Source organism: Epinephelus lanceolatus, chromosome 23, assembly GCF_041903045.1.
Source record: "Epinephelus lanceolatus isolate andai-2023 chromosome 23, ASM4190304v1, whole genome shotgun sequence".
In the NCBI taxonomy this organism is placed as follows: Eukaryota; Metazoa; Chordata; class Actinopteri; order Perciformes; family Serranidae; genus Epinephelus; species Epinephelus lanceolatus.
The window spans coordinates 28055184-29208616 of NC_135756.1; the positions used below are offsets into that span (position 1 = coordinate 28055184).

General features: G+C 41.2%; 18 protein-coding genes and 1 long non-coding RNA gene across 77 annotated transcripts; 8 read left to right on the forward strand and 11 right to left on the reverse strand.

The window, feature by feature from the left end:
- Positions 1-23561: 23561 nt before the first annotated feature.
- LOC117249264 (anoctamin-4-like) lies at positions 23562-102381 on the reverse strand. 2 transcript variants are annotated; one of them, XM_033614796.2, is made up of 29 exons: positions 102013-102381; positions 97619-97693; positions 82057-82281; positions 68086-68286; positions 65368-65516; positions 64903-65052; positions 63218-63318; positions 56861-56905; positions 56643-56774; positions 56320-56426; positions 55694-55749; positions 55410-55531; positions 55077-55211; positions 53444-53540; positions 53171-53231; positions 45175-45257; positions 44341-44481; positions 40293-40457; positions 40046-40082; positions 37104-37215; positions 36412-36469; positions 33859-33956; positions 33483-33625; positions 31889-32041; positions 31635-31782; positions 30799-30918; positions 28804-28909; positions 25517-25720; positions 23562-23694 (listed from the first exon to the last, which is right to left on the reverse strand). In XM_033614796.2, the coding sequence occupies exons 1-28, from the start codon at positions 102236-102238 to the stop codon at positions 25529-25531; spliced, it is 3438 nt and encodes a 1145-aa protein (XP_033470687.2). In that variant the 5' UTR covers positions 102239-102381; the 3' UTR covers positions 23562-23694; positions 25517-25528. The 2 variants fall into 2 exon arrangements, with proteins under 2 accessions (XP_033470687.2, XP_033470688.2); XM_033614797.2 differs by lacking the exons at positions 82057-82281; positions 97619-97693; positions 102013-102381 and adding an exon at positions 77249-77770.
- Positions 47908-54427, forward strand: LOC144461738 (uncharacterized). The gene is made up of 4 exons (XM_078165051.1): positions 47908-48126; positions 49725-49835; positions 51192-51335; positions 51863-54427. Exons 2-4 carry the CDS (start codon positions 49757-49759, stop codon positions 52012-52014), a joined length of 375 nt encoding a protein of 124 aa, XP_078021177.1. The 5' UTR covers positions 47908-48126; positions 49725-49756; the 3' UTR covers positions 52015-54427.
- Positions 102382-104733: 2352 nt separating the features above from the next.
- LOC117249124 (NXPE family member 3-like) lies at positions 104734-145925 on the forward strand. 12 transcript variants are annotated; one of them, XM_078165171.1, is made up of 9 exons: positions 104734-104893; positions 123319-123422; positions 135839-135989; positions 138518-138955; positions 139251-139543; positions 140542-140612; positions 140724-140795; positions 140946-141170; positions 141255-145925. In XM_078165171.1, exons 3-9 carry the CDS (start codon positions 135900-135902, stop codon positions 141794-141796), a joined length of 1731 nt encoding a protein of 576 aa, XP_078021297.1. In that variant the 5' UTR covers positions 104734-104893; positions 123319-123422; positions 135839-135899; the 3' UTR covers positions 141797-145925. The 12 variants fall into 12 exon arrangements, with proteins under 12 accessions (XP_078021297.1, XP_078021299.1, XP_078021293.1 ...); XM_078165173.1 differs by having other exon boundaries at positions 135848-135989; XM_078165167.1 differs by having other exon boundaries at positions 123334-123422.
- Positions 145926-148156: 2231 nt separating this feature from the next.
- On the reverse strand, positions 148157-155652 carry LOC117249010 (angiopoietin-related protein 5-like). Its single transcript, XM_033614308.2, has 7 exons — positions 154882-155652; positions 154584-154658; positions 154445-154472; positions 154251-154342; positions 151551-151668; positions 150728-150913; positions 148157-148837 (listed from the first exon to the last, which is right to left on the reverse strand). Exons 2-7 carry the CDS (start codon positions 154650-154652, stop codon positions 148557-148559), a joined length of 774 nt encoding a protein of 257 aa, XP_033470199.1. The 5' UTR covers positions 154653-154658; positions 154882-155652; the 3' UTR covers positions 148157-148556.
- A 2274-nt stretch (positions 155653-157926) lies between these two features.
- On the reverse strand, positions 157927-169618 carry LOC117248978 (NACHT, LRR and PYD domains-containing protein 3-like). Its single transcript, XM_033614249.2, has 11 exons — positions 169225-169618; positions 169099-169122; positions 167223-168972; positions 166892-167065; positions 166528-166701; positions 164445-164618; positions 163427-163597; positions 162439-162609; positions 162187-162360; positions 161710-161756; positions 157927-158625 (listed from the first exon to the last, which is right to left on the reverse strand). The coding sequence occupies exons 1-11, from the start codon at positions 169493-169495 to the stop codon at positions 158078-158080; spliced, it is 3678 nt and encodes a 1225-aa protein (XP_033470140.2). The 5' UTR covers positions 169496-169618; the 3' UTR covers positions 157927-158077.
- Positions 169619-174621: 5003 nt separating this feature from the next.
- On the reverse strand, positions 174622-185151 carry selenoo2 (selenoprotein O2). Of its 3 annotated transcripts, XM_033614517.2 has the most exons (10): positions 182934-185147; positions 180789-180992; positions 180519-180696; positions 180251-180381; positions 178745-179022; positions 178511-178644; positions 178265-178296; positions 177978-178163; positions 175898-176054; positions 174622-175366 (listed from the first exon to the last, which is right to left on the reverse strand). In XM_033614517.2, the coding sequence occupies exons 1-10, from the start codon at positions 183365-183367 to the stop codon at positions 175205-175207; spliced, it is 1896 nt and encodes a 631-aa protein (XP_033470408.2). In that variant the 5' UTR covers positions 183368-185147; the 3' UTR covers positions 174622-175204. The 3 variants fall into 3 exon arrangements, with proteins under 3 accessions (XP_033470408.2, XP_078021349.1, XP_033470410.2); XM_078165223.1 differs by lacking the exon at positions 175898-176054 and having other exon boundaries at positions 182934-185151; XM_033614519.2 differs by lacking the exon at positions 178265-178296 and having other exon boundaries at positions 178482-178644; positions 182934-185145.
- A 6822-nt stretch (positions 185152-191973) lies between these two features.
- Positions 191974-240805, forward strand: LOC117249357 (uncharacterized). 3 transcript variants are annotated; one of them, XM_078165221.1, is made up of 9 exons: positions 230856-231173; positions 231825-232027; positions 232183-232281; positions 232359-232454; positions 232681-232791; positions 235832-235955; positions 236060-237179; positions 237369-237424; positions 238758-240805. In XM_078165221.1, exons 1-9 carry the CDS (start codon positions 231140-231142, stop codon positions 240023-240025), a joined length of 3111 nt encoding a protein of 1036 aa, XP_078021347.1. In that variant the 5' UTR covers positions 230856-231139; the 3' UTR covers positions 240026-240805. The 3 variants fall into 3 exon arrangements, with proteins under 3 accessions (XP_078021348.1, XP_078021347.1, XP_033470857.2); XM_033614966.2 differs by having other exon boundaries at positions 237372-237424; XM_078165222.1 differs by lacking the exons at positions 230856-231173; positions 231825-232027 and adding an exon at positions 191974-192111.
- On the forward strand, positions 198606-224947 carry LOC117249278 (NXPE family member 3-like). Of its 8 annotated transcripts, none has more exons than XM_078165225.1 (9): positions 198606-198705; positions 217772-217879; positions 218249-218381; positions 218862-218984; positions 219127-219573; positions 221491-221786; positions 222631-222701; positions 222977-223180; positions 223262-224947. In XM_078165225.1, exons 3-9 carry the CDS (start codon positions 218295-218297, stop codon positions 223813-223815), a joined length of 1782 nt encoding a protein of 593 aa, XP_078021351.1. In that variant the 5' UTR covers positions 198606-198705; positions 217772-217879; positions 218249-218294; the 3' UTR covers positions 223816-224947. The 8 variants fall into 8 exon arrangements, with proteins under 8 accessions (XP_078021351.1, XP_033470725.1, XP_078021353.1 ...); XM_033614834.2 differs by having other exon boundaries at positions 198607-198705; positions 217772-217875; XM_078165227.1 differs by lacking the exon at positions 198606-198705 and adding an exon at positions 207992-208118.
- Positions 240806-240864: 59 nt separating the features above from the next.
- On the reverse strand, positions 240865-245698 carry apex1 (APEX nuclease (multifunctional DNA repair enzyme) 1). The gene is made up of 5 exons (XM_033614967.2): positions 245591-245698; positions 243617-243748; positions 243319-243482; positions 243039-243231; positions 240865-242007 (listed from the first exon to the last, which is right to left on the reverse strand). The coding sequence occupies exons 2-5, from the start codon at positions 243675-243677 to the stop codon at positions 241493-241495; spliced, it is 933 nt and encodes a 310-aa protein (XP_033470858.1). The 5' UTR covers positions 243678-243748; positions 245591-245698; the 3' UTR covers positions 240865-241492.
- Positions 245699-245873: 175 nt separating this feature from the next.
- Positions 245874-256684, forward strand: osgep (O-sialoglycoprotein endopeptidase). The gene is made up of 12 exons (XM_033615003.2): positions 245874-246022; positions 247710-247829; positions 247929-248048; positions 248798-248973; positions 249119-249214; positions 249304-249353; positions 249455-249533; positions 251183-251248; positions 251383-251473; positions 254300-254375; positions 255229-255327; positions 255583-256684. Exons 2-12 carry the CDS (start codon positions 247715-247717, stop codon positions 255620-255622), a joined length of 1008 nt encoding a protein of 335 aa, XP_033470894.1. The 5' UTR covers positions 245874-246022; positions 247710-247714; the 3' UTR covers positions 255623-256684.
- LOC117249382 (uncharacterized) lies at positions 256680-263007 on the reverse strand. The gene is made up of 4 exons (XM_033615004.2): positions 262855-263007; positions 259043-259837; positions 258891-258923; positions 256680-257540 (listed from the first exon to the last, which is right to left on the reverse strand). Exons 1-4 carry the CDS (start codon positions 262868-262870, stop codon positions 257491-257493), a joined length of 894 nt encoding a protein of 297 aa, XP_033470895.1. The 5' UTR covers positions 262871-263007; the 3' UTR covers positions 256680-257490.
- A 1215-nt stretch (positions 263008-264222) lies between these two features.
- Positions 264223-272465, reverse strand: LOC117249073 (uncharacterized). The gene is made up of 7 exons (XM_033614448.2): positions 272338-272465; positions 269535-269737; positions 269343-269435; positions 269072-269167; positions 268843-268953; positions 267692-267815; positions 264223-266170 (listed from the first exon to the last, which is right to left on the reverse strand). The coding sequence occupies exons 1-7, from the start codon at positions 272375-272377 to the stop codon at positions 264690-264692; spliced, it is 2148 nt and encodes a 715-aa protein (XP_033470339.2). The 5' UTR covers positions 272378-272465; the 3' UTR covers positions 264223-264689.
- A 928-nt stretch (positions 272466-273393) lies between these two features.
- On the reverse strand, positions 273394-275124 carry LOC117249143 (uncharacterized). Its single transcript, XR_004500959.2, has 2 exons — positions 274773-275124; positions 273394-273881 (listed from the first exon to the last, which is right to left on the reverse strand). It is a non-coding gene; the product is annotated as an uncharacterized LOC117249143 (long non-coding RNA).
- Positions 275125-280855: 5731 nt separating this feature from the next.
- On the reverse strand, positions 280856-825569 carry nav3 (neuron navigator 3). 24 transcript variants are annotated; one of them, XM_033615269.2, is made up of 43 exons: positions 825322-825569; positions 748318-748455; positions 699956-700045; positions 677576-678035; positions 450463-450580; positions 447169-447221; positions 418501-418573; positions 408411-408585; positions 396850-396918; positions 382024-382166; positions 373428-374577; positions 369587-369702; positions 358974-359082; positions 347267-347677; positions 345326-345445; positions 324240-324363; positions 321608-321917; positions 319282-320008; positions 317533-317958; positions 316698-316739; positions 313263-313420; positions 311916-312110; positions 311364-311416; positions 310121-310144; positions 308755-308778; positions 308479-308556; positions 301012-301095; positions 299828-299939; positions 298733-298857; positions 295157-295180; positions 294499-294665; positions 293266-293419; positions 291913-292099; positions 289822-289919; positions 289640-289735; positions 287478-287646; positions 287065-287300; positions 285960-286114; positions 285681-285752; positions 284936-285132; positions 284592-284710; positions 283582-283785; positions 280856-282060 (listed from the first exon to the last, which is right to left on the reverse strand). In XM_033615269.2, the coding sequence occupies exons 4-43, from the start codon at positions 677642-677644 to the stop codon at positions 281941-281943; spliced, it is 7086 nt and encodes a 2361-aa protein (XP_033471160.1). In that variant the 5' UTR covers positions 677645-678035; positions 699956-700045; positions 748318-748455; positions 825322-825569; the 3' UTR covers positions 280856-281940. The 24 variants fall into 24 exon arrangements, with proteins under 24 accessions (XP_033471160.1, XP_078021326.1, XP_078021319.1 ...); XM_078165200.1 differs by lacking the exons at positions 677576-678035; positions 699956-700045; positions 748318-748455; positions 825322-825569 and adding an exon at positions 515817-516251 and having other exon boundaries at positions 347444-347677; XM_078165193.1 differs by lacking the exons at positions 677576-678035; positions 699956-700045; positions 748318-748455; positions 825322-825569 and adding an exon at positions 515817-516251.
- A 10652-nt stretch (positions 825570-836221) lies between these two features.
- LOC117249637 (fish-egg lectin-like) lies at positions 836222-839330 on the reverse strand. Its single transcript, XM_078165486.1, is given in 5 exon segments — positions 836222-836366; positions 836719-836846; positions 836965-837184; positions 837427-837664; positions 839276-839330. Coding segments are annotated over 5 exon segments (786 nt in total).
- Positions 839331-895340: 56010 nt separating this feature from the next.
- On the forward strand, positions 895341-905765 carry e2f7 (E2F transcription factor 7). The gene is made up of 13 exons (XM_033614428.2): positions 895341-895547; positions 896076-896191; positions 896644-896952; positions 897565-897724; positions 898079-898318; positions 898966-899130; positions 899219-899362; positions 899581-899757; positions 899870-899951; positions 900806-901121; positions 901758-901911; positions 902820-903214; positions 904041-905765. The coding sequence occupies exons 2-13, from the start codon at positions 896093-896095 to the stop codon at positions 904194-904196; spliced, it is 2397 nt and encodes a 798-aa protein (XP_033470319.2). The 5' UTR covers positions 895341-895547; positions 896076-896092; the 3' UTR covers positions 904197-905765.
- Positions 905766-913968: 8203 nt separating this feature from the next.
- Positions 913969-930826, forward strand: csrp2 (cysteine and glycine-rich protein 2). The gene is made up of 6 exons (XM_033614783.1): positions 913969-914087; positions 917933-918055; positions 920583-920751; positions 923664-923793; positions 925327-925420; positions 930597-930826. Exons 2-6 carry the CDS (start codon positions 917944-917946, stop codon positions 930671-930673), a joined length of 582 nt encoding a protein of 193 aa, XP_033470674.1. The 5' UTR covers positions 913969-914087; positions 917933-917943; the 3' UTR covers positions 930674-930826.
- A 1-nt stretch (position 930827) lies between these two features.
- On the reverse strand, positions 930828-968659 carry zdhhc17 (zDHHC palmitoyltransferase 17). The gene is made up of 17 exons (XM_078165433.1): positions 968585-968659; positions 959185-959288; positions 956949-957071; positions 955299-955376; positions 953235-953379; positions 952807-952871; positions 951764-951926; positions 951483-951608; positions 949039-949181; positions 947958-948060; positions 939543-939665; positions 938619-938681; positions 938429-938522; positions 936693-936776; positions 936439-936596; positions 936175-936269; positions 930828-933834 (listed from the first exon to the last, which is right to left on the reverse strand). Exons 1-17 carry the CDS (start codon positions 968645-968647, stop codon positions 933696-933698), a joined length of 1869 nt encoding a protein of 622 aa, XP_078021559.1. The 5' UTR covers positions 968648-968659; the 3' UTR covers positions 930828-933695.
- Positions 968660-973853: 5194 nt separating this feature from the next.
- On the forward strand, positions 973854-1097617 carry osbpl8 (oxysterol binding protein-like 8). Of its 13 annotated transcripts, XM_078165450.1 has the most exons (25): positions 974092-974222; positions 991646-991694; positions 1006361-1006458; positions 1036688-1036724; positions 1042553-1042723; positions 1073715-1073788; positions 1075057-1075137; positions 1077293-1077394; positions 1077514-1077717; positions 1079564-1079648; positions 1081566-1081731; positions 1081854-1082079; positions 1082590-1082774; positions 1084014-1084095; positions 1084208-1084306; positions 1084501-1084597; positions 1084764-1084862; positions 1085119-1085216; positions 1086669-1086758; positions 1087042-1087178; positions 1087384-1087569; positions 1091553-1091706; positions 1093619-1093721; positions 1096096-1096201; positions 1096290-1097617. In XM_078165450.1, the coding sequence occupies exons 3-25, from the start codon at positions 1006414-1006416 to the stop codon at positions 1096417-1096419; spliced, it is 2757 nt and encodes a 918-aa protein (XP_078021576.1). In that variant the 5' UTR covers positions 974092-974222; positions 991646-991694; positions 1006361-1006413; the 3' UTR covers positions 1096420-1097617. The 13 variants fall into 13 exon arrangements, with proteins under 13 accessions (XP_033470167.1, XP_033470170.1, XP_078021578.1 ...); XM_033614276.2 differs by lacking the exon at positions 991646-991694 and having other exon boundaries at positions 973854-974222; XM_033614279.2 differs by lacking the exon at positions 991646-991694 and having other exon boundaries at positions 973908-974222; positions 1091553-1091640.
- Positions 1097618-1153433: the final 55816 nt, after the last annotated feature.

Sequence of the window (1153433 nt, forward strand, 5' to 3'; positions counted from 1 at the left end):
AATGCTGAGATCTGTATGAATGTGAAGAGAAGTGGCCTTTTGGTGAGCTCAGTACTGGGTGCTGGTAATGATGAGACTGGAGGTGAAAGGGGTGAAGGACGGACACGCCACTTTGCACTGAAATGAGAGGAGGGCGGAGAGAGAGAAATGTGAATGAATGTGTAGCATAAAGATAGTCTTCCTGAATGAACTAATCAGTTTCATAAAGTTACAGAAATTATTTGAAGTATCCACAGGTACCACAGGTACAATGCTGGAAAGGTGGGGGAAAGAGGGGTTCCAAAGCTATTTGACCATCCAACAACCAATTATGAGGGATAATAGGGGCCAAGCCCCAAGGTAGTGCTGGGGCTCTGAAGCCAATTTTCATAGTGGCCAACCAGTGGAATTACTTGGTCATATTCCCAGCATCTTCTCTTCGTTGCAGCAAAATCTGCTCATTTGGGTTGGATGTCTTCAAGCCGTCTGGCAGCATCCATCACCCTTTGACAGTCACTGAAGTTGTGGAGCTGTGCTATCATGGCACAGGGGAACCTAGACATCTAAGGACCTGGATCGCTTAATGCAGCTGCCTTTAGTTTCTAGTTGTAGAAGCTGAGGGATCCAGGACTCCTTAAACTTGTTGCATTCGTCCCTTCCAGGCCTACAATCCGTAGGGTTATTCTCATAATACTGGAGACCTTCTGTTAGTTTGTTTGCAGTTTTTTCTACAGAGAGCAGATGCTGTTCAGTATTAGCTGATGCGCTTTCCACTGCTTGGATATTGCTCCTCCTTGCTAACTCCACGAGAGACATCTTTTAAACTCTGAGATACTCTCGGTCCATGTCATGTAACATCTTCCCTAATTTTTCGTTCATCATAGCAGCTATATTCGGCATCATTACCTCAAGAGCCTTTGACAAACAGCCCACAGGTTTTCTCCAAAACTGATCCAAGGACACTTCCTGAAGTAAATACTCCACTCTGCTTTATATTTATCGCCAGCAAGGATAATAAAAGCAATATTGCAGGATAGCGTGCCAGAGCTCCTACAAAACATAGCTACGCAGCTATGCTATGCTTGCAATACCCTAACAGTGGAATTATATCTGTCACGTGATGCCCTGTGGCACAATTTTTTTAATCCTCATTCATGTTCGCAGAGCACTGAACTGGAAGTAGCTTGCTCAGCTGCCGAAAGTTTGTCTGCTCTATGGGCCACGCAGTGCAGATGCAATGCTAATCATTCAGGTTATTTTATCCCCAGATGTTGAGCTGACTTGTGTTCATGCACCATTGAGCAAAAACAGAGCCCCGCCTCCAACGTGGTATTCTGTTCTCTTGATACATCTATGATAGGGGGCCGCTTAATGCAAGCTAATGTGTTTGACACATGCCCTTAATATCTGCTGTTTTGATTTTTAACCATTTTTCAATCAGCCTTGCTGAGTTCCCAACTTTATGAAAATAAACCCCATATGAGTTGGATTGAATTTTGGGTTGCAGAACAAAGCACAAATGAAAAGACACAATTGATTTGCATAACTTAAATTGTAGGATATAATGTTTTTAGAGCTGGAACTAAAAGTCAGGGTATCTGATTGACTTTGATTAAATTAAATTAAATTGATGGAGTGCCCCTTTAATTTAATTTAATTTAATTATGTTTATATGCACCTACTTGCATATTTATGTATATGTATTTATTGTTTATGTGTGTATGCATGCATGTATCTGTTTGTGTATGGATATGTACTCTAAGTATATATATGTATATATAGTTGTAGGCTGTACCCAGTGTAAATGTTAATATGTATCCTATTCTGTTACACTCTATATTTCATGTAAAGAGGAGCTCCTCTCCATTATGTTTTTGCACTGTAATATTCAGTCTATGATATTATTGTTGTAGTTTTAGTAATTTAGTAGCAGCATTCTGTAGTAGTACTGGTGGTTGTAGTACTAGTAGGTGTAATAATGGAACTCTAAGAACTCTTTAGTTTATATAATAATATAATTTATAAAATTCTCCTGCAACATTCAGAAATTTGATAGACAAAAGTACGACACCACAGAGGCGTTTAATCTCCTCTGTGCCCAATATAAATGTAGTAATTTCCTGACTATCCATAATTCAAATGCTGGAGGAGTGTAATGGATGTGTGGGTTGCAGCTGAAATAGGAACATTAATATGAACACATTCCAGACAATGGGACCATTTAGCAAATTGTTTAATTAACATGATTTTACTAATGTTGGCCTCTTAACTGTACGGGCCATCCACCATGTTCTGAAAGTGAGATCTAAAGCTGTGTGATGGGAAAATACAATGGGGAAGTTTTACTTTGATCACTCTAAAATACTGGTGATTGTGACCCCCTGCAGACCTGTTTAATAAGCCAAGAGTTGCTTATGATTATTATTACCTTCAGTTATTCTCCTTTGAGTTGATTGCATTTGCTCTTCCTTTTGGAGCAAAGGCTCAAATAGCAGCACACACTGTAAAAACTTATATAAATTCTTGTCAAATATTCTTACAACATACATACAAGATGAATGCAATTTGATGGAGACCTCCTTCATTTACATCACTGTAAGTATAGACATGTGGAGCATGTGCAACCCCAGTAGGATTTGATCTTGTAGCAAAAGTAACACTTGTGCTACACCTTATACACACTCTACAAAGTAATGCTGCTTACATGCATAAAAAAATATCCATAAAAATACACTACTTCTATTTGCATATTTTTCATTTTCTATACTGAATGGAGTGAAGAAATATTATTGACCCTATAAAACATTTAACAGATAAATAATTGAAACCAGCAGGCTTCTGGGAGGTAAAATGTATGGCTTACTTACAGTTTCTTATGAACGTCATGCTCTGCAGAGTTTGTGTCATATTTTCCAGAGTAAAAAAAAGGGATAACATGGACTGAAATCCCATTACCTGCAGGATGAAAACATAATTTATCTAGCACACCACCCATGAGTTCTGTAATGAAGGATTACAGTGGGAGAGTTTATTACATCCTGCAGGGTTTTGTCATGTATTCAAGATAGACTTTCTTTTTGATATCTTACTTTTTCCTCATTATAATAAAAGAATCATATTACCCAATTTATTTGTTTTTATTTACCTCTTTTAGTTTTCCAGAAAATAAAGAGTTTGTATCAACATGGGGGTAAAAAAAAGACCCATGAGCATTTTCTATTGAATTCCATGAGAACCTTTTATCTTTATCAGTTATTTAGTTATTTATATCAGGTACATACAATATTTACTGTGAACCACACTTCAGTTGTCATTAGCATCACCAGTGGCTCCGTTAATTTACACAGAAAGACAGATTTACATTTCAAACATATGAGAAATTGACTTAACCCAGTTCCCTGAAGCCTTGGGGAAGTGTAAGGTGATAAAATGAATAACAAATGAATTTATTGATAAACTAATTATTGTGACTCAACTAATTAGTTTGCACATATTATGAAAGTAGCATATATTTATTATTAACAAAAGATAATAATTTCAATACCAACTGAGTTGCCAGAATAAATGTTGGCACTGTATGTTTCTGAAAACCACAGACATGCTACATTTGGAACATACATTTGTACATTTTATATGTAGTGGATAAGTTGAAACTTTACATCTCAATTTTTAGTTTTATGTTGAGACAAGGCTGTGGTTATAGTGTTGTTATGTTTAGGCACAAAAACCACTTGGTTAGGGTTAGGAAAACATCATGTTTTGGCTAAAAATAGATTGTTTGGTTGCCACACACAAAAATGACCTGTTTTTGTCTCAAAAAAAACCATGGATGGATATGTCCTGAACTCTCATTAAAAAATCCCCGCTCTTGTCTCTACAAACATGGCTGTATCTATCCTGATGTGTTTTTAAAAAATGTCCGGTTTTGTTGTTTGTTGGTCTCAAACAGTTGTCTGCTACTGACTGCTGGCAGCTGTCTTGCCTACATGTCATGCCAGCCACCATCTCCTCCTCCTGATGAGAAACTCAGCTTATATTCATGTAATCTGAACTATGTCACTTCATAAATGTTGATATGATAAGTATGAAACATACAAATGTAACATATAGTCAATGTATTCTAATAAAATGGTTCGTATGATACCTCACGAAAATGAACATACAATGGTTCATATCTAATGTATAAGCACCCTATGAAGGACATTACCTGCTTAACACAAAGTTGTGTACTTAACATAAAATTGTGTGGGTTAAGTTTAGGTAAATAAAGTAACATAGGTTAAGCTTAGACTATTAAAGTTACATAGGTAAGGTTTAGGCAAGTAATGTTACGTAGGTTAGGTTTATGAAAGTAAAGTTACTTAGGTCAGGTTAAGGCAAGTTAAGTTATGCAGGTTAGGCAATTAAAGTTAAGTAGGTTAGGTTTAAGCAAGTAAAGTCACGTAGGTTAGGTTTAGACAAGTAAAGTTACGTAGGTTAGGGTCAGGAAAGTAAAGTCACGTAGGTTAGGTTTAGGAAAGTAAAGTTATGCAGGTTAGTTTAAGAAAGTAAAGTTAAGTAAGTTAGGTTAGGCATGCAAAGTTACGTAGGTTAGGTCTAGGCAAGTAAAGTCATGTAAGTTAGGTTTAGGCAAGTTAAGTAAAATAGGTTAGGTCTAGGCAAGTAAATATACATGGGTTAGGTTTAGGCAAGTAGAGTCAAGTAGGCTAGACTTAGGCAAGGTAAGTTATCTAGGTTAGGTCCAAGCATTTAAAGTCATGTAGGTTAGGTTTAAGCAAGTAGAGTCAAGTAGGCTAAGTCTAAGCAAGGTAAGTTACATAGGTTAGGTCTAGACAAGTAAAGTTACGTAGGTTAGGTTGAGGTAAAGAAACATGGTGACAACCTACCTTGAAATAAGTCAAAGTTTACTTGGTTTCACATGGTTCTGAACTCCAGTCTCCTGGGGTCAAGTCCTGTGTTTTGTGACTCATTCACCACTCCAACCTGCCTCCTAACGTGGACATGTCCTTCTTTATTACCATCAGTGTATTGGTCATGTGATCACAACTTTCCTGATTACATGAGTTATACACAAATTACTAGCTCATGATCAGGTTGGTTACATATGAATTGTTTCCAGTACTGGAAACTGGGCTGCTAATAAGAGTCAATTTTGACTCACTTATGGAAGAGTGTAGGCTGCAATGACCTATACATCTAATAGTCAAACACTCTTAAATCACAGCCTGGCTCGTAACATTGTATTTTTTTACTGTATTAAGAAAGTACTTTAGCAGAATATGCATCTGACAAAGTTCCAATTATAGCACCAAATCTGCGAGTGACAGTCTCAAGGAGTGCAACGGTAATAATCAAAGAGCGTGAACATAATTTTGCAAGCCTAGACTGATGAAGTGCTTGAGATCAGAACAACGAGAGCTTAGGAGAGAGAATGAGAGTTTCATCAACCGACATGCTTTAGTTTAAGGGGCATATCAGCGAGAGTGGAGGAGGCAGACAGAGGAGGGAATGTGATTCAGTGCTGAGAGAGTGATGGGAGCTATTTGGTGATGGGATGAGTGTTCAGCCCACAATAAGATAGGGAGGAATGGTAATGTTATGACTGTAGATTAGAGTTAGTGGATATGTAGGGTGAGGTTTCTAAAAGCCACAAAGAAAGGAGTTGGGTATTGGTGGTGTTGGTGGTGATGATTATTAGCTCCTACCGCACCTCGTTAAAATGTGCAATGTTGAAGCAGTGTGCTGCAGGCAGTGCACAGAGTATTGACTGGGATTCACAGGATACACAGCACATTACCTGTGAAATTGCCAGAGAAATCTCTCTTGAAAATGACTTTTGGGAAGAAACATCTGTGCAGCTTAAGTGGGCAGAAAAACAGCACCAACCCTGGCACGTTTGGAAGCTAAAAATGAAGCCATTTAAAAGAGGCTTTTTCAGTCTTTTTTCATAAAAAAAATAGACTGCAAACCTATTTTTAAGCTGACATTTTATTAATAATTTGAGGGTTTTGCACAGCTCTCAAGCCTGGTTCTATGAGGTGTGTGTGTTTTCCAGTAATCAAGGTAATGTGACAATACCAGGAGATTTCCTCTAAGAGGAAAAAAAGAGAAGGTCATGTACTGGGGCTAATGACGGCCATGAATAAAGCAAGATAATTTGCAATCAAAAGCTAATGATTGCAGGGTAATGAGGTGTAAAGGAAAGGCACAGAATGCTCACAAGGACACAATTCATTTAGGCACATTTCACCTCAGGCTTCCCGGTTATAGCCATAGCACCTACCGCCCTTCCCCCTACTCTTTACCCACTCTAGGAGGGTATACAGGATTATTTAGACTGCATGGCAATAATTGACAAGTGACAGATTTTGTTAAATTTTTACTCAAACACCATCAAGGCCAAACAGAGACATCAGAAGTGTTTGGATGATCTGTCACTTAACCTCTTGATGCAGCTTTCATCTCTGTTCAAAGTGAGCAGATGTTTTATACCTAACATGTCTTGTCCTTGAGAAAGGCACTGAATATAAAGTATCATGTTCTGTTTCTTTTTTCTATGTTTCACAGCTCTTGTGACAGCCCACCCTTTTGCTTCCTGTGTTGCTCTGTTGTTTTCTTCTTGCAGGATTCTCAAGAGGGTCGTCAGGGCAACGGGATGTACCTGGGGTGGGAGTGGCCTAAGGTTTAATAGGACTGCTCTCCCAGGCTGAGTTCTCCCTCACTTGGCATCCTTAACATCTCATAATCTCTACAGCTTTACAGTTAAATTGTACTGGAGACACTTTCACCTAAATATTTAGAACATATGCATCCCTCCCCAACAAAAACATATGGGGTGCTGTTTGTAAAGTGGCTCACACTGAAATTAACAGCAACATTTTGCCACATTTAGCTTCAAACAACGTTTAAAAAAGTGGTGTGAATTTTTTAAAGTCACTTTTTTTTTTTACCACATTTACAGCAATTAAACAGTTAAATCTAAATATAAAATGTTAAACCTAAATGTTAAATCTAAATCTAAATGTTAAATCTATATCTAAATGCAAATCATATGTTCCTTATGTTAGCATGTAAGCTAACATTAGCTAGTTTCATATAGCTTACATGCTAACATAAGGAACATATGCTACGCGAGTTAGAATACAAACTTACCGTTGGTGCTGTAGTGGCTATATGGTTGATACTGTCGCTGTCGCCAATGATGCACTAGGTAGTTCTTATCACGCTGATGTATGTTCAAGTGTTCATTTTCTCCAGTTAGTTTGGTTTTGATTTGTTATTTGATGCCATTAACACCAAGCACATTGAGATTTAACATTTAACATAAAGATTTAGATTTAACATTTAGATTTAGATTTAACATCTAGATTTATATTCAACATTTAGATTTAACATTTAGGTTTAACATTCAATATTTAGATTTAACTGTGACATTATATTTAACATATTTCAAATATTGCTGTAAATGTGGTAGAAAGTGACAAAAAAATTCACACCATTTTTTAAACGTTTGAAGCTAAATGTGGCAAAATGTTGCTGTTAATGTGAGTGTGAGCCACTTTTCAAATGGCACCCCATAAAAACAGGGAGGTAGCAGAGGACTTTTATTTTAATAAATTTAAAGATATTTACACCATAAATTGATGCAGAAAAGGCATAAATTGGTGTATAAAAGTTCCACAGAATGCAGGAAATTGTGTTTCATACTCAAATTTTCTGGGGGAGGGCTTCCAAATTCTCCTGTTTCATATGTCCCCCACCCAAAAGTTGAAACTGAACCTATACAGCCTTGCTCACACACATACCCTTACTCATCCATACATACACCACTGCCTACTTCCATAGCTCCACACCCCATCATATTTTCTAAATAATTGAATAAATGAATTTGGCTTTTGACACTTTTACACGTGTGGACTCCCTTTTGTCACAAGCCTGAGTCAAGTGTGTAACAAGTGGGGGCACGTCCTGTGTAAGATCCCTTTGGTAAGGTTTAATTTAGCCTTAGTGTGACAAATGTAGCTTATTGAAATTTCCACTGCATGGCACTAGGGCTCTACTCGACTCGCTCTTTTATGTTTTTTCATTAGGAAAAGTTTTGGATAGTACCTGGCAGTGGCGTAACATAGTTATGACAGGCCCCAGTGCATGATATTATGATGGCAGACATGCTATTGGATGACATTAACATACATATTACCCACCAATCAACACTGCATATCTGAATATCACAAAAATACTAAGAAAATTGAAGAAAAAATATAGAAAAGGATAGAAAAAGGTTGAGGTGTGTTTGCCTTTTTCAAGGGCAAAAATGACAAATGTGCACTTGTTTTCATGTAATGAGAGTTCTTCTTTGAACACAGGCATATTTCCACTGCGGCAATCAGGGCCCATTCTCTACCCAACCCAATATTGGACAGCCCACTCTCTTTATGGTCCCCCCCATCTCACGGGCCCCAGTGCAAGCACACTGCCCCCAGTATCTGGTCATTTTTTTGGTACCACCTCAGTCAACATTCCAAGTGAGCTGAGCCAATACTAGAAGGTAGAGTTAAAACACACAGACCTCTGATTGGTCGGAGAAAATCTTCACTTGCGGGACACGGAACATCTTGAACAAACCCGCCAATCTACTGCGAATAGCATCCTCATTTTTTTGGTTCACTCAACCCAAATTTTAAAAGATGTTAGCCTGCAAAACGACGCCATACAATACGCCGTACAATTGACAAAGTGTAGGCGTTCCTTTGTTTGGTTGTCGATGAAGGAAGATTCACTTGGTGTCATTATGGTGATCAGCCGAGATTTCCACCCACAGTGAAAGGGTACTCTCTGCAGTGGAAAAGGAAATAGAGAAAAGGACCTGTTGCCAAAAGTGAGTTAAAAGTCTTTGCCCACCGAGTCCAGATTTTTTTCCGAAATTGTTGTATGTCAAAAAAAAAAAAAAAAAAGGTCTCACGTTTCAATCATGTTCGATTTTCTGTGTTTTTGTTTCACCTGCCAAAAGCCTTTCCAGATGTATTTGAGCAAGAAGCAGTGATAAAAATGTAGTGAGACCTGTGGGACACATACATTTCCAACAAGAGAGAGAAACGGGGTGCACAGTATTACCTCATTACTTTGCCTGCTTTCAACAGGTTAGATAGTGGTAGGGTGGGTGGTGATGATGATGATTATGATGAAGAGGAGTATTAAATAAAGAATGAAGACCGCACACAGACACAGAGAGAGAGAATGGTAGTGTGGAGACAAAAAGGAAAGACAGCTCAGCCCCTCAGGGTACTGTGGTGCCAAATGCAAGTCGTGGCCAGAGAGTGGCGACAGCCAGGGAGGTACCTCTGGTGGTGAGAAGCAAAGGAATAGATCTATCTTTACATTTTGTCTCATATCGCAGGTAGAACAATAAAAGGCATAGGACTCAGTGTGCAAGGCTTCTGTGTGTAGCTGTATTTATCAGATTAGGGATTTAAAAAAGCATACAAAAATATGGGCTTGGTGAGCAAAGGCCTTAAAGAGGAAACAGACAGCATCTTTTCCTAAATATATCATTATGAAAATAATGTGGGTTGCACAGGGTAGTGGCCACAGTAAAATCAGACTATCAGCGTTTACATAGGTTACTTAGTGGCTTTGTAATAAGCTTCTGCCTCCGGTGCCAAAATTTTGCAGAAAAAAATCTGCTTTACGGCAGGAAACGCGTCATGTATTGCAAAATTGGTCGGTCAGCCAATTGGGGACTGGAGCGGTTTGGAGTTTTGGAGACATGTGAAAAACGGCCTAGCAAAAGAAAACGAGCTCCTCTGTCTGAGGAGGCAAAGAAGAGCAAAAAGGAGAGTGATAAAAGAAGAGGAAAAACAAGAGTAAATCTCAGTCTGGTGTTCAAGAGATGGAGGGAGCTCCGTGACCAAAGAGGCTTCAAAACCGATGTCCAGCTAGCTTTCTTTCTAATGGATCAGTAAGTAACACGGCTAAATGTTAGCTAGACAAGAGAGGACTGTACTGTACTGACTGCTAGTTAACTCCTAGCTGGCCAGCATCGCAAATTGCCGCAACCAGGGACCGGGTAGTGAGTGTTGGTCGGCTGACATCCTTGTTGCCATTCTATGGCAGCCTTCGGACAGTGATACCCCCCTCCCTTCCTTCTGTTCTCCTCTCACAGAGGCAGCTATCGACAGACATCGCCCAGCAAAGTTACGCCCAGCTAAGTGAACACTGAACTTTGTTTCCCATTCAATTTGAGCTCCAACCGGCCGCATCGTTTCCATACGGTGCCGTTTATTCTAGAATCAGGACTGTTAACATGTGCATATTGGTATAATTCCACTGTGTCTAATGTTGTTTGCACTGATACTGTACATGTTGGTGTAATTTACTGTGAGTTGTTTGTACTGGTACTGTGCATTCTGGTATAATTATTTGCATTACTATTTGTTTTTTCTTCAGATAAATCTGATAATTGTTCCTTGGTCTCTTTACTCATTTATTTAGTATAGTGTCCACACATCTTCTCATTCTACATATACATAGAGATATACTGGTGGCTTCACAGCCTACATCCATCCATCCATCTTCTAACTGCTTCATCCTCTTGGGGGTCGTGGGGGGGCTGGAGCCTATCCCAGCTGACATTGGGCAAGAGGCAGGGTACACCCTGGACAGTTTGCCAGACAACCATTCACGCTCACATTCACACCTATGGACAATTTAGAGTTATCAATTAACCTAATCCCCAAACTGCATGTCTTTGGACAGTGGGGGGAGGCTGGGGTGCCTGGAGGGAGCCCACGCTGGCACAGGGAGGGCATGCAGGCTCCGCACGGGGGGGCTCCCACAACCCTCTTGCTGAGAGGCGACAGTGCTAACCACCACACCACCGTGCCGCCCCGCTTTACAGCCTACATTTTATTTAATTTAGAGGGTCTAACAGAGTCATATTATTGATTATCTCTGATCCCCATGGTCAATTTGGTCGTTGCGACAGTGCGACGCAACAGCACTTACGCTAGGTGGCACCAAGCTAAAAAAAAAACCCAAATCCTATCTGTTGCCTCTTTAAGTCGACTCGAACATGTAGTGGAAATGAGCCAGAACACTTGATCATTGTTATGTTTGATCATCTGGTTTGTGACCCACGTGGTTCGTTAATGCTCAGTTGAGTTTAAGCACTTATCAGGAGTACAGACTAAAGTGCTTTGGGTATTAAGCATTATGACTGAGCTTTTTGTACTGTTTTGTTTGACTGGTTGCTTTTGTGATGTCAGTTTTGGTGAGTGTTTGAAGGGAGCAACTGTTGTCCCCAATTTGTCTGTTTGAGAACTTGTTTGTTTAAAATTTAGATAATTAAGTGCTGGGGCAAGTAATTGTCAGGGATACACCAATATTTTTTTCAACTGATACTGATTACCGATAATTTCCCATTTTTGTATTTTAAAAGTGTATAATCTGTAGTTTACGTACACCTGAAGGTAAGAAAGACTAAAATTTTGACTCTTCATATCTGCCAACAAAAGAGGGAGATTTTCTGTGGTACTGTCAAATGGTGTACCCTCAATGCCCCTGCCCCCATTTAACCCTACACTATAGATGAACATAATTAATACAAGTATGTGAAAATAAAATGACACACTGCACCACACTGGGTTGCCAGGTAACGATACAAATCGCTAACTGCAGCATCACATGGCTAGCGGTTATTAATAAGTTTACCAACAGAGTCGAGGCTTTTAAAAGCTTGGTGTTGGATGTAAGCTGCTGCTAATTAGCTCGTGCTAACACTCTGGAGATAGGCCTTCAGCGCTGTGTCAAACCTGTTTAACACCTGCAGGAAGTTTGTTGATCTGGTGGGGTGTCAGACCCTCCAAAGGTCTTCCTCTGGAACTGTGAAAGACGTCCACACCGCGACTTGTTTTGCCCTCTACACAGCGTGCTGCAGTTGTTGTTCTTCTCTGTGTTTCTCGGTGACTCACAAGTCACATTTAAAGGTACTTGGACCACCATCTGCTGTGTCAGGGTGCTTAGATGCTGCCCTTGTTAAGTCAATGAAAGCAGTCTTGCTCTGTAGTGTCGGCACTATTTATCAGCTATAATTTAATTATCAGAAAAATGCGTAATTATAAAAATCCACCCCTATAATAGGCAATCTGTTGTGGTTGTCTGTGATTTCACCATTGCACAGGTTCTGGTATGTACTCTGTGCTAGACCATCAGTTATCCTGGGACCTCTCTCTGTCTCTGTCCTGGCTGTCGATGCCTCATTCCACATATTGGATCTGGTGTTTGTTTGATTCCACCATCTGTGTGAATGATGTGCCTCAGTTTTGCATCTTGTGTGTTTGTGTAGTCTGTTCTCCTTCCAGGATAAAAGGTTGTGTGGCTCAGGCTCTAGCTCAGTGATACTTTACTTTTGGCCCACAGACCAAATCTGGCCCAGGATAGGGTGCCAGATGGCCCACCGACCATTTTTCAAGTCACAATGAAAATAAATTGATTCACATTGGATTATTTTTTCTTTGACTGTAAATGAGGTGCTAAAGTGCACAAAAAAAACATCAAAATAGAACTGGTTTATCAATAAAAGGGAGGATGCCCTGGAACCCCTGACAGAGGTCCAGGGGATCCTCCCTTTTATTAATCAATTGTATATTAATTGTAATGTTTGTTTGTTGCCTTGCCCCTGGCCTCCTGTTATTCTGCAGATGTGGCCCCAGGCAAAGCAAGTTGAGTATCCCTGCTCTAGCTGATTGGTAAAGCTTCTTGACATCCTCTGGGATCCATATTCTTCATCTATATTTACATGTATCGGTCTATTCAGTGTATCATTTTGGTCATTAGGATTGTCTTTATTGTAATTTTATTATGTTGGTTATTCTGTACACATTTGCACATATGTCCACCTGGGGAGAGGGATTCCTCCTCAGTTGCTCTTCCTGAGGTTTGTTCCAGTTTTTTTCTTGTCAAAGGTTTATTTTGTGGTTTGAATGGACACTTTAATGTAGACCAGCATTTACCTTCTAACCATTATTGTTTTTAAACATATTTATTTGACACTGCACATATTCTTGTGTATGCAAGAGCCATATTGTCCTTCAGCAGACAATTACAGCCATTCTACGACAGCCAAGTGTGAAGTGCAGCGTCCAACCCTCTCTTCCTTCACTGCGATGAGACAGTGGGAGATGTAAAGCCTTAATACTGAAGGGACAAATGAAAGAAATGTGCTGGCCACAGATACGGCAGCTGAAGCTGACCCAGATTCCTTGGGAAAGAAGGTGAAAGGCGCATCTTATCTCCAAAGTAATTTCCTCTGTCTCTGAGGCAGGCGGTGACAGCTTTGCCCTTAAAATTGCCTGATCAAATATTTCAGCGCGGTTGTCGGGTCACAGTCTGGGCAGGATGTGAGCTGCTACCCATATCTTCAACATGTTATTAGGCCTTATTATCTGTCCACTGTTTCACAACGGGAATGTGTGTGTATGTCTGTGTTACCGAAGTTATGACAGCCAAATGACCTCAGAAGGGCAGAGTAAATGAGAGGAAGTTCTAAGTTTGAAGGACTTTTTGACTGTTTCTAACAAGGCCCCATGACAGACCAGATGTCTGTGAATCAGTGGGTACATTTTTTTTAGCATCACAGTCCCTGCAAAATTGTTTCACCACCAGGATTTGATCCACTTGGTCTTATAACATTTCCAAATTCTAGAAGAGCCACACAGGTGAATCAGCTTTAACCCTATTAAAGTTTGCGGAGTGCTAAACTTGAAGTTAGCTGCTCAGCCACCATAAGTCTTTAGTGCGCCTACTCTATGAGTATAAATTTTATACCTAGGAAGTCAGCTAATTTTAGCTTCATGTGCTACGGAGCAACTCTCACAGGAATGAACTGGGCCTTGCCTTCAACGCTTTATCAAGTTCTCTTTATACATCCATGGTTTCTAACCAAAGTTAGCACTCTAGAATGGATTAAGACAAAGTTTAAAGTTAAGATTTTGATCAAAGGTTAAGACAAAGATTAAATTTTATGTTTAGGTATCTTGAGATAATGTTAAAGCAGTTATAATCAGTATCCTTATATTAACAATAGATCAGATTTATGTTGAAGTGGTTGCTTGTAGTGAACCTACGGAGAATTATTACCTATCACTCTGCACAACTCCCCTGCTTTACAGTGTTTTAACATCTTTCAGCAGTTTTGGTTTTGGTTATCTCAAATTTACTGTTTTGGTTCAGCTTCATTGCTCTATGATTGTTGTTTCTGGCTGCAGCATGCAGCTGTTTTCAGTGAAATTGACCATAAGCTACACACATACTGATCAGCAGACAACATTAATGACCTAATGCTGTGTTCACACCAAACGCAATGCAAATTTTCTACTCGTGTGAGTTTGAACGCTGGAATATTTTGTGTTGACTCGCTTTATACGCGCGAATAACTCATGTCATAAGAGTATTAAATCACTGAATTGATGATGAACTTCCGCTGGTATGTCCTCAGCATCATATGTCCCTGGAAAATCTTAATGCGTATTGGCTATCGTGGAGTGAATTGGAAGTTCCAATTTTACAACTCTCGCGAATAAGCGTATGATGCAAAATCGCGCTAATTGCTCCATTTCCGTTGCTTGGAATGACTTGCTTCACTTGTGTCCATCGCGACACCTGGTGGGAATTTGAGTCAAATCGTGTCTTTACATTGACTTTACATGAAAGTCACTCGCACGCATTGTTTTATTCAGGTCCTGTGTGAACACAACATTTTAGTGTTAAAAAAATCAATTAATGCAGCTTTAAATTTGAACTAGAGTCAAATGGAAGTGGTTGACATTTGAGAGCTGGTGGATATGGACATGTGCTGTCAATTTCCACACCGCAGTAGGCAACTGGCTGGCCCACATCATATTGTAAAATCCTACAAATGTTGATACAAGACATTTTCACAAGTCCACATAGCACTGATTATGTAATGTTAGTGATTTAAGTAGGTAAGTAAGTAAAGCCCAGTTCAGACCAATGACGAAACTGTTTTAGAACGCTGCAGAGAAATGTCGCAGCGGTGTGAACTGGTTGTCTGAGCTCGACTCAAGGTGTCAGGTGTCATCTCTGCTGGTCAAATTGCCAGCTGCTGGTTTCAGAATGTAATGCACGTCACCTGTTTCAACAGCCAGTTGGCTCATATTGAAGTCAACTGGTCAAGTCAAAATGACAGCAGACAGTGTGTTCGCTTGCTGCGGCAGGTGTCCTGTCTGTTTCCATCCTCATGGTGTGCCAGTGTCAGACAGTGGGTCGCTGTTGCTGCTTATTCACATTTATTTATATTATTGTGATGTATTTATTATGACTACAGTCCTTCTGATGCTCGTTTTGTTTATGTTTTTTGCCATTTCATCACTACTACAAATGCATTTGTAGCCAGTGTCTCATAATAACTATCCTCATTCATATTTTGTTGAGTTGTTGCATAGAGATGATACACCGTCCCATCGAGTTGCATTGGTGTGAACCGTCAGGATTTTCAAACATTGCAGAACGACATATTGCAAGAAGTTGCCTGTTTCAACTTGTCTCGTTGTGAATCTTTGGTCTGAACTAAGAAGAACTTTGGACCAACACAGTTTGAGGTCATGTAAATGTAAAATAAATACACCTTAAAATTCATCTTTCTGGTATTTTCTATTTTTACCAAGTAAGCGCAGTCAACAAACATCAAAGATATATTGATTTGGCAAAAATGAATTTTAATTTCAGTTCAACTTTGCAAAGTTAATATTAAAGGAATGACTATGACAAGTGACAGTTTAGTAATCAGCATGTGTTGAATGTGTGTGTGTGATCCTAACTGTGTGTGTTGAAGAATAGCAGAGAAGGAGGAACAGCCTGAAAGAAAAGAAAGGGAAGTAGAAAACCCAGTCAGAGCGAGTGAGACAAACTGAGGGAAGAAGAGAAAAAGAGGGAAATAGAGATGGAATTGTCAGCTGCGTCGCCCTGGCAACAGCAGCCAGGAAACAGCAGGAGTGTTTTATTTTCATGTTTTTTCTTTGTTTTCCTGGCGTTTGCAGCGATGATCCAGGATGTGACATCAGGGCCTCGCTGTCTAATGTCTATGAGTGCAAACAATCTGCCAGGCAGCTTACAAGCAGCGCTCGTTATCTGAAAATTGGAGCCAGGCAGCTGGAGCCTTGATATTTAAAGGAGGAAGGCTTCTGGCACGCAGGTGATTCAACTGGACGGCTTGTAGGTTACGAGGGGAGGAAAACACGTGTCGGCCACCATAGCTATCTGTTCTGTTTAAGCCTTTAATGGATGCCAATATTCCATATGGAGAGGGATATACAAAGGAGACAGTACCTGAAATATCTGAGCAATGAGAGAGGGAATTACAGTATGTGTTTGACTGAAAGCCCAACTAGACCACTATGCACACTGGAGGGTCTAAATGATTCTGCTTTAATTTTTAATGTGATAGAACTTATTTCCAAAACAAAGATGAATGCATCACATGAGATAAGACAGAAATACAAAAACAAAAAAACATTAAAACTTTATATTGGAGAAAAGTGCAAATGAAAATTCAGAAACATTTTAAAGCACATCAAAGTAAAATAAATAAAGTACTTTACACAAAGCTATGGCTGCCCTTCTTTCTTTCCTTTGTGCAAGTCCAGTAGCTGCCTAAAGTAAGATACAATAGTACATGAAAGAGATTCCACTAGTGCCGATTAAGCCAGTTGCTCAGAGCCTGGGGATGTGCCACATTGATGGACGAATTAAATTAAGTTTGTCCAGACAGTTCAATTGTCTGTGGCAGAGAAATAATCACAAAATCCAAAATGTTAGTGTGTGACGGTTGGTTTGTGGGATCAGACGTTGGTGGAATTGAGAGGTCACCATGTCAAGACGGCACAGACTTGGGTTTTTGTTATCCGTTGCAGAAAGTAATTACTCCTGCCATTCCAAAACAAAGTGGTGACTGTACTCAAGGGCTCTTTATTGGAAAGCTGGCTCTTTAAGCTGATCAGGTCACCCACGCAGCCAGGCAGGTACAATGATGGAACAAAAAGAACGGCTAAAGTAATTTAGCCAAACAGCTAGCACAGCTGAATGATACTGGACATTGGAGAGGAATTATGCTGCAATCCATTGTACTCAGAAATTGGAAAAAACGACCTCTGACATGGAAAAGGGAAATAGCTTCTTGCATATGACGTCATATATCACTGTGCTGTCCAGATGGAGGACAGGCAACTGGAGGCAAAGATGACAAACAATGCACAAATGCCTATGATTTGCACTATTTACAGCTGATCAAATTTGGGCAAAAACGAAGGTCACTTTGAGTCCAGGCAATAGTAGGACAAAAAGGGGAGAAGTGAAAAACAGCCGCAGATGTGTATCAAAATCTTCCATCTTCAGTCTGCAGGAGTGGAGTCGACTAATGTCAGACTGCTGGGACAACTTCTCCTTGTTTTTAGACATGACCCTAATTTGCAACAGCATTTCACCACACCTCTGGGAATGGTTGACCTAGTAGGTTGAAAATAATTGTTGATGAAGATTCTCAGTCATCCAGGTCATGGTAATCCTAAGTGCTATATCGTAGGCAACTGGACTTGCTTGCATTTCTTGAAAACTCTGTACCAGTCATTTAGAACTGAAGAAGCTTCTTGGATGAGAAGCGAAACGTCTTCAAGAAACGCAAGCAAGTCCAGTTGCCTATGATATAGCACTTACGATTAGGTAGAAAATAGTTGCTAAAATTAGCTAATGTTAGTTAGTAACGTTAGCCTGACAATGGTGGTAGTTTGTAACAACGATCATGTCCACACCAGGCAAACTGGTCAAGTTGTGGGGGAATCACTTTCCGTCATTTTGTGTGGCACACATCCAACGTGAATTTCAATTTTCTGATAATACCTGCTGCCTGCAGGTTCGTCCACACTTTAATATAGTCACTTTGCTCTATATCCAATTCACACAGTTTATTGTATTTATTTTGCTCTCATTGTAGTCACATGGTTGCAAACATACTATAAATTGGTCATTTGGAATTCCAACTTGGAAACTTGACAAGATCCATCCAGCATGAGTTTGCCGACATAAACACACCTGATGTCACAACAACACGGCAGCGCACCCAGTGAAATGAACAGTAAGAGCTTTTCATCAATTATTTCACTTTATGTAGTGTTTGTGTTGTGAAAAGTGCTGATAGTACATTTTAGCTGCCATTTGTGGACCCCATTAAGAGTAGCTGATGTATCTGCATCAACTAATGGGAAATATAAACACAGATATAGATCAGTTTTGTGCTTGATAGATGTCTTTGCAAGTATTCATCTCCGTCCACACAAAACACCTTTATGCTATTGGTGGTGGTGATGCACACTATTATTAGTTGACTTATTTTAAATGCTGTTTCCCTTCTGTCTTTTTTTTTTTTTAACCTGCTGGCATTGGTTTTATATTATGCTCTGTAAGGTGACCTTGAGCGTTATGAGAGGTGCCTTTTAAAGAAAATGTATTATTTATTTATTTACTTATTTATATTATTAATGATGCTGTGGCATTTTATGTAGGTCCTCTATAGATGCTTTTGAAGCTCAGAGACTTGCCATACAAATGTTTGCTGCGGGCACCCGTGTTTTCCCAAGCAAATGCACTAAGATGCATTTAGAAAGGAAATCGGGAATACCAACTCAGAAATATTACCTACAACTTGCAATGGACTGCCACATAAAACCCAGGTGGTCAAACTAAAGATGTATTATTTTATCATTTATTCTAAGTTGTGTTTTTAAGCTAAATAGTTTTTTTTTGCCATTTGAGGGCAGCACAAATAGCTGTGAACATTACGTTCACAAATTATCACCTTATAAAGTTGATATGGCGATCGTCCAAGTTAAGGTGGCTGTTTACACACTGCGCAGACACCATATCTTGAGGTGAGAGTCAAAAGAACTGTTTGAAAATCCCCATGCTGGTTTTTCGACTTCCAAATGCTAGCCTACCATTATTTAGCCCACTTTCTGGAAAGCTAGTATGACATGGTTGGTATCAATGGATGCCTTAGATTGTCTGGTTTCACAAGATACCAATATCCTCGCTAGTTTAAAAAAATGAGTGCGCCACAATCTCTTAAAGAGCCCAAGAGTAGGTTGAGCACAGTGGGTTTATCACCTTAAAACAGCTGGAAATGAGACCAATAAGACCGATGAGAGCAGGGAGAGTGAGTTTGGGTTGTAAAACCAAAGCAATGAGGTGAAAGACTATATAGTTAAGTGATGACTCTCTGTGGGTTTGTCACTATGAGAAACACCTTTCACATTACACAAAGTCATTTGAATCCAATGTTAAAACAAAAATATTGATTAGTGCAGCTTTAATATCGCAATATGGCAGCTAGATAGAGAGGCTGAAATGGCAACACAAGGTATCTGAAAATCTTTACTTTTAATACCTAGAACATATTTGAGAAAAAGATGTCAATGAGTCTCTCTCTCTGAACCTTCATGCTTCACAATTTTACTTTATCACAGCTGAAGAGCTTCACATAATGGTAATATCACTCAGCTGGACCAGCTGTCAATTTTCTCTGTCTATGACACAGATTTAAATTAAATGAGGTTATTTGTTGTTGGCTTATTTATCAAAGAACATACGTACTGCAAGTCAAAGCTGCCACGCTTGTACATCTGTCCCACCCCTACTGATTCAGATTGCCAAATGTATTTGCCCATTGGTGGAAAGAAAGGAGTGGAGAACAAGTCCTACAGAGCTCCAACGATAGCCGATCAAACATCTATCAACATCAAACATGAAGGAATAGGGTATTTGTTCGAATGATGACATATATCTGATCCCATTTTCATATACAGCAGTAAGGTGAGAGTTTTGTTCAGTCATATAAAAAGATGCCATCACTTTCCAGTGGTGACAAAGTGAGTCCACACATCCCATCTTTCTATCTTGTACACTGCACACTCACCATTCTACCACACCTCAGCCCAGCTCCACCGAGCTGCCAAAATGCAGGATATGAGGAAATGTCAGATGTTATCCTCTGACAGCCTTACGTAACTCCTGAGCGTGTGTCAGGGATAATCCTCTTAGGGAGGAGAGGAGTCGCCTTAATAGGAAACAAAACACAGTTTGCCTCCTCTGTCCCCTGCTTTTAATAATCAAAATGGAGTCGAAGGCCACCACACTACAGTAATCCATGCTGGAGGACGAGCCCCTGCTCTCTAATCTATGATTATTTGTATGTTCAAAATGAGCAGATAGTGATAGTCGTTGTATAAACAGATGCGTTTGAGTATTAAAATGCATCTGGGGAGATGTTCAACACAAAGCAAATCCCAGGGGCATTGTGTTGTCAGGCATAATTAAAAGAGAGACGTGTAGGAAGTGATGCAAATGAACTCCATCAAATACAGACTCTGGTATTTCAAAGCATCATTGATTTTTCATGCTTTTCAGCCACAAGGCTGATTGTAAAAAAAACCTACTTATTCACACTGACAGGGATTGCATGCTGTGGTCCCATCTTAGTTTATATTCAGATAAATATTAAAAATTATATTATCATGACAAGTATGAACATAAATGCATGTGAAAGTTAACTGCTGCCGAAGTGTGTCAAAGCACTCTGACCCCCTCTGGTGGTGTGAACAAGAACTGCTGGTGTGGCTTATCAGCCCTAATCTTTTACCCAGAGGCCCTAGCTACCTACCAGTGAGGACACTAAGGTCATGTCCTCAGGATTCATTTAGTGAATCTGGGGATTTTAGCAACCAGGGAGTAGTTTGCCCTCAACAACTGCAAACATCTACTTGGTGGGGATAGGCTGATTCCAGTATTTTCAAACCTCATATGTTAGAAAATGAATACGTTTATGTCAATAGGGGCTTACATTAAAAAAAAAAAAAAAAACCCTCTGTTTTAAAAATCCCGCTTTTACCTAAATGTCATAAAAACTTAATCTTCCATGTATCAGTGCAAAATGCCTTTAAAGGGGAAAAACATATTGATTTAAAACTCTCATGATGGGGAAAACACATTCATACTGAGGAATATTTAAGGTGCTTTTTAGTTTTACTTCTGATCTTTGCTCGTTTATTTCTTCATGAAACATTAAAAAAACCACATAAACTCTAAAACAAATCTGCCCTATTAAACACAAAACAGTACAGATGTTAATTTATTTCATTAAGTATATCGGAGTGGACTGGATTTTAGTGGATTTGATATTATTAGTTCCAAAGAAAAAAGTCAATTTCAATGCATACACTTATCACCTCTGCATTGATTTATTATAATCGTCAGCTTCCGACGTTTCTTTTTCAAATAAATCAATGCAGAGGTGACAAATGGGTCCAGGAAATCCTTTAGGGGAACTGATTGATTCCCTACACCACAAAGGAGACAAAGCAAGTGGTGTTCGTGTTGTCTTCTACTCATTTGATGTTGCTAGTCACTGTGGTTACATGGTCGATTGTAAAGTCATCAAAGAATTTTATTAGTAACTACAAAAAGACATTACCACTTCATTGGATCTAATTAATTTGAAGGGTACCAATTGAACACTCTTCCTATTTCCCTATAATTACTACCAAATTGTATCATTTTTTTCCAAAAAAAAACCTATTTGAAATTACAAACCTGTGAAATAGAATTACCATTTAATATAGTTATATTTTCTTCTTTTTTTCTCTGGACTTTGTTGGCATGATTTATCTGACAATAATGACCACAATGACCAGAGTACTGTATATCTGCAGGAACAAGGGTTGGCAGGGTTGTTCCTATAGTAGCTACCAGCTGCACTTGACTTAATAAACTTGCTGACAATGCTGAAGAAAGACACATAGCCAAGTCAAAGTTTCTTTACAATAAATAATGTTTATTACTGCAGTTATGAATCTAAATTCAAATGGAAAGCATTTCCCATTTAAGCCAACTGTAGACGCGGCCACAGCCTTTATAGAATAAATCTCTATTTAACTTTTATTGGTGGGATTGCAGAGCAAGAAATCCCATCTATGTTCTTAGACTCTCATTATCAGTGGGATTGTTGGGCAAAAGCTGCAATCCAATCTATGTTCTTCTTCTTCTTCTTCTTCTTCTTCTTCTTCTTCTTCAGTGCTGTTGAGCTTCACTCAGACTTCAAAATCTTCAGCACACATAGGACATTCTTTTTAAATTACTTTTAGTGTTTGTATCTTTCATACTTTACAAAATATTCAGCCCTTTTCTGGCCTTTTCCTGATTCAAATGAATAGATGGAATGTTCAAGGTTAGAGGCTGATAAACTTTTCTCTTCAACTCTGCACCCCCGCAATTTTCACTCTTCATCTTTTCACCAATGTGTTGAAAAATTTGCAGTCTTCAAAAAAGGTGACTATCTACGCACGGACTTACACATTTGCACTATGAGTCTCAAAATGTTAACTAGACAGGAAATTCCAGGTGCAAAATGGAAAAATGAACTAAGAAAACAAACAAACAAAAAAAAACAAAAACAAACACCCTCTAACATATTTTACAGTAACATGTTCAGCCGAGTCCCCTCTCTCTCACGATACATATTTAGGTGATAGGAATTACAGTCTGTGAGTAATGAGCCATAGTTTGAGTGGTGCCTCTCAGCTTAATCTCTAACAAAACTGTCACTCAGCAGGTTATGTCACCATGGCAACCTTTAACTGCAGGTGTGGACACACAGGTGAATGAAATTTGCGAATTAGACTGCTTCCCTGAGTATAGGGAAAGCTTTTACGGCGGACTCTGGTGTATGTAGAATTTTCTAAATAACAGCTTGTGGATATAAGAATTTATTCAGGTGGGCCAATAGGTTTTCAAAATAAAAGCTCCATAAGGTATCAAGAGCTCACAGCAGGCTTCCTGAGTGCTAAAGTTTTTTAAAATAAATTAAATAAAATAAATAAAAAATAAATTTCAATGACTTTTTTTCTTTATTGCTCACACTATATTTTGCCCTTTCCTATTATTCTAACTCTTCATACTCCTTAAGCTTTTCCTTCATACAAAGAGAAACCAGTGATGGAGTTTAGCTTCCAGCCATTTATCAAGCGATACTGTTCAGCTCCCTGCTATACATGACGCAGTGTAGTTCAGCTTCCAGCTTTTCAAGCATTGCAGTTCCTGACTTTCCAGTTTTCAGCAGCCAGCAATCCCACCGCAATTTCCTCAGAAATTGCATTCTCTAGTACTTATTGCACTACACTATAGCAGAGCAGATGGCCTGACATTCATTTAAATATCTTTATTTACAATAAAGCAATGTGTGAGCTCCTTGGACAAGGAGAAATGTAAACAGGGTTTGTCATTCAGTAAGCTCGGTAGAGTTATTCTCTTTTGTCTAAAACAAGAAATCTGTAAAAGTTTAGTCTTGCTTGAAATCTACATTCAGGATCTGAAGACATACGCTGTTGAGAGTCCAAAGTGGTAGAAACTATCTGGAGAAAAAAAAGGTAGCAAAACCCACTGCCGATGTTCAAGGGGACATCTGTTAGGTGTATGCAGGCACGTAGGCCCCATGGTTGTCGTGTGGCCCTGCTGGGCACAGTTCATCAGCTGTCCAGTTGAAGTTGCTGGTCTGACATGGCAGGAGGGAAGTATGAGGGTCCAGAATCATGCAGGAAACCCAGCGCTCCTCTCCTTCCTCCAGTTTGCAGTGAAAACCAAACACTAGCTAATAACCTGGGAATAAGAGAAACTATATGGTAAGGCCTGTAAACACTGGGAAACATACAGCATTACACTTCAAATGCTTTCATTTCTATTTTGACACAGCTGAGGTGTGATAGGCACTTTGTTGCGACTTGATTTTGGCCTTTTAAAAATCTTTGTTGTTTTAAACCGTGTTAGTGTGAATTCAGTAGCTTTGTTATGTTTGCAATGTAAAATTCATTGATTAAATGTTTTGTGGATTATTTGTGGATTAATGCTGCCAAGAGTTTAAATTTAACCTAATAACCTGGAGCTTAAAATGCATAACGTTACTCACTCAGTCTTGACCATTAGCTTAATTATTGTTCCCACACCCATCACGTTTTCTGCTCTTGCACCACAGATACGCAGCTTATAATGGTAACAGTGCCAGATTTAACACTCAGGATTTTTAGTCATTTTTTAAGAAGGGGTTTTTGATTTCAGACAGAGGTAGACAAAAGCTGACTTCTCATTTTTAACCACCAAACATTGATTTCTATGGCTGGAATAGCAGCTGTTGCTAATAGATTTTATTGCTATAGCTAGCTAGCTAATTAAGCTAACGTTATCTCCACAAATTGGTTGAAAACGCTGTCTCTAACTGACTTTTAAATCTTTCTAGCTGACTTATACTGTATCAACACTCATGTAAAATGGGTCTTAAATACTACATGACTGCACTTTACATGACACTGAGCTTCAAACTGATGCTAAAGGTGCAACAGCAAAAAAAAAAGGACTACATTGTTCATGAATTGTACTGTAAAGCTACTTAGTTCTAATAGTTTGATGTACAAAAAAATAATGAGCTGCATAGTTTATATATTCATATTTGTGTTTTCATTTTTAATGTTATAAGACAAATCATTCTTACACCCAACTCGTCAAATACCGACGCTTGGTCAGTGGCCCTGTACGTCAAATTATGATGCACTAAGTACCCCTCCTGTGTCAGTTTTGGACGCAGGGACGTCATGTCAATTTATGCTTGTTACATGCATTTTGTCTTTTTAAAATTAACTTCTGTTTGTTACAGGAAAAGTACAGTTTCTACTCATTAAATGTATACAGTCTGTTTCAAAATTTTGGTTAGAAAACTTCATTTTTAGGTTTACTTCCTTAGGTTTAGGCCAAGTACCTGGTTAGGGTAGGGCAACAAAAGCAGGCGGTTAGGTTAAAAAACATCATGGTTTAAGAACCACATTTTTTACTAACATAATGTAATGTCACTAGCATAGGATGCTACACATACTAGCACACTACCTTGTTATTAAAATAACTCAATTGACTTTTGGTCTCACACTGCACACAAACAGTGGTATCCTGTGTGAAAGTGTGTGCATGTCTGATCTATCTGCCTTCCCTTTCAATCGCCCTGTAGGGACGTTCTGACTCTTTATACTACGCTAGTTGCTTGGAGTGTTTATGCTGCCGACTCGTGTGTCTCATACCACCACTTAAGGTGCCTCGTTTGTGTTGGTATCTGACGCCGAGGACCACTGACCAAACAATGGCATTTGACGAGTTTGACGAGTAAGACTGGGTTGTACAAGAGAAAAGGCTTTGGGTGAGCCCCAACTGAGGTGTTAAAATATTACAAGTATATTTTTCATAACAATGTCTTGGGTTTCTGGAGTGTAACTTCCCTAAATCCAATAAGCAGCAGGACAAAGTTGCTAATGTTAGCCTTAACTCTGATAGCATCATGGATTGACTTCTTAGTGTGAAAATACTACAAAGCAAACTCCAGACAAGTCACAAACAGATCTGAATAATTTCTTGTACAAAGTGTTTCTGAATCCTGCTGTACCAGTTGGTGCATTCAGGGCCATTCCTTGTGATGTGCCCTTTCTTTCTTCTTCTTCTCATTTTTCTCCTTCTGCAGTCTCTCTAACTCGGCCTCATACATCATCTCCTGGATCAGGTATTTCTCTCTGCGCATTCTATCCCGCAGGTCTTTGGGGAGGTCGGGGATCAGGTATGCGATCAGGGTCTTGATTGCAAAGACCATATGCTGCAAAAACAGAAGAAGTTATCAGCAATGCCAGAGCCTCCACAAGAAAAACAGACCAAATACTAAAGTGACAAGGTGGGAATAAGCAAACACTGGGGATTTAGTCCCTCACTGGAGACTAACAGACATGTAGGCTAATTATAAACAAGCTTTAAAAAAGTGTCTGATTTGTTTAAAAAGTACACATGAGCATAGTTTGAGCTTCTTTCCATATGTTGTACAATTAAAATATGCAAGATTAGAACTGTTTGGAATTGGAAATGCCTCTTTGCTGTTACATTGTGTCCCCAAGTGTACTGTTTTCCTCTTCATCATTGGATGCCTAACAGAACAGGTTTTTGTAGTTATTTGGCCCATATAGACAGTATAGGAGAGCTGCAGCAATGTGTGATTAGTTCCATTATGAAGCAATGACTTCTAAAATGCTATGCTCTAAAATGACCTCAACAGCAGCATATAATCATGTCCGAAAGAAAGAAGAAGCACAGGATGACACTGGTTATGTAATACAGTACAGTGCAGGACAGTAATGATGCTGTGCTGGTTACCTGAACAGTTTATGAATAAAACCTGGAGGTGTGTGTGTGGGTGTGTCTGTTCCATGTTTTTCTCCTCACTGACTTGGTCAATCCATGTGTAATTTGGCACAGTGATAGAGGGTCATGGGAGGATGCGAATGAAGCAATATGACATCAATTGGCCAAAGGGGGGGCGCTATAGCAACCGATTGAAATTGCAAACTTTGAATGGGCATATCTCATGCCCTGTATGTCGTAGAGACATGAAGCTTTGCCCAGAGATGCCTCTCCTCATGAGGAACAAATTTGCCCTAAGAACCCATAACTTCCGGTTATATAGATTTTCCACCATTTTGAATTTTTTGAAAAACACTTCAAATTGATCTCTTCCTAGGATGTTTGACCAATCTGCATGAAACTCGGTGAACATAATCTAGGGACCAATATCTAAAGTTCCCTCATGGCAAAAGTTGGAAAACTTCCTAAAACTGAGCTTCTATAAGGCAATGAATATTGCAGAGGGCGTGGCTCATCACATAAAGGTGTATAACATCTCAAGGGTTTCACCGATCACCACACAACTTTGTAGGCATATGACCACACATAATCTGAGGGGACCCCTCCATTATTGACCCAATCAAACAAAATGGGGGTGCTAGAGAGCTAATTTCTTATCTAGGCCTAACCGCCATATCGATTTTTACTAAACTTGGCAGATATGTAGAACAGGATGCCTCAAGGTGACTGGAGAAATTTAACTCTAATTGGCAACTGGGTGGCGCTATAACAACAAAAGAATGCTTAAAAATGGCTAAAATGCGACCGGTCGCTGTGGCTCCCCCTGTGGCCGAATGTTGTTGTTTTTTCTAATTGTTGGTAACTGTACTCAGGGGTATGGACTAGTAATACTTAAAGGCATTACATTTCTAGAGTTATATGTTTTTATGGACACACAAAGAATTCCTGATATGTCATGTTTCTTAAAGGGAGTTAGGTGTAATATTTTTCCACCAGGAGCAGGATGGGAAATAGTTTCAAAAGGAATCTAGTTGTAGTCTTGCAAATAGTGATCCAGCCAGATACCCAGTCTTTATAAAATCTTATAGTGTGCGGCTAAAAAGTCCCATTGTCTTAATATGTGAGAGGCTTTAGTCTGTAAATGTCTTTTTAAATTCCTCTAGTGTTAGGCATTAGTTACTTTGTGACATTGTGGACAAAGCTAAATGAGATTAATTTGAGCCACCTGTGTAGGGCTTGTTAGTGTGCACATGGCACTGAACTGAGGCTGCTGATAAAAGCAGGCAGCAGGTGATAGAGAAGTAAAAACAGACAGAACAGATGAGGCATAAATGCCCACAAACAATATATCAAAAACTTTCAAGTAGCAAGTCCGCACATGGTAAAATGAGGTCATGAGAAACTCACCAGTCTCAGGTACTGTTTTCATCAAAACTTGATTTATTTTGATGCCTTAAAATTAAATTTTGATGAGTTACTCCTGTCAAAATATTTGTCTTGCTAGTGGTACCAATTGGTAACTGTCAAAATCTAAATGCTCTGTGGCTCCTCTGAGAGACAACATGAATTTAAAGTTAAATCTGTCAACACATAGACTAGATTCAAGCCTGCAGTCACCCAGCCCAGGCTATTATTTGCTTAAATCACTAAAATCAACAGGCTTACATTTGGACAGGCTTTTAATTCCTTTCACACAAAACTGTTGCTGAGCAAAGATGGGAAATACAATGAAATTGTTTATTTAAACCAGTATGAATATGAACCAATATAAATATAAGGCTTCGATTAACAAACCAATTATGAATCATTCATTTGATCTAACTCTGAGAGACAATGCATCAGAGAGCGAACGAGAGTTACAACACTCATTTTAAAGCACCCGAGGATTACGGCACCTGGCATACCGACACAACACCAATTTATCCTGTTAATACTCACAATTTGGTTTCATTTTTACGAAAAACCCTTTTGATGGAACATGAAGACATCATTTGTTTTACATCTCTTATGTTTACCAGGCCAGTAAATCTCAGTAGATTACTGTTTCCTTCGGTTCCCATACTGTAGATTCAGTCAAATGAACTGAACGATTGAGGTGTGGAGAATCTAACCAAGCTAACATTATGTAGCATCTCCACGTTGACAAAAAAAAAAAAAAATATTATTTGTATGTGCCATCAAAGCAGCTAACTAACATTAGCTCAAGTGGGTAGCCAACAACCTGTTATACATCCAAAGAACTGAATGAATGAAGAATGAATTATGAAATACCAGAATATCTTACAGCAAACCATTAAATGAAATGATTAAATAAAATTCATCTGTAGTATAGAAGTATTGACAGAGAAAAAAATAAAGTCACCTTCACATCCCCAGACCTCTTTATTTGCTGTGAGCAAATTAGGCCAAAATGTTGAAAAAGACGTAAATGGGCACTTATGAGTAGAGACAGAGAGGTCAAAAGCATTGACAAAATAATATTGAAGAATCCATTTCCAAACCCAGCCCGCTGTCTGCTATCATTTGTCACAGATTAAAAACACTGACCTCAAACACAATGATGAATGCTAGGCGGGCTGCCAGGACGTGCCAGAACTGTAGAGTGTATGAGTAGGGCTCTGCAGAGTCTGGAGGCTCCCTGTAGTCACGATACCTTATGGGACAAACAGGGTTTAAAGGTTATCACAAAGCAGCGCTAATGACATCTATTGACGTCAGTGATTCAACTACCAACAGAAATCCAGGATGCTGACAACATCTGTATACATACAAACAAAATAAACTGTTAAATGGCAAATCAAGCTTCACAATAACTTGTGTACAAAAGATGTTTTATAGCTTGATGTTCTATTTTGTATAACAGGAAAACTTTTGCTTTAAATGACTTTGTGTCTTTATGTATTCTTGTTGAAGCTGGCTTCTGGGTTTTATCTGAATTCCTGTTTGAACTCTTTATTTTGTAATTTAGATTTTAAATGGAGCTCAATAAGATCCTGTGTGTTGGTTAATGGGGATCATCAATAAAGTGATGGATGAACACACACACTCCCACACGCACATGCAGGGGCAGAAATCCCGGGGGGGGACAGGGGGGACATGACTCCCCCTTCAATAAAGCTGTGCCCCCCTAGAATAATTTGAGACACAATTAATAATTTTTGAACAATGCAGTAGTATTTATTAAAAGCACAATGTAAGCAGTGCTCATTATAAAAGCGCAATAATGTGCTATTTAAATCTTAAAAGATTTAGTTCCCCCCTCCCATTCCTAGTAGTGGTATATCCCACACTCTTTCCAACAGGTGGGGCTAGCAGCCTTTAGTACTTGGCAGCAGTTGCAGTGTGTGGCTGGACCCCGCTGCCCACATCACGCGGGGTAAGATATACACTCGCAGATACAGTTTAACTTACACAAGTTACAACACATCCCATTTACTGTTACAACAAGCCCCAGGCCCAGGCTGATAATATAAACTGTCTGCAACATTTCTCCTGCATTGTTCAAAAGCCAGAGTTTAGTGATAGTCAGAGAGGACAGGAGAGAAAGAAGAGGGAGAGGACAGGACAAGTGCAGTCAGTGACGGAGCGGCTCGTAGTTAATATCTGTAGACTGTCCACCTGTCAGTGAGACAAACATGACAGACGTGCAGTTTAACTGACGAGGAGCGGCCATTACGTGCGATTATTACGCACGGTTTTGAGGTGCGCAGCGGCAGATCTCACAGCACACTGTTTATAAACCATTCACCAGTTTAATTGTAGGAAATGTTTATCTCACTGCCGGTAAAAAAACAAAAAAAAACAAATAAAACGGTTTGCTCCTGCAGCCAGCAAGAGACGAAGGATCCATTCCACACACCTGAGCCAGATGAAAAAGAGGGAGCGAAGGAGAGAGATTGAGTTTCGGTCTTTGATGAATGAAGCCTTATTGTTTTGCTGCTATTAAACAATGAGAGACATGTTTTCTCCGTTTACTTAATAGCATAAGTATTCACACTACTGCGCACTGGGAGACAGAGACCTGCTCTGCTCCAGACACACTCAGCACCTTGGACAGCACAGCGCACCTGACTGTTGTCGTTGTGTACATGTTAATTTGATTTCAGTCATTTTGTTTTAAATCTGGACATGTGCAGATGGACTCAGCCAGTGCTAAGAAAGGTCCTATGCCTGTCTGTTGGAGAGATTGAGAAAAGATTAAAGCGTCAAATTGCGGTAAAAGATGCTGTATAAAAGACAGGCTACAACTTTTTTTCCTTGTCCACCCCTGGAATTATTCTCTAAAATTTTACTGTTTATTGTCCCCCCCAACTATGAACTGGGATTTTCGCCCCTGCGCACATGCAATCCTTCCTGGGTTTGCACAAATGCTTGCAGCCAAATCCTTAAAATGAATGAGCTTCAGACGAATATTTCTTTTTTAGTGGAGCAGATACTTGTAAAACCTTAAGAAATAACATGATGACAATTTACAGTGTATTTTGAACACGTTACATTCGATGAGCACTGAAAGCTGTTGGTAAAGACACACACACTCCTTACCTGCAATACTTTACAGCTTCTCCAAACAGCTCAGAGCCATTAGTCATTGACTGTGACCTCTTCTCAAAGTCAGACACCCGAAATATTGAGAGACTGGCGTTAACGTAACCCATCATACACCTGAGAACATATGAGAAATCATTTTATCCAACAGTTACGGTAAAACAGGCATAAAATAACCCACTGCTACACAAAGTTATTGAAGTAAAGAAACAACAGGGTCAGAAGTCCAGCTTATTGCTAACTGCTATTAAACGTCCAGTGTGTAAGATTCAGGGCAATTTAGTGGCATCTAGTGGTGAGGATTGCAGACTGCAACCAGCTGAAACTTCTCCTGGTTAGAATTCTTTTCATGTTCAGGAGGTTTTTATTGGGAGACGAATTATCTGCAAAGGTCTCTTCCTCTCCAAAACAAATGGACCCAGTAATTTAAACCAGTAAACACTGAATAAAGCAGTTTCACGTTAAAAAAAAATCAGTGTTTTCCTGATATTCGTCATAGAGGGGCTGCTAACCATGGTGGCCGATGCGAAAACACAAAAACACAAAAACACAAAATAGCCCTATTTCGAGCCAGGGTTTGGTTTGTCTGTTTCTGGGCTACGGTAGAAACATGGTAATCTCCATAGACAGGGACCTGCTCCTTATGTAGATATATATAAACGGCAACAATAACAGGTGACAATAGCACAATGATTCTTATTTTCAGGTGATTATACTCCAAAGAAAACATACTTATTTTAATATATTCCATTTCTGCCAATATATCTTCCTTAATCCTACACACTGAACCTTTAACTAAACTAAAACATATTTACTGTTAAATCATCACTCACCCTTCCCCTGCTCGACCTTGACCAGCACAAGGTCCATACTTGTAGGCATAAACAAGGCGAGGGATGAAGTCTGAGGTAACAGCGATGACAAAGGCATTGGTGATGACAGCCAAGACGCCTATGCCCTCCAGAATGCCATACCAGATCCCTGCCACAAGCATATACAATTAGACATGAGATTACACCTAAAAGAAACATATAAACAGGAACTTTAAAAACATCAGCATTTCTTTTATGTGTCGTATTTAATTCACCTATGTCTTTGGCTTGTGAGGGCAGAGGTCGCCGCCACTGAGTGACAAACTTGTAGGCGTCTAAACGAATCTCGATGACATTGTTGAGCAGTGCTAAGAGGGGGGCCAGAGGGAAAGCTGCCACGAAGATGGTGGTGAAGCCAAACTGTAGAACTGAAACACAAAACATGAGCCTTTAGGATAGGGGTTTTCCCGGGTCTGCCCGGACCCAAGGACTTAATGCCCAACCTGGGATCTGTATGGGTTCAGGTCCACCATTTATTATGGTTCAGTTGGGTTTGGGTCGGGTCTATTACTACAGGTCTGTTTAACATTATGGGAAATACCCGACTTGTGATCAGTGCTGATCACAAGAGAAATGTAATATGAGCTGTGTGCCAGTGAGTTAAGGGAAGCGGAGGAAAAATGGATAGTGGGCCTGACAGTATTCACAACTTGGATAAATTTTATGAAAAACCTTTTTTTTAATCAGTGGACCCTGACTGATTAAAGGGAATTAAATAATTGAACAATGGACACATATTCAGATTTTCTCACTACTTCAAAGGTACTGCAGGGAGTCTCGCTTCTCATTTACCATGCTTGTAAATCTTAATGAATTACACTTTGGTGCACATGGTTGTACTGTGGAAAAATTATTGACAAATGTTTTAACATTTATATTTGTATGCACTATCTAAGCCGCTTAGCACTATCATACCTTGTGAATGGCAGGTGTTGAAGCAGCTCACATCACATCACAACAACAAAAAATGACAAAAGAATATAAAATAAAAATAGACACTATAGACGTTACACTAAGATGGATAAAAACAATATGTTGTATACAACATGAAAAACATTTTTAGCAATAGAACTGCACTTATAGTAGCAATTTTTATTATCAGACATGCTAATATTTTGGGCCAAAAAGGGGTGGGTAGATATATATTTAAAAACTATTGGGTCCAATCAGATGTCTGAATACATTTTGTGGGTCCATTAGGGTTAGGTCTGTCATTTTAGACCTTTGAAGACATCTATTTCAGATCCCAATGTTCCTGTAGAGAGAACAGTTGGTGTATTTACTCATCCAACAGATATGGAGCAACATTAGCATTCATTTAGAGTCACCTTTAGCTCTGGCTCTGTTAGCAGCTAAATGCTCCATTAAGCTAACTAGCTAGTTGCTAACTTTGTTTAGCAGCTGTTTGGTGCTGGGCAGGTAGTGTACAGGGAGTTAATGAGAGCCTTTCGTCTAAAAACAACTCATAGCAGTGACAGTGAACCAAAACAGCGAAGCTGCAAGCTGGAAAAACCAAAGCAATGAGCTGAAAGCAACATTAAAAATGTGAGCTTGTGGAAAATCTACCCGGCCCAAAGTTAATCCACAGCAAATCAGTGTCATGGTTATGTAACTGCATCTGTTGGGTCACAATGAAAAAAAGTTTAATTGTTCAAAAAAACTGTATTAAAGAGGATTAAGCTGTGGAGTGCATGTGAGATAACCTCACACCTGAAAACTAAGGCTGGGGCACATACATGGATAAGGTTTTTACTACCTGTGCTAAACTTGTCAAGAAAATGTATGCGTGGCACTTCAGTTGCAACATACTCATTTCTAAGTATTCATCAAAGAGTCCATAGGCATTCATTGGCTGTAGGTTATAATCCCTCTCCCACTGTGGGAAGCTGGCCTTGGCGTGCTGTCCGTGCTCTCTCCTCAGCCTCCGCCGTGTCCACCAGTTCTGGATCAGCCTAACAAAAGACAATAAACAACATAAGAAGATTGATTCAGTACGCAAACAAGAGGATTTGATATCATCTGTTATTACTCTGCAGTCAGGAAAACAGTTGACGCATACTGAATCTGAATGAGGATATTCACTTTAACTATGAATATGTTTTTTTTATTATTAATTACTTGTTGTTTCGTCAGAAACATCTTATATCTGACATTTGAAGATTATAAAAAAACACTTAAAACTCACGGGTAGCCGAGCTCCATGAAGTTGTTCCAGGTCTGTTTTAGCACCATGATGATCCCCATCTGCATACAGAGGTCAATGAGACAGCCACTGGGGTGGCACTGCAGAAACACAGACAGAGACGTGGGTCAAATCAAGCTGTAGCCTTTGCTAACAATGCAAGTTGTTGCATGTTGTGTGTTAAACTAGAAAAGTGCCAAAATTAGGTATGCTCACAAAGTCAGTATGTGTACTAAAATACTTGAGTTTTAAGTGTGCTGTTAATGTCCATTATTCTTCAACAGTGCAATGCACAGAGGAAATGGAGGAGCTCCTCAGACTGCAAAAAAATCATAAAAATCGCAACTGATGGTGAAATAGCTCTGGAATGAAATAGCTCCAGAATCTTAGAAAACAATACATATCACACCTCTTCCAAACATGCAGTGAGTGAAAACTCTGGCAGATGGTGCACAAAACATGTCCAAATACTACGAGTGACAACAACATTCAGGGAGCCTATTGAGCCTTGAGTGAGCCTAAGCAATGGCTTGCTGTGGCTCTATTGATAGGTTGGAGGTAGGTGATATGGCCTATATCATGATATCACAATTTTTTGTAGGCTATATTGTGGTACAATATATAAATCTTGATATTCTAAAGCACTGTGTCCCCGTAGTGTCGTTAAACATGAGGATTTATTCACTGTGAGCTGGAAATAAACTAACACCTGCTCCATGGTTGCAAAATGCGATTTTTCTTCTCTTCTTCTTTTTGTGTGAGAAGGAGAGAGCAAGAGACCTGAAACGCTGAAGCAAGTCCAATGTTGGTGGCTTAAAAAATTACACTGATATTGGTTATTTATACTCGATGTTTGCAATAACAACAGTAATTTTACACATCCTACGTGGAACACACCACAATACATTGAGTATAATCTATACATCGCCAACCCCTAGTTGGAGGAGCATGAATCTTCGCCAAAGTAGAGCCAGGGCGAGTGGTTTTGAAAGCAAGTGACACGTTGCTTAGCCTGTTCACTGGTGCACGGAGCAGTTTAGGACATCTCCATTGGGAAACATTGTAACAATCTTATTCTATTTTAAAACAGTATGTTGATTTCTAGTATACACACTGTATACTGTATCCTCGTACATATAGTTCATACTGTATAAAATCTCATATGGAATTGTATGGGAAACACAGTATTATTTTAATGTCTTTCAACAGTGAGCAGCTTCTCCATTTCCATTGTGGGAGAATTCACCAAAAATCTTTTTTTTTTTTTTTAGTATGCATTTTTGACATTGCATACTAAAAAAAAATAAAATAATGTCATTTTGTTGGTGTGAGCACACAACATACTCTAAACATGCATTGCATAAGTTTGTAATCTATTGGTTGTCTTTTCCATCTTATCGCATTGGTAGATTTTAAAGTGTATCTTGTGTTTGATTCAGTGTTTCAAATGGACTTGTCTTACAATCTGGTAAGGGATACTTGCAAAAACTGTTATTTTTGTCTTTAATACTCAACCCTCTGAAACCTGAGCAAATCGGCTTGATTTCCCTCAAAAACACGAGAAGAAGGCAAAGAGCAATGAAAGAAGAAATGACCCAAAAATATGCCAGAAATTAGTGAAAAGAGAAAATTAAAAACAAGAAAAATCATTTTAAAAAAAGAAAGCTAAAAAACAAACAAACAAATGAAATGACCCTGAAAAAGTGCATAAAAATTACAATAAATCTCTACTATAATTTTTAGATATTGATCTAGATATGTTTATCTGATGTAAATACAGAAACCTGTAACACTGTAAAGTATTGTTCTCAGGAACCTTAAACTCTCTATTTTGAAAGAATTTTAGTTCTAGTGTTTTGGATCTCTTTTTTTTTTTTTTTTTTTACTCATGTGAGGCAGTTGTTTTTTGTTAGTGTGGAATTTCCAAATAAAATAAGAATATTATCAAATGTGATGAAGTACGATACATTTTAAAACATTGCTTAATGGAATTTGGAGAACCATTACTGAATTGTTTACTATTACAGTGATATAAAATTACATATTGTGATAAAAGTCATATGGCCCACCTCTACAAGCAAGCAAATTGGAGAGCACAGGTCTACGACAGCAACATGAATTTATAATCAAAATGTTTTGCAAGAACATCTTTCAGATGTATACTTTTTGCATTTTAAGCTGCAAAAAAAATGTCCAAGCACCATCATGGTTCTGCATGACCACAGAAGGCTGACTGAGGCTACGCTTGGACTGCACATGACACTTAACAGAGAATTTTTCCATTTCCATTTCAGCAGCCATGGGAACAATTGGGGGCACATTAGCTCAGTACCTGAAAGCGCCAGCTCAGGCCTTTTGTCCCCTTGGACCACTTCAGTGTGTGTTATTTCCCTGCTTGTTCCCATAAGTACTGCTGGCAGCAACGCTTACTGCTGAGGGGGGGTTAAATGCTCGGTGGTTGGGCGTACAATAATAGCTTAATGTCCAATTTAGAACTACTTGAATCCATAATGCTTTGCTGTTATTCCCCAATGGGAAAGCAAAGTAATTACTCACTTCTTCCAGTTTCCAGCGATTGATGAGGCGTATATATGCACCAGGCCGGCCTGTAAATCTGTCAACCAAGGAAAAAAACAATAACTTAAAAATAAAGTTGATCTTATGTCAGGTGACAGCTTTACTATCACTCAACATCAACAGACTGTGCAATGGCCAATGAAGATGTCTTTAGTTTAGGTCCTATTACACTGACAAACCAAACGCTCTGTTGGAAAATATAAATGCCAAAGATATCTCAGATCAGCTCTGCTCAAACTTGTAAATGTATTAGAATAATAATGCTAAGAGCTGTAAATGTCACGGATGCCATAAAACGATAAACTCTAGATTTTCTAATCTCTATATTTAGAGGTTAGAGTCTTGGTTTGAGTTTTCTGGCACACGTTTCAGATTTACTGTAAAAGCTGAGAATACTTTGGTTCTCTTTGGGAGTTCTGAGAAGAGAGTCAATATTTTTCGTGGTCTGCCCCAGAGTTCTATTTGTCTATTTAAAAATATGGTGTCTTGTTACTCAGATAACACACACATCTACATTTCTGTTTCATCCAATGACATCAGTAAGTTTATGTTATTCTATTTGTTAGGGACTTTCTGGAGCTAGGCACAACTGATTTTCACTACACGCTGTACTATGTCTTACTGTGTGTGTAAACTTGATTTGATTTGTAAGTTCTGCAGGACCTTCTCACCTTCCCAAGAAGAAGGCGATGTAGAAAGTTGAACTATTGAGGTTGACGAACTGAAAAAGGAACATCTTGAGGGTAAAGCTGTTCTCCCACTCGGATTCTGTCCTTGGCTGTTCTGTGGTGGCATGAAGAGACAGAAAGCAGGAAAGGTGAGATAAACTGATAAAATAGGATAAATATGGAGGTGAAGATACTGGAGTAAAGTTGGGCGATTGGATGAATATATCGGCTATCGGCAATTGAATATATCTTTGGTTGTTAGGTTTTAGGCATTTTTTGTCCTTGTATTTAGCTGATTTAATGGTCTGCCTCTAAAGTACAAGTGAGCGCACCGCTCAGCATGCAGGGAGAGACAGCGAGGAGAATCAGAGGTAGCGCCAACATATCTTCACATTTAACTCAATGGATTTAGGGTTAATTTTTTTTTAAAGATATTTTTGGGGGCATTTTTTAGCCTTTATTTGATAGGACAGACAAGTGTGAAAGGGGGAGAGAGAGAGAGAGAGAGGGAGTGACATGCAGCAAAGGGCCACAGGCTGGAGTCAAACCTGGGCCGCTGCGGCAACAGCCTTGTACATGGGGCACCTGCTCTACCACTAAGCCACCGATGCTCCGGATTTAGGGTTAATTTTGACAGCACCAAAAGTTTGTGATTGTTGCAACATTGTAAAGGCTAACCAAGACAGCTATGCTGAGTTTTATCAGGGTGATCTCATATGCTGCTTGTTCATATACCTAGGAAAAGTACTGCACCACCCTTTTCCCAGAAGACTTGTGTTGGAGACCGTGTGAAACCAAGTGAACTTTGAGTCATTTTAAGGTACACTGTCGCCATGTTTTTTTCCTCAACCTTCCCTACACAACTTTACTTTCCTAAACTATGTAACTTTGCATTAAGTATGTAACTTATGCTAAGTACGTAACATGACAATGCCAAACCATGTTTCTTTTCCTGAACCTAACCTACGTAACTTTACCTGCCTAATCCTAACCTACCTAACTTTATGTCAAATACATAATGGGACAATGCTTTATTAGATACCATACGAACCCTGATATAAGGATATGTTGGTTTTATTTTGTTTCTGTTGACTTTGACTGAAGTCAGTTTTACGATAAGTTGAGGCAGGTAAGCAAGTACATGAAGAAACAACATGAAGAAACATGAATTCAGAATGTGTATGGTTGTATTTTTGTCTTCAGTAAAGAAAATAGGTGTAAGACTATTTCCTTTCTTGACATCATATGAGTTTATTTTGTTTTATATGTTATATTACTAAGTTGGAACTTCTCCACATGTTGCTTTTGCTTTGTGTGAATGAAGACCTACTCTGCTTTACAGGAACAGTGTTGCCCTCGGTGTTTGGTTGCTCTTTAATTTTATTGTTTTCTCTCGATCTCCTGGTGGTGTGGTGGTTCACTTTTACACTGTAATTATAAGGCTTTAGTTTCTATCTTTAACTTTTTAACTTGCTCTTACTGCTGAGTCAGTTTGGCATCCTTCATTATCCTTTATTGCAGTGCAGTTTTGACAGGGGGCTCCTTGCTAGCTCTGACAGCTCGACCAACACAAAGATGAGGGGTTTAGCAAAGGGTCAGTTACTTACTTTATGGTTAAAAGAGTTGGATCAATACTACAGTACATTCAGTAATGATTCAACACAGAATTACAGTCATAATTAAGTCTGCATTAAAAATAACCTTTCAGCTTCAAGAGCACTAAATCTGCTTAAAGGCCCAGTGTGTAAAATGGGTTGAAAACAGTGACATCAGTGGTCAAATTCTAGATTGCAGGGCTCACTCGCTCACCCCTCCCGTCGAGTAAATGACGGTGGCCTCGTAGGGACAAAAAGCCTTGCGCACAACTTTTTCAGGAGTAGGTCTATCTAGCGACGAGGTGAATGTTTATTTAGAAATCTAAACCATGTTACGATATTGTAATGAATCCCTCACGAGCAGAAGACCAGAGGAGCGTTCGGGAAAAAGGCCCGTTTATTTGAGCACTCCAGAAACTCCGGTAACACTCCACTCCATCCCAAACTCTGACTCTTCTAGCGTAACAGACACACTTCATAACTTTACACACATACTCGTTTGCCATACCGAGTGGGGACCCCCCTCCCCTCTCTGCTCTGCCAATCTCCAGCCCGCACACTGACTGACAGCGTAGCCAGTAACAGAGCTCAGCTGTTTATTTAGCCTAGCAATATCTCCGGACTATAGTAGCTGCAATGGACGACTTTGAACGCGATTTTGAAGAGTTTCTTGTAGCGGACACAGACCCAGAGCCATACCTGTTTGAGCCGAAGCATACAGATGAGGAACTCCATGTGTTTGATGCTGAGCGGGTGAGAAGAGAGGCTGAATGCACAGAATGGGATTCGGTGCTACTGCTACCATCGTTGGGAGATATATCATCAGGAGGAAAAGCGCAGCAGAGAGTGCATCACAAGGAGTGAAGTTGCGTCTTCTTTTCCTCGCAGATGAGGGTTCGGGTTCATTCTCTCCTGTTGCGTGGTAAGTGTGGTCCATTCGCAAACTTTATAACTAAAAAAACTTTTCACTACTCTCTATCGACGAACTACTAACACTCTCTGCTGTTTCTTCCTCCTTCTTCCTTCCTTCCGCTGTCTTCGTTGGTTCATTCATAGATGCGAAACGCGTTCTCTGGCTGGCTGGATTGTCCACTCGGTCTGCCGTACATACATGGCGGTGCAAGATGGCGACCTCTCTAAAGCAAGGCCCTTGACATATATATATATATATATATATATATATATATATGAAAGCATAATTATAAGGCTACGAAAACCAAACGAATTTTATTTTATAGCGATCATACACTTGTATAAACATATTAATGGGTAGAATATTCAGATTCAGATTCAGATTGACAATAAACCATGCCAAATATTACACACTGGCCCTTTAAGCAGTCTACTTACCTAAATTAGTGAGAAGAAGAGCAACTTTTTCATAGAGCTGGGAAAAGACAATGTTGGAGGCCGTTAGTGAACAAGGAAGTTAAACAGCCTATAACAAGCATATGAATGTCATTGCACATACAAAAAAAAGCATCCTGCATTTTAGAATCTTTGGATCTTGGTTGAGGTATGTTCATGATTATCACCACATTTTTATGCACCACTTCACCTCTGCACCACTAGCTGCTGACCAACAGCTGACACTCACCACGTTGAGGAGCATGATCATGCAGAAGTTGATACAGACTGCCGTTCCCGTGGTCGCCACCTGAGAGTTGTTCCTGATGAGAGCCCAGCCGAAGGCGGCAAAGGTGCTGACAGTGATCACGCGGTAAATGACAATGCCAAACACAGCAGCAATCACCACCAGTATCTGTGACACCAGAATGACATACAAAAATTTCACTAAAAACAAATATAAGTATCAACTCACCATTGGATTTATGCTAGAAAAATGCTTTACAATAAGCATAAAAATAGGAAATAATACATCAATGAGTTAGATGAGACAGATGGGACAATGTAAAATACTGTAGGTAGTCCATAAAAACAGTTAACACAGTAATTGTTTTGTTTATACAGGGTTTGTTAATCTCTTCTACTCCATGGGGACTGTTTTAAAGCCAGAGTGTAGATACTGGTAACATCTGAGACTAGAGGACCTATGGAATCCTTTGGTACCAATCATGTCATGCTAGCTAGCCAAGAAGGGGGTTAAATTACATCCCAAAATCAGGTTATATTTTGGAGAGGGTAAAAATTGCCATTGGCATTTTCACAGGGATCCCTAGAACTCCCACCTCAAGATGTCTGAATGAAAATGGTTTCTACTGTATGGGTACCCACGAGTCTCCCCTTTACAGACATGCCCACTTTATGTTAGTCCCATGTAGTTTGATACCCTGGAAATCCAGAGGTGTCGCAAGAGCACAATTTGAATTTGCTCAGCAAAACACTCTGACAATCAGTAATGATGCTCATTACCTATGCCCATGAAACCGAGCTGCACCAATCACATCGATGTATCCGATATAGGCGGGCCAGAGGCGAGCTAAATAGATGACGACAGCGCTGCGACGACGAAGTCCGGAATCAGTCAGTAAATATTGCAAGATGGTTACGGATGAACACCAATTTGTTTGAAACAGCTGTGGCCACTACAATGAACGAGTTAGACTTGGCTTTTTCTCTAAAAGAGGAACAGAAGATGCCGCTCGAGTCTTTCCTTTGCAAGAAGGACGTTTTTGCTGTTTTGCCGACCAGATACGGCAAGAGTCTAATCTACCAGTTAGCTCCGCTGGTAGCTAAGCGTATACAGTACAGGCCAAAAGTTTGGACACACCTTCTCATTCAATGCGTTTTCTTTATTTTCATGACTATTTACATTGTAGATTCTCACTGAAGGCATCAAAACTATGAATGAACACATGTGGAGTTATGTACTTAACAAAAAAAGGTGAAATAACTGAAAACATGTTTGATATTCTAGTTTCTTCAAAATAGCCACCCTTTGCTCTGATTACTGCTTTGCACACTCTTGGCATTCTCTCGATGAGCTTCAAGAGGTAGTCACCTGAAATGGTTTCCACTTCACAGGTGTGCCTTATCAGGGTTAATTAGTGGAATTTCTTGCTTTATCAATGGGGTTGGGACCATCAGTTGTGTTGTGCAGAAGTCAGGTTAATACACAGCCGACAGCCCTATTGGACAACTGTTAAAATTCATATTATGGCAAGAACCAATCAGCTAACTAAAGAAAAACGAGTGGCCATCATTACTTTAAGAAATGAAGGTCAGTCAGTCCGGAAAACTGCAAAAACTTTAAATGTGTCCCCAAGTGGAGTCGCAAAAACCATCAAGCGCTACAACGAAACTGGCACACATGAGGACCGACCCAGGAAAGGAAGACCAAGAGTCACCTCTGCTTCTGAGGATAAGTTCATCCGAGTCACCAGCCTCAGAAGTCACAAGTTAACAGCAGCTCAGATCAGAGACCAGATGAATGCCACACAGAGTTCTAGCAGCAGACCCATCTCTAGAACAACTGTTAAGAGGAGACTGCGCCAATCAGGCCTTCATGGTCAAATAGCTGCTAGGAAACCACTGCTAAGGAGAGGCAACAAGCAGAAGAGATTTGTTTGGGCCAAGAAACACAAGGAATGGACATTAGACCAGTGGAAATCTGTGCTTTGGTCTGATGAGTCCAAATTTGAGATCTTTGGTTCCAACCGCCGTGTCTTTGTGAGACGCAGAAAAGGTGAACGGATGGATTCCACATGCCTGGTTCCCACTGTGAAGCATGGAGGAGGAGGTGTGATGGTGTGGGGGTGTTTTGCTGGTGACACTGTTGGGGATTTATTCAAAATTGAAGGCACACTGAACCAGCATGGCTACCACAGCATCCTGCAGCGACATGCCATCCCATCCGGTTTGCCTTTAGTTGGACGATCATTTATTTTTCAACAGGACAATGACCCCAAACACACCTCCAGGCTGTGTAAGGGCTATTTGACCAAGAAGGAGAGTGATGGAGTGCTGCGGCAGATGACCTGGCCTCCACAGTCACCGGACCTGAACCCAATCGAGATGGTTTGGGGTGAGCTGGACCGCAGAGTGAAGGCAAAGGGGCCAACAAGTGCTAAACACCTCTGGGAACTCCTTCAAGACTGTTGGAAAACCATTTCAGGTGACTACCTCTTGAAGCTCATGGAGAGAATGCCAAGAGTGTGCAAAGCAGTAATCAGAGCAAAGGGTGGCTATTTTGAAGAAACTAGAATATAAAACATGTTTTCAGTTATTTCACCTTTTTTTGTTAAGTACATAACTCCACATGTGTTCATTCATAGTTTTGATGCCTTCAGTGAGAATCTACAATGTAAATAGTCATGAAAATAAAGAAAACGCATTGAATGAGAAGGTGTGTCCAAACTTTTGGCCTGTACTGTACGTCACCCCGTGTATTGTTCTGATTGGTCGTAGTGTTATCCAATTGCATGCAGTGATATTTACAAATGCATGCTTGGTGCCGCTCCTCGAGTTGAGCCATTTTCATTACTCATGGCCAGACCCGAAATCTTTCTAGATTTGGGTCTGGATTTCCAGGCTAGTAGTTTGAGGAAAAAACTTAGTTTTTTTAACTTGCTGTACTAATATGTTATTTTTGCCTATTGTATTTAAATATTTCAAGTACTGGGGTCCCTAAACAGTCTTGGAACTGCATAAATTGGGTAGGACTGGAAAGCTAAGACTCTTGTGTGATGATGTAAGTCCCAATAGTAGCCATTACATTGTAGTGAGACAATTATTAACATAGACATCACTGACTAAAATGATCTGTTGTGACCTAGGATAATCACAGCCTTGTGAAACTTTCCAACGACAAAGTAGAGACCTCAGCCATTCAGAGGAAGTTTGGCTTTCATAGGTATAATGACAATAAAGGGGTTGTCAGCAGGTTCCAGAACAGAAGTGTTCGCCATCCAACAGCTGAAAAACGCAATTTTTGCATAAATCTCTAATTGTCAAAAGTTTTTGATGTCAAATCACAGCATTGATTTTCTGTGGTGATTCTCAAGGTCTTGGTGTCTTAATATAGTAATGTGGAGAGATTATGGACAATGTTTATCAATTCTCAAGTGGTAAAAAATGCTTAAATTTAGCACCAAAGGTAACGAAAGGTATCAACCCAAAAAATGCTGCAACAACTTATGAGGCATAATTGAACTTAGGAATGGCCATACTTTCATCATTATGTTCTAAGCCCATTAACATAATTAAGCCTCTCAGACAAATACTAGGGCTAAGTATCGTTTCAAAAACTATGATACCAGTACCCTTAAAATGATGCCATATCAATAGAGTACTTCATTTGATACCTGTTATGTGAATGGAGTTGCATGTAGTATAGCCATACTTTTACATTTTTTGGTGGCATCTCAAGACACTAAACTGCCAACTGTGTCAAATATACCATGCTTGAATTCACCACACCGTAGCCGTTGGATGCAGCTCCAGAGAGGGCAGCAACAGAATGCTTGCTAATCTGGCAGGAAGTCCGAATGGTCTGGAATCAGACTCCTGCCGCAAAAAATGATTGTATGCAGGTATCACTTGACTGGAGATGTTTCAATACTACTTTCAACTGGGTTATTTTGGTCAATACCTTATAGGTATCAAGTACCAATTGCCAGTCTTGTAAATACAAAGGTGAGAGTGGCACACTTGACACTGGACATTTATTTACCCCAGAAACTGACCATAAAGAAGATTCCGGATGCTGAGACGATGAGGCGACTGTATTTGTCAGTGAAGGCCTGGTATGGCTCAGGTTTTCCAGATATGGGGTTCATCCTCTCCTTCTTGGAGTACTTGGCCTCAAATTGAGGGCGTATTTCTTCCTGAGAGACAAATTACGAGACACAAGCAAAGCAAAATTTACCAGTGAATGTACAGGGCTTTTAAAAACTCTGATTAGGCTATCAGGTACTCCTTAAAAAACAGACCCTGAGAGTTTGATATCTCTGTCTTGTCTTCTGTACAAAGCAGAGTGAGACTGAGTCACTTTCACACCTACAAACAGCAGCCCTTCAAAGAACACATTTACCATTTTGAGTATGACTGACAGTGGAGGGCTGGAGGTTGATCCATAAGACAGGCATGAATGTTATAAACCCACTAAAAGTTCTGTTAGAGCCAAATTGTTGTGTGACAACTGTATAGAGGTCTGAGCTTTCATTATAGAAGTGTTAAAAACTGTCCATTTTCAGTGAGTCATGAATTGATTTCAGACAGACTCCCTTGGTGCAGGCTCTCAGCACAGCAGTCCCACCTTTTTAAATATATGCATGCAGACGAGCACAGACTGAAAAAAGGTATGAGTAGGCAAACATTTCTCGAGGGCTGAGCTGCTCTGATGGCAAAAATACTGTCTGTGTTTGAGCTGAAACCTCAAAGTCAAAGAGCAACAAGTTAGCTAAATCAAACTTTGGAGAAAGAACTCTGAAGAAAAATATAAGTGGCAGCAACTTTGTTTTTCACTCTTTCAATTTCTCATACAGAAAAACAAAGACCACATGGAGGAAGTACTTCACCTCCTCTTCCTCCCAGTCAATGAGGTCCCAGTCGTATGCGAGGACAGCTCTGCGCCTTTTCCAGAACTCCAGAAAGACCGTTGCTGAAACACATGAAGAAAACAGTCAGGTGTTTGCATATGACCATTTGTGTCAACCCTAGACAGCACTGATATTATACCCTCTAAATATTTGGTAAAACTCTTCAGGGGAAAGAACATGAGTTGGCCTGAAGTTTTATGGAGACCTCCAGTTTCTATTTTTCCCTGCTAAACTGTATTTTAGAGGTTAGTTAGTGGTATAGACAATACGAAGGGCCTTGATTTCAGTTCTTTAATTAAAGGTGTTGTGTGTAGGATTTTGTGGCATCTAGCAGTGAGGTTGCAGAACTGAAATTTCTTCAAGTGTGCAGGAGAACTACAGTGGCTAACGCAAAAACACGAATGTCCCTATCTAGAGCTAGTGATTGGTTTGCCCTTTCTGGGCTACAGTAGAAACATGGCAGACTCAGTGACAGATGGACTGCTTCATATGTAGAAATAAACAGCTCATTCTAAGGTACAGAAAAATGACTCTTAGTTTCAGGTGATTATACACTACTGAAAACATAGTTATGAATATTAGATTCAATTTCTGCCAATAGATCCCCCTAAATCCTACATACACTGAACCTTTAACTGGAAGCCAGTGCAAGGATCTAAGAATTGAAGAAATGAATTCTCTGTTCTTGGTGTTTGTCAATATTCTAGCAGCAGCATTTTGAATGAGTTGTAACTGTCTAATGGTCTTACTGGGGAGGGCAGTGCATTATCGCAGTCCACCCCACAAGAATAAAAGCTTTAAGCAATGTTTTTAAAATGTCATAATGATAATAACTTTCACATGAGTTTTTACACCAGGATTCTTGACGTGGGTTTTACATTTTAGTCCTGTAGAATCAAGATAAGTATTAAGCATTCACCTTCCTTCTTATTGCTGAAGATAATTATTTCAGTCTTATTTTAGTTTAACTTAATGGCATGTTGCATCTAATTGTTTACTTCCTCAAGGCACAGACAAAGCAAGTCTGTAGGACCATAGTCATTTAATGAGAGCGCTAGATAGACCTGGGTGTCATCTGCAGAGCTATGACAAGTGACCTCATGGTCTTGGAGAATTGAACCAAGATTAAGCATGTAGAGACCAAACAGGAGATAAACCTCTTCCTGATTGTGGTAAGATATATTTAGGGAATAAGCAAGGCTTCCATCCTACTAATTTGTTCTTCTGGGGAGAGGAAAAAAACTTTGTTATCCATATCTAACCCAATACTACAATCAAAACAATTTTTTTTTATTTAGTTATATGAAAGACCAATATTCACTCTTTCACTTGCTCTGTTTTGGTCTCCACCATCTGCTGAAAGAAAATCTCTGGCCCTTTAGCAGCTAAGTGCTCTATTGCTCTAGCTGCTAACTTTACCATTTGGTAAAGCCAGCAGGCAGCCTACAGTAGGTAGGCTTTTTCACTGAACACAGCTGCCTGTGTCTGGAGATGAGGCTGACAGAAGCGGTGGGACTGAAGCAACAAAGTAAAGTCGCGGGCACAAAACCAAAACAATGAGGGGGACAAGAAGGGAACTGCAGAGTCAGGTGATAATTCTCTGTTGGTTCACCACTTTGAGCGACCCCTTTTACATTACAAATCGTCATTTGACCCATTTTTTATACAAAAATATTGATTAGTACAGCTTTAACCTGGTACGATAGCTTCACTCTGGACAAAAGTCACTTTGTTCCATGCTACTGGAGCAAGCTGCCAACACTGATAAAAACAAAATGGTAATATTATACTTGGTTGTCACACATAGAGCTTTGATGTTGCATTGACCAACAAACAAACCATGGAAGCGAAAACAGTCACTCGCATCAGTGTCAATGACACCAACTAGGCTTGTGCCGGTTTGAAAATTTTCCAACCAGTTTGATTTAAAGCCAAATACCAAACCGATATATCGAATTATATACCTAATTTTACCACTGGGGGTCGCATTTGAGCTATTTTTCCCAATAAAAGCCCATTATAGGTGTAATGCGCTTCCAATCCACTAGGTGGCGATAATGCTGTATTAACCGCCAATACACACAAGGCTACACAAGAAGAAGAAGAAGCAGAAGAACACTTCTCTCTCAGCAGCAGCAGACAGCTGAGCGGAGTCCGCAGTCTGCGGAGCTTCTGAGACAAACTGAACAAAACACTTGTGGGCTCCACTTCATTTAAAAACATACATAAACCTTATTAAGTTGTCATAATGCATGTTACAATGCAAGATAAGTTGAATATAGTCCCTTGACACGCCCCCACCTGGTTTATCCAGTTGACGTGAATTAAACCGGTTGGAGCTCTTAAACTGGACCGAACCGGTTAAACCGGAAATCGGCACAAGCCTAACACCAACCTCATTTTTTCCATAAAACATTTAACGGACAGGGACCAAAATTCCTCATGTGAAGACAAAGGTGAAATGGTCAGATCCCTCTTGATCTGTTCTCATTGCATGTGGCTCTGTGCTGCCTGGTGGTTCAATGCCAAGATAATCAGACAGAGCAGAAACTGTCATGGGTTATATAGAGAGGTCACTGTGGAATAGGTGTATGGGGGGCGGGCACTGCTGAACAAAGTCCTTTGGATAGCTTACTTATTTCCCCATGTCAGCCTGCCTCTCCACTGAACACTGATCACAAGCTTTTACCCTCTGCATTTCAAACTGCATTTTCTCTATTGTGTCCACATCCCTGTTGAACACAGCAACATGTTTTGAAGGCTCAGCTGTCTGAGAAGGGCACCGCTTCCCATGAGGAGCCAGCAGGGAGCACACTTCTGAAGAGCCTTAATGAAGGGATTTGAACTGATTCTCTGCTGCAGTTGAACCCCAAAATATATTCGATTGGACAGCAGCAGCAACAGGAACTTTCAAGACACAGTTACTGCAAGGTCAGTACATTAGTGCTCTTTCTTAAAGACTTTCCTTTAAACTTGATAAACATGTTACACTTGACTGGACTCTGACGTATCTGGTCAGCTGTAAAAACAGCTTCATCTTCCACATCGCTTTTCATAGAGTATAACATTCTTTACTGGTTTCTCAATTCCTGACACAAAAGGTAAATATCAGTTTGGCATATTATTTGTTCGTGTGACAACCTCTCTGTGTGTTATGTTCGGATAAGTATGCATATATCTTGTTTTACATTTTACTCTATTTTAACAAAGTCAGATTTATTGGTCTCAGGTTTTTTTATGCACCCAGTCAGCTTCGATGTTTAATCCTTTTTCTTGTCCTTGATGAAACTGTTCCTTGGGCTGTTTTCTTTCCTCTTTTACAGTGAATAGCAAATGACAGATTATACTTAAAATTATGCTATACAACACTAAGTCAAATGTGGATCCTTTCAACCTTACATTTCAATAGGCTGCATGACTTCAAAGTTCAACACGTTTGCACTGCACTTAAAGGTCTGTAACTTATTAAAGGTTGTCAAAGTTAGTTTGTAGGAAAGATAAGAGGGATACTCAGATAATTGCAGTTGGCATTTGGCCTTTTCACTCCAGAGAAAAACACTTCACATTATGCTAATGTGATTAAATTGTCTTTTGATAACATCATAATCTAATCCTTACTACCTTGAATATTCTTCCAGCTGTTTTGACACACGCATTGAACGCATAATTTTTGTCACATACATTTTAAGTTACAATCAACACTGTAATCAAGTCTCTGTACACGCACACAAGCAGTCCAGAAACATTTGCAAAAAAAATCAGTTTAAAACAAGTTACTATAAGAACAGCTCTGTCATGAATAGAAATCTTAGTACAATATAAACAGAAGTTCAACAAAGCAATTTTGCTCTTAGCACTTGAATCAGAACAAGCAGATCCAGAAGAACAACATGAATCTGCAGATGCTCCTGTTCAAATTGAGACCAAACATTTCTATGGATGTCAGTTTTTGAGCTACGTTGAAGGCCAAAGTGTGGTCTGCAACAGACTAGGTAAGATTGTTGGTTTTTAGCCGAGCCGATTTCGGAAAACTTACGGCCCCTACTGGCCAGTTAACGGTACAAAACAGTTTATAAAACAGGTTTTTCAATGATTGCGAGTCACTGCAACCACCTAAGGTCCTTGAGCATACAGTCATAAATGTGCACACAACAAATTAGGCTGATTGGTCTTGTAGTTTGTGAGATTAGTTGCAGACAAACAGATATACATAATCACACGTACTTGCACACACACAACAAAAGGTGTGACAACCTCCATGTTAATGCCTGGCGGCAATAATAAACTGCAGGAAAAAGGATCAAATCAGTATAAACAGAATATGAAATATTAATTTTTATTTGCATGTGAAAATGGTGTTTTCCCTCCTTTAACACAGCCTTGGTTTTCAGTGCTCATACAACTTCTCCTCAAAGCCGAATTGGAACAAAATTTAAATCAGATTTGATCCTTTTAGTGTGCATAAGAAAACTTTAATTATTCCCAGGATGTAAGTAAATGCAAGCAAATGCCTCTGCCTGGCTGCTCAGGGATGCTCCTGGAGCCGTGAGGGATCTGACTGATGGGATTTCTCCAGAACCAAAACCTGACTCAGCCAGAGGTCACCCACTGGGAGTCAACACCACACCTATCTGCAGCAGGTACTGTAACATTTCCAGTGAACATATGAAATAAAAGACAATCTGTAGTGTGATGTTTGCCAAACAAAGATTTTAGTGACCTTTGCAAGTATTGCCTTCACATCTAAAACTTTTTTTCACACAACTGCAATTCACCATAAAACATTTATATGTGTGAAACTGATAGGGTTTCCACCTCAATGAGGACATTGTCTGAATATGTCCGAGTGTCTGAATTATTAACACGCATTAATGCAACAAGGCCTGCACAGCTTTCATGAGTAGATATACTGTAGTGTATGAGCCACAACACTTCTGTGAATTATACCATACTAACGTGTTTTCCTTTCTGATGTATGTATTTCAAGGGTAAGTTAATTTTCAAACTAGACCCTATTGCCCATGTTCTTGTTGTCTAATTGCCAAATGGTAACAACAGTTTTTAAAAATTTGTTTAGTATTGAGCGAGAGGGCTGTAACAGGCTGCAACATGACCTATTGGGGCATGTTTGCACCGTCAATTTACATCCACTAAAAATGGTTGTTTTTGCCACTGACAGGCTCAAATTGTTATTCTAAGTATCTGACAGTTTATAGAGAGGATCCCTACAGAGACAGACCTTTTTGTTAAAGAAAAATAGCCTTTTTGTTTTGTTTGTTTGTTAACCAGAAACAGCCCCGAAATTGCTATTATCAAACCTAACAGAGTCTATTTAAATAAACAGTAATTTTTCATCCTAAAATGCACTTTATTCAAAGTTGACAGGTACAAAATAAAACTCACAAAAAACATCTTGGTTCTTCCTTCCACTTTTCCAACAATCAACAACTCTGGATTGCATAGACCCTTAATTCATGCTAAAATGACTGGCCGGTATGGCGGTGGTAACTTCAAGGGTGTTTCTGGTTAAACAATGTGGATCCTTCTCTTTAACAAAAAGGTCTATCTCTGCAGGGATCCTTTTCATAATGTTGTCAGATACTTAGAACAATAATCTGAGTCTGTCAGTGGCAAAAACAAGCATTTTTAGTGTATATAAATTTATGGTGTACAATTGCCCCTACTGATTACATTGCAGCCTGTTCCGCAGCTGCTGACTACAGGCCTCTCACTGAGTACAGGTCATTTTTCAAAAATTGTTGTCTACAATCATGACTTCAACATAAAAACATGGGAAAATAGGGTCCAGGTTGAAAAATACCAAACTTACCCTTTAAGCGTTTGGCTGCATTACATTCAAAGCATTAATACATAACAAAATTGCATACACCTTTAGTTTTAATGGAAATGTTCTGGCAGTGTTCGTGTCATGATTCTGTGTTGAGCTACAAAACACCATTAAATTATACACCTTCTGTCCTCTTTACCCTCAACAGTCAACAACACCATAATCGTGCTGGGCGTGTTGACCTTTGCCCTGCAGCTGTGTTTAGTTCTGCTCTTCATGCTGAGATGTTGGACATTCGACAACAGAGTACGAGAGGCTCTTAAAGACCCAGAGACCGTTAAGAAACTCATTGGTGAGGATTAACTGTAGTTTGCTGCTACTTCTTGCTCTTGTTTTTAGGTGGTATTCAAATTTTACTAATCAACAAAGTGTCAGTGTCGATCATTTAGTATATAAATTGCAAATAATAAAACTTTACAAGTGGTGTGAGTTGTTTTTGAGAAACAACTCACAGGTTAAGAAGCAGATGCAGCTAAAGTTTACAGTGATATCAACCTTTTTACACTAAAAAAGGTTACTGCAAAGGTTTACTAACAAATATCTATCGCATATGTCATGCCACCAGGTCTGATTTTGTAACATATTTTGTACCCATATTAGTCAGATTAAAAAATGTTTAAATAGCATAGAAAAAAGTCAGAGAAGCAGCATGAATTGTGAATGTTATCTCCCCCTGGATGAAAAAATTCTCACCTGCCACAGTTTGAAAAATGTCTTGTCAGCTGCCTTGCTAAGTTGAGCTGAATTTTCTAAAAACTTTCTTCTGTGTATATTTTTCTTTAGCAGAGCAATTTTTAAAAAAACTTTCCTATTTCTCAGCCCCCTCATCCTTCCACCAGGACACTAATAAACAGACCAGCTATCAGCCATGGGATAAAATTGCTGCTTCATCAACAGCCTCATCTGCAGCAGGACCCTTCACAAACTCTCTGTTTGCACCTTCCATACCCTGGGACCTTGTTCAGAGCTGACAGGCTCCTGATCCTCCTGCCGTTAACCAAAGTAAATTAAATTGTGGACATTCAAGGATAACTTTATTATGAGTATCTTGAATGCATCCTTTTTAAATCGTGTACAATCTATATGTAATGCAATAATATGTGTTTTTAACTGTAACAATAAGTTTTGTTTTTAGAGACCTCTGACAATATTTCAGTTTCAATAATAAAAAAAATGTTAAGTTAAAGCTGCACTAATCAATATTTTTGTATAAACGATGGTTCAAAAGACTATGTGCAATGTGAGAGGTGTTGATCATAGTGACGAACACACAGAGATTTTTCTCCAAATTAAGCAAATGCCCTCAGTCTCAGTTCTACAGCCAGTTTTAGCATCTTTCAGGTCATTGTTTTGGTTTCACAGCCTGCAAATTTAGTGTTATGGTTGAGTCTCACCGCTCTCATCAGTCCAACTTCCAGCAGCAGAAGGCGGCCGTTTTCAGTGATGAAGTTCTAATAAACTCTAAGCTACCTGCCGAGCACCACACAGCAGAAAAGGTTAGCCACTGGCTGGTGAACATAGCGCAGTGTTTCCCACAGAGGGAGGGTAAATTCATTTGTGAGAAACCCTGTAGCGAGTGAGACTTCCCTCAGTAGCTGGTGAAGACCAAAACTGAGCTAAAAGGAGAGTGACTGTTGAACTAACAGTCACCAGTTAGACAGAAACTCCAAATGGTTGGTATAGTTGCTATACAGCTCAGTGGCCTAGTGGTAGAGTGTGAGTCCTGAGACTGGGAGGTCGGGGAAAAATGGGACCCATTGCCTCGCTGCTTGGCACTCAGCATCAGGGGTTGGAATTGGGGGGTTAGATCACCACATGATTCCCGAGCGCAGCACCGCTGCTGCTCACTGCTCCCTCAGGTCAAATGCGGAGAACAAATTTCACACACTCAGGTGTGTGACAATCAGTGGAACTTTACTTTACTTTACAGTGTGTGTTTGCTGGTTTTGTGATTAGGCAACTTGTTAGCCACATGAAGTTTCTGAGGTGATAAGATATCAGTGTTTTGTGCTTGTTGTGCTGCCCCCAGGTGGCAAAAAGTCTATTAATGCAGTATTAATGCATGCAGGAGTATTGAGGGAGTTACAGCTGTACAGTATGTGTAGGAATCTTAACTCTTCGACTTACCCCAAACAGCCATGAATACAGCAAAGAAAACAGTTGCGCCATTGTCAAAGAGATGGGTGACCTGAGAAGAGGATAGGAAGTTGATACTGAAACTGACATTAAAAAAAATGAGTTAGAAAGTTCACAGTTAATCTTTAGCTTCAGTCCCTGACCACTACATTTTCACCAGAGTTGGTTTTAAGTTACTAATGTGCTCAATGATTTAAAGCAGAAGTTACTGATACACATAGCTGACGCATGTCACATTTTGTCCCATTGCTGTGGTGACAGTACCTTGGCGTAGATGCAGCTGTCTGACAGTCTCAGGTAGGGGCAGTACTGGTCACAGATGGGGCACATGATGACGTCAGTGGCCTGGCAGATTTCTTTACTGGAGAACAACAAGAAGCCCATCAAACACAGTAAAACTCCAAACTGATGCAACTTTGAGTTTTCTGAAAGAAATCCAAGCATGTACAGCCCTGTGTGTGTGTGTGTGTGTGTGTGTGTGTATCTGTGTATCTGTTCAGTTTTTATTTGAGTTGTTGAAGTTTTTCCTCTGGGGGGAAAAAGTCCATGGTTTCACATTCTTCAGCACTGCAGAGTTTCACACCGTGTCTTATAAAGGGACAACAGCTCATTTGCATTTACATCTAAACATTTACTTTAATCAGAGAACCTTGAATACATTTAATTTCCTTTATTGCATTAAACAGGCATCCAATACAACAAGTTACAGGGGACAATTTCACACTCCGTTGCCTTATCTGTAATACTAAATTAGTTTTGTATTCAAAGTCACCTGACCTTTTCACTAAATAAACTTTTTATGTGATCTGTACTTACATTTCTATAGACAAATATAAGGTAAAATGTTCTGGTAGCAAAAGCTTTCTAGTTTCCATCTGTAGTGCGAGTAGTATTGATGAATCACATCTGAGCAGGCTTTGGTTGCCTGTAGATAGAGAGTCAATGAGCGGAGCCAAAGAAGAGGAACCAAAGACTGTATAATACAGATGGACAACTTAACAGCTGCCCAAACGTGAAGCCAGAACATCAGTGCACTGCAATATGAGTCATAAACCCCGCCCCCTCAATGTTAATGGTTGAGACATTTGCCAAACTAAAAGATCAAAGTACGTGTCAAGTAAAAAAATTTTTTTACCAAAGATAGTTTCTGTCATGTTCTGTTATTATCACACTGGTGTTTGTTTTTCTTTGTTTTCCTGATAATTTTGCCTTTAATTAGTTATTTGATGCTATTAAAAGAGGGTTTGATGTCATGATTGACAGTGGTGTGTGCCAATCAATGTGCTCAAGATCAATGGTGCTGCTTGCAATTGGTCGGACAGTCGTATGGGTTGACACTTAATATAGCAAAGACGGCGCAGACTTTGGCTTCGATTAAGTCACCAGCTTGACATGGCAGCGGCAATATTTAGGATAATTTGGCTTCATTTTTGTACCATGGGAGCATTTTTGTATCAGTCTATGAGCAGAACCCATTGGCAATCTAGGAGCCCATCGGCTGTTGTCCAATGACGTTTTAGCTTTTTATTATCTTTTTAAAAGTGTATGTGCATTCGTATGCGGATATCTTTTTATAGGGATTAGCTGACATTTTGTCCTAATCCGTCAAGTGGCTAATCCAGCAATAAAGAATGAGCTGTGTACAGAAGAGGAAGTCTTAGCCTGGATATCCGTTTGCTACACCAGAGCCCCTGAAATATTGGCCGTTGTCCCCAGAGATTTATTGCTGTCAGACCGATACTAGATGGATTCCGAGACTGGTATTTATTGTGCAGTAGAAACTAAGGCTTGTTCTTCCCTTGAAACTCTTAAAAAATATTTTCAAACAGCTTAAAATATAATACAACCACGAGCTCTGGGGACACGTATTTTTATCAGAGAACAGAGGTTTGTTTACCTGACCTGGCAGTGCTCCAGAGTGAAGAGGCCATACAGGAATACCAAGAGGCCGACAAGAGCTGCAGGAAACAGCATCCCTGTGTACCAGCCGAGCCAGGCGAAGTACAGACCTATCTTCTCCCCGAAATACCTCCTGAAGCAACAGAACATGAGAGTCAGGAGTTAGAGGTATTCCTCAGTTTGAGTGTCCTTGATAATACAAAGCATTCATATAAAATATAGCCTACTGTTGTATAGCGACAGTTTGGAGAGAAGCTGTGCTACAAATACCTGCCGTGATATTGTGGTTTTGTGGACATTCAAAGCCCTTTAAGTGTCTGGATGTAGTTACCTGATGAGGTCCAGTGGTTGGTACTTGTACCAAACCCCCCACCAGGCCCAACATTCGTACAGCAGGTGCCGATGGTTCTCTGCTCCGTGTGTTCTGATGGAGTTCTTGCTGTGGTAGCTGCCCTGTTAAAGTCCGGGCCACACACACAAACACAAACACAGAGAAACATAATCTATGTCTGTACTGCCGTAATATCAGTACACAACACAGAAAGCAATTATGATTTAAGATCAGATGACAGAAAAATAATCAATGTATGGCTTTTTGGAGATCAGCCAAATTACCTCATGAAGAGGGAAAGCTGCCTCATACGAACTGTTGTTCAAAAGACGATTAAGCCCTGAAATCAAAGACAGAGAATCATGAAAGAGGAGAAACAGAAGCCTGATGCTGTTAGTTGAGCAGAGCAGTTGATGTCACTTTTTATTTAAATTCAAACCACTGCTTGAACATGATTTGTTTGAATAAAAAAATAAATCAAAATAAATTTTTACAGATGAGGTCACAGTGACCTTGACCTTTGACCACTAAAATCTAATCAGTTCATCATTGAGTTCAAGTGGACGTTTCTGCTAAATTTAAAGAATTTCCATTTAAAGAATGGAACGAACAGACGGACGGACAGACAGATGGATGAATGGACAAACGGACAACCTGAGAATATAATGCCTCCAGCCATGGCTATTGCTGGCATACAGCCGTAAAAACTAGAGGTGCAGTTGGACAATATAGAAAATCTGATTGAAGAGCTTCTCAAAATTTTTTAACCTTTTTTAAATTAAAAAAATATGGTCATTTTCATGCCGACAGCTCACCGTCTCTCTCACTAAACACTCTGTCTCTCTAGCCTCCATTTTCCTCCATTTCAAATATTTCCACAATTTGTCACAATGCCCAGGGACAAACTCACCCATCTTGTTTTTACCCTCCTCATATTTGACCCGCTGGAGGATGTGGTGGACGATGCGACTTCTGGTGGCGTTGTTGAAAAAAGTGTCTTTGTTGTGGATGATGAAACTGCGGTGAAACGAACCAGTTATTACAAATCTGTCTGCTGTGAATGATATTTCTAGTGTGTGTGTGTGTGTGTGAATTCATTTGAGAAAGGCTAGAGAATTTCAAGTGGCATGAGTACAAAAGATGAAATGGAAATGTGCCAGGCACCAGTCTGAGAAAAAGTTGAAGTCATTCCTCAGGGATGAGCTTTTAAAGGACTGTTCCGTGAAAACTTACTGATGTATCCTTGATCGACAGAAGGGGGCGGTAAAGCTCTCGTTCTCCTCCAGGTCGGGCAGAGTGTCGTTATCGAATTTCATGGGCTTGCGGGGAAGCCAGCCACGAAACTTGTTGATGCGCTTTTCCATCCTGCAAGTGAAGCTTCTGTTAAAGCTGCCAGAGCAGATTTTTCTGTATCAGCTGATCTGATGTTGTCTCCCTGACTGAACACCCACCTGCTCATGAACTTGTGCCGTCGGTGCTTGTAAAAGATTTTCCTCCTGAAATATGCAGGATGTTGGGAATGATTAACTTAGGACATACTACAGTTGAGTGATGAGGATAATAACATAAATGAATGGTACCACTTCTACTACTGGAACTACAGGCTATTACTGTTTATATGCTACTGCAACACTACTATTGCTGGTAATTATAAATATAACAATACTAATACTACAAACATTAAAGGTAGCCACTGGAGTCCTTTGACCACTAATAGCGCTAGTGAGCAGTAGAGTGGTGCCAGGATGACATTTAGGCCAATGTGAAGATAAAGCAGTACGGTAGAGTTCAGTTCAGTACGTTTTTTTTCCATCTCCACTGTGAAAAGTTGTGGATGGTACCAATGGATCCGTTCCATATCGTCCCCATTTTTGGTCACCCCTCTGTTGGGGTACCTAGCACACAGATCTGGTACTAAACGGTGGAGCTGTGAACACTGCAGTCCGTTGATTGGTCAGTAGCAGACTGTGCTCAGGGCTGAGTTGTGGCTGGTTTTGAAGCTCATGTAACCACTGTTTATATGGAGAGTTTTGTTTGCAAACTGTAACTATAAAAATAAAGGATGCTACCTCTCATAGCAGGTGGAGTTGGAGAAGAATTAATTCACTAGGCCGACTGCCGGCGATTTTTAAGGAGGAACTTTAACTTATGTTACTCAATGCGTAAGTTGACGATGTGAATCCATCAGCACACCTTAAATTTCAGTGTGCCAGCTTTGACCATTCCATCAGTTTTTATCATCTCTCTTGGATGACAGACTTTTAGTAATGAATGGATAATTTGGTAATGAGTGTAAATGTTTATGTATTCTAATTTCAACCGGGTTGTGTGAACTGCATATATTCTCATTCTCACTTGGAGAAAAAAGCGCTGCAGAGCATCGTTCCTGTGGGCTCCGGCAACACTAAACCCCCAAGCTTGCCTTAGAAGGAATAAATGCACCAATCCACTATTTTTAAATATCCCAGTGAGGGACTCTCACTGCAGCCTGTTCTATTTTGTTTTGTTTGAAGATGCTGGCGTGCAACCTCGTTCTGTGGATGATAAATGAGGTGCAGACTTCCCTGTGTCACCAGCGCAGAGGGAATAAAGCGGGTGCTTGACGAAGGAGTGAGTGGCAATAACTCAGCTGACATTTGAGGGTACTGTTTGCAGTGGAAACGCTAAACAGACCTAAAGCGTAATTTACAGTTCTGCGTTGAATCAACACATAGGTTACGACGTAGGCTCCACATCAGTTTGGAGCGTTTGCCGTAACCTACGACGTAGCCTGACATGCACCTCCCCAGAATTGTAACTACGTGTGTTTTGGAGGTGTAACTGCAGAGTGACACAGACACACCACTGCAGAAGTAAAAATGCTAACAACGGCATAGGCGACATGCATAGGCTACGTGCGTAGGGTCAACGCACGACCATAAATCCCCTTTAAGGTCTAGGAACCATTCATGAAGGATTACTTCTGGTTCCAAAGGTACCATACTGAAAGTGTTTAGTGGAAACGGGGCTTTAGTCTCACCCTGGTTCCCATGACAAAAAGCCTATGGGAATTTTCCATTGAATTTTGGAATACTGTTGAAAATAAGTTCTGTGGCTCCTATGCGATCCCCAAAAGTAATAAGCTAATGCCATAAATGAACTACACCACGTCAGAGTCCTGCACTGGGTTGGGTACCCAACGGGTACCCGCAAAAACAGCTGATTTGCGGGTGGTTTTTAAAAAAAACATTTTTTCCCGGGTTCGGATCTGGGTGGAAAAAATAACATGCGGGTCGGATCGCGGGTTTTAGATAAACACATCAGTCATTAGTTCGGTAAACTACAGATAACTATCTTGGTCATTATTTACTCTCTGAGGATCGCCTCCGCTATTAACCAATGGTCATGGTTTAGCTGTTTACACGCGTTTCACCATCTAATAACACAATTTGTGATTGGACAACAGACAGTGTTGGGCAGTAGCGTCACTACAGTAGTGGACGTTTGTAGTTTAACTACATTTCTCAGTAGCTTGGTGGTAGCGTCGCTGTTTTCTGAATCAAGTAACTTCTCAGTAGTTAAGCTCTTTTATTGATCACTTAGTGCGGTAGCGTCCACACAAGCTACATTTCCAAAATCATTTCTGAAGCTCAAACGAGGTGGGGATTTCTGTTATGGACTGAAATAAAACTGTCACCACTACTACACAGAGTCACTTCCACATGAAGCTGACGGGGGACAGCCCTCCATTCCGAAACACCGCCGTTCCGAACGACCCCCACTCTGAAATAGATTTTTAAGTCCATATCGAGTTTCCTGCATCAAACACTGCCGCCCGCTCTCCGGCCGCACTCACACAATTCTGAAACTGGTTGTACTACATAAGCTTGAAATGAACGTTCAACTCATTGTTTTTTATTGAAAATATGTCACTGTCTTCATTTATTAGGGCTATGTATAATTTCACTAGCAGCAAACACATTTAAAGGAGACGCTTGTCAAGTCTTTTTACGTGCGCTGTCCGTGGTGCTGACATCCCCGCTGCAGCCGCCGCTCTCTGCTGACAGCAGACCAGGGGAGAAAAAAAGACATTTCTTTGCTTTGTGCTTTCAGAAAATAACCAGGGTTAGGGTAAGAAAGACCAACGGTCTGTACAGCAGTCCTGCTGTGTTTGCCAGGGCATATCAGGCTGTGTGATTATGCGCAAAGTTTGGTTTAACGCATTGGAGCAATTTCATACAATTTCGGACATTTAACGTGATAAACTAATTTCAATTCAACATGGTCATTTGCTTAGAGGATTCAGCTGAAGCATAATGAGTGTTATATGTCATTAAGACGCAGTATGCTTGTTTTGTGGTTAATAATGCACATAATCCATTTGACCCCATCATGAATGGGATTTATATTCGTTCCTGCAGACAGAGGCAAAAGGATCAATTCGCAGCCTCTGTTTCCTTTGCGTCCGTCTCGTTCATTCAAACTTTGTAAACACGGTTGGGATTTGTAGGGGACATACATGTGTATGCTGCTCACTATAAAATGTGTTTACTAAAATGTGTTTACTAGCCTCATTTCTAGTCAAAACAAATCTCTTTACACTTAAAAAATACTTGTTTCAAGCAAATTTTCACTTGAAATAAGTATGAAAATCTGCCCATGGAGCAAGTTTTTTTTTTGCTTGCAATAAGAAAAAAAAAAACAAGTTTTCAAGTGAAAATTGTCTAAAAAGTTAGTACAAGTTACTTTTTAGGTGATGAGTCTTATTTCAAGTGTAATGAGATTTGTTTTGACTAGAAATAAATATTCTTGGTAAGATTTTGAGTTTTTACAGTGTACATACACATACATACAGTACAGGCCAAAAGTTTGGACACACCTTCTCATTCAATGCGTTTTCTTTATTTTCATGACTATTTACATTGTAGATTCTCACTGAAGGCATCAAAACTATGAATGAACACATGTGGAGTTATGTACTTAACAAAAAAAGGTGAAATAACTGAAAACATGTTTTATATTCTAGTTTCTTCAAAATAGCCATCCTTTGCTCTGATTACTGCTTTGCACACTCTTGGCATTCTCTCCATGAGCTTCAAGAGGTAGTCACCTGAAATGGTTTTCCAACAGTCTTGAAGGAGTTCCCAGAGGTGTTTAGCACTTGTTGGCCCCTTTGCCTTCACTCTGCGGTCCAGCTCACCCCAAACCATCTCGATTGCGTTCAGGTCCGGTGACTGTGGAGGCCAGGTCATCTGCCGCAGCACTCCATCACTCTCCTTCTTGGTCAAATAGCCCTTACACAGCCTGGAGGTGTGTTTGGGGTCATTGTCCTGTTGAAAAATAAATGATCATCCAACTAAACGCAAACCGGATGGGATGGCATGTCGCTGCAGGATGCTGTGGTAGCCATGCTGGTTCAGTGTGCCTTCAATTTTGAATAAATCCCCAACAGTGTCACCAGCAAAACACCCCCACACCATCACACCTCCTCCTCCATGCTTCACAGTGGGAACCAGGCATGTGGAATCCATCCGTTCACCTTTTCTGCGTCTCAAAAAGACACGGCGGTTGGAACCAAAGATCTCAAATTTGGACTCATCAGACCAAAGCACAGATTTCCACTGGTCTAATGTCCATTCCTTGTGTTTCTTGGCCCAAACAAATCTCTTCTGCTTGTTGCCTCTCCTTAGCAGTGGTTTCCTAGCAGCTATTTGACCATGAAGGCCTGATTGGCGCAGTCTCCTCTTAACAGTTGTTCTAGAGATGGGTCTGCTGCTAGAACTCTGTGTGGCATTCATCTGGTCTCTGATCTGAGCTGCTGTTAACTTGCCATTTCTGAGGCTGGTGACTCGGATGAACTTATCCTCAGAAGCAGAGGTGACTCTTGGTCTTCCTTTCCTGGGTCGGTCCTCATGTGTGCCAGTTTCGTTGTAGCGCTTGATGGTTTTTGCGACTCCACTTGGGGACACATTTCAAGTTTTTGCAATTTTCCGGACTGACTGACCTTCATTTCTTAAAGTAATGATGGCCACTCGTTTTTCTTTAGTTAGCTGATTGGTTCTTGCCATAATATGAATTTTAACAGTTGTCCAATAGGGCTGTCGGCTGTGTATTAACCTGACTTCTGCACAACACAACTGATGGTCCCAACCCCATTGATAAAGCAAGAAATTCCACTAATTAACCCTGATAAGGCACACCTGTGAAGTGGAAACCATTTCAGGTGACTACCTCTTGAAGCTCATGGAGAGAATGCCAAGAGTGTGCAAAGCAGTAATCAGAGCAAAGGGTGGCTATTTTGAAGAAACTAGAGTATAAAACATGTTTTCAGTTATTTCACCTTTTTTGTTAAGTACATAACTCCACATGTGTTCATTCATAGTTTTGATGCCTTCAGTGAGAATCTACAATGTAAATAGTCATGAAAATAAAGAAAACGCATTGAATGAGAAGGTGTGTCCAAACTTTTGGCCTGTACTGTACACGCATGTACGTTTTTGACCATGCTGTGACTGTTTGAAGCAGGTCTTCATTCTTGCTGTTGTGGTTTGAGTCGTGTTGGGAATTAGTGCAGCTCACTGTTCAATAAACAATTGAACTTAACTTTTTTACCTGCCTATCTGTTTGACTGACAGTTTTATTGATCAGTAAGATAACACTGACTTGGCACGAAGTTGGTTCAATTTAGTAAAAAGCTTGGATGTAGTTGCACTAGTTACTTTCATTTTGCTGTAGCTTAGCTTGCTACATTTCTGAGGGTGATAGCTTTGATGTAGTGAAGCTTCATTTAATATTAGAGTAACTAGTAGCTTAGCTCACTACACTTTCCAAGTAGCTTGCCCAACACTGACGACAGAATCAACATGGCTGCCACCGTCTAACAAGCGCCGCTTCCAAAACAGTAAATAATTATTTAGGTATTTGAGAAATAAGTGGATAAAACGTACAACTATCACTTTATAATGTTTCTGAAGTGTTTACTTCTCTCCTCGATGGATTCTAAAAACACGTGACGGCCCGTAACTGCTGAACGTCGCTCTGGACAGACAGTAAGTCTATTATTACAAATGTAAAGTTCCTTTACATAGATTAAAAGTTTAAAAGCATTTAACGCTTACACTCGTATGGGAGAAGAACACAGAGGGTTGATGATGGAGCTGAAGTCAGGTTTTTATTGTGAGAGCTGCTTCATTCAGGTCGTTGTTTACTTACTGGCACCTTAACTGTGGCGATAGGCTGTTCAATATTCAGCCAATATGACCCAAAATGATTACTCTAAATCCGGGTTACGGGTCGGGCTGTGGGTCGTGTTTCAACGGGTCGGACCGGGTTGCGGTACTACTTGGCCTGATGCGCGGGTTTGCAGTTCGGGTGAAGGTTTGTACGTCGCCGGGTCGGGTCGGGGCGGATCTTGAAAACTGGACCCGTGCAGGACTCTGCACCATGTTCACGTGACTTAACATCACCACCACAATAAGGCTGTAAAGCCGTGTTAGGCGTGATGACATTCTGTAGTCTCATATAGCTACTTGTTAGCAACAGTTTTTTTTAGGACATTTAAAAGCTTCAAAATTTAGAGGTGGGGTTATTTGCTGGTGTATTTTATGTTGCACAACAAAACGTGAACGTCTCCTCAGCTTGTGTGAACCACAGACCTTATTTCAGGCATCTATCCAAAAACCCATTAAAAAACAATGACTTTAAGATGAGGGAACCAGGATTGCTGAAATGCTAACTCATTTCCTGGTTTTAGGACTCATCCCTGCACCACTCTATATTTTTATAAATGGGCCCATTATGAGAGACTTTACGAGTGTTTGTTGTCTCACCTAAATGGCATGCGAATGTTCATGAGCTCTGCGTAGCGACAGAGAACATCCCACGGTGCATGGAGCTTCAGAAAAATCACGTCACTGTTTGTTATAGAGGCCTGTGAAGAAACCACACACACACACACACACACACACACACACAATTTAATTTCAATAAAGATGGTAAGATAGTTAAGATAAGCAGAACTACAAAATATCTCAGTGCAGGCAGCAGCTACAACATCTATTCAACATCAATATATGTTTGCTATGTTCTGCTCTTTTCCTCACCTGTTTGCACTGCCTGACAGGGTAGGAGTCAGTCTAAAGGTACATGAATCAGGAGCTTACTGGAAAGAGACCTAAAAATAACAAAATGCCTCCATGCAAGAAACGCACACAAGCGGGCTGCTAAAGGAGAGAAAAGCTTTTGTCTTCACCTGCATATTCTAGATAATGATGACCTTGATGCTACTGCATTGGCAGATAGTGCAGAAGTTAACATACAGACACACACACACACACACACACACACTCAAACAGATCACAACATCCACATTTTCCACTCTTTCAAGTGACACTTTTGCCAAATAAGAAGCAGCAGGGGAGAAAATTGCCATCAGCACATTTGTTTCAGCTCTATGAGTGGTGGCTCGCCAATGAACACCACAGCAGCACTCTGCTGTTGACCCTTATGAGGCTGGCACACAAAGGCTCAGAGCAGTTTGAAATTCAGCAATCTGGCCATTGAGATTACATGCATTATAGGACTGAGCATTAAATTGCTTCTTCACACAAATTGGTATTGATGTTGCTCATGCTGCACACTATGAATGCAGCTGCAGGTTTGACAAAGTAATCACAGCAGAGCTAATTCTCTGTCAGGGCAGGAACCTATCCAGCTCTGAGTTTATTTGCGGTCGTCAGTTTTCAAAGAAGTGGCTATTTTGGCTCTGCAACTTGGCCAGAAAGTGACCCCCCCCCAAACTGTGCAGTGACAGTAAAATATGATATGCAACTTCACTATATTGGTCCGGTATCATCAACATTGTCTCCAGCCATAGTAGACAGCTGTTTTTAGCAAAATTACTCTGAAAATTAAATAAATATTGGACGTAGATTCTTCAATGACAAGAAATACGACACCAAATGAATGCCAGTGTTGCCCTGTGTCTGCTGGATATGTAAAAAGGCAATTATGTGCTGACACATTTGTGCTGCCAGAAAACAAATTGATGCAGGTTTATGATTTCCCTTTGGGCTTTTTAATGGTTCTGCATGGGACTATCAGAATATCAATATTGCAGCAAACCACTATTTGCTTTGTCATTGTAGAGTGACGGTGTCCTGAGCAAAGAATGTCACGCTCCCTCTGTGTGTGTTGTAATCTGAGCTCCTCTGTGGTTTGTTGTGGTAAGCTGGTACAGCTATGCATCCATGTTACACCAGGTTCAGACAACATAAAATTTTTGTCTGTTCCCACAGTCACTGTGTCAGATTAGGCAATTGTGGAGTCATAATATCTTACCGTGACTTGGCCGACAGACATGACAGACTACACACTGCTGTGTATAAAGGCCTTTACTTGACACCGAACTGCTCATCATCTGGATTTTATGGTAAGGCCAGTGCTGGTATTATGATTTAGCTGAACCTTTGTCAAAATAATGGAGTAAGCAGCGAGTGTATAAAATGTTCTTTACCTCCTTTTCCATCTGTAAGCCTTCTGCGCGGATGTTCCGCTCAAATATCTCCCTCTTCTCTGACTGTGAGCTGGACTTCCTATAAACCAGGATGTAGTCAATGCGACTATTTCCATCACTGAAGCAAAGGCCACTGGACTTACTCCTCCCCTTATAGACAGAGGGACAACAGAGAGAGTGAAGAATGAATATTAATTGGCTTCAGAGGGGAAGAGTCTGCTAGCTATTTAATAACTTATCTTTCATCTTTTATCATGGATGGATGAATATGTTGGTCTAGCTGTTACTTTTACACAACACTTTATAAACTGCTGCACAACCTATTGGCCCAGCAAGCATTTGAGTTGTTTTTGCATTAGAGTGAGGATGGAGATATTTTGTAAAATGAAGGTCATTTGGACAAAGGTTTTTAACAGAGAAAAAAAAAATCACAGACCCTCACAGGGCCTTAGTTTCACCACTGACCTCTGGGAGGCCAGTATCAGACTTTGTGTTGTCGTCAAGGATGCTGCTGTTGGTTCCCGGGTTCAGCAGCGTGGAGTCGTCGTCTCTGGACGGGCTGCTGGTGCCCTCTGACCTTTCTCTCTCAAGTAGCACATTAACATCCTTCACAGCTGGAGGGAAGAGTAGTAGAAATAATTTAAGTAAAATTACAGTAATATGATAGTGAAAGCTGTACAGTTAACAGTCTGCTGAATAAATACTTATAGACCCAACAGGTACAGAGCAACATTTATTTGAAGTCGTTTTTCCTGCCACCTGATAACTGCAAGTCCAATTTTCACTAACACTTTTGCTCTCTTTTGGGATGAACCAACTTCTCAGGAAAATATCTGGCTCTTGCTAGTCAGCTGGCTAGAGACTAAAACAAAAATGCTAAGCTGCAGGTTGCAAAACCAAATAATGAGCTGAAAGTCACTAATATGCTCTCTTTATCTATGAGCTGAGGGGAGCAGCAGAGTCAGCTGATCATTCTCTGTCACTAGAAGCGACACCTAATTAAAGCTCCTATATTGTGAAAAAAGAGATTTCTATGTCTTTTTAGAATAAAGCAGGTGTGCTATATAAATACTGTGAAAGTATCAAAATGCTCAGCCCAAAGAGAAATCCACACAGTTCAAGTTTATGATGTCACAAGTGTACTATATGGTCCGTTTGAACCATAAATATTCGAAATGGGTCCTTTTGTGTTTCTTCTTGGGATGTTTTGCAGTGTATGTGAATGACATCAGCTGACAGGAAGTAAACATGGACCCAAGCTGTTGCCAAACAATGCAATTTCAATTTTCAACGGCCTATAAAGACAGAGAAATGGAGCATTTCAGATAGAGGATGATTACAGGTGTATGCAGACAGACAATATGAGATAAATAGTGTGTTTTTTGAATACTAAAGAACATGTGAACATGTTCTAGTAGAAACCTAAAATACATGTATGAACCTGAATATGAGCATAATATGGGACATTTAAATCTTAAGAAGGCTCTTTCAAACCAGAGGGCTTGTATTGTCTGCAGAGCAGGCTCATTTTAGCCTTTCATGACAGGCACTAGTATCTTTATCCAGGCTGTACTAATGCACTGTTCGTACATTTACCTACAAAAAGTAATGCACTACAATCTGTAACACAATTACTCCTGATAAGCCAGTAATTAGTGAATATTCCACACAACCAGGAAGGCTGCGATCATAGGATCAATGTGCTGACAGATGTAAAGAGGGAAAGAGTTTAAAAACCGAAACATCATGTAAGGATGTAGTTTGGTTTGATGGATGGGTCAAACAGCACAGGACTTTCCCACAGGAGACGTTTCTGTCACAAAGTGAACTTTAATTTATTTTAAGGTACATCGTGACCATGTTTCTTTCCCTAAACCTAACCTATGTATCTCTACTTGGTCAAACTATGTTATATTCAATCACTAATTCATAATATTATATATTATCATATATTATTATATATAACTGTATGAGGATACGTTGCTTTATCATATTAAAGTACAATTTGGTTTGAGCACGCTACTTCAAGGCAGTGGACACAGTCTCTTAATTAGACTCGGGCTCCATTTGGACAGAAAAACAGACGGCACTTTATAAGAGGAGGGAGAGACCAATTAAAAAGTTGACAGGAATACAGATTGTTTCTCCAAGACCCCACATTTGTTGCCTGTCACTGTAACATCCAGGCTAGGTTTCTATGCTGAGCACATCATGGAATTGGTTTGTAATTCACAGACAATGTTGTATTCAGCTATTAGCTGTCAAGCAGATTTTCTTTGCATTCATCATTAGTAAGCAAAACATCTTCCTGCTTCTTTGATGTAGAAGGTGACCAGCTAGTGCACCTGGAAGCTGAAACGTCAGTGATGATGTTGTGATTTAGACTGGTGACATGAAATTTGACAGTGTGGGTTATGATCTCAATAGGATTATTTGTAGTTTCATAATGCATTTACTTTGCTATAAATCGTGATTAATTCAATGTGACTACAGAATACAGCATTTTCCTTTCCTTTGATAAACCTCTGAGGAAAGAGCCTGTGTGTGTGTCTACTTGTGTTTGCTACGCAGTGAGGACCAAAACAAGCTTTTAAATAGCAGTTTGAAGACATTTTCGGAGAGTGAGGACATTTCGGCTGGTCCTCACTTCTTCAAAGACCTGTTTGAGGGTTAGGACTCGGTTTTAAGGTTAGAATAAGGATTAGGTCAGGGTAAGGGTAAGGATTGGGGTTAGGCATTTAGTTGTGATGGTTAAGGTTAGGGCAAAGTGCTAGTAAATGCATTATGTCAACCAGGGTCCTCACACAGAGAGAAATATAAGGATGTTTGTGAGTGTGTGTGTGTGTGTGGGTTAGTGTATGTGTGTAAGAGATGGAAGGGCTGGCGGTTGCTGAAATAATATCTGTGATATGGGAAAGTGACTTATAATGTTTACACAAATACTTAACAAGCATTGTAATCGTAGCTGCTAGCGTAGCTTGCAACCACATGCAGTACAACACTGCTGTTTAAAACTGTTCACGTTACATTATTGTGCACATGGCTGTGTTATACACACATATAACTGGAAGCTTCAGAGTGCAACAACAGGACTGACTTGTCTCAGTTATATGCCACTGTTAAATTTAAACAATGAAGGTATAAGTAACAGTGAGTTGGAGCCCTAGTGGTGCTGGGTCTCACCGAGGGGAGGCACATCGTCTTGAGTGCTGGTGTCCGTGGCTTTAGACGAGGATTCCTCCATGATGTCTGCCTTCCCGGAGGAGGGAAAGGCGAGAGGTCTGTCCGCTGCCTGGTAGCCTGAGGCCGAGGGCTGCAGCTGGACTCTGCGTCGGTGGGGGCGCCGCCGCTGGGGCTCAGACCCATGTAGAGATAAACTCACACCTACAGGACACAGAGCACTTTTTTTTAACACTTTGTTTCTTCATATTTTGAAGTCACTCTATCTAAAGTAACCCTCCGGTACTACTTGTCTTTTGTGTTTTATTTCTTGCTCTCATTGTAAACACACATAAATGTACAGAATAGAAAGAGTGAAAAGTGAACGAGAACTCAAAGTGAGTCCTGAAAGCCACTTACTCAGCAACTAGCCAAGCACTGACTGAGTCACTGTCATTGATCAGTCAACCTATCAACCACCATTAACATATTATGGTCATTTCATTGTGGTTAAGCAGTAAAATGTACTTTCAAACCCTTTAACACATCCACTTACTGTCAGCTACTAAGCAGATCATTAGTCATGCGTCTAGGTTGTAACCATTCACACAAGACCTGTGCATACAACTAGCTTCATATTTCAGACAATCTCAATTTATATGACTTATTCTTGTAAGCAAACTGTCATTCTACACATAAGTTAAACCTTTTGGTTTGACAACAGCAGAAATTATGACTAATAGGACTAAAATTCACCCCTAAATGCAAAGAGTCACCTTTTCATACCAAAGTAAGGCTGTGTTAGAACAGCATTAAACTTTGAGAAAGACACTTTGTGATTATGTTTTAGCTGAATGCCGCAGTTCTTTGAATGGTCATTCGAGGCTGGCTCTTAGTGCAAGTCAATACCCATTGACTCCCATGTTAAAATGTCCTACCTCACAGCAGAAATAAACATGTTTACAACCTGGTGCAAAAAATGGTTTTGGTCTCTATACTGCAGCTAATTTTAACAATCATGGCAACCGTACTGGGGATGAATTTAATGTAATTCACCATTTACATTCTCTCAAAGCTAACATTTACACACAATTAACGGCAGGCTTCTGACAGGCTGTCTTTGAGGCACTGCTACAATGTATGACTCAGATCCACCCATCGCCCTAGTACGGTCACTTCTATCACCAAAAATCAAGATGGTGATGGCAGAAATGTCAAACTAAAGACTTCAAAACAGGAGTCCACAAACCAATGGGTGGCATCACAGTAGCTACATCCATTATTTTTTTTTACAGTCTATGGGTAAAACCTGCATTCACTGATTGTTTTTTTTTTTGGTCACTGGGGCACTGTGACAAGCTGTAAATGCAACATTGACAGATTTTCACCTTTGAAAGTTTGCAAACAGTTACTTTTTCACACATCCAGCAGACACAGAGCAAAATTAACATTTATTTGATGCTATGTTTCTGGCCACTTGATGAATAACTCCAATATTCACTCTCCTTTTAGCTCCATTTAGCCCCAACCAACTTCTGAGGCAAACAAGAGGGTCCGTATTCACGAAGCTTCCTAGTGTTAAAATAGTTGCTCCCAGTGATGAAATTCTGAGAAAATTCTTAGAAGTGTGACTTTTTCTTAGAATTTCTCCTTAAAGTTATTCACAATGCATTTTGAATTTAAAAGAGCTCCTAAGGTGAAAAACTGTTAGGAGCAGGGAGGAGGACTTCTAAGAGGCTTAAGAGTTTCTTAAGCTGAGGAGAAAAAGGTGTAAACACAAAGAGATCAGAGAAATATTCTCCAAACGCTCAATGACAGTGAGTAAATGAAATGCTACAGATTAGATCATGCAGGGATAATATGTGTGATCAGTCTCATTAGGGATATGCACACATTTCACACCCAATGCAATAACACTGTAACGCCAGAAATAAAATGATCACAACACTAAGATATTTGAAAAACTGGAAAAAGCAACACTGAAGCAGTGATGACTTGGGTCTGTCTCAACCTTCCATCAGCAGAGTGATCACACAAATAATGTCAACACTTTCACAGTCAGCAGTTCATTTAATTTCCACTGGGCGTCCACACCTTGCAAGCTCACAAAAGTGCATAGCTCTGACAACCAATCACATCTGTTAAACGAATGCATCATATCTAGCAACGGGGTCAACCACACCTCCTCACAAAGATAAAAGCTTCTGTCCCTTCCTTAGTAGGAGTCGCTCTGAGAACTTTCCTAAATCTCAGGTAAGATTCCTTACTAAAACTTATTAGGCTAGGTTAGGAGTTTTCTAAGAATGTTTGTGAATATAGCCCCTGGCTCTTTAGCTGCTAAACTAACAAAACTTTCTTTAGCTAAAAACAGCTGGCTGCTGTGTCCGGAAATGGCTACGAGGAGTGCAGTGAGAGTCAATCAAAACAGTAAAACAATAAAATCCTTAAAACCAAAACACTGCGCTGAAAGATGCTAAAATGCTCTCTGGGTCTATCACTGTATAATCCATAGACCGCGGAACCGGGGGGACCAGGGGGGCCATGGCCCGGGTAACTTTTGTACTCTGACATAGAGGGCTGCATTGGGATTGGGTCCCGCCGGGTCCCGCGGGTCCCCATTAAACAGTAGAAGAAGAAGATGTAGCCTAGCGACAGGATGTCAACACAGGAACTTGGTGCACATGCATGAGCGTTTCCACTCCATATTTATTCATAAATGGACGAATATGCCCTGAACCAGCTTTCATACCAATCTGCCGCTCCACCTGTCTGTCTGTCTGTCTGTCTGTCAGCTCCATCTGTCATGAGACAAACATGAAAGAAGACGTGCAGTTTATTGTGTTTCACCAGCGACTAGCTGTCATTACGCGACTATGACGCACGTCTGCGCGCTCTTTATAACTCACTGTGTGAACCTATGTTGCATAATAAAGATTTGCCCCCTCGTAATTTTTTACCGCCCCCTCAGTAACTTCATCCTGGCGCCGGGCTTGCCTTAACCTCAATCACTGCGTGATTATATAAAGGTAGAAAAATAGATAAATACAGAGGAGGAGAATAGAATATGAAACAGCCTTTATTTCATTAAAAACTAAATGAAAACAACGAAATAGGAGCGCTATTCCTGACCAGTGCGTCAAAAGACATGCAGACCAGGGAAACAAAACAAACAACCCCATGAATCTCTTTATTAATAGCCTATAAAATGACGTGTTTTCTCCTGCGGGACAGGCGAAGACACAAAATCAATGCATCTCTATTATTGTGCGGGCATAAATTCTCAGAGTTTTGCGGGAGCGGGCGGGAGTGGACATACACATTGCGGTTGCGGGCGGTCATGGTCAGAAATTCAGCGTTCTGGTTACTTTTCAGTAACTGCGCACCTGCGCTTGTTTTGTTGTTGTGTGTGTGTGTGTGTGTGTGTGTGTGTGTGTGTGTGTGTGTGTGCGGCTCTGCACATCAGTCTGATATGAGTGCTGACTTGTGATGATAATCAATATGTTGTTGATTTAGATTCAAGGCAGCAAGGTGAGTTTTGGTTGTGGTTGTGGACTGGATGTACTTTGTTGTTTGCTACAGTTTCATCTGTGTGTTTATGTGTAAATAGGCTTGGCCTGTTTGAATGTTAGAGTGGGATCAGATGGGTTGATCTGAGCAAGCATGTGTTCGTGTTCATGCGTGTACTGTAGATGTGACTGTGTGGCGTCGGAATAAAAAAAGTGCTCCGCAATGTTATTCAATACATCAGTAATATTGTCTGTTTCAATGCATATGCCCCCCCACCCCCTCCACGTGACTTGAAATTATGCCCCCCCTCCCCCCTTGTTCAGATGCGTTCCGCGGTCCATGGTATAATCTGTTTGTCTAAAAAGACAAAGGAAAGCAAAAAAGAAATAAAGCTAAATTTAACAAAATATTCACAGTAAGTGAATCTTCATTGATTATTGCTACTTGCAAAATGCCCATATACAGTCTTAAAAAGGCTTCAGAACACAGGAGGTTAGCATCTTGGAGCTAGCTTGTGCAGCTGGGAAATGCCTCAGCAAACCCAGAGCACATGATGTTCCTGAATTAATTCAATTGGAGACAGGACAGAACTGGAAAGCTTTGTGCAACAAATGAACCTTGACAGTAGAAGTCTGTCTGTTTGTTAGCTAGGGTCAAAATCCAATTTAGCAATAAAAGCCAAAACAGGTTCAGATACTTTTTACCTGGATTGCAGAGTTACAATTAGAAAAGGCAGGATGAAAGAGACGAAGCAGGAACAGAAAGACCAAGACAGATAGTGTGAGAAAGATGTGTGAAAGTCAGAGGGAAGACCCAGAAAAAAGAAAAGACAGCTCAGTAACTTTTATCTCCTTAATAAGGATTAACCTTGAAAGACCTTGAAAAGAATCTCTCCACAGGAACACACAAGTTAATTGGGTCTATTTGTCAAACAGACTGTGTCCTTTGAGGGGGAGAAATTATTCAAAGCTTAGCAAAACCGCTTAAATCATCCATCTAAATATGTCTGTATCTCTTACTTTCAGTTCTCAGGAGAGCAGGAAGACCTCAGCAGAGGTGGGTGGCTGTCTTCGAGGTCTGCGTGCTGAATTTTCGTTTGTGACATGATAGATGACTCAGCTAAAATTTCCGCTGAGCTGTAGTACCGGGGACAGAGATAGAGGTTGGGGAAGCGTCTCGGCTCTTCATCAGCCGTTGATGCTTCGGAACATTGGAGCCTATGGGTGCAGCTAAACAGAAACGCGATAAATTTAATACCAGTGAAAAATCAATGCGCAGTGTCCTGTTCCTTTACTCAGAGTGGTAGTAAACATTTGACTGTGCTAAAGTTTAACTATCCAAACAGAGGCTACAGCGGTCAGACAGAATTCATACAGAGATGGAGCTGATAATGAATCCAGTGCAATTAAAAAAATCCATTTGCTGTAAAGAGCTTCATGGTGCAATGCACTGTACTGTATGTTAATGAAACAGAGCCTGGTAATAAAAAGACTTGAGACAACAACCTTATTCAGAATGCACTTCCTACACATACTGCACATGTATGTAATGACCATGGGGGTCGACAGCACCAGCTTAATAACTTCACCTCCCTTATTCAAGACGCTCACCGACACCGTTTCCTCAGCATTTAACGTCAGTCTCATTAAAGGAAGAGAGAATTGCTTACTATAAATATTGGCTCTCAAAGGACTGACACACCACATATTAGCCCACATCATGCTGCTGTACTGAGACAGTGCCAGTCAAACAATGTATCCATCAAACTTTAAAGGCCCTATGGTGCGTCTGTAACCCAAGCCACGCTGAGGACACATGGTCCCAGTGTTTGCGGCAGCACACAGGGCTGTTATCTTCGAATATGACATTGACAGTCTTCCTCATTGCCTCCCTGTCTAACACTCAGTAAAATTAAAGGGATGGCCAGTTGTTGCCAATACAGGAAATATACACAATTTACAAGATGTAGATCAGGGTATACTCAACTTCCTTGGCCTGGGGGCCACTTCAACAGAATTACAGAAGGCCAGGGGCCAGCTAGTAAACAAACATTAATAGTATTTATCAGTATATTGCTGTCCTCCCTCATCTTTGCCAAGAGGTAGATCTAGTCACATCAGCCACTGATCCACCACTGCAGACTGTATAAACATGGACAATGCATCTCCACCAAAGGCTCTAAAGATCATGGGTGTAGCTATACTGTGATGTCACACATTGGTTTGTGGACTCCTGTTTGGAAGTCTTGAGTTTGACATTTTGTCCGTCACCAGCTTAGTGTTTTGGAGCAAGATGTGACCATATTTGGGCAAGAGGCTGGCACTGTGGAGGAGTGAAGGGTTGTTCTGACTGACAAGCAGAGTAAACTTTTGGTAGACAGCCTGTCACTCAAAGTGGCCCAACCTTAATTATGCAGAACTGTAAGACTTAATAAAATGTAAACAGTTAAGTCCATCCATTATACAGTCCGTGGTTGTTACCCACTAGATGATTTCCTTTAGCATTTAAGGAAAAGTAACATTTGCCAAGATAAAGACTGACTCCTCCTGACATCCTTTATGTATACAGTATGCTCTCTCATTGGCATTAGCATTCATTTGTCCACCTAATAAGCACATGGTCAGATACAGACACCACATAGATCTGTTTTGCTGTACACAAACTTTTGCTAGATGTAGAACAGAATCAATTTGCTGATTGAAATCATTTTGTTTAGTTCAGATTCATAGTCCCTGGCTTTGTTATTTCGTATATTAACTTTTTTTCATAATTCAAAAAGATCAACGCAGTGGTGAGTCTTCTCTCGTAAAATAGTCTCGCTGATCCCATTATGTCATTGTCACAAGTCTGATTCTCCTTTCGTGTTCAGTATATCATTATCAATAATTTAAAGTCATTAACCCAACAGTTCTGAATCAGGACCTCCAGTATTTGGAGCAAGCAGCTCATGAAAATTCATGTGTGCAGCAGCAAGTAGGTTACGCCTTTCATTTCAGTGTGTCAGATACATATTTAATCAGCATTTCATATCTTGCGCTGCTCATCTCATTTTCAGGTTGAAGTTAGTATTTCTCTCTTCTCAGTCAACAAAAAGGTGATTACAGATCTCTGCTACGACGTTGAAAGAGGAAGGGAAACCTAAATAAGTTGGGGGATTGAAATGATTTGGATTTTTAAGTGGATCCACACTGCAGTTAAATGTGATTAAATTATATTAGACATGCTATCAATTTGTAAAAAAAGCCCCTAATCATTATGGGAAATGTAGTCTGAGATCTTTTTCACTTTTACCTGTCTGCACCGTTCTCCAATAAAGCTCAAACTCCCTTAGCTAAATTGCTGCTTTTATATTTAGCACATTATCTATCACATATCTCAGCCCATTTGGATTTAATGAGGGATTTCACTAATTTTACAAATCAGGATTGGTTTAGTTGTGTTTGGAGAAGCTACTCAGCTTGTGGAAAGAATTGTTTAATGTCTTTGTGACTCTGGAAGGAGAGTTCTAAAGTATGAAGTGTGTTCAGACAGAACGCAGGGCAAAATTTAGAGGCGGAGCAATTACAAAGTCAAGGTGGAAAGACATGCTTACTGTAGGAGTTATCTGGTAGGCAAATGGTCACAGAGCACCTACCAGCAATGTCTACAATTTGATTCTGGCCAGATAAGAGGGGATAAACATAGACTGCACAAATGGTCAAATTTACATGAATGCCGTGAGATGAAAGCATTCGCTGCTTTCTGTCAGGGATGATCTGACAAAAGATGTCATAGAGGTGTAGAATTGGGGCGTCGGTAGCACAGTGGATAGTGCCGGCGCCCCATGTACAATGGCGATGCCTCGCTGCAGCAGTCGCAGGTTCGACTCCAGCTTGCAACCATTTGCTGCATGTCACCCCTCGCTCGCTTGCTCGCTCGCTCACTCTCTCTCCCCCATTTCACTCTATCCTGTACATTAAAGGCAAAAAGCCTGAAAAAAAATAGAGGTGTAGAATCCACTGTTTTTGGAGCTTGAACCATATAGTACTTTAAAAATTGTTTTGTTATTTTAAAATCTGCTTCCCACAAGGACCTTCAAGTGTGATACTAAGGCTGGTTTTAATCTTCGAACACTCCAAAAGAACTCAGACCCCTCTGAAACAACCCATGCTCAGACCTCCTCAGTAGGTGGTCTAAGTAAGGATTGCTTCAAGCCTGTGCTGTGGTTTGCTTAACCTGTGTTTTGTGAACACAAAGTGCTCCAGGTTTGCTTAGCTCTTTGCCATTGTAATTCAGTCCTCTAAAGCACATCCTATTGCTCTGGGACACTCAAAAAAACAGGCTGTTCTCATGCACTGTTCATTGTATACCTACGAAAAGTAATGCACCAAAATCCATACATGTACCACATCATCATGAGCCAGTGATTTGTGTATAATCCATGTATTTGGGAAGGCTGCACTCACATTAACCAATGTGCTGATGGGATTAAACAAGGAAGTACTCCACATGAGGAGGCAGGATAGGGTAGTGGATGGGTTCACAAAACACAGGACTTTCCTCCAGGAGACTGGTGTTCGGAACCATGTCACCATGTTTCTTTTCCTTAACCCTAACCTAATTAACTTTACCTTCTTAAAACCCAAAGTTTGGTCCAAGGAAGAAAGTACGCACTTCTCAAGATATGCAACAAAGAACACATCAAACAGGAACTGTCTACACGTACGACTCATGATTTACCACACACCTCTCTCACCTGTATATATAGTGGTAGGCTAAAGGTCTGAGCCTTTTCAGTCGGTTTACTGAGTTTGCTTCACTGAAGTGTTTCTTTGTACTTGGTTTGGCTATTAATTTCTCACACAATTAACCTGCAGTACCAAAAAAACCACTTGCTGTAAGCAGGAAGACATCATGTCTAAAATCTATTGCAGATATATGATTGTCAAATCAAAGTGGGTTTTATAAACTGCTACTTGATTTGCTTATTCATTAAATTTAGTCCCATTAAATATCTTTGCAGTTTTAGTTTGTAAGTCATAAAAAGCACAGTGTGGTTCCCTGCGTAATAAAACCCAGCCTGGAGATGACAGCTCACGCTGAGGAAAGAATAAAAGATTGCAGGTGGAAAGGGAAGAAGGATGGGAGGTGGTGGGGGTGTGTGATGCACTGCTGATGGGGTCGGGTGTCAGTCACTTGTGAGGAGAAATCGTTCGTTCCATCTGGATGCTCCCATCATGCCCTCGGGCAGAAGGGGAGGTGCATGTTCTCCCTGACGGCAAGCAGTACAGATTTCGCGCCTGCCAACCTGCTACTGGTGCCTGGATGGCACGGCCGCAGCACACACACACACACGCACACACACACACACACACATTTACACACTCCTCACAGAGGCATGACCCATTTCTGTGTCTTACAACTGATGCAGCATGGAGGACAGAGAGGTAGAGTGGATGAAAAAAAATTACATTAACAATCAAGGGAAGTGGGGACAGCTCGGAGAACAAATGAGTGTGTGTGTGTGTGTGTGTGTGTGAAGGTCAAATGCTTGCATGGTCACAGGGAAAGAGATGAAGCAACGCAAAGAGGAGTGTGAGTAGGACACAGCAACACATGAGAGAGAGAGCACTGCAGCAAAAAAAACATCCACTGTGGTGAACAAGCCGCCTTTGCTCCAAGACAACTTGACAACACTCACCGTGTGAAGGTGGAGAAGGAGAAAGACAGCTTCACCCCTCAGAGGGGAAGAGAGGGAAGGAGGAGGGGGGCTTTCCAGCAGAGCCGCAGCAGACGCCAAAACAGCCAGAGGATTTTTCCCCACACACACATGCACACACACACACACATACACGCACAGAGCGGTCACCCCTCCTCCCCCCCCAGCTGCAGCGTGCAAATGACCTCGCTGAGGAAAACAAACAAGCACGACGTCCCACGAGGGAAACCAGCATCCCCACTTTTTACTCCTTACTCCTCATCACCGCATCCCTCGATCCAGCATCACCACAGACACACACACAGAGTCCCACACAGGCGGATCTGTCATCATGTAGAAGCTACGACCCAAAAGCTCACATAAGCTGTCAAAGATCTTCTCTGGAGGAAAATAATCACAAGCATGAACAGGATGTTTACACTGAGAGACAGAGAGACAGAGAGAGGGAGAGAGGGAGAGAGGAGCTGCGTGCCGTTCATCGGCATTCTTAATCAGTCTTCCCTGGCAGCCAATCAGAGGTTAAGCTGCTCTGACAGCGGCCAATCAGAAAACAGGACCGGCTGTGTCAATGTTGCTGTAGCCCAAAACAATGACAGTTGGCACTCATGACAGTGTCAGTGTGTACCTTTTGATGGAGGCTCAAGGGCACACACACCGCAGCTCACACACACTTGTTAATCAGTAGGTATTAAAGGATAGGTTCACTTTTTTCAAGTCTTATTTAAAAACAATACCAAATGGCAATATGTAAGTAGAAATATTGATTAGTCGGTTTAATCATTCCTCCTGTCTGTGCTGACCCTGGAGAGATCTCTTGCTAAATTAACTCTAATGTAACTGATGAGGAAAAAATCCACCTGTGTGAAAATGCATTTATTAACTCAGCCAAAGCTTATATGAGGGTTCAGTAGCGATCAATCCCTCCACTGCAGCTCAAGAAAGGCACAACAGAAAATGGGAACTTTGCACTAAAGACACTGTAATTTTAAAAAATATATCAACTTGACTTGTCTAACACAGACTGCTCACACCTCATATTAAGTAAGTATGGCAAAACATGACAATTAACATGACATCTTTCTTTTTTTTAAAAAAAAAAACAACTGAAATTACGTGCTACTTACTTAAACGTCAAAATATGATGCGCTAGGTACCCCCCTACATCAATTTTGGACCCACAGGAATGGTGTGTCAATTTTCGGTCCTTAAATGTTTTTTAAATTATCTTCCATTTTCACAGGAAATGTACAGTTTCTGATCATTAAATGCATACAGTCTCATTTCAAAATAAATTAAGAACATAGGTAAAAAAGTTAGTTTTTAGCTTTACTTCTTTAGGTTAAGGCAGTTGTCAGTGACCTTTACTATCAAAAGAGTCATTTTGGGTCAAAAAAGCTCTCAAATAATCTGCCTGGAGCCAAATAATATATTTGCGCCTTGTAATGAAGGTAACAGTAAGTCTGAATTAGCCCATCCAAGATAGATCTACATGAGCATTTATTATTATGTTTTACCACAAGGTGGCTACTCTGCAGGGGGCTATTTATGATTATTTGGTGCTTTAACTTTGCAGGGATGGCAGTAAAAGCAAGCAAATATGTCCACACACTGTTAAATTATCTGTTGTTCTCCAAGACTTTTTTTGATCTGGGATCCATAGCTAGCCTAGCTGGGGAGATCCAAGAAAAGCCATTGCTATCGAGATTCAACAACATTTATATAGGCAACAGGCCATTTGATGCACATTTAGTTGATGAAAAGTAAAAAAACATTTTTTATTCTGGGTATAGGCTACACTTTTTTGCAATTGAGAATGAAAGAGTGACAAAAAGGCCGCAGGGAGCCACATGTGGCTCCAGAGCCCAACGATTTTTCACCGACGCAGCCATACCCATGCTCTACAGAGAAGTGAAACATAAAGTTAAGGAATCTGACTGCAGCTGGAAGGGTGACATTAACTTGTGACGCCTGGACTTCAGGGTCAGTGGATTCATATGTGACTATAACGGCACATTACCTCACAGAGGACTGGCGACTGCTGTCTCACGTTCTCTAAACTAGAGCAGTACAGGAAAGTCACACCGAAGCAAACACTGCAGACCTCCTGCAAAATGCAGCACAAGAACGGGGGATGAACAGACGAACGCGCTATACATAAAATTATTGTAGTACAAGTATGAATATTTCTTGTATAGAAATTAGGCTACTGAATAACGTGTCAATTACGAATCATTCATTCGATCTATCTCTGAGGGATGCATCAGCGAGAGAGAGAGAGAGAGAGAGAGAAAGAGCCATGTTAAATACTGGTAGCAACCCAACTTTGCTGGGCTAAGGTAACCCAGTGCTGGGTTCGTCCATATTTGACCTAGCGCTGGGCTGCAGAAACAAACCATCGGGTTAAATTCAACCCAGCATTTTTTAAAGAAAAAAGTTTATGGCAGCAAAAGGAAAGGAATAAGAAGGACACATACTCAGACTCCATGACTGAATCAAAGATAAGGACTTGACACTTTTTTTTCCCTCTTGCTTGTTTATTATGCCTAGTATGAATAGACTATACTTTGATGCTCATGGCTTCCATAAAGTGATCTAAATGATTGAAGTGTGGAGAATCTAACTGAGCTAATGATGTGTAGCATGTCCATATTGACAGAAGTTAAATCATTTATATTTGTATGTGTGATCTTAGCCGCTCACCAACATTAGCTCAAGCGGATAGCCTGCTGGGCTTCAAGGGATTTTATATCCAAATAACTTCTATAAAAATGAACCACTTCACAGCATCAGTGGCAACAAGTGTCTAATTTAGACCTGAGTTCATGTGTAAAAATATGTAGCTAGTAAACGTTAGTAAAAAGGGACTCTGCTTTTAATTGAAATTTTACAGTCTTGTCTGCCATAATATCTTTCCATTGCTTAGTGCAACCCCAAGGCTGTTTAAAAATATACTATGCAGGATTTTTCCTTCAAACAATGTATAGTCCCTCTCAGTCATCACTCATGACCCTCTAGAAGTGCATGGCGGTGTATTTATCTGCAGAGAGGGGATTTACAAAAAAGTAGCAACCAGGTGCAAGGTCACAAGCTGCAGGCATCCAAGAAGCAAATACAGCGAGGTGAATTGCCAAATGAGAGTGAATCTGGGGCTGCCTTTTACTTTTCACTTTCGCTGGCAAGTGTGTGGGGCAGCACGGTGGTGTGGTGGTTAGCACTTTCACCTCACAGCAAGAGGGTTCCTAGTGCGGGAGCCCCTCTCCCCATGTCAGTGTGGGTTTTCTCCAGGCGCTCCTGCTTCCTCCCACAGTCCAAAAACATGCAGGTTGGGGATAGGTTAATTGGTGGCTCTAAATTGACCGTAGGTGTGAATGTGAGCGTGCGTCAGCCCTGCGATAGTCTGGCGACCTGTCCAGGGTGTACCCTGCCTCTCGCCCAATGTCAGCTGGGATAGGCTCAAGCCCCCCCACAACCCTCAAGAGGATAAGCGATTAGAAGATGGATGGGTGGAAAGTGTGTTTTCAAACAGTATCCAACAACCCTACATAGTATACCTTTAAAGGGCCAGTGTGTAAAATGGGTTGAAAACAGTGACATGTAGCGTTTAGATTCTAGATTGCAGTGCTCACTCGCTCGCCTGTGCTCACCCCTCCCGTTGGCAAAGTTACGGTGGCCTCCGAGGATAACAAAAGTGGATTCACCGCACACAGGGCTGAATTGCTTCTTATTTTATTAATCAGTCTACAAAACAATGCGTTTTGCCCATGGCTTCATCAGGTTTGTTACACAGTCCACAGCACAGGTGATTTGAAATAGGCTGCAACTGTACTGAATCCAATCAGCAGGGTACACAGGAGTAACGTTACTGCTATCCTATTGTCTGTTATGCCTTTGACATAAGACTAAAATTTTCGCAAGTGTTTTACAGTAATTGCTCTACCTGGAGATGATGTAATGTTACGAACTCTCCTCCTCACTCCCTACTTGTTGAGTCCGACACGTAATGCTATTATACTACGTGCTGACAAATAGTAGCATTTATTTTAGTAGTTTACCTGTCCAGCAGAAAACATGTCACTTTGTCCTTCATGAACCCCCTCCATCGCTGAAAAACATCACCGATGTTTATTCTCTGCCGCCGCTTGTCCCTTTTTCTTTGCCCCTCTTTGCGTCTTCTTTTCCTCGCAGGTTCGGGTTCATTCTCTCCTGTTGCGTGGTGAGTGTGGTCCATTCGCAAACTTTATAACTAAAAAAACTTTTCACTACTCTATATCAACGAACTACTAACACTCTCTGCTGTTTCCTCCTCCTTCTTCCTTCCTTCCGCTGTCTTCTTCGTTGGTTTATTTATACACGCGAAACGCGTTCTCTGGCTGGCTGGATTGTCCGCTCGGGCTGCCTTACATACATGACGGCGCAAGATGGCGACCTCTCTAAAGCAAGGCCCTTGCTATATATATATATATATATATATATATATATATATATATATATATAAAAGCATAATTATAGGGCTACGAAAACCAAACAAATTTTATTTTATAGCGATTATACACTTATATAAACATATTACTGGGTAGAATATTCAGATTCAGATTCAGATTTGACAATAAACCATGCCAAATATTACACACTGGCCCTTTAAACACCCATGTACATATATAGACAACATTACCACTTCAACCAGTCAGAGCTGATCTATAAAGTATTTTACAAATTTAAATGTCAATCTGCTGCTGCAGTAAACTAAGTTCTGATAGTTTCAAGAATGTACTGTACCGCACTGTACATACAGGTGCTGCTGTCGCAGAGTGTCTCCTGACTGGCGCTACAGGTGGGCAACGGGGTGATTGACAGCGACGCCGGACAAGACACTGGCTCCAGGTACTCGCTGATGGGTGGGACGGCGGAGGCCTCAGAGTGAACGCAGTCCGGGCTGGGGAGATTCTGGCCACTTGCTGGGAAAGGACTCTTCCAGTGGGAAAAGCCGATGGCCACTTGACCACCGAGGTCAAACCCTGCCGAAGGACAACGATCAGAAGAGACAGAGATGAAGAGAAATTTACTTCAAACTTACTTGGATTTGTTTGTTCTGTCTTTGTTATGCACAACTTACACTTTAACTGTAAGACTTTTTTAAGTGTCACAATGAAAGATTAAAGTGAATGTACTTCTTCTCTATCACACATGATCATGGAGATATCTGCATCTCTGTGGCCTCTGACCACGTAACTGGCTCTTTGTAATGCTGGTGGAGCCATAACAGTCCAAAGTATCACAGTAATGTCCTCAGCAATGTTGCCCTCTAGTGGTGCACAATGACACCACCATTACAACACCCAACTGTCTCCTGAGTCAGCTGAGTGTTGCAGCTGAGAGCAAATGTGAATAGCTGGGTGCTCAACAACTCAGCAACTGTCCTGTCTCTCATGTTACAACTCTACAAACTAACACTAATCGCATTTTGCATGACAACATATACATACTGGAACAGAAAAAGCATCTTCTTAAACAAAACTCTAGTTTTGCTGTCACGTTTTTCTTTCAGACTTTCACTGCCTCAGATCACAGTACAAAAACTGTTTCTGTTACCAGTCTATGACAAGCTGGTTACACATTAACACATGGCACTGGTTTAAAGGACAGCAGCCGTGCTCAGATATGACTGGGAGCTGTTATTAGGTGAAGTTCCTCAGCATCACTCTGACAGAAGAAGAGCAAAGAGCAGCTTTTCCTCTCCGCTTCATGAGGACTCTCAGACTGCTGAACCAGCTCGGCTCGCCTCCGGCCTTCGATTTTGTCCTCAGAAGGCTTCTCTCTCAGTTTCACGAGACCTCTGAGACTGGTGACCCAGCTCGGCTCAGCTCCGGGCTGAGCTCAGTGTCTCTGGCAGGTTGACTGCTGGGCCAAACAAGGCCATAAATTTTCTTTTTTCTTTTTCTTCCAAACTCATCAGGGTAAAGTGGAACTGTAAATTCTCCTCAAACTCGTTTCTTTCACTCTTCCTCAAAATGGTGTTTGCTTTAATTGATTTGATACTGTAGCTGTGTCTTTGATGCAAAGGTAGAGTTTGAAACCCTGTTTTTTTTAACACAGTTCAGTTTTATTTGTTTATCACAGGTCTGTGTGATTTGATTATGAGTTAGTAGTGGTTCTCTGAAGGTTCTGTTATGTCACACACATTTTAAATACTTGAAAATGCCTCATGAGTGAATTCTTTTACCATCCATCTTGAGGCATCCAATCCAAAGAGGACCTATTATGCTCACTTTCCAGTTCATACTCGTATTTAAGATTTCTATTACAACAAGTTTACATTCTTTATTGTTCGAAAAACATTTTATTTTCCTTATAGTGTCAATCCTGAAACACCTGTATTCACCCTCTGTCAGAGATGCTTGATTTTAGCACCTGTCCCTTTTAGCCCCTCACAGCCTGCTCTGATTGGTTAGCAGGTTTTTTGTATTTCTGTGTCTCTGCTCTATCACTGCAGCCTTGGAATGACTGAGCATGGCTCGGACACTTAATTCCTTATCAAGGAAGTCAGCTGCACATAGTCCACACTTGTAGACACACTGCACAAAATGAGCATAGTGTTAGTTTAGGCAGCTCACATCCCAGCTACATCAGCTGATCTCAAGCAGCCCGATCAACTGATGGAGCAGCTGACTGATGAAAGGGAGTCAGCTGATAGATCATATGATTCCTTAAACGCAACCAATTGGCAAAACTTATTCAGGGCACCCTATTTAGCCTTAGGCTTTCTGTGTATGGACATGGAAGGACTGGGAGGTTTGCTCTCTCTGCCCCAGGCTTCCCTCCTTTGCGCATGGAAGGGCGGAGAGGTGTGCTCTCTCCACCTTAGGATTTCTGTGTAGGACTAGGAAAGGCAGACAGGCCCCAAAACAGAACCATACCATCAAATATAATACTGCAAATGGAAATTAAGTTTTCTTTGACTAAAATGTTCCTGACTGAAGAATGAACTTTTCACCCACATCCATACTGTAAGACATAATGTTGTTTTTGCTTTTGTTTACTTTGTTGCTAATGTAGCTACAGTACATTTCATTTTCACCTAAAGTGATTTTAATTTTTTTGCCACAGTGAAAACAAGTTGATACACTTTAGAATATCTTTAAATATGAACAAGTATAGAAGGCCATTTAAGTCAATATTAAATAAATAAATAAATATGACTGTGGTTCGGTGCTGTTGTAGTGCTGTTGCTCTGGTCTGAATCTGTGAGCTAAACCATGTCCCATTTGAATGTAACAGATGGAAATCAAAAAAGCTGGGAAATTAAAGCAGCACAGGTAATAAAAATCCCCTGTAATAAATAAATGTGGAATTGTGAAATAAAAGTCCCCTAAAAAACATTTATTTTTATATTTATTGTATTATTTTAGGATTTTTTTTTCATAGGCATATTTATTAATTAGACATATTTATATATTGATGTAATTATTCAATATTGAGTTAAATGGCATTTTATACTCAGGACTTTCCTAATATGATTTAAGTTTAGAACTTATTTTTAGACTTATTTGGTAAGTGAACTTACGGATCTTGTGTATGAAGTTTAAATCAATTTTTGTGGTTTATTTCGCTGATACTATCCTTATTAGGATCCTTATTAGATATTCATTATCCAACAAGCAGAACAGTGTGCTGTGATTTTCTTCTTCTGCTGATTCCCCGCACACTGCCGTTATGTAACACACCAGGGGCAGGTGGGACTAGGAACACACTCACCCCCCCACCCCCTGGCTTCCTGTGAAACACAAAGCCCAGCAGATTTCAAAGGAGCATCAGCAATGAACAAACACAGCCCGATCAATAGCAGAGTAGTGGAAGGCCTGGCAGTCCCAGCTGGCTCCTCACACAGCACATTCAGCTGGAGGATAAATTCAGAGGTAAATCTAAGCTCTTCGTCTCATCTCAGCTATTCTACAGCCTCAGATTCTCTTCCAGAATAAAGGGGTTTTCACACGATGGAGCTCGACCGCGTTAGGCTGGGCGTCCCCGAAAAATAATGTTTGTGCTTAAGTCAGCACTTGCAACAATTGGAACACAGAGAAGGTCTTTACTGTCCCTCAGGGGAATTTGTCTAGTACAACACCTTCTGGCAAGAAAAATCTGACTGCTGCTTGAGCATTATAGAAAAGAGGATGTTTTGGGGTGTGTAAAAGTTTGAGGAAAAATGAGTACAGTAAAAGATGCAGGCCCTACTCCTACATCTGTGCATGAAAATGATGGCCACAAGCAGAGATTTTCTTTTTTTTTTTCAGTGATGGACAAATACCTGAATGTCTCTTTTTTGACAAGATAAGCTTACGTGTTACATGAAATTATGCCTCTGTGGAGATATACATAAATGTCTTTGTGAGAGACTCAGAGGAGCCTAAGCACACACCTCTCAAATTACAATAACAAGAAGTGAGTGTGTACCCGAGTGTCAAACAAGCTGATTGGTTGATTCAACAGTGGTACATTTTGGTTACTTAAAGGGGACCTATTATGTTTTTTCACATTTTTCATATATGCTGTTAATTTCTCCCCAGTTTCAAATTCAATTCCTGTTGTAACATGTCCGCTTGTGATTAGAAGCTTTTATTGGTCATTTTTCACAGTAGAAAGTGCCACTGTTTTCCATTGCAGTCATTCCTTGACTGCGATGATGGTGTAGAAAGTCGAGGTACAGAGGACCTGGAAATGCTCTGATTGGTGGGCTTAAAGAGACAGGCGCTAAAAAGGGAATCTCTGACAGGAGTAACCATTTAAGCATGTACACATATTCTAGTAGAAACCTTAAATGTAAGTATGAGCCTGAAAATGAGCATAATAGATACTCTTTGGAGCAGGAAAGAGGAACTTTTGTCTACTACATAAACATTGTTGATGTGTGGTTCAAACAAATGTCTGCAGGTGAGCTTGCCACATCTCCTCCACACCCAGGAGCACTCTCTACAAGTCTTTTTTTACTTCAATTCTTCTTCTGAATGCCGAGTGTCTTTTTTAGACATGCACTCCAGAGACTGATGCTTTGGATGCTTTTTAGGATTTGCTGCAGTAGCTTTCATCCTACTCCCAACTGCCGCTCCGTCGCTATGGTCTCTCCCCACTTTCTTTATTTTTGAAATCTTTCTTTCAAAGTGTCAACATACACAAGAAAATATCAGAATGACACACATACAGATGAAGTATTGAGAAAAGTAGAATTCAAGTTGCACTTTAAGTTAACACCCATGTCTATGAAAACATGGATGCTTCAACTGCCCCCCACCCCCATCCCCCAGCAGTACAATCAGCACTGTTTTAAGGTGGACACCCAAGATCAGTGCCTCCACCTCAGTATTCAACCAAGTGTCTCCCCCTCCATTCGTGAGATATGACATTGACTAATGGCCAGAAGAGTGAACTGTGAGTGAAGCTGACCTTTGACCTTTTGGATTTAAAATGTCAACACTGTCATCATTTTATCCTATTTGACATTTGTCAGAAATCTTGTCAAAATAAGCATATGAACACTTAAGATAGTTAGCTTGACGTTTGACCATCAACTGCCACATTCAAATCAGTTCATTACTGAGTCCAAGTGGATGTTTGTGCCAAATTTGAAGAAAAAAAAAATCCCTTTAAACGTTCTTGAGATATCACATCCACGAGAATGAGATGCATGTAAGGTCATCATCAGTTCATTGTTATATCCAACTGGACACTTGTGTTAAATTTGAGGAATTCCCTCAAAGCATTTTTGAGATATTGCTTTCACGAGATGGGAGGACAGACGACCTGAAAACATAATACCTCTGGCCACGGCTATCACCGACATGGAGGCATAACAAGCTAAAGGAGTGCCAAACAGAAAAAGACAACAAAAACAAAACAAATCAAACATTAAAAAAATCCATTTATCTCTCCCGCTTTTGCTCCTTTTGCTTTAGTTGATGCAAAATGCACGAATACCCAATACAAAACTCTGGTATATTGCCAAATACAGAGCTTTCCCTGATGGCGATAGGCTTAATCAGCATTGTGTGAACTCGTTTGGCAAGGGCTTGAATGTTACGGCTATTCATTTATACATATGTTAAAGTCCCACCCTCCTACTTTAAACTTACTTCCAAGTGGACATGGACATTATGTCCCCAGTCTGTTCAAAGTTCCTTGTGTTTTTGTGAGTCCCTGCCCTCTTGCCTCCCTGTGTGTCTCTATGTTTGTGTGTGTGTGTGTGTGTGTGGCTACCCCTGCTCCTGAACTTGGCAGCTGGCACCCCTTACCTTTATCATGTAAGTAATCAACCCGGACTCTCCACCCAGACTTCACCTGATCGGTTCGTCTACAACAGTGGTAGCAACATTCTCAGGCCAAAGTTGTTTTTTTGCCTAGATTCCTGTGTTTGCTCCTGAGTTTACCTTTTGTCTCCTTGTGCTCAGATTCATCTCCGCCTGCCAGCTTGTCACTCTGGATTTGCTGCCTGCCTGCTCATGCTTAAACTCAGCTCCCCATTCCCACTCCTCAGCCACTGGATCAGCCCAACTAACACTCACCGTCCACCCTGCCTACCTGCCTGCCTGCCTAAAAATCCCAGTTTGAAATAAATCTGCTTTCTTAGTCTGTGTGCTGCATTCTGGGTTCATTCATTACTGAATTTAACTAAAACCTAAAATAAGACATAAGACTGTAAAGCCAACCTAAAAAAAAGTATTACAATGAAAAACACTGTGATGGAGCTAATGTGCTTCTTCTTGACTGCGTGGTTGTGGTTTGATTAGATTTAGTTAACAGTGGCCTGGCGACATAACCAAACTTTTTTCTTTTCAAATTTTGCTAAATCTTGATTGGTGCACGGCCACTTGTGACATCACAGTTTCCAAACTGAGCCTTGCCTATTTCAACCACAGACTATATAATGGACGTTGCTGGGACATCACCTGTTGGTTTGTGGACTCAAGTTTGGCATTTCAGCTGTCGCCATCTTGATTTTTTAGACCATAGCAACACCTCGCAGACAGCCTGTCACTCAAGCGGCCCCATCCTTAAATCTGCATAATTTTAAGCCTTAAAAAATGTAATTAGGTGATTTATATAATAGTTCGCCCCCAAGTTGGGCATTTTAACATGGGTGTCTATGGGGATTTACTCACTTACTACTTGAGCTAGCTTCAAGTGACATTTAAGGAACTGCGTTTTTTGGCACTTCATTTTTTCAGCGCCAGAGATTGCCACTTGATTTCAACCCCAACTGAAATGCAGAAATCTCTCATGTAAAATAATCCAAACTGTCTCAACTGTGGCAGAAAATGTGTTACTGTCGGAGCTCATTACTCACAGCAGGAATCTGACTGAGAAAAGGTCCTTTAAACACAAGAAACCCTGGTGATGGATTCCCTCAATCAGAAAAAGTGATGCTCTTGCAGTTCATAAAGTATTAAAATTATAATAGAAATTGCTTCTTGGTGAACATTGAGGCTGGTGGATTTTAGATTTGTAGAACTGTCCAACACACCACCGAGTCGTCGACTGAGTGATTTTGGCTCCATAAAACTGAAGGGTTGTGCTGAAACTTGCTCCAGGTACCTATAGTGTAACACAATTCAAAAAAGCCATAAAGAACTGCACTGAGCCAACAGTCCTCAACATCCCATGAAAGTCACCTGAAATGGCGGGAGGGGCTGAGGTGGTAATCTACACCTGGCATGTATCCAAACGACCTCCAAAACTCATGGTGCGCGCAGCCTTTTCGGACATAGTGTGTTCTAAGCAATATCTATGTCGCAGTCATCAGAAAAAAGTGCCCGCGTGGCTCTCTGAGGAGAGAGAGAGACCCAGATATGTAGCACTTCCACTTCCTGACACCCTGAGATGTAAGACAACAAATGCAGGTGCAGGTATCCGGGTCACGCGCTGCACTGTGCATTAACAAGTTTCAGCTCTGCAATGATCTCTGAGAGGCTTGCGGTGGAAGTCCTTCAGGTGGAAACAGGGCTGGTGTCGGAGTGTTTAATGTGTCCACTGTGTCTGAGTGTGTTTTAACAGTGAATGTGCTGAAGGTGCAGCTGAATAAAATAGCCAGAAGATAAAAAGAATATCTCTTCTGCACTTTCTTCTTGTACATGGCGAAGCAACAGCGTTGGACGGCTGACAAATTGACACCAATTAACAATATATGTTGTTACCTTACCCCGATTGTTACAGATCTTCTTTAATGAGAAAACATACTGCGTAAACAAGAAGAAGGGGGAAAGCTCATTACATTTATGTGGACACCACTAAGCGATTCCTGATCATTTATATTGGAAATGTCAAAAATAAAAAGGACATCTACACATGTACAGTATTTCAAACTCATAGTTTTCATACTTCTGGTGACTATAAATAATTCAAAGATGGCTAATTTACGGAATAACCCCTCTCAATATGGTTTTCATTTTTGCTTCTTTTATAACCATGATTATCAGATGCAAAATGTGGTCTAGATTTGGATAAATATTATCATGGGGTTCATGAGAAATTTCATCTGCTTTAAAGTAATTTGTGGTCACAGGGAGGGATGTCACGATTAACCAATTTAGCCAGTACTGCGAACACGTAATGTCACAGTGATGCAATATCAAGAAGAGCTGTAACATTGTCAGAGGCAACTAACATTCCAGTCTTATATCTGCCAAAAAAGGCTCCTTAAATTGGTAGCATGGGAACATTTTGGATTAGTGATGGTCACAAATGAAAGAACAAATCTTTTTTAACGACTCTTTTAAGTGTCCGATATGTACCGATTGTATTGAGGTTGTGGTTGATATGTAACGTCTGAGTGCTCATGAATCCCTCCTCCCAGTCGCGGTTACTCTAGGGTACCGCTCACACTGCCTGTGAGTGAATGAGATGCGATTGAGTTGGACTCCACTTGGGACAGTTTTCGTATTCTGCTTGCCCAGGATGACAAATCGATGCGGTCAGAACGTATTTCTGTAACATCTGTTGGGCTAAATGGCCTACATACATACATACATACAAGCATGGGCTCCTTATTTAGACAATACATTATATACCATATAGATAACTTCACAGAAGTTAGATGTTTTACTGTACACCATAAAACATTATTTTGTATCAATAGTCGCCCCCTACTTTGAATACCCGACAGAAAAAAGTTATATTTCACAAATAGCATTACAGCAGTCAGCTTCCCACTTTAACAGCCTGCTAAATGTCATGTTGTCTCAGGGAAAAGAACAACTGGAGTCAGAGGAAGACACAAACAAAAGTGTAAGAGTGTAATTCACCGCATTTTTTCATTTTTTAATGTGAGCTGCAGATAGTGATACAATCATCGGCTGTAGTTAGAGGAGCCAGGAGGCTAGAAGAAGGAGGATGGTGTTCCTGAGCTGCATTGATGGTTGACAGAGTTAAACTGGTTGTTGTACTTGTTTGTGAGGTGACAGAAGTGTCGTCTTCTCTTTCTTCAAAAATCTGCACAGTGGCGTGATTGTAAATTAACAAGGGCCGTTTAAATCGATGCCCCAAGGCCAATGGTGCATTCATGTGCTCCTCTGATGATCATTCTTCTGAGTTTAGTGAGTTAATGAGGTTTAAGTTGTAATATAGAAACAGCATGGACGCTATTAGGACAATATGTTGTATTTTATTGCTCAGAGCATTTAAACATGTTGATAACGAAGAGCAAAGGGAACAAATAAATGATGAAATATGATCGGGGACTAATTTTTCAGATTTTTCTGACATCATATGAATGCAGCACAAGGCTGTGGAGGTTACTGCGACATCTGCAGTGCAACTTGCCCTCAAAGAAGCTTACATGGCCTGCGCAGGATGCTGAAATGCATTTAAATGAAGCTTTATTGATGTAAACTTATACATGACTAGACAGCACTGAAGAGAAGTTTCTTGTGGCAGGCAGCACTAGCTGTCAAACGTGCATGTACTAACGGAGTGTAACAGAAACTGACACCCTTGGTGGCAAAATGTGGCAAAACTCTAAAGGTTCAATACATTTACATGTATCAAGTCTAAGGAACAGAAGCTGTGAAAGGAATCTTCCCATCACTAATTTGGATATCTACAAAATGACCAGGAAGTAGAAGTTGGATATTCAATTTGTAAAGCATGACATCAAAAAGTGACTGCAAAGTGATCAAACACTTCGATTATGTTCCACCATCTCCAAGATAATCACCGGACCTTGTATGTCCAAATCAAGGTAAATAAAATGTAACTAGCTTATATACTAAGTTGGACAAAAACATTATAACGTTTCACAATGTGGGAGAGGCTGTCCTTCTTCCTACTGTTCCCTACCTTTTTTATGTTTTCAATATGAATTATGCTTACATGTTTTAGTTGTTTTATATATAATCTTACATTTTATTATTAAAAGGTGCATACTGTATTATTTTGGTTTCAAAAGGCAGCTACAGTGTTCCCCATCTTTTTAGAGCCTGATCTCACTCCATAGTCGTTGAAATCCAGCGCTTGAGCGGTGACTTGCGATGTCAGAAACCAACAAAATAAGGCTTCTTTTAATGTCAGCATGATATGCGGCCGGTTGCCATTATTATTTAACGGCACCCGGCGGCGTCAGGAGGAAACATAGCAGGACAAGGATGTAAGTTAAAGCAGCGAAAGAGGGCAGGAGGGGTGGTGGATAGGTCCAACAAACACTGACTCACCCGAGAGAGCAGTGTTCTTGTCACGTAAGATTCTAAAGCCAAACCCTGTTCTTTTTTCCTTAAACCTAACCACTTCCTTTTCTTGCCTAAACCTATCCATGTGCTTTTGTTGCCTAAATCCAATGATGTGTATTTTTTTGCTGAAGAAAAAAAAAGTCAATTCGCACTTCCGATTGATTTAAACTTGCTTTTTCTATGAATGGGTATCCGTGCTGTGTCGTGAGACAAGCCTCCTATACCCAAAATACAGTCAAAACTTTAATCTAGAAATGCCAACACAGCCTCCATAATTCTTGACCAGGAAAAAGGCATAGCCGAGGACACTATCTGCAGACAGCTTGCCACTCAAATCAGCCTGCCCTTAATTATGCAAAACTTTAAGCCTTAATAAAATTTCAACAGGTGACACTAGAAAGACCAAAACATGTTTATTTCTGCTGTAAAGTTGGGCATTTCAACATGGGGGTCTATGGGGATTAACTCGCTTTTGGAGCCAGCCTCAAATGGCCATTAGAGGAACTGCAGTTTTTTGGCATTTAAGCATTGGCTTCATTATTCAGCCATCAAGGGTTGTGGCTTGGGAAAGATGTGATGAATCATGAAAGTGAAAGAACTATTTGTGTGAAGAATAACAACAACAACAAAAATGATTGCCTCATTACGTGGACACGATTGTTAGATTGTCTGTTAAAAAATGTTTCAAGAATTATCAGACACAGTCCCCTTAATTTCAACGTTGCAGAATTGCAGGGTGAGACAGTTTCAGACGCTGTGTGACAGTCCGACAACCACTGACCTCTTTAGCCTCAATCTGAAAAAGCATGAGCAATGTCAATCCCCTGCAACATGGACTCACTTTTTAACACCAATACAAATAAGTTTTTAAAAGAAAGAAAGCCAGACACTTTATATGATAATAAACTAGATAAATGTCAATAAAATTCTATTTCTGCAACCTGAAATTCCCTGATATCCTTCTGAAACTCACAGAATAAACCTGATAACCAAAACGCAGAGTCAGCAGAACGCCAAAAAACACACTCCTCCAGTACAGCTACTGCCCCAAACATGAATTCAATCATTTCCAGGGATGCAAGAGAAAATCTGAGCATGTTCATAGCTCCTGGAAATGTCTCCTAAATTGAGTTCACTCTCAGTTCTATGGATGTGTGTAGCTGTTATCAGTCAGTGCTGTATAAGTTTCAGCATGGTGCGCTTGTTTTTCTTGTCATCCTTGACTGAATCCCTGCCTCAGGGTGAAGATTAGCTCTGTCTATCAGCTGCACAACCGCAGTAAATTCCAACAACAACAAAGCAGGGTGGAACTGATGGAAGATTATAATCGATTAGAACTTTTAAGAACCTACAGTGATGCTGACTAGTATTTTCCTCCCAAACAAAGGCCAGGGCTTTTAAATCACGGGCGGCACACTAACTTTTTGATGTCAGAGTGCAGGACAAGACTATAGATCTTTCCCTTTGTAAAACCAAGAGGGTGAGTCTCAATGGTCCAAAGCTCTCCCTCAGCACTTCATTAGTTTTTTTTTTATTTAGCACAGAGAGAAGAGAGAAACACCTGCATGCAGCAGCAGCAGCAGCAGCACAGCCTCAGCTGAACCCACAGTCTCAGCTGTCACAGTCTCCAGCATACAGCCTCTCTCACTAACCAGGCTGTAATATTCATCGAAAAAATGTCAAAAGGCAAGGTCTGAATGTTCAAAAAAGCCAGAGGTTGCAGTTTTGTGACAGACAGGGAAATTATTTCAGACAGCTACATCAACAACGCGCTATTTCCTGTCGCCAGCTCCTGACATTCAGACAAAGTAACATGTCAGGGGAAATCTTTAATTTTCTTACCGCTTAGCAAAATTCAACATTTAAATCCCCTCGGCGTGTTGTCAGTGAGCTTAGAACTGACAGCACCATACTGTACTGCAGTACGCTCTCTAAAATCTTACTGTAAGTCATCACTGACCCACTCACACCAGGCATTGCTGTTTTTATTGCACAGCTTTAATTTGCATAGTCATTTGGTACTTCAAGTTTTAATGTCACAGCAGACACTTTGACTTGACATAGCAGGAAAAGCGCAGGTGTTACTAATAACAGTAATGATGCTCTGTTCTGTTTAAGCATCACATTAAGTCATCACAGTGTGACAGTGAGCCAGCATTAACAGCACCAGGATCCTGAAACTGAAACAGCGACATGGAATTCATTTCTTTATTTATACCTGTGCTTTTCCTGCTGACATGTCAAGATGTCTTTCATGAATATATATATATATATATATATATATATATATATATATATACATATATTTACAGTACAGGCCAAAAGTTTGGACACACCTTCTCATTCAATGCGTTTTCTTTATTTTCATGACTATTTACATTGTAGATTCTCACTGAAGGCATCAAAACTATGAATGAACACATGTGGAGTTATGTACTTAACAAAAAAAGGTGAAATAACTGAAAACATGTTTTATACTCTAGTTTCTTCAAAATAGCCACCCTTTGCTCTGATTACTGCTTTGCACATTCTTGGCATTCTCTCCATGAGCTTCAAGAGGTAGTCACCTGAAATGGTTTCCACTTCACAGGTGTGCCTTATCAGGGTTAATTAGTGGAATTTCTTGCTTTATCAATGGGGTTGGGACCATCAGTTGTGTTGTGCAGAAGTCAGGTTAATACACAGCCGACAGCCCTATTGGACAACTGTTAAAATTCATATTATGGCAAGAACCAATCAGCTAACTAAAGAAAAACCAGTGGCCATCATTACTTTAAGAAATGAAGGTCAGTCAGTCCGGAAAATTGCAAAAACTTGAAATGTGTCCCCAAGTGGAGTCGCAAAAACCATCAAGCGCTACAACGAAACTGGCACACATGAGGACCGACCCAGGAAAGGAAGACCAAGAGTCACCTCTGCTTCTGAGGATAAGTTCATCCGAGTCACCAGCCTCAGAAATCGCAAGTTAACAGCAGCTCAGATCAGAGACCAGATGAATGCCACACAGAGTTCTAGCAGCAGACCCATCTCTAGAACAACTGTTAAGAGGAGACTGCGCCAATCAGGCCTTCATGGTCAAATAGCTGCTAGGAAACCACTGCTAAGGAGAGGCAACAAGCAGAAGAGATTTGTTTGGGCCAAGAAACACAAGGAATGGACATTAGACCAGTGGAAATCTGTGCTTTGGTCTGATGAGTCCAAATTTGAGATCTTTGGTTCCAACCGCCGTGTCTTTGTGAGACGCAGAAAAGGTGAACGGATGGATTCCACATGCCTGGTTCCCACTGTGAAGCATGGAGGAGGAGGTGTGATGGTGTGGGGGTGTTTTGCTGGTGACACTGTTGGGAATTTATTCAAAATTGAAGGCACACTGAACCAGCATGGCTACCACAGCATCCTGCAGCGACATGCCATCCCATCCGGTTTGTGTTTAGTTGGACGATCATTTATTTTTCAACAGGACAATGACCCCAAACACACCTCCAGGCTGTGTAAGGGCTATTTGACCAAGAAGGAGAGTGATGGAGTGCTGCGGCAGATGACCTGACCTCCACAGTCACCGGACCTGAACCCAATCGAGATAGTTTGGGGTGAGCTGGACCGCAGAGTGAAGGCAAAGGGGCCAACAAGTGCTAAACACCTCTGGGAACTCCTTCAAGACTGTTGGAAAACCATTTCAGGTGACTACCTCTTGAAGCTCATCGAGAGAATGCCAAGAGTGTGCAAAGCAGTAATCAGAGCAAAGGGTGGCTATTTTGAAGAAACTAGAATGTAAAACATGTTTTCAGTTATTTCACCTTTTTTTGTTAAGTACATAACTCCACATGTGTTCATTCATAGTTTTGATGCCTTCAGTGAGAATCTACAATGTAAATAGTCATAAAAATAAAGAAAACGCATTGAATGAGAAGGTGTGTCCAAACTTTTGGTCTGTACTGTATATTTTCTTTACTTTACTCTAACTCAAAAACAAACAATATTTCATGAATATATACATACATGTCATAGGAAGGATCTCTCCCTTCGATGAAGTTGGCTTCATCTCCACTCTTGTTAGAAACTGGACCAAATGAGCGGACTGAATCTTGATCCAACACTGTAATTAGCTCGAAAGCTTTGTGCCAGGAGAAAAGCCGTTTCGTGCATCCGGGTTGTTGCGGTTCCATAAATATATGTGTGCGAGTGTGTGGTGAGACGCTTAGTCCAGCATAGGAAGTGCTGTGAATACCCGCGATCAGGATTATAATGTTTTTGTTCTGTGTGCTTTTTACTGTATTTCTACAGACCTATCAGTGCAAGGAAACAGCACTCTGGGACATGATGAATGCATGGTATGTTAGTGTAACTCCTCCGGTTTTAAAATGCAAAAAGAATTATTGCTCTATCTTATTTGGTTACAATTCTACCGGCATTTAAAAATCAATATGCAAATGGGGTCGCGGGCGCTCCCACCGGTAGGAAGGAGTTAACAGTTAGCTCACAGTGATATGCATTATCTTGTTGTAATTTCTACTGTATGAACAACATTTTCTGTTTCATCTCATTTTTAATCAAATGTCACAAAAATATTTGACAATATACCTGAAATCAGCAGAATGTGAGTTTTTTTTCCAGAATATTATCACCAACACTTTAACTGTTATTGATATCTGGTTGTGTTTTGAAGATACTGACCAATGAACTTCAGAGGGGCGTGGCTCAGCAAATGACTCCACAATGTTTGGGTCAATCATCACAAACCTCGCAAGCAATGTCTCAAGCAGTATCCGGAACGTATCCTGTTAAATTAATTGAAATTGACCACTAAGGGGGCATCACAAATACAAAAAATGGGCGTTGGATGACCAAAATCTGACTATAAACCAGAAACTCATTGTCAAATTATTACAAAACTCGCAGGGTATGTTAAATAATAACCATGAACAATGTGTATTTAATTATTTTGAAAGTGGTCAATAGGGAGCACCATCACTTACAAATAAGTGCAATGGCCTTTTGCAAAATTTGGCCATAAATTAGTGAGGGTTCATTCAAACATCACCAAACTCAGTGGACTTTTTTAACTAAGCCATTAAAGCATGCCCCCAAAACGTTTCTGCAGCCGACCAATAGGAAGCGACACAGTTTCCAAAGAAGAGCGTGGCCCAGTAGAGATTTGGACTAAGTGAATGAGCATATGTCTGACTGTCATAAATTTTTTTTATTGTTTTTAATGCAGTTTAAGTGTCAGAGTTCTTGATGACCCAGCTTTCAAGATATAAGGGTCCATGGCTGGCTTGAACCACAAAACTGCCGCTTGCAGCTATATCTGTATTTGTGCTCGGTCTTAGATTTTGTTTTAGCGACTTCTTTGGTTTTCCTTGTCTTACGTCTTATCAATATGTATACAAACAGATGGAGTAGGGGAAAACCCAACGTGTAACCAATATTGAACTACAGCGGTAAAAATAGTAAATAACTTGCTACAATTATGCAACAAAGGTAAATACATCATGTAAAGACATTTACAAATTCATAATCATCATTTTAAGTTCTGGATTTCAGATACAAAATTATACTGTCCAGATATGAGACATTAGGAAACCTGCAAAGCATTTTTCCTGTTTAACAAGAACAGCTCAGTGAGTCTCGAACAAAGTGCACTTACCGATGGTGATCTGACTGACACAGCTGTAGAAGGTTCCTGAAGAAGCATTGTAGCTGCTACTGCTGGGCTCACGGTCTGTGACAGGTGGAGAGATCACACATGTAGATTCTGTTATCCAACTTACACTACAACAAAGGCATGGATTTTTAGTACAGGTCACCATTACAGTTTGTTACCTTTACAGCCATTGCCTTTGTAATAGCAAAAAAAGTTTTTCTGTATCATATATCCTACAGTTCCAAATGTGTCCACTAAGCCACTAAGCCTGGTGCTGGTCCTGGGGGTTTGAGGAAAGCCATGACCCTGCAGTGTTACAGGAATGAACCCCCTAATCCTGCAATGTTAGTGCCCTGCTCCACACATTGAGCCACACAAGGGGAAAAACCCTTGACCTTGGCAGAAGTAAGAAGAAAATAAAACCCATGAGTCTGGCAGCTTTAATGCCTTAGTCTACCAATTTATGATGGGAATGAAATCATCCACGGTGAATAAAACACTAGCAGTGATTGAGCCCATAACCCTGAAAGTCTTAGAGAAAGAAAACTATTCACTAGTCCTGACAGTGTTAAGGGAGGGATGCCTCAAACCCTGCAGGAGCTGTTTTGTCGCTTACTGATCTGGATGCACCCCAGTCTGCAAATCTGCCTTTACAACCCCTAACGCTTTGATTAAGAGGCTATAACATACCAATTCAATCTCACAGTAGCTACAGTCTCTGATGAGTGTTAGGCCAGCATAGCACAATAAAAGAATACATATGGAATGTGATTGAAATGGTGAGATGCGCGCAGCAGGTAATTCTTGCAAGTTTACTGGCACACAACCACAACTATATGCATGGATTATGAGACAATGGGCCCCTGGGCACAGATATGTAAAAGGCCCCACAACCTCTCCAACACAAAAGCAAGACACACAGACTTTGTGGTAGTTTTGCATTATTTGTTGTTGTTTTGTGTCTTTCTTTAGTTCTTATGCACATTTTTTATCATTTTGTGTTTATTTGAGGTTGTCTTTTAGCCCCTTTCCTCCAAATTAGCTCTGGTTCTTTAACAGATCCTGAAAATATTTGGAACATTTGTGCTATCTAATCTGTTATTACAGATATTTGTTTTCACCCAAAAAACAAGCTTGAACGCGTTACTACTGAGACAACTGTACACTTTATTTGTCTGACAATTTCTCACTTGACTTCTCCATTCTCTCTTTCCAATCTGTAATATGACACATTCACTGATGTTGTCACTGTTTGCACTGCTGCTGGGGTTTTTTTTTTTCTTCTTTTTTGGGGGGTTCTGAACCAATTTCTTTTTGGTCAAAATGCTCAAAACGTTTCAAAATTAGGTGCAGGAACTGGAACAGAACTGTTTCCATGCTGGTGGAAAAGTGGTATGTGTGGTCTTTTTGTGTCTCTTTCTGGTTGGTAATTTGAGTGACATTTTGCAGATGAAGGCCGGAGTGGGGGGGGGGGCTCCTGAGATTTTGGGCGCCTGAGCCTGTGCCCAGTAGGCCTATTCAGTAATCCATCCATGACTACACGTATACAACACTATACAGTACAGTAGATTATAGTCAGGTTTATTTTATGGATTTGTAACTAGTTTTGTAGCAAAAGGTAGTATCTAGGGCTGCCACTGATTATTGTTTTCATCACTGATTAATCGGCAGACCATTTAAAAAAAAAAAAATGTCACAAAATGGTGAAAAATGGCCAACATATTTTCTTTGTTGACATCATGATTTCTGACCAACAGTCCAAAACCCAAGGATAGCTCTACTAAAAACCACTGCTAAGTCATTAAAGGTAAATGCAGGAATTGCCGGTTATTGTGTGCAAACATCACCGGGGAACGTGAAAAGTTATAGTAAACCCTAGATTCACTCTTGTTTTAGAACAAGCTTTGTCAAACTGAGGTGTCGCCTTGCTACATTTCCATTTTTTTCAATGGCACAATTTTCGTAGCTACCTCTCAGATGTGTGCTGCTTATGGCCTGGCAACTGGTCGCTGCCTTTTTAAAAATTCCCGACCTCATCTATGTGCTGTGCCCAGGAACGTCCCCACCACAGTAAAGTAAGAAGAAAGTAAGAAAATACAGGCAGAGGGTAATACAGAAGGTCTCTGCAGATAAATATACCATCATATACTTCTAGTGGGTCATGAGTGACAATTGAGGGGAATTACTTTTGTATGAGTCTATACATTTTTTATTTTTAGGAAAATCATGCATAGTATAGCTTTCCAACAGACATGGCACAGGATATAAGATTCATGTTTCTGACAATACTTTCCGTCTAGGTTTTTTGGATCTGTCTCCTTAAGGGGCATATTTGGCTCTTTGGCAATTGAATGCTAACACATTCTCACTCCGACCTCGCCACATATTGACGTTTTTGTCATGGACTTTTCACGTCCACATACCACGTGCAAGGTACCCTGGGTGAGTTGGTTGTTGACATTCTGGGACACCGTGTCAAGTTCTGCCTGTTACATGCGTTGTCTTCTTTCAAGATACACTTCTGTTTTCACAGGAAATAAACGCACTACATCGATACAACACCGTGATTTGATGTTTTTTTTCCTTCTACAACAAACACACGTGGTTAGGTTTAGGAAAAAAGAACAGGGTTTGGCTTTAAAATCTTTCGGGACACGAACACTGCTCTCTCGGGTGAAAGTTGATGTTTGTTGAACCCATCCACCACCGCTCCCGCCCACCCACTTGGACTTTCGCCGCCTTAACTTTCATCCTTGTTCTGCCACATTTCCCCCTGATGCCGCTGGGCGCCATTAAACTATAACAACTGGCTGCGTATGATGCCGATGTCTGTCAAACCAAAACAATGAGGTGAAAGACAATGATTCATACAGCTGAGGGGAAATGCAAATTTAAGCAGTAATTCTCTGTTGGTTTGTCATACGAGCAACACCTCACACATTACACATTGTCCTACTATCCAATGTAAATATAAAAATATCAAACAGTGCAGCTTTAAGGTCAGATCTACATAATATACGATATTAACACAGAAAAAAAATTTAAAAAATAATTTCTTCTTTGCAGCCTTCACAACTTTTCGATGTATTTGTCAGTGTACAAGGTGCTACTATAATGAATTACAGCTTCAATCAACCTTGTGTGTCATTCTCGCTGCCATCATGGAAAGTTGTCCCGTAAATATACAGTATCGAATCACTTGAATGACTTGACGAGAAACACTGCTCTCCATCACTGAGGTTCCACATATAGTTCCACATATAGCAAGAAAGTAAAGGGCTAATTTGGAAGTTATCAAGGGAGACAGAGGTTAAATGATTAATCTGCCTCAGCAGAGGAAAAGACTTCCCGTGGCACTGCAGTCACTACTCTAAGGTGCAGCCTAACATTATTTTGCCTTGGACTAAGAGCTGAATACAAATGCTTTTGCTCATTTTGCAACTTTTATAGAAAACTCTCATTTCCTTATACTCTAATCTAACATCTACAGCCCCGTCAAAGAAGAGCAACTGCAGCACAGTGCAGACATTCATCACTGACCGAGAGTCTTTTCAGTGTTAGCTGGCACATTTGCCTCCATGTTTGGAGATAAACCTGCAAGTATCATTTATTATCAAAGTTATGAGAAGTCAGCGTGCACGTTTCACAATCCACATGAGCAGCTTCCAGTGACACCCATAATGTATAATCAGATGAAGCTTTGGAAATGTTTTCACATCATTCAAGCTTTGTGTGCAAAGTCATTTCACTCACAATGAGGTTCATCCGCTATCTTTACTGACTGTAGCAGCTTCACAGGTTGATAGATAGACTACTGTTTTAAAAGCAGCAGATAAGAAGCAACATACTCTGATGCAGCAGCAGTGCCTCTAAATGATCTTTTCACCCACAGGCAGCTGTAATCAGAAAATAGAGTGTAGTGTGTGTGTGTGTGTGTGTGTGTGTGTGTGTGTGTGTGTGTGTGTGTGTGCGCGTGTGTAAACAAAGACTGAATATGTTTCAAGTTAGAGATTGTCATGAAAGGGGCTCTAACTCCTGGCAGAAGAAAATGAAATATTTCTAAATCATACTGTTTTGCTCAGGACCCTGGTGGTCCCTGTACACAAATTTAAAACCACGTGCCTTCACAGACTTGTTTATTTATCTGGTGTTATTCATAACTCATTAAGGGAGGTGCTCCATTCATTTTTCATATGAGAATATATAGGCTAAGTCTTGAGTTGTCCCAAGCAGTCATCCGGAGCATTTTGGGGCGCCACACCCTCATTCCAGCCCACACTCAACAGTGAAATTAGGATAAACTGAGGAAGCCATATGAACTACACATGTGATGACACATCATATAATAAGTCATGTTACTGTTTACTGGTCCCATATGGTGCATAGGAAGCCTTTACCTGCGGATCCGGAGGAGAGGCGCGTCGCGATGGCGCGGCGAGGACTCCGCGGGCTTCCCGGACAAACCCGCACCACCTCCTCTTGACATTGCAAACAGATGACCTGGTTCTCCTGATTTTCTCCGATTTTGCCGCAGCCCTTGTGCTCCCCCCCGGCCTGGATCTTCATACCTGCGCTGATCTGACGGACCAGTCGCATGTCTGCTCCTGCCTCATGCTCCAGCATCCTCCTCACCGGCGGCGGTCACACTTATTACGCATGGCTTCGGCGTGTGAAGGCAACAACTTCTACTGTACCTAAAGCATCCTAAAACTCCACCCACTGCACTCGCTTTCAGACGATGTTCATTGAGAAGCTGCTCCCCGCACCGGCTCACCTCCGCTCCATCATGTCAGCCTCTCTCTCTGCCCGTGCCGCGGTTGATGTTGCAGTCTTTACGCACGACCGCAGGCGTGGCTGCTTCACGTGGCTGGCGAGGTCGCAGTGTCAAGCTCCTGTGGGAATAGAAGTGGTACCAAGATGAAGAAGTCATAAAATAGGTCTCTATTAAGAACCACGGGGACGCTTCAAAACCCAAAAGCATAATTACTGTAATAATAATTTGATGAAAATGCCACAAAGTAGTCGCTAGAAGTTCATCAGAAGACCACGGAGATGCATGACATAACTGTCCAATGACGCCTTCAGGGAGGGCCGGGGCCGAGGGGGGGGGGGGGGCTGGGCCTCCCAACGAATATAACTGGATTCCGACATTACTGTCATTAAGATGTTGCAACCTGACAACCTAAGGCACCCATTGGTACCAATATTGGCTAAGAAAGGTAGGATGGACTCCAATGCGCACCATCGTCACTTCACATGATCAGACACTTGACAGTGCTATATACAGTAGTGTATATATCAGATGACATTGTTTTCATTTAATAAGGGTTCTTCTTTGAACAACAGTTGAAGTTAGGTTAAATTTAGGCAAGGGAACAAATGGCATGGCAACACATTCTCACTCTGACCTCATCACATATTGACGTTTTGGTCATGGACTTTCCACGTCCACATACCACATGCAAGGTATCCTGGGTGAGTTGGTTGTTGACGTTCTGGGACACCGTGTCGAGTTTTGCCTGTTACCTGCATTGTCTTCTTTCAACTTCCGATTCACAGGAAATTAAAGTTTACATACAATCTCTTTCAAAATAAACGTCGCACTATTGCCATTTTTTTTCCCCTCAACAACAAATATACATGGTTGGGTTTAGCCACCAAAAACACGTGGTTAGGTTTAGGAAAAAGAACAGGGTTTGGCCTTGGAATCTTACAGGACGTGAACACCACTCTCTCAGATGAAAGTCGGTGTTTGTTGATACCGCACCACTTGGACTTTTGCCACCTTAACTTTCATCCTCGTCCCACTACGAGTCCCCCTGACACCACTGGGTGCCCTTAAACTATAACGGCAACCGGCAGCTTATCGTGCTGATGTTAAAGGCTGCCTTTTTTTTGTTGGTTTCTGACGCTGCAAATCACTGCCTAAGCACCAGATTTCAATGACAGCGGAGTGAGACCGTGCTCCGCAAGGCATTTTTAAAGGGATCCTTTAAACTCTTACCTAAAGATATCTGAATAAAATGGGTTCTGTGGGTACCAATGACTCCTTTAAACTATAACTATATAACTATATCAATAAGGCTTATTATTCCATACAACTATTGCACTGCTAATTTAGGGAAAAGGACAACCAGCCTGTTAAAAGAACAATTAATTGTCTATCACAGATGCATTAAAACACATCAAAACAGGACTGTTGTGGAACTTAAAACGTTAAATGTTCTGTAATATTAACTATAAAATGAGAAACCAAAGTATATCAGTATGTAACGCCTTAACTCTCCATACTGACTTACAGTAGTTTTCAAATAGCTTTACACTTAAACAGCATAATAGAATTCCTGAATTTCCACTGTAGTTATCTAGGAGTGAAATAAACAAATTACATTTGTTCTCCTTACTGTAACAAAGTTGTATTTTTGTGTTTTAGAAAATAATCTTAAAAATTTCAAAAAACATTTCAATTTTTAGAAATCTAATTTAAAAAAAATCAGGATAAAATACCCCACCCACAAAGCAAAACAACTGGTCGAACAGTCGGATCTGTCTATCTATCTGCCTATAAAGGGCATTTCAGTCACACTATGCAGCATTCATCAAACACATAAAGTAAGGTACAATCTTCTCAGCTAACGCTCTATATAACAGTTGTTCTAAGTGGCATCCTCAGAGACTAAAAACAAAAGTCACCAGAAAAAAGCATTAAGCATTTAAAGACCCTGAAAACTTACAGTGAATGAAACTCTCACTATTGCCAGAGGCAGAGCAGTTTTGTTTGAGATTTCTGTTCCTCTATTTTTCCCTCCTCTGTGCCCTTCTATTTGCTTTTAAGTTAATGCAGAACTTGTATTAACTGCTGCAGGCAAAGGTGGCGATCCAGTAGCAGGACCATATACTCACCTATTCTGATTATTTTATCCTTCCAGTTTTTAATCAACCAGCAGGGACCCTTATTTATAGATCATAAAATATACACAGTACATCAAAAACTGATCTGGCATTGTACAGATGCTTCTCAAGTCTGGCAAAGCAGTGCAAAAGAAGGAGGAGCAACCAAAACTATGATGACACGGTGCAACAAAGCTGCAAAGGTCACTTCCCTGTGACACACAGGCTTTGTTTGACAGCTTTCCATCAAACCAGGGGCTGCCAGCTCAGTGGTATCGCTAATGTGAAGAACTGTAATGTTTAAGCTGCTTAGCTAGAAATTTGTAATGCAAATTGGGCTTGAGCTGGAGTATCATTGCTGCTGTTTCTCCTACAACAACTTCAACAGTAAGTAAACACTGATTTCATAAAATTAAATATGTCGTTTTCTGCACTTTATTGTCAGGAGTTTGTCCGCATTGGCATTAGTTTGTATTTAGGACCAGAAACCTTCAGGGAAGCAACACCTAATGCTTTTTATCAGTAGCTGTGGCTTGCTTATCTGCTGTCAAGCGATGAACTTGGAAAGGCGTCCAGCTGAACACATTTCTTGTTCTGCTGCAGTGAGAGCCGTCAGTAGCTTTCTAACACAGCTGGCAGGAATGCTGTTCTGACATAGAAGATCCAGCAGTCACAATATTCAGACAGGTATATTGACGCTATCACTACATTGTTGTCTCATCTGATGATAAGTAACACTGATGTCCCAGGCCTGTTTGCTTGGAGTGCTGGTTGTGATTCATTTTGGTAGAACACAAGGAAAAACATTTTACTCAAAGTAGATTGCTTTCTGATTGAAGTTCATTTCACTACCAGTACACCAGCTTTTATATTATGTATGTTCCAACGACTGATATTCACCACAAATGGGAACTGCCCATTGGTCCGACAGCCCATTGTTCCGACCATATTAAACTCATTGTTCCGAAGTCCCGTTGTTCCAAAATCATCATGAAGCCCTGTGGTTAAGGTCTGGTTAGGTTTAGGCACAAAAACCACTTGGTTAGGGTCAGGAAAAGATCATGGTGTGGGTTAAAATGAAAAAGAAAGTGACAAACACATAAGCTGTGAGCCTGCTTCGCCTCAAGCCTTTCCCAGCTGACCCAAAGCCGGTCGCGGCGCACCATCAAGGTAGCAATACGCCCGCCGGGAGCCGTTCAGCACTGTGGACCGTCAGACTAATGGGATGTCGGACCAATGACATGGACCCCACCAAACAGGTTAAGCCTCGTATCACCATTTAGATCAGCAGCCCCAGAAGTTGATGAAACAGCCATCTCCAGAAAAAGGTGAGGAAAAAAATAAGGATTGTTGCACTGGGTTAAGGCACTGTGTAGGTAGTTATAAAAAAATCAGGTGCCTTTCATGGATAGGGTACATAAGCCTACTTTACACTACATGGTTCAAGTGACCCAATTCCGATTTTTTCCTCTCAAGTGGCACAGATCGAATAAGCGAATAAGCGAAAAAACACACCGGGCTACACAGCCTCTCTACCTGAGCAGCTGAAGCTGCGGCTCGCACCCTCAACACACACACACACAGACGCAACTGTGAGAAATAAATATATGAGGTGTACGCTGCTTTTCTATCTTTTCTTCCTTTTCTTTTTTTTTTTCTGTCAGCGACATACACTCCTAATGCAGGACGGGTTGTTTTTATTGACTGAGTTAATTATTAAGCCATAGTGATGCGCGGATTGGCTCTGATAGCACCCGAATCAGCATGTACCTATCAATCATCCAGCCGCACCCGTCTGCAGCTGCACGGACATTCCCACCGCTCTGTGTAGGCTAAGTTACCTTTTAAATTATGTGGAGCAGCGCCAGCTTTCTAGGTGATTTATTCTTTAACGATTAACTTCAAATATTTAAAGTTAGTCCTTAAAATTGCTTTCAGTAATGTAAACATTTTCATGCGTGCAGTAATGTCGCTGTAGCAAATACCGTGGGACATTTACACAGTGGTCAAGAGTGCTGGACCGGAAGTGTCGCACAAAAAAACAGAAGCTGGCTGCGTTCTGTTTTGCCTCCATGTCTCCGTGAAAAATAAGGTGAGTAACATGTAAACAGCAGTCAGGAAAAATCGGATATAAGCAACAAATTGGAATTGGGCATCAAGACATGGTAGTGTAAAGGCAGCCATAGTCACATAAAGATGAAATACGTTGACTGGCCAGCTCACTTAACGTAAAGTCCATGGTACAGGCAAGCAGTCCAAAAATGCACCTGAGGCACTGTAGTTACTAATCCTTTATCAATTCATGGATAAACCAATGTGTTTTGACTAAAGAGACTTCATTAGGGTGTAAGATGCATTGGCAATAGGTGTCTCATGTAAGGGTCATGTGACCTGTTAGACAAAAACCACATTGAAAGAAATTGCAAATGACAATGAAGTAAATGTATACTATCAGTAATTCACATATCTATTAACAAGTCGCTACATAATACCCCAGTTTGGTGTCTAAAAATCAAGTGGAAAAACAGTGAAGACCTGCTAAATCAAATCCTGTTGTGTGTTTGTTGGTGTCGAACAGTAGTCTGCACTTATCTACACCTTGGCAGGTGACTCAGCCAGGTAACACACAATTCACCATCCCTCCACCTCCTGATGACAAAGTCAGTTCATAAACTACATTAATTTAGAAACGCTGACATGATTGCCTGACATCAGCTAGAAGTGTCAAACTCCATTTCCAGTCAGCTCAGTGAAGTGGGCCAGATCCATGCAAATAGTCATGGTTTGCAGAAATGTATAATGGCAACATTTTCTTCCGGAAATTAGGCTGCAAGAAGACAACTTCAGTTTATATTTTTACCTTAATTAACCTCTTTTTGTGGCCTAGTCTGGCCAGGCGTGCAGTATCATGATAAACAGCTATTCATGAACACTTAGCAAAAAAATAATATCACACATACAGCAGTTTCTTAACAACTACAAACTTCAGTAATGAAGCTGCAGCACCAATTGATTATCCTACTGATTTCTTACTGAATGTTTCCCAAAAGAGGCTGGAAAACATTGTAAAGTGCAGAAACTGAGCCAAATAAAAGCAAGTAAAAGCTAAAATTCTGACTCCAAACATGGTGTATAATCTCTGGCTTCCAGCTTTGGCAGTACACTACTGAGCACTCCGAGAGCCTTTGAGAAAGAAAACACTTCATCTGAGGAAGGCCCCTTTTGGCTCAAGGGAAATAGCCCAGATCTGTCGAGTAATAACTCAGCTACTGCAGAGATCCTTTATACTGTTCCACATTTACAACCAAATTAAGCTGAGCAAAGTCAAACCTGCAGTCTGGTAATCAAACTGCGTTTCAAGTTAAGTGTGTTTAGCTTGGAATCATCCGAGACTTTACACGTAACACTGTCATCATCTCTGACAGCTGTGACTTGGGTGTTTTTGTAAGGGTAGAATGTGTGTGTGTGTGTGTGTGTGTGTGTGTGTGTGTGTGTGAGGGGGGAGGGAAAGTATAGCGAAATCAGCTGCATGAGCCAGTGCAACAAAAGGTATCTATAATGTTCTGTCCATCTCCAGTTACAGTACCTGTACATTCTGTACAATCCAATACTACAGGAGCTCTGACTACAGCCTCACAATAAAGTCAACACCTCCCTGACCTCCCTGTCCAGCAGATGGCAGACTGAGAGGAGTGATCATTGACAAGTGAATGCAGCGTCACATTCTTGATAACATCATCACATACGCAACCTCTGTGATGTCTGGAAATGTCTGATTGCAAAACACTACAGATACAGAAAATCTATAGAATATGAATTTAAGATTTAAGGTTCAAAATGTGGCAACAAGTTTAAAGATGAAATAAAGTCCACTGCTGCTGAAATGAAATCATAACAAAAGTCTCTCTAAATAAGGAAAAGATGGCAGAATAATGAAGAGTAAGGAGCTCATAAGTCAATTTTGATGGGAACTTGTCCTCAGGGTTATCCTAACTGTCTTCTATGGAAGATTTTAAATGGCTAAATCAAAACAAATCCAATCAAGAGAAAGTAAAATAAATGCACATTGTTCATTGTTATATGCATGTTGTTTTTATGTTTGCAATTATTGTCGTAATTCAATAAAAATGTGTTAAAGGACGATTATTATGTAATTCTCTTTGTAATAAATGACTAAATTGTTCTTCTTTGAGACATGAATTGTCCATGTCACATTAAAATTAAATCTAAGGCAGAGTGAAAAGATGCACTGCATTTTAGTATTGCTATGGAGGACTTTCCATCCATCAATCCATTTTATCCAGGTTGCAGGGGCAGCAGGCTAAGCAAAGCACCCCAGACGTCGATCTCCCCAGCAACACCTTCCAACTCCTCCTTGGGGACCCCAATGCATTCCCAGGAATATATGAGATATGTAATCCCTCCAGCGTGTTCAAGGTCTGCCCCAGGGCCTCCTACCAATGGGACATGCCCAGTCTCTCAGAACACCAGTTATTAACACCTCCTGTTAATTACTGTCCCACAAATGATGTTATGCCCTTTACCTAAAGTTAAAAAGTTTAGGTACAGTTACAGAAGTTAGGTTTGGTCAAGTGAGGTTATAATGGTTAAGATTAGGGAACAAAAACATGGTGAGGACATACTTTAAAATAACCCAAAGTTGAAATGGTTCCAAACACAGTTTCTGAACAAGTTAGTTTTGGTGTCACTCCCTCTTGGCTTTAGCTCTTGGTTTACTTTACGCACTTCTATTTGTCTTCTCGTGCACTGAGCTGAACTGCCAATAAGAGGTATTTCATTCACCAACAGGCTCCATTTGCAGATTCAACATGTTGAATTGGCCCAAAAAAAAGCCAACGGACGCCAACAAGGGGACGAGGGTGGCGGATGTTCACCAACAGCCCAACTTTAACCGACCAACGGCTTGGTGTGTCAGGGCCTTTCAACTACAAGAAAGAGAGGCTGTGGTCTTTGGTTGTGGTCTTGCTTAATGGTTGATCAATCAAAGGAATTTCTGGAGTGGCTGGATTTTGTTTACTTCTTATGATTGAATGAATTAAGGATTTTGTAAGGAGTTCAAGTTTTAGCAAGCAATGTTCCTTACAATAGCAAGGCGTCGCTTGCCCCTCCTCCTTTTTTGTTGTATTTCATCAGGCACCAGAAGAAGTGGTCACAGTTCTATCTGGCAGCCTGAGATAAAGACTGATCGTCAACCATGAAGGCCAGAGCTTGTAAAAGAGAGTTCAGCATCATCTTCCTCTTGCTGGTTGTGTCTGTCTTAATTATTCTGCTACGAAACATGAAGGTGAGAACCTGACTTTGGTGGGACTGCTTGAAGGGGGACCCTAATATCAGTAATGTCTTCACTGCAAGTAAATCTTATTTGAGTTTAAAGTATTTTCTCTCTTAATCCTGCATCTTGACTAACTGACAGCAGCAGCTTCTATAGTTAAAGGTTAAGGCTGGCATTGTTCTAAACCTTTGTGACAAGACCAACCTACTGGTTCCCATTCATTCCTACTGAAGACATAAATTTTAACAAATAGATCACAAATGTAGTATTTTGAAAAGCCAAGTCATGGCCACAAAATGTTGGGCACTGAAGAGATGACTAAATGCGATTTCAGTTGGACGATAAATTACTCTTTAAATATGACTTTTGACTCTAAAAAATATCCATGTGTGTTACTGTCATCATTTTTGTTGTGTTCAAAGCTTAATATTCCTACTGAATCATTAACTTTAACCTCCACTGTGATTTGTCATGATTAATCAGGGGAAATTAGTTAGAGTTGTTGTCTAACTTCTCTCATCAGTTTGTGAAAATACTGAGGGTCTTTGGTAAGGGTATGAGGAACACACACACATTTGAAACAGGGGAGGTTGTGTGTCATCCATCCATCCATCCATCCATTTTCATCTGCGTCTCGGGGGGAGCAGGTTGAGGAGAGTCCTCCAGATGCCCCTCTCAGCAGCAAAGCTTTCCAGCACCTCCTGGGAGGATCCCAAGGCGTTCCCAGGCCAGATGAGATATATAGGAAAGCAGTAACTTAGTCCATAGGGACTTCAGTTGGGAATCAGAGGGTCGCCGCTCAAGTCCCCATGCGGACCAAATATGGAGTGTAGATTGGTAGCTGGAGTGGTGCCAGTTTGCTTCCTAGGCACTGCTGAGGTACCCTTGATCAAGGCACCAAACCCCCAACTGCTCAGGGTGCCTGTCCATGGGCAGCCCACCCACTCTAACCTCTCTCCATGTAATGCATGTATAGGTCCTGTTTGTGCATGTGTGTGTATTCAGGCCTGTGTGTACATGACAACAGCGTGAAAAGACTGAATTTCCCTTTAGGGGTTAATAGATATTGTATATATTCTTCTAATCGTGTCCAGAAAACCTCTAACAGGAGGTGCCCAGGAAGAATCCTGATCAGATGCCCCAGCTACCTCAACTGACCCCTTTGAACATGAAGGAGCAGCTGCACTACACCGAGCTCCCTTTGGATGTCCGACCTCCTTACCCTATCTCTAAGGCTGAGCCCAGCCACCCCACGAATCAAACTAATTTTGGTCGCTTGTATCCACGATCTCATTCTTTCTGTCACTAGTCAGAGTTCATGACCAGAGGGTGAGGGTTGGGACATAGATGGACCAGTAAATCAAATGCTTTGCCTTCCAGCTCAGCTCCCTTTTCACCACGACAGTCCAGTGCACTGCCTGCAACACTGCAGAGGCTGCACCAAACCGCTGATCCATCTCGCTCATTTATGAACAAGATACTTGAACTCCTTCGCTTGAGGCAGTAATCAACTGGTTTGCGACAGAGAACCATGGCCTCAGATTTGGAGGTGCTGACTCTCTGACTGCTTTACACTTGGCTGCAACCGCACCAGTGCATGCTGGAGGTTCCCAAACTGCACCCCTTTCTCCCCCTGGCTGTGCCTCAAGATCTGGCTGTGACTGTCACAAACATAATCGGTAACAAGGGACAACCCTGACGGAGGCCAACACCCACCGAGAACGTGTTTAACTTTGCGCTGAATGTGTGGACGGAGTTCTCACTTGTGTCATACAGGGACTGGATGGCTTGTAACAGTGAGCGTACCCCGTAGTCCCGCAGTACCCCCCACAAGACTCCCCAAGGGATGCAATCGAAAGCCTTCTCTAAGTCCACAAAACACATTTAGACTGGATGGGCGACTCCCACGACACCTCCAGCAGCCTCTCAAGGGTAAAGAGCTGGTCCACTGTTCCACGGCCAGGACAAAATCCACATTGCTCCTCAAAAATCCAAGGTTCGACAATCTGTTGGAGCCTCCTTTCCAGCACCCTGGAGTAAACTTTTTGCGGGAGGCTGAGCAGTGTGATACCCCGATAGTTGAAGCACACCCTCCGGTCTCCTTTTTTGAAAATGGGAACCACCATCCCAATCTGCCACTCCTCAGGCACCATACCCAACACTGAAAAGGTGTGTCAGCTGACAGCCCAATAGTGTCCAGAGCCTTCAGCATCTCAGGGCGAATCTCATCGACACCCGGCGTCTTGCCGCTGGGGAGCTTTTTGACTAACTCAGCAACCTCAAAGTGCTCCTTTCACCGCTTGACGATATCCCCAGTTGGAGTATTATTTTAGCCCGAATTAGCCCAAATTAAAATTGAAAGGAAAAATAGAAAACAAAGACAGAAAACATCAATCTTTTATTGTATTTCAGTGCTCAGAATAATAAGGCCACCGGTAGATGTTAAAAAGAAAAACAAAAACCCTGAAAAACAGAAATTGGACATTGAAATGACAAACTAATATTGTAAATTGAGTATTTGAAAATTAAGAGTAAAATTTGGAAAGTAGAAATGCTTAAATGTAAATGCCCAAATTGAAAAATGAAAACATATTGTATATAATCTGAAAGAATTTGAAAGACTCAATAAATTATTAAAATACAAGTCATGTTTTTTCAGGGTGGGGCTGGAGGAGGGAATCTGCCTGCAGCAGTGTGAAATACAGCACACTTAAGGCTGCAGACTGCTCCTGCTGCTGGTTGGAAACCAAGCTTTGGTGTTTTAAAGATTCCTAAACTCACACAATAACACAAACAACCGATTGCGGCAGTGGTAGACCAGCAGGTTCACATGTTCACTGAAGTAAAATTATTGTTTTTGTCAATGGAGTCTGTTCTTTGAAAAAAGGATAGATAAACTTCACTTTTAGTTCAGTTTCCCATTGGAAAGGGCTGTCTGTTTGGGAGGAACTGGATACATGAGACTTGAATTATACTGCACCAGTTGTGTGAGATTTTGAAAACCGATGTTTTGATATAGTTCTTCTCTTTGTAAACCTGAACTATGACTTCAGTTCATCAAGATGTTTTTCTGTTTTTGGATTCTTCGTTCAGTCGAGGCATACAAGGAAAACAAAGTTGTTCTTTTTTTCACAAATTCAGTGTAACACAGGGTGAGCAATCAAAATACAAATGGTCATTTGGGGGGTGAAGTATTCCCTCAAAGGAATACTTTGCAGATTTTCAACCGGCTTTGTATCATAACAATGCTAAACTTTTTCCGGATATTTTCAGACGAAAAGCAATGCACCCAAATTCGTACATATCCCAGGTATTTTGAAAGGCTGCGATCACGTGACTAATGCGCTGATGGCAGTAATAAGGATGCAGTCTCAAGCATTTGTAAGGAGGCAGGTTGGGATGGTGGATGGGTCACAAAAAGCCAGACTTTCACCTGGGACTTTTCCCTGGAGTCATGTGTTCGGACCTCTCTGAACTTGGATTCATTTTACAGAATGTCCTCACCATTTTTCCCCCCTAAAACCTAACCTCCATAACTTTACATTAACTACATAACTGTACGTTAAAGGGATAGTGCACCCAAAAATGAAAATTCAGCCATTATCTACTCACCCATATGCCGATGGAGGCCCTGGTGAAGTTTTAGAGTCCTCACATCCCTTGCAGAGATCGGCGGGGGGAGCAGCTAGCACACCTAATGGCAGATGGCGCCCCAGACTTACGTCTAAGAACACAAAATTGAATCCACAAAGTATCTCCATGCTGCTCATCCATAGTGATCCAAGTGTGCTGCAGCCCCGACAGAAAAAGTTGTTTCGAAAAACGTCATATGAACTCTGTTTTTAGCCTCACTGTAGCCTGTAGCTCTGACTGCTTCTCTGTGCACCGCGCTCACGTGTGTGCGCTCAGTCTCGTCAGTACCGATGTCCAGATTCTCAAATGCAGGTATCGCCAATTCCCAGTCTGAGCAGCAAAGACCTTCCTCATCCGTTGGCATTGCTTTGCATTTGAAACAACTACACCACCAGGTTTCCAGTGCTTGACTCCGGTATTCTGCGGCTGGCTGAGGGTTAGGCTCATGAGCTGCAGCGGCTGCTTAGTCCAGTACCCTGAGTTCCGTCCAATTTCAAAGTCTTCAGACATGTTGGGCTGTCCTTTGCTAAAAGACCGTAGTGCAGATTACCTTTTAGCTACTGTGGTTACTGTTGTCTCCCCCTGCGGTGCACGTGTCACGTGATGTAAACACGGGTGAGCAAAGCTCATGCTTTCGCTGGTCTCGTGCGAGCGTGCACACGTGAACGCAGAGCACAGAGAAGCAGTCAGAGCTACAGGCGTTTTTCGAAACAACTTTTTATGTCAGGGCTGCAGCACACTTGGATCACTACGGATGAGGAGTATGGAGATACTTTGTGGATTCAATTTTGTGTTCTTGGACGTTAGTCTGGGGCGCCATCTGCCATTAAGGCCCGAACATACTCAGGCGTACTATAGGCGGAGCAGACTCCGCAAGAAATGTCCGCAGTCATGCGCAGTTCGGCATTGTAGTTTTCTGTAAAAATGTCTGTGAAAAATCTCCGGGATGTGAAAAATACATGCCGTGCAGTCACTGGTGCACGGAGCGGAGTCCGCGCGGTCAAAAAATCTGAGCTTTCGCACACAGGGCTTGCGGACGTCCACTTTGAGTCCGCACGGACCTCCGCGGAGTCCGTTCTGCGTACGTTCTGTAATCCCTATAGTCATATGGGCAGGTACATTATCTTTAATTGTCAGTGCCTGCAGTTCTGAGATCGGTGGAGCAGAGCTGCCCGCTGAAATGGAGGTGAATGGTACAGCCCCTTCTCTCCCTCAAAACTAATCAAATACACCATCAAATGACTCCAAAACGCTCTAGTGGAAAACACATGGCTTGCGCATTCCCCACGCTATGAAATAATAATGTATAATTAGGTAACATTACGACACATGAAGCAAATACTCGGAACTACTTTCTTGAGTAAACCACTGGGCGGAGTGACACAGTGCGCAGCTGAGACAGTAGGCCCGTTTCCACTGAAGAAGTTCCTGGTACTATTTGGGGGTCAGGAACTACTACAGGAACGTCCTCTCGCTCGGCCCTCTCAACCACCGTGTCTCCACTGAGAGAGCAGAGTAGGAGGAAGGTTCCTATAAAGTAACCGGGCTCTGGATGTGACGTAATCGTTGTGTGACCATTTTGACTGGGGCGACATAGGGGCGTAGGGACGCCATTAGTTGTTAGTCCTTAGCGGTGTCTGTAATACTCAGTAACTCAATAAACGGTCCGTAAAAAATTTTTTTCCAGCAGATGTCTTAGTTCAAACATGATTGAGCTAACTGGAGTAGTTTCATGTCGTATCCAACAACGGGAGGCTTTAAACAGATGACGTCCTGATGTTAGCTTTGCTGCTGTTGTGAGCTGTCCCTGTCAGCGGCAGCCACTGATGCTTTCTTTCTAAACTGAATAAATACCACACATAGCGACACAAAACTGCTTTGCTAGCTCAATCATGTTGTAACTAAGATATCTGCTGGAAAAAATATTTTTTTCTCGGACCATTTATTGAGTTACTGAAGCTATGAACGAGCTAACCTTCGTCTGCTGAGTTTTAAAAATGCCGGCTATTTTGCCGCTTTCTGTTGACGTCACATCCCGTCTTGAGTATATCCAATCAGCACCAGGTAAACCCCAAGCCCCAGCCAGGAGTTTTTCGGGGCCGTTCTGAGTACCTACTCCAAGGCAGGGACTTGTTTAGCCCCTGTAAAAGTTCCGGAACTCCATTCCCAACTGCAGTGGAGACACGCACCAACGGCCCCGGCCCCGTAAAATTACCCCGAAGATCCTGTGGTGGAAATGGGCCTAGTGCCGTTGTTATTGCTTGTAGCCATTTGCGGTATCGTCAGCTGGATGCACCAGAAGGTTTGAGGAAAGTTTTATGTTTTTGTAAATCATGGTTTACACATGTATTGTAAAAGGTTGTGGTAACAAGCCGAAGACATGGAGCAAAGTGAAGTTTCACGTAGTTCCAACCAAAAGTACGGACAGGATGAAACAATGGCTATTTGTGCTGGACATCGACCCCAACGTGCCTGTGGAAATGGTCCGGAAAATGTTTGTGTGCTCCTGCCATTTTTTACCGGAGGACTACGCTGAAAGGATGGAGCACAGAAGCTCAGGAATGGTTCAAACTCCTTTCTTGAGAGACACTGCCATACCATCTGTCGGCATCACTAAACAAGCAGACGTGGTAAGTGATCGTTGTGATTTTGCTCAGCGATCTCTCTGCTGTAACGTTACCTCCATGTTGAGTAACATTAGCCTACAACCCAAGCATGGTAAGTAAGGCTAAAATGCAAATGTTGTTGTGGTTATGTTATGGATAAGTGCTTGCCCAGAGCATATAGTAAAGTGACTGGCATTACTTCTCATTGCTGGGAATAAACAGACTGCTAGGGAACATTTTATGTTGTTGTTCCTTCAGGAGTTGTGTTGATTTATGAGTGTGGAGTTAGCATGTTCTCCCCATGTTCCGGTGATTATTTTGAGGCGTACTCTATATTTACATTGCACAGGTGTACCTAATAAAGTGGCCAGTAAGCCCCACATTTACACCACCGGCTCTGGGTCTCCCCTCAGCCCCTGGTTGCTCTGCAGCCTCAACCTCTCTTCTTGCTCTCTCTTCTTCCAAAACCTGTAAATCTTCCTCTGTATATTCTGGCTTCTTCTCAACAAACTTGTTGTTTTAATGACGGGAGTAACTGCACTAAACATAATATCGTAATATTACATTATTATTTCATAGCGTGGTGAATGTGTAAGCTGCAAGTTGTCCACAAGAGCATTTTGGAGTAATTTGATGGTGTATTTAATTAGTTTTATTTATTTATTTTTTTTTTTTTACTTTATTTTTAGATTTTTGTTATAAAGGAACATAAATCTAACAGACAGGTCACCATGGGTAATACAATACAATTCTTGTGTTATCAGTAGTCAAATATGTTAAGGGTTACTTTTCTCAGTAGTCCTGTAAAGATGGAGATTTATACAAAGGAATCATGGACCCGGCATCAATTTGGTGGGGACTGAGTCCAAAACATCCCAATCTCAGTTATTGTTGGCATTCACAGAAATTTAAAATGTCCAATGTCTTGTCACCTTTTTCTTACAGATCTGCTTGCAACTCTAGTGTAAGCCCTTTGAGCAACTCAGTCCAGGGTACAACAAAATAAAATACAATAAATAAATAAATATAAAATAAAATACAATTATATATTCACTGGGTATACAGCATATATAAAAACAATTTAAATATGGTGGTACAATTAGACCACATGTGTAAAGACAAGGGTGAAAATAGAGGCAATACCCTGTTACATGTATAATGACCATTTTGACCAATACCTACGGAATTTCTCTTTGTTAAGTCTTAAAGAAAAGGCCAGTTTCTCCATGTCTCTCCACTCTCCTATTGTTGGTGGGTCCTTATCTAGCCATTTCTTAGTCAATGCTTTTTTACTAGCTACAAGCAATATCTTAAGAAGATACTTGTCCTGAGCACTTAATTCGGGTGGTATATTACCTAAATATATAGTGCCAAAACTATGATCGATCTCAAGACCCAGTATTAATTTTATTTGTAATACTATCTCTAGCCAATAGGTTTGTATCGCTGGGCAATTCCAAAATATGTGGAAATGATCAGCCATTAAGTTGTTACATTGTCTCCAGCAAATCCCACATTCTGGTCTACCATTCTGTAAATATTTTATTCTTAGAGTAATAAAGAATCTAATAATGTTCTTCCAAGCAAACTCTCGCCATTGGCCAGAGCTGGAGGTGGAGGATTGTATTTTGCATATATTTAACCATTCTTCCTCTGTTAGAGTTATGTTTGATTCCTTCTCCCATTTGGTTTTAACATATAAGGTTGAATGGTTCTTTGCGGATTGTAAACATGAATATATTCTTGATACCAGTCTTTTGTGAGTGTTACCCTTATAAGCATCTCTAAAGATGTTAATAATACTCGATTCTATTTCCTCAGTTGTTTTAATATTTTTATCAAAATGATGTCTAAGCTGCAAATATCTGTAATAATCCCGTTTGTCCAAGCCGTAAGTGTCTTTAAAATATTGAAAACTTTCCAAGCCTCTGTTGTTTGAGATCACACAGTATGATGTTATGCCTTTCCAAACCCATTGCTTAAATTTTGAATCTAGCTTTGCTGGCATAAAATCTTTATCGTATGCCACCCATCTTAACAAACGAGTATTTCCCTCCAGTTTTAGATTTTTACATTCTTTAAACCAAATATTGAGGGGGACCATGGTCCAATAGCTTAACTTATCTGAATGTATGGATTTAGACATTTTATCTCCCAGTATGGATTGAAGGGGGGTATCCAACTGACTTAATTCTATGTCTTTCCATTTTGCATCATATTTATTATTGCACCAGCAGACTAGGTATCTTAATTGTGCTGCTTTGAAGTAATCTTCTAAGCAGGGAAGAGACATTCCCCCCTCTTCTTTTGCTAACTGTAGCGTTTTAAAGCGCACCCTAGGCTTCTGACCTTTCCATATAAACCTGGAAATTAATCGATTCCATTCATTGAACTGTTTCATTGGTATCTCTACTGGTAGGGACTGAAAAAGGAACAGCAATCGTGGGAGAACGTTCATCTTTATAATCTCTATTCGATTATACATATTTAGTGTTAGGGGTGCCCACCTGTCCATATCAGTTTTTATTTCCTTTGTAGCAGTGTCATAATTTTCTTTATAGATATTAATCAGTTTCTTTGGTATATTGATACCGAGGTATTTGATCATGTTGGCTTTCCATTTAAAATTGTACTTTTTACACGTGTTCTCATCTGGTGAATAGTTATAGGAAAGGATTTGGGTTTTATGTATGTTCAACTTATATCCTGAATAAAAACCAAACTGTTCAAGGCATGACATAAGTTTAGGGAGGCTGGATTCTGGGTTGGAGAGGGTCACAAAAACGTCATCTGCGTACAGACATATTTTATGCTCAGTCTCGTTGATTGAGATTCCTGTTATTTCAACATCTTCCCTAATTATCTGAGCAAGTGGCTCTATGAATATTGCGAAAAAGGTGGGACTTAAGGGACAGCCTTGACGGCAACCCCTTTCTAGAGTAATTACTCCTGATAGACTGCCATTCAATTTAATCTGAGCTGTTGGTGAGTCATATAAGGATTTGATACATCCTATGAATTCCTCCCTGAAGCCAAAACGTTGTAGAACCAAATATAAGAAGTCCCATCGTACTGAATCGAAAGCCTTTTCTGCGTCTAGGCTGATTGCCAGAGACTTTGACTTATTTTTATTCATGTTTTCAACCAAGTAGAGAGCACGTCTTACATTATCCTGCGTCTGTCTGTTTTTAATAAATCCCGCTTGGTCTGCGTCTATCAATTGAGGAATGATGTTCTCTAACCTTTTTGCCATTATTGAGGCAAATAACCTGTAATCTATATTTAAAACTGAGATAGGTCTGTAAGAGCTGCAATCCGTCCTGTCCTTACCTGTTTTTGGGATCACAGATATTATAGCCTGTTTCCAAGAAATTGGGGTCTCTCCCCCTGCAAGAACATCGTTGAAACATTTTTGAAGAATGGGTATCAGAGAGTCTCTAAATGACTTGTACCATTCTGCTGGAAAACCATCTCCTCCCACTACCTTGTTTGTTTTCTGTCTGGATATGGCACTCTCTATTTCTGCTTTTGTGATTTCCTGCATTACCTGTTTGTTTTGTTCTACACCTATCGATGGTAAATCAAGTGATTCCAAGAAGTTTTTTGAAAGGTTGAAAGTTCTGCTGCTTTGGGTTGAGAGTATAATTCTTTGTAGTATTTTTCAAAAGACTGTTGTATTTCATCTAGTGTATAGCACATTGCATTGGTGTTGGGATTTTTTATTTTAAAAATTGACCTCTCAGTTTGTTGTCTGCGCAGTTTCCATGCCAGCATTTTTTTTAGCTCTATGCCCTGTTTCATAGTACCTTTTGTTTAATATATTTAAGTTTGGTCTCCACTTGTTTGTGAAGTATTTTATGTAATTTCTGTTTTGTTACTTTAATTTGTTCTAATACTTCGGACTCATTTAGCTCCGCATGCTTTTGTTCCAGTGTTCTAAGTTTGTTTGACAGATCATTCAATTGTTTCTGCATTTCTTTTTTTTTTTTTATTGAGGACCATATTATAATTTTTCCTCTCAGTACCGCTTTAGCAGCGTCCCATAGAACACTTGGTGATATGTCCTCATTATTGTTAAATTCCAGGTATTCTGCAATTTCCTTTTTGATATATTCTTCACATCGATGGTCATTCAGAAGGCTTGTATTAAGTCTCCAAACAGTGTTCTTGGGTTGAACATCCAAATGAAGCCTCAAACACACTCCAGCAAGGTCAGATACATCTTTAACCCCTATACTGCAATCTATAATTCTATGCCTCTCTGAGTTGAACATAAAAAAATAATCAATCCTCGAGTGAACAGCATGGGGATGGGAGAAGAAAGTAAACTGTTTCACTGAGGGGTTGAATTCCCTTCATATATCAGTCAAACCCATCTCTTTAAGCATTTTTCTTACATATATTGACTCTGGGTTCATTCTTTTTGTGGGGTTTGTGGAGTCTAAGGTGGTATGCAGCTGTACATTCCAGTCCCCTCCACATATAAGAGTGCCAGAAACCTCTGTAGCCATTATATCGAATATTTTTTTAATTAGCATTTTGTCTAGTCCTGGCGGTCTGTAAATATTAAATAATGTAACTTCCTTAGAGTCGAGAGTCCCTTTCACCAGGACATAACGTCCCTCTTTATCAACAATTTGTGAAGAGAACTGAAACGCCACTTTGTTCGAAATCAATATTGCAACTCCCCTTGCGTGGCTTTTAGTATAAGAAGAGTAAAAAGTATTTCTAAAGTTTTTCAATTTTTCGTGTTCAGCTCTTACCAGGTGAGTTTCTTGCCAGAAAATTATGTGTTGATTTTCTCTTTTCATCTTGGCTATTAGCTTGCTTCTTTTTATTGGATTTTGTAACCCATTAACATTAAGTGAGATTACTCTATATTCCTGTTGAGACATTTGTCATCATCTACTGTCGACATCATCTCAATGCAAACCCATGGGGACCTCAACATTTTAACATAACTATGTACAGTAACATCAAACAAAAAAAACAAGAACATACACTCAGAAAGACCGACTTCCATAGTTGAGGTTTCTTTCTTAAATGAGACCTCAGTTGGGAAGGGAAGCCTTCGTTCTTTGAAGGGCCTTCCCAGTGCAGGCTGATATATATCTATACTGATACAATTCAGTGCACCTGTTCGTTAGGGCAATATTTTTTTAAAAGCCCCAGACATTAAGGTCTATTACTTGAACTGTGTGGGCTTTAACTTAACATCCCAATCAGGTAACAATATCTATTTGTTTCAATACCAGATACTAAAACAGCAATAAATGTTCAGTTTGTTTCTCCACCCGTATGTAATTATTTTCGGTCTGTTCATTTGTGAAAGTTAGTCTTATCACGGGGGGGAGTTCAGTCATATGCTAATTTACCCTAAGGAGAGGTCAGACTGTGTCTCCGGTGTCCTGGCGGTATTCCTGAAGCTTTCGTTGGGTTCTCTCTTGATATGTATCTCAGTTCCGTGACGTTTTCCTGTTCACCGTCTCCCAGGAGATTTTTTTCAGCTTTTCCAGAGGTGTTGTAGTGGTGTGATCTTCATCACCGCTGCTCTCCGCCATCAAGCCCCTCTTCCTCAGATCCTCCCTTGCCTCAGCTGCACTGTTATAAATGATGGGGCCACTGTCGAAAAATACGCGGAGTTTTGCCGGTGGTGGAGTCTGGAAGCGGAGGCCCTTTTCTTTCAGCAGCTTTCTTATAGGCGCATATGCCTTCCTCTTCCTCTGCGTCTCCACGGGGTAGTCCTGGTCGAAATACACTCTATTCCCGTTCAGATGAACTTCTCTTTTCTTCCAGGCAGAGCGGAGCACCAACTCTTTAGTCTTGTATTCCAGGAAATAAATCACAATTGAACGGGGGTTAGCGTTTTGTGGTGGTTTGGGGCCAAGTGCCCAGTGGCAGCATTGTATGCCAAGTTCAGTGTCGGGGAGAGACAACTCTGACTTGATGAAATTGTCGATAAACTCCTGCATGTTGTCTCCCTCTGAATCCTCGGGGATCCCGTATAACCGTATGTTGTTTCTTCTCGAGCGTGCTTCAAGGTCGAGTAGTTTTGCTTGGAGGTTTTCTTGGGTATGAAAGACTTGGCTTAACACCTCTTTAGCTTCGGTGCTCCACTCCTCCTCTTCTTTCTGATTTCTGGGATGATTTGCCTCTCGTCTTTCTTGTTGTATCCCCGTCCATGTTTATTCATAAACTTCAAACCGTATTGAACTGGATATATTTGGGGAATTGATAGACCTGTCTGGGAGCTCTGCTTCTACCCTGCCACTAGCCCTGACGCCATACCGGAAGTTCCGTATTTAATTAGTTTTGAGGGAGAGAAGGGGCTGTACCGTTCACCTCCATTCTGTGCGCTAAGCAGCGGGCAGCTCTGCTCCACCGATCTCAGAACAGCAGGCACTGACAATTAAAGGTAATGTACCTACCCATATGACTATAGGGATTACGGCAATAGGCAAATTTGCCAAAATGTCAAACTATCCCTTTAAGGATATAACGTCATTCATGGGGAACAAAGTTGTAGCATATTATACAAACTTTTTGATAGGATGTCATACAAACTGCTCTATGAGAATACGTTGTCCATCTTGCCAGTGCCCAGAGTTCCTGGCTCATCTCCCAACTATAATATGCTGGATGACACAGTTTTCACAGGCTCTAGGGTTGTTGCACGAACTTCATATTGTACTTTTGAATGTGGATCAACAGAGACCTGCATCTACCTCTCTCTCAAACTCAGACCGAAATCCAAACAGTAAAACTAGGCAATGCTGATCAAATATAAAATGTTTTCAGAAACATATTTTAACTTCATGTTTAACTGTTATACAACAAATTGTTTGGTTCTAGCCTGCCACCATATTGCTTTCTGTTTTCAACTGGCATTAAGTCACCCACCAGCGGGATCATTTGTTGGTCCGGTGTGGTGCAGTGCATTCTGGTAGTTGTGGGTTTTCTACCTCTTGCCACAGTAGTCCTTTTCCTCTGTTTTCTCTGGTATGTAGCACCAATTTCAAAGTTATTGTGTCTTTCTACTGCATAAACAGCCCAGTTTTATGAAAAAAAACCCCACTATCTCCAGCTGTGAAATATGTCTTTAATGTATACATTAAAAATACACATATAACAAAGTGTACTGTATTTCCTTTTAATTTAGACATTTTAAATTGTCCATACTTCACAAGCATATAATCTATCAGAAAATCCTATGAGACTGGAAGTACAGTGAGAAAGTAATGAAAATTTTAAGGCTTCCACAGTGATGTTAACTGTGACAGATATTCATGCTGCAGGGCTGTCTGTGGTCCCCACCCTCAGATTCATCACCAGGAAGTCAGACAATAAAGAGCAGGATCACACTACGTTTTGACTCTCTGCTAAGGTAAGACATGTGATATGCTTAAACTAAATATATTTGAAGTTTTAAATTAAAAGTTGCCACTAACTAATTCTGCTCCACTACATTTCAGAGAGTAATATTGTACTTTGGAGTTCATTAAATGAACTTGCCTGAGGTTAGCTGAAACTTGAAAAACCTGAAAAAGATTTACGTACAGTTAAAATCATATTTTCAGTTTATGAAATCATGCATTGAAAACTTAATGTACTAAGTAAAAGTACAAAGGTATTTGGCATCAAATTCATCATGATATGCTTAGATGGGTATATTTGAAGTAGGACAGGCATTTGTATACTGGGTTGTGTCTGTACTGTATATTGTTTTGACTCACCAATAGTCAAAAACCCTCAAAGATATTCACTTAAACAAAGAAGACTCCAACTGACTCATTTTCTGACAAATTTATTCATCAACTCCATCTGTCATTGATCAGCTTTCAGTAATGGTCCTGTTGGAAGACCTACATACGATGAATGTATGCTCAGGTGCTTCCACAATGGCCATCACTTTATGATGGGATCAGGTGAAGGAGATAGGCATCAAAGTGTGTTAAGTTGTGGCCTTATCTGCCCTGACTGTGTCAGTTTTCGATTACAGAGCACACTTTTGTGTTTCTGACCCTGAGCATGTAAAAGGATATGAGATATGGACTGTGGGTGTGAAAGTATATGTCCCTTTTGTGTTTGTTTTTTCCCATTCCATTCCTTCCTCATTCCTTAAACTCCCACATGATACCAATAGTCTTCTGTTGTCTTTTTTTTTTTACAGTTAAACACATTAGGATAGCAGATATTGATTTCAAATGTCCCCTGAAATACACCTACTTCTCTGTATTTTCAGTACTTCAGTATTTCAGAATAAGTTCATGTCTTGCTCTGTCCCCCCGGTCCAGGGCTGAATATTAAATCCCAGTGTGCGTACTGACACACTTTGTGTAACAGGGTCTGGCTAGTGTGTGATTCCGTATATCAGTCATCAGTGATGGAAGTGGTGAAGTACCTGAAAGCCATACTTAAAAGTAAATGAACAGATATTTTAACAGAAAATGACTTTGGTAGAAGCTCAATTTACTCAGTTAGAATTATACTTGAATAAAAGTCTTAAAGGATCTGATATTTATTGTACTTGAATATCAAAAGTAATTTCATGATATTAAATGTGCTTAAGTATTGAATGTACACATTAAAATGGAGCTTGCATTAGAAAAATGAGGTCTGGGTCTGATGTTCAAATGTATTAAATTTTGGAACCAAACAGTGCAGAAAAACATTGAAGATGACAATTCCAACTAATTTTGGGAGGCCCATTCATTTGATGATATTATGAGATTGCCAGAGATCGAAAAATCTGACAGGACAATGGCGCTTAGACAAGATTTGTGGTAAAAGTATGGTCCAGTTTCCTGTTTTAATAATGGTGCAGGGACAGGAATGAGCTGTTTAATTAGAGCGCTACGATATGAGGCATCAAGGTTATTGCTGACACTGTGTCATTAACCTGAGGACATTTGTGTTTTGTTAACTGCTCCGACTTGAATTGCTGTGCAAATGATATGCTTCAACTGTTCAAAATAGATCAAGCAATGGCAAAGACATGAAATTACTTTAAATAGCTTTGGGTGGGGACAAGATCAATAGTTTGCATGCCAAAGTAATCTGCAAATTTGAATAGTTGATGAAATATCCATGATTGATCTTAAACTGATGTCATATATTTTTTGCAGATCACGTAAGATCTAACAAAGTGGTGTTTAATGTTTTCCCTCCATTCGGTAATGGAAGTATGGTCGCTGTGGGAGATTTTTCTCCAGTTGCCTCCAGTAAAAGGGAAGCCATTGTATGTTGACGAAGTAGATGTTAACGTGTGGTGTAACGTATTTAAAATAGTCAGCTAAACACTGTTAGGCAGAATGATGCTGTGTTTGCACTGCGTGAGAAAGGACACATTGAAAAGGAACACCACTGTAAACAAGTGACGTAGATTTGTTAAAATGCATGAAACTTGTGAAGACAGTTTATCTTTGTACACACTTCCAACAAATGCTCAAGTTAGTAATCATAATCTGGAGCCATTACTGAAAACATCTCAAGAATTAATAGGAATAAGAAAGCAGGGAAACATCATACTAAAGTGTGTGTTACATGTTAAGTTGAAAAGCTGCTTCCTTGAGAAAATGCAAGTGTAATATTAAATAAAAACGTGGATGTGATCGCTGGACCTATTAATGGGGTATGTGGCAGAGGGACACATACATATGGTGATATTTTCTTTAAAAACAATGTATGTTCAATTTGATGACAAGTTGGCGCAGAGGACAAAACAATGTGCATATCCCCACAGCCATTTAGTGATCGCTACACCTACTGTTTCACAAGAGGAAAGGGTCACTGGTAAAGGTGACTTGGACTTGGACAGTACATTAAATACAAGGAATTGCTATTGATGGAGTTGCAGGACAGGCATATGTAGCATTAAGCCTGTTTCAAGTTTATCAGGATCACATATTTAAGACTTTGAAGACGAGGCCATCAGTTGTGAAGAAGAAACATGATAAAAGTGCATGCTGTGGTTTTCCTGTGGAAACTACACAGACAATTTGACTCACTATGTGTTAGATTCAAGCATGTGTTCACAGCATTTGCCCTATTTTCCAATCTACTTTTGTCTAAATGAGTGATAGGATGTTCAGTATTTGACATTTCTCCAGTACAAAGCTCAGGCTGACCTGCCTGCAGCCCATGAGCGCATGCTATATTAAATAATAGGGCACTCAGACAGCATCAAACAACGTCAAAATAGATCCACTAAAAGTGCTTTTTTTTTCACGCGGATAGGCTCGGATTGTTAGTATAATTATCCGACAACATAACGGAAAGGAGAAATGAATGTCTGTGCTTAGCTGGATTCGGACATGCTCCTCTGCCTGTTGCAATTTTTACCTCCGCCAAGAGGTTATGTTTTTGCCGGAGTTGGTCTGATTGTCTGCAAAATAACTCAAAAAGTTATGAACGGATTTTGATGAAATTTTCAGGAAAGGTGGATAATGGGACAAGGGACAGATGATAACATTTTGGTGGTGATCGGTTGAAGTAAAGTGGATAAAATAATAAAATAACTCTAAATAGCACTCTGTATTCACCGAGTTTTACAATAGACTCATTCCATGACCAGACGTGCGCCACCGGTTGGCAGTGGCGAGTAGGCCTACTTGGGCTCATCTGGAATACATAAAGTGTATCGTCTGACTGAATGGGGGTTTTCCTGACTCAGTGACACAGTATGTACAAGACGCTGCTGTTGATTAAAACTGCCCCCCAACTTGATGTTTTGGTCATGCACGTAACGTTAGTGATTGACATTACATTAGCGGTTAGTGAAAGTTAGCCAACGTTAGCGATTAGCTAACATTAGCGATTACATTTAAGACATCTTCAGCTGGTACTATAGCCAGCACATTTTTAAACAGCCATAAACGGCAACGTTGCCTATTTCTTTCCTACAGGTGTGTTTATTCCTGTGTTAGAAAAGGTAGCATAACGTTAGCGATTGACAAATGTTAGCGATTACCTAACGTTAGCTAAACGTTAGCGATTACCTAACGTTAGCCAACATTAGCGATTAGCTAACGTTGGGGGGGGCGTGAGGGGGAGGGAATATCACCTACTTGGCGGAGGTCTGCACTCTCTGAGTGCTTTTCTAGTATTATACGTGCTACGGAAGTAACACTGCTCCCTCTCTCTCCTCATCCCTCTCAGTTTCAATGAGCTCTGCATCCGTGTACGTCCGTGTACTCTGTGTTCAAATAAATACAGTTCATCCAGATCCAGTTGGTCAAAATCGGGTAAAAATTCAGACATGTTTATTGTGGCAAGTCAAAACACTCAGAGAGTTAAAGTCTGGCTCTGAAATCTCACATCTCACGAGATTTGAGTTGTTGCAGGAAGTTACAAACGCGAGGAGTTCTTCTGTTTGGAGTAGTCATGGCTAAATTTTTACCCGATTTTGACCAACTGAATCTGGATGAGCCATTTGAATTTGATGACCGCCTGTATTTATTTGAACACGGAGTACACGGACGTACACGGACACAGAGCTCATTGAAACTTAAGAGCGGACGGGGAGACAGAGGGAGCAGTGTTACTTCAGTAGCACCAGTGTTGGGCAAGTTACTTTAAATTAGTAACCTAGTTACAGTTACTAGTTACTTCTTTCAAAAGTAACTCAGTTACTTTAAGTTACTCGTTACTTTCAAGGTAACTAGTTACTAGGGAAAGTAACTTAATTTTTTTTTTTTACTCTAAATTCTCTTATTAATGTGTTGCCTCCCTAACTGGATAGCCAGGGAGGCTGCCAGTCCTCTGGCTTGCTTACATGTAAGTCCTATCCTACCACAATGCGCCACCTAGCGACCTGAACGTGCAATGGCAGTGTAGTAGTGTGAGTGCAAGTGAATGATGAAATGAATGAAAATAAATTAAAAATTATAATGTCTGTTTTCCTCTCTTTTATTTTATCCTACTGTTTTAATTTATTTCTATTGTTTCCAACCCTCTACAAATGCACACACATTATTTTGGGGTTGATGTGGCATAGTGCTCGATAAAACAACTGTAAAATTTGATCATTGTACCCAGTATCACTACGATGAAGCAGTGGATCAACAAAACACAACATACAGTATGTTGAAACTTTTGCTAGGCATATTTATTGTAGCCATTGAAACAGGTAGAAAGTATACTTTTGGCAGTGCAAAAATTAAACTGTGCCTCAGACCATTTAGCAGCTGTAGGAATCAATAATAGTGCAAAACTGATTCAATAGATTTTTTCAACATAAACACAGTGAGGTTTATCCGTTCTTTGTAACCTTAACTCAAAACAGCTAAACTCCACCAACTGGAGACCTCATCTTCAGTAATGATGGGCAAACTTAAAAGTATTTTCAGCCTCACAAAGAGAAACTAAATAAATAATTAAAAAAAAGTATTTTCAGCCTCACAAACATAGTTAATGTTTAACAAAAATAGTATTTCCTCCAGTCTGGCCGTTTAGATTAATAAAACAACTCATGAAATCAATAATGGTGGATAAAGTGCTTTAGTAGTCTAAGTTACACACTTGGAAATTTCACTTGGAAATATTAACCTGCTTGACCTTGTGGAGCACCCTTGGGAGAAACACATGCCATCATCATATCAACGCTCATCAACATTGCTAGCCCTCAAACCAATGATTGTACCTCAAGAGGAAAAGCTTCTCAAACTTGTGATCTGACAGCCTGTTCCTCTTTGGAGAGAGAATCAGGATTCCCAGGCTAAAGAGCCTTTCTACTGGGGCACTGGAGGGAGTGGCTGCATTAAGTTTAAGAGAGAGTTTCTTTATCATTGGAAATTGATTCAGAGTGTCTATCCCTGTTGCTCCAGATTTGAGGTACTCGGCTACTTCAGCTTCAGCAGTGGCATAGGTGTCCTCCTCATTCTCTGCAAAGGAAAAGAACTCATCCTCTTTGCTAGAACCCGGGCGCTGTGTTGTGTCGGTGGCGCTGGTACCTGGTTGTTGCTGCTCTTGCTCGGGGAGAAGTTTTCAGCACTCTGCCAGCAGACTTGCCTTTGCCAGGTCCTTCCGCTCCTGGTCATGCAACCAACAAAGCTTGAATTTTGGTAGTGTCACAGCAGCCAGGACAGCATCTTCACTTCCAAGGACACGTGCAAACCTTGTTTTGACTGCCTGTAATGACACATAACAAGAGTGCAAAAAAACATTATTGCATGAGACAGTAGGCATTGTTTCAAAAACAAATGCATTAAACATTAACAGCATGCCGTAGTTTTACATAGAATGTATTTTAATTTGTGAATAACATGTAGGCCTAGCCTATATGTTGTATTTATTTTATTTATTGGGATAAAAGTATCTCAAACAGTAACAGCATACACTTGTATGCTACAGATCAATCGCACATAGCCTATATAAACCCATAAGACTAACAGCACAATATGAATAAAAATGCAATTGAGTTATTAATTTAATTAAAAATAAACACAAAAGAAAATAACATCTCTTACCTGGATAACTGCATCTGGTAGCCCAACAAGGATTTGCAGACCATTTTTCATTTCCAGAGTCTTGGTCATCAATGATTCCAGTGTGGGTAGGAGGGTGCCATAAAAACAATTGTCTTCTCCCTGAAGAATGTCCAGAGCCACAGTAAGTGGTTGCATGACAGCACAGTACTCTCTGATACACTGATGTTCCCTTTCATTGAAACATTTCAACTGTAGTTTGGAGGAGAGGGTGTTCAGCTCCACCAAAGGTGTGTTAGAAATTCGCTCCAGAGCATCATAGAACGAGTTCCACCTGGTTGTGCAAGGTACTAGTAGCTTCTTTGCAATAACGTCGTCCACAATCTCAGCGGCCACTGTGGAACGACTGGCCTTGTTCCACAGCCCTGCACATTTTGTGGTGGCACTTCTGTAAATGGCTTTCGTTTCAGGTTTTGACAACAGCCACTTATCCACATCAGTGCAAGAGATGAGGTTCAAGGTGTGTGACGCACATCTCTGATGTGGAGGTAAAGAAATCACGTCATCAACATCATCAGCACCGTTCTGCAGCACATCCCCAATGGAAACAAAAGTCGCCTCATCCTCCCCATCTTCAGAGTCGTCCGACTCAGGTGGTGGCTGGTACACTTGAAAGGCCTTGACAAAATTGGAACCATTGTCTGTTACAGTTGCTGTGATTTTGAAGGATAGGCCATGGGATGAGTTTATGTTGTCCAGCTCACTTGCAACACTGTCATACGTATGTCAACCCTTAAATCCCCTGCATGCCAGCGCTGCTTTCTCGCGTTTTATGTTGTGTGGATTTATCCAATGTGCGGTTACGCCAAGAAAACTTTTATTATGCGCAGTCCAAATGTCTGCTGTTGTGGAGACATGTTCTAACTCATCAAATGTCTTTTTGAGCTCTGACTCCATGTTAGCATATTCTTGATCCAGGTAATGGGAAAACGTCTTTCTGCATGGTGCTGGCGCAGCACCGTCTCTCCCTCGCACAGATATTTTGCTAACCAGTTCTCTGAAAGCAGGGGACTCAACCATTGAGATAGGTTGCATGTCTTCCACAACATACCTGGCAATCAGTCTGTTTAGCTGTGTCTGGGTTATAGACTGTGCAACAGGCTTTGTAAAATCAAGTTTTCGCTGTTTGGCTGGAGTGGCTCCTCCTTTAGCGTCAGCGGAGCTAACGTTAACAGCAGCATCACCTGTGTTACCTTCAGGGTCTTTTTCAACTAGCTTGGTAGATGCGTGTTGTTTCTGAAGATGTTTCATCAGGTTAGAATTGCTAGTCTTTGATGTGGATAGAGTTTTCGAACCTCCACATAGATTACAGGTCACCACAATATTCCTCTTGTCTGTTACCGTCAGAAAGGAAAAATAATGTGCATATTTCCACGAGAGAAATCCCACGCCTGGACTGTTGTCGACTGCCGCCATCGTTGTTTTCATTCATTCACTTGCACGTCGCTGCGTCACGTGCGCTTCACGTCCACCACGGAAACTGTAGTCCTGAGTTATGCACGTGAAGTAACGAGTAACGAGCCTGTTTAAATCGCAGTAATGATAAACGCGTTACTGATTTTGACAAAGTAATTAGTTACAGTACTCTTTACCGCAAAAGTAATGTAGTTACTGTAACACGTTACTTAATAACGCGTTAGTCCCAACACTGGGTAGCACATATACTAAAATTGCAACAGGCAGAGGAACATGTCCGAATCCAGCTAAAGATAAACACAGACGTTTCTCCTTTCCGTTATGTTGTCGGATAATTATACTAACGAGCCTATCTGTGTGAAGAAAAAGCACTTTTAGTGGATGTATTTTAACATTTGACGCTGTCTGAATTCCCTATTATTTAATATAGTGTGCGCTCACAGGCTGCAGGCAGGTCAGCCCGAGCTTCGTACTGGAGAAATGTCAAATATTGAACATCCTATCACTCATTTAGACAAAAGTAGATCGGAAAATAGGGTCCAGGTTGAAAAAAAAATTGGTTCTGTTATCTCTGTTGTTGTTACAGGAACCAGACTTGCTTCCTGCTAATGGTTAGAGAGAAGTCTGTCAAGTTTACGACACAAGAGCAAGAATCCACATTGGTTTCTTTGCAACTACATAGTAGTGTTTGCATGTGAAGTGCAGACAGTCTGATATGCTGCACTCTCATGGTAGGCTACCAGGTGTCTAGAGATGCACCAATCCAGCTTTTTCAGTTTCGATACCAATCTCAATGCTGTGGCTGATCCGATGCCATGGTTGACCTAGAAAGCTATATACCTTTACATGTAGAAGAGAAAAGACTAGAGGCATCAGGTATTGATGACTACACAGGTCTTTCCTAAGATAAAATGAAACAAGATGAAACAGATTAATGCAATGATGAACTATTAATTTTTAACAAAAATAAACAAATGTGCAACAGCAGTTGAAATAGTGTGCACACAGCAGATTATCTCCTTTGCTCCATGACGTATGACGTAGCTCGCGTTGCAATAGATTTAAAGGGAAAGGATCATAGGTTGCATTTTCTGATACCCATCCATCTATTTTGATGATATCGGGGCCAATATTCGATCCAGATATCGGATCGGTGCATCCCTACAGGTGTCATTTTAATTGTTTAGTCTACAAGTGCGTGACTTACAACATAGTAATAGCAGTGATTTGCAGACCACCACCGTCTTATCTGATGTCTTTGAAGAACATTGAGGCAAGTTACTTGATTAGCTGGATTCAGTAAGTAGTAGAAGATTTCAGTGATGACATTTGCAAATCACCAACAATATGCAAACAGAGAAAGTGTGCTCAGGCATTCAAACAACCAGCACGGAAAAAGGCACACTATTCGATCAGGCGTATGTGAAAACAACACAGTGTGATGTGGATTCAATAGTGTTGCAGACATATTTCAGTGATTATGAGGGGATTTTATTATCATTATTATTATTATTTTAAATGTGGATTTTTAACAGTGCAGAAAGAGAATAACCTCAGGCTTTTAACGATGTAGGTTTAACCCCCAGGGTCGTGCACAGATCTGTATGGGGGCAGGTGCGTGTAGTTAAAAAGAGCACATGGAACAATATTTTAAAACACTATACACCAACATAATTTACAGCATAACCTGTTGAACTATAGTAACCCATACTAAACCATAATGTAACATGCAATCTTCAAACAAACCCCATCATATGATAGTCATAGTCTCCCACCAGATGAATTCAGAGGGGGATTATGATAAATAGGAGGAAATTATGAATATTATAATATCATTGAGGCGACTTTCCTTTTAAATTTCTCAAATGCTGTGGGATAAAACCAAATGAAGTTTGACATGAATGCAGTCAGGGTCACCCTGAACTGGAATCCTTCAAAAATTACATGTAACCTATTATAGATTTTTAAGTGAAATTTATAATATGAGGAAATTGTGAATGCGTTATAATATAATTTGAGGTGATTTCAGCTTTGAATTTCTCCAAAACTGTACAGGAGCTCCTCTTCTCTAAATTATAAGAAAGAAAACTACAAAAAACAGAATAATGTCAAACATTATTGCAATAAGATTTCATATAATGTGCAATATAATGTTGTTTTACTTGGTATATCAAATGTGAGAAACTACTGCTTACATGCAGACCTTCCTTTGCACTTTTTGGCTGCTCCAAGTACCTGTACAGACAAGCATCAAAATCCAATTGGTCGCTGGTTTTAGCAGGTGCTCTCAAACGACTGCTCACTTGACCGCAGTGAGAACCAGCAGCCAGGACCATTATTAATCTAATGTTGCATAACTGATGCACAATTTAAAGGTGACGCTATGTACTGCCAATTCTATAAATGTAACGTTATCATCAATCACACAAATAAAACTCATCTAAACGTCGCAGCTGAGTGTCTTTCTGCGCAGTCCTGTGGACTCTCTAAAATAATGGGGTTTCACAGTGACATTCTGTGGTACACGTGGTCAAGTTAAAAAAAAAAAAGGACTTGTACAATAAACAGGTTTTGCACGCTTGGCAACATTTTTTCTGTATGCTCGTAAAGCCTGGCCTGCCAGGAGGTTGCTATGTGTCTGCATACATACAGTACACACATCCGATTGTAGTTAGGCCTCAGGAAAATCGCCCTCCTGAGGCTTAAGCACATACGGTACATTTGTACATACAGAACAGCATGCATGCAGGATGCAGGATTTGCTGCCAAACATTCAGCATAGGGATGGGAATTGATAGGATTTTATTGATATCAATGCCATTATTGATTCTGCTTATCGATCCGATTCTTTATCCATTTCCTTATCGATTCCCCCTGTGAGTTTTCTGTGTAGAAAAAGTAGACCTTACAGGTTTTCGGTGTCAACAACACAAATTTTATTGAGTTTCTATTCTAAACAAGAGATAAGTGCTTGTGTAACAAACAAACAAATATGAAATTGGTCCACCACTATCATCTAAAATGGAACAAATGAAAGAATATTTGTACAGCATTTGTTATCTACATCAAATAACGTTACAGAATCTGTCACTGAAGGCACTGTGCTATCATTAACATGGGACAGGACATACGTCACTGGCACTGCTCTCCTGAGATTTTGCTGCAGCTGCACTTAATGCCATGCAACGACAAATGCTTCAGCATGTTGGTGGTAGGGCTGCAGGATATTGGGAAAAATTGCCCCCAGTGATCAATATTGTGATTTATAGGTTTTTTTAAGGATGCATTATTTTCCACCAGATGACTTCAGTAGGGTGGCACGGTGATGTGGTGGTTAGCACTGTTGCCTCACAGCAAGAGGGTTGCCGGTTTGATCCTGGGTGTGGGAGCCCTTCTGTGTGGAGTTTGCATGTTCTCCCCGGGGCACTCCGGCTTCCTCCCCACAGTCCAAAGACATGCAGATTGGGGACTAGGTTAATTGATAACTCTAAATTCTTTTCTCTAGCTCTTTAGAGACTATCGTTATATTATTTGGCGCTACAGACGCTTCATATACAGGTCAATTCAAACACTTGTGAGTACAGCTAAACTAAAGCTATATTATTTTGTGCGACAGACGCTTCATATAATAAGATAACATCATACTATTTAGCATGTTATACAGTGAAACGTTTCACCTTATAACGTGATGACTTATATTGTTTACACAACGACATGTTATTTCTGTCTCTACATGGTCGCGCCTTACAATCCTCCTCTGCTCTCTGTATCGCGCATGGCAAAGTTAGGCCCTGATGCGCACACACACACACACACACACACACACACACACACACACACAGACAATCACGATGGCGATGCTTAGAAGCTATATCATTCAGGCCTAGCTGGTGATGTTTCCGCCCTTGCATGTAATTACGGTGCTGCATAAATTGCACATCGCACTGTTAGTCTTTTTTGATGAAGTGAAGCCTTGCTTTCGACTGCTTGTGTCTCCCCGCCATTACGTCTTCTTTGTTGTTGAACGTGCTGCTGACCGACGAGCATGTTGTGCGCCATCGACGTAAAGATTCGGCGTAATGAAAAGAATCGATAAGGGAATTGTTAAGCATAAAGTCCAATGATGTCAATGAATTGAACCAGTTGGAACCAGTTCTTAACAGGAACCGGTTCTCGTTTCCCATCCCTAATTCAGCATCTGCTAATTGCAAAGCAAACAGCCATGTTCTCCCACCATTTGCACATGAATGTAATGATTCATATGATAGCCTGTTAATTACTGCTCCATGAATGACGTTACATCCTTAACATAAAGTTACGAAATTAAGGTACAGTTACAGAGGTTAGGTCTGGTCAAGTAAAGTTACCGTGGTTAAGTGAAAAGAAACATGGTGAGGACGTACTTTAAAATGGCTCAAAGTTCACATGGTTCCAAACAGTTTCTGAACAAGTTTGTTTTGGTCTCACTCCCTCTTGGCTTTATCTCTGGGTTTACTTTACTCACTTCCATTTCTCTTCTCATGGTGTGCACTGAGCTGAATTGCCAATCAGAGGGATTTCATTCACCAACGGGCTCCACTGGCAGATTCAAGATGTTGAATCGGCCCCAAAAAAACAAACAATGGGGGCTGACGAGGGTCCAATTTTAACCAACCGACAGCTTGGTGTGTCAGAGCCTTTCAACTATGAGAGAGAGGCTGTTGTCTTGGTTGTGGTCATGGTTAATCGTTGATCGATCAAAGGAATTTCCTGAGTGGCTGGATTTGGTTTAGTTTTAGTGATTGAAAGCCACACATACTGCACTACTTGAGGATTTTGTAACTGAGTTTAAATTATAGCAAGTTCTTTACCATAGCAAGGTGTCACTTAACCCTCCCCCTGTTTTGCTGTATTCCATCAGGTGCTAGAGGAAGTGGTCACAGTTCTATCTGGCAGCCTGAGATAAAGACTGATCGTCAACCATGAAGGCCAGAGCTTGTAAAAGGGAGTTCAGCATCATCTTCCTCTTGCTGGTTGTGTCTGTCTTAATTATTCTGCTACAAAACATGAAGGTGAGAACCTGACTTTGGTGGGACTGCTTGAAGGGGGACCCTAATATCAGTAATGTCTTCACTGCAAGTAAATCTTATTTGAGTTTAACGTATTTTCTCTCTTAATCCTGCATCTTGACTAACTGACAGCAGCAGCTTCTATAGTTAAAGGTTAAGGCTGGCATTGTTCTAAACCTTTGTGACAAGACCAACCTACTGGTTCCCATTCATTCCTACTGAAGACATAAATCTTAACAAATAGATCACAAATGTATAGTGTTTTGAAAAGCCAAGTCATGGCCACAAAATGTTGGACACTGAAAAGATGACTAAATGCGATTTCAGTTGGACTATAAATTACTCTTTAAATATGACTTTTGACTCCGTGTGTGTTACTGTCATCATTTTTGTCGGGTTCAAAGCTTAATATTCCTACTGAATCACCACCTTTCACCTTCACTGTGATCTGTCAAGATTAATCAGGGGAAATTAGTTAAAGTTGTTGTCTAACTTCTCTCATCAGTTTGTGAAAATACTGAGGGTCTTTGGTAAGGGTATAGATTTCATTTCAACACCAGGGGGTGAGAAACACACATTTTTAAAACAGGGGAGGTTGGCATCCATCCATCCATCCATCCATCCATCCATCCATTTTCAGCTGCTTATATGGAGCGGTGTCTCAGGGGGAGCGGGTTGAGGAGAATCCTCCAGATGCCCCTCTCCCCAGCAGTTCTTTCCAGCTCCTCCTGGGAGGATGCCAAGGGGTTCCCAGGCCATGCCTGTCCATGGGCAGCCCCCTCACTCTGACATCTTTCCATTTCATGCATGTGTAGGTCCTGTTTGTGCATGTGTGTGTATTTTGGGCCTGTGCGTATGCCAACAGACTGAAAAGACAGAATTTCTCCTCAGGGATTAATAGATCATGTATATCTTCTTATAATCCTTCCAGTGTGTTCTGGGTCTGCCCCAGGGCCTCCTACCAGTTGGATGTGTCCACAAAACTTCTAACAGGAGGCGCCCAGGAGGCATCCTGATCACATACCTGAACCATCTCAACTGGCTCCTTTCAACATGAAGGAGCAGTCTCTCTTCTGAGCTCCCTCCAGATGTCTGAGCTCCTTCAGAGGAAACTCATTTCAGCTCCTTGTATCCACAATCTTATTCTTTCGGTCATTACCCACAGCTCATGACCATAGGTGAAGGTTGGAACATAGATGGACAAGTAAATCAGGAGCTTTACCTTCCAGCTCAGCTCCCCCTTTACAATGACGGTCTGGCGCAGTGCCCGCATCACTGCTGGGGCTGTGCCAAACTGCTGATCCATCTCACACGCCATTCTACCCTCACAACAAGATAGTGATACTTGAACTACTTTGCTTGGGGCGGTTACTTTCTCTCAACCCAGAGGAGAAAATCCACCATTTTCCAGCAGAGAACCATGGCCCCAGACTTTGAGGTACTGCCTCTCATCCGGACTGCTTCGCACTCAACTGCAAACCACCCCAGTGCATACTGGAGGTCATGGTGTGATGGAGCCAACAGGACCACATTATCTGCAATGACTCTCTTGTTCCTCAGGGAGAACTACACAACACAGCAGTGTTCTGCCGGGGGTTCATGAGCATCCCAAACTCGCTCTGCCCCTGTTACCCATGGCAACTGAAAAAGGCAAGAGTCCAGCTCCTCTGCTAGAGTTTGGCTCCAGAACCAGTGCTATGCATACAGGTGAGCCCAACTATATCTAGTTGGTACCCTCTACCTCCCCACCAGCTCCATTTCCTTCCCCACCAGAGAAGTGAAGTTCCACATCCCTTATGTCAGTCTGTGATGCCAGGGTTCAGCATGTGTGGGTCCCTGCTCTTGCCTGCCACCCAGCACACAATACACCAAACCCTGATGCCTATCCCTGCAGGTGGTGGTCCCATAAGTCTGAGGCTTCATGGTGTCTCTTGCCCCATGGTGCAAAGCCTGGCCACTAGACACTCGCCAGCACCTATCTGTGCCTTTCCCTCATCAGTTTAAAGTGGAAATGTCTTAAAGATCATCATAAATAAAAATAAATTAAATTAAATAAAAAATAATAATAAAAGTCCTCTGCTACTTTCATGTTGGGGGGACAGATAGACATGTTCAAAATATCAAGGATGACGTGTCCTCTGCATGTACCCCCAATATACTCACCCCTCTAAATCTATGCCTATGTTCCCTGATGTTTTATACTTTTAGTGTGGTTCAGTCAAATCTGTATGCATTCAAATTCAATGAATCTTTTAGCTATGACAAGCTCCCACGGTCATAACCACCAGGAGTTCAACACCCTCTATGGTGCGTCTAAGCTAATGACATATAGCTTGAATTTTTAGTGAACAAGAACTTGAAACACACACAAAAAACTCTGGCAATCTTGGGCAATCTTAACAGTGGTTACCCCCCCAAAATACTCATATGGTCTTCCCTCTTAGCCCATTTACTTTATTTAGTTCATTTCCTTTTAGCACATTTGTTTGATTCATTTTATAGTCACTATCTCTCTCTTGACCCCCTGCCAGTTTCACCACGCAGTGACCACCATTGCTGCCCTGAGAGTTTCCATTAACCTCACCAAGAATCACAGCTCCTGCACCTTCCAGCCACTCTCCACTGAGGATGCTGTGGAGGAACGCCTCCTACTGGACTCCATTGCTTGGCCTGAAACTCCACCTTTGCCAGCTCCTGTTTCCCTGGAGAATACCAGTGATCCAGCTCACAGCACCTTCACCATTCTCCCAAGGAGGGGAGGACAGTGGCATGTAGGGGATCAGCTGGAGGTTATGATAGAAATGTGTGACTTCCAGGGTCGTCCCAAGAAGTATGGGGGGGACCTCTTACTCGCCCGGCTGCACAACCCGAAGCTTGGTGCAGGTGTTGCTGGGCAAGTGGTGGATCATCTCAATGGGAGTTACTCTGCTGTATTCTCTTTACTCTGGGAAGGAGACGCACAGGTTGAGGTGATGCAAAAAATTATGTGGTTGTACTGCAGGTGTTTAATCTGTCCTTTAAATGATTGATCAGTAAGCCCCCTTCTCTTTAGAGTAGTTACTGTAGCTACATCTGTTAGCTTTCACTTCTCACATAGCACATACTGTATACAGTTTGTAATATAACAGTGGCAGATTAACCACTCCAAGTTCTTAGTTATTTTAGAAACAACGTGCCTTTTCCATTTCAGATGAAGCCAGGGTCTCATTTCTTGTCACCAATTGTAGATTATTTGTCAAAAGCTCTGGTTCTCTATCCTACCAGGTGATGCTGGTTCACCCTAGTGAGGCCATTGCAGTGCTATGCAGGCTGACCAAAGAACAGCCTGACAGGATTTACTTCAGGAGCCTCTTCCGCTCAGGCTCACGCTCTGAAAGTAGCATCTGTAACGTCCGCCTACATCCAACCCAGCCGCTGTGCAACTATACTGACCTCCGTACAGGCGAGCCTTGGTTCTGCTACAAGCCAAAGAACCTGAGCTGTGATGCCAGGATCGACCATATGATGGGAGGATACAAACAAAACATCAAGGCCAACGAGGACAAGCTCTTTAATAAGTGAGGAAACAGAGAGATAGGACTGGCATTTTGTTCTAATGAATGCATATATCCGCTGTTACCTATGTTACCTCCTTGGTGGGGAGTTTCAGAAGTTTGCAGCTACAGTTAAGATTGAATCTGAAGATGTTTACAGTCTAAGATAATACTGTTAGAAATACGACAGCCCACCTGTGGACCCTCCTATGGTGATTTTGGATGATTATGATATGTAAAACAGCTGCTGTATTTGTTGTTATTTAAGGGGTTTACTCATAGGACATATCATTCGAAAGCTATTCTCCTCACGGTGCCATTAATGGTGACCATTTCAAGATACAACCACCACTGCAGGCTTAATAAACACTTCTGTTGAACAAAAAAGAAGAAGAAGAACAACAACAACATCAAATAAACAGTTACAACTCACCTATAAAGCATTATCATAATCCACAGATCATATTTTCCAGACCAAATCACAGCTTACACAGCTTCCATTTCATTTCTCACACACTAGTAGTTCAGATGATCTATATCCAGTGTAAAACACATGATTACATCCACAGATATCCACAAACTGCTGTTACATTGTTTTAAATTTCACATTTCTCCACATATTATCCATAGTTTCTCCCATACTGCATGTATACAAACCAACTGGCATATCTCAAAATGAGGGCAAACTCCGAGCCTTTCCATTGACACTTCACTTCAGCAGCCAACCAGTAAGAAAACTGGATAGTGTTCGCTGTGATTCATTAATATTGGATTGTAAATGTATACATTTTGTTTTGATTGGACAGCAGTAGGCTGCCAATCATCAGGCCTTACTGTCTAGCAACTAATTTTCATCATTTGGATGTGGATTTGCTTTAATCAAATGGGGGTTGGAAAAACCATAGATGCACACAGGTTAGCTAGCCAACCTGCTGTGACCCCTAGCGCTGGGGTCTGTGCTGAGTTCAACTTGCTACTGCCTCTGACAGTAAGATATTTTCTTATGTGTGCTTTTCCTTCAGTGGTGCCAACATGAAAGTCTTCATTCGATCTTCAGCACCTGCCAATGTCACTGTGTTGCCAGAAAATGAAGGTAAAGCCTGATTTACTGCCACCACTGCCTGTAAAGATAATTTAAAACTGAATATGACAGAAAATGAAAGTAAAACATGCGTGACAAAGGGCACTACTTTCCTCTGGGTAGTGTTTTCCTCTAGAGAGATGTATAGAGGTCAATTTGAGAAGAGCCCCAGGAGCATGGAGCACTGGATGAAAGGTTCATAAAGACGGCACCAGATGCTGGTGGATTATAGTTTCTCATAAGTAAAGACAGTCTATAATAGGTTTATATAATCATTTTATATTTTATATTTTTTTCATGGGATTTGTTTGCAATAAGAACAATATAAACTAACCCCACCCTTAGCCTTTAACTTCCTCTCAGGTCAGCCAGAGGTGAAGAGCAGCTATTTGACACCTGGACCCTCCGGCTATTATTATCAAGGTGTATGGCGAGCACTAGGAGGCCCCACAGTTCACCAGTTCAACACCCCCCCTGCCATCAGTCAGTGTCTGAAAGGCAAGGTGGTCCACATGTATGGAGACTCCACCATCAGACAGTTTTTTGAATACCTCACCCAAGCTCTACCAGGTAGCTGAACTACAGGATTTATGGCAACAGTTTGATTTTGTTCACACTGTTCACACTAATCTGTTCCCTCTGTCATACTTTTAGATCTTAAGGAGTTCGACCTGCACAGCCAGAGGCAAGTTGGACCTTTCATGGCCTTGAATTATGCAAACAACATCATGGTCACATACCGCTGCCACGGTCCTCCTATCCGTTTTGGCAAGGTCCCAACCAGTGAGCTTCGTTACATTGCTAATGAACTAGATGGCTTAACTGGAGGCACCAACACTGTCGTAGTTCTTGGCATCTGGTCTCACTTCAGCACTTTCCCCATGGAGGTGTACATCCAGCGGCTGCAGAAAATCCGCAGGGCGGTGGTGCGGCTACTGGACAGGGCTCCAGGCACACTGGTCATCATCCGGTCAGGAAACCCCAAAGCTTTGACACTTTATGAGACAATAACCAACAGTGACTGGTACACTCTGCAGCGTGATAAGGTGCTCAGAGCCACATTCAAAGGACTGAATGTTCATCTGATTGATGCCTGGGAGATGGTTCTGGCCCACCACCTGCCGCACAGCCTCCACCCACAGCCTCCCATTATAGAAAACATGATTAACGTTATCTTGTCCCATATATGTCCTTAAAGGGCAGTTAGTTGTATGTTTGTTGGGAGAGAGGTTATGTTAATGTTATCGCTGTGTTTCTACCATGTGCTGCGTTTTTCCTTCAGCAGCCCATGCACAGGCTAGACTGACAATCAATTTTTAATCATGGAATGCTGAGTGAGCACAAAAAAACCTCACCTGAAGGGATTGAAAGCAGCTACAAGCCATGTTGGGGTTGGGCATTACAAACAACCACTACTTAACATATTACCTTATTACCTCCTCGATATCTTGGAATTGCCAAGCAGCAACATTTTATGATGATAATAATCAATAATAAGACACTTTTCATGTGTTTGTTTCAGAACAAAAGTGAAAGTGTAAAAATGAAAATTTGTGGCAATGCGTTGGACTATATGTTGGCTGAGTACAGTTTGGACTCTCCCCACGTTGCCTGGCGACCTCAAATGGTCGCTTGATTGCGGCTTATTGCATGCAGCCATGGTTCTGCTCTTTCTGACAGCTAGTTTAACAAAAACATGTTAATCAGTCTCAAAATGACTCCTGGGATGGTTTATACACTAGACACTGTTGTTATCAAGCACAGGGGGAGTTTCTTCCATTCTGTTGTCAGTCAATGCAGTGTGAAACTGCAAGGAGATTCACTTTTTTTTGTAGAAATGACCTCAACAGCTACGGCTAGAAAAAATATCCCTCGAAAGAGAGAACAAGATTCTGCTGTTATATGATTATGTATACTGTTTGACATGTTAACTGAATTACATCTTTGGTTGTGGGGTGGTGTGATGTACAGATATATAATTTCCTTCTGAATTGCAATTTTTGTATTTTTAATTTTATATAATGTCAGGGGAAATAACAAATTACATTTACTCTTGTTACTGTAATTAAGTTGTGCTTTTTTTCCCTTTTGTTTTGAGTTCTTGTACTTCTTTTTTTCTTGTACTATTTTTTTAACTGTTTTTGTTGAGTTTTTTTTTTTTAAATCATACCCTTTTATCACAAGGATTGTACTTAGGTACATTTCTAGATGTATCTGCAGGGAACTATTACATGAAAGTCAGGTTAATGCTAGGACTTAGTTAACAAAACCAAAAGTGCACAGCAATGCAGTACGATTTTGAATAATTTCCTTACGGGATATTGTCACCATTATCATACCCTGGCAAAGTTTTAAAAAGGGTTGCATCTACCTTAATTAAACACTGATTTAAAGTACCACCCGGTGAGAAAGCTAAGTTACCCAAATCAACACACCTGTTGCTGACCCAGTTGCGTGCTGGGTGTAACCAACACACTAAAATACCACCAGCAGCAACTTCTGCTTTTATTAAGCAGGTGTATATAAATTGAGTCTCTCCTTTGCTTTGACTTGCATGTTTATACATCTTAGTCTTGTTACCTTGGTGATGTTGATTCTGTAAAAAGCGGCAGGCTATTTATTTAATGTAACCCTAAATGGGTTGTTGCATGTGTCATGGTGTCCATAGAATTTTTTTTTATTGTTTTATCAAATGTCTTTAATTTTCTGAGTTTTGTCCTTTTTCTGGGTAATTGTAAGTGGGCTGCAAGAAGGAAGGTGGTTGTACCGTGAAATTTCAATTAATAGCCTGGGCTATTATTTGCTTAAATCACTGAAATCAACAGGCCTCAATATGGGAAAGGTGTCTGTATGGGACAGGCTTTTAATTCTTTGCTGTTGCTCAGCAAAGATCAAGAGATACAATCAAAAATTAGGCTTCAGATAACATATCAATTATGAATCTGATTAATTTGATCTCGCTCTGACAGACAGAGCGTCAGAGAGACAAAAAAATGAGTTATGGCCCTTGAGGATTACGGCACCTAGCATACCAACACAACAACACTTCTATAAAAAAAATTAAGGAGTTGGCAAGACCAGGCTTCTAATTGAGACAGGTGTTTATTTGTCAAAGTGCAGCCACACCAGGCCAGTAATTGGGACTGGGCGTTTATTTGGGACCAGGCTTTTAATTGAAGTGTTACGGTAATTGATAGTTGTATGAACAGACTGAAAAGTGCAATCTATAGAAATTGAAATAATTGTTTGTTTGGACAGAAGGGCTGATGCTGATGCTGTTCCACTTGTGTACATTGATATTTAAAGGGACACTTTGTCAATTTTCAACCAGCTTTGTATAATAATAATAATAATAATAATAATAATAATAATAATGTGGGTAGTATGTGTAAATGAGCTGTGGTAAACTTACCTTCATCTTACCAGCTCTCAGTTCTCCCAGCTTAAATCCGCTCAAGATAGCTGGCTCTAAGGTTTTTGCCCAAACTACGGATTGTAACTTTGTTATTTTCAAAATGCCCGCCACCAAAAGATTCAGACAAAACTCCAATCAAACTGTAAAACTAAGCAGTGTTGATCAAATACAAAGCAATATTTTATTACTGCATTGCTCTTGTAGGAGCCATTTTTATTACGTAGTGTTAGTATTTGGCAGTTGAGCCTAATATGTATTTGATTTATGTTGAAAAAAACGACTCGATGACTCGAGGTTGGTTCACAGCCTTTCGCTAGTATTTAATTGAAGACAGCTTACAACTTCACACACGGCAAAAATGAGCCAGCCCTCCAGAACAGTTTACCAAACATTCTGTGTGTGCGTACGTGTGAATTGTTTTGGAACATTCTGCTCTTTCTAAACTGACCTATTTCCTAGGCCTTTTTGCCATACCATATTTGAAGTTTTTTGTTGTAACCTGTAAATATTGTCAGAACATTATCACTGGCATCGTCAGTCTGGACCGTAGAAATCAAACTACTATAATCAACATTTATTAAACACGTTAAATAATGCAACAAATCGCTCTCATCTGTTAACTGTTTAACTTTAGGAGCGTGTTGGAATCTCTGCTGGGCATCTATGTGGAAATTAGAAGCCTTCTGTTGCCTAAAATCTCTTTAGAAACATTTTTTAGTGCACTGTTTGACTGTAATTAGCCTCACGTCACCAGGCTCTTCAGATAAGGCGAAGAGCCTGGTTTCTATTCACTCTGAATTTTGTCTGGATTCTGGTTCCGGTATAGAGAGCGGATGCGGAATTCACCAAATTCACCAAAGTAAAACTTTAAATTCTGGCGCACCATCGATTTGGGGTGAGGAGGGGTGTAAGAAAATTGATTAACTTAATGGCGTGGAGCTTTTCTTGTAAATTCTATTCTTTAAATTTAAAAGTTTCACGCATTTTTATTAGCTTGGTGCTTTTATTTTGACGGAAAGGCGCATCCATCGAATTCCGGATCCCGTCTCACTTGCCCTGGCTCCGGTTCCTTACCAAAACGGCCACTAACGGCCCCAGACTAGACTGTAATGCAAGAAGTGGACACCATGCTGTTTCCTGACTTGTGAAAACAGAGGCTGAAAAAAATGAGAGCAAGATTTTAAAACTAAGCAGTGCTGATCAAATATTAAACAAGATTCTGTTTCTGTGCTGCCTATTTCTCACCTCAGATGTTTTCAGAAGAATACTTTAGCTCACTGTTTAACGGCAATTTGAGATGGTTTGTCACCAGCTGACTGGTCAGGGTACCTTCAGGCATACCATGGTTATCCCGTTTTTTCCTTTTTTTTAAAACGAAAAAACGAGCCGTTTTTCCGTTTTTGTTATAAGAATCAAAAAACGAAAAACGACAAAACCAAATTCAAATAACAGCCCGATTTTGTTTTTTTGCAGATTCATTTTTTCATTTATTGTTCTGGACAAAAAGTAGAACTGCGGTGACATCAGAGGCGGAAGTAACTTCAAAATAAAGATAAGCTTGCCTATAAAACTTACAAATATCCTATAAAACTTTCCCATGTATCTTTTATTTCCACTTACACCTGATGTTTTGCGCATTTTGAAAAGCTGCCTGCCATTGCTGTGAGGAACTTTTTATTCATAAAAATAGAAATAAAATGTTAGATCGCAAATTTTATGGCTACAGTAAAACTTGTTGTTCAACCATAACGTTGCTGTTCAGAGACTAATAAGGGAAATCGTCATGGATATTGTTCCCATGAAGGACATATAGGGATTCTCTCAAAGGTCGTGTTTTAATATTCATTCACCGAATTGTTTGTCTTGTTTGTCTTTATTGTTTGCAATAAAGTAATCGAGGATATAATAAATGATTGTGTGTGCCGTGTTGTTATCTGTTACTGTAGCGATGAGGAAACTGCACCTCATTGGGAGGTTGACATAAAAAGTTTAAATTAAAATAGGAAAGGTTATTAGAACGTAACATAGCAGCTCCTTCACTTGCCTTCATATGAACATTAAAGGTTCCTCATCACATTCAAATGTTCAGTAGTAGCTAAGGTGTTTGTATTCGTGTATTTATTAGTTTATTTGTGAGGGACATTGCAAGAAACACTAACTGGTTAAAGTAATATGAATCAGATGTGTTGCATACAGTTAGGGCTGCCACTAACTTATATATTTTTTAAAAATAATCGATTAATCATTGTTTATTTTATTCGATTAATCAGATTTTGAAAAAAGGCACAGGATGTATTTTTGTATGACATTTCTATTGTCATAGTAGGTGATAAAACATTTTAAATACATGTAATTAAAATGCTGCCCATCTCTGCCAACAATGCATAGGCCTATGTGATACAACAATATAAAAGAATACAAGTAAATATCTGCTGCATATAATTTGAACTGTCCGTATCAATAACCTGAAGAATTGCAGGTCTGTATAATCCAATAGAAACTAAGAGAAAACCAGGCATTCAACGACAGCAAATAAATCCATAGGCCTACTGCCATCTGCTGATAAAAAGGACAAACATCAGCTTGACACTTCACTGACACAACGATGCGTTATGGAGAAAACCAGTGTTAACAGTAACAGTAATATTTTTTAAAAATATATAAGTTAGTGGCAGCCCTAACTGTATGCAACACATCTGATTCATATTACTTTAACCAGTTAGTGTTTCTTGCAATGTCCCTCACAAATAAACTAATAAATACATGAATACAAACACCTTAGCTACTATTGAACATTTGAATGTGATGAGGAACCTTTAATGTTCATATGAAGGCAAGTGAAGGAGCTGCTATGTTACGTTCTAATAACCTTTCCTATTTTAATTTAAACTTTTTTATGTCAACCTCCCAATGAGGTGCAGTTTCCTCATCGCTACAGTAACAGTAACAACGCGGCACACACAATCATTTATTATATCCTCGATTACTTTATTGCAAACAATAAAGACAAACAAGACAAACAATTCGGCGAATGAATATTAAAACATAACCTTTGAGAGAATCCCTATATGTCCTTCATGGGAACAATATGACGATTTCCCTTATTAGTCTCTGAACAGCAACGTTATGGTTGAACAACAAGTTTTACTGTAGCCATAAAATTTGCGATCATAACATTTTATTTCTATTTTTATGAATAAAAAGTTCCTCACAGCAATGGCAGGCAGCTTTTCAAAATGCGCAAAACATCAGGTGTAAGTGGAAATAAAAGATACATGGGAAAGTTTTATAGGATATTTGTAAGTTTTATAGGCAAGCTTATCTTCCTGTCTTTTATTTACTTCCGCCTCTGATGTCACCGCAGTTCTACTTTTTGTCCAAAACAATAAATGAAAAAATGAATCTGCAAAACAAAAACAAAATCGTGCTGTTATTTGAATTTGGTTTTGTCGTTTTTCGTTTTTTGGTTCTGATAATAAAAACGGAAAAACGGCTCCGTTTTCTCGTTTTTTCGTTTTAAACCAAAAAGGAAAAAATGGGGAAACCATGGTATTTCCGTTTTTTCGTTTTTGGTTTAAAACGAAAAAAACGAACTGCCTGAAGGTACCCTGACCGAAGATCTTGTAAAACAAACATTGTGGTTCGGTCTATCAGTCCAATGTGCCGCAGTGCATGCTGGTTGTTGTAGGGTTTGTTTGTTTTTTAACCTCTTAAGCAAAAGCAAATGCCACAGCCCTTCTTTTCTGTTTTCTCTGGTCATGTTGTGCTAGTTATAAATCTATTTACTACAGACAGCCCAGTTTTATGAAAAGATCATCTTTAAAGCAGTGACATACTTCTTTACTGTAATTTATTTTGTAGTCATTGTATGCCCCCTACTTTTATTTAAGTACTTTTATTTTACGTAAGTGAAAGTTCTTCAAAGTAAAAATACTTGGGTACAATATATTGTATACTGCATAAACAAAACCTATGTATAAAAGAAAACTGGAATAATCATATGAAATGGAGATTAATTTTTATAAAAGTTCTCATACAATATTAATGTGGATATGAACTTACCGTGATGTGTACCCGCTGTCAATCACATGGTGAGGGTTTTTTTTTTAACAGGAATAAAAACCATTGGACAAAACGAGGGTTGCAAACAAAACTGTTTAATGAATATGCACTTCAAAAATATATGTTTGTTCAGCCTTTAGATGTCTGCTTGTTTTATGTAACAACCAATTGTAAGAATATAAGACTTTCAGAGATGCCTCTAAAGCCAGTTATGGGCATCCAACATTCTTTTGTTTTTTTTACATTCTTTAAAGGAATACCTCAATGAAGGCCTGGCCTCTCAACTACTCTTTCTGAGGTGTTACATAAAGAAGTTATTAAAGTATAAAGAAAAATCAACCCTTGTAAGTGTGAAATAAACAACACAACCAGTATCTAAAAAAAAAAAAGATTTGCATATAAATATGTGCTAAAATGTAACACCACTCTTACATGCTACAAGAAAAGCCAGTATGAAGTTATATGTGAGATGGGTCCTCTCACACAGACTTGATCATCATTCTGGTGGCCCTCAGGGAGTATGGTGCATGAGTTTTCCAGGTTTCCCAGTGGAGGCCTGACGCCCAGCCAATATGGTCACCAGCAGGATGCCAGTCGCCATTTAGACTGGCAGATCCGCAGCGGCTGTACCACCAGCCACCACCGTCTGACTGAGTACATTCCATTAGAGCAATGTCACCAAAGATGCATGGGGAGCAGCCGTCATTGTCACGGTCGGAGGTGCTGAAGCCGTAGCGGTTCTGGCTATGCATGGCGTTACCTTTGGGCAAAGATGGAACAAATTAAGGAATAACTGAGTTTAGAATTTAGAGTTTTGCTGAACATTGGGCACAGTGACCAGAAGTTGCAGATGATGGCACCTTGAATTTCCCTGCATTTTTAAACATTCTCTTTGTGTTACATTTGTCCTAAAAACATTAAAATGTGTATCTTTGGTATGCTAATATGTAGTGTCACTGCAGCACAAGTATATAGGACTCATAAAGCCAGTGAGCCTATTCAGTAATGTCACTTATACAGCTATATCTGGCTTAAGTTTGCCAACATTAGCTAACATTAGCCACCATAAGCTACTGGTCATGCCAGACCAAGTAACACTGTAGAAGTAAAACCCCTGAGTGCAATACATTAAGGTGTATTTCATTACTTATGAATTAAACTTTTCATTAATAAGAGGAAAAAGTGTTATTTCATCTTTAAAAGTACTGTCTCACATCAAAGCTCCCACGTGTAGCATTTTATGTGTAGATCAACACATCATTAATCTATACCAGAGCTGCAACGATTAATCGTTAACTATTAGAGTAATCGCCAACTAATTTGCTCATCGATTAATCAGTTTGAGTATTTTTTTTAGAGAAAAATAAGTCAAACTTCTCAGATTTTAGCTTCGTAGATGTGAATACTTTCCAATTTCTTTACACCTCTTTAACAGTGAACTGAATATCTTTGGGTTGTAGATAAAACAAGACATTTAACGGCGTCATCTTTTCACCATTTTCTGACATTTTATGGAACAAACAACTAATCAATTAATCAAGAAAATAATCAACAGAATAATCAACAGTGAAAATAATCATTAGTTTCAGCTCTGATCTTGACACATTATAATTGAGATCATTCCTGAGAAGACTGCCAGCCCATAGCTGCTCTACACTTCTGCACCAAGGCTGGTTTTGAAGCTGCTGGACTGCTTTACACCACAAAACCGGAAGAGGGCGCTGCTGTATCACAGAAAACAGCTTAGACAGAGTTTGTGCTGACAGCAGATGGTGATGACAGGAGTGAAATTCAAAGGGGAAATCACTTTCAGTGCAAGTGGTGGAGCAACGATCTTCAACAAGTTGAAAATGTCATAACTGTAAGGACTAACGATATTAGGCCACTAGTGTCTGATACAAGCAACAAGCCACCTTTTAATGTGGACCCCAGGACAAGTAGTTTCAAAGGTAACAACAATAAATAATAAAACCTTTTCTTTTCTTGTGCTGACACAATAACTTGACTTATTGTGACTTCACAATAACTTTATTGTTCTGTTAGAAATTTCTACACTGAGCAGCTTTCATTTCCAAGCATTAAAATGATAACGTACAAATAACAGTGGCAAAAAGATTATTCCAACCAGCCAAGCTGGCACCAGATGTTAATATGACGTCATAAAAATGTTTTTGTTTTTTTTTCCTCATTTAGATGTAACACACGTTCAACAAGGTAAAATCAGAAAAGAAAAACACTGCTTAACAAAACGTGGGGGTGCACAGGTGACACTCAGATGTAATGCAACATACATTGAATCTCAAACGTCCATTGTATACAAGCCTTTCCAACTGCAGGCTATTGTGCGCAGATGGCAGAAATATGTTATTCTTGGTCAAGATGATGTTTGGAAGGTGTTGGAAGAACTTCAATTCAACAAAATATCACCATCATCTGTCGTCAGTATTCTACGTCAAATCGACGTTGGCATTGACATTGAACTTTGGTCACTCAACATCATAGCCTAAATTTAACTAAATAGTAACATCTTACAACGTTGGTACCCAGCTGGGAGTGCAGATGAAAGTGAAATACATGGAATAGCATCTGTGCATAAGCAGCAAAGAGAAAAGAGGGACAGTGAGAGAAACTAAAAAGCAGCTCACAATACCTGCGGTCCCATTGTATTTCCCCACATGCAGTCTGAAAGCTGCTTTTGCATCGCCCAATTTGAAGTGTGCGTACTCAGCAAAAGCAGTGTCATTTTCGTGGTCCCACAGGTCGACTCTCATGGTCCACTTCTTGTGTTTGTTCTTGGTCAGAGAGAAAACCTTTTGCAGACCAAGCCAGTGGTCACCTGAGAGAATCAGCATAACATAAGAAAAGGATAAATGTTTCTTTATGATACATCTTTGCTTTGAGTTGTTGTTGCAGGATGCAGGGTTATAGGTCGCCTATAGGTTAGTCAGGAAAGAATTCAGGCACAGCTGAACGTTCAGTCTTGCAGTTAGTTTAGTTTTAGAGCTGGACTGTGTCAGCCTACGATTCAAAGATTATGCAGAAGAGCATATAACAGGAGAGTCTTTTCTCCTGCCAGTATCAAGGAAAAATTATGTCTTTATTTAATTCTATTGAACCCCTAATCCTCTGCGTGTCACAAGTCCTGTCTCATTCATCCAGTATGCATTCATTAGTCTGCCATGTTTTCCACTTCACCAACTGTCACAAATGCCACACCTACCTGTCCTTTGATTACCCCTTTCCTGACAGCCCTGTCACCTGGCCTGCTCTTACTTACCCTGATAGTGATAGATGCTGCCTGTTCTGTGTCTGTAATCGTTACACTATATGCTCTGTATGTTTTTTTGTTCTATGTAACAAAGACCTGTCCAGGATATTTTTTTCAGTGTTACATAGGCGTGACACACTAATCATAAGTTAGATTACGCCTCACACCCTCAACAAACAAAACCAGTTTTAAACGTTTAACTTACGTGTCAGGTTTCCAAAACCGTTTTTATATGCTGCCCATTTCCTGTTGAAGGACACCACTCCTTTGCTGCGCCTCTGAAACACCGTCCAGCCTCCATCAGGGCGCATCTCACAGTACACCTAAGCAGGTGGTTAAGTAAACACATTATGTCAGGAAAACCAGGTGCCAGGCTTTTCAGACAATATCTAAAGACTGAGACATGTTCTCCAAGGGCTTGGAAAAGTTGACATTATGTGTTGGATAAACAAATGAGATGCATGCTGTATTTCTTTTCTTCACAAAATCTGTCAGAGCACTGATGTAAAGGTCCAGTATGTAAGATTTAGCGGGATTTAATGCATCTAGCGGTGAGGATTGCAGGTTGGTTTTCCCTGGGAGCTGAATTATCCACAGAGGTCTCCAACCAGGTGATTAAAACTGGTAAAAACACTGAATAAAGCAGTTTCATGCTACAAATCAGTGTCAACTCTGGAAAAGGTGAGAGTCCAGCCCCTCTCCCGGAATTTGGTTCCAGAACCAGAGCTGCGCATAGAGGTGAGCCCAACTATGTGTAGTTGATACCGACTCACTCACTCCTTCCCAGAAAGATGACGTTCCACTTCCCCAGAGCCAAACTGTTATGCCAGGGATCAGCATGCCCGGGGCCCTACTCCTGCCTGACGCCCAGCACACAATGCACCCAACCCTGATATCTGCCTCTGTAGGTGGTGAGCAGCTTCTACTTGCTCAAGCTGGACACTCGCTGGCTAGCTCCACCCTAGGTCTGGCTCCAAGGGGGGGCCCAGTGTCCCCATACCGGGCGAGGTACTCGGTATCCGAATTAGCCGGGTCATCAAGGTCTTCTTGAATTGCTCTTAGTCTGGCCCCTCTCCTGGGACCACTTTGCCTTGGGAGGCCCTACCACGGGCTATTAGCCCCATACAACACAGCTCCCAGGATCACAGGTACACACAAACCCCTCCACTATGTTAAGCTGGAGATTCTTGAACTGTATTTAAGTACTGTACTTAAATGCAGTACTTGGATTACTTTACTTTGTTACTGTCCACCGCTGGTTAAAACACCAAACAAAGCAATTTCATGTTACAAAACAGTCTTTGTAACCTAGCACCTGCTAATGCGTGCTCACTTTTTTCTTTGATATCTTAAGATCCAGATGTTCTCTCTCCCTCTCCAAAACAAACGTATCCAGTGATTTAAACTGGTAAAAACACTGAATAAAGCAGTTTCGCATAAAAAAATCATCATGGAGGGGCTTCTTACTACGGTGGTAGACGTGAAAATGCGAGTGACCCTATCTAGAGTCAGTGTTTGGTTTGTCTGCTCTGGGCTACTGTAAAACTGTCAGGCCATGCAACATGGCTATCTCCATAGACAAAGACCCGCTCCCTCTGTAGACATAAACAGCTCATTCAAAGGTAACAGAAGCACAACTGTTTGTATTCTCAGATTATTACACTTAACACTTAAGAAAACATGCTCATCTTTCAATATAATGACGAAAACTCTGTCTGTGGGTGTGTCTGTGTGTCTGTTCCACGTTTTTCTCCTCACTGACTTGGTCAATCCATGTGAAATTTGGAGGGTCATATGAGGATGCGAATGAAGCAATATTACACCAATTGGCCAAAGGGGGCGCTATAGCAACCGATTGAAATTGCAAACTTTGAATGGGCATATCTCATGCCCCGTATGTCGTAGAGACATGAAACTTTGCACAGAGATGCCTCTCCTCATGAGGAACAAATTTTCCTCAAGAACCCATAACTTCCGGTTATATAGATTTTAAGCCATTTTGAATTATTTGAAAAACATTTAAAATCGATCTCTTCCTAGGAAGTTTGACCGATCTGCATGAAACTCGGTGAACATAATCTAGGGACCAATATCTAAAGTTCCCTCTGAACTGAGCCTCTATAAGGCAATGAATATTGCGGAGGGCGTGGCTCATCACATAAAGGTGTATAACATCTCAAGGGTTTCAGCGATCACCACGCAACTTTGTAGGCATATGACTAACACATAATCTGAGGGGACCCCTCCATTATTGACCTGATCAAACAAAATGGGGGTGCTAGAGAGCTAATTTCTTATCTAGGCCTAACCGCCATATTGACTTTTCCTAAACTTGGTAGATATGTAGAACAGGACGCCTCAAAGTGACTGGAGAAATTTAACTCTAATTGGCAACTGGGTGGCACTATAACAACAGAAAAATGCTTAAAAATGGCTAAAATGTGACCGATCGCTGTGGCTCCCCCTGTGGCCGAATGTTGGGGGTTTTTTTCTAATTTTTGGTATGACTAAATCATGGTATGGTATGCTGTACATAATCACGGAAACTGTCAGTGTGTCATTCTGTCAGTCAGTCATTCTGTTGGTCCCACGTTTTTCTACTCACTGACATGGTCAGTCTATGTGAAACTGCACATAGGCATTGAGGATTGGCATAGGTAGAAGGTGGCAAAGCTACCAATGGCTATGGACTAGTTTTATTATATTCTATTTCTGCCAATATATCCACCTAAATCCTACACACTGGACCTGTTCAGTAAACAAATGACACAACAGAATAAGTGCTACATTTTATGATACGGTATTAGTATAGACAGGCGTAGCAACAGTGACTAAGAGGGTGGGGTTAGTGAACAGTCAAGAGTTGCTGTACATCACATGTCAAGATTAGGGTGTTTTATCATACCTTAAACGGGGTCTTGACTTTATGAGGCTGGATTACATAAACCCCACTGGATGCTTGTGGTGAGAGAGCCTTAATCTGTGTGCAGTCTGTTCCTGAGGTTAGCATGACAAGAGACACACATTACCAACATGACCAACACTAAGTCTGAATATATGGTGTAAGTATCCTGTAAGCAATAATAAAATTCACAGTACCTTGAGAGGAAAGTGGATTGTGGTGTTTCTAGCAGTAACACAGAAACAGTTTAACAGTGAGATTACATTGTCTGAAGCATGTAAGTCAATAGAAGGTGGAGACATTGGAGAAAGGAGCAGAGTTTGTTGTTTTTATTACCTTAGCCTGTACTGTGCAGCTCAAAAGACATGCCAAAATGAGCACACCAAAGCCAACCAGACTCTTCATTTTGACCTGATTTTCAGAGGTGACATGTTAGCCTTGATATATTAAAAAAACAGTTTATAAAGAAATGTAATCTTTTATTTAAACTAAACAGACAGTGTTACTTTAACAAGTGTTAAATGCCACCAGCAGTTTGTAAAATAAGACATTTCAGCATTCATTCACTTTCACAAGACTACAGTGTATAATACTTCCTAAAATAGCCAATAATAATATTCTGTCTAACACTTACCTGTGTGTTGGATGAACCTTGTATGCCAGCTCAAATTCCACGACAGGAGTGCCAGCTTCTCCCAACAAATACACTACCACACCTCCCTCGCGTTTACGACAAATGCTGTCACTTCCTGTTATGCAGACTGAGCAGGAGCAAAGTCTGAACAACAGACACAGTCATCTAACTTCCCCAATTCCAAAGTGAGTTGTTATTTCTACAAAGTATGTCACACAGCTTTCACAACTATGACATTTAAACTCTGCTGTGGAAAAAACTGCCCGGCAGTGTTTATGGGCTTATATCTCTAACTTTTCCCATCAGGCTGGACCTCTCAGAGCAAACAACATTCCACGGTTGACTCAAACAAGAAATACCTGCTGAAGCCTTAGATTGGTTTGCCCGGTACTCGCTGTTAACTCATGTCTGTGAAGCATTGTGAAACAGCATGGGATAGAAGACAGCTCTTTTGAAATCCACAGACTAATGAAATAACCAACTTTTTGCCCTGAATTACATTGAATTTTTGATCACCAAAAAATTCAAACTTGTGATCACCAGCTGATGAACCCTACCACTGATGCTTACTCCAACCTTATCAGGAGGTTGACTTTTACAGTGGAATGTCTCAACAATTGTTAGATAGTCTGCCATGGAATTTTACACAAATATTCATGGTGCCCAGTGAATGAATGTCAATGACCCCCTTGTGATCCCCTAAAATTTCAGCACCAGCAGGTCAAACCTTTCACATCCAGTGATATCTCTTTACCTGCTTGATATATTGGCACCAAATTTTGCACAGACATTCATGTTTTCCAGGTGTACTTTTACACTAATGGTACCATGTGGCTGACATTTATGGTTTTGAGGTAAATGTCTTGACGACTATTGAATGGATTGAATGGATTGCCATGAAATTTGGTCCACCCCCAGAAACTTTTTGTAGAGGATGCCAGATTGGGCCACTTGGGGTGGCAAACCAAAACTAAAAGGCATTACTGAATATCAGGATTAGATTATCCTGTTGTAGTATATAGGCCACTTGAAATCTATGTCAATAGAGTTAAATAATCGCATACTGTTATACTTTGATGTCTTATTTTACTTTTAAAATTACTATTTTTCATAGACTTACATAGACTATACTGACACTTGAACAGTTAATATTTTAAGCTACACAGCAATGTTGTTTTTATGTGTTATGGTCTATACCATTTGTATCATGGTAGCCATGGCAAGTGGTGCAATGGAGGGTATGCACAGGTCTACAGGATATACACACCTCTTTTTCTGGCTGTTTATAGTATACCTACCTATCACCCAAACAGCCAGTGGAATATGTAGGATAGTATACCCACTTCCTCCTCAGTAACCCATCTACCAAGTAGTACACTCTCAATCCATCTTGGGGCGCAACTGGTCCAGACATCTGTGTCCAACATCACCATCAGCTATACTTTGTGTTTAGCTCCACTGAGCAGATGTTAACATGCTAACATTCTCAGCAAAATGGTGAACATAGTAACATTATACCAGCTAGCATGTTATTTTGAGCATGTTAGCATGCTTAGGTAGCAATGAGGTCAGAAACACAGCCTAACAGAGCTGCTAACATGGTTGTAGACTGTTGGATGATTGAGGGGTGAGTATGTGTCAGTGTGTTCTAATGTGTGTGCATATATATAGTTTACAACTAGCTGTTTAAAGGAAAGCTTTTTAATGACAGATACTGCCAGTTTTACATTTACACCAAGTCATCACAGCTTTTTTTCTTTTTACAATGTCCATGTTTACATATATAAATATAGATTTTGTCTTCCATATTTGATTTTGACAGCTAGCCTACACAATAAGGGAGAGTAGAGCATTTTGTCACACTATTTGCTTTCACTTCCATTTCTCGGTCTCAGTACATCAGTCACTTATTTTCCATAAAAAAATACATTTATGAGCACAAATGTATAATCTTTAGATTTTCATTGCTCACTTTAATATAGAGTTATAAATAGCTAGTAAACAGAATGTGCATTTGTGACAAGTTGTCCATCATGGGGTAAGTTGTCACACAATGTGGAGTCAATTGTTTTGTTGTTGTTTTTTGTTTTGTTTTTTTCCAATGAATAAGAACACATATAAAAGAATTTGATCACTTTCTGCTCATGTCATCTTTTGACAGTATCATGTGAGAGTTCTGTATTTGAAGTTCAAGTCTTTGGCAGTACTCATTATAGATTTACTTTACAGCTTTGCCTGCCTCACTGCCCTGAGTATGATGTCAGGTCGTTGTTGGTCTTTTATTTATCTTTAATTTGTCATTTCAAACAATTTTAACAGGCTTCTCTTTGTCTTTTCTTCCTCCTTATTTTCTTCCTTCTGTTTGTATATTACAAAAAACAATTTGTCATTATATTTATTTTTTCCAATTAAGGGCCTATTGTGCACTCTCCTTTGTATCTTGACCATTTTGTGGACATATCATTGACAACAGTATAATAATTACTATTAATTATTACACTGTCTGAAGCTGTAGGCTATATTGTTTACACATTTCATAACAACTACCAACTTTAGCAGCTAGCAAAGTCGGCTTCTGCATGGCTGCTGCTAGATAATGTTGCTCTATGTATACACGTGACCATTTGCCCCAAAAGTACTGAGACAACCTGACCCAGAGTGACGTGCTACTGCTAGCTATACCACAAAAAGACATAAACCCAAAAAAGGATGCATAATGACCACATACACAACACCACCACAAAATCTGTGTGTCTTGTTCCTATGTAGGAGAGGTGGTGGGGCCTTTTGCATATCTGTGCCCAGAGACCCATTGTTTCATAATCTGCCCATGCCTTGAACCAAGAATCGTGTTTTTATTAGCTTAGAAAGAGCCCTTCGTCTCTATAAGTGAGGGAGTGGGTCTTCTTCCACAGAGCATCCCATGTTTCTACAGTAGCCTAGAATGGACAAACTAAATGTATAGAGGGCCTCTAGTATATTTACATTACCTGAAGGACACTGTAGGTTCTTAACAACTTAGAAAAGGAGGGGTGAGCATAGGGATATTCATTTGGTTGTAATCTGCAACCTCACTGCTAGATGCCAATAAATCCTTCATACTGCACCTTTAAATTAAAATTGAACTTGTTCCCACATTAACCTGCGATTGAAATACGTCAAATCTTTCTGCACTAGCTGACCGAAAAAGGAGTTCTTACAAACTCTCCACTGTACAAATAGTTACAGAGCAGTCATTGTCCTCCATCCCGAACCCAGGGTAGAGGGGCTCAGTAAAAGTGCTGTAGAACGTGTAAAGGTGGCTGAGGGTCCCAGAGGAGGAGACGCTGTAGAAGGACAGGGTGCCACCCGGCCAGTCCAGATACACTCCCACCCTGTGGGAGCGAGACGGAGGTGCTGAAATTTCCACAGGCTGGTGGTCATACTGAGCACTGTAGTGATCCTCAGAGCAGTACAGACTCCAGGACTGCTCTGTGTAGCCAAACCCACAGAGGTGAGAGCTCGCCCTCCGGTGGATCCCCTTCATCGCCACAGCGACGTCCACCCAGCGTCCTCGCCACTCCACTTCCCAGTAGTGGCGTTGGGTGAGGCCTTGGTGACACAGCACCTGGGAGACACTCTCGAACCTCTCTGGGTGATCTGGGTACTGCTGTCTCTCCCTGACCCAGGTCACCTGCTTTCTATCGTTGTACAGGAAGAGAGACCTGGCAGCTGTGTTTGCGTCCAAAGTCAGTGTACAGGCATCTGTATAAATCACAGATATGGCTATGTCAGTGTTCTTTTTAATCACAGTTTTTATTTCATAACAATGATGAGGTCCAAGCAGGAGACCACAGGGCAGGACCTCCTTTACGTCCACTCTGTGTGTACTGTGTTTATAATAATCACACTGTTACAGCAATGTTACCTTGTGTTTCCCCTTCCCTGTGTTCCTGTTTGCCTTTCTCTCCCTGTGTTTTGTTTTGTCTGTGTATGCTGGCATGCGTGTGGTCTCTCTCTCTTTCCCTGGTTCCTGGCTCTGTTACCACTTATCAACAGATTGTTGTTCAACCTTTGTGGTTCACCACTGACCTGCCTAAATTGTTGGTACTTGTTGTGGTCACATTTAAAGACATTGAACTCTTTGCAAAAATATTGTCAATCAGCAGCTTAAGTATAAAAATCTGTGTCAAACTTTGTCTGTCTAACAATATTGGTGGAGCCCTAATGCTGAGGCACTGCCAAAACTTTGTAAAAGGTTTATAAGGCAGGAGATAACTCAACCTGATGTCATTTCTGGTTTGTTATGCAATGGTTTTACTGGTCCGGCCCACTCAAATGAGTGTGACCTGCTTCCTCAGTAACTTTAACTCCAGTTTGGTTACAGCATTACTACACAAGAGTGGAAATGTATGAGGAAAGGCATGAAAAATGACAGTAAGCAGTCGACTGACAGAATGTGGAAAAACTGAGACATCCTGTTGAAACTACACTTATTCTTCCTAAGAAATCTCAGGCTGCTCAAAATGTGTTTTGTAAATGGATGAATGTTTTCAGAATACTTTTACTGTTTTTTATTGGAAAGGGGGGGGGGGGGCGATTGGATTCTTTGGAGAAAGAAAGCAAGAAAGAAAGACACTTAGGAAAGTGTTGGCCATTTAAGGGACGGAGAGACAGAAACAAACAAACCAGATCTGAGTCCACACTGTCACTTGGAAATAGATCTGTATTCTGCCATCTGCTGGACAAATGACACTACAACATGTCAAGCCAAAAACAACTGAAAAGCCAGACAGACTGCAGCATGTATATGTCACATTTTTATGTGAGTGCAATCAAAACATTACTGAAACTACAATTAAATTCAAATGAAAACAAAAATATTAAAACAAAACTTAAACATTGGAAGTAAAAGACTTTGCTTGGTCAATTCAAAGATTATTTTAGAGGCTTGATTCAGTGCTGTAACAGGAAGAATTTATGTGTTGTTTCTATTTATCAGAATCACTAACTTGTTTTTTAAAAAATGAGGATGGACCTGTTTTTATTTTCCAAAGTGTCCAGATGTACAGTACAGGCCAAAAGTTTGGACACACCTTCTCATTCAATGCGTTTTCTTTATTTTCATGACTATTTACATTGTAGATTCTCACTGAAGGCATCAAAACTATGAATGAACACATGTGGAGTTATGTACTTAACAAAAAAAGGTGAAATAACTGAAAACATGTTTTATATTCTAGTTTCTTCAAAATAGCCACCCTTTGCTCTGATTACTGCTTTGCACACTCTTGGCATTCTCTCCATGAGCTTCAAGAGGTAGTCACCTGAAATGGTTTCCACTTCACAGGTGTGCCTTATCAGGGTTAATTAGTGGAATTTCTTGCTTTATCAATGGGGTTGGGACCATCAGTTGTGTTGTGCAGAAGTCAGGTTAATACACAGCCGACAGCCCTATTGGACAACTGTTAAAATTCATATTATGGCAAGAACCAATCAGCTAACTAAAGAAAAACCAGTGGCCATCATTACTTTAAGAAATGAAGGTCAGTCAGTCCGGAAAATTGCAAAAACTTTAAATGTGTCCCCAAGTGGAGTCGCAAAAACCATCAAGCGCTACAACGAAACTGGCACACATGAGGACCGACCCAGAAAAGGAAGACCAAGAGTCACCTCTGCTTCTGAGGATAAGTTCATCCGAGTCACCAGCCTCAGAAATCGCAAGTTAACAGCAGCTCAGATCAGAGACCAGATGAATGCCACACAGAGTTCTAGCAGCAGACCCATCTCTAGAACAACTGTTAAGAGGAGACTGCCGAATCAGGCCTTCATGGTCAAATAGCTGCTAGGAAACCACTGCTAAGGAGAGGCAACAAGCAGAAGAGATGTGTTTGGGCCAAGAAACACAAGGAATGGACATTAGACCAGTGGAAATCTGTGCTTTGGTCTGATGAGTCCAAATTTGAGATCTTTGGTTCCAACCGCCGTGTCTTTGTGAGACGCAGAAAAGGTGAACGGATGGATTCCACATGCCTGGTTCCCACTGTGAAGCATGGAGGAGGAGGTGTGATGGTGTGGGGGTGTTTTGCTGGTGACACTGTTGGGGATTTATTCAAAATTGAAGGCACACTGAACCAGCATGGCTACCACAGCAGCCTGCAGCGACATGCCATCCCATCCAGTTTGCGTTTAGTTGGACGATCATTTATTTTTCAACAGGACAATGACCCCAAACACACCTCCAGGCTGTGTAAGGGCTATTTGACCAAGAAGGAGAGTGATGGAGTGCTGCGGCAGATGACCTGGCCTCCACAGTCACCGGACCTGAACCCAATCGAGATGGTTTGGGGTGAGCTGGACCGCAGAGTGAAGGCAAAGGGGCCAACAAGTGCTAAACACCTCTGGGAACTCCTTCAAGACTGTTGGAAAACCATTTCAGGTGACTACCTCTTGAAGCTCATGGAGAGAATGCCAAGAGTGTGCAAAGCAGTAATCAGAGCAAAGGGTGGCTATTTTGAAGAAACTAGAATATAAAACATGTTTTCAGTTATTTCACCTTTTTTTGTTAAGTACATAACTCCACATGTGTTCATTCATAGTTTTGATGCCTTCAGTGAGAATCTACAATGTAAATAGTCATGAAAATAAAGAAAACGCATTGAATGAGAAGGTGTGTCCAAACTTTTGGCCTGTACTGTATATCTGTGACAGTGAAACCTGATCCTGAGCCTGCCGCTGCAACAACTGCAAAGCTTTTGAATGTCGTCTTCTGCCCACGTCACAGTTTGTTGCTGTTTGGTGAAATTAAAAAAGAATGAAAATTACATAAATAGAAAATGCAGCACTTACAGTTTTTCAGTGTTGATTTCAAGTAGCACTCTGCATTATGATCCACACTGTGGGCAGGAGGATATACATATACACATATTAATAGACACATAATGAGGTTTTATGATAAATTATATCTGGCTTTTCTAACCAGATATTATACATGTGATATGTATATTATGTGTGCAGCTCATGAAATAAAAAACAGATATTGCCAGATAAGTGAGTGGCAATAATAACCCCTATAAAGGGAACTTAATCGTTGTGTGAAACTTAGAACCACGGGACATGTTGCTTATTCGAAGAAATACCCATCTTAGCAAAGCATGTGGTCTGATAATGTTTTTCACTTTATTTCTTTGAAGGAATTTTCTTAAATCTATCTTTTGGGCTTTTTGGTCAATTGTATTGTTGATACTACAGAACAAATGGTCTACCAGCAAAGATATAAGCCACCACCTAACACAATAAATCATTAGCAGGGACAGATTGATTTACCTGAGATTTTCCAGCTTACAGAGCGGGTCGTTCAAATGGACAGAGATCAGCTTCACGCCAGAGTCCTGCAGGTAGTTGTAGCTGAGGTCCAGCTGCCTCAGGTGAGAAGGGTTAGAGCTCAGCGCTGAAGCCAGGTAAGTGCAGCCTTTCTCTGTGACTCCACAGAACGACAATCTGTGTGGAAGCGGGGTATTGAATTCTTGTCCCAAAACACATAATTTGCCTGTGGCTTTAAATGTAAAGCCAGCTCACCGTAACGCCTCCAGTTTACAGTCCGAAGTTGCCAGTCCAGCAGAGAGCAGATTCACTTCTGAGTCCTGCAGGTCGTTCCCGCTCAGGTCCAGCTCCTTCAGGAGGGAGGTGTCGGCGCTGAGGACGGACGCCAAATCAGCACTGCATTTCTGGAGACAGCACTCATTTAACCTGCAGGAAAGGACATGTTTTGGTTCAGGTGGCAGAGGTGTGGACTCGAGTCACATGACTCAGACTTGAGTCAGACTTGAGTTCTCCATTTAACTAACTTTAACACTATTTCTTTTCAACAAGTCGACAGAGTTTTCCAGATGATCCACTTCGTTTGAACCAGTCCGACAGCATCCAATCAAGTTGCAGGAGAACCATGAAGACCTAACGTTACGTTACTCAGCGGAGGTTAGAAAAAATGCTACCAAAGACAAAGGCTACACAGTGGTCAAGAAAGAAAGAAATTCCAGTATGCAAAACATGCATGTGGAAAATTAAAGACGCAACAACTTTCAACTTTGTTCAACATTCGAAGTTGTACAAGAACAGTACGTCCAGGCTAATATTAGCACAGTTAGTGAGCTAATGCTTAGCTAAGATTAGCTTATAAGCTACGTAACAAAATTACGTACATACTTTTTTTTTTACTACGTAAAAAGGATTTATGATTTTTGTATATTTAAAGAAATATTACTCTTGTTGAAATGGCATTACATTTGGTGAGGAGCGCATTATGATTTGTTAGCACTCGAAACTCAGTATTGACTTGGGACTTACTTGTGACCTCCAAAACTATGATTTAATCCCCCCTCTGGTAGGTGGTACCCAACAAAATTTAAAATGATCTGAATCTTGCTGGATTTTTACTGATCTTATGTATATTTTAATAAAAATGTGATGGACTGTTGAAACCAAATTGAAAGTGCATTTAGAACTGAGTCATGACATTGATATAAGCCACTGTATTGTCGTTTCCACTGAACCTGCGTGACCTGACCTTAATGTCTCCAGTTTACAGTGTGGACTTCTCAGTCCAGCACACAGCTGCTGTATGTCTGGACCCAGGTTGTTTCCACTCAGGTCCAGCTCTTTGACGGAGGCAGAGTCAGAGCTGAGAGCTGAGCCAATGTGATCGCAGCATTTCTGTGTAAGGCCACACCAGCTGAGCCTGACAGGAGGAAGAAAACTTCAAATAAAGATACAGCACACCACATGTGACTTAGTGATCACAAACACAGGCGTTTATGCAACAAGACTCCACAAACATCATATATGATGGCACATTAGTGGTAAAAATTATACAAAAATTTACATAAGTTATGTAGATTTGACTGATTTTTATTAAAAAAAAATGTACCACTTGGGGGCATGCTAGCAAACAGTTGTAGTAGTTGCAGCTCAGCCTTACATCCAATTTTTCCCAGTGACCACTCGCATTATTGCAGTGAAAAAATCCCCAACAGCCCAGAAACATTTTCCATATAGGCCACCATTATAAAAGAGACGTCTGTGAAACTGTTGACAGGACACCTCAAACTGCATTATGAAGCTTTCTGTTTTGAATTTTTAAGCCACAGTGGTTTGATATATGTGAAACTTTCCTCAAGATGAGAAAATTGTTGAAAAAATCTTTGACATCATCACAACATAAAGTCTATCAGCCGATCAGGAACTTGCGGGTGGGGCCAGTGGGAGAAACACTACTGTGCATTTTCTGTGGGCCACGGAAGGAAATCCAGAAGCTATGAGCTACGAAGCTACGAATACGCCATGCTAGCAGCTCCATTGGAATGAATAGGGTCCATCTTGGGGTCTAGTATCTAGTTACGATTATACATTTATGATTCAACCATATAGCATAGACCATTAGCATTGATTTAGAGCTGTGTTTCTGTCTACAAAGTGAATGTAAGTCCAATATTAATTCTAATTAAGTCTCCATGTTATTTGGCACATGAGATTGCCACAGTAACAATAATGTAGCAAGAACAATTACAATCTTCATTTGCACAGACCTTAGTGTTTCCAGTCTACAGTGTGGACTCCTCAGACCAGCAGTAAACAGCGATACACCAGAATCCTTCAGGAGGTTGTTGCTGAGGTCAAGAGTTTTCAGGTGTGATGCATCTGACCTCAAAACTGTAGCCAAGTCTGCACAGCAATTCTCTTTCAGCTTGCACTGATTCAACCTGTAAAAAAAGTATTCACCAAAACAACAGGGGTTTTTATCTCTGCACAGTGGTCACTACAATGGACAACTATTTGAATGCCATTTTCTTGTATAAACATGGGTTTTGATGCTATAGTTGCTCTAGAGTTGACCCTAATGCGTCATGACATACACTGCCACCCATTGGCCAAGTGTTGTAAGTGCACCACAAATCTCTTAAATCCAAGGTGGTGGACAGAATGCAAGAAATGTTGTGCTTCTCAGGATTATCTTGCCAATCCTTATATAATAGGGGACCCTTTGCAGGTAAATACAATTTGGTAATATCAAGTAACGTCTAATGAACAATACAGTTGTCAAAATTACAATGTATGGATTTTATGTTGGGAGGAAATTATGAAGAATCATCTGTTAACTAAACTGGACACCATGCAATGTTGGCTATATCTCAGCTACAATTAATACTACTGCAACTTTGTTGTTCTTGAAAATACTACATCTGCAGTGACTTTTTTGGCTTTAAATTAATTGATGTGTGTTGTTAGAATGTGACTGGCATTTTTTATCACAAAAACAATATTGTGACAATATTATTGTTAATTTAGTAAAAAAAAAAAAAAAGAAGTTCAATGGGGGGAAGTGTGGAGTCAAGAGGAAGAAGCTGAATGAGGAAGGGAGGGGGTACAGGAGTGATGCAACACATTCACGCTGACCTTGACACATATTGACGTTTGGTCATGGACTTTCCAAGTCTACGTGAAGGATACCCTGGGTGTGTTGGTTAATAACAATCTGGGACGGTCAAGTTCTGCCTGTTACATGCATTGTCTTCTTTTAAAATACACTTCTGTTTCACAGGAAATTTATTTTTATTTTTTTCTTTCAAAATAAACGCACTATGTTGGTACAAAAACGCAAATGCATTTTTTTTTCCTTCAATAACTAATGCACATGGTTGGGCTTAGGCAACAAAAGCACATCATTGGGTTTTGGAAAAAAGAACAGGGTTTGGCTTACTATAAACAACACAGTAAGATTGTTAGAGACTGTTAGAGACTGAACAACGGTCTCCCAGGTGAAAATAGCATCCAGTCAGTGTTTGGCTCTTTTTTTTTTCCCCTTCAATAACTAATGCATGCTGTTGGGTTAAGACAACAAAAACACTTGGTCACATGTAGGCACAAAAACACATGGTTGGGTTGAGGAAAAAAGAAGAGGATTTGACTTTATAATCTTGCGGGACACAAACAACAGTCTCCCAGGTGAAAGTCACGTCCAGTCAGTGTTTGACGTTTTTTTTCCTTCAACCACTAATGCACGTTGTTGGGTTTAGGCAACAAAAGCACGTGGTGGGGTTTTGGAAAAAAGAAGAGGGTTTGGCTTTATAATCTTACGGGATGCAGACACACGCTCCACCAGATGACAGTCAGTGTTTGTTGGACGTACCCACCACCCTTCCCTCACAACTCGGAGTTTCGCTGCCTTAACTTTCATTCTTGTACCGCCACGTTTCTCCCTGACATCGCCTAGCATTGTTAAACTATAACGGCGACCAGCCACACATATCATGCCAACCTTAAAGGACAGTTTTTTTTCCTCAGTGGCTGATGCCACAAGGCCAAGAGAGGGATTTCGACAACTTCGGAGTGACAGTGGGTTGAGGGAGGAGTAGAAGAAGAGTGGAAAATGTGTTAAAATATTTGAACCAACTAGTTTAACAGCATTAAAAATATATTTTTTATAGTTTTACATAATATATGTTTAAAAGAAATGAACTTAATTTTTCTTTTTCATGACTAAAAAGGAATAAAGAAAAATCTTGACCAATGTAGTCACAATTCATGCATGAAGGGGTTAAAAATATTAATCATGAATAAATTCAAGTCCAAGCAAGTGATTTAAATTTGTCAGCAAGAAGAAGGTCTAACCTGATTGTTTCTAGTTTGCAGTGGTGGCTGCGCAGTCCCACACACAGCGCCTTCACTCCTGCTTCCTGGAAGTCATTAGTACTCAGATCCAGTTCTCTGAGTTGGGTAGACTCTGTGCTGAGAGCAACAGCCAGTGCCGCACAGCAGTCTCCTTCCAATTTACACTTGTGTAATCTAATAAAAGGGGCAATAAAAAGGTCTTTTAATATTCTGAACTGAACAATAGCAAGTGGACTGCATGTAATTCAATAGCAATTATGACAGCAAACCGCAGTAAACCTAAACCACAGGTCTTTTAAGCACATGAAGTGGTTGTTTGCAGGATTATGTTGTCAAGTTTATGACTGTAACTATTGTTACAGACCTTAAAGTCCTTAGTTTACAATGTGGGCTCCCTAATCCAACAGCAAGCAGCTTCACCCCTGAATCCTTCAGGTTGTTGTCACTCAGGTCCACCTCTGTCAGGTGAGAGGAAGTTGAGCTCAGCGCGGAGGCCAACATTTCACAGCAGTTCTCGGAGAGGTTGCAGCGATTTAGCCTGGAAAAACAAACAAACACATTTTCTTTCTTAATGGGAAGAGAATGTGCTCAGGTCAAAGTCTGAGAAAAGCTGCACAGAAATGTAATTTGTTTGTTTACAGAGCAACTAAAACCAACATGCAAAAGGAACACTGTTATCCTGTGGGTAAACTCACAGAGCATGTGTGGAGGAAGTAATGACAGTCAGTAGCTTCGCTACCCCTTCTTCTGATCTTATGTACTTCTTCAAGTCAAACTTCTCTGTTGCCTCTGATGTCATCAGTTCAAAAGTGAGAGCGGACCACTGGACCGGAGACAGCTTTTTGGGCTCAAGCCTCCCAGAACTCACAAAGCTCTGGATCTCCTGCACCAAGGACTCCTCTCTGAGCTCACTCAGGCAGTGGAAGAGGTTAAGCTTGGCCTCTGGTTCCTCTTTGATCTTCTCCTTGATAAACTGGATGGTTCTTGCCACATCTTCCTCTCCCTCAGCTTCCAAAGGCAGTATTCTACCCAGGAGCTCCTGGTTCGGCTTCAGTGACAGTCCAAGGAGAAAGCGGAGGAAGAGGTCCCAGCGGCCGTCAGGGCTCTCCAAGGCTTTTTCAATGGCAATCTTGTGAAAACTGAACACAGACTTGGGGAACCATCTTGTAGACAATCTTTTCAGGTATCCAAGGAGGACGTTTTCCTTTCTTTGCATGTAGGAATGACGGACGTACACAGCTGCCAGAAACTCCTGGATGGTTAAATGTACAAAGCTGAAAACTTCTCCCCTCCTTCTGCCCTCCATCACAAAGACCTCTGTGCAAACTCCAGAATAGACTGTTGCCTCTTTGACATCGATGCCACACTGTTTCAAGTCAGCCTCATAGAAGATCAGTTTGCCTTTCTCCAGTTGACGGAACGCTAGCTCTGCCAGCTTCAAAACTACATTGTCACTTGTCATTGGGTAGTGCCCTTCTTTCATCCGGTCTGTCTGGCAGAGAAGGAGGTACGCGTACATCTCGGTCAGGGTGTTGGGCATGCCTCCTGTCACGTTGTCATGCAACATTTTCTTCATTACGGTGACTGTGATCCAGCAAAACACTGGTATCTGACACATGATGTTGAGGCTTTTTGATGACTTCACATGGTTGATGATTCTGATGGCAAGGTTATCATCGCGCAAACGCTTCTTGAAGTACTCCTCCCTCTGTTCATTAGCGAAGCCCTTCACCTCTGTCCACTGGTGGATGTGCTTTCGAGGGATCCGGCTACCTGCCACAGGTCTGGACGTGATCCAGATGAGAGCGTTGCTGAGCAAATCTCCTGCGATGAGGTTGGTGATCAGCACATCTAGCGAGGCCGGCTCGGTCTCATCTCTCAAGACCTTGTTGTGCTTGAAGTTCAGGGGAAGTAGAGTCTCGTCCAGGCCGTCGAAGATGAAGAGGACTTTGAATTCTGTTCCCAAAGTCTCAATTGGTTTCATCTCAGGGAAGAACTGATGGAGCAGCTGCATCAGACTGTAGTCTTTCTCGCCAATGTTGGGATTCAGCTCACGGAAAGGAAGCGGGAAGAGAAAGGTGATGTCTTGATTTTCCTCCTCTTCCGCCCAGCTCAAGGTATACTTTTGTGTGCAGACAGTTTTACCCACTCCAGGTATACCCTGGGTAAGCACGGTTCTGATCTGCTTCTCTTGGTTGGGCTTAGGTTTGAAAATGTCACTAGCTTTAATGGACGTTTCTTCTGTTGTCACATGGTTGGACCTCTGCTGTCTGACCTCATACTCCTCGCTAAAGCCTCCCAAGGCTCCTTCGATCACATGCAGCTCGGTGTAGATTTTGTTCAGGTAGATGTTGTCTCCTTCATCTGCATTCCCTTCATAAATGTTTTGGTATTTTTTCCTCAGGGTGAGTTTCAGTTTTTCTTGGATTGCACTAGGGCCAGTTTCTGTTCAAAGAATAAATTATAATTCCTCATTCCATTTTAGTTTTGTACAGTTCAATCTTATGTCTGTATGTCTGGAACATAAAATATAACTTGATTGTGTGTGTAGGCATGTTTTTATCTTCTTACCTTTGCCTTCTTGATTGCTCTGAGCTGATAAGGACAGAAAGAGAAGAGATCGTTGTAACATGGCCAAGCTGTTTTTCCTTATAAACTAACTACAGAGTCACAATTTGTATTTTATACATGTTTTACCTTCCTCATACTTCTTCTTCAGTGTTTCAGCCCACAGATTGAGTTTCATTCTCATCAATATATCCACAGTGACTGTAACAGCACCATTATAGCCATAAGTCTGCACCAAAAGATCCACAGTGCCCGGCCTGTCCGCCCCATCGACCCGAGCCCTTGGAATATGAGGGAATCCTTCGAGAACATTGCTGTAAAGGAACCACTGGAGAGTCCTCAGGTCTTTATCAACCAGCTCCTCCAAAGTGTCCAAGAGCAGCACGGGCACACATGCCATAGTTGTTTTCTGAGCTGGTCATGCGATCAACCAGTCCTGTTGTTTCATGTCCATCCTCTGGCAGACGCAATGGCCAAATGCAGCAACAGTTTCAGTTTTGAGATGATGTACTTTGCACTCATCACTTCTCACCGAGGTTTACAGTAAATGCTTTGTTCCCAACCCTGTTATCAGCTTACCATAAGACTGTTTATGTCCCATGCATGCTGAAACAAGTTGAGCCAGTTGGTCAAGTGGGTGGTATGCACGTATAGGGGAGACTGATGAAAAGCATAATAGTGAAGTAAAAGAATGTAAGCTTGTGAAAAGAGACTCCCGGTAGTACTTTATGCAACATTATTAGTTTCACACTGCGTCACATGTACAGTTAAGTTCATGTTTTGGTGACCAGATAAAAATAAAAAAGGGAACATGACTGTCCTTCCCTCATGAGACGCAGGAGTTCAGCTCTAGTGTGTTTGCATGTCTTTTTGATAGGCTGTTAGTGCACTATTGTGATATGTTTGCAGTATGCAAGGCACAACTCAGTGCTTCCTGTCAGGAGTGCAAAGTCAGTAGGTAAATATGTATTTCCTTTTCACAGGCAGGAGCAGGACCTATGAGAAAACAAGAAAGGCAGTGAACTAGCACTGTGGTTACAGCAATACAGTTAATAATATGTCAAAGAAATATGTGATCAGTGCCACACACTAGGTATTTTAATTCAAATAATTAATTACATCTATCGGGCGGCACGGTGGTGTGGTGGTTAGCACTATCGCCTCACAGCAAGAGGGTTCCCGGTTCGATCCCGGGTGTGGGAGCCCTTCTGTGCAGAGTTTGCATGTTCTCCCCGTGTCAGCGTGGGTTCTCTCCGGGCACTCCGGCTTCCTCCCACAGTCCAAAAACATGCAGATTGGGACTAGGTTAATTGATAACTCTAAATTGTCCGTAGGTGTGAATGTGAGCGTGTGTGGTTGTCTGTCTCTATGTGTCAGCCCTGCGATAGTCTGGCGACCTGTCCAGGGTGTACCCTGCTTCTCGCCCAATGTCAGCTGGGATAGGCTCCAGCCACCCCGCGACCCTCAAGAGGATGAAGCGGTTAGAAGATGAATGAATGAATGAATTACATCTATCCTGTGTTTATATGTCAACACTGCTACCATAACCCTAATAAGTGTAGGGTATAATACTCCACTTATATTACAAGTTTGCAGTGACTAAAAATACACTAGTAACTTTTTGATAAAACAATATACATTAGGTCTCTGATGAATGATTTAAAAAAGCTGTTATAAATACAACTGTCTGTTAAATCGCAATACATCATTTGTTGGTTTCACATCAAAGGCATTTTCTATAACATGAAAAGTTGTGGCACCATGCGCTGTTTTTACAGTCTGGTGCAGAATGAGGTTTGCATGTTTCATGCGGTGGCAGTATTAAATCATACATATTTAATTAGATTTACATGACCCTGGCCTTTCCATTGTTATCTACAGTAGATATGTGAAAAATCATGCAAAAGCTTTGATGCTATGGAAGTTGAAATTTTTATCATGGGCCAAATATTTTGGATTGAGGGCTGAGTTCTGCCCATGGGCCACTATTTTCCTACATCACTGCTCTATAAGAATAAATCTTCACGATTAAACAGGCTGCATATGAAAAAAAAAGTTTAAGTTAATATTTATAAAGAGCTTAACACTCCAAACCTCGGCTAAACTGCCTTTTCAACACTGTCAGGGAGTGGTTTCATCAGATTTTTTTGACAGTAGCCTGGTTTAACAACCCTACCGCTACCATTTGATTTATAGGTTGCACTAAAATTTGTGACATTACCATTATCACTAGGCCTGAGTCACTTCAAGACAGTGAAAAAGGCACAAACAAACACGCATGTCCAGATATAATCATGTAAAGAATAAATAGATAAATAAAAATAGCTTTCTGAGTCTGGCAAAAGAAAAAAATAACTTCTTTTCATGTATGATCATAGTTAATGTAAGACTCTGAAATTTCCAGGGCCTTTAGAGCTCTTGTGTGTAAGATTTAGGGGGATTTAGTGGCAGCTAGTGGTGAGGATTGAAGATTGCAACCAGCTGAAACTTCTCCCAGTTAGAATTCCTTCGGTGTTCATTGTTAAGGAGACTTTTACTGTGAGCTGAATTATCCACAGATATTAGAGGTCTCTTTCTCTCTAAAATATGTAAAAATACAGAGTAAAACAGTTTCACGATACAATCAGTCTTTCTTCCATGCTGTTTAGCACGTCACCTTTTTTTGATCCAGACCATAAGGAGATTTTTACCGGGAGCCAAATTATCTGCAAAGGTCTATTCTCCAAAACAAATGGACCCAGTGACTTAATCTGGTTAAAAGCAGTGGTGGACAAAGTGCTCAACTCTATTACTTGAGTCAGGGTATAGATACTCCTAGTCAAATATTAGTCCAATACAAGTAAAAGCTGCCTTGTCAAATTGCACTGCTAAAAAAATGAAGGGAACACTTGATCTTCACAGTATTACACCAAGTCATTTAAACTTAAGGGAAATCAGTCTGTCCATTCAGGAGATTTCATTTACTTTGGTGCAAATGAAAGTGACAACAGGTGCAATGGAAAGGCAAAAGCGAGACAACCCCCAAAAAGGGAGTGTTTTATATGTGGTGGCCATAGATAGTTGGTCTCTCCTTATCCTTCCTGACTGACTCTACTCTAGTTTTGTGTTCTGGTAGTGTCCTTGTCACTACTGGTAGCATGAGGTGGTACCTGCAGCCCAATCAGATTGCATAAGTAGTCCAGCTTGTCCATATGTGCAGTCACAAGAAGGTTTGCTGTGTCTCCCAGCACAGTCTCAAGAGCATGGAGGAGATACCAGAAGACTGGCTGTTACACTAGCAGAGCTGGACAGGGCCTTAGAAGGGCATCAACCCAACAGCAGGACCAGTATCTGCTCCTTTGTGTGAGGAGGAACAGGAGGAGCACTGCCAGAGCCGTACAAAATGACCTCCAGCAGGCTGCTGGTGTGCATGTTTCTGACCTGTCAGAAACAGACTCCATGAGGGTGGCACGAGGGCCCAACATCCTTTAGTGGGACATGTGCTCACCGCCCAGCACTGTATTCACTAGAGAACACCAAGATTGGCAGGTCCGCCATTGCCGCCCTGTTCTCTTCACAGATGAGAGCAGGTTCACACTGGGCACATGTGACAGGCGTGAAAGAGTCTGGAAACGTGGTGAACATTATGCTGCCTGTAACATCATCCAGCATGACTGGTTTGGCGGTGGGTCAGCGATGATCTGGGGAGGCATATCCTTCGAGAGTCACACAGACCTCCATGGTGCCCTGACTGCTGTCAGGTACCAGGATGAAATCCTCAGAGCGATTGTCTGACCTTATGCTGGTGCAGTGGGACCTGGGTTAGGCAAGGCTCCTTCCTAGAATTCGGTGAACAAACATTGGAACAGGCTAGCGAGTGCCCAGGTGTGCGTCATTTAAGAGGCCCCGCCATCAATTCTGGCAAATCATGAACAAAGAATTGGGGGTATGTGGTCACATTTAAAGCATTAAACTTTGTGCAAAATATTGTCATTCACTATAGCTTCAGTATAAAAAATTCTGTATCAGACCTGGTCTATCTTAAAACAATATTGGTGGAGCCCTAATGCTGCTAACACTGCTAAAACTTAAGATTTGTAAAAGGTTTATAAGGCAGGAGATATCTTAACTTGCTTGAATTTGGGGGTGCTGTCATTTATAGTTTGTTATTCAATGGTTTTACTGGTCCCGCCCACTAAAATTAGGCTGTATGTGGTCCATGACTTAAAATGAGTCTGACACCTCTGGCCTAATCTAAACAAACAGACATAGACAGCAACAAAGCAAGCATGCAAGAAAGCACTAATGCATGAAAGGAAGCAAGAAAGCCAAAAGAGAAAAAAAAAAGCAAGCAAGAAAGAAAGATGGCAGGAAAGCAAGAGAGCAAGCAAGAAAGTAACTTTTTGAAAGAAAGAAAGACTCCTAAGAAAGTGCTGGCCATTTAAGGTGCAGAGGGACAGAAACAAACGAACCAGACCTGATTCACAGAGCCCACTCTGTCACTTGGAAATACATCTGGTTTGTGCCATCTGTTGGACAAATGACACTACAACATATCAAGCCAAAAACAACTGAAAAGTCAGACAGATGGCCACATGTATATGTCACATTTTTATGTGTTTGCAATAAAAACATAACTAAATTTATAAATTAAACTCAGATGGAAGAAATTATTAAGCAAAGGATATTGCTTGGTAAAGTCAAAGATGATTTTAGAGGCTTGATTAATTGTTGAAACAAGAAAAATGTATGCATTATTTCTAATAGTCAGAATCATTTACTTATTAAAAAATATGAAGTCCCAGTGGCCATCTGGACTCTCCAAAGCTTTTTCCTCAGCCTTCTTTGAAATTTAGTGGACTCAAAAGTACAATATTTGTCTTTCAAATGTAGTGGAGTCAAAGTTTCCAAAGAAATAACTCAAGTAAAGTACAGATACTCAAGTACTGAAATGACTGTACATTGTTACTGCCCATCACTGGTTAAAACACCAAATAAAGCAATGTCATGTCTTTCTAGCCCAGCAACTGCTAATGTGTGAGCACTTTTTTTCATTGATAACCTAAGACCCAGATGTTCAGGTGGTTTTCACTGTGAGCAGTGGTCTCTTCCTCTCCAAAACAAACACATTAGGTGATTTAAATGAGTAAAAACACTCATTTGCTCATTGTGGAGGGGCTTTTACATATTGAAGCAGATACGAAAACGTGAATGACCCTATCTAAAGCCAGTGTTTGGTTTGTCCATTCTGGGCTTCTGCAGAAACATGGCAGTGCAATACGGTTATCTCCACAGACGAGGACCCACTTCCTGTGTAGACATAAACATCTCATTCTAAGGTAAGGAAAACACAAGAATTCTTATCTCTCCCAGAATTAAAGACTAAAGAAAACATACTTGTTACGACACAGGGATCATCACAATACTTATCATATTATATTCCATTTTTGCCAATATATCCCCATAAATCTTACATACTGGACCTTTAAAATACTGAGCTCATGCCTAATGTGTGTAGGATTAAAACAAACCTCGCAATTTACACACTTTGTGATAAACAGCATGTGATCTTTTATTTCAAACTTCATGAGAATGTTAGACGTAAAATCCCAACAATCATTTTACATTTCCTAGTTACAGTAGCTTCAAAAAAATAATGGTAATCAGTGTTCTCATATCTATGACTTGACACGTTGACTTTATGAGTCCACTTTCTGTAATTAATTGATGTCAGTGTGTTCCTGGTGTTTCAGGCCCAGACAGGTCATCGTGTGACTGGTCATCTGAGCCATCATACTTCATCAGCAAATTCATTGACTACTTGTAAGGATTCTGTCAAATTTAGTCAAATTCAACGTAAGGAACACAGTCTATGTATTACTCTTCAACAGCTTTAAACACTGCAATAAAATCATCATGATCACACAAACAGATCTATGAACAGGCTGATAAACCCTGGAACACACTTGGTTATATAACATCCTCCTTTCAGGGATCAGGAAAGAAAGTCTGAGGTGGGAGTGGAGAGCAGCAACAGTAGTAGCAGTCAGCCACATCTTGTTTGCTCTGAAATGGTCCACCAGCGGAAACAGACCTCTCTCCTTAACTTGTCTGGGAGGCTCTAAGATGATCAGGTGATACAAATCCTTTGTGCCCAGGCAGGAGGTTTCCTGCTGTAGGCAGGCTCTCTCATGTTCTGCTCCTTTTCACCACACGCATTAAGTCCATCCAAAGGCTCCGGCCCAACTGCATCAGAATATGGTGTCTCCAGAGCTTTGAGGACCCTGTTGACCTGGTACAGATAGGGTTACTTCTATTAGTCCTTGAAAATAGGATTCAAATTGCTCTCATAGAAATACAAAATCAACATTGCTCTAGACAAACTCCACTGAGACATCCCAGTCCATGAAAGCATCTCTTGGTCATACAGCAACATTTAGTTTACTACTACTTGGGGAGTTTTTCCTTATCCGCTGTGAGGGTCCTACGGACAGAGGGATGCTGTAAAGCCCTGTGAGGCAAATTGTGATTTGTGATATTGGGCTTTATAAATAAAATTGATTGATTGATTGATTGATTGATTGATTACTGTCTGTCCCACTGATGGCTTTTTGTCTCCACCTAGTGGCCAACTCAGATATAGTGTCTCACATTCACAACCCTGTCCTCCTCCCTTTGAGGGCAAATGTTGGCTAACTACTCTCTGGGGGGAACCCTGTGAAACACTACTGAACTCCATGTTGCCTTTTATAACAGCTGTAATGGATCTAGATGTCCCAATGGAGATTTTGACAAAGTCAGAGACATTCATAGGACTCCTGACCTCCGAGAAGTCTCCCTTTTCTGCAGCCTGAATTGCATTCTGGGCGATGTAGTTGCGTAGGACAACTTGGGGGTTGGTGTTGTTCATCACACTGAGCCTCTCCTTTTTGATGAGAGACAAGTCGCTTGTGCCATCACACTCCCTGGCTAAACGCCTCCTGGTTTTTCAGTGCAAGAGAGATTGGTAAAGAAAAATAAATTAGTTGATTTATCTCATAGGGAAATATAATAGATATCATATATGCTGGAATCACATATGTCATACATATAGTGGAGTGCCATATATGTGCATTTTCAAAATTGAAAGAATTTTGTATATGTATGAATATCATATATTCTAACATCACTGGGTTCAAGTACACATATACACTACTATGTTAGTGTCATATATGTAACTGTACAAAACTAATGAATTTGGGTCATGTTTTTGGCCACCAAGAAATTTTTCACTCTCCTTTTAGCTCTATTTTGGTCTCCACATAGTCCTTAAAGCTGGGGAAGGGAGTTTATTTTGGCATCACTAAGCAAAAAAAATCCATAATAAACTTAGAGCAACTTAACAATTTAAGTGGACTTAGAGAAAACCCTGCTGCTGCAGACCACCTCACCAGGAGAAGGCAGCAGCTCCAGAGCAGTGTTGCCAAGTCCGCTTATTATAAGCGACTTTGGGCTTGTTTTTCTGTAAAGTCGCTTACAAATATCGGTAGTCGCGGGTCGCGTTTTTTTTTTGGGCTTGTTTCTAAAGCGTAATTGCTTATTTGGGCTTGTTCCCAGCTCCATAATAAGTTGTCAAGCAGATATTTTCGATATGTTATTTAAACGTAGGATAGTTTGTCTTGCCTGTTCCCTCTGTCCCTCCCTTTCCCCATACTCACAGGAGACAGCAGAGGTTTTTCCCACCCGCATCCTGCTTCTAATTGGCTCTGACCCTGATGGCAACGAGTACTAGTCAATCAGAGGCAGAGCAGGGCAATGTGTTTTTTTTTCTGGTTAGGAAAATGTCAGTCCTGTAACTAAAAGAAAAAAGTTAGATGAATGCATAAAAAGCAATAATAAATAAAAAAATTGTGAATTCAGGATGATATTTATTTGTGTGTGCAAATTTTAATTATCAGAGGTTTACTGTTTATATAATGTACTTGGTACATCAGTCTATATTTGATATCCCATCTGTTTTCTAATGTTAATTAATGTTAAAAGGTGGTTTAACTCCCTCTTGTGGTCATTGTCCTGAAGCTCAGGGGGGAGAAAAAGAAATAAACTGTGTACTGTGGGTACAGTTTTGCAAAACTGTGCACAGTTTACTTATCTGTCCACATGGATGTAAATTGACAATCTGTACCCACAGTTTAAAATCTGTCCCCACGGATTGTACAACTGTGCACACAGTTTATTTAATTTTCTCTCACTGGAACCTAGGGGAGCTCTGTAGAAAAAGTCGCTTGTTTTGGGCTTGTTTTCACAGGCCTGGTTGCTTATTTGTCTCACGAGATCTGGCAACACTGCTCCGGAGAAGGACACCAAGCCAGCGGCCGCAGCAACCCGAATCCAGCTAGTACAAGCCCCCCTCCAGGGGACGGTACAGCCCCGACTACCTGCCAGATTAGTAAACTTTTGGTTGCGGCCATGAGCACACTGTGACACCTGGTGCTGGGGAGTTTTTCCTCCCAGTGAAGCAGTTCACAGTGGCCGGGAATGAGGTGGAGGTTACATGGGTTCGCTAGGTAGCTAATTCTTGTCTCATTTGCGGTCTGCGCATGCATATGACTGTGGTCATCTAATGGGAGGGGCTTGGGAGAGAGAGGTGAGAGCTGCAGGATGTGAATGTATTTTTTTGTCTTTCCACATTTCTGCCTGCCCCTGTTTTGAGGGAAATATCCAGCTCTTCTGCTGAATGTTGCAATACATTCAAAAGCTAACTGCTAATTTTATCTGCTGTTTGGTGCTAAGCAGGTAGCGTGTAGTGGGTTCATCAAATGTCTTTTATTGAAAACAGCTGCCTTGTTGTGGGCAGTGGAACCAAAACCTAAAAAGATAAGACACTCCTGAGGGGAACTTAGAAATCTATCTCTTTTACTTACCTGTATCGGCTAACCCAGCAAATCCAGTCATCGCGCTGCTTTTTCTTAAGCTCATCCTGATCTGTCTCGAGCAGCTCCTTTAGCCGTCCCATCCGTTCCAGTTGCTGAGACACAGCTGGACTGTCTGCCACCATCCCAAACATGACTGGGTTGGTTTGTGCCATGGACAGAATCATCGCCAGCTCACTAGAAAAGGAGAGAATGCTAGAGGTAAGTGATGTTAACCACAACTCTGGTGCTCTCAACATAAATCCTACCAAATGTTACAAGACACACATTTCACTTACATATTGTCTTGGTTAGATTTTTCCCCAAAATGCTAGCATTTAAAAGGAAATACAAATTAGATGAGGAGAGAGATTCAGTCATTTGAACTGTGCACTACTCAGATTGGATTAAATGCATATTTTTTAGGAGTATATGGTGGGGCAGCTAGAGACAGTTTGTTCTTATAATACAGTAGCTGCTCACACACATGTATCCAACCACCATACACTCCCTCACCGGTCCTCCATAGTTGGCTTGTTAGCCACCTTAAGCTCCTCAATAGGGGCACACTGCTCTAGGATGAGGTCCACTAATGGCCCCACTGTGGCCCTCTCATTCTCGCCCTCCTCAGGCCAGGGGACATGGCTCAGCAGGCGGAAGGTGTTGGTGAAATCTGCACCTAGAAACACATTATATTATAGCACCATGCCAAGACTGCAGAAGCATTACCAGGAAAAGTTTTTCTGACATTTCCAACTTTGTCTCATAACTATTTGTACCAGTGTTGTGCATGAGGCGCAGCAGGTCTGATATGAGCTCCCTGTCCTCTGCCTCTTCTTTTCTCACAAGGCCCAGTTTTTTTCTCATGATACACAAGTAGAAGGCTTCATATGCTGGCATGAATTCATCCAGGACAGCCCCTGCCTCAGCTGCATCCAGCTCAGAGCCCAGTGCCTCTGCCAGACGAGCCAGGTTCCAGCGACACACAGATGGTTGGGCTTGATAGGAGTACCGCCCTCTCTTGTCAGAGGAGTTGCAAACGAAATCTGGATCAAATCTGAAACACGGGTGGAAAAGTTTTCATATATAATATCATATGAGTAATTATATAATGTGTACAATGTGTATATTTTTCCTTAATGTATGTCCAAACAGACTGTAATCTGATTAACCATTTCACTAAGGCAGAGCTGAAATTGTTTTTAAGTTTAACTCAAGTGGTGAGCTGAAAAATGAAGGAAACGCAGAGGTGCCAAAAACTGCAGTTCCCCTAATGGCCACTAGAGGCTGGCTCCAAAAGCAAGTCAAACCCAAAAGACACCCATGTTAAAACGTCAAACTTTACAGTAGAAATAAACATGTTTTCAGTCTGGTACAAAAACTGGTTTTGGTCTCTATAGCTAATTTCAACATTCTTGACAACTGTACAGAGATAGAATTTTTATATAGCTCACCTATTTAAATTTTACTGAGGCTTAAATTTTTGTATAATTAATTAAGGGCGGGGCCACATTGAGTGACAGGCTGTCAGTGAGGTGTCACCACAGTCTTTGAGTCAGATCCACCCCTCACTTTTCCACAGCTCCACTCTTCGTCTAAGTATGGTCACTTCTGGCTCCAAAAATCCAAGATGGCAACAACGGAAATGCCAGACTCGAAGCAAGAAATGGGAATCCACAAAGCAATACGTGACGTCATGGTGGCTATGTCCATTCTCTTATGCATTCTATGGTCAATGCATCTATCCATGTTAGAATACCCAACTTTACAATGGAAATCAACATATTTACAGGCTTCTACAATTAACGGTTTTGGTCTCGGTTTCCACAAGCAAAAAATTAGCATTAGCATTATCTTTGTTAACCATGGCTGTAAATGCACTGTGTTGACTAAGCTAGCATCTACCATACTAACTTTGCGTATTTTAAGGCTCAACGTTATGCATAATTAATTGAGGGCGGGGCCACTTTGAGAGTCAGGCTGTTTGTGAGGTGTCACCATAATCTCTGAGTCAGATCCAACTCTCATTCCTTCACAGCTCCACTCTTTGCCGAAAAAAAAACACAAGGTGGCGACAGCCAAAATGCTGAACTCGAGGCTTTAAAATGGGAGTCCACAAACCAGTGGGTAACATCAGCTGCATCCATTATTTTTATGGTCTATGGTGAACTTTATTGAGACAAGCTTGGGAACCAGTTCTTCAGATCGAGAGTAATCTAAGAGGTAAAAGCTAAGAGGACACTCTGGTCAAATAAATAAATGCACTTCCACTCTCAGCAGCCTACCTGTCCATGAAACCAAAGGGGCCATAATCCAGAGTGAGACCCAAGATGCTCATGTTGTCTGTGTTAAGGACACCATGGCAAAAACCAACACACTGCCACTGGGCCACTAGCTTAGCGGTTCTCATCATCACCTGGGAATAAATAGGTCAAATCTGAGGATCAAAATGCAAAAAGCACCAACATAAAATGAACCAACCTAAAGAGAGACAAAGCCTTAAACAGCATCTGTCATTATTAGCACTCATCTTATTAACACCTCGATCCTCACCTCTCTAAAGAAAGCCATATTCCTGTCTTTCCGGTCACTATGAGCCTGATGGATGCAAGGATAAAAAGTCTCAATGACGTAATCCAGCAGCTGAGCGCGAATGTCATGCCGCCCTGCACTGGGACCCTGCAGACCTGAGAAATCATCGCGGCCTAGAAAGATCTCAAAAGAACCAAATCTGAAACAAAAAATAAAATGTCAATATTTGTCACAAATAGCACTACAGTCAATTTTTTGTGTGTGCCTGTAAAGACTTTAAATGTTTCCTACCTGATGAAGGAAGGGGCGACACGCAGGACGACTGAGCAGCGCTCAGAAATGCGCCTGCCACTGTTGAGTGGATCTCTGCTGATGTAAAGGTCAGAGGTCACAAGGGAGGCTGCACGGGTGCTGGGTATCCCCAGGGCAGCCATGGCCTCGCTGCATAGGAACTCCCTGATGCTGGAGCGAAGCACTTTCCTGCCATCGCCATCTCTGAGAAAATGTGTCACACAGATTTTTTTGATATTCAGCTCTGATTAACCAGTGGGTTATGTATTTTGTGTCAGCCAGATAAATTAATTTAGTTATCCAATGAAAAATGATTGGTACTGGATTACATTTACAGTAGTTTAACTTGCAAACTGTCTCATACGTTCTGGTAAAGTTCCAGAGCTTTTAAAAAACAGCATTATTTATCTGTCCTTTTCTTCATATTTCGGCCATTGATCAAAACCATGTGATTTCACAAAAAAAAAAAAAAAAAATCACTTAAGGTCCTCTTACTATCTTTTTCCTTATCTTTCAACTAGATCTCACAGTGTCTCTTAGTGCATGGAGTTTGCCCAATGGGCAATTAAATTAAAAAAAAAGGTTAATTTAATTGATTTTTCTTGAGAGTTCACTTTGTCAACTGAACAAACTGCATTTACCAATAAAACTATGAGAAGTAGTTGAAAGCTTAGGAAAGGGCTAGTAAGTCGATCTTGAGTTTGTTAAGAGCTTTGATGTCATGTTTCACAGTTCAGGAATATGCTTTCACATTCCATGTCAGGTTACAATGTCCCCCTACTTTTTAAGACATGCATAGCCTATACACTGTGGCGGCTTTTCTTATAGGCAACATAGGTAGCCAATAAGGGTGCAACCCTGAGGAGGGGGCAGCAAAATGTGAAAAAATAAATACATAAATACTTTTTTTTTTAAAGTCTAGTCTAAACACCAATGGTCAGTCTGTAGTAAGGGTACCATAGTCCTCTAGTCATTGGGTGATCATCACAGGCTAGAGCATTGATGGGTATGGTGAAGTGGAGTGCATGCGGAGAGCATTAGAGTAAGAGAAAATGAGAAGGCAAAGGCCATCTTGAGTGTAGCATCAAAACAAATAAATAAATAAAAAAGAAATAAAAAAATGAAGGTGAATTTTGCAAATTTTCACATAGTGTATTATACCATATTCTTATTCTTATTATTACTATTGTTACCTAAACAATTGTGTTTAAGTCTAATTAGCTCTTGATATTTTTCATAATTAGCTTTTAAAATTTGTTCTTTTTTTGACGGGGGTCTAGCACTGTCTATACTACACAAGAATATTAATTTAGTGTCAATGTCAAAGTCAACGAAGCCCCCAGAAGTAAAAGAATGGGTCAACTTTATGTTAAAAAATCTTATGAATCTATGTTGACTAGGATGACTAACCGTGCTCAAGGGCCATTCTGAGGGGGGGTTTGGCATTAATTTGTATAATCTGGGGGCCTGGAAGTGTGATTTTTTTTTGTTTTGTCTTGCCCTGCCAATTTTTTGTTTTTGTTTTTTTTATTCCTGTTTGTATATATTATTTTCACTGTCACTTTCAGTGTGTTTATTTATTCAAATTTAATTATATTATTTTGACGGATTGAGACTCGTGCTATACCCCCTCTTGTATGGATCTCTATTATCCTGTTTTTATTATTTTTGTCAGTCAAGAGTGAATGTCTCAAAGTTTAATTTGCTCTTGATATTTTTCATAATTAGCTCTTATTTTATTTTTTTTTATTTTTTGGACGGAGGTGTAGCACTTCCTATACTACACAAAAATATTCATATATTCTCTATGCTCTCAAATATTCCTTATACTATCTGTGTGTGTAAACAGACTAAATCATCTGGAGGAACTATAGGTGTTCTGGTTCTCCTCAGCGCACAGCTGTTAAGCAATGATATGTGCCAAGCAGTTAAGCTTTTAAGCAGCTCTGCTTGGGTTAGTGCATTCACATGCCTCTGGTGAGCAAAGCTTATAAAAGACTGGCTGTGTCACCTGCTAAAATGAACATATTCTCATTTGGTCAGAGGAAACTGCATCCAGCATTTTGTCCCAGAGCTATAACCTGTCCTTAAGGTGGATCATTATACATAAACTGATCCAAATATGTTGCACACAGCAAAAATTACCTGGAGTAAGGTGTCACTCCTGCGCCTTTCACCTGAATCTCCCATCGCCCATGGGTGCCGGACTCCACCTCCCCCAGATACATCACCGCTCCATCCCCCAGCTGTCCCGCAAACAGTCCGAACTGGTGTCCGCTGTAACAGTGCGCAGCCGGCTGGGAGCCCGGCAGCAGCCTGGAGCCGCTCAGATACTCCGGCCCCACAGGATTACCCAACACTTCCTGCACAGTCAGGCCGAGCAGAGCCAGCGCAGACTGGGACTGGGCCACGAAGGTCGGGCGCACCAGGGGCTGCAGAGCCCGGATTCTGGAGAAACATGCCGCTTGGACCGTTCGGGACCCGGGCTCATCCGAGTCATCCACCGGCAGCTTTTTCAACGCAGTGTTATTGAAAGATAAGCGCTCCAGTGCCGTGGATGCGCACTGAGAGGGCTCCATGGGAACTGAAGTTAGGACTCAGTCATCAGGGCTGTGAGGAGGCGTTAGTGGGTACTGTATGGCACGGAGTTATACGTCAGACAGTGTTCAGGGGTTGTACCAACTTTGACCTCTTTAGTCAGTATTGGTTCAAGGAACCATTTAGCATGTGTATTTATATTCTAATGCATAGTTACCTCCGCCAAGGAGGTTATGTTTTCGCCGGCGTTGGTGGTTTATTTGTCTGTTTGTTTGTTTGTTTGTTTTTCTGCAAAATAACTCAAAAAGTTATGAACGGATTTTGATGAAATTTTCAGGAAAGGTTGATAACGGGACAAGGAACAGATGATACAATTTTGGTGGTGATCGGTTGAAGCAAAGTGGATAAAATAATAAATAAAGTCTATGGTCTGACAGCCTCAGCAGCAATTAAGACGGTGAAAATAGCGCCATCTGGTGGCCGGAAAGCACGTCTTGTTCTACTTGCTAAATATTGTTGTAATTCTAAAGTTAAAATTAATGTTCTGTGTTGGAAAAAAAGAAAGTGAAAAATACAAAAAACACATTATATTCTATGTTGGTACGAAATAAAAACGAAAAAAAATACACCACAGTGTCTCCATGGTGAAGGCATATATAACCTAATAATGATAGGGATGCAAATAACCTAATTGTGATGCAGGCTGCAAAAACTGATGCAGTGGGGGAGGAAATATCACTCACTTGACGGAGGTCTGCACTCTCTGAGTGCTTTTCTAGTTGTGTATGAATTGTATGTATAGACTATAACACTTTTGACCACTAGATGGCATGTGTGTATAGTCTATGAGGTAACATTGGTCACAGATGATTTGAATCAGGTGTTTTAAGGTCACAGTGGAAGTTGAAGTCATTTTGAGCTTATGTGTGGAAACTTATGGTTCTTACTGTGAGCACAGCAAAGTATAAAATGCAGAATTAATCTGGATCACTTCATGTTTCATGTTTGCATCAAGTCATCAAGGTTATCTACTTCTGTTTTTATTGTCATTCTGCAAAGAAAAGGGAACATCACCCAAAAAGACTTCATTGTTTTGGACATTCACTCATTCAACCGGACACATGTCAAGAACATAGTTTTCACCAGTGCAAGCGACTGGATTGAAAACTTTGTATTTTATTTATTAACAAATGTTCAGAGAAGTTTTTACATGTAGTTACCTGTGTAACTGAGTAGTCCTGCTTGGTGCAGTACCCCCACCTGGACTCAAGCTTCTTTGAGGCAGCTGTCTGACTGATGGACTTTGTATATAAAAACAAGGCTGAAATTCCTTGCACTTTCCCATTATTAGTGAGGTTTTATTTCATTTGTTTGTTTATGTAGCCTATGACATGTAAACAAGTGAACACCCTTTGCAATAAACTCATTTGTGTTGTTTTTTCCCTCTTGCGTGTCATTTCTTTGTATTGTATGTACATTGTCAGTTTGATCTTTTTCACCATCTTACTATCTTACTATATCTTCTTACTATATAATGACGAAAACTCTGTCTGTGGGTGTGTCTGTTCCATGTTTTTCTCCTCACTGACTTGGTCAATCCATGTGAAATTTGGCACAGTGGTAGAGGGTCATGGGAGAATGCGAATGAAGCAATATTACATCAATTGGCGGTAACACTTTACAATAAGGTACACAAAATTAAAGTAGTTACTGAGGAACTAATGAGTAACGAATGATGAACTAATGAGTAGTCACTGAGGAACTAAGGTACATAAAATTAGAGTAGTTACTGAGGGACTAATGAGGAACTAATGATGAACTAACTATTAGTTAATGGTCAGTTCTTCAGTAACCCCTGATCAAATTTCAGAGGAGTAGCTACTGAGGAACGAATGAGGAACTAACTATTGGTTAATGGTCAGTTCTTCATTAACTCATGATCAAATTTCACAGAGGGGTTAATCACGACTTAATAATTAGTGAACTAGTTACTTCATCAGTACAGAATCATTACTCAATAACCCGTCCATTAGTTAACCTTTTTATGTCCTAAAGTAAAGTGACACATAATGAGTAGTCTTTCATTACATTATCATCATCTTTACAATTAGTTCATTAACAAATAAAATCACAGACAGCAGGATTCTTGAGAAGAGTTTAATTAATTATTTTCAGACCACATACACATTAATATGACCATCCATGTTATTCTGTACAAGGTGCTGACACACCAAACCGACATCAAAGAACTAGCGGCAACAAAAGCCAATTGTTGCGTCGTCTACGTCGCCTCACGTCACCCTGTGTCAGTTGCATTTGAACACACCACAAAGACTACACCCAACGCTTGAAACTGTTACTCATTTATTTTGGCACTGCCCCATTGTCTTTATTGCGGACAATATTAAAAAATAATTTAAGCTGTTTTGGAGGGATGTGCTGTTTGGACTTTTTGACTTTAACAGAAATATGGCAAAACCCATTGAAAGATTTATTATTAATCTCATCTTACTTTTGGCAAGATTTCACATTCACAAATGTAAGTTTACACATAGAAAACATTTTATATTTTTAATATTTTCTTGTAAACTCTTATCCCCCCTGGCCCCTGTTATATGACATATATGTGTAATGTTGAAGATCTGCATTCTGTAAACTTCCTGTCTTAAATAAAGTTGTGGGGGAAAAAAAAGAAGACTACATCTGACGGCCAAGTAGCACATACGTTCTGCGCCTGCGTAAAAGGAAATAACGCAAAAAGGGAAACCGGAAGTCCGTTGAATGCATGAGATCAACAAAGTAGCGTGGAGTGACAGAGTGATACATCCTGTCAGCCGAGGGGTTTCCTATCTGTGCAGCCGAGCACCGCAGCACTTCCGCGGACTATTACATCCAGACACTCCCCGTGTTTCCTCCACAGGCTCCACTTCACTCAATTTCACTCAGCTGCCCGACAAACCCGCTGCTTCTTCCCACTTTAACCTGAATAACAAACCAGGGCTCGGTGCTCCGGTTGGATCCAAACGGAGAGCCGGGGCTAACGTTAGCTGGGAAGCTAGCGGAGGCTAACTGGCTGCTTCCCTCCGGTCATGCTGCGGCTAACGCTCCGCTAGCCGCTCCCAGCTAGCTCCGGTTTGTTATTGAGGTTAAAGTGGGAAGAAGCAGCGGATCTGTCGGGCAGCTGAGTGAAGTGGAGCCTGAGGAGGAAGCACCGGTTAGCCCGGTTTCACTACAGGCAGATTCGCTTGCTACAGGGAAGAGGATATAACACCTGAACAGCCAGTCAGAGGGATCTTTCTCATGGACAAGCTCCGCCGCCGACTGAACATGCTCAATCAGCCGAAAATTTGGAATGAATGATGAACTAAATATTAGTTAATGGTCAGTTCTTCAGTAAGTCCTGATCAAATTTCAGAGGAGTAGTTACTGAGGAACTAATGAGGAACTAACTGTTACTTAATCATTACCTACCTTTTTTGTGTACCCAAAAGTAAAGTGAGACATCAAAATGAGTAGGTAATGAGTACTGAATCACTACCTACTCATTTTGATGTTTCACTTTACTTTAGGGTACACAAAAAGAGGAACTAATGAGTAGCTAATGATTCAGTAATCATTACCTAATCATTGTGATGTCTCACTTTACTTTAGGGTACACAAATAGAGTAACTAATGAGTAGGTAATGATTCAGTACTCATTACCTACTCATTTTGATGTCTCACTTTACTTTAGGGTACACAAAAAGAGTAACTAATGATTAGGTAATGATTCAGTAATCATTACCTACTCATTTTGATGTCTCACTTTACTTTAGGGTACACAAAAAGAGTAACTAATGATTAGGTAATGATTCAGTAATCATTACCTAATCATTGTGATGTCTCACTTTACTTTAGGGTACACAAATAGAGTAACTAATGATTAGGTAATGATTCAGTAATCATTACCTAATCATTGTGATGTCTCACTTTACTTTAGGGTACACAAAAAGAGTAACTAATGAGTAGCTAATAATTCAGTAATCATTACCATTATCATTACCGTCTCACTTTACTTTAGGGTACACAAAAAGAGTAACTAATGATTAGGTAATGATTCAGTACTCATTACCTACTCATTTTGATGTCTCACTTTACTTTAGGGTACACAAAAAGAGTAACTAATGAGTAGGTAATGATTCAGTACTCATTACCTACTCATTTTAAAGTGAGACATCGAAATGAGTAGGTAATGAGTACTAAATCATTACCTACTCATTTTGATGTCTCACTATACTTTAGGGTACACAAATAGAGTAACTAATGAGTAGGTAATGATTCAGTAATCATTACCATTATCATTACCGTCTCACTTTACTTTAGGGTACACAAAAAGGATAGGTAATGATTAAGTAATAGTTAGTTCCTCATTAGTTCCTCAGTAACTACTGAAATTTGATCAGGAGTTACTGAAGAACTGACCATTAACTAATAGTTAGTTCCTCATTAGTTCCAAATTTGTTTCATAGTAACTACTTTAAATTTTGTGCACCTCAAACAACAGTACTGTGAACAACGGTGTGATCAGTATACAGTACTTTACACGCAGCCCCCATGATAAATTCTTTAAGCTTAGCCTACCTAAAATGTGACACACTATCATATTTATTTCTAAGGCATCATCGTACAGAATAACATAGATGATCCATATTAATGTGTATGTGGTCTGAAAATAATTAATTAAACTCTTCTCAAGAATCCTGTTGTCTGATTATTTTTGTTAAGGAACTAATTGTAAAGATGATGATAATGTAATGAAAGACTAATTATGTGTCACTTTACTTTAGGACATAAAAAGGTTAACTAATGGACAGGTTATTGAGTAATGATTCTGTACTGATGAAGTAACTAGTCCACTAATTATTAAGTCGTGATTAGCCCCTCTATGAAATTTGATCATGAGTTAATGAAGAACTGACCATTAACCAATAGTTCATCATTAGTTCCTCATTCGTTCCTCATTAGTTCCTCATTCGTTCCTCAGTAACTACTCTAATTTTGTGTACCTTAGTTCCTCAGTAACTACTCAATAGTTCCTCATAAGTTCCTCAGTAACTACTCTGAAATTTGATCATGAGTTACTGAGGAACTGACCATTAACTAATAGTTAGTTCCTCATTCGTTCCTCATTAGTTCCTCATTCGTTCCTCATTAGTTCCTCAGTAACTACTCATTAGTTCCTCAGTAACTACTCTAATTTTGTGTACCTTATTGTAAAGTGTTACCCAATTGGCCAAAGGGGGCGCTATAGCAACCAATTGTAATTGCAAACTTTGAATGGGCATATATCATGCCCCGTATGTCGTAGAGACATGAAACTTTGCACAGAGATGCCTCTCCTCATGAGGAACAAATCTGAACCCATAACTTCCAGTTATATAGATTTTCCGCCATTTTGAATTTTTTGAAAAACCCTATTTATGGTATTTACAGAGATAACACTGGCGATCTGAACCGGTCTGTTGCGAAAAAAAAAGCACTTTTAATGCGCAAACTTATACGGGACGCATTTGCCCCCATATCTACCTCGCGGCTGCCAGCTGCATCCGCCTCCCTCAATACTGAACCAATTTTAAAACGAGTCGTACCTATGAATCATACGCACACATACACATGGGGAAATAGGGCCCAGGTTGAAAAATACCGAAGTTATCCTTTAATGCAAGTCCTCCTGAGTCTGACCTGTCTGTCAGCGAGTCCTCCACCTTTTTTTAGACTCCACCATAGACAACGGCAGCATTTCCTACAACGTAGCGAGCCACAAGCTTCATGACTTCTTTTGGACTGATAGGTTTAACGTTATCTCCGTTATTAGAACCAAAAGACAGTCGTTGCTGTTTTGGAGCTGAAGGACCAATGTTCTAAAAGTAACAAGTATCTGATGGCTTGTTTGAAAATGTACTCAAGTATTTGATTACTCAAACAGCAAACAAACGCGTTATACCCAACTCTGAGTATGTATTATTCTATTTCATTGTAGTTATATTTAAAGAACATTTTTCTTGTTTTATTTAAATTGTTGCTTAATAAATACAAATGTATTCTAGGCTTGTCACGATACCAGAATTTCAGTAGTCGATACCAATACCAGTGAATTTCCACGATTCTCGATACTCATTCGATACCACCATAAAAGTCAAAAAAACAGAACTCATGTATTCTAAATTCACTGCTTTATTAAAACTGTTTCAAACTTTAACTCATTTAACTTTAACTCACTCGTCATGGCTGTGATTGTCGTCGCCTCGTGCCTATACTGAATCACAGCCTTGACGATATACAGTACAACATCACTCCCTCTCATGTGTGCTTAAGTGTTGCATGGTATACTGGTACCAACGGTAGACCGCAGTACTAAAACACCACAGTACATATGATACCGTAATGTTGGAATACCGTAGTACTACGGTACCTCACAGTATCACTACTGTGGGATAAGTTCAAAGTCCAATCACAAGAGGGTGAGTGTCCATGCGCCGTCCAATAACGCCGCGCGCTGGCCACCTGGCACTCAATATGCTGCTGCAGTGGTTTGTTTTCCAGTGACATGTCAGGTATTAGCTGAGCTATTGAGTATCTTTGAGCAATGAAAGTTATTATTTATTTATTTTTACTTGTAGGCTAGATTTGTTTATATATGCTACAGTGATTTGTTTTCCACAGAGCTCTACGGTGCGAGTATTTTACTCGCATTTGCGACTAAAAATAGTTTTGTGCGAGCAAAAGAAATCACTCAGGAGCACGCTGTGCGAGTACAGATTTCAACCAGCAGCAGAAACAAAAGGCGAATCCTGCCGGTTGTGGGTTGAACGGGGGTCACAATATGGCGGCCATAGTGCTCCGCGGTGCAAGATAACAGCTTACCGGCGACTGAGAAGCCCGGCTCCAGGTCCAATAATTTCCTCTTTGTTGGTGTCATGACTGCCCAGAAATACCTGAACAGCCAAGCCGTGGCGGCACACAGGTATGTGACGTGTCAGAGGAGAAACGAGCCATTTACATTTCTCTCTTTGTGGCAGGTAACGGCCCACAAACCTCAGCGCACTGAAGAGCCTGTTCTTAACTTATCAGAGGAGGAGGGTGGCTGGTAGATTTTTATTTTATTTATTCATTTTATTTTGATCCCCGCTATGTTATTCACTTATTGATGCTGTTTTTGAAGTATGAATAAGTCAATAAGTAATTTATTCCATTGAAATATCATTGATGTATTATAGAAAAGTGATTTATCTTTTTATAAATGACAAAAGGCACATCTGCCTCATTTTTGCCGTGGTATCGTGATACTACTCAGAACCGTGATACTTTCACTGGTATCGTACCATGGGTCCCAATTTTGGTACCGTGACAGCACTAATATACAGGATCACAGAAAGACCCTGAGAAGTAATTCATCATTCAGTCCCCTTCCTACGCACCTGTTTGGAAATAGATGTGGGAAATATTCCTTTGCTCTGAGCATCTTAAGTCTACCAGAGAGGAAAAGTTAATATTGACAATATGGCGGCACGGTGGTGCAGTGGCTAGCATTGTCGCCTCACAGCAAGAGGGCTCCTGGTTTGAGCCCAGGGTGGGGGGTTTGAACCAGGTGTGGGGGATTCAAACCTAGGGTGGGAGAGCCCTCCTGTGTGGAGTTAGTTAGCTTCAACCTCTACAGTTTGGTTATAAAAACTAAAGTCTGGGTTCTTTACCCTGTTGGTAGTGTATCCCATCATGCAGCAGCTTTTAGACACTTTTCTGCTGTTTGCTTGCAGACGGAAAACAAGGAGGCATCTTTACTCGTTACAAAGTCAGTGGAAATCGATGCATTGTTTTCCCCTCAGGTGGGGGTGGGACTTTAATGTGCTGTGTCTCGATCACTTCCAGCAAAACTGTTGTTATTGAACATGCACTCAGTGTTTCTAGTAAGGATGCATTCAAGACACTTCGTTGTCCTGAAACAGTTAGCTAATAAACAGCAGCAATCTTGTTTTTATGGGTTTTTTTTAAATAATGGAATGTTGTGTCCAAATGTTGAAATTATGATATTTTTTTATATGTTTAATAAAAAATACCAATTAAAATATAATTTAACATAGTTCCAATACAGAGCATGGGGCTGATGTGTTGCACAGTGACTTAATAGCTGTTGCTAATTTACAACTCTTGTCCCTAGGTGGGCTTTTACACGTAGACCTACAGTGTTGTTAAAAATATACAGGTTAAAACATCATAAAACCACAATACACTATAGACTCGGAAGGCACAATAAAATACACACTACAGTGCACATACCACAGTATATACACCACAATACAAACACCACAGCATATCCCAGAATACATCTTCTACAACAGACATCCCACTTAACACATACCACAGTACATAATGTACGCATACCACAATAAACCAAAGCACTTAAACTGATAACCCTTTATGGTTTGAGTGCATTCAGCTAAGAGTGGCTGCAGCTCTGGTTTGCTTTTAACTAGCATTTGACCTTTGTTGTGAATTCAAAGTGGTAAGCAGTTTGATTTGACTTGGTAATGTGTTCCAGGGGTCTAAGCAAATCAAATCTCTGGCGTTGCTGCGTCTCCTGGTCCCAATTTTCCAGCTTATGGCAGCCTCCATGTGTCAGGTTCTGAAGAAACAAGATGTGATGAACTACTGGAAAGTGGCAGAGTTTGTCTCTTTGGTGACGGACATGGTCCCAGAGCTGTTAATGTACAAGCACAGGATGCAGCTTAACCTGGGGTTAAGAGCCAGGGTGGGTACCAGTGGAGGACACAAGGCATTCATAGCTAATGTGGTATTTTTTAAGATGGGGGCAATTACAGAGAGTGAAGGACAACTAATGATGTGTGAACTGTATTGTGAAAACATGAATATTGTGCTGCATTATTTGTTTTCTCTCCTCATCAGTATATTCTTGGGCTGTGCCGAAGTAAAAACCACAAAACCCCACCGTGGTAAGTGTCAACAGTCTAGATTAGTCAATTTTGTTTCCGACACCACTTTTAAATTCCAACAAGTTGTGTAACAATTCTTCGTCCTAGATAAATATGTGTTTATTGTAAACATATGTTGTTATTGTTGTAGCAACAAGATTATCATCACCACATAGGCAGGTTATCCAGTGAACTGGTAATTATTTTACTTTTTATGCCCATATTGTAGATGAAAGACTCAGAAGAGGAGGAAGCAGTGGTTAAAGAGAAGTGAAACTTTTCTTGGTGAGATGTTATCACGTTCATTTCTGTCAAGACAAATCCAGCTGTTAATGACTTGATGTTATATGTTATACTGTGTATGAAGCTGAGTTCTGTCAGCTGCACATTCAATCAGATGAGTCAAATCCAATGTGCGAAATTAAAAAAAAAGAAGAAAATCATAGAATATAAAAAAGGGAAGGACAACATGCAAGCATGCAATATGGTTAATGGTTTTATCACAATCTCTTGTCTTTCAAAGGTCTTCCCTGCTTAACATGGGCATCAGTATGACAGATATTTGCAGATGCAGTTTAAGGTTCCTCTTGTGGTTGGCTCAGCTGTCGCCACTTTCTTGTCTCTATTTTTAACCAAACAGTAACAGTACCTCACCATTTAAGCTACAGTTGATAACTTTATTTAATTAACTTTTTTTTATTTTTTTTTTTAGATTTTCTGATAATGTCACTAAGTGGACCACCCATGCCAGGAATCTTGGTGTCATTTTTGACTGTGTTCTCAACAAACAAAGTAACACTGTGGTGAAAGGCTGGTATTTCCAATTAAGAAACATTGCAAAACTCCAGTCCATCCCCTCTCACAATGACATGAAAACTGTAACCACTGCATTTATCTCCTCAAGGCTTGACTGTTGCAACTCTCTGTACATGGGTGTTGGCCAGTCATCTTTGTCTCGCCCACAGCTTACTGGTGCCAGAAAAAGAGACAGCACAACACCAGTGCTAGTATCCCTGCACTGGCTGCCTGTCAAATACAGGACAGATTTTAAGTATTTTTTATTTGTTTTTAAAGCCACACATGGGCTGGCAACCCAGTACATTGCTTAACTTATCTGCCTCTACTCCGGCGCGGGTCCATGTCATTGGTTCGACAACCCATTGGTTCGACATCCCATTAGTCCGACTGTCTGCGGTGCTGAATGGCTTGCGGCGGGCGTATGGTGCACCGCGACCGGCTTGAGGCGGAGCAGGCTCACGGCTTATGTGTTTGTCACTTTCTTTTTCATTTTAACCCACACAATGATCTTTTCCTGACCCTAACCAAGTGGTTTTTGTGCCTAAACCTAACCAGACCTTAACCACAGGGCATCATGATGATTTCGGAACAGACTTCGGAACAATGAGTTTAATAGGGTCGGAACAATGGGATGTCGAACCAATGGGCTGTCGAACCAATGGGCAGTTCCCCTCCGGCGCCCAACCTTATAGATCCTCCGCACTGTGTTTTTTAAGACAAATCTTAAAATGTACGTTTTTCCAATGGCCTTTGGTTGTTTGTAATGGTTTTGATATTTTAGTATTTTAGAATCTTTTTGTATACAATTGTTGTTACCGGTGTTATTCTGTTTTATATTTGTGTACATGTTAGATGGCTGTATATTGGTGTGTCATTATTTTAATATGTATTGCACTTTGGTCAGCTGCAGATGTTTTAAAATGTGCTATATAAATTAACTTGATTTGATTTAAAGAGGCAACAGACAGCATCTTTTCCTATCATTATGAAAATAATGTGGGTTGCACAGGGTAGTGGCCACAGTAAAATCAGACTATCAGCGTTTACATAAGTTACTTAGTGGCTTTGCAACCTTTGCAATAAGCTTCTGCCACCAGTGCCGAAATTTCGCAGAAAAAAATCGTCTTTTATGGCAGGAAACGCGTCATGTATTGCGAAATTGGTCGGTCAGCCAATCAGGGACTGGAGCGGGTCCTTATGAGGAGCCGGGCATGAGATAGTTGAGTCATGAGCACAATGGCAGACGGACAAAGTTTGGAGACAAGTGAAAAACAGCCTAGCAAAAGAAAACGAGCTCCTCTGTTTGAGGAGGCAAAGAAGAGCAAAAAGGAGAGTGATAAAAGAAGAGGAAAAACAAGAGTAAACCTCAGTCAGGCATTCAAGAGATGGAGGGAGCTCCGTGACCAAAGAGGCTTCAAAACCGATGTCCAGCTAGCTTTCTTTCTAATGGATCAGTAAGTAACACGGCTAAATGTTAGCTAGACGAGAGAGGACTCTACTGTACTGACTGCTAGTTAACTCAAACGCAAATCGCTGCTACCAGGGACCGGGTAGCGAGTGTTGGTCGGCTGACATCCTTGTTGCCATTCTATGGCAGCCCTCGGACAGTGATACCCCCCTCCCTTCCTTCTGTTCTCTTCTCACAGAGGCAGCTATCGACAGACATCGCCCAGCAAAGTTACGCCCAGCTAAGTGAACACTGGACATTGTTTCCCATTCAATTTGAGCTCCAACCGGCCGCATCGTTTCCATACGGTGCCGTTTATTCTAGAATCAGGACTGTTTACATGTGCATATTGGTATAATTCCACTGTGTCTACTGTTGTTTGTACTGATACCGTACATATTGGTATAATTTACTGTGAGTTGTTTGTACTGGTACTGTGCATTCTGGTATAATTATTTGCATTACTATTTGTTTTTTCTTCAGATAAATCTGATAATTGTTGCTCGGTCTCTTTACTCATTTATTTGATAGTGTCCACACACCTTCTCATTCTACATATACATAGAGGTATACTGGTGGCTTTACAGCCTACATTTTATTTAATTTAGAGAGTCTAATAGAGTCATATTATTGATTATCTCTGATCCCCACGGTCAATTTGGTCGTTGCAACAGTGCGATGCAGCACCACTGACGCTAGGTGGCGCCAAGCTTAAAAACCTTAAAAATGTTTCTGAGATGGCTATAATGTTAAAAGGTTTTTTGAACTGCGTTAGATATTCTTTTATACTTTGGAAGTTTGTATAAAGACTTCTGCTGTTAAAATGAATGATAGATATCCCATGTTCAACAGTAATATTTTTTGTTAAACTGCTTCTCTGTATAATAACAGCAACTGGTGTTAATGTTCTTAAAAAGATTATGTTCCGGATCTATAACCTGTTCATATTCTGTTAAGTTTTGGTCCAAGTTAAGACATCCAATGTACCGAAAATCATTTATGTTATCGGACATGTTTGTGATAAGGGTGAGAACAAAACATAAAGAAAGAAATGAAAATACAAAAATAACATACAAGAAATAAAACTACTTGTTCACTATGTGTTCAGAGTCATGAACATGGCTCCTGGACTTGATCTAATGGTTGCACAAATTATCAAGCTGCTCAGTGCTCCTAATACACATTACTTTGGCCTGTTCTGGATTCCCGTTCAATTTGACAAACATTTTGCAATTTGCAGTCCATGTGGACTGGATTTTTCCCTTCTTTCTCAGGAACCTTGCTTGTTTTGCTATATATCATTTGCTTTGGTGAGATGCTCATTAATATAGACATTTGTGCCCTTTAACTTACTGCCCTGCTTGAGAAGATCAATTTTGTTCTTTCTGTTGGCAAAGCGGACTATGACAACATGTTTGACTTTCTGGTTCTTTGTTGGTATAGTGTGACATGCTTCAATGTTGTCTCTGTTTACAGAGATATCATTGTCATGAAGGAAAGATGTTACCTGTGCCTCCGTTGAGTCATCATGTTCATCACTGTCCTGTTGTTGTACTCCTTTCAGGGCCTTGGCATAAGATTGTGGCTTGATTGTCATACCGGTTATAATGACATCATTCATTCTCGAGTACTGTTCTAAGTCCGATACACAGTTCTCCAAGAACTTAATCTTGTTCGTTTGCTCCTCATTCTGTTTCTTGAGTTCTTTAATTTCATTCATCAGATTTATTATTGTACGTTACTGGTTGGCTATTTTTGCCATTTCATCAGACATCATGTTCACTGCATTTTTTAAGTCTTCAGTGTCTTTCTTAATTTCTTTAGTGCCCATCTTGCCACCAAAAACAGCAATTTCACAAGCCACACTGCTACTGCCAGCTAGGTTGCTGACTGTTTTACCTGCTGCAGGGTAGCTGCTCCTTGGCCTGGTGGTGGCTGCTACAGGGCACAGTGGTAGCTGCTGCTGGGCCTGATGGTAGCTGCTGCTGGGCCTGATGGTAGCTGCTCCTTGGCTTGGTGGTGGCTGCTACAGGGTCCTATGGTAGCTGCTGCTGGGCCTGGATGTAGCTGCTCCTCGGCCTGGTGGTGGCTGCTACAGGGCCCAGTGGTAGCTGCTGCTGGGCCTGGATGTAGCTGCTCCTTGGCCTGGTGGTGGCTGCTACAGGGTCCTATGGTAGCTGCTGCTGGGCCTGGATGTAGCTGCTCTTCGGCCTGGTGGTGGCTGCTACAGGGCCCAGTGGTAGCTGCTGCTGGGCCTGGATGTAGCTGCTCCTCGGCCTGGTGGTGGCTGCTACAGGGTCCTATGGTAGCTGCTGTTGGGCCTGGATGTAGCTGCTCCTCGGCCTGGTGGTGGCTGCTACAGGGTCCTATGGTAGCTGCTGTTGGGTCTGGATGTAGCTGCTCCTCGGCCTGGTGGTGGCTGCTACAGGGCCCAGTGGTAGCTGCTGCTGGGCCTGGATGTAGCTAATCCTGGGTAACCAGTAGTAGCTGGTAGCTGGCTACTGGAGCCTTTGCCTGGCCTGGGTGCTCCCAGATCCTGGAGTCCAGTTTCTTTCCCAATAAATTTGTTTGTAGTTGCAAATTCCACTCTTGTGTAGTGTAAGGCCACACTAACCACAAGTGATGTGACTTTGATGGAAGAAATACATAGGATTCTTTAGATTTCAGTCAGATTGTAGAGATATCAGTCAGCTGCTGCACAGTGCTGCTGCTCCAAGTGTCAAAAACTGCAGTTCTTTGAACAACCACTAGAGGCTGGCACCTCTTTAGTTCATTTCCCCCTACATGACAACTGTACGGGGAATGATTTTTCATATAATAATGAATTTTGATGTGACTCTCCTGTTTATATCATATTACAGCTATGTAAGTTATGCATACCTAAGGGCTTGGCTGCTTATATTGACAGGCTGTCTACTGATAGTGTCCTCAACCTCTCAGTCAGCTCCACCCTCATGCCCAAATATGGTCACTTCTGACTCCAAAAAACCAAGATAGTGATGACCAAGCCTCAAAACAGGAGTTCACAAACCATGGGTGATGGCATGGTGGCTATGTCCATTATTTTACAGTCTATGCCTTTTACAGCTAAACAGTACATTAAAATATGTTTCTGAAAACATTTGAGGTGGGCAATAGGCGATGCAGTAACAGAATGCGATAAAAAGCATTTTTCACCAAAGTTCCCAACTGCAGCTTTAAAGAATAACTCCTGGTGCTTCTATACCATATCGGCACTTGCTGAACCCGACAGCCAACTGCAAGTCAGTGATAAGGTTTGATCATGATCTAGAGAATGCAGAGGTTCAGAGCAGTGAGTGTCCCTCCTCTGAGCCTGAAGACGCAGTACCGGAACTGGACAGTTAAGTTATTTCCCTGGTGAAGGTCCGCACAAATGGACACAAACACAAACCGACCATGAAGATCCAGCTGATACATTGACAGAAGTGCATGGCCACTAAAAGAAGGAAGGAGATAACCAAGGCCAACCCTCCAGAGCTGAAGCCTTTTCCCTTCAACTGGTAAAACCATCTGTCCTCATTTTTGTCTCACAAGTGGTTTCCTTCATTTCTGTATTTATTACTCTGGTTTTATTACTGGTTTAGTACACAGAATATAATGCACTATACTATGTTCAGTTGAATAAATGGTGGCTGTGGAGGGACATCTGGCAAATCAAGCCCCTCATGTTTATTTTTACTTTCTCTTTAACAGTGCTAAGCACTGTGGGTCACCCATGGTCTCTTTAAAGGACAGTGATGAGAGTGAGTATTTAAACATAATTTACATGATCTTTTTCACCAAAATTGCATAACCAGAGAGAAAAGAGAGCTTAGACACTAGAATGTCCATGCTATTCCAAAAACTAATTTTCATACCATTTTATTTTATTTATTATTAACAACTGTGCCTGTAAAAGAAGCTCACCATACAGGGAAAGTTCTTTTGCAGCATGGGAGTGTCTGAGAAGATAAGGCAACAACTTGACCACACCATGCTCCATTTTAGCTGTGACAGTTATTCATGCTGCAGTGCTATCTGGGGTCACCACCCGCAAATTCATTTTCAGGAAGTCAAGCAAACAGAATAAACTTCCTGCACATGCATAACATGCCGGATCACAAGAAGATTTCATCACTGTGATCTCTCCAAATGATTCTCTGCTGAGGTAAGACACATGATATGCTTAAATAAAGTGTATTTGAAGTTAACCATTGAGGAACTTGTATTTTACTTTTACTTTTACTTTACTTACTGTTTCCATCTCATGCTACTTAATACTTCTGCTCCACTACATTTCAGAGATAAATACTGTACCTTATACTGTTGCATTTATTTGACTGTAGGTAGTGGAAACTTTGTCGATTAAGATTTACATATAGTTAAAAACAGGATCAGTTTATAAAATAACATGGACGTGTTATTTCAACTCAGCTGAGGCTCTTTGAAATCACGCGACAGCGCTCTGTCATTGTTGAGCCTGGGCAATGCAGTAGGTCTGATACAAATGTAACAATCCCTTCTAAGTGTAAGCACCGTTTAAGCTAAACTTACTATGGGGTTCCCTTTCCTCCCTTACCTAAACATTAGGTGGGCACATAATCAAAAGGTTGAGACTTCCCTCTTGTACCCATCTTTTCTGTCTTCTGAATACACCACAGAGCAGCATCTCTGTCAGGGACACCCCGATGATCAGTCACCCAAATGTGGAATGCTCTGACAGTTTCTGATGGATCCCAAGGGGATACCCAATTGTCCCTAGCATCTAGAGTTCCACAGCTAGACCTCAATGGAGTTCACCTCTAGCTATCGTAGGAAGGGGGGTCTTACCTTTAGGCAGTGAGGAGGATCAAGCCAGGTGTTGAAAAATTTAAAAAGAATCTTTCCCTTTCAGTTAAGTCCCACTGTCTTATTTCAACCAAGATTCAACAACACCTCTCTGTGTGTGATATAGAGTCAAATAGAAATCAAAGAGTAAAAATTAAAGATTAAAACTGCAGAGATGACTTGTAAAAATAAGTCAAAAACAACACAGCAGGAACCAGCCAAACTAGACAGACCACAAAAATGCCCCTAAGCTCAGATTCTGTGTGACTGTTTAGACACAATGCAAAGCACATCCTATGAATATGACACACAGTACAGCTTTTGTAAGGTTTTCTGTTACACCAACCTCCTCATTTCCTCTGGAAAGTACCCACCTTATCTGTAACATATACACACTATTATCAAGTCTCACAAATTTACTCTTTTGCTAACTGCTAGGAGACAGTCAGTGTGCAAATAGTGCATGTTGGTGTTATCCACTGTCAAGTGGGGATTATGTGAGGAGATGATAAGATTATATGGAAACTAGTTTAGGCACATAAATAGCAGCTAGTCCGTCATAATAATTGGGTGGCAGTAGCTCAGTCCATAGGGACTTGGGTTGGGAACCAGAGGGTCACCTGTTAAAGTCCCCGTCCGGACCAAAAAAATATGGAGTGTGGACTGGTAGCTAGAGAGGTGCCAGTTCACCTCCTGGGCACTGCCGAGGTGCCCTTGAGCAAGGCACCGAATCCCCCAACCGCTCGGAGCGCCTGTCATGGGCAGCCCACTCTGACATCTCTCCACTTAGTGCATGTACAGTACAGGCCAAAAGTTTGGACACACCTTCTCATTAATGCGTTTTCTTTATTTTCATGACTATTTACATTGTAGATTCTCACTGAAGGTATCAAAACTATGAATGAACACATGTGGAGTTATGTACTTAACAAAAAAAGGTGAAATAACTGAAAACATGTTTTATATTCTAGTTTCTTCAAAATAGCCACCCTCTGCTCTGATTACTGCTTTGCACACTCTTGGCATTCTCTCCATGAGCTTCAAGAGGTAGTCACCTGAAATGGTTTCCACTTCACAGGTGTGCCTTATCAGGGTTAATTAGTGGAATTTCTTGCTTTATCAATGGGGTTGGGACCATCAGTTGTGTTGAGCAGAAGTCAGGTTAATACACAGCCGACAGCCCTATTGGACAACTGTTAAAATTCATATTATGGCAAGAACCAATCAGCTAACTAAAGAAAAACAAGTGGCCATCATTACTTTAAGAAATGAAGGTCAGTCAGTCCGGAAAATTGCAAAAACTTTAAATGTGTCCCCAAGTGGAGTCGCAAAAACCATCAAGCGCTACAAGGAAACTGGCACACATGAGGACCGACCCAGGAAAGGAAGACCAAGAGTCACCTCTGCTTCTGAGGATAAGTTCATCCGAGTCACCAGCCTCAGAAATCGCAAGTTAACAGCAGCTCAGATCAGAGACCAGATGAATGCCACACAGAGTTCTAGCAGCAGACCCATCTCTAGAACAACTGTTAAGAGGAGACTGCGCCAATCAGGCCTTCATGGTCAAATAGCTGCTAGGAAACCGCTGCTAAGGAGAGGCAACAAGCAGAAGAGATTTGTTTGGGCCAAGAAACACAAGGAATGGACATTAGACCAGTGGAAATCTGTGCTTTGGTCTGATGAGTCCAAATTTGAGATCTTTGGTTCCAACCGCCGTGTCTTTGTGAGACGCAGAAAAGGTGAACGGATGGATTCCACATGCCTGGTTCCCACTGTGAAGCATGGAGGAGGAGGTGTGATGGTGTGGGGGTGTTTTGCTGGTGACACTGTTGGGGATTTATTCAAAATTGAAGGCACACTGAACCAGCATGGCTACCACAGCATCCTGCAGCGACATGCCATCCCATCCGGTTTGCGTTTAGTTGGATGATCATTTATTTTTCAACAGGACAATGACCCCAAACACACCTCCAGGCTGTGTAAGGGCTATTTGACCAAGAAGGAGAGTGATGGAGTGCTGCGGCAGATGACCTGGCCTCCACAGTCACCGGACCTGAACCCAATCGAGATGGTTTGGGGTGAGCTGGACCGCAGAGTGAAGGCAAAGGGGCCAACAAGTGCTAAACACCTCTGGGAACTCCTTCAAGACTGTTGGAAAACCATTTCAGGTGACTACCTCTTGAAGCTCATGGAGAGAATGCCAAGAGTGTGCAAAGCAGTAATCAGAGCAAAGGGTGGCTATTTTGAAGAAACTAGAATATAAAACATGTTTTCAGTTATTTCACCTTTTTTTGTTAAGTACATAACTCCACATGTGTTCATTCATAGTTTTGATGCCTTCAGTGAGAATCTACAATGTAAATAGTCATGAAAATAAAGAAAACGCATTGATGAGAAGGTGTGTCCAAACTTTTGGCCTGTACTGTATAGGTCCTGTTTGTGCATGTGTGTGTTCGGACCTGTGTGTAATTGACAACAGAGTGAAAAAATTAAATTTCCCCTTGGGGATTAATAAAGTATATAAAATTAAATAAATAAATGCACTGGGGCTTGTAACTACCTTATGCCACTGTATACACCAATACAAATGATTACTCAAAATGCAACTGCTGATAAATCAGCAAATAGCATACTTCCATTTTTTTTATCTTACAGTTCTTGTTTTCTGTGTTATACTTCTCATTGTCTTGCAAAGCAAATATTTTATGTTTCATGCAACAGATGCAGTTAACTGCTCAGTCTTTCGGACTATGATTTCCATCATCCTTCACCACCACTCTTCAGCAACATTTTCTAGAGCTATCTGCAATTTTATAGCAGGCTTCTTTTAGAGCCAGCATGGGCAAATGATCAGAGAACACAAACATATTCAGTAAGGCAAGGCAGGTCCATTCATATAGCATATTTTGGCAACAAGGCAATCAAAAGTGCTTTACATAAAAAAATCGAAAGCATTTAGACAAAGTGCAAACAAAACACATTATCAAAGGACGTTTGAATACAATTGAAATGTCATCAAAGAGCTAGAAAATATAATAAAATACAAGCATAGAAGTAACAGTGCCGTGTAAGACATTAATAAATAAAATGTAGAGGTAAACAGAGGAGTCCTCAGCCTCGATTTAAAAGAACTGAGAGTTGCAGCAGAACTGTTTGTTCCAGATTTGTGGTGCATAAAAACTAAACACTGCTTCCCCATGTTTAGTCTGGACTTCAGGGACACAAAGCAGACCTGTCCCAGAAGACCTAAGAGGTCTCGATGGTTTATGGTGTAGCAGAAGGTCAGGCATGTATTTAGGCCACTTAGTGCTTTGCAAGCCAACAGTAGCATTTTGAAATCGATCCTCTGGCAGACAGGAAACCAGTGTAAAAACCTCAAAACACGAGTGATGTAATCTACTTTGTTAGTCATAGTGAGGACTCAGGCCGTAGCGTAATGAATAAGCTGAAGCCATCTAATCATTTCCTTTTCTCGGTAAACCTGTGAAGACACTAGTGCAGTAGTCTACTGAAAATAATGTATGAACAGGTTTTTCTCAAATCCTGCTGAGTCATAAGTGCTTTTATCCTTGATGTTTTTTGAGGTGATAGTAGGCTGACTTCGAAATTGTCTTAATGCAGCTGTTGAAATTCAGGTCTGAGTCAATGACTCCACCTAGATTTCCGGCTTGGTCTCTGGTTTGTAATATTGCTAGTTGAAGCTGAGCGCTCACTTTTGAAAGTTCCTCCTTGGCTCCTACCTCAGTTTTGTCTTTGTTTCATTGAAGAAAATAGTGGCACATCCAACCATTGATTTGTGCGATTCACTAAGTCAGAGCTTGTACTGGACCATACCTCTCTGGTGATATGGTTATGTAAATTAATGTGTCCTCTGCATTACTATATATACTATATATAATTAACTGTATACACAAAGTAGTCCCTGTCCTTTAAGTAGTAATCAAACCAGTTTTGTACTTTGCCACAAAGTCCCACCCAGTTTTCCACTCAGTCTAGTGATATGTGTGGTCAATCGTGTTAAATGCAGCACTGCGATATAGTAAAACTGAAACTGAAATTCTGCAACTGTCCACGTTTAAGTGGATGTCATTTAAAACCTTAACAGGAGCAGTCTCAGTGCTGTGGTGTGGCCAAAAACCTGACTGGAAGATATAAAACCAGAATTAGAAGACATTAAAATGAATTATTAAAGTTGATTGGATAAAATTGTGTAATGGAATTTGAATTGATTTTAGGTGGACACAGGCACAATACATATCCTGTACCTGATATGGAGGCACTGACTGTCTAATCTTCTGAATTTTGTCAGAGAAGAAGGAGCCAAATTTATTGGCTACTGACCGAAGGGTTTGTTATCCTGCCAACATTATTGATGTTTTGGCAATGATGTCAGAGAAGAAAAGTACCACTTTGCATTTCTCAGATCTAAATTATAAATGCAAAGTCTCTCTTTAAAAATATAATGATGAACCTGGAGATTTGTTTTTCGCCACCTGTGCTCAGATTTACGACATTCTCTTATTTCTATTCGGACCAGCATGGCATTTCTCCATGGCGATCTTCTCATATCAGAGATTGATTGCCTTAACCCTAGTGGATGCAATGGTATCATCAACAACATTTGTAATTTAGAACTGAAACAATGAAAGGATGGGTGTGGAAAAAAAAACAGAATAAATATTTTATGGGTGTTTTAAGTAATATGCCATTTTTGATTACATCTATTTGAACATCTGTGTGTTCAAACAAATGTAATCAAAGAAGCAGCTGTGTTGAAGAATTTGTTGCGTCTTTGCAGAAAGAATTGTCATACTGCCATGGCTACATGAGTCTGAACAGACATGGATGTAAACTGTAACTGCAACTTCACTGGTTGGCGGTGGCGTACAACTACAAGGCAGTTATTCTAGTGTTATACAGTCTATATTCCTGCGTCAGGGGTTCTGGCTGATGTCCTGTCTCTTCATGTGTCAAGCTTCCCGGCTGACATTTAGTTTGGTCCTGAGTCAGGGGTCCCAGCAGAGGTCTTGTCTGCTCCTTGTCTCCATTCGGCGGTCAGGCTGACACCTGTTTGTGGTCCCTAGTTGGTGGTCTGGCCAATACCTGCTTCTACTCCCCATTCAGTGGGTTACCATGTTGCAGCTGTCTTTCGTTCCTGTGCTGCTGGAATCCACTAAGGCTAAAGGCTCAGACACACTAAGCCGCCATTCGGCCGTTGGCCAAAGTCGGGCCATTGGTGAGCATCTGCTGCCCTTGTCAGTGCAGTCCTGCACCATTGGCCTTTGTTGGCACCAGTTGGCCTTTTTTTTATTTATTTACTTATTTTTTTTTACCCCAGTTCATCATGTTGAATCGGTGTCAGCACAGCGGAGCTTGTCAGTGAATGAAATCACTCTGATTAACAGTTCAACTCAGCGCATGAGAAGAGAAATGGAAGTGAGGAATGTAAACAAAGAGCTAAAGTCGAGAGGGAGTAAGACCAAAACTAAATTATATGAGATAAGATTGTATTTCTTTAGCCAATGAGCTGTTCAGCAGAAACATTTTGAGATGGTTTGTGTTATTGTTCACTGGCACACAGTAAATGTGCTCTGTTCTTACAACATTGGATTGTGTTGTTAATGTGCTACCTTGCTAACCAGCGGCAAGATGGTCCTCTGGTTTTCCTTTTTTAAATGTTGATTACAGACAACCGCCATCTGCTGGTATGAAGGGGTATGTCCTCTCAGACAGGCACATGAGATACGTGCTTGTTGGACTTCGGTTTGGTGTGTTCATGTGCACTTTTTGGTCAAGACATGGAGACGAGAGTTGACACAGGAGGGGGGCTCTCGTTGCCGCTAGTTCTCCTACATTGGTTCGGTGTGTCTGGGCCTTAAGAGCCCAGAGGTGCTCCTCCTGTCTTGTCATCCTCCCGGTCGTCCACCTGGTCTTTCTTCAGATGTGCTCCAATCATCTGGTCATACTCCTGCCTGTACTCTAAAGCCTCCCTGGCATCCTGGTTGCCTTCCACACCTGCTCTGCCCATTGGCACTGTCTGGTTGCCCTCTTGAAAGGCTTAACTGACCTGTTGTGTCTGCCTGTTGTGCCCTGTAGCTGTCCATCTGAGGTCTCCTGAAGCTTTCCTCTGGACCCTCTCACTGTGCTTGGTGTTCCAGAACTGCCTTGTGGGATGTCTAGGATCCATCCCTTGAAGTGGGGGCTGTCATGTCCCAGTCTACTATTGAAGGTTATTTTTGTCTTGTTTTTGTTCTGTGATGTTATTTCCTGTTTTGTTTTGTTACTCACCTCATTTTCATTTTTAGAAAACTTATATATACATATACTCACTTCCTGCCCTTTTGTGTTTCCCACTTGCAAAATTACTTACCTTGCCCTGACTGTTTCACCTGTCCCTCAGCCTCCTTATCAGGTTTCACCCACCCCTTGTCCTGTTGTATTTATTCTAGGTGTTCCCTTTTCTCTTCGCCAGTTCATCTGTCCTGTTCTCAGTGAGCATTCTAGCCGTAAGTCCATGTTTCTTTCCTGACTAATCTCCAAGTGCTCTTGACTTTGATTTGACTATAAATCTGCTTAATGTTTTTGAAACCTCTCCCTGATATTTTTGGACAGTTATCTGTATATTATTTTTGCCAGGTAAAGACTTTCTATTCAAACCACTCTTTGTATTTCTGTGATTTTAAAACATCTTAAAACTACATAAATAGGATAATTAGAAATATCCAAAATGCCTTTCCACCTAATAAAGAGCCTCTATGTTTTCTGATACGTTTAAGGGAACGGGATCTCGCCTTTAAATACTTTATCTTATGGGCACTGTATCAAGTAGACTTTTAGTTTTGCAGGTAATAAAATCCTTAATTCTGCTGGCCTTTCCATTTGGGGGTTAAATGACGCAAGATTTTTGCTATATTATACTACAACTGAAATTGCCTTGAAGGGGCTTAGTTGTGAGTTGACAGTTGGCTCTAAATATTGACATACTCAAACAACTCTGTCTCTTCTGTTTCTTCATTTTCTTACCTGCCATAGGTATTGTGCAAATGAGGCTGGCTTAGATATGATTATATATCTTTCCTCTCTGAATCCACTTTGTCTACAGCACATCCAAGCCAACCTTACAGCACATCCAAGCCAACCTTCCTGACAATTTCTTTCTCTAAACTTCTCTTAACAATTACTCATATTCTCCTGGATCATCACATATTCTTTTCAGTCTGGTGAGTTGACTTAAAGGTAGACTTTCGAGGAGGAAGGAGTGAAAGCTTTGGGCATGAAGAAGTATATTTCACTATGTAGGCTTTGTGTGAAGGGAGGAATACAGGGCAGGATCTTTTGTTGTAACGTGTGTTGAGAAAAAGTATTTCTTAATGTGGATTTCAGGGCTGTAAAGTTACCATTTAGAAACTGAAAAAAATAATAGAGTGGGGATCATCCTTTCCAAGCAAAGGAATTATTGCCTTTTTGTATTTGATAGCATTTGGTGTATACCCAAGTAAAACTCTGTGCCATTTTAGTCTACATTGCAGTGAAAAAGGTGTTGAGGTATGGTATATCTTCAAATTGATGTTGTGTCAATATTTGTATAAAAAGACTCAAAATCTAAAGTGCACATGATCAGATCTGGATCAATTGTAGGGAGAAATGTTGATGCTTTTGTCGTAATATCTCCATCTAGAACACCTTTTCAAGTAATATTTACAACTCCCTGGGATATTTCTTGATTGGTTGACATTTCAGCTTTTTACAAGAAGATGCATTTTCAAGTTGTCTTTATTGTCATAGCTGCACTTGTCCATGATGACAGTGGCATGCCAGAAGATGCTTCACAATAAGTAGCATGAATAAGGACTTAAGAACTGTGTTTATGATTAAGAACAGGCACAAAAAGGTTTTGCCAGGATAATCTTTCTAACTTTTTGTTTTAACCCTTGAAAACAGTTCGAAAAGTAAAAACCTTTTTTATATATTTATTTATTTGGTAGGATCATTTTTCTAAATTTGTTTTTCTATTACTCATTTCATCCACAAGAGCCTAAAGTGCACCACTATTTCATGTTCTAAATAGGACTAAACATATTCATATTATCTTTCACTTGAGTTTTTATCTCTCCATGCACTCTAAACACAAGATAAATATGTTGCATGTTAGCAAGTTATGTGCTTATTGTCATGCCCTCCTTTTAGCTAGAAATGTATTTTTAAATTATTTTAAAATTAAAAATTATTGGCTTAGATACATGTGACTGTTAGGGCAGCGCTGTCAATAGTACTGAAACTGGAGCCGGAGGAGATCCAAAGAGAAAGAGAGCTGCAAGCTGCATGTGCCCCTCCCTGCTGATATATATATATATATATATATATATATATAGAGAGAGAGAGAGAGAGAGAGAGAGAGAGCACTCTGCTAGTACGACATTCTTAAGTGAGTCTGATTAATAAATTAATTTTCTGATTTTGAAACAGTAGACTTATGTTGTTGTCATGTAGACTTTCTGGGGCTTTCGCATGGTTAAATAAATGAATTTTATTTTATAATGAAAAAAAGCTGCCCCCTCGCAATTTAGACAGCCCCCTTCGTCACTTTATCCTGGTGCCTGGCCTGCTGCTTCCACACAATGATCAGCTCCGTATTTCCTTCCTGCCTTACAGACTGGAAGGGTGTGTTAGTGTAAACACGCAAATATGTAGGACTGCAAGATCTCTGAGTGTGTTTTTTGACTTGCAAGAAGCTCTTATACCTTATAAAATCAGGTAGGCTCTATTTTTTATTTCCCTTACTCTTTGTCTTTTTTAAGATGGTACAACAGCTTTGTTTACTTGTTTATCTCTCATGCATGTTGCTTAAAACAATAGTGCATTGCCTGTGCAGCTTTCTTGAAACAGCTCATACACAAAGAATACACAAACAATCTGAAATAATATTTAAAAAGGCCCCAAGAGACTTAAAGATTATGCAACTCATTGGTATTCTACCTACTGTGTATATCAACTTGTTTTTCAGAGGAAAATATCCAACATTTACCTGACAGAGACACTGGTTTCGTTGCAGATTCTAATTTTGGCCACAAAATATAATAATTAATGCATTATTATTCATCAAATTATCCAGCATTACTTTAAAATTTAAAGCTCTACCTCAAACAGATGTTTAGTAAATTTAAGTAAGTTGTGCTGGCAATTCCTCTTTTAACTCTTCTCTTTAAGTATAATTTGGAATGCAGGACCTTTACTGAGAAATCCTATAATATTCCTCGTAATACCTCCACAATTTCTGATTAGATGGACATGATAACACTTAAAACACATAACACTACTCATCCCTACATCAGTAAATAAATTTTTTCTAACCTGATATGAAGTAATGCTACCTGTCTGTGTCCTAACTTTGAAGGTGTGTGCGTCCTGGATGGAGGGCAGGCTGCAGTCTTCTTTCTGCAGTCCTTACTTTCTGTTGTAGTATGTTCTGTTCTTTTTGGTGACTGATCCAAACCACACAGTGAGGGATGTGCAGAGAAAAAACTGTATTATTGTGGAGTAGAACCTGATCAGCAGCTCCTGAGGCAGGTTGAACTTCCTGAGCTAGTGTGTTGATGGTGCAGATGTTGGACATCCATTTATGTCCCAAGGAGATGATGAATCGCAGAAACCTAATGGTTTTCACAGCAGACACAGTATTGATCAGTATGGTGATGGATGGCAGTGGTGGAGGCCTCATCCTGAAGTCCACTGTGTTAGCTGGGCACCATTTATGAGCCTAGGCCATGGTACAATAAAGTCCCCTTCCTGTTGGTTTGCTGTGCTTCCCATGGGGCCGAGCTGCTAAGACTACTGCACTACCTCCTTGCCCACAGGATCACTCAGGACTCATCCACCTCCTTTTGACTGTGATCCTAACACCTCTACTGCTGGTCTCTCTCCAGAAAGAAGTGGATTATCACATTTTTAACACATCAGAGAATATTTACATAATGGCAAGGGGCTTTACCAGCACTCAGGTGGAGAAAACCTTCAAAGGTGGTGGAAGTCCAAAAAGGAAAAAAAAACAACTGCCTTTTCAGTAGATCACAATAATGTGCTTGATTTTATGGATGACTGCAAATGATTTTAACTAATATTAATGATTAAATGAGTTTAACATGATCGCTTTCTAATAAGCTAAAATAAAACAAAATCACAAGAAAGAAAAATAACAGAATTCCTCAGTAAAAGGACTGTCTCTTATCAAAAGAAACTAACTTTTTTTTTTAAAAAAAAAAAGCTCTCTCGTCTTATATACCAGGGAACTGAACGATGAAAACATCTTCATGTATGGTAAAAATACTCATACACACACACGGTTAATGTGCGGCATGCGGCTCTTGCAGTTCAGACATGTCAGGAGCATTTTCATGCCGCTACTTGTTAGTCTAACAGTCATCCGACACTTGGTACACACAGTTCTCAGGAAGAGGGAAGTGGCAAGACTGTTGGGAAACCTTGATATACCTCAGCAGATATGACTGTTTTGTCATCTGCAAACCTCAGGAGTTTAACTGACGTCTTTTCTGAGGTGAAGTCGATGTAGAGGGCGAAGGGCGGTGAAGAGAACACACTTTCCTGGGGGGGGGTGACTGTGTCTATGGTTTCGGTGTTGGATGTGATTTTCCTCAGCCTCATCTAATGCCTGCAGTCTGTCAGGAAGTTTGTGACCCGCTGACAAGTGGAGGCTAGGGCAGTTAGCCAGGTGAGTTTTGTGAGAAGAATGTCTGGGATGATGATGTTAAACTCCGAGTTGAAGTCTATAGACAGGATCCTTGGGGACCCTGGGGAGTCGAGGTATTGCAGGATGTAGTGTAGTCCCACGGTAATGGTATCATCCACTGACCTGTTTGTCTGGTAGGCAAACTGCAGGGAGTCCGGCAGTTGTCCTGTGATGTCCTTCAGGTGGGTCAGCACCAGTCTCTCAAATGATTTCACGACCACAGATGTCAGGGCAACAGACCTGTAGGCATTTAATCCTGTGATGGAGGGTTTCTTTCAGACTGGAATGATTGTAGAGCGTTTAAAGGAGCTCCAGTGATCGGTTAAAGATGTGTGTGACAATGGGGGCCAGTTGGTCAACACATACTTTCAGGCAGGATTGAGACATGCCATCTGGGCCAGGTGCCTTCCTTGTCATCTGTCTGTGAAATAGCCAGCACACATCCTCTTCACAGATCCTCAGTGCAGGTGGGGGGTCAGTGTGGAGAGGTTAGGGGGTGATAGGGGGTGCAGGTAGTTGTCTGACGTCAAAGCGGGTGAAGGGTGTGAAGGTGGGCTTATCAAATCTGCAGTAAAAACATTCAGGTCATTGGTCACTTGATAGTTCTCCACAGTGTGAGGAGAATGTTTCATGTGATGGGTAATGTCCTGGAGTGTCCTTCACATTGAGTGTGTTTACGAGGTCTTTAGTATGCCGGTTTTGATTGGGTTTTTTAAGTATCCCGTTTTTGTGTTTGTGCATGTAAACACCATATCCCGAATTCAGAAACTGGGTTATGCCCTTTTCCCGGTTTCAAGAAACCCGGTTTTGCCACCTGGAGTACTCCGATAGAAGCCAGGATACTGGAGCATGTATACGCCTTATCCCGTTCTCTGATGGCTGCCCGTCGTGTGCGCAGGCGCCAGAGTGACGCACCAGATATACAGTACAGGCCAAAAGTTTGGACACACCTTCTCATTCAATGCGTTTTCTTTATTTTCATGACTATTTACATTGTAGATTCTCACTGAAGGCATCAAAACTATGAATGAACACATGTGGAGTTATGTACTTAACAAAAAAAGGTGAAATAACTGAAAACATGTTTTATATTCTAGTTTCTTCAAAATAGCCACCCTTTGCTCTGATTACTGCTTTGCACACTCTTGGCATTCTCTCCATGAGCTTCAAGAGGTAGTCACCTGAAATGGTTTTCCAACAGTCTTGAAGGAGTTCCCAGAGGTGTTTAGCACTTGTTGGCCCCTTTGCCTTCACTCTGCGGTCCAGCTCACCCCAAACCATCTCGATTGGGTTCAGGTCCGGTGACTGTGGAGGCCAGGTCATCTGCTGCAGCACTCCATCACTCTCCTTCTTGGTCAAATAGCCCTTACACAGCCTGGAGGTGTGTTTGGGGTCATTGTCCTGTTGAAAAATAAATGATCATCCAACTAAACGCAAACCGGATGGGATGGCATGTCGCTGCAGGATGCTGTGGTAGCCATGCTGGTTCAGTGTGCCTTCAATTTTGAATAAATCCCCAACAGTGTCACCAGCAAAACACCCCCACACCATCACACCTCCTCCTCCATGCTTCACAGTGGGAACCAGGCATGTGGAATCCATCCGTTCACCTTTTCTGCGTCTCACAAAGACACGGCGGTTGGAACCAAAGATCTCAAATTTGGACTCATCAGACCAAAGCACAGATTTCCACTGGTCTAATGTCCATTCCTTGTGTTTCTTGGCCCAAACAAATCTCTTCTGCTTGTTGCCTCTCCTTAGCAGTGGTTTCCTAGCAGCTATTTGACCATGAAGGCCTGATTGGCGCAGTCTCCTCTTAACAGTTGTTCTAGAGATGGGTCTGCTGCTAGAACTCTGTGTGGCATTCATCTGGTCTCTGATCTGAGCTGCTGTTAACTTGTGATTTCTGAGGCTGGTGACTCGGATGAACTTATCCTCAGAAGCAGAGGTGACTCTTGGTCTTCCTTTCCTGGGTCGGTCCTCATGTGTGCCAGTTTCCTTGTAGCGCTTGATGGTTTTTGCGACTCCACTTGGGGACACATTTAAAGTTTTTGCAATTTTCCGGACTGACTGACCTTCATTTCTTAAAGTAATGATGGCCACTCGTTTTTCTTTAGTTAGCTGATTGGTTCTTGCCATAATATGAATTTTAACAGTTGTCCAATAGGGCTGTCGGCTGTGTATTAACCTGACTTCTGCACAACACAACTGATGGTCCCAACCCCATTGATAAAGCAAGAAATTCCACTAATTAACCCTGATAAGGCACACCTGTGAAGTGGAAACCATTTCAGGTGACTACCTCTTGAAGCTCATGGAGAGAATGCCAAGAGTGTGCAAAGCAGTAATCAGAGCAAAGGGTGGCTATTTTGAAGAAACTAGAATATAAAACATGTTTTCAGTTATTTCACCTGTTTTTTTGTTAAGTACATAACTCCACATGTGTTCATTCATAGTTTTGATGCCTTCAGTGAGAATCTACAATGTAAATAGTCATGAAAATAAAGAAAACGCATTGAATGAGAAGGTGTGTCCAAACTTTTGGCCTGTACTGTACAAGCAACATGGCGGCCTTGTACTGCATGGTGGCAGTGACAGCCGAATACCTATCAAAGTTGGTGTCGTATTCAATATTTGTTGTCGCTCTCTCCTCCCATTGCTGAAAATGAAGTGGATGAGCCATAGCTGTAATGCGACGTGAGTATTTACTAACGCTAAGCCTGCTAGAAGCCACAGAGGTCTCATTTTTGTCTTACTTCTAAATATAATAAATATATCACATTTTCCGCTCAATCTGTTGTAAACAAAAGACGTAAAATACATAACACACGCCTGCGCAGATAGGATGCAGTGATCAGAAAACGAGATACTGGTATTTATCATGTATACAGGCATATGAATAACCGGGTTTCTCTGTGTTCCATGGAAACATCATATCCCGGATATGCTCAAAACCGGGATAAGCCTCAAAAATACTAAATACTAAATACTAAATACAAAAATACTAAAGATACTAAAGACCTTGTAAACACAGTCATTGATGGCAGGTCATTTTCTGAAAACCTGTTTTTCAGCTATTCAGAGAAGCACCTCTTTACTTCTCTGATTGTCTGATCTCCTTTGTCAGTGAGTTTCTGGCCTGTTTGTACAGAAGTCTGTCCCCACCTCTGTGGGCGTCCTCCTTGGCCAAAGCTGCCTATGTTTTACTGTAAACCAGGGCTTATTGTTGTTGTATGTGCAGGAGGTTTTAGTCAGCACCCATTAGGGTTGAAATTCCATTTCTGATGATATTGCTGTAAGAACAACAACAACATACAAAAGTAACATCCAAAAAAACCAAACCTAGAATTACCACCCTGTGTTTGTGTGCCTCTGCGAACCAATCAAGTTGTTACAGGTTATATCCATGTCTGTGAAAACATGAATGAGTCACACACATCTTTCTCCCAGTTTCAAGGTGGACACCCAAGATTAGTGTCACCAATTCAGTATTTGACCCAATGACCCCCTTCTGTTCTTGAATTATGATGTTGAATGATGGCTATGTGTTTTTGCATAACATTATGATGTCATTGTGAGACTGGCCTTTGACCTTTTGAATATATGCCATCACTTCATCATTTTATAGACATTTGTGTGAAATTCTGTCCTAATTTGCATATGAACTCTTGAGTTATGGCTAAAAGTATGTTTTGTGAGGTCACAGTGACCTTTGACCATTAAATTGTAAACAGTGTAATCTTGAGTCCAGTGCCAAATTTGAGGAAATTCCCTTAAGGCCTTACTGAGATATTGTATTTATGAGAATGAGTCTGGTGTAAGGTCACAATGACCTTGATCTCTAACCGCCAAATTCTTATCAGTTTATTATTAACTCAAAGTGGATGTTTTTGCCAAATTTAAAGACATTCCCTCAAGGAATTCTTAAGATACTGCATACACGAGAATAGGATTGACCACCTAAAAACACAATGGCTCTCATTTATCAAATAAATGCACAAAACAGCGCTGATCCAAGCACAAAAATTGTCTTACCATAGGGTTTGCTGTTGAAACAATCTTATTTCCCAATCACAGTGCAGGAATGATAGGGAGTTGATAAATGGAAACAATCTTCATTTACATATTCAGCTCCAGTATATTCTTGGTTTAAAGGCCTCGCCCCTAGAGTTTACCACATGGAGAGGCATAATACAGCCAAGAAGAAAAACTTCTCTGAGCTAGAAATGGAAATGCTGATGTCTCATGTCCAGTTTAACCAATTGTTTCTAGCAGCCTGAAGAGAGACATAAAAGTAAAAAAACTGAAGTATAGAAAGAAAACTGCTGTGGTCAACAGTGACTGTGTTTACAAAGTCTTTAGTATCCCAGTTTTGAGGCTTATCCCGGCTTTGAGCATATCCGGGATATGATGTTTACATGGAACACAGAGAAACCCGGTTATTCATATCCCTGTATACATGGTAAATACCAGTAACCCGCTTTCTGATCACTGCATCCTATCTGCGCAGGCGTGTGTTTCGTCTTTTACGTCTTTTGTTTACAACAGATTGAGCGGAAAATGTGATATATTTATTATATTTAGAAGTAAGACAAAAATGAGACCTCTGTGGCTTCTAGCGGGCTTAGCGTTAGTAAATACTCACGTCGCATTACAGCTATGGCTCATCCACTTCATCTTCAGCAATGGGAGGAGAGAGCGACAACAAATATTGAATACGTCACCAACTTTGATAGGTATTTGGCTGTCACTGCCACCACGCAGTACAAGGCAACAGCGGATGAAAATACGTAGCCGTGACTGGTGGGATAGGATCGTTCTCATGGAGTTTACAGATTCAGAGTGGAGAGAAAACTTCAGAATGAGTAGGGCATCCTTCAGCCGGCTGTGTGACGTAGTTGAACCATTCATGAAACCGGGATAAGGCGTATACATGCTCCAGTATCCCGGCTTCTATCGGAGTACTCCAGGTGGCAAAACCAGGTTTCTTGAAACCGGGAAAAGGGCATAACCCGGTTTCTGAATTCGGGATATGGTGTTTACATGCACAAACACAAAAACGGGATACTTAAAAAACACAATCAAAACCGGGATACTAAAGACCTTGTAAACACAGTCAGTGTTGCAGCAGACAGTTGAAATTTGAAGGTAGAATATTTAATTTATCCATCCATGACATGTACAAACCTACAGCATGCATGTTGATAATATGCATGATATAGCCAATAATATATGTCGCCTATATGTTACATAGTTCTGATATTGTTATAGTAGCCTATTCATATAAAAGCTTATTGCTGCGGAGTGTGTGGCCGCACGTGTTGGGTCTGCTTCCTTTTCTGACATAACAAGTGGCAAAGGAGACACAGACGCACCACCTGTGTCTGAGCCGGACAAAGGTGTTAAAATTTAATAACCCTCTAGGCTACTAGTACTTAAATATTTACACTGCTGCAGAGTTAAGTTATTTATTTTTAATGATGTTTAATGATAATTGATCTAAACACGCTTTAGTTTGTCAGTGTTAAAATAAAATCAAATTAAAATTAAGTAAAGTGAAATAAAATAAAATAAAATAAAACAAAAGAGTAGTTTTAGATAAATTAAAGTCAGGCATCAGTGTTCATCCTTCTGTCAACCTGGAGCCAGCCCCACAGAGCCAGGCAACTGCCAGCTGTGATAGAGAGTGATTAAAATGTAACTTCAGATACTTAGATGCCAGAATATAGTCTAATAACAGTTTTCTAATTTAGCCCCTGCTCCACAAGTCCACACTGACTCAAGGATGAATTCATTAGAATATGGAGGTCAGAGGTCAAGATCATTGTGACCTTGCATCTGTCTCATTCTTGTGAACATGATGGGCTGTAGTTTCCGGCGCGGCGCAGGGTGGTGCAGGGTGGTGAACCCCGCGCAGAGCTAATTTCGAGCAGCGCAACCCGAGGAGCGCTCCGTTTGGTAGTTTGGCAGACCGAGGTGCGCTGAGATGGGTGTGGCGGCGCAGCAGGGGGAGGTGTCGACAGATCCAGCTTGGCGCAGTGACAGTTTCGTGCCAAAAGGCTTTGCCGAAGGTGCGCTAAAAGCTCACCAACTGAAACCAGGTCTACTGTCAGCGCAGGCGTAGCGCAGCCGGTGTAAGCCGAAGTTTGGCTGACCGGCGGACAGTGCGCACGTTACCAAAACCTCACAGGCAGGTTTCCAGAATATCAGGCATATTAACGATGCAATAAATACCCAAAAAAACACTATTCAATGCAACTATCTGCAATCAGCACTTAAATGTATCTCTATATCGACTGTCCCATCACATCTAATATCAGATCAAAGGGGACTGGCACCGTTTGGCACATTTGGCACGCGTAATGGAAACCCAACCTGATTTGATTAACACAGCTGCAAACTAATGAGTTCACATCCCTCTCAGCCAACCACAAACAGCCACAGCATCAGATAGGGAGTATATATTCAGCATCTGTCATCTTAGAAAAGTCAAAAGAAAAGAAATAGAGTGAGGCTGCGAGAGAGAAAGAAAGAGCGCGTGCATGCACGCACGAGAGAAACGCAACATTGATTTACAATTGTGGTGACCTCCTCCCAGGCAACCTTTGCATCATCAGCCCGTGGAGGTCTGCTCGCAGTTCCGTATATTCGGACACTGCGAGCAGACCTCCTGGACCAAAACATAAGTTTCTTCCTGGGAGAAGTTTGGCCGTCTGATGCTGCTGCTCTCTTCTGCCATGGCGAATTGAATAAACTCTCATTACGCCTTCGCGCAGCGCATTTAAGGGCGAGGAGAGGGGCTCATTTGATTGGTGTGATGTGTGTAAAACCCACTCCATGCCTTCTCTCCTCCCTCTTTCCAACTTGCGCAGGTAGGAGGGATGGAGGTGGGACAGACGAGTAGCTGCACCACCCGATATCTCAATAAGGCCTTGAAACAATTTCCAAAAATGTTGAAACCAACATCCACTCGGACTGGAGAATAAACTGATTAGATCTTGGTAGTCAAAGGTCAAAATCATTGTGACCTTGTCCGTCTCATTCTTGTGAATGCAGTATCTCAATAACACCGTGAGGGAATTTCCTCAATTTTTTGCCACAAGCATCTTCTTGGACTCAAGAATGAACTGACTAGAATTTGGTGGTCAAAGGTCAAGGTCACTGTGACCTTGTGTCCGTCTCATTTTTGTGAAAGTGATATCCTGCTAACAAGTTACGACATTGAGTAATGGCCAGAAAAGTGCTTTTGCAGAACATTATATCACAGTGAAACCTACCATTGACCTTTCGGATATGAAATGTCATCACTTTATCATTATATCCTAGTAGACATTTGTGTAAAATTTTGGCATAATGAGCATATGAATTTGTAAGTTATGGCAAGAATCATGTTTTGTGAGGTGACAGTGACCTTTGACCATCAAATTCCATTCAGTTCATTCTTAAGTCCAAATGGACGTATGTGCCAAATTTGAGGAAACTCCCTCAAAACCTTCTTAAGATATTGCATTCACAATAATGAGACAGATGCAAGACAACATGATGTCAGACATAGCTGGCCTCAAGCCACACGACCATAATATGCAACCCATCTATAAGTGCCCCATTGGCTGATATGTGGGTAGCTGTACAGTATATGATTGTTTGTCTTTTATATTTCCAGATTGCTTGTCAGGCCACAAGCTGACACATGGTGTTCTGCATACTCCCAAGTGTTGCTGGAGTTTTACCTCTTCAGAATTTTCCCTTCATCCATGCATGTTGGAAGTAGGTGAATATGTGCCGGATACTCTAACTCTACCTCTGTAACGAGTATGAAAACAGATATTATGCAACTTGTTGTGAGTTTAACCTTGCAAAGCTTGCTATCAGATTGGAAAAGAGCCTGTTCAAATTTTTCCACGATGATACAAATGCACGTGATCAGGTCACCTGGGAATGAAACATATTGAACTACTTGCTTGGTTTTGGCCTTGGTTGTTGATTAAGCAACATGACCATTTCCTAACAAGTGCACTGGGCTTGCGTATACCTTTTGCAAAGACAGGATTTCACAGGTTTTAGCAAGTAGTATTCTTTAGCATAACATTGTGTCAATTAACCTTTTGCTTTATGTTTTTATTTTTTGACTCACTGCCAGAGGAAGTGGTCACAGTGCTATGCAGCAGCCGTAAAGGACGACTACCATGAAAGCCAGAGCTTATGGTGCCATCTTCCTGTTTCTGGCTATGACTGTCCTTATCTATGTGCTATACAACATGGAAATTCTGGAGGTGAGCACTTGGTTTTAGTGGGGCCATTTGAAGGGTGGACCCTGTTTGGAATATTAGGTTTCAGTATATAGTTTTGAAATGTGTTTTCCAATGTGGCTCAGTGACAGTAATGTTCTTTATTGCAAATAAGTGCAGTTAAATGGTATTCTTCCTTTCAATCCTGCACCTTAATGTGCTGACAGCAGCTCCACTAGTAAAATGATAAGGCTGGCATTATTCTTGACTTTAGACCAAAACCATCTGTGTTCCAACCTACTGGTTCCCATCCATTTTTACTGAGGACATACATCTTTACAAATGGATCACAAATACATAGTCATAGATAGTCATAGATATCCCACGACCAACCCTGTCTCCTACAAATTACGTTTGTATTTTAATAAACTGCTTTCTTTATAACGTTGTTGATCGCTGCCTGGATTATGTTTAGAGACAACGTGTCTTTTAGGTTACAAAACACTGAATTCATGTACCACGCAGATTCCACAAGGAGGTGGTTGGGGACAACTCAGACATACAATGTGCGGGACCTTGACACCAGATCCTTCGGCTCGCATCCAGACTCCTGTCTTCCATTCAGGCAACAAAAGCTCTTTGGTTAAGGTTAGGGCTCCCTTCCCAATATCATTTTGGGCATTGGGCCAAGATAAATCCTGCTTCTTGGCACTTTTGTGTTATGTAGTTAATTTGCTCCAGTGCATTTGTTTGATGCAACTATGTCACCATCTTTCTTTCAACCACTTAGCAGTTTCACCAAAAAGTGAACACCACTGTCATCATCCCGAGAGTTTCCACTGACCTCAACAAGAGTCACGGCTTCTGCACCTTCCAGCCACTCTCCACTGAGGATGCTGTGGAGGAACGCCTCCTACTAGACTCCATTGCTTGGCCTGAAACTCCACCTTTGCCAGCTCCTGTTTCCCTGGAGAATACCAGTGATCCAGCTCACAGCACCTTCACCATTCTCCCAAGGAAGGGAGGAGGACAGTGGCAAGTAGGGGATCAGCTGGAGGTTATGATAAAAATTTCTGACCTCCAGGGTTTTCCCAAGAAGTCTGGGGGGGACTTCTTACTCGCCCGGCTGCACAGCCTGAAGCTTGGTGCAGGTGTAGCTGGGCAAGTGGTGGATCATCTCAATGGGAGCTACTCTGCTGTATTCTCTTTACTCTGGGAAGGAGACGCGCAGGTTGAGGTGATGCAAAAAACTATCATGTTAAATGAGGTTGTACTGTAGGTGTTTAATCTGTCTTCTAAATCCTTGGTTCCCAGCCTTGGGGTCATGAACCCCACTACGGTCGCCAAAGCGTCATGGGTTGCAGGGCCTTCTTGATTTTAAGAGGTGTATGAAAACTTTTGAAAAATATGTGCAGTAGGCCAAATATTCCCCAGACCCTGTATGTGACCAAAACCAAATTAAATTGTCATTTTTAAATTTCAGAATGTTGTTCAAGATATAAAATTAAGATACATCTCACAGAAGGGTGTGGTGAGGATATGAAGACAAGCTTTACTCTCAGAGACTTCAGTGTCTGCTGAACAGCCTCATCCTGCATCAGGAAAGTACGCTGTTAAAACAACCCAAGAGCAAATAGAACAATAGCCACGTGAAATGGAGAGGAAAACACTCAATTTGTCAAAAAAATTAAGTCTTAAAAGTATGATTAATTGTATAAAAAATGAACAAATACAAACATACATAAGAAAGTCTCTAAAATATCAGGAAAACTCATCTCTGATGTAGTATTTACAGGAAATAATCTCATCAGAATTAACCCACATCATTGTTTAACTTCTTGCAGTTATTGGGTTCTTTAATTGGCTCAACTGTCCAGTTTATCAGTTGTTCTCTACAATAGGTGTTGGTGCATTGAATATAATATGAAGTATACATAAAATATGCCATTTGTTCAGGGGTCATCAGTTTGCTCAGGGATAGATGATTGTTCACCCAGCCCCTTCCCCTTTGTTGTGGTTGATACACCTGTTAACTTTCACTTCTCACATGGTACATGTGCAGTTTGTGATGAGAGTAGTGGCAGGTTTACCACTCAAAATTCTTAGTTATTTTAGAAACAGTAGGACTATTTGATTTTAGACAGAAGCAGGATCTCATTTCTAGCCACTGGTTAATTGTAGATTTTGTCAGCTGTCACTTTTAGTTTTGGTTTAAGCTAGCTAATAAAGCTAACAGTAGCTCTAGTAATTGAAAGTAAAATTGGGTGTAGGTCTCTTTTTAACATTTGAGGGAGACATATATTGAAGAGGGGTTGTGGGGCTCATTTTTATGTGTCGGTTTATTCACACACACACACATATATATATGTATGGCGACATGGTGGTGTAGTGGTTAGCACTGTCTGAACCCACGGTGGGGGGCTCAAACCTAGGGTGGGGGAGCCCCTCTGTGCGGAGTATGTTCTCCCCATGTCAGCATGGGTTTTCTCTGGGTACTCTGGCTTCCTCCCACAGTCCAAAGACATGCAGGTTAATTGGTGACTCTAAATTGGCCCTAGGTGTGAATGTGAGTGTGAATGGTTGTCTGTCTCTATGTGTCAGCCCTGTGATAGTCTGGCGATCTGTTCAGGATGTACCCCGTCTCTTGCTCAAAGAGATAAATTCTAAATTCCAATAAAGATACAAATGGGCTGAACTACCTGTTTTATTGGCTAGTCAGACAAAAAAACTTACCCCTGGGGGTAAGTGCTAAACTGACTGATAAACACATTGCATTATCTGTGACTACTTAATAATAAAAGTCAACTTTTGCCAGTTAACTGCTTTAAATGAGAAGCCTCAGCAGAACAAAATGTTTGGTTTGCATTAGCAGTAACTCAATACAGCATTTTTTTTCCCACCAGTGTCACCACAGACACCAATCTGTGTGTGTTAACTATGTCGCTCTGGTCATAATACTGCAAATATAGAAACATTTAAGTACTCTTATCAGTGGGCCATAGGCTCATTCACCATTGTGTTACCTCACGGAGCAATTGACTTAACAGACCTCTATTTAAATTGAAATCTTTGATATTATTACTTTAGATAGGGTTCACTTTATTTGTCTTTATTGATATGACTGAGTGGAAACTCTGGTTCTCTATCCATTCAGGTAACGCTGGTTCACTCTAGTGAGGCTATCACAGTGCTGCGCAGGCTGACCAGAGAACATCCTGACAGGATTAACTTCAAGAGCCTCTTCCGCTCAGGCTCACTCTCTGAAAGTAGCATCTGTAATGTCTGCCTACGTCCAACCCAGCAGCCACTGTGCAACTACACTGACCTCCGTACAGGCGAGCCTTGGTTCTGCTACAAGCCAAAGCAGTTGAGCTGCAATGCCAGGATCGACCATGCCATGGGAGAACACAAACAACACTTGAAGGAAAAAGAGGAGAAGCTCTTTCAAAGGTGAGCCGTTGCTCAGCCTTGCAGTCAATTTTTTTCACTGGCCACTTGTGGTATTGCAGCAAAAAAAAATCCCCTGGGCCCCAAATACCATTTTGATAGGACAAGGTTAATTATTACACTTTCTATCTTGAATTTTTGATCTATGAAGGCTTTATATTTGTAAAAAATTCCTGGAGCCAAAAAAAAAAAATCTATTTTAAAATCTGTGACATCATCATAGTGTAAAGTCTATGACCCACGCAGGACCTGGCGAGCAGAGCCAGAAGGAGAAACACCACTGCACATATTCAGTGGGCTGCATACCGCGGAAGTAAACCTGGAAGCCAAAAGCTTCTTTAGCATATGCGGCAGGCAAGCAACTTCAATTGGAATGCATAGGCGCCATCTTGGCATCTGATATCCAGGTATTATTATAAATCTATGCATGGAAACAGCTTCCTGCTGTGCCTAATACAATATATTGCTGAGTAAAGTTGAGGCCATCAAAACAAAACAAAGAGCTGAGAGATGCAGTGATGTTCTGTTGAGCTGAGGCGAACTGCAAACTCGGGTTATAAGTATCAGCGAGTTCTTCACTGCCAGCTGCACCTTGCACTTTAGAACGTAGTCATTGTTTATATGAAAATATTCATTGGTGCAACTAAAAAAAAGGATTTTTAGAGGCTAAGTTTTGCAAAAACTTGAATGAACTTTTAAGCCGTTGTCTTCCATTTTAGTGCTTGATTGTTCTAGTATTAACTCCATAAAATATTTCTGAATTTTGTCCTCCTTTCTTTTATTTATTTTGTTTATGTTATAGTGTGTGTCTGAGATATTTTGTCGTGTTTGCTTTTTTTTTTTCCAGTGGTGTCAACACGAAAGTCTTCATTCGGGCCTCAGGGCCTGCCAGTGTCACTGTGTTGCCAAAAAAGGAAGGTAATACACAATTTTTTACAACGGCCACCTCTGCCTGTTATAGTTAAGGTAAAACAGGGAAGAAAAAATGTACTACTTTCTTCTGGGTAGTGTTTTCCTGTAGAGAGATGTATTTAGGCCAATTTGAGAAGAGCCCCGGGAGCATGGAGCACTGGGTTAAAAGTCCATAAGAGGTCCAAATCATTTTATACCTTGGTTTTGGACTTTTCATAAGATTTGTTGACAATAAAAAATACACTAAATAACCCCACCCTTATCCTTTAATGTCCTCTCAGGTCAGCCAGAGGTGAAGAGCAGCAATGTGACATCTGGACCCTCCGGCTATTACTATCAAGATGAATGGCGAGCACTAGGAAGCACCACAGTTCACCAATTCAACACCTCTGCCATCAGTCAGTGTCTGAAAGGCAAAGTGGTCCACATGTTTGGAGACTCCACTGTCAGGCAGTTTTTTGAATACCTCACCAAAACTCTACCAGGTAGCTGAACTACAAGGATTTCTGGCAACAGTTTGATTTTGGTCACACTGCAGCTTAATCTGTTCCCTCTCATACTTTTAGATCTTAAGGACTTTGACCTGCACAGCCCACAGAAAGCGGGACCTTACATGGCCTTGGACTATGCAAACAACATCATCGTAAAATACCGCTTCCACGGTCCTCCTATCCGTATTGTCACTGTCCCCAACAGGGAGCTTCGTTACATTGCCAATGAACTAGATGACATAACTGGAGGCACCAATACTGTTGTAGTTTTTGGCATCTGGGCTCACTTTGGCACTTTCCCCATGGAGGTGTACATCCGGCGGCTGCAGAATATCCGCAGGGCGGTGGTGCGACTGCTGGACAGGGCTCCAGGCACAGTGGTCATCATCCGGACAGCAAATCCCAAAGATTTGCCACTTCTTGTGTCACTATCAAACAGCGACTGGCACTCGCTGCAGTGTAACAAGGTGCTCAGACTCATGTTCAAAGGACTGAATGTTCATCTGATTGACGCCTGGGAGATGGTCTTGGCCCACCACCTGCCACATGACCTCCACCCGCCACCTCATGTTATTAAGAATATGATTAATGTTATCTTGTCCTATATATGCCCTCAGAAGGGCGGTTAGTTGTGTATTTGTTGTGGTAGAAGAGTGGGGATTAAAGCTTATACTGAGTTGCCATGTTACCTCATGTGTTTCTACCTAGTGCTACATTTTTAAATTCTGCATAGGGACAGACTAGACTAAGTACAATCTTTCAAACCGATTTTTAATCAGGGAAAGCTGAATGAGTACAAAAGAAACAGAAATGGATGGAAAGCAACTCAAAGTCATGGTAGGGTGGGTATTATAAATGACCACTGCTGAATGATCACATGTGACACATACCACGCCATGTCCCTTGTCTTGGGATTGTGAGCAGCGTTCCAGGAGATGCAGAAAATCATAACCGTAGTCTAATCAGATTAACAAAAGGTAATATTGCCATGAAACTTTAATACAGAAGCCCTGTCCATAAGAGGATTGTATATGAAAAATACTACGGGGTTCTATTTACAACAACCTTGGATTTGAAGCAGCCACTAACTGTGCTCTGCTGGTTTGACTCAAAGATTTGATGTAGTTACTGTTGTTCACCATAGTTTTCTTTTGCTTACACAGGAAATTAAATTCCAGATCGAACGTATCTCATTTCATCTTTACACAATCAATTTCTGGCCTAACTTCAAAAAGAAACTGTTAACACTTTAAACTCGAGTTAATTAAATGGAACTTAAACCCTTTACTTTCGGAGCATTGTACTTTAAAGGAAAAGTTAGACATTTTGTGCGCCTCCTTAGTAGGAGTCAGATGAAAAGATTAAAACTACTCTCATTTTGTCTGTTGAATATAAAGCTTAAGTCAGTTCACTATTTATGAGGGTGGAGGGGGTGGTGCAAAACTGGGGAGGCATATCCAATAATTGTTTGAGCCCTTGGGAGGGACTTGTGTTTTTTATGGCTCCACACTGGCGATAGCCGTGGCCAGAGACATTACGTTTTCGGGTTGTCAATCCATCCATCCATCCATCCATCTATCCATCTATCCTGTCATTTTGGACATGATATTTTGAGCACCCGGTGAGGGAATTTCTTCAAATTTGACACAAACGTCCAATTGTACTCACAATGAACTGATAAGTTTTTGGTGGTCATGGGTCAAAGGTCAAGGTCACGGTGACCTCATCTGTCTCATTCTAGTGAATGCAATATCTCAAAAACACCTTGAAGGATTTCTTTATCGTTTTGTTTTTTTCTCAGATTTGACACAAATGTCCACTTGGACTCAACGGTGGCATGATTACATTTTCTTATTATGATACAGCAGTGGGGATTGCTCTAAGACTGCAAGGGAAGCTCAGCTTCCCCTAAAATGTCAAAAAATAAGTGGTCAAATATGTACTGTTGTGTTTACATGTCAGTGACTAAATGTGCGCTAGAACGCGTTCAACTTTTGCTCAGAATCAGCTACTGATCACAGGTCACTGACGCGACTTTCTTCTCATTCATTCCCGTAGCGTCACAGTGCACTAAACAGTGGAGGCTCAGCGTCCAAAGACTTCAATAGGGAAGCATAGAGTGGGTTGTTCCACTGCAGCGAAACTAGACAGTCATTGGATAAATGCTCGGTTTTGTCCCGGCAGTGGGCTGCATATATGTCTATGATGGGCTGGCCTCGGCTGGCCTTTGGACACTGGGCTTCTGCATGATGATTGGATGATCTGTCTGACCGGAGCATTTTTCAAGTTTCATTCCGTTGTTCCGAGTTGATCTGGAGACTTTTCCAATCCTCTTAGTGACTTTTTCTTTGTTAAAAACGACTAGCGACAAATCTAGCATCTTGTCTGGTGTTAATGGAGACTGCACTCGTGTTTGGAGACTCTGACTTGTGTCGCTCTGCAGTTACTGTCCCCAGCGAGCAGCGGGTGCTGTGAGCCCCTCCACCATCCCAAAGCACACACAGGCGGTCACACTAGCCTCGCGCAGCAGGGTAGAATTTACGTATAAATAAACGGACACATTTTATGATGTAGGCCGAAAATGAGCTTCCCCTCCTTGAAAGACCAGCAGCCGCCACTGTGATACAGATATTATTATCTGGAATAAAGAGATCTTTTGATCTTTAATTCTTAATGTGCTCCTCACACAGAGTGAAGAGATGCAGCAAGCATCTTGCTTCCACAACCAATACCATCCTTATCGCCAGTTACATTGTAGAATAAAGAGACTTAAAATACATAGAAGTGGGCATTTGAGGGTTTACTCATGAGAAAGCTAGAGTTTCTACAGCATGACAATTTATAGTGTCTGACGATCAAGCAGTATCAGTTCACAAGTATGTGACACTCCCACAAGCATTCCTGTACACTCACATTAAGAGGGGCTTTCCGATACATAAACTGCTGCTTCCTGTTACTCATATAACCAGATCTGTGAACATTTACTTCTCCTCTGTTAGCATGTGCACAGATTTGGTCAGGGTCCAGTCTGCTCTACAGTGTCTTACCCTGTCCTCATGAACACAAGATTGCTCTGATTAGCTCAGAGATCAAGGTCACTGACTTCACAAAATATATTTTTGGCCATAAATTCATTCACTACTTTATTTCACACAAGTGATTACATTTTATATCCAAATAGCCAAAGGTCACCTTCACTGTGACATCATAATGTCCTACAAAAACACTTTTCTGACCACTACTCAACATTATATTTTAGGAAAAAAAGGGAAGATATTTGGTCAGAGACACTTATCTTGGGTGCCCACCTTGAAACTCAATTTTCAATTCAATCAATCAATTTTATTTATAAAGCCCAATATCACAAATCACAATTTGCCTCACAGGGCTTTACAGCATACGACATCCCTCTGTCCTTATGACCCTCGCAGCGGATAAGGAAAAACTCACCAAAAAAACCCCTTTAACGGGGAAAAAAACGGTAGAAACCTCAGGAAGAGCAACTGAGGAGGGATCCCTCTTCCAGGACGGACAGACGTGCAATAGATGTCGTACAGAACAGATCAGCATAATAAATTAACAGTAATCCGCATGACACAATGAGACAGAGAGAGTGAGAGAGAGAGATGCAGGTAATGACAGTAGCTTACAACAACATTATTGAAAGTAATAATATTATAGTTATAGTTCTGGCTACTGTGGTACAATATGTTGAAAGTATGTATTAATATCTGGCAGTATACATGTGTGACAATAGTCATATGTGTATAATAACAGTAGAAGTATGACTAATGACTAATGATGGCAGCAGCAGCAGGAGGCATCTGGCAGGACCACGGCAGCAGCACAACCACACACATCACGCTGTCCAGGCACCGCTGTGATATGAGTTAATCTGAGAGACAGTGGAGCACAAAGGCTCCGGAGAAGAAGCCGAGTTAGTGACATCCAGAATGGCCGAGTTAGCAAGATGCAGTAATAGAATACGAGAGAGAGAGAGAGAAGGAGAGAAGGTGCCCGGTGTATTATAGGGGGGTCCTCCGGCAGACTAGGCCTAAGTCAGCCTAACTAGGGGCTGGTACAGGGCAAGCCTGAGCCAGCCCTAACTATAAGCTTTATCAAAGAGGAAAGTCTTAAGTCTAGTCTTAAATGTGGAGACGGTGTCTGCCTCCCGGACCGTAACAGGAAGATGATTCCACAGGAGAGGAGCCTGATAGCTGAAGGCTCTGGCTCCTGATCTACTTTTGGAGACTTTAGGGACCACGAGTAACCCTGTGTTCTCAGAGCGCAGTGTTCTGGTGGGATAATAAGGCACTATGAGCTCTCTAAGATATGATGGAGCTTGACCATTTAGAGCTTTATAAGTTAACAGTAGGATTTTAAATTCAATTCTGGATTTTACAGGGAGCCAGTGCAGAGAAGCTAAAACAGGAGAAATATGATCTCGTTTCTTAGTTCCTGTTAGTACACATGCTGCTGCATTCTGAATTAGCTGGAGAGTTTTTAAGGACTTACTAGAGCTACCTGATAATAGAGAGTTACAGTAATCCAGCCTAGAGGTAACAAAAGCGTGGACCAATTTTTCTGCATCTTTTCGGGTCAGGATAGGCCTAATTTTCGCAATATTACGCAGATGAAAAAATGCAGTCCGTGAGGTTTGTTTTAAATGAGAATTAAAAGACAAATCTTGATCAAATGTTACTCCGAGGTTTCTTACGGTAGTGCTAGAGGCCAGAGCAATGCCATATAGAGAAACTATGTCATGAGATAAAGAGTCTCTGAGTTGTTTGGGGCCAAGAACAATAACTTCAGTTTTGTCTGAATTTAACATCAGGAAATTGGTGCTCATCCAAGTTTTTATGTCTTTAAGGCAGTTATGGAGTTTAGTTAATTGATTACTTTCTTCTGGCTTCATCGATAAATACAACTGAGTATCATCCGCATAACAATGGAAATTTATAGAGTGATTTCTAATGATGTTACCTAAAGGAAGCATATATAGAGTAAATAGGATTGGTCCGAGCACAGAACCTTGCGGAACGCCAAAACAAACTTTGGTGCGTAAGGATGATTCATTATGAACGTCAACAAACTGAAAACGATCAGATAAATAAGATTTAAACCAGCTTAGTGCTGAACCTTTTAGGCCAATTAAGTGATCCAGTCTCTGCAGTAGAATTTGATGGTCAATTGTGTCAAACGCTGCACTAAGATCTAATAAAACAAGTACAGAGACAAGTCCTTTGTCTGAAGCAATCAGAAGGTCATTTGTAATTTTAACTAGTGCTGTCTCAGTGCTATGATGCACTCTAAATCCTGACTGAAATTCCTCAAATAAATTATTATCATGGAGAAAATCACACAGCTGGTCTGCAACTACTTTCTCAAGGATCTTTGACATAAAGGGAAAATTAGATATTGGTCTATAGTTGGCTAACACCTCTGGATCCAGGGTGGGCTTTTTAGTAGCGGTTTAATTACAGCTACCTTAAAAGACTGTGGTACATAGCCTGTTAATAAGGATATATTAATCATATCTAATATATGAGTGTTAACTAAAGGAAAGACCTCCTTAAGTAGCCTAGTTGGGATGGGGTCTAAGAGACACGTTGATGATTTAGATGAAGAAATCACTGCTGTCAATTCTTGAAGAGAAATCGGGGAGAAGCAATCTAAATATATATTAGGTCTTACAGCTGTGTTTGAGGTTAGATAGGTACTATCTGAGGACAGGAGGTCATGAATTTTGCCTCTAATAGTTAGAATTTTGTCATTAAAAAAGCTCATAAAATCATTACTGCTAAGGGCTAAAGGAATACAAGGCTCAATAGAGCTTTGACTCTCAGTCAGCCTGGCTACAGTGCTGAAAAGAAACCTGGGGTTGTTCTTGTTTTCTTCTATTAATGCTGAGTAATAGTTTGCTCTGGCATTGCGGAGGCCCCTCTTATAAGTTTTGAGACTGTCTGTCCAGATCAAACGAGATTCTTCCAGTTTGGTCAATCGCCAATTCCTTTCAAATTTTCGCGATATTTGTTTTAACTTACGGGTTTGAGAGTTATACCAAGGAGCGAACTTTCTTTGCTTTGTTAACTTCTTTTTAAGAGGAGCTACAGAGTTAAGTGTTGTTCGCAGCGAGCCTACGGCGCTATCGACAAAATGATCAAAGTTGATACAGGAAACCTCTGTTACTGAGGGACTTGGTATTGAATTTAACGACGGAGTAATCTTTTCCTTAAATTTTGCAACAGCACTATCTGATAAACATCTAGTATAGTAACTGTTGCTGAGTGGCGTGTAATCGGGTAAAAAGAAATCAAAAGTAATCAGATAATGATCCGATAGCGAGGGATTCTGTGGAAAGACTTTTAGGTTATCAATTTCAATTCCATACGTCAGAACTAGATCGAGGGTATGGTTAAAACAATGAGTGGGTTCATGTACACCCTGACTGAAGCCAATGGAGTCTAATAATGAGATAAACGCGGTAGCCAGGGAGTCATTATCAACGTCGACATGAATGTTAAAATCGCCTACAATAATAACTTTATCTGATTTAAGAACTAAACTGGATAAAAACTCTGAGAATTCAGATACAAATTCAGAATACGGGCCAGGAGCACGGTACACTATAACATATAAAAGTGGCTGCGAGGTTTTCCAGGTCGGATGTAAAAGAGTAAGAACGAGGCTTTCAAATGACTTATAATCTAGTTTAGGTTTAGGGCTGATTAACAGACTAGAGTTAAAAATGGCTGCAACTCCCCCTTCTCGGCTGCTGCCTCGAGTCAAACTGTGGTGATTGTATACGCCTCCTTTGCTTGTTATTTTTTTATGATATTTTTTTTATATTTATTGATTTGGGATGATTGTGTACAAGAATGTGTTGTGTATTTATTACTGTCTATTTTTCTAATTTTTTTTATATTCAGGCATGACACAGCAAATTTCGTTGTACTTATTGTGCAATGACAATAAAGTCTATTCTATTCTATTCTATTCTATTCTATTCTGCTGGGGGAAGATGAGTGTGAAGCACTCATGTTTTCACAGACATGGATGTAAACTCTAAGTTCAACTGTGGTGGTTAGCACTGTCACCTCACAGCAAGAGGGTTGCTGGTTCGATCCCGGGTGTGGGAGCCCTTCTGCGCGGGGTTTGCATGTTCTCCCCGTGTCATCATGGGTTCTCTCCAGGCACTCCGGCTTCCTCCCACAGTCCAAAGACATGCAGATTGGGGATAGGTTAACTGATAACTCTAAATTGTCCATAGGTGTGAATGTGAGCATGAATGGTTGTTTGTCTCTAAGTGTCAGCCCTGCGATAGTCTGACCACCTGTCCAGGGTGTACCCTGCCTCTCGCCCAATGTCAGCTGGGATAGGCTCCAGCCCCCGCGCAGGATTTGGAACTCACTCCTGTGCTGTTGGCGTCATACATTTTCCCCAATACCACCTCTGATAAGTAGAGAACAGTCCCTTAGCTTATGTTGGCATGAAGACTGGAAACCAAGATAGCAAAAATTAAGTAAAAATACATTATTTTGTGAGTAATATACCATAGTATTTGTGCTGGAAACGGGGAAACAGCTCGCCTGATTATGTTAAATGGTATTCTATGATGCTTTGGGAGTACGGGGCAAACCATCTCCAGCAGGTGGCGGTAACAACAAATAAGTCACCTGCCGTACAGTGAAAATACAGAAGAAGACGCCTCTAAAAACAAATCAATTCCACCATGTAACTTTAACTGCTTGTTTTCAATCTTTATGCGGTAAATTAGAGTGCTCTCTTATTTAGGGGAGAAGTTTTGTAGTTTCGGTGAGATAGCGACGCCAGTCCCATCTTTGTCATTTAGTTGTTTTCAATACTAGCCAACTGTAGCCGGCCGGGTAGCTAGCTAGCTGGCTAACAGCAGCTAACCTCTGCTACCCAAATTTTCATCACCGGTGTGAGAAGATGGACTCAAGTGTCTTTACGGCCATCTCCAAAGGTTTGTTTGCTAGGACAAGGAGGACATATTAAAAACAAATTTGTGGGAGAAGTTGGCGTAAGTGACAGTTTAGAAAACGATGACTTTTTCAGTGCTTTTACTCTAGCTAACATAATTAGCTTAGTAAACTAGCATAATAACTTTTCTTCGGATTGTAACGTTACCCTGACGCGTTTTACCGTGCATCCTAAATCATTTTGCACACATACTATCATATGGATACGAGTACTGCATGTACAGACTACAATATTGTGGCAAAAGTGTAGCTGAGTTTAGCAACATTGAAGTTATTGAACATGCACTCCCCGTGTCTGTTAAGGTTGCATTCAAAACAACAATGTTAGCTAATAAACAAAAGCACGGTCCTCATACTGAGTGAGAATTGGGGGTTAGCAACATGGCTATTCTCTTAACTTTTACTGTCCTCACGTTCGTGGGTTTATTGTCAGGCATTATACTTCATTTATAGTTGTGTAATTATACAAATTATTATTAAATCATCAAATTAATCCCAGAATGTCCTCAGGAGAATAACTTAATCATTAACAGCTTCAGTCTGACTCCCTATATTTGTACAGACTAGTTTAATTAGCATAAAAGGGACAGGTTGATCAGCTGCATTCACTTTCAGTCTACTTTTCTATTTTTCAGGTGACCCTTTACCTCTGGCATCACTGCGTCTCCTGGTCCCACCTTTCCAGCTTACGGCAGCCTCCATGTGTCAGGTTCTGAAGAGACAAGATGTGATGAACTACTGGAAAGTGGCAGAGTTTGTCTCTTTGGTGACGGACATGGTCCCAGAGCTGTTAATGTACAAGCACAGGATGCAACTTAACCTGGGGTTAAGAGCCAGGGTGGGTACCAGTGGAGGACACAAGGCATTCATAGCTAATGTGGTATTTTTGTAAGATGGAGGCGATTACAGACAGTGAAGGACAGCTAATGATGTGTGAGCTGCATTGTGAACACATGAGTATTGTGTTGCAATATTTGTTTTTCTCCTCATCAGTATATTCTTGAGCTGTGCCGAAGTGAACAGCCTGTGGAACTTGACTTCGTCTTGTCTCATCTGGACCAGATTAAACCACAGCACCCCACCCTGGTAGATGTAAGTTATCATCACCACGTAGGCTGTTATCCTGTAGTGAACTTGTAATATTTGTAACTTTTATGCCCATATTGCAGTTAAAAGAATCAGAAGAGGAGGAAGTCGTGGTTAACTTTCGTGAGTTAATCCAGACTCTGCTGAAAGATCCTGAAGAGAGACAAGACTTTTTCTTGGTGAGTCGGTATCACTTACACATCTGCGGAGCCAAATCCAGCTGTAAATCTTACTCGCTGTTAGACTTTAAATTAAGATGAATATTATCAGCTGCACACATTCAGTTATTTGTGGAAACATGTCTGAAAAAAGTCATGTAGAATCTAAAAAAGGCAAAGACATTATTATGTGTAGTATGCGATGTGGTAAAATTGTTTTAACACAATCTCTTTTTGTCTTCCAAAGGAGGTCTTTCCTGTTGAGTATGGACCTCAGTATGACAGTGATTTACAAATACTGTTCTCTGAGTTCCTCTGTCGGCTGGCTCAGCTGTTGCCAGTTCCTGACCTTGAGCAGGTAAGGGGTGTCATTTTTTATAAAGAGGTAACAGTGTCTCACCATCAAAGAATGACTCACTGAGTACTGCTGAATACAGCAATGGGAAGAAATTATCCTTGCATTACAGGTAGACAGCAGTAGCAATTGGAAAAGTGGTTAATGGTATGCCACTCTTGTTCTAGTGGTTATGATTTACATGTGCCATATGCTGGTCGAGCAGAAGTGGAATAGAGTATGATACTAAAACAAGAGTCGCACGCTTCCTGTATATCGATGGACAGTGGTATTTGCCAGTAAAATAGAAGTGATAAATCATTTTAAAGTTGCATACAGCATCAGCATATCATAATCAATAGTGGCATCTGTCACTAAGAATTGGGATATCATTTCTTAGCGTTTCTCCAGCTACAGGCTTACTATAGCTTGACTAACTATGTTAAATGTACGGTGCCTTGTAAAAGTATTTACCCCTTTGGGCACTGTCCTATTTTGTTGTGGTACAACCTGTAATTTAAATTGATTTTTATATGGATTTTTTGTAGTGGGCCCACACAAAACAGTCAAAATTGGTGAAGTGAAATGAAAAAAAAATTGTTTTAAAAAGAATCTGAAAAATAAAAAAACTGAAAAGTGGTGTGCACATATGTATTAACCCCCTTTGCTATGAAGCCCCTAAATAAGCCCTGGTGCTATCAGTTACCTTTAGAAGTCACATAATTAGTTAAATGAAGTCCACCTCTGTACAATCAGTCACATGATCTTAGTTTATATACACCTGTTCCAAAAGGCCCCAGAGTCTGCAGCACCACTAAGCAAGGTTTACTTCCAAGCAAGTGGCACTATAAAGACCAAGGAGCCCTCCAGACAGGTCAGGGATAAAGTTTGGGGAAAGTACAGATCAGTGTTAGGCTATAAAAACTTTGAACACCCCACTGAGCAACATTAAATCCATTATTACAAAATGGAAATATAGCACCATAACATAACAAACCTACCAAGAGAGAGCCGCCTACCAAAACTCAAGGATCAGGGAAGGAGGGCATTAATCAGAGAAACAACATAGAGAGCAAAGATAACCCTGAAGGAGCTGGGAAGCTCACAGGAGAGACTGGAGTATCTGTCCCTAGGTCCACATTAAGCCATACAATCCACAGAGCTGCACTTTATCGAAGAGTGGCTCGAAAGTTCAACTTTAATCTTACATGACCAGATTACCGTCTTCTCTAAATTTGGTGAGTCTCCCACGTGTCTTTTGGTAAACTCTAAACATGTTTTTCTTTTGTCCTTAAAGCAGTGGCTTTTTTTCTGGTCACATAAATCCCAGCTCTGTGGAGTGTATGGCTCAAAGTGTTCCTATCTTTGCTCTCTTAGTTGTCTGCCCTTCTTGCCTGGTATATAAAGTTTATATATACCATATAGCAATAATGGCCACATGATATATGCCGTATGCTACATAGTAACCTATACACCAGGGGTGTCCAATTCAAATTCAGAGAGCTCCAGTTACTAAAATTTCCTCCCAGCAAAGGTTCAAACCTCATAATGTCAAAATTGCAGCCCACTGGGTCCCAATCTGGAGGTTCTACCCCCCCACTAGCGGTCAACAAAGCTTCATGGAGGGTTGAGAGACCTTCTTGATTTTAAGGAGTGGAGGAAAACTTTTTAAAAAAATATACAGTAGGCCCTTATCTCAGGATTTTATTCATTTCTGTGAAAAAAAAAAGAAATTGTTAATCTTTAAGTGTAGAATGTTATTTAAGCTACAAACATCTCACAGGATAAGGGCACGGTGAGCACAAACTAAACTCACAGAGTCACTCTTTGCCAAATGCCTGGTCCTGCATTAGTAAAGTACACTGTTAAAGCAACCAAAAAACTAATAGAACAAAACTGTGCAGTTTGTCATGTGTTCTGTATATGTTCTGTTATTGTTATGCATTGAATATAATATAAAAAATACCCACCTTAATCAGGGATTGCCAGTTTATTTAATGATAGAAAAGGGGTCCCTCAAGGGAAAAGGTAGGGAACCACTATGATAGCCTACCCCTATGTCGAATACAATTTTAACAAATATCAACAAAATAGGATATTTTTTTTTAGATACAGACATTTGGCACTTGTATTGAATACAAATAGTGGTAACCATCTTTTTCATGAATAATATTTGTCCAAGCACTATGGAGTTAATGCCTACATTTTCAGTAAAAGAAAACAAGACAGAATCTTCTGAATAAAATAAATTCAAAAGTGTGTCTTTCAGAAAAAAGTGCAAGCAGTGTTTAGTAGCCCCTTTTCTATTTCTTTCTTTTTATGAAACTTTTTTTTACTTCTTTTTGTAGCGAGAGAGATGAGCCTGTCACTGCCCTGCCAGTAATTTGAAACTTGACTTAAATGGAGATGGTGCCATTGTCATGCACATGTGTTGGTCCTCATGAGAGTGAGCCTGTAATGCTATGCAGTTTTAATAACATATATAGCTGAAACAGCTCACAGCTGTAAATCAGTCCAAACATGATAAGATGTGTTGTACTACTTTGGTTAGAGCAGAGAAAACAGTCTCAGATACAGTCTGTAGCTTTACAGTAGCAAGCCAGTTGCTTCATGCTGCCATTTCTCTCACCTATCTCTCAAACCGTTGTTCCCTCTTTTGCGAACTGTCACATGTTAAACATGTAAAATGATTCGACTGGCTTGATTAAGTGAAGCTGTTGCTGTTTTAACGCGATGAACTGCGCCTGGGTCTATAGCCACGACCTACAGAAAAAAGCAACAGTCTCAAAGATTATTATTCATTCTTATCAATTCATCAGCACTGTTCACGGTTTCGGATAGAGCCGTCACCGGGTCAGACATCTGTTGATGCTCGGTATAATCATTAGGATCTGTCTCAAACTGCGAGTGTAGTCAACAAGAGGTGCAGTGGTCCACTCTAAAATTCTGCACTATGATAATAATAATAAAAAAAGAAACAGGTCTTGCTATTTTGTTTATGACGTTGAAATCTTTTGATTTTACAGGATTTGGTGTGATTTGTTTAATCTTGCATTTCCCACAGACTGTTTCCTGGCTTGGAGCCGAATGCTGTGTGGTGGAGGATTGTATGCATTCAGTCTCTGAGCCTACAGACTTGAAAAATTTGCTCCAGCACCACAAACACCTCGGGCATTTAGAGCAACATGGTAAGTCATTACCCATAACTGCATTTATTGTACGTCACTTTCCTTGTTGAAGACAGAACTCTATGACAATGACATCTGTGTCATTCTTGTCCTCTTATTTGCAGTTCCACCTTCTAGCATGGGCGACAGCATACTGTCCTCCCTCTCTGCAGCTCCCCCCAGCCGAGTGGCAAAACCCACAGAACAACCCAGCCAATTAGATCCAATGCAAGGCCTCAGCGATGACAAACACACTGTATTCGTGGATGGCGTAGCAGTTGAAATAATCACAGTGACAGATTATACAGAGGTTGAATTAGACGCAAGCACCGACATCGAGGTGGTGGTGGAAGAAAACTGTTTTGACGGAACAGTGGTTGAAGATTCACTGGTAGTGCTTCCCGATGAGACAACCAAGGAAGAAGAAGTGGGTGAAGCAGAGGAAGAAGCAACACAAGCTGTAAGTGGTTTGGCAAACATCATCCATCAGGAGGTGAAGAAGGATGATATAGTGTCCTCCCACCAAAAAGTCTCAGTGGGACCTCATGACTGCCCAGACTGTGAAAAGAAATTTAAGTTTGCATCTTCGCTAATCGCCCACAGGGTCATCCACACTGGTGAGCGCCCCCACCGGTGCAATGACTGTGGTCGCTGCTTCTCTTTCAGGCAGTCCCTCGACAGGCACAGACACACGCACAAAACTGGACGCAAGTACAGCTGCGCTATCTGCAGGGAGACGTTTGACTCCTTATCAGCCCGCACGGAGCACAAACAAACACACATGGAAGATAGCGTTTACACATGTCATCAGTGCAAAAAGAAATTTAACTGGGAGCTGGCGCTTGCGAGGCATCTAAAAACTCACACTGATTATCACGATACAAACAAGCCTACAGGAGACCATAAGGATGAGCAAGAGGTCGTTATAGGTGATGAAACTGTCAGTGAGGCTCCTGTTGTGCTTGCTGAGCCTGACAGTCAGCCGCAGGCGGATGATAATGGCGATCATGATTCAGAGAACACAGAGATTGAGAACAGTGAGCGACCCACCTCTGAGCCAGAAAGCACAGTACCTGAACTAGACAATGAAGTAATTTCCTTAGTGAAGGTCCGCACAAGTGGACGCAAACGCAAACCTACCATGAAGATCCAGGTGATAAATTTACAGAAGTGCATGGCCACTAAAAGAAAGAAGGAGATCACCAAGGCCAACCCTCCAGAGCTGAAGCCTTTTCCCTTCAACTGGTAAAACCATCTGTCCTCATTCTTGTCTCACAAATGGTTTCCTTCATTTCTGTTTTTATTATTCTGTTTTTATTACTGTTTAGTACACAGAAAATAATGTACTATTCTATGTTCATTTGAATATATGGCAGCCGTGGATAGACATCTGGCAAATCAAGCCCCTCATGTTTGTTTCTCCTTTCTCTTCAACAGTTCAGAGCACTCTTATGGTTCACCCATGGTCTCATCAAAGGACAGTGATGAGAGTGAGTTCACTTCTAGAAATTTTGATCTTTTTCACCACAAATACACAACCAGAAAGATAAGAGAACTTAAACACATTACGAAAAATCAAAGCAGCTTAAATCATGTACCCTGTATATTACAGGTTAGTAATTAAATAATAATTCCCCACTGATTTATAAACTAAACTAAAATTGAATTGCAAACAAAAGAAAAAGATGGAGATTGTCTATGAAATATAGGTAAACTAATGTAAACAAATGAAGTCTGATGCTAAAGATGAAGTAATTACCAAGTCAAAAACCTGTAATAACAATAATGTTCTCAATATTAACATCAAGGTAGTAAAAACTCAAAAGTAAACCCTAACCTTAAAATAAGTAATTGCTAAGCTGGGCCTGTACATCTTTAAATGATTTGATATGCAGCATTATGTTTTTGGGTTGTCCGTCCATTCATCCGTGCGTCCCATACTCGTGACATCTCAAGAACGCATTGAGGGATTTTGGCACAAACGTCCACAAAAACAACAAGGCAATTTTTTCACATTTGGTACACAACATCGACTTGGGCTCCATGATGAACTGATTAGATTTTGGTGGTCAAAGGTCAAGCCCACTGGGACCTTGCCTCTGCTTCATGCTTGTGAATGTGATATCTCAAGAACACCTTGAGGAAATGTCTTCAAATTTGGCACAAACTGTCCACTTGGACTAAAAGATAAACAGATTAGAATTTGGTGGTCAGAGGTCAAGGTCACTGTGACCTCATCAGTTTCATTCTCATGGGTGTGATATCTCAAGAACGCCTTGAGGGAATTTCCTCAAATTGGGCACAAACTGTCCAAGTGATTAAAATTTGGTGGTTGAAGTTCAAAGGCCAAGGTCACTGTGACCTTACAAAATGTTTTGGGCCAAAACTCAAAAAATCATGCATGCTAATGCCTGCCTGCCCTAAAACTTTGCTGATTGTGTAGATCTTCTGTGCTGCCAGGTGGAAGACGTGCGTGAAGCATCCATATTTTCACAGACATGGATGTAAACTAATCGCAACTTAACTGCTGCGCAGAGACATAGAACAGCGAGGCGGCAATTTTAGTATATTGAAATAACTACACGTCAGCATACAATTTTTTAAACTTAATTTCCAATGAAAATGTCCAACTTCTTTCAGAGTAATTTAATTTTAATTGTTACGAGGTAATCATTAATTCGCAACTTTGCAAGGTTACTGAAAATCCTTTAATAGTACTTAAAAAAAGAAAGTCCAAAATACAAGCATGCAATTTGTACCATTTTTTAGCACAATTTTAATTTCTTGCTCCAGTCTCTAATAATGTTTTTTTTTCCCCATTAGGTTCTGTAGCAGATGGCTCGTCAGCTGCTTTCTCCTGTCCTAAGTGCTTCTTCCACCACTCAGAAGAGGCATACGTCCAGCAGCACATTGACAAGGTCCACTCAGTTGAGATGGAGGATGACGAGCTGTCCTCTCAGCCCCTTGCTGAGGAAGAGGGACGCTTTAGTTGTCCAGACTGTGAGAAGAGCTTTAAGTTCCAATCTTTACTAAAAGCCCACCAGCGCATCCACACTGGCGAGCAGCCCTTCTTGTGTTCTCAGTGCGGGCGGCGGTTCTCCTTCAAACAGTCCTTGGAGAGGCACAAGCATACGCACAAGTCTGGGCGCAAGTACGAGTGCCTGATCTGTGGCGAGTTCTTCAAATCCGTGGTGGCTCAGAGGGAGCATAAGAGCACCCACATGGAGAACGGCGAGTACCTGTGTTCAGAGTGTGGCCGTTCGTTTGCCTGGAAGTCTGCACTGGTGAGACACCTCAAGACCCACAGCGAGGATGCTGACAAGGTGGAGCGTTCTTACAAATGCCCTCACTGTGACCTTGGCTTCAACTGTGCCAGCTACCTCAACAGGCACCTCCAGACTCACCAGGAAGAACGAGTGCACACCTGCAACTGCGGAAAGAGCTTCGCCTACCGGGCAGCTCTCACTGCACATCAGCGCATCCATCAAAAGGAGCGGCCGCACATATGTACACAGTGCGGCAAGGGATTTCTCTACAAGGGGGGTTTACTGAGCCACATGAAGATCCACTCAGAGGAGAAGCCCTTCATGTGTTCCTTCTGCGGTAAGAGCTTCAAGAGGGAACGTAACATGAAGAAGCACGAGCGCTGCCACACAAGGGAAAACGTTTTCAGCTGCTCACAGTGCGACAAGAACTTTGTCTATAAGGCGACTTTGATCAGACACGAGCTGACTCATTCAGGCGAGAGGCCGTACCTCTGCTCTGACTGTGGGAAGGGCTTCTTTTCCCATGCCGAGCTTCTAAAGCACGAGCGTTTCCACACGGGCCACAAGCCCTTCCAGTGCCCCCACTGTGGTAAGAGATTCACTCAGTCCTGCTACCTGACCATCCACTTGCGATACCACACAGGAGTCCGGCCATACTCTTGCACCGAGTGCGACAAGAGCTTCCTCAGTGCCAACCGTCTGAAGAGACACCAGCGAACACATTCAGGGGAGAAACCTTACCTTTGTGTAGAATGTGGGAAGGGATTCAGGCAGTCATATAATCTGAAGATGCATCAACGAACACATATCATGAAGTTAAAATAGACTTTAAAGGTACACTATGCAGAATTTTCCCCCCAAAAAAACAACGTCATCACGGCTGTCCAGAATACCAGTATTGAGTCTCGTCTTTGTAAATTTTGAAACTATTCCAGGTGCTTGACTTAATTGACATCTAGCTAGAGAATCTGTAAGCCTGTCACAGGCTATGTGTTAGTCACAAAACTAGGCCAGTCACTAAGTTTGAATGTCCTTCTCTGAGAATAACTAAGAATAAATATAGATGAGTGATGAATTTTGTTGGATTGCTGTTCGGTAATTCATGGACTATTTTGGGTTTTTGAGCAAATGTTGTAGAAAAAGAGCATTCAAATACTGATTTGGATGTTGATTTCCATGGCAACGATTGAAGCCTCAAAAATTTCAGGTCAGTCGTACAATAATTAGAGTTAAACAAAAGTAAATTTCTCAGTCATGACTTTTGACCCTCTAGAAGTGTGTTGCTGTGAATTTAAATGCAAAGCTCGTTCCATGAGTGACTCTGGAGTTACAATTACTAACATATAATTCCTGCATAGTATACCTTTAATTTATTGCTCTGGAGATAAATACTTTGTAACTTCAAGGGGTATGAGACTAGTTAAAAATGGGAGAAACAACTGTAGATGGACTGTTGTGAATTTATCTCCTATGCAACTGCAAAGAAGTTCATCTAGTTTAGAATCTTGTTCTAGCAGGAATAAGTTCATGTCGAATGTTTTCCATTAAACTGTATGCATTCGATTTTCAGGTTCTGTTGCGATTAAAACACACTGTGCAGAGGAATGTGTTTTTCAGATCCACTGTGATCATCTCAACTCCACCTTCAAATAATGAACACAAGGTTTTACATAAATTCAGTCTTTATTGTGGGTTTGTTTTACAACAGAAAATTCAACACTGCTTTGGAAAAGAGGCTTAAAACTTTTTTTCGTGCTAGAACAAGTTGCATTTTCTTAACAGCAGCTGTTAAGTTTTGGACAGTAACAAAAACATACTGCAGGCTCTGTGGCATGGAGGCTCGTCTCGGGTCAGCAGTAGTACAGACAGGAGCCACACTGTGGCGCAGTTCCACAGCCAGTCACGGGTCATTGTTGAAAATCAGCTTAGACATCTTTGAGTATTTAGTGTTGCATCTTTACAGAACAGTTGAGGACAGGTGAACATCACCGGGATTACTGACAAACTTCAATTGTGTGGAGAGGATTTATGGGCATTATGACTTTTGCTGTGGAGTCGTATTATCAACATTTCATGTGAAAAAGTTAAAAGTACTAGACAACTAAGTTACAGCAGAGACTACTGAGAGATAGAGTTTGGGCAGCACTTGTTTCAGCCCAAATAGGGAATGCCTCACTCTAACACACATATACACACACACACACACACACACACACACACACACTGGCATACATATTTGCCAAGTTGGAACGGAAGTACTACAGAAACAGTTTAGGCTGCTCAGACATTGACCTACACAGCTATGTGCAGAGTGATGGGGCAATGGTCGCTTCCCAAGGCCTTGTTGCGAATCTTGCTGTCGCACAGACCTGGCACCAGGCTGGACGACAGCAGAAAGTAATCGAGCCTCCAGCCCACGTTCTTTGCGCGGGAGTTCATCATGTAGGTCCAGAAGGTGTAGGCGTTGGTCTGCTCCGGGTACAGCTCGCGGAAGCTGTCGGTGAAACCGGACTCCAGCAGCTGGCTGAAGCCCTCGCGCTCCTCGGGGGTGAAGCCTGCGCTTTTCTTGTTCCCTTTGGGGTTCTTCAGGTCGATCTCCTGGTGTGCCACGTTCAGGTCACCGCACAGCACCAGGGGCTTCTGCATGTCCAGCTCGCTCAGGTACGCCCGGAAGTCCACGTCCCAGGTTTTGCGGTAATCTAGGCGCACAAGGCCCCTGCCGGCGTTTGGCACATAGGTGGTCACCAGGAAGAAGTTGGGGAACTCTGCAGTGATGACTCGGCCCTCCTTGTCATGCTCTTCTTTACCTAGAGCATTGGTTGAAGAGGTTTAGTAAACTAAATGCACTTACTTCACCAGGATTCAAAGACATGTCCAGTTAAATAGTTTTTATAGGTTTGCAAGCACATTAAAAATGAAGAGTCATAAAACTCGGCAAGGCGTGATCGCAGTGTACAACAATATGTAAAAAATATCATTTACTTTCGTGCAGAGAATCATCTATACAGTAAATGTGACACTACTGTTAGCAGCTGGTTAGCTTATCTTAGCATAAAGACCAGTAACAGCTGGCTTGGTTTAAAGATAAAATCTGCCTACCTGCCTCTCTAGAGCTCACTAATTAACAAGTAATAACTGATTTGTTTGATCGAGAAATTTCATTTTTGGTTAATTTTGCTTTCAATAGCTCGAAACCCTTTAACCAGTGACTGAGCAGTTAATATTAGGAAAATAAAAACTCAAAATGATGTTAAATACAAGTCCAGCATTCCACTGATTTGGTGAGCTTTGGCACCACATTTAGAGGTGTTGCCATTTAGAGAGGGTGAAATTTCAATGTTTTATTTTGTAAAAACAACATGCTGAAACATAGCGGCCGATGTCCACCCTCTAGTCTCCACTTCGTTGTAAATCTGCAAGTCCTACAATGACAAAGCAATGATCTGCCCTTCCCTCCCTCTGATTAGCTGGTGCTTGTTGCCTTCGTTGATTGGATTGGTTAGGTTTAGCAAGAGGAGTGGACTGGGTTAGGGTTAGAATGTTAGGATAAGCCAATCAGAAACAGAGTAAGGCAAGCCATTCCTTCACTATCCTAGAATTCGCAAATTGGCCTTCTGATTAGCTAGCCTTGGCTGCTCTGCACTGCGTACCGCCTGAGACAGGTGGGAACTAGCTAGCGCCGCTGCTCATTCAGCAAATACCACTCTGTCCTCTGGTCCGGAAAACAAACTAGAATTTTTGTCTTTTATAGCGACCACTGTAGTTCAAACTTTGGTTAGGTCTGCTTTGGGCCCAGAGTTAAATTTTTAAAATTACATCATTAGAAGACACCACTCACCAATGCCATAGGTGACTTTGAGGGGCTCAGTCTTGCAGAGCATGGCCACACCACTGTAACCCTCCTTTTCATCTGACCCGGCCCAGTACTTGTGAGGGTACTCGGGCATCGAGGTGATTTCAGCAGGAAGGGATTTCTCTGCACACTTTGTTTCCTGCAGGCACAAAATATCTGGAGCCTCCTCACGCACCCACTGTGAGGAAGAGCACATGTGTTTACCCTTAAAACCAGTCTCAGAACTTATATTGGCATACTTTGCTTTTGTTTACTGCAAACTTACATCCAGGCCCTTCTTTTTCACCCAGGCCCTCAGGCCATCGACGTTCCAGGAGGTGATCTTCATATTGGCGTCACGTCCGTCTTTGCTGGTCATTTTGTCGGGGGGATCATCGTACAATACTGGGGCCTCTGGTTCCTTAGGCTTCTTTGCTTTCTTTGCAGAGGCTGTGAGGCGAAATAAATGTATAGGGTCATGAAAAGTGGTAGGCTGCACATGTTTTTGTTAGGAAAATGTATTTAAAAGTTGTTTAATGTGTAGAGATCAGTATGTGTTTGTGCATTAGTGAAAGCTGTAGTACCAGAGCCTGAGTCATTCTCCCCATCTGCAGCTGCATCCTCTGCATTCTTGCCTCTCTTCATACTTGAACTCGCTCGGAGTACAAACACACCTCGCAGACACACGACACGCACACACAACAGCACACGCGCCGCTGGAAAAACAGAAGAGCAATTTAAGTGACGTGTTCATCTGACACTGAGTGTCAAATGCTACAACAACGTACAAGACTAAAACTGCTTTTGTTTTATATCATTGTACAGGTGGTCAGACAAAACAAGCAATTTTAAGATGCCACCTTGTAGTGGTGGGAAAAAAAAAAATTGATACAGCGCAGTATTGCGTTATTTTTGTGTGGCAATATCACATCGATACAAAGACACCAAGTATCGATTTTTTTATTTTATATATTATTAATAATACAAATTAAACTTTTGGTAGCCTACTAGAATAATCTAATGAATTGCTTTTTCAGTTAACCACATACACTTTGCTGTAATGAAATGACTGAAGTGAGATGAACAGACTACTCAATTTCATAGAACTGTTGATGTTGACAAAGTTTTTCTTTGGAGACATAATTTGCCACTGGAAAAAAAGGAAAAAAAAAGGTAATAAACACAATTAATTGTAATATATCTTATCCCAATACTCAGCATATCCCAACAAGTTTAAAGTTGCAATAATATTGTATCATGACTTATCATGATAATATTGTATCATGGGGCGTCTGGTGATTCCCACCCCAACCACCTCTAGTTCTGGGAATGTGCTATGGGCAATTTTTTTTTTTTTTTAAACAATTTAATAGCCTTTAACAGGCTAACCATCTGTTTGAGGGAAAAAGTCAAGAAATTAACTGATAATGAAAAATAGCTGCATTTATTCCGATTCAACATATTTGAGGTTTTCAGTCGTCATCTCGAAGGGTTGGAACCAATGTTTACTAAAGCCATGAGCTGCAATGATTGCTCTACTCAATTAGTCGACTGACAGAAAAATAATCGCCAATATTTTTGATGATCGATTAATTGTATTAATAATTGCTCATGCAAAAAATGCAGTTTTCAGACTCGCATATGGAATTATCCTGATTTCTTAAATCGTAACAAACTGAATATCTTTGGGTTTGGGACTGACAAAACGACATTTTAAGACATCACCTTGGATTTGAAAAACTGGGATGGACGTTTTTCACCATTTACTAACATTTTAAATGCCAAACGATTTAATCGTTTAATCTAGGAATTAATCAACAGATTATTTGATGATGAAAACAATCATTAGTTGCAGCCCTTCTAAGTCTGACCAATGTCTTGCAGTTAAATGATAAACTTGCCAGTTCTCTCAGAAGGTTAGACTTTGTTATGGAGACACACACAAAATCAAATGTGCACAAACACTCATACTGACGCATGTTTGCACCACGTATCACACTACCGGATGTTGGCTGAACCACGATGCCTCTCTTCTTGTAAGAAATATAAATTCAGCTCAGAGTATATTCATACTACAAAACACCTCCCTTTCACATCTATGCATTTGTTTTTACAAATGGTGCTGGTCAGCCTGACAATAAAAGCGTTTTAAAGGCTTCAGTAAATTTTGTGAGCGAGAGGAAGCACGCCGAACGTTTATTTTGATGCAAGTCGCTGCTGTTAAAGAGCCAAGCACACTTACTACAACATACTGTGATGCTGCGAGCCTCTGGCTGCAAAATTAAATCTCTATTACACCAGAAGCAATTTGGCGCTTTTACGTGTTACACAACATGTCTGATAGCAAGCTATGCTAACGCTAGCTTCCCCTCTGTGACAAAGAGGACAGAGGCAGCAGCAGACGGCCTGCACTGAGAATAAATGGATAATGACCAGCCAGCTAATTAGCTTCCTACACAGCCTATTTGATGCATCTATAAATGCAAATCCTTTTAAATAAAGCCTATACATTTCAAACAGCTACGAGTTTCACTTAAAAAATATGCAAATAATCTTACTTGCACTTTCACAAACAGGATGCAAAGACCACGCAAGTGCTCCTTCAGTCACTCCCCCCCAAACACTCACAAAGCACGGCAAAGATTTCTGACCACGTGTTTGCTCTCCTCAGGGACTGTCTAAACATATGCCTGATTAAAAAAATAAAATAAAAAACACATTTTTATCGCATTTTGAATGACAAAAAATATACAAACATAACTGACATGACACATATTATATTATTCCAACATGCTGCTGAAGTAAAACATGATTTAGACAAAGCTTTTTGGTCAGGCCATCTCTGCAGCTGCCTGTGTTTGGGTCCTTCAGCTTCAAATGGAGTAGTTGATTTGTAGAAGTTAGCTGAGTGACAGACAATTAGTAGTTTAAAAGTTTAATTAGAACTAATTTGGATTAATGTAAACCTGCGAAGGAAAGCAAAAAGCTAGGTATATTAATTTGTGTTATTTACTGCAGCGTTAATATATCGTTTAGTCATACGAAGACAGTATAGTGTCACTGCTAGCAGCTACACAACCATACAGGGTATTTTATTGTGTTAGACGTTAGCTAACGTAAATATGAACAGTATGTACGCATGTTACGTTTAATCTGGCATTTCATAGGTTAAATATGTGTCGGGAGGGTTACTGTATACGCCAATGCAGTATCTGTTACATGTCGCATTGTTTTAAATTTAAAAGAACCATTTACAATGTGACAGTTTAATGTTCACATGCTCGCGAGCACACTATTAAAGGGATAGTTCAGATTTTTTGAAGTGAGGTTTGTATGTAGTGAGGTATTTATCCATAGACAGTAACTTAGATGTCAGTCAGCACGCCCCCAGTTTGAAGAAGCAGGCCCACATTGAGGCTAAGCATTCTACTGCTGTGGAGGGGTCAGCAACACAACTTATTTTAGCTACCTAAGAAAAGTCCCACCTAAAAGCAATTGTATCAGTAAAGGTGTACGCCATATTTAGATTATATTACCTGCTCATATCACACATTGATTTGAAGGGAGAATGACGCTGTTACATCTCTATTCAAAGCCAGAAATTTAGTGATTTAATATTGCTGAAAACAGGACCATGTTTCCTCTGATAACTTCAGACCCAGACATTCAGGTGGTTTTCTATGTCATTTTTAAAGTTTAGATTGTTATTCAGCATAAAATCTTTATCTCACAGGACAAGAGCATGGTAAAGACCTAAACACAAGCTGTACTCACAGAACATTCACCATGTTGAAGTGCCTTGTCCTGCATTAGAAAAAATAGCATTTATAATAACCAGAGAGCTAACAGATCAATGGCAAAGCATTAGGGAAAAGTAAACACTGATTTTGTAAAACAAAAAGTAGCAAATTAACTATCTATCACTGTTAAAAATAAGAAATAACACAGCTTAACAACTTAAAACAACTCTATTGTGAAAAAAATAACTTCATGTTCACTCTGTTTTACCTCCAAAATCTTTTGCCCGGTATGCTCAGCATCTTAGCTTTCCCCAGAGCTCACGCAGCAGAGAGGTTGCAACATAACGTTACAAAAAACAGCAGAGCACTTTGCCTCCCCCTCATTGTGTTATTTGCATACAGGCAGGAGATTTGAGCAGTGCTTTCAAATGAATCCCTGTTTATGTGAGTGTGTGTTGGAGGAAATGGAAATTCAATTAATTTAATGAAAATAAAATGATGGCTTAATGTAGGATTAATGTATGTAGGATTTTTTTTTTTCTGAAATCTGGGAAGCAATTTTTCTCCCTCAATCATGATTTTTTTATCTTCCTGGGGCAATTTCGCCCTTTGCCCCCGTCAGTTTCTGAAGCTGGTTGACCTAGACTAGTGGACATTGCAGTTACTAATATTAGACCAAATATAATGTGTAAAATGGGTGCAGTACCCCTTTAATATCTCATATTATGGGAACTATTCTGACCACGAGTAAATGAGCGTCCAAGAAAGATAAAGTAATTCTAGGGAAATACACTTTAAAACAGATACTTTACTGGTGTAACAAGGTGGCTACTGGTGTATGCTTTCTGGCTTCTATGCAAAGACAGAATGCATTAGTCTTTACTGCACATTGCTTTTCTCTTTCCTAAATTTTTGTTTTGTTTTGTTATTTTTTTAGGTGCCATGACTGTAATAATTGGATTTGAGGGCAGTGCCAATAAGATCGGCATAGGAATCATCAGGGATGGTGAAGTGCTTTCCAACCCTAGACGGACATACATTACGCCTCCTGGTCAAGGCAAGTGGGATTACGTCACCTCAATTTGAGTTGAAGATGCAGACGGGCATCATAACAATCTTGCATGTGAAGCTAACAACATGTAATTTTATCCATCAGGGTTCATGCCGAGCGACACCGCCAGGCACCACCGTGCTGTCATACTGACTGTCCTGAAGGAGGCGCTGGAGCAAGCAGGGCTGAAGCCTGCTGACATCGACTGTGTGGCATATACCAAAGGTAACGTAACATCTTGAGTTAGAATACTTACACCAAAAGTTTTTATACATCGGGCCCCAGACTTGGCTGTGACAAGCCCTGTCATGGGCTAGATTTTCTAAAGTCTGAAGACAGAGCCAAGAGGAGGTGCAGGAGTCTAGTTTTCCCCCAGGTCAATTGAATTACAGTATGCTGAAATCTTAACCCTATGGGCCTGAACGATGCATAGTGCGTCCAAATTCACACCTGTTCTTCTCTATGGTTTTTCTCCGTGACCATGCATCATAGCAAGAAGCCACGCATATCAAGTGAAACAGCGGAACCGTAGCTTTCCAACAAGATCAAGCACTTGTCAGTAGTCCAATGTTTTCAAAGCGAAAAAAAAATGATAAAGTTACACTAAAATTATGTGTAACAGAGCTTTCATACAGCTTTGCACACACATTACTGTTGGATGGATTACTCGCGAATGCAGAGCTTAAAAGTAAAGGCAGGAAAAATACCCCAAAAAAGGCCTAGGGCCCATTGGGTTAATATGGATTTTTTGCCCATTTATGCCAAGAAAATCTGCCTACCTGAGCTTTAAATGACAGTGGCGCAGTGTAGTAGTTATGATTATCCATAAAACATCCTTTGTTCATCAGTGTCCACAAGGCTTCATCAGACTGACAGACTTATGTGATGTTTTCTCTCAAACAAGGATATAATGTCTTTTATCACTCCAACATGACCAAAACCTCCCTACTTTGTTCTTCTTTCTTCTCTGTCAGGCCCTGGTATGGGTGCCCCCTTGGTGACGGTGGCTCTGGTGGCTCGTACGGTCGCACAGCTTTGGGGGAAGCCGCTTCTTGGTGTCAATCACTGTATCGGACACATTGAGATGGGTCGACTCATCACGCAAGCCAACAACCCTACTGTGCTGTATGTCAGTGGAGGGAACACACAGGTTGGTTTCAGGATGTGGGCCTCGCTCCCACTGCTAGTCTGTTGGACTTCCTGATGATCAGCTGTCAGTAAAACATTTTAGTGGAGCTTTGACCTACACTGAGTTTTATGTTCATTAGGTACCAATCTAACTTCTATTCGTGCAGGTTATTGCATACTCGGAGCGGCGATACAGAATATTTGGAGAGACCATCGACATCGCAGTTGGCAACTGTCTGGACAGGTTTGCTAGAGTTATAAAGGTCTGTGTCATTCTAGTCTTGTTAGAGCAGCCTTTTTTTCTTTTACTGTATGTGATAGGTGTGTGTCTTAATACTTTTTCTCCACTCAGATTTCCAATGACCCCAGTCCAGGTTACAACATAGAGCAGATGGCCAAAAAGTGAGTGAGAGCCACTGAGCAGCTTCACTGTTGTGTGCTTCATGTTTGTTTTTACACTACTAATATTCACTACTAACTTTGCTTCTCGTCTGTGCTGTTAGAGGGAGTCAGTATGTGGAGCTGCCATATACAGTAAAAGGAATGGATGTCTCATTTTCTGGGATTTTATCCTATATTGAGGTGAGTGGTATGCTTGTTTGTTGAACTATTTATCAACAATAAATGCTATCAAGAGAATATTGATTGAATCTTCTCTGTTGTCTTTTGACATGGTGTAGATCAGTGTTAACTCGGCTAATGGCTTGTGGGGCTAACAGAGTGCCAGGTGGCCCGCTGACCATTCTTTATTTTACAATAAAAATAAATTAATTCGCACTGGGCTTTTTTTTTTGTACTTTGAAATTAAACGCTTTTCGAACCAGTCAAGTCGCAGTTACAGTTTACCTTCATGTCTGTCCAGACTCATATGTAGCCGTGACAGAAGATAATGCTTCAAATATGGAAAGAAGCTACATATTCTAAAACGTGGATGCATCACACACATCTTCCCCCTGGCAGCAGAGAGGAGCTATACAATCAGCACAGTTTCATGGTGGACACCCAAGATTAGTGTCATCAATTCAGTATCTGACCAAATGTCTTCCATTCAGTTCCTGAGTTTTGACTTTGAATAATGGCTAGAAAAGTGTTTTTGCAGAACATTATTATGTCACAGTAAAGTTAGTCTCAGTGGGCGGAAGTTCGCTGCATAGATCAGCCTCTCATTGGGCGGAACAAGCCACCCGCTGAAGTCCCGCCCTACCACCTCCGGTTGCAGTTTTCAACATGTCCTTTACTAACTTTTACGGTGTTTGATCTTGGGGGGATGTAGCCATTTTTCTGCCATGGTTCGCGTCCTGTAGGCGATATTTTTTTGGGTGTGTTACACCAAAACCTGTTTCCCCCAGCAATATTTTTGCAAGCACACCGTGGCTGTGGCACCGCCCAGAACGATTGTGATTGGTTGAAAGAAATACAAGCAGCCGGGGCGTTTTTTTCTCCAATCTTAAAGTGAGAGTCGGCCCAGCCAGACCTTTCTTTTCTTGAGAAAGGTCTGGTGAGCGAGACTACAGTAAAGTTGACCTTTTGGATATTAAGTGTCATCACCATCATTTTAACATATTAGACATTTGTGTGAAATGTTCACAATTAACGTATGAATTCTTGAGTTAAAGCCAAATGTTTTGTGAGGTCACAGTGACCTTGACCTTAGACCTTTTGACCACCAAAACCAATAAGTTTATCCTTGAGTCCAAGTGGAGGTTTAGGCCACATGTGAGGAAGTTCTCTCATGGCCTTCTTGAGATATCATGTTCACAAGAATGAGACTGATACAAGATCATGGTGACTTCTGACCACCAAAATCGAATCAGTCATCCTTGAGTCCAAGTGGACGTTTGTGCCAAATTTGAGGGAATCCTCTTAAGGCCTTTTTGAGATATTGCATTTACAAGAATGGGACAGATGGACAACCTGAAAACGTAATGCCTGTGGCCACAGTTGTCGCGGGTGCAGAGGTGTAAAAAGTGCCAGGAGAAGAGACGTCCCGACCCCTTGACAGAGGCTTAATATGGATATATTAATTATTAATCTTTGTTTATTAACTTGCCCTGTGCCTCTTGTCATTTTGCAAAAGTTGCTCCTGGGCAAAACAAGTTGAGAATCCCTGGTGTAGATGTTAATTAGGCAAATCCTTGAGCTGATACTCTGTTACAGTTTGATGCCTACTACTTCATCATTCTTTTATTTCATGCTTCTAACTGTTTCTTCTTTTTGTCTTTCTTCCATAGGAAGTTGCACATAAGATGCTGGGCTCTGGTCAGTGTTCAGCAGAGGACCTGTGTTTCTCCCTGCAGGTACTAAGAGCCATCATTATTGCTCTGTTATCACAGTGCTGCCCCATGTGGTGGATCTGTGTATGTCAGTTAGTTGATAAGCTCTGCAGAACCATTTATAGATTGTTGTCCAACATTAAACCTCCCTCCCACAGGAGACTGTGTTTTCCATGCTGGTGGAGATCACAGAGAGGGCCATGGCTCACTGCGGCTCCCAAGAGGTCCTTATCGTGGGGGGCGTTGGCTGTAAGTACATCAGACATAGATGCCTCAAGGAAAAAAAATGGAATCTGAAATATTTGAACCCTGTTTAAAAATCTCTGTGATGTCCTTTGTGCCTCTGGGTCGTATTGTTTGGTGTAGTTTTCATCATCCAGTGCCCAAATGTCAAGACATTTCCAGCAGCTCTGATACTACAATGTCACTGTAACTTCAAAATCAGTATGAAGTGTGAAAGAGTCAGGTTTTCTTTGTAGAGTTGCCAAGTTCATCATTCAAAAAGGGACAAGCATACAATAGGAGTCAGACAGTATGTACACTATTGTATTGTACAGTATTACAACAGTTGTGAAATGCATTGAAATCACATTGTGAGTCTAAAGTTGCTTAATTTTGACAGGTTACCCATTTTTGTTCTGTGGAAAAGTTACTTAACACAAGAACACAAATATTTTCTCTCCTGAATTTGTCACGTTAGCAGAGTAGCAACAACACAAAAGATTCTTCCTGTCTTTGTAAGTGGAAAACCATAGAAAATGTCCATGCAGTAGGTGTGTAACATTGCCAAAAGTCACAGTTCAGACCTGCTTAAGACTCACGGTTTGGTACAAGTTTGGTACAGTGGGAAAAAAAAGCAAATGCATAACGATACATTTAAATGTCAAAGACAGATACAATCTTTTTGCCAGGGACTAAGGTAACATTTTGCCCACTGGCACCTTTGGTTAGGTATTTTTATTATAAATATAAAGATCATGCATAAATACTGAACAAACTCTTTCCCTACTATAATTCACTACTATATTTTATGGCATACTATACTATGACTTTTTATTACCTTTTTTTATGACATACTATTCCATGACTTTTTATTGTTTTTTTTTATGACTTTATGACATACTTTACTATGACTTTTTATAACAAACTATACTATGACTTTTTATGACATTTTGTTGACATACCATACTATGACTTTTTATAACATACTTTACTATGACTTTTTATGACATTTTGTTGACATACTATGACTTTTTATAGCATACTTTACTATGACTTTTTATGACATTTTGTTGACATACTGTACTATGATTTTTTTATAACATACTATACTATGACTTTTTATGACATTTTGTTGACATACTATGACTTTTTATAGCATACTTTACTATGACTTTTTATGACATTTTGTTGACATACTGTACTATGATTTTTTATAACATACTTTACTATGACTTTTTATGACATTTTGTTGACATACTGTACTATGACTTTTTATAACATACTTTACTATGACTTTTTATGACATTTTGTTGACATACTATGACTTTTTATAGCATACTTTACTATGACTTTTTATGACATTTTGTTGACATAGTGTACTATGACTTTTTATAGCATACTTTACTATGACTTTTTATGACATTTTGTTGACATAGTGTACTATGACTTTTTATAACATACTTTACTATGACCTTTTATGACATTTTGTTGACATACTATGACTTTTTATAACATACTTTACTATGACTTTTTATGACATTTTGTTGGCATAGTGTACTATGACTTTTTATAGCATACTTTACTATGACCTTTTATGACATTTTGTTGACATACTATGACTTTTTATAGCATACTTTACTATGATCTTTTATGACATTTTGTTGACATACTATGACTTTTTATAACATACTTTACTATGACTTTTTATGACATTTTGTTGACATACTATGATTTTTTATAACATACTTTACTATGACATTTTGTTGACATACTGTACTATGACTTTTTATAATATACTTTACTATGACTTTTTATGACATTTTGTTGACATACTGTACTATGACTTTTATGACATACTATACTATGACTTTTTATAACATACTATACTATGACTTTGACATTTCTATGACATACTATACTATGACTTTATATAACATACCATACTATGACTTTTTTACGACATTTTTTTGACATACTATACTATGACTTATAACACGCTATACTGACTTTGTATAACATACTATACTATGACTTTTTATAACATACTATACTATGACTTTATGACATTTTTATGACATAATATACTGACTTTTTTTTAACATACTATACTGACTTTTTATGACATTTTATTTGACATAATATACTATGACCTTTTTTTAACATCTATACTATGACTTTTTAATGACATTTTCATGACATAATATACTATGACTTTTTTTAACATACTATACTATGACTTTTTATGACATTTTATTTGACATAATATACTATGACCTTTTTTTAACATCTATACTATGACTTTTTAATGACATTTTCATGACATAATATACTAAAACTTTTTGTAACATACTATACTATGACTTTTTATGACATACTATACTATGACTTTATGACATTTCTATGACATACTATACTATGACTTTATATAACATACCATACTATGACTTTTTACGACATTGTTTTGACATACTATACTATGACTTATAACACGCTATACTGACTTTGTATAACATACTATACTATGACTTTTTATAACATACTATACTATGACTTTATGACATTTTTATGACATAATATACTGACTTTTTTTAACATACTATACTGACTTTTTATGGCATTTTATTTGACATAATATACTATGACTTTTTTTTTAACATACTATACTATGACTTTTTAATGACATTTTCATGACATAATATACTATGACTTTTTCTAACATACTATACTATGACTTTTTATGACATTTTATTTGACATAATATACTAAAACTTTTTGTAACATACTATACTATGACTTTTCATTCCTTTATTCACCAGATGATTCGACCTGTATGACCTCTTGTTTCCTCTGCAGGTAACTTGCGTCTACAGGAGATGATGGGAGTGATGTGTAAGGAGAGAGGAGCCAAGCTGTTTGCTACAGATGAAAGGTAATCCAGCCACTCTACACTTACTTTTATTTATATTTAAATGACAATAGTTGGCTTCAGATTCACACCTGTAGACAATTAGTTGGATGCCCCTGGACTGACACTTCTTATCTTTGTATGCATACACTGTAACTGGTGTTGCACAGAACCCTGTTTCAAAACACAAACTCAGGATGCCTCCAGCCATCTCATCATCCAATGTTGTGGGTGTCCCATGATGGAGTATCTGCTGTTTTAGAGGTCTTTTCAGTCTAACAAGAAACATTCTAGGTGCAAACATGTCATCATCATGAGAGATAATCATGCCAAATGTTAAACAGGACCGCACTGTTGCTTTTGCATTTAATTCTATTAATTACAAACCACACATACTGCTAATCATTTTTCAGTCTGTGCCATTTTAGACTGTGCTTGTGCTGCTTTTTCCCCCTCAGGTGCTGTTTTCATTCATTTCAATTAAATATTTCATCCAAGTACTTTAAATTGAGAAAGTCATTATAATAAACACACTGTCAATGATAGAGTGTTGTTGGATGGTAATGTAGTTTCAAATACAGCCAAAAATATAATGGCATACTTTGTAAAACAGTTAGCAGGAATGTGAGGTGGATGTGAGTGCTAGTAAATGGACTGAACATGCAAAAACACTAGTATGACCCTTTAAGAAATATTAACATTTGGGTCACCCGTATCAAAACTGTTGTATGAATATATGTATGTGGAAAGAGCTGTTGTCATTTCTTTCCATCACATGCCCTTACTACTAAGTTCCTAAAATAGTCTGAGATTTCAGTGTTTGAGAACATAGTGTTCCAGGTTCAGTCCAGATAACAGTGTTCACTTTGTACAACAGATTCTGCATAGACAACGGAGCAATGATTGCTCAAGCCGGCTGGGAGATGTTTAGGTCCGGTCAGGTGACGGAGCTGGAAGACTCATGGATTACACAAAGGTAGACTCGCTGTTACTGGTTGTTTTTGAATCTGTACACTCTGCTGTTCTCATTTGTTTTGTGGGAAATGATGTTTATCCAATCTGGTTGCTTGTGATTTAATGATCTAACAAATTGGTAAACAGGAAAGTTGTAAAACCTGGATCTGGGCACTCCCAAAATGTAGGAAATTAATAGATTTAGTATTGCCACCTTTCTGTGCTGTCATTCTTTGTTATCTGTTCATGTAGACCATTAACATTTCTCTTGTCCCAGGTACAGAACAGATGAAGTGGAGGTGACGTGGAGAGACTAAAAGAACAACATCTTGGTGCTACATAATGTTGATGCAGCGGGTCTGTTACGACAACTCCACTGAAGCAACTCTTTGGAAATTAGGCATTTTGCTTAATAGAGAGCCAGATTTTGTTCTGAGAATATTTCTTGTCCAGTTACATTTACAAATTTGGGAGAACTGTGCTACCCACAAATCTTTCAGGACCGCCGCTCACTCTAACACAATTTATTCTGCTCAGTAGAAGTGGTGTAGTGGTGAGAAAAGTGTTGCCTGGCTCCCTGCTGACAAGGAACACATTTGGTCACTTCCAGCACCATCGTTCCCTGTTTCGCCTGAAACAAGGCTGAGCGAAGATGTCAGATTTACAGTCTGGCTTTGACACTTCTAGTTGACTGTTTTTTTCTGTACGTCATTGAAACCCCATATGGTGCAGGATTTGCAGCTCTTGTACAATTATTTGGTGTTAAAAATGTTCAGTTTGTTCAACCACACGTCGGTTCTAATGCACTTGTAACAGAGTCCTGCTTCGGGTTGACTACCAGCCAAAAAGGTGATTTGAGGGTGGTATTTGTCTTACTTTTGTTAATGGGTGAAAAAAAGAACATGCCGGTCAAAGCACAGGTGCTGGGTAATAAATATATTAAAATTAAATGTGTTTTCAAGTTTTTATCCTCTCACTGCTGACCTTGTGTGTCGACTGTCTTCTGCACCAGCTGGAATATGACATGTTTCTTTTAGGTGTGATACCACCAGGCTTGTTGCCTGGAGTTGGGCAGCTTAAAATTCTGACAATAAGCAAAAAAAATCATTAAAATTGTACTTCCTGGATTATTTTATCTTCTTTTACATGAGTGAAACGTCCCAAAAGATCCCTTAAACATGCCTATCAGTCATTTATGGTTATTATAGGATATGCGGTTTAGGTTCACGATGCGGCTCTTGGGTCAGTGGGTAGGGTCGTGGAACTAGTTGGTCATATGTGCAGCTGGTGAGGGGTGGGGCTTAAAAATCAAACCCATGCAGGTCTCCGACTTGTAATTGTCAGGGATACCACTTTAAATAAAAAAGACTAAAATGGAACTTGTCAAGTTTATTCATTTTTATTAAGCAATACTGTTCACTTACATTCCTCCTCTTTCTCCAGTGTAATTTTTTTTTATTCAATAAATTTTCTTTTCAAAAATCAACATACTGAACATGGTGAGATCCCTTATGGATTCATGAGTAACATTCGCCCGATTAGGGAACCAAATAAAAACAAAAAAGAAAAACGGACACAGCATTAAGATCCGACAGGGATAAAGGGTGAACTCTACTGTGCCTTTGACTACACCCCTCTGTAAACTGAAGACACGGATACACAAGTCCTCTGCATACATTAACCATAACTCAAGCAGGTACAAGACATTCTTCTGGTTTTAATTGAAAAGGGGGGAAATAAATCACTCTGGTGAGGGTTTCTCGCACACGGAGATTGGTCACAACAGATTTAACAAAGTGCTTGATTGACCACTCGCTTTACAGAGGACTAAGTGATAAAACTGCAGCTTTCAAAAGGAGGGGAAATTAAATTACAGCTCCTCAGAGATTGTTTCCTTTAAAAAAGACCAGCTCTACACATACAAGCTAAAAATGGTAATGAGAGGCGATGAAAACAGGTCTGATTAATTAAGGCAGGCTTTCTGTAAGGCGTTAAAAAAGTCCATTGCTGTAAGATCTCAAAGGAGTTAGTCCAAAGTGTCTCAGTGTGGCTTTGCGTGAAGACATCATCCTGAGTGCAGTGTGTGTGAATGGGACTCATAAATTTGTCCATCTTTACGTGTTTCAATGTGCATGTAGGTGTGTGTTGTATATATGTTTATATATCCTTTGGGTTTCTCACACTGCTAGGCTGGGTGCTCCTGGGCGTCCTTGTACCAGACGACCTTTTTTGGAACTGCAAAACAGAAAAAAAACCAAGTGTCAAAGGGAGAAATTGGAAGAAAAGAACCGTGTAATGACAGGTCCACAAAACTGAAGCCAAAACATCTGAACCACCCCCTGGTGGCTGGCTGCAGTATAGGTCATACACCCCACCCCTCTAAGTTAGCAGATGGGACATGGGTCAAGCTAAAAACTACATGTACATGTCAAATAATTTTTTCCCAAAGATGGTTTCTGTCTTTTTAGGTAGTTCTTATAATGCTGACGTTTGTTTTGGTGTCTGATAAGTTTGGTTGTGACTGGTAATTTGATGTTAAGAAGACAGAGCTTGATGTCATTATTGACGGCTGTGTACCCGCCAAGCGCCCAATGCAGGTAGATTTCTGTTTGGCGGGAAGATCTAAGAAGGCTCTCCGCCACACTGGCAGGTCAATGTTTGTACGAAAATCGTAATGTAATTGATTGATTGCATTTTTTCCCCCGTTAAAGGGTTTTTTTTTGGGGGAGTTTTTCCTTATCCGCTGTGAGGGTCGAAAGGACAGAGGGATGTCGTATACTGTAAAGCCCTGTGAGGCAAATTGTGATTTGTGATATTGGGCTTTATAAATAAAATTGATTGAATTGATTGATATCTATACTGAGACCATCTACTGCATTTTGGTGTCATTTAGAGGCGTTCTGCTCCGCTACTTGTCTTCTGTCAGTGTCGGAGTTCGACGCACTAACACACTCAAGTGCCGCTAGCACTGTTCACCGCAGGGACAGAAGGTTGATCCACTTAACTATCACTTGCCACCATTTTGCTGCTAGCTCCTGCCATGCTAGTGAATAGCTGATGGTTATGAGTGTTGCCAATATTTATGAAGGTGGAACACAACAATATGGAGGCTCTGTAGTCTGAAACAAGGCGGAAAACTCTTGAGTCCCACACTGTCATCAGCAGCACATTCCTTCTATTTTTACCTTTCACAATAAAAGCCACAAACATAAACAACTCGTCACTGCTTACCACCAAAGACAAGATTATTTACATGCTGTGGCTGTGGTGATGAGTTGCTCAATGTAGTGAAATAATCTGCTTCAGATTTTGCTCTGGCCTCTTCTTTACATTTGTATTCAACATAAGACCTTAATATCTCAATGGAATATACTGGGACAAATGTATATGTGACAAATATTATCATTTTGGATGGTTAAAAAAAACTTGACCAATAGATTTTTCATCTACCAGTCCTTGTGGCTAGTGAGTCAAAAAGTGATTCGACACTCCCAACAACCTTGGGTATTTACACATCTATGGAGCTGAAGTCAGTTCAACATTTCATAACTATTTCAGTCTTGCTCAAAAAAACAGTAAACATACCTTTTTTCTGTTTGTTACAGGTAGCATTCCATTCTGAGGAAACAAAAACAGAGTCACTGTTAGAATTATTGCACCGAAATTATCATTTTCAATTAAAAAAGAACAAAAAAATCTGGCAGGACACAGTCCTCAAAGCTCCTCATAACTCTTACCTCTACTGTGATAGTTCAAAGCCTCCACTAGATGGCGACAACTAAGCAGCAGCTTCCCGTTGCTCTCGTCCACCTCTTGGGGTGTGGTGGGGGTGACGGAGGTAGCGACTGGAATAGGCGTTTCTTCGGGAGGCTGGACTGTCAGAACTGTCTCGAACTGTAGGTCTGCTGACTGTTCAGCGTCTGTGGGCTGAGGAGGGGGGGCAATGGCTGCAGGGCAAGGGCTGGAGCCCTCTGTAGCCGGCCTCGCCTCACTGATGAAACTGAGACCCCACTGGTTCTGTAGCAGCACACCGATGGCGGGGCGGTCCTCCTCCAGCCCGCCGCTTGTTGCTCCCGCCTTCACCTTGGAGGCGTAGCTGACAGCAGGCTGCAGCTTGGCTGGGCTGTCCTGCACTGGGAAGGCAGGTGGGGGCTTGAGCAGTGACAGACTGTCCTCCACCCACCTCTCCTTTTGGTTAACCTTTTGTGGCCGCTCGCTTATCCGGCCGACCCCCTTCTGACTTTCCCTGCGGAGGCTGCGGCCTTTGTGCTGCTGGCCTTTGCGTTCTTTTTCCCTGCGGAAGCTGAAGGTGTGCGTGTGGCCGGGTGCGATTAGGTCGCCCTCGGGTGAAAGCTGACGGGGCTGCTGGTCACTTCCGGAGATGCAGCCACCACCACCACCTCCACAGTTGCCTGAGCCGGGAGAAAGGCGACGGTTGCGAATGTGTGGCTCTGAGTTGGTGGTTGCGACAAGAACTGCTGGGTCACACAAGGTATCGGACTCACACACGGTGTTGCTGGCTTCCCATGTACCTAAAAGAGATGTTGACATGTCAGTAATATCCACTGTTGTCACATCCTACTTGAACATACCACGAAATATCACACATGCCACAAACAAGTTCTGGAGAACATCACAATTTTGAGTTCAGTCTTGAGCACACTATGTGTCCAAACAGGTGTTTCACACCACAGGATCCTTCACTTGCCACTGCTTCATAAACGGTCTTTGCACTTTGGCTGTTTCATATAAACAAACATCAGGGGTGGGTGACACACTCTAATGTGACTTCACTGAGCCAGTAGAGTTTACTCAGAACAACAGTTGCCTGTATTGCTGCCTGTTTATGAAGTAGTGTAGAAATGAACAAGATGACCCCATACTGAATTAACAGGATCAAGCAGCTGGAGCCAAACATCTTGTATGGAGTGTGTGTGCTGCTGGAAAAAAAAAACACAAATCCCAATTGTCCAGTGAGTGTGTGGACTGTTGTAGTGCTAAAACAATTAGCTGATGAATTCATTACTCACCTGAGAGACAACGGCCAACAATTCTGATGAGCCATTTCCCTGCTATCCATCTATATGATTAGTCCTCTATTATCGAGCATAAATGCCCAAAAATGTTTGGTCCCAGCCTTTAAATGTTAAACTGGCACAATTTCCCTCAGCCTTGTCATTGTAAATTTAAAAAGTTAGGGGTCTGAAGTGTTGAGTCAGACAAAACAAGCAACATGAAAACTCCTGAGGCTCTCAGATCAGTTCAGATCAAACACAATCTGATTTATCAAAGATGTAAATACCAGTTAGCCCCAGACTGTTTAAGTGACATCAGTGTTTAAATAAAACTACTTGCTGGAAAGTCTCAGGGAGCTCACTGACTGCAGCCTATCACAGCTTCTTATACCTATCACGTACACCTCAGCATTACTGATCGCACCGTTGTTTCGGAACAGTGTGTTATTCAGTAAATAGCTCATCGCAACAGGGAATGATAGGGTAACTTACTGTTTACAGGAGGGTTATCTGTACCTATTCACTCACCTACTGCACGATACACACCCTCACATAAGCATACATTTACACTACAGTTCATACTGTACATACTGTCCTATAAAGTATTTATACCACTGTCTATACTGTATATACCAGTTCTATAATGTATACACCTATTCATATCATGCCTCCAGCTCTTGTTCTGGATATAATATTTACTATTAGCACAACTTTTACATGTCCTGCATTTGTTTTTATACTTACCTGCACTGCTTACTATGTTCTACTGTACATGTATCTTAGAATATTCATATCACTATTGCAGTTTATCCTCAATTACTAAGACATGCTTAATGAGGATGAAGGGATCTACTCTATCTTAATCTTTGCTCTCGTAGCACAGCAGAGGTCCTCAGTTTCAAATATCTCAATGCATTTTCATTGGTTTCACACAGATTAACTGTGTTAAACAAAAGGAAAACATCTATTCACAGCTGATAGAAATGACTTGCATAACTGTAAATCTCTAATGCACCCTTGTGAAACTCCTTTGCATAATTCTTCTATCAGCAATCAGTCCATATCCATATATAAAAGATGCAACCTTTGTGTCGCTATTTGAAAGCATGGATCGAAGAGACCAACGGCATGTACAAATTAATGATTAATTTAATAAAAATGAATGACGAAATATGTCTTAGAATTTCACCAGGGCATCTAAAAAAATAGAAAGTGCAAGTGTAGAGATACCAAACCCTGCCACACTCTGGTAAAACCATCTTTGGAGAACAGAATACAACTCATACTGTGATATACTGTCTTGTCTTTTATGGCAAAGACTATAACTATGCAATGTGTCAACAAATGGCACAGGCACATAGCACCGATTGAGGTTGAATCGATCCATACCGACAGCTGTATTTTATATTTTGCTGTCCAATGTGTAATGATTGATTGAAACAAGATGTATTGATTGATATAAATATTTGTTTTGTAAGTGTTTCAGTTTCGGTCTGTGTGTGGACTGATCTGAAAATGTAACATCTGCAAAACAAAGGTGTTCAAGCAAGCGATTTTTTTAAAAAAAAAAAAAATACTGTTCATACTACTTATATTGTACATCTACTGTGTGTATACACATTCTATTTATTCTATTTTTATTCGGTAAATTCTGTACATTTGATTTTTTCATTTCTGGTTAGCTGCTAAATTGTTGTTATTTTAGTAGCTTTACTAGATAAAATGACAAAGGTAAATCTAATCCTATCCTTGCTGAACCCCTTTCTGTCCACATGGCACAGACAGACAGACAAACAAACCCATCCATGATTACACCTCGTCGTTTTTCAAAAGCACGGCAACTGAAAATAAAATACGTCCTCAACTGTGAAACTCCCAACAGGTGCTCTGTAGGGTTACAGAACTTGTGGGGCCACAAATTTAGATGCAACACTCAAAGCGATTATGAAATGGATACACCCGGCCTGAGTAGCGTGCCCAATCCAAACCGCCACATTTCAAATAACCTGGTATGGTAACGTTAGTTACCAATCCAGGGAGCCCGTCTAAAACACCGTGACCGAAGCTAGCTCAAACAGACTCTCCATTTTCTGGCTTAAAGAGTAAATTGACTACTTCATTAACGTCCCTTCGGATCAAACAACACGCTGAGATTCTTCTGTGCGGTGCTGGCAGCTAACGAGCCAGCCGAAGCTACGAGCCAGCACCGGTGTTAGCAAACTTTAATTAGCAGCGTCATGGTGCGGCGAATAAAACTCGACGGTTTACAGTATCTGCCGTCGCGGCATGGTCAATGTAGTTCACCAACGTCTCAACAACTGCTGTCGTCCACGAAATGGCTCTATTTTTTTTACCAAATGGTTGAATTAACAGCTAGCTAGCATGTTAGCCGAAGTCAAAGTTTCGTAACCGTCCATTCAAAGGCTGCTATCGATACCTCTAGCATAGATGCTAACACCGTCGGCAGGACAACAAAATACGCTCTCAAAGTGAACTATTTCCGTCAGATATGTCACAAAGTTGTACAAACTTACCTGTTTTGATATGCATGTCTTTTCGTTGAACGTGTCGCGGAAGCTAAACCGTTTAGTAACTTTTGTTTACAGCGTTATGATAACGACGGCTCGCTGGATGAATCGTGTGTGGCCACCCGGAAGCGACACGAGAATGTGGGTGGGACCGGAAGTCCTTGCAGATAAGCGGTCCGGCGGGAAACTTGGAGGGAATTTTGGTATTCAAACCCAACCAAATAGTTAACCACGTGGTAACAGGGCTGTATATTCATGATCGGGAATTTTCTTCAAAAGGTATTTGTATAATAAAGAGCCAAGATTATTTACGTAAAACATTTTGCCGACCATCAACACATCAAAAGCTATGGAAAGGAAAGAATGGAGACAAATTAGACCTTCTGCAGTTGTGTGCTGCACAGCAAAATAGGCTATCATTCCTGTTTCGTCACACAGATGAGACAGCCATATTAAGAGTCTTAAATACGAGCATAAATATGATGTAACTCTTTTCATGACTTATTTAGCTCTAAGCTCTGTCATTTTACATCAGTCTTGAGTGAATCACAGACATCTTCCCCTTGTAACTCCTCCCTTTGATTGTTTTCCTAAGTGTTAACACCCCAAAGACAACCTTTAATCATTCTACATACATAGAAACCTGTAAACAGTCACACAGTGAGGAGGAAGTATGTAAAGCCTGGCCAATTAATGACACTGCTGTTCTAATTTTCCACATGACAAGTTATTCACATCACTACAGAGATGATTGTTTAAAGCAAAGAATAAGCTATTAATTATCACACGAGACAAGGATGGAAAACTCACCTTGGATAGCTGGGAAGCCATCAAACGCTTCATCTCTGTCTCGCCTGCAGACTTCATTCTCTGCTTCACCTTCACTTCCATGAATCTTCATTTGTTCTGGCTTCTTTTCTAGTCCTGTTTCTCCCTCCTAATGTCCATTTTTCTCTGCTCTTTGCTTAGCTTTATCACCGTTCCCGCATTCTCCACCTCATCACTTTGATCATTTACCTTTTGCAAGGTCTCTATGTCATGTTATCTACAACCACTCCTCCCCAACTTTTAACATTTAAAGCACAGAGAGATATAGAGTGAATTAACTTGTATTAACTAGAACCTCATTCCTGAATTGTTTTATAGGAAACTTAAAGAGTCTAAAATATTAATTCAGGTCAACTGATTGCCATAAGGCTGCTCCTGTTTTCAGACTCCTCTAATGTGCAGGACCTTTCACATTTTATGTTTGCTAATTTTGAATCATTTCAAAGTGAGTCGAATTCTGTCACTCTCCCCGGGGCCAGACAAACATGTCAGGGCTAAGATGTAATATAAGGTGTCCCGACACAACTCCACACAAAGGAAAGCACACAAAGACACAGGCTTTATTTGTGATTTGTCTCTGTGTTTCTTCTTCATTTCATCACTCAATTACAGTATAACTTTAACTCTTGAGGAGGCCATAAAGTGCCAAAATAATCCCTTTGATTTGGGCACCTTAGTAACTCACAGACCTATGTTACTTTATTTAGGAGGAATGCTCCTTTAATTCTTGATGACACCTTCTTTTCCTAAGAAGGTTGAATACACGTATTGTGAGTCACTGTGAGCATAAGCATCTGCTAATTAATGTAATCTGATGGATTCATCTGTTTGAGTCCATCAACAGCCAACAACCATCAAAAAACTTGTGTTCACAAAACATCCATACTTTTTCAAAAATTGTTTCTTTTGCAGTAAATCGTCATCACAATAAAAAATAAAAATTAAACTATTCAAAGACAGTTTTTATTTTCAATGACAACGCAGTATCTTCTGCATCATTAGCTCCTGACAGCTCAAAGACTAAATGATTCCACAATACCCTTCTCCATGTGTGTGCGCACGTGTCTCTTTAGCCTCGTAGACGTGGAGAAACTCTTCTTACAGAACAGACAGCTGTGTGGCTTCTCGCCGGTGTGTGTTCGGATGTGCATGTTGAGGTCAGATGAGCATCTGAACCTCCTCTCGCAGTAGGAGCAGGGATAAGGCCTCTCTCCTGTGTGAATCCGTTTGTGGAGAAGGAGCTCGCCAGAGGTGAGGAAGGTCTTCCCGCACTGGGAACACTGGTGGGGCCGTTCGCCCGTGTGAGTCAGGTTATGTCGGACCAGCGAGGTCGACTTGGCGAACCTCTTCCCACAACGGGAGCATGCAAACGGACGCTCTCCCGTGTGTGTGTTGAGGTGTTCACTCTGAGCCCGCTTGGTTTTAAAGCTCTTCGGACACTGTGGACAACTGAACGGCCTGAAGTTACTGTGGCTGCGCTGATGCCGCACCAGCTCTCCATGTGTGAGGAACGTCTTCTCGCAGGTGGTGCAAACGTACGGCCTCTCACCTGTGTGGGTTCTTTCATGGCGTGTAAGGCTGGCCAGCTGGGTGAAGCTCTTCTCACAGTAGGAGCACTGGAAAGGCCGCTGGCCGTTGTGAGTCAGCAGGTGCCTGTTAAGGATCTGGAGCTGTGTGAAGCTCTTCCCACACTCTGTGCAGGGGTATGGACGCTCCCTGGTGTGGATCTGCTGGTGCTTATTCAGAAGCCACACATGCGTGAAGCTTTTCCCACACTCGCAGGCAAATGGCCGCTCACCGGTGTGTTTCATTTGGTGCCTCTTGAGATCAGACGCTCGGCTGTATATCTTCTCACATAGGGGGCATTTGTACTGTCGCCTCACCACATGCCTCTGCCTGTGCTTCAGCCGCTCCAGGATGCTGCTGAAGCTCTCACCGCATTTTTGGCATTTGTACTGTCCGCCTCCTTTCTCTGATGTCTCCTCTGCTACCACGACCTCTGTCGTTAGGTCAAGGGGAGGGTTGCAAGTCTGTCCGCAGGCGGTCCGTTCGAAATGCAGCTTGAGCAACCCCATCTGTGTGAACCGTTTCCCACACTCAGAACAGAGGAAGGGTCGTTCTCCAGTGTGAATGCGCTGATGTCTGGTCAGATCCCAAGAGTTCCTGAAACCCTTCTTACATTCCTCGCAGGTGTACGGGCGCTCACCTGTGTGTGTCCGTCTGTGACGAGTCAAGTCTGAGGCACGTGTGAAAGTTTTGCCGCACTCCTGGCACATGTGAGGGTCGGGCCTGTCGTGGATGGGGAAAGGCTTCGGAAACGTGGGACGCTGGGCCTTCTTCTTGGGGACTTCACTTGTCTCTGCAGACTTCTGGAGTTTGCTGTACTGCTCAGGGTGGCTGTGCTCAATGTGCTGCAGCAGGTAGGACTCCTGCATGTGGAAGAACGGACACTCGGAGCAGGCGAAGACCTGGGTGGACATTTCCACAGTGGTACCTGTGCAAAACAGAATACATCAGTAGTCGTTTAATGTTTTCCTCAAATATGGGGAACTTTTTGTTGTTGTACAAAAGTCCCTTTTATCTGTCCCTTTTATAACACAGCTGAGGCTGTGATATCTGGCCTTTACATCTACATCTCTTATATGACCACAATAAGCTGGCTAGAACGTGTCCACACCAGTCATTGCTTATGAAGATCCGTCTATCTGTCGTGTTTTGGCCGTCAGTGTCTCAGCAAGCCTCAGGTCAACAGTGGGTCAGACAGTCTGATGATCTACTGAATCTCATCTGATTAAATCTGTTCAGTATCCTGCTCAATTATCTCCTACCCTGGTTGTTTTCATTTATTTTTTTTCTATTTCTGGTGTCACAACTGAATGAGTGTAACATAATGATTTATTTGCGAAGTACTAGCAGTGTTTTCTACGCTGCTACGCTGAGATGCACTATTACTGAATCACTGTTTCATGATTGCAAAATGTTCTGACAAAATAAACATTAATACAGAATTTCTGAAGAAAGCTGAGGCACTCAAGAGGTTAATTTATTTAGAAAGCCTTTAATATCTCATGGCTATTTAGTCACAGTAGCAGTTGAAAACATGCCTACACGTTTCAGCCATTACAGTGTTTACATCCTTAATGCCTCAAATGCCTCAGATTTCTACAACAATTCTAAACTGAAGAGCACCAGTGGGACGTCTTTTTCACACCTTCACAATAACAACGGCTCATGTGGGCAGCTTATACCAACATTTTCCTTGAGCTCAGGTTTTAACCGTCCACACAAAAACATGAGGTACATTTTAAGATTAATCCACTCTGGGGAACGTTTTTTCGGAAAGGCTACAAATTTAGGTGAAAAAATGCCAGCGTACTGTGGACAGACAGCCAAAACAGAAAAAGCTATGTTTTTTAATTGTGTGTGTGTGGACCCTGCTCTTGGAGACACCTTAACTAGACCCTAAATATTATTTCCTGGACATTATTTACATGTAACAGTTCTTATTTGATTGCAGTTACATATTAAATATAAGCAGCAAAAGATAAAACGCAGTACATAGTAGAGAGGTGACAGACACCGCTGAGATGTTATAGTCTGCAGGGACATATTTGGCAAATATCAATCCCATATGATCTGGACAGTAACAAAATATTAATATTGTTCTTTGACATTAAATTGTCACCACCATGACTTGTTGACAGCCTTGCACCTTATTAGCTAAACATGTAAAACTAGAACTACCACCTCGCCTTGGTAAACCAGTTAAGTTGGAGTTACAGTTTCCGGCTCACATGGAGCCAATAAAGTAGACAATACTTTAAATATTGATGTATGGCAGATGTACAATGTATGTATGAGGGATACATGGATATAAAACAGGACAACCTGAAAACACAATACCTCCGGCCAAGGCTGCACAAAGCCCCCGTGTGCACAGTGGGTTCTATAATACATTACTGGATTAAAGTGGGTGACAGAAAGGGGGGAGACATGGCCGATGCATCTGGTTTACCTTGTGCTCCAAGGTGCTCAAGGCATTTATGGTGCTGCAGGAGAGACCTCAGGTCGTCAGGGGTGGAAAGTGCTTGTAAGCAGTCCTTGAGCACAGAGGGGGCAGAGCTCAGCCATGACACCGTCTGTTTATGGATGGAAGAAAACATGTCAGCAAGAATGAGGCCATCATATAGTCTGCTCAGAGTGACATGGGACAAAACTTTAACACTCAGACACAGAACACTTCATCCACCATGACTCTAACAAAACTGCAGCTACTACAACTGCTGGAAAAGATCATGATCTAAAAGTACTGGACTACAATACTGGATTTTTAGGTAGATACAGATATTCATAACGATACATTCGCTGGTATTATTTTTTATATACACTTGACAACATAAAGTACACTATGTTATCAATAGTATTTTGTTTTGTACTAATACAAAACTTTTTGTACTAACTTCAAATATATTTAAAAAAAAGACTTGGGAAACACAATGCTCATAAACCATAAAATATTCTTAATTTTGTAAAAAAAAAAAAAAAAAAAAAAAAATTGACATGGTAAAGGTCCAGTGAGGAGGATTTAGGGCAATATATAAAAAGTGTGTTTTCTTTGGTGTATAATCACCTTAAAATAATAATCATTTTGTTTTCATTACCTCAGAGGAATGAGCTGTTTTTATCTACATAGGGAGCAGGTCCTCATCTACAGAGATCCCCATGTTGCACCGCCATGTTTCTACAGTAGCCCACAACACGCAACCCAAACACTGGCTCCATATAGGGCCATTCACGTTTTATTGTTGGCCATCTTATTCAGAAGCCCCTCCGTCACAAGAGCTTCAGAAAAACATCCATTTTTAAAGTGAAACTGCTTCATTCAGTGTTTTTACTGGTTTAAATCACTGGGTCTGTTTGTTTTGGAGAGGAAGAGACCTCTGTGGATAATTTGGCTCCTGGTAAAAACCTCCTCAACAATGAACACTGAAGGAATTCTAACCAGGAGAAGATTCAGCTGGTTGCAATCTGCAATCCTCACCACTAGGTGCCACTAAATCCCCCTAAATCTCACATACTGTTCCTTTAATATTATAACTGTTATTCCACACACAAAAGCAGACATAGAAAGGTTGGGGCATTCTTAAACACAGTGCATGTAAGTACCTGACTGAGGTCTGGTACCGGCAGGAGTTTCTCCAGTTTAGACAGAAACTCCCACACAAGGAGCTGCATGTCTGTGTCGTAGCTGGGACCATACTCTGTTGGAAAAACCTCCTGGGAAGAACAAAGATAACGGTTGCTCAAAAATACAACTGTAACAGGACATAAAAAACAATTGCACAAAAAGATTCTCTTTATGATGCCAGTTGAATTACAGGTGAAGATGCCTTGCCTGGTAAAAATGCTCCCTCTCTGCTGGATCTTTCAGTAGTGTTTGGATGAGCTCCACAAAAATGGCCTCCTCTGCATCCACCTCTGCATCTCCACTCTGAAAGACATTACCAGCGTTATCTCCACACACTATAGAGGCTCTTAATCAATGCTCCATCTGACCCGTAATTACATGACTAAGGCCCCTGTGCCCCATGTGACAATGACAGAAAGGACTGACATGTTGTCGCCTGTTTTGGGGAACTGGAATGAGGCACACTGATGTCACTTACTCCTGTGTGTCCTGGGGGGCGGATTCGTTCAAGGTGAGGCTGTAGGCACAGAATGTTGGCTGTTTCCTCATTTCTGCACAACTCAAGAAGAATCTGAAGAGAAACATGTAGACAGATGAGAAAAGTGTCCCTTAGATCAGACATATTACTGTACTATTGTTACTTGATCTCATACAAATGCCACTGACTCACTTTCGCTCTCAGTCGAAGAAGCAGTTTGCCTCGCTGCTTTGGGCTGAGCAGGTCTGGAACTATTGCCGTCACCAGCGTCACAAACTCATCAAGCTTTTCATAATCAAGGACCTCTCTCCGCTGAGCCACCTGCCACATGGCTGCAGAGAGCAGCCGCAGAGGAGGTATCAGCAGCCTTAATGATGACAACGGCAGGAAGATGTCTGTGGAAACATGGACATGGAGTGGAAAGGGTCATGATAGGAGGTGGAGGACGTTTTCAGATCCTTTACTTTAGTAAAAGTACAACTACAACACCATGAAAATTCTTCACACCAAGTCAAAGTGCTGCATTAAAAACCATACTTAACTAAAAGTATGTATTATCGTTAAGAAGTACTTCAAGTATGAAAAGTAAAAGTATTCAAAGTGCAGTAAAATGTTCCCTGTCAGTGAGTTTCACTGTATTTTATTGTGTTTCATGTATATGTTGTATCCATATTACTGCTGTATTAATGTGTATGTTGTATTTTACTGGTTGCGCTCATTTTCACTCCTTTATATACTGTCGGGTAGTTTCATCTACAGCAATGCATCATGGTCTCTAAGATCATATGTTTGTAGCGTGGCCGTCCTGTGAGAACCACATATGTCTAAAGTTTTTTCATAGTGTCAGACAAACAGCCTTGTTTTCAGCTTTATGGCGATGCATTGTCCAACTGAGCCAGGAGGGTTTTTTAAGAGTTTGTTTCACTTAAGAAGCAGGAGATTTTTCTCAACACATAAAGGAACACTTCATCCTTCAGTTTATCACAAATATTCAACATCTGGACAGAAATGGATAAAACTGTATTTTAAAAGGTAACGAAAGTTGTCAGATGAATTTATTGGAGTAAAAAAATACAGTATTCACCTCTGAGATGTAGTAAAGTAGCAGTATAGAGCTGCATAAAATCAAAACACTCAAGTAAAGTACAGGTAACTTGAATGTGTACTTCAGTAGAGCACTTGAGTAAACATACTTAGTTAAATTCCACCACTGGTCATGATGTACTGTGGTGAAATGTCTTCTTGTAACACACTTTAGTGGTGGAACCTGACTAATGTGTGCATGTTGGCTTATAAAAGAAATATTGCTTGTACACAAGGTCCTGTGTGACAATATAGGTGGAACACTTAAGTTTAAATCTGACTTCAATATTGAAAAAGGCGAAAGGCTTATAGGGGAACACCACCTAATTTAAGAATTCAAATATGTTATTTCTATAGCATAGGAAAGTTCAATCAATATTTGCTAACATGAGCTACTCTCTTTCAAAGCCGGAAACCAGAGCGGTAAGTATCAAACTTGTGATGTCAAAGGGCAGGGGTAGGCAACCTGCAGTTCCGGGGCCACATATGGCTCTTTAGCTTATCTCCAATAGCTCCCTGTGGCTTTGACCAAAAATTAAAGTCATTTTTGAACATTTTAATTTTAATTCATCATTGTAGGCCTAGACTAAAACCTCAACTAAAATATGAATCATAGCTCTATGTCTACAGCCTGGTGCCTTTTCTCTAAATTTTTCTGAACATCAAAAGCAGTGTTTTGAGTCTCCTTAGTGAAGCTAGCCGTGGATTCCAATTCCAGAAAGGAAAAGTTTTGGAGGAAAATATTGAATTTAATAGTGCATAGACAGATTTATTTACTTTCGCTACAAGGTACCAAATATTCACATCATCACTACTTTACTGCAGAGTAGCCACCTACTGGTAAAACATATTAATGATTAGACCTATAAGTAATGTTGATAAGCTAATTTACACTTAAAAAGGCTGTGTTACCTCTATCATACAGCTCAAATATATTTTGTGGCTCCAGGCAGATTGAATTAATTTTTTTGGACCAAAAAAGGCCCTCCTGGTAGTAAAGGTTGCTGACCCTTGTCATGGGGTATAAAGCTCAAGTCTGGAGCTGCTCCATAGAGGATTAATGGGAGCCTGATTTTGTGAACCCACAGAATGTTTATTTTCTTTTTTATACTCAAATCAGCTTTATTCTATTGTAGTGTTCTCCAGTGTGAAACAGAAAGTGTACCAATATACTCAGAACATTCCCCTCTCATCTTTCACCATTTATTGTCTATGGAGCAGCTCCGGACTTTATACTTGAGTTTTGCACTCTAGCTTTGGGATTTTGGAGATCTTTGTTCACTTTTACTATTATTTTTGGGCTGTCTTAGACCTTAGGAATAACATGTATGGACTTTTAAAATGGGCGAAGTCTCCCTTTAAAGTAAGTAAACATTTAGTTACTGGGGAACTACTGTATGAGATGTTTTGTTGGAGCATGTATTGGAGTCAGAGTGCACATTAGAGTGTTGTGTTACAGTAAAAACATGCCAACTACACAGCCTTACGTGTTCTATATAGTTTTGCCTATTTTACTAATACTTTCTCTTGCTGTCTCAGCACTGTACCTGTCATGCATAATGTCCTGCACTTAGAAATCCCACACACACAGTACTTATACACCAGAACAACTCCTTACACAGCTGATTTAGCTTAGTTAGCCTCAAAGCTAAAACTGTGGGAGCTGTGGTTTACAGAAGACTGGTTTGTCGGAACCACAAAGGAAACTTTACACTTTCGTTTACTTACGAACAATACTTAGGTTCTTACATATAGTAAATATTAACTTAATTCCATGTTTTACTTTGTTCACATGACATTTGTTAGCTACAATCACTGCTGTTAGCTGAGGCTAACTCATAACGACACCATGCAGCACAGCTAGTTCACTGTTAGCTGCGATAAAAGGATTTAACGATGCAGTAAAACGGACCTGTGTTTTCCACTTGATAGGAACTGCCTGTGGTTTCCATGATTAAAACAATGTATAGTCACTTTTCAGAATTAGTCGACAGAGATTGCAAGCCATTTGTTGTTAGTTCCTCACAGACCGGAAACACGTGCGGAAAACTTTCAAAATAAGACATCTCACTTACGTACAACCGGTACAAACACAATAAAGTGCAGCTATCCAAAATACCTCTCATGAATAGCACCAGCTGATAATATGCAAAAAGCAGGCATTATATATATATATATATATATATATATATATATATATATATATATATATATACACACACATACATATACATATATATGTATAAGGAAATTCATCAGATTAATCAATGTAGACGGTTATTAGATAATCTGTGTGGGCAGAAACACAGCAGGAGGCTTATCCCTCATTATCTATCAGGTCAACTAAACAGTGTATTAAAGGTCCAGTGTGTAGGATTCAGGGGCATCTACTGGCAGAAATGGTACTTAATATTCATAATTTTTTTTATCAGTTTCTAATCACCCCCCAAAACGAACCGTTGTATTGTCATTACCTTAAAATGTAGTGATTTTGGGGCAACCTCTAGCTCACCTGGTAGAGTGTATGTCCCTATCAATGAAGGAATAAATGTCAAAAAAATATCTTGAAAAGAAAAGATCTACATACCAAGAGGGTCATCTCCCAGAGTCTGGTGTTATTCTACAGCAGGAGCCCAGAACAGACAAACCAAACACTCACTTTAGATAGGGCCATTTGCGTTTCAGGTCAGCCATGTAGTTCTCCTAAATGCTTGTTACAGGTGAATCTCACTGCTAGAAGCGGCAAAAATCCTACACACTGGACCTTTAATGGTGGTTTGTTGTGTATTATTGCCTAAAGCTAACTACTAGTTTATAAACCTGACAGCAGAAATAACACTCCAAGGCAATGTTGCAATGCATGCACAGTAAATCTTAGACTACTGAACTTAGCTAGCTTTTATATAATAATAGGGATTTAAAAATGTGTGTAAATGTGAAGAGCTAAACAAGAAACAAATGGTCACCATTTAGTAGGTAGGTAAAACATTTTATTCGCGTATTTTCGATGTGCAAAGTTTAACATTTTTCATGTGCTGGGATGATATTCCACAACTTCATCAGTTTATTTTGCCTTTTTTTTTAACCTAATTTCCCCTCTGGGGATCAGTGAAGATCATTAGATGGCCATTGTCACTTTTCAATAAAAATACTTTAAGTTTCTTTCTCTTCCCCAAGGGAACAACGTGAATCCATCCATGCAGAAAGACAGTCCACAACAACTGGCAACACGTCACCGAGGGAAGGAGCTCAGTGGGTCAAAGCTCTAGTGTCAAAGCAGAATGCCGCATGTGTACAAGACTGGCAGATCCGTGGTCCAAGCTGAGGAAACTTGCGATGTGATATCCATTAGCGTGGTGTTAAATTCAGTCAAAGCTGGGTTAGCGTTCCTGACAGGAGGGCAGGACCATCACTCCATGTCTTCAGGCTCCTGAGTCCAGGAGACAAACCTTAAACCTAAACAAGAGTAATAACATTCAAGACAAAATTTTAACCCCAGCAAACAAAATAAGGTACAGATGATTTACAGTGAGGTCACCAAATACAACATTTTGCTTTAAACTGAATAAAGGCAGAGTGTACTAAAATGTTAGTGGTGGCTCTAACACCTTACTACATTTAGGGGAAACAGTTTGTGCAAACATCAGCACCAGTATTGCTACACAGTGCTCTCAAACTACTCAGTGCCTACAAAGACTATACACCTCACCCTACCTGTTCTTTATCATTTAAATCTAGCCAGAGCTTACTTTAATCCCTGACAAAATCTATATCATAATAACAAGCTATCACTCCAAACTACTCTGAAACAAAGTCATTTTAAAGCCCAAATCAGGAGACATTTACATGGAAATTCCCATGACACACTGTGTAAGAGCTGACATGCCTGGTTGATTAATTTTTTAGAAGGTCCACTGATAAGGACTATCAAGGTGACAAGGTACTGCTTTCAGTAATATTTTAAGCAAAGATACCAAACATTTTCTTGGTTCAACTTCTTCTCTCTTTCTTTACCTTTAGTGAGAGTAAACTGAGTATGTTTACATTGTAATTACTACTGTGGTCTCCTGTGCAGGAACTCATATCTGATGTTTGAACAAGCAGCCAAACATAAAGGGCAACAGCAGTTAGTGGCTGGGTTGAATACCTGAAGGATAAAAGCTTCTGGGCTTGAGAAACTTAAACTGAAATATAGTTTAGTGAATAACACCCTGTTAAGTGACAAATTAAAGGCGTCATTTAATTTTCTATCACTTCACATTGAGTTAACCAGACTAATTTAGCTCAGTGGATTAGCAACTTCCGTAGCCGCCTTCTCAGTTACAAAATGAAAACTTCTCCACTTACCTTTCTACGGGACTATGTAATACATGACGAGGAAAAACGCCACGTCAAAGAGCACGAACATCCAAAAGTCATACCAATAGGAGTGCTGCGGTAAAGATACCGAAGTTCCTTTAGGTTTAGACATTTTATCGTCTCTTTCTGACTCCGTCACGGGAGACGTGCCTGGTCCCATGTTTGCCTTAGGTACAGCTGCGCGAGCTCTCCGGAAGAGATCAAACAAGATGTCGAATAGCCCTTCAAAATAAAACGACATGGTGCTAGGTTTTGATAACCAATACTAGTATTTCATTTGTAATTTTTTCCCCAGTAAAAACATAACTTTTGACACGTTCACTGCATTTTTCACTTCCTGCATTTTCTTGTTTATTTGTATTCGTATTGTAAACACTAATTTTAGATAGATGTATGACAGACTTATGTCTAATAAAGCTTGTTACCCACCCTCTGGGCTCTAGCAGTCACTGTTTTCCTATCTGACTACACATGACTGTCAGGGGCGTAGGTATAGACAGTGTAGGCAGTGACGTTGCACTGATGCCCTGGGGGAGGGGTGGGGGGCTCGAATTATGACCCCCACTCTGAACACGCCAGAGGGTCGCTATACGTTCTTTATGCCGCCTTTGCATTTTTGCACAAAATCAAACAATGGCGGCATTATGCTCCTTCAGCAGGCCGGCATCGCAGAAACAAAAGAGGTGCCACAGGCATGACATGTAACACTACAGCACCAGCCTCTAGTGTGACATATAAAGTGAGATTTATACTTCTGCGTCGAATCGACACTGTACCTACAGAGTAGGCTCTGCGTCAACGTAGAGCCTACAATAAATTGTGAAAACAATAAAGCTCCCACAAAGTAACATTTTGTCTTGTGTGTGATTTATCCTGGCTTCATATGAGTGTAGGAAATCTCTGCTAGTTGCTAGGCTAATATATACAATGTAAAATGTCATAGGCTTGAGCCAAAAACATTTACATGTTGTATTTGTGGGGAAAATGTGTCCAGCGAAAGACAGGTGTTTGTCTGTGAATGCTGCGAGCTGTAGTGAAGATGATTTGTGTCCTTGTGTTTGAAATTGTCTCTATTAAGCCATATATAATGTGTGTTTTGAATCAACTAAATTTTACAACACTTCACAGAAACCCCACTGCTGACTAGTGGTTTGGAGGTGTGACTGCAGAGTGACACAGACACACCTCCGCAGAAGTAGAAATGCTCACAACGTAGACCAGGAGCGTAGGCTATGGCATAGAGCTGATGCATAAGTATAAATCCAGCTTAACATACGCATTGGCAGCGCTTTTATTAGATAAACTATGAAAACACTATTCAGTTAAATAAATTATTTCTTATTTTCTTTGGTATTTTTGTCACATATAGACATGCAATAATGATTGTCAGGTAATATGTTAATACCTCGTGTGAGAAGCAATATGATATATAGCTAGTTTAGGCACAAAACTAAAGCTGAGCAAAACTGCAAACCGATTGCACAGTCATGCCTTTCAAACATAAAACTCTGTGTGTGTGTGTGTGCTTCATAAGTAACAACTAGTGTGCACTCAAGCCCACAATAATAATATGCACTGGGGCTTGTTGTAGCTACCTCACACCATTGGACATCCTGTCTTATTTTGGTTCAATGCCCTTTAGTTTTTTAGTAATCACGTTTTCTATAGAAAAAGATTTAGATATTTAGCTCATATTGCTACTAACATTATTGTGACAATGACACTGACATATTTTTGATAAAAGCTGCTTAGTTGTCCACTTATTGTAATAATGTCAAAATGCTGATAGGTGCAGTGTTAATACGGTTTATATCCTCCTGAGCCCTGAACTTTTGTTTGGTATGCATTTTTAATTTCTCCTAGCTATCTGAGATCAAAAGATCCCAATAAGTATAAAAAGCTAAGCATTGTCAATGATAATAAAGTCCTCCAATGTCCTCCAATGAGATTACAATAAAATGCCATTGTCTTCAAACAAGTACTTCCTAATAAAGTCTTAATGTCTTAGCTTGTTACCGTTGCTTAAATTGGTCAAATTTGTTGCCATATCAAACCAGTTTCAACCAATATGTGATCAGGTTTTGGACCTTGTCCACTTTTGTGTCAGCATTGGCTGCAGACTGACTTGGCAGAAATGGCTGCCATCTTTTTACATGGATTAGTGTATTGTGCTCTTTCTACCACTAGATGGCACAAATGAGTGTCCACAAATGAGGGCAACAGCTCTAAGTTAAATACAATGAAGTATAAGGTCAACCCAAAATGTTCACAGGAGGATATTCAAACCGATTAAGTCTATTTCTTCTGCTGACAGCTCTAGATTGATTGCTCTCAAGGTGAGGAGCAAGTTTTCTACAGACACTTAGGGATTAAAGGTACTTGGTTTCGCTAAAGTAATACAGACCATTTCTATTGGACCTAGTAACTTCAGTGTCCTGTTTACTTCAACCCTGGTAAATGATAAACGGTTCTGACTTAATTTGTGACTTGTACTAAATGTTTTTTTTTGTATAATCTCAAAGTACAAGGCCACTGTAACATGCTGACATTCTTTATATTCATTTTGAATCACTCATCTCCGATGCCTTTACCCTCCACTCCATTAACCGCCCAAAACACACCACACATTTCAGTTGGACACAGAAAAAGGCTCAGCATGTTGTTTGCTCGTGTGACACCAAATACCATTTATTAGGGCTTTACAAAGACTACAAAATCCTCCAGATGAGTTAAATCACTGTCTCTGTCTATTTACATGATATGTTACATACAAATGTACAAAATATAAAACATTTAAGGACAAATGTTTCACCCAAAAAGAAGAAAACTTTCTCTCAAACCAGAGTAAATGCTATGGTTTTCAACTGAGATGTAACTGCAAAGTGTAAAGTGGGGAAAAATGACCAGCTGATCATCAACACTATGGTGTACACTGTTAACGGTGCCAAAGTTCTGCTAGCTCGGGATTCTCATGGCCCACAACAGGAGTGTAGAGTAGCTGAGAGGGTGAATTGTGGGAGATATAAGTTCAGGTTTGATACACGGGTGTAACTGTAGGTAAGGAGCAACCTGTTACCATGGTAACTACCCCTTTATCATGCAACTAAACACCCTTGCAGACGCAAGGCCGACCAAGTTGGCCAGATACATGTGTGAACCATCAGAGGCTTGGCTGCAGAGACACATGTGAAGCTGAACACAGGTAGGATTGTAGAGGATAGGATTGTCCTGAGGTTGTGACAACATGACTTCTTGGTCTCTGATGGGTTTTGACTGACCAGTAGCACCTGTTGGATGTATACAGTACGGTGTCAGGTCAGCTTCGGTGCCTCGGACAGCTTGCAAGCCTAACGTGGCGGTAAGCTTGGGTGAAAATGTCCAGAGAGGAAGTGCATCTAAGGAACAACAGGGCATTCCTAAAGACGGAGAGGATCCAGAGAATATTATGGCAGGAAGGGGGGATACTGGAAAAGTGCCTATTTTTTCTCAGTCTGTGATTTTTGTGAGCTAAAAACTGTTTCTTACTGTACACCGTATGCCTCCTGCATAGGCAAAACATCCAATCACCACAAGACACACACCTGTTTCTGACAGCGTGTTGAGTTTTTGCATTTCTTTTTTTTCTCTCTGTTTTCAAAGTACAATAATTTACTCAGCGGGTTAAGCATATTGTAACATCAACAGGGCAGAATGCATCTTTGATTCACTGTGCAAGACTTAAGTATTTACAACCCACCCCGACCTCAAAGTGTGCAAAACCAACCCACTCGTTAAACAAAGAGAGGACAATCAAAATTCAAAATGGCTTCCGTCCAATACACGCATACGTAACGGTAAAGGTCTCTCCTTGATGCATCCCCTTTAAAAAGCTTCAAAACATGCTCATCAGGCTAAAAAACCCAAAACAGTTTGGTTGTGCTCCTGTTCAAGTGAGCCCAGCTCAACTGGGCGAAAAAACAACAACTAAAAAATACCCCACCCCTTTTTTTAAATGTTTTTACAATATTGGTCAGTTTTAAATTCAAATACAGCATTTTATACTTTAACTGTCAGAAACAAGAAAGGGCGGTTTAGAGGAAGAGGGAGCAAGAAAACAAAAAACAAAAAGAGGCTGTTTTTCCGACTACAAGCAGCTTCTTTGACGTAGCAGGAAGCAGATCATCATCATCGTCTGACATTAACGTCTCTTCTTCTCACTCGGGAGCAGAGGATGCCTCCCAGACTTTTGCACATTTAAGGCAGTGAGAAAGCACCAGTATCATTGTTCCCTTTCTCAGCTCTTGGGCCAATCTGGTTCACTTGCATTTCAAAATACTTTGGATTCTTTTTTGGTACCTCATGGATACCAGATGGGTGCAGATGCTGAACAAGACTATCAAATGAGTTCCAGACAAGACACCTTGTCACCTTGCATCATTCAATTCAGTATTAATTTGTTGATTGATCAGCTCTGATTCATATCTGTTGAAGTAAAGGCCTTGACATTTTCAAAGTCAGTTTACTGCTCTCCTGAATTTTACCAGTTTATGTTCTGAATGTTGCAGCAAACCCCATCTACTTGGTTCTCCATGCAGGTTAACACAAATGTCATAAGAATTCAGCTATTTGCAAGTGACCGTTCGCTAAGCCCCGCCTCACATGTTGCTTCATCTGTCAGGCTTTCCATTCTCACACCTCTGCATGAGTTCATAATAATACTGATAGTATATTAGCCACTCAACATTTTATTAGCTGCAGCTAGGTAGCTAATTAAGCTAACGTTAGTTCCATGGGCTTAATGTTTGCGTATGTCTTGTTTTAAAACGATAATCTTGAAATAGGTCTTTAATGTGCGCTTCATACATGGTAACGGGCTGAAAGACTGAGGCTAATGGAGCTTAACAAAAACAGCATTTTTCTTGTATTGCAGTACAAACTTAGCTTGTTAATCTAGTAACATTAGACTATAACATAAATCTGTTTAGTTGCTTAGCTAGCATACTTGTTCATATCTATCTCAATCAAGGACGTTATGTCTTCATTTGGGTGGTCTGTTCGTTCATCAGCAGACTTATGAAAGAAACTCTGACCCTATTTTTATTAAACTTGTTGGAAGGATGTAACATGGGCCAAGGAAGAACCCATTAAAGTTTGGAACAGATTCAAATCATGGGATGGATACCAAACCCGCAGGAACAGTGTCAGGCATTGAAGCCAATTTTCATACTGGCCAATTGTGGAATTACAATTTCTGGGTCTGTCATGTGACAACACTGAGCCCCAAAATACTTTCATTGACACTATAAGATAGGGCATTTGGCCTTGTCATGGGGCACTGTCATGAAAAGGCGTTTGGGGTGAGAACTAACCTATGTGTTTAGCAAACACTATCAGTCTCAGGGTTATACTGGCTGGGGTTGCTGGAGTTTAAACCTCCATAAATTAAATAAAGAGCAGGTTAAACTCAGTTACTACTGTAGGTGGTAAACTAATTAGCCAATCATGCTAACCTTTGCAACTAACCCTCAGAACTCTGTAAATGCTGAGTATCTATGAACTGCATCTCTCTGCATGCCACTGTAACACGTGGAGAAAGCCTGACAGAGATGCTGAGTTACAGTTGCTAATGACTGGACAGTCACTGTTTAAGGGAGGTGTTTAGCAAACGGTCAATACAGACAGTTCTGTGGGGACTCACAGAAGGCGCTGCCTGCTGCTCTCATGGTGCATTGTAAGCTATGGAGTGACAACAGGCTGTGGAGCGTGGAAGGCCAAGAACAACTTAATCTAAGTTTACAACCATGTTCGGCTGTGTGCTGTGATGTTAAGTCTCTGTGTGTGTATGGTTGTGTTTGTGTGTGCGCGTGTCTACATTTGGCAGTAAATCAAAGGGAAACATTGGCACTTGTCCATTTTTTTCTTCACAGTAGCAATGTGGCTGGATGACACACAGACAATGGGCTTTCGTTGTGCTTGTTGTTGGCATGCAGGGCAGCGAGGAGCGGCTTGGCAGTGCCTGACACTGAGGAGGCTCAGGGCAGGAGACCAGCACCATGAAGCTCAACTGACGACTGAACAGGAGGGTTGTGCGCCGTTATGAAAATGTAATTCTTGTGATCCTAATTGGGCTGCAGAGGCTTTGCAAATGTTTTTAAATCAACCACGTCTGGTGCCATCATGGAGGCGCAGAATTGTCCTTATGTTCAGAAAAGGCAAAGACACCCAAATAAGGTGATATAGTGGTAAACAAGGAGACGGAGAAGTTTGTGATTTGTGTGTAAAGAAAATCTGTTTAGAACCAGTTTTCTAACAGCTGAAAACCTCCATTGTGACCACCAGAGGGCATTACATCACCTGAAAACACTCAACAGTCCCTCAATAGGTGGGGTCAGAGATGAGGGTCCCAGGGTGGTATAAATAGTGCCTTGCTCAAGGACACTTTGGCAGGCTGGACTGTTGGTCACATGGGGGCTTGAACCAATCGAAGCCTCTGATTAGAGGACAGTGTCCTCCTGCTGCCTGTGTAAGTGCATGAGTGTGTGTGTGTCTGTGTGAGAAGCACCTCTGTAAACAAGGAAAGACATAAACAACAGAACCCATCTCCCCCCATTGTAAACATCTGAAGATATATCTGGGATTTAAAAAAAAAAAAAGAAAAAGAAAAATCCAGTTTAAACTCTTGGCTTTCTCTTTTTTTCTGACACTTCAGAGATTGACACCCCATGTTAAAATTACGGGGTGATCTGTGGCTCATCGTGAGTGAGCACAATGTGATTTACTCCTTGGAAGTCAACTTCAAAAGGAACTACTGTCCCTTGTCAGACATATCCCGCCTACACACATATGAAAAGTTGTATTCTAAAATGTTATACATCCATTAAATGACTAGCTGAGCTTAATTATATGCTTAAAATATAACGGATCCAACTTGTATGATTGTTTATCACGTTGATCACTGAGGACCAAGTTGGCTGCTCTTTAAAACATACAATAATCTGATTTAATATTGCACCATTGTAATGTAAAAATATTCTATCAAATGGCAGGTATACCATTTTGATAATAAAACTTTTCATATATTATGTATCTGTGCACTATAGGGGGTGTCTGCTAGTGACCGAGGTTCAGAGGTTCCCAGGTTCAAGGGGTCCGGTGTCTCCCAGCGCAGCTCTTCGTCTCATAGCGCCGACTCCAGCGAGGAGTCCAGCTGGTCGTCATGGTGACTGGTGCTGTCGCTGTCGCAGCTTTGTGTGCTGGAGTAGTTAGCTGCTTCCTGCAGCCGTAGCAGCATGTTCATCTGGAAAGGCAATACACAAACAAAGAAACGCCTTAATGAGAGAGATTGTGTGTGGGAAAACAGAGGGCGTGCAGACATCAAACAACATTTTTCGGAAACTTAACGTGCCCCTGAAAACAACTCTGTTTGTGAAAACAATCCTTTTCTCTCAAACTTGCAGGAAACAGCAATACAAAATTGTAGCGCAACCCAAATCCGCCACCCAACTAAACGCTCGCTTGCCCTTCAGCTCATAAAATGTCTTCACCCTCTGCTATTTTTTTGCAAGCGTCGATTGGTGCTGTGTATGTGCAAAGCTCAACAGAGAGATGAGAAGGAGGTATTTAATTGTGTTTAACTCACCTGCCCAAGTACGACATCCTCAACAATGTCAAAGCAAAAACAGAGGTGACACTACCTTGTGCTACAATGAACGGGCATCACAAACCCTCTCAAACTGCACATCAATGTTCAATTGGTCTGGTGAAAATTTGGTTCAAATAAATTTGTTGGTGGTGACCAATCATAATTATATAGTGATTCTCTGGCTAAATGCACACAGCTGCAGGGCTCTAAAGTGATCACAAGAATCCTGAATTGGAAAAACAGGACACTTCCGATCAAGCGACAGTACCTGGTCAAGAGTGGAAAAGCAGTAATGAGACTAACCACCATACCTAAAACCCCCATTATAAACCTCGGTCTAATGACTCACAAACTTTGTCTCTATACTTTACACGTGGTAAAAAGCACTTTTAAAGCCTTGTGGTAAATCAGCCTAATAAAACTGCAGAACTCCTCATCCCTGCAACTGAGCTAATGGTCTAAATAATGCAGAAATGCTGCTGCATATGGTGCATTGCTTCGAGTGTTCCTAAAATGAGCCTTGGCACACCTGCACTCAAACTGGTCTCGCCTGGACAGACACACACACACACAGACACACACACTCACACACGCGCACACTTGCTAAATCAAGCCAGTTGTTTTTGGATGGCTACCCTTTAATTCCTCTCGGGCTGCAATAACCCAGCAAATGGAAATTAATTCTCTCTTTCTCTCACCTCCCTGAATAGTCCAGCCTCCTGCGTGTGTGTGTGTGTGAGCCTATACCACCTGGCTACTTTACTAGCGTCTTAATTTATTTTATTATTATTGAAAAGAGCCAAGGTAACATTCATCCTGGGTTTCTATGGAAACTAGCATCACTGAATTGATAACTTTATGAATCTGCATCATGAATATATATGTTTGATTTGTTTAACTGAATCAAATCATCTGGTTTGGGTCACAGTTCACATATGGAGGCAGTATCTATCTCCATAGCACGTTCCTCTCTGCTTCTATCTTTAGTAACACACACACAGCTAACGTCACTTACCTCATATTCTTCCCATGGTGTTAGATTTCTTACATTGAGCCTATTTTAATTCACTTTAAAGTCCCTCTGTATTCTCTGATGTTGTTCTTATATGTTACAGGTAAACTAGAAACTCCCTAACAGAGTAATCACTACAGTTGTTTTGTGTTTGTCTTCCTCACCAGTGGGTCTCCCTCAGTGTCGCTCTGAGACACCTGCTTGGACGAGGCTCCCTCCTTGGATGAGCTGTAGCCGTCGTATCCCACGTCCTCCGGCCTGAGTTGCAGCAGCGACTGGCCATCCTGCTGCAGCGAGGCGGCGTTCCATGGATATGTGTCGTTCACCCACTTGGATGGATCCTCCCATGCTGCTCTTTTGCCGTACAGCTGCAGGTGTGCCAAAGAGGGAGAGAGGGTATAGATGACATAGTAGAACAGATATGAGCAAATAAAAAAAGTCAAACTCTATATCAATGCCTGAGAAATTGGGGTTATTTTCTAAATCAGATTTTGATACTCCTGTACAGGTGCAATCACAATAACTAGCACCAAGTGGTGGGCTACTGTCAAAGCTCACCTGCAATTGTTATTCATATCTGTGCCTCCTGTAATATGCCAGAGTTATGTGCAGTGACATAAAACTCACAGAGTGTGGTGACTATCATTATCTTCTAAGTTTCATTACTCGTCTCATATCATTTGAACAGCTGTGCCAATGGCCCACAGACTTAAAGAAGTATTTCACTGCTGGAAAGGCAGTCTTTTCATAAAACAGGGCTGTCTCTGCAGGAGACATGTGCAAATACTTTTGACATTTGTTCTACATGACCAGAGAATACAGAGGAAAAGAGTTGTGGAATGTACTTTTGCTCAAAAGGTAGAAAACCTACTGGTAAAAAAGGATTTTGAATTACAGTTAAAGAGTGCACTAGGTTTCTGAGGACATTTTAGGTGAGAAATAGGCAATACAGTAACATAATTTTGGCTTATATTTCATCAGCACTGCCTACTTCTACAGTTTGATCAGTGTTTACACTCAGTTTACGAGAGAGGGAAGGGCCTCGCTTTCAATCTGCTTCTTAACTCTTTGTGTCCGTGCTGATAGGCATACAAAACTGCGAATAAATGCACACATATGCCACAATAATGCTGTCATATAGCGATCAGAAAAATCAAGTGTTGCTGGGACATACCTGAAGCCCTTCCCTGACAGCCTCCAGCAGGTAGGGCACCAGGGAGTAGTTCCACAGGTCAGTGAACCAAACCCGAGAGCCTTCTACATCCAAGGGACACGACAGGAACAGACGGGGGCCTGTAGGGACAAAAGAGCCCAGGTGATGAGTGCTGACATGGTCCAAAGACCAAAGACATGGAGCAGACTCTCAACTCAAGAGTGGAGGCACAAGAACATCACAGGGTTACAACACTTACTTTTAAACACCACACTGGCTTCAATATCGGACTAACAGTATAGACACAAGCAGGAGAAAGTTTGTGTGTGTGTGTGTGTGTGTGTGTGTGTGTCTGTGAGACTGACCTATGGTGACGTCAGAGGAGCTGTGTGCCTCCAGGAAGGTGTTGAGGTGCTGCCAGGTCTTGGGGACCCAGTCGATGATCTTAATCAGGTCATTGCTGCGCATGTTCTTATCGATCTCCGTCTCTATCAGCTTCCGCCGCAGGAAACGGCCCAGGAAACCTTTGACCGGCTCGGTGTGGTTGGTGCACAGCACCCACCTACGACGGGACAAACAATCGATGGTGAAACAGAAACAGAGGAGGTAATAAATCAGCTAAACATTTAACCACATTCCTCATCAAAGCAGCTCAGAGTGAAGAGTTTTGGGCTCGTTTCCCTTTATAGATTCATATTAAATGAATGTCTGGCTCATGATAAGCTTTTCCTAATGACTTTATATTTGCCAAATCATCAGCTAGTCAAACATGCCAAGCAGAAATGATCCCCACTCAGAACATGCATATTGTCTAATCATTTTCATTTAACAAGGCTAATTATCCAAGAGATGTGATTACAGCACTCTCAGAGGAAGAAAGCCTTTAGTTTACGATCTGTGAGAGATAATATGTTGACAGAAGCACATTGTCTGACAGGTGAGATGATGCAAAGCAAACAAAACTGAAAGTCATTTCTCTGAGGAACCAATAGCGTACACACAATATGACAGGTATCTTTGAAAACACTACTAATATCATAATATTTTGAGAGACAGCACCAGAGTTCATTTCTGTATAAGTCAAGGTTGTGTTGTGTGTGTTGCACAAACCTGAAGTTGTGGTGTAGCTCGAGGTTAGGAGAAGACGACACTCCCTGGTTCATGGTCCCGATAACATAAGGGCTGAACAGAAACAAAGACAACAGAGTGCGTCACTAAATAACTGAGAACATGTAGATTATGCATTATGTTGTTGTTAGATCAGTGATGATAAGCACCAGGTTGGCCTCTCAATTTGAGACACATACTGTTAAAATGTGTTATTTTTGGCATTACAGTTATTTTAGCTGTGATTTTACTGATATTCAATACAAGACATTTGTGGCTCACCATTTGTGGTACTTGCAGTTGAGGAAGCCGTTGAATATGTCACTGAGGGAGCCGATATGGTGGAGGTTGTCCAGGATCACCACAGTGGGGAGCTCCATGTCTGTGTCCTCAGAGTTGCACTGTTCTGCCAGGTTGGACAGGTACTGACGCAGGTCCTGGGGAAGGAAGGAGTGACAGGTTTTCAATTGGATGCAATTAAGATCTGAGTCCCCACTACCTTTTTATTTATGTTGATCTCTGGTTCTTTAAATAAAAGCCATCCTGACCATAGACTGTATGAAAGAAGTGGACGGAGCCTATGGGTCTGAAAAGTGAAGCCAGTGTGGACGTGCTGTAAAACTGCATTGTTTCTAATGGCCAGCAGGGGGCGACTCCACTGGTGGCAAATAGAAGTCAGACTGTAGAGAAGTCTATGAGAAAATGGCCCTACTTCTCACTGGATTTATTACCTCAGTAAAAATTTCCTAATGAGTTCATGGTCTCAGTCACTAGTTTAAAGTCTTCCCCAATACAGCATGATGTTTATTCTGTAAATGATGGTCCCATTTAGGGTAAAACAGTGTACGCAACGGCTGAGGCATGGTGGCTACATCTATTTCTTTTATACAGTCTATGCTCTGACAGCCAAATTACAGCCAATGGTGATGTGTGTCACATTCTGGAGCCCATTATTTAGATGTGAGTGTATTTTTATTACACTCAAAAATCAAAAACATCAGAAGAAAATGTCAAGTTGTACAATCACTCTGTCACAATTAAAGTTTTATACTTCACTTCACACTTCTTCTAGAGCTGCAGTTTTGTACCAGCATTCAGAATGTAAGTATGATTATACACGAGGAAATGTACATGTGATAAGGAAAACCATGTCTGATAGGTTGGTCGCCACTTTTTACAATCTAATAAAAAATATATATACATTGATATCTCCATTTACATGCACACATCATCCGAATCTCCTCTGGCATTGTTCAAAGGCATTCTGGGAGATGTAAAAGTCACTAAACCAAAGCAGTACTGTAGATATGACAGACTGGGTGAGAAAAATTGCTGCCACAGTGCACCAAAATATCCCAAACTGCCACCTTCAGATTCCTCTTCCTACCTTGCTGGAATTCTGGTCCACGTTGAAGCTGGCCACGTTGTGCTCTGTCACCTGCTGCCCCATCTGGGAAATGATGTACTCAGCCAGCTTGGCAGCCAGGAAGGACTTGCCGGTGCCGCTGGGTCCTGAGAGGATGATACGACGATGCTCCATCAACAGGTTGAGGTACCGCTGGATGATGGGCTTTGGAATCAGCGTGTCAAACACAAGGCTGTCTATACTGTTTTCCTTCACACCTGGGAAGAGGAGGGAAGAAGGAGGGAGGGAATAGAAAAGAAAAAATAATGTTCAAGGTTCAAGTTCATATTTATTTCTCTACTCTACTTTCTAACATTTCCCTTAAAAACCCAAAGCAAGTTTCTACATCAGCTCTACTCCTGAAATAGAAACACATTGTTTCCTTGCTGCCATACCTTTGAGGTTGACCTTGATGACGTTGTTGTCGCCCACCAGGTAGCCGCAGGGCAACAGCTCAGGCACTTCGGAGGCGTGGGAACGAACCACCTCACCCATCTTGTAGCAGATGATGCTGTCTGAGCTGAGACCCAGGCTGGTCAGAGGGTCCACCCGAAACACGTACTCCTGAAGTCAGGGAGAGGTGAGAGGACAGTGAAACATAAAGAGCTGCACTACTGATCATTCTGAAATATAGGCGGTGATTCTTGTTGTCCAACATATCTTCAGAGTGACAGCGGAGCTGGTTGTGTGTATCTGCCAATCTTTCAGACACAGATGGTTGATTTCCACCTCAAGCAAATCACTTCACACAGAAAACCACCATGTGATGGTGCGAGTAATAAAGACAGTTATTTGAGCTTGTTTAAGAATTGGTTTCATAATGTTTTAGTTTCAATCATTTTATTTAACTGATGACAGTCAAGCAGACCAAAATATTGTAAATAAATGAATATATCAGCGGTAACAGAGACAATGTTTTTAACATCTTTACTCAAGCTGTTTCCAATGTGCAGAGTTTTTACATTTTTTTGTAGATATATAATTCTTAAGTTTAACTTTGGCTTACTTTAAAGACAAAAAAAGTATGTGTTCATCATACAAAATCCAATTCCATGCAATCAAGAGGAATAAATTGCTTTAATAGATATGAGCCTCTGTACGGCTGAATGGATACAGCATTTGTAATATGCATTGCTGTATTTTTTCCAATTAGTTTCATCTCAAAAAGCAGTTGTATTTAAATAAAATGAATATCCAGTAATTTCTGTTACACACTTTCTTTTTTAAGGAACAGGCACATAATAAATCATTTACACCACATATAAAAACATCATTTGATAAGACCAGAGGGAAATAAGTGCAGAATGTTTTATTCTAACTGTGTGCAAAAGTACCCAGCTGATTAATAAGTCCCCGGTTATTTTACTCTATTACAGCTATAATATGCTGCATTTTCACTGCATGGTACAGCATGGTTCTACTTAACTCGACTCGCACTTTTTTGGTTTTCCATTAGCAAAAGTTGCGGATAATACCTGGCTGTTCTTTTTGGTACCACCTCAGTCGAGGGTACAAGCAAACTGAGTCGATACTAGAAGGTGGAGCTAAAAATACTGCCGACCAATGACTGGTCAGAGAGTAACATCGCTGGTGTTACACGTGACATCCTGCATAAACCTGCCATTTTAGAATAGCCAAGCTAATGTCAACAGCAGCCACAGTGTTTTTAATTCACACACCCCAGATAAAAAATGGTTGCTTGCAAAACTACACCGTACACTATGCCACACGCTACTTGGTATAATTAACAAAGTACAGATGTTCCTAAGTTTGGTTGCTCATGACAGGATTCAGCGAATGTTGTGTTGAACAGAGCCGGCATGATGCATTAGTGAACTAAGCAGCTGCTTAGGGCCCCCAGTAGAGGACCCCCAAGGGTGCTTGAAATGTTCCACAAGCAGAGCCGGGCTTATGCTCACTGTGCAGTTTTCACAGACTACGAAAATAAGGCAAAGTATGTGTCAATGTTTACAACTTCAAAAGAGGATGGAACAAACTATCCCTCTGATCATAAAAACAGAAAAAAAAAACAAAACACCGTAAAGGTGAAGTGCTGGAACAGCAATCAGGTAAACATCGAAGTTTGTCAATAAATTAAAGTAATGTAAAATGATATGCGCCTAAGCTAATATTTACAATACACAAGCTGGTTCAGTGCCATTTGCCAACATGTGACAATGAGGGGGACCCCCAAATGAAATCTACTCAGGGCCCCTAAAAGTCTACGTCAGACCCTGGCATTGACGATATTACAGCAGTTTCACACGGCATCGCTATGGCGATCAGCTGAGCAACCCACCTACATTGAGGGGATGCTATCCACAGTGGAAAAAGAAATGGATTAAAGGACCTGAAACCAGACATTAGTTGAGTCGAGTCGAGCTGAGCCGGAGCATGCAGTGGCAGACATTTTGACTTGACATTGGCCTATCAATAAAGCTAAATGGAACTGAATCATCATTCATGTTATAAGTTACATGTTTTTTCTGCTATGAAAAGTCAAACCTGTTTTAAACTTAGATAACTGACCTGAACATATGAGCAATGCTGTGTTTACCTTAAAGAGGCGTCGGATGACCCCATCCAGGACGTCCCACTTGGTTTTCCCACTCACACCTATAGACCCAATCAGGTACGCCTGGCTTTGTGTACCCTGAGAGATAACAGGAGTCAGACACATGTAAGACTACAGTGGTTTTAGCTTGAGGAGAAGAGAATGTAAAATCTTCATGCACTAACCTTGGTGCTATATGGCCCACTGCTGATGGTAACCACTATTCGCACACTGCGGCCCTCTTTGCGTAGATTGCCCTCGTAGCCATCATCGAGCAGAATATCTGCAAACAGAACTTTTTGTTAGGAAGCCAACTTTCATCTGTCAGAGCCTTGATTCATTATAAACAAACTCTGCCTGCTGGCAAATTACAGCTGGAAATGGACAAACAGCCTCCAAAGTAAAAGATAGCTCATGGGTTCCTTTCATGCGATAATTACTTTTACGTTTAATCAATGTTTTCATACAGAGAGGTTCCGAATGAGTGCACAGAATGATAATGTAAAAACGACTGTGGGTTAGGAAATCACAATCTGAGGGAGGGGAACAAAGAGGAAAAAGAAGAATATGTCGAGATGGGAAATCACTGTGAAGAAAAAGGTTTATTTAAGGTATTTGTTAAGAGTTAAATGGTTAGTCAGTAGGATGTTATCATGACAGCAGTGGGACAAAATCGCAAGAGTAACTACGAGAAGACAGCTGTTCAAAGAAAAAATGACTTATGATATTTATCAATCTGACAATGTGTGCAAAGAGGCAGAGGACATTAACATCACATTACAGCAACAATCAGACATCCCACACATCTTATATTTGTGCAATTCTTCACCAACAGAACTAAAGGCAAACTGATAAGCATTTCCCTGATGACCATCAGGTTACAAAAATCTTGAGTCTTTCACATCTACATATTACACGCAAGGTATCCTTCTGCATCTGCTGTTGATGTTCAGGGCTTAGGTTTGGGCAACAAAAGTACATGGGTTGGCTCTACATTTATGCAGGAAGAGAACACCAGGCTCCAAGGTGAAAGTCCAGGGCTTGTTGAACCTGTCCACCACCCCTTCTGCCTGTCTTACAGGGACTTTCCTGCTCCTTATATCACGTTGTTACCGGCAGCGTTACAACCTGACGCTGTCCAGCAGTGTATCATACCGCTGCAACAGGTGCCATCCAGCCGACTGGCGTTGTATAGCACTGCAAAAAGTTACGTCCAGCTGTGTTACAAACTACAGCTGCCCAGAGGCGTATCATACTGCCATGAAAGGAGGTTTTTGGCTGCAGCAAATAGAGCACACTCTAATTTTCTGCAGCCCTGTTTTTTTTGCTTTGTGCAAGCAAATGTGTTTTTGATTAGTTAGTTTCTTGCCACCTTTAACCTCTGACGACAACCCCACCACTAACAACTCCCACCATAAATCTCTCTTCATTCTCTTTATCCCAGACTCCATTTTGGAGAGGGAAGGAGGTACTTTGTATTCGGCTGGCTTCCCTTAGCCGAGGGCTCTGTGTTGGGGTGATAACGGCCCGTTGGCCCACTCGTCTTCCCACGCGTCAGTGCTCTCGGCTCATCCCTCCATCAATTAACAAGGGCCCGAGTCCTCGGAGAGAGCTGCGCCTTCTATGTTAATTACAGGACAAGTGAGGGGGACAAAACTCTTTCACTTCTCCAATGGAGCAGGCCTGGAGAGATTCTCAGCATGTTCATGTATGTGTGTGTGTGTGTGTGTGTGTGTGTGTGTGTATGTATGTGTGTTTGTGTATAACAGGCTCCTGCTGCGTTGCCAGCCCTCGCAGTAGAAAGAGAGCAGTTATTTCATCATTTCATGCGGCTCCTCCGGATCATTTCTCTCCGCAAACACAATTCTCTCACATTTATTGAGGCAAGTGTGGAGAGAGCTAATCCAACTTAATACCACGGAAAAAAAACAAACTGCCCTGAGAGCTGCTGCAGACCATAAAGTGTGTCCTACGGCTTAACTAGACATATGAACATGACACTGACAATGCCATACTTTGAGGTTTAACTCCTACTAGCTGAATACACCTGCCAACTGCAACTACAACTACAAAATATTTCTTGGTGGTATTCTGTTGAATGCTCACTCCTGATTGGCAGGTGTAAGCATTCTGACATGTATTATTTTTAGGTCTGATGTTTATTACACTCACTTCTACCACTCTCACACTTACTGCTCTCACTTCAGAAACAACCGCAGGCTGCTAACGCTGATTTACACCAACACATCAGACACCGGAGCTGACACTGAACTGACCTGACATGATGGTGTCAGTGATGTTGAGGTTGTTTAGTGACAGCCCCAAGGACTGACGGGAGGAGGACGAGGATGTGCTGGAGGTCTCAGAGGGCGGCCGGGCCGTCTTGACGGGCGTGGCTGTCGGCGTGGCGTTACCGCTGGACTTGAGACGATCGTTCTCCGCTTTCAGTGCCTCGATTTCGTTCTGTTTGTTGACAAAAGAATGACAATTTAGGCAGAATCCAACAAACCGCATTCAAAGTCTCTGAATAATAATCTGCTCAGACAGCAGACGGCCATTTCCCTGCATTCAGGCTGTTGTTATTCTGAATCAGTGTTATTGGAATTATGGGCTTTTTGATCTTCAAGGCTCTCTTTGTACTGAAGGTTAAGTCTCAGATAAGGAGCCTTACATGATCCCCAGATCTAAGAGGAGACTATAGGCTTCTACAGATGAGGCAATCCACATCCACACAGATCCACTTAACTGAGACATTTATGGCGATATTCTTTGAACACGGGTTCCTTTTAAGAACACAAAATGACGCAGCACCTCTGAACATTATACTTTGAACTGATGGGCGTCTCATTGCAATACATCAACGGGAAGGATAGAGGTAAATTATATACGTGTATTTGCAGGGAGGAAACTTTATTAAACAATTTCATTCCACCTCTCTGAAGCGTGTTCACCTTGACAGCTTATTTAATTAATAAGTCATTTATTATTTGCCAGTTTTAGAGGTGATACAGCATACTGGCTCAGTGTGATATGTGATAGCTGGAAAGCCACAGTATCATGTGTTCTCCTAGTTTTATATTACCTTGTATTACTCTTCCTAAATATTTTAGACTTAAATGAATAGTGGGGAGAATGAAGAAATATCCTGAACTACAATTACTAGCTAGCCTGCAGTGTTTGGTGTATAGATTGCCCTCAGCTCTCCTGATGCCCCACTGGTGCCCTGTCAGCCACCAGCCATCCACTAACCCACTGAATGCAGTGTTAACTTCCTAACTGGTAGTAGCTGTAATGTGCCAGTGCCTTTAGGGAGAAACACACCACTTTAGCCCAAATAAATTAGACAGACAGAGGGAAGTTTTGCCTGCATCAGCCTTTGCAGAAAAAAAAAAACACTATAGCAGAACCAAAGGTATTTCTTTCTCCATGTGATTTTGCCTAAGATTTTGTCAAAAGAAGGGTATAAACATGACTGAAGCCAATTTGATATTTGAGTTCTTCACCTTTATATTACCCCGACAAATGGGGAATTCTGCATGCAGCTGCAGTTTGACCTTTCCAAACATAAATAGATACCCACATGTCAGTCGGCACAAGCTTGACCCGCGTTTAATCGAGTGTAATCTCACCTGCATGCGATTCATGGCCTCTCGGATCTGGTCCAGGTGGTGGGCGGAGCTAAGCGCCTCCAGGCGAATATCTGTCAACTTGAGCTCCTTCTCCCTCAGCTCATTCTTCAGCTGGAGGATGATTTCCGCCTCGGCTTCAGTGCATTCGCACAGCCTGCAACCGGGGTTACACACAGGGAGGAGGAGGGGGTCACCTCAAGGGTTATACCAAACACACACAATATAGAGAGAAAAATACACACTTAAAGGAAACAGGAGAGCTGAAGTTCAGAGGGAAGCTGGAGTCAGTGGTGAAAACCGCACAGGTAACTAGAACATGGAGGTGAATGGGGAGCTGGGACATTTGGGACAGCGAATCCACCCCCATTTACAATACTCCCCATTTACTTACTATGAGCACAATGACAACTATAGTGTAAATGTTGCAGTGATAGTGAAGATCCTGTAGTGTGTAGTATTCCCATCATCATGACTCAGCTATTTTGATAGTAAACAGGCACAGATCTAATACAATATCTAGAGTTAGATGCAATGCAACAAGAATCTGTCACACTGAAATTCAATAACTGACACGTCCACATGCTCAGCCCCTGAGAAAACTATACACACTTCTTAAAAAGGAAATTATCTCACCAGCTGCTACACAGCACAGCAGATGTGCACAGTGCTTGCATGCTTGTTGCTGGTTGGCAAATTTGCCACATGTTGTCCCTTCTGCTGTGACACAGTGCCAATTCGTTCTGGTGTGAGCTTATCCTTTTCACCCTTTACTCAGCCTACCGCTACGTCTCATGAACTGGACACCTCAGAGGTTCTGGTTCAGTTTGTGAACCCGAGAGATCATCACCTCCGACATGCCTGGGTGCACTAAGATGCAGGAGGAAAGTCACACCAACACACCCCACTGCACACACACACTCCCTGGGAGCAGGCCACACAGTGCCTATTACCGAGATCTGTGCTTGTAGACCACATGGCCGTTAAGCTTTTTCTTTGGCGTCCAAATGGGGGAGGACTTGCTATCGCAAATGCAATTGCTACAGCAGGAGAGAGGTTAAAGAAAAGGATGAACAGATAGGTCGGAAAAAGTGAGGTGAGGATTAACAGACATATGTGAAAACAAAACAAAAAAATCACAGTGAAAATAATTTAGAGTCGATTCGTATGCACAAGGGGGGAGAATTACCTGTGTGTATATGGTTGTAAGAGTGGATGCATGTGTAACAAACTCACTCTGTGGTGGAGGGTGAAGAATGCAGCGTGGCAATGCTGCCTTGCCTGTTATCGTGCTGCAATTTGGGCGAGGATGGCAGCGAGTCGGTCATCTCCTCCATCTCGTCATGGGCCGACTGGGATTTGGTTTTCTTCTTGCTGAACGCCTGCTTGAAGGAGCTGCGCAACTGCAAGACAGATAACACAAACGCACAGGCAAAGACGTCAATATCGCCACCCACCAACTCTACAATCACATCATGTCAGCTCCTAAGAGATATGTTCTGGTGACATCGCATCCTGCCAGATCAGGAAGTCACTGTGTGTTGTTTCCAAGCAATGGTCACTGTCTGGTTTAGGTAAAGAGGGAGGCAAAAAGCAAGGCCGTAAGTAGAGATGGAAATGAGAGAAGGAGAAGGGAGACCAGGCTTTTTAATGACCCTGAAAATTAGGGCTGAACAAGCAATCAAAATGAACAAGGGAGAGGAAAAGGGAGGAGGTAGTAACAAGGAGGAGGGTTGCTGTATCCATGCCGACGTTTCCAGAGAGAGGAAAGAAGAGGTTGCTCTGAGAGGGGGAACAGGAGGAACGAATAAGGGAGCAAAGAGAGGAAAGGATGGGAGGATGAGGAATAACCACAGCACACACACACACAGAGGACACTCTGGGAGCCACTGACCTGAGCTGGGATGGAATCAGCCACCTGAAGATGCAGAACACACCCAACGTTAAGCCACACAGACACACACTCCTGCTTACTTCATCCACCAACAACAAACCCTCTGGTTGATTAAAGATACATGCTGTTCATGAGTCTGATTTACTGAGCACATTGTTCTCAGCAAATACAGCTACTGCTGTTGTGAGGATGACGATAATGAAGAGTAGTAAGTTTAGTGCATTTTTGAACATAAGCATATATGAATATAAGCATGTAGTACAAGACGCTGCATGAAATCAACAGGACCATAATCACGTTAAACAGAACACACAAACACAGCACATTCATTTATTTAATAAAAGTAAATGTAAATTTAAACACTTAACAACACCACCCGGTGCATTCTGGGAAAGGCTCCAGCCCCCCTGCTAACCTTGCTGGATAAGCAGCTATAGAAAATGAATGGAGGGATGGATTTTACAACATAAATCATTCTGACAGATTTTCACATACACGACTAGTTGTGTATGTGGGTTGAGCCTGCAATAAACAGTCCTGATGTTTACACATGTTTACAGTTATTAGAGTATGCTGCATAACATCCTCCACAACGAGGTCTGTGTCATGCTCACGGCGAATTCAGCAGGTCAGATGCTTGCTGCAAAGGGGAAACCTCCAGGGCAGAAAACTTAAATAGGAATTGTGCAAATTTGCAGGAAAGCCCAATCAGTCTTCGTTCAGCATTGGCAGTATAAAAACAAAATTGGGGAGTGTGGCAAATTGCCGCCTACCTACTTTTGTTCATACAGAATGTGCCTTTTTGGGGGCAATGCGGTGTGTGTGCAAGTAACAAAACGTGTAGCTCAGCGTGTGACATAAACAGTGCCGTACTCCGAGGGAAGCCACGGCTGGTCAGTCCTTCGGCGATTCTCTCATAAGTTGGCCTGTCCTTCACTCTTCCCCTCATCTGACGGTTAATGGCCTCTTCATTTGCGAGGGCAAGGAGGGCGCGCAATTTCTTGTCTCCCCAGTTGCTCATCTTTACAGTGTGTCAGGTTTGTGTTTCCCTCTTGCTACTAGCTGCTCGCTATTTCCTGTTATAAGCTGTTTCCTGTTTATCCACCACCAGTGGGTCGCACATGTGGCATCATCAACAGCTCCTCCCACAAGTCATCAACAGCCCCTCCCGTTGCAGAAGGGTGCCTTGTTCTTTTTAAACCAAAAAGGTTCTGCCAAAAAGTTTACCCCTACGCGGTGGAAAATTGGGCACCTCGCATCAACTCGCCAATCCAGCTTTGTGTGTCTAAACGCTCGCTGCTTGCTTACAAAACGGCCCAACATTGGCGGAAAATCTGGCAGTGTAAAAGGGGCTCGTGAGTCAGATCTAGCCCTAACTCCTCCACAGCCCCACCCTCTTATCCAAATTTGGTCACTTCTGGCTCCAAAAAACTAAGATGGCGATGGCTGAAATGAAGAAGTCGAGGCTTCAAAACATCCACAAACAAAGGGATGGCATCATGGTGGCTACGTCCTTGCCTTACTGAAGGACACCCCGCCTATTTTTAATGCCATCCTGTTGGTGCTACTCTGTCAGATCTGCTGCCTTCCTGCTCACTCTTCAGTCACTTCTCAGTAACCTTAGCTGAACTCTATCTGTGTCTCTACCCGTGTGTGCACCGAGGCAGGGTTTATGCAAATGAATAATTAATTACTGCTTAAATAAGGGATTGATTTGCATTCATAAGCCTGATGTGATTTATTATTGGGGGTGTCACTTAATATAGCAGGCTAGGGTGTCACTGCCACTGGTGAACTTTTGGGCTGCTAGCATGCATTTTCAAGGGCAGGCGTTTTGCATTGCAGCAGAGGGTGAAAACTGGCTCTGGCTCTGCGCTCTTTGGCTGAGGCGGAACTTCTAATATGTCATCCGTCCGACTCAGGGGGCTGCAGCAAATAACAGCTCTCCAGCCAGGAACACTGAGCTGCTATTGTGGAGTGAGGCAAAGAACAGAAAAATCGGAGAGAGGGACAGAGGGAGAGGAGAGAGCTTTATGGTTGTGGATGTGCATTTTTTTTTCTTGATAATTTGGCCTTTTTATGTCTTGTTTTGTGGGTATTTGTGGACACAGTCCTCAGTAGAAAAGAAATATGAAATGGGTACTGCATAAAGCAAATGTTTTGAGGCTAAATCGCAAACCCAAAGCAGGTGCAAGTACCTCTTGGACACTTTAGCAACCTGAGCTACCAAAGAAACCCAGTTGCCAAAAAGAGAGACAAGTTAAAGTCAACTTTGTGGAAGACTCTGAGTCTTTCTAGACTCTCAAACTTGACCATGTCCAGTTGAGTAACAGAGGGATTAAGAGCCCTTCTCAAAAGTACTGTGGGAAGTGAAAGTTTCTCTTCTGCCCAGACTTTCCCACTTGACTCAGAGATTCAACCAGCACTTCTCTTCTCTTCCCCTTTGGGCAGCTGTTGCCCTGGTTTCAAGCTCAACTTCAGTATCCATGATGTTAGTGGCCACTTTGCTTCTTTCCAACCTAATTTGCATGCCGTTGTCACTGTATATGGATTCAAAGCGCGTCTCAAACAATAATTGCAGGGTGGTTGACTCCTCTGCTCGACCTCCCTGTTAGCCCTCACCGCTGGGTGGTACCTCAGCCACTCAGCTGACACCATTTCAGCTCTGTAACCTAGCAACGAATATACGATGGCAGACTGTGTTGTCGTTAAGCAAGAGGTGAGTGCGTTTTTAGGATTTTGCAGATGACCTGTCTTCAACCTGAGAAGTGTCAAAACACTTGGACTGTGGAGGCAAGTGTTGACTTAATGGCAAGCAGTGACTGCCATTGTACCAATTGAAATTGTACCAACCAATTATTTCAAGATGATTCACTTACAGAGCTGCACAAACTCACTTTAACCACCAGTTTCACAATAAAAGAAGGAAGGTATTGCAATAAAAATGTATTGCCATTTGGGATTGAAATGATCATACTACTTTTGATTCGGAGTTTTGATTAAATACAGAGAAGTCGCAACCAAACTCAGACAGAGTTCTTGATTAGGTTGAGCTATATGCAGGTATAGTCAGAATAATCAACGCTCATTTCGAAGCTCTTGCTGTTGGTGCGACAATACAATAAGCTTTATTCCCTGGTTCCACAAAAATGCCTTCATCTATGTAAAGATGACATTTAATCTTTTAATGCAGGCATACAGAGTGTATTTGAACTAGATTAACTACCACTGAATAATTCATATGTGTTTGAATATGGAGTCTTTTACCACCTAATCCACCTCCTAAACAATGACTAGAAAAGTGAATGTAAAAATAAACGTCGCCTGATGTCTACTGCAACTTACTGGAACAGTTTGAGATGGAGATGCCTGGGTTACATAACCTGTAGGTACACTGAAGTCCAATTCAAAAGTTATATACAGGTATTTTTGTCTTTTAGATTTTTTATTTTGTGGCATTTCATGCAGAAGAGCAGTTGAGCATGTCTTGTCTGAGATTTCCTTTTTTGGTTAAATTTTGGACTCAACCTTTCTTTGCAATTTTTGTCTCATAGTTTCCTTAGTTTCTCCACCTACCCAGCTCTTCTTCTTCTTCTTTTTGTCTTCGGCGTCCTTGCCCAGACTGCCCATGCTGGAGTGACTGGCTGCACTGTTGATGCTGGACATGCTTTCTGATGAGTGCTGTCGTCTAATACGTAGGTCTGGAAATTACAAACAAAATCTATATTAGTGCACTGAAAAGATGAGATACAATGCATAGCTGATCCATACTTTAAAATGTTCTTCAAAAACTGGTCTAATTTTCTCTTTAAACTGTCTAAACATGTCAGACCTTGGTGATTTGGTAAAACCCATGCTTAATGGTGGTATCAGATGTTAAAGTTTAACACTACAGTAAATACTTGTAAAGTAGCTACTTTGTAAAAAAAATGCAGTGCAGCCAAACAAACTCATGTTATTTTGATTAAGTCACCTAAAAATAATTGCAAACTCTGTGACAAATGTGTTCTATTTCCTGTGATGGCTTCACAATAAAAGCCAGCCTGTGTTTCGCAAATTTGACACTTTTAATGTGAACCAGCAGCAGTAGGAATTGTTGGGTTAGCATTAGCACCTAAAACAGCTCAGACAACAGCTTTCAGGGAGTGAAAAGTAAAAAGAGGCAGATTTGATGAGATAAAATTAGCCAGGTTATCGTTTCCTGTGAATCCCTCATGGATGTAAAGGCAATTTGTTGCAAGCGCGGCAATGGCGGACTCCACCACTACCAATGAAAACAACTATATAGAGAGATAACAACAAAATGTAAAAACACTGAATGGCTTTGCTGAGAAATATAAACCGTAAAGTCTTGAAAACACAATTTTATAACTTATTATAGCTTTACAGTTCAGCTATGTTGGAGGCAGCTGTGAGGAGGTTGGATACTTGAAAATGTCATTTCACAAAATTGATTACACACCTGATTTAGGTTGTTTATATGACTCATCAAGGCTTTCCAAAACTGACCAATACAGCATAAATACTTCAAGTATTAGGGCTTCAACTCTCCCTGGGGCCAATTAGGCTAAAATAAGCATCCACATATGGAACACTAATGCGTTTAAGACTTAAACTTTAGATGAACTAAGAGAAGTTTGCTCCAACATCCCCTGCTGGTTCCTTCATTACCTTTGTGCAGGTGGTCAGGGCCATTGAGCGCCACCTGGATGGCTGTCTGGGCATCAGTGTTCTGTGTCTTCAGCGTCTCTATTGTCTCTCTCAACTCAACCAACTCAGACTCCTGAGGAGAGAGACAGTTTTTAAAAAAAGGATGACGCACCAAAAACTACTCTTTGTCTGGCTTGTGTTGAGCACTGTCACTGAAAACAAATTCCTAAATTTGGCTCTGGCATGGCTTTCATGGAAGGAAACAAGAGACAAAAATGAAGAGAGGGTAGAGAAGATAGGAGTTTCCCAGCGGATTTGCCCCAACCCCGGCACCACCTGCTTAGAATAAAAAAGCTCCACTCTGTTGAACCAACACGATCAGATAGAAGGAGTTTCCTATTTTGCCATGCCCGAAAACCCACTGAGGGCTGCAGATAGGGTTTCCGCTTTAATTAAAAGTTGGGACGGCCTTGTTTAACAAAGACATCCCACCAGATCCCAGTCTGCTTTAATTTATAGAGGATTAAAAAGCTGCCAGGGCTCGTCAGCACTCTGTGTGTGTATGTGTGTGTGTGTGTGGGTGGGTGTATGAACAGAGGGGAGGATTCATAATTTGTGGTAGGGATATGTATCTTTCAGCATATTGCTGCTGCTTCTGCTGCTGTGTGATCAGTGTTTCAGCACAATTCAAGCTCCTCTGAAACCTCCTGTCGGTCAAAAAGTCAACTTGTATGAAAATGAAGAAAAATAGACCCCGGAGCAGATATATACTGGAGGACTTTTGGAAAACACACTGGTTTGAAATGGGTTTTTGGGCCTTAGGTATATGGAATATACTGAACCCTTGCATGCCCATGCAAAACTAGGAAATTCTACCCCCCTGTGAAGCAAAAGATTTGTACTTTAAGCAAGTCAAACACCTTTGGTTAAGGTCAGGAGTAAAGTTAGGGAAAAATTCAGGCAACAACTAAAACTTTAATAGAAAAACGAAAACTTCAGTAGAAACCTTTCACATGGGTCAGGAACTGAAACTAAAGATAAAAATATCCATTAATCCACAACTGCCGACCTCTACGTTCTTACATTTCACTGCACTATTTCAATGTCAAACCACTGCCTGTTTCTAATCATTTCTTCTCCCTGTAATCCCCTTGCCATGGAGTTCATATACAGTTTATTTCAAATTCAGGACTAAGCTCTTGTACCTTTTGTTCAGCAGTCATGGTGAGGCTCTGCAGGCGGCAGGTCATGTTACTCAGGCTCTTCTCGAAGGCTGCAACCAGGTGAGCCTGCAGACAGACACAGAGAGAGACACAAATCCAGCTTCAGCTGCTGCAGGAATGTAGAGTGCGGAGGTGTAATGCATAAAAAATATCTGATTAGCTTTTAAGAATTAACGAGATTTATATCTTAAAATTCTGCTCTTGTCTTTAAGAATTTAGAAGATTGTTGTTAATTCAGAAAAACGAGCAGATTTTTTTTGGCATGAAAAGTTTTCTCAGATTTCTGATAAAGAAATCTTTAAAACTCAGAAACACAAATTGTTTTTTCCCGAAGTAAATGCATTATGCTTCCTTAGTAGAATGACTTCATTTACTCACTGGAACATTTATTTTTCCCTCAGGCAAACTATAAAAACTATATTTAAAATGGTAGAGCATTCAAATGTTAGTTTTCAAGAATAAAAAAACTAAAAAATCTCACAACTGACCCAAGCTAATTTGGACTCCTATCCACAGCAAAACACGTTCAGTCAAAATCCACAGTACAATAAACACCAATTATCACTTGCCAAAAAAAAGTCCTCCCTTGAAGAAAAACCCATCCAGAGAATTAATAAGTTGGTCTGCTGGTTGGTGACGATAACTTTCAACTGAATTTTCACTTGAGCCAAAGACAGCCCAGGATTACATGAGATGTGGTCTGAAAAGTTTGTTTGCCCAAATCTGAAGGCTCTTACTGAGCCCTTCTGAAGAGGTTCCTTGCACCCTAATATAATGGAGTGCTGCTGGGATACCTAGCTTCAAAAAAGAAAACAACAAAAACACATAGCCCTTCACTTTGAGTCACAGTTTGAGATTTCAAGGGCAAGTTCACACAGAGCATGTTCAGAATGGTTTATTTGAACGGGGAGTTTGTTAGAAGCGATTACATAACTTCACAGTTGCATCTTATTGCTGTGAATTAACCATCCTGGATCTGAGCATGCTCCAAAACGTCTTTCTGGACGAATACCACCAAGAAAACACTCAGCACAGAGAGAAAGCTGTGGATATTACAGAGGCACTCAGATCAGTGCCCTCCCTGACTTCATCTGTCACCTGAAGATGCAGAGGCGACACGCTGAAGGATGGCAAATGTTTCGCGGCGTCACGCCATCTGCTCTGCTGAACCTGTGGTTTGTGTTTGTGTGTCTGGATGTGTAACCAGACTTGCTTGTGCATGTGTTTTTTGAATGCATGTTTATGTCTGAATGTCTGGTGAAGCCGTATGTTCACGGTTGTGTGTCCTTGTACAAATCTGAGACTGTAAAATCTGTTTATATATATATATGTATGTGTGTGTGTGTGTGTGTGTGTGTACTGCCAGCTCATCCTGCCATCTCTAGCTAGAGACCCTGAGACACCTGTCAGGTCTGGTGTGTCACAGAGAGGTGGGCAGGATGCCCAGACAGATCAGACAATCTCTGCTTAACTCAAACACACACATGTACACACACATTTGTAAAACATTTACGGACATTTACTGAATTTAACAGCATTTGTTCCCAAATGTGCAATCTAGCTCTGTCAAAATGGGAATATTCCTCATTTATCTATCCTTTTGAGGATGACAGGACCTCTTAAATCTAGAAATAAACACACACACTCATACTAACACACAGTAGCACTCTGTGCTGCCTCTCCCACTCTGTGTCCCTGGCTGAATCAGCAAAGGTCTTGACCTTTAGAAATGCCAACTGTTCCAACTCATCTCTCCAGCTCCACATCTCTTTCCAACTCCACCTGTGAGCTCCGACTCAACACCCCCCTGCCCACCTGTCCGCTCTGAAGGAGGCATTGATCAGACTTTAACACGTCCCACGGCTGAGCCATCTGTTTTGCTCCCGGGGCCCGGCCCCAGCGGACACGCATGCACCGTGAACCCCCGCTTTTCTGACCACCATCCTGATCCTGTGGTCTGGGGTAGAGGTTGACGGTGGGCCAAACCAGTGAACTGGACGAGGAGAAGTCATCTGTGTTAGTGCTGCCTGACGCCATTGCTAAAGATGCGGACGACATCTCAAAAGGGTTCTATGTCGGCAATGCACAGTCACGACTAGAGTGGTCTAAGCCAGCACCTGCTGCTGGGCTCCCTTTTTTAAAAACTACAGTATGAAGGGGGAGGGGACGATAGGAGGGAGGGAAGGGTCAGTAAGGAAGAATACAGCCAAAATGAGGGAGGAGAAGAATAAGCAGAACAGGGGGTGATAGGGAGGGGGGAACCCTTTCCAGGCTGAGCAGAAAGGGGGGTTGACAAGGTGAAACAGTGAAGGGTGAGTAGAAAGAGGAAGGAGATTGAGGGAGGAGGAGGGGTGCCTGTGTGAACTCTTAAACCCGATTTAATGTCAGTCCAGGCAGGAAAACATATCGCCTTCCTTAGCTGAAAGATGGTACAATAACTCACCAATTTGGCAGCATTTGTTCTCTGTAATCCATTTTTGACAGGATGTTGGTTTTACTAATTCTGCTCCGATTTGATCGAATAATACCTCAAACAAACACGCAGGTAATTAAAACGATATCTGTGGAGTGTTTTTAATCCAACATGACAGTGCAGCAGCAAATATATTCTTAATGTGACTCATTTTTTATGACAGCACGCATGACCGAGAGTATTGACACCCCCAGAATATTTTGTTTAAGATCCAAATTTAATTTCCTGCACAAAACAAACCCAGTACAAGATAATAATAATAATCATGTATGCAGTGGCACAGCAAATTAGAGAGATCAGATGACCTCAATCACCGAAACATTCCCTGTGGCTTTCAGACGAGAAGACGGGAGATGAAATGATTATTCAGTCACTGAAAGAAAATACCCTCTCTTACTAAAGTGGCATCATCAATTTTGGTGATTTTCATGGTTAAACTTTAAGGATTGTGTTCCTCTGTAGGTTGAGACAATTAGACAATTGAACGATTGACGCCCTTTCTAGAATCACAAGGTCAAGGATGCATTAATTTCAGGTTATAACCAAATTGAAATGACCTTTTAGGATACACACCATGGCATATATGTATTGAAGAATAAATGGTGAAGAAATTAGTGTTATGTATCATCACATTAGAGAAGCAAGATGTCCTCAAAATGCCCCTTCAAAGTGGCAACAGTATTTGGTAACACTTTACTTGAAGGTGTCTACATAAGGGTGACATGACACTGTCATAACTATGACATGACACTGTCATGAACTTGTCATAAACATTATGTACATGTCATAAACATTTATGACTGCTGTCATTAAGTGTCATTTGGTTCTTTACTTTCTTGACATTAACCAGGATGACATTACCAGAAGATGTCTTTGTCATAACAATAATCATTATGTCACCTTGTCATAAACACAAAAAGAGGTGCATTTCTTGTTAATGTCAAGTTGTCATAATAAGGACATCCCAAACAAATCTAATGTCAACTTGTCATGACAAAGACAACTTCTGGTAATGTCACTTTGATTAATGTCAAGTTGTCATAATCAAGACAACCCAAACAATGTCAGCTTGTCATTACAAAAACCAAATAACACTTAATGACAGCAGTCATAAACGTTTATGACATGTACATAATGTTCATGACAGGTTCATGACTGTGGCATGTCATAGTTATGACAGTGTCATGTCACTCTTATGTAGATACCCTCAAGTAAAGTGTTACCCAGTTTTTTTCTGTGGTCACAATATCTAACGTTTATTTGCACATCATGTCCTAAAAGTGTGTGTGAAAGACAGAGCAGTATGTATGTGTGCTTAAAAAGTATTTACGTGCATGCATGTTTGAGTCAACTGGAACTGTTGAGCCAAGTATCTTCCAATGTGTAGCTTCCTGTATAAATGCATGTATTTCTACATGTGCTCAGGAACATAAATGATTAAGTGTTGTCTCTGGCAGTTCTAACATGGCACAGCGAGTGTCTAGTTCTGGACCGTGGGTGGGCTGCTGAGGCTGACATATCCATAGGGTCACACTCCCCACTGGGAGGATAAGACGAGCTTATAACACCAGCAACCCATCACGCTGTCATGTGGTTACAGTGTGAAGCAGCTCCAGTACAACACAGTCAGACATTTTTTTTTCTTTTTAAATTTCCCAGCCTCTAACATGAGAGTGGGAGCTGTAAAGCACATATGGGTTTCTGTTGTGCAAGTGTTTGCATATGTCTTGGCACAGTGAGGTATGAGACTGGTAGCCTTTTCCACTGCTGATTTAATTCTCAGTGACCCTGTAAAGGGCCGGTGAATATCAACAACAGATTTCAGGAAACACTTAAGTCTTTTATTCATATTGTCTCGGTCTTCCTTTTTAAATAATTTTGCTACACAAAGCTATGGCAACATACTTAATAAAATATATACCACAAATGATTCGGCCCCTGTAAAGTGTAAATTGTTCTCATCCAGTCATACTTGACTAGATCTTGAATGTGTTTTTGCTCTGTGTTATTGCAATGTTACAGCATCCCTTTCTCGCTTGTTGCAGGATGGTGAAAATCCTGCAAGAAGCTTTTGAAACCTGTTAGAATCCAATACTGTACATAATGATACTGCATCAAAAAGTTTTTACTTTACTGTAACCATACTGAACTGTAAAGAAACTGTGAGAATTCTCGGTTTGCAATGGTGTCAACCCCTACACACAAAATGTGGGTGCGAGCTACCTACTGCTGCCCTGAGAGGCAAGTGTGAAAAAAAAAATCTTATGATCCATTTTCTGATCAGTTGTCTGATCTAAATTGTTTCCTTCCCTGTGTTTATGTCTGGAGAAAAGGTGAAGGATAATCTCTCTAAGTACCTTGAATCTTTTTTTCATCTGCATTTCTCCATGCACTTTAAACACAAGGTAGTTACATATATTATGTTAGTAAGTTATGTAACATTACTGTCATGTCTCTTTTTTGGCTGAAAATGTATTCTAATCAGTGTTAATCTTCCATTAGCATTGGCTGTATTTCTAGCCAAAATAAACACATGCCAGTAATGTTAAGTCAACTTGCTACACACCATGTATGTACCAGGTATTTAGAGTGAATGGAGAAAATAAAACTCACCAGGAAGAAAACATTAATTCTTCTAGTCCTATTTAGAACACAATGTAGTCATGCACTCTTGCGGCAAGCCTCTTGTGGTGAGAAAGAGTATTACAACAACAAACGCACAAACACAGGTGCATAAAAATGATTCGGATAACAAAAATTCACCAGCCAAAACTTTCATTTCCACCCATTTTTACAAATGAATAAAAAACTTTATAAACACATAAACACAGGAGAGAAAATGATTTAGATCAGATTTAGAAAATGGATCAACAGAGTATTTTTTCTCACTTGCCTCTCACAGCTTCTGTGCATGTAAGCTGTGAAGCAGCTTAAGGATTTAATGGTTGTCATTTAAAGACTTGACACCACTGACAGTGACTCATCTCTTCTTCAATTCAAGGCTCCAAAGTAGCTTCATCCTGAGTCAGTGACATGTTATAGCCGGTAAATGTACCACACTGTAAAGTACAGATAAAGCTGCGTGGACACGCTGTCATGTGTGAATCATGCTCGCTACACTGCTCGCTACACTACACAATTGTGTAGTTCACTGTTGGGTAAGTTGCTTGAAAATGTGGTCTATTACTCATTACATATTGCTCAATGAAAAAGTTATACATTTCTTTACTAAATTCCTCAACGGCAAAAATAATTTGTTACATTACTTGTTAATGTTACTTTAGTTTTGTTACTTAGTTCAGCTCTCTCAAAGGTGCATTTAAACAACGCATTAGTCACACCCACATGTCAAATATTATTTAACATTTTATCTGTATTTAAAATGTATATCAATTAAAAAAAGACATCATGGTTTAATAAGCAGCCAGCCTATGTTTTGACAGTGTTTAGTGACCATCAACAGCTAGCTTAACTTTGACTGCACAGGACAGGTGAGTTTTGGCTTTCCACTGGCTAACATGAGCAAGGTAAAAAGACGCAACATGTACAATAAGACAACTTTAGAGTTCACATTTCTCTTCTTTGGGTAGAGATGAGCAGCCTCCTCACACCTTGTGACCCTGCGTTAAGGTAACACATACGGAACCAGTCTTTCAACTGGCCTGACTTTGGGAAATCGACTTGTGCAAGTTGCACTAACTTCAGCTGTGCAACAAAATTCTGACATGTCAGAAATTCATCTGGATGTCTGATAGTCGACTGAGAGCAGCTGATTAGGATATGATCATTCCCTGCTCCCATTGCAAATGACGCCCGACAAATCTGAAGTTCTGTGCAACTCTAAATGAGTGGTGCAGATCAAAGATCCGGTCAGAAACAGGCACATATTGTACAGTGTGTGCCCAGCTAAACCGACGCCGACTCACATGGCGTTACTCAAGACATTTTGACATTTATCAGATTTCACATAGCTCCCTCTGGAGCCACAAAAGACTGTCTACAACTTTTATTTTTAATGTATGCAGTAGTGCTCCCCAAAACCTCAACACATTTCAATGTCTAAAGTCGGTGGAGTTCCCCTTTAAAAGTGTTGAATGGTGATTGATTCCACTGAGACTGTACTGCCAATGTGAAGCTCTATGCATAGTCAAGCTTTATGTGAGATTCACCATCAAGTGGTGTTACATGACCAAAACAAACCAGAAGTTGTCTGATTGTCCCTACATACTGTATCGCCTCTGTTATAAAGTCAGGTCTCCCGCTTCCAGTCATCAAGTTTCCCTGCAGTTCAGCCTTCAGTTTCAGCTCTGCACAACTTTGTGATCAAAGCGTCAGGCCAAACCGAAGACCCCGTCTGCCTCCACGCTTGATCAGGCACTTGGCATCGAGGGTGGGGGGTGGGGGTGGGGGGGTGGTGGGGGGCTGAGCCGAGCCAGACGCTGGAGTTTGTCGATCTATCTGCATCTGAGCACAAAGACAGCTCCGTCTGGGGGTTGGAGGTCTCTGTATCTCACTCTGTTTCACCCACGCATGATGCACTCGAGTCTAGATTCTCTTATCCTCATCTCCCTGTTCTCTTTCCATGCCTGTCTATCTCTATTTGATTCTTCCTGCTTGGGCGAATTTGGGAGAGGCTCCTGTTCCTTGCTAAAACCCCACTGGCTGAGACAAAAGCAAAGAGACAATCCTCTCTGTACCGTAGATACACAAACACACACCAGACAACATCCCATCTAAGGACAGCACAGAAACACACACCAGGGGAAAAAAAAAAAAAAAATCAAACAAGCAAAAGCCTAAGTACACACACACAGTGGCTTCAAACACAGAAAAAAGGAATTAGTGGGTGTCTTTAAGATTTATATTCCTTCCAGAACTTCGATAACCAACGTTTCCCATAAAAGCTCTCTGACAGCAGGTTATCATGCAAATGAGCCGGCTGTTTTGACGGTGTCTTTTGAAGTAAACAAACTCACATTGGCAGACAGCTGAGACGTCAGGGTTGCCACCTTCTCCTGAGAGGCGTCCAGCTCCCGACGCAGCTTTCTGATTTGCTGTTCGGGGGAAGAAATTAAAGAGGTATAGTTAACGCTCCTGAAAAACAAAGAACATAAAACTGATTGTACTGGCAAAGAGACGTTGAACTTGCAACTCCCGTGTTGATAACTTGATGTGATAAATGTGCAGTTACATGGTAATACTGTGTAAAAAGACACTGGGGTGAGGTGTGAACACAAAGTGTGGGGGATTACCGTGGAATTTTGGACTGTTTGGCCCTTGATTGAAAAGAGAAGAGTGAAAATTAACACTATGTTGCATGCCTCCATCAAACAGCATGTACTGATATGACTGGAGACAAAGAGGTTAGCCAAGCACTGGTTTTCTGATGGTTACACTCTGAGCAGCAAAGCAAGAGATAAAGCTAAGTATTACTGACCTGGGTCAAATAGCATTTGCAAATACCTGATACTGTTTCCTATAAAATAAGGTAAGTGCCAGATGTGTCAGTTTAACAAAGTGGACAACACATTAGTTACCAGTCAAGTCCTTTTTATGATTTCTTTAAATTGTTCCTTCTCATCTTCAATGCTGCTATTAGCCACGTCACTGTTTTGCCAACCTAACAACTAATGTCTCAAGTAAATTATATTAAATTCAAGTCATGTGTAGGTCACCTGTGAGGGGATTTGAAATAGGAGTCAGTTTTGAAGGAAACAAAGCCAGAATTGGATCACTTTTGGTAATACACTATGCATGACTGTCAGTTTGTGCTATGTGGTCTGTCCTCAAATTAAACTCCACCCATCTGGCAGGGTTAAAACCAACACTACAGTGCATTTGCAACTACTGTTTGATCCAAACTTGAAGTTAAAGCTGAGGGATTCTAACAGAACACAGAAAATAAAACCATAAACCTGGAAATCAAGGAAGAATGGATGATAACTTAACAGGATTGTTAAACAAAGCCAAACAAAAAAGAGCCAAAGGGCGCTGCATGCATTGCATATGTATAGTATGAGTTTTATTAATGAGTTATCAGCTTATGTAGCACAGTGCGGTTGATGAAGATGAAATGAATGTAAAAGATTTACTAGTAATAAACAGCAATGCAACATGGGGTTAAATTGCTTTATAAAGAACTTGATACCATTTTATGTTTTGGTTCAAACTTATCATTAACTGTGGGCCAAATTAAGCTGAGCACTATTTGTGCTAAGACTGACTGTGACAGACTCTCTGGATATTGACGCAATGTAAAAGAAAGACACACAAACATTAATATACGAATGCAGAAAAACACAGCAGCCACCTAAGGGCAGCAAAACACGTGTGTGACATGGAGGTTGTTGATGTGAATCACAGCAAAAAACAGTCAGGTAACTGAAACTAAAAAACATTAAGTCCTTTCTTCTTCCTTCCAGTTACCTTTAATGTGTTTATGAGCAAGGCACTTAACCCCCGCCCGCATCTGCAGAGCTACTCGGTGGCCAACAGTGCAGCACTGCAGCTACACTGAGCAGCTTCATGGTGTAAATGTCTTTGACTGTTTGTATGTGAAGCAGGAAGGTGCTGAAGAGAAACAGACATGCAGACAGAAGGAATATTACCCATCCTTACCTCTGAGTGTGCTTTCTCCTCCGTCTGCAAGGAAGAAGCAAACATAATTAAAACAAAAGAGATTACTGGCTCTGTGTATTGTGCTCAATCAAGCATATAAAACATGAGACGCATTTTAATGTCAGGGAAGAGAAATTGTGGAACGGCCAACACATAGCTGAAGTGAATTAAATCCAAGATTAGAATAACAGAAAATGTCACTTCCTCCATCATTCATCCAGGCAACTCGCCATCTCCACCCAAAAACAAATCTGTTGCCTCACTGAACATAAAGACTGGAATGCTGCCTGTGCTGTTGGAAATCCAACACTAGTCCAGAGTCTTATCTGCCAAAGTTACATTAGAAGCATGTAAAGATGCAAAATTATGTTTTGGTTTTACAAAAATGGGAGATTGAAATATTGGAGGACAGTATGTGCATCAATTTGACTGAATTCTAGTGTTGTCCTCTTTAAGAAATCCTACTTTATTTTTTTTGTATGCAGCTGTCTTAGATTAGCTTTGTTTAACAATTTGCACCAGCAATCAATTTTTAACTGTAAAATCTCGCAAAACAGTGAGTTGAGACGTTTAAGGACTTAGGGTGCTGTTTGTATAAAAAAAGAAGGCAATGTAGCTCTAAAGCTGCAATAACTTTTTTGGCCACTTGGGGGCAGCATAAAAAGCTGTAAACACTGACATATTATCACTTTATAAAGGTGTAATGGCAATCTTGTTCAAATCAGTGTCATAGATACACATTTAGCAGCCACAAAGGAACATTAGCATTCATTTTTTTGAATTATTTTCCCGTTACCTTGCAAAGAAAAGTCCTTTAGCTCTGTTTTGGTCTCCATTTAACTACTGAAGGAAATATCTGGCTTTTTAGCTGCTAAATGCTCAACTATGTACTCACCAGCTTGTCACTAACTTTGCCGACTGGTGCTAGGCAGGTGGTGAACAGTTTATTAGTGTTTTTAACTGAAAACAGCTGCTTACTGTGTCTGGAAACAACACTGATGAGAGTGGTGAGTCCCAGGTTGGAAAACCAATGAGCAGAGGGAGGCTAAAACACTCCACATGTTGAGTGGAACTGCCAAGTCTGGTTGTAATTCTCTGTGCTACAAACTCATTATGTTGCTAATATAAAAATAGTGACTGGAGACATTACACCATGATTTACTAGTGTTAGGTATGCAGCACCTGACTGTAATGCTAACTCTGAAAGCTGTAAATTCACAAAGAGAATCTGGCAACTACTTACCGCAGAGTACAGTGAAGACGTGCTGGAGACCAGAGATAATGAAGAGCCATGAACTGTAGGCACATATGGAGAGTAATGAGTGATAAAAGTGTATAGAGAACCTAAATAAAAAATGTGTTTGTTACAATATTCCACCTTTTCTAACGAATCTGAAGTCACTTTAATTGCTTTCTTATTTATTCATGATTACCCAGCTGACTCAATAGCACTTGATAGCTATGTTAAGTCAATCAGATGATGTGAGCTGTGAACTGTTATAAGAAGGCAGTGAAAAAAACATAATTTGCCCGTTAAAAAGCTGACCTCTATAAGGATGCAATCACAGGCTCTTGCATCACCCACAAAAAGATCAGAACAGAGCAAGCCATCAGCCAAGTCACTCACAGTATGAACACGCAGCGAGAGCTCATTAAATCTGGTATTAAAGTACTTGATGACTGATGGGACTTTGGTGAATGTGGCCCTTATATTATTTTAAATGGCATTTTAGTAGGGAGGTCACTTTTGGAACACAGCTCATTTAAAGAGTATGTTTTTAAGAGTGTGTCCCACCTTCGTCGGTGCTGTCCCTGAAGGAGCCGGAGCGGCTGATGGCCCGTGGTCTGTCCTCCAGGGATGTTGCGCTGCCACCCAGTGGGTGACCCTCTCCGTAAAGGTCAAAGGAGTCCTGGGCGGGGATGCTGTTGGAGCGGCTCATGCTGCTGCTGCCTGGTGGCAGGTTATACTGGCTGATGTTCGTGGGGCTCACTGCACCGAGAAGAAAAACACCAAGATTGGCGCTGATAAGTTATAGCCATTGAAAAGACAAAAACAAACTATATATATATATATATATAAATTATATATATTCCTTCTGAGTTATCATGACATCAGAAAGAATGAGACCACAAGAGCTAGTGTAAAAAGTATGCAAATATACTTAATATTATGAAAGAGTAAGACTAATATTCCCTGCAATATCACTAATGCAGCGGGACCACATGCAATGTTGCCTAGTTTTAACTACACAACTTCAGCCTTGTATCTGCGATGCATTGACGAAATTCCCAGCATTCGTCTTTAAAAATTCACAAGTAGCACTTGAGCCCCGTTTTGCAAGCGCTCAGCCAATTGCAATTTGCCTCTGATCTAGGACTTTTAAGTTAAGTTGCATTTGCAGTTTATATCCATGTCTGTGAAAACATGGATGCATTACACACATCTCCCACCCCTGGCAGCACAGAAGATCTTTACAATTAATCAAGTGAACACCCAAGATAGTGTCACCAAATCAGTATCTGACCAAATGTCTCCCTTCTGTTATGTTGTTGAATAGTGGGCAGAAACTGTTTTAGCAGAACACTGTGATGTCACAGTGAAGCTAACCTTTCACCTTTTGGATATAAAATGTCATCATCTCATCATTATATCCTATTAAACATTTGTGTGAAGTTTTGTCATAATTAGAATTCTTGAGTTATGGCCAAAAACATGTTTTCTTAGGTCACAGTGACCTTGACCTTTGACCACCAAATTCTAATTGCTTCATTCTTGAGTCCAAGCGGATGATTGTGCCAAATTTGACGAAACTCCCTCAGGGACATCTTGAACTATTGCATTTACAAAATGAGACAGACGCAAAGTCACAGTAGCCTTGACCGCTGACTATCAAAATCTAACCAGTTCATTGTTAAGTCTAAGTGGGCATTTGTGCCAAATTTGAAGAACTTCTCTCAAGGCGTTTTTGAGATATTGCGTTCACAAGGGCGGGATGTACGAACTATCCCAAAACATTATGCCGCCAGCAATTGCTATTGCCAGTGTGGATGAATATATGTGTATTTACGGCCTATTGGTAGGTTATAACTCAACTATCTATTCAAGATGTGTTACAAGTACAGTTTATTCCTGTGGACTTACGCAGGTTGGAGTAGTGGTATTTTCCAGTGGTGGTGCAGGAAGCTCCAGGGGGTGACAGTGGGGACTGGCTGCCTGTGTCCTGAAGCCCCCCTGTTGAATGGGACCTCAACCACTCCTTCCCTTCCTCATGGGACGTCTGCCGGGAGGATGGCGGGTACCTGACACCCACAAAGACAGAGTAAACTCAAGGCAAAAAGGGAGATATGTGAAAGTCCAAGTAGTGAGGTTCTGTGGTGATGATATAATTGCAGAGCTACATAATCGAAGCATGTGAGCAGATGGCAAAAAAAACATGCAGCTGCGCACACACACACACACACGCTCACATGAATGTATATACACACACACACACACACACACACACACACACACACACAGACACTGCTTTGGCTCAAAGCTGCCAAACACACTGACACTGCCGTTCATCTCTTCTCTCCCAGCTCCAAAGTGGCTCAGCAACAGAAGGCCCCCTTATCGCAGGCATGACAATCGGCCATATTTAATCCTCTGAGGATGATAATTGAGTTTGCACTCATCCCTTTTCAGAGCCGTCTTACTTCCGACGCCCCCATTAATACGCTTGTCACATCTGACCCTGCTCCAGTCCCCCACGCCTAGGCTTCGTATTCTCCCCACCAGGGATTGGGTGTCTCAGAGTGTGTTGAATGGTGTGACACAGCAGCATTTGTGCCTTACTGGTGTTGACATGGAACAGACTGAAATATCCAAGGGTCAGTGTTTGACTCAGTGTACTCTGTGCTTTCAAAATGGCCATAAGCAGGACCAACATGCTTATTTATATGACTAAAGAGGGCAATTACTAGTCTAAGCTCCTAGGAAATCTAAAGATCAGGCAAAAAATGCTGCCTGGTTTAAGATGTGAACAGACGGCCGTAAAAATTTGTGGTCAGAGAAAACAGTTGAGAAGAAAACACTTCAGTCTGTACTGAACATCACATCCAACAAGCATAAAGTGCAGCATGAGATCAGATGCTTTAAGGCCCAAAAAGACCGTCAGCACCAAATGCCATCGAAATAAAAAAAAAATTGGTTTGAAACCAGCATGCGCCATCCAACGCCTCTGCAGCCGTGCTGTGTAATTGGCTAGAGAGGTTGCTCCCTGCAGAGGTTGTGCCACTGTGATGAATGGGTTATGGTATTTCTGTCTCAGTCTCTTTAGTCTCAGCTAAAATCAAAGTATCCATTCTACTTCTTCCCCTCGGCTAGCAGAGCAAATGTTATCAGGAGGTTTAGGCCATTTTAGGGAGCTGAGGAAGAAATGCTCTGTCATTGCGCCTGTGTTTGCTGCATTCCTAAATGGTGAGAGGAGCATGAGGATGCATATGGAGAGCCAGACATACAGAAGAAGAGACGTACACATTCCTGCCTGATCATCTGAAGTAGCATTTATACTGCACCACAATTTCTTGCCTTACTTAAAAGAGAATTAAAATCTTATCTGGACCAGTTGTCTTTTTTGTGCCACAGCATTTTGTAGAGGTAAAACAATGGGTTAAAAACTGAGGTCCTGCAGTGCAAATGCTGCCTGAGATAATCACTAGATTTGCTGATCTATAGTTCTGTGGTTCCCAAACCTTTTAAGTCATTTGTACACCAACAGCCCTGTCAGATGAACTCAAGTACCCCTTCATCAACACCTGTTATTGCCTGACTTCAGGTGGATTATTGAAGTGTTTATTCATTTCTTTTACATAACATTACATTATATTCATTTGCCAGATGCTTTTGTCAACAGCAACTTACAATACATGCATTCAAACTACATAAGAGCAAGAGCGAGTTATGCTTTAGATAACTATTCTAACTTCTGATATATTACTTGAAGATTACTATTTCAACTGGTTATCCAGGGGTATTATATTTTGTTTTGCGCTGGATCGATGTCTGTTTTCCTCAGAGCCTATAGCAACTACCACAGTTTCTACAGTCCCTTTGGTTTTTCCGCAGTCTGCCATTTTTGTCACTGGGAATAGGAATTGCAAACAACTTATATTGATACTGTTTTGTAACTGAGGGATAGCTACTGTGAAAAAAAAAAGCACTACCGTCTTCGTGTTTTGGTTGTACAATGGTTGACCAGGTCCCCAGGAAGTGTGCTGGGCTTTGAGGCCAATTTGACATAGTGGCCAAACTGTGTAACTACAACTTCTGGTCTGTCATTTGATGCCATTGGGCCCAAAAAGAGTTTTACCCATAGACTTACTTAGGTAAACAGAGGTTTGTAAATCAGTGATTCCATATTTTGAGCATCACAATCCAAACAAAATTACTTGTTTTACTATCTGAATTCGATCAGTTGGGTCCAATAATGTTTCTAAAGTCTAGAAGAGACGCATGATTAAAACATTTCATCCCCATTCAAGTAAGCAGACGGCTCACCTGGAAGTTGGCCACTCAGCTGACAAAATCTCTAGTGTGATTGTGGGACAGATGTCCCTGCCTACAACTCTAAAGCTGTATTCAGTTCTCTTTATACATCCATGTGGTTGATGCACTTCCTTTGTGCCGTAAACTGAGCCTTAATTATGCCAGGAGACTGCACCCAGTGGTGGACGGATGGACGGACGGAGATAGTTGGAGCTAACTATTTTAACTGTTTATTCATTGCTTTAAACTATTTTAACTGTTCATTCATTACTTTAACTATTTTAAATGTTCATCCATTACTTTAAGCTAAATATTTCAGTGTTTATCTGTTATTGTAAGATAATTGTTTTAAACTGTCAATCCATTACTATAAATTAACTATTTTAAATGTTTATCCATTACTTTAAGCTAACTATTTAAGTGTTTATCCATTATTTTAAGATAACTATTTTAAATGTTTATCCATTACTTAAAGCCTTTAACTATTTACCATTACCTTAAGGTGACTATTTTGAATGTTTATCCACTACTTCAAGCTTTTTTTAACTGTTCAGCTGTTATTTTGAGATAACGATTTTAAATGTTCATCCATTACTGGAAGGCATCTATTTTAACTGTTTATCTATTACTTGAAGCTAAATATTTTAACTGTGCCTAATGTTAGCTTTCGACTTCAACCATTTATCCATCACTTTTGGCAGTTTAAACATCTTTGCTTGCTTGCTAAATATTTATATCTAGGTATTGTAGCTTATTCAACATGAGGATATGTGTTTTTTTTTAATTGCAATTTCATTTTCTTTTTCAAATTAGTTGAGCTACTTCACAGTATTTCCACATATCCTCAAGCACTTGCAGAAATATCCCTTGGGATAAGGGTAACTCTGGTTGGGAATCACTGCTATAGATGATGCCACACATACAACAACATGAAAAGTACACTTGATATTAAAATGATTATTTGCATGCACGTGTATGCTAATGATCTACGTGAGTGAATAAAAGAAGAGAAGTTGAGAATGGGATCTGACTGCAGATGTGTTGTACCTCAGTCCCTTTTTGGGAAGCGTGTTTCTGTCAAGAGGCATGCTGTTAAAACACAAAGGATGAGTGAATTAGATGAACACCAGAACACATTTGTTTTTATGCTACATGAGAAAAAGACTTTGGCCACATGTTACAAACTTGACTTTTAACACACACATACACAAAGACACACAATGGAGAAAACAAAAACATTACTAATGCATCACAGTACAGACAACAAATATAAAACACACGCCGATTTAAATATTAATCAATTGTTTCATTTCTGAGACATACAGCTAAACTACTAAGGGAAAATAAATTTGAATCCTGTTTATTCTTTGATATGTGATGTACTGCATGCACAGTATGTGGACAAAACAATGGAAACACCCTGATAGAGACTTCTCATGGGAATGAACATCTGAAATGCTTTGACTTTATTGTGGCACTTTTTCTAGCATGGCTTTGGACCCACAACTAATACTTGACTGTGTTAAATGGCTTTAATGATGATCCCAGAAACAGTAAGACTTTTATCGGGTCAATGCAGCAGACTGCATGTGGACAAGTTGGCAGGTCAGTTGTGGTAGTGAATGGTAAAAGGGTAGGACTCTAGAAATAATGATAATACCAACACCATGCCAGAAAAAGAAATGTAAATCCAAACAAAGTGCGTGCTGGATGGGTGAATTTCTTTTTAAAATTATTATTATTATTATTATTATTATTACCATATTACTTAGGCTTCCTTTGCGTTGTATGTCTATATAGGGTAGGGAGATATACTTTTTGTCTCTGTTCTCAAATGAAACAATGAATACGATTCAGCCCAATCGTATTCCCTGTTACTCACCCCTCAGACAGGGTGGACTTGACACTGCCGGTTCGTGTAACCTTGGGCCCGTGGTGGCCCAGTGGCAGATCAATGGACTCAGAGCTGGTGTGCAGACTGGTCATGCTTTGGCAGCTCAGTGTGTCCTTGCTGCCAGCTGACGAGCTACAGGCAGGCCAGGGCCGAGCGTTGGAAGGCAGGGAGAGGCCAGAGGCCGGGCTGGAGGCCGGGGAGTCGGTGCACAGGTCTGGGGTTTTACCGTACAGTGGGCTGCTGCCACCGCTCAGGCCGCCAGCGCTGCCCAGGCTCCCTGTGCCAGAGGAGGGCGAGTCCAGACTGGCCTGCCTCGCCAGCGTGCCGTGGGGGCTGCCCAGTATTGACGGGCACTTGCCAGAGTCGGGAGTGCCCGGAGAGCTGGCCTTGCTGCTGGCTTTGGTGCCAAACAATCTGAGGGTAGAGAGGTGGGTGCAGTCATTTAGAAATGCTCAAAGAACAAGTGATGAGCATCTGCAAGATCCATACTGGAAAATGAAGAACTCTGGTATACTTTGGGTTTGAGAAAGTGGATATCATTGAGGTTATCTAATGTATAATACATTTCAAATTGTATTACTGCATTGGTCACACGCATCAAGAAACTCAAGGATCAGTGCAGTGGAGTGACAGTAACAGCTGCTTAAACATTCCCACATCTTTATTGTAACACCAATTTTAAACTACAGATAAAATACTGAGCACACTTTTCAACTCATTTATCCCTCGTAGAAAACTTCAACTCATTTCAGCTGCGAACTCTCAGTAATTTACGGTGACACATCTGCTTTCACAGCTTTGCCCGTTTCAACCCTGTGACTTTAAAGAACCTAATCTGTTAGGCCACTTTACTCTGTTCGCCTCCCACATATGCTCAGACAGCCTGCTACTCATATTGCGCCTGTCCCAGCCTGTCATCGCAATCACATGAAATATATAGGTGACACTCACTTGAGAGAAAAAAAAAGAAGCTTGAAGACATGCAGATGAAACGGGTGGGCTTGACAGATCGGATGGGACGGATGTTTGGACACGCCTGCAGAACGCATGCCTCTAATGATTCAGGGACTGGCGTGCCGAGAAACTCCTGTCGCCTGTCTGTTCTGATCAAACTGCTGAGCTGGATTTGCCTGGCCCAAATCAAAAGCCATCACCCCTTCATCTTCAGGGCAAAGATATGTTTCATCTGCAGCAGCTTATCACCTACACCAGGGAACAATCTATGTAATGGCACCCTGTGGCTGTGCAGCCCAGTAAACTCGCTCAATCAATCTTTCTACGAAGGCGCTGAAATATGATTTATTAAGTGTCATATTTATTTGGTGCATCCAAACATATCTAAATTTGCTAGAGATGACAGAGTGTTTTATTTAGCCATGGTGAGACTTTACTGCTATGCATGACGTCTTCGATAAATGCCCCTCTCTGTTACAGGAGTCTGGGTGACAGTCTGCATAAGAGAAATATTGCTGAGCACCACATGAGTCCATCATAATGAATGAAAACAACCTTAAATTCTGAAATAGATTAAATCAGAATCATTGGAATCTAATCTTAGTAAGACCTAAACTTCCAGCTGAAGACGTACTTGCTGTACTAAAGAGAACACCCCCTATTGCTAATAATCGAGGGACTGAAAAAGTACAGCATGTGATGAGATGCTTGATTCACGTAGAAACACACATGGCGAGGGACAAAGAGAGAACAGAGGCTGTAGGTGTGTTTTGTGTGTCTGACCTGCGGAACGTGGGAGAAGCAATATCAGGGTACTTGGAGCCCGGCTGCCTGAGGCCGGACTGGCCTGCTGAACTGGAGGTGGGGCTGGACTTGGGGGAGGTGGACAGTCCTGCGGTGGTGTCCTGGTCTGACACTGCCACTTTCTCCTTGTCTGTCTGGTTGATGGTGATGGGACTGGAACGGTCTGAGCCAACTTTTCCATCCCTGCGTTTGGCACCCGCTTGCGTTGCTGCCCCTCCAGCTGACTTGCCACTGACATTTGAGTCGATGCTGCTGGAGCTGGAGCGATGCCCACTGCGCCCTGCTGCCACCCCACTGGAGGATTTAGCGGGTCTGGGTAGGGAGCGGTACTGCAGGGTTACTTTGGAGCCACTGCAGCTGAGTAGGATGCCGTCATCCTGGGGCTGTGAGCCATCCAGGCTGGTCTTACGCACACCGCTGATGCCTGTGCCTTTGCTGAGGGCAGCTGAGGATTTGGGTGCCTTGCCCAGGGTGGCTGAGCCGCTGGCGAGCGTTGCACCACTGGAGGTGATTAGGGTACCACTGGGACCCGGGATCTTCTTGTATCCAAAAGAAGCAGTGGTGGGTGGGCGTCCAATGCCGGAGGGAGGTTTCTTACCTTCATCTCCACTACTCTTCCCAGCATCTGAGGGGGAGCGCTGGATGGCAGCTGAACTCTTGGAAGGCGCCTTGCCCTTCTCGGAGGCCTTGGCATCATCAGTTTTGCCTGTCAATTTGCATAAACACTTATTAGCACAAATACAAAAACATTATCCTCAGCAGATTCTTGGCCCAGCACTTGCTTTTATCACCTGTGGTGCCACAATGCAGGAAAAGACAAATATGTGTACATTTTGGCCAACAGCCAGAAGTCTGTTTATCACAGCTCAGCTGCATCGGAAAGCAATACTTATCTGCAACAAAGCTGCTAAACTTGCTGAGTGGGCTGAAAATATAAGAGCGGCTGCACAGTCTCCAGGCACAGGTATCAGTGGAGAAAAAATAAAAAATCATCAAATCGTTTTTAGGCAGAGGCAAGAAAATTTGCTGCAACCACTAACTCTCCATTCCAAAAAATAAAACTTTTAAAATTTAGTATAAAAGTGAAGCACATTACAGTCATTTTTTCACTAAAACATTCTGACATATCACAGGAGGGAAAAGCACAGGTTTAAGTAATGAAATAAATGAGGATTGAATTCTGTTTAGCTGCTTCAGTTTCAGGGTCCTGGTGTTGTTCATGCTGACTCACTGTCAATAATTACTCAGACACTGGGCTTTTCCTAGTATTAAGAATTAAATGTCTGCTGTAAAAGAGGACCATTACAAAGTCTTGATAAATTAGAACTGTGAAAGGTCTTACTGCATAGATAAAAAAATAGCCCAAAATATAATTTGCTTAGGAAATGCATCTGTTAGTGTCTAGATGGTTTATATTTCTCTCCATAAGTTTAAGTTGGGTTCACAAAGTTTAGGCATTGTTAACAAAGTTAGTCAAATACACACTGGTGTACTGTTTTGAAATAGTTTCAGTTCATTTCAAATACATAAAACATACATATTAATGACTGCACACTTGTTAATGGAATATAATAAATAAACTAACTTTAAAGAGTCTTTTTATCTAAAAGAAAAACAAGCTCAAAGGCATTGCAACTTATCCTTTTTCAGATGAAACATGTATATGTTTGTACATCAAAGCTTCATCATTTATCACCATTGTTGACTGAAAAGAAAACTGGACCTTTTGAGATGTTGTTTTATCACTAATTCACTTTGAAACGCTCGAATCTGAATAAAAAACAACACAGCTGGAACAGATTATCTTAGTTTCCTGCCTAGCGTAATATTTTATATATCAAGGGTCCTGTACAATGACAGACACATTTTTTGTTTTGGTACCTTGTTGCCTTTCGGTTTTTTGTCTCGGTACCTGCACCATCATATGCAAATATGTTTTTTTTTTTTTTTGCATATTTCTTTCACCATTTCCTCTACTGTTCTTTCCTTAACTGATTTTTTTTTGTAATTTTCTGGTCTGACACATTTGACATCACAGAGAGGCTGGAAACAGGTTAGTAAACAGTAGAGAGCAGCATTAAGCCCAGTGAAAATGTTACTTGGTCTCTTCTTTCTTATATCTCTTACTAATTCAGTCTCTCAAACTGAGTTATTATTATTGAAACTTGGTGCAGACTAAATTTTGAACGATGTTTGGGCATTGGTTTGACAGAGACGTTAGTGGGTGTTTGTGTTTTTTGTCTTGTGGGAAAGGGCGTACTTCATTTCTACCTCTAAATTCTAGGTTAAAAAAAACATCTCCTACCTGGTGTTTTGTGGGCAGCAGAGGTACCCTTGGTCCTGGGTGGCGTGATGCCCACCTGGGCCGTCATGCCCCTCCTCCACGAACCCGTCTGGGACATCTGGGCCAGCGCAGTGGCCTTCTGACCGGCATCCTCGTACGAGCCCTGGGCTTGAGAGGAAGAGGAGGATGAGGAAGGCTTCCACCGGGAGGAGCCGCTGCTGGGGTCCATGCTTGCGTCCAGCTCCTCCTCCACCTTCTTCAGGTCCTCGGCTCCGGCCCAGCTGCTGCTCACCTCCTGCTCTGCATGCTTGGACCTGCCTCCTTTCTGGGACTGAAGAATGGTGGGTGTGAAAGAAAGCACATGAAAATGTAAATACATGGTTCAGTTAAGTAAAGAAACTGCGGTAACTAAAATCTTAAATGTTGTAGTGTCCTTAAACGCACCAGTGGGGGGATACCTGCTCACCACTAAAGTACCATGTCATGAAAGTGCAATTTAAGTGTCTTTAAGTCATTTTCTTTGCATACTTGGTAGCAATCAAGTCTTGGCTAATTTGTAATTTAAAATCTAAAACATAAATCCAAGGTATGATCCTTTAAGAAGCGTTATATAAAAACATACAGCCACCACAAAGAGATATAAGTCCCTGCACAAACAGAGCAGCGGGGTGTGTGTCTGTGTGTGAAGTTGTAGCTATCTTTGGAATCACCCATGTTCAGATCTCCTCTTTTGGGACACATGCAAGCACACACACACACACACACACACACACACACACACACACACACAGCAGTGATAGCTAGCCTACCTTGACAGATGGCCAGTCTCCCTAGCAACACCAGAGTCTCTTAAGAGCCCAGTCTGTTGAGTATTTCATGAGGGGCCAAAGATACTTGGCAGAATATAGCAAAAGCCTGTGAGGAGAGCTGAGCAGTGGCCTTCAGTTTGCAACTAATTCCCTCAGCTGTGATTTCAGAGCTCACACATAGACTGGTCTTGGTTTCATACTCAACCAACATGCTTGTATCTCCACATTTGATGAAGAAGTTTGGTTTGATCTGGAGATTTAGTTTTTAGCACAAAATGAGGCTTGTCTTCCATCTTTTAGAGCTTATTTGCTATCAGTTTCTGTAAATGCTTTGTAAACTTTCCCTCTCATGTTCTGTGTTAAAGCTGTACTCCAGTGATTTAGTATCACACTTTCATAAAGTTGAGGGACTCACAAGAGACAGATTAAAAAAAGAATGATCAAAATCTGCCAAGATGTCCTGATGTTACTCCCCCGGTATGGGTCAAGCTACAAACACACTACCTACAGTTCCCATGATCCAACTCAATACCATCTTTAAAATAAAATCTTCCTGCCAATAAGCCCACTTCTTTTAAACTCTACACCCTCAGTTTATAACACAAGCTTTCGTTTAAAGGTCCTGTATTCGACATTCAGAGTATTAATATACGTAGCAGCAAATCACTATTTGCTATGAAAAGATAAAGCAGAGTTATGGCGCCCTGAGCAGAGAAAAAGTTAAGCTCCTCTGATGTGTGTTTCCGTTGATGGTTCAGCTGCACATGCATGTTAGTGCTTGTAAGTACCTGCGCTAGCTAGATAATCACAACCGCTCTACACTGCTCTCATAAGGTGGTACTGCTGATATCGGGACAGTCGCAGTGCACAAATGTAGCACCCATCCTCTGGTTCCCATACAAGATTAACACCATTAGCTCTGTCAGCACTGTTGCTGTTGTTAGCGCAGTTAGCACCATAGCTACTGTGCACTTACTTAACCATCTCCTTGAGAACTGTGTGCAGTAAGCCTTAATTAGACTCTGTATCATAGATACACTCTGAATGTCATATGAGGCTCAAGCCTAAACTGAAATTACCCTGATGACATCATCAGAATCATTTTTTTAAACTTTGGAGCGCTTCCTTTTGAGCCAAAGAAGACATTATACAATGGTTTTCACAGGCTGGGTAGAGCTTTTCATAACAAGCAAACCGAATTTCATGTGTAAATTCAGTGGAATGTCCCTTTCAGTGAAATGAAACTTAAACTGAAAACTGGCTTAAACGGAAATCACTACACTACTAGTGGCGATCAACTCCACCTATAAGCTACTGTATAGAGTGCTCCAGGGATGACATTTTTTCTGTGGGCCGACAGGGAAGTTAGCGTCGTCCTGGTTCCCTTTGTTTGGATTTTTCGGTTTGATTTCGAATTACTGCAGAAAATAAGCTCTGCAGCATGCAAAAGTTTATGAAACTTGCACATTTTCTTCAGCAAGATAATATTCGCAAATGAACTCATTTAGCCATTCGTTAGCAACCACCTTTTTCAAGACACCTTTAAAAGGTGGCTGTATTTAGACACAGTGGTGGTTTGAGCTTAATGCTAACACGGTAACATGCTCATAGTGACAATACTAACATGCGTATGTTCAGTATGAATAATGTTTACAATGCGTGCGCATTGTAAACATTACGCATACTGAACATATCTTAGTTTTACATGTTTAGCATGCTAACGTTTGCTAATTAGCACCAAAGTATGTGAGAAATTACATTTTTGACCTGATGATGGCGCTAGAGGCAAAGTCATGGGAACACTAAACTTAATACAATACTAAATAGTTAATACATGTCCTTACCTGGGCTCCCTTGCTTTTGCGTGATGAGCTGACAGCAGAGTAGGCGGGTGTGTTCAGATCATCAGTGCTGATGTTGTCCAATGTGTCGCTCAGGCCGCTGCTCACCGAGCTGCTGTCGTCCCAACTACAGAGGAGAGGGGAGAGAAGAGGCTGATGAGCTCATTGTTCAACTTTACGTAGTAAATGTAGCAGTTGTAGTAACAGTGGTGGCCATTTAAACAGGAGCAGTTTCTTCTGACCTTACACTGCAGTGCTCTGTGCTTTACTAACAAGCATTCTGCCTGCACTCCATCTGCCATCTTTATCTTCTCACTCTTATTAAAACTTCTTAATGTCACTGAAGAATTGCAGGAAAAAAAAAAAACTGGAATCAAGTATGTGTATAATTCTCTCACCAGCGAGGCTAGCAGACTTGTAGATCATTTGTAATTGCCCAATTTGTCTCTTCAAACAGCTGTGTTCCATTTTAGGGCCCCACTGACTTGTGGGTATGTGAGTTCTTTTTTGGGAGAAAAAAAAATAGGCATTGGCTCATTAATCGTTAAGCTTCTCATTAACTCTGAGTGTGTGGAGGAATAAAAGGACCTTCATTGGCACTGCCATTATTTTGCTGTTGTTGAGGGCTGACAGACACCCAGAGCCCCCTAAATGAGGAGCGTACGGATCGAACAGCGATCACTTCCACACACACTCGGTTAATTACAACAAAATTACAACTCTGAAAACTCATGCAGTATGTTTCTCTAATCTGCAGAGCCATTCGCAGCTATCAGACACAATAAATCAACTTCAATAATAATATATTAGCTCTTCTTCCCTTTCATTGTTCTCTCCCTTTCTCACACACACACACACACACACACATAAAATGACAGCCGTGCAGCATCGCAGCTATGACAGCTCACATACACATGTACAGTATGGACACAGAGTCCTCTCAGTGTCTCAGTGAGACTCCACACTTAGTTTGCATGACGAATCTGATCAAACATCCTTAAGAGTTCAATTTAAATCTAGAAGGCAGAATGAATGAGTGTTGTGCAGCAGACACAGCGCGAGAGACGACAATCAATACTAACAAAATGACTGTTAACACAACGGCATCACAGTGACAGATAACAAAGAGACAACAGTCTCCTTTCATCCTTTCATCCTAATGTGTTTTTCCAGTCTGATGGATCCCAAACACACCCTGCATTCCAAATGATTTTTTAAAATAAAAATCCAAAACTACTTCCAGAAGCTAATTACGCTTTTTTTTTCGGCCAGTCAATTCAGGCTTGCCATCTATAATTCATGGCAGACGAGGATGAGACCCGAAGGCAGGCAGAAAATGAGAGAATAATGACTCATTCTTTAAAAGGCTCACAGAGGAAGAAGGGAGAGGAAATGTGGGCGCGCTGGAGATGTGTGGGCATGTACAGTAGCCGATAATGGTGCTATTGATTTTCTAAAGTTTGTTCAGAAGATCAATAACCATAAGTGTCGTTACGCTTAAAACATGCATGTCATTCATTAGCTTTATTGAATCCTTTTATTGAATGGAGTGTTAATAGTCATGAAAATGAAAAACAAACCTCTTAACATGACACAATCTTGAATCTTAAATGTTAAGCAGCCTGTTTGTGTGGAGATGTAAGGAGCTGCTACTGGAATCTATATGTAAAATGAATAGATAGTCTGTATTAACCTGGCACCTGTAAAAGGTTTGTAATGAATGTAGTGCAGAGCAGACACCTTGCAACCCAGTTGTCCACTGGTGCAGTGGGAAACTGATTTGCTCTTATGACAGAATCAAAATGAGCAGCATTTATCTTCACAGCCAGAGTCTGACCAGGTCTGAGACTTATAACTGCATGAACTACAAAGAGCAGGCTTTTTATTTTGGGATGGAATTTTATAGCTGTATATAATATGTAAGGGATAATGCCCGATGAGGTGTCCATTATCAGGTATTAATGGACGATGAGGAGGCTGTTATTTCCTGATAATGAACACCTCATTGGGCATTATCCCGCTTAGTACATGGTTACTTGCCAAAGAAAGAAATTAATTTATATTGACATGCATTTTCCAATCAAAGTATAAAGTTTTTTACGAGCCATAACTCCCCGACAACACCTGAGGGTCTGACTAATGAGCCATCTTTTTTTTAAAAAAATACCTCACCCATTTAAATTCTATTAAGATCTTAAGTTCCGCATATTTCAGGATTGGGCCGCTCGAGTGACAGGCTGTCTCCTGGTTTCAAAAACCAAGATGGTGATGGCCAAAATGCCCACCTTGAGGCTTTAAAATGGAGTCCACAAACCAGTGGGTGACATCACAGTAGCTTTGTCCCTTATTTTGTACAGCTCATAGAGCTATCTGCTGTGTCACTGCACCCAAATCAGTATCAAGAGTTTTACAAAATGATATTGAACTGCTTAGTAGGTGTCCATTATCAGGAATTAATGGACACCCTGCAGCCAATCAGAATCGATTATTCACCAAGACAATGGTTTAAATTCAAATGATTCAGAATTTTAAGATGAGAAAATAAAAAAATCCCACTTCTGTATGTCTTCTGTGTGGTCATGTGGCTTAAAAACATTCTGTTCAGAAAGGAAGAAGCCATGAAAAAGAAAGAGGCTCTAGGCTTTTGTGTTATTGCACATCATAACCAATTGCTTAGCTTGCCATCCTTAATCTGTCATTTTGGGATTTCATTTTCCTTCAATTCAAAGCCATTATTGGAAAGATGCCTCAGAGATTGATGTTTGAAGCACAGAGCGGCTTGTCACACGAAAAATAAATGACATCCTTGCTGTCAATCGGAGCTTTGTATCTACAGCTTCACTGCTGCTCTTTAATAAAAAGAAGGTTGCTGCTAAGTGATGTGAAAAGAGCTCTGATATCAAACGCAAGTTGAACAGAGTGTTTAGTAAGTGTTTCTGTGTGCACCAGTCTATAGCAAACAAAGTCTGTGAAAATCGATGCCTTTGAAACATGCCTGGCTTGTTCCCCTTTAATCATTTCCTCTCATCTACACTTAAGCCTGTCTTTGCTGATACAGTTGCTTTGTTTCGAGTTGAGGGCAGCATCATCTGACAGCAGCCTCTGACTTGTTCAAAGCAGCCAACAGCAATTTGAGAAATACGTCTGAGTGTTGAGGTTAAATGTGAAGTTGTTGCTGGGCGGGGTCTTTAAGTTCTGGCGCTGGCAGTGGCTGCTGGGTCACCTTGACAATCTGATTAAAAGTTACCCCTCTGCTCAGCCGACAGTGACAGGGGAGTTGCAATGCACTCTACAGCTTCCTCTGAGACCAGACTTCAGTGCGTGACAGACAACAGGGGCAGACAGAGCCAAATTTAATGCTCCCAATGAAATGAAGCAGTCCAAAGTGACTTGGCTGCACTCCAAAACCCAAGTTTTGCCTGCAGACATACAAAAAAACTGTCTGTATGTATATATAATTCTATTTATTATGAGTAAAAAATATTGGTTTTGAGAGCACACAAGCATTAGAGAAGAAACATGTGAGAAACATACTTAAAAGATGAAATTTAGAGAGATCAAAGACACAGATGGTCTTTTACAAGTGCTGATTGCTCCTTATGTCTAATTGCACATCTCAAATATCATTCAAGCTTCTTTTAAAGTGAGAAAAGGGTTACTTTCGCCACATCGTTATTAATTTCCTCCAAACTGAGACAAATTGGACTTGATATCATGAAGTGCTGCATATTTACTTGGGTAATACAAAAAGGGGGGATGGTGAAACAGCAGTGAGAGGATGGTTAGTCTATCATCATAATAAGCAAGGCAGAGGCAGATGGCTGTGAAGAAGCTCAGTGACTTCCACTTCTTATCTAAACACGAGTCTTTTCCTCTGGCTGCAACATATCGCTCGTTCCTCCTAGGGTGGTCTCTCTAATACAATACTGAAAATCTTCTTTCTGGGGAATTAGTCTGAACTGTGGGTAATATGATTCTAACTATTTCTTTGGGTAATTCTTGCTTAATTAACATAATGAGTCACAGTGAATAGCTCTTGGAGTCATAATCACAAAGTCAAGAAGCCCTTTAGCTTTTGCATGCACTTCTGGAAACGTAATTCTTTAAGCAAATTTGGTGTTAATTAACAAACTGAGTTAGTATAATGGAAAACAATAAAAAGCAGAACAAATTTGCTGAATGGAAATGCAAACAATGGACATATTATCTTGAAGAAACACCGGTGAAGAAGTTGTAAATGTATTAGCCTCAAAGCTAGTGCTGTAGCAAGATAGTTACAGAGCTAGAGGACAAAATACACACACAAAGTGCTATTGAGAAAGCATTTAAAGGGGCTTATGTAATTCATCTTTGGCTTCTAATATATTTATCCAAAAGAAAATATTAGACTTTATTCAAAATAGAACCATGAAGTCCTTAATGACATTGTTGTCCCTGGTGTTTACAAAGTCCACCATCCTTTATCATGACAGACACAGGCCTTCAGTGTTTGACATTAAAGTTAAAATCAAAGTTTACCTAGTGAGAAAATTTAAATCAAACTTTTCTGAAAAAGCTCAAACTTTAATAGTATTTATGGTCAGCACTTTTGCAATATAGCTATAACGATTGCCATTCAATGTATTTACATTTTATTATGACCTTTTTCTATGCTTTCATTGGTAGTGGCAGGGACCGCCATAACTGCCCTGGCTTTAAATTGCCTTCACAAGTGTACAGGTTCCACAGGACACAATGCAGCGTGTAATCCAGCAGTACTGATGGTAATTTTTTATCACAGTGCATATCAGACGTATCAGAGCCATCAATTACAACTAAAGCTAATTGACCACTTCCTACTGCTGCTAATTTATATTAAGTGCTCAAGTGGCAAAAAAAAACTGGGTGACCTTTATTGTGAAGCATTCATTGAAAATGCATTGTATTTGTCACTGAGGTCAGCACTGACCACTCCTGTTCATTAAAAATGTTTTTACAAACAAGACAAGACATCTTCTGACAGCAGATCAGTTTTATATATTGCAGAAAGTAATGGAATGGGAAGGAGCAAAACCAGTGAGCTGTTTGGCTGCATTCACACCAAATTAGGCATTGTGGCAATTAGCCGCAGGGTGGTGTGGCAGTGTGGGAGTATCACTTAAATGACCCATTTGTGGGCAAGTGGAGGGTGGAGACCAACTATAGAAAGCCAATTTACCCATCACATAGACTGGGTATTTTGTCTTTGATAAGTTTGTTTATGTTGGCTTAAAAAATTTGTAAAATTCCTTTTGATTATCATCACTGTGGTATCTGCCACAAGAGACACACATGTGCGCTCACATGAACAAAGTGAATGCTCTTCTTTGAAGGATAGTACAAACGAGCTGTTAATACTTTTTTTTCTCCATACTTTTGATAGAAAGAGACTGTTCCCGTGGACAGCTAAAACTGACCCGGACTGAAATTATTATGATTTTAATATGTATTAGCAATTAAAAACTAAAGAACTAGAAAACTGAGTCATTTAAACAAAAAATATATTCTAAAAAAATGCAAACAAGGTAAAAAGTATCACACACCCCAAAAGGATGTTACATCATGAAAGAGGGCTGTGGAACACGTTTATAATGCAAATGAGAAGGCAGGAATATAGAAGGTAGGTCTATCAGGGAATGCAATCTAGCAGACATTGCTTAGCGGTTGCTTTAAAGGCAGGAGGACATGACTCTTCAAAATAAGGAAGTAGCTTATTTCACTCCAGAGCACCAGCGTCCTTTCAGAGATTACCTTGAAACTCCAATCTCAAATTAGAGAAGGGTCAGGAAATGATTTCTGGAAGCCATATACCTCTGCACACAGTGAGGTAATGGCTGAGTCATTGATATTGATCAACATCCCTACAAACCCTGCAGATAGGTCAGGGAAAGCCATCCTCAGCGCCCCAGCTGCTCCAGTGGAGCTGCTCAGCCAACAGTAATAGATGACTGTGTTTGTCTGTGTGAATAGGAAGCTAGGGAGTGCTGAAGAGGAGCATCAGTGCTCTGTGGATCTTCAAGGGATAAAGGGTTGATATAAAAACAAGAACAACAAAACTAAATTGCGTTCCTCCTCCTGAGAGCTTGCTCGACTGTAAGGGGCTGAATATTTCATCGGGCCGACTCCCTGGATCAGCTCCGATCGCTCCGACAGAACGAACCGTGGCTAAGCGAGCTCCTCCCCCTTAGCCCTGCACACTTTCACATGCAAGTCACCGCATCTCCTGCAGAAGGGGGGGTCGCATCCTTAAATATGGCACAGCCGAACTCAATAACCTTACAGCGAGGGCGGGTGAGCCGGACTTCTGTGTCATAACTTCCTAAATTAACAATGAGCAACAATGTACAAAGCAGAATGCTTGAGAGGAGACGGCTGTGGAGAATATTGCCTTCTCTCCCATTCTCATAAGCGAGGCAGAGAAATGGACAGATGGTGCCAAACAAGTCAGACTCTCCCCCTCAAAATCCATCTGAAAACACACTGTATTTCCCCAGTGATGGTTCTATTCATTGGACAAACACAACTGTGATGCCTTAGACTGTAATGCCCCACATAGTGCAGCGGCTTTATCAGTCAGTGTATAACAGGGGTGGTATGGTCTTGTATGATAACTAGTGCTATAAAAAGATATGACCTGTTTTTCAAAACCCTGAACCTGTTGGGGAAATCTCAGCATGCACAGTCTATAAAAATGACTCTCTTTCCTTTTCAGATGTTGCTGAGGTGCCTGTAGCAATGCACTTAACCCCAAATATCATGAGCAGAGCTGCTCACCAGCCAAAGGCAGATACCAGGTAGGAAGATGCCACTTCATCAGAGAAAAGAGTGAATCAAATGTTTTTATTTCTTTGCAGATTCTGTTGCAAATCCTTGATTTTTGTGCCTGCTGCGCTGCAGCATTTAGCTGCTCCCATGCTATGAACGCACCGCTGTGGCTCCACTCAACCATGCAAACATTACCTCATGCAATATTCAATACACTTGGTCTTGTTCTTTCAACGGCCCAGAGGAGAAGATACTATTAGCAGCATGAACAAAAGATAACATCGGTGATTACACTTTATCATGGAGATTAATGAGATTTGGTTGATGGGGATTGATGAATATTAGGGGGGGATAGTGTTGAAGTAAGTGAAGATGGGATGTCTATAGATAGGAATGCTTACTCAGAGGACCTCTTACGTAACAAACGGAGGGGGAAAAACGCTCACATGTAATGGGATTTGAAGACACTGGGACCAGTTTGGATTCATGAATGGCTTGTGTCTTACACTTAATTGAGAATTTCATTATCATGAAAATCCTAACTCCAGTTTTGGTCATTTGATGTTTTAGCTTCAGATAAAATTCATTAAAATCCTGTGGATGAATTGGAAAATATATTGATAACAAGATCAAAAATCAGTTCTCATCTGACAGCAATTCAAAGTAAAAAACACCTTGTAAATTAATTCCTATTTCCTCATCCTTCGATCGTCAACAATTCAATTGGTATCTGTGTACAGAATAGGAGGCTGAAAGAATGGGCAGAGAATTTTTAAATGAACAAATAAGCTTTTTCTACTATGAACTAAAGCCTGCACCAAGGTCTAATGATCACCAACTCAAAAACCCTCATTGTGTTTGTAAAAATAATTTTGAGACTAGAAACCTTTTCATTAGCAAGTCATGTCATTTTATCTCAAATAAAGTAATTGTGTCCCTGTTTCCTGGAGAGCTTGGCACTTCAATTGGCTGCTTTTGACGTTAGCTGAAGTCTGCTTAAGTTCATTCACTTTCTATCTGCAGTCTACAATGGCTTCACAGCACCTACATTTCAACAAATAACACAACAGATGGTCAAAGAATAGACAAAATAAGTGTCCAAAACAAAACTAAAAGCTTGTTCAAACGCATGTAAGTTGGTCTAAAATACATAAATGCACCTACAAAATCAGATAAAGGCCTAAAATCCGAACTTTAAGGATGTGTCATTGTGTTTTCTGGATGCTTGCCTCAGGTACCTTAATAAATCACGATGTACACAGTGCTCAGAGCAGAAAACAGAAAAACCACAACAAAGACGTCCTTTTCCAACCCCCCTGACAACCATCTGTCACAATCAAAACTTTCAAATGCACTGTATTTCCTCTCCCTCCCACACAAACACACATATAGAGCAGGGCTCTGTAATGTAAATGGAAAGCACTCATCCTCATTTGCCTGTACCATAATCTGAGTTAAGGCTGCTGAGCTCCTGCAATTAAACGTGAGAAAACACCAAGACATCCTCTGAAATGACTTTACTCTTCTTCTCCTGCCAAAGCTGGCTCTTTCTCCCTGACTCTGATGGAGTACACAAAGAGCCAGCCTATCAGAACAAAACTAGACAGTCTGGCTCAACTCTTGCAAACACACAGCACACACAAGCATCAATCAGCTGTTTACAGGTTGTGTGTGAAGAATAGTTTCCAGCTTTGCTGTCAACTTACCTCTTGTGGGATGGACGCTGCCTTTCGTCTTGCCACAGAACTCTGTTTCCCTACTGCGCCTACTACCACAGGAGGCAAAACCCCACCTGGCAGAGAAGCCAGAAGCTGTGAGACGACTGGGAGTCCAGAGAGGAAATGGGAATGAGAGACAAAGGAAGAAAGGACTACCTCACTCTTCCACTTTCACCCCGTGCTGCTGCCGCTGGCTCCCCCTCCTCTCTCTTCGTCTCCCCCTCCCTACCAGGATGGGCCCTTCAGCCGTTGGAGAGGCAATCAGACATGTCGTCAGCAGCGGGCTACCAAGGGTTAATTAAAGGAGGATGACAATGCAGAATCGAGCCAAATCGAGGAGGAAGGGCTGTGCTGGATGAGAGCCGGCTGTGCCTTGTCTTTGCCGGATGCCTCTGACTGGAAGTGATCTCATGCATAATACGTGAGATGCTCAGAAAAGTCTGTCCATACAGCCTCGTGTTGCGACATTATTCATGACTCTCGAGCATGGACTCGTCTTTATTTATCCAGGAAGACTAACATCAGTGCCTACCTAATTCACATTCACACAGACTTACTCAGAATCACGACTTTATTCGTTGACGTCTGGTGTCAGAGGTTCAGTAAATGCCACCAGAAATCTCTTCCAAGATATCACAAACAGTATGAGCCTGCTTCATCCGTTCCTCCTTCTGTTCAGTGCGCTGATAATCACCCAATTCTTCTTTCACTGCAATCAAACTTTTGTCTCTGATGCTGGAAGTGTAATTTTCCTCAGTAAAGAGCTTAAGAGCTGGATACAGGTTGAATCAATGTTGTGAAATAAGACGACGTGTTTGAATAAAAATGTTTTGGATTCTTAAAGTGTTGAGTCAAAGGAAAAGAAAAATCTCTTGCATGTTGATAAAAAAAGTGATCATACTCGTCATCGAGTGTGGAATCCAATTCAGCTCAGCACAGCTCAATTAAAGAAAGGAACAGAGTGACCTTGGAGGGACGGGCTGAAAATGTGTCTGTTGCCAAGCAGTGACAGACAGCAGGACGTCAGCGCTGCCTGGCTGGGCTGCTCAAAAAATGTCCTGGCTTCCTGCTGCAATGCAGTCAAAGACGACAACAAAATCTTTAGCTGTTGAGCAGTGTGGGGTTTCCAGCGAGCCAATGCAACCCGGCAGGGGTTTGTTCAAGTCTGTGGCAAACTGCTGGCAAGTGTGCAAACAAACAGGCCAGATAAGTGCTCGCGAGCCACCGCCAGCCCAGCCACTGACCTCCTCATCCTCTGGTCTGAAAGGAGACAGACGCACTAAACAAAGGATTCTCAACTTGCTTTACCTGGGGGGCACTTTTGCAAAAAGACGAGAGGCCAGTCAATAAACAAACAATCATATTTATCAGTATATACAATAAATTAATTGCCTGTTTTTAGCATTTGCTGTCCTCACTTATCTTTGCCAAGACACAAATCTGGTCACAGCAGCCCCGCCCAGGTCAGGTGCGGACATTTGGAGCTTAGAATGGACCTCTGTCGGAGGCATTGGGGTATCCTCCCTTAAAGCTCTATTTGGATGGTTTTTAAGCACTCTGGCACCTTATTTATATTCAGAGTACGAATGACAAACTCCTGTGTGAATCAATTAATTTTCATTGTGGCTTAGAAGATGGTCGGCACTCTATCATGGGCCAGTAGTACTCCAGATTTAATCATGTTTTTAAATACACTGTACTGTACATAGCATATGTGTATTTTCTTAAAACATTTAAGGAACACCCAACACAACTACAATGAAGTTTTGTCTACAACTTCCGATGATCAAAATGTATGAACTTGAGAAGACTTGCTGTCATCTTCTGTTCTGGCACAGGAAACCCTTTATCTATCCAGGATCATGGCTTTACAGCTTGACAGACAGCAGCAGCACAGTAGCAGCTCTCCCAAGCCCCTCAGCTGAGGTTTGAATCTCACCACCAGAGAACTTGGAACGTGTCCAGAATCAACGATGAGGAACCGACAGTCGATTCTCTCAATGGGAAACAAAGTTGTCACAATTAACTGTAACTGGAAACTTCAAACTTGACACCTAAATAAAAGATCTATAAAGTATTTTACCTCTTTTATCATCTTTATCTTTCGGCTTTTTTTTAAAAAAAAATTTGTTTAGCCAATGAAAGATAAATGATGATGTTAGAAACAGAATTCATGAATTGAATATTTTATTCATATTTTGTTTGACATCTTTTTACAGGTCCACTGATCAAAAACGAGAAACACAAACAGTAACAGGTTCAGCGCAGCTTCATAAATGTTTGACTGCCTTAATTACGCCATAACACTCGTCATTTAACAAGATTACATTTTCATAATCCACAACAGAGTCGGGCTCCATGGCACTAAAATGAATTAGCAATGATAGGAGCTTTGTCGATTCTTATCTCCACAAACTCATTAGGCCTGTCAGATGATGAATGGAGTCATATCCTCGGAGATTTTCAACCAAAAGAATTGATGCAGCCGCAGCAGAAGTCCCACACATTCTACTTATCCTAAAATCTATCTTGCATTAGCCCTATATATAGACAGCAGTACTGCAGACAAATGAACCCCATTATCTACAGCCACATTAGGGTTCTGTAACAAAAAATACTCTTGTGTCTCCTCTACTTTAAGACCATTCTAAGTCTCTTCTGTTGGGTGTATATACAAATAAATATGGCAAATTATTTCAAAAGTTCCATTTGTTTCCAAACTTATGAATAGAATGAGAGCGAGCTGGTAAAGTTAAAGGGAAAACTGCCTCCAGCGCGCCATCATTCAGGCACAAGATACCCTTAAGATGAAAACAAGAGCTAAATGTAATGCCTTCATTTTACGGTTGTTTTTTCTTGTTATCACAACTTGTTTCCAGCTGCGTAAGAGAGATGATGCTTTGACTTCAAAAGCATGCAGACAATTCAATCTTGTAAATGAATTCCCAATCCAAGTAAACTCTCAGGGGCACGAGCTCTGCATCAACAGTCAAATAAGCTGCGGCTCTCTCCTCTGTAAACACCCAGCCTTTTAACTAGACAAACTTATTCGATTAAAAGTTTTAAATCGCCAGAGCGTTAACACTCGAGATATATTGGAACCATTGCGGGAAATGGAGGGAATCGCTCTCTTTCTAATACAGCACTACATCACTGCGCAGTTAAGATCCGCGGGTCACCTTCTTGTTCTCTTCTACCATTACATCACATTATTTCTAATGTAGCTTTGTGGTACAACAGTTTTAACAGACAACAGTCATCAACATGCAATAGCTGCATGACTGCATTAATTCACATGAGCTGTCTTACATTCTTCACGTGTGACCTCTTCAACACGTGCATTATGCACCACGGAGGGATATAAATGTCTTATTACCCTCTTATGCCCCCTTTGTGTCACTTTAAGATGAGTCATCATTATGGCATCACTGTTTCCCATAAATCACACACACTACCATCAGACCTCTGAATGGCTGGGCTAATTTGCATGAGTGGAAGGTAAAATGCATATAAGTGAAGAGAAACATGGAGATACAGAAGAGAACAACATGCAGCAAAGGTTCCTGACTCATCCCCAAACTGTGGACGTAACAGTAGGATGTCAAAAGCTTCTGAAAGCTTTCTCAATAATTTAATTTTTCCTCTCCTCTGTAAAAAGTAAAGCATGAATGAACAGTTGACTAATGGAGTAAAGTTGGGGATTGTATGAAAATTATTAATGGGGGTAAGAAAGGTCAGAAAACTTTGGAAACGTAATACATTCACTTGAGGAAAATGTGCTCTTGTATTGAAAATTTGAGATAATCTCATAAATTAAGAAAAAAAAGAAACTTCCAGATTAGTATCTCGTTAATTCAGAAAAAACAAGGGCAGCAATTTACATCCGTCAAAACTTTTCTCATAATTCTGAGATAACAACCTCATTAAGTCAGAAAACCAGGGCATTTTTTCTCAAGTAAATGCATTACAACTCTGTAAGAAACAGAAGGGATTTTATTTTCTGTCTGCTGAGGGGAGGGCCATCTAAGGTTTTTGGGGGAGAGCAGGGGAGAGACCTGCCTTTTTCTCCTACTATATTTTTTATTTTACGTTAGACTCTCCTACATATTAGGCCTGGGCATCGTCTGATGCAAGTCTTCTTTTATTTTATTTTTTATTGAGAAAATACAAATAATATTTAACAATTTTAGGCTTTGCCTCTTTTAGTTCTTAACGGCGAAACAACTCAAACCAACTCAGTTGAGCAGAAGGTTAAGAAACCCTCCCCAGTCTGGTCATTTTCATACAATCCCTTAGCTCTCATACAAAAGAAGTATGGCAGGTATTGAGGCTGCAGTGACCTGTGTGAGCTGATCTAGAACTTCAACATATGGGACCTGTCATCAATCAGAGAGAAAAATGGGCAAGTCTGACCTCACCCTGTGTTACCCCTTCAACCTGATCACCCAAGGGTCCAACCTGATGAGTCCAGGTGGATAGATCACCTCTGGGACCTCGCCTGAGACATCTCCGGTGTGTGTCTGCTGCTGTCTTTGTGTGCCGCTCTGTTTCTGTGGTCATGAATCTTTCTGCACCTTGAATGTCTTTAATCAAATATAATCTCTTCTATATCTTAATATCTTGTGAATTATGATTCAACAGTAGCTGCTGGTTCTTCATAAAGAACTCAGTAGTTCATCAGTCTCTTCTAAGACACATTCAACACACCAGTATTCTACCATACAGAAGGTAATTTGTATTGCATGTTGGTATGTGGTGAAAACAAAGAAATTCAACTTAAACCATTAAACCATTGGAAAATGCTTATGTCCTGCAGAGAGTTAGATGATAAGATTGATACCACTTTCTTGTCAGCTGTAGCCAGCAGCCGGTTAGCTTAATTTATCATCAATGCTGGGAATGGGGACACAGCTAACATGGCTCTGTCAACCATATGAAATTCACTTACCTCTAGCTCACCAATTAACATATAATGTCTCATTCATTTATTAGGAAACGTAACTGGCTGCTGGCTGTAGCTTCATATTTAGCGTACCACTATGCCTGCCTAATATTCTCGTCAAACCCAAAAAAGTTGATTTTTTAACCAATGACTTCGTGCTAAATTGTGTCTAAAATGTAAAATGAAGCCGGAGCCAGCAGCTGGTTAGCTTAGCTTAGCATAAAGACTGGAAACAGGGGGAAGCAGCTAGCATGGCTCTGTCAAGAGGTTACAAAATTCACTTACTAAAAGACAATACCTCATTTGTTCATAAGGGAGCTGCAAAGGCGTTAGTGGGCTATCTTTTAGCCTTTGCATAGAACCAAGCTAGCTGTTTACTGTCTTTATTCTAAGCTAAGGTAAGTAGCTGCTGGGTGTAGCTTCATATTTAGCATACCACTATGCATGGTATCAATATTCTTATTTAACCAAATGTCAAACTACATTTTTTTAACCAATGGCTAAGCGCTAAATTGTGTCTAAAATGTGGAATTGAAAATCCAAACTAGTGCATTGGAACTGGAAGTAGTTCTATAGCTTTTTTTATTGGGCTTACATATAGCAGTCTATCTCTGATGGCCTACATTGTAAAATATAATACAGAGGTGGCTGTGGTGCAATTTATCTGTGTGTTTTTTGTGATAATACCTCAAAATTAATGGAGTTATTATTTTCTGCTAAGACACTACGGGCCCTGGTGTCTTTCACCTCTCAGTCTAAGCAGATGAATTACCTGCCCCTGACAGACAGAACTGTGCTTCACAGTCAGAGGGACATATGGCCCAAAGATCATCGTGCTGAGAGGAAGGCTCAGAGAAGGACAAGCTGCCATGGCAGAATGTACAGCAAACATAGAGTTAACATCTGATATACAGTATGTCAAGGTGTGCGAAAAAGATATGACATTTAAGGGAATAAAAATTGAGCTTTTTAAACGTGCAGAGCCCAAACACAAAACAGGATGCTTTCACAAAGTAAAACAGCGGTTGTGTAAAAATATGGACAAGAATTAATTAAAGCTTAATTCAGAGAAAAAACAGATGCATGACTGCTAAACTGGAAGGCTCATATTTAGCCAGTGAAACACCACCTGTGGACATTTGAAGCTTGGAGGGAAAAATTTAACTTCATTCATTTGAGGGCGACAGGGTTTGTTGGACTCTAAACACACATTAAGAAAAGGGAAGTAGGGCAGCATGTCTTTTTATTTCATCACTGCCCGTACTAGAACTACTTGACTTCACTTATTAATTCAGCGAGTACAGTAATTAATGAGGATATCAAGCCTCCCCTGGAGGAAATTAAGAGAAATATTCAGATTAAGGATAAATAGAGAGAGCAGCATCCAGAGTGGAAGACACAGCTGAATCAATGCCAGAGAATAAGAAATGAGAGGAAAACTTAGCTTCCAAAAAAATGGAAACTTTCCCTTGAGCTACTCTGAATGAATAGATGTTAATTAGTGTGTGTTTGTGTGGGCCACAATTTGCCTGTTTTAGAGAGGAAATATATCTGTATGCAAGCACCTGCGTGAGGACACACACAAGAGCCAGACACAGCTGGGTACTCAAATCGGCGATAAAACTTCTTCCAATTACCATCACAGTGTGCTAAGTTTAGTCTGTGTGCCTGTGTGCACTTCATTAAGGTGGAAAGACTGGAAAAAAGACAAATGTCTGGAAGACAGAAAAAGAGACTGACAAGTGCCAGAAAACGTCAGAAAACTAGAAAGCAGAGACGTTGAGGCGCTGCATTCTCAGGTGCAACATGAGAGGATATTTTCTTCCTAAGTGGCGCCCCTGGCAGAGATGAACTACACAGAAACTTATATAACGACCGGCTTTGTCATTGATGGCAAAAACCTTCTCCTCCAAATCTCCTCACTGCTTACGGCAGCACTGAAGAGCCGCACAGCTTCACCACGACTGTCACCGCTCTGCAGAGTGACAGCCAGGATCCTGCTGCTCAGCCGCACACACACACACACACACACACATATGCAGAGATCTCCAAACACACACACATTTAAATGTAGTCTGGGACAAGCACACAAACAAGCTCTCTTTTTGTCAAGCATGGACAACACAACACACAATCACACACACAAACTGGTCTCCAATCCCCCCAAAGCTTCAGATAACAAAAAAAACAAACAAACAAACAAAAAAAAAAAAAAAAACGCAGAGCCAGCTGCCACAGTCCAGGCTTCAAACAAGAGGGTGAGCGAGGCCCGGTTACTTATTCATGTCTCTGCTGAGAACGGGAAGCCTGTCGGTGTCAAAACACTCTCCTTGGGCGTCTTTTCTTGACAGTAAAGCCATGAGCATGTGCTCATCTATGTTGCATGACAGGAGGGTATTTTTAGAGAAGGGCTTTTAGCCAAGCCTGAATTCACCATTGTTTTAAAATGGACTGATCAGAAGAGGGATCTGAGCTTTTGTTGTTCAGCTGCTTTGGGCCAGATGGTCAGTTTCAGGAGAGTCGACAGTATTCTTAGCATAAATGGGAAAAAAAGCTGCCAACAACTAAAAAGGATTTTTGACACTCTGTACCATGCCTCACTTAGTTTGCTGAACACTGGTGATAAAAGCATGGGCTCTGTCCCCATACTGATGATTAAAACACTCAAATCTTCTCATCTTTTTCTTCAGCCTTCCAAGCAAACCACCTCCAGAAACATAGTGCATCACTTCCTGTGCAGCGGAATGTTTTCCCAAGTAACATCCACGAACACCCACATAGCTGATCGGACCAAGAAGTAGAGGTCAGCAGCATCTTACACCACCTATAGTCGCATCGGGCACATATCTGATGTAAGGTTGACTGCAGCAAACATAAACCCACACTGTTCCAGCCCCAGATGGTCTCAGTCACCTGCTGGCCGCCAGTCTCAATCTGATGAGTCATTTAGATGAATTTCCTCAGGGGCTGTGTTGGTTTGGGATAAAGCTGCAATGGGTGGCAGCCAGAGGAGTCGTTATGGACGGAGAGGAGCATGAAGCATAATGAGCCTCATGGGAGCTCAGTTTATGTACACAGACCTGCTCCTGCTTTCTGCCTCCCAGGAACACTCTCTACTACTGCCAGTGTGCCAGGAGAACTGGGGAGTGGAGGGACATGTGCACAATCCCAATTACTGCTTATTCCAAGAGGTGGAAGAGAAGGGAATGACTGAGCATTTTAATGCTTGGTCATTCTTTCCATTACTGATAGAAAATAACCACACAGTTCTGCAGTATAATAAAAATAACAAATAATTTGTCCCAAATTGCACTTCATATCCAGCTATCAGACAACAACAGCTCAAATACCCTGCTCTGCTCTAATAGTTTGTAACTCAATATACAGCTGTGTCCAGGTGCCGAAGGCAAAACAACTTTTAGAAAAACAAGTGTTGTGACCCCAACAATTATAAAGAGGCTGTTACACAGTAGTGACAGTAACAGCCATTGAATGCTCCTGTTTATGCACTGATGCTGCAAGCAATATATTTCTGTTATACAGATTCAATTATGTGTAATGCAACCTTCAACTGCATATCCACAGAGATAACCTTGTGTAACACCAGTGCATTTCCAAAGCTGCTACACTTATGCATGACTGCAGAAAATACTTCAATTAACACTGACAAGTCAGATTTTGGTTTTGAAGAGATTCTCGCAGACTTTTCTTAGAAGTTCAACAATCATCCAGAGACATACGCACTGTAGAAGAGGATTTGTCCGCAGCAAACCATGGGCCAGTTTCACACATATATTTTAGACTGGTCTGTAGTGTTAGGCCAGCCCTACTTTTGCTCTTAGACAAGTTACTGCAAGTTTCCCAAAAATGTGGAATGACTTATTTTAAGTCTAAAAAGTTAGCCACTCTACCCCCCTGCTAACTACAAGCTATGTTGTCATAGTAAGGCCGGAGATACACTTACTTTTAAACCACAAGTTTACATAGATGACCAGCTGTGTTGTGAATCTTATTGTTCACATACTTGCCTATGTGCTACGCTTTTTACTGGGGGATTCCACTAGAGCGCTAACAGAGAACTCAGACCATAAAGAACTTCTGAATTTGTACGATGCAACGTTAACATGGCGACACTTGAGGAGGTTACTCTATTGCTAATCCTGAGATCACGGCAGAAAAAGTGACAGCGGTGCCATTGCCGATGGTATGTAAGGCCCCTAAATCAAGCAGATTGTGACAATGGGGATAATAATTTTTGCTGCCTGCTACACTGCCCCCACTGTTTATTGCATCTTGCATATATGTAGCATTGATTTCTGAGGACATGCACAACAAACACTCCAAACGGATGCAGGATACATGAGGCAGCCATCATGCAAATGTTAGTGTGTAGTTAAAAGCAAGTATATTTCTGGCCTTCAATCAGTGATGCTTACTGACACGGAAAGCGCAGTAACCTGTATGAAACATACAGCAGTAGGGACATAAAATAAACCCTTCTGAACCAAATTAGTCCTACATAACATAGATTAGACGAGGTAGCGTTGTGCAACAGTTGAATTTACACATCTATCAGTCTGACAATTACAGTAGTTAGCTCGTAGTTAGGTCTTTGTGAAAGTAGCCCCATAATGCAGTGTTGGGCCACAAGACAGTCAGGTTGGGCTGTGATTGAAGTTTGAGTCATGCTTTTTCTCTTACATTAATAATATCTTAAAAATCTCTGCTAATCCACAACTGAGTGCAACATGCTCATATTCCTTCTCTGGGGCTTGATATATAACATCTGAGGAAATTTACATTTAAATGAAGGATTTAATAATGAGCACAACAGAAATATTAACTACAACTTTGATCAGAAAATCTCTCCTGAATGTCACCAACTGAAGCCTATTCAAAAGGGCCTTTTCCCTTTAATCACCTACTTACTGCACACTAGCATTTTCTCCTAGATAAGGGAGCCAAAATACGGCAGCAATGGAGCAGACATGCAAGAAATAAATATGACTATGATTCTACCTGCTAGTGCCAGAAGCAGTAGAAACATGTGTTGAAAGTTTTCACCTCCTATTCTGGTTAGTTCATCCTAGGGACAGCTACATATGACAGACGGCAGGAGAAACTGCACAATGTTTATTTGACTCACTTCCAATCTAAGAATAAATGCATTGTTAGTATTTCTCATTCCTAGAATGGCAGCATGCGCATTTGAGGAGAAGAAAAGTTCTTCAAAGTCAGCAAACAGATTGTTTGAACTTGGGCCTTATCCTCTACTCATTTCACTTAAAGCCGGGGGGTTGTGTGGAAAAGAAGCTGAATGCTTTGGGATAAAGAAGGAACCAATCATGGAAGGCACATCCTGTCCTACGGAGGGAGCTAAAGCCGGGCTGAGGTGTGAAGCCCGGTGAGCGATCTCTTCGGAAATGAATTTCCCCCCTGAGCTTTGTCGTATGTCAGCGGGTGGTGACAGCTCAGCGTCTAACAATCACACATGTCAGAGGGAGGCAGGGGGAAGCATTAAAGGCATGTGTACTTTTGCGCATGTGTACATTCATATAGATTTGTATGGGAAAATGGAGGAAGGAAGGAAGAAAAAACAGGGTTCCAGAGTTCAAATTCTGATCCAATCTGGAGTCTCTTGCCTGCAGGCATCTTAAGGGGAAGCAGGCATCAATATTTCCTCATGGCCCCTGAAGCCCAGAGCGCTAACACAGACTAAAGCTGAGAAAAGCTGCAATTTTTTTTTTGGATTCATGTCAATGCAAGGTGAGACACTTTGGGCATAATATTCAAATACAGAGATAAAACACGTGTAGGGTGAAGCTAAGACCTGGCAAATGGAGGAGACAGTTCACAAGGTTCAGACTTATTCTTATCCATCCCCTTGCCTGAGTGTCAGGGGCTGACGGGCAGATCTGACAGGGGGCAGGTTAATCAGCTTATTCTGAATCTCTGGTCAGATCTGGCGTGTTTTGACGCTCTGCTGATCACAGATATGATCGGACTTGCCCCTGGCTGTCTGGCTTGACTGACTGTTGTGACGAGCATGCTTCTGAGACCGGGCACGTACTTCAGAAATAGAAGGATCATCTGGGATGTGAAATAACTGGATTATATAGACCAGTAACACAAACAAAGACATAGATTCAGCAGGAAGAAAAACATCACCACCTTTTCTGCAAGGCATATTTCACCCTGGTTAAGTTTGCCTTCTTTAACCATACTCATTTAGCTACTAGAATAGAATCCTTAATCTGAAGTAGACTGTCTATAACAGCACTTAACTAATTAAAAGCATTATAACAAAAGCCAACTAATTCTTGAGAGCCATATCTGATTGCTTTTCAAGCCTCCCACTCCTCTAAACACTGCCACTCATTTAAATCTTGGCAGAAGTTGCGATGCTGGGAAATGTCGCTGCATCATTCGATTCCCAGCAGCCTCTCTGAAGGCTTGTCAACACAATCTTAGCTTGACAGCTTCAAATCAGTAGCACCTCTCTCCTTTTCACCTCATTTAATCTTGGACGTCCCTGCAGTGGGGCAGTGCCCTGGCTATCACCTTTGAAAGACATGAACTTATTTCCTATTTTCACATGTGGCTTTATGTTTGTTTATATTTGTTTATGAGCAAATTAGACATGTTTGGCGTACTATATAATTGCTCCATAGCTCTTAAAGACTGGCCCACACTAAAAAAAAATCAAATCTTAATAGATGTTTCAAATGTGACTGTTTTGTCACCAAAACAGCACATCACACACTAACAGATTCCGTTCACTAACAATCAGAGTTCCGACTCCCAAAACCGGAAATCTTACAAATCTCTCTAAACAATCATGTGACTTCAGAGTACACGAACATGGCATAAAACAGGCAGGGACAACCAGCTATTAGTTCTTGCACTACTCTTTACAGAAAATTCATGAAATTCATTCAAGAACATGGAACAAAAATCTGGATGAGGTCATGGAGACAGCATGAACATGTAATATACATGTTGCAGCACGAGCTGAAGGTGAGTAAAAATTGTCACATATATAAGTTTCATTTACATATGGTGATTCTATGTCAGACAGGCTGTTTGTTAATCCTTAAAAAGCCATAATGATAACTCTTGACATAAACTTGGGATGAAAGTAGAGATGGTTTAAATCCAAACTGGTTGTAGCAGGAAAAGCCCTGTATAAATCAACACAGTCTTACTCCCAACTCAGGAGTCACCCCACACATCAAGTTGTTATAGCTTCAAACTGTCTACCAATCTCACCACAGCATACCATTTCCTCACGCACATGCCTCACTAGCTGCACAGCACAGTCTGGTGGATTTGCCCTTGCAAACATCCACCTGGCTTCAGCTGAAAGTGAATGGCAACAAGCGATGCCACTGAAGCTTTCACTGTCAAACACATTGCAAGGTGCTCTGGAGAGGAACATCAACTAAACGCCAGAAATCTTATCTGGAATGTGAAATGCGGACACTGTATGCAAATTTGGATATTTAACAGTTTGCTTTCATGTATGCAGCGTGCTCTCACATGAATCTTGAAAGTGTGAATTCTCAATTAGACCTGGGTGCGGCCCACAGCAATGTCAAACACACATCAGCAAAGCGAGCGGTGTGACTGACAGACTCCATCCTTACCTGTCTATGTCGCCCTGCATCTCTTTGCTTCCTCTCTGGGATACTTCTCGAGAAGAAGCCGCGTCTGAGGCTCGGCCTGTGTTCCGCGCATACAGATGGAGGCCACCATCTGTAAGGTATCTGTGAGAGGAGAATTCATTAGAGGGCGTAGATGTCTGATCACAGCTTGGCATTGAAAGAGTTAGTCAGTGTTTTGTTGTTTTAAATTTAAAGAAGCTGATTAAATTAAAGCAGTAGAGATAATACAGGGACCTGATGGATATACTGATTAATGAACACTGTTTAGGCTGTATGTACATTTTTTTGAACTCACAAAAAAGAGCATGTTTCAATGTGTGTATGTGGCAGTGAGCAAGTGGTAAGATTGAGGCTAGTGCCAGAAAGCTATCAGACACGGCTGATAGGACATGGGGATCATTAGCGTTGAGCTAATTAAGCTAATAATTCAGCTAATCACCTTTCCCTCCCGACATGTTGCTACATTTTCTGTTCTGACACGTCTTTAATCCTACACATGCTTCACTCCTTCACTCCGGCAATCTTAAGTGCATGGGAACGTGTGTTCATGCAAGTTTGTGTGTGGAATTAGCTCAAGGCATTTGTTGCTATTGAGTGAATGAAGGTCAGAGGCCCACACACAAGTTGTTGTGATGTTTTATGGAAGACACTGACTTATCTTTTTTCATTCAGGTTCCGGTAATCTGTCAGTGTATCGAGCGCCCTCAAGGTTCACGCTTCCTTTTAAAGACATGACAAACCTATGATAGCCTTGGTGGGTGTCAGCTGGTCATTTGTTTTAATGTACACAGGAAGATGGGTGAGGCCTTGGTGACTGTATGAATACACAGCTAAGTGTGAATTTCAGGACGTTTTTCAGCTAAACCCAGTAGTTACTGCGACATCCCTTTGTGTCACTTGTATTCATGATCCTTCAAAATATAAATGGCCTTTTAAAGTAGTATGAATGATGTACAGGACCATCCTATATGTAAATCTTCTGGTAGTAAAGCTTACAAATCTCACAGACTGTCATGAACATGAGCATGCTTTAAAATTAAAATTAAGTAATGTGTTCAATGCATAAAGGAGGCAAGGAAACACCTTATAACTACCAAGGACTGCATGTAGGAAGGGGTAACTGGAACTTGTAAGTTTCACACGCAGTACAAAATAATAGTAAGTCCAGGTGGTAGATTTTTATCAATAGCAAATACTAACATCAACCAAACCAAATCCTTTGCCCCAAAAAAGTTTCAGCTGACTAAATAAATGCTAGCGCCAGTCTTAACCAAGTTTTCAGTTGGTCGCCAACACCGACTAGCTAAAAAGTGCACATGGCACATGAGACTTGTAGGGATTATTAGTCTAATGGTCTGAATACAGTCTAAATATTTTGAATTTTACATTCATGTCTGTTAAAGATTCAAATATACACATAAATATTCAGTCACTGATTTAAATAGAAAGGCCCCATCACCAAAATTCAACCTGCTATTAGTCTCACTTTGATTAACAATTCTATCAATTTTAGACAATAAGATAAAAAGCTGATTATGAAGATGTTAAATATTTGTTTACATGACTTAAATGGTACCTTGTAGAGTTTTTGGCCCCTAACAACACATGGAGTAATGTGGGTGCTCTATTTGTTTATACCATGCACACATATGCATGCGTGTGAGCACTCAGGTGACACAATTCATATCCTTCAGTTGGTTCATGCCATTCCTCTGGTTGACAGTTGGTGGTAGCAATGCGCAAACAGTGAGGAAGATTTGTAAAAGCGTGTAAGGGTAAAGGATACAGAACATGTTAACATAACATGTGTTGAGTTACATATGTGAATAAGCCTGTAATTCATTGATTGGGCCATTAAAGCAGGAGCTCAGAATTAGTCAGTGCATCAGAGGAAGCCAACATGCTTAGCACTAGTCATCCTACCCGCTGGTGATATCATCCATCCGGCCGTTCCTCCCTAGGATGTCCCCATCACTCATGTACCCTGCCATCTCCATCTGCTTCCCTCCTTCCAGCCCTCCTCCTCCCTTCTCCCCCTGCTCCGCCCCCCTCGCCCCTGCTGCCACGGCTGCTCGCCTCAGGGGGGCACTGAACACAAACCTGGAGGGGTCCGAGTGGCCGCTGTAGCGCCCCGTGGTGGTGCCAGCGCTCGTCGTGCTCGCCCTAGGCGCAGCGTAGCTGCTGGGCATTGAGGGGGCTTCACCTGCCTGGAGACGCGGGGTTTGTGTTTGGCCCAGACGCCAGGCCATGGGGGAGGAGCGTGAAGTGAGGGCTGGTAGACTTCGCCCATTGACCTCAGTGGTTACCGTGGTGTCGAAGGTTGTTTCTAGTGTGCTGTGGAAACAGAGGTGTACAAAGAGCAAAATGTGGGTTAATTTTGATGCAGCAAAAACTGAAAATGATCAGCATGGTATTTTCTAACAGTTTCCAGCCATTCTTAACGGCTCAGCATGGAGAGTTTTGGAAGAAGTGCCTTAAATACACAAACTCAAAACTCTATGTCATTATATCAAGTGCACTCCTGTGTGAAGGGCAAAGCACTGAGGTGAAAGGACCAATCATATTTTAAACAGAGAGCTGTCTACATCAGTCGAGTGCCACTCCCTTCAAATCTGCTGTTTCCTCTAACATTGCTTTGTGTATGTGTGTGTATGCGTGTGTGACCTTCCTAAAGTGCTGTTTCTTCCAGTGTGTTAACTTGAAGGGGGAGGAGAGGAGAAAGTGAAGGCTCCCAGGAGAACATATGTCAGACCGTCACGGTACATCACATAGAGATGGAGAGAGTGAGAGAGAGAGAGACAGCTACTTTTCCATCCAACTATCAAGTGTGTTTTTGCAAACACTTGAAATACCACAGAAAACAAAATCTGAATCAGGTGCATTTTCATCAGCAGGGTTGAAGGAAGTAAATAAACTCTCTGAAATGTCAGAAATATAGATTTAATGGCAGTGTGCAGATCTTTACTGACTTTCCAATCAGGTTTTCTAAATTGTTCTATCACCATTAGCTAATGAATAGCAGGATGAACATGCATCTAGAAGGAGAGATCTTGTGTAGGAGAGAGTGAAAAGTGTGAGTGTGAGAATAAGTGAAATCTTAGCAAATAAAAGCAGCCAAGATAAGGAATCAAACCTGGTGGAGGGAGACAAAGAGGACTGACTCACTATCCTGACAATCCTCCATTAGCCCTGCAACAGTCACTTTATTCTCTAATGTCGTAGAAGGATCTGAACATGTCATCTGCTGTACAAAACACGATTCTCATCTATCAAAGAATGCCTTGCCAGACAACAACAAAATAAATCCGAATTGATTTTTTCAAATTTGCAACAGCGCTACAGAAGTGCAGCGAGTGAGTCAGCAGGATTGCAAATGCAAAACTAATACACTCATGGCCACTCACACACCAAGCCCTGCAGCTTGATGTATCACACTGACACAGAGAGCAAAGCATGGCAGCAGTGGTACCTCGCTTGAGCTCTCTCTGCTGGGAAAACGGGTGCACTACAGTCACATGATGACAGCTACATTCAACACCACAGAGTTGCTCTGATTTGTGTCCTTGAGGATAAGTTGCTTATGTGAACTCCAGGCACAAACATTTTTCTGTAAACAAAATGATGGCGTGCAGAATTATATAAAATACATTTTGCTATGGAAACACGATGAACACATAGGAAAAGTGTAAATAGGATTAAGGCTTTACATGTAATTGTTGCATGGATGCTAACACTATGATAAACTGACTGTCATATTTGATTTAGGCAATATGAGGATATGATGTTTGAACGTTAAAGGGACAGTTCATCCCAAAATCAAAATTACATATTTTTCCTCTCACCCATAGTACTTTTTATGAGTCTAGATTGTTTTGGTGTAACTTACCAAGTGTTGAAGATATCAGCTGTGGAGATATCTGCCTTCTCTCAAATATAATGGAACTAGATGGCACTCGGCTTGTGGTGCTCGAAAACAACAACAACAAAAAAACACATTTGATAAACTCAACAGCAATGTCTCCTTCCAAAAATCATGACCTGGTTACTGAAGATGATCCATAGTCTTTGTTGTGAGCAGTTTCATAAAGGAACTATTTTCTTTCTACTAAAATACATCCATCAACTTTATTACTGTGCAGAAACGTGCATGTGCTGCTAGCTCACCTAGCACTAAAACTAATGTTACAGTTCAACCAAGGAGGATGCCATTACTATTTACATCTCATGTTGTCACAAGCACCCAGGCAGCAATTTTTTTCCCAGTGGCCACATGCAGTACTGCAGCAAAAAAAAAAGAAAAAAAAAAAAAAAGAAATCCTCTGTGTCCTGGAAAGAATCTTCCCCACACACCGCCTTTGTAAAAGAGACATCTGTAAAACAAGGTCAATTATGAATCTGTCCATTCTGAATTTTTTAGCCATGGTGGTTTTACGTTTGTAAAACTTTCCTCAGTCTTTAGAAAATGATTTAAAAATCCGTGACAACATAACAACTGCGCATATTCAGTGGGCCACATACCCAGGAGAAAACCCTGAAGCTAGAAAACTTTTTTGGTGTATGCGCTAGGCAAGCAACTCCATTGGAAGGAATAAGTGCCATCTTGGCATCCAGTATCTAGTTATTACTAAAATCTATGGCAGATATAAGCTTCCTTCTGTGTAGTGATATGGTTGGCGGGTGTAGTTTTGAGTTTTTCAAATGCATTTTTTTGGCGCTTTGAGCACCACAAGCTGAGAGCCATGTAGTTTTGTTACATTGGAGAGAAGGCAGCCATCTCTATGGCCGATATCTCCAACACCTGGTGACTCACACCAAAACAATCTACACTAATAAACAGCACTTACAGGTAAGAAGAAAATAGACATTATTTGATTTCTGTCCCATTATTACATTAAATTGTAGCATCATCAGCAAGTTCATTCTAATGTAAATACACTCATCATCTTCCTGTTCTAACTTAAAAATGATGTACAGCTGCAGCCAATGCTAAAAAGACAATTTATAACATGTTTGCTACCCGGCTGCTGCGATATTGCCTTTGAAAACAATAATTTTAAGGGACAAATGTAGCTGATAATACAGTTGCGATGGAGGACAGTAACTGGATATGTGGGATGAGACACCTTTTTGGATGCCTGCCTCTGTACGCTGGCCTTCATTAGGTGACAAAAGCAACATCTTAAAGCAGTGTCTGGCACATAGCAGTGAGAGAGGTGTGAGAACAGCCTTGTGTGTGTGTGTGTTCGGTGAGAAAGGGCAGAAAGTGCACCCCTGTAATGCCAAGTGTCAACGTGAGAGGGGTAGCGATGCCAGCCATATTCACAACGCATCTTTATCAACACCTTCTAAGACACACACACACACACACACAAAAAAACCCAGTGACACACGCAGTGCTGTGTCAGAGTGCCGAGAAACCAAATTAAACAAACATAAAAAAACAATTGCTTATCTGACAAGTGATCACAGCTGAATATGGAAACACAGAATTAATTTGCCACGGTATGGAAATCAAAATCATTTAACCATTCGTACACAATGTAGCCTGCTAAATCAGCTTATCTTTATCTACAGGAAGCAGAACAGGAAGAAAAAAAGACAGATAAACTGAGGGAGACTGTGTGTGTGTGTTTGTGTGTGTGTGGAGGTGTTGAGATAAATGAGCATGCAAAATGAAGGATAAGGCTGAGCAGGAAGTACAGGAAAGGTGCTGTATATTTTACAAATCTAACCTACCACATATGAACACACATGCTCAACTGAAAACATGAATGATAGTCTATGTATACCATCAACATATCGTTGTAAAATTAACTGCGATCCAGTAAAGGCAGAATATATATCATTGGTGGTTGGTAGACTACATTTCCCATAAACCCTGCTGCTTTTCAAGGATCTTTGCTTTATTCCACTATCTGGTATAGAGCAGAACAAAAAACCCAAATAAATCCTAACAGAGGGAGACGGTTTTGTTTAGCCAAGAGATCAGCAGGAGAAGCATCCATGTTGACAGCAGGGGATTGGTTATTGCTGAGCAATGCTAAATATAAATACACTGGAACTTTCCCTCGCTGCTGCTAATGAGGTCTGAGAGTTTCAACATGGAGTTCTCATGGAGGTTCATTCACTGATCATGGTACAAATGGAATTCTTCAGCACCACTTCAAAGCCTCTCAAATGTCATGTACAATATTAGCCACAAGGTCTTCATAATAGCAGTTTTTTTTTTTATCCTGTATAAAATCCAAAATCCATGATTCTAATACGCACATGTACAATAGCAGCAGCTCAGATTCTCTGTTAAAATACACTATTTGGTAGGGCTTCATAGCAGATTATGATGGAAATCCAATCTGTCCTATGACGGAGAATCCTCTGAGAGCTTAGAAAAGATTTCAACCCACTAGTCTCCTTTTCAGTTGATAATTATTAAGTAATTGACAGAAGGTTTCTTCTCAAGCAGTCATTTTTGGTCTTACTAATAACAATCTGAACTTCATGTAGATCACCCACAACATTTGAACAGTATTAGATTCCAGATTTATTGAGATTAATATATTTTGGAAAAAGTTTTGGTAGTTTTGGCATCTTGTGCAGGCTGTTTTGTTAGTTAGAGACTCTTCTGACAAATTACCATCATCTTGAGTGCACGCCGCACCATAAACTGAGTTATGCTGCCTTCACATGGGGTCATGTTTACCATGAGGAGTGCATATGAACGTCCCCCTTATGTAATATTCTCAACTTCCGAAGTGGAAATTTTCTAAAAGTTAAGTTGTGAGTGGGTTTGCCGATGTTTTCAGAAATAGCAGTTAAGTTAATATATTGAAATTTTAGTTTTATACAGACTTTTTGGCAATTTTCTGTAATGTCTGGGGAAAACGTTGATTTTCGGCATCATCACTTCTAGCCACTGACTGTAATAACAGTAGCATCCATGGTGCCATTGTCTAGCCATTGTCTCGCGAACTTAACCACTCGGATGCCAAGCCTATCGTGTACATGACTTCTCATGTCATAACCACGAGTTCCATTTGAAGGCAGCATTAAATCACAACAAAGACTTACACTGTATTCAAAGTCACTCCCCTGTTCACTCATTTGAAACTCCCTAAAATTTCTTTCTCACCCCTCTGTGTCTCATAGCTGTGAAGCACAGCTTAAACGCAAGTAAACACAAGGTCATGTTGTGAAACGGTGGAAGGTTTAGAAAAATAGATCATGTTTTGGCTTAAAATAAGCACTTTTGTCAGTAACGTGACATAAATTTGGCGTGACAACCATACTGTAACGTTATGTTTAAACATTGTTGACTTTTGGTGTTACACGGGACATGAGCTGTGATCTTCTTGAAAACCTGATTTGTTTGACCCATCCACGTTCCCTCCCTCTCGCCCTATGCAGACTTTCTGGCTCTTTACGCCAATTACCCTCAGCGTCAAATATTGCCATGGATGGGTTTACAACAGAGTTACATTGGAGCCCAATGCATCTCATTAAGACATTAAAGGGTGCCTTTGGGGTCGATATCACATGCTGAGTGGAGTGTCAAAGCATCCTGGTAATGAGAATGGGCAGGTATTACAAACACTTGATACTTTTCTCTACAGTGGACAGTTGAATGAGATGTTAGGCGTTTGAGAAACACCCTTTTGCATCATGATTGACAGATGTAGTGTTGCACTGTTCATGAATTGCATTGTAGGATTGCTGGCAAACGTATACTATTTACTGTCTACCATTAGGTAGTGATTTTTGAAACAGGATTATATTCTGAGCAACATGAACATAAATCTTGTACTGTCACAGCAGCTTTGAAACTAATAAGTATGGTAATTTTAACTGGCATAGTGGACTTAGTCATTTATGATTTTGTTATTGGGACCTATTCAGGCAGATGTGAGTTATTAGTTGTAAGCAGTCTGGTTTCATGACCTGAATTTATGTACAAAAAAGAAGTTACAATGTTAAGATTCAGTTGCGCAATAAAAAAAAAGCAATTAAAACGGCACTGAGATTGAGTTGGATTCGTGTACAGACTAACATGAAAGCAAAACCAAGAGAATTAAAAAAGAAAGAATTACACTACAAATAACAAGTGTTCTATTGTTATGTAAATGATTTTGAGGAAGTGTCATGACTGGGTATTTCACAGCATTAATGTATTCCAGCCTCATTGTAGAACCTAGATATCCAATTTATACACTTTGTAACTCAGCAGCTCACGCTTGATGAGTAACACAGTTATTGCTCTCCAGCTTTTGGAGGCAGAAAATACTGGAATGTGCCACTGCCTTATTTTGTCTGCATGTGTCTATATGCATGTGATGCTGGGTATATATATGCTGTACGTGAGGCAGGCATCAGGACTGGCAGATGTTAAAGCCTACTAAATTGAGAACAATTCACAGCAATTGCTCACTGCTATCACAGCGCACATCTTCAATCTGGACTCCGAGAAAGAGTCCCCGCCCCACCGCCAACTCAGCCATCACTCACACGCATTCACATACACACTCCAGTCAGAACAGCCAAGTCGCTTTCCATCTTCCATCATAGAATGAAAACTCATCTTGTCAAGAAGTGCCTCGTATTACCTTCCTCCAGCTGAATCATGTCACTTCTCCACTCAGTCTGACTGCTCTCACAGGAACATTGTCAGGGATTAAAAAGTGTCTCTGGCTTTGACCTATCATTACTGTTAAGAACGTGTAATTTGGTAGTTTAGCTACACTTTTACTGTACGGTTGCAATCATTGCAAATTGCCTGGCATTGAAGCGTAAGCTAAATGTATATTAAAAAGAAAAACGTGCTCACTTCAGAATGCACACAAATAGGACGGTTATTGTCTTAGTTCTAAAGCAATGAATAATTTAGCCTGCCCAGTTCTCTCCGTTCTCCAAATGTAAACACAAAATAAACAAACTCGACCGGGTGGAGCTATTATGTTCAAAATGTCATCTGGCGGTGGCTGAATCCCCGTGGGACTAGACAGGGATCCCTCAGGCCCCAGCAGACAGAGAGACAAGAGCAGGGGAGATTTCCCTTTTCTGTTTGTTGTGCCAGGTTTGTCCTTGAAGATGACAACATTTCTTCACACATGGAGCTGTCCCTTTTCCCTTCAAATATCAATCAATACCATTTTCCATTGTCTGGATAGGTAAAAAAAAAGCAGTGGGGGGAAGGTGAATGTGTTTTTTGATCAATACAGATTGCCTGTGGAGGCACCGGCATCTCTAAAACATGTTGCGGATGTGAACTAAGCAGCTGTGTCGGCTGCAGTATCAAAGTAGCAAGGTCAGTTCAAAGAGAAAAGGACACGGTTTCAGGGCATCGGAAACCGCAGCTTAGCCACTTAGAGGTTTTTCAACTGGGTCAGAAATTTAAAGTAACATTAGCTGCCACCAGCTCCCAGGCATGCAATTTCGATGTAGATTTGCATAATGCACGTGGAACGTCTGGGAGTCTTTAGGGAAATGTAGCAGAAAGGCCAAACACATAATGATGCAAAACCAATGGTGGAAAGAGCAGATATTAGTGAGCTCCATTATCACCATGGGTAGTACATTGTATCTAAGGTGGCAGTGAACTTAATAATACAGATAGCTTTAGTCAAATGAAGTTACAATATTAAGAGGTAGTGTTTAGGTTGTGTTTCCAATCACTCACGAGACAGATGGGTAAAACATCTGTTTTGAATGTATTCCTTGTCAGAAGATGCCAAAATGCATGCAATAGCAATGCTGTACACATGTTGTTCACATCGGTCATGTGACAAGTAATGGCATAAAAAATGTAACAGATGTCCCACATTTCACTGAAAACTCAGTGAGAATCCTTTTAACACATTCTAATTTTGTACTGGCACTGCAGATGTGCCTAATTTAGTCAATATTCCTGTATTCTGCTCCATTAGTATTAAACGAGCAAGCACACCCTGCGATTACAGCAGCGACCTTTCCCCGCAGCATATGTAAAAGTTGCAGTGGAGGAGTGTGAAGGAGGTGGGTGAGTCAGGGCCCCATGGCTATGTACTGTGAGACAGGGGATAGTCCTTGAGGGTAACAAAGGACAACAAAGATGGCAAAGATTAAAAAAGCCACTTGAAATTGAAAAATGATGGGCTGCCCTTGTGGCCTGGGGTTGAGGGCTGAGGCAACCTGTGTTGCATGTTGTTCCCTAACTCTCTGCCACATCATTTCTTGTCATCTCTAAACTGTCAACTACTGATAAAAAGGCAAAAAAATGTGCCAATAATACTTCAAAATTGAATAATAATGAATGGAAAACATCTTGAGTAAATCTTTATGCTATTTCTCACTGATCAAAACTCCAAAAATCTTAAAATAAGGGAATGATCATGATTACACCTTCACAAATTTGCTTTTATACAAAGCATAGTCTTTCCAGTACCATATAGAGCTAGATTTGTTGAGGTGAATCCTTCCACGAGCACATATGGGCTCAACTGATATTTTGGACATAATGACAACAATTGCTCACTCTCAATCTCAATCTGTCGCAACAAAAAAACATCCAATATTTCGACTTTTTTTCAGTGTAGTCACCCTTAGAGAAAGAGAAAACTCTTAGCAAACCATTTGCTGGAGGGTGACATTATGTCCCTGGCCAAAAATGGCTCAGGCAGACATGAAAAACTGCAGTTGTGAGGCAGACAGCAAGATGCTAACGTTATTTCAATGTCCAATAATGGTCCACTCATACCCTCTGTTGGGGTAGAGTGACGAAGTCCATACAGATAGAAAGTTGTGGTGGATGAATAGATAAAGCATAGGGTCTTCACCCAGGAGACTAGGGTTCAAGTTCCATGTTTACTGTTTGGTCCTGTTAACACTGTATTTCAACATTAGTAGGATGCTCAGGAAGTATGTTCAGCTGACGGCCAGGCAACATCGCTGATGTCGGCACAACTTTCCTTTTGGAACTTTTTTTTTTAACCAAAACAGGACGTCTTGATTGAACGTTCAAACAACGGTCGTTCAACATCTCAATTTTTGCTGGGCTATGGCGGCTGTTGCTGTGCTGGTGGACTATATTTCTGCTTTTATGGCTCCTGCTGGAACACCCAGTCTGCATGAATGGGGTGTAAACAGAAATAGAGGGAGGATCCCAAAGAGAGAGAGCACGGAGAAAGAGAGTGATGAATATGACAGTCATGTCTGCTCGAGCATAACAGTGATTAATTACTTAAGGTCCTTCAAAGCTTCATGGTGATTACAGCCATTTCTTATCCAGGGGAGAGATTAGCACTGTCTGGCCGGGCTTTTGTCATGGATAGAATTGGCATGCACACTCTGAGGCTATCCTTACATTGAGAATATAAACATGTCCGCAGTGGCACACACTCTGAAGTCGACTTCCTTTTTTTTTTTTTTTTTTTTTTCAATGAAATGTAATGGTTGCCTATTGCTTTGCTTTAAAGGATCTCACAGGCACATACATGTGCAGACGCACCATATATGATGCTAATGTTGAGGTATGATGATGCATTTTGCACATATTTAACGCTGTCTGTCCTTGTGCGTAAGATGCATGTGAATGAGACTTAATGTTTCAGACCAATCAAAAGCCTCACACCCAAAACCCATGGTTCCCACTGGATTAAATGGGGTGGTAAGACAATGTTGCTGTATTGATCGCGCCTGGCTGTTAATTCTCTGAGGAAAAAAGAACTCGAAAACAAACACACATACAGACTGCCATCTGTCATGGCTGTCTGCAGCCTGGCCACCATCTTCCTCTGCAAATGGGGCAAAACACACAAAATAATAGACTGAGCGAGAGGCAGAGAGTCGAGCAGGGAACCATTGCCTTAGGAGCTGACATAAACCAATGGATATCATTTTGTCCTCGCATGAGACCGCAGTTTCTGCACTGTTAGATTGTCCATGCAGCCCATGGCTCACAGATGGGACACTTTTTTAAGGTGCTGATTGTCCATCAGCTCCTGAATGTCATTACATGTTTGCCAGCTGGTGAGGAAGGGGACGTCTGTTTTTTAATTAAATCCAGGAAACGTGGAGGGGAAGATGGCATGGTAATAGAGGGAACATCATTAATAGATGGAGACATATCTCCCCGTCGGATCAGTGTGATAAACTGCGCAGGGCGAGTCGGAGGTATCAGAATCAGAACTGCTTTTATTTTCCAAGGGCAACGGATGCACAAGGTAACTGCTGAGATATAAAACTATGATCACAAAGAAAATGTCTTGTTTCTTTTGGGTTATTTTCACTGGTTTGGTCGTGACATGTGTGGGTCTCCTTCAAAGTGTGTTTTTTGTTTTGGCTATGACACATTTAAAGGAAGTTAAACATGTCTCAGCTTCAGACTTGCCACACAATACGTCGGTGTGACAACAGCCTTTAAACGCAGCCCTACAGGCTGCAGATCTCGGATGAGATGATTAAATTCTGTTTTTTTCTGTTGTTCTTGAAGAAAGATGCTATGTTCTTCCTTCGTCTATTTCAAAACAGGTTCCCACATTCTTAACATTTCCCATATTTGTTTGTTCCTGTTGAGAGTCACAGAGACAATAGAATATATACAAGCACTCAACATTTCCGTATTTCTTTCTTTACATGGAACCCAGTTGCCAGAATGAATATTGCCATTGTACATTTCTTCAGACCACAGGTACAGTTAGCGACTAGCTGGTGAACACAGTGCAGCATTCAGGAGCTGAAGAGCCAGATATCTCCCTCAGGAGTTGGTGGAGAGCAGAATGAACCAAACAAGCCAAGTACTGCAAACTTTTCTTATACTCTCCAGAAAGAAAGTAAACTATAGTCGTGATTGTATCACAAGTCTCTCACAAAGGTGGAAGTCTTTTTAAATAAGCACTGGTAGCCAAATTAGTTTTCTCTACATTTGATTTCTTTCTAAAACAGTGTGTCATTGAAGTAGATTGCTGCCTGCAGTGAGCCAGGTGGGGGGTCGATTCTTTGAAGCCGACTAGGCAAAAGCTGCAGTCATGGTCAGACAGAACACAAAGTCACACTAATCTAATGCCAGTGAAAGTATAAATAATGAATTAAACCACATAAGAAGCAGATGGGAGCATTTTTACACTTGAGTTGTGAGATATACATGATCCTATTTGAGGTGTTACATTACACTATTGCCTCAGTTAAATAAGACAGCGGCTTAAAGCCGGGCCGCTCAGTATAATTCCTCAACCCTGAAACAAGTCATGTGGGTTAAATTTTAAAATTCTTTTAAAGATTTATTCTGATTGGTGGGGCTCATTTAAAACTCCTGACTTCATGAATAAAATGCCACTGAGGAAGCAAATTACAACTGTTAGAACAAGGAAGTGGTGACTTTAGACTGTATTTTAGGAGTGAATTACTGCTCAATTTTGCATGTGCTGTGGCTACAGCCTTGACAGTTTACTTAGTTTAAGACTGGAGGGTTGATGGATTGAATCAAGGACTGCTTGAGAAAATGTGGCCAAGAGATATGAATGGGAAACTATACTCTTGTATCTCCAAGACTAGAATCAATCTCTTGTTGTCACTTTCGCCACCAAATGGGCCTTGAAAAAAATCAGACCAGAGTCCTTTACTATTGCCAGTGAGTAAGGGGCAGTACCATCTGTGTGCCTACCTGTGGCTGATCTGTGTCCCCCGTAGACTGGACATGGTTTCTTCCAGGTTCTGCCGCAGGTCAGCGATGTTCTTCACCGTCCTCATGCGTCTTGTCTCAGGATCCTCTCCTGCAGACACACATTTTATATGATTTACTAGGATGTTTGGACCTGCACACACACACATATGCACACACACACAGCAGTCACCCACACCCACACCCACAAAGGCTACACGCACAATATATTAGAAGTGAGGAGGACATCTGACATACAGTATTTTATTGGATGTCACTGAACGCCTCAGTAAGGAAATGGAATGATGACCGATCACGATGACAGCCAGCATGGGTGCAACATCTCTAAACCCCGCGTTGACAATTGGGAAGTCATTCAATGAATCAGCCTGTCAGGCTGCACCACATGCACTTCTTTTAGTCTTATAAAGTGGATACATTATTTTACTCAGTACTGACATTTCCCCTTTGGGCCAATGGAGAAATGTCGTGCCATGACACCGTGCGCTCTGTCAGTTAGTTCGGGACACAGTCGTGCCTGCGAAAGCAAACTCTGTCAGAGCTCCTGTGCTTCTCTGTCAGGCACATCGGAAAACGCTGCCACTTCACTCCACTGTCTTCCTACCCCTCCCTACAGCAGCATGCAGCTAAAAGTCATATGTTTTATGCTCTTCTCAGTGCCGTGTTGAAAATGAAGCACTAGTTTCACTCAGGCATTCGGCCCATTCTGAAGGAGTGCTGCTAATAAGCACAGGGCTGGCAACATTTCAGAAGTGCGAGCCGTGGGCGCACACCAAAGTATCTGCTTGTCCGCTCCAATTAAGCTTTTCGGTTAGCTCGTCAAGCTAGCCCATATCCACAGGCGGGTAACACAGAATGGGTAATTAACAAGTGGCATGAGACACAGAATGGATGGCGGTCACACTGCTTTCCAGTTTTAAGGTGCTTTCAGTAGTCTCAACGGTGGAGATGAATAAGCCGGCAGATCCTTTACAACAAAGCAATGCAGCATTATGGTGAGATGAGTGTGAGAAGCTGAGCTGTGTGCTGGTTTCAGTGCTCCGAGCATACGTACTAACAGCGAGCTACTGTGACTACAGTGACTGGGGCAAATGGGGGCAGATGGGAGCAGTGGTAGGCTGGAGGTTTGAAAAGGCCCCCAGCGACTCCTGTGGCACAGCTCAGTGCCAGGGGGGAGAGGAATAGTTGAGGTATTTATGTGCTGCAATATAAAGCAGGTAGGTATTAAAAATAAGCAGAAAAGCTCAGCCAGTTTTCCCTCGATAACTATGAAGTTCTTAAAAAACAAATTAATTTCAGAGCTGACTTCAGGCATGTGGATAAACTTTCCAGTAATAATGCACAGACTGTATACATTTCTTTTATGTAAAAAGCACACAGTGTGCAATACATTTTTTGGCCTCACTAAAGTTCCTGTCTTTTCCCCTCACTGAAAAATGATTTGTTTAGAACAGACACTGCCACTGTGTACCTGATTTTGCATCAATTTTTTACTGTTTTGGTGTACACTGTATGACAACACACATTGTTGGAGTCATTTTGTAACCAGGTTCAGCCTTGGTGACTGACACTTAATCACTTATTTAACATGCTGTGATTGCTGCAGTTGGTGCAGCTATCTTGGCTGCCTGTCGTGTAGAAAAGCCTTCTTGAAGGGGAACACCAATATGTTATTTTCATGGCCTAGGAAAGGTCAATCAATATCTGTTAACATTAGCTACTCTCTCTCAAAACCAGACACCAGAGAAGTAAGTCAAACACTTGTGATATCATAGGTTATTAAGTTTGAAGCTGCTCCATAGACAGTGAATGAGGCTGATTTTGTGGACCCACAGAATGTTTGTGAAACACAAACTGCACCCATATACATTCCCCTGGGTGCTCTCAGTGTCATCTATAACATCTTTCACCATTCATTGTCTTTGGAGCAGCTCCAGACTTTATATCTTATGACATCATCACAAATTTTGGACTGTCTTAGACAATTGGAATACCATATATGAATTTTGAAAATGGGTCAGTTCCCCCTTTAAGTAAAGGTGAAGTCAACTGACCCTCATTTTCATTTACTCATTTTTTTTTCTAAATAAAATGACCATTTTTTTTTAATCAATCATTTACCTCCTGTTACTTTGAATATGAGGAGAAACTGTTGCTTTCCCGTATGCCTCCACAGTGAATGGAGAATCCAAAAAAGAATTGGGATCATTGGGGACCACTTTAAACAACAGCAAAACTAAAATGTAATGTTTTAGGCAAAATGCATGTGTATGGGAAGTACTGAGCATACAACTGAATAAATGAGGATTGGATAATACTGCACCAGTTTTGTATGAGTTTGTAAATGGATGTTTTGATATAGTTGTGTTGTTGGCCCCAATGACTTACAGTCATGAGGAATCTTCGCTTTTTTGGATTCACCATGGAGGCATGTGAGAAAAAAAAAAGCTTTCTTCATGAATTCAAGGTAACATATGGTGAATTATTGTTGTACAAATGGTCATTTTGCAGGTGAAGTATTCCTTCAAATGCTTTAAAACACCAGTGAATAAAGCTGAAACTGCAGGGACATGAAGCTAGCAACAGTAGCAGATACAGTGAGATTTGTTAGGTGTTCACCTGCCACCAACAACAGGATTCAGTACCGATTAATACTGTTTATAGACAGTTCCACAAAGATCCATTCACTACAATATCTGCATTCAAAAAATCTTTTTCAAAATTAAGTCAAGACATGACCTCAATTATACTGTATCGTACTGAGTGATGACCTCACAGGGTGCAGAGCAGTCTGGTATAATTGAGGTCATGTTTTGTCTTTGCAGAGCAAACAGACCGAGGGTTGTGTGAGGATGAGGTGGTGCGGCATGTTCTTAACCTCTGACCCCACATCAGATTTCAACTCTATGGGCAGTGATTAGAAATCGATGAGGCACGTATGATTTTGTTCTAAAACTTACTAGAAGAAGGAATACACGCAATCACAGCAGCGAAACTGTTCACAGCCAACGCACGGAGGCTTCTGTGGATTGAATTTATTCCTGTCAAGATGGAACACATCTGAAACAGCACTGAGAGACAGAAACTCTCCTTTGAAGCTCAGAATGATGCGCTTTTGTCATTTTTCAGTAGGTTGCAGCTCCTTAAGGAAACGACTCAGTCCAAGCATTGAACGGGGGAATGGATCCCTGGTACAGCAAAGTCAAAGCATCACTGTTATCAGATTTTCTCTTCTTCCCATTCTCGTGTCTTCCTCTCCTCCTCTCACCAGGGCCCCTTCGAGAAAGATCCAATTACAATCCCATTATAAAAGTGACATGAGGAGATCTGGCCCTGGAGCCTCCGTCATGAACGGACACTTCATGCAACATTGAGAAGCAGCCCAAGGCGTGTGTGAGCATTTATGTTTCTTTTGTGTGTGTGTGAGTGTGAACAATTCACTGCAGCACAGGAGCAGGAGTCTCCCCTGCACAGCAGAGAAGAGGCAAGAAGAATTTTCTGTAACTGCATCTCACTTGCAAACCAACACTTTTCACACTCATATACACACACACACACACAGTCACACATTTTGTTCAGTCAAAAACACAATACCTATAAGCAATTTACCAGCTCAGCACCCTTTTGTGGATCAAGAGGAGTGGCAGAAATGTGTGTAGCCAAATCCCCAGTATCTAATACCCAATGTAGTGGCTGCTTATACACATGTATAGTTGGTGTTTTCACTTTAGTATTCAACACTACAGAGTGGTGAGAAGCCACAAAGCTTTCATTTGGATTCAAGCTGCTGCCCAGCTCTTGGCCCTGTGAGGCTGTGAAGCAGCCAAACTGAGACCAGGTCCATGGGGAGGATCGAAAAGGGCACGAAAGGAGGGAAGGTGCACAAACACACACACCTAGACACACACAGTGGGTATAGAGCAAACACTGCTTCGAGATAAACTTGACGCATCAAAATGCAAATGACTGAAATTTGGGACTCACACAGTTACACGCACACACACACACACACACACTCTCCCCAGCACACCCACACACATACTGTAGCAGTGGGTGCCGGCTCACTCTCTCCCTCTCTTTCAATAATGCATGTGAGCTGCTGCTGATGCCCCTCGCTCTAGCTGAATACTATTAGGGTGCCATCCCAGTGTGTAATTATAATACACACATGCATGCCAACACACATACATACACAACTAGACACAACAGTGAGCTAGCTCCAGCCTTGTCGCAGTAGTTTGTCACAAATCAGCCTTAATAACGAAGCTTTGGCTGTCAGTCACCGACAGGCGTGTCACTATGGCAGCTCTCACGCGCACACAGATCGATGCATCCATACATGCAATTTTTACGGCCCTGTTGCTGAATGTGTTTCCTAACAGGCGTCGCGGCACATTGAGAGCTTGTTAATATGCATCAATGACAACTGCTCCCCTGAGGCTGGAAGCTCAAAACCGCCACGACAGCAGCTGGATACTTTGAAAGCCAACTTTGACAGGGTGAGGGAGTTCTTTAAGGATGTAAATGGCCCCACAGATATCTGGATAGATCTCTGGCACACACACAGAAAACTATAGAGAAAAAACACCTGTATGCATGCACAGAGTGCATATGAGCACACACACACACACACACACGCACAAAGGTGTAATAATAAGCTATTGATCATGTTGGCTGTGTGACTCATGGGCAGTGAGGGAGGTTCAAGATAAAGCTGTGCTTTCGCAGTGAGTGAGGTGTTGATTTTCCATCATCCATATCTCAAGGTATTTCTTCTTTATGCTGCATCATGCCTTAACCTGCTTCAACAATAATCTGCTCATTGCCAAAGTTCGCCCTGCTGCGCTGCACATTTTAGTCATAATAATCATCTCTACTGTCACATCATACTTCACTCTCCCACATCCCTTTCCTTTCCTCTCACATCAAAGCCAGGTTTTTACATGGGGGCTCATTCCAAAAGCACAAATCAGACTCCATGTCAAGCTCTCCCAAGCTTCACGTTAATGCAGCTACTGTCGAGGTATGGCAATGTACCTGTAGGTATAGGTTAGACCCCAGCTGCTAAATTCGTAGTGCAGCACTTAACAATGCTGCGCACACAGCAGAGAGCCTCATTTGCAGACTGTGACAGTGTGTGGATGCAAGAGATAAAAAGGATGTGTGCATGTAGAGGGGATCTTTTTATCTGCCTGTGCCCATGAATTCAAATGCTTGTGTAAATGATGTGGGTGAGGATGCCGAGAGTGTGTATGAATTGCACGAGGGAGGGTGTGTGTGTGTGTGTGCTTTTAAAGCCTTGTCTCACAAATTTCTTTTAAATAATGTCTTAAAATGCTAATAGTGTGCCCTGAGAAGTAGTTTCCCTATCATGAGGATTAAGGAAAACCAGCTTATTGAAGGCTTTTTCTGCTCCGACGTTCTTATATTCTGCTCAAGTTTGCATTTTTTAAACTTAACTAAAACTTAGTCACTTCACATTAACATAAGTGTTTTAACTTCCACTAATTTTCCGATTTGTGGTGTTGTCATAGTAATCCTTTCAAGTTGGAGGAATGTAAACCACAAATGATGGTGTGTAATGTCCTCCATACTCATGCTCATTTCCTGGACTGTGTTGACTTACGTGGGCGTGGCTGTGTGTGCAGCACCTGCTCCAGGTCGCCCAGCATCGTCAGGATCACCTCTTTATCCAGCTGAGCTGTTCCCTCACGAGGACCGCCCCCTGAAACCTCCTCCTCTGCCCAATACCCACCGTCCTTCTCCTTGCCTCCCCGCTTCCCTCCACCCCTTCCTGCCGCTGGCTCTTCATCCGAACGCCCGCTGCCGTCTTCATCTGTGCAACCCTCCTCCCTGGACTTCCGTGCTGCCTCAGTCCGTGGGTGGCCGCTATACGACGCCCGTTGTGGGCGCCCGCCTGCACCTGTGCATCGCCAAGGGACTGGGATGAGGGAGTGCTCTGACTGCGAAAGTACCTTGGTGAGGGAGAGCGAAAGGGATCGAGCTCTGGTGCCCCGCACACCTCCACCCCTTGTGACCACCTCCTTCCTGGGGCTTCCCTGCAGGCTGCCTCCTGCTCGCTGTGTGGGGGATGAGTACGACGAAGAGTTCTGAGGTTGTGAGAGACGAGACGGTGGCTCGTCGAGCTCAAAGGAGTAAACTCGCTGCTCGCCATCGCTCAGCAGGGTCAGGTTTGTGAGTGAGCGCTGCTTGATCCGCAGGTTGAGGTTGTCAGGGAGAGGCTGGGGAGGCCGTCGTGCCGGGCTGCCTCCCTGATACACTGAGAACTCTGCTCCTCTTTTCATCTCTGCTCACCGCTCCCCTCCCTTTTCCCGGCTTACCTTTTCACCACTGGTGGCTCAGTGAGTAAAACTACTCATGCAAGTGGGTCTACCTGTGCGTAGCTCTCTGTTTCACATCTTGGCTGCGCTGTCAGTGGGAGAACAGATGGAGGGAAGGAGGAACCGGAGGACGGAGGAGGCAGAGAGATGTGTCCCCACGTCCCACGCCTCCCGACTGCGGTCCAGGCTTCAGAGGGCTGGAGGGAAAGCAAGCGCAGGGCGAAGATTGGAGAGGAAAGCTCCCTCTCAGGCATGTAGGTAGAATCCAGATCCATCCTTGAGCCAGTCCATGCTCATGGTCAGACGTTGAGCCAGACACAAACACTTATTTCGTCCACTCCTTCTCCTTGTCCTCATGCTTTCTGTCAGTCTTCTCCCCTCTTTTCTCCTCCTTCACCACAGTCAGGGGCGTGGATGAACGAGCCGCTACATCTCCCTTCCCTCACTAACACGTTCTCTCTCCCTCCCGCGCTCACTCTATTTATCTTTTCCCTCACTAAACGACAGTCTCTTTTCATTCACTCTTATCTCCCTCCCTCCACCTTCTGTCTCTCCTTTTAATTACCACCTCTCCGTCACACTTCTCCTGCCTCCCCTCTGACTCTCTGACAGTCCCTCTCTGCTCACAGTGGAGAATGAACGGGTGGTGAAGCCGGCGGACGGGCTCACATAGCTCTCGGTCTGCTTGTTCATTCCTGCATGCAGCCTGCAGTACTCTCTCTCTCTCTCCCTCTCTCTCTCAGCCCTCCTTCTCTGTGCTTATCACCCTCTCTTTCTCTTAATCCTTCTCATTCTCTCACTTTGTGCTCACTTCCCTCCTCTTCCTCACCCCTTATCTTCCCTCCCTCGCACTATCATTCCCCCCACTCTTTCTGTCTCTCCATCTTCCCCTCGCAGTGTGACAGTGAGTTGTTTGGACAGCAGCACCTGTATGCTTGCAGCCCCTGCTGCACCGCACCGGCCAGCCTGACTTAATTAAATGCTATCTTGCGGAGCTGAAGCGGCCAGCCCACAGCTTATCGCGGATCAACAATGAGACCACAGAACCAACATATCCTCATCAATCAATGCGAGGTTTATTAGCCCTGTCGCTATTAGTCACAGCTGTCTTCCACACATTCTTCAATCGCAGTTACCAATGGCAAGCAGGGACTGAAAGCAGTTGCCTCAGAAACCGTATAAAAGTTTATCCTAATTGTTTGTTTACTGTGAGTGACATAACTACATATTCATCAGCAGTATGTACTATGTACTATGTACAGTACTATGTACATTTTTTTGCTATTACTAATCAAAACACACACATACAAATCAATAAAATTACATCTGAGACTACCATCTGCTGTTGCTGTTTTTACATTTCTACAAGTAATTCCCAAAAGCTTAAATCAACATATGACTAAGGCGCTTGTACATGTAAAATGAGTAGGCCTGTCATGTGGTATTTGCGGTGTGCATGCACTTGAATTTTCTTCTCGGAGACTCATTTCTGCGCCGCTATGGAGGAAGAGTCGGGAAAGGCGAAGGATGCGAGACGACCATGAAACGTGTGACAACAAAAAGCAAGTGTTTGAAATGGACCCCAAACAAAGGCAACGGTCAGCGCTGCAGTCTAATTCCATCCTTCAAATGACGGGCTTCTGTAAAGCCGCAACCAAAGCAAAATGTCTGGAATGTCACCACCGACCTGACATCCCCAAACCTGTAATCACCCGCTGTTGTTTGTGTGCACGCCGAGCTTTGTAGAGTCTTTCTGGCTTCACTTTGAACTTGACATCTTATTTATCATCTGTGATGACCTCTATTATTTCTGTTATTATAAGGCTGGAGTTTTGTTCCAAATTATCCATCAATTGAACCAAGTGACATTTCTTCTAAGAATGATTTGGAAGGATATGAGTCACTGTGCTTTAAACAGACTACACAATACAGCAGATAGTGGTGAATGAATGTCAGGCAGCACAAAGATCTTTTATGTAAACTAGGATGAGTGAAGTTGTGACACTGAAGTCTTCATTTGCAAGAAGCCAAAATGCAATTGAAACAATGGAACTTCTCTGTGCCAGTGGTTTGTGTTGTGATTGTGTGTTGCCTGCTCTAACCTCTCATTCTACTCCTTGGCAGGAATTTAAGATTGTGGTTAGAAACTCCTTCAAACTGGTCAGACGTCCCTGGGCCCTGACCTCTCAGCCGCACAAGCTCAATTGCACAGATGTCCACTGACTGTAATTAAAGGACAATAAAGATGTTTGCAAACTTTGCAAACAAACAGTAGGATTTTATTTCAACCAGCAGCTTTCAGCTGTATATGTGATATGAGAACCATAGTTGAATGGGATCATAAACTCAAACATATAGAAAGTACAATATATTGGCGTAGGGATGTCAACAGATACCTGTTAATGGGTTAACTGGTGAATATATTTTTGATTGGCTACGCATGTTGTTCAATCGGTTTATTTTGCTGCTCTTCAGTGCACCACCTGGGTCTGCTGGGGGCTAGCTAGTGGCACTGCCTATTCACCCTCCAGTCTCACTCCAGGTCACCCTGATGAGTACGTGGGTTAATTTTGAGCTGCAAACCCACCTTTCATATTGTAGCATATGTTATCACTGTTAGCTCTGTTAGCACTGCAGTGTCAGCATGGCTAGTTCAGTCAGGACCACTCTGAAGTATTATATTTGGCGGTATGGCTCTGTTCTGGGTTCTCTCTGCCTTTCATAGGCCTACGCAGAAAGCCTCTTCCACGCGTCTACATGGAAAGCCTAAGAGAGCACACCTCTCTGCCCCTCCACGTGCAAACAGGGAAAGCCTTTGGAAGAGAGAGCACACCTACCCTCCCCTGCCTAAACTAACATGACGCTCAATTTGTGCTAATTTTGGTAACAATGCTAAAGGGGGTTTGGGGCTCAAAATGAAGCTGCTTACTCAGTGGGGCTGCCTGGAGGGGCGACTGGAGGGTAGTGACCCTGTTTCAGCAGAGGTTACTACCGAATGAGCGGTGCTGCTAGCTAGCTCTTACCCAGCCCAGGTGGTGGGCAGTGCAGGGTGGCTACTTAACCCAAGGAGATCGGAGGATGGGCAGTGGGCACTGTTTCCACATGTTAACACAGCCAGCTGTCTGCCTGTTAGCAAATCTAAAGGCCAGACATTTGCATCACAAAACATTATAATTTCACCACCTCTGAATGGATAGCGCTTTGAAATGTGGTGTTAATGCTCACTGAGGCAATGAAGCGCCAGACTAAAAGTAAAGGCCTCTTGTTTTTCAAGTCATTTTGCCTTTTATTTTCCTTAAAAAATAACTGGTTGGTTACAAGTAAATGGGTGTCGAAAGCAAAATTAAGCAAAACTGACATCCCCATATTGAAGAACATGGTCCATTTTCTGAGTGATTTCAGCCTCTGATCCTCAAAACCACCACCTTTACTAAATCAATTTTTCTGTTGTGTGAAGGCTTAAAACTCCTCCGATACGCAGTTTTCATGCTCCTTTGTAGTTTATGTGTGAAGTCCATCCATTTCTCCATCTGCAAATGGCTCAAATATCTGAACTAATGGCACTTTAGGAGCTTTGGATTAAAAAAAAAAATCCATCCAATGTCAAACAGCACTTTGCAAAAACCACCCCTGTGCTGTGGTTGAGAACATTGAATGATGTGTATGTACTGATGATTACTATGTGTCATATGGCTGGTCGTGATGCAGAGTTGGGATTGTAACACATAATGGCAGCCTGCAGGGGCGTAAACAAAGAGCTGCAGATGCTCCCCATGTCCGTCTGTCAGCGCTGACCTTTTCCCTCCGCTACAGGAAACAAACGCTGAACAGGGATCCCCCCCAGTTAACACAAATAAACACACACTGAAAACACACCAGCTGCACGACACCACAGCATTGTGCTTTCCACAGCAGTAGCCTTCAAAAACTCTCCCACTCTGCAGCTACCCTGTAAATATCCTTCATTACCAGTTCCATGGACCCTGCAGCCTGCTTTTACTCAAATGTTAGGTAGAGCAGCACATCATTTTTCTATTTCGTAGAGCAAATGCATCATCTAAACATTTCCTCTCACACGTAGAGCAGCACTGCAGCAGGTCAACATTACTTAATTATAGATGCTGAACAGCATATGAAGGTTAAAACCCTATATGACCAATATAACGAGAGACAAATGGTATTGCACAGTCACACACCCACACAGAGAAATATCATACATGCAGAGCCCGCAGCGTGTGTGTTGACCTGCTGTACCTGATATCTCCTCCAGGCACTGTTTGGCTGTCTTGCTGTAGACCAGCTCTCCCTTGGTGGGGCTGAGGCAGGGGTCTGCTGGGGCCACCATGGTGCAGTCGTTTTCTGAGAAAGTCCTGAAGGTGAAAAGAACAAATAATAGACAGGACTTATACAGACAGGCTGAGATATCTGGAGAACTTGACTACAGCCAATATAGTCATTTTAGAGGAGCCGCAAAAGGAGAGTTTTTACTTTGAGCTACTCCAGTGTCATGCTCATGTATTCACTGTCAAACAACGTAATAAAAATAATGATGAAATAATGCCTTCTAGTAGTTTTTATTAGATTGTCATGATTATTTCAAAGAAAGACAGTTTCTTTTCTCCCCTTAGCACCATTTGCTTTTAGTTTAGTATGGCAAAAAACTAGCACCACATTAAAAATTTAGCATCACATAAACATAATATGGTCTGTGTGGAGTGTCTAAAACGTGTTTGTACAGTTGGAATTTAAGGGTTAGAAAGAGCCAGTAACTGAGAGATTTCAGAGCAACAGCCAGAATCCTCCCTCCTTTGCATCCAGTCTGTCATCTGTGTTTCTGCGATGTTAAACATGAAAAAAAGAGTCTGAATTTCTGAGTCACTTCTTGGTCTCAGTCACATGTTCAACAGATGGACACCTCTGAAGGGAGGAGGGGACGGTCTCCGATGAGATTCTGCGAGTGCTTCGGAGTGTGTGTGTGTGCATGAAATATGTGTTTGTGTGCGACTGCCTCTCCTCCTCAACCCTGAGCCGCATCACGCTCCACTGTTTGTTTGCTGATCTGAAGAAACAAGGATAGAGTCCAACACACTTCAGGAGATAACAGTCCCACACACATGCGTGCACGGAGAATGAAAAAGAAATCCATGTATGTGCAAACACACAGTTAAACACGGTGACAGTCAGATGATACACACGCAAACACGATGAAATGCACACTCACACAGCTGACACTTTTCACCGCATACACACGGAAATCCTGGAATACACACAGTCAAGCGTGTATACAAAAACACACAGAGAGAGCACGAGCTACTGTATAATATTCATTCCCTCCCATATACACAATACACACACACTCAAGGGACCACCACCACCACCTGCAGAGCTGCAGATAAAAATTGGCTTCCAATTGCGACAGCAGCATCAGCCTGTGACTTCAGCTCATGTGAAAAAGCTTTTTTTCCTTCTTGCAAGCTTCCCTCACCTCAGTGGATTCACGAAAACAGTGACAGAGATATTCACTACTACTACCGCTGCACACAACAATTTAGACCCAAATAAGAGAGACGATATATGGAGGAAAGGTAAAAAAATATTATTAGCTAACAAATGAAAGGGAAGAGTAGCGTAGACTCAGATAAGGCTCATTTTAATGTTTTTTGGTTCTTTACTCATGTTGTAGAATGAACTATCACTGTATGGGGAAGGGAGCACAAATCAATCCTGCACACTAACTGCAGCAAAGTCACTACAAACACGCTGACTGGTCTGTCAAACTTGGCAGAGGCCACAATGTAAAGTGGGCATAGAAGAGAAAGAGAACAAGACAAAGATGCCTAATTGGGCTGAAAATGATGGTAAATTGCAGCACAGCAGGAGGCCTTTACGCTTACTGTCTGCATGCTGGGTAAGGCCTGCTGGTAAGGAAGAACATTTATAGCAACAGAAGAGGAGGACGAAGGTGGAGGCTACAGAAATATGCTCACGAGGAAATATCTTGGCACAGAGGAGAAAGGCAGAGTGGGGACAAAGAGGAACTTTGACGAACTCTGAACACAACTGGCTGTTAGCAAGCTTTCTCGCTCGAAAAGGTTTTCTCCTCCTTCAGGAAATCTTTATTGACTGATGTGAGGTCCAAGCATTTGAGCAAAATGTAGTAAACAGCCCGGAGCAGAATAAAACAGACAGAAGCTTGCAAGGTTAGCATGTTAGCAGTTAGCTTGCCAGCTACTATACTTCACCAACTAGTCCTGCATGTCGTCCCTTTGTCACACACACCCTTTAACACCTTCTATATTGTAAGGATGGATGGATGAATTTTGGTGTGCCACTTTCTGATGTGACAATCCTTAAAGAGACAGTTCACCTCAAAATCAAAAATACATATGTTTCGCCTTACCTGTAGTGCTATTTATCAGTCTAGATTGTTTTGGTGTGAGTTGCGGACTGTTGGAGATATTGGTTGTAGAGATGTCTGCCTTCTCTCCAATATAACTGAACTAGATGGCACTCGGCTTGTGGTGCTCAAGGTGCCAAAAAATGCATTTGAAAAACTCAGCAATGTCTCTTTCCAGAAATCATGATGCGGTTACTCAAGATAATCCACAAACCCTGTTGTGGGCAGTTTCTTAGAAACTATTTTCTTTCTACCAAACCACATCGGCCAACTGTATCACTGTACAGAAGGAAGCCTCCATCTACTCTTGGACAACAGCATGTTTATGACAGTGCGATATGTAAACATCAATGGCGTCCTCCTGAGCTGTATTCAGGTGGATATCTCGAACACTTGGTAACTTCCACTAAAACAATCCAGACCAATAAAAAGCACTACAGGTAAGAGAAAAATGTTTGATTTTGGGCTGAACTGTCCCTTTAACAGCAGAGCGAGTGAAGCTTTTACCAGCCCAACTGTCCATTGAGTCTGTTGGCCAACTCATCAACTAATCAGAGACTGGTTTCTAATGGCCACTAGAACTTTAAAGTGAACTGCAGCAAGTAAAGAAACTTTCAGCTTCTCTCTCCAAATGCAAATAATAAATTGGTCCGCAGAGGAGTGATGGTCTCTTTATAGCTTATCTGTTTTTGGGTGATGATTCCGTAAAAAAAAAAAAAAAAAAATCAGTAACAGGTAGTAGTTTGAGAGCAGCTGTAGTGGTTGCATTCTCAACTCTTCTCACTATGGCAAAAGTTCTAGCCCCAATTACTGACAAAAATGGCAGCAAGTTGTAAACTCGAGCCCAGCTCACAATGTTCCCTCAGAATCTTGTGGGTGACATCACAGATGGTACACTTCTTTCCCTACTCAATGTTTACTTTTTGCTCATTGAGTGGGCGGCCTGTGCTTTTGCAGTTTCGGTTTTGGTCCCCTTCTTCATAAGTGACTATCACCCACTGTTGGCCTAGGACTGATAGTTGCAGCAGTTTTAACTTGCTAAATGTGTGGGATTAAAGTAATGCTAATGCTCGAAAGAGGCACAGCTCAATGTGGCAGAGCTGACTGTGCACAACGGAGGAGGAAGACGAGAGAGGGAGAGAAGGGGTGAAGGATTAAGTCTTGTTTAATGGGATTCCTAACTCTCTTTCTCTCTGAGCACAAAGGCATCCTGGAGACTTTGGCGGCTCCTCCATTTTTTTCCCCCCCTGGATTACCTCTACTGTTGTAAGAGAAAATCGGCCCTGCTGGGCAGATTTACCCACTTCCTGCACCTCTGATGGCTGGAACGCCAGGGAACCATGCGCCAGCTGCATGCATCAAAACAACAGTGGTTGAATGAAGTGAAGAGGGAAGGGTTTCTGAACGCTGCCAATGTCTGGATTCTCACATCAAAGATGAAACCCAGACAGTTAAATAATAGGCTTTGGCAAGCGTCAGGCAGTGGATGTTAATTTGTTCTGTAACGACTGTGAAGAGATGTGGAGGCGAGAGCAAGATGCACAGTGGGGGGGCGCCAGCTGATCACTGGGAGTGCTCCAGGAATATACTGTATGTGTGTCCGGATGTGTGCAGGTATGACTTTGAGTAAAAGGGTCAATATATTGATCTCTTCCAGGAAAAAGTGTGGCAGAGATGAAGATAAACAGCATGTCTCACCTGTACATGAAGGGGGCCACAGTGGCAGTATTGGGGTGGTTGTGCTGCTGCTGCTGAGGAAGTTGAACTACTCCGTTCCCTCCAAGCGCTCCACCTCCTCCTCCACCCCCTCCTCCTCCTCCTCCCAGCATCCCACTGGACCCAGAAAGGGCTGAGGTGCTGGTGGAGGAGGTCATGCTGGTCCTTTTGCCCTCCTGGCCCCCACTGGAGCGCTGTATGTAGAAACTCCCACCCTGCCCTCCTTTCGTGAGCTTAGCTCTTTCCCCCTCTCCACCCCGCATGTTGCCACTGCTGTTCAAGGTGGCCTGGCTTTGGCTCTGTGACTGACTCTGAGACTTGGACGTCGTGGTGGAGGGAGCTTTGAGTCCTGGCTTAGGGATGCCGCTAGAAGCCGAGGGGGTGCCGCCATCTTTCTTTCCAGATGATGGCTTCCCTCCCTTGGGGATGAGGCTGGCAATTTTGGAGGACTTCTTGTTGGGGTCAGCAAAAGACTCTCTCTCCTCTTTGGGTGGAGAGCTGTCCTTAGAAGATTTCCCAGATCTGCTTTTGTCCTCCTTGTCTTTAGAAGAGGCCATGGACCTGCTGCTGGATGCTTTTGAAAATGAGGAAGGAGAGGAAGGAGAGGAAGAAGAGGAAGTCTTGCTCGGTGCAATGAGGGACGATGCTGAGGTCTTGGGAGACATTTGCTTGGCCGTAGCACTGCTACTGCCGCTGCTACACACCGACCCCGTGGGTGTCAATCCATCCTCACCATACTCTGACAGGTCATCCTCCTCCTGCAGAGCCATCTCTGCCACAGACGGCGACGCTCGTGAAGCCGATCTAGGGTTAATCAGGCGGAACTTCTCCAGCATGGACCTCTGGGGTCCGCCGCTGCCAGCTGACCCTACTTTTGACCCATCACTTCCATGTGGCTGAAGGCCTTCAGAGCCTTGGGGTGAAAGGGTGGGGGAGGGTGAGTGCGTGGGGCTTGCCAGCATGGACGAAGTGGCGCTGTGCTTGAGGTTCATGGACTTGCTGCGCCAGGACTTGCCGGCGGTGGGTGAGGGGATGGCAGAGGCCAGCTGCTGCCCGCTGAGACTGGTGGGAACTGTCCCACCAATACCGCTCCCATTCATCCCGCCGGGTACTGGGATACCCCTCACCGCTTCTGAACCAGGGAAGAAGAGAGAAACAGAAAGGCTGATTATTAAAAGTGCTTATTTGGTAAATTAACACATCTAATTCGATACGGTTGTTAATTTCCAAATCATATTTCCAATTCAAATAACTGAGCCACTGATTGATTTAAATAAAAAGTTCAGTGTTATAACAGAGACATCATTTACAGTAATTAACTGTAAATTGCATAATTTTGCCTACAAATTTGCAATTTGGTTAAATTCTGTCATTCATTCATGTAAAACAGACATTTGATATCTAATTTTGGAACACTTTTGCACAGTAGTAATATTCAATGTAGTGACTCTGACACTGGTGGGGATTTTAAGAGCAAACCAAAAAGTTTGGAGCAAAGACTCCCGAGATCTGATTGTGGCAAACTTTCATAGTCTTCCTGGATTTATTTGACATGAGAAACCACCTTTTCTAAAGTCACAGCTGAATACCCTGCTGTCTTCCTCTGTGGTTTAACACACATTCAGCTCAAAAGTCAAGCACAAACGGGAAACTTTCAGTGGATTTCAGTGTTATTCCCCTATTGGCGGAATGTCTACAGTAGGATGGGTTAAAAGAAAAGATTTCACTGTTATTATTACACTGGAGTCTCGAAGGAGTTTGCACTCATGTGTGTTGTAGCTTCCTGTTCAGACTTCTGCCTCTGGATTTACACTTCTATAGATGCCTGTCGCAGCATGTTTTCAGGTGGATAACAGTGGTTAGAAGGGGCAGGCCACCATGTTGTAACCATGACAACAAAAGAGATCATACCAGCTACGTTAAAATGGACGGAGAATATCCAGCCACCCCCAGATTCTCTGTTCAACATCATTAGTCTTTGATGATCAGTATATTCTATGAGTTATTTTTGCGTTTTCAGGTTGGTGATTTTCTGCCGTTCCTATAATTATTCTTGGATTGTATTGAATTTATTTGTGTTATATGTGTAGACAGGGAATGTAGGAGCAGGAAGAAAGTGAGCTTTTCCACTTGGAAAAAAATGTGAACACTTCAACCTCAACTCAAAAAATGTCTTCCATATTGAAGCTGCAGTGGGTGTAGAAATTGATGTCTGCCTCTGATCCAGGGATTTCTCCCTCATATGAATGTTCAATACTGGTAGAAAATGGCAGCCCTAAAAGAAAGACCTTGCTCTTTGTGGGCTTTGCATCAAAACCAAAACCGCTGAAATATTTCCTGCTGTAAAACGTGTATCTGCCAAAAATATCCAGTCACTGTGTCATCCACATTCAGCCATTTATCTACATGAAGAACATTTGCAAGGTACATTACACTGGATGGATGGATTTGAGGTTAAATTTGTCCTTTAAAGGTACTCTGTGGGATTTTTAAAATCACTAATAGCACTACAGAGCAATGCTTTTAAGAGCGTTTTGGTGAGAAAGACTGAATTCAAGGATAACTTTTGTTTGTTTACAAGAAAACTCCATGGGGAACATGTTTCCTGGTTGTGTGCAGAACAGACGTTCCATATTTAGTACAAATAAATGAATGAATAAGTCAAAGGCAACAAAACTACAGCATGAAGACAATAGGCCTTTTTCATAGTTCTAAAACCACCCTTGTGTCCGCATCGCAATAATGTTTTATAAATATATTCAATATTACAATTTCAAACCATTTCTGGAGTGATTCTTCATTCATATGAATTCATATTTGACCACTCATCACATTCGCTGTCATGTATTCCATTACAGGCCTGTTTGCTGAGCTCTGTCGCATTACAAAGACATTTACTTCTACTAGATCTTCAGTCAAACGGTGCTTGGAAAATACAAACACACGCATACATGCACACGGAGCATATAAACATCCATCATGCGTGTAAAATAAATGTTTTAGCGTCCAGTGCTGTGCATTGACCTTTACATGGAAACACCACTTTTCCTGTCTGGTTGATACTGCGACCATCGGCAGCCCCCACCCCCTCTCTTAAACACACACACATCCGGTACCAGACAGATAAGTATAGTATTTGAAGAAGATGGACACAACAGAAGGCAGACAGAAATGCATCTCCTTCTGGGTGTGAGTTAGCGGCCACTTCAGAGGGAAAGACGCAAAGAAACAGAGTGAAAAAAAAAGAAGGAAAGGCAGAATTAGAGACGGGGCAGGAATAAAGAGAGGAAGGCGACAGAGTGACAGCATGAAGTTATGCCCCATTAGACTGAGTGTCTGTCTGGCTGTCAGTCAGCAGAGTGAGCAGGGTTCAGCTGGCTGTGAGTCACCTCCAGTCTGCAGTTTAAAGCCCCTTCAGGCAGGCGGCGGGAGGGGGTTTCAGTTTCAGCTGCAGCCGCGGCCCAGAGACTTTAACCAGCTTACACTTCTGACAACACTCTCTAAAACCTTAAAACATGCCTGAAAACGCCTCAGTGCACTGTGATCCTGAGTGAGAAGTGCAGTCTGTCAGGCAATAACAGAGACTCGTCTTCACATTGTAGCGCAGTGCGCCAACAGCAAACTGACTTTTTATTCACTTCCATATATCTTCAGTCAAGACAGACAATTATTATTTGTTTATTTAAGATTCCAAGCCAGTCAGTTTACTGCAATTTCTGTGAAACTTGGTGATCAAAGTTTTTCATGACTGCAATTGAAGTCTGCGGCTAATCAAGAGGCGTAAAACTACTGCTGCTAAAGCTGAGGGCAGTCATGAATATCTGCTGACATCATGTCAGGAAACAATCCAAAATAAACAGCTGGGCAGTATAACATATGGGTCATCAGTTTTGCAAACATAGCATCAATACATCTACTCACTAAAACACACTGTAGATATATACAGTATCTACATGGCTGAAGCATTCATGATATATTAGATTATTTTAATCATATCAATTTAAGCACATTTTTAGGTAAATCTCAAATATTTTTGTGCCCAATATTTACTCCTCACTCCTCAGCTACTGGTTATGCTTAAAACCTGATCTTTATTTAAAACAATGCTGAATAATTACAGAGTCTATTATACTACAATTTAGATAATTATATATAAAATTAATTGTAGCTGATTATAAAATACACCATAAAATGCCATCTCAAAAATATTAGAAGGCAAACGAAACTTCTACTCTTCTTCCTCTAACTCTGAGGACTGATTTTACATATGTGTGTATATGTGTGTCATATCTGCGTGCATTTAAGAATGTGTGAAGACATACATGTGTGTGTTTAAATCTATGCACGCACATTTTAATACCCAAGCAATACAAAACAATGCATGTATCTTGTCTGCATGTGTAAGTGACTTGTGTCAAAGTGCATGAGTACAATAGCAGAACCTCCTCTTCCCTGTCTTACAACATTGTTTCTGCATATTGAAAAGGGCAGTGAACTGGCAGACACTCTCCTGTTTGCCTCTAATGAGTTCGCAGGTTAGAACGCTGAGATGAGTCAGAATACAGAGGGTTCTGATCTCAGACCAGCAGAGGAACATTTGGATTATATTTAATCAATCGATCCCCACCAGGTACCCTCATAAAGCAGCTGTTGCTGAAAAACAACACACTAATTTTGTATGGATGAGAGTGCATCCATTCTTGTGTTTATATTTCCAAGTATATGTGTGTGTCCTCTCTATTACCCTTCATCTTTAGAGACAGTGCAGTGGCCCTCAAGGCGGTTTATGAATGTGAATGAAAGAGGTTACAAGCATTTGTGTGATCCTGTGTGTGTGTGTGTGTGTGTGTCTTTCTGTGTCCAGTCAATTAACCTCGTCTTTAGACATCCCTCCCTCCCCTCCCCTCCCCTCCTTTCCCTCCTTCCCCGCTCCTCCTTCCCCACCCCGGAGGCAGTTTTGAGCGCCACCACACTTTTCACCGTGCAGTGACTTGTCGTTGCCATGGCAACAGACTCCTCTTTTCTTTTTTTTTGCCTCAGCCGCCGAGGAATGAAATGTCATCTCTACTGGGCGGCGGTGGACCCTCTGCTTACAAACACACACCGCAAACAACAAGCGTACGTGCTGTTTGCAGCCACATGACAGATGATGGAGGGAAACCGAATGCCTGGATTTAAGTGGGTAGTATTTATGAGATGACACATGCAAAAAGTCACGTACATGCACCGCACACAGATGCACAGGCATACACCTGAAGTCTGCTCAGATAAAACCTGCAGCAAGTTATGCAGCAGTGACCTCTCTTGTCATCTGAACTGCAGCTCTTGTTTTGGATACATTTTATCACACTCTGAGTTGAACGCTTTTCAGCTTTAGCGGCTCTCCCCATTACATCACTGTCAGACAGATAATACATTATCGCCTCGCTGGAGGAAGTCAGCAGCTTCTCCACTCAGCTTCCACCGAGTTTTGCAATTGCCTCCTCATCCTCACTCCCGACAATGAACAGTGCAATCATCAACTTTCTTGAGTCCAATTTTACAAACATGCCCTTTGATGCTCCAATTTAGTTGGCTGGAGTTAATTAGATAGTCGCATGGCAACAAGAATGATGCAATGCTCTTTGTGCCCTTTGAGCTCGTGTTTTTAAGAGCTTCACTGTGTGTGAATAAAACAACACCCTAATGGGTTCACTCCATCCCCATGAGGCCATGCATGCCTGTCAATGAAAAAGTTATAGAAATAAACAAACTAGAAGATGACTTTCACTTGTGTAGCTGTCTTTACTGGCACATCAGTCACTATTAGGGGTGTCCTTATCGGTATCCTTATCGGTAACCCCGCATTCAAATGAATTGACTAATAAAACATCTGATTACATCAATATTTGAACCACACCTTTAAAAATAATAAGTCTAACAGCTGCATTAGGTCCTGACGGAAATAAACGAGCCTTGTCGAAACTGATCAGGAGGTTTTAACAACAAATTGAAGTTATAATTGCACTGGGACAGACTGAACAAGTACTCAATACCTTTAAGGTGTCAATCAAAATAACCTAGTACCAAGGAGTATCAAAACTTCTCCAGTAAAATGGTACCTGCATTTCATTCTTTTTGTACCCAGACCTAAAAAAAAGACTATTTGTATGGTTTTGCTCACAGCCAATCACTGCAAGCGTTCTTCGATTTAACGTGACGTGTGATTGGCTCACTAACACAACAGCTAATACCCATACAGTCTGTGGTGTGGTCAAGTCGAGCGCGGTGGTGTCCGGCCCCCCTTCAACCCTGAATAGGACACGCAGTTATGGAGGATGACTAAATGAATGAAGTTGTTTGTGGAGTGTTGCTGCTTTATATGTTTTTAAATTAATTGAATAAATTATTGTTATACGGGTCATTCTTCAATAAAAGATTATAAATCTGGACCAAAGAAAACCAGCACCCCAGCTCACTGTTGCTCCAGACCTTCTCACCCAAGGGAGCAAAACAGGCATCATGTCAGAGGATGCAGAAACCCAAAGAACATGCATCATTGTCAATTAAAAAATATGTAATTTGCTGACATTACTTTAACTATTTCCTGTCCTACAATTCATTTGAGTTTAAAGACACTTCTGTTTAATATAAAGATGCCTCTCTGCAATTTAAAGATATGCAGATAATGAAATAAAACTAAATAACAGGCAACAGGTGTTCTTATTGGCCAGAGCAGTAAGTATCCTCCAGAATATTAACTTCACTGATTCAAAAATGTGTCTGAAAGAATCACTTTGATATATAAATATATCTATGTTGAATGATTATTTTGGCTGATAGATTTACATATTAAACATATAATTTATGGTAAAGAGAATCTTAGCTCAAAGTCTTCGCACAGAGAAGCAACTGGCTCAGGTGTCGTCACATGACCTGAGCTACCCTCATTTACATCCCCTTCTCATCACGGGCTTCATAAGAACACATCTTGGAATGATTTTAAGAATTAGAATCTGATAACAAAAGAAAAATAGATAGATACAAGATAAAATGTTGTAAAGAGAATATGTAACATGAAACGGGCAAATGAAATCATCTTTAAGAGAAAAAATAAACTCAAGAAGATGTCCAAAAGGGCTTGTAGCAGACACTTCCTGTATCCGTTTCAGTCTTCTTCTCTCTCTGCTACCTGCTTTTGCCCAGAAGGTTCTGTCTGCATCGCTGACATTTCCCCACAATTGATTTTTCTTTTTTTTTTCTTTCCTTTTACTTTAGACCAAAACACTGTTTCATCTCTCCTGCAGTGAGGCTCCAACGCCTGGCGTCTTATCTCTGCAAACTGCAGGTTTGTCTTCTGGCACGACTCAACTGCACTGTGTGAATGGCCAGGATTAGGACACATCCACCCTTTTAAAAAGAGCCAACTATTTTCATAAAACACTAAAAAGAAACTGATCGACTGAATCCTTTATAACGCGATGTGCTGAAGGATAAATCGACACAAATGACTGATCTTTAGACTAAAGCAAAAGACTAATAGGATTGGTTTTAATAATTTCTGCTTCCTCTTTTCTCTATTTTCAGCTACAAACCCTGTCCACCCTCTAAACTTCCATCTACTCTCACCACGCCATCCCTCGTCCTCTTTTTGAGTTTGACATCTCTGACTCAAGTTGGAGTTGAGTGCACACCCTGCGTGAACTTTTAGGATTGAATGCAAGAAAGAAAGACAGAATTAAAATGAGAAGTTGCTGGAGGCATTTTTTTCACTGCTATTGCTGCCACTCACTGCATCTTACCTCCACTTCCATCACCTCCTTCTGATCCGCTTGCAACTCTACAGACTAAATCCTGCATGCTTTCCCTCTGTGACTGGGCAATGCTTTAAGATCCAAACCAAGATCTCATAAAGCATTTTACGATTACATATACTGCGAGCCAAAGCAAAAGGTTTGTCAATTATAATGTCATAAACTTGTCAGGAGTGGTTTAGATTATTAAAATGACTGTGAGCAAAAGGTAGGTTTTAATTATTATCACTGTATGAGCCAATAAGTCATGATAAATCTTCTGAATGAGCCAATAGCAAAGTAATTAAAGCACTGTGAGCAGATATAATTTCTCTTCACAACAAAAAAGGGGGCTGTTAAAGCAGCTATTTATTTGCGAATAATCAATTTCATCTTAAATCAACTGCTGTGCATGCTAACTCCACGGTGAGACCCGTCTTTTAAAAACATAATCGCTCCAATTAGCTTCATCATGCTTGGCAGAGCAACTGCCTGAATGTGCCCCTTTGGTCATATCTCAAATGGCTCTTGCCATGCTGTGAAAATTTGTCGCCGCCTCCACTTAATGGCATCCATTATAACTCACTTGGAATAAAGAACTGGGGATGATTCAGCAGACTGGTGAGGACTGGTAAAGAGAGGGACTGGGCTTCTCTGCAGCTTTTGTCTGTCTGAGTCAGTGGTGCCACCAAGTGGTTGGGATGGAGCATGGTCCTTTCTACCATCAGCTTTCTAACACAATCAGAATCTGGGCTTGGTGTCACAGTGTGTGTTGTGGTACTAAGAACGGTAATGTGCTGTCTTACCTCTGTCGTTGCCACTGGCATACTGAAGAGGCTTGCTCTTGTCGATGCTGTTGAAGCTCTGGCTGCGACGGTTGAGGTTGGATAAGCCTGGGCTCCTGGAGGCCCCGCTGCCTGCAGCAGGTACTCTGGAGGGGCCTGGTAACCTGCAGGGGCCGGTGAAAAGAGAGAGAGAGAGATTGGACGTTAAGATAACATATTGGAGTTTTAGCTCTGTAGAAAAATTGCCTTGAGGCAGAGCTCCTCTGGGGGCAGAAAAATGTCTACATGACATTATTACTTAGCCAGAAACATTATAATTCTTTGTCTACACCCACCTGAGATTTAACTTATTTCTCCCTTTAGAGCAGCTTTTTCTCAGACAAGGTTGTGAATATATAATGGCACATTTATTTCTATGCTGACAAATTGCTTAAAGAGGACATTACACCCATTTTCGGGTTCATACCTGTATTTTGCTTCCTCATACTGTCTGTGCTAGACAACCTCGTCTCACTCCTAACTCGTCAAATACCGACGCCGATGCACAGAGACAGTTTACCAGCAGTATGAGACGACCCATGTGACAGCATTTGTTCACACCCCTGGCAACTACTGTAGTATTAATAGCAAGAAAGTCCACATTGGGCGGGTGAAGGGGGAAATGAATGGGACAAACAAACTTGCATCCAGAAGCCCACTGTTTGTGTCCAGTCTTAAACCAAAAGTCAATCAAGTTGTTTTTGTAAGGCCATAGTGTGCTATGATAGGCAGCATGGTATTTTACATGAAATACCTCAAATGTACTTATTTTAACCCTTGTGCACCCCTTCAGAAAATGATGATGTTTTACCCTCTGTGCAAAAAATGTTCAGTTCCTAAAAAGTGCTATAAAAATATTATTAATGAATATTTTTTTTCACTTTCACTGCATTAAATCTTTTGACCAACTTCAATCCTAATAATAACTATTAAATTTACATGTATTTCTTCAATAATTTTAACCCTTTAATGCCATTTTAGGAAGATTAAGCCACATGTTTTAACTGATAAAAAACACAAAATATGAAATATTTTCCATATACTAAGTGCAAACTAGGATTTCTTGGGGGAGGTTATTACACCCTTGGATATGTCAATAATTGACAACAATGTTGATTTTAATGCATTATTGTATTTTGAGCAGTGTGTGTTTATTACAATATACGCCACCTTTTACCCTCCGTGCAAAAAATGTTCAGTTCATAAAAAGTGCTATAAAAATATTATATATGATTTTTTTTTTTTCACTTTCACGGCATTAAATCTTTTGACCAACTTCAATCCTAATAATAACTATTAAATTTACATGTATTTCTTCAATAATTTTAACCCTTTAATGCCATTTTAGGAAGATTAAGCCACATGTTTTAACTGATAAAAAACACAAAATATGAAATATTTTCCATATACTAAGTGCAAACTAGGATTTCTTGGGGGAGGTTATTACACCCTTGGATATGTCAATAATTGACAACAATGTTGATTTTAATGCATTATTGTATTTTGAGCAGTGTGTGTTTATTACAATATACGCCACCTTTTACCCTCCGTGCAAAAAATGTTCAGTTCCTAAAAAGTGCTATAAAAATATTATATATGATTTTTTTTTTTTCACTTTCACGGCATTAAATCTTTTGACCAACTTCAATCCTAATAATAACTATTAAATTTACATGTATTTCTTCAATAATTTTAACCCTTTAATGCCATTTTAGGAAGATTAACCCACATGTTTTAACTGATAAAAAACATAAAATATGAAATATTTTCCATATACTAAGTGCAAACTAGGATTTCTTGGGGGGGTTATTACACCCTTGGATATGCCAATAATTGACCACAACATTGATTTTAATGCATTATTATATTTTGAGCAGTGTGTGTTTATTAAAATATACGCCACCTTTTACCCTCTGTGCAAAAAATGTTCAGTTCCTAAAAAGTGCTATAAAAATATTATATATAAAATTTTTTTCCACTTTATCTGCATTCAATCTTTTGACCAACTTCAATCCTAATAATAACTATTAAATTTACATGTATTTCTTCAATAATTATAACCCTTTAAAGCCATTTTAGGAAGATTAACCCACATGTTTTAACTGATAAAAAACATAAAATATGAAATATTTTCCATATACTAAGTGCAAACTAGGATTTCTTGGGGGGGTTATTACACCCTTGGATATGCCAATAATTGACAGCAACGTTGATTTTAATGCATTATTATATTTTGAGCAGTGTGTGTTTATTAAAATATACGCCACCTTTTACCCTCTGTGCAAAAAATGTTCAGTTCCTAAAAAGTGCTATAAAAATATTATATATGATTTTTTTTTTCACTTTCACGGCATTAAATCTTTTTAACAAACATCAGTCCTAATCATAACTATTAAATTTACATGTATTTCTTAAATAATTTTAACTCTTTAATGTCATTTTGGGAATATTAACCCACATTTTTATTGTCGAAAACACAAAATTTGAATAACAACAACTTGTGTGTGTGTGTGTGTGTGTGTGTGTGTGCGTGTGTGTCAGTGAGAGAGTTAACTCAGTGGAGCAGAAGCTGCAGATCGCATATATGAACAATAACAATAACAACAACTTGCGTGTGTGTGTCAGTGAGAGAGTTCACTCAGTGGAGCAGGAGCTGCAGATCGCTTTCATGTGTACTTTGCATGAGTACTTGCTGCACTTGGAACACTGGGTCCAGACCTTTCGCTGTTGTGTGCAAAATGTGCATTGCTTGCGCCTCTTCAAGGGCCCGGCTTCTGCTGCTGCTGGCTCTGTTTCTTGGCCTTGGATCTGTGCAACCAGTGTGGCTGCTGCTGGTGTGCGCGGCATGCGGCGTCTTCGGGCCATCATTGGGGCAACTAGGGATTTTCCCAACTCCTCAAGAAACAGGCGCCTCCTAAACAGTTTCCTCTGATTCCAGCTGGGATCCACAGCCACAAAGAGGATGAAAGCATTATAGGAGGAGACGTCCAAGATGTTGCAAAAAAGGGTCTGTGGCCACCTGCAGGACCTCCGACGAGAGCTGTAGGTGCCAACAACCTTCAAAAGAAAAAGAAATGACCAAAGGAAAAAAAAAGCAAATATTCTTCCTCAACACAAATATAGACCATTTGTCATTCATTATATGAATATAAAAATTACTCAATAAAATGAACTAAATAACCTATGGCTATATCAGAAAATTATATATATTGAGTAATAACAAAATAAATTGCAAATTGCAAATAATTAATCTGTAATGGCACATACCTTATCTAGGTTGTCGACTGCACCTTTGCAGTGATTGTAGTCAGTCACAATCTTAGGTTTCTTCTTCGGGCCCTCCTCCACTGCTGGCTCCCTGTGTTTTGTGCTGAGCAGCAAGACGTTCCTTCCCCTCTTTGGCACGTAGGACACAGCTGTTTGGGTGCGAGTGAAGGCGAACACTGAGGACAGCGGTTCTCTCAGCCGGGTCTGTAGTAGCTGTGGGGGGAGCTCCGGCTTGTTTTTTCTCAAGGTGCCCACCAGGGTCATTTTCCTCTTCCGTAGCTCCTCCGCCAGCGGAAACGAAGTAAAGAAATTATCCATTGTGACAGTGTGGCCCTCAAGTCCCTCTGTCAACTCAAGCACCACTCGCATCCCCTGGTTAACCTCTCTCTCCGCTCCTGGAGACCTCCCGGTATAGACCTGCATTCTCCAGGCATATGAGGTCTCCACATCACACACTACCCAGACTTTCAACCCATACTTAGCTGGTTTGCTTGGGATGTACTGTCTGAATGAACAGCGTCCCCTGAAAGGGACCAGCTGTTCATCGACACATACATCCCGGCCTGGGTTGAAAAGGAGGGGGAGGCGGGTGCTCCACAAATCCCACAAACCCCGGATGGCAGCCATCTTATCCCTCTGTTGACGCGCTGGTCTGCTCAGGCAGTCGTCAAACCTGAGGGCCACGCTGATCTGCTGGAACCTCTTCCGGGACATTGTGGCACGAAATATTGATCTTCCCGTGTCCTCAGCCCAGAGGCTCTGTGTTGCCTCATCCCGGGATCTGTAGACTCCAGCCAGGATTAGCAATCCGATAAAGGCCCACAGCTCCTCCACATCTACATCTTTCCATTCTGCTGCTGTTCGTCTCCCCTGTAGATTGGTGTTCTTGAGGATAAGCTGAATAATTTCCTCAGTAATGAAGAGCTCAAAGGATGTCTTTGGGCTGCTGATCCTGGCTGAGGCATAACGCGTGGGCCCTGAGGTCAGAATTGGAGGTGGAAAATACCGCAGAGTCTCATCAGGGGTTGGACCCCAGATCACCTGCCCATTTCTGGATTTCCAAGCAGCAGCAGCCTCCTCCTCCTCCATGTCCTCACATGAGCTGGAGCTGGAAAACCCATCCTCTTCAAATTCAGGTAAAGCCTCCCCTGATGTCCCCTCACTGCCTGTGTCAGTCCTGCTGGATTCCTCTTCCTCACCCTCAGAGGACTGCAGGACAGCAGTCAGAGCCTCCTCCACAGAAAAGCGTCGCTTCATTTTTGCTGATGAAATGACCAGCCATGCAAGCTACATGCACTTATAGGTTTGCAGCAACAGCACCTGCGTAAACATGCTGCAGTGAAATCCAAAACAAAAAAGACCTTGTTTTGGTTATGGAGTACTCCTCTGATCGTTGACCTTTTGATCACTACTTTTTATTTACAAGTACTGTAGTGTGCATGGGACTCCGTATTGGTGTGTGTGTGTGTATGTGTGTGTGTGCGCGCGTGTGTCTGCGGGAATAAGAAAGGGAGAGAGACAGGGTGATGTGGGAAAAAAGACTTTGCTTTGGTAATGGAGTGCTTTGATATTTGACCTTTTGACTTCAATTTTTTACAAGTACTGTAGTGTGTATGGGGCTCTGTATTCGTGTGAAGGTGTGTGTATGTGTCTGTGTGTGCGCGTGTGTGCGCATGTGGGTGTGTGTGGGGGGTAGTCCGTGGGCATGAGAAAGGGAGAGAGAGGGGATGAGCAAAAAAGACTGCTTTGGTAACGGAGTCCTTCTTTGATCTTTGACCCTTTGATCTTGATTGATTTCTTTTTTCTTTTTTTACAAGTACTGTAGTGTGTATCTGTGTGTCTGTATTGGTGTGTGTGTGTAGGGGGGTTGACAATGTAGTCTGTGAGCAGAAAAAAGAGAGGAAGAGAGATGGGATGTAAAAATGTGATGAGCAAAAAAAGACCTTCTGTTTCCCTGTGCACACACACACACACACACACACACACACACACAAATAATTTTCTCAATACACACATTCATACAACACTTATACATCAATACCAATACACCCAGACCATTTTAGTTGTAATCATGTATTCTGTTGCCAAGCAACAGTCAGAAATGCAACAGGAAGAGGCCTCAATGAAACAGCATATAATGGAGCCCTCAGCCATATGGTGTAAAATGACATCATATGATGGATAATTGTAAAAAAAAAAAATTTCAAGCCAAAAGCTTAGATTGAAAAGGTAGTAATATGTAAAACAGCGTTTTATGCTAAAATTAGAGTAGGATCAAAAATGTATGTTATAATGGGAGTCAATGATGCAAAAAATGCCTGGAGGGTAAAAGGTGGAACTATTTTTTTTACACATATTATTATAGCCAAATTATCAGATCCAAGTTTGAAACTTTAAAACTTCATAAGAACCTGAAATCCTTGCAAAATTTTGTCCTGCTACCATGAACACAGGCAAGGTTATTGAGTATTTTTAATCAAAAAATGCAAAAAATGTACCAAGGGGTGCACAAGGGTTAAGCCAAACCATGACGTTCTTCTCAAAACCCTAAGCATTTCTTTTGTTGCTTGAACCTACGGTAGTTAATCTGAAAACAACGTTTTTTTTTACCTACATTGTCAGTTGACTTCAAAAAGACTGTATGCATTTAACGAACAGAAACCATACATTTCCTGTGATACTTTTAAAAGAGATGATGCATGTATGAGCATAAATTGACACGCCATCCTTGAATGTCTAGAACTGATGCAGAAGGGGTACCTAATGCGTCACATTTTGACATGAAGGACCACTGACCAAGAGTCTGTATTTGATGAGTTGGGTGTGAAAATGTGTTGTGCTAGAACATCTATATTCACCCTTTGTCTGAAACATTCTGTTTTAGTGCCTGTCTCTTTAAGCCCCCCTCCCAAAAAAACTCAGTCTCCCCTGATTTGTCAGGGTTTCCTGGTCCTAGCATTTCTGCAGCGTCATTGCACCAGAGGAATGAGTGTAATGGAGTATAGCTGCATTTCCTTTTGTCAACAAATCAACAATCAAGTTTACATGTTTCCCTGTCGTTAGCATGTAGCTATATGTAGCAGTGTCGGCTGTGTAATGTAAACACTAGCAGTAGCGTGCCTGTAACAGATGACTATATAAGAAATCCAGTCCACGCTGATATCGGCTTGTCTTAAAAGTTGAAAAAATGTTGAAAATAGAGTGTTCAGAACAGTCTGCAGTTTGCTCACAGGGATACCAAGCTAGCTAAAAAATAAAGCCATCACATCTGGCAACGCCTTCATTAGGCATGAGTATTGCCACAGCAGGCGATGGTTACTTGCCAGCATTCACTCATGTGTGACAGTAGCCTAACTCTTTCAATGTACATGTGGGCATGTGAGTATTGTTTTTAGACCGACTTGAGAAAAAGTGAACCTATCCTTCCAATTTGAGCCTTGGATGGTGGGAGACCCTGCTGGGAGTGAAAACAAGCCTTACTCGGACTCAAAAGGACAGATAAAAGACCACAAGCTAGGCCTTGAGCTGTGCTGCATAGACTCTACACAGCACAGAAAGTAAGGCAAAGAAAGTTCGACTCACTATAAGTTGAAAGAGTCCCTCCATTGTGTCATGAATACTGACCCTGGACTCAGTGTGTGTCAGTGTGTAAGATGAAGAGAGATCAAGAGAGTGCTGTAAGATAGAGTGTGTGTTCCCTTGTGGGCTCAGAAAGAAGGAGAAAGAAGGAGGTGAACTTTGAGTTTTGGTGAAGCAACGTGACAGAATATAGAAAGACACAACAGTTTGCTTCGTGACAGGTTGATTGAGATCTGTCAGCGTCCATTGCTGGACGAAAAAATGAAGTCCATGTAAATCTGGAGATGTATAATGACTCTTCATTGTGTCCTCCCTCTCTCTCATCCTCCTACGTGTGTAGTCATTGCTTATTTCTGTACATCTATTGACACTGTATAGAGAAACAAAGGCTTACACACCTACCGAGGAGGTTTGTGTTTTCAGTCAGTCTCCCAACTCTCTTGCACACATGTACACACTTTTGCATAATCTTTCTCTCTCAACAGAGTCAGAGCTGCTGGTGTCAAATGTTGATTTGCCATGCTGCAGCTGTAGGATTTTCATGACTCCCATGAGGACGCGCAAAGAATTATATCATCAAAAACCTGTTGTTATTGTACGATAACTTTACATCGCATTTTTTTATGAACCTTGCCAGATGCTTTCAACCATCTGTTTGTGAGTAAGTTATTTCAAAAACAGATTTGGCATCTGGCTCAAGGATCATAACAAGATTTATGACAGGTTGGATCTATTTCTATGTGCTTGATTTGATTTTTATGAACTGATTCGAAAACTGCTTTTTAGGTCACCGACTAAGGATCCATACCTTGCTTGGTGACACATATTTTTTTCTATCACAACCTTTTTTGATTGCTTGTTTGCACTTCGTGACTAGACTGCATCCAGACCAGCTACAAAAACAATGTCTGACAAGGGTTACAAAGACAAGAAACAACACAGCAACATCACAAAGTCTCACAGCTGACAGAGTGCAGAAAACAAGGTGGGCGGAAAGGTAGGTAATGCTGAAAAAAGGGCACTGAGTGAAGACCTTGCTTGAGTCAGAGGGCCGTGGGTGTTTCCATTCATAGCCCAATCTTTGTCAATATTAAGAGGGAAAGAGAAAAAATAAAAAACCTTGAACAGATTCTAACAACTTGGTGTCTTTCTGTCTCCCTGCCTGAAAGCTGTCGTGATGTCCTTTAACAAAGATAATCGATTCGCTACGCTGAATATGTCACTCGTGTCTGTATTGCAGATGGAGCCGAGATGTCGGAGGGGAAATTCTTTTAAAGGGTAGAATCATGAAGTGGTCAAAACCCCCAGCAGGAAAAAACATATTTCATATGTTCCATTGAGTTTTTAAGGCCTTGACATAATAAAACTAAACAAACAGAGTAAAAAAAATCTACATGTAGCTTTGATTAAAAACTTCATTATTTAAAATATCTCACTAAACTTCCCGCGGTGCCGTTTTATGCTTTTGGCAAATAGAAGTAGTTATGATGAACTTCATCTGGAATACACAAAGTTCTCAGTTTCTGCATTTTCTTCTACACTATCACACATACTACAAGATCAAGTCAGGTCAACTGTAGTTTGTCACCATGATTCTGTGTGTGAGGGAATATAACAGTGGGCGTACCGAAATGTCATGTTTTTTAAGCATGGGCAGATTGTGAGACAATGGGCCCCTGGGCATGGACACATAAAAGCAAGACTTATAGACTTTGTGGTGGTTTTGCCTTTGTTTCTATTTGAGGTAATTTTTGTATCCTCTTGGTAGTTTTGAATCTATTTGTAGTGTCTTCTTAAAATAATGTGCATTCTTTTGGTTGCATTGTATCTCCTTGAAGTAAATTTGTGTCCTGTTTGGTCTTTCTGTGTCCCTTTCTAGTCATTGTGTGTGTCTTTGGGGTAAATTTGTGTCTTTTTTGGTCTTTCTGTGTCCCTTTGAAGTTACGTCGTGTCCCTTTGAAGTAAATTTGTGTCTTTTGTGGTCTCTTTGTGTTCCTTTGTAGTTATTTTGTGTCTCTTTGAAGTAAATTTGTGTCTTTTTTGGTCATCATGTGTCCCGTTGTAGTTATTTTGTGTCTCCTTACAGTTCATTTGCATCTCTTTGTGGTCTTTATGTGTCTCTTTTGGTCATTTTGAGTCCCTTCCCAGTGTGTACGTGTTAATTTGAGTGACAGTTTGCAGGTGAAGGCCAGGGGCTAGGTTTAATGTAGAAATACGGTTATTACAGTTAGTTAGGTTACATTACATTTTGCCAACAGGTAAGAGCAAGTATAAAACAAAAGACAGTAGTGGTAAGTTTAAAGATCAGATATGGATCAGATACGTGGACTTCAGGTGACAGAGCTTGACTCATTTTGACAAAGAGAAATTGAAAGATGGATAAATGAAACTAGATAAAATAACTGTGCACTTTAAGACTATTTATTACCTTTAAAGGCCTAATCATTACAAAATTTAATTCAAGATGCTTTGAGACTTGTTAAGAACCTGCAGAAACCCTGGATAAGGAAGTCCATGGAGTGACCAAATCAATAGTGGTACAATCTGGGAAGGGAGTAACACGTTTATGTCCCCAGAGTGTCCTTTGAAATCTAGGTCAGAAATGGAGCAGAATTAAAAGCTGGTGATCTGCCTTTTGGCATGGCACTCTACATTGGATCTGGAATCTATTTCATATCAAAACGAGTCCAAATATTAGAGAGATAGTCGTTACCAAAAAAAAAGTCTGCAACACATACTGCTGCCTGCTCTCTATTGTCTCTGTGGAATGCTTTAGATGGAGCCTGTTTTATACAATCCACAGTTTATAGATCCTTTTCATTAAAAGTATATTAAGTATCCTTTTTGAAAATGATCTTTGTTTTTATTAAATTTGGCACATGAAACAGCACTGTTTTCTCATACTATACAATGCTGGATAAAGAACATTAATCACCTAGCCTTGCTAATGCTCCTACTTCATCTTTTCACATCACTTCTGCAGGGCAGCTCTTCATTTGCAGAGGAAGGCAGCTCCACTAACTGATGTCAGTGAAGCAAATTATGCTTTAAGCTGCAGGGCTTATCAAACTAACCATCCGCTGCATTTTCTGATGCAACGAGAAACACAGAAAGCATTAAATAAAACATTCAGCACCTCTACTACTGCAGCAGAGAGACTTGAATGGTACTGTATATAATTGCAACAATTCAAGTTTACTCTGGGTGTCTCCCTTGAAAAATAGAACAATGTGGCTCAGCGATTAAGCAACCTGCACAGCATGTAGTCAGAGCAAAACTGCCTAATAAGTCGATCCATGTGCTGAACAATGCAAACGTTGTTTCATACAGGCAACCGTGCAAAAATAAAATGTGCTCAAGTGCAAAATAAAACTGACATCGAGAAGCAGCAAATGTGCCAGTGTCTACAGTACATTCAGTTCTTCTGAATTCCTTAGATCCTAAAACCTCTGACTGTATGTCTACAGTGGCGGCACCAGCAGACCTTACACTCTTTAGAGAAGCCAATAAAGGCCTGAGAGCAGAGACTTGGTAGTTGCACTGAGCTGCAGAGGTGGTCCTAAGCCCAGAGCTAAGACTGCTACAGCTCACAAATGGACTATTACAATAGCAGCTCCACAAAAGAGAAAGATAAAGGGTCGGAAAGGGATTGTAAGTCTAATTTTCTAATGAAATATCTCACAACAAAACAGAAACAATAGAACCTCAATGACTCCTAAACACATGCACATGCACTAATGACAGTCGCTACAGGGTTTTCAGCTCCCACAGGTACGGGCAACAGGGGAAGGAACAGAAGAGAGTTAGAGACAGAACAATTAAAAGAAAAAAACTAAGAAGACATGAAAAAGAACAAAGGAGAGAAGTGAGAGAATGGGAGTGAAAGGGAAATGGATTCAGATAGGGAGAGAATCAGAGGAAAAAATAGTGTAGCTGCAAAGCCAGACAAGAGAAAATGAGAGATAAACAGTGGGGAAATGAGGGGGAGATTGAGGCAATTCAAATGGAAATCAGAGGTACTCCCTTTTATCATAAGATTCTTTCATCTTCGAAAATACATGTTTGATAATGCATCAGCAAAATGGAGCTCGAGAGGGAAATGTGATGTAAATTCTGGACAATGATTTTGTTTTAGGATAGACTTGGGGAAGTGTATCAGACACAGAAAGGATGGTGGGCAGAAGAGAGGGATCGGTCAGACACATTATTCAGCCTGTCAGTCAGCGGCGATCCACAATAGTTCCTGCGGAGGGGAGAGCTTATGATTCATTTCTCCTGCCAAGGTTTTGCCAGTGATTATGCCAACTTCTACAGAAACATCTTCAGTTTGTCTGAGCGCAGGTTATCTAGTCTAGCCAGTCTGGAATTTACAGCACCTTCAGGACAGAGCCAAAGCTACCTCAGGCTCATTACAATGGTAGAAAGATACCACGAGCTAGCAGATGTCTAACAAGCTGTCAAACATCACCCCCTGCTGCAAAGATTGTGAACTTTAAGGACCTTATCAGTTTTTCAGCCCATTAAGAATCAAACAAATAAACAAATTTATTTTTACATCATAGCTATCCATTTTCCAGACTGTGCATGTTTTAAAAAAATAAATGTATATTTTCTACCATTGTAGGCAGCCATTGATTTCCATTCACTTCTGTGTTTTATTAAAAGCGACTCTCGAAAATTGACACATCATAATGCAGACTTGATGTTTGATGGATTGCACAACTCAAGTACATACAGGGGTGGCGAGTAACAGAATACAAGTAACAGTATTCTGTTACAGATTAAATGGGTGATATTATGAATATAGGTGATTACTTGAAGGAATTACTTTGTTTTGTTTTAACTGCTCTAATACTGTGTCCTAACTGAATGAGGCGTGAGTAAGCACCAGTTTGACAGCATTGTTATCTACTGGAATATCCTAACTGGCTGCGAGCGACGCATGGCTGTCTTTTGAGCCGAACTTGTGTTGGACGCCCTGTTTCTATTTATTCCCATCATTGGCTTTAAAAGTTTCATAGCGGACGAAGAATGACTGATTTGTGAAGCTGAACTGAGGACTAATCTACATAACAACTCCTCATTTCACTTCAAACACCCAAATAAGGTAGCAGATGGCTGAGGGGAGATCGCCAGGGATTTGTAGTTAAGGGTCCAAAACACACCAGTATGGTCCCTATAAAGGGGGTACATACAATGAGGTACATACAATATCCCTGTAGCAGATGCAAAAATGCTACGCACAGATGACCCCAGGGAAGTAAAAGCACTTGGTAGTGTGAGGGTGTGTTCAGGTGTCTTCATCAAACAAAACCACAGAGTGGTTCAACAGAAAGAAAGAAACAAGTCAGTTAGAGGAAGCAAACCATTCTGAAAAGCAGAAATGCATGAGGAGTTCTACACTGGCACCCAATTATCACCAGTTACTCATCCTTGCAAAGCTAAGTATAAACAAAGAAACAAGAGCAACCTCTTGTCTTAGACATGAACTCTTTATGCATACTTCACTATTATGAACACCAAAGAACATAAATCATAGCGAACTGGATAACATGAGTCTAAACAAACCAAATACAAAAATGGAACACTGCAAACATGTTCCCGCCTCTGCTAACAATGGAAACAATCCATATGAGTGACTGCAAGTGAACAGTGCAGTTGTTGCTGTAGTAGCTCCTTCAGCTCCTGCTAACGAGCAGAACGTCTCATAAAGAGCCTAAGAAACACTAAAACTCCAGCACCTTGAGGGGAATGCTCTTCACCACATCGAGCACAGTATGTGAGAGAGACATCAATTGTTTTCCCGTTTTAGAACAGCTAAAACTTTCCTGCTTCAGGGAGACAATTCATAGGGATTAAAAATAACTTCTCATATGGCAAGAAAGCAATTAAACGTGGTAATCATGATGGTATGAAGGAGGATCAGATGGAAGCAGAGGAATCACTGCTCACTGACCTCCAGTGCAGGTTCTTCCTTTGTGTTGTGTGTATCTTTACATGTGTGTAGAGAGATTTATTTCTGCAAAGCAGCAGCAGTGAGGTTTGTTGTCAGTGATGTGAGAGGGCAGATTACCACCCATAGGGCTGGAGATGCTGGCTACAGCATTTTTGCCATTGCTCAGTGGCGGCTGGAGAGGAATTATTTGCCAACATGCTGTTTCCCACTGCCTCTGAGCTGGAACAAATGCTGCAAGCATCAGACAACTGGACTCTGGGGTGTGTACATACAGTATGTGTGGGTACTTCTGTGGATGAATGTCTCATATGCACATTGACTTCTCATATGTGTGTATATTTAATGTGTACCTGTGCTAGTGTGTATGTGACCATGTGTATGAGAGCCTAAATGCTTATGTTTATGGGATGGCAGGAAGATCAGCGGCCCCACGTGTTTGATAGGTTTACCAGCTTGCACATGACACCACGAGAGTAGCTGTGGTTCCCTGACTGCTGGCTACAGCCGAGAGCCTGGCAACACTAAGAGTGTCATTATACTGTCTGGTAGCTTATTTAGCAGCAGCTTCTTTGCCAAAATGTGTAAAAGGGCTATTCCCAAAGGACACATGACAAGAACAGAGATTAACAGAGTTTAAGTGCAAGTAAACTACTTGTTCCTTCCTTGATTTTTTTTGTGTGTGATTCTGGGAACCTTTTGGGTTCAAAAGACTGGGGAGATTTTTATGCACTGAACTCTCCAGCATCACTGGTCACCCTGATCATGTGGGTATGACTATGATATGTTTTTCTAATGTGTTTTCTTCATGTATTCAGCCATAATGTCCAAGTGTCGCAACTTGCGTGTTGATGAAAGTTAATCCTACAGTAGCTTTGCTGTGAGTCATTTCAAATTAGATATCATCATTCATAGTAATTACTAACTGAACACTTAACGTTTTCTCAGCTGTGGAATTCTCAGACTGGTTTGGAGGTAAATTATGTACAAGCACCTTCACAGTTATATATGTGCCTATCTAAGTGCACCAGCCTTGATGCTAACAAGAAGGAAAGACATGTTTAATAAGGCTGAATCACCTGTGAAAAGGTAACAGGAAATATTATAATGAACATTTAGCAGGGGTGGGTAGTAAGGCATCACTAAGTAATGCACATTTTTTAGGAAACAAGTCCTTTTATGTTCCTTTTTTTAAACTGTACTTCTCCTCTGTAATAGTATATTTAATAATAGTATATTTGTGAATCAGTGACCTATTTTTTACTTCACCACATTTGCCATTTATACCTTCATTACTAGTCTTTTCTGAATGCAGGGATTGAGAATATGGGGTACAGCATGCGAGGAGCACCTCCAGTGCAGTTGCAAAGTTGAAGCTGCCAGAAAGAAAAAGAAGCACCGTATGCCTTTTGACCACTGAAGTAAGGTGCACATACTGCAGGTGAAAATGTCGTTAGCTAGCTAATGTTAGCCATATAACTTTTTCATATGTGATGATAATTTTGATGTTATAGTAAGGATGAGAGGGGTAGAGAGGAGGAGATGGAGAGAGAGTGGGAGATTGTTCATATTTTAGTTGTATAGGATTTCCTTATTTGTTTAATTAGCCGACTTAGTTAGTTATTAAAAACTGAGTATAGATTTTTTTAATGCTAATCACTGATATTCAGCAAATTATGAGAGACCATCTTCTCACTGTGAGGCACTGCTGCAAGCCGCCGTGAGACACATCTACACCCTGCTAAAGTATCCTTGAGCAAAACACTGAATCCCTTTCAGCTGCTCTCTAGCTCACCCTGACCTTTGACCTCCCTGTAGTGGTAACAGAACATCATAAAAACATGAAAACATTAAGTAAAATGGACAAACGTGTGAGGACAAGGGGTCATGCAAAAAAGCACTGACAACAATGAATGCTTACTGTACAGAACTTTAAACGACACAGATGATGTGAAAATCAAAATGATCAATAAATCAAAAGAGGTATACGAAGTGTTTTCCATGTTTACCTTGTGTTTTTCTTCTGCGTTGACCCTATTCCACTGTGGCCCGGAGGACTTGCATATCGTGCTGTGAGACTGAGGAGAGAGCAGACAAGATGACAGACTGTTAACACAGTTAGAGGAGGAATGAGACCAGAGTCTTACTGGAATTTTTTAATCCATGCCTTAATGTAATAACGTGTGTGAGAGGAGGCATTCAGATAGAAGCTGAGGGAGAAGAAGAGATAACCAGGGAGAGAAAAGAAGGAGCACATGGTACGCACTGTACCGTAGCACACCAGGGCACATTTTTTTGACTTTTCACATGACCGCTCACATGTGTTTATTACCACACACGTATGACTCAGTCAATAACATCTCTAAATCCGTTTACAGGGCCGCTGGCATAAAACAGCCTGAAAAACTTTCACAATCAATTTGGTGGTGGCACCGTTTGAAGAAAACCCCAAGATGCACAACACACGAGGCAGAGGCGAAGGAAATGCCCACAGCACCAGTCACTGTTTATAACCCAACACTCACTGTTAGTCATTCACAGAGACGGGAATTAACGCGGGCTGCCCCTCCATTCATGTTTGACAGGAAGCAGTTAAGCTACTTGTAGAGCTCTTTATGAACAAAGAGATGCCTTTAATCATCATGCGTACACCCTGTAAACAATGAAGAGTCGAAGGCCAGGTGGCAAGGCTGTTGTTTATTCCTGTGTGTAAATGTTCTAAGTGTGTGAATTGCATGACTCGCGAACCATGTGAGTGTTTCTCACTTGTTGTCATAAACTGAGTGAACAGAGCCTCTATTGAAAGCCCCTCTATCAACCAGACATAATCTTCTGTTTTAACTAACGTAAGTAGCCTAAATGCCTGGGAGAAAATATTGTTTGTGGCTGGCTTTATTGCTACAAGCAACAGTATCATTTTAACTCCTGCCAGCGAGGAAAGAAAAGCTCTTGTTTGATGTTCAGGCTAACTATAACACAGCTAGCATTATGTTAAACAAGTGGCCTTTCTGCTATTTATTCACCCCTTTAACAAAGACAACTACACAAACTACATTTTTACAAAGACTGGAAACACATCTATACCCAAACATCGATAAAAGACAAGTGTTGAAAATGTATTTAAGATATATTGCACGCAGTGTCATGGCAGGCTTAGCTAACAGGTGCTACAGTTATTAGCTTATCAGAATTAGTTATGTACATAAATATGAACCACTGTATATTGAAGAAAACAATGAAAATGACTACAGGAAAATGTTTGTTAACAAAGACAGTAGTAGTAAATGTTGTTAGCTCACTGGTTTCACAGTTTTGTCACAGTAACTTCACATAAAATAAGTATAAACTACAGAACCAAACTAGACCAAATTACAAATTACAGAACCCAGCTAGCATAACAGAGCATTAAATAGCCGGAAAGCTAGATAAGCTACCAACTAACAAAGTCTCCTTTCAAGAAGTTTCATGGGGAGAAATCTTTTTTGACTGTTACATATTACTAATAAATTAGTTTGTAGAGAATAACAGATAATTGCAGATGTTTCTTCATACCTTCCACAGGCCGACCAAAGACAGAAAGTTGTTTTCCAGTCAGTTCCTTTGAGGAGGGAGCCCCATTTGAACAACTGTCCTCTACAATGACCAGAGCAGTAGCTATGCTTCAGCTGGAGGACAGAGGAAGCAACAAGCACTAGCACTCTGTTTAGACGTCCGTCTTTTCTGACAACGAGGAACAACTTGTTCTCTGTTTTGTGATTGTGGGCTGCTGGTTTGGCGTTGGTGAGTGAAAGCGGACAGAGACAATAAACTACCTATACTGGGTAGCTGAGTGACGCACTGCAGTTATCACATTTTATTTTCTGCTCTCTCTGCTTTTAGTGTGCCGTTCTCAACTTTGCATGCAAACTGAATATTAACAAATGCCAACAGACTTTTACATTTTAGCATTTCATGCATTAAGCTCACACTGTGAACCAACGTGAATAAAAAAATTAATTACTAGGGAACCAACAGTACAAGTCAATCACAATACTGCTTTGAGTAGAACATGATCGCAGGGACAAGAAAATATGAATTATTATATTATATTAATAATACACCCCAGATATAACATCAGAAAGTGGTTTTTATAAGGAATAGGGGTCCATACAAGTACTGGCCTTGACTTTTATAAACTAGAATTACTGCCTCACGATTGTAAGCTTCCAACAACCACTCAAGATACAGCAGACAATGCTTCAGACATAGATGTGCTGCAAAGAAGCTACATATTCTGAAACATGGATGGTTCACCTCCTCAACCTAGCAGAACTTGAGACCTACAGTATACAATCAGCACAGTTTCAAGATGGGCACCAAACAAAATGCCTCCCTCTCTGTTCCTGAGGCATGACATTTGAATTATGCCCCAAAATGTGTTTTGTGAGGTCACAGCGACCTTGGACTTTTAACCACCAAATTCTAATCAGTCCATCCTTGAGTCCAAGTGGATGTTTGTGCCAAATTTGAGGAAATTTCCTCAAGGCTCATTGAAAATATCGCGTTCAGGAAAATAAGACAGATGCTAGGTCACAGTGACCTTAACCTTTGACCACAAAAATATAATCAATCATCATTTTTCCAGTCATTATTTTTCCAAGGGGACGTTTGTGCAAGATTTAAGGAAAATACCCTCAAGGTCATCTTAAGATATTGCGTTAACAAAAGTGAAACAGAGGCAAGGTCACAGTGACCTTTACCTGTGACCACCAAAATCTAACAACTTTATTCTTGATTCCGAGTGGATGTTTGTACCAAATTTGGAGAAATTCTCTCAAGGCATTCTTGAGATATTGCGTTCACAAGAATAGGATGGACAGATGGACAAATAGACAACCCGAAAACATAATACATCTGGCCACAGCTATCACAGGCACAAATGCATAAAAATCTGTTGCTGATTAATATTTTGGCTGCCTCTTCTTCATGCATCATTTCCTGTTATGCAGAAGTACAACAAAAGGAGGACTGCTACAAAAGTTTCAGGCCTTGCCGAGGTGATTTTCAGTCAATATCTTGAATAAATTTCATCATTCTGCCGAATCAAACCAGCCGTCACGGAGCGTCTGTGATATTTAATGCTTTGTTCAGAGAGGTCGAGATTTGAATGACGAGGATCTTTTAAGGTGGTGAGCAAAATTTTAATTAGCTGTCCAACTCTTGAAAAGGTTCCCATTCTCTGTAATGCACACACACACATTTACATTCCTCACACACACACAGTCTTTCTCTATTTACACCTCTCCCTCTGGACAATTCACCTCACTTCTAAACCACCTGTGATAAAGTGCCGAGTCACTATACATTTCTAATTGACCTTGCAGGTTTTCATGATGCGGTGTTATGCAAATGAGCTCGGGAGCAGACAGCAGAACAGAGGGGGAACAAGTTCAGGGCAGTTTCACATTATAGAGGTGAGCACCTTTGCACCATGTTATTAATGAACTATATGATACATGACGTGTCGGTTAATGATGTCTGGCAACTAAATATGTTGCCCCTATAGCCCGCACCACATTTCATCTCATCTCCCTGTAGTATGTTTTGTGCTCTATTAAATACCCTGAATGGCGCTTAGCACACAGACAGGACAAGCTTAGACACAGATTAATGGAGCCTGTCACATTCGAAAATGCTTTTTCAGCATTTCGATGGAAACATTTTTTGTTCCCATTTATAGTGGGAGTCCAGTGCAAGGCTGTAAGCAAGGGTTATCTTTAAAGGCAACAAAGTCCACAGGAGTCTGAAGAAGGTAGTGTAAGTGCAGCTCATGTAGGAGGAGCACACAGTTGTATATGACAGTAAAAAAATCAGGGGTGCTGTGGTGCACATTTTTCCACCGCAAGACCCATCCTGACCCCCCCTGCCCCCTCCTTCAGCTTTATAAAATGCAGTGAAACATGAAGGCAATGGTATAGAGTCCCCAGCCTGGAGTGCTTATCCAACCCACAGCATTTAAGATGTTTCCAATGTGGAAAAAGAGACACCAGAACACACGAGGGCAGGATCTAGGACTGGGGAAAGGGGATGGGGCGGTGGTAAAGAGGAGAAGGAGGGGAGGGTACAGTCTGTCACTTTTGATCCAATACAACATACATCAACAAGTCCTTCGGTTAATAGTCCACGACACTGCGGTGCACATGCGAGCGATATTGGATGCCTTCACTGTCCTATTAAATGTGAGTAATATCAGTTTCAGTTTGATTGTAGCCGCATCCCTGAGGGCAGACACTAACAGATGGGTATGAGATCCAAAATGGCGGGAGCTTAAATACTCGGGCCAATGTGATGACAGCAGGTAATGACATCTGACCATCATGTCCAAAGGAGGGGTCTGTCCAACGTGGCTCTCTTAAATTAGCTACTTCTTGTATTATTGCTTGGACGCAGACTCACACATGAAGTCACATTTCCACAAGAGCATGCTGCACAGTTAACTCGGTATCAAGTGTTCACTAATGCGTGCTATATGGCAACATGTTGCACTGAGCATCCACTTCTGTGGAAACTAATTTTGCATGAATGTTGTACAAAGAAGAATCTATAGTACAAGTTGAAGCCCTTGAATTCATTCAATATGTCAATAAGTCCTCCAACCTTAACAACAAAAATAGGTAATTTAAGTTGCCCTAATGGCCTAAGAGTTTAGGGGTTAGGGTGCTGACAATGGACCACAACATCTAGGTTAATCGCCGAATTACGCTAGAAAGAACTACTTAATATATTTTGTCTGACTATGTTGGAAGACAAAAGTGTTTGTAGTTGCAGACTGGCTGGATGGATGGATAAAGTTTCTATAGCTGTTCAACCACTGAACTAGTATTTCTGATTAAGTACAATACTGCTTTTAGCCCAACTCGTGAATCTTTGTTACCTGTCATTTCTCTATTATCATCTCTCTGATCAAGACACACAACACTCCAGAATATACTATAAACTAGAAGGGCACTGGGAAAGTGAAGACCTCCACTAAGGCCAAATGTCCTGTTTCACAATGTTAATAAAACCGAAAGTAATTTCTGTATCGATCCTGTAAGTTGGATCTGCTCCAAAATTTAATGGGTTCTTCCTTGGCCCATGCTACACAGACAAACAAACCAACAAAGAAACTGAACCAAAAACGTAACCTCCCTGGCAAAGGTCAAAATGAGTAACTTGCCATTGCCTTTCAAATCAACCCATATGAGTATTTTGTAATTTGACACTCCTATCGGGAGAACATCATAATTCATTAGTGCTTTCAGAAACTGTTTGAAAAATAATTCATATTAGTTTTTTTTATGATCTGCCAATGCTACGGTAGAGGTTAGGGTTTAGGGAATTAGTTGAAGTTACGTAAAGATCAGGTTTAAAGAAACAGTGACTGTTAGCAAGACACTGGATGCAAACAATGGTGACTTTGGTGTCAAACCAACACCAAACCATCCACTCTGACCTTGTCCCTATGGAGTGTTGTGGTGATACAACAGCAATACATCATTATCGACTTGCTCAGCTACAAAAAACCCTAAAAACCCTGCAAAGAAATGGCTTATATTGTGTAGTACTCCACTAATCAAACAAGCTGTCGGCAAAACTAATCAATGACTTCAACTAAAACTGACAGTATCCAGTGACAAAGATATGATACCTATTAATAAAAAGCTTAACACATCTCCATGATATATGACAGTGTAGAATCACAGGACAAGCAGAACCAAAGCATTTACCAGTTCATGATGCCACTGACACTATTCCATCCTCCTCATATCACCGTGTGTTTCCCAGATAGATCCAAACTCTGTTGCCTGGATGTTGTCACACACACTACACAAGCTAAAACTGTACCTAGGAGACGAGTCGGGCTTGGCCAGGCTGTTGGCTCTCCCATAAGGCAAACGGCTCTTCCTGTCGCGAGACACGGCGGTTGGCAGGCGTGAGGTGCGCCAGACCAGGGGGTCAACTTGTTCGCCCCGGGACATGGTGAGTTAAAGAGGGAGGGTTTGCTGTGCCCTGTCAGGCCTGGGCCCCCCTGCCTTCTAGAGCACTGAAAACCTCCCGTGGCTCCGGGCTGTCGCGATCCGTCCAATGGGGAGTTCCCCTCGGACACACACACACACACGCATTCAAACACACAGTCACACACATCCCATCCCTGCCCCAGAGACACACCAGTCAGGCCAGCAGGTGCTGTCTATAGAAAGCTCCCCATATCACAACTGTAGATGTGCAGTAGGCCAAATGTGTGTGTGTGTGTGTGTGTGTGTGTGTGTGTCTTTTTGTGTAAATCTGTGAGACAGATAATTTGATAATTCTAAAAGCTTAACATTTTTAATTTACAACATCCATTCTTCTGGCTTATCTTATATTTTATGAAGTTACTCAGACATGCTAAATCTTCAGGGTCAGCTGGGGCTTACAGGAATTCATCACTGTGGAAAATTAGAATAAGAAAAGATTTTTTTATGAATACGTTTAATTATATTTCAGTGTTTCCAAAGGTGGGTGAAAAGAAAGAGGAGCCTGCGCACCAGCCAGGCATGAAGCCTCGAACAAAGGGAACACTACGAATCTTAAAAATTATTTGAAGTTGACATGGCACAATATAAAAAGTGCAGAGAAAGCAAACTTTAAACATCAGACGTATCAGTTTGTGCAGTAGTTAGAAGCTACTTCACATGCAGTGATAAACTCACTTCTACACAGGGAGACGCAGTTATAGTATAAAACATTATTCCTGAAAAGGATGAAGCACCAAACACAACAACAGAAGATATTCTCCAGTATATCTCAAGGATTTTGTTATCATCTCATTTAAAAGGAAATGAGCAAATTTGTATTTTGCCTCCAGCTCTGATGATAAGCTTATGAGATAAACACAAAAGAAAGATAAAAAGAAACTAATTTTCTCTACTGTATTTATGAAGTTCGCTGGCTGTGTTTCCATTATAACTGTCTTAAAACAAATTCAAGCAAACATTTTAAATGTCACAATAAAGAAATGCAAATTCGACACATTACCAACTGGTTTGGTGCCAAAAAAAAAACGGGCTCTGCAAGTCATGGTTTGATCAGAAGTTGGCAGTATGGGATACACTCTACACATGGCTATAATCCTCCAGTAAACAGAGTACTAGAAGTAGAGGTTGCAAACTAACAACAAAACAAGTTGCCTTGGCCATCTAACCCAGTGATGTAGACTTGAGATCTGCCTTGGTCTTGAGACCGGTCTCAAGACCATTATTTGAAGGTCTTGGTCCAGATTTTTGCATGGATTTGTCTCAGTCTCAAATAGGGCTCAGGATTTCATTTCAAGAGTGATCAAGACTGCAACTTCAGGAATATCGCTAACTTGCCTGCGCAAAAAAGGAGTGTTGAATAAAGATGGTTAAGTCAATCTCATCTACTTAGTATTTGTTTGCTCATAGAAAACTAAAGAAAATTCACACATAAAATTCACCTCTGTAATGCCTTTTGATTATTTAATAAGACATTTGTCATAGTACATTTATACAAAGACTCATATAAACAGTATGGCGATAAGAGACACTGGCTGAAAAAAAAAACCCACCACGTTAATCTAGGGTTGGCTTATACTTTCAATTTCACTGGCGTGTGTTTCCAAATAGTGTGTACAGTAAATCATATTCCACACTGACTGACAGAATCTTATAGATTTTGTATCAGCTTGTTCCAACTCTTCAGTAAAGCTATATAATCTTTAAACTGAATGAAATATTCAAACCCAATACTACATGTTTTTATAGCTGCTTCATTCCATCAAATCCAAGCTGTCTTGTGCATCATTTCATACAAATTCCCCCCAAAGTCTGCCTGAAATATCTGATCTCCTTCCTCTTTGAAAACTCTGTGATCTCCACTAGGATTTAAAGTAAAGTTATGTGGGTTCAAATGATGTTTGACTGCACAGCATGAGCTTGTGATGATTGACGTATACCAGTGAGTCAGCTGCATTTTAACAGGTCAAAGCATTTCAGAACCAGAAGAATTTGATTTTATTTCCTTCACCAATATGAAATATACAGCAGTAACACCGCAGTATAAAAACACAATAAAAAAAAAAACAAGTGGATGTTGTTTGGACATTGTTTTCTTGCATTTCTGCTGGCACTGAAAGTAGCATGGGATGCAACATGTTTGAGTCACACAGTCATGATGATCTGGTTCACTCGTCGTCTACCACACACAGGCACACTTTAGAACCATTGGACCATTATTAACCACAAGCACAGTCAGAGTTAATTACACTCTTCCCTACTTATGTGATACTAGGCCAGGTTATACTATGCCTCCAGACTGTTCTTCAAACAATATTTCGGCAAAGTATTTCCATTCTTTCCCTGATTTCTCTACCCTGAATCATCAAATTCATTCTCCACACCTTTTTGAACTTTCTTGAGCCACAGAAAGAGGCTGAATGGCTCAGACATGCCCCCCAAAACTCAGAGATTAATAGCTTACTTTATCACTGACAGACACGGACTGATCCTCTGACCTCCAATGTGGCCTTCAACGTTCAGACGTGATTAACTTATTAGCCCAGGGGAGTGAGACATTAGTGGGGCTGTGGACAGCGAAGGCAAAGGGTCTAATTTGGAAATTAGCTGAGCCACTTCTCAACAAAAGTCTTTCAAGAAGACCTTTGTCCATGAATTCATATGTTCTCCTTCTTATAGGTGGGGAACTGAAATATCTCATCAAATAATAACTCAAGAATCTCTCAGCCAACTTGTATCCTCCTCGTATTTTATGATGTTGAACTTCTGTCATGGCTTTATCAGTATGTGTATTGTTTGGCAGGCTTGCCAGGCTGGACTGATACAGCAGTGTGTTTCCAACTTCAGTGTTCGGTGTGTGTGAGCGTTCTCCACCTGTTGTTGGGGGGAGGCAGTAGTGTGGGAATGGGAGGCAGCTGTGCCCTTAATAACCCCCCACAACACACACACACACACACACACACACCAACACGCAATACACTGACCTCATTGCTACCACCTCCTAACCCGTACGAACAGAGTGGGACTGAGTGAGACTAACTGCTCTTATTGCACTAATTCTATACACACATGCGGAGAGACACACACACACCCACAGTACTGCCAAACAGAGCGACCTTGCAGTAACTTGATCTGGTTTGGGGGAATGCTGCTCATGTGTGGCATGTCAGGCCTTCCTTTAGATGCTCCACTGAGGCCTGCTCTGTCTATTTACATCACACAGGGTCAGGCCTCCTTTGCTTTTACTGCCTTTTACTGCTTAGCTGCCTACATGCCAACACTTCTAATGTACAATACATGTCTTCATATTATAAAGTACCTCATGAATTGGACTTAAGATGGACTGTTGAAAAATCGACTCAGCCAAACCAGAGATATAGGCTGTGTTTAAAATCACACAAACATATTATTCAAAGTAGGTATGACATAAAACTGAATGTGTGGTGCATTCATACTGATAGTATGTGGATTTCGTCTGCACAAGAATTCCCCGCCCCAGACGTATACTACATGAGCAGGAATGTTTGAGTATGAGACTTGACCTTACTGGACATACTCAACTGCCCCACAGTGGCAAAGATTTTGAGCCAGGCAGTACGTTAGTATCATAGACTGTACTAAATAATGGACATAGTCACTGTGGCATCACCCATTGGTTTGTGGACTCCTGTTTTGGAGCCTAAGTTTAGCATTTTGGCCGTCGCCATCTTGGATTATTGGAGCCAGAAGTGACCATATTTGGGTGAGGGGGTGGAGATAGCCCTGACGCTAGCTGTTAGCTTGGTTTAAGACGGTTCATTTACAACTATGGTTAACTGTCATAATGCTAATGCAAATTTTTGCCAGCAAAAAAAAACAAAAAAAACAAAAAAACTGAACTGAACAATACTATATAGGTGACCAGACCTTACAATTAAGTCTCATGAACTGTAACCAAACTCAAAATAGCAACAGCTACAGCTACGCCCATACTATGTGAATTGGGGGTTACACCATAGTTACGTTAGACTACCTAACTTATGTTGTTGCGTGTCAGCATCTTGACAGACAGTTAACAGACAGCACCCACCTGTAATTTGGTGAGTTCTATAAGTTCAAGTTCAAGTTTGAAGTTTATTTCGTTCATGAATGTGTTCCAATAACAAAACCTTTTTTTTTTTTTTTTTTAACATCTTCATATCCATATAGTTTACACAGCCATGACGAAAGGGAGGCAGAATGAAGAAAATCTTATATTTTCTGCCCCCTTTACAAAAAATTACTCTGATACTTATCAACACCTTATGTTTGCGCATGAGAATAATAAGTAAAAGAAACAAAAATAAAAACCAAACCAAAACATCCATTCCTAATATCTTAATCTGAACAAATTTTAAAGCAAAAGCAAACCATAATCATCGTCGTCATCATCATCATCATCATCATCATCATCACCACCATCATCAAGTTTTAAAGCAAAAGCAATCCATAATCATCGCCATCATCAAGTAATGATACTCACTCATATCATAGCCGAACATCCAAAGAGAGATAATAGTAAGATAAAACAATACTAAACAAAGATCCATAGCTACACAACTAAACAACAGAAGTAACCAAGTGCAACATGCCTTAGTGTATTTCAAGTTATCATTGTGGCTATAACGTTGATAAGAAATGTAAAATGTAAAATTTTAAAGAAACATAAATACTAATAAAAATTCACCCCCTGTACAGTCCTAATGTACAATGAAATCAGCTTTACAGACCAAAACAATGTTTTGTACCAGGTTGTAAACATGTTTATTTCTGCTGTAAGGTTGGGCATTTTAACATCTGTGGGGTCTATGGGGAATGACTTGGTCTTGGAGCCAGCCACAAATGGTAATTCAAGGAACTGCAGTTTTTGGCACTTTCGTGAAGTTGCTGCTTGGTTAGTATGCAATTCTGAACACAGCCATTGTCTTTTCTGTTCCACACAATCTTCCTCTTTGGCAAAACCTGGCACCAATATTACCCACGATGCAACTTGACCACTGGTGGACTTTGCCACCTTCAGACAGAGCCAAGCTAGCCAACTCCCCCTGCATGCAGTCTTTGTGCTAAGCTGAGCTAACAAGGCTGTAGCTTTATATTCAACATACAGATATGAGAGTCAACCAGAGAGTGAATATTTTCCATACATTCTGAGGCTAGGCCTGCATTCAAAATGTAAATCTAATGTAACTGCTCCCCTCCGCTGTCAGCCAGCTTGACTCTTCCCTGTCAAAACTTCCTTATGCAGCAAAAGCCCTAATGAGAAACATTTTCCATGAAGGCTGTTATTCATTTTGCACTGAGAGGCGGTGATATCCAACAAATTCCTGTTTACAAAAGCTCAAACTGGACCTAATTAAGCATCCAAAAGTGATAAATCAGTCGCCCTCTATTCCAGCATGGACCCTAAAAAATAATTGGTCAGCTAATTCAAACCAGTGACATTAGCTTGCTTCTGCGACCTCTCGGCTACCTCTGCCCCAAATGAGACCTGAAATGGTATCTGGAGCACGACGTACCTGGACTGCATCTCTTGTGTCTTGAGGCTGCTGGCGGACGGTGCGGTGCTGCTGGTCTGCTGGCTGAGCTCCACCAGGGACTGGTAGTACTGCTGCTGTTGCTGTTGCTGCTGCTTGTAGCGCGACAGGATGAAGAAGAGGCCCAGGATGCTTTTTAGGTTGCCATTCCTGATCTCTGGAGGGACAAGACGGGAGGAAAATGTGAGCATCTACTTGGTACTTACAGTGCTACTCCATCGTCATATGAATCTATGCATTACAACTGTGCACAGGGCTATACAGCTTTACCCTGCATCGACCTTGCTGTAGAATCAATCCATTTTCTTGGAATAAAGTCATTTTTGCAGACTTTTGTTTTTCTTTTGTCTAGAACCAAAGCAGTGTCCTGTGACGCAAAAAATGAATATTTTCCAGACCATTTATTGTGTCTTTCAAACACTGTAAAGTGAACATATGTTGACTTTTTCAAAAAACCCACTTGGGGATGGAGCTCCAGTGCAGCTGTTGTGCAGCAAGCCTAAGAGTTTCATAAGAGTAATTATACACTGGCGTTAACTGGAGGAGATATTGATGTACTGTGTATAATATGCAGAGTTATAGCATTGACCGTTACTTAATAGTATTCAGCATGAGGTAACACTTACCCAGTACCGGAATAATTTAAACCACTGCTCTCAAGAAGAACCATTTGTCACAGATCCAGACTAAAGCATCTGCTAACACACAGCTGGTTCATTTAGGAGTGAAGCTCAGCATGGGAACTCCCGACTGGTGTTTAACTGGCAGACGTCTGGTGTGAGGGCAAGTCGGAGGCCAAACAACCCAAAATATACAACAGGAACTTCAATTACAGTTCTGTTTTTGCCATGAAAACAGGAACTGATGGTTTACTTATAGATGCTGCTGGTACAGTAGCGGGATGATAGCAGAAGTGAGACATTTCTGTATATTAATAAAGGTGAAATCATAAAAATGGTTGAGACAAAATGGAGAAATGATAGCAGCTGTGTGTGAGTTCACAACATAAATTATACCTAAAATAAAATCAGCTGAGACAGTAAGGCAAATAAGAGCAACGGAAAGATAAAACACAATGATCCAAACTACATTCAACAGACTTAAGAGTAATGTGTGAGAGTTAAAGAGATTATGTTCCTGTTTTTGATCTCCACCAAACTGCAGCCCTGCAGATAAAGTTACCCTTTACATATGCTGAGCTGGCAACAGCAAGAAAGCTCCTAATCAATGAGAAACTTTGTCTGGAGTGTTAATCTTATCCTCAACAGTTCCTGAGTTCATCTCAGACAAAACTCAAACAAATGCATCCCTCGCCGACTCCTTCACACACAGCCGAGATGGGATTCAGCAGTCACAGAGGCGGAAGAATTGATCACTGTGGCTAAGGCACCCATTTGTGAAATGGACTTTTCAGATCAAACCCTCGGCGGGAGCTGGCACACAGAGGCATGGGAAGGATAGCAGCGGCTGACGCAGGGCTTTTTTACTCCATTTTTCAATTTGGTGGGGCTCAAACATTCTCCCCAGCCATCCATGGCTACACTGTGCAGTTTGGAGACTGTGAAAGTTGGAGAAGATTAATCTCTTGGGGGTGTTTTCCATTTTCTAACACCCAGAGGCGGTAATTTATACTGGGACCTTAGAGAGAGTCTGAACAGCAGCGTTTTCTGTGCTTAAGGGAGAGACAATGCTTCAGATTCAGCCGCCCAAAGAGCCGATGTGGACCAACACTGGAGGCAACTGGTAAAAGTTACAGAAATGATCATGATGAGGACACGTGGAAGAATAATAATACTTCATCCATCCCAAAAGGGAAGTTGCCCTCGAGGTCAGGGTCGGCTAAAGAACAGCACATTTCATGTATTTTATGTCTCACTTAAGGAAACTTTAGCAAGGTGTAGGCTTCCACCAAGGTTACATTAACAGGCAGTTCGGAAACTGTCCTGGGGCCCCAGAACTCTGGGATCTCTGCTTTATAGTCATTTATTTGAACAATTGTTCAGCATTATTCACAGTGAAAGCACAGTATCAGCTGATGTGATAAGGATCTTAAAGGGATACTGATGATCACTTGAATATTAGTTACCCTGTGTTACACTAAAACCATGAAGAACACATATTAGTTTATTTGTGTTACTCTGTGGCTTTGGTGAATCTGAACTAACCCTTTACAGCATCAAAGTCACACAATGACACAAACTAATTGATGAAGGCAATGGTAGACAAGCAGCCCATGCTAGAAAAACAAAGTTATCCTCACAAATCCAACAAAACCTGGGGAGAGTAACTGATACACAAATGGTCATTTAGGAAGAGAAGCATTCCTTAAAGGTGGGTCATGCCCTGCGTCAAAATCTAGTTTTACAATAAAACCGTCATGACTTCCTTTGTGCTTTTATGTTCCAAAGTCCAATAATCATGTGTTTGACAAAATTACTAAACAACAACTCTTGGACTTGTTGTAGCATGCAAAAAGAAGTACATATTGTACAAATACCAGAAGGAAGAGGGTATTTATATGTATCCAGCAGCTCAGTTTTGCAAGGGACTCGTTAATGCGCATAAAAAAACTTAAACAGTGGCTTCACGATTAGAAGATAGTCTCATCATATTTGGTTTTAGCTGAAAAATATTATCATGCTTTGCATCATGTAGATGATCTATGTTTGATACTATTTAATGTAATATTTACATATTTTATGTATTTCTCCCCAGTAACCAGCTCCTCTTTTCTATGCTGTGATATCATTATATTTTATCACATTATGTTGTCTTGTTATGTTATCTAGACTTAGAAACTACATTGAAGTGCTCAGGATTAGCCCAGAGCCTCTCCAGCAGCAGTAGAAAAGTTAGGATGATTAATATTTTCAATAATGGACATCATATTAAACATTTGATCAAATGAAATTGTGTTGACTGTGAGAAAGTAAAATACACTGTTCTCCAAAACAGAGCAGGGAGAATCTAGTCCTGATATCATCTCACGGCATACGGTTCAGCCACGATCCATCCTCTAACATCACTCCATCCATATATTTGTCATCCGTTGTCTTCTTAGAGATGAAGCCTGTTTAGAAATCTCAGTCACACTTTGGTTCTTTGGTGTAAGAACTTCAGTGTGAGAACATCAAGGTGGATGATTGGCCATGCATGATTTTGACATCAGAGACCTGAGACCATGATCCATTTTTGCTTAGGGTTAGAAAACTAGAATATGTAATTGAGGTTAGGAAAAGATTGTGGTCTTTTTATTGAAAAAGTCAACCAAGTGATAACATCAAACCAGTGTTCTATATAAACATTTCATCATTACGTTGATATGAAACAATTCTTTGTGTGGTATTACATTTCTACAAAATGTATCAGCCAATGCAATGTAGTTGTACAGTACAGGCCAAAAGTTTGGACACACCTTCTCATTCAATGCGTTTTCTTTATTTTCATGACTATTTACATTGTAGATTCTCACTAAAGGCATCAAAACTATGAATGAACACATGTGGAGTTATGTACTTAACAAAAAAAGGTGAAATAACTGAAAACATGTTTTATATTCTAGTTTCTTCAAAATAGCCACCCTTTGCTCTGATTACTGCTTTGCACACTCTTGGCATTCTCTCAATGAGCTTCAAGAGGTAGTCACCTGAAATGGTTTTCCAACGGTCTTGAAGGAGTTCCCAGAGGTGTTTAGCACTTGTTGGCCCCTTTGCCTTCACTCTGCGGTCCAGCTCACCCCAAACCATCTCGATTGGGTTCAGGTCCAGTGACTGTGGAGGCCAGGTCATCTGCCGCAGCACTCCATCACTCTCCTTCTTGGTCAAATAGCCCTTACACAGCCTGGAGGTGTGTTTGGGGTCATTGTCCTGTTGAAAAATAAATGATCGTCCAACTAAACGCAAACCGGATGGGATGGCATGTCGCTGTAGGATGCTGTGGTAGCCATGCTGGTTCAGTGTGCCTTCAATTTTGAATAAATCCCCAACAGTGTCACCAGCAAAACACCCCCACACCATCACACCTCCTCCTCCATGCTTCACAGTGGGAACCAGGCATGTGGAATCCATCCGTTCACCTTTTCTGCGTCTCACAAAGACACGGCGGTTGGAACCAAAGATCTCAAATTTGGACTCATCAGACCAAAGCACAGATTTCCACTGGTCTAATGTCCATTCCTTGTGTTTCTTGGCCCAAACAAATCTCTTCTGCTTGTTGCCTCTCCTTAGCAGTGGTTTCCTAGCAGCTATTTGACCATGAAGGCCTGATTCGCGCAGTCTCCTCTTAACAGTTGTTCTAGAGATGGGTCTGCTGCTAGAACTCTGTGTGGCATTCATCTGGTCTCTGATCTGAGCTGCTGTTAACTTGCGATTTCTGAGGCTGGTGACTCGGATGAACTTATCCTCAGAAGCAGAGGTGACTCTTGGTCTTCCTTTCCTGGGTCAGTCCTCATGTGTGCCAGTTTCGTTGTAGCGCTTGATGGTTTTTGCGACTCCACTTGGGGACACATTTAAAGTTTTTGCAATTTTCCGGACTGACTGACCTTCATTTCTTAAAGTAATGATGGCCACTCCTTTTTCTTTAGTTAGCTGATTGGTTCTTGCCATAATATGAATTTTAACAGCTGTCCAATAGGGCTGTCGGCTGTGTATTAACCTGACTTCTGCACAACACAACTGATGGTCCCAACCCCATTGATAAAGCAAGAAATTCCACTAATTAACCCTGATAAGGCACACCTGTGAAGTGGAAACCATTTCAGGTGACTACCTCTTGAAGCTCATGGAGAGAATGCCAAGAGTGTGCAAAGCAGTAATCAGAGCAAAGGGTGGCTATTTTGAAGAAACTAGAATATAAAACATGTTTTCAGTTATTTCACCTTTTTTTGTTAAGTACATAACTCCACGTGTGTTCATTCATAGTTTTGATGCCTTCAGTGAGAATCTACAATGTAAATAGTCATGAAAATAAAGAAAACGCATTGAATGAGAAGGTGTGTCCAAACTTTTGGCCTGTACTGTATATCAACAGGGTTGTTCTCGGCCAACTGATGCTTTATCTTATAATTATTTTGGTGCTGCTGCAGAACATTCGAAGAAGAATTATCTGCACTTGTAAAGTAGGACGTATGCAGGATTTATGCATCAAAAGGGACTTTGAGAAGTTGCTGCTGTGCAGCATTAAATATCTCTCTGCCCAAACTTCAAGCACTCTCACTGGCAACACAGACAAAAGAGCACCATACCAACTTTTCCTTTCAAGATGATGTACGAGAGATATGAGCACTTCAGATATTTTCTGCTTGACCATCAATTGTCTGAAGTTCATCTGGCTTGAAGCTCTGCAAATGTTTCTGCTGAAAATTTATCATGAAACTCTCACAAAGTGTCACCTTTTGCTCTCTTTTCTGTTGCACCTTTCCCAACTATCTGAAAGTTTTGGGAGAAGTTGTGATAGAGAAAAGGATAGCTGGATTGCCTGAGACAGCGATAGGACACTGCTTTTTGCCCATTAGACATTTTTGTCAGCAATGCACAGACTTTTTATCCCACTGAAAGCAGGAGGGCTCTTGCTGCTCTGAAGTTGCGTAGAAGATAAGTGTTTCTGCTTGGCCCAAGCTCAATGAAAATGTGCTTTGCTTCTGGGGGCCTTTTAAGTGGTTGATGTGGTTTCATTCATTCTTTTTTTCTTATTATTTGGAGCAGTTGGTTATTTCATGAGCCACAGAGGACTTTGGAGGAGTAGAAGGAGTGATCCTAGCATGGCTGCATAATACAAAGAAGAGGGCAAATACTGTGTGAGCATTTAAGGACTATATATTCTGCTTTTACCTAATTAATCAACCTTCCTTGGGTTTAATCCTCAAACAATACATGTCCACCTGGGGTCCCTCTTTACAACTTCAAAGCTGGTTAGGTCTTTGCTTCTGCTGCTGCCCTTGGCTTCTTTATGTAAACTCGGTTTTAATTCCTAGGAGTTCCCAATAAAGTTTTCAGACAACTATTGTTGAGTTCTGCTGCTGTGTTTTGCTTTCTAGCCCAGTTCTTATTACAAAGACAGCCAACAGGGTTTTTTGTAAGCAAAACATTAAACTTACCCTCACCCTGGGCCTCACCTTCTGGTCAGAGAACAAGCGTGTACCCCTTACTGACCCAGCACAGTGGACTAATAAAAATCAGACCTATTTAAAAAAAAAAAAAAACTTTACTCCCACTGAGATGTAGCAGAAGGGACTTTATAGTGGTAAGCGGGTCGTATTGTAGGTTGCACTCTAGCACTTTAACCATAAGGGGCCTGTCCTGCTATGGTCTCAGCTTCCCTGCAGTAGAAAGAGGCTTTAATGACCTGTTGTAAGGACCCCTCACTGTAACCCATTATCAACTGCAGGAAATGTGTGTTTCGGAGCTTTACACCTGCTTTTTAAGGCTGGTAACGGTAGACTGAACTTCCTGTGGATAATTATCACATTTCAAGTAGTAAACTTTTTTTGCTGGTGTTAGTTTTGATGACTTTTTTTTTTTTTGCTAAGGGGTTAAGTGTGTTAAGTGTAGCGCTTTTTTCTTTATAGCTAGATCAAGAAGCTAGAGGCACTCTGGTGGCTCTGCTGTACCTGTGAAAAGCGGTGCTAAATGCAGGTTCGCTGTAGCTGGGTTTTAACCAAATTTTCAGAAAAAAAGGGCAAAAGAAAATGCAAATTTATGTGTTGTTCCATCCACTACTGTTATGTGATTACTGGGAGTTGGTTTACCGTAATGCAGTGGGTGATGCTAATTCTACAGTTGGGTGCCACTGCAGAAGAGGGTGCAACAAGATACTGTAATGATAAACCACCAGTCAAACCTCAACAATGGTTTGTATGATGGATGTATGATAATGGAGAACACACTGGACAATGGTTTTGAACAGCCTCCAGAGACAACAAAGAGACATTGCAATGGCCTACGTGTTGACGATGTGTCATGACTCTACGTCATCACTTATTTGCTGAATCTGTTTCCATTGCACTAGATTACATTTACCTCTTTATCGATAAGCTAAGTTTTCTACCTCTGCCAAGCAGATTCTCAGATTTTTAAAATTTTTGACATTTCCACTGTGGCTATTTTCATGCACAAATTGAAAATAGGCATCAAAAGAGGTGGATGGAAATGCACCTACTTGTCTGTAGCATTATTTTCTTTTCTTGCTGTGAAAAAAAATCTTGCCTTGATTTCATTATGCCCTATAACCTCCCTTAGCGGAAACGTGAGAGGGGACCATAACACTTCAACATGATGAGTTTTTCCAGAACTTCACTTTACAACCTCCCCCCAATGAGATGCAAGGGGACTTCTAGAGAGGTTATTACAATAAGTAGGCTCTCTCAAGAAAAAAAAAAAAAGTTCCTGTATGCACATCAAACATTCAACTTTGTTTTTAAACCCACGCCTTGTAAAAGATAATAAAGACTGCATATGCCAGCCAACAGAATCTGGAAAGCCCTGGGCTCATTCAATTAGAAATGAGAGGGCAAACATGGCCATCTAATTTAACTCACAAACACACGCAGCACAATGCGGAGTAAGTCTTGAGAATAAGGCTGACGGAGGCAGAGAGTGAGGGAGAGAAAGATGGACTGAGTGAAGTGAGTGATGAAATGCAGCAGCAACAGTGATGGACAGAGTAACCCAATAGCTCATATATTTACAGACCCACTTTGAAATTCCAGGCTCAGCGAGTCACTTTACTGTTTTTAGTGCTGTGGTGGTGGCGGTGGTGGTGGTGGTGGTGGTGGGGGGGGGGGCACAGAATATAGAGCTGTCGGTCAGTGTGTCAGGCTCTCAGAATATTTCTGCTGCTGGAGAGGTCAAGGGCACACAGCTCTTTTATGTTTAAAGGGGAGCAGGAACAACATGGGGCCTGGCCAAGCACAGGTCCTAAACAACAGCTGCAGATATTTTCTGCTAGAATCATTGAGACATGCTTGTACCTGTAGGTATGGGATTTAATCAACAAGTCCTCCAGTGGCTACAACCACATAGGTCGTATGGTCGTTACCCTTTAATATGACCCACAGGAGTGTTTCCTACATTAGCACTCCAACCAGTGTGGTTGACATTAGCAAGGAGAATCCAGATTGGGGATCATCACGTTACTTTACATAATGTGACGACGGGATAGAATATGATGACGTGACATTATTTTAAGTATGTACATAACTTAGTAACTCAAAGTTGACCCTTGCTTTCACCTGAGACAGGAACAGCAGTCTGCCGGGTCAAAGGCCTTTGTTTGTTTGACCAATCCACTACCCTGTCAACCTCCACACACTGCCTTTGTCATTTTTTATACTATGTCATGATGACTTTGTTGTTCTTCATATTACATCACATACTCTTTATACAATGTCAGACAGACATTGTTGCTCTTTATGCTACGTCACCTGACATCCTCCTTTGCTCCCATCATTATTGCTTTGGTCCCTAAAGGTTGCTGCCTACGCTACATGTGAAAGGGTCATTCTTAAAATCAGAAAGCACTTTGTGCTGCATTCTGTGCAGGAAAGGTGCTATATGAATAAATAAAATACATAAATAAGTAATAAGCTGCTTGTACAAACAGCCTACATATTTTGGGGGAGGACAGGCTCAATTTTATGGAAAATCCCAATCAGAAAGAATGAGTTTAGGTTTTCGTAACCCAATCGTTCTCATCATACCATTTTTATAAAACACTGTAAATGGTACAAATTATCCATGACTCTTTGCATCAAAATATGCCATTAAGTTCCCTGTTTCTCAGGATTTATGTTAAAGTTCCAGAAAGGCAGATTGTTTTTTCACAATTGTCAATTGTAAAATAATTAGTGACATGGCCGGGAAGGCAAAGGGAAAATCCAGGGGATAATACAGGACATAGAACATAGAACTGTGTGTGTGTGTGTGTGTGTGTGTGTGTGTGTGCACGCGCGTACAGGTTTAATATAAATGTGATATGATGTGTAATGTATTAATGTTTCATGTTTGCCTGACAACTTCCCAGGATAGTATGTGGTACACTACCTTGGTTGGTATGATTTTTCTGCTGGAAAGAGATTGTAAGCAAAATCTTATGGTGGAAATCATGAAATTAAATGTAGTTAATTCTGAACACATTTTGTCTCTGTCAGTGAACACAAGTGCATCTCAAATTTTAGCAACAAACTCTAAAGGAAAACTGAGAGATTAGGTGAAAGTTCTACTCCTTAAACTAAATAGACAATTTAAAATCAGAGCTGTAACAGAGCTGTAACTGGGGCTGTTTTCCTTGGAGAAACATGGTTTTCACATGACAGCAACAATTTGCTCTCCAGATTGGGACAAGCTAGCTTGTGTATGTTGGCCACGTCTTAATATAGGGTATGTCATGTGTGCACTACGGGTGTCAAGTGGGACACATCACATGCAATGCTATATGCATCATCTGGTGTGTGTTTCCCTTAACACTTTTGCGTGCAATGTACAACTGACTCTTGTTGGATTCATACATGAACTTTGAGGGAATCTTGGGTTCCTCCTGCAGAGTCCAAATCAAGTGTAAAACAAAATCATAACAGATAGTTTGGAACTTAACTGTAATGTTGGCTCTGGCCTTGTGAGACAATTTTAGCATATCATTCAATTTGGCAAGCAGTCATTGGGTACAAAGCACTGCCGCAGTCATGGCTGTCATATAAACTATGTACTGTGTACCCTGGTGGTCGGGAGGCGAATCCCTCACTGGAGTTGTTATCCTGCCACAATCCACTTTGATGCCCTAATGATTGCCTATGCTGCCATAGTGAAAGCTGGAGATGGAGAAACTGTGCACACTGTCATGACACCAACGTGGTAAATTCCATTGCTGTGAAGTATAATAGTATGTCTTGGAAATGGGTTTTAACCAGTTTTTTGAAGATATTTGGTACTGTGAAGAAATGGAAAGCTACCCACAGAAGGTTGGGTGGTACAGGAGCCAAATGAATTTTCCAGGTCTAGAAATTAGAAATACAACAGGGAGATCCTTCTGCTGTTCCACAGATTCAATTAAGAGTTTAATCACTGTTTATTCTTCTTACCTTCTGCTGAGAGCCCTTGTACATTCACTCCTCTGGCGTCCAGGAAACTGAGGCAGGCGTCCACATTCTCGATCTGTGGAGAAGACGGCACACAGTCAGCACAAAGGACAGACACAGCAAGAATGTGACGATACTTAACATTCAATGAGCCTAAATGTCTTGGGGCAGAGGGCTCAGAGGACGGGGACGATCGGCCTTATTACCCATAAAGCACATCATTGTGTAGTTATTACCCAACCCCCACTCGACCCTGGGGTCCAGCTGCGTGACATACTGACTGCAGTGTGTCACCACCTACACATCCCGGGGTGCAGCCTGGCTTGGCATGTTGTACACACGCCCATATACAGTACAGGCCAAAAGTTTGGACACACCTTCTCATTCAATGCGTTTTCTTTATTTTCATGACTATTTACATTGTAGATTCTGAAGGCATCAAAACTATGAATGAACACATGTGGAGTTATGTACTTAACAGATAAAGGTGAAATAACTGAAAACATGTTTTATATTCTAGTTTCTTCAAAATAGCCACCCTTTGCTCTGATTACTGCTTTGCACACTCTTGGCATTCTCTCCATGAGCTTCAAGAGGTAGTCACCTGAAATGGTTTCCACTTCACAGGTGTGCCTTATCAGGGTTAATTAGTGGAATTTCTTGCTTTATCAATGGGGTTGGGACCATCAGTTGTGTTGTGCAGAAGTCAGGTTAATACACAGCCGACAGCCCTATTGGACAACTGTTAAAATTCATATTATGGCAAGAACCAATCAGCTAACTAAAGAAAAACGAGTGGCCATCATTACTTTAAGAAATGAAGGTCAGTCAGTCCGGAAAATTGCAAAAACTTTAAATGTGTCCCCAAGTGGAGTTGCAAAAACCATCAAGCGCTACAACGAAACTGGCACACATGAGGACCGACCCAGGAAAGGAAGACCAAGAGTCACCTCTGCTTCTGAGGATAAGTTCATCCGAGTCACCAGCCTCAGAAATCGCAAGTTAACAGCAGCTCAGATCAGAGACCAGATGAATGCCACACAGAGTTCTAGCAGCAGACCCATCTCTAGAACAACTGTTAAGAGGAGACTGCGCCAATCAGGCCTTCATGGTCAAATAGCTGCTAGGAAACCACTGCTAAGGAGAGTCAACAAGCAGAAGAGATTTGTTTGGGCCAAGAAACACAAGGAATGGACATCAGACCAGTGGAAATCTGTGCTTTGGTCTGATGAGTCCAAATTTGAGATCTTTGGTTCCAACCGCCGTGTCTTTGTGAGACGCAGAAAAGGTGAAAGGATGGATGCCACATGCCTGGTTCCCACTGTGAAGCATGGAGGAGGAGGTGTGATGGTGTGGGGATGTTTTGCTGGTGACACTGTTGGGGATTTATTCAAAACTGAAGGCACACTGAACCAGCATGGCTACCACAGCATCCTGCAGCGACATGCCATCCCATCCGGTTTGCGTTTAGTTGGACGATCATTTATTTTTCAACAGGACAATGACCCCAAACACACCTCCAGGCTGTGTAAGGGCTATTTGACCAAGAAGGAGAGTGATGGAGTGCTGCGGCAGATGACCTGGCCTCCACAGTCACCGGACCTGAACCCAATCGAGATGGTTTGGGGTGAGCTGGACTGCAGATTGAAGGCAAAGGGGCCAACAAGTGCTAAACACCTCTGGGAACTCCTTCAAGACTGTTGGAAAACCATTTCAGGTGACTACCTCTTGAAGCTCATGGAGAGAATGCCAAGAGTGTGCAAAGCAGTAATCAGAGCAAAGGGTGGCTATTTTGAAGAAACTAGAATATAAAACATGTTTTCAGTTATTTCACCTTTGTTGTTAAGTACATAACTCCACATGTGTTCATTCATAGTTTTGATGCCTTCAGTGAGAATCTACAATGTAAATAGTCATGAAAATAAAGAAAACGCATTGAATGAGAAGGTGTGTCCAAACTTTTGGCCTGTACTGTATATATACACAGAGACAAATATACAGTAAATTCACATCAACGCATTCCCCATCATGGGGACACTGGAGAAACACTCAGACAACAATACACACACACACACATTTGCACATAAACACAGGGCGTGTGGGTCAGCAGGGCCCACTTGAAGCCCTTCATAACATAGTCAACAACTGTCACCTCTGCAAAGTGGTATCAGTTTCACAAAGGCACACTGAGGTCACAGTTTGTACGGGGAATTTTTGAATTCATTGACTGCAGCTAACGGGTGGCTTCATCAGCATGGTGGCCAGCCGCCAGCGCCCCTCAGGAGGTCTTTTATGATGAGGTCAAAGGTCAGAGCGCTCCGCGTCAGCGCAGTGTGCCAAGGCCACACAAAGGGCAGGCTGGGCAACTCAGCCAGACATCCAGCGGGCAATGATGATTCATGAGCTGTGACTTCCCTCAGCTCGCTAAAGCTTTTCTCTCTCTCTATGTCATTTTCAATGCTATTTTGCTCACTGTTCCTGTGTCTCTTTAGTAGCAAGAGGGGGACTTTATAGAACCAGTATAATGAGTCATATATGCACACAGGCTGTTTGGATACTTGCTGATTTTTCTCTTACTCCCACTGAGCTAAACTTAATTGTCCTCCATGGCTTTAAAGGGCTAATGTGTATTTCTCTTACATTTTATTTAACTGAGAGAATTCGCCACAGAAAGCCAGAGAGCATGAGTGATTAAAAAAAGTCTCTTTGCTCCAGTCTTTTCTGCAATCTGACATTTGTTGGATTTGATCTGAGAAGAAACCTGATGCAGCTGATTCAGCCGTGAATTGCTGGAAGATGCAGAGAAGTCCTTTTCCCATAAATGTGTTATCATCACAACAAATAATCTCACATCCTATTAAACATGAGAAATGTCTGAAAATGACATGCATCAAAAAACTGATTTATTTTTCAGTGACTTGTACCGGTTTTGAAAGGCATGCACAAATGATGTCGTCCTGGTGACAGGTGTCGGATCAGAAAAGGCTTCTATGTGTCAGCAGATCATAGACCAATGACGTATTTTATCATTTAATTTGGAGGACTTATTGAACATGTGACAGCATTGCTATCAGGTGAGCTGTGTGACAGCAGACGTGGCAGCAAAAGAGTGAGGAGAACACTGAGGGCTTGAGTACACCATCAGGGGTAAAAGGGTGCACTGGATTTATTGCAGTGGGAGTACTATGCCATGTGTAGTGGCAGGTTTGGTAAATGGACTTTCATTTAAAAAGCACCCCTCTGGTCTTCTGACCACTCAAAGTGCTTGACACTACATGCCACATTCACCCTTTCATACAAACACTCATACACTGGTGGCAGAGTATACCCTACAAGGTGCCACTTGCTACTCAGTTAAACATTTACAAGCACTCGCACACCGGTGGAAATCGGGAGCAATTCGAGTTTAGTACCTTTTAATTGACATATGAACTAGAGGAGCCAGGGATTGTACAGCTGACCCTTGATCAGTGGAAGACCAGTTTACAGGGAAGATCACTGACCATGCATGTTCTTTCTGCACATTCACACTGCCCAATACAACAACATCCTTTACTATAGGCTTCTGAGCAGCTGATCATTGGATCAAGCACTTTGCCCAAGGGTACCTCAAGCACTGGCTAGGGATGGGAATCGGATGGATGAGACAATTTGAAACCAGCTCTCAACTGGAACCAGTTCCAAATGGTCTGATTCATCTGAATTGCATGCCTTCGAGCTTATCTGTTTCTCAATGCCGGCAAATAATGAAGTCAAACTTGTATCTCTGTGGGTGGAAACTTGTAACAAGAGGAAGTCCTTTTGAAGAGGAAGAAATGGTCCAGAGTGTGGCTTCAATTAATGACAAAAGATGATAAAGGTGCTGCTGTTATGATTGTAAAATGATCATTTCAAGTAAGGGTGTAAACATCAGCACTATGGTGAAATATCTTTGGTACCAACAAAACCTTAGCATTTCCCATCCCTAGCAGTTGCTGAATAAAAGCACTTCCTTCCCAGTCACTTTCTCTCCACAGACTGATGTGTTTACACTGGTTCTATCAACGGGGAGCCCTGTGGGACAACAACTCTTGACACAGAGCTTCTCCATCTGCCCGACACAACCTCCCTCTTCCCACCGCACACATTCTCCCAGCAGGCACCAAACCTCTCCTCACATGTGGTCTTCCATATTCTCTTCCCACAAAGACACTGACACATGTGTGCCCTGGTGCTGGCTTGTTTGATTATCCCACACAAACTCTCAGAAGTTTGTATGTGCAGAGACATGTGCCGAGCAGCATTTGCGAATACTCATTACTACAGTCTTAATTAGACGGAGCACGAGGACGATGTTGGGTGCAAGAGTTCTCAAAGTGCAATCGCCTGCCAAAATAAACAGCCTGTAGGCAGGGATGATATGTAATCAACAATATTTGTATGATAACAGTCATTTTCATCAAGGGACTGCTCAATTAGGCTCAATCAGTTTCAAATATTTACCGCACAAAGCTAGGGAGGCCCTGCTAAAGCACTTTGCATCTGTTCCACAGGCAGAGTGTGTGTGTCTCTGTGTGTGTTTGAAGGCTGGTTTAATAGCTGATAAAAACAAAAAGGACTCATAAACACAGAGTAAGTCTCTAGTTGGAGACAGATCTCTGTCTCTTAAAAGACAGGCATCACTAATGAAACTCATGCCTTCTTCCTTTGAGTGACACTCCAACCAAAAACTCTGAGGCTTTTAGACGAAACCACTGTTTGTTTTTAGGCGGCCTTAACTCTAAAATGACGTAAACAAGCGGAATAATGATTGAAGGCGTTGATGACGGCTGGGGCATTAATGTTCCGCAGGGTTCTGGCGATGTTTAACTGCTAGTTTGGTGGGCGGTTTGGCTTTGCGGCATCCTGTAACAGCTTCTCAAGAAACCGACATCATTTATTTTTCCGACGCAGGCTGGCATCAGATGGATCCACATAAGCCATTAAAAGCAATTTGGAAAAGGGCATTTTGATGAGGCGCACTTCACCCAATCATGAAGTACTTAGAGCAGGGGAAAAGGGAGCACGTTTTGAGAAATGACAGGAGGGCACACGTGCAACACTGCGCTGCGGGAAGGAAACTTGCCACTAAAGCCTGGAAGAATAATGATGGGAGAGCTGTTAAGTTTCTGTGATAATCAGTTTCAATTAAGCTATGTTTCATTTACAAAGCCACTCTACAAATCAAAATATCACGTTCCATCTGACACAGGCAGTAGAGCAGACAGAGGCTTGTACCATGGCTGTTTGACATGAGGCAAAAACTGCATTCCCTGCTTCAACCTGTCCTCTGCAGTCTCCTCTAAAATCACTGATGAGTTCACATTAATACTTCAGGAGAGAGGTAGAGAATGAGGAAGAAGACAGAGGGGGAGACCAGCTGAATGAAACTCTCCTGTATCTATTACCATCTTGTGCAGCACAATTTCTTAAAAGATACATTGAAATCACTCTATATTGAAACTGTGATGTCCTTGTAACCTCTGGTAGTTGAAATGACAAGAAAACATTAATTGTCCACAGTTCCTCTCAGGAAATGTGGCAGAAACTTCAGACACATATATAACTATTTCCAAGGTCAAGAATGAATTTTTTTGACTATGCTTAGTTAAAGAATCATAACAGGTGTTTTGCCACCCATTTTGAATCTTGTTACCTGATTAAATGGGAATTATCAGGTGGTAACCAGCATCATAGATATGAGTTAGAAGGGTCCTGCTACACCCGCTACTATGTGCAAATTTTTCAGTGCATAAATGCCCCTTAGCATAGAGAGCAGTTATGTTAAGATTCAATGTTACTTTCATTAGATTTAGGTGCAAAAACTATGCGGTTAGGCTTATAAAAAACATCATGGTTTGGCTTCAAGTAAGACCATTACATAATGTATGCCACATGACATGGGTCACATATGTCACATGACATATATCACATACTTAAAATAAATCAATGTTGACTTTTGGTTTCACACAGGACACAAACCCCAGTCTCCTGGGTGGAAGTCCTGTGTTCGATTCCCCCACCCTGGACTGACCACCAATACCAATGCTATGTCAGCTAATTATTAATGAAATAATGGACTGTACTAAATAAAGTTAATGTGACATCACCAACTGGTTTGTGGACTCTCATTCTGAAGCCTCGAATTTGGCATTTTGGTCATTGCTATCTTGTTTTTTTGGAGTCAGAAGCGACCATATTTGAACGAGAGGCTGGAGCTGTGGATGAGTGAGGGGTGGTTCTGACTAATGAACTGGGATGGCTCCTCACAGACAGTCACTCAAGAAGCTACACCCTTAAATATGCATAACTTTAAGCCTTTATAAAAATGTAACAGATGAGTGATAAACAAAATCTCCCCTTGTACAGCTGTGGAGCTGAATGGGGAAATTAACTATATAAACCAAAAGTGTTTTTTGTACCAGGCTGTAAACATGTTTATCTCTGCTGTAATGCTGGACATTTTAACACAAGGGTCTAGGGTATTTTCTCTGTTTTGGAGCCAGCCTCATGTGACAATACAGATTTGGCACTTCTGTAGTGGCTTCTCGGCCTCAGAGGTTGAGCAGGACCCTTCTAACCCATACTTACAATGCTGATAATCACTAATAACAATCGCGTACTTCTGCAAGTTGTAGCTGCATGCGCCAACAATGTTCAAATGCATACCATACAGTTTTAGATGTTTGAATGTTTTTTCTTCCTCTGTTTCAAGTTTGTATTCACAAGCAGACAAAAATCTATCTCCCCCATAAACTTCATTTCAGTGATATGATATCTTCAACAAACATGTATCCAGACATGACGTCCACTCAATTACTTCATGTAAGTTTAGGTTTCAAAAGTCTGATCACTAATTTTTTTTTTTTATTACAGAGAAATAGAATAGAAACCAGAGGGATATAAAATCAGCATGGTTGGGTGTACTATGATATAAAGTACATGTAATCTTAGTCAACTGGCTAAAACATTTAAAATCATTGATATGCGCTCTGGTGCATTGGTTATGAGTAGCTGTAAATTGGCCATTTGCAGTTTGTTTTTGCTCTATCTTTTAAGGTCTTCTTTTCTGTCTTCCTCCATTGAAACACTAGTGTGAACTGTGTCATTCTGTACTTTCAAAGCTGCATAGACAAAATTATATGTAAGTGTTCTCTGCAAAAATGTGACTCATCTTTTTCTCTGAGTGCACTTAAGATATACCTTTGGTAGACTTTCGGTAAATCTGAACAGCAAAGCTGTGGCATTTCTACAGTGCGTCAGTGTACTGTGTATTTTTTCCACCCCTAGTAAAAAGTGAGACATAAAATGAGACAGTAGTGGCTACATCTGCATGTTTGCAGCTTAATTTCCTCACGTCCCTCCTTGCCTTATGAAAGGCATGCAGGGGCCCGCTGGGCCTCTCTAAACATATCAAGTGACTGATGCATGATGGCTGGAATTGGAAAGTGTTATCCCTCAGATGCAACTGTCAAATACAAATGGGCCAACACCTTAATTACCACTTCCTACGGGACAGAAAACAACCCCCTTCAAGACAGGACTGGAAAAGCAAGCGTTAGCGCTTTACAGCACATGAGAACAGCTCGATAATTGAAGGGTTTTATTCCAAAATGCTACATATCCACTGGAAAATACATGCCACCTTAAATCCCTAAGTCAGTATTTCAAAAACACAGATGACTCGAGCTCCGCAAACAAACCTATTTCGTGAGTAAGTCTTGGGATGACTCAGATGACTTCTAGTTTTTCTTTCCAATCTGTTTTACTTTAAACCCAATGCTTATTTTCTGAATGCTGTCAATGTTTATTAATTCATTTTACACCAACATGAAGATTGCAATCAAATCTTGTCCTGGTGGTTGGAACCTGAATCACCAGTGGGGTCAGAGACAGTCATTAGAAGCTGCGGGTATTTTGTGTTTCTCCAAGAAACCAACACAGCAAGAGGCTGATTGGCTTTTATAGCATCTCTTTACACTTTCTTTTGCTTAAGGCTGAAATCAAAGTCTAGCGATGAGTCAGGAGAATCCAAATAAATCAAATCAAAATCCCTCACGTACAAACCACTTTGTCATCGTTTTAAGCCAGCAGATCAAAATCGATACTGACTAAAGCCAACAAAAATGAGTTTCGCCTCAGACACCCCCATATCATAGTTTGTCTTCCATTCAGTGCACATGGCAAGATGAGGACAAACTTTTGTACCTATTAACTCCTCTTGGCACTTGAAACTTAATGAAGCAAAGCTCATCAATCACAACACATAACCAGGAAGCTTTCAACAGGCAGAATATACTTTATTAATTATTGCTGTTGAGCTGCTTTGAAAGGCAAACATTTACACACAGACAAAGCCAAGTCCCTCTGCTCATTGCAGAGTAATGGCTCAAAGGTTTTGAAAATACCAAAGAGAATTATTTGAGTGTTTTGCCAATGAATAGCTAAGACTTGAAGGACATAACAGCTTAGAATACTGTCAGAATCTGAAGCCACTCGGCCTTCCTTTTACCAAACAAACCACTTCTCTCATTGTCTATCACCTCTCCATCTACCCTTCTCTTCAGACAGGGGGTCTGACACTGGTCTCGTCCCCAACACTCCATTGATTCCTCTTTCACCCTGCCCCTATCACTCTAAATGCATCCAGAGCAGACAGCTCCTGACAGGCGATGAATCAAAACGGATCAAATGGGACAGAGCTTTACAGCAGCTGATGGGCAGAGGGGCGGCTGGGTTAAAGGATCCTGTCTCATAATCCAGGGATCATCGCTCATCATGTCAAAACCCAAAGTAAAGAAACTTTTTCTCATCCGGCATCGGCTGAAGAACTGTTTTATGCAATATTGACCATGGTGGCAGTCCTCATAATTCCTTACCCTGACTGAAATCTCAGGACTGACTGAGGATCAGTCTTTCTTTAATCTTTGAAAAAGAGATAATTGCTCATTTTGAGAAACACCATGAGCGTTAACCTCATGCTGAACGTCATACATTCAGATTTATCTGGCCTGCTTCGGCTTCGGCTTCAGCTGACAAAGCCAATGTTTGCATTCACAGCAGCATATTATTATGAAACTGCACACCATAAAACTTTTTTGAACGCAAGAACGCCAAACTAAAATGATTCAATTCAAGTAGCCGGGGCTTCCGAGACAAAACAAACTCAGAGCTGATTTTTATCACATCATGCCTCATATTCATGTAAATAAAACAATCATTTTCTTTAAGGATTTGACTGGCTGTGACGCTCATGGTTCTGCAGTACTTGCTCAGTCAGCATATAAACACACATGATGTATTATCAACAGGATCTGCATGGCAACACAAGCCTATATCTATGGATGTCTCAATTATATATGGTGGTTCAATTTCAAATGTTTACAGCATCAAATAACTTGGAGGGCCTCCATGTGGCTTTGCGCATCTGCTGCACAGACGGAGTGTGAGTTCACATGTGTGTGAACCAGTGGCACAGAGAGAGAGAGAGAGAGAGAGAGAGAGAGAGAGAGAGAGAGAGTCAAACATGAGCCATCTCGTCGATCTCTGGGTTAATCTCTTTAAATCCTTCTTCAAGGAACAACTCAGATCTCATTAGCACTTCTGTTGATGATGTCGCCTAAAAAATAGCGAAATGATGCAAAGCACATGCAAAGATTGCCTTTGTTGTCATTTCATCTGTTCCCTTTTCTCCTCCTCTGTTCTCAATTCTATTTTCTACAGCTACAATAGAATTATGTGCAATTTCACAACAGCTAAAATATTAAAGTGAAACATGTGTCATCACAGCCCAGTTGGCAGAATAAAATGTTGACATTGTACATTTCTACAAACCACAGATATGTTACATTTGTTTGTTTCATATGTATGACATGTTTCAGATTACATGTGTATGAGTTTCTCATCAGGAGGAGGACACCTAGGTGAGGCATGTCAAGCTGTGTCAGTAGATAATCCCTAGCCCTAACATTGTAACCCCAACCTAACCTTAACCCCTGACCCTAAGAGAAACAGTATGCTTTCCTATCCTAACCAAGTGATTTTTGTACCTAAACCTATAACAACACAATATACACCACATTGTCACAGCATACAGTATCACTGGCCTTATGACTGGGTATTTTAAAAAAATTTAGCACTTGTAAATTCTCTTTTAACTCTACAATAGCACTTGGCTATTTTTTTAAATAACAAATCCTAGCCCAAACCTTACCTTAACCCCTAAAATTACGATATTAAGAAACGTAAAGTTTCAACATATCCACTAAACATACAGAATGTAACATCCATGGTTTGCATAAACACTGCGCGCTGGGGTTCTATTCCCCTGTTGGGAGTTATTTCTATTCACCGGCTCATTATACATTATCCCGCTTATTATATGGCTAATTATCAGTTAAATAAATAATTTGAGACAGAATGTTGATTAATTATACGATTTTTATTGATTTATAAATTAAATCGGGAGGAGAGGAAAAAAAAACTGCCGGCAACGGCTGAATCTGCACTACAATAGCTACAGGGAATCAAGAGAAAATGAAAAGAAAATAGCCCAACAATGCACATAGGCTATAAAGTGGACTTAAAGTTAAGATCTTTTTTTATTCTGGTAAAGGCTAATGTTCAACTTTTCTTCTCATTCAGCCAGTCATTAAACACCTTCAAGCCCCATAAAGTGCTCCGTTTGGTGTTTAGTTCATGTCTTTCTTCTTCGATGCGATCAACCTCCCTGTCATCCACAATCTTGTGTCTCCTCTCTTTTCCGTGCGCCTCTGAGCATCCCTCTTCTCCGTCATTCTTCTCATCTTCAGCCAGTAACCATGACTCAAGATTTTCTTGCTCACCAAATATGTAAAAAGTTATATCATGAAAATACTCCATCTTTGTATCTTGTAAATTATTATTTTGAAGCGGTAACGGCTACGTTAGCCCGATAAAAAAGTAACTGTCGTTAGGGCAGCGTCCCTAGCAACGCTGGGCTACATACCAACGGTCATTACACAGTAATATCAGACCTCTGAATGCCGTGACTGACCAATCAGAATACAGCATTTAATAGAGCATTGTAATAAAAACATTTATCCTGGTGACTGTGCTGATCATCATGGAGGTCAGCTTCAGGGATTATCCAGCAAGTAAGTGCTACCCTTGTATAAGGACGATGGACTCACACGAGACAGATTTTTAAAATATGGTCCAAGTTAAAGCACCACGGACCGAAATATCCTGACTTTTATTTCACATTGTGAATAGAGCTTGAAAACAAGAACCTGCATTTCCCATCTTTAGACTCGCCTTCTAGTCCATAATAGCCCTGATAACATCATCCAGGTTATTTATTCTCCCTGCAGAGCCACATAAAAATATTATTCAACTGCCGTCATGGGCTGAGTAGAAGTCAAAGTGACAAGTCAATTGAACTTCATACTGTATGTTAAACTGGTAGAGCACCCCTTTAAAGGAGTATTTAAGCATTGAAGTATTGCATTTTCATGTAGTTTAAACACCTACATCATATAACTGTTTACACAGACTGCGTGGTTCTTGACATGAAAAATTGGTAGGGTGTTCCTTTAAGATAAAAAATATTAAACAACTGAAAGACAGGGAAACTCCTACATGGCTTTGAAGTGTCTTGTTTAAAACACTGAAATACAGCATGCAAACTAATCTCAGTTGATGGCTTTGTAAGTAAATATAAAACAAACAGCTGAAAGAAGGTGTAGAGGCGTTCTTATTAATCTTCATATCAAAGTACATTAGAGAGAGTATGCAGAGGAGGATAAATGAGTGGAGAATGTTTTTCAGGGGCGAGAGGACCAGGATATATATTTCTTGATAGCTTTATGGCCCAGGGGAACAACTCGGCTGTCTTCTGTTTCTCCGTCACGTACACACTGTTACGGTCCTGTTCTGCCTAGGTGAACATCACCAACATGATGGATTGCATTACTGTTGACAGGAGACAAATTTCACCTGTCAGTCCTGTCTGAGGCTGTTTTTCCCAAAAGGGTCAGTGGGGTTAAGCTGCTGACTCTTGAAGTATCTGTTTGCGTAACCTGCTGACCAGCTATGATGCAAGGTGAGACATACCGCCACAGTCTTGCTGTTTCCTTTACGTTCTCAACTTTTCTGTTCTACTGTTCTGAATACAAACAAGGCAACGCCTTATTATCATGTCTCATTACAGTGTAGAATATTATGTAAAAACACCTGAAGCAGGATGACTTTTATTTTCTATCTTCAGGCTCTTTCGCTTCAGTTGAGCAAACCTAGAGGCTGAGCATGTAGTATTTTATGTTAACATACAAAAGCAATCCAAAGAAATCCATGAAATGACCATGACCTTTTTAACATTGCATTATGTGGTGTGTGGTGTGACGGCACTATAGAAACAATGCCAATGGAAAATCAATTAGGATCCTTTGTGATGGTGGACACACACATTCTTGGATAAAAACATCCCACAAGGGGGCATGGTTAATGTTACCACCCCACAGGTAGTATAGAAAACAAGACAGTCCACGTAGGGAGGAGGTAAAGGTGTGTGAATGGGTCATACAAACACAGGACTCACACCCAAGAGACTGCCGTTTGTGTCCCATGTCAAACTAAAATCCAACAATGACTTGTTTAATCTTTACATACTCATGTCCTTTACATAATGATGTCACTGATATGAAGTACTAATGTCCAAATACCTGATATTTTTCTAAACCCAACTAACTAGGTTCGGTGCCTAAGCCCAACTGTGTCACCACCACATAATTTAACCACCACGTAATGCGGTGTCAGTTGTACAAAATGATTTGTGATGTCACTCAAGGTCATCTCCTAAATGGACAGAGATAACTAGTCATAGAACCGGCTGATGACTATAAATATTGAACAGTGCAATGTTAAACAGTGATAACAGTTAGCAGCCAGAGATGCACAATTTTGCCTCAGAACATTTTTTCTGGGTATTTATTGGGACTCCAGATGTAAATGAGTTCAGTGCAGCTAAATAAGACTTGATGCCAGACTGTCATTGCATGAGAAAGTGTTTTCTGTTTGTGAACATGGAAAATTTGCTGATAAGAAGACACTTTTGGAGCTGCAAATGCATTCAAGAGGGAGGCTAGTCCTGAGGAAATGTTGGTTAGATGGCCTGATGTCGTCAGCTCAACAAAAACACCACTGATGGATGGGTTATAAAAAAATCAGTGTAGAAGATATCTGGTGAAGGTTTTCTTGCAGTAAACGGACAAAAAAATACAATAGGCCTATTATGTTATAGTATTATTGGCTGCTTCAATCATAATGTACCTGACTGAAGCTGCTATGAGACAATAAAAGTCAGGAAATGAAGCAGAGGTGATGTGGAGATAAAATCCTTCGATTGTCACATTACTCTTTTGTCTTGTGCTGTGGTGAGCAACTGTTGAGTCACTTTATAACACACCTTTATGATTTGCTGCAATGGTCTTTAGGCCCCTGCAGTCACTCAATGCTCTCATTGTCTGTCTCTCTCTCTGTTTAAACCTGGCTAGAGTCTCTCACCGTCTGTGTGTGTCCGATAAAACCATGCAGCAGATTGCACACCAGCTTTTCCCAGATGTTAAATATCAGATGCAGTTTCCTCTGCTGCAATGGGCAGTCAGCAGCGATAAATCAGGTGCAGCACCTGTTTGTATAAATTTACATTTCCTCCTCCCATATTTTGCGCCTCTGAACAGTAGCGTGGCAACCTCAGTGCGGCCCTTTAGTAATTAAGGACAAACACGAGCTTCTTTTACAAAGGAAGCAAGTAAGCACTGTATCCAGAGAAAGCTGGACTCCCAGGAGATCTTAGACCTCCTTTATCCCCTTGCTCTAATACAAAGCTGGGGTGATAAACAAGAGCACTCTCTGTGTAATGACTGACAGTTCTCAAAAGAGGCAACAAATGGGCATGCAAGTTTTGGGAGTAAGTGTTAAAAATAAATCCAAACAAAAGTCATCAACCCTGACTTTTCACGCAAAACACGGTTCTTGTTGTGTTCACTTTATGAGCCAGTGCAGACTACAGGCCTCTTTTTGTTCAGGCAGTGAGGAATGAGAGTGATGCTCAGCGATCACTTGCAGCCGTGACACTTGGCATGTCACGCTGCGGGTGGCTCAGGAGGGTGCCAGACGGGTCGGGTTTACTGAGGGCAGGGAGGTGGGTGAGAGAAGCTAACAGCACGAGCCAAGGTGGCCTGATTATGAATAAGCTGCCAATGGGTCCTATCATAGGAGGAAAAGAGTCAGAGCATAAAGAGGAAAGAGGATTTATCTTTCATTACCTATGCTTATATGTCTCTCAGCTAAGGGCAGAGGGAATTTGTAAAAGACCGACTGATTTATACTTTATTATGTACTCCCAAACTGCAACATTCATAGTGAATAAGAAGAGGATCAGAACAGTAAAGACAGACTGCAGCTGGTGCATCAGTCAAACAAACTGAGCTGGATCAAAGGTTAGCAGTCTTTCACTGCGCCTGCTTTAACAAGCCAGCTCATTGCTCCCTTAACAGAACATCTGCCGGCGTCGTTCAGCTATAATGAGTGATTAAAAGCTTCCAATTGAGCTACAAGTGACCCTGTAACGAGTCCCTGGGTGCTCTGCTCATGCTGCTAAACTGGCTAAACATATGAGAGGGTCAGTCAGTGCACCAGAACACACACCACTTGCAATAAAAAAACACTGGCGCTTGTGGAGGAACAAAGAAAACGATGGACCCCAAAGAAGCTTCACAACAGTCAGAGAGCGATGGGAGCGATGTTCACACCGTGAGAGAGCAGCTTTAACACAACAGCTGCTGAGGCAATTGAGCAGCCATACATTAAATCACACCATGAGTCCATGGTACTGGTTCTATACATCCTAATTTGGGGCATCACACATTCATCATGCACCCCTTTCAACACGTATTGCACCAATAATGAAACATGCTGACACAAGATATCTTGTTCTTTGACTGTATGCTTGTTGAGAGCAAGACAAATGTGTGTTGGTCCAAACAAGATATGGATGCATTAAATATTAACGACTTAAATATGAAGACAGATAAACCCCAACTGTTCCTGTTAAAGCTACACACACACACGCACGCACAAAAAAAAGGACATCTGCAGTCTAGGATGCTGCCTCAATATTATATGTTCAATGGTCTCTGTAAAAGCTCCCGCTCATGTGTTTATCATATATTTATACTGCATCGATTGTGCAACACCGAATAAAATTGAAACAAATTATTAAGGACAAGTTCCAGCTGGTGTGCAGACCATTCTCTTTAACATCTGGCAGTTAAAATGAGAACAGCGCCTATTTCTTCTTGTGGTGACATCTGCATGAAACCTCTGGGATGTCCTCTGAGAACCTATTTAAAACATTAAGCAAACTGCCAGCAGGTTTGGAAAGAGGAGGTTGGCAGCTAACGGAGTTCAACATTAACCTTGTCTAATCGTAAAAGAAAAAAAAAAAAAGAATTCGTCCATATCCTCAGGATGTTCCAAGACCTCAAATTGCTACCATAATATAACTAAATGCACAGCTTGCATTTGTCGCTAGCATTTGTTAGCTATTTAAGTTTGTGTCCAGTGCAGAATTGAATCACGCTGCAGGACTGTGTTGCTGTTGGAATTCATTCTAACTGTTGTGAATCCAAGCTAATTACAGCTGCCATTCTGCATGGAGCAAGCTAATGACCAACAGACGAATGAATGTCTAATATTCACTTCTTTAAGATGTTTTTTTAGGCTCCACTAACTCCAGAGGGAAATATCTTGATTTTTTCTAAATGCTTCACTATGCTCATTAGCTAATAGCTATTGCCTGAAATCGCAAATGCAAGTCAGTCTTAAAGTTCTCAGTTTGTTTACAATTTCCAAGGGGTGGTATCAATGCGTGGACCAAAGTGACTTTTTGATGCAATTGGACAGACTTACAACCAATCAGCGCAACATAATATGTAACATAGCACTGAGCGATGGACAAATGTAAACAGACTACAGTGTGCTGAGGTTAGCTGTAATAATGTAGCTTCAATATGTCTGTGAATGAGTTGTACTTCAACAGAAAGTACCACATCAGCTGCAGCCATCTTGTTTTTTTTTTTTTCAAAAATCACTCAACAGCGCTTCTCTCAGCTTCTTCTCAGCGCTTATGCTTGTCTCAGAAAGGCCTCATATTAGACGAACAGTTGTGACTGGCCCAGCCCGAGCCCGGCTGGCTGCAAACCTGTCTGAACGGGAGGCAAATTTGTAATTCCTAGGATAGCAGAGGCATGACTAACCCTACTCTGCATGTTCTGCCTCTGATTGGCTTATTCCTACATTCTTGCCCTAACCCTAACCAACCACACTCCTCTTGCCTAAACCGAACCAACCCAACCAACAAAGGCAATGAGGACCAGCCAATCTGAGGGAGAGTTGGGTGGGTCGTGCCTTCGCTATCCTAGGTTTCGCAAATGCGTGAATGGGAGGCTGCATTTTTTTTTTTTTTTTTTTCCCAAGGATGGCTTTCTTCTGATAAGCGTGTACCCATTGCTTTTTGTTGACTGGATGACAAGTGAAATTGTTTAGGGTTAGGGTAACAATATTAGGGTAAGTCAACAAGAGTAGGGGCAAAAAACCTCATGAACAAGAGGGGAATCAGAGGTATCTGCCAGAAGATTTGTTTTGTTCCTAGGCTAGTCTAGAATGGGTTTGTTGGAGCTTTTTAGCTAAAAACATGAGATGTATTGATATGACACTGATATAGTTCATGGAAATTAATATTTTGAACAAAATCTCCTTTAAAAGGATTTTGTTCTGTTGCTGCCTGTGACAGAGAGGACTGTCTTTTACTTGCCAGATTTTCTGTCTGACAAGGGAGTTGAATTTAAAAGCTTCTGGTCACAAGCTCACCTCTCTACCATGAAGGCATCCAGCCTGTGAAAAACAAGAGAGAATGAATAATACCCCCTGTATAGCTTTAGTTTCAGCAGTCTAAACTGCCATCTGCCTCTGCCCACTTTAGGCCACTCGCTGCCAATCGCTGGGCATGCACAGTGACATCAGGGATGTTTCAGAAGCCCAGAGTTCCCATCATCCATTTATCTGTGTATTTCCACACCAACTGACTCTCATAATAGGTAAGTCGCCTGACAGCCAGGGCTGGTGTACTCAAATCAACGACCTGAAGAAGCGTGTCACACAGATGCCACTTGGTTTGGCCTTGCAGGAACCCGGGCCAGTGACTCAAATTAGGAAGTCAATCAATTAGAAGGAGAGATTAATGGCGAGCCATGCTGATGATGGAGCATCAGGCCAGTGAAGAACATAGTACTGAGCGGCTCTTGCTGTTTGTCCTCTTGTCAAGCTGGTGTGCAGGCTGCCAACAGATGGGGCCCAGATGAGACTGGCGGACTTTTATAGTCTCCAAGAAACCCTAGACTCAATTAGGCCTCAAAAGCAGCACACCAAGCCCGCTTCTAAGGCCAAACTCTGAACAGTGCTGCTATTCTAGTATAAGTGGAAATTAGTAACCACTCCGAATAAGTTTGTTCAGTTAAGTTGAAAGATTTATAGATACTGACTATGTAGTGTGGTCATTTTTAGCCATGCTTGCAAAAGGCAATGTCAGTTTGTCAGTGTGTCCACCAACTTGGTTGAGACTGCCACTGTCATGAAATTGGGTACAGACATTCATGTCTCCCTCAGGATGAATCCTAATGACTTTTATGACTCCTTCTCTCTTCCTCTAGCGCCATTATGAGGTCTGATTTTTAATTTGTCCAACACCTTGGTCTATAACCAAATACCAGCACAACTAATGACATTCCCATCAGCCTCAGCTGCACTTTGCATTCACTGCAAATTAGCAACTGTTAACATGGTAACAACTGCATCACCAATCAAATGCACAAAAAAGCTACTGTCTCACTGTTCATTGCATTATGATGTTACAGTGTGGCACTTAAGTTCTGCCTTTTGCTGCTTTGAACTTTTAACTTCATTTAAAGGGTAAGTTTGGTATTTTTCAACCTGGACCCTATTTTCCTATGTGTTTGTGTCTTAGCGTCTAATGGGAACAACAGTGTTTGAGATTGGTCCAGTAAAGAGCGAGACTGCTGCAGATGGCAGTGGCGAACCATACGGGGCATGTGTGCACCATAAATTTATATCCACTGAAAGTACTTGTTTTTGCCACTAATAGGCTTAGATTATTATTCTAAGAGTCTGACAACACTATGGAAAGGATGCCTTAAGATATAGACATTTTGTGAAAGAGAAAGATCATTTTTGTTAAACCAGAAACAGTGCTGATAGTGCAATTGTCAAATCCACCAGACTCTGTTTAAATAAACAGTAATTTTATCACTGTAAAACACACATCATTCAAAGTCGACAGAAACAAAATAAACGTCACAAAAAACATCTTGGTTCATATTTCCACTGCTCCAATTATCACCAAATCTGATTTGGTTGAAATCAGCCCTTAATTCACCTAGTTAGATGTGAAAATTTTCTGATTATTTAAATGGAGTCTGGTGATTTTGGTGATGGTAATCTCTGGGGTGTTTCTGGTTCAGGTCTGTATCTGTAGGGATCCTGTGTGTCAGACACTTAAACAAGTAATCTAAGCATGCCAAACAAACACATGTAGTGGTTACATTGCGGTCTGTTTCACTGCTAGGCTGCAGTGATGGACCAAAAATTGCTGTTCCCATTACATCTTGACACACACACACGAAACAAGAAAAAAGTATAACACAGAAAAGCACTCAGCACTGATTTATTTGTCCTTTATATTTCTATTACAAAACCTTCCCAGAGCTTCTTCCTCATTTGAAACCATCTTACTTCTGACACTGCTATAACTGATTAACAATTTATTCACAAATGAGTGTGCATGCCATGGTGTATCCATCCAACAATCCAATGTAACATAAACTGATTTACCTTGAGATATGTGGTGCACCAAAATCTGACAAACTGTATCACTATTTCACACAAATGCTCCCTCAATGCAAATCGACAGCCAGAGAAATTAAATTGTCAAATCAAACTGGATTGGGACAAGAGCCAAGGCTGTATTCAGCTGATCTAAATATGATCCATGACACACTTTAAAAATCCAATACCACAAATGAAAAGCAGCAACAAAGGGTTGACTTTAAAATGGTGAGGAGTTTGATGTAATCTCTCCTTCCCTGCCCTGTTCTGCTGACAGATGTTGCATCTCTGCATCTTTGCATTCATGTAAGATTTTGACAGTGTTTGTTTTTCCCTGACATCCTTTGCTGAGGTCGCTAGAAGCTAAACACACACACACACACACACACACATACACATTCACACATTCAGAAAGTAAAACTGCACAGTCATCGTATTGCAGGGAAGTGCTCTCTGGTTTGCTAATGATGTCTGTCTATAATGAGGAGGATTAGTGTTGCGAGGCTTTAATATTTTCTGCTGAATGGGCCTCTTCTGGGTCCTCCGCCTGCCGCTCTCGTGTTTAAGCACGATTCTTCTGAGAAGCAAAAAAAAATAAAAATCCTTCAATCCATTCAAAAACCTGGGTGAGCATATAATTCCTTTGGATGTCTGTACAATTACGCGGAAACTGCACTGTCAGAGGGCGTGAGGTTTTACATGGGAGAGGGACTGCAGAGTGTGCTCTGAGGTGAGTGAGACATTTGAAGGCTTCACACAAACATCTGTGTGGGACCCTTAATCCACAGAATGTATTTATAGTTTTACATCACATGTATTTAGCTGACACTTTTATCCAAAATCCCAAAGTCAAATCCATCCAATGCAGGTATACAAGTAATCCAGAAGAGTTGAGGGCCATAGCAAGAAGTGTGATAGGAGAGGCAGTGGCAATCCTAGACTCCCGGGGGGCCCCAGGCAAAGAAGCCCATCAAGCACCCCATAATTAATAAATACTACCATGCATGTGCAATAATACCATAGCTGGAAGGGACCCCTCTTCTTTCAGTCTCCAAAGCTGCCTCACATCACTCTCAAGCCGCTGAATAAAATCCATGTTCTACACTTTCTGCCTCTACTCTTATCTACTATCACAAAGCTATAAAACAGCAGAAAGAGAGGTACTCAGTCCAGTGGAAACATACAAAACCAGACTCAAATCTCTGCTGAGTTGAAAGCCCCTTCTACCACGCTCCTGTCTTTCCTTGTTCTCATCATCTTCACTGGCTCGCTCAGTGGTTGCAGATGGTTCCTTCCGGGACCAAATATGTGGTCAAGGGTACGGTTCTGTAGACAAGCCCTTTTCCCAAATTCAGGAACAAATTCCCAGCAATCATTAGTTCCTACACCAATAAATCCAACCAAAACTATGTCCCTGAAACACACCGGCCACAAGCTCTGCTGGGAAAAAAATGGGCATGTTCGCAATTTTGACCAGTCTGACCGCTGAGAACACCAAGCCTTGAATGTGTGGAATCCCATTTGCATTAACAATGTACATGTATCTACATGAAATGAGGCCTCCAGGAAATGCAAAAGAAAAATACTTATTCTTCCATTAGTGGAAGCAACTACTGCACAGTCCTGAAAGTAGAGGTCTGACATTTGTAGATTGCTACACGTTTGATTTAACCTCAAGAGAAACATTAAGAAAGGAAATCTGCAGTATTAAAAGGAGTAAGAGCAGGGATTGGAGGGATATAAGTGAGGAATAACAAGCCGATAGTTAATGTGTGGTGGTGTAACTATAACTCCTTTTTATTACATTATTTCCAGTATAACTCAAATTAAGTTATGGGACAGCATTTTAAAAGCTGCAATATTTTAATCTACAACATCACATTAGCAATTAAGTGACCAAAAATTGACCTTTTAGTATTAATAGAGGATACCTGCACAGTATATATGCAGGCTTTTATTATACACTGTAACAGTGAGGAGATCAAAGGTCAGACTCTTTTACATACTGTTCCTGATGAGAGCAAATTAGAGCAAGTAGAGGAGGGAAAACTGGGGAAGCTATAAATTCATACCTCTCCAGTTCTTTGGCATTTCCCATGAGCCCTCTGAGTAGTCAAAGGTGATACCCTATGGCCTTATAATTATAAGGTCTATAGACCATTTAATGTATGACAATCAGTATTCAGGTGCCAATTGAGGCAGTGGAGTGGCTGGCTGGCTGGCTGAGTTCAAATAAACAGCAAATGTAGACAGTGCCAGACCCAGCACATTCAGGACCCTAGGCAAGACTGTTAGCATTAGCTCTTTGGTGAAGGGTTCCCATGTGTTTGATTTTTTTTTTTTCAATGTCAAAGAACACTTCTTTTGTGCCTAGGTGGCTGCCTATGTCTTCTGTAGGAAGATCTGCCACTGAATGTAGAGATTACCCAGCTCAATCTGACCAGTCATCAAAATGAATATAAAATACTTTCAATGCTATTTGGGATGCACCAATTGTGAAACTGTGTGCTGATACACTTTAAAATGACAAATTGGAGGATAGCCGACACCAATGTGTTGGTCTTTGTTGTGGTTTATTTTGTTTATGTTGTTATTCATTCCCATTTTTGCGCCGGGAAATCAAATAAATCTTAATTATGAAAAATAACATAACTGGTCTAAAGTCCTTCACTACTTCGCCCAATACTAGTTTTTACTAACTAGAGCTTGAACGCCTTATCATGTAACTTAATGCAATCTCTGTCAACAGTTAGTTCCAGCTACTGGCTGCTAACAGCTAACATTAACTAGCTCTCCTCCTGCTGATGTCAACACAGATTTGTTGTTAATAATGTAGCATTATCAGGGAAACAACAGGGTGGCGCGTGAAAAGTGAGTTTACTGCATCATTTTGTCCCGACGTCGTCCAGTTGAAGATCTCTGTTCATCCCAAACATGTTTTCAATTGTTCCCGGGAAGAGGGGATGACATGAGTCATGAAGCACTGCTTTTTAGCTTGCACAAAATGTATGTAAACAATTAAAAACATTGGCCACTGCCATCAGCAAATGTCACCTCATTTGTCAATAGGCTAATGGCAGTCAACAAGGCGAATATCAGCAGATACCAATCTGCATCCAATAATTGGTGCATCACTTAATGTTTCCGTTCATTTAAGTGATGGATGCAACTGGCACATTTTAAAACAAAAACAAATAAACTAAAACTTTGGAAAGAATAAAGGGTATGGATGAATTGTCTGCTGGTGGCAGATGTCTGTGAAAAGCCATAGCAGACCTTCCTTGGCCATTACTCTCACTGACTATCCACACATTGGCCAAGTTTTTCTGTTGGATTAGCCCTGCAGGAAATGACAGAACTTCAACTGACTTGTGGATCTCTTGCACTGTGAACACGGGTCTAGAGAAAAAGGGTGCATTACGCATGTAGATTAGCTGTAAAGCTTGCAGATGCTGGTGCCGTGATGCTTTCTGCTCCTCAGCTTCCAGCAGCTGCTCAGTTGGCCTCAGTCCACTCACCAGGCCGGCAGCGACCCACCACTTAGAGAAACAGGCTTGTGACTGCAGGATCACTGTTTCAAGTCCCAAAAGGGGGGGAAAAATCTGCACAGAGGAAGTAAATCAGACTCATCTGCCCCACCACTGACAGCTGCTGCTACTGTGATGTCCCTGGCCAAGGAGTTTAAGCTCCAGGTGCTAGGTGGACGGTGGCAGGTTTCCAAAATTCACAGCTAGCGTTGTCAATATGCAGCCAAAAGTTAAAAAATAGCTTCAGTTACTCTCGGGACAGAGGGAAGGTTGTCAGTAAGTAACTAAAGTTTCTGATGGATATTAGTGTTCAAGCCCATGGGATAAACTACCCTAACAAAATAGTTTTGCACTTAGAGAGCAATATGTTCATGTGTCATCACCGTGGTCTCTTAGGGTCGTTTAGTTCATTGGGTCTGGTCTGGCCAAGGGGGAAAAACAACAACATTGGCTTATAATTCTGGTCTGGTTCATGTTTATGCTAACTTTTTACAAATGAACTAAGAGCTGTAACAACCCGTACTTACTCCCAGGTCGTCAAATACTAATCATTTGTCACACCCCCAGGTGCATGATACCCACACGCAAGGCACCATTTACCATCTGTATGAGACGCACCCGGGCTTTCAACTAATTCCGATGTAAACCCATCTACAGCAATAGTAGACTCTCAGAGCAACTGATGTAGAATAAAGGGTCCTCCCTGCAGTCTGAGGTTGGGGTGCTGGATGGGTCAAACAAACACAGGAGAACACTGTTTCTCAACACTTCGCTTCAACAAACATCAACTTTCACCCAAGAGAGCGGCGTTATTGTCTCATAACATTCTAAAGCCAAACCCTAAAGTGCAGCACACACTGCCGCCGGCGCGGCGCTGTGGCCGTCAAGTGCTGCCCCCCCAACACACATTGGCAGCAGTACACAGCGGCACTGTCGACACTAAAGTGTATTTCCCACCCCAGCCCGCTAGGTGGCTGTACCTACACTAGTTGCCAACTGCTAGTAAGGGAAGAAGAAGAGGAAAAACTTTGAGGCAACAACAACTTGGATTTCACAGGTGAATTTCTTATCAAAATTGTCTTATTAAAAATTTTAACAACCAGAGTTGATACTACGGTAGCCGAAACGTACATAAAAGGCTTTTCTTGCAGCACCGGCCGCGCTGGAATTAGAGCAGTGGGCTGAAGCAGAGCGGTGCGGCGCGTCAGCCAGCGCCAGTGTGGCTTTGTTCATAGAATATAATGGAGGCGGGCGTTTTGACGTGTGGCGTATGGCAGCGGTGTGTGTTGCACTTAACCCTTTTCTAAACTTAACCGTGTGTTTTTGTTGCCTAAACCTAACTCTGTGGGGTTTTTTTTGTTTGTTTGTTATATTTTGCCTAAACCCAACGATGTGTTTGTTGTTGAAGGGGAGAAAAAAAAAAGTCAATCCGTGGTGCTGTACTGACGTAGTGCATTTATTTCCTGTGAAAACGGAAGTGTATCTTGAAAGAAGCATGTAACAGGCAGAACTTGATACGGTGTCCCAGAACGTCAACAAGCAAAGCACAAGCAAAGAGTACCTTGCACGTCGTATGTGGACGTGGAAAGTCCATGACCAAAACCTCAATATGTGACGAGGTAGGAGTGAGAATGTGTTGCTTATTTTAACCCGACCCATGATCTTTTCTTAACCCTAACCAAGCAGTTTTGGTTGCTAAACAATAGCTGGAAGTTTATTCTGAAAACACATTGTATGCATTTAACTAAAAGAAACTGACACACCCACAAGTGACGCTAGAGGGGTACCTAGAGTGTCATGATTTGAAGTGTAGGGCCACTGACTAAGTCTTGATAAGTTGGGAGTGAGAATGTGTTGAATGTATACATTTAAGGTATACAATGCAGGATTTTCCTAAAAACACTGTATAGACTGATCATGGTCAGGTGCCAGACTGTAAACAGAAGGTGTTAAGGTAACAAAATGCCAAAAAAAAAAAAAAAAAAAAAATCAAATATAACGTTACGAAACACCAATGGGGTTGGCTTTCACTTTCACTGGCGAGTGCATTTACAAACAGTAATCGACGATCCTACATAGTTTACCTTTAAGTCACATAGACTGAAAAGTCAGTTTTGGCAACTGTCATCTTGCATCATCAGCGCCACATGGAAGCAGTGGAAATCAAATTCTGCTGACTGACAGCAAGTCATGCTGCAGTTTATGTGTCGCAACTCAACCTCCTTTTATGAATGATTACAACCAAAAACAGGACCAAATAGAAGTTTCACTGACAGTAACAGAGATAGTTGCTGTATGGTTACTATGCATCACTTATTTGTTAATTAAGCATTCGCAAAATAAAGCAGAACACAAGCACACATCTTTTAAACTCCTTTTCAAGTCCTTATTGATTAAGAAAAATATCTGCACTGCTGTGTACATGTGTTACCATGGCTACCAAATCACTATGAAAATATTCCTCTCACAGATGCCCTATAAGATCGCTTTCTTGACAGTACATGGTTTTTCCAAACATTGGTTTTGCTGGCTGGCTGTCTTTGTGGATGTTATGTGTTGTTGTATGTGTCAGATGTTTCCTTCCTTTGCGCCCACACTTTAAGCAACCGTGCTTCCTCAAACTTCAGTTTCCCAAGCTGGCCGGACCCTCCGTGGTCAGAGCAGGTGGTGGATCAATGGGCTTAGTAAGTGACTGAGACAAAGAGCAAGCTGCACACACACATACACACACACACACAAACCCACACAGAGGTTGCTGGCATATCAAGCCACATGCTTGCAGTGCTGCTTGCTGCTCGCCCTTAGCGACGAGTGCGTCAGTCTGGACTCAGCTGTTTCCAGCCAGGACTAGAATTACTTAATGTGACAAATTATATAAATAAATGCACATGAGTTTATTTCTCCACAACAGGCTTTGACACTTTGAGGTCCCACAGTGACATTAGGGGACTGACATGACCTTGATATTTTCTTCCTTCCTGCTTCTGTAATGTTGTTTTTCTAACAAAGTGCACAGTCTGCTCCTATTGCAGCTGGACTTACCATGGAGGAAAAAAGCTGATTACTGTGATGAACGTGTGAAAGCAGTAGTAAAACACTTTCTGCTTTATTTCACTGATGGGACTCTTGGAAAGACTCCCCTGATACTCCTTAGAGAATTCATCAAATCTACTGACTTCTCTACAAACCAGCAGAAACACTGAAATACTGACATATAACAGGAGGACAATGTGTATGGTGCAGGGAGAAACTGCTCCAATAAATGTAAAAAAGCTGCACAGTAAGCCGTACGTACACATAACACAGCTTAAAGAAAATAGCTAAGAGACTGACACGCTCTCAGGACCGAACACACACTCCTCGCCCACAGTGTCTTACTAAAGCAGCTCAACAGCTTTAGTCACTTTTAATGGCAGGAGGGCAGATGCCAGGGCAAACCAACACTGCATAAACACTTAGTCAACTCTAGTTAAAGTGAGGGGCAATTATCTCACAATGACGACAATCAGCGGTTATACAGCCCGTCATCTCATTAACAGAGGGGAAAACGACACCGCCAGCATCGCTCAGCCGCATGGCAGCCAGATATACAGATGATTGAAAGCGGCATATTAAGTCAAGTACAGTAGGCCAGGGGTTGAACTTTTCGGGGCTCTACTGTGTTTTTGGTTAAGTGGTGATGTGGTTAGTACAGTCATCACCTCTCTGAGTAGTAAAGATGATGATGGTTTGCAAACAGTCGTTACCGTTGGCTGATTACAATCATGGTGTGCAGTTAACATGTAAAGCAACGAGTGACAGTTTGTCTTTGGTAGATGATCGATTTCAACTGTGACACTGTCTTGTGATATGTAACCTCATATAGATACACTACAGGGTTCAGTCTTTGTGTGCTTTAAAATTTTGTCCCTTCTGACCACTGTAAACTTTCTCTGACTGTGAATCAGTACAAGGTGCTCATTAAGGTGGTCCCAGGTGAGGGTGCATGGTCGGTGTTAGAAGAGGTACTAAGATCCTCTACTTGAATAAATGTACAACTATGTAAAAATACCTCATTAAAAGACTTACATGCACTCAAACTCATAAAACTTCACCTGCAAATGATCACTGTGTGTTACCTTGAATTTGTGAAGAAAACTTTGTTTTTCAGGCATGCCTCCGTGGCGAACGGAGAATCCAAAAAGGTAACATTCTTGATCATATGCATGTTTTTGCGAAGTATTTAGGACACGACTGGATAAATGAGACTTGGATAACATTGCACGAGTTGTGTGAGAGTTTGTAAACTGATGTTTTGATATAGATATGCTGTTGTTAAACGTTGAACTTATTGACTTCAATCCATTAAAAATGTTGCCTTTTTTTGATTCTCTGTTCACAGTAAAGGCATGCAGTAAAATCTGAGTTTTCTACATAAATTCAAGGCAACATGCAGCGAGTATTTGATATACAAATGGTCAGTTTGCAGGTGAAGTATTCCTTGAAGTAAAAGTACAAAGATATTATCATATAATACAATGAAACAGACACATTTTGCTGGAAAATGACCAAGGTATGTGACATTGCTGTAAACTACTGCATTGTTTATACTGATGCATCAATGCATAAGTAGCATAGACTTTTGGCCACATACAAGCTGCGTTTTAGGTCACTGAAAACAGACCTTCCTTTTCTAAAACTGTCCAAGGTGATGATGTTTTCAGTGCGGCATGTAGATAGAGAAAACTTCATTTTTGGTTCCTAAAGTCAGAGTATGTGCTGTCATCCAAGGCACTAAAAATGAGGTGACATTTTGTGCAGGATGGTGGCGGACATGGACAAGAAAGTGCTGGTTCCAACCTTGCTAACAGGACTTTTTACATGTTTACACATATATGTACAAGTACTCTTCTCCTATACTGAGGAACAGAGGTGTGAGAGTATGTTACAGAGGTCACTTCTCCAGGTAGCCTTTTGGTAACAGCTCTTTTAAGCTTCTGATTGGCAGATATTCCTTTTCTACTTTATTCCATCACTGGCCAACATGCAATGAGGGTTGGGTTGCTGCCTATGGGTTTGTCATACTCTTGACAGCTCTTCAGTTGTGTTGAACTGAGATTCTTTTAAAACACTGCTTGTGTGGAATGGATTTTTTTTTTTGGAAAAAAAAAAAAAAAAAAAATTCAATCTCAGAAATACTTGTGTTAATGTGGAGTAGAACTTAGGTAGCTTTGTCCAGTAGTTCCCAACCAAGGGGTCGGCCAACTCAAAAGTCACAGGATACATCTAAAGAGTCACAAAATAACTGACAGGGCTTAAAAAAGAAATAAATACGTTAAGATTTTGCTCCATAAATCTATAATCATTATTAAATTTAAATTAAACTTTGTGAAATATTGGATAATTTGTCTTTGCGGGTTTCAAACAGTTAATTAAAATTAAACCATCTGAGAAGTTAAGAGGGAGAATCTCTCTTTGCTGGCACTGCTAACAACTCAGACAAATCTGACAAGACACCCCACACAGACACTGCTTTGTACGGAGTCACAAGTCAAGTAAGCTGGGAGCCACTGGTTTAACAATGCATTGTATTATAGCAGCTCATTTGATTATCTAAATCCAAAAAGGGACATAGTCACAGCAGCTGTTAAACAAATGTGTTGAAGTAAAAAGTACAATATGTCCCTCTGAAATGCTGTGAAGTAGAATTATAGAGAAGCAAAAACTGGACATAATCAAGTAAATGACAAGTATCTTACAGTTGTACTTGAGTAAATGTACTTAGTTACTTTGCATAACTGGAGTAATGTGTAAAGCTGTAACTTAGTCTAATGTCTTGATCAATGGATCCAAAACAGAATCTTGAGAACAAGCAGGGTACATTTTTTTTACTCCCCAGCTCTTACCAGGTGATTCAGGAATGCATTTTCAATCACAGGTTTGTAATATTGACGGTCAGGGGATGTTAAGCTGTTGCCAGTAGCTGTGGATGAGGGCATCACCTGAATGTAGTGTGATCTCTGCATGTCAATACTAACTGCCTGTAATCCCTGTAGTCTAGAAAGTTCATTACTGTTGCTACACATGTGAAACATCATTACAGCTTAACAGTAGAGCAGTCAGTACTTCAGATAATTCTCTCTTACACAGCAGTGCACTGAAAAATGAATGAAGCTGAATACAAAAGTAAGGCTGAAACACTCACCATTTGCGACTGGCTCCTGGGGCTGCCATTGATATCCTCCACCTTCTCATTCGCTGCGTGAGAGAGGAAATGAAGAAACGAGATGTTTACTGTCCTCCCATGCTGAACTTTAACATCCCAACGTCCAATGACTTTTGAGTTCAGGTGCACAAATCCAGCAGGAAACCTCTGCTGAGGTTAGCATAGGGGAGTGTGTGTATGTATGTACACGCATGTGTATGTGTATGTGCATGTGTATGCGTGTGTGGGTGCAGAAAGATGCAGGAAAGGTCTGGGAAGCAAAGCTGCCTAATTCGTCAGCTGCCGCCAGAGAATTACTGACAGGCCAGCTTGGCCTCATTGTCTGCGAGCGGGGAGGGTAAAGTTTCATCCAACAGGGAGAGGGAGAGAGGGAGAGAGAAGTTGGGGAGAACAAGAGAGTAAGGAAGTTAGTCACGGGTTAAAAAAAAATGAGAGAGATTTAGGGAGACAAGCAGCATCAGTGAGAAAGGCAGCGTATGTAAGAGAGAGGAAATTGTGTTTGTGTTTATGTGTGTGTGTGTTTGCGAGAGTGTGATAAACAGAGAGAGGGAGTCCCAGAAAGAGTAGAGATCAGAACAGTAATGGAGACACAAAGAAAAAGAAAGAGAGAGAGAGAGAGAGAGAGAGAGAGAGAGAGAGAGAGAGAGAGCAAAGACAATAGACTTAAGAAGAAGAAAAAGAATGCGTGAGAGAAATGTGTCTGAAAACACACAGAGCTCAAATTGCGTAAGAGCCAGTGCTGTTGCAAAATTAGTCATTATTTATTACCATGCGATTGATAATGGGTTCAATAAGCAGTCAGTTTGGAGGCATTTACTGACTCCATATGACCAATTTATGATCTGGCATGTGTACAATTAGTGCATATCACGGTTGTGTCCCACCTCTATGATCAGGGTTGGATTTAAAACTGTATGAAACCAACGCTGACTGTTTGTTTTTCTCTATAGATAGATATCTGCATGTGTCCAGAATCTGTAGGAGCGGTATAATATTTTGATATCGAAAGCGTTCTCGTTTCAGTTTGCAGTGTGAATGGTATTGACCAATCACTTCTGAGCAGGCTTTGGTTGCATGCAAAAAAGCAGTCTGTGTAGAGAGCAAAAGAGGTGGAATGCATTGACTGAAACAAAATCTCAAAACCATTTTTCTATCTTCTGACAACAATCAAGTTTTTTTTATTAGCTTCTGTTTATAGAAACTAGTTGTCAACTCCATTCTCATGGCTCAAGTTTCTTATTAGACTGTAGACACTGACGAGCACACGGAGGAGGAAGTTCTGGCCCAGATGTCCACTGGCAACTCCGGAACCTCTAAAACAGATTGTCCTCAGATGCTAAATCTTTTTTAGACTGATTGCCAGTGGGCTCCAAGATGAAAACAATTTCGCCTCAAGAGGCAGTGAAAAAGTCCCTCACGCTGACCCATCCATACACCCTGATCTCCTCCCTAACAGATTTTTCAGACCTTCAATGTCACGCTGCTTCCATCTTTGCTTCTCACAACTATTGCAATTTGCATAACCTCAAGAGGTCCTTGTCAGTAAGTAAACATAGGTCATTTTGGGCATTTGAACCCAATCATTGCTAATCTGTGTGGCAGTAAGAGTCCAGGTGACATACATTTCGTCAGCTGCGCATGCCTACAAGGGCAACTCATCCACACACAGCCCAAAATTCATGACTACGCAGGCTGTACATGTGGACTCTACGTGCCAACAAACGTGCAATCACCTCTCTGTATGTAGACGCCCAAGGTAGTAAAAAAGTATTATTTTGAGCGTGTGGTTGTTTTTCTGGTGAGGTCAGTGTTGTACCTAATTTCCACTGCATGGCTCTGCTCGACTGTTGGTACCAGGTCCTTTTCTCTATTTCATCTTCCACTGCAGATGGTATCCTGTCAGTGCAGGCAGGTTCTCAGCTGATCGGTATTAGAAACGACTCATGAAACTGCACTGAAAACATCTCTAAAGCACCACTTGCTGAATCCTTCCATCCGAAACCAAGAGGATTGTTTGCACTTTGTCAACTGTATGACATAGTGTACATAGTGTATGGTGTAGTTTTGGGCTTCCATTTTTTAAAAATCTTGGTCGTGAATAAGATATTGTGGCTGCTATTGATGGTGGCATGGCCATATAAAAAAATGGGAGTTTATGGAGGAAGTTCCGTGCCACACATGTGGCTTTTCTATTGATGGTTCTCTCTGAACAATCAGTGGTCTGCAGTGTTTTAATTCTACCTTTTAGAATTGGCTCAGCTTGCTTGGAGCCCTGACTGAAATGCAACCAAAACCATAGAAGAATAACTTGAGATGAGTAGAGTCATTTGGTGCCATGCACTGGAAGTGCTGCATTAGGCAAATAACTTGGTAACCAGCTTCAGAGGCACTTGAAGACGCATGTTTCCTTTCTGGTGTAGGATGGTTGCCTCCCACCACCTCCAGCTGCTGCACCAAAACGTTCCTAACCAGTCTGCTGACAGGGTGTAATCACGTTACTGTAATCTGTTAGTTAAGTGGAAGGCAAGAGAAAAAGGGAAAGGAAGATTAGAGAGAGGAACGAAAGGCATGAGGGGGGAGAGAGACGAGACAGAGACCTAGAAAAAGTTCCACTGTGAGGGAGTGAAAGAGACAGACGGAACTGAAGAGAGACATAGAGACATTAAAGAGGAGAGAAAGAGAGAGACAGACAGAAAGAGAGACAGAAAGAGAAGTAAACTCTCTCTGGGGTCCAATCCGAGACACATTCCCCTGCACCCCAGGGTGTCAGAGTCATAGATCTCTGCTGCCGCGGCACCCAAAACAAGAGAGAGCTGCTGCGATTTGGCCCAAATATCAGACTGAGGAACAGCTTCCCTCCAACTCACCACAACAAAGACCAAACATAGAGTGTGTGTGTGTGTGTGTGTGTGTGGGTGGGTGGGTGGTCGCTTCATCTACCAGATAGAACGAATGAATTATAGACATGCAGTGTTTTATCACTACTGATAAGACATGGATTTATTCCTCTTTGCTTTATTAATATTCTTTCTAAACACTGAAGTTCCACATGATGTAAGACATTATACTGCTTTGGTAACAGAAATATGTCATGATGATTATCCCATTATATTACAATTGAATGTATTTTAGGTGTAAACTTAATTACTCGAGCGCAAAGAGAAACAGAAAGCTGTAGGAGGAAGATGAGAGATAGATGATGGAATAATAGATGAAGAGGTAGATAATAGAGAAACAGTAGACACAGGCGTGGGCGCATATTTGGATGCCTACCTATGATCTGGATGATCTGTGCCAGCAGGACTCCATCGGTGACGTCCTGGCTCAGGTCCTTGATGAGGCGCTGACAGCCAGACTTGGCCAGGTAGTGATTGGCCCAGTCTGTGTAAATCTGTAACGACAGAACAAAACATCCTGTCAATGTGTGTGTAAGAAATAGAGACAGAGAGGAGGTGTGTGTGCATATCCAACACGGCGAGGTTTAACAGCTTTTGGTACAGTAAATCCAAAGTAATGCAAATCATGAATTACAGTAGCAAAGACTCAACTCGCAGGACTTTTTAATGTCTAACATGGATCACTCTGATGTAACTTCATAAGTTCAAGTCCCAAACTTCAAGAAACAACTGAAGTTTTGTATTTGTTCATTGAGACAGTTGCACTTTTGGCTCTGCTTCTGAAGACTACTTCATCCTGACAGTCATTTCTAACCTGACTTCTTCTCTATGCAGCGCACTGCTCTGCCTCTCAGTCCGTGGTTAATGCTCTGCCAGGGAGCGCTGTCCAAACACTTCCCGCTCCCTGCACATCTCCGCTACTCAAACACAAATATTTCATCAAGCTTTGGCACTCGGGGTGGGACGGAGAACTACAATGTTTGTGATCTTTCTCCATGGGATTCATAAATGATCCCAGCAAACACTTTGACATGAAGACGAAATATGTGTTAATGTGAAAGACTGCACTGACAAATCCCCAAATTATGGACAATGCACAATCTTTCAGATGTCTGCTGGAACTTTTCTCATTTGAACTTTTGTAAGAAGCACGTAGAAATGAAAATGCCACAAGTTCCTGGAATACTTAAACACAGATAACAAACAAAATACTAGGAAAGACAAAGCACACTCAACATAAGTCCCAACAATCTCAAAACAGAACCTTTCCAGAACTTAAAATGAATGACTTTTACTATGAACTGAGTCTGAATAAAGACAGTTGCAGTAACAGGTGGGTTCACTTTCCCAACTATGTTTCTAAACCCGGAAGAGCAGCGTGTCGTATAATCTTTTGTATTGTCACCTAACCCTCTTAACAGCCGCTTTGTCTTTCATTAGAGCCCATAAGCCGACTGATAAGCGACGCTTTGTCTGGCGGGCGACAGACTGATCTCGACAGCTGCTGCGGTTTCACCGGGCGCCGAAAAACGAAAGATGTGAATCACATTGGGCTTCCAAGTGCTTTGCCCCATGGAAGCAAGACTCTACAGAAAGAATCAGGTTCTTTCGTATGCGAATGGATCAATTTTTCTCATGAACTCGAGGATGGAAGAAGCTGTGAAGGTTTAAGGGCCAAACTCTATCCTGGAAATACTCATTCAAATACCCCAAGTATACCTTAAAACTTCACGCATGTATTTCCCCCCCCCCAGTCACCGAACTTTCTAGGATTTCCTTCCAGACCTCTCTCTCTAAGAAGCAGACAGCACCTGGAAAATGACATGAAGTAAAAAAGAGATCTGGTTCTTCCCACTGTGCGGAGGGTACGTTTGATACAAATTTCCACAGACAGCCGTGGAAGAACATCTTTATTCCTGCTAGGCTTGAGTTGAGATTCTGGGACCTGAAAAAATCTGTACCAGCCCATATAAAGACACTAACTGCTGCTCTGCTGCCTGAAACTTTTCTTGTTATCCCTGGATTTAAAGAAAAAAAGCAATGCAGGCCTGAGAAGCATGAAGGACTTTGAATGGTGAAAATCCCCTGAGAAATGTAAGATCTTCCATGAGGATGGGGGGTCTACAACTTAAAAAAGAGTCCCTTAATGCCAAGAAGTAGTCAGATGTAAAGTCCATAATAAAGTGGTAAAGGTGTGTTTTTCCTGAGGTGTATCTGCACTGTACCTCCTGTCAAACTGCGCGGCAGAACTTTAACATCTTCAGATTTTGTGCAGATGAAGTTTCTATAACTAGCACAGGCTTCTCAGCATCTCGAATGGTAGACATTTCCCAAGGAATTCCCTCATAAAACTTGTTTCTCATGATGAAATAATCCCATTTTCCCCTCATTTACCTCACACGCTGCTCACAATTAAAAGCATTTCTCTCCCGCTCTTTTTCTTTTTCTTGGAAGAGGGACATTTGCTCCTTTAAAGACGCCGCCTCTCAGAAGTTTCTATCAGTTGTGGTTTCCCTTCAGCGACTTTCTCCGTGATGAGAAGCCGTAAAGTGCAAAATCGAAAAAAAAAAAAAAAAAAAAAGAAGAGAGCCGTCATAGGGAAAGTACCACTAAACCTGCTTGCAAAAAAAGAAGCATATGCACACAAATACACAGGGCTCACATCCACAGACACACTGAGAGACACACACCGCAAATGCAAACCACATCCCATCAGGGGGCAAGTAAACAAACAGGAGAGCAGAAGGATGGAGAAAGTGTGTGAAAGAGAGGAATTAAGAGTGTATGTGCAGCTCCTGCTGACAGCGACAGTCACATCAGGCTGCGGGAAATTCCACCAAGGCTTGAACACAAGCTGCTGGACTGCTAAGTTCATCAGAGACCTGGGACGAAGAGGAGGAGGAGGAGGGTTTGATCTGTTACATTGTTTCAGCAGCCACCTCCTGCTGCCATACATCTCTCTGTCTCTCTCTACCCTTAAAAGGGAGCAGGGACAGAGGATTAACGCTTCTGCAGAGAACCTGAGTAAAGACTCAACTCTCCTGCCAGCAGCACTCAGGTTTACATCCAAATTTAGCTCAAACGTTAAACAAATTTAAAAAAAATATGCAGAAGAAAATGCAAATTAATGTGCATTTCCATCAACTGCTGTTATGCAAATATTTGAGTTGAGTGCATCAAAATAAAGAGCTCCAAATTAAACATGCACTTCAAAATGTTTCTGGGAAAACAGAAAGGATCTTTCAGTCACTTCCTCAACACTTGTGAAATGAGCAAGTAGGAAGTAAGGAGAGGAGATAGACACCTAGTGAAGGTTGCGATACCCAGAGGATGAATTCAATTTGTGGCTAAAGTAACCAGCTGCCTCGGCATCTGCTGCAGCTCCTGCAGGGATATGATCCCAACAAACATAAATCTTCAGGGCCACACACAAGCTATCCAGCCTGGAGGTCAAATTTTAATTTGCATTTGATTTGGAAAGTTTGTGTTATGCAGTGTGGTGTTGGTGGATTAGCAGCGTTTACCACAGCAAGACAACACAGCTTCACACCGGCTGACAATCAAAAGAAAGTAAACTGAAGCGACTTTAAAATTCCTCTCTGGGCAAACACACTTCCCGTCTGCAAACACTTGTCTTGCTGAGTGGAACAAAGGCCCCATATAGGAACCTATAAAGGATCAAACAAGCCTCTGATGGTATTCACAAATAAGATTTCACCCAGGCATGTTGTGCTTACAGATCTGCCTTCATGCCAGTTTATAATGTTGTGCAAATTTCCACTTCACAAGAGTTAGCTCAAAGTTAAGGTCAGACAGATTAAAGTAAGCTACTTTACATTCATAGATCACAATTTGAGTTTTGAACTAAGATCCCAATAAAACCTTGATAAACTAGTTTAGGTTTCTGTCTTGTGTTTTTTAAATAAAGTTAAATCTTATCATCATATTTCATACACAGATATTTCCCAAGCCTGGTTAGATGCTTTAGCTCAATGTGTCATTTTAAATTTGTTGCCAATGTTGTGGTTTTGCTGATGTTGCTGACATGTTTTTCAGAACCAGGGGACACAATTTGCATAAAAATGTGACCTGCTTTTCCACTGGACTCAAACAGCAACCTCCAGGGGTGAAAAATGAACCAGATGGGGAAGTGCCAAATATTGCAGTTTCTCAAATGGCCACTTGAGGCTGGCTCCAGAAGCAAGTCAATCCCCAATGACTCCAATGTTAAACAGCCCAATTTTATAGCAAAAATAAATCTGCTTAAAGTCTGGTACAAAAAGCAGTTTTGGTCTCTATAGCTCCGTCAGATCCACCCCCCACTCTTCCGCAGCTCCACCGACTTTTGGCTCCAAAACACCAAGACGGTGGCTGCTGAAATGCCGAAGTCAACGCTTCATGCTTTGATTAATGCTTAAAGTTACACATCATTAAATGCAGGGCTGCTTTGAGTGACAGGCTGTCTGCAAGGTGTCAAGGCATTCTATCAGTAAGATTCACCCCTCGCTCCTCTACAGCTCAACCCTCTCATCCAAATAATGTCACTTCTGGCTCTAAAAAAACCAAGATGGCGATAGCCGAATTGCCGAACTTTGGGCCTCGAAACAAGAGTTCACAAACCAATGGCTCATGGTTGGAATCTATACTGATTTGTTCATAAAAGCCCTTCAAATAGCCATATGAACTGACTTAAGCAGTACCAGCAGCTGTGTTGTCTTCAGTGTCATTAGCACTTAGCCATGCTGGTGTTGTGTTGGCATACCAGGTGCTTTAAATCCTTCAGTGCCATAAAACAAGAGTCCTTAACTGTCGCATGTATTCAAACTTTTAAGTTGCATACTGCTGCTACAGTTCACTGTTCATGAAAAGTCTGAGCATGTTCCATTAATGTGCCCATTAATGCACTATCTGTATTATATTGAAACTGATTAAACAAACAAACAAACAAACAAAAAGTTATCTCAAACAAAGTCTCAGAAAACAGCCAGTTTCTATGTCTTACTTTATCATGTACCAGCAGACGAACATTGAAATTCCACCACAGAAAATCAAAGTTATTCATTCACAACTTTTAAACCCTGTTTACCTAACTTTGTGACAGCTCACCATAACGCTGAGTCACCTTCTGTTTGTTTAGGTCCAACCTGCCCACTCTGGAACAGCTTGTGCTCCAAAATTCACTTTCAAACTGTCAACTTGTCGAAACAACGCCACCATGTTGGCAGACACTTTCAGGGACATTATAAAGTTTCTAGCCAAAACCTCTTTTTGGTTGCTTTATTGTTGTATAAACTTAGTCTGTACTATTGATTCACAATTCTTTGTATAACACAGAAATCAAACTGGATGGAAGAAATGCCAGGAATCGGAAGAAATCTGCCAAAATGTATGAATCATGGAGGTACCACTTTGAAACCTTTAAACCACCAACTCCTATCTGGACATTTTCAGAAGTCCTTCGCCAACAGAACAGTTTGAAACATTGCAAGAAAGGAAAAAGCTTCAACAGAGCTCAGACAAATCAAGGCAAACATGAGAGCAGGAAAGCCTCAGAAAAAAAAAAATACGTATTTCTGTTTCTAAACCTCAACTTCAAGTTTAGCTAGGAGAAGGTACAACTGGCTTTGAAGCATGTTGAAGCCTGCAGGTGTTACTGTGATGTCCTGGGTTCAAACCTGACCTGGGACCTCTGTCACCTGTCACCCCCTCCCATCACTGTCTGGTCCCCTTTTCTCTCTGAGCTTCCTTACAAAGTACAAACATCAAAGAAACATTTTCAAGAAGCCTGCCTCCTGTCTCTGCGTGAGCGCCGGCTCACTGATCCACTCACTTCATGACTCCTCAGTGGCGCTCAGAGTTCAGTCTGTCAGCCTCCTGCACTCGTTCACCTCTCCTCTCTGAATCCCAAATCGCTCTGGGAAGCAGAGCCAGCGCTACGACAGAGGCAAAACATCAGCAGTAACGCCACCTTCAGTGGTGCTGACTGAGACTACTGACATCATAGAGACACACATGCTGGATGAGACAACACACACACTCTCACGCACACATACATACATGCACATACAATCTACAAATCCCCCAGCTAGTCATACACAAGAAAACACACATACACAAACACACACTGAGCCCCCTCCACTTGCCCACCCTCCTTCCTCTTTCTTTCTTTCGGCAGCCAGCATCAATCAGCAAAAGTCCAGTCTCTGTGCTGATGTTGTCCTCACTGATGGCACATCTGTCTCCCTCCTCTCTACCTTCTCTGCAGATCTCTCCCCTCAGCAGCGCTAACAAACAGCCAGCTCTTACCCCAGAGCAGATAAACTGCCTTCAACAGTCCTGATCACAATGCAGTGACTACAGCTACGCAGGTATTATTGGCAGAGCCTGCAGTGGCGCTGTTCATCCTCCGGGGGGAGCAGAGTAAAAGGAGAGAGATGGGATGCTGGAGTGAGAGAAGGAAGTCAAACTGTGCAGGACTCACTAGAGTTCCCCCTGTATTTATCAATTCAATTGAATGACTGTTAACGTATGGCCTCTTTAATCAGGGCATCATTCCAACGCTGTCTAATAAATTAGGAAGTTAATTACATCCAAGGGGTTTGTGCACATATACAATCACATGGAGGACATTTAGCTGTGTAATGCTGTTTGAAACAGGCTAGCCGGGAGAGACGTCTCCTCTGTGGCTACACTGGCTCCGAAACCTCAACTTGGCACCGGCGCCGCTCCCGCATGGGTCCTAAATGTAATTAAACACAACATAAAGCTGCATTAACTAAACGAGCGATGAGCCAATGGAATCGATGGGGCTGTGATGTGATGAGCTTCCTCCATTATTCTCTGCCTCGTCTCTGTGTCTGGGTCATGACAAACTGGGAGTGATGGAGGGATGGAAACAGCATAGATCGAATGGAGGGATCACTGTCAACTAAGTTTATGGAGAATGGTGGAGAAAAAAAAAAGGAAGGAAGTCAAACTCAACAGAAAATCTGTACGGGCTGTGCTGTTCAATTTACAGGTGATCTCTGGGGAAACCAAAGTCAAAGAAATGAGAATTTGGCTCTTTTTTTTTCTTCTAAATGTGTGAAAGAACAATCATTGCTACGTTTTGTAAGGAGTACAACTTCCATTTTAGTACACTCAGGGAAATTAAAAACACAAAGCTGTAAATTCTACTACAAATAAATTTGTGGTTAATTTGATAGAAAGATCTATGCACTTCATATACAAACATGAAACCATTTACTGTCCATAATATGGAGGACTGATTCTGGTACAGAAGTTGAGTAATTATATCCTATATTTTGCTCATGGTCACACATGAATTATCATGACAATCCCATCTGACCACTCCTTGAACACACATAACTATTGCCTATGAAAAAGCACCAAAAGAAAATAAAAATTACAGTTCTATAAGATGCCACGTCTGACACAGGCACAGAGGGGGAGGGCCACTGACATGCTTCAGGCTGGACAGAACAGCTGGGCGCTATCAAGAACATTTGGTGTGAACCATTCGACTGTTAAACATCTACAATACAATAGCGGTACAATACCCCTGGAGCCTTCACTGACTGCCTACGTTACAATCTCAGCACAGGATTGGCAGATACGGCTGGCCCATCTCTGGCAGCAATGCGCCAAAATCAAACCTGGCAGTATTGCAGGTCCATGCAGAGAGCTATCACAACTGTTCTCACTGCCATATAAGATACTGACCTGAAGCCATGATCCATGTGATTTTGATGTATATTATGCGTATTTATTGATTCTGATATTTGTTGTGAACAGTAACTTTAAGATTTTGTTTACATCTGAATGCCTCAATGAGGTGTATAATATAGTGTGTACAGTAATAGTTGGTATCTATGTATGTAGCCTAATTCCTGGGTGCAAAACAATTGCAAGTTCTATTTGTGATGAAGTTAAAGATCTATGCCAAAAAACTGTAGTTCCTCGAATGGCCACTTGAGGCTGGCTCCAAAAGTGAGTCAATCGACATAGATTCCCATGTTAAAATGACACAAATGCCATTAAAATGCCCAACTTTACAGCAGAAATAATATAACTCACTCGTTTACGTTCTGTTAAGGCTTGAAGTTGTGCATAATAAAGGGTGGGACTGTTTTGAGTGACAGGCTGTCTGTGCATAGAGTCCTCTGCGTCAGATCCAGCCCTGGCTACCCAACAGCTCCAGCCTCTCGCCCAAATATAGTCACTTCTGGCTCCAGAAAACCAAGATGGCGATGGCTAAAATGCTGAGCTTGAGGTCTCCAAATGGGAAGCCACAAACCAATTGGTGATGTCACGGTAGTTACGTCCTTTATTTCATACAGTCTATGCTCCAGACATAAGACATAGAGATACTCAGCTTTGAATAACAATCAGTGTCTGATAAGTTTTTATTCTATTGGCCTTTAAACTAGCGGTGATGCCACATAATCGTGCTTATATGAACATGCCTTAGACTCAGATCTGAGAGCAGTACAGAGAAACTTGTCCGTTCCAGCCGACAAATGTGAAGTCAGCATTCTAGCATTGAAGTCTGCGTGCTGCACAATGAAGGTAACACATTCAAACAAAGTTACAAAAAGCAAAACACATTTTTATGTGGAGGGGGACTTTACATAATAAGAATTAAGTTGAATGAACATGGTAGAAAGTTGGCTAGATCAGGGATATTGCAGCTCAAGGCCTTGTGGTACTTTGCAAATTGGCAACAGGGAGCCAGTGAAGGAAGACTGTGGTAATAATGTCATAAGCTCTGGCTCGAGGAGCCTGCTGAACTTTGAATAAGTTCAACTTTTCCAAAAGTAAAGCTGGTGCGATTGGACAGCTGTGCATAGGATAGTACTTTTTAGAGGAAGAAAAAGCGTGAATCCATTTTTCTAGGGTCAGTAAGAGAGATGAATTGCCTCATCTTGGAGATATCTAACTGTGAGCATCTGCTGCTTTCAGAGTGTCTGGTGAAGAAGAGGTCCAATTGAAAGATAACTATGAGATTTCTGACAAAACCCCTTCGAGGGCAGGAACAACTGTCTGTGTCCAACTATATTATGGAAGCACCTGGAAGCCATTTCCACTATATAAACCTTTTCTGGTGTTTCCTGGGATGAGTCTGACGCATCTCTGTTCCCTCAGAAACCATCATTATCTTGTCCTGGGAGCCGAATAGAGAGGCCTCCTTCAAACCCACCTAATCCTGAGGTAATAGCGGCAGGCAGCTATCCAACATGGCTCTACTCCAATCTTGCAAACACCCAAGTGGGGAGTTTACTACGGCAATATACAAATCGTACACTTGAAGTTTCCTTGTGGCCTGGCGCTAGTGAGGAGGGATCAAAAATAAGAACTTTATTTACGTGACAGCGTTCTCCACAACAATTTTAACAGGCAGGAATGGACCGCAATCTGGAGAATATGAAAGGGATGAGCGGGGAGCACCTTTGTTGCCGTGCCAACTGTCAATCGCAGCCAAGTCTGGGTGTGTCTGTTGGAGGATTTGGGCGCAAGAGGAGATGTGTCCAGTTGTGTTTACAACAATCATAAAGCAGCTTTACACACAGTGATAAAACACTAATCGAATGCAACAACAGATGTAACATAAGACGAATTAATGTGAATAATCAATTTATGCACGTGAGAATAAAAGTGGGGCTTATGAAAACACACCAATTTACTCTAATTTTTCTTTCCAAAAACAAGCTCCTTTTACTCCTGAGCCAAAGTCTTACTCACCATTTCCTGACAGCCTATTAAGTGTGCATCACTGTTTGTTTGGCTTATTTTTTCCAAGGAAAACTGATTAGCATGTTGCTTTCAAGGTCCTGCTGCATATTCAGCCAGCTGCATATATTTATACCAATGATTCGTCATTGTGCAACTCAATCCAAGAAGCTGGACATACAGGTGCCTTGGTCGTGGGCACTGGAGTAGCTGCAGCGCAAGACAAAAGTGACTTTCATGTATTTTCCAAGCTATTCTGGAAACCAGCACTTTCTCGCTTCCTGGCTGGCACCGACCGAATGACTTCACTACGATCAGCAGATAACAGGAGAGAAGCGCACGCTGCTAAAAACTGAAACATTCAGTCATTGTTCGCTCATGCCAAGCCACTTTGTCGTTCCAGGGGAAATCCTGAGCAGAAAATGACATAATTGCATGGCTGGGAGAAGTTTGGACACACAATCCAAGTTGGATGTGCTCGCACACGTCAGTCAGCGCTGATCTGTCGTGGTGAAGCAAAGACTGAAGGCCAGGGAGTAAAAAGAGGGAGAAAGAGAGAATGGTCAGACAAAAAAAAAAAAAAAAAAAAAAAAAGAAACAACAGCTCCAAAACAGCAAGAAGACAGATGAGCACAACACAATTTGGAAACAGACAGCAGCAGGCAGACAGGAATAAAAAACAGACGTGTTTGTTGACCAATTTGATAAACTATCAGTGGTTACAAGTGGCAATTACAGGCAATCATACGCCAAAGCAGCAAAATTTGAAGGTAGCGCACGGGGGAACTATTATATGTAGCAGCTTTCCATTATTTTTTTGCCAGGAAAAAAGCTAAAATACCTCATATCATTTTGTTTCACAGAGCCAGCCTGGCACATGAAGGACGCATCTAAATCATGGCTATATACCAACTATAAAACACAGCGCACAATGTAACCCAATGACTGTGAACATCAGCATCAACACATCAATTTCCTGCCGACCTCTAACCCACACAATGAAAATGTATGAAGCAGCATAGTTGGAGGAGAGATGCTCTGTGCTGTACTGACAACAAACCAAGAGTAGTTAAAGTTCAGCGGCTGGTTCATGTTTATGTGATGGAAATCCATCAGATGCTGGCCGACTCATTTTATACAACCTTCAAACACACATCCTGAAACACAAACACCCTTCCTCCCACTGCCAGTAGCCTTGACCCCAAACCAGAGGAGCAGAGGACTAGATTTACACTGTCTCCAGGTCCAACAGGTCATTTAGTGTGCACAGCTATAAAACACAGAGGTGAGGTGGTGAAAACTACATTTAAGTAGTGAAATATAAAGACACAGAGGAAAATATGAGAAATGTGTTGATAAATCGTGCCAGTGTGTCATTAAGAAAATATTTAAAAGAAGCTAATGAGACTTGGAGTGTTGGTTAGTGAGAATACACTGTACAAGATGGGGGGATATGTTATCTTTAAAAGAAAATAAAGGTTAGATTCTTTCAAAAGAAGACGACGCCTGCATTGTTGCTCTGAGTGTTTTACTGTCAATGCAAAAATGGTATTTGTCATCCTGGTTACACCCTAAAATATCAATCATTTCCATTAACAATATCAAGTTTGAGTCAAAACATGACTAAGTATTCAAAATGCCCTTATTTTGGAGGCGTAAAGAAATTTGGCAATATGCTTCCCACATCAGACTAATGTTTTTAATCTCCCTCCGTTCTCTAAATAAAGGCAATTCATCTATATTTCATCATGTATAAACTTCAGCCATATGTTTTAAGATTTTGGAATCATTTTATTCTATCGCTGTTATTTAATCTGGTCCCCTCCACAGTATGTTTTATGACTGAGATAAAATATTAGAAATCTCATAAATAACCAAAACCAAAGCAGTGTGTTCAAGCCATCATCTCTGCTCTTAAAGCACAGACATAGAGACTGCAACAGATGCTGAAGTAGTCTCTCTCTCTCTCTCTCTCTCTCTCTCTCTCTCTCTCACACACACACACACACACACACACACACACACACACTGCATCCACACAGCAAGGTTTATGAGACTTTTGCAGTATCTCACCTTACCATGGTAACCGCAGCATGTGAGGCAGCGTCTGTCTCGCTGGCTCTGTGGCCTGCAAGCCAGACGCTGCCACCGTCGTGCTGGTGAAGGACACGCACACATTGGCAGCCGCACACAACCTCACAAGCACTCTGAGCCCTCCACGCCTCTCACCTCCCTGTCACACCCATTCTGTGTTTCACAAAAATCTATATCCAGAAAGCGAAAGGAAAACAATTAACAGTCATCTTCTCGGATTCACGTCGACTCTGGCCAGTTGAGATTAAAAAAAGACACGTAGCTCTAGCAGGTCTTATAAATAGGCAGCAGATAACATTCAGTGTCTCAGAGGAGCCTGTGGAGAGCCCTGTGTTAATTAGCTCTTTAGCCGCTAAGTCACAAGATGAGCTCCTTCCACATGCTTACATCACACACTGCATCACCTCACTGTAGTGGTGACAGTCCTAATTGAGGGCCTGTGTGGAAGAGAGGCAAACTTTTCCTGCTCGGAGGCGGCCTTAACAAGCGTCCTGGGGCTTCCGGCTGACACCCGTCTATTCGGGGATGCTGCAGGGCTCTGCAATCATTCCTTCAGACCTCCGCAGGCTCCTCCCACTCCAAAAACACACAAATAAATCAGGAGGCGAGCAGGCTACCGTGTCATTAGCTATAACTGCTGCAGCGAGAAGCCCTGCCAGAAATACACAGTTACAGATGCACTCAAACAGATCTTTATCGTTTCCCCACAGGGTTTGAATTATTCTCCAAAGTAATTCCAACAAAAACCAAATCATGAGGACATGATCTGTGTTGGTGTGACTCAGTGCTGGCCTGCACAGATTAGTCACACTTCCTCACAGCATCTGACTGGCTTACTGTTCATTAAATCAAGATGAGTCAGCGGCTGAGTTTGACTAGTTGTGGCTGGTTGGCAGTACAGACCAGGCTGAACCTGATTTGGAAGCACTTTCACTGACAGCAACTCTTGCTTTTGCCACTATAAGCCATCCTGCCTGGACAGTGATGATGATAAAGTTGATTTTATTTGACAGGCTTTTTACCAAATTATGACAAGGAAAACACAGAAATAAGAACACGTGGGGATTGTAATCAGGCCTGTGCAGACGGCAGGTCAAAAGGTTGCAGAGTTTTGTAGACACATAGTCATATTTACAGCCATAAGCTTATGGTAAACACTGTATGCTCTAAGCCCACAAAGCAATCAGCAGCTCGCCAACTGCTAAGATCTTGATCAGGTATCAGCCCCATTGGACGTATCTGGCCTTAGTTGTTTGTGTAAAAAGCTCATTTATAAGCCCATTTATATGCAGTACACAACACATGTCTGTTTGGTTTCAATCGGGACTGCCATCTGCTTGTTGAGAAACAAATTAATGTAGATCGCTAGATTAATGGGTTTTTGATTGGGTGCCGGCCAGACTGCCAGGAGCCTGGGCCGCGTTTTTTATTAACAAGCCTCTCAGAGGACGAGGACAGGACAGCGACACTACGCCCAGCCACTTAGCGAAGCAGCCAGACTGCTAAACTGCTGATTGTTTTGTGCACTATTGATGAGCAAAGTCTTTAGCTTCTATCATAACACACGATGATGCTTGAATAGGAGAGGGTGTCATTTGTTTCAAGTGGTTGGGTTTTACTTTGGCTAGAAGTTGTTTGTGAAGGCAGAGTGAAATCAATCACTCTGTCTCCATCCATCATTTAAGACATTTCCTGTTTGCTCCATCAAGTCTTCAGTTATTCCAATTCTACCTGACATTGTTAAGTGAAAGTATAAACCATCGTGATTGTTGTTAAAGAATAATTCCAGTTGAATGTTCTTGTTATTGTCACAGTTTTGATAATTGTTTATATCAGTTATAATAACTTTAACAATTAAGGTATACAATGGCTGAGAATATGAGAGCAATAAGAGGGTCTTCCCCTGGCCACGTGCTAAAGGAGCTGTATGTAACCGTAGAAGGAAAGTTGATTTTTGAGTCCATGCCCAGGTTGTCAAATACAGACACTTTGGATTGGAAGTTCCGTCCCGCAACCAACCCCAAGTGTTGGTATTTCACAACCGAGGAACATGGATGACAGTGTTGTAGTGGTTTATGAGGTGGGTTTACTTCTAGGTAGACTACAAAGAGACACTTAATCACAAAAAGATGCAAAACAACTACAAAGAGATGCAAAACCATCAAAAGATGAAAAATGACTACAACAGGGCACACAAAAAGGTGCAGAACAACTACAGAGGCCTAATACCACAAAAAGATGCAAAATGACTAGAAAGAGATGCAAAAAAAGATGCAAAACAACAACAGAGACAAAATAAAAGAAAAACATAAAAAGATGCAGAACAACTATAAAGAAACACAAAACTATAAAAAGATAAAACAAACGACTACAAAGAAACACAAAAGATAAAAAACTAAAAGATGAAAAATGACTACAAAAGACACAAAAACACAAAACAAAGTGTGTCTCGCTCCTTTGAAGGAGAGGTGGTGGGGTCTTTTCATATCTGTGCCCAGGGGCCCACTGTCTCATTATCTGCAAGACTCCATAATCAACTATCTTTCTCCTGGGTTACATCCAGCACCTTTACACAGCACCCTAAGAATACAAAATTGAGGCATCTCATGTCATTGTAATCATACAGTATTCAAAATGAAGTCTGCCATTTATGAAATAAAATGTTCACAATTTATTTGAAAGGTGAGGGGCAAATATTCTGTTAAATTCCCTCCAGTTGTAAGAGAAGGCTTAGGTAGGCTACATAGGACTTGAATCAAAGACTCAACACTTGTTCACCCACTCTCAATAAAATGTTTTCCACACCGCGACCAGCAGAGGGCTCCACCACACTAACCCTCAGCCTCCTCATCCAGCAGACCGACTTTGCCTTTTGTGGAGCCGCTGCCTGGCTGCTGAAAAGTGGCCGGGGGTCGGTACCAATGAACTTAATGAGTCATTCAAAGATCATCTGTGAATCACTGTTTGAGAGTGAAAGCCAGGACGGCCGGCCACTTCAAATGCAGAGTGGCTTTGGCTCTTTGGTTTGTAATGAGGCATATTTCCCTCTGTGCTCTGCAGCCATAACCTATAAACCAGATCCCCCTTGCCCAGACCTCAAGGGAACAGATTACTGAGTACTGACAGCCAGAATGCATGAAATGCCCCTTTAAAAACTTTTAGAACTCATTTTTATGTATATATATATCATAGCAATTAGGATACAAGTGTTGTAGGAAGGATGGTGATTTAATTTCATATATGCTTTATTTGTACATTATGAAAAGAAGTAGTTTGCTTTATTGTGATCTCAGATTGAGGTTTATTTACTTTTTTTTAGTTCCAACTTAGTCAGTGTTCGTACTATAAGTGAAAGCTGAATATAGCAAAACAGAACCTTTAAAAAAATGCTTATTAAAGGTACACCACTATCAGTTTACTCATCATAAGGGATAATAATCAACAGAGGCAGGACCATGTCAGTGTTTTGCAAGTCACAAGTAAGTTTCAAGTCTTTGCATTCAAGTCCCAAGTCAAGTCCTAAGTCATAAAGAGTTTTTTTTTGTTGACTTGCTGGGAACAAATAGGATTAACGTTAGTTGATTAAGGAATTAAAGAGAAATTAAATGATTTGTAGCACATATGTAAAAATAAAATACTTTTTGATCTATTGACTGGGAAGGTATGAAGTATTGCCAAGTCAAAGGGCTCCAAATCCAAGTGAAGTCATGAGCCAGTGGTGTCAAAGTCCAAGTCCAGTTGCAAGTCTCTCTTGATTTTGTCAAGTCAAGTCTACAGTCTTCATTTGTGACTAGACTCCGACTCACGTGCAAGTCATGTGTCTTGCATCCACAACTCTGCTGTTCAGAGTATTCAGTGAAAGATGTCTTCTGTGGATCTGGCAAAAAATCGGCAAGTCATCTTGGGGCATGAGGTTGGGCATTCATCATTCAGGGAGGGTCTAACAAAGAGACCATACTGAGTAGCATTATGGGAAATGTAGGGTCTGTACATTATGCATTATGGGAAATGTAGGGTCCATACCAGACACCAAAAGTCAGGATTCTTGGCCCACCCTGCATCAATTTTGACCATTTCTTTTTAATCTGTTCCTCACAAGTATCCTTTAACCAAGTACCACACAAGTACCCCTTCAACTTTATGTTTCTCACACTGTTACCCAACTAAATGAGGTTAGTTTAAGGGCTAACTGAACACTGAGGGCTGCCTGGGGCAGGAAGGGGTTAGACAGTTTTGCTCTACTACAGCAAAGCATGTGGCATTCATTTTAAGCAACAACTGCTGTGCATACTTAATGATATTGGTAATCCATGGAAATTAAATTGTATTATGAGCCTCCTTAAATAGTCATATTTTAATCACTATTATTTTGGGAAAAACAGTTTGCTTAATCAACTCAAGTCCACAGTTATTAAGTTTATGACCACACCTGGTACATTTGAGGCCTGCAACTAACACAATTAAGACAAACACACCAACTTACATGTGGAAATATTATTTTTAACTTAGTTTTCAATTATTTTATTTCTCCCATATGCCCTCCTCCACAGGGATAGGTAAATTAATTTTCCTCATGGCTTCATACAGTAGAAGCAAAGTCTGGCACATCACACCCCTGTCTCCCCTACTGTTTGTTCCCCTGTGTGAGAGAATCATCAAGTTTTCCATGACCTTTACGCCCTCCTTACACCCACTACAGACATTACTTAATTAATGTGGCAGCATACTGTGGAGGTGAACACAGTGGAGGAAACACGAGGCATGTGTGTTGCTGAGTAGGGAAGAATCGGGGGGAGATTGGGGTCATGAACTTCAAGGGTCGGGGACTAAATGAACCTCATTGGCTGCCTAATGGTGCTGTCATCAGGGTCAAAGAGGTTGTCTGACTTCCCTTCACTGAAGGTCTTCTTTAACACCAGCTTGTGCAGGGAGCTCGGTCATAATGCTAAAGCCCACATGAGCTGCCAGCGGACACAAATTGCCTTTACAACTCTTTCTAAATTTAAATAGCTTAACAGAGAAGTTTTACCCAGTTTAACTTCAGGATGAAACCAGGACACACCAAAAGTATCCAACAGAAAGTAAGACCTCCACAGAATTATAGAAATAAGCTGATATGGGTTGCCAAGCAGATGGGAATGTTGCCAGACTGCGACAAACCAATTTCACACCCTAACCGGCCTCTACCACCAAAAAAACCCTCTCACACTTAATGCCAGAGCATTGCCAGTTCTGTGCTGGCACCAGTAGAGGGACCTGCAGACCAGAAAAAAAGTAGTCTTGATCATTAATTGACTCATTCCAGTGATAGTGCCACTAATCCCCCATGAGCTCAGTCAAACCTTATTCCTATATGTGATGTCACTGTGCATGGCAGCAGCAGAATTAGCCGTTTATTGCAGGCTTATAATGAGCCACTACCTGGGGTGTAGTAAGTATAACCGCTGTATCCTCATCTTTACTTCTTCCTAAGTCTGCAGACTGTACTCTGATGGGGATCATTCATCTAATCTCTCATTTTACTCGATTAGCCTTTGATTGAGCTGTAGGAGAACTGAAATTAAAAGGTGTATTTCACAAAGGAGACTTGGTAACAATCTCTTAAATTGCCGATAAACACCTGCATAAAACAACTTCTAACGATTAGAAACAATCCAAAACAACACTCCTCATAGTGACTCATCATCACCCAGAATAAGAAAATAACCCAAAAACACAATGACGACCACTCACCCCAGACTCACCTCCACTACCAGACAGGGAGTTCCAGTAACAGTCCGGCTTATGCAACCAGCCTTCAAAGAGTTACATCAAACACTATGTAAAAACATGGGTTAAATAACGGTGCGGTTAGTTTGGCTGCTTGTACCACATCAGCCCTGACAGTTACTGTAAATGCAGTGTGGATGTGCTAAACATCTGGGGCCGGGGGTCTGTGAATGGGCCCTGAGTCACAGGTGACTGCTGCTGAGTCACAGAGTGTGGTTTACTGCATGTGTCTTCTCCTTTCACTCGCTAACAGACTGTGAGTCGCTCATTCTTGCCTCGTGTGTCACTGTTACCATTAGCCTTGTGTTTTGTTTTTTTTTTCGTCTGTCATTTCTTTCCTCACTCTCTGGTGATTGATTACACCTTCACGTGTGGGTTGTTTTCTGTGTTTTGATGACAAAGGCTTTTCCAATTGAGGCTATCAATCAAGGACAACTTCTGTTTCTGTTAAAGGAGTACTTCACCTACTAAATGATCACTTGTATATCAGTTAGTCATCCCATGTTACAGTGGAACTATAAGGAAAACTTGTTTTTCTCACATGCCTTTGTGGTGAACCAAGAATCCAAAAACTGAGAAAATTCTTTATGAATTAAAGTAATAGGGGTCCACGGTTATCAACAGCAAAACAATATCAAAACATTTGTTTACAAACTCTACAGCAAGTCATGCAGTATAATCCAAGTCTCATTTATCTAGTCGTATGCTCAATACTTCCTAAAGACATGCATTTTCGTGAACATCTTATTATTCAAAACACCTCTGCAGAAAAAGTCTCACGCAAGGACAGGTAGCGCTCCTGGGCAAGCGTGTGCGTTTGAACTCTGAACAATGGAATGCACAAGCAGAGTTCAAACGGACACCTTTGTCCAGGTGTGCTACTGTTATCACGGTTTGTAAACAGATGTTGTGGCACAGTTTTGCTGTTGTTAAACCCAGCCCCCCTTTTACTCCAATTCATCAAGACTTATCTCCATGTTTGGATTCTTCATTCACTTTGGAGGCAAGCCAGAAAAACTAAATTCTGTTCTTGAATTCAACATAACACAGGATGAGTAACCAAAATTAACAGGCTACTTTGGCTGCAAGTAACACCTAGTTAAATTAGTGATTAGGGTATTTTTTAAACATAAATGAATTAATCTTTAGGCCTATAAATGTCAGAAAATCACATAATAGCTGGATTATTGCTTCATTATATAACAACTTGAGTTTTCTCTATTGTTTTCATTCCTTTTCCTCTGGACTATCTGAACAGGCTGTAATATGCAGCTGTTACAACAGAGGTTAGAGTTCATCCAGTCCACGCTCTGTCAGGATTTCCTTCTTTTGCTTTTTTTGAGAAGAAACGACCCGAGAAGCTGCCTCGGCCAAGTGGGAAATAGCCCCGTCTTGACAGATGCATGGAGACTGGGCACAGCCAGAAACACACTTCTGCCAACACTGTGTTTCCCATTGATGACTGGTGACATGAAACAACAGGAGGGGTCTCCTTCTGCATGTGCCTCTCTATCACAATAACACACATGCACACGCATGGCCTTCCACTCTCTCAGTCACCCCACACAGCTACAAAAACAAAGTCCAGACAAGGGAAAGACAGTGTGTGCGCAAATGTGTGTGCTAAAGAGGAGAAAATGAGGCAAGAGGTAACTAAAGAAGATGGCTAATGTAAGGGTTTAAAAAGAGGGGAAAAAGTGTGTGTGCATGAACGTGCAGAAGTCAAAAATACCATGAAGACATCTCTCTTTGAGATATTTTTGTTGCATTAACCCCAGAGTCAAAGTTATACCGTGTGTTATACAGTGAAATAACATCAATAAGAAACTGAAGTTCAGCAGAATTTGGGCATACGCAACGTTAAATTTGAGTTTTTGAAAACATCTGTAGGAGTAGGACTACGGACAAACACCTGCTCTCAGACGGACTGCGGCGTCGTGCAGGAGAGAGAACCAAATGAAAGAAAACAAAAGGAAAAAGAGAAGCAGGTTTTTATGAGTGAACCTGCAGGACTTCCAGCCAGGGCAGAAAGAAAACACGAACAGCTATTTTTGACCCGAGTCAAGTTGACGAATGGCCTCGGACTTTCCAATTCCCTGTGACTTTGTTCCTTCTGAGTTCTATTGTTTGGCACTGACACGGGGCAGAAAAAAAAGTAACACATAGCCGTTGCTGCAGGACACTTGGGCTCACCAGTTGCTGCAAGGTCGAAGTTAGCCCTGCCAATTTGCTCGCATGCAACTTCAAGTGCATTCAGACGGGCTCAGTGTGCGAGGAGCGACTTTGTACCCAGGAAGAAAAACGTCATCTGAAGAGAGACTTGTCAGGATCAGTGAAGGGACGGAACCTTTTTTCCTCTCATTCCTCTTCAGCCTTTTGTTGTCTGGAGGGGAATTCGAGACGCTGCGTTGAAGAGGAGGCTGCAGGAACTTTTTTTAACATCATATCATGCTTGAAAATCTCAGGGGCTGTCATCACAGCACTTTTAAAAGCTCTTTCTAAACTGAGCATTAATAGCTCCCTCCTTTCTGCTGCAGTCCCGTTTAAGCTGGGCGCCTATTAGCTTCCCTAATTACCAGGGATCTTCCAAGGAAGAACAGGAGGGGTGTTCTGCAGATGGGACCCAGGGGTGAGGGATGGTGTGATCAGGTTACAAGAACCCAGTGGCTGACAACATTATTTATGACCCATTCCTAATGGATTTAGAGTGACAGCAGTTTCAGTCCACTGGCTCGGTCAAAGGCAGAGACAACAGAGAGCTAATGCTCAGGAAGGTGACAGACAGCTTTGTAACTGACCCCTCTCGGTTTGGGGGAATGTCAGTGTGTGTGTGTCTGTGTGTGTGTATGAAACAGGGGCCTGAAAGTTAGAAAAAAAGGTGAACAAGAAGGAAGAAAGGTTAGGGGAGGCGGTGCAGGGAAACTTTTCTTCTCTCCGAGGAGCAAGAGTGACGGAGAGAGATGTGTCTGGGACGAGACAGCGAGCGTTTTTCCAGTCTATTTGCCCTGCGTCTAGACCCAGAGTCAACGGGACAGGCCCAATAAAAAGGCAGAGCAGACACAGGGTTAGACAGAGTCCAAAAATACTGATGAAAGGCTGCACTGTGGAGTAGCTGAGGACACTTGACTCCAGTGACAGCCATCAAGAAAACTTGCCCGTCCTCAATTTATCTTCCAAACACTCACTACAAGCACGAAATGCATCTGATTCTTTCACTAAAGCTTCAGATGAAGCCGAGTAGGTTTATTTAGATGTAGGATTTTTTTGTGACAAAACCATTTTGATACCTTGCAGAGATATAGTCCGAGTCATAGTTTTACAAGTCCCAAGTAAGTCTTGAGTCGTTGCACTCAGGTCCCAAGTCAAGACAGGCAAGTCTCAAGTCAAGTCCCAAGTCAAGGCTATAAAGTCCCACATCAAGGCTGAAAAGTCCCAAGTCAAGTTTTAAGTCAAGACATGCATGCCCTGAGTCTAGTCCCAAAGGAAAATGTATTGAATCGGGACAAATTTTTTAAATGTCTTTGAGTGTGTGGGACAGTATCAAGTATTTTCAAGTCAAAAGTCAATGGTGTCAAAATCCAAGTCAAAACGTTTTTCATTTTGACAATTCCAGTATAAACTCATCAAATCTGTGACTTGAGTCTGAGTCCACACCTCTGGTACCTTGTGATAGCTGAAAAAAGAACATGAGACAGGAGAAAAACCTCTGTAGCAATGTACATCTTTTCAGGCTTTGGAGGTGGACTTGAGCGCTAACACTAGCTACAATACAGTAAACAATCCCCCACTCTTCCATTAGCTTCCATTAAATAGGGCAATTAGAAGTCTTAAGCAGCACAGAGAACAAACTCCACAGTTTCCTGATTCCTTTCCAAGGGATAAATACATAAATTAAACATTAAATTTGGGTGCTGAGGATCAAAGTATACTGTAAGAGTGTTTGATGTAGGCACAGATTGAATGTGCATATTGTAAAGGAAGTGTGTGTTTTCTGACGCTGATTAATGTACATGGAGTTTTGACCTGGCTGGCGTTTGATAATCAGAGTCCAATGATCAAAAGGACGGTTGGACTGTAACTTTCTGCGCTGTCGAAAGGCATGACCATGGGCCTCCTTTTCCCTAGAGATCAGGAAGCTGAGTAAGGCACTGAAACTGCAAGGGCTAGGGGTTCAATTCCTACTAGGGTGTGTTAGAAATGTATGCATTCATTACACTAAAAAGAAACTCAACCTCACAACCCTGGCGATTTTCATGTCATGTCAAAAAAGGGATTATATGCTTTCTTCAGAGTTGATAAATTACTCCACCCTCCACCAAGAGCTTAAAAAAACTATTCCACAACTCAAAAAAGCATTGTCGTCAAGGCTCTGTAAGGCTAACAGTGTAATGAAGAGAAAAATTACAAGCACACACCTGCCAGGTCACCGCTCCTCTGACTCAGAGTCAGCACAGTTACACTCAGTCCCTGTGCTAAACACTGATTGATTTGTTTTGCCTTATTTAGCTGAAAAAACCTCCCCAAGAGGTGCAGAGCTCCGACCAGACACTAGCTAAGCAATCTGGCTTCATGCTCCCAGAGCACACTGCAGCACACGCCAGCACACACTGTGCGCAGAGCCCAGGGGTTTGGCGTTGCTGTAGATCGATTGTTTGCCCAGCAGAGAGAGCAAATTATAAAAAATGACTGCGTGTGTTTTGGTGTGGATGTAAAAATGGCTGTGGAAGTGTGAATGTAAGAGTGTGTCCTGCACTTTCAGTGCTTTATAGAAGTTATTTTCTCTAATCTTTCTAAGCTTTTTTCCCATAAAAAATTCTGGACCATGTCCGCAGAATCAGGTCTGGACATTGCCCAGACTCACTCTATCACACATGTAGGACACAACAGGAACTCGTCTGTATCACACGCATTATCACCTACTGGAAATACTCCTGTTTAAGTGAGGGTTGGCGCTTGGGTAGAACATGCAGATGGCAGGACATGATGCATAAAGTAGGCTGCAGAAATTGCAGTGTTTTGTTTACATACAGCAGGTCCGTAATTTGGTCATAAACACCCAAGTCTCTTGCGGTTCCGTGAATTAATCTGACAATTTTGATGACGGCCCTTACCTACAGAAGTTTCCAAATCTGGTCATCTGTTGAGTAAGACATTTTTGTGGCATCTTCCTGTAAATGACCCTACTCCCTTACCCTAAAAAAAGCTTGGAGTGACCATCGGGCATTTCTGGCAAATGCCAGATGTGGCCGACCCACCTTGTGGACCACAAGGCCACCACCAGCTATGTGAGAAAAAAAATGTAGGAAAAAAAACACCTGTCAGCCACATCCACCCTGGTTTTGGAACAGCTGATCTGATTCGAGGTTACACATTTCCAATATTGTCATTAAATCTCTTATACTGTAAGGCAGGTGCAGCAGTAAAGACAGTTGTCCCCTCCCCCCACCCCCTCAAATGGATCTCAGAGACAGACAGAGCGGTGTTGAATGAACATGAATTGGATAATAAAGGAATGAAAAAGCAAGACGCTGGAGCGGAAAAGGTCAGAGAAAAAAAATCTTGAGCCTGATGCTGGAAAATGTTTTTAAGATAACACATTTATTATTAAAAAAATAACACTACCATCTGATGCCAGTGCCACGCAAAATGCTGCTTGCTGCAGCAGTGATAAGAGTCGGCCAGCATCAAATAAAGAGGAGGACGAAAGAGTAGTGTACTCTGGACAGATGAGCAGCAGCAGGCCGATTCCAACAGAGAACATGGGCAGAAGAGGAGGCCACAGCTGAAGATGAACTGCATGACTGATTCATACATTTGCATTCTAACATACAGCTCCTTCGGGTACCAGTCAGAGTTGCAGTGCATGTGTCAAAGGGGCTTTACATTAAAAACAACAGTTCACAGCAGATTTTGTACTGCATGCACAGGAAATCTATAAAAGCCTCATCTGTATATTCCACACAGGCACACATAGTTAATTTGTCTGGCAAAGCCACTGTAGAGAGGTGTTTCAACATCGATATGCAGCATAAAGCCTTAACAAACATAAGACCTCGGGGGGAGAAACAAAATCCGTCCCAGAAAAGACGAGACCTTGAAGCGTGTGGGTAAAGTCAACTTTTCCAGCAGAGTAAATTTCTGTGCTGCTAGCAAAGCCATTAGGAAAGCATTCGGTCCGACACGTTTCCACTCAAAAACAGCCTTTTTTTGTTTATCAAACATTAGAGAGTAGCGTGAAACAGTTCAGATTTCAAATGTGGGTGGCAGATGGAGATGAGAGATGAAGAGTCAAAACTATGGCAGAGAAAATGGATGAAAGCCTTTGCTTTCTGCAACTCATTTAAAGTTTGGAGATTTTTAGTTTATGGAGGCAAACAGTGGCCTGTTGTGGGGAAAATGGTACTGGCATCGTACCAATCTCCAAAGAAAAGGGTGAATTTGTTTGCTCTGAAATGTCAAGGTCTTGGTCAAACAAGAACTTGCAGGTTGAAGTGCTGCACTAATAAAAACTTCATGACTTCATACTTGACTTGGACTTGCCCCAGCAAACTTACAGTAAAAACTAAACCTCTATCAACAGACACAGCATACACACTAGCTGTAAACGTACATGCACACATTCATCTGCAATATCAAAATCAAATCAGCAAACTAAATTTTACAACAGCCCGTGCACACAAAATGTATGTGGAAGGATGATGGAGGGATGAAAGGGGAATAGACAGAAGTAGAGATAAGGACAGGAAGCAATGAATCCTTTATCAACACTCATCTTCCTGGCCAGATAGAGCAGAGGAGAGATGGCGATAGCGAGTGTTAAATATCCAGTCAAGTGCCGCTGCCTGCAGTGAATAACAAGCAGGTAATCCAGCCACATCTGCAGCCCCGCTGGAACGAGAATAATGCGGACACAACCAATAAGTGGCTGTTCTGAAGTAATAACCTGTCTCTTAAAGTAGCCTGCAGTTTAGCAGATAAAGTGTGCTATTGAGAAGTGCTCCAGGAGTAAAAAATCATTATCCCAAGTTCATTATTCAGCGAAGTGAGAAATATCCAGCTGGTGTAAGCGATATGATTTGGTCTACTTTGAAGCAAAGTTGCTCACTAGTGTTTTAATTCCACAGAAGTGTTCAAATAAAGGCAGTATTGAGAAGCCAGAAAAGAATCGCTTTATCAACTCGAACTGTCGTGTTGCAACATATTGTCTTTCTGATAAAGGCCCACAGCTGCTTTGATTTGAAGACTGACCTTTTTGCTGTAGTCTCAACAGCAAAGCCAATCACCACGTTCTGTTGTCAGCCAAAAAACACTTGAAGAAATACTTCACATCAGTGCTTATTTTCTTGGATCAGGGGCCTCATTGATTGTCTCAGACCAAAATCACTGCAGGAGACTGGATTAGCCTTTCAGTGCTTCTCACAGGCATGTTTTCAATTGGGCTGAGCTATGGATTACTGTCACAATCGGTTTCTGAATAGGTTTTATTCGTTCATATTCTTGTCACATCTAGATTCTATTTTTTTGTTGTATGTACAACTCATAGCCCAGATACTTGTTGACTGGGAATTTGTCAAGCCAGCAATCACACCATCTACACCTCCGCCTGTATTTCACTGATTGGTCCATCTGACGTCAGAAAAGGTGCGAAGGAGATGGTTCCAGATGCAGTTTAGACGCTCTTTTTTTGAGACATACTGATGCCCTAAAAATGATTGTTACCTAATCTTGAGGCTGTCTTGTAGACAAATAAAAAAATCTGAATATAACATTTTGGTACCTTTATTATTTCAGTCAATATCATACTGAAAAACAATGTACTCCTTAAAAAAATAAGTTGAATCAAATGACTATATTCAACAATTCAACACACCCTATTCTTGGGACTGGGCAGTAATCGAGCATGGTAGCACTGATTGGTATCTGGGGTTAGGAAAAATGTAATGAAGCCACCATGTGCAGTCTGCTGTCTGCACTGTATATAATGGGCACTTAAAAAGGGCCTTTCCATTGGCACTTTTGGCCGCGGTGAGTCAAGCCATGCCACGTTGATTTGTGTTTCCATTACCAGCTTAAATGAGCCAAATTATGCCGAGTGGAGCCCAAGATGTGCCATCTCCGGTGTCGGGCCAACAGTGCGCCTGACTGCCTCCAAGTGGGTTGCATTGACGTCAGATGGGCGTCAACACTCAGTGACAATTCAGCAACATGTTTAAAAAGCCTTCGCTGCTATTGCAAGATATAGCATCACACACAGCTTCATCAGTTTGAACTACGAACTAAGAGAAAAGAGAATGGCAAGAGCTTGGTCTGTGGATGATACCCAAGCTCCGTTTGCTGTTAAGAGTGAGAACATTGTGCAGGATGACTTGGCTGGCACAACAAGAAATTAGAGGGTCTTGTGAGACATTGTGAGCAAGATGAATGAGATGGGCATCTGGCATAGATTCCTGCAGTGCTGAAAGGAAATTAAAAAACTCCAACAACAGTCCAAGAAAGTTTTTGAACGCAATAACACAAGCAGTACGGACACATTTTGTAGGTTCACAAACACGCGCTGTCATCAGTTAAAGACACACCTTGAAGCTAGTAGCCCTGTTGTATGGAGACAAAAAAAATCCCTGCCATGCTGGACTCATCAGTCAAACCAAGTCAATCCAGCACACCTGCACAGAAAAGGGCTAAAAGACTACTTAGTAAAAAAACACTACACATAGGGTGTGAGGAATTGGGAAGGGGCAGGGGTGGGTCAGTGGGTTATGTTTACCCCAAGGTCCACTAAGGCAAACATAACACTGTGTGATTGACAGGTGATCGCTGGGATATGCAGTGCAAACAACCATAACAACAAGCACCAAGCACCAGATATTGGGAAAAGTGGAAAAAGTTCTGAGGATAAAAAAAAAAAAAAAAAAAAAAAAAACATCAAATAAAACCTGAAGATGCTGTCAAATATAATGATTGCTGTACTTTGGTGGCACACAGTGGGGATTTAGCATAGCGATGGACAGAATGTTCTGAAAATATACTGTAGCTTTATATCCATGGTGTTGCAAAATGCTGCAAAACCGTCTTTGATCTTGTTCCATTACAGGAGCTACTCCATCTCCCCTCCTCTCTGCTCTTACAGTAACATCCAGAGCTGGCTGTTAATATTCTCCCTCTCACCTCCCTTATCTCAACCGTCTCCTACTTCTTCTTCTTCTGCCTCGGCTTCTCCTCCAATTTCTCTCCCATTTTCACCTTCCTCCTCATACTTTCTCGCACATTCATCTTCTGTTACCATTACATCTTCCTCTGCCTTCTCTTTATTCCCTCCTCCTCTTCTTCCACCAGACAAGTGATCACAAAGCCATGCATGTACCCAAGTGGGATACAGAGGGAGGGAGGAAGGGAGGGAGAGAAGTCTAGTCTCGCCTATGAGACAGAGGGAGATGATGAGAGAATCAGGTGCTTTGTCTGGATGACATAATGTGACTGAATAAGCAAAGTTTCACAGCTGGGCTCTGGTCAAAACTGCAATATATGATTGCCTGCCTGTCTTTGCACCTTTTACGCTGTCACGCTGTTCCCTTTCCTTCATATCATTTTCTGTTAGAACTCCATTTAATAAGCACAGTATCTTCCCTCTCGCAATCACCTCTTGCTCTTCACTTCTTCCTTTATGTCTCCATCCAGGCTAACGTGAATGAAGTCCAAATTCCGATAGGGAGTTATGGTTTAGACAGCTCAGAGAATAACAGCTCAACAAGAGGCAACAAGGGAGATCCCAGGGTGTGTTTCTGATTTACCTCCCCAGTATAACGAGGCCGCCCCAGAGGCCAGGCAAGCAATGCTTCTGGGAACAGATAGCAATTCACTTTATTCACGGATGGATCCTCGATCGAGACCCCGAGCTCCCTGAGCTGCAGCTGCAGATTTGACATATAAATATACAGTATAACTTATGCCATTTCTTGGAGGCTATAATCCAAAGTGCTTTTCAGTATGGAAGGTGGGGATCCAGTGGGAATCAAAGTCCCGACCCTGTAAATCAGCAAGCAGTTTGGATTTCTCAAAATGAAATCCACCCTTCCCATAAACCCCTGGCCTTGCTCAGTTTGTTTAAAGAGCAAGGAGAAATATAAGAGCTGATGAGAATATTGTGATAAGAGTAGATATACACTCTGGTCAAGTCAACTGATGTGAGCTAATACTTACAAAGGTGCTGTAAAGCAGTGAAGCACAATTCAGTGTAAAATGCAGACTAGATGCTGGTAAAGACGAATAAATTATTTTTGGATAATGTCCTTTGTTTTAAGTCATTGTAGAAGATAACACAATCAGCCTACCAACACCTCGAAAAATCTTCAGTTACCATGTTGTATCTCATTTGTTTCATCTAAGTAATGACCAAAACATGAAAAGAGCACATACGTTTTTTTTATCCAATTTTTGTGGAATATGCCCATGGGAAAGTACAGATACAATAACAACACCCAAAGGAGAACGGCCAGACTGGTTCAAGATGATAGAAAGGCAAAGGTAACTCAAAAAAACATGCGTTAAAACCAAGGTATGCAGAAGACTGTCTCTGAATGAACAACACATCGAACCTTGAAGCAGATGGGCTACAGCAGCAGAAGACCACACCAGGTGCCCCTCCTGTCAGCTAACAACAGGAAACTGAGGCTACAATTCACATGGGCTCACCTAAATTGGACAATAGAAGATTGGAAAAAGGTTGGCTGGTCTGATGATCCTCGATTTCTGCTGTGACATTCAGATGGTAGGGTCAGATAACGCACCAAAGCTCAGATCATCTCAAACTAGTTTCTTGAGCATGACAATGAGTTCACTGTACTCCAACGGCCTCCACAGTCACCAGATCTCAATCCAATAGAGCACCTTTGGGATGTGGTGGAACGGGAGATTTGCATCATGGATGGGCAGCCGACAAATCTGCAGCAACTGTGTGATGCTATCATGTCAATATGGACTGAAATCTCTGAGGAATGTTTCCAGCACCTTGTTGAATCTATGCCACAAAGAATTAAGGCAGTTCTAAAGGCAAAAGGGAGTCCAACCTGGTACTAGCAAGGTGCACCTAATAAAATGAATGTATTTACCTGCTTAGCTAGCCTGAGTGTCAGACTGAAGCTCCCAGAACCTTCAGTCTGACATGGCTTCCATTGAAGGCGATTTACAAGGGGGAGGGAATTTGATTTTTTCCCTAACCAATCAGTAGAGATCAACGACTCACCCAGAATCTGACGTCATTAGTATCCATACCTCGGGGGTGCCGAAAACAAGCAAGCATTGCCCGTTTAAAATGTCTCCGTCGTCGTGCACGCCCAGCTGCATCGCCGTTAAATCCAGTTTAGCAGCTTCCTTAATTTGGTCCTCCATTAACACGAGTAGTGGCGAAATACCTTGAGAGCATCATTAATGTGGTCTGTAGGATCTGTAGCGGTCGCCATTGTTGCTATCCTCACCAGTTACCCACCGGCGTACAGCTTGACATCAGCGTGGCGCTGATTGGCTAATCGCTAGACCCGCCCCCGGCGTTCATTGGTCCGTCCAGCGTTTGGACAAAAAATAAATCGCAAATTCATTGAAGTATGCCAGACCAGAGATGCAAGCCTACTCAGTTGAGTGGGCGGGGTCTATGGTCTGGAACCAGGCTACTGCTTAGCATGAGAATGGAAATTCTCATGAAACTTAAAAGCTAACAGACATGCTCTTTTCCACACCCTGCAGTACTGAGCTCTTATTTTTTCTGAGCAAAGAACTAAAAGCTTTATTTATTTTATTTCAGTAGTGTCATGCTTGACACAATGAGCTGCACTGGACACTTTGTGGTTTCTCTGCAGCTGATCACATCGTAGGTCACACTCCTGATTCAGAGTGTCTGTCTACTGAGGCACCTTGCTGCCTTCAGTCACTGCACTGTGAGCAGCAGCACAATGTGTCTGTGGCTTCGCAAACGTGGGTGAAAATGGGACTGTGTGCAAGACAGAGTTCCTGCAGTGTCTGGCTTCACAGCAGTTAATCCTAACAGCCATGGTGTGTGTGCCAGTCACTTGCAATTTAAAGTGACTGGCTTGATGTAGTATAGTAGCAGGCATGCAGACCTTACTATGCTGATTCAAAATGTTTCATGGCAAAATAACCTGCAGAGGTTGCAGGGACCCCAGTATACAGTAAATTATGCACTTTTCTTCTTGATTATTACCAAACATTGCAAAAAAAAACAAAAAACAAACCCTGACCATTTATCATGGCGATTTTAATACTTTGCACAGAGACACATCTGTTGAAGAGTTTGCCCACTTCAAACTAAATGACTTGATTCTTGTAAAAACCAGCTATTTCTATCATGAACTCTTTTTCGTCCTTGTCCTTCTGTTCCTCTCTGTGCCTTTTCCATGCCATCCATCATCCATCGAGGTCACCGCAACCTTTTGACTGAAATTTTCTTGGCATCGCATAGAAGACAAAAAATCATTCATCAAGGCAAAATTTGAACTGGCTTTGATGGGTATACGAATGAAGGAAAAATCTGCTTTTGCAAAACTGTGATGATTTCTTTTTTTTTTTTTTTTATAGAAAGCGGGCAACCCCCTAATTATCGCTTAAACCCAGAATGTTCCACATGGCTTTGAGGCCATGTGACGTCAAGTCGTGTCTCTCTTTAAAATGAGACTAAATCATCAAAAAATATAACAGTGAGTCATTTTCACCGATAAAAACTGCTATCCCAGGGAAGGCTTTGTAAACGATACACTCTTCTCTCTTCACTCTTCTTCTGGAGGGTTTAGAATGTGTGGGCCCCTGAAACCTTAAACCCTGGGCCACTTGTTTTTTGTGGAGCGTGTCAGTAATCCCCCCCCCCCCCACCCAGCAGGGAGAAAGTGATATTTTGCAGCCACGGGGGAATTACCCCCATCACCACAAACCTCATCTTAATACCCTAATATACAGAGGATCTTCTAGGAAAGGAGGGGGCGGAGGGCAGAGACAGAGTTGAAAAGAGAGATGAAGTGAGTTATAGCAAATGAAGCAACTTTTCTTCAAAGACAGCTCACAGATCAGTTTGTAAGGACAGAGCAGGAACACAGCCAGCTGGTGCACGTGCATTCACACGCACTCTAGAACGTTAAGCTCTAATTTTGAAATGTCTCCCTCCCCCCTTGTTATTTGTCAGCAGGGTCAGTGGCTCTGATTGAAGTGGAATTAGATCCACTGCTGCTCTATCTGGTGACCAGTGCCCCCGCTGGAAGCAACATCTGGCACGACTGGTTTTAACCTTGATTGCCCTTTGCCTCCCTGTCTTGCTATAGTGAGAAACAATACTTGTGGAATCACTGCTGCTGAGTGGAAATGACAAATTTGAAAAAAATCTCTATATATTGCAAAAAAGTTGGAAAAGTTAGGGGAGGTGGAAAAGATGATGCATCAATAAGAGGTAAATGCAACTAAGCACAATGGGAACAGATTCAGCAAATAAATGACGACGTACAGTCATGACATACTGTCATTGCATTGGCCACTGTAAGCGTTCTTTGTCGTCTCTGCATGGCTTTTACCAGCCTCATGCACACAGGGCTTTAACCAGAACTCTTAAAACAGCACATAGCTGTAATATCAGTTGTTGAAAGCTCTCTATTTCCATTGTCCGGTGTGCTCTCCATTATTATACATCCATTGTTCTCCTTTGTTTGAGGTTTAACTCGTACTCTTTTGATTACATCAACATCTTGCGCCCTCTTCTGCACTGGCACCCAACTGGAGAATTCGCACCATCTACTTCTTATGATGATGAACCAACCCCCGATGTTTTATAGTAGTAATGGATGGAAAAGTGCATAAATTGGCATTTTCTTTAGTCAATTTTCTGTAAATTTGGTTCAAATTTGCACTACATTTGATTGGAACCCCAGCAAGTTTCCGGCATCTTAGATAGTTGGATTGTAGGCTGATAATACTTTGGTTTGTTTTTATCCTACACTCTTTTTTTTACTTACACATGGGATGCTAAAGACAGGTTATAGGATGAAAGTAGCTCAAATATTAAGAAAAGGCTTTGAAAAAGCTACTTTACACTCAACTGTGCATATATGCACCACTAGTCAGCATCTGATCTCTGTAAAACATTCAGTGTTAAGTGGATTAAAATAAAACCCCTGATAAAAATGTAACTAAAAACCTGTTACCCACAGCCAAATCAGATTTACACTATAACTCCTCACATATGGTTCACAGCATCAGTGCAGTGCTTACATTTATGTCAACATCAGCCTGCACTGCATCATGTCCATCACACCCATATGAGAAAACGCTTAAGCGCGTTGCACTGTTTGTTAATCCAAAGTGCTGGTAAACACGTGCCACATTTCTCAGCACGCCTCTGAATGCTGACACTGCCAGGAATGTACGTCATCTTCAGCTCCTACAATACCTAACTAGCGGTGGACGTAGTTCCCACAGCCAGAGTGACCTCAGACTGGTCAGGTAAACACCCACTGACCCTCGGTACACAAAGCCAGCTATTTAGTGAACACAAGGCTTGTCAGTGCCGTCCTTATCTCGAAAAACTGCGCCTTTGAAAATGCATGACCATGCTTTTCTAATGTTTGGCGTACAAATGCATGAGCGCACTGCTCAAATTGCACCTTTAGCAGTGAGGTTTATTCAATAAGGGTTTAGAGGACTACTACTATGATTACTGCTTTTAAATTGAAGCTGAGAAAAGTGTTCTTAAAGGATTAGGGAAGCATCTGAAACTGCATTAAAACCATCAAAGGATGCTAAAGCTTCACAGTCTATACTATAATAGTACACTTCTTAAAGTCATGGTTTTATTGACCGAAAAGTATTGACCATGCTAAATAAAATAATATTAAGAAAGGAGAGAAAAGCCACACACTCATAATCAGAAACTGTGACACTGCATGATTAATACATTCTCATAGGTCCAATTTTTCACCCCAGTAAGTGCAAATTGTTGCACAAACCTCTACAAGAAAATCAACTGTCAGTTTTGGATCCTCAAGCTCACTGTCCATCGCTCCCACACCGTCCAGCTTTCAGCCAGACGTTTGTCTCAAAGTGTTTCTGTTTCCATCTTGAGCTGTGCCAGCATGCACACCTCAGGGGCTGACCTTCGGCCCGAACCATTTGTCAAACAAACTAGTAGTAATGCCTGTCCAGGACTGGAAAGGTACCTCACCTTAGCCCCGGAGGAATGCGGCTACAGCATGGTGGAGAGTTGTGCAACAGTGAAGCACATCAAAAGCTGATATGGTCAATTACTTCTGTAAAGCCCTAAAGACTAAAGGAGAATGAGAGTGCCTTAGAGTTTTAGAGGCTGATGTGAGAGGTGGCTTACTGATAGTAAATGTCCCAGCGCTAGTATTAGTCATAGGTATATAATTGTGCAACGACTGATTGGTGATCATGGCCTAAATTACAAATAATGAGGAATGAGGGAGAGACAAAGAGAAAAAGAAAAACTTGCATTCAAGTCCATTTCTTTGTATTTATTTTTCTTGCCTACTGTGTTTTACCCTTGTTTGAAGGGCAATTTATTTCCAGTGGCACAAAATGACCATAATACGTCTGCAGGGAGCCAAAGGGACTGTTGATCGATACCAATGACCCAGTGAGTTAGAAGCAAAGAGGGAGGCAGTGACTGTTGTGTCTCTGAACATCAGTGCATCCTTTTCAATCCATACTGCTAGTGTTCAAACCAAAACTATAGCCAGTCACAGAAGGATCATACCCGCCCTCACACAGTTGATTTGTTCCAGGGCATTTAAGGTAACAAGAGAACAAGAGAGAGGGGGATCAGGAGGAAGACAGGAGAATACAAATGAGGATTTGATTTATTTTGCCTTGGGGGAAATAGATGGCAGGTACCTGTTTACTCTGTGGAGAGTATTAAAGTCCACAAGAGTGGTTTAAAAGTTTTGGCCACAATCAAAACTCACTTTGTTCCCTGAGAATAATTCATAGAGGTGAATTTGTCTGGGTGGCATTGGTTCAAAGTCATTTGTAAGTTGATTTTGTGGCAGAAATGGTGGAGATTAAATTTAAGGTAAGGTGTTTTCATGTATTGAAGGTAAAGCAAAGCTTTTTAATGGTTGCTCCTGAAAAACTGATCTATGTACTACCCAACCCCAAGAGACCTGCCAACAGCGTCCTGCAGCGGACATTCAGGTACCAAGCAGAGCTTGGTTCTTTGGTTGTTCTATCCTGTCTTCACCTTTGATGACGTAATTTGATGACAAGCATTCTGGCTTTAGCATTCTCGCTCTCTCTCAGGGTTTGTCATGAGGGACAAACCCCCAGCTGGCCTGAGTGCAGCGACAGGAGGATGGAGCCTCCTTTGGAACAGCTGAGCTTATGTCTGTGTATGACTGGGGTAAGCTAGCAAACAAACATCCGTGACCGCTGGTAAACACAATTAGCATGCCATAAAAGATGAATGGCGTGTCTGTGTAATTGTCAAAAAGAATTATGTGCTCACAACAAGCTGGAGAAATTTCACCTATGCAAAGGCAACGCTGTCAAACAAATTATGGTTTAACAATAGTCATCCTGTCTTTCCTTCCCTGCATATTGAACAAAGTAGAGGCAAGGGTAAGCATGTTTGTTACACATCATTAACCACTGTATCATGTCACATTGCCACTAATGCTCTGAGACAAATCTCCTTTCCTCCAATGTCACCGATAAGCTTCCTCTATCTCTTATCTCGTATCTCAACTCCTAAACAGAATCAAACATATGCCTCCGATCCCCGCTCATTAGGATATCAAAGTCTTAATAAAGGCTCTTTATCTCTTCCCAACCAGACCCAGCTAATTGAATCCAGAGCTAGATAGCGATCTAGTAAGTGTGTCAGTGGATTAGTAGGGCCTGTCACCAAGGTAACCCAGTACGAGGGGGAGGACTGAAGTTGCTTCCTGGGTTTTTGTTGCTTCCATATGACTGCAGAACATCCTCGCTCAATATCCGCCTGATAACACTTCCTTCCTGAGGCGAGCGTTGCCACGGCGCAATCCCTCATCTCTCTCAATCTGTGTCAAGCAGGAAATGAGACCGGCTGTAAAACATGACAGTTCACTGACTTGAGACCTCCTTGTTGCCAGGCCATTGTCAGCCTGTATATCTGATGAAAACAAGAAACTTTTAATTTGGAAAACAAAACACAACCCTTGGTTTCTCTGTCTCTTTGTGAAGCTTTCATATCCTCCCTTTATTCTGTTTTGTTTGCTCCCTTGATTTGCCAACTCAGTCTCCTTTTGTTTGTATGTCTTATATTCCTGTTTTCCTTCCTTTTATTTGCTCCTCCGCTCTGGATCGGATGATGTGAAAGCAAAGCATCCGCCACTCTGCAGCGGTTGCTGGCAGCCTCGGTTTGCCAAAGACCTTGAAATGTGGTGAGGGTAACTTTGACACAAAGTCGTGCGGCCTGCCGAGATCAGGACCTTGAAAAATTGAGCTTTAGCGGTGAGACGCAACAAGACCACTCTCGAATGTCTTGATCCCAAGGCGGGGCAGCAGCCTTGTCTGGAGTGTTGGCCTTAACTGGCCACAACACCAATGTATGGTCAAAGAGATTTTCAACATAAACTGCCCTATGAAGGAAACGTTGTTTCATCCATGTCCTCATTCTTCTTTGGTGACAGTGTGTCAAGGATTCTTTTTCCTTGGGCTTTTGGTGTTTCTTAGATTTCTTAGATATCAGACAGATGTTGGAAATGTACAAGGCGCAATTTCTTGTGCACCATAGGATTTTTCATGAGAAAAGCTACCAGACACAGAGGATTTAGATAGCTTTCATGAACTAGCCACATATTAATTCGTGCTTAAGCAAAATGGCAGCACAAAACAGATATAGATAGGAGATGCACATATGAGAATGTCACAGAATGACTGGGAAAAAAACATATTTTGAAGTCCCTTTTCTGACGTTTACTGTTCAAGGCTGGTTGATTCTGGAGTTCTGATAGTTCAGGTAAATCACTAAAAAGACCTTACTAATCATTAAGGCTCTGATCTTTGCCAGTTCTCTCTCTTCCCAACATTTCCTTTCTCATGAACTTCGACAGTGTCAACTCCCGCTTCTCCCTGGGGCATCTTCCTCCTCCTTCTTTCTCTTGTGAGAAATGGGCTTTTGCATGCTCAGAGGACGGTTGCAACACAGGAACTCCTGCTAGCCGAGGCAATCCCTCCTGGATTTCATTTCAGTGCTAGATAGAGCCTGACAGTGGAAGTGCATCTTGGGAATGTGCTTAACTGGTGAATCTGGAGGCCCAGAGCAAGATAAGGAGGATAAGCTAACGGCTGGTCTGCAGTCTTTTGACTTATTAGTGCTTATTTCCTTTTATCTGGCATACTAAAGAGAGCTACATAGAAAAGATGCAAAGAGTTGCATATTCAGCCAAAACAAGTGTGCAGCAAGTGCCTTCAGTGATTCATCTTTAAATACTATCTACCCTCAGCTGCTGTGTTGAGCCACCAGGTGCAAAACCTGTCTTAACTGGGATGAGCACACAACAACAAGCCTGGTTTGCTTGCCACTGAACTGGATACGAGCCTGTAAAACACATGAAAAGGCTACAGTGGGGAGGTGATTTGAAACGAGCCGGGTGGAGCTGGAGAGCTTCCAAACAGGTGCTGCTGCACCGACGTCCCAACAGGAGGCTGTAGGCGAGGCAGACAGAGTGTGTGTGTGTGTGTGTGTGTGTGTGTGTGTGTGTGTGTGTGGTGGAAGCTGGAGAAAGGTTTTTATGGTTATTATATTATCTTATCCTCTTGGGAACCGGTCCTGATCTGCTGCTTCCTGCTTCAGGGGAAGTGAAGGGACGGAGTTGGAAAGATAAATGTGGCCTAGTCAAAATGATCTTGTGCGAGTGTGTGTGTGTACATGTGTGTGTTTAGACAACAGCTATGTCTCATATTTTCATATTATACTTCTGCAAATTTGGCAAAATAAAATGTGAATGCACACACTACTTTTACGCACAAGAGAACAGGACAATTTTACATTATTTATCAAGCACCATTAACATTATGGAAGGTCTTATAGGCACTGAAAGACTGCAACCGGCTGAAACTTCTCCTGGTTAGTATTCCTTAAGTGTTCATTGTTCAGGATTTTTTTAACAAGAGCCGAATTATCCCCAGAGGCCTCCTCCTCTCCAAAACAAACCAACCAAGTGATTTAAACTGGTAAAAACACTGAATAAAGCATTTTCACGTTACAAATCAGTGTTTCTCCTATGCTCTTTGGCACATCACGCCAGTCCAGCACATGCTAATATGTGTTCACCTTATTTCTGATCAAAACTTTCAGGAGGATTAAACCAGTATAAAACACTGGATTAAGCAGTCTCATGTTACAAATCAGTGTTTCTCTGACCGTGTTTGGTTCATCGCTGATATGCTGCTAGCCTAGCACCTGCTAATGTTTGCTCACCTTTCTTAAGAATTAGACGTTCAGGGAGTTAGAGGTCTCTTCACCTCCAAAACAAACAGACATGGCAGCCAACGTGAAAATGCATGTTTTTTGTTCTGGGCTACTGTAGAATCATGGCGGTGCAACATGGCAGATGACACGGATGAGGACTTGCTCCTCAACATCTCATTCGAAGGTAGTGAAAGCACAATGACTCTTATTTTCAGGTGATTATACACTAAATAAAACAAAAATTTCTGCCATTATATTCCCCCAGATCCTACACACCTTTAAGGCCGCAACTGAAATGAAGCATAAAAGAGGAGGATGGAAAGAAAAGCTTTAAATGCTTAGAAAGAGATGAAGAGAAGAGCATGCAAAGTGCGCAAAAGACTGGTTCTGTCTGTGTTACTTGATCGGAATCTGGTCAAGAAACACACACACACACACTAAAAGAAACACACACTTCAAAGCTGTGAGGTGGTTTGAGGCGTCAGAAGTGGACTGACAGGTATGGATGTGTCAGTTATTGTCAGAGGGCTTCATGTTGAGCGCGCAGGTGGGAATCTGAGGAAACCAAGCCGACCACTGGAGGAGACTTCAGAAGAGGAGGCTCTGAGGAGAATGTCAACATCGACAGCCTCCCAAGAACACACACACACACACACACACACACAAAAGCAATAACCGCAAATGTTAAGCTTGCCTTTGAGGTTTAACAGGGTTCTGTTGCTGCCAGCACACTCACACACCAACAATAAATCCAAGTGCCGGGATTGTCTTTGAGGTGTGTCTCATTTTGTCTGCTAGCACTCACATAAACACACACATACATACGATAAATCCAAGTGACACGGTTGTCTTTGCGGAATATCTCATTTCACCAGTTAGCGCACACACAGCTTCAACTGCTATGTTTGCCTTTGTGGCATATCTTATTTCGTCTGCTAGCGCTTACACACACACACACACACACACACACACACACACACACAGATGTCTGAGAGGTATACGATTGTATTTCATCTGCAAGCATGCAAGCGCGCACACACACTCCAGAGGCTATGACTGTCTTTGAGATACACCTCCAGACTCTTCTCAGAAAAAGACAAAAAGTCTTTTCTAAGAGTTCTGGGCTGAGAATGGCGGCCTGTAAACTCAGGTAGCATCTTGGTGTCTCTTCAGACAGAGACGTCAGACAGCTCTCTGTCTGTCTGAGCATGGCAGTGTTCAGACTGAAGCTCAAGAGGAAAGATACTCAACGACACACGCCTACACAGATGCTGACTAAAATGATACAGTCGTCTTGCTTTACTTTACTTTTCTCAGCTTCAATGCACACTCTTTCTTTCACGTTTTGAGTCGTGCAAAAAGAGTGTTACAGTAAAAAAAAAACATCTGAACACCTGGTAAGTCTTATTAAAAAAGATACAGTCTAAAACTTTGGTACAGGGTGTGGTCCCTGAAACCTTTTCACAGCATGTGAATTTGCCTTCTGCGTGTGTGACTGAAGTTTCTGCAATGGAGCAATAGCAGTTTACTTTTCCTCCTTCTTCTTCCTCATCTGATAACACAGCAAGTTAAAAGGTTATCTGTCAGCCAGATCGGACTCCAAAAGAAACTTCTAGTTGTGTCTCTGTGAGTCCAGACAGACGTTGGCCGGCCAGACGGGGTCCTCCTGACAGGCGAGTTATTCCTGTTGCTTCCTGCTAGGACGAGCCTCGACCTCGCAAACATCAAAGCGGAGCTGAGCTCCTATGTTGCCGGGACAAGGCCACTGAAGCGAATCCGCCAGCTCCCACACACATGCATGATAAAGTTTAGATACAGACTGATACAAAAAGGCACACACACACAACCCGTCTAGATTATGCCAGCATATCTTCATTGTTCAGTGGTGTTGGTGGCAGATGAAGGCAGTAGGAGTCACGCTCCCTTTCACAAGATGACAGAGCAGCATTATCAGTGGCTAAGACCCGAAAACTTTGACTGTATAGTTATGAGACTTACAGCTTGGATTCAAAGATGAAATAAGTCTGCTTAACTGGGCACTTTTTACTGTTCGCTTATCAGCAATAAGCATTTTTTCTCTCCAGCTGGACAAGAAATAGTCTGATAAGCAATTAAGAGCAATTTTGTTACAGAGCACTAATTCAGCCCAGATGAATGACATGTCTAATTGCGTTTAAAATTACTAAATAAATGCACGAAGAGAGGTTTACACCAGTGGTTGCTCTAAAAGACAGCAACAAATGCTTAAGAAAGATTAGAGTCCCTTTTGAGGAGACACCCTAAAATACAGGGCTCAATTATAATACACACAACTGAAACTAAGGGTGATAAATGGTTCTGTAATCACAGAAAAGTCATATGAAGAAGAACTGATTAAAAAAAGTAATAGAAAAAACCCCTAAATATTAAAAACAAAGGAGAAAGGAGCAGAAAGTATCTTTTTCATTAGAGCAACCAGTGGAGGAAGATATGAGAGACGAGAGTGCAATTTCACAGAAAGAAAAACATGAAAACACTACATTAACCAGAAGACTTCTCCAGCCACGCACGGCAGTAACAAAATAGGCTGCTATTATCATGATGAAATGCTGAGCTTATGAATCTCATAAGCGTGTGCAAATATTGGCAAACAGCACAGATACTGAGACGGGGGAAAAACTTGCTTAATTATACATTTTTATTCCACGCTGACACAGTTTGGTTGCTACTGTGACACTGACCAGAGAAGAGCTCAGGTCTTAGCAATTGTGTCTAAACCATTCACCTTTTGTCCACCACCTATAAAAGCTTAAATCAACCCAGAAGATATGTTGGCGTTGTACAGTACATTTCTGCAAACCACGGATATGTAAGATTTGTACATTATTATGCAGCGGATATGTTTAAACTTTACATTTCAACAATGCTGTGGTTAACGTGTGGTTAGGTTTAGGCACAAAAAACACTTGGTAATGGTCAGGAAAAGATCAGGTTTTGGCCTAAAATGTCCGGTTTTGGTGCCACAATCAGGGCTGAAAATGCTGCCAGTGTCTCGCTGAAAACAACCATTTTTGCTGTTTGTTGGTTTTGAAAAATGGTCTGCTGGTATCTGCTGATTGGGGCAGCTGTCTCACCGTGTCACACCATCCACCATCCCCTACTCTTGTGGATCAGAAACTCAGCTCATATTCATGTAATCAGATCTACGTCACTTTAGAAACATTGATATGATACGTATAAAATGTACAAATGTAGCATATCGGTAGTTTGCAGAAATGTACAATGCAAACATTTCTTCTGGCAACTGGGCTGCTTAAAATGTTGAATAATGATAAAGTGTGCATAAAACAAAAGTAGTTTCAACAGCTTACTGCAAAAATGACCAGAAAGGACAAAGGGAAAGAAACAGAAGCCTTAGGAAGCAGCTGCATGACCCGTTTCCTAATCAAACTATTAAGATTCTTATTTTCCAGTAACAGAGAATTACCCTTTCTCCATTTTCCTGCCCTTGCTCCCATCACCATTTGCCAGATAGCTTTTCACAGTTCATGAATATTTCCTTTCCCTTTAGGATAATGCGGGTTTATTACAACTTGGACCCTATTTTGTAGTTTTGGCTATCATTTCTATCAGTTATGACAACACTGTACGCACAAAAGTGGTTGTTGAGATCTGGGAACATGGCAACGATACAGCAAAGTCTGATGGGGCAAGAAACACAATGATGGGATAGATTGTAAACATGCAAACAGCTGAGCCAGATCACCTAAACCACAACTAGAGTAGGTGCAGTACGTCAAAGTTGAACCAGGGCATCAATCTGTAAACATCTATGGATGTTCACAATTGTCAGTTTGGGTAATGACTTCACCGCTCGTCTTATACCCGTTTATACATCCGCCCTATTGGACAACTTTTTAGCAGTGTTGTTAGATCTCAGCAGTTAACTTGGTGAGTACAATGATAACAGGAATAATGAGCAAAGCTATAAAAGTAAGACCCAAGCTGCAATAAATCAGAATTATCCTTTATAGTGATGAGGTCAGTCCTTGTGAAACAGAGGCAAAAGTTGACCCCCCCCCACTTTGAAGAATGAATAATTTGCATATAAAACCCAACAGCCTTGTGTGTCTGTTTATGATAACTTAATATTATGCATGGAGGATGAATGTTTTATTGCATTATTTATTCTCCATCTGGTCCTATCAGCTCATGTTTGTGATTTGTTGTGTAGTTTTACTGTGCTTTTTATTAAATTTATTCCTCATTGAGAACTGAAACGAACTGTGACGTGGATCAGACCTGGTCAGAGAGCCAAGTCGAAAGTTGATTTCTTTCCATGCAAAATATCTGCTAACTGGCAATCAAAGCCCTCTTACATTCCCACTATAAAAACTGACCACTGAAACAATTACAACCACATCTAAATTAGCCCCGCTGCACCCGCACTAAAAACACAATCCATCAAGAAATGTGAGGGAGAGCTGCGGTCTGCATTTCCTCACTGCTTAATGAAATGCCTGGATACAGTCTGAAACAGCTCCAGCTCCTCTGAGAAAATCTAGAAAAAGCTATCAAACAGAGGTCACTTTGCTTTGCACAATCTCCCCACATCAGTGATGTTTCCTCACAGATGCCAAGATGTCTACCTCAAATATTCCAATTAAAACTAAACAAATCAATGCTGTTGTCTCTGTATTACTACACAACAGTCCTGTAAAAAACTCCCTCCGCATTCTTGGATGTTTTGCAAAGTGACAGAACATCTGAATACGTGCCATATGCTTTATGATATGGGATCAAAATTTAGTCATCACTGCTGCTGTTTATTATGCTGCTTTGAAACTGTTTCCAAGAAAGCACTGTGTGAAATGCGCCTCCGGCTGTGATGACAAAGTCCTTTGAGGCGTTGGATTTTCTTAGTACACCTGAAAACTTGCATAATAGGGATGGAACCAGTGTCAGCAAACATCATCAGCGCTTAAGTGTCCTTGGAAATGACAGTAATCCCAAGTCAGGTTCAGGGGGTTCATACAAATTAGTGACTGGAAGAGTGTTGAAAATAGAAAGTAACTCGATGGAAGGTAACCTTCATAACATCTTATGAGGCATGAAAAAACAAGACTTATGCCTCATTTTCACTGCATGATTCGGCTCGACTGAACTCACTGTTGGTACCAGGTACTTTTCTCTATTTTGCTTTCCACTGCTGATAGTACCCACTCTGTGTAGGTGGAACTCCCAGCTAACTGTCACAGTGGTGACACATGAAACTCCCATGACATCATCTTCAGTGTGACTCTTGCTGAATCCTTTCATTGACAGCCACATAGAAGAACATCTGCATTCAAGTGTTCGTCAATTGAACGGTATACAAGTAGTGTAAGGCGTTTGTGCAGGATGTCCAATGTTGTGCAAGTGATGACTCTCTTTGACTAATCAGTGGTCTGCAGTGTTTTAACTCCACCTTCTAGTATCACCGCAGCTCGCTTGGGACCTCGACCGAGTGGGTACCAAAAAGTACCTGGTATGATCCAAAACTTTAGCTTATGGAAAACAAAAAAGAGCAAGTTGAGTTAAGTAGAGCTAAAGCCAAAACATTAGCATTTAAGCTAGCATCTTTGTGCGTCTGTACTAGGTGCTTTTAGCTAAAGGCTAATTTTGACAATCCCAATTACAACATGGTGGTGTAAAACTGTTAAAATTTGCCAGTTAGCACAAAACAAAAAACTACAGCAGATGATATGGGAATGTCAATAGTTTTGGATCATCATGAGTGTACCATTGAGTGTCCATGGTAATTCATCCTATATGGAACAGAAGAACACTGAGAGGAACAGAGGTAAGAGAAAAGTTCGAAGTCATTATGATTCATCCTCTGGGCACCATGAATATCTTTACCAAATGTTAAGACAGTAGTTGTCAAGTTATTTCAATAAAAGCCAGGAATGTCAAACTGCTGGTTGCGCAAGAGGAAGAATCAGGAGATCACCAATGTGAGTAGGATTTATCCTCTGGGGACCGTGAATATGTCAGCTCTTAGCAGACCACCCGTGCATCTGCCTCTCTTTCCCTCTCTTTCTCTTACTGTCTCTCAAGCGCTCTCTCAGCACTTCAGTGTCTGGTCTGCTTACAGCTTCAATTCCATGTTTAGCTCACTGAATTGAGCATGGCTTTGAGGTTGCTAATGTTCCATGTATCTGCCTTCCCGAACCCACAGTGTCTTGTCTGTGTGAGTGAGTGACTGTATTTCTTTGAACCATTAAGTCAGAAAGTTGGAAATACTGACTTCTTTAAATGAATAACACAATGAAGCAGCCCTCAATGTGATTATTCCAAGTAGGAAACTTTCTCCGCCCAACTTTCCTCAAATCTTACGTCAACACCTGTAAAGGCTAAACAGCATTATTTATCACTTGTTTATATTGCTAAAAGTACTGTAATTGTGTTCCACACCGAGCAGTTCAGTAAAGCTTGCCAACAATCTCAAATATTATTGGCCCAATATATTGGTGGTGGTGTTAGTTAAAGAATTTCTTAGAGGTGTCTTTGTTTCCCTGCTTTTTCTGAAGTGGTCCAATAGAAAATGCAGAGGTTGCAGATACTAGCTACAAGCTGACCATTTCAAACTTGTTTCTCAGAATGGAAGGCAACAAGACAGAAAACAGAGATTTTTCTAACAACTGAGGCACACTCATAATGAGGGAGCAACAGCCGGTGGGCAGTGTTGTGGACAGACAGCGGCAGGACTTCCAGATAACTTGTGCAGTGTTTAAACGGCAGCCCCCAGGGGTCTGAGGCTCCCAGCAGCTGACCGGTGTAAACAATCTCTATCAGAGGACCCTGGTCTACTAGCGCACAGAGCGGACGACCACCCTTGAGTTTTTTATGATCCTCTGAGCATTCAAAGTTCCAGACGTTTGGAAGAGCCCGACGTTTTTGTGTTTTTTTGTGCATCTGGCCTGAGAGATAAATAAAAAAAAAAAAACACTGCTGAAAAAGACAGGGCTTTTGAATTTAGGTGATTTACAACAAAAATCTGTTGCACCATAAAAAACGCCTCTTGGGCCGTGATGTGTTTGCAGTGGGTCGTGAGGAAGATTGGATCCATATCTGGATTTTTAAACGTTTTTATTTATCCAGGGAAGGTTGACTTAGCATGCACGCATTTGCAGCAGTGCCTTACTTCATACTCACAATGTTCCACTCTTTCACGTCTGAAGGCTTCATCTGTTGGCCAGCAGAGGACTTAGAGGTCCAGTGCCTTGCTCAAGGGCACTTATGCAGACTTAAGAGCTTTTTTTTTTCAACTTCTCCATCCCAGATTGAAACCACAGTGCCTCTGTGACCTCTGGACTGCCTCTTTCTTAAAGCTTCAGCGACTGAATGAAGAGACTAGCTGTGGAAAGTGTGTGCGTGTGTGTGATGACGCTTGTGTGGTGGAAACTGAAGGTGGAGTGGAGGACAAATAGTGAAAGAAAGAAAGGAGAAAGGAAGAAATCTGCTTTTTCACAGTGAAATCTCTAAGTTAAAAGCTAAAGAGGAGGATGTTGACCGGATGCCAGTGAGTTAAAGCGGAAGAATCGCCAACTCCTAACTGCCTCAGGGTGAGCGTGACTTATCGAAGCCTGCAAAGAGTATTGATACAGAAAAACGTGTGACCGGTCGGCTTTGCTGACGGAGACCTCGTGCAATTTTTCCAGTGAGGACAGATGGAGGCTCGCCGCTAAAGAGAACTTACTGGGAAGCCTGTGCAGTCCTGACGCAAGAGGGGCATAATTCCACATGTCACAGAGCATCAATAAATATGTTAAAATATTTAAACAGATTTCCCCTAATTACACCCCTCCTGACCTCTGGATGCGACGCTGCCTCTGGGCCGACCACTTCAGGCTCGTGTTGAAACAACCGCAGATGTAATTCCTCACGTTAAGCGTCCAAGTTCGCCCGGGACGGTATTATACGGTGCACCACTTGACATGGATGGCAGTGCTCACCAGCTCTGCTGCCACTTCCAAGGCAAACATACTTTTACCCAGTGCGGCTAATGCTCCAGCCCAAAACATTAGCTGAGGTGTCTTATGCTGAGGACAGACAGAGTGCAGCCACTAAGTAAGCTGGCTGCTGTCTCAGCTCGGTGCTTGGGCTTGGCAGATTTGAGGACAGTGGTGGAAAATGTACCCATAATTCCCTACTAATATTCCCCCCACCTCTTGATACACCGACTGTCTGCTGACAAAATGACTCATTTAGGCTTAAGTGTCCCTCTTTCCTCTTAACACCTTGTCTCTCATGGTGGTGACAGCTCCAACTAACGCTAATACTTAATAAAGTTAAAAATTACTTGTATAGTTATTATACATTAAGATTTTTTATTCTTGTGTACTAATCTGTTACGCTGTTTCAAGTAAGGACAAATGGAAAAAAAACAAGGTTGGATGCACAGTTTCACTCAGTTGGAACAGCTCTATTTGAAATACCCGCTTTTAATGCTAATCTGATGTATTTGTCAAACTACACTGAAATGCTACAAGGATAACAAAATGTCACTTTCATGCAGTAAGAGGAGTTTTTTGATAATGCATCTTTGATTCTAAAACAAAGGACAGAAGCAGGGCGGTGCTTAGACCTCAGCAATACTGCAGTTGTTAACAGCATGCTGCAACACACCCATTTACACACAAACACTATCAAACTGATCAGTTTTTCCCCCAGTCACTAACTTGAGTCATGTTCCCACTGCTCCGTTTGGAACCGTTACACTTTCAAGATTAAAAGTTTAAGAGAGCATGCAATGCGAGGCCTGTTGCTGCAGCCAAATATTGCAAATGTCAACTTCCTGGCAAGCACTGATCACCTTTAATCATCATTTTGTAACGGCACTTTCCCCCTTCAGGCTTGAGCAGAATAATGGTAGTGTTGGTGAAGCCTTCATGGTTGTTTGCAGCTGTGATATTAATACAATGCATACAGTAATACCTTCTGGGCAGAGTGTCATGTGTTGCTCTCTAGATAAAGCAAGCAAATTGCCTTTGTAAGTCACTGCCAAGTGTCGAGGTCTTGTTCTCACTAGGGCCACCAATGCTAACGCTACAGTGTGCTCTCACAGCGCTGCAAGGTGCTGCTTTGACATTTTCACCGCAACATCTGTGAAAATGTCAGATATTAAATTGAGTAATCTCCAAATCCTGGGGAATGTTTGCACCTAGCCTTCTGAAGGGTAACTGTGGTTTGAGCTAAGACTTTGTGGGGTTGTTTGCAGCAGTTACTGTATATGTGGGCTACTATAAAACAAGCTGGTCATTATATCATGACCACTTTAACATTGGGGTTTTCATGTAACCAGTCAGGGCTTATTTTGCAATAATGACTGGCTTACTGGACATTAGCCTGCTGCGACACAGCTACTAGCAAAAGGCACTGTAGTCTAAACTCTTCTTTATTAAAGTACAGGAAAAGTAAAATCTGAGATTTTTTTCCAAACATATTTCAAATGTATAAAAATACTTATGGAACAGACTAGGAGCTATACCGAATTGAATTTTGGAGTTTGACTGTCAAACAGTTTTTCCCCATTAGCTAGGGCAGTCCTGAAATCATGGCTTCATAAGGCTGTGGTATGACAAACTCATATCACATATTAATTTTTGCATTACCTGGACTCTAGTGATCTACAGAGTCATCTGGAGCTAGCACCCGTAGGCTAAACTGTAAAAGAAACGTAACCATAGCAGCATAAGCATACGTATACAGACTATATACACACCTTCAGCAACCTGTTGAGTTTACAGAAGAGGCTAAGCGCTATGATCAAGGCTGTTCTGGCTTTCCAAAGTTTGACTGCATAACCTGCAGTTATTATAAAAACACACATACACCAGAACCATTGGGCCATAAAATCCGTTAGCAAGGTGGTGTTGAGCATACGAAGCTGTAAAAATGTCTACATGCTGCTATGCCAAAGGCAGAGGAGAGAAACTCTCCCAAAATGGGGTGAAGTGGGTTGGTATTAAGAGTAAACAACTCTGCTATTAAAGAGTTACAGCCTGGGCTTTGAGCGCCAAGTGCTACTTTGGAGTGGAGACCTGGGAAAACAAGGCTCTCTCTCTCACACACACACACACACACACACACACACACACATATAAGAGCTAATGTACAATCTTCTCTCTTTTTCACACACTCACAGTCCACTCCTAATGGATGCACATGCAGACATACAAATGTACAGAAAAAGGGTGGATGCAAATTTTAATTTCACACATGCATGCACTGTATGCATGCAAATTGGTGGCATGAAGTGTATAAAATGTAAAAGCTGGAGTTCGAGTTCCTTCAAAGACATTTTACAAGGCAGAAAACCTGCAGCAACCACAAAGTTGAACTTTCCTGCCTGTTTGAAACAAATGCAAATATTAAAACTATAGTGTGTTAGCATCATGCATATTGAGGCCTCACCTGAAATCTATTAAAACCCAATAACAGAAAAGTAAATGGACGAATGAGAAATAGGAACCTCAAGTTCACATAATGGACAGCACAAAAATAGCAACCTTCTACAGAGCAGGAACAATAGTCAGTCCTCAGTACTGACCTTTCAACCTCATAAAGCGTTTTGGGAATAGGATAGGATAGGAACTTTTTCATCGTTTTAAGAGCCCCCTTTGATTTCGTCTGCACTGTAAGAACTAGGAGCAATTGTAGCTTTTAGAACACCATTTTAAAGGACGTTTTAGTTTCTATTTTATAATAGGTACTCTCCCAGCACAAGCGGAAATATGAGTGATATAAGTGATCAAACACGTAAGCAAATGCAACACAGTTCAACTGCCATTTTTAAAAAATGCATTAGTCGCACAAACAACAAACAACACAAAACAAAAACAACAGCCGGTAATGAAAGAATTGAGGAAAACAAAGACAAATGGACTTACAGAGAAGTCCAGACTTTACTGAGCATATATGCAATACATGCAATTTTGAGTCATTAAAGCGAAATATAGAAAACTGATAGCCGGCCGATGTCACTTCAACGCTACTATTGGCGGGAATGCAAACAACTAAAGGCATGTAGTTCTTGGTGGAGCCCCCAGTAGGCAGTTCCCCCCGCATGCAGTCCCTAGAACTGTTTGGTCTCAGAACGCCTGTGGAGTCACCTGTGGTTTGGAGTGGGCCTCCAAAAAGATATTTACAATGAGAAGTAGTGAAGCAACTCCACTATCAAATGGGATACCATGTGTGCTGACCATTTTGTATGTGGTATAATGTCATATTACCATCCTGTTTATCTTTATACTTGAACTATGAACAAGATGTTGTTGGTACTTTCTAGGGTATTGTGAATAGTCATTCAATGTAGCAAAGTTACCTACTGGGACACCACTAGGTCAATCTACAAGGGAAAGGAGGAAATGGGATGCAACTTTATCATCATAAACTTTGGGTTTTACATTCCTCCTCACCATCTCTTTTCAAGTTGGGTCAGAGCAATCATCTTCCTGTTAAATCTAGCCCTGGATCTTCTTGTCAAACCCGCCTTGCAGTTTGTCAGTAGCAATTACCATTGTCAGTCCTGCTGAACATCCACTGTACTCAATGTATTTTAGGAATTTTCCCTCTGAGAGACTGAGAGGAAGTGACTGCTGGGTGGGAGTGTAGCCGCCGTTGGGCCAACCCAGATATCAGTCATCAAGTGGAGGTTTGTTGGATGGGGGAGAGAACATTACCTTTCAGCCCAAAGGCCATATCTCCCTCTCACCCTCTCTTATGTGTGCCGAAGAAATGTTGTATGAGATTGACCATCAGAACAGCCAGAAGGCCCCCTTGGACCAGCCCTTCCTCCTCCTGCTCATTCAACACATCTGGGGAGCAGTATAGCGATCACATGGAGAACTCAAACATCCTGGTGAACAGCCCAGTCAGCACAAAGAACGGAGCACATGGCCTTAAGTGTAGTAAGTCTGCCTCGGGTCTGCCAGTTCACAACATTAAGGTTTTCCTTCTGGCGCCTCACACAAGGAGCCTATACCAATATATGGGACTATCGTAACAAATCAAGTTCAAATATTTTACTTGAGACTGATGCTGACCTCTGCAATAGGCACTGACTCTGTTTTAATCCAACACTGCCCAAAAAACAGCAAATGAGAAATATTCACATTTAAAGCCATTGGACAGCTCTTCTACTCTAACGATGAATGACTGGCAGATCAGTATCTTGCAGTATCTGTTGGTATGCAAGGCAGACTGGCGGAGAAGGACATTTCATCTTTCCCACACTTCTGCTGTCTGTCCAACAGCTTCTCCCTTTCTCCCTCTCCTCCTCTCTGTGGTCTGGGCTATTGTATAACGCATACTGTATATACTGCTGCCTGTGCCAGAGGATCCCTGCCCCCTAAACGCTGTAACTCAAGCCTCCTCCCCAAGACTAATGGCCCCTGTCAAGCTCACGGAAATGAATATCAGCCAGCGCTGATCTGATGACAGTGAACGAAGAAGGGGCGATGTTTGCTGGTCTCCGTACTTCCATAAACCTACTCGTATTCATTCAGACACTTCTGTGTGATTCACTCAGCATTGCTAAATGGATGGACTGATTGGCAGGGGGAGGGTGTGATCAAATGTTGGTCAGAAATATGCTCCAAGTCAGTGGTCACCAAGGATGCTTGCAGATTAAATATGTGCAAAGAATGGTCCAAAATGTATCTCCCTTTTGTGATCTTGCCATGACCAAACTCCCAATCCCATAAGATCAGCCTGGCATATGCTTTAAGACTTCTACCCTCAATCCACTTACTCTCCTTCCTTTTCTGCTCCATTGCAACCGAATTCAAATGGCTCAACTCCAACTGTAACCTACAGAGTAATATTTAGTTCCTTAAATCATGGTGCAAGGCAGTGTCCCTGACACAGCTACCACTATTTCCCCTCTTCCCTTCAGGCTCACACTTTTCCTTCCCACCCTCCCAATTTCCTTCCCCCACATCCTCAGCCCCCACCCTCAAGGTATCTTACCTTCAGCTCTTCACTCCACAAGACCAAAAAGAGGGAGCCAGATGCAGAGGGCGATTACGCTTTAAAACCTGAATGAGGTGCTTGCATCTGCTTCCAATCCAGAGGCAAGTTAACTCCTACCATCCACATCTTCTTTGAATAAATACTGCATAATAAAGACAACAGTGCTGCCACTCACCCTCTCTTCTCTGAGTGGTCAGCCCTCTGCCTAAGTGTTTTCAACGCTCGTACTTCCTTGTTCATCAAGGTTGAATGACCTCTTTCCAATCAGGACAACAGAGTCACACGACAGCTTGGGTCATGGGCAACTCATCTTCTGCTTAAGTACCTTGCATCAGCCTCTCCACATGAATCATATCCTCTTGACTCACTCTAATTGCACTCAAATAATCTTTTCTATTCCTCTCCTTGACCGTTCTCTCCTGAGTATTTCTTTTCCGAGCACTCCACCCTTAAATTATTATTGTCATCAAATTATCCTTCAGTGCTTCCAATTAACCGAGGCACTAAACACTGCAATAATTAAATCAATTGTTAATATTGTTTGTTTTTCCAAGGATCAGCGCATCACTTGAAGTGACACTAGAGGCACCATGGTGACCTGGAGGTTTAAGGTATTGACCATGGGCTGCAATGTCCCTTGTTCAAATCCCACAGGGGACCTTTATTGCATGTCATTCACCAACTCTCTTCCCCAGTCTTAAATTCATCTTTTTCCACCCAACCAAACTTACTCTCCACAACAAAATGTGAGGAATTTGCAACATTTTTTAATAGCAAAATTACCACAGTCAGAAAAAATAAAAGCTCCTTGAGCATGGCAAAGATGTGTTACCTACTTATATGAATAGAACCTCTGATATGTCATATTTTGCTCCTGTGGACTCTACAACCCTTGCAGATGCTGTGCATCAGCTCGATTCCTCCACCTGTTGCCTGGATCCAATTCCAACTAGCTTTTTTAAAACTACTTTTAGCTGTTTAAGCACAGAGGTACTACAAATTGTTAACTGCTCCCTCCAGTCTGGTGTTTTCCCAAGTGCTCTTAAAAGTGCTGTTATAAAACCATTGTTGAAAAAGAACAGTCTAGATCCCTCAGTTTTAAGCAACTACAGACCAATCTCAAATCTCCCTTTTCTTAGCAAGATCCTTGAAAAAATTGTGTACAGTCAACTGCATGATTACCTGATAACAAATGACCTATTTGACGTTTTTCAGTCTGGTTTTAGATCTCACCACAGCACAGAAACTGCCCTTATTAAAGTTTTAAATGATCTCCACTTAAACATGGACACTGGCAAGCTCTCAACCCTCTTACTCCTAGATCTCAGTGCCGCGTTCGACACTGTAGATCATGGGATCTTACTTGACAGATTGCATAACTGGGTGGGACTTTCCGGTCCTGTCCTAAACTGGCTCACTACCTACCTACAAGACAGGGATTTCTTTGTGTCCATCGATAATTATGCATCTGACAAGGTTGCTGTGACCTGTGGGGTTCCACAGGGCTCAATCCTTGGTCCACTCCTGTTTAATTTATACATGCTTCTGCTTGGGCACATTATACAGAAACATAATATACAATACCATAATTATGCAGATGATACACAACTCTATATCTCCCTCTCTCCTGATGATTTGAGCCCTGTGGAAACACTACTCAAATGCATCGATTACATTAATACATGGATGAACCAAAATTTCCTCCAGCTAAACAATGATAAAACAGAAATCATTATCATAGGTCCAAAAGCAAAAAGACAGGAACTCTCAGCCATTGTTTGTTCATCTTTTCTCAAGTGCAAAGAACATGCCAGAAATCTTGGGTGTTGTCATCGATGCTGATCTTAACTTTCACTTTCACATTAACAATGTCACAAGATCATCCTTCTTCCATTTGAAAAACATCTCAAAAATCAAAGACTTTCTGACAAATTCAGATGCTGAAAAACTGGTTCACGCATTTGTAACAAGCGGACTTGATTATTGCAATAGCCTCTTTTCCGGACTCCCTCAAAAATCCATCAAACGACTGCAACTTATTCAAAATGCTGCTGCACGTATTTTAACCAGAACTAAGAAATATACACACATCACCCCAGTTCTTCAGTCCTTACACTGGCTCCCATTGAAGGCCAGAATTGAATTTTAAATTCTTCTTATTGCCTATAAGGCACTGAATGGCCTTGCCCCAAATTATATTAAAGAATTACTTGTGCTATATGAGCCAATGAGAACTCTCAGGTCATCAGCTAATGGTCTCCTCGTTGTTTCCCGTGTGCGCACTAAAGCTGGAGGGGCAGCATTTAGCTGCTATGCTCCTAGCAGATGGAATGCCCTTCCAAGCAATGTCAGAAATGCACCAACACTGAGCTCTTTTAAAAGTAAACTTAAGACATTTCTTTTTACCACTGTTTTTAACTAGCCTGTTAATTGGTATTTTTATTTGTCACTAAATACTAGAATCACTATGCACTTTAAATAAGATGCGTCCATGTATGCTTGCATACATTCATTTTCTTGTTTGTTGTCTGTCTGCGTGCTTGTAAATATGTGCTCATATTTTATGTTTTAATACATGTCTTCTGTGAAGCACATTGTGTTACGTTCTGTATGAAATGTGCTTTATAAATAAATCTTCTTCTTGTTCAGTGTCCTGTCATCGCTCTACTGTTGGCTCTAATAAAAGCATAAAATGCCCCAAAAATACAACTAAATTAAGAAAAGAAGCTGACCTGTTTATGGAGTTGGCCAATGTCTACAAGGAAAAGAAATCTTACACAAGATCTGTCTTTGTTGTGCTTTAGATTGAAAGGCTAAACCTTGTCCATCCCTTGAAGACATCTGTATTGGAAAGTACCATACAGCAGAACAAAAAGCCTCTTGTCTTATATCTCCAAAGGGGCAGCTGACTTTGGTCAGACAAGCTATTGGCGTGTGGCCCTTTAGCACGTGAACCCTGGTAGCTGCTACAAGGAACCTCTTGTCCTCACATTACGACTCCAGTAATGAGTCTCTTCAGTCCAAGATGGCCGACAGCCCTTCCTCATCATTAAGGGATTATGAGGGAAAATGTTTGCTCATTTGCCCAAGCTTTCTGGACCACCACAAATCTGCCTTACGGGCTAATGTATGACCTGAGCCCTCAACCTATGCACTGATCACTGAGGCGATGACCTTCCAGTGTTGACTGAGACAAAGATTCTCTGTGTATATATTCACCTCCCTTACCACGTCAGGAGGGCCATTACATCATTAAGAAGATTATGCTGAAAAATATGACCCTTGAGAGTGAGTGCTATTCATTAACAGCAATAGAGAAGAAATTGTTCCTTGTTTGGCAGGAAGGAAAGACATCAACAAAACAACAGACTCTTGTAAGCTTTGGCAATACCACTGTCCTCGTTGCAGATGCAACTCAACAAACCCACTTCTTGTTTAAGTGACAACAATCGAGGCCGCTGGGTTGGGAGAGGAAACGAGCAGAGCTCCGAAAAAGCCTCTGAGGATGCATCAACAAAAAAACCCAGGGTTGTTAAAAACGAGTATGAGCTTTCGCATGGGAGCAACAACAACAGCAGCCAGTAAATAAAACGAAACTCCAATGTGTGTCAGGAGATTTATCCTGTGAGAAAACTTGCTCTGGCCCAAACAGCAGAGCTTTGTTGGCCATGTGGGGAGGCCAATGGAGGGAGGAGAGGGAAGAGAGAAAGCAAAAGGGGAGGGTGGAATTAGACTTTAGCTCCCCACCTCTGGAGACTCTGTCAAGGGCCGGTAGTTCATGTTTAACACTCATTAATGGCAGAGTTAACACACTTTATGGGCAAACTTAATATAGCGGAATGGCAGAGGCAATAAGGTTGTGATGTTGAGGCGGAAATGACTTTTTTTTAATGGAGAGGTGCTTTGCACTTTGGTGGAAAAGAGGCCCACCTGCATCCCAGGGGAGGAGCAATACCAAGACAACAGAAGGGCAATAGAACGGCCCTGAAACTGAAGTGTAGAAAGCCACTGTGGGATCAATGTAGATCATTCAGACCTGGCTTTCTGAGAGTCTGGACCTCAGATATGGTCTAATGTTGTTACAATGCGGTGCATGGAAAAATCACTCATTCATTCTCTAAATCTGCTTGTTCTTATTCTGGGTTGCGGTGATTCTGTGTGTAACCCAGCATACAGTAGATTGCCATTAGTGTGATGTTTAATCATACCTATGGGTGACTGAGACTCTCCAACACACTTAACTTACAAGTCTGTAAACTGTGTGAGGCAAGGCACTTGAACACGGTGTGAACACAGAAACCACATAAAGAAAGATATAAAGCCAGGAATCAAGTCCAAGTTCTTCTCGCTGTGAGACGGCAACATTAAAAACTCAACTGCCAAGCCTCCCAGCACTGAAAAACTGCTTTATAATTTATATTACTGTAAAAGACCTCATTTCATTTTATTTCATTTTTATTGACACAGACGCACAGACATAGACGTGCACCCACAAGGCTCCAGTTGCAGCTTTGCAACATGCAGTTTCACACTCGATTTACTGTTACCAAAAGGCCATGGACACATCAAATGCTGCCACAATGCTCTGCAGACAGGCCAGAGGCTAGAGGGGTCACGCACCACTGAGCTAGCCTATGACCTCATAACTACATTAGAGTCTGCCTCGACCTGCATGATCTTTCCGCAACTGTAAACCTCCTAGAGCTGCATCTCAGTGTGTCCAGCATAGCTCCAGCCTTAACGAATAACACTAGAAAGGACATCTGCCTTGCATTTTAGAATTAAAATCTATCAGGTTTTAAATATTACACCGCAGCTATATTTAACTGAGATATGGAAATAATAGTTCTTAGAACTAATAGAAGAGCCAAAAAGTTTCATCTACAGAAAACAGAGGTGCCAAAGTGTGTTTTTGTGCTGTTTTTAATCCCTTAAAAATGTGTCTTCTGTTTTTGCTTCTGACTAAATTTAACACCTGTAGCAAATGACAGGACCATCACTAAAACAATGTAAATCCACTGCAAGGGTCAGGGGCTTGATCCAACTGTTACCACCAACCAAACAAACATGCACATATGCTACCTTCAATGCGATTTGAGTAAAAGTTCCATCAAATGCACACATGAAAATCCCACACTGAACGCTGCTGCTCAGAGTAAACATACAGAAATATATGAGAAAGAGTAACGATTTCCATTTGGCATTTTATTGGCCCTTACATAAGCCTCGCAGAGACAAAATGCAGAAAATAAGAAAAACCGACATGTCTGGATTGAAAAAAAAAAAGTGGAAAAATAATGAGAACATAGATGCTGGTTGTGGGTAATGATGAGTCTAAATGTGAGGGCTAACCACTCCAAAAAAACATGTGTGCTCGCTCTGTTAAGCACCCTGTAAAAGCTCATGCCAAGGGAGGGTACAGCAATGAACCACCACCCAGTATCCCACCAGAGCGAGCTTTTCATCCAGCCATCTGTGTCTGAGGGCTGGTTTGTGTTTTCTATTTATTTATCAAAAACATCCAACAGTCAACCCTTAAATGTAACCTACGGTTAGATGATTGATGCTGTTTTTTGGCGGCACTCTGTTTCGTATTCAGACTGTCACAAACATTCACACCTGGGAGCGACCAACTGAAACCGCTGTTTTTTTAAACTGATGAGCTCTACTGGAGCAACTGGAGATGAAATTTGCACTGGAGTGTCAGATTTTTCTAGCATGGCCTAGGTTTTGAACTAGCAAGCATATGAATATGTCCAAGTGGATGTCATCCCCATAAATACACATGAGTGATGGAGTGCTACATGAAGACGAAATTTTCTGCCAAACTTCGTACAGTTTTTGTCGTTTCACATGACAGATTTCTGTATTTGTTTTTTTTTTCTCTGAGCTCTCACCGGTTTAAAATAGACAGGGCTTAGTTGGAAAAGGGTGATGTCACATAATTCTGTGCATCAGTCAGGACTTAGGATTTAAGGGGTTAGCTGGGATTCACCAAAGTCACACAATAACAACCTAACTAACTGATTGAGGCAGCGGTAGACCAGTAATTCCCATGTTCTGTGGGGTAAAATTACTGTTTTTGTCAAGGAAGTCTGGTGGCAGTACACTGCTTGGCTTCGGTGACAGAACTTCCCGCTTGTCCAAACTGGGAGCTTTCTGACGGCAATCTACTGCAGGTACAACTGACAACAGCTCATCATTCAATAACCTAAACTATTCCTTTAATAAGTCTATTTTTCTGAACTTCAGCTTGGTTTGCAACTTATTTAGTTGTCTTTGCTACTCTAAATTTGACTGAACTGACTGAGTGCAGGAAACAACAATGTTTAAAAGCATGAGGACATTAAATCTGCGTGGAAATCGGTTCTGCTCCTTCAGCCCATAAGTACTATTAGCCCGTACATTTAAGTGCATATATCTGTCTAGTCACAGTTACTCTTTAAAACACCCCTCTTTTTCCAGGTGCCTCGGAAGTGCGTAGAAATCATGTTGATAGTTAGTGATCTACTGCCGCTGCTGTGTAAGCCGTGAGTCAATACCACAGGGACCGCTCGCTTGACTCATAACATAAGCAATCATTCCCCATGCATGCCTAAAAACAACACATCCACAGAGCGATGCCGCTTGTTAGCATGTGCTATGGGATATGTTTGGGTGTTTGCTCCCTGTCCATGCTTGGTCGGACACTTCTGACACCGGTTGTTATGGCTCTCCCAGATGTTCCCTTGCAGCTGCCTGGATCACCATTAGACACGCTGCTGAGATAAAGATAAAAAGGTGAAAGGAGAGCTAGAGGAAAGGGGAAGAGAAGAGAAGAGAAGAGAAGAGAAGAGTGACCTACTCGTTGAGCGGAGGAAAGGTTATCTGTGACAGCTGGAGAGACAGAACTGGGCCAGGTGTGTGTTAACTCTCTCCTACTGCTTTTCTCATTATGAATATCACAGAGGAAAGGATAGACAGAGAAAGAAGAGAGAGAAAGAAAGGTGGAGGGAAAAAAAAAAGGAAAATGACAAAGCGAAAGGGGGGGATGGGGGGTTAAAGGTCAAAGGAAAATACCAGTAAGTGAGTTGGAGGGAGTGGAATGAGAGTAAGGCTCCAGTGAGGAGAGACAGAAAAAGGAGGCCAGGGAAGGACTCAGAGAGGAATGCTGGGAATGGGAGAGAGCAGAAAGACAGTGACAGAAGATGGAGTGGAAAAAAGAAGTGCTGGGAAGATGTGAAAAGAAGGGACTGAGGGAGAATAAAGGACAGAGAGGGGAGAACGGTAAGAAAACACAGCAGACAGAGAGACCGCTGACAGACAGCTGAAGAGAGACAAATAGGGGAAATCTGAGGTGGAGGTAAAGATGATCTGCCACTGCTACACTCTCAAAACATCCTCTCTGTGTGCATGTGTGTATGTGTCTTTTCCTAGTAACCCACAGTAACCTTATATGAGCATCAGGTGGGTGGAGTGTCCAGCATGTGGACAATTCCGACACAGTACAGTGCCAAAAGACTCTCGCCTTTAATAATACTTAATTGACAAAAGAGGGGAAAAAGCATTTAGCACTTGCCTTAAACTGATATTGACTTTTTTAGGTGGCAAAAATACATTTTGTTGCTGACTCTCCACAGCAGTAGAATGCTTAGCTCCCATGTCGACATCTACTGTAAGAAATATACTCTGGATAAGTACCCCATACAACCCCACTTCAAAAAATCTGAACTATCCCTTTAGGAAGGTCCACATTTGAACACTCTTCTCCATCTACAGTCACATAATGTTTCTTCAACATAAGCAACAGCATCAGATTAATGTACATCACGTATAATATGTAAAAGACTGTGTCACTATCTCTAACGCATGCCCCTTTTGTTTCTCCATGTTTGCATTTCTTCTTTTATGGCATCAAACAACAAACAAGCAGACCATCCCTCTCTTGGATCATTTAGCAAGGCTACCTTTGAACTAGCAGAGAGCCTGGAGCAAGTGTGTGCGTGCATGTATGTGTATGTGCTGCTAGTGCCAAACCAGCCTCTTCATGAGAGCAGGGTAGCTTTCTTCCACACACATGCACATGCATGCATTCAATCAGCGCCATGATGCCTCGCAAAAACAGCCTTAGAAACATCAGAGAGAAAGCTCAGAATAAGATGAGACAATAACAGGGCGCTGGGAGGCTTTGTTCACTGTAATCTTACTTATTTGTTAAATTATGGAGCCTCGGGCCAGGGAGAGTGTTGGGAGACCTAAAAACCCAGGTGCAAGCTGCTGTGATGCAAGTGTATTTGAGCAAGGCACTGAATTTCTAACAGCTAAATCGGTAGCTTCATTTGAAATTCACCAGAAATGTGAGGTTAAAATCTTTCTTTAATACAAAGCCATTATTAAAGAAGTGCCAAAATTTGCTAATTCATACCTCTAGTAAACAAGAATGAAGCCTCAGCCATCATGGGATTCTTCAGAATAGAGTTCCTACTTTAAATGTTTCACTGCTGTTCTCATGTACTTGAACTTGTTTTGCACCGAGTCTTATTTTTCTTGGTGTTTTGGAGCGAACACACTATGACTGTACTTCCAGGGGAGGGTATTTTTAACCGGTGTGGCCGTACTGTAAACACCAGCCGCTCTGTGTGTTCTCACTCCAAGATTTAAACACCACGGCCGACAACAGACTCCCCGCGGCACGGAAGGCAATGAAATAGTGTGTGTGAGACAAAAAGCACAGGGAGAAGGAGGGAGAGAAAGAGCATTGGAAAGCACAATATTGTCTCAAATATTTTCCCAATTCCGACCCAGGGGTCATTAAGGAATCTCAGCAGTGTGGGGGGATGCTGCAGAAGTGGACAGACTAATGCAAATAAAAGTGAGTGAATCACATTAGGGGTAGTTCTTCAGCTGCAACATATGTTAACCTAATCGTATTTTTCACTTTTCTTTAATTTGATAATCTTATGGTTCAAAAATCATGTGTTTGACCAAAAATCACTGCCATGTTTCCAACTTGGATCAGGCCAAGTGAGCTGGGGTGGACTCCCCTGTTAACACATTATTTCTGATTGGTTGAACAGACCACAGACTGTTGAACTCCATAATCCAAATGGTACCAAAGCTGCTAGGACAAACAGCTGCAGAGCTGAGCAGCAGCAAGGACATGACAAAAAGCTGCAGTAACATACTAGGCCTGCATCCTTTTGTTATGCGTGTCAGTGGTTTCGACCAAGGCAATTTACATGCCAACTCTCATGTTATTCTATACTTAAGTTCAAGAAGTTGTGGTTCCCTTTTCAAGAATGCAATTTAGAATCAATGAGAGCCTAACAACCACTCCAGTCCCATCACAGCGTGTTTTAAAAATCACTCCCTGACCTCGCTGGCTGGAAGAAGTACAAATATAGCAGCGCTGCGTCTCCTGCTCGTTAGTGTTCACACCTCCTTCACAACGACAACTTGTCTTCCAGATATGGAGTCCGGCACACGGCAAGTCAGACCACCCATGACTAGGACACGTTCAGACCCATCCTATCCAAACGCCACCCCTCCCACTGCTGGAACAAGTTGGCCCCCTCTCGCTTCCCTCTGTTCTTTCTGTTGTTTCAGCAGTGTCAGAGCCACTCGAGGGGGGAAGAGTGAGAGCTGAGCGAGAGCCAGGAGGAGAGAGCACGCTTTGACCACTGACGTGCTGGACAAAACCATAAATGCATCATTGCTGAACCTGTGGTTAAATGTGGTTCAAATTACTTGTAGACAAATTATCTAATTTTCCACAAGTTTTCTTTTAATATTCCTCCTTTACATCACTCCAAATGTTGAGGTCATAACAGATGCAAATGCCACTGTAATGGATCTAATAAATATAAATGCTGATTTTAAGTGACTGTGATGGCAGTATTAAGTGCAAATGTCCCTCATGCATATGAAAGCAGTCTTTTTAGTTTTATGCATTTGCACATGGATGGTATGATCAAGTCATGCAAGTCCATGTTTATTGTTATCATCTCATTCTAATTTTGTCATAATTACATATTGCATAACCTGAACTGCTGGGGCAATGCCACACAAAATGAGCCTCTAAAAGGCTTGACTGCTTTACGGAGAGTTGCAATCATTCATATGTTGAATGCATGAAATCCTTGCATGCAGAACAAAAAAAACAGAAGAATAAGTGTGAAAACTATAAAAGACCAAAAAAAGAGAGAGAAAAGGACAGAAGAAACACACAGTGACAGGCCCATCCAGAGAAAGACAAAAAAGGGAAGCGGAGGTTTGTTTACATTCTACTCACTCACTCAAACTCACTGGACCCCAACATCATTCCCTGAGGCACTCCACCTCACTTTCCTATTTTGAACCCACACATGGTGTTGCCTAGGGCGTTATCAGGCCAGAGCAGGAGATGCACCAAACAAGAAAAATATGCAATAACAGATTCTGTGATCATTCTCCTGAATGTGCATACACACACACGGAAAGAGAATCAACAGGATGTTTTTTGTTCTCTGAGTAAGTGTGTCTGGCACTTGTCCGCACTTCCGGCAAACACTTGTGTACTTATTCTTGAGGAGCAACATTCTGGGATAACATTTCACTGACATCAGAAGCCAGCAAAAATAGCAGCCTGCGACGGTCACGGCTGGTGTATACAATGAGATAAAGACACATTCACCATGTAGAGAATGACTCCATTCTGTTGACATAAGAGACGGCATGGCAGGTTAGACCGACGGCAGAGAAAGATAACTTTAGAATCAGTTTACACTAGGTACTTCTGGTATTGTAAATATCCCATTTGTGCATTTATCCTGCACCCAATTATTTCTGAGAACCTTACTGAAGGCTTTACAGCTATACAGCCATTGTATTTTTAACACAACTCTTGTTAAGAGACCTGTAAAAGGAAGGCACAACTTAAGTTTCCCAAACATTTTGCTTTTGTGGATAGAGCAAGTAAGTGCACAATAAAAAAAGGGACTGTGGTGACACGAAGTGCTAAACTAATTGGTGTTTGGAAGCTGACCTGACCAAGTCTTCACCATACTGGGGAGCTTGATTCAGTAATTGGCTGTATTCTCAGGGGCAAGACCAAAAAAGGTGGAGATTAGAAGAGAAGGCTCGTCACTGGGGTGTCATTATAGTGAATGTGGTGCTCAAATCAATTGCTGGAGAGCATCAAGGAGAGGAAGACATAACTTTAGATAAACCGTAAGCTCCCATACAATTCTTCAAGGATGAATAACGATGAATCAAATAAACATCATTTGTTCTTCTGCCATACTGTAGATTTAATAAAAAGGTGTGATGCAATTTTTCGGCTCCACCTCAAGACGAACTCCAAATTACCCCCTAAATAAGTCCCCAGGCTGTGTGATTTGGACAACTGCCAAAACTCTTGATGCACAAGATAATTCCCCATCAGTGGTGGTGGCGCTGACACTTCATTAAAGCGCGGTCGAGTCAGATAAGCTCTTCATTCCAGCTCGTCATCCCGCAGTGCCAGAGGCAGTGACTGATGTGAAGTGTCAGCGGAGAGTACAACAGGAAGAGCAAACGTCTTGCCTTGTACTTGTCTCTATCATGCAGGGGCTGAATGAGAGACCCTGACAGCCTCAAATTAGAGATGGATTAAGACGGGAGGCCTCAGAAGAGCACAGGTATTGCACAACACTACCAAAGAAACTCAAGGCTTATGCTGCCACCTGCCAATGTGTGTGAGAGCTGTGCAACATGAACATCAGTCATGAAAGTTAGTCAAACAAAACTTGAGCAAAGCAAAGTAATCAGCTGCATCACATTTAAAGTGATGTGATGCCATCAGAATGTCTACAGTAAAAATGCGCTAGGATTACAATTAGCAATAATTATAACAACAGTTGTTACTTGAAAGCTGTGCAGTATATGCAAGTATTTGAGGAGGACCTATTATGGTCATTTTCAGGTTTCTACGAGAACATGTTTACATGCTTTAATAGTTAAAAAAAAAACAAAAAACACACAAACAGCAAAGGAATGGCAGACGTGTCCATACTGTCGTTCTTACCCTAACCCTAACCAATTCCACTCCTCTTGCCTAGACCTAACCAATCCAACCAACAAAGGCAATGAGTACTAGCCAATCATAGGGAGCGTAGGGTGGGTCATTCCTTCGTTATCCTAGGATTTGCAAATTTGCGCTGGGAAATGACTGTAACGGAGAATAGCAGCACTTTCTACTTTGAAAAATCACCAATAAAAGCTTCTGAACACAACCAGACATGTTCAAGCAGGGATATGATCTGAAGATTATATCTTTCCCTGATGTTAGCATGCAGCTACATGTAAGTTAGCAGTGTACTTGCAGCAGGGGACTGAAATGGAGAATAGCTGCACTTTTTACTGTGGAAAAATTACCAATAAAAGCTTCTAAACACAACTAAAATATTTCAGCAGGAATCTGACCTAAAATCAGGGAGATAGTACCAGCACTTAACCAAGTTTACATGTTTACCTGACGTTAGCATGTAGCTGCATGTAGCAGTGTAGGCTACGTAACATAAACACTTGCAGTAACCTGCCTGGAGCAGAAGACCATATAAGAAATCAATCACATTGTGATGTCATACTGTGGCCGTAAGTGGTAGAAAGATTACTTCTACAAAAGTTTACCCCATTATTTGAAACTTTGTCCACATTTAATATTATTATTTAATATTCATTGTAAAACTTATAGACAGAATATCCATCCATTTCCATCCTGCTGCTAGCCATACTTCATTTTTAATGGCCAGATCACGCAATATTAAAATACCCAACAACTGTGCTTTATGTTCTGTGGTGCCCTTCAGTATCCACAACAACCCAGGTTTTAATTTGTCAGTAAATTTGCTGTCATGTAATGTAACAAAAACCTGCAAACAGACAGAAACACACACAAAGGCAGACACAACTTGTGGACACTCCCATGAAACTAGGTGCAGTTTATTATGGAGTAAACCTGAGGGATTATCTATCACACAATACACACAGACTGTCTGAGATTAGCTGCAACTAATTCTGAATGCTGTCCAAAATTAACCTTGTCTGGGCAGCTTAATTGTGCCCTTTACACACTGTTAGACACCCTGATAGCACCATGCATCAGTTCCATGCATGTTCTGTAGCAGATGGAGCCTGAGTGCAGCAGTCACACATCTTCCACCATGGCTACATCTGTTAAATGTGAAACCTCTCAATCCAAAACTGGTGGATGGCCTTCCATAACAGACTGAACTATGAATCGAATTCGTTTCAGCCGAGCTTGTCTTTCACTTGGACATGATTCTCTTGGACTTCCTCCTTGGCTTTGCTCAAAACAACATCAAGCCTGCTGTCTTCTGCAAACACCACACCAAAGAAAAAACAAATCCCTTCTTCCGCTCTGCTTAGTGCTTAACCCTCTTATTTGTTTTGGTTGCTCTTGTGTCGTGTTCATTCTGCTGGCACAGGAATAATGTCCGGGTACCGCAATGCTGGTTTGTGCACTTTCGGCTGCTTATAATTTAGGTAATGTAGGAGTTTCAGTCTTTTTACACCACTTTGCTGACTGCATGTTGTTCTGCACGACAGCCATAATAAAATAACATAGAGGTAATAATAAATGAATGTGTCAGGGGTCAAACAGTCATCTGATTAAGCTCTTTATTGACCAGACAGGTGGAATTTTCCACCGCCATGATTTCAAATCTAAAATAAAACAATCGTTCCAACTTCGACAACCACCACCCAGGTTAGGATGTATTCAACCTCAGGCAAACAAGCCAACACATGCTGACTATTGTATATACGGGGGGTTTGCATGTGCACAAACAAGCATGCAGTCATGCACTGCACACACACATAGTCCTACGCTTGATCCCGCTTGATGATAGGACTCCAAACTAAACAAGGAGTGTTGGTTAATGTGAAGGAATAATGACAGCGTTTACTCCACCTTCTCTCCTCTGAAAGCCTGGAGAGTAAAGCTCTTAAGGGACTACACAACACAATCAGACAGACTAATTACCCCCTCCATACCACCCATTCCTCACCCACACCGACAGGCTGGGGCAGGCAAGAGTTCGGACTGCCTACGAGCTTTCCAAGGACAGGGACTATAGTCTGTTGTGCATTTCAGGCAATTTAGCTGATGCTCTATGCACCTAAATCTTGCAAGCCACCATTAAGAAGAGGGGCAAAGGTCAGCGCCACAGCACTCTTCTGACATTTCTGTTACACAGAGGATAATGGAGTCCTAAATAAATTAAGAAAGGGACAAGTTGAACACAGGTTGAGGAGTTAAGTGTGGGGAAAGCCTGCATGAAGGATTTCATTTTCAGAATATGATGGGAGATAGATGTTGACACAAGTTATATCGGCCTTCAGCATAATTTTCTTCAAACCCAGATTAAAAGAAAACTCTCTGTTAGAGCCTTTTAATGGACCAAGCAGGAGACTTGTAAGATCCCAGTTGTGTTAACAAGCTGAAAGTCAAGCTGAAGTTGCCAGTTCAGCAGCAGGTTAATGATGAACCCCTCTTCCTACCCCATCCCTTGTAGTCATCCTGCAGGCGATTTGGACTCAGTCGTGGACACGCTGGGAGGATTTAGAGGTAAGGGAACGCTGACCTGTGCTTTGATGTCTGTGGCCCACATTTCCTTTGGGTCACGAGGAAAATCAGCAGCTTTGTTCAGTATCAAAAGTCCAAAAGCCAGAAAAAGACTCAGGGTCAGGGAGTCTTCCTATTTTTTTTTGTGTGTGTGTGTTTTTGTCTATGTTGAGAAGTCTTGTAACGGTAGAAAAGAGAGGCGGAGGAGAAGAGGAGGAGGAGGAGGAATCAACTGGCCAAACAGGAAAGTTTCAGTTTGTGCTCTGACAGTTGTGGATGTGGGACGGGCTGAGGCGCTGCTGAAACTATTTGGCGGGGAGTTTTGAAAACTCCTTCCTTCTCAGGACGGAGGGACCCCGCCTTCCCTGCTGCAGCCTCAGAAAGTGAGCCAAACATTTCTGCAAAAAGGAAAGAACTTGGCACAGCCTGCGTTTAGTATGGGGAACCACTTAACAATGATCTCTGTGCATCTGTTTAACCTTCTGCAACATTTTGTCGCTGTTGCGGGTATTCAGAATATGCTCTGGGAGCAAGGGGGCAGTGCCGGTAATCTATCTGAAATATTACCCTACATGGGAGATGGAATGGGGAGAAAAGCAGGAAAAAGAGCATATTCAGACTGTGTTCCCCTAATCTTTGAGGCTTCTCAGGTAGCAGCTGTTGTATTAGTTTTCCCTCACATAAAGGAGCAGACACGGTACACTTCCCAGGTAGGGATCTCAATAGCCTTGACTAAAAACACACAATCAAAACCCCTAAACTCTCCTTGACTGCCACTAAAACACACACACACACACACACACACACACTGAATGGGCAGCAGGATGAGGTAATACACTGGCAGAGAAGCATTACTCATCTTTTTTCCCCTTTTAGTTGATGATCAAAAACTAGCGACATCATCCCACCGTAGCACACATGACTCATCACCATGTGCCTGAACTCAGAGCGAGACAGACACCTGCTGACACCAAGAAGGGAAAAACAGCATGCCAGACTCTAAGAGAAAAAGACACTGTTGGCTCTTTCATCCCTGACACCTGTGGAGTGTCACTATGCTCCCTGCACACACAAATGCACTAAACAGACACGCAGCACTAACCTTGCAGATCTTGCTCTCCTCTGTCTCGGCTCTGGACTTCCCTTCAGGTGTCCTCTCCTGCTGGTACTCGGACTTGATTGACAGCTGGCAGGAGAGCCCCGGCGGGGCGCCCTCACCTGCCCTGAGCTCCTGCTGCCGGGCCATGTAGCCCTGCGAGGTGGCTGCCCTGACCGCGCTGGGGATGGGGAGAGCAGTATGCACTGGCTTGGAGCCCACGGCGGAAGGTTGCCTGAGCTTGGAGGCTACACCAACCACCGGCATGGTACTTCCCAGGCACAAAAATAATAACACAGGAGTGGGAGAGGGGTCCGAAAAATGTACGCCGAGGAAAAAGAAACAGATCTGCAGTGATCCCTATTGATGTCTGGCACAGGAGAGGAAGGAAAAACTAAAAAAAAAAAAAAAAAAGTAAAGAAAAAGAAAAAAAAAAACAGTTGCCTCTCAGACTGAGAGGAAAGCAACTGCACTCATTCTGTAGCCTACAGCAAGCAGGACTCACAGAAACTGAGAATGCTTCTCCTTCCTCCTGTTGGCTCCCTCCTCCTTCTCCTCCCACAAGCAACACTCCTCCCTCCCCTTCCCTCAATCTCCCTCTCTCCCTCTCTCTCTCTCTCTCTGACAGAAGTGGACCACAAAGTCAGCCAAAACAGTTCAAGGGGGCGTGAACTCCAAAAAAAAAAAAACGTGATTAGTGAGACCTGGTTGTGTGTGTGTGTGCCTATGTGTGTGTGTGTGTGTGTGTGTGTGTGTTCAGCGCTCCCCAACACAACTGTCAAAACAGCTCTCTTTCTCTGTCCCTCTCTCTTGCTCTCTCTCTCTGCTCACGCTAACACTGAACACTAGAAATAGACGAGCTCTCTGTGTCTACATCTGGAGCTGCCCCTCCCTTTGATGAGAGAAATAGTGAAAATGTGAGAGGGGAAAAGCCCTCAGAGTTATACAAAATAGAGAAATCTAAAAAAGACCATTTGAGGGTTGAAATGAGAAAAGGAAAATTCCAGTGTGAACAGCTGTTGGAGCTGTCTTTGTGAGGAAAAAAAATCTAACTTAAAAAAACCACGACAACTTCCAATTAGGGACCAGACTGCAAGTTTTTGTTGCTCAACTGGTTTGTACCGCTGAGCGTGTTGTTGCAGTGGCTGCACTTTGCCAGAGAGTCGGAGAGTATTTGATCCCTCTCATAGTAACTCATGCCTGGCCATGCTCACTTTTTCCCTTTATTCTCCCTGAATGGAAACAATGAATGAATCTTAAAAAAAAAAAAGCCTTATCAAGTTGCAGAAATAAATCTAATTGGGTTTTTTTTTTTTAAATAATAACCTAGTAATATTATGCATGCATCCATTCTTCAGCATTTAAAATTCAGAATCAGGTGCCAGATGTCTTAAGATTCAACATGAATGTAGCAGTAGTAGTTATATTCATTACACACTAATGGAGCCTGGAATCATTTAGCAATGTAGAGGCCTCAGCACAGTAGGCTGTAAACCAGGGCTGGCATGATATCAGATTCTCACTACACGGTCATCATGGCCAACAGAATTTAAATTTTGAATTTGAAAACACTCCCTCACTGGTGAGTTAGGGCCTGTCCCAATACCCACAATTCCCCTAGAAATACCCGCTTGCACTTGGTTGTGCATGTTCACATTTAGGCTAGTGGTGTCCCAAAACAGAACTGAGGTAATGGAAATGGTTTCCAACACTTAAAACCCACCCTAGATTCCAAGGGAGCCCCTACCCACACTTACAACGAGGTGGGAGATGAAATTTGGCAGATTGGCTGATTGGCAGATTGGCTGATTCAATAGGCAGGATCTGAGCTTCTCTCAAAACTCTCTTTTTCATTCTCTACACAACTATCTGCAACACTTTTCAAGTGCACAGCTGACTGCAACACCATGAAAGTGATTCTCGGTATTCCCAGATATGATCTATTGCATCTTGCTCCTCTCAATGATAGCCAGCTTTTTGTCTCACCTTGTCGCCATGTGGAATAGGTATGAACACTTTTCTCTTAAGACACACTTGGATGACCTAGCATCCTGAAATATTTGTATTTGATATTTGTATTCGATTGGGAAATTTCTTTGTAGAATAAGAGGGCTTAATTCTCTGCAGTGCATTTAGAGAGCTGGCAGATGCTGACTAGCATTAAGCCAGTTTTCTCCATTAAAAATAGGACAGAAAATGCTTAATGATGCGTGGCTGTATTCATCTTTGACTAAACGAAATTAAACTGACAGAGTGCTGCCAATATGAATAAAGCACTCTTCAGAATTAAGTCCAAAGTTAATACATTATTAATGGTTGGTAAAAGTGTGTAAAAGATCTTGACTGAAGTAACCAAATCGGAAATGGTTGAGGCAGGAGGAAAACTACAGCAGAGTAGCTGCTGAAAGTGCCCACAAAATTGGCTTCGGGCTGCTTCTCTGTAACAAGGAACAGAGGCTGTATCAGTGTCCAATGTAAATCACACTGGTGTGGACAGTAGGAGGCTGACAGCATCTCTCACAAACATGACAACCACAGCAACAAACAAAATAACTGTAAATTCTCTTTCAAATTGAATAACAAATTGGACATCCTGAATATGAAGTCTATTCAAGCCTTTTATTCTGAGTTGTTCTGTTCTGAGTTTGTGTTACAGTTTGTTTTATTAATGCAGGACAGATACAAATCTGTGGGAGAGGATTTCTTCAAAGACTACAGCTTTGGGTACTATATGTATTCCATCAAATGTTTTGTTGTTTGGCGAGAGAAGGATGAGCCGCACTGCATTTGGACTGCATTAACTGGACACATTATGACATGTAGCAATATCTCCCCCCTTTTTTTCTAAGGACTTGCTGCTCTGTGTGAGACATAAAAGGGAGTGAAAGTTTTATATGGAAAGGCTCCATCTGGTTCAGTTTAGAGAGGCGAGGAGATGAGCTGGAATCAGATGGGGCACATTGCAGTGTCACGGCAAACCGGAACTTTTTAACACGGCACTGTCCAATAAAAAAAGCAGGGGGGAAGGAGGGAAACTAAACACAGGGCTTGTCTCACAAATGTGATCTTACCACAAAAATCACAACACCTAAAACGTATCTCCCTCCATCAGGCCTACAGGCTCCCTTTGTGTCCTGAGTCTGACTTGTTCAAGAAGGTCAAGGTCAAATATTCCTTGTAGAAATCAGTTAAGTATGACATGATTACTTTACACACCACTGCTTCCTCTTCTACTCACTTTCATACTGCCTCAGTGCCTTTGACAGTCAATTGCCTTAATAGGGACGCTGCTTCCTCCGGCCCAGAATAGCACCAGCTACTCCAACATGTTTTCAATCATGCACCAGGGGCTATCATGACAAGCCTAAAACAACAGGATACCACGTGAATGAATGGCGCAAGTCCAAGCCCGACTTCTACTGCTGCTGCCTGCCGAGCTGCACGAATTTGAGCGTACTTGGCGGGCATCCAAGTCTGCCTGGAACTGTAGGGAAACCCGTCTCTGACGAGGTCCTGTCCCGGGGGTGCTGAGTCGAAACAAGCTTACACCAAACCTCAGAGAGATTTTAAGAAAACCTTTCACTTCCTCTTATTATATTTAAACTTTTTGGGTGTAATCACCTTACGCTGCAAAATAAATGTCATGTGGGAATGAGAACGTCTCTGCTATCTGCAGGTAAAAAGGCCAATGCTGTAATACGGTGCTGAAAGTTCCTCGTTTAACAGCCACAAATTGCTCCAAAGTCAACATCGGCTAAGCAGATATCAGGTTCACTTCCATCCTCAAACATCGCCATGGGCAGGTCAGCACCCTTATGTTTGGCTACCGGGGCCAACCACTTCTCTAAAAATAGTGTAACGTCAACTGTGTCATGGTTGAAATGTGGAGAGAATGGAGTGAGGGTGAAGACTGGAATGGATATCGCTGGGAAGGGATTAAATGTTCACACTGTATGCTGAATGGCTCAACTTTTTATTTTCATCTTTGAGTGATATTTCAGGATATGTGGCAGCCAGACTGCAAAGCAATCAGTGAAGCTTTAGTCAAGACCACCTCTGTTGAGTCCAAGTCTATTCCAAGATTAGATGCTGTCAAATTTATAGAGTGAGTCTGAACAATTGGTCGCAACCAAGACAAGAAAAATACCACAGCAAACCAAACAGTAATCCCTATCAAATATAAAATAAATTACTATGAACAAAGATGTAGCCCGACATATTTGCAGCAACACAACCAATCCCTGCAACATCCAACTAACTGATATACAAAATTCTGAACATAATTAGCTCTATGCATCCAAAAGGTAAAGACAAAGACCATTTTTCAACAAGAGCTGAAGATAACTACTTGTTAAAATGCCTTCGTCTCATTCTGGCAAAGACATGAAAAAGACTTCACCGCACCTAAATTTAAACCCCAGTGACTATTCCTGTGTAGGCTGCCCAGCAAAGCTTCCCTAGTCTAGGTTTCCGGTAAAAAAACCACCACTAAATATCTGGTTGAGAGGGAACACATTCCAGCCGAGGGAAGGCAGGAGGTGGAGGTGGAGGTAGCGGTCAAGGAGGGATGGATGAAAGCTGGGAGGCTGACATGGTTGCTAAGCGCTGCTCTCCACAGGCAGCTTCTGACACAGTAATTCAGCGCTGTGTGCAAATGGGTACACTAAGGCCTCCTTCAAAATAATAGTTTTATGTGTGCTTATAAGGGATAGTTCAGGGTTATGTGGGGTTGTAAAGGGAACTTATCTATTGCAGTCAGTGTTTTACATACAGTAAATATCTGCTGGCACGCCTCCAGTTCGGAGAAGTGGAAGGGATGCCAACACAGATGCTAAGGAATGCACCACTGTTGATTAAAGGGAAACAGCAAAATGTATTTTAGCTACCTAAAAAAAAGTTCTACCTAAACAAATCTATAACAGTTCAAGGGGAAGCTATAATGAGAGTATTTTCAGGACTTTACTGCCTGTTCTTACAGGAGAGCTGTTAATGGCTTCAGTTGCCCATCTATGCTCTTGTCAAAACCACCAAACTCCACTGACAAAAACTGTAATTTTGGCTCACTGAACAGGGGCATGGATGGATTACTGAATGAGTCCAAAGTGCTTGCTCCTATGTACGTGAGGTGGTGGAGCCCTTTGTATCTGTGCCCCATGCCCATTCACCCATGGACACAGGAGCTGCTGATTTACCACTGCCTCGCTCAGTTCATTTGTCTTATTGGGTGACTTTGGTGAATCCAAACTAACCTCTTGCTAAAGTTACACAATAACACAAATAAAATGAACTGATCAAGGCAGTGGTAAGCCAGCAGCTCCCGTGTTCAGCGATATTAAATTACTGTTTTTCTTAATGGAGTCTGGCACAGGGCACAGGGAAATGGAGATCTGTGTGGGTACAGGCGTAGCTGTGGCTCAGAGCTAGACCGGGTCGTCCACCAATGGAAAGATCGGCGGTACGATCCCAGGCTCCTCCAGTATGCATGTCGAAGAATCCTTGAGCAAGATACTAAACCCCAAATTGCTCCCGATGGTTGTTCCATCGGCGTGTGAGTGTGTTAACACTGAGTAGCAGGTGGCACCTCGTATGGTAGTCTTGGCCACCAGTGTGTGGTGTGAATGGGTGAATGTGACTCATAGTGTCACTGAAGCCATTAAACTAACTGCTGTAAAAAGCGCTTTGAGTGGATGACTAGAAAGGCTTTGAGTGGATGACTAGAAAGGTGCCATACAAATGCAGGTCCATTCACCATTTACGTGACATCCTAAAAAGAGAGGGGGGAACGCAGGGAGTACCACCAGTTGGTCCAGGAGCTTCGCCTCCATGATGGCCGTTTCCAGGCTTTTTTTTAGGATGACCCGGGGCAGTTTGAAAACCTGATGTCTATCGTTGGGCCGTATAGCTCTGGGTATCCAGCAACCACTACCCCCAGTTTCTCCTCCATTGTTTATTAACTGTAAACTTGTTGTCATGAGCACCACAGAAGGCCCACGTCTCAAATCATCTGATTGGACAATGGGAAAAAAGATGACAAAAGAGATGATGTGAGGCGCTTTTCTGCTCTTTGTTGAAGTTTTTTTCAGAGCTCTCTGGCAAAAACACCAGACGCCTAGAGAGCAGAAGTGTGAGGTGCATCGCAATGCAAAAAACACAAGCAAAAAGCTCCATTCTCATTAAAAACAATTACAAAAAGCCGTATGATCAGGGCCTAAAATATGTTTTGCTGCTGACCCAGTCCACAGCAGTGGATTGCTTAGCTTCTGTGTCAGCACTCTTGCTTGCTTCTCCAAACTGGGGGCGTGCCGACCGTATGTAATACACTGACTGAATAAGAACCTCATACAACCCCACTTAAAAAGATCCAAATGATCCTTATAACCTAAAGCTTCTAACAGCAAGTGTCGTGCTAAAGTCTGTATCCCTCAAAATGCACCACTCTTAGTTGAGTCTGATACCATCTTTGTGATGTTCATGCCAGTGTTGTGGTTTGGATACTGATGGAAAACAAAACAAGTCTAATAGCAGTTGAGTCAGAAAGAATAGCAGATATTTCTGGGATATGGAATCAATAATGTCATATGTTTATTATCTGTTCCAGGCAGTGGGTGAGTGGTTGGTAACCTGCACTGGTTGATGTGTGTGTGGTTTATATGAAAGATACCGCCCAGGGTCACATGACATCAGCGCTGAGGTTGTGCTGACTGTGAAAACAAACACGCCCGGGGTGCTGGAGATAAGAGGGGTCAAACACCTTCTACCCTTCCAGCATGCACACACACACACACACACACACACACACAAACACACACAATCACACGTAGAGTATAAACACACACCCCCGGGAAGCTGGCGAGATAGTCACGCACCTGGACCTGTCAGCACTCTGAATGCTATCAGTCAACCGCACGTCAGACAACATGGAAAATAAAACAAACACACACTGGCGCTGGCACATGCACAACAAAGAGGTGCCTGAGCACAGGGAGGCATGTAGGGCGGCTCAGTGAACACAGGCATGTGCCATTAACATACATCAAGCATGACCTGCGGGGACATAAACATACATTCACTTTCATCTTCTCTCTGTCTCTCTGGTTCAGGATTCACAGATAGATTCCTGCTCCTCAGTCAACCTTTGGCTTCTCCGCGGTCAACCACCCACGCAAAAAAACATGCATTCATCCAAAAACATTCATGGGAAATCTCTCCTCATTTCCCACATCCTCTAGTTCACATTGCAGATGTTAATATTCAATTATTTGTTGTTTTTTTTTTGTTGGTAATCTAGGATGTAATTAACGTTATCAGTATGAAGTGACCCTGTGTGTTGGACAAATCTCACTCAGACAAAACTAAAAGTATGCGTTTGAACAGCACTTCATTTAATCATTTACATTCTGATGAGCATCCACATGGGTAACATGTATTTTCTTGTTTCTTCAACAGCTACTGGCAGGGATTGCTGTTTGACTGTGTTTATCTGTGTGCTTCCAATATTGGCAACAAAACAAAAATACTCAAATTCTTTGCTCAAGTAAAACCACTAATGCCACAACAAAATAAGAATCCATTCAGAAGTTTACCAAAGTATTAAGCACTGGAAGTATGGTACAAGTATTTTGATATTGTACAAAGTCAAAGTATGTCATGGTGAGAAGATGGAAAATGAAAAGAGTGCAGACGTATTAGTTGGAAAATGCACCTCAAGAATCAAAAGTAAAACTCTTCATTCAGAAAAATGACTCCCACGATCATTCTTTTGGCTCATCAGGGTGAACAATAATAATAATACTCTTCCGTTTTGAATCTGTAATAAGTAAGTAAAATTTATGTATATAGCACTTTTTGCAGACATAGGTCACAAAGTGCTTTACAAGGGCTATATACAACATACAAGAAAGAAAATATAGAAGATAAAGGGACTACCTGAGCCATATAGTTAAAACAGCAAAATTATTTGAACAGTACCTGTCTCCGAATTAGTGAAAAACAGATTTGGCTGTTCAATACAAATATTCAACTATATTTTGATATCCTTTTTACATAAAGTGTTTGAAAGTTTGAACAGACTACAGTAGGATATTCAGGGTGACAGCAATGTTCACAAAATATAGTAAACAAGGCAAGGTAGCCCTCTGAACTAATGCAGGCTAACTATGCTAACGATGGATCAGAAATGTGCTGCAACATATTTTGGCGACACTAGATACCAAACAAAAGCCAGAGACTGTATTGTATTAAATTGCTGTGAGCTGTAAATTCACCGCTTCTTTTTTTTTTTTAAGAGATATTTTTGGGGGGCATTTTTAAGCCTTTAATTGATAGGACAGATGAGCATGAAGGGGGGAGAGAGAGAGGGAGTGACATGCAGCAAGGGGCCACAGGCCAGAGCCAAACCCGGGCCGCTGCGGCAACAGACTCACTCAGACTCACCCTGGGTCTAAGTCAGCAGCTTCCTGTACAGGAGAGCGCTCACTCTGCAGCTACATCTGGGGATCAAAACATCCGCAAAAGCACAGTCCGGACTAATTGACAAAGGAACAAAAAAAACAAAACAAAACAAAAAAAAATGACGGCACAACTTGAAGAATAATTTTTCATCATTAATCAGTAGCTACTGCTGACAGATACATTAGAAGCGTAAAGTACATTATTTATAAAGTTATTTACTTGAACATTTGCTCATTAGGATATTTACTCTCAACTTTTGGTTTTGCAGCTGTAGGCTACATTCACTTGTCCATATTAATCTCTCATTCACTCATTCACGTATATATGCATTTGGTCACTCCACACTGCATGCCTATATTTATTCACTTGTTCACCCATTCATTGTTTATTCACTTGCTTCATTCCAACTCATCCATTCACTTATTTTTAACTGCTTTAAATCTCCCACTCATTAACTTATTAATATATGCATTGTTTCACTTAGCAATTCCCTAATTAATTCACCTAATTAGTCATCCATGCTCCATTAACTACTCATTTCAATTCAATAATTCACTTTTCACATTTGGTAGTTGAACGTACCCCCACCCCCACCATACACTTTCCAACTCCTACATTCCGTCACTCTCCCATTTATTCACTGAGGCATTTGTTCAGTTACTCGGTAAGTAGTAGATATGTTCTCCCACTGTTGCTCCAACTTACTCCCAAGCAATGATGTCAAAGTCCACTATAGCTCATATTACAAGTTAAATAATACACCACTTCTGGGGTCAGAACTTGGACCCAGAATTACGCCAAGAATGTTTGTGAGTCAAGAGAGTCATTGACACTAGTTTTGGTTTCCATCCCATTGTGTTGGAAGAGTTAAAACAAAACAGTACACATCATTCCCGCTCTGTGACACAAGGATGAATTGATACTACAAAAGGGGATGATGGAGGAAATGGTGATGAAAATACATCCTTTTCATGCAGCTACTCCTACATGCTGGGATGCATGACAGTACTCACAACTGCTCTTTAGTTTTCAATGACAGGCTTCTATCATAGAGAGAAAATCTACCACATAGACAGACATTTTGGGTGACATTTCAAGCACCAGAGTACCCCTCAAAGTCAGCTCTTACACATCATGACAACTGCTCCTTGTCCTGTCAAATACAAACACTCAGCTTACCCTTACATCACAAAACATCACTTTACAGTCTCCACTGTCAGAGCTCTCCTTGCAGTCCCTCAGTTAAAACACTGCACTTTTACACTTGACAAATTGCAAAGGCCATTGACTTTCACTCCCCGTGGCCCAGTCGGAGTAAATCAGTCCCATTTACAACCATCGCATTCCTTTCCCTTGTGATTCTCTTTGGTTTTCCCCACATCCACACTGCATCCCGATGTTTCCCCTCTTGTGAAAGACTCGTGTCCTCGGCGAATCTTGGATTTCACAGCTGGAGTTGATAAAGTCCTAAAGTGCTGAATGGGAGTCTTCCCTCAAAAACAACAAGCAGCAGAGGGGATTTAGCGTGTGGGTAAGCTGCTCAAGAGAGGGCACAACACAGACTTACGAAAAAGAAGAGACTTACCCCTACAATAAAGAATAAGTGTTATGAAATAGTTAATTGAGTTATTTGCCTAATATAGACTTTGACTATTTAGTTATGGTACACCAGAGCAGAGGTAACACCCTGCATTAATGGTGGAAATGACTCTTTGATGCAACTCTCTTCACTGCCTCCAAGCCTAAAGACTCTTTTGTCTTTTGATTGATTAATTTGTTTAATAAAGTGTACTGTGTCATATACATCCGTACCTTGCCCATTAAGGGCTTACAACACACCACACAGCATTAACAACCAGGATGGCCAAATGACAAATCAGAATATAAAGTTCCACATATTCAAACAGAGAACATTCAGTTTCCTTGACAGACATTTCCTATTATAATGGAGACAGTGTTCACTGTCTTAGTTGCCACTCATTTCCTATAAATATAATTCTTTCCAATAATAAAATCTCCTCATTCCCCCAAGCACATCCTGTAGGAACATCTGTCCTCTGTGTAAATTACATTATATACATGGTTCTGTGTATTAATCATCTTTGGTTTGATTCCAAATTTCATTCTTCCATTGCTCATGGGTATTCAGTAGTTTTTGTTGACTATACAGTATTCAAATTACAAGGTTATATGAAATGTAGATCAGAAACAGAAAATACTGCAGTGACTTCTCTTGTATGTATTTTCTCAGTTAAAGATATTTTTGGTCAGCCTATCTTCTCTACAATTGGACAAGGTGGTTCCACAGCCTCACTATTTCTCTCATCCCATATCCCCTTCAATAGTCTACAATTGCTCTAAATGGTTTGACTCTGGGTGGCATTATTATCAGGGGCTTCCTTAAAACCCCACAATCATGCAGTAGAAAACAAATTGGCACCAATCATTGAATCATAAAGTATTGAAAATCAAGGCCAGGACACCATTTTTGTTTATTTATCAAAGACCCCAGTGCTCTACCTGTGGATTTTAAAAACTTTCTTTCCACTGTATGTCTCATATTTTCATTAAAGACTAAATAATTTTTAAATAAGTGCTGTGTACTATGAAGACACTGATCCAAACTAAAATATATGGCTGTTCTGCTGTTCATATTACTTGCTAAGGGGCTTTTCACACCGAAGTCTGGACCAAGGTTTGAACCAAGGTCCTCATTTTTGTTACATTGTATCCATCTGATCTGGTTTGTTTTGGTTTTACTTTGCAATCATGCAAGCGCACTAAAGAACTTTACATACCATACCTATGCCCTATCCTCATCACCTGGGTGAGCTGTGCCTCCCTGTACTTGACACCAGTGATTTTAGTTTGGATAAAACTAAAAAGTCCAAAAGTCAGCACCAAACAAGGTAAGTGTGAAAGGGCCCTCACATTATAATGTGTCTGCAATCAACACAATGTCATCAGCATATAACAAGATACTAAAGTTAACACTTTCAATCAGTATGCCTAGATTGGCTTGTTTGATTTATTGGGCTTAGTCGTTTATATAAAGGGCAAATAAAAGATCTTTATTGATCCAATTAAAAGCTTTGTTGAAACCAACAGAACAAGTAAACAAATTTTAAACTCTTGATATGATCAATGCATGTCCTGTTTTTTCCTAAAATCATTCTGCTTATCTATCAACACACAGTAGGTGATTATTATGCTCTGTACAAATGGGAAGGAATGGAAATAAACAATTGAGACAATGTGGCACCATCCTCCATTGCTTTAGTGTCATTCCAGGCCAAATTCAATACCAAACTCATATGATATGAATGTTGGCGCACTTATTTCTATTGTTAGTGAATTATACTTTGAAATGACAGGTCAAGCACAACAGTCATCACATAAGGGATGAAATTATCAGATGAAATTTTAAGCTGGTGTGGCTACAGGCAGATATCCCAACAATAACAACAGGAGACATTATTTCATTATGATAATGAGGCATCTTTTTGGTATTTTTACTCCTTTGCAAACAAAGAAACTGCATGACACACTGTTATGACACTGGAGCAATGGAACATAAAGAAACCTTGTTCCTTGTAAAGCTCATGTTCTAACAGTATTCTGGTTTCTGATTATCTTGGTGCAGATGCAGTATGTCCCTGACTCTCCAGTATCTCAGCCACTATGAGTTCAATACCAACTGACATTTTTTTATTTTTAATCACAGTGTGAAGAGTGTCAACAACTTGCCTGAGAATATTTCAAGTTGAGTCTAACACTTTCACAACTAAATTCAGTTTTTCACTTCTACTGAAAATATAGTTTTGGTCTTTCAAATGTCTGGAAAAGTGCATTCATTTGTAACAATATCCTAAAATTTTGGAGCTTCCCAATAAACACAACTGCATCGATCACCACAACAGAGTACTAATTCTGCCTGTCATCCTGCACCCAAGGTTTCTGTACATATACATTATGATATGCTGACAACTAAACCAATTTGAAAGCAGATGTTGAAATGCTTCAACATGCACCTGAAAATCACCCAACGTATAGAGACAAGATGAAGACAAACTCAGCTCAGAGGTCACGGCCATTCAGCTCCACAGGAGACACACTGCAGGAAACTCTGCCTCAGCCAGCAGGAAGACCCTCTCAACAGTCCTCTCACCACCTCTGGCATGTGGACTCCACTGGGGACAGATTTATCATACTGTATCCACAGAGTGATAAGTTTTATTTTGGGGGGTCTAATGAAAGCCTGTGTTGGATTCTAGAGTCAGTTCATTGTAATTACAATAACTCAATTAAAGCTTTAACATTCCTCTCCTGGTATTGATTAAACCCCTGTAAACTCATCTCTGTTCATCAGAATTACATATTTGTTTTTTTTGTTTTTTGTTTTTTTTTTCATTAAAAATAGTTTAGATAGAATTCTACACAGTAAGTGATTTGGGGAACTACTTCCCCCTTGTCACCAAAATTACCAAAATGTGTCCGTTTTGTGTACCTCCCATCCCTATCAATCCTCCGAGTTCAGACCCAGATGCCGTCCTATCTGGACCCAGAGCTATAACCCATTTATTACTGAGATTTTTTTAGTTAGACAGAGTGCTTCTATTTTAATCAGTGCAGTACTTGTGGCACTGGTTTAACAGCCAGGAACTCACAAAGCTATTGCATGTTATAAATCATCTCATGTGACACTTCTCAGCCAATCAAACCAGCGCAGACACAAGTGAGTGAGATGCACACGTCAGTCATTCCTCCCTGTTAAAAATTATGCTATTACCTACTGACTCCACACTTTTACCTCATTTAGGATGCACAGATCTATAAACATGCAAATAAGCCCCCACTTCTATCTCCATAACTCTTGTTCCTGATCGCCAGCTCTGACAAGTTGAAGTGAAAGTCAAACTTAGCTTGCAAAATACCAATACGTAGCTGCACCTGCTTCTCCTCCGATACCCCTCGTTTCACTGTAGCTATATGCTTATGATATAGAGAGCCCAACCTTGCATGTTGATGGTTCCTTTGGTTTGTGATGTATGAAACCCTGGCTGTCTGAATCCGTCTTTTGAGACTACATTGGTGCATTTGCAGTTCCAAGCTGAAAATGTTCAGCCATGGTGCTGGCTGCTTAGTTTGCTCATGCTATGTCTTGTAGCACATATAAAAGCACCATATGGACATGTTAACAGGGTTCAACCTTGATTTTCATTGGAGGGGGTCTATAATTTAGCCTTGATATTAGATCTTATCTCTTGGCAGATCTAATGACACACATGGGCTCAAAGACAACATAAAAAGGGACCCCCACTTATTTATTATCACTACAGTCAACACCTTTATAATATCAACAAAGGCAGAGTGTTTGAACCCCATAAGCTTTCGCCAAACACCAGACAAGTGTTCTTTATCCCCTGAGTAACTAGCTTAAGCCTCATTACTTTCAAATGTGTGTTAAGGCACACAAAGCTTTTAACCTCCATCCCCTGGGCTGTAAATAGGGAAAGCTTGTTGTTTGCTCATCTGATAAACACATATTGGTGTCATCTGTGGCTGGCCTGGGGTTGCTTTGAGTCGCCCTCATTAGCACTGAGGCTCGTATAATGGTCGCTTTAACGCTGTCTGAGAGCACCGGCTGAGAGCGCCGTCTGATTAAAGAAGAGGGTTAAAAGCTGCCCGACCGCCTTCAGCCGTACCCCTGGAAGCTGGCATGCTGTCAACATGTCCAGATGTGAGCGTGATACAGTGCACATGTACTGCACCTATGGGCTCTCATATATACAGTACGTACAGAAATGTATCCAATTACATGAAAAGACACTACCAACATTGCATGATAACACACACACACACCAGAAAAAAAGCCAGTCTGCATTCACTGTACAACGTCTCATTATGTTTAATGTCTACTCAACAGCACTAGCTTGTTAAAGATGCCTTTAAACACAGCCTACAGCACTGTACTATACATGCTTACTGTCTTGTAAACTACACGCGGTCGTTGCATAAGTTTCTAAGAAAAAGCAGCTGGCGGGCGTCTCTGCTCTGTTTTGATTTATGGTGCGATGAGGAGGGGGAGAGGGGAGCGAGGACAGTCATCTAATTGGTACACTCTGACCCGCCAAGCAACAATTCAGACGTTTTCTGAGAGATCCAGATCCACCTCCACAGCTGAGTCGCCGTAAGCAGGAAGCATATCTACCTATGACTGTGTGTGTGCGTGACAAGACAGTGTTGGCGGTGGGAGTTCCTCTCCTCTGACACAAATGTGTCGGCTGTACATCCTGTTGACTGGCGGCATATTGAAGCAGATGGGACTTATGGGCCCGCTGCTTCATGACTGCTGTACATGAGATTTGTTTGTTTTTTTCATAAAGTTGTTTGGTCACTAAATCTTCATTCCCCCAACATGCAATGTATAAAGCTAATATGATATTTAGGGTCTTTTTCAGTGTGAGATATTGGTCTAAATACTGTTCCAGAAAATAAAAAAATCTGTTGAAAACTAATATTTACATAACATGCACACTTCAGTGATGATGTTTAGACATTTTGGGGTTTAAACCTGTTTCCTGTGGCCGTGTTTTGCAAGTGTGGCCTATGCTGAGCTGCTTGTGGCTACTAATGTGAGGCTAGTGTTACAACAACAGTGCTGAAAAACAATAAGGAACTAAAATTACTCCTTCACAGTTGTATGGCTCTGCGAGCTAGTCAAGTTGCACTTAGGGTTTACATGTCTGTACAAACATAGATGTGTCACACACATCTTCCCCCAAGCAGCACACAAGATCTATGCAATCAGCACAGTTTCAAAGTGGACACTCAAGATTATTGTCACCAATTCAGTATCTGATCTAATGTCTCCCTTTTTATTCCTGAGTTATGGCGTTGCATAATAATTACATAAGTGTTTTTGTAGAATAAATGATGTCACAGTGAAGTTGACCTTTGACCTTTTGGGTATAAAATGTCATCACTTTTATCATTACACCCTGTTAGACCTTTGTGTGAAATTTTGTCATAATTAGCACATAAATTCTTATGGCCAAAAACATGTTTTGTGAGGTCACACTGACCTTGACCTTTGACCTCCAAAATTTAATCAGTTAATGGTTGAATCCAAGTAAATATTTGTGCTGAATTTGAAGAAATTCCCTGAACGTGTTCTTGAGCTATCATGTTCACGAGAATGAGACAGATGCAAAGTCACAGTGACTTTTGACCACCAAAATCTAATCAGTTAATTGTTGAGTCCAGGTGGACAATTGTGCCAAATCTCAAGAAATCAACTCAAGGTGTTCTTGAGATACTGCATTCACAAGAATGAGATGCAACATCATAGTGGCCTTGACCTTTTACCAATAAAATCTAATCAGTCAATTGTTAAGTCCAAGTGAACGTTTGTGCTGAATCTGGAGAAATTCCCTCGAGGTGCACTTGAGGTATCACGTTTACAAGAATGAGACAGAATGCAAGGTCACAGTGACCTTTGACCAACAAAATCTAATCAGCTCATTGCTGAGTCCAAGTGAACATTTGTGCCAAACTTTAAGAAATTCCGTCAAGGAGTTCTTGAGATATAATGTTCACAAGAATGGGATGGACAACCTGAAATCATAATGCCTGTGGCCACATCCATTGTAGGCACTGAGGCAAATCAAACGAACTTAAAAGCTAAACTGGCAGCTGACAAAAGATGAAACTTGTGTTTGCAGCAAGAGCTGGTTAATATTAAATGTACAAGTGGGATCATCGCTGATGCCAACAATCTCTGCATTAACAGAGACTCTAAATCTCTGCTGCTCCTCTTTGTCGCTTATCTCCCTTCCCCTACTGTCTCCATCAATCAGTGAGATGCTATACCAAAGCCTCAGAGCCAATGCAGTGTAAAGTGAGTGTGTCTGACAGAGAGAGACACACACTTCTTAGAGCAAATGAGTGAGAGAGAGAGAGCAAGGAACAGAAAAGAGAGTGTGTGTGTGTGTGTGTGTGTGTGTGTGTGTGCGTGTGTGTGTGTGTGTGTAGAGATACAGAGAGAGCAAATGAGTAGCTTTAACGTGAGCACAAAATGAGGGGTAAAAAGTAAAGAGTGTTTACTCCTGTGTACGTGTGTATCTAAGGGTGGTCCAGCTGGTGTGTTTACACTTAAGGCTCTTTTCGGTGTTTTCAGTGTGTTTGATGACAGCCGCTGAAAGCTTAATGGCACTCTGTCCTGCCTGGACCCTGGTTATTACAGGATTCTCTTACAGTCAAACGGCAACACAAGCACACGGTTTTATCTTTTTTTGGACCAGGTTGCAAATACAAAAGATCTTGTTGGTGCTGAAGTTAGTAAAACTGAGCTTGTGAGGAAGAGAGTAGTAACAACAAAGTCAGGACAATACACAACTGCAACTGACAATTACATAATGCCACAAGTCTTCCCTGTAATACACTTTTAAAGATGCAGTTATCTGCAGTGGATATTGCAAATTTTGTTTACTGCGGCAAACTGCCTAAATACTGGAGACCTAACATCTTGTTTACATACGACAGTTAAGAACAGGGAAGGTCCTTTAGTTAGAAAAAGAAGTAAATATCTGTAGTGTAAAACCAAACAAAATGAAAAAATATTAATATAACATCAATATCCATCCATCTATCCATTCATTTTCATCCACTTACCCGGGTCCTAAATATGAGGGTTGAAATAAAGCCTGGATGTGTTGACTATTGGGGTAAATAAGGTCTGAAACTAAACCATAATTATGTGGTTCACTAATTGTGACCAAAAGCAGATAGTGTCAGCCAAACCTAAGTTATGTCTAAGCTGTTTTATCCGCCAGTATGCAGCATGGACTGAAAACGAATGAACTTAATAGTTCCTCCTGTTGCAGAAAGGTGGAGGAGGTGAGGATTTGAGTGACAGCTGCTGCTATCCTTTTGGGAAAGATTTGGATTGAATTGGAAAAGTATGCGATAGCCAAAAGTGCTTGCATTATCCTCTTGTGCAAGGCATTTGTCCTGTAATCAGCGGTTCATGGTTTTATTCTTTAGTGCATGTCATATGGTGGAACCAAATTATTGTATTGTTACATCAGCTAGTTCAAAGCACCATCTGGATACTTATAGTTCTTTAAAAGCATTGGTTCTGGTGTTAATAGGCGGCTGCTGACGAGCTCTAGTGTCAGCTGTCAGTTATCTGTTGCCCAGACTACAGACAGGGAATGCTAATTTCATTCATCGTGGTTGCAAATTAGGTTCCTTTTAGGGGCAGCACATGCATGCACTGTACACACTTTGTAAGTTATATGCCTCTGTAAAGGTACAGTATCCAGGTCACCAGGCACTGGAGGTCTCAAACTCAAAATGTATTAAACCACCACATTTGAGTGACATAATGGCTGATGTAAATTTGCATTAGAAAGATATATGTTGCCCTAGGTTGACTGCTTAGGTGGGGAGTAATTTCTAGGTGTGTAATCATAATAGATTGAATTGAGTGCACTAGCACATGAAACATTGCTTAACAATGAGAACACTGAACAAAAGTAAGAGCAACAGTGGCTCAATAATTATTGTCAAGGTTCATATACAAAACAATAGTTATTTGCTAGTCACTATTATTATCTTAAACCTGGGGCATTTTATACTGCAAAAATTAGGAACGATGCTCCCTTTTGGAGGGTGGGTTACAACCGGAGGCAACAGTAGGGGAAACACTGAGTACAAGCCGAGTTTGTCTCAGTTTACCCTACTTCAACTCTACTGAGCCCCTGTTAATTTCAGAATCTGGTGTACTGACACATGCCTTGCAGCTCACAAGATGCAGCATGAAACAAAAAGCTAAATGGATACATTCTCTAAGTGGTGCAGGGGATAAGACATGGTTCACCAGGGGCCAACAGTGCAAAGAAGTAAAAGTTTGCAATGCAAGATACATTTTTAAAGTTCTTCAAATTATAGCTCCAACATGATCTCAAACTACTTTCTGCATTCTTCACTTCAAGTCACAGTAAAATTAAAGCATCCGTAGAAGCACTGAAAATCATCCATTCACAGTACATGACAGGGGAGGATGTTATGGTAACAATACCTAAGAGTGGCAGGCTATATAGGAACATCTGTCATTTAACAAACTAGGTGAACTGTCTCAGAACATTTCCACAAAAATAAGATAAAGTTCTGTGCCACCTACACAGTATAATGGGTGTGGCTGTGAATGCCAAGCATGTGTCTGAATGTGTCATTGACCAATCAGATGTTAAAGGAACACTCATTTAGAAACCAATTACTCATCCCATGTTTTGTTAAATTTGGGAAGAAAACTTTGTTTATTTTTGCATACCTCCACTATGACTGAAGAATACAACAGAGAACATTCTGGTTGATTGGTAATAAAGGGGGCCAGCTCTCACACAGCTTGAGCAGTATAATCCAAGTCTCATTTATCCAGCTGTATACTCAGTACTTCCCAAACACATGCATTTTCCCTAAAACCTTAGTATTTAAAGCAGATTTTCAATTTAGTTCAGGGGCTACATACAGTTTGATGACAAGTGGGCCGGACCTGTGACTTTGTGTTAATACAAAGTCATGGCGTTTATAATGCGTCTGTTCAGAACATGGTGGCTTATGTTGGTACGTCTTTTTTTTTTTTTTTGCTAGTTCATAGTTTCAATCTTTCGTGAGGTGGTTGTTACATTTCATAAGACCAGGTGTGTTTTCTAATGCATCTCAGGAAACATGCAGCTGTGGTCCTTGTAATGAGGCATTATTACATGAAGTATCAAGTAACAGGCTGTCAGAACATTCTAGTAGTTGACGGGTGATGAAATTGTCGGACAAGAACATCATAGGTTCTATATAGCTCATCTGTATCGTACAGTCCTCCGAACGGCTGGATGAGATCCTCTGGTTGGTGGGTGGGGTCTGGCACATGTGCTATACGTTTGACACTGATTTGGAACATTACAGCATACACGCCTGGGCAAGTGTGTGCGTTGAACTGGTGAAATCCATTCAGGCCCAGGCCGTGCTACTCATTCGTGCATGTGACTTTTGATGTGTAAGTCAGGGTGCAACATTATATTTTTTGTCTACTGGCCAAATGGCTAGTAAATGTTCATATTATACCATCCACTCAGTAAATTCCTGTTTTTTTGTTGTTGTTTTTTGGCTGGTGAGCGAAGCAAATCTACAGGCACTACTGCATACTACTTGCATATTTTACTAGCATTTGGCTCGTGAACGGTGCTGATTTCTAAGTAAAAATGCATGTGTTTATGAAGTACTAAGCATACAACTGGATAAATGAGACCAGGATAATACTGCACAAATTACATGAGATTTTTAAAATAACTGCTTTGATAAAGTTTTGCTGTTCTTAAACGCAATCCCCTTTTACTCCAGATCATTAGGAATCTTCTCCATCTGTGGATTCTTCATTCACGGTGGAGGTATGTGATAAAAAAATTTTCTTCATGAATTCCACTTAACATTCAGTGAGTCACTGATATACAAATAATAATTCTGTGGATGAAGTTTTTCTTTAATAACATCATGTAGCATAACCCAATATCACAATAAATCTCTCATATTTGCATGTGGAGGCCATTAATTAGTCAAAACCAACCCAGTTTGAGTACCATGAACTCTGTGTCTGAACTCTGTGGTGGGACAGCAGTAGAGTAGTAGCAGTGGAGAAGCCATTTAGTCAAAGTGATCTAGCAGTGGGGGAACTCATGATTTAGCAGTGGAGTAACAGCTGGCGCTACAATGTCCCAACACTCACGTCCCAAACACTACTGTGGATAACCACTGGCAAGAGTCAGTATCGACACATTTCCTTAACACAGATCCGGCAGGCACTTACATGTAAAAGTCATTTGCTGTGCAGTTACTAGTTCCTTGATGTGATTAAAGGGCTAAATTGACTTTGAAATCATACCCCAGAGTAACACAGACTTTATTTTTGTCTTGTAGCAGTGGAAGTAAATCAAATTGAGGAGGAAAGAGCAAGTTGTGGGGCTGCCAAAAACTTCTAATTCCTTCCTACTTCCCTTTATTGGCTCCCTGCCTCCAGTCGAAACAGAAATCGCCATGTGCAGATCTGTCGGTTTGGCTCTCACAGAGTTTAGACTTTGATTACTCCGGGAGTTAAGGATTTCTTTTTCAGGGAGGACATATCTGAGGGTGCAGTCAGCTGGCTCACAGCCAATTTCAGGTTGTGATTGGCAAAAATATACCAACGCAATTAAATGAACACAAACAGACGTTAGTCAGTTTCCAGTCATCGATAGATAAGCAAACACACTCATCTTTATCACATTTTACTGTAAGTTATGTTGCCTCAACACTTGTGGGTTCTGGGCCTCTTTCCATTCACTTTTCGTTCAATTTTTCCCTTTGGATTGCACAAAAAGAGGATGAAAGGGAGGGGGATTTGCTAAAACAAACCTCAGCATGCCAGAGGTGATGGTGGTTATTGGGAGATCACCGCCACATGTAACAGTTTCCAATGTCTGTTGATCATCCAACTGACAGCAGCAATAACTCACTGATATCTTTACCTCACCTTGACCTTCCTTAGTGGATGTGAGGACAAGTATTTTCCTCTCTTATCAACATTTTTGTGGATTTTTGGGGAGAGGTAAAAGAGCATGCATACATCAGCACACTCGCAAATCACTTGAACGGGTCACTATGCTTGGTTCAGTACAGTGAGGATGACGCTTTGGCCTTTCTGTGGCTCCATTCAGACTTTAGAGCTGAACATGTGGCTAAGTGCTGAGAGCCTCTAGCATGAAGCCCATTTCTCTTGCACAAATCGCTCTGATGAAAACCAAACGAGGGCTGAGAGAGGCCAACGGCCAGCCAGTCAGCCAGTCAGTAAACGCCCCCCTCACCCCTCGCTACCCACCCCTCACCACCACATGCACATTGTCCAATTAAGGTCTTCTACTCTCTGCTCTGTGCCCAGGCAGACTGCCACATGCTGCCAAGCCCCAAACAGTCTGGTCAGGGGAGTTAATCTCGCTCTCTGGGCCTGACAGGCCACGGTGTGTGATGCTGCCCGCTCTGACACTCCATCATCAGTGGGTGGGCACTGGCGCGTGGGCACAGGGCTATAAAAGGCCTGGAGGAGTGAGATCTATGGCCCCCTACCCCTCCTGCCGCTGTGTTTGGACCAACTGCCAGTCTGAAGAGAGTGTGTGGATGTGTTTGTGTGTGCGTGCCTGCCCTGGAGCGACGTTGCTAGACTTTACACTTGCTACAGGATTGCGAGCAGTGTTATAACATATTGCAGACTCCTGCCAGTGAACCGTAACACTGAGCCGTAACTTCACTTTAAATGAAATGTCGCTCTGCTGTGAAAATGGCAATGGTTAACTGGCTGGTAAGTTTGCTGCTGTATAATGTAACTGGCTCCTTTTAAACTTTTTATTGAGTTATCTGTGTTAAGCAATTCTGCATGGAGAGCCATGCAACAGCAAAGCACAAGGAAGTATATTTAACAATACGCTTAGTCATGGATGCAAGTAATCTATTAACAGAATTATCCAAAATGCCTTCAGCTATATTCTATGCAGTTCATTTCTGGGAAAACTGACAGAGAGGTGGAGAGAAGGGGTGTGAAGAGTGCCAGCTAAAAGAATAGTTTGACATTTTGAGAATTACTCTTATTTGCTGTCTTGCCAAAGGTTAGATCCGAAGACACTTACATATCTGTCTGTTTATGATGAAGTTGCAGCCTGTTAGCTTGGCATTGAACAAAGACTGAAAACAGGGGGAAATAGCTAATTTGAGTTTTTCTAAAGGCAACAAAATCCACCTGCCAGCACCTGTACAGCTCACTAACTGACATATCTTGTTTGTTTCATCCATACAAAAACTTAAAAATAATTTATGGTTTTAAGGCAGATTATGTGCTGGCCTACTTGTCAGTCAGGCACAGTGCAATTGCCTCGTAACCTCACAGTGATTCTTTTTTGAGTCGCCGAACTCTATAAAACTGCAAGACCAAAAGCCTTAATTTACACCCCATCTTTACTATTTACCAGTCAGTTTTAGAATTGATTCCATTTTTAAAGCACCTCATGGTTTAGCCCCCCACTACAATGCTGAGATGCTGCCCCCCTATTAGCCAGGATGCAACCTCAGATCCTCAGGCAGGGCTCTGCTGGCTCAAAACAAAAGGTGACCAGGCTTTTGCAGTCAAGGCCCCTCAGCTCTGGAACTTCTTGCCTGAAGGTCAGAGCTTTGCAGAATCAGTGACATCTTTTAAATCACCTCTTAAAACTTGTCTGTTAAAAAATTTCAGACAACGCAGCTATCATTTTAGCGGCCAGCGTCCACACTATAAGTAGCAAATGTACTTGTACCCATCTAAGCGCCAATGGGAGTGTAGGTCCTAAAATGGGGTGTGGGTCAGGCACATTGTTGGCGCTTTGCCATTTTGAGGCAGCAGAAAGCGATCGTGCCATTGACCAGCAAAAACCTGGTCTAAAGTCAATGGTGCTGTATTTTCATGCTATTTAAAGGGTGCATTATTTAGATAGTAGGATGCACCTACAAAGGCAGGTTCACAACACTCTGCTTGTAACACACACAGGGATGGTCGGATGGGATGCGGGTTGGTGAAGTAATACATCATTAATGAGGGGAATACTGATGACATTCTCTAAAATGTGAACACAGCAGAGAGCAGAGCAGAGCTGCTGTCTGACTCCCCATTAAGAGAGACAGTGTGTGCATTTACACGCTTGGAGTAGTTAACCTTCATTTATTATTTGAGAAGTTACAAGTTTAGTTTTAGTTCAGTAGTAAACATGCCCAAAATGCATTTGTGCCATTCACTTTAGAACACTTCATACTGTTGAAATAGGGCACTATATTGGTAAAATGTCACATGAATGCTTTGACCTAGCCATGCAAATTAGCTACGATCTGATTGGGTAAGAACATATGTAGCATGCTAGCATGAATGTGTGGACTTCTCCTGTATTACTTTATGTTTGAGTACATTTACAACATACAGCACTCAGGACCTCGACAACTAATAAAGCTCATGATTGGTCACTTCTCAAAAAGTTACATAAAATTAAAAATAATATGTGGCTCGGTTTCAGATAGGCTTTTATCATAACTAATATTCTTACAGAATTCTTACAGTTTTGATGCAGCCCTTTTAAAACCTACAGCATGTGATACATTTTAGGCATTTTTATGTTTTATTGCCATGCCAATAATCTCCATGCTGACAGCAGTGAAAACAGCACTGCAGCAGTTCGCCAGGAAAAAAAAGTGTTGCTTACTTGCAGAGTGATTGATGCCGCTGTAGGGCTAACCTGAGGGAACAAATCACTCTTCCATTCTTTCAACAGACCCAAATGCAAATGCTATCTCAACATCAGTGAACTAGGGCCCAGTCAAAGTGCACTATTAGCAGATCACTTTGCAGCTATAGAGAAAATGAGCCTGTCTGAGGACGATGATGATTGAGTGACCCGACAAGGAGTCAGTTGAGCCTGCATGCCAGTGCACATCCATTAACAACTCTGTTCTCTTGAACCAAGAGTATATCACAGCATGATCTAGCCAAAATGAAACGGTTTAGGATTATATCATGCAGGCTGGGTAACAAAAGATGCAAGCTATTCTTTGTGGCATCTGATGAAAGTTTTATTCCCTGACCTGTGGAATAGAAGGAACCACATTTTCAGATTTGGTTTGACCACTTCATGAGCTCTAGGCTTGACATACTCAACGAGACTGAAAGAAGTCTGCCTCAAGTCTGACAAACGCACTCAGTATCACTCGGGGTTATCTGATCTCGTTGCTGTAAATCTTTGAGATACTGTCAGATACAGTATTGATCTCTATCTGCCTATTTGGTTTGCAGAGTTTCCTAAAACCCCTTTGAGAAACAAAAAACGAGCTCAAGCCGCCAAGATGGGCCTGGAGCAGAAACACAGGATGAAAGCCAGCCACAGGCTCACTCCTCTGACTTCTCGGCTACCGCTGTCTTTTTGTATTTATCAAGGGAAACAGCGGTGCACTGCAGGAAAGTTTTCCAGAAGTGACAGTGGTTACTGGTAAGTCACAGTCGGGTGCTACAGTTTCCTACAGTCACTGTAATTAGATCAACAGCAGAGATGACAAGTAGTCACATGTGTGTGAATGTGCACACGGATATTAGCATTATAATATCTTCCATCCATAACCTGACTATAGGCTTGGATTCCCCACGTCCTGAGGAAGTCATTACTGGCTACTGGTTGTTTCCAACCAAAGCCTGGTGGTGATTATATCTTTTCATAAGCAGAGAGATGGTGGAACAGGTTCTTTTCTTGGTTTTCCTTCTACACACAATGTTAAAGGGACGTTTCTGCACAAAATCAAAAATACATCTTTTCCTCTTACCTCTGTACTATTTATCAGTTAGACTGTTTTGGTGTGTGTTGCCGAGTGTTGGAGATATCAGCCATAGAGATGTCTGCCTTTGCTCGGCTTGTGGTGCTCAAAGCGCCAAAACATTCATTTGAAAAACATCTTTTTCTAGAAGTCATGACCCGGTTACTCAAGATGATCCACAGACCTTGTTGCAGAGGTGTGGACTTGAGTCACATGACTTGGACTCAAGTCAGACTTGGGTCATAAATTTGATGACTTTAGACTTGACTTGACAAAATCAAAAACCTTGCAACTTGACTTGGACTTTAACACCAATGACTTGTGACTTCACTCAGACTTGAGCCTTTGACTTTGAGAGAAGAAAGTTACAGATATTTTTCCATCGCGAGATGAATTAAATAAAACAAGAAACTTACAGAAAATACCTTTTGTTGTGGTTAATAGTACTTTATAAGATGACAGTACAATGTCAGCTCTACTTTCTACTAATGGTTAAGCTCAGTTGCAATTGTTTTAACAAACTTGTTTAATAAAAAAATAAAATTTTTAAAAGGATTCATGATTTTTGTGAATTTAATATTTTATTACTCTGTTGTTAAAATGGCATTTAATTTGGTGAGAGTGCATTATGACTTGTTTTGAAATTAAAACTCAATTAAAGCTTAAGACCTGGGACTTGACTTGGGACACACGGTCTTGACTTGAGACTTGACTTGAGACCAGAGTGCAAAGATTTGAGATTGACTTTTGACTTGCAAGTTGATGACTTAGCTCCACGCCTGCCTTGCTGTGAGCAGTTTCACGTACGAACTATATTCTTTCTACCAAACTACACCCACCAGCCATATCACCGCGCAGAAGTTTGCGTCACCTGCTAGCTCACCTAGCACCACTGAGCTGGCTAACGTTACAGCTTAGCTGAGGGCATTAACATTAGGTAAAATAGTTCCTACATGGAATTGCTGTTGAATGTTCAAATTTTTTTTCTTTCGTTTTTTTTTTTGTTTTTCTTTTGGTGCTTTGAGCACCACAAGCTGAGTGCCATCTAGTTCCCTTATACTGGAGAGAAGGCAGACATCTCTATCTAGACTAATAAACAGTACTAAAGGTAAGAGGAAAAAATATATTTTTTTGATTTTGGAGTGAACTGCCCCTTTAAGAGATGCTGCTGGGGAGAGTGCGGGCTGCAGGGACATGACTGTCAAGAAGAAAAGAAGCAATGGAACTAACTGGTGGTCGAGCCCAGTGGCTGCTCTGCTGAGCTGCTGAGCTCCATTTTTCCACCCAAACAAATAACGTCACAGCACCTGTCAGAACAAATAGCACAGCACTGAGAGAGAGCAGTGTGGCCTAATAAAGTACATACACTTTACCCGTCTACTCTGCACACTTAATAAAGGAGACGTGGAGAGATTCAGTGGTGCATAAACAGTGTAGTTACTCTGGAAAGGGAAAGAAAAGAAGATGCAAATCAGGTAAGGTTCACGATGGGGTGATGCAAATTACCAAGCCTCCTCAAAAGCATGACAAAATGATGCATCCATCCATCAATCCTTTATCTTATATCCACTTATCCTGTGAAGGATCAATAGCCTTAGGTGTGTGTGATGACATGAGGAGACAGGTGTTTGTTCAAAACAACAATGACGGCTTCTAAAGAGATTAGTACAGATGCTGCATTAGCATCAGTTATATCACAACTGGAGAGTTTCTTCATTAAAGGAGAACAAAGAACAGCAATGACAGCTTTTCTCAATGGAAAAATTGTTTTCTCTGTTATCCTGACTGGCCTGTGATAGAAAGTGATAGACAGATGGTTCATCCAATCACCTGCCAAGTATGTTTTGAAAGTGCCTGCCCTTTTCCAAACAGCTTCTCAGATGGTTCTGTGTAACAAACCATCTCCTGCGTCAGGTTACCAGTAACCTGGACTTTCAAGAACATGTAAGGCTTTAGTTCACCCCCTCATTCCCTCTATATCCAAGGTTTTGGAAATACACTTTTAAAAAGGCAGCAGCAAGATGAATATCATTGACATGTGCTGTTTAATGGGCTATAATTGTTGTAAAACCCAAAAAATGCAGTAAGTGGGACGAATATTGATTTTATCTCAGGTTTACATGGCATCACTTTCAAATATCAGTATCACTTAATTAATGGCAGGGCTCGATCCACAGCAGGAGGTCAATCGATTGGATCAGAGGGTGAGGCTAACAGACCAGCACCCTTCCCTGCTGCTCAGCTCTCCAGTGCAGCGTACTTTACACTCTCTCTGCTCTGTCAAGTCAACCCAGCTCACTTCTTGATTCTAACCTGAATCAGAAACTGGGAGACACAGGTGAAAAACCTGGCGGAGATGAGACTGCAGGACACAGTGCAATCAGTTCTGAGCTTTTTTTTCCTTCTGAATATTGTCTGTATATTACCCCCTTGCAGGGCTTATCTTAACACACATTAAAGCTTTTTTTATTCCTGGTACCTGGATTTACTGCCACCGCCTGAGGCCCAGAGAACAGTGGAAAAAACTGAACCTATAACAGGCATATCTTAAGGCTGCATCTCTACATATGGGTTGTTAAGTTCCTATGGAAAAGAGCCTATGCACCAATAAACTAGAGAAGTGCACTCAGCAGACTGCAGATCTCTGCCAGACAGACGCGTTCCCTCCTCAGCTGATCGCAGCCACTCTGGATAATGCTTGTGATTTCAGCAGATGCGCTGCAGCGCATTTTATTGGGAGACAATAGCATTATGAGAATGAATTTATTTTTAATAATGAACACACAGCCACAAATCTTTGACCCATCTCATTAATGACTGGACTTTGAACGATATTAACTTTGGCTGTTGCAGCACAACAAAGTAGGAAATGATAACAAACACAATCGAAAGAAAGAAAGAAAGAAAGAAAGAAAGAAAGAAAGAAAGAACCACAATGCTCCTGGTGTGGTATGATGGCATGTGAAGGATGGGACAAAATTGGACTGCAGCTGGACTGTGGAGCGCTGCAATTCGTTGAAAAGTCCCGCCCAACAACCCCAAAGTCAAAATGGCGGCAAGATGACAAAAAAATGGGAATTTGTTCATCTTTTATCATTCCTAACTTTGGTCAATCATAACATATTGAGTATAAAATTATTCTGCAGATGCTACAGTATAAAATGAGAACAAGTTTTTCTATACATGTCAGTTCGTTAGTTTTGCGACGAAGGCCCAAATTTGGCCTACAACAGACGGAAAGGCTTGTTGTTTTAAGCTGAGCTGATTTCCAGAAAACATGCAGCCTCTACCAGCTCTCTGAGAGGAGAGGATTCAGCAGTCAACAATGATATAAAACAGTAAATAAAACCGGGTTTTAACACTTATGAATCACCACAACTACGCAAGGCCCTTGAGCATACAGTACAGTCATACATGTGCACACAAAAAATTAGGCTGATTGGTCCAGTAGTGAGTGAGTGGTCTGAGATCAGCTGCGGACAGACAGATACACTCACACATGCACAAAATCACTCTCACACTCTCTCATGAATGCACATGCACGACCAAATGCATCATCCCCTCGAGGCTTACACCTGTTGGAGACCTGTTGACTAATCAACTGCAGTATACTTCCTGTACTTAGAAAATAGAGCTACTGTGACAATCGTGATAGATTTTATACTCAATATTGTGTAAAATCCAAAGCCAGTTTTGAATTGTTATACAATAAAACTGAATTAGACAAATATATATTATCTTTCATTTAATTAGCAGCTTTCCTCTGCTTCAAGTAAGTGGGAAACTTATTAAACTGAGCTTTTGATATGTGAAATAAATACTTAATGGAGCTGCTGCTATTGAGCCTGCCAGAGCGAATGTAGGTAAGGAGAGTCTGAGTTGGTGACGAGCTGCTCTGCAGATTATTGAGTTTTCTGGAGTGGAATAAAGTGCTTCACATGGTAGTTTATGAAATTGAACATTTTCGGTGCTGAGTCATGGTTAGGCTTGAGTGACTGCTCAATGACTTGTAAAGAAAATGTGTTTGTGTGGATGTTTTCAATGCATTTCTGTCCATATTTGTGCATGTGTAAGGACTTTTTTTTGTCTTGTGGGGGCACTTAACAGTTCATAACCTTTGATGGCTTTGTAATGACTCTCTGCTCTGCCAGGGGAAGGAAAACTGGAGTTGAATCCAAGCAGCGGTGGAGGGATGGAGTCACATCCTCCCCATAATTCATAAAGAAACATTTGTTGTATTACCCACTTTGAGACGCAGGATAAACATTCATCACCAGACCTTTGTCAAATTTAATACAGTGTAATACCTTCAGCATGAAGAGTGGATTGGAGTTTTACCTCAGCACATATTTCTCAGAGGCAGAGCTGCTGTAGTAACAGAAATAACCTCATTGGCTGAGTTAAGCCTCAGTAGGTGGAGCAAAACTATTTATTTTGTCCCTTCTCTCATTAGATATAAGCGATATAATGAGCTCAGACTCCAGTAAGGTACATGATTGGCTAAAAAAAGCACAGAAGGAAGGGGTAACATCCCACTATGGGAAGTGAGCAGAGGCCTTAGCATCCCGCCCGCCCAGCTTGAGAGCGCTCCCACGACTACTGGACTGTGAAATTACCACAAACACGACAAGAAAAAAACGAAAACACATATTTCACTGCCTCTATATTGAGGGCCAGGAATGTTAATTTCACAAACAAACTCCCCTCCAGATTCTGCAGTGCAGAGATTGGGGCATTAGCCTTTCTGTGGTTTCTGCACAGGGACAGAAAACAAATAAACTCCCTGCTCTTGAAAAATGAGTCGGGGAGGCCAATTAGAAAACACAACTCGAGCTTGATGGAGATGCCAGAGGCAGAGAAGTGAGGTGGGAAGGTGTGAGGAAATATCTGGCAGAGTCAGGTGCTGTCAATCAGACTTAAAAAAAAAAAAACAGAAGGCAATGAATAAATAACAAGCTTGATAATGCAGTTTGTCATTAAGCGGAGCTTTGTGGAATAAACTGTGGACAACTGCGAGCTGAAAACTGACACACCAGCTGTAATTAAATGCACATAAGGATTTTTATTCCCTCTTTTGGGGGTTTTTAACCTTGTTGTTTTTCCTTCGTGCTCCAAGACATATTCTTTGCACGCCTACTTGAGCGTGAGGTCAGGCGGTGAGAGTGGCCAGGTTTGGCTGAGTGTTCACTGTGGGGACGATGGGAAACCATCTCTCTCCTCATGGCTAATACCCACTGGAGCCACTGTGCACAGCCACTGTGAAATGGGCCTGATAGCCCAGATGGGAGTTGGGGGGTTGAGGGGCATGTGGATAAGAAGGGTGAATGCTATTGGCCTGAAGCAGCAGGCAATAGGCTTCCGAATATTTGTAAAAATGGTTCTGGAGCACACATACTCATTATGTTAATAGCCAGCTCTTAAAGGCTGACGTATGGACAAATCACTGTGGTGAAACAGCACCGGGACTGACGGAGGTCACAGAGTGCGTCCGCAGGATCAGGGAATCTTCCGCATGTCCTGATTTGACCTCTTTATTCCATAGCAGTCATTTTGGTTTCCCCCTGATTCCTTCTATTTTATTTTGTCCCATAGAACAATTTTGCAAATCACCTAGTTTACAAGGATTACGTTTCCACTAATTTTGTTTACCTGAGTGGGTTGAGTCTGGCAACATGTCTACAGTCATGAATAAGTATTTAATCACCCCCCTTTCTCTCCCTTCTTCCATCTTTCTCATCATTACAGCAGGACCAAAGAGGGTGATCTTTATAAATATAATGGTTATGACGATAGTGAGGTTAAATCTAAAGCACAGCTGAGTACCCACATCTTCAAAATCACAGTTAAGAATGTGCATGTTAGTGTTACGACTTGTCTCAAGAGTGCTACAATTCATCAGTCTGTCTGTTAATACAATGTCAGAAAATTGTTAAAAACCATAATCACCACTTCCCAGAGTCCAAAGTGACGTTGTCAAATCCCTTGTTTTGCCAGAGTGACGGTCTAAAACCCCAAATTATTCTAATGATAGAAAGCTGAGAAACACAGTGAATTCTCACATTTAAAGACATGGAGCCAGAGATTTTTGGGCTTTTTTAATATCAGCCAAGTAGCTAGAAGAAAATGTTGGCATTGTATATTTCTGAAAACCACAAATATATAATATTTGTGCATTTCATACATCTTCATTTTTATAAAGTGACGTAGTACATAAGATAACCTTGTCATCTGGAGGTGGAGGGAATGGTGGATGGTGGGTAACCTAGGTGAGATGCATGCCAAGCTGCAGACCATAGTTTGAGACCAACAAATTACACAACTGGTTGTGTTTTAGCGAGTCAGTGCTATGTTTTCAGCGGCGTCTTATGCTCCTAATGTGGGTGTTTTGCATGACCCGTCACCAGCGGGAACAGTGCCACAAAAAGCAATTGTTAACCGAGACATGGCTAGCTTTCCTGTTGGGGTTGTGCCCCCAAAACCAGGTACTGTAAGCCCAAACCTGATCTTTTTCAAACCATAACCAAGATGTTTTTGTGCCTAAACTTTACCACGTTAATCTCAATGTTGCTGAATAATAACATGGACTGCAGAAACGTACAGTGCCAACATTTTCTTTTGAAGATTAGATTGTTGATATAATTCAAATCTCTTAAATGAGGCTGCAACTACTAACTTTTTTCCTAATTGAATAATTCTGAAAATTTACACATTTAATCAAATAATAGCTTGGCGCATAAAACATTGGCAAACAATGAAAAATGTCATCAAACGTCTTGATTTGTCTAGGGCAAGGCGATATGGAGAAAATCAAATATCAAAATACGTATTATCAAATACCTTGGTATTGATATTGGGACAATATTGTAGGGTTGACTGGTGCTTTCAGAAAATATTTATACAGAGATTTTTGATAAATAATCAACAATAATTTGGACATAATGACTAATTGGGTAGGGGCAAATAATGAAACTGCTAGAACAGTCTGGTAAGTCCAGAAAATGACATCATTTGACTGTTATCCAGCCTTTAAAACCAGGAAAAGACAATGCTTATCATCCAAACTCAAAGAGTCCAAAGTCTAAGTGTCATACTATAGTATTAATATAAGATTGATATAATAGCCTGGAACTTTCAAATATTTTGCATTTTAGGAGGTAATCTGCGGTATTTTTTTTTCAGCTCTAGACTTATGATTAATTAGTTATTCAATTTGTCAATAATTACTTTATTGTCAGTTGCTTATTAGTAATTGTTTCACACTAGTATCACACCAATGTATCTTAAATCAGTTGGACTGTCTGGCTGAAATGACCTTTTCCCAAATGTATATAATTCACAGAAGATAACCCTCTAAAGTTTGAAGCTTGAGAGACAACATTAAGAGGAAAGAATGAAAGAAAAAAAAAAGCAAAGTTAAAGTAGCAGGAAGGCTAACAAAGGCTCCCAGCCATTTACACTGTGATCTCATATATTAAAGTAACTGAAATGAAGTCATTCATGTGGCACTACTATATGTGTCAACTGGGGGCAAAAGCAGAAATTCTCTCACAGAAGTTGAAAATCTACACCATCTGGAACTCTCCCTGAAGTTACAAGTCAGGCACAAGCTCAGCACACTTGAAATAAGTGTCAGCGCTGCAGCACTCTGAGCTTGTGCAGCCTGCATGGAAAAACACAAATCTCTCAGGTCCGTGTTAGCGGCTCTCAGTGGCCCACTGAGGTGTCGCAGAAAAGTGAGAGCTGCTGCTTTGGGGCTCGAAGCCAAGGGCTGCCCGGTGGGACCTGCAGTGAAGTCCACACATCAAAGCAGTGCTGCCGTAAGCTGCTTTTTTAAAGTCAGTGTCTGCATAGACTGTCCCTCTGCTCCCTGGACTGTGTGGATTTTGTTCTTCAATACTGCCTTTCTTCCTCTCTCACTTCGTTACTCTCCCTTTCTATTTGACCCAAAGAGGAAGAACAGGAAGAGAGAAAGAGAAGGAGAACATAAGGTAAGAAAAAGAGGCTTCAGGAGGGCACAGCAGCAGATCAATGACACTACAACAAAAGAGAAAAAGGCAGTCCCAAAGGACAAACATCTGTTTATGTGTCCATCTTAAGTCTTAATATGCTCATAGGCCTTTTGGGGTGTTCTGATGACAGCTTGCTTGGATTCCTTTAAAACATCCCATATCCATAATGCCAAAAAAGAAAACACAAGTTTCCCTGACATCTTGGGAAAGCTTTTGAAACATTCAGACCATCTTTGGACAACTCATTCAAACCAGACCAAGTGAATTCTTTCAAGGTCACCAGCTTTAGTCACTAGCAGGAAAATGATTAGACTGCCACGTAGAACTTAAAGAGATACTCAACCAACTTCAATCAGCTTTGTATCATAACAATGTGGATAGTTTGTGTAAATGAAATGTGGTAAACCTCCCTCAATCTGACCAGCGCCCAGATCTCCCTGCTCCCCTGCTAGGGAAACTCCACCAGATGACACATTTTGCATTATCTGGTGGAGTTTCACTGGCTCTTGGGCTGCTGCTCAAACTACAGATTGTATTTCTGCTTTTTTGTATTGCCTGCCACCCATGCTGCCACCATGGACACAGACCCAGATCAGACCCGCCTCTCTCTCTCTCTCTCTCTCTCTCTCTCTCTCTGTCTCTCTCTCTCTCTCTCAAACTAAGACCAATATCCTATAAAATGTTGAAACTAGGCATTGCTGATCAAATATAAACCTAGATAAACATGTTTTAGCTAACTGTTTACCATTAATACGAGGTTGTTTGTTACTTGCCGGCCGCCACTCTGTCAAACACACATGTTTGCATTACATCACCCACCAGCAGGAGTGTTGATTTGTCTGATCCGGTGCAATGCATCCCGGTAGTTGTAGGTTTTTTACCTCTTGAATGCCACAGCCCTTTTTCTCTGGTCATAAAGCATCAATTTCAAAACAAAACATATTTGTGTCTTTCCACTACATAGACAACCTAGTTTTATAAAAAGACCATCTCTCCAATGGTGAAATACGTTTTTAAGGAATCAGTTGACATAAGAGAATACGATTTACACAGTGTGAAAGATTAGGTTAATTACAAGATTTACTCGTTCTCTTCGTTACTGATTCTTTGTTCAGACAGTTTCCGATTTGAAATCATATGTAAAATTATGATTCTTACCATTTTAGACAGTATTTTGTTAAGACAAAGTCCTTGTATGGCAAGTTTTCAAATGAGATTTGATTTTTTTTTTCTTAAAGAAATACTTCAGCCATAAAATGACCGTTTGTGTATCAATTACTCATCATGTGTGATGTTGAATTTGTGAAGAAAACTTTGTTTTACTTAAATACCTCCAATGATAAATACAAAATATTGTGCATTCCATTAAGCAGAGCTCAAATGCACACACTTGTTAGGCACGCTCTTCGACTTTTCATGACACTCTTTATGCATCAGTGTTTTAAATTGTACATTTTTAGAAAAAACACGTGTTTAGGATGTAATAAGTACATGACTTGCTAAATGAGACTTGGATTATACTGCATGAGTTGTGTCTGCCTTTGTTACTAGATGTTTTGATATAATTTTGCTGTTGTTAAATGTGGCCCCCATTTACTCCAGTTACTCAGGACTTTTCTCAGTTTTTGGATTCTTCGTTCACCGTGGAGGCATGTGAGGAAAAACTATATTTTCTTCCCAAATTCAATGTAACAAGGGGTGAGTAATTTATATACAAATTATCATTTTGTGGGTGAAGTATTCCTTTAACCCTTTGGTCAGGACCTCCTCCATACTGATAGTGTACCACATTTGACATGGTCCTAACAGATTCTAAAACTTTAGCTCATATGTAACTCTTCTTGCATAATATGGAGGAAAATTTAATGCCATTCAAATAAACGTATATGTTCCCTTGAGCACCACAACAGACACAGCACAGACACAGCACCACCAGGAACAGTAACTACATGAATGAATTAGCCAGAAGGGGAGGTTAAAGTCAAAATATGCTTTCATTCATCACTTGTCTTGTGTTCATTATACACAAACAGTATTTTTTTTAATATATGGTCAGGACATCTTAAGTCTGACATCCTTTAAAGATATCTGTTTCAGTAGGTGTTGAACCCCAGATATGTCGAAATGCCAACCTGTATGCCAATCTACTTTTGCTCTACATCACAATTCTTGAGCTGAAAAAGCCTGAGGTATTTTGTAAAAGTTAAATATTAATAAGGAAAAAAATCTCAACAACTGTACTTGCTGATGTTTCCCATCCTGTCCCAGAAGGGGGCATGTGTTGCAGACAGACACAGCTTTAGTGATGAGGAGGGAGTAAATGGATTAGTCTCAACTGGGTGCTTTTGGATCAGCATAGAATTGGAAGCTATTCTCATGGGAGGGAAAAAAAGACATCATATATGTCATTTATCCTACAGCATGTCCAACGGTGATTATAGCCTATATTGTGGTTCACTGGTTGCATAACTTTTTTTTCTAATCTAGTCATGGGACTGTGTGTGTGCCTGCACGGATCTACAGTAATGAGCCAAAAACAAATTAGGAAGTAATTTTGACGCCTTGCTGCATTCTCCTCCTTCATTTACATTTCTATCACATACAAACAAAAATATGTTGTTGTTTTTTTTTGTTTTTTTTCTCGCTCTCCAAGCAAAGTAATTACCGTTGACTGGGAGGGGATGAGGCGAATGACCTTTCTGCAGCGGCACAGAGTGGGGCTGCATTTCACCGTCTCTGTCTGTCATGCAGCTGATGTGTTTTCTGTTATCTTATTGTGGACGGTTAAAGGACAACGTGGCCACATTTTAAATGCATAAATCACTCAGCCATAAAACTCATTACTGAATGCATGAGGACAGTGTGTGTGTGTGTGTGTGTGTGTGGATATTGTAAGTGTGTGGTTTTGGCCCCTGACTCTGGATTCTTCCAAAAGATTGGAATATGCTCTTTGACAGGAAAATTATCAGCCTGGTCACCAGAGTTAAATGATGGAAATAATTTAGAAATTCAGATCTACCGTGCATCAGTGGTGAATTGATTCTGTCATTCCCAAAGGGCCAATAAACATGTATGACAAGCCAGATGACATCCAGCTCCAAGTCAAATCATCCGCTCTGCATGCATATAATAGAAGGGACCTTTTTTTTTTACCCTTACATTCTCCAAAAGCTCTGTCCCAAAATCTAAGGTCAAAGGTCATGAGCAGGGTACAGATCAGATGTTGACAAAAATAAACTGGCAAATGCCTTTAAATGATAGACGGTTCACTTTTGCTCCTCAGCAAATCTGTCAGAGCAGGAGACAAAGCTTTAAGTGATTTTCTTGTTCTGTGTCTCTGCCCAGGACGCTCTGCTCTGAGTATCTTATAATGACCAGTTGGCCAACTTGTATATGATTCTGATTATGGTGCTTGGACGCCGCTCTGTGTTTTGCTGTTTATCCCGGCCAAACCTGTGTGTGCCAGCTCAAATAATGTCCACCCCGGTTGAATAACACAGCATGAGAAAGTTCGACATTTCAGCCCGCCTATGACTGATGTGTCTCCTGCCGCTCTTTTTCTCCCCCCTCTGACGTTCTCAAATGTACATTTTTACATTTTGAGTGTTCAGCTGACAGGCCTTCGCCGAGCGCCTCGCAATAATTAGAAACTGCTAAATTAAAGGAGGATTACGGTTTATTACAGCTTGAGTCTTATTTTTGTAGTTTTGTCAACCATTTCAGTGAGTTTAGTCAGCTGGCAGCATGGAGTAGTTTATACGTGAATGTGGAGTACTTACAGCGTTGATAATTAGCCCTCCCTATGTCCCACCCCTTTTTGCTCTGGGCTCCAAACAGTTGAGCAAGCTTGAAACAAAACCTCAGTTGACTTTCCTGTTATACTTAGATATGCTACATTCTAGGCTTGTCTATGCTGTCAAGCCAAACCAAATTTAGAAGATGGTTAAAAGATGTGACTGAGAGACTGTCACAGTCTTTATGGACACATTACATTGTATATAGTCACAACTTAAGTTAGAGCTACTATTAGCAAAAGGCTAGCCAACTAGCTAGCTAATGTATGGCTACATCAAGAGCAGCTAGTTTAATTCAGATCACCAAGGTCAGCGAGGTTCACTTCTTCCTTATTTCTGTGGTCTCATTAAAGAGATTTGGAAAAAGACAGGTAGGTTGTTTGCTTTTTGTTATCTATTTTTAAGATGACATGAGTAATTGTTAGCTGCCAAAGATTAAGCTAACGTTCCTTTGTTTATATTGCCTCTGTAAGGCTGTGTGCCACCCTGAGGTAAATAATGTAACTTTCTACTGTAAAAAGAAACTAACGTTAGGTCCGCAACATGGTCTGTAGTCATTAATTAATACACAGTGTACTTTACTGACCCGCAGAAGGAAGAAGGGAGAGAATATCCAGAAAATATCTAATACACACAGCACCTGGCTAAGCAGAACTGACATTAGCATGTTTCTTTTTGTCAAGCTTGTCCTACTTAGCACTAGTAACTTAGGAGAGTGGGACTTCAGATAGGTAAATTGGTGTCTAGGCTCTGACCTTGTCACGCCCCACAAGGTAATACCAAAGTTAGGACAGCAAGGAATGGTCAAACAAATGACCCTGGGCAAGTCTCTGTGGGCCAATCAAAAGCACATTCCTGGTGGTTTACTTAGTAACATTAATTAACAATGTTTCTACTGTTTCCTTTGCAATTGTGACGATGAAAAAATAAATGAATAAATGACTGTCATATCCTATTTAATGTTGGCGTGAGAAGCCACCTATGCCTTCCAGTGAAGCCATTTTTTTTGATCTGCTTAATTTCCCCTCAAAGGGACTCAGAGCCTACAGGTGGGCACTGGGGTGGAGGTGGGGCTTTTGAATTACAACATACACAACAGCAGTTGGTTGCAGTAGCAACAAGTGACAGCATAACTTTCAGGTGAGCGGTGTGACAGCAAGCATGAGACAGAAGAGTGATGGGGATGGTTTAAGTTCACTGCCATAATCAAAATCGTGCATTGGTATATGTTTCAGTAAGAAGAGTATTCAGCTGAGGACTCAAACTGACTGCTGGAATTATCTGCATGCTTCGCTTCATTTACAGTAAACAGTGGTGAAAGAAGTAGTCAGATCTTTTCCTTAAGGATCTGCAGGGATCCTGTGTGTACATGATGTATTCAAACAATACAGTTTTTGAAGTATTCAAAACATTTTTTGCAAATGTTTAAGCTTTTACTAGCATACATTGAGGTCGGTTAATGGTAAATACATCCAAATTCCTTCGGTTTCTGTATCACAATATGTGTAAATATTGCCAAAAACTTAAATGTTGTTCTGGCCATCTCTAGGGTGCTAGGCAAACAGTTAATGAATAAAATATTTTAACATAAATGATTTCAAGGATTCAAGAATTTGTTGTGGTCATTATACAACACAGGATTGCAAAATGATATGTAGTTGTAGCTCCTTCCATGCTATAGGTATTTAATATTTATTAGAGCACAATATTATCTATAAAAGAGGCAATAAAATACTGCAGCACAAACTTGTTAAAAGTAGAACTAAAGGAAGAAATAAAGAGGAAAGCTGCTGCTATTACTGACAGATGATGGCCAAAACTATGAAAGTTAAAGTGGGCAAGCCAGGTAGAAAAGTACAATATCTTTAGCCCTTGAAAACCAATGTGGGGGGGAAGAGAGTTAACAGAAAGGTAGAAGGTTTTTCAAGGTAAGGAGCACACCAAGGCCAGCACAGGAGGAGAATATGGAGGGGAGAGATATGATTCAGCAGTGAGAGGGTGATGTGAGGAACTGCATAAAGTTTTCAGCCATTCTCGCACATAAACTCACACACACACAGACGCTGGTCTACCAATCAAGCAGGGATGGGAGATAGCGCACACATACGGCTCTCTCTCAGGCTTCCAGCATCCTATTAACACATGAGTGGGGCGATTTCTTTTCCTGCAATCCCAAAAATAACACATTGCATAACACTTTCTCTCCATACTGCTCCTTTTTGCTAATATTTTGCTCTCAGTCTCCCTTGCTCTCTCTTTTTATACATTTACCTGACATGCAGAGACTTTAGGTAGGAAATGCTGTGTCCTGGCTCTTGATGAAATTTGGAAGTGCTGCTTTTTTGCGTTCAGCCAAGCTGAAGAGGACAGGTAATTGAGAGCAGAGTGTTGGCTGGACTCGTTGTAATGAAGTGGATGAGACTTGGAGAAAGAGAGACCAGTGAATGTCTACTACAAACATTCAACTTGCAAATGCTTATTAGCACCGAAAAGACAATCCTGAGTATTATCTGAGCTCAGGGACCAGACCTGAACTAAATGCAAACTGATTTACTACAACCTGGCAATTAAGACTGGTAGACAAACCTGGCAATCTTGATAAGACAGGCTGCATCAGCTCTGCCAACAACAAGAGGTGGAGACTGAGCAACACTTCCTGCTTCACTGCAGCCAGAAGAGCTAAGTCCTTTACCGAAACAAAACTCAGATGGCAAGAATTCCACATACTTTCATACAAAACAAAATTAAACATGTCCTTGAGGAAAAGTCTGATGATAGTAGAAAAATATGACTGAGAAACACATGAAAATGTACTGACTTCCTTTAAAAAACAACCAAAAAAAACTCTCTTTTCCTTCCTACTACTACTAATACATTTAAATGTTAAATGTTATGGATTTCATATCTAATATTTCTCTTTTTAAACCTGCACTAATTTTTTGCTACTTGAGGGACAGCAAGAAAAACAAGTTGTTCACATAACACTGACCTATCATCCCCTTTTGATATTGTAGAACTATTATCAGAGTAAGACTCAGACTAATTATCAGAGGTGGAAGACTCGACTCACTTGATTTGACTTGAGTCAGACTCGAGTCACAAATGTGAGGACTTAAGATTTGCTTGACTAACACTGATAAAATACTCAACTTTACTTTGACTTGGTATTCATGACTTGACAGTTGACGTAAGTAGGTATACTATGGAGGATTGTCTGTTACTGTTTGAAAACAAGCTTGCCAGCAATAGTGAAAGTAAAAGCCAACCCCAGATTTACTCGTTTGCCGTTTCGATACCTCGTCGCTACCTTTTTTTTTCCCCACAACCTCGGTTAAGTGTTGTGGGGGCACATGTCCCTAAATGTCACAAACACAGAAAATAAGAAAACACAGGCAGAGGGCAGAGTCTCTGCAGAAAAATACACCACTGCACATGTCCATCCATCCATCCATTCATCCATCCATCCATTTTCAACCCCTCACCCAAGCACACTGAGCACAGTATTCCAGATGTCCCTCTCCCCAGCAACGCTTTTCAGCTCCTCCTGGGGGACCCCAAAGTGTTCACAGGCCAGATGAGATATGTAATCCCTCCAGCGTGTTCTGGGTCTGCCTGCTACCAATTGGATGTGCTCGGAACACCTCAAACGGGATGCGCCTAGGAGGCATCCTGATCAGATGCCCGAACCTAGGGATGTCCCGATCTGATATTCAGATCGGTATCGGCCACCGATATTAGCAAAAAACGTGCATCGGCATCGGATCGGACTGCATGGAAAAATGCCGATCCAAGAACTCCGATCCAGTTTTTCACGGAGTCCGATCCAAGTTTTCCGACCAGCCCAGCGCTCCGCGATTCAAGCAGTCCATTCCAGTGACCCGCTCCAGCTCTTACTATCAATCCACCAGACCAGAATGCAGACGACAGAGACACACACGGAGGGTAGGAAGAGTAGCGGTCAATTTAGTTAACTGACTATTTGTTTTCTGCTCTGGTTTTTTGAGAGTGATATTTTTATTTGGTTTACACTCTTACTGTTTAAGTAAAGAGCACTGATGGCATTGTTTTGGGCACAATTAGTGAAATTGGAGCCATGGATGAACTATTGTTTGTTTAAACAGTTGTACAATATTGTGTGTGGTTTTTTGTCCCCTCTGTTGGTCCCAGGAAACAGCAGCACCAGGCTGGCACTGACACTGCTAAAGTAACTGAAAAGGAAAGCCTGCATTGTTTGTTAAATGTCAACAATGTCTTGTGGTGTTAATCTATTTTTTATTTATTAGGGGGCCAAAGCACTAGTGTGTGGAGTCTTGCTGCTATTTTAATTTCAATATTAGACATTTTAAAGATTTCTTGTGTTGATTTATTTTATATTTATTAAGGGGCCAAAGCAGCCAAAGCAAACCAGCTATATTTTTTATTTAATGTTAATGTTCAAGTTTAAAGTTTGTTTATTTAACCCTGTTAACAATAAACCGGTCAGTTTCTCATACCAACTGTTGTGGATCATTCTAACTAACCCGATTAAGTAGTTGTTCTTGTTAGAGTAATATCGCTTGATCAAACCTTTTCTAACATGACTGACAACAAAATAAGTGAATATGTATAATACATGCTTGGATCGGATCAGTATCGGTATCGGCCAAAACTCAAGGCTGTAATATCGGTATTGGATTGGAAGTGGAAAAAGCTGGATTGGGACATCCCTACCCGAACCACCTCAACTGACCCCTTTCTGCGCAAAGGAGCAGTGGCTCCACTCTGAGCTCCCTCTGGATGTCCGAGCTCCTTACCCTATCTCTAAGGCTGAGCCCAGTCCCCTCCTGAGGAAACTTATTTCGACTGTTTGTGTCCATGACCTCATTCTTTGTGTCAGTACCCTAGCTACCTACATAGCTCATGACCATAGGTGAGGGTTCAGACATAGCTGCACACTTCTAGTGAGTCATAAGATATGACTGAATGGGACAATGTCTGTATGGGTCTAAACATGAAAATCCTGCATAGTACATCTTTAATTAAATATCTGCATTTTTCTAGATATTGGAAAGTTGCATTTTGTTTTTTAACATGATTAGGTGATTTCTAGTGTAATGCATGCAAACGTAACAATGGGACATGGCATACCAGCAGAGGCCAACACACAAGGCAGCTGTCATGGAGCAGGCTCAGTGGTTAAGTGGGTAGTTGATGAGGTGGGTGTCCTACTAGGTAGATGGATAGGTCACTGAGGAGGAAGTGGGTACACTATCCTATATTTCAACAGCTTTTTGGCTGGCACGTGGGTATACTGTAAATGGCTAGTAAAAAAACATGTGGGTTCACACAAAACACATTTTCAAGATTAGGGCGAGAGAGAGAACAGCAGTATGCAAGGTCTGCAGCTCAAAAAGCAGTGAAAGCACCACAATGGTCAACTTTATCCATCACCACACAACTCACAAAGAAAGGTGTTGGTATGTAAATGTGTCTTTTAAGCTACTTTATTAGCTTATCGACTGGTCAATCATTAGTGAACACAAGATCAGAATTTCATATGACCTGTGAGTTGTTTGACCTGAGCAATGACTTAAATTGTCTTGCTTGACTTGTAGCAGGGACTCGACTTGCTTGATCCTCACCACAGTAACTTTGGGACTGGCTTGAGACTTGAAGGGTAAGACTTGAGACTTGTTTTTGACTTGCACATGTGTGACTTACTCCCACCTCTGCTAATTTTAGCATACAGCCTGTGTGCTCATCAATGCGAGTGACTCCTTTCACACTCTACATAGTCATGTTGTATATTGTACATACATTTACATAGTGCATATGTAGTGAGGCATTTTTTCCCCTTATACTTTAAATGATTAACCTTACATTTAGTCCTTGAACAACTTGCTTTGATAGTGCTGTACTCAGTTATGGTCATGTTAATAATGCAGTGTCAAGAAATGCTTCTACAGTGTCTTCAGAGTCAAAGAGAAAAGAGGGAGAGAGTTTGGGTCGGTACGTGTGTATTCTTGTGAGCTTGTGTTATTTTAGGAGAGGGAGTCGCTGATCTTGTGACAAAGAGATGGAGGGTTGAAAAAGAAAAAGATGAGGAAATTAAAGAGGAAAGTGATGATGGAAATAAAGAGAGAGAGAAAGAGAGAGGTTAATAGGCAAGTCAATGGGGCTTTACAGTGCCAGCACAGTCACTTTAGAGACACAGAGAGAGAGAGACAGAGAGTCAGTGGGGATTTATCAGCGTAACACTTGAGGCAGAGTGAGAAAAGCTGAGAGAGAGATTGAGATAGAAAGCCAGACAGTCAGTGAGCTGTTTGCATTATAGCACTTGTGGAAGCCAGCGAGAGGCCAGTCACATTCAGAGAGAGTGAGCCAGGATATATCGAGGATAAACACAGCTACATGAGCCTCCTATCTCTACTTTGCTAGGGAAACAATTCTAAATGGTACATGATTCAGTCTTTAACTTAATCCATTTTTACATTCACTATTACGTTACCGGAGGGAAGGAAAAGGAAGCAAAAGAGGGAATGGAGAAGAGAGGAACTGAGAGAGCAGATGGAGCGATGGGGTGCAGAAGCAGCTCCACTCACTGAAGTGAAAAAGACAAAGGGGGAGAGACAGAGTGAGTGCAAGAGCAATGGAGGTCGTACACCCTGGGTCTCTCCGAACAGGGAAAGTGGAAACATTAGTTCAGGGTGATTTGAGCAATTATTGTAAGAGTGACAGGACGTGCCACTGCACACAGGAACAAGTCGCCCTTCCACGGGTTGGCTACACATGTCCATCTTGTGCTAGTGACCTTCACACGTGTTATGGTGGTATTTTAATAACAGCAGTTTGCACAGTAAGCCAAACATGCTTACTCTCTGTATGTCTCTGCAGTTAAAGTAACATGTCAGACTAGTAGTCCAATGGCCTAGCTTTGTTGAATTGCCAGATGTCTATGGGATGAAATAATGGGCCAATCCCATTTCTCTTCTGTTAACCTTCCCACTTGGTTTCAAGCGCACTCGCCAGATAGATTCCCCTCAATGACAAAGGGGTAGTGCTGAGGGGTAGGGAACTGTACCTACGAATTGGGACGCCACTTCATGCAAATTAGCATAACAGACATGTTCACCTACGTACGTCACACGTATCGTTGACGTAGGCTTCTTGCACTGAAAACTCTGTAGATATTCATGTTGGCTACATCGTGAATTAGCGATTTTCAAGCATTCATATTCTAACTCAACACTTACAGATAACAATGCATATGCAGAAACATAACACATTCTGACATATTTTGGAATTTTGGCATGCTTATTTGTGAAAATAGTACTATAATTGTGCAATGGTTTTCTCATGGAGGCTGCCATCTTCCTGGAAAACTCGCCTGACTGAACAGTTTCGCAATGCATCCTGGGAAGTTTAACCTTCCCCTCAGTTGAGATAGGTTCGTAAGTGTGCATTGCACAGCCCTTCAAATTAAGTGAGAAAGGCTGAAAAGCACTTCCCTAAAGTTTGGGACACCCTAGCCCTTCGCAGGAAAGCGCAAAAACAAGGTCTAGGGCCAATTTTGAGGGGAAGTGTGAGTATTGGGACAGACCCAATGACTGTATTCAATTTTAGCTGAATAGACAAAGACAAAGGTACCATATGCCACTCAGAAACACTTTACAGACCAGAATACTAAAAAGGGTAAGAACCTTACCGATTACAATCATATTCAGATGTTGGTATATTGATCTGAAAGGCCTAAGCAGAAACCTGAGAGGTTTAAACAGAGGTAGGTGTATGACTGGAAAATGCTGATAGCTGTAAGTGATTCATGGTACATGTATCCAATGATAAAACAAAAGCCACTCTCTCTAACCAGCATATAGCTGTTGGGACTTCCCCTCTTATCTGTCAGTGGCCTGATAAAGAAATCAAAGGGGCAACTCAAGGTCAAACTATTGTTTCCTCTCCTCACTCCCTCACCTAAAACCTGTTTCTCGTTTCCCCTCTGTCCTTCCACGAGATGTTTCACTGGGGTTTAATTCTCAACTTTTAGATAGCTTTACCCTTTTGCCTAGTGGGTGGTTTTCATTTGTTTCCATCTGTTTTATGTGGCTTTCATTGAAATTACAAAGATCCCCCAAAAATCACATTCCTCTCTTTGAGCCAACTAAAGTCCTGCACTCTCTATAATCTGCTTTTCACCTCTTGATTTCAGTTTTCATGTAGTTTTCTTCCTCTCTTTTCTATTCACTCCTACTTTTTGTTTATATTTCATAACTAAGCTGTCATATATTTTTTTAAGGTGCTGACTATTTGCCTGCTAACGACTTATGTAAATGATTGTGCACTGCCCTGCTGCACTCGTAAACTAATCTGAGAGAAAGTGTTTCTACCTGGCATACTCTCTTCATCTCCTCAGCTTCCTCCATCTGTCACCGTCTGCGGTTGTTTGAGAAAAGACACAACATTGCAACCCGACTCACTGGCTCTGTGTGATTTTGTAAGACTGGATGATTGGGGAGCAACCCGCTCATCAATCACCAAACCTCGGTCAGAGACATTCCTGCTGTAAATATTAGGTGATTCAATATTACGCTGCCCTCATTATCTGCTATTAGGCTGAGAAGGAACACACAAATTCTGACTCTGTGGCCCCCAAATCCTGTCTGGGCCCTAGATGAGGAAGTAATCACTCCGCTACATCGTCTGAACATTTTCAGTACAAGAGAGGGCAGCTCACCACCAAAGCCGCACCAGAATGAAAAGGAGCAATTAATGGGCAAAGTCATTTGAGTTTGATAGTTGCTTTCAGCTGTTCTCATGCCTTTGCACCATCCAACGGCACTGGAATCATTACTGATGAGTCGACACACTCCTCCACATTCCATATATCTACTTTTGTACCAGCACTGATTTACTCTGCAGTTTGCCCTCAGTTTCCTTTGATTCGCTCAACTTTCCAAGAATCTGCTGGCTATCATGCACTCATCTTTAAACACATAAACACTTGTACTTTGGGTTCTTTTGTCTGTAGTTTGGAGCTGAAACAACACCTCTAGACACTTGAGTTACTTGCTTACAAAACATCATCAATAGAAATTATCAAAGCCTTGTTTAATCCATATAACTACAGTGCACTATGTTTTGCATGGATGATTACTACTGTGGTACAAAGCACTGACGCTGTGGACGGGTGATGTGATGATGGTGCCTCAAAACAGAAGACGTGATTTGATGCCACAGGTTGCAGAATGGAGGAAGAGAGAGAAAACAGTGAGGAGCAAAGAGAAGAGACAGGCTAGAGAAATAAATCAATATGGTGACTGGTTAGTCTCTCACATATTGACTGCAGGATTGTTTTTCTGTATATTTTCTTGAGCAAAACTTTGTTAACCTAGGGATGTAACCACATAAAATATAATGCTGCTGCCCATTTGTGATTTGTGATGTTAGGATATACGCATATTAAATGGACTGAACAGTGACAGGAGCAGCTGTGAGATAGAAGACAGAAAGAAAACAATACAGCTGTATTTGGGTGGCGCTGCAGTAGGAATGACTTGCATTACACTTGACGTTGGAAGAGGACTTGTGCAACATGATCTAGCCCACGGCAACCACGCAAACACCGAAGAAGATGTGTTTAGGGGTCATTCATCGGTGTGTAATGAGTTTGCAGCCCCCCCAGTGCTTTCGGAATGGAGCAATCCTCATTCATTAATATTTATGACAAATCCTGGCTGGTCGCACCCTGACTGTGTGTCTGTGCTTGACAGAGTCGGCTAAACGAACCCACACAAGTAGCAATTATTTCCTGCTGCACCTCTGCTGAACTACTGCTCCACCTCTGAGAGGAGCTGTTGGTAAAATTTAGATTTTTCCAACTTGAAGTACATGATTTTCATCACTCAACAACATTCAATTTGAGTCTCAGAGTTAGACAGGGATCAGGCAGCGGGGGCTTGCAGTGATATTGCAGGATAGTTGAAGGATCAGTGCAGCATGGGGTCAGGGTGAAGGATTAATACTACCGCTGTGGCTCCACACACAAACACAAACACACATGACCCATTATTCTCCTAAGTTGCTGCGCACTTCCTTTCCAGCAATATATCCGCGGATTTATGAGTAGACCTTGAGAACATGTAGCTGATTGTACTTTTTGTTATGCTTGGACATAATGGGAGATTTGGTACAGGAGGGAGGGTATAGCTATTTCCATACAATAGCACAATGAGGCACTGATTCAGACTCACTGTAAGCAAAGGGAAGCAAGACATCCAAGCAAAATAAACTTAATCTCATTCATGGCTTCTTGTGTGCATTCCTGGACAGTGATTTTGTGCAGGTTGCACACACATGAGCGTCTCATCTACACACCACATAACTCATTTTCATCTGATTAAAATCAAAGTGCAATTCCATGGATTGTAAAAATCAATAAAACAGGCAATCCGGGTGAAGACTAAACACTGTGTAAGATGCATAAAAACAGCATTTAGCTGACAGAATTGTTTGGGAAACCCTTAAGCAAGCAGACAACCTAAGAAAAACAAAATTCATACAACTGGAAATAGTCAAAATCAACACAGATCTCATCAGTTTTTAATCATCACGATTGACATTCTGCTTTAGAGGTCGAGCATCCTGCAGCTTACCTGCTTGGCACGCAGATCTGCCTTGGAGGGCATGTTAGGGCTGGCAGCAGGGGTCACGGGGGCACTACGGCTGCCCCTGGCCAACATCGCGCGCACAGATGCCAGCCACTTCATGACGGTGAGGTGGGGGAATTTCACCCTGGCGTACCCCAGAAAAAGTGTCCAGAGGGGAACACGAGTCAAACGGAGCCTGGAGGTGGATGGAGAGAACCGTGTGGAAACTACACCCAGGGTTTTTGTTCACTGGTAGGTTTCTGTCTGTGAAGCATCACTTGGCTTGGGCGAGGGGTGTGACAGGTCTGCTACTGCCTCACACAGCCCATTCAGTCCCACTGATCCTCGAACACACACATTTACACACATACAAACCGTCAGACATTGACACAGATCCAAGCGTGCACACTCTTACAGTTTATACAAGCATACAAACACACACTAATCCTACAAACATGCACGCACATGGATACACACTACCCCCACCCACCCACTACCCTAGTGACACACAATCCTTCCCCCGTCACCATCTGTCACTTTCCCCACTCCCCGCTGCTCTCCGGCCACATTACTTCAGCCCTAACTTGCATTCTTGTCCCCTACCAACACACACACACACACACACACACACACACACACACACACACACACACACACACACACCCCTCCGACTGTGTCACATGGCCATCTGACACGGCAGAGATGGATGGCTGGCATTAGTCCATCATTAGTGCTTCACATGCAGGTTGAGTTGTACATGTGTCTGTGATGGAATGAGTGATAGACAGATGGATGGATTGATGGTTACTGCTGATCAATTTATAGTTGGATGGGAGGAGTTACATGGCTGTATGTGGATGTCTGCTGATTTATATATGGTGGGATGATTGGTTGGTCGGATGCATGCATGTGGATATACGGTACAGCAGATTTATACATGGGTGGGAGGAATGGATATATGGTCTGATCTCTGATTGATGATGCTGATTCAAATGCAATGTCACTGCTGACTGTTGGTTTTTGCAGGCATATACTACTTCAGAAAGGTCACTCTCTTCTACTGAGAAATACCATTTTCCATTAGCAGAGAGCATTGGTGTCTGCCACAGTGTCTTTTTTAATACTAAAGTCCTTTAGGCACAGGGGACATGACAAATAAATGACACAAAAATGCAAAACACTCGCCTCATACAGTGTCTGGCAGTGATGCAAATCTGCAACAGTTGCAACACTTGTTCAGGACAAGTGTTTGATACAAATAGATTCAAATGTGCGACAACTACTGGGATCACAATGGCCCACAGCAGCATCTGGCAGTCTGTGTGAGGTAACCTGTTGTGTGGCCAAAGCTACTCTGAGCTATTTTATTGAGTTCTAGCAAAATGCTGAGTGAATTTGAGTTCCCTCTGCTGAAAAGTTACGCAGTTTTTATGTATCCTTTATTGTGAAAGGTAAGAACGAAAGGAGTAGATCTGGTATGCCCTGCTTTCGTCAAGATTGAAAGGAGTAATAAAGTTTGCCGTCTTGGTTTGGACTACGAAACTTCCATGTTGTTGATTTATAATCCTCATAAGTCAGCCCACACAGAATCTATGCTTGCAGAACTCCAACGACACCTCTGCAGAGTTTCCGCAGGGACAACAAAGTTCTCATAAATAGTGTGGCGCTATTGCATTACAAGCATATCCACAGATTTTCATTCAGGATTAGTGCTGAAAACAGCAAGTTCCAGTTAGGTTAGCTGACAAGCACAGGGGCAGCATGACTGGTTGATGCATTTACTTAAGGTGCAAAAGTTCAGAAAAATTAACATTGTCTGAAAAAAGTTTTTTTTTAACCGCATAATATTCGCGCTCTGTGTGAAAGTGCTTATGACAAAGACAACTGTTAAAAAAAATATATTGACGTGCACATTAACTGCGGGAAAAACAACCTTCATGTGTAAGGGCTTTAGTGAGAAACGTTCAAATTATTGACATAGTGTCTTTAATTTTCAGTTGGGTAAAAATCCTAATGAGTTAATCTGAAAAACCTCTCAAAAATCATCCACAAAAAATGAGAAAAAGAAAAACAGAATGTTAGATGTACTGTTTGATTTATATATAGCAATGTTTTATTTTCTATGAAAGCACTTGATGAGCCACCACAAAGCTAGAAATTCTACACATATTGGCTTAAATATTCACTTGGATAAAAAAAAAAAGATACCCAAACATTTTAAACTTCTTCCCCAACAACACTTTCTACAAAAAAAATCGAGGGATATAAATACATTTTGAATTCCAAAAACTAGTGTATAGGATGTTTCCAAACCACCACTTATGGATTCCATGGACTGAAAAAGTTCAATGAAACTTACAAGGTACTCTCTGTAGTTTTGGTCTGCCCAGCCTTTTGTTGTCTCACTGTAACATTAATGAGTTTTTCCCTTTAGTGCTTGTTCAAGTAGTTGTGCATACATGTGCTAGCAAAGCACACGCTACGTAACTCATCAAACATTGCACCATAATGTCTCTATGGTCAAATTGCAGCCTCCAAATAATACCATTAACCCTTTGAAAAAATAATTCTGCTTAATACTGCCAAAATGCCACAGGCAGAAGATCAGCATCGATACAGTAAAAGTGAACTAGCTGCATTTCAGGCCTTACACGGGCAAGCCTCTGGGGATATGACTCTTATTTGTCCTACTGTAGCAATAACACCAGAGGGGGGCTTCTCGTGATGCTGGGTTTGGCTGCCTCAGTGATGTGGCTTCATCAAAGTAACCACAATAATGGTGAAAAATGTTCTTACAGATATCCAGGGTTTTATACAGCACTTACAAATGCATGTGTACAGTATAAGAGGAATTCCTGCCGAGGAGCACATATGTAAAAGAATAGAAACAGGGAGAGAGGAGAAAAAAAGCTCTCTGGTTTACATAAGATTTGGTATAGGAAGCAATGGGAATAATCAGAACAAATGGAATGCATGTTTGAGCGATTGCTTGGAGTTAACCACGCAATTCTTTAAGTCTGTATGACTGGGCCTTTATGAAAACCACTCTGATCCCACAAGACAGCGCTTCATGTTTTTGAAGTGACAATCCTACAGATCAGAATAGCAGTGCATAGTAACAAATGTCACAGTGTTGTACATTTAGAAAGAGGATAATCCCCCCGCAGGCTTTACATGGGGCTGGACGGTGTTATGCTGGCTGGAAGACACCCTCCAGACGAAACATAGAGGGGGAAAGTGTGTGGCTGTGTGTTAGTGTGTGTCCAGCTTGGCCTGACGTCCTGGCTGGGAGGGATATGGCCATATGTGGAGGCCAGGCGTCCGTCTCTGCTGGTGTCTGTGTCATACTGGTGAGGATATGGCCGAAGCTTCCACTTAATTCATCTCTTAATCCGGCGTCTCAGGGTGGCATTGCACATGGCACGGTGTGGCTGCACTGAGACAGGAATGCTGCAATTGACCAACACAAAAGCGAGGTTTCTGAGAAAGGAGGGAGAATTAAGACATCGAAGAGGATACAGAGATCTGAAGTGACAAGCATAGCCTACTTCTGATGACTGGTGAATCATGACTGAGTGTGTGTATATGCATCTCTGTGTGTGTGCATAAGAGCGTGTGTGCATGTGTCTATCTCCAAACAAGGAACTGTGCCTTTGGGGAGACATCAACTCTGTCTAATCTCCGACTGCGAGACGTTTCCAGTAACAAACACTGAATCATGCAAAACATGTCACTGAGCCAGGGTACAGCCTCATCTGCAATGCTCTCTGCTTTCATGCCTTGATTCGTAATGAAACTTCTCTGTCGCTGTAATGGCTTCAATATTACAGTGGGAAGGATACAATTAAACCTCAGATGAAGCAAAACCCAACAATGGCTCTGACATGAATATAGCCGGAGGCAGAGTGAAACACAACAAGTGATGTGCCTGTTTTGGTGGGCGGTTGGATGGGAAATAAAAGTCGTGTCAGTTGTGGTTTGTGAATGAAGATATTTTAATAATGAAGACTAAAATGCACACATGTTGCACATTCATAAAATTAGTTACTGGTTCTTTAAAATTGCATAAAACAATAGCAAATAAAATATATTGATGCAATTGGTTATGATGCTCTGCATAACAATGTCTAACAAAAGAAAAAGAAATACCATATAAATCACCGTATTAGTGATGCACTAACCCCACTTAGAATCACATTTAGTTTTACTGATAGACTTTATACATGGTTTATGTGTACAGTGGCAATTGTAAATCAGAATATATAGTGACGCAGATGCATATTCCTAAATTAACATGCAGGGACAGTGTCACAGTGTTTGAATCCCTGTGTAGCATATGCAGCTTTTAAGCATCCTGTATGCAGCCTGTCAGGCAAAACCCAGGGCAAGAAGATAAAGGTAAGACCTGACACAGTACTGATTGTTAGATGATGCTGCATTACCATCTTTAAAGATCCAGTGTGTAGGATTTGGGGGATATATTGGCAGAAATGGACCTTATAATGAGCTGTTTATATCTACATAAGGAGCAGATCCTGTCCACAGAGATTGCAGTGTTGCACCACCATGTTTCTACAGTAGCAAAGAACCAAACACGGGTTCCAGGTAGAGCCATACAGTTTTTGTGTTGACCACTGTAGTTAGCAGACCCTCCGCAACTAGGGCATCTGAAAAACACAGATTTTTTTTTTAACGTGAAACTCACATCACACATTAAAAACATGCAGAAGATGTATTGTTTCAGTCCTGAGTAAAGTCTGCAGGGTCAAGCTAGATGTATGCTTCCTGTAATGTCCCCAGCACAAGGATGCATTAGCTAAAAATCAGGTCAACACGTTTTTTTGAGTATAGCCCGAGAACTCTGCAACTTGTCGTGGCACATTGTCGTGCATCCCCCAATTTTTTGTAAGTAGCTACACTTATCAGGCATGACTATCACAAAGGTTGGTGAAAGCAAAGAACTTAAAGAAGAAGTAAAATAATCATTTATTGCTTACAATAAATTATCTCAGGGTTTTACAAATTAGTTTAAAAACAGGGGACCTTAAAAACTTGCATTTGAGTAAACATTTTGCCAGTTGAATCAAATTGTTCGGAGAATTCTCAAGTGTCCAGACTTTGTTCCATTAAAATACATGTGTTGTTCCAATTATTTTAATTTATTTCATTGCAGGGATTTTATAAAAGGGATAAAGTGTGTCTACAAATACAATTACAATTCCTCCTCAGCACTGACTGTTGCTGACTACTTGCTTCCTCACAGAATATTTTGTTGGTATGCCCCCTGGCCTTTTGGAGGACACTGCAACAAACAATTTGTTGAGCATTAATGCCTTTGTGTATGCTCGTGGTGTGCATGCCATTTGTGAAGGCCCGCACGAGTATAAACAAGGCTTTAAAACAGCCTATGTGTAGCCTGAAAGACAAAACCCAGGGCGTCCTATGCCATCTTCTAAAGCTTAGTGTAGGAAGCGCACTGCAAGGTGACCTATATGAAACATTTTATATCAACTGAGAGCTTCTCTTATCTGGATTATGACAGCTGGACATTAAGAGGACACGTTTAGAGAGATTTTAGTGAGTAAGTGAAACTAAAGCTGCAGTGGGGGGCCGCAAATACAGGATTTAGAAAAGTGAAGGGACATGTCCCTCCTGACAATGATGTCCTTGACAGAGTCACTAGTTAGAACGGCTCTGCAGGGTTGCTGCAACTCCAAACTTAAATCAAAGTGGTACTCTGACTTATTTTAAGAGGTGATTGTATACGCCTCCAATATCAAAGGAGCTTTAGCACTCAAAAAAGCGCAGCCTGCAGCTCACTACAACAGACTGAGAACTGCATTTCATCTTTTACAAAACACTTTATCAGCCACCACAAAGAGCCGTACGACAGAACAGAGGGCCCAAATTTATAAACATTAAGCTTCAATGTAAACCACACTCCCTGCGACACCAGGGGTGAGGAGGAGGATGGAAGGGGAAGGATACTGAGGTACAGTACAGGGACAGAAACTCACAACATGAGTAGGTTTTTAAAAAAATCATCTTTTATCTTGATGTTTTGGCAATAACGTCCTTTCATGTCGGGCCAATAAAGCTAATGTAATTGAAACTGAGAGCAAAAGATGCAAAGGAGGAGGAGGAGGGAGGGAGAAAGGGCGGAGTTACGAATGTTTGAGCGGCGAGCTTTGGAACTCCTCCACATTCCGTCCTGCTCCCACATCCCTCCCACGTTTTCAGCGCTCACTCCGTGCTGAAATGCCCCAACGGAGACGGCTGCTTTCATCCAGCTCCAAGCGGCCCGGGAGAAAATCAAGAGGGCTGTAAATGTCTCGGTGTGAGAGAGGCATTAAAACTAATTCCCTGAAGACAGAAAGGGCTTTTCCAGGCGGAAAGCAGGCGGGACAACACTCTGAACTCCACCCTCAGACACAGCAGCGCTGCATATGGGGACCGTTGTCACCTTTGCACCACATCCCTTGCTACAACTGGAGTTCAAATTCCTTTGGCTAATCCAAAACTTTGCTAATATGAAACAGAAGTGAATTTAATGCGCAAGAAATCTTCATTGCTCAACAACCCTGATTTTGCGGAATTGACAGAAACTACCATCCACACTGCAGATCTGGTGGTATGCTTTAGAGCTTATAATGACGAAATGCCCTGTGCCTCTGCCCAGCACAAATATCTTTCCAAAAAAATCTAAAGACAATATCAAAACTTGGAGCTAAGTTCCTCTCAGATGACAGAGAAATGTGTCCCATACAGACTGTTGGCATTTATACCTGTGAGGGTGCAATGCAGCCACACTGTTACACTAAGGAGCTGAGAAGAAGCAAAAAGAACAAAGTCAGGAAATCCCAGAGGGTGCAGGGGACACCGAGAGCTGTTAGTCTGCATCAATGCCCAGTTTCCCTTCTGTGAGGTCTCTGTACTTGTTGTTTCCTTTGTCGAGGCTGTTTTCACTCTCACTGTAATCTGGTGTGGTGACTCTAATCATGATGATTCCATGACATTATGAACTCTGAGCAGGCTAAAGTTAGACTGCATAATCACAAACATGAAGTTGTTATCATTATTCTTATCATCACCATCACTATAATGCGCAATGATTTATGACTCAATAGTACCAAAATATTTGTTAATTGAGTATAAAGTCAGACTCATGCTAACTAAACAGATGTGACCTGCACAAGTGTCTGCCATAGATGTATAATAATAACTACCAGATACCAGATGCCAAGATGGTGCCTACTCATTTCAATGGAGTTGTTCGCCTAGCGCATAAGGCCAAAAGAATTCTAGCCTCTGGGTATGCGGCCCACTGAATACACATAGTCGTATTTCTCCCGTTGGCCCTGGCCGTGAGTTCCTGCCCAGCTCATACCTTTACATTGTGATGATGTCACTGATTTTCAAACCCATTTCCTTGGCTCTCGGAAAGTTTGTGAAATATAAAACCTCCATTGATCAAAAATTCATCATAGAAAGATTCATAATTTACTTTGTTTGCAGTTTAAAGCTCAGTTCAGACCAAAGATTCACAACGAGACGAGCTGAAACAGGCAAGTATTTGCTATGCGCCACTCTGCAGCATTCTAAAAACCTGCCAGTTCACACCAATGCAACTAGATGAGATGGTGTATCATCTCTATGCAACAACTCTCTTTCCCACCATTTTGACTTCCAGCTTTTCAGGTGTATTTTGTGGCTGAATATGATTTGTAGCTTCTTAGAATATGAATGAGGTTGGTGATAGTGAGACACTGGCTACAGATGCATTTGTAGTAGTGTTGCAACGGTGATAAGTATACAAAAATGAGCATCAGATGGACTGTATTCATAATAAATACGCCACAATAATATGAAAAACCCAATTAATCGGTCACTGAGAATGTGTGTGTGTGTGTACGTGGGGGCATAAGCGCAAGCAGCAACAGTAACCCATTGCCAACACACTGGCACACCCTGAGGATGGAAACAGAGGAAGGAGTAAGGAGGGAGCACCTGCCGCAACGAGCAAACACGTCGTCTGCGGCCATTTTGACTTGACCAGCTGATTTCACTACAAGCCCATTGGCTGTTGAAAGAGGGGATGTGCTTTATGTTCTACACCCAGCTGCCAACTATTTGACCAGTATTCGACACCATGAGCAGACTTGAGGCAAGTTCAGACCAGACAGTTCAGTTGTGTGACTTACAATGGCACGAATACATTGTTGTATTATTCCCTTATTTATTTATTTATTTATTCTTTTCCTTTTTTTAAAGGGTGTTTTTTCTATCTCTGTTGACATTATGCTTAAGGAAAAGAAGCATGCCAATACAATGCTTTGTTATCTTTGAAAAGTATGCTTCATTATAAAAACAGAAACAAACACAGAAAAAGAAAGGCTGGATGTTGTTTGTGCTGTTTCTCACTGCAGCTGACTCTTATCTTGTGTCTGTCTGTTTTCAGAGAGACATTCATCACCTGTGAACTATAGTTTGCATTGCAAGGGTAAACAGCATCTCAGTCTAACGGAACTCATTCCCAAGTTTCTTCAATGGGTGATAAATTACCCATGTCACCTGAAGTAAAATGCAACTGCTCGTATCTTCCACATGTTCCAACAGACACGCCCTCCATATAAGCATGGCTGAGATGGAGCAATAAACAACCCTGGGCTTACAGAGCAGCGTGACAGGCTGAAAGTATGGCAGCACAGGTGGAACTGATTGGAGGATGACATACAGCAGGGTCAGAACAGGCCACTACACATGCATATTGATACAGTGAAGTGGAAGAACTTTAAAGTAGTGACCTTGATGAGAGGACTTCATTCTGAGCCAGAGGACTGGTGTTGCTGCAGTGCAGCGCAGCTTGGCTGTAGTTATGGACGGCCCCTCTCATCCGCTGCCAAAGGATCCAGGGGCCAGCAGGGACTTGAGACGTTTTTGGAGGGCCTCTTTTTTCCCAGCAACAGCTTTTTTGGAATGAGGCAGATGTAAACAATTACTGAGCAAAATGCTCATGACGGGGAGGAAACAGAGGGGGGATTAGCTGAGTTTCATCTCCAGAGTTTTGGCATTAATTGACACACAAGCGAAAGCAGAGACGCCTTTTTTTTTTTTTTTTTAATATGAAGGAAAGGACCCCCTTCACATCCCCTCTTTTACTTTGTAACACACAGATTCTGGCTCAGTCAGAACAGCACCACAGCGCTTTGAGACCCCCAGTGAAAACAGCCCGAATCAGCGGTTTCTCCTCACATGGGGGATTGTGTCAATCAAAGGGGAAAAGAACTGAGGGTTTTAGTTGTGTATGTAACAGACAGGAAATCTAGCATTTGTGGAAAAAGGTTCCAGTCGGACAGGTCCAATGATTCCCCAACTTTATCCAACAGTAAATCTTTCTTCTGTCTTTGAACTTGATGAGAGGGGCTAAATAAAAGTCCTGCACTGAGTCCAAAGACAGAAAATGAGAGAAGTGAAAAGAAAGGAATGTAGAAGGGAAAGTTATTCCCAGGGAGGGGAGAGAGAGAGAGGGGGACTTTGAGGACAGACAGAAATGTGACCTCCAGTGATGTGCCTCAAAATCTCCATAAACCTGGATATAAAATTCAGTGAAGCCTATCGTTCATGATATAATATTCATACAGCAATACACCTTTGGGATCAGTACAACCTGAAGGTTAGATAAACAGGCTTGTTGCCAGCAGGTTGCCAGTTAAACCAGCAAAACACTGTGGTTGTACAGGGCTGTGAAACAGAAGAAGTGCCTTGCCTGATTTCTACATACTTGGTCAACATTCCCTGAATACACAGAAGTTACGAAAATACAAAAAAAAAAAAAAAAAAAAAAAAAAGGCAGATTTCTTTCATCTCCTTAAGTGGCTGCTGAGCACAACGCAATCCCAGAATAGATTTTGGGTAACGACTCCCCACACTGCCTGAATAATTTATCCCTACTTTTCCCTAGAATGAGGCTGGGAAGTTTCTGCCAAAAATAAAATCTCTAGTAAACACGAGCTCTTTAATATGTGTGTGTTTAAAAAAAGATAATAAGTGGGCATTACAGGGTAGAAGTGCTGCCTGGCATTTTGGCAACCAGATGTCTGGTTTATGACACGATAGGGAAAGGGAGGCGAGAGAGGAGGTCACGAGGTACATCGGAGGACAACAGGCCTTACAAGCATGCCTCCGAAATGGCTGACACTGTACGTTTTGTTCTCTAGGTGTGTGCTGGCAGTGGATTCAAAAGCCTACAATACATGAAGCGGACATGCCAGAATTATCACACACACAGGAGTAGGCATGTGACTTTCAGTTGGAGCTGTAGGCGACTCGGTGAATGGCAACAGAAAAAGATGTTTTGTCAAAACAGAGGATGAAAAACACTACTGCATTGTTTCACTGCCAACTTGGATGGGCGCCATGTGTCTTTCTACCACCCGCAAAGCCTTGACAGTAAATTGTGTCTGATTGTGAAGGCAACATCTCGTCAAACAGGTTTGCCTGCTCGTCGCACTGCGGAAATTATCCAAAAAAATGCATTGCGAAATTCATCTGGTATCTGACTGTCACAACAAACATGAACCTGCTTCCGCCAGGATTGAAATATGATAAGAGTGGAAAACTAATCGAGTTTCAGGTTCAAAAGTTCAGATTCATAGCCTCATTGGCAAGCATTTACCCAACTGAAGCACTATACTAGTATCAAGAGTGCTTCTGTGGTTGACCTTGACCTCTGACTTCTTTGAGGATCAGGTTAAAGAGAAAAGGCTGAGGTTTAAGAACCTGAATGCAAAGAGCAAATTTAGAGTTTGCCTCAAAAATGGAACATGCAAATTGTCTCTATCCCCTCCATTGTCTGCATCAGCACACAGTTGATTTCCACAATAGTTTTATTCTTCCATTATCCACCAAGTAAGCTCTTCTTTCATTTGAATTTTGGCATACAATTAGTCATGTCTCTGGCTGTCATCTCGTTTTTCCTTTTGTTTCTCAAAGGTTTTTCTTGTTAGCAATGTTTCCTTGAGCCATGTTTTTAGTCTCTGTGGTAACTGTGTAAGTATCATCATAGTCAATACTGTCTACATCACTCCTCATTAAGAATGAGGTGATATGCAATTCTATCAATAGCAGTAAAAAAAATTACTCACAATAAGTTGACTTTGGTGATTTTCCATTATTGGGATTAATGTCAATATTGCTTGCAGCAGTACCAAAGAGAGAGACTGCTGGGAAACCAACGATGACAGAAACGCTGCAAAAACAGGCTGCATACACACCAACCTCAAACATGCAAAGGATCTTAATAAAGAATTGGCACAATAAATATAAAAAGATATGATGCCATTTTAATACCAGTACCCTTAAAGCAATTCTGATACCCAATAGAGTACTTGATTTGATTTCCATAATGTGAATGGAGTCACGTGAAGTATACTATAAAACTTTAATTAATAGCCCAGGCTTTAATTTGCTTTAATCACTGAACTCAACTGGTGTATATGAGACAAATCTTAAAAACATATAAATTCCAAATCATTCATTTGATCTAGCTCCGACAGATGGCACATCACGTTTTATGGCATATGTACCCTGCATATTAACACAACACCTCTTTATCCTTTTAAAACAATATTGACATCTTGGATTCATTTCTATTAAAATCCATCTTGGTTCTTTTGATCAGTAAACCCTTACAGACTAAATAAATATAAATAGGAATGGACATATTCAGACTGTACGACTAATGCAGAGGTAAGTAGTCACCACCCTTTATCATCTCTCTTGTTGACCATGCCTGCAAAGCTAAACGAATTATGCTTTCATGCTCATGGTTTCAGTAAAATTAACTTAAGGATTGAATTGTGGAGAATCTAACTAAGCTAATGATGTGTAGCATTTTTGCACTGACAAAAGTTTAAACACTTGTATGTGCAATTTAAGCAGCTAACTAACATCAGCTCAAGCAGGTAATATTGGCTGACAACCTGGTAAAAATGAATTGCTTTGTAGCATCAATGGCAACCAGACCTAGTGTCTATTTGAGATCTGCGTATCTTTGTCAGACGTGTTGCCACACCTGTTTTGATGGCATCTTGGCACGCTGAACCGCTAACTCTGTCAAATACACAATGCTTGACATCACCAAACCCCTGGTGCAAAAAGGATCAAATGCATGTATTGTTTGACTAGAGACATTTCGATACTATTTGGCACTGGCTTATTTCGGTCAATACCTCAGAGGTATTGAATACAGACACCCAGATGTACATTTTAGTAGTTTAAAGTATGGCTTTTAAAGTTTTGTTGTTTTTCACTAAAAAGGACATTCACTAAAAAAAGATGTGTGTCCTATCTGTGATGCAATACAAATGTTTGTTTCTTATCAAAATGTAAGATAAAGTGATTCCAGTATGTTTTAGTGCCATTATAAGAGTTTTAAGAATATTTTGATGATTGTCGGGATAATATTATGAATTGCAATTATTTTAGCCAGGATAATCATGACATGAAAATTTTCATATCATCCCATGTGTACTCCTCATCTATTGTTTAGCACTTTGCATATAAACTTGTTCTGGTAGAAAAGAGTGTCTCAATGCTGACTAGGTCATGCTTGACTAGTTTTTCCATATAGTACAGCACAGGGATTAGACAACCTATCCCTCCACCGTGCATTACAATCTAATTAATCATAGTGCAGCCTGACAATTCAATTATTGTTCAGCTTGTCTCTTCGCCCTCCTGTTTGTTCCAGAAGCCTCTGCGTCCTTGTCTGATTGGTTCCTACGAAAAGGTGCAATTTGTTTTGATGTTGACATGAGCTTTTCAGCTATGCTCTGTTTATTCACACATGAATAAAACTCTTGTCACCCACAAACCACCAGATGTTATTTGCTGGAAACATATGACCTAAGGATATTTCCATTGTGTTGTGGGTGAGAAAACGGTGTGTTTTTTTTTTTTGACCAGATAAAGATAAATATACAGCAAGAAGCCACCAAAAGAATTAAAAAAAAGCCACGGCATTACCAAAAAGTGAAGAAATCAGTGTCGAAAACAAAATTTGTCGATAGCAGATGGGTGGTATAAAAGATAAATCGTTGCAGACAGAGGGAGGAAAACAGGAAAACAGAACCATTTTCCTTTTCCTGTTGCATATTATTTATGATAAATTCAAACCAATGTTTTGTGTTTTTTTTTTGTTTTTTTTTTTGCCAAAATGCAATCTAACTGTAATGTTCTATTGCTCTTCAAAGTGTCAAAAAAGGTGCAAAAATGCAAACCAAAGTCAGTGTCTCACCATAAATGACCCCCTCCAAGCCAGCATATAACATGGACAATGGGAAGCCCACCTGAATGTTTTGAAGTGAAGTGCCTCGCTCAAAAGCCCTTTCCAAAAAAAATTTGTCAGCCACCCCAGAAGGGTGTGACCCATCTCTTTAACCCATAAACTACTAATACGCCATTTCAACATTTGAAGTTGGACGTGTGGCCTTTTACTTTTAGCTCTGGTAACTGTTGAGATCCACCAAGCAGCCGCAGACAACCAATTTAAGGTTAGTTGCCTAAATCCCCAACTATCCCAAGACTGAGGGACATTCTCAACCTTTCGTCCCTGCCATCCTGAGGGCTTTACCAGTAATCTTTGATCACACGGTCCCTCTTCTGTAACATCATACCACAAAGGCACACAGGTCTCATACTGGCAGCCATAATGGTTTTCCCATGGCACGGACACAAACAGACACCAATATAGCCTCATACACAAGCATGTGTGGTCCTGTGTTGACTTCCTTTGTGTGTTGCTGTTTTCCTTTGAGGTAAAGCAGGCATCCGCAGGAGTGAATGAGTTTTTAAGTGGCTCTGGTGACTTTGTGGGACAAACAAGCGGCAAAGGTCCCATCCCAGCACCCAAAACCTCAGACTGAGCTCCACACACGGCAGGAATGTGAGCGAATGAGAGAGTGTCTGAGTCAGCGCATGCATTTTGTTTGGATGTGACTCTTTGGTATGTGTGTGTCCTTTTGATTTGTGTGTGAGTGCATCAAGACTTAATCAAGCCATTGTTCCTGGACTGAACGTTGAGGTTTTTGCAACTGTTGATATCACCAGAACAGCAGAAATATATTATTTTTATTCCAAACATCATTTTTCTGTTTCCCCTGCTGACATGAGGAACAAAATCCTCACCATTTACTTAATTAGAGGGGTGAGCTTTCACTCACGCATTGTGTCTCTGAAACGTTCGGGCAGCTCTGAGCACCGGGCAGCTGCCAATCGGTAATGAAGAACAAAAGCGGCACATCTGCTGTGGCTTTGGCTAGAGAGTACCAAGGCAGCCTCAAAGCAAACTCCAACCTTTTATAAGAACCATAAAAAGACCGCACTCAGTGCTGGGATAGAAAACAAGAGGGGAAAAAAAATCATAATAATAATCTGGGTAAACAAAATCTGCTGGCTGTACAGAAACACACTCAGATGGAAAGTCGACGGTGCTCCAAGGCAACTAGAGGACAACTATCGACGGGGCTAATCCACGGGAACGTAGAAGGCAGAATTCTTCCAACAGAGGAAACTGGACACCATCATTATATCTGCCGTATCTGCAGTTCTGGAAAGAAGGAAAACACGCAAACTAGACTAAAGTCTTTTGGCTTTTGAAAGCTCCAACGTGTCAGACAGATATCACGGAATGAGCAAGTCCAAAGAATTACAGCACATGAAATATTCTCTTGGAGATGTGGGTTTGGCTTATCAGAAGAACTGGAAGGCTGTGGCATGATGTTACCCATCCTGTACGAGGGATCAATATGATTACAAAAGACAGTTTCTTTATAAATATGTTCAACAGTAAGGTTAGATAGGGAGAGAAGAGGGTGGAACAGACAGAACTAAAGTTTGGCTCTTTGGAGACTAAGGCAATCAGGGTCAAATAACTGAGAACACAGCAATAGTCGGCCATGTCTTGAAGCTGATCCCAGTCTGCTTCAGCTAATTGACAGACTGGTGTCGTGAGGTCACCGACTTGACAAGAACCAACAACTTACATTAAAACCACTGTGCTAAAGTTACTAAAAGCTTCCCAAATGTGGTAACTAAGGCAAGCATCTGTTGTTTTGTGACACTGCTTGGTGGTTTTTCTTATTTGTATTGAGATTGTATCAAATTTTAGATGCTGAGTGCAGCGCTGAGGTCAAACTCAGGATTTTGGTATCACAGCAAAACTGCTGTGGAAGCTTCCCAGCTGTGGGCTGGAGCCACCAGCTCAACACTATAGTTTAGGGCTGCTGATTGGAATGGCATTAAAGCACCATTTCGCAGGGTCAGGTCTGGGAAACAGGCAAGCACCATCCATCATGTCCCGATGAAGACGTTCACAGGAAACATGTGGTCAATCTGCGTTTTTCACCGTCAGCAGTCATCTCCTCACACAATATGCACTGGCCTTTGATACTCTTTCTTCTGCTGTGTCTAAGATGTGGTGATGAAGCTGCTACCAGCTTTTTCAGGCTGTTCTCGTACTCCATTCGTAGGTTAACCTACAAAAAATAAAGCACCAGAATTTGTATATAATCCATGTAATCATGAGCCAGAAATACGTGTATCACCGATGTAACTGAGAAGGCTGCGATCACATGACCAATGTACTAAAGAGAGAAGTAGTATAAAGACATGAGCTTGTGTAAGGAAGTAGGTCGGGGTGATGGATGGGTCAAACAAACACAGGACTTTCCCATAGGAGACCAGAGTTATTTTGTGGTACACTGTCACCATGTTTATTTTGCTAAAACTAACATATGTAATCTAACGTAAATAATTTCCTCAATTTATATGGCCTAAACCAAACCAAACCTACGAAACATTCCATGCTTAAACCTGACCTACGTAACTTTATGTTTAGTGCTTACTTTACATTACCTACAGTACAGACCAAAAGTTTGGACACACCTTCTGATTCAATGCGTTTTCTTTATTTTCATGACTATTTACATTGTAGATTCTCACTGAAGGCATCAAAACTATGAATGAACACATGTGGAGTTATGTACTTAACAAAAAAAGGTGAAATAACTGAAAACATGTTTTATATTCTAGTTTCTTCAAAATAGCCACCCTTTGCTCTGATTACTGCTTTGCACACTCTTGGCATTCTCTCCATGAGCTTCAAGAGGTAGTCACCTGAAATGGTTTCCACTTCACAGGTGTGCCTTATCAGGGTTAATTAGTGGAATTTCTTGCTTTATCAATGGGGTTGGGACCATCAGTTGTGTTGTGCAGAAGTCAGGTTAATACACAGCCGACAGCCCTATTGGACAACTGTTAAAATTCATATTATGGCAAGAACCAATCAGCTAACTAAAGAAAAAGGAGTGGCCATCATTACTTTAAGAAATGAAGGTCAGTCAGTCCGGAAAATTGCAAAAACTTTAAATGTGTCCCCAAGTAGAGTCGCAAAAACCATCAAGCGCTACAACGAAGCTGGCACACGAGGACCGACCCAGGAAAGGAAGACCAAGAGTCACCTCTGCTTCTGAGGATAAGTTCATCCGAGTCACCAGCCTCAGAAATCGCAAGTTAACAGCAGCTCAGATCAGAGACCAGATGAATGCCACACAGAGTTCTAGCAGCAGACCCATCTCTAGAACAACTGTTAAGAGGAGACTGCGCGAATCAGGCCTTTATGGTCAAATAACTCGTTTTTCTTTAGTTAGCTGATTGGTTCTTGCCATAATATGAATTTTAACAGTTGTCCAATAGGGCTGTCGGCTGTGTATTAACCTGACTTCTGCACAACACAACTGATGGTCCCAACCCCATTGATAAAGCAAGAAATTCCACTAATTAACCCTGATAAGGCACACCTGTGAAGTGGAAACCATTTCAGGTGACTACCTCTTGAAGCTCATGGAGAGAATGCCAAGAGTGTGCAAAGCAGTAATCAGAGCAAAGGGTGGCTATTTTGAAGAAACTAGAATATAAAACATGTTTTCAGTTATTTCACCTTTTTTGTTAAGTACATAACTCCACATGTGTTCATTCATAGTTTTGATGCCTTCAGTATGAATCTACAATGTAAATAGTCATGAAAATAAAGAAAACGCATTGAATGAGAAGGTGTGTCCAAACTTTTGGCCTGTACTGTATGTAATTTGACAACACCCAACCTTGTTTCCTTTACCAAGCCTAGCTGACACAACGTTAAGTGCATACAATGTAATAAACAGTAACTGTAACTGTAACATAACCGTATTTCTTTGCAAAACCTTGCAATTTATTGTTTTTGCACTTTATTTAAAGTAGGATATTTTACTGTAATTGTACAGTTTTTGTTTGGCAGCTGCTGCTGCCAGTCATTGGACCATTCTTCCACTGTATTAAAGGTATTTAATTGTAATAATTCAGGACAAAACTGTACTGTTTTAACTGTTTTTCTGACAAATTTTTAGTGCCATCACCTAATTAAAGTGTATATTTGTAATAATTCAGGGAAAAAAATGTAAAATAGCAGTGTTTGTCCACAAAAACTTGAATGAAAACTTAAATATATTGTTTTTGCAATTTCTTTGAATTAGGATATTTTACTTTGATTTAAATGTTGCTGCCAGTCATTTGACCATTGTTTTTTTTATGATTTTTGTTTTAGCGTAATGTGATTATGCCCAACCGTGTCTCTTTTCCGAAACCTTACCTACCTAACTTTACTTTTCTAAATCTCACCTACGTAACTTTACCTGGGGCGACAAAGGGACTTGGCTTGGGAACCGGAGGGTCGCAAGTCCAAGTCCCTGCTCGGACCAAAATATGGAGCGTAGACTGGTAGCTGGAGAGGTGCCAGTTCACCTCCTGGGCACTGCCGAAGTGCCCTTGAGCAAGGCACCGAAGCCCCCAACCGCTCTGGGCGCCTGTCCATGGGCAATTATTGGCTTTTCTGATTCCTCCACTCTGAGGTGAAAGGTCAGGATCACCACAAAGCAAGACCCATAGAGGTGGTTTGCATTTCATGTTTTAGCCAACTGTAACAGGAAAGTTTGTGGTGGAATAATAGAAATATTTTCAGCATGTCATTACGGTTTTACAATTAATAGGAGGCATAACTGACTTTAGTTTACTTATTTGTGGTTAGACGGTCTGCTTTAACCTGAAGGCTGTAAGTTTGACCCCCAGCTGAGACCTAAAACATTTTGCATCTCTGGAGCCAGTTAAATTGCAGAAGAGGAATCATGATATTAATAAAGAACAGAGACTGAAATGTACTAAATGCCATTCAAAATATGACAAATACGCATGTTCTTTGCTATTATTGGTATGGTGGTATTTTGAAAGGTTGACAGTACAAAGCAGCACATTCACACCATTAAGCATTGGAGAGAACATCCTCACTAAAGCTAAGCCTTTTTTGTAACAATTACAACTGTGTAATGTTTTTTTCTAAGTAGTGTGCATACATGAGAACAAAAGCAGTAAAAAAGCATGACTAATTGGGCTTCGTGGGAATTACTGACACAGTTGGAACTAATCTGTGACCAGATTGTTTGGTTGAGAATAACTAGTGTGTAAAATACATTAGTACATGCCATAACAAGTAAGTTCTAGCAATTATGTGCGACCAAAGAATTTGCTGCGTCATATAAAAGTTAGGCTTTAGTAATTTGCCGAACAATCTTGTTTGGCAGTTGAAAGAAGCTCACAGCCTCACTGGGAAAGCTACTACCACCACCTCCTCTTGTTAAGACAGGGCACGACGTGAAAAGGCTCTGGTTTGGCAGAGCAGCAGGCGAAGCCGAGAGCTGGAAAGCAGAGCTGAATCCCGGCATGCTGCTGCCTCCATCCTCATGCTGCATTAGGGGAACAACAGGCCTGCAGCAGCAAATCCTATCCCCAAGTGGGAGCAGCTCTCGTTCCCTGATCCCTGCTTAAAATGGGATACCACAGACCGTTCCCTCCCAGAATGACATGCTAATGCTGCACTTGGCTGAGCTGTTGTTGTTATCTTGTGTCACTATGATTCTGCAGGCTACATGCTAGGTTAGTTTCCTTACAGAGACCTTGCAGCTTGCAAGAGCAACAGGGAAACAGTAGTGGGTAGCCAAGAGTTACACTTCACACCAATCCATGGTAACACTCAAGAAATTATGTCTTACTCAAAGCATCCTGAATGACCTCGGGGAGATGTAAATATGGTGTGTGCTCTGTACAATAAAGAAGAAAGAGAAAAACATGACTTTAGGAAGGCTGTGGAAATAAAAGGAATACTTAACCCACAAAAAGATCATTTGTATGTCAACCACTCACAGGGTGTTACAGTGAATTCCTTTAGAAGCATCTCTCGCATGCCTCCATGGTCAACGAAGAATCCAAAAACGGAGAAAATTCCAAAACTACATCAAAACATTTCTTAAAAATTCTCACAAAACTCATGCAGTATCATCCCAGTCTCATTTATCCAGTCATATGCTCAGTACTTCCAACACACATACATTTTTTGCTAAAGCCTCATTATATAAAACACTATATGTGAGTGGCGAACTTAGGCAATAGCAAGTGTTTGAACTCCGCTCTTACATTCCATCAATTTGTTCGCCTTGGAAGTATGCGTTAAGTTTTGTTCTCAAATTCAAGGTATCATGGCTTGAGTCCTGGATATAAAAAATGAAGGTGAAGGTGAAGTATTCTCTTGAAGAAATTGTGATTATGGATTAACAGGGCGTATGTGTTGACTTTCAATAGTGGAAATCAAATTTAATACCTGAAACTAAGAATAGTCCTGTTTTTGTTTCTTTAATATGAATCATTTATATCTACATACAGAGAGGGTCCTCCTCTACGGAGCCCGCCATGTTTTTCAACAGTAGCCCAGAACGGACAAAACAAACACCGGCTTTGGACAGGGCCGTTCACATTTTTGTGTTGGCCACCATAGCTCTTTTATGGCACATGGGAGAAGTTTCAGTTGGTTGTAATGTTGTAACCTCACCTCTAGATGCCACTAAATCCTGCACACTAGAATTTTAAGCAAAGCTTTGTCTCTTTTTGGTACCTGTTGCCAGCTCATTCAGCAGGAAGACACTGCACAACCAAGCACTGAAAATTAGACAAATCCCAGCTGATAGGGTGAAATGTATGTTTAGGACAAGGTTGGGTGGGGTAAGGGTTACATTGTTTGTACTAGGGTTAGGCAACATGTTGGGAAGTTACAATCAATATCTTTTTTCAACTTTTTCTATCACACCAGTGTTTTCAATGCTTGTTAAATCACAGTGATGTAAAAAATCCTTTCATAAGGGGTCACATGATTCATGTCCACAACATGCAGTCTGCTTATGTAAGCCTTCTCTCATTTCATCAAATCTGATGTGACTGTGTTTAGGTATTAATGGATGAAGGACTAGTGCTGTATCACTGAGCTTAAGCCAGGAGTAATCACTGATCTACACTGATCTACACTGACTATGTGACTGACCACTGTATGATACACTCTGACACATAACGTATGGATTAGCTGACAACCACAAATCAATTTGCTTCAATGAAAGTTAATCTTCCACTGATGTAGTGGACACTTCATCCTGGGCATGGAGAGAGTTCTGTGACTGTGTTAAATTTTGTTAGCAGTGCCAGGGAGTGGATTTTCCTTGAATGCCAAGTAACCAGTGACCTCCATGCTATAAGGCACAATTTCTAGGAGGGACCGAATGCTATTTCACAAGCCTATAGATCATATCCAGTCTTAAAAACACTACACGTGAGCAGTTTTTTGAAAAAACCCAAACTGCCTCTGCCAGCTCAGCTTACCACCCTCCTCTTCTCCCTGTCTCGTTTTCTAATAACTCCAGTAAACAAGTTCAATAATTCAGTAGCTACAGCCGGTACCTGCAAAGTACCAGAACAAACATTCATCTTATTGGGCTGTGCAGCAGGAGAAGGGGAATAACAAGCACTTTACTGATGCTGTTCTATTTGCAGGGAGCACCTGAAATGTGAGAGCAGGCCAACCAGGAGACTCTCTCACATGTAAGGGTCAAACTAGAGTGTTTGGGATCACTGTATAACTTTGTCCTACATCTTTTTGATTTTGACTGTTATTCACTGCACTTAATGGACACAGCAATAGTCTGTTTGTCTCCTTCGAGCACTATTTGGATTTTGGTGGTCAAAGGTCAAGATCAATGTGACCTTGCATCTGTCTCATTCTTGTGAACACAATATCCAAGGAACACCTTGAAGGAATTTCTTCAAATTTGGCAAAAAAGGTCTACTTGGACTAATGGATGACCTTATTCAATTTTGGTGATCAAAGGTCAAAAGTCAAGGTCACTGTGACCTTGTCTGTCTCATTCTTGTATACATGATATATCAAAAACACCTTGAGGGAATGTCTTCAAATTTGGCAAAAATGTCTACTTAGACTCAAGGATGAACTGATTAAATTTTGCTCAACGGTCAAGGTCTCTGTGACCTTGCAGCCGTCTCATTCTCGTGAACACAATATTTCAAGAACACCTTCAGGGAATTTCTTCAAATTTGGTGCAAAGGTCAACTTGGGCTGAACACTAAACTGATTGGAATATGCTGTTCAGAGGTCAAAGGTCAAGGTCAGTGCAACTTCACAAAACTTTTTTTGGCCATAATTCACGAATTGTTAAGCTAAGTGACAAAACATCACACAAATGTCTAACAGGATAAAATGATGAAATGATGAGGACCAGAAGGGGAGACATTTGGTCAGATACTGAATTAGTGACTCTAACCTTGGTTGTCCACATTGAAGTAGTGCTCATTGTTTGGATCTTCTGTGCTGCTGGGGGGAAGACGTGTGAAGCATCAATGTTTTCACAGTAATGGATGTAAACCGTGAAAGAAACTTTACTGGTGTGTGTAGTGGATTCTCAGGAAAGTTCTGAAGCAGTTTTTTCCTATGATTTATGGGCATTCATGTATTTATATGTATTTATTTATTGACAGATCTGTATTAGTGTAAGTCACACTAAATCTAAAGATATGAGCATCATGTTTGTATGCACAGATTTGAGACAAGTATGACTCAAGGAGGAAGAACTGCTTTTAAGTTGAATTCACTTGACACAGTATATTGGCCTTTATCTCCCTCTAACTCACCTAGTAACGTTAAGTCCTTCCAAATGGGGCTTTAGTCATGCTCCTTTTCGAGATTCAACAGTCTCTTTCTCTCCATATTTACTCTTGTTCTGTTTCACTCACTCATCTGTCACATTGCCCATGTGTTTTAGCATCCACAGTTCCTTTTTGCTTTTATGGTGATGTTTAATGGGAGTATTGGCGGAAAGGGAGAGAGGACTGTGACCATGAGGTGCCATTTTCATGGCTGGGCTTTTTTTTGCCAAAAATCCCACACACACACTCATTTCCTCAAAAATTCTGAACCCACACACCAAAACACTTCCTCAGCAACACACAAACAAAGATGGAAAAGCCATCCGGGAGCCTAAATGTTTATAGTTCTCTAGGAGCCACTGGTGGTTTGACACACGTATGAGAGTCTCTGTCTGATGAAGAACAACTTACATCAGCCTTCTTCCCCTGCCTCTGCTTCTTTCTTCAGTGCTTCACAGAGGACAGATTACTACTGGCTCATTTTGTGGCTGTATGTCACCAGACTGCTTATGTGCCATTTGGACTCAACTGCCTTTGGTCTTAATGAAGCCGTGAAAACGTCAACTAAACACTGACCAGAGTCCTTCTGGTTGAGGATGGTTGTGCAACAGCACTGTGTTGTGAGAAAACAAATAAAATGAGTTATTTTCGTTTTTTAGTTTTCTTTGAGTTCAAGAAAGATGCCTTTTCATTGGTCTCCTGGGCACTTTTAGACCCAGAGCTAAGAACAATCCCTATAAACTTTTACAGCCGTGGGAATTATGTTCAAATGTTGGCTATTCAGGGAAAACTGTGTAACTGCCCTGTTTTTAAAACGTGTCACTACCTGTCTACCTGCAGTCCTCTCTGGGAGCCACAGTTCTGTAACAATAATGCTACTGAGTAATTATGTTAAATATATGTACTAACAAGCTAAGCTCATCATTAAATCAATTACAATTGCAAAGGCCTATTTGGCAACAAAGCCAGACTCTGTTATTAGAAAAACCAACGACATTTAGTGGAAGAGGTTATTAAGAGAGTGGGCGGTGAAAGGAGTAACGAGAATGGAGCATATTCTTTCTTTCTAATTTCACATTAGTCTTGCCACTTCTATTTTTTTCCCTATTCCAAATCAAATACATGTGTTCAAGGGAAACTAATCTTTTTAGCATTCAGTGAAATCTTTTCAAAAATGATTTACATCCAATGAATGTAGTGAAAATACAGAAAATACAGCAGTTTTAATCTTTAACTGCATTATTAAATCACCATGAAAGGCTGCATTAAGTAACAATATGTTGTCAATTTTCCAATTTTAACAGTTAAAGTTGCTCTAATTGGTGCTTTTATGTTAACATTGGAATTTAATGTGAAAGTAGCTGGTTGTAGTGACAAGCCTGCAGAAATTTATAACCATGCCTGCAGTTCCCCTTAGTTCACAGAATGCTTTAGTATCTTCCAGCTCAATGTATTGGTTTTCCTTTACTTTCAGTCTCAGTGTTTTCATCAACCCTAATTCCTGCCCAGCACCAAACAGCAAACTGATAGAGTTAGCAGAGAAGAAAGTGGAGCATATAGCAGCTACAGAACCCCGCAATTTTTTAGAAAGACAAAATCAGAGCTAAAACAAAGTGAATATTAGACTTTCAATCACCAGTTGGCCAGAGACATGAAGGCTTTCTGTCTCTCACATCTCCTGGATGTGTTTGCCTTCATGTAGGGCTGCAACTAATGATTATTTTCATTATTGACAAATTTGTGGATTATTTTTACAATTAATCAGTTAATCCTTAAGGCTATGAAAGTTGTTTTTTTTTTTGTTTTTTTTTAAACTGAGAAAAATTATCATCAAAATTTCCCAAAGCCCAAAGTGACATCTTCAGTTTGCTTCTTCTGTCCAACCAACAGTCCAAAACCCAAAGACTCTTCACTTACTATAATAAATGACAAAGAAAGGCTGTGAATTCTTATATCGAAGGAGCTTGAACCAGTGAATGTTTGATATTTTTGCTTGACAAAATGACTGAAACAATTAATAGATTATCTAAATAGTTGGCAATTAATTTGTAACAGTACGTCAATGGTGTGTTAACAGCCTGTGCTGCTTCCCTAAAATGGCCAGAATCCAGCACTGTTTACATCCATGTTTACTTAGTAGCAGTTCTTCTTCCCTGTCTTTTGCTGGTGCATTACAGTACGTCTCAGTGTGTTATCACCACATGTTGATCAGTGGAACAGTGTGAGACCATTGGAGGGACTATGTATTGTGCAACCAGCATGCATGTGTGTCCTCATGTGCATGCACAACATAAACTAGAATTGCCACCTCATGGTTGTATGCCTCCACAAACCAGTCAAGTTGCAGTTACAGTTTACGATTGTGCCTGTAAAACATGGATGTGTCACACACATCTTTCTATGAAGAGAAGCACAGTAGATCTATACAGTTAGCATAGTTTCAAGATTAGCGTCACCAATTCAATATCTGATCAAATGTCTCCCCTTCTGTTCCTGAGCTATGACATTGCATAGTGGGCAGTTTTTGCAGTACATCATGATATCACAGTGTAATGTTCTCTTTAGCTGTTTAGTGTGTTTGTGTTAATTTCCTGTTTTATTTTGAAATCCTGTTGTTTTTGGTTGATGTCTAGTTTTACTTCCTGTCTTTGTTCTTTTCCCGCCTTTTGATCACTCACCTGTGACTGATTTGTAATCACCTTCACCTGTGTATATATACCATGTGTTTTCACCAGCCCTCTGCCAGATTACCATTGTCTCCCAGTGTGTTCATGCTTTCCAGCCCTGTGGATCTAGTTTTGTTTGCCTGTTTTTTTGGACTTTGAAGACTTTTGGAATGTTACTCTTGGAATTGCCTTCCTTTGGATTCTGCTTGAATTTTTGAGTAAAGAACTTTGACTTTCTGCATTTTTTTTTGTCCTGGGTTTTCTTTCTCTGCATCTGAGTCTTTTCTTCTGAAACGTGTCACACAGTGAGGTTGACCTTTGACCTTTTGGATGTAAAATGTCATCACTTCATCATTTTATCCAGGGGTGGAAGTAACAAATTACAAATACTCATGTTACTGTAATTAAGTAGATTTTTTGGGTACTTGTACTTTTATGAGTATTTTTTTCAAGTGTGTAATTTTACTCCTACTTGAGTACAATTTACACCATGTAATCTACTTCGCTATTCAAACCTTTCATCTGCATCTTTGTAGCCAGTAAGGCTGTCCAATCGCGACCACACCAATTAATCTATGACGTAAGGAAAGGACAACTCCGCTGCAGCAGGCACAGGTGTCTGGCGGTAACATACCTACACAGCGGAGTAGAGACTAATTTATGGACTGAAGATTTGGAGACAAAGAAGCCAAGGGTGAGTGTCCATGCGCTCCGCGCAAATCCCGTGAGCTCCGCGCCGCAAAATAACGGCTTACCGGCGAGTCCGACTCCAGGTCCAGTAATTTCCTCTTTTGTTGGCGTCATGACTGCCCAGTAGTACCTGGACAACCGAGGCACACAGGTATGTGGCGTGTCAGAGGAGAAACGAGCCGTTCACATTATTCTCTCTGTGTCAGTAACAGCCCACAAACCTCACCACACTTTAGGGACTGTTCTTTACTTATGGAGGGACTGTCAGGGGAGGAGGGTGGCTGGTTGATTTTTATTTATTTATTTTATTTTGATGCCCCCTATGTTAATCACTTATTGATGCTGTTTTTGAAGTATGAATAAGTCAATAAGTAATTTATTCCATTGAAATATCATTGATGTATTATAGAAAAGTGATTTATCTTTTTTTTAAATGACAACAGGCACATCTGCCTCAATTTTGCTGTGGTATCGTGATACTACTCAGAACAGTGATACTTTCACTGGTATCGTACAGTGGGTCCCAATTTTGGTACCATGACAACACTAGATGTCACAACCATTCCATTCGGAGTCGCGCAGTGAGGCGGCTCGGGTGCCGCTTAAAAAAGTGTTCCCCCACTTTTGGGAGTGGGGGAACACTGCTCTCTCAGAGGCCCAAAGTGTTCCCCTACTTCTAATTTTACAAATTAAGCACTGGCTATTAGTTTGGCTAAGATAAGTCTGCAAAGATATTGTCATTGGTTTGCCTGATATTAAAATAAGACGGACCTAGCTAACATGTGCGTGTGCGTGCATGCATAATTGAGCTACAATTCTTAGAAATGTTTTAGCTTAATATTTGGACGACCACCGTCATTACAATAAATTAAGTCTGTAGTCATTTAATACTCACAGGCCTACATTCAGCAGGCCTATATTTTGTGCTAGAGTGACGCTATGTCATATGAAACATTAACCATGAAAATTAACCATGTCATGTTAGCTTGTCGGTAAGGGGGGTAAATAGTGCTCCAAATTTAGGCTAACGTTTAGCATGGAAAACAGGGTACGAGCAAGGGGTCCCTTGTTCCCTTGTTGTCCCTTACTTCAAGATACCTGAATGAAAATGTTTTCGTATGATAAGCGCTACCCCTTTACAGACACATCCACTTCACTCTAATCCCTTGCAGTTTTGTGCAAAACCCACGCAGTTATTTTGCATGCAGTATTTATGTAATTTCGCTTATTCTATTTTATTATTCCTGCATATTGGGGTCCTTAAACAGTATTACAGTTGGATAATTTGGGGCTGACTGGAAAGCTGTGACTCTTGTGGAGTCAGCGGGCCCCTTGTATTCATGTGTGTGCCATGTGTTTACACTCTTGCCTCACAATAGGCATATCATTGCAGTAATTTCACTGTATAAGGTGAGCTGTTTTTGTGAATCGAATCAAATGCCTGCTATTGACGACGCAATAAAACATCCATCGGTTAAAAGTAATTAATACTGAGTAGTTTTTGAGAAGAGTACTTTGTACTTTTACTTAAGTATTTTTTAAACACCAGTACTTTTACTTGTAATTGAGTACAATTTAAGCAATGTAACAGTACTTGTACTTGAGTACAAATTTTCAGTACTCTTTCCACCTCTGATTTTATCCTATTAGACATTTGTGTGGGCTTTTGTCATAATTAGTGAATGAATTCTTGGGTTATAGCCAAAAACATGTTTTGTGATGTCACAATAACCTTTGACCATAAAATTCTAATCAGTTCATTCTTGAGTCAAGGTGGACAGTTGTGCCAAATTTGAGGAAATTCCTTCATGGTGTTTTTGAGATAGCATGTTCACAAGAATGACAGATGCACGGTCACAGTGACCTTGACCTTTGACCACTGAAATCTAATCAGTCATTCTTGAGTCCAAGTGGATGTTTGTGCCAAATCTGAAGAAATTTGAAGGCATTCTTGAGAAATTGCATTCACAAGAATGGAACGGACGGATGGACAAGCAAAAACATGCCTCCAGCCACGGCTTTTGCTATCTTGGCGGCAGAACAAAACAAGGTCCCATTGAGAAAACAGCTCCATAGTGCTACAAGAGGTCAAAAACTGTGGAGGGAACACTTAAGCTAATTTGGTTTAATGCACCACAGATCTACAGGCTTGGTCAACATGAGCTTGCTGTTGACAATTAAATGTACCCTTGTTCTTGGATCTCAAGTTCAAACTACAGTGTGTGTCTATCTAGAACCCCACTCAAGTCTAATTAGAGCTGTCAGCATGTCCTCTGCACGTGAAGGAGAGGACAGTTGCAAGATGGATGCAGGGTGGGAGCGACACTCTTGAACTGTCACCTTCCAGACTCTGTGGTTAGCCTGTTGACACTAAGATGCTCACTGTTGTCACTTCCTCTGACGTTCTCTGTGGTACCATCATTAGGCAGCAGCATTACTCAGACCAACGCAGGAGCAGCCTGTGATTCTTGTTTGCTCCTGAGCTCAGGGAGAAAAACTGGCAGATTAACGGGATCAGGGATGTGAGGGAGAAGTGAGAGCTGTCTGAACAGGCTGTTTGATGAAAGAGAGCAGAGCAAACAAACTGCTGCAGGTGGATGATCACTGATTTAAAAAAGAAAAAAACATGGTTCAGAGCTTTGGCAGTGTACTTCAAAGTATTACTGCTTGATTATGGCTATGGCTTTCTTGGACGAAGTTTTAGAGGCAATTATTCACAATTTATTACATTGACATTATTTAGCCTACATTGGCATCTAATTTGTCTTTTTGCAATTTTCAAGACTCCAAGGCCTGTCTTATGATGCAGAGGTTTTAGGTTTGTGTATGAGTGTGTACGTGTGGTTGTACATGCAAAGTAGTGAGGAGATCCTTGGCACATCATCGCTCAGGGCAACTGGCTATCGCCCCGAGCTGCCTCAGTCTCAAAAACAAATCAAAGGAACAAGGTGTTTGTTTAGGGGCAGAGACTATGCACACAGATATACAGTACACTCACTAACAGGTACCTTACAAAATAAACAAGAGTTTGACATTGTCTGCACCCAGACAGGCATATACGCGAACAAAAAAAGAAAAACAAAATTACCGGCAAAGACAGGTAAATAAAGTTATGCAACCCAGCCCTGTCACTGCCTCTCTCTTTGTTTTTCTCTCTCATACACACACATACACACACCAGGCTGTTTTACATTCAGGGCTCAACCAGTTGTTTGCACTGAGCCTGCTGTAAGGGAGCCAGGTCCAGACTGCCACATGCTTCCAGGGAAACAATGGCAGCCAGCCCTGAGGGGGGTGAAGGGGGAGATGTGAAGCCCCCCACCAGCCTACAGCTGCCCTGAGGTCTCCAGCATTATAAAATGAGTTGGCATCAAGGTCCAAATGTCTATTTATTGATAGCCAAGGCCATTTGAACTGATCTCATCCAGACCTGACAGTCACCTAGTGACTGGTCAGAGATGAAAGAGTAATATGCAGCGAGTGGCTTTTGGCCCTGCAGCCCTGGCTTCAATAAAAAGAAGGAAAGCCTGCCTATTATCATACAACTCTTTAAGGTATACCATAAAGGGTTTTCCTAGAAACAACGTAAAGACTTGTATAAAAGTAATCTCTCTCAACCATCACTTAGGACCCACTCTTTTTCTTAATTTCTTCTGATTTTACTGTGTTTGAGACATCTTTGGGCATAGCATGCAGGTGAAGTCAGGACTTTATTAAAAAAGGTAGCAACCAGGTGACAGAACATAAGCAGCAAGCATCCAAGAGAAATTGCGGACCCAGCTTCTTTTGGATGAAGCTTTGAATGTTTATCAGCATTTTTATGACATTTTCACCCTAATAAATTAGCCTTAAATTATTTACATTAAAAATTAAATCAGCTTACAGGTGTGCGCCTCTCTTCAACCCTGCCTCCAAGAAATTTTGTCTGTATGTAACTTAACTTTCTTAATTCTTAATTACTCTGTTGTGGCATCGTAATTGCTGCCTGGATTATATTCAGAGACACTGTTTCTTTTAGGTAACGAAACATTCATGTACCATGTACGCTTAAGAAGGAGATGGCAGGGGAGGATCATGGGCGTACAAACTGCAGGACCTTAAAGGACCTTCAAGGCTCTAGTGTCAAGGTCCTTGACACTGGAGCCCTGGGTTGGTATTCAGACTCCTGTTTTAGGTTTAGGTAACAAAAGCACTTAGGATAAGGTAACAAAAAGATTGTGATTTAGGTAAAATGTTAATACAAAAAAGTAATAAAAACATAGTGTTGTGGTCATTACAAGTAGATGTTGTATTGCAAGATTGCCTATTTTGGCAGAAAATAACTGAAAAACGTTGTCAGTGAACACTTTATTGATAAGTAAAATATGTTTTCAGTGAACATTTTGCCAAAACTTCTAGCGTCATCATTTTTGTGACCTGCCAAAGCAGTTTTTTGGCAACATTTCCTCTTTATGTTATTAGAAAACATTGCTGTTTAGAATTAGTTGTATACAAATGTCATTGTAAGGAGAGAGGACTTCTGCATTTGTGTGGCAGGCTGAAGAGCAAACACTTTTTTTGTCCCAGTGAAAATGTGTTTGAAAGGCCGACAAATATGGATTGACGCAGAAAATTCTGTGGTATGTACATTGTGAATTTTGGAAATGATTACATCTATCTTTTCAATAAATGTTGACTTATGAACTTTGGCGCTTCAACGTTATTGGAAATGTTCCGAACACACGAGTTGAAAACAATCCTATGCAGCCACCACTGGAATCAAAGTCTACAAGCAGTACAATGCTTATAATATTAGTGTGGCCTAACCTGTGTCTGCAACTGCGCCGACATACCGTGTTTAAACAGAATAAAAAGACATGCAAAAGGAAAAAATTTTGTAGTCCAGTGTGTCCTAGCACATGTGTATTTACCTCCATCAGCGTATCTAAGTATGTCCGTAAGCTCTGAAATTCTCATTTACATATACATTGCGACCGGTGTCTCATCATGTACATGCGCCATCTTGAAAATACAGGCACGTACAGGGACATACTTGAGAAATACAGAATCACCTTTCGCGTTTTCACTTGTCGGTTTCCGGTTTCCGCCTGCAGGTAGAGTGACGAAAAGCTGCAGCAAGCAGGCTAGTCACAAGTGCCGGTGCATTTGAAAAAAGGCAAAAAGGCAATGTGACCGGCGATTTCAAAAAACGAGGGTCAACATCGGGGTAGCCTTTCCCAGGTGGAGAGAGCTGCTGAAGGAGAATCACAGCTTACAGCGGCTAACAGCTGTTAGCGACCAGCGCCGCTAACAGCTGTTAGCCGCTGTTAGTGCTGTTAGCGGCGCTGGTCACTAACAGCTGTTAGTGACGCAGTGTTGCGAGGAGAGGGATGAGGTGTGTGAGGTTGAGCCCCTTGTCAGTTGTCAAAAGACAAGACGTGATTGGTTTGTTTCAATTTACATCCGCCCCAACAGTCCTACATTGTAAACACAGCCAGCTTGGTAAGGAGGGGGGTTGTCAACTCGCGTCGTGTGTGTCTGTGTAGGAGCCTGAATGAATACTCCATGAAGTATCGGATGACATGGTTTTATCAATGCTATCATAGGTTTTTTGTACACAGCAACTACCGTTGTTGCAATACGCGTTTGAAACAGTGAGGTGCTAGAGTGCACTATCTGTTTGAATGCAATATATGATCTCACTAGATGGGAGAAATTCCTACACAGTGCCCGTTTAATTAAACGGTGTTGAAAGAAATGGCTGCTTTGAGGCTTACCCGTTGCCAGTATTCAAAGTCAGTAAGGGATTAAATATAGTGCTAGAGGGCTGCAAACAACCAAACTAAACAATGAGTTGCTAGATGTTCGAAAGCAACGGCAGAGTGTGGTGATAATTCTTTTTGAGTAATTCTCAGTATACAAATGTTGTTTATAGCCACTTCACAGAAATAAATGAGGAAGGCTGCCCTAGTTGCATCTGTCATGGCTGTTCTATTATTCAACTCAAGCTATCAAAGTCAAACTTTTAACAAGGTGGAAACTAACTGTCATATCAATAGCATTATGGTGCAGTGCCTATTTCTTCTCAGAAGATAACAAAGCTTCAGGCTGCAGTACTGTACCTGCAGCAGGAGATTGTGGTCTGACTCTGATTTGGACTTGGGAGAGTTTTAAGGGTATTTTTAGTTACCATCCCTTTTGGTTTTGTTACATTTCATTAAAGAACTTCAGGAGTCAAAGTCTCTCCCTCTCACACACTGCAGCCACACACACACACACACACACACACACTTGCACACACTCGACCTGACCTACATACTGCACTGGCCACTCTTTGTTCGTCATGGCCAGCAGCAAACTGTGAAGCTCCAAATCAACTCACACTGCAGCAGTCTTGCTCGTCTCATTCATAAAAAGTATCTCCATGCCTTACTGAAACACTCATATGTGAACCTCATAAAGACACTGCACCTGTCACATAGAACACACACTTGGTGTAATTTATCTCTGGCCATGAATAGTTTCATAACACCTCCCATTCTGTGTGTTTTTAGCTGTGAGCGTTCAAATAGGAAACCTAAAGCTGCTTTATGTAGGGCCATAGGAGAGGCTGGTCCTGATGTGTCACATGAAGATCTAGAGAAAGACGTGCTATGATTTAGATTGGAGACCACAATTTTACAAATTGTCACCCTTTTTCTGCAGCTTCAAGAAAAAGTTCGGAAACATGACTTTTAAGGGTCAAATAACCAAATAAGCTCTTCCACATGTGTGGGGAACTACAAAAACAAACTTGGTGAAGAGTTTAATTAACAGCTGCGTCTGGTGATTATTTCCATTATTGATTGCTGTAATTTTCACATTATTTCTTTCTATAAACTGATCTTATTTTCTTTTTTTTATATATCAAGGGCTGCAACTAAGAATAAGATTATTAATTGGATAAAAAAGGTATATTTTAGTATTTACACTGCAACAACCCGCAAATAGAAAAAGCAGATTTATGCTGCAGTACATCAAATGTAAGTACAGGCAAGGCCACTACACTATAAAACATGAAATTAAATAAACTGACATTTGGGATGCAGCTATGCACTGATAATAAAACAGATCAAATATATCTAAAGTATATTTGATCAGCTATTACTCGAGTTTCTGATGTAAGGAAATATAGGATTTACTCAAGACTGTCTCTAACTAGGGGCATGAAATATTTCAAAAACTCGATAAAATTATGTCATACTCGAGTTTCTCTCCCACCTAATTTCAGCTAATTAGCATCAACTAAATCTGCAGTCTCTGGCAGGTTTAAAAAATACCTTCTGTCTGCTTCCTCTCCGTTTTGAGATGGATCAATGTGGCCAGGCGTTAGCTTTGCTTTATCAAGCATTATCTCTAAAATGGCTTTAACAACAGCCCGGTGGTTACATTGAGCGAACGTCTTGCTACAGAAAAAGGAGATTCATCCCACGAGCTACACAAGGCATGGTTGGCTTACTGCCCCAGTGCCACAGCCTATGCTTTGGATCATAACATAGACCCAACTAATCAATGATGAAATTTGTTGCCAACTAGTTTTATAGTTTTTAGCTTGATCACTAAAATGTCAGAAACTTGTGGAAAGTGATCATCACAATCTCTTTAACTGCAAGATGATGTCATAACATTGCTTGTTTTGTTTGACCAACACCCCAAAACCTAAAGACTTTCAGTTTACAATATAGCGAAACAAAGAAAGTCAGCAAATCCCCATGAATTTAGAAGCTTTGAACAGGAAATTTGCTGTTTTTTGAAGAATCAGTTATTCACCTATTTGTTTTAGCTTAAGTTCATTTCATGATATCAATGAGTAAAGCCACAAAACCAGCTGAGAAAGTGTAGAGAAACTTTCTGGTAACATCTATAGTTGCTCTCTGTCAAGCTATCAGAGCTAACAGGCTTGCTCCTACTGTATATCATATGGTGTTCATATATACTCATGGATGGATTACTGAATGGGCCTATCGGGCACAGGCACAGGGCCCCATATATCAGGGACCTCCCCTGGTCTTCACCTGCAAAATGTCACTTAATTAACGTGAACTGACCAGGAAGAGACTCAAAATGATCACAAAGAGGCACAAAACAACCAGAAAAGACACTCAATTACCTCAAAGAGCCACAAACTACTACAAAGACATGCGGGGTCATCCCTATGTTACCAGGGTTCTATGTTTCCCAGGTTCTATGTTCCCGACTTAACCCTGAAAAAAAACAAAGCTTCTATGTTCCCTGCTTAGACATAAAGGGTTCTATGTTTCCCACTTGGTTGAGCATAAAACATAAAACCGGGGAAACATAGAACCTTTTTTGTGTAAGCGGGGAACATAGAACCTTTTTTGCAGGGTTAAGTGGGTAACATAGAACCTGGGAAACATAGATACGCTCCCGTGCCCAGGGGCCCACTGCCCCATAATCTGCCCATGCGTACACTGTATTAATGCAGTATGAACAAATAAATAGAAGCTTAAAGTCCGGGTAAAGCAAAATGTGTAATGAGTTTGTCATACCACAGGAAAATGTTATATTTTAACCACCCAGCCAGATTTGAGTGATTAAGTAAATCTTCCACTACTGTATATGAAATTAGGTTCCAAAAGCGTGAAAAAAATGAGCGGCGGTTCCTTTGTTTTACAGCTTTTAATCCTGTCACATAACATTAATTTTGCTTATGTGTTTTATCAGTGTTTAGAGGAAAATGGGAACACGTATACTTAGCATTTGAGGCTGATTAAAATGCAGTAACCCTTTTAATACCATTCTTTAATCAATGTGCAAACTAAAAAGTAGACATTTTATTCCTACTTGTTCAACAGTATCAGTTTAATAACATGAAACAAAATCAAAGAGTGGTCCCAATTTCAGCACTTCAACCACTGGCCTATTAGAAAATTTATCGCCTCTCTTCTTTGGAACGTGTCTCCAGAAACGCAGCTGTGACTTTTGTCACATGTGATCCAAATGAAAAAGGCCTGTAACTCATTTAGATCTTGACCCATATTTTTTAGATTTCAAAGCCTTTGATTTGTTTCCATATTTTTGGAATGAGTCTCGATGGTGTCAGATGAAGAATTCTGGTCCAGAATTCAACCGTTTTGTGTAAACAATGAAACCGATTCTGTCATCGCTCCAAATACACAGATGGGTTTTATCTTCAGGAATGTTACTATTAGAGTATTCACCAATGGCTGTTAGTTTTTGAGAAATTAAAAATAAACACAATTCTTTTATGCATGGAAAAATCATTCTCTTTATGCATTTTAACCAGCATGAATGGAGCGCCCAGAGGACTGACATTTTTTCATATTTTCACTCACAAAAAACAAACAAAGCCTCTCCATATTTTTCAAGACTGTACCTCTGTCCTCCTACATGCTGGCCATTTCAAAACCCACCCAAAAGACGAACAAAGAATGCGGAGATATACTGTGCTCTAATCCTGCTGCTGCTAATAGCTCGTGCCAGAAGGTTAACTGGAATCACAGTATCCGTCAAACAACACTAATCCCTCTGATCTATACGCACACAGTATGATTGTCTGTCTCCCACCCAGACTGACCACTGCCCCCTCTCTACACCCCCCTCTTGTGGTTACATGATGTTTGAGGTCAGGTTAGCAGTGCGTGCCGGCTGGAGATAAGCTTCCCTCCTCCACACTATAACCTGAATTATTAAAGTGATCCATGGTCTGCCGTATAGTGTGGTCTCTTGGCTCCTGAGAGGGCTGTGACATGTTTAATCCAAATGGAGCTACACACACTCAAGCTACTGCGAGTCACTTGTCATGTAATCTTTTTCTAGTGTTTCAGTCTCGGTCACATCACATTTGGGTGATTTTAGCTGCTGGGAAATGGAAAATGTCAGATAAGATTTCATATAGTTTGAATAATGTTGTTTCAAAAACTACCAAGATTTGATCTTTTTGCTTATATTTAAGAAATAAGTATATGTACCACCCATGAAGAATTTAAGTAAAGAGGGGAACAGCTACCACTATCTGTACACACTTTTGATAAGACGTATGAAAACCAGCAGCAAACACTATTGTAGAAAAAGAAAAAAAAAGAAGATTACAGGGCTTAGGGAGCTCTGTTCCTGAGAAAATAGCTTCTAGGCTGCTGGCCCGCTCCAGCTCAGCTTCTTCTTCCACAGCCAGATAGTAGAGACCAAATAAAAAAAGAAGAAGAAGAAGAAATAAGAAAAAGCAGCCAAAAGTGCAGGGGGAGAATATTTGTTCAACAGAGAGGAACGGTCAGGGAAATTAACTTGAGGCAGGTGAAGAGGAAATGTCAAAACAGAATTAATGTTGCACCCCAAAGCTTAAAGGCGAGATAATAGAAGATATGAGGAGCAGACTCAAAGTTTGACCTTAAACTTTAGACAGGAGAGAAGAAAATGTTATAGCTCAGACTCTTGGCTGTGATTTTGTACCAGTGTAGCAGTTGTTGGTCCCATTTCCATCAGGTAAGGCTGGTGAGCTACTGCTGCACTGTGGCTTGTTTTGCAAGATAACGTTGGGCAGTATCAAACAAAGAATATTCTTTTTCTAACATTAATATACCAGCTATGTTGGCACTGTACATTTCTGCAAACAACAAATACGATACATTTGATTTCTAAAGTGACGTAATATATTAACTGACTCTGTCAATGGGAGGTGGAGGGGATGGTGGATGGTGTGTTACCCAGGCAAGACGCCTGTCAAGCTGCAGTCCACTGCAAACAAACCATTGCTGTGCTTTCAGTAGCACCAAGCATGGGTGTTTTTAAGGGACCCATCACTGTGTTTCCTGTGGCTTCTCAGCCACCAAATGTGGGTGTTTTTTATGGCCCAAAAATGTTTCCTGCAGGTTTTTAGCCCCCAAACATCTGTTTTTTAAGGGACCCATTATTGTTTTTCCTGGGACTTTTCAGTCCCCAAACGTGGGTGTTTTTAGGGACCCATCATTTTGTTTCCTGTGGCTTTTCAGCCCTCAAATGTGAGTGTATTAAGCGGCCCGTCACTGTGTTACTTGCAGATTTTCTGCCCCCAAATGTGGATGTTTTGTAGGAACTTGTCACTGTGTTTCCAGCACATTCCCAGCTCCCAAACATGTTTTTTTTAGGGACCCATCATTGTGTTTCCTGCAGCATAATTACATAAATATTTTTCAGGGACCTCTTGCTGTGTTTCCTGCTGCTTTTCAGCCCCCAAATGTGGGTGCTTTTTATGGCCCTATATTTTTTGGTGGCTTTTTAGCCTCCAAACATAGACGTTTTCAAGGGTCCCATCATTATGTTTCCTGCAGCTCTTCAGCCCCCAAATGCTGGCGTTTTTTTTTAGGGACCTGTCGCTGAATTTCCTGAGACTTTTTAGCCCCTAAAAATCACTGATTTTTAGGATCTGTCACTGTGTTTCCTGCAACCTTACAACCCCCAAATGTTAGTTTTTTTAGCCGCCAAACGTGGGTGTTTTTTAGGGACCTGTCACTGTGTTCTCTGCAGCTTTTTAACCTCTGAACATGGGTCATTGTTTTTCCATCAGGGATTGTGACCCCAATGCCAGGTATTTTAGGCCAAAACGTGATATTTTCCAACCAATAACCGAGTGTTTTTTGTCCGCCAAATTAACCACACGTTAACCACAGCATTGCCAAAGTGTCAATGTAATGTATATATGGTTTGCAGAAACATACAATGCCAATTTTTTTTTCTGGCCACTGGGTATACATTTTATACTCGTCAAACCATTCAGTGTGTCCTCATGCGCTGCAGAGAAGCATCTGTTTGTAAACATGCAATATTGACATGGTAGAACGAAGTATGAAGAAGGACTTCTGAAATAAAAATATCACAAGATGTATTTTTGATGATTTCACATCCAAGATATCAGCATGCTCATCAAACCTAAAGTCTGGACAGAAATTCTACTTCACTCTCCTCATTTTCTCAACAGGCTCAATCCAGGATCATGTGGATTATACTATAAAGACCCATTCTAAATCAAAATCAGATCTTGCATTTCCCCCAGCTTACATCTTCAATATCAGTAACAAGTCTCGGTGAGGAGATAATCCACCATTCTCCAGGGTACCTGACAGGTCAACAGTGTTCGGGACATGGATCGCTGCTCGTTGGGTGGTGTGCATGTGGTGAGAGGGGAGAAAATCTAATGGGGAAAGGGCTGTGACATGTGCCAGGCATCCACACACACGTACAGTGTGTAAATAGTTATGGGAGGTTTATCTCCCAGCGACTTCATTCTGGCACACCTCACTGAATTAGCTTACAGTTCAAGGCTCATCCCATCCCACTGGAGATAATAAACCCGAATCTTCAATTTAATTTCCCACCTATCTTTGCTTTTTGTTCTGCGCTCTCCCATGCATCTCTGTCTTTTTGTCCTGCTTCCAATCCAATTAACTAACTGAAAGTTCGAGCAGTGAATGCTGATAAATGCTGCTAAAAGAATTACTAATTTGATTTTGATGGAAAACAAACAAGCTCTTGATAGAACCGAGCTCATCATTTTTCACTCTGCTCACTCCGACCAGATCAGATGGAGATCAGAGCTCACAAACCTCACCGGAGGGGAGTACTGAGAGGCGTGTGTTTGCAGCATAGCCTGTGTGTTATCTCATCAGTTCAAACAGGCTGAACACAGCACTGTGTCTCATTTCAACATAAGGCTGATAAAAATCAGTACATTGGTAGCATGTTGGTCCTCCCCAATCTGACCGCATGGACCGCATGCACACATGAGTAGCGGCAGTGCAAACACATACACAGCTACACAGACCCTGAGGCAGCGACTTTTGACAGAGGGCACCTTGAAATGAAAATCTCAGTGAGTCACCGTCAATACAGGAAAACAAACAACTCGTAAAACACACCATCAATTTTCTTTGTTATTCACCTGAAGGCAAATAAAAGTGCCATCACATGAGAAGCTCCTGCCCTCTAATGCTACGTTTCATTTGTCTAATATATGTGTTCAGCAATACTACAGATTGACCTTGCCTCCAATTCCAAAAAGGCAGTAATTATGCGAGAAAAAACAGAAGCGCATGGCCTTCTTTCCAAGCCCCTGTGATTAATAACGTCCGTGTCTGGCATAGTTCAGTGCCGATTGGATTTACAGCAGCATAATTGATGGGTGGACTCCTACTGTGAGACAAAAGTCAAGACAGGATTTCCTCCTGAGCTGCAAGCGTGAAGATTCCCAGCGTGCGAGGACGGAGAGAAGTCGAACGGAATAAGAGCCAAACCATCTGCTGGTAAAATGAGTGGAAGATTTGTGGAGATTTGTGAGAGGTGAGTCTTCCTCTGAGCGGCTCTGAGATTGGAATACAGATTGAAGATGGAGCTGAGAGAGAGAAGAGCAAACTGAGTTGGTTTAATGGAGGACAATGGCTCCATAGACTGTGAACAAAGAGTCTTTCACACACCTGAATGTGTGCGTTTAGTTGAGATGAGATCATAAATGAGCAGATAGCGAGGAACATGGGTGAGGACTGAAGGACAAGGGGTTGGGATGAGGGGAAGGGGGTCTTATAGGGGCAATGAAAGTGAGAATGAAGAAAAACAGCAGGGGCTGTGTTTGCTTTTAGGGTTTTGTTGACACCATCCAATAGCAGCAGGCAGGGTAACTTGTGTTGTAGACAGGGAACACCCCGAGGGTCTGACATGTGTTCCTGCTGAGAACATGCCGTTCAAGTGAAAGAAATGCAGTGGGGAAAAAAACACATGAATGGAGATGCACAGATAGCACCTGATGCACTGTGCTGTCACCTTCCTAGAAGCTGTTAGCCTCATGCTAAGTGCTAACAGGCTTAAGAAATTAGCCTTTTGCCCTGTGGATCTTGGGTTTTACTTTTTTTTTTTTATCCTGTGGTCTGCAGGGTTTCATCTATAACTACTTTAGTTGTGAATAGTGGTCACCCACTTATGAACACTAGTTAGTTCTTCCAATTGCAAGCTTGCATGCAAATTATGGCTGATGCTTGCAGCAGAACACTTTCAAATTTTGTGCTTTAACACAACACATTTCTGCCACTGCAGAAATTAATGTACCCTATATGTACCAAGATGGAATATAAGGGAGGTACCCTGTATTACTTCAGCTACACTTCATAACTTTTCTAAAAATATTTTTTTGTCATATTTGCTGAAAATGTCTACACAAAAGTCTACACAGCAGTACATGGGAGATGATTATGTGAAAAAATCATGTTCCTCTGCCTTCTCGTATTGCTTTTCATGGCCTCGCAGAGCATGAATGAAAACAACCAATCAGAGGTAAGGAGTCTCTGATGCAGCTGTCAATCACTGCTCATGAGCTGTGGTCAAACTGTCAAACCAGGCACCGCTGATCAAGTATGCATAAAGATTCTGTTTCTGCATTGCCTATTTCGTGCCTTAAAACATGAGAGGCATATTTTAGTGTACTGTTTAGCTGTAAAATGAGGAAGTTGCTCCAGCCGGTGGGTGTAGCTTGGTGCTTTGCTGAATCGTTTCCAACATAGAAGCCAAGTCACAAAGGAGCAGGTACGCCAATATTTTTCTGCAGGCTATACGTCTCATGTAATACTTTGTTGATGTAATGACAGTTTTGGCAAATATGCAAATAATAAACTGTAGCTTAAACAGTATTCTATAAACCATAACCACAATCCTTCCATAACCGCAACCATACTGTTTCCGGTAAGTAGGAATTATTAACACCTTTTAACAAAAGGTAACCAAACAGGGTCCTGATTTGTCCAATACTGATGGTTTGAGCTGGTAATAGGGTTGGACTAAAACAAGTATGCATAAGGCCGGTTTCCACTGCAGGAACTTCAGGGTAAATTTACGGGGCCGGGGCCGTTGGTGCTTGTCTCCACCGCAGGAACCACCCCCGAGGGACAGAGTTCCGGAACTTTTACAGGGGCTAAACAAGTCCCTGCCTCGGAGTAGGTACTCAGAACGGCCCCAAGAGACTCCTGGCTGGAGCTTGGGGATTACTTGGTGCTGATTGGATATACTCAAGGCGGAATGTGACGTCAACAGAAAGCAACAAAATAGCCGGCATTTTTAAAACTCAGCAGATGAGGGTTAGCTCGTTCATAGCTTCCACCGCCATGTAAACAAACTCAAGAACCGGTCCATGAAAAACATATTTTTTCCGGCGGATATCTTAGTTACAACATGATTGAGCTAGCAAAGCAGTTTTGTGTTGCTATGTGTGGTATTTATTCAGTTTTGGGAAATCACGATGTCTAGAAAGCATCAGCTGACAGGGACAGCTAACAGCAGCAGCAAAGCTAACATCAGGACGTCATCTGTTAAAAGCCTCCCGTTGTTGGAAACGACATAAAACTACTCCAGTTAGCTCAATCATGTTGTCACTAAGACATCCGCTGGGAAAAAAAAAAATGCACGGGCCACTTTGTGAGTTTAGTGAGTTATTACAGACACTGCTATCGACTAACAGCTAACAGCGTCCCTACACCACTATGATGCCCCGGTCAAAATGGTCGCGCAACGATTACATCACATCCAGAGCCCGGTAACTTTACAGGAACCTTCCTCCTACTCCGCTCTCTCACTGGAGACACGGTGGTTGAGAGGGCCGCGTGAGAGGACGTTCCTGTAGTAGTTCCTGACCCCCAAATAGTACCAGGAACTTCTTCAGTGGAAACGGGCCTATAGTCTACAATACAGCTGCACCACCGTGCAGTCCCACTACATATTTAATCTGTACAGAACACACTGGGAGAAAAGAGATAGAGACTCACATAAATTACCTACAGTGGCCTGAAGTCATGAATGTTTGACAACTCAATGTAAATCAGAGAAGAAACCAAAAAAAAAAAAATTGGCTTGTCTAATGAGTCACATTAAATGAAGTTTGGGGGCATTTTTGCTTCAGGCTCAAATTAATGTCCAAGCATGAATGCTATCCAAATCCTCTTTGAGCAAGGGAGCTGCATGGGTGGTACCAGTGGGGACAAAGGCCCTTACTTCTGACTATGCTGCCATGTTTAAACTACCAAGAACCACAGACTTGTGATTCCTCTTCTTTTTGAACCAAGTCAATGAACCCCACTGTTATGTTCTGTATTTTGTAGTGGTCTTATTTTTCAGTCTTTTTTATGAGCAACAATCAAACACTAAGGGAACTCTTGTTCTATTAGATTTTTTAAAATCAGCAATTCTGTCTGATATACAATTTTGTTCTAATGGAAAGCATTAAAATGTCAATAGTATTAAAGTAAGGTATAAGCAAGAAAAATGCATGAAGGGGGACTTGTAAAAGTGCTATTACTTTATGAATGAAGCTTTCTTGGACATTTCTCCCATTCTGGGAATACCTGTCAGGATACGTTTCTAGGAGAGCTGCTGTTTTTCATTTTGTTGCACTCTGTGGACAGATTCTTTCCGACAGGTTTGGGTCCACTGGGATGTCCCTCTCTCTCAGATGGCAAGCAGCCGATTTAGGCCTATCTAGTACTGATTGTGGAGCTGTTACCAATGGTTACGAGATGCCAGCTCCTTGGAAGAGTGACAAGAATTGTGGATTTGGGGACATTTCTCCCTCTTGTCCTCTGATTCATGTGCCCAGCAAGGTTTTTGAAATCATACTGTCAAAGAGTGAAAAGATCCAGGGTAACTGTGATAACACTGCAGTCAATTCTTAGGTTGTCACTCCTCCAACCTGTGGCCATGTCCCTTGTCACCCATGCTCACTGTTCTCCAAACACTCCCAGACAGGTGGAAAATGGCTGCGCTCTAACTGTCTGAGCCACGGGCCCGTTAATCCAACAATTCATCTCAAACGGAGCAAAGAGGTTTTTCCAGACCTGCATTTGACCTCAATGCTGGAGGTAAACATTAAGCTAGACTGCTGTTTGCTGACAAGCCTCAATAACCTGTGTACCTGAGTGCAGCCTAGGGGCTCCCTAAAGCAGGGACTTAAAATCTTTTCCAGCCCCATGTGAAAATGCCTAAGACGCAGACTCCAGTTTAGTCACAGCAGCTACCTGAGAAACTTTAAAATTATATATTGAACCTGTGGATGGCATGCCTATCAACCATCACACTTATAATTGATATTCTCTGTGTTTCATAGCACCAAATCTTGCTTCTGATGCATCAGACTAACTCTGGCCCCAAGACTTCTCAAAAATTTGTTCCTGAGATAATACTAGAAACTGAAACCACAAAAAATTAATTATAGGTCACCAGGTGTAAGATCTGCTATTTTTAAGGTTAATTAATCAAAAATGAGCATTAAAACTTGTCAAATAATCAAGGCAGCACAAAAGAAAGTAGCAATTATCTGTGAAGGTGAGAAATGACAGCAAAGAACGCCGGTCTCAGGTGTTTGAGATGCGACGCTCGCTGCATGACAAATGCATCACCGCTAATTACATCAAGGTCATAACTGTTGGGATCAAAGAGCACGGCGATGACTCGGGTTCTCCGATGACCAAAGATTACGAAAGCCCCTCTGCCCTCTTTGTAATACTGCAGTTCTCAGCCAGGGTAACCCCGAAATAAAATAATGCTGCAGACTGAAATGAAAGAACAAAGGGAAGAAATGCACAGAGGGAAGGCTGGAGTATTATCAAGCATGCGTTTTGTTCTGTGTGAAGAGTGACAGGATAACAGAGAACAAAGCGTAAGGAGGAGATGCAGGGAGGAACAAAGACGGAGTGAAACTAAGACAGAAGCTATGTTTCCATCCAACCGTCAGACAAATTTAACATAAATGTTTCACTATTTTTTTTATTGTGACAGAAATTAAAATCCACATTTTCCCCATCTACCCAGATGGAAAACACCAGGAAGGCCGGAGGAAATAAAGTGGCTCCCAAATGTCTTAAAACTGACCAAATCAACATGATGTTCTCACATACTGTGCTTTTACTGAGACTTAAAAACAGAAATATGCACTTGGCAATTTGCAAAGCCTTCAACTAACTGCCAGCTCATACGAAAAGGACCAGACAGAAAAGTATTTCAGAGATGATGTTGGTTTTTCTGCCACTCAGAGGTATAGTGCAGTTAATCACGAACTTGGCAAAGTGCCGACCTATGTTGTGGATGACCCTAACTCGACCCTGAACATAGCCAGGGCCACCGTCAGGGCCGGAGGGGCAGGAGAGGTAGGGAGGTAACCAGTGAGAGACCACAAGAGGCCACATTGAGGGGAAGAGAGACGGATCAGGGCTCCATGTGAGGGAAAACAGAAGAGCAGTGAGTGCAGGGTTGTAGAGCGAGGTAGAAATGAATAGAGAAGGCAGGGAGACAGAGGAAGCATGACTGGGAGCCATGTCCAGAGAGGGTGAAGTGAACCAGAGCAGAATAAGTGTAGGTCAAAGGCAGACAGGGAAACAAATCTTCCGTCTGTGTGAACATACAACACTTAACTGAAGTAAAGGCTGAAATATGCACGCACACTTTCATACGTCAGCACACAAACCGACAAGCAGGGAGGTCAGGGCCACTGAATAAAAGCCTGGATTGTACGCCACTGCTGGCATCGCTCTAGAGCTCGCAGATTTAAAAACTTGAGTAGAATAATAAAACTTGTGAGTGAAGCATCTCTGGAGCATTATTCCTCCAGCCGTGGCATGAAAAATACCCTGAATGCTTGTGCTGCGGTGGAGGCTGAGTGAAACCGGATCAGGAGCTGAAGCAGCAGCTCAGCGGGGGACGGCGTGTGGGTTCGGAAGCCGGGTCTTTAACGAGGTGTCTGACTGATCGGCTCGGCACTGGCACAAACTGATACGCCCAGCCTCTGTGTGGCCTGAGCAGCACCCAGGACAAACCACCAGGGACCATCAAACGGAGGCCGCGGTCCTGCCAACGCTGCTCGCAGCCCATTATCGGCCTGGAATTAGAACATTTGTCTCCTGCCAAAGCCTTTTAATATCAACAGCCCATGTTTTACATGAAAGGATTTCGCTGACACGCTTATTCGCAGCAACTTGCAAAGAATCTTGGAGTAGACGAACCATGAAAAGTTAGACTAAGGGGAGTAGGAGTTATGAATCGCACCGCCTGAAAACATATGCAACACAGAGGAGCAGAAAGTAATGTATGATTTTAGAGAAAAGGACTGATTATAAGAAGGACGAGAAATGGACTGAGCCAACTGGGGAAAGAATGACGCTAAAGGTGCCTCATCAGAAGTGCCTGTCGAATTGTCAACCAGCCCCTCACTCCACACTTTTCTGACGGGAATTGGGGAAGCTGTGTCCAATTATTTTTGTAATTTTATGAAACAGACAAAACAACAAGCACAGCATCTCTCTCTTTAGTTCTTTTTTCATTTGTTACACAACTACTTCTGTCACATTTCCAGTTTACAACAACAGTCTCCAGGGGAACCACGTCGTATGCACTCTCTTTTCTAGCATTATCCAGCCATGAATCACTTCAAGAGATGATTTTTAAGCCCACAATAGAGCATTGCAATTTAATTTGCATTCCTTACTTATCCATAGTTACAAAGAGTGGTTTGGTGACTCCTTCTTTTTGTTTTCCAAGGTGTACTAATAAACAGTCAATATAGTAGCACTTGAGTAAGAATTACTTTCTGAATTTATATAAGATTTACATAAAAATAAATGCTGCAAACACCATTAAAAGTAGGGTATAGATACAGAACAATGGCTGCTACTGTATTAAACTCTACCGAAGCCATTGTCCAAGGATTCAAGATACTACACTGTCCACTGGCTACAATAATGCTACAGTACTACAGTAGGAGCCTGTTTCACAGCATGGTGCTGTGACTCAGAGTATTACTCACATAACAGTGCTTTGTTGTTAAGAAGCAATTTAACACATACGCTTTTCCGAATCTTCTAATCTACTGTTGAAAATTGGAACAACTTTGTATAATTGATAGCTTTCCCTGAAAGCCCATTTTTCTTTTTTTGTGCAAATTGGTCTTTTGAAGCTGCACTTCAACATTTAGTGTTTTACACAAAGATGAGGAACTCAAGAGACAGATTATTAAAAGAACGGTAAAAACTGTTGAAGCAGAGGCTGAGATATGATGACTTTTCGTCCAAACATTCAATTTTAGATTTTGTATAATGTAACTTAATAGTGTCCTTGTAGCCCCAGTTCTGAACACATGCTTTCTGCTATTAATTGAATAACTGACTTTTAGGGGGGCAGACCTAAAAGTACTGTGGAATAAGGTGATTATTTCTTACTTAAAGCTATTTAAGGGGAAAACAGAATATAAGGCGTTGGAAAAGATTTAAAGTAAATGTAGAGAAAATCTAAAGTACCTTTCACAAATATAATCATTTTAAATAATGTTCACAATAAGATCTGTGGAATATATCATGTAAATGGGACATTGTTTGTTACAAATAAAAGTCCACAGTTTAAAAGGAGTACATGAGAAATGTGTTTTAAAAATTTAGGACAACTGACCCTTTAAGCACAGCTCAGAACCTCATGAAAGCCTTGTCAACATCAGCCTAAACCTACCTGCAGAGTACCCCCAGACGTGTAATAGCCCCACCCATCAACAGATGGCAGTGTTCTGTCTGTGATGGTGAGGGGAAGAGAGGCAGCAGCTGCACAGCAGACCCCTGCAAAGAGGGAGGCTGCTGTAATGATGGATCTAACCTTGGGAGACGATTGTTAGGCTGCAAATGAGCTGCCGAGGTAGAGTTTGGGCGGAGCTGTGCCTTCTCCCCACAGACCTGAAGATTAACATCATTTTACATTTATATTACAGGCGTTTAGCAGATGCTTTCATCCTCTGTGACAAGTGTAGTAGGATCAGCTTCAGCTGCTAGTTCACCAACTAATAGAGGAAAATTGTGGGCACCATCACGCTCAGACAGTGGTGAAGAGTTGGCTGATGAGCAGATTGTACAAGTCATCGACTTAATAATTTGTGTTCATTGCTCATATTTAATCTACTCATATATAAAGGCTGAAAAAATGTCCTTGTTAACATCTCTGCATGCTGCTAATGGATGAGAGAAGACAAACCAAAGAGGAAAGAGGTGGGAGAACGAAGAGATAAGGGCCAGGACAGAAAAAAAAGAGGAGGAAATGGGAGCAGAGGACGAAGAAAGAAACCGGGAGAAGCAAGAGGGAGAATGCTGTAGATTGGGAATGCTAGGGAAAAGGTCAGCTGCCTCTTCAGCACTTCTCCTTGATAAACTGAGGGAAACAGTGGCCTGGATAAATCCTGCTTTGTCTTTATTTACTGAGATGTCTAGCTTTTCATCGCTGCCTCTATAAATGGGCTCCTGTGGGGCAGAAACAGTCAGGCTGAAGTGAAGACGGCAGAGTAACTCAGCAGATAGAGGTGGTGTACCATGGTGTGTGGAGAGGTGGTGTGTTTCTATCTAAGATTTTAGGAAGGGGTTATCTGCAGGAATCTGACAGTCAAATGTTAAACTTTTTTAGATCTTCTTAAGATTAATTTATAACCATTTATACACTAATATGGCATATATAACTAAACAGCAAGAATGGCAAGGCATATCCATGGTGAGAGATATTTAATGGCTGCGGCGGAGAGTGACAAGTGTGTTGGACTTTCATGTTTAGTATAGTCCATTGAACTTCAGAATAAAAGCAGATGATGTTTTGACATTTTTATATTGTTTTAAAGTACTGCCATTTTGTGTTTTGTTGTAGTACTTCAAAGAGCTTGGATGTGGCAATGCTGTTATACATAATTGGTGTGTCCGATTTAACTTAAGACGCTACACATAATAGGCTGACAATATATTGCAGCTACAAGTTAAAGAACTGTTTTGGCAATTATTACCTCTCTAAAACTAGAGCCAGTAGGCAGTTCGGGTAGCTTAGCATAAAGCTAAACTGCTAGCCTTACTATGTCCAAAAGTTAAAAAATTCCCCTAACCAGTACAAACTCTAAAACAAAACAAACAACAACAAAAAAACACAATGTCTTGTTTGTTTGAGCTGTACCAAGTGTAAAAAATAATTTTTTGACTGGTGTGTTACCAAAGACCAAAAGGTGTTTACTCCTATGTCGAGCAAATGGGGGCAAGGAGCAGCTGAGATATCAAGAGAAAATAGTTTAATCTTGTTGTGTTTTGGGGTGCCGGGAAGCAATAAAGATGGGATTTTTTTTCAGATTTCCATGTGTAAAGAGCAAACATGCTCAAACACAGCTCTGGACTTAGTGTCTGAAAAGGGAGGAGATCTGGGCCAGACTTGGCAACATGACAGTTCCCCAAAAGAGAAGCCTAAATATCTTGATTGCTCCCTGGTAGCTGGCTGCAGAAGGAGTGCGGGACGAGACATGGGCCAAAATAAAATTCAAGTACATGTCTAACAAATTTTTGACCAACGTTTTCTATCATTTTAGGTAGTTCCTATGTGTTCATTTTGATTTAAAAAAGGGGGATTGAGATCATGATTGGCAGTTGCGTGTGCCACTCGGTATGCTCGCTATAATGGCGCTGCTTGCAATTGGTTGGACAGGTGTATGGGCAGGAACTCAATACCAGCGGAGTTGGCAACTGAGCAGACTCGCCAAATAATGTCACCAGCACAAGATGGCAGCGGCAGTATCTAGGATATTTTGGCTTCATTTCTGTACAGTGGGAGTAAGTAGAGATGCTTTGTCCGTCTTTATATAGACGAATTTGGCGAGCGATTTGTGTATGCCGCCATTGCTGCGGTGACATGTGTCAGTCATCAATTCATTATGCTGTCATTGTGAACCATATGACAGCATCATGAATAGCTGGATTGATGATGTTAGACAGTGGCCTCAGGTAACTGATGAAGGTATCTTAAATGAGTACCGATATTAATATAGAGATTAATCATTTGTTTGAGCGATAAGCAGGAAATATTAGAGTAATAGAGAGATAATAGACTGTATCATTAAACACTGTGTAATATAACGTTAGCATACGTTACATGTGCTGACGTTAGCAAGCTAGCAGCGTGACATTTAATCGTTATGGAGAGGCTACGTGACCATCACATCATATTGAAGGCGATCAATATTGATCGCCTTCAATATGATGTGATGGTCGTCTAAAAGGCGGTGTAAAATTTGCCCGACCCATCCGGAGCTCAGGTAATTTTGACCCTCAATCAGAGACCTGTAATTGCCGTTTTTTTGGTCATCGGAGGCCAGGCATCAATAAAATATTCTTGAATACCTAAAACAAAACACAAACACGTGTTGTTGTTGTTTTTAGTCATATAGCCTGTCCATAATGATTAAATGTCACGCTGCTAGCTTGCTAACGTCAGCACACGTAAAGTATGCTAACATTATATTACACAGTGTTTAATGATACAGTCTATTATCTCCCTATTACTTTAATCTTTCCTGCTTATCGCTCAAACGAATGATTAATTTCTATATTAATATCGGTACTCATTTAAGATACCTTCATCAGTTACCGGAGGCCACTGTCTAACATCATCAATCCAGCTATTCATGATGCTGTCATTGTAGAGAGTTCACTGACAGCACAATGAATTGATGACTGACACATGTCACCGCAGCAATGCCGCCACCGCAAGATGGCGGCATACACAAATTGCTCGCCGAATTCGTCTATACAATCTAGACAACGGCTAGTGTGAGTCACAAAAAAGGGGGCCCTAAAGTTTCAGGAGTTTGGGAAAACCTGGCAGCTTGGTCTTCCTGACCGAGTTTGAGGGAAGTACTCGCGGCAAGTCAGCTGTTGTTTCTGTAACCAAAGACACAACTTATTTGCGGTTGTTGGTGTTGTGTTAGGCTGATGTTAGGCTACTTTAATGGTAGTTGAAACAGACACCAAGATTTTATAATCAGTGTCTGTGGCTTAAATGCATTATGCTAAGTTCACACTATGAGTAACAAGTAACAAAGCAGCTAGCAGTGTTATGGTGATTCGATCTATTCAGAAGAATTCTCAAGACAAACAAAACTTTGAAGGATAACGCACATGTTTTGCAAAAGTTACAGTGAAGGTCTTGATTTTTAAATGTAGGGTTTTTTGCATGTTGTAAATTAACAACAGTATTTCACCATGTGCACCAGAAGTGTACAGTCTTTGTTCTTCTGCTCATTTGAATCAATTACTGACCAGACCCCACTTCCTCCTCCTCCTTCACGACTCACTACCCGTCCTCCTGCTGCTCAAACTAACATTACCTCCCACTATCAGCAGCACCCACTCACCACATACTGAAAGCTGATAGTAAATATTTGGGTTATTCCAGCAGTAACCACAGTCCAATCCCCCCCAGTATGATAACATAATGCTGAAAAATGCTTATGATAGGGTCTCCTAGTGGCTCAGCTGCCCACTGCCAAAACCACATACTCAAACCTTGGCACAAGAAATATGGCTTACACTAAGCTTTTGACAAGCTTTTCTGCTGACTTTCCATTCCTGAACAATTTCATAACTATCAGCTGTCATAAAAGGTGAGAAAGGGCCTGAGAAGGAGACACTTCCTGCTCATCTCAGCTGTGACTGCATGTTAATGAGGAGGGGAGTTCACTTGGTCAACAAATAATATCATCAATCAAAACACTGTCTGTCTGTGTTTTACTACATCAGTATGTTAAGGGTGTTGTGTGAATCGACAGGGAGTAAAGTGGAAAAAAGTTCCTTGATTGAAGCTCTGCTGTGTCTGCTTCTATCACTGCTGCAGACAGGCAGTGAGGCACATAATGTCTTCATCATATCTTCATCAAATAAAATGTAGTAAGTAAATTTAATGGGAAAAAATAAATTATTTCAAATAAGGGGCCTATATTTTTGAAAAATGGCCTAATTGTAAATGTTTAGTGTCTTTTCTCGAGTTGATGCAAATGAGCAATTTGTAAAAATGGGAATATTGGGAATATCTTGAAAGTGTGCTGCTATTTATTGCAATAATTATGCTAAACTAAAAACATGATGGCTCAATAAGAAAATATTACTCAGGAGCAAACACAAGAGCAGAGCTCTTGCTTTTGATACTAAAAATGGGAACAATTAATTGCACAGTGAATCAGTCACTGTGTTAAAAAGGAAATAACTACCCAGTCAGTAGGTGAGCACCTGAAAGCCAAACTTGAGACAGATTTTTTTTTTTTTTTTTAGTAAAGTAAGTCACCTATTAGAATATAACTTGAGTTAAAGTCTTTGAGATTCAGATATTTACTGTTCTTATGTATGAAATGTATTTTATTATATTAAATGTAATTAGTAGTGGAGTAAAAGTAAAGTAGAATAGTAAGAGAGTAAAGTACAGATACTCCCAAAAAATACTTCAGTATTGTAACATAGTACTACTGATTTGTTACCTTACATCACTGTACCCAATAGAATTTCAAATACTTTGTGGCTACTGACGCATTTGTTTTTGTAACCGTGACTATTTTTTACATAAATTGTGACTCAAAAAATGTGGCAATAAGCTTTTTCTCTTGGAAACTGAGAGAAAAAGTGTATAAGTAAGTGTATTAAGTTGTGTGCAGGTGCTAACCTTCACCTGGCTGATAATAAAACCTTGCTAATCCGATTACATTTTACTTCCTGTGGACATAAATGGGATTTGAATTGATTATTAAGAGAGCAATTACTATCAAGAAGTGTCACTATATAGATGAATTCCTTCTAAACGGACTGTAGAATGAAGGCAGAGGAGTTGAGGAAAACTGTAACATGCTGAAGAAAGAAAGAGGACGACTGGAAGAGGATATCCAAGATGATATCTTTAGCATTTGTACAGACTTAAAGGCGCTGTATGTAATTGGTCAAATACAGATTCTTGGGTTACTGGTTCAGTACAACTACCAGTCCAGAGCGTTGGTATTTGACGACCTGGGAATGACACTCAACAATCGACTATCTTTCATCAGAGTTACATACAACACCTTGAACATCTGTTGAAACTGAACATGATGATTATCTAAAAACCTTAAAGTTTGCAAATGCTTCTTTAAAAAGGAAAAGCTGTTACTGAGATCACATGCTATTTATCATCATGTATCTCTCTAGGTTTTGAAGTATTGAGCGACAAATTAAAGAAAGCAGCATATTTCTGAAGTGAATACAAACTAAGGCTGGGTGATATGAAGACAGTCAAATATCACAATATTTTAGATTGAATACCTTGATACTGTGATAATAATGAAGGGCTGAATATTGCTGCTTTCACAAAATATTCACACAATGAGATTTTTTGATAAATTACAATCAGTAATGTGGATATAATGACTAAGTGGGTAAAGGTAAATAATAGAACAGCAAGAACAGTCTGTAAGTTCAGAAAATTGCATCACTTTCCTGTAATGCAGCCTTTAAAACCAGGAAAGGACAACAAATGTGATATTATGATATCCAAAATCTAAGTCGATATCTAGTCTCATATCACAATATCAATATAATCCTGATATAATGCCCTAATTTCAAACTCCTAATCACTCCTCCTCTACCTCTGTTTCCCCCTTTTACTTGGGAAGGAAAGCTGGGTATTTATATGACCCAGCCTGGAAATCAGTTATAGCAAAAGGAGTGAACAGAATAGAACATATTCAACTCTTTTTAAAAGCAAAGGAAATGCCTAATCTCAGCAGAATGGTAAGAGACATGAAATTCTTCTGGGAAAACTAAACCAGGGCTGTTGCCGTACTGGATGCCACCTACGCTGCCCAGAAACTTCAAGCCTAAAGATAGATCTCTTTTGAAATCTTGAGGAAAGCACTTGGTGAATTGTTTCAATTGGGGGTACACTGAGCGCAGACCTGCCATTAAGCTTTGCTGATCCCCCTGAGCCAGTCACCCCTCTCAGGAGGCTCACAGTGACCTCACTTATTCCAAGCTCATGCTGTCTGAAATGGGGTTAGTGCTTCAGCAGCACCAGGATAATGCCTGGAAGACTCCACTACTGTATGTATGTATATGACAGTGACACTTGACCAGTCCTAAGGCATACATCCTCATACATCACGTCTGGTTGCCACACACAACAAATCCTCCACATGAAGGGTACCATAAATTCAACACAAACACACCCTGCTAATGAAAATGAGTGGAAAGGGTTAAAAGTGAACCTTTTATGTAATTAACCCTGAGAGGTGAGCTGGTGTAATGGCGCCATCAGAATGTGACTCATGTTGCTAATGAGACTTCTAAATGCGCTGTAACAACAGGGTCACAACCAGCTGACCTCGCTGTCGTCAGGGAGACGTACATGGTTATGAACGCGAGGTATGAAAAACAGCATATTTCCACTTCCCTCCTATGGTGAAGTGTCTCACTGCATGCTGGGTAAGAGGTCAGAGGTTACAAAAGCTACAGAATCGCTCCATTACAGACTGCCTCGAGACTGACGGCTAAATCCTCATACGCTACATTTACCCTGGAGGTATTACAGAGAGGGAGCGTGAGGAGGAAAGGAACAGATAGAGTTAGAAGTAATAAAGAGTTTTCCAGTCCGGTCAGATGTGAGCCTGCGGCTGCACCGCTGCTGCTCCTCCTCTGGCTGCTGTGGTCAGATGCTATTAAGGACACATAAGAGAGACGGATGGCCGCTGACAGGCTGAGGAAAGACCCAAGTGAATTTCTCTGGTTTTCTTTGACGTCTTAGTGTTCTAGGAAGGTGGTGGTAACGGCAGCGAGGGGAGGGGAGGGTTTACACGGGTTGAATTTACGCTGTGGTCTACGTCCGGATCCCGAGTTCATGACCCCCCCTCCCTTCTCAACAAGCAGCTCTTTGTGTTGCCTCTAATTTGACAGGCCCTGCGTTTTCCCCCTACTGTTTGGCCGCGTGTTGAGCTTTTCTTTTTGCTGTTATTTCAGTGGTACTATTGCAGCAGAGAGCCAAGAAAACACGTAGTTAACTTGTCAAGATTATAAAGCTTTCGCAGCTACTATTAAGAAAAAAAGGCAGAAAATTGTGAAAAGTGCAGTTTGATTAAGATTGCAGAGAACTGCCCGGTAAGAGAGAAGAGAAATTCAGTATGTATAATTTATAGCAGCTTCATGCCATTGGAAAAGAAACTCAAATAGCATACCAATTAAGTTATTTTCTCTGGTTTTTGGAGGCCCAGTGATTATTTGGGATAGAGGAGGTGCAGGGAGGCCTGTTCTGGTTTGGCCTGGAGGCCCACATCAGGCCTGAGGCATGGAGATCCTCTCCTTTGGTCCTCGTGACCGCTGACGTCTCCGGTTACTTTGTGCAGAGCGGCCTCGCTTCCCGCATCGCTTATTCTCAGACTCGCTTTACCGTCTGTTTGTTTGTGTTTCTGGGTGTGTGTTGAGTTGGAGTTTGCTTGTGTATCTTTAAATGAGTATGTGCAAAGTGCTGACAAGGATTCACATATTTTTCTGTCCAAACAAAGCTTTGCAACAAGTGTCCGTCAATTAATGCTCGTAGCCCTTTTCCTTGTCTGTTTAGGTTGAGACTGACAGTGATTGACACTCACTGACAGTGTACCTGACACACATCTGGATCATCCAGATGTGGTAAATACCAAGCGTATGGTAGCCTGCAAATCAAAGGCTTAAGTGTGATCCCTAACAAGTCCTCCCTCATTCTAGTGGGATTCAATACAATCATAATTTACATTTCAGTCATTCCTGCTTTGGATCAGTGTCACAAAGGTTTGACACCATGTGTGGGCGCTTAGAATAACTGTAAAAGAGACAAAGTGCACAAATGATTGAAACTGGACCTAAGGAGAAACACAGTGAAGTCCAGTTGAACTGTCAGGACATTGCATGAACTGACAAGCTAAGTGATGAAAGAACACAGAAAACAACCTGTTATTTAAAGTTGACCACGGCTTTAAGGCATGAGGCAAAATCTACCTTAGCAGCTTTGTACATCAGCACCCACATTTTGAATAAGACACAAGCAGAAGGACAGATATGATTTTTGTCTTCAGTCCCTCTGCTCAAGCTCCAACCTGCTCGCTTCCGTTTTTCTGGGAAAAGACTGCCTTAGGGGAAAGCGACAGACTGCCGCCCCACGTGATGCTTGGCGCCAGCGTTTGGCGACTGGCACTGCCAATCTGGGCCCCGTCACGGGACCCACCTTGAGAAAGAAGCCACCCGCTGTGTGGCACAGATGGGATGCCATTGAGCTGGCATGCTCCTTTAGTTCATTGATTCATGTTGACCTGGTGATATTTTTACAATAGAAGCAGAACGGAGCTATAATTCATTCACAAGTAATCTTTCATATTGACGGCACATAAAACTGCAGTTCTGTTCTGCTGCCAGAAGTCAGAACAAATGGCCTGTTGAGACTACACTACCTTGGTTGTGTTATGAACTGCATGCAGAATAAATGCAGTATAACTTAGGACAGATGCACTTGAAGAAACTACTGTGCTACAAGTTTCTTATTGCTGCAGGGGGGATCGATTCCAGATCTGCCTTACGTCACTTACAGGATGGAGGTTGTTTATTCCCTTCTGACACGGTTATTTTTGGGACGTGGACATTTCACACACAAGGTGCCTGAGTTCATATTGCACAAAGCTGCTGGGAGCCAAAACAGGATGAAGCTTCCTTTATCAGAAAACAGATGCCGAAAAAGAAACAGATGATGGGAGCAATACCAGGGGCGGATTCTGACAAAGAGGTGAGCTGTGAATCCGAGATGGACTCAGCTTGAAGTAATACCACAATGGGATGTAGGAAGGAGGAGCTGGAAACAAGGATTTCCAATTTTACCCTGACAGTGTCTGACAACATGCTGGCCGAAGATGGCAGCGAGTGGTAGACAAAACTTAAGGACAACATCAGAAAGCTGTGGCTGACTTCAGAAAATCAAGCCAGAAAACATTTCTGTAGATGAAGGCAGTTGCTCCACCTGAGCCGATCAGTGGCGAGCAGCAACAAGGCTTAGCAGCTACTTTACATGCATGAGCGTAACAGCATTAGCGTGAAGAAGAGTGATGTTGAAAATAGCACTCAGTCAAACCCTTGTGGATAAATGAGCGTTAAAAAATACATCAGTATGCTCGGAAACAAAGAGCTGGCCTCTGTGCAGCAGCAACATGTGAATTTCTGTCAGTGGTTACCAAACATCCAAAATACATTTGGATTCAATTTGCACAGCACCTTCTGTTTAAACACCACTGAAAGCTCTCTTTTTTTCACAGGGTGAGGTGAATAATGAATCAAAGTGAAATTTAAATTCAGGATGAGCATCATCCGGCCTAACAGGGATACATGATGCAGCCACATTAGGTTTAAACTATAAAGAATAAGCTTTAAAAGAATCTACTGTGTAATCCCACAGCATATATCCATCAGTATCAGTATCCCTCAGTAGACTGCAGCTTCATTCCTGAGAGGAGGTCTGGAAAAATCAAGGTTTTCCCAATTTCAGGCATTCACGGATGAGGAATGGCGTGTCAGGATTTCATTTGACTCTAATTTTGTTTTCCCGATTTATACTGCTTATTCTAAACTGTATAGACTTAAGTTCACTTTGAGATATTTAATCTGAGGTGGGGATACACTCGAGATCTTTCTGATGTCAGGTTCGCTGCAAAGACAAGAAATAAAGCTAAAGGTTCAAGTGGTCACCAATAGAGTGTATCCATTATCTACGCCCACTTTGTCCAGCGAGACAGAAGATGAGGAATGACTGATCGTTTTACGCCGTGCTCCTGAGGGGGGAAAAAGGGGGCAAAATAAGTGGGAGGTTAGAGGGAGTGAGCTGCAGGAAACGCCCGACCGCAGCCCTGTCCTCCCCCTGATTTATCCTCCTCTCCTTTCTGCAGGGCCATTAAGGGTAAGACAATATTTTCATATTGTTTTACTAAACACTATGTGGCCTTATTTATTGCTGTCTCCCCAGATAGCTATAGCGTACCTGCAGCGGCAGTTTGCACAGCCTCCTGACCGGACTGAAAAGGCCCATTGAAGCTCCATAAGATGAAATATGGAGCTGTCAGAGAGTGTGCCCCCCCACAGAGGGACGCTGCACGCAACTGTATGTGTGTGTTTCAGATAAATGACCAAATGTGATTCTGAGCAATGAATTATATTGTCTTTCTTTCCATGAGTGTGTTGTGTCAAGTTACAAGGGTGTTTTTGTACCTACAGTGTGAGCGTCTGTATGTGTCACTGCGTGTCAATTCATTACTGTATATTGTTGCCTGTCTGTGCAGAGTGTGCTTGTTCACATGCAGCCCTGTGTGTGTGTGTGTCTGTGTGTGTCTGTGTGTGACTCTTGGGTGGCTTAATGCTCCCAGTAGCAGCTTTGTTTAGACATTCCTAACCACTGCGAGCAGACAGGGTGCCAATGGTTCTCAGCCTTTCTGAGCGTCAACCAAGCGTGTCAGCGCGAATCACACACTCCTCATTTCTCACGCTGCCTCTGGATATACACACAAACACACACAAATTAACATCCTGATGTGCCAAGGCCAAAACAATCTGTGGCCACCGAGGACCGTCATTTTCAACACAACATCTGCTGGTTGATGGACATTAATATGAGGCAACTGTACCTGTGCCTGTTCAGATCACTTTGACCTTGCCTGCTAAAGTGGAGAACAGACTGAAAGGCGGCACTTGTCATGGCACTTTAAAGACTAGGGATACACTAATTGCCCCCTATTCTGACACGATTAAGTGAAACGGGTATTGGCCGGACGTGGCGGATCCATATTAAGGATGCATGATAATATCGACCTGTCATTGTTATCGTCAGATAAAGGCTATAAAATGAAATTTCGGTATCAGCTTGAAATGAACATTTCTATCAATATGACAGGCAGCTAAGACCTTGCCTTGATTATGTCATTTTAAGTAGGCTAATCAAAACAAGTAAAATTTGCCCTGGTTATGACTGGCAGGATTCTCCCAGAGAGAATCATCCAAGCCTTTTCTGTTGAAGTCAAGAATTGGTAAAAATTGATCGTACAGCCAAATCAAACCAAGTGAACATGACTTAAATACAATGATATACACACAGATTGGTGGCAAATAAAAGGGAAAAAAAAACATTCAGTGTCATCTGAAGGTGCTGTTCCACCTCTTGCCTTCAGAACAGCTCAAGTGCTCATTGTCATAGATCCACCAAGTCTCTGAACTCTACTGAGAGGATGAAGAGTACTCATGCCCTAAATACAAGCATCTACATTTGTCATATTTCACTACCCATATTTTCAGGGGTTTCTTTAATGCGTCATCCGTCTGCATTAAGCAGAACAGCACGTCCTGCAGAAGCTGAAAGTGGTTGATGGAGAGTGTGAAAGCATGGACTGATACATGATGCCAAAAAAATCAAAGACTGACACATTTAGATAACTCCGATGGCCTCTGCAGCTGAAGCATTCAAATCTGTCAATCTATCAATTGTGAGTGGTGTTTTAGTCTCGCACTTTGTGTTATTAACATCATCCCATCATGCCAAGACATGTTGTAAACCTTTGGCAGACACTTGGTCTCAAATGTCAGCCCCAAGGCCTGGGATTGAATCCCACAAAAGATCTTACGAAAAAAAAGAAAAAATACAAGACGAGTTGAATGATTGGAAATAAAAAATTACAACCCATAAAGATATAGTATATGATATCACATAACAGATGTCTGGTTTGGATTGACATCTGAATGTTTAAAAATGAAAATAAATTCCTCCATTAAGGCTTGAAAGAGCACACAATGGAAACATGTGTGGGTCCCAGAGGGAATCAAACCTCCAACCCAGCTCAACTGAGCTCCTTTGAATGGGTTTTGAGGACGGAAAAAAAAAAAAAAAAATTCACCAACTTTTAAAGCAACTAATAGTACGAGACTGAGAGCTATAGCATGCAGGCAGTGTATCCCGTGTGATAGGACTTATATGTCAGCCAGCTGAATCAAGAGGGGTGTTTACTGTTGTTCTGATGAGACCGCTACAGCAGGGAGAGGGGTAGAAGAAAAAAAATTACAACTCTGTCTTTATGTTTGTGTTTGTCACAACAAGCAAATCTACCTTTCACAGCAGCAAGAGGCTTTAGAGAGCTCATATCAGATCAAAGAACAGGGAGTCAGTGGGGGCTGTTGATACTTATTAGATGGCTGGAGAGGAGGAGATGAAAAAGAAGGACGGAGGGTGAAGAAGAGGATGAGAGATTATAGAAGAAGAAGCTGGATTTTTAGAGACACACAGACAGATGAATAACTAATGTGTGTAGAAAAAAAGTATCAGGTAAGATCCAAATTATTTTCTTGCACACAAACACATTTATTTTTGTGAGCCAATGCACTGAAATGCATTAACGTACCCTAAACTTACATTTTAGCTCTGAAATGAAGTGCTTTACCCTGTGTTGTCCGCAAATTGCAATGTTTTTATGTACTACATGTACATATTAATAACTACAAAATATGATTAATACATACAACATATCCTGAAACAATGGTTTGTATGATATCTTACAAAAAAGGAACATACAAACATGAAAACAGTTCATATGATAACTAACGAATTAGCATCCCATGAATGCCATCATATAGTTACGTAGGTTAGGGTTAGGCAAGTTAACGTATGTAGAATGGGTTTTGGAAAAAAATATGGTTGGATGCTGTCATGATATGTACTTAAGATAAGTTGGGTAGGTAAGGTTTATGTAAGTTATGTGCGTTATAGGTAAGAAAGTATAAGTAGTTTGGGTTTCAGAAAAAAAAATATGGCTAGACGTCGACACCTTACATAGTTAACAGAAAGTTAAGTAGATTAGGTTTAGGAAAGTAACGTTATGTAGGTCTGGTTTAGAAAATACAATCATAGCTAGACTTTACATACTGAATATAAAGTTGTGCACTTAACATAAAGTTGTGTAGGTTAGGTTTAGGCAAGCAAAGTTATGTGCATTAGGTGTAGGCAAGAAGATATAAGTAGGTTGGGTTTCAGAAAAAAATTGTGGTTGGGCGTTGTCACCTTACGTACTTAACGTAAAGTTACAAAGGTTGGGTTTAGGAAGGTAAAGGTAAACTCATGGTTTCATAGGTTGGGTTTACAAAAACAATTATAGTTAGGTGTTGTCACCTTACGGACTTAACATAAAGTCACATATGCTAGGTTTTGGAAAGGAAACATGGTTGGGCGTCACAAAGTAACAGTGTACTTTAAAATAACTCAAATTCCATTTGGTTCCAAACACCTATCTCCTTAGAGAAAGTTGTGTGATTGTTGACCCATCCGCCAGCTTAACCACCCTTCTTAGGTGGGCTTTTCGCTCTTTATACTACTTCCTGCTTTATTCCCGCCAATGGGGAGCATTTGCAATACCAAGATAGATGAACTCTAAATCTAGTGTTTCACCCAATGTTTCTCTTGCATACACACTCACTGATAAAAACACAATTTCTTCTGGTGCACACAAACTCCCAAACTCTGCTCTTGAGTCTACACTGTTTGACATACTGGGCAGATTAGGTGTGATGTGATGTTGAAGCAGGGTGAGAGATAAAGGAACAGAGTGAGAGGGACCACTAAAATTGGAAGAAAGTTGGTTAGGTTGAAGTGAGGAGCTTGTCTCACTTTGGCCCTGTCTCTACAGATCAAGAGATGCAGAAAGCAGGGCAGCCAGGGGAAGCAATGACCCTGTCAGAACCACTAACTCTCATCTGGTCAAAGGGTGGAGAGAGAGAGAGAGAGAGAGGGAGGGGGACATTTACACGTGGAAATGGAACTTCTCTGCGACAAAGGGGATCTGAGTTTTAATGAGCCATGTTTGAGCCATGTTAACATGATTTAGTGCCATGAGGGTTTGAAGTTAAGGCCAATTTAACAATGAAAAACTTTAGGAATGACTTTACAAATGCTGGTGTTGTTGTGCAGAAAGGATTCTTTCATTACATGGTAAAGAAATAACACCAATAATTAATGTATTTAAACTTTTTTTTTTAACATTTCAGAATATTAAAGAATGTTTTCAATGTCTGTTTGAGTTTCTTTAAGGATCATCTGACACCCTGTGGCAGAGACATCCTTGAGTGCAGGACAAGGATTTGAAGCCTGGTGGGCATAGAAGATGAGAATTCTTTTTTTTTCCATCTACCTGCTCAACTGTATGTCTGATCCTGTTTTTTTCTGTTTGTTCTTCTATGTATTGTCTGTTTTCTCTCTTTGTCTGCTTGTGTCTTTTTCTTCTGCTCTGATGCACATCCTCCACACTGCACACATGACTACACACACGCACAAAAATAAATGCCAAGGTGGCTCACCTTCATGCTACCCACAGGTGATGTGCGTGTGACATTTTGTCAAACTTACAGCTGAAGAAAGCCATCATAAACTCATTCTGACAGAAGCAGCCAGTCCCACGGCGCACCATCCGATACACCACGCTGAATCACATTGCAATTTTCTATACTGTCAGTCTGCCCACCACTCCACTGTAATTGCAGCAAAGGCTGCAAAGTGTTGGTTGTCAGCTGGCATGTTACACTTGGTCATGCTAAATCATGCAGGCTGATGTATGTTGCTGTCTGGTTCTGTGTCACTTGAGAGGAATAGCAGACACAAACACTGTTACACTGATTTAGTAGTTTCATTTATTTCCATATGCAGCTTTGCAATCTGGTCTGCTGAGGCTGCTATCTCTTCTTCTGTGATGGATTTATCCTTACTGATTGTTTGTGAGGTTAACCATCAAATATGGAAGTCAGTGACGATGTTTTGAATCCAACCCCTAACCTCTATTAACCTCTATTAATTACCATCTCAACAAAAATTCAAGTCTTAAGGTCCAGTTGCACCTAAGGGCTGTCAATTTCTTTACTTATTTATAAAAAGTAATAAAGTGTTAGACAAAACCAACAAGTGTTTATGGATCCTTTCAGGCTGTGGGGCTAAAAGTGGAAAGTTTTGTCTTGTCAGTGGCGTCAGAGGAAACAACAGGGTTTATCCACTGGGACATACATGTGCTTTGCAATTTAGCCATCAATAAGTCACTCTGCTAAGAAAATATTGGAGACCTTATCTTGAACTTTTGACCTGAGGGTTGTGATGGACCATAAACATTGAAGCTATTAATTCCCTGGGGAGTAGGAAATGTGTTGGGATGGATGGATGGATGGATGGATGGGTGGATGGTAAAGTGGACGGTGCTTACTGAGATACCTTGCTGTACACCAAGGTGCTTACTAGAAATGCACTGATCTAACTTCTTCTCTTCTGAATGTGATTCTAATTCATAAATCAAGTGAAACAGATTCCTGAGCCAACATCAATGCTCTGTTTTTCCCAAGTTTGAGAGTCAGTGTCCCGTTGTGAAGCACTAAATTGTTACAATGACACTGAAAAAGAAACTGTTTAATATGGATGAGTCAAATCCCAAGCTGCCTAATAAATTCAGTATTGGCACCAATTCAAATCTGGCAGTCTAGTTTGGTTTGTCCTAAGTACTGACTGGAAGCACTGGGCCCCATTCACTAATATGAGTGTAAAGAGTTCTTACTTTGCACACAAAATAAGCATGCACCCAAAACTACTGTCAGATTCATTATACTTCCACACTGCCTGTGCTCTGTCCTGAAGGCACGGGCTGCAATATCTTCCAGTGCAGCAAGGCTAGATATGCCATCTTAACACCTGCTTGAAGATACATCAGAATTATAAATGGACCCTTTACATATGTGCAATTTCATGGCACTAAAAATTTGTGGGAGTAGCTGATCATTATCGATCAAGTCAATAAAACAACAATGAAAACCAAAACTGTTACATTTCAGTAAAGATATTCTCATATACTCCATGGTAAGTTAGGAGTGGGACTGACTTTTTATTGTACAATTTTTTAATTATGACAATAATTGATGAGATTGAAAGGGTATCATTTTCATAGTTAGTTATTTATTTGTCCATAAGGGCTGTTTATGAATGAGGTCCAATGACTGACCGACAGACCTAATGACTGATCAACCGAGCATACCAGTTATTGTACTTGAAAGAACTCAATTTACTACAGGAACCCCTAGATCAGCATGGTCTATTTATCTCTTGAGGCTATTTCTTGAATTATTATCTTATTGAGTCATTCAGATCATTCACACTTGGACCTCACAAGTACTTGACACCGAGAGACATGCACCTAGAGGCAAATCAACAGTACAGTGACTGACTACTATGGCACTAATCCTATGTCTCACAGAGGAGCAACTACTCCTATGGATTTACTAATATATGTGACAAGGTAATTAAGAGTAAGGGGGAGTCTATTCACTGCCACAGCACGTTTTAACCTTGACAAGCTCTGTTGCTAATGAACTGCACTGAGTAGGAGACTAACGACTTTTTACTACCAGTCTTGGGATCATGCCAAAAATCCACTTTCAAACCACACCGCTTACCCAGGGTCTTGTCTCTAAACTGGCAGAATCTGGGGCTGAATTTTTCAAGCAGCTTGCTCCCAGGATAAAGAAAAGAGATGACTTCATCAGAGGACAAGGGGACTCTCCCAGGGTAATTAATGAGGTTTGACTTGTAGAGGATAAAGTTAGTACTGGTGAAGATGGGACAGTGAAGCCAGAAGAAGGATTTATGCTTATTGATTGGTGGAAGGTTCAGCTCCAGGTCAGCTTGTGCTACCTGGGGAAAATCTGATAAAGGGAAGGCAGGATATAGCTACATGCCCCTCTGAGGCCGCCCGATCAACTTGAAACAAGCTCCTGTGAACTACAGCCTGGCAGAGGTGTTACATCATGGTGCTTTTAAGAGGTACAATAGAACAGTTCACCCATGGTTCAGGTGTATTTTCCCAAAGCTTGCACTGCTTCAACGTGGATGCCACTGGATGGACTGACAAACAAATCCCTATCCCTGGGTACTTTAATAATGCTATATTGTTAAGAAACTTACAATGCAAAAAATTAAGTGGCTGCTGCTTGAAACTAAGGAGAATCTGGTAGGATGTGTCACAACCTACATAAGATACATTTTCTTTGCGTCACAAACTAAGATGAGAAAAAAACATTAAGGTTTGTTGTGGATATTGTTTCACTGATCATTTAACTTATCCCATATTATACCATTGACAGTTCTCAATGTGTTTGTGCATAGAAATACTGTTTTGTATCCAGTTTGCTCTGTAAACTTTCAGCTGCATACATGAATCCAAAACACTGAATTAATGAGGGCCACTCAGAGGTCAGCACTGTCACCTCACTCAGACTGAATGGTGGTCTGTGTGTGTGTGTGTGTGTCAGCCCTGTAAGACACATTCAACATGGCCATGCAAAGTATGGTGGGATATATAGGCTCAGGCCCTCTGTAACCCTGCACAGGATTAGTTTGTATAGAAAATTGATGGATGAATGAAGGACAGTCAACTTTGCATTTACATGCCTTAATAAAACTGCATGAATGGGTAAAACCCTAGGTGTGTTAATTGGCTTATGCACATAGTGATTAAAAGCTTAATGAAGTAATTTAGTCAGACTAGTTTTTACATGACAATTTTCATGGGTGGAAAATTACCTTAATCCAATTCTAATTAAATTATTAGTGTGCATGTCAAAGCAAATGACTGCAATGGCTTAAATTTAATCTTCTCTAGAAAGACACCTTTGCTTTCACAAAAGAAGATCTTAATGTAAATGGGGTGGCAACAATACAATAGCAGCAACACCCAATCAAATACAATAGCATGGAAACAACCTTTGTGAAGGGTAGGACTCCAATGTTTAGACCTTTTTCTAAAGGTTGTGAGAGAAAAAAATATAGGATCACCTTACAGCAAGGCTGGCCAAACTATGGCCAGTGGGCCAACTGCAGCCCATTGCCCATTTTTAAATGGCCCGCAGCAAATTTTTAAAAACAAACAAACTATGTCTGAAGCATACTTCTAATAAATTTTGATGGGTAAAACTACAAACGCTGGACTTTTTGGCGCGTTGTCAGATGCTGGCAAGCTATCGACTATCAGGACTGCTTCTTTAACTCCAAAAATGCAGCTGCAGTCTACCAGTAAGCTACACTGTGTCGTCTTTGAAAAGCTGCTTTACTTTTCTTCAGACTCGGGCAAACTGGTGGGGATGGAATTGCAGTCCAGAAAATCCTGTTGTTTATTCTGGCATTGTGTTGGCTAAAATGTTAACCACAATCTAATGTAAACAAACATGCCTGCAACACAATGGGCAGTATCCAGGTCAGCAAAATGATCAAGCTCATCTCCATATATGATACGATAAGTCAATAACGTAATTATCACAACAGGCCTAGTCCTATATAATAACACACTGACTGTGCTCACAATGAAACAGTCAACAAAGAAATAATAAATAAGCTTCACTTCACATTGTAGGGCTTTTTGTTGGACTGTATTACAGGCTGCTATTATTGTGTCCACCACCATTACATGTGAGCTCAAACAGTCATTACACTTGCCACAGGACAGACTTTTCTGCTGGGGACATGTCATTTTCCCCCAAGTGCCAAAGTAGGCCCATTTTCCAGGTGAGCTCCACTGAACAGCATGAAAGGTCTCCTGATTACTCACATGGGTGACTTTCTGCCTCCAGCATGCTGATGTGCTAAACAAGACCCCTTCACCTCCCGTTCAGCATCAACATGTTTCACCTGCCAACTCTGCTTACAACCAGAAAGCTCCTTCTTGCTGATCTCTGCTGCATGACTTGAATTAAATCTCTCGTATTATTTGCATTCTTGTTGTTCAGTAGTGGTAGCAGCAGGAAGCGGTAAAAGCACCTGAGGATAAACAGCTGAGGCCAACGCGCGGCACCACGACCCCCCACATATATGCACCCCATTTTGAACCCACCACTCACCAACACCCTCCCTCCCTGTCATGAATTTTAATCACCTTACAAGCATGACATTAACCTTTTCGTACAGCGAGCAGCCGTCACATCCTCTCATGTGTGACCTGTGATCTATCCTGCCTGTGGTTAATTTGGGGTGGCAGAGGGTGGTCCCCTACTGGGGGGTGGGGGTGAACAACCAGGCGTGAGACAGGTCCCTTGGCGCCCACCTGGAGATTAAACCCTGAAGCGAAATACACACGGAAAGCAGGTTAGCTCTGACATGCTTTAAATAACATAACCTGCGTTTCGCTCCAAATATGTCGGTGAAATAGACTGCGTCATCGGTAGCGTGCTAACAACTGTAGCATCCAGCTCAGACACAGTCGCGCGGCTTGACTGTGTGCCTCAAGAGCATCAAATAAATTCTGCAAATGAGCTTATCTGGAGAGACTTATTTATTGTAATGCCAGGAGATAGAATAAGCTCCAATTCCAAGATCACAACAGCAGCAAGGAGTGCAAAGGTTCAGATATGTAATCCTCTCACAATAGTCACACAAAAGTAGGAGGATTACATAAGAAACCAAAGTCAGGAAAACAATGAAGAGCATGTTAAAGTCAACAACACTGAAGGTAGGGATATAAGTCAGCTGCGAGAGGACGAACTGAGGTACTTCGAGTTTTTGATGATAAACCAAGAGCGAAGTAACAAGGTCATTTCCATCAGGGTTTAAACATCGAACCCTCAGAGGAAAACGAGCCAGGAAGCGGATTCATTGCTTTCTGTATTAAAACTCATCTAAACTTTTCTTGCTCTGCGATAGAGGTCGGAAGTGACTGCTGCTCAAAAAGCCCTCGGGAAACGAATTCCGACTGGTGGGATGATGATGAGCCCAATCGAATGCAGATTACACTAATTGCGCTGCAGTGGGGTGGATTAATCACTGTTTGAGAGACCTGAGGTAAAGAGGTGAAAGCTGAATGGTTTGCAGGTGATAATGAGCTCCGGAGAAACTGCTTCGCCTCTCACTTTGATCAGAATTACAATCAAATTTTCCACCACGTGTACCAAATGAACACGAGTTTGTCTCTGTGACATTGGTTCAAGAAACTAACAACAACTCACAAGTCACGAGTCAGACGCAGTGTAATAGCTTATGTTTTGTAGTTTGTCTGATGTATCTCTTGTATCCAATCCCTTCAAATACATGCTTATTATTCTCATACAGTGAGCAGTTTTAGAGAATAGATTCACTGTGGACAAAGTTTGAATATGGATAACAAACTGTGTGAGTTGTGACCATCTGGTACAGGCAGCGTGTTTAACCTCCTCCCACCTGCTTGTCAATCTTCATTTTTCTTGAATTTGTTTCCTGCAAGGTGTCTCTGTGCAAGTTAAAACTCATGGACAATCATTTGTGATATCCCTGTGAGTTCTGTTAAATCCGATGACTCTGCATGGACTAATGTGATTCTCATCTTTTTCAGCATGTGCAGATCCTTCAGGCTGCTCCCTACAACCGTCTAAAAAGATGGCATGTGGGGAGCAGAAGACAAACAGAATTCCCAGTGGGATGCATCTGTACTGGGTTTAGGGCCTTGGGGCAAGAATACCCAGAAAAGCACGTAAAATTTAGAGCAGAAAGTTTAAAATGCCCCTGACAATTGAAATGCACTTTATTGATTTACCCTGCCTCTTTTTTTTGAGAGAGAGAGAGATGCCAAATAATCACAGATAAATGTCACTAGCTTGCCGAGCAGTTTGTTTGAGAAACAGTAGATTATTTTTACAGCATTCTCTGCAAAAAAAAGAACAGTGTTTAATCAAGAAAAAAGTGGACACAGCCTGAAGAAATACAAGAGCACTGCAAGACTTTTAATATCAAATTAATGTGAGCAGAAAAGTTGTCTTCTGTAAAGCCACCAGCCTCCAACAATGGGAAAGAAATGTGGCACATGTGTTACATAGTGGCTTAGATTGAAACAAAACTGTAATAGCACAGCTTGAATAAGTATTTGGCAGTATACAATGCAAGTGTGTTATTTTTAGCTTACTAAAATCCCTACACAAAGCTGCCAAAAATACCCCAAAGACTCTCACCATGAAGAAATCAAGACGAAGAGTTTACAGCCATGCTTATGGCTCTGAGGCATGGGTGTGAACCAAAGACAGGGTGAGTTTATTTACATAGAACCTTTCAACAACAAGGTAAAAGTGTAACTACATATAGGCTAAAAGAAACACATGATAATGTAAAATAAAACAGAAAAAAAGTAAAACTAAATGCTATCATCAGCATGCTGACATGACAATGTTGACTTAGAGATGTTAAGCTAGTATGTTTAACATGTTCACTATCTTAGTTTGGCATGTTAGCTTGCTAAAGCTCGCAAATTACTTAACACAAAGTATTGCTGATGGGAATACTGGCCATAAACAAGAATCTTGGACCAATCAAAATTCCTGATGACCTGATAATTGCACTGGATGAAAAGTCACCGCAGTAACTCCTAGGGTGGTAACAATACACGTGTTTGAATCATTCGGTATGAGGCCTTCAGTTTGGTAAGCATTACAAACCGAACGAAATGCTGAACTATCCTATTATATTTGATGAATAAAACATACAGCTTAAACTGTGTTTCATATAATGTTCTCAGTGGTATTGCGCTCAACAAGGCAGCTCATTGTACAGAACAGGCAAACGTGCTGTCTGCCCCTGCCACCTTCAAACCAAAACATTCTACTCCAGTGAGGCACACTGGGAGGCAGCTATGCTAAGCTAGCTTGTAACAATATGGTTAATAACGCCATTACCAGGCCAGAAATAGAGGACCATCTGATATCCTACAGGGAAAGAGTGCTGGATAAAACCACACTGGGCAAAAGAACAAGCCCCCGCGCAGCTACAGACTCTCCTTAGCAGCTAACCCAGTAGCACAGTAACATACACGACCCTCGAGCCAAAGTATGAGCCACTGCATGGCCACAGACTCTCTTTAGCTGCCGAGCCAGCAGCAAAGCCCCCTGATACATTTTGATTCTGAATGTATGAAACTATTCCAGTACTCATTTTGCATCTTATCGATACACGTAACGCAGTCGTGCATTCTATCTCTCTTATTGTTAATATTAACTACATTCTGCTGTTCTCTGCTACTAACTGAAAAAAGAAAAGTTGTCGTTTTGATGGTATAGCTTTTTTATACTTATCTTTCAATATAAAAGGTAAATTTTAAGACCTCAATGTCGATTTATTCCTTGTGGTATCGAAAATGGTATTAAATATAGATTTTTTTAAAAGTACTGTATTGAAGTTAGAAATTTCAGTATAGTGACAACACTAGTTGGACATTAATGTTTGTACCAATTTTTATGATAATCTATCCAATTCATGTAGAGACATTTCAATCAAAACCAGAAGTCACCATGCGATCATAATGGCACTAATTAGAAAAGAATCACCAAGGTCAGTATGATTCAAGCAAGGAGGATCATCAATGTCTGTACAAAATGCTATGTTTGGATATGTCAGTGTGGACCAAAGTGGTGGACTGACAGATGGCTCAACATCAATATCTTCTGGGAACAAAAAAAAAAAACACTCACAGGTGTGCCCCTGTAGTTCTGTTACAGCAGAGACAGGTACTCCGATGGAAACACTCTTGAGTCCAGAAGAACTGCCCGGTTGCTGCGGTTCAGCAGAGATAAAAGTGAATGACCTATAGCCTAACGGAAATCTGTGTTTCCTGAGAGGTTGCATCACTTACAAAGATATTGTCACCCTCAAGCTGCTGCATGAGCACAGAGCAAAGAGTCCGTCTGACCTTGCAGACATGACTTCATAAATACTCTGCACCTTTGATCAAACTGCCGAAGTTTTAGTGTCAAGATTCGTGCTCGCATGCCAAAGAACAGGAACGGCAGCAATATATCACTGGCTATCATGGCACTGTAGCATTTTATGAGAAGCATGTGAGCCCTTTTATATCGTGCAGAAAATCCATTGCTACTTTCACTCTACAAGGTCACTTACCCACAAGTTACACAGCATGTGCATCATCCATTGCAGTTGCCTGGAATTGAATACATAGGCATCACTTTGCATTATTAAACCATAGTAGTCTATCAAACCTGGCTGGCTCCCCTGGGAATCTTTCTAACTTGTCCAACATGTAACGGAGACGTAGGTAAGTGTTTATTAAGAGGAGAGGGGTAGGAGGCTGAGAGAGATTTCCTTTCTCTCTCTGGGGACTGGCAGGGTAGCACTGTGCTTCACAGAAACCACCCGCAGTATTAGCAGTATTAGCAGGAGGAAAGATATGTGATCAAAACATCTGTCACTCAGAAGCCCAGGCTGAGCCCCAGAGTGACCACCACCTGCCCAAGCTGTTTCTGAAATCTGAAATTCATCTCCCCCTCACAGAATGTGTAATGCACATGGAAGCCATCCAAAAAGAGCATTTGCCCTCTAATGGATTCATGGGGGTTGTATTTGGAGTGCAGGCGATAGGGTATAGCAACAGGTGAGCAGCTGTAATCTGACATTATGGTTTTATTCTTTACCCCGAGGCACTGGAAATGCATTAGCACAAGTGGAAGAGGGTATCTGTTTGTCCTACTCTTCTTTTTCTAATCGCTGCTACATGAGGACTGGCTATCCTTGCTTCAGGGCAAGAGAGAAATGAGAAGAGATGAAGGTTGAAATTTCCTCCTAGCGTGCCCAATGCCTTACTCGTGAAGAGAGCTAAAGTAAAACCACAACTTTCGGGTCAAAGTTTTACTTGCCCGGAGTCAATTTTTACTTGCACACAAACTGAAATAAACAAATTGCTTTGTTTATTATTGGTTGTTGAATAACAACAAAGACTGTCATGTTTAATGTTGATTTCAGTAAACAAATACACATTTTTTGAAAGACGATATGCCGCAGTAATCTGTTTTGCGATTATCTGACTCAACATGGTTCGTACAAGCAACGGCAAGGCCCTGGAGGATTGGACGTCAGCCACATAAGCAAGATGATGTCGACTCTCATTACGGTACTCCAGCAACGTTTTTTGGAAATTTGACATGCCTTCAAAAACTGACCACATTTTATCAGCCTTGCTCTCAATTTGTGGCAAACAGTGCAATACACGGTTGTACAGTTGCCATTGGGAAAAGTTTGCCTTCAGGGCTTTTAGCCAAAAAGGAATTTCTTGGTTAACGTTAGAAAAGAAATTGTAATTTGGGTTAAATGAATAGATTTCTGCCAGAAAAGGCTTTCTGACAAAAAACCCTGAAGGCACATCCTCAACTAAACTCCTGTCTCCAGGATAATTGAAATGCTCGCTTGCACTTTTTATAATAGTTTATAATGTCGCCAAAGTAAATAAGTTCATTATGAAAAACTCTTTATACATGTACATGTGTACATGTTGGGGGTTAAACAGTCCCAAAGTTGTCAGTAGCCTACTTTTACTACCTGGTACCAGGTATCGTCACTTACTCCCACCCCGTCAAGAGGATCATTCCCTGATGTATGAAGAAATCAAGACAGAAAACGCAGAGTAACTGGAATGAAAATAAAAATTAAATGGATAAAGAAGCTAAAACAAGAAAAAGGTAGAGCAGAAATGGTCACAGACATACAAAAAAAAAGTATTCAAGGCAGATGCTGCAAGCATAACCCTGCTAACCCTGCTGATACCAGTAGAGTAACGTTAGACGGCAGAGGCAAGAAGAGGAGGTAGCTGCCTGCTGCTGAGGATGAGCGACACAACAACAGGAGGTAACACTGCTCATGCTAGGTGGCAGGTAGCGGGTAGCAATGGGGCCAGTCCCGAGGGTTGAATATTTTTTCCAGTTTGACTCTGGCTTCAGCTCATGAAGTTTGTCTTTACCTGCTGTCATTTCTCATGCCCAGTACTGGGCATGTGAAACTCTCTACACAGATGAGAAGGAACAGAGATGGCTCACAACTTGGCTATCTCTATTATCAGCTCCAGAAAGAATGAAGTGTTTCATTCTTTTTTTGCCACTTTACCATTTACCACAAGTGAGTGATTAGATTTACTGGCCCGACATGGCATTTAACTTATCACACGCAATCGGGCAATTCTTATTGTTGAGCATCGGTAATAATTCCTTACAATGAATTATAACTATACAATATGTGCTATACTTCATATATGCCAACAATACTTGGCTCTGTTTTATGACTTTTGCAGTACAATTCACTAAGCAGATCAAACAGCAAAACACAGTACTTTATTGCTCCAACACAAGGCATGCTTGCCTGTGTCAGGGGACAATAGAGTCCAAACAGAAACAAAACAACACTCAAAGGTCAGTGGCCAGTGATATGAAGTGATAGCACGCAAGCGACAGATTGCAAAAGATCTAATCACCAGATGCCCTTTCAGGAGCAAAACAAAGCAGTGCAGACAGCAGGGATGTGTCGACTGCTGCAGTTAATATGAACTGCACAAGATAAATCGCTGTTCGACACTGGCATTTTAAAAGTCTGTGGCACTCACTCTAACTCCCATATGAGCACTGTAGGTACAGCAACATAGAAGATGATTCATGACCAGGAATACTCTGACAAAAGTAAAGAAAGTTAATGAACAAAAACTTCCCTCTTTTTTAACAGCTGCAGGGTAGATGGCCCTGAGCAAAGCAGCTCAGTCAGTGGAAGACTGTATTTTTCATGGCAATACAAAAGCAGGTCCACAACAAAACAAAGTAAAAAGAAGTTTTGAAAAAAAAAAAATCAATAACAATTTATTTTCTTATTAACTTTCTCATTTTTTTTCTGTCTGACTGTTCTAAAATGTATTCATAGTGACCTCTGTTCTATTGTCCGAGACCAGGTTGATTGCTTTTGCACAAGGCTTATATTTCAAAAGAACTGACACATGTACCTGTCCATCATTCAATCACATCTCACACAGGTCTCCAGCTCTGTTGCTGTCCCACTGTGCTCTGCAGAAAACTATACCAACATGGCCTGCTAAGAGGGAAAATGGAATCTAAGAAAAACAATGCAAGTGCAAAAAATCTACCCAGTCACCAGAAAAAATGTGACCTTACATGTTTATGCAAACCATGGATACGTTACCTTCGGACTTTATCATGTTATGGATACAATGACAATTTTTTAACAATGCTGTGGCTTAAGTGTGGTTAGGCTTAGGCACTGAAAACTCCTGGTTAAAGAAAGTAAAAGATCATGAGTTGGCTAAAAAATACCTAGTTTGGGGGGTACAATTCGGCATGGGAAAGTATGGCAATATTCATGAAAAAGAGCAATGGGTTGCTACAAAACACCTTGGTGCTTAAAAAGCCACTGGAAACACAGTAATGACTCATTAAATCACACCAGTTTTGTTGTTTGTTGGTCATGGAAAAGCCCAAAAACAGTTCAGTAAACATTAGAAAGCAGCATGGAAGTTAGTGAAAATGTTATGGTGGTTACATCTTTATATGTATGTGTGTGTATGTATATATATATATATATATATATATATATATATATATATATATATATATATATATATATATATATATATATATACACACATATATATATATATATATATATATTCATTTATCTCTTACTTATTCAGTCTCAATTTCAAACTCGGTGCAGACTAATTTGGACCACTGTTTGTGTGCTGCTTTGGCAGAAATTGGTGGTATTTTGTGATGCATCTCGCCAGTAAAGAGGTGTTCACCCAGTGTTAATTTCTGTCACTGCCAATTGGAGCTATAGCCAATCAATACCTGTGAATACTGCAGAGTCATTTGACCTAGCTGTGAATGCTAATTGTAACCGTTCCCATTATACACAAAAGCCAGACATTTGTGCGGTAGGAAAGGATTTTTTATTTTCATGATAACAGAGCCATTAGAGGTGATAGCATTCTCAGTTGAATGACAGTTAAATAAGGAGAGAAACATATTCCACTAACACCCTTTCCACATTCCTAAACAACAGTCTAATTTGTCATTGACTAGTTGATTGCCATCCCTTCCTATCATTGACTGTCTCCCATCTCTCTGTAATGAGCTTCTTTAGTCTGCTCTGCACTCCCTTCATCAGAGCTACAAGGCCCTTTGTGACGGGGCCCTTATCATGCCAGTCAGCTCAGCATTGAATATCCTCCCTAATTAAATTGAAGCCAGCTTGGCAGGTGTCCGTATAATGAAAGACCAGGGGCTCGGGCACCATGCTGTGGAAGCAATGACTCATGAGGGTTGGTAATTTGCATAATGAGCGCCGATTCGTGGACAGGACAATATAGCTGAAGACTGCAGGTGAGAAAAGGGTAGAGAGCGATAAGAGAGCTGGGGCACAGCAGTGTACCACTACAGACCACCAGCAGTAGATGCTAATTGGACAGAACAAGTGCCAAGCATGATTTTAGCGGGAGAGGAAGACAGGCGTGGTGAAGCTCGACTGTAGGGCTGCAGAACTGTGGAAACAACCTGACTGACAAGCTGTACGCAGATCCATTTCCCTGTCTGTCAGTCAGTGAACGAGGCACAATGTCACAGTGGCACCCCTGTGACCTACGGTGATCCTGTCCCAGTGTCAAAGCTAGTTGTGTGATTGTCATGTTGGAGCTAGCCTTATTACAGACCCTGAAGGTAGGGGGTGGGGTAAGTAGTAAACACTTCACTCAAGTAGAAGTACTGTTACTTTGATGTAAGTCAAGGGTGTTCATCATTTTGACTTGTCCAAAACTTATTGTAATTCACAAGTAGAAATCTCTTATTTCTGCTATTTCACATGCTTCCTAATTTAACTTGTAGTTTATATTAGTGCTTGTTTCAACAAAACAGCCACAAAGAAAGTGGTTTAGAGTTCCAAACCACCGAGGGCATGGAGGATTGTAAGACAAGGGCATATACCAGGCAGGGAAGACATATCAAGTTCCTTTATGGGAAATGTGGAATTTAGTGTTTTTAGAGGTTGACTATGGACTAACAATTGAGACCATAATTATGATGAACCGGCTCCAAAAAAAAAGAAAAAAAAAAAAAAAAAAAAAAGATCATGTTATAGATGTAATTTAGAGAGAATTTCTAAGACCAACGATTTCTGCCTACCAACAATTAGTGTATGGTAGGCATTATACCCTGAAGTACAATTTTAGATTCAATGTCTGGGACTTTCAAGACTTCCATTTAGCTAAATAGATCATAGTGATATTATTGGCTCCTGAAATGACAGTTGGTACTTTGTAGGGCTGAATTGGATGGCCACCTTTGCAGGTTTTTATCGCCAATGATCTCCTCAGTACAATACAGTACAAACAAATCTTAGTTTGGATTTCAAAGCAAACTGCAAACCCTTGGCACATTGTTGGCCACCCCTCATGTTACCCTGCTAAGACTGAGGATTAGATTCTCCCATGCACACCTAAATTGCATCACGGTGAGTCTGCTCTTCCTGGCCATAGTAGATAACCATCCCATTAGTGACAGCTGCAACTTTGCAGTTTATCTTCCACATTCTGGTGCAGGCTGCAATTAATTAGCTGTGGTTGGGTGGGAAAGTGCAGGCACGGAGAAATGAGAAATCTCCCCCATTTATTCAGTGTGAATCTTAATTGCCTGCTTGTTTAGAAATCATTAATGGTGGAGCCTCAGAGTACCAAAGCAGCCCGGCTCATGAGATTGTACCCAAAATAATGAGGGGGAAACCAACACTAACACAGCTCGTTCTTCCTTGTTTATCTTGATGATTTTCATCATTAATCAATATTGACTGGCTAACAAGGCGACTAATCTATCTGTTATGTGAAATTAAGTGCTTGTCTCCTTTTCTAATCTATTATGTTTTTAAAAAAATGTCTTAACTTTGCAATCACAGAGAGATTTATTAATTCTCTACATAGTTGAAAAGCTGAGTTAGCTCGGCAGAGAAAACAAAGCCACAGAGCATAAAAATTACAAAGAAAGGAGATGGATTCCTTCTCTAGACAAAAACACTTGTAGACGGTGTGTGGGAGTAAACACTCAGGCAGGAGTATGCAGAAACTCAAGCTTTTACAGGGTATACACTCATCACTTCCCTTGGAAAAACACATCGACAGAGTCGCATATAAACAAGTCCTTGTAGTTTGGCCTTGCATAGTGTTAGCTGTGGAGACTGACGTGTTTGTATCCACTTTTTGTTGTCATTGAATACATACATACTGTTGTAACACTTTGTAATGGAATGTATCTCTACCATGTTTATACAATGGGTAATGACTGTACAATATTATGATTATAGGTTCCATCATTTATTAACATTGAAACACTTTGTTGAATTCATGCTCCATCATCTATCCATCAACAGTTACATATTTCTGTTGAAAACACAAAAAAAGAAAGAGGCTCAGCAGTTCACACAGTGGGGTTAGTGCTGTAGTGGATAATAACACTGCTGGTGGACTGATAAATATACTTTCTATGCCTAACAGAAGTGAGTGACAGTCACAGCCCTGTGGTGCAGCATCCTCAGGCAGAGTGAGGATATATAGTTAGCCTAGCAGTGAGTGGTGTGAGTGCAGAAAGTGGCTGCAAAAGCAAGGAACCAACAGTCAAGGTCATGTATGCTTTTGAATTAATGGAGATTGAATGCAGCTTTAAACATGGGAACATTACTACTTTCACTATTGTTACAGGTGGTCAGGTCTCTGCATCAGGTTTCTATTCTGTGCTTAATGATCTGCACATTCACAGGAGTACAGTAGTCTGCAGTGAGCAATGTGTAGCCTGGTCTTTCAGCCAGGACCTTTCTCAAATATGTCAATCTCCTACAGAAAAAAAAAGGTACAAAGATTGGAAAGAAAGGGAGTCATAAGATCTGTCTCTGTTCAAAAAGCCATAATTCCCATCACTACAATGTTGTTTTTTTAAAGCATGACCACAATTGTTCTAACCTTGACCAAGTGTTGTTGTAACCATGATGACAAAGGGCCTCCATTTTAACCCAGAAAACAATTTTACCTAATCTTAACAACGAACTTAACCCAAACCAAAATCTTTTCTGTAGACCTAAGCAAGTATTTTTTGTGCCTAAACCTAAACTAAATGTTCAAGATGTTACATGATATAACAGATTTGCAACAGTTTTGAAAATTATGTCCTACTTTTGTATGTTGTTCTACAGAGAATAACATATTTTGTTATTTCCTGTGGAGATAAAGAAAAAAAAAAGCAGGGCGCACAGCTCCAAATCTTGACACTGTAGTGGGTGCACAGTTGTGGCATGGATCAAAACAAAGAGAATAAAAGTCTCATTTATTTTGGGCAAATATAAATTATGCCCACAACAAATAAGAAGACTATTTTTTTCTTAGTGCTTTCATTTCATTTGGAGGACATTTTGGGTAAATCAAGATACTAATTAAAAAAAGGAATCCCACTTTTGATGTCTCTATTAAATTGTATTTTTTAAACTTTATTCGTGAATTCAATTAATCTTTTGCTTTATTGAGCTTTAATCTAGTTTCTACTATCTATAAGCTTTTTTTTTTTTTTTTTTTGATCTTTGTATTGATGGACCAATTCATTTTTTAATCATCTTTAATCGTTTTTAATGTTTCTTTTGTCCAATAAAGTTTCAATTAACGTGCTGCCTTATAACCATTTACAAGGCTCTTTGGGTTTTCTTGCATCCCACAAGTCTGAGAAGCAATAAAAATGGGTAGACCAAAAGAAAATTGACATTTTAGAATGATCTTGTTCAGCTTTATATTTTCCCACAATCGTCATGTCATTTGTGTACTTATGCCCTCTGTTCGCACTGTGAGCTCTGATGAAGCATGTTTGAAGCTCTCATTCTGCTGGCTGGCAGAGGTGACAGTGCATTTGAATATTTCTCATCTTTCTGAGATATGTGCTTTCTACATCTCTCCTCCCACTACTCTGGCAAATGAGCACATCCACAGCAGCAGAGATCAGCGGAAAGATACTGTAGCTCTGTCTCACTTTCTTTTTCTGTTTCCGTCTTCACCCGCGGCTCATCTTCCCTCTGCACTCGATGGGTGGGAGGCAGAGATGTTCAAACCATTAGTCTGTTCTTAGTCACACTATAAAATTGATTGGAAACGGAGAGGAATTAGGGGAAAATTGAAATTACATCATCGCAGCATTTATCTTGGAGGCATTTCGATAGCTGAGGAAGCCTGATAGAAAATGCTTACTTTGAGAGACCTCTGTGATACAAAATCAGATTTGACACCAGGACTCACTAAGGAAATGTTAAATTAATTATCCCTTTTTCTGGGAGTTTTATCACAAAGAGGCTGACAAATGACAAAGGAAAGAGTTCTGCAAAGCTCCAATGTGATTAATGGCTTTAAATGCTCACTGACTGCACAGGGTAAACTCTAACCACTGACTTTTTAAAGCAAAGTCATTTGGCATACACAGCAGTACAAGCCAAATACCTGAGTTTTATATCCAGGGGATATGAAAAAGACTCACCCCTAGTGAGAGCACTGTAAAGAGAAAGTGATGTAATATGTCAAGAAAATGGCCCGTGTTGAAAAACAGTTATGAAAAAATTCATGTCATGCTGTTTGGCTTAATGAAATCCCCTACAAGATTTAACTTTGATCATTCATTGATAACAATTGACAATAATTTGTCATTAAAATGATCACCAACTAAATAAATAATCAAATAATCTCTAATAAAAAAACTTATATATCATCCATATATTATGGATTTGATTTTCCCTAACCAATTGTGAGATACCAACACCTACGTCTGAATTTAACGTTTTAAAAGCCAACAGTGATGTGTAGCCATGCCAACATAATGGTTTTGCTGGGGTTTAGAACAGCCACGATAGCAGCATCTATTGCTGCTTTCCATTGCTGTTATTACTCCTTATTGGTTCGGTGCACCGCTTGACAATGGCCTTAGTCCCACCCATGGCGCTGACTGGCTTATCCTTAGTCCCCCTGCATTGCTCATTTTATCGATTGCTTTTCACCCAGAAACCGCTGTTTCATGTCATGTTGCCAGACGAATCAGTCAACTCGAAGTGGATGGATTCAACATGTTTTACATAATCTGGCTAAACTGTTGGCTTGTTAATCATTGGTTTGATCATCTGACTGCTCATATAGCTTACCCAAACTGACTTCTTGTAGCAATGTCATCGTGTTCTGAGATCTCAAGCAGTAGAGTAGATTTTTGTCATAGCTAAAATGACCAACAATGGTTCTAAAAATGGTTCATTGGAGAGTCCAAGTGGATGCTTGTGGCAAAATTGAAAAAAATTCCCTCAAGGTTCTTCGGACATCCAGTTCAAAACATTGACACAGATGAGGTCACAGAAATCTCAACCTTTGACCAGCAAAATCTGGTCGGTTCATCCTTGAGTTCAAGTAGATTTCTGTGCCAAATTTGAAGAGATTCCCTTAAGGAATTCCTTAGCTGTCCTGTTTACAAGAACAGGATGGATGGACCTATGTATGTATGTAAATATGGCTGGATGGCAACCCAAAGCATAATGCCTCCAGCTATCGCCAGTGTGGAGGCATAAGAAACCAGAATCATATAAAATCATTTTATTTTTTTATTTTTTGTGTAAGGAGAAATATCACTCTATAAGTCTGAAATTCAGTGGAAAGCTACAACTCAACACTGTTGTAAGCAACAATTTATTTACACATCAAAAGGATGTGATGGCATGCTATACAGTAGTCGATGAGAGATTTTGTTGGGATAAAGCAGGTTACTTATTCCAATATGAAATCTAAAGTATATTTTATGACCTTTTACCTTTACAAAACAAATACTGTAGTTGTTTGTTTTTTTTGCCATTGTAGGGCAGCATCCATTCAAGGTTATATAAAGTGGCACTGAAGAGCCATTTTGTGAACAGCGGCTGTAGCAAAGACCTCACTGAACCCTTCCAATCATTCTGCAAACAGTGGGGTAGGAGGGTGGGGGTGCAGCTTTTTGCTGGACAAATGAGAACAAACTGCAGAAGGACACAAAAAAGATCAAGAATGGCCTCTCATAGGGTGAACAGGATGGCATCGTGTGGAGTAAATTGGATGCTCATTAAAGACTAAATCAATTGGAAAGGTCAAGGACAGTGCAGTGCAAGTATCCCTCTAAAAATGACTTGGCTAGATATTAATATCTCTCCCCGACTGTGTGTGTGTGAGAGTTTATACCTACATGATCCAGCTCACACACAAAAACAACTAAATCAAGATTGCTGCAGTTCTTCCTGTGGTATTACATAACCTCTAGGCGGCTTGTACTGCAGACTAGGAAGATGTTTGGATGAGAGGAAGTAGAGCCAGTAGCTCTAAAAGACGAGGTGCAGAGCTGAGTACAAAGAGGAGGAAGGAGTGCTCGTTGAGGCGGCTGCACAAACAACACTGAACCCTGCTGCCAAGGTGACTTCACATCTCTCACTGGCTCTTTGTCCTGCTGAGTCTTCTAACCTGTTGATGAGATGCCAGAACCCAGCATCGGGCTCACTCCTCATGTTGACTGATGTTGGAGAGCTGCTCGACATGTCAAATCTCCTATTCTTTATGTGTTTCCTCTTCACTGTACCAGTCGCACAGACCGACAGAGAGAGAGAGAGCTGTCTAAGAGCAGCACTTGTCATAAAAATAATCTCTCTTAGCAACCAATCCCGAAAGCAAACAAGAGCTATTTTTTCCAGTGATGGTCTGAGAGGCTGGAAGGCAATTCTTCTTTTATCCTTTGTTCTCGAAGAGAAAATGTCATCAAAATCAACACTTGCCATAATTGCCTAATGCAATAAGTATGTATTCATGTTCAGATGAGCCACAGTTACCAGTGAGGTAAACCTTTCCTATGTTTCCTGCAACAAGGCAGGTAGGATACACACAAACACAGAAAAGAGATGTTTTAATTCCTGCAGAGATTTTTAATAATTCCTCACACATTTCCCATGAAGTTACTGACACAACGCAAAACCCCCAAACTATAAGAAACAGGACAAAGGTTACATCACCAGTGAGGATAGAAGCAGAAAACTGCAGAGAGATCGAAAGCAACCTGTAAAATACAGCTTCTTCAAATATGTCTTCTGAGTAAGCCTTGGGAAAAGTTTTCAAGATAATAACATCATGACTGACACAAAAGTTAAACTTTCCACAACTTTTTGTAACCCCCACAATGTCAAGAAGTTTAAACTCTGACAAGCTTGAGTTTTCAATTCATGTAGTCTGAAAAATTCATGATCGAGCACAATACAAGCAGCTGGATGTTTCTCAAGGATGAGGAGTTTACGAGGCAACACAAACTTGCCAATGTTATGTGTATTTAAGCCAAGAATAACTGCACTGCAGGGCTATGTATCACTGTGCACAATCACTATATTGTAATGCATTTATCTCTACAGTGTAATCTCCTGGAGAGCTGAGCTATTTGCATACATTAGGAGAGACCCCACACATAAACTTAAGTCAGAAATTAATCTGGTGCGTTGACAGACAACCTTGGGATTTTAAATATGAACACAGTCTAAAACCTCATGACCTGGGACACATTAAGTAGTCAGCACGAGTCTAAGCACTGACATTACTGACATGAAAGTCAGGTGGAATGCTCGATGAACTTGAGCATGACCGACTTGTTTTAATAGTCTGAACACACACAGTTCCCGCACACCTCAGTGGCCTTTTTAAATGTAATTAAGTTCCAAATTTATTCATTGACTTCAAGTGTGAAGAAATGCAAAGGACATAGAAGGTTGAATATGGAAGGGAAGATCGAGCACAGAGGGAAGACAAGGGATAATTCTCAAAAGAATCAGAGACAGAGGTTACGAATGATTGAACGAGAGCTGAAACAGAGAAGGTGAGATGTGTGTGTGTGTGTGTGTGTGGGTGTGTGTCACTATTAGAAGTGTGAGTAGTACAGCCTTGGATTATATAGAGTGAGGATTAACATCTCTCCACAGTCAAGGGATCAGTGTAAAATTGCAAAGGTGTGCCACTGTAATTTTCACTGCTGTCGGGCCGCCTCCTCCGGGGTGTGAAATTTTCACCCTATACCAGATGAGGATTTGCACAGTGGCTCGCCACTTCTTTTTTTTTCCACTGGCAGGATCTTTTCCATCAGAATGCACTGAATGTTTCAAGCTGTTAAAATATTTTTGTTTTTATTTTTAGTGCAGGATCAGAGCTTTCCAGTGATACCACACACATCATTGTGCTGTCATCTCATCACACTATAAATCCAGATCAATTGTCTACAAAATAAAAACCTGACGAATTTCTTTACAATCCATTACAGGGTCCGACGTTAAGGTTTTTTCCTACTTGCCCTGCTGGGCAAGTACTTCTCAAATCTACTTGCCCCATCTAAATTCTTACTTGCCCTGCCTAAGAGGTTCTTTTTCTGGCTGTGTGGTGCATATTTTCACTCATGACTTGTATCTCACGTCAGCAGAGTCCCCCTCAATGTATATGGTGACTACTGCCCTGTCAGCATGCATAATTAGGCCTCAGTTGTCTCTGTGCGCAAAGGTGAAGTGTGTTTGTCTTGTCATACAAAGTTTGATGGAGCGTCAACTGGACAATATGGAGATATTTGCATCTTGAAAGCTGGACTACAAATGTGGATAGACAGGGAGAAACACACGCAAGCCTAAGATGTGGTAAGATACGATATTCCTCACTATATGAAGTGACTGATAACAAGATCTGTATCATGGATTGTAAAGAAATTTGTCAGGTTTTTATTTTGTGAAAATTGATCTGGATTTATAGCTTGATGGGATGACAGCACAATGGTGTGTGTGGTATCACTGGAAAGCTCAGGTCCTGTGCTTTCATGTGATATGCGTGGCATTTCTGTGCGAGCCTGCATTCGTGAGTAATCCATCCAAGAGTAATGTGTGTGCAAAGCTGTATGAAACCTCTGTTATACATACTTTTAGTGTAATTTTATCATTTTTTTCGCTGTGAAATCACTGGACTACCAACAAGTGCTTGGTCTTGTCGGAAAGCTACAATTCCACTGTTTCACGTGATATGCGTGGCTTCTCGCTATGATTCACAGTCGCGGAGAAAATCAATAGAGAAGAACAGGTGTGAATTTGGACGCACTATGCGTCGTTCGGGCCCACAGGGTTAACCAAAGGGGAACTGGAGGCAGGGCCTCTGCCTGTCCTGATATCAGTAGTAACCAGCGTATGAGCACAGTGCAAACTGTGACACTAAGACAGCCAGAAACACTAGTAAGCACACTTGGACAGACAGGCCAATGAATTAGCACCCCTACCAGTTAGGTTAGGTTAGGTGAGGGAAAGGAATCATGATTGGCCACTCATACTTGTTATGTACTTAACATAAAGTTATGTAGGTTAGGTTTATGAAAAGAAGCATTGCTGGTGTCGTCACATTAGGTACGTAATATAACATGACAACATGACAACATACCTTACAATAACTCAAAATTCAACTGGTTTTTCCATGGGACATGCACACCAGTGTCCTGGGAAAAAGTCCTGTGTTTGTTTGACCCACACACCACCCCATCCTGTCTCCTTATGCAGACTTTCTCTCTTTGATCTACTAACTTCTATACTCCTGTCTATGCAGTGGTCATGTGATTCACATTTTCTTGAGTAATATACAAATTACATGCTCATTTCTAAATGGGTTATATATGAATTACTGTCTCATAATTATGTGGGTTGTATACCAAAGACTGGCTCATGCTGACATGGGTTATGTATGAAATATTGGCTCTTGATTACTGGGGTTATCAATAATTGACTCATGGTTACCACCATGAGTCATGTGGTAATGTATGAATTACTTCACCTTTCTCCATGATGCATATCTACCTAAAAGTCAGTCCTCCCATGAATCACTAGGTCATTATTGCGTTTTAAAGAAACACCTATGGTAGGACATCACAAAAAAAAAAAAAAAAAAAAAAAAAAAAAGATCATTACCCAGCTTTATTGGTCACATGATTTTCACTTGTATTGCTAGTGTCTCCACTTTATATTTAATACAGCCTTTACAGCCAGAGACATGGCCATTTAAACTGAGGGGGCTCCACATAGCAGCACTGCAATGCCAGACAATGTCTCCCCTTCGAACAGAACTCTGGTGTGAATTGTTACCAGTGAGAAAGTTATGTGAAATGACTAAAGGAAATGACTCTGACAAACAAGCTTTGATGTGGAGACAGATGTGGACATTTCATATGCAGCTACTCATGTTTAACAAAATGGAACAATGTCTCCAGACTCAACCAGCTATGGCAGAAGAAGCAGGCAATTTCAACATGTGTCCATCACATGGAAACACACGTTCTTTGACTCTCATGAGTAGATGAGGGTTTTGTTTACACAGTGCGGTTCACTTGTAAGTGGACGGTTTGGGCCTAAACAAAAGGAAAGGAAAAAATGCACAAAGTAAACTTTTCCAGTCTCTTTTGTTCAGACCGAAGAAAACTATTTGCAGGTGTGAGTGCATCTTCCAAATGTACTCACTGCTGAAAAGCAGCAGATCAGATTGAACCTTGTAACCCAGCAGCCACTGTAGCTGCTTCTCTTGAAGGTTTGTTTACTTCACCAGTCTGTATTTTACATTTTTATTTTCCTCTACTATATCATTCGCTCTTTCTTTTTCTGAGCTGCCTTTGCGTTTGTCCTTGCAGAAGTGGAGTGGCTTTTTCTGCCAAAACACAGGTGACAGTGGACGCCTGCAGGGGAAGGCTAATGAGGTGCCCTGCCAGTCCAAAGCCTGGCTCCTCATCTGGCCTCTGCAGCAGGGGACTGCAAAGAAGGAAAAGGACCACTGCACCTGTCACCAACTAGTGCCGTCTAAACATGCAACAGTAGGCTAGTGATGCAAATGCCCCTGTGGAAGTCAGTTTTTTACTGTGGACTTTGTCGTTAAACTACTGCTGCACTTTTGTGACTACTGCAACCTGAAACAGCCTACATATTTTTATGGCCCTAGCAGACACATGGAATGGACTCTGCTATCACTGTCCAATTGATTGACAAGTCTTAATGCATAAATAACTGACACGAACCAAACCTGAGTTACTAATGTTTTCTTAAGCTTGCAGCAGTCTTAAAATATTTGATGTATAATCAGTTCAGATAATAACTGATCTGCTTTAAGACTTGTTTACTCGTGTTCTAAACTACAGCCCTATTATTTAGTCCTTTTTCTCAACAAACATTAATGGATGTCCGACAACAAGTGATATCCTTTAAGCAAACACATTTCCTTGTCAGTACAAGAGTGTTATGTTTTTTCCACAGTTCAAATCACCTTGTTCAGTGTGAGTTCTTGTTCTGCATCCAGGTACAGTTTTTAGCACCAAAACTAGTCAGCATATATGCAAATGTATACACAATACACAATTTTGGTAATGATATTTTGCTAATACAATGATTGGCCTCGAAAGAACAAGTAGAGCCGCTGCTCATCAGGCAGCTGGCACAGCGCTAAAACAGTGTGTAGATAGGTCTGGCTAAATGAGCCAGCGACAGGCTCTCGTTCAGTGAGCTCACCCAGTAGTACAAAGAGGCCTGTAATGGCAGAGAAAGACAGCAGGCAGAAACAACATATCTAGCCAGCGTATTTTCACATCTATCTCTGTGAATTAAGGGACTATTTCCACTGAGCCAGAGTTGGTGATTATTGGAACAGTAACCAAGACTGTTTGAATGAATTTTAATTTGTTTCTCTCAAGTTTGAATGAAGTGTGTTCCATGATGAGATAACAACACAATTAAGCAAGTCTTAGTTTGGTAAAGGAGAGAAACTTGAATTCAGCACACACACCTATATAAATATATCGGCAGGTTGGCTGGTTGTTTGGCTGACGGTGGCCTGTTGAAAAAATCTTTACATATGGCCCAACCCTAATCCCAGTACACATTGATTTGGTGATTTGTGGGCCAAAAGATGTCTAAAGACCAAGACACACCAATTCAATATCAGTGAACAATGCTAGTGACAAAGAAGGTCATCTGTTGGGTCCCTTCACATCATGTGTCTTGGCCAGAAAGTTTCACTTGAACACACCACAAAGACTACAGCCATCAGCCAACCAGCACATACAGTCTACGCCTGCATGAGAGGAAGCAATTCTCCACATCAGCAAATGGTGGAAGCCTGTATTTGTCATTAAAAAAGGGAAACTAGAAGACTTAAAGGACAGATTCAAAATGCTGACGAGCTCAATGGCTAGAAACAAGAAATCTTAACTTAACTTAATATAACAAGTTGTTTAGATCTCACACCTTCTTGGTCCTTGCTTGCATTGTGTGCTGAGCTTAACTACCAATCAGAGTGATTTTATTCACCAGCAGGCTCTGCCGTGTCTGTGTCAACATGCTGAATCCAGCAAAAGCAGGTGACAAGGACCGACCAGTGCCAAAGGTGCCAGACACACCATAAAAACTAGGGCGACAGTCGCTTACCAACAGCTGGACACTGACCGTTGGCTTGGTGAGTCAGGACCCCTTAGGCATCTGAGTCAGATTTAGGTCAAATCTGGTTAACATGTGAAAGTTTGGATGTCTCTGTAACCACTGTTTCAAAACCATTTTAATGTGAAACTGCAACTCACTGTATATATGGAAATATAGTAGTTGCAATTGTGCTTTTATGTAATCTAAATATCGAGATATAAAAAAAGAAAGATCCTCAAAGTTTAGCATTGGTAATAGAAGTCTAACAAAAGAACACTGGCACAAGGTCAAAATTTACTGGATCTTCCAGCAGCATGTTGTTGCTTTTATCATCTGATGTAGTTTGCTCAGTTGTCATGGAGATGATATTTTTGCCTCAAAGGGTAGTGCAAGAGGAGCTCTCGGTCTCTCCATGACAGCTTAGCAAACTACATCCGCTGATGAAGATGCTGCTGACAGGTGCAGAAAATGCCCAACAGTTTGACATGGTGTGACAGCTGGTTTGACAAAAGCCTAAAAGAACTTTCACACTTTAACCAAATATATCTCAATCTAGATGTCTTTTAACTTGCAAATCACCAAGTCAATGATTACTGGCAAATTCAGGCAAATGAAAACTAAAAATAATGAAAAAATGTGCCATATAACAGTTAAGCAAATCTTTCATATTAGTGTTTATCTTGGCATGTGTCAGTCACAACACTCAATGACAGCAGGTGAGCATTATTCATTCTTCCAGCTGACTGCAGGTCTGTCACCCGCCACAGGAGAGCATGCTGGGAAGTGGGTCACCGTCAACACCGTCTGCCTCCCCCACATATGCTCCACCAGCACCACGTCTACCCCCAGGAAATACATGACACCTCAACAAAGAACTAAGGAGACAATGTCAAAGTGTGCAACCTCACTACAAAAATCTCTGCAGTTGTTTTGCAGAGCAGGGGTGCAGCAAGATGACGCGTGTTCCACTTCACCGTTGTCATGCTTTCCCATGATAGACTGCTCCGGCAGCAAGTGGAAACATTTGTGATGATCCAGAGGCTGGTGACTGAGGCTGGCCTGATGACGGCTCTCCCGGCAAAGTCAATACTCGGGAGATGAAGCGAGACCAGGGTACTCTGTTGGAAGCAATCAGGGCAATTTCCAAGATGAAAAAACTCCTCCTAGGATCAATGCGTGTGTTCTCTGCTGGGAGGTCTGGTTTACCCACATGGCTGCAGAGATCGTGCTGGATTAAAGGTGACAGTCTGGTCTTGCTTGAGCACGACCGTTGGAACTGAGCACAGGGCTGGTAAATCGATGGTAATCAGCAACCTGGCAACATTTTTGTGAACTCCTGACTATAAGGAACAGCTGCAGCTGTGTTTGACACTTTAACCTTGTGCCCTTAGCAAATAACATTTAGCTTTTAGGCGGCTGGCTGACACTTTCATGCAGTGCAACATACAAATTGAGAGCCAACATGGGCTAGTTATTGTGCTGAAGGGCACATGAGCTAACTGTGCTCTTTTGGTGAACAGTAGGGTCCTGCAATTTGAATGTAAGGAAGCACCGTCTTCTCCTCTAACTGGGGTCATTTCATGGCTTATTGCCTCACTTTTGTTTCTTCTTGCAGCCAGGAACATGAGCCATTTGCACGGCTGATATAACACGGCAACAAACTGCAGTAATGGTGCAGCAAATGAAATGAATTTGAAAACATCCTCGTCATCAGTTGGGCCGTTTTTGCATTCCCTCAGATCCATTACGTTTGCATCTCTGTGCTCAACGAGCACACTTTAAACAGATTCTTGATGGATAGTTTTATGGAAAGTGGACAAGTTTTTTTCTGCATAGGTAGGCCACATGGGAATCATTCGGAGACGTGGAGAATTGGACAATTCAGCAAACATTTTGTTCGGGATCTGTTGAATAATGCAATGCTGTGGTTGTTGAGCTGAGATTGTTCTGTTGTTATTGTCACCACATGTGGTTGGTTTTGTTACACTGCCAGGCATTGTTTTTTATTATGCTATGTACTGTGTGCTGCTGAGAAACCAGTCAAAATGGGTCAGGGAAAACTCTTTCAGAAACTTCAGAGATTATTCCTGGGTAAGAGTTGGTACTATTCACCATAAGGGCTACACTGTACAGGTTTAATGCTTTATGATTCATTACAATTGGCCTTCTGTTAGTGCTGTGAAAGGTATATATATGTTAAATTAAAGAGCGCAGTCATAATTCTGTTAAACTCATCCCCTGCTATGCTCCCTCTGATGTGGCTAGCACTCAGTGTTCCACCTTTATAGGGAAAGTAATCCATTAAATCTCATCAAACAAGGCTTCAGAAAATGGAAACTATTGCCTGAATGTTTCTCGCAGCAGGTTGTCCACAGTATGTATCCTCTGCTGCTCTGAAGCTACTGCTGGAAAGCTTCTGAAATATGCTCTTCCTCCTGTGTTTCCCATTTTACAGTCTGTCAAGCATTGCAGTCTGGTATCTGCATATCGACCTGGGAATGATACAAAGAAAACTGACAGAGGATCTGTTTTCCATACAACAGCTGCCCATTGTCATTTCCAATATGGATGTTCTACATCTCTTAAAGCACATCTGTTGTGGAAACCAGTTGATAATAAAGTTAGTGCACCGTTTTATTTCACTTTCATTTTTCTTGTTTGCCAGAAATTATGACAGAGTTTATTAACATTGTTAGCTGAGAGGAGTGGAAAGACATTTGTGGGAAAGACTTCCAAGTCTTGCTGCCATCTTTTGTCAGAGACAGAAACAAAAAAGTCATTCATATTATTTCCAAACATTTCCTTCTTACTTTTCACCTTCTTTTCCCATCCAATTGTCACATCTCCTCGTTTTTGGTTTCACAGAGAGCTTTCTCCAGTCATTTCTCAAAGTATTCTCCAAAGAGCATCCATCTTCCACTGTCCCTTCGGTGTCTGCCTTACGAAAAGTCGCTACTCTGTTGAACTTTCAATGACACTTAATCATGCTCACTTATTAATCTCACCCTGTCTGTGTTGTCAGCATAATGCAGCGGTGGTTTCCTTTAGAAACTGCAGCCCAGGACTTTCTCTTTACTTTGCCTTTCCACTCACATCTCTTTGAGAAACGAGCGATTACTAAAATGCAGCCAGATGTTGGATGTGTCTGAGGTACCATTCTCATTTGACTGAGGCAAAGCTCTACCCCAAGCCAACTGGCAGGTCGTGTTAGAGGGAAGTGGTTCAATTTAGTCTGAATAACCAGGCTTTAGTGGTAGATGAGCAGCGGTGGAGCAATCTCCAGGGTTGCCAATACACAGAGCAATTACTGTACACACATCTGTTGCTGTGGACTACCTGTCAGACTGGCAGATCTATTCATTAGTAAGCAGTTCTTGGTCCTGATCCTCAAGACACAGAGCCAGGGGTGCAATAGGCTCTACACTGTGTCCGCCCTTCATGTCTTCCCTAGTGAGCCCCCTATTGACGACATGTGTGAACTTAAAGACAGGAGCCACTCTGGTCCTCAGAAAGAGACGAAGGGCAAGGGATCAACGCCAGCAGAAATCAAGGGGCCCCCAGTGACCCATAGAAGGATGCGTTGCCATAACAAACTTTGCTGAGTGTGAGTGGATGAAAGCATGGACCCTAAGAAACTGACAGTGCACAGTCTCCAATGTCTAAAACATTAGGAAGTAAATCAAATATTTCCTGGAGTCTTTTCATTTTTCTTAGAACCAGCGTCATTCTTTAAAAAAAATAATCATGGTGGGCGTTTCTTTTTTAATTTAAAGTTTAAATCAATAAAAATCTTTAAAAGCCTCATATTTCTGCCCACAGCCTGTCAACAGTGTAGAAAACCAAACCTTTGCAACACAATAAAGTAGGCTACAACATGGATTTAATTAGTGGAGATAATTTGCTGGTGGTAACGCTGTCAGTGTTTTAAGTAAGAAGCGTTATGGAAAACTTACACAATGGACATAGATGAAGAAATGCTCAACTCAGTCTACACCCCTGCAGTTATAAAAAGTGGCATGGATTTAATTAGCGCACATATTTTTCCAGTAGTAATGTTATTAGTTTTATAAGCCAGTAAGGTGAAGAAAAACACATCCAAGTTTGTCTACTGGTCAGAAAAATTGGTGAAATATTAGAAATAACAGATTTGCAAGACTCTCTGCAGAGCCCTGAAGCCCCGCCTCCACGGTTGCATGTAGCCACGGGGCGCTGTTCGCTTGTGTATGAAGTATATCAGAAGAACGGTTCTTGTGAAATGTGAAAGACACAGACAGAGACTCCTTGCTTTATAGTTAGATGGGAACCAAATTTCCCTTTATTTAGCCATTTGCAGGGTTAGAATAGTTACCCCTGACATGATTAACATTTAATTATGTGTTGGATAGCGAAAGTGACAATGGTCCACCTCATTAAGTGATCATAAAGTGAGGCCAAAGAGCCAGTTCACAGGCCGTCCACACACTATGAAAATAATAATGATGTTGAGAGTCAGCCAACACGGTGCAGTGGTTAAATTGGAAAATCACATTCAATTAAGACCTCCAACTGAGGCGTCACGTTCCCCAGGGTATCGAGGCAATGAGATCAAAATGAGACTATCACAGAGTAAAGAATAAACAGAAAACAGGGCAGTGGATCTGATTATTTCTGCTATGTAAAACAGATGGCATCTCCACCATTCACTAAAGACAAACTAAAAACATGACTACTCTGCTCTTAACTATAACAGTATTGTACATTTAATTGATCTAAGCAATCTTTCTTTTATAGCATTGCTTTTACTGTGTGCTTGCAAAGAGTTCTGGATCTTGTTCTAAATGTGTCAGGAAATGATCCATCACACCACACCATACACCTCTCGCACACAGAGAGTGTGATAAGTTTGGTGAATTCTACAAGAACCCTGAGAAAGTGAAATACTCAAATTGCAAGATTTTGATATTCAAAACACGTCTTCAGAAAAAAAGACTGGAAACCCTGGATGACAGAGCAAATTTCACACCGTAAAAGCTTTTTCAGCACATTCAAAGCACCGCGGACCTTTATTTTCATCTTGTTCCTCACTGAAACGAAATCAAAACAGCAGCACATGGACTCATTCGTTTCATATGCTCACTGCTATTATTCATATTCAAATAAATAAATCTCCATATTCATGTGGGACATTAGGGTGATTACCATAATCAAACAAGACCATCATCAAGAAAACATGCAGCCTCTGGCAGCCTTTATACTACATTTTACAGTGTGAGCCATCAGGTCAGTTTCTGCAGGAATACTGATTATTTTAGCACAAATCAGGATGCGGGTGCTCCTCTTCAAGAGCAAAAGGAGATCTCACAGATTTTAGCAAATCGCAGACAGTGCAAGAAGACTAATAGCAAACTGACTTCCAAGACGTGCATCCTCTCTGAATAAGTGCTGCGTAACCCATTCACTACTTAACAATTTAAAAAGGGATCATCTATGGTATGTTGCCAACATCAAACATTTTGGTGCAGAGACTTCCTCCAGCCCAGCTCTTGAGCATTGTATTTGTCATCGTTTAAAAGCCATACATATAGATACATACTATTAAACACGCACTTCCCAGGCATTTGCAGATAAGTTAACTGCTAGCGCTTGCTAACTTCACTCATTCATCAGACGTTCTTTGCCGCCAACTATCTGTATACACCGATGTGTATCACGTGATACTACTAGATTTTAAATTAGTAATACTGGACTGTATTTTGTGTAACTTTAGACATGTTTTGGGATTTTTATGAACATATTTTAAACAGTGGCCCAAACCATGTACATTCAAAACTTTTCCAAAACATTTTGTTAATTTCAGTTTCCAGCCCTGGAAAACAGTTTTTCTAATTTCATAACTTTTCCAGGAATTTTATGACCAGGGGAACCCTGATAGATGTCCCAAATTATTTGGAAATTTTACAATGCCACATCATAAAAAAAGATTCATAAAATCCCACTTTCCATGTGTTAGCATTTATATGACTTTTCAAAGACTGATGGACATTAAATTACCAAGTAAGGCCTTATTTTTAGATTAATGATTTCAATACCTTTAAAGACTCTAAGGGTCTGCAGAAACCCTGGCCGGCTCTGCCAAAGAAATGCACATGCTCTTTAAGGCCCAAAACACTGCATGGCCCTGAGCAGCTTTCATTGGAATAAATGGGATGCCACCTTTGAACACTGCATCCTGTAACAACACGGTAACAACAACCTCTTGATATCATGAATGGGTTTATAAAAAAGTGGACTTAAATTTATAAAATCAAATTGCAGTGTCAAAGCTACTAGCATACAATAAAGTTGCCATGATGATCAAAGTTTTATTTGGTCACGGACTAGATAAATAGATATATGAAGATACTCTAACATGTAACATTCAGCCATACTAAGCACTATTAAGGCTATTTTTTATTATTATTATTATTTATATACTAGGAGATGGGCATATTAAGATTGACAGTTGATGGTGCCAATTCTCAAGTCAGGTGCCATTAAACCAGGAGAAGAAGAGCGCTAATCAACCTTCAAACTGTTGAAAACAATGTGGAAATTATGGTGGAAAAACTGCATTTATGTTTATTTCATATATTCATTTAAGGAAGGTTACAGTCTCCTCATTGCTCCGCACAGATTTTTATGCATTTTTCTCTCATCAGTTTTCATTTCACCAATGAAGCAAAAGCTTCAGATGTTTAAATCACATGCTTGAGTGATTAATTCACTTTGTCTGTTTCAATTGTGCTTTGTTTAACTGTTATCAATACACTAACTTTTCCACCTCAGCCAAGATATTTCAACCTATTTTTCCACTGAGGATATTTGTATGCAAATTGAAAGTGTATGTAAAAACTGTTAGATGGAAACACACTGATGTGGCAAGTACTGTAATAAAAGAGTTCATCCTAGGGGTCAGAAACTCGGATGCATAATAGTCACCTTGTGAGACACTTTCACCCCTAATCAAGAAAAGCAGAATGAGAGAGAGCACTGCTTCTGAATAGGTGCACCAGGAGGCGGATATCTGGCCAGGGGTCCTGCAAGTGCCAAGGATTATAGATATTAACTGTGACAGAGCTGTTGCTGAACTGTTTTCAGGAGGCCCATATTTCTAGCAGGGCCCCTGGTTAGCATGCCCACCTCACTTCTGTCTCCGAGGTAGCTGAAGATTAAATCAAAACTTTATACTACTGTATGTCTTTCATGCTCTGTAACCCTCCCAGCTTTATTCATGACTCCATAAAACTGAACAAAAGACAGACTAAAGGGAGTGAGGTATCTGCTTTCTCCACCCTAATCTCTCTAAATCCATACAGGAACTCCCAAAGAGCATCTTAAACTGACTCAGTAAGAATCAGGTTATAAATCAGATTTGAAAACTCATTTGCGCTTCTCTAACGATCTTTGCTTCACTTACTGGATTTCTTATTCATTATCAAATAAATTATTACAACACTAAATGCTTTGCTTCGACTCTTTTATCGCAGAAACAATCGACAGCATCATCTTGTCAGACTGACTCGAACAGAACCGCACTATCCCTCAGCCAAGAGGCCCACAAATAACACCAGAATTAGAGATGAGAAACATCGCTTTCTTCCAGACAGCATGTTTATCTGAAGGGGCAGAGAGACCGTTTTCATCCAAGGCCAAGCTTTGCTCTCTGTGATCAGTCGGCCATGTTGCGGAGGAAATGCTTATTATGTGGTTGTGCGCGGGCCTTGTTTGTTGTGACCTTGAGGGCTCTTCCCATGGCGCAATGGGGCTCTGCAAAATGAGACGAGTGACCACAGGAACCGCCCTGGGAAGGGAAAAAAAGTGACCCAAACATTGTCAAACTGTTCATTTTCTCTTCCATCTTCTGATCTAGCCTACACAAACACTTTCCCAATGTCACAGGATTTTGACACATATTACACCATGTCTCCATCCGTCTGGGTATGTCTTAATCTTTTCTTTTTATTCCTTCCTGCTCATCTCAATTCTGCTCTCTCTGCCGCTAAACTACAAGATTTCCATTTGCTTTCTTTATGCATTTTACCACAAAGCATTACAAAGGCAAGGAAGCTTATGGAAGCTACATCATCAATACTTGAGTCATATGTAGTGTATGTGCACATAGTGGACTCTGTAAAATCCATATGTTCTCAACACAAGGACCCACACACTTCCTCATTGCAAGCAAACAGGCAGTCGTAGTTTTGAATAGAATGCTTCATTACAATCAGAAGATGGACCAGAAATACCCCATCAATCTGAGGGCGAGAGGAGCTCTTCACACTGCCGCTGTGTGAAGTGTGCTAAGAGAGGCGGAGAGCTTCAGATGTGCAACTTATTATAGCCAAGACTCCCTGCAGCAACTCGTCATGGACCAGCAGCCGTGTTGTTCATGCAAACATTTTAAATTCATCAACCTGAAACCAACCAGCCCGCCCTGATAACTGACAACCAACCGATGTTTTTAAAGTAAATGTGATGTTGGAGAATTCTGGTGACACTGTGCCATGAAAAAAGTCCAAAAAAGTCCAAACATTGATTCAAAACAAGAAAAATCAATATTCAGCTTAAGTAATTTCACAATGCGGTTAAGCTCCCCCAAATAACAAAAGAAATTTTTAAACAACATGAAGTAACGCAAAAAATACCATTACCTAAAATGTCATGACATAAAAGATGTAGCAGAAGAAAGGTTCTGCTTCCACAACATGTGGAGTAATCTGTGGCCTTCACTTCTCACAATGAGCCACTCAAAGTCAATATTAGAGCCATTCTTCAGCCTGTCAAATGGAGCCAATGCATTTCTTTACCTTCTTACCATGTTTATTCACCATGCAGGTGTACACGTGTTTCAGCAGATGAGGGGAATAAAGAGATTCTCATGTCTGTCAGAAAGGTGAAAGGGGTTTCCTCTATGCCTGACTTTTAATTTCCGTTTCATCAAAATGTTGACACAGGAATTAAGGATTTCTAAAGAAGAAAAAGGTTTTGTTGGTGACTTGCTCAGAGATCACCAGGGGATACAGAAGCAGTGATGGCAGCAGTTTAACAATTTACCACATGCTTTGACCCTCACCTCACGGCAATCAGGTCCTGGAACTGAACTGGACCCTACAAGGTGGGGCCTTTCCCTGAGGAGCTGCTATGTTCTAGGGCTGTCCTTTTTTCGAAACCAAGGTGGCAAAGGCCTGTGGCGGGGGGCATCTTGACTAGGTATGTCAGGCTCGTCAGGTTCGTCAGGCTCACTTGCCATGTTGTCAAAATGCGAGAATGCGCTGCACAAAGTGAAAGCGGAGATTTACAGTCGGACTCGGTCCGTCACTCAGTTATGTCCGTCGGGGAACTAGGTATTTTAAATAGTTCGTCTCGCAAAAACAGAATTAAAATAAAACAAAATAAAATAAAATAATATCCTGCGCCCAGTAATTTGGTACAGGGTCGTGCCGAACCGCAAGTCGCGTACCGAACGGTTTGACACAAACACATGTACCGTTACGGCCCTAACTCCAAGCTTACCAAACCCGGTTGTACAGCTACTACATTTTCATGCATGAACAAACCACCACACGTACTTAAAACCATCACTGTTGTGTTGAGAGATAAAAGAAAAAGCAGGAACACATAAGTATACGTCCGACCAGCTTTGGGTGCGCTCAACAGACTCAAATCATAACAGGCGTTGCTTGATGACGTTGCTGCTAGGCAACACAGTATACACCATGTTAAAGGCACATTTCATATATTCGACTGTTACAAGTTCAAATCCATTTTTTTAGTCGTCAGACTGTTTTAGTGCCAGTGTGCAATGTGGAAGATATAGGTAATGTCTTCTCAAGGTCCTCAGTCAGTGAACATTTAGCATTAGTATTACCTCCTTTTGCTTCCTCCCATCTGTGTTGAGTAAATGTTGGACTTGTCCTTCCAGCACGATGTTTGTTTCATTTATTAACACTGCACGAGATATGCTCTCAATTTATTTGTGTAATTGTAATTTAAAGAGAACAAAAAGACACACACATCCTAGAAAAAACTTAGACTGCTGGACCACAAAGAGGCATGTAGTGAAAGTAGAGTCCGCACATTACTTTTTGGTTACTTTTCTTTGTTGCTATATTATTTTTGTTATGTTGGCATGGAAATAAATTAAACTTAAAGATCTATAAGGAGTGTTGACTTGTATAATCAGAAAAGACATGGCCTGTGATTTTCAGCCTTCTATGATCCTTCGCCTTTCAAACGGGGCAGAGCTCTGTGGGAAACAGTAGGAGAGACACAGTCCGAAGGGGAACCAGGATTTGACACAACACCGGAGGGAGAAGCAGGTCCATGGAGCTGTGTGCCGGACGAAAAAACAAGCGCGTCGCACCGAATGCGCACCGATGTGGCGTCGCTTTGGGTTGTGAGCGCGCATGACGCGTGTCTACATTGAAAGTAATGGGTTTGTGCACACAAAAGACGCTACATCTGAACGCTGCCCATGCACACACACACGCTTTAACCAAGGCGGCGGCCAAAATCACCCAGGCGGCTGGCCTTTGTCTTAGATAAGCAGGGAAAACCCTGGAATACATTTTTTTTTTGGCGCTGGAACTTCAGTAGTAATCAACCGCAAATATATGAAGCTTTAGGCAGGGGTTGGGTTGCAAGGGGATGGGGCAGCGAACATTTAGTTCACTGTATGCCCAGTTAGCTCAAGCTAACACAGCAACAATAACTAGCATCCAACACTGAGGCCTTCAACAGTCCAACAAACTCACAATGACACTAAAATCGCTCAGCTCTGTTGTTGAGCTTATTAATAGGTGTAAGGTAATGTTAGCCATGTGGCAGTTAACCCTATCACTGTGTGTGTGTATGTGTGTGTGTGTGTGTGTGTGTGTGTGTGAGCACAAACTTTGCCCGGGGCATAACGTAGCAGAGCTGTCATAAGAAACATAAAGAGAGTGGGGCAGGAGCTAACAAATCAAGATACTGCACACAGATCTAGAATGAAATAAGATTTTACCAATTTTATGAGTAATGTTACAATTGCGGTGGGCCACCACAAGTAAATCGGTGTATGGATAACACTACAGATTTAGGCATTCTTTTAGATTTATTTATAATTTCTTTATTGTCAAAACAACAAAAAATTAAAAAAACGAAGATCCAAATTCCCTACCTACCTACCTACCCAACAAACAAACATCCAAATAGTCAAACATGTGGGTCCAGGCTTTGTTTTTTTATGCTCATTTTCTCCCACAGAGGACATCCTCGTCTACAGGCAATTTTTTAAGAGCTTCCAAAGAATTACGTGTTGTAATTAATGACCACATCACATTATACAAGATCAGACTGACTGAGAAATAAACATAAAAAGTCAGCCAACAACCATTAAGGAAGGTCAAAAACAGCAACAGTGTCTTTCAAGAAGTGAATTAAAAGCTGACAAACTTATGAGTAGCTCAGCATCAGCTGCTTTCATCAGGTTACCTGTACTTCATCATGGTTAATTAGAGATGACTGAAGATGTCAGGGAGAGTGAGTATGTTTGGCACAGTTAGATGCCTTCACTGTCCTTATCAGGCTGATTTTATCGAGTTATAATAGCCACCTTCCTCCCTTCAGACATAATAAATCTACAGAAGTCTTCTCAGGACTCTCCTTGCTGAAGACTGGCCAAAGCCAATGAGTCATATTCAATTACTGCCATGAACTCCAAACACAACAAAGCCTGAGGCATACAAGGACAGCAGTGCTACTACAGTGCACATGAGGAATCATGTAAACATCATCCACTGATCTGTTTCAGTTTAAAGTATTTAGGAACATTTAAGCACCCTGTCTGCACTCTAGCATATGAATCACTTGGCTAATTAAATCTAGCCAATATGGAAGTTAAGACTTGAATTAAGTTGGAAATAGGGATGTCAACAGCTAACCGTCAATTGACATATACCTAAGCCCCACCCTCAAACGCGATGAGCCAATGACAGTGCGTAAAGCTATTCCCATATACTCGAACATTCTCTGCCTGGCCGTTAGTGTTGTTTTTGGCGGCCTGTTTTAATTTTAGTTTTAGTCTAGTCTTTGTGTCAAACTGTCATTTTAGTTTTTATTCATTTTAGTCATGTTCATACTCTTTTTTGTCTAGTCAAGTTTCAGTCAAGTTCTTGTTTTAGTCAACGAAAACTGATGACATTTTAGTCTAGTTTTAGTCAATGAAAATTGTATTTTAATCTCTTTTTAGTAATGCAATTCTATTATACCCAGTCAACATAGTATAAGTACCTAGTATAGTATAACCAAACCAAAATTTTCTTTTCTAAATTAGCTCCCAGTTAGAGCTAAATATATATTTATTTATACAACAGTTAGTTCCGACCTAGTAATTTGATTGGACGAGAGGCATTCCGTGAGTGCTGATATAGAGTATAACATCACTGGGACTTGTAACAGTAAAATCACTCCACTCACAGGTGTTTTAAATATAAATACAGCCGTTAATTAACCAACTGTCACACTCGCTACATTGACACAAACTGACACTAGCATTACACCAAGAAGATGGATATTTTCCCCAAAATTACATTTGAATTAAATTATGAGATGTTGTCAGGAGAGGACGAGGAAAAGGAAAGCCAGGACTCTTCTGTGCAGACCTCCAGGTGTGTTTGTGTAACATCAGCCGACCTCGACAAACTGGAGAGGAGCAAAAATGAAGCAAACACAGTCAGGAATTATTAATGATCATCTGATGAGGTACTGATAAGGATGAGGGAGAGCGGAAGCTGAATCCAGCCGTGCCAACATCCAGGTTTGCCAACGTTTCATCAGCCGAACTGGACGAAGTTACAAAGTTGCAGATCAATGTAAATACAAAGTAGCTTGTGAGTTCCTGGTGTGAGTGCCGCGTTGCCTGGCAACAGACTGGGGGAACTGTTTGTTTTTTTTCGCGGAGCTACATAACATACTTAAATAATTTATTTCATCACCTTTTGTTAACATTTCCTCACTCAGCATTGCTCTTCAAGCTGTTGTTGAACTGTTGTATAAAAGCAATATCACATGAGAGCGAGTGATGTTGTACTGTATATCGTCACAGCTGTAATCCCTCTGCACAGTGCGACGCACAGCCTAGGAAACAGAAATACTGAAAAATAATAATAACGCAACTAAACATTATAACATTATTTCGTCTCGTTTTGGTCAACGAAAATGAAGAGACATTTTAGCAGAGGTTTTCTTTTGTAAACCACATTTAGTATCGTTTTTATTCGTCAACAATATTGCATTATATATTTAATTATAGCTATCGTCACATGACCACCATTTACGTTGCGTCTCGTCTTGTTTTCGTCACGTGATAAAGGTTTGTTGACGACGATATTTAGTCATACTTTTCGTTGACGAAAGCAACACTACTGGCCGTTCATTGAAATGTATTACAGAAAGTCAGTTTTGTTCGGTTTTATGAGCTTTTTCGGAGATTTGGAGTTTAAAAATGGTCAAACGGTGTGCATGGGATACATGCAACACCGACACAAGATATCCTGAGAGGCTGGGCGATGAGGTGTATTTTTTACACTTTAAACCACATCTCAACCGAGAAAAGTGTCTCCTTTGGATAAAGCTGTGTGGTAATGTTAGACCACAACATCAACTCAACATGAATAAGATTAATAAGGATGTCTACATCTGTTTTAAGGTAAGTCAACATTGTGTTTGAGGCAACATATTGTCACTTTGCTGGAAAGAAATATAAGTTTATCTTTAACATCTCTAGCTAACGTTAGCTAAAGTTAGCCTAATGTTAGCTCCTAGCTGCATTGTTCATCGTGTCACCTTGTTTGCTGGGAGTTCATTAGCCTACTTTGTTCTAGTTTTGGTACTTTGGTAATCATGCATCATTGTTAGCTGTTGTCCAAAGGGCTCTAGTTAAGCTAACGTTAACTTCTGGAGCTTAGCTTCATTAATTTATCTGTAATCGCAGAGATAACAAAGGTTGGCAAATGTTATGCTGAATGATTCAATGTCAATACTGTAGCACCAAACTAACGGAGAGACACTTGGTAAAGATGGTAAAAAGGCTGTTATTCTTTTCTCATATTCTGAGCCAAAAACCTTAACTTCAGTGGCACTTTAATTTGTTGTCTTTGATGGCGACAGCAACGAGATGCGGTTCACAAGTGTACTCTGTGACCTGTAAATTTTGGCTTGTAATTTAAGCTTTTCATCAACCTTCTCAACAATAAAATGATGAATATATCCCTCCAATGCCTAGTTTAGGCCCTTTCGGTTACTTCTCAATGACATCTGATCGTTATGTCTCCAAAGAACATCAACTGCCTCCTGCGAAATGCCGTGTACTGTGACACCTGTCATAGCGCCCCGGTCACTGAATGTTGATAGTTTGTCCGAGTGAGTGGAGGGGGGCATGGCTTAGCCTTAGGTCAATTGGTTAACCACTGAGAATATTTTTACCAGTCACACATGTTGGTCTTCAGGGTAATATTGCTACTCTTCAGTTTACTGCATTGAGCACCACTCGATACTGCTAAGAGCTAGCTAGCTAGCAGCGCCCGAACACTGTTAGCTCTATTAGCACCATTAGCAGTGTCAACCAGGCCCCCAGGAAAGCCGCTCAGCCTTGCAGCAAGTTTTTCCCAGTGGCCACATGCAGTATTGCAGCAAAAAAAAATCCCCTGTGGCCCAGAAAGCATTTTCCCCATAGGCAGCCACTGCAAAAGATACGTCTGTAAAACTGTTGACAGGACACCTTGAACTACAAACAAGGTCAATTATAAATCTCTCCATTCTAGCCATGGTAGTTTTATATACGTATATACGCACAATTAACCAAAACTGACCTACTAGTTTAATGTGGGGGAAAGACATACATTTCTAAAGATAAATCTTAGATGAGATTAAATTATCCATTCAACAGAGTGGAGGAAGTCTCACACTGCAGAATATCACCACTTGTATCTCAGTCCAGATACATGTATACACATTAGGGCTGCCACGAGTAGTCGACTAATCGATGACTAATCGACTATTAAAATAATCGGTGACTATTTTAGTAGTCGACTAATCGGTTTGAGTCATTTTTCATAGAAAAGTACTATAAAAGTACCCCAAAATACTCTTACTGCAGCTTCTTACGTTCAGATATTAGCAGTATTACACACTCTCCCATGACAGTGAACTAAAACCCTTTGGCGTGAGTATGAAACAAGACATTAGATGACGTAATTTTGGGGTTTGGGCAAGACAGACCGACATTTTTCAACATTTTAACACATTTTTTGATTAAATGATTAGTCGACTAATCGAAGAAATAATCAACAGATTAGTCGACAATGAAAATAATCGTTAGTGGCAGCCCAAATACACATCATCCTCACTTTACTAAATTTCTGTCAGTATGATCACATTTGGAGGACAAGCAATCATCTCAGTTAAATTCAGTTCTTATTGTAGAGAAAGAGTCAAAAGCTTGATGCAGTGCAGAATATAGAGCTGCTTTCTCATATCATGTGCAAATCAAACAGGCTAACTGCAGTGGGCATAAATCAGTCTGGTTCTTTTGCTTTTGAATTCTAGCACTTACAAGTAGCACCCAGAGAATGTAACCTGTAAGACCTGATGCACAGGACACCAGCGGAATAAATGTAACACTGATCCCATGTTCATCATGTGGCTTGTACAAGCCTGCATCAGTCATGAGTGAGCGCCCGTGTCTCGCAACCCCTGCGGCGCTGTGGCCCCTCTGAGGAACCCAGCTGTTGTGATAATCCTGTTATCTGCCATTAAAGGTACAGAGGTGGAGGAGGGGGGGTCATACAGCCTGAATGTTGATGCAGACATGCCAGAGCAGCGGAATAATCCAGCACACCTCACCTGCCTCCACGTGTGTCAGGTTAACCCTCACAGCTCCAGACTAGATCTAAGCAAATCCGTCTGAATGCGATCCAGACACAATAACGTGTATACAGGTGCACTCACACAGGCATTGTTATCGCTGACAGCTTGCTCCTTCATGAGATCCTACTCCATGCTCAAGGGGAAGATCATTACATGCCAACATGCGGTGAATTGCACATGCATAATGTATGAAACATCTAGAATCAACGTATGCATGCGGAACTCACCCGTGCGCAAAGGCTGAGAACAATACCCACTCAATAGAAAATCAAATCATCAGGCAGTAGAGCACACTGCAGAGACAAAACTCACTGTGATGTCAAGTGTTTCCTTTGTAGCTCAAACACTGCCACTATTAAGAGCACAGTTCCTGCCGGTGCCACAACTGCTGAATACAGATCCATCAAGGGTACTTTTAAGCAAGTTATGAACAAAAGCATTGATCAAATGCTGTATTTGATATTCAAAGTTTTTTGTTCAGTCGAATCATTACCTTTGCTTCAATATTGTTTTGCAGTCAGAGTCACAGCACAGCTCCCAAGTCACAAGATGATTACCATTTATATAGCTCAAACTATCTGTTAAAAAGTAGATCCCTTATTCACAGGGGTGATGGGATTCTATTTAAACACCTTGCACTCTGTTTGTGGCCTCGTCGCCTTTTTACGACAAGGTGATATTTCAGGATATAAGACTGCGACAGACCTTATGTAGAAAGGGTTTCAGCAGTGGTTTATGGCAGACATACACATGCACACACTCGCATGCAGGTGAGGGCAATCCATCTGAATTCCCCATCTGACTGTAACCACGTCCGAAAGCTGTTTGATTTAAGACGGGGTCCTAATAGGTGTAATGCAGCTCGATGTCAGTGCCTGTACGATCAGTGTGTAAACTTTAGTCATCAGGAGTGGCAATCTCATCTCAGTAACATGCAACACATGATAAAGAGAGCATGCCATTAACTACACCCAGGGGAATCACGGCCTTTATCATACCCCCAGATATCTGTGATTATAGTTTGGTGGTACTTGGCTTGACCCGCTTGAGGGTTGTGTAAATCACCATGGTGAGGTAAAGATCCCTCAGAGAGGCTCCTATTAAAAGAAAATGTAACGCATTAAGTTTCTTCAGTTGCTTCATATCTCTAAAATCTGTACATGCTAAAATAAAAGATTATGTAAGTCAATACACCACAATAACTGATAAAAGTACTCAAACTGTGTCTTGAAAAAGATTTTTTTCATCAGATTATTCAAAATAAACACACAAAACATATTAATCCAAACCATTTTAAAGTGTAGGAACTTGAACAAAATATCTTTAACACTCTATAAGTTATCTTAACTATGTTCATTTTTTAGTTTTTGGGATATGCTCATTTTTATTAGCAGCGTGGAAAGGCATTGTGACGGGTTCATCATTCATTCCTCTGGCGCCACCGTGCATTTTCGCATGGTTTTGCACCAAATATAGCATAGCACAATAGGGCTGTCAACAAATATTCTAAATTCGAATTTGAAAAAAAAATGGACCTTCGAATGTGAAATCGATTGTGGAGAAAAAAAAACACCACCGCAGCTGTCCTCTTTGCGAGTGGGCGTTGGCCTGGGCCGCTGCACTGAAAGCACTGCATAAGGCCACACCGCCCGCGGAGGTGCAGCGAAGCGCACCGAAATTCTCGCACAAGCCGGAGCACTTTCGTTCACATCAGACGCGCATTTCTCCACACTGGTCGACAAGCGGTTCTGCTCCCAGCTGTTGTCTCCGTCACCCGGCTTGACACATTCGCTTGCGTAGAAAATAGACCAGAGCCGGCGTGTCCCACCTCCGTCCCTCCTACCTGCGTAAGTTGGAAAGAGGGAGGAGAGAAGACGTGGAGTGGGTTTTACACACATCACACCAATCAAATGAGCCCCTCTCCTCGCCCTTAAATGCGCCGCGCGAAGGCGTAATGAGAGTTTACTCAATTCGCCATGGCAGAAGAGAGCAGCAGCGTCAGACGGCCAAACTTCTCCCAGTAGGAAACTGATGTTTTGATCCGGGAGGTCCAAGCTCGCAGTGTCTGAATATACGGAACTGCGAGCAGACCTCCACGGGCTGATGATGCAAAGGTAGCCTGGGAGGAGGTCACCACAATTGTAAATCAATGATGCGTTTCTCTGGTGCGCGCGCTCTCTCTCTTTCTCTCTCGCAGTCTCACTCTGTTTCTTTTCTTTTGACTTTTCTGAGATGACAGATGTTGAATATATACTCCCTATCTGATGCTGTGACTGTTTGTGGTTGGGTGAGAGGGATGTGAACTCATTAGTTTGCAGCTCTTTAATCAAATCAGGTTGGGTTTCCATTACGCGTGCCAAACGGTGCCAATCCACTTTGATCTGACATCAGATGTGACGGGACAGTCGATATAGAGATACATTTATGTGCTGATTGCAGATAGTTGCATTGAATAGTGTGTGGGGGGGGGGGGGGGGGGGTATTTATTGCATCGTTAATGTGCCTGATATTCTGGAAACCTGCCTGTGAGGTTTTGGTGACGTGTGCGCACTGTCCACCGGTCAGCCAAACTTTGGCTTACACCGGCTGCGCTCCCCCTGTGCTGATAGTAGACCTGGTTTCAGATGGCGAGCTTTTAGCGCACCTTCGGCGAAGCCTTTTGGCACAAAACTGTCAATGCGCCAAGCTGGATCTGTCGACACCTTCCCCTGCTGCGCCACCACACCCATCTCAGCGCACCTCGGGTTGCGCTGCTTGAAACTAGCTCTGCGCGGGGTTCGCCACCCTGCGCCACACGTATTTTTAGTCGAGTGCACTGTCGAGCGCTGGATCTGACAGCCTGAGCACATCGGCACAAAACGCTACGGCGTTCGAGATATTATTTATATCATGAGAAGTCAATACTTTCGGCAGCCTAAATCTTCATTTAGAAACTATGGCGGGTCAAATTAAACTATGGCGGGCCGCCATAGTTTCATTAATTAATGGGAAACACTGCTATAGCACAATGACGTCGTTATGAGTGTACAATGTGATGACATGGAAGACATAGGCTTTAGCTTTCTGCTGCAAAAAAAACCCAAAAACCTAAATGCTCTTTGCTATTATGGTTTTTATTTTAGGTCTATATATACAAGATTATGCAAACAACAATCTCCTGGGACCACTACTGGGAGATTACTGGAAAAAACCATGTTTGTACAGCACGAAATGTAAGGTAACGTAAGGTCATGATGTGATGAAGAGGAAGACTTAGCTTTGTGCAGCGAAACAAATGAATGCTCTAGCTATTACGGTTCTTATTTTCAGTCTATTCAAACAGGATCATGCAAACAATGATCTCAGCGGACGACTGTGGGACAGGGTTAAACCTGAGGTATTACCCATTATTAAAGCTGGTACGGTATGGGTCATGCTAACTTTGCACTCACTATCTTTGTTGTAAAGATTTGGGGGACAAGGATTTGTGCAAAACAGCAAGCTGCAGGAGCCTCCTACTGCTTTCCAGAAAAAACGATTTGTAAGTGAATTATTTAAAACCCTTGTCTCTGAGTCTGTCCAAAATTGAATGCAGAATGTAGCCTCCTGAAATCTTTACTACTAAGGTGATGACTGCAAAGTTAGCGTAAGCCATAGGCTACGGGCACCTTACAAGCAAATCAGATTTTTTTGCTCTTGTGTGATCTTATCTAATTCTAATTAGATCTAGGCCACTTTCATATGTGGTCCTAAATCGGATACATATCCGAACACTGGCCATGTGACCACTATGACAAAGGTCATATCGGAACTTGTGTGTTTCTTCAATATATGGTATTTCCATGTCATACCTCACTGCACAGGTGCAGATCACTCACCATACAGTGTCTGAGCACTACGTTGAAACTACAGAAAACTGCTGTAACCGCTGCTGCAGTAAGCTGCCCTAGTCACCAGCAAATAGAGCCCAACAGCCAGACGCCTTCTAACAGGGACAGCTTGCCTACATGCCAAGACACCGTTGTTGTGAGGCACCCACAGAAATATTGGAATGAAGCCCTGGACATCCTAAGGTTTGGTAGAACTGTTCCTCCATGAAACCCTCCACACTGCAGCCCCACCACTCCTGACTCCTCTCCCAACTGCACCCACACCTCTACCTCCGCAGAACTACCAGCAATAGCTGCTAATAGAGCTAGTAGACCAAAAGTACATTTGTACATCAGCCTGTTACCCAAAAAGCAAGCCCCCATTTCTCTGAAAATATACTAAACACGCCTGTTTTACAATTGTTACATTTTTATCATTTTTTTAGGCACATGTGTGTGACGTTATAGTTGCATGTGAAGCGTTTTAAGGGCAGATAAACATTCACACTATTTGAGGCAGGAAGATCAGATTTGGGGAAATAATGGGAACTGAATATTGTAATATGACTTAGCCATAGAGTCAAAATAGCTGCATTCATGGGAAATACATCGATCTGAAATGTAGCAGATTTTTCATTTAATTTGTACCCAGAGAGCTAGGCCAAGTTTTGACAGAGTGTGTTAATGTTGAAGGCCTGGCTGATAGTGACACAAGTACAAATCTAGCAGCAAATGAGTTGGTTATAGCTGGTTAATTATTGTGATTTGCATTTTAAACTGAACTGCAAGAGCCCGGATCCATTCTGTTGGAAATGTATTCCCTCTGACACAGGATTTGTGGTAGACTTGTACAGTAGGTTTCTGGTTTGCTGATGAGAGACTCTTTAATTATACCCTAAAATGCCACCAATGTGGCATGAACAAGGAGCGATACAGGCAAGTGAAAAAATAGCTCCAGGGTGTGCTTTAGGAATGAACACCAGATTTTACATCTATTACTAATGTGTGTTAGTGTTCTAAACCTCTAAATTATGTATTTTATGTTTGATTTATGTAGGTATGCGGAAGTTTTGATAACTTGGGGAAATTCTGAGGCAAGTTGAGCAGCTTTAAAGTAAACTATCTTTGTTCAGCATATTTAGAAATATTTGTCTTTAATTCCTACGCTGTTAATTTACTTTTCATCATGAGGCAACAATCAAAGAAATTTGTGGTGAATGTAATTTTCACCAAATTATATACAAAACAAAATTCTAAAATAAACAGTGTACATTTCTTTTCAACAGTAAAAACAGCAGCTGAGATGTAGATGTATCTGTGGGAATTTTACAATCCAACACCTTTATTCAAACAAATGGTCATCATAGCATTCTGAGTTGTGGCCCTTTGCTGCATGTCGTTCCCTCTCTCTCCATCTTTACGCTCAACTCAAATCAAATAAAAGCCATAAAAAATAATCTTGAAAATAAAAAAAAAAAAAAAAACATCTAAAACCGAGCACCACAAACACAAGCTGACTATCTCAGACATTTACAGCTTTAAAAACTGCTTTGTGTCTGTGTGCCTCTGCAGGTGAGCGATCACACATTCTGCATGTGATGTCAGAATTGATTCAGTGCTTCAGCGCCCATCAAACAGCTGGCTATAAGGACAAATGAGGATGTGCGACTTCCCCACCCAACTGTGATTCAGTGTCAAGATAACTTGACACAGACTGTATCTGTGTCACTGTGGCGATGTGGGGTACAGATACTTCCCAGCAATGTCACAGGGTTCAGCTCTCTCCCTGCCTGGACTCTCGCTCTCTCAGCAGACTTGAAGAAGTCTTTCAGAAGTTTTTCCACTCTTGCCCATCTCGTTCCCCTCGCCGTCTCCCTCAGTCTTCATTTGGTGTCATTTTGTCCTCCCCTCTCTGTCTAACTCTCAATGGCATCACTGTCTCTCTCCCCTTTCTCTGTCTTTATCTTTCTCTCCCTAACGCTCTGTCTGACCTGCACATCACCACTCTCATCGCTTTGCCTCTGAGGCTTGTTTCCGTGAATGCCGCACTTATGACGCTGTCCTGTTTTGACATGTTTTCCCTCCGATTTTATTCAGTGGTCTGAACCCACTAATTCCTCATGGAATGAGCTGCTGATGTACCATCTCGAGCCAAGTGTGTGTGTGTGTGTGTGTGTGTGTGTGTGTGTGTGTGAGGGCTGGGGTAGGGTGGGGGAGTTCTCCCCAAAATGTCACCACACCATTACCAAAAGTACGGATATGTAGAAAGATCTGTATGAAGAAACGTCAATCTCACAAGAAACCTTTCTGGTTACTATCATCTTCTGCCAAACCAAGCAAGATTTTATCTAACAAGTCAAAAGTAAAAGTTAGAAGCAAGCTCTGTCAGCAGCCCCAGGGGGCCACTGTGTTCATTTCACTCCACAATATATGTATCGAATACAATGTAATGACAATCTATGCTGTCTGATGGCTGTGTTCAAGTAAAAGCCATTGGGTCCTGCAGCAACAAAGTTACATAAGGCTATTAATCATAGCACTCATTTAAGAAAGTCCCACTTGCAAAGCGCTATATTTTTTTAAATTCATGAACAATGCTCTGTCAAAGTCAGAAGGGGGAGGTGCATAGAAACATCATGTCGGCACATGTATTACCAGTGTCACCTAATGTCACCCCCATGTGTGGAAAACAATCCCAGAAAGAATGTATGTATTCCAACCAGAGAGAATTTAACAAATTTAGGGTTACTAGCTGCTAATATTTTCCTATTGTACCGATTATCAAAGGTTTACACCACTCCTCTCAACCCAATTGCAAATTATCTCTGATCAGGCTACACAGGCACTGCAACCCTCCAATGAAATTGCTGATATCCAACATCTTTCACAGACAGACAGACAGAACACAGAGCATACACAGAAATACCATACTGTATGTACCACGCTGGTGATTATCTTGACTGCATGTAACTAACCAGCTGAACAAACAATGATTACAAGGGAGCTATCAAACATTGCTTCTTGGGTTGATGATGACAAAATTGGCATACATATGTAGATAGCATTTTCCATCAACAATGACAAAAACAAAAGGACAGATGGACATAGTCCCACTGATTTATTTAGCATTCCGGCATTACATGCTTTCATGATCATCTATAGGTTGCTAACATGTCCTCTCACAGTTCTACACAACGTGGGGCACATCTGCATATCAACCTGCCAGGTAAATTATTTAGTCAACATATGCTATGTGCTCTCACCAACTGCCATTGTATCTTCTGCTCTGACATCAGCGCCATGATACGATGGTATGCATCAAATCCCAGTAACAAAAACCAATCTGGTATTAAATTATTCACTCATCTTTCACCAGCTCGCCCCCGGGAGTCCATCACATGGGAGAATCCACATGGGGGCGAGCCAGTTAATTCTTACACAATTCAGTGATAGCTCTCTCCCAGTGGGCCGGCTTTAATGCATGGGTAAAGCATGAAAGCGATGCATATGCAGAACAACAGCTTTGTAGGGATGTACTGGTTTAAATGGTTTAGAGAAACTTCATTAGAGGTTTGCCAGAGCACAGAAAAAGCTCTAAGGTGATTGGCTGATGGGGAGACTTCCTGGAGACCCCTTAGCAACAATGCTGCCGCCCTTGCCTGACCATCCACAACCAATCAAAGAGAGCAATTTTTCCCTCAGGGTCAGGTGAACAGTCTGATCGTAATCACTGCTTCCTCATTCACAGGGATGAACGTGAAAATGAAAAGCACCATCCACCTGGGAAAAAGACAGTGAATAAGAGGGGGAGGAAGAGAGACAGAGAGGCGTGGGAGGGAGAGAAGAGGAGAGAGAAGGAGGGAGGGGAAGATAAAGAATCCCAGGGTGATGGGAGGAGGAGCGCTGGCCAAACACAGTTTTCTTCTGCTTCAATTTACAACTTTTGGATTCTTAACTTTTGGACATTTGACACAAAAATCCTACAGATAATCTCCCTCTGGTAATCACAGGGATAGACTGCAAACTCCACGCAGATCAGATTTTATGTTTACAACATTTCAGCCCTGCCAAGTTGGTCAGCTGGGGGTGTGACAAACTTGTGAGACAAAATTTAACAGAAGTCTAACAAAAGCCTGGTGAATAAACCTAATCTTAACAGCTGAACACTGCAAAAAGGCCCTTGAAATGAATCATTACACACTCTGGAGAATATGTTGATTGATGTCGATTGATATCACCCTGTCTGTCCATTAAATATGAAGCTACAGCCAGCACTTGGTTACCTTAGTAAAACACAAACACGGCAAACAGGGGGAAAGGGCTAACCTTGCTCTGTCCAAAGGTAAAGAAATCTCCCCATCAGCATGACTAAAGCTCACCAACTAATACATTCGGCATTTTCGGACCAGGCAGTTCTGGGGACTCCCTAATACCCCTTTTCCGCCAACATGCAACAGGTTCAGTTCTGGTTCCCATACCTGATTTTGAACCATTCAGAGCATTTCAACCAAAAATAAACTGGTTCAGAACCAGAGAAGTTGGTTCCCAGCTGGAACCAGAAAATAGCAGGTTTTTCTTAACCTTACATGGAACCGTGATGACATCAGTGGACGTGTCATATTCTACAGGTTGGCAAGAGAAGACGAAGACGGCAACAATGGAGATGTTTAGTGAGCGGGATTGGGACAGGACAGTTGTTTTTTTTTTTGTGGGAGTGGAATGGGGCAAGAGTGAAAATCCACTCCTGTGTCCCCCTCTTGTTCAGACACAACAAAGAGGGGAGGTTCCTAAAACTATGTTCTTGGAGCTTTGAAAAAGTTCCTCCGGTCCAAAAATGCCTATTACATGTCATTTATTTTATCCATACAAAAAAATAAAGTGTTGAAATGATAGTTTAAGGCTTTGCAGGATTATAAGCCATACAGGGCTTGACGCTAACTTTTTTCCCAAGGAGCACATGTGCTCCTAAGTTGAAAAAGTAAGGAGCGCACTTTAGGGGCACAATGTAAATTGATCAAATAATGTGTTTTCCGTAATAAACGTGATGCAAATAGACATGTACAAGCAAAATTATTTAATGAATTTGTATATAAAATGTACAGACAGGTAAAATCATCAAGTTTTGAAAAAGTATTGCAATTTAATTTTGTCTTTAATGTTATTATCTTATATATATTATCTTTGCAATATGATTATCTTATATAATGTTATTACTATCCTAAAACATTCTCCAGGTCCTCTGAAACTCTGCAGGACTTATTTCCACCCTGCCCAGCAGCGGTACCGTGGCGAACGGTCCCTAACTATGGGGAGAACGGAGCCTCTTTTCCCGGTCCCTCTTCTCCGCCACACTTTGACTTATTCCCACCCAGCCGACAGCCTGGCCGTGGAGAACGGTCCCTAACTGCATCAATAAGTGATTAACATAGGGGGGATCAAAATAAAATAAATAAATAAGATAAAAATCTACCAGCCACCCTCCTCCCCTGACAGTCCCTTCATAAGTAAAAACAGTCCCTAAAGTGCGGTGAGGTTTGTGGACCGTTACCTGCCTGCCACAAGAGAGAAATGTGAACGGCTCGTTTCTCCTCTGATACGCTGCATACCTGTGTGCCGCCACGGCTCGGTTGTCCAGGTACTACTGGACAGTCATGACACCAACGAAAGAGGAAATTACTGGACCTGGAGTCGGACTTCTCTGTCGCGGTAAGCCGTTATCTTGCGCGCTATGATCATCCGCCGTATTCCTGTCACAACTGCCATGATAATAGGGGCGCCCCAGCGCCCACTCCACTAACTTGACGTGGAAATGAGCGGTAGTCTAGAAAACTGGAGAGTTTTTTTTGTTGTTGTTGTTTGTTTGTTTTGGGTTTTTTTGGAGGGCGCTTGTGCGCCCTCACATAGATTGCGCCCTGGGCGGTCGGCCACATTGCCCATGGCAAAACCCGTCCCTGCCTCCGCCACACTTTGACTTATTTCCACCCTGCCGACAGTGGGACTTACGGCCGAGATCCACCGGGCACATCAGCGGCGCAACACGTTTGCAGCGCGAGTCCCGTAGCAGCTCGCCCTCCGTTAATCAATTACAGCGACTCCACCGGCAACGGGAGCGGCGCGACAACTCTATATTTTAGGATGCTCTTATTTTTTTGTCGCGCTACGCTCCCCTACGCGACCCTCCAGCAGATAAAAACTACATGAAATAGTGTGCTAAACGAGCACAATGTGTTTTTAAATGAATAAACCATTATCAGAGGTGATATGTGATGATTTTTTCATGCATTTACCCATGTTTATCCGTGAGATTGTGTAAATGTCCGTGGCGGACATTTGAAAGCGAGTAGATGACAAACAGTACAGTAGCTAAACTTGTAGATAACTCAAATATATGTAATAACTTAGGTGGAAAATGCTTCAACATTTCATGCAGCCTACATGCAGCCTCTCGGCTCGGCTTCTCTACGTGTCGCTTCCGTACGCAGTCAGTGGAGCCCATATGAATACGCGGCGACGCTACACTGTGGACCCCGGCCATTATATTCATTGTGCCGACAGTGGCTTGGAAAACCGCCCATAACTGTGTCACACGGGGAAGAGGGAAGGCGGCTGGAGTTTCTCCAACATTTGCGGTTAGATTATCATATTTTTTTATTGACAAAAATATAGGCTGCTTCGGCTGATTTTTTTATGCGCACATGTGCCCCTAAATATTTTCTACAGTTCGCACACACCTATTTTTAGTCGCAAATGTGAGTGAAACGCTTGCACTGTCGAGCCCTGCCATACTATTTCTTGGTTTGGAGATGTAACAATCTGGAGATTCAGCTGCTGAGCTAAGCTACCAGGACCACTGGCTTCAGCTTCACATTTGCTGTACAGATATTAGAGTGATCAGTTATCTTCTCATCTAACTCAGCAAGGAAGCAAATAAAACATATTTCCCAATATGTCAAACTATTCCTTAAATTGCAGATCTTGACTGGAATTCAACTTGTGTGCCATCATTTTCTCTGTACCACAAGTCTGGCTTTCATTGACTATCCACCTTACATCCATCTAATATAAAGTGAAAGGTAACAACCAGGTTGCATTATAAATCACTGAAAAGAGATAGAGAATTACACTTTCTATGTCCTTAAAAATGTGTGTTGTAAGTACAGCAATTTCTTCTGCCGGGTTCAACTATCAAGGCTGACAGAGTGGAGTCAGTATGAGACTTTGGGGACGAGACATAACCCATCAAGTCAGGCAATTACAGCACACATCCCACTGTAACCACAGAAACATCGCCAGGAATATTAAAAACCTTCCAAGAAGCTCTTTCTGCTCAGAAACATTTGTCTCCTGCCGTAGCTGAAGGCAACAGTTAAGATGGAGAGGGAGAACTTATCTTTTGGCATGACACACATCTTCAAACCAAAATGGTAGCCAAAGTGAGCCAAATCAATTCCCTTACCAGATGAATATTTCATGTCACTCTTTACTCAGTTCCAATCTCAGCTTCAAGGGAGGGTCCCCTCACCTAGAAATCAGCTTCCATTTTGAAGCCCTAACAAAGAGTATGCTGCTCCAAACATAGCCTTGTGTTGTTGCATGACATTTGACAGAGGGTGTTTACAAAAAGAGACCAAAAACTAATATTGGACAAAGAGTGAGCATATCCATCTAATCTAAGTGAGCCATAAGGCTGAAATACCCTCTGATTGTTTGAGTGGCCACATGGATATTTTTGGTAGTGTTGCTGCAGAGCTTTGCAATCATTCACAATGTTATCACAAATCCAAGAGCAGGAGCACACCTTCATTCCTGCGCCTTCTCTAAAAGGGTATAAAATGTTGTTGCCTGGCAGCACAAGCGGCAACACGTCTCTGTGTGGCTTTAAAACGGTAAAAAAAGCACTCCCAGATGGCACTCAGGTCTAAAAGGAGAAAAAAATAATAAAGTACAATCATCTTTTTTATGGGATCTTAATAGTGCTACAAATGTCAGACCTGATGTATTACTGCGCTTTCGCTGCGCTTGGATGTTCCCCGGGCTTCGCCTGGACAATCATTACGCTTATCAAAAGCACTTCATTAGAGGAATCAGGTCAGAGGCAGGGAGAGATAGAGATGCTGTGTGTATCTATTATTTGTTTCGGTCTGCGTATGCATTTTAGTAGGTGTGCATGTCTCAGTGTATGCAGGTGACTAAAGGAACAGAAATAGTTCCTGTGTGTGTGTTTTTGTTTTTCTAGTCCAGTAAGTACCAATTCTTTGCATCTATGGGCATCTTTTTGCATTGAGTGCACCTAAGAGTACAGTATGTGTGTATATGTGTGGGTATGTGCTTTACTGTTTTTCAGAAAGACACAAGCTTGTGCCGTTGTCCATAAATCCCACATTCTGCAGACAGTGTGAACTTGGCCTGACGCCTGAGTTCTCTCAATCGATCCACCCACTGCCGCCACAGATGAATCTGACCCTCTCGAGGTCACTGCGTTCAGAGTCAGAATCCTAACTAGCCACAGCTAAGCTCACCATTATCTTACCAAGCTCATGCCCTCCATAGGAGAACAGCAGACCATTAGCACACACAATATCTCTCTACAGGAAAAACTATTTGTCTCATTTTTACGGGTATTTTTCCCTTCCTATTCCCAGAGTAGTTAACATAAAAAGCATCTCAAACAGAGAGTAAATATGTATTCCCAACGGGGAGGCTGGGGCGGGCCCTGCCCACCGCCACGCCACACAAGCTGAGATGAAAGACTGGAGGCGCTGAGGGGGAGCAAAAACTCCACCTTTCCCCCCCCCCCTTCGTCTTTATAAATAGCTATTAGAAGATATGGAGCGAAGGAGCTACTGGGAATTCAGACAACAGCAGCAATTGGACCAACATGTTCTCTTTTTGTAAAGAGAACAACAAACCAGGCGATAAACAAACTTTCATCCCTTGGCTTCCACATACATACAACTGGAAAACAGCAAAAGTCAAAGCTGACTGAAAAAAAGCAGTGCACACACAGCAGGAGAAGATCAAGAGCATTGTGTAGCAGAAAAGGGAAGAACAGGAAAGTTTTGCTTACCTTTTTCTGGTCCTCCAGCTTTTGACTCGTCGACTTCTTCCCATGTTTGCTGGCTTCCGGTACATCCATCCCTGGTCCAAATAAAGAATAACTCCAGAGTAAAATCACAGGAAATAAGCTGAAGAGAATCCAGGTGGCTACAGTTTCCCAATGAGGTCCTGTGTCCGGCTCACGCCTTCACCCGGACACAGGCGATCCATGGCAGGTGGTGGTTTGTACGGTAAAAGTAAAATGTGTCTCTGAGTGTTATCAGCGCTGGAAGGTTTCAGAGAGCAGGATGAATACCAATCAGGTAGCGAAAGGCTACCGAGACAGCGTCATTATGATGACTGGAGTAAAGAGAACACCAGAGAGGACTTTCAGCCTGCAGGTTGTGTTGTTTTACATGAAGATAACAGTTATGCTAGCTTCTTCCTCAGAGTGCAATCCCTGGCTCCGGCACACAGTCTTCCCTCCACATCTGGGGAGAGAAAGATAAGACATGCTACGATTCAAATGCACAAAAAGCAAAAAAAAAGGAGAAGCACAGTTTTAGCTTAACAATTAATGCAAAAGCTCTCTGCCTCTCCGAAAAGTCAATATTCCCCTCGGTGCTGCACTGTACAAATGGCGGGGGTATCTGCATATCAAAGTGAATGTTGCCATGGTGCTCAGAGAGGGAGAGAGAAGGAGAAGCTTCTACTACATGCTGTTTGTTCTACGCTGAGTGATTGTTTTTGATTGTTGTCTTTTTTTCCTACGAAACCTATTTTCCACCAAAAAGAAGCAAGGGGAAGGACTGAGTCATGCTGAGGTCGGGTAAACTCGCACCCTGGGAAGGGTCCAAGCATGGAAAGATAACCACAGGATCGGTGGCTGGCCCCTCCGTGGACTCTACTAGGGTTCAACTTGTCTTTTTGGTTTACTGACATCCTGCAACACAACATCTGCCATTCAAAGGGTCTTATGCTGTACATTTATAGCATGATTTGTGGATGAAACCCCAAAAGAACCAGTGTCATACTTTATCTATTGAGCTATGTAGGACTTATTCTATACGGACAGATTGGGTAAGCGTAAATTTACAGTATTTCCCCGTAAACTCTAAGAATATAGCCTTATGTATTTAATAAATAAATAAATAAATAACTATATCTGTATGCTTGTATTTAGCCATTTCTAATTCAAGGTTCTCTGTGTGTGTGTTGTAGTATATGTTAGTATATGTGTGTATCTCGCTGGCCAGTTCATTGCTGCCACTTTGCACTGCACCCATATGGCAGTTACCATTGTTAAGGATGTGGAAGTGTTGCACATGGACTCTTGTTTCCACCTGATTAATACTGTTAGCTCTCAGCGCTGTTGCTACAGTTTAGCACTGTTTATAGAGTTAGCACCATTATCTGCTAGCTGCCAGCTCAGCCACCTCTATGTTGAGAACCGTGCCCAGACAACTCAAACAGGTCTGCACTGAGCGGGGCCGAATACAGGTGTTTTTTGCTTTGTTGTTATTTATTTCCCTTTTGTGCCAGGGAAACAATTAAATAACTGTACTGTCATTCATATGTCATTCTGTTCATCATTACACTGTCTTTGAATGAGCACAAATTCCAACATACAAACATGAAAAACTTCTTTTCAGAAAAAGCTTCAAAAGCATTTGTAATTTATATGATATATTTTGGTATAAAATCTGCTGAATGCTTTATGGCACAGCCTAATGTTGTACGGCACAAAACAAAAAGAGAGTGATATCTTTCTGGCAAAAGAGCTGATGTTTTCTCTTTCTTGCACTGGCAGACAGTCACAGCAAATTTAATATTTGCCACTGTCTCTTATGTAGAGCAAACTGAGTGGTTTGAGACAGGAAGATGCGAGGTTAATGAGAAAAATGGTCTTAATTTAAAGGAAAGCCAGCACTAGTAACATTACAGAGGCTTTTGCTCATTTAAAACATGATTTAATTTGTTTACACACCTAACTCCAAGATGTACCACTTAATTTGACAATGATATATTGGTGCATAATACTGTGTGCACAGTATCCCTCCTGCAAGCTGATACTGTATTTGTTCCGAGAGCCGAACACAGAGAAGGAACAATCAGCCCACACCAGCAGAAATACACCATACAGTCCCATATATAGTTTCCCCACACACAGAAACACAATAGCACTGTCACTGAAATCGATACTCTCTGAACTGCAATTCAGCCAGTGTCCATCCACAGAAGTTGGCCAATCAAACGCTCCAATAATCTCTCAAGGTAACACGCTGTGAGACAAGTCATCACAGAAAACAGCCTCCCAGCCGACCACCCCCAGGCCATTAGGGAATCTGACTTGTGTTCACCTTCGTCTCCTCTCTGAACACCGGCGAGATCTTAACAGTTTTCTTTGCCACTGAACCAGAGTGCCATGTAACACCGCAACCCTGTCAGTTACTTAAGGACAATCATGTCAAGCGCTGCCAACTCAGAATTGGTTCTTAGGGGACATCATGATTCAAGCGCCCAATGACGTTTTCCACAGAAACCCTGAGTGTTAGCTGCTAGCAATAAGCTGTGAAAAGCCTTCCTTTCAAATACCATGGGGATGCTGTGCCATTACATTACATTATGTAGTAGCCTCAAACAACAAGTAATGCACAGGGAATATTGCAGCAATAGGTGATGAAGAAAATTAAGCATGCTCTCCTAAGACAAGGAACGCCACACATTTTGGCATAGGCAATTACACGGCATCCCAGAAATGCTAAACTTGCTAAAAGCACAGCTGTATTGCTCCTAGACTTCCCCATTTCCCTCAGCAGTAGAATTATATGGGGGCCTTTCTAAAATCATGCATACTGCATGAGGGCTAATTTGCCTCCTTTTTCTTCTTGAATATTACAAAAGAAACAATGGAACCTCACTGGGAAGGGCATGGCATACTTTGTTTGCTGCAAGGAACAGGCTAGTTGGCACTCCCTGTCAGAGTGACAAGATGGTCTCCGATGTAGGCCACTGGGGTCAGAGGCCACTCTCCATCTGCTTTCCTGACAAGCAACAGCAGGTAAAGAGCAACCTTTTCAAGGAAGTAAGGACGGACACTCCAGAAAAAAAAAAGTGCCAGACAAGACATTGTTCCACTGCATATTGTTTGCAGTGCTTTAACCAGGATTTCAAACAAATCAACATTTGTTGACAGTGCTTAAATTTCCAAATTCATACTAATCCTGTAAGTATATAACCAGGTAATTCACTTAATCATTGGTTTGACAAAGATTTAAGGCAATTCATGGGAATACAAGGACCTCTGCTATTTCAATAATTACTTTCCAAATGACCTATTTCACTTATTTACTCTTTCTTTGTCAGCATCAACAATGCAGGTCAGTGTTGCAGTTTCAGTTTAAAATGCTTTACTTAGATGAATGTCATGAAAACTATACTGACAAATTTTTAAGGAAGATTGATCTAAACACTGACCACATTATGTGGCAACAGTAAATACTATGTGTTAAAGTTAAAATAAGAATGAACTCTTTGAGGAGATGTCTGGTAGTCATTTTGACGCACATAGCAAGAAGTGCATGCTGCTTTTTGTCAGTGAACTTTCACGTCTATATTAGGGATGCACCGAAATGAAAATTTGTGGCCGAAGCCGAATAATATTAAACGCTTGGCCGAATACCCAGTAATGAATACCGAATATTGTTGTTTAGTTTTTCATTAGTTTTTGCAGGTGAACCCCCTCCAGATTAGTGTTGTCACGGTACCAATATTGGGACCCACTGTACAATACCAATGAAAGTATCATGGTTCTAAGTAGTATCACCATACCTGCTGTGGTCCTGATTTTCTGTGAAACTGTGTTTGCTGCTATCTGATCCTTCTCTCCCTCTCCCTGCAGAGTGAGTGCTGAGGGGCGGGGCGATCTCCGGGAGCACTGGGCTCCCGGCACACCTGCAGCTTGTTCTGCCTAATTAGCCGGCTTCTTAAGCCACACTCTCTTTGTCTCCAGTGCTGGATTATTCTCCTTGCTATAGTACTACGCTCGTGCTCTCAGTGATCTCCTGCCTCTCGCCACGTGTTTATGCTCCAGTGTTTGGTCTCCAGGTTTTGTGAGTTTTGTGCCTTGTCACTCTTTTCGTTGCACTTTTGTTCTTGCTCTTTTTCCCATGTTTATGGTAATTTTCAGTTTAGCCTTTTCTGTTGTTACTTCTCCCTCAGAAAGAGTTTTGGTTGATACTTTGTTTGCTCCTATTTTTTCTGTGAACTGATTTTTTGTTGCTACTTTGTAAATAAACTACTTTTTGTACTTAACTCTGCAACTGGGTCCTGGCTTCCTTGTCTGGCACTTAATAATACCACAACGAAAATGAGGCAGATGTGCCTTTTGTCATTTATAAAAAGATGAATCACTTTTCTATAATACATCAATGATATTGCAATGGAATAAATTATTTATTGACTTATTCATACTTCAAAAACAGCATCAATAAGTGATTAACATAGGGGGGATCAAAATAAAATAAATAAATAAAATAAAAATCAACCAGCCACCCTCCTCCCCTTCATAAGTAAAGAACAGTCCCTAAAATGCGGTGAGGTTTGTGGGCCGTGAACGGCTTGTTTCTCCTCTGACACGTCACATACCTGTGTTCGGCTGGCTCGGCTGTTCAGGTACTTCTGGGCAGCCATGACGCCAAGAAGAGGATATTATTGGAGCCGAATTCTCCGTCGCAGTAACCTGATGGCCGGCGTATTTGACAGGAATAGGCTACATTACTGTCTGTGTCTGTGACCCCTGTTCAACCCACAATCGGTGGGATTCGCCTTTCGTTTCTGCTGCTGGTTGAAATCTGTAGGCTGCTCGCACAGTGTGCTGAATGATTTAAGCTTATTTTGCTCGCTCAAAACTATTTTTAGTCGGAAATGCAAGTGCCGTGACGGGCGGATCGCCACACTGCCAACATTTTACTCCACCGGTCACGGCACGCTGTTTGATTGCGTTATCAAAACACGCCGCTATTATTCAGCCTTGCTTTTAACTTATTCCACCGAATACCGAATGTGTGGTTTTTTTTCAATATTCAGCCGAATATATTCTGTTACCGAATATTCGGTGCATCCGTAGTCTATATATGACACGCTAGGTATCCTCCTGCATCTGTTGCTGTTGTTTCAAGACTCCATGTCAATTTATTTTTACTACATGTATTGTGTCTTTTCAAAATACACTTAAGTTTTCTCAGGAAATGTACAGTTTCTGTATTAGATGCATAGTTGTGCGACAAAAGCATGCAGTAAGGTTTAGAAAAAACATCACACAACATTCACAAGGTAAGCACACAACAGGCTCCCGGGTTGAAGTCCAGGGTTTGCTGGACCCATCCACTTGCCCTCCCATCTGCCCCGTAGGGACTTTCCAGCTTCCTATATTACCTAGTCAACAAAAGCGTTACAAACTGCTGCCAGGGAGGTGGCTTTGTGCATCAGTATCTTACCCAGACATAGATGACATAGTGCCAGTATTTGACGACTCCAGGTGATGGCTGCTGTGTCAGCAACTGCTGCCGCCCTGTGCATATTATATCACCACAAAGGGTGCCTATGTGCACCTATATCTAACGGCCAGATTACTGACAAAGCAGGGATATTTGATGAGTTTGGAATGAGGACAAGCTGGAAAACACAGCTGTCTCTAATGAAATTATTGATGGCTCTCTACTGTTCAGGATTCTGTTTGTGTTATACAGTATGTAGTATTAAACAAGATGTGTTTGTACAGAATATAACAACAAACCGGTGTGGTTTTTTTTTTTTTTTTTACATTAATAAATTATAATAAATAAAACAATGCAGTTGCACGGGAGTTCTTTCAGAATGAAGAAACTATAGTATTCTTACTTATGTACTACAAGTAACACCTGAAAAGGTTTTGATTAGCTGATGTTCATGCTAGCTCTGTACTGTAGCTGATAAAGCTAATCCTAGCTTAAAGGACAGACAGACTGTACCACAGGCTTAAAACACAGAGGTCCTAATTCAGAGCTTTTAATGTGATAAACCTGAAACTAAATTATGAGAGGGGCCCACAGCTGTTTTTCTTTACTTGACAACTTAACAGCTAACAAACTAGCTTGCTAGCTTACCAGATTGACAACTTAACAGCTAGCTAACTCGCTTGCTGGCTTACCTGCTTGACACTTAATAGCTAGCAAACTCGCTTGCTGGCCTATCAGCTTGACAACTTAACAGCTAACAAACAAGCTTGCCGGCTTACCAGCTTGACAACAGCTAACAAACACATTTGCTGGCTTAACTGCTTGACAACTTAACAGCTAGCAAACTCGCTTGCTGGCCTACCAGCTTGACAACTTAACAGTTAACAAACTCGCTTGCTGGCCTACCAGCTTGACAACAGCTAACAAACAAGCTTGCGGGCTTACCAGCTTGACAACTTAACAGCTAACAAACAAGCTTACGGGCTTACCAGCTTGACAACTTAACAGCTAACAAGCTAGCTTGCTAGCTTACCAGCTTGACAGCTCAACAGCTAACAAACTAGCTTGCTAGCTTACCTGCTTAAGAAATTAACAGCTAACAAACTACCTTGCTATCTTACCTGCCTGCAATTGACTTCAAGCTACTGCCTACAACATTAAATGTTAGCAAGGAAAAAAAAAACCTTACCACTCTCTTGGTGTTTTTGAACAAAAAGGCAAAAGAACAAAACTCACTCTAATAAAAATTAAAAAAAACATTTCTGACATAGCATAAACAGCAGAAACACCAGCATGCTATCTACACAGCCAAGAGTTTTTTCCTTTTCGTCGTTTGGCCAACACACTGAACAAAGCTTAATTAGCTACAGCTGAGTACATTTGTCATTGACAATCAAAGCTGGTGAAAATAACAGTTGCCAGCCACCTAAAACTAACCTCCTACAATTTGTCAAGATATTAATTAAGTAGGTTTTGTCAAAATTAAAATACGTGCACTTGCAATTTTGAAAACTGCACACCATTTAAAATTGTGATGCAGACATAAAAGCTATTCACTTTACAGTCATGTAAGTCCAGGCATGTCATTCAAGCAGATATAATTGATGATTTTTCCTGTCACCGTCTCTCAGTCTTAAAGCAGGTATTATATTGATTGAAAGACAAAGATAAAGACGTTAAATGTTGAACTGTGACAACTGACAACTGAGATGTGTTTTACAAGTAAGAGAAAAGACATTTTAACAGATGTAAAATTCATTTTGAAATCTTAAGTGAGATGAATGGCCATTTGTGGATAACGGCAATTAAAATAATTCTTACGAAGCTCTAAACAAATTGGTTTATAATGGTTGCTATGGCTGTGTGTGATCATTATGAACTAATTATCCAAGTATTATCCATATGGGGACCAGAAACATTCATTTAGTCCAATAGAAAAAGTTCCAAATCAACATTATAGAAAGATCATAAAAAGAATTAATCAGGATGCTTTCAGTATCTTTGACAAACACATTCTCATATTTATTGTTTAAGAGAATATTAATGTGCGCTTTAACCCCCTTCGGCTGTAAAAAATCTTATTGGAAGCACAATCTCCATATTTATGAGCAGCAGCCGCTGCAGTTTCATCACAGCCTGGTGTAAAGTGCCGGTGATCCCACCTTCAATCTCTACAGCTGGTCGACATTTCCCCCCACCCAGTGGCCTTTCACCAGCACTTGGTATTCAACGGGTGTCTGTAACTCTCCAAGTGGTCAATAAAGTTTGATTCATGAGGCCTGGGGCCGTAACTACACACTGCTGCTTTAATTCGAGGAGATGTAAATGATGGCCATAGATCCAGGCTGATTTCCTCGGGGAGAGCAGGAGGGATGGGGGTACATGTGCCGTAAATCATCACCTCAATAGGTCAGAGGTCAAACATAAAGAACGCCTTGCCATCACATTAAAATACTATAATGCACTAATGACATTCCTTCAATATAAACCTCATTTTATCAGCATCAGTGAGAGTCACGACCAATCAAAACACACCTAATATGGTTCGCCTACATTTTGAAACTATACATCACAACAATTTTTATCTGCAAATGTAGCACGATACATACAATTAATATTAAAGCAGCACAGCAACAGTACAGTGCAGATTCCTACAACCAAAATAAAACTATAACATTTGTTGTTTCTCTTAAAAATTTGCATACATAAAGCATGATTCTCATATAGACATCTGCATGGAAGCACAGAGCCAGCGTCCACTTGACTGAAGAGACATAGAGTAATGGGAATATTCTCAGCAATTAGGACATTTGTAATAGCCTTGCCATACTTCACTTGGCTCCACAATGGGCCATTAATAATACTGATAAATCTAATAAAACCAACAGGGATCCCTTGCTACACATTACAGCATTAAAGGAACTTAACTGACCACTCGGCACTTCCCCTGTAGAAACCACAGTACGGTTAAAACACACTTTCACAAATTACTTATGAAGGAGTGGACACCAGAGTATTATTTTACAGTGTGCTAATGTGATTCTAATGTATACCATTTAGTATTCCAGACTGGTAACATTTATCAAAAATAACATATGTGAATATGGTAGGTAAGCATAAATTGGAAGTATAGTCAAAAGGAAACAAAGCTACAGCAAAATACCCAACAGATAAATTCAAAATATAAAAATACACCCACATTTCAAATGCACCACAAAAGAACTGAAAGCTTTATGGAATAACAATTACCACACTACGACATATTTACAGCACAGCATAGCGATGGGAACCATATGGGAGAACAAAGAAACCAGATGCTACTGCAAATATTAATGAAGTGCAAAATGTGTATTGTTGTATTAACATAAAGAAGCCTGCAGAGGCCGCATGAGTGAGAAAGTGTGTAGGTGTGTGTATGCAGGCCTGATCTAGGACACATGTATGACGGGGGTCTTATACATTAGTAACCACTGGGAAATTTTCCAGGCTCCGGACAGTTAGGCACCGAACAAGAGTAGTGTGTTTACTTTTCAGTTTGCTGCATCAGCTAAAGTGAACTGAGCATGCTGTGGTGGCTGGTGAAGAGGATGCTTCTTCCTCTAAGACTGGAAAAAGCCATTAAGTCCAAGGAAGGAATTAGCATGCGAGACACAACATGCAATAAAACATGACTCCAGCGCTATTCTTTTATATAAGTTGCGGTTATTTTCCTTGGTTTCCGATACCAAAATTTAAGTTCAGATCTACTCCAGGTGCTCCCTGATACTCATTGGGCTTTAACGGATGCAATGATGTTAAGTCACACCCCTCCCTGCAGGACCAATTTGGAAAATAAGGTGCCAAAGACCCCACGGCTAGAGTTCCTGACTTTGAGTAAGGACAGGCACAGGTAAACAACCACGCAGATAAATGGCAGCAACACCTTTGATCCCTCACCAGCCTCATATCGCAGTTTAGAGCGAGACGCACAGAGGAGAATTGAGACTAGTAGGAGGCAGAAAGCGACACAGAGAAAAAAGAAACAAGAGAGGGGAGACAGAGAGTGCAACGCAGGTGAGAAAACTTGAAAGTCTAGGGACCTCAGAGTGTAAAACCTGTGACAGCAAGTGAGCAACAAAAAACGGCTGGAAATGCATCATAAAAGGAAAACCCTGGTAGGCTGGTTCAACTATATGAACAACTAAATAAAAGCAATGAAAACACAAAGTCCTGCCTGTGTTTATGCAAATGTGTCCTGATTTTACATACCAACGATCATGGAGTGATAAACAACAGGCTGCAGGTAGTAATATGTTTAAGCAACATCTTTAATTGGTATGGAAGCGACAACCTGCACCAAATGCGACCCTGGCTTTTTCTGTTGTCAGGGTAACTGCAGAGAGAAGGCGGCAGTGTGTGTTTGTGTCACTGCAGGTATCCTGGATCTCTTTAACAGGGTAATCACTATTGTGAAGGTGAAGACTGACATGAGAAGCAGCAGCTCATTAGCTTGAGGAATGCATGCTGCAGTGTCAATGTTGCGCTGTTTGTTTTGTTCCACACACTTGCCCGAGCCTGACATTTTGCTGGCACCTTGCTGTTTATTGTTTCCAGAGATGACACAGCGTTTGGTAGTGACGGCAGAATGACTCAGGAATGATATCAGGACCCTCACAGCTAAAACAGTACCTGCCAAGCACCCCTGCTCACTGGAGATTTGATATCTCACACTGGCAGTCAGATTCCTCAATTAAACAAAACAACATATTAAACAAAAATATGAAAGCATTTACAACAAATGTACTGAGAAAAAAATGGTAAGCGTTCAGGACTTTGCAGCATTAACAGTAACCTGTAAATCACCATTGGATTCCAGAAATGCAACATAATGTCTATGGTAAGCATGCAAAGCTAACTAATACCAGAACTAAAAAAACAGCAAATATGGCAAGGTTTATATTTTATCATCTATGAGATTAGTTTCTATCTTGTGTGTTTTATAAAGGCCTGCAGATGCAGGACATGGAGATAAGCCTGGCTGAGCCACTTTGTGCCATGACAAGATCTTTAGACAGTAAACAAAAGAGGGCATGTGCTGCTGCCAATCTGCTATTTTGTTAATTGAGCATAGAGTTAGTTCAGGCAGGACACAATGTCAAGCTTAGCTCACGTCCCAGCTACATCATGATCTCAAGCAACCCAATCAACTGATGGGGCAGCTCATTGATGGAAGGGAGTCAGCTAATAGATCACATGATTCCTCTCTATGGAACCAAATCTCATTCAGGATGCCCTGTTTAAACTGCTCTGACCTGCCTACTGTTGCTGCTTCCCCTGCAAGCTGCTTTGCAACCCACCTCCACCCCAGCTCATCCTTTTCATGTTCATGTTCATCTGACTTATCAATATCATTTCTGTTGTTCATTGATGCTTACTCTGTTCTGTTCTTGGGGGTGTCTTTGCTGCTGCTCTCCCTGCCTTCAGCTTTCCATGTTGGCACATGGAAGGGCAGAGAGGTTTGCTCTCTCTGCTTTCCACTTAGGCACGCGGAAGGGTGGAGAGGTGTGCTCTCTCTGCCTTATGCTCTTTCTGCTTAGAAAGGCAAAGAGGCCCCAGAACAGAACCATAGCACCAAATATAATACTGCAAATGGCAATAAAGTTTTCTTTGACTAAAGTGGTCCTGACTGAATTTTCAGAGCCTCTTGTTGATGTCATTTCCTAAAAGAGATTAACAAACCTAGCTAATTTCTGTGGAAAGTTTAATGTGTCGACTCAAAAAGATTCCCAACAAATTTGTAATGGACATAGCATTTAAGTAGACCTGCATTTGTTCTACCTGCTTGTGTAATGCAAAATGGTCCAATTGTAGTGTAACCATAAATAAAGAATTCTTGATACCCCATTGGTTGTTGGATCATAAGTCAGTGTCATCAGCATATTGGAGAAGGCAAGACTTGCCTGTAAATGAGTGCAGGTAAATGGAGGAGCTGTGTTTTTTTCTGGATAAAAAGCTCTAAAAAAAGAGTTGTGTCTCTAGTTAATTAGAATCTTAATATTTAGGGTATAATTGCTGCTGGATGCTCATGACAAGAGTGTATACAAGGCTTAGATGAAGTGAATTATGCTGCCTAACCATGGAATCAGGATGACGGTATATGGCAAAAATTTATATCATTTTATTGGTCAAGATCAGGATAGCTAAATTAGGAGAGGCAGCACAATATACTGGCAACAGTGGACGTTCAGAGTTAAAATATGTTAAGTTTTTGCAGTCCTCTGCAATGGAATTAACATTCAGATGTTACATAGCTCCCTAACACATGGAGGAGACACAGGTACAGTAAGTCAAATCTATGCTTGACAAATGTGAGTTTTTACCACTCCTTATGACAATTAATTGTTTTCCAACATATGAATAATTCGGCTTATAAAAGCCCAACTCTTATGTAAGCTTAACTATTGAGCATCCAGTTTGCAGTGATTAAATATTGAGATTATATTTAATTGGTGACAAAACTGTTTTCCTAAAACACGTAGATCATAAGCCCTTGAATATAAAAATGACTTACTGAAATTCGTTACGAAATATAAACTTTTTATCCATAAAAAGTAGCTCCCTTACCTGCATTTGTTTACAGGCAAGTCGTGCCTTCTCCATTATGGCGGGGACCTTGACGTATCGCTGCAATGGGCTGATATATTAAATGCAGCATATATGTAGGGTTGGGCGATATGGCTAAAAATGTTGTCTTGATAAAAATTTTCATATCAGTCAATAAAAAAGGTCAAATCATTATTTCTTTCAAGTTTAAAAGCAGATTTTTACTTCAGAGTGGAACTTGGAAAAAATAATACGCTTCATTGTGGTTTAATCTATTGTTTATTGTGAGAACATGGTAGGTACTTGCAAAACAGCAGACCATTTCACAAATCCCATTAGGCGTTGCGGGAGGTTGGAGCCTGTCCAAGCTGACATTGGGCAAGAGGCAGGGTACACCCTGGACAGGTCGCCAGACTATCACAGGGCTGACACATAGAGACAGACAACCATTCATGTTCACATTCACACCGACAGCCAATTTAGGGTCACCAATTTACCTGCATGTCTTTGGAGAAAACCCACGTTCGAACCCTTCATCCTGGGTTGCTGTGAGGTGACAATACTAACCACTGTACTTCTGTGCCGTCATATATAAATATCTATGGTGTAAATCACCTCCAGAAGTTATTTACCAAACTTCTTTCTATGCACATTAGCAGAGAGCAGTGTTTCATGCAATGGACCGTACAGAGGAGAATTTGACTTTTCTGGTAAACCTTGCTTTAATTTTCTAGCTATCCTGCATACATACAGTCCATCAGTTAGTTATGTTTCATAAATCACAATAAATCACCATACATACAAGGTATCCCAAACAACACTACCATCAATCTTTTTAAAATACATTTCTTCTGGAATACAATGTTAAAATGGTTTCGAATGTGTTTGTTCCCCCAAAAATACAACTTTTCCTTTTCAGTTATATGGGTTAACAGGCAGAATCTCAATTTTCCAATACCACATAGCAAATATCTGTCCATCTAGTTTTTGAAAGGCAGTGTAGCTACTCAAATTGCTTCCCTCACTTTGGTCTGAATAACTCCTAATGCCTGAGTCAATCTAAAGTCAACTGAAATTCACTTTTTGAACTACAGTGGCTTCAAATCTACTTCTTTATATAACTTTCTCAGTTTAGAAATCCAAAATGCCTCCCTTGTGCCAACTCCCCTCTCCTGAGTCTTACCTTTTATTAATCACAGTCTTTGATCAATCTACTCCTGCTACAAGAATTTGACATCAGTTTGGAGATAAATAAATCTCTCTCTGCCCCTCCCTTTGCCCTCTCCAGGCAATCTGTCGCCCTCACTCTATCAGTCTCTTTCTCTGTCTAGCCGAGGCACCTCCAGCCTCTCTCTCTCTCTCTCTCTCTCTCTCTCTCTCTCTCTCTCTCTCTCTCTCTCTCTCTCTCTCTCTCTCTCTGTGTTACGTTGTGCCTGCTCAGCCTCCCTGGGTTCATCTGACAGGGAGGATGAAACGGGAAAGAAAAAAAAAAACACCATCCCGCTCCTCCATTCATCTACATACAAGCTGCATTACCACCCAATTACACTTAGATTACATTAATGTGCTTTCACCCAGCCAAGCCTCCTCTGCATGCGCCAAACCCATTCTCCACCGTCGGCGCTGCCTGCATGGAGCATTATGGAGGCGCGTAATCTTGTGATATTGTGTCGGGATTAACATCAAATCTCATTATGGCTGTGGTGGATCATGGGAGAGGGAAGGATGGTGGAGGATAGAAGGAGGGGGTTACATCTTTACTTTTTTTTTTTAGGTTTTTAAAGCTGAGCAAGAAAGAGAGAAAAGAGAGATGAGATCAGGGCTGTGAAATCTCAATTACACATGATGGCATTTGGGATGTTGATTTATTATATACAGGAGTCTGCTGGCTAATTTGCCATGTGGGCCTGCTGAACACACACAAGCACACACACAATCGACCAGGAACCCAGCAGAGGTCAAAATGAGATGTGTCGCGGCGAAATACGACACAAATCAAACAGCCGAGCCCTCCTCCGTCAGCTCACCACGCCTCGCCCCTCCACACGAAACACCTCTACTCTGTTAGCATTTTTTCCTCCAGCTTGGCATGCTCGCGCTTCATAAACCTCTTTTTTATTACCAATAGATCCGTGAAGGTTGTAATTGCCTAAGTGATATATAGCAGACAACGGCACGCGGCTCAATTTCTCTCCATTTAAAAGGCCGCCACGCCAAAGTGGTGTTGAGGGGAGCGCCACGTCCTGTTAAATAAAACAGATTGTCAGGCTAAATAACGGGGGCCAAAATTACATTTCAACACATACACCCCAATTCCCAGGGGGGCTGGTTGGTGGAGAGAACTGAGGGACGGCGGGGGCACTGTGCACACACACACACACACTCACACATATTCAAACATTTTCTTTCATGCTGACACGCACGCTTAATTCCCATGCTCTGCATTCTGAATATGCTAAACACACACACAGTATGAAAACAAACATACATTCAAACACAAAACAAATGCACACTCACACACACACACACACACACACACACACACACACACACACCCCTCCCCCAGCCGTGCACCGTGCAGGCTATAGAGCCTCAGGGGCCTCACTAAATCACACTGAGGCCCCCAGCAGAAATAAGGGATAACAGCGCAGCAGCGTTACAACCATTGATTGCCGAATGCATCATCTTTTTATATTCACAACAGGGTGGGGTGTGTTGGAGGGGAAGGAAACCTCAACAGGGACTTGCTGTACATGCAGGCAGTGGTCGGAAAAATCTTTTCTTGCGTGGCAATCAAATTCCATCAGGGGTGCTTTCACAGGCAAGCAACAATGACGTGAATAAGATGATGTAAAAATGCAGACTGAGATAATCTTGATCGTTCTTAGTGCAACATCAACATTTGCAGGCGTGGTGAATAAAGCCTGCATCTGTGTTTGACTGCGTTGTCTGCTGGTCAAATGCGCACAGGAGCCCCACAGTTCATGCGCCCCTATATGGATCTCTGAGCAAGTATGTGTGTCAGATATAAGCAACCATAGGAAGCAATAAGGATAGTTGATTGTATTGGAATCACTCTCATAATATCGGAAATGATCCTGTGACAAAGTTAAGACAAAGATTTTGACCATTTTCTCATACGTTTTATATTCAGCACCTGAGAAACAGCCTTCCTCTGGTCTCAGCCCAACTTTGATTCAAGATCTTAAATTTCTCTCTCTCTCTCTCTCTCTCACTACACTGATCTTTATTTGTATGAAATAATCAGCTTTTGAGATAATATCCAAAAGAAAACTTATAGGTAGGTAGGAGGGGTAGGAGAAACGGATTAGCAACTAGGGCTCTAACTTAACTTTTTTCCCCACTGAAGTAAACACTGGCTATCCCAATGATAAAATGACTGTTTTTATTTCAGACTGACAGCATGGTTGGAGTTTGACTTCCATGTCTTTCGTGGTACAATTTGCCTGTTAGGCAGCTGGGGACACCAAAGAATGAAAAATCACGCCACCACTTCAGGAAGCCAGTGTTAACAGCTTGACAGCCACAGTTCATCTTCCTGCTGTGTGTGCATGTCAGTGTGTGGGATGTTGTGTACTCTCTTGCCATAGAGTGTGCCAGGAATGAGCCCTAAAACCCAGAAATTAGTTAGCATTTTAGCACTCCTGGTTCCCTTGTCTTGAAGTCAATGGGATTTTTGAATGGGTTTTTGGTTAGAAATAAGGTCTGTGGTTAATACAAGCTTAAGCCTATCCCAGCTGGCACCGGCAAGAGGCAGAGTACACCCTGGACAGGTCGCCAGACTATCGCAGGGCTAACACATAGAGACAACCATTCACACTCACATTCACACCTATGGACAATTTAGAGCCACCAATTAACCCATCCCCAACCTGCATGTCTTTGGACTGTGGGAGGAAGCCGGAGTACCTGGAGAAAAGAGCATGCAAACTCCGCACAGAAGGGCTCCCTCGTGGGATCGAACCAGAAACCCTCTTGATGTGAGGCGACAGTGCTAACCACAACACCACTGTGCCGCCCGCCTAACAAATACGTGTACAGACAAACCAATGTTGAATTCAGACATGTGACACATTGTTTATGTTTTAATACTAGGTTAGGTAATAATGACTAACATCTAAAAGCACTGAAAACATGAATAATTTTGTTGTTAATTGAACTGTGGTGAAAAACATGTCAATTTGGTAGTAAATGTTGAAAAACTGGATATGTTAGTGTTTTACAGACATTTGTTGGGACTCTGGACACCCAGCTTGAAACCAGGACAGTCCCAGACAAACAAGTAAGTACATGTAGATAAGATAGCAAGGCTAAAGTTGAAGTAGACTAACGGTTGACCCCTGTGCCATTTTTAGAATTCTGGGGTATGTATTGTTAAAAATGCACTTAAAACTGTGTTGTAAAACATACCAGGACAGAATATCAAACATCAGATTTTGAAATGGCAGTAGCACTGCATCTGTCAATATACTGTAGCAACAGTGCTGCTGATACACTTCAGTCCCTGACCTGTCTGGTGCACACGTGGAATCTTAACACAGTCAGAAACCAAAGAATGCCCTCTGGTGTGTAACACCCTACCCAGAATCACACATGGAGGGTGGGGTGAGGTGTGGTGATGGAGGAGAAGCAGGAGAGGACCCTTCAAGTCTCCGGTATTCCATTAGCCAGTCTGTGATGTACTGCTCCACCACATAGATCCACACACACACATTCACACACACACACAGATGGGAGACCAGTTTCCCCGTCTCTTCCCAACACCCTCCCCCATCCCTCTGCCTCTCCTCTTCATCCTCCTCCTTCACACACCTCACACCCTCCGTCAGTCACCATCCATCACACAAGACCTCCACAGATGGGCCTCAGAATAACGCACACACACTCACACAGGCATAGTCACCAATAACACACACAGACACACAAAGGCTCTAGACACCCTCACTCATACAGACACTCGCAGGGTTGGCCAGACACACACTCACAACAGCTCTCAGCTTAACACTCTCTCTCTCTTGCTCACTCATACACACACTCCACCCCACAAACTCTTTCATCTGTGGCTCTGAGCAGCTCAGAAACCAAAAACCTCCACGGCTGAGGGGAAACCCAATTAGGACACAATTAGCGCCATCAGATCTACCTGAGAGACGGCGCCCCGCTCTTGTGCTGGCAAAACAAAGCAACATACGGGATGTGGCGGTGGCAGGGTGTGTGTGGGTCTTTGGAGAAAAACCGCTGCTCGCTCACTTCCCGCGGTCTTTAAAGGCTGCCGTTAATTTCCCTACATTTCTGATCAATGCTGAAAAAGAGTAGCGCTAATTAGCCTCGTTCCTTTACAACCAACACCAGTACAACACGTTGGATCAGGCTAATTAGAGAAAAAAGGAGGAAGGGTCAAAACAGGGAACTCTGAAAAGTTGCGTATAAAGGAAGCACATCAAGCACATGTGTTCTTGCCATGCTAATCAACAAGTTACGCGCCAAAGCACAAGGCAGTAACAGGAATCAAAAGCTTGTTGCTCACCTTTAAATTTCCAGTACTTTAAAGGATGATTCCACTCAAAAACATATTCCAATTGGGATCCAGCTCTTAATCTTGTGAATGTGTCCCATCCAGCACTCTGTGCATCACATATCCAAACCTGCCTGCAGCCAGGAGAGAAAATTCCTCCCTGAGAATCCAACTGCACCTTGTTAACCCTTTCCTCCTGTAGCCCGAGGAAAGCCCCCTCCAGTGCCTGCGTGTGCAATAGAGGAGGTGCAGCAGTAGTAGTAGTAGTAGTAGCAGAATAAGGTGGGATGGATGCGGGGAGTAGGAGGGGAGGGGTGCTGGCTGGCGGCTCACATCATGAGAGAAGTCGTAATCTGCGCATCGGCGTGCTCTCAGCGAGGGAATAGAGCCACCAGAGAAGAAGATGATGATAAGAAAGAAGGAAAGGAGGAGGAGAGAGACACGAAGGCAGGCAGTGGTGAATGAGCGGAGGATGCGAGCTCCCTCCCCTCACACTGCTGAGTCTCTCCCTCTCTCCTACACACACATTCATGCACACACTCCTACCCCCTGCCCTGATACAGATTGCATTGCACTGATGAAATTTTAATGGTTCTTTTAGGAAGAATAATGAACATGCTAGTCCCTGGAGTTGTGTGTATGTGTGTGTGTGTGTGGGGGGCTTTACACTACACACACCTACAGAGGCATGCAACAAACATGTGCATACACATCATACAAGTGTGTTTTTCTCCCTATCTAGTTCCCTCTTTTTACGCACGTTCACCAGAGCATACTCCCACTCACACACCGCAATCCTGCACAGATTCACTTACACACTCCCCCCTTTCTTCATTTGCACACCACATACTGAAACACACAGACGTACACGTGCCATGCGGGCTCACACTCAACAACATCAAACACCGCTACTGACACACGCACGCTCCCGTCTCACAGGGAAGACGGGGTGGGGGAGTAAACAGAGAGATCCAACCCATCCTCAAAATGCTCTCTTGGTGCACACTTGCATCCACACACACAAACACACACACACACACACACACACACACACACATACACACAGGCACACATGAGCACACACCCCAATGAAGTGGAACAAAGAGCACAGAGGCAGCATGTGGATGCACCAGTAGGAACACCATGATGGGAGGAGAGGAGTGAAGTGCGCCAGAAAACACACTACCTTCAAAGTACCTTAAGTCTACTACAGTACAGTGTAGAGTAGAGTAGAGTGCAGTAGGGTAGGGTGAAATAAATAATAAAACTAATCAAATTCAAAAGAAAATAATTTTAATTTAATTAATTTTAGTTGTATGTATCATCAATTAATCACACAGTTATACTTTATGAATATTACTTGTAATGAATTTTGAGTGGAAATTTAAACAGTAAAATTTTATTAACATAAAGGGAGAGTCATATTCAAGTCTTGTCAACTTCTTTCTAACTGCCCAGTTAGTTTCTTGACCAAATAAATGCACAGAAACAGCTGTAAACTGGGATGTATCCACTTAAATAACAAAAAACTGCTGAGATTTGGTTGAAAAGACTGAATTCCACGTGTTTTTAATCTGATTTCAATACAAAAAAATGCCTGTTATAACATTTTTTTTAACAAATGATCCTCATATGAAGACAGTCCTTTATTATTAATTCGGCCTAATCAATTATAGAGTTGTTCAAGTACCAGTATCACAAATGCTTTAGATACTGCCTAAAATGCTGAATCGAGTATCGGCGAGTATGCCAGTCTATGCACTGATCTGATGATCCATGTAATTTACTGACAAACTTTAAAGTCGTTTTTACGCCCACATTAACAGTTTTTGAATAGTAGTTAGCCGTTAGCAGAATGTCAGACATTTTGCAATATTTTACTATGCAAAGTCCCTCCAGTTTAGGCTTTAACCTGAGCTATGCCATGCAACAATTATAGCGTTCATTTTACATTCATGCAGGGCTGATAGTAAACAGCTGCTTTTTTCTTAAGCAACGGTATTGTATCAGGACACTGTATCAGCCATTACACAAGTTCAGGTATTAGGACAGAAAAATGGTATCGGAACACCTGTAATTAATTGTTAACTCTAAAAAATGTAAAAACAAAATAGTGAAAAATTCATATATAGTTTCCCAGAACCCAAGTTGGCATGTTTGCCATTGCTTTGTTTGTCCAACCAACAGTCCAAAACCTAAAGATACTCAGTTCACAATCATATAAAACAGAGAAGGAAGCTAATCTGTGTGGAAAGGCTGATTTGAGTAACTGGTTGGAGATTCTGTTTGACAAATAACGTAACCGATCAATCATTTCTTTACAGTAGCTACCTAATTAAGCCTCTACCCATCTCATCTCCTACATTTGGAGTGCCAGACTGGTGATGTTGTCCCAAGTAACACCAGCTGACATTTGCATTTTAAAGAGAATAAAATGTCCTGAAATTCTTCAGGATCAAAATGGATTGCAACGCTGCACTTTTGTGTTTTTGACTTATTAGCGCTGTTGTGCGTTGTTTTTCTAATCAATAAATCTGCCATATAACTATGTTAAAAAACTCCCAGCATTCCAAGTTGCTCTCCATGATCTACAATCAAAGCCCTAAAAAGGTGGTTTCTCAATAACATTAAATAGTCTGACTAAATAATAAAAAAAAAAAAAACTCCTTACATATTACGTAATAAGAGTTTACACTCATAAACTCAGCTGATCTGCCTCTTCATGACTGTGTGGGTGTGCTTTGATCAGATTTGACTGACAATATCCTGGCTGCATAAAACAAACAACCCATCAGATGTCAAATGTTGCTACATTGTGTTTGCTGTGTGAAAGTATGTGACAGAAAAAACACAAATATAGAAATCAATCAGGGGAAATGAGCAACTGACTTTAGCAGAAAGTGTTCATATATCACCACATAGTTCATAAAAAGCTGATTGTGAGATTATATTTTCAGGGCTTTTAAAATTAAACCTCTATCCTATTGATCCAGCTTTCACTTCCTCCATATCTAAGCTAAAGAGAGGTAACACAAGCAAACTAGCAGCCAGACTCATGACTGGTAGGGAGACTGTCTTGCCCTAAATTGAGCTTCTCAAGTGTTACTTTCTCTCAGGTGTTAGGAGACTGGTGGAGCTCCTGTGACTAAGCGTGACCTGTAAGGGGCAATTCAGGACAAAAAAGTCCCTAAATTTGTGACCAGGGTCTGCAGTCCCTTGCTTTTTATATTAATGTGTTGGTAATATTGCCATCTGTGTGCTGTAGTATAATAAAACACTCAATCATCATTGCTGCAATGCTTTTATAATCTACTATTAAGAAATGTTGATTAGCTTATTGGGCTGCAGCTGTTCTGGCTGACAGTGATAATAAAGTCTGTTAAAAACAGAGCCAGCAAAGTGGAGGCAACACTTTTTACACTATGTTTACATTTCCATGCATCATAATCAAGCATTAAGCCAACAGTTTGACAATTAGCTGGCCGGCACATTTGAGATTTGCAGTCGCTGATCAACAAAAACAGAAGGATTCTACACATCCTTGCTTCCAGTGTTATTACTCAACTGTATGGGCAATATCAGCTTCAACCATACAGGTTAAAAGGTTCTGAAGGCCATAATCAGCCCTGTAAATGGCCGTTATTAGTTGTCATTAGGAGCATAGATTTGAGGGAGTATGGCCCTATTCTACCTCTTACATTTAAGTTAATTATTGGGCAGCAACCCCTATGATGGCTGCTGTAATTATGATGGGAGCAGAGGAGAAAGTCGGGTGACATAGTAAAAAAAGAGCGACAATTTCTGTGAAGAGAGAAGTTCATGCTAATAGATGGGTGAAACAAACACAGGACTTTCTCCTGGGAGACTGCTGTTTGTGTCTCATGGAAAACCAAAAGTCAATGTTGATGTAACGTACTTAACTTATTTTAACCTAAACCAAAACCATCCCTTAACCTAACAACATAGTTTTGGTGCCTAAAACAAACCAAAGTGACAGTAAAACCTAATGAAACTGGGGCTGTTTCACAATGTGATATGCACCTTCTGACCTACTGATAGGGGCAGTTTGCCCTGTTTGAAGCATTATAATGGTAATGATATTAACTGATAGCCGCCATTGAATGGGCTGATAACACTAGCAGATCTCATACAGATTCCATGCAATATAATCCTGTTTTTTGCATACTTATGCTGGGTTCACACTGGACAATGAAGCATCACAAAGTGTGCTGATTTATGAACTTATTTTAACCCAAGCCACAATCATTCTCTCAATTGAACAACATTGTTTTGGCACCTAGAACTCACCGAAAGGAAAGTCAAACCTAACAAAACTAGGGCTGTTTTACAACATGGGATGCACCTCCTGGCCTACTGGTAGGTGTAGTTTGCCCTGTCTGAAGCATTATAATGGTTATGATAACAACTGATAGTAGTCATCAAATGGGCAAATAACATTCAAAATGAATGCCTTGAATGAAAACCTTCACCATGGATCTCACCACAGATTCCCTGCAATGTAAGCCTGTTCATTTAAGATTTAGTGTTTTTGAAAGGCCATCACACAATTAAATCAGCTTATACAGACCCAGGCCAATCCTAAACCTGAGTAGTTTAAAGATGATACTGACTTCAAAGTCAAGAAGCACAAGGTCACAACTCCAATCTGAATCTGACCAGCAACAGAAACGTTCCCAAGAACCTCTGGCATATAACAGGACAAGGAGTCAAGAGTCAGGTCACAGATCTAAAATGCCAGGGAGACAGATAAATGGGTGAAGGGGGTTGAACTTACATCAAACCAGGATTCCTCTGGCTCCTTCACTGCTCCTCCACTGACCACATACCAGTATTCATCACAGTAGTCAGCAGAGCTAAAACAATCCTGCAAAGAGAGGAGACAAAAAGAGATTTGTTCAAGTTTCATCTCGGTTGTAGATCAAAAATACAAATGTGATCATCATCTCAGTGAAGTCAGAGTCAAGTCTCTCATTCTGGATAGAATAAAGAATTGTGTGGCTATCAGGGGAAAGTGGTTTTAAGTCCTCATACATAGACAGCTTAAGATGTTTAATACTGCAGATTCTGGAAGTGATTTGTTCAGCCACATCCACTTTAATGCCGACTGCTACCTCCTGCAGCTCAGAGTGGTCCCCCCAAAAATCCCAGCAGGAATTTAACACAGTGTGACCGAAAGTTTACCCGCTTCAGCAGGACATTAAAGAGACTTTGAGCGCAAAAACTGTTTTCTGGAAAGTTTTCTCCACGTGAAAAAAAATCCAATAAACTCTGAGTCAACTCTCTTCGGCTGTGGAAATTGTTCTCATCCCTCATATTCCCCACCAAGGTGCAGCATCCTACCTCTCAACCGTTCCCGAAAAATCAATTACCTGTGAGGATTATACACCTCTATCCCCCGAAAACAGTGGTGAAAACGAAGAATGATAATTTAAATCTTCAGTTTTAAAGGCCACTTTCATTCTCCTCCAACACAGCAACTCCCGAGAGGCCGAGGTCGAGTTTACACACAATGTCAGGGAGACGGAGTGTTCAGAATGTGCCTCTTGGTCTCACAAACACGCAGAGCCACTTTAGAGGTTTTTTTTTTTTTTACTGAAACAACACTACACTTGAGAATCCGGGAGAAAACAAGCCAGTCGAGTCTTTAAGGAGGCTGTTTGAGGTCTGTCAATAATGATGGGAATACCGAGGAGAGAAGGCTTGAAAGGCACTTAATAGCCAAGCAGGGGTTTGATGGGAACAGCCACGATGTGTGACATGTGAGTCGTCCTCTATCCTGGGATACAGAAACAACAGCTTACAAGGTTAAAGCTGTCTAGAGACTGGATGTGCCTCACTGGAGGAGTTTCATGCAAAGATATTTGAAAAAGAAACAATGCCTACTCTTGAAAATGCCATACAGCTCAATATTAAAAAAAGACATGCTACATTAAGGGCTGTCGGTAGGTTGAGCAGAGGTCTGATTGGAAGCTTCATGATGTACTGTCTGACATGTAAGCATTTCTGTTCCTTCTGGGATGCAAAAAAAAGCACAAACACATCTTAATAAAGTGAAGGCTGTCTGGAGCAAAGAAATGTGTCACAATCGGGTAAGATCATAAACAACAGGTAATACTCTCCCTGGTGGATGCTCTGCCCAGATGTCAACAAGCATTGAATTCATGAGATGTGTTAAAACAGTAAAATGTGTGAAAATTCTCATGCAAATTGGGTAATTTCTTGCATTGAACAAGATGCTGTTTGGCAGCCAACAGAGAGAAAACAAAATAAGTGTTCTCAGTGATAAATTACCCCTCTCAAAAATGTTACGTTCGAAGCAAACCGGAAGGAAAAGCTGTCTGGAAGGTAAGAAATAAATCTAAAAACAGTATGCTTTGGAACTGGTCAGCATTAATGTAAAGAATATGCAAGTTATAGTAGATGAGTCCTAATAGGGCGGGGTGGTATGACAAAATTTTCATATCACGGTTTTAAGAAAAAATCATATCGGTTTCACGGTATTTCACGGTATTTTGCTCAGGTTCGGCCAACTTGACATGCTGCTGTGTTGTGCTATGGCCTATTCAAGTGCCGAAATTTGTTATTTACCTGACAACGCCTGAACACAACACACACTCCGCTCCATTCATTTGGGCTCCACTGACTGCGTACGGAGAGAAGCCAGCGGGGTTGTTTACCGTTTGCCGAGCCGAGAGGCTGCATGTAGGCTGCATAAAATGTTAAAGCATTTTCCACCTAAGTTATTAAATATATTTGAGTTATCTACAAGTTTACTGTACTGTTTGTCATCTACTCGCTTTCAAATGTCCGCCACGGACATTTACACAATGTCACGGATAAACATGGGTAAATGCATGAAAAAAAAATCATCACATATCACCTCTGATAATGGTTTATTCATTTAAAAACACATTGTGCTCGTTTAGCACACTATTTCATGTAGTTTTTATCTGCTGGAGGGTCGCGTAGAGGAGCATAGCGCAACAAAAACAGAAGAGCCGCGTAAAATAGAGTTGTTGAGCGACAGACGGAGGTTGTCGCGCCGCTTCCGTTGCCGGTGGAGCCGCTGTAATTGATTAACCGAGGGGGCGAGCTGCTACGGGACTTGCGCTGCAGACGTGTCGCGCCGCTGACGTGCCCGGTGGAGCTTGGCCATAACTGTCTCGGACTCGGGACGGGTCGTCTTCGGTCAGGAAAATGCCTGTCTGTGTGTGTGCGCTTTGTCTGTGTGTGTGTGTGTGTGTGTGTGTGTGTGTGTGTGTCGGGGCGAAACTCCGCGGTGCGCGATACAGAGGGCAGAGGAGAATTGTAAACAGCGGTGTGCCGCTGCTAGTTGCATATAGGGGAAACACTGCTCTTTTTGATATGAGTTCTTCTGGGTCATCGTGTACAGTTGCTTTGCTTTCAGGACTCTCTCCAGCAGCCATTCTCGCCTCTAAACTTTTCTATGCTCTCACTCTCACCCGCTCAAGCGTGTCTGTGGTGTGCAGCGGTGAAATGGGTCCCCGCTGAAACACTTTCCCGCCGCGCACATTCCGGACATTGTTTGGGCTGTTCACCTGTATTGCGGTATATGAAAAATTCATATCATAACGAAAATAAATACCGGTTTTCGGTACAAACCAGTATACCGCCCAGCCCTAAGTCCTAAAATACAAAACCACAGGTATTGTCCTAAAAACTAATTCAAGTCATGACAGCAAACACAACCCCTTAAACTAGCACCACCATCCCTGATGGACAGTGTTTAACTGCTGAGAAAAGAGGCAGATCCAATGAACAAGTTGCTGCAGGAAGTGACCTTTTCCTTCACTATCATTACTGCCCGTCCCCTGGCTTCCTGGTTTAGTGACCATGATGGAGGACATTTGAAGAGACGCCAAATTGAAATCGGTTACGGGTGAGCTGAGGTGTGTGTTCAAAGATAAGGGTTTCAACAGCTAAGAGAAATATGTGGGGTCCTTCCTGCAGGGCGATTAATGGCATTAGCAGTGGAGCTCTTCTCACTCCGTCTGGCTCTCTCCCTCTCTCTCTGCCCAGGTGCAGTTTGGTTTTATACCACCACGTTTATGAGGGATCGTAATGGGTGGGTGCAGCTCAAAACAAACGGGAGGCCAATTAAATGTAAGGGCTTCCCGGGCAGGTCGCCAATAACAGGGCCAACAACTCGTTTTATACACAGCTCTCAGAGGAGGAGCACTGGATATTATTTCCTGAATGCAAACAAGGGATTTTTTGTCTTTGTTTTAGTCCAAAAAAATGGATGAGTGATGTGGATAATATACTGGTATATGTTCATTTATTGTGGAATATTAATGTGCATCACAATATAGTAAATTTGCTGAAAAAATACTGATAAACTCTCTATGAATAAAGGGCTGATTGTTAGTGGCTAATCCAGCCAATTTCATACTGCGATAATGATATAAAAATCCCATATTGCAATAAAACAATCCTGCTCATTGATTTTTACCTCAATGGCCTAACACATTAAGGTACAGCTAGCTTGGCATAAACGCTAAGACAATATTTGTGAAAGCTGACTGATCAAAAATTTCACAGCTAGGTATTTTCCGATCCTAATTTGCTAACTGACCAATCAAAAATCCATGTCAAACTTCCAACAATCAATTTTATATTAACAATAAATTAAATGACGATGTGAAATATAACAGAACTCACTTGCAGTGAAGAACCCACAAAGTTTTATCCCCCAACTCTGCAGTTTTTTACAGCCTTTTGTAACTTATTGTAACCCTAACCCTAACCCTACAGCACATTTACTGTATAGATCAATTCTCATTAACCTTGTTTCAGCAGCAACAGGGAGTCAATTTCAGCTAAACAAGGCTATGAGTCTACAGTCATTCTAGTGTCTCTGTTAGACTCTCAGAGGCAATTCTGTTACTGAAATGCTATTTGCTAAATAACACTTAACACAGCGTACAGCTGAGGCTGATAGAATTATCATTAGTTTGCAGGTATTTGGTCATAAGGCAAAGTATCAGACAAGTTGAAATATTTACCAGATAATGGAACGACAGGGAAAGTGATAGGAATACCAAAATTATTACAAGTCAAGTTATTACAAGTCAATTAATAGTCTGGACCAATTTCATGACAATTTATTCAATAGCTGTTCAGTTATTTCAGTCTGGACCAACCGACAATTGCTAAACCTAGAATGATGCTGCTAGCATGGTGAAAAAAAGTTGCCGGAAGGCAGCCACCGGCAACTTCTAAGGTGGAATGTTTTCCTGCACGTTACTCAATCAACACACCTCAAATGGCAATATAATACGGATTCCCTAAAGTTCTGAAAGGTGATAAGATCATTTTTATCTTGTGGGAACAAGTTATTTTGTGCACACAAGGTAAAAACACTATCACCATTTGGGACTTCAGGGGCTACGTAATATAATAACTTTGACCATTGCATTTCTTTTTGCAGTCTCTCTTGCATATCATATGCTTTAGTGATGTGTAAACTGTAAAGATTATATTTTATTTGAGGGAAAAAAGTGGAGCATCATTCTGGTGTACTGCAGCAGCACTACACCCTTGCCCCAGACAGACAAATGTTAGCCACAAGCTAGTGAGCTAGCTTAAGTTCCAATATTTTTTTCTTAAAAGTATATGTAAACCAAACCAAATCTAAAAGGAGAGAGAGTTTCAGAGTTATTTTGCTGTCAAGTACACAAAAAGATTAATACATTATTTTAAGTACAAAGGCAAGGCAGTTATTATAGCAGTGTGAGCAGAGTGTTGTTGTGAATATGAAGGCTTTTCTTTGTGAGAAGCTTGTTTGACACTGAACCTTGTCATATCCATGGAGAGGGCTGTTGTTCAAAAATCAACCTTGACATCAAAAAGCTAAATTTCTCCGTGAGAAATTAAGTTTTACAAATTATTAAAAATGAGGAAAGAAACAATGACAAACTGAGCTCCAAAATGAATTAATGGACTTCACTGCAAAAACAGTTAAACCAAAAACCTGCCAAGCTCACCACCTATTGCAATAATGAAATCTTTAACAAGAACAAAGATCTGTGACAAGAACAAAAACGTGTAAAAGGGCTTCATGAGTTCCCTATGAATCTTTACCCAGGTGGAGATGTGCTATGTAAGTGAAGCAAAGATGCTCCATATGGCCATGGCATAAAACAGGTAAGACCATAACTCCAGGCAGTTTAACACAGCATTCTAGATAAACTGAGTACAGTATACTGCCTGGAAAACGACAGGCACTGGCATCTTCACAGCTTTCCATTAACACTCGTCGGGGTGGGAAAGCAGCCGAGGACAGATTTCATCCTCCAACAATCATCAGGTTAATGTCGGCATTAGATTTTACAGATGAAACACATGCCATGCAAATGCAGAGTGTGTGCCAGTGTGTGTACTTGTGTCATTTTAGTATTCAAAACATGATACACACGCCACAGGCTTGTCACGGGGAAAACTCTGGAGTATGGGAGGACTGAAACTAGAGCAACTTGAGAAATGACAACAGATTCCTTTGAAATTAAGCTTTTATCCATTCAATCTGACATGAAATTACACCCATGATTTCATTCATAACACAGTTTTCTTCGTTCAAGGAAGACATGCACATTGTTTATTTACTGAGATTCCAAGTGCTTGATCCTAGCTAAGGATGTTAACTGTTAATCAGTTAACTGTTGAGATTATTTTTTGACAAGCTATGTATGTCCGTCTGTAAGTAAAGTCTGCTACTCTTCAGTTGACTGCACTGTGCACCAACTGGGTCTACTGGGAGCTCTCTAGCAGTGCCACTCAGTCAGGGACAGCGTTGCAGTGGAAACATTGTGCCCACCTTCCAATCTCCCTTGAGGTCACCCTGATGAGTAAGTAGCTAAATTTTGAGCCACAAACCCCCTTTAACATTGTTAACTATCACAGATAGCACCATTAGCAGTGTCAACATGGCTAATGGTGCTAACATAGCTAACAATGCCAAAGGGGTTTTTTGGCTTAAAATGAAGCTGCTAACTCACAAGAGCTACCTAGGGGGAGACCAGAGGGTGGCCGCCATGTTTCTGCAGCAACACCATCCTGGTAATCGCCGCATAAGTGGCCCCACTAGCTAGCTCCCACCCGAGCATCACAACCCCTGCACAATGATTCGTTTCACTGTCAGGATTTACTCCATTTGGTCTGATAACATTTTAAAGGCCTAAAAGGGCTGCAAGATTAAATTACTTTACTGCCATTCAAGTAAGTGGAGGACTAAACCACAGTCTAGCCACTTGGTTGGCGGAAGTTGGCCGCTCAGCCGTGCTCTGCTGTGCATGGCAGACATAAGTCTTTGGTGCGCCTGGTCTATGGGCCGAAGCAGCACCGATCACCTGGGTAATTTCAAGCTGCAGAAATAGAGCGATTTTGGCCTCATGCATCACCTAGCAATTTTCACAGGAATGAATGGGGCTCCACCGTCAATGCTGTATGCAGGTGTCTTAATACATCCGTGGGTGATGCAGAGTGCCGAGTGCCCAAGGCTAACGTTAGCTAACCTCTTAAGACTGGAGTGAGCAAGACATTCACATCACAAAATGGATAGTTCTTTAAGATGTGGCGCTAAAGCTCACTGAATCAGTGGAGCACTGGACTAAAAGGAAAGGCCTCTTGTACTTTACGTCCTTTTTTTTTTTTTTTTTTTCTTAAATATTAACTGGTTAGTCATCGGTTAATGGGCGTCCGGCTATCATAAGCAAAAATCAACAGAAACTGACATCTCTATCCTCAACATTACTCTACAAGTAGACTATAGTCTCAGTAAACTGAAGGTTCTCTTTCTTCATCAGTCTCATAGTGGCAGTACAGAATGGCCTCTTGGGAGTTATGGCTGCAGAGCAAAGGGGCCTCAGAGGAAGTCATCACCCGCTGGTAATGTCCGTTCATCCTTTTTGAATGAGAACATGGCTGGGACATGACTAACCTCTGGTGTTGTTAATTAACTACCATTAACATGCTTCACCCAGGCCCCAGCTGTTTCTGGGCAAGCATGAACGTCCAGAGAGGCTCTCTGGGGGAAGTGGAGCTGAGAGTGACAGCTTGTCTCAACATCCTGGTTGGCTGAGCAGATCTCCTCTGTGCCATCGAGGCAACTCAGGGCTCTGACACTTTTTAATAGAATTTTTAATATAATTTAAAATTTTTCACTTGTTTATTTGTGTACCTTGTGGACATATTTATTTCCTAACCTCAGTTTTTCAGACCAAGAATGTTTCCTCAAATGAATTACCACACTGTTACATGGAGACTTCCAAAACGTGCTGGATTCACCACTGCTCTGCTGTCATAATGAAGACAGGCTGCAGACAGGCGGAATGGCATGTTAACCAAGCACATTAATAACCACATCATTTAGAGATGGCTTGCATGATGAAGGCCAGCCACCCCAATAATGGACAGGCATGAGCAGCAAGCTAGGAGGAAGAGATTGACGACTGAACTCACCCCACCCCCCACACACTCCCACTAAAGCCCCTGCCCTCCATTACCCCTCCCTGTCTGCCTGTTTTGTTACATCTCATCTTCTACCGATCCATCTTGGTGACATTGGTGAGCATACACTCAGGTTGAGGTCAGGGGCGCATGATAGAATTAACGTCTTGAGGACAATGGATTACTCCACTTACTGTCAACGGTGTTGGGGCAAAGGGTTGGTAAACAGGTTACTAGAGGCCGTATTAAATGAAACAGAATGTTGATTTTATTTAAATGGTAAACCTACAACATAGTTATCTGCATGGCTCAATGAATAGCAATGTCAGTCTGTGTGTGTGTGGGTCAGTCAGGTCACCACTTTGGTCAAGACAGAATTACCTCTATCTCAACTCTTACACTGATTGCCACGAAATTTTGTACAGACATTCATGGTCCGTAGAAGTTGAACCCGACTCATTTTTTTGTGATCCCCTAATATTTCATTTAGTGCCACCAGCACGTCAAAGTTTTTACTTATTTCAGAAAATATCTCAACGTCTTCTCGATTGATTGGCACAAAATTTAATACAAATGTTCATGGTTTCCAGGTGCTGTATTCTAATGACTTTGATGATTCTAGGGCTGGGCGGTATGACCTAAAATTCATATCACAGTATAAATTGAATCCCTTCACGGTAACGGTATATATCGCGGTATAAATTTAAGTGTAAAAGTTATAATAGAAGTGTTTCTGAATGGGTTTTGTAGTCCCTTAGTAAAGCTAAATTGATTAAAAAAAAACAACAACAACAAAAGCAAAGATATAATGTCTTTTTTAGAGCATTTTTGTGCAGAATGCAGATCTCAAAACTCAAAATTAAAACCCAGTACTCTATGGTGCAAAATGTCCCCTGGGATCTATATCAAAAGGTAATTTCCTTCTTTTAGCAAAATCCTAAATGACTGAGTTGTGTTTTTTCCACCTGGACCTTTATGCGCTGCCATTTCTCCTCTAATCATCACGCTGTAACCTGTGACAGGCTGTTATGATACCACAACTATCACACATTCACATATGGAGTTTTTTGTGGAGCCCCTAGCGTCACATAGGTTTACATTACCAAAGGTTTATGACAAACTCTCTTGCCGAAAACCAACTCCCGTGTGCACACGGCGAGAGAGGAGAGGGAAAGACGCTGTGCTGCTGCCAGAGGAGACACTGAATGAGTTCCCTCTGAGCGGTAAGTCACTAAAATAGTCTGAGGAGTCCGGGGCTGTTCATAAGACATTAACTCACTCACTCACTCACAAGTTCTCCAGCAACACATGTTGCACGTGCTACGCTAAATCACGGACGTAAACCAGCTCCTCTTGCTCCGCTGTCTCTGTGCTCGCAGCCATTTTCACACTGAGGTAGGTGCGATGACGTCATCGACGATAGGACAGTAGAGCACAAATCTCTACCGTGGGCCAAATTTATATCATTTCTACCATCTACCGCATATACTGTGCAGCCCTAGATGATTCCCTAACTTTTCCTGTGATGGTACCAAGAGATTTGTGGGTTTCTATGAAATATTTGTAACACTATTGGATGGATTGTTAAGAAATTTGGCACAGACATTTGTAGGGCTACTCCTGGAAAGAGAAAGATTCGAACAATATGTACCAGAACCCTCAGTCGACTACGATTGTTTAAAGTCAAGCAGGCGTTGTTTTGTTTTTTATGTCTTGCTAGTCAGTGTGCAGTGTAGGCTACTTCTAGGGACATCTAGGCCCCCATTCTGCTGCAGAGTAAGCAACTGTCACTCTGTCACACTGAACATCCCGCTTAACATGTTCAAACTTTAAATTCTATATGAAAAAAGAAACTAACTGCTGAATATTCGTATTGTCTAGCCGCAACTGATTTGACAGACATTCATGATTCTGTTCAAGACTGTTTAGACTAAAACCCCCCAATGGTGATCCAAAATAATATTTTCATTCGAGTGGTGTAAAGTTGGTCATCTGCTGAACATCTCACAAAACCAGGGAAAATATACCTAAAGTTGCCCACTGTGGAAATTTCAACTAAACCGAAAGGGAGAAAAGCATCTTATTGTAGAACAAAAGTTTAAAGTGTGTGATCAGAAAATGCGTCACAGCTTGACCCCGACTGGCTTTCCTGACAAAGAAGTACCTGAAATCCATCCAACCTGGCCACTGTGCAGCATTTAAACAAAACTGACTTATCTCAAGGGGACCATCTCATTTGAATTTCAGGTGATGGAGTAGTCAGCTAAGTGGGGTTGAGTTTAGTGTTTGAGCTGCAGTGTATCTGAAAATTAAACCATCAAAACTGCATAACACAGGGTCCTTAATGCACATTTACACCTGTGCCTGGCAGCTAAGTGACTGCTCAGAGGATTTCCACTGGCTGTTTGTGGCTGCAGTGTGAGCTGGAGCTAGGCGACAGTGTTGGAATGGTTTCTTTTACATGCCTCTGTGTTGAAAATAAAATGTTTCACAGTGAGATAAAATACATTAAACTGTCTGACATTTCAGCCAACATTATCGCGGTTTATTCTCTTACATTGAGTGCAACTAGACTAAGAGAGTGAATGAGAGCAGTAGCAAGAAGCACAGCAATCAGATGCATTGTGTGCTGACAATATGGGCAATGATAGGATTAAAGAATAAGAGATAAAGAAGCGCAAAGAAACAAGATTAACAGGGACTGTCCACTGAGGTAAAAGGGGTGATTTGTCTCCTCTTATTCTTTTCCAACACAACTGCGTAATAGGGGAAAATATGTGATGGGGGGATGTGATTCACAGAGGAAGGGGGATGTTCAGTAACAGTAAGGACCACTACAATGAATTAAATGGTTGATCTGCCGCTTTGCTGCAGGAGGGCCAATTCCCAGTGAGACCTGCATCCCATACCTCTCCTCTCCAATGGTCTTCATACCACCATTATGCATGGAAAAGTATCCCTCTGCATAAATGCATACACATGAGGTAAATTGGCTCCCTTGGTGAGCAATTCTTCAGTGGAATGCAGGATTAAGATGATGCGACACTGAGGCAGTGGAAATCATATTATTTGTCCTAATTCCTTCAATGCCTGTGTAAAACATTAAGCAAAGAGATTAAATTATGAGCCAGATTATGCACTCCTGCTAGTTAATGAAGAGGAAAATAGAAAACTGCCTGTGCGTTAAAGAGATCGCTTCTACAGTTAACTGGTAATGAAAGCTGGGTTGGGTTACATACCAGAGAGCTTTGGCTGAATGCATCAGAACGCAATAGGGGGGAAAAAACAACAAGCAATTTCCTGTAACACCAAATTGAGCCATGTATCTGAAAACTTGCCTTTAATGACAGGGCGGGATGAAACTGCTAGTTAATTAGCCTGGCGTTGGAACATGGAATAAAGTCAGGAAAGACAAAATGTTGACAAAGAAATTAATTACACATGACCAATCATAGACATAACGCAGAGGGGGCCTTTTCCAGTTCTCCCCTGGAGTCACAGAGAAACAACAATAAATAAGACAAGCTAATAAAAGCTACACAAGGAGGATTAGAGCTATTATGAACAATTTAAGGCACAGCTTAAATACCGTCTGGAGGAGGGGATCTTGGCCTCTCTCCGAGCCATGCAGGCGTATGTGGCTCTCTTGCAAGAACAAACACAACCATTACACCTTAATTCATTTATGTGCATTTGCAAAGTCACTGTGATTCAAAAGGACCCATTTTGACCTCTGGCCTCAAGCTACACACATAGATATTCAATTACACTCTACTTAGCCAATGTCTTCAAATGTTTGTGTTCCTTCCAGACTTTTTTATTGGGAGCTTGTAATTTACCTGCTAGCTTGTAGCACAATTTTTAATCAATATTTCCTGTCAAATGTTGAATGTCTTAGCTTTGCGATAGGCAGGATACTGTAAAATTAACTTCTTCAAAGCAATCAATCACCCTGCTGAAGGCACTCATGGAATCCCTTCATTACCACAAACACAATGAAAGCTTACAGCGGTAGCTACTGTCGACTCCTCCCTTATTTAGCCCGTCCTTACTACTACAGGCAATCTTTCCTAAATGTTGCACCACAGGCATAAAACTGTGTTACCCTACACATGTGTATGTGGCTGAGCAGCTTGCATCGAAGCAACAGCAAGCATTAACTGCCAAGTCACATCAATTGCATTATTCTGACATACACTACCGACGGATCCATTTCAATTTAGGGCCCCAAGGCCCTTTGACATCCTTTATTATCAATACAGAGAGCCACTTGTCTTGGGAGATTGTGGAGCATTACCACATTGGCTGTCACTCAAGACAAAACAGCCAATCAATAAAGGACAGCCAGGCTGTGTGGAAGCTGTATGATATGTTTCATGACAGCCCGGCTGGATGAGGGGAAGATTGGATGGAGGCTCCTGTGCAAACGAGGCCAGGTTGGTGTGTCTGGAGCCAGAAATGAAAGAAAAAATGAAAAGTAGTTTTTCAAAACACCCATGCCTTTTTTTCCGCTTTGCCTTCAGAGATTTTTTTTCTTTTTTTTTTTTTAGTGTTGAGAGGCACAGCATGAGGAAAGCAACGTCAGTGTGTCAGTTCACCACTTTGGCCCTGACTAATATTTCTAAACAACTATTTGATGAATTGCCATCGCATTTTGGTAACACCGTACCCAAAGAATAAGTTTGACTCAACACATTCTCATTCCTAACTCATCAAATACAGATGTCTGGTCGGTGGCTCTACCAACATGTTCTCATCCTAACTCATCAATTACCACCCCTTTGTCTGTGGATCTACACGTCCAAATATGACGTACTAGGTAGGTACCCTAATGCTTCAGTTTTGGATATTCTCTGTCAGCATGTCAATTTACACTTGGTACATGTAGTCTGTCTTTCAAAGTACGCTTCTGCTTTCACAGGAAATGTACAGTTTCTGCTCGTTACATGCATACACTCTTATTCAAAATTAATTTACAACATAGGTAAAACACTTCGTTTTTGAGTTGACTTCCTTAAGTTCAGGCAACAAAAGCATGTGGCTTAGAAAAAAAACATCATGGCTTGGCCTAAAATATGAACGGTTGTTACTAATGTAATATAGCTTCATGTGACATACATCACATAGCATGCTACACATACTAGCACAGTACCTTGCTATCAAAAAAACCTTTTTGTTTCACACTGGAAACTAAAAGCCAAAACCCCGGAGTTTGTTGGACCCAGCCCCCACCCATCAGGGTGGTGCCTCTGTGCATCGGTGTGTGACGCCAACATCACTGACAGTTGACGGTATTTGGGTATTGGCCTTTTCAAAATAATCCTAAATTTTCACAGGAAATGTACACAGGTTTCAAAGGTGGAATGAACAGCAGGTGTCTCGGTGAAAGTCCTGAGTTTGTTTGACCAATCCACCTCCACTCCTGCCCATGCTATGCAGATTTTCTTACTCTATACTACAGCAGTTGCTCAAAGTGTCAAAACATGTGTGACCGGGTGCATCTCATACTGCTGCTAAAGGGTGCCTCGTTGCGTCTGCATCTGACGCCAAGGGATACTGAGCATTGGTATTTGATGAGTTAGGAGCGAGACCTGGTTGGTACAGCTGAACAGAGCCACTAGGCTGTAGACTTTAGTTCTGCTGTGACTTTAAGTGTAATTTTGTTGTAATTTATTATCAATTCACAATACCAGAGGTTCCTATGCTGCTGACATGAGGCAAGACAGAATCAGATGTTTTCCATATGGCATCACCGCATCACATGGCAGCAGGAGCTGGGGCCTGACATACCATGGAGAAATCAATATTCCAGAGCAAAAGATCTTTGGCTCCCATGGGAGACCCTGGTCACTGAGCCAAAAATATCTGTAGGTGAGACTAAACAGGCAGCTGTTGTTAACTACTAAACCTTATCAAAGGCCTGCTTTGGCCCTATCTAATCTCCAGAAACTGTAAGTTGACAGAACGACCAACAGCTTGTGATAGACATTTTTGTGGACTGTAAATAATAGCCACAAAAAAAGCGTTCTGCGACAGCAATAGGGATTAAAAAAAATGGGAATTTAGTGCTGGGCTTAAAAAAAGGCAACTCCAGTATAGCATGGCAGTAAATTAAATCAGGATGCCGCTACAAAATGGGTAATGCCAGACGTCTATCTCAGCACTGCATGGAACGGCACCTAATGTGTGTCAGTCTGCCTGTCACGCAAAATGAACAGCCCAGGGGTTGTTTGGTGCAAATCAAATTCCAACGAGGGGTGAATTCACATTTTTTAAAAAGCAATCTAATTAAATTGCGATGCACGGTCATGTATCTTAAATTACATGCCAACACCATGCAAACGCAGAAAAACTAACACCAGATGCAGACTCTAAGCACATTGCTGCTGGGGTGTTTGACAGAGAAACCCCATGAACATGTTTATACGGGATGAGATTAAAGCAAAATTCCAGAAAAGTAATTTCATTTTCACGGCTTTGTCTTTGATTGAAACTAGTTTAGCATTTTTGCGTGTATTGAATTGTAAGCCCAAACCCCACCTGCCCAGATGATACAACACAAAATCTAATTTCTCTGGCAATTTCCACATCCAGCATTGTGGTTCCTTTCAGCACAAAGAAAGAGATCAAATTTACCTTAACCTCGGGAAGAAAGGGGATTTGGGGGGGGGGGGGGATTCAGGACTTGAATGAACGACAATCAGAAGCTGTGAACTTGTTGATGTGCAGGATCAGGACTGATACTGAATTGAATTTATGAGAGGCCACCCTGTGCGCATAGCATTGATGTTGGGGGAAGCAGGTCGGTCCCGAGGTGCAGCCACTGAGCGTTTTAAATCTGACTCGTAGAGGAGATGGAAAGGGACAACAAAGGCACGTGGCCAGAACACCGAAAACCAAGAGTCAAGGAATGAGTTTTCACCGAGGGAGGGAGAGCGGGAGACATGGTCAGGGGGATAGAAAAAGGCCATGAATACAACACTGCAGGTAGAAAATGTAGCTTGTTTTATATTTGCTCTGATACCCTTCTAGTCAAAACCCCAGTTGATACTACTACCATGCTAATAAACTAAAGTCACCATCCATAGGCAGCAACAAACATTAAGTAAAAAACACTCAAGTTTAAAAAAAAAAACCCCACTTCAAATATTATTGATCTTAAATGCAGCCGAACAAGTGCCAACACTAGAGATTCCCTTTTCTATGAAGAAAAAGAAAGCATAACTCTAGCATGGCCATGTCCTCTTGAAATGTAAATTACAAATACAGTGTATATACACTCGCACTACTATAAAGCAGAGATCCTTAACCTTTTTAGCCTGGATGAAATGAAGCACTCATGGCCCCTTAACACAGTTATAAATAGGTTGATCATTGAATGACTATTTTCAGATAGCTTTATTTGAATGACTTTTATTGGTTCCAAGAGATAAAAGTATCCAATATTTTACAAGAAAAAAAAAACTTGAAAAAGTCAGAACCTGGTGCCTTGAATCACTGTGTCACCACTCAGGCTTACATTGGGACGCCCAACCCCCAGGTTGGTAACCACTGCTGCTCTAAAGCACTTTGGAGGGCAGTGGAATTTTGCACTGAAAAGTTCAACTATGCAACAACCATTCTCTATTGTGGTTATTGTAGCAAAATGTGTTTTCTTGGTCTTGACGGAATAGTTGAACTAGACTTGCACCGATTTGTCGGCAGTGCTCGGATTCGGGCCGGCTGTCACGTGATCGGCCGTGACCTGCAACCGGCCGGTCAGTCTAAAATATGCTGATTTAAAACGCAGGTCAAATTGCCGGCACGCCACATGATTGACATTGTGTAACATCAGCAGCGCACACACACGTACATGTGCAACTCACGGCTTGGGCGATGTGAGAAGGGGGGCCTCAGGGACACACTGGTTTGGGTAGGACAACTATGGAGTAAATGATTCCAGCCAAAGAATCAGGTCCGAGAGGATACTTTAATTTTCAATGCAGGAGGTTCACAACAAGTGTGTATGTGTGTGGTTCTGAAATAAACAAAAGGAGAAATAGCTTTACCCCCATTTCTACAAATATGGCTTCTCACCTTAATCATTCACGCACACACATCAAAAGAGAGAAAGAGAAAGTTGTTAATTGTCCGTGTTAAACTTAACTATGGAGCTCTTACGGCTGCACGGTGCTGCTTTAAACTCATGAGGCACGTGTCCACGTGCCGAAGATGCGCGTGTCCTCACTCTTACTGGCAGGCGCGTACGCAGCGCTAAGGGCTTTCATACAGGCGACCTACACCATGTTGGCTGTATGGAATTTTTGTCTATTCAAGAAATTACTCACAAATGCTATACACCAAGAATTATTATTTTATTTATCTATGTTTTTATTTATGTATGCCTTTTTTACTTATTTATTTTAATACTGTACCTGAAGTTATATTAAAAGGAAAATGATTCTTAACCTGTGTCACTGTTTTTGTTTGTTTGTTTGAGATGACTATTGAAAAGCTGGTTGTATCTTGGTTAAAATGTTCTAATAAAAGGAAAGACAAAAAATATTGCAATATCTTGTGTGCTGTAAAGTAGTTTGAAAAAAATGAAATCGGAATTGGCCAGAATCGGAATCGGCCATTATAACACTCTGCAAATCGGAATGGGACCAAAAAATTGTAATCGGTACATTGAACATTTTGGGATACATGCTTAATCACGTTCTTGCTAGTTATGTGCTTAGGGCCAGGAGTCAATTAGCTTAGCATAAAAACTGGAAGCAAGTGGAAATGGCAAACTTGGCTCTTTCCATACTAAAAAAATGTGACTGCAAGCACCTCTAGGACATCGCAAAATAACATGGTGTATCTCTTAACCCATAGCCATTTCCCCCGAGCATCCAGTGTTTATGCAAAGCTAAGCTAATTACATCTATGCTCAACTTGAAAATGGTATCGATCTTCCCATCTAATGAATAGCATAATGAGCCTGTTTCTCAAAATGCAATTTATAAAATCAGATATCTGCATATGAATGCAAAATCTGTAGGTAATGGGAAAAGATTTTTGGTCTTGAAATCATTCTGGTTTTTATTTGTAGTCAGCGTAGTATTGAACAATCTTGTTTGAGCAGGCTTTGGTTGCCTGCAGATAAACAGTCTGTGTGGAGAGACGGAGTGCATTGGCCGAAATGCAATCTCTGATCCCATCAGCTATCATCCTATGACATGTTAGTTTTACATTAGCTTTCTTTTGGTTAATTAATCAGCATTCATTTGCAGATATCTGTTAATAGAGATTCGGCGAAATGACTGGCACATGGAAGAGAACATCCATGCATACATCCATTTTCTGTAACTGCCTATCCTCTTAAGGGTCGCAGGGAGGCTGGAGCCTATCGCAGCTGAAATTGGGAGACACGCAGAGTACAGGTCGCCAGGCAATGAAAGCACTGACACACAGAGATGGACAAGCAGTCACACTCACATTCCAAAGGGGAAAACTTGGACTTGATATCTGCTTGTAGCACTGGGTTTTCCGAAATATTGGCCGTTGCACCCAAAGGCTTATCGTCATCTGACTGATGGCCGATAAGTTCACAGATTGTTCAAAATGTCACTATTTCTTCAAACTATATTACAATATTAACAATTTAAATATCTGACCCATCAAACCACAGGAAATGGACAAGGAATCTCTCGGCTTGGCATTCACATCTGCATGATAACTGTAAATTACTTATTTGAGGCTATATCAATCACCCCTGGTTTTCATTAAATCTAGGCCTGATAATATCAGGTTACTGATACTGAAGTTAGTCTACTGTGCCAAAAATATCAGAATGATACATTATGTGAATATTGCTCAGTTGGTCAGTGGTGACTGAAGAAGTACTTCTGTGCAAGCTTCCCATCTGCGGTGGGATTTCAACATGTACCAGCATCCAGCTCTCCCCTTGTGAGGTGTACGAGGCTACAGCTCACCTGTGAACCAGCTGTGTCGGGGCTATTAGGTGGGTGAGCGAGAAAGGAAAAGAAGTCATTGGGTATGAATTAATGAGGTCCAGTCTGAGACAGAGGTGTGATGCCTGGCGCAGTGCATGCTCAGTGCCAGGGTTCACTCATAAAACCAGCCAGCCTCCCAGGGCATCATTACAAGCTCCCACACACCTGCCGCAGAGGGAACACCAGCTATTGTAAGATGTATGTGTGTGTTTGCATGTGTGTATCAGTGTCAGGGGCTGCAGGGTAAAGAGGTGATTTTACACTTGGTGATTTTACAGTGTGTGCTCCAGGAATTTCATGACTTCTCTTCCAATTTTGATTAAATCGTTTCAAGTTTTAATGACTTTAAATAAACAAATAATCCAAGAAAATTGCTGCTTCCAAGAGGTATCCAGTTATTCCTCTGCAGCACCTCAGAAAACACCTCTTGAAGTTCACACAGTTTGGTTACTAAAAAGAATTTCAAAGCAAATACAGATCTCCCCTGGCACTACAACTGAATGAATTAAGTGACAACAGGAACAAACAGCAGCTCTTGAGATGAGACTCAACAGGAGAAACATAAATCAGCTGCTTTAAGACCAACAACTATATTACATGCTGGGAGCCCTTCAGTCTGTAATAAAGCCAAGCTAATGCTACACTAGGAGGCAGATTGCTTTTCTGTAGTTGCAACTTTTCTCCGTCTCCCACTTGGATTGCCTCGGAAATAAGACAGAATTTTTTGCCAGTCTGCAATGTTGGCTTCATATGCTTATAAGATGAGAATCTCAATGGAGTGCTGCAGGGATGATGTTTTTTTTTTTGTCTGTTATTTTTTCTTGGCTGACCCGTTAGGCCACATTGCTAGGGTTGCCTAGTCAAAAAGCCAATGGGATTTTTCCGTTGGATTTCGGATATTGCAGATAATAAGATGTGCCTTGACTGTGATTGGCTGGAAGCCGTTGTAAAACCACCATGACCATACACCTGTGACCGCATCACTGTATTACTCTGCCTATTTAATTGTTAAACCGTTTGCAGTTGTTACCTGTTTTGTTACCTATCACAATGTTGGACTTTGTTGTGAATTTTGGTTTACTGGGCGGATTAAGCATGGATGAGTGGCTGGAGGAGATGGACGGGATCGAGAAGGAAGAGAAAAAAGAAAGGAGACACGCTGAAATTAATGAAAGAGAGACTGAAGAGCTGGAAAAGGCAAGAAGTGGAGCTGGGACAGTTAAACAGACTCTGTGGTGGGTTCGCTGTTTTCAGACCTGGTGTGCCGAGAAGGAGGCTATTGATTTTAAAACGGTCACCAAGACTGAGCTAAACTAGGTTGTCCGCCAGTTTTATGCCACTGTGAAAAACGGGAAAGGTGAAGCTTACGGTTTCAGCAGTTATGTTGGCCTTCGTGCGTCACATTAATGATCCGCCCATCAGTCGATCCTGGTGTCTACCAAACAATACCGAGTTCACCACCAGCAACAACATCTTAATTGGAGTAGTGAAGAAACTTTGCCGAGAAGGTCACGACAAAACATCCCACCACCAAGCGTTAACACAGGCCAACTTTCACAAAATCAAGCTCTCTCGGGCACTGAATCCAAACACACCTGAGGGTCTTGTCAACAAAGTTTGGTTTGATGTGCAGCTGCATATGGGACGCAGAGCTAAGGAGGGCAACCGCCAAATGAAGCCTGACTCATTTATCATCCGACAGGACGAAAACGGTCAGAAATATGCAACGCTGTCATTTAATGAATGCACCAAAAACCACCAGGATGCCGGCGAACGAAACAAAGAGAGTCTGCGGGGATTTATGTTCAAGCAGCCAGGGAACCCACTGTGTCCTGTCGCTTCACTGGAGAAATATCTGTCACTGCTGCCACCCAATCCACCGGCCTTTTATCTCCATCAAAAGCGGAGAAACTACACCGACGATGTATGGTAAGTTAACATGTAACGTCTGTTTGTTTTGTTACAGTGTAGCTTAGTTACTTTGAAACATTTAGGGGACTTATTTTTCTCTCTCCTAACAGTTAAGTATACTAGACAGCCCATGGGGGTGAACTTTCTTGGCTCCATGTTGCCACGGATCTGTAAAGCAGCCGGCACCAAGACCATCTACACCAACCACTGCCTGCAAAGCACCACTGTGCAAAAACCGTGAATCCTCCCTGCAGTCATACTGGCGTCCAAACTACAATGAGAGAAAATCCTGGAACAACATTCTTGCTTCTGGCACAGCGCAATTAAAACGCATCTGTCCAGATTCAGACACCCCTGTACTAGCAAAGAGGAGTGCTAACATTATTGAACACTACTTCAGCAATTGCACAATTAATGGAGATATCCAGATAAATGTAGCTAAATCGTCAACCCAGATAAATGTTAATAAGCTTTAAGCATGCTTTCCACTGTGTTTCTGTAGCTCCTGTATGTTTTTGCTTCCGTCTGTTGCTTGTTGAGGAACTATATGTTTGGCGAAGAGTGAAAGAATGATTATTTCTCATTAATAAATTATTGCAGCTCTTCTTAATGTGTGTTTATTTTATGAAATCCAGCCAGGTATATGTAGTAACCGTTTTATAAAAGCAATTAGCCCCGTGAGGCCGTGGTTTGCCGGCGATTTTACCACGGCTAAGGGTCGTGCCTAACAACGCCCCTTAGCCGTGGTAAAATCGCCGGCAAACCACGGCCTCTTGGGGCTAATTGCTTAATTAGCCACTTGTTAGCAACTACTTTTTTAAAGACACAAAAAAGCTTCAAAATTCACAAGTGTAGTATTTACCAATGTATTTTATCCCGTAGAACAAAAAGTAAAAATTTCTAAAGCTTCAATTAACCACAGACCTTATCTCAAGCATCTAACCAAAAACCCATTCACAAAAACCACAGACTTTCAGACGACAGGACCAGAAGTGAAAAAATGCTAACTTAAGCCTACTTTACAGTACATGGTTCAAGTGACCCAATTCCGATTTTTTCCTCTCAAGTGGCACAGATCGGATCTGTAACATGAACGTGTAAACAGGGAAAAAAACGCATGATATCAGATATTGTCAGATCAGATTCAGGCCTCCTTCATATGTGGAAATATATCGGATATGAATCAGATATCTGCCAATAGGTCTGTAATCTAAACAGACAGATCGGATATTTCCTGGCAATCCACGTCGTACGTCATGAATAATGCGACGACAGCGCATTTTGATGATGTGCTCATGAGCGAGGGAAAGGAAGGAAAGCCGAATAAATCGCACGTTAATCAAAAACTATGAACCAAAAAAAGCACAATCTATCCCGAGTGAGACAAACTGCTTGATCCCCGTCTCCAGTGTACCAGCAGAAAACCTGCAGAACCGAATCAGCGAAAAAACACACCAGGCTACACAGCCTCTCTACCTGAGCAGCTGAAGCTGCGGCTCGCACCCTCGACACACAGACACACAGACGGTGCTTCTGCATGCCAGCCAAACGTGTGTGCAACTGTGAGAAATAAATATATGAGGTGTACGCTGCTTTTCTATCTTTTTTTTATTTTTCTTTCTTTTTTTCTGTCAGTGACATACACTCCTAACACAGGACGGGTTGTTTTTATTGACTGAGTTAATTATTAAGCCATAGTGATGCGCGGATCGGCTCTGATAGCACCCGAATCAGCATGTACCTATCAATCATCCAGCCGCACCCGTCTGCAGCTGCACGGACATTCCCACCGCTCTGTGTAGGCTAAGTTACCTTTTAAATTATGTGGAGCAGCGCCAGCTTTCTAGGTGATTTATTCTTTAACGATTAACTTCAAATATTTAAAGTTAGTCCTTAAAATTGCTTTCAGTAATGTAAACATTTTCATGCGTGCAGTAATGTCGCTGTAGCAAACACCGTAGGACATTTACACTGTGGTCAAGAGTGCTGGACCGGAAGTGTCGCACAAAAAAAACGGAAACTGGCTGCGTTCTGTTTTGCCTCCGTGTCTCTGTGAAAAATAAGGTGAATAGAACATGTAAACAGCAGTCAGGAAAAATCGGATATAGGTTCTTCCTTCTTTTTTAAGTTTTAGAGAGTAAAAAATGAAATAAAAGAATAGTCTATGAACTTGTCCTTTAACACTGGCAATTATTTGTCCTACCAGTTCCAGAGGGTAACACAGTTCATATGATTCAGGATCATCTCATCTACAGGGCTTGGCTCGCCACTACCGTTGAACTCCGTCACCACAACACAGTGAGGAGAACAGCAGTAGAATCACACACTCGAAGAGAAACTCAGCGAAACCAAAGGCAAAGAAAAAGCCCCGGCCTAAAAGGCCAAAAAGAAAATTCATTTCTGTCCCTTTCAGTCAATTAATAAAGCGCTTAAATATTTTTCTAACTTCTCATTTTCTGTTACAGCTCCTAAATTAATTATGCATTTACTCTGCTAATTTTTACATATTCAGTGCTTTTCTTTACATACATGAAAACATTACAACATTAATCTCCTGCTCCGACCCAGCTTCTCATCTAGCTTTGCCACGCTGTGCACGTAAAACACACGCGCGCGCACACACACACACACACACACACACACACAAGCGGGCCGACTAGCTTCCCCAATTACATTCAAAACTTTACCGTAACAGACAATAACCATCAATTTTCTCACTCAGTTAACACGTAACACCGGTCAAAATCAAAAAAAAGTTCACACACAAAAAAAAAAAAAAAAAAAAAAAAAATTCACTCACCAGACATTCAATATAATGTGTTTCCAAGCGGGTGAAACTCCACGGCTCACACCCAATGCAGCCACCAGTCCGCTTTAGCAGAGCCAGGTGACATGAGGAAAATAAGCATGAATTTAGCATCTAGTTTCTCTAGTTTCTCTTTTTGAGCGTACTTATGCAGCTCCTGTTGCTAGCAACATGGCAGCTAAAGGAAAAACACGAGGCAACTTACGTCTTCACTGAAGTAGATGTACAATAGCTTATCCTCGTCTGTTCTTCGTCTATTAACATCCAGGAATAGTGCTCGACCAAAACTGATATCTTGCCAGAAAGAAAAAATGAAAACTTCCTCCAGAAAATCCACTGCAACGTTTGAAACAGAACCCTTCCCTTGTCGTCCGGACTTCGCAAGCTCAAGTGTGCGGGGAGGTAAAGGGAGGTAACTTCCCCACGGTCTAGCTCGTTAACTACGCACTAAAGCAGATTCCTGATTGGCTGGCTGCATCTACCTGTTGCCATGCGGAAGTCGCAAGAGCAACTAGATAAAGAATAAAAAATATATAAAATAAATAAAAATAAATTAAATAAAAATTTAACTAAAAAATGTCACCCAGCATCTGCAAAAAGCCGGAAATAACCGCATTTCACATCATTTAACAAAATAATATCCTTGTTATAAAGATTTTAAATCTTTTATTCTGTTATTTATTGAACCACAGTGTACTTTTATATATATATATATATATATTTTTAACTCCTATTTATTCTCTTTTAAAGAAAATTAAATATGAACTGAACTGCTGTTTTATGTCATCATCTATTTATTATCATCTTTTTTTTTTATTTAGTGTTATGACTAACTTGTAGTGACCTGGGTTACACCAGCATAGCATCAGCTAACGCAACTAAAAAACACAGCACAGCAGCTATAAACAAAACTGTGTGATTGGTTGATACCTCAGCACGTTATTGGAGCACTGGATAAAGTTGAGGGCAGCTCAACTTTGATTTGTAGCACGTCACGCCTGTTGGCAGCAACAAGTGTCAGGTGTCAGTTTGTAGCTTCATGTCATCGGCTTGCACTGAAAATCACTTGTAGCCTGTTGCTGTGTCGCTTGTGGTGTGAACCATGGACTGTAAAATAAAGATGGACAACATGGCAGCTTCCTGAAAGTGAAGCCAAAACATCTACAGTAGATTGCCTCCTAGTGGCTTGCTACAGTATAGGTCATAACACCTACCGCTTCCATGTCAGCAGATGGGATGTTGACCAAATTCAAAAATCAAAGTACACATTGAATACATTTTGTATGGGCAGAAACTTGATGCTGTGGAGATCTCAACTGTGGAGACTCTGGCTTCAAATAACAACACCAGGGTCAGATGGCAGCAGCAGTATCCGGGATATTTTGACTTCAATTTTGTTCAGTGGGAGTAAGCGGAGCACATCAGCCATCTTTAACTATATACACACTATGGTTTGAAGACAGCATAATGTTGTGTTCACACTGGGCATGAATAAAACAGTTAACATGAGTGAAATGATGTAGCCTAAAGTCAATGTAAAGATGTAATTAGACACACATTCCCACCAGGTGGCATGATGGACATGACACAAATGGCACAAAATATGCTAATTATGCAGTGCAAATATAGCAAGTAGCGCAATGACTCATACGCTTATTTGCCAGAGTTACGCCACAATAGCCAATCAGCAATGAGATTCTCCTAGGATGTATAACGCCATGGACATACTGGCAGGAATTAATTCATCAAATTAGCATTTCATGCGCATATGAAGCAAGTTATTCACACGTATAAAGCAAGTCAACACAAAATATTCTAGCATTCAAATGTGAATTTTCACATAAGAGCTTTACAGGCAGTTTCAAATGACATGCTAGCAGGCTAACAGTGTTTCTGTGGTAGCAGTTTCATTGTACTAAAATATGTTTAGTGTGTGTTATGTTTTGTATGTTAAAATTCCAGTAGCATTACTGAAGTATAGTTTTTGATCAACTATTGACTTAAGAATTACAGCTGTCATTATTATAAGAGCAAAATGTAAAACTGTTATGCTAACTTGAACAATTTTCTCAATTAAAATCAGAGCCATGTGGGGAAAAAAAACATTAACCAACCCCACATTAGGCTTCTTCAGAGTTAACACTGCAATGGTGATAAAATCACTCATAAACAATGTGAGAACAACTCTTTAAGAACAAAAGTTCTGAACTAACATTTAAATATACAGACCAACCATGCAAATCTGTTTATCCACCATTAGCATAGTTTGTTAGCTGGAGTGATTATCATTGTTGGTTCTCATACAGATGGAGGGCTTTGAGACTGGAAGAGAGATCAAAAGGAAGAGAATTCAACAGTCGGCCACTTAAAGGAGATCCACATGTGTTCAGCCGGAAAAAAAAACTAATAAAAAGATTCTTGTTTACTTGCCACAGTTCTCTAGCAAACTTTATGCCACTGCAAGGATTTATTTGCATTTTTGATATCAGCTGGTCTTCACTCTTTAATCCTGGATTACACGATCAAATCACTGCATTAGCTGCCCTCTGTGCATTCATCCTGCTAATAGGGGAGCTGAATAACTATTTGTGATTATGTGGTTTCTTTTAACATTCAGCAGCTGAAACAAGAGCTACATTTGGACTGGTTTTGAATCACTTCTCTTGTGGATTTAACAATAGTTAAAATTAAAGCCTAGGAATCTGCATTAAGACACCTTCAGATGTACAACTCCACATTCATTCACAGCATTCTCCAAACACACAGCTCATTATCACCCCACACATGCACTGACACATCCAACATATGTCAGTGCTTTAAGGTGACTCACATGTAACACTAGTCATTTCCGTTCACCTCTGTATAATGTTCACAGCATCTTATAGATTTTGCAGTTTAAGCAGCCGGTCAGGTGCATGTTGTCATGTTAACTGCTCTACCAGCAGAATGGAGGCCGTTTCTCACCACACTCTAAATCTCTAGCCAAACCCAGCAACACACACACTGCATGCTAAAAAAGCCTTTTCATTATTCATGGGGAGTTGGTTTTTTCAATGCAAGCACAGTCAGACACCCCGCTGAGTTTAGCTGGGTGGGGCTGGGATTCACAGCACCGGTGCCTGAGGAGGGGGGGTCGCGTGCACGCAAGTGATCTCGATGACGGCATGTTTTAAAAATAGTGACATGCCGTCATGCGGAGCAGGTCTCGGGAGGATCGGAGGGGGGAATTGAGCAGTGTGTGGCATACTCTTCTCTCTCATATTGTGGATCAAGGTGCCAGTAGTCCCAGTAAAGAATGAGATCACTCTGACTGGAGGGAGGCTGTCAAAGCTCCTCATCATCTGTCATGTCTTCACTACTTTGGTGGTCCGTCTGAACTGTGACCGCAGGCTGCTCAAGTCATGTTGGAGTTCTTCTGAGCTGTTATTCTGATGCACAGTGGTTAATATGAGAGGACACAATAACATATTTCATCTAAGGAAACACAAATAATCAGCAAAAAACCATAACATGTTAATTATTTGGATAGGGAAACAGCAACACTGCAGCATTTATTGAGTGTTACCTCACATGAATGTGAGAAATGGTCAGAATGGGCATGAGAAAATTACTATAGCTTAACAGAAAAAGTTCAAAATATAAAAATTGCAATTTCTGGGGTCTCTCCCTGCCTTAGGCTTTACATTCAGGCGCATGGAAGGGCAGGGAGGTTTGTTCTCTCTGCCTCAGGCTTACCTCATTTGCGTGTGGAAGGGCAGAGAGGTGTGCTCTCCCCACCTTATGCTTTCTGCGTAGGCCATGGAAAGGCAGAGAGGCCCCAGAACAGAGCCATACTGCCAATATAGTATAACACTGCAAATGGAAATAAGGTTTTGTTTGACTAAAGTGGTCCTGACTGAACCCCTTTTCTGATGGCAGAACTGGTAGGGGCTATATGCAGCAAGTAGTAGGTAGGCAGAGTTTCACCCATGTGCCTTTCTTTCTCTGAACTACTTCCACCACTTTTTGTGTGCACAACCACATGCACAACACCACCGTGCGGCTGTGACAGCAGGGTTTCTGATCCACCTCCGAATATGGCCATTCACAATACTTGTGCCTTTAGACATGGATGGATGACACATTGTACCACCTCGTTCCTTTGAAGCGTACTGAACCCTTTATACCTTAACTACATTGTAGTCCCCTTTGAAGAGGACTTTCAGGCATGTCTTTGTTCTCTTTTGTGTCACACAACAGATCTCACCAAGCCCATAATCTGCTTCAAACATGCTTGCTGTGAACATGCCATTACTCTGAACTAACCTGCCATTTAAATGAGGAGAAATAAAATCCAACAACACCCTGTGTTAGTTGATCTCCGAGGCCAACACTAATATCATGCCAGGAAACTGCAGGCCGCAGTGGCTGCAGGATCCAAGTTTTTATGGATCATCCCCTGCTTTCATTCGCCAAATAAAGAACCAAACCTGCCAGCTATATTCAAAACTGACAGTGTATACACTGTGTATTTAGATGAGATGCAGAATCATGTCTTTACAGTGTGCTGATAAGATTTAGACAGCTGAAATGAAATGTTTTATTGGATGCCTGGCTTCAGTTTTTTGGATAGAAAAGAATAAAAGGCTGAATCTGTCGGTCTAAATCACAGATGCATCTACAAAAGCCCTTGCAGACTCTCACTGACTGGAAACACGGTAATTAATAATGCAGGTCTCATTCCAAAATGACATCCACCGTTTCAAAAATGGAACCGTGAGAGAAAATGATTGCTGGCTTCAATATCCTTCAAGGTTTCAGGCATCTTAAACCCTCCCTTTGGATAATACAAACATTTTGCTATCATCTGTGTTCTTCTTTAAATATTAAGCAAGAAAAAAACTGTTTTTCCAAAATGGATACATTGCATTTTGGCAAGAAAAATTTCATTTGTCAATACTTTTCTGGAAATCCATGTGCAACAGAGCGTGGAATTGAGAACAGTGCCAGTGGGAGCGGGCGGCCAGTGCTGACCAGAAATGTAAATTGGCGGTCTGAAAGCGCGGGCCAGGAGCCTTGTCAGCTGCACTCCTGCAAACAGTAATAACTCTCTACAATCACACCATAATGATATGCTTGGGGTCCTGTTAACTCTGCATGTAATAATGGTCTCGCTTTTCAGTGTCTGTTAACAGAAAGGATGGTAGCTGCGGCGCTGGAGAGCACTGGTGTGTGGAGAGGCCCCACAGTGGCAACAGGGGTCGCACTGGATCATTATCCTCTCCATTAACATTCCAATTACACACCTTCACTCACATTAAGAGCAGGCAGATATGTGCTGTGACCTTTGTTTGAGGCATTACTCTGCCCCTCCTCTGTAATTCAGAAACACAACCTTGAACCCCAACACACTTCCTCTCACACTGCTGACCACTTTCTGCCCCTCCTCCACCTCTAACACTGCCAAAACCATCATTACCTCCACGATCCTAACAGTAAATGAAATTACTCACATAGATAAACAAATACTGAAATTTGCTGAAACAGTGGGTGGTACCAGTTGATGGCTGTCATAAACCTCAAGTTTTGTAGTAGTCACCTAGATCAGCTGTTTTTGTGCTTTGAGTAGAAAGAACTTTTGACTCTCTTTCAATTTGAGCTCACTGTAGACAAAAGAAGCCTAAAATATAAAATTCTCAAAGACAAATAAACACAAACAAAGTGATTATTTACCAATATATCTCTACAAAGGTACAGTCACTTTGTCCTCAGAAAAGTGAAATGACCCGTCCGCCAGAACAAATGCTGGCATTGTTCATTTCTGCGAACCACGGATATAAATCTGTACTTTTCATATGTTTTACCTGCATCTTTCATATGTAGCCGATATGTTTAAACTTAAGGTCTCTTTAAGGTTCAGTTTTCAATTTTATGTTGTGACAACACTGGGGTCAACATGTGGATAGGCTTTAGCACAAGAACCACTTGGTTAGGATTGGGTAAAGTTTGTGTTTGGGCTTAAAATACTCACCCTAATCACGGCTGGAAATGAGTGTCTATTTGCACTTGGGTGAAAATAGTCACACTGCAGCTATACGGCTATTTAAACCCATCCCTACAATGCGTTATTATGGATCCCACTGTGTGCTTATGATTGAGTATATGATTGGCTGCTACATTTTCGGAGATTAAAGTGGTAAGTTTATGAGAAAACATTCACCAATGTACTGTCAGAAAGTCAGGTGAGGGTAGTTTAAAGAGGAACACAGTCCAAGAAGGAAGTAAGATGGGGTGGATGCATGGGTCAAGCGCAGGATTTTCTCACAGCAGACTGGGATTTGAGTCCTGTGTCAGTCAATGTTGGCTTTTTATTTTTTAATGTAATTGAGTTATTTTCAGTTTTTAGGATGTATAAAGTCGCTGAATGCACACTGTGTACATAAACTTTGGCAGAATAGCTGAATAGACCATGTTAACATCATATTTCAATGCTGCTACGCGTACACCCTGGTGTATATGACCACATTGGCTATTCCACCTTAGCTGCAAATAGCATTTTTGCCTGCGGACAACTGGAAGCTACTAATATCTTCCTAAAAAATACCCACTTTGGTTGTTTGTTGTATGACCTGTTCATTTAATGAGAAGCTGGGAGAAAAAAGAAAGGGGGGCAAAATCTTATTCTCTGCAGTCTCATTTCAGTGTATTAAGATGTTACAGTACACTAATGGCAGGAGACTATACAAGTTAAGTTTCTACCAAAGTTCATCATGACTTCAAGAGTGTAGTATCAGACTCCAATGCAAAAAGGCACCTTTCGTGACGGTATACGTTGCCAGGCAGCGTCAGTTTGAAACATTGGTGGTAACAACATTAGTATGATATGACACAAGGCGGCGTCACTTTATAACATCGCCAGATGGCATCAGTTTGAAATGCTGCTGGTAACACTGTAATACAAGGAGCTGGAAAGTCCCTTTAGGGCAGACGAGAGGGGAGGTGGATGGATCCAACAAAACCAGACCTTCACCCAGGAGCCCACTGTTCACTTCCCATGTAGATGTTGAGCCAAACTATGAAGATTTTTCTAAACCTCATCACATGCTTTTGTTGCACAAGGAAATAAATGTTAATTTTTTTCTTTTGAAGACTGTATGCATCTAACGATCAGAAACTGTTAATTACCTGTGAAAACAAAAGTGTATTTTGAAAAGACACATGGATGTGAAAAGCACATGAATGTCCACTGAAATAAAACAGCGATATTTGACAAATTGGGATGAGAACGCACTGGTGAAAATACATTCATGCATGTTCTTTGTGTGCCTGAGAAGGAAGGTTTACCTGCTGTCTGTCTGTCTTAGTTTTCGGTTCACACGAGTGAGCAATACAAACAAGGTTTCAAAACAAATCCATTACATTTTGGTTTAGCTTGTTCTTACGATGGCCAGGTGCTCACACAGATCTTCTATATGAAAATTGATTATATCCATGTTGTCATTTTGGGTGTATTCACTCATAGCAAGATATTATGCCTAAAATGGGGGTTTGTGATCATCAAATGTGCCCCTTTGCACTTCTGTGGCCCTGTTAGCACATGCATTAATTTCAGTAATTAACTCAGTGAGTGAAATATTATCAAAAGGTCCCTACAAAAACATATGGTCAAAACTGTGAAAACTAGGGGCGCCAGTGGCTTAGTGGTAGAGCAGGTGCCCCATGTACAGGGCTGTTGCCGCAGCAGCCCAGGTCTGAGTCCAGCCTGTGGCCCTTTGCTGCATATCATCCCCTCTCTCTCTCCCCCTTTCCCCCTTGTCCTGTCCATTAAAGGCAAAAAAAAGCCCAAAAAAATATCTTTAAAAAAGAAAAAAAACTGTGAAAACTAAAACACAGGTTTAAAAATAAAATCATTTGAAGGGAAAACACTACAGAGGTCAAATTAACTGCTTGATGCAAACACACCCCGACTCCTGGGGTGGCACAATACAGTTTAGACAAGCTGCTCCGTGACATAAACATTACTGGAAAATCTGGGCAGGGAAAGTGACAAACAAACTCCTTGCAGCCTTAATTACTGTTGTCAAGGTGCCCCTGTGCAAAGCACTTAACCCCCAATTGCTCTGGTGAGCTGCTCAGTGGCCAGACATTGAGAGGCTGGGCAGGTCCCAGGTGTAAACGGGTGCAAATGTGAATACAAAACAGGATGTAGCCGAGAAAGAGCATGTGCGCTCAGTCAGCGTTCTCTGAATAAATAGAGATTAATGAAAACAATCTTTCCGTTTCACTGCCCTCTCCACTCATCTTCCCTTCTGACACTCTTTTTCCTCTTTGCCCTCCGCTCCATCAAAAAGCTGCTTTACATGTATGAGGTGCGCACAGTGGAGCTGTGATGAAAGAGGCAGAAATATATAGCGGAGGGACATGAGCCTTGAGCGCACCTATGGTACCACCGGATCATTCCCATAATTCAACACCGCGCCCCTTTCCCCAGCAGCCCCCCCTGTGCTCTGCAACATGGTGCTTCAGCCATAATGCGTTGACAATAGAGGGAGATGGTTTATTTCATGTGCCATTTCCAACGGCACAGCAGTAATGAGGAACAACATTAACATTTTGCTGACACGTGTTTCTTCCCCCTCCCTCGTTGGGCATTAGTTTCCAGTTTGTAGCGTGGTGTTGTTGGTGTGCAGTATTTCATTGTACTGTAAGTCAAGCATTACACACCCAATGCACTTGATTTCCTAATGGCACAGGTACAGTACAGGCCAAAAGTTTGGACACACCTTCTCATTCAATGCGTTTTCTTTATTTTCATGACTATTTACATTGTAGATTCTCACTGAAGGCATCAAAACTATGAATGAACACATGTGGAGTTATGTACTTAACAAAAAAAGGTGAAATAACTGAAAACATGTTTTATATTCTAGTTTCTTCAAAATAGCCACCCTTTGCTCTGATTACTGCTTTGCACACTCTTGACATTCTCTCCATGAGCTTCAAGAGGTAGTCACCTGAAATGGTTTTCCAACAGTCTTGAAGGAGTTCCCAGAGGTGTTTAGCACTTGTTGGCCCCTTTGCCTTCACTCTGCGGTCCAGCTCACCCCAAACCATCTCGATTGGGTTCAGGTCCGGTGACTGTGGAGGCCAGGTCATCTGCCGCAGCACTCCATCACTCTCCTTCTTGGTCAAATAGCCCTTACACAGCCTGGAGGTGTGTTTGGGGTCATTGTCCTGTTGAAAAATAAATGATCGTCCAACTAAACACAAACCGGATGGGATGGCATGTCGCTGCAGGATGCTGTGGTAGCCATGCTGGTTCAGTGTGCCTTCAATTTTGAATAAATCCCCAACAGTGTCACCAGCAAAACACCCCCACACCATCACACCTCCTCCTCCATGCTTCACAGTGGGAACCAGGCATGTGGAATCCATCCGTTCACCTTTTCTGCGTCTCACAAAGACACGGCGGTTGGAACCAAAGATCTCAAATTTGGACTCATCAGACCAAAGCACAGATTTCCACTGGTCTAATGTCCATTCCTTGTGTTTCTTGGCCCAAACAAATCTCTTCTGCTTGTTGCCTCTCCTTAGCAGTGGTTTCCTAGCAGCTATTTGACCATGAAGGCCTGATTCGCACAGTCTCCTCTTAACAGTTGTGCTAGAGATGGGTCTGCTGCTAGAACTCTGTGTGGCATTCATCTGGTCTCTGATCTGAGCTGCTGTTAACTTGCGATTTCTGAGGCTGGTGACTCGGATGAACTTATCCTCAGAAGCAGAGGTGACTCTTGGTCTTCCTTTCCTGGGTCGGTCCTCATGTGTGCCAGTTTCCTTGTAGCGCTTGATGGTTTTTGCGACTCCACTTGGGGACACATTTAAAGTTTTTGCAATTTTCCGGACTGACTGACCTTCATTTCTTAAAGTAATGATGGCCACTCGTTTTTCTTTAGTTAGCTGATTGGTTCTTGCCATAATATGAATTTTAACAGTTGTCCAATAGGGCTGTCGGCTGTGTATTAACCTGACTTCTGCACAACACAACTGATGGTCCCAACCCCATTGATAAAGCAAGAAATTCCACTAATTAACCCTGATAAGGCACACCTGTGAAGTGGAAACCATTTCAGGTGACTACCTCTTGAAGCTCATGGAGAGAATGCCAAGAGTGTGCAAAGCAGTAATCAGAGCAAAGGGTGGCTATTTTGAAGAAACTAGAATATAAAACATGTTTTCAGTTATTTCACCTTTTTTTGTTAAGTACATAACTCCACATGTGTTCAGTCATAGTTTTGATGCCTTCAGTGAGAATCTACAATGTAAATAGTCATGAAAATAAAGAAAACGCATTGAATGAGAAGGTGTGTCCAAACTTTTGGCCTGTACTGTATGTCCTGCCGTGACATAAAGAATTTTCTGATATGTGTTATTTATGATAATATTTACTACTTATAACTTGCCATATCCTTTCATCTGTTTTATTTTTCAATTAACTGATTAATCATAAATCATTATCATGTCTTCTGTTGCTCTGGAGTTGCTTTGTAAAGTCTGTGAAAATACCAGACTACCAGAGCGCAGCTCAGGCTGCATTTTCCTGACCGAACCCGACCCAAGTCCAAGACGGTTATAACCGAGCCCGGCCCGAACCCGACAGCCTTTCGGATTTTCAAGTCCAAACCCAACCTGAGGCCGACACAGTTTGTAACTTGACATAGTTATTGTTATCATGGTTAAAGCTTGTCTGGTTACCATGATCACACATGGACAGTGTGTAGCGTTCAGGCGCTGTCACGTAAATAACAAATTCCAGCATAGCACAACACAGCAGCATGTCAAGTGGGCCCGAACCCGACCAAAATTTCTGATTTGTTATCCGAACCCTGTGCTTAAACCATGGTGTGCAAACATTTCATTCACACATCTGGGATCATCGGTATTTGCTAATCTGAATTGCTCATACTCGGCAAAACAAATCTAAAACTGCCTCAGAACATGCATCCGCACAAAAGGAATAGACAACAATATTTAAAACTGTTAATTTATTAGTGCATGCACTTGTTTTACGCTTTTTCATCCTCAATTATTGTCATAGCTAAAATGTTCAACTATAAAAAAAAATGAGTGTCTGAGTCTAGTCTACAATGGGTGGTAAGAGAATGTCCATATTAATATGTGACAGTTTTGATTTTCATTGTTTTTATTTAATCTGCCTGTAAAGAACGCCTCCCACCAATTTCTAGAGCCATGAAATCATTATTCTTATAATTCAGGGCATCCAGGGTATTAAAGATTCTGATTTACCTCCAAGCAGGTGCTAAGATGACATTAGCCTTACTGGAAGTGTTGCAGCCCCTCTCAGGAGAGAGAGCGTGTCCTCAGAAACATGTGTGGAGAGAGTGACAAACACCCTGCCAGCTGTTTCCAACTGCCAAGACATTCAAAGATGCTCGCTGAAGCCCCAACACTGGTGATTCTGAGACTTGATAAGTGTGTAGAAACTTCACCAATTTCTCAATGATGCACTTCCAAGCAAACAGATTTCCATACAAAGAGAAATGGGGGTGTGGCAGTGTGCTTATTGCAGATAGTTGATAGAAACCTGTTGTCCTTTGACATAAAACATTTACAGAGCAATTTTAAGCACATTTTAAGCAAACCTACTTTACTTTGTTTACATTCATGTTTGCTTACTCTCTCTCTCTTTTTTTTTTTTTTTTGGTGCATTGCTACATTTCTTGGCACCTCACCACCATTAACATTCAATCTGTGGAATAGCTTTAAACCATGTGCACATATTGCATTAACCTCATGTGTGCATAAAACTCACAGAGAGCCACTCTTAAAAACACTGCTCCATAGTGCTACTAGTGGTCAACAACTACACAGGTTACTTTAACCTTGAACTTAGCTTGAAGGCTAAAAGTTTTTGACACAAAGCTTATGTTACAAACAAGCAGTAACCTTCAGCGCTGAACAATGAAGCCAGCACAGAACTGCTGAAAACTGCAGTTCCTCTAATGGCCACTTGAGGCTGGCTCCAAAAGCGAGTCAATCCCCATAGACTGTCATGTTAAAATGCCAAACTTTACAGAAGAAATAAACATGTAAACATGCCTGGTACAAAAAACAGTTTTGGTCTGTATAGATAATTCCTGCATTCATAACAACTGTGCAGGGGGTGATGATTATATGATTCACCCATTCACACTTTATCAAAGCTTAAAGTTATGCATGATAAAGGACGGGGCTGCCTTAAGAAAAGATGGTGACGGTAAAAATGCCAAACTCAAGGCTTCAAAACAGCAGTCCACAAATCAGTGGGTGATGTCATGGTAGCTTCATCTATTATTTTATACAGCCTTTAGCTACAAACAGATGGTGCGACAAAGGCATGAGCATTTACAATGTATCACTTTGAATTATGGGAAGTGAAGGACCCGGTCATCACTATTTGAATTACAGTATATTTTGGGGAATTTGCCTTTAATTCTTTTCAAAGCAATATTGAGAGCAACAGCAAAAAGGATTCAGTTGCTAGACAACCAGCGCTCCCCAAAACAAATACAAGAGCTGTAATTCAAATATTTACAATGATCCTAGTCTGTAGAAAAGACAAATGAAAGGTAAGGTAGAGGAGCTGACAGATCTCTGAGCCTAAGCACAATGTTCTACAAGACCTTATTATCATTACCTGTGTCATGAAAAGTGGCACTCCTGATAGTGAGGAAGGCTGCCTGTGAATGGATGGTCTGGGAGAACGACAGGGGGCTTTGGTATGAGAAAGCCCCTCCATGCCGTACCTCCCATAAAAAATAGATGAAACCAGGCAATCTTTGAAAGAGTAATTGGTTCCCTGGTGACCGCCTTGCACCACTTCAAATTCCACCAAAAATAAAGCCAAGCAGACAGAAGGCTTGTAGGACCCAGAAAGACAGGATAGCAGAAGCGTGCATTAAAAGCATTTGCAAAATGAAACACTTTGTCCACACTTTCACACATTTGAGCAGATTTTCATGTCTTTGTCTGAGATTGCAACAATCTATCAGCTCAAGAGCCGCTAATGGCTTGACAGTGTGACAGCCTCCTGACTAGTCAGAGAGCAGCTGGTTTGTGTGTGTATGTGTTGAATGCCCACATATGAGCTTTACTGATGTCATTGCAAAATCCATTTGAGCCATTTTCTCCACAAAATAGGTTAAAGAAATCAATCAGGTGCTCCACATCTCGTTGTGGTTTAATTACTCTGATAGACAGCACTGCAAATCAGCAGCGCGCTCACTGAAATGCACACGCCTGCATACTGACAAATGGCATCAAGCGTAATTGCCTCCAAATGAGCAAATTAATGGACATGAGCATCAATATCGGCGCCGGAGAAATGTCACGGCTCACAGGCTAAATATGGAAGAAGCTTTTGCTGTGATTCTTTCAAACGAAGAGTGTTTGTGAGGGTGAGATAATGTCTCCAAACAAATATCTGTTCATCTCAAGGTCACTGGTGCTGAACAAGTCAAGCGAAAATGCAATAATCTTTCATTAGCTGGCAATTTATTAAAAAGCTGACATGTGGTAGTGTTATGATCCTTAGTATGACGACACATTTAGCTCCTTATTTGATGCTACTTATTCCTACAAGGGCACATTAAGACTTGCCTCCTCCCTATCAGGTCTCTCATTATCAGGCCCAGGTGGCTTTGTCCTAATAGACATCACCCTCTGACCGCTCTATTTGACAAATCCACAAACACATATCCTGTGGGCAGCGAATAAAAATCTGTCAAGGGAAATCGAAAAAAGTTAAGATGATCTGGGCATTAGAGAGGGCATCCTTTAAGATCTAGGGGCAAATTCACAAAGAATTGATTGTGGCCGCTGATGGCACCACGAATTTCACATCATTTGCAACCACTATCTGCCCGTGTCAATGTTTGATTCACAAAAGATATTGTGCTAATAATATTACAGCGTCCACAAAGTTTTGCAGCGGAGTGAAATTGGCACTTTTTGTGTCTGATTGCAGTAATCCTCGTGACAAAGTATAAATGCTGCATTTGCAAAAAAACAGAAAACAATACGTGGAATAATGGCACAGAGAAAAAGAAAAATTAAATTTTCAATGAGTCATTTGTGGCAAAGACAAACTGTATTCGGATGTGGGTGCTGGGTGTGACACCCTTTCTAAATGCGCATCAATTACCACTGACTCTATGAGATGTTAATAATATCACTGTAACTGTGTGTGGCTATCAGCGCTGATCTTTCTGAAATTAACTGTTTTTTGCAGTGAGGCACATTTGCATAGAAAGTGGCTAATTTTGCACCTAATGTATACGTATTACCTGACTGAAATAGGCCTACCTGCAAACAGCACAGGAGCACTGAGATGCTGTTTCCTTGGCAGCGCAGTTTGGGGTGCATTTCACCCTTTGCAGGTGTTATAAAAATTGCCCGGTTTCTTTTTGTATTTTTGGGCAGGTTTAGCTGCCACAAAAGCCATGTAACCCCTTTTTTTGAATTTGCCCATTGATGTACAGTGTTAACTGTGGACATTAACATATACCTCCTGTGAAAGTGTCCTTGAGTCACCCTAAATGCAAATTGTTTTGGTTTAATTTGCTGAGATTTTTAAGAAACTGAATGCTGCCAACACCCTAATACACTTGAGGTTAAAGGGGACCTATGCTTCTCCGTATTTTGTTTCAAGAAATGAAGTAATAGTAAAGCAAATGTTTACATTATGTAGCCCACACTGCTAAATTAAGCTTCATGCTAACGTCAGAGAAACATGCAAACTTGGTTGCCGATGTTCATTTCTCCCCGATTTTGGATCATATTCCCACTAGAATGTGTCCGGTTAAGTTTAGAAGCTTTAATTTGTGATTTTTCACAGTAGAAAATCCCAAAATTCTCCATTACAGTCATTCCCTGACTGCAAGAAAACTGCTAACATGCATGTAGCTACATGCTAACTTCAGAGAAACATGTAAACTTGGTTGCCGATGTTGTTCATTTCTCCCCAGTTTTTGATCTGATTCCTGTTGGAACATGTCCTGTTGTGTTTAGAAGCTTTTATTTGTAATATTTTTAAAGGAAGAAAGTATCGTTATTCTCCATTAGAATTATTCACAGGCTGCAAAGATGGTGCAAAGATGTAGAGAAACGGAGGACTAGGAAAGTGACAACGTCCTAGGACTGAAGAAGTAGTCCCTCTGAATACTGGTAACTGCATGCTGTGTTGCAGTTATTTCAGCCACATACCTCAAAACCTAAACTGAACTAAAACTATACTATCTGCATTGCTAAATATGGTGATGGTTTTGCTGTTTGTCTGTTTGTGTGTTTTTTGTGGCACCAGTCTTTTGATGAAATTGTATATAAGTTTTAGTAAATTTTTAGCTGTTTGATCTTTTGTTAGTTTTAGTCCTTTTTTTAGTCAGCAAAAATATTCAACATATAAATATTAGTCTTGTTTTGGTCAGGGAAATTTTTGTCTCATTCATGCATTTTTAATTTCTATATCTTTGACTGGGTCTACAGCTGTCACCATCATTATCACAGCCCAGGTTTAGCTTTAAAGGAGCAACTGAAAGGTCTGAAAACCTTAAAGGATTAGCAAGCATTAGCAAAAAATCAAGGGGAAGATTTAACCCTCTTTGAGGCATGCACCACCGTTACGTTAATCTGATGGCAGTTTAACATGTTAGTCTTATGTCTGAATAAGAACCCTGGTCGTTTTGACTTCACATCGGCAATCTTACTGGGTCGAACCGAGAAACAAGTCTGAGTCAAAATGCCATCAGATTAACATAAAGGCTGCAGCAGCACAACAAACATGTGGAGAGAGGGAAGAAAATTAAAAATTATGCCTTTTATACCACTGTCTAACATCACTGACAGAAAATAAAATCAGATTATCAAACACTGCAAGAGAGCAACATTAAAGTTGAGGAGCTCCTTCTCATCACATCAGTCTATAAAAACTGTTTTCCCCTCAGATTTAAAAGCATTGTAACACCACAGTAATAACCCAACCAACAGTCTCACCCTTTATCTAAGGTTCTTTATGCCAACTGAATGGCTAAATATACAGCAAAGTGCTTTGAATGCAGCATTTGCATTAGGTTGGTATAAGATTGCGGATGTCGCTAAAAGGACACCTGGTTTTAAGCGGCACAAACACAGCGGTAAGAAGGGCTCAGTGGTTCGGTGAAGAAAAACAACTTTAGGCAAAAAAACTATTTGATTATGGTTAGGAAAATATCGCTAAAAAAAAAATCAAACTTTGAGTGGAACAAACACAGCAGTAAGAGGGGTTGGCAGTTAGGTTTAGGCAACAAATTGCACTCAAACATTAAGATAACAGATATTATACAATTCTAAGGTCATACACCAACTCATTCTGGAGACACTTAGTAGAAATTTTCAACTTGTGCAGCTCTTTGGTTGCAGTATACTTATAATAGCCTTTCCCTCTTCCTATTATGCTGAACACATGTTGTAATGTTCTTTGTTGAGGCTGGGGGAGGGACAGTCAGAAACTGCCTCTCACAAGAACACCCTTTATATTCCTGCTGAGGGAGCAAACATCATAGCTTGAGGAGTGGTGTCCAGATTGACAGCCATTGATCTCAGCAGCAGCTTGGAGGTGGCTGTGAAGAGGGGGGTCTCTATACTGTACGCTTCATTTTGTCCTTGAGAGGATGGTCAGAGGATACAACTGGGAATGGGAATGAAGTATAAAGTGCTGGGTAATGAGTCTGTCTATTCCCATTTCCATCCAGGCAATCTACTCAGCCCAGTGCACTGCAGAGCCCACTATGGATGCAGGACCCGGTCTGCAGGGGCGTGCAAAACAACTTGCTCTAAAAATCAGATTCCAGTTTTGTAGACATAAATATTGACCATCATGTCGAGGTCAGTGGTGTTAGATCCCAGGTGTCTCCGCCTTGCCCCAGCAGGAAATGGGATGGAGGGAGACAGTAAAGCCCGTTCAGCATGAGAGTCTGCAGCGTAAGCTAAAGCACTCCGACAGCTGTGCGATGTTCTGGCTGCAGCTGACAAACATGTCAGGTCATTAGGGCAGCTTCATGCTTAATCAGGAATAATACCAGAAATACACCAGCAGTAATGTGTCACACCTTATTGGGCACAGCATGGACTGAAACATCCTCCGCAAACATTTTCCTCTTTTATCCACTCCTACTTGAAAAGATGAACTCCACTTTATCTTCCTACTGGACATCTCCAGCTTTTTTTTTTTGTTAAAATGTTTATTATAAAGACGCAGTAATATCATCAGCATTCTGGTGTTTAGTTTTGATTAGATGAGCAAGTAAATGAAGTGAGTGTTCCTTTGTAAGCAGCTGCCGCCCAGCAATGCTGATGTTCTGTATTTTGAAACCATACATCCATGCAGACGAAGAGACGAACCATTCAGGGAACTCGAATACAGTAACATCAGCTCCTATACAGTTTCCCTCTCTGTAGCTTCTGTGGTTGCCATGGTCACGCAGCAACCCTGGGTAGCATGGCAGCCTATGTGTTTGCAGTGAAAACAATGGAAGCGGCAGTGGCAGTCGGTTGCTGTATGAAAGCCTTTACAATGTGTTTCTTCTTATAATGGACTTGATGAGATGCTTTTGTTTCTGTTTCACCTTTCCTTTATCACGCACAAAAACTACTTGCACTCTATACTGACTGAACTGTTAACATAGATGGCATAATGTGACATTTTTCATATATAAGCATTAATTTTGCAGCTCTATAATCTATATCCCTTTCAGGATATCATTTTACCGTGCCATTTTAAACTCATAAAAGGTAAAAAAAAAAAACAAACAAACTTAAGCATAGAAACAACAACATATGCATAATTTCATCCTGACAGTATGATCTGCAATTCCCTTAAAAAATACAGACGCCCCTCTTTCTATTACTGCTGTATTAGGATGTATTGTATGTAGTGCACATCACATGCCACCAGGGGTCAGTCTCTTCTGGTGAAACAAGTAGCAGAGATGACAAACATGGTGACTGCACGCAGCGGGGATAACGTTACAGGACTGAACAGCGGTCAGCAATGGCAGAGAGAGAGACTGCTGGGGAAAAAGTAGATTTTCACATCTAACTCTGTGAATTAAGAGGTTATTTTGAGTAAACCAGAGTTGGTGATTGTTGGAACAGTGGACTGACTAAAACAGTTTTTGTGAGTTTTATTTAGTTTCTGTCGGGTCTAAATGAAGGAGGTTTTATGATGTTTGTAACAAGGCAATTAAGCTAACGTTAGTCTTGGCTCTTAGAAAGAGAGAAAACTGAATTCAGAAAGTGTACGGTTGTATTTCTCTGTTTATAATGAACATAGCTCCAAGAATGTTTCTTGACATTTTGTGAGCTTATATTGTTTATTTGAAGGTGAAGCTATGAAGGTATATAAAAAAAAAAAAAAAAAAACAGATACCGCCCAAGCCTGTCTAAAGCCATAATACATTTACATTTTAACTCTCAATCAGTTGGCTGTTGGATGGATCAATGAGCTATTCCACCGGACTGGGCATTGTTTCTTTGACCTGAGCTGTGAACCATAAACAGGGTTATTGCCCTCTTCAGCACTGTGAGTACACTTTCCTTTACATTGATTTCAGTTGTTGATGTGACCAAGAATTTAGCCTTTTCATTTAGCACATGTAAATAACTGTGATCATTTAGTAGCGGTAGTTGTTTCGTAGCATGCAGTCCTGTGTGGTGGTGGTAGTGTGATGTAATGTTATGTCACGGTGTCTGCTATATGTGTGTTTTTACAGTGCAGATGATGGATGATTCTTTTTTTGTAGCACATTTGCAAATCTTTTCTGTAGCTTCTTACTGTATAAACACGTCATTTGTCATCTATAAATGTCTGCATGATGATGTACTGCCGCATCGTGCCTTAACTCAACTAAGTCTAAGTTTCTCTCTCAACTCTAAATTTAAACATCAGCACAGTGTGCCTTCAGCTCATTACTACCCTGCCATTTACTCTGATTTTTGGGGCCTTTTAATGTTTATTTGCACACATTATTTGTGTAAAAAAAATCAGTATCAGTGATATTATATTTGCTTATTAATTGTGTTAGAAAAAAGATGTAGCAATAGTGGTGGCCCTAGAAGTTTTTCATAAGGGTGGCCAGATGGGGCCACTGAAAATCTTGGGGTGGCACCAAAACCAAAAGCCATAACTGAATAACAGTAATTTTATCATGTTGTTAAAATATTTAGAAAAACTGAATACTATGTCGATATGGAGAGAGAAGGAACTGCATACTCATATACTTTGGTTTCCTAATTTAGCGGTTAATAATACTAATTATGTGCATTAGCTGACAACAGAATAGTTTTGAGTGGCCTAATCATCCTATTTTAATGTTCTGTAGCTGCATGTTAGGTGTTTTATTGTCCTTCAAGTGCCCTTTTCCTTAAAAAGATAACTATACAGCTTTAATTTGAAGGAGTACATTGATTGTAAGAAACAAAACATTTAATAGGAACAAGTTTAATGGAGACCCGTGGGTACCCATAGAACCGACAGATATCGATAGACAGATATCTTCAAGTGAGAATTCAAGGGATCCCTTTAAAATGGCAATGCCAGTTGTTCCCTCTCCAAAAGTTCGCTATTTAGAGTTATTTAGCCCCCTACCCAAAAAGCAGGGTTGGGCAGTAACCATTCTCGGAACCCATTGGCTGTATTCGGCGTCTGACTTCCGGCAGACGGCGATACAGCCTCTGAGGGCAGACCCCCGATTTTTTGGCATTCTGGTTTGAGTAGGCGAACTTCCGTTTCCGACTTCTGTTTATAAGTAAATATGCTAAACCATTGCGATGGATTCAGAGTTTGCAGTGACACCAATTATGTTCCGCCTCATTAGTTCACCGCACAGAGTGTTTAACCTGGCAACAACTGCAGCCGGCTCAAACGTGATTGATCAATATGATCTAGCACCGGAAACCAGGGCTCTTCCGCTCTTCTTCCGGAGGCAAGATCTCCGGGGTTTGCTTAGAGACTCTACATTCACTACATGTAGAATCTGTATACAGAGACTGGGCAGTAACTAGTAAATGCGTTACATTAAAAATATTAGTATGGAGTAGTGTTACTAATTACTGATAAAATTTCAGTAATAATATCACAGTTACCCCAAAACCAAACAACTCATTACGTCACTTTTATTATCACTCCACCACTGCTTTGAAAAACAACAATCACATCAGCGAATCCATTTTCATAATCATTTCACTGCATCACAAAGCAGCAAAGTAGGAAGACTGAAACGCTTCCTTGGGCAGCTCAAAATATTCCCATGACTTTTTTTTCCTCTAGATTTTCTCCCAGGAGAGACGACAAGTACACTGTTTCACTTTGCTGTGAAAACACAGTGAAATGACTTCAGATCTCCAGTCTGAAACACCTACTACATCAGACTGGAGATCTGAAATGACTTCAGATCTCCAGTCTGAAATGACTTCAGATCTCCTGTCTGATGTAGTAGGTGTTTCAGACTGGAGATCTGAAGTCATTTCAGATCTCCAGTCTGATGTAGTAGGTGTTTCAGACTGGAGATCTGAAATGACTTCAGATCTCCAGTCTGAAACACCTACTACATCAGACAGCATAACTTTGAACTCCAGGAAATACACCCCACTATAGGTGAGCCCTCCTTGGGCCCGGAGGTTGGCTGTCGCCCTACACTGGTTAAAAAAACAAAACTGGATTTTACTTGTGAGCAGCTGCAGGCTACAAAGAACTAATGAAGTTTGTGGTTAAATATGTTGTGGATGAAATGTTGCTCCACAACTGACTCTCCATCTGTTAGGCAGATCTTTGGGAAAATACCGATCACAAACAACTAAGGACCCTCAAGTATAAAAAAAATAAAAATAAAAATTGCAAGCTACCTTGCCTTAGCTACACTTTTATCGATTATTGATTATCCTGACATCCAATGGGTGCCTTAGATTATCCAGTGTAATAAGATACCCCAACCTTCTACCTAGCTTGGAAAATGAGCAAGTCACAGCCCTTTAAAGACAGTAATATCTGCCTCTAATTATCCATCAGGGTGGCCATGCCCCACTCCCGCCCCCCCCTCACCCCTTGCAGGGCCACTGAGTATTACCTGCTGTTATTAATTAAGCTCTCCATAAGCTCCAAAATCATCTGCCGAATAATCTTTTGTGATCAAAAGTTCCGTTTTTCATTTCAATTTCATTTTCATTTTCTCACCCTATCAAGCACTTGTAGAATCCAAAGGGTGTTGCATACATGCGAAATGATAACCTGCGATTCTATCAATGAAATCATTTATTCTCAAAGAAGAGGATCCTTTATACTCAGGCCTTAATGTTTGAGGTTTGTGCCTGGCAGCCTCTCTGTGGAGTCCCCTGTTGACTGATACCATACCACTGGTGGTGATTAGATCATGATGGATGCTATGAAGTATCCAGAACCACCAGACCGATATCTGAAATTATTTTAGACTCTCTGCTCTCTGGGGAGAGGAGGAAGATCAAATAAACAAACTCCACAGGAACACAAATTGTGTACCCTTCATCTATTTGAATGACCCTCCCACTGAATTTTTGGACTTAATCTGATGGCTAATCCATTTTGACTGGCTGGCTGTACAGAGGAAAAGATCAATAACCGCAGCAAAATGGGAAAATAATTGTACCGCTCAGCATCGCTTATGATCAATTCACCTTGACACAACATGGCTGGCTGGCAGAGACGAGAATGTGCTGGCCAAGAGAAAACAATGCAGTGAGGAATGGAAGTGACATCCATAATCAATAAAGGCGTACACTCAGGAGGAACTGTACAGCAACACAGGTCTGAGCAGAGATATTGGATAAAGCGAGATACCCCACTCAGCTCACTTCCTGATTCAGTGACGTCAGGGAGGGAGAACAGGCTCTGATTGGAGGGAGAGCTAACCATGCCCACTTAGGAGACAGGAAGAGTAACTGTTTTCTTAACATTGGATAAGCCTACGGTGGGGTATCTCCTTTATCCAATATCTCTGGTCTGAGTCACCATCTCCAGGAAGTAGGAACTACTTTCTCAATTTAACCTTCCTTAATTTTTCTCACTATCTCATAAAAAGAGCAAAGCCAGTAATGAACTGAGCATACTAGGAAGTATTGTTTCTGTTTCCCAAGTCTGAAATAACTTATTGTTTTACATGTGCCTTAAACTGTACTGTGGCACAGCAGGGCTTTGAGCTAAATGCTAATGTCTACATGCTAGCATACTCACAATGTATGAAAATGACAATGTTAATAGGTTGAAGTGTTGTAGTTGTAATCTTTACCATTTTCACCAATGTAGCCTAGCTTATGAGCATGCTAACATTTGCTAATTAGCACTAAACACAAAGTAGTACACCTAAGGCTGTTGGGAATGTATTGCAGGTATTCGGTCATAAATCAAATTATTGAAGTGTTAATAGTTCATCCTCAGGGGATCACGAATGTCTGAAAATATAGATACATATATCTATCCAGATATTTGAGTCTCAACCAAATTGGTGGACTACCGTGAACACAATACACAAGTTTATTTTAAGGCAATCTCAAAGACTTTGCTCACGTGCTGTAATTTCTCACTAACACAGCAAATGTGTATTCATCCACAGCTGAAAATAGTCCCCAATAAATGCACATTTACTGCTTTTTAAGTGATGATTGTTGAAAACTGCAGTGCCCAGCCTTTTTTAAAAATTACTGAACCTTACATGTCTGTTGGTTTAAAAAAAGTTATGACCTCAGTAGGAACTGGGGGCTGTTGAAATGTACTGGGAGATGGACTGATGAATTGTTGGTTTTGGTTTTCAAGGACAAACATTGAACAGCAGTCTTATCCTTTAACTGTCTTTTGTTTGTGTTTGTCATGCAACAGTGTTTCAGAATTTCTTTGTTCTTTTTAAAATCTATATCATATGGGTCGTGTGTGTGTGCGTGTGTGTGTGTGTGTGTGTGTGTGTGTGTGTTTGGGTTATCTCTACGATATATCTCTATATATTTTTCAGTTGATATTTTTATGTATTATTGCTCTTCTCACTTACGCAAATAAAATTTAATAGGTTCCCTCCTTTCCTAATTAGGTTGGTGGTACAATAACAATGAGTCAGACATGGTGTCAGACAGTTGTATTAAATGAAAGAATGATTGTGTAATTACAATGGGAATAAAATCATTGCTTTGCATGCAAAGTCAATTAAAAATACACTTACAAATGGTAAATATGTTGAAAGAGCATTGTTAAATTCTAACATCTAACACAGTTAACTGTCATAACTTAGTATCTGGATTTTGTCAGTAGTCATGAAGCCACACTGATACACAGCACACAGTCTGAGATTGTATTTTTTTTTCTTATACTGAGCTCATTGTGAATAAAAGTAAACATGCTCAGTTGAATAGCAAGTTGCTGAAAAGACAGACAATTGATTTTACTTTGCACATCATCTTGTCATGCCAACAAAGCCAAAAATATGTTCACTGAGGAACAGAGCGGAACACAGTCTGTACTTCAATATGACGGGGGAAATTGCTTTCAGTATGGCATGAAGGAAAGTAATGGGATAGCTCTGCTGTTTACACGGATATGGAACAACAATATGCCATCAACCAACACAGATTGGACGCAATACTGAATTGACTCAACATAATAAACAGAAAAAGGTGGATGATGAGCAGGTAATCTAAACATCAAGTGTTAAGATGAGAGTGGGCAGTTACATACTAAGGTGCCTGTGTCAGCTGAGAATGAAGTGACACTGCTGTTGGATGTAGCTCCATACGTTACTGGCTCATACCCAAATTGTTTCCAGTATTAGAATTAGTGCTTAAGCATTTGAGTTGAAGCTGAAAAAAATACCCTACACCACATTATATTTCTCTGTTGTCCAATCAAATGAGAGCAGAGGCGGTCTTTTCTACTGTCTGTAGACAATGAAACTGAAGGAAGCAGTTGCTCATAATTATTTTCATCATACTTGTTGTGTCATAACTGCAAAGGCTGTTTACTTCTCATTTGGTTATCAACAACACTACTAATGTTATTACCTATGCAAGTTAAGTGACTGACAGCAGCTGAATCTGTTGTTGCCTAGAGACAGCAAAGTGATGCTTCTGCATGTGCAGGCTTCTTAAAATCAAGGGAAGAGAGTGTAACTGGTGGGTTCAGACATTAAAACCAAGTCCAGTGTGACTGAGAACTAAAGATAAGCTTCAGTACAAGTCTGTTGTATTGCTGAGCGTCCACAGAGCAAGGCATTAAAGGGACAGTTCATCCAAAAATCAACAATACATATTTTTCCTCTTACCTGTAGGCATATTTATCCCTGAAGATTGTTTTGGTGAATGTTGCAGAGAGTTGGAGATATTGGCCGTAAACATGTCTGCCATCTCGTGAATATAGTGAAACTAGATGGCACTCGGCTTGTGGTGCTCACAGTGCCAAAAAATACATTTGATAAACTCAACAGCAATGGCTCTTTTCAGAAATCATGACCCTGTTACTCAAGATCATCCACAGACCTTGTTGTGAGCAGTTTTATGTAGGAACTATTTTCTGTGTACCAAGCTATGTTTACATCTTGTGCTGTCATGAGCACGAGACTCTTGTCCATGAGTAGATGCACGCCTCTTCCTGTGCCGTGATATTACTGGCAGGTGTAGCTCAGTAGTAAGAGGCCGTTTACACATACACAGTGATTTTGATAAACGGAGACATCTTCCTTCGTTTGTGCCCTTCGTTTACACGCAAACGGAGACTTCTCCTCTGAAAACGAGTCTTTCTAAAAACTCCGGCCAGAGTGGAGATTTTGGAAAACTCCGGTTGCGTGTTTGCATGTAAACTGAGATAAACGGAGATAAACGGAGTTATAGGCAGTCGACGTCACAGTATGCGCCGGAACTTGCGCCTGTGTCAAAAGTGCGACCTATGTTGCTATGGTGATAATGGATACATGGAAGGCTTGAGCTTCTTGTTACACTGCCAACTACAGGTTTGGCATGCTCTTGTGTATATATACACAGGTAAGTGTAAACGAAGCTCTTTTTGAAAACGGAGACGGTGAAATGTCCGTTTATGAAAATAGCCAGCAAAGTGTAAACGGCCTCTAAGAAAATAGTTCCTGCAATTAACTGCCCACAACAAGATATACAGATTATCTTGAGTAACTTACTTCATGATTTCTGGAAAGAGACATTGCTGTTGAGTTTATCAAATTTATTTTTTGGTGCTTTGAGCACCACAAGCTGAGTGCTATCTAGTTCCATTTCACTGGAGAAAAGGCAGACATCTCTATGGCTGATATCGCCAACACTCAGAAACTCACACAAAAACAATCCAGACCGATAAATAGCACTGATTTGGAGCCAACTGCCCCTTCCACACCTTTATTCCCATGTGGTTAGTGTGATAAGTTGTGGTTGTACTAAGCGGCTCCTTGACGTGAGTGTGTATAACTTCATCAAAGTACAAGAAAGAAAGCACCACTTAAACGTAAGAAAAACATCGTTGTTCTCCATTATTTCTCACCTTATTGCCATGCAGGCAATTTGCAAACGATTAAGTATATTGTGAAGCCATGGATCCAAGGTCGCTGCAGTTGTGACATGAATGAGAATATGGTGGCAATACAGCGTCAAGGAAAATGTGGGGGTAGACAGGTTCAGGGTGCAGGTAGAGAGGCTGTTAGAGTATGATAGTCTGGGCAGGAAAGGGCAAGGTGAAGTGAGAGATAGCAGCTGTGACAGCCAAGAGAAGTAGAGAAACCTTTTTTTTCTTGTGCAGCTGAAAGTGTGATTCCTATGCATGCTATTTATTTGAATATTAAAGGCTGTGCAAATCATATGAGCCAATCAGCATACTCTGAAACTGAGGAAACAAGACATTATGAAAAAAAAAATTTGGTTTGACTAAATAATCTTGAGTTAAGGTCCACTTACTCGTTTTTTCTCGGGTTTCAATCACATCCCTGGGTCTTCATGAGGTGATGAAATTTTCAAGAACTTATGACTTCCATGACAACAACTCCTCGACAACTGAGCAAAAATCACCCGCTGATGTTGTATATGATGATGCAGCTGAAAGCACAGGAAAAGAGGAAGTGGACCTTGAGTTAGGTTATTTTCTCAAAATGCAAAAAGAAAAAAAAAAAGATCAGACCAAAAAATTAAATAAAATCTATAATTACATTTTAAATAAATAAATAAATACAATTATTTTAAAAATAATATTAAAAATAAAAATAGTGATAAAAATAATAAAAACACACACAAGCAACAAACAATCTGTCAGAAAATCAATTTTATACGGCAAAAAAACAATTGAATTCCCTTGCTTGCTCACACTGAAACACACTAGAATGCTTTTTCCTCACCTGTTCTTGCACTCTGCTCCCCTGTCTCTCTCTCTCTCTCTCTCTCTCTCTCTCTCTCTCTCTCTCACACACACACACACACACACACACTGAAGGACACAATCGCGATTTTCTCTATGCCCCCTCCCTGCCCTCTGTCTGCTCCTCTCCCCTGCTCTCCCGGGTAATCAGCTATGAGCGCATAAACACTCATCCATCCGCGGCCGCGCACCTGCTGCAATCTGTTGACTTTGAGCAGGATCTTTCACCTGTCGCTGGCAGCTAAGAGAAAGGTGCTAGCAGGTTGGTTTGGAAATGTACCAGTTCTGCCTGGTTAGGTTTCAGCGTGTGCCCAAATGCGACCCATCAGGATTATCTGACAGCTTTGAGAGCCATCACAGCAGAAGTGATAAATGTTCTGATGTAGGTGTCATTCCTTTTTCTCTGGGTGGTTATTGACCTTCTGTTGCACTTTTACTCCACCGTCAATAGACTTTTGGAAATTTATTGTTTAAGCCTTCAAACAGTCTGCAGATGTCACCTCGGACTCTGGGAAATGTGATGGCCATTTTTTACTTTTTACACCCCACCAAGTGTACAATTGGATTGTATTTCACTACAGATTTTATTCGACTATGACCTGATAATTGCTTATTATTTAAGAGAAATTGCAGTGCGGAATGCCAAAGTAATCTGTGAGACAATTTAAAATGTCACAATTAGTGCGTCAGATGTAATAATTTCAGTATTGATTAATCTGTTTTTTTCCCCAATTTATCAATTAATTGGTCTAAAAAAAGTCAGGACATAGTTAAAAATGCCCATAAAGACTTTCCAAATCCCAAGTAGGCATATTAACATAGTTGGTTTTGTCCGACCAACAGTCCAAAACCCAAAGATATTCAGTTTACTATGATAAAAGCCCTAGAAAATCAGCACATATCCTTAGTTGAAAAGCTAAAACCAGCAATTTTTTTGGCATGTTTGCTTCAAAAATGAAAAATGTTTGCCAATTGGTGTGCTCTGATGGCCTATAGGAGGTGGGGCACTGACCATGAACTGCACCCTCCACTTAAACCACAACCAATACAGAAGATAACGCATTACAAGCTGCACCAGTCTCCTAAGAGGGCGTGGTCTCCTCTCCCCCTCATCCTCCCACCTCATTTGAAGTGTTAGTGAATATTTTGTGGATGGATGAAAACGGATTCTAAACACCACAACACTATATACAGTATCTCACATAAGTGAGTACACCCCTCCCATTTCTGCAAATATTTCATTGTATCTTGTCATGGGACAACACTATAGAAATGACACTTTGATATAACTTAAAGTAGTCAGTGTACAGCTTGTATAGTAGTATAGATTTACCTTCCTCTGAAAATTACTCAAAACACAGCCATCAACGTCTAAACAGCTGGCAACATAAGTGAGTACACCCCACAGTGAACATGTCTAAATTGTGCCTAAAGTGTCAATATTTTGTGTGCCAACCATTATTATCTAGCACTGCCTTAACCCTTTTGGCATGGAATTCACCAGAGCTCACAGGTTGCTTCAGGAATCCTCTCCCACTCCTCCATGATGACATCATGGAGCAGATGGATGTGAAGACACCTTGTGCTCCTCCACCTTCAGCTTGAGGATGGCCCACAGGTGCACAGGTGAGTTTAGGGCTGGATACATACTTGGCCAGTCCATCACCTTTACCTTCAGCTTCCTCAGCAAGGCAGTTGTCATCTACTAGGTGTGTTTTGGGTCATTATCATGTTGGAAAACTGCATTGCAGATCAGTTTCTGAAGAGGGGTGATCATGCTCTGCTTGGAATTCATGTTTCCCTAAATGAACCGAGATCCCCAGAGCCGGCAGCAGTGAAACATGAATTCCAAGCAGAGCATGATCACCCCTCTTCAGAAACTGGGCTACAAGTTTTCATTATCAAGTTTTCCAACTTTAGGCACAATTTGGACATGTTCACTGTGGGGTGTACTCACTTATGTTGCCAGCTGTTTAGACGTTGATGGCTGTGTTTTGAGTAATTTTCAGAGGAAAGTAAATCTATACTACTATACAAGCTGTACACTGACTACTTTAAATTATAGGCTACCAAAGTGTCATTTCTATAGTGTTGTCCCATGAAAAGATATAATGAAATATTTGCAAAAATGGGAGGGGTGTACTCACTTATGTGAGATACTGTACTGTACAAATTTAATGTTTGCTCCTTACTTTGCTGCTCATTTTTATCTCCTAGCTTAATATCTGATATGGACCCAGTACAAGATCATATTCGTTAAATAATGTTTTCTTTTCCACTCCCAAAACAGTTAAATTATAACGAAGACAGTATTTTTTTTTTCACTTTAAATTCATGAAGCTCTAGCGAAAATCAGGAAGACAGTACTTTTCATGCTCAGGCTGTAAGATTTCTTTCTCACCCTGCCATTCACTCCTTGCACACATGCTCACTTACTATCTCCAGGTGTCATTGTCTGGGTCTGTCAACTGAGCCATCAGCTGATTTACATTCAACCAGAAGCACAGCTACACACGTTCTCTGTCAGCCTATCATGTTACTGCTCCCTATTTTAAATACGGTTCTTTCTGTGCCGTAGTTCTTTCTTGCTGCCATCATGCACGCCCTCCACCTCCCCATCACCACCTAGTCTTTACAGATTCATCAGCCACATACGCCTCAGCAGCCTCAGAGTCAGCAGCCAACACCACCACCAGTGTCTGAACGCCATGGGGGGATTTATCTTACGGCCACTCAGATGTCCCTCGATCACAAAATATCGCCCTCTGGTGTCCAAGCACCAAAGACTGTTAATCTGTACACTCATATTCTGTATTAAATATTATCTTGACTTCAATCTTCTGTCTCTCCTGATTAAAATGGTTTCACATGTAAGTCAGTTTCAATTTCTATTAATCTGGTTGGAAAGTGTTGTCGGCAGCACTGCAGTGAAACCACCGAGACGAGAGATTTGGTGTTGCCAGATCTCACGAGAATGTGTTGCTGAGAAAGAAACAGGTCTCAACAGGGCTGTCTGAAAAAATGCTGTTGTTGTGTCAGAATGTTCAGGACGTGTCTGGCGTATGAAAACTCAGCTAGTCTCCTAAAGGGGCGAGGCAGTGGCAAAGCCCATGTGACACAGATATAGGAAATCAATCAAAAGTAAGCCATCTTGGTTTATCAGTGGTCTTTGCCGCAATATCCCCAGTTCACTTCCCGCCAGGGAGCTTTGTTGCACGTTCACAATCTCCCTCTCTCCCCATATTTCCTCTAATCTCTCCACTACTGTTTAATAAAGGTATGAAAATGTCTCTTATGTTAAAAAAAAAAATTAGCTTGTTAGTCTCTCCCATAGAGCTGAAATAAGTAATTTATCCACAGAACCCTAACCCTTGGGCACAATTCTTTAATAGTAATTACATTTAGGATGCTCATAGAAAATGTTAGCTTATTTTGTGTATTGTTGAAAAACAAAATCGGCCGGTATTCTGCTTTTGAATTCCTTCTTTTTGTTTTTGTGATTGTGACATAGTACAAAGGTGTAATCAGATATACAGACATTAACACAAAGTGTATGAAACAGACTCCGAGTATTGTTAGTGTTTGTGTGCATGTATCAAACTGTGTTGTGTAAATGTGTCATGTATTTATGTATGAATAATTGTAACTAGAGGAATATTTAAGTGTGTGCGAGAAGGAGGAGGATAAATAAATATATAGTAATAACAATAATGTTGGTCATTAGATTATTTAACCCTCATATCTATATTTATAGACAACCAATGGTTGGGCTTAGTTGATCCAAAATAGATCAACATATTAATCTATAAAACAGCAGTCAGCTGCAGCAATATTTACAATATTATGACTTGATTTCATTGCATCATACAAGATTAAAACTGTAGCACAGATGGATGATAAATCCATACTGAGGGCTTGGCTACTGTAAGTCTTTACTGGGTAAATAAAGGACTGTAAATGCACAGTGTAAATCCAAGAAGAACAGCAAATCACTATGCATCAATACCCACAACTGCTAGGTGAACACATTATCTAAACACACCTGCAGTGGTAATGCTGAAATCAGTACAGATCTCCATGTAATGCTGTCATTTTTCCTGCATAATTGGCAATTACAGCAAACAGAGGCAATCCTGTGAACAAACACCATCAGACGCCAGAGATCAGATTTTAAAGCTGTTACAGTGCGGAGCTCCATTGGTAATCAATGGAGGCTTAGAGGCATCTACTGATCGGCATGCAGATGTCCTCATCACGTGGTGGCGATAATCTAAATCCTGTACACATGCAAACACTACGGTGTTCAGTGGTGCTCGTCAGCACCACAGAGGTGACCCAGTGTGATCAATAGCATGTTGTATAACACCTTGGCTCAGCGGGGATTTGGTTTGAAGTGAATTAAGAGGCTTTGGATGCAATTTCTTTAAGAACAGGGCAAACTGAAAACACATTTTCTTAATGAGCTTCTCACTATGAGCAATGTGGTTCTGAAGGAACACACAATTCATTTCATGAGAGATTGGCATTTCTGTTTTTTTTTCCTCATTCTTTTCACTGGTTTGTAAGCAGCCCAGTGCTAGAGTTGTTGTAAGTTTCTCTAAACTATGAATATGTTTCTACGTTATATACATCATATCAACATTTTTAAAGTCGCCTGGTTCTGTTTACATACATATCAGCAGAGATGTTGGTACATTTCCAGCTGTGCTTGTGGCAACAATACAGGTAATTTTTAACAAAATGCTGGGACATTTCGAGCCATGTTTGTGGCGACCAAACCGGGTATTTTTTAATGAGATGTCAGGACATTTACAACTGTGTTTATACCAACCAAACCGGGTATTTTTTAATGAGATGTCACAACATTAACAAACCAGGTATTTTTTTATTGAGACACTGGGACATTTCCAGCTGTGTTTGGGGCAACCAACCTGGTATTTTTCAACAAGACAATGGGATATTTTCAGCTGTGTTCTTGGCAACCATGCAGGGTACTTCGTAACGAGATGTCTGTGTTCATGGCAACCAAACCAGGTATTTTTTAATGAGACGTCGAGACATTTCAAGATGTGTTTGTGGTTTTCTTAATGACATGTCGGGACATTTCCAGCAATGTTTGTGACGATCAAACTGGGTATCTTTAAGTATGTGAAGACATTTCTAGCTGTGATTGTCACAACCAAACGGGATATTTCTTTATTGAGACATTGGGACATTTCCAGTCCTGTTTGTGGCAACAAAATGGTATTTTTAATGAGATGTCCTGACATTTCCAGCTGTGTTTGAGGCAACCAGGCAGGGTACTTTTTAACGGGATGTGCGGACATTTCTAGCAGTATTTGTAGCAACCCAACCGCATATTTTTTCTTACTGACATTAGGGCCTTGGCAACGGGGTCATGAAGTTTCAACATATCTGCTTTACTGTATATAAAACGTGCTTTCTATGAAACATAGAAATTTAACATATCTGTTATTTGCAGAAACATACAACGGCAACATTTATTCTGGCTATTTGACTGTTCTAAGGGTGGGAAAAGGTCTACTGAGTCCAGGTCCACCATCCACCCCAACACCTCTGTACAACATGTGAGCAGTCCAAAAAGGTATCCATTCACTGATAATAGCACCAGTTATGTTTCCTAGTACAAAGCAAATAAGAAGTATATGAGTGAAGTATGTGATTTCTAGAAGACAGGGTTGCACATAGTCCTGACAAAGCAGGCTAGCTGAGTTTTTTAACGTTAAATTCAAAATAATAAATAACCAAGGATGTTTCTTTTCCCCAAACTTTAACTTTGATTGCTGCTTATTTAGGCATGAATATTTAATGTTGTAGAGAAAATACTTAAGATTTGCCAGTTCCAAGCACAAGAGGCAGAGCACTTCACAGGCACTAACAGCACTTAAGTCCTGCGGGTGTGCTCAGGTGTCACCATCTACCCCGAATCCTCTGCGGAGGGATGGTGGAGCCGTGATGGACGAGACAGAGCTGAGGACCCTTCAGGAGCGCAGTGTTCCATTAGCCGGGCTGTGATGTACTGCTGGTTCTCCTCGCTGCACTCTCTCACACACACTCACACTTTCTGAAACCACCATTCCAGCCTGTAGAGGAGCATGATATACCTCTTCATTCAGCTTCTACGTGTATGTTCATTTGGAGAAAAAGTGAGATTGGCTAGCCAAGCCAAAGAAGAAAACATGTACATTTTGCCTTATCAATTCACATTAAGAATTTTTTCAAAATACTGTCTTGATTTTTCTTTTCTCTTTTTTTAAATCTTAGAACTTTTTTCCTTTAATCATTAGAATTTTCTAGATTTTTTATAGGATCTTTGTTACCTTTTCCCTAATCCTACCATTGGTACAAGAGCTGTTTTATTTTTTTTATTTCATACAATTGTGCATACAGTCCCCTCCACTGCTAGCAGCTGGAGTCCAGGGTCGTCGTCCTTGAACACGCCCGACCTCGCACATCTTCATTCTTCACAGGCAGCAAATCACCGAGGACGATCTCCGGCTCAACTGCCCTCCATACAGGAGAGAGAGAAAAAAATTTCTCCCGGGCAAAATATAAATGTCTATTCACTTATTCTCCAAGGACGGCCAAAGAAGCAGATAAGCTTTGTTGGTGCGAGGTGGCAGTTGGCTGCAGCTGGGAATGCAGCACACGCTTTTGTCTTCATGCACACAGCTACCAACATGGTTTAGGGCCTGAGGGAGCGAGTCACAGAATGAATAAGAGAGGGAGAGAAAAGTGAGAGGGTGTCACAGACAGAAACAGAGAGGATAAAAGATGATGAAAGTGTGACAAACGAGATGGATGCTAACTTGGAGGCATGGAGAGAAGAAATGACGGAGGCTGAAAAACAACAAGAGTGAGAAATAGAAAGTCAAGGAGAAGAAGCTCGGGTGTCATCTTTGTTACCACACCTCACAGCCTCTGATGACAGATACAAGTGATACACTTCTCAGAGTCACTTTCTTTCCCTCATGAGAGCAACACTTTGTAGATTCACAGAATGAATCCACAGCTCTGGTTAGCAGCCAAGCTCAGCTAAAGCAGAACAGCAGTGAGGTTTTGTTTACTATTCACCAACACGAGCCACTGCCTCAATTAATCAGGAGCAGTCTGCTAAAGGCAGATCAGATCTGTCTGTTTGGTCGGAGCTCATTCAGCCAATAATCGACACAGCACGTATGCTCTCTTTCACCAGTCTGTTTGGTATTCACACACTCACATTTACAACTACTGCCCACTGCAATTAAGCTCCACTGAAGTGGTTGCAGAGTTTGGTGCCTTGCTTAAGGGCAACTTAAGTAATGGTTGCAGAGGAGGGGGAGAATTAGTAGGTCATGTGGGTTCAATTTTTTCCAGCTACTGACATTACAGTCACAAACACCCACCCAGGTCACTGAAATACAGTCTAGTATGTAAGCTAAAAAAACACGCCTTTTGCTGAGGAAGTCCATGAGAGGTTTTTGAAATCACCGTGAAGTGCAGATAAAAGGTCTGAAAAGCTAGGAAGAGGACCTTTTCTAAAGTAGAGCCATGATCTGAAAGAGTGTAATTTTCCAATTACTAGAACCAAAGTTTTACTTACTACTCAAAATAATATCTTTACAAGCAATGTAAACAAGTTAAATTAAAATGTATTCCGTAACCACTGACTTTTACTGGTTTATATGACAACTGTTCCCAGTGCAAGTGTAGCTAAACTACAAACACTTTGCTGTTACCAGGTTAATATGCTCTCAGTCTGTCTGTATATCTTTTACGCTGGTTCCAAGATAACTTCCTCACAAAATAACTCCACTCTGTATCATTGCTTGCATCATACAATTTTCAGACAAGTAGTTAACAACTAGCTTGCAAGATGTCAAGCATGACAGTATTCCAGGTCTCCCTCTTAGCACATCATATTATCATTAAAATTTATCATCTGTTTATTATCCATTTTAAACATTAAGATAATGAGGGCTGAAGAGCAGCTCATTCTTTGTCTGCTAAAGCTAACATTAGCTCATGCAGCTACTGTAGCTTTTGTGGCTGTTGGACAGATATCAAAATCTGAGTCATGACTCATCATGACTCATCAGCAATTTATCAATAATTATAAAGCCAATTTTTAATGTTGTGATTATTTTTGAAAACAAAAGAGTAATGTTACGCTATACCATTAACATAATAGTGCGAAATGTCAGCTAACTTGAAGCGCAGCGTACAACGGCAGCGAAAAGCTAATTAGTGGTTATTAGTTGCCACTGTATTAAAGGGATAGTGCACCCAAAAATGAAAATTCAGCCATTATCTACTCACCCACATGCAGATGGAGGCCCTGGTGAAGTTTTAGAGTCCTCACTTCCCTTGCGGAGATCGGCAGGGGGAGCGGCTAGCACACCTAAAGGCAGATGACATCCCAGACTAATGTCCAAGAACACAAAATTGAATCCACAAAGTATCTCCATACTGCTCATCCATAGTGATCCAAGTGTCCTGAAGCCCCGACAGAAAAAGTTGTTTCGAAAAACGTCATATGAACTCTGTTTTTAGCCTCACTGTAGCCTGTAGCTCTGACTGCTTCTCTGTGCTCTGCGCTCACGTGTGCGCGCTCAGGGTGATCGGTGATGTGCGGTCTCTCAAGAGCAGCAGTCTCGTCAGTACCGATGTCCAGATTCTCAAGTGCAGGCATCACCAATTCCCAGTCTGAGCAGCAAAGACTTTGCTCATCCGTTGGCATTGCTTTGCATTTGAAACAACTACACCACCAGGTTTCCAGTGCTCGACTCCAGCATTCTACGGCTGGCTGAGGGTTAGGCTCATAAGCGGCGGCTGCTTCGTCCAGTAGCCTGAGTTCCGTCTGTATACTCGGGCTCAAACAAATACGGCTCAACAAAGAAATGCTGTTCCTCCTCAATTTCAAAGTCTTCAGACATGTTGGGCTGTCCTTTGCTAAAAGACTGTAGTGCAAATTATCTTTTAGCTACTGCGGTGCACGTGTCACGTGATGTAAACACAGGTAAGCAAAGCTTATGCTTTCGCTGGTCTCGTGCAAGCACGCACACGTGAACGCAGAGCACAGAGAAGCAGTCAGAGCTACAGGCTACAGTGAGGCTAAAAACAGAGTTCAAATGACGTTTTTTGAAACAACTTTTTATGTCGGGCTTCAGGACACTTGGATCACTACGGATGAGCATGTTGGAGATATTTTGTGGTTTCAATTTTGTGTTCTTGGACGTAAATCTGGGGCACCGTCAGCCATTAGGTGTGCTAGCCGCTCCCCCCACCAATCTCCGCAAGGGATGTGAGGACTCTAAAATTTCACCAGGGCCTCCGTCGGCATATGGGTGAGTAGATAATGGCTGAATTTTCATTTTTTGGGTGCACTATCCCTTTAATGTTCTGACTGTCATACAGCTCCTTTCAAAGGGATTTTCCTGGTAAAAATGTATCCTGTTTAATACTGTGTCTTTGCACAATTAAAGGCTGCAACTCAATCACTGTGCTCTAGTCCCTTCTTCTCTTTAGAAATTTGCTGTGCTTGAGCTGAGAGGCACCTGATTTAGCTGCACGCTGCCAGAGGATGAGCAGAGAACCCTGTTTCAACACATCTTGTTTAATACTATGTAGACCAACATTACCAGCCTGCAGATCAATCAATCAGCCTGTGTGCTTACTTTGAAGAAACCTTTTAATTCATAGAACTGTACTAACAAGATCACTGTCAAAATCAGTGTGAAGCTCTTCACCCTGGGTTTTAATGCTTTAATGATGCGCTGCGATCCAGGATCAAGGAGACGGAAAGCATCTTCCTTTGTAGTGTCCTGATAGATGGCCGGCACATGGGTACAGAGGGATAACACGGTTTAAAAGGAGATATCTGACTCTGCCTGAGAGCGCTGCACAGAGAGGGAGAGAGAAAACCCAGACAGAGAGAGACGGGGACAGAGGAAGCCAGACAGGCCAAAAGAAAAACAAAGCCAATTATAAAGGAAGGTTTGAGAGACAAAAAGGGTAGGGGAGAGATGAGAAGGTTATAGAGTCTGACAGAGATAGAGACCATGAGGAAGAGCCAGGCAGAGGGAGAGAAAATGAGACGGAAAAGGAGAAAAACAGGACAGATGGCGGCAATGAGAGAAAGAGCAAAGGGTGAAAAACAAGAGAGACAGAAGGCAACTGCAAGATCAGGCGTAGAAAACAAAATCAGAAAACAGGATCAGAGAGAGGTGAGTGAATCAGACAGACCCTCAGAGGATGTCGGTAACCAGAAGGTCACTGGTTTAAGGCAGTCACACATACTGGTCTGTACTGGGCAGCTCCCAGTGTGATACGATGTGAATATAAAGTAGGGCATTGCAAAAAAAAAGCAGAAGTGCTGAGTGGACTTTCCTCAAGCTCAATAACTCAAACAAACAAGGAAATTGGGAAAAGACACATTTACATAGCAGAGCATGCAAAGTCAGACAGGGCTATAGAGAGGACACAAGGATGTTAAAGCAGAGAGCCAGAGACAGCCAGATGCAGCCGGAGGTGACAGCTGACTGTTTCCAGCTTGCATCCAGACAAACCAAACCAGCCCCAGTTTGGAAGGGATCCAGGAGGAAGCTGAGGCGATAATAAGACAGTCCTCATTTCCTCTGTCCAGACTGACCAGCCAGAGGATGATGGGGAGGAGGAGGACAGGAAAGGAAAAGGCTGCAGGGTCAGAATTGTCCAGCCAACATTCAAACAAGCGGGAGGTGAAGCGTCTGAGCAACCAGCTGTGATGGAAAACGCCTGCAGCAAGGAAAGCGAGGAGCACAGCGACATATTGTGTTATCTACAGCGAAATGACCATTGAGGCTTCCTAGACAGCAGGAGAAGGAGGCTCTAGCCTGTGGCTGTTCCACTGCTTTTCCCATATAATATTCATACTTAGACAGGCAGCCCAGGTTAATTAACAGCCGCCAACGTGAGGTGTTGTTTTAGATTAACTTTGAGGCTGTGCTGCTCAGGAAGGTGTTCAAAGCTGGTGTCTCGCATTGATATGAACAGTAAAGGAAAAGCTCACGTGTTCAAGCGCTGAAAGCATGGTAATGTAACTGTTACAGTCCATCATGGTGAACCTCTACTGCATGGAACAATGGAAAGTGCATGCTGGGAAAACAATAGCACCCAAGTGCCAATAAGCTAAAAGACAGGAGATAAAACCTGAGCAGAGTTTGAGGTCCGACCTGGACTAGGATCAAATATGCTGCCCCCTTGATATTTGGGCAGATAGGATCTTGTACAGGATCATCTTCAAACATTTACTTTCTCCAGAGGTGGGACAAGTCATTGTTTTGCAAGTCACAAGTAAGTCTCAAGTCTTTGCATTCAAGTCACAAGTAAGGTCAGGACAGGCAAGTCCAGAGTCAACTCCCAAATCAAGACCGGCAAGTTCCAAGTCTGGTCACAAATCCTAAAATTTGAGTTTCGAGTCCTGACCAAGTCAGAGTGCAGCCTGGTAAGACCATCCTGACGTTGAGAGCTCAACATTCTGTTTCGCTTTCTGTATCAGTCTGGGCTCTGCCGCCCCAAAACACTTTCAAGAAATTAAAATCCCCACAGGGATCTGCACTGTAGTTGACAATGTAAGCAGTCAGTTAGGGACTGCATTGTCTTTGATGATATGAAATGCAGGCCGCAGCTTACAAAACAGTAATGGCGGCTCCTGAAAAAACAAGTGCTAACTCTAAAATTAGCTGAATAAACACAGCAATAAGTGAAGTTATTGCAGAAATAGAGTCAATAATAACAATTACACAAGAACAAGCGTATGCACTCAGAGTGTCTCGGGGGAAAAATACATTTTCACCAACACATTCTCACTTGACCTCAACACATATCAGCGCTTGGTCATGGATTTTCCACATCAAGATATGACGTGCAAGGTACCCTGGGTGCATTGGTTGTTGACATTCTGGGATGCCGTGTCAACTTCAAAATAAATGCACTACTATGTTATGTTTGGCCAACACACACATGGTTAGGTTTAGGCAACAAAATCACATGGTTGGGTTTAGGAAAGTTAGTGGTTGTTGGATCCATCCACCACCCCTCCCACATGACCTACTCAGACTTCCACCCCCTTAACTTTCGTTGTTGTCCCACCGCGTTGACACCACTGGGCGCTCTTAAACAATAACAGCAACTGGCTGCGTATCATACCAACGTGAAAGGACAGCTTTTTTCATCAGTGTCTGACACCAGCAGCCACTGACCAAGTGCTGGTATTCGCAGACTTCCAAGTAAAACTACAGCTACATTGGTGCAGATGTTCCCCGCTGTTTTGTTACGCTGATTGGCTGAAGGAGTTTGTCTTACAAGGTGAGTACTCCAACCCAGTGAAAGTGTTTGTGGCGGCAGTAAGTCCAGACTGATACAGAGAGTGAAACAGAATTGAGGGCAAAACAACAAGTTTACCAACTCATTCACTGATTCAGACCAGAGCAATCAAACTATAGGTCTGAAAATGCTCTAAGAAACAACAGAGCGTACAAGCTAATATCTGGGATAACTGAACAAACTGAACCTCAACAATACACACGCATATAAAGCCTTATTTTTTTGTAAATGCTGAATCATTCTGTTTGTGTTTTTCTGGTTACATTTAGCTAACCTATGCATAATGTACGTGCAACCAAAGTTGTGTTTTACCTCAGTTTGTCTAGCTCACTGTGCAGTTTCCATAAAGAAACAACATAAAGTGAAATGAGCTGCTTTCAGTGCCTTGGCTCTGTTCTCAACAAATTACTGTCTTTGCCAAACAGGACAGGTGAAACTTGACAAGCCAATCAACATTTATCAATAGTTAATTGAGGAGAGTCCATCCAACCACAACAAATGTCTGTCTGGTTTGTGCATTTTACAACACTCTACAACACAGATGGATACTGTAACAGTTAATGAGGGTGTAATCCATGAAAGAACAAAATCTAGGAAAACTTAATTGAAAAATAAAACAAATATAAAATACAGATAAAACACCGGCTCAGATACTCAATAAAAGGAAAATACCTGCAAACAGCTCCAACATATCAATGTACAGTAACTGTGAAATAGCGCAAAAGACAAAGTTAAAGATAAAGGAGAGAAACTGGGCTGATTTTTCTGCCCTGGTCATTGTGATCAGACACTGTTGTGTTGCAGAGAAAGAGGAGGAGGGGGGACTGAGGTGGGGGCTCAGTTGGTACACTGCATCTGCAGGCAAGCAGAGTTCATGCTTCACTAGAGAAGCTGGATGACTTCACCATTTCCTCACGTTTTCTCCACTAGGTGCACGCACACAGTCGAGCAACTACACACACACACACACAGGCTTGCATCTCTTCATAGGCACGTATCTCCCATGTGAGGAAGGTGACTTCACTTTCCCATCAGGTAGGATGACTTCATTTCTGTCTCTCTATCTGCCCTGTTTGCTCCCTCAACTCATTTTCTCACTTGCCTTCTTTCTTAAAATGCATCTTTTTTTAAACAAGACAAATAAAACTTTAATCACTGATGACATTTTGGTTTTAAGTCTATCTTAAAACAGCACTGATAAGCCCATATGTACATTAAAAGGGTTATTGGTTGGTGCAATTGTTCCTCCTGTCCATACTGGCTGCGAAGACATCCCTTCTTAAATTGATGTCATTGTAAGGTATGGGAGACAAATCCACAGTCCTTGCTGTGTGTAACATTGTGCAGTTCATCTGAAGATAATATGAGGCTTCAGCAGTCTGTGTTAGACAAATCAAGTTGTGATTTCAGTGACTATGAGTTACCACTGTTATTGAAATTGTTCTGGCTGCTTCAGCAGACAGTAGGGAGGTTCAGTGACACAAAGTGGGATGTGACAAATTTTTAACTTTGTAGGATTACCAGATGAGCTTTCCAACTCAGACTGTTAGACCATATATTAGCTTTGGTTAGACTTTGAAATTCTTTTACACAAAATGTCATATACTGGATATTAAAGTTGTAAATTTTCGAGTAAAAAACTCTGAGATTCTCTGAGATTACAGTGGTTAATTTACAATAAAAACATCACAATTTTCACGGGAAAAAACCTTCAATATTCTCTGAGATGTTGGCCTTACACCAAATTATTTTTCAAGCAATTTAGAATGTTTTTCAATGTTGGAATAAAATCAGGAGAGTTTAATCACAGCTGGTGCATGCTCTGGTTATCCTGACTAATTGGAGGAAGGTGGTCATAAAACTCAGTCCCAGCTGTCTTAAGTCAGTCTTTTTTTTTTTCTTGACGTTCCGAGAAAATCAGACATGTTTAACAATATCATAACTTTTTAGTCTTGGCTTTGGCAAATAATGAAGAAATGGTGCATTTTCTAGCTACAGCACCAAACAAGAAGCAAACCAGCTAGACATTTAACGTGTTGGGGATTCTCGAGAGGTAAGAATGTGAACAAGTCTCGGTTCTCTTGTACTGTGGAAAAGGAGGAGAAACTGGTGGAGCTGTGTAGTGAACAAGAGTCCATGTTTAATTCGGCAGGTATAATGCCAAATAGGACATCACACATCTTGTGTTTCTAGAGTTATGTACTTTCACTGACATGCCAGGAATTGTTAATATATCATTTCTTAAATAAAGTTTGGTGCAAAATCTTCACCAGGAGCAGGATGGGAAAAAAATCTCAAAAGGAATCTAGCTGTAGTCTAGAAAAAAAGTGACTCTGCAAGATCCCCAGTCTGCCAAATCATTTAGCACGCAACTTAAAAAGTTGCATTGTCATCAGATGGTAGAGGGTGCCAGACTTTATTTCTTAAAAAGTCTTTTCAAAGTCTTTTAATGTATGGTACGCAATACACAGATATTATGATACCAAAGAGTCAATGCCTAAAATGCTTACAAACACTTAACACTAAATGCGGTGTTTTCTGTTATCTTGTCCACCTCAAGTTCTGTGCTAAGTGTACAGTGGTATATACAGTGCCCTCCAAAAGTATTGGAACAGTGAGGCCAATTCCTTTATTTTTGTTGTAGACTGAAAATATTTGGGTTTGACATTAAAAGATGAATATGAGACAAGAGATCAACATTTCAGCTTTCATTTCCAGGTATTTACATCTGGATCTGATACACAACTTAGAAGATAGCATTATTTGTAATGGAACACAAAATTTTTAGGTGAGCAAAAGTATTGGAACATATAAACTTAAAATAGATTAAAGTGAATGAGACTTAATATTTAGTTGCAAATCCTTTGCTTTCAATAACTGCATCAAGCCTGTGACCCACTGACATCACCAAACTTTTGCATTCTTCTTTTGTGATGCTTTTCCAGGCTTTCACCGCAGCCTCTTTCAGTTGTTGTTTGTTTTGGGGGGTTACTCCCTTCAGTCTCCTCTTCAGCAGGTAAAATGCATGCTCTATTGGGTTTAAGTCTGGAGACTGACTTGGCCAGTCTAAAACCTTCCACTTCTTGCCCCTGATGAACTCCTTTGTTGTTTTGGCAGTGTGTTTTGGGTCGTTATCTTGCTGCATGATGAAGGATCTCCCAGTCAGTTTGGTTGCATCTTTCTTTAAATTAGCAGACAAAATGTTTCTGTAGACTTCTGAGTTCATTTTGCTGCTGCCATCATGTGTTACATCATCAATGAAGATGAAAGAGCCCGTCCCAGAAGAAGCCATGCAAGCCCAAGCCATGACATTACCTCCACCGTGTTTCACAGATGAGCTTGTATGATTGGGATCATGAGCAGATCCTTTCTTTGTCCAAACTTTCGCCTTTCCATCACTTTGGAAAAAGTTAACCTTTGTCTCATCAGTCCATAAAACTTTTTCCCAGAATTTTTGAGGCTCATCTCTGTACCTTTTGGCAAATTCCAGCCTGGCCTTCCTATTCTTCTTGCTAATGAGTGGTTTGCATCTTCTGGTGTAGCCTCTGTACTTTTGTTCATGAAGTCTTCTGCGACAGTAGATTGTGATACCTTCACTCCTGCCCTCTGGAGGTTGTTGCTGATGTCACTAACAGTTGTTTTAGGGTCTTTCTTGACAGCTCTCACAATGTTTCTGTCATCAACTGCTGATGTTTTCCTTGGTCTACCTGTTCGACGTCTGTTGCTTAGTACACCAGTGGTTTCTTTCTTCTTCAGGACATTCCAAATGGTTGTACTGGCTATGGCCAATGTTTGTGCAATGGCTCTGATTGATTGTCCATCTTCTCTCAGATTCACAATTGCTTCTTTTTCACCCATAGACAGCTCTCTGGTTTTCATGTTGGTTCCACCTCTAAATGCAGTCTGCACAGGCAAAACCTATCGTACCCAATCTGAAACTGAGCTCAGACATTCAGTGCTATTTATTATTTGAATAATCAATGTAATTGGGAGACACCTGGGCAACAAAACACACCTGTCAGTCACATGTTCCAATACTTTTGCTCTCATGAAAAATGGGTGGGTTCAAACAAAAGGTGCTATCTTCTAAGTTGTGTATCAGATCCAGATATAAATACCTGGAAATGAAAGCTGAAATGTTGATCTCTTGTCCCATATTCATCTTTTGATGTCAAACCCAAATATTTTCAGTCTACAACAAAAATAAAGGAATTGGCCTCACTGTTCCAATACTTTTGGAGGGCACTGTACCTGAAGGTGGTACATGCAGATACAATCCAGAAGAGACTCAGTGAATCATGGTTTTGTGCTCTTGCCATTCCTAAAATACTTTGGTCCTCATGAGGATTAAGACAATAGTGGACAGAGCTGAGAGAGAATTGGCTGCCGAGTTATTAACTCACAGCTCAGATAAGCAGAGATCACTGCTGCTGCTGCCAGCCGTGCTGAGAGGCACATCACCAACACCTTGCCCACAAGATAAGGGAATTAGAGGGGACAAAGGCGACAGTTTTTGTACAGTTTGCCAACATGAGCATATTGGAGCCGTGCGTGTGTCCCATTCAGACTGTACCATTCCCCCCTCTACCACCACCGCTGCCACCAGGCGGAACACACAAAGAGAGACAACAAGGCATGAATGCAGGAGGCAGTGAGAAGGAAAGGAAATACAACAGGCAGAACATGGAGCCCTGTGTGCATTCAAGCCTCCTTTATAAAACCCCTCTATTTCTCCGAGGATGTGACATTTCAGCCAGCAGTCCTTCATGAAGCCAAAACCCTGTACTCACAGCATTTCTGCACCAGCAGGGCAGGATTTCATGATCACCTCACTGTATCGGAGTGAACACAAGAGGACAGGCTCACTTTATTAGATGCAGGAACACAAAGATGAGAGTTGAGACCACATGTACATCAACAAGGTATGGATAGATCTTAGTGGTTAAATATAAATACACAAATAAAAATATTATCTAAAAAGCATATTTGCTTATCTGCTTTATCTATTGTTGGTGATCATAAAAAGATTTTTGTGCTACTCAAGAGTATTTAAAGTTTTCTAGCATCCCTACCTCCCAACAAGCCCTCCAACCCATAAGAGCACAGAGGCCATATGTTCCTACCCTCTGAATATGACAGTTAACAGCTGCAGTTTTAAACATGTGGCTAAGACTGTGAAACAATGCAGTTGGACCAAAACTACATGGTACACATGTTTTGAAAAAAGCATTATGGTTGGCTTAAGATAAGTATGTTTGTTGCTAACGTAACATTACATGACATATCTCGCATGACATTCCAGGACTTACTATTTTATGTTGTTAAAAAAAACTTAACATTGACCTTTGGTTTCATGAATACCGGTCTCCTGGATAAAAGTCCAACCTATGAGGCCATATCATGGCAGAGGACAGTCTCCCATCCACAAGTGTACAGATATGTCAGCCAACAGTGGCTTCTTTTAACTTTTATTCATTTGGGGTTGTGTTAACGTAATAAATGTAAGTACAATATTTACTCTCCTTTGAGCTCTGTTTTGGTCTCAACCGCTAATTTTCTGTTTGCTGAAAGTCCAGAAGTTGGTCACAAAACCACAACTATGAGCTGAAAGCCACTAAAAAGCTCTCCTTAACTGCGGGGAATAGCAGGTTTTAGTGATTATTCTCTGAAGGTATTCGGACTGCAATTAATCTTCATTGTCAGTCAATCTGTTAAATTATTTTCTTGATTAATTGATTAGTTTTTTGGTCCATAAAATGTCAGAAAATAGTGAAAAATGTCGATCAGCTTTTCCCACAGTCCAAGATGACATCCTCAAATGTCTTGTCCACAATAAAAAGATAAAAAGTTTACCATCTAAAAAATTACTTTAACAAATTAATCGATTATCAAATTGGTGATTAATTTAATAGCTAACGACTAACCCAATCATCGCTGCAGCTCTAAGGTTTGTTACTGCAAGCTTCCTTTTCCACATTTCACATAGTTGTTTCATCATTATTAAAATAAAAGGTTTATTAGAGCAGCTTGAATGATATATGGTACTTATTAACAAAGGGGTCTGCTCACAGAGTTTGAAGCCTTCTTGTTAGCCATCTTAAATGAACAAGACTTCGCCTAAAGGTACTGAAACAGTACTGACGTCTTTCTCCCTTGAAAAGTCCCATTCAATGTTTAAGTTAGACCAAAGTATGCAACTAACTCATTAAAAGTTGGGCATACAATGTTGCAACAGCCAGGTGACATGTAAAAACAAAGGAATCTGAACATTATGTACATTTGGAATGTCATAATTTGTAAATTTTGCTTCAAAATCACTGATTACTTCTTGACTATGTACTCTGAATCCCACCCTTCATCATTTGCTGCTGAAATGACCCAGTTTCCCCTCAGGGATCAATAAAGTGCATCTTATCTCATCGTGTGAAATTTCTCATCTCACCAGTATTACTGTACAAAGTCATATAGCCGGAGGCATCTTGGCAGACGTTATCACATCCCAGTCACTTCCACAGCGTCAGTACGCCCGGTGTCTCTCCACCTCCCTCATAAAAAACATGAGGCTCTGCATTGTTTGACCTCTGCACCTGCCTGCAGGGGGGACGCCTGCTTGATTTGTTGAGGGGGTGGGTCAGCCAAGATTTCCCAAGCAGACAAAGCAATAAATCGAAGGGGTGACAGCCGGGGCGGTGATAGTGGTGGTGTTGGTATGGAGGACAAGTGAGAGGAAAAGGAGAGAGTCCCTTGCGAATACCGGGGTTGGAGCATTGAAGAGTTGAGGCATTGTTTAAATGGAAAGAAATCTAGATGCTGCAACCTTTTCCTCAGAGCCCACACACAGACACACAAATATGTCCATCAGCGGTCCCTTTGGTTCTGGGTCATGCCTTCCTGTCTGGGTGCTACTCGCTTCACACTCACCCTGGAGGCCTGATGTCCAATTAGATCATACAGTGTAGCAGGAAGGAAGCTGCTACTGAGGAACTGGGTTTAGGTGGACAAAGGTCTCATTCCTCCAAGAATACGGTGAGGCAGTTTGTAAGGAATGAATATATACATAGAAATCATTTGTTAAATACAAGGATTCAAGTTTAAACTGTTGAAATTATACTCAAATCACAGTAAAGAGTCGCGTCACTGACAGATTATTGTTTATCATGCACACATACTTGTGTACACACACACACACACACACACACACACACACACACCCCCTTGTAATCCAATATCTCAAACAGCCCACAGGCACAATGCAATGTTGTTTTCACAGTCCTTCAGTGCCTGTGGACTTTTGCAGACGAGGAAATGAGCGGAGCTTTAGTATCGAGCAGAGGGGTCAAGAGATATACTCATTTCGTGAGGGAAAATATGAAGAGACGAACACAGGCTAATTAAAAGGAGGTTTCCGACCCACATCCCCTTTGATACATCTCACTGCTATCACACAAGTAACAGGGATGCCCAGCAACAAGAGGCAATAATCAAAGTTATCGTGTCAATGATTTGAAATTAGTGGAATGATTCAGGGATGTCCCTGTACATCTAAAGGTGTGCAGAGCTAAAAATCTACTGGTAAACAAACAAATATTATTTAGATGTAATTTACTCAGACAAAGTAGGTCTGAATGCTGGTTACAAATTCAGGTTGTTCTCATGCATTGTTCGTTTTTATATCCATGAACAGTAATACACCAGAATTCGTACACCAGTCAGTCAAACCATTAAAACCATGGACAAATGAAGTGATTAATATTGATCATATTGTTACAGTACAATGTTCTGCTGGGAAACCATGGGTCCTGGCATTCATGTGGATGCCACTTGACATGCACCACCCACCCAAACACCATTACAGGTCAAGTCTCTCCCCCTCCTTGGCAACAGCACTCCTCCATGGCAGTGCCCCCATGCCACACCACAAAAACTGGAAAGTGGGAACTCTGAAATGGCCTGGGGAACATGACAAAGAGCTCAAGGCTGTGACCTGGCCTCCAAATTTCCCAGATTGGGTGGGTGGTGTGTGTCAAGTGGCATCCACATGGATGCCAGGACTCAATGTTTCCCAGCAGAACATTGCATTGTAACAAGACCATCATTTTTATTCATTTCACCTGTCAGTGGTTTTAATTTGGGGGCTGATTGGTGTATTAAACCCACACAATCATGATCTAGTAATTTGTATCAAACCCAAGTAATTGAGACAGCTGCAATCACATGAAGAATGTGCTGACGGGAATAAGGAAGGAGGTAGTAAAATGGTGAAAGTCTGTAGTAAAGAGGCAGATTGGGGTGGTGAATGGATCAAACAAATACAGGACTTTCCACAGGTGAACAGTGCTTAGCACCGTGTGAAACCAAGTGAACTATGAGTCCTTTTAAGGTGCGTTGTCTATTTTCAAACCCAACCTACATAACTTTACTTTCCTGAACCTAAACCACATAACCTCATGTTCTGAACATGACAACGCTCAATCATGATTGTTTTCCCAAAACTAACCTATGTAACTTTTCTTTCCTAAACCTAACCTACGTAACTTTACTAAACCTAACCTACGTATTTTTACTTTCCTAAATCTAACCAATGTAAATTTTTTCAGAAACCTAACCTACGTAACTTTTCTTTCCGAAACCTAATCAACGTAACTTTTTTCTGAAACCTGTTCTACGTACCTTTACTTTCTAAACCAGCCTATGTAACTTTTCTTTCCGAAACCTTACCTACCTAACTTTTCTTTCCGAAACCTAAGCTACATAACTTTACTCCCCTAAATCTAACCTACATCATTTTTTTCCAAAACCTAACCTACGTAACTTTACTTTCCGAAACCTAATCTACGTAACTTTTCTTAAATCTGACCAAAGTAACTTTACTTTCTGAAACTGTTTCTACGTATTTTTACTTTCCTAAATCTAACCTAACTTTTTTCCAAACTAACCTACATACCCTTACTTTCTAAACTCAACCTACGTAACTTTACTTATATTAATCTAACCTACGTAAGTTTTTGTACTGAAACACAACCAATATAACTTGAAATTCCTAAATCTAACCTATGGAACTTTACCTTCTGAAACCTAAGCTACATAACTTTACTCTCCTAAATCTAACCTATGTAAATTTGTTCCAAAAACCTAACCTATGTAACTTTACTTTCCTAAACTTAACCTACAGAACTTAACATTAAGTATGTAACTTTGAGTTAAGTACATAACGTGATGATGCCAACCATGATTCTTTTTTCTAATCCTAACCTAATCAGTGAGGGTATTGATTGTTGGGTGCTTTAACATATGCACCATTGTATGAGGATACATTGACACACTGAATCCGTGTATACCTATTCATAAGATGTTGAAATGAAAATATACAAGGCCTTTGTGTATTGGAAATGGACATATCTTCATTCAAAAGCCCACACTTCCACTCCAGTAGGTATTATCTATTCAATACACACTGCTGGCGCTCAGAATCATAGAGATCACCATTTAGTACAATCAGTTAGTCACCAGGAAACACCTCCAATAGCCCTGGGTGGTCTACTAAGTGCTCCACATCCAGCTGATACTCTCACTGAGCATTTGTATTCAAAATGCACTACTCATGTTCACCCTACTCATCCGTTGTCCGACAGCTTCATGCATATTGCATGCGCCGGCATCAGCCCTTTGCTGCAAAGGGGCTCATCTTCAGCCAACAACAAAAGGACCATCAGAAGTGTCCAGAGAGCAGCATCCCTGTATAGTACATCAAACCAAAGTGAATACAATGCCTGATGCTGTGCCAGTCACAGAGTGAGGCGCCACTTATTGATCCCATCAAGGACCTGCGGTGAGGAGAAAACATCTCAATTTGTAAGCACCCAGCATCAAAAAAGGATGATGGAAAGCGGCATGTCTGGAGGACTGACCAGGGAATATCTGTGAACTGAATAGGAATGTCAGAAATAAGGTGGAGAATAAACACCTTCACTTTGTTTATGCATGAGATTTCCACACAGTCTGCACTGTTGATTTGATACTCATCTGACTACATAGCATACATTTTAAATACAAATGTGTGTGAGACAGAATTCATGTGGGAACCTAATTTGGATTTAGGTTTTGTCTTTGTCTTTTAACAACAATTTATGTTGACAATGACAATTTCTTGTCATATTTCAGTTTTAGGCTAGTTAGTCATTTTCATTCATTAGCAGATATTTTGTCCAAAGCAACGTATAAATGAGGAACGATTAAAGCCACAGTAGATCAAGGAAAAATCTTCGAGAAAAAATCTTAGAGAATAAGTCACTCAATGGTCACTTTCACCCCACAAGGCTGCAAGTGCAAGACGTTTTTTCTTTTCTTTTTTTCTTGAGAACAACCTTGAGAATATAAAGAGAAAGAGCATATTAGGTACTCTTGGAAGAAGTAGGTCTTCAAGCAATTTCTGAAGGTAGAAAGGGATTCTACAGACCAAATTGATTTCGGTAACTCATTCCACCACAGAGGGATCACACAAGAGAAGAGTTTGAAATGAGACTTTCAGCCCAGTTGCATTTTTACACCCATAGCACAAAAAAACCTTGGTTTCTATAGCTAATTTTAACATTCATAACAACTGTATTGGGGATTAATTTTTATATAACTCATCCATTTCCATTTTATTAAGGCTTGAAGTTATGCAATTTTAAGGATGAGGCCACTTGAGTGACAGGTTGTCTGCGAGGCAACACTACAGTTTGAGTCAGATTCACCCCGTGTTCCTCACAGCTCTACCCTCTTGTCCCAACGCGTTCTCATCCCAAGTTGTCACATGTTGCGGCTTTGTCAGTAGCCTGTCACATCTACATATTACACACCAAGTATCCTTCTGCGTCGGCTGTTAGGTTAGGTTGAGAAAAAAAAACATAATGGTTTGGCTCTACCGGAAGCAAACACCAGCCTCCCTGGTGAAAGCCAGGGGTTTGCTGGACCCATCCACCACCCCTCCTGCCCGCCCTATTTGGACTTCCCTGGTCCTTATATTACATCGTTCAACCTGGCGGTGTCCAACCACGTATCATACACACCGCCCAGCAGCATTTCATACAGGCTGCATTTGCAAATATGACCGCTTCTGGCTGGGAGTCCACAAACCAATGGGTGACCACGGCATTGTTGAAACATAAAGAAATGTCAAGTTTGAACGTAGCTGTTACATAATAACGAACAAATTAAACTACGGTGACCAGACGTCCCCGATTTCCGGGGACAGCCCCCGATTTGGGTGACCTGTCCCCGGTAAAAGCTGTCCCCGAAAATGTCCCCGATTTTGACACTGAATGGGGGGAAAATGCGTGCAGACTCAAACACCAACAATCTAGAGGCAGCAAAAAGGAGAGAAGAGGAGACCAGAGGCCGCGTTAAATGGTATGTTGTGTATGAACTTATTTATTTTGTGTGAGTTGGCAGTAGATTTGACGTGTGTGTGTGTGTGTGTGTGTGTGTGTGTGTGTGTGAAGTGAGGTAAAGTAAGTATGATTGTAACATCCAGTGCGTAACATGCAGGAGAAGAGATAGAAGGAGAAACTGGCTGAATGTAGTCTGTCCCCCTGATGAGTGATTTTTGTGAGTGCACTTTATAAATGTAGGCTATTCTTTGATTTTAATAAAGTAGCATTTTGTTGATGTTGTTTAGCCTTACTGATGCTGTTGCATAGGTGATTCAGTTATTTTTATTGTATGAAAAAATCATATCTGCAGTAGAAAGTTGCACTTTGGAAATTTGGTTTGGTACAAAGTAGTACATGGTCTGAAAGGTTTAGGAACCTCTGATGTAGCACATTTCAAACAGAGGCAATTACATAGAGCAGATAAAAAAGAGCACAGTGAATAAATTATATAAGTATATTACCAAAACGGATGTTATTTCTTTAAGTAACTATTGACTTACTATTGGCTCTGTTCTGGCAGTTTTTCTCATGTTCTCCTCTGCTCTTATTCTACCCAGGCTCCTGAGGCGGAGGCTACGGAGGTGGATGAATGAGGGATCACGGTGATGTCACCCATTTTTTTGACTGCCACCTTTTGTGTAATAAAAGCTGGTCAAAATACATGAAAAAGAACTTGTCCCCGTTTTTTATTTCATAATGATAATATTTAATGATTTTTCACCGCCGCACTGAAAATGTCCCCGATTTTCATCTCAGAAATCTGGTCACCTTAAATTAAACGCATCCATGGTTTGCAGCAATGTACAATGCCAACATTTATTCTGGTGTCTTCCTGCCTTGCAGTGACAGTAGGACTAGTTATTTTTCATTTGCAGATCATGGTGATTAAGAAAACTCATATACCTGAATGACAAAATTCAGGTAGGAGGGAGCTCTGCCAGCGACCACTCTGTAGAGCATTAGTGACTTGAACTAATGAAATGAAAACTAATAAAAGACAAGCAGCAACAGGGAGCCACTGCAGAGTAATGAAAAGTGGAGTGACATGAGCTGTCTGTGGCTGGTTGAAGACCAGACGTGCTGTTGCATTCTGGACCATTTGTGGAGGCTTCACTGTGCATGTTGGCAGCCCTAACAAAAGGATGTCACAGTAGTTTAAACCTTATATTCATCCAGAGAAAAGGTCATGCATTTTTCTTTTTTACTGATGAAACTGTGGTGAGGACATAACAAAAGTAAGATCTGTCAGAACACATACAGGCCCAGGCACAAATGTGAAGAGTAAGCATACTCATGCATACCCTCACAAAGACAATGAAACCACAGACTTTATTTATTCATTCAGCTGTTTTCATTAAATTACATGCAATAATGACCAAAGGTGTTAGACATTTGTCAGTAAATCAGCCTCACGATCTTGCCAAAGTTTACAAGCCGATTATAGCTGTAAACACAGCTGCTCCACATAAACCCAAGCGATGCAGTAAAGGGAGGCCACAAACAGAGCTTTCACTGGATATAAATTCAAACAGAAGCGTTGCACATCTATACCTCAGCTTTTAAACAGTGACAATGAAGTCGTCAAAGATGTGAAACAATTCAATCAATTCCTTCCTGACAGTCCCAGCCTAATGTCAACAGCATGTAAAACTGAAGAAAGCATTCATTTCCAGCTTCCTCTCTGAAGTGTTTGTTCGGAGGTAAAAGGTACAGGAAGAAATATGGGACCTATTGAACTTTCTCACAAAGCAAATGAAAGATGGGAAGGGCTGCAGTCTGCTCTGAACCGTGCGCACATCTGAGACAGTGATTCAAATAAAGATCCTTTATCCATCTGTCCTGAACAAACTTGAAGCTGCCAATAAAATAAGAGTGCTGGGTGACAAATAGTTTTTGGTACTTTGGAGAAAGAATGACTGATTTGCAAAGGTGAACCAGACTTTCCTTCCACAGACATTACAAAGGACTGCCCTATTTTTTGTATTACAGTAAGTTAGCACTCAAATGTAGACGTGCTGACAGAATCCTTCTGCCCTGGGAGCATTCCCTAGGTCTCTGCTTGAAAGTGAGACCGGAGGGCAATTTAAAGTCTTTGGATCTGTGGGAGAAAAACAACAATGAAAAATATACAGATCAAAGTTGCAAAGATGTGGCCAGTCTCAGAACTCACCACAAGTGGAATAGAAGTAGTCACATCGAGGCGTGCCAAGTGATGAAGTCAGCCATTCCGGGATGTTGGCAGGCAAATAACCAATTAGAAGGCTAGGGAGCCGTCATCGCTCTGCCCGACAGCGAATCACGTGGGGGAGAGGGGAGGAAGTGAGTGGCTTTGATGAGCAGGTGATGAGAGACCGTTGCCGTTACTGGTTGGGAAACTAAACTAATTGGGGCAGGTTGGGCGCAACGTGAACTCTTGACTTCACACACTGAAACCGCCGCAGTCCCAGACGGAAACACAACTCCTCAGAGGAGCATCTTAAAGTAGCTGCTGGTACTGAAGAAAATGAGCACATGTTTACGTGCCAGCTTTCACTTTTATGGACTTGTGTGATTTTATGACTTTAAATTATTGTAATTAACATTTCTCTTTTAGCTTTGTTTGCATGCTTGCGTACATGCGTGCGTGTGTGCGTGCATGTGTGTGTGTTGGCATGAGTGAAAGAAAGGCTCATTTACACAAAGCAGAAGATGGATAGTGCCTCCAGTTATGGTTACTACTATTATAATTACTATTCTTACTGGCCAGGTGTCAAGGGTGTATCCTGATTGCCCCTTCATGCATGCTGGGATGAGCACTTACTTCTCTATCACCCTGAGAAAGAGGTATTCATGGGTCCTAGTCCAAATTCAGTCCAGTATCAGGTCTTTGTGTCAATATGTTTTCCACCTGGGTGTTACATATGATCAGCACTGACAAGAAAAAGTTTTTTGAGCAAAGATGAGGGGGTATAAACAGTTCGGCGCAGGGAAAAACGGCATGTATTGCTGCTCTTTTTAACTGCCACTGCTTCTTAATTTTTGGTTGATCGCATTTTGGATCAGGTCAAATTATCCTTTAATGCAGGGAAAAGGAGGTGACTTATAGCCTCATACATGCACATATTTATATTTATTTACTTATTTATTGCTGTTTTTGTATTACACTGTGGATAATGTTGTTTGTAAGATTTGATTCGGCTGTCAATTTTTAACTATTGAGATGGCAGAACTGTTGTTGTTGTTGTTTTTTGCATTGTGGCTAGCACAAAAGTGTTTCCTTGTGTGTGTGTTTTTTTTTTTACTGTGGTTTTCTGCCTGTCATTGATGTAGTGCTGTTGCGCTTGTTCTGGTGTCTGTTTCTTTGTCTTTTTTATGTCAGTACCATGCTGTAGCACAAATTGCCCACTCAGGGACAATAAAGTTTAACTTGATGTTTGGGCATCACATGAATTGGACCCAGTTGGACCAGGTCCATTTCAGACTCAGCCAGTTAGGGTTGGCATTTGGGAGATCAAATCAGACAATTTGTCATGTTCAACTCTGAACACTTGCCTTCTGATCCAGTCGCCTGACGTTGTTATCAAAATGTTTCTATCAGCTTCAAGTAAAAAATTGCTTTTAATCAATCCATTAGTTTTACGTGCAGTTTCATAGCTCACTTAAACTTCACCCCCAGTTCTCTCTTACCCCCTTTACCACCAACAAGGAATAAATTCCATCCCATTTCCTGCACCTCATTTTAAACCGTTTGCAGAATTTCAACCAACAAATAAATTGGCTCGGAACCCCAAAAGTAGGTTCCCAGCTGGAACCAAAAAATAGCAGGTTTTCCCTGACCTGAAGTGAGAGCTGTGATGACATCAGTGGGGATGTCACATATTTCACAGGTTAGAAAGAAAGGATAGAGTCTCACATGTTACAGTCTCATACATCTCGTCATCAATATTTGGTCTGTGCTTGTTTTTTTGGATGGAAAAACAGGACATAAGGACAAGAGCTTCTAAGTAATCAGTGCAAACTACCATCTTGCCACTCATGTTTACTTCCATTGTGCATTGTGCAACATCCACCACTGATGTCATATCCTCGATTACAAAGATTCAGTTCAAGCTGGTGGAACATGAGCTGGTTCACTGGATAGCTCCAAAGGTCCAAGAATCCTGAACAGAACCGGTTCAAGAAACAGAGCGGATATGGTGGAAAAGTGGTATCTGGAGAGTTTGCAGCCCTTGTTGCCCATGTCATCATCATGTGAGATATCTATTCAGTATCTCATCCAAATCTATACTTTATTTGCCTTATTTATGCAATTTTCAGCATAAATTAGCAGAAAAAGCTGTTATTGTTGGATGTCCATTTCTATTTTAGAAAAGAAGCATGCAAGAATTTGTGTCCTGCTGAGATTTTGTGAGTCTTTCTATTGAGTCATTCACCGTGTGCTCCTTTCTGATTTTCAATCCAAATAATAAATCTGTGCACATGGTGGAAATAGTGATGTGCAGGGTGATTAGGCTTACCAGGTTCCCATAATCTTAAAGTTTGCCCACAGCTTTACTTTAAGTTTTTCTTGGTAGTAGTTGTAACAGTTTGAGTTGTAGCAGTAAAAACCATTTTGTACAAGTAGCACCACCAGTAGTATTTGGTAGTAGTAGCAGAGTTAGTGGTGACAGCAGTAGTAGTAATGGATCCTTCACATCCATTGAGGATGAACATAAGAAAAGAGGCCAGTCCATCAATCACAGAGAAGGCTGGCCTACTTCCCAGAGCCCAAAATACTCAACATAATCTACTATCATTCTGTGCAATCACCTGTTCACCTGAATGGAACAAACTCCTGCGACAACACTGTTAACCATTTCCGGCCTTCTCTTTTTAAAGATATCACCTGGACACAGAGAGGCACAAAGGAGGTCCATGATGAATGAGTGTGTGGTGCAGTGAGAGTACAAGCAGCCAAGTTTCCCCATACAGGACGTAGAGAGCCACAATAACAAACAGGCAGTGACAGACACTGCAGACGTGATGAATGGATATCCGTGAGCAGAATCTCTCAGCAACTCCTAAAGGTAGCATGTGAACTTTAAATACATCTCCTGGCAGCATACTGTTAGCAACATCGGGTTACAGATGAAGCCTCTGCATGAGTCCTACTCTGTAATGTCTGTTTGCTGAAAAAAACTGCTGGACTTCATCCTCAAGAGGAGCAGAGGGGTAACATCTAAATTAGCTCTCTTCTCAGCTGTCTGACAGTGTAAGGGATGGGCTGTGAAGTAGCCAGCTGCGGGGAACTCCAAGCTTTGATTCACAGTGTATATTTATATACAGTACTTTGAGTTGTTTGCAAGAGTAATGTTAGACAAACATACATAATGCACTTTATGTTTAGTATTAAGTCAGCTGAATCTCAAATGTTAAGGAACTTTGAGTGACTGCTGTTTTTTGTACCACAGGAGCGAGACCTAATAAGGGGTGAGGGCAAAATTGATTCATGTAAGAATCTCAGTTCTTATCATCTACAATTCTGACTTGATTCACATCTTCCAAAAATCAGTTTTAAAAATGTTTTTCTTTCCATCTAGCAATGTTGACTTGCAGCAAGCCCTTTCCATATTCTGTAATGAATTACATTACATGGATTACCAAACTCTAAGAAATACATAAAATTCCCAGGACCTGTTAACACTGCATTACATGGTGGTGGGATGTAATGTGTAACAATTCTGTGCTGGCACCACGGATACAATGCTAAAGAAAAGTCAATTAGGATCCTATAGTACGGTGGACACTCAAAATCCTTGAATTAACTTTGTCACTAAATGGGCAGTGAAATAGTCCGCATATGAAGGAGGTCAGGGTGGTGGATGGGTCAAACATACACAAGACTTTGGTCTAGGACACTGCTGTTCATGTCCCATGTGAAAGTGACGTCATATTTCATGATTTATTTACGTCACTTTACATCGTACTTGACTCATGTATGTAACAAATGCAGATGAAAACAGTCTCTCTAAAACTAACGAAGCAGATCCATAATGCTGCCACCACACAATTTAACACATTATGTGCCACCACCTCATAATGCAATGTTAAGAGGTTGTGGTAATTTCAGATTTCTGCCAGATGATGTTGCAGCAAGCACTATGTCTACTGCCTAGTCAGACACAGCTAACGCAATGAGTCAGTAGCTTTTCTAAAACTGACCATAGAGCAGCAAGAAAGTCAGCCACATCTGTATTGAAGGCAAATGTTTGGGCGAACTTTGAATTCTACAACCTCCTGGGAAAGAAGGAGCTTGACATGACTTGTTCATTATGCAAGGTATGCAAAATTAAAGTTTTTATTTGTTTATTTAGCATAAACTAGTCCAAACCCACTGGTAGCTTTGTCACCTTCTACCTATGCCACTGACCATGTCAGTGAGTAGAAAAACGTGGGACAGACAGAATGACTGACTGACAGAATGACACACTGACAGTTTCCATGATTATGTACAGCATACCATACCATGACTTAGTCATACCAAAAATTAGAGGGAAAAAAAAAACAAAACAAAAAAACCCCAACATTTGGCCACAGGGGGAGCCACAGCAATCGGTCGCATTTTAGCCATTTTAAAGCATTTTTCTGTTGTTATAGCGCCACCCAGTTGCCAATTAGAGTTAAATTTCTCCAGTCACCTTGAGGCGTCCTGTTCTACATATCTACCAAGTTTAGTAAAAATCAATATGGCGGTTAGGCCTAGATAAGAAATTAGCTCTCTAGTGCCCCCTCTTTGTTTGATCGGGTCAATAATGGAGGGATCTCCTCAGATTATGTGTGGTCATATGCCTACAAAGTTGCGTGGTGATTGGTGAAACCCTTGAGATGTTATACACCTTTATGTGATGAGCCACGCCCTCCGCAATATTCATTGCCTTATAGAAGCTCAGTTTTAGTAAGTTTTCCAACTTTTGCCAAGAGGGAACTTTAGATATTGGTCCCTAGATTATGTTCACAGAGTTTCATGCAGATTGGTTAAATTTCCTAGGAAGAGATCAATTTGAAGTGTTTTTCAAAAAATTCAAAATGGCGGAAAATCTATATAACCGGAAGTTATGGGTTCTTGAGGCACATTTGTTCCTCGTGAGGAGAGGCATCTCTGTGCAAAGTGTCATGTCTCTACGACATACGGGGCATGAGATATGCCCATTCAAAGTTTGCAATTTCAATCGGTTGCTATGGCCAATTGGTGTAATATTGCTTCATTCGCATCCTTCCATGACCCTCTACCACTGTGCCAAATTTCACATGGATTGACCAAGTCAGTGAGGAGAAAAACGTGGAACAGACACACAGACAGAGTTTTCGTCATTATATAGTAAGATAATTATTACCTTGTTTGCTTCTGTTTTTACATTACTACAATCAGTTGATATGATATCAACTGTTAATTACAGTACACTGAGTTGCATGTTACTATGCAGGTATCACTACTACATATTGCTTCTGATGGACAGTAATACAACTTCCCAAGTTAAAGTTGTCTCAAGCATTATTGTTTTGTTTGTTGAAAAATGCCAAAATACCAGTTTTACAGTTTCATTTGTTTCTAAAAATAAGGCAGCTTATCTAAGCCTACCAAATTTATTTATGTAACAGCATTTTTTGTCAAACCGTGTTATTCTTGAGGTCGCAAGTGCAGAAATATTAAAAACTTTTCAGTAAAAAAAAGTTTATAGGGTATATGACTACTGTCTGGGTACAAACTGTATTTGACTGACATCCCTCTTTAGTGTTTTTGTTGCACCTGTTAAAGTGGGAGAATTTACACCTTTATCATTCTTATTGGCTCCATTCAGCTTCAGTGTGGGCAGGAGCCTAATTAGCCAGAATAAGTGAAAACACCTGTGTATTTTTGTTGAGACTTAATAAAAGGTGTTGATTAGGCTCTATAATCATATCTGCGGTGACAGTTGGTGTTCTTGATATTTTGTCGGACCTCAATCTGCATAGTATAAAAAAATGTATTCCTATGAATGTTGGTCCTAATAGTCAGTATTAACCAAAATAGATTATTCTATAATGTGCACAGTTTATATTATCACGTAGAAATGCTGTGTAATTCAGTACAGCATATTTCTGTATGGTGATAAGTGGAATCACTAAGTAGAAATTAATTTCCACAATCTGCTTATCTGTGGTCTATAGGTCTCATTTAGCACTCATAGCTTGTTGTTCAAGTGTCTGTTTGGATTCAACCCAGAGAAGGGGGATGTCCAGCAGGATGATGGAAATTTACTCCCTCCTGCTGGCAATCCCACTGGTCTGCGATCAGATACTGGGCCAATCTACGGTGTTGTTTACAAGGAACCACAGCCAATCACTCTGTTGCTTGTGACAGTCATTGGCAGTCTAATAACTACACACTGTGTGTGGTATTTCAGGTGTCTTGCACACTTCCTCCAATCAAGTCCAGATCTGGTCCCCTAAACGTCCTTGTTTGTGAGTAATTTATCTGCTGTGGCTCCGAGCCAAAGTATAATGAACAGTCTAATCCATAGACACGCTTCTGCCCGCTATCGGGTCAATAAAAAACAAAAGGGGGTGTCTCCATCGTTTAGGTGAATTCCACCTTCAGCACTGTTCACTGATGTTTGAACAGTCTCTGATCACACATTCTCATTGATTTGAAACTAAAAAGCTTTGAATGTTTTGCTTCAGATGGATGCTTATGTTAGCTTTAATTAAAGCTCCATGAACCTGAACTAGACCTGCATTTTAAATACTAATCTTTGTCTTTACTTGCATTAAACTCTTCAAATTTGCTGCTTTTGTACTGATGTCTGGTTTTCATCTGGAAGTACTTTTACAGCTTTGTATCGCCTCCTTATTGTCTGGTTTTAATTTACTCAATATGCATTATCTCTGCCTTTATTACTGTGTGTAAATGAGAGCTGCTTATTCTCACTGGACCACCTTGTATAAACAAAGGTTAATGGAAGAAGGAATGCCTACACACCTCCTCGCCATCCCTTCCAAACCCTCCCCCCCACCACCACCACCACCACCACCACAGGTAGGCCACGGCCGGGTGGACCACCACAGAATAATCACCTGCAGTGAGGGGAAATCACTGTTGCTATGGAAACACCATTTAGGAATCCCATGATCCCAGGCGCACATGCTGCCTTCAGCCTAATTTGCCCAAATTCATACTGGTCCATCCTCACATTTGGTTATGAGTGCTGAAAAACATTAACACTAATAAACACTCAGTGTGCAGCCATTTGAATTAGCAGGGTTATTACACTAAAGTGGGCCACATTATCACTCAGGTTGGCCTGTACAGTGATTTTAGTTACCACAACAAATGGCTGCAGATTACAGTCTGCATAATAAAATTATGCATTATTAACAATCAACATTTTATTTGTATTAGGCTATATAACAAAACCCCGAAAGACTAAATGTTTAAAGCAGTCACAGCATTTAGCTTAACAACCAAATTATTGTTTCCCAAAGTAAATTCTTTTGCCTTGAAAACTGAGCAGAATTTACCTTGAATTTCAAAGGGGGGTGGGCAATAGATCATGACACATGTAATCCTGCTGCAACACTGCAAGTAAAATGTTCAACCAGTCCCCCACAGCTACCCCACTGTCTCTAAAGTAATAGTTTGACATGTTGGGAAATACACTGATTTGCTTCCTTGTCCAGAGTTTCATTTTACTGTTAATGAGGGAACTTTTTGTTAGCTGCTTCCCCGTTTTGAATGTTTATGCTAAGCTCTAGTGCTGCATGATTTGATAAAAATGTGCGCTTGCGATTTGAGTGGACAATATCACGATTGCAATTACAATATAATAAAAAAAATGGTATCAATAGTCTCCTTGCTTGATTCAGTGTTTCCCCTACATTATATCAGGGGAGCACTGACCTGACCTGACATAGTTATTGTTATGGACAGTGTAAATGACCATCAACAGACTGCGCACAGTCAAACACGCTGCTCACACAGCAGCGCAGCACGGCACTGTACACACAGTGGAGTGAGCCTGTGTTGCGTTCAGGCGTTGTCACGTAAATGACAAATTCCAGCACGCCATAGCACAACACAGCAGCATGACAAGTGGGCCGAAACTGAGCAAAGTTGCTAAATTTTTTCATTTGTTATTATATAGTTTGTTACGGAGTCCGTGATTTCACCATGACACTTGCAAATGTTTGTGTAATTGTGCTTGGATGTTGTTTTATGAGGCTCTGGCGGCTTTCAGTTGTCTCTTTGTCTTTAACGTTACTCGGCTCGGCTTTCTCTCGCGTGCATGCTTCGGCTCATACTGATCACTGTGCTGTCTCAAGTGCTGATATAGATTGGTCGTGTTGCCGCGGGACGTGGCGACTTTAACTTTTACACAGCACGTCTTTCTGTTCAACGTCACTGTACCTGAATCCAAAGTATCACCATATAATAGATGTTGCATTTTTTTGCCACCAACTCAGGCAGTTCTTTGTCGTGCTCATGCTCTTCTTCAGCGTCTGTGTTGGTCACTGCTGCACGCCGGGTGGTCACCTGACCATACGTGCCGCACACACCAAGATAGCTTGTGGGTGTAATGTCAACAAACTCCACACACTACAGCAGAGGCAGTCACGTCCACAGGCACACACGTTAACATTTATTTACATTAAATCGCAAATCGCAGCCTTTTATGCAGTTATGTAATCGCACAGCCTGACATCGCGATTGTAATTGTGATTAGATTAATCGCGCAGCATACTAAGCTCGGCTAAGCATCTTCTTGCTGTTACTTCATATTTGACTGAATGACACTGGTATCGATCTTCTCATCTAACTGTAGGTAAGAAAGTAAAGTATTTCCCCAAATAGCCTGGCTCTACAATGTGCCATTTCACTACATATAGAGTGAAAGTTAGAGTGAAAATGTAAAAAATTATATGGTGGCACCAGTCAGTGATTCTGGGTAATAGTGAGGTTGGCAAAATGCACCAATTTGCTTAACTCTGGATATCAGGAACAACCTCAGTGCTAAATGATTGGGATGTCCCTCTGTCAAAACTAACTAACGCTTGAAATTCAACCAGTTATGGAATTAGCCACATTTGAAGGTTTTGCTGTTGACAGCCATCAAATCAGATTTCTTACTTAAGTGATTTCGTCCTATGAGTAACACTTCCACCTGATAAAAAATGGATGCTGAATTTATTGCAGCAATTCAAATATTCATAGCCATAGTGCATAAGGCTCAAAAAACATGAGTAAGTATGGATAGTGAGCTATAACCCATGTGTATCACAATATAAAACATGTATTTTCTGTTTAAAAAGTACAAATGTAGGACCATAGCAAGTAGGCTATTCACCCATCCTTTAAGTAGTGACACAACTTGATCATTGCTTAGTTAGTGTTAGGGCTTTGTGCTTGCTAGCAGGCCACGTCAATTCATCTGGACAAATATTCAGGAAATACCAAAAATAGTGAAAAACAGATGATTTACTTGATCAAAATCACAAAACTCTGACACGTTGTATATGCAATCTGTGACTCTCAAACTGCCCACAATCTGCCAAAATGCTCACCGCTTTCCTATCTGGCAGGACATAAGCTCTTCGACACACAGCAGTCCTGACAAACCCTGTAACACAAACAGAGCAGCATCGTACCAGTGTGCCAGTTTGTTCAGAAAGCAAACCTTGTAACTTTGCCTCTGTTGACTGAGGCTGCCACTGTTACATAAGCTCTGATCACAGAGCACGCAGAGAGACAGAGGAAACAATCACATGCTGCAGTCATTAATACATCATCTGTCATCAATCCAATAAGCTGTGCAGCCCCTCTGAACTCTTTACTTTCCTCTGAGGTCGCCTGAGGACCAGGCTTCCACAAGAAAGAGACTATTTCCTCCGTGACACAGGCTCCAAGCCCTGCTCTATTGTCAACCCATGTGTCCTGCAGTATGTAAACAATTATCTCGCTCTACAATTATTGCCGCGCTGGCAGTGACATGGAAATGTGGATTACAGAGAGGGAAAAAAGCACAAAGGCAGACTTAATGAACAACTGGAATTGCTGAGTACACCAGTCAGAGTTGCGCAGGGTTAAACAATTAGCTAATTAGACTACTGGATAAACAGTGTGGTTGTATATGTTTATTCAGGGGATGTTCCGGGGCGAAGACATTTAAAAGCAGTGCGCTGATGCTGCTGCTGAGTCAGTGTTAAGTCTGGTTGCAGTGATGCTAAAACAAGTGCAGCAGCTGGAAAACAGCCCCGACGTGAGTGTCAAAACAGCCGAAGAGCTTGTTTCGAGAAATTGAACATGGAGGCTCGCGCTCCGGGCCCGTGTCTTCCAAGGACAGCCTCAGTGGAGGAAAATGGAGATACAGCTACGAACATAAACTGCATCAAGCGCAGCATGACAGTTTCCATAAGTCTGCAGGGAAGAAGAATTACATCCGCTACCCTAAAGTATCATGATCGTGTGAAGAAATTAGGCATGGGCACATCAGGAGGAGAGAGAGACGGATGCACAACGGGTGAAGCAAATTCGTTTACATCCAAACTCATGCAATATGGAGGAGGTAATCATCACTGTGGCAATTTCAAAGTGGGTGCTTTTCCGAACAGCGGGAGAGGAGCGCATTAGCTGTTCATTAGCCAGCAGGCAGGGAGCCATGAGCACATTGATTAGGTCTGTGTGCAGCGCCAGGACTCATGTCTGCGGCCTGTGGACATTAGAGAACCGCTGTATCTCTCACACAGAACTGCCAAAACTGCATGTTTACCTGATTCATCACTGAAGACACACACAAATACATAACCCGGATATATTATCAGACATTAACGCAAAGAAGCAACCAGAGGTTTGGACCAGGAAACTCAACTAATGCAGATCACAAAGATAAACATCCTCTCTGCAGGCTTGTTGCTGTAACACAAACCCTTTAGAGTGTCTGATATGTGTTACTGTGTTATTCATTCATCATAGTGAGAGTGAGTTCTCCTTTTCACTGCTCCAACATGGGCCTAAACTTAAAGGAAGAACTGGGACTCATTTGCTTAAATTAGATTCCTTAATTTGCACATGTAATCAGGTGGTCCCATAAGCCGCTAGACACTCTAAATATCTTTGATTTTTAACTTTGTGTTTTGCATTGCATCAGGCTATTGACTCTGTTTGGCCTATGAGTAACTCTGCAGTTACCTGAAACTTAACTTAGGTGGTTAACATTCTCTCTAAATAAAATGCCCTGTGGGGTTTCCTTCTTAAAAAGCAAAAATTATGAGAACAATAAGTGTCTCTCAGCAAAATATATTGCGTGTATCCCCACCATGTAATTGTGATCAGCTGCTAATAAACTTAAAATCTACCTAAATTGAAATTAGCAACAGTGAAGGTGTAACCTGCAAATGTTTGGTACCTACTTAAAGCTGGGGTGGCAGTTTCATTTTGGCATTACTGGGCAAAAATCCCATGTTAAATTTTTAGCATATTGTAATTCAAATTGTCAGAGAAAACACAAGAGTCCTTCACCTCCTCTTGGCTCTGTTTAGGGATTTAGAAAATCTCTGCCATGGCAGGAGACTGACCAATCATAGGTCATGTCAAAGAGAAGGCGTTCCCATCTGCTGTTCTACAAATGCAGATGCGTGTGCACGTCCCTTTGGTTAAAGAGGGAGTTGGTATTCATTGGCCACAACTGCTTACACTGCAACGTAACCCAAAAAAGGAAGACAGACTTATCAAAAAGAGAGTCTAAAAGAGAGTCTGAGAATACATGAAATAAAATATATGTCAATACTGGTGAGATGTTTTAGAGATGCTGCGAATAGTTTAGCCTTCTGCTAATTGTTGCTTAAAGGCTCACTGCTAAGGCTTCAAGTTCAGGGTTATGTAGCTAACATTAGCTAGAGCCTTGAATCCTGAGAAGAGCCCCCAGTCAGTGGCCAAGGCAACCTAGATCCGGCAAGCGCAAACCCCAACTTCGGGCGACCTCCAGCCAGATCAGCAAACTTTCTGTTGCTGCTGTTACACAGGTTAAACCCGGTGCTGCCGCTGGCCACCAGCTCACTTTGACACACGGCTCCTGGGGGGTTTGTGCTGGGTAAATTCAAGCCGCTACTGTCCCTGACCAAAGGTCCATATTTCAAGCTGCTGCCCACTGTCCTCCTGGCGAAGAAGGATTTCAGCCCTTCATCTTTTCCACATGCCTAATATACAGTACATTTTCCAATAATCAATAACTAAACTTATTTAGGCATGGCGTGTTCAATATATACTACCATACTTCCACACACTGAACACTTGTTGCTGATGCTACTTCAACAGGATACATTCAAATGGACTAGATAGTCATGGAGTCCTCACTTCAAATGTTGCAAAGATATAGTTGCAGACAGGATTTAGATATAAAATGGCAGCCTAAGGTTTGATCCTTTCATAGAGGTCACAGGTAAGGGGCAAAACAATGAGACTGACAATGACACTAAGGAGAATTTGGTATTGTGCTCAAGGACACTTTAGCTCCAAGCAGGGGTCCTCCTCACTTTCAGCATGTAGCCTAATCTTCGTCTCCCAGCACTTGAAGCAGCCATCTTCCTGACTGATAACAGCCCCTGTGGAGAGGCAGGCAAAGCACCCCCTACCTCTGTCCACTCCAGACCTAGTAATCGCTCCGTTTTCCTGCGCCCACCACCACCCCCCCATGAACCTCCTCTGGCAGACACTGTCAGGTCTGACTTACCAGGAGTCCTTTCGCTGACACAGGATGAGATTCACCGCGGCTATCTTCCCTGTAATGCCGTGTCCTCCTACCGCACTCCCACCTACAGTGCTGCTGCTGCTGAGAGGGGATGCGCGATAATCCTCAAAAGGTAAAAGGCACAATATGTGGTGAGGACTTTCTCAGTGAGCAGAAATGTAGCCTCGGAGGTGCTCTCCACGCGCACAGCATGTTGGTCACCCTCCTCCGACTCCACACGAGCAGAAAGGTGTAATTTTCAGACAAAAAAGCCCTTTTACCCTCACAAGATATTTTGCTGAGTACCATCCTTAATGGGGAACATGAGTGCCAACTTTCAGCTGTAAAACAAATAAAAGCAAACTTCAATGTCCTATCAAGCTGCTGACTCAGGGTGTAAACCTCAGGCTCTGCCAAAATCAGATTATGAGAGTTAATATTTGGCTTAATTTGCGACAAGATTCCTGGCAGTGATTTACACTGTGTATGATCACTTCATTTCACAGCAAGCCAGGGTTCTTCTGTGTCATTTAGAATTACTGTGAAAGCAACAACTAAATCTGTGCAGCCACTTTCATCCTCTCCCTTGTCTCTTCCTGTCCCTTTAATAGAGCATTTACACCAGTGCTGGCCCATGTCCCAGAGGACTCCGATGTTTGTTATCATGGCAGCACGCCTCCCTCTCTCTTTTGCTCTTGCTTTGCTGACCTGACCTTCCACTGTCCATTTGTCTATGTGTGTGTTTGTGAGAGAAGGGCGGTGGTGGAGATGATACGGCCCTCCAGACAGCTGTAAAAGATGACTTATGGCACCATGGTGTTCCAGATGCAACAGTAGCTTCTCCCGATAGTGGAAAGTGGAGGGGGTTTGGTGTTGGGATGAAGGAGTGAATTGATCTGCTAGGAATTGGAGAGGGAAGAAAACCAAAGGAGCGATAGCCGGTTTCTTTTCATGTACTGCGGAGGAGATTAGGGCTTAAGCTCCGGCTGTCGCGGTCGCATGGAAAAAAAATCTCAGCGGGCCAAGAAGGGGATTGAGGAGGAGAAAAAGGGAGTCAAACAAGGCCACTGCGTGAAGCCCTTTTCTCGCTCACTTGTATTCCCCTGTGTGGAAATATGGCAATCCAATTAGCGCTCCATTTCAGACAATCCGCGGCTGTTCACTAAGTGTCAAACCTGAGAGGAAATAGAAAAGGGGCAAGGATAGAGCCTTGACATTTCTGTTCTATACATATAGGCTGGCGCCAGCTGCGGCTGACAATTTAAATGTACGCTGGAGATAAATCACTGTTACAGGTCCAATTGAGTCCTCTCCTAGTGTGTGCACTTAAGGAAAAGGGAGAGGGCACAGGAGGAGCTAATGAAAATCAATTCTTTAGGGTCAGAAATTGTGAGAATTCTGGCAATCTTACCTCAATCGATTGCAGGTAAAAAGATGGGAATCATCCAGCAGAGAGGGGGACTACCACAGCTTCACATCTTTCGATGAAGCAAATTTGATGTGGCACCCAAGTGTAACACAGCTATTTAATGGTTTAATAACCTGGGAACTTTTATAGAATAGTAGTTAAAAGATCAAGAGAAAGGACAAATCATTGGATATTTGGATTACATTCAAACAGACTTTTACATCCAATGCCAAAATGTTTAAATGAGAAAATTCTGAGTAAGGCAACTACAGTATGGTGATGGCTAAGGAGAGACCGCAGATATCCTTAGGGTATTACAGATTTCTGGCAAAACATCATCTTCTTCGACTGCTGACCTTACACCAAACAACCTTTCAATCAATTGCAACAGATTTCAAAAAAAAAAAGAGTTTTACTTCAGTTGGCACACACTCCCGTGATCTCAATCATTTGGTGTGACGTGATCAACGATCTCAGTCAGAGCTGTCTTAATTCAGTCTTTTTTCTCATCTTGACGTTCTGACAAAACCAAACACTTCGTTTTATTGGAAGTTTTTGGTCTTGGCTCATACAAATACTGAAGTTTCATGACATGAATACTATCAACAACCAGCACCAAACAGAAAGCAGCAAACCAAGTAGAAAGACTCCTTTTGCTCTATCCATTCACAATTTTCTTCCTATCCCACTCCCACCACTTCCATCAATCAGCTGACTATGGGTGCTGCCTCTCCATTAAACCAATTAAACTTTGTGACGATCTCTTTCGGCCATTCGTGTTGGTACTGCCAAACTTTAAATCTGTTCTCTTCTCTGCTCCTGTCAGCTGTCATTTTAGGCAGAATAGTCCCGCCCTCCTCCACCCCATTCACCTCCAGTCACCTTATCCAGAGCCCACGATGAGCTTATCAAAAGCCCTCAGCTCCCTCTTCCTCTCATCACCACAATTACCACCACCAGCGTGTAGACTCTAAAGGGGGGGGGGGGGGTCCTTAATCTACTACGTCTTTACCACCCTCCTGGAATATGACATCATGATGAGGTCTACTTGCCAAAGACTTTTGACATTTCTCATATGCATGTGTACATATAAATTAATATTCTTTTCTCTCAGAACAAGTCTCTCCTGATTGAAATTCCACCAGGAGGACTTGAGGTAATCACAAAAGGAATAAAGTTGTACTCTTGCAAATAGACTCTGCAAGATCCCCAGTCTTTGCAAATCTTACAGTGTGTCACCAAAAACTGGTATTGTCTGTCGATGTGAGAGGTTGTCAGACTTCAGTCTTTTGAAAGTCTATTAGTGTATGGTAGGCATAAGGTGCATAGACAAGGGAAACTGTCTCAACAGATAAAAACTCCCACACTTGTTAAACAAAGCAAAATTCTATTGTGAGATCACCATGTTTCAGCTCGCAGCCTTCCTCAGGATCATTGATGACCGTGTCATGGCTATCTTTGCGAGGTGCAGAATCATCTCAGCTTACCAGTCTGATATCCACAATAGCCAATGTTTGTTCTCAAATAGCCACGTGTCCTCGAGAGAGATACCAAACGTTCATCATTCAAAGCAGCACAGCGAGTAAAACCACAGCTTCATGCATAAAATGTAAATGTAATCTCCAAAAAGTCTGTGCTTATCCACAAACACTTTGTCTCGCCCCTGGCTCCAGCATAATCTGTTTAAACCGACATGCACACACACAGGAAACAAGCCAAACTTAGCGAGCCTGTTTGGAAGCTTTTAACCCCTTTTCCCACTATTTTTACATTTTGACAGTCATCTGTGCACAGATGCAGGAGTGTGAGGGCAGTGAAGCTACTGTAATCAACAGTTTTCCAGTGCAATGAGACCAATCTATGAAAGCGCCAGTGTAGTATTGATGTTTCTTGGCAAGACTCCAGCCCCGCTCACAGTGATCTGAGAGGGACTCGGACCAAAATAGTGTGGGATAGAGCCAAGCCTCGACAGCACATGCAAAACTGGACGAGCCAAGAAAAGATTTTGCCGCTTTATCGAACAATTAACAGTTCAGACTGCGTTTAATCACAAGCGAAACCTAGGGAAGTTTGTCAAACAGCCAGTGCTTTACTTGTCCATAAATGAGCTTTGCTAAGGGCATATGATCAGTGACAAACATGAGTCATAAGTTTACTGTGTGCACGATAAGGAAATGTTGCTCACTCTTTTTGCTATATTAAGGAGTTCAGTTAATGCTCAGTTAAATCTAAAAAATGTGTTGAAACAAAGCCTGCTCTCCCCCCTCTCTTATCACTGTCAGCACCATCGTTTATCCCACATTTCTTCAGCCATGAACAAACCAAGTCTATCTGTTGAGGGAAGCATTTCAGGACCTCCGTCTTATCTGAGCTGTTTGTTTGGAGAAGAATCCAATCTGGGTCTGAGCTAGCGGGACATCAGGCTCAGCACCGGGCTGTCTCTACAGGAGGCAGGGGCAGATAAAATTATGTAGCACAGACCAGACATTCATCGAGCAAACCCTTAAAATAAACTCTCCTATAAGGCTTAGACAGAAACAAAGTATTACTATATACCAGGGTATTTAGAAATCCTGAAGGTATGATTTTCAATACCATCAAAAATACTGATGCTCCACTTTCTATTAAACTGATACGGCAATGCTGTATTAAGACGATGTATTGTAGTTCCCAGCATGCGCCACCAGAGGTCAGTCTCTACAAGTGGAACAGGAAGCTAAGAAAGATGGTGACTGTGAGTGGTGGGGATGATGTTAAAGGACTAGTAAAAACCCATCCAGCAAAGGTAGAGAGAGACAGCAGGAAAAACAAAATTTTTTCATCTAACTCAGTGAATTAAAGGTCTATTTTGACTAAACCAGAATTGGTGATTACTGGAACTATGGAAAGACAAACAAAGATGGTTTTGTTGAGTTTTGTTTCACTTCTGTTGCGTTTGAATGAAATATATTTTACACTGATTTAACAGCACACATGCCTATGTGAGTCAGCAATCGCCAGTTGTTTGGCTGATGTGGCTGGTTAGGAAATTTTAACAACCCTCAAACCTACATTGTAGGCTAGACAATGTCATACATGTTACGATGACTTCTATCACCAGCCGCTCAGCTTTTATGGTTTTTGTTTGTTGTTTTTAACAAATACTAGCATATACCATATACCCTGGTAATCAGGAAGGTATGAAAAAATGGACACACCCATGCCCACTGGCTATCCTGCTAATTTAGCCCTTCTTCATTTATCCATTTTGACCCCTTTAACTCCTACTACTTGCAAGGCTCTTCCATTTTCCAGTCAGCTGCCGCCAAATAGTGGTCAAGTGGGGCCATTTAATACCATGCTAATGCTAAGACAACCCCCCCTCCCAATCCTTAGCTCCACTAATTAGCAGTGCAATCAAACACATGTATAAAGTTGACAAAAGAAACAAGTAAAGAGCTGTCTGCCACCAACAAAGTCTTGTCCTATTAGCCAGTGAGCAACATGTTGCTTAGTATTTTCTTCCAAAATATCTATTTATGCCCAAAGTTGTCATCATTTGCACTCCATCTGCCTTCCACCCCCTTCCAGTCTATCAGGCCATGCTGAGACTAACATGAACCGCACCCATATCCAGAAATACATGTGAACACATGTGCGAGTCAGATCAATGATAATTCCAGCCACACTCTCAGCAGGAGTCCATCAGATGAACCCGCACTGAGGTAGGGGAACGAGCCCTTCACCCTCCCCACTCCACACATTTGATTAATGACCTCGGACCTTGCAGGCGATGACCCCACTGGTGTTTTGGAGATGAACATCCAGCTGTGTGGTAGGAGCTGTGCGTTCAGGGGTCAGAGGTCAAGGCAGGCAGCAGAGAGCTGCCTGTGGTGTCATGTGGGAAGTGTCTTGTGATTTTAAAGTGGTACGGAGGGCAGCAGCATGGCGTGGCGATTACATTTAGTATCCTTCATGTGAGAGTGCAGGTTCAAGCCTCTGTGGCAGCAAACGTCAACACTGCTGACAACTCCCATAGCAAGACACCAACTTGCTTACTGGTTTGCTGCTCTTTAGCTCAACACAATAAAGGGCTGCAGGGATGATATTTTTGTAGGCCAACAGGGAATTTAGCATAAGCCTGGTTCCCGCAACAAGAGGCAAATGGGAATTTTTCCATTGGATTTTGGATTATTATATAAAATAAGCTCTGTAGCAAACAAACGTTTATGATACTTACAGGTTTTGTTCAGCAAGATAATCCTCACAAATGAACACCACTTTTATGATTTTAGAAGCATAAATACAATCACCAGAATTAAAAAAAGCTAACGTCAGGCTACAAATGAACTATACCATGACTAAACCTTGCCATTACAACAGAGCTGTGAAGCAGTGTTTGGAGTGGTTTGGTTTAATTTAGCTTCTCAAGTAAAAAGTCAAAATTTACAAGTGCAGTATTAGTGACGTATTTTATGTTGTCGAACTGAAAGTCTCTTAAGCTTGTGTTAACCACAGACCATTTGTCAGGGGTCTAACCAAAAACCCGTTAAAACATACTGGCTTTGAGACAAGGGAACCAGGTGTGCTAAAATGCTAACTGATTTCCAGGTTTAAGGACTCATTCTTGCACCACTCTATGCCTATATGGACAGGGGCAGAAGAAAACTCTGATTTCTGCACACAGTAATCAATGGAGTTTCATTAAAAAAAATGCAATTTTCAGCAGTGCTTATTTGCATTTGAGTTATTCGGTTAATGACCTTCTTGGGATAAACATTGACAAATTAGCATAGTGTTGTGATCCAGTGCAGAAGACAGTTCCTAATTCGGCGTGTGAACATTTCCGCTGTGATTTCATTTCCCAAATTCAAATAGGAAATTGAGTGGCTGTGGCTGCTGAAGCCAATATTACACAGCATCAAATCATATGCTGTAATTGGATGTTTCTAGCATACATCTCAGGTGATAAAATGCTAATTTGTTTGATAACAGACCACTGATTGTGCACATTCATCATGTAAAGAAGGCTGTCCTTGAGGGGGATTTCTTGTGATGCAAACTCTCTGTGACAAGGAGAGGGTTAGGGCTACGATCTAAGCAGGTTATTCCAACACGCTCTGATGACTGCATCATCAACAAATTCTGCCTGCCTGCGGTGTGACACCCCCCGCTGTTTTCAAATCTAATCATTGATATTAAAAAGCCTAACCAGTGCTGAACTGGGACTACGCTGTGGAAGAGACGACAGGTCTCCTTCCTAATTCAGTCTATTTTTTGCAACACCCACAACCGCCGCAGACACAACCTCCAACCCTGGCATCATACCCATCCACTCTGAAAGACAACTCCACACCCCACAACACCCAAACCCTATCCGGTAACTGCCAACCATCGCAGTTCGTCTTGTGTGACACGTCTGGCAGTAATGCGGCTATCTGTCAGTGGTGGCATGTCATGGCGTAAATCATTGGCAACGCTCGATGAGCTCCAGACATCACACCCACCGATGGGGAGGAAGAGTCAGAAGGAGAGCAAGAGAGAGGGGAAGAAAGAGAGGAGGTAGAGAGGAATAAAAAGATTAGGAGATTGGCAGTAACCATGGTGATTCTGCTTTCTGTCCAAACTCCATCCCTCGTCTTCCCTCTCAAGAACTGGCCAACTGTTTTAGCATCAGACAAGGACAGTGTTTGAGAGGAAAGATGCAGGACCCAGGCTCATCGAGATCACACTTCTAACACTACTGCTTTTAGTCTTTTCCAGAAATATCTCCCAAGCTCTGTAATTACTAGCTGAAATTCTGATTTGACTGCTTGTACCTGGCCTTTTGGGTATGACCTTTTCCATAAGTCCCATCATACAGTGCAGAGGCGTGTCCAAAACCTCATTTTGAGCTCTGAAATTTATTAGTGAAACCTACAGGCTTGGTCATTGGCTCAGCAGTGTGCATAAATAAAGGGCAAAACCATACTGAAGATGTTTATTACCGCAAAAAAATCAGTAAATCTTGCCAGCATGGTAAGGGAGCTCTCGGTCTGCAGACATCAATCTCCAGAGGGAAACGGGATCAGAGAATGTTCTCCGAGCCTCAGCCGGCAGATTTAATAATCGGTTGCTTTCCTGTATGTTTTCCAAGCCTCGCAGACACAGGACAAAACCATTTCCAAAAGGAGGACAATTGGGATGTTGAAAGTGGTCTGTCACATATCTGCATACCGATTCACTGTCCATGCTTGACTGGCTCGTTTTAATGGCTTTCTAGAAAATATGGGGTTTCTTTCTTCTCCGCAAAGACGTCCTTTCCTCGTACTTGCTTTAAAAAAAATAATCCAAACTCACTGCGTAAATCTAATCTCTTACTAGATCTAAAGAAACCAAACCCCAGTGTTAAATTGGTCCCAAAACAATGGCAAAACAGCAGCTCCTGCTGGGTTTAAGGAACAGAACAATTATCTCACTTGCATCTAAACTTAGCAATGCCTCAGCCAGCATCTGAGACAGTGTCTGGCCTAATTCTCTAGTCAATTGTCCCCATGTTGAGTGGATAAATGTGTGTTATTTTAAGGACATCTCTCCAGTGAGGGGGCAGTAGCTCTGGGACAACATGTACATGTCCACTCCACAAATAGGCTGATCCATACACTGCAGGCATGACATGTCTTACTCATAAGCTCATGCCTGTCTGCCCGTCTGCCTGCCTGCCTGTCTGTCTGTCTACTGTACTCCAGCATGTGTTATGATGAATGAGCTTCCTTCAGTGACAGGGGAGGCGCCCTTGTTCAAAGTCACAGCCTTGGGCGAATCATCTCCCTTCGAAAAGCTGCCCTCTCATCCCTCCAGGAGGACAGGGCACACCTTTGCATGAACTCTTGGGTATCTTTACACTTGTACAGAAAAGCTAACAGTGAGCTCAGATCATACACAATTATACATACTCACTCGAGCATGGACATTTACAGGCACAAATGTGCTCACATACACACAGCAGACTGGCATTATTAGCAGGCAGCGGCCAGGCTTCAGGGCTCTTGGCAGGCAGGCGGCAAACAGAGCCTTGTGTGTGTGTGTGTGTGTGTGTGTGTGTGTGTTTGTGTGGTCGCTCCAACCTCCCATAGGCACAAAGCCTGCATGGATTTTCAGCGGTATGTATGACAGTATGACATGCTTTGATCCCAACTGTGCTTTTGTGAGGAAATCTGAGAATACGTATATAAGGATTTCTTACACATACTACCTACATATATGTACTAAATCTAAAAATGTACTGAAATCAATGAGGGGCTCATTTATGACTCCCTGAAACCTAACACCAGGGGCCAAACATAAAGACGCTACAGGTCACGTTTAAAAGATGCTGTCCTCTACGTCTATAACTAAGTGTTCCACTTTGATCAGTGGATCTGATTTCTGGGCCCAGGCTCCTGTGGTGCATTACCAGCGACACGCAAGCCTCCAATCTCAGCAGAGGCGTGCTGAGAAATCCATTAAAAGCTCCTCTGTGGCTGCAGACATTAGTAATATGTTTAGAGGGAAGCCCACAAAGGACTGTAAACGTCCTTGGGAAAAACTGTAAGAGCATAAAGGAAATGCAGCAAAGAAAGCCTGGATCGAATGTGCCTTTGATGGCAGCCATGCAGTGTGTCACACTCCTAGATTGGCATGAATATTAGGCAAATAAGTGGTAGTGGTTATATAGTTTGAATAAAGAGAGGTGCAGCACAGTTTTTACTTTGAGGCAGCTCACTAAATGGTGCTGATGAAGCCAGACAAGGAGAATTTGGGGGAAAAGGGCTTTGAACAGTCTTTAGATTTGTCAATTATGGGGAGGTTATTCGGTGGACTTTTTAAAACGAAACGTCCTTAAATTCCTCAGAGAGAAGGAAGACAAGTCTGTCGGTTCATCAGAGAGAGAGAGAGGCCAGTGCTGGCTTCTTTAGATCAGAGCTGAAAAATCCCCAAATCCTCGACACAAATTGCTACAGTATGCTTTAACAAAGAGGTTATTGTTAATGTGTAAAATGCATGTAATTTTTCATCCTACTTTGTGACAAATAATTCCACCAGTATCACGGCTCATGCCTGGTTAAGATAAATTTCCCATGGGGATCCAAAGGATGAAATTAAGTGATTGCAGCTGCAAATACTAAAAGAATGAAGTCTGGAAAAAAGACTATAAAGGGTGAAATAGCGCAGAAAGAAACGTATCACTACAAAATGAATCCATTCTCCTCTCCGTAAAGCAGATCACACTTAATGCAATTACAGGGTATTAATGCTTGCTGCTGGAGCGCTGCCGCACAGTATCATTGCTAAGCGACTAACATTACTCATAATCCCATGTCATGTGTGGAGCATGACGGCGTAACAAGCTCTGCTGCTGTGATGTCATAATGTATGCTGAAGCTCCACGTGCCTGCAGAGCATGATATCACCAGGCTGCACCGCACTCATCCAAGCATTTTATTTCATCAGGAAGAAGCACTAAGACAGAACAATTATGATCATCATAATCATACTACTGGAAAATGTACAATTTAGCAGTTATTAATCACAGTGATTAATCTTAATGATTTGAATAAACAAATTCACCACACAACACCTTGGGTATTGCTCGATAGTTTCATTCTAAATGAAATGCTTTGGTTTTGCCCATATTTAATGATAATTAATGGGGAAGATTAAAATGGTATTATTATGCACAATCAACTGTGCTTTCCTTGAAGAAAACTGATATTGAGTGCTTGTACTTGAGCTAGACAGAGGCATGAATGCAGTGCTGATTTTAATTTGCTTCAAAATGAAGCAAACACAAGTGCCAAGCAAAGGAAGTAGCCTTGTGCTGGGGTGACGTCACAGGACCACATGTTCGATACAGTCGCCACTTATGCCACTGCATAAGGATAATTTCTTTTCATTTCTTTTAAACAGACAGTAGTGCAAGTCTCAAAAACAGACACAATCATCCTGCTAGGTAACATTTTACCCACTATTGTCAGTATAAAATAAGAACATTTTAAACACTGAAGACTTTCCCAAAAGGCAGCAGGCTATAAAACTGAAAAGCATCTCTTGTGACATAAAACTGAAAGAAGGGAAATAAATACAATAATAAAAAAAAGGCTTTGGTGATATAAATCATCAGTTTCATCAGGATACAATATATTGATTCTTAGGACAATCATATGATATTTGCCAATATTACAAAGTCTGTCAGGATAAAATTTCAATTCGATGGGATTTAGGGGCCTGCAATCGATATAAGGTAATATCACATGCCCATACAATCTGTTACTTTTTCTGCTTTGGGCCATAGTAGATAAAAACAACACACAAATAATATAAGTGATTGCGACAGGTCAAGTGCAATATACACACATAAAACAGCACATAGCTTATGTTAGCCTTCAGGAAGAGATCTTTTCATTTTAACCAAAACCAAGATCTTTTTCCTAAAACTCCAGGGCCATCTGGCTTAAAGTTCTGAAGGCAAACTTCTCCCAAGAGCCATAAAACATGGATTAACAACATCATTTGACAAGAGTATAAAACTTAGGTTCATAGACAAAACCATTGTTTTTAGCTCATCACTTAATATTAGCTCAAGCACTTATACACATTAATTAGAGTAGTGGCTAACTACTAGAGTTTTATCTACTCATAGCTTTAAAAGTTACATGTATTAATTATCCTTTTTCTTTCTCACCGTTGGTTTAAGTCTCCTGACAGAACAGCTCGGTTGAATTTTTGCCTGCATGCACGTTTTTTCAGCCAAACATTGTTAAACCAGAGCAGCTAATGTTGCTGTGATGTTGCCAGAAGTTAGCGGAGTGAGATACCCAGCCAGGCAGATACATTCTCTTTTATCTCATAAAAGACATTGTTTACATACGGCATGTCCTTTGTCTGCTGTCTCTGGAATCCAAAATATTTTCAGGGTAAATAAAGTTAACCTCATCGTCCTTCACTTAGCTGCTTGCCACCTGCCTGCTGCTGTTTGATGGCGACTTGGCGAATTTTAAAACAAAGGCTATCCTAAAAATTATGATATGGATCGATGTTTTTACTTTGTATTGATGATACTAAATCATTGATCACTGAATTAATATATCAATCCAGATTAACAGATCATTACACCCCTATTGTGCATTAACAGAAGATTTTTAATATGTTGCACCATGGCTATATTCAAACATCCTAAGCACCCAAACATTTATCAGCCTGGTAATCTGCACATCTGGGAGTTGCCACTGAATGTGCATTATCATGCTGGAAGTGTTTCCATTCATACACCCTCTATCTCCGGTGCCGTTGTAGTTGACCGGGAACCCACAGAGAGTCTTTCAGTGTCTTATCACCATAGTGTAACTGACTCGCACAGCATTCAGCTTGTCTTGCTAACAACAGCACAAGTTGCTAACGGCATATGAAACTCGCACTTGTGAACTTCCCGTTACCTTCATTCATCTACATATCACGTATTCTGTGTGCACCAGACCATGACCCCTTCACCATGATGGTTTGGTACAGATACACAAATAGTTCCAGCCCTACTGAAAGCAAGGGGAAATAGATAATCTGGCTCTGCCAAAAGGTAAAAAATAATTGCCTACCAGCTCCAATAAAGATCAATAATTATAATGTTATATTTTATTTGTTTGATCCAGACACAAAGCGGAGTGTAAGGCAACAAAGTGGAAATTCCAGGACAATGTTTTCATCCCACTGATTGTCACACACCTGAGTGTGTGAAATTTGTTCTCTGCATTTGACCCATCCCCTGAGGGAGCGGTGAGCAGCAGCAGGAATCATGTGGCAATTCCAACCCCTGATGCTGAGTGCCAAACAGGGAGGCAATGAATCCCATTTTTATAGTCTTTGGTATGACTAGGCTGGGGATCGAACCCACGACCTCCCAGTCTCAGGGTGGACACTCTACCACTAGGCCACTGAGCTGGTTTGAACCTTTGCTTCAAATCTTTACGCTTAGCTAAGCTAAACGCCCATTGGCTGTACCTCATTATGTATAATACAGATATGACAGGTATTAATCGTCTCATCTTACTCTCACAAGCATATTTCCCAACATGTCAAACTATTTAAAGGTTTGTCTTCAATGGTATTAAATGTGGTCTTCTGGTAGTGGGCTGCTCTCCCAAAACCATGAGGTCACCCCATCACAAGATCACTTCCTTTGCTTGGCAGCTGTGTTTACCTCAGTCTGAAGCAAATTAAAAACATCAGCACTCTGTCTAGCTCAAGTTAAACGCTGAATATCAATTTTCTTCTATGACAGCACTAGATTTCTATAACCTTTTCATGAACTTTTCTAAATATGTAGAAATGCAAAGAAACACAACCACTCTCTCACTGGCTTGTGCACTTCACACTTCTCTTAAGAAAGAGTCTGGAGTAAATTCACCATCAGCCGTAGCCAAAGACACCCAAGCAGTGTTTTTTCTCTCTGTGCCATCGAAGTTAGCAGCCAACTCTGACAATACAGTCCAAAAAGATAGAGATGAAGTCATTCTCATTGCATATTACTCACTGGTAGCGATTACATCACTGTGTTTCATAGCAACCTCCAGACTTACAAAAAGCTTACCTTCAGGCTGTGGAGCATCGAGCTCTTGCTCTCTCAAACACACATACACACCATTTCTTTCCCTTATTACCATTTCATGACTCAGAGTAAATCCACTCTCACCTTTTCCTCTGCCAGGTGTGAAAATCTACTTAAATGCAAAACCTGTTGCGTTCCACGTGGATCTCAAGGTTGCGGTTAGCAGATGTTGGAAATGAGAAGGCAGAACAATGCACTAAGACAGACAGATAATAAATCTAGCGAGGGGAATCTGAAGATAACTCGCTATGGGGCCTTGGATTTGCTGATGGACTTTTTTTCCTCTTTTGTCAACAGTCTTATGTTAATGAGCGGCAAAAAAAGAGGCCTGCAGCGAGACTGATCATCAGAGACTGGCCACATACAGCTCCCCTGTGCCATGTGGTGGATGCCTTTTCCAAAGCGCCTTACTGTGTGCCATGATTGCATTTTTTTTTCCTATTGGGGGGAATGGAAAGATAATTGGACAGTGTTGGGTGGAGCCACCCTACCTACTGGGCCATATGAGGCATTGAAATCTACACCCTATATACATATGTGTAAACACTGATCAAATGTGTTTAATTTCTTCCACTTGAAATGATGTCATAAAATATTATTATAAACCTGTATTAACTTAGTTTGGGGCACTTAGAGGCATCGCAGCAAGCAATAAACCCAGCACTGACATATTAACACCTCATTAAGTTGATATGGAAAACGTGTGAGCAAATGTTAGCCTATTTACACATCTACAGAAAACAACGTTAGTATTCATCTGTAGTCATGTTTCTGGCAACCTGATGAATGTCCATTATTCACTCCCTTTTTAGCTCTGTTTTGCTTTCCACCAACCCCTTCAAGGTATGCTAAGCAGGAATTGTCTTGTTTAGTACTAACACATTCAAACTTGGCCCCTCCTGCCTACATAAGACATGTATAGCTGCAGAAACATTCCATTCCTAGTGTACAGGACACGCCCCTACAAACCACGCCCACCACTAGTATAAGACAAAACCACCATCACAATGGTTATCTGAACCTTGCTACAACACGATCAGCGTAGTGAACAAATATGAGGCCAAATGTAGCAATAATCCACTTTACAGTTCATAATACATGAAGATGTGATTCAGTTTAGAACTTATGAGATGTAACCCTTACCATCACCTTAACCTTAACCGCCTCTCTTAACCTAATACTTCAAAGTTAGCTAATGCTAACTAAGTGACATACAACCCCAGATTCACTCTGGTACTAGAACAAGCTTTGTCCATTGGGAGTTTTGCCTCGCTAATTTGCATGTTTTCTGTACTGTGTCCACCTTTTTTTCTCGTAGCTTTCACTTGGATGCATGCGTTACAGTCTGGCATCTGGTCACTACGTTTTTATAAAGTCCCAACCTTAGTCGCATCCTGTTATTGGTTGGGAGCTACATGCTCATTGCCCAACGTTTGTAGCCCAGAAACGTAGTACACTACAAGAAAAATAAAGTATAAGCACATGGTAGAGTCTTTGCAGATCAATGCACTGCCACATACTTCTAGTGGGTAATATATGATGGTAGAGAGAATACCTTTATACAGTATGAGTATGAGTCTCTACATTGCTTTTTAGGAAAATCCTGCACAGTTTGCCCTTGAGGAAATGCCTGGCTCTTTACCTGCTAAGTGGTCCACTATGACCCTTTTTCCACCAAAATTAGCGAGTATATGCAGGTTTTTTTTTTAAATGTAGGCAAACCGGCTTAAAATAGACAATGGGCTGCTTTTGCATTGCCAGTAGACCAGAGCCGTACACATGGCTCTTTAGTAGACGAGTACGCCATTTTGATCTGTTTTTCACTGGTGTGTCATGTTTGGTGTCAGAAACACGATAGAAAACAGGTTTAGTAAATGGTAGAAAGCAGCAGGGAGCGTGTTGTTTCCATCACAGCTGACCAGAGCAGAACAAAGCTGGGGCCGATAAATATCTGTGACTACTGCAGAGCACTATGTCCCAGAGTATAAAGTGAATACTGATTGTAACCTTTCCCATTAAATACAAAAACCAGGTATCAGTGGGTGTTAGTGGGTTTCTTGTCCAGTGGGAAAGGGGCTTACGTTCACCAGGTAGTTGATACTTCTGTTTTAGGTGGAGCTTTCAAAATCCATGCCTCCAGTTTATACTTTCTGCTATAAACTTGTAGTCTCCAAGACTAAGGTTAGATAACCCAGATGACATCAACAGGGTTATTTTTTCGGACTTTAGAAAGCTTATCCAGAGCCACAGAAGACATCATACAATTGGTTTTACGGGCTGAGTAGTACTAATAAAGACTGGTGAACCAATCCAGTGCAAAATTGGTGGAGTGACCCTTGAACAGCAAGCTGCACACTTAAGAGCAAGTACAGTTATGCATAGCAACATAGCTAACTGTGTAGCCTATTTCCTATTTTTAATATAATTTGATTTCAGTCAAGTTTTAAACTGTAAGTAAGCTACCCACATGGGCTAAGTTATATAGTATAGTACATCTTTAAAAACACATTTTGTTGTTCCCAAGTTTCACAATTTAAAAATCCTACAAACACACCTCTATAAAGCACATGTTTCCCATGTGTTTGTAATACCTTGTTGGCCAACTTTTATGCCAATGGCTCACAAAGCGATGTTAAAAATATACAGTTGATGTGGCAGGTGTTTCCAGCGTTATAAAAGAGTGAAAAGTTCGACCATTCCACAATACACAGAGCTGTGAAAACCACAGTATGAGCCACAGCGTCACTGTGACTGACAGGTGATAATGTCATCATTACTCATGTTTCATTGGAAAATCAGTGCACATTAGCTGTGGAAGCTTTACGACGTTTCCTACAGCTTTGACGCACTTCAAGGGGAAACTGCACATATTGAACCAGTCAATTGTAATGCACGAGGGGGCCACTTTTAAGCAGCAAAAACACAGAGCCAATACAGCTCAAGCTCTCTGAGGTATATTAGCATGAAAAACAAAGCTCCCAGGACTGTTTTGGTGGAACAGCACCTGTCTGAATCCCACTTTGGCTCTGCAATGATGCCTCAAGAGTGGCATGGACTTGGACATGAAAGTCAAAAGCAAAGCTGCCACTTTGGACCACTGTGATCCCTAGGCCTTAGGTTGGACCGGCTGTTCAGAAGAGGTGGCTGCTGTCCACGTTTTTCCAGTGCGGAAAAACACCAGAGTGGGATGAGTGAACGGAAACAGGACAAATTGCCTTCATCCCTCCGCCCCTTGATGCCAATGATCCCCTGTGCACACCCAAATAACAGGGTTGCCTTATAAATAGTGTCCAAAGATGGCTGACGAGAGCTTTGTGGCCACCATTACAAACATCCTGTCACATATGGTGCTCGGCCGAGCATGCCAACACACACTGTGGCTGGGCAAATACGGCTGCAGACCTGGGGTCAGGACAAATTGCCTTGCTGGGTGCCTTTGCCAGATGAGGACCGTAGCTAATCAGCAGAGATGTACAATGGCGTGGGCGGGTGGGGTCGACAAATAGAAGTTGTGAGTCTGCTGCTTTCAACATGAATCGAGTGAGAATTTGAAAATAGATGTCACTGCTGAAGGGCAGCAAATCATATGACTTGAATGAAAAAGACAAGTAGTCTCTGTCTGTGGTTCTTCAGTATTTAGAAGGCAAAAGTTCAATGTTCTCTCAGTTTCTACAAAACAACTAAATGTATTTTTTTTTTTAGCTATGAGCAGTTTTGTTTCAATAAGCCTGTGCCAGACCTCTGAACTGCAACCTTCATCTTCCACTTTAGACCTGGTATCATGTCCATTGACAGATGCTTCCCTTTGTTAGAGACACAGTTGACCAATCAGATGTTTGTTGGCAGGATCAAAATTGAAGAAACCCAACCTACCAGGCCACATTCATCAACATTTGCACCAGAAATGTTGACAAAATGTTGAAAGGAAAGAGACGGATGCAACTATACAACTTGCTGTAAACCAACTCAATGTACAGACTCTTTCCTCTAGAGGTGGTAAAAGTAAACCCACAAGAAGTGTCTGATGGTTTATTTATCTGCAGAGACTCTGCCTCCTGCCTTTAATCTTATTTGCTTCTTATTTTGGACAGCTGGACTGTAAGCGCCACGCATTCAAGAGGTGGCTACAAAAATCACGGACACACTGGCATGGAAATGCATATATAACAATGTAAAACACCATGTGGACAAAGCTTGTTCCAAAACGAGAATCTGTCTGAGGTTTGCCTTCACTTTCCCTGGCAAGCACTGAAGGAGAGCATTTGGATGAAAGGCGACATGCAGCTGACCTGTTTTCTTTTGGACAGGTATGTACCAGCAGTCAGTCTTTCCATTACAACAAATGCAACTCCAAAAATCGTACAGTAACTTGCAGTGTACTGAGAAGCAGTGTAGGGAGGAGGGGCTGAGTTTGAATGTATTGTTTACGAACGCTCACCAACAATTGCTGTATAGTATACCTTTGAGGCCTAGTCCATACAGACATGGGCATCCTTGTAAAAAGGATTTTTTCCTACTTTGTTCTCACAAAAGTCCCCGTCCACACACACACTGTTCCAAAAAAGTCTCCATCCAAATGAAAACGCAAAAACACAGTTGAAGCACTGTCAAGGAAAGGCAAGGCAAATATACTGATATAGCACATTTCATACCCTAACACAACCCAAAGTGCTTCAAACAAGTTGACTTGACGGATCTGTCAAGAGCATCCCAAAGCAACAGGCAGCAATATAACCATACAATCCTAACCATAATCCACACAAAGAAGAAAAAAAGCCTGAAAACAGCTATTACTAGAAAGCAAGCTGAAACCTGTAATCTTCATAGAGCATTCTGATGCCTCTGTTCCTCAGTACAGCGGAATTGTAACTGTACATTTTTTCTGCCATGTCTGATATGAAATATCCCCTCATTTGCGACACCTCACAAAGGTAACACACACACTGCCATAGCAAGCCAAAAACTCCGTTTTGAAAACAACAACATTGATAACGAATTTTCTACTAATCTTCACCCTGAATGGAGTTTTACAAAAGGTTAATTTTTAGAAACTTAAAATGCAGATTCATATGGATAAAGGCCAAAACGCATAAAAATACCCATTTCCATTTGGATGAGGCCTTAAATTACCTGCTCTTGGCAACTGCTAACGCAGCTTTTGTGTGAGCTAAAATTGACGTTGGAGCATTTGATATGTTAGCCACTACTGAATAAGAACCTGGCCAATATAAAGAGAGAAACTAAATGGCAGGTCAGTCTGCTGATTGTCAGGCTAGAGTTCAATAGTATTTTACTGAATCTGAGTCCAATCTAAAATCCACCCATTAATTCAGAATCCTCCAAAATTAAAATGTATCAATTAATCTCTTGTTTTGTTGACTGATTAATTGCTTAGTCTATACAATGACAGAAACCCAAAAGAATGATCCATAATGACAGTGACTGCTGGAACCCAACCCTAGGTTTTGCCATCCTATTATTTATTGAGATTTCTACTGAGGAATACTCTCATTGTTTGCAATTATGTTTAATTTCAAGAAATGACTCATTGAGTGGAAGATAATCCCCCACTGGATGAGCATCAGGACATCATAAAGGGTACAGACACCATCTTACAAATCAAAGGTCACAGAAGTGCCGCCAAAGCCTGTATCCATGAGCAACCTTACTAATTAACTGAACCCCCACCAGCTCACCTTCTATCCAGATAAGTGCATCAATTAAATGCCATTAATGAAAAATTTAAAAGTACATGGAGGATGGACATGAAGGCTGCTGCTAACCTTAGTGACAGCAGCTCTGACTTTAATACATTATGCATCAAAAAAGTGCCAGCACCCTGTTGTTCTGCCACTGTGTTCAATACGAGGTTAAAAGAACAAGTGATGTTCTTTAACAAGCTCTGCAGGGTCACTGATCAAAATCTTTACAGCGTGTTTAGGAGCAGAAGCTTGACCTGCAAGCTTCACCTGCCACACTGTTCCCCCAACTTGTTCCAAAATAACCTGAGCTCCTGGGTGCACACACAAATCAATACTAATGAATAGAATATCCAGGTCGGTTGGAGGCTGAATGCAAGTAAGAGAGTGAAAGAGAGTGAGTAGAGGGATAGAGGGTAGAAATCCAGGAGAGCTGAAGGTAAGAGCAGAATATCAGGCATTGAATTGAAAGACTGGAATATTAGAGATTAGGAAGTACACCACATTTCCATGTGATGATGATTCATGAAGAGGAGGCAAATGTTGGGTCAGATATTCTACACCTCTGGCCAAGCCTGGCAGTGGTAAACTGCATAAACACTGCAATTACATGGTTACTGCAGATGCAGTTTTCCAGGATAATTAGCGACCCTCCATTTCAAAATGAAGGGGTTTCCTAAAGAATGATCCACGTACGGTGTGATAGTTCTACGAGGAGAGGTAGTTGTAAAAAGATTATGGAACACAAAAAAATACTTTCCAAAGATGGTACAACTCATTAACTGTATATCCCCAGGCTGTAGGTAAAGGTTACATACTGGTTTTTGAGGCTGCCGCGTCTTTGTTGGTATGTATGGAGGAAAATTAATCCAAATATAAACCGTCGTTTTCTTCATTCATGTTCTGGTGCAGTTCTTCATGTTGACAGAAACCCATCAAGATGCCCAATAGATACAGTATCAAACAACCAGTTGTGAGACTCTTAATCCTAAATCCATAAATAACCAAAACTCTTAAATTATGTCTGTTCTCTTTTGGACAGCAGAATGAAGAGTTGCAAACTAAACCCACCAGGAATTCCAAATCATCAACTTGCAATCTGTTATGTCTTGCATTGTTATCAGGGGAAATCATAATTTAATATAACTCTGAAGCGTGTATTCTGTACTAGATCATTTTATAATGATCTAGTGGTCCCTGATCAATCCTTTGACCGCATGCCACTCACACTGCAACAGGGCCTGAATTTCAGTGTGGGATTGCAGGTATTAAGCATAATTTCATAGATTCACACAAATCTAGCACTTGTAAGACAGGAAATTCCTGCACGCATTTACTGTGATGGCTAATAATGGTAGGGTAATGGTACTCAATACCTTATATCAACTAAAATAACCCAGTACTGAGTAGTATTGAAACTTCTCCACTCAAAGGATGCCTGCATTTGATCATTTTTGGACCCAGCTCAAGGAAAAAAACTTGTATGGTTTTGTTTGCAGCCAAAAAGTGCTCTTCAGCTAAATGTAATGTGTGACTGGGATGTGAGAAGTATGGCTATACTATATGCCTGTGACATCTGGTGGTGTTCTACGCAACTGAATGCACTCAATCACATGATGGGTATTGAATGAAGTAGATAAAAAAAGGTACCAAATGACATGGTACTGGTATTATATTTTTTTTGAATGATGCTCAGCCCTAAATACCATGCAGTCAACGTTCACACTAGAAAAAAAAGTCAGAGATTTTAATCATCAGTTGGAGACCCCTCAGTTGACTGAGGTTGCTTCAATTTGAGCACTCATTTTGTTTGTTTATTTGTTTTGCTAGCCAGTGTGCTGTGTAGGGTACTTCTGGGGATGTTTTGGTCGCCAGATTTTGCTGCAGAGTGAGTGCTCTTGAATTTCACACTACTCTTTGGTATAGACAGCTACAGACCATGCAGCAATAGGAGGAGTACTGCACTGTAAAAAAAAAAGCACAATATCGGCCTCCAGAGCAGAAGTATAAAGTAGCAAAAAAATTGAAATAAGTGAAGTACAAGTACCTAAAAATTGTACTTAAGTACAGCACTTAAGTTAATGTACTTAGTCACATTCCACCACTGCTAAGGACATTGATGCAGCTCAAAGAGATGACCACTAGAGAGGAGGAGAAAAAGGCAACAAATTACAGCAGTGTATATAGTTAAGATAATCCTGAGGAAAGCGACAAAATGCGAGCTGGGGTAATATTAGGATGTAGGAAGTGTGGTTAAACCCCCCAAAGTGTCTAAATCCTCCCCATGTGAACCATTTAAGGTGTAATTCCCAACATTTTCAATAATGAATTTCAGGCCCTGTGCAAGAAGAACATGACAGTTTAACAGATAAATATATATATTAATTTTATGGGTCTGAGGCTTGCACATTTTTCAGTGTAGCTGATAAAACCAAAGCTTAGAAAAAACAGCCACCTTTAGTTTGTCTGCTTTCAATGATATTTCAAACTGTAACAGGCTCTACTGCACAGGATGTCCTGCACCAATTTCTTTGCAAAACTGCTCCTCCTTTAGTAGTGAAGTGTAGTGAATGTCAAGTGAACTCCTGTACATACACTACAGTTTACTACATTGGTTTACAAGTGAGACGCCAACACAGTAATGGCGACTTGTTTCCTTCTACTTACAGCCCATAATAGTATGTAAGAAGACATATAAACTGAAATGTATAGATGAAGAATTCTAAAGAAGAAAGCATGACGCCACCACCCCAGTATTCTACTTTTGCGTCTTTGTTGGCATTTTCTTGGTTTTTACTGGTTCATCCTCGCGTGTGTTATAGCAAGGGGAAAATATCTGCCTGGCATCAAAAATTGCTGTGTGGTGACAGAATACTGTAATGGAAAGCGTCTCACTCAACCACCCAGCCTCAACAGTATTAAAAAAAAAGACAGAACTAAGAGGCATGTGAGTGATTTCCAAAAACCACTAAAGACAGAACCACAGAGGCCTGCGGGGGCAAGAGCAGCTAATGACATCAGCAACCAGCAGCAAGAAGAGCTTTCCATGTTACATTTACATTTTTATGTTTACACGGTCCACATGACTCACAGCTTCAGATGATTCGGTAGTCACCTGATTGTCAGTCACATTCCTCCGAGTTTGTGTGCATAAAATGTCATCAGTAAAATATCTAATATTAGGTTCCAGCCACCGTGTCTAACCAGTGCTTGCCGAGGCAATGGATTGATCTGTGCATTCAATAACTTCAACCATCCGTGCAAGTGTGTTTGGTCATGCACTGAAAGAAAAAAACCCAGAGACAGAGAGAAAGAAACACAGACTGAAAGAGCGCAGAACAGGAGTCAGTAGTTTAGATTTGTTTAGTTTGGGTTTTTGAAGCATATACAGTAAAAGCACCCATTTCAAACCTCAAGATAACACAGAAGAGTCTGTGGTGATCCATGTCACAGATTCAGCAGAAACATGTATTCAGATGGATGCAACAGGAGAAAATGTCAAATGTAAATCATTGATTAATGTCAAAAATTAATCAGTAATCGAAACTGTCAGATTAACTTTCTCTAGATCAGCTAATCCATTACTTGACTTATCATCAATGTGGATTTCCAGAGGCCATCACATCACCAGTATTTTAGATTGATTGACCCTGCCGACACCCCAAATTCAACATCTGTCATTTCATGTTTTACACACTGATGCTCCAGAAGCTAAACAAGTCATACCTTCGTTTCCATCCCATCAGCAGGGGATAGCACTGGGGTTAAGCTAGGTCTACTGAATTGGCATATGACAATATCCACTGTGAAACATCTGGATGGATGATGACATTTTTGTTGGGGGACGAGCGCAAATATATGCGTTAATCAACCACCTCAACCGGGCCCGACCCCGAACTGCCAACTTTATGCATTATGGTGGCACAATTGACAGGACTGAGGACTTAGACAAGGACAGAGACAATTAGGACAGCATGCTGCAGCGCTCTCCAGGGTGTGTGTGTGTGTGTGTGTGTGTGTGTGTTTGAGAGACAAAAAGGAAAGGCCCAAGTATTAATAACTTACTTGTAACCCCAGTATATTAAAATAAAACAGTAGTTAGCCCAGTGGCAAATCTTTACGATGGAGGTGACTAATTTGCTGGCTAAAAAAGGTACCACTTCACCCATCTGGCAGCCAACAGTTCATCTAGTACATAAATCACAGCTGTTGCTTTTTCAGCACACAATAAATGCCGGGAGCGCCACCGCAAGCAGCTGTGGCTCAGAGGTAGAGCGGGTCGTCCACCAATCGAAAGATTCCCGGCTCCTCCAGTCTGCATGTCGACGTATCCTTGAGCAAGATACTAAACCCCAAATTGCTCCTGATGGCTGTTCCATCGGTGTGTGAATGTGTGAATGGGTGAATGTGACTCGTAGCGTAAAATGCGCTTTGAGTGATCGGATGACTAGAAAGGCGCTATACAAATGCAGGTCCATTACCACAAACCTGCGCCCTGGTGTTGGTGTGGCAGGAGGGTGAGTCAGCAGTTGATGACTGTCAGCCATCAGTAATGATGGCATCACCCATCGGTCCAACCCTAGATGATGAGGGATGGCAGATGTAGCCAAAATTGTCTATTATGGTGTATGTAATTTTCGATCATGTTATAGGTATGTCATGATACAGGAACTTTTCTGTTAATTCGGTTAAAGGTCCAGTGTGTAGGATTTACAGCTACTATTGGCAGAAATGGTACATTATATTTATAACTTCATTTCCATTAGTTTATAATCACCTGAAAATAAGAATTGTTGTGTTTTTGTTACCTTAGACTGAGTTGTTTACATCTACATACAGAGTGGGTCTTCTTTCAAAGAGTTGGCCATCTTGTTCTTCGCAGAATATACAGTCATATCACCCAACTCTGCCTTATATTTTTAACCAGTTCACCAGATACGTCTAACCACGTCAGTGTCCTGAAAAATGGGACATAAATAAAGGAAAGATAGAGAGAGTAAATTAGTGGGTGAGGAAGGACTTTATCACTGCTGGAGGTCTGTTCCATTGTTTATTAACTCCCTGACCAAAGACGCATATCAGCAGACCAGATTGTTAAGTGCTGGCATCTGCCCACTTGGCAGAGACTTCCTCTGCATTACCCCCTCCAGTTAATGTGTGGTCTTATATGGTGGTTTACAGGCTGTGTTAAGAAACCAAACAGCTCGTAATTGCTTCATTATCTATTGTTAGAGGCAATTATGATACAGGAATCAATCCAAAGGTTTTGAAAAGGAAGCAGAGCAAAGTAAGGCTACTGATGTAGGCGAGGTTAGTGCTTTTATTACTTTAAAACTAAATAGCTAGAGTTTGGCTTTCACTTCCGAGGCCAAGTTTAAGCTCTAGTTTTCAAAAAGCACTTTCACTAACATCACTCCAAAAAAAAACATTTTTTTGAAGTTTTTGAAAAGTTCCAATGCAATTCACTTCTTACAAGTAAATCTCACTGTAGATTTATGGGATAGGCGAAAAACCTGTCTGGTGACGAAACTGGAAGCATACAATACAAATATCTCCTCAGATTTACAACCAAAAACTTTGAAAGTTTGTGGACACATCTGTAGTGCACCTTGTTTTAAATAAAAAATTCTATAAGAGCCACAAAGTTGGACATTTGTGACACCACAGCTTGTCGGTTCTCGCCTGATATCACCAGACCAAACTGCAAATGCAAGTTAGTCTGGAGCCTCTCAGCTCATTTTCAAATTCCAAAACACGATATCAACGAGCATAGTTCAAAATGCCTCAGGATGCAATCAGATAGTCCTACAACCAATCTCAGCAGCAAAACATGACGTAAGTCATGAACAAATGTAAACAGACTACAGTGAGATGAGCCATGTTGGTGTAGGTCAGATATGTCTGTGAATGAGTGTTGCCATTTTTGTCATCTGAATTTTAAAATAGTTCAAAAGAAAGTCTCAAAGCCTACTATGTAGAATTGCTTAAAGGCTGCGTATGAAATGTTCTCTTATTCCATTGTTTATGGTATCCCACTCTTTGTCACATCATGATATGACAATACTAATGCTGACTCATGTAGTTAGTCAATGTCCCATGGGCTGGTGCATTCAAGGAGGTGTGCTCATTAGCTCATGCCATGTTCATTCTTATAAAAGAAATGTCATGGGAGAATATCAAACGGATTTCATTAGTGTGTTTAATGATTCATTGGTTATTTTGAAAATGTGACTAAGCAGACATCTGTGCTACAGCAAATAAGTTGGAGTCATCAACAACACATATAGTATATTGTCAGCCAGGGATTTCTGGTAACCACTGTCCTTGACAACCAATGTAAGCATACAGTCCAACATCCCAGGAATCAAACAGAATTATTTGCACTGACTTCTTAACTTAGTACACACAGATTTATGACTGACCACCAGACTATGATGCTATGACAGGAAGTTCATGGCAATTCAATCATAACCTCAAACCCCATCAGCCAGTGAGTATCTGCCCATCTTGTATCCAAAGTGACGCATACACATCCTGTCAATTCATTCTCTAACAAAGCTAGGGAGCCTAATTGCCATGGGTATCTTCTGACGAGCACGGTGTCTGGGAAAATAATTGATGCTGAATCAGTAATTGGAAGAGATGCTTTGCTGTGTGGTATGTGTGCCAAATGTATGTGTGTGTGCATCTGACGATGATTATAGGGTTTGCAGTGTCATCTAGACCCAGAGGACATTAGCAGCAACACCAGTGAAATGAGAGGGAAATGATAAACAAACTAGAGTTCATTCTGTATGCATGAGTTGCTGCCCTTGGGCCTCAGCAATGCTGTATTTGTGCCATTTTCACATCTTTTGAGCAAATACAGCCACATTACCCAAGTGGATGGTTATATATAGATTTTGATAGACACAGCAGTATAAATTGTTCCAAAACCAATGGCGCTGAAACATATCCCTGTTTATGTGTGTGAATAGAGTTATTATGATGAGTTTGTCTGTGTATCGATTTAGCCAAATTGCTTGACTTTGTAGCTGTTTCGGGCACAATTAGTTAAAGCTGGGGTCGGCAGAAATCTAAGAAACAAACAGCAAAAATTGAATATACCCCCTCCTCCTGAAGCTCTCACCTCTCTGACCTAAATCCCTCACACCAAACGACCACATGCATATACACGCGTTTCATACAGTAACCCAGTGTTTCCCACACAATCATGTATTTAATTTTATTTTGTTGTACTGTTACTCCCAGCACATTCATTCAGCTTCTCCGTGCCTCATTCTCTCAGTTTATCAGACCACAAATGAGACAAGAATTAGCTAGCTAGCTCCCTGCAGTCCCTCCGTCATGCTCCCCGCCGCTGTGGACTGTCTATCCTGTTAGCTGACCCCTGGCAGAGAGTCAGGGCTGTCCGGTTCCCCGGAGCTGGGGTTTGTGTTGGCTGGATTCAGGTTGCTGTGGCCACTGACTGGGGGTCCGTCTTTAGAGCTAATGCTTGCTCTTCTCTCAGCAAGATGGTCAGTAGCGGCGGAGAGTGAGGCGGAGGATACACTATGATTTGAGGCTCTCACTAATGTTTGCTACGTAAGCATGAACTTGAAGCAGAAAGCTAAACCATTAGCAACATTTTCTCGCCATCTGAAACACTTTGCTGATATTGACACGTGTTTTGTTTATTGTCAGACCTTTTTTTGTAAAATCCATCTTCCAGTTTTGTGTTACTCTGCTGTGTAGACTTTGTAGTGTGCAAGATTCTCTAACACTGAATCAGGATTCCACCATCTGAAGTGACATGCACACTAATCTGCATTTGTAGAACAGCCAGCAGGAACACCCTCTACCAGAAATGACATGCGATTAGCCGAAGTCTCCTATCATTAACTGATTTTTTTTTTTTTGAATGTGAAAACAAAGCCAAGAGGAGGTGCAAAAGTCTAGTTTTCACTCGTCTTAAAGCCTTTGGAAACACAGCTTGAAATAGTAAAAATGCATATATTATATCAAAGTCGAGTGTCTCATTAATCATCCACAAAAGTCTGAGTGAAAATAACCATTAATAACTATTAGAAAACCCGGTTTAAAAACAGCTCATTTTGCTGTTTAGACCACTTGCCAGGACAGAGTGGGCAGATAACGCTCTGATTGACAGCTCCCTCGTTTTGATTGACATCTCCCTGGCTCAGCAATGGCTGCCACAAATTTAATCCAGCCGTACATGTTTGAGCCCTTTGATGATTCACAGGACGAAGCAGAAGCTGAAAATGATTCCTTTCAGGTGGTCACTGAATGGTAAGTTTCAAAATGTTTTGTGATTCATATTAATGTTACTTCGTAGAATAGTTAGCATAACTTTTACATGCAATGTTAGCTGAGATGAATGACAACGGGAGGCTAGCGCTTTGCCTTTTTTCACTGAGATACGTTTTCATTGAAAACATAAATCTGCTCCGTTTTTCTGATAATAGCCTTTTTCATTCAAACACATTGAGTTTTAATAGATTAAATATGTCTTTACTCTGACACACACACCGACCCTCAAAGCGGGAGAGACCGGTGCCAGCCGGCCGTCTCTCTGGCGTTGTGTAGAAGTATTTGCCCACCTTGAATAATGTTCCCCTCTGGCTAAAATTGTGTTGTTTCCCGCAGCATCACCTCCACGATTGGGGATATGTTTATGCATGACAAAGCTAACTGCTTGGGGTTGGGATTAGGGGTGAGGAAGGGTGCACATTACGTCCCCTCCCCGCGAGCCGACACCAGCACCGGGCCCGGGGGGGCAGACCAGCCGCTCACAAACCTCCTCTTCCTGCAGCTCCACAAGCTGCAAAGGCTTGGATTGTCTGGGCTCTGGAGCTGGTCAACCTGATTCGAGTGCTGCTGGGAGCCCGCCGGAGGCAGAGCCTCCACTGGGTCGCAGCCGAGCGGTTCAGCCAGTTTACGATCTGTATTTTCTAAACATCAGACTAGAAAGCTGTTTGTTGGCTCAGACTCAAAGAGGCAGATTTAGCCGAAGCAGAAAGGTTTTGTTGCGCTGCCACTGGGTGGCGGGATGAGACAACTGACTGATGATTTATGATTGGTTTGGAATTTATTGCGTAATAAATCTCAGGGATAACCACGGCCAAATCAAACCCAATTTCAAGAATGTACAAAAACTTAAAAGACAGATACTTCGAATTTGGATGAAATTTGAATGGATTTTTTCCAGACTTTGCAACATGTTGCTCTGATATCAAAGTGCACATAAAACATGATCAGTCAATCGAACACCTCCTGAGCTGAATCAGACAAATCCTGACACATTTCATTTCAATACAAAAAGTTATATTAAAAAAACATATTTGAGAATTTCCAAAATCCCCCTCTTTCCTCTGTCTGTAAAACATTAAAATATTTTTTGATTGCCTAACTTGAACTCACTCACATCAGTTCGTCAAATCAAATATGATTTGGGCCCCTGAGTTGAAAATCCCACCATATAAAACCCCACATGCAAAGGTGTTAGCTGATGGGTTGCAGCCATCAGGGATATCATGGATACAAGGTTTGTTTGAATGTCAGACACTTCTCTTAAATTTCCAAAGAACATGCTTGAGATCTAAGTTATTTATTTCTTCTTTTAGTTCTCCAGCTCTAGATTTAACAGTTAGGGAGGGGATGTAGGTGGAGGCAGTCCTCCTCCAGGCCTACAGTTCAGCAATTCAATCAAATATGATGGATCCGATTTAAATCCTTCTTGCAACTAAACCTATAAGTCATGCTCTGTTTCACTCTGAAATATGTCATATTATAGGAGACAATGTAACCTCTGTTTCACTGTGACTTTGACCAATTGCCTCACTTACTAAATACATGGTCTTTGCACTGTGATGCAGTGCTGCTGCTTGTTCCTCAAGCTCAGTGAGTGTCATCTTATATTTCAGGTATATTTCTTTATGTCAGGTGAGGTGGCACTCCTCCACTATAAAACACAGCGGAAAACTGTGGCGTACTTGGCCATAAACAAAACTCATCTTTCCTTTGACAAATTGGAAAGTGTTCACTGTGTCTAATGTTACTGACTGTGCATAATGCAGCCTGTTCATAGAGTGCCTCACTAAAAATAAGGCCATTTTCCCATCAATCTTTGTCCCATGGGTGACAGTCTACATTTCATCTACCTTCATTTATTCTGCACTAAGAAAAAATGTAGCCCTCTTTACTGCCATTGTAGAATATACAATATTACACAGTGATAGTGTGTGTGTTAACATACAGCAGTGAGACTACATAACGTGCACTGAGATCAGTGATTTTCCATGTAGCCTCGAGCTGTTCAGTTCTTGAATACAGAATGAGAGGTTTGCATCCTCTGGCACCTACACCACAGCTTGCGCTTTGAAAAGTACATTGAAGCATTAACATGTGGCGTTGCTAACCTAAAGTGAACTCACATAACCCCTCAAAAACCTCATGATTCATCCGAGCCCCCTAACCCGCGGCTAACCCCAAGCACTAACCCACCACCGCTTTGATGGTACGATTGATGCCATGCTGATTATTGTACGAGGAGAGAAAGCGATTGCCTTCCCTTTGTGTCAGCAACATTCCCTGGCTGGGGCTTCTTCTCCAAGACACGCATGCACACAAACACCACTGCTGGTTATGCAAGTACAATCACACACACACACACACACACACAGCTAGTTGCCGAAGCAGAAATGAATCCAAACATTAATTTCATATACAAACTTTCACGTACAAACAATACCAAACACAATCCCGAAGCCTGAGCTCAGAGAACTCCTCAGGGGCACGGAGGGGATTAAATACTTTCATAATGATATGTTGCATTGTGCAACAGACAGACGTACTGAGAGCGGATCAGTGCAAGTCTTCAGGCTTTGCTACCTTCTCATACTGAGAAAGACAGACAGCAGGAGGAGGCAACTGGGTTAATGAAATGTGTTCATGGGGCTTTGATCGCCACCAAGTTGTAGATCCGAATGGAGATGTAATTCTAATTGGGACTGAAACTCCCGGATGAGATGTGATCAGAGCCTGTGATGTGGAGTAGTTGTGCCAAGAGAGAACAGCACAGTGCTTCATGTTGAAGATGTGGGGCTTGCAGAAACAAAAGGAGCCCTGTATAATGTAAATTAGCCACCTTAATTTCTTAGAATAGGTGTGTGGATGTATATGTGGTAAGAGTGACAAATCCTAAGGGAGTCGCAGTGAACGTGCCAGATTCTGCTGCTGGTACAATAATAAAAGGAGACGTAATCATGAGGGAGGGTTTGGGTTGTTTTGTATGTGGGTGTAGATGGGATCTCATAACTTCTCCCTTATCCCCTTTACTCCACAGATCATTCCTTTAATTGAGGTGGAGGCTTTTCATGTGAATGCTGCAGGCTTCTGGCAAAAGTCTATCTTCATCTCCCTGCAGTTAGCGTGTAATGTGCCTGCTTCAGCACTTGCCTTTCCGCTACAAGATCATTAAACCGCCATGCCATTCATCATGTCTGATTCGCTCCTGAGAGGGAGCAAAAAAAAAAAGTGCGACACAACCAAAGTCTCCTTTCTCCTGTGTTTAATACACTCCCATTTCAATGTCAAACTCAGCTTGAAATGAGTGTGGAGATGAATGAGCCTGATGTAAATAAGAACCAAGCAAGGATATTTCTCCTTGCTCTGCTCTCAGCCTGCCACTTTCAAACTGATGGCTTATCAATCTTGTGGCAAATGACATTAAAATGCAGATTCACACCATTTGTGTGGTGCACAGCGGTGATGTCTCCTATTAACACATTAGCATGAGTCAGGGCTAAAAAAGGTCCATTTAGTTCACTGATACACTTACTACACATAAGAGGCAGTAGATGCAGGCTCTGTTATCTCTTCCTATGCAGCTCAAAGTCTATTTTCATATTTTCTTTTCTTGTAGCCGTTCAGCTGTAGCTTGTTCCTGCCATGTCTCTGGCGTTTTGGGCATCAAAGTAAAGCCCCACTTGTCAGCCCCTGCCAATCAGAGGGAACAGAACGCGCCTGTAGTCAGCTCTCCTTAACAGCAGTAATGTGTTAACATCAGATTCAGTGAGGGCTCAGCTGGTTTGGATGAAACCAGTTTGCCAGAGAATGATGGAAGCATTTAGAGCATTTAATTGACACAATGACACTTTAAACTTAAACATAGCTAAATCCAAAAGTTACTGCTGAGCCTGTCAGCCACAGAGGACCAACCCCACTTTTCTTGGTTTTAAAGGGACTATACTATTTATGAGAGGAGGGGGTGGCTCGCCTTCATGGGTGACTGGGGGGAAAATGCATGACCCTCCCTTCTCCATAAATAACCATATTGTTTTTTTGTTTTGTTTTTTAATTTACACAAAATGTAAGGATTGGAGGCAAGGCAACAGGCAAACACCATGGCCAGCATTAACATGCATAGTATGCATGATGACTTTTTTTTCCAAATAAATGGTACACAATAGTGGCAGCAGTGGCCAAAACTTACCCTTTGGTGTTTGAAAGTTAAAGTTGAAAACAAAAATCTGGATTCAAAGAAGCCTTGGTTTTTCACTACCATACCACTGCCATACACGCAGGAGCACAAAATTTAATGCTTTTAAAGGATCAGGTTTCGTGCAAATGATTTACTTTTGGCATCATTTTAAATGAGACATGTATAATAAAGTGATTTTGATCAAATATTAGTATTTAAAGCTTATATTTGGTTATGTTTCCTGACAGAAGTGTAACATGCCTTTCAAACCAGTGGGATTCTGAGTTTGGAAGGCTTTTGAAATGAATACAAAGTGCAACCACTGAGATTGCCATGTCCCTCCCCTAAGCCAAAATAAAAAACACAAGTTTCTCCCCAGTGCTTAATAAATTATTTGACACTCCTCCCCCATTTTGCACCACCTCTTTCCAACCCTCATAAATAACGAACAGTCTCTAAGGGAATTAAAACAAGAGCACCATGGGGTGGACAACATCATTTAATACTGGCAGTTTAAATCCCTATATCGCCTGAGAAAATGTAGCTACACAAATAAAGAAGGAACTGCCTTCCCCCACAGCTCCTCTCGCTGAGCTGACCGACAGTCAGAGAACATGTTTGCACTCAACAGCTCCATTTTCAGCAGACTGTCAATGTGTGGGATTGTGTGAATCTGAAGTGGGATGTTGCTGGCAAAGAAAATGCACACTCTGTTGGTTCTCTGGACCAGTAAAGGTTAAAAGAGACACTGGCCCATAGAGGCCGTGGCGGGGAAAGGGGGATCATGTCCAGTGTCAACAAGCAGCTGTTCGAAAGGTTAATTTCACCAAACAAGCAGATTGGATATTAACCTCAGTTTGAGGCCCTTCTAGCATCTATGCAGTCTTGGAAAAGTTACGCCATGTCACTGAGTAAAATTAAGTCTATCTCAACATATCCCTTTCACCATTACCTTAGACCTTAGTACTTAACAGGAAAAGATCATGTTTTGGCGTAAAATACCCAGTGCGGTGGCATAATGGTGCTAGGTATGCTGCTGATGTGTCGCTAAAAAATAACCAGTCTTATTATTTTTTGGTCTCCAACAGTGGCCTGTGACTTGGTAGCCATCTCACCTTGGTCTCATGCTTCCACCATCTTCTCCACCACCCTATGATGAAGTCATCTCATATACTACGTCATTTTAGAAATGTTAATATAATAGACAAAGTTGACGAGAAATAGCTAGGGCACTGTCAAACCTGTGCTTACGAAGTTAAATTTGACTCAGCCACCTGGTTTTTCCTTACCTCTTCCCCTCCGCTGTGAAGTCACCTGAGCACCCTATAATTTCAAGGACTCTAAATCTTAATTTTCCACACCAACCTTACAATCTCTCATTGTACTGGAGAATTTATCCACAGCTCCCGGCTGCTCAGGGGCACTGTGCGCTATCTGTCATGAAAGTTCATTCAGCATCCTCAAAGAGCAGCTTCACAGGCCATCAGTGTCATGAAGCTCTCTGCCATGAGCGCTCACTGGTGACAAATAATCCCCCTCCTACCCTCTCTTTGTGTCTCTCATTATTCCCTATTCTCTCTGTGTGGAGACACGAGCAAGCCTCTCCCCGCTCCAAAAACAGAAGACACAGTCGTCTGTGTCCTGCGCTCTCTCTGCGCTTTGATTACACAAAGCTTTTGTCTTTTATCTTCCTTTTTGTAACAGCCTTTAATTCTGACTCTTTGCTGGTGTCAAAAATGCTTTCAGTCAATTCTTTGAGCATCCGAAAGTAGTTTGCAAACAGAGCAGACTTTCATTGGTTAGCCCAGATTCCCTGCAACATTCCATGACATGGCAGAAGAATTTTCAGCTATTGATTAGTCAGTTTTGAGATAAACTAATTATGAATCCATGAGAGCATCAGATGGCGTCCCTCCAGGTACTACTTAGAGCCCGATTAATCAGACGAGACTCACTCCGAAAATGACAATGGAGCTAATCAATACTGATGGGAGAGCATGTCGCTGTTCTCTATCAAGGCCGTTAAACCCTCGTCTGCGGAGGTTTGCCCTAATTCAATCCGACACTTTAAATGAAATATCTTCAGCCGTCATTGATCTCAGTGAAACGCTACCCTTGTGATCCAACACAGACATGACCCAAGGGCACGGAAAGAAGTTGTAAAATGAAAGCTGTGACATGAAAGAGAAGGAAGGAAAGGAAATGAGAGATTGGAGGAGATGGGAGAGGAGAAAGAAGGTGTTAGAAAGAATAGAGAAGATAGATTAAATGAGGAAGAGGAAGCAAAGGGTGAGCGACAGGACTAGAGATTGAACGAGTATGATCAAAGCAGTGCAGAAGACTGGAAGAAGCAGACGATGGAAGCAACGGTGATAATGGAGAGCTAAATTGAGGGACCAAAGCTGGAGATGCGGGTCAAGTCCCTCAGGGTTCACTAGTGGAATCGTGCAACACAGTCAACTGCTCGCAATCAACCTCTATGAACTGTAAGACTCCGACACATACCTGCACCATATCTTATCACCTCAGAGCTCATGCTAAGTACCCAGCTACTCTCATCTATCTACCATCTACTGCTACAAATTAGTTGCATCACTTCCTTTGCACCAGAGAATATATTCAATGAATCTTTTAGATACTAACACCAGTATGATACCTGAGTTTTGATCAGTTTTCCAATAACTTACGAACATGTTTTTCTACCAAAGATTTTTTTTCATTTCACAAAGTTCTAAAATGTTAAAACCTGTCAAAGACAAACTATTTACAAGATCTCTGCATAAATAAAAAAGTCTTTCCAACCTGACCAGACATTTATTGCCAACTTTCCATACTCTGACCCACAAACACATTTCAGTCGGTACCAAAAAACAGTTGAGGTTCAATACCCAGCACTACTTGCTGAAAGTTTAATCATCATAAAACAAAAGAAGACAGACAAAAAATGTCAGATCAAAACCGAAATGCCACAGCCATAGAAAAAAAAGACTGTCAATTCAACAAGCCACTCCACAGGGGTTCAAAGCAAAAACCACTTTCAAACAGGGTCGAGGCAAAGTCAAGACAGAAACCAGAGCAAATAAAGTGTTTTAACCACATGTGGTGGCTTTTATTGTATAAACCCAATACAAAGAGTTAGTGTTTTTTCAAATGTAAATTTTTTTTTAAAGGCCAGGATTTAAGTCTGATCACAGACCAAAACAAAATTCATTCAAATGTTTTTAGCTTAGAAAAGAGCACTTTTTAGTTAAAATTCAAACTGCTCGAATGTGATGGAAAATTGAATCTACAATCAATAGAGACTTGTTTGACACTGAAATTCAGTGTAGGCCTATTAATGTGTGTTCTGTGCAGCAGAGGCAATCCGAATGCCCTGTTCTCTAACAGTAAGCTAGGCTAATGCTATTGTTGCTTGTTTTGTTCGGAAACTAGCAAGCTGAGCTACATGGATAATCACAAAGATAAAAGCTAACGGTAATGTTCACTTGTCACATCAGTTAGATAGTTGTGGCAGTGAAAATTAAATAAAGTCATTGCAACAGTTTGATTAGACAAAGTAGCTTGAATTTGAATTAATTTGAACAGAGTAGTGCAAGAATGAGTCCTAAAATCCAGAAATGGTCGCATTTTAGCAGAGGTTCCCTTGTCTCGAAGTCAGTGTTTTTTTGAATGGGTTTTCAGTTAGATGCCTGAAATAAGACTTTCATGTTTTGTTCTACTACATAAAATACATCAGTAAATACCCTGGGTCAAATACACTGGTAAATTTTGAAGCTTTTTTGTGTCTTAAAAAGGGTAGTTGCTAACAAGACATCATGCCGACACAGCTTTACATCCTTGTTGCAGTGGCAATGTTTCTCTGGTCTCTGTGCGACGCGCCCACGTGTGCGCACTTGCGCGAGACCGTGAGACATGGGCACCGCCTTCATGTGTGTTCACGTGCTTTCGCTGGTCTCGCGCGCACACGTGGGCACGCTGCACAGAGAGGCAATTAGAGCTGCAGGCTACAGTGAGGCTAAAAGCAGAGTTCAAATGACGTTTTTCCAAACAACTTTTTATGTCGCGGCTTCAGGACACTTGGATCACTACGGACAAGCAGTATGGAGATATTTTGTGGTTTCAATTATGTGTTTTTGGACGTTTGAATCAGGGCGCCGTCAGCCTCCATTAGGTGGAGTTTTGTTGCTACCCACTCTCCCCTTGGATCTCCGCAAGGGATGTGAGGACTCTAAAACTTCACCTGAGCCTCCCTCGGCATATGGGTGAGTAGATAATGGCTGAATTTTCATTTTTGGGTGCACTATCCCTTTAAGTCATGTGACAATTGTGTAGTTCATTTATAGCCTAACATTAGCTTTTCACTTCTGGTGATTGCATTTAGGCTTCAAAAATCATAAATTGATGTTCAATGGGAAGATTATCTTGCTGAAGAAAACATGCAAGTATCACAAACAGTTGTCTGCCGCACAGCTTATTTTCTGCAATATTCCAAAATCCAATGGAAAAATCCCATAAGCTTTTAGACAAGGGAACCAGGGAGGTGCTAACTTCTGCGTCAGCCTACAGAAAAATGTCATTCGTGGAGCACTCTATAAGGCCTGTGGTTAACAAACGCCTAAGAAACTTTCACGTTTTGTTCTACAACATAAAATATATCAGTAATTACCCAATGTGTAAATTTTGAAGCTTCTACATGTCATGACTGTTGCTGTCCTACAAATAAATGTCTGCCCAGCAGCACTCTCTTACTTGTTAGTTGTAATTTTAAATATTTTAAAAATCCTTTGGTTCCTGATTTTGGACTACAAAAGCTCCAAGGCTCTTTGAATGCCTTTTTTTAACTTTAATTATCATCGGTTAAACATCAATTAATCAGTTGTTCTATAAGTAATCAGCAAAAACAATGGTGTAGTGTTAGTTGGGGAGGGATTGTACCATTGGGTAGAGGGGTAGATTACCAAGGAGGAAGTGGGTATAACTCTCCTATATTCCAATTGCTTTTTGGCTAATTGATGGGTATACTGTACCCAGAAAAAGAGGTGGGTATACCCCTGTATGCCTGCATATACCCTCCCCTACTACCCTCCCCAAATTTTAAATCCAGTGTTGAAAGAAAATGTGAAACGGTAAAAGGAGTGGAGAAATATGCTCATAAGCAGAAAATACTTGAATCATCATCTGAAACTGGCAAAGTCCAAACACACTGGACCCTAACACTGCAGTCCTGCTAAAAGCACTGATAAGTAAGCCTGACTTGGCAACCACGCAGCCTACCTGCTGGTCTTCAGAGCAGCATTCACCACAGTTAATGACTTCTCTTGGGCTAATCAAAGTGCTTACTTAGGCAGCTTCATTCACCCGACCAGACTATATCTACCCCCGACATGACTACAGAGGGCTGGCACGCCATCACGCCTGCCTACTGGGTTGATGGTGAGTGAGGCTTAGACAAATCTCTCTGGTAAGGTCATTAGTATTCCCTGGGGATGAGATCCTGAGCCCTCTCAATTCTGCAGCTTCTGGTTGAATGAATGAGAGGGTTAACACTATCAGTGGGCCCACAGCCAGCTCTGGCCTCACACCGGTCCTGTGGGATGGGACACCAGATGCCGCAGCATCTCACTTGTTACACAATCAAGGAAATAATTGGTGCGCCTGACTTGGGCGTGTAATTCAATTAGGGCAATAAAGAAGTCGTTATTATTCTCTGGAACAAATACAAAGAGGGGAACATGACAGGAGCTACAGCTTCTTTGGGAAAAATTGGATATAATCTTTTTCAAGCAAGATTAAAAATCACTATAAGTTTCCAAGAGTTTACAGTTCTGATTTTTCTTTTCTGTGGCATATCCCCATAGAGATTTGGGTTGGCTATACTATTCATGTGCAATCCATTTTAGAATTTACAATATGACTGCTATGGATTTTTTGGTTTCATGACGTTTGGTTGCATTGGTTTCTTATCAGACGACTCTTTACAGCCTCATACAGACAAAAATCGATGCTGCAAGCCAGTGAATCTATTCAGCCATCCATTATTAAAAATGTTCCAGCCATTTGTGAGAGCAGGCTGTGAGTGATACTAAATAGATTAGGATGAGCCCTAATCCACATCTGTGTCTCATAAAAACAGACCTCAGACAACGGTTCCCCCCAAGGTAATATTTCAATAACAGAAATGGTAAAACCTTTAGGTGCATCCTCAGCCCTGAGGCATCTTCAAGATGTTATAAAGGGAGCAGAGGGCAGTGTGATGGATAGAGCTGAACATACAGCTTCACATAAAGTTTGTCATTATCAAGAGAGGTGAACACAAAAAAGGAGACCACCAGGTATGGAGCCTTCTGGAGGGCAAACTGCACCACCTTTACTTCTATGCATCATAACAGTAAGTTTTAGCTCTTTTAATGTTGACTAGTTTTAACCCTAGTTGGTTATGCATCACAGTAAGCAGTACCAAATTGATCAAATATGAAAATTAGGCTTTTGACTTTGCCTTATGATTATCTCCTTCTGTGAGTCCCAGTTAGTCTGCGTTTTCACTCACAACTGCATGACTTACTGACAACAATATGTGAAGATGCGTTCAAGCACAGCTTCAGATATACCCTATTTATCACTTTCCCGTGCATCACTAAGCTGCCTTGTTGATCTGACAGCACCTTGCAGAAGTGGTTTGTATATTTACAACCAACAACCAGATACACTCATTTAGAGCAGGTGCAGTCTATCTGGAACAATCCATGTTGTGCATTCCCTTTTGTTCATTCCCACGAGCCTCTCTAAGCGCTTTATAACACCGCAACAAAACACCAAGTGGCAAAATCGCACATCTCTCATCGCAAATTGATGGTAAATTGTCTTACCTGATATCTAGCGGCTGAAGAAGGGAGGCTCTCTCTCTCTCCTCACCGCAGCTCTTTATTCACACAAGCAAACCAAGGTGGCTTTTTAAAGGAGGTGCAGCGTCGGAAAAAGCAGTTTTAGCTCTCCTTAAGGATGTTCCTGGAGTGCGGAGAGGACGACTGTCAGCGCGGGGATCCGCGGGAGGAGAAGCTCTCTTCAGGCTTGAGAGAAAGCGGCAGCAGCCTGCAGACCTCCGAGCGCCAAGCCCGTCTGAGCGCTCAGCGGGGGAGTGCAGCTGCTCGGCCGGACACCAGGTGGCGGTGTCGCACATCAAATCCCTCGTAGTGGCTACCTGTGAGGAGGGTGCTCCGTGTTGTGGCGTCTGGGAACAGGATGGAGACGGTCTCAGAGGTGTCCTGCCCTGCAAAAAGATTCGTGGGATTAAAAGAGGAAAATAACACTGTTGTCACAATCAGCAGAAGAGTCCTGGAGGTGATTCAAGAGGGTCCCAAACTTCTTCCCAAAATACCATTAGTAATGCAAAACACATTACTCTGATTTTTTTGGCATGCACAGCGAGAATCCAGGGTAAAGAATATCCATGACTGCATTTATGTGAAAATGCTCATCACGTGGTTTGAGTGCACTTATTTCAAATTGCTTTGGATGGACTCTGTCAAATGAATATAATGTAAAAAACAAAAAAAGTACTATAAGCATATTAATTTTTGTATTGAGAAGTGCATTGTGCAAGTGTTAAACTCAGTGATGTGATATCTACAACCTAAAATGTTATATCAACTCTAATCAAAGAAGTATTCAGATGATTTGCTCAGTAAAAGTACCAATAACCACAATGTATAACTATTTAATCAAAATCCAACTGGACTTAAAGGTCCAACGTGTAGGATTTAGGGGGATATATTGACAGAAATGGAATGAGTATATTTTCTTAGTGTATCACCACCAGAAAATAAGAATCATATTTTTTTAGCTTAGAATGAGCCATTTATATTTACATAGGGAGAGGGTTCCCAACTCCAGAGACCACCATGTTGCACTGCCATGTGTCTACAATAGCCTAGAATGGACAAACTTGACACTGGCTTGAGACAGAGACATTCTTGTTTTTGCATCAGCCACCATAGTTAGAAGCCCCACTGCAACAAGAACATCACCTTTGCTGTTTCTTCTTCTTTTTTGTAACATGAAAATGCTTAATTTGGTGTTTTTGTCAGTTTAAAATCACCAGGTCCATTTAATTTGGAGAGGAAAAGACTTCCGCCGATAATTCAGCTCCTGGTGAAAACCTCCTGAATGTCTTGGTCTTGATTTAGTTAGAATATAAAGGTGAGCACACATTGGTAGGTGCATGGGCTCCGACATGCCAAACAGCATAATTTTTTTTAGCATAACATACCTAATCCCAATGGTAGAGATAGCTCAATCAGGTTAAAGTTCAACAACACAGATTTCATTAAGACAAAGCGACTTACAATGTGTTCAACCAAACAGTTGAGCAGGACAACAAAGGGATAACATGAAAATACTAAGTAATAGATACAAGTATCTCGACAGTGTCATATGGTACATACCATCACGTTAAGTCACCACTATGATAGGCTGCAGTTGATGCAGTATAAGTATTATTTCATGTGTCATCCACCTCAGCTTGAGATCTTGCAGTAATAGCTCTAGTTACCCAATTAATCAAGTAAAGATATGCATTTCATTAAACAGCAAGCATATGCCATTTTTTTTAAATGACAAATTTATGGTGGTTTGATTTTTTTTTTAAATACTAAATAAACACTTTGCATATGGTTGGCAAAATCTAAAAAACATGTATTTCAACATGCTCTACATGGTTGTTGATAGAAAGTGATGTATGTCTTGTGTAGTATGAAGCACTTACTTTTCAGTGGTTGAGTAACAATATTCTCAAGTGGTTTAATGTCCCACGTTCTGGTAAGTTTTTCCTCATCAATTATGGTGTGAATGTCTCTAATTTTGTCAAAATTAAAGTCCTCTACTACTTTCATGTTTCTGTGTTATGTTAAAATATGCCTCCTCCTGGAAATCTACACCTATGAAGATGTCAAAGTATCAGACTGTACAGTCCATCGTCCCTACAAATCTACAAAATTGACTTAATAAAGTACAACATTAGTGAAACATTTGTTTGTTGAGACTAGACTGGTGATTTTGTTTAAATGTAAAATAAATAAATAAATAAATAAACACATCCTGTCTTGTGCTTTGACTTTTGCAGTATTAAACCAGGAACACGATCTTTCCCAAACCATAACCAAGTGCTGTTAGTGCCTAAAAATAACCATTAAAAATCCCATTATGCTTTAGTTGCTACAAGCAGATATTTTTTTGCAAGAATGGATGTTGTAAATTATCAACACACTGTCAGTAAACAAATGTTTACCACCAACACCTTCTCATTATGTTAACTGAAAACACTTAGACTGGCATGTTTCTTTCAAAACACATTTCCTGTTTAAATCACTAGTTTTGACAAAGTGGATAAGAACACACCATTTCTCTTCATTCTTTGCATGGCCATGCCTTTGTTTGCAACATAAGATATAATTTTACTATCAACATTTCCTGGCTAAAACAAAACACAGACAGGTACTGTTCAGTTCAGTTAATTTATTGATTTAATCCATGTTCTTGAGTGCAGCACTAGTTTCCTTTGTTCAAACTTACCCATTCATCCTTCTTTTCCTCCTCTTGATATGTTTTGGCATACCCATTCTTACCATGCTTTCCTAGGAACTAAATGGAGTGGCAACCAAACACTTATCATTTCTGTGATTCTTAATGGTTATAGATATGCATATCAGTGAGGAATACTTCAGTCTTGTTTGTATCGTTCATGTTTACTGATAAAAGTAATCCCATGTATCTTGTTACACTTGCTACACCTGTATCTGGAGAAAGGGGTTAAGACAATGAAGTATGAAGTATAGTTCTGCTTAGGCTGGTTGTTCAGTGTTGAAGGGCTCAGTTAAGGGGTTTTTATCGATCAAGAGTAGAGGATGTGGCTCTGTGTGTGTGATGTTACCTTAAACCTAGAATAACTGATTTGATGTGAACACAACATTGACATATCATCGTTTTACTTGATATTGTGAACTGACAGGAGAAGACTTACCTGCAAGGATTCCACAAAGGACGTCCACTGCTAAAAGTACAGGAGGTCTTACTAGCAAGAAGACTTACCTGCACAGGCCCAAGGACTGGCTTTGCTGTGATGGATCTGCCTTTGGTAAGAAGATTAGGTAGCCAGGTTTCCTCCTGTTGGTATTGTTGGTGGTAATAATGCAAAATGGCTGTGATATTATCTGTTGTCTCCGCTGGCTTGTTAGCTCCTGCACTAACTGCTACAGTAGCAGTAGATCCACTTGCCGCAGGCTATCCTGACCAGGCCAGCCTTACAGGGCCCAGCTTGCACCTGACATCAATATGACGTTAGAAAAACACAGGAGTCTTAGTCTAAGAGACTTTAAATTGGGTCGACGATATTTTAAATGTCTGACAATGTTAGAATTTCACTTTGTGTGAATGTCAACATTATGACATTTTGCAGATGTTGGGTTTTTGCTCTTTGTTCTCCATACCTTACAAGTTATGTCATTAGTCTATGTCAAGATGACATCCACATGAGACGACTGGAAGACGTTTGATTTTGGTTACTTAACAGCACAATGTCATCTGTTCTCAGTATTCTACATCAAATTGACCCTGGCATTAGATGTTGTCCTAACAGTGAATGAGGTCAGTTCAAAGGTTCTGCCTGGAGAATCAGAGGAGCAAGAACATATGGCCTTTCATTTGACATCAAAATGGGAAATTCTCATTTGAAAATCAAAATGTATTAAATAAATAACTGCAGGACTCACTTTGCTGAAAAGTATTCATGCAATTAAATCTTCAGATTTCAGTAGGGTTTTGTTTTGATAGAAGGTTTATGATTATCATTTAAAAGAATTTTGGATGTTCATGGGGTATAACCCTACCACTGATGCACCAACATCCATTTAACATCAGTCATAGTCCAACCACATGTCCCTTTGTAAAAACAAACAGAGACACATGTTGATTCACAGGACAGCGTTGTTTTCAACTTCACTTTACAATTCAAAAAAGCTGTTTGAAAAAGCTTTCACTCATCTTTTTTGAGTGCTTGTGGTTTCCATAGAAACCACCTCGATACATACAAAGACGTGGGATTGTGGTTTTGAACAAGATTGGATTTTTCCAGATCTACACCTGAGGTCACACACACACACACACACACACACACACACACACACACACACACACACATACACACTTCAACAAACACAAACACTTCCACATTTCTCTCTCCTCCACCTGACCTGCTCTAGCCTCTTCCAATCTCTGTTTCCCTGACATCACTAGAGAGGGACAAAACAAGTGGTCACTAATGATTCCTGGCTGGGGGGGGGGGGGCAGATTTTGTCAATTCAGTCACTAAACAGTCACTAAAAGATGTTACAAATCTATCTGTTAGCTTGTTATTAGGAGAAGTAGTGATGCACAGGTCAACACAAAACCCACAGGGCGGGTTTGGGTAAGCTTATGAGAAAATATCACATGTTCAGGTGGGCTGGTCAAAAAGTGACAAAGCAGTGTATTAACAACTTACAGAAACATTGCGTGCAATAGTCCACCTTCCACTTTCTCTTGCCTTCTCTCTAGCAGTTTCTCTCTCTCTGGCTCTCTCTCTGAAACAAACACATCTGTCCTCAGTCCTGGGACCATTTTTTAATGTTAACACTTGGTTGAATAGGCATTATCACCAGGAGTACAGTGGTATTTGTTTAAGTAGCCTACCCTGCACTCACACTGTTAAGTTCAATCAGGAGAGTCTCGTTCTGAGAGTAAATAATGTTTATTTACATGTGCACATAAGTATGAGACATATGAAAAGTCTTTGGCAATTAGACCACACTGTAATTTCATATGCTCCGGGTGGGTGGTAAAAACGTGGTAGATTAGGGAACCCTATGGAGTCTGGAAACTGGTGGGAGATCTGAGGATCTGGATGTGAAAAGGAGTGGGCTTTTGATGAGCTCATCCTGTGCTTTGGATAAGGTGACTGGAGGTGAATAGGATGGAGGAGGGCACAACAATTCTGTCTAAAATGACAGCTGACAGGAGCAGAGAGGAGAACAGATTTATAGTTTGGCAGTACCAACAGGAATGGCTGAAGGAGATTGTGGCAAAGTTTTATTGACTAACTAGAAGAGGGAATGCCCATAATCAGCTGGTTGGAGGAAGCGCTGGGAGTGGGATAGAGAGAGAACTGTGAATGAATGTAGTATAATTGAGACCCATTTTGAAGGTTATGTAACTACTATTTCTACGGCGGCAAACAGCTGTTACTGTTTAGCCTTGTATACACTGTATGTCCTCTAAAGGTGGAAAAAGTGTGTTGCAAACAAAGACAAAACAAAATAATCTGTCACTTGGGGATCTTTCTCTAAAGAAGAGGCACTGCACCAGCACTACAATATTATACTGTTAACAAAAGTAGTAATGATGACCAAGCAAACCCATGCAGACTTTATTTAGTCATGTGGAAGTAACAGTGTTGCTAGTCCAGGTGCACAGTTGTCCTTAGTTCATAGATTTTGGATGTTTTTATAAGCGTCATTAAAGCTCACCTTTTGTTGCCTACTACTCTGCATCATTTGGGTCCCTTAACTCATACATGACACAGGTAGTCTTCCTCCAATCGAGAGCTTCCACACGGAGAGGCACTAAAAGAATCACATGCAATAGGTGAGTTGAACACGAGAGCAACCTACAGAGGAGATGTGTTGATTAAAGACATTTAAAATAACGTGAGGGTCATGAATGATATCGTTGTTGAGTTGAATCTATGTCTTACTGAGAATAGTATTTCTATTTCTCATTAACTGTTTTGGACTATACATATCCTCAGAGAGATGTTTCTTGTAAACGTCTGATTTAACATTATTTGATTTGTCTTACATAAGTTCCTTAAAGACTGATCTTTGACTAATCAGATCGGTAGATGCTTACCTTTAACTTTAATTTCCCTCCAGGGGGCAGGTTGGCATCTGGTTTTTTCGCAATAAAAGGTTCCAAGGGTCTTCAACTTAAGATATAAGTTAGTTCTGTTCATTGAGATCAAATCACATATGTGGCTGTCAAAATGAATTTTCTCACTCTGTTGAACTATAATGTATTTTAGAGGAAGACAAGGGGCTTTAATCGCCCATACACAAAAGATCACATGTGCTAAAGCAATCAGACAAAACACCAGAATTTATAATTCTTTCAGGATGAGTAACGAGGATCTAGTCTAATAATGACTTAGATCACACGTGGACTCTGATGGGCTCATCGATTAACTGAGTTAAATTTGTGCTTTTAAGAATATTATTTGATAAAGAACGATCAAGCCAATTGCTACTGAAGTCACCTGAAATAATCATTTCACCTGGGTTCCTAAATGAAGTCCATGTCTCTGAGAAGGTAGGTACTTAAGGTTTGTACTGAGTGACCTATACTCTAATTACTCTAATTAAGTCTAATTTTTAGACCTATAACTATCAATTATGAGTCAAGGGAATAACAGAGTGAGGCAGGGGAAGTGTCTGAGAGAGGAGGGAAGGAGAGCCATAGTACAAACACATATACACACACACACACACACACACACACACACACACACACACACACACACACACACACACTAACCTTTCAGCCTTCTAGCTTGAGTTCTGTGCCCTCAGGTTACAACTGAATGCCATTTGCAACACCACCCGAAAGCTATAAAGTGTAGAACAATAGTCACTGTGGTATAATTACAAGATGACTGACTGGTGTCGTCAACATTTCCTGATTCACTGTCACTTAATGATAGGCCAAATTCCAAAAACTGTACCTCACTGCCTCTGAGAAAAACAAACAAAAAACCCCACAAAATCCCACTATTATAATTCAAAAGGAAAGAGTCAAAACGGAGCTGACTTCTTAAAATGTGGCTTTATAGTTACAGTGCAGTATCATATTATTACATCTAAGCAGATACTCTTGCAGATGAGACACAACAGTGAAAAGAAAGGCAAAAGTGAACTCCATCTGCATTGATGAGACATGTCAGTTCAGTCAAAACTGTCCATGACACAACAGAAAAGGCATAGAACATTTATTCTTTTTATAGGTGTCATATCTTTGAACAGATTCAAACAAAGCTTCATCATAAAACCAAGCAGCTCACTCTGCATAGCTCTTGAGAAGGCTAAGAAGTAACCCAAGAAATAAATCAAAAGGTCCCAAACAGAAAATATTTTGGCCACCCCAGTTGCCATCCCAATGTGATTGGTTATCTGCCCAGTCAGTTTAAAATGTCTGATGAGTAGAATGAACTTTCGTTTACAGGTGCACTTCAGTCTTAAACCTGAGATCAGTAATGTGCCAGAGTACTGTCTAGCCTGCCAAAAAGCCACAGAAGAAGAAGAAGAGGATATGCTTTGATTTGGAACGGAGCTGCTGAGCAGAGCTCACTAGTGTAGAGGCTAGCAGTCAGCTTAATAAGTCTCTGGGGATTCTGGGCTACATTGCTCTCGTTATTTGCTCTGGCTCCTGAAAGAGCTTTATTTTATATTTGTGTGGTGTCACTCTTGTGTTGTGACAGGTAGGTCTATTTATCTTTTAAAGTAAACTATAAACAAGAATGTGAGACACTGCAATATAGTAATTAAAGTAGGTATGGGTAGTGGAGACAAATTGCCCCACCTGAGCCATCCCCGCACAAAAAGTCTGGACATGCCACTGGAGCCATGTTTTCCTCGTAGCACAGTGAGTCAGTCACCCACCCTGGGGATACAGAGGTTCAGCAATGTAACCCTGTAACCCTGGTGGAAAGGTCCTACACTTTCTGAACAAATTTCATAAAAGTCTTTACATTGGTGTGGTTTGTTTTTTCCAGGATTGTATCACCAACAACTAAATTGTTATATTAAAATTTATAGCATATTTAAGTTCTGTGACTTACCTCTCTCTGCCTTCTGCCTCTGCGGCTGGTTTGGCTTCTGATCTCGGAGCTGGTGAGCGCGGTTGAAGAGGTTGTCAGGAAACTATTTGCACCCGCACCTCCTCTTTATGCCCATCTGTGTGAACTCTTGTAGCTCAAAGGTTAAAGCACTTTCTCTTGAGCTACTTTTCAGTTTCCAACAAATATTCCCAGTCTTCTGTCAATATCCAATATATTTAACGCAAGTAAAACTAACTGCATTTTCTTCGTAACTCGTCCTGTCAAAGCCATGCAGGCATGTCATTACGTACTTAAAATGGATGCATATACACAATGATCAGCTAATTTGTTTTGGTGTTGAGTGGGAAGATGGTTGACTTTTAATTACAAATTTCAAAGTTCAAATCCTGCTTTTGCCATCCTGCATGTAGTCTGAATCTTTGCATTTTCCAGGAAAACTTTTCACACAGTGTCATGTATTTCACAAAGCCTCCCAGTACAAAGAGTTGCTCCTGGTGATAAAATTCCAAGAAAATTCTTTGAATAATGAAATTGCACCAAGAGTTAAGGCTAGATTCTGGTAAAGATATAAGTAATTCACAAAGCATCTTAGCTCTTAAAGGATAACAAACATTTTTCAACCTGGAGCATATTTCCCCATGTAAATTGGTCAAAGAGACTCATGTGAACAATTTTTGAAGTTGGTCCGGTATTGAGTGATATAATCATCCATAACACTGAAAATCCTTTAGACAACACTGAAGTATATTTTCTGTAAACTACTCCGGTTATTATACTCTCTCTAGATCTCACACACACCGTTTTACTGTTGGCTGACCGCAACAAGTGTAGGTAAAGAAGGTAAAGAGACACTTCAGCCACTTATAATAACAATCTGAGCCTGTCTGTGGCAAAAATAAGCACTTTTAATGGACATACAGTGAGGGTGTTCAATTGCCCCACATACTGCCCATCACACGGCTGCCAGCTGCTGCCCCCTTTCTCAATACTGGACCAATTTAAAAAAAAAAAGTGCTGTTCACATCAGTCTCTTTCATCAACTTACATGGAAAAATAGGGTCCAGTTTTTTTAAAAAAAAAAGCCAAAGTTATCCTTTAACAGTGCTCCTAAGTCAAAAAACTTACGAGAACAGAGTAGGACTTTTAAGAGGCTCAAGAGTTTCCTGTGCAGAGGAGAAAATTGTGGGAAAACAGAGATGGGGACTCGAGTCATTGTGACTTGGGCTCGAGTCGACTCGAGTCACTGTTTTGATGACTTGTGACTTGACTTGACTCGGACTTGGAAGTTAAAGACTCGGGACTTGACTTGACTTGAGACACGATGACTTGAATGACTTGAGTGTTATTCACATCATGTTTTCGGTTACAATATAAAATTAATAAATAAATTTAAAAAATAATGTTGATTACCCGGTAGGAGCGCAGGCTGAGAATGGCATTGTCATGACTGGATCACTACCCTGTCAATCAGTCATGCCCTCTCTACTTACCTTACATGTTTATTGGAGAAACAGGCCCTCTTATATCAGATAGGCATCAACATGTCGGCGGGAAGGGTACCGAGAGTCATCGTCTTCGGCTTTCGGAATTACCATTATGACGGCAAAAGACGAACAGCACAGTGCAAGACATGCGGCATAATCATCTCAACGACAACTTCAAACTTTGTTCATCATTTGAAGAGCCATTCTGCCCAGTAAGTGCTTGTCAATTAGCTAATATTATCTGGTTAGTCGGTAGTTAGCTAACGTTAGCTTGATACAATACGGGAGTGGGGTGGGGGGTGGGTCGGTTTGGTGGAACTTGTTTTTTAACTTATTTGCTAACATGAACCCCAGAAAACGTGAGCGAACATTCCGACCGGTTCATCACAAGACCGACTGTATGTTTTATGAACGAGCAACACAGGGTTAAATGAGCTAAATGGGTGATTTTGGCCACTGCTTTGGTTAGTGTGTGTGTGTGTGTGTGTGTGTGTGTGTGTGTGTGTGTGTGTGTGCACGCACGCGTGGGGGTCGTCCCTGCAAAGTAAACATTGCAGCGATGAAGTCAATGTTTACTGACAGTTACTTATATCTTGTCTTTTCACTTTATTAAGATCAGATTCTGCAGGTAAAATTACAATAATAAGGTAACTTGACTTGACATAACCTGTGACTTGACTTGACTTGCCCAAGAAAAAATGACTCGGGACTTACTTGAGACTTGAAGGTTAAGACTTGAGACTTACTTGAGACTTGCACATGTGTGATTTGGTCCCATCTCTGGAAAACAATGAGGTAAGAGAAATACTCACTGACTGCTCTTGCAGTTCAAGAGACAGACAAATACACTGTTTAACCAATTCCTTACATGCCACTTTAGGAAAGGCTAAAAAAGGACATCACCTTCCAAACGCTTTATATGCAGATTACGCTGTCCACAGCTTCAGCATGTGGAGACATCGAATGTTTGACAGGCCTGCCATGCATAGATATGTTTGCTAAGCTTTGAACAGACAGCCACTGTTTGGTAGAGGAGGTAAATGAATACTGAGTTGATGTCCAATGTCCAACATTTGCTTTATATTGTGTTTGATATTTCTCCTTTTACAACTATTTGTGGTAAAACCCCCTTTTTTTAAAATACTATTCTGAAAATTCTTTATTATTGACAATAAGGCAAAATTGCAAGACTAGAAAGATGGCCTGGGACTGGGACCCAAAAGTTCTCATTCATACACTTTCCGTGAAAATGTTTCTGCTATAAATACATAAATGGGCCCCAAAATGCAAGATTTTTGACATGTTTGGAATCTCCCATGATAAATAGAGATGAGTGTGCACTGAGTATCTGCCATGCAGGTAGCATTAGCCTGTGCACTTCAGGACTAAACCAGAGTTGGTAACAACCCAGAGTTTGTTCAGGTCGTAGCTCAGGTGACGGACTCTCATGCACATTGGGACACGGGCCCAGTATCTGCCAGCAGATGGGCGACCAGTGACAATGCCAACTCTGTTGAGAGAGAAGCAGAAATCTGTAAAACCATCATCTTAATTCTGCTGATGGAAACAGAATTAAGATGATGGTTTTACAGATTTCTGCTTCTCTCTCAACAGAGTTGGCATTGTCAACTCTGTTGAGAGAGAAGCAGAAATCTGTAAAACCATCATCTTAATTCTGTTTCCATCAGCAGAAACTCTGCACAGAGCTTATGAAGCCTCTGAGATTATTGTAGCTTTTTCCCTTTACAGAAAATGTGCTTTTGGTACAGATTTTATATTAGTGTATAATGCACTTACAGACTTTTTTTTGATAGAAAGTCATCCTCACAAATATTATTACCAGACTGTGAGTACTGACTTACCTTTGGTAGACGTCACCACGTGAGGTCACTCCAAAAACAGTTCCGTCAGTCCCCACTTCAACCATTTTCATGGGTTGCCCTGCCACTTGTGTCCAGCCTGAGGTGCCACAGCTTACTGAGTTTATTGTCTGTCATAAGAAGCATACATGGAGTCGTCATGATTAATGAATGAGTATAGTCCATGTGACCTAACAGTAACACCAACACCACCAAGAGTTAAAGACATGAGATTTCAGAAGTGCCAACCCGTGTGAAGTAGACCCGGTTACTCGTGTCGACTCCCCAGCATCCGTTCTTTGGGCTACAGGTGTAGTACTTCAATCTTCTTGACAGGGAATTCCACCTCAGGTAACCCACTCCACTGTAGGTCAAAGCTGAGCTACATCTCAGACAGTAGGCTTGGTTGGAGGTAGTGACTCCCACAAGTTGATCACCACCTCCAGCATCCACCTGCTGCATAGACATTTAGTCAGCAAACAGCTGTTACTGTTTAGACTTTTATACATTGTGTGTCCTGTAAAGGTGTGTTGCAAAAGTAAATCTGTCAGTTGGAGATCTTTCTCCATAGTAGGAGCACTGTACTGCACCAGCACTATGATATTGCAATGTAAACTTAACAAAAGTATTAATGATGACCAATCAAATCCATACAGACTTTATTTATTCATGTGGAAGTAACAATATTTCTAATAATAAAAATCATACTAACCAGTGGATCGTACAAAGTTGCCAGCAACGTATTTGAAGACGATGTTTGATGTACTACTTCCCCAAAGTCCTGCATATCCCACTGAGAGATGCTTGAATCTGATTGAGCTCAGTCGCTACCAAAACGATCCAATCAGGACATACGGATAGTTGTACCTGTCTGTTGCCACCACTTGCCCCTGCCCAGCGTCAATCTGTTGAGCATTATACAGCCGCGGACCCTCATCACAGTTCCAGTCTGTGAAGACAAAAGCATTACAGGGAATTACAGAGCATTCTGGGGCAGCGCCACCATGTTTGGAGGATAGTGTACGTAACTACATTAGCTGTCATTGTCTGTCACCAGTTATTTGTCATCTGTCACACTCTTGACAGAGGGAAGGAAGCAATATACTGAAGTTAGTTAAAGATAGTCATCCTTACAAATTAGGAGATATAAAATGATCATTGGATCTTGACAGCTTGCCACACATTTCAGTTTGTGATGCTGGTGCTTTTTTGGTGTTTAGTGCCTACACCTGTCATAAATTCAAAAGCTTAAAAACTTTTGAGGCTAATGTCCAATTTACAAACAGATGGGTACAGACTTTCAGATGAACAGGCCAAAAGTAACTACACAATGATCTGGACAGAGACAAGCAAGCCAATGTGCTAATCTAACACCATCTAACAAAATTAAGCATATTATGTCCGCTCACCTTTGTGTCTGACTGTATATACTACATTTAGTGTTTTCAATCATATTCACTGTGTAGTCTTTTGTGTTAGTTATTGTAAACAGCCAGTGGATGGCTCACTTACTTGGTGCAATTGGTGGCACAATTGGCCTCACAGGAGGCCTAACAGGAGGCCGCACAGGAGGCCGCGGGGATGGTCTCACAGGTGGCCGCACGGATGGTCTCACAGGAGGCCGCAGGGATGGTCTCACAGGTGGCCGCACGGATGGCCTCACAGGAGGCCGCACAGGAGGCTGCGGGGATGGTCTCACAGGTGGCTGCACGGATGGTCTCACAGGAGGCCGCACAGATGGCCGCATAGGTGGCCGCACAGATGGTCTCACAGGAGGCCGCACAGATGGCCTCACAGGAGGCCGTGGGGATGGACGCACAGGAGGCCACGGGGATGGATGCACAGGAGGCTGCGGGGATGGACGCACAGGAGGCCGCAGGGATGGTCTCACAGGTGGCTGCACGGATGGTCTCACAGGAGGCCGCACAGATGGCCGCATGGGTGGCCTCACAGGTGGCCGCACAGATGGTCTCACAGGAGGCTGTGGGGATGGACGCACAGGAGGCCGCGGGGATGGACGCACAGGAGGCTGCGGGGATGGACGCACAGGAGGCCGCAGGGATGGACGCATGGGTGGCCTCACAGGAGGCCGCGCAGATGGTCTCACAGGAGGCCGCGGGGATGGACGCACAGGAGGCCCCACAGATGGCCTCATGGATGGTCTCACAGGAGGCCGCACGGATGGCCGCCCAGGAGGCCGCACTGATGGCCGCACAGGAGGCCGCACAGACGGCTATGCAGGTCTCTGTTTTATTAATTCTGCAGACACAGTACCCATTAATGTGAGGGAGAAAAACATATGTTTTACAATAAGAAAGTCTATTTTCCCTTAAACTGCTTCAACAATTAACTTAAGCTGTTCTTTAGACACTCATCGTAAACAGCCAGTGGATGGCCCTCTTACCTGCCGCATTTGCCCCCTTTCCCCGTACTGAGGGATCACCTGTTAATATGAGAGGGAAATACATATCCATTAAAGTAAAAAAGTCTGGTCTTATTTCATTTGAACCTGCTTCAGCTATTAATTCTGTAACACAAATATAATGAGACAGTGACTTACCATAACTGATGGTCAGGTGACACAGCACCAGCAAGATGGCTGCAATAACTTTCATGTTGTCTGTGTTTAGGAGTCTTTAGTCAGCAGTGCACTCCTAGATGTTCGTCTATATCTGGGTGGTGCTGCTGACCTGCATCCCATCTGATCTGTGTCGCTTTTATACTCTAGATCCATGGGTCTGAACAATGTGCTTAATCATAGCCAGAGCTGGTTCTGCAGGCTGTTCAGGGAGGCAAGGTGACAATTTTTTATTTAAATGTATCCACCCAGTTTGACAGCTTTTGTTAGGTGGAGAATCCCATGTGGTGCTGACCAAAACAAAAGAACAACTTGTGCAGCCATCACAAATGAAGTCCTGGCAAAAGTTCAGTCAGGAAGACAATACTTTCCATGTCTAGGCTGTAATCTTTCTTTCTCACCCTGCCATTCACTCCTTGCATGCACGCTCACTCATTATCTATAGATGTTATTTGAGCCCTTAATTGAGTCATCAAGTGTTCTACAGCTAATTCACAATCAACCAGACACCTTCTCTGCTTTTTCTGCCCATAGTTCTTTCATGCTGCAGCCATGCGCGCCCTCCACCTGCCCATCACTGTCCAGTCTTCTCGTATCCATCAGCCTCATCCACCTCATCAATCACCACCACCCTCACCAGTGTCTGGACTCCATGGGGGGGATTTATCTTTCTGCCACAACAATCTCCCTTTGGTGTCCAAGCGCCAAAGACTTCTGTTAAATATCAATCAGTTCAAATCATCTGTTAATTTGTACTTGCATATTCTGTATTAAATGTTATCTTTACTTCATTCTTCTGACTCTTCTGATTGAAATCTTGTTAGAGAAGTTAAACTGTCAACCCAAGTCCAGAGAATCACCACATTGTCAAATTATTTAATCTATTAGATTATCGTTTTAAATGTATTCAATTTGCATTGTTGGAGGAAGCGCTACATCCCTTCGCTAGATAATGATCAGTAGCTTGTTGTCTCACCTGGCTCTCTACAAAGGTAGCCATATTCACCCTCCTCCAAATCCATTTTTCAAGCTCACTGGTTAGCAGGCTCTATCTGGTTTGTTTAACCAAAGTATAAAAAGGCTTGTCCTCATGAGATTGCAAGAAAATCAATGAAAACTTAATTCCAAAAATTGCAGATTACATAGTCAACTGAACCCATTAAGAAGAGCAATGTATTCAGAGTTTTTGTGAATTTGATGGTACGATTGCTTTATTGAAAGTACAGTAGTACCATTGCCAATAGTGGGATAGTTAGTGGGCTAAAACTGTACATTAGTAGTTGAGGTAGCACGTTGAAAGGCAGATAGTTAAAGTCATTGCCTTATAGAAGCTCAGTTTTAGTAAGTTTTCCAACTTTTGCCAAGAGGGAACTTTAGATATTGGTCCCTAGATTATGTTCACTGAGTTTCATGCAGATCGGTCAAACTTCCTAGGAAGAGATCGATTTGAAGTGTTTTTAAAAAAAAAATCAAAATGGCGGAAAATCTATATAACCGGAAGTTATGGCTTCTTGAGGCAAATTTGTTTCTCATGAGGAGAGGCATCTCTGTGCAAAGTTTCATGTCTCTACGACATACGGAGCATGAGATATGCCCATTCAAAGTTTGCAATTTCAGTCGGTTGCTGTAGCGCCCCCCTTTGGCCAATTGATGTAATATTGCTTCATTCGCATCCTCCCATGACCCTCTACCACTGTGCCAAATTTCACATGGATTGACCAAGTCAGTGAGGAGAAAAACGTGGAACAGACACCCCCCCCCCCACACACACACACCCACAGACAGAGTTTTCGTCATTATATAGTAAAATGTCAAAAAGTGAATCTGGAGGTTTGATGGATTTTGTTACTTTCGAACAGAGCCAGACGAGCTGTTTCCTGGTTTCAAGTTTTGGGCTAAGCTAAGCTAACCAGCTACTGGCTCCAGCTACATAAGCTACAGTGCTCATCATGCACACAGGAGATTGGTATTGATCTTTACATCTAACTCTCAAGAATTTAGATGAACATATTTTCCAATATGTCCGAGCAAAACTATTCCTTTAAAGACATTAGCTGCAGATATACATAACACAAATCTGCTGCTGAACATCTTTCTTGAAAAAATTATCTTCTTTTTTTTCCATTTCCTTGGTGACCCTCAACGTTCAAAACTTGGGGGTTTCAGCTTCTTGATGCCGCATATATTCGTTAGGAATCCCCATCAGAAAAAAATGATGGCTACTTGGACAGGAAATGACCAGTGAGGGTAATTAGCACATTCCCATCAGCAAGCACGTGAGTGATTTTAGCAGATTTTGTGGCAACCACCTGGCAACCATTCTTGTGAACCTCTCATCTCTGTCCTTCTGTCAGCCAGTCAAATGAACTATGCTGAACGATAGCATATTTTTATATTCTAATATAAAAGTAAAGGACAAAAACGGAGATGGCTTTGGATACTTAACTCAGACTCAGACAGGTATTTAGTGCATTTTAAGATGCATTAAAGTTGGTGTTGCAATTCCCTTTGAATCATAGCCACTTTTTTAAAGCTGCCTTCCTCATGCTAGTTATTATCTGCATTTCTCAGAAACCGTTCAATAATCCCCCTTACAGAGGGACATTAACCTGCTCTTCAGTCAAATGATAAAGAATCATTTTTAGAGGAAACTGATTAAATCAGGGATCAAGTCCTCCAGACACACCTAATTTGTTTTTCTTAATGTTTTAGAATTCACCAGTAAATGATTTAAATTGCTCTGTTGGTACCCTTTTTAAGAAGTTGCTCTTTTTCTTCATTTTGTGCACTTCTCAAACACAAATACCCTGAAACCCCCCAAAAACTGTATCAGGCTATTCACATGTGATGGTCCTGATAGACTTACACATTTTCTGGTGAATTCAGTGTGATGATTTGTTTACAGTGGGTGTGTGTGGTTGCTACCCAAATGATACCAAACATGTGTCTATCATAGCTTAGTTGTGTTTCCTCCTTCAGGATAATTGCTAAAGAATCAAAGAACAAGTCTAGCCCACCAATTCAAGTACATTACTTAGAACAAGAAACCTGAGTCATGGTTTCAAGGGTTTGGTCAATAGGGCTTTATAAAATAAAAACTGTAATTAAAAAAATCTCACCTTCTTTTCTTCCTAGAAAAGAAAGTGTAAAAACACTAATTAGTTGTCGTAACTTTTTATTCAGCTCTTCCTGTTTTGACCTCACTTTAATGTTCACGTTGCTACACCTTTGTGTTTACACTGAAAATTGTGGCAGATTTAACATGAAACATTCCTGATATTTGAAACAATGGGTCCTTGACATAACTAGCTACATACCCAGGCCACAGTGCTTACGTAAGCAGAGCATGTGTGTTTCCATGATAATAGATTAGTGCTGGCACACTGCCCACATAAGCAGCACTGCTTAGGCACGGTGAGAATAGAATTCTAGGTGTCTGTGTTTAGGAGTCTTTAGTCAGCGGTGCACTTCTGGATGTACATCTGTATCTGTGTGGTGCTGCTGACCTGTATCCCATCTGTGTCTCACTTTTATGCTCTAGGTCCATGAGTCTGAACATTGTGCATAATTGTAGCCAGAGCTGGTTCTGCAGGCTGGTCAGGGAAGCAAAGTGGCAATTTTTCAATTAAATGTATTTACTCTAACCTACATTTCGAATATGCACCTGGTTCGACAGCTTTTTTCAGGTCATGCTGCACCAAGAAAAATCTAATATCTAAATAGGCCTATGTTATCTTTTTAAATGTATTCAACAGGCATTGTTGGAAATCAGCACTATGACCCTTTACTGAAATTGTCAATCAAGATCTTGCATTACAAATCCTACAGAGAAAATTGATAAAATGTACTTAATGTGTCAGCAAGTTCCATAGAAAATGTGGCCCTTTGCCTTTTCAACATTTGATGGCTATTTCTACTTGCAGCCTGATGAGTAGGAGTTAGTTTTAACTATTTTATGGTTAGGTAGCCTAGTTTAATTCAGGGGTTCTCAATGTTGGGGTGTGGCCCCCTCCAATGGGTCTGCAGAAAAAAAATAGCTTTTTTGTTTGTTTGTTTTGATGATTATTGACATAGTAAATAATTTTTTCAAGTTCTACCACAAATATCTATATTTGTATTTTTGGACTTGAATCTTTGCTTAATTTGACCCTACTTGGGTCTCAAACAAATATTCACAATAGCCAAGAGCTAGTTAGCTTAGTCGAGCTTAGCTAAACTGGGAAACAGGTGACCTGGCTCTGTCTAAAGGTATGCAAATCCACTACCAGCAGCGCTAAAGCTCATTGTTTAGAGAGTTATATCTGGTTTGTTAATCCATACAAAAATTAAAGTTTAAAAATAAAAAGTTTTGGTTTTACTAGAGGTTCTGTCAGACTATGGGTGCGTTTGTAAATCCAGTCTGACGCTCTACACTAAACCAAGAATGCTGTTGTTTGAAGAAACAAAGTGTACATGAATGAACGACCCATTAAGTTAATCACACAGTCACTCCTCTTGGTGCTCTGCTGCTTTGAGAGTGTGAAGTCTATTGGTACATATCAACAGTAGGCTACTGCGACTTTACGAGTTGTCCAGTTTGTGTCTTGTCTTCATATAGTTGTAAGACAACCAGCAAAGACTTAAACTAACAATATATAACATCAAAAAGTGAATTAAGAGGGTATTGGCAGGTGGATTTTGTTACTTTTGGACAGAGCCAAGCTAGCCATTTCCCTGTTTCCAGGCTTCATGCTAAGCTAAGCTAAGCCAAGCTAAGCTAACCAGCTACTCCAATTCCAACTACAGGCTACAGTATTTGGCATACACATAAGAGTGGTAATCTTTTTATCTAACTCTCAGCAAGAATTTGAATAAACAGAAATCTGCTGCTGAGCATCTTTTTTTTTTTTGATAAAGATGTCTTTTTTCCCCATTTCTGTGGTAACAAATGTTTCCAACCTTGGAGGTGGTTTTTATATGTTTTTTTGGAATCCCCAACAAAGAAACAAAATGCTAAAGCCTCCTTGGGTATGAAATGACCAGTGGGGGTAACTAGCACATTCCCATCAGCAAGCATGTAAGTGATTTCAGCAGATTTTATAATTAGAATTTTTTTTTGATTGCCCGGCAATCATTCTTGTGAACCCTCATGTCTACCCATTAAGAAACCAATCACCATCATCTTTGTCTTTCTGTCAGACAATCAAATGAACTGTGCTGAATGACAGCATATTTTGTATATTGGCAAAAATTAAAAAAAAAAAACAGGACAGGGAAAAACATGATAACTTTTCAACCTGGTCCCTTTTCCCCTGTGTAAATTGGTCAAAGAGACTGATGTGAACAGCAGTTTTTGAATTTGGTCCAGTATTGAGCAAGCGGGGAGCGGCTGGCAGCTGCAGGACTGGCTGCAATGGAAGCACATGGGGCAATTGAACACAAACACTGTATGTCCATTAAAAGTGGTTATTTTGACACAGACAGGTTCAGACTGTTATTGTAAGTGTCTGAAGTGTCTCTTTACCTTTCACTTGATCCGGTCTGTTTGTTATTGGCTCTCTAAGTGGAAGTCTGGTTCTGAAATTTTAGAAGATGTCACTTGTTGCAGTCAGACAACTGTGGAATCTGAAGAGAGTATAGTAATCAGAGTACCTAAAGTAGTTTAATGTTATCTAAGAGATACGCATTGTCATGGATGATTATTTACCTGATTTCAGTAATGTGGATCAGGTTTCTGATTTTGACCCTCGCCCAAATTTATTTGAGCCGGAGATGTAGAGCAGACAAGGAGACAGAGAGAGAGGGACCACAGGCAGCTCACGGTGAACCAGCTGCAAAGTGTGAAGCTCAGGAGACTAGTGGAGTTCCTGTGGGTGCTGTGACCCTCTGCCCACAGAGGAAAAATGCCTGTGTTGTAAAGGGTGGTTCGTGTTTGCGCATTTGCAACCTGTAGCGACAAAATGATGAGCTACACTTCGAGCAGCTGTCATAAACTCTCTTTGTCGGTTACTGACACACTGAAGTTTTGGCTAGTTTTGCTAGAAAAGAATCCTAACGCTCCTGTCTGTACACTGCACATGCAGACCTGCTGGTCACCAGTGACCCCTGGGATGACTACTATCTGTCACAGAGGAGAAGAAATATGTAGCTTATTTTCCTAAAGGAAACTGCTGTTCCAAGATCAGATTTACCTGCTGCAGATGAATGGATGTAGGTTTATTAGCTAAAGCTATTATGTTGACATGACATAACATTACACATGAAAGCATGGCAGAATAATGGCAAAAGCAATCAATCAATACATGATAAGGAGGTGCAAAAATATCAACTGATTCAGCACTGATTATAACGAATGTGTGTGTTTGTGTGTGTGTGTGTGCATGGTGGAAAAATAGATTTATGCTTCAGTATTATACAGCCTATAATATATTTCATTATATGTCATGCCTACATTTACCCCTCCTATACAGTACATGAAAGAGATACCTACTGGCTAAGAATGACAACTGTCATGTTAGTTATTGTAAGAGCCCCTGTACACAGTCTTTTCTGATAAGATAATCATTTGTTATTCCCACAGCGGGGAAATTTGCAGTGCTATGTCAGCAAAGGGGATAGTGTAACACCATGAAACATAGGCAAGATGTAATGAATATCTAAACGAGTAAAATAAAAATCTGAGCTGTCTGTTGTCACTATCTCTTCCCCAGTCCACTGTCCACGTGCATTCATACACGCTCAAATGAATACAGGTGGCATCAAATTCAAAGGCCTCATCCACATTGTCGGAATTGGCTAAAGAAAATCATCCATGACACTGAAAATCTTTTAGATAACACTAAAATACATTTTCTGTAAACTACTCTGATTATTATACTCTATAAATTTATACTCTATAGATTATGATACTCTCTTTAAATCTCACTCATGTTTCCACTGATGTCTGACTGCCAATAAGTGACATCTTGTGATATTTCAGAACCAGACATACGCTTAACAAGGCAATAACAAACAAACCAGATCAACTGAAAGGTAAAGAGACACTTCAGCCACTTATAATAACAATCAGAGCCTGTCCGTGGCCAAAAAAACACTTTTAATGGACATACTGTGATGGTTTTCTATTGCTCCCTGTGCCTCTATTGCAGCCCATCCCGCAGTTGCCAACTGCTGCCCGCATATCAGTCTTTTTGACCTATTTACATGGGGAAATAGGGTCCAGAATGAAAAATGCCTTAGTTATTCTTTTAGATGGCAATGGCTGCATAACTTGTATTGTGGTCTGATCTGTGGTATTTATTACACTTTAAGATTCACTAAAGTTTGTGGTGCAATTCCATTTTAATCATATCCACTTTTCTTTAAGCTGCCTTGCCTTATTCATGCTAGTTATTATCTCTGTGTCACAGAAACCCTTCAATAACCCCCCTTAGAAAAAGACATTAACCTGCTCTTCAGTCATAATGAAGAATCATTTTCAGATGGAACCAATAAAACTATGAATCCAGTTCCCCAAGGACACCTAATTTGTCTTTTTCCACTCTTTTAGAATTCACCAATAAAGGATTTTTATTGCTCTGTTGGTACCTTTTTAAGAGGTTGCTTCTCTTGGTGTATCTCTTCAAAAATACCCTGATAACCAAAAAATAATTTTGCAGCATGCTATACACGTGATGAAGTTATCAAGTTGTGTTTCAGGATAATTAATAAGGAATGAAAGAACAAGTCTGGCTGACCAATTAAAGCACTTTACCTAGGACAAGAAACCTGAGTCATATGTTCATGGGTTTGGCCAACTACCTTTAAAATGGGAAACTGTAATTATAAACAAATTAAAAAGTAGTTGCACTTACTATTTTATTCAAATACTGTCTCTTTGTTCAGCTGTACCTGATAAATATCAAAGAAAGTATAAAAGAAGGAAAGGTCATGACGTCAGTGAAAGGTTTCAAATTCTCCATGGGTGCCACTGCATTTTAAGTTAATGGGGTGGGCATGGCAAATCACACTTTTACGGTCTGTCATTAAAGGAGAGGAATGGGCTCGCCATCTCCTTTTTTATGACCTGTAATTTTAGCAGATTATTATTACCTTGCAGAGTCATCGGTAATATGTTGCTCTGTTAACTAGCTAACATTTGGTGTATTGGTTGATGTGTATTTCCTCTGATAGCTTGTATATTTTTAGTTCATTTTCCCCACTGCAGGCAAGAGTCGGACATTGTGTAGTTTAATTTTTCAGATTAAACATTAAGCCATAAAATTACAATTCAGCAATTCTGAAGAAAAGTCATTACAACTACCGGGGCATCGGTGGCTTAGTGGTAGAGCAGGCGCCTCATGTACAAGGCTGTTGCTGCAGCGGCCCAGGTTCGACTCCAGCCTGTGGCCCTTTGCTGCATGTCACTCCCTCTCTCTCTCCCCTCTTCACGCTCATCTGTCCTATCGAATAAAGGCTTAAAAATGCCCAAAAAATATATTAAAAAAAAAAAAAAAAAAAAAGTCATTACAACTACCAAAAGTCATACCCCATATGCCATTTTAGGTAACATCGACACTACTACGTGGAGAAAAAAAAGGCTTAAATTGCTGGGGAGCCACATTAGCATTATGTCTGGGCCACGCTGCCTGCGTGAGCAGTGTGTGACAACTACTTTGCTGAACTGGTGCGACTCGCATCCTTGCGATGTTCACAGACAACGTTGTTGCTGCAATGCTGCTTCAGAGCTGCCTGCTGCTATAACTACTTTTTCCACAATTACAAGCCGATACTGCACTCATTTATGGAGCTTGCAAGCCGCTGCATCGCCAACAACACGGTTGTTAAAATATTTCACAATAAAATGCCTCCTGTTAATAACTAAAGCGATTTTGTCAACAGAAACCTAGAAAGGTTGAGTAAAACAGAGACATTTAAATCTTTTTTGAAATGCCTGTAACAAACATAGACATTAAAACTGTAGTGAAAGGTGGCAATATGATTAAAACAAGATAATTATGCAACACATTCTCAGTCCAACCGTGTCACATATCATTGTTGGTCATGGACTATCCACGTCGACATATGACATGCAAGGTATCCAGGGGGTGTTGGTTGTTGACGTTCTGGGATAGCATGTCAACCTTAGTCTGTTAGATGCATTGTGTGTTTTCAAAATACACTTTCACAGGAAATTTACAGTTTGCATACATCAACGGACATGGTTACATTTAACCAAAACACGCACATAGTTGGGTTTAGGCAACAAAAGCACATGGTCGGGTTTAGAAAAAAGAACAGGGTTTGGCTTTACAATCATACGGGAAGTGAACACCGGCCTCCCAGGTGAAAGTTGGTGGTTGTTGGACCCTACTCGGACCTTAGTCCTCTTAACTTAACATTTCACTCTATTATGCTGATGTGAAAAGTCGACTTTTTTTGTCGGTATCTGACGCCGGAAATCACTGCAATGTCAACCCTTTAATACCATTCATGTTGCTACGCCTCTCTGTTTACAATAACTGTGGCAAACCTAACACTTGAAGTTCTCAATAATCATTGAAACAGTGGGTCCTTAATTTAGCACAGATGCAAAAGCAGGATTCTCCAGGCTTCTTCTTTCTATCCAGTGACCATCAGCTGTTGCTGGCAGAGTTTATCAGCTTCATGAGTTGTTTGCAAATGTTGTCTCCAGGCTGACTTTGTACTGTTTACTGGATATTCCTTCTAAAAACATTCTGGTGAATTTTTATGAATGAATTTGTGTTTTTCACATATTAGTTTCAAAGTCCTCTGCTACTCTCAACATGAATGTGAAGGGAAAAAGTTATTCTATTTCTATTTCATCTCTTTCCCCTTGTTTTTATGGATGTACAGTAACCAACATTTAAATGCCATCAGTAGGTTTTGTACAACAACACTTGGGAGCTTGGAAGGGATATGAGGGTTGATATAGCCTGTGATGGACTTGTATTGGCTGCTTAATCATGTGGGCTCATATTGGCTCACCAGAGACACTAGACATGCTTAGTCCTTTACCCAAACTCCTCCTCTTTCTCCTACACCTCTCCTCTTGGCACTTCCACACCATAGAGCATGAAGATGTAAACACTGATACAATGCCCAACATTGTACTATCTTGGGAAAACAAGATTTGGTAGCAGAGTCATGGCAGGACCATCTTAAGACGGATTCAAGATGAAATTGCTATGTATGTCCACTTGTGCTCAGTCTTCTCATAACGATCAAACTGGTATTTCATTCCTTCAAGGTTCTACGTAGAATTTTCTGTCACCTTACTGTTACTGTCTCTGGCCTCTGATTTATTCCCCATCCACTCTTTACCCTCCCCATAACTAAGTACTCTGTTTTCCTCCTGTCTCTCTACCACAACCCTAAATAGCAGGAGGCAGCATTACATCCTGTTTATTGGTAAACAGCCTCACATTTTACTGGCTGCTGAGCAGGTATGAGGCATCAGGTGTACACTCATAAATCCTCCAAGATGCTGTCCTGCATTTAAATGAAGATACAGGGAGTCTACCGTTGGCTGAATGCTCCCCTTTGTTTTCTCTTTTCTTTGTCTCTGGCATTATTGTAAGTGGAAAATTTTGATTCCCAGTAATCCTTTCCCAAGAAGTACAGTAATATTTTAAAGATATAAAATAAGCATGCACACTCATACCCAAAAAACAACGACAAAAAAAAGACTTCTAAAACCTGCATCAGCTGAGCTGTCATCTCATCTTTCCATTAGGCTAGCTCCAAGAGAGATGGGTAAAGGTTGCAGGCACCTCCAGCCCTCCGAAGCCCAGAGGATGCCATTGTCCTAGGGGATAAACGCTGATAGAGGTGACTACGTGACTTGAGGCTCCACAATGCCTCAGGGATCTCAGGGACCCACCCCAACCCCTGAGGCCCAGAAAGCCATGACACTGATGACTCTATCCACTCTCTAATGTTGGAGGCCAGCCATCACAGGAACAGAGGTCTAACTGTGCTGTACATATGCCCACATACAGTGCTCTGTTCACTAAAGTGTATGGCCCCCATTTGATGCATCTAGCCTTGTCACTCACCATAAATGTGTAACCTTGAGGATTTCAAAAGACATGGTATGCCATCATTAAAATTCTACATTGATGAAAATTTCTTCAAACGTGCTGTCCACATTCTGTTGTAAGGAGAAGAGATCACACTAGACTGAATGGTACCCCGACCTTACTTACTCTGGGTATGCCAAGCTGAGGGGCCGGTTGCATCAATAGGGCTTACTCCTGGTCTCAAGCTAAGTCGGTAGGAACTTTGTGTTCTAAGGCCAACCTAATAGCTATGCTGGTTGCATCATCTAGACTTAATCCTTTTGCTCACTAAGACTGAGACTGAGACTGAAATCTTATGCCTAGTCAGGAGCAGGCGTAAAGTCAAAATCTCGGCCGTTGTATGTATCTGCAGCCTAATACACACACAAATACCACATTAGCTTTCCTGCCAAGGTCTCATCTAGTTAACTTACAAACATGAACACACCTTGTCCATCTTGGTTTGTTGATCGAGCGACCAAAAAAAAAAAAAAAAAAAAAAAAAGGCAATGCTAATGTTAGTTAAAAAGCCAGCTAGCTAGCTAATTAGCTGGTCAGTTGAAGCAAATTAAGCAGCAAAATATTAACTTACCTGCAAATGTCACTTCGGTCCAGTCCACTCAGATTCTGCTGTGGTCCTAACTCTTACAGTGCCCTCCAAAAGTATTGGAACAGTGAGTCCAATTTGTTTACTTTTGTTGTAGACTGAAAACATTTGGGTTTGACATTAAAAGATGAATATGAGACAAGAGATCAACATTTCAGCTTTTATTTCCAGGTATTTACATCTGGATCTGATACACAACTTAGAAGATAGCATTATTTGTAATGGAACACAAAATTTTTAGGTGAGCAAAAGTATTGGAACATATAAACTTAAAATAGATTAAAGTGAATGAGACTTAATATTTAGTTGCAAATCCTTTGCTTTCAATAACTGCATCAAGCCTGTGACCCATTGACATCACCAAACTTTTGCATTCTTCTTTTGTGATGCTTTTCCAGGCTTTCACCGCAGCCTCTTTCAGTTGTTGTTTGTTTTGGGGGGTTACTCCCTTCAGTCTCCTCTTCAGCAGGTAAAATGCATGCTCTATTGGGTTTAAGTCTGGAGACTGACTTGGCCAGTCTAAAACCTTCCACTTCTTGCCCCTGATGAACTCCTTTGTTGTTTTGGCAGTGTGTTTTGGGTCGTTATCTTGCTGCATGATGAAGGATCTCCCAATCAGTTTGGTTGCATCTTTCTTTAAATTAGCAGACAAAATGTTTCTGTAGACTTCTGAGTTCATTTTGCTGCTGCCATCATGTGTTACATCATCAATGAAGATGAAAGAGCCCGTCCCAGAAGAAGCCATGCAAGCCCAAGCCATGACATTACCTCCACCGTGTTTCACAGATGAGCTTGTATGTTTGGGATCATGAGCAGATCCTTTCTTTCTCCAAACTTTCGCCTTTCCATCACTTTGGAAAAAGTTAATCTTTGTCTCATCAGTCCATAAAACTTTTTCCCAGAATTTTTGAGGCTCATCTCTGTACCTTTTGGCAAATTCCAGCCTGGCCTTCCTATTCTTCTTGCTAATGAGTGGTTTGCATCTTCTGGTGTAGCCTCTGTACTTTTGTTCATGAAGTCTTCTGCGACAGTAGATTGTGATACCTTCACTCCTGCCCTCTGGAGGTTGTTGCTGATGTCACTAACAGTTGTTTTAGGGTCTTTCTTGACAGCTCTCACAATGTTTCTGTCATCAACTGCTGATGTTTTCCTTGGTCTACCTGTTCGACGTCTGTTGCTTAGTACACCAGTGGTTTCTTTCTTCTTCAGGACATTCCAAATGGTTGTACTGGCTATGGCCAATGTTTGTGCAATGGCTCTGATTGATTGTCCATCTTCTCTCAAATTCACAATTGCTTCTTTTTCACCCATAGACAGCTCTCTGGTTTTCATGTTGGTTCCACCTCTAAATGCAGTCTGCACAGGCAAAACCTATCGTACCCAATCTGAAACTGAGCTCAGACATTCAGTGCTATTTATTATTTGAATAATCAATGTAATTGGGAGACACCTGGGCAACAAAACACACCTGTCAGTCACATGTTCCAATACTTTTGCTCTCATGAAAAATGGGTGGGTTCAAACAAAAGGTGCTATCTTCTAAGTTGTGTATCAGATCCAGATGTAAATACCTGGAAATAAAAGCTTAAATGTTGATATCTTGTCCCATATTCATCTTTTGATGTCAAACCCAAATATTTTCAGTCTACAACAAAAATAAAGGAATTGGCCTCACTGTTCCAATACTTTTGGAAGGCACTGTATATACCACTGCTAACAACACACTGTCTGTCCATGAGTTGTATGGTGCAGCCAAGTTTGTTTAATGGCCTTTGTCTCTTATTTCACATCACCAGTGGAACTCCACCTGCCAGCTGCTGTCAGCCAAACACAGACATGCTTCTCCGGTCAGTGTTGATCAGCTTCATATCTCCATGTCTTTGAAATTTCCTTTTCTTTATCTCTGATCCTCCATAACATCATTGCTGCAAATGATAAATGATTAGCTACATGTTAGCAAGACAGTGGGAGAAGGTTAAAAATGTACCCTGGCAGAGCATAGCTACTAGGCCATAGCCAGACTCGCACATTGCCAAGACTAGGCGTAGTTAGATCTGGACTTAAAGTTGATGGTGCAGCTAACATCAAGTCCATTCTAAAGACTGGTCTTAACATAGTCCAACTTAGCAGTTAGGACCAGGCTTAGTAAAGACCTGTTGGTGCACTCCACTCCACAAGTGTTCCATGTAACTTTCTTAAAAGGTTCAGTTCGATAGCAACAAGCTGGGCAAGCAAAAAAACATTACCTCAACCATCAACCATTTACAGTATCACCACTGTGGATCTGTACAGCCATGATGAAACCCAGGTGACATCGAAATGTGTAGTAGGTGTACCAGCTAACACTGGCAAGCAAGTTAATCGAAGTCCCTGTGCTGAAATGGACTACCAGTCTGTCCACTGACATCTCCATGACACCACAAAGTTTTTCCATTTCGGAAGTCCATCAGACACACCACACCATCTTCCCAATGGTAGTTTGTTAATTCAGTGTTTCCCAGTGGTATCATTCCTCATTTGAGTTCAATCTCTTTAGCTTTAGGCCACTATAATTTAGAGAACTTCAAGTTTTCTTTGAACATTTAAATGCAGAGAATGAACTGAAATAATCCCCAAATCTACTTCCTTCCCCTGATAGTTCCCATTATCATTTAATAGACTGTTACCAAACTGCTTCTTCAAGCCTTAAGCTTATCTCCTCTGCTCTCTCTGTGATAAATCACAGCATCACCTTGAGTTGTGCTTTGTAGCACCTATGGAACAGGTCACCTGAAAACACAGTGCTAATGCAAATGGAGCCATAAGAATGCTAAAGTGCAGTATGGAAATTGAATCAGGACACGACTATGGGAGACATACTATTTGTGTGTCAGGACAGGGAAAATACAAATTAAGCAAGGAGACAGGAGGGGAACAAATAAACCCTGAACAATGAAAACAGTGATCCACAATAGGCTTGGGTGGTATCTGATTTTTCATACCTTCATACAGTTTCACTGGGGTATATGGTATGTGATATGATGATTTTTGAATTTAAGTTTCTCTCTTTCACCAAACTATGCCAAGCTTAATTGCCTCGTTAACTCACAGTAAAGCAATCTTTGTTCAAACTCAAGAAAATTAAAGCTGCGAGCAGCGTTGGGCAGGACCTCGGACTCCCGCCGATTCGGCCTCCAGCTCATGTAGACAGTTAAAGACAAAAGTTTTAGACGATTAGACCCCTCTCAACTCTAGCTCGCAGCTGACAATTTCTCCACATTTGCTCATGTTACCTTCATAGGCACCAGCTCATTTCCTGTTGGATTTAGGTCAGGGGTGTCACACATGATTTGTAGGTCTTGATGAGACGAACAAGCCAGTTTTGGTTTAATCTTTCTACGACATTCCTACAGGCCACAGTGGCCATTTTAGTGTGTCTAGGTGGTGCTAGAGAGCCCATTTTGGCACTTTTGGGATCATTTTTTCATTTTATCAAATCTTTTGCAAGTCCTGACGTGCGTGTCAATTTTGGTGAGTTTTTGAGCATGTTTAGGGGGTCAAATTTGGGTTTTAGGAGACGGCGGGAGAAAGACTAAAGAATAAATGCACCAAAAACAATAGGGACTTCGTCCTTTGGCCAAGGTCCCTAATAAACTAGCCGGAACCATCTTGGTTAGTCTTGTCAGTCCTTTAGTTAGTTAGTCCATTCTGGCTTGGTTGAAATAAACTCTTTATCCACCAAGTTAGATGTAAAAATATGCTATAGCAGGAATGACATGGGCCACATGTCTACAGTCAGTCCTATTATGTTTATCTCAATCACTCACAGTCAGTTCAGCTGTCTCTTGCACCACACTGACCACCAAGAGGTTCCTCCATTCTTTTTCTTTTGCCTCTTCCTTTTCCCCCAGTTCTACATCTGATTCCATTCTTTTCCGTTCTTTTTCCTATTCTCCCCTTTCCATAATCTCACCACCACCTCTGCCAAGACACAGTCATTAAAATCTGCAGCGTCATTTCATCACAACCTCTCATCTCGCCTTCTTGTTGGTGCTCAGCTTCACAATCAATGCAGCCAGAGGAGATAAGAAGCTTTACTAATTCCCCTGACACATCACTCCTCTTTTTCCCACACACAGACATCCAAACACACATCCAACAGCCTTCTTGCTCCAGTTCCGTTGTTGTGCTCTCAGTCTCGACTGAGTGCCAGTAGTGACACCTGCCAAAAGCCATTAAGTGCAGAACAATAGTCTTTATATAATATCATCATGGCTAATTGGTGTCTGCTACATTTCTTAAACCCAATTTATACAAGACTGGCATTACCAGGGGACGTCATGTGATTTAGATATTACCCTTCCCACACACACCCTCTCTTACGGCATAAATGCTGCTCTTCTGACAATTTTTGAGCTTGCTCTGTCTGCGAATGGGTCTTCATGCTGCGTAGCAAGTCGAGCCTCCTGAATTTGCATCCAAAATAATTTTAAAACATTGATTTATATAATTGCGAGTGCAAGTTATACAATTTTTGACCAGTAAAGAGGCAGATAAAAAGGGAAACAGAAAGCCTTGTAAATAAAATAACACAATCTAAATCAAAAATTCTTCGCATCGGGCTCATTATCACATGGCCTCTGTGTTTTTGGTCGGAAATTTGTTGTGGAATTTTACTTGACAAATTACAGACATGGCAGATTCATGTAGAATCAACTCAAAGACAACCTCTGCAATTATTACAAATAACTAGAAGTTTATGGACACCACAGCTGTCTGCTGTTTTGCACATACAATCACTTGCACTAGATGGGCTCCCTTTATCCACTGCTGCTCATTATTATTATTATTATTATTATTATTATTATTATTATTATTATTATCATCATCATCATCATCATCAATAATAATAATAATAATAATAATAATAATAATAATAATAATAATTATTATTATTATTATTATTATTATCATAATTATTATTATTATCGTTGTTATTTATTGCCGTTTCTTGTATTTTTGTACTTATTTGCATGTCTAGTTTTTTTAAGTTTTAAGTTTAAGTTTAAATTTTGAAATCTTTAATCTGACTCTTTCCCCTTGACTGCTGTAACACTGGAATTTCTCAATTATGGGATCAATAAAGGTGTATCGTATCTTATCTTATCTTATCTTATCTTAAGTCCCTAAGTAATATTAGTCCTATATGAAGAGGGCTTTAATTGTACAAATTAAAGGCTCTCTAAGTCTTCCTAAACTTGAAAAGTTTTTGTCACATGGCTCCCTGCATGTTTTCCGAAGTGGGAGGGACTAAACAGTTAGGTAAGGTGGCTAGGTTAGGTGGTTAGCAGTAATTTTAAGGGACTTGGGACATACCCAAAAACTTTTCAAGCTTAGGAAGACTTAGAGAGCCTTTAATCTATTTTATAAAGTAACAAGCCTATAAATTTCAGTAATTGTAACTGTTTTATTTATTTTACAAAGTAATTAGTTTCATGCCTTGTTATTGCCAAAAATAGTGGAATTATATAGTATTTACTTTTGTAATGCATTACTGTAATTTTACAGTGACTGTGTAATGCATTGCTCTCAACACTTCCAAAAAAGTATTACTAAAACAACTGGGTTTTTTTTTAAAAAAATCACGTTTTACCACTTTTACTGTTTTAAAAAATGCAATAGGTTACTCGACATGGATCTTGACAAAACTTTTTCATCTGTCTCACAACTTCCTGACCCTTACTGTGGTGTAAATAACGGATGCTACATCAGCAAACCCAGTAGGCTCTGTAATGACTCTTTTAGCTCCATCAGAGAGCTGGTTTTGAAATTAAGCTTTAACCATAGTAGAAGTATAGAAGTGTTCACTTTTGATTTGCACTGTGCACATTTGTTTGCAAATTTATGTTTGCAAAAGTCTGGGGTCCATTGTGCTTTTGGCTGCTAAGGTCAAACCCTCATGTTGCACGGAGCTCATCTGAGAGAACACGCTTTTGTGCCTCACAGGACAGCAGGATGCTGCTGTAACTGATCAGAAACAATCACCCACCCTCAAAGAAATAACAAAACTTCATTTTTTATTTTGTTGGGAATTTTATCAAAATCAAACCTCTAAATGCTGAGGGAGTAGCTTCTAATCTGTGTAATCAACCAGAGAGTCTTTTGATGAATTGGTGAGAAGTTCCATCTCTGCAGCTGCTTCAACATCAGCTGTGGTTAAATGTCTGCTTCAATTTACAATACACCACCACACAGGAGCTCGGATTAAAGTTCAGCCGTGTTTAATGAAATCTGCCTCAGATCTTGTGCATGCTACGTGCAAAACTGATGTAGAGTCAGCACCCTGGTGACTGTCACACGTAGAGCCATGCCAACATGAAAGAGAGAGCCACTCAGCTACACCAGTTATTAACGCCTATTTTCAATTCTCAACATCAAAAGTCAGGTCGGCATGTTTTCAATTAACCCCAGCGGAATATCTGTCATTATAGCTGCAGTGCTCATGGACATACATGTACGTCTCCTGTAGCAACAACACGAGATGAAAGCATTAACATTTTTGCCAGAGGTGAAGGATTCTGGATGAATATTTCTGCTCTGTGGTGCACAGAAAATGTGTTTTTCCTGCACACACTATTTGTACCAAATCCACCTTGATTCAATCTTTAAAGAAGCTGTGGAAAAAAATTAAAGCCTTCATTCAATATTCATATTTTAGACATTTGAGCAACTTAGATAAAAGGCAAGAAGAGAATTTGGAATTTCTGTAATCCAGTGCTGGGTGAAGTGGAAAGCAGAAATGTTTTTTGACTTCTACAGTGCCCAGAAAGAAGAATTGATTAAATGATTTTTGAAAATTCCCAAGACCTTTTATTTTCTTACTTGCTTGGTAGTCAAAGTAGAAGGAATATGGCAGTACAGAAATTTAGGGCCACTCCATTCTAAGATCCCACCTTCTTCTTAGATAGTACAAATTGACAAGCACATATTAACTGCTCAAACACAACATTAAGCACCATATTTTTTTTATATTATATACGCAATTATTATCCCTCCGCGCTGCAGATAAGTGTGGCCAGAGGCATTATGTTTTCGGGTTGTCCCTCTGCAGGTACGTTCATCACATTCTTGCGAACGTGATATCTCAAGAATGCGTCAAGGAAATTTCTTCAAATTTGGCACATAGCCATTGTTCACTTGGACTCAAGGATAAATTCATTAGATTTTGGTGGTCAAGGGCTCAAAGGTCAAGGTCACCGTGACCTTGCATCCATGTCATTCTCAGGAATGCAATACTTACAGTGGCATGTTAAGCGTGACAGACAGCCGTCTGTCTCTCCACCGCCCATGGTGAAACACCATGCACCATAGAAAATGCAAGACTCTCATACTGAGCTGAAATGAAGCAAGTGCTTGTAAGTGAAGTGAATTACATAAATAAACAGTCTTATGCTACATTTTTGTTTATGATGTGTGGTGTTACATCACGCATTGAGTGTATGAAAGCTTTGAGGGTACAAAGTCCTTTTTACTATCAGGGTATGGCAACACGTTTTTACAAATGAATGCCAGGTGTGGTTGCAATTGATGCTGCGAAGCAATTCATTTTTACATGCTTTGTCAATGGCCTTCACATCTACATATTACACACTAGGCATCCTCCTGCATCTGCTGTTGACATTCTGAGATGACCCTACCAATGCCAGGACATCGGCAAAAGCACAGTTAGGTGTAGGCAACAAAAGTACAGGGTTAGGTTTAGAAAATAACATCATGGTTTGACTCTTCATTCATACAGGAATTACACCAACCTCCTGAGTCAAAGTCCAAGGCTTGCTGGACCCATCCACCGTCACTCCAAACCCACCATATGGGGACTTTCCTGCCCCTTTTACTACATCGTTACCTTCACCATTTCAACCTCACGTCATCCAGCAGCATTTCATACCGCTGCAATGGATTGTGTTGCGAAAACAGTTCTGTTTGTCTCATTTGAATGTGATTTTCTTTTAATTACCCATGTGATGTGAGAAGCAGCATATTATCTCATCTGGCCCAATTCAAAAAAGTTTGGTCACCCCTGCCCTATGACATCACAAATTTGAGGTTTACACTCTAGTGTTTGAATTTGCGACAGAGTTGTTTATGAGTACTAATATTTTTGCCATTATTGCCAACATTTGACAACATTTGTTTGTTTGCTCACTTAGCATTTTCTGTATTCACTTTAGATCTACTGAGTTAATGATATCTGCCACATTTTGTGAATATTTACAGCTTGTCATGCACCTGACCACAAATCTAATACTTATTTTCTATGGGGAAGACAACAATTTTAGCTAGCCTGCAAGCTAACATGAGCATTCGTGTTATGGTTTGTAGTACCAAATTATTACTGAATAGAAATATTCACTGCAGTAGTCTTCTTAACCATCATTTCATGAGTTTGAAATGGGTTTGTGGTCCTGCCCCCTCCGCTATGTCGGCAACATGGCAACCATTGAGGGTGAGAAGTGTCCAACATTTTGGGTACTCATAGTGCACTACATTTTGCCATACTTCACAGTGTGAACGCACTCATGCATTCAAAATAGCGAGTTAAGTACAGAAGTATCCGATTTGAGACACAGCGTCGGATTCATCCTCCTGAACAAAACTCCTTGGCAGCCCATCTTGTAGTTGTAGAGATTTCAGTCTGGACAAAAGTGGTAGACTGCCTGACATTGTCATCCATGCTGCTGGCATGGCTATAAAGCTGCCTTGTCAGAATAGGATGTACTGTCATTCCAAGACATGAGGTTTTTCAACAAAACACATCTGTGATGAAAATATATAGTACACATATATAATATAAAACCACCGGAGCAAGCGTAGCCAGACCCCACTGCAGCAGCTGCTGGTATTTGGGACTCAGCGTGGAGACCCTGTTGAGTAAATGTGTAGAAGAATGGGACCCCAGGCTGATGATCCATTTCACTGCAGCGTGATGCTGAATCTACTGAGCTCAGCCTCCTGCAGGCTCCCAGCTCTGTCCATCACCCGTACATCACACATGAACCCTAACAAGCAGCTGGCCGGCCGGCGCCACACCAATTTGCACCAAATTGTTTTCTTCTTGTATTGTTGGTGAAATCAAATCACATCATGCCACAGATGAGAAATATGAAGCGACATCATTCCCACTCAGACTGAGGGGTGCATTTGATGGAGAACACCTCTCAGATATAAACAGATTTATTTTCCATCCATGCTATTTATCTGTAATGATTCATATTGTGTAGTTCATCATCTTTTAGTCACCCAGCCTCTGGCCTCCTTGTGTTTTCAGATTTACGAAGAAAAATGGATTTCAAAATGCGTCCAATGCTTAGGTGGTAATAACTGTAATAATGCAGGCTTTAAATGATTTGTATTGTGGACAAGTTTGTACACTGTGCGAGTCCATGTATCATAAGTCCACACAGTATTACTGACTCAAGGGTGCCCTCCTTTAGTAGGTAAATACCACTGCTCATTACTATGAGAGACATGTCAGAGGTAGGATGTTGACAAATTTAATGTAATGACATCAGTAAAACTACTTCATGAGTAATGTAGCACAAACTATGAGTCATTCTTAATGAACTGGGCAGTGATTCTCTTTAACCATTGATGCAAAAAGGCTTAAATGTAATGAATTCACACAAACACATCATCTTATCAGTAATTTCCAACATGTAACTGATATCACAAATTATGTGTTGTCATATTTTTTTGACTTGGAATAAGCCGAGCTGCTTGTAGCTGCCTCTTCTTGTCTTATATGTTTATGCTAAACTAGGCTAACCACATCCTAACTCTCAGTACTCAGCACATTGACATGACATTTTTATCTTACCCATGGAAAGAAAGCAAATCAGCTTATCCCTGTATTATCTCTACATCCAGACATAATATGATGTGCCAAAGTGGTCTACACTTTTTATTGCAATGTGTCACATACAGATTCTATCCACATTTCGTAATGACGCTTTATTTCATTTTAGCCACAGGTTGTGAACATTAGTTAGGCTACCACTCTAAACTCCAGCATTAGCATAGTTAGGTTGTTTGTGATTAGGGATCTCAAAGGATTCAGGTTGGTAAGGCCAATTCAGTACTCAAATCAGATTCTGTAATTTCAAAGTTAAGAGTTAGCTGTACCATAAAACTGTATATTAAAAAAAACAGTAGACATAGCCACCATGACGTGACATAACATAGTTTGTAGACTAACGTTTTGAAACCTCGAGTTTGGAATTTTGGCTGTCGCCATCTTGGTTCTTTGGAGCCAAGAGTGACCGTATTTAAACAAGATAGGAGTTGTGCTTCTATCCTGATTGATTGGTCGCTGTGGTAGCAACTTGTCAATCACAAGATAGCCACACCTTAAAGCATACCCTGCTTCATCATCTATTTCACTCTAAATGGGACCATAATTTACAAAATGGACATCATGTTATATTGAACAAGCAAGTGAGACCATAAACTCATTAGGGAGAATGTTTACTGAGGTAAACACTGAGGTTAATTGAGAAGTAGGGTCATTTTTTCATAGACATCTATACAATCTTCTTTCAGCCAGTAAAGTCTCCCCCTGCTGGCCATTAGAAAGAATGCAGGTTTAAGGAATTTCTGCATTGGCTTCACTTTTCAGATGCGGAGATAACCCCTTGAGCTATACACTGTTTGTGGATAAAAATCCAAATTTGAAAAGAGAGTGAAGCACAATGATGTTTCATGCTTCAAAAAAAGTGATTCATGAATATTTTAAAAGTGTACCTCAACTATGCCCCGACAAAGTGTAATTGTAGAGACGTGTCAAGTCAAAATTCAACTTTAAGCAACACGGAGTTGGGAGGATTTGCATATATCTATTCCAACTCTGAGATTTCATGTCTTTAAAACCAAGTAAAATGATTGAAGGGAAAATCACTTATGATTTTTTATCATGTTCTTTTGGGTCACTATTCCTATAGGGCCTTAGAGTCTTGTTAAAACATCTATTTGCAATCTGTCTCTTTACAATTTAGCACTGTATATAATCAAAATGGATTCTTTGGTGAGAATATGCCCTGATAAATCAATGCTGCCATCTACTATTAAACGTGTTAAAGGCATTTATGAGAACTGCCTGTGGGATACTAAACAGATTAGGGTGAGTCTCATAAAAGCAGACCTTGCATGGTTTCCCCCAAGGTAATATTTTAACGTAAACAGTAAACCCTTGATTCATCACGAGCTTACAGGCATCCGAAAGGTTAAAAGAAGAATAATTTTGAGATTATAAAAAGGAGCAGAGGGCAGTGTGGAGCATGGAGCTGGCGATGCTTTGTAGAAGTAGTGCATGTCTACTGCAATTTATGTAAAGGTTATACGTATCATTATCAAGGGATGCAAACATTTTAAACATCCATTTTATATATTAGGGCAGTGATTTAACCTAGTGGCGGGTAAAATGCTCTTTGGCTCAGTTTGCAACAGTGTCACCTCCTTTAATAAAAACTAATTTAATCACCATTGATACTGATATCAATAAAATCTACATTATTGTGAAGCTGGGAACAGTCCAAGTTTTTGAAATCTACAGACCAAACAGCCTACACAATGCGATTGTTTCCATCAACAGAAAGAAGATGGATATAAAACTGACTCACCTGTTAGGTAGCAGCACTTTTCTCAGTACAGCAGACCATGGCAGCTTTCAACAAAGGCTGAGAGAAGGCAGCAGAAGCCTGCAGAACTCACAGCAGTGCGGTGCAGCTACTTGGCTGGCCACAGGGTGGCAGTGTTGCATCCTAATCCCTCATGTTGGTGGCCTGTGGAAAGGATTCTCCATACTGAGCCTGGCATAGGCTGGGGACAGCCACAGGTCCTTGGTAGGTGGGCTGCCCTGCAAAAAATAAAAACAGAATAGAAGCTCCCAAAGAGAGATCCAGTCTAACTTTCTTCCCCCATACAGTTAAAAATGCATTATTATCTAATGATCTAAGATTGCCTCTGGAGTGTGGGTGGGGTAGGGGTGCATTTGGGATGCAAGAGAACATAAAAATGTATGTGTATGTGGCCACCATTGTTTGCCGGAAATGGCTTCATTTCTGGGTGCACTGCACTGCATGGACATCAAGTCTAGATCTTCTGGTATAAATATTCCCTTTATTATCTGAAAACATTCTGACTAATTTCACCAATATTAGAGTGCTCCATCCAATTAATTTACCTGTATCATTCTCTCACAAAACGAGATAAGTGCAAGCTGCTCACTAGTAGACAAGTTTTTGGAAGAAAAAAAAAATTGTTAGAATGAAAGTGGTCAGTGAGGTAACAAGTATACCAGTTTGTTGTTAAAGGAAGTTACCTTGGACTTATTTATCAGACTGGCAGGGTAAGATGCACATTCAGCCACTGATGCAAAGAGCCTTTAAAGTCTGATAAGAGTTGCACGAGTCTAATGACAGGAGCAAAATCCGTCTTTCAAAAGCCAATGCAATGACAATACATTTTTTTCAAGGGCGAATCTAATTTCATCTTTTTATTAGAGATCACATGTGCCTAATTCCATCTCTCGAAAGCCAGTGACGCAGATGAGTTTGTCTTTCCATGCCAAATCAAATTAACAAACCCATTGTCCTATTTCTAATCATGCATGCTGTCCAATTTTATCCCTCGCAGCCAAACCTTTGTTTGGATATCATATCTCATCAAATGGTTGTTATCCATCGTTTTTTACCCAATTAAATCATGGTGGTCCCATAATGAAGCCAAGCTAACAATGACATTTCAGTCTTTGGATATCTCCTCCAATCAGTTGTCATATCTTCAATCTTTTATTTCACTTTGTGTGTCATGCCGTCATAAATCACATGCTTTTGACACCAATTAAAGAGATGACTTTAGGTTTAGTTTGTGAATATTTATTTATTCATAGCTGTGCACAAACAATATTAATCTTCTACAGTGAGAGAACTAGTTATTTCCACTGTACAGATACATCTTAAAGCAATATATTATTATGCATTGTCACCATGTTTCCTTTCCTAAACCCAACCATCCATAACTCTATTTTCCTAAATCAAACTTACATAACTTGATGTGAAATACATTGTTAAGAGTGTAACTTTACCTTAAGTACATCATGTGACATCACCCAACCATGGGTCTTTTCGTGAACCTAACCTACGTAACTTTGCTTTCCTAAACCTCAGCTAAATTTGGTGCAAATTTGTTAGATATTGTACAATCCATGGTTTGTATATTTTCGTAAGATATATGAAAAGCTATATAATTTATTAGCTGATTATATGTGTAACTACCATTAACCACTCATTCTATTGTAAAGCTGTATGTATAGTAAATGCAGCGATATGACCCCTGTCCTCATGTCTGAAGCAGCTTAGTGAATCAGACAGTCTGCTCCCAGCCAGGCATCTGTCTCCAAGGCTTTTAACGTCATCTCAGTTAACCCATACACCCATCAGAATGACTGCACACACTGTGTAGACACCCTCCACTTTGGAGGGCACACATTGATTTTCAATATGTTTACATGACCACTGACTCCAATTAAACCCCGAGTGCTTATTGGTAAGCTCGTTAGGTCTGATCTCCTCCATTCATCCCTTCACATTTGTGACATTCATTCATTCTAAATACAAATTGTCATCTGTCTGCTACTTCCTGTGTGTTCTTTATGTCAATAAATTATGAAATCATTGTTACATCTATTATAATTATGGTTATTAGTAGTAATAGTAGTAGTTGTAGTGGCAGCAGGAGCACTTCACTATCGTACAAATGCTAAACTGGAAAGACTTTGGCTCATGTCACTGCTTCCCCAAAGTCCTCTTCACTATATGATGCTTTCAGTGGCTGCTGATTTGCTGTGAGCAACACATTATTTTGCAAGTCCTAAGCTTTGAGTTTTATACATATACACATACATAATAACATATAAAATCACAAAAATCATATTTTTTTGTACTTAATTAAAACAAATTTGTTGGAAGTTTTTGCTTCTCATTTTTTTCTTGACAGCTGCCTAGTTTTTGTACACACAGTAATGTAATGCTAGTTTGGTTCAAACAAAGTTGTATTGGGAAATCAAGTGTCAATTTGCTGGAAATAAATTGTCTTAATGTTACTTTGGATCAGGAAATAGAGTAATGAATTGATTCATGGCATCCTTTTTAGAAAAACACTTTTTCATCTGTGTGCTTTGGGGAAGGTATTAAAGGGATAGTGCTACCCCCTCTCCCCTGGGATCTCCGCAAGGGATGTGAGGACTCTAAAACTTCACCTGAGCCTCCCTCGGCATATGGGTGAGTAGATAATGGCTGAATTTTCATTTTTGGGTGCACTATCCCTTTAAGTTTATTTTCTACTTTTAAGTCAAAAGGCTGAAATCACAAATCATTGGTGTTGAAGTCCAAGTCAAGATTCTGTCTTTGATAGAAGTTATCAAATCTGTGACTCAGGTCTGACCGGAGTCCAAGTCTTGTGACTTGAGTCCACACCTATGGAAATAAATGATGTGGGAACACAACTTAGCATAAGATATAAACACGAGAATATGATCCTTCCTCTGCTACTATCGAGGGCAAGGAGGATGACTTGAGGCAGTGGCCTCAGATACCAAGTCACAACTTGAATTCGTCTTCTTTTTGTTGTCAATAAAACTTGTACAATTGCAGATAGTAAAAAATCCATTTCCCTTTTTTGTCAATGCTCAACATGCTGTTGTTTGAGCCACAAATTTGGTTTAGCTCGATTGTCAGTGGAGCTATAAACAACACAACTTGCTCTTGACCTCCCTAACATTTTCCCAACGCTAGGCTTAGCCTGTTGCTACTATCCGGGGACACGTCTTTGGCAGAGGTAGGCAGAGGTATGATCACATGTTTCTCTCTACACTGTCAAAGGCAAAAATGCCACCTTTTTGTTTGTTTTACAGGTTGCATCAGTTTAGGATTTTTTAAGTATTGTTAAGGTTGCCATTGATTTAACCCTTGATTAATGACCATCATTACCACAAGGAACGTTTTCTCCATTACATCTACGCTGGCCTCCCTCTTCATACGGAAGCAGTTTATCCAGCTAGCCCAACAATCCAGAATGCTCAGAAAAGAGTCTCAGACCGATAGGGTTGCGTTGTCTTTGATTCTTTACTGACAAACATAACTTGACTGTTGGGCTAACTGGATAAACTGCATAGGCCAGCATAGTGAAAGACTATGGCCTTCGATGGCTTCAAAACACAAGAAAGTCCTTCCACAGCACACAGAGCATGAAACAACTGCAGCACTGGCCATGTGCTAGCCTACTGCTCAAAAACGACAGTGAAACTTAACTCAACTTAATTAAAGCTGCATTACCCTTTGCGTCCACAGGTGGCAGTATAACAAAGGAAAGGCACAAGATAGATTAAAAAGTCAACGTATGGCATACAAGGTCATGACAACGTCAATCATTTAATGTTATTAGATGCCAAATTCTGATGTTTATTTTATTAAATATAGCTAGCCATGCAGTTTGTATGATTAAAAATATAAGGACAGAGGGCCGCTCTGATGATTGTATCTCTTTTTGCCCCCATCTCAAGGGGAAAAAATATCTTATATAAACTAATCTGACATGAGAAGAATGTCTTCAACAAATGATAATTGTGGTATTCACAGTTTGTCATGGTTTATGGAGCTGACTGTATTTTTCTTTGTTCATTAAAGATGATAATTAGGTAATGTGCTGATTACTGTGATCTCAATAAGGAGAGCAAGGGGTGCATTTAATTACATTTGTGCTGCTGCCCGGCTTTCAATGCAGACTGGAGTCATGGTTTAAGTGCTAATGTTACTTGGTCCCCCTGCAGGTATGATTTTTAGGTAAAAATGACTTATTCAGACAGCAGATGTTAAAATTGCCATCAAAATACTGTGAGGAGGAAGCCATAGTTATAAGCTTTGCAATATGTGGAATAGACCTACCAGGCTGACTGTTGTCTTATTTACAAGCAATGTGACCAGTTAATCTGCCAGAGATGTAAATTAAGTGCATGCTGTGGACCCTGAAACAACAGTAAGAATAAATCTTTTTATTTTCCACAATGCGCTCCCTATGTTCAGAATATAAAAATAAAGCTTCTCCACAAATGCACAACACAAATTGGCAAAACTGCCATCAGGCTGACAGGGGTCATATTTACACATTTAACTTGTTAAAAACAACTATATAAAATGATGACCTTATCTGTCGTTGCTGAGCTGCTGCACCATCTGCCAACCATAAAGCATCACAGAAAGGTACTGAAGGTCAGGGTAATGGTCTGTAACAAATCCAGTATACCTAAAATAAATAAAAAACAAATGAGGAAATCCGGCACAAAGCACTCGCACGCTGTTAGGGTGTCACATTAATTTAAAACACTGCCAGCGAAGAAGAGGGAATGAAGTTTACAGCATATTGGAGCTAAATAGTGGATTGATTTGTGGCTCAAATTGTTCCCTGTGTTACTGAGCAAGTATCATAAAACTATTATTATGCAATATTAATGAGGAAACTAATCTTCGTGTTGTCACTTTTCAGCACACAGATATTTATCACAAAAGAAGGAAACAAGTTTAACCACGGCACGTGGAACAGTGATTAGTTTTTTGTGCCACTCAGTGAGGCATGAGGCTCAGAACCATTCCTTTGTTCAAGACAATTTTTTAAGCACAGACTGCATCCATTTCTAGCAGAAAGAGTCAATGTATGCCATCCTTATTTTAATTTTTAAGGTTGTTAAAGCCGCTACAAGGAACTTTTAACTAGATATGCAAAAGTCTCTCGTTTCTGCTGATGTCTGTGCGTGACCTACAACAGCAAATGAGACCATCGGTGTGAAGATAAGCTATTTCTATATAGTGTATATCCATACCTTTAGGAAACTGTGTCCGGGTCCACCCCAGGGCGCTTCCAGGACAAAACGATTTACGGCACTCAGACAGCACACGTCATCTTACCTAACTGCTTACATTTATAGTGACTCTTATAAATAGCCTAATCATTATTCCTCCTCCTTGACGTCCGCGGGGAGTTAAAATAGCAGCAATCATCGGGTAAAAGTTCTGTGAAAGCACCGGACTCACCAACAGTCAGCCACGTCTCAGTCACACAGAAAATCCAATCCTCGGGAAGTCAGGAAATCCTTCAGGATAAACGTTTTGTTCGCTAGCAATCTAGCATTTACCAGGCCAATCCTGGCAGGAGCCAGTGGGTCCACGGCGTTAGCTGTCTGGGGAGCCACACACAGAGGCCGCAGGTTGGGCAGATTCACCCCGCGCCAGCGGGGACGAGGAGAGCAGGGGCCGCGGGGCTGGAACACCTCATCCGGGCCGACGACAGGTACCAGCCAGGCGTCGACAGGGTCCAGCGAGTGCCGAGAAATAACGAGGCGAGGCACCGCTCCATACTCAGTCCAAGAAGCCGTGGAAGTGCTCGCCAAACAGGCCTTCAGCCTTACCAGCCGACCGCTGCGTTTACCCCGGCGGCAGTGGCACTTACGCCGGAGAGGTGGAGCTGGGGCGCGGCAGAGGTGAGCTGAGATCCCCGATAGAGCGGGGGCAAAGTTTTCCCGTCTTGTTGTTTCATTCATCCCCAAAACAAACACATGCGCGAGCCAGGTAAGCGTCTTTACGACAATACGCACTAGAATGCTGGACGCCATAGAAAATTGCATGAGCACTGTGTAATGAACACTCATATTTACATTATTATTTGCTAGCTATTTTGTTCAGTTCACTGTTTAAAGACACGTTCAAAGCACATTTGAAGCAACCCGTTCTCATTCCAAAATCATCGAATGCTGGGGCTTGGGCAGTGACTTCTGTGTCAGATGCCAACGTGATACGCAGCTGGGCACCATCAGTGTGTGAATGTGCCAGACAGTGTCAGGAAAAAACATGGCCGGACAACAATGCAATTAAAGGGACAAAAAGTCCAAGGGCGCGGAGGAGGGGCAGTGGATGGGTGCAACAATAACCAACTTGCGTCCAGGAGGCCGGTGTTTGCTTCAAGCATGAATGCAAAGCCAAGCCCTGTTTGTTTTTTTTCTCAACCCAACCATGTGCTTTTAAATCCTAAACCTAACCACGTGCCTGAGTCGGCTAAACATGGACTTTATGCAAACTGTACATTTCCTGTGAAAACAGAAATGTAGTTTAAAAAGACACAATGCATGTAACAAGCTGAAGTTTACATGGCGTCCCAGAACGTCAACAACAGACACATCAAGGCTACCTTGACCATCATATGTCAGTGTGGAAAGTCCATGACCAAGCGGCGATATGACAAGGTCAGAGCGAGAATGTGTTGTTTGAATGTGCTCTTTTAGCACTTTTGTGCACTGCGCAAGCCATAGCTTCAGCTGAAGGGGTCACAAGGTCCCTTGCTTTTAGGTAGGTTAAAAGTATATTGTGTCACTTAGTGGTTTATTCCGCAGCCACTCTCTCCCCTCCCTGTCCTTTGTCTCTATAACTGAGCACTCTGCTTCCCCATCTCTCTACCATGACCCTAAATAGCAACAGGCCATGCTGCATGCTGTTTATTGGAAAACAGCCTCACTTTTTACAGACTGCTGAGCCAGTATGAGGCATCAGGTGTAAACTCATAAATCCTCAAAGATGTTGCCTGCATTTTAATAAGATCATAAGTTATTAGAAAGTTTGCTGTAGAGCTTCAGCACAGAAGTACCAAGCTTCCTAAACATTTATATCAGCTGAACCTCTCCATGAGGCCAGTGGTTAAATCATACCTCTCCGACAGCCCAGCACAAGATTGATCGTCGAAGGTCGCACGCACCTCCAGCACCGACTGGCTCCAGAGGATGCCTCTGTCCTCGGGGACTGAAGCTGATGGAGGTGCCTGTGTGACTTGTGGCTCCACAGAGCTTTGGGGACCAGCATATACCTGCATACGCACCAGAGGCTGTTCATCCATGAGCCACGAGACTGATGACTCCACTCGCCCTCTGATGTCAGAGGCCATCTATCACAGGAGTGGAGGTCTATCCGTGCTAAGTATGTAAGTATGCCCACACACAATGCTCTCACTACACTGTGTGGTCCTTATTGCTACAGCTTCTATATCAACTCGATACCTCTTTAACTTGTGGTGTAAACACATATAGCTTTAGCTGTGTCTAAGCTTTAAAGCAGCACTAATCAATAGTTTATGTAAACAATCAATAGAATAACTCTATGCAATATGGTAGGTTTGCTTGTGGAGACACACTCTGAGAATAATGCAGTGCCTCTAACTTTACAGAGCACTGGAGTTTGTTGTTTCCAGCAGCCGGCATGTTTCATCTAAAATCAAAGTGTATGAAACGGCTGCAACCATATGTTTGATCATTGTTTTGAGAATCTGAGGAGTTAACCTGTACAGCAGCACTTTATAAAATATTCATATATCTAAACCTCCACTCTGACATCTGTCTAGCAATCATTAACTTGTCACTCTTTTCTGTTTTCTCCCTGCAGTCTATTCCTTGAATGGAGAGAGGGTCGAACTGGTCAGCGTACATGACAGCTATACAGTAACCTGTTGGCTTTATAATAACAAGACCCTCTCAACATCCTCCAGCCATTTATCCATTTTAAACAACACAGGTCACATCTGCCCTCCGCATTTAAATATACCCATGAACTTCAAGTTTCCTCTGAATGTTGAAATGCAGGAGACAAACTGGAATAATCCTTATAGGCTTCCAAATCTACTTCCACAGATAGTACCTATTATCAGTTAATAGACTGTTCCCAAACTGCTTCTTCAAGCCTTTAGCATATCTCCTCTGGAGATAAATCACAGTGTCACTGTGAGTCTGGATTTGGTGCATTTGTGAAATACAGACAGGTCACCTGGAAACACAGTCCTAATGTAAATGAAGTCTTTGGATTGTTAGGACATTACCTGATGGAAAAGGAGACGGTTACAACCAGATATGCTGTCCATGCCCAACCATATTCTACACTGACTGCCTGCCCAAGGAGTTTCACAGCAGTGTAAGGGCTCATTTATACATATGAAAATGGATAAGTTCATTGCGTTGTCATTGAACATTTTGCTGATACATTCAGCATCAACATTTCTCCATCATGCCTCATTATGTAAATAAAAATCATAATTTGTTCGGCATTACATTTCCTTCAAAAATGTATTTGCTGTTTCCAATTAGTTGTATATAAACAGAATTACCAGGACACAGGGCTGGACCATTCTACAAGGAGCTCTGATGAAGCATGTCACCAATTTAAATTCATGCTTGAAAATCCCATCCATTGAAATAAACCAAAGGTAAAACTTGAAGTTGGCATAAGGTGAAATAATGGCGACAAAATGCTTCAAAGGATTGGTGGAATCTCTGATCCTAAACCCCAGAAAACGTTCCCAGTAAATAAAGTGCTGATTCCAAATCCCAATACACTTTTAATTTGCCTTTGAGCCATTAAATTGCGCTCAAAGATCATACTGTAGGTTTAACAAACAGAGGGGGGCACTCTGCACCGCATTTCCTCTCTCCCTCCCTCCTAGGTGCACCGCTATCCTCCAACATCTGATTTCATTTTCAAGTTATTTTTCCTCATCTCAATTCTGTATCACCACTTACCCATCAACACACACACACACACACACACACACACACACACACACACACACGCACACGCACACACACACGCACACACCCCACAGCTGCCTGTTCTTCTCCATTGAAATTCGAAGCATCATTTCATCGCAACCTCTCATCTCACCCAAGTTCTTCATGTCTGCGCTCGACTTTCCGATCAATACAGCCAGAGGAGATGCGATAAGCTTTACTACCTCTCTCTCTCCACTCCTCTCTTCCTATCCCATACACACACACACACACACAAACACACGTACACACAATAACCTTTCAGCCTTCCAGCTTGAATTCTGTGCCCTCAGGTTACGACTGAATGCCATGTGCAACACCACCCAATAGCTATAAAGTACAGAACAATAGTCGGTGTGGTATAATAACAAGGTGACTGACTGGTGTCTTCAACATTTCCTGATTCACTGTCACCTTAATGATAAATTGCTAAATTCCTAACTGCACCTCATCGCCTCTGAGAAAAAAACAAAACAAAAACAACCCCCCCCCCCCCCCCACAAAATTCCATTATTATAATTCAAAAAGTAAGGGTCAGGACTGAGCTGACTTCTTGAAATGTAGTTTTACAGTTACAGTGTAGTATCTTATTATTACATTTAACATGCTCGTCGAAATGAAAACGCGAATAAACAGCGCTATGCGAACGCATCACTTGTGGTGTAAATGAGGCCTAACACTCAACCAGACTTGACCTAACAGGCCTGACAGCCTAAGGTCGAAGGAAGGACAGAGAAAAGATTTTAAAGCATTCGCTGTGAGAATGGAAAGAGGACAAAGAATACTTTGAATTAAGACAGATAAAACAGACAAAGTACACAAAGACTAAAGATTCTATACTATCAAACACTTTAATGACATCACACTAATCATTTAATTGAACTTATATGGTCTATATGGTCAGCTCTGGAGTTTAGCAGTCCTCTGCCGAATAAGAGGAATAAGCCTATGGAGGCAAAGAAAGGACATGTTAATTTAAATTTTATATGAGCACCTGAATGTCTGCATACTAATTTAAAAACTTAATTTCAAGTCTAAATCAAAATGTAACCCTTTGATACTGAAACTCTGGTCAAAGTCAGATTCAAGTCATGTAAAATAATCAGCTGATCTAAAACCAAGACTTGAGAACTGAGACTGAGAAGTTATAAATTGTTTCCAAAAGGAACAAAGTCATGTCGCTGTGCTCGATGATGTAAAAGAAACCTTGTCATCAAACATTCATAGTGATGGCCGGACCAATTCTTTTCACAGCACCGGTTCCTCTGAGTCAATGCATGTTAATGTATCAAGCCTTTCCAGATTTGATATTTTTGCTGCCCACCCCACACAAACTTATCTTCAATGCATTAGTCATCATGTTTAAGTTTACACTGATAAATAGCAAGCAGTGTAAACGGCACTTTACTAGAGAGAAAAGTCGGGTATTCATGAGCACTCGAATGTTCAACAGGCTGACTTGGTACAGAGTTGTTCAAAAAGATTTGTTTGTTCATTTTTGCCCATCACTTAACCTTAATGATCAACAAGACAACTTATGTGCATACATAGAATTAAAGGAATTACAGTCATCTCTGGATGAAATAAAACTGCACACAGTACATTCAGCCTTCCAATGCACATGTATTGATAGCTCTGGTGCATTTGGCACTGTTTTCTCCTCTGTACTCAAACTTTGTGGTGTGATTAGGAACTTTTCTGGCACAAACGGAGCCCAGATGGTCACATTTACAATAACTATTTTATTGAGTTTGTGCAAAATTACAACCATTCCCCCCTAGATTGATGAGATTACAGTGCAGCACTTCATTTGCAGAGCAAGAGAGTAAGCGCGGTAAGCACTGGAGGGTGAGAGGGCCCTCCAGAGGTGCCTCAGCTCCAGATGTCAGAGATTTTACCGGGGAGGTGCTATCTCACAACATTTATGCCAATTTTAGTGTGTCACACTCAGTAAGTGACAAAATAAGATGTACTCCATGAAGGCAGTATGTATACTAAAATGTCTGAGTGTGCTGTTGATGTGCACTCTTGTTATATGACGCATTTCAAGAGAAATGGAGCTGTTCACACCGAACGTCCTTCTCACACCAATTTCATAATTTCCTGTTCTTACTTCTCTCACTTTGGTCCAGACTGAAATATCTCAGCAACTACTGGAAGGATTGTCACCAAATTTTGTACACACATTGGTTCCTACATAATTTACTCTTAATAATACTTTGGTTTATGACCAAATGGTATTCCCCATCAGTCTCAGCTGCTCTTTGTGTTTAGTGCCATTAAGCTAACATGGTAAGCAAAATGGTGATGATGCTAAATATTAGTGTCCCACATACCACACTCTAATTCTTAGATTTTCTGTCTGTTTACACTGGGGAAGTGACCAACAAGTGTGAATTCACAATAGCTGCGACCTCCAGGCCAAAGTTCAGCCTCCTCGGGCAAAAAATGTGGCCACCAAAGGGACAGGAAATTGCCGTGGACTGACCTACAAGCCAACCAACCAACCAACCAGCAGAGTGAGCTATAGAGCCACTGATGGCAGTTAATAACTTTTACTCAAAAACAGGCAGTAGCCTGTGCACACTAAAAAACAGTCCATTTTTGAGGATGTTGTTGATGGATGCTATTCTACTGCAATGCATACAGGAAATAGACGACCGCCTCACAGCCAGACGAAATAAATAACTGTTTGGCAAAACATTGAGCTGTTTGTGTCACGTTGAATTCGTCAAGAAAACTTTATTTCTTGCATGCCTCCATGGAGAATGAAGAATCCAAAAAGGGCTAACTCAGCAGCGAACTGAGTAGCCTACAAGAGTGGATAAATGAGACTTGGATTATTCTGCATGGGTTGTGTGAGAGTTTGTGAACAGATTTTTTGCTGTTAAAAATGTTTTTCTTCACAAATTCAATGTGACAAGTGGTACATGATGGAACACAGCATACACCTGCTAAACATTGGCATGTTAGCATGTTAGCATTAGCCTTGAAGAGCCTAGCATGGCTGCAGACTCCTTCAGTAAACAGTACATGTGTGGAAACAGTACATGGTTAGTATGCAGACTGAATTTGCGACCCTTTATGATAGATTTGTACTGTGAATTACACCTTTAAGTGCAAGGCTCAAACCCTCACTTTGAACTGAGCTAATGTGACAGGAGCATCTTTTGCACCTCACAGGATGCTGATGTTGCTGCTGTCTCTGCTGCCGAGTAAAAACCATGTAAGTTAACTTTATTTGTAGGGCATTTCATTGATATCAAACCTCTAAATGCTAAGGGAGTATCTTCTAATCTCTTTAATCAACTCGAGAGTCATTTGATGATTCAGTGAGCAGTTCCATCTCTGCAGCTGCTTCAACATCAGCTGTGGTTAAATGTCTGCTTCAGTTTACAGTACACCACACAGGAGCTCGGATTAAAGTTCAGCCGTGTTTAATGAAATCTGCCTCAGATCTTGTGCATGCTATGTGCAAAACTGATGTAGAGTCAACACCCTGGTGACTGTCACACGTAGAGCCATGCCAACATGAAAGAGAGAGCCACTCAGCTACACCAGTTATTAACGCCTATTTTCAATTCTCAACATCAAAAGTCAGGTCGACATGTTTTCAATTAACCTCAGCGGAATATCTGTCATTATAGCTGCAGTGCTCATGGACATACATGTATTTCTACTGTAGCAACAACATGAAAGCATCAACATTTTTGCCAGAGGTAAAGGATTCTGGATGAATATTTCTGCTCTGTGGTGCTCAGAAAATATCACACGTGTTATTTGTACCAAATCAGCTTTAAACAGAGACTGTAGGAAAATTAAAAGAGTACATTTTATATTTACACTCTAGGCCTTAAGGCAATTGTGTATTTAGAGCAATTTACATGGGGGGGGCAAATTGCTTGATCAAAAACATTTTATGTTGCAGTTCAATTTACAGTTTGAAAGGTCAAGGGCCATAGTGGCCTGACAGGTGCTCCAGCAAGTGATTAGGCGACACAGTGTTGGATGAAGGAATAAGAAATGCAGTCAGACCCAACGCTATGGGTGGCCATTTAAGTGCCAGGTCTGCCCTGGATGATCTCTGTGCAAACACCGGCTCTAATAATTCCATTAGCATTTTTGTGTCAGCCACTAGTTCTCCTACACGCTTGGCACAAGGGAGAAGTTACAGTTCTGCAGCCTCACCACCAGATGGCACTAAATCCTACACACTAGACCTTTAAATGTTGAACATTGAATTGATTTTTGACTCACTGAGTAGATTAAGCCTGTTGCTTCATTGATTTGGACTGCAGAGCTGTGTTTATTAAATGATATTAAATGTTGAAATTGCTGTATACTACTCATTATGATCTTTCAGGAGGCCATGGTAGCTCATAAAGTTTGAAATTTGCAGAATTGTTTCTTGCCTTTGCCTCCATTTTATTTGTTTTACAAGTGTATATATATATATATATATACAGTACAGGCCAAAAGTTTGGACACACCTTCTCATTCAATGCGTTTTCTTTATTTTCATGACTATTTACATTGTAGATTCTCACTGAAGGCATCAAAACTATGAATGAACACATGTGGAGTTATGTACTTAACAAAAAAAGGTGAAATAACTGAAAACATGTTTTATATTCTAGTTTCTTCAAAATAGCCACCCTTTGCTCTGATTACTGCTTTGCACACTCTTGGCATTCTCTCCATGAGCTTCAAGAGGTAGTCACCTGAAATGGTTTCCACTTCACAGGTGTGCCTTATCAGGGTTAATTAGTGGAATTTCTTGCTTTATCAATGGGGTTGGGACCATCAGTTGTGTTGTGCAGAAGTCAAGTTAATACACAGCCGACAGCCCTATTGGACAACTGTTAAAATTCATATTATGGCAAGAACCAATCAGCTAACTAAAGAAAAACGAGTGGCCATCATTACTTTAAGAAATGAAGGTCAGTCAGTCCAGAAAATTGCAAAAACTTTAAATGTGTCCCCAAGTGGAGTCGCAAAAACCATCAAGCGCTACAACGAAACTGGCACACATGAGGACCGACCCAGGAAAGGAAGACCAAGAGTCATCTCTGCTTCTGAGGATAAGTTCATCCGAGTCACCAGCCTCAGAAATCGCAGGTTAACAGCAGCTCAGATCAGAGACCAGATGAATGCCACACAGAGTTCTAGCAGCAGACCCATCTCTAGAACAACTGTTAAGAGGAGACTGCGCCAATCAGGCCTTCATGGTCAAATAGCTGCTAGGAAACCACTGCTAAGGAGAGGCAACAAGCAGAAGAGATTTGTTTGGGCCAAGAAACACAAGGAATGGACATTAGACCAGTGGAAATCTGTGCTTTGGTCTGATGAGTCCAAATTTGAGATCTTTGGTTCCAACCGCCGTGTCTTTGTGAGACGCAGAAAAGGTGAACGGATGGATTCCACATGCCTGGTTCCCACTGTGAAGCATGGAGGAGGAGGTGTGATGGTGTGGGGGTGTTTTGCTGGTGACACTGTTGGGGATTTATTCAAAATTGAAGGCACACTGAACCAGCATGGCTACCACAGCATCCTGCAGCGACATGCCATCCCATCCGCTTTGCGTTTAGTTGGACCATCATTTATTTTTCAACAGGACAATGACCCCAAACACACCTCCAGGCTGTGTAAGGGCTATTTGACCAAGAAGGAGAGTGATGGAGTGCTGCGGCAGATGACCTGGCCTCCACAGTCACCGGACCTGAACCCAATCGAGATGGTTTGGGGTGAGCTGGACCGCAGAGTGAAGGCAAAGGGGCCAACAAGTGCTAAACACCTCTGGGAACTCCTTCAAGACTGTTGGAAAGCCATTTCAGGTGACTACCTCTTGAAGCTCATGGAGAGAATGCCAAGAGTGTGCAAAGCAGTAATCAGAGCAAAGGGTGGCTATTTTGAAGAAACTAGAATATAAAACATGTTTTCAGTTATTTCACCTTTTTTTGTTAAGTACATAACTCCACATGTGTCCATTCATAGTTTTGATGCCTTCAGTGAGAATCTACAATGTAAATAGTCATGAAAATAAAGAAAACGCATTGAATGAGAAGGTGTGTCCAAACTTTTGGCCTGTACTGTATATATATATAAAAATAAAGGCTACTGTCAGCTACAGGCAACATATAGAGTAGGCCTAGATTTTGCAATTAAAGTGCCAGTTTATTGTGCCCGCCCCCCATAATCTGATGTCCTCCCTTCCCAATAATCCAGTGCCAAGTCTGAATGTAGTGAAGACAAGAGGTTAAAAACCTGTTCTTGACTTCTCCAGAGCTGGGAAAGATTTGATTGAATGATTTTAGGGTGTTATTTGGCAGGCGGATCTGTTCTGCCATTATCTGCCGTCAGCACTGTGGGGCGCCAGGATGAAAATCACAGCGAGAAAACCAAAGGAGAGGGAGGTGGAAGGTTGTCTAAGAAATCTTCTCACATCAAAAGCTACAGCAGAGAAATACTCAAAGATAACTTTGAACACAGTCAGCTTCCATCACCGTCAACATGACCAGAATATAACTCCACTCCCGTCAGGCTGACTCACACTCCCTGCTATGTGTTTTAAATATACAGCATATTATAAGATATTCAGTGAGTGAAACCGTAGTCACTTATTATTCAAGGCTGATGTATTTTCTGTTGATTCTGAAGCCGATACTTTTATAGTTTAACGAAGATGTATTTTCATTTCCTTCTTATTTTCTTAACAGTTTGCCTTGAATTCATACTGGACGGGTTAGGGCAAGACGGAAAAGAACCTGCATAATTTGCATTCTAATTAATGAATAAACTGAAATTTAGTGTTGGAAAGTAACTAAGTAGCCTACATTTACTAAACTACTGAAGTACAATGTTGAGGTATTTTTAGAGGGAAATGTTGTACTTTTTACTCCAGTACATTGATGTGACAGCTTTAGTTACTGGACTAAATTACTACATTTCAGCTGAAGGCCTAAGATTATAAAACATACAATAAATGTATTATAATACACTGTTAAACCAGCGTCTATCAACCTTTTCCCCAAAAACCTGTCCATAGTAACATTTCCCCTCCAAAATTCTCACATAGTTTCATAAATATAACTGTTCAAGGTTACAAGAGGACAAGATTGGAGCAAAATTCTACCCCTTAATCATTTCATGACAGCTCCAATTTACCACACCAATCTCTAGGTTGGGAACCACTGAGCTAAATTACCAAACTGTACAGGAAGTCCATCACCATACAACAGTTCATCCGATATCCTACAAATCAGCACCCCTAGGTTCAGGAAAAAACAATCATGATTGGGCGTCACCACATGACCTTATACGTACATACTTAAAATTAACTTTTATTTTTTTTTTCGAACACTTTTGATTTCACAAGGGACACAAAGACTGGTCTCCTGGGTGAATGTCCTGTGTTTGTTTGACTCAAACACTACCCCTATCCTGTCTTAGTCACTTAACACTACATCATATGACTTCCTCCTTTGCTCCCAACAGCCTGCAGCCACTGGTGTATTGGAGGGTATATGCAGGTATTTGGGGTATACCCTCTTCTTTTTCTGGTTGTCTACAGTGTAACTGACTATCAGTCAAAAAGCCTTATGAATATGTTGGAGAGCATACCTACTTCCTTTTTGGTAACCCTCCAATCTACCTTGTGGTACACCCACCTCATCAACTAGCACTACACCACTGCCTACAGTGCTTAAGTCACGTGAATTATGGTGCTTTATTTTTCTAGGTTTAAGTAAAGACAGTAAATGGAAACAGGCTGACCAGCTGCAACAGTAAAATGCTTATGCAAGTTTACATTTGATGCTTTAAATATACCTCAGCGTAAGTTCAATCAGGAAGGCTTTCTTTATGCTTCATCCATTCACAACTCTCTCCATCCCAATCGCTCTGCTTCCTCCAATCAGCTCACTATAGGTGATCATTCTTCTAGTTATCCAGTCAAACTTCACTAAGATCTCTATCAGCCAGTCCGGATGCTACTGTCACATTTTAAATCTGCTGCTGTCAGCTGTCACTTTAGGTAGAGCCGTTGCACCCTCCTCCACCCCATTCACCTCCTGCCATTGTATCCAGAGTCTAGGACAAGCTCACCAAAAGCCAATTTCTCTTTTATTTAGATCACCAGCATCTAGACCCTGGGGGGTATTCCTGTTCCACTATGGCTTCATCACCCTCCTTAGATATAAAACACCTCGATGGGGTCTAATCACCAAAGACTTTTCACATTTTATATTCATGTGAACAAGTAAATAAATATTTTCTTCCCTAAGAATGAGTCTCTGAAGTAAATTTGGTTAATAATACCTCTGTACTTGCTAATAATGGAGTATTTTTACATTGTTGTATTGGTACTTTTACTTAAGTAAGGGTAGTACTATATCCACCACTTCTGGAAAGTAGTGATGCTATTATGTACGTCTGTCTAGGTTGTATAAGGGGGATGGTAATCAGAATAAACTACAAACAGTGACATGACTCACCGAACATTGAAAAAAGGTAACCTAAATAATCCTTCTGTTTCAGGTCATTTGTCTCAAATAAATGTTACAATGTAACAGTACCTGTCATTATGTCATCTGAGCAGTTTCGCATGTGCCACTGTCTATCACCGTAAAAAACATTACTCAATGGAATACCATTGAAAGCATTGACACAACATCACAGGGTGCATGGATATTACATGTGTTCAAACACAATAGGGACCTGCACATCAAAACAATGTTCCAAGTTTTGCCAAACTTTACTTACTGATACAAGGGTATAAGTATTCCCACCCTAATTGGTGCAAGAGAACTAACAGAGTGAGGTAAATGTCAACTAGGCACTGTGTGTACACACCCACAGAGTCCGAGAACAGGTCTAGTCAGGGGCTTGAATCATAGGGCCTTTAACTTTGATCAAATAGGTGTAAATGAATGGAGTCAATACCTGCACATTTCAGTTCATACATTCCAAGCTACTCTTGGAGTGAGAGAAACAGCAGATACACACACATTCACATGAATCGATTTGGGCCAGGGACTGAAAAAAAAAAAAAACTTTTGAAAAATCCCCCTTTACTCACGTCAAAGATGCAAGCAGCCAGAACCTTAAATCTGACAAAACACATCCACGATACAAACGAATAGGAAAGACATAATAAAAAACTACCGATGCGAGTGAAGCCAGACCCCACTGCAGCAGCTGCTGGTATTTGGGATTCAGCGTGGAGACCCTGTTGAGTAAATGTGTAGAGGAATGGGACCCCGGGCTGATGATCCATATCACTGCAGTGTGAGGCTGAATCCATTGAGCTCAGCCTCCTGCAGGCTGCTAGCTCTCTCCATCTCTCATACATCACACATGAACCCTAACAAGCAGCTGGCCGGCCGGCGCCATGCCAATCTGCACAAAATTGTTTTCTTTTGATACTGTTTGGGTGCTACGTGCCAGGTGAAATCAAATCACATCACACTACACATGAGAATATGAAGTGGTATCATTCCCATTGAAACGGGGGAGCGTTTGATGAAGGACACCTCTCAGACATAAACAGGTTTATTTTCCATCCGTACTCTTCATCTGTAATGATTCATATTGTGTCATTTTCTACAAAGAAAAATGGGTTTGAAAATGCATCTCGTGCCAAGTTGGTAATAACTGTAACATTTGTGCCCTCTGCGTTTTTGTAGCATGTGTATTTATGTACATTCTCAAGATTTTTGGATGCAACTGACCGCTGATTATGAATGCTAACAATATTTGTATGCATCCACAGGCTATGGACAGGGCCGTGCCTAAATAACTTAATGGACAGTCACATACAGCTCTAAAAATCACACTAAAGTTGAGGTTATTTGTAGAAAACTCAAGCTTACATTTGCCAGCAGTAGTGTAGATAGAAGTTATAGCTTTGATATTTATATTAAAAGTGCAGTGAGGCAGATAAATGGCAGATAAAGCATCTCAGTCACTTTAGATTAATTCAGTTACCTGTTCTAGTACAACCTGTAAATGATTCACTTGGGTTGCTGTTTGCTGGGAACATCTTATGTTAATACGCTACATCAGCAGTGCAGTGAAATCCCTACAGTGTCTATGTGATGATTCATTGTTGAAACTGTGCAGAGGCCATTGACACAAAGTTCATGTTTGAAATAACAAAATATTGACTGTAAACAGATTAAATGGCCCTGTTTTACCATCACTCGTGGCCACAGAGGACAGAGATGGTGGCTGTTTTCCTTCAATCCATGTCTTTCTGTATTTACTGGGTCTTTTTCTATTTCATTCTCCAGTAAGGAAACACTGCAGGGTATTGACACTGTGCAGCTAATCATTTCACCCCTCTTGAATCAATATCAATCTCCATGTTTGTATTAAGGTTGTTTGTTTAGGCTGTGTACTCCCATCAACAGGACTAATCCATAGATTCAGTTTTCAGCTGTCAATACAGGGGTTTCTTCTCAGGTGACGTAAGGGACTGTATGAAAGTTTTTACAGCAGGCAGAAATACAGAGTGTTGTTTTGTTTTAAATTTCTTTTTGGTGACAGGAGGGCAGTTAAAGATGTCACTAGTCAACAGTCTCATGCCAATGTTTATTGTATGACATTCTTCCTTTGTGAGATTTAAAAAAGTAATAATTATCAAAAACATGGCTTCCATGTGCATCATTTGTCTCTAAGAAGTGTTTGACCAGCCAGGTCACCAGAGGAAAATGTTGGCATTGTGCATTTCTGCTAGTGTTTCATACATATATCATAAAAATTTCTAAAGTGACACAAATCCGATTACATGGATATGAGCCGATCTTGGCATCTTGAGGTGGAGGACATGGTGGATGATGTGATACCGAGGTGAGACGCCTGCCAACCTGCAGACCACTGGAGACCACAGTTCAAGACAACAAGCAGCAAAACCAGTTGTTTTTCAGCAAATCATTGCTGCATCTCCAGTGGCAACGGTGCCATCAAAAGCAGGTGTTTTCCAGTGAAACCCTGGCGGCACTTCCAGAGGTGACTCTGCCACCAAAAAGGGAATGTTTTTCAGCAAGATGTTGGCAGACTTCAAGCTGCAGACCACTGTTTGAGACCAACAAACACCAAAACTGGTTGCTTTTTAACAAAACACTGGCAGCACTTCCAGTTGCGATTGTGCCACCAAAACCTGCTATTATGAGCCAAAGCATGATCTTTTCCAAACCATAACCAAGTGTTGTATGTGCCTAAACCTAACCACACATTACCCACTGCATGGTTGAAACATAACGACACAAAAGTTTTAACATATCTGCTGCATAATAATGTACAAATGTTGCATATCTGTGGTTTGCAGAAACGTACAATGCCAACATGTTGTAAGTCAACATGGACATATGCAGAGAACAACAGCTGTTTCGGTGTATTTGGGATTTTCTCATCAAACTTAGCTAAGAGCCAGTTGGATCCATCTGCTATTGCTGAAAAAAGAGAATTCACCTTAATCGTTATTAGCGATTGAAGAGTATCTGTCTCGCTAACCTCCCACCTTTAGGAAGCCTTTCATTTGTGGTTTCTTTGCAGTTTTAAACTTATTGTTGAAGTTGATATCATTGTGAGATTTGTAGGTCAAAAAAACTATAATTAGAAGAGGGCCTTGTATGTTTTATTTTATTTTGTGATTTCCCACTACAATAACTTTCATACAGTCCCTAAGTCAACCTGTGTCATGGGGGCAACAACGGCACAGACGTGGTAGAACTTGGCTGGCTTTTATGTCTTCAGTTTGACTGGTAACTCAGTTTTCTGTTTGATAAAATTATTAATTTATTAACTGGCCAATCATTAGATATCTTGTGCTAAATTGGTTGGCCGACAACTACAGCTAAAGATAAGACAGTTAATCACCAGACTTCATTTGGAAACAACATGGTCAGAATATTATTTTTTACTCAGAATAAAATGATTGACACTCGCTCTAAGTACTTTATGTGTCTATTTCACTTCACCAATTCTCCAATGGACTTTATTACAGCAGAACTCATGATTGGTAATATAAACCTCTTTTGCAGCCTATTGGCTGACATACGAAAATGTCTGTGCTCTTGGGATGTTGTAATTTATTTCACTGCATTTCAGTTTAAAACTTTGTCCCACAGAGATTCACATAAAATTCCATAAAAAAAATTACTTTGAATATTTTTTGTTTCTGAAGAATAAAAGGATTAAGATAAGAAAGCTGCTATATTTCTCATTCAAGCTACTACCACACTAAAACACCATTTCAAGGTGATATCCACCAAATATCCATCTTCATGTAATCTGAAAATGAAGACATCAAAATGCCATCAGACCTCGAAGTGCTATTGATCTTCTGTCTGCTTTATGAGGAAATGCTTTGCAGAGGAAGAAACAGCAAAGAGGTGGCGGGAGGGCAGGAGAGTGCCATTAATCAAGGGGAGACTCCAGAGGTGGCGGGTGATCAAACAATCATTCACTTCCCTAATCTCCTGTAGGATGAATACAACACCTATTTTAAATTAAACAAAGAGGAAACGTGAGATGAGGAAAGAAAATAAGCACAAAGGTTCAGATAAGTGATCAGCCTTGGAAAGCTACCGCAGCATAGTCATGTAGCACCTATCAGTGTGTAGCACTATACCTGAGTCCTGACCTCTGACCTCTCTGTGGGAAAGGCTGTATTGGAGATACACTCATAAAGTTACATTATAATGACTTTTGGCCTTAAAAAAATGCAGTTTCTTTTGTTCACCTATGTGGGGCAGTGTTGTGTTTGGTTGCACTCTAACGTTCCTGACAGGGATAATAAAGTCAGCTATAATCCATGACTTCAAGACACAAGTTGCTGACAATGTTGCTTAGCAATTAATCTTATAGTTGCACTCATAATAGGCTGCTATATGAATGAATAAAGTCAAATGGAAGCAGGGGATGACTCTAGAAGGAGTATTTTACAGGGGTAGAAATGGTGCTCAAATCCTGACTTCAGAATCACACTGAAAAAAATCCTGTTAAAAGCAAACAGATTAGGGTCTAAACTACGATATTTCAAGATAAAGTCAGAAACTTTGATGACAATGTGTTTAGCATCCATGTTTCACTGTAGCTGAGCTGCAAGGTTAACACCTGATGAAACTGCTGAGCGTTGCACAAAAAATGGCAGTCACAGTTTACCAAAATTCAAGTTGATGTTGCTTATTTGCGGTGGTGCAAAATGTACTCAGATCTTTTACTCTAGTAAAAAACAGTAATACCACAGTGTAGAAATATTGCTACAAGTAAAAGTCCTGCATTCAAAATCTTACATAAATAGAAGAACAAAAGTATTAGCATCAAAATATACTTAAAGTACCACAATTAAATGTACTTATTAAGAGCGATGGCTCATTTTAGATTCATATAGATTTTACTGGATAATAATTATTGATGCATTATTGCGTTCATCACTTTAATGTTGCAGCTGGTACAGGTGGAGCTCATCTTATTTATTTCATATAGTGCTAAGCAGCTTGTTAAATTCCCCCAGAGAAATCAAAGTTTTATCATATCTTAAACCTGTAATAATACATTCTTAAAAAAAAAAAAGTTTAACAAAGTCTTGAAAGTTGTACTTAGGTATGGTACTTGAGTCATGTGCTTAGTTACTTTCCAGCACTGCTCGTTTGGTTTAACAGACACTAAAATCTGAAGATATTCACCAGGATTTTTTGCTCCCAGAAATCAAGTAGTAAATCAAGTAGAGGAATACTTCAGTCTTTGTGTTGAGCTAAGATTTATTTTCTCATGAAACATGATACTGTATATATCTGTCCTTGTTTAGATTGAGTTGTTGTAACTAATTTGTCAGACGACTTGACAGATCGGTATCTTAGGACTCACAAAGCCATCCCTGGCCAATCAGAGTTGTGTATTGTGTTGTGACATGGCTCAAATGTTAGAGACCAGTGAAAGCAGGGGGAGGTGGGGGTCACTTTTGGCTGTTGGGGCCCAGACAGCTTCAGCTGACTCCCTGACAACATGAAAAGGGCAAGTCACAACCTGCCTGGCTGAGAGCTCAGCACAGGAACACTAAAGCTGAAATAATGGCTTGATTGGTTAATCGACAAAGAGTCGTCTGCAACAGCTTTGACAAACAATCAAACCCTTAGGTCATTTTAAGTCCAGCTTTTCAGATGCAAATATTTGTTGTTGTTTTTTGCTTTTACAACAGTACATTGAATAGACTTGAGTGTTGGACCATTGAGTTCAGGTTCTATTAACATTTCATCTATCGCCATGTATGGAGAGAAAGTCAGCAGAATAATCACTAATGAAGATAAGCCACATCTACACAGGCATCTAAAGCCTAAAACTTTGGCAATCCAGTATACTCTCATATACTTTGAAATGCACAAAATCAGTTGTCCCACATGTCCCCAACCCCCAACACACACACACACACACACACACACACACTGTCCTCAGACTACAGGACCCACCTCAGTTCCCTCCAATCAGTGTCTCTAACAACTGTTTGTTTCAAGAAGCTGTAGAAAAGTTAAATCTGTAATGAAATCCTCATACTACACACAGGTGTATTTATAGATCATATTTAACACAAAGTATTTGTAACATTCAAAACAAGGGTCAGATCAGAGGTGATAATTACGTTCTAACAAGTTTCAGTGTGTGTCTTTGGGATGTAGGCATTTCATTTCCATGTGTTAACACTCGTCACTTGATTTCCCTTCCCACTGTTTGTCTCCACTCACAAATATCAGTGTTGCGTGTGAATGCTGGATATGTCTCAGTGTGTGTTATGTATCAACATATAGCTTTGTTGTTTAATTCTAGGTTTTGTTAGATTTTTAGTAATGGCTAATGCTTTCTCACATAAATCAAATGCTGCAGGAATGAGTCCTAAAACCCAGAAATGAGTTTGCATGTTTGCACTACTGATTGCCTCGTCTCAAAGTCAATTGGTTCATTAATGGGTTTTTCAGTAAGATGTCTGAAATAATGTCTGTGGCTCACACAAGCTTAAGAGACTTTCATCTTTGTTCTAAGGCATGAAATACGTCAGTAAATACCCCACTCAGGCATTAAAAAAGATGGTTGCTAACAAGTGGCTAAATGAAACTACAGAACATCATCACACTGAACACGGCTTTACAGCCTTGTTGTGATCGTTGCGTTAAGTCATGTGACTGTGGTATAGTTCATTTATAGCCTAATGTTGGCTTTTTAGTGGTGGTTCATTTGTGGAGATTATCTTCCTGAACAAATTGTATCACAAAGTATCATAAAAATGTTTGCCACAGATCTCATTTTTACAATAATCCAAAAGCCTATGGAAAAACCCCATTTGACTGTTGACAAGAGAACTAGGGCAACACTGACTTCTGCGTCGGCCTACAGAAAAACCTCATACCTGCTGCACATGCTATACACGCCAGCCTGCTCAGGTCAAATAAAGTAAAACAAAGAAGGTTTAAAAAGAGTAACTTTCAAGATTTCATAAACCCAAGGTGTCCTCTACTCTTTTGTTCTTGGCTGTACTGTTCCACTATATATTGCTATAATCCACATGTTTATAAGTACATATTTTAGCCATGCTAACAGTACTGCTAAACAGAAGGCAGTCTGTCAGTCAGATTGTCACCCACTTTGACTGAAATATCTCAGAGCACCATTTCCGACACATAAGATTATTTTTGTTGTTTGTTTCAGACATCTGTCCGTCCTGGAAGAGGGATCCCTCCTCAGTTGCTCTTCCTGAGGTTTTTACCATTTTTTTCCACTGTTAAAGGTTTTTTTGGGGGGAGTTTTTCCTTATCCGCTGTGAGGGTCCTAAGGACAGAGGAATGTCGTATGCTGTAAAGCCCTGTGAGGCAAATTGTGATTTGTGATATTGGGCTTTATACATAAAATTGATTGATTTGTTTGCATCAATATGATCAAAATCTAAATAATCTGTTTTAATGGAATTGAGTTTTTTTGAAACCTTAAAAACCTTAATAAAGTTATAAAGCTTAATATTTACTACCCTTCTTGCAGACATTTGAAAGTAACATGTAACATGCATGCAAATTTCTGTGGAGCAGCTTTCAGTTCTTTTTTACTACTACAATACCAGTCACCCCAATTATTACCTATACATACTGATGACAGATGTACTTGCTGCTACATCCTTGTCCTCAGCAAACATGAGGACACTTGCTCTATTTTAACAAAGCCACCCATAAAAGTTTTGGGAGCATCTGGATGGTGATGAACACAGAAGGCACATAGGTCGGGGAAGAGTTAATGATGACGGATGGGATCCCAACCTGCTGTAGCTCAAAGGGACACCAGTAGGGCAAATACAGTGATTTTATGGGTCTTATAGGAATATTTCATTAGATGCGAGGATTTTGTCCCTCGCATTTATCGGTGTGATTTCTTTTTCATGTTTTTGCCTTGACATGAACAATGTTTAGTTGCAGATGTCCCCTCTCCAGCCTGAGTTGACAGCAGACATATAAGAATGTCCAAAATGTCTCACAGCACCAGTCAAAAACTGTTGCAGAGAGCGTAAAAGTCACCAAGGGTCAACGTTACATATCTATGTGACTTCTGAAAGGAGCATAATGCAGAAAATCTGTTTAATGAGTAATTTAAACGAGAATATGTGATGGCAAAGTGCAAAGACACACTGCGAGGGAGGGCAGGCCACACTTGGGAAGCTAACTTCAGACCGTGTGTGAAGCCTTTACTAAATGCCAGTGTCAGATGTAAGACATTTCAGATGTTGTAAAACGTCTGCACTGAGCTCAATGTGGATCGTTACAAGTTTCCATGGGAGCAGTTTAAGAAAAGGTCAGTGTGCAATACCGAGCAGCGAAACAGAGGCAAGAAAAACTACATCTATGTTGGAGTCATAAAAGTTAGGACATAAGTGAAAAGGGCAGGGGAAGAGAGACAAGTGGACAGAGGAAGGCAGCAAAGCAGAATTTAGCAAGATGCAGCTTTGATGGTTACAGGAAATGTCTGCCCTTTATCCATTTCATGATTAATGTATTCCCAGAGTTACTCTGTGTCCACTGTACAGCTCTAGGCTGTTGGCTTTTCACTGAAGCTGCATTTCCACCACATAGTTCAGCACAGCTCAACTCAACTCCCTCTTTATTGGTTTTCCATTAGCAAAAGTTGTGCATAGCACCTGGTTCCCGTTTTAGTACCACTTAACGCAAAGTTCTAGGTGACTTGAGCCGATACTAGAAGGTGGAGTTAAAACACTACAAACCACTGATTGGTCAGAGAGAATCAGCACTAGAATCTTCACTTGTACGACACAAAACATCCTGCACAAAACCCACTATTTTTAAATAGCTAAGCTACCGTCATTCTACATACAAAACTAGACTATACATTATGTATATAACATCATAAGATTGACGAAGTGTTGCAGACGTTTCGTTTTGGTTGCAGATGAAAGGATTCAGTGAGTGTCGCATTGAGGATGTCACAGCAGTGTCACGAGGCCTTGCTATGGTGATCAGCTAAGAATCCCGCCCACGCTAAGTGCGTACTATCCTTAATAGAAAATGACCTGGTACCAAAAGTGAGTTGAGTCAAGTCAAGGCCATAAACCCATTCTCGTTCCCAGGTCGTGAATTACTGAAGCTTTGTCACACCCTTCATAGTCTCATAGCAACGCACAAGGCTACCTTTAGCTATCTATGTGACGCACAGTTACAACACATTGTAACACTCGGTTTGTGTTGTTGTGGTTAGGTTTAGGCTACAAAACTACTTGGTTAGGTTTATCACATAAGTATGCGTAACATTACGTTAAAATGACATTGACTTTTGGTTTCAAGCAAGATATAGGTTCATAAGAGATGTAACATTATGTTAAACCAACACTATTTTTTGGTTTAACACAGGTTGGAGATACGTAAGTGATGTACTGTAACGTTATAATAACACTGACTTTTGGTTTCACATGGGACGTAGGTACGTAAGTGATGTAATGTTAAAACAACACTGATTTATTTTTTTTTTAAGAATTTTTTTTTTGGGGGGGGGGGGGGGGGGGTTTGCCTTTAATTGACAGGACAGTGTGAAATGGAGAGAGAGAGATTGGGGGGATGACATGCAGCAAAGGGTTGCAGGCCGGAGTCGAACCTGCGATTACTACAGTGAGGCATCGCATCTGTACATGGGGTTCCGGCACTAACCACTATGCTAGCAGCACTGATTTTTGGTTCCACATAGGACGTAGGTACGCAAGTGATATAACATAACAAACACTGATTTTTGATTTGACACAGGATGTAGGTACGTAAATGATGTAACGTAACGTTAAAACACTGATTTTTGGTTTCACTCTGGACATACGTTACATCACTTTCGTACATAACATTAAGACAACACTGATTTTTTGGTTTCACATGGGACGTAGGTATGCACGTGATGTAACGTAGAGTTAAAACAAGACTGATTTTTCGGTTTCACATTGGATGTAGGTATGCAAGTGACATAACGTAACGTAACGTTAAAACACTGACTTTTGATTTCAAATGGGACGTAGGTATGTAAGTGATGTAACATAATGTAACGAAAAAGCAACTTTGATTTTTGATTTCATGTGGGATGTAGGTACGTAGGTGACTTAACGCTAAAACAACACTGACTTATGGTTTCACCTGGGACATGATCTATGGGATTTTTAATCCAGAGAACATGTCTGAACTTGTTCCACTCAGCTGTGGGTAATCCCAGCATGCTAATCATCAACAGTGCTGAGGTAGCACAGAAACAAGCAGGGCCAGAAAGAATTATCAGGCATGAATCAAAATCTTGGTTGGGTAATATTTTACATTTGCTGTGTAATTTTCTCAATTTTTGGCTGTTTCAAATAAGATAATACATCACACAATACCGTTGTCAGAGAATTACTGCCCATTCAAAACCTATAATAGTTTTGAGGTCAGTTACTTGTACATAGGTGGGTTTTTTGTTAACTAATGTTAAGAACAGCACACAAGAAGTAGAAAAGGAATAATCTGCCAAAACCCCAATCCAGCCTTATCCACACACATGTTGTCAGACTGAGCTGTGGAGGAGCAAAGAGCTATAGTAACAGAGCAATCAGAGCTTCACCAGGTCAAAAAGTTTAAGTGCAGTTCTGTTTGAGATGTAAACCAGAATACTGCTGAAAGGAGCATCAGTGCCAAGTCCATTACCCTGGAGTAACAAATCTGTTCACACTTCACTCAGTTAAGAGTTGTCTTTTGATTGTGGCTGTTAAACCTCTTTGTGTGGTTAGTTTGGGCCTCCAGTTGGATTCTCAAACAATGAAAGACATTGGAGTGGGTAATGGGGAGCGTAATGACATGGTGAGCCTTGTGAGTTCAAAATCAATACTCATACAAAGATGATCAGCAGCTATTAGTGTAACCCTAATCAGCGTTTCACAAGTGTTGACAGCCAGAGCTGCCATCTGCACATTTGCAATTAGACATTTCCAATAGTTTCATTTGATTTGATGTTCAAAATAATTACAGTAACAATGCTTATACGACAAACTCTGCAAACAGAATACCAACACTGCACTGAATACCAACAAGGAAAATGATTATCAGTGATTTTTCCGTAGACTTACTTTGTCAACTTTGTTTGCCTTCCACCCAACTAAGCTGCTGTAACCAAATCGGACAAGGGTTGCTGAGTGATGCATAGTTAGCTGTGTTCTGGCACCAGCTCTGGGAAGGTTTCAGAGTAATGACCTGGGCCGATTTAGGCTGTGAATAGCTTCAGCTAGCAGAACTGTGGGTCCTTGTTGGCACCTTGTTGGCCAATTCTGGCATGTTCATTAGATATTTATCAAGTCTTGGATTAGTCTGGGAACCCGGTGTGCCTCTGTTAGGCTGGTTAATTGCTTGGAAGGCTTTCACATCAGGGACCCAGGCAAGGATCTGAATATACTTGGACACAACTGGTTTGATTAGTATCAACACTGTATACCATCCCTGGGCAGGGTATGTCAAGCTCACTTCAGAATGTGGTCTTGTAGTATGAGTAGAGTTGCAAATGCATTTCTCAAAACTGCCAGTCTCCTTTGAAATCTAAATATGCATGCAGCGCCCACCAATCTCATCTTCCGAAATGCACGTCCAAGGTTGATGAAGTAAGAAGTGAGGCAAGAATATCATTCTTGACATTTCCAAAATACAAACTATAGTAGGCATAATGAGAAGGTTGACTGCATTGTATGGGCTTGGGATCTTGTGATTGCTGCTCTTTCTACAGCTGCATGCAAGTCTTTCTGCAGGTCTTTTGCAGTCAAACGGGGGTTTTGATTTGCCTTTGTAGCAACTGATGAGCAGCTCTCTCAGAAAGTTTTCTTGGTCATCCAGACCTCAGCTTGACCACAGTTCATGTTACCTGCCATTTATTTATTCCCAACTGAGGAAACAGCTACCTGAAAACACTTTACTATCTTCTTATAACCTTCTCCTGCTTTGTGGCCATCAGTCATTTTAGTTTTCAGAGTGCTAGGCAGCTGTTTAGAGGAGCATGGCTGCTGATTGTTGGACAAGGTTTCAGGAGGTAGAGTATTTATAAAGCTTTGAAATTTGCTTCGCCTGGGCTTTCCTAATGATGACTATGAACAAGCCAGAGCCCTAACAAGCTAATTATGGTCTGAGACCCTGGTAAAAGTTGTCTGAGAGCTCAAATGTCCTGGGGTGCCCAAATTTTTGTGGGCGCTCCTTTCATTTTTTTCCACTCTAAAATTGTACAAAACAAAAATGATACACTAATCTTGCTTAAAATGTTGAAAAGCATGTTCGATCTTTAACTTCCTGCCTTTTGGAGATTGGTTTATCCTCTTCTCGCTTATCAGTCCCTCCAGGATGTCGCAATTGCCGCAACTTTCCAATCACTGCAACTTTACCTTAAATTTGATGTAAAATTATTTGCTCTCTCGTGTGTGTTTTATCATGTGCTTATCCCTTTAATCATCTTGTGACCCCTCACATTTGTCTGGGGACCCCCTGAGGGACACCAGCCCCCACTGAAGAAACCACTGTCATAATATAAAGTCATATGTATCGGTTGATCTTTTAAATCTATAACTTAACATGGAGTGGAAACAAGGGATCCACTTCATCAGTATTGCAGACTAATGTGGATTAATAGTTTGGGACTACAGAAAAGTTGTAAACTGTGTCACAGATTTACTGTATTTCAAATGACTGTTTCCCTCCTTCTTCACTTGCCCAGATTTGAATAGCGTTTGGCGGCAGATTTTGTGTATTGCGGTCTATTATTATGTAACAACTTGGGGCTGGTCCCCGGACAGCCTCTTTGCATGCAGGGCGGGACCCTGCGCTGTCTCCCTCCAAACAGCATTTCGCGCTGTGGCTCAGGTAATATTAGCGCCACTGATGTTGTCCCCTCCTCCCTCACCGGCCTCCCATCTGTCTGTTTCAACTGCACAGCTAATTACAGCCAGCCGCGGAGACAAAGCCCGGGTGATTAGGTTAAAGGTATTAATAGTGGGTTTCTATGTGCGGGGTTTTAGTACGTGACGCTGGTGTCACTGTGGGAGAAGGAGCAGGAGCAGGGGGGAAGCCAAACTTCTCGGCTGAAAGTCAAAGATCGTCTATAAAGACGATGAGTCTTTATAGACGATCTCGTATCTCTTCTTTGAGTCAAAGAAAATCGGTGTACAACGAAGAAACTCGGGCGCCGGGAGCACCACGGCCGTAGTATGGCAGTTTCATGGTATTTAGAATATATATACTGTTTTCAGCCGTGTAAAAGTTGATCAGCAGTAAGTATCGACAGTTACTGAAATGACTTAACTAATGTGAATGGCTTGTTAAATATTCCTCAGCTGTCTTCGGCTGTGACCAGGGGCCTCAGGGTGGGAGGAAAGGTGGGGCTGGTTAAAGCCTGGAATGAAAAGCTTGGATTTGGTTGATTTTTTTTTCTGAGTAATTACTGCCATAACTAAATTTGAATTGCCTAAATGAATCAATTGAAAGACTGAAATCTTCACAAGAAATTGTGGAAGCCCTCTAAAAGCCCCTACAAAATGGTTTACCCACCTCTACACAAGGACTCGCCTTTAAATCCACCTGGAGCCGAGTTTCACCCCTGTTCCACCAAAATTAACATGTGCATGCAGGATATTTAAACATGGGTAAACCTGCTAAAAATAGGCAATAGACTCATTTTTCCATTACCAGTAAACCAGAGCTGTGTATACAGCTAATTAGTCTCTTTTAAACTCAGTGCAGACTAATTTGGATTGATTTTTGAGTGCTGCTTGGGCAGAGACGGGCAGTATTTTGTGGTGCCTCGTCATTGCATCTTGCCGGTAAAGAAGCTAAAATTCATGCGTTCATCCGCGTATAGTGTTCCCATCAATGTAAATCAGAGCCAGAGGCAATAAATACCTGAGACTACTGCAGAGTCATTTTAATGCCAAATAAAACCTTTCCCACTGTATTAAAAACCCAGATGTTAGCAAGTGTTTGTGGGTTTTATCTGAGTGCTTGACCCAGGAAATTGGGAACAGAAAAAAACAGAAAAGAAAGAAAGCAAGCAAACTGACCAGGTAAAAACAAGAAATTGTAAAAAAAAAAAAAAAAAAGTGCATGAAAAGGACATGGATCAAGAGAGGATGGGTGGGAGGCCCACAGAGACTGTTAATGCAGGGGTCCCAGAATTTGGTGCTACACCCCTGGCTGTTCCCAGATACTGTAGTGGAGGGTATATGTGGGTAGGTATACTCACCTCTTTTTCCGGTTTTACAGTATACCCACCTATCAGCCAAAACACTATTGAAATATATTGGAGTGTATACCCACTTCCTCCCTTGTAACCAACCCATCTACAGTAAACCCACCTCATCAACATCCTCTGCACCAGTGGTTTCCAACTGCTCCAGCCACGGGGTCTAGATTTCTCCTTAGTGCAAGGTCAACAGACCTGCATTTGGCCATGTCGTCGGAACTAGTTTACCGTCTCGGTCAAGTGGTTATCCATCCACTTTACATCAGAAAGCAGCTCTTTAGAATACAATTTCTGTGCTGTAAATTAACTGTACTAATGAAATAAAGTGTGTTTTTCACAAACTTGACACGTTTACAAATCACTTGCGTCCATTCATATTCGATCCACCACCCACTTTTGGACCGGGACACACCAGTTGGGAACCACTGCTCTACACCACTGGCTTTGCCTTTCTGTATCTCCCCAGAAAGCAAAATGCTGCACGTTGATTTTACATCTATTGATTTTCAAATTGTACTGGAAAGGTGTTGAGTAAAGTTCTTTTAAAGACAAAATTGCATCAAGCTCCATTTCTTCCTGATAGACTTCTACAAAGCTTAAATTGTTCTCTCGAGTAAATCTTAGCTTTTAGTATTAGGGTCTTCTTTGTTTATGCGAGTTGTTAGAAATAAACCACCTACAAGTGTGTATGACAACTTTCCCCGCCACTGCTTGAGAAAATAGCTGCGGAGTGAGACCTCTCTTTGTTTTACCCTCCCTCAGGCTTGGACAGAGCGCGCCGGTTGCCCCGCCAACACAACTCTGGGAGGCGTGGCCAACATCCACGCCCATTGGTAGAAGCTGAGGCGCGCACCCGAGCACGACAACGCTGACTGGCTGGAGGTTGAGTGACGCACCCGTTCACCCGGGCACTGATTGGCTGGAGTCAGCCAGATGCCTGAGAGCGCCAGAAAACAAGCTTGAGCGGGTGATGCTGAAGTCCTCTCGGGACAGTGTAGAGTTTTGCGCTACTCGGACAGGAGTCTCAGAGGACTGGAGGGACGTGCAGAGGAGGACTGCCCGCTTATTTTGAAGAGGGAAATTAGCTGCTATGTTAGTCTGAAGAAACTGCGCACTGACAAGCCTCTAAAGCCGGACACAGAGCCACATTGGAATAGCTCATTCATTCAGGAGTGGAGGAAGGTAAGAAATGACGTTTTCCCTCCAGCGGTTTCCTTCTATAGTTATGGTATGCCCGTCAGCTGAGCTAGTAATGTTAGCTAAGTAGCTAATTAAAGCTAAATTAGCCTTCGTGACTATAAATAAGTCAGTTATATAGTCACTCCCTTTGAAAGGCTTTGCCACACCTAAATGTAGGGACTAATTTGAGTGAATTGGCCCTTTATTAAGTGGAGACTGTCATGGCTACATCTAATGCTACATTGAGTTAACGTAATTAATGAACGTCATGTAATAAAACATCCAGCTCCAAACTTGCTACATTAGCTGCAGTTTAGTTGGTCATATTAGCAATAACCAAACTTAATTGATGGGGCTGATAGCTAGGTTATAGCCGTTAGCTTGCTAAGAGCTAGTTAGCTGATGTTATTTGCGCCAAATTCAGCTGACCACTCGTCTTAAGTTTTCTGTACATGCTGATTTTCCCTTAACCTAAACATTCCCCCCACTTAGATACCAGTCAGATAATCTGTTTCTGACTTTAACTTTTAGGACTGCAGTTTTCCCAGATGGAAGTTGAATGTCTAGCACTGAAAGACCTCACAAGTCCCAGGAAAAGTCTCAGGGTGGAGCAGGAGGAGGAGGATGGGGGCCAAAGTGAACACAAGGTAAGGCTAAGGTGGCCTTGATCTCTTGGGTGGGGTCTCAGCAGAGTGGCAGGTTTGATTATGATGCAGCTGAGGGTGAGCTGCAGAATCAGGCTGATCAGAGACAGATGTCTGGAGTAATGCGGTGGCATCTTAGCAGTCAGATAAGGTTATTAGAGCTGTGGCCTGGGTGGCTCTTGGATTTAAAACGGCTAGGCTAAGTTGGAAAGTAGTGGAATAGAGAAAAAAACGCATCTTGAAGTGTCTACAAGTCAGTGATTAGCTTGAAAGTACTTGATTTCTTATTCAAAGAAGCAGCACTCAGATTCATTAGCCAAGTGTCAACATTTGACCGAGATACTATTCCAAAATAAAACTCCTGGATGGAGATTTGAGTTTATACAGCAGCAGGTGGGCATTCACCCAGTATAAGCAAATGTTTGAAACTCTAAACACAATTGTCTCCATCTCAGGAAAACATCTGCACAGATTGGAGAAGATCCACACCAGCCAAATCTGCCGATTCCACCTTTCCCGTTTTGCTAATGACCAGAAAAGGTGCCACCCCTGACCTGGCCCACATCACCCCCATCAAACACACAGCCCTGGCCGAACCCTGGACGCCCACGGCCAATCTGAAGATGCTCATCAGTGCCGCGAGCCCAGACATCCGGGACAGAGAGATGAAGAAGGTGCTGTTTAGACCCATAGAGAATGAGAAGGACAAGCCAGCGAGTCCAGATACTGTGGTGGAGGATACAGAGGTGGAGGACTCATGTCAGGTACATGAAATGGGAGCTAAACTAAACTAAAACTATGTCATTAAAAAATACAGTTTCTACAACAGCCAAAAAGGCATTTAATAAGTTTTGTTCTTGTCGAAAATTATTCTTTGTCAGCTGGGGGAAAATCCGCCAGATTGCAGTTCTTGTTTGATAGTTTAAAGAAATGCCCTCAGAGGAACCCAAAATTTCAAGTCTTAAATGTTCATGGAGTAAACACATTTGCCTCACCTTTATTCACATAAGCAGCTGAGCTCTCAAGATTGTGAGCTTTCAAAAGCACAAATACAAACACTCAGTTTTGCCTAATAGATAAAGTCATATTGTATATAAAGTGGCAGCCGGGAGCCTGAAGTCGCTGAGCTTTTGTGATACGATTATTTCTTAAATCCGACATGAAGGTTTTTCCAGCCTTATCAGGATTGCAGGATTTAATTCTTTTCCAAAACATGTGCCCTTGTAGACATTAGTGTAAAAGCAAATAATGGCTCTGAATTGAGATGTGTGTTAATGTGTATGCTACATGATGTCAGATTCTCTTAATTAGTGGTAAAGCACAAGACAGAGGAGTGTTAATCATCTGTCTCTGTATGCGTTTGTCTGTCTGTCCAGTTTGAAGCTGTGGAGGAAGAGGATGACACGGACAAAAAGCCAAGCAGGAAGCAGAAGAGCCTGGGTCTGCTGTGCCAGAAGTTCCTGGCCCTCTACCCTGACTACCCACCGCCACACAGCCCCATCTGGATCTCTCTGGATGAGGTGGCGACCAATCTTGGTGAGAAAGAGAGTTTGGACTTGTCCCAGCCACTGCCTGTGCTGTTGTTGTAAACACCTCGTGGGAGGGAGATGATAATGGCAGCAGCTAATGTCCGTTTAATGAGCATTATAAAGTTTTTATGTTATTGCCTTTGTATTTAGGCACAGTTGCTATGGATACTTGTTTTTCATATGAAGAGTATTTTGCACTGCATTTAATGGAGGGTTGCTGAGCTGCAAGGCTCTCTAGTTTTATAACTTTCATTCGTTTTAATCACAACACTGACCATTTGGTGTGTATTTACTCAGATGTGAGCATATATTATCCAAGAACGAGTGGGTCATTTCTGTGCTCTTGTACTCAATTTTTCAGGAGTGGAGCGGAGGCGGATCTACGACATCGTCAACGTGCTGGAGTCTCTAATGATCGTGGGTCGGATTGCCAAGAACAGCTACACCTGGTATGGTCGTCTGCGGCTGGAAGCCATGCTGGAGGAGCTGCAGAGGAGGGGTCGGCAGCAGGGCTACCACCTGCAGGTGGATCTGGCCACTGAGGAGAGGGAGGCTGGACCGGGGCGCGAGGACGACGGAGCGGAAGGGGACGCTGGCAACGGTAATGAACTGAGAGACTAAATGTAGAGTGGAAAACAAGAAAGAAACCATCTTCTACCTTTTCCACCAGCTTGAATTTCCTCATCCCCTTCTCCTAGAACCCTTTGCATACTTTAATGGTGGTGATAAAATGAGCTGCAGTTTATTGTTGCACTTACAGTATGAACCATCTGTTTAATGCCGCACATCTAAAAATGTAAGGAGCACCTTCCACCAAATCATCTCGACAGCTAAACGATCAGTCCCTTCAAACCCACAGGAATGAATACAAGCCTGGTTTCCATAGTGACTCCTCATACATGTGCACACACATGCACACAGCTTCTCATTAAGAGGGTGTGTGTGTTGAGTCTGGATAATAATAGTGCTCGTGGCAAAGAGGTAGTTAACAAAGGTACATGATGCCCATTGAGTGGTTCATGTCTGCTGGATTTGTTGTGGCTGGTTGGATGTGATGACCTCAGTAATAATAATACATAATAGCTGTCATCGCAGCTGAGCAGCACAACAACAAACACCTACAGCAGAAATGGTGTTATTAAGGCATCCGCTGCACATTTAATCTCATGCGTTATGATCAGGTCATTATTCCTTGCTGCTGCAACGACCCTGCTGATTAATAAGGTCGTCTTATCTTTTATTATGTAGAGTCCTGGGCGACTGGCAACAGGAAAGACAAATCTCTGCGCATCATGAGCCAGAAGTTTGTCATGCTGTTCCTGGTGTCCAAAACGCAGACGGTGACTCTGGACGCAGCGGCAAAGATCCTCATCGAGGAGAGTCAGGACTCGTCAAGTCACAGCAAATACAAAAGTAAGAAGGCGTTAAACAATATGTCCTGCAGTACAAGTTGCTGTTTCTTTTGTGTAATCAAAACTAAACCTCAGCCCTGTATCTTCAGCTAAGGTGCGGCGACTGTACGACATCGCGAATGTGCTGACCAGCCTGGGCCTCATAAAGAAGGTCCATGTGCGTGAGGAGAGAGGCAGGAAGCCGGCCTTCAAGTGGCTTGGCCCCGTTGAATTTAAAAACTCTGGAAGTGCTGGTAAGAATTAAAGACAAGCTTTTGACAGTGATTAAAGGAATAGTTCCAATTTTTTTTAGTACACCGACTATGGATAAGTACCTCATACAAATAAAAAAATCAGACCTATCCCTTTAAGATGCATCAGTGTCATCTGTAAGGTGTTAGATTCATTGATAACTGCTTTTTTGTTACCGCTGTCATGCTAACTCAGCCATTATCCATCTCCCCATCCTCAGCTGTAGAACATACTGTGAATCTGGCGGCTGCCGCTCTGCCTGAGGCCACACAGCCAGGCCAGGACCTCAGAAGAGCCAAGATGGCACGGCATGCCTCTTTCAACATCACACCAACCTCTGCGGCTGTACAGCGGCTGGTCAACTCTGCACCCTGCAGTCCACGACGAGACATTACGGGTAAGACATTTTTTGTCCATGCCATTGTTTAGTCAGTCAAAATGGAATAATTAATGACATCAGAAGATTTTCTTATTCTTGTGGGATGAATGGTTTTCTCCTCACACTGCAGGTCTGCCAAACCAGCCCGTGGATTACTCCAGAAAGACAAGCAACAATGCAGTGTGTCGACTGCAGTTTGGAGACAGCACTGAGTGAGTTAATACTAACACACACTCCGATACTCTGTATCACCCCTGCATTCTCTTGGTCTAGATTCATCTACAGTCATCTACCACCGATTTACTGCCAAACTATTTACCGCACATAGTTGCTCTTTTTGCTAACCTTTGCCAGTCTATCAGTATTACTGGAGAGAATCCACATCAGCTGCCTTTAACAAGGGCAAATGGTCCTATAGCTGTTGGAAGATGAAGTCATTATATTATAAACGGTTCAGACTGAAGCTACACTATTACATCTAAATGAATAAAGTGAGTTTGTACTGTCACATTAGGCATTAGAAGCTATTTACAGTGACCTAGTTATAAGATGCAAAGGCTCCCCATTCACTGAAGGGGTTTTTAATCTCACTCTTCCATACATAATATTTCACAATCACTGCCAGTGTTTGCATTGGCTGGTGTGTTTGTAGCTTTAGGTTACATGCAAGCTATGGATATGAATAATTTTTGTCTCCTGTGCGTGTATGCATTGGCTCCATAGAAACGGTACACAGTAGTTCATGTTATTTCTATGGTTGGCTTGCTTGTGGCCAAACCACAGCTGCCCCAAGACTGTGGCTGTTAAGTGTTTTCAGAGGGAGGGAGATAATAGGGCTCAGAAGTGTGTGTTGAAAAGGAATATTTTAGACATGAAGCTGGGTAAGAATGCACCAGAGGCAGTGGTAGCCCACAGGATAAGAGCTGGAGGTTCATAGCTGGGAGGTGGCCAGTTAGGAGGGGACTAGAGCCTGCAGGCCCAGTCAGGCTCAAGCCAGGCTCAAGCTAAGAATTGAAGCTTTAATTCTGATGAATAATCATGTTTTAATTCTTTGTTTCCCCCATAGTAACCGTCCCACCAACAGCAGCAGCCCATTAGCTCCGTCCTCCGCTCATCCCACCCTGCTGGCACCTTCCCTCCACCCAGAGCACCTCTTTGCACCTTCCTCCTCTCCCCACTGCTTGGCCTACCTGCCCAGTCTGTCCCAGCCCTCGGTGGTCATGCTGTACAGGGCGCCAGACAAGCCCGAGCAGATGCCTGAGGGTCAGAGATCGCCTCGGTTGGAGTCTGAGGAGGGGAGGAAAAGAAGGAGGGAAGAAAGGGAAGAGGAGGGGGCGGTGGTGAAGAAGAAGGGAACATTTGGGTTAGAGGAATGTGAAAAGGTGAGGTGCTGTTTGATGCGTTTACTTGTATGTTGAAATTTTTACTTTACTGAGACCAGTTTAATTATTTTGGTTGACTGCAGTTATATAAAGTCTTCTTTTCTGTGTTTTGCACCCACAGTCACAAGATCCTGTTAGTATTTCTGGAGAGCAGACCGTTAAATTGAAAATATGAAATACTACACTCACTGACTAGGATAACTCCTGCCTGGTGTAATTAAAGACTATATATATTAGTAATGTATGGGATATTTGATAATTGGAAACCCTAGTCGTTAACAAGGCCACACGATTCCAGTAATTGGAAAAGTCCTATTTTTTATGATTAGATTATCTTTTAGAAGGTAGATTAAGAGAAGAGACTTAAAGCACTGCACCTTTGCTTCAAGAAAATGACTGCAGAAGTTAAAAATGTTATTAGAAGGTGAGGGCGTTGATCAGTGTCGTGATTTTAGTTGCTGAGCTTTAAGTTGTTACACGTTATAATATAAACTGTTCATTCAAGGTGGACTGTAGACAAGGGATAGTGCCATGCATCGGGGTTACATGGATACAGTAAAAATAGGGTGGTTCCTCTATTATAAATGTCCATCAGCTGGTCCAGGTTAATTTATTTCACGTTTATTTTCCCTCCAGATGAGAGCTGAACCTCAAAGGGAAGCAGCAGAGTGTTCACAAACGCATAACAGCGGGATTTCCCCAAATCATCAGGTGCCCGATGAGAGTCAAGGTGCCAGCAGCAGCGAGGCCACCCAACCATCACACTACCTCTACGTACCCAACAACGCAGGTACATACACAACTTTGTCAAAACTCTCTACACTTGATCAAGAATAATCTGTTGCTATAACCATATGCAGTATGTAGAAACATTACATTGATGTTAAGAAAACTGATAATGGTGCAAGTTTCTGGGTTTATTAAATCAACACCTCTGATGTATAGTAATGATGTAGTGATACCTGGTTCTTCCCATTCCCATATTTAGCTTATCAAGATTGTAAGTTTAAAAAAAACAAACACGTATCTAAACTAACTGATTTCTGTCTTAAGAAGTATTTAAAACATTAGTAAAACAAAACAGTTGTTTGAGCACAGATTGACTCTTCAGAACAGGGGTGAGTTAATTTGGAGCTTTAGGAAGCTTCAAGAAGCAAATAAGTGTTGGAAGTCTTGTGGGAGAATCACATTATTAAAACTGACGAAGGGGAGGCTGTTTGTGCCAGTAGGTTCCTACAGGCAGGAAAATCCCAGAGGGACCGAAGTTTACTTAGAGAGTGTAAACAATATTAGTATGAGTAACCTTTGGGGAAATTACTTTAAAAAAAAAAAAAAAAAAAAACAGTACCCAATTCATAATTTTTACCCCTTAAAACCTTTGTAAGCACAAGATAAGAGTAAAATAGATATAATTTCGTTAACTAAAAACCGTCCCTTTTTTTATTTGTTGGATTTAGGGCTGTGCGATATGTCTAATAATAATATTTTTAGGGGATATCACGATACGCAATATGTATAGATATTTTGAAATCAACACTAAACAACTGTGGACTACTAAAATACTCAACTACTAAATAAACTAGTTACAATAAAGTTAAATAAAGTACTGTTAAAACAAATTAAATGAATTACTGTTAAAATAAAGTTAAATAAAGTATGGTTACAATACAGTTAAATGTGTGTTTTCCTGATCTACAGGTCTGAATAGCTTCAACTTCCTCCTCTCTGCCGGCCAGCCACCAGCCAGTCTAGCACTTCCTCCCAGCAGTGTTCCCACCTTGGCGCTGCCCTACGTCCTGGTGCCCTCTGCAGCCCTCTCCCACTACCCCCTGGTGGCCAGCGGTTTACAGCAGCAAGGCTCCGACGCCCATAACAAACTGAGCTTCAGCCTGCCTGCTGTGATGTCACCTGCTCACTTCATGGTGGGGGCGGCACCATACGGCCTGGCAGCTGCCACATCAGAGATGAGCAGGTCCCCAGTTCCATCGCCGTCCACTCCAGAACAGAACGGGCTGTACGGGTCAGCGACGGGCACTCCACATTCTCCCTCAGGACCACGTCACACTGTCACCATCAACACACAAGAACCACTGGTAAGGACTATTGTAGCTCTCCTCACACGTACACACATCGCTGCTCTGAAAACGCATTAACTCCGACATCATTTGCCGTCATAATGATACATGACCTTTCTGGTACCAGGCACTTGCAAAATGCCATGACGCAGCTTGACATGAGTGCTGCATCTGTTTTGCGAAGGTTTCCCCTCATTTACTCGTTTAGACAGTTACTCATTTAGCAGTTCAAGATGATTAATCTCCAAGTTGTTGAACAGGGATTAATGTTCTTGCCTGCAATGCTCTTCTCAAACAGTCGCTTTAGATGACCTGCTGAGGCGCTGGATGGATGGCTAATTAATGCAGCATTAGAAACAATGTGATGGGTCAATGGCCGTGTTGTAATGAGGCATAAATCAGGGATGTCCTCTCGTTCCCCCCACGTTCACTTTGAATACAGGCAGAGTGGTGCTTTCATGAAACATCCAGGTGTTAGTTACCAGAATATTTTCTCTTTTAAACCCTGCAGAGACTTTGTATTTTCTTGAGTTCATCAGAATTACCATTTCTTATCTTTTCCATTAATTTACAGTATTTTTATCGTAGTCTGGTGATAGAGTTGTGAGCAGGGGCCGAGTTGTCATTTGACGAGAGACGCTCCAAGTTTTGAGATTTGGTAGTCAGCAGTTGGACCTTTAACAAGTCATCTGTAAAGAGCTATGACATTGACAGTTATGTCACACCTGAGAGTCTTTGAACGCATCTCCAAAGAAACCCCACAGTACGTGACATTAATGTAACTACCTGGAGCAGGTTGTGTTGTAAATGTTCTCCCATCTGACATCACCCTCTGCCTTCACAGACCCCACATACTCCAAAGGAAACCACACCATCTGCCTCAAAGGCTTTCTTCCAGACCCCAGGCACGCTGGGAAGTGTAGTCAGCGCTGCGCCCGCTGCCCGAAAAAGAGGCTCTGCACAGAGGAGACTGGACGTCGGCCACCCACCAACCAGTTAGACGTGTGAGGGGACGGAATAGGCGTCAACATGCTGTTTTAACACTCAGGTGTTGATCCTTGAAGTGAAAAATGTGGTTTCAAACTATTGGTGCTTTGTTTTATTAATTATTAAATTAAGGGTTTCCTGAAAAACCTAAGAACACAAATTTTAGTTTGTTGAAACTTAAATTAACTTCCCCAAAACACAAGGCAGCAATGTAAAGATTGCTAATGACTGTACGTTTTTAACAAATTGTGGTTTCCATTGTTTGTTCGTGACATTAACAGTTGAAATGTGCCTCCTGGTTTAATTATAGGACACCAGTTTTCAGAGTGAATGAATGAAGCTGTATTGCCAATGTTACAGTGCCCTCCTGTGGTGGGAGTTGGCCGCTGCTGTATTTTTTTTATTTCAGCCTTAATTTTCCCTCCCAGTGTGACCATGCTGCCTAATTCCCCATCACTTGTGTATTAAAGCCCAATTGCTATTTATATTTTAGCTAATATATGTTGATTACAGGGACTGTAATTGAACATTACCATTGTGAGCACTAAGTACGTGACAGAATGTCTGTCTAATTTTCAACTGATTGTCATTTGTTGGCCCCTTCAGGTTTTGTTTCATCACCAAGGTGTAATAGGAAATCTATTAGCTGCTGATCACCAGTTTACATGGACAGTAGTGGACAATCCTCTCTTGGCTCATTTCAGAAATTACTGTGAGGAGAAAATCACTAACGCCTTCAATGTTTACAGCCAGCCAAGAATCTCAAGGAACAGTTCTTGGACTTCTTGTTGCAGGGCAGGTGCATTTATTTACTCATCAGGAAGACTAATGTTACTGGTGCTGTGTTTGTTTTCACTCAGTAGCTGCAACCATAGTGCTTAATGGTTAAACACCAACCCTGTAGCTTTGTTCCTGACTGACTGAAGGACAATGTGATTTTCAGGTACTTGAATACTTGTGACTTTACTAGAAATTGATTTTGAAGAGATATCAGAGTACTGTAAAGATATTTTCTATCCTTAATTTAACCAGGGAGTCTCCCAGTATGACCACAACCTGCTTTTGGCTGGTGCAGTTGGGGGTTAAGTGCCTTACTTAAAAGGCACGTTGCCAAGAGAAGAGAGTTGTTGCCTTAGTGCAGATTTTCTCAGGTTGTCTAGAGACTTGTATCAACAGTCCTCTAGTCACGAGCCCACTAACTTGCCTCCAGACAACATGCTTTGCATGGGAATCATTTAGGAGAGCTTAGCTATGTCACACCAAAGGGTGCACAACTCATCCACTCTGACTGAGCAGTGGATGTGTCTTCGTTATTGTACAGTTTTATGTCAGTAATTATTTTTGTACATTGTATTCATAGTGTCATTCATACCTTCACATGCAGAATGTTAAATGCTGCTTGACTGTGTTTGAAATATTGATTATTGCACTGCTAGTTTTAGTAGTCGTGTCCTCTGATCTAATTTTCACAAAACCTGGAGCTGTTCCTTCACTGTAGCTCTGCTGTCTCTGTAGTTATGAGCCAAACTGGTTCTCGTCTGTATGACTTTCACAAACTTTAATTAAAAATGTATGCCGCTGACCAGCTTTGTTCTGTGTGTGTTTTAAACTGGGGAATTTGTTGCTGTATTTTCAGATATTTTTTCATCAAATGTTAACGAACCTTGATTTTGGACGATAAGATAGCCTCCCTGTTCTGAATTAATTGTGCTCTGTAGTTTTACTCTACAATGGAAGAAAAACCCTAAAATAGCAATCCAAATGTTGACAGAATTACAGATGGCTTCAGTTTGCCAATTTACAAATTTACAGATGCCACCAATAATTCAGAGTCCAATTCAGAATGGCCCAGCAGATGGAAGCAAGCCATGCTAATATGGTCGGTTGACACTCTTCATCTGTAACACAATTCCTGTTTGCCGCAAACTCAGTGCAGTATTGTACACATTAAACATTAATGGGACTGACAATCTGCATTATTACAAAAATGATTCACCGCTCAAATGCCAGAGTAAAAAAAAAAAAAAAAAGCACAGAGGTGGTTAAAATTCAAATTATGCATGCAGAGAACGCATCGGTATGCTGAGGTTAAATTCTTATTCATAATTAATGAAATTCCGTTGGGGAGAAGCACAATCAATACATCAAGTGTGATCTCGGGGTCAGATCAGGCTGATTGAGTCACACTTAAAAACACACACACCATCTGTGTGAGGACATAAACATCTAATCTAAGCTTTTATATCAGCACTAAAACGGAGCTGAGGGAGCTGCCAATAGATGTGTTTGGCCCCTGCCAGGCACTTATGACACTAAACCTCAGCAGATGGGACAATTGACTTTATATAGACCGATAGTTTAGCCAAGTATCTGCTGTGGCCAAAAACCACTTCAATGGAAACACGCTGTTCCTGAGGCAAACCAGAACAATCCACTTTCAAATACACCACTACCACTGCAATTCCCACCACCGTCATACTGGACTGTTTTTTTTTACCACTGCACTACTATATAGTGTGAACCTACTATGCTTGTTCTTCTTCTACTACTACTACTACTACTACTACTACTACTACTACTACTACTGCAAGTTCTACCACTACACCAAAACTACTGCAAGTCCTACTACATTACTATTAGTAGTGTTATAGTTCCTCTACCCCACCACTAACCATTACAAGTTCTACAAATACACCACCAACCATTGCAAGTTCTGCTACTACTACCCTACTCACTATTACAAGTTTGGTTACTACTATATACTATTGCTAGTTCTAGTACTACCACGCCACTAACTAGTTCTACAACTACACCACCAATCATTGCAAGTTCTGCTACTACTACCCTACTCACTATTACAAGTTTGGTTACTACTATATACTATTGCTAGTTCTAGTACTACCACGCCACTAACTAGTTCTACAACTACACCACCAATCATTGCAAGTTCTGCTACTACTACCCTACTCACTATTACAAGTTTGGCAACTACTATATACTATTGCTAGTTCTAGTACTACCATGCCACTGACTAGTCCCACTACTACACCACCAACTATTGCAAGTTCTTCTACTAATGCTATACCACTAACTATTACAAGTTCTACAGCTACAAAACGAACAACTGCAAGTTCTACTACTACACCACTATTATAAGTATTACTACTACAAGTTCTACAACTACACCACTAACCATTCCAAGTTCTACCACTACTACTACAACAACACTACTGACTATTACAAGTTCAAGTACTACTATACACTATAACTACTTCTGCTTCCTCCATGCCACTTTTACAAGTTCTACAACTACACTATTATACATTCTACTACTACACCACTCTTGCAAGTTTTACAACTACACCAACCATTTCAAGTTCAACTACTACACTACTCACCATTGCAAGTTCAGCTACTACTTTACACAATTGCTAGTTCTACTACTGCCACACCACTAACATGTTCTACTACTACACCTCTAACTATTGCAAGTTTTACCACTACACCACCATCTTAAGTTCTACTACTACACTATTATTGCAAGTTTAACAATTATACCACTAATTATTGCCAGTTCTACAACTACACCAACAATCACTGCAAGTTCTACTACTACTAGTACACTACTCGCTATTGCTACACACTATTGCTCACTATTACAACTATACACTGTTGCTAGTTCTGGTACTGCTACACCACTAACTATTGCAAGTTCTACTACTACACCACTGTTGCAAGTTCTTCTACTACTAGCCTACTGCTACACCACTAACTATTGCAAGTTCTACTAATACACCACTGTTGCAAGTTCTTCTACTACTAGCCTACTGCTACACCACTAACTATTGCAAGTTCTACTACACTACTTCTATTGCAAGTTCTACTACTACACCACTCTTGCAAGTTCATCTACTACTAGCCTACTGCTACACCACTAACTATTGCAAGTTCTACTACTACACCACTTCTATTGCAAGTTCTACTACTACACCACTGTTGCAAGTTCATCTACTACTAGCCTACTGCTACACCACTAACTATTGCAAGTTCTACTACTACACCACGTCTATTGCAAGTTCTACTACTACACCACTTCTATTGCAAGTTCTACTACTACACCACTGTTGCAAGTTCTTCTACTACTAGCCTACTGCTACACCACTAACTATTGCTAGTTCTACTACACCACTTCTATTGCAAGTTCTACTACTACACCACTTCTATTGCAAGTTCTACTACACCACTGTTGCAAGTTCATCTACTACTAGCCTACTGCTACACCACTAACTATTGCAAGTTCTACTACTACACCACTTCTATTGCAAGTTCTACTACTACACCACTGTTGCAAGTTCATCTACTACTAGCCTACTGCTACACCACTAACTATTGCAAGTTCTACTACACCACTATTGCAAGTTCTTCTACTACTACTACTACTACTACACTACTCACTATTGCAAGTTCAACAACTACTATACATTGTTGCTAGTTCTAGCATTCCCACACCACTAACTAACAAACAAGATCTACTACTACCTCACTAACTTGCTAGTTCTACTACTCCTACTCCACTATTGCTATTTCTAGTTCTACTACTTCTACACCACTGCCATTACTACTTCTGCAGTTACCACTGTGAACACGTCCATGCTACCTCTAGCTAGAGTTCTTAGTACGCCTGCTATTTAATCTAACTTACCACCACTTATGGCTGTTACCACTAATACAATGACTGATAGAACTACTAATTCAGTGCTGACACTACCCAGTAACTGACTAAGCGATTTGGTCCTTAGGTCAAAGATGGCTAACATTACGGTAGATATTTAAGATAAAACTGAAATACATTGGGCGAACAGGTGAAAGCTTTAGCTTACAATCACGGCTGTAACATTACTTAATGGCTATGCAACATATTCTTAAGACGAAGTGATTTAAGGAACAGTTTGACAATTTGGAAAATGCATTTATTTGCTTTGTTGCTGAGAGTTAGATTCATTTACATGTTACCAAGACATTTACTGTAGATATTACATCAACAATACAGTGTCTGTTGGGTGTGCCACTAATACAGTGAGCAAAAATGGTCCTGTGGGCCTGGAAGTGTTGAATCCCCCTCCAAATCAGTGTGACATATTCATTCATTTTACTGGCCCGGCTTGCTTCTGAAACACTATACATGTGGTTATAAATCTCCAAATGGTGTCAGCGAATGTTTCCTGAGGGTCCAGAGTGATTTAGAGGATGTTTTATTTTGCCAGAAGGCATGAGAGCACGTCAGAATGTCTCTTGTTACGACTTACATCAAAGAACTACAAAATACTTGTCTAGTTTGAGTGAAAAGTCTCTGAGACAGTGAATCAGAGTTAGAAACTCATGCTTAAAGTCTCTCTCTTTTCTGTACAAAGGGGCTATAGGTCTATTTAGAGGGGGGAAACAAACATATGAAGTTCTTACACAAAGTGCAGACGCTCACATCTGAAAAACATGTAATTCTGTGTACCCACCATCCACTACATGTACCATAGTCCCTTCAATTATTATTTTATAAGAGCAACCACCTTTGTTTTCCCTCTAAATGCTCAACACTTTGCTTTCATTCATTTAACCGTGGCTCTGCTTTGGGAATTCCACACCTCAAGCCTTGTTTTCCATAGGAGGACCAGATGAGCTGCAGCTTTACCTGATTCAAGCAGTTTTATTTTATTACTGCTTAGTTTCTGCTCCCAGAAATTCTTCCTGAATTACACTAATAGGCCCCAGGTGTATTGCCAAATACACCTGGGGCCTATTAGTGTAATAGGCCCCAGGTGTATTGCCAAATCTGTGATCTTTAAACAAAAAGCCATTCTTTTGCAAGAATTCCTTAACATCTGCAATAGATATTAACAGTGTCTGTATGTTTTCAATATATTATTAGAGATTAGATAATTGGAAATTTGGTAAAAGGAAATATTTCTGTACTGCGGTCATCTATCTGATCAATTTAGGGGACCCCTGTAAAAATAGCCTTTATTTTTTAATTCCATTTAGGAGTAAAAGTGAATTGATTTTTACTTTTATCTTGCACTTAAGTCAAGGTTTTGCTTTGGGAATTTGTCCCATTTGCTTTACTGGGCTTTGTTAATTACAAAAATTTGACTAATTTGTCCACAGACCACAATCCCAATAGCTGTAGGTCATTTTTTTTTAAATATATCACAAGCTATGATCATTCCATGACTGTCCACCATCCTATTCTCCCACAAATCCCATTTTACTAAGTGTCTTTATCATTGTATCATTAATACTGACCTTAAAACTGAAGCTTGAGATGCCTGCACTTCTTTAAATGTTCTCCTTGGTGCTTCTTAGACTTCCTTGAGTTATCGCTGCATCCTTGACGAAATCTGGCACTTCCATTTTAAGATTTCTCCTTCTGCTCAAAGCAGCTCTCACTGTGATCCTGTGCAGTCTCCGGCCTTTAGAAATGGTTTTGTCACCCTTACTAGACCCATGGCAAACATATTCCTTTCTCACTTCTTTTGTAATTTCTTTGGATAAAGGCATAGTTTCATTATAAGAACTTTGTGGTGACGGCTTCACTGTTGGGAAAAGAGGTTCGATGAGGCCTATCTAATCTATCTATTACCATTCACTGTGAAAAAATATCCAGTAGAGAAACATGTTTTCCCAGCACTGCGTCTGCACACATGGCTTCAATTTATGTCCAAATATAACCGTCTCATATATATTTTCCAGTTATTCATTCAGATCATGGTCTGATCTTTCATCACAACAGCTGGCCTTGTCATCATCCATTTAATTAGAATAATGCTGAAATTGACAGTCATCAGTCTGAAGAGGCTATGTCAGATTATTGCCTGAGGCTGATTCAATATTCCTCTATCAAGCGCTCTGTTGTTATGGACCTTTCAAAACAAATGGCATGACTAGAAAATAATGAAGCTGAGGTTTGTTGGTGACAGCGCAGGGCCCTGTTTTCCTTCACTGCACATATTATTTTAACAGCGGGGGACTTGAATCAAACACATGTGGGTTTAACTGAAAACCAGATTCACTGTGTCTCTGTACATTAAAGTCTTTAATTAGACATAAATAAGCCTATACTCTCCTTAAAGGGGTTGGTTTTATGGTTAAACCTTTTAATTAAATCAAATTAAGCATGCTGTTCTTCTCCCACTGTCACCATGTAGTTCCACTGTGGTGAGACTTGTAGTGATATGAGAGAGGTCATGAGGGTCGCAGGTTTCATAACCAGCAGACTTTATGTGACGTTGTACTGAATCATGCTTGCTACCTCATTGTGTGGCTCTGTAACAGTTTCAGCCTAAAGCATTAAAATGTTTTTTTTGTCTTTCACCTATTATAAACACTCAATTTGATATCAAAGTGTTTTGTAATCTCTAATTAGGTGCTACTGGGTCTAATCTGGTATCAGAAGCAGGAGAGAAGTGCAGAAAATGAAAGCCTTCAGCAGTTATGTTGTGTATATATTTACTCTGTTTGCATTATCATATATGCTGTAGAACTTGTGGTAATTGTGCACCACAATTTTTTTTTCTCATGTGTAATTTCTACTGTAAATCACTGGGTTGTCTGTCTTTATCCTTTGGATCACAGACGTCAGCCATGCTGTATGTTAGCAGTTATTATCAGGATGTGGTTTGTGGTGGCTTTGAACAGTGCTGCACTGGTCAGCGTTGTCTCTGTGCAACAGACTTTACTGGTGCATTGACACATTGGCCCCTCTTTTGGCTTCTCTCTGAGCTACAGATGTTTTCCCTGCTTGTAAGGCAGACATGAACAAGTCATCATCTATTACACTATGTGACCAGCAGGGAGCAGGATAACTGCAAATTTGGACAGACTGACACAGCAGTGATGAAGCATTCACAGTATACAAAGCCACATACACACCCAAAAAAGCAAAGTGTCCACCCATTTGGGCAGTTATTTAAGTCTAGTCTTTCTACGTAATTTTCTGAAATCCTGACAGAAGGACAAGCTCCTTTATTCCTGTGGAGTTTTAGACACATTTAGCACCACACAGCTGCACTCGCTCAATGCCACACAATCAGGAGTCCTGCACTCAATGACGAATCTTCCTATAGGCGAAATAGGCAGCAACCTAGGGTGCCACCCTTTCTGACATTCAGAAAAATCAAACATAAGGAAATTTGGTGAAGTGTATGTAGGCAGCTTTAGAGTAAGAGAAAATGAAAAGGCAAAAGCCATCTGAAGTGCAGTACAAAAACAAGATGAACAGACAGATCCAACCACACAGCCATCAAAAGGTGTGCTCTCTAGTGTTCTTTAGTTTTGAGCAGAGAAATCCAGGCTCTAAAGGCAATCCTCATAAAAGCTTTCATGACATTTAAAGTCAGAGCTATTGGCCCAAAACATAGGGCATGCCCTTTCAGGTATAATACACCATATCTTCATCATAGGTTTCTGTTACCTCTATAATTACCCCACATGTGTAGACAGCAGTGGTGCCCCTAAGTGAGGGCCATCGTCACCCTGGTACAATTGCTGCCCCCTACCTCTCACTGGCAAAAATAATTGGAGGGGGAAATTATTGTCTTTAAGAAGCTGTGGCGCACTAATCTTTTGAGCTAGTGCTAAGTGGTATCTTGTGAATCTAGAAAACCAAAGGCACCCGTTGTAGGTTGTCAGAATGGGGTTGAATTAAACTTAAAGTTAGGCTAAATTTTTGTTGGGGCTTTCCTCAAAGGGGTCCCCTGAACTCTCACCTCAAGATATCTGAATAAAAAATGGATTCCATGGTCAGTTGTTGCCAGAGGTCTGCTTAAATGTGGTTAAAAATCGAGGTCATGGCTAAAAACACAGAAGTTGTCCAAACACATTGTAGCTGCAACCAACTTGAGGCGTGTTTGACACAACACCTTAACATTTACATTTGAAATCAGTTGACTCCGCTCCTCAACACTGAAGACGAAGGATTATGATCCCCTTCTGCTACTGTTTCTCGGTGAGTTGTGTTTTTTTTAATTTTCTAAAAATTTTCTCTCCCTTATGTCCTACCAGTTTCAGAATTTAATGTGACCTTTGTTTTTTCCGAGTGTAATCAATTGAAACAGAGGTAAACAGGGCAAATTACAGGGATTTGTACAGTGTACAAATGTACATAAATGTGCAATGTCTTTGCCTACAGTTGCCTGCCCTCCAGCACACAGATGTATGATGTCATACGCAAAGGCGCTGTTCCTAAAATTCAGTTATGGCATTTGGTTTCGGTGTGCCACCTCAAGATTTTCAGTGGCCCCATCTAGCCATCCCTATGGGAAATTTCTAGGGGCACCACTGGTAGACAGAAGAATAATTCAACACTCCTCACACGCTCTGCCCCTGTAAATCTTTGGGGGGAAATCATATCTGTCTTTTATAACCCTTTTATAAACATCAAAGCTGCCACTGTACATATGTTTTTATTTTTGAATTTATTAAAGGCAAGGGTGTTTTTCTTTTAAATAAAGCCATAAAACAAGGCCATCTTTTAATGCGAGTATGAAACTAAATTGATCCTTTTCTATGATTTGAGAGTCTAGCCTTTAAAACCCTTACATGTGAGCTGTCCAAGAGCCTATTACATAAACATGCTTGTTTTCGTGTGAGAGTGCAGCAATGACTCACGGTCCAGTCTTGAACGTCATTCATAATTTCTGACAGCACCTGAAGGCAGCAGTGTTGAGTTCACGCCCCCTGAAACCCCTCCTTCCACTGACACGGTAAATATGCGGAGTGTGTGGCACTAAAGTGTCAGTGTAGTAAAGTCTGCTGCAGAGGAGTTACAGAGCTGTCCGGATACACAGAGAGCATAGCTGGAGCCTTTTTAAATTCAGACCTTATATCTGCTTTTAAAAACACTAACGTTACGGTAAGGTAACTTTTTTAATTTAAATTCCAACGTATTTGTTTAAACTTAATGTTGTAGATTTCAGACTTTTACTGACTGAGACAAGCACTTGTAATTAACGTTACTGAATATATTTAATTTGTGCTTTGAAGAGCAAATGTAAGTTCGTATTTCTTTTAACGCTGCGTTGTACGTTATGACAAACTAGCTTTTAAAGTTTTAAGTGAATAGTTTTATTTTAGCAGTGCCTAAGAAACTCTCAGTTTGTCATTAGCTAAAGTTAGCTAACGTTAGTTAAAAGCCAAATTATCAGGCTAACAAGTCAAACAGCAACGTTACCTGAAGAACTAAGGGCTAACGTTAGCATAAAAACATGCTAAACTAAATAAATTATATCTACGGTCTTATAAGGTTAGTAATAACAGGTAAACACTGTTTTGGGTTTAAAATGTCATTTTATAGCTACATAACGTCGCGGTGAAATACATCAACATTAGCATTAACGTTACACTTTTGTGAGGTTACCCACTGGCATTTTATACAGCAAACGACATAACTGAATTTAACCTTATCTAAATTTATTTTGATTTAATCAGTTAAAGACAGTGACATAATTAAATAGCTGCTAGTGACATTCAGCTGATAAACGTGGTCCAGCTGTTACTGTTGGGTCAATGTGGTTACAAAGGTCAGAGAGGTTACTCTGAGTATTGGCAATAGTTTTCTGAAAAGATATGCAACAAGAGCCAGGATAAAACTCCAATTAAAAATCTGATGTGAGTTAATTTAATGGCAGTAATGTGCTCTAGAGTTTCCAAAAGTTTCAAATTTCATTAGTTGTGGTTCAGTGGAACATTTTAGTGTCCAGCGATGATCTCAGAGCTGTTTCAGATTCTTCTCTGGGCATTAACACTGAAGACTGACTTAAATTTGTCAAGTTTTAAGACAATGAATATTAGTACAAATATTTGTCTGTGGCAACTTCAACCTAATCACTTTTTGGATAATAATCATCATCTTTGTCCTTATACAGACTAATACTCATAATAATGCAATAATGACTAATTATACAGTTGTCATGCCATTTTGACTAAACATCATTCAGAGTCACAAAACACATTCTGTGTAACAGATGTAAAATGAAATGAAAAATATACTTATATTGACACAAACTTAGTAAAATTCTATAAATGAGTAAGTGAGCAAAATCAATTTAATGGCATTTAAATAAAATTTGGTTCCTTACAAAAACTTTTTGGTGACAGATGGGTAAAACCTAGTGGTTGTAATGATGTTGCCAAAATAAGAATTACAATTACAACTGATAATTTGGGGGGTTTGAATTGTGATTCTGAAAAGGTTGTTGAACTGATATAGCTGTTAATATGTCTTACATTATTTCTTTGCATATAAACTGTTATTTCACACCGAATTACAATTTTTAAGGGTCGCTTTCTGTGAATCATGTTAAAAACATCTAATAGGTATTATTTTAGCTAAAAAATAATAAAATTGCACATAATACATTCCAGTGTACAGTAACAAGGCTAAATTGTATTACACTTAATTGTTGTGTGCTCGAAAACCCTATTTAGTCTCTGACACTAATATCATGAATAAATCAAAGACACATATCTGAATCCTTAACTTTAGTGTAGCTATGATCCCTGAACTCTGTGAAACTTTAGATTGACATTCGACTTGTTGGTCTGTGCACTCAAACACCAACCTTCTCATCACACCCACACACAACTCATTTGTTAAGTTTAAGTTTATTTACTTTACTTTATTAATCCCCCTGAGGGGGAAATTCAATGTTTTCACTCTGGCTTGTCAATTACACACAGGTCTGAAAGACACACACATGCACAAACAGGACCTATACATGCACAAAGTGGAGAGATCTCAGAGTGAGGGGGCTGCCCTTGATCAGGTGCCCCGAGCGATTGGGGGGTTCAGTGCCTTGCACAGGGGCACCTCAGCAGTGCCCAGGAGGTGAACTGGCACCTCTCCAGCCACCAGTCCACGCTCCATATTTGGTCTGAACGGGGACTCGAACAGGCGACCCTCTGGTTCCCAACCCAAGTCCCTATGGGCTGAGCTACTGCTGCCCCAGGGGTAATGTTAGTGGTTTTATGATGCCTTGTCAAGCTCAGGCCTGTTCTACAGTCTCTAATCCAGCTGGGAGGAGGACTAAGCGACTGACAAGATTAATAGTTTCAACTGCTCTGTGTTTTCTTTTCAATTAATTAAGAGTAACAGTGCTTTTAAATTTCAGTCTCTGAAGTATGGTATCACAGCGGACTTGCTTCGCGGTAATAGAAGAGGAAAGTTCTTAAAATGTTAAATTTGTCTTGTATGGAACCTCATTGACGCCCTCGTGTCACATTTTTAAAGGGGAGTGAGCCTGTAATTACAGACAGATGCACATGTGAGTCAGGGAGTGACTGGGTGCATCATGTGGGTGCTGTGTGGTAACAACAGTGTTTACTTCACGCTCACAATTCTTTGTTGTTTGTGTCTTGCATTCACAGTCCATCAGACAACATAAGGCATAAAGCATGGCGCCCTGAAACATTCCTTTGGGTATTAGTCTGCCTTGTTGTTTAAGCCCACCTCTTTTGCATTGTTTTTTTTTCAGGGTGGCAGTGGTGGCCCAGAGCGGTGGTTTTCAATTCAGCCATATGCAACTTTAGAAATGCAACAATACAGATTCTCAAAGGCAGATGTAGTTACTGCAATATGGAGCGAGCAACTGTGCTTTGAAACTCCAATGTGTAAGACTTTGTGTAAGATTCCAGTGAGGTGAGGATTGCAAATTGCAACCAGCTGAAACTTTTCCTGGTAAGAATTCCTTCGGTATTCATTGTCGAAGAGGTATTTACCAGGAGCCAAATTATCCACAGAGGGGTTCTCCTCTCCAGAACAAACAGACCAGGTGATTAAAACTGTAAAAAACACAGAATAAAGCAGTTGCATGTTACAAATCAGTGTTTCTCCCAAGCTGTTTGGCTCGTCACAGAGAGCCAGCTGCCCAGCACCTGCTAATGTGTGCTCACCTTTTTTTTTTCTGATAACTTAAGATCCAGACCTTCCAAAGGTATTTACCAGGGGCTGAATTATCTACAGAGGTGTACCCTCTCCAAAGGAAGGGACCTGGTTATTTAAACTGGTAAAAACACTGAATAAAGTAGTTTCACGTTAAAGAAATGGTGTTTTACTGACGCTGTTCATCGCAGAGGGGCTGCTAACTATAGTGGCTGAAGTGAAAACACAAAAACTTTCTATCTAGAATCAGTGTTTGGTTTTCCCACCCTGGGCTACTGTAGAAACATGGTGGTGAAACATGGTGATCAACGCAGACGAGGACCTGCTCCATACGTAGACACAAATGTAAGGTAACTAAAACACAATGCTTTTCAGGCGATTAAACACTACAGAAAACATACTTAATATATTCCAATTCTGCCGATATATCTCCCTAAATCCTACACACTGGACCTTTAAAATATGACGAGTGCTTAATGACTTTTTTTTTTAAGGAAAAGTGATTAAAACAGCAATTAGACCATCATGGGAATGAGCAACATGCTCCCCTCCACCAAAACCTACTGTTTATGTGCATTTGTGCAAAGCATTTACCCTCAGCAGAGTGTATCGGTTACTATGATTATGGTTACTCACCGTTCCACTTGGTGCAACCTCAAAGTGTAAACGTGTGTGAGAATGAATGGCAAAGGGTGTTTCTGAAAAATACGTCATTTTATGGTCATCTTTCTTTTGTGAATAAAGCCAGAACAGGAGCAGACAAGTAACCCTGCCTTTGATTCTTCAGCCTCTCACATCATCTCTTTTTTTCTTCTTAGAACCACAAACAATGCCAAACTGGGGAGGAGGCAACAAGTGTGCAGCGTGCCGTGGGACAGTTTACCATGCTGAGGAAGTGCAGTGTGATGGGAAGTGTTTCCACAAATGCTGTTTTCTTTGCAGTAAGTACAGCTGTAACACCTAGAGATCAAATTGAAAGGAACATAGCGGTGTTTTGCATGTTTTAGCCCAGTGGTTCTCAAATGGTGTGCCGTGATGCCAATCCAGGTGTGCTGTGGGCTTTTGTGATAATCACACATTATTATTGCAATATTCATCTGGCCTATACAAAAAGTTTTGAATGAGTTTTTAATTGGTTGTATCAGTACGTTGTGCGCACCCATTTTCTGATAAAGAGGCAATCTGTCCTCCTTTGAGTTGGTTTGCAGTGTAGACAGTTGTTGCCAATGCTGGAATAGCAACTTTCTCTGCAGGATTCTCTGTCACTGAATCAGGCTTTCACCATCTGAAGCGACATGTACATGCATCTGCATTTGTAGAACAGCTAGTAGAAACGCCCTCTCTCTGAAATCACCTGTGGTTGGTCAAAGGCTCCCACCACTGGCTAGATTTTCTAAAGCCTAAAAAAGTCAAGAGGTGCAGACGTCTGGTGTTCTCTCAGTCCACTTACAACACAATACGCTCAAAGGTTATTATGGGAAGTTTTGCCCAATAAAGCCAAAAATTAAACTGTCTACTAACTCCAGCTTTAAAATGAGAGCCAACTCCTAAGTCTCAGATGTCTGAGTTTTCCCATTAGCAAATTGTGGACAAACACATTTGTTTTTTGCTTTGAAGAAGAAAGTCTCAGACAGGTAAGACATTTTAGTAGCTGTTGCCCAACTTTGCCAAAAGTCTTAAGTGTAATTATATTCTCAAAAGACCTGCCAAGAGCAGATATTCTTCAAACTGCACATATTATTTGTTTTTATAATACAGTAAAGGACATCTGTTTGACCGTTTATGCTGTGTTATTATATTCTTGGTTGAAACAGCAGAGAGCTATGAAAGATCAGGAGACAGACTGCTAAACTCAGTTTCACCTCTCCGCAGCTCATCAAAGGGAGCTCTCCCTGACATCTCTCTCACTGGTCATCGGTTGTTGATTTCACGCCGCATTATTATCAGTTTGTTGGACGGGTGGGCGGCTTGTCCTGCTCCTGAACCGTCCTTGAAATGTCAGTGAAGATGTTCCAGCAAAGAGCTTGCACAGAGACCGGGATTATACAGACGCTTTCATTTAGCTGCTATCAGGAGAAGACCAAAGCAATCTGAGCCACAAAAGATGAGTTTATTTTTTCCAGCGGCTCTCATACAAAGGCAGCTTTGTTAAACACTCCCACTGAGGAGATGATGAGCGGGGGAACTTGATGTCCTTGGCTCTCAGTTGCCCTTTCCACCAGTTTCTCTGTTTGACATTTTTTGACATTTAACACTTTTCATTTCTGTGTATGAGAGGCAGCTATATACTGACAGAAATGTCACACATTTGCAAACAGAGGCTCATATGACTCTTGGTGCACTTTCTGGGGCTTTCTTTTTGATTTGCTTATACTCTATACCAGCAGCAATGCGTGAAGATGAATGACCTAACTGTAGTGGAGGGGAACTTGAAATACTTGTGACAGAAATAAAAAGAAACCATAACAATTGCAAAGAAGATGGTGAAACAAATATGAGGATTTAGGAGCGCCTGATTGGACATAGAGAGATTTTCTAAAAAGCTGGCAAAGCTTTTATTTTGAAAGCATTACGAGATCAGAGAGACATGAGTGGAGTCATTTTTTTCAGCTAGTTGTGTTAAATCTTAAACCAGAAACAGACGGTCACACAGTGCAGGCTGGTGTGTGAAGAATTCAGCTAATCCCAGAAGTCAGTGTGCAGTCTTAAGCCACTGAAATGCTTTTATTTTTTTAAACAAAGCCTTCTTTACTTTATACAAACCTGCCAAAAACTGATCTCTCCAACAGCTACTAGAGAGTTTTAATCTAATGGATCCCACACTGACATCAGAAAAACTAGTTATGCTGAAAATCTGGCTAAATGCATTGGATGTTCAAAGGTTTGTAACCTGAAAGGGTTTGAAGTGTCAGTTGACACTTTAAGGTCTCAGATCCTCACTTTAAGAATGAAAACATAACTTATTCCAATCTTCTAAGTCTCACAACTTCCTCTATTCATACACAGTTTACTCCGACTGCTTTTCGTGCAGTGTGGTTAACACGTCAGCTGACATCTCTCAGTTTTATACACTTAAACTGGACTTCTGTTTCAACTGACCTTTTCGGCTCACACTTCAGCACCTTTCATTGCTTGACATTCAAACTGAAGTTTCCTCTTCAATCTAAATTGACATTTCAACTACATTCAGTTCTTACACATGAACTGAAACGTCAGCATCTCTCAGCCCTTCATTTTAATTGCCACTTCAACTTCTATCAGTATTATGAACGTTTTCAACAGCGAGCACACTTCATTTTAGCCTTTTCTATTCAAATGTAATATTTTACAGCATGCTCCTATTTCTTCTTAAACCCAAGACTTCACAGAACATTTCAGTGACATTGTGATCACAGGAAGATACTGTATTTCTTTGTGAAGTGACACCGTTCCACTAATGTCACTGCCTCTCTGTGTGTGTGTCCTCAGTGGTCTGCAGGAAGGGACTAGACAGCACAACACTGGCTATTCATGGCGAGGAGATCTACTGCAAGTCATGCTACGGGAAGAAGTATGGCCCTAAAGGCTATGGCTATGGCCAGGGGGCGGGCACGCTCAACATGGACCGAGGAGAGCGGCTGGGAATCAAACACGAAGAGTAAGTTGAGTACTGTGATTAAGATGATTATTTCAGTCATGGTGGAAACAAAGTTATCTGCTAAAGTATGCCATGTGGTCAGAAGTCATATGTTTTAAATGGTATTACATGGTGTTGGGCAGTATGACGCAGGATGTAAACAGCAATACTTCCATAATTGTCATGTAATCCATCATCGCTGTATATGCAGTTGCTCAGCGTTGTGTTGTGCTTCTGTCTTCCTGTTTGTCGCCCGCCATGCTTCGTCAGAGCTGTGTTGCTATCCACTCCTGTTCTGCAGTGTTCCATCTGACGGGATTATAAAACGCTGTATAAGATGTACAAATTTAGAAACAGTTTGACAGTAAATGCCCCGCAGTGCTGTTTTATTCAATTTCATAGATTCAGTCCAATACAAATGACATCTTGAAATGTCTGAATAAAGGATCATTCTTCAGACTTAATTGCACAAGGGCTTGCCAAGAGTTTTACAAGGTCAGTGAGTTCAGTGGCGCACTTTGTGTAATGATGTTTATCAGCTGTGGCTGTTGACTGTGACAGTGCTGTTGTCCACAAGCAACATGCATTCATCAGGCCGAATCTGAAATAGAAATACTTAAACTTGAAAAATTGCATTTAATGTAGAATTCATGAAAGCTAATGTCAATTGCAGACGTGGACAAAATGCTTGGAAAAAAACAAAAAAAAAACTTTACCAGAGATAAGCATGAACATGAGGGAGGGAGAATTGCTGGATGAGTGAGTAAAATGCAGTAAGAGCTGCTGCTGTATGACGGAGTGATTAGAGAGATTGTACAGTTATCTAAAACAAATTTTTGCTCTTGAACAAGACAGTGAACACACACAAGGTCGAAACTATCTATGAAATCCTCTGCTGCCCTCCTGCTCTGCCCTGCATTCTTCTCTGTCTCTCACTGCCTGAACCACACATTGTTTTGAGAAAGCAAAGAAACCTTGGCGGTAATATTGGCATATAGTCTACCACTTTATCAGATCCAGCTTGGCTGCAACAGATCTTGGCTGGTTTGGTGAACAGTGTAGATCCAAGAAGAGAAAAGTCAAAGCAGGTGTCTGAAATTCAGAGTAATGATCTTGGAGGTTAATACATCATCTGATAGGTCGGGTTCACTGCGTTCTGAGCACCCATACTGCAAACTGACTTCCACTTGTTAGACCTGAAGACACATAGCCCTCATTTACCTTTCCATGCAAAGCACGGTATTTATCAATGTTGATGGAGTGGAGGCTACGGTCAAATCTTACGTCAGGTCTCAACTCATGTACAAGTTTGAGTCAGCCTGGACTTGCAATGCAGCATAGTTTATCTGGAATTGTTATTAGATCATATTCTAAGTGGCATCTTAGTATTTGCAGCCACATATTAATCACTTAAAGTGTAAAGACGATGGGAATTTTTTTTTTGTAAAGGCCTGCATCGACACGTTCTTTTTGGGACTGGCCTCAGACTGGCCAAAGGCCGACGTTTACCACTGGTGCCCAGCTCTAATTTATCTGGAACTTTTTATATGTATTAAAACATTATTAAAAATAAATAAATAAATAAATCCTGCAACAGTGTAATTATTTAAATACCAGTAGCCTATAGCGATTCAGTTTTAACAAGTGTCCACCACCTGATGTACCCAAATGGAACCTGATACATGCAGCCACACGCTCCTCTGTCTAGGTCAATTATATGCTTATATATGAATATTAGAATATAGATATTATATAATAGACTCATATTATTGATATATATATATAAGCTACAGGCTGGTACATATCATGGACGTATAAATTAAATATTCCATCCTCAGCTGGAGTTTTATTGTCCACTGCAGTGCTGTTGACGCAGCAGTGTTTTCTTTCCATATTGCGTTTTTACGACTTGCTTTGATGCTATGTTTCAAGCTGCCAAACAGAACCAGCTGGTAAATTGTACCAGTGACGTTAGCATTTCCATTTCCAGCTCAAAGAAGTTTCTATTCATGGCGGTATGACGTCTCTCCATGTTGTAAACTGTAGGTGTGAGGCCTCTAAACTGACAATATATTGGGGCGGGAAATGTAAATAGCGACTGTTTTCAGCTGCCACATTTTTTAACGCCCAATCATTCCTACGCTGTGATAGGCGAAATAAGAACATTTGTTCACATGTGAACCCTATCGTAAGATGATTCACTGGTTTGTACATTAGATTGATAAATGAGGGCCATGATGTGTAAACATAAAAACAAACAGGAAAACACAGACCCACACACGCCTCCTGTGAATGTTTACTCCTGCCTCAGACGTCAGGTGATGACTGTTATGAAAGAGTTTATTATGTAACCCAGCAGGATCCCACGTTCCCCCCTCTCTGTCCTCTGCCACAAAGGCCTTCATTCAGGGGCCACTGGGGCTGGCAGTTACCCTTCGATAAGCACCGCTCCAGGGCTCCAGGGCGCCCTGCTCACTTTCCCACCACTGGCTGAGGACTGAGAGAGAGAGTTATTAGAGGAGAAGGGTCTGCCAGGTTTATTTCTGAACTTTTTGTGTTTTAAAAATGGTATTGCGGTCATTTATGAAGTTGTCTCAACAGATAATAATTGATTTAAGAATTAATGTTTAACTGATACATAACTGAGGTATTTATTACTGCGATATGTCAAAGTTTTGGGTCATGCTTGGTTCACTTTTAGTAAATGAGTAAATGCTTTCACAAGAAAAGAGGAGGTTCTGGTACAGAGAGAGTCTCAGTTTCATTTCAGAATCACATATCCACCCCTAAAGAAAAAGTTACTACAGAATGATCTTTAAAAAAAGATTTTCTTTCATATTAATTACTTACAAATGATCAGCTTCAACCTCAAGATTACTGATGGTGATTTGTGGAAACAATTTGTCATGTGCTTTTTACGTTTTGTCCCGCAGGACACACACTCACAGACCGACCACCAACCCCAACCCATCCAAATATGCCCAGAAGTTTGGAGGCTCAGAGAAATGTCCCCGGTGTGGAGACTCTGTGTATGCAGCTGAGAAGATCATGGGGGCAGGCAAGGTGAGAGTTTTATCTCAAGTGTCCTCTACTCTCTGTTTACAACACAGACCTATAGTGCTCTCACGCTGCTTGTCTTGACTGCTTGACCACTCTTATCCAAAACTTGAAGATATTTACCAGTGTTGGAAGGAAGTATTTGAGTCACTTACTTAAGGAGGCCCCTGTTACGTACTTTGTTTGTTTATATGCTTTAATTGAAAAAAGTGTTTTTTCAACTCAACTATCAGAATTGTTGATGAATAATTTGAGGATAGAGTATTTGGTCATTACCCTTCCAGTGTTAAACAAATTAGGATCATTGTTCATCTCTATAGCTATGATATAACTGACAAGAAAGCCAGAAAGATGTGTTCGCAGAATAAAAAGTACACTTTGGATGCAGTCTGCACCGTCAGGCTTTCAAATCGAGGCATCTGCCAAGATATTAGCCAAGTCGACTATTTCACTATTGGAGCAAAGTTGTAAAAATGATGACTCTTGGCTGTGCCTGAGAATCTGATCTCATACCACAGGATTTAAGGATGTGCTCCCGGAACTCTATTCTGGTGTTTTGTGTTCACACTAATGAAACTTAATGTGTTTCCCAGAATTTAAGCTGCAGTGTGAACCAGGTTATAATGACGTTTTCAAATGTGGAGTGTGTATTCAACTTTACAGAACGATCATTATGTACAGTGTGAGCATGAACAGCCACCAAGAGAAATCAAACCTCTAACCCAAGCAGTGTTGGGTCCTTGAACTGTGCAGGACCACAGTTTACACCACAAACCTCCAGGGTAAACCTGGTTTGACTGGATTGAACGCACATGGTTTATACAGTGCTCAGCCGCATGCAGGAGGTTTGGTGTGGTCTATCCTAATGAGAGAACACTGATCCTGTTTTTCTGATTGAAGCCATATCATCAAGTTTGGATGGGAGCATTCCGAACAGCTGGGGTTAATCGTGTGAGGCTGTCTGGACACTGGGGCTTTGGCAGATGTTGTTGACGTAGATTTACAGTAGATGAAGTCATGAGGCTCGCACTCTTGAGATGTATCAGCAGGATGTTTAGTTCTGAGAAGCTGCTCGGATGAAAACCTGCCCACAGAGGAGCAAAGATTTGTGTTCTGAGGATTTCTGTTTCTTCTAAAAATGGGAGGGTTAGCATTTCCTGTGGCTGATCACATGCAGATTCACACATCATGAGCTGTTTAATAGCAGGTGATGTCATCAGGCAGAGAGCTGTTAATGTGTTTTCTAATGGGAGGAAATCTATCAGGCTCCGCTCATTGGTTAAAGCATGACCTGTAATTTTCTGTGAAATGAAGACAGTCAGAAAAGCCCGCAGGTTTGGGAGTTGCTTTGATGGGGTTTGACGAAGGAAATGACGACATAAGCTCCATGAAACATCTGCTTTTATCAGTCGTAAATATCTGCAAACAGAATCTTTGTTTTGTCAGACAGTGTTAGGTCAATTTAGCAGAACAGCGTGAAGACAGACTTGAACAGCTGCCACTTTGGGTATAAATGTAAAATTCTCTTTCTCCTCCTAGCCGTGGCACAAGAACTGCTTCCGCTGTGCAAAATGTGGGAAGAGCCTGGAGTCGACCACTCAGACTGAGAAAGATGGAGAAATCTACTGCAAAGGTGAGATGAAACATCTGAGATGAAATGACGTGTAGAATTACAACATAGTGTTTCTTTTGGATTCCTGAGGGATTACTGTCATTACTAAGCTTTCACAGAGAGCTTGGAATAACACAAGGTAAAATAACATTTGTGTTAGCCAACACATGCACTGGCAGAGCAAGGGTAGAATAACTCCACCATGCAGCGCTCTAATAGAGACATGAGGAGCAGCAACACATTTTTTCACTTAAACATCCATTAATGAGTAATGTGTTTACTGTGTGATCACTGACATCATGAACCTAAATTCACTCACACTGTAGTTCTACAGCTTGAAGACAGAGGTTGACATCTGGCATGTTAGAACTGAGCATGACAAACAACAGGGAGGAATATATTGTACCGCATCGTGCTTATCTGAAAAACTGGAAATAGGATTGTGGGGAGACTGCCTATGGTTCAGACGGCCTATTATTCCAAAACCCTGATAGTCTGATAAACGTCCCATTGGTCTAAAAGTCCATTTTACCAACAGCCTGTTATACTGAAAATAAATACGCATTGCTTTAAAGGCCCATTACTACAAAAATACACTCTCCCAAACAGAAGTACATGGCTAGTTATCATGCTAAATGACACCCTTTTTTCCTACGATGGTGAAGGCATCACCCGCTCTACTCTGCCTCTGTCAGGGTTAGCCAATCAGAGGCAGAGTAGGGTGGAGTAGGCACGAATCTTTCGAAACAATGGGCGTTTGTTTTCATCGGAACAATGGTGTGGCAGCAGGGCTGGCAATGTTGGATTGTCACTAAACATTCTCCAGACATGGTCCTCAGGCCCAGTTGTTCATAAATTTAACCTGGATTAGAATGATCCGGATTTGGAAATCCCATGTTTTGCTATCCAGGACCAGCTAATCCATTTTACTTTAGTGCCAGTTGTTCAAAGCAACATTGGATTGGATCACCCTGATCCAGATATAAACTTTTCAAGAGTCCTGAAATCTGGATTACCAGTCCTCTAAATGGGACTACACATCACATTGTAGGCTACTGGCTATGGACGGTTACTTGAAGTGTTTTAATTTGAAGAGAGTAAACAGCATGGGAGATGCAAACTATTTTTGACTGTGTCGTTGTAATAAAAATGAAGTGATAAATGAAAGTTAAATTGAAGTTTCTTAAATCATTATATATCACCGAATGAGACAACACAATGGTGATTAAACCTACGGCCCTGTGATAGAAGCTCCTGCATTTGCAGTAATATGAATTCGGTCTCCATGGTGACATCCTCGGTAAAAATTACAAGCAGCGCACAGTCATTAATAATCTGCTCTCACACACACCAAAACCTACACACATACACAACATCTATGCTGTGGTAACCCTCTCATCAGGCCAACTGCAGGCTCATAAAGCTGATAGAGCTGATAGAAATAAATTCAGCAGCCTGGTTTTAAGATAATTATTGCTTATCATCATGGGTGGCGCCAAAGAGAACAAAATGGAGATATTTGAGATTGTAATTTAAAGGATTTTGTCATTATCAGAATAATATAATATATGTATTTGTTTTACCGTACTGAAAGGCTCAATAGGCAGTCTAATGTCTACTTTATCTTCTGTATCACTGCAAAAGATAACAAATCAAGCGCAAAATATAAATCAATGTATATATTTGATATATCTGAACAAGTTTTATTACATTTTGTGCCTGAAATCTGCTGGAATCAGAATCAAAGGGATCCCAATACCACTAAAAAGTTTTGAAGAACACATACTGAAGGTTTGATCCAGATCCAAACCAAGACTAGATTCCATGCTCTAATCCGATTTCAGAATCCTTTTTTTTTCATTTTGCACAAATTATTTTTAAGATTTGATTCAATCTGAAAGCCCAAATCTGATCGAAGGATGAATTCTACTGACTTTGGTGACGTCTGTTGTTTTGAACGAAATGCCTCAACGCTTATGCCATGAAAGTTGGTACAGGCATTCATGTTTTCCTCAGGATGAAATTATCATAATGTTAGCTTTCCATCTAGCGCCATCAAGTCAAGGTTTCACTTTGTCCAGTACTTTTGGTTTATAAGCAAAAACCTGCAAAACATCAGCTTCAGCTGTACTTTTTGTCATGTATTTACATATATTAACTTGTAAATATTAGCACACTAACACGCTAACGTAAGATACTAAGCATAGTATATATTACATCTGGTTACCTTAGGCATGTTAGCATTGTCACTATGAGCATGCTAACACCATCCCGCCAGTATTTAAATAAAGGTATCTGCCAAGATCAGAGCTGATGATTTGGCTTTCGGTAGTTCAGCCAGGTTGCAAAAATGATCACTCTGACTCAGGTGAGAGTTGATTGTCATGACAACACTGACGTAGTGTGTACAACTAGGCTGTGTGCCATGAAATCTTATCTTATACCACAGACTTTGAGGAAGTATTCCTGCAACTTTCTGCTTCTATTTACCTGCGAAACTGGCACTCACATCAGCCTAAACTTTACTTTGTTTTTAGTGCTAATTAGCAACTGTTAGCATGCTAACATGCGACTAAGACACAAAGAGACCCTTTAACTCCTGCTTATAAAAAGATTAGTTATTCACTATATTCATGAATCAGTAGAGAGGTTCCACTGCATTATGCAGCTAAGTCACTACTGTCAGCTGATATGATCATATCAGCATAAACAGACCAGGACAAACTGGCTCTTGTTTAACGACCAACAAAACACACACACGTACACTCAGTGTCTTGTACTCACTGTCGTCCCAGATGACGTATTTCACATTTGGTGTGTTGGCTTGGCTGGAACCCACTGGCCTTGTCAAGCTAACAGAGCTGCATACTGTCCACTGTACTTTAGTGGGCAGAAACATGTGCAGTGCGACATCCACACTGATTTCTCCCTCCTCTTCAGCACAATGAGATGGGATGGTTTGGTTAAACAGAAGACACAGAAACAGACATCAACATGCTCGCCGACATCAGCACATGGATGTTTACTGAATGGCATAATGAAACCTTGTACTGATGAGGAGGAATGTTGCATCTCAGCTCGAAAGCCAAACAGGCCTGACTGTGCTGCTGCTATCAGTCAGTGGCTTTGAGACATCCTGACTCTGTCTGAGCTGCAGCTGGATATTGTTATATCAATCAGGAACGTTTTGAAGAAGCATGTGGTCAGCAGACCTGAGATTGCACATTTGCAAAAAGAAAGCTAAAGATATTTCCAAACACTTGAAGATTTTTTTTTAAACAAACCCCATTTTTTTTTAGAGAATAAAAAAAAGCCAGAAATTCTGCACCTTATTGTTTGACCACAGCCTGAGGAGACGGCTTATTTAAAATGTCACATGTTGATGTGAGATAAACAACTCTTGAGTGTTGGGAAAGATTTTGTGACCTCTATCTGCACACACACACCGAAAACACACAGGCATTGTCTGTTTCGGCAGATTAGATCTCAGGGTGAAGGTGGTCAAAACTGCCAGAGTTAAGTGCAACAGTAAAATGTGAGACATGTCATTAGACACATTAAAACGTACTGCTGTATCTTGGTCATAAAATGTGTGCACACACTCTTTTACAGCTTTTTTTTAAACGATGAAAATACAAATTGTCAAGAGAAATTGTGTTTGTGGCAATGACATAAAGCAGAACTGTAGGACACCGAAATGATGTTGTGTCTGGAATTTAACTACATAGCAAAGAAATGTGTGTTGAGATCTGGTACCAGTCTGTGCTAAGTTGTACAGTATGTGTGGAAGAGAAGAAGCAGATATGTTCGTCTTGTCATCTCAATTTGTCAGTTTGTGTTGATATTTTCAGTGGGAACCCCCAAATACTTTGTCTCGTAGATTGAAAACATTTTTTATATGGATGATCCACAAAATTGGCCGTTCACATCTGAAACATTTATGTTAGCCAGATACTTTAGGAAAGCCTTGGAGATGAGAAATGAAAAACTCTTAACAGGATTAACTTTAGATTCAGGCCACAAGATGTTTTGTCGCATCTTGGATGTGTGATGTATACACTGAACAAAACTGTAAATGTTCTGTTTTTGATCCCACTTCTCACAGGGCTCGGTTAAAGATCTGAGACTTTTTTATGCGCTCAATAGATACATTTCTCTCAGATTTTGGTCGCAGATTTGTTAAAATCTGTGTTAGTGTGCACTTCTTTTCCAAGATAATCCATCCACCTGACAGGTGTGACATATCAAGATGCCGAATAGACTGCATCATTACTACACAGGTGTGCCTTGGGATGGTCACAATAAAAGGCCACACTATGATGTGCAGTTTGTTCATGAAGGCACAGATGTCCCAGGTTTTGAGTGAGCATGTCATTAGCTTGTTGACTGCAGGAATGTCCACCAGAGCTGTTGCCCATGAACTCAATGTTCATTTCACTACCATAAGTTGTCTCCAATGTTGATTCCGTGAATTTGACAGTACATCCAACCAGCCTCACAACCACCAGACCACATGTAAACACACCAGCTCAGGACCTCCACATCCAGCGTCCAAGATCAGCCACCACGACAGCTGATGCGATTACATTTAAATAATTTCTTAACATACCATCAGAAACTCATCTGCATTCTCATTGTCTCTACCAGGGTCTTGCTCTGACAGCAGTTGGTCATTGTAACTGACTTGTGGTTGGTTGGATGTACTGTTAAATTCAGGGAAACAACACTGGAGACGGCTTATGGTAGTGAAATAAACATTCAGTTCTCAGGCAACAACTCTGGTGGACATTCCTGCAGTCAGCATGCTGATAGCACTCTCCCTCAAAACTTGCAGCATGTGGTATCGTGTTGTGTGATCAAGCTGCACATTTTGGAGCGTCCTTTGTGACCCCTCCAAGACACAGCGTCAGCATCTTGGTAAGTCACACCTGTCAGGTGGATGGATTATCAGTTTAATGTAGTTTTGTAATCACACGGGGGAGGGGCCGCACCTTTGGCATGACATGGAAATGAAAACTAACCAACATAATTCACACACTGCTGAGATTTCTTCCATGAAGATGAGATCCATTTCTTCCTCATCTCGTCTTACAAAGTTTTTAAATGATGCTTTTCGTCAGTATTATGAGGATACAGTTTCAGATCATACAATCTGCAGCTCGTTAATGTTCATTCTTTCCTCTCTTTCCATCCACAGCGTGTTACGCCAAGAACTTCGGGCCCAAAGGCTTCGGTTACGGCCAAGGAGCAGGCGCTCTGGTTCACGCTCAGTGATGGCTCAGCTGGATCACTCAGACACAGACGCTCACATCTTTTATACATTCCTCTGTTTAACATGAACATCAACCAGTCCTTTTCTTGTGTTCTCTCCCTCTTTGATGTTAAAGTAGTCGCTTGTGATACAAATAAAAACATGAACAAACACTAGTTCACATTTGACTGTATTTTATTATTAAAGCCATTAAAACTGAACCATGCCCATATGTTTACATCTGAAGCGGAGTTACAGTGATGTCTGAAGGTGGGCAGAGAGGCACTGGAGATGATTATGTGCTTTAACTTTTTTTTTAAATTTTATTTTATTATCCCACATGGTGAGGTGAGAGGGGGGAGACAGAACAGAGACTTTTCAGGCTGCTGGAAGAACTAGTGAGGACTGAAACGGCTTTGAATTCACGTCCCGGATGAGCTGCTGCCCCAGAAAAACAAAAAACACTCGCCCGCGTTTACCTCCTGTCACTTAAAAGGCATTATTAGAACAGAAGTGGTTAGTTACTGGTGCTGATATGAAATCAAGTCACAACCTTTTAAAGCACAAAGAGCAGCCGCTGTGTGTCGTCTTTGCGGGGCAGAAATGACATCAGTGGTGGGTTAAGCGAGATGTGGCGAGTGAAACATGGAATGATGACATAACCGTCCCCTTCTGATGATGCAAACATGAGGCCCAAAAGTTTCCGGAGGTCCTTAATGTAATATAACCTCCCTCTATCATTAAAACTATTGCATGATCACATTTCAGCTTTTAGAAAACAAAACAAAAAAAAAATTTGGCGTCTGCCTTAGTTCTCTAGTGTCTTTGCTTTACAATTTGTACATCCAGTGGTATAACAAACCCAGCGATATATGACATAAAAAAACCTTTAGGATGACTACAGAGTCCACAAGCATGGAACATTCAAATATATTACACACTTGCACAGGAGGGCCCGACTTGAAATCTGGCGACCTGAAAGAAAAGGTCCACTAAACACACTGGATTTGAGAGAAACAAACTAAAAAAAACAAACAAAAAAATAAACAGACAAATGAACGTAATGCAGAAAAGTACTTGCAAATACTTAACATTCACTATATACAGACAACGTGGCTTGCTGGGCTGTCACCATGGTGATGACTATGGGGTCCGGTTTACGGGGGAAAACGGGGGCGGCGAGAGCCCAGCTGTCCCAAGCATCGTACATGCAGTGGAGTTTCTTGGCGGGGGGATTGAAAGGTACTGAGGGATTAAAATGCCTATAGACAGCAGTGTCGGACATCACGAAAAGCTACAGTCATACACTCGGAGTATAGTCACTTGATTTCCTTCTGTCTGTTCGGTCAGAAGAATTCCCCAAAAATTAAAAAAAAAAAAAAAAAAAGAAAGAAGAAGAAAGAAATCAAGGAGCACCTTTGACTAACACTGACGAAAAGAAAAAAAAATACAGAAAGATACTGTTTATGTACAGGTGCACATTCTTTACACTTCAGTCCATCCTGCTGCTGCTGCTAACTGCGGGGGGTCCAGACAGGAAGTGATGGGAGCCAGCCATGTCTGATGGGCCCCTCCTCCTCCTCCTCCTCTCTGTAAACAATGGAAGCGTTGGTGTGGAGCGGTGCCGCTGGGCCCTTGTGTTCAGTAACAGCCAAAAAAAACAACAACAAATAACTAAAGAAAAAAAAAAAAAAAAAAAGATCAGTGCAATGTTGTAGGCAGACAAAAAACAAAAACAAATAAGACTTTACAGCTTTCTGAGAAAAACACATGGAATGAACCTTTCTTGTAAACTCGTCCGTCCATCTGCTGCGTTCTGTTTCTTATACTCTGCTGTTAATAAATACGCTCGCTGTACCTGTCTATACAGTCTGTGAAGTTCCCGGGCTTCCATGTTAAAACAGCTACAGGTACTCGTTTCATATTTTCTCATAAAAACCTACTCAGCTAAAATGATGTGACATGTAAAAATGATGGCGCTAGAACATACTTTATCTATAAATAGTTTTAAAATAAATATACCTGTATCACATTGTCTGTAGGATATTTTCTGTTGCGTCTACGGTGGTCGCTGCTGAAGGAGTCATGATTCATGCACTTAATCCCGCGTTAATACTGCACAACAACTGTTTTTTAGGTTATAACTTTCACTTGGATAACTCCGAAAATTTTATCTTGCAGTTTTATTTCAGCAGGTGAGAAGTTGGGACTCTTCCAGCGGCTCCACCTGCGACACACCTTTCCTCTGATAAGTTCTTGGCAAATCCTCATCAGCTAATTCATCACGGTGCAAAATCAAAAACCTTAAAAACACATTCCCTTATTTCTGTCACTTAGAAACAAATCATGGTTTTAAAAAAAAGAAACGTTCCTTCAGCTTTCCTGGCCACCTCAGTTATTTAACACAGGAACAACAGTTCCTGAACCAATCAAATAAACAAAAAAAAAACAACATACATACAGGGCACATCAACAGGGACACCATAAATAAGGATATAAAGTAGGGAGGGTAAAGAGCGATACTGCCACTTCACGGCGCTGCTGTCTCCGCAGCGTCACGTCTCCGGTACAAACAGAAGAGCTTTTATTTTGTAATTCCTCTCGTCCATCAGCCTCTCTCCTCTCCGTTTCGTGCCTGGCAGCAACGCACCGTCCAAAGGGCTCAGGAGAAGAGATGAGGTGGAGGGGTGGGATAGCAGTGGAGGTACAGTAAAGAAGTCTGATGTTGTAGAATAGTAGTAGTAGTAATAGTAGTGAAGGTGGTGAGGGCGGGGGGGTGGGGGGTGGGGGTGTGTGTGTAGGTGTGGTGTTGCCCCGTAACAGCATGCTAGTCCTGGCTGATTTTTTTTTTTGTCTAAGTCTTTTGATCGGTGAGGGAGAGATGGTCCGAAAAAAAGCAAGCGCTCCCGAGAACAGCATCGCTCCGATATGAACGCCGGGGGAGGGGGACGGGGAGGGTGATGCTTCCAAACTCCACCGGGCGACACTCGACTCCACCCTGCTCCGCCCCCTCTTCTTCCTCCTCCTCATCCTCCTCTTTCTCCTCTACACCAGCTGGTAGCCCGAGCCAGACGTCTGGTCGTATTCTATTGTGTACTGCGTGGTCCAGTCCACCGCCACGGGCCGGATCAGACCGCAGCAGCGGATCTCGAAGAAATCTATGAGGTTTCTGATGCAGCCATGACTGCAGAGGGACACAGAGACATGAGGGTCAGTGTGAGGAAACAGGGTCAATGATCATATTAACACCCTGTTATATAATTTAAGTGTACAACCACATAGTTTCTAAGAAATGTCAGATCATTGAAAAGGTACTTCACCTATTGTCTTATTTATTCCACATGTTCTTCCTTGTCAAAACCTAGCACCTACATTACCCACAACGCAACTCAACCACCAACAATTCATTCAGAGATTCTGCTGTGTTATGCTAGTAGCAGCTAATGTAGCTTCAAGCCGCTAGCCTGCAGCAGGGAATGAGCAGCAGGCTACAGAGGTCCAGTAAGCTTACTTCTTTCCAACTCCACACCTCCAGATTGTTTTCATTTTCACACTTTTAGTCTTTGGACCGAACTGAAGCTGACTCAAGTGACATCACTTGAGGATATTTCGCAGATTTTACACAGCTCGCTCTGAAGAAATAAATGGCTTTTCACACATGTGCAGCGCTACCCAACAGCTGGAAGGAGATGATTGTGGAGTTCCCCTTTGACCTCTCCTTAACAGAGTGCCCCAGGAATGAGTCCTGAAACCTGGAAATGAGTTAGCATTTTCACATTCTCAGCTCCTTTGTCTCAAAGTCAATGGGTTTTTGGTTAGATGGATGAAATAAGGTGGCTAGCATAAGCTCAAGAGACTCTTGTTTTGTTCTACAGCATAAATACATGAGTAAATACCCTGTTTGTGACCTTTGAAGCTGAGATGTGTCTTAAAAAGGCTGTTGCTAACAAGTGGCTAAATGTGACTACAGAACGTCATCACGCTAGCTTTAATGCCTCGTTGTGGTGGGGAAGTTAAACTCATGCTACCGTGGTGTAGTTCCTTAGCTTTTCACTACTGCCGATTGCGTTAAGGCTTCAAAAACCATAAAAGTGGCGTTCATTTTCGCAGATTATCTTGCTGAACAAAACATGTTAACGTGCATCATAAACATTTGTTTGCCACGGAGCTAATTTTCTGCAATACTCCAAAAATCCAATGGAAAAATCCCATAGGCTTTTTGACGAGGGAACCTCTGCGTCGGCCTACAGAAAAATATCATCCCTGGAGCATTCTTTATAAATGCAAACTTCTTTTCCTGCAGGCTGCATTACAAAAAGAGATACAATCTTGTGATATTTTAAAACCCTGACAAACAAAACCAAAACCACCTGCATGGTAATACATGACCCCTTTTTGACTGTGGGAACTTTAGGACTGTTGTGAGAAAATCACTGCATTTTGACTAAATGGATCAGGCTCTAAATTAAGTTCAGGGGACGTTCTTTTACCCCCCTTTCTCAAAGTCCTCTTCTGACAGTACAGGAACTTTCAGGGTGGGGCAGGCGGGGATGGCCATCGCTGATTGGTCAAACACACACAGCCCTGCTGCTTCAACTCATGTACCGCTTCATTCATAAACAAGAAAGTACTCGATTATCGATTTAGACACATTTTAGGATGAGCGGAGATTATTTCTCTTTGTTTGACAACACTACACGTTTAGTTAGCAGGACGTCTACAGGTATACAACTCCATTTAAGAGTGATTTTTGGATAAATCATCCATTTTCTTATTAGATCGTTGCAGGTTATTACAGGTAGTATATAGATAGATGGATAGATAGATAGACAGATAGATAGATAGGAGACTATTTACTTTCGAAGCCTGATAATTATAAAACTGAATTGAAGACATTTTAAGACTTTTAAGGACCTGCAGACACCCTAGTTGGGCTTTGCTGTCAGCTTCCCGGCTCGTCTTAAAAAAGACAAAAGGGTAAAAGAGAGAGAGATCACGCAAATGAGCTGAGAGCACGGATCTGGCAGGCGAGCTGAGAGAGAGCCAGCGAATGAGAAAAATGAAAGGTTATTTTCTGAAGATTTACTATGTGACACAGACAGAGGCTCTTTGTTTCATTTTCCTGACCTGAATTTACATCCAACTTGCAGCAATAAGTAGCCTGACTGTCATCAGAGAGAAAAAAACTTAAGGTGTCTTTGTTTTCAATGTGATAGGCGGGCACACAGAACTGCAGGCTGCAGAGTTTGCTCACTCTTGTACCGTCATGTTTTGTCTTACATCAGCAGACTAATTTGCCTAATCTTCACAGGTCTTTAGTCCACTGTCGAAACACAGGTAGCAATGCCCTTAAGGGAACTTTTAGTTTCTTAGAAAGTACTTCCTGGGAGTAAATGCCCCGGGAACTTTTGGTGGAAACAGGGTTTATATTTTTGTTCCTACTTTGGGGTGAACCAGCCCTTTAATGTTATTACTTAAACCCACTGAAATGATGATTCAGCTTTCTTAACAAAAGATCACATACTTGAAGGGACTTTCGATGGATGTGGCTGTGACTTTAAAGTGCTTGTATCTCCGAGCGTTCATCCTCTCGTTGGTGGTGATCCCCAGAGCCGCGATCTGAGAGAGGGAAAAGCAAAGAGGTCAGCCGACCTTTCATACAGTAACACAGACATTTACTGAAATTCAAAGATTTTAGCTTCAGGGTACAAGAACCTATGCTTACAAATCAAAAGCTCTATTGTAAATCCTACGTTACAAAATGGGTGGACCAAATGTAAATCCAGACCTGGTAGAGCTGACACATGATGAGCACGGCCACCCACATGAAGTGGAACACGCTGTTGAGGAACATCCAGAACATCCAGGGAGAGCAGGAGGCGATCTGGGTCAGATAGAGCCAGAAACCATCCTTGGCGTAACTGGTGGCACAGTGGATCCTCCAGTCTGAGGGGAGAAGAGAGAGTGAAGGCGTTAGCAGAGAAATAAAACAAATGAGGTGTGAAAGGAGGAAAAGAAATTTAGACGAGGTTGTCTACTCACAGGAAATGCAGCCGTACATCATCCAGCAGATCATGCAGAGCAGGAAGAACAGATAACCCATGAAGTAGCGGTGATTCCCACTTCCTGTGGAGGAGAAACAAGCATGTCATGTCCCATTCACATCACCTTAGTTTGTTAAGTTGGCTGCCTCTGCCAATGGAACGGAAGGAACGATGAGAGAAATGCTGTAGAAGTCCAGAAGTGATAGAGATAACAGGAACACATATCAAAAACTTTTTTCTTTAAGTGCAGTTCAGTTCTACTAAAATATTTATGTGCACACTAAGAGGAGGTTTGTAGACTGGGCTCGTAATAAAAACAAGACAGATGTGCTAACAGCTCTGTGAGACTGCACTTCACAGAGAGATTACAATTCATCCTTAGGGGAACATGAATAACTGTGATACATTTTCTGGCAACCCCCCCCCCCCCCCCCCCCCCTCCTCTAAGAGATGACAGATGATACAAAGGAACCCATAACTGCATCATTTACAACCGTGTTTATGATATATCTAAAATCTGTTTCCAGGCCTCTAGTCCCAATAGTCATTAAGCGGGGCTTTCTGTTGGTTCAGACAGTTTCCACACATTTAAAGCTTCTTCCTGACCACCTGGCTTCAAAGTGGTTGTGCTACAAGACCCCTGCACTCCTTCCTCCCCCCCACTGTCTCTGGTCTGTTTCACCGACGCCGCCTGACACAATCCTGGACACTCACTTGCTAACTTTAGCTAACGATTATTGATGGTATTACCAACATAGTCGATCCGTTTCGGCATTGGTGTGAGTTTGTTGGGACTGTTTAACGGCTTGGTGTTGCATGTTAGCTGCTGCTGTGTTAGCTTGTGCTAACTGGGCAGACGTTGAACTGAGGAGAGCAGCTCCAGAGACAGTCCTTCAAGTGTGGGTCTAACCAAAAACTGTACAAAATAATGGTGTGAGCCACCGTGAAGTCACCCATTGCTTTGTGAACTCCTGTTGCAAAGCCTCAAGTTTGGTATTTTGGCGGTTGCCATCTTGTTTTTTTGGAGCCAGAAGTGACCATATTTGGACAAGAGGGTGGAGCTGTGGAGGAGCGTGGGATGGACAGCCTGTCACTCTAGCTGCCCCTCACTTAATTATGCATAAATTTGGGCCTTAATAAAATGTAAACAGGTGACTTTTTTAAAAGATCACTCCTTATATCAGTTGTTATGAAGGAGGGTATTAGCTATAGAGACCAAAACTGTTTTTTGCACCAGGCTGTAAACATGTTTATTTCAGCCGTAAAGTTGGACATTTTAACATGTGGGTCTATGGGAATTGACTCGCTTCTGGAGCCAGCCTCTAGTGGTAATTGGATGAACTGCATTTTTTTCTGCATTAGCTTAATTTTTCAGCCTCGGAGTTTTGCAGCTGATGTCTTACTCGTGCAACACAAACACTGAGTCTTATAAATACTAATCTTAAATCTGCTAACGTGCCGTTTCTGTGCTTCGGCGAGCCTATTATTATCAGCATTTATGCATGTCTATAATTTCTCCAACATGTTTTTTCTGTTGTTTACCAAAGCCAGAATGAGTTAAGAGCAGAACCCTCAGTCAGAACACGTGTTGCTTCATAAAGTGGAATTTGGAGCTGATAAAACACAATAAAAAGCCACAACCCTCAGTCAGGGGAAGAAAATTACGAGGAGCCATTTGTTTGTAAGTGCATGTGTTGTTGACATCTTTGTAAATTTGCTGTGTTGCTGACATACCGACACAGTTCCCCACCCAGGGACAGTGGTGGTCGAACTTGGCGATGCAGCGGTTGCACACGGCGCAGTGTTTGGACCTGATGGGCTTCCGTATCTGGAAGGAAAGAGTCAGACAAGCAGTCAAAAGTGGTTTTATTATTGGTATTGTTTTCCTCTGTATATATATGTCACATTGTAAGTCAGAATTTACCAAGCAGGTACTGCAGAATATGCTCAGATCCAGGCTGCCTGTCTCTGCCAGCTCCACAATTGTCTGGAGGAAGGAAACAAGAAACAAAAGCAGGATTTAAACGAAAAAAAAAGCAGACAGAGACATGACAGAAAAATGAATGAACAACTGAGAAATTCATCTCGCCAAGGTCTATTTGGCAACGTAACAAAAGACCTACTGATAGCTGAGGCTGGGATTTCCAGCTGAACGATTACACTGGAAGCTCAGCTGATTCATGGGGAACAAAAGCTAACTGTGATTTACAGTTTCATTCAGTCTTTGGATTATTGTGATTTTAAGGCAAAATACTTTTCATTAGTGGTTTGGTTTTTATCCAATCTGCACAAATAAGATTTGTTTTCCTCATATGTGTTTTTTTTAATCAGGCTGCTCTTACAGCATTACATCACTGTGCAAATAAACAAACATGAGAGGAAAACAAGAGGTAGGAAGGGATCCTCTGCGGGGAGAGGAAAGCTTTGAAGCCTTTGATCCAGTGGTGAGTCCTGTGCTAACAATACAGGGTAAATTTAGCTTTTCATCAATCACTGGGCCTGGTACAAAGCACAGCCTCTGTTGTCCCCCATTAGAGTGTGATAATGAGGGACAGAGAGACAGAGAGGCCAGAGGATCAGCCGCTGAGCAGCCCTGATCTCTCCAATGAATTCAAAGCAGCTTTCTGCTGTGAACTGGAAATTTCAGAGCTGAAGGAACATCACACATGTTGTCAGAGTACAACGTGTGAAAAAAGTTCACATTAAAGCTAATGATCAGAACGCCTGTATTCACTACATCAACATTAACACTTTGTATAGTGAAATATGACAAAAAAACAAACAAACAAACAAAAAACGTTTCTTTTAAACGATGATCCTGCTGATTGTTTCTTTCCTGTAACTTTACCTTTTTCTTCTGCTCCTCTGACGCTTTGATAATTCCTGGGTCAGACTTCCAGGATTTGCCAAAGTTGTAGAACAGAGCCAGGGTGTTTATCAGGAAGGGCACATGAACAGTGGCAAAGGGTAGATGTGCAGTGAGGTTAAAGAACACGATGGACAAACAGCGTCTCAGCAGAGTTTTTGTAAAGACAGGTTTACAGACAACTGCTGGGTTTTTACCACAATCAGATCCTGTTCATTCTAACCACAGTACTACTGCCAGAGGACTGATGACATCAAGTAGGAACCTTAGGAACCATGTTTGGTGAGATCATAGTGACCTTGATCTTTGTCCTTCAATCACAAAATTCTAATCAGATCATTCTTGAGTCCAAGTGGACAATTTTGCAAAATTTGAGGAAATTTTCTAAGATATTGTGTTCACGAGAATGAGATGGACGAAAGGTCAATGTGACCCTTAACCACCTAATTGTAATCAGTTCATTGCTGAGTCCAAGTGGACGTTTGTGCCAAATCTGAAGAAATTCCCTTCAAGGTGTTCTTGACATATCATGATCACGAGAATGAGACGGACTCAAAGTCACAGTGACCTTGACCTTTGTCCACCAAATTCTAATCAGTTCATCCTTGAGTCCAAGTAGCCATTTGTGCCAAATTTGGAAAAAATGACCACCACATTTTTGCTCAATTGAAAGAAAATCTCTCATGGCATTCTTGAGAAATTTTTATTCATGAGAATGGGACGGATGGATGGACTACCCTGCCGGTGCAGTGGCATAAAAAAAGAACAAGGCTCAACTTGTAGCCCACAGCTAACTGACTCCATGGCAACATTATACTTCCTGTTTACAGCCCCCAAAGCAGACTCTGAAAACCCCCGCTTTAACATAGAGACTTAGCCTGGATCTGTCCGATAACAAGTATGTTATGTCATTTAAAAATAAATCACTCTCAAAGGTCCTTATCTAGTTTACCAAAGCAGTTCCTCATTGATATAAGCAGCTAACCTGCTTTATTGTGAACATTTAATCATAAATACCCAGTCGATGACAACTCCAAATGACATAAGAAAGACAAAAAGTATGTTTGCACTGGCCTCTACTTCAATATTGTGCAGGACAAACACTTGGCCTGTCACATTGTTCCAGACACACTTCTAAACAAATGTCAGTAAAACCATTTCAGACGTCAATCTGAGTCAGATCATTACTTCACAGTAACGTGACTAGCAGGCAGACTGTGACGCAAAGAGCAGCTCATGTCGACTCACCCAGTCAGGGAGAGATCATCTCTGTCTGTCACCACAGCTCATCATGACTTCCATTCATTGAACACATACAATGTAGACCATGATGCAGTCCTGCTCTCACAGAGGAAACTCTGTTTATGTATGTAACATTTCTATTATTTATTATTATTATTATTTATTTTTATTTATTTATTATTTTATTATTATGTGACAGTGTATTACAGTCAGTGTGTAAATGTTAGGTTGGTAAAAGACAGCGCATGCTCACATGATGAGGCTGATAGTGTAGGTATGTAATTCTATTTCATCACACCATTCCTAACCACATAAACAAATAAGCTGCAGGTTCTACAGTCTTTTGCCCAACTATGGAGAGATAGGAGTGTATTCTGTGACATCTGTGGGTGGAGAAAGTGAAGACTGTAACTGATTAGTAGCAGAGTCAGTCATGCAGGTGTGCATGAGTCAGCTGAATCCCACAGGAATACAGCCAAGTGACACAGAGAGGCCCAGACTGAAATGTGACACGTGCTATATGTGTGACTGAAACTATTGGAGTAAAATGCAATTTGGCAAAACAACTATGATATAATCATCACTGTGGATCAAACTCTGAAACAACAACACAGATGAGGAATATTCTGTTTCAACTGTGGCATAACGTGAAAATAAGTAAACTGCAAGAGTTTCAATAGGAAGCATGCTTAACATACGTTACAGTGGCCACTTTAAAATACCATTTTTTGGGTAAATGGCTGCACAGAGGTGGCTATGCAACCTCTTCGTGGATACAGTATAGTTTCACGTGTCTTTTGCATCTTCTTACTCTTTCAAGAAAAGATTCATGTGGCAGCTGGCAGACCACATAGCTTCCACTTATAGCAGACTTACTAAGCTTAAAATGAAACACCTGCATGACTGCTATTATAAGTTTAATACATGCCAAAAATATATATGAGAGCTAGCTGAATCTCACAGGTTCTCACAATGTGAAGAATCGTCTACCAAGTGTATTCAGAGAGTCTACCACCATGCTATAGAGGCTCTGAGGCTGTACTTCGGCACAGCAGTGGTTGGAGCTTAGACCTGATGATGGTGCAAGAGAAAAAGCGATGAAGTTAGTTAGGGAAACACAACTGTCCATACAAAATGTTACAATTGGTGATAATGACAATAGTTGGTGATATTTCAGTCTGGACCAAAGTGACTGATGACCGAGTGACAAACACTGCCATCCCTAGAGCCATGCCACTAGTGTGACTGAGAAGCAGTCCTGTCTCAGGCATTTGCTGGACATCCAAACCTAAATGACAACTACTCCTACTGATCCATCAAAACCTTTTTATTCTATCGTCTCAACCCAAACTGGATCATCCTCTTCATCAAAGGTCCTCGATCCAGGGTTTCCACAACCTCTGAAACATTAAATTCAAGGACTTCTGATCTGATCAATATGGGGGTGCCCGGACCCCACTTAGAGAGAAGAGTTTCTTTTCTTTGACCGACTTGTAGGGATGAGGTTTAACATCTCATTTTATTTCAGTTCGGTTTATTGGATGGTCAAACAGCTTCAGAAAACCCCTTCCCTCACAGCCCTCTGATGTCAGAGTCAAGGGAACTGTGTCCCACAAGTTTTGTAACTTTCCAAAACCAACAATCCGACCCACAAACATTCTGAGCTACTCTTTCTTAAAGCCAGAAAGCAGAGAAGTCTTACACTTAGATGTCATCAGGTATAAAGTCTGGGGCTGCTCCATCGACAATGAATGGTAGTTTTCTTTTTCATACCCAAATGATCTTTCCCTATTGTTGTGTTCACAGTTATGAAACAGAAAATGTATTCATATACTCATAACATTCCCTTGGGTGCTCTCAGTGTCATCTATAACATCTTCTATAACTCATTGTCTATGGAGCGGCTCCAGACTTTATACCCATATGACATCACAAATTTTAGTTTCAGCACTCTAGTTTGGACCTTTGGAATAACGTATGAATTTTGAGAATTCATATAGTTCTGCTTTAAATGAATTTCCAGAGGGAACTACTCCTACTGATCCATCAAAACCTTTTTATTCTATCGTCTCAACCCAAACTGGATCATCCTCTTCATCAAAGGTCCTCGATCCAGGGTTTCCACAACTTCTGAAACATTAAATTCAAGGACTTCTGATCTGATCAATATGGGGGTGCCCGGACCCCACTTAGAGAGAAGAGTTTCTTTTCTTTGACCGACTTGTAGGGATGAGGTGTAACATCTCATTTTATTTCAGTTGATACTTCAACCTTTTATTCGAACTAAACTCTCAGATCCATAATGACACAACACACTTGATGTGAACACCAGCCACAAAAAGATGATACTAAAATCCTCTGAAGCATTAACAAGGGTTTGTGCCCCTAAAGGTCTTTTGGGAACGTAGTTACTCATAGCCACGAGGGCCACACCATAAGCATAGAAACAACAAGCCCCAACAGCAACCTTGTTGGTGAGGAAGAGCCGATAGCAGTTGTGGTCATCCCTCTGGCACAGTTATGACTTCATTAATAAGCACTTTCCTAGCGCTGACGGAGTGAAAGAGGCCTCTACAAGCCCTGACAGGCCACATGAAGCCATTGATCTTCATAAGTATCTCCATAAAGGACTGGCTGTTGACATTATCCCCTACTGAATGGCCTAATAAGTAAAACACTCCTCACTGGTCCACTAACTTAAGGCCCAGTTCAGATGCAGAGATTGTGCCAGTGATCAATGAAGCTCCTCAGATAAATGGGTTTTGATGCTTCCTCGGGGAGACATGGTCATCACCTTCTGTTAGCACCCATTAATCTTTTGAAAGGCTGAGTGGTGAGGTGTATCTGACAACAGCTGACAGCAAAGGCAGAGCAAGAGGGTCACAGATTTATCAGTGTGGCATGTCAGACTTGAAATGACATGCAGACATACAGTACGATAGAGAAATGAATGCGTGCAGTACAGTATAAAGTCCAGGGCATCGTTCACTCTGTTATTTTAAGACATTCACCTGCTGGAAATGCATTTATGAACAACGCCTACAGAGGAAAATATGATCCGAGTCTGGGGAAGACAAAAAAGTACCATCACACAGCTCCACCCGTGTCATTTGATCTGATTTCAACCACAGGCCTGAGGAGGATAATGAGCTCACAATGGCAGAAAAGTGGGTCAGAACCGGTGGATAAAAAGTTTCGACCTGGAAGGAGGAACAAAGGTGTGCAAGATACTGGGCCGTGTAACAACACCGTCCGACAGAGACGTGGTGAGAAATGTGGAACAATGAAATCAGAACAACAATCATGAAATGTCTCCTCTCAGATCTGATCAGATAATCAGGCCAGGATGCTTTAAACCAGATGTTGGAATCCTTTAGCCCGTGACCTACATTAAAGGTTTATACTTTCATCCTCAAATCCAAGTTCAACAGATGTAAAACTGCAAGCTCGTACAAAATGGGGAACTCAACCAGCAACCCATGCTGGGCCTCAGTCCTCTAAAGGGTCACAAAGAGTAAACTGAAGCCTCACCTGACAGACTGAAGCTGATTTTGCTTCAACTTCTCACCCAACGCCACAGTAATTCCTTTTTTTTTGGGCATCCCTTGAAGCCCCCACCATTGCAGCTTTGACACGCTACCCACATTTAACTGGCATTTTCGCCGCAATGCCTGATTAGGTGTGAATGCAGCCTTAAAGGCTTAGAGGCATCATTATGGTTCAAACCAGGGGTTTATTGGATGGTCAAACAGCTTCAGAAAACCCCTTCCCTCACAGCCCTCTGATGTCAGAGTCAAGGGAACTGTGTCCCACAAGTTTTGTAACTTTCCAAAACCAACAATCTGACCCACGAATATTCTGAGCTACTCTTTCTTAAAGCCAGAAACCAGAGAAGTCTTACACTTAGATGTCATCAGGTATAAAGTCTGGGGCTGCTCCATCGACAATGAATGGTAGTTTTCTTTTTCATACCCAAATGATCTTTCCCTATTGTTGTGTTCACAGTTATGAAACAGAAAATGTATTCATATACTCATAACATTCCCTTGGGTGCTCTCAGTGTCATCTATAACATCTTCTATAACTCATTGTCTATGGAGCGGCTCCAGACTTTATACCCATATGACATCACAAATTTTAGTTTCAGCACTCTAGTTTTAGGGTTTGGGAGACAGTTGTTCATGCTTTCGAAGACTGACCTTTGGAATAACGTATGAATTTTGAGAATTCATATAGTTCTGCTTTAAATGAATTTCCAGAGGGAAAAAAGCACTTATAGTAATCCAAGTTACGGTGATCAACTGCTTAGATGGATCAAACATCTTCAGACAGAATCGTTACTATACAAATTCTATTTAAATAATTTGCCGATAGTAATCACTTCGTCCGCTAACAGTGTGCATCGAAATCACGACGAGAAAATGAAAGTAATTTACTCTCAACGAAAAATAAAGTCTCCTCTAAGCTTATGACAAACTGCCAGAAACAAGCCGACAAGATGCAGCAGTGACACTTGGTGTTCCTCTGGCGCTACATTGTGTAGTCTACTCAGACAACAAGAAACAGTCATGGCTGCTCGAGATAGATACAGAAAACCGATGTGCGCAGTGGTTAAGGTAGTCTTTACTTCATATTTATGCACATTCATCTGCAATCATTGAGTCTGCTCTCTCTCTGTGGCTGGCTTTTCACCCTGCCTTCAATTGTGATGGTCTGACACAACTATAAACCCGTTTTCCTTCAGACCTGTTCAGATGACGTGTTTTACAAACGTATTTATTTTGACCCTAACTCAACCTCAACTGTGGTGGCCATCAGCTTGTTCTGCTTGTTGGTAGCAGTGTCAACAGTCTCATACATTAGCTTTGAATTTATAGTTAACCTCTAGTTAAAACAGGCAGAGCTCCTGATTTGCATATCCCTTGATTTGCATAAATAAATGCGATAAGAAAAAGTATTTGTATGCAATAACTGTCTACCTGAATGAGAGAGTGTCCACAGTTTGCCACTGATACTGATGTCTGCAATGCCGCAGGAGAAAGGCTAAACTCCCCGAGCTGTAGGGAACATGACACAGCATGTCTGTCAAATGAAAGGCAGGCAAACAACACCATGACTGGAGAGAGATTCATGGCAGACACACAGGCATAATGACAGCCTCGATAGCCGGAGGGCGAAAGAGAAAACCTGAAAGGAGTCGTTTTTTCACAAGGAAACGTCTTCAAACAAGAAAGAACCTGCTTGTAGTCAAAGGGGCAACTTTTCATCCATGTACGAACAAACATTTACCAGATTACAGGATGTAACGTCACCTCGCCACTGCTCTTTGAAGATGAAAGCATATGTGAAAACCCGGCTAAGGGAGCAGGTCAAGAGCACGGGTGTCATTGCAGTTCCTTCCATCAATTTTATGTCCAGTTGACACACCATACACCCATGAAAAACATGCTTAAAACACATCTGTAGTACTACTTTTAATAACTGGAAAGACCTCAGAGCACAGTTTTCTCTTTTAATAAGCTTAGGTCAAAGACATCTTATGCTCCCTTCCCATTAGCGGAGCAGCGAGGCATAAAATTAAATACCTTCCACAAACGAGAACTCCCCTCTCACCTACGGCAATTAGGAGCTTCCATAAAGCAAGGCAATTCGTCTATGAACAAAAATTGTGAAAGCAGCAGCGCTGAGGTCAACAGAAACCCTTTGGAGTCACTCTGCTGGGCTTCACCCAGCAGCTGTTACACACCAAACTCCCTTTTCGCAATTCCAACGCAGCAACAGAGACTGGAAACTAAGTTGCATGTTCACTGAGACACAATCTACAGTCTTACTTAAACATCCATCATAATGGGACCTTAGGGCTCGTGGCACATCATGCCTGCATTTGTTTAACATAATTTCCATCAACCCCTTCTGCTCTTTACATTAACCCTCCTCCTTTCCTGCTTCTCCTGCAACTTCATCTCACTGATGTTCCAGCCGGCTAACACAAGGATTTTTCTCCTCTTCCACCACAACGCATCACAGGCAGCAGAAAGCAATAAAAATCTGTTTTACAAGTCCATATTTTACTGAGATCCTCCCTGCTTGGAGATCACTCATAACTGCCAAATTCAGAAACTGGCCTAACAGATTTATAAAAGCTCTTGGCTTATGTTGAACGACTTGTGCAACTGTGAACAAGCCAAGTGTAAATAGCCCATTTCAACCGGCATGTGACACAACTGCAAGGCTTTGGATTGACGTCTTTTTTCCAGACAGTGTGAGCCAGGTCTTGAAGCTCTGGTATGCTTCACACACAAGTGCATGAATGAGACTAAAATAGGGGGACAGAGGAGCTCAAATATCACTTATCACATCTACTGAAAAGAGCTACAGAGGACTAAACTATAACTTGACTCGACTCATGGCCTAATGTTGCATTAAATGTAGGGGAACCGGACACAGTCACTGTTCAGTGAAATCCTCAGCATTACTTGGGATTAAGGGACCATTATTTAAAATCTGAAAGGTTGGTGCTTGATCCCAGAAACAGCCCAAAACACTAAACTTCTCTAACACTGAAAGTCCCTCTGAACAAGACTCCTCAAGTATCAGCTAAATGCCAAAACTCTAAAGGATTTGACTTAACAAGATTCATCCATCACAGACTGAAGTGTAGCATTTGCCAACATGGCAATTAGGAACATAATTACTTAAGGTTTGAACTGAAAAAACCTTTCTCAACAAAATGTGAGTGTGATCAACTACCAGAACAAAGCCTGATGGGAGGTCATCCCAATTTTGTTTTCTCTTATTTATGCAGACCTCCTGAAATATCCACTGGTTGCCTGGCAACTGCAAGAAACAGCTGAACACATTCCCTGTAAAAACACAACTTGCCATTTTTTATACAGATTCAACAAACAGGATATAACATGTTAATTTGTGAGCTTTAAACATCATTTTCTTATATTTGGACAGAGCCAGGCTAGCTGTCTGACTTTGGATTATCTTAGCCTTTATGCTAAGCTAAGCTAAGCTTATCGTCATGTTTTCCGCACAGATATGAATCATTCTTCCATCTAACTCTGCAAGAACAAAAAAAAGGAATTTCCCAAAATGTCAAACTATTCTGTTAAGAAAACAAAGTCAAAACTGATGACAGAAAAGGATATCGTTCCAGAACCAGTAGAACCAGGTGGCGTACATCCAGAACTTGGTGGCCAGATAGATTCCCAGAGGGAGAGCGCTGTGCATGGAGTGGTCGAAGAAAGCCCTGCGGAGAGAGAAGAGTAGGAGGGACGGGAGGAGGGAGTAGGAGGGGGTATCAGCAGTGTTTTTAAAGATAGTTATCTACAAAGTCCTGAGTCTTTTTTGTTTTCTTAATAAAATTTGCCATTGTCTCATTTCTGCATTGCACTTCCTGTCAATCAAACAGTGCTCACAGTACTAAAAATATCTGCTTCACCATGACCCCGTCATACTTGACACAGCCTGGCAATAAGACTAACTGTACAAAAACTTGTGGCTTCTTTCTGTAGCGGTGGTCAGAATTGTCCTTTGACATGCATCATTCCCACTACAGACACTGCTCTGCTCATAACTTATGTGTTCAATACATCAAGACACTCTTCCTGCAGATGTGAAACTGCTCACTGTAGCACATATGCACTGATGGAAACCTAAAACTTTGAGACAGCAGTAAAAATAAACCAAACCATGACCTGATGACACACTACAGTTAGACTTGCCAGGACTCAATAATTATGATTGTTTTGTCGCCAACTGAGTATTCCAAGAATGTCAGTGAACATGACGCTAACACATTGGGCAGTGTGTGTTATTGTAGTCAGAGAGCTAACAGTAGTGAACGGCACAACAAACTAGAACAGCAGGACCAGATGGCAGCGCTAATGGGGCTTGAGTGAGTATTTGTCTCTGCATGGTGTGGAATGTTGGAAATTGTATGTGTGTTTGCACGCGAGAATATGTGCAAGGACAGTTTATGTGGTGGTGCCACTGAGACTGTGTGTATTCAATGGTGTAAGAAGTAATGCAGATTTAATTTTGAAAGATCATTATCTCAAAATGCAAAATCCAAAGTTGGCTAAAAACACGACAACACTAACTCAGGGTAATAAAAAGTTAGCGATGAAAGCTAAATCTGTCCAAACTAGCTTTAATGAACATAACTAACTTACGTATTAAGAGAATCAAAGGCAAAAAAAGTGTCTTTTATGTAACTGAGACATACTTGGAGAGGAACTGCACGGTGACCCAGACGCCGGCGTACATGAGGCCTTTGATCAGCCAGGAGTCAATGTCTAGGTCAGCGATGAAACCAACTAGCCAGATGACCAGGAAGGGTGTTCCTAGCATCACCTTCTGCCTGAACTCCTGCAGGAGGAGGAGAGGAAGGAGACAGGTGAGGAGACAGGAAAAATCAGGAAGATAGGACATAAAGGAGGAGAGAAGATGTAATAGAAGCGGTGAAAGAGAGGGCATGGAGAGAAGGCAGATTAGTGGCGAAAAAGTTGAAGAGGAGACAGAGAAAGAAACAGATGTAAGTTGGACAAGAGATGAAACAAGGCAGAAAGACAAAAATGGAAAACACAGACGAGAGTTTAGCAAGAAGGAGGGAGTCCTAGTTCACATTTTATAGCTATGAAAGGTTTTCAAATCTGTTGTAAGAGTAAAAATATGTATTATAATTCAAATCAGTCAGGGTAATGAATCATGCCCATAAACATCTACCTACAGATACACATTTCCAATAGTTTCTATTTGAAGCAAGAGCGCAGCAGTTTGTTTTGAATTTCAGAAGAGTTATGTTAGAAATCACAGCTAAAGATCTAATGATTTAAAAGTTAATTAAAAAACAAGCACCTTTAGCTTGTGTGTTCTTTATTACAATAGAAACTGCAAAAGAAAGCAGGCATGATATACAATGGGGTCTGAAGGTCTGAGACCACATTGAAGATCAATAATATTTTTACATAAACCTGGAGATAATCAGAAAATGTAAGGATTCAGAAACATTTAAAAACACAAGTAGCATTATGATAGTGGGAAACGTAGCATCAGAACTAAGTGAAAGTGACAGAAGACAAATACAAGCTTTCTCTGCGTCAAATCATGGCTAGACTTAAGGTTTCTAGAGGGCAGTGCATGGAACTCTGAAACACTTTGCAAGAACTACTTGACTGGCTGGGGTTCAGGAGGTAGAGCCACAATAGCATTAATTAATCGAATGATTGTTATCTAGATCCCTGGTTCCTCCATGTATCCTTGGGCAAGATTCTGAACCCAACATTGGGTGTCACACACCCATTAGGTGTTTGAGTGTTTATGAATGGTTACTGAGTAGCAGGTGGCACCTAGGATGGTAGCCTTGTCCACCAGTGTGTGAATGTGGAAATGGGTGAATGTAACATGTCGTGTTCAAGTGCTTTGCGTGGTCAGCAGGCACTATAGTAATGCAAGTCTGTTCCATTTACCATGAAGACAAAAGAAGTTCATGGACCTTCCTCTACATTCACCCGACATCCACCCTGGCTCATTAATGTAAGGAAAAAAACATTTCTACATTCGAAACAAATGCAAAAATAAAAGTATCTTGGCTAGTGGTCTCAGACTTTTAGATGCAACTGTTTGATAAAGTCAAAATGCCTGGGTATAAAGAACGTGTCCAAACCCTGGCATAATGAAATCAGATTTTGTAGTTCATACAAATAAAGCATTTTAAAGCCATTTTTAATTTAACACTTTGACTTGGTGAGACAACGAGGAAAGTAATCCAAGGAAGTTAAATGCATTCTACGAATCTACAAACGACCTGTGAAGCTCTACTCACACTAGGGATCTGGACTAAAGGTGAGGCAAACCTCTGAGTCTTGATTCTAGTTGTCTTTTTGTATAAAGACCTACTGTCTAGTCCTAATATTTACCTTAATTAACTTATAATATCCCAGCAGACAAGGGGAGAGACAACACCACATTCAAGGTTAGAGTTTGAAGTAGCATGCACTGTCTTCAAAACATTCTAAAACATTCTGACATAGAAACAAACACAGATGAATGTGCATTGATGAACCATGTTCTGGCTGTGGCTGATACGTTAGTTTGCTGTGACCAAGTAAATATCTGAAGGTCCACATCCTTTCTTTGATTTCTACAAAAAGTTCAATCAAGTTCAAAGCTCGAGTAGAAGAGGTTATTTATCAGGATAAGTATCAGTTACTACCCACTGCTGTCACACTGGATGCAATAAAAGTCATGTCGTTTGTGTATTTTGCAGAAGTTGTAAGGTTAAACATAACAGGTCATTTTAAGAGTCATCCGCTTCCTGTCAGACTGTCTGATCGGGAACTTGAAAACTAATAAATGTCTGGACTGAAACGTAATCACATCCCCAGACATGCTGTGACACTGCAGCAGAGCAAGAGTTCAGCGTGGACAGACTGGTCTGAACATGTATCTATTTGAACTGGGACAGTCAAACAGGAAGCCACAAAGGTGTGTGTGTGTGCGTGTGTGTTTATTGCATTTATTACAGGTGATTCCATTAAAAAAGATTCTGAAATTTTAGCAGTAGCACATAATTCACATTGATTGATGCCCGCCTGACTTTCTCTTTTGATGTATGATGTAATGTATTTGAACATGTTTGTGTGTGTGTGTGTGTGTGTGTGTGTGTACCTTGTCCATCTTCAGTCTCTTCAGGTAGGATGGGCTGTCGTAGCCTTTGGCCTGCCGTGCTTCCTGTAAGTGATTGATCATCCAAACGTTCTTCCTTTGCTTGGCAAGATCTAGCGGTGTTTCACCCTAAAAATCAACACAAGACCAGTCTGTACACATCTACCACCACAAAAAACTCTGGCTACATTTCCGTCATTCTAAGCAACAGTCTCATTTCGTGACATAAGAGTCACTATTATCAGATACAAAAATGGCAGATCGAGTCATGAGGCAGGCGTCACCTTGATGTTCTGTGCGTCGACGTTAGCATTGGCATCCAGCAGCAGGCTGATGACAGTGGTGTTGCCGGCCAGCACGGCCCAGTGCAGCGCTGTGTTCTTGTGATATTTGTCGCCCAGGTTGACAGACACGTTGAAGGTCAGTAGCAGCCGGGTGGGATCCACGCTGTCGCACAGAGGAAGAAAATCAAATCAAGCTCAGGCAAACCAGTTTAAAACCAATTTGACAAACAGGTTCGTCACAAGGAGGAAGACAAAGACAACAAGAAGGTGATTAACAGAAAGGACAGTTGGAAAAGGTAACCTAAGAATTTGAATCTGGCTCATATTTAACATTCTATAACCAAACACCATTGGTTTTATGGGAGCAACTAACAAATACTTTCATTACTGATTATCTGATCGTTCAGTTATTGTCTCGATTAATCGTTTGGTCTATAAAATGTCATAAATAATCCAAAATGGCTGTTAAATTTCTCACAGCCAAAGCTGACATCAAATCCTCACATTTAAAAAAAACTCATCTGATTGACAGCAACACATTTAACTGCAAGGAAGCGATCGTCATTAGAGAATGATCCATTACAATTTGTATTTCTGATTTAATTTCTTTCTTATTATTAATATAACTACTTAATCACTATCCCTTTCATTGTCAAGCTTCACCTCCCTCTTTGCTGCTAATTTTGTAATTCCACCTCAGAGATCAAGTTGAATTAATAAACTTTAAATGGAAATTATCACCCAGAAAATATGCTTATCAGGGACTCTTCAGATAAAGCTGGGGCTTGTTCCCTTGTGTTTGCAGTCTGTCTGATGAATGACAAAGTTCTGTGTGCTGCTGCAGTCAGCAGGAACAAGCTCGAGCTTGTACATGTCACTGTCAGTACTTCATGCTTTTTCCTGGCATTACTTTCTTGATTTGAGGTTGAAATTTCATTCAACAGTTGTCTACCGTGTCATTAAGATTCTTTGTCAAGGCAGACCAAGCTGTAATAGCAACTGTGGGGCACGCGTACGCTCACACAAGTTATAAACCCACACACCTGTGTGTCCTGTAAGCCGCCCACATCAGAGGAGTCATGCCGTTCTGATCCATCATGTCCACATCCTGATAAAGAGCAAGGGTGCAATTAAAGAACTGAAGGAGCTGAGGGAGAAGTGAGAGGTGGAAAAGAGAAGCAATAGGGCTCCCCCTAATGGACAGCGCTGGTACAAAATGCTTCCTAAAACAAACACTTGTCCCCAGGAGGCTGACAAAACCCAAATGACACAGGCACAAACAGGAAAAAAAGATATAAACATGAAGGCTGACAATTTCCTATTTTTAATTACCTCTGGCGTTTTTAAAAACATATATCCAGGTGGATTATAGTAATCATACTAAAGATCTCCTGTCACACAAGCACATTTTCTGCCATTTCAGATTATGTTTTCTTCCTGACCAATAACCTGCAGCGTTGGTGTCTCCTACCTGTCCTTTAGCGATTAGGTAGGCCACGATGGAGGTGTGGCCAAACTGGGCGGCCAGATGAACGCAACTGCAGCCCTCGCCATCGATCAAAGACGGATCCGCTCCATATTTCATGAGCTGCACCACCATGGATAGATGGCCTTGTCTGGGAGAAGATGGACACAGAGATAGAGATTTCACACATCGTCTTATTCTGACATCTCATTCCTCACTGCTAACCTCACAGACTGGAAGAATGAGCAGTGATGTGCTCTTCTGAGCTTTAGTGAACGCCCCCAAATGATCATCTGTATATAAATTACTCGCCCCGTGTTATGTTGAATTCGCAAAGAAAACCTTCTTGCATGCTTCATGGAGAACGAAGAATCCAAAAACAGAACATTTTCAAAGAATTAAAGTCATAAGGGGCCATGTTTAACAACAGCAAAGCTATATCAAAACATCTGTTTACAAACTCTTACACAACTTGTGCAGCATCATCAAACTCTTATTTACAGTCGTATGCTCAGTACTTGCCAAACATGTTGGTGTTTTGAAGGGTTAGTTTGGACTTTACTAACTAACTTACTTAGTAACTGATCAAGGCAGTGGTAGACCAGCAACTCCTGTCATCAGCCAGGTATAATTACGTTTTTTGTCAATGGAGTCTGGCTTTGAAGAGAGCATCGATAAGTTTCACTTAGTTGTTTGAGATTTTGTAACATTTGTAAATGTTTTGATAGATTCATCAAGAATGTTCTCCTTTTTTGGATTCTTCGTTCACTGTGGAGGCATATGAGAAAAACAAAGTTCTCATCACGAATTCAACACAACTCAGGGTAAATAACTGCCATGCAAATGCTAACTTGAGGGGTGGTGTTCCTTTAATGTACCGTTTTAGGAGGTGCACAGCAAATTTCGTTGTAATGTGCAATGACAATAAAGGCTTTCTGTTCTGTTCTATTCTGCCTTTATACTGCAGACGGGTTTGATGTTTGGTGAAAACAGCCAGTAATATGTAGGAAACAAATAACTCCAGTCTTTCAGAGGTTTGGGGTGAAGAAGGCCAAAGCCATTCTCACTTGATCACCCACTTAGACAGTGAGTGGATGACTCAGCTCAAATTCGAGTCCAAAGATCAGGGTCTCATGTCCTCCCACTGCTATTAAACAGCTTTATTTGCACATGAAATGATGTAGCCTCATATGCTGGCACAATATTGAGAAACTGGCTCCCTGTCTGCTCTTATTGTTTGAGGTTTGTCTCTGTGTTGCAGTGGGTGATAAGCTGCATGCTTTATTGCATTTCTAAAATGTATTTTTATCACTAACCCTGTCTGCAATGTAAACCTCCCCACATAGGATGATAAAGATTTGAAAGGAAGTGGTAAAAATTACATAAAATGCACTGTTTTAATTTTAGGACTGTGTACTATCACTTTCACTTCACAAAAACATGACACCCATATGCTGTATGTAAATGAGGGCAGACAAAGCCTGTGACACCCAGCACTTAGCTCCAGCATGTGTCTAAACGGCTGAGGTCACACAGTCAGACCGAGGAGGCTGGGGGGTTTTTAAAGGTCACTGGCAGGTGGAGGCGAGGTGGGGGGAGGTGAAGGGAGACACAGGACTCCTGAGTATCCGTGTATCGGCGATGGGGTGGATGCCTATTGTCAAATCTATCAATAATTCAGACCGAGAGAGCTTCATGCCCCCGTCTGCTCGGGAGAGGAGGATGGATCTCATATGACCTGTCCCTTCTCACCAGTTACACTGTGACTGAGTGATCATTACAAGTTGCGATGGAGCTTCTAGTCGTAAACCAGCAGTGTCGATGAGCAGTGAATATTAAAATAGCAATAAAGGAGAAGATAATGGTGAGCAGTCTAAGAATAAGTTAATTAATGTGTGTTTGTAGGAGTGATTAGACGAAGCTGGCCTGATCTGTTCAGGCAAGGCAGCCTTGGATTTTGGCACAGCTGACTTTGTCAGTGGTTTATAACCTCATCATTCATTCAGTTGCTTGCTATTGTAACTTACAGTTACAATGGCAGATATGTTATCTGTGGTGAGTGGGTGTTACCTGGTGGCCCAGTGCAGAGGTGTGGAGTTGAGGTCTCCTCCCAGCTGGTCCACTATGGCTCCCTTTGATATGTAGTACCTGCATGAACAAACACAATCATCAGGTGAAAATTTATGCTGCATTCACAGATGAATCTCGTTTTGATAATCTAATCTATAGGTGTTGGCTGCCTGACTGGTATAACAGGGCCCGGCAGTAACCGCTGCCAAGCTGCCATCTGTAACCATTTTGAGAAACCAAGTCTTGGCCTTGGGTTGCCATCAGTGGCAACCACTTTTCAATATATAAAGTACAATTGCCGCCTCATGGTTGTATGCCTCCATAAACCAGTCAAACTGCAGTTACAGTTTACATCCGTGTCTGTCCAGAATCATGCTGTATGTAGCCATGACAGCTGACAATGCTTCCAGTGTGGATGTTACTGCAAAGAAGCTACATATTCTAAAACAAGGATGCTTCACACACATCCTCAACCCAGCTACAGAGAAGATCTATACAGCTACTGCAGTTTCAAGATGGACACTCAAGGTTAGTGTCACCAAGTCAGTATTAAACCAAATGTCTTCCCTTTTGTTCCTGAGTTATGGCATCGAATTATGGCCGGAAAAGTGTTTGTAAGTGTTTGTGTATGATGTGACAGTGAAGCTGACCTTTAACCTTTTGGATATAAAATGTCACCACTTCATCATTATATTCTATTAAACATTTGTGGGAAATGTTGTCATAATTAGTGTATGAATTATTTAGTTATGGCCAAAAACATGTTTTGTGAGGTCACAGTGACATTTATCCATCAAATTCTAATCGATTTATCCTCAAGTCCACGTGGTCGTCTGTGAAAACTCCCAAGACCTGACTGGTGCCCATAAAAACTATACATAGTATGCAATACCAAGCCAAAACATATTCTGCTAAAGAAAATCCAAGTACATGAGTGGAGCTGAAATTATTCTGCAACTAATTTGACAATTGATTAAATATTTAAGTCAGTTTTCAAGGAAAAATACCAAACATACTCTCGTTCCAGCCTCTCAAATGTGAGTTATTAAAAATCTATTGAATACACAGTGTATGTTTGGAGTTACACATTATGTTGCTGTCTTTACAAAAGGCAGGACACAGGCTCTTGACTCCTGAACTCCTGTTACTCTAAGCAGAATTAACAGAAAAGTGCAAGATGTGTGAGAGAGGGTCAACATTTATGTTGTCTTCCACACCTTAATACATCTGAAGCATCAACCATTTTGTTGCTAAATTTGCATTAATCCCCTTTCTCCCTGAGTGACCTGAATCAGCCAGGTCATGGCTTTCTCTCTGACAGGGGCTCAGTGGAAAAGGGTCATTAGATGACAACAAGGTACACCAGAAAAGCTGTGCAAGCAAATAAAACTGTGCCAAAAAGTGGAGAAAAGCAGCAGCCACATTTATTATTATTTTTGTCTATGTATTATTTATGGTAAGCTGGCTGAACACACTTCTTTTTCCAGTCATCTTCTGCTTCATATTTCAAACTCACACTTGGGAGCTGACCAGTATATCCACATATTTCCAGCCAGTTGTGGGATTCAGACTCACAACCATACAAGCTCAACTCTTTAACCTCTTTGGTTTTGCCGCCACCAGCTTCATACAAAACATGTTTGGACTCACTTGACCAAATCTATCCTGTTGTTGATGGCGGCCCAGTGGAGGAGCGTTACGTTTTCTTTGTCTGGCTGCCGAACATCGAAGCCCGCCTCCACCAACTCCCTGCAGCGCTCGAAGATGCCGTACCTGAGGAAGAGGGGCGGACAGGGATTAAAGTCACTCACAAACAAATAAACCTGTGAACACAGATAAACACAGGGTCAAATACATAAAACCTACTAACACTGACAAAATGTGTACATACATCAAAACACACACACACCAAAACAGATAAACAGATACTCAGACCCAAAGCAGACACCCACACTATGGCATAACTTGACACTGGCTGTTATAAGCGGATATTCCTAACCTCAAATCAAAACAACATAAATCTGTTGTTGTCAAATGTAGCATCCCAAACAAAGCTTCTGTTGTCTTATCAGGAAGACGTTTCCACATTTCTCCTCTTCCCCCAAACATCCTCTCATCATTTTCTGAGCTGGTAAATCATTTCTCTGGCAATGTGCTGAGTCAGAAAACCACAGTTGAAAACATGGTGGCGCTAGTTCTGGATTTAAAATTTGCGGTGTCTTGATAACACAAAAACCAATTTATGAACACGTAAACACGCTGCCCTCCAGTAATGAAGAAGGATCCCAATAGGCCCGTCAGTAAGTAAACAATCAACTTAGGAGGAGTCATTCGTGGACAGTTTGATAATTTGCTGTCGACTGTCGGGACTAATTACAGTTGGTGAAATGTTAAAAAGCAGGTGAAGCTATAATTTGTTCAATTATGTCTGGTAGCTTGCTTAAGGCGACGATGAAAGTGAGCTAATGTTAGCTTAACACTGTACACTACCACTTGTCATTGTCATCACAGAAGGTCTGCCCTTATCAGATTGGACATGGAAAAAAATGCAGATGACATGGCACTTTTCCACTCTGATTTAATTTTTTTTCAACTTGAGGCGCTCAGGGCACTTCTTGACTGTCGAGCATACATCTCGACTACGTGGCTTGAGTAGGCAAGATTGATTATTATTATTATTTTATCAGTACACATTTGCTGTAGTGTCCTCCTCCATTAAAGCTATAGCGCATAACTTCTACAGGTCCGTAAATGTCCGTTCCACCCAAGCCACTCCTAGAGGAGATGACACAATGCTGATTAAGCCGATCGGCTCCTCTAACATCTCGCGGTATTTTTCAATATATATCATTTTTAGTTTGCATGTCAACCGGCGACATTCCCGCGCTGGCGCACAGGAAATGCTTCCTCACAACAAGAAGGGAGGGGGAGGAAGAGCGGAGAGTGTCATAGCAAGAGGTAGAGCGCAGGTAGAAAGAGAAAGCAACATGGCGGAGAAGCGGCCGAGACACGATTCAGAAGTGGATCCTACCACAAAGAAAAAACCTGGACGGTCGGCTGAAGGTCTATTAGCAAAGAAGGAAAGTGACCGATGGAGAAGGCAAACAAGGATTTGTATTGGCGTCGCTTTTCCTTGGTGGAGAGCCCTGAAGGAAGAAATTGGGCTGAGGGCAGACACGGATGTTGCCTTGCTGCTGTTGGATAAGTAAGTGACTTGGTTTATAATTATATTATGAGTAGTATGTGTTGCTGTTACATGTACTGGACCTAGTACTTTATTATTTTCTTGGAAATGGTGCTATGAACGTAACGTAATGTTAGCAGCCTGTTGTTCCCCATGTTGTGTAGCATTGTGTACACGGTGTGAAGCGAGTCTTACTCTGTTTACACGGTGTGTGGCGACTGGCGAGTGTTACTCTGTGTACGGTGTGTGGCGACTGGCGAGTGTTACTCTGTGTACACGGAAGTGCCGCCGGCTTATTAGTTGTAATAACGCATTATACGCTGGGAGGCAACAGAAGTTACACACTACAGCTTTAATTTGCTTAGTTTACTGATGGGTCAATAGGGCGTGCATTAGGTCAGGCTGATAATGAAATTTAAGAGTGCAAAATTACCTGCCTTGTGGCCAAGGTCTGTTGTGCTTGTAGATAGGCTTGGGAAATGTCACTATATTATTGTATACCAGGGTATTTAGAAATCCCACGGGCGCCGTGCACAAATATCCTCACATACCATATCTTATATACTTGTGTGAATTACAAAAACTAATTAATGCAGCATTTCTTGAAGATGTATCAAAATCTGACTACATGACAGACCGAGTCCAAAGCGTGATGTCGTTGTGAGACAGCAACACACATATGCACAGATATCATCTACTCACTGTGTGGCTTTGACAATGTCCCAGGTGCTGTAGTCATCCACATGGTTTTTACGGCTGACATTCTCACTGTAGCCGTGGTTGTAATGACTCTGGGGTTTGATTTCCTGAGAAGAAAGAGGACACGAGACACAAGCACAGAGATAAAGAGAAGTCAGTCAGGATGTGCTGCTTTATTGGATCATAAGCACCAGCTGAAAGACACCAAAATGCACCAGCATGTGGGGTGGGGTTGTGGGAGTGAATTATATATGTAAATTTATTCTTGGCCTTGCTGTCCGCCGTGTTGACTGAATACAATAAGTAGCTGTGCCCACAGCAGAATGATCAACAGAGGTGAGTTGGGTAGAGGATGACATCCATGATATCCAACAAAGACTTAGAACAATGATAACAGTGTAAGTTGTCATGTTGACAGGTGTAACAAAGCATACAGGAGTGTGACTGTGCTGTCGGACAAGCACAATCTGTACACACCCACACAGTCCTGAGAAGAGGTCAAATCAGGCAACATGAGAGAAAACACCTTCGTGGGTGTGTAGGGGCAAAAGACTTCCACAACTGCCCACAGGTGTGTGTACAAAGGCTATCTGACTTGTTAACACATGAGTAATACCAATATTAATTGCTGAATTGAACTGCAATGATTGCTTCTTTAACATTATTAGTTCCACCTGTGCTTTTCCTGCTATGGTAAGTCAAAATGTCTACAACAAACAGCACTGAACTGGATTCATCTGAGAACTGTAGAGAAACAAGAGTGCGGTGATGCTTCCACAGCTGTCAAGATTTCAGTTAGCACGATTGATTCAGGCTGCAAAACAACATTACAGCATACGATGGACGGGCCTGACTGACTGAACAACAGGACAGAGCCCCCGGTGATGGCCTTCCTCCGAGACACTTAAACATTCATCCCAATAATTGATCACCGTATTAAATGAAGAAAATAGATGCTACAGGACAAAGACAGGCTTGTTGAGTCCTGTTGCTGCTGCAGATCTAATCTGTCACACAGATGTTGTGACTGCGCAACTCACATTCAATTAGCCCCCATAGCAACGTCACAGAAACCACAATTAGTCTCCATCACCCGGAAACAAGAGCTGCGTGTGGTAAACACAAGACCCCAATGCTTTTTACCATTCTGACTCTTGACTCTGTGAATGCGAACTGAAGCTAACGTTTTGTCTGTGCCTCTTGCAAAAAAACAATGAGTTATAATGAGGCAGCACCTAGGGGAGAAGTTTGCTTTAAAAAACTTTTACCAATGTGCCTTTTTATGTAACAGTAGGAAATGGCTGAATGAAACTCTGACAAGTCAAACTGTCTGTTGTTAAAAAGAACTATTAGGCGCATTAAGATATTACATGAGTGGTATGTTTAATATCAATCAGTAACATTAAAACAGATAATGACATGGCTGTATATTAATGAACAATATAAAAGTTCAGTTACGGAAATCAGGACAAACTGCTGGTGAGTGGTGTTTGACACCTAGATTATTTATGTAATAAAGACTTGCCACAATGTTGGTCTTTCATGAACAGCAAAAAGACACAATCATATTTTAGAAAACATCAAATATGAGACAGAGTGGTGATTCTTCTTCCATAAAACTCTCTTTGGCTGAGTTGTACAGACACTTGCTGTAACGCATACCAGCCAAAATTTCCACTTTCTTATTTATTTCGCAAACCCACAAAATTAATACATATTAGCTATAGCTGAGTAAATATGCTGGTGACAGTTAAAGCCTGTGCAAACAACAGTCGCAGTTTTGTGGTAAACTGACAAAAAAATATGTTGACATTGAGTGTGACTCACAGAAAAGCCATTGTGTGTTTTTCTTGAAAGTCTGAAACATGCATTTACATTTGTGTTTCCTAGAAAGCAATCCTTTACTTTTCTGCCCCAAAACAGGGGCCTGTCCACAGAAACACTGGCTATGTTTACATCACACGAGTATTCCACCAATATTCTTAGTGTTTAGGAAAGACATGTTAACAGGTTTTTGGATTTGAGCAAATATTGCAATGCCGACCTTTTCAAGAAGTTGCTTGAAAGAATGAAAGAGGGAGACTGTGTTTGCACGGCCCAATAAGTCTTTGAAAAAATCCTTTGTTGATGCAAAGAAACTAAATAACAGAGTATGAGCAGCTGCATGTAAACAGGAGCATTCGTGGAATATTCAATGTCATTAGCCATGCGAACAGCTCAATAGGAATGTTGTCTTTTTCGGAAAAGCCGAAATATTTTGTGCATGTAAGCAAAATGTAACCATTTAAGTACAATGGGCAACACACTTTACAAATTAAAACAAATGTCAATATAAAATCAATTAATCGTTCAGTAATATGTAACATAAGCTCAATGGTCACTTTATTAGGTACACCTGTTCAACCACTCGTTAATGCAGTCAATCACGTTGCAGCAACTCAATGCATTTAGGCGAGAAGACATGGTCAAGACGACCTGCTGAAGTTCAAACTGAGCATCAGAATGGATAAGAAAGGTGATTTAAGTGACTTTGAAAGTGGCATTGTTGTTGGTGCCAGACGGCCTGGTCTGAGTACTTCAGAAACTGCTGATCTACTGGGATTTTCACACACCACCACCTCAGAGGATGGTCCGAAAAAGAGAAAATATCCAGTGAGCGGCAGTTCTCTGGGTGTAAATGCCTTGTTGATGCCAGAGGTCAGAGGAGAATGGCCAGACTGGTTCGAGATGATAGAAAGGCAACAGTAACTCAAATAACCACTTGTTACAACCAAGGTCTGCAGAAGATCATGTCTGAACGAACAACACGTCGAACCTTGAAGCAGACGGGCTACAGCAGCAGAGGATCACACCAGGTGCCCCTCCTGTCAGCTAACAACAGGAAACTGAGGCTACAATTCACACAGTCTCACTAAACTGGACAATAGAGGATTGGAAAAACGTTGCCTGGTCTGATGAGTCTCAATTTCTGCTGCAACATTCAGATGGTAGGGTCAGAATTTGGCATTAACAACATGAAAGCAAGGATCCATCCTGCCTTGTATCAACAGTTCAGGCTGGTGGTGGTGGTGTAATGGTGTGGGGGATATTTTCTTGGCACACTTTGGGCTCCTTAGTACCAACTGAACATCATTTAAATGCCACAGCCTACCTGAGTATTGTTGCTGACAGCGTTCATCCCTTTATGACTCCATTTATTGACCATTTAATGGAACAGATCTACTTTTTTTACTTTAAATAATGGAAAACTGAAATTTTTGTTGCTACTTTACTTGTGCTAGGTGTAAAAATTTGAACTAAAAATACATTCACACAATCTCTCCAGTATCTCCCCAGCAACAGTTCTTGTCTGAGTTATGTGGTGTCCCAATATCCTGTTTTCACAAAGAAATATGTGAAATAACAGAAGCAACGCACAACCAACATCTGGTTGCCTTGCGGCTTTTCAGCCACATAACCACCATCATGCCAGGCCTCCATATACAGACAGAGATGAGATGTGATAATGTCAGACCTCAAAAAGGCAACTCTACATTTGCACCAAAATGTCACAGTAACATAAGTAAAACAAAACCGGCCATATTTACAATACAAAACAGCTGTATAAATCCTTCTTCAGATGATTAGTTATCATTTATCCATCCTCTTTTTTATTTTGCTGTTATCCAAAGTTAATTGATTCATTTTAACAGCAAAAAAAGCTTCAATCTGTAGATCCAAAGCATTACAAAGCATCAATAGTAAGAAGAAAATATTGCTGTGATACTAAAACTGAGAAATAAGAAAAACAGACACTAAAACCAGCAGAGGAGGGATTTCATTTTTGAGAGTAAATTAGACTGAGGAGGAGGATGAAGGAGGAGGGTGTGACAGATTGGATACGAAGGTGACCATCACGTTTTTTTATTCATGTATTTTGCCAGGAGGCGTTTGTACTTTTCACAGCCAAGTTTTGGTCATTTATAAATCCATGCAATCTATTTCAACTACCCCATGTGCTATTTAGACTAGTTTAGCTACCAGAGAAAAGTGAGTGTAACTCAAGTATGATCGTGACTGCGCTGAGCTATTTTCCTCCAACAGACTGACAAACAGAAGCCCAGGAAATAAGTGGAACTGAAAGTCCCTCATCTGGACATTCAATTGAGGGGAAACTGTTTTCCTGTCTTTCCAGGGACAGGAGGAAGTGGGCCTGGCTCTGAACCCAGCAGCTGTTAAATCACTTTCTCCATCTCAACCCTTCCATGGAGATAAACTCTGACCTCAAACCAGTCGCAGGAGCCCCACTCTCTGCTCATCCCCTCCTGCCATCTAAAAAGCTGATGATGGCATTTGTAACTGATAAACGCAGCCTGTGCATTTTTCGCTTCTTAATTATATACCTGCTTAATGGTGGTGCATATGACAAACAGCCAGGCAGCAGCGACGATACTGTCAATTAGAAATATTATCCATTTCACGCTAACCATTGATTTTAGGTTGGAATGTCATCTGTTTGGCGAGGCAGCAGACTTGGCTTTTGTCAATGGAGCTGGTCAGTGAGACATATGGCATCACTCCTTGGGGGGGGGGGGGGGGGGGGGGAGTCACATGGCTTGAGCTAAAATTGTAACACAGCACCCTTTATGAAAATGCACTGGTTCACAGTGGAATCAACAGTAGTAGTAGTAGTAGTTATAGCCACAACAGCAGAATAACCGTGACCAATTCACAGATTGATATCAGCGTTCAGGAAAACATACAGCAAAAAATAAAAATCTAATAGATGTTTCACTGCATCTGCAATGACTATTTGCTCAGACTAGATTGCACTGTTATTGTGTTGTTCCTCTTGCCGGCTGTTGCCACAGCTCAAACTCAGATCTGATCTGAAATGAGAGCCATTTCCAGGGACTAATTCAATATTCACGGCACAGTTTACATCCATGGATCAGGGGGACGCAGAGGGGGAAACACTGGTTTTACGAGGGACGTAATGGGAATGCTCCAAGGAAACAGAATGCGTGTTTTCCACTTTGTACTACAAGTGAAGGATCGTATCAAGAGGCTGAGTGTGTGCCCTGCCTTTATGTGCCTTTTATGTGAGAAGGCTTTTTTGATGTTGAGATGTTTGCATTGGACATGTTGAACTGGTTAAAAATAAAGGTGCATGGCCCTTCGGAGTTGGCAGCTAAACTTCAGATGCTCTAATTCAGGTGCCTCATACATTCAGTCTCACTCTCTCTCACTAGCATCTACCCAATGACCCAGATTCCAAGCAGCACCCTACTGAAAAGAGGGGCAACTTTAAGCCAAGCCTGTACGGGCATAAAGGAAAATAAAATAAATTTATGACGAGGCTACTACAGACATATTCCTTCAATATGACAGGTAAATGTGCAGCCAGAAGGTCATTTTATGAACACTTCTGTGCAATAATTTAAAGAAGCTGGAGGCACCTTTAAATCCATGGCAGACGATTACTCTTGCAAGATTGGAAAATAAACTTCGGACAAGGTGCTGGCACAGTTGTGGTCTTGGATATAAACAGTCAACAAAATGCCATATATTGTTTCTCTGATGCATAATTCATGTTTTGATTGATAACGGTGTATTTACTGCTACTCCTGCACAACAGTCAACTGCATAAAATAAAACTTTCTCAGCTCCACCATACTGTGACACTGGGTACATTTTTACCTCTTTGAATCTCTGCTATCAGTGCCTATGTGTGTGTGTGTGTGTGTGTGTGTGTGTATGAGCTGGCAATAACCAGCCACCCTCCTCTTCCCATAGTATTCCATCAGTATGCAACGTCAAGCACTGGCTCAGCCTCTGACACTGACTCCAGACTGACAAGACTACTTGACTAAGTTGATCTGAGGTCTCTCAGACTTCCCACTCAGGTCACGCTGTGACATCCAGACAAACAAACAAAAGGAAGGAATCACTCACAATCCACCGTGTCAAGGGAACAAGGAACAGATGGTAATTATGTTTCCATTAATTAGGAGAGCCCTCCCTCTAGTAAGTCTTAACTGAAAGTGTTGAAGATAAAAGACCTTCAGCCATCAGCATCAGCAAATACTAAGACTACATCCACACTAATTCGCCGTTTTGGAAGCAATAAAACGTAGACCTCTGAAAACACGTCTGACCCCCTTTTATTTTGAAAACTCCAGGGTTGCGTTTTATTCTGGACGGATGGAAACGATGACACAGACACCCAAGTTTGCTTCCGGATTGGGTCTTATCAGTCACAGCTTGTCAAATCAAAACATTATAGCTAGGTCTACATATCTTTTGTGATTTCATCCTTCTTGTGTGGGTAACGTACTATTTTCCCATTGCCATTGCTTCCCCCGGCTTTGGATAATGCTCCTGGCCAGTGCCGCTCTAATATGTCCGTGTGTTTGCTTTGTGAGGAATTCCAATCTGTTTTCACCCTCCTTGACCGCCTTATACTCAAGCTACTTTTATTAACAGTTTCACCTTGCTGTTGGTTTTAAGCTAAGAAATCTCTGGCCCTTCTTTTTGGCATCTCTGTGTCAGTCTACATCTGAATGTTATAGTGCCACAGAGAGGAAGCATTTTATCTATAACACAGAGGAAAACAATGCTGTTTAAATGCAAATGAGTAGAGGAAAAGGTGTGCACACAATGAAAGACCAATTATCTTGTGTAAACTGATCAATAAAGGTACATAGGTTCTACATTTCATCCACTTAGGAAAGACTGTTATCTAGAGTGACTTAATTGTGTGTGTTTACGGTCTTCAGGACACAATGTGAAAAGCCTTACTCAAGTCTTTTTGGTCAGCCTGGAATAAATCCTGCAGACCATACAGATTTACTACAGAAGATGTGCACGACAGAAGTCTACTTAACATGTAACACATGTTTAACTAGGGTTTGACCCAGTCTTGAGAGACTGCTGTCACAGTCTTAAACTGCACTCCATAGATCCAACTACCAAATCCAAAAATTGCAAAGAATTACATTGCTTCAGTACCAAACAAATGTATGTTTGTGGTTCTTTCATCACTACCACTCTCATCCTCCACTTGCTGGTCTTTCTTAATAATAATAATAATAATAATAATAATAATAATAATAACATTAGGCTAAATCAAATGATCAGTCCTATTCCTAACAGAAACATTGGTTCACCAAAGGGAGCAAGCAATGCCAACCTGCAATTATCCTATACTGGGAGGGGCATTTGATGACATATGGTGACTGATTCAGATCAACCTTTGCTGGTATAACCCAACTGTTTCAGTTGTAAAGTGGAATTAAGTTTCACTGCAGCATCAAAGGAAGAAAAGGATAATCTTAAAAAGAAACAAGGCGCAATCTCTGGTAATAATCAACAGCCTTGCTATCAGATAAAGAAATGGAGGATAACATTACAAACAACTGTCTTCCCTTGTCTGATTCTCCTTCCTTTGTGCAAACCAAACCGACATTTATCAGGTCACGTATGAACTGAGAGCCAATATCACAAAGAATGCAAATCTATTTGTGGCTATTTGACTGCACAGGATGCAGCATGATTACCACTCATGTTCCATAATGTGATAACTAGACTACTGCATTCAGTTTTTTTAATTAAATGTTTTGGATCACCAGCCAGAATGGCGACTAGATCTGTGAGACACTCTCACCTTACAAGAACCAAAACTAGATTATAAATCACTAAACTATTTTCACTACATATATTAACTCTTCTGCCGGTATCTTCGAGACTCACCGGATATTCAAGATTTATTAAACATTTGCACTGCACACACTGCCAAGATTAACCGTACGGTAAATTACCCCACTTGACCAGCTAGCTGCAAACCAACAAGCAAATTAGGACTGCTGAGAGAACAGCAAGCCATCTACCATTGAGGCAAACTACTGTATGTAATTGAGCTCTTCCTGATGATATTACCTGCAAAGCAAAGATGATTACTGATAAGCGGACCATGTTCAATGTGCAAAACTGAACTAAACCTGCCTTTACCCAGAGCCATGGAATTTATGGTGATGCACGTGATGTACAATAAAAAAAAACATGGACACACACAGCCTCTGATTTGTAATGAAGATACTGTTTGTTATAGCCCATATTAACTCTACCCTCATTTAAGTTTCATGTGACTTTGGTAGCTATGTGAGCTCAAATTGGTTTACAACTTCAAGCTAGCTAGGAGGAGCTCCTTTCAGGTTAGCCAGTGTTATCAGCTGACAGTGTTAAAGGAAATCAGCTGCAAAGTCTTAGATAAATGTAATTTTATATTTCATTGTCCTTTTAAATTAATACTTTTTTGTTTATCTTGATTCATGACTTGGGTTTGAGCAGTATACCTGTTTTTAGGTGTACTGTGGTAACAAAATTGAGGGTTATCATACCATGTACATTTACTTATCTATGAAATTGGGAAAAAAATGTTACCAGATGGAGAATTTAATTTTTATTTTAGTTATTTCTTAAAAGGGGTACTTTTTTACACATACTTCCATTTAAAAAGATAGGTACAAATTTCTATTATAGCAATATGGCCTTTGTTCATCCACTTAACCCTTATGTTTTTATTTCTTTCAGAGTCACTGTAACTGACAGTAATTCTTACGATATATAAATATATAATTGTGTAATACCGTATACTGTGAAACCGTGCTATGTTGTTATTGTATTGTGAAACTCTCAAACCACTGATATTTTAAATCCAAACATAAAGAAATATTTATAACATTATCAAACGTGATATGACAGACACAACGAATGCTACATGCTAAACTGACAGATAACGTTCCTGACCATTCCAACCAAGTGGAACTGCTGTAGGTTAGCTAGCTAAAGATGACTACATAATTTCATACTAAGACACGAATGTGGTTTTCAAGAATAAAAAGGGGCCTTTTTTTAATTTGTGGCTGTTAATATTAACTTAGTATGACCACCGACTGGACGTTACAGCTTAATATACCATACACACTTGACCCCAGTTTCCATCACCGCAGCTAACCTATACCAGCCAGGACTGCCAGTTTAGCTACAAAGCTAACGTCGTATGCCTGTAAGGATTAAGCATTAACGTTACTCTTTCCATTACAGACGTGAACACGCCGCTTATAATCTTGTTTACTAGCTGCACGGCCGTCCCTGCCACCGAAAGCACCACCTAGCTTAACGTTAACATGAACAGGAACATCTGCCCAGCGTTTGCTTGCTATGCAGCAGGAGGAGGGGGCTAGCATTAGCACCGTTAGCACCGTTAGCTGCCTGCCACCCCCCACCGGTGGTTTTGCAGGGGGCATCGGAGTTCCCAGAAAAAGCGCGGCCAAATCTCACAGCCACCCACACGCAGGCAGGTGTAATATGTTCGGTAAATGTTCATGTGTTCGTGCGAAGGCGTTAAGTCCAAGGACCGTACCTCGGGATGGAGAATAGGGACGCAGCCAGCCTCTTTCTCATATTCCTCCATAGCGTCAGCCATCTTGGTGGTGATGTTCGCTGAGCATTGTGGGAAACAAGAGGCTGTGCAGGGGGAAAACAAACAGAGGAGGAGGAGGAGAGAGGAGCTGTCAAATACACTGATGAAGGACAGGCCATGTCATACAGAAGGTCACATAATCATATCATAGCCAGTGACCGGGGGTTACTAACATACAGCAAAATACATTTAATAAGAAGTATAATAATAAGGATAACATTTGTTTGTGCAGCAACTTTCATACAATAAATGCAGCTCAGAGTGCTTTAGAAAAAGGAACTTACATGCACCATGTGCTTCACATGAGAATAGATATAAAATGAACATGAAACAGGGATAATATGCCAAAATTAATGCAAAATAAGATGGAAAACAAAACCCACTGGGTAATAACAGTAACATCACATGCACAGAATGCTTTTCATCATGAAAATACACATATAATTAATATTAAAAGCTGGGGTAGATTGCCACACTTAATGTAAACTAAGATGGAAAACAGGGCTGCACAATTAAAATGTTAAAATGTTATCAAACTCACAACATGGCCAAGTATAACATCCACACTGCAGAAGCTGTAGTTATTTGACAAAGGTAAATTTGTCACAACATACCATTATAGACGAAGCATTGCAGTGCTACAGAGACGCCCCATCCTGTAAATCATATTCCAGATGTAAGGGAACAAGCTCATTTGGCGCAGACCCCAGCAGAAATCCCATCAGCATTTGTATTATTATTTTTTCAGTGAAAATAAAAATGCAAAAATCACTATCTCAACTAAAATCGCGACCTATATCGTAATCATATCTGTCAGAACAATTGCAATGTGATTTTTTTCTACATCATGCAGTTCCAATGGAAAATAAAACCCACTTGCCATTAATAGTAGAAAATAAGGTAATAATTTAATAATAATTTAATGAAAATAGCATAATGACAACAATAACAATAATAATAATGGCAAAATAATACAGAGAATGCATACAATCAAGTAAAATACAGCATTTTAAGGGAAGTGTAACAGTACATAAGTGCAATGCAAAGTCTAAAAAAGAGTTGAAAATCGGGAAAATCATAGCTAGTCAAAGGCTAGAGGAGACAGAGACAGAAGAGATAGATTTTTTAAATTATTACTTATTACTTACAGGTGAAGAGAACATGGCAAAGATGTACTCAGGGCACCTGAAGGAGACAGGGTGTGTGGATGACAACAGAGAAGGTAAGAGGAGGCTCAAAATGGGCCCATAGTAAAGTTTTGCCCCTGGTTTAGTTTGTTAATATGACAAAGGCCAAAGTCAGTTAGATCAGCTCTGCAGTATGTATCATTATCACTGTTGTTTTTAATGTGTTTATTTATTCAAATTTTAAGTTATTATTTTTATTGATTTGTGGTGGATTGGGACTGGTGCTGTACCCCCTCTTGTGCAGATCTCTATTGCCCTGCTTGTTTTATGTTTGTTAGTCAAGATAGAATGTCTCATTTGACATAGAACTGTCATGTACCACCCGAACCAAAGTCAGTAAAAATTTGAATTATTGATTTAAAAAAACCCAACAAAAAACAGCAAGCGTGTAGTCTTAAATCTGGTGTTTTTATATGTAAAAATGTTTCTTTTTTTGTTTAATTGTTGATCTGTAATTATTTTTCAAGTGCTGACATGCCATTTTAAAAATTTGAGCTTCTATTACATTTTTTTAAAACAAAATTCAGATACATGTATTTCATTTTATTTTTATTTATTTATTTATTTTTTGGACATGAACAAGATTTCCTTTGCAGACTCTGAGATTTAGCCTGAGATCAGATATGCAGTCTGGATACACTAATTTGATTAGTAACTTGAGTAATTCAGTTTCTGCTATCAGCCCATCAACCTCTCTCTATTATCAAGTAATTGTGCAGATATTATTCATTTATTCTTTGTTTATTTGTTTGTTTGTTTCAAATCTGGACAGCTTCAGAGCAACTGCAGGAGTCGAATATGCATATTCACATAGCTACAGTACTTGCATGATTATCCTATGTGTACTCATTAAATGTGCACACATAGTGAACTATGTAAGTGTACATTGTGTGCATGCATGTATGAAGTGATGATCATTATCTTATCAGACACTGTGACAAATATGGTTCATTTAAAAATAACCTAAAATCATAGTTAAAGAAAACTTATCCAAAATCTGCGTGCTTTGTTTTTTTTTTTGTTTGGTGTATTGTTGTCTCGGCTTTAACATGTTTTCTATCCTCTTAGAAAGTGTGCTCTGTTACGTGTGGACTGCAATATTGCTGTTCCTGTTTTAATGTATCGTATGTGTTTTTTTTTTATTTTTATTTTATTTTGCAGTTGTCATCACACCTGTCAAGGGACTACAGTAGAAAGGTAGCCAAGTAGGCTAAACTGGCACATTCACAGAAATGTTAATTAAGGCCCATTGTCCCTGTAATCTCAAACTGTATCAATAAATAAATAAATTACTGGTTTTAGACTGAAGCTGTCTGTAGCAAATACTTTAGGACAGCATATTAGTGTCAGGTTAAAAAAAAAAAAAGCTCATAAGCATTTTGGATGATCATAACAAAACCCTCCAAAGAAACCTGGACTGAATGAATTATTTAAGGTGAGACAGAAGTGCCATATGACTGTGTTAAATCAAGGATGCAGGGCATCTTCAAATGGAACATTCATGCACCGAAAAAAACACTAACAAAACACGTTAATTCACAATAATTACATATATAACCTATATTATTTATTTGAATATAGAATAGATAAAAAAAATATAGTCAGTGTTTACAGTTATAAGGAAACCTCCATAATTACAGTCATAGAGGACTGGGTGACACCTGACATTTCAAGGCCAGAAGCAGCCAATGGAAAGCATTGCAGTTACTCATTTGTGCCTCTAGATGTCGTCCATGTCCCATTTTATGTGTCTACTAAACCCAAACCACCATCAGCCACTGGGTGTCGCTCTTTACCCAAGTATACATGCAGCTCCCTTGCTGAAAACAACTGTAATATTCCTGCTCAGTTTGTAAACCTACTGATAAGTTCAGTGTGCGTCCAATATTACCATAAGAGGCAATAAAACAATGTCAAGTACGTCTAAAAGAAATGACACTACATACCCCCCAGGGCACATTAAAGCACGTTTACCACAATGATTTCAATAAGCATGCTCGTCATGGTATGTGATGTTATAGTTATGTTATGAATTTTATTACACTTCATATTTCAATTATTGTATTTGATATATCAATTGGACATATGAATCTACTCATAGAAGAAGGCCATAATGCCCATCCCCCTGACGTGACATCTATATCATGGCTAAATATGACGTAACATACATAACTACATGATCTCTATCAGAAACTAGAGTGTCCATTTGGTCTGCATTTGAAGCAAGAGTGGACTGGACTGGTCACATGTTCACGCTGCCCTGTCCAGCCCGGCAAATCAGATGATCGCCTAGCAGATACAAGGGAGGAAGTCTACTGTTATTGCGTCAAGTTACCCCGTTTTAAATTAGTAACCGGATATTGAGTGTTTGGCCTTCAAAGTAAAGTCAGGACTAGAGCGTTGGTACAAAAATGAAACTACATTATGAAAGGAAAATAACTTCTACTGCCACTTTTAACACTACTGTAAATTATAATAAGAATATAGATTTTATTTACACATTATGTTTAGCACAAAAGTAATTCAGAATGTGCTTTATGGAATAATAACAATTTAACAAATAGTAATAAAATACATCAAAGGTTACACTCAACCATACTAATATCAAAACAAACAATATAAAAATTCAAAAGGCAGCAATATTCAGGTGGCAAGAGTCATTAAATAATAAATGATAAACAAACAAACAAACAAAAAAAAAACATTTATTAAAATCTAAAATACGAGAAAGGTATTCAAATTAAAAAAGGGTGTCACTTTACAATATAAGAAAGATATGATGGTAAGAAGCCTGCATTTTTTAGATAGCCTATGCATAGAAAAGGGAATGTCATGCCACATTTAGGGGTTTTACAGTTTTGGTTTCTACGTGTTCCAATGTAGTGTCTCGGTGAGAAGTGAACTTTTGGGGTTGAAACAAATGGAAACTGGTCTGTGGAATTTTTTTTACAAGCAGCAGGGAAAAAACTCAAAATTTTACTTGTATAATTTAAGATACTTATATATATATAGACTTATATAGTCTATTTAAAGAGTAACGCCACCTAAATTAAAAATTATTACATGTTATTTCCATGGCCTGAGAAAATTCAATCAATATTTGTGAACAAGCGCTACTCTAAGCCAAAGTCTCAAACTTGTGATGTCATCAAGTATAAAGTCCAGAGCTGCTCCATTGACAATGAATGGGAGCCTGATTTTGTGGCACAACAGAATTTTTGTTTTCTTTTTCATTACCAAATGAGTATTATTCTATAGTAGTGTTCTCAGTTCTGAAATAGAACTACTCATATTCCCCTGGATGCTCTCAGTACCCTGTTTTTACACAGAGATCCCACTATAGGGCTGCTATGAAGTCCCTTCTTAATGCCACCTTTGCATTTTTGCACACAACCAAACAACAGCAGCATCATGCAACAACAGTATCGGCCTCTAGTGTGACATATAACATATGCATCGGCAGTGCTTTATATACAATAATAAAGGCATAACATGGCAATGACAATCATTTACCGCTCCCTCTGCTCGGAGGGTAAGGATCTCCCGGACCACACAGTTTGTACGTTTTATACAGAATGGTGAGGCGGCATAATGGTGTTAAATTCCTGCCTTGAAGAGGCAGTAAAAGGGGCTAGAGTCATCTCGAGACATACATGTATTTCCCAATTCTTTGTCTATGGAACAGTTCCAGTCTTTAAACCCTATTACATCACAGATTTGAATTTGAACACTATAGTGTTTGGATTTCAGAGAGTTATTAATTTCTACTATTATTTTTGGACTGTAGACCATAGGAAAAAATGTATGAATTTTAAAAATAGGTGAAGTTCCCCTTTAAGGCCATTATAACAAAATAAAATTGGTCTAGTTTCAATTTAATTAAATAACAATGAAAAGCATGAAATATATTATGATTAAAAGCCAAAAGCCGAGATTAATTTACTGTCTTTATTTATACTTATTTCATACTTTTTTGTCGCTTTTAGTTTGAAATTTTTAACCGGAAATACTGTGCATTCCGGTTTTTTTGACCATTGTCCAGTCCACTCAATACTGAAACCCATGACAGAATTGAACAGGCGGGCTTGTTGCTACCGTATTGACTGAATATTGGTAGTTAATAGACAGAAGAAAGCATCCCAGTAACTGTAAAATTATTTTTTAACCGTCCAAACTTTAATATCGGGCCAACATGACGCCGCTGGGCTGAGGAGGACGCGAGCCATCCCCAGCTGACACAGTGAATGGCTGGTAATAAACATTAAATCGACGTTAGCTAACAGTTAGCAGACAGACAAACACCCCTGAGGACCGCCTGAATATCTATAGCCTCCGTTTCCCGTTCGTGAGCCAGTCATACAACATACCAGGAGACCCCCAACGAAGCAAAGGTAAGTGCTGTACAAGAAAGTGACAACAACATAAAACGAACGTTGCCATCACCAGATGCTAATGTTGATTAAACGGAGCTAGCTTATTTGCTAATTCGCTGTGTGAGTGTGTGGCGAGTTGACAACCGTTGACTCCGCAGTCAAGCAGTGCGTACTATTATGTAATAAACTGGGTTAGCGATAGCTGGAGTACGTTTAGCAGCTTCTCCATCTCCATACGCCTCTCTTACTTCTTTGCCAAACTCAAACCCGTGTGAACATTTCTACTTATCGTTTCCATTTGGTTACAAGTGTATAACGTTAGCTTGTTTGCAGTCGAGCAGTCAGGACGCGGTGTGCTATGCAGCAAATTGGTGAGTGCTTAATTTCTCTACACTGTGTGTTGGAGATTTATGGCAGAAGCAGTGGATTTAAAATCTACTCGGCTTTGGTGTTGGTATGTTTCAAGAACAGCTGCTGCTGTTGTTACTTTCCCCTGCTGTCTACATGTAATCCCCGTCTGCATCGTCCTTAAACATATGATCCTGCTGCAGTGTTGCATTTCTGCAGCCTCCTCAGCCCCTGGTGCTCTGTTACCACTTTCACCTGACAGGAGCAGAAACAGGAGACTGGCCGGCAGTAAGGACTGTTCCTAATTGTGTCAGACAACTGATGCATCCGGCAGATACTGGTCTGTTATCAGATATCTGATCCCAGCCTGTCATGCTACCCTATTGAGTTATCACGGAACGTACTACTTCCTTTCTACTTGTATTTTCATGCATGGTTTGTGTATTTATGTAGTTTTTGAATGAGGTTAAGCAAATTGTTTATTTATATCGGACAGCTGGATATTATAGTCTAGACAACTGGAATTGAGCAAACATGTAATTGACCTCATGTGATTTGAATCAGTGACGAAAACGCCAATCAGTTTAGTGTACCTGTGCCAATTTAGGCTCTGCAACTCACATTCTGTATTTCCATGTTTTCCATTCTCTGCCTATTTCCATGTAAATGAAGGGTTATTCCAGACTTTCCATGCCAAACTTTTGCTGAGGTGAGGCTCCCAATCCAGGGTCAAAAGAGCGACGAGCTCATTTGCCAGCCAAATGAAGTTTCCATTCTGTCCTTCTCCGACCACAGAGCTTGTTGCCTGCACACCGCTGTGGTCGACAAATGTACTCTAGCTCTAAATGTGAATGCAGACTTCACTTTGGGAGTACAAGCATTGTATTAATACTGACTTGCAAAGGAAAACAGCAATAGATTATTTTTATTTGGGATTTTTGCTCAGTTAAAGAAAGAACCTGAATAGAAAAGTGTATCTTAATCATTCTGGGCTTCAGACTACAGTCCAATGCATAGCTTATTGACACGCTGCACGTTCACCAAAGTGAAGATTCAGCAACAGTTCGCCAATTTATAACTTAAAATTTTTTGTTTGCAGAAAAATCCGTTACATTTTCTATTTATTGTTACCTGTTAGAAAGCCTTCCTGGAAAACTATGGCCGTGGGAAACGGGCTTGAGTGGAACATTCATCTTGAGATGATATTAATGAAGCTGATTAATGATGCCAACTAAGTGCTGGGCCAGAGGCCTAACTTATCACAAAAAGAGAGTTTTTTTTCTAGCCATGTAACAAGGCCTTGTGTGTCTGCATTAAGCATTTTCAGTGGGTGGTGTATTCCTGCTTCACACAAATAATGCTTTGCTACAATACATTAGGTGAATTAGGTGCATAAAAGTCCAAGCATGGATTTTTTAGTTGTGGGACAGAATACTGTACATCCATATGTGCATCTACACCTGTTTTTACAGAGCTTAAGGGTGGAGTCTTTTGTCCACAGTAGCTTTCATTTGTGTTTTATTGATTCATGTGTTTGCACATGCATAAGAAATCAGATAGTGAGGCCCTGCAGGATGTTGCGATGTTGCAGCCTTAGCTGTTCACGCAAATTCAACCTATCCCTGTGAATTTTGTCCAATAACTGCAACTTTCCTGTGAATTTGACCAATCATCGTGGTTTCATGTGAGTCACCAAAGTCACTTTATTGTTTCTGGTTGCAAAGATGCAGACATGTGAGACACAAACGTCTCACATTTACCAACAAAAATGACTGCTAAAATCGTGCAAGGCAATTTCCTGATGTGTGGGTTTGTTTTTGTGTGATAAAGATAGTTGAGGAATAATTTAGATAATAGCTTGGGGGGGGGGGGGGGGGCAAAATGTGGGGGGTAGGTTTGAGTGATTTTCTTATAAATGGTTTGCTTCCCATGAAAGCTCTTTGTCAGCATCATCTTGATCTTCTTATACATCCATCATTTCTAAACCCTCCCTGTAAGGAAAAATAGATAAAATAGAAATAAATTTCAATGCTTTTTGAGCAAACAGTTTTATTTTTTCATGGTCAGTATTGACATTTAACATCTCAGCAGATCAAGAAAGAATTTAAGTATTATAAAACACCTATTGTTGCAAATATTAAGCGATTTTCTTAATAGAATATTGCTGTCCCGAGATAAATGAATCATTCAGTTGCACAAAGATGGCATCTGCTGACGGAAGCACATGACTGTGACTCGCAGCAATTTGTCTGTTTGCCACTATTGCAAAATGTCACATATTGGAAACTGGACTGGGATTGCATCTGTTATTAACCCCTGTTTCCCCATGATGCATGCACACATGGTTTGTGAAAGTGATACATTCCATATTGTGTGGAATGGGAGCTGTCTGAGTTGTGCTTTCTGATGGTAAATTATTTTGTACAGCAGGTCCATTGTGATGTATACACAACCTTTTCATACACACATATATTTTTGTTGCTCGAAAACATCTGATTTTCATGTTTATAATTAAGTATAGTCACAGCACAGTTAGTGTTTTATCTCAGAGCGTATAAGCTGAAAGCCTTGTGTAAGTAAATATGCAGTTATACTCCTTAATCACAGTTGTGAATGTTTTCACAGCGGCCACATTATGAAACAATAAAACAACCCCCTTGATTTCAGTCCCTCGCCGAGTAAATATTCACCTGTCAGTGAGGCTCAAGTCCCACAGCAGCCTCATCTCTGTCTGCCTCCAGACTGTCACACTATTAGGAGCCATAATTAATGCCGTGTTGCTCATGAAGTTATTGAAATGCCAAGGCCAGTGCATGAGTGCGGCGTAATCTTCCCAGCTGGAACACTCAGGCCACTGGCTGCAGTTTGGCTGATTGGATGCATTTGCCCTGACAAATGCCAGATGTGCTCGAAGTGAGACAGTTGCCTCGTACTTCTTTTTCAGTGTGGATTTATCCAGCAGCAACACACAAATCAGTTTACATTTCGGCTTTTCTTTAGCAAGTAGTTCAGCGGCCTTCATTAGCACCCAGAGAGAGTTAGCTGTGGCTGACCAATGAAAACAGCTGGCACCATTTCGTTGTCTCAGCCGTCATTATTCCAAGAAGCTCAGCTACCCTTGGCTCCCGTACGTCAAACAAAACTGAGCAAACATGCACCTGTCCCCAGTGATGAAAGGGTTTAGTTTAGCATGGTTTCTTGTGGCAGCCTTGCAGCAGGTCCGCTGTGGAGCAGGATTTGTTATTTGATAAAGGAGCGTGGGCGCATCAAGCCCTTTATGAGTGTCTGAGTTCATTAACTTCAGTGTCCACCCGCGTCCGGCCCCCAGAGCATAGCTTTGGAGCTGGAGGAACCATATTACTGCCCACCTGAACTGCAGCTTCCTCCTGTATCACAGAGAGATCTGCTGAGATACAGAAAAGGCTGCAGATGCAGTATTGGCTTCCCTGCACTATAGATTTGAAGAATCATCTCTCTAGTTTTTATGTTTTGCTGACTCAAACAAACAAATTGAGAATTATATCCTGTCTCCAACTGTGTATCTTCAGTCATGTAGAGATTCACGGACAAAACCTTTTATCTACCGAGTCACTTAAACCATTCCTCTAAAGCTAAGTTGCGATTGTTGATCAGCTGCTGTTTTGATGTGTGTGAGCATCCAGATCAGCAGTCCCCCTTACAAATGGAAAAAAATAACATGACCTTACTAATCTTTCATGCCAAGTGAGTATGTGTTTTTTTTATTTTACAGTAGTATGAAGAGTATTAGCTTAGAAAGTGAGCTGCCTCCACTTAAAAGCCCGGAAGTCTTGGTATGAGCAGCAAGTAGAGTTATGTAATATTGAGATTTCAGAGATACACAAATTAAATTCTCATCCATTCATCTTAAAATGATTACTGTCACAGCTTTGACATCTGTCAATGCCAGAATGCCATTTGATATGCAACGTTGAGGTCTCTGTATTTGGTATCAAAATGAAATTTAGTTGAAATTTAGTTGAACTTAAAAACATGTTAGAAAATCAGGGCAGTGTGCACCACTATGGCTATCACAAATACACGTTACCAGAAGTATACCACACAGCACAGTAGGGCTGTCAACGAATATTCTAAATTCAAATTTAAATTCGAATTTGAAAAAAAAATGGACCTTCGAATGTGAAAATTGATGTTTGATTGTGGAGAAGAAAAAAAAACCACCACCGCAGCTGCCCTCTTTTCAAGTGGCTGTTGGCCTGGGCCGCTGCACTGAACGCACTGCATAGGCCACACCGCCCGCGGAGGTGCTGTAGCGCACCGAAATTCTCGCGCGAGCTGGAGCACTTCCGTTCACATCAGACGCGTATTTCTCCACGCTGGTCGACAAGTGGTTCTGCTCCCAGCTGTTGTCTCCGTCACCCGGCTTGACACATTCACTTGCGGCTCGCGCAGAAAATAGACCAGACGCCGAAACGATCGCTGCAGGTCGCAAGCCGGCCACGGAGCTGCGCAGCACAGCCGGTGTGGATGACACAATTGGTTAACATGGGCGCTGAAAGGAAACTGGCTTCGCGTTTCGGCACTTCGAGGCTATTCGCAGCGCTTCCGTGGGCGGTGTGGCCTGACGGGTCGGGGTTGGGGGGGGGGGTGAGCGAGAGGTCCACGGTCGTTTATAACGTAATGTTATAGATAATTGTTTTATGTGTTTTAATGTGTAGGTATATAAATGTTTTCAAAGACGTTTATGTTGAAAATACGTACAAGAAGTTACAGTCAGGTCCATAATTATTTGGACAATGATACAGTTGTCGTCATTTTGGCTCTGTACACCACCACAATGGGTTTTAAATGAAACAATGAATACCTGCTTAAAGTGCAGACTCTCAGCTTTCATTTAAGGCTTTTTTCAAAAATGTAGTATGAACCGAGTAGGAATGACAACCATTTCTTCACACAGTCCCCCAACTTTAAGGGCTCATAAGTATTTGGACAAACTAACATAATCATCAATTAAACAGTCAGTTTTAATACTTGGTTGCAAATCCTTTACAGTCAATGACTGCCTCAAGTGTTGGACACACAGACATCACCAGATGCTGGGTTTCTTCCCTGGTGATGCTCTGCCAGCCCTTTACTGCAGCCGTCTGCACTTCCTGCTTGTGTTTTGGGTGTTTTGCCCTCAGTTTTGGCTTCAGCAAGAGAAACGCATGCTCAATTGGATTCCGGTCAGATGATATGACTTGGCCATTGCAGAACATTCCACTTCTTTGCCTTAAAAATGTCCTTGGTTGCTTTTGCAATATGCTTCAGGTCATTGTCCAACTGCACTGTGAAGCATCGTCCAATGAGTTTTGAAGCATTTAGTTGAATCTGAGCAGATAATGTAGCCCCAAACACTTCAGCTTTCATCCTGCTGCTCTTGTAAGCAAGACAAGACTTCACTAGAATAAATACAGAGGGTTTATCACAAGATGCAAACCATTGGTTAGCCTTAAAAATGGAAGGCCAGATTAGAGTTTGTCAAAAACCATCTAAAAAGCCTGTACAGTTGTGGAACAGCATACTATGGACAGATAAAACAAAGATCAACTACCAGAATGATGGGAAGACAAGAGAAGGAAGAAGGGAAGGAACTGCTCATGATCCAAAGCACACCACCTCATCAGTGAAGCATGGTGGAGGTACTGTTATGTCATGGCCATGTATGGCTGCCAGTGGAACTGGTTCTCTTGTATTTATTGATGATGTGACTGCTGAGAAGAGCAGCAGGATGAAAGCTGAAGTGTTTGGGGCACCATTATCTGCTCAGATTCAACCAAATGCTTCAAAACTCATTAGACGATGCTTCACAGTGCAGATGGACAATGACCTGAAGCATACTGCAAAAGCGACCAAAGACATTTTTAAGGCAAAGAAGTGGAATGTTCTGCAATGGTCAAGTCATATCATCTGACCTGAATCCAATTGAGCATGCATTTCTTTTGCTGAAGCCAAAACTGAGGGCAAAACACCCAAAACACAAGCAGGAAGTGCAGACAGCTACAGTAAAGGGCTGACAGAGCATCACCAGGGAAGAAACCCAGCATCTGATGATGCCTATGTGTCCAACACTTGAGGCAGTCATTGACTGTAAAGGATTTGCAACCAAGTATTAAAACTGACTGTTTAATTGATAATTATGTTAGTTTGTCCAAATACTTATGAGCCCTTAAAGTTGGGGGACTGTGTGAAGAAATGGTTGTAATTCCTACATGGTTCATACTACATTTTTGAAAAAAGCCTTAAATGAAAGCTGAGAGTCTGCACTTTAAGCAGATATTCATTGTTTCATTTAAAACCCATTGTGGTGGTGTACAGAGCCAAAATGATGACAACTGTATCATTGTCCAAATAATTATGGACCTGACTGTATGTTTCCTTGTATTAGTTTGTGGACATAATGTGAAAAAAAAAATTTGAATGGTTCGAACCTATGAGTTATTTTTAGAAGGAATATTCAGACGTCATTTTTGAGCAATTTTGACAGCCCTACAGCACAGTGACTAGCAAAAAAACAACATAAAAACATTGATGTCTTGACGTGAAGCAGTCTCAGTTGACTCAGGGGTCTCCAAGAGACGATTCGAATTTCTGACTTTCAAGGGGCAGCCGTAATCACAACTGCCCAAGACAGTACAGTTGCAGCTGCACTACACAATATAACTACACAATGATCTTGCTCTAAGCAGTGTCACACTTGTGCATTTGTTATAAAAGAAGGATCAAGGTAATATTTTTCATTAAATGAATTAAAACATTCTTAACAAAACGTTGTACAAAACAACGAAGGCCTGCATGTTACTCTGAAATAAATGTAAAGTGTTGAGAGAGGTTTCATCATCATTCAACTTGTTCAATGTAAAATACCTTGACAAGGTGAATAAAGCATTCCTCCAAAATAGTCTCTTCTTCTGCACTCTGGTTTAATCATTATGAGACCTGGGCGTTCTTTGCTATTCACAGATTGTAATTAGGGATGGGCATGAGTGCTCTGGATGACGGTATTTGCTACTGTTGTGAAAGTGTGAGCTCAGCACCAGGGACAGCTGGTGAGACACGACTATCTTAACCTAACCTAACAACAGAGACGTTCCAGTGTTGGTGTGAGTTTGTTTGGTTGTTTGGTAGCTGCTACCGCTGTGTTCGGGAGGAGAGTGGCTCTGGAGATGGTCCTTTAGTGCTGCGTCTAACCTATGTAACAACAGCAACAGAAAGTTTACTGTTTTTTCTTTTGTAAACTTTCAAATTGCACTCAATTTTCTTTGTTGGCCAATGTACATTCCTATTTTTACATTAGATTGTTTTGCAAGTGCTAGTATTGGATTACTCTATAATAATTTAATGTGGGTACTCAAATATAGAAATGACTTAAAATGCCCATCTGTGATATTAATTTGAATCAAACCCATGTCTTACCCTCAAAGAGGAATCTGGCTTTGCTGCATAACTATTATTACAGTCACCAGACTTGCCGAAGACACTACCCAAAAAACAGTTGTGTCTGAGCTCATGAGCTGACTCATGAAAGCCCGTCTCGGACTGTAGGTGTAGCCTTTGACCACACCTAGCATTGTACTGACTGAGAACATTTCAGCTGTGCCACAGAATATCTACAAGAGGAGACACACACAAAATAAAAACACCCTGGATATAACATTTAACAGGTGGTGCAAATGATTACCAGTGAAGAATGTTTCTACATGAGACAAAGAAGTTGAATGACAACAATCCACCTTCGCAGCACTTGTGTTTTTGTGTTCAGTGGAAACAGAGGCCTTTGGAGTATGACGTTTCTTTTGCTGTATTACTCTTTTTATGTGCTTTTGGCAAAGGTTTTTTTCTTGTTTTGGCTTTAAATATTTTCCAGCAGTGGCAAAGGTAATATAAGGGTAGTTAAAAAAAGAAAAAAAAATCTCACACAGTTGTTGGTTTTTTTTTTTTTTTTTTTTTTTTTTAGTTTAGCTATGCCTCATATCCACTGCATGGTTCGACTCAACTTGACTTACTTTTGGTACCATATGCTTTTCTCAGTTTTGTTTTCTACTGCAGATAGCAGCCCCTCAATGTATGTTGCTATAGAGACGTCGCAGGAAACTGCAGTGACATCATCTTCTGGTGACACTCGCTGGATCCTTTCATTGGCCACAATGTCTGCACTTTGTCAGTTGTACTGCATAGCTCTGAGGGCTGCCATTTTTAAAAATCTGGGGCGAGTGAATAAAAATTGCGGTTGCTAGTGACGGTAGCTTGGCTTTTTAAAAATGGTGGGTTTGTTTGATTGTTTGTTTTGTGCTAGTGACAGTTCTCTCTGACCAATCAGTGGTCTACAGTTTTAACTCCAATTTCTACTATTGGCTCTGCTCGCTCAGAACCTCGGCTGAGGTGGTACCTAAAACAGTACCAGCTACTATACAGCAGAGTCCTGCACGGGTCCAGTTTTCAAGATCCGCCCTGACCCGACCCGGCAACGTACAAACCTGCACCCGAACTGCAAACCCGCGCATCAGGCCAATTAGTACCGCAACCCGGTCCGACCCGTTGAAACACGACCTGCAGCCCGACCCGTAACCCGGATTTAGAGTAATCGTTTTGGGTCATATTGGCTGAATATTGAACAGCCTATCGCCACAGTTAAGGTGCCAGTAAGTAAACAACGACCTGAATGAAGCAGCTCTCACAATAAAAACCTGACTTCAGCTCCATCATCAACCCTCTGTGTTCTTCTCCCATACGAGTGTAAGCGTTAAATGCTTTTAAACTTTTAATCTATGTAAAGGAACTTTACATTTGTAATAATAGACTTACTGTCTGTCCAGAGCGATATTCAGCAGTTACGAGCCGTCACGTGTTTTTAGAATCCATTGAGGAGAGAAGTAAACACTTCAGAAACATTATAAAGTGATAGTTGTACGTTTTATCCACTTATTTCCCAAATACCTAAATAATATTTACTGTTTTGGAAGCGGCACTTGTTAGACGGTGGCAGCCATGTTGATTCTCTCGTCCAATCACAAATTGTGTTATTAGATGGTGAAACGCGTGTAAACAGCTGAACCAATGACCATTGCGAAATAGTGGAGGCGATCCTCAGAGAGTAAATAATGACCAAGATAGTTATCTGTAGTTTACCGAACTAATGACACCCGCAAATCAGCTGTTTTTGCGGGTACCCAGCGGGTACCCGACCCAGTGTAGGACTCTGCTATCCAGAACTTTTGTTAATGGAAAAGCAAAACACAGAGAGTTGAGTTGAGGAGAGCTGAGACATACCATGCAGTGTTAATGCGGCATCACACTCTCAGTGAGTTGTTACATTCACGTTTTTCTCAGCTTGTCTTTTTTGTCTCTCTATTTTAAAACAGGGTGCAACTATTATTCATCTTAGACAACCCTGAGAACTCAGCATGTTTTATGTTTTCAAAATGAAAACTGAAAAAAATGGCATTGTTTTCCACAGGTTAATCATTTGCAGCAACAGTCCTGATCATTAACCATTTGTCCCCAAGCACTTATTATCGGCTTCTGGCTTAAAACTCCAGAATGAATCAGGGGAAGATGGTGGTGGTGGTGGTGGCTGCTTCTTTAGCTGCATTTTCTGTCCCCTCGTAAAAGCAACTTTATGACATGTTGACATCGAACACAGACAAACATCCACACCTCTAAAATCCACAGTGTTAAAGCTCAGATCGGTGTACTTAGCTCTCCATAAAGGGTGTCCAATTTCACATCAATCCTCTTTGTCCAGCTCAGTAGAATTGATCCTAAGAGGGGTGGATCCTTTTATTGCAGCAGAGTGGTTTGTTTATAATAAACTAAATGTGAAATGAAATGTGTTAAACATTGTAACTTTGATATCGAAACTAATAGTTACAAATACCATTAAATGTTTAATCAGTCACTTCAGGATGTTTTGGAGCTTTGTTTGATTGTCGAGGCTAAAAATGATTGAAATTGTAACTGGCAATAAATTTTATTTTGCTTTTTTTTGACAACTACTCAAGCAAATGGAGTTACAAGTGTTGTACATGCTGTGCTTTCTGGTGTCCTAATTCACTCATTCAGATTTCAGAGTCCTGGGCACAGCCACAGCTCTTTGAGGGATGCACAATGCGTTGCCTTTTACCAGCCTGTTTGATACTGGGATGGTGATGTTTCATATCAGTATGAAAAAGTTAGTGCCCATGCTAACTTATGGTCAACAAAACGGCACCAGTTTTTAGCTTTTGACAGGAATACATTTCAGCCACTGTGTGCTGCACATCTCCCCCCCTAGTGCTGGCAGAAATCTGCAAAAATCACCACAGGTCTGGCTGGAATAATCCCCTCAGGCTAAGCTGTGGCCTGAGGGGAAAGAGACAGTTGCTATGACGCAAGCTCACATACTTGAGTTGCGTTATTCACACAGAATTTGCATTTGGGGTGCCACATCTCTAAACTTGCATGCCTTCCCAAGTTAGGTTTCAAACCAGGCATACACTGTAAGACTTGAACACATTTTAAGACTTGATTTTAAGCCACTTGACTCATTTTTGAGTCAGACTTTCAGCTTAGTCTGGCGTCTTTCCTGTGCAGTGTACAGGGGAGTGAAGACCGATCAATGGCAATGTGATGCATCATGGGGACAGAAAATATTCTTGCCCCTTTTATGTGTCCTCCTCCTCATACAATGACAGATATGAGGGAGAGAAACATTGGCAAAAATGTATTATTGTGAATTCTACTGGTCTTATATTACAGACCTCAGCTAGCAAACAAACTTCTACCTGCTTTGGACCTTTAAATCAAATCTTTACTGACAGTTGTCAATAGCCCAGATGTTTCTTTCTTACAGTGTCTGCACTCAGCTTCGACAATGGGAACACACAGTATGAGCACATAAATTGTGAGTTTTGGCTTTACATTGCATTTATTGGTATATTAGGAGCTGAAATTAAATAACATTTCTAAAACAGGCTCCACTCGTACAGTGAATGGCCAGCTTTAGGGCACAGATGATTTGGGCTGATCATGACAAAGCAGTGAAGAAGGAGGAAGCTAAATACCTAGATGGCATTTAGCTCTAGTGAAGTGTCTCCTCCATATCCCCAGTGTTACAAGCAGTCATAATGCAAAGGTCAGTGTCAGTGCTGTGAAAATCATACAGATTCCCCTGAAGTTCTAGGATAACACATCAAGAGACCTTAAAGGCAGAAGTTAATAAATTGTTTTTGCATCTTAATGTCCATCTGAGACTTTTCCTTTAACCCTTTGACTGAACGCAATTCAAAACAAAACCTTTCTTTAAAAATGAGTTGTTTTCATAAGTTTGATTTGTATCTCGCTTATTTTCTTTTGGTGCTGTTCTTATCAACCTTTTAGCATTGTCTAAGAATTCCTTCAGCCTCTGTTCTATCATTGTTTAGATAAGTTATCTATGTGGGCCCATCTCTTCACCTTGTGTTCAGGTTGTGCAGGCTTTACTGAGTCTCTGGGCAGGGATTTAGCTGATAATTGCTGTTATTTATGGAAAAGAATGCGTCTTTCTTCAACAAAGAGATTTTTAAACTTTGAAGTATTGGAGAATCAAGCCTTTGGCTGTGCTCTGTCCTCCATCATGCTTATAGAACTTGCACTAAGTGCGTGTCACATTGCAAAACTGACTCCACATAATAAGTCTTTGGTCTTAGTCTTCATTCTCATTAATCCAACTGAGGATGGCTTTTCATTGCAGTGGTGTAATCTCCTTACATGGTCATGACTTGTGCACCATCCAGTAAGGTCAGACTAGTTTCCCCAGTCTCTCATTAGAAAGCTCGTTTGCAGGCAGTGTTTTGTAAGATCTAGGAAAGTGCTGAGGGAAATAGTTTAGTTGGAATTTTGATGCCAGCCCCGGGAGAGACTTTGTCCAAAGCTTTTACTAGGAGAGGTGAAGCTAAATAGATTAAATAGAGAGAAATATTGAAGAGGTAATATATTATTATATTGGAGCCAGGGTAGTCAGAAATCTGTAAAAGACAAAAAGAAAAAATTGCACCATTTGAAAATACACCCTCTTCCTGCAGCTTCCACCTCTCTGTCCTAAGCCCCTCCCATTAGGCGACCACTGGCATATGCATGTGCTTCATACAGTAACCCAGTGTTCCCAATACATTGATTTCTTTCAGTGTAGAGATGCACACAGAGTATTCACTCAGCCCCTCCTTGCCCTGCTCTCTCTCTCTTTTTATCAGACCACAAATGAGACAAGAACTTGCTAGCTAGCCACCCCACGGTCACTCCGCCTCGCTCCCCACTGCTGTGGACTGCTCCCCACAGAGGAAAGCAGGCAGCAGCACAGGAGACAGACCTTCGGTAAGCAGCTTTAGTGCCTCAAATTCTGCCAATGCAAAACCCGCAATGCCGTGTGTAACAGTATACTGGTGGCCAGCAGCGGCTCTGGGTCTTACCTGTGTAACGGCAGCAACAGAAAGTTTGCTGATCTGTCAGGGAGTCAGCTTTTGAATAGCGTTCCTTTACTGGAGCTGCAGCCCGCTCTCTTCCCCAGGAGCTGGTCCAGACAGTTGTTGCCATTTCTGAAACAGCAACTTTCTCTGCAGGATTCTCCGCCACTGAATCAGGCTTTCACCATCTGAAGCGACATGCACATGCATCTGCATTTGTAGAACAGACAATAAAAACGCCTTCTCTTGGAGATGACCTGTGATTTGCCAGTGTCTCCTCTTAGGGGCTAGATGGGGGGCTGTATGTCTTATGTCTGATTATCTGCACCTTACTTAAATAAACCTAGTTGCTTCACCTGCTCACCAGCCTATCTGCCACAGGCAAGCACATAAGCCAGTCCAGGCTGATGCTTCACCAGCAGCTTCAAGCTCCACACAACTGTGTAATTCAGTTTAATAGCATGCATCTATTTCTGGAGGGATAATGGGAGAGGGGGATAGAATGTTGATTTTTTTTATAGAGGAGATTACATTTAGGAGATGTCTCTCTATCTTTGTAAATTTCTAAAATGGCATTTGATTGATTTTTCGAGACTAGATTTGTAATGCAGTGTTCAGGGGATTTTACAAAATGTTACTTTGCACGGTTGGTTGGAGTTTTGAAATATGTTTTTTTTTTTTTTTTTTTTTTTTTTTTTAGAGTTAGCCTGTTGTGGAAACCAGACTGTTCAGGTCATGGAGGTGCTCTGACTTAATTATGAAGGGCTCTGTTTGCTAAAACAAAAAAAACACAACAACCCGTGATGCATTTAGGATGCTGTAAGGCAATTTGGATAAAAACATCCATCCAATTTTTCTTCTGATTTGTCATTTAATTGAGTTCACTCACTCCATGTTTGATCAAGTGCTGCTTCTATCAGATGCCCATGCCAAAATAAGGTACTTTCTTATTGTGTGTGCATAGTTTGTGTAAGTGCTTTAGTGTAGAGTCATTTCCCAACAATTCTGACACGCCAACTTCAGCTCTGACCTGCCGATTCTTCCCTCAGGATCACACTCACAGCTGGGTGCTTTTGTCGGCAGTATGTTTCCCCTGCAGCTGGACCAATACATACACACACACCACACATAATAATACCGGAACACATACATCCTGCATGTAGCTCACACACACACACACACGCACACGCATGGGCATCAGAGTCTGATAACACTTCTGTGGCCACAGTGGTGCACCACAATAATGGCTGGTGTAGAAATAGGACATAAGGGAAAAGCTAGGTGAGGATTCATTTTAATTTTATGTGACACAAGATTGTGCTACCTGTGAGTTTATGATGAGCATCTTCCTGGTGGCCCACTGAGCCTGATCCACAAAACCAAGACTTTTGAAGACATCGCAGTGGGCTCTGTTGACTTAAGGCCTTTGCAAACACAGCGAGACAACTGTGCTCTGAAATCCCTTATTTCCAGTGGTTTGTAGCACAACACAACTTTTTCTTTGCTGCTTTGAGCAAGGTGCGAGCGCAGCCACAGTGCGCAGCTTGCAGCACAGATCATGTTGTGTCTGAAAGGCCTTAATATTATTCATCATCATTGTAGGAATGTTCCAGACTGATTAGAAAAATAAACTGTTAAATGGTGACTTGTTAGATGTAGCCATATCTCATATAAATCCCTCCTCTGCTCTCTCATATCTCTTTCTACTCTAAACAAAGTCTGGACAAACTAATCATGCATGAAAGCATTTGAGAGTAAGCCTTGATCCATCTAAAGATGAAGATAAGGTAATGTAGACGATAACAATGTACTTACTGGTTTGTAAAATAAGCTATTATACCTCCCAAAAGTCTGCTTGTGCATAATAAAAACCTTAAAATACTGAATACATAAAAATGTTAGTCATTATTCAGCAGGATACCAGTAGCACAGTGTTTACAAAGTGCTATGCAAAAAGGCATAAAATGAATACATAGAAAAATTAACACAAGAGAGATTAAAAACAATGAAAAACAGTGAAATATTGAAAGAAAGATAATCTTTAAGTGTCCTTGAAGAAGTAATTTAAAAGATGTTAGTAAAAACTAAATCCTTGCAGTAGCTGCACTTTTTGCCCATTAAGATGCAGTGCTATCTGCCAAGGTTAGTTTTGTTTTTCCTCTGCACCATTGTGATTGTGCTTATTTGTTAATGGCACTTTTTTTAAGCAGGTCACAAGCTTGATTCTCTCCTGATGGGAAGAGTACTATCTGTGTTCTGGGTTTCCCTGAGGCAATTGGACAGCAGATGTCAACTATTTCATTAATTTTTATTTCAAATACTTAATCAGAGAAGCCCTACAAAATGATGTCTTGTGCCACACAAACAGCTGTTAGCACAGCCTTTAAAAGGACAATACAAAATACAAATATTATCTTACTATATTACGTGTGGTGCAATTTACCAGTCTAGATCGTTTTGGTTTGAGTTGCTGAGTGTTGGAGATATCGGCCATAGAGATGCCTGCTTTCTCTCCAGTATAATGGAACTAGATGGCACTTGGCTTGGGGTGTTCAAAGTAGGGGTGTAATAATATACCTATCTGGATTGATGTATTGATTCAGGGAACAGAGATCCAATATTATTAAAGCAAAATGAAAACATTGATACATAGTGTCATCTTCAAGATACGCCTTTATTTTGAAGTTTCCATGGCACATCTATGTCACAAATTCTGACAAAGCACACCTTCTTCCTATAGATTTTCAATCATAGCTATCAGGCTAGTGCTAGACAGATAATGATAAGCAGCCAAGAAGAAAAACCCAATGACGATATTTACGGATACAGTCTTATCGATTGCAGTTAAATCAAATCAAAACCGTATTGTGGTAGGCTTTGTGATACCAGCAAATATTGTGTGGGTGTCCAAAGAATCAATATAATACTGTGTCATAATGAAACAAGCTCAAAGTGCCAATTAATACATTTGATAAACTCATCAGCAATGTCTCTTTCATGAAATCATGTCCCAGCTACTCAAGATAATCTACAAACCTTGTTGTGAGCAGTTTCATGTTGGGACTATTTTCTTTCTACCGAACCACAACCCCCCTCCATATGTATTTTTGATGCACCACAAGCCAAGTGCCAACTACTTTTATTTTATTGGGGAGCAGGTAGACACCTCTATGGCTGATATATCCAGCACTTCACAACTTACACCAAAACAATCTAGATTGATGAGTAGCGCTCAGGGCTGAAAATTAACTTTTTGGCTCACTGGCCAAGGGGACTGGTAGATGAAAAAATCCACCGGCCAAGCATATTTTTGACCAGCCAAAATAATGAATTGCCTTTTTCTGTCACATAAACATTTATTTCAGTACTTTTCATTGAGATAATATAGTATTATGTTGAATACAAGCTTAAAGGAGAAGCCAGAGTGAAATTTGAAGCAAAATTAATTTAATATTATCAAGTTTTGAGCTCAAAATTCCATTTGCACTTTGTACTTCAAACATAACAGTAATTTACAGTAACATAGCAGGCTATGTCAAACTTGATGCGTTCATGGTCACGGATGTTCATTGTTTTGTTACCGATGACAAATGAGTTGTTACGTTTTTTTTCTTTAGCATATTACCGACATACATTACAGGGCATTACTGCACCCTCAGCATCGTAGTGTAGCCAGCCTCTTGAAACGCCGTTATCGCCGAACCTCCATTTCTCACAAAACTTTTTTTTCTGTAACGTTACAGCTTCAGCTTCATCCTCGTCTGTGTTTTTTTGTTTTGTCGGTGGTTTACTTACACCTGGTAAATGTCGCCACATGATGCCTGGTGACAGCATGCTTGCTACTAACAGCAGATCATGGATCTAGGCGCGCGATATGCCTATGTGCGTGCACGTCCTCCGAGTAGGCCTACAGGTTCCTTGATGCAGCGGGGAGCAATTTAAGTGCGACACAACAAACAGAGCACCGGTCTGCTATTAGCCACCGTCAAATAGCTATATATAATTTATTACGTGACTATTTTGGTATAAACATTTACCCGCCAATGTGGCGGATAGCCTTTCGAGATTTGGTCGCCAAATGGAAAATCTACCCACATTTGGCGCTTGGCGGGTGTTAATTTTCAGTCCTGGTAGCGCTTAAGGTAAAAGAAAAAAAATATGTAGTTTTGATTTTAGGGTGAACTGTCCCTTTAAGCTAGTCCGTTAAGGATGAATTCTTTACTAACATGCTGCCAAGCAGTTTACCTCAGTTCCTGGGTCAGTGTTACCCTCATGAATTGTTTCAGTAGCACTGTATGGGAGAATATCTCTGCAGATGAAACGGCAAATTTAACTGATTATAACTTCTGAGAGGAATCATATCAATGTCCCACTTATTTCAGGTGTTTAAATGCTGACCGCCTGTGTGTGTGTGTGTGTTTGAGGACTATATTACATCGAGGTCACATCCAGCAGGGGATGCTTATATGAAAAGCGAAGTCCTGAGTCGCTGCACACACAAACAGGGAGCTCTCACTGCTGCTCTGCCGCCGACACCGGCAGCCCTGCAGCACTAGCCTACATTTCAGAGGAGGAGGAAGAAAAATATGGTGATGTCATCTCGATGTCTCTCTCCCCTCCTCTCTCTCTCTCTCTCTCTCTCTCGTCCTCTCTCAGAGGCTGTGTGTGAATGTAATGGTGCTTTTTGCTACCCGAGCTGCATGAGGTAGGTCCTTCTTTCACCTCCCTGTGCTCTCTTGCACATGTGCATGCTCCATCGGTCCGGCTGTCTCCATGCTTCCGTGTTTGTGTGGTAAAATTTACCTGCGCTTGATGTGGATAATGTAGTCTGTTATGTTCCTGTATGGATAATCTCACTCGTAAGGTTTTTTGGGTGTTTTAGCGCTCTGTGTGTGTGTGTGTGTAGGAAGGCTCTGTTCAGGTAACAGATGCTAATACATTGAGGTCACATCACACTCCGGTCTGATGATGTGTCCTGATACCGGGGTAGCCACTGAGAATTTGTCTGGTGGTGTCAGACTGCAGGTAGCTGTCGAAATCCCAGACTGAGATGAGAAGGTGAATCATATTCGTCCACCTACTGACAGTACTGATCATGTAGAGATGATGATTTCAATCCCGTCTTTCAGCTTGCCCTTTTCCCCCCATGTACTCTTTTCTTAAAAGGTCATTTTCAGGTCACAGGAATATCAACCGCCGCTGTTACCTTTGCACTCTTTACTTCCATGTGATGTCCGTAAATCCTTTAAAATGTACAATAAGAATGATCTTTAAGCTGAATGTGCTGACATCTCAGCCTCACGTCTTTTCTCCCTTTCCTGTTATGCAAGAGGTATCACACACACACAAACCAACACACATTATTTAACTCGGGCTGTGTGCGTCATACACATTTTCACTGTGCAGCTCTGTAGTGGAGCTTTGGCTCTGTTCTCTCTGATTTCCCTCCGTCTCCGTGGAAGGGATTGTTTTGTGCCGTTCATTATGAGCCAATAGACGTTTAAAAAGCCGAGCAGCCGCAGTGGTTCTCCTATAAAGGGATTGAACACTCTGAGGTCACCACAGTCTCCTTGACTCCACAGGAGTTCAGGGTTTTTTATCGTCCTCATCAACATTCCCATCCACATGTCACTGTGATGGATCAGATAAATGGATGCTTGTGAGTGCTGAGTCACCTTGTTGCATTTAAAAGCATAATACAGTTTGGTTTGCAAGGTGACACATTTGCTGCTGGTGCTATTAATTCTAAATCGGATTTAATTACATGATAATGGCCTTATCTGTATAGGTGCACCATTTGGCTGTGCTGGAGTGCTGCATGTTATGTAGTGGCAAGGGCATGGAAACAGGCTTTAATGGACTGCATGTGGCACATGAGACGACATGACATTGAATTTTTACCAGCTGATGATCTGTGGCCGGGAGTGTGTACTCCAGTATTGAGTATGAGCTGTACTAAAATGAAGTAGAAACGGGTAAATTCAGGTAGGGAAACATTATAAATACATTGAAAAACAAGTATGGTTATATTCTGTATATCTCTTATTACCAACAATTCACACAAAAAGAACAAAACAATGAATTGATCCTACTAACATACACTGCTCAAAAAAATAAAGGGAACACTAAAATAACACATTCCAGATCTGAATGAATGAAAAATTCTTACTAAATACTTTGTTCTTTACATAGTTGAATGTGCTGACAACAAAATCACACAAAAATTATCAATGGAAATCAAATTTATTAACCCATGGAGGTCTGGATTTGGAGTCACACTCAAAATTAAAGTGGAAAAACACACTACAGGCTGATCCAACTTTGATGTAATGTCCTTAAAACAAGTCAAAATGAGGCTCAGTAGTGTGTGTGGCCTCCACGTGCCTGTATGACCTCCCTACAACGCCTGGGCATGCTCCTGATGAGGTGGCGGATGGTCTCCTGAGGGATCTCCTCCCAGACCTGGACTAAAGCATCCGCCAACTCCTGGACAGTTTGTGGTGCAACGTGGCGTTGGTGGATGGAGCAAGACATGATGTCCCAGATGTGCTCAATTGGATTCAGGTCTGGGGAACGGGCGGGCCAGTCCATAGCATCAATGCCTTCGTCTTGCAGGAACTGCTGACACATTCCAGCCACATGAGGTCTAGCATTGTCTTGCATTAGGAGGAACCCAGGGCCAACCGCGCCAGCATATGGTCTCACAATGGGTCTGAGGATCTCATCTCAGTACCTAATGGCAGTCAGGCTACCTCTGGCGAGCACATGGAGGGCTGTGCGGCCCCCCAAAGAAATGCCACTCCACACCATTACTGACCCACTGCCAAACCGGTCATGCTGGAGGATGTTGCAGGCAGCAGAACGTTCTCCGCGGCGTCTCCAGACTCTGTCACGTCTGTCACATGTGCTCAGTGTGAACCTGCTTTCATCTGTGAAGAGCACAGGACGCCAGTGGCGAATTTGCCAATCTTGGTGTTCTCTGGCAAATGCCAAACGTCCTGCACGGTGTTGGGCTGTAAGCACAACCCCCACCTGTGGACGTCGGGCCCTCATACCACCCTCATGGAGTCTGTTTCTGACCGTTTGAGCAGATGCATGCACATTTGTGGCCTGCTGGAGGTCATTTTGCAGGGCTCTGGCAGTGCTCCTCCTGTTCCTCCTTGCACAAAGGCGGGGGTAGCGGTCCTGCTGCTGGGTTGTTGCCCTCCTACGGCCTCCTCCACGTCTCCTGATGTACTGGCCTGTCTCCTGGTAGCGCCTCCATGCTCTGGACACTACGCTGACAGACACAGCAAACCTTCTTGCCACAGCTCGCATTGATGTGCCATCCTGGATGAGCTGCACTACCTGAGCCACTTGTGTGGGTTGTAGACTCCGTCTCATGCTACCGCTAGAGTGAAAGCACCGCCAGCATTCAAAAGTGACCAAAACATCAGCCAGAAAGCATAGGAACTGAGAAGTGGTCTGTGGTCACCACCTGCAGAACCACTCCTTTATTGGGGGTGTCTTGCTAATTGCCTATAATTTCCACCTGTTGTCTATTCCATTTGCACAACAGCATGTGAAATTGATTGTCAATCAGTGTTGCTTCTTAAGTGGACAGTTTGATTTCACAGAAGTGTGATTGACTTGGAGTTACATTGTGTTGTTTAAGTGTTCCCTTTATTTTTTTGAGCAGTGTATATTGTTTGTGTATTCAGAGCCTGATATGTCTTACTCCTCTGTGATAGAACTCCACTGTTGTCCCCAAGTATTAAAAGCACATCTGTGAGCCACACTGTTGCAATTGGTCACATGTTCCTTTATTATCCTAAGCACACACTGTAGTTCATATAGCCTCAAGACCACACACAGCAAATATCCTGCTGCTGGAAATACTAGCTAGAGCACCAAATGTGTATTAGTCTGCGGCTGAAAACAGTTCAAGAAATGCACTTTTTAACACCCGTTAAATTGGCCAACTGTTTAGTGAAATTATTTTGTCTTTAAAAAATGGAAATATGTATATGTATGTATATATATATATATATATATATATATATATATATATATATATATATATATATATATATATGTATATTAAGATATTTTTTGGTGGCTCTTTGCCTTTATTTGATAGGGCAGATATATCGTGAAAGGGGTAGAGACAGGGGGGATGACATGCAGCAAAGGGCTATGGTTTGGAATCGATCTTGCAGCTGCTGCAGCAAGGACACGGCCTTTGTACATGGGTTTTCTTCAGGTAGAACCATAGACTGTAAAAATAATGGATGTAGCTACCGTGACATCATCCATTGGTTTGTGGACTCTTGTTTTGAAGCCTTGAGTGCGGCATTTCATCCTTTGCCATCTTGGTTTTTTGGAGCTGGAAGTGACCTTATTTGGATGAGAGGCAGGCACTGTGGAGGAGCAAGGGGTGGATCTGATTGGGACGCTGAGCGCCCCACCCTTAAAAGTCACCCAGCATACAGTTGTCATCAACAGGAAAAGTAGCTATTTCTGCTGTAAAGTTAGGCATTTTAACATGGGGGTCTCTGGGGATTGACTGGCTTCTGGAGCCAGCCTCTAGTGGCCATTGAAAGAACTGCCGTTTTTGGCATCATTTTTCAACCCCAGAAGCTGCTGCTTGGTTGGAACCAGTAGGCTTGTGGCTGACAGCTTAACATGCTGAGCAAGTTGGAAAGTATTGTAGGTCAGATTAACACATTGGGTTTGGTCGTTTTTGTTGGTAATAGGAAAAAGATAGAATCACACTAAACTGTTGCCTTTTAGGATGTTTGCAACCTTTACGGTTATCATTCAGTTTCAACTTGGTCAGCTGTAAGTGTTGACGGAGGTAATATGTTCCCATAGGTAGATCAATAAAGACCTATATATTGACCTATATCAGTCTATTGGAAACACTGGTGTCAGTGTATGTGTCAGCAGATAAGTAACATGAATTTGCAGTACAAAGTACATTTATTAAAAAAAAGAAAAAGGCTTCCAGTCGTTATATCCTTCTTGGATTTTTTAAACTCCCAAATATTGGTTTTGGTATTGGCTTAAAAAATCTGCACTGATCGTGCTCTGCATTTTGTACCTGGATTCAGTGATAGCAAACAGTACAAAAGATACATATATAGTCGCTGACGCACATGCCATTTTAGATTCTGAGATTAAGTGGATGAGGAATCATGCCCATCCAGCGCCAACTGGCACAGTGCAAGTCAGGTTTTGGAGGGCACCCATGTCTCTCACAGGGGGTGGGAGAGTAACAGTGTTTTAATAGAAAGTAGGGAAATAACCCAAAGACTGTTTTTCACATTTCCGGGTGAGTCAGCCTGCTTTATATAGACTGTTTTTATACCATTTCCGCTTTATTACATGGGTATATGCACTCTGGCCAAACCTTCAGGATGTTTCCAGATGCTTTGATGTGGACAGAAATTATGTAAGGGCGTCTTGCATTTATGAGAACAGGATTTGTTCAGGGATGAGATTTAATCTGTGCTACAGGAATGGCTGCCAGATGATATTTATTTGTGCAGTGCTATTAGATCTGCAAGTCTATTATTTTTCTAAAGCACGGAATGATCTGTAATCATTCCGTCCTGCAGTGTCTATATATTGAAAGTAATCCTACTCTCTGTGTTTGTGTCTGTGTATTCCTACATGTACAGTATCAGATTTCTGCAGATTTAGCACCGACGTGAATTTATTTCTATCCTTGTCAGGGGGATGAAAAGTGATTCTTATTCTGGTGAAACACTGTTGGACTCTCTGTGGTCTAGCAAGGCAATCCTCTGCCTCTACTTACATGGTTGATTAATATTCCTCACTCCCTGACCTACATGGATTAATTCTGTTTAAAGATGTCTCCCCCTAAGCGCGGCACCAAACTGGGACAGGCAGAAGATTACATTGGACCAAGTGACTTGAATGTCCCCTCTAACCCTAACCCTAACCCATTTTTGAAAACATAGTTTGTCCATCAGCTCCTCATTCCTGACAAGCTGACATTTCTAGTACAGCCTAGTGTCTCTACAGGAAATTACATTTCGCTGGTTTGGGCAATTTTATCTCTAAAAAACTGATGCTGATCGAAGCACGCTTGTGGGGATTGGCTGCCAGCAGAACTATTTTAATAGTCAGTGCTTTCTAGATCTGGGTACGAAAAGGATCAAACACAGGTATCATTTCACTGGAGAAGTTTTGCTAACCCTTGGCACTGGGTTATTTTGGTTGGCACCTTAAAGGAATGGCGCACAGGTACGCAGCCGTACTACTGATTCATGAAACATGATCTAGACCATCTAATTTATAGTAGGGTTGTGCCGATGAGCGATCTGATCGGCCATCGGCGATATAAGGGTTGTTTCACGATGTCTTTTTTAAATGGCGATGCAATCACGAGGTGTGGGGGAGGGGGGGGGACAGCGCCTGTGTGGAGCATGCTGACTCTGGTGTACTATAAGCAGAGCGGATTCCGCGAGGAATGTCCGCAGTCATTCGGGCTTTCATAGTTGAGCGCACTTCCGCGTTGTAGTTTCCTGTAAAAATGTCCGTGAGCAGTCACTGGTGCGCGGAGCGGAGTCCGTGCGGTCATAAAATCTGAGCTTTGCGCTAAAGAGAGGCTATATATAGGCCTAAAGGCCCGAACATACTTGTTTCAGCGGCGACGTGTAATGACCCCCACCCCCGGGCGATGACATCGTTCATCAGCGATTTCACTAGATGGCGATAGGACGATAGGATATGGACAAGATCGCCCAACTCTAATTTATAGCTTGCTAATTAGCAATTGTTAGCCTGTTAACCTTAGATGCTGAGACTGAAAGTTAACGCCTGCCAACACCTGTTGACATTAGCATTTAGGTCAAAGCATGACAATGCCTAACTACAGCCTTACAGAGCTACTAGCATGACTGTAAATTCTTGTTAAGATAGTTCTCAGCTATTGGCCTTGAGGCAGGCTATATCTATGTGGTTTTTCCTGCCGTTCTTCTCCATAGCTGGTCACGTTCACACCCCAATACTTGTCAGTCATCTTGATAAGACTTGATAAAACTTAGCCTGAGGCTGAGGTATGTGGCATCTGTGGGGCCAGCACAGATGTTAAAGATGCAGACAGTCAGCAGTTTATTCACAATGATATTCAATAAAGGTGTCTACAGATTCTTAATATGTCTTAAAATGTTTTACATTCATATTATAAATAATGGGCCTTAAAAGTCACCAAAATAGTCTTAAATTTGAATTTTTGAACCTAATTGCAACAAACATTTTTTCTCATTTCATCTATCCATTTTTTTTAAATTTTTTTTTGGTAAAAATGAGTTAACATCTTATGTGTGAACAACATTTCTGATGTAAATTATCTTGAAAAGGTCTTAAAAAGCATTACATTTAAATTTCTGATACCTGAAGACACCCTGTTAATGAAGGGTGGGTGATAGGAGCAACATTCACACAAATAATTGAAGTCAGCGTCAACACATGATCTTAAGAATCAAAATATTTTGATATATATATATATATAGTTTCATAGGAATAAATGCATTTTGCTCATTTAAATGGAACACAGTGCCCCTCAACTAACCACTGCTGTTTGAAGTAAACAAATGTACAACATCACAGCTTTTCTTTTCATCATTTTGAAAAAAGAAGCCTTTGCTGTTAGATTGTTGTTGGAGATTATCCTAAAAGCTTTATCATCACCTAGCAGCAGTAGAAGCAATAGACCTTGTTCAGAGTAATCAGAGTGGCTGGCAGTCGCTTCAAGTAGTGGGGATGAAGGAGAGACTGAATCATCAGACAATAACATAGAAATGACAATTGTCTGTTGTGTAGTGTTTGAATTTTACTACTGAAGTGGGGAAAATATCAGGGACTAACACAGGACACTGTTACAACACCATGCTTTGATTTTATCGCCTGGCGTGTTCGCACACCATATGTCTCACTTAACCAGTGGTAATCATTCTCCAAACACTCAGCAGTGACAGCAATGATGGGCCTCTATAGATGTGCCTCTCTGGCTGTCAGAGAGCTGCCTCGCCTTTTGAGAGCGGACAGCAACATCACTACAATCAGCTTAGGGTCCTGAAATGATTGCTGTCCTTGCCTGCCCTTGAGCTGCTGAGCTCTACGGTTAATCTGAAAAACAATCAAAGTCAGAGTATTTCACTGTTGTAGATTCAAAACAATAGTGACAGACAGTCCAAATATTTCCTGGTGCTCATTTTTTTCCCCATTTTCTGCATTCTCTGTGTTATGTTTTCATAAAACATTCTACTTTTAAAGACAAACTTAAATGCATCATATTTTCTGGTGTTTGGAATATTTGGCTGAGTATGGTTTATAATGTGTAGCCCATATTTACACCATAATTATAAGTGTAATTGAATCATAACTGCTCTGAAAGCCAATCAGCTTCTGAAAGTATTCAAAGAACAACAGCTAAGCAGTACCCAGCATCAAGACCCAGAGGGACATGACTTTTATAACCTTTGAGGGAGTTTAGTTGTACTTAAAGCAACTCTTACCTTTCTTGCATTTCACACAGCACTTAGAAAAAATTTGAATATCCACAACTCCCGCCTCCCTCCAAAGTCCCATCCTCCTCCTCCTGCAACTCCACCTCCCTCCATTACGTCCTCATTATAGACGTAGCCGTTGGCAAGGTAACGTTAGATACACGGAAGAGGAGAGCGAGTGTAATGTTACAACAAAGACAGTCAAACGCAACCCCGGAGTTTTAAAACTCAACCGGAGTCAGTGATGACTGATGAGTTTTAGAATAAGGTTACAGTGCTAACGTTAGATAGTAGCGTTAACGTTACTAGTAAGTGGAAACGCACAAGGAAGATAACGTTTATGTTTTAGAGGCTTCGTGTCCAGTGAGCGGACATTCGCCAGAAGGACACTGGGAACAGCTGGTTTGATGGGGTTAGCTCTTAGCCTAGCTAACCCCTCCGCGCTTCCCCTGCTCCCACGTCCTGTCACAGCGCTTCCGGCATCTCCCTGTCGGGACAGCTCCAGGCAAAACCACGGTCATCTCAGGGCTAGCTCGACGTAGCAGGCCAAGCTTGCTACACATCCTGAGCTCTCTTGGTTGTAGCGTTAGATCTCTGCAGCAGTTTCTAATGTCTGTTAGAAACTCGCGACTGTATTGCACTGATGAATTTACTTCTTGTTGCATCGTTTCTTTCTTTTGCCAACTGATTTCCCTGTTGGAGCGGCTGGAGGTGGAAGCAGTGGTCTGCATTTGTTTGCTTTTGTTACGGAGAAAAGTTTATATTCACAAGGGTCCCTGTCACTAGTTTATATCCACAAGCGTCCCAGTTACTGACCTGTTTGTTGTCTCAGACTCTGGGGTGGAGGGTGTGGGGGGTGGTTACGTGAGCGGTTACGTCAGTCAGAGGCCTCCACGTGGGGAAGACAGACAGGACAGGAGAAAACTCCAACCAGTCATTGCATTCGGTCCGAATGCAGTGATTGGTCGGAGTTTTCTTAGAACCATATGAGAATGGTATAATGATGAGTTTTCATCTCTGGTGGAATTCACTTAAATTTTAGTGTGCCATCAGCGTATTAATAGCATTTTAACCTAAACAAAGAAAAGTGTAAAATTTCCAGAAAGGTAAGGGTTGCTTTAATGTCAGGGATTTTGTGTCATCATTCTGAGCAGAAACCTTTTTGCATTGGTTTTTGTGCTGTTATCTACTACTTAGCCATCGTAGCCCTCATCTCTGAAAGTATGCAGCACAAAAAAGGTTTGGTGTTTATTATCCCAAATTTCTTGTGGTGCTGATTTTGCCACCTGTTCAGCAAGATTAAGATCCTGAAGATGTGATTACTGTTTTTGTTGCAGTAATATCCTATTTATTAACATATCCTGTATTTATGCTCTTGAACTGCAACATAAATCTATCAACTAAAACCACATTATTCTCAGAGGTTCCCCGCTATCTTTTGGCTCCGTGGAGAAACCCCTCAGCCAGTGTTTCCGGCTTTGTTTTGGGGCCACTGCCAAGCCACAAGTTTAGGATTCCCTGTGTGTTTGCCCTCTATCTTTGGCAATGATTCATAGCTCTTAGCTGACAGACTGCTGTGGTACGGTTCAAACAGATTGTTATGTGCCAGCTTGTGCGAAGGGGCAGAGTGTCAGTAAAGTGTGAAAGTGAAGACAATAGAGCCGTAGTAGAGTGGATTGTCTGTCAATGGCTTGTCCATTGTTTATTAAGTGAAGCAGAGTCTACGTTGCGGCCTTAATCAGAGCTTGATATGGAAATAAAAAAGCCTCTATAGGCAATAATTATATGCAATAGTAATTAGATAATAATAGATCAAGTGTCTAGCCACACTAGCAGCTATGTGCACTTAGGTACATCAGCATGCTAACATGCTCACAATAACAATCCTAAAATACTGATGTGTAACAAGTATAATTTTGGATGTTCCCATGCTAACAGTAGCTATTTAGCACTAGCGCTGCCCATACATTCTGAATGTATAGGAAGCCATTCATCCTATGGGTAAAATGGGTATCTGTGCTAAAACTGAATTGCAATCCATCCAATAGCTGCTGAGACATTTCACTCAAAAACTAAAATGTACATTTCCTTGCTATGTCCCAATCAGGGCAGCTGCAAATATAGGGCAACTTTAAAACTAATGTGTATTTAGTCATCCAAAAAATGAGGTGCAGCAGAGGCTGAAGCATATGTTGAACTGAGACAATCTCGTTGGGTAAGAGTGTCAACAAAATACCAAAAACATAAGTCAGCAGCACAGAGCTAACTCTAGACCCAGAGACACTTTATGTATCCTAGAGGGAAATTCAGTTGTGATTGCTACAGCTTTAGAAACAATGTATTAGCAGTATATGTTGGCAAAGAATAATACCCAAAAATGTCTACCTGCCTTACACTGCTATAAAACGTTCCCTGTAGTCGCAGACTATGAGTTCTGTGTTATTTTCCCACCTCAGCTGTGTGGCTGCTGCTCCAGGCTGAGTCATGGACTGATTGCTAAAGCCGGTTTTGAGAAAGAGTGGAAAGCATCTGTCTCAGCATGACGGGTCCTTGAGCGTCGAGGCCAGATGAAGTGTGTGTGCTGGCTTGAGCCAAGAGGCTGTTGGAGCGCTGGAGTGTTACATTAGTAGAATGACTGGTGGGAGGATTTAGTGACCTTGTCTTTGTCAGGATGTCCTCCTGTCCTCTGTGATATTAGGCACTATTGGTCTCTAAGAGTTTCCTAAAGCTGCTTACTTCCTGCTTCCTTTCTGGCACCTTTCTAAGGAAACTCACGTATTAATATTGGGAAGAGCTGCCTACTTGTCTCCAAAATGCTACTAAAAACAAAACGTCATAGATGTGCAAGTATACCATGTAAACATGAGTAGAATAGAATTCCACAGAAACATGCTAATGATTTGAACCTCAACAGGATGGAGTATCTTCTTTTCTTCAGTGTTAGTTGCACTGAATCTTGCTTTCCCAGTGCTGGTTCTCAGTACATTGCAGTCTCAATCTGCTTTTATTTCCCAGACAAATCTGAATCCCGACAGCCAATTTTCTTGTATAACTAGTCCGTGACTTTCATGACTCGAACTTGAAAGAACCTTTCCATGTCCCCATAAGGCATTTATGGTCCTGTTTCAGAGCTCTGATTGTTCTGGATGAGATCGCCCTTTCTCTTGATTAAATTACTGATCCCAGTGTCATGGACAAGGACAAGCAGTGGCAAAGCAAATGATGTATTTTTAACCTTTATTCATTCAGGAAAAGGTGACATAAAGCTTCAGCTGGTAACTTTTAGAAAATAACTTTTTGCCATAGTTGCTGAAACTGTTACTTTTTCCCAACCATTTTGTTTGACACTGAAGCCGCTGTAATTTAGAAGTAAAATAAAGGTAGTGCAGTAGCAGTCCCATGCTGTTTAGCTATGTAAGCATTTTAAAAAGCCCCAGAATGATACCCCAAAATAACTAAAGCTTGATACAGTGGTTGATTTGGAACTCACATTTTCTAATATGCTTGTTGTGGTATTTACAATACAGGACAGGCCTGACATTACGATGCTCCTGATACGCTACTTATCTCATATAATTTAGCAGCTCAACACTATCTCACCAGCAGGCTAGTCAGTTAGCTAATTTGCCAACCTGTTGTGTTTTGTACTCTGTGGAGATGTTTTCGAGTCCTGTCACTGAGGTGCTTGGCCAGGTTTGAAGTGTTTCCTCCCTTGCTGGATCCTGCTTTATAGCAGCTTTACCATACAGGCTTCATTATATCAGTGTGTTCACCATCAGCGTTGGCTCTGTAATGTTAGGCAACTAATCCACACAGCAGACTTTGACAGCCCATTTTGTTAACCACTTATCAGGAACATATTTTAGTGTACTGTTTAGCTGTAAAGTGAGAATGTTTGCTCCGGCCAGTATATGTTGCTTGGTTTTTGCTTTTTTCAACAGTAGTCTAAGCAGTACACTAAAATATGTTCATGAGCAGTGATTGACATAGTTGACAGCTATGTCAGAGAGTTCTCGACTACGATTGGTTGTTTTCCTGAAGCATATAAGGATGCAGATGAACATGATTTTTTCACATGACTATCTGTCTTATGTACTACTCTGTGGATGCAGTGACCACCACCGCTTTGTTCCCCAAATTGAGGCCCCTGAGTAGTGCAACTGAAGCATTGTACTGCCATGTTCCAATAGTAAAGCAATATCGAGGCTCACCAAGAGAGCAGTGTCACTGTCGCCTTCAATTTTGCTTCTGCTAAATAATGCATAAGTTTGCAATGCTTCTACAGCTCTGCTCCTAATTGATCCAGTTTAACACTGTTTGCTGCTGTTTACTACATATTACAAAATATAAACCCGTGTAAGAAGTGTACAGTTTTTTTTTCTTCGTACAGTCCTTGCATCTGAAGTATCAGTCCACAAGTCAGAGTACTGCATCTGTCTTACATGGGCTCTTGTGGCCACATATCCTAATAAGGTGCCATCTCAGTTGGGAACACAGGGTTTATACCATTGAAATATCCACACAAAGCAGCAATCAGCATAAGTGGCTGCCTCCTATAATCTTTTTAAGTAAACCATTTTTAGGACAACCACGTGTTGGCAGGCAGCTGCTCCACCCAAAATAATCTCCCCGAAAGCGTAGAGTGTAATTAACAGATGGTCCCACTTGTTCATGAACTCATGTTGAGGATTTAGTGAAGTGTTAGTATTAGTGGTGTTACAGTTGCCTACAGTGGTGTTAGGCCTGTATTTTGTGGGTAGGTACAGCCACTGCATGGAGAAAAAATAGGTAATAAGTATGACCATTCAAGGGCTTGTTGATGGACAGATGTGTGGGGTAGTGAATGTTAATAGATGCATGCATGCAGAGTTCATTCTTGGTAATAGGACCCTTTTATTTATTGATAAGATCATGGAAATTGCTTTTAAATTGTTGTGTTTTGCGGTTTGTTTGCTCTTTCTGTGTGCATTAGAGGTCGTGTGTACTCTCTTGTATGTTCTTGTTATCCCTTAGTAGACTCTTGGAGAAACTGATGAATAAACTTCTGAAGTCTGAAGGTTTTTCGAGTCTTTCTTGAAAAGCTATGTTATAGTCAGAATGTTATTAGAACTTGGACTAAGTCTGGGTTATGCTGGTATTGGACTAAACAATATTTTTTTTTGAAGGGATGCAGCTGATGATTACTTTTGTTATCAATTTGGTCTGACAAAAGTTGATGCCTTCAAATATCATGTCTTGTCTGACCAACAGTCCAAAACTGAAAAATATTTAGTTTACAATTATATCTAATGAAGTAAAGCACACAATCCTAACAGCTGAGAAGCTGAAACCGATACTTTTGTTGGCACTTTTCTGGGAGAAGATTATTTTAACAATCGATTATCAAAATATTTGCTGATTAATTTTTCTCGATCCACTAATCGATTAATCAGTCAATTGTTTTAGCTCTCCTTTTTCTGCAGGACAAAAAAAATCTTTCTTTATTTATTTCAGGAAGTATTTATACAGTAGGTTTTCATTGTTACTTGTGCAAATTTTCAGCCTCTGTAACTTTTGACCTTTTTGTGTCATATTAGGTGACATTCATAACTTTTTGCCATAACTTGGTCCAGAAATATTATACCATTGTTGTGGCTGATGCTCATAGTTATTACAGATGCTCTACCTTTCTTGAGTTAGGCCATTTTTGGTCTGATGTCTGTGTTAGAAGTAAAAGTTAGTGTTTGGGATTTATTAAAATGTATGATTTTAGAGCTATTAATTGGGGTAGCCCTGCAATAAAATTGTGGATGTGATGAGTTGTTGTTGAATATGGATTCAGTCTATGAAGGCACTAAATAATATAATTGTATCAATGTTTTTCTGTGTGTGCTCAAAGGCTTATTGTATCCCAATGTGTCTTTGTCTTGTGTTTCACGGACACATGCCACATCACTGCTTTGATTTGTCATACTGTTATGTTGAAAAAGCAATTTTTTTTTGATCTGCAGAGTCTCGTGTTTTCACATCGGAGTGTGCCAACAGCATTCAAGCAGATAATTGTTAAATCACAATTGGAGGATATAAACTGTGTAACAGTTAAAGACATCACGCTCTGAACTTTTCCTGTAACACCTTAATTACACAAGCAGCAGTAGGGTCAGATTCCTGTGGATTCATAAAGTAACCCACAGGAGGTACCCTCACTGATGCAGCCTTGAGTAACTCCTTAGCGGGTCAGTGGAGCGGCCAAGAAGCAGCCAGCAGAAACTTTCCCTGGATAGATAAAGGTTAAAAACAGTGTCATGCTCCAACTCTTCTATAGGGAAAACAAGTGAAGGGCAGACAGATAAAGATAGACTGAAAAACTGAAAATTTCAGGAGTCTCTGGGGGAAGGAGCTGACAGGCTGGCTGATCCTCCATCCTGCCTTGCTTGCACTAGAAACAGGCTGTTTATTAAAGGCCTGGAGCTACAGCACTGTCTGGGTGGAGACAAATGACGGTGGGGAATGGTGAGCAGGTTTCTGCTGCATTTGTAAACAATGACAGAAATGAGAGAAATCCGTCACTGTGCCTATATGGTTAACGGCCAGTGCAGCCTGTTTGTTCTGAAATGTGATAGATGAGTAGGCATGATCTTGCAAGTAAGTCCAATCTTGCAATCTAGCCATCCCACATGAGGTTAAAGGCTGCAGAAATCCAGTGCTATTCTAAGCCAGAAAATAACTGCTTTTAAAACAACTCCAAAGCTCAGAGGGCTGAATTCTGAACACATTGCACTCTTAAAACCTACAAATAACAAAGTGAAAGAAATAGTACACATATGTTATAATATTGTCCTGCTGGGTTAACACGTCTTCTCCCTTCTGACAGATATGCAGTCGTCAGAGCAGCGCTGACGGACCTGACTCTGGTTTAGCACAACCATGGAGTCCTCCTCTGAGTCCCAGCAGGAGCCTGAGAAAACTTTGGTGAGTCAACACGCTTGCATATGTTGGTAGAGCCCCACATGATGAGGATATTGATTTCAAAACAAGAGTCTAACTGACTATTACAAAATGGGAGTTGGGAAATAATTAGAAAGGTGCTTTTGAAGGATAATAGGTTGCTAAGGTCATTGTAGCTGCTATCTTTCGAAGATCCTGTATGAAAATGTACATACACTGCACACAAAGCATGCACTCTATTCTGTAGGCTCCATTCAAGATCAAGAAAGTAATCTTGAATCCACCAACCCTGCCTCATTATCTCTGAGATGCTGATAGTTGTCCCTGATAATTGGTGGTCTTCACTCTACCTCCAAGTGTAGTCTAAAGTTGGAAAGTGTCCCTGTTTCCTGCTGGCATCGGTGACGGGATGTCTGCTCCAGAAGTACACTCTCTGAACCTTAATGATTAGCTTAAGGTGCTAATATTGCTAACCTGCCACAGGCTTGTCAGGCTCACAGTGGCACACACTGCACTTTGCTGCCAGTAATTTAACTTGTGGCAGGGTGTGTGTGTGTGTGTGTGTGTGTCAATAGATAGATAAGACAGCTACAGAAAATTAAAGGTCACACAGAGGTGTGTTTCATAGGAACAGAAATGGTGATGAAACAGGCCACTGGTTGATATAACTGTTCTTGTTCATTTGTTCTACACTGCAATGTAAAGTTGTTGCAACTTCCTGTTTGGTGTGGCAGGTTGACAGTGCCCCACTAGAGGAACACCAGGGTTTAAAATAAGAAAGATGTGAACTCAGAAGTCAAACTACTTGGTCACAATTTGACTTCAGCACTCACTCACTCACTTTGGCACTCACTTTGTAAAGTGAAAGCATCAATACTTGGATTAATTTTTAAGATATGCCTTTGTTTTGAAATTACCATAGTACGCCTGTGTCACCGTTTCCGTCCAAGCACCCTCTTTTCCAAAAATTCATACAGTACGGTGACTTGGGGCCACACAGACACAGTGGTAAGAAGCGAAGAGAAAGACAGTGAGGATATTTACTGATAGTGTCTCATACTGGTCACAGGCCCCCGAATTGAATGGAATCAAAATTGTATCGTGGCAGACTTTGTGATATTAGCAGATATTGTGTCCTTGTCCAAAGGATCAATATGATAATGTGTTGTGGTTAAACCTGTGATTCTACACAGCATGTCCGTTCTCACGGCATCTGTTGAGGTCAGGATGCTGATTGATTTTCTCATACAGATACAGGTGCAAACAAAGGTAGGCTTGACTGCTGAAAACATGGCATGATATGTAACTTTTATTTCATCAGGCACAGTAATCTCATTAATACCTCAAAAGAAATTGGAAGGGACACACATCCAAGCACATTAATACAAACAGCTTCAGAAATCTTCAAAAAGGCAAGAAAATCACTGTTTGGATTCATCTAAATGGGATGAAACATTAATATTTGTAAGTTTTTTTTTATCTTATTCCATTTGTTTGATACAAAGTACTGGAAATCAAGTTCAGTACTTATTCGTGAGTTATTAAGTGTTCGCCAGTCCTGAGATGTGGTTCGAAGTTATAGATTTGAGAAAAGATGTGATATACTGAGGCAGCTTTAGTGAGATGCATTCATTAACAAACATGATAATGTGTAGTTTTCTTTTTGTTGCTAGTGAGGACTGGCCTACTTTTTCAAATATGGCACAGTGATGAGTAGGCTATTTATCTCCTGTAATGAAGTGCAAAACACAATGAGAATCTACACCAAGTTGTTTGAAAGTGGATTGAGCAGCATTTGTGCAGGATATCTCTATAACCAAGCACAGACTAGAGAAAAACATGCTTTATTTAGATACAAGAAACCTATTTTTATCTTAAGTTTCTGTGCCAGTTGTTCCATAGGAGGTTTAAAAGTAGGACTGCTGTCTAACCAAAGTCCTCCATATTTATAAGGTTGAACAACTTCCCTTTAGGTACCATTTATTATGTAGATAGTCGGAAGATTTAAAATGGGATTATGTGATTTTGTCTTATCCGTTTACAGCACAAGTTTAAGGTAGGGCTGTCAATGTTGACGCATTAATTACAGATTTAAAATATCATGAAAGAATTTGGAGTTTGAGCTACCACCTACAAGCTAAGCATACATGTGCAGCTAATCAACCTGATGTCAGTGGGCAACTGCATCACCAAAGCTGGCAAAGCACTATTTTACAGTGAGTAAATCGCCACAGACCTGTGGATGAAGTTAAATCGAAGAAGTTAAAGACAGCGCTTGCTAAATGGGTGGCAACTGACTGCAGACCAGTCAACATCATGGAAGACTCAGGTTTAAGGGTCATCCTCAGGTTGACCAAACCACACTGTAACAGTACAACACTGATTTGAAATAAATAAATCTGAAAGTCAAAATCATAAAGTAAATTTCTTTGCATTAATTTGATTCCCAATCAAGACACCTAACCTTGTTAATACTTCAAAACTGTTTTGAAATGCAAAATAATGGTATTTTTGGAGATGGCTGAAAAATGTTAAAGGCAAACTAATCCAGACACAGCCTGAGTTGGAGAAGAGCCATATGCATACAAAATTCTTTGTATGTGTTGGAGTAGGATTATTTTTCATGTGGATTATAAACATTTATGGTCCAAGTACGGAACCTTGTGGTACCCCGTAGTTATTACAAGGGAGGTTGATCGGAAACCATCAGTACAGATCAGCTTGTGTTCAGTCAGACAAATACGTATAACACCTGTTACGAGCGTTCAAACCACATCCTCACATATTGTCTCACACAGAAATGTCTACATATTCTAATGTGACCGAGCGGTGATGGGAGCCAGTGGCACCTTCAGTCGGCCCACACACATTCACACACCCACATATGAAATGCCACTTCCCTCCTCTCAGCTCTCAGGATTGTGATTCTGCCCTTTCATTTCACCTTAATCATAATCCTCAGTAGCCATTTTTGCAGCGAGCAGGAGGGCAATTATAATTGCAGATAACTGTGGTGATAACGGTATTGGCCATCTCTCCCACGGGCCTCCACAGACAATGACATACAATGGGATTGTATGGGAGCAGAGCTAAAAGCCTTTTCCTACTTCTCTGAGTCTTGCTTTGAGTGGGAGTGAGTTTTAATAACACTCAATATCTGTTAGTAGTTCAAGCTAATTTCTCACCCCGCCTTCTCCGGAGCCTATTTTAGTGGCTGCATAATTAAACTGCTGATGCATAAATGGGTTTGAAAGCCACATTGGTGTATTTACTGTTTATTCTGAATGCTTTCTTTTGGATGTGTACCTCTCTGCAATTTAGCAATAAACCTTCTTTGTGGAGTCTCTGGGGCATTGTGTTATCACTTGATCACACATTATGAGTGGCTGAAGCGCCAGGATGGTGTGAGACATTGGCCATGGGACATATTGTGTTGCTGGCATGTCCTGCTGCTTGCTTAAAGGGCCCGTTGGTAGAGAGGATGGCTCCCAACACGAGATGAAAGGCTCTGGGAAGCACGCCAGGTGTCTGCTGCTTCTCCCCTCTCTGCTCTGACATCCTCACAGTCGGGAGATGCTTCAGGAAGGTTTATGGCAGCCATCCCCCCTCCTGTTTCAAACATCCACTGCCATTCAGTCTGCTGTCATTTGCATTGTACATACTGTAATGAAAGAGTTGGTGACCTGCTGTTCAGAATAGACACTGGTGAAAAGGTACATAGGCAGCCATTATTCTCTTGAGCAATCGGTTTGAAGTAGCTTAGAGGTAAGAGTACAGGATCTGTTACTAACAGATCGCTGACTGAGAGGATTTTAGCAGCTGAAATCAATAAAAAAAAAAACTTTTATCCTTGGTGGCTGTTATATTGCTGCTCTGCAAGACACATCATGTCCATATGTTCCAGAGGTGCTTTACAGCCAGCAGTACAAGACTAGTTGTTCTGGGAAACTCCCAGGTGTGAATGCATTCTTGGGAAAAGAGATAAGCGTAGTTTTCTTTCATTAGTCCCGAAGGCTCATGATTGAGTCATCACATCCAAGAATTTTCTCATTCCAACTGAGCACTGATCAGTCCTGTACAATAGTAGTATCTAGAGCAGCCTGACATTCTCACTACATGATAGTACAGAACCTGAAAGAGTATTTTTTGCTCAAGAGGTACAAAACCTACAACTACCAGAATGAATGTTGAACCGCAACAGGCCAAGAAACGCTCCAGCAATATGGCAGCCGACTGGTAGCACCCATTTTGAAATAGAGTTAAACAGTGAGCTAAAATATGTTCCTAAAAACATTGGAGGTGAGAAATAGGCAATGCAGTTCCAGAATCTTGGTCCATATTTGAACAGGGCTGTTTAGTTTTACACTTTGATCTAATTTTTTTCAACCTCTGTTTTTACAATACAGGAAACAGTATGGCACCTGCTTCCTCATCACAAATTCTTGTATTACAGCTAAACGGTGCACTAAAATATGTTTCTGAGGACATTTTAGGCAAGAAATAAGCAATACAGTAACAGAGTCTTGGTCCCGATCTTTTTCCATACTCTTTGTGTCTGTGGTGGCGGGCAAGCAAAAATGCGAAGAGATGAGCAGAGAGGTTTGGCTGCTGCTACGATGGAGAGAAGTTTAATACAGGTCATTTACACATACTCACATTGTTATGATACAAGGCAGGTTGAAAATCTGCAAAGCATCCCTTTAAGTTTGAGACTCATGAAAAAGAAGAAAAAGTAGAGAATTGGCCAAGTGTGCATTTCCACTTGTTTATAGCACATAAAGAGCTATATCGACAGTCTGGAGGCCAAGATTACTCTCATAATAAAAATCGACAAATGGTGTATCCCCTTAATGGGCTCTTTTCATACCTGTCAGGAAGCCTTCCACTGCTCAATGAATCATCGACATGTAAACAGATATGAATGATTAATCAGTCTAAGATTTTCCTTGATTCATGGAGTCAAGTGTATTCAAAAAGCACTTAAATGTACTTTTTAGACACACTACTGTTTTGGCTCTAGGGATGGAATGGTCTATCAGTACACCACTTCATTCCAAACTGAAATATCCCAACAGCTATTGGATGGATTGCCACGAAATTTTGTCATGGTCCCCAGATGATGAATTTTGAAGACTTTGTTGACCCACTTTTTTTTTTTTAATCAAGAACCCACAGCAGGTCAAAATTTTCATGTATGCAGTGAAAATCTCAACATTTACTTGATCATTTAGAATGAATTATGGTCTTTTTTTTCTGTCTTTACAACTATTGGATGAATAGTTGTAACTTTGTAGTTGCATCCATTTTTCTTCAACTTGCCTTGTCCATAGAGTGAGCAAGCCAATGGCCTTGCTCTGGGTGGAAATTTGTAAACTGTCGAGTCTCTGTAAATCAAGAGTATGGTATAGACCTGCTCTATATGAAAACTGTTTTTAGTAGAGTTGTTCTTATATCGATACCAGCATGTGAATACACAACTCTGTGCACCAATCCGATACCATGTAATTTATTAATAAGCATTAAAGTAGTTTCACACCCAGATAAAACGACAGTATTGAGGAAAATCAGTTCTTCTTTGCTGCTCTAAAAAATAAGTGATTTCCAGTTAATACTGAAATGTAACCTGTTAGCAAAATATCAGCATTTTGGCAATATCTTACACTGAGAAGTCCTCCAGTTTAAGGTTTAAACTAAGCCATGGCATACAACCATGATGGTAATCATTTTACATCCAGAGATTGTTAATAGCATACAGCAGTTCTTTTTTTTTTTTTTTTTAAATAAATGTAATGGTCTTGGATCAGTACTCTGTACTGACAAATTATTGGCATTGGTATCAGGAAGGAAAAATGGTATCAGAACATCACTAGTCCTGAAATAACTTTTTCATGATTTGGCACTATATTAATAAAATTAACTTTACTATAAAAAGTATCCACCCCCTCAGAACTTGTCATGTTTTGTTTTACAGCTGTAAATCAAAGTACATTTAATCTGGCTTTTGTTTTTTACACTGATCAACAGAACAATCTTTTTTTTGTCTAACACCTCTGCCTCTCAAAGTGTGTTCCAACATTTCCTAGAATGCCTTTTAGCAGCATCAAGAGAATGGGCATGTACTTCTTTCAGAGGGTTTTTGAATGCCCATATAATTATATTGGAACTGATGATTTAGCTGTGGCTAGCTTTGATGTGGAGTCGACTACTCCCTAAAATGGAACATGCCATGTAGCTGCATTGCATTGAAACCTGCTCTAACTGATTTGTACTAGTGGTACAGAGTATGAGAAAGCATTATCTTTTTGATAATGCACAGTAGTACAGTGGTTAGCACTTTTGCCTCACAGCAAGAGGGTTCCAGGTTTGAACCTGCCGGCCACCTGGGGCCCTTCCATGTAGATTTTGCATGTTTTCTCTAGGTTGTCCCGCTTCCTCCCAAAGACATGCATGTTAGGTTAATTGGTGACTCTAAATTGCCTGTAGGTGTGAATGTGAGCGTAAATGGTTGTCTGTCTCTTTGTATCAGCCCAGTAATATTCTGACGACCTGACCTGGCCTCTCGCCCAGTGCCAGTTGGGATAGGCTCCAGCCCCCAGTGATTCTTAACAGGGTAAGTGGTTACGGATAAGGAATGAATAAATTAATCTAAAATAAATCTTTTTGATTGTGACACCAAAAGAGGTTTACCAGTGATGCCTTAGACTAATGATATCAGACATAGTGAATTTGGAGAAAATGTATTTGATGTGTACCTCGATCGTTTAGTTTGGCCCATGTCCCATCCGCTTACATGGAGTGGGTAGGGTTTATGATTTGTACTGCAGCCAGCCACCAGGGGGCAATCGAGATGTTTAGGCTTCACTTTTAAGGAGGTGTCGTGTCATCCATCTTTATTATACAGTCTATTATATATATTATACAAAATAAATATGCTTAATTAAACAAAACAACAGTGTCCCAGAAATGCAAGACACAATGCCAATAGCTATCCACATCTAAGTTTTAATAAACTATGGATTAATCTTGATTCTAATGTTAAAGAAATAATGTCTCACTGGCAGAGACAAGGCCTTGGTTCTTCGACATACTGTGCCACATAATATGACAGGAATAAGCTACAGAAGGCTGCATGAAGCCAGAGGTGAAAATTGACTCCAGGCTGCTCTTAGGGAGTGAGAAACTGAGGCTGCATCAGCTTCTGCACATCGCTGGTCAGGCTGAGGGTGGTGTTGACAGAACCAAGCTGACAGCCTGGGCTGATGAGACACATTCTCACCGCTAAAGTAAATGGGTTAAAGTAAACAGGAAAAGTAAGCTTATTCTCTATGGCTTTAGCCTCAGACATGGAAAAACTGCAAACGTAAGTCTGAAAATATATAGAACCTTTTAAAAGACTCGACAGTGAACCTCAGATGATGTGGGGGAAGTTGCAGATTTTCAGGATTTAAATAAGGGCAGTGGAGAAACAAAGTGTCCTCTGCCAAGATTTGTTCAGTCGTTCCCTGACAGAAAAAACAGTCTGGGCTGAGGTGGTGGGTGGGCTATTGATTTGAGGGCAGTAATCTGGACAGTTTGGATTTATTAACACTGGGAATAAAAAAGGCAGGGGCTTGTAGCATTCCATGGATTGGATAAATGGTAGAAACACTAAGTATGTGTGCGTGTTCCTTTAAAATATATAGTTTTTGTATAGGACCCTGTAGGAGTTATATAGAATACACTAGCCCTCTGTTTTTTGCTGGTGTGAATTTATCAGTGCACACATCCCTCTTGGAGTATCCTGTTCCTTCAGCTTGAGGAGGGCAATATATTGTGTGTCAGCTCACTGGCTGCAATTATGATGAAGTGTGCTTTCGGCTGGCTCCAATACAGAGAAGAGAGAGGAGTGGCACCTATCCTCACAGTCATGTGTGGCATCATGTATTATGTGTGTCCTGTTTTACAAATGTATCCTGTAGCTATTATACCCTGGTCCTTTATACTGTCCTGTATAGAGAAGTACCCATTGTTGAAGTCAGTCAAGCATTCTTAAATGTATCCTCCATTAGGTAGAACGTATAGAGAACTCCATATACAGTCGGAGCTATAGAATGATACGCTTTTTGTGATGTTGGGATTGAGGAAAAGTGCAGCAAAACCTATGGCTACTTAGGTAACCTTGGTTCTCTGAGCATGAATGACATATGTGAGTCAAAGAAAGGAGTGCTATGAAATGGGGCTGAGTGATATAACAAACAATTCATTCAAACAGTCATTCTGCTGTTGTCTGCTACTAACCAAGAAAAAAAAAAGTTGTCATGTTATTGTCTTGTTATATTTACCTTTTAATAATAATTATAACTTGTATGCCCTCAATGTCAGTTTTCCCCATGGTATCGAAAATAGTTTGATATTTTTCAAAGTATTGTGTCAAAATTAGAAATTAGTATTGTGACAATGCTATTTCATATCAGTCAGTGTTGATATTCAAATTCATGGCCAAACAGGGCTTTAACTAGCCAAAGTAATACCACATCACCAACATCTTGTTTCAAATCTTGTTTCAACATAATTTTGTATATACCTGTTGTGGGCGTGTGACTAGTTTTGTATTGACATTCTAAAGTAGAGGAGGTTTTGAGTCACTAAATAAGTGCCCTTTGAAATTGATTTGAGAAGGTTCTGTCTACAAAATGACTGAATTTCAGCATTTTCTCAAGAAACAAAAGGATGTAGCACCAAATTACTGTTAAGAGCTTTTGTGCAGCTGCCACAGTCACTACCATAAATGGGTGCTTCTTGATTCTTTGAGAAAACATTGTCAAGGTCACAGACTGAGTTACACTCAGCAGGAGTTTCCTGCCCACAGCTGAGCTTTTTAGTCTCATTAAAATGGCCAGTGTTCCATTGCAAATGAGCTTTACATTAATGAATGTAATGGATAAAGTTTGTTTGTTTCCATCTCCTTGAAGGACGTTTCGGTTACTTCCTTTGCCACCTTACAGTCCAAGGAACAGGCATTTTTTTGCCAGGATCCAAATAATTTCCCTCATCCAACCCCGTGATGTGAATCATGCCTCTCAGCAGACTAAATGTAGACTACTTCATTACAACTGTCCCTTTGTAGCCCTGTAATTAAAAAATAACCAATTTCCACTATTAGTATGTAGTTTTTTTCCTACTACATCTCACTTCTGTGAAGTAGAGTTTCCTAAACTTGAAACAGCAGCTACTGCATGTTCAAAATACTTCAAAAGCATCTTCTTTTAGTATTGACAAGATGTCCGCACTGTTTTTCAGTTCCACACTCGTTCAGGTCATACAGCTGGATTCATTCACATGAAGTAGCTGCCTTCCAACCAGTCTTTGACTGTTGGACGCTGAAAATTTGGTAGGTGTTGATGCCATTTTAACACTAGTCAGCAGTGTTTTGATGAGCAGATCATGCATGAGGATGCACATGCTTGTTATGAGCACTTTGGTATTTTTAGATGTGGTGATTGTGAGTTGTTCTTTTGGCTAAACTTTTGGTTTGCTCGTTTAAAGTTGATCGAGCACCTAATAAAACGGAATTATTCTTGGTGAGATACAGTGAATGTAACTAAACAGGGTTTGTTTACAATACCAATTCCAATTTACACATTTAAAGCTGTTACAATCAATATTTTCATGTTAAAATAGATCAGATGATTACATGTAATGTAAAAGCTTTTGCTCTTAGTGACAAACTCAGTATTATAACCAATGTCATTATCACATGCAGCAGGCAGCTGTTTAAAATGAAAAGCTCTTATCCATTCCCTGTTCTCCATCTGATCAGCATCAAGCAACAGACTGACAGTTAGCCACTAGCTAGTGAACACAGTGCAACATTTAGCAGCTAAAAAGTTCTCAGGAGTTGGTAGTGACCAAAACAGAGCTAAAAGGAGGGCATTTAATTTATCAGATGGCTGGGATCATGACACCAAATTAATGCTAATGTTGCTTCAAGACTGCAGGGTGTATACTTAGGCAACTGTTAGCTAACAGTTTTGCCATAATAACTTTGTATGGTGACAGTTTGTCAATGTTGTGTTGACAGCTTTGTGCTGTCCTCGGACAGTCAAAAGAGATTATTGAGTAAGCACAGTTTACTTTAGTAATCAGTGAATGTGAAAGTAATGCATGCATTTTTAGTAAATCTGTGGTAAATACACTTATTTGCTTTCTTGCCAAAAGTTCGATGAGAGGACCAATACAACTTTCATTTTGTCCTTCTAAGCCAACAGCCAACAGCTAGCTTAGTTTAGCATAAAGACTGACCGCAGGGGGAAACAGCTAGCTTAGGTCTGACCGCAGGTAGTAATATTCTTGGTTGCACCTCTCATTAACACACTATATCTGTTTTGTTAAATCCATACAAAAATCAAAGTAAAAAAACAACAACAAAACAACAGATTGTGGTTTTATGGGCAGTTGTGTGCTGAACTATTTCTTGTCACTTTCTGGAGTCTTGTCTGGTTGCCAAAAAATGGCCCAGCACGTCTTTGAAAGATTTTACCTGGCAGCAGATGCATTGACATATCTACGAGCAACCAAAAAAATATGCCAAAGCAACTTGCCAGGGAGATTAGAAAACAAAACTGATGACATATTCAATTTTCACACTATTGTTGTACTGGCACCAACTGAGTTATCAAGTTCTAAATCATATTTCGTGCAATCTGGTGGCAAATTTGGTGAGAACCACAGCAGGCTGCAGTCATGTGGTATCATTTCTGAGAGCAGCCACAGTTAAATTACTCATGCTTTCATGGATGCATAAAGAGACCTGGATATAGCGTTGGAGGCGGGACCTAGTTCCTTTCTAGGAACGTTGCTCAGTGTCACATGAAGTCATAAACTTTCAGCTGCTATATAAAATATAAAATGGTAAAAGTATAAAATTACCACCACTATGAAAATTTGCCTCAAAGTCTGGCACACTTGTGGGAGCTTGTGTGCTTTACCATCACTTAGTGTTCAGCTGTGAAAACTAAACACAGCAGACCTGAGTTCCACCCTGCCTAAGAAGACCAAATGTGTTTGTTTGAGTCCTGTTTTATTATTTACACTCATGGGAGAATCAAATTGAATTTAGTGTGTTGCTAGATCCACAAATTACCTTTATGGCAAACTCTTCAACATGTGTTCAATAAGATATGTCATTGTATCTTAAAATGGCCCCCACTCAGTGGTTTGTGGCCAGCAGTTAAGCAGGTTAATGGAAACAGTAGCACAGGGGAGTGCATTAAAGCTTGCATTATTGGACCCATAATAAGGTCACAGGGCAGCAGCGTCGTGCATGCATTGTCCTCTGGGGTGATTTTCCATGATGGGGAGGTTGGGTTGGTCACCTTGGTTTATTGGTGCAGAAGGACCTCAGTCAACAAGAGCATGAGGAAGAGCAGTGTGGTTACAGTAGCTGTGCTTGAGGGTGTACACAGAGTTGCACTAATAACTGCTTCAATACACTCGATTCTGATTGTGGCTTTCAGCTCAGCCCTTTAAAAACACAGACAGCCCCACTTCCTTGTTTTGTGGTTGCATGGTGTTGTGCTGGTGTGGGTGTCAGATGATGCTTGTCTGAAAAACATGTTAAAAAGAGTTGCATTGTAGTCAAAATGCCTGATGGGGGTTCAAAGAGGGAGAGAGAATTAAATGGAAGAATCAGAGAGATGGGTCGGGAGATAGCAAGAAGAAAAATCATGAGTGCTTTGAGGCCAGATAAAAGCTGAAGAGGAGTAAACAAATGCCAGTGATGTAACAAATTTACAGAGCAGGACAATCACTAGTAGGAGAACAAGAAGAAAAAGAGGAAAGAGCACTCATAGCAGAGAAAGAGAGGGAGGCTTGAACGCTCTCGCATGCTCGTTCTCTCTGCCTTGTCTCCTCCCTTCAGTGTTCAGCGTGTGTGTCAGTGTGTGTGGGAGAGACAGGGCTGAGCTCAGTGGCTTGTCGTACCAGGTTTAGTCCGAGCAAGAAGCGGTAGCAGCGACAAGCTCACCTCCCTCGGCTGACTGACACACGGTACGCATTTCCTCTCTTTCTGTAAGTGAACCTTAACACTGTCAAGCGTCAAAACGGGAAACGGGAGTGGGCGGATTAGACTGTATGTCAGACCGAAGCTGAAGTTGATCAGACTGTGTGCAGTCGTATTGGAAGAATTCTCTTCCAAATAGGAATAGAAAAACCTGGCAATAAGCCTTGGAAAACAATTTGTTGTCATGTGTGTTGCCATAAAAGGAAGTTTTTTAATGCTTGTCTTTCAGATAAGGTTTCATACTTTGACAGAGTGTGTTGTTTCCATTCTAGCTTGTTGTTTGCTCAGTTTGTTGTCACTGAATGAAGGACAACACTCACTGCCACGCTTTGTTCAAGAGCTTCATATACAGCTAACTGAGATCATGCTGCTTTCATTAGCGTGGTGGAGACAGTTGCTTGGCACAGTATTTGTTGTTTAAGTGTCCTTTTCCAGAGAGATCCTTGAATGTGTCTTAACTGTGTGGACTGCTGCAGGCCCGTAGCCAAAGCATAGATCTAATCAAGACTAATGACAGAGAGGGGAGGTCGGTTTCTGGTTGCTTGCAACAGAGGAAGGAGCAACATGGAGTATATTATAGAAACACTATAGCTACTTAATGCAATGCTCTCAAGTCAAATTAAAAAAGGACCCTCTCAAGTACAGTTTTGGAAGAGACACAGTGAAATGCTTTTATTTTCCATTTGACTGTCTCATAAATTAAATGCAAAAATGCCAATCAAGGTTCTTAATTGCTCCCTAAATGTCTGACCACGTGCATGGTTCATTTGAAAGAGGACAAATTAACCAATTATCTATTGCCAGTACGCAGTTACGCAACAACAGTTTTCCAGGAATGGTTGTAGTTTTGTTTTTCATTTTTTTCTCGCTCACAAAAGAGGCTCTGCAGGAATCTTGGCTGCAGCACAGGGGTGCAGGCAGCTGGGCCAGAGTGACTGTAATCAGATTGATAGTACTAGCTAAAGCTTGTGTTCATTCATTCTGAACAGCTGCTGGAGTCTGGAGTTTAGCTTGATGCTGCTTCCTACAGCAGGACAGGGAATCATTTCTGAACAAGCAGTTAAATTATATTACAAACGGATATGAGGTGACATTTCAATTCAGAGCACCAAAACACTTGTGTATAATCATATCAATGAATTATAGGCTTATGATCAGATTGAATTGCCATTTTGTTTCTGTCTTTATTCAGGCAGATATTGTGTTTATGTTGGTTGTTTGTCAATGGAAATCCTTTACTTAAGTAAGAGTAGCAAAACCAAAATCTCAATAAACAGATATCTGCATATGTATGCAGAATCTGATGGCAACAGGACAAGGTTTTGGTCTTGGAACAGCTCTGGTTTCCATTTGTAGTCTGTTTGCAGTCTGAGTAGTAATAACCAGTCAGGAAGGAAAAGGAAACCAGGGCTGTCCAGGTTGATTGGTTGATTGATATGCTTCAGTCCGACTAGGTTCTCATTGGTCAGACAATCACTGGTGTTACTTTAATGAGGCCCTGTGTCCACCACAGCATGTATTTTACCAGCTTAAAACAGCAGTTGTTGTTGCTCAGCACTTGCAAATCCTACATCATGGCTGGTCTTTGTGGTATTTGTCCCGTCCCTACTCCACTGTGATTGGACAACTGGTAATATTGACAATGGCAGCGTTTTCCCAAAGTTAAACACTTTTTGACCCTCATTTTTATTGAAAAAACAGATAAATGATCACAGAGGACATTCAGTGTTTATTCAGTGATTTATTTAAGGCTGGATTATAAAGCCTCTGAAAGGGAAAGGCTCACACCGAGTCTTTGTTGGAGCAGCATGATGGCTAACGTTAGCTACTGAGCTAAAAAAGTAAGTCCCTTTCTCTTGCATGCAGTGTTACAGAGATATTTAACATTAGTAAAAATATGTCGTATATGACATAATCAACCCTCAGAGTTATCTTCTGTAGTGTCCAGGATGTCTGTCTGTCTGTTTTTCTCATCAGTCCCATCCAACACTTAGTGTTGAGACGGCCTCATGCATGCAACTCAGCTGGACGCTCCCAACGTTTCAGTGTGCAGTTTATTTTCAGATAATTTTACAGTGGACATCACATTTTTTTTTCACTTGAGGCATTCCACTTGCCTGAAGAAAGACTTAACTTTTCTTTGGTTGATTACAGCCCTAAAAGAACCATCCTCCCGCGAGGACAACACCTATTGAACTGTTGAAAAATTAATGTGATGTGATGTGGGCATTGACTCAGAGGTCTAGAACCCGACTAAATTAATCATACATATACTGTAGTATATCAAATTGTGCAGCCCCAGTTTCCACTGCAGCATTGGCGGACCACCACTCCCATGCTACAGTGTATACTGTATGTTCCAGTTGGATCCCTTCTGCTTTAGTTAATAATGAAATGCAATGTATGCAGTTTTTAGTGTTTCAGCAGTTATCTGGTAGCTCCTAGGAGGGAACAGTACTAAACTCAGCCTCAAATCTTAATAAATTTACATACAGAGTTGTTAGAAGGAGTCAGCATACAACACCCCAACTCAAACCTTTAAAATGTATTGCCATATTTCCAGTTTGAACCTCCTGCTGAACACTTCAGCTATCCAAATCCCCAACAAGAGGGAAATCCAGCTGTGATCAGCCAGCGATTCCATGTGGTTCTGTTTCCTCATATTTTAGCCAGTCCTCTATGGTGTTATAAGGTTTGAATTTAAGTTGGCCAGTAACCTAGCTTACAGCTTTGCCATGCTGAGACTGGGCTCAACTGTGTAGTGCACTGCCTTTAAAGGGGAACTAGTCCATTTTCAAAGTTCAAACAAGTCATTCCTGTGATCTAAGACAGTCAAAAAACATTAGCAAACATGAACAACTCCCACCACATCCAAAAAGCAGAGTGTGAAAACTCAAATTTCTGATGTCATAGGGTATAAAGTCTGGAGCTGCTCCATATACAGTTAACTGTGAAAGATGTTCTAGATGACACTGAGAGCACCCAGGGGAATTTTCTGAGTATACAGGGACACTTCCTGTTTCAGGCATGAGAACACTACAGTAGCATAAAGCTCATTTCAGTATTGAAAAAGAAAACAACCATGCTGTCGTTCCACAAAATCGGGCTCCCATTCATTGTCTATAGAGCAGCTCCAGACTTTACACTGGTTGACATCACGCATGTAGAGTAGCTCATGTTCACAAATATTATATCACAACCATACATCTTCATTATTGCTACCTTGCTTCCTTGATAACGTTTACCCTGTCACCATGCTGTCCCTGAACCCTGAACCCACCCCTGCTGTAATGAAACAAGGACTCCACTCTATGTTAGGCCCATATACCCACCCAGCTACCCCCCACCTCATCTGTTTTGAAGGCTGACGTGTTGAAATGCTACAGTCTAATGAAATGCTGTCTACAGTCTGCGAGGTCAAATGTCTAGCAGAAATCCTCCTCCGCACCCCCCTACTGCTTCCTCATGAAAGATAAAACATGGACAAGACACAAAGATCCTAAAACCAACAGGCATCTTTTTTTTAAATACACTTGCTTCCCAGTCGCCTGTGAGGTGACATCATCAGGTTTTATGTTAACAATGGAGGGAGATGATGAAAAACAGAAATCCAGTGGGATATCTCCTGTTTGCTCTAGTGTCAGAATGTGCCCTGCTGCTGTTAATTATCTCTTTATGGATTTCCTGTCAAGCCATACAAGGCCTCACATTTCCTTTCTGTCTTCCTCCAGCCGTATCTGCAGCAGAGTTAAGTACTCTACGTTTAATTGTAGTTCAGCACCTCCAACACATTTTTTATTAAAACCGGTTTTTAGGGCCATTAGCTGGTAAGTATTTAAATTGTAACAAGGATGAGCTGGTACAAGTTGTTCTCAGTGGAGTATTCTTCAATACTAATAACAAAAGGATAGTTTAATTAATGGTCCGTTCATGACCCCAGGTAAGCAGATGATAAGCTGTAGTGTTAAGAAGTTTTTACAGAGAGCACTGTGGAGGCCTCAGTCTACAGCTGCAACCTAGCATCCCGGTGGATGCTTTGCCAACTCACTACTGTATGTGTTTATACCTTGATGTAAAGTTGCAGGGATGCATAGAAACACGGATACCTTAACTCTTTGTATCTGCATATACCAATCTGATACCAGTGCTCACAAATTTAAAATCTGTGTAATGCTTAGAATTCACTGAGGAATTATTCTTATCTAAATAAATAATGATGCTGCAACTACGTATTGCCCATAACCCCTTCAGTGGAGATGTTTATAAACTATCATTCTTTTTAGATTTGTGTATATTTTCCAAACTGTGACACATATTTTCCCAGGAAGGTGTGGGGTAGTTAAGGGGGGGAAGCGTGGAGAGAGACGTGAGGTGAATTACTGCAATTTGAGTCATAACTCAGTCATATCTTAACACATAGACATGATGCACATATTTTTAGACTCTGACTTCTACTTCCTGAGATTATTATTATCTCATGAATAAATGTCCATAAATTTGTTGTCATAGAAAATAGAAGCTCTGTATAATTGCAGAACCTGCCTGAGAATCATGGTGTTCGACCATTTTCTTCCATATCAGAGTAATAGAGTGATACCTATCTGTACATCCATGGGTGCATTGCAAACAGGAGCTTCTAATGGCTAATTCAACATACTTTAATGGTACCAACTTGTCAAAATGTAAACAAATTCAGACAAAAAAATCACGGCTCAAATTGTAGCTCTTGGCTAACTAACTGACTCCATGGCAATATATATGTCCTGTTTTGATCCCCCAAAGCCCCAAATAATGGGAACTGTGCTTCCAAAACTTAGAGTATGATTTTTCCCCAAATAGAAGTCAGAAAACTAATAATAAAAGATGACAAAACCCATTAATATTTGCTTTTTATCCCCAGTTGCTCTATCAGTATTTTCTTGATATAAATATGGCACCGAATGACTGTTTTTTGTTTTTTTTTTGACATTGTTCCTTTTGTCCTGAAACTATGACACTCTATCAGTTCATATACATTTTTGATCTGAAGGAGGGCCCACAGTGTTAGATTTTGAAAACTTGCTAGTAAATAGACTCTCACTTGTATAGCGCCTTCCTCATCTTTCGACCACTTAGTGCTTTTACACTAGCGAGCCACATTCACTCATTCACACACTCATTCGCATACTGGTGGCCGAGGCTACTGTACAAGGTGCCACCTGCTACTAAGTTAAATGTTTATACACAACCGCATACCGATGGCACAGCCTTTAGGAGCAGTTTGGGGTGCCCAAGGATACTTCGAAATGCAGGCTGGAGGAGTTGGGGATCTTCCGAATAGACGACCTGCTAGTGAATTTTGTATTTTTTAGGTCTGCCCCATGAAAGTCCGAGATTTGGATCATCAGTCTTAGACCTCTTAGTCGACTGAGATTGCTTCAAGTCGAGCATTTTTTTTTGCCAGTCATTGTGCAGTGCACTTATGGGGATGTTTTTTGTCCATTTTGTTTGATATCTAGTGTTGGCAAAAAATGGCGCACATTTCCGAACTGTGGTTAGCGCAATTAGCGTGTTTACTATGTTACATGAATGTCGCTGACACACTGAACATCTTGCGAAGCACTGTTCAAACTCTTAAACTCTGTATGGAAAAAAGGAACAGATATTCAAATATTTGTATTGATCAGCCAAATCTGATTACACTGACATCGTTTTAGTCAGGTACAGCCCCAGTATTTTGTCCTATGTACTTATGAATGTATTGTCTCTGTTCTATTGTATTTGATTGGTTGCCCTGCACCAAACTGCAAGTATACAGGTGAATTTTCGTCTGTGTGCATGTACAGTGTGATGTGTGTTTACATATGTATAATGAAGGTGTACATGGGTCCATTGTCACTTTTCTGTGCACTGCAGGGAGGTAGCCAGAGCACTGAAATGCAGTGCTTCTTAATGCATATGACAGTGACAATAAACTTGAGCTTGAAAACCTCTGATCTAGACAGTTTATATAATTGTCTTTTTTACACAGCTGGGGGGGAATGTGAACTCAACAATTCTTCATCTGCTATGCATCTGCCTTTTTGCGTATTGTCTGTCTATGCATTCTACACAGACTTGGATACATAAAACACTTACAGACTTATTGGCTGCTCATTCTGATAGATTGCGCGATTGTAACTCCTACCTTTCTGCCTCCTTTCCAAATGAATGAGCAGTGTTTACTGCCTTGGCTCGGGTCTTACTTTGGAGAGTATCTTGGCCAACAAAGTCGGCTCTGGGCCCAAATGATTAGACATTTTATTTATGGTGTGTGTTGTAGTTCCATTCCAGCTGTAAATCAGCCACCATATGGGCTGCTCCAAGATCTGTACCTCATACAGTTGCCCCCTGCCTGCCTGAACTCAGGCTTTGGCCATGGACCCAACTGGTGCTGACAGATGTGTCAGTGCTTTGATGGATAAAGGCTATCTGACACCACCGCATGCTGGCCCAGACTCAGTGTTTTCACACTTAGCAAGTGCTGCAGAGGAGGATGGTTTGGGAGTTGGTGGAATGCACTATTATGGCAGGTTGGTATGGCACAAATGACACTGTAGAAATGGCTGCAAAATGTTTGCATTGCATAGAAGAGATGTGCAGTAGCCTCAGTTTTTACCATGACATTTTGTTTTGTTGCTCCTTCTTCCCTTATGATTAGAATTTGTTTTTTGTGTTCAATGACATTGGGCAATCCAGAAACTCCGGTGCAAGATTGTAAAGCAGCTGTGTAAAATACAGTGTACGTTTGTGCAGAAGTCATGTGATGATTTGATGTCAGATTTTGCTCTTGCCACAGAAATGTGATAGCTATCAGTTATGTTGTTGTTACTTGAACTCTGGTCAGTTTAATTCTAACATGTGTGCTGTAAGTTACTCTCATGCTTTCCCAGAACAATAAAGAAGAGTATGAATGCCTCCCTGTAACCAGCTGAAGCTCCTGTGTGACTTATTTTGATGTCAGGAGTTGACAGCTAATGCTTACCTTCATGCAGGAAATAAGGTGGACAGTCTCTCATGATTCTGATAATGATTGTTTCTCTTAGAGACAGTGTTAATCACCACTTAAAAGATCAGCATCTGGGGCAAAAACTCCTGATGAGGACATCGCTAGAGGACAGTTTGTATCAGGTTGCTTAATTAAGGAGACCCTAGAATGAAACAGATGCCATCATGTGCTAAGGTTTTTTCTGGAAACTAAAGATGAGTTGTTTTCAGTTTATTTGCAGTGGGGTTTGGTAGAGAATACACGTTCCAGGTATTTTTATTAGACTGATTAAAGTTTCCAGGAATTGTGCATTGTTCAGAATATACTTTCAAGCTCTGGGAAACAGTCCAAACACTGTTGATTGATCGTCTATGTTTACTGTGGCTAATATATGCTATGCATATAAACATAAATCCCAGTAATTAGCTTCAGAAATAACAAAGCTCTTAGCTTGGCTTTGTAAATACCGCTGATTAATCCAGTGTCACAACAGCTGTTGTGATGAACTTCATTACAGTGTGTGGTAGGCGGGAGATTTTCCAATTAACCTAAATGGCCGTTTATTCACTCTCAGGGCACAACCTCAATAACAACACAGTGTCAAGTCACCATTTTACATTAACATGTTGAAGGAGTTAAACAATGTAGTTATGTGACAGTTTAACTTGGAGTTTAACTGAATGTTGTGTCTATGTAATGTACGGCCTTTACAGTCACCAGAACCATGGGAGATCTTGCTAGAGGGCTCTCTCTACCACTATCGTCAAAACACCAAATAAGGGATTATGTTTTGTCCATTCCTCCGGCAAGGTTCAGAGATTTAGACAGTCAGCACCCCCTTTTACACTGCCTGTTCAAGGCCAGAATATCGTGCCTTTATTCCACTGTGCAGTTCTGTATAAAAGGTACGATGCTGCTTTCATTTTGTTGTGTGTAAAAATGCAAAGGCTGCATGAAGAAGGGACTTGGTAGCGGCCCTGTGGCGCGTTCTCTGTGTGAAAAGGACTTATGACAAGGGGCACTGAGGCTATTCTGGAGGATCGTGGATCAACAGTTTACCAAGGCGCTTTATGTTGGTTTTCTTTTCAGTTGTTTCCCATCTGTATTTGCAGCAGACATACAGTATGATGAGTGTACAACAGAATAAACAAACTAATAATTGATAGTGTTTGTAACCATCACTGGATTTCCAAGAATGTACTGTCATAGTGTTAGCTTAACAAATAGCTGCTAGTAATGACTCAGCAGTCTAACACCTACAGTAGAAAGATGTTGCTCTCCTTCTTTATGTTCCTCTTTCTATATTATTTCCTTCATCTTTTATAACTTTCTTCAGTATTTGATCTTTTTCCTTGAAAGATGCTTTTATGACCCCTTTACAAATTGTTCACAGGCTGGGGTGGAGGATTTGTCAGCTACATTTTTCAGATATTTGTTGCTTGAATACAAAGGAAAGTCCACTGAGTATTAGACCATTTTTTAGGTTTTGCCTTCATATCAACATGTTCTGATTCCAAGCTGAATAGATGGCAAAAGGTGCCCTTCAGATATAGAAAATGGGGGGGAAACTGTTGTTGTTATCTCTTCTTACCCTGCTACTAAAAAGAAACTGGGTCAGAAATCTGCTGCAAGTGATGTTTAAACATTATGTAATATGTCATGGCATTTTATATAGTGTAAGCACTCTTCATCTTTTCAGGGGCAGAGAGAGTGTGCTGTGTTTGAGGCAGCGTTTCCTGTAGAGGTTGGGAAGCTTTGGAGGAGATGGGGGTCATTTCTGTTACAGCATATGTTTCAGTATGGGAATAAAATACTATATATACAGTACAGGCCAAAAGTTTGGACACACTTTCTCATTCAATGCGTTTTCTTTATTTTCATGACTATTTACATTGTAGATTCATACTGAAGGCATCAAAACTATGAATGAACACATGTGGAGTTATGTACTTAACAAAAAAAGGTGAAATAACTGAAAACATGTTTTATATTCTAGTTTCTTCAAAATAGCCACTCTTTGCTCTGATTACTGCTTTGCACACTCTTGGCATTCTCTCCATGAGCTTCAAGAGGTAGTCACCTGAAATGGTTTCCACTTCACAGGTGTGCCTTATCAGGGTTAATTAGTGGAATTTCTTGCTTTATCAATGGGGTTGGGACCATCAGTTGTGTTGTGCAGAAGTCAGGTTAATACACAGCCGACAGCCCTATTGGACAGCTGTTAAATTTCATATTATGGCAAGAACCAATCAGCTAACTAAAGAAAAACGAGTGGCCATCATTACTTTAAGAAATGAAGGTCAGTCAGTCCGGAAAATGGCAAAAACTTTAAATGTGTCCCCAAGTGGAGTCGCAAAAACCATCAAGCGCTACAAGGAAACTGGCACACATGAGGACCGACCCAGGAAAGGAAGACCAAGAGTCACCTCTGCTTCTGAGGATAAGTTCATCCGAGTCACCAGCCTCAGAAATCGCAAGTTAACAGCAGCTCAGATCAGAGACCAGATGAATGCCACACAGAGTTCTAGCAGCAGACCCATCTCTAGAACAACTGTTAAGAGGAGACTGCGCCAATCAGGCCTTCATGGTCAAATAGCTGCTAGGAAACCACTGCTAAGGAGAGGCAACAAGCAGAAGAGATTTGTTTGGGCCAAGAAACACAAGGAATGGACATTAGACCAGTGGAAATCTGTGCTTTGGTCTGATGAGTCCAAATTTGAGATCTTTGGTTCCAACCGCCGTGTCTTTGTGAGACGCAGAAAAGGTGAATGGATGGATTCCACATGCCTGGTTCCCACTGTGAAGCATGGAGGAGGAGGTGTGATGGTGTGGGGGTGTTTTGCTGGTGACACTGTTGGGGATTTATTCAAAATTGAAGGCACACTGAACCAGCATGGCTACCACAGCATCCTGCGGCGACATGCCATCCCATCCGGTTTGCGTTTAGTTGGACGATCATTTATTTTTCAACAGGACAATGACCCCAAACACACCTCCAGGCTGTGTAAGGGCTATTTGACCAAGAAGGAGAGTGATGGAGTGCTGCGGCAGATGACCTGGCCTCCACAGTCACCGGACCTGAACCCAATCGAGATGGTTTGGGGTGAGCTGGACCGCAGAGTGAAGGCAAAGGGGCCAACAAGTGCTAAACACCTCTGGGAACTCCTTCAAGACTGTTGGAAAACCATTTCAGGTGACTACCTCTTGAAGTTCATCGAGAGAATGCCAAGAGTGTGCAAAGCAGTAATCAGAGCAAAGGGTGGCTATTTTGAAGAAACTAGAATATAAAACATGTTTTCAGTTATTTCACCTTTTTTTGTTAAGTACATAACTCCACATGTGTTCATTCATAGTTTTGATGCCTTCAGTGAGAATCTACAATGTAAATAGTCATGAAAATAAAGAAAACGCATTGAATGAGAAGGTGTGTCCAAACTTTTGGCCTGTACTGTATATCATGTGTACATATATATGTGTATGTGTATTTATATGTCTTACTAACAGGATTTCGGGTAATATGATTACATTTACAATTTAATGCGTTACCACCCAAAATAAACTGTTTATTGTTTTTATTTTTCATTCATCCACACTGATAGGCGTTGCTCAAGTGCCACGAGAAAGTGTATTTATTTGCACTCGTCGCAGTGACTTAATCGCACGCCATTCTGTTTGTGCTAACCTCAATGTTTGATTATGTTGTTTATGTTGATTGTGTTTCATATCATAGGCCCACAAATATATATCCATATCCTATAATTATCAGACTTTGATCCTCTGCCTGCCCATCCGTCCCTGTGTCCAAGACTATTTGTTAACTTATTACTCTACACAGAGAGTAATATTGTTAAGTAACTTACAATACCAGAGTACACAGCATAGTACAAAGAAAACAGAACAAAGCCTCAGGGGCTATTTTGACTAAACAAAACTAGCATGTTACCGGCCATTTCTTCCAAACATGGCGCCGCCCATGTCCAGGAGGCACGACCACCCGGCCATCTTGTTGAGGTCAAGATGTGTGGACAGTTAAATCATTCCATAACCCCAAACCATGGATTACCAGAACCATCCAGAAATATGGACAGTTATAAAGCAGCAGCCACTGATGTAAGAAAACACATGAAATAACCAAATTACAGTGCACAAGTTAAAGGAGCTGATGGGGTCCCATTTCACTGGAGTTGCACCTTGTAAAATTCCATGTGACAAACAGATGATAATTGACCTATTGATGTATACACTTGTTAGCTACAGCTGTTCACTAACTAGCCTTGTGAGCAGTGCCTTTGCAAACAGTGCTTTGCAATGTTCCAAACAGGACAAAAGCAGGAACAATATGGCTATAAAGTATGATGATAAAGGATGGATATTGGAGGCAAAATTGCTATTTGTACGGGTAAAAAAAAAATCTTAAACCTCCCAAGTGGCTCACAATATCAGCTTCTCTGAAAATGAAAGAAATAACACCTGGTTTTACACCATTACCCCCCTCTCTGCATTTGATTTATGTCCCTGCTTCACACACAGAACTTGTGATATTTCAGTTTTAGTTCAGAGCGTCTACTCCACTGTCCTTGTATGCCACGCCATCGACACAGCAGGCTGGTGGCTGTGGTCTGAAAGCCAGATAAAAGGCAGACAAAAAAATCCCTCTTTGCTCAGACAGCAAAATGTCACCTTGTTTTGAAGTACAGCCTTTTCTGTTTATCCTCTGAAGGAGAAGTGGACAGCCACACCACACCTTGAGATGGTGGTCACATTGCTCTGTTTTTTATTTTACATTTGTGCATCCAATGTAATAGAATATGTTATATATATGCTATTACAATGACTTGTTCTGAGGAAGAGTGGTGATGCAATAATTGCAAACTTCCATGAACACCTGCAGTCAAGGTTAAACTATGAGCCTTAAAGGACATATTTGTTATGTTTTGTCCTTCATGGGAGGGCAGACTACTTTAGGATCTGAATGTGTGAGCTGTCATTGTGAGTCTATTTGCTTTGAGTCACACCATCTGACTTTGCCTTAATCAAACACGGCACACTGCTCTCTGTCCTACATTGCAGCAATACCTGCCGCATCTAGTCCGTTCTTGTCTTCTCTATTTTCAGTTGTTGACATCACTTCTGAGTCTGAATCATACATGCACATCTGTGGCCACGTTCACTAACATCCTGGTGCCACTGACTGCTCACCTCCTCCGGTTTGTCAAAGACCTGCTATTTGGTTTACACTTACATGAAAGCTGGCTCACACTACCTGCAGGGACTAAAAATCCAACTGCTGTCTTACAGAAAAACGTGATTGCATTGGGATGTATGTGACTGGGGCTGGAAATCCATCTAGATTTTGTTAAAACAAACAACACAATTGTCAGCTGTCATCTTTCCCAGCGTCTGCAATCACACCTGCTGTGTGAGTGCTCTACTTTACCAGTCACACACAGCTTTCGAAAAGCCTTTTAAAATGACTGTGAATATTGAGGTTACTTGTGGTGTTATTTTAACATTTATTATATATTTTTTTCTTGTATATTTACCATACACATTACAGAATAGATTATAATAGTACATTTATTAATTGATAAATTAATCTCCCAGGTCTGCTTCTGTTCCTGTTATTCAGTATTTTTACATCTGATCACACCCTTCTGACTCTGATTCTGTGTCCTCCTGGTGTCTCTTTTTTAAAGGGACATTGGCGTTTCAGTGCAACTCTACTCTCTGATGTAACATTAATGGAGAAGCTTTATTTCTTCAACTCAAACTTTCTCTCAGCGATGTCATGCCTAACAGTTTTGGACACCTTAAAAGCCTATTTAACAGGCTGGCTTATATCCTTTGTTGCAAATAATAAAAGATGTTGTCATAACATAACACTAATGAAATTGTTAGGCAACATGCCCACCCTTGAATTGTATTAAAAAATGGCAGGAGCTCAAAAAAAACACTTTGCTTCATTTGATCACTTGTGTGGCCGGGTTAACCCACCAAAGGCCCACTTCTTTCGATATTTACAGATCAGACACTGCAGTTTCAAGTATCATGCTTTCCCAAGGCCCCTGACTCTGGTTTTATTGATCTGGTGTTTGCCTTCAATCCATTAACCAAGGATCCCGTATTGGTTCTCTCTATAATGTGCCCTTTAACCAAAGTAAAAGCAGCTTGGGAGAAATCAAAGGCAACTCCCTCTCATCTTCTACATGTGCTAGTCCCTTATTCATTCATTTTAAAAAAGCCTACAGTACCCACATTTCTAAAGAGGAATGGTCTAAAAAGTATCCCAATGTCAGCCTCAGCTACAATAAATGGATATTAATGCTTCATTGATTGATATTTACTGGCTGTGTCCCAGCTTGGATTCACTTGTATTTCAACACTTTCTCAGACTCTAAACTGTATAATTGAACCTGGCCCCCTATCAGCCCTACGTAGAGTTGCTGATGAGGTTGCACATTTGAACACCTACACATAATGCTCTGGCTTGTTCTAGCTAGACGCGCAGTATCACTTAGATGGAGGGAGGCTGCCCCACCCAGACTTTTAGCTTGCCTAAAACTTGAGAAAATTTACACTTAAATACACTGTAGAGGTTGATCAAAGAAATAAAAATAGTTTGGAGCAGGAAAAAGGCGATAGCAGATTAATTGGCCAGTATGGTCACCATGAATTTAAAACAAGGGCTTTTAATTTGATACAGGAAGTGGCAGCATTCACTCAGTCACGGACTAACAGACTTCAGGTTGGCCCCGCTGTTGTGGTCCAGCCAAAAAATGAATGTAATTACATTTCTTCATTTCTAAGTTTTCTAATTTATCAGCCATACTGATTAATCATATGACCTCCACTATGGTGTTACAGATGTCATACGATTACAAGGTTTGTGGGTTCTTTCTGACAATTTCAAAGCTCCCATTAGGTAAAAGTTTGTTTGGTGTTGTCACTGACCTCTTAAGGCCCGTACATACCAAACCAACAAAAGATCAAGTGGCAACAAAGGGCAACTGTTGCATCGCCTCACATTGCCCGTGTCTTGGCCAAAAATCTGCACTTGAACACCTTGCAAAGACTGCAACCAACAGCCAGCTAGCACATACATTCTGCACCTTCATTCGAGGAAATGACTCTCCATAGCAGCAGGCGGTGGTAGTCTGTATTCCTCAATCAAAAAGGGAAACCAAAGACTGACAGGACAGATTTAAGACACTAGTTAGCACACTAACAACACAACCTGATGTTAAAAGAACAAAAGATATTTACTGTGCACTAGTAAACAATAACACAAACAATTATGATCTGTTTCTGCCAAATGGCTAAAAAAGTTGATCAGAGGATCGATCTGATCCTCTTTTGCTGCTTGTTTACTTTCCTCACTTGTGTGTCTCTTCTCGTTCAGCGCTGAGCTGAACAGACAATCAGAGTGATTTCATTTCACTGTTGGGTCTGACGGTATTAACATGCGTAGTTTGCTGAAAACAGTCAACAACAGCCGACAGGGCAGGACACCCCACAAAATTAGGTGGACAGATGCTCATCGAAGGCCCACTCATTGGCCAACAGACACCTTGGTGTGTCAGAGCTCAACACTTGACTCCTTTGCAAGACTCCAAAACATTTTATACATTCGTTAAGAGAGTTAAAGATCTTGATTGTTCCTGTCAAAGAACAAGGACTGCCATTGTGACCACATGTACATTGTACAGTGCCTTTGGGTTGTAAATCAGTAAAAACAAAAACGTTTTTTGAAAAGAAAGATACAAGAGAAACTGTACTTAAAATACTTGTAGGTTTCATAAAACATTAAATAAACTAGTTTTCCCAACCATGTCTGCAAGTGGTGAATGAGTCAAACTTCAGCCTGAAAGGACTCCTTTGATCGGCCCGTCAAGCGCACAGTCGAGTCACCCACCAGCCTCCACAGCTTGATTGTCAACGTATAGTCAAGAAAGCTTTTCAAATGCTAATTTAGACCTACCACATGTAGTGATCCAACTGTGTCTCATATCACATTGTACCAGTAAAACTCCTCTCGGGCTTCTTGTCACAATTCATATTTTTTATCGGTGACACTTTGAGATTATTCATAGCTCTTCACTTTGTCTCTCTGTCAGTCTCCTCCCCACCCCCACACATTCATCTGCATTATTAATCAGCACTAATCATCAGGTGAGGCTTTTATTATCATTTTTTGAGCATCCCTGCTGGGCTCACATGTCAATCTGTCAGTCAATGAAACTGACAGCAGTTGCCAGGAGTTTGTCCCTTGCTGAACCAAACATAGACTGTTGTCGCATTTCCACTGCATGGTACAGCACATTTGAATCCCTGGACTATTTTGGAAGAACTATCTAGGAATTTATCCAGCCTTCCAGTCACATACTCCATGCCCCCGTAACTGTAGGTCAGTGTTTTGCAACCTTGTGGGAGTGGCCAAAGTGTTAGTGTGCTTTGTCGCTGCATAAAAATGAGCCGTAAGATTAAATTAGAAAACCACTCTGTTGATGCCTCTCCACAAAGCCTTGTTAATCGACCTCTGACGTTCAGTGACAGTTTCCTAATCTGTTCGCCTTATTGTTGTAAGCAGCTCTTAGTATTGTCTATCCTCTCAGACAGTGGCTCTGAGGTTTCTAGCCAATCAGAATTTACAGTTTGGCTTTCCCCTTCCTGATTAACTGAGCAATATCCAATCAGTGGCATTGTGTTCTTTGTCTTTCTCCTTACTGAGCCTCCTGTGGTTGTGTTTGGTCCGACTGTGGATTAGGGCAATCCGGCATCGTTCCAGGTATGACTGTGATGTAAGTTTCCACTCTTTTCACTGTTGCCGTGCGGATTGTCATGTGCTCATTAGGATCTTGTTAAATGAGCAGTTCCACAAAGCAAAATGTCCTCTTGAGGATAGACAGATTAGGAACAATCTACAGTTTGTTTTTGTGAGTATAAGAGATGATTGCAAATGTAGCTAAATTAAACCAGTGTGGTTACTGCTTAACTGCTGCTGATGTGTTGCTTTCAGGACAGAGGATGGCCATGGTAAGCAACCCTGATTATAGCCCCTCTTTTGGCCAGCTGTTTAGTATTTACACCCTCTGCTGTACAGCAAGCGGTGGAGTTGTGTGGAGCCAGAGCTCAACATCTGGCCAATGAGAGCTCCTATTGCTGCTCTGTGGGTTGAACTTAATACATTTTTAGGTGGCATTGTGCTTACAGCTCTTTAGATGAAAGATGTAAGAGCTGTAATTGGGTATATATATTTTCAATAGCTTCTAATAGTAGTATTAGTCTAGATACTGAATGCAATAAATTTATGGTACTCTCTGATAACTGGGGATAGCCACCACTAGCTGCGGGGAAAGACAAAAGCACTATCCTCTTCATGTTTTGGTTGCACAATGGTTGACGAACTCCCTTTGTGAGGTAGGTGGTAGACGGAATTGCATAGTGAAAGCACAGCTCATAGGGAAATGCTGACAGTGTCACTTTTCTATAACTATTACATTGTGTAATCAACATTTACATCATAATGAGAAGTAAAAGCCAAAACCTTGTCTATTTTCACTTTGAATAATTTACTGTTGCATTTTAGAATTCAATTATTTATTCATTGATTATAGTCATACTAGAGATAAAACAATTTGTAGATTCACTGATTTTTCAGTTGACGGAAGATTAATCTGCAACTATTTTGGCGATTGATTAATCATTTGAGTCGTTTTTAGCCACGCAAACTGCCTGGATCTATGGATGGAGCGATGAACAGTTGGTTGGCTGTACATCACCTTGGTCCAGAGATATCTCAGCAGGCCCAAACTTTTCATTTAGTGCCACTATGACATTGACATTTTTGGTTCCTGCAGGTGGAAGCCATTGCTGAAAGCAAATTTGGCACAACGTGCACTTGGACTCAAGGATGAATTGATTAGAATTTGCTGGTCAAAGATAAAGGTCACTGTGACTTCATAAAACATGTTTTTGGCAATAACTCAAAATTCAAAATTCATACACTAATTATGACAACATTTCCCACATATGTCTAATAGGATATAATGATGAAGTGATGACATTTTATTTCCAAAAAGTTAAAGCTCAACTTCACTCTGACATCATAAGGTTCTGCACTAGCAATTTTCTGGCCATTTCTCAACAGAACGGGAGACATTTGGTCAGATACTGAATTGGTGACACTAATCTTGGGTGTCCACCTTGAAACTGTGCTGATTGTATCGATCTTCTGTGCTGCCGGGGGTGTGTGTGTGTGTGATGCATCCATGTTTTAGAATATGTAGCCTCTTTGCAGCAACATCCATATTTGAAGCATTGTCAGCTGTTACGGCTACATATGAGTCTGTCTGAGAACTGCCACTTGAATGGTTTGCGCCCATCAGCATTTTAGCGTTATCATTGTGACAGTGTTCCATGCCAGTCAGCATTTAAGCCTAAATACAGCCTCACAGAGATTCCTAGTCTTGTTTAATAATATTCAGCAGATTATTCAATTATATTCAATTTAAAAATAGTGGTGCTAATAATAGTGAAAAGAAATAAATTCAACAAAAATGTCTAAATTTCAGTAATACAGTCAGCTTCCATCTGATAAAGAGAGACAGTGCTAATGGTTAAAGCAGGGATATGTCAGAGTTTTATATTTATATTTTTTTATGGATGAATGCAGCAGTACTTGTCAGGTCAGTGGAATGTAAGGTACAAATGTGTGTGTATAGTGTGGTAATTTCAGTTCATTCAGTCCTCTTGTAATACCCAATCCCTCATCATTATCTCTGTCATCGTCCTGATGTGTTGCAAGCTTTGTGTCAAGTTGTGTCCTCTGTTAACATTTTGGTTAAACTAATGTCTGTTTTTTCTTTTGTTTTCTGTCTCTTGTCTCCTCTTTTTTTTTGTTATTCTTTGTCGTCCTGTGTGGCTGCGGCTTCTCCTGCTGCTGCTGCTGCTGCTGCTGCTGTTGCTGCTGCTGATGCTGCCCACTGTCGTCCATCCCGCTGCACGCAAACCTACCACTGCCAACATCTGGTCAACAACACATGGTGGACGCCCCTCTTCCTTTTCCCTCCTTTAATCTTTATCCAAAATCCTTGACGCACTTTTCCAATCCCTCTCACTCTCTTGTTCTCTCTGTGTTCCCATTCTGTCACTTTTATTCCTCCCTCTTGTGCTTTTCTTTTTCTGTCTCCACCCTTTCCCCCTGCTAGCACCATGCAGAGTTGAGAGAGCACCATGCCACCTCCGGTAAGCTGCTGACCTTTTAGAGGAAGGGCTAAGGGCAGTGCTACAGTGGCCAGAGTTGGTATTTAGGGGTACATAGAACATATGTGTGTGTGTGTGTGTGTGTGGGTGTGGGTGTGGATGTGTGTGTTTCAAGTAGGGCAAAAAGCTAATATTAATGCACCCATTTCCCATTATTTTCTCTGTTTAAATGTTTTTATTTTTCCATGGTATTGTGGGCTGCACGGTGGTTTGGTGGTTAGCACTGTCGCCTCACAGCAAGAGGGTTGCCGGTTCGATCCCGGGTGTGGGAGCCCTTCTGTGCGGAGTTTGCATGCTCTCCCCGTGTGGGTTCTCTCCGGGCACTCCGGCTTCCTCCCACAGTCCAAGACATGCAGATTGGGGACTAGGTTAATTGATAACTTTAAATTGTCTGTAGGTGTGAATGTGAGCATGAATGGTTGTTTGTCTCTAAGTGTCAGCCCTGCCATAGTCTGGCGACCTGTCCAGGGTGTACCCTGCCTCTCGCCCGATGTCAGCTGGGATAGGCTCCAGCCCCCCCAGCGACCCTCAAGAGGATTAAGCGGTTAGAAGATGAATTAATGAATGGTATTGTGAACTTAAAGCCCTACAGACACGTTTAAAAGTTTGTAAAATACTCTGCCACGACTAATGTCTTGTTTTACATGGTTTACAACATAAAAGATTTAAAAACTCTGTAAAGGGATAAATGGCAGATCTACTTGTTCTCTCTTGTTGAGAAATTTTGGATCTGGCCTCTGCCCCACCTACCACCGCTGCTTGTGATAGGTTCCGCTTTTTACAGCACAGGCACAGACCTAACAGGGCTATACTGGTCGACCAGGGAAAGGGCAATGCACATCAAGATGGCTAGTGTTAGCAGGAGAGGAAACATCAGAGAGATTCAGCCTTACATGTTTGAGCCTCAGTGAGACCCAGACAGATGACGAGTTGAGCACCAGAATTGGTGACTAGTGGACACTTTCGAATGGTAAATGTAATAAGCATTGTTTAAGTGTTTATGTTATTTGTTAGCTTGTAGGCTATCTGGCAGTGCCTGACAGTCTTAGTGGTTGTGATATATACAATAATGCAATGATGGGTTTTTAGGCCTCTGTGCCGGGGACAGCCGTGGCCCGAGGCATTGTGTTTTCAGGTTGTCTGTATTTTCGTCTCATTCTCAAGAACGCAATATCTCAAGGATGCCTTAAGGGAATTACTTCAAATTTGGCACAAACATCCACTTGGAGTCAAGGATGAACTGATTTCATTTTGGTGGTTAAAGGTTAAGGTCACTGTGACCTCACAAATGTGTTTGGCCATAACTCAAGAATTCATACTTTAATTATAAGAACATTTGACACAAATGTCTAATAGAATAAAATGATGAAGTTTATGTCCAAAATCATCCCACTCTGTCATTTTTGCCATCAAAACTTTCATTATGCCAATACAGACTCTGCTCTCTGTTCCGACAAGTTCGCTTTGCGCTGGAGGTTTTAGATTTCTTTGCCGGTGTTGTGTTGATGTCTGTTCCCCCGTTGATAAGTGTTTCCCATATTAGACAGTGATCAGCATTCAAATTAGTGAAGTACCTAATCTAGTTTGCTTAGGGTATGTTTGAATGTTGTATTTTAGGGACTTGTACAGACATTGCAGAATTCAGGAATGTGACAACACCTCTCTAGTGATAAACTTTGCACAGATACAAGTCAGTATAGTATAGTGTAAGACATTAAAGGGTACATAAACATAAAAATACCCACTTTTGAGTGGAGTGGGACTTCAAACTGTTCTTAGACTCCTAATAGTCCTTTTAGTTGCTCAGCCAGCACCTCAGTTTATTCAGCAAAGACCCACCTTCATTAATAAACCATTAACTGCAGCTTGTAATGGAGCAGCATTTGCTCTTTGACATTAATTTAACTCAGGGCTTTCTTTGTACGTCCAGATTTTTCAAGTTGTATAAGCTGTCTGTGAAAAACCCCTTGTACTTCCTGTTGAGTATTTTTACCTCTTGGTTTTTCATTGCTGTTGTAGAGATTTAAATCTTTAAACTCTGCAGGGACATGATAAGTTAGCAGTGTATTTAGAAAAAGTGTACAGTCTGTGTGGCTACATCTGTGTTTCTGTCTCTGTGGTTCTTTCTCAGCCACTGTCCTCTTTATTACTGTTTCCTGCATAGTGTCTGTCGAGCCTGTCAGCATGTATATAGGGTTAACAAAACCCACAAGAGCACACATACATGTACACAGCTGCATTTACAGAGCACATCCACAACAACTCAGCTGCTGAACACACACTGCGGTGTGATAAAACACACAGCCACTGACGTCACTGGATTATGATCTGGATTATACTGTATCTTTGTTACCATATGTGTTTGTGTATGAGCACACCAGGTTTCAGAAGCTTACTAATTTGCTCAGTTGGAAAGACAGGCACACCCCCTACAGAGTTTTAAATTGAACTCAAAATTAAATGTACTCTTCAGTTAGTTAAATGCATCAGTGCCAATGTGTTTATGAGAAACTTTGATGAGGACTTTATGTACCATAGCAATCATTTTTTGTTTTTTTTTGTGATAAGATTGTGGAGTAGTTCAGCTTGTTTGCAAAAAATGTGTTTTAATTTAAAAACTTAATTGTGCTAGTATCTAGAGGTATTAAATAAATAGCGTAAAAACATCCACCTTAATTTAAATTTAGTTGAAAAATGTAACAGATTATGTCGAGGAAGAGGCCCTTGAGACATTTAGTTTTCATTCATTCATTTTTAATAAATCCAACAAGCAAGTTATAAAGTGTGCATTAATAAGGACATGAACGAAAAGATGAACAGACATCCACACACCTGTGCCATTCTGGACACACCGGAAGCGGAACCGAAGAGCAGCGCCCAGCAGTGGAGGCAGTTTTCAATTGGCGCCCATGTTAACCTATCTGACTGTCCACACAGGCCGCTGAGCAGAGCGGAGCGCCCGCGGAGGCAGCGTTTCAGTTCGGCGTCTGGTCTATTTTTCACGCAAGCAGTAAAATACTGTGTATATAATTTAAAATAACACAACAGTGCATAACCGAACACATTTTTCAATACCCTAATCACTTCATTACAATTTTACTTTTGTGTCACTGAGCCTGCAGACTACATAAATAAAATGGTCAGAACAATATGCCCTATTCATTCAGTGTTTATCCAACACGCTCAGTACATGGATATGCAATGACAAATTGTCATTAACTTATTACATTATAAAAAACAATTAAAATATGGACTTACCCATGTTTAAAATGACCTGTTGAAGTGAAAAAACGAGTACTGACGGGAACAGACGAGTGGAGTCGATGTTTAACCGGCACGGAGAGCGCAGGAGAAATGCGCTGCCTGTGTGGACAGTCAAGGGCCTGCGAGTACACTCGCAGGACTTCTGCGGCACTACGTGTCCGGTGTGTCCAGGGCTCAACAACGCTACATGAAGCAGATGAATGACTTTTTCTCTGCAGTGTGAAAACGGCAGCCACTGGCTGTGCACTCCACCTCCATGTGGGCAGGGGTGGTAATTGCAACTGGTCAAAATGACCGATGGCCTTCAGATTTTCCAGTCATTGTTGTAAAAAAACGGTCAATGACCGAGAATATCCGGTTAACGCGACCCCTGCGCCTCGGTTAAAGCGTGTGTGTGCATGGGGGGTGTTCAGATGAAGCATCTTTTGCGCGCACAGACCCATTACTTTCAATGTAGATGCGCACTCACCAGCCAGAGCGACGCCGTAGTGGCGCGCATTCGGTGCGACGCGCTTGTTTTTTCGTCCGGCGCACAGCTCCATGGACCTGCTTCTCCCTCCGGTGTTGTGTCAGATCCTGGATCCCCCTCGGGCTGTGTCTCTCCTACTGTTTCCCACGGAGCTCTGCCCCGTTTGAAAGATGAAGGAAGCCTGTATGTGGAAAGCTGTCGCCTCTGACATGTAGAATGTGTAGGCTATTATAGAAGAGAAACCCACCTTTCAGGACTGCTGACTTGTATCATCAGAACAGACATGTCCTGTGATTTTCAACCTCCTTTCATATTTAATAGAGGGGGGACAATACCTGACAGTAATATTCTCAGCTGTCAGGATGTGCCTGCTGTAAAGGGTAAATATAATCATAGAAGGCTGTAAATCACAGGACGTGTCTTTTCTGATTATACAAGTCAGCAGTGTAAAGCTCAAGCATGTGGGGGCCTCCTTTCATATTTAATAAGGGGGGGGGCGTATCTAAAAGTACAGCTGTCAAGATGCCCCCCGCCACATGCCTTTGCCACCTTGGTCTCGAAAAAACCCAGGGAAAACCCTATCTTGTCTTATTTAAATATGGAAGGAAAGTATCTGCCAACTCCTCACCCTAAGAGAGATCCAGACTCATACTGACAATCTTATCTGTCTAATCAAACTAAATAAATAGTCATGGAAAAATCTAAGCTTCCCCTATTGTTGCTAATGCTGCCTTCGCATGGAATCAGGCAGACGGCAGATGGACAACACCCTCTGGAAGACAAGGGAAAAACAAACAAACAGTCCGACAGAATGGCAGGATATCAAAACAAAACACTCATGATGATGGCTGGCATGGTGATGTCAAATATATTACAAAGAATGGAATTAACTTCATTGAATAAAATTATTTTGTGGGTATTATTTTATGTAATTATTCCAGTAATTGTCCAGATTGCAGGATTGAGGGAGCTACGCAACATCTAGTTGTAAATTCCATAGCCGGAGCCAGCCTCACCTTATTTTGCCGCTCTACGCCCGTCTATTTAAGTGATATCTGGTTTGCTGGCTACCATCTGCCTGATTCCATGTGAACGCAACATTACCATCATGCTAGAGATTAAAGTGATATTTTGGCTTGAGCATGCTGGTAGGGCTTGGTGATACAGAGAAAATCAAATACCACAATACTTTTTACCAAACGCTTTGATACTGATATTGCAACAATATTGTAGGGTTGACTTTTGGTGCTTTCACAAAATATTTCCACTTCATTTGATAAATCATTATCAGTAATGTGGATATAATGACTAAATAGGTAAAGGCAAATAATAAAACAGCTACAGTCTGGTAAGTTCAGGAAATTACATCACTTTACTGTAATGCAACCTTTAAAACCAGGAATAGACAACACTTAAAATATTACTAGATCCAAAATCTATGGCGACATCTAGTTCAATGTCACTATATCGATATAATATCCATATATTGCTCAGCTCTACTTGTGGAAAACTTTTTATGCTCTACTAAACGGAATTTTCTCAACCCAAGAAATAAGTTCTGCATCAAAAATAATACTCAGATATCCTCTCAGCTCACTGTTCATGCTGTGTTATATGTGTTGAGTGCCATTTGAAGCTACCATAAAACAAAATCAGGGAGTGTCTCCTTAAACAAAGATAAAACTCCTGTTTTAATTTTGTACATTTGTTTTGGCCTGCTGCCAACCAAATTGAGCTCCCACTGCTGGGGAATAACATGTCTGCTTGCTTCACTGGCACCAGGTAAACAAGGTGGAGTGATAAGGGACAAGCACACATATTGAGCTTATCATCACTCATGGGACACCTCTTTTTCCAATCCTAAGACCTGGATGAAAACAAATGTTATATAAGTTATCAAAATGTGTTATGAAACAGGAGGCTGTACCTAGCAGATGCTCTGCAAGAGGGCTGCCTGTAGATGTTCTCTGATCTGAAGTAAGATGGCAACATGTCTGATCTCTCCTCTCATGTGCTTCCTTTTCATGTCTCACCTCCCTCCTTTGTCACTCTCCCGGCTCCCTCGCTCTGCCTGCAGCTGCTGTAGTGAGCGGTGATGACACCGTCCTTCTGACCCCAGGCAGGATGAGCCAGCGCCAGGTGAAGGAGCGGGACAAGGAGAGGGAGAAAGAGGCAGGCCTCCAAACGCCCAACAGGGAGCACGTCGCCACCCCCTCTACTCTCAGCCCGGGGGTCAGCTACAGCCATGGTAAGATACAGACTTCCTTTCCACCCTACTGTTTACCACCAGGTGTCAAATTTCCAATTTAAAGGGGTAAGTCGGATTTTTTATAGTCGGGTTGTATGGGGTACTTATCTATAGTCAATGTATCACCTGCAGCAAATATTAGTTGACACGCCCCCAGTTTGGAGGCGCAGGCTAGGGTCCAATGGAAGCTAAGCAATCTACTGCTATAGACGGGGGTTAACAGCAACAACAACATATTATAGCCACCTAAAAAATCAATATTAGTTTAGGTTTATGATCTATTGAGAGCATTTTCACCGCTTTAACTTTCTGTCAGACAGCCCATTGCAAAGGGGAAGCCATTAACAGTGTATCAGGTTCCCATCTATGCTCTCGTCAAAGTCACCAGACTCCATTGACATAAACAGTAATTTTAGTTCACTGAACCTAGAAGCTGCTAGTCTATCACTGCTTCAGTCGGTGAATAAGTTTGTGTTATTGTGTGACTTTGGTGAATCAAAATTAAATCTTTCAAACGCAAAAATCATAAATTAACACAAACAAAATAACTGATTGAGGCAGCAGTAGACCAGCAGTTCCTGTGTGCCGCATTGTTAAGCTACTGTTTTTCTTAATGGAGTCTAGCTTTGAAGAGAGTAAGATAAAACAGCTTTTGCCTTTGACAGTTGCTGTCTGGCTTTAAGGTGAAGCAGTGAAATATTCTAAGTATAGCAGACATTAATATTGATATTGATTTTTTTTTACGGGGGACTTTTCATAGGTGGCCAAAATTTGTTTTGTTGCTGGCCCCTCCACAGCAGTACACTGCCTAGCTTTGATGTCAGACTCCAGCCTGTTTCTCCAAAGTGGGGGCATGCTGACCGCCATCTACTTTATGTCATATATCGTCTATGGATAAGTACCCCATACAACCCCACTTGAGAAATTCTGAACTATCCCTTTAAACTTGTATTATAGAGCAGCTTTGGTTGGCACACTATTAAATTGAGCTCCATGGATCATTTGCACGTTTTACACCCTTTTCTTTAAAATGTCATATTAAAAAATAAAAAATAAAAAATCAACCTCTCAAATTCCCTTTATATGACTTGCACTTACAGCACGTTCTATTCAGGAAGTTGAAAATAGCATATTTGAAAGAAGAAGCAAAGTATTGTGGGCAAAACAACTACTGTAAATTCAGAAATAGTGGCCATGGTCGTTATTTACTCCAAGCACAAAGAAAACTAGCCCTTATTGATAATCAGAAACAGACCTGTATTTCTAGTTTCTCTGTGTTGTAAGTACATTTTATCAAATTTCAGGAAGAAGTCTCCCTTTTTTCTTATTTGCTCCAATTTCCTCATCAATTAGCTGTTGTTCACTGTTTATATGAACTCAGTACTTCCTTCATGGTCACCTGTTGTCATGATAAATTGAGCATTATTTACATTTCCACAGCATTTTTTCACATCCATACAGAAACTTAGTGAGACCATACATACGGCTCTTAGTTTTGCTTTCCAACAGAAATATTTCACAGAAGAATATCAATAGTTTCTACTTCACCTTTCTTCCAGTTAATTAAATTCAACACTTCTTGCAAACATTTCACATCAAAGTGAAACTATGTTTTAGCTAAAATAAGAAATTTGCCCTCTTTCAGATGAAAAGTTGAGGTCATAAATAATAAAACACTCTTCCTCCGTGCAGTGCAGTCAGCAGTTTTGTTTCTGCAGTCTTTCTTAATCCAGTATAACCAGTAGCTTATGGTGACTAATGTTAGCAGGCTTTGGATAGATAATGTCGCTTGACTGACATTACAGAGCCCATGAGTTGATTCTATGGCTGTGTTCTGACCACAGGCAAATTGGATTTGTTTCTCAAATCAGATCTTTAAGAAAGATTATCTGTACTGTCATTTGTAAGTTAACAAAGAGAATTAGTGAGAAATCACCAACCTATCTTCACGTGTTGCTGTGATGTAGCCGTCAGTAACTACAAACACCGGTGACAAAACTTTCCAGTACAGAAGCATGAGAAATGGAGGTCCAACATGTGTGTTTTTTTGTTGTACAGACTTTCTAAAATCAATCTGGATGCAATCTGGGTATGCCAAAAAAAGGGATTTGGGCTGGCATTCTGAACAATTCCTATTACTCTTCTTTTCTACATTTACAGCAACATTTTAACATTCACAATTACCTCGTAAATGCCACATGTTGCCAAAGTTGGTGTTGTTTAGCAGAGGTTGCATAACATTGCTTTAAACCCTACTAGATAGCTATCCATTATCTGTAAATTTCTTCCTTACATGATTTTCGTGGGATTTAATTTCTTGGTGATCTCCAATGATATGATTTTTATGAATCCATTCACATTTCTGGTAAAACTAGTTGGTTGTGAAGAGGTTGAAGGCAGAACTCCAGTTCCCCTGCAGCAATTGTTCTGATAAAACACATGAATATTAATTGGTTGCTGAATGGTCAGAGCGGCCAGTCTCACAACAGAAAGGTCACAGACTGGATCAGTGCAGCAGCAGCCACGAATCTCTCTGAACCTTTGCAAGCCAGACTCAAGATAAAAGCACTAGCTACATCCTTAAAATGAAAATATAATGTGTATCAAAGGCCCAGACACACACTAACAGACACACTTGCTGATGTATCCTGATCCTGGTTTGTATTTTCCCAGATTTAAGATACCACTCTAAGACAGTTAGAAGCATAGTGGTAATGCTGGACGTTTCTAGCCCCAGGACAGCTGTCAGTGTTGTGTTTGGTCTGTACCTTTCCCAGACACTTCTGGTGGAGAAACAATGACTCACACTCACTTGATGAGTGCTTTTCAGCCTGCCTGTCTACTGATGCACAGTCACAAACCTGCAGGTGCTCAGGCTTATATCCTCAGTGTTTGTGCTGCTTTTGTAATTCTGTAATATTTACTGTTTTATATGCAGTAGATCACATATGATCATCATAGCTGCTGTTTATAACGTACAAGTCAGAGTAACCTATAGATCAGCAGGTATACTCTGTGGTGTGTACTAAACACCAGAGCAGGTTAGCAGCATGATGATCATCAGTATTTGGTTCTATGTTTGGTAATTGTCTCCTTTTTTATTGACACACTGTTGTTTAATGATAGTCATGCTACTGCGTATCCCAGTGAGACCACACATCAGGAACAAATCAAATAGAGGACTGTGGAGAATTGAGCTCAAGGGTAAATTTGGTTAGGGTCTTACATCACTCCTCACACGGCTTGTTCCTTGTTCTTGTGTTGCAGCGCCCTCTTGTGGCTTCTCTGCTGTGGTTCCTGAACTGCAAGATTTTGATGTACATCTGCTCAGAATATATGTTGTTGAAAGATTGATATCATCCGGCTTGTTTCAGCTGTTTTTTGTTTGTTTTGATGCAGATAGAGGGCCTCTCAAAAGTTTCCACCAGTTTCATAGTCTGCCAGTATCGCAGGTCATGAAAGCAGTGAGGGCATGTCTTTTCAGCCAGATTTGATGAACGGCTGCCAATAGCTGCAGCTGGAGGCATCATGTTTTCGAGTTGTCCATCTGTCCGTCCCATTTTCGTGAATGCGATATCTTAAGTAGGGATGCACAATATTGGATTTTTTGCCGATATCCAATTTGCCGATATGCAACAACTCATTTGACCTATCACCAGTGTCTACATACGCATTTTTCACCATCTAATTTATGAGATCATCAAGTCTCTTCTGTAGTGGAATTAACACCATATTATGCATGCATACTCTTATGAGCAGATGGAGACATGAAATACAAACATTTTCAATGTATGTAATATTCATTCATTGTGCAAAATAAGAAAAAGCATGTTGGCCGATAGAAAGCCAGTATCGGCCGATACTGATGACTTGCCGATATTATCGTGCATCCCTAATCTCAAGAACTCCTTTTCTTAAATTTGGCCCAATTGTCCACTTAGACTCAGTAATGAGCTGATTAGATTTTGGGAAATCAAAGGTCAAAGGTCACTCTGACATTGTGTCTGTCTAATTCCTGTGAATGTGATATCTCAAAAGAGGCCTTAGCAGAAAAACTTCAATTGGATAAACTGATAAGATTTGGTAATCAAAGGTCAGTGACCTCTAAAAACATTCTTTTGTCATAACTCAAGAATTCCTACACTAATTATGACAGAATTTCCCACAAATGTCTATTAGGATAAAATGATGATGTGATTTTATATCCCAAAGTTCAACTTCACTGTGATGTCATGATCTTCTGCAAAAACACTTTTCTGGCCATTACTCAACGTCATGCCTCAGGAAAAGAAGGGGTGTTTGGTCAGATACTGAATATCTGAAACAAATCTATGGTGCTCACCTTGAAACTGTGCTGATTGTATAGATCTGCTTTGCTGCTGGGTTGAAGATGTGTGTGAGGGCATCCACATTTTAGAATTTGTAGCTTCTTTGAAGCAATATCTATATTTGAAACATGTCTACTGTCACGGCTACATGAGTCTGGACGGACATGGATGTAAACTTTAACTGCAACTTGACTGGTTCTCTGAGGCATACAGCCACAAGGTGGAAATTCTGTATATTTGCCAATAGGCTGATGGCAGTCAACAAGGCAATTATCGTCTGACACCTGTGTTCGGCAGCTAAAACGGTGAATCCTTGTTTCAAACATGTGACTCATCTGTGCTTGATTTGTTGGCTAATACATTTGAGTTAACAGCTCAGTGTGTTTTTTCCCACCCTTTTAAAATCAACCTACAATTTATTTGTCACATTAAATCATATGATACAGTTTCAGTTGTAAGTCTACTTCTGACCACAAGAGGGAGTGAGCATAACATAGAAATTAATACACATCCTTACTTTTTGACCACCATACAACATATATGGCACATTCTACTCTCTGTATCCCCATCTCATGTGTGTGTGTGTGTGTGTGTGTGTGTGTGTGTGTGTGCGCGCACATACAACATCAGTCACTTGCGATAGCTTTTATGAAAGCTTCTTCTGCTTAGCTGCTGCCCAGCCTAACATAGTGTCTCAGACTTCTGCCTGTATGTGAGGTCATTAATGTTCATGTATATCTATCAAGAGTAAGACACCTCTTCATATGCTGCATACGGATGCAGTAACTTAAGTCCCCTTTTCTGCAGTTGTCCTGCATCTGTTCTGCACACAGTTTTGTACAATTGACGCATATCAGTATGATAAAATGAAAAAGAGTCTTTGACAAATCGTATCCTCAGAGTGTGTACTGATACAGCAGCAGCAAACCACCAAACATAAGTGGCTGTTATCTAACAGAACTGCATCAATGAAACAGGAGTCACTACGACAGCATGGGAGTTTTTTTCCTGACCCTCGACTCCCTGCAGCACAAAATGGGTATCCATGGCAACTGCTTTTACTGCTACTAGCCCTTGGTCTTGCGTCAACGTGATGACAGCGTATGCCTTGATTTGTTTGTCTTGACCAATGTGCAAAGATCCTGTCCTTTTTTGTGTCATTTTTGGCTGCAGTCATAAATGACTAAGCTGTTTGATACGAAGGAGCACATACTCCAGTCACAAGGTGATAGCGTTTGCACTGACATAGTTATTTCTGAATTGAGGAGAAGATTGTAGGAGTTGTGTGAAAATTCACAGCTGAGGTGTGAAGATCAATTGACAATAGTTATTTTTTCATAGCTCATTTTAGTAACCTGATGCCGCTCAACAACATGCATGATTTCTGGAGCATAATTCTCTTAAATTCTGCTGGAACATTATTACATTTGATAATCCAGGGGTAAAGTGCCTTCTCTGATTTGCTGTTTGTGCCCTATGAAATCATTTCTACTTTTTTTTCCAGATTCCATTATATTGTTCTCAAATTCCATGTTTTTGTTTTGGTTTTCCTGAATTCTCCGTTTTACGATCAAAGCACAATTTGTTATCAGAAGGAGTCTCTGTGGTGGATGAAAAAAATTTCAACAACTCAGTAAGGAAGTATTCCATATTTAATTTAAATCAATTTGATGTGATACAACATTGTAGGCAAGGCAAGACAAGGCAAGTTTATTTGTAGAGCACAATTCATACACAAAGTAATTCAAAGTGCTTTACAGAACAAGAAAATGCATTAAAATCACAATACAAAATAAAAACATAAATAATCATTATAAAATGAACTTTAAAAGAGAAGAGTGCAGATAAGATCCTTTCAGTCATATGCACAGTGAAATAGAGCTGTTTTGAGCCTAGATTTGAACATTGTCAGAGTAGAGGCCTGTCTCACATCTTCAGAAAGACTGTTCCACATTTTAGCTGCATAAAACTGGAATCCTGATTCCCCATGTTTAGTCCTGATTCTGGGCACCAGCAGGAGGCCGGTCCCTGAGGTCCTCAGAGTCCGAGATGGTTCATATGGCACTAACATGTCAGACATGTACTTTGGTGCTAGGCCGTGGAGAGACTTGTACACAAGCAGAGCTGCTTTAAAGTCAATTTTCTGAGCCACAGGAAGCCAGTGTAGAGACCTGAGCACAGGACTAATGTGCTCGTACTTCCTGGTTCTGGTCAGGACCCAAGCAGCAGCATTCTGGATGTACTGCAGCTGTCTTACGGCCCATTTGGAGAGGCCAGTGAGCAGGCCGTTACAGTAGTCTAACCTACTAGAGACAAATGCATGGATCAGTCTCTCCAAGTCAGGTTTAGACACTATACCTTTAATTTTGGCAATGTTTTTTAGATGGTAAAAAGCTGTTGATGTTATTGATTTGATGTGGCTGTTAAAGTTCAAATCTGAGTCCATTATTACCCTGAGATTTCTAACCTGATTTGTAGGTTTTAAAGAGAGAGACTGGAGGTGACTGCTGACACTTTCTCTTTGTTTCTGTGGACCAGATACGATGACTTCAGTCTTGTCTGAATTTAGCTGGAGAAAGTTGTTTTGCATCCAAACACTGACCTGTTGGATGCAGTGACAGAGTGAATCCACTGGTCCATATTCACCTGCTGTCAGTGAGACATAGATCTGAGTGTCGTCTGCATAATTGTGGTAGGACACATTATTACTTTGTATTAACTGGCCTAAAGGCAGCATGTAGAGATTGAACAGAAGGGGTCCCAGGATTGACCCTTGGGGCACCCCACAGGTCAAGGCCATGTGGTCTGAGACACAGTTACCAATTTCAACAAAGTACTTCCTGTCTTCTAGATAGGACTTCAACCAATTTAGGGCAGTGCCAGAGATGCCCACCCAGTCCTCTAGTCTCTGTGAAAGGATCTCATGATCGACAGTGTCAAAAGCAGCACTCAGATCTAGCAGGACCAAAACTGAGACTTTGCCTGCGTCAGTGTTCAGGCGGATGTCATTTGTCACCTTAAAAAGTGTTAAAAAACATTGCATCCTTATGAAGTTAGGTGCTTCACAATTTGAGCTTCTTATTGCTCTGCTCTAAATTTAGCTATTAGTGTCAAATTCCTCAGTTTTTTGGATAACTTGGCATCTCAGAGGGGCTCTTCCACATGACTGCAGGGACCAACAATAATGTTCATGTCTGGATTTGTTTTTCCAGCAACCCAACATCAAATAATGAAATAATTTCCCCTACAATTTAGTAGGATTTCATAATTTACAAGGGACAAGCTATATATGTTCTGTGAGTATAATCCAATTAATATTATTTCCATGTGAATGTACTCTGTGTTAACACCTTGTTTTGAATAGCGGACGTAGTCTTATGTGTATCCCGGGTCATGAATGCATTTACCATAAAGGTCAGAATATGGGGGCAATCCAGCTTTAGCAGCAGCCGGTTTTAGCGCAGAGATGCGACCGATGGCTAGCCTGATGCAGAGACATCAGATGCTGCAGAATTATGCGATTCCATTCATGATTTCCACACTGCGGAAATGATAGAGCTTTAAATTTTGCACAAGTAATCACTCATTAATAGCCTTCTTTACATTGAGGCAGACAACCATTCATGCTCACACCTATGGGCAATTTAGAGTGGTCAGTTAACCTAACCTGCATGTCTTTGAACTGTGGAAGACACCAGAGCATCCAGAGGTAACATCCTTATAACAGGACACTACCCAACAACAGTTACTAGGAGGTCAAGAGGGGTGAAAGCTTATGTAAACAGGGTAGAGAGGTTAAATGACTATTTTAGTGATGTCAAGTGAGGCTGACCAATATATCAGCCAGGCCAATATTAGCGACCAATATGAACTTATTGCAGATATGTTTACTTAGATACATTTTGCACGTCACCTGATGAGTAACAAGACATTTGTCCACCAGAGAATAGAGCAAAGTTTATTTTTCAGTTCTTGAAATGTCCCACTCAGTGGATATTTTGGTCACAAATAACCCAATTTTAGGGCTTCTTGTTGGGAAAAAAAAGAATGTTGGCTGATTTGTTGTTATCAGAATTTTTCTTAAGATTATAAATCAGACTGCTTTCATAATGTAGCTGAAGTTTAAATTTTGTTGCATGATCACATCCGCACAGACAAGCTCTGGTGTCTCTGGTCTGGCTGCCAAGTGAGCCTTCTTTTCTTTATGACTCACTGAGAGCAAAAATAAAAGCAGGAGGTTGTTTGATAAGGTTTCCTCAATCGGCTTTGAAGCTGCGCTCGCTTTAACTGCCTTTCGCTGTCGTCTTTCCAGGTAAACACAGAGTCTTCCTGTGCTGGAGAGTGAGAGACAGGTCGAGAATGAGACTGATGCAGGGGGAGGGAATGAAGTCATGAAGATTGTTGAGAGAACAAAAAATTAAAAAAAAAAAAAAAACACCAAGGAAATGAAGAATATATTGGAACAGAAGTGAGCTGACCGCAGGGTTGAAAGCGAGGGAGTGCAAGAGCGAGAGAGCAGGTTGGGTCAGCATGGATTTAAGCTCAGCCTCAGGGATTATGCCCTGTCAGACAGGGATATCTACATGGAGGGGGCTGGCCTTATCTGCACCCTCAGCCACTGCCAATCCAGGGTTTCCTCTTCTGCTCATGGTCTCGTCCAATGAGTGGCTGATCTCTGGGAGGCCTGAGTGCTAAGAGGCACAAGGCTCGACAGCAGAGATATTTACTGCAGATAACGAAGAGTCCGTAGAAGTAAAGGAGGACAGGACGAAGCAATGGAGAATATCTGGGCCTTTGGGCCTGAGCTCTGCTCGGACCGCCAAAGGCTTGCCTGGACCGATACAACCTGGATCTAAAGCAGGAGGGATTTTAGCATGGTTTGGGCGATTGGAGTCCTGTCAATTGACCTTGGGACACTTTTCTTTAAGTGTGTAGCCTGAAGGAAAGCAAGGTACATTGTGAAGTAGCGCCACTTGACAAGGTAGTGCTTGGTAGTGCTTAACATGTGTGTTGTGCAAGTTGTACCTGTCCATGAGAAATCCCCCCCGTCATGCTGATTTCTGACCTGAGCCTTTTCTATGTGTGCATCGTCTATGTAAGGTGGCTCTTGTGAGGACAGAATGAAGATCACACCAAGTTAAAATGGCTTTTACTCACCAAATGTGGACGGAAACAAGACCCTTGATTGTTCTTTTCTTCAAAGTGCCTGACTGTTCCTGCAGTAAAACTAGGAGGAAAGGAATACAGCAGAAGATGCCTGTAGGCTAGTGTTCAAAAAGCCTCTTTGTTGTAGAGCTAATCCCAGGCTTACAGGGTCTCCTTGTAGCCTTTATGTAAGACGAAATGTTTGTCTGCGTGTGACCTACTGTCTGCAGTGTTTGTGTATCACTTGCACTGCATGGTATCAGATGTATTGTAGCTTGTAGGTTACTGTGTCATAGTTAGTCTGCAGTGGAGTCATGGTTCGGTTGCCTGAGTTTCTTTGAGCTACACTGCTTTGTTAGAGATGTTTGATTTATGAATGACAACAAGATAAGTGTCCTCTGGTGTTCTGACTTTCCCATCAGTGTTCATTCTGTTCTCAAATTAACATTATAAAGTTTCTTCAAATATTTAGCAGTTACTTTTGGAAATCCACATGAACCACTCTCCACATCCCCTTAAATTAGATCCACCACATGGCACTTATTTAAAAAGAAAATATGTCACTTACAGTGGTGAAGACCATCAGGGGCAGTTCCCAGGAGTTGCCCAGCTGGCATTGCAAATCAATGTGACGTTAGAAAGACATTGGACTCTTGAGTCGGGCAGACGTTAAAGTTTGGTTTGAATGAAAATTTGAATGACGATATTTTAAATGTGTAACAATGTTAGAATTTTACATTGTGAGGACGTTAATATTATGATGTTTTGCAGCCGTTGAGTTTCGTTCCTCATACCTTACAAGTAAAAGTTATTCTTCATCAAGATGGCGTTAGCATGACATGTTTGGAAGACTTCATCGTTCGTCAGTATTCTACATCAAATTGACATTGACATTACCCGTTGTCTTGACATTGAATATTGGTCACAAAATGTCACAACCTAAATTCAACCATATACCAGTTTCTAAGAATGTTGGTGGCCAGCTGGCTTTTAGTAGAACGCAATTATGACTAGTGTCTTAACTGCACATCCAGTAAATTAAAGCACACTACATTATGCTACATTACATCACTTCTACCGAACTTCATAGAGAGAAATGACGGCAAAAATGTATCACCGATCTGTTTTAATCGTATATTCTCTGGTTTAGTTCAAAAACATAAAAACACAGAATCCATCAGCTTGTTGAGTGTGTCATTCACTACACTACACTATGTTTAGCAGTTTAAATGTTTACCATGTTCACCAGATAGGTTTAGCTTGGTAGCATGCTAACATTTGCCAGTTGGCACTAACTAAAAGGTCAGCTGAGGCCGATGGAAATCAGTTTTACAGGTGGTCAAGTTTTATTGGATAAATTAAGATTTTGACCTGATCAAAAGTCAGAGGATCATTAAAGTTATTACAATTCATCCTGAGGGTAGCATTAATGTCTGCATTTCCATCCAATAAATGTCAAAACATGTCACTCAAAATCACAAATATTAAACTCATAGTAGAGTTTATAGAGTAGAGGAATAGTGAGTAAATGATTAGTATTTGTTTTCTGGGCACCATGGATATCTATATTAAATTTCATGGCAGTACATCTAAAAGTAGTCAAGATATTTTGTATTCAGGCCAAAGTGGTGGGCCGACCGACTGTTATTGCCATCTCTAGAGTTTTTAGCATGGCTAATAAAAATGGGAACAGTTCTGTATCTGAAATCAGGTAATCCTTGTGGAGGCACATGTATCCATAATTTTGGCCCCTTTCTTGAGTATCAGCCCCTGTGTTGGGTTACTGCTCCACAGGGTAGCTATACTGTAGATCTTCACTCACCCCTGTACTGGCCTGTTTGGCATGGCAGCACTATCAATACCTGACACCAGCTCACCTGATACACATGAGACATAAAGCACTGAGGCAGGCAGCCATGGTGCAGGGGTAACTTCATCTGGTTTGTCCAGCCAACGAGCTGATATTCAAACAATGCTCACATTTGTACGCTGAGTGGTTCCTCACGTCCACGTGACAGGAATGCTTTTTAGAGAAGAATGGATGAAACACGAATAATATCTATTGTGTAATGATGTCTAATCTGTGCCTATGAAGGATACATTTACCAGGAACGTAGAAAGCAAACACTGTGTCCGTAGGAAAGCAAAAAGTAGGACTGAGTATTTACAGTAGGTTAAAGCCATGTTTGTCATCAGATTAGCTCTGTTTGTTCAGTCAGTGAATGTAGTGAGGGTATGATTTTTGAGAACCACTGCTCATGAGCAAGAGTCAGTCCTAACGTCACTGGAAATAGCTTGAAAAATGACCCAGATGATGACTATACTTAGCAAATGTTTCTCAAGTGCCCCTCAAATGCCAGCAGAAATGAGGGACTTTTCCTCTACAAGCAGGTTAATTAGGTCTGGGATCTGAATTATACATACAGAATATCCTAATTACCAGGATTAATAAAGCACATTTGAGTCAGACAGGCAGAGCTGCAGATTTATCAGTTTTAAGTGTTGGCTCAGGGAGAGTTGTTTTGGAGGGGAATACACTGTTTTGGATGAAATGTCTCCATGGACAGTTGGTAGCAAGGTTTGGTATGTTGCCAGCAGAATGCTATATGTTTTTTTAACATCCTAAAATTAATAAGTAAAATGGGACAAGTGAGCCAAAAGGAAGATGAAGATGTCGGTGGATTGTGGAAGGATCAACAGCAGATTGTATTTCAAAGATACGGCCCAATGCCAGGCTTACTCATTTCTGTAGAGATACAGTAACCACTGCTGCCCTTCTTGCAGAATCCTTTTTCATGACACACTATCTTTTTACTCACTATAAACCATCCTGATGACCTTAATTATCTTTCACAGCCTTCAGCACAGCAGCTGAACAAGTTTTCCTTTTTCAAATTAAAAACAACATTTAATGGCTACGTATTGTATGCAAAGAAGCTCCGTTTCAATATACTAGCTTTTCATGTCGTCTGAGCCACTTGTATTACTGAAAATACAGCTGGCTTTGTGCCACTGAGATAACATTTCTAGGAAACAGTGTCCCAAGTGCGTCATAGATGTCTGCCAACAAAGCAATTTACAGTCAGTGTCACCTGCTCGGTCACAGACAAAGCATTCGGTTTCAGCGCTGAGAGGCACACGCATCGACGCAGCATTCAGCAATCATCGCCACACTGGAGCCTTTTCATTCTGACACTGTAATGAATATTCAGTATATAATATGAAGATATATATTCTGGGTTGAACTTATATTTTGATTGAGCAGCTTTCCTGCAGCTATTTGTTGGCCTGATAAGTAGCCTGCAGTTGAAAGTAATTGGTTTATGTCTGGGTGATATATAGGGTCAACTGAGCACTGTGATCAAGTCCTTCCTTCTGTCCTCAACAGAGCTTGTGTTCTGTGTTTGTATATGCTGGTGTGTGTGTTTGTGTGTGTGTGTTTTTGCACAGTCTGATACATAGCAGTCGCAGTTTCCAAGATGTATTGCCTGAGTGATGAACACAAGAGAACAGTGTGATCAGAAAGAGGGGGGGCATGTACATACAGCGTCTTAAAGGAACATCTCACAGCTATTAATGTGGATACTTATAGACAACTTGTGGTCTAAGTAGGCCATTAACACAACCTCTGAAGAGCCTTATATTGATGGAACAATCAGTGATCCTCTGTACAGACTGTACAGAGCTTATATCACAGTGCCTACATGTACCAGTATGTATTGCATGTGACTGACTGAGTTAAACCCACACAACATCAGCCTGGGAAATGACTGTATGAGCCAAGCCCCAGAAACAGTGCCAACAGTGCTAATTTGACACAGTAGATAGGAATTACAACTTCCAGGTTCAAAAAGTCTTTTCTCATAAACTTACATCGTGAAAGAGATGTCTGTAGAGCAGTGGATACATTTTTTTAATGCACAACCCCAGCAATATGATAAGTTTCAATATCGGGATTTGACAATTTTGTCTGATAACATTTGTAAAGACTTTAAGAGCTGTATGATTTAATCATTTTATCCCCATTCAAGTTAGCATAGGGCTAAACAGGAAGTTAGCAAGATGACAAAACCACACAATAGACAAGCAAAAAATAAGGTGCTCTGATTTGATAAGCATAATTAAGAGCAAGTTAGTTGCCCTCCGTTTCTCACGTGAACCAGCATTTCCCCAGAACTGGTAGCATCAGTTCCGAAAGTTGGTGGGCAGCTGGATTCAAATTTTATTTGTCAGCTCAGTTTGTCTGCTCCCAGTATCTCTGCTGTTACCATCCTAGCTGGCACCACCCGTGCTGCTGCTTGAGCAGTCTGTTCGACAGCCACATTTGCTGCTACCTGGCTGTGTTAGCAAATAGCTGGAAGGGAGGAGTATCAGGAGCAGCGTGAGCTTATGCCTCTGTCTGCTGCATTTATTTATCTGCTGTCTGTGGCTCACATAAACCTGTTTAGACCTTGAGAAGTGGCATAGTTATGTTTAATACATGAAAAAAGAACAAAGACACTCAGTAGCCCAATCCTCCCTGTATTTTTTACATCACTCACGTACGTCAAGTATATCAAGTATGATTAATCCATTGAGATAAGGGTGAAAGGCATTCAAGCATCTAAAACCCTGAATTCATAATGTAGAGAGAGTGAGCAGAAAAGAAAGATGAGATGTGGAACATAAGGGTTATTTTCAAGCTAACATGCAGCTCTCCTACCCATCCAGAGGAGACGGAGTAGGAGGGGCTCAGCTTATTCGTTATTAAGTACTTAAAGGCTGCTGCTTTCAAACACACTCACAGAGCAGAGAGAGAGCGTGTGTGTGAGGGAGGAAGGGAGCAGTCTGCTGAAGGAAGCGTAGAGGAAAGCGGCATACTGCACTTGTTCAGTGTCTGAGCTACTCTGTGTGTGTGTGTGTGTTTGTGTCTGTGTGTGTGTTTGTGTGTGTGTATTGGTTGGTTTATTCGCTTGGCTCACTAGCTGCGCGGGACGGATTGGACTGTTTCCCGACCCCTTTCGACCTTCTACCCTTGAGTTTTTGTAGCACTCCCCCACCTCTCCCTCACTCCCTCCCACACACCGAGGGAGCTCCCGCCGGCCCAATGATGAAGGAGGAGGGCCTGTTGAGTCGCCGCCGTTTCTCCACGTGCGGCGGTTCAGCATCGCTTCGACCTCCACACCCGGACGGACGCAAACTCATCCGCAACGCCTCCTTTGGGGGCTATAACGAGCTGTCACCCATCTCGCTGCCAGGTGGGTGTATGATGGTGTGGTGTGGAGCTCCTTACTGGGAAGTGTTGCATTAGAAGATCCTGTAGTTTTACCTTGTGATTAACTAGTATCTTTGTAGTAGTGGATGTAAAATGTGTTTGGACTAATAAGCTGTGAAGGTGTGTCTTTACTGAGGCCTCTAAGTTTTCTTAAGATGCATTGTTGACTGTCAGTAGCTTGCATTAGATGTGAGTGAACAGAGTTCAGGATAATATACTGCAAGCTTGTTTAAACTGATTTGTGTCTTTGGTTTTGAGAGTAGACCCATTCTGTGTTTTGAGGTTGTGCTCATGTTTCTGCAACAAAAAGCACATTGTTCATGTTGGCAGAGAGAAAGGAACCAAGAAAAATGCACACTTAAATACAGTACCAGCACGATCACAGTCGAGGGTCAACTTCATCTTCCTGTGTGTATTCTATACTTAGAAATACAATGCAGTCATTTCTTACTGCTAAACACAAGTGGAAGTAACTGCAAAATAATCATTCAAAATTAACCTTTGTTTAAATTCTCCTCACTTCTTGTATAAGAAACTATAATGACACTGCAGCATTTGTACATAATTTACCACTTTTCAAAAGAGGAGATTGTTTTGGACGTATTTGTGGAAACTGCGTCTGAGTTTTAAGCCTCTGGGTGGGAGTTTGTCACAGCAGCTGGTGAATGACATCTGAGGGCTTGCGTTGCTAGGAGATGCTCCGTCAATTTGTGGGGTGCGCTACTGAAGGGAGCACTTCATAATCATATGTCCTACAGATGCAGATATAAGATGTTTAGCCTACTTTTTCAATAAGCTATGATTTAAGATGTCTGGTCCGCTACAACATCCAACATTTGGGTGCTGTTTAGTTTGTTTTCCACTCTTGACAGTGTGAGCCGGGAAACTTACCAAACCGACACCAAAGAGCTAGTGGCGACAAAGGCCAACTGTTGTGTTGCCTTTTGTCGCCTGTGTCTTGGCCAAATAGTTGCATTTCAATACACTGCAAAAACTGCAGCCAACAACAAACTAACACGTGCACCTGCTTGAGAGGAAATAGAGGCAGGCGGTGGTAGTGTCTATTTGTCATTCTCAATGGGAAACCCCAAGGCCGAAAGAACTAATTCAAGATGCTAGATAGCCAGTTAGGACACAAACTGATGTTGAACAAATGGTATATGTGCACAAGCAAACAGTAGCACAAACCATTTTGAATAGTTTCTGCTTAGAGAGAGTTTAATGGCAAAAAATAGTCTTACCCATAAAACAAGTTTGTTTCGATCTCATGTCCTCTTGACTTAGGTCGACTGTCATGCGCTAAGCTGAACTGCCAATCAGAGTGAATTCATTCATCTATGCACTCCGCCATCTCTGATGCTTATGTACAATAACATGCTGAATTGGCATGAAAAAAAAAAAAAAAGCCAACAAGGGCCGACCTGTAGTGCCAACGCTGAGGGACACACTGCAGAAACTAGGACAACAGACGCTTATTGATTGCCCGCCATTGACCTGTGTCAGGGTCCTCAGGCTAACTTCTATATTGAAAGTGGAAACAAGCTAGCCCAGGTAATTTTAGCACTGATTCACACTTTTCATTCTTGTTATTTCAGCATCTGCTGAGGCGTCGGCAGCTGAAGTCACACATAATAGAAAGTTGGATGTATAGCCTAGCATAAGCTTTCTTTCTTTAAAGGTTCCCAATATGATCGGACTGTCAAAACCTGCAGCAGGTAGTCCTGTAGCCTTAGCATTCTGCGTTACATGATGATGCAACTCACAACATGGAGAAATGTATGGAGTGCTAAGAGAAGAAAATGGGATGCCAAGCAACAGCTAACATCACCGCCTTGCAGCTGGATAACTGTCTGTGTGTCTGTGGAAGTTAAACCAATATTAATTATTTTTAGTGCCTACCCACAAAAATGTTGCACCAATCAAATTAAATTACTGACATGAACCAACACAGATTTTTCCAGCTGGAGAACATTAATGTAGAGGGAACAACCAAGGCAGACAAAGCAATAAAACTCTTTATTTTTCTTTATTTTTACAATATACATGTTTGGCTGGATAGGTACAAAAGTCCAAGGATGTATGAACTGATTCTTTAGCAAAAATAAATTTTGTTTTCAATTCAACTTTAAGTAAAAAGGACATGGTGATTTGTTTAAGGTCATACCAATGTAAATAATCCCAAGCAACAACACATTTAACAGCAATATGAGTTAAGTTTTAAGTTCTATGAATTAAAAAAAAAACAAGCTATATCTACCACATCAAAAAGTACATACACATTTCTTTAAAGAATTTTGCTTTGTCATAGTTGTGAGGTATTTGTTTGTGACTCCTTACTTCAAGGACTCTCTCTCCTCTCTCTGTTCTCTACATTTAAAGAACAGCACAGATAAGCATTTCTGGGCTTTTGTAGTTTAAACAAGCCTCTGCAGACTGATGAATGAGGAAGGCTCAGGCTGCAACTCAGCTGGCTTGTTTTTACTCAGGTTTCAATGATACCTCCATTAGAGTGCAGTGATAATCCTTTTCATTTTTAGAAGTGCACCAAATCCCTCAGAACATTTAGGATTAAATCAGTTTAGTGTTCATTTGTAAACTGCTTCCTCTGTGATCTTCCCTTTGTTTGTCCTGTTGAAAAGGACACAAACCCGGAGGCAGACAGCTGGCAGCCCCTGGAGCTTTGAGAGAGTGGATGTTCTGTTCCACCTGACTGTTTTTAACCGTTATTAATCCAGGAAAGGCTGACTGCACACAAGCACTACCACACTTTCATGCAGTAATTCGGACTTATGCGACCTAGTACAACCTCAGCCCTCTACTGCTTGCCATTGAGCAGCTCAGTCGGATAAGTGCCTTGCCTAAGGGCATCCTAACAGCAGTTGCTAAGGGAGGGGAGATTGCTTGTCATTGTTGTTCTCTCCTCTGACCTTTTTGTGTCTGAGGATTCACACTGGTGACCTTTTGGCCATAAGCCCACTTCTTTCTCCATTAAACTAGCACTTCATCCGGCAATACAAATAACTTAAGCCGCGAGACATTGTCTGAGTCATAGTGTTTTTCTCACAGTCGGCTCACAGCCTCGGCTCCAGTCATCCTTATTTCAGAGGCTCTGCTAACAGGCACCAGATTTAAGAGAAACTGCAGTAGGCAGCTGGTGCAGGTGGGTTGCCCTTACTCATTATTTGGTTTTACCTTTTCGTACTTTTTTATCTTTATCCTCCTGTTTTTATTACATCCACATTGTTTCCTTGGCCTTGAATGGATTATTGATGAGTATTTGTTTGTATGCTGGCAGTATGTGTGGTGTCAAAAGCTTTGTGGTCATGCTTGCCTGTCAGCTAATTGTCTTTAGCCATTTCATTTCCTGTTATGATTGGGGCTGGATATCATCAATTTTTCATTAGTAGAGCAGATACAATGCCCACAGCGAGAATCTGTACCAATATCCAAAGTCTTTTCACAACCCTTCTTTGAGAAATGTAAATGTTTTTTTGCAAATCCCACCAGAGCTAAAACAAGTATTATTTCACAATAGAACATTAATGGGCAGCTTATTTCGTCAAGGTTTTATAGTTTATGTTATTACTAAAGCAGATGTGCCAGTCATTTGATGATTGATTTGATGGTTTCAACTTCTCAAATGTCAGAACTTACTTCCCTACTTTGTCTTACATTATATTAAACTGAATGTGTTTAGTTATAGGCTGTCAGACAAAACAAAGGCAATTTGAAGACATCACCATCAGAAATTGTTAGGCCATGCAGATTGTTTCTGTCTTTTTATCAACTAAATGATCAATCAATTGATTGAGGAAAAAATGTGCAGATTATCTGACAACAAAAACGATACGTTAGTGGCAACCCAAGTCAAAAGTTGCAGTATATAATGTTTAACAACATGTCTGAAAATATGAGCAAGCATTTGCCAGCTTTTGTTAAGTGACAGCTTTTAATACTTGGTGTTGGAGCGGCTATAATTAGTTGATTAATGAATCATCATGAAATTAATCCAAAACTATTTTGATAATTGATCAATCACTTCAGCAGTTTTTTTTCAAGCAGAAATGCCAAATATCTGGCTATTACTGCCCTTCACTGTGTAGGTTTGCAAGACTGCTTTTTAAAGGTTTCCACAGGGTCCACAGATCTTAAATCCAAGGACAGTCTCCCTTTGTTTGATGCCCAGAACAAGGAACGACCAACAAGCCCTTTTATTTAGTCAGCATTTAGCTTTAGAAAATGATCTGCCATCCATGTTTTGTTTAGAGTTGGGGCCATTATGTAGAACTGACAGTTTTGCATAGCAATGGTAGGAGGTAGCTTTAAAATTACATCTCCTGAAAGGGCCCCAGGACAGAACCTTGGGGGATGCCAAAAGACAGATGTTCAGCTGATTAGCATAGTTGTGAACAATGACTGAAAAACTCCACTCTTGAAAAGTAAGAGGAAAACCAATCCAAGGCTGATCCAGAGCCAGATCCATATACCCACTCACCACCTGAGCCTCTCACCAAAGATATGGTGGTCTGCAATGTTGAATGCAGCACTGAGATCAAATAGTACTAACACAGAATATGTCCTGCATCACTGTTAGGTGCAGCTGATGGAAATCACTACTGTGACTCTTTGGCAGTTACAAAAGAGTATCAAGGTACACTACCAAACCACTAACTGTGCCAGAAATAATTCTGCACCTCACTATCTTTTGGTGTGTAAAAGAAAATTCTCATTCAGAGAACACTGATTCCTAAAGTTTATTATATTAGAAAGTACTTGGAGCGTCGGTGGCTTAGTGGTAGAGCAGGCGCCCCATGTACAAGGCTGATGCCGCAGCGGCCCGGGTTCGACTCCAGCCTGTGGCCCTTTGCTGCATGTCACTCCCTCTCTCTCCCCCCTTCACACTCATCTGTCCTATCAATTAAAGGCTTAAAAATGCCCCAAAAAAATATCTTTGAAGAAAGTACTTGTTTTTTCCTGGTATCCTTTTCTAAGCAAAATGCTACAGTGTGTCTCTCCTAAGCCCTATTTTAAATATCAAAAGATGGGACACTAGGTCACTGCCTGCAGTCCATACCAAGTCCAAGGAACAGGCCAGAATCTGACAGTGCACATGAACTCAGCCCCGGTGGACTATATTTAGATCACCAAAACAAAACAGCAGCTATGGTAATGCAACCTGCCTGATGCCCCCTTTCTCATCCAGACGCATCCTGTTTGAAATATCATCCCTTCCAAAAGATAATGTTCTTCTGTTGTGTCAACCTCCCTGTGTGCAGATGGAAAAGAAGTACAACCCTTTTAATGTGGCTAGGGCCACTTCATCTCAGTTGTGGTTACGTTTATTTGTGCAGTACACTGACAGGCTGCGTAAGAAACAGGTTTGAGGACCAGGAATAAGGTCTGAGAATTAAAATGATTCAGGGCAGGGACAGGCCTGGGCTCAGTTGTGTTGGTTTGAATTTTTGATACCCCTACAATCTCTGGTGGTATCCCACAAATACACTTAATCCCGAAGTATTATCCCATTTTATTGTTCATTTGTGCAATTACTGCCTAATGTTGAGTGGATGCAACCTTTCATGTAGACAGAGCACTTTCCAACATGTTGTTTACTGTTGCTTCCTCTGTAGCCAGGGACTAAATGCAAGGGAAATTGATTTGGAGTTTGAAAATGGGCCCTTTATAAAGCTAATAAGAGAGTGGAAAAAGCTGTACCCTTGTGGTCGATAATAAGATGGAATCCTGGCTAGTCTTCAGGTCAACATGACTTGGCATACTGCTTGTTAGAACATTCAGTGGAGTCTATGTGAAATAAGATTTTGATTACCAAGAAGAACTGGTGCACTACAGTGGCAAAGAACAAAAGTGTGCTGTAAGTTGGATAAAATGGACCTAAAGGCAATGTTAAAGTATTTTATGTTAAAAAGATAATCAAAACTTTCTTTTAAAGGGGAATTTCACAGATTTACCTATGACAATCACTTTATTGATTTCACAGAGTACTGTTTAATCGTGAAAACCGTTGTATAATGTTTTCTGTGGCTCTGGAGGAGCTTTCTGAAGTCAGTTAACAGGTTGGGTTAATGGAAGATGACTCTGGGTTGCATTATGGGAAGTCACAGTGTAGGATCCAGCATTTTTGGAGCTTGACCCAGGCTTAAGTCTGCTTTGACCATCTTATACAACATTCTTTTTGTAAAATCAGTCTATCAGAAGACTCCCATCTTTATGGAAGTACAATGCGAAGTGGCTTAAGTACCCCTTTTCCTTTACGCTCGCCGTAGAAAGTTATATAGCTGTATCCAAAGGAAGGAGACTAAAAGATAGTCTATGTCAAACTCAACCTTATCTTTACTTGTAACACTACTGCATGTATTTTCTTTGGATAGATTGTTGAAAAATTGATTGTATGCTGATCACACACAATTTTTGTTAAGATGTAGTTTTAACCTCTTCTACTCCATTCCTATCATAGACCCATTTTTGTCTTTTTTAGTGCGGCAGGGGATGTTTAGGAGGATAGCAGCTCGACAATATATGCCCCATAGAGGTGATGTACATCATCCAAAAGCTGGGAACCTAAAGATTAATTTGATTGAGCTCAGCGCTGTGTGTCAAGCTTTTCTAGTCATAAATGTGTATTGAACTTTGTGTTTTGTTCAGGCACCTTCCATTCCCATGCTCAATTATGTCTATAAGTTGTTTCAGCAATATTTGGGTTGATACCATTTGTTACACAGATTTTGTGCTAAATATAAGCATTCTTTTTATCACTGGAGAATTGTTAAAATACCAGGATCTTAAGGAACATTATAGAACATTCCATGTGGTGTGATTAAATAAAAAAATTCTGTAAGAATTGCATTTTTGGCGATGGGATGATGAGCACATCTGGTGTGGAACGGCTTAGAAACCCCCTTATTGTCAATATAACTACAAAAGCCACACATTATTTGAATGCCTGAGATCTCTAGTTTGTGGGGATGTCCGTAAAGGGGAACCTCATGGGTACCCATAGAACCCATTTTCATTCAGACATGTTGAGGTGAGAGGTCCAGGGACCCCTTGGAAAATGGTCATGCCAGTTTTTCCCTCACCAAATTTTAGCCTAACTTTGGAGCATTATTTGACCCCTTTCCTGACAAGCTTGTATGGCATGGCCACTACCATTTGATTCTTTAGATCCTCTAGTTTGCTTTGATCTTTATTTTATGAGGAATATTATCATTGAAATTAAAAAATCTCTTTTGCAAGGAAATCCTGGCTAAGACAGCAGCATAAAAAGTATCAGCTAAAAGAACAATAGAATAAAAACATAGCACCAAAAATGTGACACAAAATTGCAAACAAAAAAACAACAGCCAATTTACAACAAACAATTAATACCAGTATCATCACTCTAGCTGTAGCGTGCTACAGCCTCCAAATGACAGTAATGTTGGCGGGGAACACCTGCGTCCTCGCAGAATGGAAGAGGTTAAAGCAGCGGCCACAGTTTTCTGGTGCACTTGTATTTTATTTACCTTCACCAATATTGACGTATGCCTCTACATTGCGTGAGATATGTTGAGACTCCGGGCTACCATAATGCCATGCTTCCCTGTAGAGGCCACAGTCAAATATATGACATTTGTAACAGATGGTTCCATTTAAAATTGGGGAAACTATTCTGCTTTGAACTTGCTATTTTGGTGCAGTACCCTCATATCCTACATTCAGTGTGAGCAGCAAAATAGTTAAACTGTGTCAGCCAAGCAGGTCATCCAGTGCAAAAATAAAGGAGGACTGCTTTTAGGTGTTAACTTGAGTTTGCAAGTTAAGTGAACTGATATATTCCTGTGCCAGTGTCTCCACAACAAATTAATTCTGTAATTATTACACGGCGCTGTATTCTGATTGGTCAGTCGCAGCATTCCGAGGTCTGATATTACCGTGTAATGACCGTTTCTCTCTCCTCCCGATTTAATTTATAAATAAATAATTATTGTATAATTCATCAATATTCTGTCTCAAATTATTTATTTAACTGATAATTAGCTGTGTAATAAGCAGGATAATGTATAATGAGCCGGTGAATACTGGGAAAACAACTCCCTTCAGGGGAATAGAACCTCCCCCGTCGGGAGTTATTTTCCCAGTATTCACCGGCTCATTATACATTATCCCTTACATATCTGTAGCACACAATTGTACTCATAGTGTTTTACATTAAATAAATGAGTTTGAAAGACTACTAATCAAATAGACATCTAAAATGAGAAAACCTGTATCACTGAAATGTTCCCATTTGTATCTCTTTTATTCTTCGATGGACAAGCCATTATTCAATTTTCATAATGTCTGAGCCAAAAAAGGGGACACACTGTTTCCATGGCAAGTTTCCCTAAGGCTATTTGCTCCCTGCATTTGATGTATTCTGAAGAGTGTTCGAACTGTACAGCTTTTCTCTCCATTTGTTGTTCTCAGGTCACCTGTTGCTATGGTAGCCTTCACATTTCTTGCAAAAACATAGCCACATCATTAAGAGTTGCACATTGTTTTTGAATAATGGTTTAAAGTTTAAGCATAGTGTTATACACAGCTGTATGATTTCTTTCTTTGAATTAGTCTAGTTTTTCACTAGTATGAGCTTTGACTAAACTTGGCTTAAGTAAACCTGGTTCAATCTGTGGTGTGGTAAGAATCCTAGATACCAGCGGCGCCTCCATGGGGACTGCCTTTGAGCTTCTTGAAACACAATTAAGTAGTTTTGGAATGTTTTGTGGCTTAAACAAAATCTCCTTTGGTGGAGAGGCATCTTGTTGCATTAATCATGACTGACATGACATGATATCAAGGTTGAGGTGCTGAATGACTAAAATGTCATGACTGCAGGTGTTGGTTTGTTAAGGGATGTTTTCAGATGAAGCTGACTGCGAGCTGTGATCAGACCCATCTCCACAGCACTGTACATGTCAGTGCTAGAGAAAGGTCTGAAGGTACACTGCAATGGGGGAAAAAATGCTGTGGCTTGTCTGGATTTCTTTAGACCAACCTTCGGCCCAGAATGTAGTGGCAGTGCCCTTGTAAAATAGTGTCGGGGGTAACTTGTTGTGGTGGAACATTTGCACATGGGGATGTGAGCATTGTCACTAAAATGCAAAGAAAATGCCACAAAAAACACCAATAGAGGTCTGGAGGAACTCATTGGACCCTTTAAAGCCCCAAATGGTTTGCCAGCTGTATGTGGCTCTAGCAAAACATTATTACGACAATATCATATACCTTGTGTAAAGTGGAACGGATCACTACATTTGTTAAGTCACTGTCACTTAAGTCACTTGCTGCTGCCAAGATAAAAAAGTAATGCAAATCAAATCCGACTAGCCGTGTCAGAAAATCGATCGTCAGGCACAAGAGTCCTGCGAGACATAGTCATTGTTTTATTTGTTTTAGATTACAACAATTCATCACAAGAACAAAGCAAACATGCCTTATTGCACAATCCAAATCTTCTTCGAAACGTGCCATTTTGACAAAAATGGTTGTTGTTACTTACAGCAGCAAAGGGGATTTTGAAAATGGTAACATACAAGTAGCAGAAGGGGTGGGAATGCTAGCCTATATAGCTCATGGATGTATAACATGAACCGGATACAGCAACAGAGGCGGGCCCCCATTCATTCATTTGAAAGTTGCTCTGTGGTGCATCAGGCCCACTAGACTCACAAGTCAGTCTTTAGACGCTTTGCTTAACTAAAGACTGATGTCTTTCTCCCTGATTTTGTGTTTAGATAAGCAGATACAATTTCAGAGATTAAAAAAACTCCCTACGTTGCAGAACCAATAGTAAATCCGCAGGGCGGTCCTTCGGTGGCTCGCTGAACTCTTGTGCTCGTAAACATAGTCCGACTGCGTTAAAAGTTTTAAACAAGGTCGCTGTAAGTCCTTCATTTCCACAATCTTGTGGACTGAGCACATGTTTGATGAAACGGAGTTAAATCTCTCGGCATCCATTTTCAAGCTCTCTGTGTGTTTGTGTCCTTACGGACGAGAAAAGGGGAGCACACATTTCCGGGAGGGCGTGTCCTTTTCAAAAATGCAAGAGGCGTTGCTTTGTTGCCGGCTGTTTTCTCCGGTGTGTTAAACACACTTTAGAAAGGAGTGTCCCCAAACTATCAGAAAGCGGAGATCTCTGATTGTCTGGTGGTGAGACTGCAGGCCCACAGGGATGCTGCTCAGCTGTGTTTCCATTTTTTCCCAGTGGCCTCCTGCGGAATTGCAGCAAAAAAAAAAAGACAAAAAAAAAAAAAGCATTTTCTCCACAAACCACCATTATAAAAGACATGTCTGTAAACTGTTGACAGGACAATTTGAACAGCAAACAAGGTGCCTTGTGCATTTTTCTGTTACATATTTTTGATCCACGGATGTTGTCTAGTTGTGTAACTTTTCTTGAGCTGAGAAAAGCAGTTTAAAAACACATCACAATGTGATGTCTTCGAGCCTGGCGAGAACTCGTGGGCAGAGCCAGTGTAAGAAACACCACTGCACATATTCAGTTGGCTGGAAGTAGTGAACCCAGAGGCTAGAAACTCTTTTGGCGTATGTGTCAAAAAAATCCATTAAAATGAATAGGTGACATCTTGGTGTCTGGTATCTAGTTATTATTATATTATTATACATCTATGAATTTCCAAGGTATAACATGACCTTCCGCATTGTGGGGCCCATAGAAGTGTACTAGAGACAAACAGCAGCTGAGCGTGCCGAGTGCAGCCGACCAGCCAACTTCCAATTTAGCACTCTGCTAACTCGAATCAGGATAAAATAGTTCAATCGTGCGACTTTTTTGTAGACTTTTAAAATGTTGGCCAAATGGCTCCAATCCTTATAGCAAAACAAGTCATTTTGCGGGGGTCATGATACTCAAAATAGTTTATCCACTGGTTTACAGACATCTCTTTCACAAAGTCTGAGAGAAAGCCTTTTTTGGCCCTGTGGCATCACATGACGGATGTGGACGGTGTAATTCCACTTTTGGCTAACCATGTAAAATTTGCGTTGAAACCCGGTGCTGTTCCGGAGGGTTGAAAAAAACAGCTAAAGGTTAGTTTACAGCCTCGTCTACATCTGTTGAGTCAGACTAGTGTTGCATTAATCATGATTGGAGTGAGATGACATGATTTCAGAGTTGAGATGCTGCAATGTTAAGACTGCAGATGGTGGTTTGTAAGGGATGTTTTCCGATCATGATCATGTCAGTGTTTACTTGTCTTCTTTGTTTATCCCAGCAGAGGTACTGGCTCAGCCAAACCTTTATCTCCACAGGCATAAATAGACAATGACCATTCCTGGCATTACATTCAGTGTTCATATGTTCAGGAACAACATAGTCATTGCCACTTGCCACGTATTTATGTTCTTTTTTCAGATATGTGATTGAATGACTTTTTGTCATCATTTTTTCTCCTTTCACTGCTGTTATTATGTCCATAGTTCAAGGCATATGTTGGCACAATGCTTTAGGCGATTGTATTCATCTTGTGAGCATTTTGTGAAAAGACATTCATAATAGCAGCATACAGCTCTTCCTCTCTCCATCTCCTCACCCTCTCTGTGTCTCTTTCTCTCTCCTGTCCGTGATCTTTGATGCAGAGTGAAAGCACTGCGGCTCCAGTTTTTATAAGCCAGACTAGTGGGTCTGCAGTGGGGCGTGAGTGTTCAGCTGTACACACACAAACACACTCCATCACAGTCGTTCCCATAAGGAAAGGGTTAGATTTAGCTGATTTGCACAGTAGATGTTCTGGCAAAAAACATGGGCACTGTAAAGACAGTCAATCTAAAAAAAAAAAGAATAAAAAAACAAAGATAAAATTAAAACATATTGTATGGGTTTTTTTTGTTGTTGTTGTTGTTGTTGTTGTTGTTTTTTTTTGCTTTTTTCCATTGAAATATCCCGAAGGATGTTCACTGAGTGATCTTGTACAGGCTCGTTTTATGTTGAAATTCTCATTGATCTTCAGTTCTTTTTCTTTTTCATCTGAAATATGGGGTATTTTCACTTTTCACATATTTGAAAGCTTTCCATTTTGGAGCCATTTCCAAGTAGTTTTCTGTGAGAGGTTTGGAATAGACTGGATGCTAACTGGGCATGTTACATTCAAATGATGCATTTTGCAGCTTTTCAACAAAACAACAACTAACTTCAGATTTCAGTTTATTGTGGGTAGGAGTAGCAGGTAAATGGCATAAATGTAAAACCTTGCATCAAATGTCACTCTTGAATTTCCAGGTTCCTTAAATTACATTAAGCATTCATTAACACCTCTGGGCAAAAAGAGACATCCACTCCTCATCTCTCCTAGGACACAAAATAAAGCAGATGGGGACAGAAACAAGAAGTCTCTGTCTGGTCTGTCTGGGACTTTGACCTTAGCTAGCCCTGGTGGCATCTGTCAGCAGAGTCACCATTATCTCTGTGACAGGTTAACAAAAACCAAAAAATCATTGCCACAGCTGATCTTTGGTCCTCTGAGTCATCCCTTAAAGCCTTCCTTTTAAGTAAAATATGCCCAGTTATTAGGGCAGTTTCATATGTAGAATACTTCTGGTTTTTGTGTTTTATGCCTCTAGCACGGCGATAGCTGTGGCCAGAGGCATTATGTTTTCAGGTTGTCCGCCCACACGTCTGTCCCATTGTTGTGAAGGCGATATCTGAAAGACCCTTTGAGGAAATGTCTTCAAATTTGGCACAAACATCAGGTCGGACTCGAGAACGAACTGATAAGATTTGAGAGGTCACAGATCAAATGTCAAGATCACTGTGGCCTTGCATCCATCTCATTCTTGTTAACAGCAATATCTCCAAGAACACTGTGAAGGAATCTCTTAAAGATTTGGCACGAACATCCATTTGAACTCACAAAGAACTGAATAGCTTTTTATGGTCAAAGGCCAGGGTGACTGTGATGACATTTTTATGCATCATATTGGTCTACTTTAACACGGTTTTGGTAAGTGCCTGGCAAATTCGTGTCAACTTCAACAACTAACAGTATTCATAGTCACTTTATTGTAAATAGTAAATTAGTAAATTCCTACCTTAAAAATCATAGCATGCTTGAGCACTTCTGTGCGAAATTCAAACCACTTAAACCCAATCTGCCTTAAATCTCCTGGTGGTTCCACACAATGATTGCCTCCCTGCTCTGCAACTGTCCTTAGCAGAAGAAATGCTTTTAAATTTTTCTGAAGCACTGAGCACTAAGCCCATTTCTTAGCCTGGCCATTGTCCTTAACATTTTGCATAATCCAAAAATTTAACAGAAAGGTTCTTGTGGGCTCATGGGATTAAGATTACACGTGAAAGATACCCCATAACCGAGTGGATAATTTTCAAAGCTAATGTTTTCTAGTATTGAAAGGAAGGTTTAGTTGAAGAAAGTCCTGGCACCTGAAATGACTAATTGTCATGATGGCATAGCAAATAATTGTCCTTGGACATCTTTAGGTAGTAATATTCAGGTTGGAATGAACTTGTGTTTTTCCACCCAAAATGGAATGGCTTTTAAAGGTAATTTGTCAGCTTTATTTTTTTCATTTTCATTATGTCACTTGTTTAACAAGCTGCCTTGAGCTGTTTTTCGTACTTGTTCGTTGTGCCATGGTAACTCATTTGGGTCTCTGAGCACAAGTTTTAATGGAGTGGAGAAGTGGCACCTTGAAGTGTCTCAAATCAAAATGGGACACTTCATCACAGTGGACCACATTCATGTAGTCAGACTGCTTGATTGCAAAAGGCAGGGCTAACAAGCATGCAAATTACTTTATTAACTCACTTACATTCTTTGACTGCAAGAGATTCTGTTTCAGGTCTCACTCAGATTATATATTGACTATTAGGGCTGCACAATGTATAGAGACAATCAAGTATCACAATTCTTCTGACCAAATAACTTGATATTGATATTTTGATGGTATTGTAGGGTTGACTTTTTGAGGTTTCACAAAATATGACACAATGATAAATGATTGTCTACATATGATGGTAAATAATCACCAGCGATGTGGATATAGTGACTAAATGGACAAAGGCAAATAACAGAGTAGCTAGAACAGTCTGGTAAGAAAATTACATCACTTTACTGTAGTGTGGCCTTTAAAACTAGGAAAACACAACACCTTCGATTTTTACAGTGTCCAATATCAAGGACGATATCTAATCCCGTATCATGATATGGATATAATATTGATATGTTGCCCAGTCATATTGACTAGATATCATTTTATGTAACCCAAAATTCTCTTACACACACATGTTGGACAATGGTGGTCAAATGATTCTTGTTTTAGCTATTGTGATGTAAGTATAGCTCATGAAATAGTAAGAAGCAGGCCACAGAATAGAAGCTTTCAGGATATGTTGGATCTTAAAAAATGTTTTCTGTAACAACAACAGAAAAAAGGGAGATGCATTTACCTACACTGACTATGTAATATATTAATTAACTTAATTATTCATCATCCTGTTTCTTCCCCATACATTGAGATGGTAGAAAAGGGTACTTTGAGTTCTGTAACCTGTTGTGGGTTGCTGTAGTGGTTCAGTTGCTCTTGAGTTGTTTTCCAGCTGATGTTGGCATGGAGATGCCTGTCAAGTAGGCGCAGATGGTCTGGTGGGACATCTAAAGTAGCCATGATAAGTTTCTGGTTACTATAGCAGTTAGTTAAAGGAAATGTCTCTATTATACCTTCTATTTCCAAGTGCATTTTGGTTTGGAGTTTGTCTGCCATCACAGTCATTGTTACTTTCTCTATGGACACATAACACTCTGCTAGCAAACATGTTTGCTTGTAGGGTTGTTGAAAAGCATTATTGTAAATTGAAGAAGCAGGGTATGAGAGGCAAGTTAATGAAAAGTGGATACAAACAGCTCCTCCAGTAATGCACTGAACATCACATGGTTGTTATTAAAAGTATCCAAGCGTGGAGTTTGAACGTGGGTTTTCTCTGAGTCATTTAAGAATTCAAAACCCAAGATGTCTGCAGGAAATTGTAGTACACTGCAAGAATACATAAAAAGGATTTTGCCTCAACTACAGATACACAGCTGTTTTATTGAAACATATAGCTAGTCAAAAAAGATGTGACTGTTTTCCAAGTAGCTAATTTGGTAAGGTAACTCTGCAGTGCTTCTTCCCTAAATACTAATGGCCTGTGGATAGGAGAGAGAGGCTATAAAATATTTACAGGCTCTCTGTCACCTTGAGACCACCGGTGTTACCAACTGCTGGGATCTCAGGGGGAATCTGTTGCTGAGGTTATAAACTGGCATACGGATAAAGATTAGGAATGCTAAAGGTGGAGCTAGTCATTCTTTGTTTAGGTTTGTTATGATCTAAATCAAGTAAATTCATACACATAGTCATTATTGCTTAGTTTGATATTTGTAGAAATACACATTCCCCTCAGCAACTTCACAGGAGCAGTTGGTAATTGAGCATCCATATGACCTTTCTTTGTTTTCCGAGTGATCTCCACACCCACATTGCCCTGGCTAAACTATGGATTAAAGCAGGGAACCTCCTTTTACCAGCCAATTGATCTAACTGCTCAGCTCAGATTAGGGACTGGCAGTAGGAGGCAGCTTGTTGCTATCCAGATTCTGTGGCTTGCTTCCAGTTGCTTTGAAGGACAGGGTGCTCCTGTGACTGATATTATGTAATAAGATTACATTTGGCTACACAGATAGCCCCGCAAGTGCTTTCCATAAGTGTGTCATATTCGACATGTTTGAAAGAGAGGAAGGAGTCTTTCACACAATAGTCTGCTACGTCTTTTCTTTATTAATAGTTGGTTCATGCTTGTTTGCAGATATGCAGTACAATCTGCCATCTTGCTACTATTGTCTACTTCCGCTGTGCGTTGTGCAACGACCTCTGTTAATGACACACCATTGATTATAATGGGTCTGTTTAAGCCCTGAACGAAACCGCTGCTAGAACCAGATCTAATCTGATGGAAAAGGGGTGTCAATCCTGTTGAAACGAAGAGAAATGGCCAACTTTAAGGGTTGTTTTTACAAACAATAAGCGTCAAATCCTTCAAAGTATGCCTTAAATGTAAATATGCAGATTATTTATGTGATGAAAAGTTATGTAGAAAAAGCACACTGAATGAACAATGATAGGTTGTCTCCTGGAATGGGATACTGTAGGTCACCTGGAGAGTGATGGTGGCCCGAGCATGTCTTCATGATGTTGTGTTTTTTTGTTCCAGGTTTCGAGAGAGGGAAGGAGGACCTATTGCCTCTGCCTTTGAAAGAAGACTCACATTCCATATCTAAGAGCAAGGTAAGGAAAATTACTCCTCTGAGTTGCTCTGTGATGGGTGGGAAGGAACGATTGGGTGCTTTGGCGTGCGTGTCTTGTAATGAGAGCAGAGAATATGGGAGTTACTGCATGTCTTGTTTCCTTTCCCAGTCTTGCCTCAGGCGTGAGATAGCCCACATTGGGATGACTCACACATCATTTAAACTGTACACATCAAACATTTATCAACTAAAATTCAGACTCAGTCCTTCTTTCAAGTGAGCTCAGTGTGGAGGAGGTCCGTCTGGTTTATCTGTCGAGGTCCACATCAAATATGTTTGTCAGTGCAGACATGGGTGTCTGAGCCTCCTTCTGAGTCACAGCAGAGATGCTTTCATCACACCGGAATCCTATTAAAAATTTGTTTTGATATTGTAAAGTATAAAAACATGAAGAGGACATGACAGGATAAACATTTCATCCCAAATCCAAGACGAGATCACAAACATCCACCATCTTCACAAAGCTATAGAAAAGCAGAATTGAGCCTTGGGTGTTTTCAGCTATCTTCACAGCAATAAGTGCAGTCTCAACCAAAGGAATAGAATAGGGAGCTGAAAGAGAACATTTTTAGCTTTGGTGCTTGTTATTTTGTACTTTGTCTAATGCTACCTGTAGCTGTTTAAGGCACTAAGTAGCCCTGCGTTAGGATTCCCACACCCCCGTCTGTCTCTACACTTTAAATCGCTCCAATTGGCTTGTGAGAGGAGCTGGCAGATATATACCTGCACTGGCATTTATAGGCTTCATTCTGCTAACTGAGCTAAGTTTGGACTGCCAGGGAAACAAAACAGCTTGAGAGGCAAGGAAAACAATCACTTCTAGATGCTGTTTCTCGGTGAAGTTTCCGCTCTTTGCTACAGTAACAAATTAAGGAATAAATATAATTCAGTGTCCTCATTGTAGCTGATTATATCAATTATCGTAATGGATTTGTCATTCAGAGCAAACACTTTGTCGCCAAGGTTACATGTAGTCATTAAATAGATGACTTTATTCAGCGCAGCATAAACAGAGTGCAGCAGTGAAACAAGCTGATGGTTGTTAAGTAGATTGCACACATTTTTAAACACATCCTCACAGGAAAGCTTTGGTTCTACTCATCATGCATGTTTGAGCAGTGTTGACCATCTGTTTTTCTCAGCTCAACATGGCAGATGAACCACCAGTAGATGTATATTTAATATATAGATGTCCTAAGAGATTAAGTAGGTTTTTTTGTGCTAGTAAAACCCTCTGTGTGTTCACAGTCTGAAACAAAGCTGTACAATGGCTCAGACAAGGATGTGTCAGCATCTGGAGGAAAGCTCACCAAGAAGGAGTCCCTCAAGGTAAGTTAATTGCATCATTGTAGAGTAGATTTTGTGTATCTGGACTAGGGTTGCAAAATTCTGGTAATAATCAAGGTGGAAACTTTAGTAGGAAGGGGAAGTCTCTCCTCTTCTGGGGGTCATATGTGCTTGTCAACACACAATAGGGTGGTTCCAAACGATTATTTTTCTAGCGATTAAGCTAGCGATTATTTTTTCGATTAATCGACTAATCTAACTATTAGTTTAATGATTATGTTTTCGATTATCAATTATTTTTCCATTATTTGATTAATGAGACAATTTAAACAATATGAATACCAAAACATTTCTTATTAACATTAACATTTATTGAAACATCAGTGTTTCCCCTACCATTATATTAGGGGGGCGCCCCGCCCCCCCTTGAAGGTCAAGTTAATTTTATTTAATTTTATTTTCTATATAGCACCAGATCACAACAGAAGTCATTTAAGGTTACCTTTCCTATAGAACAGGTCTATACCTTGTTCTTTTATTAAACAAACTAAATAGCCTTATGTCATTTATGTCTCTACATCGTCGCACGTTTACAATTCTCAGCCCCGATGCACGCACAAATACACACAAACACGTGTGCGCACTCACTCACACACACACACACACACACAGGTGAGCACACTAGAACGTGGTTTGGCCTGCATTTTCCTGACCAACCTGACCCGAGTGAGACATTTATAACCGAGCCCGGCCCAAACCTGCAGTACAGCACTGTGCACACAGTCGATGGAGCGGAGCCTGTGTTGGGTTCAGGCGTTGTCACGTAAATAACAATTTCCAGCACTTGAATAGGCCAAAGCACAATAACACAGCACTACTGCTGCTGCTGCTGCTGCTGCATGCCACCATTTTTTTGTTTGAACTGACGCGTTGACGCAAATAATTCGTGTCGACGTATTTACGTAGTCGATGATGTCGACGACGTTGACGCGTCGCCCCAGCCCTAGTCAGCAGCAAAAGACAAACAATTTTTGATCCAATTTGAATTGTGCCATATATTACACATATAATGTTAGCCAATTTAAACAATAATTTTTCAAGTCGAGAGAGTCGCAGTGTGTAGGTTTGTCGCAGTACTATTAAGCAACTATATTAGAAACTGAATGGACAGGTCACCAGACTATCACTGGGCTGACACATAGAGACAAACAACCATTCACGCTCACATTCACACCTACGGACAATTTAGAGTCACCAATTAACCTAGTCCCCAATCTGCATGCCTTTGGACTGTGGGAGGAAGCCGGAGTGCCCGGAGAGAACCCACGCTGACATGGGGAGAACATGCAAACTCCACACAGAAGGGCTCCCACACCCGGGATCGAACCGGCAACCCTCTTGCTGTGAGGCGACAGTGCTAACCACCACACCACCGTGCCACCCTACAGCAGTTTCATGTTTAAAAAAAAACAGTTTTTCTGACACTTTCATTGTGGAGTGGCTGCATAGTACGGTGGGCGACATGAAAATGAGAATGGCCCTGTCTAGAGCCAGTGTTTGGTGTGTCTGTTCTGGGCTACTGTGGAAAAACATGTCCATCATGGTAGACGAGGACTCGCTCCCTGTGTAGATATAAACAGCTCTGTCTAAGCTAAATAAAACCACAATGATTCAAAATTGTGCAAAATTTCCCTAATCCCTGAGTTAAACCACTTTGGAAATAAATAAACTTGCCTTGGAAATTTTTGGGGAAATTTACAGACCCAATCTGGACACTTATTCTAAAGGCAGGCATAATGAGTCTTTTAAAATAGCCTCATATGGAGAGTTTTAACATATAGTCACTGATGCTTGTCGTCCACTGTCATTTCACTCAACTGTTGTTGTGAGACAATATGCATAAAATACTGTATATTAAATAGACTGGATTTTCATATTGTGCACCAATGTCACAACAACACAGGATAGGCAGGATACCTTACGTATTTAAAGAGTGGAATTAAATGCAGCAGATACCTCACTCTACAGTCAGAGGGAACCAGCTGTCATTTAACAGGAACACTGAGGAGTGTGATTCCAGTCTTATTAAAAAAATCTGCTTAATGTTATTCAGTGCAAAGGCAAGTGTAGAATGTTAATAATCACAGTTGTGTAAATTGATGTTCTCAGTATGTCTGTTTCTCTGTGCTCCCTGCAGGTGCAGAAGAAAAACTACAGGGAAGAGAAGAAGAGGGCGACCAAGGAGCTGCTCAGCACCATCACTGATCCCTCTGTCATCGTCATGGCCGACTGGCTAAAGGTGGGAACATCCTCCACCATGCAGTCAATATTTCCTGCTGCTGACGTGTTGATTGTAAAATATACAATAATTATTAGAATTAAAGTACAGTAAATGACATTTGTCTGGATTTGATCCAGATCCGTGGCACTCTGAAGAGTTGGACCAAGCTGTGGTGTGTGCTGAAACCAGGCGTCCTGCTCATCTATAAAACCCACAAAAATGGCCAGTGGGTGGGAACGGTGCTGCTCAACGCCTGCGAGCTCATCGAGAGGCCCTCCAAGAAGGACGGCTTCTGCTTCAAGCTCTTCCACCCGCTGGAGCAGTCCATCTGGGCTGTCAAGGTCAGAATATTTACAGAAACAGAATTTGCAGCCAGTATTATGGAGTGAGATGGAGCATTTAGAGAGCTGTTCCAGGCTGGGAACATTGGGGGAAATGAGAAATTATATGTATCAGGGAGTTTTGTGACTACCAAATACGTATTCCACAAATTAATTTTGTAATCAGATGATTTTCAGTACAGTAGTAGAGAAAAATCTGTTCACCTGTTTAGAAAACATCAACAAAAAAGTGAGGACAAATAAAAACACGCAGGGCAAACACTCAAATAAGACAGAAACGTCATGGAAACCATCTTAAAGAAATTAATCACACAGAACAGAAGTGTCAGCCGCTGAACAGAGTCAAAGCTGCTAATGTGAATAAATGAAGGGCCTGTGAAGGATCAAATAGAACAGGAAATGCAAAAAAACGAAACAAGCAGCAAGTGAAATTTGGCTTGCTGATAAAATGCCCTGCCTCAGAATAAATTGTAACATTAAGGAGAATTTCCACCACTGGAAAAAAAGACACTTAAAACTAAGTAGCCTCTTCCTCTACCATACACTGTTTGGCCTAATTCTGGAGTGCAGTATTCAGGTTTATAAAAATTGTCCCGATTTTCCATTTAGCGTTCAACCCAGGTACACTGAGACTACTAACAACCCAAACTCTGATTTAGTATCTTGTCAGGCTGAGTATCTTCAACATTATATCTCATTTCCTTTCATCTGTATTAAAAAAACAAAAGAAACAAGGGTTATGGGCCAGATTATTAGTTGGCCAGGTGCTGTCACCTCCTAGAGGAAATAGTCCTGCACATAATTCCCTGTAAAACCACAATGTGTTGTCTTTGGATTTGGCTACATTTGGACTGAGCCAGACTAGCTGTCTGCTCCTGTTTCCAGCCTTCAGGCTAAGCTAACCAGCTGCTGGGCCTAGCTTCCTATTTATCATACAAACATAAGAGTGGTGTCAATCTTCTGACCAAACTCTGAGCAAAAAAAGGCAAATAAGTGTATTTCCCAGTATGTTCAACTATTCCTTTTTATTTGCCATATATGACCTAATTTATCTTTATCTGTGTTTATCTACCATGCAATGGAGAAAAATCTCTTACCTCAGTGTTAACGAGGGAGAATACTGCCAAAGTTTCCAGACAGATGAATTTGAATGCAGCCTTTGTTGCTCTCGAGTGACGAACAGAACAAAATTAACACAAACATAGAAAATGTCCTCCATTAAAAACAAAAGCCTTTGTCCCCTGCAGTTAAAACAAGTAGTTGTTATGTTAGCTGTATAATTAAAAGCTCATCTTTAGTGCAGGTGCAGAACATTATACATCCAGCCAGCGATTTTCATTTTAAGCAGAGCACACTTTCCATTTGTTCCTGTGTTTTCAGCCCTGTCCACACGTCCACTCCAACTGTGATTTGGTATTCATCACTGTCCTTGCACTGCAAGTGTTTTCTCGTTTGTTTGTGCTATGAAAAGGCTTGAATCATAATTGTTGATGTGTGATTTAGATTATAGTGTTCCTGTTTTCCCCATCGTCCTCTTCACGTTGGACGTAAACACTTCACTCATTCAGCTTCTGTCCCCTCTCGTAGCTTGTTTGCATAATGACATACTAGAGAGTCCAGATTTCCTGTTTGCACATAAGTGATGAAGAACTGGAAAAATAAACACAAACTGCAGGTGAAACGAGGATAAAGGAACTGATAAATCACCTCAAATGAAAAGAGACAGAGATTAAAATGACAAGTGGAGCAATCAAGACACTGACTCAGAACAACACCCACCTGAACCTTAAACACTGAACCTTATGCGTAACATGTGTTTACTTCCTTTATTTCTTGTTGTCATCAGGGTCCTAAAGGAGAAGCAGTTGGCTCCATCACTCAGCCATTACCCAGCAGCCACCTCATCTTCCGTGCTGCCTCTGAGTCTGATGGTAAGAGACAAGCTGTCAATCAATCTTCAGCTTTTTGTCTTTTGAGTCTTGTCAGCAGCAGCTTAAAATGAGAGATAAAGATAAAGCAACAAATCAGCATCATGAGGGTATCAGCTACATAAAGTAATATTAGTATTGGTTCAAAATTACAGCTGCTTTTACTTGCAGTATTTGATCATGTGTGGAAGTGCTATTAATCCTAATTCTTGTTGTTGTTTTTTTGACCAGTGTATTATGTTGGAAGGAAACTTTAAAATTTTGGTACATGGACCCTATTCTCTGAAGTCTGCAAGGGACGAGTATTAACAGGGGATCTCGTGGTTTAGAAATTATCCCCTGGATATGATGCACACAGTTATTTGTAACTCCACTGCACAACACAGATACACTACACAGCACTGCTTACAGTGATTAACAGTGTTAACCTCCTTTTTTCTTTTTAATGTGGGTTAAACAAACAGAACAGATTCTGTCACGCTGTTACAAATCATCAATCATCTTTTTCTGTGAATGGCAAGATGTTGCGAGATGAGCCTCCAGCGCCTAAAATGCTGTCAAAACATTTATTTATAGTTGCCAACACAGCCCCCGTAATTCTCAACTGGGAAAGAGGCAGAAAACAAGCACATAGAAAATGAAAGACCTAAGTGAAACTCCAAATGACAGAGATGCCGATATACACAGGATTGATATTATCACATGACCTGTGTGTTTGGTGAAATATGATGGGTAATTTGCAGTGTAATTTTATCCTGACAAACTACAGACATGGCAGATTCACACGAAATTAAGATCACAGACAACCTCCATAGTTACTACAACTTATTCGAGGTCCCCAGGTCATACTAGACCCATGCAAATAGGGCTTAATATCTACTGATTTAGTGGGTGTTTTTTTTTTTAGGTTATTTGGACAGCCAAAATGAAAACCTGTGACTTTTTAGCCACTTTCTAGCCTGTCCTCTTTGTCTCAATTGACTGATATACTTTTAAGAGTGTTAACTTAACATGGCAGTGGCTGGGCACAGTTTGGGGGGGAAAAAAAAAAAAAAAGTTAATTTTCATTTAGTTTGGAATCCCATGGAAATTGTTTTAAAGAAATAGCTTGCCAGTTTGGGATATAAGTCATATACTTTAGGTAGGAAGATCAGTACCACTGTAGTTGGGGAATAGATGACTAGGGGGGTGGGATGTTTAGCTGAACTAAGGCAGTATGAATATGAGTAATGTGGAGACCACAGGTTGTTTATAAAGATGGACAACTCGTCTCCAATTATCCCCACTCTACAAAAATGAAGCCAAAATAGCCTGGACCCATGTCCCATTTGCTAACGGGGGGGGGGTTATGACTCATACTGCAGCCAGCCACCAGGGAACGATCAAAATGTTTGGGCTTCAGATTTGGGGAGCTGTCATGTTGTCTATCTTTATATACAGTGTATGGTGGGGACTCAAACAGATTAGTCGACTACTAAAATAGTCACTGATTATTTTAATAGTCGATTAGTCATTGATTAGTCGACTAATCGTTGCAGCCTAATACGTAGTGAGTGAATGGTGGACTACTGAATGGTTAGAGCCACAGCCCTTCTTGCTCTGTGACTCTGTCCATGGTGCTGGAATAGTCAAACGATATCTAGAATCACTTGGTATTCACTGTACAAACCTAGCACAATATTACAATACTAATACATCAAATGTCAAAATGAAAATTATTTTAAAAAGTAGCATGTCTGTAACCAGTCCTGGATTGAGCTCAAGGGTGATTATAAGTACAAGAGCCAAAGTGATTTAAAAAAAAAAAAAAACAACTTTGACCAAACCCTTTTGTTCATTATTAAAGAAGGATAATGAACCAACAGCAAAGCCTGAAAATAAATGTTGCATATCAGTGATCAGTCTGAATGTCTCTCCCAGGTCGATGCTGGATGGATGCCTTAGAGCTGGCCCTGAAGTGCTCCAGCCTGCTGAAGAGGACCATGATCCGTGAGGGGAAAGAGGACATGAGCACGGTCGCCACTGGCGGAGAACACTCCATTAATTTCTACAGCCTCCTCCGAGCCCACAACATCCATGGTTTCCAGTGAGTAGGAAAAAAAACAAAGTTACAACTACATATTCCGCTTAAACTTTTAAGATACCAGCTTTTTCAAATGTAACATTATTTGCATGAACATCGTACCACCCAATCTGCCCTCCCTTCAGGTTCAACGACAGTGACCATTTGAAAGACCCAGACCTGTACTCAGACAAGTCAGACAGGGAGGGTGAACAGGACCACGAGGAGTCAGACCCAGAAGGCCTGGAGAAGAGCGAGGAGAGCGACAGCGATACGTCAGAGCGGCAAGACGACTCATACATCGACTTGGACCCCAATGAACATCTGCGGGAAACCCCGTACCTGGAGCAGTCTCATGAGGAGCTGGGAGAGGTCAGGGAGAAAGAGTTTGAAACAAGTCCACTGTTATCGTACAGAGCTTTCAATCAGAAATGTCGTCGATGAATTGAGATTGCAGCATTGCTCCACATTCTCATAGGACGTCTGGAAACCATTTTCATCTTCAGCTTGAATTAAAACTGCAGCTAAAAGCAATTTTGTTATAAAGTCTGTTGCATAATCAGGGGAAATTAGCATGTTCCTCTGCTGGGGCTATTAGGAAAGCAGTAACATGGCCACACTTTGATCTGTGTGGCTTGGTTTGACAGCTTACTAATTAAACACCTACTGTAGCCGAGGCAAAATGTTTATAGTTAGGAGCTAATTACAACCCTCATTTTGCAAATCAGTTGCACAAACAGTCTCATAAAAGTTTTAATCAGGTGGAGACTCATGCAACAATGTGAATGCTTCTGGGTATTTTAAGATGTCTGTTGTATGTTGGCAAGCTACATGTAGAAAAAAAAAACACTCCTCTGCCCTTGTGTGTTTGTCCTTCTCCAGGCTGGTGAGGCTGCCCAGACAGAGACGGTATCAGAGGAGAATAAATCTCTGATCTGGACTCTGCTGAAGCAGGTGCGACCTGGCATGGACCTGTCCAAAGTGGTGCTGCCCACATTCATCCTGGAGCCAAGGTCCTTTCTGGACAAGCTCTCAGACTACTACTACCACGCAGACTTCCTGTCAGAGTAAGCACTAAAGCTTTTTAAAGGAATATAAATAACAGAGAAATCCAGCCTCCAGCTCTATTAAATTTCACTAATTCATAAATGTATTTAATATGTACACCAAAATATCACACCATGTCTTTAACAGACTTCAATACAGTCTTAACTAAAGTTATTTTTTACCACATGCAGAACCAACATGGACTTTAAAATTGGGAGAAAAGTGCAGATTTTGCAACTCAAGCACTTTCTGCTAAATATGCAATGAAACATCCAGTGTGTAGGATTTAGGGGAATATATTGGCAGAAATGGAATATTATATAATGAATATGTTTTCTTTAATGTATAATGCACCTGAAAATAAGAATTGTTGTGTTTACATCACCTTAGAATGAGCTGTTTGTATCTACATAGGGAGTTGGTCCGAATCTAATCTCTCAAGACAGATTCTGCAATTTACATTGTAGGAGGAAAAAAGGAAGGAAAATTTATTTATTTATTTTTTTTTAACCGATGGATTTCCAGATTGGTCAGAATGAAACACTGGTTTTAGATAGGGCCATTGACCTATTGCATTTTTGTTTCAGCCACCATAGTTGCAGCCCCCACCGAAGAGCCAGACAATGTCGTACAAACACAGATTTTTAATGCGAAAAACATAGTTTTTCTCCTGGTTAAAACCTCCTGAACAGTGAACACTGAAGGAATTCCGTGGACCAGTCATAGTTTACAGTCTAATTAGCAACTTGACTCGAGAGTGAAACAGATATCTGCATATGAATGCATATAAGAGGGAAGAAAAAGCTAATAAAAAGCCAAATAATTGTCAGTTGGGTTGAATTTCGGCCGATGCTTTTTGCCTCTAATGCTCTGCACACAGACTGTTCACCTGCAGACAACCGAAGCCTGCTCAGACATGATTGATCAATACCACTGGCACTACAGATAGAAACCAGAACGCTTCTCATATAAAAATCTTGTATTGTTGCCCACAGATTTGGCATACATATTCGGATATCTGTCTGAAGAGATTAATTTACCTGCAATACCTTGGTGTTTGTAATGTGTGATGCCAGTAGTTCTACTTGTATAAAATGTGACATATGGACATGGAATGTGTCTTTCTGTCAGAAGATTTGATGAAGCTCTGTGAATCAAGAGAATTATAGTAGATTATACAAAGTTCTACCCACTGAGTTAAACAGCATGTGTTCTAGAGGAGCATTACTTAAAGTTTGGACTGTTTGTTTCATTCTCAGGGCTGCGATCGAAGAGAACGCTTACAACCGAATGAAGAAGGTGGTGAAGTGGTACATCTCTGGATTCTACAAAAAGCCAAAGGTCAGGAGAATAAACACGTGCGGCCCACTTCATGTTGATGAGCTGCAGAGTAGAAATGCTCTCTGTATACAATCTATTATACTAAAATGTCATGCTGGTGTTTAATCCACAGGGGTTGAAGAAGCCTTATAACCCCATTATTGGAGAGACGTACCGCTGTATGTGGCTCCACCAGAAGACCAACAGCAAGACGTTCTACATCGCAGAACAGGTAACATCAGCAACAACGACTGTGCAGAGTACTAACTTCGAGCAATCTGATTGGTCAAGAGCTCATCCCACCTGTATCAGATAACTCCCACAATGCAAGTTGGGTCATTGGAACACATCGACTATCCGTGATAAGATAAATCTATGACAGATGAGTAGTGTTCAAGCTGACTACATCACTGTGGTTTTCTTCAGGTATCCCATCATCCTCCTGTGTCTGCCTTCTACGTCAGCAACAGGAAGGACGGATTCTGCCTCAGTGGCAGCATCCTCGCCAAGTCCAAGTTCTATGGTACACACACACACACACACACACACACAACTAAAATGTAATTCATGCCACCCTCAGGCATCTTGAATGAAAGGACAATGTGTGCTAATATTTATTCAGCTGTGGATTGTTATCCCTTTGCTGTGTTAGCACATCTGTCCACTAACCACTGCTGTTTACATTTTAGGAAACTCCCTGTCGGCCATATTAGACGGGGAGGCTCGGCTTACTTTTCTCAACAGAGGGGAGGACTACGTGATGAACATGCCCTACGCTCACTGTAAAGGTCAGAGTGCAACCGACTTTTTCCTCACACCACAGTCCCACATCAGTCGAGCTTTAATATAGCTGTAAACTCTGTAAAATATTTGGTCCAGTATTTAAATTCTTTGATATCTGCGTTAATAATGTTGCTTTGCTCATTTGGAAAGCTGTAGATCCACCTACAACAAATAGTTTGGATCCACTCTCTGACCCTGTGTCAGTTTCCCCAGTTACCTGTACTGAGTAAAATTCCCCATGGTGTTTTTTTTATCCGACAGGCATCCTGTATGGCACCATGACCCTGGAGCTGGGTGGTCAGATCACCATCGCGTGTGAGAAAACAGGCTACAGTGCTCAGCTCGAGTTCAAACTGAAGGTATGGCTGTGTTTAAAAAAAGGAACTTATTTAAGAGTAGTAAATCATTTCAGTCCTCGGCTGACAGAATAGGAGCTTTAGAGCTGTGGAGTAATAAACTTCTTTTTTTAGATAGTCTTTTATAAAAAGCTGTTTCTCACTTGAATTTTCTGGATGTCTAACCCCTCCACACCATCACCAACTCCACCACGCCACTCCCTCTCCCCCCTGATAATTTTCCCGTCCTCCACACCACCATTCACACTGTCGACTGCATGATGTCATCACAAACTAGCGACAGGTACATGTTAAAGAGTGCAAACAGGGAGTCAGTACATTTCCTTTTAAAATACAAATCATGATAGGTGTCTGGTTTTTAGAGTTCAAACCAGAGTGCATGTAGGTTAGTAGAGAAGATTGAGTACTATTGAATGCAGTGCACCCATTGGAACCACTCAGCTGATGTACTCTCATTGGTAGGTTTAACTGAAAGTAGATGGTGGTTACTAGGTTGATTTCTTTTGTTGTTAAATCGGTCTTTAATTAAAGTATGTGTGTTTAAATGCTTTAGAAAAGTTGCAGGTTGAGTCCAAACTCCATTACTTGTTTTGTTCTGCTCCATGCAGCCCAGCGTTACTGTTAATTTCAAACAGATGCAATTGTCATTGTCAAGTCTAAGTAGCAAATATACTTGCGCCAATCAGTGTTCCAATGGGCATGTAGGTCTTAATTGCAGTGTGGTCAGGCACGTGTATTAGTATTTCAAGGCAGTAGAAAGAGATTGCACTACTACACTTTTATGTTTTGCTGCTTGAATGTCCCATTATATTTGATGCAGTGACACTACTGCTCTTACTGCATTATTCTGAGCAGAGACCTGCTCACTGCTGCGGTTTGCTGGATCCACCATGTAAATCTCAGTGCACCAACTGTAGGCACACCTGGCTTTTAAAGCTAATGTGGAGATGACACTCTGGTCGGCTGAACTCATGTTACACCCAATACGCAGCGGTGAATAATTAAGGGACTAACCCCTTTGTGCCTTGTGCCTTACTTTGCACCCAGATTATGCGCCGTTTAACCAGCAAAGTGAAGTTGGACACACCCTAAATGCACTTAGACCTTCTAAAATGGACTTATAAATGCACATCAAATGAGGCATAAACAACAGTATTTTTCTCCATAGTAACTGCAACAGTAAACCTTATGTGTGCATGTATCTCTCCTTCCTCTGCCCTTCTTAAAACCCCCCATGTCCTTGTTCTTCTCCCATCCCTCACCTCTCGCCTTCAACACCTTTTTTTTCTTGTCCTCTCTTCTTCCTCCTTTTCCCACTCTTTTCTTTGCTGTATTTGTCCTTTCTTTTCCATATCTCTTTCCTTACCCCGTCCTCCTTCTCTGCCTTCCTTCTTTTTTCCTCCTTTCTCCTCCCCCCTTTATCCCTGCTCCTCCTCTCCTCGTCTCTTCCTCCAGCCATTCCTGGGCAGCAGTGACAGTGTGAATCAGGTCTCTGGAAAGATCAAGCTGGGGAAGGAGGTGTTAGCCACGCTAGAAGGACACTGGGTAAGACACGCTCTTCACACATTCCTCTGGCTGCTGCTTGTTGTATAATAAATCCTGAGCTATATAAAACATGCAACAAGCAGAGTTCAAGTCATGCCTGAGTTACATGCTAGCCCCTTCTGTGATCTGCAGACCTTTTTCCTCTTTAAAATTAATTTTAGATTATTAGACTGTTGCTTCTAAACTAAGTACCTAATGCAGATAACAGCTGCACTGTGCTGTAGTTTGTGTCTTGCGTTGTCATTAGGCAAGTAAAGAGAGCCTTTTGACTTTGTCCTCACAGGACAGTGAGATCTTCATCAATGACAAGAAGACCGGGACGATGGATACTTTCTGGAACCCGACACCAGAGCTGAGGCAGAGTCGACTGACCCGCTGCACCGTCCCACCAGAGGAGCAGGGAGAGTATGAATCAGAAAGGTGACATTCAACTTCACTATTATCAGAGTATCAAATATGATAGCGTATTGTTTTGTATCAGTGTCTGCGACCAAATTGACCTTGATCACTCTTTGGCATCTTGATATATCTTTAGGCTTTTCTCTTACTCCTCTACTGCGTCTTCTCTTCTTTCCATTTGTGAGTGCAGAGAAATTTAATGACTCTGTTCCCTCTCAATCATTAGACTGTGGCAGCACGTGACTCGAGCCATCAACAACAAGGATCAGACCGAGGCCACCAATGAGAAGTTCATCCTGGAGGAAGTTCAGCGGAAGTCCGCCCGCGAACGGAAAGCCAAATGTGAGGAGTGGATCCCCGCTCTGTTTGAGCAGGACCCCGTCACCGGAGAGTGGCATTACAGATATGCCGAGTGAGTGACTACCCTACTACCTCTACAATGACAGGAAATAATAAGGTGGCTCCTCTCTATCGAGGGCCTGAAAAAAGATGAACTCTGTGAGTCTCATTGCAGGTTAAGTTATGCTATTGAAGAATTTACTAATACCCCAGTACTACCACATACTACTTATAGATACATTTTGAGGGACTGAACATTATCTTACCGGGTACAGCAGCTGGATCCTCGTGGTATTATGACATCACGGCAGAATCCAGAGATAACAAGATCACACGAAAATCCATCTTGTGAGGCTTCAAGTAATGTTTTTGTTTCCCAGTCCCAAGAGGTTAAATTAGAGGTGTAGATTCTGCAGTTAATTAAAAAAGAGGAACAAAGAACGGCATTAGAGACTTTTCTTAATGGAAGCGATGTTTTTGCTGTTCTCCCAACCCGCCCGTCATAGACAGATGGTTCATCCAATAACCTGCCAAGTATTTTATGAAAGTGCCCGTCCTTTTCCAAAGTGATTCCAGACAACTTCTCAGATTGTTCTGTGTACAAACAAACCATCTGGAGTGTCAGATTTAACATCATTAGCCATGAAGGACAATGCCCAAGTTTTACCCAACTGATACTAGATTTTTTTAGGTTGATAGCAGTTGATTTGTGATTTTAAAAAATCTGATTTTAAAAAAATCTGACATTGATATATTGGCCTTAAATGTACTTACTAAATAATTGTGATTGTGGATCTTGATATAATTAACTGGATATTCAAATGTTAGCATTTGTATAATGATAAAATAGATAATAGAAAATCTCACTAATTATATACATTTGATCAAACATAATAAAAACCCTGCAGTAATAAAAAAAGACAGTAATGCTTGTTGATGCTTTGGTTGCGAGTAAGTAAGGAAAGTTTATCTGTGTAGCAGGTTTCACGGAACCAAAATCATAAAGTGCTCAGCATTAAACAGAAATTACACAGTAAAAGCAATAAAAACAGATAGCAACAATACACAGCACAGGGCTGACAAGATAAAACACAGCAGCAACTAATCAACAAGGACACAGACAAATAAACAGGTCATCAGCTGTTTGGATTGGCTAACCAAAAGCCTGTGTGAATAAAAACATTTTGAGATGAAAACACCAGATGCACAGTAGCTCAGTGGTTACCCCTTTCACACTTGAGACTGTCTTGTCTATTAAAGGCAAATATGCCAAAAAATTTCACACAAGTCAAGGGACTTGAAAGGAAAATTGGGGGGGGGGGTGCATTCCAAAGATTGGGGGCAACAGCTTGAAAAGCACAGTCACCTCAAGTATGATCTGAAGCACTGGTTCCCATCCTGGGCGACCTGACCCCCACTAGTGTCGCAAAGCTTCACAGGGGGTAGCGAGGCTTTCTTGATTTTAAAGGGTGTAAAAAAAAAAACTGCTTTTCAAATATAGACTAGGCCTATATCTCAGCAGTTTATTCATTTCTGTCAAGAAAACTAAATCAAGTACAGTACAGGCCAAAAGTTTGGACACACCTTCTCATTCAATGCGTTTTCTTTATTTTCATGACTATTTACATTGTAGATTCTCACTGAAGGCATCAAAACTATGAATGAACACATGTGGAGTTATGTACTTAACAAAAAAAGGTGAAATAACTGAAAACATGTTTTATATTCTAGTTTCTTCAAAATAGCCACCCTTTGCTCTGATTACTGCTTTGCACACTCTTGGCATTCTCTCCATGAGCTTCAAGAGGTAGTCACCTGAAATGGTTTCCACTTCACAGGTGTGCCTTATCAGGGTTAATTAGTGGAATTTCTTGCTTTATCAATGGGGTTGGGACCATCAGTTGTGTTGTGCAGAAGTCAGGTTAATACACAGCCGACAGCCCTATTGGACAACTGTTAAAATTTATATTATGGCAAGAACCAATCAGCTAACTAAAGAAAAACGAGTGGCCATCATTACTTTAAGAAATGAAGGTCAGTCAGTCCGGAAAATGGCAAAAACTTTAAATGTGTCCCCAAGTGGAGTCGCAAAAACCATCAAGCGCTACAACGAAACTGGCACACATGAGGACTGACCCAGGAAAGGAAGACCAAGAGTCACCTCTGCTTCTGAGGAATAGTTCATCCGAGTCACCAGCCTCAGAAATCGCAAGTTAACAGCAGCTCAGATCAGAGACCAGATGAATGCCACACAGAGTTCTAGCAGCAGACCCATCTCTAGGACAACTGTTAAGAGGAGACTGCGCCAATCAGGCCTTCATGGTCAAATAGCTGCTAGGAAACCACTGCTAAGGAGAGGCAACAAGCAGAAGAGATTTGTTTGGGCCAAGAAACACAAGGAATGGACATTAGACCAGTGGAAATCTGTGCTTTGGTCTGATGAGTCCAAATTTGAGATCTTTGGTTCCAACCGCCGTGTCTTTGTGAGACGCAGAAAAGTTGAACGGATGGATTCCACATGCCTGGTTCCCACTGTGAAGCATGGAGGAGGAGGTGTGATGGTGTGGGGGTGTTTTGCTGGTGACACTGTTGGGGATTTATTCAAAATTGAAGGCACACTGAACCAGCATGGCTACCACAGCATCCTGCAGCGACATGCCATCCCATCCGGTTTGCATTTAGTTGGACGATCATTTATTTTTCAACAGGACAATGACCCCAAACACACCTCCAGGCTGTGTAAGGGCTATTTGACCAAGAAGGAGAGTGATGGAGTGCTGCGGCAGATGACCTGGCCTCCACAGTCACCGGACCTGAACCCAATCGAGATGGTTTGGGGTGAGCTGGACCGCAGAGTGAAGGCAAAGGGGCCAACAAGTGCTAAACACCTCTGGGAACTCCTTCAAGACTGTTGGAAAACCATTTCAGGTGACTACCTCTTGAAGCTCATGGAGAGAATGCCAAGAGTGTGCAAAGCAGTAATCAGAGCAAAGGGTGGCTATTTTGAAGAAACTAGAATATAAAACATGTTTTCAGTTATTTCACCTTTTTTTGTTAAGTACATAACTCCACGTGTTCATTCATAGTTTTGATGCCTTCAGTGAGAATCTACAATGTAAATAGTCATGAAAATAAAGAAAACGCATTGAATGAGAAGGTGTGTCCAAACCTTTGGCCTGTACTGTAGGTATTTTAAAGTTTAGATGATTATTGAAGATATAAACTTTGAAAAGTCTCACAGGATAAGGGCATGGTTAAGACCTGAATACAGGCTGTGTTCACAGAGCCTCCATTCTCTGCTCAACAGCCTCTTCCTGCACCAGAAAAGTATGCCGTTAAAACAACCAAAGAGCTAACAGAATAATGTTGTGTCAGGGAGAAGAAAACACTGAATTTGTCATAAAAAAGGCTATTAAGTATGTACGAAGATTTTTAAAAAATAAATAAATAAATATATTCATATGAGATATCCATAAAAAATGTCACATAGTCAGAGTTTGTCTGTATACTCAATGATAGAAAAAGGGTCCCTGAAGGAAACCACTGATCTAAAGGCAAGAAGAAATCTGTCCTCTAAATTGTCATGCTCACACCTGGTTTTGAAAATACACTGTGTTCCCATCTTATAATTGGTACTAATATAAGGCAGTTAAGTTTAAAGCTTCCCCATTTTCTGTAGATTCCATATTAAATTATCTAGTGTGACAGGGTGCCATCTAGTGCTGATTCCTTACAACTGCAGGGAGAATGTCCAGGGGACTGTGTGACTGCTCTTGATGATGCAGGACGATGGATTCTGTAAACAGCTTTTATTGTTGTATGATAAACAGGACAGTTGTCTAGGTGGCAGAATGTCATGAATAAGCGTGGTCTTCACTGGTCTCTTCTGTTCTTTTTGTTTCTTTATCTGCTTCTTCATTTCACATTCTTCTCTTCCATACACTCCTTTCACTCGTATTTCTTTGTCTCTATCATGGTTTACCCCATGTGTTTGACTATTTTCCCTCTTCTATGTCCCCTCATCTCGCCCTCTGTGTTTCTCGGCCCCCTCTGCAGTACGAGGCCATGGGATCCGCTAAACGACCTGATCCAGTTTGAGAAAGACGGCTGTATCCAGACCAAGGTCCGACACCGCACCCCTATGGTACGTTCTGGCAGTCTTATTAGTCTGAGTAACCAGGGGCCGCGGAGGGACAATTGCAAGTGCCAGGTAGGTTGTCCCGATCGAAAACCGCCATTTAAAAAAAAAGCAACTCGCCGCCTCAACCACCTTCCACGCAGCACCCGGTGCACCGTCTTCATTGTCGCTTCTTCTCTGTGTGCCACCATCGCCGTTGTCGCCTTTGCTCCTTTTTTGTCTTTTTTCTTTCTGTTTGTCTCTGTTTTTTCTTTTCGTACCCTGGCACCTGCTGTTCTCTCTGTATGGGTATGTCAAAGTGCATGCTGATGTAAGTGGATAACCTGATGTTCTCCTTCCTGTTCTTGCTGTGTCATAATGCAGTGAAATGATTATAAACCCTTGTGAGGGTTTAAATGTCATTCCTCAAGTATGTTTCACTGACTGTGACACCATCAGATCTCAGTACGGAGTGAGCAACGTTATTTTTTGCTCCATATGAAGTTTTCTCCCATACAAAGTCTGAAGAGAGAACATCCATTACATGAACAGACCAACAACCGCCATCAACATCTGGTTGCTTCAGGGTGTCTTCATGCCCTCCTCACCCTTCACCTGTCCATGTCTTCATCTTGTCTGTCTCTGTCGTGCTCGCTCACTGAATCTCCACCTCTACCGATCTGCTCCGTGTTCATGTCATGTTGAGAAGCTACAGGCTGCTGCGGTGCGATCGCTGTGATTGCTGCTTGTGTGTCTGGAGTCTGTGAAACTGTTTCGTTCTTTGTGTGTTCAAAGCAACCACCTGCCAAGTGTCAAAGTGTATTGGCGTGAGTCGAAGAAAAATAATACAACACTTGAAAGACGACACAGTGTAGCTTACCGGTAGCCTGCAGCTGCACTTTTTGAGTGGAAGAGACACAGTCTTGATAGTTGTTAGCTTGACAACCCTCGGCAATGAGCCAAGAAGTCTGTCATGTGTAGTTTTAACCCTCCAAAAATTTCATCCTCCACTCCATAAATCCACCAGCACACCCCCGGGCTCCCGGGCAGTCAATCCCCAGGAGCAGACTGCAGCACAACAGCTGGATTGTAGAGGAAACTGTGGTATTAGCTTAGCTTTGCTAAGACATCAGTTAATTTTGATTATGTTGGCCAAATTTTTTATTAAATCTCAAACTAATTGAAATTGGGCTACTCCAACAAAGGTACTATGATTTTATATAAACTTTGTTGTATATATTCCTTTTAAAAAAACATTTATATATTCCAATTCAAATGTCTGATTATTCTTAAGATTCAAAAGTTCACTGCTCTTTGAAAGGGTGTTCTTGCATTGTTATGCTGTTGTATTATCATAACATCGGTGGCATAAAATAGTCTCAAAATGACAACAAAATTGTTTGTCGCCATTATTTCTGGGACAGTATATCATGTGCCAAAAGTAGTTATAGGGACAGGCCTGGTGCTGCTGACCTTAAATCAACCTTAAAATCTGTCAGATTGTTAGACAGAGACTCCGGGCCTGAAAAATTGCATCACATCAAATAAAGCATTAAGATTAAGAGCATAAGAGCTGTAATCTGTTCAGATTTTAATCCCTTTGAATTTAATTACTGAAATGTTCCAGCTCTTGGCAGGTTTGGTTCATTTCAGACGCTTGTTGAGTGTTATAAACAGATGTGACTGATGTACCAGCATGCCTTACACGGTCATTGACGTGACAGCGCCGACTAGCATGTTTGTGTGGGCGTGTGTGTGTGTGTGTGTGTGTGTGTGTGTGTAAGGGGGGTAGGTCTTACATCATAACACCATTTTGTTGTCTCGATATGCCTGTGAACAATTCTGCTTATTTTTATTTATTTAGTTTGTATTCTTGAGTCTTTGTAGTTGTGCGGACGCTAAGATATGTTTGTATGTGCTCTCATGTGTGCGGCCTGTTAGTTTGACCCATTTCTCTTTGTGTGTTTGTGCGTGCTTATGTGTGTATCCCAACATGTGTGTATAGGTAACGGTGCCAAAGAGGAAACACAAGAGCGACAAGCCGAAGAGCCCAGAGAGCGGCTGCTCCTCACCCGAACCCGACCGCCAAGATTCGTCTGGCAGTGAACGTAAGTCACGGTCATGTACAATCACATACACACGCACACACACACACACAATGCTAACATGAGTAGTATTTTTTTATGCCTTCACACCTGCATTAGCTGTAGCTGGACGCATAATGCTTTCGAGTTGTCCCTTCTGTCGGTCCCATTCTCGTGAACGCAGTATCTCAAGAACGCCTTGAACGGCCTCTACAAATTGGGCACAAACGTCCAGTTTGACTGAAGAGTACACTGATTAGAATTTGGTTGTCGAAGGTCAAATGTCAAGGTCAGTGTGACCTCACTTAACATGTTTTTGGCCATCGCTCAAGAATTCACAGGCTTATTTTGACAAAACTTCACACAAAGGTCTAATAGGATATAATGATGAAGTGATGATATTTTATATCCAAAAGGTCAAAGGACAGCTTCACTGTGACATAATGTTTTCTTGCCATTATTCAGCATCCTACTGAATTGGTGACACTAATCTTGAGTGCCCACCTTGAAACTGTCTTGATTGTAGATCTTCTGTGCTGCTGGGTTGAAGATGTGTGTGAAGCATCCATGTTTTCACAGATATGGATATAAACTGTAAAACAAACTTAACTACATGTCAGCATCAAACTACAAGTCAGTATTTCTAGTTACGTAATAAATCAACATTTGGTTATATGGTCTAAATATCACAGTTACTGTACCACGTTTTCATTACAGACACACAACAGCCCAAGAAGCAGGTCATAACTGCATGTTAAAATGCCATCATGGAAATAGTGTGGAAATACTGGTTATACATGATCACTTTTCAGCCAATCTGCAAACACCAAATGATTTCAGAGGCTTAGAGTAGGCTGAGACTGCGTCAGTAAACAGCACACTCTGGTGGTAGTTATTATGTCTGCGTTTCCTGTGGGAACTGCCCATTGGTCCGACATCCCATTGTTCCGACCATATTAAACTCATTGTTCCAAAGTCCCGTTGTTCCGAACTCATCATGATGCCCTGTGGTTAAGGTCTGGTTAGGTTTAGGCACAAAAACCACTTGGTTAGGGTCAGGAAAAGATCATGGTGTGGGTTAAAATGAAAAAGAAAGTGACAAACACATAAGCTGTGAGCCTGCTTCGCCTCAAGCCTTTCCCAGCTGACCCAGAGCCGGTCGCGGCGCACCATCAAGGTAGAAATACGCCCACCGGGAGCCGTTCAGCACCGCGGACCGTCGGACTAATGGGATGTCGGACCAATGGGCTGTCGGACCAATGATGTGGACCAGTTTCCTGTGAAGGTCAAGTTGTAGGAACTTGCTTGATTTTCATGTTTAATTTAGTCAGAATGTCCATACTCGGTCTTAGAATCTTAAATAATAATAATAATAAACACTAACCTAATAAGGTTAGCATTTCGCTGGTTGCTGGTGCTTTTTTCCAACCCTGATGTTTGTACAAAAAACTGAGAATTGCTTTAACGTGTTAGCTTTAGCAGGTTATCTGCAGGTCTTTAAAAGTCTTAAATAGTAATGAATGTTATTCCCCCCCTAAAAAGGCTTTATTAGGGTATAAACTGAGCTGGGTTGTCAGGAAAAGTTATTCATAAATTACAATTACTGCTGCTTTTGCTAGCCATAGTAGCTGGAAAACTAATAGACTTTCTGAGGCAAGTGTCAATAATAGTAAAAACTTAAAGGGGACCTATTATGCTTGTCTGTATTTCCTTTATATATATGTAATGTTACAGTGTCAGATGTTCATATTCAACATGGCAAAAGATTCAAATAATGAGGCTGAAACAGGCTGAATTCCCATTCGAACTGCGCGCACCATGGTCTAGCTGTGGGTCTAACCTGTGCAATAGCAGCAGAAGAAAGCTGGCTTTCACACTCTCCATCAATCTAATCTGATCAGCTCTGATTAATCTGACCACTAACTGATGGAAGTCTTGACTGTGACAATCAAACAGTTTGTCCCCCAATTCTCCACCCCTTAACTCAAACTCAAAAATAAATAAATTAAAGTCGTGAAAATGCTTTGCTGCGTTAAAAAAAAAAAAAAAAAAAAAGATTCAGAGAAGAGACACAAAATAATCTCAAAGGGACACACAAAAATAGTTTGCTGCAAGTATGAACCTTAAAATGAGCACAATCTTTAAATCTATTTATTGACCAATTTTGAATTGGTCCTCGTGGCATAAACCGATTGATTATATTACTCGAAATAATTGTTATATACAGCTCAGAAGCACTGACAAAACTAAAATATAATGTGGGATAAAGCTCTCCCCAGGGCCTTGCCAATGCTTTCCTGTTGATGAAAAACACTGTATGGACACGCGCCTTTTAAAAGGGTCTTCAATATGATTTGGTAAAAACTGCAGAAACCATGTTTGATACACTTTGTTGCAGGACACAAAAACAAGCATAACAGCCGGCTGAGGAAAAAAGGAGCAGACCTCAGTGAACTTCAAAGTGCCATTGAATCTATAAAAAAGACACAGGAGGACATTAACAGGTGAGGAGGGCATGAGTCACACTCTACCATGTACATGATGTGACATACACATACATTAACTATCGTTTGTTTGTTTGTTTGTTTGTAGGAACATCAGTGTGCTGCGGAGTCGTGCGGCAGGCCGGGTGGAAGGCGCCTCTTTCCTCCAGCAGCGCGACTACGTCATCATTTTTTTCCTCATCCTCCTTCAGGTCCTGATCAACTATGTCTTCAAGTAGCAGCCATACAGAGAGAGTGATGCCCTCACACACACAAACACACTCATACACTCTCCGAACATCAGGCGTCACAATGGGAGACTAAGAGACATGAACTCTGCCCTCTCTTCTCTCTGTCTTTATTAAGTCCAACTACACACGTCCAGAAAAGTGGAGACCCCCACACAAAGAGAGACTTTTTTTTAAAACGTGTTTATTTTTAACCAGTCCATTCCAAAACTCTGGGGAGATCCACAGATTTCAAAGCGAAGAGGAGCAGCGATAAGGAGAGGTAGTTGGAGGGGAGATTTTTTGTGCGATGAAGTCTTGACTGCCACTCTGGAGCTCATTTATTTGCCTTGATGTAAGAGGCAAAGACAGCAGCCATTTTTTAGCTGTTGTTTGTTTGTTTTTTTTCCAATGGAGTGAAACTACTCTGTGATTCACATTTCACCTCAAACGACAGGGAACCTTTTAACATGGAGACGAGTACCACGACTCAGATGGTAACACACATTTAAAAAAAAGTAAAAAAAGTTTTAATTTTAATGTTGGTTCTTTTTAACATTTTGTTCCTTTTCTTGGTGTGTCCTTTGTGATAGGGGTCTGCTTGGAACAAAAAAGCGGTGATAAGGGAGAGAAAAAGAAAGTGGTCCAATCTATGTGACTTTTATTTTTTTATTGTCAGATACTTTGATAACGGCTGGGGTTTCCACACGTGGAAATGGACGGGGAAGACAAATAACACAAGTGATATTGTCAAAAGGAACAGAAGCTATAATTTCTGCTGTATAATAGAACTTGACCTTTTGCATACAAAGTCAATGTTGAAAGAAAAAAGCCAGATGTTTAACACAGCGTCATTGTGTACTGTAGGTAGCATGTACAGACAGAGGAGTGTGATTAGGACATTATTTAGCCCTATGTACAGTATTTTATCCTAAGGCACAAATGCACTGGAAACGTCAGATATTTGTGTTAATATAGTTTTTTATCAGTTCAACTTGCACTCTATCTTTTACATTTCTGCTCTGAGGAGGTCTGGAGCATCAACCGAAGGATAAAAAAAAATGATTTTTGTGATTTATCATGAGTTTCAGTGAACACTGCCCTAGTTTCAGGTAAAGGGAGTTGATATGTTTTTAATCAACGTCAGCAAAGCGAAATGATGTCGTATAAAATTTTCATCTGCCTTCATAGACCAAATGGCAAGTTAAAGGAATAGAAGAAGAAATGCACTTGTTTGTTTTTTTTCTTGAGAGAGTTGGATAAGAAGGTTGATACTCCTCTCATATATTTACATTCAATACGACCACCAGCAGGTTAGCTTAGCTTAGCATAAGGAGTTAAAGCAAAGACAAACAACTAGCCCGGCTCTGATAAAGGTAACTGAGGCCCAATACACCCCTAACCCCTACTGCTTAGCCTTACCCCTCCGTTTTGTGCGTTCACATCTCGGGGTAGGGTGTCCTGATTTTCTTTGGAATAAAGGGGTAGGGCAAACTGTTAGGCCTACATGACATTTTTCAGAAGCACACTTTACACTGAGTGTTATGAGAAACCACTGGCAAGATGGCTGTATGAGCAACAAAAGAAACACACAGATGTATTTTCTTTGTTAAAAAAGATTTCAAAATTACAATAGCCATCATATTATCCCAATTTAATGTTGTTCCAATGTATTATGGTTCTCTTTTTTTGAATAACAAGCATAACAAAAGAATTTGTTAGTATGCCAGTGTCTCTTTAGCTACCTAGCCAGCTAGCTAACGTTACACGTACACGTATTGGTTGTATAGGGAGTTAAGTGTTGGGCTATTTCTTGACATCACTGTGAAGGCAACCACTGGAGACTTTGGGAAATGACTGTGCCCAACTTAGAAATAGTCCAGAGCATACCCCCCAATAAAACCACAACTTTTTACACATGACTTTTTGTATAAATTAAATAAATGAGATACAACGTTAATTAAAAAGCTTGGGTTTTGCTGGTAGGTGGATTTTGTTACCTTTAGACAGAGCCGGGCGCTGTACCTTTTGCTAAGCTAAGTGGTTGCTGTCTTTAGCTTCATATTTACTGTACAGGCTGCTCAATCTTCTAATCTAGTTTATGGCAACAAAGTGAGTAAGTGTATTACCTAAAATAAACTATTCCTTTAAAATTAGTTATTTAAATGTCAATGTTGAGTTGTGCAACCATATAGACAAAAACTTAAAGTGTCAAGACTAGTTGATTTTAAGAATTGTCTCCAAATGTAAAACAGACTCCAGACCAAGCCATGTAAGAGAAAACCCTTAACTCTTCCCTTAGCTGCTGACTGCAGCACCGTCATGGCAAAGTCACACTCAGAGCATCGGTCATCGCTTTCAGTGCTTTTGCGCCTCAGATGTTAACCAGGAAATCTAGAATAGACACATTAGTAAGCTACTAGTGGGAGGAGGAGATAGACTCTTTTTTCTAAGTACTACAATCACCACAGTAAACCATTCCAAATGTACGCAAGTACCAGCCAAACTCAGTGTGTAGAATAGGAGTCGACCCCGTTCACTGTGTAAATATCTGACGGGACGGCTCGTTTCCTCGCGAGTAGCGCGTGGCATTTCAACACCAAGGTTCACGATACAGACACTCCCACGCTCTGTGCACAAGCCAGTCTTTTCAACCTTGTGTGTCTTTTTGTCCACTGCTCTGTAGATACACACGGACATGGGCAAAAAAAAAAAAAAAATTAGTGGGGTACAAAATGAGATTCCTAACGTAAATTTATCCAGATGGCCTCAAGACGTTGCTGTTATTCAGCAGTAGTTGCATAAGGTTTTGTAAATTCTGTGAAAATACACTGGGGTTCTAATCTGCTGCCTTCTTCTCTGGAAACATGGATTTCAAAGATTCAAAAATGATTGTAGGGACATGTAGCCTGAAAATGTACAGGCTTATGAGGACTGACTGAGTTAAGGGGTGTGTTTAGCACTCTCAAATAAAAAAAACTAACTCTCCTCCCAGCAGTCTAAATTGTTAACTCAACCAAGGATAAAGGCGGCATATTAGAACCCTTACCTGACCTTTTGACCACACATACCCCTTTTCCACCAACATGGAACGGGTTTTGTTCCAGTTCCAGCAACTAATTTTGAATCCTTCTGAGCATTTTGGCCAAAAATAAACTGGTACTGAGTCTGATAAGTTGGTTCTTAGCTAGAACCAAAAATAGTAGGTTTTCCTTGACATGAGGTGCGAACCATGACTACATCAGTGGGCGTGACATATTCTACAGATTGGAAAGAGAAGCTGGAGAAGTCGAGTGAGAAACTGTCAGACCAAACAGAGCAATGGTATCATTAATAGTTGGCTTGTGCTTGTTTTGGAGGTAAAAGCAAATATCTGTTATAACAGAACAAAAGTTTTGCAGGTGATCAATGTAATTCATGATTTAGCAATCTGGTCTATCTCTGGTTTGCCAGATACCACCAAGGTTCAAAGAATCCTGAACGGAACCGGTTCCAGAACCAGAGATAATTTGGTGGAAAAGGGGGTCTGTCAGGATTTTCTCTTAAGAAGCAAGTAAATAACTACTAATTGAGGCAATCCAAAAAGATCCAAGCCACTTATGGAGCGTATCTGAACATTGATTTTGTATATCTCTTGGCCTGTCATGATGTTAGCCTTGTCGACGTTTACATTTCCAATTGCCTCCGCCGTCAGCAGACTGTTGAGCGAAGAAATCTTTGTAATGCTAACATAGGTATTAAGAAAGACTGGTGGCATCGTCGGGAGCCAGCTGTACCCCTGTTACGTTACCCGGCTGGCCCGTGTGTATCTGTACGTGTATTTTTGTGTATCCTCATTGCCTCGATTGCTCATTTTAAATAGAGAATCCAGATGTTAGAATGTGGAGAAATACCAGTGCCTTCTAGAGTCAGACTGGGGAGGGGGTAGATAGGGGGTTAAGGGGAGGTGATAGGAGGTCGGCAGGGATTTGGAGGGGGTGTGGTGTGGAGCGTACAAAGTGTCCAAGTCTCAAAGTGGACCACTAATGAAGGGAATGATCTAGAATAAAAAGACTGGTGGGTGGGACTCAGAATGGGACCCTTGTGGCGGCTGTAGTCACTGTAGTGTTTTAGAGCGGACGTGCCATACGAAGCCTTAGAAACAAGTCCGACTCCAGCTCCGAAGTTCAACCCGCCCCACCCAGCTCCTGCCTTCCCCTCCTGAAGCATCGCCATAGCAGCTCACCCGTAGGTTTCCGGATGCTGATTCCTGCCACAGTAGAGAGAAAGGGAGGGAGAGAGACTGCTCCTCTCCTTTGTCGTCCTCGTCCCTCTCTCGCTCTCTCACACACCAAATTCAGAGGGAAGTAAACATCTCTGCCGTCTGTTGTTGTCGTTGCTGTATCTGTAAAATAATACACTTTATTTATTCCTCTTTTTGTATATGGGTTTATGTTCATTTTTTTCTGCTTGTAGCATTCGGTCAGTGTTCTCTTTACTTGTTTTTCAATGCTGATTTTAAAATTGGTTTTATCCCACTCTTCGTTACTTGACGTCACACACAAGCGACTGTCCTCAACTTGTGCACACTGTCAATGTCAACTGCCCCCACCCCCTTTCCACACACACACACACACACACACACACACACACACATACCCTTTTTCCTATCTGAGTACGTGAATATATTTACTGTATCTCCATGGCAACTATAACTTCCTTGAAGTTTATGGTCACGTGTAACATAACACAGAATAAAAACAAATGACATCTTGGCGTCTCCTGTCTGTGTTTGGTGAAGTTTTAGATTATCTGTCCACTATATTTATGTGGAATTTTGTAACTGCAAAGAAGTGCAACTACACTGATCAAAAATTTAAATGCAACACTTTTGTTGTGATGCTGGTTGGATATAGTGCCAAATTCAGGGAGACGGCACTGGGGACGGCTTATGATAGTGAAATGAACATTCAGTTACGGGCAACAGCCTCCATTGAGTGCCTGAAAAAAACTCTTAGCTCTTTAACTGAAACCTGTGAAAATGGGTGCAAAAACAAAAGGGTTGCAATTAATTTTTTCACAGTATAGCTAGAATCTAGACCAAAACATAAGCATGGTGTCATTATGCAAATGACTTAAAAGTGTAGGCAAGGTCAAAGCAAGTGAATATAGGCTGGATTGGGAAAAAGAATCTAAATAGCATCAGAAAACCAAATGGTGGGAAATAAATGAATAGCAATGAGATGCATAAAGTGAAAATAGATTGAAACAGCCCTGATACATGGAATAAAATCACTGTGTGTGTGTGTGTGTGAGTGAGAGAGAGGGAGAGAGAGAGAGATCGTTCAAAGAGAATTGGTTTGGGATTTTATAAATGTAAATCTGATTTATTTAAGTTTGTTTGGAGTTGTTTACTTCGTTGCCATCTTATCATCAAATAAACAATTTAATCTTCTTCCGGTTATAAAGGAACTGAAGATTTTTCTTTCATTTTAATTTAATGTGCTTTTTTTCCAGCTGCAACAAACAACTTTGCATTCCCTATCTGATGAACTTGTGTGCACTAGATCAATGAAATAACTCTTACACGTCTTTCCCCTCTCTTGAATGTAGAGCAGATGGTGGTCGACTCATTTTGGACACTGGAAAAGCCTGGAAGCAGCCAGTTGATGCTATTTTGAAATTTAAAACTGAAATCTTAAATTTTTTCAACTGTTTCTTTATTTTGTTAGTTTCTATACTTGAGGATTCAAAGGATCACATACACAATGTATGTTGTGGAATGCAAGGCGGCGTATTCTTAAAGCTGTGCTAAAATACATGTGTGGAATGAATAATAGTTATTGGAAGAGCAGTAAATATAATTATATTTTTGAATTTTTATCCTTCATATTTCTTTTTTCTAAGCTGAAAATACATGAAATATGTAAATGAGTATGAACATGTGTGTATAAACTAGTATTATTTGGCTTTATTATGTGAAATCTTTGGCATTTCAAGTGATAAAACATGTTCACTGTAAAACAGCTCAGCCACCATTAGAGGGAGATAAAGTCTTTTCTTGAACCACTCACATCTCCATCCAGCTGTGACCCCTCTGTCAGGTTCACCATTGTTTCTAATAATCTGACACTTTCTAGGCAGCGTGGAGGTCACAGAGGGTTGAGGCTGACATTCTGCAGTTTCATGTTCAGGGATGAGTCCTTCAGCAAGACACCTAACCTCTAGCTGTTATAGAAACAAGAGGCAGGAGACTGGGCTGCAGCAGCATGAAGGTAAGAACGGGATCTCTCTGTGTGTGTATGTATTAAAATATTTTAATAATAAATCAGTACTACTTTATTTATCCATTATGGGTGAGTACAAAGGACAAGACCGAATACTAAGACAGAGAATTACAAGAGACAGGACACTTGGCCTCTTACATATTTGTGATATTAGAAATGTAAAGTGTATACCTATATCTGTAATTATAGTTCAGTTGTCTTTGCTTAAGATTTTGTACTTGTCCAAGATTATGAGTGAGTTATTATTAATAGGGATTACAATAACAAGGATTTGACAGCTTCAAGCTTTAAAGATACTTAATGTATTTTTTTTAATATGTATTGATTGTTTTTATTGCCAATGGGTGAACAGGTTCTGACGTAACTTAAAATCTGAACCCTTCCCTGACTTTCTCACTTGGGTGTGACAGCCTCTAGACTGACTTCTATGTAAAGGACTCTGGACAAATTTTACAGGTAAATCCAAAGGATGTATGTGCGCTAGCTAACATTAGCTAAGAAATGGAATCCGCTAACATCAACAAATGACCAGCACCCACAACAACACAGAGTCCACACATGCTACATTTCTGTATACATTTTGCAGCAGCAGCCCGGCTGACACGGATCTCTACTTAGCGCCCTGTAGCAACTCGAATTCAGTTAGAGCAAAACAGAGCACAAAAAATGCGGGGGGTCTGATCGAGTCCCAGTTGGATTAGTTAATGTGCTGTTGCTGCTGTTATTCCTCAGGGCTGGAGTTCACGGTGACTGAATTTGAGTTGCTACAGTAGCTAAGATCCGAGTTGCCATCCTCCCTCCTCCAGGGGAAGTAGTGTCCTGGCGGCGGGGAGTGAGGTGGGGTGTCAGTAGGCTGCGGGTATTCTGAGTAGCATGCATGGGAATGAATTACAACATAATTTATTTCTCTCTTTTTTCACTTTTTAGAAATAAAGTCGCTAAGAGGGTCTGAAAAGTTGCTAAATCTAGCGAGAAAGTCGCCAAGTTGGCAACACTGTCTGCAAAGCAATGAAAATCCCCAAGCGTAAGTTGTGTACCTCCCCTTTTATTATACTGTGAAATGATTTGCTGATTTAAGAACTGATTGACAGATGGTTTAGGAAGGGTATTAATGAAATTAGTTTTTGAGTAACAGACAACTGTAAGCTTCTGACTTGCCAAAACAAAAAATGATTGCCAGTTACCATGTGCTCTTAGTCTCTGGTCTTCTGAGTGGATGTATCAGTTAGCAAGCTTGCCAAATTACTTATGTCAGTATTGATGTAGCCAGTAATAAATGATGGAACAGCACAAAGCGCTTTCTACTAGCCAACTGCGATGCAGGGGCAGCTAACATGCTAGTCATATACTGAGCTAAGGGTAGCCAGCTAGCTGTAACTTGGCTACTCTCCATGGAAGTGCCATTGGTTGTTTCATAACAGCCTCAGAGAGAGATGTCCGTTACAACAAGGATTTTCTGAAGGCAAAGGAAAATCGTTACTTGAAATTTTTGAGAAGAAATCTATTTCTAAAACTCTTACATGTGGAAGTTAACAAACCGGGATCAGCACCCACCCTTTGTTCTTGAAGTCACCAAACCGCACCTAGACATCTTTGAAAGTGATGTCCAAGTGAGCCTGAGCAGCCCCCATCAATCCAGATAGTTGTTTGGATCTGTTGGCAAGGCGTCCCCAGTGTCACTTCCTCAGCCAAGGACGTCAGCGAAGGTTGATAGAGCAGAACAGTCCTTCCTGTCCATCTCAGATAACAACAAAACATCTGATACCAATCCCCACTCTGTCCCTTCCCTACTTTGCTCCCCTGCGTTGCATCAACAAGGTGCTGCTATGGAGGGAGGGAGGCGAGGAAAGCCTGAAGGAGAGATGGAGTCTAGTTTACCTGTTCCATTTCTTATTTTCAATATATTTAATAGCTGATTAAATTGGAGGTAACATTTCTGAAGAGTTTCTTTACAAGTCAACCAAATAAATTGGAATATTCAGTTCTTCTTATTCCAATTCTCTCCATCTAACTGCAAACTCTCCGATAATAATACTGAAGTTGCTGTTGTCTCTGTTGATGTTCTTCCAGACAGTTATTACATATAGGTTTAATCTTTGGTTTTTATCTACAGAACAGAGGTCAAAGATGTCACTTCCTTCAAAAAACCACAAACATGAGTCCTTCAGAAGACTCAAAGGCGCCAAGTCTGCACCTCCTTCCCAATCCTCCCCCCTAAATGAGCCTCTAAGACAGGGTCAGCAACCTTTACTATCAAGAGAGCCTTTTTTGGCCAAAAAAGAAAAAAAATCTGTCTGGAGCTGCAAAACTCATATGAGCCTCATAGTGAAGGTAACACAAGTCAAATTTAGCCTATCAATTTAGCCTAGATCTAAATGAGCATTTATTTGTTTCAGCCCAAGGTGAGTATTCTGCAGTTGGCTATTTTTGATTATTTGGTACTTTAACTTTGTAGCATTGCTAATGAAAGCAAACAGATTTGTCCACCGAGACTTTTCCTTGTTTGGATTTGGAATCCACAGCTAGCCCAGCTAGGAAGTCTCAAGACCACTATATCCATCGCTTGTGATGTTTCAATGGGAAAAGGTGCCAGGCCAGATGTATGACGCACATTTTAGTTGATAAAATGTTAAAACATTTTTTTTAATCAATGTACAGTTGAAGAATGTAAGAATCACTTCAGGCCTACAACAATACATAAAAATGTACCAAAACATTATGGTTATTAATTTCCACATTATTTCCTGTCAAAGTTACAGGGGGCCACTGGGGGCCACAGGTTGCCTACCCTTGCTCTAAGAGATCCTCACTAATGGTGCATTTAGATGGACTTCAGCATCGTAGCATCAGAGTAAGTTGAGTTCGGGTCATTCCTGTTATGCAGCAACATTTTGGTCTCATAACAGCGAGGCACAGTAGTTAGCTAACGGTCATGTACGACTGAAACATATTGGTCAGTTAGGTGTAGAATTATTGCAAGTTCAAGAGCAGTGGATCACAATGATCCACAATGGATTGTTTTAGAACTTTTTGAGCAAGAGACTCTGAATTTACATCCACCTCAGAAGCAATCATGATGTATATGAATCTGCCAATAATTTAGTAATTTAATTAAATGTATACACTTTAGGCCACTCTACATGTCATTGTGGGCCATTAAAGACCCTTGATTTGTGTGATCAATTAACCTGCAAAATGAAAAGAGGGAACATCCCTTTTAGATACAGCTCAATTTCATGTTAATGCTTGTAAATTAAACATAGAAATATCACTGTACTCACACGGGTGTGGTGCAGACTATTGTGTTGGGAAAGTTCTGATGAAAGTGTTTGTCAAAGAGGAACAGAAGAAGTCTTCCTGGAGGTAAACTGATGAAAACACACCTCTCCTTCCTGTATTGTTTCACCTCTTACTAAAGTTTTGGTAGTAATGCTTTGCAATTTCCCACGGGGCTTTGGAGATTAATACAGTGTTATAGGTACTTTGGAGTTAATATTTCACACTTCAATTACAATGTAGATCTCAGTTTGACCCAAAATGTTACACGTGTGGTAGCATTATTACAGCAGGGGCAGCTGTGTTGTCCTCAAGCTTGTTTTTATTTATTTTTTTTCATCTATAAGGACAACACAAACATTTCAGTCCTAGCAACATCCTAGCAGTATGTTATAAACCATTGAAATGATAGGTTAAGAAATTCATGCATAAGACAATGAGGCAAATCGTGTAATCATGTAGAGCAACAGGAAACAGCAAAACATTGATGCAGCAATACACCAACCACATCCACTATTCAGTACAAGCACACATAAAACCAATATAAAGCAACACAACATAGATGAGCAGTGCTCAAATGTTTACAGCCAGTAGGTATTCATCTTAATAGCATTAGCTTTTCTGATTATTAAAATGCACTAAGTGGTCAGGGGTTGAGTTATTACATCCCCTCCCTTCATATATGCTCAAAATGTCCCCACCAACATATTAATAAAAATATACAAATAAAAAATTGCTACGACAGGCAACCACGCATCACCGTCCGCAATAATCACCAGTAAATATAAGCACAATCATAAATAAACTAAACAGATTGTCATTATTATTACTACTGGTTCTAGTATTACAGTGTACTGCAGTTATGCCTGCGGTTTGTCCATGTGGTGTTGCCGTAACCCAGCAGAAACCATTGCTCAACTGCTGCAGGTACAATCAGTGTCAAAACTGTGTTGTCATTCTATTTCATTACTTTGAAATGTATTTAGAAGTGGAAAACTAGAATGTAATATTAGTGGTGTCAGTATTTATGTTGAGCAGGTATGTCGTTTATTTAGACATTAGTATCTTTTGTTCATTGTATAATAGTATTGTATACTGTGTAGCTGTACTGGATATCAAAATGATATCATAGAAGATTTGGTCTCCTCCCACACCCACCCCCCACGCACCCACAATCTTGATTCCATGGCTGCAGCCTTGAGTATTTCATGACATTTTCCAATTGTGTGTAAGATTTAGGATGATTTAGTGACATCTAGTGGTGAAGATTGCAGACTGCAACCAGCTGAAACTTCTCCCAGGTAGATTTCCTTTTGTGTTTATTGTTCAGGAGGTTTTTACCAGGAGCCAAATTATCCAGAGGTCTCTTCCTCTCCAAAACAAACGGACCAGGTGATTCAAACTGGTAAAAATACTAAGTAAAGCAGTCTCATGTTACAAAATCAGTTCTTTTTCTCTCTCTTTTCTTCCCATTGTGGAGGGGTTGCTAACTATAGCCCTTTTTAGATAGGAATTGTGCAAATTTGCAGGAAAGCCCAATCAGTCTTCTTTCAGCATTGGCAGTATAAAAACAAAATTGGGGAGTGCGGCAAAATGCCGCCTACCTACTTTTGTTTATACAGGATGCACCTTTTCTGGGGCAATGGGGGGTGTGAGCAAGAAACAAAACGTGTAGCTCAGCGTGTGACGTAAACAGTGACGTGAGAGGGAAGCCGCGGCTGGTCAGTCCTTCGGCAATTCTCTCATAAGTTGGCCCGTTCTTCACCGTCCCCGTCATCTGACGGTTAATGGCCTCTTCGTTTGCGAGGGCAAGGAGGGCGCACAATTCTTTGTCTCCCCAGTTGCTCATCTTTACTGTAGTATCTGTCAGGTTTGTGTTTCCCTCTTGCTACTAGCTGCTCGCTAACTCCTGCAATCAGCTGTTTCCTGATTAATCCACTGCCAGTGGGTCGCACGTGCGGCGTCATCAACAGCCCCTCCCACAAGTCTTCAACAGCCCCTCCCGTTGTGAAAGGCCGCCTCGGTCTGTTTAAACTAAAAGGGTTCCGCCAATATGACTACCCTTCGAGGCGGAAAATTGGGCACCTCGGATCAACTCACCAATTCGGCTCGGTGTGTCTAAACACTCGCAGCTTGCCTGCAAAACGGCCCAACATTCGTGGAAAATCTGGCAGTGTAAAAGGGGCTTATGATGACCTTCACAAAAAAATGAATGGCCCTCTCTAGAGCCAGTGTTCTGTTTGTTCATTCTGAGCTTCCATACAAACAATGTGGTGCAACATGGTGATTTCCGTAGATGAGGACCCACTCCCTGTGTAGATATAAGCAACTTATTCTAAGGTAACAAAAACACAATGATTCTTATTTTCAGATGTTTATACACTGAAGAAAACATACTCATTAAATTAAATTCCATTTCTGCCAACATTTCCCCCTAAATCCTCCAAACAGGATCTTTCAGAGTGCCATATTTGGCAAGAATATAGCAGTGGTGCTGTGATCGACTGGTTCTAACAGCAAACATCCACCCTGATAAAGTGTTCTCACCAAAATACCAAATCCACATTGCACCCCTCAGAGATCAGGGAGACAAAAATGGACTTTTACCATTCTAGTCTTTTTCTGCAGTATTTATGTGTTGTCCAGTGATGTTATTCAGACAGCACCAGGCAGAAAGAGATAGGAACTAACACTGCTTTCAGTCAATATATATTGACATTGCTTTTCTGTACTTTGCCAGCCAGAGGATATCGTATCCATCAGGGTGGTGGAGAATGTTCTTTCCAACATCTCCAGAAAGAGCAGTTTTCTTTTCCAAGACAAAACATTGTTCCTAACAGTCTTGGGGCCAGAAAATATGACTCATCAGTGGCTAGGAAACTTAGACAACGTCTCTCTCCTTCTGCCATCCCTACATGTTTTTGTTTTGTTGGTTACTGATAATGAAAATATTTATCCAAGGACACATGGACAAGGGCTCCAGAAAGTGCAACACTGCCATCTAATCCATGCAGAGCACTTAGGGTTTGATGTTGAAATTAATGCTCTGTGATTGACATAAGGCACAGATTTGTATGGTTTAAAAAAAAAAAGTCTGGTATCATCCCTCCTCTCCTTTTCCATTTCCTCCAATCGCAATCTGTCTCCTCTTCATCCAAAAAAATTAAATTTGGTTCATCCTGATGCTGAATGGGCCGGATGTCACTGTTGCTAGGATACATCATCCCGATGACTGGCTGGCTTTCCTTCAAGGCTAGAGAGGAACGAGGGAGGTGGGAATGAGGAAGCACGCAGGGAGGGGCGGACGGATGATGTAAAGCAGGGAGGGTACCAAGGAAGGGAGCAGAAGGAAGTGGACAAGAATATCAGAAGGTGTGAAGGAGACGTAGAGGTGGCAAGGAAGAACTAAAAGACAGAAAGAGGGGGCATGAGAGGATAAGTAAAAAAAACGATTGAAAGAAGGGAGAGAGGGGTCGGGGGAAACATGGAAAGAAAGACAGAAGCAGTGAGCAAAGAAGGTGAGAAGCAGAGAAGGAAAGAGAGGAATAGATAGAAGAGGACAGAAGGTAAAAAGGAGAAACAATGAGAGGGACAGTATAAAAGGATGTAGTAAAGGGAAGGAGAGGAAAGGAGGAGGACACAGTGATAGTGGACAATAAGGGAAACAACTCATGTTTTGTTTATCAGTATGAGGCTGCTTTCCTCTTTGTGTTGTCATCATCCTTCTCCTCAGACTCCGCCTCCTTGGCATCACCCTGGCAACTGGCCGTCAGACTGATGTTGCCAGGCGTGACTCCACAGTAACGCTTTGCATCGGTGGGCATAGAGCTCTGTGTTACACTGTATAACAGAGGTCAGTCAAAAATGCTGGCATGGTCTATTTACATAAACATACACTGACCCTGATCAGCCCATACTGACACATCACTTTTGTTTCATGTGAAGAAATTGTGCATTTCTTCACCCTGTGCGTGTATTTATTTATTAGAAGAGGCTTATTAATATTTAAAGCAGCTATACTGTCATCGCTGGTAGAAGTGCATTAGCTGTTAGAGCTGTGAGTAACCCAACGGTGAAGGAAAAAAAAAAAGTTGTGTCATAAAAATGATGTGCTTTCAATGACATTTTACATTCAGAGCCCTGATCATTGTGTGAAAAAGTACAAGGTTATTCAATAATGGAGCAGGCTAGACACAAATAATAGAGCTGTCATAAAATGAGGTTTGTGTGGGTGGTTCTGCAGAGTTTCAGTCAATGTATATAGTTTATGTGTATCATTTAAAATACTTTTGCGATGTGGAAACTCAATTTTACCAAGATCGTTTTCTGTAATTATGCTATCAGGAGGTTGCAGGTGTGTTTTCATGCCTCGGTTTTTATGAACTTTTTCAATTTGATTATAAATAATCTGAGTGGAAATGGAAAAAGCACGAGAAAAGTTGATGTGCCAGCATGGGTGTAGTTTTAGGTATGGACGCTATGGACATGTCCATACCAAAGCCACGGAAACACGAAATGTCCCTCCCAAAAATAATGCTGAGTGAAAACTGCAGCCTACTTCGCAAAATCACCGTTTTAGAATTAACGTTACCTTTAACAACTTGCGAAACCTTATCTGGCCTGGTTGACAGCTGCGTTCAGCAAGCTATCCAATCAACAGCCTACTTTTCCTCCCTCCCTCGCTTGGTGTCAATACTCGACAAGCGTGTCTGTCACTGACAGGCTGTCAATGTCTCGAGACGAAAGCTCCGTAGCTCAGAGTCAAAGCACAATGGATCAGCAACAGCGAGGATTTTGATTAGACAGCACGTAAGATTGAAGTTATTGAATATAAAATGTTGAATGACTAGAGTTGTATCAATTTTAATAGTTTAGTTTGCGTCGTAATTGCCTATGTTAACTGTAACGTTGCTAGCCGGTGGTGCAGCTAGTCAGAGAGCTAGCACTAGCTACTGTAGCTAGCTATTAGCTAATAGGTCTCATAACGTTAGCTGAGGTAGAGATAAAGTGCTGTCATGTTGTCATAACAGTTGGCTTTAGCTAGTAATAAATCAGTTTTGGTATGTAACGTTAGAAACTCCTAGGTAAGGTTTAAGCAATGACAAGGTTCACTCACCCACTGAACTGCGTCTGGTAGACGTCTGGTTTGTTTATGCAATTCAAGCTGATTAAAGAAACAGTCATCAAGATCATCTGATCTGTAGCTCAAAATAGGGCGCTTGCATGGTCCCTACCAAAGCTCAAATCAAACCTACACCCCCTGTGTGTCAGTAAAAGTGAAAATGACTCAGTGGATTAATCCTGACATCCATGAAGCCTGAGGTCTGTGTGGAGCAATGAGGAGATGTTATCATTTTCGTTCGAATGGGATTTTACCAGCGTTTCTTTAATTCATTTGCTGGTGCCACCAACAGTTTGGATGGAAATTTGATTAGTGTAACCAGGAAGGGCTTCTCTTTGAGCTCAGTACTCATTTGTATCCCTTAAATGGTCATTTGGGGATGGAGTTTTTCTTTGTGTTTCAGTTATTTACCCCAAGTCATGTTGAGTTTGTAATTCTTTTGTTTTCTTGCACAACTCCACAGTGAACGAAGAATCCAAAAATCAAGGAAATTCTTGATGACTGAAGTCATAGCTGTCTGCGTTTGACAACAGCAAAACTGTATCAAAACATCCTTTTACAAACCCTCCCACAACTCGTGCAGTATAATCCAAGTCTTATTTATCCAGTCAAATGCTCAGAACGTCCCAAACACATGAATCTTTGCTTTACATTACTATTTAAAACTGAAATAAAGTTAAAATTATCTATGCTCTCTTCAATGCTGGACTCCATTGACTACATCTTACCTCACTGAACACAGGAACTGCTGGTCTACCACTGCCTCCATCTGTTTGTTTGTCTTATTGTGTGACTTTGGTGAATCTGAAATACCCCTTTTCAAACCCTTTATCAGCATTCTGGGAAAGTTCTAGACTGTGCTAGTGTCAAAACAGTAAATGGTAAAAGGTAAATCTGTGTTTGGGGGGTATAGTGTCAAATGTATAGAAGTGTGTGAAGTGTATTTCACAGCTGGAAATATGGTCTTTTCGTAAAACTGGGCTGTCAATGCAGTAGAGAGACACAAATACTTTTGAAATTGATGCTACGTGACCGGGGAAAACAGAGAAATGGGGCTGTGTCCTTCGCTTTTTTTTTAAGAGGTAGAAAACATACAATTACCAGAATGCACTGCACTGCACCAGACCTATCCACCTTATTTTCAAACACGGAAGTAAATAGTGATCAACTTCCGTTTTTTTGTGCGTGACTTCAAGTCAGCCGCTTTCCCTCATGCTTTCCCTTACCGGAGCTAATGGTGCAAGCTAATTTTTTTTCAATTTTCAGTTGTTTATGTTAGTCAATAAGTTAGTTAGTTAGTTGTCTGTGTATTTTATATAGATAACTGTGCCCACGTTTCCGTTATAACGGAAATGTATTCCCCCTAAACGCGAATAAATCACACGTCAATCATAAACTATGAACCAAAAAAGCACAATCTATCTCGAGTAAGACAAACTGCTTGATCCCCGTCTCCAGTGTACCAGCAGAGAACCTGCAGAACCAAATCAGCGAAAAAACACACCGGGCTACACAGCCTCTCTACCTGAGCAGCTGAAGCTGCGGCTCGCACCCTCGACACACAGACACACAGACGGTGCTTCTGCATGCCAGCCAAACGTGTGCGCACCTGTGAGAAATAAATATGTGAGGTGCACGCTGCTTTTCTATCTTTTTTTCCCTTTTCTTTCTTTCTTTCTGTCAGAGACATACACTCCTAACACAGGACGGGTTGTTTTTATTGACTGAGTTAATTATTAAGCCATAGTGATGCACGGATCGGCTCTGATAGCACCCGAATCAGCATGTACCTATCAATCATCCAGCCGTTACAACATGATTGAGCTAGCAAAGCAGTTTTGTGTTGCTATGTGTGGTATTTATTCAGTTTTGGGAAATCATGATGTCTAGAAAGCATCAGTGCCTGCAGCTGACAGGGACAGCTAACGTTAACACTAGCAGCAAAGCTAACATCAGGACGGGAACTGCCCATTGGTTCAACAGCCCACTGGTTCGACAGCCCATTGTTCCGACCATATTAAACTCATTGTTCCGAAGTCCGTTCCGAAATCATCATGATGCCCTGTGGTTAAGGTCTGGTTAGGTTTAGGCACAAAAACCACTTGGTTAGGGTCAGGAAAAGATCATGGTGTGGGTTAAAATGAAAAAGAAAGTGACAAACACATAAGCCGTGAGCCTGCTCTGCCTCAAGCCGGTCGCAGCGCACCATACACCCACCGCTAGCCGTTCAGCACTGCGGACAGTCGGACTAATGGGATGTCGAACCAATGGGCTGTCGAACCAATGACATGGACCCCATCAGGACGTCATCCGTTAAAAGCCTCCCGTTGTCGGATACGACATGAAACTACTCCAGTTAGCTCAATCATGTTGTAACTAAGACATCCGCTTGAGAAAATATTTTTTTCACTGGCCACTTTGTGAGTTTAGTGAGTTATTACAGACACCGCTAACGGCTAACAGCTAACGGTTAGCCCAGCTAATCTACGATAACCATGTTATTAATTACACACACAGAAATACTAATGTTCAATAATTGTGTTTATAGACTTTACAAACATCAGATTAGTCTAAACGGTGATATAGTGACGTGAAAAATGTGAGATATACATAGCTAAACTCAGCAAGGTAAACAACAAAGCGATTCCCATTTACACAGTGGCAAGAGTGCTGGACCGGAAGTGTCGCACAAAAAAACGGAAGCTGGCTGCGTTCTGTTTTGCCTCCGTGTTTTCGTTAAAAATAAGGTGGATAAAGGCTCTTGTTGGTGGGTGACATAATGCAAGTTCCCTGTCTGAAAACAATATGGCGGCCAACTGGTAACATACATCTTGAATTAGAGTTAAACACTGAGATAAAATATGTTTCTAAAAACATTTGAGATGAGAAAAAGGGAATGCAGTTATAGAATCTTGGTTCATATTTGATCGGCATTGCCTAGATTTACAGTTTGATCAGTTTGATCCTGTTCTCACAATACAGGAACCAAAATGGTGCCCGCCTTCTGTTCACAAACTCTCGTATTACGGCTAAACAGGGCACAAAAATATGTTTCGACATTTTAAGCAAAAGAGCAACAGAATCTTGGTTTATATTTGATCCACCCTGCTTTACCGTTTCATCTGAGTTTGAGAAAGAGAGGCATCTCTCTCGCTCTCTTTTTTTCTCTCGATAAATCTGCTTCTATATTGTTTGTGTCCGTGGTGACGGGCAAACAAAACTGAGGAGGCACAATCTGTAGTTTGAGCAACAGCTCAAAAGCACTTCCTTGTGGCCAAACAGTGAAATTACACCATCACGTGATGTCCTGGGACCAAAAAAGTCTAGCATGGCAAAAGAGACGTCTGCAGATAAATGTATCAGTGGATACATTTATTTGGGCATCATAAACCTGGCAAAAAGACTATGTGGTTAGATAACATTTGAAAAGTCTAGAGAGTCAGACAATTAAATCATTTTATCCCCATTCGAGTTAAGGGGGCGCCGGCTCAGCCTGTGGAAGTCTCTAGAGTGCTTGCTCTATTGGCCACAAAATGCGGAAGCAGTGTCGATCATCCAGACATTCATAGAATGAACGGGGCCCCGCCTCCAACACTGTCAGCTATCCAGGTCTCTCTATACATCCATGCACATGAGCAGACAAAAATCTTTCGGATGACACGTTCGCATGTGCTGGATTTTCACTGGCAAATGAGCAGGGAGATCTGAGCACTGCTGAGATGGAGGGAAGTTTAGCATAGGTCATATACACCTGGTACCCACACTGATATGATACAGAGCTGGTTGTAAATTAACCAAGTATCCCTTTAATGTTAATATTAAAATGCTAGCTTTTAATAAAGCTAGCTGTTACAAGTAAAGTCAGTGCAGTGTAAGAAGATGTGTTAACAAGGCTGGGATAGCTAACAAACCATTCATTTGCTAGCTAACAAGTCACTTTGTGAGAAACATAATAATATAATAGCAAGTATTTTCTCAGTATAACCTGCTGGCTGATGAAAACATTTTGGGTAACAACTTACAAAATGATGGCAGACATACTGTGAGTCTTATAAACTGTAACTTTAATTTTGGTAAAAATTTAGACACAGTTTTCTAACATATCGATATTATTCAGAGACTGTATTTCAGCATTTAACTGATTATATCAAGCCAAACCAAAGGCATAATTAAAAAAAAAAGCTTTTTGAAGCTGTAGATGAAGAGTGGAGGACCTCCATTATGGCCGACAGAGGGTGCGTTACATCACCCGATAGCCCTCTGCCCACTTTGGCAGCTTTAGTTGCCGGTAGGCTTAAATGGGTTAACAGACATAAAATGAGGTAATCCGCAGTGCTTGCAGTGCGGCGGGGTTTGTGGGGTTGCGCTGGGTGCTGGCTCAGCGTTGCGTTTATCCCCCTGTGGAATCGACAGAGCATAAAAGAACTGCTGCAGCGAGCCTCTCTCATTCACAGCCGGATTAGTGGAGCATTTAGTCGTCTTTTTATTATGATTTTTTTTTTTTGGCTGCCCTCAACAACACAGACATGAACACACTATCAAGCGACCTAGCTGGCTCTCAGGGCAGGGCTGTCCCCTATAACAATGTCTTTGCACTCCATCCCTGCCTTCTCTTCTGCTCTGAAACATCTGGGTCAGAGATAAGAAAAGTGTGACGTGTAATTTAGGCATTTAGGCAGCGCCCTCAAATTACATTACAACACCTAATGCCTGTCCACAAACATTTTCTGCGGAGACATTGTTTGGTCTTATTTTACAGGTAGTGATTCTTCCTCTTAGAACATTTTATGACCATCACACATTGTGTCAACGTTGCTTTCATTAGATGGATTTCACAACATGCTAACATGCTGGCAGTGCTCCCTCCCTCTCTTTCTCTGTCTTCATTTGAATGCATGCTTTAGATGGTGATGTTTTTTCTCCTCTTGTCCAGGTTGGCAGAGCTGCAGCTATTTTTAGAAAGAGGAATTGCTTTGGGGAACCCCTATAAGTACAGCTGCCTGCCTCGCTGTCTCTCCCTTTTCTCCAAGCACAACATTCGCTCTCATACACACCTCAAATACAGACGTGCTGCTATCCAAGGCAAACCGCCCTTTTTCCCCATTTTCCTGGTGCATATACATTTTTTATTTGCAGCAGGCAGCCAGAAGCTTGTGAAAAGTTCCATTTTTACTTCAAAAACCTGAAAAATAGAGCAAGAAAGGAGTGCTGACTATGGATAGTACGGCTAGTGCAGGCAGGCGAATCTGTTCGGGAAACATATGCATTGCCTAAGAACCGTCTGCTCACGAGCACAGATGATGTTTATCCTTTAAATGTGACATTTTGAGCTGACAGTAGCTGAGACAGCTGATGTGCTTGCGTGTCACTCAGACACTTGCACTTGGCACATGGCTGCTGATGGACACACGGGAGCTGTTGTGCTCTGACTTTCAGATCAGCTGCTCTCTCAAATAGTATTTGATTGCAAAATAGCTTATGATTGGAAATATCATGTAAATGCTTCAGCATTTCATCCACGTGCTAGTTTATTGGAAAGTCAAACACAGAGGATGAGTGACTGACAAAGGACGATGGTAAATTTTGCTGTTTCATCCAGTTTCGGCAAATGTATGTTTGTGTTTGTGACTCTCCAACGACCACTAACAGACAAAAAACAATATTTACGTACACTGATCAGCTAAAACTGTAAAACCACTGTTGGGTGAAATGAATGACATTGATCATCTTGTTACAATGCAATGTTCTGCTGGGAAACCTCGGGGTCCTAGAACTTGTGGATGACACTTACTGCCACTTAACATGCACCACTAACCCAAACACTGTTGCAGACCAAGTACCCCCCCCCCCAAGCAGGACAATGCACCATGTCACACAGCAACTGTTCAGGCATGGCCCGTGGAACGTGACAAAGAGCTCAAGGTATCGACTTGGCCTCTGAATTCCCCAGACCCCAATCTGATCGAGCATTCGTGGGATGTGTTGGTACCTAGGGTGGAGCCTCCTTAAATCGGACTTGGCTCTAGACTGTCTAAGCATGGACACAGGACCTCCTGGGGGTGTCCTGCTGTGTCTGGCATCAAGGTGTTGGTGGATCCTTTGAGACCTGTCAGTTGTGAGGTGGGGCACCAGCACGTCCCAGACTGACGCCTTGAACTCTTTGTCACGTTCCTCAGGCTGTTCCTGAGCAGTTTTTGTGGTGCGGCATTGCGCATTGTTCTGCTGGGGGTCCACTGCCATTGGGGAGTGCTGTTGTCATGGGCAGGGGGTGGGGGATAATTTGGTCCACAGCGGTGTTTGAGAAAGTGGAATGTGTCAAGTGGTATCCACATGAATCCACCCATTAGAACATTGTATTGTAACGAGATGATCAATGTTATTCACTTCACCTGATAGTGGTTTTAATGTTTTGGCTGTTTGTTGTTTATGTTTATTGTCTTTGTTTTGTGTGTTAGCATGTGAACATTTTCACAGTAGCACTCAACACAAAGTACAGCTGAGGCTGATAAGAATGGAAACTTATTGGAGAAATGTAGGGTTTAATTTCCTGGTGGCACTAAAATAAAAATCAGGGGATCACCAAGGTCACCATGGATTTCAGTGCAAAGTTTTGTGCAAATCCATCCGATAGATTTAAGATATTTCACTAGATAAATTAAATATATTTTGACCCGCTGTTAGTGAGGAGTCATTAGATCACAAACATCCTCTGGGGATCATGAATCTCTTTTCTAAATTTCAGTGCAATCCATATAATAGATGCTGCGATATATAAATCTGGACCAAAGTGCTGGAGATATATCAGTGCTGCCACCAAGGAGTGGCCAGGGTCTGATACAGTTACTGATGTAATTGCTTTATCAGTGTGACTCCTCAACTTATACATTAAGATGGTTCTTAACTAGCCTAAAGAACAGCATACTAGAATTCCTGAAATTCACCTATGACTTTTGGTTTTGGTGTGCAACGCCAGGATTTTCGGTGGCCCCATCTGGCCACCCTTATGAAAAATTTTTGGGGTGCCGCTGACTGAAATGTCCATTCTAGAGGTGCTAGCCTGGCTAAAAGCCCTTCCATATTTTAAAACTGGTAACACTGTGGTGTTTTTCTCACTTGGAATGAGAAGCTATAGTCAGTTTACTGCGTGACCCAGGTCTGCAGGTTGTGAACTACATCTGTCTCCTCCTCCTGATCCAGAAACATTACCAAAGACAAATTCTTTGCATACATTGTCCCTCTCTGTTTCATTAATAGACTCCCAGGCCCTATCTCAGGTTTCCCTCACCTAGCTTTGCAACACCATAAAAACAAAAGCTGATCGGATGGTGGCGTAACGGGGCGAGATCATCAACACAGCACGGTTTGCTCAGATACAGTTTCACCACCACAGCGTTTTTTAAATAGAGGCCTTGGACAATATGTGCTCTGGGTCTGCACATCCACAGTCAGGACACTGTTTGTCTGCTTTGATGACCTTTGACCTCTGAGGGATGTTCGATATGCACATGGACTCTGATTGAAATTCAGTTAGGAGAGCTGCATCTCTTGTACTGTCGGTCTCCATCTTTGTTGTGTGCAGGAAGATGAAAAACATTTTATCCAGTGGATCAAACTAAATCAGTTTTCAGTGTCTCTTCTGTTACGTTGGTCTGTTCTGTCTCACCCACCTGTCGCCTCCTTGTTTCCTTGAGCCAGTTAACATCAACAGGGTACAGATTTTGTGTGGGTGTCGAACACTTTCTGTGAAAGATACTTCAGTAAGTTTCCAGTCCAGGACCCAATTAGACTTCCTTGAAGCTACCAGCATCTCTGTGATTGGAACAAAGTATTTCCAAGGTTGTGAAGACATAAAATGTTCTCAGATAAGAAGTGTTTAGTAACAAGACTTAAAGGTCCAGTATGTGCGATATAGTGGCATCTACTGTAGCAGGTGCAAGCTGCATATTATAACCAAGTGAAACCTCCCATTCTAAGCACGTCAGATCTATGGTGGCCTTCACTTCAATATAAAAATGCAGAAGGCCCTCTCTAGAGACAGTGTTTGGTTTGACCCATAGACTGCATAAAAATAATGGATGTAACCACCATGACGTCACACATTGGTTTGAACTCTTTTTCAAGCTGTGAGTTTGCGGCTTGGATGTCGCCAACTTGGATTTTTGGAGGCTGATGGAAATGTAATTTTTTTCTGAAACCTATGGAGTGCTGCATAAATGCTGTAATTTTGTAGGCTGACATGGAAGTTAGCATTGCCCTGGTTCCCTCATCAAAAAGACAATGGGCTTTTTCCATTGGATTATGGATTATTACAGACTGTGGCAAACAAAAGTGACAATATTTACGCATTTTAAGCAAGATCATCTAAACACAATCGCCTAATCAAAAACCTATTCAAAAAACCCACTGACTTAAAGACAAGGAATTGGTGGTGCTAAAATGCTGACTCATTTCTGGGTTTTAGGACTTATCCCTTTACAACTCTACAGTTGCCATAACATTTCACTCAAAACTATGAATGTCAACCTCATGGTGGCACTAGAGAAAAAAGTCAGAAGATCACCAAAATTAGGGTGACCATATTTTGATTTCCAAAAAAGAGGACATTCAGCCAGCCACGACATAGCCTACTTAAATGATACTCGCAGCTTACTCAAAGATGCTTTATCATTTTAATATATTTAAAATGTATATGTATGGATAGAAAATTCAGTTATATTATATCTCTCAAAGACAGAAATTCAGATAGGCCCCAGTAGGGGACACATACACACACTCAAAAATGTAGCTATAAATTGTATTCGGACTTGGGTCGGATTCGGTCAGCTTTCAGTGAAAATATAGTGTAAAAATAATTAAAATCCTATTGTCTGTCCTGTTTATTGCTTGGGCACTGTTATTTACGTGACAACACCTGGACAGAACACACACACACAAACACATTGGCTGTTTGTTTCTACCTCTCTCCTCGCTGGAAGTCTCGGACCTCCAGCCGCCTGCCTCCGCCTTGATTAAACGCTGAAAATAAAATAAAAGAGGGAGACAGGTTTTTCTTATTTTATCTTATTTTGTTTTATTTCTCCCTCTCCTCTCGCTGGAAGCGTCAGACCTCCCGCCTCCCGCTCCCGTCTCAAACATGGAGGTCTCCCTCTCCGCTGAGCAGGCCCGGCCTGTTAAATAGCCTGTAACCGGAACAACTGTGTGACACAAACTCAGTGCTTTGGTCATTAAATAATGTCGGGCTGGGTTCAGGTTCGGACAGAAATATGCAGCCTGTGCCGCGCTCTAACACACACACACACACACACACACAAACACACGGAAAACCGGACATTATCATCAGTTTATAAAAAAAAACCCGGACGCCCCAGACGGGACGTGAAAAGTGGACATGTCGGGGCAAAAGAGGACGTTTGGTCAGCCTACCAAAATGATTATGATTCATCCTCTGGGACCCATGAATATCTGTACAAAATGTATTGGCAAGTCATCCAATATTTGTTGAGATATTTCAGTCTGTACCAGAGTGTACCATTGCCCTCCCTGAAGCCATGTGGTCAGTGTGGAAAGGTCTTCAGACACTTTGTAGGTTTATCCTAAGAAGTGACGGTCCTTATATTAATGGTACTACTGTTTGTCACTATGGGTTTAAAGTTAAATGGTCTGGGATGTTCCCATTCCACAGTTACCTGTTTAAACCAGGTTTACATGCACTGACTTAAGCTATAGGTTTAAAATGGCAAGTATTAGACCTCTGTCCTCATCCTCTGTTTGTCTCGTTCTCACTTTATTGTCTGTCTTCGTGCTGGCAATCTCAGGCTGCATGCTGCTATAAATAGAGGAAGCACTTTCACATCACCGGTGAAAGCTGATCCCTTTGTTTTTGAGTTGTTGACATCTTTTATGTCTGTTTGTGATCATGATCAGGATTTGGTGTCTCACCTGCACAGATCTCACTTCCTGTATCATCCCTTATTACTCAGTGAATAATATAAACCTGACAAAAACAGCTTGATGACAGAAAGGTCACCGCTGTCCTGATTTATATTCAGCCCCAAGGATTTGTTGGGGTTTTTTTGGGCTTTCTCTGCCACAGGAGAAGGCAGCAGAGAACTGTCCTGTGACACAACCACAGATATAAAGACTGCTACGTACTGGCTATCATCAAATCCCCAGTTTGTCCTTTCAACCCTCTCTGCCCATGCCTGCTCTTTTCCTGCTAATGAACTCCCTGAATTGTCTGAGTTGACAGTGTTCCCCTCCCGTGTTCATGGCGGCTGAAGGTTTCTCCCATTAGCCTCTGTGTACGACTGCTGCCTGACTCCTAACAGCTCTATTTGCATGTGCTGTCATTGAGACTGATGGCTGAAACAACAGAGCAGGAGGGGGGGGGGGGGGCCGTGTTGGTGCTGGGGAAGGGGGGCAGCAATCAAAGGAAGCCAGGCGATGACTCAGAGATTTTCAAGCGCTGCCTCCTCTGGTTGCCAGCCTGCCTGTCTGTGTGGCCGACAATCTGCTGACTCCTCAGCGCCTTATCAGACACCTCGGTTGGTCTCTGCTTGGTCTGGTTACGCTCTGTCCTGACCCAGACAAAAACCCTGTCTAGAGGGTTGGCATTTGAGACACTTTGGGTGCTAACTCTGTTGCTATATATATAGGAATATGTTGTTTTTATTTGATCATACATTGGAAATTCACAGTTTCGTCTAGCCTCAAAAAAGGAACACGGAAAATGAACAGTGAACCTAAACCCCAGGCTTCCCATGGAAACCTCAGTGGGGGAGTGTAACTAAGTGCAATTAGTTGAGTATACAAATTGGGAGAGAGGGGGATTTGGGGTTCAGTATCTTGCCACAGGACCAGTGTTAGGGTCGTTACTCAAAAAAAGTACAGTATTACTTGTTACTTTAAAGAGTAATATATTGCTTTAAATACTCCCTGTAGAAAGTAATTCATTACACTACTTGTTACATTACTTTTTTAACAAGTTAAAAAAGATAGTTGCTAACAGGTGGCTAAAAGAGACTACAGAATGTCATCATGCCGAACACAGATTTACAGCCTCATAGTGGTAGGGATGTTAAGTTATGCGACCATGGTGTAGTTTGTTTATAGCCTAACATTGGCTTTTTTCCTCTGGTGATTGAATTTAGGCTTCAAGAATTATAAAAATGGTGTTCATTTATGAAGATTATCTTGCAGAACAAAACATCTAATGCTGGGTTCACACTACAAAATTTCAGCCCGATTATAGCCTAATGCAGCGTCGTACAGTGTCGGCTGGGATCGTGAACGACAGTGAGTGTCGTACACGATAATCCATCGTTTCATCTCGTGCAGTGTGTCATAGTAGACGACAACTGTTGCCACGTCTGGGACACCTCACAACGTCCCAACAGATAGTCTAGCATAGAAACAAAGGATAAATCCAAGGCACTCTTCAAAAATATATAAAAAGCTTGAATCACAGGGCTAGTTCATTATGGAGCAATAAAAACAGGCTTAAAATCAGCCAACATGTTTTGACCAACACACAGTCTTCATCAGGGCTTTACACTGAAAGAAAAACACACCACATATAACACAGGTAGGTGATTAATAAAATGACACTCTGGTGAGCTGATGAGAGAAGCAGTCTTAGGCAATTAGATGGCCAGGGGAGGCCTTCAAGATCAACCAGTCCCATCAGAGGCCAGTAAAGACAACAGAGCATAGAAATGACACTAATGCTGTACTACATAAACAAAATATACATAAGAAACATCTACAGAAACAAAACCATGTCAACAGTATCATTAAGACCAGAGATAATCTAGCATGTTTGATTTTCTCCTTGTCGTTCACGACTGCTCCCATCACAGCCGTCACTTTGACCAATAGGAACACAGAGTGATAAGCTGCCGTGGACAACTGTACGACAGCAACACCCCAGCCTTTTTGATATTTCCTCTAGGGATGTTACCACACAGAATAAAAAGGAGGAAAGTGATGGTGATAAACAGCAGAGGCACTTTAGCAACCCGGTGAGTACTGTCATTAGCATCAGCCTAGCAAACAATGGTACTTCTTCATAATGGAGACGGACATAAAGTAAGAAAATTAAAAAATAGTGGCTTTTACTCACCACACCTGCAGAGGCCACCAGCTTCATTTGAAACAGACTACCTTATAAACGGGCCGTTATTTATTATTCCCTCTGTATTTTTATATTTTTACTTTTTATCAGCTCCTGTTGTCTTTATAAAGTTAACATATTGCGCCGTCATTTCAAACTCATAACTTCCTGTATCCATTTCAAATTAAAAGCCCCTTATAACTTCGGTTGAGAGAATCTCTTCATTTTCGAAATAGGCTTTTATTGTGAAACATTTGCAGGAACTTGTTGTGGAGGATTCCACAACAAGTGGAATCCTCTGGCTGTTCATGTGCCAGACATTTCGTCTGGCACGTGAACAACCACAGTGACTAAAATAATAGTAATAATAATAAAAATAGGACAAGAATAACCCAATGAATTCACACATGTCGTGAAAGACAGCCAGCAATGATTGGTTGTGGACCAATGTGTAGTCTGTCATGTCTGTCGGCCAAGTCACGGCATGATTTTATGACTCCATGATTGCCTAATCTGATGTAGTGACTACAGGATGGACAAAAGTGCTGTGTAGTGTGAACATGACATAAGTACCATAAACATTTGCTTGCCTCAGAGGTTATTTTCTGCAATAATCCAAAAAATCCAGTGGAAAAACATAGGCTTTTTGACGAGGGAACCGGCACGACACTAATTTCTGTGAAACATCATCCCTGCAGCACTCTATATCTCCAATGTTATCTATGTTTCATTATTGTCATGTTGTAGCTCCTGTACTCATGCAAGAGGTCATGGAGGACGAAGAGTAGCCGGCATAGTGGTTTGTGGTTCCGTCCGACCATTCTACAGAGCCAGAGTTGTGTGTGAACACTGGTTTTTGTTTTTGTTTTTTCGGCGCACACACACAAAACAGACAGCTGGCGGACCATGAGGAGATATTTGCTGAATTTGACAAAAAGTGTATTGGATTAGAATCACAGACTGCAGCTTTAAGTAAAAGATGTGAGTACTTCCTCCACCAGTGGGACCCCTACAGGCGGTGTCACAGACTCTGGGTGTGTGTTTTTATGTTTAGTTGGCGGTTTTGTTTTGGCTCATTTTAGAATGAAAGACATCATATATTTACACAAACACATTTTCTGTGTGTCTGTACACAATGTTATTCCCCAGGTCCCACTGTCACTAGCAGAGTTCTGTTATCATATCCACCTTTGTTTTTCTCACACAGCTGACAACCTGTGAAAGCAGGAAACGGTGTGACTCTCAGCTCTGCACTGAGGTTTGCCTCCATCTGAGGATTTCATTCCACTCAGCCGTCTGTGCTTTACAACAGCAAACCACTGCCACTGTCTGGCTCTGAACTCATCATTATTTTAGATTCCTGACCGGTGAAAGGGAGCAGAGGTTAAAGTGGCCTTCATATCATCAAGTGACAGGGAGAATGCAGTCGGTAAATACAAGTGAAAAACATCAGCAGCAGCAGCTGTTCAGGTGTCTGTTAGCAAGGCACTATAAGCTCAGAGCCAGACAGTACACAGACGACTGTGGTTGGACCAGACTTGAAGCTTCCAGCTGAAAATGTGAAGCACAAGGCTGCTGCAAAAGAATAAAGTGTTCAGTTAACTTTCCTTTGATTACAATTTGTATAACTGTTAGAAGTGGGTTTGAAAGAATCCAATTTTTGCTATCTGACTCACCATCAGGCGATATCTTTTGCAAATGATGAAAACACTTGAAAGGTAAGAGAAGACGAGACGTGAGCTTCTCAGGTGAGAAATAAAGACCTTCTAAAAACAGCTCATAAATGAAAGCCACAAAAAAAATCTGAACGACAATGACGCCAATGACTCTGAACACTCAAACAGATGAAACCATTTTCATATTCACCAAAGTGTCACTTGGCTATTTATAGCAGAAGACAACACTAATCTCAATTTTTTTTTTCAGGTGTATTCTTATAAACTTTTGAATGGAGGGGTGTTAAGACATTATACACATTATTTACATTATGAATAGTCAGTGTAATCAATGAATGCCAGATAAAAAAAGTGTTCAAATATGGAATTATATCAGTAAATATCTGCTGTTTGTAACCCCAAATAGCCTAAAGCCTTGGACAGATTATGAGACAAAAGGTCCCCCATCCCTCCTGTAAGAGAACTAAGACCTCTTTGTGGTGGTTTTGAATCACTCTGTGGTCATTTTGTGCCTCTTTGTGGTTGTTTTGCACCTTTCTGTGGTCGCTTTGTGCTACTTTTCTGTTCTTTTGAACCTTTCTTTGGCTATTTTGTGCCTCTTTGTGGTTGTTTTGTGCACCTCTCTGTGGTCATTGTGTGCTTCTTTGTGGGTGCTTGCACCTCTTTGTAGTTGTTTTGCATCTGTCAGGTCATTTCGTGCACCTCCTTGAGGTTGGTTTGCACCTCTCTGTGGTCATTTTGTGCACCTCTCTGTGGTTGTTTTGCGCCTCTTTGGCTCTTCGCACTTCTGTGTGATCATTTCATGCACCTCTTTGTGGTTGTTTTGCACCTCTCTGTGGTCATTTTGTGCACCTCTTTGTGGACGATTTGTGCCTATTTGTGGTTGTTTTGCATTTCTCTTTGGTCATTTTTGTGCCCATGTGTCACTGTTTTGTGCCAATTTGTAGTTGTTTTGCACCTTTTTGTGGTCATTTTGCGCTTCTTTGTGGTTGTTTTGCACCTCTCTGTGGTCATTTCGTAACCTTTTTGTGGTTGTTTTGTAACTCACCGTGGTTGATTTGCGCCTCTTTGTGGTTGTTTTGCGTCTCTCTGTGGTCGTTTTGTGCCTATTGGTGATCGTTGTGTGCTGCTTTATAGTTGTTTTGCACCTCTCTTTGGTCGTTTTGTGTACCTCTTTGTGGTCGATTTTTGCCTGTTTGTGGTTGATTTGCACCTCTCTGTGGTTGTTTTGTGCACATCTTGTGTTTTTTTTTTGTGCCTATTTGTGATTGTTTTGCGCCTGTTTGTAGTTGTTTTGCACATCTCTGTGGTCATTTTGTGTCTCTTAATAAATATTTGATTGACTCTCCAATAAGCATCAGCAGTGTCTTCATACAGAGGCTCTGGTCCAGGGGCCCTCAGCCTGTAACTGGTCGGCTCCTTTAATAATCCATACTAATAAACCAACTGTATATCATGTGACTCTGGTAGGGGAGCACTAAGAGTGGCCAATCAGTTTCCAGGCTCTGTCACCTCTGGCCACCCTTCAGGCTCTGCTTTTGCCTTTTGGCTAACAGACTGCATTATTATTGTGTTGAAGTCTTGCACAGGTCACACAGCAGGTGTGTGTGTAGTTTATATCCTCATATATAAATGATGACTGCAATAAAGGACTGTGCATTTCTGGATAAACTCCAAAACAGCCTCATCCCTCCTCGTTTTATGCCTCGGAATATGGCTGACAACAAATGCAGCAGTAAAACAGCACAGCTGAGACAGGGAATGTCTGTTATTAGAGAAATAAAAGAAATCAGATGATGACAGAAATGTCTTTTATGTTACTGACAGATAAACATATATGATGTAAGATGTAGAAATCTGTCATTGTCGGCGGGGTGACTCAGTGTGAGTGGAGGAACACCGTGTGTGAGGAAAGGTGAAGAGAGGACACTGCTGAACGCTTTTGGACTGGAGAAACTTTTCATTACCAAAGCTCCAGATGCTGCTGTGGTCCTGTGGAGCACAGTGGCCAGATACTGCAGTACCCATGTCAGGATGAAGGAAACTGATGATTGTTTTGGTTGAATTTTGCCCTTGTTGGACAGCCAGGAAATATGGAGAGATAGACTGAGGCTACTGATTGCATAAAACGCAGGAAATTGCTGACCTAAGAATGAACTGATTAAAGGAAAGGTCAGTTTCCCTGTGAGAGAATACAGACCCAAAACCATCCATGTGTCCCCACTGGATATCGACTCTGCTAATTTACTCAACACAGCACACACAGCATGATTCTTGAAAGTACAAAAACAGGTATTAGAATCTCCAGGAGGAAGAAATACAAAATGACACTGTTTTGAATAGCAGGGACTATTTATAAAGTAGTGGGCGATGTGTGCACAGCTAAAATAATTATATTTTGATATCTCCTCTACTCATCCTTATTATGACGGTGATAAATGTCCTCTCAGTGGTTATTACTAGAATGATAAGTGTATTTCATATAAGAAAAGGCCTTGGTGGGCAACTGTGCCATCTGTGTGAAAACAGTGACTCATTTTTCCCACTTTGACACTGGCCTGAGATCTGCATCACTGCCTGTGTTACGTAACTTTATTGTTTGTAGTGTACTTTATTCACTTTTACTGATAAGCCACCCAGCAGCCTGCAGGTTTACAGCGTTCAGCAGAGACTCTGGGTGTAGTGTGAGAGCGCTCTGAAGGCACGCGGCCGGCTGGCCGTGGCCTGCAAACGGCTGCGGACAATGACCTCGCTCTGCCCAAACCAGCCGATGAGGCGTTTTTCATTGAACCTGAGGATTAGAAGCCAGTTGTCCCTCGTCTCCTCAGAGGCCCAGCCCGCTCTCCCTACTCGCACATCAGCATTCAATGTTGCAATGCTGCAGTTCAATTCACTTCAAAGTAGTTGTCCTGTGATAGTAATATTGTAATAGTGATAATATTTATACAGTTTTAACACGAATAAGAGTTCACAGCTATGCTAGCTGCTCTGTGATTACTGTAATTACTTTTAATGTCCAGTCAGGACAGTGATAACATTTCCGCTTGGTGAAAAGATTAACAGTCAACACACTGCTAGCAAAATGGCTGCAAAGCGTCCATCACTGACAGTTACATTCAAACAAATCAAATATTTACACTAATCGGATCAATTCAGCTAATTTAAGCTAAGCTATACTCATTTGTTAACGAACCACTCTGTAATACACATTACTAACAAAGTAGCTTATTCATGCCATTTAATGATGTGACTAGTCTACCGATGGAGGCAACCATTTTGGAATTATGAATGAACACTCCCATATTCTAATAACAAGGGGTTTTTCAGTTCTTATGATGTTGGTGATGTCAATGTACGAAAGATGTGACCGGCCTCCAGTTTTTTTTTTAAAAGGCCTTATCGCAAGATCATAGTTTATTATTGTGTTATGTCAAGAAAACAAGCTTTGGCGTTTTATGATAACAAGATAATCAACCTGAAACCAACTGAAAAATAAAATTCAGTTATCTTGAGATGACGAGATGATTACAAAAAGGTTGTTTCCTTTCATCAGGGTACTTGTTGTGTTTAATCAGGAGTGCTATGCCAGCATTCATAGATGGTGTCTTGACAACTGTAGCAACCAAAAATGCCTTTTGAGATGACGTAACAGCCATTATTGATATTATCAATAGCATCAGATACCTCAATTATAACGTCTTTAAGCTCGTTTTCTCAAGATAATGAAATAAAAACCTTGTCAATTTGAGATAACAGCATGAATGATTAGAAGCACGGCTGTTCTTGGCTTCCGTAGTAATGTTTATCCTATTCACCATTTTAGTTTAGTTTTATACTAACATTTGCTTATTAGCACTAAAAACAAATGAATGTCTGTGAAGTGACCGGCTGACATGGCGCTAGCATGGCTAATAAGTCAATGAATATAGTCTGTAATTTGCTTTTTGTTTTGCTTTTATGTTTGCTCATATTTTTTATGGGCAGGATGATGACATGATCCATGAATTAGCCACAGCCAGGTTAAAAAAGCCCAGCTGCTGTTGTTATTGTCTAAGAGGTTATGAATGGATTCATGTGCCTGTGAAGCTGCTTATATAGATGAGCCTTGGCACTGCACCGTTCACGGCTAATGGATTCACGAGTGGCTCTGTAAATAGGCCATGGCACAGGAGCAGGCCAACGGCAGCAGCCAGGCCATGAATAATGCATGGAGGTAAATTCAAAAAAATGACTTCCGGCTTCGAGGAGGCTTCACTTAAACTCTGCTTTTGGAGAAAGTCAGATGCGGATTCGGAGCTGAAATATTTTTGCTCAGCACTTCTGTCTTAAAAGCAGTTTGTGCAACATGTCGCCTTGCTTTGTGTCGTCAACACATTATTCTTGGCTTTGTTTTACTCACGCATCACTGTTCTTTATTTACACTGCTGTGTGAGGGCTTTAGGGAGTGACAGTCGTCTGGCAGCTGAATCTCCAGAGCTTTTTTAATCCTCTCTGAATATTTGAGGCTTAACAGTTCTGTTATACCTCCACTGTACTGATACATTTTTTCATCACATGTAATTAAATTTATTTTCATTTCCCTTGCCATTTTGGTGGGCTAAAATATAATGTTTTCATCATGTTCTGTTCTCCATGTCCTGCAGGCTGCGTTCACACTGCAGCTGGAAATGTCCCAACTCTGATTTTCCTTCCTCCTATATGTGACACAGATCTGATATGTCTTCAGTGACAGTCTCAGTCTTTCAGTTCTTAACTTTGGAAGTAAATATGTAACATTCACACACATGCACACACATTTCAATCACTGCTTGACATTTTCAGTAGTGACTTTCTAATATTTTCAGAGTCATCCTGGTAAACTTGTGTCACAGATTACTGTCAGCGGAGCAGGGCTTACAGGAGTGATGCCGGCTAACGGGACAAGCGGGCCTGTTATTCCACTGCCCAGCGAGTGTGGCAACGCATTGTAGTGACAGTGGTGAATAGGATTACAGAGCAGCTTGACGGCACAAACCAGAGCTCTGGAAGAGAGGCTTTTTCATTTCACTGTAGAGCTATTTTTAAGCACTGTCAAACCTGCCTGCAGAGAGAGAGAGAGAGGAGTATTTTAATGATAATGGAAACGCCATAATTGTGTCGTGATGACAGTGAAGGATTGAACCCTCTTTGTTTTTCTTCTAACAAAGTCCTTCTCTCTCTGTCCCCAGCGTGTGGTCTCTCGATATGCAACATGAGTCTGTTTTGCCTTCTCATTAAGTCAGCTGGAGTCTGCGTGTTCATCCTCCAAAGCTTTGCTAATGTAGACAAAACTGTGTGTCTGTAGCAGAGTTACTATGGCGCCCTATGGAGTGTCTGCTCCTGAAACACTGCAGTGATATCCACTTTAGGACGGAAATTACATCTGATGCTCATTTGTAGAATTATCTTCAAACACAACATAGATAATGTGGTCAGTAAACATGTTATCAATATGTCACCCAACAAGTTACAGGAATATCCTTTAACTCTGTAATACCCATGTAGATGTCTTATTTTTAAGGTTTCAGTTGTATTCACTGTTTTGCATTGCACCTGGATTATTTTTATAATTGTCTACCTATATTACATCTTCATATTTATGCAACTTTCAAATAGAACAAGCAGTTTGTGACAGTTTGACAAGCTAATATGGCAACATTAATATGGTTTTAATATGGCAAACAATAAGCATCAGCAAACAGTATCTTATACACAAATTCAGCAGACATTCATTTGGAGTCACCATCTGGTAAATGTAAGTCAAACGCTTACTTTTAGCTCTGTTTGGTCTCTATTAACTCTTGAGAAAACGGTCTGTTAGCTAATCGCTAGCTTCCTCTCTGCCATATAAGCTGAGCAACAGGTTTCTCTGTGCTTTTACACTGAAAACAGCTGCCCGTTGCTGCAGGAAACAACACTGATGAGCCTAAAGTCTGTAAAACCAAAACAATCAGCTGAAAAATGCTAAAATGCTACATAGAGCTGCACAGTTAGGTTATAATTCCCTGTGAGTTTGTCAGTTCAAGTGACCAAATGTTAGAATAAAACAAGTGATTAATGCAGCGTTAAGGTTTACGTACTGCTGTAGCTTTTTCCAGAGTGTTCAACCATCATCTGTTTTCAATATGGATAGTTTGCTCAGTAGTAATTTTTTGATTAGCCTTTATAGAGGACAAAATTACCATAGTACTGTCAACAATAACACTAGTCTCTGTCGTGTGTGTTAATAAACCCTCAATTATTCAAGTGAACACAAGAATGTAGGAAGCTGTCAACTTAACAAGAAGGCTTGAGCAGTGTCACAGTATTATAGTAAATGAGAGTATTTAGAAATCTTGATGGTAAAATTTTCAATACCATCAAAACACAAACTCATATGGAGATGCTGTAATGAGGATGTATTTTATGTGATGCACACAACATGCCACCAGAGGTCAGCCTCTACTGGTGGAACATGGAAACAAGACAAACAAGCTAATGTTAGTCTTAGTTCGGTGAAAGAGAGAAACTTGTATTCTGAAGGTTGTATTTCTCTGTTTAAGAAGGAGAAGTGGCGTACATATATAATTATTCTCAACATTTAGTGTGCTTATATTGTTTATTTATTAGACTGCAAACTAAAAGAGCTTGTGGAACGTAGTGAACTCATCTTTTGGGGTACAGGTAGCACTGTCATACAGTGTATTGTATGCCTAGGTATACATTTCAAGAGGGTATGCAGATATGAGAAAATAGATACCGCCCAAGCCCAAAAGAAAGACTTTATTCATTACAGAAAACTAGCATCCAGCATAGCACTAGCATGGCATACCATCGGCGCTACACTGAATCCATTAAATGTGAGCCTCTCCTACATCATGTAAACAAACCATGTAGCTATCAGCTGTGTGCGCAAGATCAAGCTGGAGATATATCCACTTAAAAGATGGGTGAGCAGTCTATTTGCTGTCTTCCCACATTTGTAACATTACTTTTTAAATTGGATCGCATGTTTTATATTTTGATATTTACTGGAAATTACATATAATATATCCAACAGCAAGTTGCATAGTTTGTCAGTAGCACTGGTCATTTATCTTACCAGAAACTTTAAGCTCTCTGAAGATCTCCCTCCAGTCAACTGTCACCTTATTTAGGTTTTTGAAGTGAAATAAGAAGGTTTAGTGTCGATAATTTATCATTTCAGCTTACTGCTCTGCCGTTCCTCGATCCTCCATTGTTGCGCTTTCAAAGTCGGTTTCAGGAAGAAAATAGAAACACAGCATTTAACAGAAAGTCAGCTCCAAACAGCAGCACTGCGTCAGTCATAGTTAGTCACCTCTTTCATTGACTTCAAATCCAGAATGTTGCCATATTGGTGCAATTTTAGTTTGTCATGCCTCATCTCGTCACCCCAAAACACACATTAACTAAAGTTAAGAGACACAACGTGTGCCACTGTCCCTTTTTCCACCTCTACTGAAATTGATTTCCTTTATGTTGCTGATTCCCTGCTTGGCAGTAAATTGCACATGGCCTGTCAGACACAAGTGGCTTCGTTAGTCCGTTAACAAACATAATATTATGTTAATTTATGTTGTATATTGCTTATTATGAATGCAATACAAGTTGGCTTTAGCACTGTGACACTGTTAGCACAGGTTGCTGATGTAGGCTACTTTTTCATTTGCTGGGTGTCATAATGACAAATGCCGGTTCAGCTGATTTGCATAAAATCCACCGGTTTAAGCTTGTATGGACCAGACCAGGCAAAGCCGACCCAACTCTAACCACCAGGTATATTTTCTGTTGAATTTAAACTACTTTTCCCTGCCCTACCAAACTCAATCTCCTCCTAGTCAAAATAAGAAATTTCAGTGGGAAGATGTCTTTGACATAGGAAAAAAATACAGTATTATTTTGAAGAAATTAAAAAAATCAGTTTAGGTGCAGTTTTCATTTAGCAAGGGAGTGTAAAGCTCCTTTGTAGTAACCTGTTTGAAGATGACTCAAAACACCTTTATTAGAAATTCAATTCATTGTTCTTTCTGATTTTTTTCCAACAGCCATGATGTGTCTGCTGCCAAGGAGAATTGGATGTGGGTGCCACATCATGCAGGAGCAAACATGAGGCTGTGACGCAACATCGGAATAATATCCAGAAGATCACCACTGGAAGCCTCACATAGACACAGACAGAGGGAGGAGGAAGGGATGTCACACAGTCGCTGTAACCCCTATAAACCAATAACCCCCATCCCTCCCCTCTGACCTGCACCCCACTGTCAGCCTCCAGAGCCTGATTCACTACTTGTTACGCAACAGGGGTTTATGCCATGTGCTACAGGCTAGTTAAGTATTTATCAAGCCTCTTGTGTAAGCTGGGGACGGCAGGCGGCTGCCAGTTGCCTCTCCCTGCCAAGCTTGATCTATTTTTCCTTCCATTAACTGTGTGTGTGCTCACAGGATACCCCCACATGTCACGACCCATCCTCGCAATTCAGCCGCCCCGTTTGTGTGTGCGTGCATGTGTGAGGCTTCAGACGTGACATTTTGTGACAATGCTCAATTCTGATGCAGCGTCATGACTTAACCCCCTGTTGTCCCCTGAGTGATATGCCACACTCCTCCCCTCTTAGAAAAAAAAGAATATGGGTACAAATCCAGCCATACATCACACCAGGATGAGAAGAGGCCGAGACAGAAAATCAAACATGCTGTGATTGAGCTCCTCTACTGCTGCAAGTCACTGTCTCAAGATCTGCAATGACGGTTTGTTACAAAAATCCCATCTGGCAGATCCAACTGAAATTCCCATAATGCTATGTGGTGGCAGACAGAGAGCGCAGGCCGGGATCCAGTCTGTCAGGAGCCTGCTGGATTACACCCATCACAGGTTTGTCAGCAGAGCCATTTGCAGGAGGGCAGAGCAAAGGGGGGAAAGGACAAATGTTGTCTTGGAGGACAAATTCTGGAAATAAGTAACTGTAGTAGTGACGCAGGGAACATGCCCCCCTTAATATTTAGTATATGCGCATTTGTCCCCCCACCCAATACAAACATGAAAGTAGCAGAGGACTTTTACTTTGACAAAATGAAATACATGTAAATCATACATTCACAGATGGCATTAAATGGCATTAAAACGAAATCACCAGAATGCAGGAAATTAGGGTTTGACGTTCAAAAGTTTCTGGCAGGGGACCCCCAATCCCCCTGTTTCCTATGTCCCCACAACATTGAAACATAACCTATGACCTTGCTTCCCCTTGGTGTGGCCAAAGGCAAGAGGGACAGGAAATAGTTTGGGTAGGGTTGTAAACATAAACTGCAGGAGCTAGCGTGCTAACAAGAAGCATCCCTTTTTTCTGCTGCTCTTGAACACTGGAGAGCCTCGTGATTTTATGTGTGGAAGTTCAACTGGATCGAACTCTTTGCAAAATGGACGCCTGAAGGTGAATTTTGGTTTAACTGCGCCATCACAGTGAAGCGTCCTGGTATCCTCTGGTTGGCTAATGATGCATACAAAATAAACTTGTAACATGCCAGATTAGACTTTGACCTTGGGCCACCTGGAAAATGTTCCAACATAGCACAATAAATCTTTAAGGGCTTATGTTAAACGCAATTCACAGGTGTTTTCACTAATTTCACTGATCAATTAGTTTCAAGTTAATTTCCCTAGAAATTACACAGGATGTTCTTTTTGTCAGCCCATATATCGTTTGTCTTCTATTTTAAAGCATTCCTTACACTACAGGGCTCAACAATAAGGACTGCCCGATTGCCCGGTGCAAGTAAAACTCACGGTCGGGCATGTAAACTAACAACTCACTTGCCCGATTGGGCAAGTTGCTAAAAATAGTAAAAGTTAATAACTAATTGATAAAATAAATGTATTTTAAAACGTGCTCCTTCTGCTCTGATGCAGCGGTCTCTCTGCCTGAAGTCACAGGCACAGCTGTGTAACAATGTCCTGCCCACAGCCCCCATTGATATTATTTTGCGCGACGGACGCTTCATATAATAACATAACAACATACTATTTATGGTGTTATGTCATCATGTCATTTCTGTCTCTACATGGTCACGCGTTAACAATTCTCCTCTGCTCTCTGTATCGCGCACGGCGGAGTTCCGCCACACACACACAGGTGAGCACGCTAGAGCGGCTCGGGACGCATTTTCCTGACCAAACCTGACCCCGAGCCCGGTGCAGTTTGTCAGCTGACAAAGTTATTGTTATGGACAGTGTGTAAATAACCAACAGACTGCTGTTACGTACAGACAAACACTGCTCGCACAGCAGCTCAGCACAGCACTCATGCTGAGCTTGTGTTGCGTTCAGGCGTTGTCACGTAAATAACAACTTCCAACACTTAAATAGGTCATAGCACAAAACAGCAGCATGTCAAGTGACTTTTTACTTTTATTATATTCAATACAATTGTATGTTCCTAAATCTTGAGACACCTCATATGTAAGCTAGACAGACATTTCACCTGCTCATACTGTGCACACATGTACTGTATGTACTTAGTCCTAAAGAGCCCTTCTGGTGCCAGTAGATACATAGAAACCTCCCAGCAGGCTGTGCTTTGCAAGCATACAAAAAAGTTTCACGCGTGTGAAAATTATTTTTCATGCATGTGCTTCACCTCCGCTGCTACAACTCCATCCTAGGGGAAACACTGCTGTGTGCGTTTTGTGCAACAGGTGGATGTGGTAGTCTACTGGTAGAGTAGAGAGAGAGCTAAGTAGCTTTGAAGCAGGGCAAAGAGATGGAAGCAAAATATATTAAACCCGGTGTTAATACAGCAGAACTGGAGAGAGGGGTGAAAAATAAATAGAGGTGGGCATGGCTCAAGTAGGGCGCAAAATTATAGACGGAGAATGATTGACACATTTTTCACTTTAAGCCCTGACACTGTCATTTTTGTGTAGGAATTAAGCTACAATACATGACATATGTTGTTTTAATTAATAAATACAGTGTGAATAAGAATTACATAACATGAACATAACTGCAGTCTTTGTTAATTGATAGCCGCTTAAATTAAACAATTTTTATAGGGCAAGTAAAAACTGAGTTCGGGCAAGTAGATCTCTGACCGACTTGCCCGACTGGGCAAGTGAAAAAAAAACCTTAGCGTTGAACCCTGCACTATCAGGCTGCTGCTAAGCTAACATCAGCCCTGTGGCTGATACTGCTGTCTCTCCCTGTCTTCTCCTCCCCATGTTCACTCAGCTGTCAGAGGTTGTCCGTCACACTTGTAATAATTTTTTTTTTCTGGGTGGAGAGGAGACGGGGGAGAAAACTGGGGAGCGTCTGTTATCTAGGAAAGGGTTAAAGGAAGCGGGTAGCTTCCATTAATATTTAAATTTGGCATCTCAGTGGCCATCTCTCCTTACAGCTTCTAAGAAGATGTCGACTCACATCTTTGCAGTTGATGACAGCGCTGTCATCAGTTCCTTCCTGCAGAGCTAAAGAGCAGAAACCACTGAAACTGAGAATTATGAACTCAGACTTTCAGTCTCTGGTGGTGCAGAAGTGGGCGGCAAGTTATCCTTAGCAATGACCTTTGAATGTAAAGGCCTTTAAAGGTCATGTGTTTTGGTTAATTGAAATGGGGGACTTCGGGGTTTGTGGTTTTGTCCTTGCTTTTCTCACGGGTTTGAAGTGGGCATGGCTCTGCTGAAAAAGGTGATATCATGTGCACCAATTAGAATGAAATAATAAGTATTTCCATTTGAATAAACGACATTTGTGTGGTTATTTGATAACATCGCCAGCCACTGTCAATTAAATCTGAACAACAAGCCTCTTTGGTCTGAAAATCTCAACAACTTCTTGATGGATTGCCATGATTTCTTTTACAGACATTTATGTTCTCCACAGGGTGAATTGTGAAAACTTTGGTGATCCTCTGAATTTCATCCAATGCCACCATCAGGTCTAAAATTTGAGTACTTATGTGTCAATTCTGGTACATTGAAAGCAAGTCTACCAGAGTCAAATTCCTTGTATGTGCACATGTACATGGCGAATAAAGCTGATTCTGATTCTGATTCTGAAATGTCAATCTAGCCAATATTTCGGTGTACAGGAGATCTGTAGCCTACTTAGTGTTTAGTGTTATCAAATGTTGGCTTGCTAATACCCCAACAGGGTCTACAGGTCCTCAAAAAGTCTTAAAATGTCTTAAATTAAGTTTTCTTAATGAAAGGCCTTAAAAAATCTTAAATTGTCTTAAATTCAGATTCGATGGGTCTTAAATAGTTTAGGTCACATTACCACGAACATTTCTCCAGCCTGACAGACCCAATAACTGTTTACAATCATTGGACAGATTGAAGAATTGCGATGATAAATAGCATTCATGACAGATTTTGATTTTGTTATCTTTTAACAATAAACACATTAAACTCACCCAATTGTTGTCATTTTTCCTTTCTGTTCATTTTAAACTGACATTGGTGTGTTTACTTGGAAAGAGTACTTACACGTGTCTCTTTCTCTCTCTCTCTCTCACACACACACACACACACACACATATATATACAAATGTGTGTGTATATATAATGTGTATTTCTAATGCAGGTTTGGTCTTAAATTTCACATGAAGAGGTACTAAAAAGGTCTTAAAAAGTCTTAAATTTAACTTGGTTATATCCGTGGACACCCTGGTTAAATTAATATGAGAACATCATGCCACTTAGACATCAACATGTTAACATTTTCATTGTGAATCTTTTTGGTGGCCGATCCATCCTGGCTGCCTGATTGGTTCGGGACACGTGCATCTCTCAACACAGATGAGCAGGAAGTGAGATTGCAGTAAATTGCTGACTTCTTCCTGTTTATCTTGATAAACCTGCAGCAAATACACTCAGCGATCTGATTTCATGTAATAAATATGCGCTTAAATAACATAAGTTTTGTTTTTTTCATCAGAGTAGTTTTGACAGTAAAAAATGAGGCTCAGTTTGCAGCACACAGTGTAACTGACTATGCATGTACTGGGACAGAAACACTTCACAACTTGCATCACCCAGTTTTTAAGACTTCTTCAGTATCAGAGTAATTCAGTGATAGCTGTCAGTTCATCTAATGGCACCCAGCAAAAAATGAGCTGTTATGAGTTCATTTGGTGAACTTAATTTTCCAAAATGTCAGCAAGTGTTAAACTCAATCAATGCAAATTTACTCATCCTGTTTCATGTAAAAGTTTATCTGTTCATATTTCTAACCCATCAGACTGCATCCAGAAGACGTTAAAACTTGTTTTAAAAGTCTTAATCAATAACATTCTGAATTATACACATTATTTTTTTCCAGAGCTGATGATGGGAGGAGCTAACGAGTAAACCATTTTGCTTCATCTAATCTCTGCTGACAGTTGCACATGCTCAGTACCAATCAGGCAGCTGGGATGGATTGGGCAGTGATGAGCCTGTTAGCATGCTGATGTTAGCATATGGCCGAAAGCGCTACTTTGCTGAGGGCGAATATGTGTTTCCAAGGATAGTGAGGGAATGACCCACCCTACTCTCCCTCAGATTGGCTAGTAGTCGTTGCCTTCGTTGGTTGGATTGGTTAGGTTTAGGCAAGAGTTGTAAGACTGGGAAGGATTAGAGTAAGAATGGCAGGGTAAGCCAGATGCACAGTAAGGCAAAGTAAGGTAGGCAATTTCTTCGCTATCCTGGGAAACGCAAATTATTGTGCTGAAGCCTTATGTTGTGTTCACACCAGGAGCAAACACACATAAGCCCGTGAAAAGAGCCTGAGCAACACTTAAATGGTGACTCGGCAATAATGCAGCTGTTGCGTCATTGCTCATAGTGTGAACACAGCATTACAGAGCAGCTAGTTTTCAACTCAAAATGATTACACCAAAAGATGTTTTCAGATTTTAACGTAGATTTGTGATTATTCAGTTCTTAGTATGTAATGTCATTAAGACAAGCTTTGGTTTACAAACACGTTTCATGGCCTCTCTATAAAATGTGCTTCATAGAAAGGATGAAGGGCAAATATTTTCCCAGGTAAGAGAAATCAGAAGGCTGAGTGTGTGAGCAGATTGTGAGCAGATGGTGGATTACTGTGACAAGAATTGGCACTGCTAAATATTACAAATGAGAAACAACACACACACACACACACACACACACCAAAATACTGTTTATATAGTACTTGATACACACTAGCTATTGATCAGCTGGGCTGTGAGTCATCAATTACAGTAAGTGTGACACAGCACTTATCAATGTGCAATAACATCCCCCTGTTCTTCCCACAGCGATCACTCTGGAGACAAGTGTTATGTCTGCTCTTGAATGGAAAATTGCCGAGATGGAATATTCACCCCGACACGCTCTGAAGCCGAATGCCTTGCCTGGGCGCTCAAGAGTCACAACTAAGGTCCCATTTGCATTTGATGGTCTCATTAAACAGCCCATTAGGGAGCCTCGCTGTGTGGATGGGAGGCTTTGTGTGGCAATTTGCAGTTTGATGGCCACAGGATGCGTTCCTGCACCGTTCTGCCAGGTGCCCTTGAGAAGTACGTGGCATTTCTCCTCCTAATGGAGGCTCCGCAGTTAGTTTTTGGAAACATTGTTTAGTCTGAGAAGTCATTATTGGGCCACAGTTTTGACACAGTGGCAAATTCTGGCTCTGATAATGATGCCATCCAACTCACATAAATAAATATTTCACTTGTCTGTACCTATGGTCTACAGGGTTGTTGCCATAGCAATTCCAACTGACTTCCTCCAGGCTCTGGGTTGTTATTCTTAAACAGTTTTGATGCTTGCTCATCACTTTAATTGAGAAATTAGAGGTCGAGGCCATCAAACAATACAGCGGATGCATTTGGGAGATAAATTAAGAGAAAAAATGAATAAATGATTGGTGTGACACACACAGTCTGACTGAATGGTGGGATGAGTGATGATGTGACTCATGTTATTGCCTTTACAGTCACTGGATCTTAACATAGCCGAACGCCTAAGGGAGAATTTATGATGACATGTTCAACTGCACTCTCCAAGGCAGTAGCTCAGTCTGACATCTCTCCACTTTGTGCATGTATTGGTCCTGTTTTTGCATGTGTGTGTATTTCGGATCTGTGTGTTAATGACCCCTCAGGAGATTAATAAAGTATATAGAATTAAAAATTACCATCATCAAAACAAATGGATGAATGGTCTTCATTCCTACAGTAGAGTTTGGCACACTTTGCACACTGGCACACAAGGTGTATCAGGAGCTTTGCATTTCATTGTGCAATCCAGTATTGTTCAATGACAATAAAACTCTGAACTTTGTTCCACGTGTTCTAGAGGCTTGTGGTAACCCAATGTTGAATTCACACTGCACAGTGTCAGCCTGGTAATGGCCCTTGTAGTGTGTCATAATGGAGGACAACCGATGTAGAATCTGAAATGCCTAAAAAAGTGCTACTTGACAACTTCTGGGATGTGATCTGTGATGATGACTCAGAGGAGTACAGAATGCTCTTCCACACTACTATTGCATGGCAAAGCAAAATAATAATGCCGTTTTTTTTTTTTAAATTCAGTGATCCTGAACTGTTTGACCCTGTCATCTACCTTGAATCAGAAGTATTTTACACAATTAATCACACCAATCCCTGCCCTGTGACTTGGACCTAAAAGTCTTGCAAGAATTTATGATTATCACCACAAACGTTATTGAGTGTAATGTAACCTCATTAGCCCACTACCACAGCTGCTACAACCCATACAGCCTGTGGTGTGGTGATGTCAAGCGGGACGTATTTGACAGAGTCTGCAGTTCAGCATGCAACAATGCCACCAAAACGTTTGAAAGTATGGCTACATGATTGTGGCATCTGGTGACATTTTACGCAGCCAAAGGCTTCCATTCATTCACATGATTGATATCGAATGAAGTAGAAAAAACTGTATCTAATAGCACTTTATCATTATCAGTATCACTTTAAGGGATTGGTATTAATGCTGGTATCGTAATTCTTTAAACATACCCAGCCATAAGTGTCTTATCCCAGCATTATTTATGTTGGTTCTTCCTTTTTATTTGTCAGCCATCTTTACATGGAGTAGTCATGGAGTAGTGCTGCACTCTGCCAACTCCAGTGTGTCCCATGTTAAAGTGATATTGAGCAGTTTTTCACAGCTGAAGAAAAATGTATAAAAATATCCATAGAAGCCTGTCCAGCATAAACCACCTACCTCTCTTCTGTCCATCCATATGAGTAAGGTCCAAACACTCATTGTTTTGCCAAAATGTGGCTAATTTTACTGCTTCCATTTTTACTCATCATGTGTGATCCCTTCAAGAACACAAGCAGGTGCATGCCTTAGTTTGGAGAACGCTCCCTCCAATTGGTCTGTCCTAGTTCATATATTGCCCATATTGTAGTTTACGTACAGGCAACAAAACACTGAAGTAATTTCTTTCTTTCTTTCTTTCTTTCTTTCTTTCTTCAGTAGATGCATGACAGAAACTTGTTTCAAGTACCAACTCAGCTGTGTTGTTTATAATAAGTGCAGCACTAGATTCAGACAGTTGTGCATTAAAGGGGAGCCATGCCCAGTTTTAGAATTCACACATTACTCCCGTGGTCTAAGGCAGTCCAAAACTCATATTTGTGCTGTCATCAAGTCTAAGTCTGGAACTGTTTCATAAACCCTTTTTAGATAGGAATTGTGCAAAGTTGCAGGAAAGCCCAATCAGTCTTTTTTCAGCATTGGCAGTATAAAAACAAAATCAGCGAGTGCAGCGAAATGCCGCCTACCTACTTTTGTTCATACAGAATGTGCCTTTTTGGGGCAATGGGGGGCGTGAGCAAGTAACAAAACCTGTAGCTCAGCGTGTGGCGTAAATAGTGACTTGGGAGGAAAGCCACAGCTAGTTAGTCCTTCTGCGATTCTCTTGTAAGTTGGCCCGTTCTTCACCGTCCCCGTCATTTGATGGTTAATGGCCTCTTCATTTGCGAGGGCAAGGAGGGCGCGCAATTCCTTGTCTCCCCAGTTGCTCATCTTTACAGTGTCTGTAAGGTTTGTGTTTCCCTCTTGCTACTAGCTGCTCGCTAATTTCTGCTATCAGCTGTTTCCTGTTTATCCACCGCCAGTGGGTCGCACGTGCGGCGTCATCAACAGCCCCTCCCACAAGTCTTCAACAGCTCCTCCCGTTGCGAAAAGCCGCCTCGGTCTGTTTAAACTAAAAGGGTTCCGCCAATATGACTACCCTATGAAGCGGAAAATTGGGCACCTCGGATCAACTTGCCAATCTGGCTCTGTGTGTCTAAACACTCACAGCTTGTCTGCAAAACTGCCCAACATTCGTGGAAAATCTGGCAGTGTAAAAAGGGTTATAGATACATGTTGGAGATGACACCGAGAGCACCCAGAGGAATGTTCTGAGTGTATGGGTACATTTTCTGTTTCCTGAGAACATTTTCCTTGGGGCCAGACCTTCCGCCTACTTCCACTAGTTGACTGATTCGTCCGGCATCATGACATGAAACTGTGGTTTCTCGGTTGAAATAAAAAAATGACCAATGAGCGCCGCTGGGGGACTCACATTGTCAAGCAGGTGTTGAGCGTTGTCAAGCAGTGTGCAGGAACCAATGAGTAGTAATAACAACAACAGTGACCAATATAGACGAGATCGACACCGCTATAGGGGCTGTTCTAAATCAACATATCGCCTGAAATAGTTTGTTTTGACTTCACTCCGCTCCACGCTTAATACATGACAAAACAACTATGTTGACATGACTTTGTATCAGTGTAGACTTAAGATGATGGTCTCCAGGGATTCCCCCCAAAAATCGGTTAGAATGGACACAATGTCAGACTCATGCCTCATTTCCACACAGTATTGTTTTGTGTCAGTATTTATGTAAAGTATACACTATAGGCAGAGTGTTTAATGCAAGGAAATACATGTCTGTCAGGTGTGTAGCCAGCTTCCTTGAATATTTTGTGAAAAGATGTATAATCCACCATTCATGCACTCTATGTTACACAGCTAGCATCCTACCAATTGTTAGGCAAACATGCTGTTGAACTTTTCACTTAGAAAAAATAAATAAATAGAGGTGTATTATGTTCATAAGTCTGTTCACTAATTTGTTGTGATGCTAACTTCCTGTGGCACATTGCATGCAAACAAAACACGGAAGGTGGCGTTTCATAAACACATTGATAATGAAGGGTCTCATAGGAATTAATGGACTTCTGGTTGACTTTGGTTTTGGTAAATCTCATTGCAGAATATTTGTACTACAAAATGTGTTTTCAGTGATACATACTTTGGCATGTAGTCCATAAAACTTGTATGTTTGTGCTGAGTTTGACACAAGGATGAAAGAAAACATCTTGTAGCGCTTGTAAAACAGCTTTCAGTATGTGTAACTTGTGCAGTAGCAGAATGGAGCGACATGAAAAGCTTTTAAGGCTGCCTAATGTAACTGTGGAGCTTGTATGAAATTAATGAACTTAATGGCAAGAAGGCATTAAAAACTACTGTGGAGTTTGTGTTGCACACCAAAGGGATGGGGGAGCTGTGAGTGGGAAATTGTATTCAAACATAAGGAACTCTTGAGCATAGTGTGGGCTGCCACGTCAGATGCCTTCCATTCACTGAGGAGATCTCATCTGATTACAAAATGTGACCTCTTCGTTCCGGGTCAACGCTCTCCACTGGATTCAGGAGCTGCTGACTCAACCGCAGGGGCAAAGTTCACAGAGGAGGCAGAGTAAACGTCACAGGCTGACTTTCTAAAAACGAAAAACTCTCTTTCTGTCTGAATTAAATGAGCAAAAACATTAAGAATTTCAGTGATGTTCCTGCTGAAACTCTTCATTCCTGCCGGATGTAATCATATCCTGCTTACTGGCGCGTTACAATTTTTGCCCGCTGTCAACACGTTATTCTTTATTTGTTGCTTAATTGGCTGCAGAAGCTCGCAGGCGTGTCTCCCCTCAGTCGCAGAGTGTCCTTCGTCTGTTAATAATGCAGAGGGATGGTGAAACTTTAATTTTCAACTTGAATGCCTTTGCAGTAACTATCTGGTGTGCATTTCCCCTCCTCTCACAGTCAGGTCACTGTCACTGTGTGCAAACAAAGCGGAACTATTTATACACTTAAAACTTGATAGGCCTTGTGAATCAACATGAACAATGTGATAGTGGATCCTAGAATGAGACGCCCCGACTGAAATACTATGCTCAGGAAGGGCTGTGACATTTCAGATAACATTTAGAGGCCCGCTTAATTAATATGAGCAAGGGTGTGTTTGCAAACCCACTTTGCAAATTCAAATTTATTTCCCAATTACTTCAAAACAACTGCTCTCTTAATACGCCTAAGTCACTCTTTGTCAACTAACTCACTGTTTTGTTTCCCAACATGGCCACTGGCACACATACAGGCCCACACAGTTGCTTTAAAGCTAAAATGCTGCTCTGGACTCTGGGTTGTTGCATCAGTCTGTAAATCAATCAAGAACTGCTCAGTTCTGTTTGTTTGTATTGCACTAAAGAGGTTGCTCATGACTTCTATTGCATAGCACAGCATGATGCCCAACATATTTAGGTTTTGTTATGATAGTATTTCAGTTAGCGGGTTGGTCAATCCATGACTTGAAATATCATTTTTTTAAAAAAAAAAAAAAAAAAAAAAGCTAGGATTTTTATATATATATATGTGTTAGGGTTGGGAATCTCTCTGTGATAGACGATTCAATACGTATCTAGATACACAGGTTACGATACGATTCAAAAATGATATATTTTTAATACAGAACGATTTGATACGATTCGATACAGTGTAGGACCGATACAGTTCGATACGATTCTATGGTTAACATTTGTTGGTGTAGACGTTAATCATATATTATAAAATCAAGAAGCCAATTCTATAAAAGTTCTTACAGTATTTTCAAATTTGTAAAAGACCACATCCCCAAGCATTGTTGCTGTATGGCACTGGCAAAAATAAAATAAAAAGTCAAACAACAACAAAATCACATGTCAAATGTATTTATTTTTAGACATGGACCAAAAAAAGTCTTGCTGAATGAACATAATTTTGTTGGATGGGATCAATATAAAAATGAGAAGAAGTTTTAAACTTTAAGTGAAGTGAACTTGAAGTAAAATTTAAGTGTTTTAAACCTACCTGTTGTGTTGTTTTTATGGTATTGTCTGTGTTTTTGTATGTATCTTATATGGACTTGAGTCTGGAATAAAGTTTATTATAACGCTGTACAATATAAACATAAAGCAGAATAAAATAATAACATGTAATGTAGGGGCAGAATCTGACATCTCCTGTTATTAGTTGATATCATGGACTGTGATGACTAGCAGCTTATCACTGTCAGCATGTCAGACTATTTCTCTGTTTGCTACACACATCTTATAAAAAGATAAATCACTTTTCTATAATACATCAATGATATTTCAATGGAATAAATTACTTATTGATTTATTCATACTTCAAAAACAGCATCAATAAGTGATTAACATAGGGGGGATCAAAATAAAATAAATAAATAAAATAAAAATCAACCAGCCACCCTCCTCCTCTGACAAGTAAAGAACAGTCCCTTTATAAGTAAAGAACAGTCCCTAAAGTGCAGTGAGGTTTGTGGAAATGCGAACTGCTCGTTTCTCCTCTGACACGTCACATACCTGAGTGCTGCCAGGGCTCGGCTGGTATTTCTGGGCAGTCATGACACCGACGAAGACTTCTTGGACCTGGAGCCGGGCTTGTCAGTCGCTGGTAAGCCGTTATCATGCGCCGCCGTATTTGACAGGAATACGTATTTCTGTCTGTATCTGTGACCCCGCGTTCAACCCACAACCGGCAGGATTCGCTTTTAGTTTCTGCTGCGGCTTGGCAGCTCCCTGGTTTATCCAACCAGCATTAGCTTCTGTTCCTCATCTGCACCGGTCAAGCTGGTGCTGATGTTTACATCCATTATCATTGTCAGTAATGTCAACATTGTCAGCTACGGAGCATGCCGCCGGCTCTCGCGTTGTTTTCGAGATGCAAACTGTTAAAATCAGTCAACCGATTGCTAGTCTTGTGATACCCGGATCCATGACTACAATTGATTCATCTAAGGATTCATGGCTGATTTGTATCGATTGAGGAGGCTGCTACCGACGTAGCCGTATCTCTTGCTTGTCAAACCGGATATCCGGTCGTATCGGTTAATCGTTCCCAACCCTAACACACACACACACACACACACACACACACACACACACATATATATATATATATATATATATATATATATATATATATATATTAAAAACTCAGAAACACCATTTAAAACCAAGGCTGTTGGTGCGTTCCATTTACCTCGGAAGTTGGAAATTTTGAGGTCATGATTCATTCCTCTGACTTTCCAGGTACAAAATCCGACCTCAGGGGGCGTTCACAGTTAAAATTTACGACTATGAACTTGGAAATTCTAACTTTTCAGTGCAAATGGAATGAACCATATACGGGTGTGAACATTCATGCATGGTTGTGCACAGGATAATGGATTTCATATTTTCTTATGTTTTTGACTAGGGTCTGTTCATTGCCATTGGTAGGCTATATTCCTGTGATCCATACAAGCAGCAACCTCCAGCACTGTAAAATGAAGCCAAAAATTGCAGTTCTTTAAACGGCCACTTGAGGCTGGCTCCAGAAGTGTGTCAATCCCCATAGACATCCATGTTGAAATGCTGGACATGTTTACAGTGCAAGAAATAGTATTGGTCTCTATAGCTAATTTCCCCGTTCATGACAACTGTACAGGGGGTGAATTTTTATATAACTGACCTGTTTACATTTTTTACCAAGGCTTAAAGTTAAGCATAATTAAGGGCAGAACACTTTGAGTGACAGTCTAGCTGCTGATAGTGTCCTTGGCTTCTCAGTCAGATACGCTCCTCACTCCTCCACAGCGCCAGCTTTTTGTCCAAGTATGGCAACTTCTGTCTCCAAAAAACCAAGATGGCAACCACTGTGATGACCAAAGGGTGACAACACAACGAATAGTTTTTTTTTCCTTAGCAATGTCCTGCCCCAGGTCAAATGCTCAATGTATTCCTGGGTCAATATGTTGAAATCATAGCCTACTGATCCTTGAAACTTATGCCCTCAAATTTGTAGGCAAGACAGTTTTCTTGACTTTAGACAAGATATTGCCACAGTGGCTGAATGGATTTTCACCATTGAAACTGCATTTGAAACATCAATATCCCATGTCTCTTTGCAAATTGAAACGCAAAGCTAGCCCTTACCAATGTCTTACAATGTTGGTTTATATCAAGGGACAAAGTACCCCAGGAACAGGCTAAGGTCAACCCTGCCCTGGACATGTTGTGTGGCTGTCCAAATTAAATACATTCGTCTCTCATGGCTGTCAACTCCAGGTAACATTTATATCTATATCTTGACAAACAAATGAGTGTCATAAAACAAAATTGTGTTCTGCTGTTCTTTCTGATTTACAAATGACATCTCCTGAAACCCATGGCCGAAATTAGCCCTTCAGAGATGTCAAATCAGGCCTTTGGTTACTTCTAATCAACTAAAATACGTGTTTATCCAAAATGTGTTAATTCTGTGTAATTCTAGTTGTCACCAAAATGCCTCCCTCTGAAAAGAAAAAGAGCATGAAAAGAAACAGCGACAGGGTGTCGACGGAGCAACATTTGTGCTTGTTTATTAACTAGGCAATTAGAGCAACTCTGTTGGAGCAGAAAGCAGTTTTTCAGATGACACACTCAAATGTTGACACCACTGCTAATATTTAAAAGTACCATACAGAGAATTCAGTAGATTGATGCTTTTTATGTCCATGCTATAAAGCTTGGATCCAAAAATGGAGCTTAAAATAAACTACCATTCACACATTAATTGTCGCGATTTGGCACTAAAACTCCCCGCTGCACATTGTCAATGGTAATGAAGGTGGCAGTTAGTGCGAACCTTCTCCAAATTACAACTGATTGCCCGATCTTGTATGTATCATTTCAGAATTCGGACTTCTATCTCTATGTCTGTCCGTTTGGCTGATAGATCTTATGGGAAATCAGTTTGTAGGCTTTTACTGTATCCTGTTGTTTCTGAATTAAAACCTCTATAAGTAAAAAAAACCAAAACATTTATATATATAGAAACAATACATTAATGAAGTTTCCCTGCAGGTTTTCCAGAGTAATTTTCCATCACTGTGATCAGAGAGGAGGGAGCAATCAATATCTGTCCAACCAAGCTTTCCCACTGTAACCACAGTCTTCTAATGTTGGCCATTAACACCTGCATCAGTCTGGGTTAACTACTGTGCACACTGTCTATCTTTTTAGCCTTAGGAGAGGGTTTCCCATTTATGTTTTCACCACTGGGGTTTTCAAAAGGAGGAACAGTTCTGTACAGCGGTGGTGGAGAAGTTGGTGGCAGTGTCATGGCTCCACACACAAACTTGTGTTGACATTTTTAGGCTGGTGTGTACTGCGTTTAAAGCATGCACACAAGTTTCATTCCTATGCAGCAAGGCTCTGAGGAGTGTCTGTTGATGTTACTTCTGTATCTTCTAAAACTGCCCTGTCTTCTGTTTGGTGCACTTGAGTGTAATTTAAATACTGTTGCTCACAGGATCCAGTTCAGGTTGAAGCTCATCAGATATCCTGCTGACAGCCCGGGCTGCCTCCATAACTGCACACTCAGTGGTGAGCATTTTGTTCAGAGAAGGAACTTCCTTGTTATTTGAAACTTTTAAGTCCAAACGCTCATAAAATGAACTCACTCACATTTGCTTTCACAAAATGAGTGCTGGTGTGACAATGAAGTACACAGACGCTACTGCATAAAGAAACTATTTTGCTTACAAAATATCCTGTCTTTTACATTATCCTCTCTTTTTATTTGACCATTTTCCACAATCGATATGTTGTTTTGTAAAACAGATAAGATATGAGTCTCCTTTGGGATGCATTAATGACAGTAATTAATGCAGGAATTACTGAAAGTGTTGGGTTTAAGTTATAACTTGATGTTAGTGGCAATGAGTCTTTAAGTTAAAAGGAAATGATTGTCTGAAATGCTTGTGCTTGCAAAAACATGGATAAAAAAGGACTCTTTTATGATGTAGAGATATGAATATCTAAGAGTAAGGATCCAAGGTGGAGGCCTAATTGCATTACCGATAATGGTTTGATGCCAAGTTCATGACAACTTGGCATCATGGAGATGGAGATACTCACCTAGGTAGCCGAAGTGACCTAGCCCAGCATCGGCCCAGACTCTGCACACCAGAAGATATAAGTCGGACCACATCCGGTTGCCCGACTTGACTGAGATTTGGAATGAATGAGAGGAATCATACCAAACAAACTGGCCCAGTTCCAGCTATCATCACTACCATCATCACTGGGCCATTATCAAGAAATGACCTGGCCCAGCAATGGCCCAAAGTCAGCATGCTGGAAGAAACAAGTCAGGCCACATGTGGTTACCAGACTCGTCTGAGACTCGGGATGAATGATGCCCTAGAATTGGGTGAAATAAACTTCCCCCGATTGCCATTGCAGACACTGCCATCACTGGTCCGTCTGGGCCCGGCATCAGCCCAAACTCTGCATGCTGGAGGAAATAGGTCCGGACAGGTCAGGTTGCCTAACTTGGCTGAGACTCAGGATAAATGACATCCCAGAATCAGGCCATATAAACTGGCCTGATTTTGGTTACTGACACTGCTATCGCTGGGCATGATCAGACAGCAAAAAAAGTAACACTTTCTATTGTGAAATCTGTCGTGGGTATGGTAAGAACCCAATAGTGGCACCAAAAAGAGAAGGACAGTTGGTAATAGTCTTTAAGGAAACCACTTGCAACACAATGAACAAACAGGCAAGTGAAACAGCAAGCAAGATTAACTCGTAGGCCTGAGGCTTCCGGGGGCACAGGTTTAGTCCAGGAGCTGAAGCACAGAGCTAGTGAGTCAGTAGCATCTGCTGGTTGCACACAAACGGCAAACAGTTCAAATGTGTGCAATGGTACCGAGAGGGAGTAGGCAGAAGGTAAGGTCTGATGAGCAGGGAGTCTGGAACCAGTAGTTCACATGGGAATAGCCAACACACCTGTGCGGAGCTGACTGTTGGCAGCGAGGATCTTGATAGTGGAGATGATGAGTGGATCCTGCAGCGCGCACACACTGGCAGAATGTGCAGCCATGTGGTGAGGTAATCACCAGCACAGGAAATCACAGGCAGCAGAACAGGTAAACTCACTACGAAGAGCTAGGTGACGGTCTCTCCAAACAGCCACGGGAGACAGGCAAACAGAAACCAGGAATGTAGAAGCAGAGCTCTTGGTCGGGGACAGAAGGCTGAGTGGTTTACCGGGGACCAGACAAAGGCAGGAAGTTATGATCCAGAGGTGAGAGTGGTTGGCTTGATGAGCTGGGTGTGGCAGACTGGCAGGAGTGGGAGATGTGTGGGCAGGTGATAGGCTGGTAGGTAGGTGTGGTGGGGAGGCAGGGTTAGTGGAAATTTACTGGGTTAACTGACAGAGGGGCATGTATGGCAGGTTGACAGTGACCATTGTGGCAAAATATTTTTTTTTGAAATGACAGCTAGGGCTGGATTCACCTGCAGCATTCGTTCTGTCATGTTTGTGTCTTTGCTGTTCATCATCACTAGTTTGTAACTCCCGTGTTTTTCCTGTGAAAACAAGTCAAAAATTCTGCCTTGATGAAGGACTGTGGGGGCTGTAGGAAAATGGTAATTAAAAAAAATACCAGAAAGTTTTCAAGAGTTAGTAACAATTAAAAAATAAAACTAACTGTTTTGTCAGTTATATAATGGCCTTGACAGGCCTCCCAGCTGGCCCAGTGACGCTGCTCACCAGTATGACACTGTGGTTATCGATGCAGCTCTCCGGTCTAATTATAATGTGAAAGATTGCATGGCTAGAAAAGCACCCCTGAACACCTCCAGCTATCTGGCCTGCTGTCTATTCCTGTGCTACTGGCCAGCATGACTCAGGGAAATATTCACTTATGAGTTTCTGACATGGAAGGCACACGTGGGAAGGCTTCCTCTTGTGGGAAAGCGTTGGATGACAGATCTGACCTTTGGGCTCGTGCCAGATATCTCTCAGAGAGCGTTGACGCGGAGCAGCGCGCATGGTGTTAGTAACACTCTGGCTGGTGCTGCCTGATGGATGAATCACACTGAAATTCGCACAGTCTTTGCTTGGCTTTGTTCAGGGTCAGGAGCAAAAGATTCAGTATGAGTCCATCTGTGTATTGCAGTGCCTCGTCACTGAGAATGTGATCTGCAATGTAGGTTAGAAGCTTCTACATTTAATAACAACCCTAGACCTAGCACATTCTGCGCCCTAGGCAAGACCCCCCAACACACACACAAATACCTTAGCATTATTACTATCTTTTATATTTATTGAATTACAAAGAACTACAGCTAATGAGAGGTCAACTTGCAGATTTTGTCTTCTCCTTTTTCCTTTTTGTCTTTTAATTTCCTCCTACTGTTTTACCCTCTACACATACACTCCACTCTACCATACCCACCAATGCTCTAGCATGTTATAATGATCACTCCACTCACTACTGGACACCAGAGGTGGTACCCCTACTAGACCGACTGATAGCATTAGATCTTTGGATTGTTTTCTATTATGCCTTTTTTTAAGTCTTTTTTTTTGGCTGGTGCCCTAAGTGGCCAGCTATTTCATCTGCAGGAAATCAGTTCAATTGTCTCTACATTTAGTGCAGTGCTGAACAAAATTGGCCATTCTTGATTAGAAGAACCCCTCACTCATGTTTAGAGCAGTTTATTTACACTCTTGAACATTTACTCCTTCAATTTTGCTAGTTCTGACACGTGAGAAAAATGCAGTTTCAGCTTTGGTGGCACCAAAAGACAGCTGTGACTAACCCCAAAAATATGAGCCTTTTTCATAGAGAATGCAATCTTCAACAACGGCAAAAAACGACTCCAAAATAGAGTTTTTTATTAATGCATGCTGGGAGGGCTTCAACAAAATGAGATGAGTCTGGATTGATGCTCTTTTTTAACTGCCTCTTTGTGTTATTTAACTGGCATTGACATCAGGAAGAAGGCAACATTATCAAAAAATGCAGACATCTACCACGCTTGGATGAAATTATAAGACTACCCCTCACCTTTAATTCACCAACACTCAGTCCAATAATCAGGCTGCTTGTGATCCTTGTGATTAAAAAATAAACAAAGTTCTTAGTTCTGATATAACTCGGCTAACGAACAAAATAAAAGATAACAAATAAAGATGAGAATGAGCTGTAAGTGTAATCACGCCCAGGTTAATCCCCAGGTAGACCAACAGGTGATACAGCATTAAGGCAGGTGCCAATTTAATATCTGTCATCAGTATGAGAGGTGTAGCAGTTTCTCTCATACTGGCAGGGCAGATATTTATCCTGGATAACACAGAATGCAGAAAAAAAACTTGGATGACTTTTTACATTTTAAATCACATGGGCTCCTTGGCAGGTCCTCCACTGTTCCTTATCATATATATCTGGCTGAACAAATGAACCAAAATAATAAAATGATGCACAGTGATGGCATCTAGAATTTTCAGTGTGATCCAAGTGTGCAGCTACAAAAACAGGTCTTGGATGTGAATATTTAATTCTGTATAACTGTGACAACCATCTGCCGATGATGTCTGAGAGATGTGAAATTATGTGTTCACCTCCTTCAAAATATAGACACTTTTGTGAATCTTACTTTTCATCTGGTGCCATCATCACTTCAAAATTTCATTTTGTTCATTTTTTTTTGGTAACACACTAAATAAGATGATGGTGAACATGGTAAACATAACACTTCCTAAACATCAGAATGTTGTCATTCTTAGCATTTTAGCATACTGATGTTAGCATCTAACTCAACACAATCCTGCGCCTGAGTGCAGCTTCACGAAGCAGACTCTGAGGACACATTTACACTAGGATAATCTGGGGGACTCTGTTCGATTGGGCGGGGAACGCTGAAAAAAATTTCACACCTTCATTTGGTTCAGTTCACTTTCACACTGTATTTTTTAAAGTGGACCAAACTGCCTGGACAACATCACGCAGTTACAACAGCTGCTCGTTTGGGGGCGGTATTGCCTGAAACGACCACTGACCAGGAAGAAAAAAAGCATGAGGAAGAAGAATCCCAGCTCATCAATTGGCCAGGCCTTAAAACGGAAATCCATCCCTTTCAGCCGGCTTGGTCACCACAAAAACACCAAGCACCAAAATACACTGCTCTCTACATCACTTCCTCTCTTTGGTTCACTTCCTCTCTTTGGTTTGCTGGATAGTCCGTTTGCATTTCCCACTGCAAGTGAACCGCACCAGGGTTCACGTGCAAGTGAACCAAGACCCCCAGTTTTCAAGCAGACCAGAGTTTGCTTGTTTGGTCCGAATGAGTTTGAATGAGTGTTCACACCACTCCAAATGAACTGAACTATCCGTGGAAGCAGACCAGGACCT

What these genes read in the sequence shown, in the direction of transcription:
- nav3 (XM_078165193.1), bottom strand. Translation starts at nt 516,077, where the DNA reads ATGCCGGTGGTTGGTGTAGCCTCCAAGCTCAGGCAACCTTCCGCCGTG. An exon ending in AGGAGAGCAAGATCTGCAAG is followed by an intron (nt 450,581 to 515,816) that starts GTTAGTGCTGCG and finishes CTGTCGTTACAG; the next exon opens with ATTTACACAGACTGGGCCAA. An exon ending in GTGGCCCCCTTCATGTACAG is followed by an intron (nt 369,703 to 373,427) that starts GTGAGACATGCT and finishes TTTCACCTTCAG; the next exon opens with GACTTTCTCAGAAAACGACT.
- LOC117249357 (XM_078165221.1), top strand. Translation starts at nt 231,140, where the DNA reads ATGGACTCAAGTGTCTTTACGGCCATCTCCAAAG. An exon ending in CTTTACGGCCATCTCCAAAG is followed by an intron (nt 231,174 to 231,824) that starts GTTTGTTTGCTA and finishes TCTATTTTTCAG; the next exon opens with GTGACCCTTTACCTCTGGCA. An exon ending in AGCACCCCACCCTGGTAGAT is followed by an intron (nt 232,282 to 232,358) that starts GTAAGTTATCAT and finishes CCCATATTGCAG; the next exon opens with TTAAAAGAATCAGAAGAGGA.
- e2f7 (XM_033614428.2), top strand. Translation starts at nt 896,093, where the DNA reads ATGGAAGTTGAATGTCTAGCACTGAAAGACCTCACAAGTCCCAGGAAA. An exon ending in TGAGGTGGCGACCAATCTTG is followed by an intron (nt 897,725 to 898,078) that starts GTGAGAAAGAGA and finishes TCAATTTTTCAG; the next exon opens with GAGTGGAGCGGAGGCGGATC. An exon ending in TCCACGACGAGACATTACGG is followed by an intron (nt 899,758 to 899,869) that starts GTAAGACATTTT and finishes CTCACACTGCAG; the next exon opens with GTCTGCCAAACCAGCCCGTG.
- LOC117249382 (XM_033615004.2), bottom strand. An exon ending in TTTGAACTATCACAGTAGAG is followed by an intron (nt 258,924 to 259,042) that starts GTAAGAGTTATG and finishes TTGTTTCCTCAG; the next exon opens with AATGGAATGCTACCTGTAAC. An exon ending in CTGTAACAAACAGAAAAAAG is followed by an intron (nt 257,541 to 258,890) that starts GTATGTTTACTG and finishes TCTGTTTTGCAG; the next exon opens with TTCCAAAAAAGGTCGTCTGG.
- zdhhc17 (XM_078165433.1), bottom strand. Translation starts at nt 968,647, where the DNA reads ATGGCTGACGCTATGGAGGAATATGAGAAAGAGGCTGGCTGCGTCCCT. An exon ending in TCCCTATTCTCCATCCCGAG is followed by an intron (nt 959,289 to 968,584) that starts GTACGGTCCTTG and finishes CTTTCTTCTCAG; the next exon opens with GAAATCAAACCCCAGAGTCA. An exon ending in TCGACGCACAGAACATCAAG is followed by an intron (nt 951,609 to 951,763) that starts GTGACGCCTGCC and finishes GTTGATTTTTAG; the next exon opens with GGTGAAACACCGCTAGATCT.
- osbpl8 (XM_033614276.2), top strand. Translation starts at nt 1,006,414, where the DNA reads ATGGAGTCCTCCTCTGAGTCCCAGCAGGAGCCTGAGAAAACTTTG. An exon ending in TGCTGCCTCTGAGTCTGATG is followed by an intron (nt 1,079,649 to 1,081,565) that starts GTAAGAGACAAG and finishes TGTCTCTCCCAG; the next exon opens with GTCGATGCTGGATGGATGCC. An exon ending in CGTTCTACATCGCAGAACAG is followed by an intron (nt 1,084,307 to 1,084,500) that starts GTAACATCAGCA and finishes GGTTTTCTTCAG; the next exon opens with GTATCCCATCATCCTCCTGT.
- selenoo2 (XM_033614517.2), bottom strand. Translation starts at nt 183,367, where the DNA reads ATGGAGCCCTCTCAGTGCGCATCCACGGCACTGGAGCGCTTATCTTTC. An exon ending in TGCTGGGTTAGCCGATACAG is followed by an intron (nt 176,055 to 177,977) that starts GTAAGTAAAAGA and finishes CTGAAAAACCAG; the next exon opens with GAGGCGTTTAGCCAGGGAGT. An exon ending in AAAAGGGAGACTTCTCGGAG is followed by an intron (nt 175,367 to 175,897) that starts GTCAGGAGTCCT and finishes TATCTGTACCAG; the next exon opens with GTCAACAGGGTCCTCAAAGC.
- apex1 (XM_033614967.2), bottom strand. Translation starts at nt 243,677, where the DNA reads ATGAAGAGAGGCAAGAATGCAGAGGATGCAGCTGCAGATGGGGAGAAT. An exon ending in TGAAAAAGAAGGGCCTGGAT is followed by an intron (nt 243,232 to 243,318) that starts GTAAGTTTGCAG and finishes TCTTCCTCACAG; the next exon opens with TGGGTGCGTGAGGAGGCTCC. An exon ending in CAAAGTCACCTATGGCATTG is followed by an intron (nt 242,008 to 243,038) that starts GTGAGTGGTGTC and finishes CCAATGCTCTAG; the next exon opens with GTAAAGAAGAGCATGACAAG.
- LOC117249124 (XM_078165171.1), top strand. Translation starts at nt 135,900, where the DNA reads ATGAAGGCCAGAGCTTGTAAAAGGGAGTTCAGCATCATCTTCCTCTTG. An exon ending in CATGGAGCACTGGATGAAAG is followed by an intron (nt 140,796 to 140,945) that starts GTTCATAAAGAC and finishes CCCCACCCTTAG; the next exon opens with CCTTTAACTTCCTCTCAGGT. An exon ending in CCTCACCCAAGCTCTACCAG is followed by an intron (nt 141,171 to 141,254) that starts GTAGCTGAACTA and finishes TCATACTTTTAG; the next exon opens with ATCTTAAGGAGTTCGACCTG.
- LOC117249073 (XM_033614448.2), bottom strand. Translation starts at nt 272,377, where the DNA reads ATGGAAACCACAGGCAGTTCCTATCAAGTGGAAAACACAG. An exon ending in TTCTTCGACTGAGAGCGAAA is followed by an intron (nt 269,436 to 269,534) that starts GTGAGTCAGTGG and finishes GTTTCTCTTCAG; the next exon opens with ATTCTTCTTGAGTTGTGCAG. An exon ending in AGAGGGAGCATTTTTACCAG is followed by an intron (nt 268,954 to 269,071) that starts GCAAGGCATCTT and finishes TGTTCTTCCCAG; the next exon opens with GAGGTTTTTCCAACAGAGTA.
- osgep (XM_033615003.2), top strand. Translation starts at nt 247,715, where the DNA reads ATGACTGTAATAATTGGATTTGAGGGCAGTGCCAATAAGATCGGCATA. An exon ending in TCAGTGGAGGGAACACACAG is followed by an intron (nt 248,974 to 249,118) that starts GTTGGTTTCAGG and finishes CTATTCGTGCAG; the next exon opens with GTTATTGCATACTCGGAGCG. An exon ending in GGTTTGCTAGAGTTATAAAG is followed by an intron (nt 249,215 to 249,303) that starts GTCTGTGTCATT and finishes TTCTCCACTCAG; the next exon opens with ATTTCCAATGACCCCAGTCC.
- LOC117249278 (XM_078165225.1), top strand. Translation starts at nt 218,295, where the DNA reads ATGAAAGCCAGAGCTTATGGTGCCATCTTCCTGTTTCTGGCTATGACT. An exon ending in AAGGAGACGCGCAGGTTGAG is followed by an intron (nt 219,574 to 221,490) that starts GTGATGCAAAAA and finishes CTATCCATTCAG; the next exon opens with GTAACGCTGGTTCACTCTAG. An exon ending in GAGGAGAAGCTCTTTCAAAG is followed by an intron (nt 221,787 to 222,630) that starts GTGAGCCGTTGC and finishes TTTTTTTTCCAG; the next exon opens with TGGTGTCAACACGAAAGTCT.
- LOC117249010 (XM_033614308.2), bottom strand. Translation starts at nt 154,652, where the DNA reads ATGAAGAGTCTGGTTGGCTTTGGTGTGCTCATTTTGGCATGTCTTTTG. An exon ending in AAGTCAAGACCCCGTTTAAG is followed by an intron (nt 151,669 to 154,250) that starts GTATGATAAAAC and finishes CCACCTGCTTAG; the next exon opens with GTGTACTGTGAGATGCGCCC. An exon ending in CGGTTTTGGAAACCTGACAC is followed by an intron (nt 150,914 to 151,550) that starts GTAAGTTAAACG and finishes TGATTCTCTCAG; the next exon opens with GTGACCACTGGCTTGGTCTG.
- LOC144461738 (XM_078165051.1), top strand. Translation starts at nt 49,757, where the DNA reads ATGGGATTTCTCCAGAACCAAAACCTGACTCAGCCAGAGGTCACCCAC. An exon ending in ACCACACCTATCTGCAGCAG is followed by an intron (nt 49,836 to 51,191) that starts GTACTGTAACAT and finishes TACCCTCAACAG; the next exon opens with TCAACAACACCATAATCGTG. An exon ending in GACCGTTAAGAAACTCATTG is followed by an intron (nt 51,336 to 51,862) that starts GTGAGGATTAAC and finishes CCTATTTCTCAG; the next exon opens with CCCCCTCATCCTTCCACCAG.
- LOC117248978 (XM_033614249.2), bottom strand. Translation starts at nt 169,495, where the DNA reads ATGGCATGTGTGCCCGTGCTGCTCTTGGACACTTTGGAGGAGCTGGTT. An exon ending in TGCAAACTAGAAACAATCAG is followed by an intron (nt 164,619 to 166,527) that starts GTTAGACCTTCT and finishes CTTTTTTTACAG; the next exon opens with GTTGAATCAGTGCAAGCTGA. An exon ending in TGTAAGCTGGAAAATCTCAG is followed by an intron (nt 161,757 to 162,186) that starts GTAAATCAATCT and finishes TCCTGCCCACAG; the next exon opens with TGTGGATCATAATGCAGAGT.
- csrp2 (XM_033614783.1), top strand. Translation starts at nt 917,944, where the DNA reads ATGCCAAACTGGGGAGGAGGCAACAAGTGTGCAGCGTGCCGTGGGACA. An exon ending in CTGGGAATCAAACACGAAGA is followed by an intron (nt 920,752 to 923,663) that starts GTAAGTTGAGTA and finishes TTTGTCCCGCAG; the next exon opens with GACACACACTCACAGACCGA. An exon ending in TGGAGAAATCTACTGCAAAG is followed by an intron (nt 925,421 to 930,596) that starts GTGAGATGAAAC and finishes TTCCATCCACAG; the next exon opens with CGTGTTACGCCAAGAACTTC.
- LOC117249264 (XM_033614796.2), bottom strand. Translation starts at nt 102,238, where the DNA reads ATGCTGGAGCATGAGGCAGGAGCAGACATGCGACTGGTCCGTCAGATC. An exon ending in TGATGAATACTTAGAAATGA is followed by an intron (nt 32,042 to 33,482) that starts GTATGTTGCAAC and finishes TTTGTGTTTCAG; the next exon opens with TTCTACAGTTTGGCTTCACC. An exon ending in CATTCATCATTGTGTTTGAG is followed by an intron (nt 25,721 to 28,803) that starts GTCAGTGTTTTT and finishes CTGTTTTTGCAG; the next exon opens with CATATGGTCTTTGCAATCAA.